The 1,105,723-nt window shown below is 32.2% G+C and overlaps 50 protein-coding genes, 3 long non-coding RNA genes and 1 other non-coding gene across 102 annotated transcripts; 31 read left to right on the top strand and 23 right to left on the bottom strand.

Moving 5' to 3' along the window:
* Positions 1-3,437: 3,437 nt before the first annotated feature.
* On the top strand, positions 3,438-31,475 carry LOC130893676 (sodium- and chloride-dependent GABA transporter 1-like). 3 transcript variants are annotated; one of them, XM_057799955.1, is made up of 11 exons: positions 3,438-3,629; positions 9,734-9,970; positions 12,946-13,203; positions 15,529-15,631; positions 17,242-17,374; positions 21,332-21,570; positions 24,871-25,087; positions 25,726-25,878; positions 28,245-28,448; positions 29,549-29,716; positions 31,221-31,475. In XM_057799955.1, exons 2-11 carry the CDS (start codon positions 9,739-9,741, stop codon positions 31,323-31,325), a joined length of 1,812 nt encoding a protein of 603 aa, XP_057655938.1. In that variant the 5' UTR covers positions 3,438-3,629; positions 9,734-9,738; the 3' UTR covers positions 31,326-31,475. The 3 variants fall into 3 exon arrangements, with proteins under 3 accessions (XP_057655938.1, XP_057655939.1, XP_057655940.1); XM_057799956.1 differs by having other exon boundaries at positions 3,447-3,624; XM_057799957.1 differs by lacking the exon at positions 3,438-3,629 and adding an exon at positions 9,344-9,544.
* On the bottom strand, positions 18,094-18,406 carry LOC130893677 (uncharacterized). Its single transcript, XR_009059236.1, has 2 exons — positions 18,354-18,406; positions 18,094-18,212 (listed from the first exon to the last, which is right to left on the bottom strand). It is a non-coding gene; the product is annotated as an uncharacterized LOC130893677 (long non-coding RNA).
* Positions 31,476-36,054: 4,579 nt separating the features above from the next.
* On the top strand, positions 36,055-39,077 carry LOC130893924 (UPF0602 protein C4orf47-like). Its single transcript, XM_057800380.1, has 3 exons — positions 36,055-36,537; positions 38,038-38,203; positions 38,550-39,077. The coding sequence occupies exons 1-3, from the start codon at positions 36,164-36,166 to the stop codon at positions 38,955-38,957; spliced, it is 948 nt and encodes a 315-aa protein (XP_057656363.1). The 5' UTR covers positions 36,055-36,163; the 3' UTR covers positions 38,958-39,077.
* Positions 39,078-41,144: 2,067 nt separating this feature from the next.
* LOC130893656 (protein slit) lies at positions 41,145-131,428 on the top strand. Of its 3 annotated transcripts, none has more exons than XM_057799920.1 (9): positions 41,145-41,352; positions 113,556-113,693; positions 117,406-117,685; positions 123,474-123,696; positions 123,862-123,998; positions 124,081-124,233; positions 124,303-124,483; positions 127,686-127,825; positions 129,824-131,428. In XM_057799920.1, the coding sequence occupies exons 2-9, from the start codon at positions 113,610-113,612 to the stop codon at positions 130,108-130,110; spliced, it is 1,485 nt and encodes a 494-aa protein (XP_057655903.1). In that variant the 5' UTR covers positions 41,145-41,352; positions 113,556-113,609; the 3' UTR covers positions 130,111-131,428. The 3 variants fall into 3 exon arrangements, with proteins under 3 accessions (XP_057655903.1, XP_057655904.1, XP_057655905.1); XM_057799921.1 differs by lacking the exon at positions 41,145-41,352 and adding an exon at positions 110,374-110,712; XM_057799922.1 differs by lacking the exon at positions 41,145-41,352 and adding an exon at positions 110,414-110,651.
* Positions 131,429-142,993: 11,565 nt separating this feature from the next.
* Positions 142,994-151,037, top strand: LOC130893646 (troponin C, isoallergen Bla g 6.0101-like). Its single transcript, XM_057799910.1, has 6 exons — positions 142,994-143,100; positions 145,025-145,058; positions 145,115-145,258; positions 146,202-146,321; positions 147,431-147,562; positions 150,891-151,037. The coding sequence occupies exons 1-6, from the start codon at positions 143,095-143,097 to the stop codon at positions 150,923-150,925; spliced, it is 471 nt and encodes a 156-aa protein (XP_057655893.1). The 5' UTR covers positions 142,994-143,094; the 3' UTR covers positions 150,926-151,037.
* A 972-nt stretch (positions 151,038-152,009) lies between these two features.
* On the top strand, positions 152,010-161,153 carry LOC130894534 (troponin C, isoallergen Bla g 6.0201-like). Its single transcript, XM_057801416.1, is given in 6 exon segments — positions 152,010-152,128; positions 155,242-155,282; positions 157,184-157,299; positions 158,091-158,244; positions 159,430-159,561; positions 161,041-161,153. Coding segments are annotated over 6 exon segments (588 nt in total). The 3' UTR covers positions 161,067-161,153.
* Positions 161,154-162,058: 905 nt separating this feature from the next.
* On the top strand, positions 162,059-170,227 carry LOC130894089 (troponin C, isoallergen Bla g 6.0101-like). The gene is made up of 6 exons (XM_057800665.1): positions 162,059-162,225; positions 162,428-162,491; positions 164,823-164,938; positions 166,105-166,258; positions 167,425-167,556; positions 170,103-170,227. Exons 1-6 carry the CDS (start codon positions 162,208-162,210, stop codon positions 170,126-170,128), a joined length of 510 nt encoding a protein of 169 aa, XP_057656648.1. The 5' UTR covers positions 162,059-162,207; the 3' UTR covers positions 170,129-170,227.
* A 7,765-nt stretch (positions 170,228-177,992) lies between these two features.
* Positions 177,993-198,353, bottom strand: LOC130893866 (uncharacterized). 2 transcript variants are annotated; one of them, XM_057800284.1, is made up of 8 exons: positions 198,165-198,353; positions 197,831-198,028; positions 194,680-194,850; positions 193,215-193,412; positions 192,822-192,992; positions 180,086-180,203; positions 178,941-179,107; positions 177,993-178,689 (listed from the first exon to the last, which is right to left on the bottom strand). In XM_057800284.1, the coding sequence occupies exons 1-8, from the start codon at positions 198,205-198,207 to the stop codon at positions 178,601-178,603; spliced, it is 1,155 nt and encodes a 384-aa protein (XP_057656267.1). In that variant the 5' UTR covers positions 198,208-198,353; the 3' UTR covers positions 177,993-178,600. The 2 variants fall into 2 exon arrangements, with proteins under 2 accessions (XP_057656267.1, XP_057656268.1); XM_057800285.1 differs by lacking the exon at positions 194,680-194,850 and having other exon boundaries at positions 198,165-198,321.
* Positions 182,994-187,660, top strand: LOC130893865 (lysophospholipid acyltransferase 6). The gene is made up of 2 exons (XM_057800283.1): positions 182,994-183,419; positions 186,351-187,660. The coding sequence occupies exons 1-2, from the start codon at positions 183,150-183,152 to the stop codon at positions 187,551-187,553; spliced, it is 1,473 nt and encodes a 490-aa protein (XP_057656266.1). The 5' UTR covers positions 182,994-183,149; the 3' UTR covers positions 187,554-187,660.
* Positions 198,354-203,156: 4,803 nt separating the features above from the next.
* Positions 203,157-204,781, top strand: LOC130893974 (uncharacterized). Its single transcript, XM_057800442.1, has 2 exons — positions 203,157-203,409; positions 204,506-204,781. Exons 1-2 carry the CDS (start codon positions 203,270-203,272, stop codon positions 204,639-204,641), a joined length of 276 nt encoding a protein of 91 aa, XP_057656425.1. The 5' UTR covers positions 203,157-203,269; the 3' UTR covers positions 204,642-204,781.
* Positions 204,782-207,271: 2,490 nt separating this feature from the next.
* Positions 207,272-257,230, bottom strand: LOC130893839 (formin-2-like). 3 transcript variants are annotated; one of them, XM_057800255.1, is made up of 11 exons: positions 257,087-257,230; positions 249,995-250,909; positions 241,351-241,521; positions 230,302-230,477; positions 229,375-230,248; positions 224,743-224,769; positions 219,913-220,295; positions 214,900-215,109; positions 212,549-212,873; positions 209,229-209,526; positions 207,272-207,508 (listed from the first exon to the last, which is right to left on the bottom strand). In XM_057800255.1, the coding sequence occupies exons 2-11, from the start codon at positions 250,686-250,688 to the stop codon at positions 207,385-207,387; spliced, it is 3,282 nt and encodes a 1,093-aa protein (XP_057656238.1). In that variant the 5' UTR covers positions 250,689-250,909; positions 257,087-257,230; the 3' UTR covers positions 207,272-207,384. The 3 variants fall into 3 exon arrangements, with proteins under 3 accessions (XP_057656238.1, XP_057656239.1, XP_057656240.1); XM_057800256.1 differs by lacking the exon at positions 224,743-224,769; XM_057800257.1 differs by lacking the exons at positions 249,995-250,909; positions 257,087-257,230 and adding an exon at positions 244,026-244,291.
* Positions 257,231-259,668: 2,438 nt separating this feature from the next.
* Positions 259,669-291,298, bottom strand: LOC130894221 (uncharacterized). The gene is made up of 4 exons (XM_057800868.1): positions 291,150-291,298; positions 285,224-285,356; positions 271,020-271,207; positions 259,669-266,224 (listed from the first exon to the last, which is right to left on the bottom strand). The coding sequence occupies exons 2-3, from the start codon at positions 285,282-285,284 to the stop codon at positions 271,062-271,064; spliced, it is 207 nt and encodes a 68-aa protein (XP_057656851.1). The 5' UTR covers positions 285,285-285,356; positions 291,150-291,298; the 3' UTR covers positions 259,669-266,224; positions 271,020-271,061.
* A 10,567-nt stretch (positions 291,299-301,865) lies between these two features.
* Positions 301,866-320,578, top strand: LOC130894156 (uncharacterized). Of its 2 annotated transcripts, none has more exons than XM_057800771.1 (3): positions 301,866-302,023; positions 308,910-309,008; positions 309,074-320,578. In XM_057800771.1, exon 3 carries the CDS (start codon positions 309,074-309,076, stop codon positions 309,833-309,835), a length of 762 nt encoding a protein of 253 aa, XP_057656754.1. In that variant the 5' UTR covers positions 301,866-302,023; positions 308,910-309,008; the 3' UTR covers positions 309,836-320,578. The 2 variants fall into 2 exon arrangements, with proteins under 2 accessions (XP_057656754.1, XP_057656753.1); XM_057800770.1 differs by having other exon boundaries at positions 308,906-309,008.
* Positions 320,579-321,866: 1,288 nt separating this feature from the next.
* Positions 321,867-349,283, bottom strand: LOC130893683 (protein winged eye). Of its 8 annotated transcripts, none has more exons than XM_057799970.1 (17): positions 348,845-349,263; positions 348,132-348,258; positions 345,422-345,577; positions 345,076-345,311; positions 344,802-345,015; positions 342,349-342,507; positions 341,931-342,044; positions 341,494-341,874; positions 341,166-341,431; positions 340,247-341,109; positions 339,980-340,196; positions 338,615-338,860; positions 330,064-330,292; positions 329,497-330,008; positions 329,260-329,439; positions 328,273-328,434; positions 321,867-328,118 (listed from the first exon to the last, which is right to left on the bottom strand). In XM_057799970.1, exons 2-17 carry the CDS (start codon positions 348,229-348,231, stop codon positions 327,894-327,896), a joined length of 4,260 nt encoding a protein of 1,419 aa, XP_057655953.1. In that variant the 5' UTR covers positions 348,232-348,258; positions 348,845-349,263; the 3' UTR covers positions 321,867-327,893. The 8 variants fall into 8 exon arrangements, with proteins under 8 accessions (XP_057655953.1, XP_057655954.1, XP_057655955.1 ...); XM_057799971.1 differs by having other exon boundaries at positions 348,869-349,252; XM_057799972.1 differs by having other exon boundaries at positions 339,980-340,187; positions 348,845-349,237.
* A 474-nt stretch (positions 349,284-349,757) lies between these two features.
* Positions 349,758-356,406, top strand: LOC130893948 (uncharacterized). The gene is made up of 4 exons (XM_057800409.1): positions 349,758-349,995; positions 350,461-350,757; positions 351,940-352,275; positions 352,778-356,406. The coding sequence occupies exons 2-4, from the start codon at positions 350,464-350,466 to the stop codon at positions 353,060-353,062; spliced, it is 915 nt and encodes a 304-aa protein (XP_057656392.1). The 5' UTR covers positions 349,758-349,995; positions 350,461-350,463; the 3' UTR covers positions 353,063-356,406.
* A 351-nt stretch (positions 356,407-356,757) lies between these two features.
* LOC130893947 (receptor-type tyrosine-protein phosphatase delta-like) lies at positions 356,758-398,600 on the bottom strand. The gene is made up of 35 exons (XM_057800408.1): positions 398,473-398,600; positions 397,886-398,031; positions 394,290-394,448; positions 392,740-393,035; positions 392,511-392,682; positions 390,583-390,761; positions 389,397-389,526; positions 388,345-388,446; positions 387,906-388,061; positions 386,761-386,892; positions 385,836-385,972; positions 383,948-384,128; positions 382,983-383,044; positions 381,817-381,997; positions 381,642-381,760; positions 379,227-379,413; positions 378,817-379,146; positions 377,532-377,767; positions 377,402-377,471; positions 374,921-375,093; positions 373,224-373,768; positions 372,683-372,732; positions 370,647-370,741; positions 370,360-370,458; positions 368,886-368,973; positions 367,343-367,419; positions 365,395-365,529; positions 364,583-364,723; positions 363,399-363,529; positions 360,859-361,238; positions 360,476-360,687; positions 359,675-359,809; positions 359,374-359,519; positions 357,547-357,682; positions 356,758-356,883 (listed from the first exon to the last, which is right to left on the bottom strand). The coding sequence occupies exons 1-35, from the start codon at positions 398,490-398,492 to the stop codon at positions 356,809-356,811; spliced, it is 5,613 nt and encodes a 1,870-aa protein (XP_057656391.1). The 5' UTR covers positions 398,493-398,600; the 3' UTR covers positions 356,758-356,808.
* Positions 398,601-399,840: 1,240 nt separating this feature from the next.
* Positions 399,841-427,063, bottom strand: LOC130894209 (uncharacterized). Of its 4 annotated transcripts, none has more exons than XR_009059304.1 (10): positions 418,740-419,006; positions 415,537-415,706; positions 413,587-413,649; positions 412,250-412,430; positions 410,463-410,607; positions 408,007-408,219; positions 406,258-406,419; positions 405,416-405,646; positions 400,700-403,022; positions 399,841-400,633 (listed from the first exon to the last, which is right to left on the bottom strand). XR_009059304.1 is itself a non-coding variant. In XM_057800851.1 (10 exons), exons 2-10 carry the CDS (start codon positions 421,822-421,824, stop codon positions 401,660-401,662), a joined length of 2,967 nt encoding a protein of 988 aa, XP_057656834.1. In that variant the 5' UTR covers positions 421,825-421,848; positions 426,661-427,063; the 3' UTR covers positions 399,841-401,659. The 4 variants fall into 4 exon arrangements, 3 of the variants coding, with proteins under 3 accessions (XP_057656834.1, XP_057656835.1, XP_057656836.1); XM_057800851.1 differs by lacking the exon at positions 418,740-419,006 and adding exons at positions 421,386-421,848; positions 426,661-427,063 and having other exon boundaries at positions 399,841-403,022; XM_057800852.1 differs by lacking the exon at positions 418,740-419,006 and adding exons at positions 421,386-421,848; positions 426,739-427,063 and having other exon boundaries at positions 399,841-403,022.
* Trnat-cgu (transfer RNA threonine (anticodon CGU)) lies at positions 423,268-423,339 on the bottom strand. Its single transcript has one exon. It is a non-coding gene; the product is annotated as a tRNA-Thr (tRNA).
* A 1,866-nt stretch (positions 427,064-428,929) lies between the features above and the next one.
* On the top strand, positions 428,930-435,837 carry LOC130894100 (cyclin-dependent kinase 4). Of its 2 annotated transcripts, XR_009059288.1 has the most exons (8): positions 428,930-429,099; positions 429,411-429,467; positions 429,522-429,742; positions 429,798-430,043; positions 430,612-430,772; positions 432,015-432,153; positions 432,234-432,794; positions 433,045-435,837. XR_009059288.1 is itself a non-coding variant. In XM_057800689.1 (7 exons), the coding sequence occupies exons 2-7, from the start codon at positions 429,416-429,418 to the stop codon at positions 432,321-432,323; spliced, it is 909 nt and encodes a 302-aa protein (XP_057656672.1). In that variant the 5' UTR covers positions 428,930-429,099; positions 429,411-429,415; the 3' UTR covers positions 432,324-435,837. The 2 variants fall into 2 exon arrangements, 1 of the variants encoding a protein (XP_057656672.1); XM_057800689.1 differs by having other exon boundaries at positions 432,234-435,837.
* Positions 435,838-437,147: 1,310 nt separating this feature from the next.
* On the bottom strand, positions 437,148-475,149 carry LOC130893688 (uncharacterized). 9 transcript variants are annotated; one of them, XM_057799987.1, is made up of 4 exons: positions 473,180-474,017; positions 452,246-452,338; positions 445,815-446,040; positions 437,148-438,398 (listed from the first exon to the last, which is right to left on the bottom strand). In XM_057799987.1, the coding sequence occupies exon 4, from the start codon at positions 438,373-438,375 to the stop codon at positions 437,428-437,430; it is 948 nt and encodes a 315-aa protein (XP_057655970.1). In that variant the 5' UTR covers positions 438,376-438,398; positions 445,815-446,040; positions 452,246-452,338; positions 473,180-474,017; the 3' UTR covers positions 437,148-437,427. The 9 variants fall into 9 exon arrangements, with proteins under 9 accessions (XP_057655970.1, XP_057655974.1, XP_057655973.1 ...); XM_057799991.1 differs by lacking the exon at positions 473,180-474,017 and adding an exon at positions 460,760-460,893; XM_057799990.1 differs by lacking the exons at positions 452,246-452,338; positions 473,180-474,017 and adding an exon at positions 475,114-475,149.
* LOC130893686 (uncharacterized) lies at positions 455,509-462,079 on the top strand. Its single transcript, XM_057799983.1, has 5 exons — positions 455,509-455,987; positions 456,950-457,170; positions 458,133-458,360; positions 459,814-460,388; positions 460,762-462,079. The coding sequence occupies exons 1-5, from the start codon at positions 455,691-455,693 to the stop codon at positions 460,992-460,994; spliced, it is 1,554 nt and encodes a 517-aa protein (XP_057655966.1). The 5' UTR covers positions 455,509-455,690; the 3' UTR covers positions 460,995-462,079.
* On the top strand, positions 464,768-475,796 carry LOC130893687 (L-threonine dehydratase catabolic TdcB). Of its 3 annotated transcripts, none has more exons than XM_057799985.1 (10): positions 464,798-464,885; positions 469,699-469,770; positions 470,451-470,573; positions 472,125-472,195; positions 472,295-472,582; positions 474,087-474,249; positions 474,343-474,498; positions 474,560-474,696; positions 475,256-475,481; positions 475,548-475,796. In XM_057799985.1, exons 2-10 carry the CDS (start codon positions 469,735-469,737, stop codon positions 475,680-475,682), a joined length of 1,335 nt encoding a protein of 444 aa, XP_057655968.1. In that variant the 5' UTR covers positions 464,798-464,885; positions 469,699-469,734; the 3' UTR covers positions 475,683-475,796. The 3 variants fall into 3 exon arrangements, with proteins under 3 accessions (XP_057655967.1, XP_057655968.1, XP_057655969.1); XM_057799986.1 differs by having other exon boundaries at positions 464,808-464,885; positions 470,451-470,568; XM_057799984.1 differs by lacking the exon at positions 469,699-469,770 and having other exon boundaries at positions 464,768-464,885.
* A 598-nt stretch (positions 475,797-476,394) lies between these two features.
* On the top strand, positions 476,395-481,970 carry LOC130893640 (protein farnesyltransferase subunit beta). The gene is made up of 9 exons (XM_057799897.1): positions 476,395-477,155; positions 477,208-477,351; positions 477,703-477,815; positions 477,874-477,999; positions 478,078-478,248; positions 478,301-478,430; positions 479,510-479,639; positions 479,765-479,973; positions 481,653-481,970. The coding sequence occupies exons 1-9, from the start codon at positions 477,069-477,071 to the stop codon at positions 481,755-481,757; spliced, it is 1,215 nt and encodes a 404-aa protein (XP_057655880.1). The 5' UTR covers positions 476,395-477,068; the 3' UTR covers positions 481,758-481,970.
* Positions 481,971-483,591: 1,621 nt separating this feature from the next.
* LOC130893825 (unc-112-related protein-like) lies at positions 483,592-525,963 on the top strand. Its single transcript, XM_057800231.1, has 9 exons — positions 483,592-483,958; positions 508,366-508,528; positions 509,608-509,944; positions 512,426-512,625; positions 514,679-514,889; positions 518,342-518,532; positions 518,595-518,832; positions 521,328-521,540; positions 521,598-525,963. The coding sequence occupies exons 1-9, from the start codon at positions 483,817-483,819 to the stop codon at positions 522,033-522,035; spliced, it is 2,133 nt and encodes a 710-aa protein (XP_057656214.1). The 5' UTR covers positions 483,592-483,816; the 3' UTR covers positions 522,036-525,963.
* A 545-nt stretch (positions 525,964-526,508) lies between these two features.
* LOC130893826 (kxDL motif-containing protein CG10681) lies at positions 526,509-528,149 on the bottom strand. The gene is made up of 2 exons (XM_057800232.1): positions 527,786-528,149; positions 526,509-526,966 (listed from the first exon to the last, which is right to left on the bottom strand). Exons 1-2 carry the CDS (start codon positions 527,929-527,931, stop codon positions 526,615-526,617), a joined length of 498 nt encoding a protein of 165 aa, XP_057656215.1. The 5' UTR covers positions 527,932-528,149; the 3' UTR covers positions 526,509-526,614.
* Positions 528,150-529,904: 1,755 nt separating this feature from the next.
* LOC130893808 (probable cytochrome P450 49a1) lies at positions 529,905-555,017 on the bottom strand. 3 transcript variants are annotated; one of them, XM_057800200.1, is made up of 11 exons: positions 554,703-555,017; positions 544,275-544,524; positions 543,576-543,822; positions 543,402-543,518; positions 538,141-538,217; positions 537,040-537,241; positions 533,514-533,682; positions 533,258-533,427; positions 530,570-530,648; positions 530,213-530,434; positions 529,905-530,155 (listed from the first exon to the last, which is right to left on the bottom strand). In XM_057800200.1, the coding sequence occupies exons 1-11, from the start codon at positions 554,703-554,705 to the stop codon at positions 530,030-530,032; spliced, it is 1,662 nt and encodes a 553-aa protein (XP_057656183.1). In that variant the 5' UTR covers positions 554,706-555,017; the 3' UTR covers positions 529,905-530,029. The 3 variants fall into 3 exon arrangements, with proteins under 3 accessions (XP_057656183.1, XP_057656184.1, XP_057656185.1); XM_057800201.1 differs by lacking the exon at positions 554,703-555,017 and adding an exon at positions 550,597-551,106; XM_057800202.1 differs by lacking the exon at positions 554,703-555,017 and adding an exon at positions 549,108-549,525.
* Positions 555,018-557,724: 2,707 nt separating this feature from the next.
* Positions 557,725-568,022, bottom strand: LOC130893809 (uncharacterized). Its single transcript, XM_057800204.1, has 9 exons — positions 567,848-568,022; positions 567,091-567,208; positions 566,072-566,191; positions 563,807-563,942; positions 561,358-561,440; positions 560,344-560,556; positions 560,089-560,260; positions 558,446-558,531; positions 557,725-557,983 (listed from the first exon to the last, which is right to left on the bottom strand). Exons 1-9 carry the CDS (start codon positions 567,932-567,934, stop codon positions 557,790-557,792), a joined length of 1,209 nt encoding a protein of 402 aa, XP_057656187.1. The 5' UTR covers positions 567,935-568,022; the 3' UTR covers positions 557,725-557,789.
* A 700-nt stretch (positions 568,023-568,722) lies between these two features.
* On the top strand, positions 568,723-572,888 carry LOC130893810 (protein CDV3 homolog). Its single transcript, XM_057800205.1, has 3 exons — positions 568,723-569,075; positions 569,499-569,893; positions 572,104-572,888. Exons 1-3 carry the CDS (start codon positions 568,902-568,904, stop codon positions 572,246-572,248), a joined length of 714 nt encoding a protein of 237 aa, XP_057656188.1. The 5' UTR covers positions 568,723-568,901; the 3' UTR covers positions 572,249-572,888.
* A 1,236-nt stretch (positions 572,889-574,124) lies between these two features.
* On the bottom strand, positions 574,125-576,475 carry LOC130894126 (putative gamma-glutamylcyclotransferase CG2811). Of its 4 annotated transcripts, none has more exons than XM_057800721.1 (3): positions 576,280-576,475; positions 575,681-575,877; positions 574,125-575,566 (listed from the first exon to the last, which is right to left on the bottom strand). In XM_057800721.1, the coding sequence occupies exons 2-3, from the start codon at positions 575,856-575,858 to the stop codon at positions 575,268-575,270; spliced, it is 477 nt and encodes a 158-aa protein (XP_057656704.1). In that variant the 5' UTR covers positions 575,859-575,877; positions 576,280-576,475; the 3' UTR covers positions 574,125-575,267. The 4 variants fall into 4 exon arrangements, with proteins under 4 accessions (XP_057656704.1, XP_057656706.1, XP_057656705.1 ...); XM_057800723.1 differs by lacking the exon at positions 576,280-576,475 and adding an exon at positions 576,118-576,275 and having other exon boundaries at positions 575,681-575,889; XM_057800722.1 differs by lacking the exon at positions 576,280-576,475 and adding an exon at positions 576,118-576,275.
* On the top strand, positions 576,019-590,372 carry LOC130894125 (LHFPL tetraspan subfamily member 2 protein). Of its 2 annotated transcripts, XM_057800719.1 has the most exons (6): positions 580,623-580,706; positions 580,764-580,827; positions 583,222-583,557; positions 587,257-587,367; positions 589,098-589,361; positions 589,425-590,372. In XM_057800719.1, exons 3-5 carry the CDS (start codon positions 583,260-583,262, stop codon positions 589,352-589,354), a joined length of 666 nt encoding a protein of 221 aa, XP_057656702.1. In that variant the 5' UTR covers positions 580,623-580,706; positions 580,764-580,827; positions 583,222-583,259; the 3' UTR covers positions 589,355-589,361; positions 589,425-590,372. The 2 variants fall into 2 exon arrangements, with proteins under 2 accessions (XP_057656703.1, XP_057656702.1); XM_057800720.1 differs by lacking the exons at positions 580,623-580,706; positions 580,764-580,827 and adding an exon at positions 576,019-576,281.
* Positions 576,706-582,296, bottom strand: LOC130894124 (leucine-rich repeat-containing protein 71-like). The gene is made up of 8 exons (XM_057800718.1): positions 582,096-582,296; positions 581,398-581,588; positions 580,947-581,128; positions 579,333-579,604; positions 578,819-578,882; positions 578,424-578,561; positions 577,289-577,497; positions 576,706-576,799 (listed from the first exon to the last, which is right to left on the bottom strand). The coding sequence occupies exons 1-8, from the start codon at positions 582,240-582,242 to the stop codon at positions 576,761-576,763; spliced, it is 1,242 nt and encodes a 413-aa protein (XP_057656701.1). The 5' UTR covers positions 582,243-582,296; the 3' UTR covers positions 576,706-576,760.
* Positions 590,373-592,069: 1,697 nt separating the features above from the next.
* LOC130894123 (methyltransferase-like 26) lies at positions 592,070-594,165 on the bottom strand. The gene is made up of 3 exons (XM_057800716.1): positions 593,938-594,165; positions 592,788-592,834; positions 592,070-592,737 (listed from the first exon to the last, which is right to left on the bottom strand). Exons 2-3 carry the CDS (start codon positions 592,832-592,834, stop codon positions 592,125-592,127), a joined length of 660 nt encoding a protein of 219 aa, XP_057656699.1. The 5' UTR covers positions 593,938-594,165; the 3' UTR covers positions 592,070-592,124.
* A 210-nt stretch (positions 594,166-594,375) lies between these two features.
* On the top strand, positions 594,376-610,946 carry LOC130894119 (VPS35 endosomal protein-sorting factor-like). Its single transcript, XM_057800713.1, has 15 exons — positions 594,376-594,641; positions 595,123-595,201; positions 595,400-595,576; positions 595,816-595,981; positions 596,037-596,367; positions 597,932-598,108; positions 598,161-598,338; positions 598,391-598,560; positions 598,618-598,900; positions 599,651-599,794; positions 600,262-600,585; positions 606,652-606,844; positions 608,395-608,682; positions 609,768-610,024; positions 610,774-610,946. Exons 1-15 carry the CDS (start codon positions 594,619-594,621, stop codon positions 610,858-610,860), a joined length of 2,877 nt encoding a protein of 958 aa, XP_057656696.1. The 5' UTR covers positions 594,376-594,618; the 3' UTR covers positions 610,861-610,946.
* Positions 602,952-604,560, bottom strand: LOC130894121 (adenosine deaminase 2-like). Its single transcript, XM_057800714.1, has one exon. The coding sequence runs from the start codon at positions 604,522-604,524 to the stop codon at positions 602,995-602,997; it is 1,530 nt and encodes a 509-aa protein (XP_057656697.1). The 5' UTR covers positions 604,525-604,560; the 3' UTR covers positions 602,952-602,994.
* On the bottom strand, positions 610,943-613,448 carry LOC130894122 (flap endonuclease 1). The gene is made up of 6 exons (XM_057800715.1): positions 613,242-613,448; positions 613,076-613,189; positions 612,623-612,990; positions 612,470-612,571; positions 611,528-611,746; positions 610,943-611,476 (listed from the first exon to the last, which is right to left on the bottom strand). Exons 1-6 carry the CDS (start codon positions 613,321-613,323, stop codon positions 611,222-611,224), a joined length of 1,140 nt encoding a protein of 379 aa, XP_057656698.1. The 5' UTR covers positions 613,324-613,448; the 3' UTR covers positions 610,943-611,221.
* A 931-nt stretch (positions 613,449-614,379) lies between these two features.
* LOC130894111 (cullin-1) lies at positions 614,380-629,692 on the top strand. 3 transcript variants are annotated; one of them, XM_057800700.1, is made up of 12 exons: positions 614,380-614,749; positions 614,858-614,985; positions 615,928-616,278; positions 616,340-616,558; positions 617,493-617,747; positions 618,823-619,116; positions 619,174-619,437; positions 620,768-620,947; positions 622,584-622,733; positions 624,498-624,616; positions 626,249-626,690; positions 629,301-629,692. In XM_057800700.1, the coding sequence occupies exons 3-12, from the start codon at positions 615,958-615,960 to the stop codon at positions 629,379-629,381; spliced, it is 2,325 nt and encodes a 774-aa protein (XP_057656683.1). In that variant the 5' UTR covers positions 614,380-614,749; positions 614,858-614,985; positions 615,928-615,957; the 3' UTR covers positions 629,382-629,692. The 3 variants fall into 3 exon arrangements, with proteins under 3 accessions (XP_057656683.1, XP_057656685.1, XP_057656684.1); XM_057800701.1 differs by having other exon boundaries at positions 614,604-614,749; positions 614,858-614,876; XM_057800702.1 differs by lacking the exon at positions 614,858-614,985 and having other exon boundaries at positions 614,570-614,749.
* Positions 629,693-632,780: 3,088 nt separating this feature from the next.
* LOC130894112 (cystathionine beta-synthase-like) lies at positions 632,781-642,401 on the top strand. Its single transcript, XM_057800703.1, has 10 exons — positions 632,781-633,106; positions 634,740-634,849; positions 635,980-636,147; positions 636,252-636,433; positions 636,489-636,575; positions 637,651-637,936; positions 639,571-639,754; positions 640,730-640,861; positions 641,359-641,543; positions 642,210-642,401. The coding sequence occupies exons 1-10, from the start codon at positions 632,964-632,966 to the stop codon at positions 642,284-642,286; spliced, it is 1,554 nt and encodes a 517-aa protein (XP_057656686.1). The 5' UTR covers positions 632,781-632,963; the 3' UTR covers positions 642,287-642,401.
* LOC130894118 (uncharacterized) lies at positions 637,430-642,413 on the bottom strand. The gene is made up of 2 exons (XR_009059292.1): positions 642,331-642,413; positions 637,430-637,768 (listed from the first exon to the last, which is right to left on the bottom strand). It is a non-coding gene; the product is annotated as an uncharacterized LOC130894118 (long non-coding RNA).
* Positions 642,414-643,498: 1,085 nt separating this feature from the next.
* On the top strand, positions 643,499-649,741 carry LOC130894117 (uncharacterized). 2 transcript variants are annotated; one of them, XR_009059290.1, is made up of 3 exons: positions 643,499-643,646; positions 647,558-647,716; positions 649,455-649,741. It is a non-coding gene; the product is annotated as an uncharacterized LOC130894117 (long non-coding RNA). The 2 variants fall into 2 exon arrangements; XR_009059291.1 differs by lacking the exon at positions 643,499-643,646 and adding an exon at positions 645,079-646,010.
* Positions 649,742-651,656: 1,915 nt separating this feature from the next.
* On the top strand, positions 651,657-654,648 carry LOC130894115 (pentatricopeptide repeat-containing protein 2, mitochondrial-like). Its single transcript, XM_057800710.1, has 7 exons — positions 651,657-651,847; positions 651,904-652,132; positions 652,191-652,293; positions 652,355-652,549; positions 652,733-652,921; positions 654,157-654,375; positions 654,431-654,648. Exons 1-7 carry the CDS (start codon positions 651,751-651,753, stop codon positions 654,596-654,598), a joined length of 1,200 nt encoding a protein of 399 aa, XP_057656693.1. The 5' UTR covers positions 651,657-651,750; the 3' UTR covers positions 654,599-654,648.
* A 1,632-nt stretch (positions 654,649-656,280) lies between these two features.
* LOC130894113 (sodium channel protein Nach-like) lies at positions 656,281-669,308 on the top strand. Of its 5 annotated transcripts, none has more exons than XM_057800704.1 (10): positions 656,281-656,436; positions 659,047-659,415; positions 659,652-659,858; positions 661,372-661,653; positions 663,786-663,900; positions 663,996-664,272; positions 664,768-664,821; positions 666,664-666,781; positions 668,661-668,770; positions 669,012-669,308. In XM_057800704.1, the coding sequence occupies exons 2-10, from the start codon at positions 659,282-659,284 to the stop codon at positions 669,227-669,229; spliced, it is 1,515 nt and encodes a 504-aa protein (XP_057656687.1). In that variant the 5' UTR covers positions 656,281-656,436; positions 659,047-659,281; the 3' UTR covers positions 669,230-669,308. The 5 variants fall into 5 exon arrangements, with proteins under 5 accessions (XP_057656687.1, XP_057656689.1, XP_057656688.1 ...); XM_057800706.1 differs by having other exon boundaries at positions 659,279-659,415; positions 669,012-669,229; XM_057800705.1 differs by having other exon boundaries at positions 656,284-656,436; positions 659,094-659,415; positions 669,012-669,229.
* A 4-nt stretch (positions 669,309-669,312) lies between these two features.
* Positions 669,313-673,766, bottom strand: LOC130894116 (uncharacterized). 2 transcript variants are annotated; one of them, XM_057800711.1, is made up of 3 exons: positions 673,478-673,766; positions 671,690-671,927; positions 669,313-670,798 (listed from the first exon to the last, which is right to left on the bottom strand). In XM_057800711.1, the coding sequence occupies exons 1-3, from the start codon at positions 673,512-673,514 to the stop codon at positions 670,642-670,644; spliced, it is 432 nt and encodes a 143-aa protein (XP_057656694.1). In that variant the 5' UTR covers positions 673,515-673,766; the 3' UTR covers positions 669,313-670,641. The 2 variants fall into 2 exon arrangements, with proteins under 2 accessions (XP_057656694.1, XP_057656695.1); XM_057800712.1 differs by having other exon boundaries at positions 671,703-671,927.
* Positions 673,767-674,081: 315 nt separating this feature from the next.
* Positions 674,082-913,231, top strand: LOC130894092 (cell adhesion molecule 4-like). 2 transcript variants are annotated; one of them, XM_057800671.1, is made up of 8 exons: positions 674,082-674,563; positions 677,864-678,021; positions 806,339-806,520; positions 829,745-829,955; positions 856,175-856,302; positions 884,523-884,691; positions 907,527-907,825; positions 910,097-913,231. In XM_057800671.1, exons 2-7 carry the CDS (start codon positions 677,961-677,963, stop codon positions 907,622-907,624), a joined length of 849 nt encoding a protein of 282 aa, XP_057656654.1. In that variant the 5' UTR covers positions 674,082-674,563; positions 677,864-677,960; the 3' UTR covers positions 907,625-907,825; positions 910,097-913,231. The 2 variants fall into 2 exon arrangements, with proteins under 2 accessions (XP_057656654.1, XP_057656653.1); XM_057800670.1 differs by having other exon boundaries at positions 674,088-674,563; positions 907,524-907,825.
* Positions 913,232-917,068: 3,837 nt separating this feature from the next.
* On the bottom strand, positions 917,069-936,311 carry LOC130894091 (uncharacterized). The gene is made up of 5 exons (XM_057800669.1): positions 936,265-936,311; positions 931,520-931,772; positions 928,856-929,109; positions 919,820-920,107; positions 917,069-917,322 (listed from the first exon to the last, which is right to left on the bottom strand). Exons 1-5 carry the CDS (start codon positions 936,301-936,303, stop codon positions 917,119-917,121), a joined length of 1,038 nt encoding a protein of 345 aa, XP_057656652.1. The 5' UTR covers positions 936,304-936,311; the 3' UTR covers positions 917,069-917,118.
* Positions 936,312-938,188: 1,877 nt separating this feature from the next.
* LOC130893914 (O-acyltransferase like protein-like) lies at positions 938,189-953,434 on the bottom strand. 2 transcript variants are annotated; one of them, XM_057800367.1, is made up of 12 exons: positions 953,257-953,434; positions 952,718-952,849; positions 951,303-951,520; positions 950,219-950,289; positions 948,375-948,550; positions 946,761-946,933; positions 944,688-944,853; positions 943,365-943,558; positions 941,138-941,285; positions 940,132-940,303; positions 939,166-939,302; positions 938,189-938,345 (listed from the first exon to the last, which is right to left on the bottom strand). In XM_057800367.1, exons 2-12 carry the CDS (start codon positions 952,841-952,843, stop codon positions 938,211-938,213), a joined length of 1,716 nt encoding a protein of 571 aa, XP_057656350.1. In that variant the 5' UTR covers positions 952,844-952,849; positions 953,257-953,434; the 3' UTR covers positions 938,189-938,210. The 2 variants fall into 2 exon arrangements, with proteins under 2 accessions (XP_057656350.1, XP_057656351.1); XM_057800368.1 differs by having other exon boundaries at positions 941,138-941,282; positions 953,257-953,428.
* A 12,595-nt stretch (positions 953,435-966,029) lies between these two features.
* On the top strand, positions 966,030-969,981 carry LOC130893791 (uncharacterized). Its single transcript, XM_057800163.1, has 2 exons — positions 966,030-966,492; positions 968,978-969,981. Exons 1-2 carry the CDS (start codon positions 966,087-966,089, stop codon positions 969,817-969,819), a joined length of 1,248 nt encoding a protein of 415 aa, XP_057656146.1. The 5' UTR covers positions 966,030-966,086; the 3' UTR covers positions 969,820-969,981.
* Positions 969,982-981,077: 11,096 nt separating this feature from the next.
* LOC130893795 (O-acyltransferase like protein-like) lies at positions 981,078-999,288 on the top strand. Of its 4 annotated transcripts, XM_057800170.1 has the most exons (13): positions 981,276-981,389; positions 984,857-984,932; positions 985,176-985,312; positions 986,227-986,441; positions 987,038-987,120; positions 988,564-988,763; positions 990,021-990,193; positions 990,929-991,097; positions 993,590-993,780; positions 995,465-995,612; positions 996,567-996,738; positions 997,728-997,870; positions 999,029-999,288. In XM_057800170.1, the coding sequence occupies exons 3-13, from the start codon at positions 985,187-985,189 to the stop codon at positions 999,167-999,169; spliced, it is 1,761 nt and encodes a 586-aa protein (XP_057656153.1). In that variant the 5' UTR covers positions 981,276-981,389; positions 984,857-984,932; positions 985,176-985,186; the 3' UTR covers positions 999,170-999,288. The 4 variants fall into 4 exon arrangements, with proteins under 4 accessions (XP_057656150.1, XP_057656152.1, XP_057656154.1 ...); XM_057800167.1 differs by lacking the exon at positions 984,857-984,932 and having other exon boundaries at positions 981,078-981,389; XM_057800169.1 differs by lacking the exons at positions 984,857-984,932; positions 999,029-999,288 and adding an exon at positions 997,937-998,380 and having other exon boundaries at positions 981,170-981,389.
* Positions 999,289-1,015,988: 16,700 nt separating this feature from the next.
* On the top strand, positions 1,015,989-1,031,581 carry LOC130894285 (neuroplastin). Its single transcript, XM_057800999.1, has 7 exons — positions 1,015,989-1,016,279; positions 1,020,309-1,020,411; positions 1,023,517-1,023,704; positions 1,024,602-1,024,706; positions 1,025,263-1,025,454; positions 1,026,467-1,026,602; positions 1,028,321-1,031,581. Exons 1-7 carry the CDS (start codon positions 1,016,216-1,016,218, stop codon positions 1,028,370-1,028,372), a joined length of 840 nt encoding a protein of 279 aa, XP_057656982.1. The 5' UTR covers positions 1,015,989-1,016,215; the 3' UTR covers positions 1,028,373-1,031,581.
* Positions 1,031,582-1,034,440: 2,859 nt separating this feature from the next.
* LOC130894137 (guanine nucleotide-binding protein subunit beta-5a) lies at positions 1,034,441-1,050,752 on the bottom strand. The gene is made up of 10 exons (XM_057800738.1): positions 1,050,743-1,050,752; positions 1,039,295-1,039,429; positions 1,039,051-1,039,187; positions 1,038,789-1,038,907; positions 1,037,816-1,037,942; positions 1,037,604-1,037,747; positions 1,036,355-1,036,495; positions 1,036,203-1,036,299; positions 1,034,724-1,034,890; positions 1,034,441-1,034,664 (listed from the first exon to the last, which is right to left on the bottom strand). The coding sequence occupies exons 2-10, from the start codon at positions 1,039,407-1,039,409 to the stop codon at positions 1,034,653-1,034,655; spliced, it is 1,059 nt and encodes a 352-aa protein (XP_057656721.1). The 5' UTR covers positions 1,039,410-1,039,429; positions 1,050,743-1,050,752; the 3' UTR covers positions 1,034,441-1,034,652.
* LOC130894136 (excitatory amino acid transporter 2) lies at positions 1,040,324-1,050,114 on the top strand. The gene is made up of 9 exons (XM_057800737.1): positions 1,040,324-1,040,646; positions 1,041,683-1,042,019; positions 1,044,269-1,044,311; positions 1,045,462-1,045,556; positions 1,045,610-1,045,959; positions 1,047,074-1,047,299; positions 1,047,886-1,048,020; positions 1,048,287-1,048,389; positions 1,050,015-1,050,114. The coding sequence occupies exons 1-9, from the start codon at positions 1,040,505-1,040,507 to the stop codon at positions 1,050,042-1,050,044; spliced, it is 1,461 nt and encodes a 486-aa protein (XP_057656720.1). The 5' UTR covers positions 1,040,324-1,040,504; the 3' UTR covers positions 1,050,045-1,050,114.
* Positions 1,050,753-1,056,268: 5,516 nt separating the features above from the next.
* Positions 1,056,269-1,060,453, top strand: LOC130893829 (low-density lipoprotein receptor-related protein-like). Its single transcript, XM_057800239.1, has 4 exons — positions 1,056,269-1,056,732; positions 1,057,663-1,057,820; positions 1,058,376-1,058,700; positions 1,060,069-1,060,453. The coding sequence occupies exons 1-4, from the start codon at positions 1,056,450-1,056,452 to the stop codon at positions 1,060,332-1,060,334; spliced, it is 1,032 nt and encodes a 343-aa protein (XP_057656222.1). The 5' UTR covers positions 1,056,269-1,056,449; the 3' UTR covers positions 1,060,335-1,060,453.
* Positions 1,060,454-1,062,264: 1,811 nt separating this feature from the next.
* LOC130893691 (codanin-1) lies at positions 1,062,265-1,074,939 on the bottom strand. The gene is made up of 11 exons (XM_057799998.1): positions 1,074,762-1,074,939; positions 1,074,620-1,074,699; positions 1,073,327-1,074,563; positions 1,071,137-1,071,407; positions 1,070,915-1,071,078; positions 1,070,358-1,070,852; positions 1,067,786-1,067,989; positions 1,066,266-1,066,658; positions 1,064,170-1,064,332; positions 1,062,769-1,063,034; positions 1,062,265-1,062,461 (listed from the first exon to the last, which is right to left on the bottom strand). The coding sequence occupies exons 1-11, from the start codon at positions 1,074,837-1,074,839 to the stop codon at positions 1,062,327-1,062,329; spliced, it is 3,486 nt and encodes a 1,161-aa protein (XP_057655981.1). The 5' UTR covers positions 1,074,840-1,074,939; the 3' UTR covers positions 1,062,265-1,062,326.
* An 8,128-nt stretch (positions 1,074,940-1,083,067) lies between these two features.
* On the top strand, positions 1,083,068-1,092,785 carry LOC130893690 (fatty acyl-CoA reductase wat-like). The gene is made up of 9 exons (XM_057799996.1): positions 1,083,068-1,083,204; positions 1,086,979-1,087,182; positions 1,087,244-1,087,492; positions 1,088,683-1,088,828; positions 1,090,140-1,090,249; positions 1,090,600-1,090,801; positions 1,091,433-1,091,672; positions 1,091,729-1,091,986; positions 1,092,484-1,092,785. The coding sequence occupies exons 2-9, from the start codon at positions 1,086,988-1,086,990 to the stop codon at positions 1,092,581-1,092,583; spliced, it is 1,500 nt and encodes a 499-aa protein (XP_057655979.1). The 5' UTR covers positions 1,083,068-1,083,204; positions 1,086,979-1,086,987; the 3' UTR covers positions 1,092,584-1,092,785.
* Positions 1,092,786-1,094,767: 1,982 nt separating this feature from the next.
* Positions 1,094,768-1,105,084, top strand: LOC130893803 (facilitated trehalose transporter Tret1-like). The gene is made up of 5 exons (XM_057800193.1): positions 1,094,768-1,094,954; positions 1,096,448-1,096,532; positions 1,097,510-1,097,645; positions 1,100,234-1,100,518; positions 1,102,500-1,105,084. Exons 1-5 carry the CDS (start codon positions 1,094,947-1,094,949, stop codon positions 1,103,411-1,103,413), a joined length of 1,428 nt encoding a protein of 475 aa, XP_057656176.1. The 5' UTR covers positions 1,094,768-1,094,946; the 3' UTR covers positions 1,103,414-1,105,084.
* Positions 1,105,085-1,105,723: the final 639 nt, after the last annotated feature.

Genomic DNA, 1,105,723 nt, shown 5'->3' with positions numbered 1-1,105,723 from the left:
ACGACTCTGACTATCTAAGGTAGTAGCGTCAAAAAATTACAGATAAAAGGCGAGGTTTGCGCTTGCTTCATGATAATGCTCCAGTCAACACTGTCTCGCTTTACAAGGCTACCCTTTTCAGTCCCAATGGGTCAAATATGTCCCAGCAGAGTGAAATTCTGAAAATAAGCCATTGTCCAACAAGGAGTTGATGGAATTGACTGACGAAATTTGAACTCCGCGAAAATTTATCGTCTACTGATAGACGGCAAAAAAAAATTACAATAGATGAATTCCAAATTAACTATAATAAAGTTGAATCAATTGGTAGTTGTAGACAACATTTTTTTTCTTCGAGATTTTATATCCCAGCCGAGCAACCTAGTACAGTTCTGGCAAATTACCTTTTGCAGCAGTTGGTATATCAATAATTAAAAAGGAAAAAACATATCAAAGTTCGTGCTCAGTTTTGTACTTGCGCAGTTTCTTGGAAGGGCACTAAACATGTCACAGTACTTTCTAATTGTTATAAAGAGAAGACAAAGATGGTAACCAAGTTGATATTCCTTGTCCCAAGATGGATGAATTTTAGATTAACCTTTTGGTCTTTACGATATGGACAGCAATACAACCATGTGGTGACAGCTGTGGTTGATACGTGGATCATTGACCTATGGAAAGGTCCGTTGTACTAAGAAGCAAAAAAAGGAACTAATACAATTTTTACGGCTTATAATGTAACACTATGCAAAATTGTTCGCGTTATTAAAATAAAAGTACCAAAGGGATGTATATGTCCAATAACTAGAGGGACAAATACATCTCGATATCCCGAAATACCCCCTATATGAAAAAACTGAATTAATTAATATATTTTCAGTTTTTTTGTCCATTCTAATAGTCTATCATGAAAAAACGTCACTTAAACCAAATTCTTAATGAAAGGAATACTGTACACGAATGCGACTTCACAGAGTTGGGTGCTCTAACCATATAGCCCCGATTTGGATCCGTCCGACTATTTTTTGTTCACAGGCGGAGTTAAACAGGCATAGAATTTTTAGTGAGACGTTTTGAAAAGTTTGTGGAAATGAGCTGAAAAAATAATAACTTAGTTATTTCAACACTCTGCTGAATCCTTTGTTATTTTTCCAATTTCCAAGACGACTGCAGTACTAATGATGAAACTTTTTTTAGAAATATGTTATCATATGTTAATATATTTGATTTTTAGTCTGTATTCAAAATTTTTTTTTATAAACAAACTTCATTTACATAAGTGTTTCAACTTGAATGATATTTCTGTTATTTTATAAGTTTATGTCAGAGTAAAATAACTTTCATAATCCTTTATAATCCTTTCTTACATGTTAAAGAAAAGGTATTTCAATATACGTATATAAAAATAGACGAATTTTACAGTGTCCTAGCGCGAAATTCTTTCTTAATAACAAAAATTACATTCGTTCAATTTTTATAAAATTGCGTCAGCCATCTACTTTTTTCCTTCCCAACTCGAGCAATTCTAAATCGAATTGTACGTTTTTAAATAGTTCCACGTTATAGTCTAGTCCAGAAGTTCAAATTAATTCGATTCCTGAATAATGTCTAGATTCTAAAGTTAAGTAGCTCATAAAAAAATGAAACATCTCTAAAAATACAGTGTTTGGGTTTGTGTAAATATCTCTACATTATCAAAAAAAGATTATTAAAAAAAAGGAGGTTCACTAAAGAAAATGTTGACTTCCTTAAATGTCCCTCCATTATTTATAATTTTAACACGTTGAGCCCCAACCAAACTTGATAAACTTTCCCCTGACCCAAAAAACTTTTTTGTGTTATTAAATTCTATAATAAAGGAAAGAATTAATTGAAATAAAAAGTTTACCGCTAAAACTTTTCCCAAGGGCCCAGAGAGTTCCTATGGACTGTATACAAAAAGCATCATGTTTTGCACTTTTCATTCGAAATAAATATTTTCATCATCTTTCTTCAAAGGTACACCATACTTGTAGTGAGGAAAAACAAAAATTTTTTTTATCCTTTGAACGATGATTTATACTTTTATGTAAGGTGCACAAAAATGTGCGATATGTTGTAAAAAATATTATATGAGATCTAGTGATTTGACACTAATGAAAAATTTTATTCGAATTATGTTGAAGAAAAGTAATTGTTTCACAATTTAAAGATTATGTAAAAAATCAAATGGATCAAGTATAGGGTAATGTTTCAAAGATTCAGGACGGTCCAACCAAATTGCAAAACCATTTGAATACGTTACTTTGAACTGTGGAGGAAATTTGAAATAATATACGTCGGACAATCCATAGGACCGCTTTGGGCTGTGGGGAAAGTTCAGTTGGGGGCCTTAGGATCAAACCCGGGCTCAACGTGTTAGTTTATAATAATAACCCTCCGCGCGTTAATGTTAGGCTGGGCGCACCTTCTCGAATGCGAGTACGTTGATTAAAAATTTTTTTCAGCTATACAAAGTAAATTGAAGAATCTAAAAAAATTATAGTATTATCTAAACATTTTAGAGAATTTTTTTATGTCAATTTTTCTACAAACTATACGATTTTTTATTAACAAAATTTTCTTCATTTTGATCGTTCTAAACTAAAAGAATGTTTAAAAAAATTTCCGTAAAATTTTTTCGTTTCCTGGAGCCTTTTCTATATAAATACGAAGCAAAATTATGTCATAGAAGTTTTAGAAAAATAGTTACTGTTTATAATAATTGTTTTAAGATAATCAAAAAACACAATACTATTGTAATTTTTTTTCTCATACTGTACTGTGAAGTCGACTTCACATCTTTGTACTTCACGTGCTCTTAAATTCTCCCAATCTCATTTAAAATAATTAGAAATAAAAAGGTAGTTTTTACTGGATGTACTTTTTTATTTTTGATAATGCTGGAAGATGCGTGGTTTTGGTTTAATACTTGTACAAAAGTTTCACTCCCTTGTATAATTCTTGCTATTTTCTTGCTCTCGACGGATTCTACTTTATTTTAATATAAAATTATAACTCTTAAGCATTCAAACTATACAATATTTTTTTAGATTTTCAAATATACAAAATTGTTTTTGACTTTTGAAGCGGTGCGGGCAAACTAGCAATGACACGCGGAGGGTTATTTTCAATATTAAATTAAAATTATAAATAATGAAGGTACAATTCCGGAAATTACAACATTTTTAATAAATTCCTTCCTCTTTAAGGATCTTTTTTTAAAAACTCGAAAATGTTTATGTTCACAAGCTATAATCGGAAAAGCAAACACTATTTTTTGAACGTTTATTATTGTTAATAACTTTTTTATAAACTCATTAATTTTTTAATCACAATGATCTAGATATAATTATCAATAAACTTATCCACACATTTTTTTATAGTATATTGACTTAATACCTTTTTGAACTTGTAGACTAGACTATAACAGAAAGGTTAATATAAGCAGTCAAGCTACAAAATGTTTTAGACGGTTTAGAAAACGGTTTTGGTTAGGTACAATTTAAATCGGAATGTGTTCAGTTTTTGTTGAAGATTGTGAACAGTTTAATAGTGTTTAAACATTTTTAAAAGGATATATATGGGCAGTTTTTTTTTTAAAAAAAGGAGAGAAATCTGTTACAAGTAAGGTATTGATAATTATCCATATTTTTATCGACTATTCTTGCTTTTAGTGCTGACTTTAGACATAAGTTGTGAACGACTTTTTACCTTCGATTTGATTATAACATATTCCCGAAAAAAATACGCAAGCACGATTCGCGTGTAATGAAAACAGTTATCTGTACATATTAAGCATCTTACTACCAAAATAATAACTTTTAAAAAGATGTGCAGGCTGGGTTCACAGTAGATCTGTTGCCGAAAAATTTTTATCTGTTACTGACTACATATGATACACTTTTTTCAAAAATGAAATAAGGTTTCTGTTAGCTGTAGTCTCTAAGTACATAAACAAAAAAAATTAAACATTGAGTTCTAAAAAACTTTGTTTCAATTATATTCTCTGATGTATAAACTTTAAATGACGTATCAGGGTCCAATAATAGTCAGACATTCTATTCACAATACAGAAAACCTGGTAGCTTTCTTTCATGACGCAAAGGTTCTGATGCAAACGTTCTTCATTACCTCACCAATTGCCGATGTAGTCCTTGAAGAACCTTGTCCTCCCGGACAACTGTCCTCCATTTTCCTCGACGTCGTACTTTTCTCTGCCAGTTTCGGACGCTTAGTTCTTTTAGGTCCTGCTCTACGTCGTCCCGGTAGTTTGATATCTGCTACCAGGCTGGGTTCTCCATAAAGGGAGTAAATCTTAGCGTTAGTACTGATGCGCCATTCTTCTTGTGTCTTTGATTGGGTCATAAATGCGCCGAATGATTTTCCTCTCTCACGACTTGAGTCTTGATTCGCTCTAGCAGTTATTGTCCAGGTTTCAGAAGCATACATGACAACTGATCTTAGTACTGTAGGGTAGATCCTCGTAGTAGGTGGGATTTCAGCATCTTCTGGGCATAGTAATACGCCTTGTTTCCAGCTTTCACTCTCTCCTGTGTCTCCAGTGCAGTCTCGTTGTTTTCAGTTATGAGAGAGTCATGATATTTAATCTATTCAAGCATGTACTTCGTTTTAGCTTCGTTCACACCGAACCCTGCTCGATTGGATTCTTCATTATATGTCCGGAAGTTCTATTTTCCTTCTGCTTAGTTGGTCAACATCGTCTTCGTAGGCCACCTTCTGTCTTAATTGGTTGAGTAGGGTTCCTTCCGACTTAGTCTGCAGGGTTCCAAATATTATTTCCAAGGCATATTGAACAGAACAGAAGAAAGATCATCGCCCTTGTTTCAGACCTCTCATCTTGCTTGGTGTTCACTACCAGTTTTATTAGCTTGTCTGGCATTCCAATACTCAGCGTCTCATAAAGGTAGTTTCGGTAAAGTCCCACCAGGGTTCGTAAGAAGGGGATGTCATGAACAATGCTGAAGGTAGAAGGATGTAAAGATGTTGGTTTTTACTCACATTAAGGCTTTCTACACACTGAGCTACTCATTTTAAACTAATTACTGACGCGATTCACTGACTAATTCAACTAGTTACTAATTAGTAGTTTCATTGAATAACATTGATAGTAAACTCAACAGGGATTAGTTAATGATTCGCGTCAGTAATTAGTTTCGAACGAGTAGCTCGTATGTAGAAGGCGTAAGAAGTTTATAAAATAAAGGTGACTTGGAATTCCCATAAGAAGGCAAATTGGAACAAAATGGAATTTTCTGGGTCATGCATCGTCAGTCGAGGGTCGAAGGATTATTGCTTTATTGAGGAAGTTGTTCGGGGAAATGGTAGAAAAATGAAAAATATCGAGAAAGAAATTTATTTGTAAATACCAGGGCAGATGGCATGGTCGCTTGAAACACAAATTGCAAAAGTAATAATTTTCCGAAATAAACATCTTTAACATTTTATTAGTTATGAATAACTAATCCAATAATTGAAGTTTCAGTTTCGTTACCATATTTTTTGTAGAAAAAATAAAAACCGTGTGGAATCCCGTTTTATTTCTGTCATTCAAGGTCTGGAACGTCGCCACTTACTCTTCTAATATATCTATTAAAAGCAGAACTAATACAATAGAGGATTTTATAAGTTTAGAAGATATATTTTTGGAAAATGTATAATATAAGAGTATAATTAAAACAAATTAAAACAGAGAAGAAACATACCTCTCGTTCTATCAAATATTTGAGATTGGCCACTTCTTGGTAATAGATGAAACTGATATGCAAAAAGAAGTAAGAAAGTAATATCGTGATTTTAACTTTGAATTCCAACAATTAAATACCTCCAATACTATTTAATCGATTTTTTCCAAGGTTTGTGTGCGGTCTTGCTTTGTCGCTTTGCAGAATTAATATATGCATTAACAATTTCAGCATTTCAAAAAGAAGAATTTCCTGTATAGTCCACCAAACACACAGTGTGGAGAAAGCCACTGCCTTTGCCATTCTATATTATCATATAGGACGGATTTTCCTTCCTAACTGATCAACCAATCAAAAAACGATTGTGTGTGGATCGGTTGACTTTATTCTTTGTGCAGACTCTGCTCTGTTTGTTTTTAAAGTATGCCGCAAATGTTTTGACTAAGGTTGATTAGGGAGTTTCTAGTTTATCTGACATGAATTTGCTTCAAAAACAGGCTCAATAATATCGTTGCCTATTGCTGTTGATTTGGAGAAATCAACAAACTTTATATTTATGTCTATTGTCATTTTGAAGGCTGTTCTTTGAAACCTGAATTTATCAATATGACCATTATGAGAAAGTTAAAATCTTTATAATATTACTCCACGAAGCAATTAAGCAGATAGATCAAAAAGGTTTGTACCCAGCTGATAATATTGCAATAATATCCAGAAAGATTGATTGAACATTCAACATTAGAAGATTGTAGGAAAATGGAAGATTTAATAATAGATGATAAAACTTTCAGAGATGCAGATAGACTCAAATATCTTGGAGAAAAAAATACAAAGTGGTAATAGAGCTTATTGTGTGAATTTGAAGCTCATGAAAAACTAAATAACACAAAGAACGAAGTTAAAAATCTACAGGAATTTAATAATGATAATAACTTGCAGTGACTGTTGGGTGGTGATACAAAAAGACCAAGAAAGAATAAGAAAATTTGTGAAAAAAATTTTATCGGAAAAATATATGGAGGAATCAGAATGGACGGAGCAGGTTGAAAAAACATTGTTGCAATAATATCTCGTATTATAAAATATGTCATATATTTTGACCATCGATTATTAACCGTAATTAAACGATCGATTCGACACAATTTATTTGCGTACAATTGACCAATCAGTGAATTATTGTTAATAACACTGCGACAAATATAAACATTTCGTGGCAATTGAATATGAATGTTTAATTCACGTTTATTAATATAATTGTTTGTTTGAAGTCTTCTAAATATTTATCAGTACTTTTGTTTATATACAACATAATTTTTTATAATAAACAAAATAGTTTTTTTGCTCATGTATGAAACTGAATTAAATGATAACAAATCCATTTGGTTTTGATGTCATAAAATTCTAAATATTTGCTTCACAGTAGAAGAGAATAAACTGACATTGTGTATAGACGTGAAGTATGACATTTAACAGCCAAGAGCAGAAGTTAGAGGTGCTGAAGGTGATAGAGAAATTGGAAATAGAGAAAGAGCTGGGAATTGATAAAATGCTCAAGGATTTGAAATTATAATTATATATTAAAATTATAATAATTTCGGTTTTATAGTAGAAAATAAAACACTCTTTTGTGTTATAGTTTTTTATATATTTTCCATTCTGGTTATGCCATGTTGCCATTTCTGGTCCGTATCAGCACAAAACTGAACCAAATGTAATTGAAGGTCATCGTCATTTGTGAAAGTTTGCATGACTTCCCAGCCAAGCTCCAATGGTTTCCCACGAGTTGCCAAATATGTGTGAGCCCTTGCATTATCATGTTGGAACTCTAAACCTTTCCGATTTGACAATTCTGATCGTTTTTCTTTGATTGCTTCATCTAGTTTCATTAATTGTTGACAGTAAACATCAGAATTGATCGTTTGGTTCCTTAGAAGCAGCTCAAATAACAAAAAACCTTTGTAATCCTACCAAACTCACAACATTAGCTTTTTTTGTTGTTTTACAGCTTTCGTGTTTTCTCCATGATCGTTTTCGAACTATGTTACTATAAAGGATCCATTTTTCAACACCAGTGATGATTCTTTTCAAGAAAAAGTCAGTTTCATTTCGTTTAGGGTGCACATCGCAAATATTGATTCTTTGTGTTAAATGAATTTCTTTCAATTCAGCCTCAGATATTTTTCAGTATTTTTCAATTGTTTTGCGATACATGTAGCCTCTCTAACAGTTATATGATGATTCTCTTCAATTGTCACTTTTGGTCATCATCAACTTCAGTAGGCCGACCATCTTTGTGGGAAAAATTTTCAGAATGGAATTTTTCATATCGATTCTGATACGTGCGCTTTGTTAAGCAATCAGCACCATAAACTTCATATACTTCTTTGTGAGCCGCAGCAGCTTTCTGACAATAAGCGGAAAATTAAGTGCTAATTAAGTGCCATCTTCTTCTTCTTAAAGTGCCATCTTCGGACCAAAGATGGCGACCATCATAACTGTTTGTATTTTACTCACAGCTGCTCTAAACAATTGGTTTGATGTGAAGTTAATCCATTCTATTTTTCCCTGCATAATCAATCTCTGGAATTCGTATCGTTGTCCCCTAATTACATGACCGAAGTACTTTAATTTGCGGGCTTTTATTCTTCATTTACGTACATGATATTCGTAGTATTCTTCTCAATATCCACATTTTAAACGCATCCAGTTTTTTAATTATTTCTTTGTTTGAAGAAGCTGCCTCAATTCCGTACAAAAGGATTGACTATATGTAACATTTCAACTTTCTCTTTTTGAATTCGTTATTCATGTTTCTACATCGAAAGTTTTTCATTAATTCATAAAATGCACTGCGAGCAATTTCAATTCTTACTTTTATCTCTTCAGTGCTGTCATTGCCAATAAATTGGAAAAGCAATTGAAATGTGCAAAATCAATAGATAGTTGAAGAAAATATCTTCCATAACTAAATGCTTCATTGTTCAATGATAGAAAAACATTTTTCCGTTCTTGAAGGCGTGAAAAAAATGAATTTTTCTTAGACGTCACGAGAAAAAGACACTATCTCCCGTTGGGAGAAAGACCTAACGTGCTTCCACGAAACAAACTAAAACAGTTGCCAAACTATTTATGATTTAGTCAAAAAACGTATCAAATGCATTTCTGGTGAAATATATTTTTTCGTCCCGCACAATAGTTGCCTTCGTTTCGTTCGGGAAATAAATTTTTTCTTCGACAAAAGATTTCTTTCTTTCTCACTAAGTGCATAGCGCACTCATAAAAAATAGAGCGAATCTTGCTTGTTTTGCGGGGTAAATTCCTATTTTTTCGTGTCATCTCCAAGGACGATCTCAAGGATCTATCGAGGTCACCAATCTTCGCAAGAAAACAAGGAAAAAGTCAATTTTTTTGACGTCCCCGAAAAGTATATGTTTCCAAAGCATCTAATTAACATTAGTCGAAAAAAAAATTTTTTTGAACATATTTCTATCAACATAAATATATATATATATATATATATATATATATATATACAGTTGAACATATGTTAACTTTAGGTCAACGCGATCATTTCTTCAGCCAATTTTAAATATAGTACCAACTAAAACAGATAAAAAGATACATTCTTTGTAGCTACAATTAGTTCCACGTGTAACCGTTCATCCAACGATTTTATTAAGCAATTTCTAATTTTAGCACTCGTGATATAATTTTTTTTCCAAATCTGGGCTTTAAAAGATAGTTGCCAATAATTAGATTCACTTCAAATTATTTTTTGTGAACTTGTATGTCCTATATTTATCTTTAGTTACAAAACTGCAAAGTACATCAGCTTTATCGTGGTATATTGATGTTTATATTAATGATAACAGTTTATATGTGAATATAATAAATCATTTACCTATAGACACGCGACAGGCTAAATCTATGACACCTAAATTGTTTTGTGGGATTATGAATAAATAAATTTCGCTTAACTTTTACAATTTCTCGAGAATTATTATCATGTCGTATTAATTGATTTTTTTCAGACACAATGTCGAATAAACTGTACATTTGGGACGAACAAATGCAAATAACCGCAGCTCCCGAAAAAAAGCCTTTTATTCGTGATGACAAACCGGATGAAATGAATACCGATCGGAATAAGACGGAAGAACGTGGCGGATGGGGGAATAAATTGGATTTTTTAATGTCTTGTATTAGTTTATCTGTAGGATTAGGGAACGTTTGGAGATTTCCGTATTTGTGTTATAAAAATGGCGGAGGTAAGTGGAGAAAATGTTTATCTATGTTGATATGCTTGATGTATCGATGAAATATCCCCTTTTCAACTCAGTTTTTCTACTCTATTGAATATGGCTCCGAAATTTCGTGTTTACCAAGAACCTGTGTTTTATGAAACAATTGTCTTTTGTCTTTGACAACTGCTTTCTTTTCAGACAAAACTATAATTCGTTTTTGTCCATTCTAGAATAAAAAACTACCATTTGATTATGAGAACTCTGTTTTATAAAAAAACTGTCATTTGTCTTTGACAACTGCTTTGCTTTCAGAAAAAACTATAATTCGTTTTTGTCCTTTTCACAATAAATAACTACTTTTTGACCATGAGAACTTTTTTGAAAAAATCGTTCGTCTATGAACCCTATATTTGTCTTTAAAAACTGTCTTTTTTGAAAACAGACTCTGTCTTTGAAAGCATTTGTCTTATGTCTCATATGTTTTGCGGAAACAAACTAAATTTTTTTCTTTGAAAGTAGTTATTTTTTAGTAAAACAAACTACATTTTGACTATGAGACTATAAACAGTCATTTGTCTTTGAAAACTGCCTTTTTCAAAAAACATAAGTATCATTCACTTCTAAAGCCGTCTTTTTTTAGAAAAACAAACTACCTTTTGTCCACGAAACCCTTTTGCTGAAAACATGTGTCAGACAGTGTAATTGTGAGTGTAATGAGTGTATAAATATCACCAACGGCTCCAGAAATTCAAGCTTAGACACGAAAACCAAACATTTGCCTTTTAAAAAATATCATTTCTCTTTGAAGACTATATTTTTCAAAAATAGACTTTCATTTTCCTTCAAAACCTTTTTGAAACACCAGATTATCATTCGTCTTTGAATGTTATCTTGGAATTACCAATAGTCCTTTGGCTTAAATATTTTGAAGTCACTCGGTAAACCGCCATGCTTGCTCGAATGTTTGAACCTAGGCCGTATGAGTGTAGGGCACTTACAGATGGCGTGGTATGCAGTTTTTTCCTCCTCCATACACCAGTGGGACCCCAGCACGTCCATGATTCCCATAGTGTGGATATAGCGTCTTATATGACCGTGTACAGTCGAATATCGCGCATATGTAGTTGAAGCATTTATTTGGTAAAAGAATCAGTAGGCCTATATAAATGTACCTTAGCTTGTCTCATGCCTTGCAAGCAGACTCTTGATTGAGAGACATTGCAATCATCACCTTCTAGCTCTTGTAGTACTTTCTTACATTCCAGCACAAGTCTAGATCACACCGTTCCAGCGATTATGGCTTATATTGCAGCTCAGCCGTCTGAGTAGATTGAGATTACGCTTCTACATACCATCACTACGAATATTTCGGCTTGCTAGACGGTAGCATGTTCCATAAGCACTTATTTTGGGGTGTTTCCAGCAGTAGACTGCCACGGCCAAGCTATTCGTCCTAAAGTCACCTAGGCGCCAATTCGGTCACTGCTCATCTAGATGATTGGACATTAATCCGCGACTTTTATTCAGATTGTTGGCTCTAATTCATTGAGAATATCTAGTATACTGTCTTCGCGAATTTAAATTGTATCATAAGGTCCAAAGGTGGAAGACTCAATAGGATTTTAAGGGCACTACTTGTTTTTATTTTAATTTAATCAATAATTGAATGAAAATAAGTACAAATCTCTTAGGATTTAATAATGGCACATGTCTTTCAAGTATTAGAATTACTTGGTAACTACTGGAAATAATTATTAATAAGTAATATTATAAAAACATCAAGTGTTACCTTAGATTGATGAAAAATTCTTTTCTCTTATTCATGATAAGTTTTCGTAAGTGTAGTTTTTTATTATTTGATTCTGGGGAATATCTAATACATCTTTTCATCCAATTTAGACTGCCATATTGGTTACTCTAACTTCACCGTCTTCATCATCAACTGTTTTCTTTGTAAGTTTGTTGACCAAAACGACTTTGATGGTGCGAATAACCGCTACTTGTACAAAAACAACTTAGTGACTTCATTGTTGGGTACCTGATGCACAAATAGTGTCCCCTTGAAAGAGACAATTTCAGACGACTTATTATTTATGATGGTGTGTTTATCTTCTTTATTTCACACTCTTCGATCACATCCAAGTGGTCCTTACACCATATTATTTCCTGCGATAAAGGACCATCATTGAAAAAGTGAATGTTTTCAATAGTTGATGGCAGTGACGCCTGCACAGATTTAAGATGTGCCCAAATTGCTCCAGCCTTGTAAGATAAGTTAATTGAGATAGTGCAGTGTGAAACTACGGAGGGTTTTAGATAAACGACAATAGTATGTAATGGAATTTGGATTCGCGAACCGCCGAAATAGAAGGATTGAATTGCTTGGTTGTATTTTTAGTTAAGGACTCTCTCAATTGTTTAAAGGCATCGTACTGATGTAATATGTTTGACTATATCATTTTCAAGTTTTGTGATGATATTTCTAGATAACATTTCATGTGTTTTTGTTTTAAATTTCATTACAAATCGTTCTTTTTTCGTTTTCTGATGGTTTCTTACTCACCCACTGTTTTATTAATGTTGTCTTTGAATGATCAAATTCTGTATAAGTTTGAGTTTTTGAGCAGCAGTTAACACATGTTTTCTGTAGACATCACTTAGAATATTGATCACAAAAAAGTAGTTACAACATATTTTGATGATTAGTAATCGTTGTAAGTATTTTTGCCTTCTTAAGAGCAGTAAGTTGAAGGTCAATGTTTTCGTGGGTCGTGCATGTCTTATGAAGAATTTTTATGCTATCAAGTAAATATCTCTTCTGTTTTTTGACTAAGTACGCTGAGTGAAGGGTTTTCTGCGTGGGATTAGACAACTACCTCAATAACAGTATAGTACACGTTCTTGGTAAAGCCTCTGACACCCTACCTCAAAGTGTATGCCAATTAATTGAAACAAAAAAATTATTTAAATGTAAATTAATGAAATATTTATTGTTTTAGGTACATTTTTGATAACTTACCACATCGCAATGATATTTTGTGGAATACCATTATTTTTTCAAGAAGTAGCCGTAGGTCAATATCTGGGATCAGGCGGGATGACTTTCGTTGGTCAACTTTGTCCCATTTTCAAAGGCGTCGGGTACGCCACAATGACCATTGTATTCTTATTGGATGTTTATTATTGTGTCATTATAGCATGGACGTTATTTTATATTTATAGTAGTTTAAGTAGTACATTACCTTGGGCTACATGTGGTGAGTAATATTTGTTACACTAAGTAGGAATAATTTCTGGAACTTGAGCTTTTGGTAACCATAGTTAGAATAAGCTACCAAAAACCAGATTTACATCCCCTTGAATATATATGCGAGTTATAATGGAGGAGATTCTGTCTAGTTTATTTCAACCTCCAAGTGCAGTTATTCCACGGAGATATAGATGTAGACGTCAGCTACTTTTTTTCGATGTCCATAATTTATTTGAAAATGCTGTTTTTATGACAAAAAACCCCGAATGCAATACAAAATGAAATGTAAACGAACAAACTCTAAGGTATTAAACATTGATTCAGTATAATCAATTTCGAAATTACGAAATATCAAAAATTATTTGTCCCAAATCTCCTGAGTCATAAAAATTGTCCTACGATTCGTTTTTAAGTAAATTATGGACGTGTGAGGCTTGTATTCGACTAACACATTAAAAAGTAGATATTGATAAAATGTCTTGCGAATTTTAAACATTTATTCCAATGATTCTACATTTTTTCCAAGTCGCATGGTAGGAAATTTGTAAAATTTCAATGTTAAAAAATAATATGAAGAAATCTCTGGAACAGAAAGGAGTACGATAGGGAACTAATTCAAGTACAATGTACTTTGAAATATATTTAGATTGAGATGTTCAAGACTGCAGAAAGTTTAAAAAAATGATAAAATTGAAACTATGATGAATCTTTTTAAGAAATAATGAAAGTCATATCAGAAAGATGCTTTGGACCAAGAGACTGGCCATACAAACAACCATGGAATTAGGAGCACTTCATAATACCTCAAACTTGGTGGTTAGACGCTTTATACCAAGAGACTGGCCATACAAACAACCATCGAATAAAGAACATTTCATAATACCTCAAACTTGGTGGTTAGACGCATTAGACTAAGAGACTGGTCATACAAACAACCATGGAATCAGGAACACTCCATAATACCTCAAACTTGATGGTTGGACGCATTAGACCAAGAGGCTGGCCATACAAACAACCATGGACTTAGGAACACTTCATAATACCTCAAACTTGGTGGTAAGACGCTTTAAAGCATGAGACTGGGCATACAAACAACCATGGAATCAGGAACAAAATACCTCAAACTTGGTGGTTTGCAATGGAATCAATAATTAGGGTAGTAGATTGTAGTTAGCAACATAATCTTGTTTTATATATAATGCTAATTATTTTGGTATACAATTATGACATATTTTTCTCCATGTTGGATATTTTTATGTTTCTCATCTCTAACATGACCTTTGAGGTGAAATATTAGCCTATAAACTAGCAGAGTGACACTTATAGAAGGAAACTAACTCTCATTGGCTGTACGAAGTACAAGCACTGTTATTTTTCAACGATTAGGATCTCTAAATGAGGCAGTCATATCAGAGTATCTGGAAACAGATATTATAATGACATAGTGACGTTGAAAGAGATAAAAGACATTACGGAGGTATCATATGTTTACACCATAATCATGTTATGGAACCAAAAAAGAGCACAGACAGTATAAAAATATTGATTATCGATTAATACCATAGATGCATTCACTTCTACGCCATGGATCTGTATTTAGGCATATTATTCATCGATTATTTTGATTTTGATAAAAAGAAACAGTTAGCAGTAACTATTACTGTATGTTTTTGAATTAGATGAATGTGCGAGAAATATTCTTTCAAAGTGTCACGATATGATAGTAAAATTCAATGAATCCGACTTCATATTGATTGATCCACTATATTTTCCAGATTTAGCTCCTAGCTATTATTATCTGATTTAGGACCTGGAAAAAATCCTCCAAGTAAAAAAAGGCACTGAATCAAGGTCTCAAAAAGAAGTCGTTTCATAAAAATGACATAGACAAGCACTTAGCTGATTCATACACAGAGTGTACCAAGTTTAAGACAAAAAACTGTATTTTGATGGATAATAAACAATATTATTGAAAAAAAATAATCGATATGCTCAAGTTCATGTTTTATCTTTCAAATAGATCACCCTTTATTTTATAGCACAAATGGTTCCGTTATTTAACATCAATTTTTTTGTTAAGTTTAAAAATTAAGTTTTGACTGTATACTTCAAATTAATTTCAAAATTTGGACTTAATGATATCTTCATATAATTTTTTAAATAAACAATTTCCTGAATGTTGTAAGATTGTTCATTATGAATTTGATTAAAAAAACTTGTATTTAGTTCACTATACCGAGGGTTTATTGATTTGTACTACATCCAAAATCATAGTACTGAAAATTATTTATTCGGAATTTGAGGATGATGATTATAAACATTTAATTTGTAGATAACTGGTGGAACACCGATAATTGTTTTGTTAGAGACAATTCGACGTTGAATACGACAAATATAACCAGGATATCTTCGTCTCCTGTGGAAGAGTTTTTCGAGTGAGATATTTTCTTTAATAATAAGTATTAATATCATATCATCGCGAGATGGTATTTTTTTAATATATATGAAAGCTTCATTTATAACTTTTTCCAATCTAAGCTCGGTGAATAGGATATATGAGATAGAAATTCAAACATTGCGACAACACTCGATGGAAACATCGTCACACGCTTCACCCATCTTGAGTACATCTTTCTCATGTCCAAATTTTTAGATAATATGCGATGTATTGCACTTTTCGAAATGCCTACTATGTCTGCTAGCTAGCGCAGTTTCAGTCTACGATCATCCAGTACCGCTTTGCGGATTTTCTATCACATTTCTGTAGTCGTCACTTCATTTGTTCGAGCACTGCGGAGATGGTCTTCGCAACTCCTACGACCTTGTTTAAACTCTGCTACCTAATATTTTACTGTTGATTACGAAGGAAAAGTTTCACCAAGAGGAGAATCTAGTTCAGCTTTTATATTGGTTGTGTTAATGCCTTGAGTTCGTGGCTTTGCTTCAAATCCAGGAGCCAAACATTTTTTTGGCAGTACGAAAACATCAATCATCTAGTTGGGCTTTTGGACCTCCCCATATCAAAAGTATTTATAACTAAATTCACCCATTCTCTGACTTTAAAGTGGACCAGACTAAACACTGTCTGGGGTCCTATATTTATCTTGTTGTTTGTTGAGGTTGGAAGCATAGTCACGTGGCTGATATAGCCAAGGCAGCTTCAAAAAAATTGGAGCTTTCTCTAAGACCAAAAAGCTATATACTCCGAACCAGCTTCTAATCCTCTACAAGGACCAGATTCGTCCATCTTTGGAAATTGTTCACTTATTATGCTCGAGTCAATACAGAAGAAAGCAGTTCGACTTATAGAGTTGACCAGGAACTTGGAGAGCTTAGAGCATGAGTAAAACTCTGTTTTATCGATACTATCATGACCATTGCTCTTCCGAACTGTCTAACATAATCCCATCTAGAACAAGAACTATTTGATAGGCGGAACGTGGCTAATGAATACCGAGAGGCTCATAACTTCAGTTTATGGATACTCATTTCTTTGGGGAAGTGGAAGTCTGTGGAATCAGCTATTAAGGTACGTCTTTCCCGAGCATTACAACCTACAGAAGTTCGAGATCAATATCCACAGGCATCTACAGATAGCAGTCACTATTTGAACTATTCGAGTGTAAAAGGGTTTACTGACATTCACTTTGAGAGTTTGCAATTTAATGATATTACTTCTAACGATAATAGCTTTCAAAACTTTCAAAATCATTAAATTTTCAAAAAATCGAGGATAGAATACCAATAAATAAATTTAAAAACTAAATTTAATCTATTTATTACTTTTATTTATTCAATTTTGTATTGTATTTTGTGAGTAAATTAAAATTTTTGTTCACCCTATATTAAGTTGATGCCACGCGTTTTTTTGGAATCACCCGTCAACAAAAAATCAGCAAATTAAAAAAAATGGGATGTTCCATTGGAGAAAAGTGTTAAGAAAATGAAAATGAGAACGTTTTATCATTTTTTTTTCTTAAAATATTTATCGGAAAATTTCTTTTATAAATTATTTTTCACATAAAATCATGAATTTTTCTTTTAGTCGTAGATTATTGAATATAACATCGGGTTTGGAGGAAATAGGGGGAATTCAATGGAATATTTTTATAGCTCTTTGTATTGGATGGATATTTGTTTATACGATTTTAAGGAAAGGATTACACCAAAGCGGAAAGGTAGATATAGACATTGAAACCCTACTTAACTTTTATTGAATACTAAATAATTTTATTATGAGGTTTTATTTGTTCACTTTGATGTTTGAAAGTTTCTATTAGAAATAAAGAAAATTGAAATAGAATTATCAGTTCACGTTAACGATTTTTTATAACAAAAAACGCGGGAGTTACAGCCAGTGGCGGCGCTATTCGTTAGCTAACGTCGACGGCCTCGCGCTTAAAGAGGTCTCGCAAAAAACATCGCCTAGTCTAGGTTTTTCTAGAGAAAAACATCGTGAAAACAAAGGTATGAAGGTCTTTAGCTTTTGAAAACCAAATCACTAGACTCTATCAACAAAACTCATTCAGTACATTCTACTAAATAATTTCAAAGAAGTATATTCAAGTGTTTATATATCAATTAGCCAGTGCACCTTCCGCTGAGAGAAGCTTCTCAAAGTTAAAATTGATTAAGACTTACTTGAGAAGCAAAATAAGCCAAGAGGGATTATCTGCATGATCCGTTCTGTCGATTGAAGCTGAAATAACAGCTAGACTTAGTTATGACATAACACTTAAAGAAATTTGTTCCTATTCCTATTTATGTAAATTATTTTTGTCATCAATTGATTTGCAAAAATCCTTCGTAATTCGGCTTATGTCATTTTACGTGTTTTGGAGGCCTCGAAATTATAAAATTATAAAAACTATCGTCTACATGAATGATACTCTTACAATAATGGGATTGTTTCATTTTAATATTCTTGATTGTAAGAAATTGAAAACACTGTTCACACTTTTTGTCGCACGTTATCATCATTCGGTTATCATCTCCAGGTCCAAAGGTAAACTAAAACTAAAGACCTTTCTTTTAATTTTACTACTTTTAATTACTGTTAGAAACATTGAGATACTAAGACGTATGATACACCCATCAAGCGATTGATGTAATTTTTGGTGTTGTATTCAATGTACAATTATAGCAAAGAATGTTTACCTGCAGGATCGGTCAATATTCTTCTTCTTCTTCGTCTTCTCTTATCGCCTGACTTATTATTTAACGTAAAGAATAATCACGTAATCGATTTTTCTCAACAGAAAATGAAATAGATGTGATTCATCATTTAAATGAATGACCGGATGCAAGAGCTTTTCTTAAAACGACTTTTTATATCTGAAAATACTGTTGTTCATAATGCCTCATGACATGAATAAGGCACGTTGATTATGTATAATTATATCTTATAAATTTGCGATGTTTCTGATGTTCCCGTATATTATCTTCCTACTGTTAATGATAGAATCATTTGTAAATTAACTATTCCAAAACTAAATTTTGACTTATTAGTTTGTTGAGGCAATAAATTCACTGTTTATAAAAGATATATTGACAGCATGTTAATTTATTTGTGTATTAGAAGACTAGCCCTGTATAAGTGGAAGTTAGCACAACTATAGAAGCGGTTTACAGAATAAACGCGAGTTTGACGCGCTCTAGACGCTCATAAATGTCAAAGATAGTTCAGATTGTTAAGAAACTGTGTTAACGCACAAAATAATCGGGCTTATACGCGCTCTTGGTCGAAGTTAACCTTTTTACGCGCTGATCGTCGCTGAACGTCAAAAACATAACCTCACTCTTCTAGTGTAGTTTGTAGTTGAATATACCTTGAAACATGACTTTTCTAAACGAGAATTTGTATGTGTTAATATAACAAACAGTCGGTACAAGAAAACTAAAATTTGACAGAATATAGGGAAATATTCTCTATGACAAAACTTGTGATTAACTTTCTGATCTAATGGGTCTCACCCACCAACGCCGTGTCAAATGACGCTTTATATACATTAATCACACATTTCATACGGTGAAGTTAGTATATAATTCATTATAAATAATTAAAACTCGTTGATAACTGTCAAAATTTCTTTATATACGTGCATTTTTGAGGTTATGTTTACTAGCGAACCAGCGTCAGTTCGCGTTCATTCTGTGCATCTCTTGACTCATTACTAGATCCATTTGTCTTCTTATACTATCAATTAACGTTGAGTAGTACAAGTGTTATGATACGGTACAGTACTGCTACTTTCAAAGTGAAACATCTAAAAAAACTAACCTCAAAACGGCTATGGTCGATTTAATATTCTCTTGGCTTCTTTTGATGCGTCGAAAATAATCAAAAAACGGTTTCAATCCTGTTATAACTCCAGAATGATTTTTTATTCTTTTTCAAGAAGAGTTGACAACAAGTTTGATTGTTTTAAAAAAATCTGAAATGAGTTTTTTCTTCAAGAATGTGTATATACTTGTTTGTACAGAAAGAATTTGTAATTTGGTATGAATTAGTAATTTTTGTTTAAAAAATACGTATTTCCAATAAAAATACGACATCCTCTTAGATTTGAACAATAACACTGGAATTTTCATGACTACTTTGATATGGTTCTAATATAAACTATAGAAATAAGTGTGAAGAATTGAGATTTGGAGATCTTGGTGGCCATTCAAATGATTTATATATATATATATATAATATATATATATATATATATATATATATATATATATATATATATATATATATATATATATATATATATATTATATATAGTTTGAAAACCAGACGTTTTCGAAAACACCTAGCGTTTCAGGCGAGTAGGACAACCGAGGCTGCGAGATGACTGTTTCTCTACTTGCCTAGTGTCCCAGGCGTTTTCGAAAACGCCTGGCTAATTCAGGAAAGTAGCCAATCGGCTCTCTCGAGTCGTTCGGTTATCCTACTCGCCTGGAGCGCCAGGTGTTTTCGAAAATGCCTGTTATACCAGCGATGCGTCGGGCGTTTTTGAAACACTGAGCGACGTGCAGAACAATTCTATTTTTACGCTTATTTTGATGATTTGGGATATTGATTTTTAATAAAAATATTGTACGAATATAATTTGATATACAAAAGCTTTTTATTATATACATACTACTCGGTGCGTACTTATCATTTTCAAATTCAAATCGTCAGAAACTACATTGATACAATACATTGAATTGTCAAATTATAATAAAAAAATGGCTGTTTCATAAATTGACACATCTAACATTTTAACCCTTTCAAAATGTGTATAATTATGTACGCAATTTTACTGTGTGAATATGCTTCCATCAAAAATACTATAACAATTGCATACGGAAAAAATATGTAAAATTTAACCTAACCTAACCTAACCTAACCTAACCTAACCTAACCTAACCTAACTTAACCTAACCTAACCTAACCTAACCTAACCTAACCTAACCTAACTTAACCTAACCTAACCTAAACTAACGTTAGAACGTCTCGCGAAGCCACGTGTGATTAGACTACGTAATACCGAGGAGCAGTTATCCTGTGTTGTTGTGTACCACAACGGAATAAGTAGAATCGGTAGATTTTAGTAAATGTAGTAAATAGATGGTTCACAAGGCACTTTAAATTGATTGAAATGACTTTTTTATATTTCAAATACGTTACATTAAAAATCAAGACATTCATCAAATAAGCGTAAAAGTTTTGCGAAAAATAGAATTGTTCTGCACATCGCAGTGTTTCAAAAACGCCCGACACATCGCTGGTATAACAGGCGTTTTCGAAAACGCCTGGCGCGCCAGGCGAGTAGGATAACCGAACGACTCGAGAGAGCCGATCGGCTACTCGCCTGAAACTCTAGGCGGTTTCGAAAACGCCTGGTTTTCAATTACGCCTACGATAATTCCAAATGAATCGAAATGCCCCTTCAATTTTTTCTTAAAAAATTCTCCATTTTTTTATAAATGAAAATATTTCTAATTATAATTATAATAAATTACTAAATATCATTATTTGGGGTGTTGGGACTTCACTGAGATGGGACTCGTATAAAATTCCCGATAAAATTATGAGCATTTTAACAACGAAGGGTACATTATTATATTTTATACCTAATCTAATAACTTACTTGTAGGTGGTGTGGTTTACGGCCTTATTTCCATACGTAATACTTCTAATTATGTTAGTTCGAGCTGTGATGTTGGAGGGAGCTAGTACTGGTTTACTTTATTACGTTACCCCTCGTTGGGAAGCTCTTCTTACTCCAGGACCGTGGATGGACGGAGCGTCACAAATTTTTTTCGCTTATAGTATTGGTTGCGGCGCATTACCAGCATTGGGATCTTATAATAAATTCCACCACAATTCTTATAAGTAAGAACATTTTTTCATAACGAATCATTATAGTCCGGTCAAAATAGACATTTTAAATAACACATATTCCCGAAAAGCCAAATATTGATATAGAGCTGGAGTTTGATATTACAAATAAAATTTTAAGAATCCCCATCGATCTTATGTGTGCTACAAAAGCTATTCGAAGTTAAATGTCAAAATTTGAGGTTTTTTCATTTTTTCCCTGAAACGGAAAATTTAAAAAATATATTTCAAATCAAAGTTGTAGATTTTGAAATTCTCTACAAAACGATTTCAAGGATTTCTTTTTAAGAGTTACCATTCCTGAGATACGGCGATTCTAAGAGTCACATAATACATGATATGCAAAAATTTCCATGTTATCTGGAAGATAGGGTACTCGGCCCGGTTTTTCACCGTGGTTTCCCCTGTAGACCTTTTCCACTAACTATCATGTCAATTTAAGGGAACAATACCCGTCAAGTTCCAGATATAACTATTGACTATTGTTTTGATTTCTTTAGATATTTCAATCAGATTAATACTCTTGAAAGTCTACTTTAACAGTCATGTTGTTTTCTTTGATTTCTTCCTCTTGCTGGATGTTCATAAATTGTTTAAATGTGTCTGAATCATTGGTCTCTTCATTGAAATCACAGGAATCTTCCTCTATTGTACTCAACTGGACATTTGAGCAAGATTAACCCTAGAACGACCAATTCTGTATGGTACACCATGATTTGTTTGCTATAAGTGTTCAAAAAAATAATTAGAGAAACCAATCGCAGAAGACGAATCATTCTCCACCTCGACAATGCTAGCTCTTACATAGCAGTTCAAACAAAAATGTTTTAGAACAGTCAAAACATCGAATTGGTGAGTCGACCACCGTACAATCCTTGTTTGACCCAATGATTCCTTCTTATTCCCGCAGATCAAAACTAAATTGCGAGGTCAACGTTTTTCTAGACTTGAAGAAGCGGTTGCTGCATTTAAATCTGATATTTTGGTTGGTATTTATTTGTCTATCTCAAAACTTTCGTCCCAAACCTCGTGTGTAACTTTTTGGTTACGTTAATCAGTTCATTGGCTATTCCACGTAGTATTCTGCATTTATTTTATTAACTATATCTAATAAGTAATTATAGTAAAAGACAATTCTGGGCGTTCAGCATCATTCCTGTTCATATGACTACTTTGACAAGCAGACTAAGCACTTTTATTCGTTTCTATGTCAAAACGCTTGCGATGTTTCCCTTCTCATATTCACCTAACAAGGAAAATAGTTTTCTTTATATGGCTATTCAACTATCTGTCAAATTCATGTAAAATATTGACATACGACGTTTTTCTGTAAAACACTCCTCGTATATCTATCTATTTCATTCAATTATGCACGTCCTTCATTCATTAAAAATAACGTGACCAGTACATTGATTTAATCCTCTTATTACGTGGATCGGCTAAAATAATGTCGGTCTAAATTAAAATTCAAAAGAATTTTCTTCATGGTACAGCGCACGCAAAAAACACGCCCTAGAACGTACATACACTGTTGATTTTGTGATAGATAACATCAGTAATTCATTTCTCTTTTTATTCAACTAAAAAACACTTTATTCTACTTATTTTTAATGATAGACATCGTATTTTAGAAAAGATATGACTACACTGGTCAGCGATGATTTTTTTGTGCTCGATATAAGATTAATTCCGTTTGGCATGTTAATTAAACAAAGAACTAATTTGAATTCGGATGTTTTTATTCGACGAATTAATTTCCTATTTAGTTTGTTATACCATAATAGTAGCGATGGAATATCTCCGTCGTTCTGTACAAGCCAATCGACCATCATTGTTATTGGGGGAAGAAAAGTCATTTGAATGATTGTGACGTTCTCAAATTACCTAATAATCTAAATTCTAATCATTAATTTCAAAAACGAAGCTCTTGATAAAATGTATTTGACTACAAAGACTGTTATCGTCTTTGTTTTTCTGTTGTTGTTTTTTCTCGATAGTTCTTCTCCATGTTTGTACAGGTCTGTTTCTATTCCTTCTGTCTGTTATATTATACTGACCACACAATTACAATGCCTGACGCGCGTTTTGAGAACTAAGTTATCATCTTCAGAGACTGAAGGTAAACTCAGGTTGTTCCACCGTATGACCAACGGCTCCAAAAATTCCGTCCATAGGTACAAGAGTCAGCTGAGAAGGTTATGATTTCAGTATTTTGAGATACGCATGAAATATTGATCATCGACTATCTCCAAAAGAAAGAGACAATCAATAGGAAATAGTACTTAGAGTTGTTGGATTATTTGAACGGAAAAATCAAGGAAAACGGCCTCATATGTCGGAGAAGAAATCACTGCATCACCAAGAAAAAGCATCTATTCAAAAGTCGATGGTAACGATGATTAAATTGAACGAATTACTTCCTCATCCACAGTATAGTCCAGTTCTGGCCCCCAGTTACTACTGGCTATTCGTTGATATCAGTGAAATACTCGCCGGTAAAAAATTCGGCTCAAATGAAGGATAAATTGCTGAAACTGAAGCTTTTTTTGAGGTATAAGACAAATTCTCCTACAAGCACGCAAGTATATGGCGCTTCCAGTATTGGTTTTGCTGTCTTTCAACATCTTTACCATCTTTTTTTGCTGTTTATTTTCAATCCAAATGGTGTTTGTTCTTTTGCACGTGATTCCTATTTTTTGTTAATAGACCTACATTATTTGAGAATTCAAGTTCTTCCACTTTCTCGAATAGGCTCCAATTGATTCCGGACCTTTTATCTTCTGTTTACCTCATTATCCAATCTACTGCAACGTTGAATTTTCTAATTTGATTTGTTTGGATGATTGTCCTTCGTGTTGTATCCTGGCTGTGCAGTTCTTATAAGAAAGTATTATTCTGATATAATTATCTGATAGGTATTTTCCACATTACTTCTTTGTTTAACGAGTCAAATGCTACTTTGAATTCAATAAAATTTAACCAGATATTTTGATTTTGTTCTTTTGTTTCTTCAAGAATTATTATCAATGACGCAAGATGGTCACTTAAAGATTTACCACTTTCGAACCCCGCTTCATTTTTTCATAGTTTGTCGTTTAGTGATTCTCTGATTCTTTTCAAAATAATTCTATGGATAAACCATGATCTTATTCACCAAGTTCGGTAACGTAAAGGGTGGTCAGTGTTCACAATTAGATAAGTTCATTATTTTAGTATTTTTCTTGTATTTTGATTATTTAATATTGTATTAAACTGGTCATAGCTATTCATTCTGATTATATTATTATGTTTTAGAGACGCTGTGATAACTTGTATAGTAAATACCATGACTTCTGTGATAGCTGGAATAGTAACTTTTTCGATTTTGGGACATCTGGCATTAGAACAAGGTACAGATGTCGGAAATGTAGTTAAAAGTGGACCAGGTCTTGTATTCATAACTTATCCACAAGTTGTTTTAAAATTACCTGGTTCTTCTTTTTGGGCAGCTACATTCTTTTTTATGTTGTTGGTAAGTACGAAGAATTCACTTTGAATATAGCTCACGATCACTGTCACTAAATCCAGCAAAATATTTGTTGATCTCACGTTTCAAACTATCTTAGAAAAGAATATCAAGGTATTTTGGGTTTGATTACGGTTCAAAGGTAGCTAAGAGACCAATATACTGGAGATGAAAGAAGCTTAAACATTTTTCACTGAACCAGAACTTGTCTTATAATAGAAAAATACGCTTATAAGAAAGAATAGCTTCCTGGGTGACTCCAAGAAGTTTAAAACATATCTCATGGATGGATCTCATATATGTTTCATCTTCTCATTGGCTTTCTCACCAGGAAGCACCTAGCAGCGAGTTCAGACTCCATGGGAAAATGGAGGGAGTTCGTATTACCTAGTTAATAAGTTAGTGCATAATTGCTTTGGATGAGGAATTTTTAACAGCGAAGATGAGAGCTTCTTGAAGCCTGCACAAATAATAGAATACATAATATGATATGAAGATTCTGGTACTAGAAGAAGAGCTACTCTGACGAGCTCTAATAAGCTCCTTAAAACTAGCACAAAGTGTGATATAATAAAGATTATGGCAGATACTGTAAATAGTCTTCAAAATAAAACCTGTTCTAAATTTCAATTACGTATTTTCAGTTGTTGGGTATTGACAGCGAGTTTTGCTTAGTGGAATCTTTCATTACCGGAATCTTGGATAATTGGTCGCAGAGTCTACGACCCCATAGACATTTATTTACTGCAGGAGTTTGTTCCATTATGTTCCTACTTGGTATACCTATGATAACACAGGTAAAACAAACAGGAATTATTTAGGTTAATTGAAATACAGTTGAGAACATATTGAAATTATATACACGAAAATATATATATCAATTTTATGTAATTGTAATTATTGTGGTGGGTATTTATGATGAAGACACTGTTTATCTTTACAACTGTACTAACCACTGACTGACGTGCGTTTCTTTTAACCAAGTTAGTCTTCAAAGATTGAAAGTCTCTGAAGACGATAACTTGATTATCGAAACTGGCGTCAGATGGTGTTGTTATGTGTGTTTGTGTAGGTTTAGTGAGTTCAGTTTTATATAATCAACCTTATAACGTCTTCTTAGCCAACAAATTGAATGAGGTAATTGTCCATCATCTTTAGAGAGTACTTAAATCTGGGTGTCATCTTATTCAAACAGATTCAGTTTGTTGAGCTTCAAGTTTTGGTTATTAATACCACAAGTCAGGACAAATTAAGAAGCCTCCAAATTTGACATACAAATTATAATTTCAAAAAGTTTTCACGAATATTATAGTTTAGGAAAGTTTGTTATTTGCTGCTTGTGGTAAATTTATTAAAAAATAAAATAGAAAACGATAAAATAAATATTGGACCTAGGACAGTATTTAGTCGAGTAATTTCCACTTTGGAATCAGAGAATTGGTAAAAACGTTTAGTTTTAAATACCTATGATATGAGGAGGGCCAAGAATTCAACTGTATGATTGATATTTTTGTATTATCAAAAAAAGTTTGATTCTTGAATTTAAAGTTAAACTACCAACTCAAATAGTACCAATTCCATCATTCACTTGAATTCCCTTTTATTTCCCATGAGCCGTAATGTTTCACTATCTATGAAGGTCTTCAAAAGGGGCTCTAAGATGACTTGTAGTACTTCCGAGGGATATGACCGTGTCGCGTTTGTTATCAAAAGACAGGTTGTCATTTGCAGCTTATCTAGGATTGTTTAACACACCATATGAAATGGATTTGTACATCACACTCATCATTTTGGGTTTCAAGTCCCATGTTCCTCCTTCTGACAGTTTTTAGAACTTGAGTATTAAAGAATGGATGAACATTATAATACTCCAATAAAGTGTGGATTCCAAATAAATTTCAGTCAATTTTTTTAAAGCAAGTTTTCAAAACTGCAATATATACCATTATATTAAGACCATTAATATATTTTGTTACGAGATGTCTTAAACCACATACAAACGTACCTATTTATGATGTAGTATATTTATAAAACGTACTTACTTTTATTTTACAACTCGAGAAATTTCATTTCATATTTATTAATAGATCTTAAAGTCTCTACTAGCTCTGCGATCGTAGCATACCATGTGCGGAATTTGGATTGACCAATTAAACCATCTAAAAGGTCAGAAATTGATCATAAGAGGTCAGTTAGTCTAATTAATTAGTCAACGCTAGAGAATTGTTTATTATTGAGAGAATTCTTTGGGACATCTTAGTAGGTCATTGTATTTAGGTTGATAAGATATATGGGTGATTCCGTTCTAACTGTGATATTCAATGTCCTGTATTGTTTTTTTGTACTAGTCATTAATTAATAATCAATTAATAAAAATTTTGTGTTAATTGAATAATTCTTAAGATATTTAAACATTATTTTTATACAATATAACTTGCCACTTAAAGAAAACTTATACTACATCACTTGAATGTCAGTACCGTATCATGTCCATTCCTAGAATTTACCGATAAATTATTAATTTTTTTTGTCGTAACAAATGATTTAAACTAATTACCTTATAAATTCTAATGTTTATGATCAAACTGAGGAAAATTGATGCACTTGTTGTTTAATATCTTAAGTTACCATGTCAGTACCGTGGATAAATGAGTCAGTACCGTGGAACTCAAAATCCGACATTTGTGTCTTGCTCGTGATACTTTGAGGTTGTAGTAAATTCCTCTTAGAGTTTTATTTTTACAGTAAAATAGATGAATAATATGCATAAAAAAGTTAGAAAAGTTAAATTTTAAAATCTTGAAATTTTGAATACAAAAAATCACAGTTAGAACGGAATCACCCATATATTGAGCATCTCTAGCTTTAGTGTGAATTTGAAATTAAAGAAAAATGTAGAAATTGGAATGAATCATGTAGGTGATATACCTCTGATTACAAACAAAAAAGTGTATTTCATACAATTTACTAGGGTATACAGTTTACATTTGAGCTTTAGATTCAACTATTTCAAATTATGAATCAAACTGAACTAAATCATGTTTTGCAGTTCAATACCATTTTTTCTATTTTTGTCAATTATCAATTTTAGTGTTTTTTACTAAATATTTTTGTCGTAATTGATTTTTGTACAGCCTCATGAGGTTTTATGAATATATTTTAGGGTGGAATGTATATTTTCCAATTAATGGATTATTATTCCGCAAGCGGCATGTCACTATTATGGGTTTGCTTTTTCCAAACCATAGCAATTTCATGGTTCTTCGGAGTTGATAGGTTAGCAGATTGTATACAAACAATGATGGGTGTAAAACCTGCGTTATTTTGGATGATTTGTTGGAAGTATATTACACCATTAGTCATGGCTGTAAGTTACATTTCTATGAAAATTTTTATCCGATTCTCAAAGTTACTAATAAAAAATTTATGAAAATATTGATTGATCATGATTATTCCATCATTATGTTAATCAACTTTGTGTGAATTTCTGGAAATGTTGGCGATATTCATACTGAATAGAAGAACCGAGAACCAGTATTCCTACTCGTCCGGTATGCCAACTAAGGCACATTTCCCCTAGTAGAGTATTCACTACAAAGTTTAGAATGCAGTGTTGCTGAAAAACACCATAGGGTGACTGCAGAGTACAGAACAATGTTGTGGAATGTCGCTACTGCTGATTTGGTGCACCGAGTTAACCAAGTAGTTCAGAACTCACTGAGATCTACGATTAGTGAACTTTCCATGGAGTTTTTCCACTTCACTTTCTTGAAATTATGACTATAGACTATAGGGGTACCAAAAATTGTGTCACTCAGAGACCACACAGTAAAAGAAATATAAGAATATATACTCCGAAAGTTTAATCGATACTTCGTACCTGTTGTTGATTTCATTGATTAAGTAACAATATTATCCAAAGAAAAACTCTGGATATGGACTAAAAGAAAAAATAGAAGACTTTTCCTGGACTTATTATAAAGCTATTTAGAGCTCTAAACAAAACTTTGTAATGAGATTTTGTTGAAACTGAATTGGAGTTGTAGAGGATCAAATAGCTGGAAGAATCTGAACTAGATCTATCAAAATGTGCTATTGAAGTTCATGGAGAATACAACCAGGCCTTGTTTCTATACATATACAACTTTCAAAGGTTGCCTGTTTCCATATGTAGGGCTTTCATTCGCCTTTATGCATTGAAACTTATTTATCTTAAATCCACAGACCAGAAAAGATACAACGGTCTGATGAAGAATTGATATCAACACCGAGGAAGAAAACTATAAGACTAAATGATTTACTAATCAATATTTATTATAAAAAAAGTAACACCATATCTATTTATATATATATATATATATATATATATATATATATATATATATATATTTTACTAAAACATGTTTTTCTGTCTATGGTCTTTTGAAAAACAAACTGTCGTTTTTCCTAGAAAAAAATTTGTTTTAGGTGATTTTTATTAGTCAATGTTTTGAATACCAAAGACTTTATTATGGTAACTACGAATATCCTTTATGGGCTGATATTATAGGGTTAGGACTAAGTTTTTCTTCGATGATGTGGATTCCAGCATATCTAATATATTATATTTCGAGTCAACCTGGCAGTATTATTCAGGTAAAGATATTCATATTTCAAGTATTAATTTAATACTAATGTAAATTTCTGGATAAATTAATGCAAACTGAAAGATAGAAAGAAAAAAAATCTGTAAAAGAGAATAAATGCCAGTGGATCGACTCTAATACCGCGTAGGAAATCCTCCAATTCTTATCACTGCATTCATGCTTCGCGGCATGCTTGAAATCAAATGTTCAACAAAAGCTTCCGGTATATTCTCCCATTTTTCAATAGCTACCTCTATGAGTTGGTTATGATTAGAAACAGGGGTACAATGACTTCGAATCCTCTTTATACAATAGTCCCATAGATTTTCAATAGGATTCATATCAGGACTGTTAGGTGGCTACTCTAATAAAGAGATATTAATACTATGTAAGTAGCCAATAACTTGTCTAGCCCCGTGGGGACCAACATTGTCCTGCAAGAATAAAAATTATATAATAATGTTGTTTAAGTTATATTGGACATTCTTAGACCTTGAGCATCGAAGCAAATTCCTACCCAAAACACTTTAGAGCCACCATAAAAAGGCACTTTAGGAGAGATATTACAGCTGGCAAACCTTTCTCTTTGCTTTAAGGCCAACTCTAGTTTCATCGGAGAACAGAACCCGTTTCCAATCAATTATGTTTCAATTCTGATCTAGTTTTGCAGAATATAATCTCTGAACTTCGTGCTCTCTGATAAGCAAAGATTTTTTGGCTGGTCTTCTGTTGCTTAACCCTGCTTTATATAAACGTCTTCAACTGTTCGAGACGATATATCGATATTTCGAACATTTTTCACCAGATTGCTGGCGAGTCTTCTATTTCTTAGAGATTGGTAGGACGAACCGGAGTGCCGCCTGTGCATTGAGAAGGAAGAAACTGCAAACCATGTCATCCGTGAGCGGTTTAAACACTTAAGCAAACTTAGTGACGTCAAAATGCTCCTGGTCGGTAATTCAATAAGAGTTTTATAAGAGATATGTGCCTAACTATCCTTGGCCGCCTACTATCCTACTATCAATTATGGACTCGTAAGGTGGAATATATCTCGTGGATATTTTTTTTTCGCTAATTGTGGATTTCTTCCTTTCGTCCTTTGTTATAGAATGATTCTAGGTAGTTTGTGGCATTTCTCTTAGCTTTTTCTTTTAAACTGTGGAATAAATAAAAAAACGAGTAGATTTTGGTATTCCACTATCCCACAACAATATTAAATCCAAATTTTTTCATGACCAAAGCGAGTTGTGGGCGAAGAATGTTTTCGTTCAAATTTTCTAAATAACTTATAGAAAACTAAAATTCTAATTCTAAAATTCGATTGTGTACTATAAATATAACTTACTCATTCTAATGTCGGCATAATCCTTTGTTATTTTTCAATTTTACCTCATTATTTGCGTGTTTAGCGACGTCAATTTTTTCATCACCATTATTTTTTTCTATTTTGATTGAATAGTTTTTTTTAACTGTGATTCATTTTCCTAAATTTTGAGTTTAATTTTTATTTTCAGAATTTCAAAAATGGTATAAAATCGACCGTGGCCCAAAGAAAAATTTCAATTTGTGATAAAAGTACTGGAGAGTTACTAGCACAAAGTTCGAGTAATGTCATATGAAAATTTTTGTCAAAAACAACGCAAACAAAACTCTGGCCCTATATTGGATTCAGAGCAATGCAGTTGTTGACTGTGTAAATGATTTTACCTAAGGGATTCCAAAGTATTATATTTTATTAAATTTTAACTAATTAAAAAGTTTATGAAATATTTTGAGGTTTTAATTCATGACACTAACAAGCGGTAGTTTCTTCGTTTGACGCCGAAGAAAATTAACTGAATGGAAGGAATAATAATACTGAGTAACAAATATAAACTGAAAAGTATGATTATTCATGAATTTGAGTTAATATGTACAAAAACTAAAAAAACGCTAAAGTAACCATAACATTGACAGAATTTTTAAGATTCCATTAACCTTTTGTTTTTATTCCATGTTTACATTACAGTAAATGGAAAAATTTCTAGATCTCTGTTACAATTTGCCTCCACTCAATTAAATAGAATTTTCCTCATCATGTGCTGCAAACAAAATTTGTGAAGAGTTTTTTTGAAAGCTTTTCAACTTATATTTGCCAGTATTCAAATGATATTTGCCATTAGTTTGAATCCACATCATCCAATAATGATTAGGTCAAGATTCTCAAATTCCATTAATCTTTTGTTTTAAATTCTAAGTTTACATTACAGCAAATGCAAAAATTTCTAAATGTCTGTTGCGATTTGCCCCCACTCGACTAAAAAAAAAAGAGAAAAATTGTAACTAGATCTTATCTCAATTTCTGGTGGATTGTTTGGTTTTTTTAAAGCTTTTCAAATGATATTTTCCAGTATATTCAAATGATATTTTTCCAATTTTACTACCATATTCATCCTATAGTAAAAATAGAGATAGAGCGTGGTATAAGAAGTTTTTTAAATGGGCCCTAGCGATAAAGAGAAAGAGAGAGCATCAGTATATCACTCCTATTTTTCTCTACTGTTTTTTTATTGGATTGAAATAACGTCAATGTTTTCATTAGTATGAATAGCAAAAGAGGAGAATAACAAGTTTTGAATTTATTGGCGAGTGGAGGTGGATAAGGAGTGGTAAACCGATGCTCTTTCTCCCTCGTTCACTAGTATTATTTCACTTATTTGCCACTCCCTATATTTTTTCTACGTGAAGCAGGCCAGCTTTGAAACCTCGATATTGTACAATGTTTTCCTAATGTGCCAATTATCAAATTTTGCATCTAAACCATTCAACATATAGATGAAATTCAACTCAAAGTTCTCTACTATTCCATTATCTCACAACAGGTTTTTAAATAAAACCCACCATTGTTATTCCGACTCAAATATGATATCATAACCTAAAATCTGGGATCCACTAGATTGAAATCTTCATCGTCAAATTCCAACCATTTTTCAATATCGGATAAAAGGATATCCGCTGCTGTCTAACCTTGTAAATCTTAATGGGTATTGAGAGATTCTCAGTGCAGTGTGTACGTGTATGAAATACAGATTTTCCTAAGAAAAAGACATGCCAAAAGCGATTTCGTTCAAATGAATAGAAATTCTTCCGAGCACACTTTTATAGTGATATGTAGAATAATAAATAACTGATCTAATTTTACGAGACGTTAAAGGCATTTAAATCTAACGAAATTATACAGCTTTTGAGGGTAGTACAGTTTAATGGAAGTAATTTAAACTGTATTTATATATAGAATAAACGTAAACAATAAGCTCATGATTTAGATAGAAGTTTAATTGATGTATCAGGAGAGGCAGAAGATTCGCTTGTTTTCTGGCACTAATTGTACATTTGTTTGCCAGAAATGTTAAAAAAAATTAGGGAAAGAAGAAGACGAATCATTTTCCACCACGAGAATGCGAGCTCTGACGCATCAATTCAAACAGAGACGTTTTTGAATAGTCAAAACATCGAGTTGATTGGTCATCCGCTGTACAGTTCTAGTTTTGGCCTCCAATGATTTTTTGTTATTCCCGAAGATTAAAAATTAATCGCGAGATCACCGTTTTTCTACACTTCATGAAGCGATTGATGTGTTCAAATCACATGTATTAAAAAACTTAAATTGCAACCTTCGTAACACGTCATGACGTATAAGACGAATTTAATTTATTTTTTTAATATCTTTAATCATAATTTTGTATTTTTCTATCACCCAAAATTAGATTTTCATAACACATTTTTAAAATAGAAATACCCGTCCAATAATAGAAAAAGTATTTATTAAGCATTAACACGTACCACTTTTCAATAGCTTAATTATCCCTGTTTGCATTACCAGGTAGGTAATTTTATAAATGAGCGGTTAATATCGGTAAATTTTATGGCCGAAACAATATCTGAACTGTATTATTGAGAATAATAAACATTAAAAATTAGTAGTCTGTTGAGTTTCATAGTAAATGGTTCATTGTTCATAGTGCAAAAAGTGATTCATCATCATCATCATCATGATTCAGCCTTATCTCGTCCATTGCTGGACATAAGCCTCCTCCAAATGCTTCCAGTTTTCTTTGCTCTGAGCGGATGCTACCCAATTTATCCGTACTCTTTTAATATCGTCAGTCCATCTCGTAGGGGGTCTTCCTGGATTTCGTCTGTCTGTTCTCGGTCTCCAATCTAGAATTCCTTTTGTCCATCGGTTATCTTGTATCCTTGCAATATGTCCTGCCCACCGCCATTTTTGTCTCAGTATTTGTTCTATAATATCTTTAACTCCAGATCGTTTGCGCAATTCTTCATTCCTTATCCCATCCGTCATAGTGATGCCGAGCATAGACCTTTCCATTTTACGCTGTGTAATTTATAATTTAAGTATTGATCTTCTAGTTAATGTTAGGGTCTCCGCGCTATAAGTCAGGACTGGGAGGACGCATTGGTTAAAGGCTTTTCTCTTAAGGCCGATTGGCACATCTCCTTTGAACACATCTTGCAATTTACCAAACGAAGCCCATCCTAGTTTCTTCGAGACAGTTCTATTGTTTGGTTATATATATAACTCTCCTCCATCTGAATATCTTAGTTGTCCACATTTAGTGGCTGGCTAGGAACTAAATTTGTCAAATTGGCAAGCAAGAAATGAGTTTCAACCGGGATCTCAAAATGTTAAGTTTATACCCCTTGTAGATCCCAAAAATGTCCTTCTACCCCCCCTTCACATTAAATTTGGATTGATGAAAAACTTTGTAAAGGCTATGGATAAAAAGGGTGATGGATTGAAGTACCTTAGAGAAAACTTTCCCCAGTTGAATGATTCCAAATTGAAAGAAGGTATTTTTATTGGACTACAAATAAGAAAATTCCTGGAAGATGATAATTTTGCAGAAAAGCTCACCAAGCAGTAGCTTAGAGCATTTGTTAGTGTAGTCAGATGACTTTTGAACAATAATATGGATCCAAACTATCATCAGTTAGTTAATAAACTTCTAGACGCCTTGGTGCTCGAATGTCATTGAAAATTCATTTTCTCCATTCCCATCTGACAGTTTTCTCCAAAAATTTGGGAGCTGTCAGTGAAGAGCTGGGTGGAAGGTTCCACCAAGATATTGGAATGGAAATTCGGTAACAAGGACGATGGGATTCGGCCATGATTTGTGATTACTGTTGGTTTTTGAAAAGAGAAAGTGCAATGCCTCATAAAAGGAAAAAGTAGAGTTAATTGATATTTAAAGTGATTTTTTTTGAAGTTTTTGTTTTTAATAGATGTGAGGCATGCTTATTAGATGTAAACTATAAATATTGTCGATATACACGATTTAAAAAACGTGAAATTATTTGTTTAATAAATATTAAACTTAAAAACTTAAAAACCTCACTTGTTACAATTATTTTTTTCATATTTTCGTATCTGTACAGGTCCATTTTATAACAATATGCTATTCATTCTTGTGTTACTACAAAAAAATGTTTTTTTGTCGACCAAATAATTATCAACGAAATCAACAATCGATAATTTCTGGTAATTCGTTGCAAATCCCTGTATAATTATTGTGGTTCCAGCGTTATTGATCCACAATGAGATTTCAAGTTATGATAAAACTTTAAATCTCGAAAGACTCGCGGAATAATATTTTCGTCTCTAGACTGTCACTTTACGAAGCTATCGTGCAAAGTTCGAAAAGTATACAACTTTTATGAAGTTTCATTTCTCTCGATCGGTATGTTTTCTTTTTATTTTTTCCCTAGTGTGATAAACGTTCAAGTTATTCTAGTAAATTAATTCGTAATTCTACTCTCATGAGGCAATTTTGAGGCATGTACAGTGGCAATTTATTGAACGAAAACAACTATCTTAAAACTGTTATTGCGGTAAAAATAATCAGTTTTTTCCTTTGCAACGTGTATTATTTTTGACTAATATTAGCACTAATCATTACTAATTAAACAGTTTTAGAGCATCTCATTTTAGACGTTAAAGCTTAAGCTTCAAAATGAAATGTAGTAGACCTTTTAAATATTATCTGTTGAAAAGTTACAGAAGTTTGAATATATGAATTTTTCAATAAAATTTTCAAATTTTAATATTTCAATATAATTTTTCTTTTTATTTGAAATCGAAAACAGTATGAAAATAAAACATATCACGATATGTCCGTGAAGTTATTATTTTGGTATTCAATTAGATATTCTTGACTCGGCTCCTTCGTCGCCTCGTCCATAAAAATCTATCTCGTACCGTACTAAATAACTTCCCGGACTAACATAAAAACTATTACAGTTTCCTACATAATATTTATGCTGCCAAATATACTTCATTTATGTCAATATGTCATTACTTTGTCGTAAAGATATTTTTTTCTAATAACAAATATTCACTATATTTCTATAACGATAATTTCAATTCGTGGATAGCAGTAAACGTTAAATTCATAGCAAAATGCCAAAACCAACAGCTCCAGACCAAGAATTGGGCGCTAAATTCGGTAGACCCGATTTAGAACGTGTTGGACTGTTTTCGGAAATGTCGTATTTGCATGGAGCCAAATATGCATGGAAAAAACCCATTTATTTAAAAGGGGCCAATATGATAGGGGAAGGTTCTAAAATTAAAGCTGGAAAAGCAGATTGCTATTTTGAGAAAGAATTCAAAAGGATATTCACAGGGGAGTCAATAAAAGGGAGAGGAAGGAAACCACCACCGATGAAATTTAAAAATATTTCAGAAAGTCCTTTCATGCCTACAGGGGAAACTAAAAAACATTCCACACCTGGAGATTATTATGGAACTTTCAATACTTTTGAACATTTCAGGTAATCAATTAACATACATAATCACACATATAACCTTCATTTTATTTAACAATTTTACATAATTTATCTATAGTAAAGCAATTGTTCAGTATGATTGTTCACACCAAATAACATCTCAAAAATTCTAAGTTAGGTTGGGTTAGGTTAGGTTAGGTTAACAAAACGGACAAATTATTCATTGGGTAACCACTAGATCATTGAACATGTAAATCTCTACTGTATTTAGTATTGGACATATCGAACGCTGTAGGACATGAGCTGGTCGAGCCATAACAGACCATGGAAATCGACAGGTTCTTGGAGATCGTCATAGAACAGAAGAAATTTATTGTTTTTGTATTCAATCTTATTGTTAAATGAAGCTCGGTGATCTAAGCTACGAAAATAAGTCAACAGCAATAAGCAAAGGGAAAAATTGCGTGCCCACGAGACTTGTTCGTATTCTACACTCAAAAATAAACAATTAGAAAATGGATAAGTATATATATATAGGGCTTAGAACCTTCAATTCACGAACATACAGGATATTTGTAACTCTCTAATCTGTTGGTTTTTATAAAATCAAAGCTACTATGGGAATATTCGTAGTCTCTGAATTTTGATGTCTATATCCAGTGACCCTTAAGATCTGGAACAAGCGTTGCAATTCTTTCGTCATTTTATTGAACTAGACGTACAAAATCCTTTCATAAAGTGAAGACGAGATAATCAGTTTTTGGTATACTGCTTGATGATTTATCACCAGAAAAACATCGGAGAAACTCCCGACTTGTCGTTTCTACGAGGAACTAAAGGAAACAGCGGGTCTACGGTACGGTACGTTTGCTATTTTTGAATCAAGAAAAGATAAGAGGCATAGTCCCCAGACAGGTAAAGTCGTTGCTACTTACCAGCCACGCTCAAACGTCAGCTTTGTTTTTATATCTTTTTGTAACCATGTAGATTTGGCTAGTCGGAATTTTTCTGTTAGTCGCAATATATCAGCTAGTTTGAATTGTATACGTCGCTTGTTATAATTTATCAATATGGTTCAGTTCTGGATGATATGGTGGGAGAAGCAGTTTTAAAATGTATAACTTCCATGTGTTTCAATTTTTTCCTATAATTTGGCTTTTACAACATGATTTTTATAAAGACTAGCATGTTTCATTAGGCATTTCTGACTAGTACCATGGAAAATTTAGAATAGTACCAGTATCTTCGGATTATTATCTGTTCTCATACGTGAAGAAATAGCTCGCTAGTTAAAGATTTTCCAACAATGAAGAGTTGATGTGTGCAGTTGATGGCTATTTTGAGGAGCTTGGCTATTATTATTATATTAATGGTATCGAACTTATTAAACATCGCTGGAGCTAAAAGGAGATTACATTGAGCAATAAATATTTATTTTTTTCCAAAATTTCTGTGTTTTATTTTTTTGGGCCCAGTACTTCTGGGACCATAGTCGTAAGGAATTTAATATGAAAAACAATTTGAAAAAATTGAACTTCTTTTTAGTCCGGTAACTAGAAAAACAGGACCGTATAAACATCAATCAAGAAATTTCGTAACAAGTCCTGGTAAAAAAGGAGGCTTCGGTTACAATAATATCTGTATTAATCCTTATCCCGCACATTCGGCAGATAAGTACGCGGCGAAACCAAAATATAAAGAATTTGGAAAGGTAAATACATTATTTTGAAATTTAAATCAATAGCAGATGAAAAAATCCATTTTGATATATTATTTTCGATAAAAATATCATTAGAAAAGCTGCTTTTCAGTTAGCAGCTCGCTAGATATGCGAGGGTTGTTCATTTAATTTTTAATTTTCAACCTCAAGATGTCAGTACTCATCAATATAACTTCTACCACTGGCCTTCTCTTCCAGGAGAGATGATCATACATAAAAAAATTCACAACACAACACGAATAATTTTGAAGTTAGGACAGAAGAAACTCATGCCCATACACTTGCTCTCGTATACTACAAACTCGTTCATGGTAGTAATAATGTTTTCTGTCCTTAGATATTAAACGGACCATTGGTTTCATCCCATTATCCATCTGCCTATTTCGATAAAAATCCTTATCCTGATCCCCCAAACATTAAACCCGGTAAAGTGTATGTCAAACCTAAAGAAAAAGCGTTTCCAGTTATACCACCTGGTAATATAATTCCTACTGGACCTGGAAAACTCCTCGGCGGTTGCAAATGCGGTGGATTCGATAAATTCCCGGAATACAAATCGAACAAATACTTCACCATTTGGGATTTGGATAAGCCTAAGAAACATGTAGGAGGTGTTTGGTTTCCTCAGCCCACTGTTCAGAAAAGTCTATACACATGTTCGGTGATTCAAGAGAATATTAGGTTTAGATTAAATGAAAGAACTTTGAAAAAATTTGCACCTTCTTATACTAAATATTTGGAATGATGTTTTTTCAATAATACGTTTGAGTTTAATTGGTTATTCTGTATAATTCACGAATATTAGATGAAATACTCTTCTTACTTGTCAATTTTTAAATTAAATATTCATCGGGTATGAATAAAATTTACCTTCAACTTATTCCTTGTGATTATAATGTGATTTACTGTAGGTCATTCCACATCAAATCGACCAATAAAAATTTATTTTTGATCATCAAGTTTTACAAGTTCCTTCTCATCGTCCTGAAATGAAGAACTGCGTACTAGGATGCGTAAAGCTTAAGGAAGGCGGATCATTTTCTGGTTATAAAAAAATTAAGCAGGAGGTGTCATGTCATATCAAGAGATAAAATAATGACGTTCAATATAAAAAGATTGAGAATTGAAGACATAGAAAGAAAGAGAGGGAAGCAAAAAATAGTTGTTGTTGATGAGGAAACAAATGAAATAAACACTGATGGAAACTATGCAAGAATGTCTACGACAGATGAAAAACATTTGACGAACAATGTAGTCCGATACCAGAGGAGCGACTCAGACCAATCAATTGAAATACTTATAGTAACAAAAGAAGTTATTATTGAGGAAGTAAACAGAGGAAAGAAGATTGCTAAAAAATAAAAAATAAAGAATAACTGCGTGAAATTGACAGGAAAAATATCAGAAGAAGAGCGATTAGCAGATGATAAGGTGGAAAGTGCTGCGAAAGCTACTAGGACTACAGAATGTGATTAACAAAGTTTTGGTCAGGATAATTGGAACATACTGGTATTAATTAATGACCCAAGAAGTCGATAAATATCAAGAATGCTTTAGGGAGGAATAAAGCAGAGTGAACCAGAATAATTGACAGCAAAATCTAGAGCTACATATATTATGAGCAAGCTTGAGATTCGATAGAGAGACTTAAGGAGTTTTAGGGGTTCCAAGAAAACAAATAAAACTGGTGAAACTAATTCTGGATAGAACTGAGATCAAAGTATTGTTGGAACGAGGGTTTTCCGAACATTTTCAAAGAAAAAGTTTGAAATTTTAGTAAATACAGACGACATTGAATATATTGGAGATGAGTTGGTAACAACTGCATGAATTGATTGGAGAACTGACCACGAAAAATATGGAAAGGGGAGCGATTAGCAGATGATAAGGTGAAAAGTGCTGCGAGAGCTACTAGGACTAGAGGATATAATTTACAAAGTTTTGGTCAGGATAGGGGTTCCAAGAAAACAAATAAAACTGGTGAAACTAATTGTGGATAGAAGTGAGATCAAAGTATAGTTGGAATGATGGTTTTTCGAACATTTTCAAAGAAAAAGTTTAAAATTTTAGTATATACAGACGATATTGTATTGCTAGCTAGACCTAGAGGTGGAAAAGAAAAAATATACATGAGACTGGTAGAGCAATCAATAACAGTTCATGATACATGGGTAAAAAAATATGTAAATGGAAGGATCAAGGGAAAAATCAATGTTTTATGGCGGAAAACGACAAATTTTATTCTGAAAAATTGATGATGGATGATGAGACAGGAAAATAAGGCTGCAAAGGATTGCAGAACAACTAAGTTCCTAAATATAATATTCAAACCGTAAAAGTGATGATTTTTTTTATTTTAGGTCTCTGTTGACTGATTTTTTATCAAAGATGACCTAAAATCAATCTAAGAAGTGAAAAGCTAAAGAAATCGAAGCGTAGATTAGGCTGACTGTACTGTATGGGTGTGAGACTTGGGTACTAATTCAGATAAGTGCCAAAAACTACTGGCAACTTGAGAATTAACAACCTTTCATTGAAAAGAAGAATGAATGCTGACCTGAAACAATTATATATTTTCCTATTAGGTTTCGTGGTGTCTTTATGTGTCTGGACGAGCTTGAACAATACAGACGTTTGTAACGGAATTATGAAACAAAGTATGGTTCGAGAGGATTTCAGATTGCTTAATACTGATCAAAAGTTCGCTAGCTGAAACTCGGGAACCCCAAAGCACTTCGATACAATAAAGTAACTTTTCCATTGAGAAGGCACTCACATTTTCGTCAAACCGCCCTCGCATAATTTATTCAAAATAATATTAAGATTAATATCTTCGACCTAGTTATTAGAATCATTTCCATTGTAATGCCGTCGTGGTCGTATCTGCATACCAATATTTTCGTTTATTCATAAAAGCTTCGCCAATGGGAAACACAAGTTAGAATTTCCAGCAGGTGCGAAAGTTGATTTTGTGGGAGCAACAGCAAATTCCAGTATTGACCGAGCAACATTTGGCTTCGACGCCGACCGGCGGCGGCGTCGGATAATGTCGGAAAGCGTCGATGCGTCCTCCAGTTGGCGTTTGCCGCGAGTGAAGGGATGTCTTTGTTTGAAAGTTCCGCACAAATCGTGGAAAATTGGTAAGTAGAAAAATATACATACTTTTCCATATTTATTCATTATTTAAAACGTGTTTTATTAATTTCATTGATATTTTTTCTGTTTAAAATTGAATATTAATACAATTATTTAATATTTCTTATAATACCATAAAATTGAAAGTTTGAGACACTAGTTTCTTTTATACAGTTAGGTTTACAAAGTGATGGGTGAATACATTTATTAATTTATTATAATTTAATCAGATAATATTGCAATATATGAATTTTTATAAAACAAATAACCGTTTTGGAAGTACCTGGTTCAATAGATTTTTTAGGAAAATGAAAAATTTTGATTTTATGAGTTAAATAGAATGAAAAATGAAATTTTACTTGTTCAATTCGTACAATAATCATTGAGTTATAACCTAATTAACAATATTTATAATAATTGTAATCTATATTTGGCAACTTTCATTTATAGACAAAAAAATTGTTGATGCTGAACTTTTTGCATAAAATTTAGGAGAATTTGGTATTTTCTTGTTTTTATAATTAAATTGGAGTTTTTTTGATCAATTGAAACAAAAATATTGGAAAATGGTATACATTCGTGTTGTTAAAAATAATCCAGTTGATTCCATTCGTAACAAATTGGAATTGAGCTTAATATAGAAGAAAATTATCAAAAAATATCGTTAACAGCAACAATAGATCAAGTTACGAAAACTAATAATAGATTCAACAAAACGTAACTTTCGTAAAAGTACAAAACTGCGAAATCCACTGATATAATATGGTACAAACATATCGAAAAGTTTGCATGAAACTAACAGGTGGCGCAAAAGTCATCACACCCTCGGAAGATAATATAATTTTTGCAAATGGCGGTATATTTCAGTTCCGCTTTTGATATTTGTTAAGTAAACAGATACAAAATAAGATTTGATTTGGTATGATTTTTAAGAAAGCAGAATATTTGATTTATTCATATATAAATTCATCGATGGTGTTAGAAGTTAACTTGAATGTAGATGTCCCGGTCGTCCGACATCAATTAGGTGAAATCTACGGCGTTTACTGGTTGTCTAGAAGCATATAAAACAATATTAAATGCTGTTATGTGTGGGCGATATTAGAAAAACTTGCAGTTGTTGCAAACAATTGGGCATTAATCGGTAGTCTTAACAAATAATTTTGGTTGGAGACTTGAAGATATTTCATTACAATGTATATCAGTTATTAGTCACGAAGTAGAGTTTTTCGACATTTTTATGAACACTGCAAGTTGAAGGCCTTCTGCTGCGTGGTTCTTGTTGACAGCGTCACAATTATATAGGGCAGATTTTACAATATCTAGAAAATAGACTAAAAGGTCATCAATATGATACAAAAATTCAAATATAAAGATTTAAAAAGTCTTGGAACGGAATTTAATACACGAAAAAGAGAATTTTTCACATTCATGAAAACAAAACTATAAATGATAAAAAATAATTCAAATGAAATTTATAGCTCTATTTTGTAAATTCTAATAAAACTACAAATAATTTGATTGATAACTGCTACATATTTGAGATATAAGGACTAAGGAAAAATTAATTTTTCTTATTAGAGTATTTTCTATTTTGATATTCATGATCTGGGTGACATATTGATTAATAGAAATGCGGAAATTTTGAGTGTTAATATTAAATATTGATAAAGATTCAAAGAAAAGTCGAAACGTCAAATTTTATCTTCCAAAAATTATTGAAAAAACTAGTTTTAAAACAGAAGAGACCTAAAATCAAGAACATTTAGATCCATTAATATAACAAAAGGTGTAAGAAATAAAAAATTGTTCTATTAATTGACTTACAGACCATTCTCAACCAATTATAAGAAATAGGGATTTTCATATATGAACACCGACATAACTTATGAGACACCCTCTGTATTTCTCAATCTTAGTGTCCATGATTTTCGTATATGTTTTCAAACCAACTGAGGATAAGCATATTGCTTTGTAGTTTCCTCGCTTCAGGTCATCATCTTTTTTTCATAGGGATATCAATTGATTTCCTTTCCGGTCAAAAAAAAATAATGGCAAATTGAAAATAAAACCCTTACTGTTTGGATAGTGTTTGATATCATTATTTATTTAGCTTTTGAACAATTCATACTTTATTTATAGAAACACTGTTTATAATTTGAGATTTAATTGATAATTATGGTTTTAAAAAACTGCCTTGATAGTCACAGTTTTTATTCGCGTATAAAAACTCATATGAATACGTGAAATTACATATTATACATACGTTACTTTAGATAATTATTATGTTATTAAGAAATGTGAAACGTCATCGTCATTTTGCTGAAATTTTTTTGCAAATTTGATTGACAAAACACTAATCGATAAGCTGAATGAACATGGAAAAAGAATCCATGTGATTGCACTCCTGAAATTGCGTGCAATATAACTCAAAAGCTCAAAACCTGCTTCCGGAAGTCATATGGAAATTTGTTGGATGGGTGTAGCACTAAAAATATCAAAAATTACAAAGAAAATGTTCTTATTGCATATTTCTCGAAAAGTTCAAGTCAATGTCGATGGAAATCATCAACGATATGTCCCCATTAAACCGGAAAAAAATTTTCTTACATCGTTCGTTGTGAGCAAAAGTTGGTGTTTGAATATTACAGAAAAATAACGTTTTTCATATTATTTTTCACTGTTTCTCAATACCTCTCTCTACTACAGACCTAGAACTTGCCCACCTCAATAAATCAGAAACTTAAGTAAGTATGACAACTTTTATAAGGTTTACGTAGATGCTTCAAAAAATCAAGATGAAACTGAAGTCGGTTTTATCTGGTTTCTCCAGAAATTTCGTGGTCTGCCTCTGCCTGTTGGCCATTGTATTATCCTTCTCACCATTTTTGTAGGTTTCATTCTCATGATGTGTCTTGCCCTATTTAGTTTTTGTCCTTCTATTTCTTCATTTTTTTTCAATCTCCCTTTTTCATCCCTAGTAATATTTGATCAGAATAGTATATTTCTCCCGTTTATCTTTAGATTTTCTTCTTCCTCTTTATTTATGACAGTTTTTATATTTTCCAAATGTCCACCTGTCGAAATCCTTGGTACTTCCTTCTTTTACATCTATCCTCTCTGCTAAACTAGAAGAACTTGAGGAATTTCAGAAAATTGGATCCAAGAATATCCTTATAATAACAGCTTTCCAATGTACATTATCAGCAATCTGCCAACAATTTTCCAATTAATATATTGCCATTCATATTCAGAAGGAGCTAATCAAAACCTTTTTTAAGAAGAAAATCCAAGAAAAATCGCAAGGAAAATCGACCCATATGAATCTTACGAAACCGTTAAAGATGATTACGACTACAAATCCAACAATATAACATGACTACCTATTAGCGGAATGTGAAACACCTCTTGACTATTTAAAATACGACAATGAACTAAAAATGAATAAATTACGACATTCAACGGGAAAGCTACTTCAAGAAGACCCAAAGAAACTTATAAATTACCTGAAAATTTAATAAAAACCATAGCATTCCGTTTAAAATTACGAAGTTGGGGTCCACATCCGGTACCGGAAGTTTCACAAAACTGAAATTATTTTAGCTGAAACGAGCATTTTGGAAAACCCATCAAATTTTTAAACACTAGTCGCAGTACGTTGTGAAGGACACTGTACGGTGGACGTTAATTTTCGTATTCAGAATATGTATCAATTTCATTTCATTTCATTCAATGGTTGGACCGCATTGTTAAAGATTTCCACACTTTCGATTTTTCCTAGAAAAATCCAAAAATACAGTTTTACTAAACTGACCGTCAACTTTTTTCAATTAACACCATTGCATATATCTACTGTATGCAATATCAAATTGTAGTTTCGATTTCTGAGCCAGCAGATCCATCGCTGCCTGTTGGATGTTGGCTTCGGCGTCGATCTCGCCTCATACATAATCAGTTTCGATTTCTTCACTATTCATCTTTGTGTTTCACTATAAACAAATTATTGAAAAAATAAACGTCGATATTATTAAAAAAATCGAATTCCGCATTTTTCAGTTGATTAATTTTAGTAAATAATAATTTAATATTGAAAATCAACGACTCCTACCTTAATCTCTTATATTTTTATAAAAAATTATGTATGATATACTTGTATAATAAATAACTATTTTAATAGTTTTGCGGCTTTCTACGGTTATAAAATATGGTCTTTAGATTAAAAAAACTATTATTCATTTTAGAATTTGGTACTTTCTGAAGTTTTCGAAATTGCTACCAATAACACTGTTATCCACTTAACAAATAGTGTTTCATTTTACTTCTCTTTTCTCTAAATGGAAGTAGAGCTGTAGAATATGTCTCTTGGGAACGTTTTCCTTTGTTAGAGCAATAAGCATTATCGATTTTTGGGGTTATTCTATTCTCTCAACTTGTATACATGTGCTCCACATTTATCTTTGATACGTCTTCATCTAAGTTTGCCCTGTCTAATCTAACGAAGTGGTTTCTGAACAACGCAATCTTTTTGTGACATAAAATTTATAAAAATATTGCTTATGATTGTGAGGATATTAATTAACTAATAGCAACGTCATATAAAAATTTTATTTTTAATATTTCTTCTTCTCAATACGTCAGTTACATAAGTCAGATTTTTTTTGAAAATCCATTGATGATTACATTGGTTAACACACCCGTTGTTTTCTTTGAATTTTTTAATGCTATTGGGACTATAAAGACAATACTGAGTGATAGCTAAGAGTTTTAATTATTGAAATAAGTAGTTTTATTGATTTCACAGGAAAATTAAGAAATATGTTTTCATAGAACACCATCAAGCGATCTTTTAGATAAGTGTGTGAGACTTGAGTCTGGCATCATATTATGTGAGTCCCACTTTCCCTCATAACTCCATTTCCTTGTTCGAATATCCTGATGAAATATTTCATTCCGTTCTTCACTAAAATCACTCAAATTTTGTGGTAATCGGTCTAAATGCGAGTACAGGAAGTGAAGTTTTATGTTCTTGCAAGTTTACCTAGGACTCTACTCACAATTAGAAAAATGAATTACAATCTTTGGATTCAACTACTGTCATTGATTTGTCAAAATTAGGATCTTTCTGACTTGAGGTAGAGATTTCATTGCAAACTTCAGCAGTAATACACCATCATATGTGAATTCACTTTCCTTGAGTCAACAATTTCGACTTCTTCAGAAAATCCCTTCCCAACAAGGTGCCCCACGACCCCCTTTTTTATTTAAAATTTTTAGAGAGAGTGCTGGGGGGGGGGGATAATATTTTCATATTGTAAATTGTCAATTTAAGAACAAAAATCGACCGCATCGGTATGAAGAGATTGATTGACATTGGATGCTTTGAATGAAATTCATTAAAATTATCACGAATATTGTATATAGTTGTTGATTGTATAAACAATATATAATCAAGTTTCGAATCGTAAATTTCAATGTTTCCAGAACAAGTTTATCCTCTTACGTTTATGCGATTCGTATCACGCTTTCAAGAAAGTTAAATTTGTAACATTGTGGGCGCCCTTGAGGGTATTTATACATTGTGTGATATTTTATTACTACGCAAGTAATTTAAAAGTAATAGTCGGCAGTGGAAATTGTTATTCTTGGAAAGTTCTATTCTGATTACTTGACGTTCAATATGTACAATAATTTCATGTTTATACTCAATTGAAGCTGATGACGTTCCTACAGAAAGCGATTCCCCTTCATGATAGTACAGTGAATGAAAATTTCAGATGGAGTATACTTTACCCTCCTTTTTAACGCCTAGTATCCTTCTAATCATCCTTTGTTAAAAGTCCACGTTTCGCCTCCGTAGCTCACCGTTGGTCTTATTATTGTTTTGTATAGATGTAGCTTTGCCTTTCTGGAGACTTTCCTCCCTCATCCTCGCTTCCAAATTTTCTTCCTCGTTACTGTCGTCTTTGATAACCACCCCAAGATATACATAACTTGGAACTTGTTCTCTGTATTAACAAACTTCTCATCGCCCTTTTCCTTTGTGGTATTGTCATCATGAACTTTGATTTATCTTCGTTGACTCGTAGATGAACTGTTTCTGCCATTTCTTTTTCCGGTGTTGAAAGGATTACTACATCGTCTGGGTATGCCAGAAGTTGCGTTCTTATTATTCTTAGTCTCCATGTTTTGTTCAAATTGACTTCACGTACTATCCATTATAATACTATATTGAACAGCGTAGTGGAAAAAGGATCTTCTTGTTTTAGTCCTGTGTTGATCTGGAAATAGTTTGATATTCTTTGATTAGCTTTCACCTTCGTTTTTGTATGTTCAAGTGTCATTTTTGTAAGGCTATTTGGAATACTAAGATCACTCATATTGCTGTACAAATGGTTTCTTTCCATAGTATCGTAGTATATGAAGATTGAGTAGATTGGCAGATCGTATTCATACCCCAGGATCTTCTAGATTGATGCATTTCATTGCATCAATGAAATTGCAGATTGCATTGATGAAACACAGTAGTTTTGGCTTGATTTCTGTGCTCAAACGTTGCAATAAGTTCATAAAATACACCCTGTTGATACTTTTTCGTTTTTGAGTGAATGAAAATTATCCAATTTAAAAAAACCGATGCCATGACGTCCCTGCAGATCGAACGGTCTTTGTCTTCTTTGGAGCCTGTTCTCCCTTTTTAGTTCATTGTTTTGATTGTTCCTTTGTTTTGGGTGTGAATTGATGAAACTACGTTACATCCATGGTTATGAAACGGGGCAAAAGTTTTTGTGAAAAATTGCCAAATCCTGAATGGAAACATCTTCAAAACGCTGTTTTAGTTCCATTGTGGGCAAATGCGGAAACCATCTTACGCACAGCTATCCTGTGTCAAAATTTTCAGTTAATATGCGATGTACTGAAATTTTTGATATGCCTAGTATGTCTGCCAGCTCGCGCACTTTCAGTCGACGATGATCCATTACCGCTTTGTGGATTTTTTTCAACATTTCTGGAGTTGTTTTACTGTTCATATCGAAGGAGCAGTCTCACCCAGATTAGAATCTAGTTCATCGCAATATTAAACAACGCGACGTCTTCAAACTTGAAACATATGCTGTATGGATAGTGTAGTTTCTAATACAGTGGTACTTTTCAAGCAACCACCGCCATCTCTAGGTCAGGCCGGGTACTTCTGGAACCATCCTCGTACGAATTGAAATTAATATTACTCATATTTACAATATTGCAGCTAAAAAATTAAAAAGAAACTCTTGTCAACTTATATACTATGTTTTTTTGTTAGAATGCATTGTTTTCCAATTATTATTGAAGAAAGACTTAAACACATGCATGTTTTGATCGAAAACTTAGCAGGCTTAATCGCGAATAGCTAAAAAAGTATTGATTTCATAAAAACTACGCATAGAACATTTTTTGCTTGAAACAGACTCATTTATTTCAGAGTTTGAGTTGCATTCTTCAGTTCTCACCCCCCGAGAATAGTTGGAATATTGGAAATTGAGATATTCACTACATCCATACCGAATTTCATGATAATCGGTGTAGATCTGCTTACTAGAACCTATTAGACACTTGACTTGTAAGATACGACGAATATCTCAGTTTTCTTGTATAGATTAGTTGAATTTACTTATCGCAAATTCTTATTGAGAAAAGCTTTATGAATACATAATAGATATTGATTAGGAAAAGATGTTGCGGTTCAAGAGGGAATGAGGTAAAAGCCATAAAATATAGTAGATAAGGAATGTTCACAAGTTTTTTTATCAAAATTCAATATATACGTCCATAAATTATGTAAGTTTCCTAAGTGGAGTTCTTACAAACTCCACTTGTGTTAACTGATGGCATAAAATCGATTTTCATTGCAAGGAAGAGTTATATTCGCTATTTATCTCAATTCTATGTTTATTTGGTGAGAAACCATTTGAATATTCACCGAACTCAGTTTATTCACGTTTGATGGATAGTTTTTACATTAACATTTAACATTTGGTAGTACTGATTATAATAAATAATGGTTTGGTTGTCCTTGATATAAGATTAAATTTTAGAATTAACCTAAGCTTCTTAGTACTTCACTAACTATCGTACTGGGTTTCACACGAGTTCAAAATGCTTGGTGCGTTTGAGTCAAAAAGTTCCATCTTCCAATCGGATCGGGAATCTGGTGATTCAGTTTAATTTATTCGTTTTTGTACGTTTCCTGAGTGTTTTATGAAAAATAAAACGAGAGAAATTGCAATAATTTCATGTATTCGAGAATTTCGTCCGTGGTCCGTGGTTATTACAATAAAAAAATCCTGGATACAATATGAACATCATAATCATAGAAAATAATAAGCATTTTCAATACACACCTAATAAGTAACACAAATGAAATCATTTCAATAAAAACTGAGAAAATAACTGAACTTTGATTTCCCATGTATCAGCTAACTTCTATGGATATTTCATCCTATAATATTATAAAATACGAAATACTTAAAAGGCCTTTTTATTTGAGACATTTCTTAATCTCCAAAAAGAGGTGGAGTGAACAAAATTTTTCATTACTAAAATCCATCTTATTTTTATACAAACAATCACCTCCCGTATATTTTTACACAAAACTGACCCACCCTTTTCATGTCGAGTTGAAAGTTTGAACAAATAGAACATTTCGTCTAAAAAAATCGTATATTTGTTATGTTCAAGTATATAAGTAAATAATATTAATATAACTAAAAGAAGGATTTCTGAAAAATGATTCACACAATAGAATTTGTAGGTATACATATATGAGATTCACCTGGTATATAAATTTTTCATTTTGGAATGAATATACAAACTCACCATGTTTATGATAATATATGATAACTTATTTGGAGCTGTTTTAAAAAATTATTTTGGTCCCCTGTATAAAAAAAAACTGAAAGTTTACTACTACGCAATAAATATAATTAAAGTATCTGTTTTTGTTTGGTTATATTCTGTATTTTCAAATTTTTTTATAACAAATCTAATTTTCAAAAAATGCAAACTTTACAATACGGAAATACCTACATTTTATAAAAATTACTTGCCTACCAGTTTTCATTGGAAGGTTGGATTTTTTTAAATGTTTAGAGAAAATCATTTGTTTTGAAACAGTTTAATTAGAGTCTGCAGAAAATTTCGTTCTGTATCAGTTTTTTTTTTCGAAACTATAACCTAACCCAACATAACCTAACAACCCAACATAACCTAACATAACCCAACATAACTCAACATAACCCAACATAACCCATCATAGATAAATATGTTGGGTTATGTTGGATTATGTTGGGTTATGTTGGGTTATATTGGGTTATGCTGGGTTATGTTTTGTTAAGTTGGGATCGAGAAATCTGTTGAATCAGTTTAATCTATTCGTTTTCGTACATTTCCAGAGTGACTAGTCGGTGGATTTATCATCTGTTAGTTCACTTGGATAATGGTCTAGAAATTCGTTATTGATTTTTTCTATTTCTTTTGTTACTTGTTAGATGCGGTTGTTTACTGTGTTCTTCTGTCTTCTGCCACGTTTATTTGTCTTTCCTTTTTCTTTAAACTTGTTCTCTGATTTCTTTGGGGTAATTTTGACCTTTTGTACCTCATGTAATTTGTTTGGTATTGTTCCATGTTGCCTGCTATGTATTTATAATTAGTTTTTCAGCTTCTTAGTCTAGTTGTTCATTAGTTCTTATTGGTACATTCAATCCAATTCTATCATTTGAATTCTTGTTTAAAACTTTCCTAGTTAGTCCCTTTATTACTTTGTTTAGATTCTCTAACTCTAATGTGAGTAATATAGATCTGAGCTTGGTCCTTCATCATCTCAATATCAACCCAGAATGTGGGTTTCCCAGTTGAATGGCATTTATAGTAGCTCTTTACCTTAAATATTAGTATTAGTTAGCCTAGAACCACAATTAATATTTTTTGCACTAAAATTTGCCCCAATAATGAATTTACCTCCAAGTGTATTAAAGAAATGGATACGGTTTTGGTTTTTTATTTTGTGTCTCTTCGTCAAGTGTTTTCCAATACATTTCAAGCATTCGAGCAACTTGGTGTCCTTGGTGGCATTTTTTCCACTGAGGTATCAATTTAGGTTTTTAAAAGCTTCTATGGTTACTTTCATACCTTATATTTCTTAGATCTTTTAGTATATCCATTACGGGGCAAGTTTGATGCAATTTTCTCACTAATACTTTAAGGAGTCTAGATTTCTTAGCTTCGAAGGAATACCATTCAAGCTCTTATCCTCCAATTCCTTTGATAGGTTTCTGGAATTATCGTCATCGCTTATATTAATTTCAGTATTACTATCTGATATCATACCATATAAGTTTTATTTGGATATCTTCTAATTTACTTCTCTGTATACGAGGAGACTGTACTTTTTTCGGGAAATTGCTTGTCTTCCTTTTTTTTAGTGTTTAGATCTCCAATCCACTAAGTTACTTTTTTACTTAATTCTTCCTCGTCTGTGAAGTATTCTGTGTCTTTTGCACTGCCTTGTTCTTCGTTTTCTGTTGATCCCGTTTCTCTATTTTGTTTTGAAGTGAATTTTCTTATTTCTCGTGTGCTCAAGCATTATACAGGGCCTGTTCATTTTGACTTTTGACTTGTTTCTTGTTAAAAAATGCTTGAATTTGTTAAGTAAGCATTAGTTCATTTGGAGTTTATGATTATTCAAACATATTCCACTCATCTATTTACTTTCTATTGTCCCTTATCATGGGACGCCATTGTGAATAACTTTCCACAATACCTGTATCCGCACTCGCACGCGGTTGGCTCGCGAAGGCCGAAGCACCTATGAAGCATGAGTGTGGATCCGATTCGTATATTCCTCGCGGCTCGTTCCCCAGAAATTGTCGGCTTTTGTTCCGCGATAAAAAGCTCGTAGGCGCGAACCGCGTGGATGCTCAGTCGCTTAGTAGCAATTGTTTCTTTAAGGTGTAACTATAAATTGCCAAAGTAGTAAAGCACCTGCTGTAGTTGTTTCCCTGTTCATAACTACTACAAATTAACTTTGATCGAGAAAATTACAAGACGTTCATACGCGTCAAGAGCTCGAACTAGACTGTGTACTCGGCGCGAACCTGCGAGTGTATACTGTTGGCAATCTTATACACGATTAGCGCCGCGCTCCACGCTGCTACTCACGCCGTGATTCGGGTGCGAGTGAGGATCGGTTATGATGTTTCATATAATTTTAATTAATTAGTTATAATTTCTTCTATTATAGCTAATTACGTTCGGAGATCGAAACATACAACCGTACTCGACAAATGTCGTAAAAAAACTGTTATACAGCGTGTTTCAAAACGATCCAACTATTCGAAGAACGAATGAGAATCAAGTCGCGAAAGAGAGGCGGCGCGGGGGTCGTTCCTTAAATTTTTAGTCGCCATCATGCCACGGGAGAGCACGTGCGTATTTTGAGAGCAATCGAGTTCGACGGTTATATCGGTAACATTATCAACTGCGGAGCATTGCGGAAGCTCCAAGCGATAAAGCAATTTTAGCTTGGATCCAGACATTCGATACTATTGAAATAGCTTTTGGCGAAATTCATCACGGACGTCCGATGACAGTGAGAACGCCTGGAAACATTCAGTCAGTAGCAGATTCTGTAAGCCGACAACTTCAAGAAGCGTGAGTCTCAGCGGGGAGTATCAAGAGCGGTAATTCACCGCATAATACAATGAAAATGATTACGTTATAAGTTTGAATTTTGTGATTGCAATGCTAGAGAGATTTAACACTTTCAACAACATGTTCTTCAGCGATGAGGCACAAATCACCAAAATTGTCGTTTTTGGAGAGAGAAGACCCTACATAAAAGCCCGTTGTATAGCTTAAAAAGCAACGCAGCCTCACTCGCACATCACTAACAACTCTTTAACTGCATTGCACGAGTTGTTCCCAAAAGGTGATTTCACGAAGCAATGATATTGAATGGCCACTTCGGAGCCCTGATTTGACCTCACTTGATTTTTTTGTGGGGTTATTTTAAAAGCGTGGTATATGAGTATAATCCACATATTTAAGAAGCAATATCTAAGAAAAGTTTAGGAGTATTCCTCGACAACTTCTTCAAAAAGTTTTTGAAAATATACTTTAACGATTTGAGGAATGCCATCAACGCGATGATGATATCTGATGATAATAAAAAGTAAAATTTTGTTTCTTATTATTTAATTCATACCAATAAATACATATAAAAATAAATATATTATATTTTTTTCCAATTAATGTATTTCGGTAGTTATGAGACACCCTGTACTATATAAATAGTCACAACTTGACATGAAATTATCAATAATACTATAAGATTTGCGCTCGATAGATTAGAAAAGGCTTGTAAATATTGAACATTTAAAAAATAGAAGTAGAGACATACCACCTGATACAATTCGGAATTCCATTAGCTTGACTTTGTGGTTCTTACTAACAGCATAAGCCTCTGAAATGTGATTTTCCGGATATTTTGTATGAAATAAAGTACACACTTCACTTCGATTTCGCATTATATCCCCACATCAAAACAATATCAAGATGGGAGGCTTGTCAAGTTGAGGATCATTTTTCAATAACCGCATAAGTAAAAGTGAAAGGGAAGGTATATATAACATTTCACCCTATACACGATATATCTTTGTATTTAAAAAAAATGTTGGGTTAAGTTGCAGTTAAGGGGTTGAAGAAGAATATTTCAATGTAAAATCAAATCACTTTTTGCAGTAATGAAGAATATTAATTTTATTATGCAACTTCTTATTAAACGTGTTTATTTACTTCTTTTATACTGTTTACTGTTTTATATTATCGTTTCCCGTGATTCCCAAAATGATCCAGGTGTCTCACCAGGGATTCTCGGAATACTCGACGGGAGTCTACGTTGAGCGTGAACAAAAACTAGAGCCAAATATTGATTATTTACTGTCAATCCGTCAAGTACATTTCTCTCATTAGAATTATAATTACATCTCCAAAAGTCGTGCGTCCCCCCTGATTATTTAATAAAAAAATATTTTTAAATTTATAAAATGTGCTCAATCTTATACTTTGGTGTCATAACAAACCAAATAACAAAATATTGAAGTGTGCAAAATTTTATTTTGTAATTTAATAAAAAAAAAAACAAATCAATAGTATAACCGCCTCTTTTGGTAATCAATTGGCCAACGTGTCTCGGCAGCAGTCATGTTCTGAAGGGTTTTCTCGATTGGATACTACTCCACCAACATAATCCCACACATGTTCAATGTGATTCAATTCTGGTGTATTTGCTGGTCAATTCATTCTATATCCCCTTCATCTAGGATGTTTTGTACCACTTCATTGCGATGTGGGCTGGCATTATCATCTTGAAAAATGAAATTTGCTCCATATCCATTACGCAAGGGCTGAACAATCGGTCTTATAATGTTTTCATTACCTGTCAACGTTCGCTCAATGACAATAAATGGTGTACGGCGACCATATGTTATATCCTTCCAAAACATCGCGGATCCTCTCTAAATGGGCCTGTCAAGACTCTTTCCCGCCGACTACTACTGTGGAAACCAAATCGGAGAAAAGAACGCCACGCCGTTGTTGTAAAACCCAATCCCTGAGCTCTTGAGCCCATTGGAGACGGGCAACTATATGTCGTCGTGAAAGTCTAGGCACTCTTAAAGGTCTTTTTGTTCTTAGATTCGATTAACGTAATCTCCTCCTGATGGAGCTTCTCGGCACTGCCCTTCGGTAAGTTATATCGTTATAAATCGATTACTTCGGATGAAATTAGCTATTTAACGGTATTCCATATCTCATGTAACTCAAAAAGGGCCACTATCCGCCACACCGAAGTCCCTCACATATTCAGACGATCAGACAAAGGGCAATGTGGTGATTAGATAAACATTCTTGATTCTTGCTCGATCAAACTCAGAAATCGTATTATTCGACACTTTTAACAAAATTTAAATGAAATCGCTGTAAAGTTGAATCTTTAAATTGAACAAAAAAAGGGTCTATACATAGGCAAACTTGAAAGTTTACACGGTCGTCAAGTCTTTTGGTGTATATTGTGTGTATATTTTTCTAAAATTACCATTGAAGAAGTTAAAATAATAATTATAAGTGTGATAATTTATATATTTGAATAAATACCTATAAAACAAGAATGGGAAGTTTTCTAAATAAAATTTGTGAGAATCGGTTCTTGTTCTGTGAGTCACTTTATATTTCAAAAAAGTACAGTTAGATGGAGTCACTTTTTCGATTGTCAAACTTTTCTTCTTTTATATCAATTCACAGCACAATCAATTAGAATTTATTGGTCTATAACTTAATACGTGTGGTTTGATAAGAGATGGCGTAACTTATATAATATTATAACATTCCCTAAATTTTTTTTTACTCAAATATGTCGAACTTTCTCCCTGAAAAAGTGTTTTTGCGGGGAGTTCTTCATTACTTTAATATGAAGAAAAATGCCGCCTAAAGTCATCGTATTTTGGTGGAAGTTTATGGTGAACATGCTCTTGCTGAGCGAACGTGCCAAAAGTGGTTTGCACGATTTAAAAGTGGTGATTTTGGCTTGGAAGACGATGAACGTCCTGGGCAGCCAAAAAAGTTTGAAGATGAAGAACTGGAAGCATTACTCGATGAAGATTGTTGCCAAAGAAGAAGAACTCGCAGAATCTTTGGGTGTCACTCAAGCAGCTATTTCAAAATGTTTAAAAGCAGCTGGATACATTCAAAAGCAAGGAAATGATTTTTCATAATGACAACGCTCGGCCCCATGTTGCTATTCCGTTTACGAACTATTTGGAAAACAGTGGATGGAAAGTTTTATCTCACCCGCCTTATAGCCCAGACCTTGCCCCTTCTGCCCCTTACCATTTCTTCCGGTCGATGCAGAACGCCCTCACTAGAAAACGGTTTACATTAGAGCAAGATATCAAAAATTGGCTTGATTCATTCTTGGCTGCCAAGCCGGCGCAGTTCTTTTGGAATGGGATCCACAAATTGCCAGAAAGATGGGAAAAGGTCATAGCTTCAGATGGGTAATACTTTGAATAATACTATTGTACATGTTTTTCCTAAATAAACGTTCAAATTTTGAAAAAAAAACCGTACGAATTAAGTTATGTCCCACATTTTAGACTTTTCATAAGGAGTAGGATTAATGGGTCAGCTGTAAGCACCATAGATCCTTTGGGTCGCAGTAAACAATTTATCTTCAGTCTCCGAAGACGATGATCATCGAAACGCGCGACAGTCAATGAATTGTGAGTGTTGGTATAGTGGTAGTGTATATAGTGTGTTCAGTTAGTATCACTTGTATAATTTTAATGTTTTAAATACTTGAGTCAATGCCTAATTTTTGAAAAGTTTGTTCTGAAACTGATGAATTCTAAAATGAAAATTAGGAAAAAATATTGCTTGAAAATTTGTTGAAATGAGTCTTTCTGAGACACGTACAAAATGACTTTATCCCTCACTTCAGTTCCTTTCTCTATATAACTAACTTAAAGTGACCCGAGACGAAACGATTGGTGATAAACAATGTAGGACATTTTATTTGATCATCTCCTCTATGCTCTTCTGCCTCTGGGGTCGCATACGATATCGATTTGGTTCAGCCTGGAAACATTTTGGAAACGTTATTTCATTGTATGTATTTTTGAGAGCGAGCGCTATCTCCCACTGTTTTATAAATTCAAACAGATTTTTTCAAATATTATTCAACAAACCAGTAAAATGATGAGACGATTAAACGATCCAGATAATTTAAAGCACAAGTAGAGCTACTGCGTTTATGTTTGAGATTTTAATTTCCGCATTCATTCTAGAACTTTTCTGTTGGCAGTACTTTCCAAAAATAGAAATATCTCACTATCAGTCACTATTTATATTAACTAAACATATTGTATCTCAGTTAATTAAAACAGTATTGTGAAAGATGGATGTTTCATTTTTTAGAGTCAATCCCTGTTTGATTAAGATTAATTTCTAGTATAGTTTTAGTTTTCAAAAATTAAGTGTTAAAATATTTGAAAAAACTTATTTTCTTTACAACAAAGTGCTTTTTTGCTTCAACTAGACATCAGTACATCAAAGAAGTCTCAAATCTCTTACCAAATCATTCAGTTCGGTTTCTGAAAATAGTTATGGCTGGTTCTGACCTGGGGTAGATGGTTCAAAATCATAATCCATATCAGAGCCTCAAGTTGAGGAGCTTTCAGTATTTTTTTTTATTATTTTGGGAGGTTTTATATCTAGGTACATCAACACTGAGAGGAGCTAATTTGATTCAATTTTGTGTGGGTACAAAATATCATTCAAAGTTTTTTCTATGTTTCTTAATATTAAGAAGACAAAACAAGCAATCATGATGATTTTGCGACTCTCTCCAGACCATTGGTGTTCAAAGGCTTCTTCTATTACCTTTACCTCAATGAATTAAGCAACATCTAGCGCTCAATCTATCTAATTTGATTTCAAAATAAACACAAGTCATATAAATTTTTCAAAAACTCTTGAATTGACCTATTTTTTCAAATGAAATGCAATATAACAAAAATTTAATGGGTTTGATTACTTTGTATTACTGGCTAGACATGTTTATATGAAATACCACGCTCAAATTAGCTTTTCACAAAAAAATTTCGTTTGACATAATATAGGCCAGGAGCTAGCGGTAAAAAACTGTAGAATTTTGTTAATCAACGTCGGTTATTATGAAAATTTGGATTAAAGCTCTACTTACGCTTTTATAAAAAATGTACCCCGAGCAGAGATGTGCTTTCCATTTTTTAAGGGGGAAAACTACCCCTTATCGTGAAAAATTAAAAAATCTTTTTTTTTTATTTTGTTTATTTTATTATGTATTTGAGTGAAATACAGTTTACATTGAATTATTCGATATTTTCAAACAAGTATTTGTTTAATCGGACTCGTGCAACCCCTCCAAAGAAATCTTTGATGTATTAAATTGGCAAAAACCTTTAAATGGCCTTCGATCTGTTTGATAATTCACAGTCATCATATTTTGTAGACAAAGTATGATTTACCTGTGAATAAGCATAAACTCAAGTATAAACTCAATGTTTATTTTCTGTTTCTATTATTATTATCACCCAGTTTTCTCCTAATCATATGTTCGATTTTCCTACTGTGAAGGTTCATGTAAATTAGTCTTGTTTCTCAAATAATGTCCCATGGAACTCAATTCATGGAAATTGGACACCAAAGGATTATGGAACAAGCCAGAAATCCAAAATATATATGAACTCAAAAAAAAGAATAATGCTAGCTTACGAAAAACTACCAGATGTCACATAATTTAGTGAGGAGTATATCAGTTGGAGGTGATAAAAAAACGACAAAAGTTCTCACTATTGAAGTGAATTTACTTGTTAAAAAGGCAAAACTTCAGAGTTAGATTGTTCTCGAATTTTTTTTTGTACTACAACAATAATGTTGAAAAGCTTAGAAAAATTGCAACCAACTCTTTAATTAGATATTATTACGATTGTCCCTATGTCAATGAATATCTAATAACGCCGCGGGATTAAGTTCCGTTGATTTTCATAAACGTAAAAGTTCTTCATTAAGACCACGCATGGTTAAAGCTGTACGGAGTAGAGACGTGGACTCTAAAGGTTAGGATATTGAATCAATTGGAGGCATTTGATATGCAGCATCATAGAAAAATGCTTCGCATTCCATAGAAAAAGCATAGTACAAACGAAAAACATCATATCTTGACCATATTTTGAGCGGTGATTGATAACGTCTATTATAGTTCGCACACAAGACCAAGATCGATAAACGCCGTGGAGTTGAAAGAAAGAAACAGTCGGGACTCAGAAATATTCGCTAAAGAGCTTTTTCGTTTGGCAGAGGACCGTATAGCTTTTGTAATGGCGATCGCCGTCAAGAAAACCCGACAAGACATACTTTATTTTCCAAAATGTAAGGCAGTGAAAATAGAGTGAAAAAAATTATTTTAGTTTTAGTTAAGTTTAACGCTCATATGGCGAGAATTTGAAAACCAAGATCAAGTCTGATAGAGGTGGTTTGCTGGTCTCTCCAAAAGAATTTTATCCGATACAATCAACCTCTTCAAATTATAATGCTAGTGGCTAAAGCTAGTTCAATAACATCTACTCCACACAAGAAAAACAAAAATAAAAGCAAAAATGAAAAACCAGAGTCGGGAAGAGCGGATAAAAAAAGGTACCAAAAGAGGTGGTTTGCTTGTCTATGCAAAAGAGGTTTATCCAATATAAACAACCTCTTCAAATTATGGTGCTAGTGGCTAAAGCTAGTTCAATAACATCTACTACACACAAGAAAAACTCGGAAGAATCAATTACAGAAAAACTAAAATAAAAGCAAAAATGAAAAACCAGAGTCGGGAAGAGCGGATAAAAAAAGGTACCAAAAGAGGTGGTTTGCTTGTCTATGCAAAAGAGGTTTATCCGATACAATCAACCTCTTCAAATTATAGTGCAAATTCTAATAAAAGGAAAGATAAAGCTAGTTTAATAACATATACTCCACACAATAAAAACTTGGAAGAATCAATTACAGAGAAACTAAAATAAAAACAAAAATGAAAAACCCAAGTCTTCGGGAACAGCGGATTAAAAAAAGATACGAAAAAGGCTGAAATAATATCAAGCAGCTCAGGTTCAGAAGATTTCGTACATTATGACGAGTCGACTGATGAAGATTATTATGGAATGAGCAATGATGCTGAATGTTTGTTTTGTCAGGGAAAATTTTCCGAAGACATGCTGCTTTGTTTTATGTGGTGCCACAAGGAATGCGGCGAGGTTGAAGGCACACCATTTGTTTGCGAGAAAGATCAAGGAAAAAAGAAGCTTCTTTCCGATTAGATTTTAGGATTGTAACTGTTTTAATCCTTTTATTTGCTACATTTAGCAGAATAATGATAATAATTTTATTTTTTTCCCTCTTCTTATTTTTATATTTTCTAGGTTTCTAATATGAGACAGGGAGACACTATCTCATAATAGGAGATCAGTTTTGATAATAACAAAAAATTACTTTATTCGTTTTTTTGCTCTAAGGAAATAATTATTATTTCTAATAAACTTGACGTTTTAAAGTAAAATATATACTCAACGTGCCTTTCTCCTAATGAGGACTAAATAAGAAAATGTTTTAGTTTTTGATATAATTCAAGATTATAATTGAATTTTCTCGTAGTCCATTATAAAGCAACAACAAAATAATTGTATTATAAACACCTTTTTATTATTGTCGAAAATTATGTAATTTAATTCATTTTGAAAAGTCAACTAATTAAAAACTGCAAATTCTACTACATTTTCCCCTAGTTCTTATGGCTTGTTCAGAATAATACAAGTGGGACTGCATCTCGTATGAAACTCTAGAGTGCTGTTAATTTCTACTAAATTTGTATAATGCTTAAACTTTCCGTACCTTCACTTTTACGAGTACATAACAACTTTTTGAAACTAATTCACTTCTAACCGAGTTCATATCAGTTTCCACAAGTCCTTTTTTTAATTATTCATACATTAGGTTTACGTCCTAATTAAATAGTAAACACCAAAAAGTTTGTACAAATTCAAGCTCAATATCCAATATTCTTTGACGTAACTTGCCTTTTTTAATCCTGGATAAGAGGACATTCGAAAAATTCAAGATGGTAAATAGTTGTGATATTTCATATCATTACGGCCATCTTTAAACTTTCGACACCATTCAGACACAACACCAACATTCATGAAGTTTTCCCGATAAACACGACTCATTCTCCGATGGGTTTCTGCAGCTTTATGGCCTTCAGCCTGTAGAAAACTTCACAATTCACACTTGGCGGGAACATAAATAATGGCGGACATGCTTACGTGGCTGTAGCACAACACTTGAATGTCAACAATGGCGGAGTGTGTAGTATGAGCGTTTTTATGTTTTTCAATTAACTAAATTTGTGTAAATAGACCAAATAAAATCTTACATAAGTAAAAATTTGATTGTAATTCAATTAAACCAAGTTTTCTTCTCAAAACGCACGTGTATGTTATGACATGTAATTACGTGCATGTTATTGTCAAATGTTATTTACAAGGAATGTTGAAAATGCGATAATTGACGTTTATAGACATGGGCGTAGAAAAAACTTTCACTGTACATTCAAAGCGTTCAGAATACAAAATTAATGAACAACATTTCGCTCATAAAACACAAAAGTTCACAAAGAAAGTTTTTTTTTCGTATTCTCTCGAGAGAAATGCAGAAACGATGTTTTTATCCTTGTAGCTTCGAGCTTGGCTTGTGTAGGTAATTTAGGAGTCATTTCAACAATTGAGGATAGCGAGTTAGGAGGACCCGTGCAGAAAATTAGGAACTTTGAAAAAAAAACTTTATTATTACCCTAGTTGAATTATTGAATAATAACGTTACGTTTTTATGAACTTCTTTATCATTGTATCATGTTTTTTCAGTCATATTTTGATCTGAATCATTTATAATAATATTAAATACTACACCTTACACATATTTATAAATTCTTAATTAGAGACAAACTAGAAGGATGCAAAGTCCAGTTGATAATCAAAATATAAGGTACATTTTTCGTGAAAATTATATACAGTTTTCATTAAAAGTAAATGTGTGGGCAGGTATTTCATAAAACTACATAGTTGGGCTTTTTATTTAAGTAAATCCCAAGATATTAGATATTACAAATTCTGGAAGAAAACCCACATGAATGTAGTAACTTGGAAATACGGTTCCAAAAAGATGGTGCTCCTGTACATTATTATTTTACAGGAAGACGTTATCCAGATGAGGATTATCCTTGTAGATGTATTGGAGAACGCGTTCGAATAGAATAGCCAGCTCGGTCACCAGACCCAACACCTTAAATTTTTTTTGTGGAGATAGTTTAAAAAGGAAACTTCACACTATAGCACCTGACAGTTTTGACGTTACAAAACATAAAATTTATTAAAAATGAAGGACAATTTCCGACAAGAGATTAATTTTGGGATCTCCTATTACCATGAAGCATTTTTTGAACAATTATTATTAGAACTTCTTAAATATTTATTGATTGAAAGCGAAACTAAAATTTGATTGTTTATTTATGTTAACCATAAAAAACCTCGTAAATCCAAATGATTGAATAGGCATTGCAAATATTTTTTGAACAAGGTTTCACTTTCTATGAGGGTTGCAAATGAAATGCGTCTCGTGGTCTAATTTTAATCCTTCTAAAAAATGTGCTACCAAATACTTATGAAAACTGATTGTACTTCCCAGGATTATCGATATCTAAATATGGAATTCTGATTAACTATTTTCTTACCTGGAGTTGAAGTAAAAGACATTTTATTAACTTATTAATCATAACAGCCCCTCTCATGTTGGGATAACTACCATGTAAGGAGATAAGTTTAGAGGAATTGGTTGAAATTTCATGACCAAAAACATAACCTAACCTAACAGGATTAAAATTCGAAGGTGTTATACTTAATGATGTGTACTTAGCCTGTAGATAATAAAATGGTCAGCCCGGAGGCAACTGGAATAGACCTTTACAGTCTGGTTGACCGCGAGTCATACATAATTCAATATAATAAAGTAAAGTTCATACAACTTATTTTCTCGTAGTGAAACTTGATCATAATTTTCTAACGTTATCAGCATTTTTCCATTTATTTAATATTTGTTAATTCATAGATACAATTAGTCTTCATTCTTCACATATTGTTGTAAATGAAGTTTTTTAAAAAAGTAAATCTTTACTTTTGAAATTTAACTCGCGTAATGCAACTAGTGTGCAGCGGTCATAAGGTCCCACGCTAAGTACCACAGCTCAGAAGAAAAGAGTGGGGAGGAGACTTTGAGGATCTCTGTATAGTCCCCTTTAATATATATAATCACTGTTATAACATTTTTCCACTCTCTATATGTTGTTTCTCAAATGCCCCTTAGTACAGTTTCCATGACTTCAATCTTAATTTCGTCTCCTCCGCTCCCTTCTACAATTTTATTAATCTGTCCAGATTCCATCACTCACATAGATTTATGAAAGTTTCTTTTTTGTTACGTAATTGTAAATCACTGTAGCATAATAGTCCGGTCAAATTAGATCAAAAAATAAAAGTGAAGCTACATAAATTCCCATCGAGCTGAAAATCAGTAAAATTGTTTAATATACAATTGAAAAAAAATTTGAATGTTCCCCATCATTTCCGTGTATAGAAAAAATGTTATTCAAGAGTTTTGACATCAAAAACAAAAATTGTAGATCATGAAATCATCTACAAAAAACGCATCAATATTTTTTTCATACGAGTCATCGTTTCTAAGATATAACGATTCGAAAAATTGTAATCGTCAAAAAATGCAACTCCAACTGAAAAAACTACTCTCTTCCTAAAACCAGAAAAAGCTCAACATCAATCGAACATTTATTTATTAAAATTGTATATTATTGTATAACATATAATAAACTAGCCGGTTAATTTCATCTGTAATTTGTTATACTTCAGCCGAAATGGAATCAATTGATTGAAATTTTTGTTTGTTATACTAACAGGAAGAGAGAGCTGATTAATTCCATTTTTTGTTTGTTATACTATAGAGAAAAAGTGAACTGATTAATTTCTGTTGTTATTTTTTAAACCGTAACAAAAAGGCGGCTGATTAAATTCACATTTTACTCTATTATTGTATAACATATAATAAACTAGCCGATTAATTTCATCTGTAATTTGTTATACTTTAGCCGAAATAGAGGCTCTAATATTGAATCACCAACAGTGGAGGATCCGTTTGATTCCAACGACGCGACAGGAAGAAGAACAATTTGAAAGTTACGACTCGGATAATTAAATTTCACAACTTTTTTTAAATTTAAATCGCTTTTATCTTTTGAATGTCCGCTAATTTCCATTATTTTGCAATAATTTCAAATTAAACATGATCGCAACAGACCCGTGGAATACTGGGGAAACTACGTTAAAAAACGCGCTAAGTACATTGCCTCATAGGTACCGTGGAAACGTGTGAATATTATGATGATTACAGTTTTTACAACTTTATGAATCATTATATCTCAGGAACGGTGACTCGTAGAAAAAAAAGTGTTGATGCGTTTGTTATAGATAATTTTATGATCCACAATTTTTGTCTGAGGTATTTTTATATAAAATTCACCGTTTCACTGAAAAACCCGAAAAACTCATTTCTTTACCTTTGACCTTGAAAAAAATTTTACTGATTTTCAGCTTGATGGGAATTTATGTAACTTCGAATGTCCAAATTGATCGGATTATAAGTTACTGAGCAAATTCTAATCAATTTATAAAAGTATAGAAAGAAATAATTCAAATATATTCTAATACGAGCTCAGTAGTGAATTCGTTTTTGATAAGATATGTTACTCGTGAAATAAGAGGTACGGAAAGTTTGCACATTATTCGAATTTAGTAGAAATTGATAGCACTCTAGAGTTTCATAGGAGATAGAGTCCCACTTGTATTGTTCTTAACAAGCCTCAAGAACCAAGGGAATTATATAAAGAGCACACAAGAAAATTTATTATTAAAGTTTTTAATGAGTCGAATTTTCGTAATAAATTAAATCAAAAAGCCTGTCGATAACTAGTAACGTGAAACGCGGTAACAATCATAGTCAAAGGACTTAGAGACGATATTTATTAGAAGGGCATTCCAAGATTCTGTCTTATAGAGTCACAATGTTTATTCTATTGATCATTTCGTTCCTTTTGTTTACCGGTGTTGCATATTCCAAGCTTTCAAAATATCCTCAAGAAAATGAATCTTTTGTATTCAATTCAGGGGTACGTGGTGGCCATGCAAATCGACCTCCCCGACCAATCCACCTATTGGGAAAAATGTTATTAAGATGATTTTTTAAGAAGTGGGGCTCCTTTTTACGCGAACCACATGTCTGCGAATATTTAGAGGAATATTATATAACATAAAGTCGATGTTAATTATTTGTTTGAATTGTAGCTTTAATATTTTCATCTGCCCATAGACGTTATGTATAGGAATAAATAAAACCGTCTCGTGTGAAATCAGCTTCATCAGTAAACATTCAAATATCCCCTGTAAATTGTGCCCACTTCGAACATTTACTATAATTCTTTTTGTTTTTATTTGATAAGTTGTAGGCTAATCAACTACATTTTTGTACATTTCAATTTTTGTTTGTTAGAGCATTGATTGGAAAATTTGATTTGTACAAGTTGTGCCTAGAAAAAATTCAGAACTTTAAAGTTCTATAACTCAAAAACGACGACTACGTTATTGGAATAACCTGTATAATATATTTTATTGGGAATCAATGAAAGCGTTATAATTTTTTCTAAAGAAAATTAAATTTTACGCACTAGTACGTGATTAAAATTACTATTAAACTCTGTATTCTGATGAAATTTTCGAAAGTGGAAAAAATACAAATACAATTCGTGTATAAAGGCTTTTTTTTCGACGAATGTGATTGCTGCATTCGACTAAAATGGGCTGATTTAGTACAAAATGTGAATTGTTAGTATTCTCAACCCGATTAGATTTTTCTTGACCCCGCATTTAATGATATTAAATCAAAAGGAAATGTCATCTTTATACAGAAGATTAATGTCCGCATTTTCGTCTCAACGGGTAACTACTTCTTTTTAATTTAATTTATTAAACTGAATCATTCCTTCTGCAACGTCGGTACATTATTTTCTTTGAAGAATTTCTCAGCACGGGATACTTAATTAAGGGTTTTTGAAAATAATTATAATGGATGGTTGAATATCACTTGTTCAAATTTAATTGAATTTCCTCGTAAATTTTGAAATATTAACAATAATTGAAATAATATCCATATTACCTCTCGAAATATTGAAATACGAGGTCTGGCTATTAAATAACGAGACTGCACGCCTAGAGGGCGCCCTAGACGGATGGGGTGAAAAATAAATAGAGCGTTGGGTATCTAGATGTCTTGTCTATGCACGTACCAAAACACGTTTCCGTCACAAATTGTCGCAATTCTTTAACTCGAGCGCGTGGTGTAAGCGCTTTAGTAGAGGCCTAGAGAGCATTGAAGATGACCAGCGCCCAGCTCGCCCTGTGACTGTTTCAACACCGGAAACAGTGACCAAAATCAACCAAATTGTGCGTGCAGATCGTCTAATGAGTATCCGAATGATTGCCGAGGCTGTAAAAGCCGATTAAGAAATGGTTAGAAACATTTTAGACGAGGAATTACAGATGACAAAAGTCTTTGCAGAAGTTGGTGCCAAAAAATCTGATTCCTGACTAAAAGCTCTTGCTTCAATAGGTCTGCTCAGATTTTCTTAAAAGGTTAGAGAGGTTAGAATAAGATCTGCTTCGAAAGGGACCCGATTTGAGTCGATGGAAGCGGTAAAGCAAAAATCAGCAGAGCTCCTAAAGGCACTCACCAAAGAAGACTTCCAACATTGCTTTGATCAATGGAAAAATGTATGGAAAGGTGTGTGGCGAGGGGATGGGAGTATATTGAAGGGAAGCATTTGAATGTAGAATAATTTTTATAATAAAGCCCTTTTTCGTAACCAGTCTCGTTATTTAGAATCCAGACCTCGTATATGTGTTTGTTTTGTTAATTGAACTACTTGAACTTACTATATATGTCATCAAAATTTGAAGGATGTCGATTTTCAACGGTTAATGTCAACATTCAATAGTCGCTTGCTGTATCTACGAAATATTTGCTGCATACCTTTATTTCTTATTTTATTTATTGCAACAACTTAAACTAATACGACACTTTGAGCTGTGCCAGAGCACTTGCTCTCACATCTGCATTTATATGTTGAAGATTTTCTTTTACAGCGTTTATAGCCTTGCCCACCGCTTCTCGAATAAGCTGCAGCTGCTTTTCTCGAAGAATTTTCTTTAAAATTAATCTTATCAAAAGTAAATTTTCTTTATAAATTATGAACTGATTACTTAACTAGAGCTGCTTGATAGTACTAGTGTCCTCTTCAATATATTTCTTTGGAATACTACTCAAATTATTTTCAGAATTATTACCAGTTCTTCGGTTTCGAAACTATTGGCGATTTCTTCTAGTTGCTCTTCAGTTTCAATATTTGCGATGTTACGTAGTATGTAGTATTTTTGATGAATTGAACAAAGGATAAACTCAGCATATTCTGTATATCCTAGTTGTTCCTTTTAACTGAGCCGTGTGCTGGACTGTGACGAGGCTTTTCATGAACTAGCTTAACATCTTTCCACATAGCACATAATCCAGGTATGACTTGATTACTAAATTTTTTCACCATTATCTGATGGCGGAATTTCTGGACCACCAAATGCTAAAAATATTGGAACAACTTGATAAGCAATCTGTTCCTTTCTTTTAGTTTCCAAAGTTTATAACAGGACAAACTTAGTTTATGTTGGTAAACCACATTCGCCATCTTTGTTTGACTGCAGATCTGACATCTTCATCTTAACTCAGAACTGATTATTGGTATCACAACAAGGTTCATTGTATTTTTTTGACACTGTTTGCAAAAATTTAAATACAACTTTACAACTACATATATTTTTGTATTTACTTTGTAATTATTTAAGTATATGCGTTCTTCCTCTGTGGCCTAGTCTGGTGTTAGTTTCTCATAGTATACAACAGAACATTTCCTCATCGGTAACATAATACTGAATGTTCACTTCTACTGGTTTCAATGGTATAATCAACTTTTCTTCAATATTAATTTTTACACAGTGTTTTTATCATTTGTAATGTATTTAGTTTTAGCAGAAACCACTTCAAAGAGTATTATTTTCTTGAGAAAACTGATTGTCGTTCACCCGCAATTAAAGCAATTAAATCTTCAAACAAAAAAATCACTGTTTACTACAGTTTCTATTCTGTATAAATAAAGGTATCGGAAAAAATCTTGATCTCAACATTAAACCTTGCATAAAACTGACAAAGTTGTCTGCCTCTAACCAAACCAAGGATTTGGCAGGAAATAGCCAATAGAGTCTTTGTCGGCTCCTGTCTTTTTAACCTCCACCAGAACATATCGACATACACCGCTGAAAGTTCAAATGAACAAGAATATATTGATCTTTAACCGACAAATATACCAATTAGCAATATACCTAAAAAAATATACAAAACGTAAGTCGTGCGTGCCGAATCACTAGCAGCAGTGTAGTTGCACTAAAATATAGTCGTTTGAGATCTGTTTATTATGCTGTCTCGAGAAAGAGTGAATTTCCAGATCTTGCCCAGGTTTGTGTACTAAAAGAAAATGCCATGAAAAAATGTGAAAGTTAGAATTTTGTTGGAATGCTGGTTTTCCTAAAGTAAGTACAATATAGGAGAGGATTGAGTTAATTGCATGCCATAAGGACATTTCAGAAGGTTACTAGGAATGTACTGAATCTGGTTTCGGTCAGCCAGGGGTCGAAGGATTACCAGCAACAGAGTAGTTGTTCCTGAAACTAAATAGACACACATAACAATCAGTTGTTTCTAAGCAGAATCCAAATCTGGCTCAATCAGCAACAGTACTAAGATCATAATGATTATAATAGACTTGATCTTTAATAGTACTCAAATTAATAATCACAATATTATGTTGAATCAAAATGTTAGTTTACAAAGAAAGGAGATGTAAAGTATAGACACCTAGTATGAAACTTGTATATCAATTCAAACTTCAACTAAAAATATAGTCAATCGCTTAATTATTCGACAATAATTACAACTTTACAGCATATAAATCCGCGCGTCATATATTTTTATTCGTTTTAGTTGTTTGATCTGAGTTGTATTATAATCCTCAAGCTCCTAATTTTCGATTGATGATAACATGAATTCAAAGTGATAAAATATAATAAAAGCGTGGAGTTAATTAACTTCCTCATTTAATTATTAAACATGTTTTAGTGCGAGTAGCTCATGATGTCTGATTTTCTCTGCGTTAAATTAACTCTCGCTATGAAACGACCGACTATTTTACAAAACCAGTTTAATTGGAGTTAATCTCCCTTTTTAAAAGAGATACCCTTTCAGGCTCCCAGCGTTCGCATAACAAGTTTATTGAATAAATTATGGATACTTGAATTGTGTGTTAGGAAAGATGGAAACGTTTCAGTTGCTGAAAAGAGAGCTTAATGGAATTTCTATTCTCGCGGGAGAAAATTTGAATGGTTCGGTGTCTTCATTTTGGTATCTTTCATATCTTTCCATCTCATAGGATTTCCTGTTGGTATGAGGAAAACCGGAGAATTTAGAGATTGGAAAAGCTGATGAATTAAGAAACTGCAGAAATTTGTAATTTCATCAACCAGTAATTTGCCGTGTAAGAATACATATAAAATCTTGTGTCGAATATTTAAGAATCTACTTTCTCATGTTTATGACACTTTTTAGACGATACTTTGATAGTTTTTTGTTTTATACAACTGCCATTGAAAGTGACACTTGACAGCAAACAGTTTTTTTCCGCAATGGGATTTCGATAAGCAATGAAATTATCAACATAGCACCAGGCTACAGTCGTACACCATGAAGAGGATCCACGAAAACAGAGGCCTCTATATTGGTTTGATTCTGGTGGTTTGAGAAATCCGGCAACGATAGCGAACATTTTCCCAAATGTAGGTACCACTAGACTGACAGAGTGCTCTTTATTCATATTTTTCACGAATAAAACGACGCGTTTTGTTTTTGTGTTTGGACATTGTATGACCAATTATTTATCAATTATTCCGATATGTTTTGCTAATAAATTACACCATTTTACACACCGAGAGGCTCCAAATCATCCTAGCGTTTCTCTAATTCCTCGATGGCATGCTTGTAGAAGGATTTGTCTTTTGCTTCAAAAGAGGCTTCAGTTTCAGTAATTGCTTTTTCGTTTGAGTTGAATTTCTTACCGTTGAGCATTTTTTTGAGATCAGCAAGTAGCCAGTAATCACTGAGGTCCATATCTGGACTATACGGCGGACGAGGAAGCAATTAGAAGTGTAATTCGTTTAATTTAAGCATCGTTGCCATCGAATTGTGAATAGATGCATTGTCTTGTCTTTAAACGATCCAAAAAACAGTTTGAGGACTTTTTTGATGTTTTTCCGGATAATCCGAATAACACTTTTGAAGCCAGTGCTGAGCTTGTATATCAAGAATCAATGATAAATTAATACACCAAATTGTTTTGAATCCATTGATTTGAAAATAACAAAAGTAGCTTCACTTAAATGTCTCTGACTTCTTTCTGACTATTTAGAATGTCATAAAATTTTACACATAGTCTTTTGAAAGCTGGTACTTCATAAACGTCGAATTAATTTGACAATTGCAGCGCCATCTGTGTATCAGTCACACAACACACGAATAAATTTCCTCTTTTCATAGAAAACTTTCAACAAAATTACTTAGTAATCCTGGTGCGACTTCCTAGATACATTTTTTCTCTCCTTAGGTCAAGACAGTAATTATTTCAACCATCTGGGTCATCAATATCGAATTTTAATTGCAGAAAATAACATTTTTGGGTATTTTTAATACTATTTACAGCGAAATTTAGTATTTCACCTCCTGACTAAGCTAGCATCACACCATAGATCAAATCGCCTCACAATCTGGGCTGAGAATACTTCTATTTTTGGTATTTCTCTTAATATCGGCAGTTTCACTTGCTTAGAAAACTTTGGATGTCTCCACCCCTTTTATTTTGCAGCAATCTTCTGCACCACGATTTAACAAGTTTTTAAACATTCCTTGGAAGTGTTTTAGCTCACAAGAAATTTGTCTTCGGGTCAACTTACCTCTCCAAGTCCATAATTCTCCACTGCACAATTTCCGTAAATTAAGTTTCACGCGGCACACAATCTGATGATTGTAAATTATCAGACAGATCAAATGCCATTTGAAACTTATGACCATTCTAAAACTATAAAAACAGATTTTGAAACATCATTGCGCAATCGATTAATTTTTTAAATTCATGAATAGTATATTTTTTCACACGACTATATTGTTTGGCTGGTACGTGAATATAAAGAGAATGCTTTTATCTTTTTCTTTTGCTGAGAGATTCACAGATTGGGTAAAGAAAAATTAGTTCAATATGAATAATTTTCTATTCCAGGCTGAAGTAAATTCACTTTTCTCAATATCTCGGATCTTTCCTTATTTATTTGAAGATTCTAAAAGGAGATAAGTTAGAATCGAGGGCGCTCCATCTGTTCTATAGATAAAATGAATATTGATTGAACTCGAAACGTATTAGATATCAAGAAAACTAACATAATCTGTTTACAAGAAGTGATAGGCAGCAGACGATAACGTATTTTCTTCTTAAAGTACGAAATTATACAGAAATAACAATATTCAGATGTATCTCATAAAATTATCTTTTGACTATCTGACTCGGCAGATTTCGCACCTAAATTTGCGTATAAAATAAACTTAAACCAGACAAAAACAATGTATGAATGAAGTTTTATTTTCTATTAATTACATATGATGTTGCTCACTCACAAAACTGAAATACTGGCTATTTATAAGGTTTCAATTTAAGGTTTTCTGATAAATCCAAGTTGATTCCAACGCCTAGCCTTGCGATTTATTTATAATTATTGCAATTGCCAGACGTACCGGAAATTGTAAACGTTTAAAATCGAATGGTAAATCCGAGGGTATACAAAGGGATGAAGACATCCTCTCCTTTTTATTTTCACTCTATGATTGTTCCCTCAATGACATGATTTATCACCTTTTTCACAGCCAGTCTTGTTTTATTGCATAGTCGAGGTTGATGTGAAGAAAAACAAATCAATTGGAATCTTTTTGGAAAATAGAAGAATACTACGGAATGTGGCTGGAAATAGTAAGGACTACAATTAATCAAACAGATGTTTATGAATCTTTTAGGTTATTTCCACTAAGAAGAGCACAAAGTTCTCGTGAAAGTATGGAGTTTAATCGATTATTACTCATAGAATTGTACGTTGTGGCGAAGTTCAGGTATCATAGGCATATTTAGGAGAAGACTAAATAATATTTAAATAAAGATATCAATCAAGATTTTCAATAAGATATTTGTTGCAATCAAAGATAACGATTTAATTTTCAATAAGAAAGATTGTCCAAGCAATTGCACCAATTGCACTATACCTGTTCTAAGAATAACAGGAAATTTATTTTGATAGAAAGATACTAAATGATAATCTGTCGATTAAGCGACTCAACCGTGAAATTTTTGACCATGATCATCTCCATTTAATAAAACATCCCCGGTCGAGAAATTCAATTTGGAATAGTAGACAGCAACCATTAGACCGGGTGATAAGGAACAACAAAATACGATATGATGATAATATTAAAACAGCGTGGAAGAGAATCCAAGGAAATATGAGCTGTTGAGGAGATTTGAACAAGAACAAACTATACAATGATTATAAGAACGAACAACACGATAAAAAAAGTGGGGATACTGGGAAGAATTCATACAACAATTGAACAACATCTTAGAAATCTTAATGGAAGAAAGACCGCTCAATGATGATAAAGAATCCAAATATATATATAACTTCCATTTCAATGGAGTTGATTTAGAGGAAACAGCTTGAGAATTAGAATGAATATCACCTGAATTGATTATTTATGACACATTTGTATGAATATAACTATTCTAATTTTTACCCAAAATTTTTTTGAAATAATTAGCACTATAGTTATAAAAAAATGATTTAAATAATAGATGCTGATGTTAAATTTAAAACCTCTTGCCAAAAGATCAATTTCTAACTTAAATCGAGTTTTCAAAAATCAATTATGACTTGGAACTTCCTAAATATCAAAAGTTAAGAGCGTGTAGGACAAAAATCTAGCTAAAAAGAAGTAGCCAGTTGATGAAAGCTATGATATCAAGCTGTAAAGGATATTAGTTTGGAGAGGTGAAGAATCCATCATCAATTTTTCTCCATGAAGAATATTTTGGCTCAAATCAGAGCATATTGACCCACGACCATTCCATTAACTCTTTTTGGTTGATGTGTAATATTTGATACCAAATAGGTCAGTGCAGGTGATAATTATTATGAGAATATCATCTTTGGAATCTAAAGGAATCCATCATTAGGTACTTTTAAACAAACACCATGGACGGATCGGGTGACCAACGACGAGGTTCTAAGACGAATGAACAGAGAACGAGAACTATTAACCATTGTAAAAAGAAGGAAAGCTTCCAACTTTGGCCACATTTAGAAATCAAAAATATGCCTTGTTACAGCTGATCATGGAAGGGAAGATAAAAGGCAGGCGCGGCCTGGGTAGAAAAAGATTTTCATGGTTGAAAAACCTTCGAGATTGGTTCCATGTACCAAATTACAATGAAGCAAGCATTGGAAGAAAAAGAAGATACAAACAACCCTTTCCATTGTATTTGAGATTTAGATGCAAGCTGGGTAGTTTATTTTTATCATTTCCTGTACTAAATCATCTGGGTAAATATGTATGTGTCAATCCAGGAGTCTTTACGAGATCTTAATGGGATTTGCTCAAGAAAATAGAATCAAAACAGCAATTGCAAAATACGGGATGAGAATACTAGGTCTCAATATTAGTTTCTGGAATTCTCATTATAATATAAGAAGTGTTTCTTTGGTGTTGATATGAAATTTTTGTTGTTAAAGGAATAGTCTAAAATTATCTAGCTGTGGCCCTTATAAAAAGTTTTCTTGGTTTTATTTCGAATGTAGAAATGTATTTGTTTCATTTAAGAACATATTAAAATTAATGTTTACGACTAATCCAGAATGATTTTCTAGGAAAAAGAACAGACACGCTAGAAACATAATATTTTATCACGGAAAATGGAAGGCCAGACATGTTACACGCACTCGCTGGTGTGGGCGTTAACCGCACTGCGCCCCTTTATGCATATACAAAGATTACATTTATTATTAACAAGGGAGTGCGAAATGTATATTGCAGTTTTGAAAAATTTCATTTTAGGAATGTATACGAGGTCTGGCTATTAAATAACAAGACTGTTTACGAAAAAGGGTTTTATTATAGAAATTAATTCTACATTCGAATCTCCCCTTCAATATACTTCCCTCCCCTCGCCACACATTTTTCCAAACGTTTTTTTCATTGATCAAAGCAGTGCACCTTTAGGAGCTCTACCGTTTTTTGCTTTACCGCTTCCATCGACTCAAATCGGGTCCCTTTCAAACCAGACCTTTTTCTAACCTTTCTAATCTTTTAAAGAAACCTGAGCAGACTTTTGTCATCTGTAATTCCTCATGTAAAATTTTCTAACCGTTTTTTATCGATGCTTACAGCCTTGGCAATCATCCGGATGCTTATTCGACGATCTGCATGCACTATTTTGTAGATTTTGGTCACTGTTTCCGGAGTTGAAACAGTCACAGGGCGACCTGAGCACTGGTCGTCTTCAGTGCTCTCTCGGTCATCAGTACAGCACTCAAAAACACGTTCACGAGATAGAGAATTGTCCCAATAGGCCTCTTGCAACAATTTATAGCACTCAGCCGTAGTTACTGCACAATTAATATTATTTTGACGGAAATGTATTATGGGAGGTCTCGATATTTAATAGCCAAACCTCGTACAACATTAAACAATGTATTGCAGTATCTCATCAACTTTTTCATACATTGTGACAGAACGCAAAAAGCGCAAAGATTTCCACTAAATAAATATGAAATCGGAGTCAAGCAAAGTGTATTAGTACAGTCTAATGAAGTTGAAAATGAGGTGTAGCCACCGAATTTATTGAAACTAAATGGATTTGCATGAAAAGTTTCGTCTTAGGCTCAATATCAAAAGTGACATAATTCCGAATAAGATGTTTGAAAAAATTAAGCTTTAATCATGTTACTAGTGAAAGAACAAATATTAAATAGTGTTTCATATTCTCGAACGTATTTTATTGTATATTTGATGTTCACAACGCCTTATGTAACCCTTAAAAACAACCCCTACTCAAAAAATTAAGACAAAAATTACTTTTTGATGATTTCAAATAATTAAATCGTGTAATTATTTAAAATAGAAGCGATTTTGGAAGTGATAGAAGAATTTTCTCTTTTCAACCCCTAAAAACTACCCTGGTATTAAGAAATATGCAAAAAATGCTTTGTAAAGGATATCTGTATATATATGATTGTTTCCAAACGCCTACGTGCATTCTTATCCTAACATTTTACTCAAAAAAAATGTTTTTAAACAATAAGTCGATGAATTTTGAAGCTATAGTATCTTTTAAAAAAGCATTTCGAAGGAAATTTTAAGAGATATGAGCTCATATTGATGAAAAATCTTTTAAATACTTTCTTTTTTAAAGGGAAAGGGTTGAGGAGCTCGAGACATGTCATTTCTACACAAGTTAGTACTGACGACAATATCTCCTTTATTTTCTATATTACAGAAATAAAAAAAGCAAATTTATTGATTGTTTTCCATAATTTTTCACGTATTTTTCATAGTTTTAGAGTTATTATTTGATTATGGCAAATTTTTTGAAAAATTAAAAATACGTTCAAAACTTCAACCGTACATTTTTCAAAAAATACGTATTCTACTACTATGGAAATAGTACCGCTTTAACTGCTCATTTTTCTCTAAAAAATATAAGTGACTAATTTATTTTTGAGACCATAACTTCTTCAATTTTGATCCAATTCACTTTTAAAAGTGCTCGTTTTAAAGATCTTTTTGAGTACTATAAAAAAATTTTATGATTATTATGCATGTAAAATTAACTTCCTTCGCGTTATTTGAAGTTGAGCCCATCGCTTCAAGTATTCTCCCCAAAATAAGTCTCCTTTCACTAATCATATATTGCTTTCTATTGGACGTAGAACATTTTATAGAAAATGATTTGCTCAATTTTTTTATAAGCTATAAATTTGTTTATCACACTTTTTTCAATAAAATGCGTATTTTTGAGTAATTACGAAAAATACTTTGAAAACGTGGCTTATTTCACTCAAAATTTCAAGTTTTCAATCGTAAATAACTGGGAAGCTCTTTTATCTTGGATGGGAAGTGATACCACATCCCCCATATAGCCCTGATCTGGCACCATCTGATTAGCATCGAATTTTACAGAATTCTTTTAATGGTCATACCTTCACAAATGACGATGTTCTTCAAATGCACCAGGTTCAGTTTTTTTGCTGATAAGGACCAGACATTTTATCAGCGCGGAATCATGAAGTTGAAAGAAAGATGGCAAAAGGTCATTGAGCAAAATGGAAAATATATAATTGATGAAAAACTATTTTTTGTTTTATTTTATACTATAAAATCTAAATTACTTTGTCGCTAACCAATAATATACATATTTTGGGATATAAATGAGAAGTTTAGGGCCATAAATTGGGTTTGTAAATCATGTGTCAAATATTTAAGACTATGAAAAACCAATAGAAATCTTGCAAATTTGGAACATAGACTATTTGGCAAGAATTGCGAAATCATCTCGAAAACGGTTATTATATTATTATAAATCGAGCTGAATGGCAATATCCAATTACTTACTACGTACATGATCCCATTTCAACCATTAGAACAAGAAATTGAAAGACGAAGCTCATCTCAAAATGATGCTGATTTTAGAGGTATATCAAGTAAGCCCTCGTTTTATTGTTTGGTAGTTTCCGTTATAAATCTTGTCTTCCTCACTTATTAGTTCTTTGATTTTTCAAGTTTGAACTTTGTTCAATGTATTTTCTAGTTTTCACCATCTATAGTTCATTCACTTTATCTCATTTTAGCTGTCTCCCTTTTGATTTTTTTCTCTTGCTTTTGATTAGATCTTTTGCTTAACTCGTGGCTAATAAATATACTTTTTATCTATTTTTTCTATCTTAACTATTTCATCTTCTCTAAACATTCAATAATATAGAAAATCTCAACTGTCTTCTAAAAATAAAATTTTGGTTACGTGATAATTATTTCAGACCTCATTATTTTCAGGTTGTTATCTAGTAAATGCAACTACAAGTATTTCTTTCTTAATCACCAAATAACGTGTAATTGCTTTTGTTAACAGTCCACAAGTTTATTCGAAAGGGAATTGGATAGCTTCGCTCCATAAATATAAAAATAAAGCTAATCACAAAATTTGTATTCTTTTTTTTATTTTAATGAATGAAAATTGAAATGTTTTTGAAATTTAATACAGAGGGTGTCTTTTAAATGATGTTGGCTTCCAATGCTCAATTAAATAATCATACAAAAAGAAAGTTTTAATATTCGAAGTATAACTCATCGTATTCTATGGTTCTAACGTTCGGCAAGCTTCTTGAGACCTTGTAGAACCATTCTTTGGGATTAGATGAAAAAAATTATGCGTTTCGAATATATTCTGTCCTTTGTTTTACCACTGATTTTCTATGTTCAGGTTTCTTGCATCAACCCAAGACATTTCGCAATGACTCAAACTGTATTACTTTAAAGAACAATTTTAGGAAAGCATGAAAGCTTCGGTAATTAGGAGATAACTACGCAGTTGCCGAGGGCGTCATAAGTGGTAAAGGTAAGGGTGGTAAAGCAAAAGGCACGCAAAGGAAGTACCATACAAAAATAATGGAGCATCCATTGTCAATACCGTCCCGAAAAAAATCCCTGGAGAAAAATTTGAGTTAGAATTTTTTGCAATGAGGCAATGAATTGTTGAAAAACTAGAAAATTAGTTTTGTATAGCTAGAGCTCCATCAAATGCCGTGGGCAATCTAGAATTATTTCCAGAGAAGATTGGAATTTGTATTATAATTAAATAAATTTCACATTTATTTTATTTCTTTATATAAATTTACCTATAGAAACTTATGAACACAGTTTTAAATTTTCTTTTTCTTTGTTTTAATTGCAAGTAATAACGCATCTAATACAAAGATTATCTTTTGGAAGGCAAGGATTTGTTTACACACTTCTAGTAAACTTTCTGCTTGAAACTTGATTAATTCATGTGGCGCTATTATTATTTTTTTCTATATCAAATTCAATCATACAGTTGTGATACATTGCTCTAACCCCATTCAAAGCTGGATTTTTGAAAGAAAAAAATTATGACAATCACTGAATCAAACAAGCTATGCGGACGAAAATATCAGAAAATGTCCATTCTGGATAAGTTTTTGAAGAAATTAATTCCTTATCGACCTGCCAGGAAGAAGAAACGAGTAGAAAGAACAGATTTGAACAAAAAGGAACTTATACTCTAGCATATGAAAAAACTGAATTTATATTTTTTCAAAATAAAACCAAACAGGAATCTGTTCTATTCTATTCGTTTTGTTCCCCAAATAAATAGAGTATAAAAAGTGTCATACAAAAGGAATCCATAAAAATTTTAATGGTAGAGAGTAATTATTCTTTGTCATTCCTCTCGTTCCCTGTAAGAATTACTACTTCAGGTCATGCAATCCTGTCAATGCGAGCCTAGAGTCTCATCCTTCATCCCGTTCTTTCTCCGAACTTTTTTTTATTGACGTTGGCATGTTACAGCCATATAGGTAGAAATTTTCATGATTTTACTATAAGTATTTTGCCATATACAGATAGTTTTAACTCGTCGTGGGACACCCTATATAGTTACAGCACATTAGTGAGTTACGACGCGCAATTCAAATTCAAAGGGCAAGAAATGATTATTTTCTTCACATAGCGTCTCTCGAAGATACCCTTTTTACATATATATACATAGGATGATCTGTATTTTCGTTTGTCTGTAATCAAATGCTTAGTTTTTCTTATTACCATATATCAAAAATTATACATAACGGATTTTGGAGGCTCAACGACGAATATACTTATTCACACTCCATACTATTTATTATAAAAACGTAATACGTCCTCAATAAACAAATAGAGAATAAGAAGTTGGTTTTAACAAGTTGAGACATGTTTGAATAGAGTCGTAGGAAGTTTCACACATGGAAACCTATCTAATTGCTTATGAGGTAACCATCTTTGACGTTTCGGCCTTTTTTCGGGATTGAAAATAAACGAAAATTTACTAAATGTTTGCTTGTATGTCAAATTATACATTAAATGTGGAAACTTTGTGTGTTACTTAAAAAACACTGAATCCGTATCTAAAAAAAAACGTAGCTTATAAATATAATATAAAGAAAAAGTATTTGACCAACTGAAATGAAATGAAATATTAAACTTCAAAGGATTCATCTGGATTTATCTGGAGGATATTCTGAATGATATCTCAGAGATTTTTTCAGGGAAATTCTATTGTGATCTGAACTTACAAATATTTTTAAAATGAATGTTTGCTGGAATATTTTTTTGCATAATAAAAACTCAAATATACTTTTTCGAATTTAAGCAAAAAATAGAAAAATGGCTTGGGCGACCACAAACGCTTTGTCACTTGGGTCTTTATCGCGTTCTTTCACTTCTGGTTACCACTGCACCATCGAACAAACCATTCTGACTTTTCCTCGTCTAGAAACATAGTCAAAACATTCTATTTTTTGTTTGTAGACTTTTCGCTTTATCTTCACCGTTCATTTATTTCAATATTTCATAGTTCACACGTTACTTATTTCTTGTCTTCAATTTCTATTAATTCTAGAGTAGTTTTGCCTTCCTCTTTCTTCATTTTTTCTTCGTTTCTGCTTCATACATCATGTCAAGTAGTATCATTATGAGTTCAATATGTTTTTTGAATTAGAATTATCTATTCCCTTCGAAAATCAGTGGTTAGCAGAAAAAAAATCACCAGAGCCCTTCGCGAAGAGATTCTAGTTGTGTGTTTGATTTAGTGTACTCTAAAATCTTTCCAGGTGGTCGAGCTAATAATGGCGAAGGATATAATGGATTGTTGATACGAACATTTGAGGTTTCGTCCAGGTTTAGTAAATTGAGAGCGGGTTCTCTTACAATAAATAAAATTCCTACATGCGTGGAAAATGTTTAATCTTAAGGCTGATTCACAACTGACATTAATTCTAGTGCTGTATCACAACGTAAAAATGTGCGTTGTGCATTAATGCTCAGTCTGTATGTCGCATTTCCAATTGATGACATCATTGTGAATACTACGGCGTGTAATTGAATATAGAATTGAGTAGGAAGTTTGTAATTCTATTGGGGTAAGTCATAATGATGAAACGGCACTTTTTTTTCAAATCCAATTCTAAACATAAAAAGAAATACAACACAGAACTAGAAAGACCAAACTTGGAAATCCCATCCAACATAAATAGTAAGTTTCCTTCACGAATTTGTTTGACGGCAATTAGTACGTCCATATATGCACAGCAAATCCTTTGACGTACGTTGAAAAACTTACAATGTCGAATAGCGCGCGTCGTGTGCGACAAAAATTTTTTACGTGAGATGTAGACCCGGCTTAACGCAATGTGAAAATTTCTTGCATCGAAACCAAAAGAATGATTTTCGTAGGTGCTCGCTTAACGTTGAAAATTGAAAACTGACATTATTTGAGGAAAATATGGTTTCGAAAATTTTCATCTAAATTACTAATTTTATCTTATTGGTTAATAAATTTTTGATTAGCTACAGAATCGATTTTGCGAGATTTATTATTCAATGAAAGCAATTCCACCAGAATTACCGCTATTATGAGGAGAAAACTCAATATTGAATTCAATTATATTGCTATGTAAAGTTGACTGGTCGTTTAGCACTTTTTATTACTTCGGAGCAATTCATCTTATCAAGTTCAGTTCTCAATCAAAATTGACGCCAATAATTTCAGAGATATAGAAAAACTCAGAAATAATTATACAGAGAGAACAAATAATATTTAATTGAATTGAACTTAAATAAATGTTACATATACACCGGTATGCTCATGCGCAGGCACGCATGATCTCTATCGCCCAATATGACGTCATTTTGGAATCAAAATGTGAAGTATAATGTATGCAGTATATCTGTTATGAAGTTTTTCATTCCATAAGTAGTATTTGATGCAAAGACACGTCTATATATGTATTATAACTCTCTATAAGTCACTCAGTATTTACTAGTGGAGATGGAACTGTTCATCACCACTTCCACCAAGTGGGAGTTTCTCCGCGCAAGGATCTTAGTGCTTGTGGAGATTCATCGGCAGCTAACTGAGGTTTATGGTGGAGAGTGTATGCCCTATAAGCACCTCCTCAAATGGTACAAGGCTTTTGCTGAGGATTGTTGGGAAGTTCATAACGAAAAGCGTAATGGAAGACCGTCGGCTTCGGATGCGATTGTTCAGTAGATCAACAGTGAGCTAAAAGATCTGATGGTTGATTTTTGAACATAATCTCATGGCACAATTGAAAGAACTTCAACAGAGGGGATTGCTCGCTGGGTCCTCGGATGCTGACTGAATGACACTAGAAGCAACACATTAACTAAGTTTCTTCAACAATGTAAGTGAGTAGGAAACAAGTAGAAGCTGCTGGATTCTATCGTTACAGGAGATGAAACGATTATAACCTCGAAACAAAACAAAAATCTCGTCTGGTTCAACGTCACCAAAGACAGTCGGCTGGAAAAGTTATAGCGACTGTGTTTTGAGATCAAAAGTTGGTTTGGTACCCCACATTGATTCCATGAAACATGAAACTTTAATGGATTGTTATATATCATCCCTTGTACAGCGAGGATTTAGTATCTAGCGATTATCATTTCTTTGGTGCAAACGCTTTAAGAGCGACGATGAAATCTTCCCACTCTGTATGATTTGTAATGATTATAATTTGTAAATTATAAAACATTTAGAAAATAAAGTTTGTTGTAAATTTTTTTTTTATTTTGTAAGAAACAATCCCTTATGATGATATAATTTATTTTCGTAAGACATTAAGATGAGTTTTAGTTATTAATTCATAGTATTTATAATTTTTCTGTTTTTGTTAGATGGCGGTAGCTAAGCCGATTGCATTAATACTTGAGTCCCTTAATTTCGATCAAACATCAGTAACATTTCGATATAAAGTGGCGGAGATTCTAATTTCTTTTTTTCAGAATTTCAAACTGTAATATTATTCTTATATCCTCAAATTGAAAGGATGTTAGTTTGTTGATGAATGATAGTGTGGTTTTTAAGCAAAAGTGTGTAAAAAAAATTCAGATCATCATGAATATCAGACAGAAGCATGATCTGTACTACAATGTATAAATTAATGACAATAAACAATGTATATATGTAAAAAGTTTCGGAAACTCACTTTTGGTACAATCGTTATCAATCTGAACCTTCTGATATTAGCAAAGGATTGATGGTATAACGTTATATTAGTTATTTCTTAATAGATTCAGATATTATCAAAAAAAAAAGGAAATTAAATACGATTCACAAGTTATTTTCTCCTAATAATGATGTTTTTGTACGTAGTCTTAACATTTGTAATAAAAAACTTCTTTCTGCTTACCTCTATCCAACGTATACATTTCCTGGGTAGAAAAGTTTTCTATTTCCTCGCCAGAGAAGAAAAGTTATTTTCCACCCTATAGAGAAAAAGAAATAGTGACATCATAGAATTATATTTACATACTAGCTTTTACTTGAGGATTCTCTCGCATTAAAGTATCAATATGTCCTGTACGTTTGGCCCTCTTTTTGAATCTTCCTGAGAAGCTGAACTTCAGCTCTCGTACCACCTCTTTGGTGGTCTGCCTACAGGTCTGCGTGTGTTCGGTCTCTGAGTTTTAGCCCATCTGTCTTCTGGCATTCTTTCTACGTGATCCCTCCAGAATCTTTTTCGTGCTCTGACTCATCTCACCACATCCTGTACGCCCAATTCTTCTCTCATGTCATCACTCCTTATTCAGTCCCTGAGGGTGACTCCCTTGATGGTTCGTAGTATTTTCATCTCTGTGTTGTTCATCTTTTTGTTGTTGTCTCGGCTCTGGTTTCTAAGGCATATGTGAGAATAGGTCTACCACACGTTTTATAGATTCTGGTTTTGCTCTGTGAACTGATCGATTTGTTTATCCACACTCCAACCGCTAACTTTTGATGCTTTCATCTTTTGTGATCGTGCCTCCTCTGTCAGGTATCTTTCACTATATATATTCACTCCCAGCTAATTGGATCTTGATATCCTGCTATCTGCATAAAACAATACCTTTAGGGAACGGTGACCCATTCTGTATCCTGCATTGACTTTGTTAACTTCCTCGATAATTTGATTCATGATGATGTTGAATAAGGTTGGGCTAAGGGCTGTCTCCCTACCGAACATCAGTATTAATTTGAACCTCTTCAGAGAGTCTTACCTTAGTTTTAATTCTTGTTCTGGTTCCGGTATAAAGTTCTTTGATGACTTGTTGGTACTTATAGTCTCCCAGGCGTATTCTATCAAATGCTTTGGTGAAGTCAACAAAACAGACAAACATGGGTTTATTGAATTCTATCGACTTCTCCACCAAATGACGAACTATGAATATTGCGTCCACTGTTGATCTATTAGACTTCAATCATTGTTGTTCTTCGGAAGTTGGTACCTTATCCCTTATTCTATTTTCCAATATCTTAGTAAAAAGTTCAAGAACCGAACGGAGAAAAGTTATATTCCTAAAATATTTTGTGTATTGGTAGGGATATACTCGATTTCCATTCATCTGGGATAGTGCCAGAGGTTATAATCTTCTGAAATAGTCGCGTTAGCTCTTTTTGTAACTCTGTTCCTTCGTACTTAATGAGTTCATTGTTCATATTATCAATGCCAGGTGTCTTCTGGTTCTTCAGTTTTTCTGTTGTTTATGATTAAAAGCAAAAGTTATAATTCATCTCATTCAACTCATCTGTAAAACTTAACAATAAAGTTTTTAAACACTGATTCACCAGAAACGTTACCATTGGAACATACGCGTGGTCTGCATTTCTGCATTATGAATTCTTCTCTACTGCACTTAGTAACAGCCGAAACGATAGTCAATTGGATTGGATATTGACGTGAACTTTGGCAATAGAGTGGAACGGTATTACATTATTCAGGATTGGAACTTCATTGCTGGAATGCTAGATGGCGTTGAGGAACCTAGATTTTGAGATATTTTATTGGTTCATATCCTATGTTATTTCTAATACCTGCAAGAATATGTGTACAAAGTTTCACGAAGACCGGTTAAGTAGTTTTCGCGTGAAAGCGTAAGAGGAGGAAAATGTCTCAACCAGATGGTTGGAAGAAATACTATCCTTGAAATTTCTAAGAACAATCTAAAATTGGGGGCAGGAGAACCTCAGAAAGCTTACTTGCAAATTTTGGAGGAGACCTCTTGCTTTGAAGCAACATGGAGGTTGGAGGTCGCTGAAGGATATTTACAGCAAATCAAAAAAATTCAAACCAAGCTTTGAGTGTTAATAAAATGAATGCTATTGCTATTAATGAATATATCATGAAAACTGCGTTGATTTCAGCCCTCATTTTCAGTGGTTTTCCAAAAACCACTACTCAAAATTGCTGTTTCAACAGTATAATTAATCACTTTACCTTCTTCATAGTTCTAGTTGTTCGATAATTTTTGTTGTTTTTAAGGTTGTAAGTTGTATTTGAAGTACAATTATTGATTTGCACAATCTGGCTTACCTCTTAAATGATAAAGGACTACATCCTCAACTTTTCCTACTACAGGCACTAGTACAAATTAAAAAAGGAACTACATGAGTTTACAAAGCGTATCGTCCTTTAGATAACAACACAGCAAAATCTCAAAAATCACATAGGGCATAAGATCTCTCTTTGCGATGGTTTTTGGTAATTATTTTTTGATTTTCCGTATTTGGGCAAGGAGATGTGTTGTTTGCTCATCAGATCTTTCCCAGGGAAAATGATTATAAGATAGTAAAGCAATTATACTCTCAATAGAATTAGTGAGCTACAAGTTTTGACATATATAAGATGGAGAGTAAAAATTTTCACATATTAAACCGATATTACTTCTTGTACACCCCCGATGAAAAAACATAAAGTAGTGATAAAGTAGACTAACGGATTTTGTGGTTTTAAGAGGGCTATAAACTTCAATCTGAGGACATTAATATGTAAAAACCGCAAATTTTCGACTTGAGCCTTGTTCCAAGCTAATGGACCATAAACAGTAATATAATAGAATATAATATGATGAAAATAAACAAGAAATGATGCGAAAAAACCAGAGGGTTGATCAATTAGCTATAACTCACAAAAAATTATGTAAAATAACTTTTTAGTCAAAAATTTGGTAATGCTAATGATAAATGAAACGTTTATTGTAAACATATAGATACAGGTATAGAAAGGAAGGTTGGTCATATAAGAACTATTACTCTCTAATAATTAACTGATAAATTCGCATTGAATAAAGTTGAAAATCTTTATCATCGATACAAGTGATGGAGTAAACACTATCGATAAACTGTTGATTTTAGAAAATATTAGTAAAAGTGTGAATTAAACAAAAAACGACTTCGGTTGGTGAATAATATAATAACGCCCCGGATCACACTAATACCTTCGCCACAGGCATACTTGCAGACTCGAAAAAATGTGTTTTTCACACAGGATAGAGAAGTTGAAGCATCGTCAAGTGTATTAAACTTAAAACATACTTCATTGGAGGTAAATCGCCACTTTCCGTTTTTCATTTGTAGCCTTATGGAACCCTCGTAGAATTTTGAGCTCTTTCTCAATTTTTAATTAAAATTTTTTGGTAACAAGAGTAGTAAAATACTTGGAGACAAGATTTTCTTCTTCATCGTTCATTTTCTGCATTATTAAAAGCTTTTCAAAAATCGAAACAAATCAGTAAATTTTTAACGCGCTATCAAAGATACATATAGCTTAGCGTTGTCTTTGTAGAACAACACATTGTTGATAAAATAGTAGAGGTGGCTAAGGGAGCTCTCAAAAAAATTCGGAACCAAAGAAAACGATAATAACATAATTGAAATACTCTGTAGTCTCCTTGTTATAACTTGATAAAAAACTCTTACCGATTCACGTTGTTTCAATATCTAGGATATACGAACGCGTTCTACGCGCTCTTCCTATAATGCCCACATTATAGACCTGCGTGATTCAACTCCAGCGTAATACTATAGATATATGTGGAGTAAATAGCTTTTCTAGTGTCTTTTCCAACTATCCAGTGCTTTAGGATCATTTCAACTGAATTACAATATAATATAATAGCTGTTATGTGATTTTGTGGAAATGTGGAAATTAGTTTTAACTGATAAATTTTGTAAATAATTATACGAATAGAGCAGAATGGGAAACGGAATATTAGCTACACTGAAAATTTACTCAAGATATTTATACCACAAACAATTGGATTTATGGTTTTAACACCAAAAATTCATTGTATTGTTTTCTACTATACAGGGTGTCCCACGACGAGTTACAACTATCTGTATATGGTAAAATACATGAATTTGCCTTATTTTTTACCTCTGAATGTATTAAAATAGAAAAAACCGGGTGTACCGTTTAAAAAAATAAAAAAATTTGATATTTACGAAGTTAAATTTTTATACACACCCTGTATAAAATGGGAAATTTTTCAACATAGATTCAAATACGTTTGACCTTGTTAAAAGCAACTAAATAGAAACCATTCTCATATCTTTAAGGGTCAACAACAGTCAAATCTTTTACAAAAAAATTAATAACTCAAAAAGTATGCATTTTTCGAAAAAAGTTTTTAGACAATAGTATACTAATATTTCACGTAGATTTCTAAAATGTATTAATATATAGGGTAATCCATTTAAAATAACACAGTTATCTGTAATCTTTGAAAATATTTTAGTTAGAAACATCGTATCCGGAAACCCAAACGTAGATAGTTTTAACTCGTCGTTGGACACCCTGTATAGTATATTTTCGGTCTCACAATAAAGACATTAACTCACAGACAGGCAATTTAGGCTTTCGAGTCTCTTTGGTCACTTGAAGCTGCTTTGACGATACTTGTTTTCTTTTTTTGGCTTTCATATATCAACGATTTTTCATCGCCCACTATTAATTTCTTGAAAAATGTCTTCATTTTTTTCATTTTCATTTTTATGTAGTAAAAAGCACCCCCTCTCATCTATACATGAACAAATTTAATGTGCCTCCAAATCAGCTCGAAAGAACTGTTGAATTTTCTCACGAGGCTGCAACAATTGGAGAATTGGAACTTTCTAGGTCATAAACCACTTGTAGACGGTAGTAATTCTCGGAAGGGACGACACGAATATCCGCCTTCGACTAAATCAACTGTCGAAAAACTTGTTTTTCTTTCACCCTTACGTGATATTTTTTCTCTTGATGATGAGTTTTATATGTTGAACGAATGACTTTAGCTCATTCTTCGTACTGATTAATGTTGAAAAAAAATGTTGAAATGAGAGAGGAAACACTTTTTTGAATTATATCTGCACTTGAAATAACTCACTGAATATTAATTTTAGGTAGGTAAGTTGTGATATCGTAGAAATAAAAAATTTTGTTGATTAAAAGTTCGTACAAAACTGCTTGAAAGAAGGAAGGAAGAAAGAAAGAAAGTGGATCAAAAACTTTTTTGTTGTAAGAAGCTATGCACATTATTGAACTAAGAATTTATATATTATACTCTTTACATTCATAAAATCTGACTTCTGATCAAACTATAATCTTTTCTAAGAAAGATTCAATACGTTTCGATTGCATTGCTGTTGGATTTTCTATATATACTGGTTCTGCTAGTGTTTTGATATGACACAAGAAGCACTTTAAATCCTAACTGGAGCTATGGTCTTATTCACTCGGTGAAGGAAATTATAAAGGTGAAACAGCAGTTGACGTCATTGTCTCTGCTAAGCACTTAGCAGCTTTACTTTGAAGAATTGATATATGCTGAAAGATCTTGCTTTGCAAGATACCACAAAACAAATAATCACACTATAAGAGAAAATTTATATTTAAAACCAATTCAAAACAGCTGGACAGATGGACAGATGGAGAGATGGACAGATGGACAGAAGGCACAAGATAGGAAAGAATGAGAACTGCTATGGAAAGAGGAGTCCAAGTAAAGGGTTAAATAAGTATATTTTCCAAATTTTTCCGTCGAAAGTGGGGAACCAGGAAGCTGCTCAACCACTTAAGGATTATATGGCTTGAACGAGCCTTATACGTGTTAGTTTCTTGATCATTCACATATTTCCGCATATACGAGGATGGTCTAGGAAGTATCTGGCCCAACAAAGTAAACAAAAAAATTTTTGGAGAAAATTATATTGATTTTTCTACGTAATCCCCTTTTGGCTCCACAAACTATACCATTTCTATAATAAGAATCGTCAAGCTCCTTAAAATAGCCATCAATTGCCGGCATCATGTCTGGAAACAGAAAATATTCCGAGGGGTCTAGATCTGGTGAATTAATTGCATGAGGTAGCAATTCAAACTTCAATTCATTAATTTGGGACATAAAACAACGCGTTATTAGCTAAATGCGGTCGTTTTTGCTTAATTTCTTCGCTCAAACTTCACAATTACTTCGCATAATACTCGCCGTTGATAGTTTTCTCTTTTTCAAGATAGTCAATGAAAATTATCCCACACATATCCCAAAAAACGTGTCAAAAGCTTTCTTGATAATTTATAATCGGTCCAATATTCAACCACAAGATATATGGAACATGGACGAAATTGGGGTAACTTCGGTGCAAAACCGGTCAAAGTTGTTGCTAGAAAAGGATTTAAGCAAGTTGGTGCCATTTACGATATCCCTGGAATCATTGCTCAGGCTTTCCCATTGGCAGTTTCACCATCCAATATTGTCACAAGGTATAAAGCCCGCGGGATTTGTCCATTTAACAGAGATATATTTCAATACCACGATTTTATACCATCATCCGTCGCTGATCATAACTTTGGGACCAATGAACCTGCTATGATCCTGCGTGTTATTGACAACCCTTCACTGGCTCAAAATGATAACCTCAATTAGTGCTCGTGCAAATACACCTGCAAAGATTGTCTGCTCACTACCAGAAGCATTATCGCAGAATCAAATTCCAATGGAACACATTCCTGGACCAAGTAGTTCTTCAAGAACATCTCTAATTATACCACCGCAAATCGTGGAAACCCTATCAAAAGCACCTCCATGTAAGATACATCGAGCAGACAAAAGAAAAGGAAAATCAGCAATTCTAACTGATACACCGGAAAAGGCTTACTTAGAAGAGACAAAGAAGGGACAAGATGCAAAGAAAAAAAAAGTATCTAAACGTGTGTTAAGTGAGAAGAAAGAAAAGAAAAAGATAACTAAAGGAAATAAAAAGAAGAAATTTGTTGACGATGAAGAAGACGAGAAAGAGTAGGAAGATTATTGCTTAGTCTGCTTGTCACCCTACTCTGCTAGCAAGTCTAGAGAAGTTTGGATCCAGTGCCAAGATTGCAAACTTTGGGCTCACGAAGCTTGCACACCTGGACTATCCAATTACATATGCCAAAATTGTGATTCTGAATACAAGATTCTATTTTCTAATTAGTTTTTATTTTTGTGAACTGCCCTCACTTTAATTATGTGACTAGTTACCCGAAATACTGTGACAACCATCCCTGACCCGGGGTTAGAAGACACACTTCTCTTCTGCACGAAAAAAAAATATATTTTCAAGTCATGTAATATAAAAATATCATGTCTAAGCAAGATAGTTGGAGAAATACATGCAAAATAAAAAAATGTGACTTTCAATCCCGGTTTCCCTTACTTATGATGCGAAAACTTCACATAATCTAATCTTAACATAGTTATCGATTAATATATACGCTTGCTTGATAACAATTAAAAAAAAGTAGCTCTAGTTGTTTAAAAAATATTAACGGTAGATTTGACACAATCACGTCAAAAGTGAACATTATCAACCAAGAAATTTGTTTGGTTTATAAATTAAAACGGAAATTTCCATTGGTCTAGTGGTTTTGATCTACATTATGAACCTGCTAACTTAAAATTAATTGAGGTCTCATTCAGCTCAGCGTTTCAAAACATTAATTATAAAATTAAATTTCATTTTGACTAGCCACAGATTTAGAATTCGTTAATTGATTCGTTTTGTAACAAATTAACGTTTTTGAGAATACTATTCGTGAATATATTTTTATTTTTAAGAATTCAGATCACGGAAACCATGCATAAAGTACTAATGTAGTATTCTGTTGATGAGAAAACATCGACAAAAAAGCTCTTTCCCTCCCATTCAAATGCATTCCGTAAATAAAGAATAAATACTCGCATGCTAGAATAATTCGCAATGTTGTTTGCAAGAACAGAAAGACAATAGGAAAAATACAAAATGAACTGGAATCCGGAAAAACAAAAAGTGGTATTAAACCAAACTCGAGCTCCTTTTGTGTATTTATTACATAAAAACACTTTCAGTTATCAAAACGATAAAGTATGAAGTTTAATTAAAAGTCTGTATGGACACGTTTCGCGAGGTTGAAAAAATGAAAACGTAAATTGGGCATTTCTCTTTATATGGTTCATAGTTTAAATACGTACAAGAAATATATCAAACCTTAAACATCATAATTTCTACTAATCGCTACTATTACTACTAATATTTCGAATTCTTTTAAATCGAAAATTTAATCTGCCGCTTCTTAAACAACTACTCTCCTGGTTATTGCCACGACGAACATTGAATTACATCTCCACTGAAGATAGTCACTAATCTGAAGTAAAGATAACACCAATTATTATTTTTACTTTTATATTGCCTTGCCAAGCAACTAACAACTCTCATTAACAAGATCGTGTCACATCACAGATAAAAAAATACAATCTCATTATAGAGGAAACAATTTGCTGGGTAGCACTTTGAAACCTACAACAAAAGTCATCACAAACAAAACAAAACAGTCTCATCAATTAACAGATGAGCAACAGGGATTTGGATCGGGAAAGTCGTGCACAGATGCAGTCTTCGTCATCAGGCAGATCACAGAAAAATCGATCTACAAAAAGCCTTCGATCGAGTACAACTAAGATATGTAGTACATCTACATCTACATCTATATACATGGACAATAAAATCCAAGCCAAAGTGATCGGAGTGCTAACGGAGCAAATAGCAGTACACAAAGGGATTCGTCAGGGAGACTCCTTAAGTCCCTTACTTTTCAATATCATTATGGACGAAATAATGAAGTTGATCTTCATTTTGACGTCTTAAAATACATATTTCTTTGGTTTTACAGATTTTAATACTTAGAAGTCAGAATTTCCGAGAACAATCTTCACAAAAAGATGTCTTAGTACAAAACACAGCACCTTCATTGTCTCCCACTTCGAAAAAATGTGGATAGAGTATTCCTCCTCTGCGGAGCAGAATCTGCACGTTCCATTATCTGCTAGATTTAGAGCCTTGAGATTTCTCTGGTTATAGGTTCTTAGAACAGTCCGTCACTGTCTTAGCCCTGTAATTGGTTTTAATCCTATCTATCCACTATTTTCCAATGCTTTTTCTATTGTTTTATAGCTGATACCACAGAAGGGTTTTTATCATATGAAGAGTTTGTCTTTCTCTGTACGGTAACTAAATTTTTGTTGCCTAGCTCGTTCAATTGGATTTTATGATATGATGATGATTTCCTGTTTGCTGGTTTGGAACTGTATGGCGTATTGAGTCCATTTAATTCATCATCTTAGTATTGAGTTGACTTTTATCTAAAAGCTAAATTTTTTGATATTACATCCTGAGGTATGTCCCAAACTTGGTGATCTGATTCTATGGAGAAGAAACACCTCTTACGGAAAACGATTCCCATGAAAAACAGGTTATATTTATTTTATTAGATTCAGGAATGTACAATAGGAGCTAACGTAACCAAAAAAGTGTCGAGACGTAGAACTCTCCTCAAATTTCTGTCATTTTTTGCACCATAGAATCATTTTTTTATTAAGGATACTATATTTTTGCTTAAATACTTGGAGTTTATTTCACCCATAGTACATAACAAAACACGACTTGATATTATTGAGTTATTTTTATAAAGTTAAAGAGAGGAAACAATTTTCTTTATAGTTTGTAATTCATGTATTCCTCAACTTGCCTCTTATATAAAATTTTAGCAATATATTGCTTATAATGATGACGAGATCTGCCATAACGCGGGATATTATCACGCACTTCTCTCCAAAGCCTTTCTATATTTTGAGAGTGTGCTGTGGTTTCTGGATCTACGAAATTATACCGGTGATTAACAAAATTATTACAGCCTCGCTAACAATCAAATATGATTGTTGTACCAGAGAGTACTCGACGCATGATGACCTCTTGAAGAATATGTGCAAATATTGATGGAACAGGCTCGATAAATCAATCTTTCGTCTCCGGATCTATCCCACCAAACACCCATGCTCCTCGAATTATCTGACCCCGATGATATTTCCGTCGACCAAGAATTGCTCCATCAATTTGGACTTTATGATTAGGCCCACCAATCGATGAGGACAATTATTTGCCCAAAAATAATGAAAATTATACTTTACTTTCAAGAAAGTAAAAAAAAAGGAAAATGAGAAGATCACAAGCAGGGGTTGCTGTTATCGAAAACTCTTCCATGATTTTTTCTTGATGAGGGGGTCGACAATAAATAAAATAAGCGATGATTCTACATACAGTTTGTATATCTATTCGAATTTGGTTAAACCAAGTGCCATTTAATGCACTTATTGTCCAATTGCACCACACTTTTTTTTTCTTCTGTTTTCTCTTAGCACTGAAATATGTATAAGTACAGTGAAACTTTTTTAAAGTTCAATCAAATATTTTATTAATTGATCACGATCATCAACAATAGCTAAAAATTCTTCTTCTTACGTTAGGACTAGGTCCTCTATTTTCGTCAAGGGTTTGCCGGGAGTAGTTGGGATGCTGAGGACCAGCTTTCATACCACCTTATAGGTGGTCGTCCAGGAGGTCGAGTTTTGTCCGGTTTCTTTTCCTTTGCAAATGGTCAAATACGAATATAAAAAAAAAAACAAATATTGATAGATTTATAACGATAGTCGTTTGTTAACAACCTAGACAACCAATTGTCTGCAAATTTTATGATATCATCTTTAGGTAACGAAGACATGCAAAGCTAAACTATGATGTATCAATTATTTTTCTTTTTCTGGAACTTCAAAGCTGAAAAACTATGTGAACGGATTATTTCCGTGCCCTACATATATACATCAAACTTTTCAGCATAATTTTCTCCATAACATACTAAAATTTTAACATTAATCCAATGGGTGTAACCTTATCTAGATCATTACCCTAATTTTTTTTATAGAAATTGATTACATCATAGTCATTATCATTAATAATATTATATGTTAGTTGCTAATCATATGAGCGAATTGTAGTTTTGAAATTCTGAAAAATCTGCAACGATGATGGGAGAAGTTCGAAAAAAATAGATAATGAATGTGTCGATCAATATGGGAAAGGTCACGAATACAAGAATTGTTTTAATTTAGGCGGAACCTATTACGTACATAACCTCTAAAAGCTTGAATCGAATTGAAACTTTGGGAAGTTCTTAACGATATTTATCTACGACCAACCTATATCTTGGAATATATAGAAGCAAATCACGTACACGTCCAATCAAAGCTAATGGATTAGAGATTAGGAGAAGTTATTTTTTTATGTAAAATTACTACAAGTGAAAAAGTGATAAAATATGATGAATCTCTAAATATAGGGTTATGATAATATACAAAATCCAGCTCAAGTTGCCCATTAACTAGTACATTATATGGATTATATACTCCCTCAACAATTCTGGGGTGTTAGGGATGTTGACCAATTCCTTCTGCAAGGTATTTTGGGGGTTGACGGTTTGTAAAATTGGATATTGGATGTATTGGGGCTGTTGGGTAATTTGGAGTTGTTGTGTGGTTTGAGTAGAAGGAATATTACTTTTTAGCATAGCACCAAGGAGGGTATAATTTGACTAGTAGGCATCGGAAGGAACCTCAACTTAAACAAACAGAATATCGCAGAAAATACAAGAAATGAAATCTGTTATTTGTAGTGAAGATTTGGCTCATATTCTCTATAAACCGAATGGTTGTTTTACATTTTCTTTCTGGCAAAACTTGACGAGAATTTTGACGCAGATTACGTTGTAATACTCTGAGTCATTGCCCTCATTTGGCATGTGTTTATTTGGAAGAGGAGGATTTGATGCTATTTCGAAAGGAAAATTTAAGTATCTTTTTTTTGAGAGTAAAAGATTTAATATCTGTGCCTTAGTCACCGTAAAATTTGTCAAACACGGCTGTGTTTGCAAGTGCTGCCTTACTGCCTTACTCACCAAAGAAAAACCGTTCCTAAATAATGAGCCTGGAACTTTGTACATGTCTCAGGATGATGAGAAAAAGTTTAGTTCAATTTAAAACTGTAGAAGTGAGATTTTGTTGCACAGAGAACGAAACCTCTATCTAAATTCGTATGTATCTTTTCAATTTATACATTTTTTACGTATTATTGACTATCATTGGATAATCTATAATATTGTACGTTGTAGGGAAGAATGAAACAAAATATCCACGACAATAATTGAAGATTCATTAATTGATACTATAGAATTCAGTTCTTCATTGATTATAAAATTTATCATGTTGATACAACTAATTGAATTATCTGTGATGTTTCGGTTATACAAGAATTAATTTCCAAAATAAAACGATGATTGCTTTTAGTGATTAATGATGTTTACTTTCATGTAATTTATTATACTAAACAACAAACATCATAGAATTTAACTAGATATGGTAGGATATTATGGTATATTCAATTTAATCAAGTAATTACTGCATAGTTTTGCTTTAATTATGAACAAATATAATTTATTTTCATTAGCAAGAAATACTAACTGAAACTAACTATACAATATGTCTAGAAACTTGATATCAAAAGTTGGAAAGTAATAATGAAAAGTTCTCAAAACATTCTGCTGAAATTTTTGTCAAAGTTTGTTCTCGATTAGAAACGATTCTTTTACCTTCCAGCTTCCATCAAAGTTCCACTAAATATCTCCTCAGATACTGATTTTAGAGAAAAATGTTTCGAGCTAAAAATTTATCTCAAAAAAAATTATTTATATTTTTCAAGTCATGCGACAGGAGTCAAACCTAACGTAGCCCAACTCAACCTAACCTCACCTAATTTAACCTTTAAGGTGGGCTACTCCTAAAGTGAATGGCCGACTTAAGCCTTCTCCCTTCTTTCTAGCCCCTTTCCCACCTGAAACTACTTCCGAATTACTTCAGATGGGGTGTATTGACTGTTTTCTACCTCCATTGATATTGATCTTCAGTTTTTTCTTCACTTTTCTGTTCCATGATAGTTTCCATCATTTTTTAGGTCTGATATTGATAGTTCGACGCCAGTTCTCTCTCTCTCTTATTTACAGTTTGTTCAGTGGAAGATTGTGTGTTATCCAATGCAATATCCAACATCTATATCCTGTGGGAAATTGGGTGCTCCCATGTTTCCTGTTTGTCCATCTTTCCATATCTGGTATTGGTTTTATTATCCATTCATTTTCTTCTTTTCCATTTGCGTTCTAGCCATATCTGTAGTTTGGTTTCTTTTCGAACGTGTTTCTTCTCTTTGTTTGTGGCAGCACTCTTTTCTTTCTTCTATTGGTGGCTGTTCAGCAATTGCTTCTTTTGGTGCGTCTTGTTTTCCTTAATTTTTCATTGCACCAATCCATACCGAGGATGCATATAGTAATATTTAGGTGGTTACTGCTGGCAGTAGTTTTCTTTTACTTGTTTGTGGCCCTCTAGTATTAAGGATCATTCTCGCCTGTACCATAGTCATTAAGCTTCTGTTCAATCCATACTCTGAGGTGATTCATCCAAACCTAACTTAATCTTGACGTAACCTAACCTAATCTAACCTAAATGTTCTTGATTTTAGGTCTCTTCTGTTTCAAAATTAGTTTTCTTTTGATAATTTTTTAAAAGAAAGATAAAAATTGACGTTTCGAGTAATTTTAAGTCTTTATCATTTTTAAAAATGAGTTATTTCGGAGATATTTGATGATATGTCTTAACTTTTAAAAGCAAAGCTCTTGGATTATCTTTCCTAATAATTGGCAAGCTTTGACGATCATTTGAACAAAAATTAAAATAATATTGGACGCCCAAAATAGTTTCATCACAAGCTTTCATGTCATACCAGTTGTTTTAACATTAAATTCATTAAAAAGATTTGAAATCGAGAAGTTCGAAATTCCCGAGGTAATCGCATAGAAGCAACGGAAAACCTGTTACAAAAATATGACCAGTTTTTGAAAAGGATGTCAGAAAATGTCGTAGAACTATCAACGAAACGAACTTAACGGTATATTTGTAAGTTTGAGAGGGTACTAACAAAACCCACACCATACATATTTGAGTGGTAATATCTTTGAAAGACTGAATTATATAATAAAAAATAAATTTCAAATCTTCTGGAGCGTCTGAACTCTTAGTAAGCGAATCTTGTGGACGTTATTAGTGAATCTTATATTTTAATGGAAATTCCTCCATCTTCGCTTCCCACCGATTTTCTTAAGGTCGATCTGGATTCTATTCGTGTTCCATATTATATTCAAATCCCCAAACAACACTGCTGATTATCCTTTTCGTCTATTAACGTAACCTATCAAAATGGAACAAGAAAGATTGTTACCTTTTTTCGTTATTTCCAAAGTTTGAATGTATATTGTAAATTATTTCATATAATACAACTCTACATGAAAAATCGTTACTAGAAAAGAAAAAATCATATGATAAAGTTTTGCATGAAAGACTCAGATGCAATTCATTATTTTAGATCTTACTCTTTGGTTTTAATTCAGTGCAGCACTAAATAAAAATCTTCGGTTCCCGCAGAGCTGAGAAGACAACAGCAAGCAGAGAGACAAGGTGTTTGGAGAGTAGTTGAAACTCATCTTCAGGCATGAGTTCGTTCAGAAAGACAATACATGCTGCAAGCAGCTAGAAGAGCGATAGAAACGCCAGAGAAATCGCAGAAGAATTCATAATGCAGAAATGCAGACCACGCGCCGTCGAAATTTCATGCGTGAGGATTTTTCGGTATTTAATGGTACTGATTTCTAATTGAATATAATAATCATCTTTTGATTGTCATTGGCTCAATGAATAAAAAATATCATTATTGCGATGCTCTCAAATGGAAAGATGAAACTGTTGAAATGTTCTAGTGGAAAGTTCACTTCCATCACTTGGTGAACCAGAAGAGCCTTTAAAAATTTAATTGTTAAGTGTTACAGATGAGTTAAAGCAATTTTCAAGTAAAATAAGAAAGTATAACTCTTGCTTCCAAATCACATCCTTTGGAGTTAATAAAGAGATAAGAATGCCCGGGTTTTCACCAACTTTTTACTGTACGAGGTCAGATATATCATGGTCTACAGAAGTCAAGTCTAAATGTTTTATCGCACGTTTTTAGACGCATATCCTGGTAGAGCAAGGTTCTGGGACTAAAATAACAAGTGGCCTCATTAAGGAATCTGCACTATTATATGTTGACGTCAATCGCAAAGACATCGATCAGAAAAAATTAGCAAACTAAGAAACGAAGTGTTTAGAAAAATATTATTTAATTTGGCCAAAGACAGAATATAAAATAATATTATATCTCATTTATTCAGCTTGTAAGGGTTTATACAACGATGTCTTCTTGCAAGCTGATAGAATGTGGAGTGCCCCAAGGCTCAGTACTAGGCCTTATTTTGTTTCCTTAGCCGCTCGCGTGTAGTACAATTTTATTTCTTAAAATAGTGTTTCGTATATCAAAAATCATCTGTGTGAGCAGGGGCGATGATGTAACAATTAGAAGGGTGAAAATGAGCCACATTTGCTTAAGGTTACATCAACGACAGCATAAATAACAAGAAAGAAAAATTGTGGGAGTAATAACTAAGACTAACTATACAATACATGGTGTTAATAATATTATATATACATGAAGTACTATTCCACGATGAAATCATATCAAAAAGACTGCTAAACACAAATTTAAAGTGGTAGTTACGATCAATGGCGTATATAAATGATTATATTGAAACTGGGTCAGTTGCCTGTAAAAACAATTACAACGAGGCTCTTTTAGGACTACTCATGTCACAATTGAATGCTCTCTATAATCTACTCCTCTTAATACAAGCCGATAATTAGAATTGCTAATATATAACGAAGCCTCTTCAATAGATGAAACCACATTTCATATCAAGCACAGAGATGAAAATCAGTAGACAATTAGAGCTATAAATCAAACAGATATTGTCTCATGTAAATGAATATTTGATAATGAAATTTCCTCGGGTATAAGATCGATTCTAATTAGCAAAATTAGTCAAACTCTAGAACATTGAGGAGTTTTAAATCTTGCAGACATACGATGATGGAAATGTATTCAATAAATTGATAATCAAATAGAGTGCAAGATATATTAGAAATATTAGAAAGTCTAAACAGGTCACAATACAAGAAATGGCAAACCTCTTAAGAAATACAAAAAAATATCCGGCGTATCCGCCAAACTTCTACATCGATTAACATAATACAACAGGACCAGCTTCACGGTCTATGGACGAACTCATAACATCACCTCTTCAGAAGGAAGTTTCTTCTGTAATTCCTGTATAGCCGGGACCGGATATTTAAATGTGCAACTGGAGTAGTCTCTGCACTTTCCGGTCTAATAACAGGGCATCGTCTTTATTAGATAATAATGATAAAGGTTGCAGCTGAAAATCAATATGTAGACACCGGTATCTTGGACGATCACTTCTATTATGTTCTCTATGACACCCCAATCCAACTGGTAACTAACTAGCTCAGTCACAGGCAGTTTCTTCACGTTGGATATTAACACTCGGATGCTTTGAAGTTCTTTCCACACACAGCGGTAGGTGGATAGTTGTTGAAATTCGTTTTTGGTTATCGAGTAGGAGATGTACCGCTAATTGTCTTTGACTCTTATTGTCGGGGATTGGAATCTGATCTCCAATCGCACAAACTGCTTTCGGAATCGGTTACCAATTCTCGAGTTTCTTGTTCCTGGTAGGGATTTTGTATACCAGTGACTAATCTCCCGGAAGAATGAACAAATCTTGTTATTGTTCTGAGCCACTACATATCTCGCTTTCCGTAAGCACCCATAAATATTTTCAAGGCATAATGATACTTGTCTTGGATATGGTTCATTATTTTTTTTAGGTCATGGCATCCATCGAACGACTCTAGACGTGGACTACATTCGGTTCTCCATTGAGGATCTTTCTTATTCGATAGATGGAATTGTTGATCCTCTTTTTGGTCAAGTATGGATTTTGGTAATCTTGGAGAAAATCCTCCTCAGGTTTTCTGTGCCTTCCCTGTCGTATTTTTTTCATTTTGTAGCTAGCAACTTGAGCAAACCAATTAGTCCATTCTCATTTTGAATTGGATCACATAATCTTCGTTGGATCTTCTCCAGGTCGACAGCCATATTCTAAGATAAAGATGTTTCACCGGTGGACTCATCGATAACATATCGATAAGACATTGCAAATACTGATCTCAATCTTCCTCGTGGCTATAAACTTTTTTGGACAGATATTTTTCAATAATTCTGCTCACTTCTCCAAAGTTTTTGTCTGATTGTGGAAGTAATGAGGCAGTCCTGGTCTTCTTCAGTCCCAGCTTGTCACAGAATTCTTGGAACACATGACTCTCGAAATTTCTTCCTTCCAGTATTCCAATTCTTTCACCAATACATCCGCGTCAGCTGTAGCCTCTTGATTCGGAAAATTCCAATCAGGTTTTTCGCAGGTGTTCCATCAGTGGACTCAAGGATAGTAGGTCGATAAGCCTTTGCCAATAGAAATAGATCTTTGGTCTTTATTTTATTTACATGATTTAACCGCTATAGAACGCGAAGCTTCAAAATAACTAACGTAAATTGCTCAAAGAAAGACGATTCTAGAAAAATCTGTTCTAGATGTGTCCAATCGACGACCAAGACACATGAATTAGATTATAACGCAAGTAAATTTGTTCGGGAGAAATAACGGATAGATGATTGTTAACGTAATTTGGCATGTGTGGGAGTGAATCAAATAATGGAATGATTTATGAATTATTGAATAGAGTCAATTGAAAATCAATCAAGTGAATGAATTCAATACATTCGTCCGTCAGATCAATATCGAACGCTTCGAAATGTTTTGTTTGTATTAGAATATTAATGACATATAGGAACCTGTAATAATTATTGAATCATTGATGTAATAACATATAATCGTTTCAAACAAAAACAGCATTGGAGTGGCTAACAATTATTTTTCACATTTTGAAAACATAACAAATAATTTAGTATTCATGGCATATTTTATTTTATTCCATTTGTACTTGTAAACATATTTCATCAAATTTAATCTGCTATTCTGGTATATAAAGGGTTATTTATTATTATCGCGTATGAAATGATATTTTTAAATAAAAATTTCATGAATATGAATGAATTCTAATCAAACACTGGATACAACAAAATAATAGTTTGGTAATAATAGGTTGGTGAACATTGCTTCCTTCTTGGTGGTTTATTTTGCTTGAAAACAAATTTATTTAGAAGAAGATTCGGGTTGTGAAATTTTTGTATAAGAAGAAGAGATATTGTCGTATCGCTTTTTAATTCTGTCGCTAGCAACTCGAAGATTTGAAGGAAAAAATTCGTGTACATAATCTTCCCCGGCTCGACAGCCAAATTCTAAGTCACAAGTCGTAAACAGGTTCTTCACAGGTGTTTCACCGGAGGATTAACAGCAGATCGATGAAACATTGCAAATACTGATCTCAATCTCTTTGGTCGGTTAGTTTTTTAGTTTTCACGAACATTTCATCTGATTGTGGATGTGATGCGGTCGTCCTGGTCTTCTTCATTCTTCACGGGAAGATCTGTAGCTTCCATTTCAAGGGATTGTCTACAACAACCCATAAGAACTTAACAGATTCAGTTACATCAACGGTGGTGTTATTAAGTACAAAAGGAAAACTTTCATTTGGGAAAAGTTGAGATATATAAGATTAGGATCGTATCATGGAGTGATTAAGTTGCTAGATATGATTATATAAAGTGCCGTGACATCAGGGCCAGAACCAGAACCAGAAGAATCAGAGAAAGTGCCTAGTACTGAGCCTTGAGGTAGTCCACATTTTATTGGCTTGCAAGGAGACATCGTTGCATCAACCCTTACAAGCTGACTTCTGTTGGTAAGGTATGACTTAAACCATTCGAGATGTGTTTTCCTGGAAACGTAGTACTGCACATACCTGCAATCGATGGTAGTAGTATTTGATAGTTTATACTTCAACAAAAATGATAGAAGTCTTTTTGACAAATTTTCCAATGATCATGGATAACGTAAGAAAGAGTGCAATTGAACGATAGCTCGATGCTTGATTTTCATCTTCTCATCTTGAGGAAAGTATAAAATTGCATTGTAATGTGGCCAGAAATCTTGTCTGATTATTGGGGATGATGGCTTAGAAGATTTCACATTGGAAGTTTGTCCTGAGAACAGCCGACATGGTGTGTTCACCTCTGTTTGGCAAAATACGGTTATCTCTATGAGACGGTGTATCATGATAAAAAATTCTCAGGAAGTAGTGAGCTCCAAAAAATGGAGTTCCATAGCGAACAATGCATACATACTTTTGTAAGTGGGGTGTAAGACGGGAAATATATCCCTACTATGTAATTGAGTACCAATATCGATGGTGGTGAATGAAATATGAAATAGATAAGTTTCAACACTTGTTAGATGGAATTGATGTCTTCCGTCAACAGCAAGATACGGAAGTATTATCGAAGGTCATTCATCTTGAATACATATGACGTTACGAAAAGTTCTAATAAGCAAACCCCAACTATTTTTCAGCTTGCAATTTTTCCTAGTGATGAAGTCACCTTTTTTTAAGACATTCTGTATTGTACAAACGAGTGAGAGAAATAATATCTTTATACATTAAAATGCTGATCCATAGTCTCTCTAAAACTGGAGAACGGCTGGACTAATTTGGTTAAATTTGGTCTTGAATTATTTGTGAAAGACCAGAGAAGGTTTAAATGGTGAATAAATATGAAAATTCTCGGAATTAAATGGAAACTACAATTTTGTTTTTCTTAATTTTTTGTCACTAATTAAATTTTTGAACGCAACCATAATATTTGACAACCAACTATACGTAAATTGATAAATCTTAAGTTTTGTCTCAAGTTAAATTTCTGAACGCAATCATAGTATTTGACATTTGACAAACAACTAATATGTCGATCCATCCTCTATGTCGATCGATACCTCATACAAAGAATGTATCCTTCTATTTTTGTGAGTGATGACTACCACTAAATGTGCAAGAAGTTTCTTTAATTTGGCGATCCTTTGTGATGAAGACATTTCAAGTTATGTGGTCTTTGTTTCATTGATCTTTTGTGATAGTGGCACTAAGTACGCGAAAGCTTTTCTCACTTTGATTAATTACAATTTACGATGCCGAGGAGAAGACTTAGGTCATCGCGGTCAATCAAATGTGCGAAGAACTACCTCAAGTGGTAACCACACTGATGACCAGAGAGAGACTTATTAAGAAAATAGTCTCAATGGACATCTCGACTGGATTCATCACACTACCCATAGATTTTTGATACATCACAGACTCAAAAGAGGAGCTTGTTCAGCGTGTTTTCCCACATATAGCGCAACAGTTCAATAACCATAATTATGTATCTTGATCCCGCTAACATCAATGATTCCAATGGATTTACCATTCCATTTTAAACGTTTACAATTTCCAGTGCGTCTGGCAATTGCGATAATTATAAATAAATCGCAAGGCCAGTCGTTGGAATCAACTTGGAGTTTACATGTCGTGTTTGCTCTTCGGAAAATCATCATCTTTGTTTATTTACGCACCACTAAACAAAACAAAAAATATAGTTTATCAGAAAACTTAAAATTGATTAAGAGACTGTATCTTAACTGTTTGTGTATGTCAATATAAAATTGAAACGTAATAAAAATTCATCCATACCGAGCATTTTCTATTTATTTTAATAAACAAATGATTCTTTTTGTTTGTTTCAAATTTATTTTATACAAAAGTTTAGATCTTTTATTTATCGATTGAGGTAATACTTTGTTAGCTAGTAATTGAAAAAAATATCGCCAAAATTATAATATAATTATATTATATTATAGGCTAATTTGCATAAATACATCAATATTTGTAAATATTAGTGTTCCTAGAAATTATCTGGATAATTAACAACGTTTCAAAACTGACGTGATTCCTTTTTTATTACTCGTCTTTTCTTTTTTTTGAGAATGTCGTGGTTGGTAATATATTCATACTACAATTTTCTCATGAAAAATTTATCGATTCTACTAAATTACGGTTTTATATACTTCGTCTAGACTATAAAACGTTGAAAAAACTCTTAACTTCAAGATAATCTTAACTGATTGAAATTATACTTTGAGTTAAACATAATGTTAACATAAATTTTTCCAAATCATCAAGGGCGAACGATTATGATCACCAAAGAATTAATAGAATTTAGTTAAAGGGTATTTGGGAATTTAGTATACCTAATGTGACGGTAGGTGCAGGATTAGTCGATGCTTATCAAAAGTCCTCTAATATTGAAAATCCAACTTAATGTTCTCTAATTGAAAGTTTATTGTGAATAAAAAACCTCTCACAACTTTTTCAGTAAGAATAAAAAAAAATTTGTATAAACTGTTTTTGTATATAAAAAAATGAAACAAAATAATAAAAGACATGAGAGCAACAATAAAACTAATAAAGCTCATGAAAATGACAGTAAAAAACACTAAAAAAAATTGAAAAGAAATTATTAGAGAGCCAAATACAGGACTAAAACAGGAAAATCTTCTATCTATTGAATGATTCAACATAATATTGGAATGGATAGTATGAACGAGACGAAGTAGCTGATGATGCAGATGATGTGGTAATTTTATCAACAAGTGCAGGGCTTTCATAAAAATGGCAGAAATAGCGAACTTATAAGTGAACGAGGAGAAATCCAAGCTCATGTAAATGACGCACTCTAAAAAAAGCATGAAAATGAGAGAAATCTAATCTAATCACGCAAAAAAATAATTGAATTCGAATAAGTCATCTATCTTGGAACACTTATCGAAGAAAATAGCGATGAGGTAGAAAACATAGAAGGTTAATTCCACGAAGCAAACGGGCAGAACAAGACGCAAAAAATAATTGAATTCAAGCAAGGTAACATCTAACTTAAAAGACTTATCAAAGACAATGGCGACGGGGAAGAAAATATAGGAGCAAAATTAACTCGAGGAAGCGAGAAGGTAATAAACAGGATACTAATCTCCAAGAACATATGGAGACTAAAGCCTTGCACGATGAACAAAGAATTATCAAAATTATAAAAATCAGAAGACTCGGATGATTGGAATGCCGGAAACATGAATGGCAAAGGAATTTACTGATATAAATCTGTTAGTATTACGAATAAAAAGAAGACTCCAAAAAGAGTTGATATACGGAGGCACAACGAGATCTAATGGATAAAAGAGTTTGTGAATGCGACATGAAATAGAAAAGAATAGAAAAAAATACTAGTTTTCCGATATTCAAATAAAAATTAATATTTATAATTAGAGATGGCTTTATTGTTTATCAAAATATTCTCCACTAAGATCAATACACTTTTATATGCGTTTTTACCAACAGTCGAAGCATCTTTTCCATCTCGATTGAGGTACCTGTGATTTGAACGAATAAACCGCTTCTTTAGATGTAAAAATACGTTAACCGCGCAATTTATTTTCAATCTGCGGGAATAAGAAGAAATCATTGGGTTTTAGACAAGGACTGTACGGCGGATGACCCATCAATTCGATGTTTTGACTGTTCAATTACGTTTTTGTTTGAACTGCTATGTAAGAACTAGCATTGTCGTGGTGGAGAACGATTCATCAACGATTGGTTTCAGATGTCGTAAATAACGTCTAATTGAATTATTTAGTACAAGGAATAAGTTTAATTTTGATTTTCAATGAAGTGGCATTAGTTTTAGTGCAATTTTTTTTAGCTTAGAAACTGTTTATAAAATTATTGATATTCCTTTGTCGTTCGGGACTTAATTCTCCATTATCATTACGCCGTTTAATCTGTCCCCGTCCTCCAGGAACTCCATACATCACATGGCGCGGGAGTCGATTAGAATGCAATTCTTTCAACGTGCAACTTGACCCTGCCACCTTAGACGCGCCCCCGGGATGAATGCCACCAAATCTGGCTCGTCCTACATCTGTTTTAACTCAGCAATCCTCAGAATCATCCTCGTACTGTTCTCGCAAACAGGGCCAAAAATCTTACGTTCCCAGCAGTTCAAAATCCGGTTACTTATTGTCTTGTGAATTGTGCGTTTTGATCTTCGTGAGACTTCTTTAAACTTGAGCGCTCTCTGGACGGTCCAGAAGCATCTGTGCTCCGCAGCAACTCTTGCATCGATATCTGTTGTCACTTCATTATCGTCAGTTATCAAGGCCACAAGATATTTGATTTGGTAGCACAGAGGGCCGTTTTCGGCTCCTTAGCCGTATCAATAAGGCCCGCGATCGCAATGTGCCACAGAAAGAAGAATCATGTTTTTTAGAGCTTTTCGACTTCATTCGATTCCTCTACGGATGTTTTAAATACTCTTTCTCTCAATTCTAAGGCGTTGTAACTAAATTAAAATTAAAATTTTGTGGGATTTCACTGTATAATTCAAGAGGAATCATTGGCATCCAAACATTTGAAAGGGACTAAATCACCGACAGTTCGGGAAATTTTTGCAAGATTTGGACGAAAAGTTTTCTGATGTTCTGAAAAGTTCGTTGGCTCAACCGAGAAGTAGCTCTAGAAAGATGTTTTGCATTAAGTGACTCTATTCAAGCTTTTATGCTAGAAAAAGGCAAACCAATTGATTATGATAATGATTGGTGGATTGATTGTGCCTTTTTGGTAGATATGAATAAACACTTGACTGATCTAAATATAAAGTTACAGGGTAAAAATCTCAAATGTATTCATATATTCAAGCCTTTGAAACAAGTTGAGGCTATGGGAAAACCAGGTAAAAAATCTAATAAAGAATAAAAAAAATTGGATGAATATTTTCAACTTTATTACGGAATTTAACTTTCATAAAATAAATGAAATGGGATTCCCAATTTTCAGCAATACATTCAATTTTGAAGCTTCACAGGCACCAGTTCTTTCGCAAATGGATTATTTATTGAGATTAACGCTCTTGCCCCACGCATTCTCTGCATGTTTGGTAGCACCTATTTATGTAAGCAGTCATAAAAATAAATAAGAACAAACATCGCACAAGACAATCAATTCGTAAAATAACTACAACGAATATGATACCTGACATCAATGAGTCAGGTATCTGGATCCTTGAGCTCAACATAATTACCTACCATTTTTTATAACTTTGATATGATTTTTAACAACCTTGTATGATTTAATGAATAGAATTTTATAATAATTCAGTTCATTTTTCTTTGATTTTCAATCTGGCCCACCGACGAATTCAAAATTTAATAAATGGCCCTCTGCAAAATTGATTTTGACACCTCTGGTCTAAATGAATGAAAGCATTTATGATTACAGTTAATCGAACTAATGAGTAAAAATATATTTCTTAAAATTCAAATAAAATGATTATCTATAAATCTTCTACTACATATAGTATTTTAGTACATTAAATTCGAAATTTTATCTTCAAATTCATAATGCTAATGAATAGAAGCTATTCTATTTGTTCAGTGGAAATATTGTTGCTTCGTATCATCAACAGAGAGATTACATTGAAGTTTTGGAAATTGAAATGCGCTTTAAAACAAGAGTTGTTTGTTGTAGAATGGAAGGTAGAAGTGAAAACGGTATGTAAACAAAACAATCGTCCTGTAGAAAGTCGATATTTTCTAAAGAAAAACAAAGAAATGATTGCTGGAACTTACGAAACTAAATGGGAAACGATAGTTTTGTTTTATTCAGGTAATGAAAAACTAAGTCTAGTTTTATATAAGTTGAGTAAATAAATGACTTGTAACCCCCAGTTAGTAATATTTGTACTTTACTGGGAAATTGAACAAACATAATTCTACTCCAAGATTAAATAAAAACAATAAGGTGTATCAGGAGTGATGTACCTGTGACATGGACATGATGTACTTTGGACATATATTCTAATAAATTGTCTGATGACACTTTTGATGCATGATATGATATGCTTCTTCATTTGAACTGAATTTCTTACCGGCGAGCAGTTTTTTGAGATTAGCGAATAGCCAGTAGTCATTGGGGGCCAGATCTTGAGTATGCGGTGGATGAGGAAGCGATTCGAAGTGTAATTCGTTTAATTTAATCTGCGTTGCCGTCGACTTTGTACTCTCTTGGTGAAACAGTGGTTTTTACTTCGACATATAAGACCGTTACTCAAGCCATAACCTATCCGGCTGACTGTTGTGCCATTGGACGTGGTTCACCGGCTGCAGTCCACTCAGATGATGATCGTTTTGATTCCGGTGTGAAGTGATGGATCCATGTTTCATCCATTATCACATATAGATGCAAAAAAGCTGATTCATTACGTGTAAAAATGCCCAAACAGTGCTCTGAATCATCAACACGTTATTTTTGATCGACTGTGAGCAAACGCGGCACCCGCTTTGAAAAAAGCTTTTTCGTGGTCAAATGTTCATGCATAATTGTAAACCCACTGCCTTCTGATATCCTTACAACCTCTGATATCTCACGCAATTTCAATTAACGATTAAATTTAATCAATTTGTGAACTTTTTTGATTTTTCTGGAGTAACCACTTCAATTGGACGACCAGAACGTTCATCATCATCGGAGTCTGTACGACCACACTTAAATTCATCAAATCAATTGCAAATGATTGTTTTCGATGAAGCATAGTCCAGATAACACTTCTGAAGCCATTTCTGAACTTGTACTGTTTAATGATAAATTAGCACACAAAATTGTTTTGAATCCATTGTTTTCAAAAGAACAGAAGTAGCTTCACTTAAATGGCTGTCACCAATCGAAAAGTCTTGAAATTTGACTCATAGTCTTTTGAAAATTGGTAGTTCATAAACGTCATATAGATTGCACAATTGCAGTGCCATCTGTGTGTCGGTCACACCATATTTTAAGTGAGATACAGGTTTCCCTAGTTCAAAAATTGACTTAAATTGGCTAAGAAAATCACTATTCCTGCTTTAATTTGATCGAGTAATATTTTATTCCAATTCACTGCAAATCTCATATTTTTTAAGCTTCATTTTGTTATAAATTCTTATTTTAATTTGATGAAAAATGACGTTATCAGATTCAATTGCTTTTTTAAGTTTAATTTAGTCAAAACTGTTCAGATAGAACAAAAATAAAATTTTGTATATTCTGGTGAAAAATCAATATATAATTATTTTGACAAGTAAACTCTTTTTTCCTTGAAGATAGGAAAGGAAAATTCAATTTACATTCGGATCCCGCTGATAAATGATTTTATCACTTTGTTCATTGATTCTGGGAACATCAATTCGATTCAGGAGCGAATCTTTTGTTACATAATATCGTATTCGTACTATCGATTTCCTTTTTCGAACACCATCAATCTTTAATGCGCCACGAAGTGCCTCGATGAAAGATTCATGACATACAAGTTTGTCTTGAGCGTAAAACTTATATCCTTGATCTGCGTCAGTCCATTTTGTACTATAAAATAAATTATAGTTTGAAAAACTAAAAAACACGCTGTTACAGAATGAAAAACTGATTCTTGGTTCTAGAATGAAATTTACACATATATACAGACTCAAATATATTGATTACAAAGCGCAAAGTTAATTTGAAAATGTTATAAATAGAGCCTCACGCTTTTATAAGTTTCTCATCAATATTTTTAGTTACAAGCCAAAAATTACTCTTCACTTTTTAGTTTTTTAAAACTTCTCACTGTTCAATTCAACTTTAGAAGCGTGTTTCTCAGTGTTTTCAAACTGCATTTTGCTCTGATTGCTCTCATCTAATGTACTTCGCTTTATCTCTTCAAATATTCTTAAAGTAGTTCTCCTTCTTATAATGAATGCTCTGTACATGGGTGTAGATCCATACACTCTGAAAGCTTGGTCAGTGCGCCTAGATTTTACCAAGCAGAATTTTTTTCAATTGAATAATGTATTCAGTTCAATCTAAAGGAACTTTCGCAATCAGATCATCTTCCTGTCCGATCCGTTATCGTCCGGTTTAAAGAGCACATAGCTCATTTGAAATATGGACTGACCGAAAAATCGAGTATTGCCGATCATGCTGCCAGTCATAAATGACATAAATATTAATAATGTATCCAATAATAAATTGTTGGATGCATTTGAAAGCATTGATATTGCTAAATGTGAGAAAAGCTTAAATATGGACAGAGAGTTAATTCCTTTCTTCCCACAGTTTGCTCTCTGGATTTAATTTTCGCGAGAGAAGGTTTATTGGTAAGAAAATTCATTATAAAACAGGTAAGTCAAGTTATTAGGTTTTAGTTTACGATCGACTCTCTGAAGACGATAATTTGGTTACCGAAACGTGCGTTAGACAGTGTAATCGTGGTGTAGTAGTGGTGTAAACAGTGTATTCAGTAAGCAGTGAGGATTTTCTTTGTAGAAAAGTCGAAGTATATAAAATTCGGTACATTTTTGAAGCAATGGAAACTTCCTTACTAAATTTTCACAATATTTTGCAACCATTCTAGTTTCCCCTGTAATTTAACTACCTCTTACTGTATTGAAAGCAAGATATAATACAATTAAGAAAATAGTTGGTACTTTTATTCTGTAATATCAGGAGGAAATAGTCAATTTGCGCTGACACCATGTTCGAATCACTTTGTCCGAACTTCAAAGCAGTGTTTATTTATATCATGTTAAATATTTATTATTAGATGTTAATTTTTGAAAACAATCCAATGAATTTTTGTATCGCTAATCTTTTCGGGTGTATATCGAACTTGTAAAATAAGTTGAAACTCGTGTTGTTTGTATATTCGATAGTGCAGTTAATTCAGTGTATATTATCAAGTATTATTGATAACAAGGTATTACATTATTAGTAAATATATATTTTCATCATAAAAGTTTGAAAATACGATTATAAATGTAAGTATTTGAATTATTATAATGATTTTTATAAAATCAATATCTCAAAAGATATTTTTCCCCATTCAGTGTCTAAATAACGTCATTTATTACTGATCATTTGCTAAAATTTGATATTTAACACCTGTTTTTTCAAAAAATATTAAACTAGAAATCGATCAATTCAAATGTGCATGTTTTTCGAGGTTTATTTGATATTATACCAGTTTAAGTAGAGCTTACTACAAATCCAAATCAGAATCTTGTTCCTTTTTCCAGTTTTCAGGATTCAAGTTATTTATAGCCTCCAAAAACAACTGATTAACATCATGTGAACATTTCAAAAAAATTATTTTCTCAACTTTCCATACCATTTCAATCTGGTTTAATTAGCAATCATATGGTGGCGTTCTAATCACTAATCTATAATTTCATCATTTTTTTTCTTTATAAAGGGAACACCAAGAATGCAGTTCATCTTACATAGAACTGGGATGGATCTTAATATTCTTTAAACGCAGTATTCATGTTACTCACCGGAACGAGTAGACAATAAACCACCTTCAACAAAAACTTTTGAACTATTCCCCTTTCCTGTTGGTGCATTTGAACCTGTCTTCGATATGTAACAGCTTCATCTTACCAGAATTAATTCATGTTTCATCTAAATAAAATATATTTCTTTGATATCTCATTTATTTTATAGTTCTTAGGTGATTGCTCTGGAATGACTTTTCAAGCGAAAGCTTATTTCTCTTAATATTTTCCATAGTATGTTTCGAGTCAGTTCGAGGTAAACCTCATAATTTTGAACACATTTACTTTCCTTCGAGTTCTCTCTTTCAAATAATTCTTAATATGAAATTCTGGTTTCTTGGAGCTTCACGTGCTGTGAAACTCTTCAAATTTCACTTCTTTTATAACTCTGTAAATCGTAAATGTCATTTTGTCATAAAAAATTTTAAATAAGAAAGGGAGTCATGTGGAACCTCATTGGAAAGGTATTTTAGTCCTCTGTCACCGAAGATCTTCATTTTATGTTTCCTACGTCACCAGGTGTTGTGCTCTGGAGTTTTTTAGTCTTCCATCGTTCGATAGAATGTGGATAAAGAATATTTCAACAGAATCCTCTAATAAACAAATTATTCATTGAGTCGACAATACAGAAGATAGATTATAACTTTCCAGGATTATATTCGCCTGTCCAGATTTCCTACTATTCTCTCTATTATCCTGTATCCTCCACTTAAATGTGGAGGAGCTCATGATGTATCTAAATTCTCTAGTTAAGCTGAAGAATTTTCAAATTTACTGAAATACTTGAAACTAATTCTTTATAATTCTCAGTTTCCTGATTTTCTAAGGAAATTTTTATGAAAACAAAAAAAGGATTTTTGAGCTAGTACTTCTAATTTACTCATTTTTCATTATTGGCAATTAAAGTTGTTTCGAACCAGACCAACGTTCCCTCACATTTCCTTTATTTATTCACTGATTTCTTCTTAAACAAATTTTCAATCGAACATATTTCCAATAATTGAAGAGTAGTACAATTTTTAATCTTACTAGAACATTGACAATATCGTCATGTCCGATGTTTTATCCTGATGGCACATTTTGAATATCAACCAAAGTACTGATGCTGTGTGAACGAGGGATGGTGAAGAGAGAGAAATTGGAGTCACACATCGGTGTATTATCAGCAGACGCTATCGTGGTGACGATGTTAAGAACTACAACATTCAAGGAATTCTACGTACCAAAAAGGCTGACCTAGACCGGACAGCGATTCAAGCAAGAGAAAATAGAAGCGAGCACGAAGTGCGTAGTCTTTCAATGCTTTTTCGTCTTTTTAAACTGTCTTATTTCTACTTTTATATCGTTCATAATCTTTGTAAATCATACACATCATACCATATACAGATGTTAATCAATCGTGAGCTTTTTGGATTCTTTTTTTCTAACAGATATTGAAAATATAACTTCACCAAACCAGATAAGTCCGGAAAGTCATGTCGCTTACTTGAATGAAATTCCAATGCAAAAATTTTTAATTTTCAATCGAATAAATAATCACCTTCTCTATCAACAATATTTTGCCTTAAACATCAATTGGTTTTTGATTGAAATCATCTAAATGTTCAGCCATCAAGAAAATGTTGTAGGTGATAGGTATCTCTACTTCAAACCAGATACTTTCCGATTGTCTACAATGAAAAATTGAATTTACTCAATGCAAATCTTTCTTGGGATATAGACACTGTCTTTTGCAGCATTTTGGATTATCATATAGGAACGTATTTTTGTCTCCAACTCTTTCTACTTTCGAGAGATATGTCAATAATGTTTTCTTCTAAATTTTTGTCATTTTTTTCTTTAATACGTGTCCATATTTATCTCATTTTGTTTTCTCCATTAGTCTTTTTATTTGTTTCATCCTAATTGTAGTCAATTTCATGTTATTATTTGTATCGTTTTTGCATTGTGGATCTTATTTTTCACTTCAATGTCCTTACCTCTTCGAACTATGGTCAACTATGGTCCTCAGCTTATTTTTCCAATCTAATGTTGATGTTCTCATATGATCGAAGGTAGGTTAGGATATTGATGAGCTTGTTTGACATAGATTCGCTCCCACTTCTGCACTCAATAAGTCATTTTCTTATATTTTTGATCTTCCTGATCAATAGGACTTTGAGAGAACTAAATTAACTTAAAAAACCTTAGAAACGCAAATGTTTTGGTCCCAACTGTTGAATCACTTGTAAAAGTAACTTCTATTATAAAGAAATTTAGGATAACTCTTACTGTGAATTCTATTTAAGTTGTGGTATTACTTTCTATTGAAGATTTAATTGTTTCAGATTACATGTGAGCCGGTGAATATGGTATAGCCGGCAAGGTGGGTCGAAGAGAGTATGGCCAGAGTGCGGATGTTCAGATGGACTTGGGTTTGGGCTTGGACTGCGTTAGCTGGACTATGCGCTCTGGCCGCAACCGAGGTAGGCAAAAAATTGAATCCGCTAACTATTATTTGTTTTATCATACGAACCTAGCTTGAAGTATTAAATGTCAAATAAGGTTTTAATATTTTTAAATTTTGGTGATGGTATTATCAGTATATTATTTTAACAATTCAGAGTTCGGGAGGTGACGTAAATTACCACCAAGCATGCGACCATTCAAAATTTCTCCCCTCGTTTTTTCTTTCACGTGTAATTTCATATTTCTCGTTAAAAAAGATTTCAGAACTTTTTGCTTAACCGGGTTTTTTCATTATTTCAATTTTCATTATTTCAATTCTACTTTTGTGGAATTTATACTCAGGAAACGTTAGTTTGGAATGGGTAGAAGAAAAAACTCTCGCGGAAAATATATTTGTTAATTTTTCGAAGTATTTGCATCACAATTGTGGCAGTGTGTTTAAAATACTACTCGACCCTCTATAAAAACACATTCATGAATTGTATCAGCTTCCAAAACATATTCGAATCAAAGTTCATTCCAATGTTGCCAGTAATTATGGAATTCTGGATGTCTTCTACACTGCTGGTCAAAAGTTTTTGCCCACTTTATAGTTTGCGTTATAAGGAACAAATAAAAAGAATAAGATCGATTTTGGTCCATTGGTTAAGTTGAAGTCGAATTTGTCCCACAACAACTCTATCTGGTGGAGGTCGGACGACGGTAAATTATTACTTTCACTACATTTTTTCATTCCAATACTTTCAAATACTCTTTACACAGCTTTAAAGAATGCTTGGGATCGTTGTCATGCTGGAAGATAATTTTTATGCCAATCAGAAGCGGGCCAGAACGAGAGAATAAGTCCACATGGTTCTAAAATTCGTGCTTCTTCTTTATTGTTCACAAACACTCTTCACTTCGAACCAAAAATATAAAACTTTGACTATCTGCTAATCAGGAGTGGGCCAGAACGTGGTACATTTAATTTTAATATTTTTTTATAGCTTTGTTTCTACGAAATATCTTCAATTTCTACCAGGCCTCTAGTCGCCCTTCTTCCAAATATCATCAAAACCATCACCAAGCCTGCACCGTGTTTTACAGTCGATAATAAGTCCACATGGTTCTAAAATTCGTCTTTCTTCTTTCTTGTGCACATACACTCAAACATAAGACATTTTTGTTCCCTCCCGCTCTTCAATTTCTATGTTTTTTAGTCCACTGCAACCTCGTAATTCTCTCAATCTCCTTTTCACTGTAGAAGGACTCAAAGACAGATCCCCAGATTCAAGGATCTGAGGTTGTGAATCGTAGATCACGTTCATTTTCAACGGTTCTGGTTTCTCAAGGTTATCTTGAACGTTTTATACCGCTGCAGCTTTTGGTGGAACGTCACAAGATGTCTTTGTCCAAAATTTATACATAACACATTATTTTTTTGGTTTTTAAGACGTTAAGACCTTGGCTTGACAATATGGGGTGGATAAAAACTTTTGCTTGTGAATCTTGAACACAAATTTCTTTTCTGAACGAACGATAAACGAAGTCAGCTTCTTTTAAATACCCTGCATATCATATGATCGAATTGATTTTACTTACATACCTTCCTTTTTAACAAAATTTTCTCAATTTCTCGTATCGTTACCATATTCTGCTTCAGTTTATTATTATTATTATTATTTTCATATTCCCAACACACCTTCCGTGTTTTCGTGTAAAAATTATTTTTATTCTTTCGCTAAGAACCATATCGTGTTTTCAAAGCTATTTTTGAGTTAAAAAATACTTCATGAATTCATTTTATATATTTTTCTCATTATGTTGAGCGTTTATATCGATCCATACATTCAAATACGTCATTAGATTCTTTGGTTCATGTTCTTTGTGTCGATTTATTTTTATCTTTATTCTAGAATCACTAATCAATAAGACAAAAACATTAGAAACTATACAAGATGTCCCGCATAACAATCGACACAGAGCAGTTGCATTAATTTCTTTGCAACCCTTCAACTTAAAAATAACAAACTTGATACACTGTATGAGATTATTAAGGGCGTCAGGTTATGGTGGATAGTAGAAGATTGAACCATTCTGATGGGTTAATTGAGGGTATAATACTCAAATTATTATAATGTATTCAATGAGTGGAGAATTCTCGTTTTTTAATGTTGTAAATGAGTTTTTTAGCTTTTGAAATAACATTATTGAGAAGAAGTTTTTGGTTATTCAACTTTTCTTTGAAAAGTTTTACGAGAAAGTAAAAAATGTTTGAATTATCTTATCCAAAGTATAAAAATAGTAACTTTTAATTGAACTGATGAAAAAATTCTGTGAAATTAGAAGGCTAACCCCTCAGAATCTTTCGATCACCTTCTAGTTAATCAATGCCCTTAATAGTCTCCTCATACAGTTTACCAATTTTGATATTTTTCAGCTAAAGGTCTCCAAAGAAATTAATTTTTTTCGTTATTTTGGGAGCTACTTTAAGGCCCTAGAACTCCTCAGTTATGCAATGGGTTCAAATACGGGACACCCTATATAAGAGGATGGTTCCAGAAGTAACTGTCCCAACAAAGAAAATACAAAAATACAATAAAAATGAACAAATTTATTTATTTCTCATTTCAGCTCCATAAACTTTTTCCGGCGATGTTCAATTAGGCCGGTACTTTTTCATAATAAGAATCATCAAGCTCCTCAAAATAGACAACTGCCGGCGTCACTTCTTCATTATTGGAAAACCTTTGACCACTAAACCATTTTTTTAAGTCTGGGAACAGAAAATAATCCGGAGGGGGGGGGATTTTCCTGAAAATGCAAAAATTGTGTATCAAGCTATTATTAAATATTTATTTTTGAAAACAATACTCTTAGGCAAACGAAAGAAGTGTTAGACACTGTGTATGGAGATTTTGTACCATCATTTGCTCATTTGCGACCGTAGAACTGTGGACAGCTGTATGCAAACGTCGCAGTAGTTTCGGTCTGATGAAGATCTTCTGATACAACCGGCGATATCAGTGAAAAAGTTCACCAAGTGGCTACTGGATAATCGTCAAATTAAGGATAGATACATAATAGACACTATTGGCATAAAATTGCAAAAAAACAACCGCATTTGAAAAAAAAATAAAGTGCTTCTTAACCAGTACAACGCGTCTCCTTACAATTTGGTAATAACCATTGCTAAGTGCTTGATTACCTATCGTTTTCACCAGATCTAGACCTCAACGATTTTTTCCGATCCCTAACATAAAAAGTATTATTTGGAACGATTGAAAAGATCAAGGAACAACTATGACACATTTGTTTTTAATACACCCTCGAATATCTAACAAAGTAAAAACGAAATTAGACAGTAACATTATCGGTACATAAAAACATTCGATTCTGGATGAAAAATCTGGTGAATGAAATAAAATCGACCATTGACTAAGAGGTTTCTGAATGCGATTTTCGTACAAGGTCGGGAGCTAACATTGTTCACATCAATTCTCCTTGTTTTGAAGTATTTGACAGTATCGTTAATTATGGCACTACATTCTGAATCTGACTAAAGCTGCACTGCATATGAAGCTTTTCAGTTGGAGTTTCAATAAGCTCCCTAATTTAATTGTAAATATTTGCAAACAGGTTCATCTGAAAGGCATAGTGAGGACAAAAACACGAAAATCATCGCTCATATTCAATGTTTTGTGTTTTAAAAATCAATTAAAAAGTACTGGAATTATTATTTTGTTACAGAGTCAACAGCAATGCCCCCCGGTAGGCGAGATAGCACCGTGTTCCTGTACGGTAAAAAAGAACGGCCTGGATATTCTCTGCGAATTCACTGATCAGCAACACGTCAACGATGCCATGGGCAAACTGAAAGGAAAGTCTCTGGTCATTTTCTATTTGAAACTGAGACATAATAACCTAAAAAAATTGACCGGTTTCATTTTCTTGGGTTTGGACATCAGGCATCTTACAATCCATAATAGTAGTTTATCTGTCGTGGAAGAAGCATCACTTAGTTCTATAGGTGAGTTTAAATTGGGATCGTGCTTGTCCACTGTCGTAGTTTCATTGGTGAACTTATTGGGATCGAAACAAAAACATTATAACATTATAAAGAATTATAACCATGAAAAAAATAATAAAATATTAATTTAAACCTGTAGTTGATATTATGCTTGATTAGAACGATGAGAAAATTATTCAAATTCAATCATTTTTATGGTGTTGTTGAAAAAACGAATAGAATTTGAACTGTTAAATCTTTATATGATAATTTATGTTAGAGCTTGAAGAGAAAGATCATGTAGTAACACCAGCAGAAAATTTGGATGTAATATTTAACACAAAACACATTAAGTCGTGTAACTAACTAAGAAAAACACTTTTTTCACCAAAAATCTATTTTATTCATCTCCTTCAAGATAGATACAATAATTCCAACTTTTCGATGTCATAATTGTAAAAGGATTTGCCTCAAAATAGTTTTCAGTTTTAGCAATTGCTTCTTCATTCGAGATGAATTTCGTACCAACGAGCATTTTTTTTGAGATCAACGAATAGCCAGTAATCACTGGGGAACATATATGGACTATAAGGTGGATGAAGAATCAATTTGAAGTGTAACAGTGAAACAGTGGTTTTTTCTTCGACATATAAGGCCGTTTTTCCTTGATTTTGCGACGACTCTATCTATTATTCGCTACTGACTTTTTCTCTCTTTTGGATGTAGTTGATGAACAATATTCCATGCGCATTCCAATAATCTGAAGCCATAACCATCCTAGATGATTGTTGTGCCTTTGGACACTTCTGAGATGGTTTACCGTCTGCAGTCCACTAAAATGATGATCGTTTTCATTCCGGCATGAAGTCATAACGTGTAAACATGACCAAACATTGCTCTGTATCATCAACTCATTGTTGTTTTTGATCAACTATGATTAAACGCGACACCCACTTCGAAAAATGCTTTCTCATAGTCAAATATTCATCCACAATTGTAAACACAATGCTTTATAATATCTCTACGACCTCAGCTACCTCACGCAATGTCAATTTACGATTTGATATAACCAATTTGTGGAGTTTTTGATGTTTTATGGAGTAACTACCTCATTTGGACGATCAGAACGTTCACTATCATCGATGTCTGTACGACCACGTTCAAAATCTGGACAGCATTTTTTGTCATCAAGAAGCAATGATAATATAAACACCCGAAATTGTTTTGAATTCACTGTTTTGAAAAGTAGCTTAACTTAAATGGCTGTCACTTTTTTCTGACTAATTTAAATGTCATGCAACTTTATACATAATCTTTTCAAAGTTGGTACTTCATAAACTTCATATAGATTTGACAATGGCAGCGTCATCTGTGTGTCAGTCACACGACTTATTGAGTAATGTTATAGTCAAGAAGTTGTGCTTACCAAGAATGTAAATATTCTATGTTGTGGTGCTAGGACAGCACTTAATATGGGTCTTTCAACAATTCAAAAATCTACTAGCAGCAAATGGTTTGCACAATGAATACTGCGAATAACTGTTAGTAATGCATATAGGTTGAAATGTCAACGTTTTGTTTTTGTGACAGATATGTTATACAGCTAAGCTGCTATGGAGTACGGAAAGAATTTAATCATTCAATTGATTTAAAGTGAGGGATTGTAAAAGTTGGTGTAGTTATTTGTCTGCAACGACCATAGCTAAGCTGTTCTCCGGATAAGGCAGAAATCTAATGTCCATTACTTATCGTAATACTCCTGTTTGGAATGCTGATTGATTCGAGGGCAACGTCAAACTTTATGATGACAATGTCAATTTTGACATATTCACATCTAAAAACTTGAGTAGCAACCCTCGTATCAGTAAATCATTTTACAGTCTTTCAACTCAACAAAAATGGTTGAAAGTAGGAATAAATTTGAAAGGAAATGTTTGTACATTTCGACATATCTATTCTTATCACGTAAATCCTCTGAAAACAAACCAGATGTGATGCGTCCTAAAGGACAGGGTGAAAACTATTTCTAGTCCGATCAGTCGTAAAAGCGTCTGCATGTGAAAATGATGTAAATCGATCGTTTCCAATGCTATTAAGGTTCTCAAATGTTCGGTTTAAGGAGTTTGCTCTATTTAAAGTGAAATGAGTATACAGGGTTTTTCAGAAGTTCATGTGTAAGAACTAAATTCTTATATTTTATGGAAATCTTTTAGCGGATGGTAAAAAATAAACATATACTTCATCCCCTATATTTTAACACGTTCTTCTTTGATAATTACTTACCTATGAAATTTTAAATGAGAAGAAGCTTTATTAATTATTGCAGTAGTACTAAAACTGAACATTTTCAAGTTAAAAACAAAACGTTGAATGTCATTTTTCATGATGTGATTTGTACTAACACATAATAAAAACTAGTGTGATTCTTTATATCTATCATAAGTTAACCATAACTTAGGCTTCGCTCTATGGTGCTTTTCTCCTCTTTTTGTACTTCCATGTATACTTGTATGTATACATGTATACTTTAGATACTCTTGAATATCATCCAGTATTTCGAATCGTTAGAAAAACGAACAAACGTTTTAAGTATTGCAGAAGAGAGAAATTTGTTTGCAACAATAGTGGGAAATAAAAATAAACTGAAAGTACATCTCAAGAGGCAAAGCAACAAAAGAAAAAGATAAGATCAAGTCTTAAAGATTTTTATTGATTGAATTCCATACTTTTGCATGAAATTTTGGTTTCTATAATATCATAAATATTGTGAAATTATTAACAACGTCAAGATGAAACTGCAGAGTCTAACGAGGTAGTTAGAAAAAACTTTTTTTAGTGCAGTCATTAAAGCGTTATTGCTCCGAATTTTTTTATTTTTTTACAGTGAACCGATTTGCATGAAACTTTTGAATTAGTCTCATCTTCCCCTTAACTTCAAAAGTAAAAATAATCTGAGCTGCGTATCCACCCTGAGGGTGGTACATTTTTTTCTCAAAATAACCTCGGATATCGATAGAAAGCCTAATTTTGAGAAAAAAATATTCTATAAAGTTTTTCATAAAACCCAATACTTTTCAAGTTATTGGCAATTGAAAATTCGGAATTTTTTCACGTTTTTCATCGGTTTTTTGCAAATATCTTCAAAAATATGCATTTCAATGAAAATTTTATGATAAAAAAATTATAGCAGGTAAACAATTGAACAAATTGGTTGTTTATAGAGAGTTATAAGTGCAATATTAAGCGAGATATTAAAGATCAAAGCCGTTTTATATTTTATCTGAAATTTAATCGATGTATGCCATCTAGTGGCGAGCAGATACATTTTACTTATTCTAAGGAAATGGGATGTTGTAGTGCTTAAAATAAGCTTTAAAATGAGCACTGTTAAAAATCTTTTGCACGTAAAATGAGTGAGCTGTAATGCAAATAAGAGGAACATCTAATGGTTTTTTTCTTTTAAATCAATGCCATTTCCACCAAAATTAAACATTAATCGTATTCCGTCCAGAATTAACTTTAATATAAAGAGTTTGATGGATTCTAGCAGTTTGACTGCTTTAGGACATGAAGAGTTAACTCAATCTATCAAAATATCCAAAGTGATAAATCAAATGTATCAAAAAATAAGAAATATCTCGCCGTACATTTGAATCATTACCTTTTAATAACAATCTCTACAAATTTTGACCCTGATGTCAAGAAACTGACGCTACAAAAACAAACTCAAGTTTCATACTATTATTGACTTTTAATTTACAACCACTTACATTTGAAATTTAACTACGAGCACATTGATAATGCATATTCTAAGAATATTACAGCAAACAGAAAGTAGGTTCAGCAGTAATCGAAAGTTTTGAATTTACTTTAAAACCAGTGATCTGAACAGATAAAAATTCTCAGTAGCATTCGTTGGATATACTAGAGTTGTACGTGCTTCGCATATATTTGAAAAATAGCTACTGTTCGTTCTTTTTCAGACAAAACATCCAGGCAATAATCAATCACCATTCCTTTCATGACCTGATTGTTTTTTCCCGGGAAAATCAATCAAGAATCCAATCGGGAAAATATTACCAAAACAAATGTATGTGCTTTTCATCGCGTCTTCCGATTGATGCAATTCCTAGCCATATACATGGATTTGCGTGTTTGATTTGAAACGTGTACGTCAAAAATATTAAAAAAAAAGAGTTGTATCACCCAAAGGAAATCGAGCGAACGGAATGACATTGAAATTCTGGATATATAACAGGATATTGAAAATTTGCGTGGTATTGAAACTCGTGAAAGGAAAATAGGTTTAAAAACAATTCATTTTTGACGAGAATTAGTTAGAAATATCATTTTTTTGCTCAACCTCCATCTTCTTTCTTGATTGTTGAGGATTGGATGACTGAACTTTTGAGTGATCGTATTGTTTCATACACTGAATATTAAATTTCTGTGAGTCAGATCGGGTGGATACGGTGGTTGGACAACTAATTCTAAGTACATTTCTTGAGCCTGTCGAAGACTTCAGTTTCACAACGCTTTCTCTAAGTAGTTCTTTTAATAGTGCTCTTGTAATTAGTTTTTAGGTTCTTTTTTTTTCATAATTGTTTTCAAGCTATCTACTACATTTTTGGTGGTAACCAAAATGATTTCTTTGTTTTCGGCTGTTCATTTTTCTTCAACAAAGTTTTTTGTGACTAGTTCTTCAGGTTCTGCAGAGTGTATCATTTTTTGTATATTACTTTTCATCCAAGCTCCTTCATCTTTATTTATTGTTGGGGAAAAATAATTTATCTTTTTAGAAGTACTACTGTTTTCCAGATCAAATATTCTGTCATCGGAGCCAGATATGATGAATGGGCAATGAATGGTTAGTGCACAACCAATTCGATAGGAAATTCTTGTTCTGGTGAAAACTTCCATAATCAACTTGATACTTTTAGAATGCTTTCTTGATCTTGGTAGTTTTTTAAATACTAAAATCGTATCTAGGTGCTTTTTTTGTTTATGTTTGTTTTTGATCTCTCTACTATATTTTTTGTGGTAACCAAACTGATTTCTTTGTCTTCGGCTGTTCATATTCCTCCAACAAAATTTTTTGTGGCTAGTTGTTCAGGTTTTTTGCATATCACTTCTCCCCCAGCCTCCTTCATCTTTCTGTATGGTTGGGGTTAGAATAATTTATCTTTTTAGAGGTACTGCTGCCTTCGAGACCAAATATTCTGTCATCGGAGCCAGATATGATGAATGGGAATGAATGGTATTTTCATCTTTGCTCATTTGTTCACCTCCAAAAAAGTTTTTTGTAGCTAGCTCGTCAAGCTCTACATATCGTTTTTGCTGAACTTTTCTCCTAAGTGGAGAATAAATATCCTTGGCGGTTGTATAGTTTCACGTAATTTTTAAAGAAGATGCTATCCGAGAATTTCCTCAGGTGAGATAAAGATCGCATGTTCTTTGTAGATATACGTAAACCTTTAGTGAACCAGGATGCTTATCTTTAAAACGCCTGAGGGGAAAAATTATATGCCAGACTAGATACTGTTTTCAAAGATCTAGAAAATTCGAACACCACGTCATTAGAGAGCATGTTCCAGTCAGTTGTTTTACAACTGTGCTTGAAGTTTTGAAAAATTTGCGTGAAGCATTTTTAGTATTGGATTTTACCGAAAATTTTGACTTCAATTAAAGACTAGAAATACTTCAGATTCCATTTGCATTCGACACCTGATTTTGATTTTAGTTCTGTCGCTACATCTCTCAATATTTTAGTCATGAAACTCATTTTTGAAAGAATTTATGTTTGTTTAAGGAAAAATGTTGACCCAATTAGACGTATCACAAAATAGTTTAACGATGGTCCCATCGGCAGCTTTCAGAAATCTCAACCAATTGCTTATTTTGAATATGAATCACAATAAAGTGACCAGTCTCCATGCTAAAGCTTTTCAAGGATTGGATACTTTGGAAATACTCACGCTTTATGAAAATAAGATAACTAACATCGACATTGACGCTTTTGTAGGACTCGAAAAGTATGTATAAATGTCATTTTGTACTAAAAAAATCATATTTAACGCATCTTTTTCTTTCTATAGATTAAAATTGATAATGTCTAAAGCTCGTTTGATGGAAGTTCAACATTATTTTTTACTAATTCGCAAAATTTTTGTATTAATTTCCTGGATACTTTGTTATAGGAAACTGAAACGACTGAATTTGGGTGGAAATGGTTTAACTTCTGTACCTCAGAAGTCCCTTGCAATTTTAGATATGCTGAAGAAGTTGGAAATGCAGGAGAATAGGATATCTGAAATAAAGGAAGGTGATTTTTATGGTAAGTACTTTTTTCAAATTCCGTATACCAAAATATTAATTTAGTCATGTTTGATTTCTATTCATCAGATACATGTTTTTAGGTCTTAAAAATTTGGATTCGTTAGGTTTGGCTCATAATAAATTACGAAAAGTTCCAGCAAAAGTATTTTCACATCTGACGATGTTGAATTCCTTGGAATTAGAGGGAAATAACATCGACACAATTGATCCAGAGGCTTTTGTAGGACTAGAAGGTAAAGGATAACTTCAAAAAAATTATTTATGAATCATGAGAAATCCTTAATCTTTCTGTTCATTGGTAGGAAATCTTCAGTATCTTCGACTAGGCGATAATAACATCCACACAATTCCAACAGATGCACTGAAAGAACTGCACCGGTTGCGTCATTTGGATTTGAGATCGAACAACATCAGTTATATAGCAGAAGATGCCTTTTCAGGATATGGAGACTCGATAACTTTTCTAAATTTGCAAAAGAACGAGTAAGTGATAATAAATTTCAATCATTCACTGTAATATGTACTGGATACTGAATTACATTGGATTTCATCACAAATCAGATTAATGAAGCAGTTCCTTCAGGACGCTCGCCCTATTTTCTTCAGACACTTTTTAACAAAGATATGATGACCTTTGTAAAGAGATAGAAGTCGCAGGGATCAAAATCTAACGAATAAGGTCGGCGGTCTATCACTAGGATGTTGTACTTGGATAAGAAACCTCTTAATGCAGACAATGCGAAATGAATCACCAGTTTTGGGCACACTTTTCGAATGTTAAAATTTTCATGTCAAATATCAGCACTCATTTTCGTGATATCCAAGAAACTAATGATATTATGACGTTTAGATGGTTTTCTATTTACTTTTTTCTGGCAAATCGTTAGTAATATCATCAGTACTTTCGAAGTCTGAATAGTAATTTCTTCTTTCAACAACATTGAATCAATTTTGTAAAGAGCGTCATTGAACATTATGTGACAATTGAGGAAGAATTGGCAATCTTGCGTAGTTTTTGATTCAAACATCAAAATGGCAATTAATTGAAATCTTGCAGCCTCCTGCAGTTGGTGCTTTGAGTTCGCTGAACTATCTAAATGTGTTCGACGGCCATTTTCAATTAGTTTTGGTAAACTTTATCTTCAATTAGGCACGTCTCATCATACCAGTACCTGGCCTGACCTAGATTTGGCGGAAGTTGCTTGAAAAATACAACTGTATCAGAAAGTACACAATCTATACAGCATATGTTTCAAGTTTGAAGACGCCACGTTTAGTGTAAACATGGGAAAAATTGGTCGACGTTATGTGATACAACAGTTTTATTTGAAAGGCATTAGCCCAATATAAAAGTTGATCAACTAGATTGTACTCTGGGTGAGACTCCTTCTTCGTTATCAATAGTAAACTATTGGATAGCAGAGTTTAAGCCAGGACTTACGACCTGCGAAGACCAGCATCGCAGGGGTCGACCAAATGAGGTGACGACTCCAGAAATATTGAAAAAAATCTATAAAGCGGTACTGGATGATCGTCGACTGAATGTGCGGGAGCTAGCAGACATAGTTGGGCATTTCAAAAAGTGCGGTACATTCCATATTAATTGAAAATTTTGACAAGAAAGAATACAAAGACCATGTCATTCATAGGCAAGGCATGGAGTCGGATTTTTTGGGTTAAGCCTGTGATAATTTTTATTGGGTTTCTATAAAAAGGAAAGATTATCAACAGCGAGAAATCAAGCAAAAACATCCGCATTTGGTTAAGAAAAAAGTGTTTTTCATCAAGACAATGCACCAGCTAATGAGTTTGAATTGTGTCGGGTATTCCTGGAACCATCCTCGTACAAAAATTCCTGTTAATGAATCTCTATGTATCTGTTTCGTATTTCGTGAATCTTTCAATTTCTGAAACTTCTGTGGGTGTTCAAAAACCACCATATATTCATGGGATTGATAAAATTATTAAGAATATTTGTTTTTCCCATTATTTGGAGCAGTGTATATCGATCAGCTGGACATATCGTCGTTAATTTTGTAGGTGAAATGAACAGTTCACGTGAGAGTGCTCGATTTAACCCAATTACAAATATACGTGTTTTCCCATTACGCTATGTTGACATATTATGTTATCAGCATATAATTGAATAAATACTCTGTATACTCAATCGTATAGTTTGACAATGAATAAACGGTATTGTAGTAATAAGTCCATCAATTTTAATTGAACAATCGTTGAAATGGTGATACTGAATACTTGTAATTTTGTAAATTATACGAGAAAATGTTGAGAATGGATGAAGTAACATAAAATTACAAGTGCGAGATCTTGCACCATCAACAATCAACTAAACTTCATTTACGCATGCTTTTGATGAAGAAATATTGCGTCTTGCATTGCATTGCACGTTGTCTTGCATCATGTTAAGCGGCCTTTATAGTATTTTATAGTAGAAAATATTTTTCGTTACGATGTTGTCGCCAATATAGGACAATCATCACAATATTGCATAAGCCGATTTAGAAGTCATCAATATCATGACGAAATAGCATATATTCTATTATAAAAATATGAAATATAATCAACTACAATGAACTGTTCATGAAACTAAATTAACTCATTCAAACTAAATTTTTTATATATAAAAGTCACTGGTTTAGTAATCAAAAACAATTCGAGATATTCAGGATAGTTTCTTTCAAAAATATTTATTTACGAGTATTATTAAATTAATAATTTACAAAAATATTTAGTAATAAGAATTAGGAATGTAGCTACCGCCGTATCAGTCGTAAAATTAGTGAAATGTTTTCATTTCAACTATTTTGGATACAACACAAGATTTGTCAAAAATTGACCAACTTTCAGTAGTTTTTCGATACATCTCGATAACAGAAAATGATGATAATGTACCTAAAGAATTAAAAATCTGTGAGTCCTTTTTGGGGTTTATAGCACTATCCGATTCCAGTGCAGAAGGACTTGAAACTCAAATTTTAAAAAGCTAACGAAGCGTTTTTTGGTGAGTTATCACGAGATGAGAGAATTTCAGACCCGGAATTATATTTCAAAGTCAATGTATTCTATTGCTGTTTGGATATATTAATTTCTTAAAGTAAACAAATTATTGAGAGCCTTTGTGGCCTGAGTAATAAGTATTACAACCGGAGAAACTCCTATGTTCTTCAAACGAAGTGATAAAAAATGCTTCCGGAAAACTGTCGGCTAAATACAGTAAAGACATCTCAGTTAATCTTTATAAGCAATTTATTATTCTGAAAACATGCTTAAAATCTGAAATTAAAAAAATTCATTTCATTAAGGAACTCATGGAATTATTGCTGTTAAAATTCAATAGCCTTTCATCAAATTTTCCAGAGATAATAACAGCATGCTTTCTATTCTTGACACTTCCAGTTACGACTGCAACAGCTGAAAGAAGTTTTTCAAAATTAAAACTGATAAAAAATCACTTCGATGGGGCAGAATTGTCACTATTGTCTATAGAGGCAAAAATGTTAGAAATATCGAAATCGTCTTCAGCTATAGAGATGATTCAATAAATCAATTTGCCGAAAAAAAGGCAAGAAAAGTGTACATTTAATTTGAATTGTTTGGCTAGCTCACTTTCTAGGAGTGAGCGATAATTTCTTTTGTAATAAAATTCGAAAATTTTCATTTTCAGTATAAGAACATTGAGTGGTATGGTTTTCGAAAATCTGAATTCTCTAGAAACACTCAATTTACAAAACAACAAACTGATGCATGTTCCTGAAGATGTAATGGATCCTGTTTTAGATACTCTCCGAGTTGTTGATATAATGGGTGAGTAAACTAATTATTAACAATAAAAACATATCTGATATCATGATTACATTATAGATTATAAATAAAATGATAGTAGTTTAACAAAAACTTTCTTTCTATGTAATTTGGAACGTAATTTTGAATATTTTGAATTAATGATTGAATGAATTCTACACATCGTTAAAATATTTTCTACCACAATTCCCTTAACTGTTATAAATGGAGAACAGAATAAAATCATTGATCCACAATTTGATCTTTCTAGTGGTAATAAGTGCCACTAAAAGATTTTGAGTGATAAAAGAGATTCGTGTGATACCAAATTTGAACGGAAGATAAATCTGGCTAATACGTTGACTGGACGATGACTCTCGTTTCGTATCTGGCCAAAATACCAAACAAAATCATGCTGGAATGTTACGTTATGGAAAAGCCATGAATTCTCTAAGTAAACGCTTTAAATATCCAAGTACTACTACGTATTCATAGTTCGAAACTTTGGAACGAGAATTGGGGGACTTTCGGTTAGTTCTTTCGATTAAGTTTCATTTTTGAGCACCACCAAAACACGAATATAAAAAATACTTACATTACTAAAGCTTGTTTAAACACTCTATTGGATGTAGATGTAGAAACAATTTATTTGAAATTTATGTTACCCAGCAACTTATTGCTTTCTAACGACACTGAAATTGGTATAATAGAAAGAGTAAGAAAGTAGCGTGACTGCTGTCTGATAAAACTGCGAAAGTAAAATAGCTTTTGTTGTTGTATAAATACAACGAGAAAAGTTTTTGAATACAGAACACCTCAAAAATTTGATCACGAACAGGATAAAGGACACTGAATATAGGAAAATCAATTGGCTCAAGTTAAGGTGGTGGTAGAAAGAAATCTCCCAAATAGAAATTAATCTTTTGAAAAGTGAAATTTCGGGGTACTGAGCATTGGACATCTCGAAAAAGACCTGTGAAAAATCTAGGCCAGGGAGAGGCGTGAAAGCTCAAACTATATTGTCTGTACAGACCAAAAAACAGATGACTTTCAAAAATAGAAAGACATGTTGTCCCTACACCCTGAAATACTCCCTATTTATCATAGATACTTCAAAAACTTGTCATAAAATCATCAAACCCAAGGCAACGAAGCAATTGAAGGAAATGACACAGATGATAAGTCCTTTTATATTAATAAACTTTTCTTTTCAACAAAGAAATGATATTTTTTCATATTTCTAATTTGATCTCGAGGAAGTAAATACTTGGAGTTGGTTCATTATATTTCTAAAATTGTTCAGAGTACATTTGATCCAAGTCCAATAGTTTGAGTTTTATGGGATTTTAACACGAAATTTATTCAATAAAACTAATGTAAATGTCAAAGCTACTCCTTGGACTTGTTAAATTTAAATAGAATATATAATTTCGAAAAATATACTCAAGATACAGTGGTTGAGATTTGGTAAAAAGAACTCTCCCAAATAGAAATCAATCTTTTGAAAAGTGAAATTTCGGGGTACTGAGCATTGGACATCTCGAAAAAGACCTGTGAAAAATCTAGGCCAGGGAGAGGCGTGAAAGCTCAAACTATATTGTCTGTACAGACCAGAAAACAGATGACTTTCAAAAATAGAAAGACATTTTGTCTCTACACCCTTAAATACTCCCTATTTATCATAGATACTTCAAAAACTTTTCATAAAATCATCAAACCCAAGGCAACGAAGCAACTGAAGGAAATGGTACCGATGATAACTCTTTTTATATTAATAAACTTTTCTTTTCAACAAAGAAATGATATTTTTTCATATTTTTAATTTGATCTCTAAGCAGACATCATTAAATACTTGGAATTGGCTCATTATATTTCTAAACTTTTGAACCAAGTTCAATAGTTTGAGTTTTATGGAATTTTAACACGAATAAAACTGATGTAAATGTCTAAGCTTTGGACTTGGTTGATTTGTATTCTAAGCTCTCTGTATCAAAATAAATAAAAATATTCGCAAATTTTCAGATAATCCGTTACTTTGCGATTGCGAGCTTCAGTGGTACAAAAATTGGTTGCGTAATCTGAAAGATAAAGACGACGATCTGATGCAGAAGAAACGAACGGTTTGTACAATGCAACACGAACACCGAGAGTACAGTCTTCAGAGTCTACCTCTGGATAAGATGAAGTGTGTTCCGAAAATATATGATTTAGGTGTAAACAGAGCTGATTACGGCACTCATTCTGTTTTATCAGTAGTCGCCATTACGGGCACCACTATATGTGTTTTAGCTAGGTATTTTCAACCGTAAATAGAATTTAGTGAGTTAGTATACAAGCTAAAGAAGATCTGTGTTAATTTGTAAACATAACATTTACGAGAAAAAAAGTGTTTTTATTATAAAATTTATAGTTACGTATAAGTTATCATATTAGGCAGCGTGTATTTTTATGAGTTAAATCACAAGCTTTTTTGCTCTAAGATCTTAAAGTGTATCACTAGTAGCTGTTTGGGATATTTTTTAAATACACCATGAATATTCATTGAGGTATCTTGTCAATTAGACGTTAAAGATTCCATCTTTATGTTTATATGAAAAATAGGTACCAATGTGATAGTTTCATGGGGTATTTCGGGGAATATATACATAGGAATTGTTCAAGAAAATGAGTCTAATACGTAGAATTATTTCATCTTTTGTATACCAAACTCATGAAAATATTTTAACTGCAGTAGTTGATTGACGTCGTTAAGAAGCATCGAGTCATGTTTCACAAATATAATCCACCCTCAATCATTACAAAAATTGATATTAGCTCAAAAGGTACAAAAACAAACATTCCTAAGACATTTTAAATAATTATTGTTAGAATAGAAATAAATAATTCCCAAATTTTGATACATATTTGAAAAGAAATAGTTTTTGAAATATGGTGATTGACTCTATTTGATTGTTATTTCCAGTACAATCAAAATTAGGCTACATTATACTAAATAATCAAGCTATTACCAATTGGAAATTTCCAAACAAATATTTGATACTGACAGCGAGAGTGATCTTTAGAAAATCACTTATTAATATATAAAAAATGAGTTAAATTATTTTTTTTATATTATTTGTAAGATCCAATGAAAAGACCACAGAAACTTATTGAAACAATGACCTTAATGATTGAGATTCACATACAAACATCGCAAATGAAGTTTATTCAATGCTATAGTACATCTTTTGACACAAAGTATGTTTCATTTTGATTTTTATTTCAGCCGATGCTTTCTCCTAGATCATTTTATGTTGTTTATACAGTACCAATAGCTATAACCAGACCGAAAGATTCACGGTGCACTTCACTAAGTAAAGGATATATCAAGCGAGATAAACCAGAAATAGATTTCAAACAATCTGGTTGACTGTAATGTTCTCTTTTGAAATGATATCTTCTTCATCTACTTGGAACAAACCCAGTTAATGGTTAACCAGGTGCTGACTCTTCATTTTCTGCTGCTGTTCTCAAAACATAAAGTATCTTCTGGTACTGTTGGTGGTTTCTCATTTTCCGTAATTATATGCTGTTTTTGATACTTACGGGATATAAACTAGGAAGGATTGACTGAAGAAAAATATTAAAGGGCCAAAGGAAGTGGAGTAGAAGAGTCAAGAATGCTGAAACTAAAGTCTAAAAGAGCTGTGGAGCTGTATTTTTCATTTGAGGTATAACAAAACTTCCTTGATATAACTGTGGTATATTCTCGAAACATGTAAGTGCTGTAGCTAAATAACTAGGATTTCTTCTACATTATGTTGTTTATACGTACAGATAACAAATTGAAAAGAATAATAAAGTTAATCAAGAGAAAAAAATCTTCCAAGAAAAGTCAAAGTAAAAGCGACCAGCAGTTCTATAGGCATCAGATATATGGACAATAACATAAAAATTTGAAAATAAACTGAAAATATGAAAAAAAAACCTCAGGAAAATATATGGGTCTGTCAAAATGACAGAAGGTATTTGAAGACGCATAAACAAAGAAAAAAGAGTTCGAATTGGCATATTCCATTGGATATAGAGGTCCTGGAGGAAGAAGGAGGAAATAGAAGGAGAGGGCACCCAAATGAGAATAGCCACAAGAATTCAAAGTCGATATAGATACACTAGGAAGGATGGACTGAAGAAAAATAATAAAAGGAAGTGGAGGAAAATAGTCAAGAATGTTGAAACTAAAGTCTAAAAGAGCTGTGGAGCTGTATTTTTCATTTGAGGTAAATCGAAACTTCCTTGAAATAACTGTGGTATATTTATGATTGGAGTAGCTGCGTTTTACATTCTCTTGCAACAATTCCTATAAATGAGAATGCAATGGTTCCTTTTCCTGTATATTTACTGAAAAATCAAAAAAAAATAGCGTATAACATTCGTAGCTTTAAGATTGTGTCTCTTGCACTAAATATACAGGAAAAACCGAGGTATTATATTATACATATCATATTAGAGAATTTATAGTAATAATAAGGGTAGAATAACATCCACCATTACTTGTTTTGTCCCTAATATCCAAAAATTATACTTTCTGTGCTATAATTTTTGGAAAATATTCACATTTCGAATTTTACCTCTCTCGATGTCTTATATCTCTAAATGTACTTGTATGTGAAATATTTTAATTTTTTTGTTGATTTATCGCGTACCAAATCGGGACAGACTGGCCTACATATCCGGTGAACGGAAAGATTGATATGTTGTAAAATATAAGGTTGAAGTTGATACGAAACGTCTATGAGACAGCAGATTTTTTTTAAAAATCACGGACGTTTCATATCTGTTAAAAATTAAGAGCTATTAGTTCGTATAATTCTTAACAACAATATGTAAAATCATGCATGCTACATTTAAAAAATAGTCAATAACTATGAGCTTGTTTTAAATAAAACATATATAAATATAATTAATTTAAGTAATATATCGTGATAAGAAGTTTCCAAGACTATTTTTGCTTCATGCAAATTTTACAATATTCGTTTCAAAACATTCCATTACTGATTTTATTATCCAGGACATTTGCATGAAGACGTTGAGAATGACATAGAATTTATACACTTTTTCAATACTTGTGAGGATACTCATTCCCCACATGATCATTCCTGTAGCATTTCTTCTCTTATCAATTCTATATCTTGTAGAAATGCTTCACACACTTTTATACGTATACCAAACATTTTGTAGGACTTGTATTATTTATAATTTATAAGATGTATTGTAGTATAATCATGTCCATGGAGTATCTAGCTACCGCAGTAAGACACATGACTAATCATAGAAACAAGAAAATGAATACAATCAGACCTTTTTAGAATACGAACTAGCTTTCAATTATTAATGAATCCTGTATCTTTGCTTTAAGAGTTTGGCTTTGGTAAGTGTGCAAACTGTTCATTAGCTATTGGTGGACTGTTTTAAAAACTATCTGCGTTTGATTAGCTTATAGTTTTGGGTGAAACCTCTTTAACTATTGAAGAGATAAATAATCTTTACGAACTGCTTCATGGTTTAGAATTATAACAGTGGATAGTCAGCTATCTTAAGCTTCGTGAAAAGTTCCTCGTGTCCCACTAATAAAAGCTAATATCCTTTTGATGGTATCGAACTAGAAACAACTGTTTATTCCAAAGTAATTTTGACTTGGTAAGATAGATACCTTACAACAACAACATTTTCTGACACTCAAGCTATTTCTTGGCATAGTTTCTGTAGAACGAGCGTATAGTATTTATAAGTTGTTCACGTAGATTTTAACAGTTTCTATCAAGTTGTTAATGTTGTTAACATATGTTTGCAGATATTTCATTAGATGCCAAAGGAATGGATTCGTTGGAAAATATCTATTTTGACTCAATAATGTCCATGGAGCATCACGCTAGCGCACTAAGATATGGAACTATCTACTATGGAATGAAAAATGAGCAGAAACTATCTTTTGCAAATGTTATATTTCTATTTAGACTGAATTTGATCGGTAGTATTTTCTGCAGTACCAGTTTAAGTACTTGGAGGTTGTTCATAACTTCTTTTATCAAGTTGTTAACATGTGCTTGCAAATGTTTCATAAGATACCAGAGGAATGGTTTCATCACAAAATATGTATTTTGATTCAATAATCTCCATGGAGCAAATGAATAGAAACGAGGTTTTACTGAGGTTAAAGTTTGACTTCAATATTCCTGGAACATAGATGTCTAACTCAACCAGTCTTTTTTTAGGCCTAAACTCTTTCTTGAAATGGCTTCGCTATCATTTTCTGCAGTATGGTAGTGCATTTTATATGGTGCATTAAGTTGATGTCTTACTGCTTTATCAAGATACTACATTTAGTTAATTTGATTTTTGGGAAACTTGTATCAACAAAGAAACCATTCCATACATGCAGTGAATGAATAATTTTTTTAAACAACTTATTATAGATAAAATAATTATTATTTCTAGTAAACTGCGTGAAAATATTCCTACTATATTCATTGAAACAATATTTTTCGAGTTATAGTTAGCATTTTTTTTACAAATGATTTTAAATCAAATTTCTTCGTTGTATAAACTTTCTATGTCATTCAAATGTAAAGTCCTTAAAAAGGATCTTAATATACAGGGTAAAGATACCTACAAATACTGTCATTCTAAGCAAGTTTCCTTTCGTTATTAATTTGTTTGGTATTGACTACGTTATTTGAATTAAAAATCCAGATGGTTACATTAGCAAGTTAATTGATCGAATTTTCTTTTGATTTGATATACCGTGGATATACCTTTTTATAATTCAAGCCCTGTATGTTGTAGCAATATAAGATTTCTTCGGAAACATGTATTATCCCATACATATCATTCGAAAGATCATCTATCTGAGATAGTAAACATATCTTTTATAAATATAAGAAATTAGAAAATAATCACAAATTTATAAATGGAGTATTTTTATGTGGCAATGTAAGGCACGCCATTTCATAGTGGCAGCAGCCAGACCATTTCGAGACATATCCGGTTCGGGCGGATGCACACTTCGCGTCACTACGATGCAATAAATGAAATATTTTTCTAAAATTTCTAGTGTCAGGTCGTTATCACGTACGGATGCGAAGTTTCTGTCCGAATCCCCCAATTTTCTATGATGTTTACCATATTCATATAAATATAATGTCAAAATGTAAGTAATCATTTATTAAATATTATGGCTGTTGTGTAGAATGTGTCATTAATTATATTTAAGAAAATCGATATATTCAATGTTTCTCATTATAATATTCTATTCATGTCTTACTTGAATAAAAAAATTACTCTGACACTCAATACATTTTTTATTCTATCCTCTAACGTAGAGCTTCTCACCTTAGGGCCCACTCCCCACAGGGGGGCAGTTTGATTTAACTGGTAACCACAGTCACAGTTTTTTTTGTGACTACTATACATTCTTTCATCGAATAGGGCACATATAAAAAAAAACTCTCTCATTATTAGGCGAAAGTATTTTAGGTCGTAGATATGGACTTCCAGACAAAAAATAGTTCAGAATTTTCTATGTAACCCCATAATAATATAGGGAATTATATCGAATGCGTGCATTGTGCGCTCGACTCACATGCGCTCGATGGTTCGAGCGCACAGATTATATAGGAGGGTGCAACGAGCGCGCGGTGGTTTGAGCGCACGAATTTTAAAAGTTAATACTTTCTCATCAATGCGATTTTTGGGGATTTTTAACTACACTGATAATTCGTAGAAACTGGAATTAAAATCAGAAATAGTAAAATAGTAAAATCGTAAACATATTATTGGTGCGCCGATATATTATACGGGTGCGGCAGCATAACTTCCTTTTTTAAAAAGTTCGCCATTTAGTCGGTAGATGTCGTAACGGAGTGCTAGTGGTCTCGTTCGAGAGGGGGGACTATAAAGTTTTGTCCCGGCACAGTTCAGTCGCCATCATGCGTTGGAACAGTGAGGAACGTGCGTTTGCCGTTGAGGTTTACTTTTCGAGCGGATGTTCTGTGATCGCAACCCAGCGCGCCTTTCGGAATCGCTTTAATTTAGCCCCCTTGGCCCCTGTCCCGGACCGGAAATCAATTGTTACGTGGGTCACTACGTTCAGACAAACTGCAAGTGTGACAAGACGAAGAACTGGAGTCCCTCGGCCCATTAGATCACCGGAGAACATTGAGTTAGTTAGAACTTCAGTGTTGCGATCACCACGGCGTTCTGCGCGCAAACATGCGTCTGCCCTTGGACTTTCCGATCGTTCTGTGAGGAGAATACTTCATGATGATCTTCATTTTCATCCATACAAGATGGCAATTGTGCAGGAACTTTCTGAACGTGACTTCAATTCTCGGAGGAACGCGTGTGAGGTTTTTCTGGAAGTCGTTCCTGAGGACGCTATTGTTTTTTTTAGTGATGAAGCCCATTTTCATTTGTGTGGATCCGTAAACAAACAAAACATGCGCTACTGGGCTGATACCAATCCTCGACAATTGCATCAACGGCCTTTGCATTCACCTAAAGTCACAGTGTGGTGTGCAATTTACTCACGTGGAATTATTGGTCCCTGGTTCTTTGAGGAAAATGAAGTCACAGTGACAGTGAATTCGCACCGGTATGTAAACATGTTACAGGAATTTTTTTTCCCACGGCTAGATGAGTTGGACTTAGGGGACACTTGGTTCCAACAAGACGGAGCAACGGCACACACTTCAAGAACATCGATGGCTGTTTTGAGGGAACACTTCCCAGAGCGCCTTATCTCAATTAGGGGCGATTTGGAGTGGCCAGCCCGCTCTCCCGATTTGACCCCTTGTGATTATTTCCTATGGGGTTTTTTGAAATCCCGTGTGTATGTGAACCGTCCAAGGACCCTACAAGATTTGAAGACGAACATCCAGGAAGAAATTGCCAACATAACGCCTGCTATGCTGGCAAGAGTCATGACAAACGCCAGAAATCGGTTTACTCAGTGTATGGAGAATGGGGGACGTCACCTAACTGATTTGATCTTCAAAACTCAGTAAAACAAAACTTTATGTATGTGCCTGTATTATAAAAAACGAATAAAAATTTTCTGATTCATACAATAAGTTTTATTAACTTTTGAAAAAAGGAAGTTATGCTGCCGCACCCTGTATTTATTAATAGTCTTGCGTCTTCGATATTGTTGATTTGTGACATTTCTTTTTAAATAGATTTCTCACAATGGAAGTGACATCAAGTTTTAAGGTGTAGATATTAGATGGACACCGTTACCGAATTGGACGTAAAACTGAAGAGTTTATTTGCTGGAGGTGTGTTCAGGAAAAAAGATTCACTGAAAACAACTGCTGCCAAATATGATGTACTACAAGCAACGCTTCATCAGTGTATTCCAGATGTAGTTGACCTAACGTAACATAGCCTAACTTTCACTTTGGCAGATCAAATTTTCTTATGCGTTCGTCGAAGGATCTTTCAGATTCGACACAGATAGTCCAGTCATTTAAGGTAGCTCACCTAGGAACTATAAAGTCGTTTAAACTTGTTCATTTGACATCCTAAGGTTCCTCTCAAAACTCACAAATAATTCGATGTGAGCAACTTTGAAAATCGGGGATCAAAAGTAAAAAAAATCGATTTTTTGCACATTTTTCGCAATTAACTCGTTTGATATGAGCTTTACGCTATTTGTATTCATCAGTAATATTGTAGAGCATTAAATTGTCTACAACTTTTCCTTTGAAAATTTTTTCATACGGTGAAACGTTTCTGAGATAGAGGGCGGAATTTTTTATGCCAATTCCGACATGTGCGCTCTTTCTTTCTCTCTTCTTTCCTTTACAGAAATAAAAAAGGAAAATCCCACAACTATCAGTATAAATAAAAATCACGCACTACTTGCTTCTAAAGTTACGTCAATATGACCAGTATCACGGGACAAACGACAAAGTACAGCACTAACATAAGTTATTCAAGAAATAAAATAACGCTCTCTACGAGTAAAAAGCGAAAGTACTTAGTTGTCAACCTTATAATTAGACGAAAAGCGTACGAAAATTAGTTATTTACTTAGAATATTTTATTTAAGATATTTTGTGAATCAAAAGAACGTACGGTTTCCAGAGAACACGTATTATTTTGTTTAAAGACGTAAAGACGACGGATCGCTTGAATCTAAGACTCAATTGTATGAATAAACCATTATTTTATCTAGTTATGTTTAAATTTCTATTATCTCAAACTTTATATCGTTGCCATTTTTGTTGTGGTAGTGTGAACTGAGTTCAGTATTATATAGATGTCCCATTGCCAGTAAAATGTGGAAAGATGCACCATCATGCTGAAAATGCATATATCGGATAATAAGGTTCGCGTTGGCGAGCAAATTCGGCAAAATATTTTGTAGGAAGACCAAATAGACTTGTCCTTTTGAAGGAACTTCAGTAAAGTGTGGACAAATCCAAACGTTAGCCAAAAACCTGGAAATCTTATTCTCGAATAGCTCTAAGCTAGTTCCAAGACGTTTACAGGCTTATGAGGGTAATCAGCTGTCTCAAACGAACGCCATATTAAATGTATCCCCATATAGACCCGAAAATGCGACAAAGTGGACCTCTAGGGCTGGTACCAGAAGGGCAGTTGCATAGCAACGAACAAGCGACATTATATGGGAAATGAGATATGATGTAGGTGAAGATAAACACCTCTAGAGTTGATAGCAAAAGGGCAGTAGCATATTGTTTTAATGCATGTCTTTGAATGTTTTTTCCGATATATATATATATATTTATTCTTGGAAAAACTTTAACAAATAAAAACTTATAGAATTTATAAAATTGCGAGTTACTATTATTTTTTAAATTAGAGTTAAAATCAATTTTACTGACTACCTTATAGGGGTGATATCTCAATTTATATTCAAACAGTTCCTCAATTTTGTCGCTTGAAATTAATAATACCCTGTGTGTTATTCAAACGTTCCCATATTTATAGACCTGAAGGGTTCAATTCATTTTCAGACCTAGTTGTCATTTTTATAAATAGATTTAGAAAATAAATGGATTATAATGCTTCGATTTGTCTTAACCACCGCTCGAGACTTGTTAACTATTTTACAGTTGGTTACAAAGCCCCAGCCACTTTGGCCTACGAGTATGAATGTTTGGATGACGGCCAGATATAGAAATCGAGTAGAAAATCCACCAGGAAATTTGATTGTGACGCAAAACTAATTACGTTTCAAAGAGTCGCTCACTTTAATGCACACAATAAGAAAAATTTACTCAGGACTGGACTCGGAAAATGATTTTCACCAAAAATTCACCTTAACTATAGCTTACAACAGCAACTTTTAGATACAAGATACATACATTATAGTACAGTTAATAAGGGGATAAAATTTGGCAATAGAATAAATCAGCATACTGTTTATCCCATCTTGCATAACATATTCATTCGAGTAAGATATTATTCAGAATAGAACAAATTGAGTCCCGAGTATCTCTAGGAAGCATATTGGAAACTCTTGTTCATCGAAAACTTGTCAACTAAAAGAAAACTGCCACCTTCGCAAACGACACAACAAAACTATCGTCAAACCAGAAATAGCAGCTGGAAATCAGCAAAATAAATCAAACAAAACAAAAGCATATCTGAAATAAGTATTGAGCTCACTGAGTCATTGGTAGAAACTATTAAAAAGCCCATTTGTACAAATTGCATACAGTTATGGGGTTCTGATTTCCAATCTAATCTAGAAATTGAACAATGGTTGCGAAATAAGGTTCTAAGAATTCGAGCTTTGCTATTTGATGTTTTTACTGTTCAAAAATGCTTTGGATTGCTCGAATTTGGATTGATGAAATTATTTATTTATTGAAAACAAGCAAGGCTTAAAATCAACAGTATTGAAAAATTTTTTCAAATAAGAGTTAGAAATGCATCAAAAATTATCTTCATCGGTAAGTGTAGTTTTTCCAATATCAATTGCCGTCAATTTTATTTGATCTACTATAGATACCTCATTTTATAAATTTATGATATCTCGTTAACTTGGTGAATATTAAATTATAAAACTTAAATAGACGAGTAAAATGTAATTGCCTGTAAGAGCGTTTGGTTTAAACAGGGTACCAGACTTGAACTGAACCCTTTTTGTACCCCATCCGTTTTTTTTTGTAAAACGAAATTTCAAAGCGAAAACCACAAAATAAAATAAATTCTTTGCAAATAAAACGAAAGACAAAAAAATATTTCAATCCCATAATATTTTTATAAATAATAATGGTAGTCAGAATCGTCTGAACTGGTTTCATCATTTCATTGAATTTCGAAGAAATTGTGTACATACGCCTTCCGACAGCTACAGCTAATAGAAATGTATTTATCTTTATTATTCTTTGTTTTCATTGGTAAATAGTGGAGATGATGAATTTTGACACACATTCATCAAGTCCACGTAGACTGACGGTTATTTTGATTTTTACTTAATTTTATACGGGGAGAATTTCTTAATTTGGTATGAGTGCCGTGCGTACTTATGATGATATTAATTGTTCCTCACATAATTGTCTTCCGCAATAAAAAACTTGTGAGTATATTACCAGTGTAGCTTAAAATTGTAATGGATCCAGAAGAATGGGGTTGGAAGCTAGTTGATATTGTAATTCAGTCTATATTCACTCCCCTTTCGCCTGCACCGGGAAAAATCATCAACACAGGTGTGTATAAATGATGAAGATAAGATTATCAACCACAACGATGTATAACTGCTACAACAACTTACATCGACTCAGGTGGATGCAGAGAAAGAAGAAAAATGTAACTATGGCAGAAGAAATTGTAAAGACAAAGAAGAGGAGACTCAATAAAACCTGATTCACCACGAAAATAGATCGAGGAGTTTGTCTAACTCATAGATGGCGTGCAAATGTGATGATTTCATGGAGACTACAGCTCCAGCTGAATTTCATATGGTCAATATAAGAGAAAAATATTTATTACTCTATTAGAGTTTGTATCCTTCACGAACAAAGAGTACCTCGATTTATTTCACTAATTTGACCAGACTGGAAGTAATAATGATAATGATTTCTTCAATTTCTCATTTCCTAGACCTTTTGATATATTAATGCATCTATATGTTCTTGATTTTAAGTCTACTTAGGGCAGATCTCTCAATATTTAAGAAATATATTAAAAGGTTATCAATACGATAAAAAAAATAAAAAACTGCGTTAACGAATCATGAAATATAAAAAAAAAACATAAATTCAATTATCGAAATTCTTGGAACGGAATCTAATACACGAAAAAGAGAATTTTTATTAATGGTTCACATTCATAAAAACAAAAATACCATAAATGATAAAAAAGACCTAAATAATTTAAGTGAAATTTATAGCTCTATTTTGTAAATTCTAATAAAACTATAAATAATTTGATTTATTACGACTGCTACATATTTTTTATACAAATTTCGAATTTTGATTTTATTCTTATTGATTTATTATTGATTAATGTAAATACAAAATACCCAAATTGTCAGTGTCAATATCATATTTTGATAAAGAAAGAAAGGAAAGTCGAAACGTCAAATGTTATCTTTCTTCAAGAAATTATAAAAAAAATTAATTTTAAAACAGAAAAAACATAAAATTAATAACATTTAGGAACATAAACATATCAAAAGGTCTAAGAAATAGAAAATTAAAGAAAGTTATTAGTTTTTATATAAAAGAAAAAGAAACTAGAAATCAATACAAAACATATTTTCAAATCATTTGGAATATTTGAATCCATTTGTTGAAGGAATAGTTAATTTTGGTATGAAGTGCGTAAAATTGGTTTTTTTTTAAATAATTTTTGAAAGATAGATCAAATTTGGCGTTTCGACTTTTCATATTTTGATAAAGACTTAAAGTAAGTCGAAACGTCAAATGTTATCTTTCTTCAAGAAATTATAAAAAAAATTAATTTTAAAACAGAAAAAACATAAAATTAATAACATTTAGGCACATAAACATATCAAAAGGTCTAAGAAATAGAAAATTAAAGAAAGTTATTAGTTTTTATATAAAAGAAAAAGAAACTAGAAATCAATACAAAACATCTTTTCAAATCATCTGGAATATTTTAACACATTTGTTGAAGGAATAGTTAATTTTGGTATTAATTGAGTAAAATTAGTTTTCTCTTAATGGGACATGAAAGTGTTAATTTTTCGTCAAGACCACAGATCGAGGCCAAAATTTTGAGTACAACTATAAATACTAAATACACTGTTCAACATCTTCCTTCATCAGTCTTATGGTTGATACTTTTATTTATCATTATTTCTTCAAGTGTAAAAATATAGTTCGAAGGTATCATTTTAATTTTAATTATTCGTAAAATTATCAATAATTGTTTGAAAATAATCAAAAAAAAACTAATTTTAGAACAGAAGTGACCTAAAATCAAGAACATTAAGATGTATTAAAATATTCTCCTTTACAAAATGGACATTTTTGGTCGAAAGTCAATGAATTGAAGGTAAAGTAGCGAATATAGAATTTTAGAGAATATTCGATAGTTTACAATAAAGTTTACAATTTAGTTACAATAAAAATATGATATAAATAATGGAAAGTGAATAATCAGGTAAGTAATTTAGTTACATTTTACAAATGATTCATCGGAAACACATTATACATAAAAAATAAATTTACTGTTTAATTTCGGTATTATCAGGTTCTGCCAGAGAATCGCGGACTGATTTGGAACTCGGAAGCTGCTCATAAAAAGACCTGTATGTCCTGGAAACTAGCCCTTGATTGAATAGTTGCAATAAATATTTTTTTTTACCTCCGATATACAAATCTGACCATCGTATGGCATAAAAGGTTCATGAATTTTTTCCATCGTTTTCGTTTTCATCGAAATCAATGTTATCAAAATTACTCTTGGCAAAAATTTTATTCAGTTTAGATTTCCGGTATTGAAACCAACCACACACAAGAATTGAAACTTTTTGGGTTTTTCTTTTTCTCAGTGGTTTCTGGAACAAATTTGTCTTCATAAGGATTAAAATTTTTTATATATAATATATTATATTACAATATTATTACCAAATTACGGCTCTGTTTTTACTACTGATTGTAATGACTGAAACATAAATGAAGTTAATTATGAAAATTATTTCGTAATATTGTTGGACCTTATTTTAATAAAACTCGATATAAAATTTTAAATTCTTAGTACTTGTACATCTCTCTCTCGAGTATATCGGAGTGTTGAAAATAACACTGAAAATGGGGGTATGTAAGATATATTTTGAATTTAAACCCTATCCCTTATATTATCTGTTTTGATATCAACACTATCGGCTGCTCGAACTATCATTCAAATTACATCGATTGGACTATGAATGATATTCAGAAATAAAATTTTCTTAATAACTAATTCATTCTTCTATTTCATTTCTTCATTTATTTCGACAGCGCCTCGCAATTTTTGGCTGGAATTTGCTTTCCTCATTAGAGTCCCACTACAGGACATACAATTATCCTGTTAGATTCATTTCTAATTAATAATTCAGATAACACGATCAAAAAAACAAAGTTTGGTAACTGGTTAGTAGGGTGCGTTTGGTAAGCCAAAAGACTTTCATTCATCTTTGGTCAATAATATTATTTTTCGTTTATTCCTCTCAATTATTGAAAAAAAAATGAACAGGATAATGATAAGTAAGTATAGTCGTCAAAATATTATTTTTAAAGTGATTATTTAAAAGCTTCTGAACATAAAATGTTAGATAATTTACTGTGTTATCAGAACCTTCATCTTTCACAATATCCTGAGCAGGTGAAAGTCCTTCTATTTAAGTTTTTACAATCGAACAATAGGTGGCGTTGATGAGTTGTGGCATAACTGTATTTGTGAACATAGACGTTTGTTATTGCGAAGCCAGTGACAATTTAGATTCGCTCTTTGCTTTCATAATATCACAAACGTCTCAATTCATAAGCAATGAAATCAATCAGGACTATGTTAGTTCACATTATCTGAAAGTTTACAAGGACTGCTGCTTATGTTTTGAGATATGGCAACACTAATGTATATTTGTCAAATCTTACATTGCCAACATAAAATTTGACATTTTTAATGGTAAACGCACTCAGAACGTCTCGTTGTACGAGCGTTATTTGAATTGTTTACAGATACTTGACACATTGGTTAAAGTTTGAATTAAATCACGACTTTAGACGTGGATTAACCCAACAGCAGTGTGCTGATCAGCTGGGTTGCGAAATTCAATAATGATCGTACTTTGTTGCTGGATGAGTTTCGTTTAAGTCGTACAAAATCGTCTTTGTGCCAAAAAACATAGATGATCTGGGTATCCTGATATTGCAAGATCTTTATGTGTCTTACCATGAGATTGAGGCATACTTGGACGTAGGTTTCACTAGCATATATTCAATATAATCAACATTTGACTGTCTTGTCGATTGGTGTAGATAAATGCTAAAAAAATTCAATCGCAGTACTTCAAAAGACGTGACAAGTGACGAATCGTCGACTTATGCATATGAACCCGAAGCTAAAAAACAATCGACTGTATGGTTTTTTCAAGACGACCCAAATCCAACAAAAGTTGTTCGCGCACGAAACACTTCGAAGATGGATGGTACACAAGCATTTGTTTGCCAAACAAATCAGGAAAACCAATTGCAGGAGACGAATCATTCTTCACCTCGACAATGCGAGCTTTAACATATCAGTTCAACCAAAAATGTTTTTGAACAACGAATTGATGGGTCATCCGCCGTACAGTCCTTGTTTAGCACTTAATTATTCCTCCTTATTCCCGCAGATTGAAAATAAATTGCTAGGTTAACGTTTTTTTTTACACCCGAAGAAGCGATTGATGCGTTAAATCACATGTTTTCGTAATGGAATACTTGCAAACGTGTATTGATCTTAATAGAGAATATTTTTATGAAGCCCTTGTATTCATGTTTCATTTTATCAAAATTTTCATTAGAACAATTGACGATATGATAAATCGACAATGATTGTGAGTTTAACAAGATTGAAGAAATAGATTTGTCAATTTCGCTGCTTCTGCACATTATCTGCTCTATTTACTTTTTCATTACTTCCTTTGCATCCTCTGCAATCCCCTTTTTAACTTTTTCCATCATCTCAAACAAAAAACTGTGATATGTTTTTTCCCAGGACGCATCTGAACTCAGCAAGGAACAAATTGCATGTAAGTACATTTGTAAAGAAAGAAACTTATTAGTTTATAATTCCTTCTTATTCCAGTACTTAAGGGTGCATTTGATACTTTTGACGTTGAAAAGAAAGGCAGCATAGGAACAGTTATGGTAGGAACGATTCTTGGTATGCTCGGTGTTCAAACCACCGAATCGACTTTGAAAGAAATCATAGACGAAGTAGACGAAGATGGTAAGACAATTTTGTATTTTTTTGATAAACTTTAAGTCCAAAGGTGAGGCTTACGCACAACTTATAATACCTAAGGTAGTGACAATGTCCATCTGATAATAATATTTTAGTATGATAGTGGAACGTCTTAAATCAATTGACCCGTTTGCGATGAAATTATGAAGGGTGGAAACGACAGGGACTGTTTCATCTTCAAAAAGTACCCTTATGTCGGTGTTGGAAATTATAAAATTTGGAAGACATTTTTCTTTTCGTGCTGGTTTCAAGAATGAATGTTTTCTCACCATATCATGTCATAATAATATTGGGACAGGTCATTTAAAATTACGTGACAAACAATAAAAACACCAAAAAATCGGTACAAATTTTGTTTTTTGCGTTTGGCGCTGAACATATGCAAAACTCGAGTTTGTTACAATGGTGCAATATTGTAGAGAATTGAAAAATCTTCAAAATAAACTTTAATTAATTGAATTTTGTTAATTTGTTGCTCAGATAATTTAATCGAAAGAGAAAATTTTTTAAATTGTTTATAATTTGTTCAATTTTAAATATAAAGGTTTCTTATTTACTGAAAAGCGAGATCTCGATGTACTTAATCAATGCTCTCCATCATCGTAATCGTCGACTAAGTTTTAGGAGATTTTTCTCCGATCCTAATTTCAAGTTATGATATGATAAATATGCCTGAAAAGTAGGCAATTACAAGGCATGTGGCATCCCATGTGATGTGAAATAAACAGACACACACCTACACTTGAGTGAGTAGGTTCAGTTAAGTATCCACTTCTGCCTTGGTTTTATTAGATCCAAGTGGTCCTTCGCTTTCTCTAAAGCTATACTCGCTGTATAGAGAGGTGTACTCTTGCACAAGGTAGTTGTGGATTTTATTGTTTAACCATATGGCTATATAATAATGCTCCATGTATATATTGATTTTTAGGATCTGGAGAATTAGAATTCGACGAATTTATCATATTGGCTTCAAGATTTATGGTCGAGGAAGATGCCGAAGCGATGCAGCAAGAACTCAAAGAAGCATTCCGTTTGTATGACAAAGAAGGTGAGATTATTGATCAAAAATGAAACGTTTAGTTGTAATAGAAACTTCCCTGAAATACCATCTACGCTAAGAAGATTTAGTAATGTCAATTCTTCTACATAGCAATCTTTGAAGTAACAAATTTCTAAGGAATAAGATTGAACGAAGTTTATTCACATCTACGTTAACAATTTACATTTGTTTATCCAAGTTGGTTGATGTTGAATAGTGAAATCAACAGGCATAATTGTTGTTGTCGGGATGATGTCCAAGCTACACATTATCGAGCAGTTTTTCATTGATTAGAATTTTATTGGTGACATTGGGTGATCTAATCGGAATTTTAAATGATCTTCTAAATTTTCGTGGAAACTAATGTTGTCTTAACAAAATACCATTCGATTTTATATATTTTTTTGTGGAGCTACTGAAAGTCAAAAGTTTATGTTTGACTATTTTCTAAAACTCTTTAAAACATTCGTCAGATAATAATAATGACCACAGAAATATTTGAAGAGACATTCGAGACTAGGCAATTTGTACCAATACCTTCTGTTGATTTCTTTGAAAAACATTCAAAATTCTTTAGAAATACTCGTTCGAAATAGGCAAAAACTGATTCTGAGTGCTATAGGAATGAAAAAAATAAGATTGAAAATACTATAAAAATTAAACCCCATCTTATCTTGAACTTGATGTGTTACGAGGGTTGTTACTTAAGTTTTGAGGTGGTCTTCCGCGATTGGTTTTACTAATTTTTCCGAAGACTTGCAAACAAATGCTGGTGTGCCATTTCGATCGGAGTGCTTCTTGTGAGATCAACCACGATCTTATTTGGAGCTAACCAACCTAACCAAGCAAATATTTTTAACAACAAAATGTTCACGGTATATTACATGACGATCTTGCTATATCAGTTTACGCACATAAGCTGATGTTGGACGACATCAGTGTTGCCATATCTCAAAATTTAAGTAGCGTATTGTATTTTTTCAGAATCTAAACATAAATCAAGATATTAGAGAATATGAATTCACTCTAATAAATACTTAATATAATTTAATGAGCGTCATTATTATAGAATCTCATAAAATCATTTCAATTTCTTTGATTCTTAGATTTACTTTTAGGTAATGGTTATATAACTACCTCAACATTAAAAGAAATACTTAAAGAGCTTGACGACAAAATTACCAATGAAGAATTAGATATGATGATCGAAGAAATTGATGCCGATGGATCTGGAACTGTGGATTTTGATGGTAAGGAAAAATTCTTATACAAGTTCCAACCACGGAATGATTCTGGATAATGAAACTAATCTATTTGTTTATCTATCTAAATGTACATATCTCTATAATATGTGGTGAAACATTTTTTGGACATCTATAGTTTTCTTAGAAATTGTTTTAAGCGAACAAGTTCAAAAGAAAGTGATTTAATTGCTTTTTGAAATATTCGCCCTTGAGGTCTATGCATATTTAAATATTGTCAAACCAATTTTGGAAACACTTATTCCACTTTGAAGTTGATATCGTGGAAACAAGGTTTTGAAAGTCTTCAACAGCTTCTTGAGGTGATAAAAGTCGCTGTCCGCGTAACTTTTTATTTAACAGTAGGGATAAAGAAGAAGTCATTAGGCGATACCTTCCTTTCTCTAGCCACCTCAATGTTATAGCAACAAGTATAGAATAGAATAGAATCATTGAGGGATTTTTCTCACGTATTAATGTTTCTTCTAGAACCATGTCTCTCAACCTGTCAAAGTTTCAGTTTCCTCTATGAAACTATACGGTTCTTTCGCCAGCCACCTCAATGAGTTTATTGTAGCAACAAATTTTGAATCATTGAAGGATTTTTCTCACCCATTAATATTTCTTTTAGAACCTTGTCTCCAAAGTTGTCAAAGTTTCAGTCTCCTATATTCAACTATACGTTTCTTTTGTCAGCCACTTCATTAAGTGTGTTGTAGCATTCCGCAACAATTTTTCGAAGGCCTCATGTGTAGGATGGCAAAATTCGTTACACGTATGCAAAATTGCTTCTTTATCAGTGGCGAAGCGCTTGCCACCGAAAAACTCTTTTAGGTAGCGAACAATAAGTTGACAGAACTCGACAGAAGTCTGAAGTATGATCAGATTATGGGTGTGAATGGAAGAATGAGATCTGGTATTGTCATGAAGCAACAAAACTCCAAGTGTCAAATCACCATGTCGCTTATTCTGTATTGCACGTCTAAGTTTAGTTAGGGTAGCGCAATAAACGGTTGTTATTTAGTCCTTTACTGTATAAACACGACTAACAAGACTCCAAAAGACACCTAAACTGTTGTAATTCCTAGGATGTATAGGATTTTTACCCCCTGAAAACCTCCTTGTTTCTCAACAGACAGTATAACGGAACCAGCGAGAGAAATATTATTTCATTGTACTTCTTGGACTTATCTTGGTCTATCTACTAGATCTTTCTGTTTTTGATTTATTATCTTTATATCTTCATATCAAAAATAGTTTTTCAGACTTGCTCGCTAGCTATTATTTTATGATAAATATTCCCTGGTAATAGTAAGCTCCCGAATTGTTGTGTGGTTGCTCTACATTCCTTTCTTCCTTTGGAATGTAAAAAAGATATGATATGCGGTATCTTCCACTTAATTTAAGACTTGTCATGTAATAGGAAGTTGAAGAACGAAAATTCGAATGAAGCACGACTCCAAAATCCATCGATAGTATAGCAAATTGAAAAATAAATTATTGAGCTTTATTCTTAGTATATAAAATTAATCGAGCGTCATTGAAAAAATATTTGAATTATTCATAATAGTGATAAAATTTTGATTAATTCTTTAAGTGTCAAGTCCCTGGCCAAATTATTAGACGAAAAATATTAAATACCGATTGATATTGTACCTTTCCATTGTTTTAAATCTATATTTGTTCTATAGAATAAATACGATCAATTAAACATAAATTGAACAGCATAAATTGAGGAGATGTGATGTTATTTTCATTAAGTTTGGGTTCTTTGTTGAGAAATGTTGTTGAGTCTAAAGTTGAAGCACGTTTGCCTGTCGCCATTTCATTTCGCTTTTTCACTGTCGCGTCAACATAGTAAAAAGTGCTTATCGCCTGCCAACTTAACTAAATTAAAAACTAAAATGAACATGGTTACCAACTTTGACACTATATAAAACAAAATAGTGTGAGGTAAGGATAGGGTCAAGGTTGGGATAGGTCGGGTCAGCTGTCAATTTGATCAATTCTCAACAAGATAATATGTTTATTAAGCTTTAAAGAAAAGTGAAAATAATGTATTTGAAAATCATTCTCTGAGCTGCGAATTTTGTAATACTGATATTGCTTCATTATTCTTTTTACGTACAGACGTTCTGCTCCCTTGCCGCCAATGACTGACCAAATAATCACTTTGGAGGAATATTCAACATTCAGGATGATAGTTTTGTTCATGATTTTATTTTGCAAAATACAGAATGTACTTTGCTTACTCAAGATGATCTGTGAAAAATAGAGAAAAAATCGTTACACAGAACTCCACACTTTTGGCCTACTTCAGGCGTTTTGCTTCCATTGGAGCTTTTAACCTGGGATTACGCCAAGCCTTCGTTCAATTATCTTCGAACAGTGCGCTCAGAAGCATCTACGTTAACATTCTGGTGTGATTTTCTCACCTTTGCAGTAACAATTCTATTTTCTAGACAAATATTCACTTGAATCACTTTTTTATGGTCGTACACTAGCTTAAGAAACCTGAGATCTTCTGTTTGTAAATGTTTTCGCGCTCACAAGGGTTTTCACATCAGCTGTTTTACTTAATGAAATATTTCCTTTCTACTGATAATAAAAATAGTCCAATTATGTCTTGGAAGACACATGCAAAATAAATTGATAACTGAGTAGTATTACCCGTCAAATGAACAATCTGAGGCCATTAAGCAACAAAAACACGTCTGTACCAGATCCCAATATAGGTTTGTACCTTTTAATAAATAAGTAATCTGTAACAAATATTTTAAATAAAAATCATAATATCATAGTTTAAATATACAATTACGGCATAAGAACTCGTAAATAACATAAAATTACTTAAAAAAATACGCGTCTCTTAATTTGGCCAAGGAATGTATGTAATTTGTAGTTTGTTGATGAATCTGATTCCATAATTATCGTATCCAATCATCTTTACACGTAAAGATTCTTGCGTTTCAGCTTTTCCACTATTTTAAGTGAAGTTTTGCTAAATTCAAAGGCTGTAATTGCTTGAACATATCTTGCAGTTTTACTTTATTATCTCTAAGTATATCCTGTCAAATAAATTTCTTCAATTTTTTATTTCTTGGTGCTTTATGATTCTAAATGTTCTGGATTTTATGCCTCTCCTGTTTTAAGATTAGTTTTTTTAATAATATTTGCAAGACAGATAAAAATTGACGTTTTTATAAAGACTAAAATAAGTCGAAACGTCAATTTTCATCTGTCTTTTGGAAATTATTAAAAAGAATAATCTTAAAATAGAAGAGACCTGAAATTCTGTCATACTTATATTTTTAATGTTTGAAAATTTTTGTTTCAGAATTCATGGAAGTTATGACTGGAGGTGATGATTGAGGAGCTTTAGAAACAAATTTACATCAAACATATATCTGAAGTATAAATTACATCTAAAATTTGATTTAATTGTTACTTGTACCCTGATGAAAATAATAAATTTTACTCTATTTACGATTTTCATTCAATCCCTGAATATTTAAAATTTGAATATCTCTTTGTACTTTGATCATACGTTCATTATTTTTTAATATACAGAGTGATTCATTAGCGTGATAAAGTTCAGTGCTTCCTTTGTCCTTTGAGATATCAATTTGAAAGTTTGAACGTTTATAGCCACATTTGGAAATGATTCAAAATCTTACAGCGTGTTTCAGAGTGATGTGCCATATCAAAGCTACATTTTTTCAAATAAAACATCCCACATTTTATTGCATATTAGGAATCGGCTTCACTTCCCCAATCCTATAATGTAAGGTTGTGATGTGTTCTAAGGGATTATAAAAATGATAGTTTTTTATCGTTCCGTTCTTTCATTTTATTTTGCAATATACACTTTTTCTTTGAATTTGCAATTCAACCTGTACGGTACTAAAAAAGCAATGATAAAATGTCAATTTTTAACAAATTAATCATAACCTCCCAATTGATTGTTTAATGATGGATTTGAACAGAAAAATCAGAATATCTCAAAATTAACAATTTTAGCTATAGAGAATATTTGATAAGAAAAGAATTTGTTGGTAGAACTTTTCAATATTCACGTAAATTACACGGTGATTCATTTTAAAAAACCAAAAAAATAATGTATTAGTATTTTGTTTCACCTTGAAACGGATTCAATGAATATCATGAAATAAATAATTTTACAGAATTTGAACTACTATTCGAATGCTTTGGCCGCAAATAATCTTATGGGAAAACTTTTCAAATACCCTATAGAACACGTCACAACTCTACATCTACAAATATAAGGTGTTTCATTTAGAAAAATCTAATGTAAAATAATTTTAAAATATGTAGGCTAATAATGGCTACAATCCTTTATATTTTCAAAATGATATCTCAAAGAACAAATGAGACACCGAACTTTATCACACTAATCAAACACACTGTATAGCAGAATCAAAATGAAGAACAAAACATGAAATTATCAACAGCTGGAATTACAAAATGCATAACGCGTAGAACTAAAAAGTATCTAGATAGAAATGAAAATAATATTAGAATTAGTTATAAATATACAAGTACGGAAAAAATACAGTATGTCCCTTATTTGCATTATAAATTCTCTGTAAATATATTTTACTTATATTTCTACTTATAGTTTGATTTTGAGTGACATTTTGGGATCTCCAGCTGTTGAATTAAAGTTTGATCATCCGCTCTTCTATACTTTTTCTTGTAAACTATTCGATGAGAAAAGGGTAGATATGATCGAATATGGAATCAGGGTCAATATTCTAGTGACAGTGAAGCCGTAGATCGCATTTACAGCGGTCGTTGACATTCACCAGCTTCTTATTAAAAGTTCACCGTTTCCAGTTTTCTTCCGGATTGGCTCTGCATTCAGTTTTCACCAGAAGGTTTCAAGTGACTCCCTATCGATAGGTTGCAAATAAAATGCTTCATTTGTGTTAGCTGTCTCTTTAAGTTCAACATAGAAACAATGAGATACATACCTGTCAAGAACTGATAGAGCCTTTCCTTTTCCTTTACGAGAGCTGCTACTCAAGTTTCGAGATATGGCAACACTGATGTGAATACGTCAAATATACCAAATCGATGACTTTAACTCCCTTTGCCTTTTGGTGATGAAGCGCCATCGCAAACCACAGTGTTTGACTGCGTTACAGAATGAATCCTCCAAAATCCCGAAAAAGTTTTTATCCAAAATGGAAGAATTGGACATGCCTGACATGTGGTTTCAACAAGACGTTGCCACATGCCTCACGGCACGCGAAACAATGGCCAAATTGAGAACCGCCTTCGGTTAACAGTTCCTCTCACGTTTGGGCTGCCTAGATCGTGTAATTTAACGCCTTTGGACTATTTCTTGTGAAGCCATGCTAAGGCTAATGTTTACATCGATAAACCTGCAACGATTGACATACTGGAAGCCAATATCGAAGCATTTATTCGTGAAATACCGGCCGATATGTTGGACTATCTATGGGCAATCTAAAGCGGAGCCGCGGTCAAAATTTGCATGAAATCATCTTCATTAAACTATATTTGTAATTATTTTCTTAATAAAATATATCTTAGAATTTACTAAAATGCTGTTTTAATACGAAAATATCTCTGACCCAAACGTCTCTTCAATACTCGCATTTTGGTTGATTTTGACCCACGACCAAAAAAGCTTGCCAACTACTGATTTAAACTAAACACAAAATACGTGAACTAGGTGGTGTGGAATTAGCCCATTCGGTCTTCAAATACTCACTTTTATATATACAGAGTGGCGATCGAAAAAAATTTCGTTTTAGAAACAAAACTTACACCCGTTTGAAGTTTGATTGTAGATTTATTCACAAATAATGAATAAAAGTGAAGAAAAGAAAGCTCGCAGATTCACTGGTTAAAATTATCATTAAAGCACGTGATAAATTAATTTTTTTTCGATTTATGTTAGGAATTAGAGCAGTTACGCTGCTGTTTCGATTAAATTTCCTCATTTGACATCCGAAATAATTCCAAAGAGAACAAAGAAGCATTGCGGGCTATTTATATTAATACGTATCTTCATCCCCTCTATCCACAGACTCTTCCTTGTTGAAATATATAATTTCCAGTGGTATAAATCGTAAATTAGTCATTCGGTTATTGAACTGAGTGTATTGAAAATGGTAAGTATATTTTTCAAATGGTATAAGTGAAAACGATGAATTCCTCAAATAAAACAGGAAGAAAAAATTCTTAAATTTATTCATGAATCGTCGACATGTTTTTATTGATTAGATTTTTTCCGATTTCTACTTTCCTTATCGTTGATTTTTTGGGTTTTGCACTCTTCCATTTAATTTTTCCCATATTAATTTGACATCTTATGAAAATTATGAAACCAACAGTGCTGTTTTCTCATATTAGCATTTTTTGTATATCTATATGTCTTTATTAATTTCTTTCTCATGTTTCTACTGTATTTTTTCGTTTTTTTTTTGCTTTTTTGTCTGCTATTGGATCCGCTACAGATGTAATGATCGTTTTTATCCCTTTTTCTTTATAAATACTTAGATATTAGATATTTCCAAACGAATTCTCAATAATCAACACAAGTACTTCGATATTCAAAGTTTTTAATAAGAAAATCGCAAGATATTTGGGTCAACACAATCTTTGAAAATGGCGCGAGTTTATTATTTATCTACCATTTTCTTTAGCAATGTAAAGAGTTTTGCTACATCTAGACCCCTAAGTTATACAATATACACCTTATATGATGTTTATACATAATTATCTAATGCATCTGTACGAAAAATATCATTTGCAAAGAAAATTTAAATCAATAAATCTATTTGCAAAACTGCGAATTAAATTAACTAACAAAATTATTGATATTTGTCGCTAGAATTGTGTGTTAAATAGTTTTTCAACTGATCAATTCTTAGTAATTTTTCAATTATACGAGGGTTGCTACTTAGGTTTTGAGATACACAAATAAAAACAATATGGCTTTATTCTATCTCAAAATTTCCTCCATTGAAATCAAAACATTTTTGCATGCGTTTTAACCAATTGTCGAAGCATTTTTTCCATTCCGATAGAGGTACCTCCAAATTATGTTATTTGAATGAATCAACCGCTTCTTTGAATGTAAAAGAACGTACATCTCACAATTTATTTTTAATCTACGGGTCTAAGAAGAAATTATTAGCTTCTAAACAAGAACAGTGGATGGACGGTGGATGATCCGTCAATTCGATGTTCAAAAACGTTTTTGTCAACCAAATCATCGATGTTTTCTGGTACAACAGCCGATTTTAGACGACCTTCACTCATCCTGTACGACCACGATTGAATTCGGAGAACCAGCGGAAGATGGTGGCTAGAGATGGTGCTTTATCACGAGTTGGTCGGCATAATATTGATTGAAACCACGTCGAAAGTCATACAAAATAATCACACGAGAAATTCATTTGCATTTTCTGACCAAGATGAATGTTTCAAGTATCTGTAAACAACTCAAATAGCATTCGTGTGACAACATGTTCTTGATATGTTTTCCATCAAAAATATCAAACTTAATTATGACAATGTCAGATTTGACATTTTGGAATATGTTAAAACTTGAGTAGCAACCCTTGTATCTACTATGGCATCAAAGAAATAATCGAATGAATATAATAATACTAACATATGATGTAATTAAGACTTTTATTTTAGGACGAGCTAGATAAAGAACAGATTTCAAGTAAGTATACATGTACGTTCAAGTTTTATCACTACAAAAAAATATTCTTTGAGAGTTCACGTGGACAATAACTTCCTTTGAATCATACTTTTCACTATGGTATGCTGGAAATTACTTCACTTTTTTCGTTCTATCGATCTATGAGTATATGTTGAACATGTCATTATCTGAGAACAAATTCATTCCATTTTGGTCCCGTTCCTCTCTGCCTCAAGTACATCGTTATTTTTGGATGCATGTCTTCTGTAGATGTCATTATTAGAATGCAGATTGACTTCAGTTTGCTTTAATTCATTCCAGCACCAGCCAGATACCATGTTCCTATCCATCTATTCTTAAGGTAATCCCATCTTAAGAAAAATTACTCCATTTTGGTCCCTTTCCTCCCGACTCCAAGTAGATCGCTATTTTTGGATGCATATCTTTTTTGGATGTCATTATCAAAATGCAGATTGACTTCAGATTGGTCTAGTTCATCCCTACACCAGCCAGATACCATGTTTGTATCCATCTATGTTTAAGGTAATGCCATCTGAAGAAAAATGACTCCCGGATCCAAGTAGATCGCCATTTTTGGATACATATCTTTTTTGTAGATGTCATTATCAAAATGCAGATTGACTTCAGTTTGGTGTAATTCTTCCCAGCACCAGCCAGATACCATTTTTGTATCCACCTATGTTATAGGTGACACCATGTGTAAACAAATCAATTTCATTTTCAACCAATTCTCGTCTGTAGGAAAAATCAACCTTAACTGTCAAAATGTGTATGCGTTGACTTAGCGCACATGTGTAAAACTGAACAGTCGTAACTTTTGTAGACATGTAAATGTCTTCTTCCATCATTTGGTGTAATGAAAAACTTTGTGAAGGCCATGAATAAAGAGGATGGAGGATTCAAATATATAAGATAAGTTTTTTCCCAGTTACATGACGCCCAGTTACAGGGAATTGGGCACAAATTAGAAAAATTTAGAGGTTGGAACTGGTTCAGAATAGTAGAAATTCCATACCAAGGGCGTATGTGATCCATCAATGATGTGTGATTACTGATTGTAATAAGAAGAAATAAAATTTGTTGCAACTAAATATATAAATATTTTTTTTTATTTTGATAGAATTTACTTTAATCCTCAGTGTTCAGTCAGTCTAGTTTAAACTTGAGTTACTACTAAACAGTTGATTTTCCTTAATGCGAATAATGTTTCTCAAGTGAAACCTTGACTTAGTATTTTTTTACCAAAAAACAAAGCTCCATCGACAGAAGAAACTTCTTTTTATCGTTTTTTTACAAACAAACAAAATGCTATCATAAACTAATGGTATGATAACTGTCCAATGTGTACCCGTGACTTTTAAATGTTGAAGTTAACTAAAAATTACAAGGATTTAAGTTAGTAGCGCCATCTATTTGTCAATCTAAGTACTTTCCAGCCCAGCTAATTATATAAGTATACTTCTTCTTCTTCTTCTTCTTCTTCTTCTTCTTCTTCTTCTCATGCCGTCCTTTGATTTAATGTTGGCGCCAACGTTTTTAACGGTGCCAGGATTTCTTCTTCCTGCCGATGCCTTTCTTTCACTCTACTCTGTCCTGCATTATGTTCTATAACAGTATATATTTGTCGTTGCGTAAGTTGTGACCCATGTAAGATGTTTTTCTTATCTTAATAATTGTCAACAGCTTTCTTTTGCGATCAATGCGTCTTAGTACTTCGTCGCTGGTGATTATATCAGTTCATGGTATCTTCAAGATGGTCTATAGAGTTTTTTGATCATTTGAACTTTCAAGGTCCAAGTTTCCATTCCGTACTGTATAGGTACAATAAGTATACTATTCAGCTTAATGTTACAGCAAGAGATTTTTTTGTCTATCAGTATAATGATAACTAATAATTTTAGTGCTAAAATCAACCTTCGATGCGTTTGACGTTGACAGAAAAGGATATATCGAAGCTGATATGATTGGGACCATAATAGAAATGTTAGGTACTGGAGTAGGTACCGAAGATATAGACGTGAGTAGACATAAATATTTGCGATATGATTAAGGGGATTCAATGACTTCTGTTCAATTATACCAATAGGTCTGTAGTTTTAATCGCCATTTTAATATTAAGTGGTTTCAGATCGTCAGATGAAAGCTGAACCACTAATATAAATAAAAGGAAAACTTATATTTCATGAATTAATTTCAAATATTTCAAAACAATGAACTCACTTGAAATATTTCAAAACTTGTTCAGTTGGAGACATTCAGTTTATGTTTCTGTGATACAAATAGTCCGTAAAGAAATAAGAATAACTCAAAATAAAACTGTCCAAGAGTTTTTTAAGATACCAACGTTTCGATCTTTTATTTGATCTTTATCAAGGTTAAAAAATATATGGTACGTTATAACTCAAACGTTGATAAAGATAACAAGTAAACAAAAATTATAAAATGAGTTGCCAACTTTATTTATCTTTCGTTTCGAGGTTATGTTTGATCTCATTTATAATTTTATGAACCAGCTCTCATGGGTAACCATCAATGTTGGGAATTGGTTTGATTTTATTATTATTAGCAGTATAGAATTCAGAGCTACTTAGACGCTGAACCCTGTGTATAAGCCCATTTATTGTCCTATTTCATGTCTCCAAGTATGGTTCGAATGAAAGAAGAATTTGTCAAAATGTTAACCATTCTATTTCTTGCACTACTATAGAGATCAGATTTTGTTTGTTAGGGAACAAATTTACAATTTACATTAATGAACTTCATCGTTGGTTTAGTCGAAATAGTTTATTACTTTGTAACGTTTTTTAGAAAATAATCGAAGAAATAGATGAAGACGGCAATGGTGAGGTGAGCTTTGAGGAATTCGCAAAGTTAGCTGCACGTTTTTTAGTTGAAGAAGATGAAGATACTGAGGCAATTCAACTGGAATTGAAAGGAGCATTTCGGCTTTATGACAGAGACGGTAAATATCAAGGATATTTCATGAAAGACATACGAAGTGTTAGTAAAAAATATTCAAAACAACGAATACAAAGAGCTTTCAACATTTTCGAAACTTTTTTCTATTTCCTTGTAAAGCTTATAGTTATAAGAGACAACTAAAAGACTGAAAACTTGTATTAGTTCAGGTATATTTATGGAAATCTGTTTATGATGATTCAATTAAGTTTTGTATCAAAAATTCCCTGATTTTTTCGAACACTGCTGGTAAACAAATGCAGGTGAACCATTCAGAATTCTCAGTTCGACGTTGTGGCTCTAATGTCCAGTTATTAAGAAAAAACAACAGGCGACCATTTGCTTCATGCGCAAACTTTTATTGGATTTGGCTCGTCTTGGAAGACCTCTACAATCGATTTTTGTTTAGTTTATAAACGTCTTTTAAACAAATTTCTTTGCACAAATCGACAGGAGTTTTCTACCGATTGTCAAATTATGCGATATCCAACGCGAACAAATCACGATCTTACAATATCAGTTTAGGCAGAGCATCGATGTTTTTTGGCACAACAGCCAATTTTGATTGACCTTAACTTAATTCATCTCATCTTCATGAGTCGAAACGCGCTGATCTGTATACCGCTGTTGGTTTAATCCACGTCGAAAGTCATAGAAAATGATTTTTTTTATTTTATCTTCTGTTCACAGATTGGGATTGATGGCACGTGTAGACTGCAGCTTTAGACCATGACATTAAGTCATTATTATTGATGTTATCTTATTCTTAGTTGCTCACAAATTTCGAGGCTAGTTAAAGAAAATACGATTCTAGCAGATGCTTGTCCTTATTATGACAAGACTGAATGAATTTTATCCAAGCACAAACGTCCATCATTTTTACCAGACTTTTTACTTTGATCAATATCATATTTTCGTGTTTTCATGACAGTTTAATCATTTTTTGTTGAGTCTACTTCATAAAATATACATTCAGAAAAAGTATTTCCAAGGTAGGATTTGAGAAAAGCTTGGAGAAGAGGTTTTATCGTAGAAACAATGGATAGAATATTAGAAAATGAAATGTGTCTATAGACTGTATTGTAGTTGATGAAAACTGGCTTTTTTCGTTGGAAACCATGTCATATGCATTGAGGATGGTATTATTAAGATAAATAATTAAGTTTAAGGTCATTCATTATTGTCACAGGTAATGGATTCATAACTATTGAGGTATTAAGAGAAATTCTACGAGAACTGGACGAGAAATTGACAGAAGATGATCTGGACAATATGATTGATGAAATAGATGCTGACGGATCTGGTACGGTCGATTGGGAAGGTAAGATTAGAAGGTGACTAGTTTAGATCAAATTGTTACTTGGCGTTTTATCGAGAATCACACATTTATCTAAAATATTTTCATGTGAAATGAAAAGAAAATAAAATATTAGTAAGGTACTTATAAGGGCGCTAGTCTCAGGTTCAAGGATGGTGAAGATATAAAACCAAAATGTCTCGCCTGGGTTCGTGTAATTATGGAACCATGAGAAAGTAGAGGGTTGCAGTTATATTGGTTTTTCCTAAAACGTGTATCAAGTATATCGTAGAGGTTTTTTTTGCTTTTTTTTTGTATTCCTAAAGCTTTTTTCTTTAAAAATCGTCTTGATTTGAGGTCAGTTTTGATATAAAGTCCAAATATTTTGATCAAAATTATCATGATTTATGCTGAAGAAACATTGTCGAAGGAAGATGACAGAATGATGCGAAGAATAGATACAAAAATGATGCTTACGATTATGGAGTCGAAAAAAGAAATACAGAAAGAAAAATAAAGAAACAAAATAAGATCTTGGGGAGATAATGTGGAATGACTATAGATAGGGAGAAATGGAGAGGGTTTATGAACAAGCCTAAGATGTAAAAAGATGGAGACTCCTTTGAAAAAGTCTACGTAAAACCACATATATGACAAAATCAAAGGTGTATAGAACAGCTCAAAATATGAAAATTGGTGGCAATTTAGCTCTACACCAAGTCGCATATCTAAGGAGTTATAGGGCCTCAAAGAAAGGGCCGAAATTTATAAAAATAATACCGGAGGACAAATTTACACATGATCTCTGTCTAGATGAAGTTCTACTGCTAATATGCCGTTTATTTTCAATATCCAACATGAGTTCTTCATCTCGCTTAGTTATTTGAACAGGACGTCGTCGATTACCACTAAAAAATGTTTTTTTCTCGAGCCCGTCTCTCAATATTGGAAAATTTTTTCCACTCATTCAAAAAATTATAACAATTAAATTATTTGAAGAAATATTTAATTAACATGTCTTTGATTATACGACTCTTCTTTGATAGAATAGAATGATAGAGTTTTGTAATGAGTTACAAAATAAAAAAAAATTAAAAACAGAATATCCATGTTATGGGAATAGATTTTTTTCAATCAACTGGCAGATGAAAAACTTTTTTGAGGATTGGTTTGATCGACTTTTACTTAATGCCGTTAACAGACTCATGTGTATCAAATTGGTATTCTAAATTATGAAAAACTACAGAAAAATATTTTTTTTTTTTAATTTCAGACCCTACTTTGAGGCCCCATAACTCCTGGGGAATGCAACTTAATATAAAAGTAAATTTCCCCCAATCGTCATATTTTGGGCTCCCTTATACGCCTTTACTCTATGTTGGTTCTTATATGGGCCACTCTGTATATATACAGGGGGGTTTTTGCAAATTGAATCTCGCCTCTAACATAGAGCAAGAGCTGCCAAAAGTACTAAGAAAGTATATATGTATTTTTTCTTTCCAGAATTCAAAGCCGTTATGATTGGTTGAAACATTGATTGATTAGCATCAAAAGCATTTACTTTTTATCTTATTTTGTAATTAATTAGAGAATGTAAAATAAAGAGCATAAAAATCTGTTTTTCACATCTATCTATTCCCTAACTTCTTGTTGGTAATGAAGCTGTCTAACGAACTATCAAATTGATTAACTTTTTAACATTTATAATCAGACAAATGATAGTTTGACAAAAGATAATGGATTTCTGCCTCTTTCCAAACGGGTGGTATGGAGCGCTGTTTGGAGTTGGTGAATTCACCAATACATACCTTGAAAGAAAACGACAATTATTCAAATTGATTAAATCCATCGAAATGGTTGAAGATTGCCCAAAATTTCGAAAGTTTAATGATAGTAAATTTAACAGAATCAATTTTCAATAATAAATTACGAGGTTTGCTCAAAAAATAAGGTTCTCGACGAGTTTTCACGATAAAAAACATTGATATTGAATAATACATGTTTGGGTAGCTTAGACTTTCCTCTATTTTCGACATATGCGCTGTTTAAATCAAAACATTTTTGCATGCGATCATCATCTTTATGCCTGAGTCGTAGAGGTCAGCCAAGTGCTTCTTTAATCCAGGAAAGAGATAATAATCACCGGGGGACAAGTCTGAACTGTGGGTAAGGTGTGAGATAATATTCCAAATTTGTGCACATTCATACATTTTCCTTACACATTTGGGAATGTATGTCTACCAGCAGAGTAGGATCTGGAAGAAGAGCAGCCAAGCTACACGCCTAACGCGCTTTTTGGGAATCTTATTTTATGAACAAACCTTGTACAATTGTGCAAATCGATATTTTCATCGATTTAGATTCAACAACTCACAAAAATATGGAAATTGAAATATTGATTGTATTAAGTCCTTTGTGTTCAATCTCGGGTGATATTTATAGACACCTGACAATATGCCTGATTGATTTACTCTCAAAAAAAAAAATCAAATCTATTTATTGTTGACATTAAACCATATGACCTTCAACTAAGGAATTGTTGGCCATTATTACTGTTTGTAAATTGCTAATTCAATTTATAACAACTGATAGTAGATAGTAATCATTTTTAAACATCGAAACTTATAAATCTAGTAGGAGTTTAGAATTATAATCCGCTAATTGTGCAAAATGGCTACTGAAAATCCAGTAAGTAGAATCAGTTAGTATGTAAACTAAATTGTTTTGAACTAAATAATTTAAAATCCAATATATCTACATAATTTTGATAATTAATTGAAATTATGTACAATTTTCTACTTTTATCATTTTCATCCAATGTTTCCACAATCCAACAAACCAAATGTGATGAAATATTGAAAATAGTATATGTACAGATTTATTTTCACAGGCCACCAATGAACTTAACTTTGAAGATTTCAAAAAACTTGATATATCTAAAGAGCAGCTGAAAAGTAAGTTATTATTCATTATATACTAGCTGTCCTTAATAGATGCCCAAAGTTTAAGTTAAACATACTTTGTCACATAAATCTAACCTTGAAAAAGTTGGTACGAATCATCTAGCTAACGCCATCTATGAGAGCCACATAAAAACAAATGCATGCTTCCAAAACATATCAATTTTCATTACAACGTTGCCAGTAGTCGACAAAATCGTAAAATCATATATAAATATATATTTTCCAACAGTCTGTATCATGAATATTGATAACGTTACAAAAATATTTTGCAGCAAACTCTAATTGTTTTTCAGTTTCTATAATTTCTAACCTGTTCTTCGGACGATATAACTTTTTTGAAACACCCGTAGTAATGAACTTTCGATTTTGCGTGAACGTAGTATTCAGGGTGAGGACATATTACAATAAGGGTCAATTTCTTTCCGATTAAATGATTATGAACTGCTGGAGTCAAGATATCAAACTTTATAACTGGACGTACTTAAATTCATCTACAATTGCTACATCAATACCATACCCTTTGTCCACCCCATCTCCATTCTTGGAAGGTTTTGAAATATTATTTGGTGTGTACACATGTACACTTCTTCAATTTGTCTTCCGCATAAGATAATTCTCCTCAAATCAATTCTACCCTCCGTACACAGAAGAAGAATATGGATCGAAAAAATGGAATAAATTTGGAGGGACCATATTATGAACTCAAAAGGAATAAGCAGATAACCAAGTTAGAGCTTAAGAAATATTAGAAAAAAGATTGCAACAAGGATATATACGAAGCAATCCAATATTTTCAAAAAATTACACAAAAGAGATATAAGAGATACTCCTCGTAGTTGTTCAGAAATGCTACTGAATAAGCATTCAATGTTTTAGTCGTTTACGAGCGGACGTTTAGGGTTTTTACCACGAAACATGGTATTATGATTCATCCCTCTATTAATACTTCAAATATAATATTCATGTTCAGTTACGAGGGTTGCTACTTAAGTTTTGACATAAAAAAAAAGTTTTCAATCGGGTATGGCTTTATTATCTTTCCAAATACTGTTGCGTGCGTTAAAACCAATTATCGAAGCATTTTTTTTTTATTCCGATTGATTTACCTTCAAAAAACGTCGACCGTATATATTTTTGATCTGTGGGAGTAAAAGGAATCATTGGGGGTCGAACAAAGACTGTACGGCAGACGACCCATCAGTTTGATGTTTTAACTGTTCAAAAACGTTTTTGTTTGAGCTGTGTGCAATGTCGTGATGGAGAATGATTCGTCATTTGCGATTTTTCGAACACTTCTGGCAAACAAATACAAGCGATTATTCGCTTCGAAGTGCTTCAAGCGTAAAAAAATTTTGGTGAATATGGCTCATCTTGAAAAACTTATACAGTCGATTGTTTGATTTCGGGTTCGTCGTCTGTCATCATCGTATAGACGTATTTTGAATCCCTTCCATTGAATTGTTTTAGCATTTCTTTGCACCAATCGGGACGAGCTTTATCATATTATGCAGTATCCAGCGCGAAAAAATCTTTTTTAGACGACGCCATCCGAAAGTTGTTCGTTATGTATTCATTTACATACGTATTGCAAAACACTTTCGGGACGCTCTGGAGTAGACAACGTTAACTTCCTTAAATGTCACTCTAGCCACTTCAGTTTTGACAGTTGACAATTTTACTTCTATGAATTTGCATAACCTTAAATTTTCTGAAATTATATGTTTTGTCTAAATTAATGAATAACAATGAATAATGATGAAAAAGAAAACATCAGCGAATACGCGCCATGCAATGCGGCCGTTCTTAATTCGTTGCCGGATAAATATCGTGCAAGATACGAAAAACAGTAGGAGCTGTTTATGAAGTGTTGTCACCAGAAAAAGGCGAAAAACCCAACGGAAAACGTAGTGCTCGATTATTTTTCAGAAAAATCTAAAACCTGGAAAAGTTCTACTTTATGGTCTACATTCTCGATGATTAAAAGTACTTTCGCAATAAAACAGGATGTTCACATCAACAAATATCAAAAACTCATCAATTTCCTGAAGAAACAAAACAAGTAGCACTTTCAGTCCTTGGCATACAAATAACTATTTTCGACCCAAATATTTATTCACTATTGAATGTATGCAAGTGGAACTAATGCCTAAGCAAGCCTCAATCTCACGGTATGTCAAATGTCAAACTTCATAATGTAAATGTCAGAGTCGACATATTCACATCAGTGTTGCCATATCTCAACTTAAGTGGCAGCCGTCGTATAAAAGATGGTGCTCGTTTTAATAATTTCGTTGTTATAGAAATCATTGTAAATATTTTCAGTGTTAAAATCAATTTTTGATTCATTCGATGTCGAGAAAAAGCAAGAAATTTCGGTTGATATGATTGGACAAATTCTGGATATGCTGGGACATAGGCAAACACCACAGGAATTAGAGGTATGTCACTATCTACCTGTCAAATGGTACGTTAAACAATTGGAGTTGATACTAATATTGGTTAAGGAATTATTTTTATCAAAAAAAAAACGGTTGAGGTAAATATTTAATTTAAAAAGTAGTAGTATGTTTGTTTAATGTAAAAATCAACTGTGCAAAACATTGCCGTAGACTACCGGTGATGTTAAATGGTCAGGACTCCCTAAAAAAGGAATCACACCAGAAAATATAGAAAAATTCCTGGAAATTGTAATGAATCATCTAAAAATTGAATTGAAGCAGATAGTGTTAATATCGTTTTACATGGACCATTTGAACAACTTCTTTTGAATTAAGTGGAAGAAAGTGAACATAGAATTGATAAAATACTGTTGTACTTTAAGCTATTTAATGTGAATAGATAAGCTTGAACAAGGAATCGCCAATACATCATGTCATGTGAATAGATTGGGTAAAAGCATGCCAAAATTACGCCCAAACTAGAACCATTCGGTGCTCTTTAAACCTTTAAGGGGTCCATTTACCGTGAGGTCTGGGGTATATGCAATATCCCCAGCGAAATGGGGGCCTTCCATCGGAAACTTCAAAGGGCAACTCTACAGGATATGTGAAAATTATACTAGATTTTTTTCACCCACAGTTACTGAAACATTCAGCTAACCTGTGGTCAAAGAAATTTTCTTAAAAATATTGATCTCGTCCATAGCAGATACTCCACAGGCTTTTCACAGCTGAGGCCACCTCTAGCTGGTTTTATTCTATGAAGAAAGTCGGGTCAACGTGAATAAACCAGCGGCGAAATGGCGATCAATAGGAAAATATCATTTTGAATAAATAATATTCCGTTCAAAGCTTTTCATTTTAAATATACATTCTTATTTTCGTGGTAATTTCGTGGCAAGGAGGAAATTGCGATAAAACGACACCATTTTTATGACAAAATTCTCTTCCATTACTACAATCTTCTTTGTATTAAGTTCCTACTTGCTTCCACACCCACTATCATCCAGATTTGGTTTCTATCGATCACTTGAATAGAACCAGAGAAATAAGATAAAATAAAAAAGTATTTTGATGCCAAAAAAAGATTTTAGTACAAATCGTATCTTGATCATATGAATTACATTTGGTTTTTCTCTATAACTAAGAAAAGTTGTATGTTTTAGGCTATCATAAAAGAAATTGATGAAGATGGAAATGGCGTCATGAATTTCGAAGAGTTTGCCAATTTATCAGCTAGATTTCTAGTTGAAGAAGAAGAAGATACGGAAGCTATTTTAAGAGAACTCAAAGACGCATTTAGACTGTACGACAAAGAAGGTATACATCTTTGAAATACATTCATAACTTAACCTATTTCTCCTTTTGCTCTTTTATGTAACCAACTGCACTGAGCAGGTTTTCTCTTATACATATAAAGATCTCCATAATAGCTGAAATGTTGTCATTCATTCTTTCAAACGCTTGGTACAGTTCAGACTTTATTACAAGCATCCAATTTCAGTTTTTACTTTTTCAGAATTTGTTTTTTCTCAAACTTATCATTTAGCCTTGCTTCACCGTTATCGTTGAATCCATCCATGTAGGCTTTATCAGTTTTTTAACACTAATAGCGTACTTGCATTTTCGGAAAAATATTAAAGTGAAATATGCAATTACAACTGAAAAAATAATATTCTAAATTCAATGAGATTCGTTAAAATTTCAAATTTTTAACTACATATGAAAACAATTCTCATTGGTTTTCAGATAAGTTGTCTGTCTAATAATCATGAGGTTATCGTTGCCTGCATCGTAGCGTGTGCTGTTATAATTCAGTTTTGATTTATTAGTTATGTATAATATAATATTTAATTCAATTTTTCTGTATATAAGAATAAAGTGAATAAACCTTTTATAAGTACTTACATTATTACATAATCACGTTAGAAATTAAAAGTATAATAAACTCAATAACTATAAAATAATGGCAACAAAAATAACCACATTTCGTAGGATTGTCAAAACGACCAACACTTTCAAACCAATTTTTGTTGTATATTTGAGTTTCTTGGCTTCATAAAAAAAACTTCATCAGGTGTTTTAGTCGTGATATTTTCACATCCTGACACAATACACGATTTATATATCATTTTTCAGATTAATTATGACGTTAAGCAATATGGCAGCCTCACTGAAATGTTTAAGCTACCTACATAATTTTTGAAATTACAAAACTTTTTTTCTATGAATATTGATCAAAAATATATATAATAAAAGTTGTATATAAACTATCCATTAAAATCGTTAAATCGTATCCGATTGTCCGATTGTCCAATTCCAAATTCCATTTTTAGTCGTAGTAATCACAAAAATTAGTTCCCTTTAGTGTAGAACATTTTATCAGGTCCTATAACTCCAGACAACTTCGTATAATATTCCAAATCCTTTATACTTTTTTCATTTTAACGTTTTCATATGATGACCACAAATTTTCATTTTTTCAGGTCTTGGTTACATTTCAGTGGATCTCCTGAAAGACATATTGAAGGAGCTTGAGCCCAATTTAACTCCTGTAGATTTAAATGAAATGATAAAAGAAATTGATACCGATAACTCTGGAACAGTAGACTGGGAAGGTAATAATCAATTTCATTCATACAATTACATTCAGTAATTATAATAATAAATGATTGGTACCCTAGGAAAATTTTTCTATGAGAAAGAATGTAGTACTAATACAAATGTTGTAGTGAAGTGCGAGCCTTTCTGAATTAAAATGTCAATAGTAAAACTATAAAAGTTGAACTTTTAGTAGAGTGAGACGTAAAAATACATCAGAGAGTCCTGTACATAACCCATCATCATCTGTACCTAGTAATCAGTAAACGAAAGAGATTTTCCGAAATTTCGCAATTATCTCAATTGAAGAAGCAATACAACCGTTACTTGAATAAAGGCTGAATTTGATAACCACTGAATTTTGACATGATCTTACCAGCACTGAAGATATCGAATATTTTGAACACCGAGTTGAAATAATACACCCATAACAATTGACGATATGGTATGATGGAAGTCTTAAGAATCTTATTGTATCACTCAAAAGTCGTGTAACCACAGATAGTGCTGCCATTGTCAAATCCATGTGACTTTCATGAAGGACCAGCTTTCAAAGGACTGTGTATGAAATTTCATGACATTTCAATTAGTCGGGAAAACGTGACAGTAAGGCTACTTTTGTTATTTTTAAAACAATTTCGTGTGTTAATTTATTATTGCCTCTTAATGAGAAAAAATACTGTACAAGCTCAGAAATGGCTTCAAAAGTGTTATCTCCATCGAAAAGAAGCATTTGTTATTGGTTTGCTGAATTTAAAAGTGGTCGTATAAACAGTAGTAATGATGGTGAAGGTTCTGGTCGTCCAATTGAGGTGGTTACTCCAGAAAATATCAAAAACTCCACAAATTGGTTATACCTAACCATAAATTGACATTGCGGGAGATAGCTAAGGTTGTGAAGATATCAGAAGACAGTGTGTTAACAATTATCTATAAAAATTTCACCATGAGAAAGCTTTTTTCAAAGTGGGTGCCGCGTTTACTCACAGTCGATCAAAAACAACAACGTGAGTTATGTGAAGAAAAATCCAGAATATTCTAAAAAGTTAAACGCATAAAGATTAAATTACGTAAGCAACTGTCAGTATTTCATTAGTATAAATATGTATAATGGATCTAGTTAATTCAATTAATCAAAAATTGTTAATTCAATCGTGAAATTATTTAGGATCATTCGCTTGTAAAATTGTCAAATTGTAAATTGTGTTTTTGTAACAATAAAGTTTCTTTAAAAAAAGATCTTCAGAATTAAAATCATTAACTGGAGCAGTCATTCGGATTCGTGCAGTTGCGAATTTTACGCATAGTGCGGTAAAAGACTCGGCAAAGTATCTTAATACAATAGTGCGGATACCTCTGTTATTTTTCATTCTTAGGCATGGAGGAGTTATGTAAAGAAAAATACAGAATATTCTAAAAAGTAAAACGCATAGATTAAATTACGTAAACAACTGTCAGCATTTTATTATAATAAATATTTATAATGGATCTAGTTCATTCGATGAATCTTGTTTATTCAATCGTGAAATTAATTAAGATCATTCGCTTGTAAAATTGTCAAATTGTATTTTTGTAACAAGTTTAAAAAAAATTTCAAAAGAAAAATATTTAGCTCGTTTTGATGATTCAGAGCAGTATTTGGATATGTTTACACGTAATAAATCACATTTTTTGGGTCGATATGTGACAACGGATGAAACATGGATCTATCACTTCACTCTGGAATTAAAACGATCATCATTTGAGTGGTTAACAGCCGGTGAACCACATCCGAAGCGTCCATAGACACAACAGTCAGCTAAGAAGGTTAGGCTTCAGTATTTTGAGATGTGCATGGAATATTGTTATTGTCTATCTCCAAAAAGGATAGACAATCAATAGCGAATACTACAATCGAATTGTTGGATCATTTGAATGCAAAGATCAAGGAAAAACGACCTCATGTGTCGAAAAAAAAACACTGTTTCACCAAGACAATACAAAGTCGATGACAACGAAGGTTAAATTAAACGAATTACACTTCGAATCGCTTCCTCATCCACCGTATAGTTCAAATCTGGTCCCCAATGACTACTGGCTATTCGCTGATCTCAAAAAAATGCTCGCCGGTAAAAAAATCAGCTCAAATTGCTGAACTGAAGCATATTTTGAGTCAAAAGAAGAACGCTTCTATAAGCACGGCATCAAGATGTTATTGAAGCGTTGGATTGATTGTATTGCTCTTGAAGGAGATTAAATTGATGGATAAAATCGATTTTTTGAGAAAAATGTCACATGATTTATTGAGTGACTACATAGCTTAATGGTTGATTTGTGATTCTAAGCAACTTTTCGTCGTATTTGCCTCATAAAAAGCACTGTAGAGAGAAACTAAACCCCTGTTAGAAATTAATCTAAATAATTAAAATTTAAATCAATCAATTTTTTCATTTTTTACAAAAATTATAAACACGGTATAAATAAGTTAATATTTAATGGTATTTGAGTGATCAATAAATAAGAAACTCACTAGTCCAATGATAAAAATTGTTATTATTAATTAATTAATTCATTTTCTTTCCAGAATTCAAAGCAATGATGATCGGTTAGCTGAAGACATCAAATTCATTTCATCATAATAATCATATAAATCACTGTGTAAGCACTTTTGTTGATAATAAATATAGTTAATTAAGTAAACAATACAAACTTTTTACATCCCTTTACCATTTAATACTCACAGGACGTTTATAAATTAATGCGACTATAATCAGGATGCGACTGTTTATATATAAAAAAATGATAAATTGAATAATGAAAATAGATTATAACAATATCAATAATATTAACAATGATCATCGCTTACTTAATCTCAAGATTTTTTTACACGTGTAAGTCGTTTGTGGAATCTATGCTACAATGCGGTATTCTCCTAAGTTTTCTCCATTCTTTTCTATCATTCATTTCCCGTCTTATACCATTCCATTCTGTTTTTCATCCTAATCATGTTTTTCATTTATTTCCTTTTGTTCGTTTATTATTGACCTTCCTTCGTAAATTCTTGTAACATTTCGAAACATCGCAGCTGCTTCTAATTTAGTATCTTTAGTTTTTGATCCAAGACTTTTCGTGGGTGTTTCTGCCTCGAAAATGAATATGCGAGTGACAAAAAATTTCCTTCAATTTCAAGAGGGTATTTATAATGCTTCCAAAGAGTCTTTATGCTGATAGTTTTCTCTTCTTTTGGATATATTTCACGTAATTTTTATGATTACTTATAATCATTGTATTCGTTTTCAACCCATTTATCTCTATGTTCATTTTCTCAAAAATTCAATTATAAATTCGTAAGCTTTCATTCATAGTTCTTCCGTCCTTATTGATTGGTACCAAATCACCTACGCTATGAGCTATTTCCGATACTCCAACTTCCATATTCCAATGTACCAATTTATGGTATGTTTCTTCTTTTTTTGCTCTTCTATATTCTCATTAAAAACCACCGAGAATAGCAGTAAGCTCATTAGACACACCTGTCTTACTTCTCGCGTTTTCTTGACTATTTTTGACATTTTTTGTCTTGCACTTTCAGCATTCTTTGTATTCTTCGATTTCGTATATCGCTGTATCGTCTACTTCTCTATTTTTTAAGATTAGGATTCTTATCTATCTCATTCAAAGACTTTTCAAAAAAAAATGAGTCTTTGTTGATTCTCTTTTTTTCAGTATTTATCTATCTATTGGTCTGAAACGATATTTACAGTTTACCAACTGTGTTGAATCCATAATTTTTGCAACAATAATCGGTATAATTGAAAATATACACGCTGAATAACGTCTTAAGTATATTCAAGCTCTTATCTACTAATTCATAAATTAATTCAAGTTGTTCATTCAACACCCTACTTCTAATCAGAACTTAACCACCGTGATTTATTAACGTATAATTCGATAACATCGGAGTGGAAACATAAATTAGTCTGCAGTCACCCATAGATATTTAATTTTTGATTCGTACCAACGATGTTTAGCATTTTAATATAGTTATAAGCATAGTTAACCACCAAATTTTGTTGAAATTTTTGTTCTTGATTAGAGAAAATAATTTCTAAAAGGTTTCTGAAAGGATTTTTAACGAAAAAGTTTCGTTTTATGGAAAACTAAAGAAGCTTTTGAAGCACATCAAACTAAAAAGTTAAAAATATGCCTCTTTTAAATAAGCTTTTGTATCGAACGCAATTAAAGTGATAGGATATACTAACAATTACTAACAAGCCTACAACAAACAAACCCACATACATGTGAAGCTAATAAAGATATATTTTCATACTTCTCTCATATAAACCATTTTTTTTTTGTTATTATGGCCTAAAATATCTAGACAGGAGATCATATTTTTTTAGAATTTTTTATAAGCAGTGTTGCTCACAATATTTGTCTTTGTCTCGTCTCGCTTTGCAGGCGTGGGTATAAACAATCAGACTATCACAAAATTTCATCTCAAATTCCGCACGAGGGTCTCGCAAAAGATTCAAAATTCGCAATTAAAAATGTCAAATTTTGATCAATTATTCCAACTATCGAAAATTTTATTGAAACATATAAAGACAAAATCCAACATAGAAAGCAATGGAAGAAGAAATCTTTCAATAAGAAATCAAAGTAGCAGGAATGTAACTAGAAGGCAGCAGGCCCTGATTACGTACAAACAAAATTCCTTAATTGCTTGATATCAAAAAAATATTCCTGTTTACGAAAATGTTCAACAGCACTTATAATTCTGGAAGAATGCCATCAGATTGGTTGAAACTCGAGTTCATCAAGCTTCCTAAGAAAACCAGACGCCAATGAATGCGAAGAAACACATCTAATCAGTCATCTTTTGAAGTTCATAAATACTTACAAACAAAAGCCCAAAAATAATACGGAAACAAAAAACAGTACATACGTTAAAAATAATGTATAGGTTAACAGCAGCAACGACAAGTTTATGAATCGGCATTAACAACGTCCAGTTTATGAATAAGTTGTAGAATTTGCTACGAACGTTAAACGGCAAACGTCACCGGTGAACGGCAATGGCAAACGGAAATTCAGTTTTATGAATCGGCCTTAACAACGTCAAGTTTATGAATAAGTTGTAGAATTTGCTACGAACGTCAAACGCGAAACGTCACCCGCGAACGGCAATAGCAAACGAAAAATCAATTTTATGAATCGGCCTTAACAACATCAAGTATATGAATAAGCTGTAGAATTTGCTACGAACGTCAAACGCGAAACAAAGATGCAATGTAAATTGCGATTGCATATTTAATAGAATATGAAAAGACATTCGAATGAAGCATGGAAAATGATGGATATCTTTAAAGCAATACGAATTAACACTATGGACCCACAAATAATTGGAAACCTCTACTGGAACCCACTCTCAAAACTCAGAACATACTGAAAAAGTGGAAATAATAAGAGGAGTCCGTCAAGGCTGCATATTTTCCATCAATCAATTTCAATTTGTACCCAGAACGTATATTTAGTGAAATCTGATGAGACAGAAAAAAATGTATACCTGTTATACAAAAACACGGAAATTTTGGAAAAAATTATATTTATTTTTTCAACGTAATCTCCTGTTTCAAGATATTCAATGAAAATTATCTCACACACATCCCACAAAACTGAGGTCATGAACTTGCCTTCAGATGGATCCGTCTTTGTCCTCTTTGGAGCCGTTTCTCCCGTTTCAGTCCATTATTTTGATGATGAACTCATGTTTCATCCATGGTTATGGAACGGTGCAAAAATTTGGCTATATTTCTGTGAAAGCACTCGATGAGAACGTCTTCAAGAAGCTGTTTTTGTTCCATTGTGAGCAAATGCTGAAGCTAAACTTGCACACAGCTTTCTCATGTCAAAATTTTTAGTTAATTTGTGATGTACCACACTTTTTGAAATGCCTACTATGTCTTCTAGCTTGCGCACTTCTACTCTAAAATCATCCAGTACCGCTTTGTGAAAACGTTAACTATTGATGGCTGCCAATCAAAAACTAAACCAAATGGCGTCTTCAAACTTGAAACATGCTGTATAGACTTTCTAATATAGTACAGTTTTTCAAGAAACTACCGCCATCTCTAGTTCAGGCCAGGTACTTTTGGGACCATCCACATATTAATAGAAATGTTATTTCATACGAGAATACTCGAGGTATAACTTCACTCCTTCTAAAAGAATACACCTATGGATTACGAATTTGAATCCTATCTCATTCAAAAATATAGAATCCGGTACTACTAGTACTAGATACTTTTTGCAGACGTCTAACATGACAACTTTCACACGTAAGGACTTTTCGGGTTAACCTGATCATGATCTGGATGTTTGGAAACTAGCCCAGATCGCGTTCATTGTTGTTCGGAAACTGATCGAGTTAATCCGGTAGTAATCATATGATTTGATTCGTTCTACCTTGATAGATCTGTAGGTAAAAGCGATCAGCTGGCGGGTTGTTTCATTTGTGTATGGTTTTTTGAACTTTGAAAATTACTTATACCCATTAAATGGCTATCTAATATTGAAATCTAAGCTGTAATCTACGAGGATGTATTGATATCTAGTTAACCTAGACCAGTTCCACGCATAAACAAAATATTGCGTTACCATAGCAACGAACAATAACTTATTAGAAGTGTCAGTGTAAAGTTTGACGTCAAAAAAGTAAACCAGAGTAACGCAATTAATTAAAAGAAAAAAGATGTCCACCGAAATTGTGAAAATCGAAAAATTGGAGTATGGAGCCATCATCAAGTACCTGTATTTAAAAGGGTCAAGAGGTAAACAGATTTACGAAGATATGCTTAATACCCTTGGTGATCAATGTCCTTCGTATGCGACCGTGAAAAATTGGACTGCAAGCTTAAAAATAGGTAAATTTTCCATTGAAGATGATGAGCTATCGGGAAGGCCAGTTTCTATGTCATTCATATGAAAGCGTTCATCATATAGTTCGCATCAATTTGGACATGAGAAAAATTGCTGCAAAATGGATCCCCAAATGTTTGAATATTGTCCAAAAGCGTTCGATCTGTGCTCGATTTGAAAATGATGTAGACTTTTTAAATCAAATTGTTACGATGGATGAGATCCAGAAACAAAGCAACAATCCAAAACCTAAGAAGTTTGGTGTCAAAAAATCTGCTGGAAAAGTTCTTGCTTCAGTTTTTTGGGATTACCATGGAGTAATCATGATTGATTTTTTGGATAAGGGTAGAACAATAACTGGAGATTACTATTCGACATTACTGAGCACTCTACGGGAAAAAATTAAAGAGAAAAGACGCGGAAGGCAAACCAAAGGTGTTTTGTTTTTGCAGGACAACGCCCCTGCATACAAATCTCATGTTGCCATGCAAAAAATTCGTGATTTAGGGTTTGAATTACTACCACTCTCATTCACCAGATTTGGCTCCGTCCGACTATCATCTCTTTCGAGATGAGGAAGTGATAAAAGCTGTGAAGGTCTGGTTTAAAGAGCAAGAAGAAACATTTTTTTTGAAAGGTCCAGAGACCAATTAGGTTTGCTGTAATAAATGTATCCAATTAAGAGGAGAATATGTTGAGTAATAAAATATTTTGACATTGAAATTTGGTTCGATAGTAGGCTAAGAATTGTTAAATATATTCTCGTGAACCTCGTTCTGGGTTAGGATCTGCAATTAGCTAATAGATGATTTACTGGAACCAGGAATATAGTTTCTGAAAAGTCACATAGTCAGTTGCAGACGGCGATACATCGACGTTCCTTTTCGAATTTCAGTCGAGCAAAAATGCTATTTTGATTGTTCTGTCATTTCGTCTCAAATGTTTCATTATATTGTAGATTCTAGCTGTACCTTCTTGGAACCTTTGCAAATTTCCGTGTATGATACAATGCGTTGTCCAAGAACATAGAATTTTTTTTTGACCAAACCCCAATAAAAGCATCCGACACAGAGCTCTCGTCGACTGTTTTCCTGTTGACATTTTTCAATAAAATTCATTTTTTATTCAAACAAACAGCAATTGAAGTATTGAAAAGTATTACCAGTAATTTTACCGCATGTTTCAAAAAAAACTCTTCTCATTAATGACTTACTATTAACATCTAAATATCGAAAACACTCAATGTTAGTTTCGGCGTGTAATCAATTTGGTTTTTGATGAAGTAACAATCAATTTGCATCCCCCATGTTAATAGAGCGAGTAAAAGGGGACATAATCAAATTTTAACGGTTATGATTACGTGACCAACGGCTACGCCCTCAAGGTATCAAAAACATCTAATTATAAAGTTATTAGAAGCTTCAACGTTTATTATGGATTATTAAGCGATTGAAGGGGTGTGATCGCAAGTAAATAATTTATTTTATTATAGGCGGGGCCGATAAGGGAGTCGTCGGCCGCGTATTGGCAGGGTACTCCAATAATATCCATATTGAGGAGGTCGTTTAAGATTTTAATTAATCACTATAAATATTTGTTTCATGGCAATAGCTACAGCTAGACTTTGATACTTTCTCAGTTATTTTGGTACTCTTATTCAAATTGAAACAAATTTTAATATTAATAACTTTTTTAAGATCCAAACACTGCACTAATACAACTATAGTAGCTCACTGACAAACCGGAATAGGCTCAAATTAGTCACTAAATGATTATACACAAAAGTATAGCGAGTTATATTTCGATATGTTTTGTAAAATTTATAAAAAACTCAAAATTACAATATTTTTACAAAGTTGAATGAACATCATCAAACGATTCGTCGTACTCGGCAAATTTTAGAGTTCTCTTATAACTGGACAGGAGCGAATTCACGGTCCGTGTCGTGGACGAGCTCGTACCAATATCTATTTCAAATTCATACCTTTTTCATTTTATTCACAAAAAAATTATATTTACAAATGATTGAAATATTTCAAAACGTTTGATAGTGTACTGATGTAACGTCAGCTATCTTTGCTAAGAAGTCGTGCTAGCTGAGTGCTATCCTCTTGTGTATAGTCATTGTGCTTGTGTCACATCTTACACAAGTGAGCTATCTTCCTTTTCTAACCTATAAATTGTCCTCTTATTTGTGATGTCATCATTTAAACCAATTTCAACTCGGGATCTTACCCTAATTGATTACGAAGGGCACATGTATTCATCTGCTGAGTAAAATCTAGATATCAAATATAAAATTATTATCCATTTTAATAGATTTCAAATTGGGAAAGCTTTCCACATTTGGATTATGTATGACACTGTAGACAGGGTGTCCCACGACGAGTTAAAACTATCTGTATATGGTAAAATACTTATAGTGAAATCATGAAAATTTATACGTTCAGGTTTTCGGATATGATCTTTTTAACTAAAATATTTTCAAAGATGACCGACTTTCGGTTCTATCGGAAATCGACTGTAACTTTGTTACTTTGAATAGAACACCCTATATATTAATACATTTTTAAAATATACGTAAAATTTTAGTACACTTTTTTGTAAGAAATTTAACTGTTGCAGACTCTTATAAATTATTTTTTTACGAGAATACCTTTAAAGATATTAAAACGGTTTCTATTCGGTTGCTTTTAGCAAAGTCAGATGTATTTGAATCTATGCTTAAAAATTTTTAATTCTATACGGGGTTTGTATAAAAAGTGTTCAAAGTTTAACTTCATAAATATCAAATTTCTTTATTTTTTTTAAAATAGAACCACCCGGTTTTTTCTATTTTAATGCATTCAGGGGTGAAAAATAAAGCAAATTCATGTACACTTTACCTATATCTTACCGTTATCCAGATATTAAATGTTTTCTGTAAACTTTTAGAGAGTCGGAAACGACTAAAAGTTGGAATAGGATTAGAAAATACAATTTGATATTCGGATAACGGTAAGGTTTAGGTATAGGAAAGTATTCATACCCCTGAATGCATTAAAATAGAAAAAACCGGGTGGTTCTATTTAAAAAAAATAAAGAAATTTGATATTTATGAAGGTAAACTTTGAACACTTTTTATACAAACCCTGTATAAAATGAAAAGTTTTTCAACATAGATTGAAGTACGTCTGACTTTGCTAACAGCAACCTAATAGAAACCATTCTCATATCCTTAAGGATATCCTCGTTAAAATAATATTTTATAGGGGTCTGCAACGGTCAAATATTTCTCAAAAAAATTAATTACTCAAAAATTATGCATGTTTCGAAAAAAGTTTTTGGACAAAAGTATACTAAAATTTTACGCAGATGTCAAAAATGTATTAATATATAGGGTGTTTTATTTGAAATAACAAAGTTACAGTGGAAAATATTTTAGAAATTTTCATGATTTTACTATACTATATTTTGCCATATACAGAAGTTTTAACTCCCCTGTATATCCTTAAAAAAGGATGATGTTTAGTTCTTCTTGGGCAACGGAATAAAATAGAAAAAAAAATTCAAATTCTTACCAATTCTTATTTATTATACAATGAGATACAAAAATAGCAATTCTATAATATATTTTTACAATTAAATGAAATTTACTAGACATTGATTACTTTTTTTAAATTACAATATTTGTTCGAAAACAATAAAAAACAGTCTTTTCTACAACTATCATATCATTTATGGATTATTAAGAGATTATTGATGAGTAATGACAGTTCTTACTCTTGTAAATTAAAAAATAGTGACTTAAAAGCCCACGTCTTTTGCTATAAATGTGCTAATCGTGTATTTTGCTGCATTAAACAGTCATCTCCACTATAGGCTTCCCATTCGATGTTAAAAAATTCTATAGTCACCATAACATCCATCTAGAAAATTATATGAAGCTGTAAGCGTTCCTAAAACGCCTGAAATTATATAGACGACAACATAAATAACAAATTAGAACAAGGAAAATACCTCCCCTGCAACTCTTAATAATTGTCATTAATTGTCATATTGATAAGAATTAATAATATATTGTATTATATTTCCTGATAGTTGTAGATAAAGTATAGTATTATTATATTCGCAAGTAATGGCTATTACTCACTCATTGAATAATGTACTATTATACGGTTTTTATAAATAAAATGGAATTAAAATCATTTTAATATGAATTAAAACCAATAAAAGTGATGAAGAATGTTTATAAGCAGTAGAAACACTCTCTGTAACAAAGAAGAAGATATTAGTAACCTTAAAATGAACATTCGAATATCGTGAAAACAAAAAGATTGTTGAATATTTTTGTATTTGATGTAATTTAATTATATTATGCGTTTGAAGGATTATCTTCCAAAAATTATTAGAAAAACTAATATTAAAACAGAAGAGACCTAAAATAGAGAACATTTAGATGCATTAGTGAATCAAAAGGTCTACGAAATAAGAAATTAAAGAAATTTATGATTTACTTTACCAATAGTGGATAAAATCCTTTTTCTTGTAACTGAATACGTAGTTTGTGGTATATTTAGTTGACAGGAAAAGTCCTTTTCTTCCTTATCAATGTAAATTGTAGATTTGGCAGTAACGTCGAATGCGTTGTTATTTGGCATGACGATCACTGTCGTATCATTCAAAAGTCTAAAAAAAACATTTTGATCTTGAAATAACAATAAATTGAATGATTTCTCAATTAATTAAATCAATACTGTCTATTTAATTAAGATGTAACTCTCCTTTCGAGTAAAAGCAAGTGACTTATTTACTAATTAATTCATTAATTTATTTCTACAAAGGATGCGAACCTCTGATCTCCGTGTTGGAAATTAAGCCCTTCGACAATTTTACCAACTACACCGTTACGGCTCGATATAAGTTTCGAGGAGATTTAGGTATATAAGCAGCGAAGCCATTATACGAGGGTAGTATCAATAAAAAGCACATCAAACTAAAAAGTTGAAAATAATTTAAAACAAAAATGGATGAAAAATACTAGTATTATTGGGAAAAAAGCGTCGGGCCTTCGATATACAAGAAATATGGTACAAAGTGCTCTTCCATGATGCGTAGACTCTTCCTGCCCTTCGCTCAAATCTCCTGAATTTTCCGGAAATATAAGTGACTATGAAGTAACCGGTTTTGTGCTTATATCGAACCCCAATTTCTTTAATTATATCAAAAAGTCTTCTACAAGTTCAATACAGTTTTCAGATTCTTTTTAACCTGAATTGAGAGAGATAGACAAACATTGTGTATATTTGAGTGGGACGAGGGAGTTTTTATATAGAGAAAGATTTGTTGGAGTTGGCCTCGATACAGGAGCTGCTTCTCTGCAGGGTTGTGATTGCGCTGTTTTGGGATAAAAAAGAAGAAAATCGACGACCAAATCTGGCTCGAAGAAGAAGAAAAGACAGCTCCTGTCTAAAAAAAACTGTTCTCACCAGGTTTATGGATATAGTTTTTTTGTTCTTTTCATTTTTTTTCTTTTAGAGTCTTTTTTGTTTAATATTTGATAGGAAGCAGGTATCGTCGGCCATTTGAAAAACCGTAGAAAATCTGCAACACCGACGATCGATGAGGTGGAAACGAAAAGATTTTTATAATTTTTTCATGACTTACCTTTCTCCCAAACGTATCGTTATATTTGGTATAGGGAAAACACCCTTCGCTATACATCTTATTTCGTAATTTCTGGATTCGATCAAAACTAATTCAAGATCAAACGAAGAAGGAGGTACTGAAAAAAGAGGTAATTTACTTAATTGATTGAGAGAAAAAGCAAAGAATACACTATATAGGGTGTTCCGGAAATAAATTCGGGGGTAAATGACGTGGGAATAATGCTGCGGCATAAAAAAAATCTTATACAATCCCTCGTTTCTAAGTAATAGGCCTTCAAAGCTGCGAAAGCAGAACTTATATGGGCGGCTCTTGCCCAATGGTTAACAATCTGCAATTTTCACAGGGACAACCTGTACAATCTAAAGATAGGAATTTGATGAAATTATTGGTTTAGGAGTTATGTAGATTTTTAGATCGTTATACATGTCAAATAAACCGTTCGTCATAAATAATTACAAAAATAGTAATTATTTATTGAAATTACTTACAGAAGATATCAAAACACAATAAAAAATTCCTTGAAAAACTTAAACAATTTAAAATTGCAAGCGACTTAATTTGTTAATGTCAATATTTTAATCAATAATTTTTACATCGTATTTAAAGTTTCAATATGGTGGAATTTATTTCAAGTGAATACGCCGACATGCATTTGATGTACGATTTGGTTCCTGGTAACTCGTCAGAAGCCAGAAAGTTGTATACTGAACGCTATCCGGGCAAAATTAAACCCTACCTTAGGTAAACAGGTTTATCTTGGTAAATTAAGTGAACTAGTCAACAACCAACTATACGAACACCAACTTGAAAGCTAAATGTATTAAATGCAGTTGATACTGATGCCACAACTAATACACGCTAAATGTCATTACAATTTAACGTATCAACAACTATTCGTAGGATTCTCCATGAGCAACTTCGTCATTACTTTCATAGCCTTGGAAGTAGAGGATTATTCAGCAAGATTAGCCAATGCTCGTTGGTTTTTAGATAAACAACGAATTGATGATACAATTGTTGGAAAATTACTTTCTACTGATGAAACTGGTTTCACATGTGATGGTTTTATCATTTTCCATAATTTACATTCATGGGCAGACGAAAATCCCCACGGTACAAAAGTGGCTAATAGAATTTCCATATAATATTCCTCTAAACATTCGCAGACACATGTGGCTCATGCACGATGCAGCCTCTTAACTAATTGATGTAAAAAAAAACATTTTTCCTTCCTAAAAAGTGGATTAGTTCATTTGCATGGCCATAACGTTCTCCCGAATTAGATACAATGGATTAATTTTTTAAAAGATATTTTAAAAGCTTGGTATATGCAACACCGGTAAACACAAATAACGAAATAATCTATAGAATAAACTTCCATTTCCATACTAAGAGGCAGAATATTGGAATGATATTTCAAGTTTAAGAAATATCCTTCAAGGACTCCGGAAGTGTGTAGAAGTTTAAGGTGCCAATTTTAATACCTCCTGAAAGTATTTCACTAACAATTTATGATAATTTTTTTCGGAATGTTTCATTCAACTATTTTTCTTGGCATATACAACGATCTACAGATCTCCCAAACCTTAAATTTTATCGAGTTAAACGAAGGGTTCATATTTGTTGAACAATCTATTGAAAAAAAATTCATTTCTGCTATCTTTAGATCATACAGGTTGTCCCTGTAAAAGTTACTGATCGTTAACCATTAGGCATAAGCCGCCCCTGGCCTAGAATTATCTATTCCATCAATAACACTACATGGACATATGTAATCATCCATTAAAAATTCATAATGTTCGGATGTATAATTTAGAAAATATAAGTTGTGATTTCGCAACTTTAAATACCTATAACTCAGAAACGAGGGATCGTAAGAGACAATTTTTTGTATGTATGTATTTTGCATCAAAGTATGAATGAAACGTTCTGATTATTATAAGATGAGCTATCCCGTACTGAGGTGAGACCCTGTACAAACTTATTTTAGAATTGAACTCAATTCAATAAAAACAATATTAATATTTTTCCATTTCAAATAATTACAGTATCTCGTAAAAATACCATCACTTGTATAAAAATAAATTCAATTTGTCCCTATAACGAATTCGGCGTTGCCTCTATGCCCTACTGCTCTTATTTCTGTTGTTATAAACAACTGTTTATTACATTCATTCATTGGTTACTCGGTCACGCGATATGTAATGTCAATGTGAGAAGAATACAGATTATTTGAAAATAGTATGCGAATTTCACCTTTAACACTCTTGTAAATATAAGCGTATTTCGAAATCAATATTTCTTGTACCAAGTTCATTCAAGTGAGACCGTCAACTTATCCGGAGGGGAGAGTTTGGATACACTTGTTCGAGCGCGGTGTTGCCGATATTATGATATTTAATTACTAACCATCTAATTATTGATGCATTGCTTGAATTCAAATTTCGCCAAATAAACATTGAATTATATCACTTCTATTCGCGGAAATATTGATCTTAATGCATAATTATCGAAAATAAATAGTATATATATACGTTTGTTTAAAATACACCAATTCATCAAATGATAAGGTTCATAAATATTTATATGGAATGTTTGCTGTATTTTTTAGATATTTATTCGTATATCAATTAAGTAAAAGTGATAGTTATTCATTTATATATTATCAAACAATTAATTTCTTCTTCCTAAAAATATTCTCATGTTTGTTCAGGTTATAAATCTTGTAATTTTATTATTAATTTTTATAAACAATTCTAAAACTAATTTTAATAGTATTGTATTTATTACAATAATTCTATAATAATTCGATTTATTAAAAATTATATTATACTGATATCCTCCACACCGCAACATACAGATAGCTTGGCAACATTGATTGCTCTCTATAAACTCGGGATAAACTAGAAAGTATAGGTAGAAACGTACTAGGTACTGTTTGGATTAGGTTAATGTACAACATACGAAAGGTGAAGTTTGTTTTGACAATTATTGTAAGACTGAAATGTCACTCCTAAAAATCAATCAAATGTGAATTGTTTAAAAGATTTATCAGTGAAAAATGAGTGCGAAACCTTCGGTGTACCAAGGAAGCCAAATATTTGCTGGTCTTACTGAATATACAGGGTTGAGAACAGATCAACTTAATTTTATTATCAGTCAATTTGGCGCTTTGATTTTGTCCACGTTATACAGAACCGCGTTACACCCTAGTAAGACAAGAACCGAAATTAGACATGTATTTGGACTGGGAGTTGGTATTATTATGGGTTATTTCTGCTTCGGATATCAAGCTATTCATTTGGCGGGTTTACCGGGAATTTGTTATATGGTATGTAATTTAATTAATTTTCATAATAAGTGAGAATCAAATTGTTTATTAAATTTTATTATTCACTAATTAAATACGATTTGTAGATATTTTTAATATTTTAAAGCGCGTTATGAAGAACGAAAACGATGTTTAACCTCAAAATTTACATTCCTTGAGAGTGACAAATTATACAGGGTTGTTTAACTAAACTTTTTTTAACAATTCAATTTCATTATACCTAAAATGTGATAAAAAAGTTGAATTGTATGGTATGGTTTTGGTTCTATGGAAAAATGAAGAAATAGGGTAAAAAATATTTTTCGATTTACATAAAAGGGGTTATAATAAAAAAATTATACATGGCGATATATGTAGTGTATTTGAATTACTAATTCATTCACCGAAATCGTTAAGATTATCAAATTAGATGTCCTTATCAAAGATTTATCGAGAATTTTTGATATGTACATAAGTTTGAGTCATGAGTTAAAATTATACATTCGTTTCCTGTCATATTTTTAATGTAACACGAAAATAAATGATTACTAACCGTGGTAGTAAATAGAATAAACATTATCGAAATTTAAGGTACCATAAAATTAGTTATGTAAAGTACTTTATCTCAATCGACCAGGTCCCTAAAACATTTATCGACAAACAAGGCTTCAATATTTTTATTTCGAAGTAAGGATGTCTTTTATTATTAACCTTTTACCGAGACAATTTTTTGAAAATTTTTATTGTGGTGTATAATGTACTCTAATTAATTAATAAGGTGCTAATTTTTTGTGAAAACTGTTATGACATGTGCCAAATTTGTCGCGTTTGTCACAGGAAACTTGTGATTTTGCCTTGCACTCGAGAAATTTACATTGTCGTGCTATTCAGGAAGATGAACTTTGTTAACGCAACGCATTTCTTGGGCTGGTATCTGGGGGATCCTCTTTTTTCTTCAAATCTAATTGCCGCAGTAGTGAACAACTTGTATATATGTTTATGTACATTTGGGATCTCGTATACACTGCGACCCAAACGATCTATCGTGTCCCCCTTTCTTGCTGGGATACTGGAGAACCCAGTGTTTACAGCTGATCAATTAATACCACTTCTTTTAAAAAATCTCGAATGTGGGATGGCTTTAATTGCCAGAGAATGCCAGAGTGAGCAACTTGGTCTGCCGCGCTTCTTAGATGTCACATGCTAGAATTTCTGCTAGATCAATTCAGCCTGTGGTAAATAGTCATTGAAATTTTTAGCTAATAATTTTCTCCTTCACAATATAGTAGGCTCCTGGTGTACTGTAGAGTACTGCCAGAGCGCACTTATCACATAATCTAACCTAACCAGGTTAGGTTAAGCGATAAGTTCTTGGAGTGAGCCTGGTGGCATTTAGCTGCACACCAGAAGTGGACCCTGGAACTCGCAGTCCCCGAGGGAAGTCATACGTGACTTGGAAAACGATAGAATCAATCGTAACGAGGCGATTTGTTTTTGGAATGAGACTGGTAACATCGGTACTCTGCAGTACACCAGATTGATCACCACGCGGCACAGTCTTTAGAACAGTCTCGCACAAGATTAAAACATTACAGCACAGTGATGGGAATTAACTTCTCCTGCAGCTCCAATTTGTGGTCGAAGAAGCACTAGACGAAATGACTCTTTATAATGTCCCCTGATAGGTTCCAATGTTTCTTGAGACGAAATTTGGTTTTAGACAGTAACATCTACTGCACGAAAAAGGCTAGAGTAGGAATATACAAACAAAAAAGGGCGAAGGATACTTGATTCTGTTATGCATATGCATACGAGTTAGTTTAGTTTTCGTATTTCTGGAATACTAAAAGGTACTAAATGAACTGGTTGGGTCTCTGGAGGTAAAGAAGGTGCCGACAATCTTGGGTTGAAGCTATTGAAATATTGTTAGGACTCTAACCCTCAGTGGGTATTCCGCAGATTTATGAACACCTTGAGCTATCAGGAAGTGAAAAGAAGAAGAATAGCTTCAGCCAATATGTGATGGCAGAAATATATTAGCTGAGCAGAAGGAAGACAAATATTATGGAACGCCCAATCAAACTGCAGTCTGTAGAATCTAGGAAGGCATGGAGCTGCAACTATCAATTTACGAAGGTTTTAATCTCGTAGAAGACTCTTCCTTCGAAGTCAAATGGATTTACCAGTCTCCATTTGACGTAATTTTTATTTGGAAGCATGTAGTAACGAAATATATGATACGAGGGGAGTTCAAAACTCACTTTTTATAGATTATTAATTTATATTACTGAAATTTGATCATTTAGAAGATGCTTTAATGAATTTGACAACAAAAACTTGTTCCCGAGATACTTTATGTATGGATTGGCATGTAGTAACGAAATATATGATACGAGGGGAGTTCAAAACTCACTTTTTATAGATTATTAATTTATATTACTGAAATTTGATCATTTAGAAGATGCTTTAATGAATTTGACAACAAAAACTTGTTCCCGAGATACTTTATGTATGGATTGGCATGTAGTAACGAAATATATGATACGAGGGGAGTTCAAAACTCACTTTTTATAGATTATTAATTTATATTACTGAAATTTGATCATTTAGAAGATGCTTTAATGAATTTGACAACAAAAACTTGTTCCCGAGATCCTTTATGTATGAATTGGCATGTAGTAACGAAATATATGATACGAGGGGTGTTCAAAACTCACTTCTTGGAGATTATGAATTGATATTAATGGAATTTGATAATTTAGAAGATGCTTTAATGAATTTGACAACAAAAACTTGTTCCCGAGATACTTTATGTATGGATTGGCATGTAGTAACGAAATATATAATACGAGGGGAGTTCTATCTATTTTTAATATCATCTCTATAGTTTTCCCATACTTTGGTTATTAAGTTTCCGGGGAGATCAACGACATTTTTTGATTTTTGTTTCAGATTATGACGACGCAAAATCCTCGTGTAATGCATGGAATGGTACTCACTGTGGCCTTAATTTACTTATCTTTCATCCATTTATATCGACAGTTATTCGATTACAGTTCAATCGGTTTGGATATAAGCGGCCCTTTGATGGTCATTACTCAAAAAGTGACCTCATTGGCGTTCAGTCTCCACGACGGACTTACTAAAAAAGAAGAGGAAATGACGCACACTCAAAAATACTACGCCGTTCACAAGACTCCGAATTTCTTGGAATATTTTAGTTATTCGTTGTTATTTCCTTCTTTGATGGCTGGACCTGTGATATTCTATAACGATTATATAGATTTCGTCGAAGGAAATAATTACGTCAAAGCACAAAGTGATACGAGAAATTCTCAAGTGATATACGAACCGAGCCCCGTTAAAGCCGTTGTAAAAAAAGTAGTGACCGCTCTATTTTGCGCTTATATTTTCGTCAAGTTCTTACCGAGATTTCCTATCGGTAGAGTCAAAGATGGAAATTTCGTAGAAAACTCAACAGTCGGTCATTTATTTTGGTACTTGACTGTCAGTTTGCTTTTAGTTCGATGTAAATATTATTTTGCGTGGACTATGGCTGATGGTATATGTAACAACAGCGGTATAGGTTTTTCCGGTTATAACGAAAACGGTGCGTCCAAATGGAATAAATACTCCAACGTGGACATCTTCCAATTCGAATTCGGTACTAGTCTCAAACAAAGCATCGAAGCTTGGAATAAAGGTACCAATATTTGGTTGAGGATGATGGTATATGAAAGAACGACGAAGTATTCTACTCTGTTAACTTATATATTGTCAGCTATTTGGCACGGATTTTATCCGGGATATTATTTGACGTTCCTTAGCGGTGCTCTTTTTACTTTTGCTTCGAGAACCGTACGACGACACGTCAGGAATTATTTCCTGGGAAATACGGAATCGAAATTATTATACGACGTCATGACGTTCGCGGTGACTCGTTTCGTCTTGGGATACATTACGTTTCCTTTCGTGATTTTGGAATTTTCGTCGTCAATTATGTTGTATAACAAAATGTATTGGTGTCTACACATCGGGGCCGTAATCGTGTATTTGTTTCTTCCAAAATTCGTGCCTAAATCTGAAATCAGAGAGCTTTCATCGAAGAGCGGGATCGCTTTGGCTTTAAAACAAGCGGGACCATATTCCAAGTAATGACTGAACGTACTTCCCAAAGAGTATATATATATATATTTTGTACGCACATTTTCTCAAATATGATACGACTGATTTTTTTTTATAAACTGGCTCTCGAGTACTGACTAATTTTTTTTATTGAATTTATCCGAATTACCAATTTCAGGTTGTTTAAATAGGTTAATATTTATTATTAAGGCGTCTACCTATGAAAATATATTAAATTGTGATGTTGTTTTTATTACAATTTGATTAAAATATATTATTGAACGTTTATTTTGTACGTGTTTTATTTTATCGCCCTGGGGATGAGGTGGAAGATCGAACATTGAAAATCTGATTTTTTAGTGCAAGAATGACAATATTACAAGGATATATCGAAAAATTCTTGCTCTGCAAACTAGACCTCCACAGCTTTTATTACCTCCTCTTTGGAAGAAAAATTACGACCTTCTAAACTTTCAGTTGAGGATAGAGATGATAGTCGGACGGAACCAAATCTGGTGAATGAAGGGGGTGTTTTAGTAATTCAAACCCTAAATCACGAATTTTTTGCACGGTAACATTAGATTTGTGTGCAGGGGCGTTGTCCTGCAAAATAAAACACCTTTTGATAGCTTTCCGCGTCTTTTCTTTTTGATTTTTTCCCGTAGAGTGGCCAGTAATGTCGAATAGTAATCTCCAGCTATTTTTCTACCCTTATCCAAAAAAATCGATAATGATTACTTCATGGCAATCCGAAAAAACTGAAGCAAGAACTTTTTCAGCAGATTTTTGAACACGAAACTTCTTAGGTCTTGGAGAACCAGAGTGTCGCCGTTCCATCGATTGTTGCTTTGTTTCTGGATCGTAGAAATGTACTCAAGTCTCATCCATAGTAACAATTCGGCTTAAGAAGTCTACATCGTTTTCAAATCGGGCACAGATCGAACGCGATCTTTCTACTCTTGCACGCTTTTAGTCAATATATTTGGGGATCCATTTTGCAGCAATTTTTCTCATGTCCAAACTGACGTGTCAGTGCTTCTGGTATTAGAAAACTTCCAGCACTGCTTCGATCTATGGAAAAAACGTATGGAAAGGTGTGTGGCGAGAGGAGGGGAGTATATTGTAGGGGAGCGTTCGAATGTAGAATTATTTTTATAACAAAACCATTTTTCGTAACCTGTCTCGTAATTTAATAGCCAGACCTCGTATATTTAGTCTTGTCTTAACTTTTTTCATAATTCTTTCTTATTATAGTTTATTCCTGCTTATCAACCTAATATAAGTTTGTTGATTGCAAAATTATAGAAAGAAAAAAAAGCCGTGAGCAGCCGAGCTCCATCACGAAAGTCGAATTTTTCGTCGAATGAAAAATTTAGCTAATACACAAACAAATCTTTCCATAAAATGAATTTCTTGGATATCAATTCTCAAATCTTATCTTTATATGGAAAATTTGCTATTCCTCAATAACTTTCCATTTCACAAGTTAACTCTCTCTCTCGAATGAAAATTCATAATTTCAATAGACCCGGTGGTCTCCAACCCTCTTGTTCAATTCCAATTGACAACAAAGAAAAAATTTTCATAACGACAAGAAATTTCGAAAATGGGAAGTAAAAAAAATCACCCTAGCAACGATCATACTCGTATTATTCATTATATAGGAGGCGGTCCAGTTTAACAATTACAACGATCAAAATGATTTCGGGCGTTTTGTGCTAGAAGAACTGAAGAAGAAAACTTTGAACTTGAGAAAGACAATTCTTCACCCCTACTTACATGCGAAGTTCGAACCCTCTAGTCAAACTTTTTCTGCCCAAAAAAATAAGAAAATATAACAAAAATGACCATAAAATGGAGAGGGGTGAAGATGGAAAGTTTCGATCTTAGATAGGAAATCATCTCGCAACTAATTGAACCTACATGTGAAATTTCATTTTTCAGTCGCTTTTCGTTTGACCTGCAGAGGTGAGCAAAGGTCAAAAACCACTTTTTTTGCACTGCGACCCCTCGAAATATTCATTTGTTTTCAACCAAACTCTAATAACATCAATCCGCCGCCAAAAAAGCCATGTATGCTAATATATATATATATATATATATATATATATATATATATATATATATATATATATATATATAACTACAGACATTCGAAAAACCATCATAATCGTGTTCAGGAGGTATCGAAACATGGGAAAAATGATGTGCCCCCCATTTTTCTACTAGTCGTGCCTACCGTAATAGTCTAATTTTTCCTTGAAAAATTCAAATAAAAATTAACAAAAACCAATTTGTGGAAAATAATTAGCTATAGTAATGACTAGCGATATTGAAGTATTTTGCTAATTTCAAGCTATTTAATAGTAGAAAATTATCTTCAAGGTTGTGAACTTCATCAACTGCTGTGACGCTATCGGAATATTGACGAATTTCTATAATTTTAATAGATGAATAACTAATGTTTCAATTAACAATCCTTTCTACAGATACTAAAAAAATTTCCACTTTTCTTACTGTTTTCACACGTTCAAAAATGACACTAGAAAATATAATCTTTTGTTAAGATATATCATTGATAAAAAACACCTAAATTCCTGAAACTTTTGAAGCTAATAAATAGACTTATACAATCACGTTTTTTAGAGTAAAAAATTGTAGTTGTAAATTTTCATATACCTTCATTTTGTTTCAAAATCCATGTTAAATTATACGGTTAACCGTTTTGGAGGTAGAGTGTGAGAATTATTAACAATAAACATTATTATACAAACTCAATCACGAATTGTTACATGTCAAATTGATAAGGGACGTTTTCAATATCGAATGAATACGATTAGCGCGCAATTCTTCATAGAACTTTGTTAATTGTCTCAAACTACACAACAATCGAAAAGAAGGAATAGTGAAATAACTTTCGTCTTCCCGCTTTTTACAAATCTTTTTTTATTGGTTCAACAGTCTACCTTTGAAGAAGGCAGTTTTGTAAGTGAATATGAGAACCATCTTGGGAAATCTGGATAACTTTTAAACGAGGTTTAGTGTTCATTCTTTTGTACTAATATTATTTTCTGTTCTTCGTTCTTCTTCTACAACTTTTCCTAACCAAGTTTCCTGGGCTCTACTTTTTGTCTGTCTGCTTCTGTCTTTTTAGGCTTTATCTTGTATCAGATTAAAAATCTATTTTATATCTTGTTGGTTCCTATATGAGCTTTCCTATGATAATTTCTTATTTTGTCTATCGTTTTATTTGCTGTTATCTTTAGTTGTTTCATTTTTGCAGCTGTGTCTTTGCATTCAACACTAATATTCAAATTCTTATACATAAAATTATCGATACTACTGGTCTGAGTTACGACGTTGACATTTCTTCTATCACCATGTCGCATGTAAGATGTGCTATTGCTTTTGACAACTGTTATGAGAAGGAACGTCTATCAAACTATTTTCCAAGATATAAAAATGTGCTCTAGGAAAAAATAAATATATAGGGGCATTTTTAATACTTTTTACTGATAATACCAGAGCAATTCCTCATTGTTTATACGTACTCATTAAAACATTTAAACTTCTGTCTAAACTTCAGCCGAATGGCTTTTGTTTAGTTTTGTTCTGATCTCACTTGAAAGCGGATTTTAGAAAAAGAAAGGAAAATTGCTAGTTGTTTCTATTGTTTTCGTAAGAAGAAACGCGCATTGAAATCTAACACCATTTGGTAATTGTGGTAATTCTCTTCCTTCGAAAGCAGAACTGGACTCAACGCATGTCAAATTTTAAAGAAACACATCCAGGTGTCTCGAAAACAGCTACCACGAAAGGATAACATGACAGAACTTCACAATTTCGTATTGACAGATCACATGTTGAAGTTTTGCGGGTCAGCTTAGACTGTAGACATTATTTAACATCGTGTGGCATGTAAATTTGGGTATGAGAAAGCTGTTGGTGCGTCGACAAGAAAGGAAACTGTGAGACCACTTCCAAGCAGGTGTTTTGTAGCCATGGTCAAAAGTGGATCTACAGCAGAGATTAAGAAATAATGGAAACAATGAACAGCACCAAGAACGTACTCTAAAGAAAAAGGATACATCGTGAAAATGATGGTCACCGCTTTCTGGGATTTACTAAGAGGCAAAACGGTTTTAGTTTGTCGGTTCTAGACCCATTTGGCAAAAAAAACGTGATATTTCTAGGGCTGGGGCCAAACTGGACTACGGAACGCTGTTTTACCCACTGCATTCTTTAGATTTAGCTCCGTGACATTTCTTTTTGCTTTCAAACTTGAAAAGTCACTCGACAGGCATAAATTTGAGTCGAAGGAAAGGTCATCACCGCCACAGAGGACTACTTCACATGTAGACCTCAAGAAAATGCATTTTGGACTGCACAAGGAACCTGCTCTAAAGAAGACGGATACATCATGAAAATGGTGATCACTGTTTTCTGGGATTCACTAAAGGGCAAAACTGTTTTGATTTGTCGGTTCCAGATCCATTTGGCGAAGAAAACCGTGATATTTCTAGGGCTGGGGCCAATCTGAGCTACGGAATGCTGTTTTACCCACTGTATTTTCTAGATTTGGCCCCGGGATATTTCATTTGTTCTCAAACTTGAAAAAGTCACTCTAGGGGTGCAAATTTGAGTCGAAGAAAATGTTATCACCGCCACGAAGGCCTACTTTACATGTAGACCTCAATAAAACGCATTTTGGACTGCACCAGGAACGTGCTCTAAAGAAGACGGATGCATCGTAAAAATAATAGTCACCGGACAGGATAGTAATACGTTCAAAAAGTATAAACAAAAATTGTTTTCTCGTAAACCTACACGAACCCGCAGGTAATTATTAATAGAAATTAAACTATAAACCTTTTATTTAATTTCTGTGGATTTTTAAGTGATTTTTCATAAAAAATCAAGTTAGATAAATTTAAATTCTGATAATAGATAGTAGTAATTAAGATGATTCATTCATTTTGATTTATCGAAATAGTTCTGGTACGTTATTTTAAAAAAGAAAATTTTCCATGGACTATCGTTTTGATAAAATATCTTGAGAGGAATTTTTTATTTAAAAAAAAACTTATGTAGAACAATGATAATAGAAACTAAGAATAAGATTATAAACAAAAAAAAATAAAGGGGAATTCAAAATTACAGATATTAGTCCACCGTGCGACGGTCATTTTTAGTTGCCCATGCGGTACTACTTCTTGAACCATCCTCGTATTCGTGGTTGTGTTAAGATTTATTTAAACTAATTTAATAACATCATAATAGAAAATAATGTATAAATACCTAAGACAATCATTTGTTTTTTCTGAGAATCTTCTGATCTCGGAGAAGATACTACACAAGTATAATTTCCTGTTAACTCCGGTGTAGGGTTCATTATCCTAAGGGCTCTGTAAAGTTGATTTGGATTAGAATTAACTGTGTGGTTTAAATCAACTCGTTTCCTCAGAATACCTGTAAGAATAGAAGAAAAAAAAACAATTTCAAAAAATTTATATTTATATAACTTCAACACAAATGTACACAGATCAGAAAGCGATCAAATCGCTTCTAGAAATTTATCTGATGAGGTTGAAATTCATGAGATTTTACAATTTGATGAACACTAGATACACCTGATTCTTCAGTTAGTTTTGAGATTCTTTTGATCCAATAGTATTGTGCGTTGAATCTTACCGATACTTATGGGTTGACGACCGACTATCCACTGGTAAACAAGTATGTTATCATTAAAGAACCATTTTACTACCAAATTCTCTTCACTGGGATCGTCTATGGTATAATCGCAATCTAATATTGTCGGGGTATTGGCAGTTACTATTTCTGGTACAATTAATTGGGTTATTTTAACAGATGAACATCCTCCTGATGATCCTGTAAACAAAATTTGTTGTTTAAACGACGTAGAACAGATACAAACATGCTGGAATACGAGGATGCTCCCAGAAGTACCTGGCCTGACCTGGAGATGATGGTAGTTGTTGGAAAATATCACTGTATCAGTACACAATCTATACAGCGTTTGTTCCAAGTTTGAACGTTGGTTAGTATTTTTTTGGCAGCCATCAATAGTGAATGTTTTCAGTGAATTTTTGCACATGGCTTGAATTGGTCATCGTTGAAAGGCCTTAGCCCAACCAATATAAAAGTTGAACCAGATTCTACTCTAGGTGGGAGTTCTCCTTTGTTATTTACAACATTGCAGTGGTCGACTAAATGAGGTGACAGCTCCAGAAATGTTGAAGAAAATCTATAAAGCGGTACTAGATGATCGTCGACTGAAAGTGCGCGAGCTAGCAGACATACTAGGCTTTGAAAAAAAGCAAAACATCACATATTAACTAAAAATTTGGACATGAGAAAGCTGTGCTGTTCTTATCTACTTTTATTACTAGACATACTCCACAAATAATCATTATTCATTTTATTTTCGAACATCTTCAGATTTATATGAGTTATTTCATGTCTGGTGTATCACAGACTCCATAAATATCTCCAAAGGAAAAATTAAGGAGGGTAAGATCAGGTGATCTAGATGGTCACTCAATGATCTACGTGCTCCAAAAAAACGGAAAACCGTTTTATCGACTGTAAGTTTGATGGTCACCGTTTACTGGGATATACAAGGTGTGATCTACATCAACTATTTGGAGAAAGATGGTTAAGTTGAATCGAGTTATTCGTCGGAAAAAATTTTATATTCCCGCTCGATAAAACAATGTCCAATATCTTCGTCCTCGCTAGCGCCAAATTGAATTTGGAACTGCTTTCATATTCTCCAGATTTAGCTACGCGATATTTTTTTGTTTTTATGGCCTATTTTAATTTCAAGATAACGGTTCAGATGGTTTGAAGTTCGCTAGATCCAGTGTATTGAAATGAAATAACACTTTTTAGAAAAAAAATCTTTTTACTTTTTTAGACTAAGTATTTACTAGACCATCCTCGTATTGGTAGTTGTTTTAGGAAGGTGGAACATTACTGGGTCAAGTATTTAGAATTAGAGAAATACTCTTTGAACAAATGTCGTTTTTTTTGTATGCTACGTACTGATTTAAACATATTCGTATCGGTATTTGATTCAAGGTTGTAAAAACTATTTAAATAACATCAAAATAAAAAGTAATGAATATTTAAATACCTAAGACAATCATTTGTTTTTTCTGGGAATCATCTGATCTGAGAGAAGATACTACACAAGTATAATTTCCTGTTAATTCCGGTGTAGGGTTCATTATCCTAAGGGCTCTGTGGAGTTGATTTGGATTGGAATTAACTGTGTAGTTTAGATCAACTCGTTTTTTCAGAACATCTATAAGAATAAAAGGAAAAAGAACAAGTGCTGTTGATAAAATAACAAAAAATTAATGAATATTTTTAATATGTAGATCGCTTTATTAAGTCTATATAAAGGGCAAAAATGGTATTTCACTCTCAAAGTATTGACAAAACTTTAGATAGTACATACGAGTAGTTTTCAACATCTTATAAACGGCCCAGGCGGTCTTATACTAAGATAAACAATCTCCTTGTAGTTATTGCAAAAAAAAAAAAATTTTGTTGAATAGTCATTGCAACTAAGAAAAAGTGTCTCATGGATTTCCAAACTTAATAACTTTGTAAATTAAATGGAAATGTTGATGAAAATGATTCTGTACAAAACGCAGGCTTGTTTGCCGATGAGCTTGAGTAAGTTTTGGACCAATCATAGGTGCTTTAAGTATCAGGTTATTTTCCTGCAGTCTTCGTCTTACTGTCCACGGACTAACTGTCACATCTCAATGAGCTGTCGTTGCATTTGTACTGCAACTAAGATTTCTTAATGCTGTTGACACACTAAAGCGGTCATCACGAGCGATTGTAAATCGCCTTCTGCTTCTTCCAGGTCGCCTATGAAAGTACCCAGTTCTCTCATAACGCTGGCACACTCTTCGAACCGCTGCGCGGGTCATATCCAACAACTGCTCGTTGACCAAGTTCATTTTCGATCGAAGCAATCACTTCGGCGGCTTTCAAACACTATTGGAGATTAAAAAAAAGGAAAATATGCAAATAATGTTAATATTTGAAAAATTTGTTATTTTTATTACCATCACCACATAAACAGGTTTCATATATAGCATATATATAAATCAAAAGTTTGCAGTGGGCCGATTCCTATGCACACAAGTTTATAAGTTAAATTTTCTTAGTACTGTACAATTTTCGTGTGAGTTAATGACAACAATCTATCTGATAAATCGGTCATTGAAAATCCTCAAATCAAAGGTAACTTGATATTACCACTTAATAAGGTAAGTGGTATAAATTGTGAACAAATAGTGTCCAATTTGTTCTTTCTTGCACGTTTATTATTGAAATACGAGTGCCTCTTTTTTCAACCTCCGATAGGCTATAAATAAAAGACAAGTTCACATAAAACAATAATTTTATAAAGAGATTGAGACATTTGTCATATTTGAGGACAAGCTTTTCAATACGCTCTTCAAATAAAGTTGAGGACAATGAATCCAAGTAGAGTACAAAACAGACATTAAAACTTCTGGATATTCCGTAGACAAACCAGTAATTATTGTGAATCTCGCTGAACCAGGTCATCTGAAACGACAAATATGCGTCCTTGGCTCGTTTCATCATGCACATCATTACAGTCATCTTTAAACTTTCGACATCGTCCCCATACACACGACTCATTCTCCGATGGATTTCTGCAGCCTTCGGCCTGTAGAAAACGAATCACACTTCGCTATTCATATTTGTCGGGAGCATTAATAATAGCGGACATGTTTACGTGGTTGTAGCACAACGCCGACTGACGTGTGTAGTGCGAGAGCTTTGCAGTGGCCTACAGCACATGCCTGCTTTCTTCTGCCCGCGTAGCGTCTGCATAGAGCGATTGGAGGTGGAAAAAAAGGCCCTCGTATAAAAACAGTTCTTGTCAGGATTAATTTGACAATGGACTCAGATAATGTTATGAGTACTAGCAGATCATTCGCCCCCAAAAAAGGACCTGCAGAGAAACGAAATTTATATAAACAAAACTCACAATATGAACCAGACATAAAGGTGAATGTTATTTTAAAAAAGTGGGGACGTTATCGAAAATAGCACTTTTATATGAAATCCACGGACACAAATTTGATTTTTTAGGATCGAATATAAAAACAGACACTGGAATAATCTTCTAACCATCGTGTAGGTCGTTCCGGAATTGTAGAAACCATCGATGATACAACAACAAAAAATATAAGTTGACTGTTCATAGTTCATAGTTTTTTTTAAATGAAACTCCAACTTCCACTGACATAAAAAACGACCAGATACATCACAACTTTCCGTTCATCACCACATAAAGAAATAGATTCTAAACCAGCCACAAATTCTTATATTTTTCATATGAATTAGATAATTCACCAGGAAATGATGAAATGGCGGAAAAAAATTAAAATTGTGCGAAAAAGAAGCATCCTTTTCTCCCTGAATAATACAATTATCGTCTATTGCGGCTCCTTCATTCTGAATGATTTTTAATTGATTTGAAACGACTTAGATCTTATCATTGTTTGAAATTTGTTTTACGAATAAATACAAAACTTTTCAAAACTTCATTTGCACCAAATTTGATAACTTTTATTCACCAAACGTAGTCACCGACTATTCATAGATTCAATTTTACAAGTTGTTGTATGTCGAAACGTCCACTGTCGGAGATTATTTTCTCTAGAAGAACGTATTTATTTTCTTTAAAACTCTTTTGAGATTTTGGTTTGGAACTTGCACATTAATTTCACCGTATCATCTACATTTCTATATAAATTTTTTCACGTAAATGATTGTAGACAATCAAATATTAATGTTTTTTCTTCGATAACTGTTAGAAGATCGATTTTTTGGCACTTACGCGGTCCTTTCAAATTTTACTCAATCACACTCAAATTCACAATAGACTGCACACTGCACCTTGTCAATTGCAACTAAACTAAATTAAACTGTTGAGAATACACAATTCAGTCCTCGTTACTAAATGAAAACACCTAAAATTGTATTTTGAATGAAATTCAAACAGAGGTTCTTGGAAATGAGAAAAAACAAAGTTTCTAACCTTCATTGGTTAATAGATTATTGAAACCAAGTTTCATGCTGGTTATAAAAGATTAATAAAAGATCAAAAACTTGTATAAGCTCAAATGCGTTTATGAAAATGTCACGAAATATTTAAATTTTTATGTAATAATATTTAAAATGAACGTGCAAAGTTCTGCATGAGATATTAGGATTTATTATTCTCTTACCGAAGCTTATGGGCCGATGACCCACTATCCACTGGTAAACAAGTATATTATCATTAAAGAACCATTTTACCACCAAGTTTTCTTCACTAGAATCATCTAGTGTATAATCGCAATCTAATACTGTCGGAGTACTGGCATTTATTACTTCTGGTATAATTAATTGATTTATTTTTACAGCAGAACAGTTTTCTGATAGTTCTGAAAGGAAAATTCATTAATCAGCCCACGTTGAAGTGGATAAACGTTTATTGACTATTAACAAATAATTATTATCCATTTTAAATGATATTTGATATGAAAACATTCATAAAATCTTCAAAATTGTATGACCTACCGAAAGTTATTAGAATTATCCAAACCAAGCTGATATAAAACATTGTTGGAAACTTTTGAAATTTTGAAATATGCGTGAAGTCGTTGAATCGTCTATTGATCACCCCGAATAACCGATAACCCCAAACACCCCAACAAGACTAAACATATCGTAAGGGTTTATCATGTACTCAATAGTCACTTAAATTGCGCAAGCTTACAATCTTTCAGAAATAATAATTAATTGATATCAATTAATAGCATAGCAATAAATACAGAATGGATAAATAAAATTAATTCCAGAAAAATTACTGAATATTCTGTACAAATCTATGTTAGTTATGAAAAAGTTATGTCCAAAACGTAGAACGTTGAATTTTAAACGTAATGTATAGTTTTTTCAGATGAGCTAGTCTTTTTTAAACTATACAGGATGTTTCAAAAAAGGTTATTCCGCCTCTAGGATAGATAGAGAACTGAAAAATATTTGAGGTTTGCTCAGTAAACAATTTTCGTAACTACTAGCAACATTCATTTAATTATTACATTCAATTAATTTGTTTTCATTCTAGATTCAAGAGGATGTAAGATCAAATGACCTAGGTGGCCGCTTAAAGTCATTTGAAATATTTTTAAGTCATTTCAGCTAAATATGCACGTGGATTTAACAAATCGTATCACTAAAACAACTTCCTCAATTCTAAATTAAGAAGTTTCCAACGTCTTATCCCATCACTTAGCAATTAATTCAGGTCTCCATGACCATGATGGAGTTTTAACCGAATTTGTATATCCTTGTAAATCCTTGAAACAACACTCAGTTGGTGAGGATTTTCTCTAAACAAAATTAGATTGAAGAGGGAGATTATTTCTTTTAAAAGTTTCTCACCCCCAACTTTGACAGCTTCTATCACAATTTGGTCTTCTCCTGCCGCTTTCTTGTTTTTCATTTCCGTTAGGGCATTTTTTGACTCTTCAATTGTTATTTCGGGTACAAGTTCTGAACCTTGGTTTACGACTTTCATTTTATTTTCTGTGATATTTAATTCTTCTCTTCTGCTCCTATATAGTTCCTTGTAGAATTCTTCTACAATTTTTACCAATTCTCTCCTATTGTTTGTTTATTTTTTGTTGTTATCCTTGAGTTTGACGATTTCCTTTTTCCCATCAGCTAGTCTCCTTCTAAGCACCTTCATACTTTTATTTTCTTCGATTACTTGTCTGGTTTTTTCTGTGTTATATTTCCTTAAATCTATTTCTTTTGAAATAGTCTTATTTAGTGTTCTTATTTCGCTTGTATCTTCCTTTTGTTGTTCTACTAGAAGTCTTCTTTGTCTAATTAGATCTTTTGTATTTTTGCTTATTTTTTCTTCTTTATCTCCATCTCTTTTACAGTATTTTTGTTGTGCTTTTAATATTGTTCCAGTGATTTCTTCATTTAATATGTTTATGTCTAGTGACTGGTTCGTGTTAATTAATTAATTAATAACTTGATACGATCTTCAAATTTGAAGTTTTTTTTTTATATACATAGAGACGATGCCCTCAATGGTCTGTACAACTGTCCACTTTGGCGAAAAACTTATCCTCCGCTTGTTTTAAATCTGTTTATAAACAGCTCGATTCTCGTATTGCTTTAACAACTTATTACTCGTGGTGCGAATCGCATCTTCGCTATAGTTTGCCTTCCTGGGAGTCTGGCACTTTGACCTCTTCGAATATATCGTCAAATTCATTTTAGAATCTGTTTGTTTGGTCCGCAAACCCCGATCTGGTAAAATTTCCATCATTTCCAATGCCAAAAAATTCCTGAGATTGACAAACGATTTTTTGCTCGAAAGACCTTATCATTTTGTCGCAGAATTTTACTTTCTTCAAACTAATTATCCAAAAACTGTCAAATAATGAGACCATAATCTCTCTATTATTTAGATCCAAAAATGTTAATTAATATTTATATATGTCCTGAATTATGATTTTTTTTATTATTATAGAAAAACCTATTGAACTAACGGATCATACAATTCTTCTGATCCACGACATTGCCCGTTCCCAGAGCGGTCGTTCAGCCCAACGACTCCTTCATCAATTTCAATTTTCGAACGCCCTCCATACGACCTACCATCAAGTGATTTTCATCTTTCCCCTGAACTTGCGCAGTGGTTTGCGAAGCGGTGCTTCCAAAAAACTTACTTCCAATCATTGACGACTATTTTTTTGAAGAGAATATTGCAAAGCTTGTTAACAGATACGAAGAATACTTTAATCGTTAAGATTATTATGTAGAAAAGTAATCTTAGGTTTGGTAATAAAATATTTTTTGTATATTCACGCATATTTTCTTCACAGACCATCGGAGGGAACATTTAAGATCTGTTAACCATATATTAATTCATACAATGTGTCCAGTTTTCATGCTCCAATGTCTTACTTAAGCGATTCCATATGTCCCTCAGATACTTGAAGTTACCTATAATTATTTATAGCTTTTGCATACAATAGAATTAGTATTTAAGAGAGCTTATACACGCATAATGTATTCTTAATAGCTCTGACATCCAACGAGAACAGTAGTTAAATTATTGACCCAATTTTATTTATTTATATTTCATGCTAATAATTTTAACAAAGTTGTTAATTAAATTATTCAACTAACGTGTAAATTTGAGTAAGTTTACGTTATAAAGGAATGAAATTGAGACACCCAATACAAATGTAGATAAATTTTCGAAAATATAAACAAAAATATATAGCGCTTAAATTTATTATCTTCATAAAACTAAATTTAGAACACTCTTTTTGAAGAAAATATTAAAAGGAACTGTTCCACATTGTGATTTTATGGGTACGTTTATTACAATGATAGTTCAATGTCATTTACAATGCCAAATTTTTTATGTATCTTTGGTCATCTGTATTAACTAAGTCACTAATATTGAAATAAACATTTGAATGTTTAGACGAAGAATTTTTTAATTGAAGAAATAAAAATTATAGTGTAATTTTGAAGTAATAACTTCTCACATTGAAGAATTGATCAAGTTGTAAAGTGTAGAGATTTTTTTGTATAAAAAGTACTTTTTGCCCCCTTTTAAATGATTTAGACAGACTAAATTTGGATTTTTAGACTGTTATTAGGCTCGCAACTGCCAAAAAGAGGTCTTGAATGAAAACAAATGTTTTCCAATGGTTGAAAAACGGATTTTTAGTGGACACTGAAACAAACTAAAACTGAAAAGATTTTTTGAACTAATATGTCATCACCAGAGAGAAACTTGATGGATTTTGAAAATTAGTGCACAACTTCCGTAAAAAATTAAACCAAAAGGGGTGGCGGAGGCATTTCTCGGTGATAACAAACTCATTTTTTTCAGTTTTTAGTAGTTTGAAAGCTGAAAATTCAATAGTAAATCAAATTATACATTCGAGGATAATTTTTTAACCCTTCAAATAAGTGTGAAGTGATCTATAAAAGATATTTTGATGTAAAGAATCATGGAAATAAATATTTTATATCGATGGGTGCTAATGTTTTAGAATCATCATAAAATTATTATAGAAAGCATCCTACACTTTTTTTACAGAAGAAATGCGTTATTACTGAGATGTAGACAACTTTATTTTTTGCATTGTGTAGAAGTGCCGAAACCTAAGAAATTTTGGGCATCAATAGGAAAAAAATTTTAGCCAGGTGAAAATTTAAGGTTTCGACGAGTTGTGGTATTTCAAATCTATGAAACTATTACTTTTTGTATAATAATACAATGAAGCTGAGCTTTTTGAATACCAGTTGTGACGTAGAACTTCTGAAACGGTCGAACATTAAATAGTGTTTCTCACACAAAGCAAAGGAAGATACTGATAGTTAACCACCATAGAAGACTTGGTGCTGGGATTAGTAGATGAGAATTCGAATAGAAGCACCAGAAAAATTGCTGGGCATACCATACGTATCATATTCAGCGGCACTTTCTGTTTTTCGAAATGTGGTCGCTTTTTTGAAATTTCTCCCTTTATTTCATAAAGCATTGTTGTTTATAGTCTTTGAACACAATCCTATGTCTGGCCCATGCAGATGCATGGACAATTCTTTAGTTAGTTTATGGCAAATGGCACCATTGGGTGAACGTTTCGATGTTATCGCTGGTTGTAGCAATTTGTAGCCACCCCGAAGGATCGTAGTCATTCATGTTGATACGACCACGTTTGAAATCATCTGTCCAGAATATTATGCCTGTGAATGATATATAGTTTCCATATCTCCTCTTCCATTTCCATAATCGTATTCTTCAGTTAGTTTATGGCAAATGCATTTTTTTATATGCTGATAGTTTTTTCCATCTTTTTAATTTCAATACGGCGGTCTTCCAGTACCATTGGGTGAACGTTTCGATGTTATCGCTGGTTGTAGAAGTTTGTAGCCACCCCGAATGATCGTCGTCAATATTAATGTTTGAATTCATCTGCTCAAAATGTTGTAAATGAAGATCCATAGCTCCTTTCATTTCCATAAGCTTATTGCCTTTCAAGAACAAATAAACGACAGCTGAATAATCAATTTTTTCCATTTTCAGAAAAATCTTCAGCAAGACTGAAAGATACAATCCAAAATGGCGGAATATAGTTCCCATTTTAATTATGCGACATCTTCAGGTTGAGGTCGGAAACAAACTATGTGATTTCTTTATCAAGTAATTGTCAATATGACAATTGACAATGACATCGAGAGCGTCAGCCCGTGCGCGAACGTAAGACTTTATAAATCGACCTTAAGAACTGTCAATATTCTTTTAATAATCCGTAGATCATGTATATATATATATATATATATATATATATATATATATATATATATATATATATATATATATGTATACAGGGTTGTATTATTAAAAATCTAAATTATGAACACATTGTATAATAGGATTTCTTAATATGAACAATAAAGAAATCAATATTTCAAAAAATGAAACTGAGTCTGATAATTCACTTTTTTATTGGTTAATATTCACTTCCAATAATTGAGACAATTCAAATACACTCTTTCAAATAATGAAAACTAATAATTTTTAGTTGTCAATATATATTTCAAAGCTTCAAAATTCTAGTGAAAAATACAATTCAATAATGAGTGAAGATAAGAAAGGAGAAAAATATGAAATGAAAACCGTTGCTCAGGATGCAAGATACCATAATTGTAATTGCACAAATTGGTGTTTGGATGCATTTGTTGATTATCACAAGTGCATCAGGCTCTTGGGGGAAGGGTAAGTCATTATTTAGGCTAAAAGTAGAAGCACAACTTAGGCCACTTGAAAAGGGAAGCTACGGAGTATAATAGTTTTGATTGCATCGGTTAGAATCAGTCTCGAAAATCTTGTTATCAGGTAACCAGAAGTGAAATTACTTACCAAATATTTTTAACGACAATCAGAAGTATTGAAATATTTCAAAACAGATAAAATGTAAATTGGAGAACGAGGAAAGAGATATGAAGGATGCTTCTAATCAAGACATAAATTACAATAACAACAAGGTAACTGAAAAAGGGCAGATACGAATTATAATAGTTTTGATCGAACCTAAATCGGTTAGAATCAGTCAAGAAAATTTTGTTATCAGGTAACCAGAAGGGAAATTACTTACCAAACGACAATGAGAAGTATGGAAATAATTCGCAACAGATAAAGTGCGTCTCCTTCTTTATTTCACCTAAAACTGTTAGAAGTTTTATACAGCCTCAATCCATTATGGATAAGCTTCCATTCGAGAAAATGTTGGATTGACTTTCTAGAGATGCAGGCCTAATTATATTATGCAGTCCAAGACATTATTCACTGGTCACTATAATCGTCAAGTATTTCGAGTAATTTGGGGATTAGAAAAACGACGGTTATTTGTTTCAGCTTGAGACCTCAACCTGTCAGCACTTATCAATATAAATTGATAAATATAGTTGCGCATGTGTTGAGACATTTGTACTAAGTTTTCAGCCATTTAGGACGCTTAGTTTCTGGTTTACAATTGTATAAGTTAGTCACCGTGTTTACTCACAATGGAACAATGAAACCTGGATCTACCACTGGTCAAAACAATGGAGTGTAAGGGGCGAACTTGCCTCAAAAAAGGGCAAAGAAAAAAGTAAAATAATAACAAGATAGTACTACGTAAAATCAAGACGGTTTAGAAACATAAACATACATAAATTTCTAAGAAATTCATAAATATTAACAGTAACCAAAATAACGAATTTATCCTAATTTACCATCACAAATTTCATATTTGCTCTAGTAGCCATTTATTTCTCCTTTTTTCCCTATTTTATGAGCATTTTTACTTAAAAATATATTTCTCTATTTCTAGGAGCGAGCGCTGCGAACAGTTTTGCAAAATTTACAAAACTGTATGTCCTAACGATTGGATAAAAAGATGGGAAGACCAAATTGAGAAAGGAACATTCCCATGCGATTTGCCGGCAAAACCAAATTGCGAAAAATAGCTAACTGATATCAACAATAACGTCAAGTCAAAGTTCTGTCTAATGATAAGGGAAAAACTGCCTGATTTGTCGTATTTGATGATATTCTGGGTTTTAATGTAATTTTATACTAATTCAATATATTATTTTCCACAGTAGAAGTTTTTTCTGACAATATGTTAGTATATTTTGCTAATCAAATGCAGTTATGACATATCCAGCGAATAGGTTGGAAGTGGTGATACAGTGATCATTCTAGAAGCTGAAAAGTTTTTCGAAACCGTTTCTGTACAGGGCTTCTCCATAACGCTATATTGAGTAGAGATCTACCAGACGGTATGACAGTTATTTGGTTCATATGTTATCATTTGAACCATCAACTGACGTTCTTGATGGATTAGGGTGCGTTGAAGATTCTGGTTTACCAGCTTCTCTCTTTGCGCTTCTTCTTCCACGCTTTTACGGCCCCCTTGAACATTTTATGTCAATAGAACACTCCTGAAGAATCATCACTCAATACAAAAAGGAAGAGAAGTCGTAGAGCGATGGATCAAGTGAATAGAGTGGTCGTGGCAATTTTGGAATCTTTCCGGAAACTGCAAACTGGGTCACAATTAAAGCTCTGGAAGATCTTTCGAAACCATTTCTGCACACGGCTTCTCCATAGCGAAATCTTCATTTGAAATCTGCCTGACGATTTAGCGGTTGTTATTTAAGTCGTCTGCTAACATTCGAACCATTAACTGACGCTCTTGGTGGATTAGGGCGCGTACACGCTGCTCGTTTGTGTCAGTGACCACCTCTATTGTCCGGTGAGATACCACCGCATCGGATCTAACCGACGTGAATTGGTCCTAAGGGTGGATGAAGAGGAAAAAGATAGCTTGATGGCATCTTCTAGATCAAAATAATCCAGAAATAAAATATACCATACAAAACAAGTTTTAAGTTAGATTTCAACACGAATCTCAACACGAATAGATACGCTGTACACCAACATCTGTGGTCGAAGAGACCTCATATTCTGACTCTAGTAGAATCAGAGGTGAACCCAACAACATCCAAGGTTCACTATCTATATCCTGGATACGACTTACCCTGGATACGACTCACACACCCGATTCAGAGATAATTATGGACTTGCCGTCTTCGTTAGGGACGGGAAGAGAATCTTGAGACTAGGGGTTTAAAACAACGACTCGAATAGCAAACAAATTCTTTTGCTTCTTATACAGACCTCTTAGTGATACCCGCTACAGGCAGTTATTCTCAAACCGATAAAATCGATTACCTGCCATCAAACCATCCAAAAGCGGATATTGTTGAAGCTGGTGACGTTCATCACGTCAGATGGTTGAATTTTTCCAACAGAACTGTCGATGATGGAAAGGAAGCTGAAGATTTTGCCAACAGTCACGGACTAGCCCAACTTTTCAATGAACCAACTAGAGTCCCTGATCGTGACTTTGTTAGCTTTTTAGACCTGTTTCTAGCAACAGACCCTGATATATACAACGTGACCGTACAAGCACCACTTAGAACATCAAATCACTAATTTCAGCAACATGCGTACTAGAAATCCAAACTCAGGATCCACCCAGATCACGTAAAGTTTAGCATTGTGGATCTGCCAAATGGAAGCATCTATAGGATTGCGTCTTTATGTTTCCTTGGAATGATGTTTGCTTCAGTTCCAATGAGCCTTCAGTGTGCACAAACGAGTTTCGGAAGTAATCTTGGCAGATATGGAAGGCTTTGCCGACAATTCACGGTTTGCTAAAAACTTCACTAGAGCAGTGTCTCACGAGAAAAGAGAAGTCGTAGAACAATAGATCCAGTGCGTAGATTGAAAGATATGTATGGATAAAGTAGGATTGCCACATCGTGTGCTAAAAGTATCGTTTATCTAGGGTTACCACTAACCCGACAGAAATTTATCCCATTACTTAATTGTTAGATCTCGAAATGTTTCGTTTTCTACAAAATTGTTTTGAAATTCTAGCTTATTCGGTGTAACTATGAATAATTTTGGTTCTCGGGAAAAATTGCACATAATATCGAAGAATTTGGAACTTTCTGCATCAAAAACTGGCTGTAGTTTTGGAAAATGAAGACAAGAAAATTTATATTTCAGTTTCTCAACTGTATTTTCAACAAATCGTCGTAAAACTTGTGGGCTTTATTGAAACATGGACTTATTTAAATCAAAAATGATTATTAGACAGAAAATACTGGTGAAAATTTTATTTTTCCAGTTTAATACTTGAAATTGTCAAAATAGATGGAAAATATTTGAAAAACATCTACGATTATGTAAAAGAACTCTATATTCAATTGTAGTTTTATAAAACGCATTTTTGTTTATAAATTCTATGAAATTTGCTTAAAAATATAATCGTTGTATCGTGAGACGCGTGTTGCTGGCCATTTTTCATGTCGTTACAAGTTTTGTGTATCCAAATTGAAAAAACTAGTTAGTACCGGCAAGTGGAACAGAAAATCGGGTATGAGCCGGAAGCTTGTATGACATGTGTGCTCAATCATACCAATACCGATCCGATCAAATCGGAGTCGATCGAAAGTGTGATCCAGCCTTATCTATAGTTTCCTGGTTGGTAGTCGTGGAGTTAATCAGTGAATAAAAAACATAATTAAAAAAATAAAATCTATTTTTCTTATATGTAAACTTCTGGAACATTGTAACAATGCATACAAGTAAAATATTCGAAATAAATAAATAAAAAAATATATAACATAAAACAAATCACGTATTGTTTTGAAGCTTTTGTTTCACTCTTTTTATCTTGGCTTTCAGTCCGTTTTCTCTCTCTTTAATTTTCCTTATTTCTGATAATCTTTCTTGTTCTTTTCTTCTTATTTCTTGAATTCTGAAACAACAATTTTTAGATTAATATTAACACGCTTTTATTTGTTTAACATAAATTTGTAACTGACTTTTCAACGGCTGCCAAGATGCAATTGTTGGTTCCAAAATTTAGAGACAAGTAGTATTGAAAAAAAGAAGAGAGTTAACTCCACTTTCCGTTCGTCAATTTAGCAATCCAGCGAATTGTCAAAATCAACCGATGTTTATTTACAAATGGCCGCCTTGGAATTCTTTTGTCGTAAGTTTCTATTTGGTTTGTGAGGTTATTTGTTGGATTTTAGACCCTATTATTTCTAGTTTTATTGCGAATAGGCTTTTTAAAGAGTTACTACTCAAATAAATGCGAAATTTCGGGAACGTGGCTTAGTTGTGCTTTTTTTTTCGACTATACTATATTGTACTTAGTGTAGGTAAACGGAAAATCAGCAAAATTCAACTGAAGCTCTTTTAATCTAATGGAAGCTTCAAGTTTTTTGTCCTTGTACTTTTCGGCTACCACCCAGACCAAAGTGGTTAAAAATGTGTAGAATGGGAAAGACAAGGAAGGCTAAGGGTAGGACCGCGTGGAAAATAAAAGTGACAAGGTAGAATAAAGAAGCAATTGAGATTGATCGACACGCAAAGAAGATTCCGAAAGACTTACACGGCTGAACACCACAAGTGGTGCACAATGCACAGCCATATAAGTTTGTGTTTTCAGTGACATTGCTTATCCTATGCCATATATACGGCCTCCCACTTGATTTCTCTAAATACGATACTTCTAGCATTCGCCACAGATGTTCTCTGATGATTTCTACCCGAGAGCTGAAAGAAGAAGGGAAATGTCCAGATTAAAGTGGATAAAATCCTCCCATTTGAAGATTTCTCCAAATTTGATACTTCTAGACTTCACCACAGATATCTTCTGATCATTTTATCCGAGAGGTGGAAGAAAAAGGGAAATATTGAGATCAAAGGGGGTAAAAGAAGTAAAGGGAGACCGGAGTAAAATGAGAAAGTTAAGACCAAGAACACGACAGCTTGCAAAATAATTGGGGACAAAGTAGGATAAATAGGTAATGGGGATTGATCCATTTCGCAAAAAGGATTCAGAAAGTTTAACGCAGCTCGACCCTACAAAGGGTGAACAACCATGGAAGATTGTTCGGTACTTTCAGACTTTAACACAGATATTTTTCAATCATTTTTATCTTGGAAGGTAGGAAAAGAAGTGGAAAACCCAGAGCCAAGTAGTCAAAAGCAGTAGGAACGGACCTATATAGAATGGGAAAGAAAAGTTCAAGGATAAGACGGCGTAGAATGTGTTACTTCTAGGCTTTACCACAGTTGCGTTTCAATCATTTTTATGCCCTCAAAAGATCGTCAAACATTTATTTAGGGAAAGTTAGGAAAATCCTCTCAAATGTGACTATAAAGTTTTAGGTTGCTTCAAATAACTTCAAAGACCAAGATCATTTAGTAACAAAGAACTATGAGTAAGCTTTTTTTATACAAGTGATACATTATTTAGTGTAGATCCTGGAAACGAAGCAAAAAGGGCCTCCCTAAGGTCCATAATAGTCCTCTGTTGATGTACCTCGGATGTACCTATACGAGTAGTTTGAGTTATGCTTAATATTCATCTGATTTAATTCTCTCAGAGTATTTCAAATTTAGAAAAATTACTTGCTAGAAACCACCCCGTATAATCTCTTCAAACTTAATTAAGTTGCACTTACTTTTCTTTTTCTAGCCTCATCAGCTCCTTCTTGAAAATATTTTTGAAATCATCACAGAAAGGCAACCACAGTTCGAAGAACAGATTAGGTGAAAACGTTTCCAAACTTCCGGTTTTCGGTTTGAATAAATAAAATTTCATAACGGCAATAAATTGCGTATGGCACTCTTCTAAATTTTCCCATTCGGCTGTCAGCTGTTTTTTAGAATAATCTAGAAATACTGTTATTTTGTCTTTGAACGGCTGGACATTTTCTGGTGTCGAAGTTTCTATTATCCTTTGAGATTTTTGCTCGCACACTGTAAAAAAAAATCGTCAAAATTATTATAAGAAGTGATTGACTTTTGGATTAATATTGTCAGCAGCTTTTCAAGTCTATTGTGATTTTTTACACCAGTAGAAATCTAATGAAATCTAATTATCTGATATAAGACAACCAATTATTACCAAACAAATCCCATGGGCAATATTATGTGATGATTTGGTTGTTAAACTGACGAAAATATCAATAGAATACTCCTGAAGAATCATCACTCAATACAAAAAGGAAGAGAAGTCGTAGAACGATGGATCAAGTGAATATAGTGGTCGTGGCAATATTTGGATCTTTCCGGAAACTGATAACTGCATCACAATGAAAACTTTGGAAGGTTGAAACGATTTAGCGGTTGTTATTCAAGTCGTCTGATAACATTCGAACCATTAATTGACATTATTGGTGGATAGGGTGCATACACGCTGCTCGTTTGTGTGAATGACCACCTCTACCAGTTTTCCTTCACGCGCTTCGTCTTCCGCGCTTTCAAGGCTTCTTTTCAACATTTCATGTCAATAGAATACTCCTGAAGAATCATCACCAAACACAAAAAGGAAGGGAAGTCGTAGAGCGATGGATCAAATGAATACATAGGTCGTGGCAATATTTTGATCTCTCCGGAAAATGATAATAATAATAGAATCGAAGATATAAAAAATTAGCGTTTACAGGAAAAAAAGCATTTATGTAATGTTAGAAAGTATCAATTAGATAGAAATCGGAAGAATTGGCATTGATTTTAAAGGATTGGGCCGTGAACATGTGCAGAAAAGATGATACAGAATTTATAGGAGCTACGGTAAAAAATATGTGGAGCCTAACAAGTTAGCTGTAATGTTATAAAGAAATAAAAGTTCTCATTGATCCATTCAAATTTTCTATAGCATTAAGCTCCGTAGAACAAACGAAAATGATAAATTTATGAAATGAAGATAGCCCTGAAGGGTTGCAAAGGAAATTCAACACATTATTTTGACGAGGTGGAAAAGCTGCTGGCTGCTTGAGTGACTTTTTTTATATGGAATCAAACAACTATGGTCCTGTAACTGATATATAACCCTGTATCCAACCCTTGTCAAGGTAGTTCGAGAATGCGTACTGAAAACTAATTTTTAATGGAAAACAATAACAGTAACGTTTGTCTTGCCAGATTTTTTAAATAATTGATGTCAAAAATTGAAATTAACAGATTATTTCTAAGAATAAATCATCACTGGAAATCCGAAAATGATCAATGGTATGATAATATACCCACTGGAAGAAATACAATTCAAAATTGCATAAAATCGTTTGCCGAAGCGATTAACTCGAATACCAACGAAAAAAAATTACTAATCATTCCAATAGATCGACCGCAGTTAGTCGATTGGCCAAAAGTGTTGTACAATTACGGGTCACCAAAATGCCACTTCAATAAAAATTAATAGTTGGTTGAAACTAATTGGAAAAAGATAAAAATGTGATATAAATAAGATAAAAAATAATTTACGGGTGGTATGAGGTCGATTAGGAGAGGGAGTGAGTTTTAAAGGGTAGAAAACGGTTTATTCCGATTAAAACTCTTCTTGTATATTGACCATCATAATCAAATTATTAACAGCATGTTTGTTGTAAGTACATCTTCAACAGTTTAGAAACTAACACATCTGTATGTTCACTTAAATTTTCTAATTGGATAGTTGCACCTTCGAATAAATTGTTTTTGATCTGTATTTTTTCTATAATTATCAAAAAATTCTCTCTCCAAATAACCTTCGAACAACTTTCTCAAACTTAAGGCTACTGATGATAACCAAAAACAACGTATTTCAAGGTCGCTTAGGAGCAACTGATTTTTTAAGTAGCATTGGACACTTTTTACATATGGAAGAAAAATATTCAACACACTGTTTACTTTACTAACACACCAATAAAATTGCCCCGTCATGTGTTTCGAGAACCAGGTTATCATCTTCAGAGACTGAAGGTGAAATAAAACTTATTAAACCTTTGTGATTTTTTTGTAACAATCTGAATGAGATCGTACAGAATCTATACGGACTTTTTTTTCGCTTTTACTCATTATACTATTACGGTTACATCTTTACATAAGTACCATACTAACGAAATAATAAACGACTTTATACAGAGCGTTATATTATAGAAAGTTTATTTCAATAGTTCGTTTTTTGTTGCAAGTTGTACATGCAAAATGTTTGAGATTCATAAAAAAATAGTTTGTTGAACTAATGTGACACAGTTTTCAGTTGAATAACACAAGTCAACAAAAAAAATATTTTTTTGCGCATGGGTTTTTAGTTAAAAAGATCGTATCCGAAAACCTAAACGTAGAAATTTTTATGTTTTCACAAGTATTTTGCCATATACAGACAGTTTTAAATCGTCGTGGGACACCCTGTATTCTACCATCTATTAGATCTCATGATAGTTAAAGCGTGCCTCACGAAACAATGAAAAGGACATGTCTTCGACAGATTTCAGACTTTCAGGTGGCTGAAACTTTGTGCGAACCTGGACAGAGAAAATCAATCAAGAGCCGTAATTCGATTGACAGTGATATTAAGGCTAAAAAGTAAGACACTGGCCAGTTTAGTCAGAAAAAAGGATTAGGTTAGGTTAGGTTAAGTGGACATGAGTCTCGCAAACCATTTTCGAGAAATAAGCTTGCTTGCTTCAAATATTTCCACACCACATTGAAAGAAAGAAATATTAGCTCGATGTGACAGATATGTCACCTATTCTCCTGTTAGTAATGAAAAAATAATATTTTTCTCCATTTTAAAAGAAAACAGAGTAAATTGAATAAATCGTGGTAATTCGATACGTAATTGGAAGTCTACAAGGTATCACAACACAAGAAAAGTCTTTTAAACATTTCATAATGTAGAAAATATAATAAATTTTGATTTTACATATTCAGAATTGATATTTAGAGCTCCTTTGACGCTTAAATGACACGTTACGCGTTTTTAATCTGTATATATATGAAATATCTTTATACTCACATTCCAGCTGCTTTTGTAATTTGCGTAAATCAGCTCTGACTTCGTCAAAATTAACCGAAGCAGCTCTTCGGATATCTCCGGGTTCAGGTACTGGTAGAGGAAGTACTGATTCAAAAGGATTCTCAATTTTTTTCATATAAACAGTTACTATATAATGTAATAAAGTTATTTTGGAATCATTAGATTTTACATCTTTTAGCTTCGACAAAATTTCCAAACCAAAACCGTCTGCTTGACCTCGTGACATATTTCCACCGTTCATATAATTTCCTAGGGTTAATATTATTGCCATTACTTCTTTTAGGTCTTGGTTGTTGATTAGAAACTGTAAATGTAAGAGATGTATCGTTGTTAAGAGAACAGTTATGATCAATAAGTTTGGGTTTGGTCTATAGTATCTACGCTATCCATGACGAACGGTTTGTTTTGCATATTTCTACAGATAAAAAGGATGTTTCATTTCCACGCCTCAATTTAAACATGTTGTAACTTGTTGAAACTAAACTCTAATTCTATGAAGAGTTCCTATAATAAATATTATGGACTAAGATAAATGTTAAATTGTTAAGACATTATTGGACACAAAAGCTCGAAGCAGCAGTAGCAGTAAGTTAAATATGTGAAATTGAAAGGAAGACATAGTTAATGAGTGATTAGCGCACTCTCTTGGACTTTCTAAAGATACTATGCATCAAAATTTGAAATCATTAGGTAACATTCATTGTCTTCTACTACTAATTAACCTAGAATCAAGCGAATTGTCCAGTAGGGGTATATGAACAGGTAATTGTCTTGCCGAAAGATGACCTTTATACTAAACGAATTGTTACTTGCAACGAAAAATGGAAAACACGGAAAAATAGATGGTTAGACTGAGGACGATTACCAGAACCCATCGCTGAAGAGGTCAATTCTATGTCTGATGAAATTATGAAGGTTTATTCAACTTCGAAATCATTCAAGATGGTCGAGCTATCAAAGCCGAGGTATATAGCGGACAGCTGATGGGAATGTATGAGGTTTTATTGGAAAAATTTTCAGATTTATTTAACCAAAATGTAGTTATCTCACAACAAGACAATGTTAAGCCAAATACTGCGAAAAATACGTGGAGGAAGATCGAAAAACGTGGTATCAAGTCAAAATACAATCTTTTATCTATTGTTACTGATAGTATAATATTATATAGTACTTAACCAGTCATTGTTTGTGTAACATCCTTGCCTATTATAGTTCTTCCAATATCAATTGCAGAATACAGTTATGCGAAGAATAATCAATAATTCATAAAAACGCACTTCTATTGGCCGAAGATGTCGGAAGGCGTATGTACACAATTTCTTCGAAATCTTTCTGCTAGATAGTCTGCGATAAGCAGTGGCGTTACTCGGTAAGATTTTTTTAATTCATAAATTTCTTTAATTAAATAGAAATATGGCGTTCGTTACACCATGGGCAAATGAAGACAATGAAATTGTACAGTGAAGTGAGCATGAGGACAGGTATTAATTTAATAATAAAGATTTAGATATACAAACACAGCCAGTTATTTTAAATATATTCGAATGTTAGAAAAAGGAAAATTTTCAGTAATCTGGTATTAACTTGAAGAAGTGGTATGGCATGGCGTGTGCCATACCCGGGACTTAATGATGATTGATTGTGTTAATAGAAACATTGAATTCAGTCAAAATTTGATATTTGCGATAATTTATATAGAAATTGTTCGGTTTTATCCAGAGAGTTGGTGTGGATCATTTACAAAACAAAAAATATGTAAAGAAAAACTGAAATCAGTTGTTAAAGCTACTCAAGATGTTGTACGTAGGAGAATTTATACTTTATTTAACTGGAAAATTATCCAGAATACAATTATACCAGTTCAGAAACATTACGTCCAATTTTTTTTAGCATGTGGTTTTAAACACAAAAAACTGATGGCGCTAACCGAATCGTCAATGATTGTGCGATGGCGACAAGATTATTTGAATCAGATAAAAGACTACCGAAGTTCTAATAGACGAATGGGGTACAAAAAGGGTCTCAGATTACGTCTGGTACCCGGTTTAAACCAAACTCCCTTACAGGCAGGTACATTTTACTCGTCTGTTACGTTTTATAATATAATATTCCGTTGTAGCCTGTTAAATATGATAAATTATATAAAATATAGAGTCTTATAATCTTGGAAATATTGATTTAACTAAATTTTAACTTGCATAGTATAGTGTTAACTTTAAAAAGTGGTATCGCATTGACGTGTGCCATACCCGGGACTTACTTAATGACTTAAAATGTTGTGTAAGTAAATGGAAATGATTCAAATATGAAAAAATTATCAATCTACTCACATCACAGGTTGTTTTGATATTGGTCAAAGTATGACTGATTGTGTTAATAGAATCATCGAATTCGATTTGGAACATAAGGCAGGATATTCGTTCGGCAAAATTTGATATTTGCGATAATTCATATAGAAATTGTTCAGGTTTATCCAGAGGAATTTTAGGCGATGACTCCAAATGTGATTTTATCATTTCGAGCTCCTCCGCATTCGCCCTCTACAAATAAAAACAAACTATGATAAAAATATTCAAAGGAAGTATTTTAATTTTAAAACCATATATTGCTCATATTAAGAGAATTATTTTATTTCTCACGGCATTTTATCGATATAAATTTCGTCGCTCTAATAATTAATTGATCGATATCCGTTTTTGTAGGCTAAGAAACACTTCAGTTGAAGTTGCAACTCAAAATACTTTGTTCCTAAATTTGTAATCATTTTCAAAACAACTTGTTGATGGTAACGGAATAGCAAAATCAACATCAGAATCAAGAAATTTGGAATGTGGATTAGATATAAAAGTAGAAAGAATCAAACTGAAAAATATGAAGGAAAACAAGGCACTTGGACCTGATGAACTACCGATAGAACTATTTAAATTGTTTGAGGAAGACCAATTCTAATTACTGGCAAATCTTTTCAATACTATTCAAATTGGTTAACATCCGTTTTCATAACAATCCCCAAGAAAACAAATGCCCGAAAATTCGTAAAATATCGGACTACATTACTAATTAATCACACGCTCAAGACTTTCTTGAAAGTTATACACAATAGAATTTATCAAAAACTGGAGGAGGGTACGAATGACACTTAATTTGGTTTTATAAGTGGACTTGGTACTCTAGATGCCCTTTTTAGTTCAAATCTATGCCTTGATGTTAACAGAGAAGTTCATACGTGCTTTATTGATTACGAGAAGGCTTTTGGTAGAGTCCGACATGAAGAATTGACACAGATACTGAAAGAAAAACAAATAAATTACAGAGACCTCAAAATAATAGTAATACCTCATCATAACCAGATAAAAAAGATGAATATAGAGGGAGACCTAACAAAAGAAATACATATAAAACGTGGGGTAAGGCAGGGTTGCATAGTTATTATCCAGGAAGCACTAGTACAAAGGAAGCGGGGATTCGAGTGAATGGAGTCCCAGTTAATAACATAAAAAACGCTGACCACACATTCTTAATAGCGGAGGACCTTCAAAGAATTACAAAAAACTTAAGAAGAGTCAGCGAGCAGTATGGGCTAAACATGAATTTAAATAAAACTGAGTAGATGCACTTTTCGAAAATGCAAGATCAGAATGCATAGTTCTTCTTCTTTTTCTTTTTTAGATCTCATGATCTGTTAGTTTTGTATCAGTTCCTGGGAGGTTGACTGCCAGCTGTTCATCCATCTCTTAGGTGATCGTCTGGGTTTTCTTTTCCCTATTGGTTTCCCTTCAAGTACGATGCGTGGCAGTCTACTCTCTTCCACTCTTCTCATGTGGGCGTACTAGTATCTATTTCTTTGTCTTCCTCCATCTTACCATGTCTTGCACATTGTTCCCAGATGTCAGTCTTCCTGATTCGATCTACTCTTGTTTTTCCCACTATAGTCCTGAGCGTTTTTATTTCGGCTACCCGAAGCATGCTTTTCGTATTGTTGGTTTCCTCTCTGGTTTCTATTCCGTATGTCATGATTGGCCTGATACAAGTCTTATAGATCCTAATCTTGCTATCCTTTCGCATGTATTCGTTCGCCCATATTATCTGCCTCAAGCGTCTCGATTTGGCAGTCGCTTCGTTGATTTGGTTTCTTAGGTCCCTCACTGGGTCGTGATAACTCGACAGGTACATGCCATGTATTTAAATTGTGAGACTTTTTCGATGATTTTGTCCTGAACTACCAACTTACATTGTACGGGCTCTTCAGCAAAGGTTTTGCTTGTCGTTTTTTCTGTGGATATGGTCATGTTCATCGCTTGGCTGATCCGGCAGAATTTGTGTAGTTGTCTCTGTAGGTCGTTCTGCGTTTCCGCGAAAATAGCTGCATATTCGACTGCTGATTCTTTTATTCTGTCCCATTCGGTGTCCCATATTTAGTGTTGATACTTATTCTATAATTCTGGCCATTATGAGATTAAACAGAAATGGGCTGAGGCTGTCGCCCTGCCTGATGCCTCCTGGTGTTGGTATCTCTTCCGTATCTCGTATTGATACGGCGGACTGCTCTTACCATGGTGTCTGGCGTTTCTTTCGATATCAGTATATTTATAATGTCGAAGAGATGGACCCTATCAAATGCCTTGGTTCGATCGACGAGGCAGACATACGCTGGTATATTAAATTCGATCAATTTTTCTTTTAGTTGTTTAATAATGAATACGGCGTTGGTCGTGGATCTGTTTCGTCTGAAACCTTGTTGTTCTTTCCTGTTCGTTATTTGTGTTTCAAGTCTTTCCTTTAAAATGCTAGTGAAGAATTTCGTGCTTTTGTTCAGCAGCGTAGTTGTCTGGGTGCGTCATCTGTCCTTTCTTAAATATAGGAATAGTTATACTTTTGTACCATTCCGTAGGTATTTCCGAGGTCTCTAAAATTTTGTTATAGAGAATTTTTAAATGTTTACCTAGCTCGGGACTGGCATATTTTAGAAGTTCGTTTGGGATGAGGTGTGCTCCGGGGGCTTTTCAGTTTTTTTTTTATTTTTACCATTACCTATTGTTGGTTCAGTGATATTTGATGATTTGTCGAGTAGTTTTGTATGCATATGGCTTCTTCGGTGTTATAAAGTTTCCTAAAGTATCTTTCCCATACGTCTTTGGTGACTCCTTTCGTTTGCACAACTTCGTTTGTTGGCTTTTTCCTTCTCTTGAGCATCTTCTACATTTTCTCCTGTGCTCCATATAGATTATGTAATCTTGTTTTATGACTTTGATTCTGGCATTCTGGCATGGTTACAAATTGGAAATAACCACATTGAAAAAGGACAGGAATACAAATATCTAGGGACTTGGATAAATTCGAAAAAAGACAGAACTGAAGAAATAGGCAGCTACTTTAAACAAAGCAATAATGGAGAAACTGGAAGCCTTTGAAACGTGGATATTGAGAAGAATACTACGAATATCATGGACAGATAGAATCGCAAATGAACAAGTAAAAGCAGGCAAATTGAAGTACTTCGGTCATGTTAATAGGGGACAACGGTACGATTCATTATGCAGGGAAAAATAGAGGAAAAAAGATAAGTATAAGACGACGAAGACACTTATGGGAGTGGTTTAACGTTTAAAGTTTGAAGCAACTGTGAATGAATTACAAAATATAAGAATAATATTCGCATTTTGACTTTCTGAGTAATTACTTAAATAATTAGATTTTTATCAAATCAAATCACAAATTAATTCCAGCAACATGTGAACTAGAAACCTAAACCACCTTGACCATATAAAGTTTGGCATTATGGATCAACCAAATGGTTTCCTTGTTATATTCTCTTGAAATGATGTTTGTTTCAATCCCAATGACCCCTCAGTGTGTGCAAACGAGATTTCGGGAGTAATCTTGGCAGGTATGGAAGCCTATATTCCTCAATCCTTCAAGTGCTTTGCAAACAAGAATTCATAGTCTGATAAAAACTTCACTAGAGCAGTCAACAACCAAAATGCTGCTTATCGCAAGAGCGTTCAAATCCTAGTGCCGAAAATTATGTTTTCTCGAAAAATACCTGCATAGATGCTTTCCTTTTAAGGATATAATGAGAGAATGAAAAACAAACTTCTGAAATGCCTGAACGGATATAGGTCTTTTTGGTCTGTAACAAAATTCCCTTATTGACTGGAGAGGATGGGTTAATCGCAGTCACTGCAAAAGAGAAGACGGACCAGTTGGATCGAAAATTTCCTTCAAATTCAACTCTTGATTCTCAACTCAACGCCGTAAAAACTACCACCCAGTCTGCCTGGAATTTGTTCATTCATAGCAGAAATAGAATGTCGACAGCTAGATGTGACAAAAGTTCTCAAAGGCTTAAAAATCAATAAAGCCACTGGTCCGGATAGAATATCGCCAATTGTATTGAGGAGCTCTCTTTCCTGCAGATTGGAAACTGGAAACTGATACAAAAAGGAAAGGAGCCGGTTCCTCACAACTACCGTCCGATTGATTAGGTCCCAACCATTACTAAGGTGCTAATGGAGAAAATCACTAACTATCAAATCTTCAGATATATTGAGTCTACTAACATCATCAGCGACCATCGATACGGCTTTCGTGAACATAGATCAACCAGAGATATAGAGAGAAATCCCGAGACAGGGTTTGGCATAACTTCTAAATAAATTAAGATCGTATGGTTTGTCGTCATCACTCAAATACTGGCTTAGTAGCTTTCTCAAAAAGCGATCCATCCAAGTCGCTATCGATAGACATATGATGTCCCCCAACGATGCATCTTGTTAACCACTCGATCTCTCTCTTGTATATCGACAAAACTGCGAACCCGATCTATATACCAATCTTGAAAACATTCTGGAGTGAGATGAAAGCATTCTGATTTAATGTTTTGCAGCAAAGACGCAGGTTGCTGTCTTTATAAAGAACGCTTGCACTGCTGCTGAGGATTTGGTCCTGTCTGAACATAAAAAATCACCTTCACCGCAAATTCGCTTGTTGAGTGTTGAGGTTGGAGGCAATATGTCCTAGCATAGTCACGTGGTCGATTTAGGTAAGGTAGCTTCTCAAAAACTTGGAAACTCTCTTCAAGACCAAGAAGCTATATATTCATTCCTCAACAAGGCCCAAACTCGTCCATCTTTGGAGTAATGCTCGCACATTTGGAGCTCGGCATCCAAGCATATTCCTTCATATTGCATTGGAGAAATGCAACTATACGGAAGCTTAATATAAATATGCAATGGCACCTCCAGATGGCAGGCACCACTCCAACTACTTTTGTGGTTGCTTTTTACATAAAAAAAAATAATTAATCCATTCAATTATAATAAAATGGAGTAAATGGATCTTACCACTTCATATATTTGCTGAAGAGCTTCTAATCCAATAATAGAAGTATCAAAATTATAAATAGCATTCTCTATTTCCTGAACATCTGCTTTAAGACTTTGTGCTAAAATTCCAACGTTCTGGGATCTCTTACTATCCAATAATTTAACTGCCGCCGCTTTAGGTTTGTTATCTTCTTTTCTAATTGTCGGTTTTTTCGTTATCACTTGTCTAGAAAATAAATCAGTGAATTCCGGAATCTCGTTTATGGGGATTTCGTTGATTTCTTTCCATAGGGCATTCGGTCGATGTTCTTGTCCATCGCATTCATCAGCTGGTGCTATAATCCTCGTCCAATATAGAGGTTTCATTGGTACTGTTGGTGTAACTGCAGGTTTCCTTAAGACTGAAAGCGAAAGATATACTTGGAGAAAACAATCATTTCTAGTTTAGGTTGCTAGCAAAAAGCTATAAAACTAATCAAGTTGTTCTACCTTTTACTTTTTAACTATAAACATTTTCTATGGATAAGTTTTTTTATCCTACAAATTTCGTTGAACCTTTTATAAAACCTTGTAAACCAAGCCAACAGGCTATACACTATTTGAAAGTACGTCTCACTATATTTAAGCCACAATTAAAAATTCAAAACGCTTATTTTCACCTTTTGGGGGTCAAGAGGGGAATCTGACTTGATTATTAAATTAGTGCAGTTGTTTGGTGCGTGTAGGATTGCGGCCTGCGTGCGTTATTGTATTGTGTGTAGTACAGGCAAATTAAGGGATTTTGAGCAAAAACTTTTGGAAATTTTGGGGCTTGACAAAACTATGAGGAATTTAAAAAAAAACTGCCGTTACAGAAAATGTATAACACAAAATTTTATACAAAAAAATATAGTAGGTATTTGATAGTAACCTTAAAATTTTTATTATAAAATAGGTTTGAACGCTCAAAAATATTTTGAATTGCGAATAACTCGAAAATTACGGGGAATTAGAACAAAGTGTTGAAACAAAAATTATACAGCACAAAATTTTCTACACATTGCTCTGTACGAATTTTTCCTAACCTCAAAATTTTCATCGTAAAATGTGTTCATATATTCAAAAACATTTTGAATTGCGGATAACTCGAAAACTATGAGGAATTCGAAAAAAACTGCCATTACAAAAAATGTAGAACCCAAAATTTTATATAAAAAAGTATTGTAGGTATTTGTTCCTAACTTTAAAATTAGCATTATAAAATAGGTTTGAACGCTCAAAAATATTTTGCATGGCGAATAACTCGAAAATTACGAGGAATTCGAACAAAGTGTTGGAACAAAAATTATAGAGCACAAAATTTTCTACACATTGCTCTGTACGAATTTTTCCTAACCTTTTCATCAAAATTTTCATCGTAAAATGTGTTCATCTAGGTACTCAAAAACATCTTGAATTGCGGATAACTCGAAAATTATGAGGACTTCGACACAAACTGGCGGGACAAAAAATTTTGAGCACAAATGTCTGTACAAAAAAGGTTCCAATTTTTCCCAACCTCAAAATTCTCATTATAAAATAGGTTTGAATGCTCAAAAATATTTTGAATCGCGAATAACTCGAAAACTACGTAGAATTAAAAAAAAGAGTCGTCCCAAAACTTTAGAGCACAAAAGGAGGAAAATTTTTTGGAATATATATATACATATATATATATATATATATATATATATATATATATATATATATATATATATATTCATGAAAATATTGAAAATATTACGAACGACGAATCTTTCGTTGGATTCACTTGTTTATATGGCGAGTGATGTAATATATTAATTGAAACTGTGGATCGAACAGATCTGATTTTGATGATACTGATTCGGATAAGTCAGAAGACAATGTAGAAATCCCAGAAATTGTTGTTAACAACGAGAAAGACATATTGAATCAGAAGACAAAAGTAAAACTCAACCTAATATCAACCGGCGTTCATTGGCAAAGACGGCACTACCATTTGGTCTAAATATAAAATTTCCGGCCGTGGAATAACACCGAAATAAAATCTCAATTTAACGAAAGAATTTGGGATTCCAGATACTCTTCTAAATATCATTGTTACATATACCAATCAACACACACAAGCGAAACAGGAGAATGATCAAAGAGAAAGAAATTCCAAAACCATGAATTTACTTGAAGTTAAAGCATGGACTCGGCTTCTGTCCTCCTTGATGAATTTTGGAACAAAAATCATAATGGTGACCTTCATATATTCTTTTTAAATACCTAACCATAGATGAAAAACCAGAACCGTTCCGTGGAAGATATGGTCTGAGGTATTTGCATTGGTGAACGCAAAGATATTTTGTACCGTTAACTTGAAGGTAGCCCGATGGCTTTTTCGAAGTGTGCAACTCACCAAAAGACGTCGTTACCAGATTTTGTGAACCAATACATAAGCAACATTACAGCTACTTGAAAACCTGTAAAAAGATTTCCTGCACAGTCTAGCATATTTGCTTTTCAACAAACTGCTACGTTAGTATCATAAATACCAAAGAAAGGCAAGTATCGGTATAAGGTATTCATTCAATTGTAGCTTATAATAAGATGGCATGGGATGTATGTGTCAAGAAATACTGAAGATTCCCCATGGGAATTTTTTATACTAGGCTCAAGTAGGTGGCGTTAACAATTTTGTTGTCGATACTTCCACGACGCTGTGCCTTTTGAGACAAAAAGGAAAAATAGACCAAGATTTCATTGTACGAACAGTCATTACATGTTTGTCGTAACTTCTATCAATGAAGACGAAAGCGAATTAAATTATGACGCAATGCTCAGTTTTGTTTACTAAAATGGTTCATTTGTAATCTTCTTTCTACTTTATATGAGTTTATTATTGATTCTTAAGCTATCTGATCCTTTTTTTATCAAAAAAGTCTCTTTTATTACGGATTCAAAGTCCTCTTGCGACCTTTCAATACCTGGAAGTAAACGCCATCTGCGAAACGTTGAAAAGGGACAGTTTATAGGCTAGTTCAACTGGATTAACCCCTCAAGTTCGGAATTGTCTAAGCGTTTCATGAAATGAAAGATTGGATTTTTGTTTCTAGGACTTAACTACTCCAGCAACTCCCTTCGCAACCTTAATTGCGTATCTAAGAAATATCAGGATCTTGGTAAGAATATTCCTCTTCTTGATGAACAGAAAATGATTGGATGATTCAGGTATGGATGAGGAAGGAACTCCATATCATATAGTTACATAATACGTCTCCTTAACAAGCCAACGCAAAAATTGCTAGATTGTAGGTCTCATACGTACTCTGGAGGTCGCAGTATTAAAACATAATCCACAGTATTTTTGATTGCTTCTCGTTCAGGTGTTGATGGGCCCCAAAACGAGCGCAGCTTTCAGATAAGCTTCATTAGATTTAGTTTAAGAAATATACACAAAAAAAGGTAGAACAACTTATTTTTTTTAATTATAAAATAAAAGATATTTGAGTGAACGATGAAAATTGTAACGAAAACGTTGGTCATAAATTAAATCATATAATTTTCTTTAATTTCTCATTTATTAGACATTTTTATATATTAATGCATATAAATGTTCTTGATTTTAGATCTTTTCTGTTTCAAAATTAGTTTTTTTAATAATTTTTGGAAGATAATTTGATGTCACGACTTTTCTTAAAGTCTTTATCAAAATATTTTGATAAAGACTTAAAGAAAAGTCGAAACGTCAGATTTTTATCTGCTTTTAAAAAATTATTAAAAAAAAACAAATTTAAAACAGAAAAGACCTGAAATCAAGAACATTTAGATGCATTATTAGTTAAAAATTTCAGTTTCAGTATGAAAGGCGACATAAAGTGATTCGTCTTAAGCTTTTTCTATATCTTTTTATATAATTTCATATTTTATCTTGTAGCAAATATTTCACAGTGACAATCCAATGACAGTAATTCCACGTGTTCGTGGGATATTTCGTCAAAAGCGTGTTTTATAAGTTCTGATCTGAGTAGATTAGTTTCAGCTTCCTTACATCATCACTGTAGATATTAATTCCATATTCGACTAGTTAGTCTTTTATGCATCATATGAATAAAAAAAATCATGAAATTGACAACATCTAGATAAGGAAAAAGTGAAAATGATTTTCAGATTTGTAGGTACACCACTAGAGAGAGAATTTTAGAAAATATGAAATTAAGAGCAAATTTTTTTATCGTTTTTGTGTTCTACGTAATTAGTGACAGGCCTAGGTGTTAAAAATGTCGTTCACCATTTTTTATACATGAAATCATAGATATTGTTACGACATGATGGTTACCCGACACGTTATTCCATATATCTCAACATATTTGAGATAAACCACAACCTGATAGGTGGATAGGACGTGGAAGCTTATTTATTTAGCCACCCAGACATCCAGACCTAACTTTTATTTGTGGGACCAAATAAAAGATCCCTTTCGCACCAATGATATCATTGAAATAAAACGACAGACAATACCAATTATTTCAGTGGCAGAAATTGAAAATTCTGTCATATCCAACGGTCAGCGACATCTATAAAAAATGATGAACGACACTTAGGATGCCACAAATTACATAGCTATTCATCTAATTTGTTGATTATTAGATTTGTTGCATGATTCATTTGATGATTGGTTCTCATGTTAATAAAATCATCTCTACCGGTACAGGTACTGTCCTGAGGAATAGTTAAATTAAATTCATGACCTACTTTCTCGTTACACTCTGTATATTTCGTAAGAAGAGTTCCATAGTTTTGTGAATGATGCCAAAAGCAAATCAAGCGGTTTAAATGAAAAATAAAAAAAATACGCCTTACCTAAGCCTATCGGAGCGGTGGGGATCTCTATTTAAACATAAAGGGGTATAGAGATGCATTCTCAGTACTACAACTTAGAAAATATAAAAAAACAACATAAATGAAATGGTGGTTATCGTCATTCTCGTAAAAATTACTTGAATGTATGATTTTCAGAAATAAAAAATAATAAAAGTACATACTACATTTACAAGATTGGAGTAAATGTGTTAGTTTGTTCTATAATTCACGATATTAAGTTCAAAATTACACCAAATGCATAAATTTCTTTGTTTCGGAGTTTCTGTGAATTCATCCCTTCATTCAGTCGCCAAGGGCTGCCAAATAAACACGGTACATCCTTTAATTGTAACGAAGAAATTCCGTAATGGATATTTCATAATAAAAACATACGAGGGTTATTAATCAAGTTTTGAAATATGAAAAGAATTATCTGAATATGTCAATTGAGACATTGGCATCACAAAGTTTGATAGTGTGAACGTACTCAGAACGATTTGTCATACGAATGCTATTTGAGTAGTTTACAGATACTTGAAACATTCATCTTGATCAAATAATAGAATTAAATCTTGAACAACATTTTCGTGCGATGATTTTCTATGACTTTCGATGTGGATTATACCAACAGCAGTATGATAAATTCAATTCGATTTTTGATGACGAAACTCTAATTGCAAGATCTTCATATGACATATCGTGAGATTAAGGCATACCTGGGCATTAGTTCCACTCGCCCACATTCAATGTTGTATGAACATTTGGCTGTCAAAAAGATTTGTTCGCATTGGATACCACAAAATTTAAATGCTCAAAGACAAACTCGTGTCGATTGATGCAAGATCGTAACAACAATCGACTGTACGGTCAAATCCAATAAAATTTGTTCGAGCACGAAGCACTCTCAGAATAGCTGGACACGTCATCGACGTTCTATTAGAACAATGTATAATGGTCAAATCTGAATGATACATCAGCATTTGTTTGCCAGAAGTGTTAAAAAGAAATCAGCGAAAGAATCGCCGAAGACGAATCATTCTCCACCACGACAATGCGAGATCTCACACATCAGTTCATACAAAAACGTTTACAGACCTTGTTTGGCACCAAATTATCTTTTCTTTTTCCCGCAAATCAAAAATGAATTTACGAGATCAACGTTTTTCTACACCTGAAGAAGCGGTTGATGCATTCAAATCACATGCTGTGGAAGTACCTCAATCGGATTGAAACAAATGTTGATAATTAGGAATATTTTCTAGCTACTTAAAGGAATTCAAAGCTAGGTGAAACGCGGACTTGGGCTGTCTGGAAATGAAATTTGGGCGATCGTTTCGTGAAAGCTAATAATTCAAAGACCTCTTCCAAAAATCTAATACCAGGAGAAGATGAGTTTCTTCAGTTTAAGAGCTAGAATTTTAGTATAAAGAAGCCTCGAAGAAATTTTGAGGCTTTTTTATAAAATTTTGAGTAATCTTGACGTACGGTAGAACCCAGGAAGCGGAACCTAGTTGAATCGATTCTATATTCAGTATTAACCAAAACCAAAGTTCGGTGAGAAGGGAAAGTCTGCTTCCAACATAAATCAATATTAGAATGATTGTTTTTTTAACAAAATTTATATTTTTTTATACATTTTGAGTGAATTATTGAACATATCCTTTGCATTTACTCCACCTGTATACTACTATATGTTAACAATTGAGTGAAAAAAAAAAGATTTTATACATCAACAACAAAATTTAATAGAAAAAATTGAACAAAATTATTACTTTTAAACATAAAAATCTCCTTAGCGAGTACAAGAAAAAACTACAAAGTTAAAAAAACGTTTAATAAAATAATTGAATTCAATTATTTCAATTAAATGTTTATTAATAATATTGTTTATTGGTCAGCACCCAAAATCAGTTTTGAACAATTCTAATAACGTGGTTAAAACCACCGTCTTTTCGAGACATAAAATCCTCTTCAAAGGACCATCTAAGTTACTGCTATATGACAAAGTACCTCAAAACGATGAGCATCAAGCAAGATACTCAATATTCAAAATGAAAAGCCTAGATGGAAATGGAAATAGAAATTAAGGACATAGAGAGTAGATGAAAATGATGCTTAGACATGAAAAAAATTTTCTCATACGACTCCTAATATCTGAGTTATAGTAACAAAATCAGAACTTATTTTTAAGTTTATTTTTATGCATCGAGTATTCAAACACTCTGTATGTTTAGCACTACGCGGACTAGATCTGTATTTCAATTCTTCGATTGTTCTTAATAGAGTCTGGACAAATCAGAATCAAATTTTAGTCGATCATGAAGGAAACAAAATTTGGTAGAAATTTTACTTTTGGTTTAGAAATTATGAGAAACTTCACAAAATAACTGACACTTATGAATGGATACGAGCCAAAATTATGGAGAGAAATGAAGCTAGAAAGCTATAACAGTTTTAAAGGATATCAATTTCACTAAATATCTTAAAACCAATTCAACTGAAAACAATTATCAAAATAGACCACTAGACCCGTGGTTGTAGTTTATTAATAGGCGTTTCATTATGACCATTAACATATAAATATATGTGAGCAAGGGCCTCCCCTATGTGAAAAAAACTAAAATCCGTGGTTATACGCCATAAGTATTATACTGATATAATAACGAAAATAAATAAAAAGGAATAGAAAACGTAGGAATATGTAGAGGAGATATAGTGTCAAATAGTTGAGAAAAGTTTTGTCACAATTACCAGAAGAAGCTGTTTCCACTTAATACAGGAATTGGCGTAAGTCCGGCAACGCTCATAAATCTGGAAATTCTATCGAAAAAAATTAAAACAAAGCATGATCGTGCTTCAGACAGTTGTGTCTGTATCCTGATAACACGTACTAGTTGAGTAGATGCGTTTTCAGAAAGAATAACTAACACAAGCAAGCTCACGCTTCAATACAAAGTTTTTTTTTACGTCCTATCTACGAATGAACGAAGACTACGAAATTGAATTTCAACAACAATTTCTCAACTCGCCCCTAACAAATCGTTCAACAGTATAGAAGACGTACCAGAAATTATTAAAAACGGGCTCTGTTGCCGATATACGTCACTAGAGTTAGTTGAGTAGCCGAACCAATCTGCAGTGCGGCGATCGTTCTTTACTGTCCGAGTCTCCTTTACGCAGGATTGACGAGTGATACTTCGAATGTAGTCAGGATAATCCGCAGTTCCAGCATTCCATTTTGTGGTCGAATGAAGCGACCTTTGATAACAATTGCATTCATTGGAACGACCAGAAACCTCATTTCTACGTTAAAGAAGAATTAAAACAGCAAGGGATGTGTGTATGGAAATCTATCTATACGGGAGGTCTCGTGGTCGGATGAAGCAACCTTTGATAATAATTGCGTTCACTGGAACGACCAGAAACATCATTTATACATTTTGAGAAGAACTAAATCAGCCTGGGATGTATGGGTGGAAAGCTATCCATACAGGAGGTCTCGTGGTCGGATGAAGCAATCTTTGATAATAATTGCGTTCGCTGGAACGACCACAAACCTCATGTCTTCATTGAAGAAGAATTAAAACAGCCTGGGGTGTGTGGGTGGGGAGATATCTAGACGGTAGGTCTCGTAGGATCTTTACTTTTCTGAGGTTCGCGTGTCGGATCAAAATTATCTGGAAATTCTCGAAGATTCACGTGGGTGAATAAACAACGATCCAACACTCGCGAACATCCGTTATTTCATGAAGGATGGAGCTTCGACGCACTGCGCGTTATGTGTACTGAAGTATTCATTTTGGAGAATGGATAAGTAGAAGATTAGTTGATTGGCCCGTACGGTCATGTGACCTGACACCTTGTGATTCCTTTCTATGGAACCTTCTCAAGGAACGCGTTTTTGCAAGAGGACCACGCACCTTTCTCGATCTCCGAACTGCAATTGATGAAAACTCAAAAACTCTTCGCGAACAGCTCGACATGCTTTGATAGATTTGCTTCTGCGTTGAAAAATGTTGCCAAAAATGCATTGATCGAAATGGGCATCAATTTGAACATTTTCAGTAAACTTTTTTAGAATTCCTTCTGTATTTTCTTCTAATAAATTCATTTGGACGCTGCATTTTTTTCTCTTAATGAAAATTGGACTTATGCCGACCTCTGAACCTATTCAATATGCCCGATTTATTCACTTATACACAGTGGACTACAGAAAAACCTCCATTCTGGTATTTTGTAGTATTCATCATACTTCAAAAATAAAGATATCATCGTGAATTCAGTTGCCGAAAAGTTTACGCTTGTAAATGATGATGTAGAATGTCAACTCCTTCTTGGTTTGCTTAATCATATTTCTTTTCAAGAAAACAGCTCATTTTCAGAACGATCCACGTACAAGATTGATAAACAAAAGCTAAGCGTGTAAAATGGATGAAATTTTAGTCAAAATCTTAAATAAATAAGTGCTGAATCGTCAGGTTCAAGTTGGAGACTTTTGAAACAAGAATGATATGTGTAGCACATCATTAGAAAAGAATCCAGATTCTTCAGGATTTTACAAATACCATGGTGAAATTGTTTATAAGTCCACTCTATATAATAAATTTTACATGAGATGAAACCAAATATTACCTGATTTTTGCGAATTCCATCCCCCTGCAGGTGGTGGAGGTAATGGGGCTGGTGTTCCAATACTCATCGGAGGAGGAGGAGGAGGAGGAGGAGCAGCTGCAGAAATTCCAGGCATAGGTGGTGGTGGTGGTGGTGGTGGCATTCCAGGAGTAGGTAGAGGAGGCGGCGGAGGAGGTCCATTCGATAATTGCATACCAGGCATAGGTGGAGGAGGAGGTACTGATGAGGTTGTATTGGGTATAGGAGGAGGAGGAGGAGGAGGAGGAGGAGGGGGTGGTACAGGTACTGTCAACTCAGTGGTAACTGGAGGAGGGAGAGGTGGAGGAGGTGGTGGTGGTGTAACGTATTTCTGAGATTGCTCAGTACTAGATACATCAGATTCATCTTTCAAATGATCAATTGATTCAGAATGGCAAGTACACGTTGCTATACTTGAGGTTTGTGTAGAAATTGAAGTTAATTTACAATCGATTTCGGTTTGTGTCGAAACATTTACGGTTGGTGGAAATTTGTCTGGATATTTTTCTTCGATACTCGGCGAATCCAATGGAGATCCGAAATCTATCACGGCATTCTTTGTTAGCGTTTGTATTTCTATCAAAGTCTTATATTTTTCGATTTCCTGCGTGAGTCGTTTTATCTCTTCCTCGAGGGATAATATTTCTACATCCCTAGCGGAATTTTTCAACTCTTGCGGAGGCCTAAGAATGTCTTCGGTAGGTGGAGAAGGGGTACTCAATTGATCGTTATCGCAAGGAGAAGCAAAAGTTTCTAGTGGCGACATAGGAGGCCACGATATCATACTAAGTCTGCCCGGAGTTTGAGGAACAGCTGCCGGTGCTTCTGTGTGCGTCCAAAAATATATACAATCAGGCTGAAACAATCGGTATGTCAGTAAATAAGAAAATTCACTAGATAGAAACCAACCTTAAAAATGTTGTACATGGGAACGTCTTTGTCTGGTAACTGTTTCAAAACTCCTGCCGCTAATAGATGCGTACAAAATTGTATCACTAATACCTTCAAATCTTGGCAGCTTATTTCTCTATTAACGTCGTTTTTTTCGTTGACTTCTGATAAGCACCAATTGACTAGCATGTGACCTGAAAAATGGAAATTATGTAATTGTTGATTATTGGTATCCCCGAGGAGTTACAGGGCCTCAAAGTTGAAACAAAAATTAATTTCTTTGCATATGGTTGATTTGAAAATACTAAATTCAATACATTCTATGAGATTATGGTAAGTTGAAGGTGATCGAACTTTTTCGAGCATCTTTTTGAGTTTTTTCAAACTTTATTCATCTTTCATTTTTAGTTCGCTTAATTATCAAAAATAAAATTTTTCTAGTTATTAGTATTGTAAATCTCAAACAATAAAATTTAAAGTGTTGAATTCTAGAGTAATTTACCAAAAAAACTTATTTTTTTCACAGCGTGAACGGAATTTGAACCCACGACCGGCGAGTCTAGATTTTGACGCCTTCGCCCTCTCAGCTAACGAACGCATTAAAATGATGGGATATACTAACAGTAACAAACAGTTACAAGCAGGAAACACGACGAAACTATGAAAATAAATTGAAAAAGGCATTGTTTGGGGTAAAATCTGGTCGAATGACATTCGCGAGTTTAATATTCCATACTCCACTATATAAACAAATCAAAAAGACCCACCTGGTAAAATAAAGGAGAAAAAAATTTAGTTGTTTCACCAGAAATTCAAATCTAAAAAAATGACTTTGGAAATGTCGAGGATTTATTACATGAGGGCTTAAATCTGAACACTCATGGCAGTTAGTAAGTAACCTCCATGAGTGGAGAATGTTTTGAGTTAACACCTCTTCCACTTTTAGATAATAAGGATTGAGTTATCTGATCTGATAGTTCACAGTATAGATTAACTTGATATGATACTCTATCTACATAAAGTTCTAGTGGTTATATACTGTTGATTGACAATGGTATCCAAACTAAGTTCTTCATCTTGTCCGCTCGTTCTCGATTTACACTTTTCTGTTTCTCTGAAACGATTAACTGCACTCGTTCTCTAAATGAGAATTTTCTAATCAATTTAAAAAAGGAAATTATAACAATTAAGATACTAAACGAACTGAACTCATAGCTAGCTCTTAACTTTTTAGTAATTCCCTGCACATTATTGGAAACATGTCTTTGTTTATTTTTTGTTTCAAAAAAATATTGAACATACGCTCGGAAGTTCAAGATTGACAGTAACAAAAAGAACTGGGTACTCAATATATTATCCAGTGAATCTTATAACAATACAATGCAACGTAGAACAAATATCGCAATCACACAAATGATGTTCAGGATAATAAGAAAAAAAGAGAATCGGAGAAGTATACGAATTTACTAGAGGAAGTACTAAAAAAAAACTCTCGAAGCCTTAATTAATTAAATCCCGGTAGAAATGTAAAATTAGATAATAGTCAGTAAAAAGATACTTCCACCACAACCTGAATACGTTAACATTTAATAATGTGAGTTGGGAAATACATTCGCACATGTGTTGAGAGTTTCTCACTGAAATTTCCACCATTTTGGTCACTTGTTTCCATTTTTAGTTTTAACTTACTCCAAAAGCATATTTCTTAGTGTTTTAAGACTGTAGTTTATTTAATTCGGCATCATCAAACTCGTGCGCACATAAATTATTGATTGAATGATTTTCCTGTGCTTTAAGAACCATCATTGAAAACCGGCCAAATTCACATGTCTTTATAATACATTAAACGACGGATTAAAGTTTTATTTGGCGTTCATCAATGAAGTGCATAACAACAAGTACGTCATATGGATATCCAAAAATTTTGTTACTTTTCTCTAATATGCACTGAAGGTAGAACTATATTTATGTTACCTAGCCCTTGTTGTCGAATTGGTAGCCGTTGAAACGTCAGTTACAATCATACAAGCATACAGGTGAAACTAATAAACATTTAGAAAAAAGTCTTATTTCTTTGTTTGCAAAGTTTTCAGGCAACCCTCGTATGTAATAAAATAGTTTATATAAAAAGAGTAATGTTTAAACACGTTATTATTTTCTTTAAATATCTCTAAGTTTTGTAAGAAGTGAAAACAGTTTTTAAATTAAACTATTCATAGTATGAAAATTTTAGCCCAACTTTTCTGGGATGCAATTTGGTATAGAGGTAAAATGTTTCCAATTGTCATATTTTGGACTTCCCTGCTCTGTTTCGGTTCTTATTAAGAAACACCCTGTATAACACTGAATTATAAGGTTTTAATACTTCTGTTGATCGTCAATTATTATTTGTTAATGTTGTAGCCAGAAAAAATGATAAAAATAATTTTTATAGTTTTTCCAATCACTTTATCTCATTATAAAGCAATAATAATTTATTATTAACATATTTTCATTCAAAAATCCCTGATGACGTTCTTCACAAATCTAAGGATTTTGATGAAAACTCTACTCCTGTTCAACACTCATATTTCAGTTTTCAGTAACAAAATTCAAACGTGGATTTAGGAAATGAATCTTCCTTGACGTATTGAATTGAGGTGTTCAAATATCTTAAAGCTCGAATAAAAATTGTGTCACTAGTTTGCGAATTCACTGATAAACAAACAAACGACGAAACGATGTTGGAATATAAAAATGTGATAAATTCAACACAACTAGAAAGATAGTCATTAATCTAGCGCAAACCATGCGTCTTTCGAAATAAATAAAATGCTGTTGAAAATGCTTGTGAATGTGATATATTAGAACCAAGCATTCGCGCGATAAAATACATTCATTTTCTAAAATACTAAGACCATTATCTACTTATTATAATAACTGTTGATTTAATTAAATTGTTCGTTTTGGTACTTTGAACTTTTAATTGAGATAATATCTAAAAACGCGCTAAATCCCTTTTATCTAATCAATTTATTTAAAGGAATTATGAATATGGTTGATTTCTATACAACGCTCGATAGGATTAACCAGTTTATTGGATAATGTCGTTAATTAATTAATTTAACCTGAATTAATTATTTAATACAGAAATATACAATATGTCACAAAAACTACGATTCATAGGATTCTCCAGGAGCAAGACTGGCCAACGCTCGTTGGTTTCTAGATAAACAACGAGTTGATGATACATTTGATGGAAAAGTATTTATTAATCATTTATATTTATGGGCAGCTGAAAATCCTCACGGAACAATTCAAACAATGAATCAACATCGATTTTTTTGATATTAACCTGAATGGTCAGAAACTGTGGATATTCGCGAAGACAAGTGGTTCATGAACGATGGAGCATCTCCCCATCTCTTAATAACATATTTCCTAATCAGTGGATTGATCGGGAGGGTCCACTTGCATGGCCATCACGTTCCCTTGAGTTAAATACAATGGATTCATTTTTTTAGGGATATCTTAAGAGATTGATTCATGCAACACCGGTAGGGAGCGAAACTATCGATAAAATAAACTTTCATTGTGAAGCTAGAAGGCAGAATCTTGGAAAGTCCTTCCAAGTTCAAAGAAATATCCTCCGTAGACTCCAGAAGTGTGTAGAAGTAGAAGTACATTTCGAAGAGTTTTTTTTTATTTACATTTGAAAAGTTGTAGGCCAACCAATTTAATTTTTCTACAATCTAGTAAGCAGTACAATGAGAAATGTTTGATTGTGTTTTAAAACCTCCCATAAGTATTTTCAATAAAAAATTACAATTTATGATCATTTTCTTCAGAATGTTTCTTTATGGCAAACGGTTTACTTGGCATGTACAACGATCTAAAAATCTACATATCTCCCAAACCATAAATTTCATTGAGTTAAACAAAGAGTATCTTTTTGTTAAAAGATCGATTAAAAAATTAGTTTCGCTGTTTTCAAATTATAAAGGTTGTCCCTGTAAAAGTCCCTGTTATCTATTAGGCATGAGCTGCCCCTGGCCTTTAGATAGTAGTATAAAATTATTTTTTCCATAGAACGAACTACATGACCATAATGTTTCAATGTATAATTTAGAGAATATACTTAAATATAAATTCTGATTTCGCAACATTAAAAGGTCCATAACTCGAACGAACGATCGTGAAAGAACAGACTCGAATACACGAATATTTTGCATCAAGTCCTGGAAATCAAGACTAAACCTTCACTTTTTGAACCGATTTTTCAATAGGATCCTTGCATACTTTCTTTTATACCTTAACCACGTTTAGTATATCGTTCTTAATCACAGACTATTTTTCAATTCTTCTTAAACGGTATATCAGTTCATAAAAAAAATGAATAAATTTAAATACCTACATGACGCGCTAAACCTCATTTGTTGTCAATTGACTGAGTGTGACGTAGAAAGTAAGTGAACAGACTTAAGTGAGGTTAGAAGTAAATACAGTTTAAACAGAGTTGTTGGGATTCTTTAAAAAAATAATCGACAGTGTTGCTAAATAGTGAATTTCTGATAAGATTTTGACGTTTTTTCAAATCATCTTTCAATTGTTTGTCCTTTATTGTGGATATATTCCAAAATCAAATCAATTCTATCTCGATTATTCTCGTAGGTTCCTCAAATATAGTCAGAAGGAACTAGAATACTCTAGAACAGCGACAACTTCGTATTCGTAGTGACGAAATGGTTTTTTAGTCCTAAATTGGGGCTTGGAGGGGAACTTTCTATCGAATGGCCTCACTGGATGAAAAACTAATCGATTCTTTCTCTATTATTCTCGTAGGCTCTTCAAATATATCAGAACAATCTAGAATAATCTAGAACATGCTACAACTTCGTATTCGTACTGATGAAATAGTTTTTTAGTCCTAAATTGGGGCTTGGAGGGGAACTTTCTATCGAATTGCCTCACTGGATGAAAGACTAATCGATTAGTAGTACTTAGGAATCTGCTTCTACTCCACGTATTTCAGCCGAAGTAAATAATTTATTATTAACAAAGAATGTAGCAACCATGAATGCATCTACCATAGGTAGATTGTCCGATCTTGCTTGGATAAATCCTATTTTGGCCATCATTTCAATCAAAATAGTCTTTGAAACCCTTACAAAAACACAAATCACACTAAACAACCAATTAACTCCACTCACAACAACAGAATGGCGTTTGAAAGGCGACGCACGGCGACCATGTTTCAATATTTACTTACTTTCTACGTCACAACCGCAGTAATCAATAGAAAAATGTTTTCTGTCGCGTGTTATTATTTTGTGATTTATAATATTTTAAGTTATAATTCAATTGAACCTTGTTGAATTGGATTATAACTAAGTTCATAAATAAGAAGTGATTTATAATTTTTAGAAATTGCTTAAAACCTAAATTACCAACCACTGCAAATATCTTACTCAAAAACTGTTTCAATAAATAATTCGCAGGAACTCTTAGAAGAATTTTTTACATGGTCCTTCGAGCCGGAGTATTCAAGAAGTCGCAATTTTGAAAACAAGATTTTATTTTACAGCCACGCGATGTCCCAAGCTCAAGTCACGCTCATTTCATTTAAAAAGGGCTACTATGCTAACAAGTACAAAAAGAGACGCGTAAAATTTGTAAAAAACGACATAATTCATTAGTCCATATCGCACATAATAACAAACGTCAAACATTACCGATTACTAGTGTCAACGTTTGCGGCAAGATTCCTTCAAACTTCTCTACCTTTTTAGGGAAAGCGCGCCGATAATGGCCGCTAAGTTTTATCGTCCACATAGTAGAACCATTCACCACGAATTTCCATTCGACTTCAAAGTTTGAAGCACAACTTCAACGCTCCTTTAAACCTCTTGGAACATTACAGGAGGAAAAAAAAGAAAAAAGTGGAAATATATTTTTAAAATATTAACTTCAATATAATTTTGGAAGTAAAGTTTTCTATTATGAAACATTTTTAACCAAAAAATGTATTTTGGTATTTCCTAAAATGAAAAAAAAAGATTTTTGATCTCCAGGTTATAAAACCAGGTATAAGTTCAAATATTGAATCAACTATACAGATTCAAAATATATTGAGTTTGTATAGAAGGTAGTTAGTTCTCTCCGATCATTAACATTGTAAGGTCATACTGCCGAAACTCTAATACCTTTGGATTCGATCAAATTTATCAAATTTTGATATATTCGTTTTATTATGTACAAAAATCTAGTATGAGTATCACATTTTGTTAAGGAATTTCAATAGACACATCTATTAAATGTATTCATAATAGAAATATATTGTTCTCGGTGCATTACGAAATTATTTCAATTTTTGAAAAATCATCCAATTCATCGAGTGATCACGTACACCACATAATTCACCATAAAACGTTATCGTTATCTCTCAAGTGTCTCAATATTATTATTATTTGGATTCGTCCAAAACAAATAAACAAATAAATTAGTGGAATATTTTAATTTTGCCATTTCACAGTCTCTTACTAATTGTGCGAAAAAACGCACTTTATTTATTTAAAATGCAACCACCACTTCTAAGTAATTAACTTAAAGATCCGCCGTTGAGTAAGGTTGAAATAATTGCTATAGTTATTAACGTACAAAGTGATTAAGTTGAAATTATTATAAAATGATTACAATGGGTTAAAAAAATAGTGAGGAGTAAATGAATACCATAGACGTTAATTGTGATAAAAACTTCATCCCAATGCTTCCCAAATCACTTTATAGATCAAAAACCCACATAAATATATGTTAGATCAAACTCGTTGCTTCCAATATCCACCCCTCTAAAGATAATGCTAGAATTTCTTGGCACCCTATCAAATCCAAAATAAATTCATCAATCTTCGATGTTTTTCATTCTTTTTTTCTTCTTCCATGTGTTCAATGACTGCTATCCTCTTATCCTTCTTTAGTGATTGCACGTTTTGATCTTCTTGTTGTGAGTGTATCTTCAACAACCATTAACCAAGACAAAATCTCACTTGACTTATTAATACTAATTGTAAATCAAGTCAAAGTTATTCCCACTCGATAACCTGCTAATCTTCTATAAATAAGCAAACTCTTTAAAATGTGATCAAACTTCTTGTTTATGAACAGCAGTTTCATCGGCATTGGATGTTCATACTTCACTTAGTCCTTCAGCCCAACTGCATATTAGGATTGGTATACAGCTCTTCGATCCTTTTAGCGAAGTAGTCCATGCATCTTCTTTCATCCCAAATTTAAGTGAATCTCCTGGGTCTTGTTGTACCAAGAGGTGTTTATTAATTACGTAAAATTGATTTTCTGCCTTGTGATTAGTATAATGAGTGTACCTAAATATCAGTCTTTGGTCCAGGTGCTTTTTTCTCTCGCTACACCCACGTTGTTTCCTGGTTTGGGTTTCCTATATATTGATACAGATTTGCCATGTTTTATAGTAGTCATAGATTCAATCCGGGTTTTCTTACATGTGAATGTCATCAATAGGTATACAGTTCGCTCCGGAACAACAGACAAAACGGGAATAAGAGTGTAACCTCTAAGTTTCAAACTCATAAGATACAAGCTGGTATGAGAATGCCAGGACAAGTTGAATGAGCTACGTAAGACCAATAAAGTTACGCCTCAATGGATTCAAAGACGAATTGGAGTGGAGGGGAATGAAATAGGATACGGAATCGTTTGACTCGTCTCTAAGGGTGGATAAATCCGTCGTAGAATAGAGAAAAGAAAGTATATGGGGTTAAGACAGTTACTTCGGGAAAGCTATAACTAAAAAAGATATACTGAATGTATCAACCTAAGTTAAAACAATCTACGAATACTAACAGGAGTCTTGTTGGTGGATTTCTTCCTCAAGAACACCCGAAGTCGTTAGGCATAGCAGAGAATGCGACGAAACATCTATTCATATTATCTCGAATTATGAGGGACTACAAAAAACTTCATAGCGTCACAACTAGGGACGTAGGAAATAGAAGATAGAGATCCTGTACTATCTGAAAGGATAGAAATATGTAGCATCCTCAGTGCAGCAACAAGACAGCACAATTATAGCTTGAACACGTACATATCATCGTCGGATGGGATTTACTGGTGGCGATATTAGTGACCCAATTTCTATATTATGATACTTCATATTTAAAATCAATCAAACGCAGTAATGGAGAAGATTGAGGGGTTCCAAATCTACTATCACAAGTTCAATTATTAAATTGAATTGGTTGAATTTGGTTCCGTAGACAACTTCGTTTGTTATAGATTATAAAATATGAGTGGAAAAATGAAAATATTCGATTTTACTCACATGTTGCTTCAATTTTATATAAACATTTGCATAATTTTGACCTTCGGTTAATCTTTTTGACGCCAAAAAGAGATTTACGTTTTTGGAAACCATTTTTATAATTTTCACATACACAATAAATGGTTAACTTCATATTACGAATGTTCCATTACTAATATGGTATCTCTTTTTGATGTTTTATATTGATTAGCAGTCATAGGATAATAATCTTCGCTTTTAGAATTCAACGTGTTAATTATAGATATGCTGATAAGATAAAAGACACTAGCTAATATGAAATACGGTATGTTGAAAAAAATCTTGAACGTGTTGTGTAGTTTACAATTTTTTTGGTCACCTAGGTATTATGATTTAGATAGACTAACTTAGTTTACCATCTTGTTCTTGCTTCTTATATAAAAAAAGTTATTTTGGATTATCTTACAAAGCACCTCGCGTTTTTTTTATATTGTAACTATTTTTATTAATCATTCGGCGCTTATTTATTTTTAATCAAAGTTATTTGGGTTAAATAAGAAGTGGATGAATTGCGTGAAGATTTTATGAATTTCTTCAATTTCATGTTTTGAACAAATTTAGTTTCCAAATGAATGCCATGATAATAATTTTTAAATTATTTGTTTTTCTGTGGATTTGTGTCATTACTAACCAACTAAAATTTTGGCAATTATTTAGTTTAGGTTGCCTACGCCCGATTTCCTTGAAATTTTAGTATGTTGTGGAGAAAATTATGCTGATTAATTTAATATAGGGCGCGGAAATTATTCCTTCACATACTTTATCGAGGTTAGGTTAGGTTAGGTTAGGTTAGGTTAGGATAGGCTAGGTTAAGATAGGTAAGGTTAGGTTAGCTTAGGCTAGGCTCATACTCAAAATATTGAGCGACTTTGGCGAGATATTCGTGATAGCATACCTCGTTATGTAAAACCTAGATCTCATTATCGTCACTATTTCTATTTAAAAGAAATTATTCATATTCAAATAGAATTGAAGTATTTATTGAAGAAATGTCACGTATCCAATAGAAATTGATGTTTATTTGTACGTGTAAATAAATGATTATTGTTAGAAATTGATTTGTGTCATTACATTAGTCGTAACTAATTATATTTAATTTTGGAGAGGATTCGGAGCGGGAGGGCGGGGTGTTAAAAGATAGTCTAAATTTTTAACAGAACAACCCCCTTCCCGCCCCTAATCCTCTCCAGCATCAAGTATTTGCAAAATATCTACTATTCAAGATAGTGTACATTTTTCAATGTTCAAACCATAAAAACTATCTAAACGAATGTTTTCTGCGCTCAACATATATACATATTCTTTTTCAGCATAAAAAAAATATATAACATACTAGAATTTCAAGGAAATCGGGCATATGCAACCTACACTGAATAAATACCAAAATTTTTTCAAATTTCATTTTTTTCCTTATGTAAGTAACAAAATATTCGGCAGTATGCAATTCAATTAGAAATATTTTATTGTGTTTTAATACCTCCTGTGAGTATTTTCAATTAATAATTACAATTTATGATGATTTTCGTCAGAATGTCTCTTTATGGCAAACGGTTTCCGTGGCATGTACATATCTACCAATCCATTAATTTTATCGAGTTAAACAAGGAGTTTTTTTTTGTTGAACAATCGATTGAAAAAAAATTCATTTCTGCTATCTTTAGATCATACAGGTTGTCTCTGTAAAAGTTAAGCTTTGGGCACGACACACCCATGGCCTTCAGATAGTAGTATGAAAAAACTTTAGTTTCACGTCGTCTGCTTACTCCCGAATTTCTTGCATGCCATCCCGGAACCACGCCATCCAGCCTCAAATGATTGAGCACCTCAAAGTTAAAACTTTTCGATGTTTCGTCGGAAGACATATCTCAAATTTTATCAATTCCAGCTCCTCAATGATTTCATATAGTTTTGAGAAGATTTCAAACCTTAAATGATTGAGCATCTTGAAGTTGAAATTTTCGATGTTTCGTCAGAAGACAATAATATTTGGAGAGGTAGAAGAAGAATCATTTCCAGTGCAGACCACTCCTTGTAACTTCCAGAGATTGATTCATGAGATGATCAGAGCACCTTAAACTACTTCCCCAATACATTTCAACAAGTAACATCTACAGCAAATTACAACTTCATTTCTTTCCTTTGAATTATATGCACACTTTCATCCCTTCGTGGCTTTACTGTTTATTTCTTAATTATATTTGTTCTAGAGGAGTTTAATATCTATATAGGAAGTCCCAGATGTTATTAGCTGAATGGCATACCAATACAAATTGATGGGCTTGAGATTAAGTTTTTTCTTTCTAATGAAAGTGACTTGGTAGGTCATCACCTCATAGTCCACTGGTAGAGTGTATATTCAAAATCCCCTTGCATTAATGACTATTGTATAGCTGAGTTCCTGACATGTGCAGATGCAACTACTCTTTTTGGGCATCCTCTATTTCTGATAGAAACGGTATCATGTCCTGTTTTCATTTCTGCTGGCTAGAATTTTTCTCTGGTATCTACAGCTCTTTTAGAAGCGTATTTTCAAAGACGCCATCCATGTTCCAAAACGTTTATTCTACATATGTCAAACGATATTTTTATATTTTTATGAAGATTAACATGTCCAATTATATAAACAGAATTCGACGATAGAAGAAATTATATCAATCTATATCAACTGAACTAAAAAACTGCCCAATTTATTTCTATCATGGTACAATGAAACTTACCTTCAAATTTTTCATATAACTGAAAATCTAGCTTTTCCGGAACAAATTTTGGCTTGGTAATTTTGGCTTCCAGATCTATCCTACTCAATGTGAAAGACGATGCTTTGTTCAATTTGACGTGGTCTTCAGATACTGGCATGTCCAAAGGAACTGAGGTATGTCTCTTATAATCTGAAATTATTAAATAATATAAATAATCCTTGTAACGTTGGTAACAAACGTTCATCAAATTCATACAATAATTTAAAATACTAGATAATTTTTTATATACAAATAAAAGTATTTTCCATGTTTTCAAATTGGTATATTTTTTTATTTTTATATTATTTGTTGTAGTCGCGCCATCCGTATCTTTCATTTGTAACATTTAATGGGAAAATTTTGGAAATGCTGCAGAATGACATTTTTAACAGAACCAGTTCAAAATGTCATTATGATGATTTGTCAAAACCACAGCATATATGGTGATACATACGACAATGCTATTGAAGTTAAATTTTATGTACAGTAGAGGGCTAAATTGGGGTTTATACGAGTGTTAAGAAGACCTATTGGAATTGGTAATTTTAGATAATAGAAAGAAAAAAACTTATGTATTGAGTATATCCACATTAAATCGCACATCGCCTGCAAACGATCATATAGCCGCTCTATGATACTTTGTTTGAAGTTCGTTGAAGGAAGCTTTATGTATGAAAAGTTTTAATATCAGCAATATAATCTAAATTATCATAAAGTACAGTAGTGTATATACAAGAGATGGCCGAAAATTTCTCGATCTGACAAAGGAACAAGACATTTTTTTCCGTAATCGTATTTAGGAGTGTCACTTTGTTTATTGGATAATCTAACAAAAATAAGCCTTTAATACTAAAAAAATTCTACGGATTCAATCCAATGTGTAGTAAGTCTTCATAATAAATCACCACAAAAGTCGTGTGACTGACACGCAGATGGAGCTGCCATTGTCAAATCCATATGACGTTTATGAAGTACCAACTTTCAAGAGACTATGAGAAAAGTGACAGCCATTTAACTAGAGTTACCTCTGTTATTTTCAAAACAATGGATTCAAAAAGGCATAGAACAAAGTCAAATGAATCGGATTTTTAAACGGGTGTAAGTCCAAGAAAGTAAACTTGAGAACTGTGGAAATCAAAATATTTCACTCAAAATATTTGTACAAAAATATCAACATGTAAAGAAATTCAATTTACAACAGGATTCAAAATTTTACACCTGTATCTAGCAGCAATTGGTCTCTCTTCTGCTTGTTCAATTAAATTATACCGGCATCGAGTTGTTACACGTTCTTTACAATTGACCTTACAATAGATCTGAAGAAATTTTGGATCTTCATTTGGCATTGGCATCAATGATCCAATTTTATTATATACCTGGCCTTGAATTTTGAATGTTGTCTCAAAATTACGACCATCAGATGACAAATCACAAACTTTGGATGCTCCAAACGACGTCATTTGGAAGCAAGAATTAAATTTTCGTGTCTTACGCAAAAATAATTTTGATTCATTTGAAATACCAGAAAGAAGCCATTCATTTTTCAAATAATCTGTCAGGAGAAACGTTACTATCGTTTTTGTTTATTGGAAATTAGCTCTCAGTACACATTCTTGAACCATCTTGGCAAGTTGTGCAATACAGGATTATATTCAATTCGATTTGTTACGTTGTTTGATTCGACACAAAAAAAGTCAGTCAAGCAAGCAGTAGCACTCCCACCTCGCCAAGCTAATTTCACTACGACTCTGTTATAGAATTTCCGTTGCAGCCCTTCAATTGATAAATTTATCATTTTCGTTATTTCTACGAAATTTAATGCTATCGAACTTATGAATGGGTGAATGATAACTTCTATTTCTTTATAACCTAACAGTTAACTTGTTAGGCTCCACATAGTTTTAACCGTAGTTTCTTTAAACTCTTTATCATCTTTTCTGTACATGTTCACAGTCTAATCCTTTAAAATAAATGTCAATTCTTTCGATTTTCATCTAATTGTTACTTTCTAACATTACATAAATGCTTTCCATACAAATTTGTTCCTGTAAACGGTATTTTTCTATAACTTTGATTCTACTATTATTATTGTTAATATTTTCGTCAGTATAACAACCAAATCAATATATTTTGAAATAATAAATATTTGAAACCACAAAATCGAAATATGTAGCAATGACAACGTTATGTTTTCAGTATAACGTTGTACTGTTTGGTTGTCTTCAATTTGATAACTCGATTGGTGTCATTGGATTCCTATTGGAGCAAAAATTTTACATTGAAACCATTCACGAGGATGCAGGTCTATCGAATGTCAAAAAAGAAATACAGAAAAACTAAAAATAGTCTAACTTTAGAAGGGATGCATCCTTCGATATTTAATCTACATGCCTTTCCTTTTTTTCAATTATAATACTTATTACTTAATATCTACCTCTCTAATATTGTTTGGGTTGTATTATAACTGGGAAGTTAATAAAAATAAAGCTAGTGAAAATTGTATCTGAACAATCGGTGTTAAATGGTTAAATTGAATAAAATGTGCTAATACAATTTTAAACATTTTGGCTTTAAGTTTAGTTGAAAACTGATTGTTTTCCCGACGACAAATGACATCACAGAGTAATCAATGTATATTGTTCTATATACTATACCTTTAAATTTCAATAAACCAAACGCTCGGTTAATAAGATTTGCCATAGTAGAATTTACAACAACGAAACTAATGTTTTGCTCATACATCACAAATACTATCACTTTCTAGCAATTACGCAAATCACCTTACACTATCCATGTTCTGGTGAAAATTCGTTGGCCTTTGCAACGAAAAAAAAATTGAAAAAAAAAATTCAATTGATGTGCTATAGCAACCGTGACGCGCGTTCGATATAACGCAATAACTATTTTTACTGCTTTAATTAACTACAGAAACCGGAATAGTAAGTAACGAATGAAACACAATACAATAATTTTAGTTAATTAACATCATAATGAATAAATTAAATACAAAATGCAGTAGGGAGAAACTTAATCAACCACGCGGAGAAAAATTTGTGACATATTGTTTGAAAATTACAATATTTTAGAAAATTTTCACTTTTATATACCTCGGAACAAATGTTTATAAATGCGTCAACCTTCTTTAAACCTATCAAAAATATAGCTTGTGAAAAAAGCCTCAAAATTCAGTTTTCTATCGTGATTAGGAACTAGAACAATCTTTCCAAGGTAGAAAGACTGGTTTGCCTTTGTGCAATCGGAGCCTTGAAAACATCCCCAACAGCTGCGTCAGAAGTGATTTTAAATCTGCTCCTCTCTACACAGTACTGGAAAACGTGGCAGAAAAAACATCACTTAGAATGTACAGAGACGGAATCATCAAAGAAAACTCGTTCTTAAATAATGACAAACTCTGGAACATGCTTCAGGACGTTGCTTCGAAGAAGTTTAGCTTTGAGAAAAACTTCACCTCAATAATAAACTGTAAAAGCAAATGGGATCAAAACACCATATAAAAAATGAACAGAAATGCCATTAAATGATATAAGGATGAATCAAAAACAGCAGATGGAACTGGAATAAGAATGTACGGGCCCAGAACCAAATACTCTTAAAGACTTGGCAGCTCACGAAGCATTTTTTAAGCAGAAACTTATGCAATTAAAAAATGTCTTCAGTTCAATCTAAAAAGGAACTTTGGAAATCAGGAAATCATCATCCTGTCCGAGCTCTAAGCTCTGATATCATAAAATCCAAACTTATTTGGGATTACCTAAAAAAATTGAACGAGCTAGGCAAGAAAAATAAAATTATCGTGCAATGGATTCCCAGACACACCAGAGGGAACGAAAATGAAATAGCTGATAAGCTCGCTAAAGCGGGGACAGTAAAGCTCTTCCCGAATCCATCGGTGGTATTAGTTACAGTGCAATGAAAAAATAAAGTAGATAGGAGCAAAACCAATTATTGGGACAATCTATAGAGGCTGATACAAGCAAAGACTCTTTTGGGAAACTATAACCAGAGTAGATCTACTGAATGTATCAACTCAAGTGAGAACAATCTACGAATACTAACAAGAGATCTATCAGAGCCTCAACAAACATCTGAAGAAGCTGAACCTAGCAGATCACGCGGCGTGAAGATTTTGTTGCACAGAGGAGGAAACTTCTATCCACATTCTCTCGAAGTGTGATACACACTAAGAGACTTTAGAGCAGTACACTTGGGTGCGTATGAAATAGAAAACGAAGATCTTTGGAAATTAATGTCATCCCACATTCTAGATTTTTTAGAAGGAGTAGGATTGATGAGCCAGATGTAAGCACTGGGTTCTCCAGTATTGCTATAAGGATAGGAGACACCATAGATCCTTTGGGTCGCAGTATATACAAGACCCCAAATCCATCCATCCATACATAATTAGTTAAAAGATAAGTAATGCGGTCTATATAGTTAATAAAGTATCTTCGCAAAAATCTTATGAACGCGTCAGTGGCAAGGTTCAAAAAGCTTTAAGCAAAGTTCCAACTTGCTGATTCGATTCAATTTATTACAGTAACGCTAAAACGACCACTGACTTCACTTTTTTTGGAAAATGTCTCCAGTTCAGCCTAGAGAAGAACTTTTGCAAACAGGAGACCATCATTCTGTCCGATAGGCACGCAGGCATTAGAGCATGTTTACGATTACTTCTCTGGGAAAGAAAATCATTAGAAGGTGGCCAACGTGTGGGAGGTCCTGCAACCGGTGGCTACTCCCTACTCTCACATTGAATTGTGGAAGAAATTGTTTTAAGTGACCAGCGCCTGAAAATTAAAGAGCACATACTGGTGTTTCTAAAACAAGTTTTCTAAGGATCCTAAATGAGCATTATGTATGAGTGCAAAGTGGGTGTTTTTAGAGTTTTGATGCGAAAAGCAAGAAAGTATATTTCTATCAATTGTAACGGTGATGAAATATGATCCGACATCCAAAAGAGATTTCATGGTGAGACATCGGAAAAGAGACTCAGTGCCAAGAAAAACAAAAAGCTCACGAAAAGTTATATCCATAATATTTTGAGACTGCGAAGGTAGCCTTTTGATTGAATTGAAGGAATCAAACACAACGCGATATGTCACTCTGACTTAGACTTAGAGGATTGATTATCGAAGGGCGGCGAAATCAACCGAGGTGCGCGGTTGATTCATAATGATGCTTCAGTTCACACTGCATTTTTTCCATCGACCACGATACACAAATGTGGTTTCACAGGAACAAAAAATTGTCGAACAGGGCCAAATCAGGGCTATATAGGTGATATGAAGCCACATTCGTATACAGTAGTCTTGGAAAGCGAGGCAGTATGGATTGTAGCATTATCACCAAGCATACCTCGGCTGATATTGCAACGATTTTTTTGATAATTTATGTCGCAACTGTCCCAGTAACTCAAGGTAATATACCAAGTTTGTGGTTGTATTTGATTCCTTCAAGTCAATCAAAAAAATACCCTCGAAGTTCCAAAATATTGTTACCATTATTTTTTGGTGTTTTTCGTGACTTTTGCTTTTTTCCTATGCCACTCCATAGAATGTCTTTTGAATGTTAAATCATAATATAAGAGACCATAGTTTCATCATCCGTCACAATCATTCTGATTATACTTTCTTGGCGACAAAGTCCTAAAAATTGCTCACAACATTCTACTCGATTCTGCCTTTGTATTAATTCCTAGCGATACAACAGAAACCAATGTTCAATTGTTTAAAATGATTTACACCATCCACCGTAAACAGCCACCATTCTGTTTTATGTTTGTATTGGTATTATTACCAATAACCTCACGAAATGGATCTTTAGACCGGCCCTGTCCAGCTACAATGGAATTTTAAAATTCGTTGAATTCGCGGGGCGCCTACATTTTGATTTTTTATAAGTCGTGGACGCGCCTTTGATAAACTTTTTATTATAGGAAGCTGTTTATTACAATATTATTTTCAAATAATTTCTAGAAAACTCGATTTCTTTCTTTTGTTTCTTTTTGTTCTAAAACTTTGTTGTGTATAAATAAGTTTATGTAGCGCAGTTTAGTTAGTGTTAAATAAATAGCCGTAGTGAAAAGAACGAATTAATTAAACTAATCGTAGAAATTGTTTAAGTGAATTTTTACGTAAATTATTATAAGTTAAGGGTGTGAATAAATTAGGAACGTAAGAGATTAATCCACCCCACGAATGGAAAGAGTGTAAATTAATACGAAAAACTTTACAGTACTAATACTTATCTAGTCAAACGCGGAATTCAATTTGAAACATTTTTCAAAACAATTTGAATGAGTGGTCGTTCGCACTACTATAATAAAATGAGTTTGGTGTAAAGCTTGTTGAGACTTTTCTCTAGGATAGCACTCTATTTACTAGGAGGCAAAGAATTACGTATATATTTATAACAAAAATGCATTACCTCTACATAATAAATGACTATAATCAGAATGAATACACTACGTTCCGAAGCATACCAAATACTGAATATTTATATTTATTGACAATATAATAAAATCAAATTATTAATGAGTAGTGTAATTGTATATTTACGCAATTTAAAGATAAATACAGATCAGTTTTCTGTTTTTTTTTCTTATCTGTGCTTCAACCTTCAAAGGATGAATTATACATAATATAAATAAAAAATTGTTTACTATATGGCATTCGATGTGACTTGATGAATTTATTTCATATTATCATGACCCACTTAATATTTTACATAGTTGTATTACAGAAAAAAATACGGTGTTCCGTTGAGATTCATAAATCCCAGATTTATACCATACATTTACATGACTAGGGTTAAAAAGTAGTGAAACATCTAGAAGTACTAACGTCACAACACAACAATCATTTTTTCATCTGCTAACAGAACCAGAAGTTAATAAAAGAAGCACAGATTTTGTTACTTAATTCACCATATGCTATTATGCGATTCATGTTCACAAAAAAATGGAGATTGGACCGATTTTGGATACTCACACCTCATCATACATTTACAAAAACGTCTTGATTCTATCCATGTGATTCGGGCACTCCTCTATGGAGTGCGATGAGGATTTTACTCTATGGACATAGTGGGATAGTCATGGTAGCGTCATTCGTTCAAAGTCATGATAAGCGTCAGTCGTTCAAAGTCATAATAAAAAAAGTTTGAGATGCCGAAGTTTTCGTATACCTAGTATTCTATGAAAGAAGAAATAAATTTGTGTAAATAACCAGCTTCAATTTCCAAACAGATAAAGGTACAATTGAACAACCTCATCTTCATGAAGAATAATTTTAATATAAAACTCAGCGGTTAAAGTAGAGCTACTAGTTTCGAATACAAATCAGAAGACAAACTGTTGCAACCAATAATCACAATGAGTTGCATGATCATTCCATATTGTTCTATTCTTCAACTTGTCCATTTTCTCTTCTCTTTTTTCGTGAAGCACCAAGAGTGCTACTAATTTCTTTGTATTTCATCAAACGAGAGATAGACAGATAATATAGAGGTTGTGGATATGGACTAAAAGATCGTGCAAGATATCAAAGTAAAATGAAGAGAGAATACAGACTCAGCAGCTACTCTGATACGGACATTTGATGAGGATGAAGCATTGATGTATCAACCGCAGAATAGAAGGAGACGATGAAGACCCTCAAGGACCTGGAGGGAAGACATAGCTATCCAGGAGAACCAGTGGACGAGATGCGGGAAAGGAAGTTGTATACTTCTCATTGAAGTTTGGCATCTAAGTGTTTAAAAAAATTCATCACCTGCTGATACAAGCATCCAGGAAAACGAGGGGATAGATAGAAAAAAACGTTTGTCTGTAAATAATTGATAATCGCAATAGACTGCACAGCAAGTTGCAACTAAATTAAATTAAACTGTTGAGAATACACAATTCAGGGCACGAGTACGATTTCCGTGCGGCCTGGATTTGATTATACCATTTTGTAAATCGACCCAAAATAAGTCGAAAATGAAGAATAAAATTTTTTTGAAATCTCGCTTCCTTTTCGAGATATCGATACTTGAAGTTGGATTGTTGTTTATTGAATTACAACATTCATATTGAATTTGAAGTGATAAAATATTCATTTGAAACGAAGTATTGAACGCCATCTGTTCAATAAAGTGAATTTTGAACTAACGTTTTATTATAACTTTCGATATATTATAAGTATCGATATCTCGAAAACGAAGCGAGATATCAAAACATTTAATTCCTCATTTTCGATTTATTTTGGCCTTATTAAGCCAAATCGGTTAAATCGCGGCGCCACGGAAATCGTACTCTCGTTACTATATGGAAAAACCTAAAATTGTATTTTAGGTGAAATTTGTCGGGATGAGATTTTTGAAAATGAAAATGAGACAAAATTTCTAGCTTTTATTGGCCAATAGATCTTAAGATACGGCTGTGTAATTTTAATTACACAAGGCTTTTGGTCTTTCCATTTTTCTGTTTTGTTTATGGTTATAAAAGAACGTAAACTTGTATTAGATCAGGTACATTCATGAAAATTTTTGGATTATTAAGTGGGTTTTATTACTCTCTCGAACATATAAATAGACGATAGGTTAATTATAAATGACTTACCATTATTTGAACGGCCGTCAGACATTTTTTTATCTACTTGTTTAACGTCATTCTGTTCATCAGTCGATCTTGATTTATTTTTCGAATTATCTTCCTTTTCCAAAGAATAATCCGCGAATCCGCTATCTTCGTGAATTTGACTGACAATTTCGACATTGTCAGATACGAAACACTCATTGAGTTCACTATCTAAACTAATTTGACTAGTCTTCGAAACACCTAATTTATTTAATTTTTTCGTTTTTTCTTCTTCATGTCTAGCCCTGTACTCGTTTAACTTGAAACTATTCAAAGTTAAATTGTGCAAAAAAGTTTCGTTCCCGTTGGATAAATCTATGTTTAATTTCGTAGGTTTATCGATAGTAACACCTACAGGCGTTTGGGGATCTGTGAAATACGATTCCGAACTAGACTGAGGTGTGGTAGATTTAATTTGATCGAAAACATCGTTAACTTTTTTGTTAGAATATGAATTTTGACCAGTGTCGTCGATTAGTCTATTATTGGCAGATTCGAGGTCGTTTATCAATATTTCTTTCTGAGGTACCGATATTATATTGTCTGGGATAGTATCTTCTTGTACTATCGAAATAAAATCATCTTCTACTTTACCTCTTTTCTTTGCTCCCAATTTCACTTTCGATTTTATTTTACCTTTCGAGGATTTTGTGTCACCAGTTTGTAAATTTCCCATTTTATTTAACAATAATTATCACTTGTAACGATACTCGTAAATAAACAACATTTCTAACATTTTTATAACACTTTCCCACAGTTTTTTGCGCTTCACAGCATTTGGATTTTGTTTAACATTTTCATCGTGACTAGAGAAACTTGATGCGGTTTTAACCTAGTTACTACGCAAGTCTGAATGGAGTAATCGATAGTTCCATCATTTCTTATATTCTTCAAGGCCTGGAAAAAGATATTTTTTCATTTTCATTGTCATTTCATTATATGTTAATCGTATAAACTCTATTAAATAATTAGTGATAAATTACAATAGAAATCATATCAAAAAAAATTAGTGTACCGAAAAAGTGTATAAATAAATAAAATATCAACAAACACTATTTTCTAAATTGAAGTTTCCTTTGACATTTTCCTTTGTCATTGTCATATTTTATTCCTATATTCAAATAAAGTCATCTATCAATCAAAATTTAGATGAATTTAACACCATATAAAAATGCAAAAGTTGATTAATTCATTTAGTTCTTTATGTAGTCCGCTAGTGTAGACTAGACTTTGAAGACTTCCGATTAATACACGAGTTTGAGCGTCTCACATGGCAAACTAGGACTAAACTACAATCATAAACATCTAATAGCTAAGTCCATGTTAAATAATAATGTTGTGAATAATGAGTATAGAGGACTCATAAATTATTAGATTAAAAATATTTTAGAAATGAAGATACAGTAAACACAATTAAAACAAAAGGAATACTAATCATACGAATACATTGAACGAATGAAAAAACGGCAGCGTACAAGGAAAATTATAGAATGGAGACCGAACAAGAAAATATTGCCTGGTAAACCAAATAATAGATGGGAAGCTCAGATTGTACAAAATACGCAAAATCTACGAGAACAATAGTCGATGTTTCAAAAACATGTGATAAGCTGTAGTAATGAAATGAGGGCTGACCACCCAGAAAAACATAGTGATAAAAGAGCTCAATCTGAGCTCAATACCAGCAGTGAGTGTGTTGGCGTTAGAAGAACTCAATCTGAGTTAACTGAGCTCAAGACCAGCAGTGAGTGTGTTAGCGTTAAAAGAGCTCAATCTAATCTAACTGAGCTCAATACCAGCATTGAGTGTGTTAGCGTTAATAAAGCTCAATCTGAACTTGCTTAGCTCAAGACCAGTAGTGAGTGGGTTAGCTTAAAAGAACTCAATCTGAGCTAATTTAGCTCAAGACCAGCAGTGAGTGTGTTAGTATCAACAGTGTTCTTGATGGTAAGCATATTATTTTTATTTTCTATTTCAAACATTTCATATTTTTGTTTCATTTTTTCATTTCCTCGGTGAAAGGTGGAAAATGGGCAGATTGAGGCCTTGGAATCAACCGAGATAAAGGGATAATTCGTTGCGTGGAGTATTCAGATTGAAACCACGGAATCGGATCACTTCTCCACTCAACGAATAACCACCCTATCCTCACCCTTCTCTTGATAATAGCTCTAAAGTGGAAGCCGAAACATCGAGAATTTTTAAAATTCCAATGCGGTTCAACCTGTAAACCTAGTTCTTTTGCTCATAATCCTATCCGTGGAAACCTTCCCAAAGGAAAAAATAACTAATTTCCTGTCTAATGCCTCGACGAATATTGAATTACATCTACTCGGAAGAACGTGACGTCAATAGACATTTTTGTCGATATTAGCATACCCAATGTCTATCAGTTGCAAGAAGGGGTTTGTAACCATTGATCAGTTTCGACGTTATCACGTCTCATCAGAGTGGTTTAACCATTGATGCCCGAACTAAAAACAACGTCAAAAAGCGTCGCTATTTTGTCCATGTAGTTAAACATTCCACAGCGAACGCTAACTGGCGCCATCCTCACTTTAGTTCGGGTTTCAAGCCCGAATGAGGGTTGTTAAACCAATCTGATAAGACGTTATAACGTCGAAACTAGTAAATGACTACAAACTCCTCCTTGCAACTGTGAGACATTAGGTCGATTGACGCCACGTTCTTCATAGGAGATGTAATTCAATATTCGTCGAGGTATTAGCCAAGAAAGTAGTTGTTTTCTCCTTTGACTGACAGCAGAATATATTTTCGAAATATTACATTTCGAAATTATTTCAGAAGCGAATAGTAGATACATTTAACACAACTCAGAGCTTATTTATATATCAAAAAGCACTTTTGCAGATAATACAATGATCATAGCAGAATGTGAACAACTGGATCGAAATATTGCTAGAAAACGGAATGAAAATGAGCAAAAAGGAAACCATAGTTATGGTAAAAGGTAAAAAAAATGTTGAAATCAAAGCTGGGATCGAACTTATAGAACAAGATAGGGACTTTCAATACCTTGTAAGAAACAAGAAAATAAAATTGAAGATAGATAAAGGGCCCATAAACATAAAACAAATCTCCGTAAAAACTATGCCAATTAAATTAGAATAGTGAAAGAGGTAACTCGAAAACAGAGATTTAGAAACCAAATAATTAGAATGGTGGTACGCCTGAAAGGGATGGACAGCAGAGTGTCAGTTAAAAAGATTTTGGAAAGTACAACAAGCTAGGAAAAATCTTGAAACACGAAAGAAGGTAATGGGTCGAAGCGAAAAGATTGGCCAAGCTAGATACGGCTGGAAATTATATATATAAGGAATTAGTTTGACAATAGAATTTACACCCCCAAACCCTAAAGTAGGTAGAAACCTTAGAGGATCTAGGAATGAAAGGTCCAACAAATATTTTTATATATATTATCCGAAAAATCGGAAACAACAGATCAAAATAAAAGATAAAATGAGCATAACAAAAAAAGTAACATGTGAAGTGACTCAAGGAACGGTCTTGGGCCCATTGTTATTCACTATTTATGAGAATATATGAATAATATATTTTTATTGGAGAAAATGAGACAATCATCAGCTTTGCTGATGATACTGTGGTGGTATAAGGACTGGTACAATTTGAAATCAAATATTAAATTGGTTGGACCATAGATTATTATCGGTAAATTAAAAAAAAAAAACAGTTCATCCATCATTCGGTAGCCTCGAGACAGCTCTTTCAAAATTTTATATAACAATATAAAATTCTTTCACAATAAGACCTTCATTTGAATATTTTTGAAATATACATTAATACGTTTACAAATGGATACTTAATATCATCATAATTCAATGATATCATTGCTTAAAATAAATATAAATTATTCAACGTTAGTCAAATGCATATTTATGGAGGTTTAATTCATTATCGCATTATTATCTAATGGAAAAATGATGTCAATACTATACTGGAGCAATAAAAGCTGATAGGAACTCAATACAAAGTTCATATCAAATGATTTTTACTATTTCTAATTTTAGATGAAAATGGATATTCACTAATAAATAATTAGAACCAAGAAGTATAAGGGAAAGAGTATGAAGAGATATAAAAGAAACATACTGAAATTGTGAAAAAGGTATACGATTTTTTAAGAAAAAAAACTTCAAAGTACTTCATCCATATTTATGATAAACTGCGAATTTTACTGAAACAAGTAGTGTCTGATCTTGATATCAAAGTAACATTTTAGTCACGAGAGTTGCTGTGTAAGTTCTAAGATATGGCAACACTGATATTAATACGTCAAATCTGACATTGACATAATGAAATTTTTGATGGTGAACGTACTTAGAACGTGTTGTCACTATTTGAGTTGTTTACAGATACTTGAAACATTTGCTTGCGATGTTTTTTTATGACTTCCGACGTATTTCGATGGTTTTCAGAATCAATCTTGCATGAGTATTAGGCTGTCAAAAATATTTGTTTCGCTTTGTATACCGCATAATTTAACAATCATTCAAAAAGAAGCTCCTGTCGACTATTGCAAAGAAGTGCTGAGATAATTCAATCACGGTGCTTCAAAAGATCGTGACAGGCGACAAATAATGGATCTATACATATGTTTTTTTTTGGAATGTCACCACCTTTTCATTTGAGCAATGTAGTACTGTCAAATCGAAATGGTATACAAGCATTTGTTTGCCATAAGTTTTTGAAAAAATCAGGAAAACCAATCGCGGAAGTTAAGACAAGCCCATTCAAGCTCTCATACATCATATCAAATAAAAACGCTTTTGAACTGTCAAATGGAGAGAATAGCAAGCTTCGTATTAAATTTTTCACTTCATTTTGATTTGTTGTTTGCTTGTAAGTGAATTTAGATATGAGTTCTGAGATAATAATCTACATTATACATAGATTTTACAGATAGATGTCCCATGTATCCAGTATCCACCCAATTAAATCCATTAAATCTTGTTTGTGATTGAGTTTGCAATCAAGTTTTTTATGAAGATTTTGAATATACAAATGTAAAATGTAAAATCACATCAATAGGTGACAATAAGGAATCCGCATTGCTCATAAATTTGAATGAAAATTGTATTTTCTAGACAGTTTTTAGCTATTTAGACCCATTTTTTCTCTTTGATATGTTGTTTGTTTGTTTTGAGTGAATCCGCAAACTGGCAGCATAATTTTCATATAAATTTTGATGTACTCAAACGCGTCAATACTTAAGTTATATGGAGTGTTTGACAACATCTTTTTTAAATTACCAGCAGACATGTCTAAACATTAATTATCATATATTATATCATATCTCACTTTATTTTATTCAGCATGATTGTTTTCTTTTAAATTGTTAAACAATTCTAGAAAAAAACACTCCTTGTTCAAATCACCAGCTAATATAATATAATCTTTTCAAAAAAGTAAATTATTACTTCTGAAATTTAACTTTCACAATATTTGAAATTTCTTTTTAATTAAGAATTTGACTATTCAAACGTGAAATGTCAAGGGTTGCTTTTTAGTACTCCGTACTTTAAGTACTTTAAGGGGGAAGACACATATTTTCCATCATAACTGTCACGGCCTTGATACCTATAATATTAAATTAAAGAAATACATACATGTTTCCCGATGAGCTTTCAACGATTGACTTAACCTAACCTAACCTAACTTAACCTAACCTAACGTAACCCAACCTAACCTCACCTAACCTAACCTAACCTAACTTAACCTAACCTAACCTAACCTAACCTAACCTAACCTAACCTAACCTAACTTAACTTAACTTAACCTAACCTAAGTTAACCTAACCTAAGTTAACCTAACCTAACTTATCCTAACCCAACCTATCCTAACCTCCCCCATCCTTAAAGTACTTTCGGAGCACTAAAAAACAAACCCCATATGCGCGAAAAAATTTTTTGAGTAAGTTTGAGGTAGAGCCCCAATTCTAAATAATTACCAATATTTAATTGGAAAATTATGATTTATACGTGGAACAGTATAACACACCTAGTACGATCCATGAGTTCTTTGCCTAATATAGAAATATTGTAAATAAAAAAAACTGTGATTATTTTTCAATATATTCTCCATAAATTTCCACACACTTTCTAAAAAGTCCAACTGAAGCTTGTATGTCACTATAAAAATATGATGCGTCTTTAGTGTAAAAATATTCGTACGCCGTCTGCTTAATTTCATCGTCACTGTTAAATATCTTACAAGATATAGTCGAACGGGGCTAGGTCTGGGGTATATGGTGGGTGTTCAATCTCTGTTATGCAATATTCATGTACAGTAGCTTTCGAAAGCGAGGCAGTATGGACTGGAGAATTGACATGAAGCAAGCGCACATCGCGGCTGATCTTGCCTCGCCTTTTTTCGATTATTTTTTGACGCAACTAATCAAATCAAGTCAATAAAAAAGATATCAGATATGGTAGCAGTCTCAAAATATTGTCGAGAGTTTTTTGGTGCTTTCCGTGAACTTTTTGGCACGGAATTTCCTCTACCATGATCTTCCATGGAATATCTCTTGTATCTCAGATCATTTCAAAAGACCATAGTGTTATAATTGATAAAATTACACTTTTTTGGTCCTCGTGGATATTCTGTTCGACGCAGTTCTCCCATGTAAGTCCTTGGAACCGTCACAGGATCTCCAGTACGTGGGTCATCTTTTAATGACTCTCATCCTCTTAGAGTTGTGCCCTTCGGACGATAGTTTTTTTGCCCTTTTAACTATTGACTTTGTTATGGAATGGTCATTTGAATACTCTGTGTAAATTATAGCTTCCATAAATTAACGTGTGTACTACGCCTCTAGATTATCTGATACCTACTGAAGGCAGCATTAGTCAACCCCAAAACATTGTTTCCTACATCAGTGAGATCATGTAAAAAAAATATGTCTAGCAGGTACTAGCTTTCACTCTATAAGTAGAATTACAAGATTGAATTAGTTTATAAGTTTCAAGAGCTTTCGAAAAGATATTGAATATTCTTAATTAACAGCTTTAAAAGAATATTGAACCAAATAATTACCTCTAAAGGATTTTTTTTCAATGTTTCCAACTTGAATCACTGTCACACAGCCACGGATAATAATAATTAAACTTGGGTGATGATCTTACAAACGAAAACACTATGTACATTGTCACTATCAATGTTTGTTCCATCACTATCAATGTTTGATATTTTTAGTTAGTGTAGTAATATGAGATATTTTTATGATGAAATTACAGTGTACCAAACAAAATCGAGAAAAAGGAAATTTGGTATCAATTTTGATATATGGGAGGAACTACGAGGGTTGTTTGAAAAGTTTTTAACTTAATAAAGAAACAAGACATGTTATTTCAATAATTATATTTATTTCTCAGCACAACGTATGTCACAAGTTACATAATTAACGGCTCTATAACTAATAATCTTGATGAATATAATTAATTGATGGGCTCATCCTCCTTATTTGGGCATAATTTTTAGCCAACATGTTTCATTATGTCTTGGAAGACGTTAATATCTGTTTGCGTATTTTTTTTAAAATTCTACGCTGTAATTTTTCCTAATTTTCTTCTTTTGGTACAAATAGTATCTTATTTTGAGGTAGCCAATGTTGAGTTGCCCTCGTATATCGTCTCCTACGTGTTGACATACCAAATCAACTAATTTAGATGATGTTCGTACTTATTGCTTTTTATCAGTATCAAAAACTTCCATATCCATCTCTTATCTTGATGTTTAAAATCTCATTATAAAAGAAGATTCGTGGTTGTGTGAAAAAGTAATTTTAGTATCTATAAATGATTAGGATGTTGCCTTAATCAGCAGATTTCAGAGGAACTTTCTAGTTAATTCCAAACAAGCTTCCAATCCATACAGTTTACCGTCAGGATTCAGACGGAGTGGTGAATTATCCAACAGAATTCTCAAGCAGTAGGTGTAATTGTATTTGATGCAACTAATTTTGACCTATCCTTACAGGATTCTAAGTCCGAATCAAACATTACATTGTCTCTAACAACTTAATAACATAATAAAGAACTACTCATCGTTCTCTATCAGTATCAAAAACTTTCAAATTATTCTACTATCCTGATGTTTACAACCTCAATATGAAAGAAGATTCATGATTGTGTGAAAGACTAATTTTAGTATCTATAAATGATTAGGATGTTGCCTTAATCAGCAGATTTCAGGGGAACTTTCTGGTTAATCCCAAACAAGCTTCCAATCCATAGAGTTTACCATCAGGATTCAGACGGAGTGGTGAATTATCCAACAGAATTCTTAAGCAAAAGGTATAATTGTATCTGATGCAGCCAATTTTGACTTACCAGAGTAATTTTAGTATCTATAAATGATTAGGATGTTGCCTTAATCAGCAGATTTCAGAGGAACTTTCTGGTTAATCCCAAACAAGCTTCCAATCCATACAGTTTACCATCAGGATTCAGACGGAGTGGTGAATTATCCAACAGAATTCTTAAGCAGAAGGTATAATTGTATCTGATGCAGCCAATTTTGACTTACCAGAGTAATTTTAGTATCTATAAATGATTAGGATGTTGCCTTAATCAGCAGATTTCAGAGGAACTTTCTGGTTAATCCCAAACAAGCTTCCAATCCATACAGTTTACCATCAGGATTCAGACGGAGTGGTGAATTATCCAACAGAATTCTTAAGCAGAAGGTATAATTGTATCTGATGCAGCCAAATTTGACTTACAGAGTAATTTTAGTATCTATAAATGACTAGATGGTTTCCTTAATCAGATAAACTTTCTGTTGAATCTCCAACAAGGTTTTATATCCATACAACTTGCAATTCTACTTGATCTTTGGCGTGTCTATCATACTACTCGTAATTTGAGTCAACGAAATCAACGAAACTTTGTAATGCTACTAAATTGAAAGTGATGTCATTAAAAAGAAGGCCGTATAATGTTAGGAAGCAGATGGGGTGAAATACTATTTATAGCACGAATTCCCATACTTTCGAATTTTCCTTTTGGATTTGAAAGACTGCAGTTTTCTGCTATTACCTAGACCGACGCTCTACAGTGTTCAAGCTGTGGGTTTCTAGAAAGTCTTCATTCATTTGTATTCACTCTGTAAATAGTGAAGTAAACAAAAAAATAGGAAATAATTTTTTTGAAGTTATTTCAAATATTGAAATTTATATTTTATATATAATTTAATAAATCTCCGAATGAGAGGTCGAGGGCATCTTGTATGGAAATCCAACAAGTATTAGTCGCTATATAATTTTATACCCTGTATATTATTTGAAATTTCATAAAAAACAGCCCAAATTATATATTTGTTACCTGATTTAATATTTTTAGACAACTTTATTTATTTTTTTTACAATTTTATAATGAATGAAATAACTTAATTCACGATTGAATCAAATAAATTCATTGAATGGTATTTCGCAACAATCCTTATTTATAATAAAATTTATGCTGAGTGAGTGTTTATTAACTAAAGTCTTGTTACTTTGTAAAATGAACATGGTCCACATTCTTCTAGATGTAGCTCGCAGTTACTTGATAGCGTCATAAAAAAAATAACAAGTCTAATTAAAAACTTCAGTGGAAGCCGAAAAAAAAACATTCAAATCAGTTCATGAACCACATAATTTATTGCAGATAAGAATAAATAACAGATTTATGTTTTGAAAATGTTTATAATAGATAATATAGGTTCGTTTTTACCGGGAACACCAACGACTTTAATCGAGGCTATCATAAATTATGTATAAAATAGGTTCACTATCTTTTATATAGGTATATATTGAAGTTTAAATTTTTTCTAATATTTAAGATTGTACAATGAATAAAAAAAATTGATGTGAAGAACTTGACAGCTCTTTAGATGAAGCATAGACGTCTAAAATATATGCTCTTATTTTTTGACGTTCCTAAATTTTCGAAACACCTCCAAAAACCGCAAAACCCGCCATTATTTCACATTTAAGTCAATCCATTTTTATAACAATTTTTTATAAACGTGTCTACAATAAAATTTCTAAATCTTAGATACTTATTAATTCATAGGCTTTAGACTTTTTAGTTTTTCTATTTTTAAGAAAGTTTGAAACATTTTGAAAGATGGCGGTAGCTACGTCTTTTGCATTAATGCTTGAGTCAACACCACTTAAGTCTCATATTTTCAAACAAACATCAGACGGTTTTTCCTTGGGGATTCCGTCTCTACACATTATAAGTGTTGTTTTATCTTATCTTTCCAGTAATAGGACATGTCTCAGGATAATCAACGAAAAAATTTAGCCTCAATTCTAATCTATATAAGTAATTGGGATCGAAGCACCATACGTGAAATAAACAGAAATACCATTGAATGGTATACAGACGGATCTAAAGCAGCAGACGACAGAGTTTGTCCAATTCAATCTATCATCGCAACCAACAGATCATCATCATGTCCGATAGTCAAATAGGCATTAGAGCATCAAGCTCCAATATCACAAAATCCGAACTCGGCAAGAATAATAAAATTACCCTACAATGGATTCCTTCATGGGACCTGAACCTTTCTGTGGTATCAGCTACAGAACAATGGAAAAAGTATTTAAAAAGGAGATAGACAGGAGCGAAACCAATTATTGGGACAGCCTACATGAGCTGGGCAGGGAAAGACTCTCTTGGGAAACTATAACCAGAGAATATCGGGGTGCTGTAGCCTCAATAGACACTAGACTAAGATAATTTGACGTGCAGAATTTGGTGCACAGAGGACGGAACTTCTCCACATTCTCTCGAAGTGTGAAACTCCAGATCACAACATTTAGGAGCGAATGAAATAGAAGACGAAGATATCTGGCAGCTACAGCAATCCAACACTCTGGATTTTCTAAAAGAAGTGGGTTTTACGGTTCGGATGTAAACACTGGGCTATTTAGTATCGCTGCAAGATCATGCTTATAATCAATAGCTTCGATTATAGTCAATGGTGATTTTAAGATAGTTTCACAATATACTAACTATTTAATACAAAACAATCCAATTGACAGTTTTTCTAATTTTCATAATCTTGGTTAAATATTGGTCCACAGATAAGGACAAATTTTAAATCTACCTACTAGGCCGTTAACTCTATTTATACAATACTATTAAAAAGTCCACTCTACCGATAATTTCCTGAAAATAACAATAAATATAATAATAACAAGCACATTAAATTTTGTTAATAGGAGCATAATAAAACATATAATAACTGGAATAGCAATGTCTGGAGGATGGAGTATGACATAAAAAATTTATATAAGGGTGTGGGAACAAGAAGTCAGTACATTTTTAGGAAGCTTACCAAGTTAAGTAGACGTTGACTTATATTATTATAATTAATTGTGTCTTGTAATTTAGCAATTGTTAAATGTCCCAAGTATAAACATTAATCTAAAAGAAAACTTTCAATGCATATCCATGAATGGATATTTGCGATAACATTTTCCATCGCTTTTCTATTTCTTGCGGTGTGTATTAAGGATTGTATATCGTGTAGTCCTGCAAACTGCCTGATGTTTCATAGCCAAGATATTTCCTTCCTTCCGATCCCCCTCTTTCCTTCAGTTTTACCTTCGGTCAGTAGGTGCAAAAATTCTTTTCAAATGAATCTCGTTGTTTGCCGTTGTGCCTCAGAATTTCAATCTAGCCGTCCAAGACACTCCAACTTGTTAATCACAGTCGTCTTCAATGTTCAGTCTTCCATGCCTTAGATAAGCACCGACCAAACGTAGCACTTCACGAACCTCAGTCGTAGGTTAAGATCAAAATCGGGATAAGTAAGTCAAATATCGAATGCCAAATAATTGCCAGTCCAGATATGAAGAAATCGTTTACGGTTAATCACTTTGTGAGAATGGGAATATCCAGACAAAATATTTACGACATCTGTCGGTTTGTTAAGACAGGTAAAGTCATTATCAGCTAGAAAAAGCTTTGGTTAAGACGGTTTACGAGAAACTGGGGAGAGGGCAGTATGCGTAAATTAGGCAGAAAATTTAAAATTGATAAAAAATATGTAAGCAACATTCTAAATATTCATAATGTAGTTCAAAAATAGAGATAGACACCTAAATATTCTGAAAAGTAAGAAATGTAACAAAAATCCAAACTTGAAGTCTCAATGACACGAGTTTACGCCCGCTAAAGGTTTGGAAATCATTATCGATAATGAATATTTATATATTTAGAAGTGTATTTCAAAAGAAAAATCACAACTCGAAAGTATTGGTGTGGTTGGCGATACTTTCTCGTGGTCGTTCTTCAGCATACATTTGTCCTTCGGAAATTCCTCTTACAATCCAAATATATGGAAAAGAGTAAGTTAGATCTAGAAATTTCGTATTTTGGCAACTGCTCATTATGCAAAGATATTCCATTTAAGTCTAAGAATATTTTTGGCAAAATTGACGAATGCCAAATTCAGTATTTCATAATTTAATCCAACATAAAATGACAAACATTAAGAAAGCGAACCAACTGGATGCTGATAGCGTGATAATCATTATTTCATAGAGTAATGTGCACATAATTGGATTAAAACAATTTTTATTTATGTTTTTATCCCCAAACCCTTAATTAAAAATTCAATCCAAGCCCCTATAATTTGAACGTAATCGATGCGGCAAAGAGCCGTTCCGTCGTGAAATAGTTTTCTATCTTTATTTAGGAACTCTCCATCTATCTTTTTAATCCCATGTATCCAAATTGTCAAGCTCAAGAATCATTGAAGCAGAGTTTATAAGAAGCTGATAATGCTGACGCCGGTCCTGGAGACAACCCAGCGTTGGCCTGGCCCCTGTTATTTGAGGATTTTCTTTCTGGTATACACACGTGTGAAGTTAAAAAATAATGATTTCGCGGCAAATTCTACTGAAAAAGAAATGTTTAAAGAGCATCTCTGCAATATTAAGATTGATATATTAGGAACAAAACCTATAACTGGAACTTGTGCCTTGTTGCTGTAACAACTAAAATTAGTAGATCCTTTTGAGTACAGGTTGGCGTTGCAGGTTACTGCTGGAAACTTTGATGAGCTATTTCCATTTATAAAGAGCTCGATTCAGCGCTAAGACACTCTGATTTATTACCAGCAGAATTGAAATTAGAAGGAACGTTAAATGTTCTCAGCAACTGGTATGAGTTATCAAAACCTGAGTAATTTTTACCGTGTCACCAAACCATCACAATTTATACTAGAAAAACAAAAACAAAAGGGTTATGTGGGCGGAGGTTACTGGCTACGGGCGCTCTATTTTCTCCAGCTTTGGCCGCCGGCACTTGTTTGGCTTAGACAAGGCAAATACTAAACCAGCGTTGGCTGCCAACCTCACTGGCCTCGTGTGAACTAAATATAAGTTATATATTTTTCAAAAAAAAATTAAAAATATACATTTTCTAGTCATTTATAGTTGTTTTCAAGTTTAATAACTACAGAGTTGCTTATTATTGTGCGCTTTTTTCACATGCAAAACTTATTTTTTCACAATCAATATTTCAAAAAAATGATTATAGCCTATACTAGCTCAAAACTCTACCAATATACCCTAAACACACATTATTCTACTTCTAAATCATTTAGGTATATTTGAGCATAATTTATAAATATATAATATAATAAACGATTTTTCAGAAATAACATTTTCGTCTGAATTTATCTTTATATTGTTTTTCTTTCCAATAATTAAACCTTGAATATTTTATGTTTAGTTTTCCCATTAAAATTTTTCTATTTATTATTTTCCTGAAAAATGTCATATACTTGACCCCTCAGAGTCAAACGGAAGCTTTATTGGCGCTTTCAAAAACGGGAGCATATTTTGAGGCATCGAGAGGTTTTGGGGTCAACTTGCAACGTGCTACCAGTCGTAATGTTGGTCGGAAGAAAAAATATCTATCATCTGATATCTTCATATTCATGAACAATGAGTGGAATATGTATATAAAGTACACCACCGATCAAAAGTTTTTGGCCATTCGTCATAATCCATTCATTAAATTTTGAGATTGTACACTTTAAGAAATTCCTCTTTTACATTTTCAAGTGAAGATCGAAACGGTGTCTTACAAACCAAAAATAATAGTATCTGTTATGTATTATAGTAAACCAAAACAATGATCAGTACGTGATAAGCACGTGCACATCCTATCATAATATACCACGGTCTATATATAATCTCAAAAAAAGTTATCAATACCCTGTATAAAACCACAAATTATTTATTAAGTGCTGAGTGCGGTCCTGTGACATGCTGGACTTTATTAACGTTTGTAACGAATATGTTTTAGTTTACTATATTTTTTAATAAACAGACTTTGGTTTATACTACACAGTTATTTATATACTTCAACTGAGGCCGAATACCACTTCCTGCGGAAGAATTCTCCAACCGAAGGGGTTAGGTTATATACTTTACTATAATACAAAAGCATATACGAGGTCTGGCTATCAAATAATGAGGTTGCGAGCCTAGAGGGCGCCTTAGTACGTACAAAACGAGTAGTGCTTTGGATATCCCCAGATATCTTGTCTATACACGTCCCAAAACACTAATATAATATTTTTTTTTCTCAGCACGCGTGACAAAAAAACAGGAGCAACGTATCAATCTCAAATTTCTCGTTGAATTGAAAAAAACTCAGATAGAGTACTATAAATTGTTGCAAGAGTCCCATGGAGACAATTCTCTAAGTCGTGCGCGTGTTTTGAGTTATGTAAGCTCTTTAGTGATGGCCGAGAGAGCACTGAAGATGACCAGCGCCCAGGTCGCCCTGTGACTGTTTCAACTCCGGAAACAGGACCAAAATCAACAAAATTGAGCGTGCAGGTCTTTGAATCAGCATCCGGATGATTGCCGTGGCTGTAAAAGCCGATAAAGAAACGGTTAGAAAAATTTTAGATGACGAATTACACATGACAAAATTCTGTGCAAAGTTGGTGCCAAAAAATCTGACTCCTGACCAAAAGCTCTTGCGTCAACGGGTCTGCTCTGATTTCCTTGAAGGTTATAAAGTTTAGAAAAAGATCTGCTTTGAAACGAACCCGATTTGAGTCGATGGAAGCGGTAAAGCAAAAAACGACAGAGCTCCTGAAGACCCTCACCAAAGAAGACTTCCAGCACTACTTCGATCAATGGAAAAAACGTATGGAAAGATGTGTGGTGAGGGGGGGGAGTATATTAAAGGGAAGTATGATTTAGACATCATTGAAACATGCCTCGTTCCGGTTAACCTCGCGATCCTTACACTAGTTTTAGAGTTGTCTCTCATAAAACTTGCTGGCTTTCGGTCAACATCGCCGCTAGGCTCGTTCCAATTGAGCTGAACTTTCTCTAAACAAATCGCTCTAGGGAGCTCTAATGTAATTCATCATGAATTCTTCTCAACAGTTTTGAGGTTTGAAGTTAAGAATACAATTTATACTATACGATTTAAAATTTTTTTTTATTCTCGCAATTTAAAATATGAGTTCGAGAAACGTGATTTAGCTACCTCAATGATATTGAACAAAATTCGAAAAGGGAAATGAATGCCATTTAGGAAAGTGTATTTAAAAATTGGAAATGGTATTGACACGTGTCTATTACTTCTAAGTGAATTAATAATCCAATTGATTCAAAATTTTAAATTTCCTAGTACTTTTTTTGTTTTTATAAATTATTGGAAATTGAAAAATGTTGTAGGTAGTTTAAACATTTCAGTAAGGCCGCCATATTGCGTGACGTCATAAAATAAATACTGAACATATGATACAAAGTATTCTTTTTAATTTAAGAAAGTGCATTTAAAAATTGGAAATGGTATAAACACATGCATATTGTTTCTAATTAAATTAATTTCGAAAGTAATCCAAATGAATAATAATTTCAAATTTTCGAGTACCTTTTTTGTTACAGTTTAATAGCAGTTACTCTATGAAAATAAATATTAATCACAGTCATTTATTCAAGAGAATTTCTACTGAAAATGAGTAAAATCATAACAAAAAATAATCTGAAGTTTATATCTTCAACGTAATTTGAAATGAAAGCTTGAGAGCTTTTGGTAATAGAACAACCAATATTTTTCAAAATACTGTTTTCGCAATTCGTCTTGATAAGAAATATTCTTCTGTAGACACTTCTGGAATGTAGGGATGTTACGTGTAGCACTAAAAAAAAAATAAGATCATTAGCAGAGACTTTGAAATGTTTGTAGTTACATAAAAAAATTCGTTATCAATGAAATATGATAATGTTTTGTGATAACATGAAAAAAATGTATATTCATAAAGTTACTATATACACCTATAGTCTATTTTTCTGTGTAAGAGAGTATCAAAATAATAAAGCATTTTCAATCCATAGACCTATCAGAGACTGAAATGTTTGTAGTTACATAAAAAAATTCGTTATCAATATTATTTATAACATATGATTTGTGATAACATGAAAAACAGTATATTCATAAAGTTACTGTCTATTTTTCTATCATCAGAATATCAAAATCCATGAGCCTATCACTTATTTTAGTAGACAGTTGAAATATTTTCTCAAGTTTTACTTCGAGTATTTTCATATAAAATAACTTTTATATAAATATAATGAATATACCAGGTGTACACTGTAATCTGTCATATACAGGGCTTTTAGCCTGTCCAAACATCTTTCTATTGTTATGTATGGTTATAAAAGACCAAAAACTTTTATTACCTCATGTAAATATATGAAAATTGAAGGAAATATTTAGATTATTATGTAATAAAATTTAAAATTTGTAACATGCCATTCCTTCAAACATTTTGAAAAACAAAAAGAAGAAAAACTTTTTCTCTAATCTTCAGGATACCATTAGCAGTTACGTGAGGCATTGGATGTGCAAAATAAAATTTAGTGAGCCAATCAATAATTACTGAAGCTGTTACCAGATTTTGATTTTGGATAAGGATCTATCAAATCCGCGAAAATCCATTGACATGGACAATTAATATCTTTATAATGACCCATAACACCAGCCTTAGGTAAATTTTGGGTTATACAAGAAGCAAAAACCGAAAATTGTGATCAGATATATGAGAAATAGTTTTAGATATGCCCAAATGGGCACGTAATTCACTGCCATGACATGATTTTAATATGTTAATTTTGTTAGGGATAGAAACAGCAATCTTCCAATTAGATAAGTTAATAGAAATTGGATTAGAAGAGAAAATATGTTTGTTCAAAATATGATTATGGGGTAAGAATCAGGATTATGTGAGACCTTTTCTTCCATAGAAGTATATCAAGCATCTGGTTTGAAAGTACTCAAGTTAATAATAGAAAGTTTGAAGAACGAACGGTATAAAGAAGAATGTGACATAAATCTCTGGTACAGGGATGTAGAGAGTTCAAGGTTCGTGTTGGTAGGATCACCTGATCACCTGAAGTAGCAAATTTTACTGGGGATGAGACGGATGGAAACGAATAACCACCCCTACCATTAAAAGCTCGAATGTGTAAAAACTAACAAGCTAAAGAAATTTAAATTTTAAAAATATCTGAATACAATAATTGCTTAGAAGTTTGTTGCACATTCAAGTGAATATAAGTTGTTTCCTCACGTGTCGTACACCATACTTTTTCTATAGATGCGTTGTTTTTATAAGTCCAAAACAAATTTGGAAAGATAAACACATTATCTGTATTTGAAATAACAGTCGAGGTCGAAGCTGAATAAACGTTCTAAGCTTACTTAAAGCATTGTTGTCTTTAGGTTGTAGTGACGAACAAGTGTCAATCATTCCTACTACATTTTATTATTTTGTTATTTATGTTCAATCCAAACTCTTGTTGACATTCAGTTGGCAGTCGGCGTTGTGCTACAGCCACGTAAACATGTCCGCCATTATTAATGCTCCCGCCAAGTGTGAATTGCGAAGTGTGATTCGTTTTCTACAGGCTGAGGATCATAGTGCTGCAAAAATCCATCAGAGAATGAATCATTTGTAGGGGGAAAACTTCATGAGCGATGATGTCGAAAGTTTAAAGATGGCCTTAATGATGAAGAACGGCCAACAACGCAAATCTGTCGTTTCAGACGACCTGATTCGACGAGAAAAAAACGGCTCTCGTATAAATTGAACTATTGGGATGTTCAGAATGGAATTTTCTCTCTTCCATTGGAGTTTATTCATTTTAAAACTAGCTCCAATGCATAACTGTAATATTTCATCCTGTTCTTTAGGCACATGTAGCTTAGAAGAAAAAAAACGAAAACATCAAGGTATTGAATGAAAAGTACAAAAAGTGTGTTAGCAGATTGTTGATTTATCAACAATTGATTTGCAACATGTCATTTGAAATTCATTTATTAGAATCAAATTTAAATGTTTTTCTCTAGAATTTGAAAGCTCTGGTTCATAAGCCCGAAGAGACATTGAGTCAGGCTATTTCACAGATGAAAAAAACGTTTTAGCGATAGCGCAGTGATGAAATATCTTAAAAAAACTGGCCAGAACTGAAAAATTAAAATTATCGATCTGAGTTTTTGGAGTTAGTCAATTGAACGAATTCACTGTCAAATTTTCTTCTCAAAATTTCTCTATACTATTTGATAGAATAATGTTTAAATCAACTTTTAGCTAAAGATTCAATTTGAAAACTTGGAAAACGAGGTTCTTCTATCTCTTAGAAATAAACAGCCACTGCTTTCCTGGGAAGCTGCTTCTACGCTTCCGTAACTTTTTTCTGGTTTGAGCAGCTCTTTGAGATTTGATCCCGTTGTGTATGGGTGCAAATAGAAATCAATGATGCTCGCCGATTTTGTCCACAGAATCCTTAATTGTAAATTCATGACAGAATTTTTCATGTTTGAAATTTGTTTTTACTATTACATGAATAACCCTGATTCATAACAAATTATATTTCAGATAGGGGAAACTCCTTTTTCCAAGAATAAATTGCTTTTCTCTGCAGGGAACACGGTCATCGTCTCAAAACAAATGGGAAAGAGAAAACTGACAAGATATATATTGCAACGTGAAGTGACTTTACACCTTTTGAAGTTCTATTAAGGGAAAGAAAAATTACTCAAAAAATGTTATGCGTCCTAAAATGAGATTTTTATTAGGAGGCGATTCAGTTTTGTTAATATTTTCAGCTGATTTACAGGTTTATGATCAGATATTTTAGAGTATGTTATATTTTGCTTATATTTTGAGTTCCTCCATAAATACAACGATATCGCCACAGAAGATCAGAATATCTCCGCCTAGGTATTGTTAGAGATTACTGTTTATATAAAGGGTGAAGAGTTTGGGACTAATAACATGGTTATTTATGTTGGTGTTTTGGTTTATGACTATTACATAGGAATATAGAAACCTCCACGGAATCCAAAACACACGCAAAGATTCCAACGATTGCGAATCACTCACTATGTCGATTGTCGATACAGATAGATCTTTGTGGCGATTCCATTTTTTTTGGGTAACTCCTTTAAATATTTATAACGTATTTCAAATCGATTACTAGACGTGTGAAGAAAAATTTTTGGTATTTACACATTTCTTAAAATAACTTGAGACCAAAAAGAGATATTGACATGCGGTTCTCCCTATCTTAATGATAGTTTAGTTTCCTTTACTTTGAAAACAACATCAAGTTTATAAAAATCGATTCAGCAGTGCGACTTAATTGAGTAAATTTTGCTATTTCAATTTCATATTTTCAAATACGTTCAAATAGTTTCCACGTGCGTTTCGTGGCCTTTTTTGTTTTTTTGTGAAAAAATACGTTACTAAGATATGGCCGACGTACGTTTTAGTTGGCCACCCAGTACTTTTTTTATTATTAAGAGAAATGAAGTTTTTGATGAAGCCTGATTCTGAATTTGGCGTGTATCATCAAAGCATGTCTCTGTTTATTAAATATTCTAAATTTTGAGACTAAAGTACGTTTAGAAGATCAAAGCTAAATCATTTCCAAGAAGGAGGTCGATATTTAAGTCGCACTCTATTTGTTTGCTTTTTTCTAGATAACTACAGAGTGAAGCTTTGAAGTTTGAAGTAATGTACAAATCTAGGGCTTTGGTTTGATTTGAGTGTATAATCACAAAAGTCTTTTCACTTACAAAGTCCAGATACGTCCACTTAATATCTGATACACATTGTTTATTAAAGGAGACGTATCTGGGTCTACCTAATGTTAAAGGATACACAGGACACTGTTTCAAACTCGTCAGCGTCTCTCCTGACTGACCCAGGATGGTAATACAACAGTGTAGTCCAAGGCTAGAAAACATTGTGGACTAAATCACTGGTATATATGTAGATATTACAGCTTCAAATGAAATTAACATTAATATTAAAAAGTTCAAGAGAATATTCGCCCATAAAATGGACTTACTTGAAATAATTCCTTCTTTAATAATGTTGTTTCTAATCTTTATAAATAATAAAACACTATCAAATTAAAATAATGAGTTAATTGTAAGTTTAAATAACGAAATGATTATTAGTTTTCACAGTAATTAATAAATTATTCTTTGAGATTTAAACAGTTACGTAAAGTTTTTACATAACTACTTTTCATAACTTATATATAGAGGTTATGATGTTTCCTTATGTCAAGTAGTGACTCAAAGTGTTACATTTGATTGCGAAATTAGATAAAAATCGTTAACAATCAGTTTCAGGGCATTGCCAATCTTCTGTCTTTTGATAAACTTCAATAATGGATATTAGTACCTTAGACTAACCAGATTAGTTATATAATGTGAAATCAAATTAAAGCAATTATTAAAAATTTGATTTTTGAGTAGATATTTCTATTTTTGATCCACTGTGCAATGGAGAATCACTAACAGAGTGGATTATCATTATTATCACCTTGGTGCAATTACCCTCAGCGTTTTTATTTTATCGCTTACCCTTTGCGACAGGAATAGATCAAAAGGATCAATTCTCGTATGATTCGATTTATTACCTTTATAGTGAAATGCTCTTGATTTTGCTGCGGTGCCACAAGTCATGCAGTTATATAATACTCCCTCCTTTCTATACACTTTTCTCTCATTATATAACAAAGTGCTATCGTTATAAGTACAGCGATCGCTATTCCCATTCCTATACTGACCCATATTATTTCTTCGTTGATCCCCTGGTACGATCGCCCTAAAAAAATTGAAAACGAATAATATTATGTTTGTGAAAATACTTTCCGTGAAGTTAAGATTGATTATGTAGCTTGTAAGAGGACCGCTTTCGTGATATTCATTGAAAACAAACATTCTAAACAAGACTAAATTATCTCGCCTTCCTGGTTAGAACCATTTAAGATCTGTTAATCATATATTTAGTTGTACAATATGGTTTTTTACAAGAGTTCTTCTTGTTTTTCAAAATTCTATATTATATTTTTCAGTTTTCCAACAAATCACTTGTAATTTTTCCATTTTTATTTTTCAAATTTCATCTCTTTTTTGGGTTTTGGATTTTTTCATGATTTTTCTTTTAGTTTATAAGGTATTTTTCAAAATTCTATATTTTATTTTCCAATTTTTCAGCAAATCATTCATAATTTTTCCAATTTTTCCATTTTTGTTTTTAAAAATTTATCTCTTTTTTGGGTTTAGTTTTTTTACGATTTTTCTTCTAGTTTCTCATGTCTTTTTGAAAATTCTATATTTTATTTGTCGATTTTCCAGAAAATCACTCATAATTATTCCAATTTTCTATCTTTGTATTCAAAGTTTTATCCCTTTTTTGAGCTTTAAGCTTTTTTTACGATTTTTCTTCTAGTTTCTCACGTCTTTTTGGATATTCTATATTTTATTTTTCAATTATCCAGCAAATCACTTATAATTATTCCAATTTTCAATTTTTGTTTTTAAAATTTTCTCTTTTTTGAGTTTAGGTTTTTTTAAGATTATTTTTCTAGTTTTTCGCGTCTTTTCCAAAATTCTATATTCTATTTTTCAATTATCTAGCAAATCACTTATAATTATTCCAATTTTCTATTCTTGTTTTTAAACTTCTATCTCTTTTTTGGGTTTTAGATTTTTTCACGATTTTTCTTCTATTTTTTCACGTCTTTTTCAAAATTCTATATTTTATTATTTAATTTTCTAGCAAATCACTTATAATTTTTCCAATTTTCTATTTTTGTTTTTTAAATTTTATCTATTTTTTAAGTTTTTCAACGATTTTTCTTTTAGTTTTTAGATTCTTTTTCAACATTCTATATTTTATTTTTCAATTTTCCAGCAAATCATTTATAATTTTTCCAATTTTCCATTTTTATTTTTCAAATTTCATCACTTTTTGGGGTTTTATGTTTTTTCACGATTTTTCTTCTAGTTTTTCGCGTCTTTTTCAGATTTCTAATTTTTTTTCCAATTTTCTATCAAATCACTCATAATTATTCCAATTTTCTAGTTCTGTTTTTAAAATTTCATCTCTTTTTTGGGTTTCAGGTTTTTTCACGATTTTACGATTTTTTTTTGGTTTTTCACGTCTTTTTGAAAATTTTACGTTCTATTTCTAAATTTTCCAGCAAATCAATTATAGTTTCTCCAATTTTCCATTTTTATTTTCAAAATTTCATCTCTTTTTTGGATTTTAGGTTTTTTTACAATTTTTCTTTCAGTTTTTTGCATCTTTTCCAAAATGCTATATTTTATTTTTCAGTTTTCCAGCAAATAACTCATAGTTTTTCCAATTTTCCATTTTTGTTTTTTTTTATTTTATCCTTTTTTGGTTTTTTTTCCTTTTAGTTTTTCATGTCTTTTTCCAATTTCTGTTTTATATTTTACTTACTCATTGTATTAGTTAAAATATATTGTAAACTAACCTTCCTCAATGTCTTAATTAAGCGGTTCCATATGTCCCTAGATACTTAATCATTTATCTTATAGGATATCTATTGTATACAATAGGATTAGTATTTAAGAGAGCATAAACACGCATAGAATGTTCTAAATAGTCTTGACATCCAACGAGAACGGTAGTTAGATTATTGAAACCATTTTATTTATTTTTATTTTATGTTAATAAATATTAATTGCATTAATTGTACACCTGCACATATGAATTCTTGCAGACAGTCTTTTTTATATATTTAAATAACAGACAGATACTTATACAAGTTTTTCCTTGTGTAAGTAACACGATGTTTGACAGTTTTCAATTCAAATAGAAATGTTTGATTGTGTTTTAATACCTCCTGTGAGTATTTCCAATTAATAATTACAATTTATGATAATTTTCTTAAGAATGTTTCTTTATGGCAAACGGTTTCCTTGGTACATACAACGATCTAACAATCTAAGTATCTCCTAAATCATTAATGTTGTAGAGTTAAGCAAAGAGTAAAAAATCGTTCGAAAAATTCATTTTTAATATATTTAGCTAGTACAGGTTGTCCACGTAATCTAATCACTCAAATACCTATTTAATTACAGTCACACTTCAGTAACTTCACATGAATTTTTTCTATCATTCAAAATGGTTTTTGACATATAACTAAAAGCCATTGTGATTACAACACCTAGTAGATAATATTTCACTTGGGTTCTTTAATATCTTCAAAAATTATTTTACGTGTAGACCATTTACAAAACACTTTAGCATCCTCCGAATAAACCACTACACTTCCTAGTTGACTGTTCCCTTGAAACCGCGTTTAATTTGTGAGTGGGAACGACCACGTCCGTTTAGTTAGAGATAGTAATCCCCCAAATTTATGCCTCATTTTCTTTCACGCTTTTACTCGTTTCGAGGCTTTTGTATTTTCTGCTTTCATGCAAAACCTCGACATAGAAAATCGTCATTCTCTTTTTTTTAGTACTTTCCACGTTAGTTTGATGTAAATATAAAACTTTTATTGTTGATTTAGAGTCGTTTCAATCATTTTTTTTAGTCATTTATTTTGTTTATAGTTCCCTTAACTGCAAATCTAAATATTCAACACTCATAAATTGTTTTGTTTTCATGTTTTGTCAGTCTTCTTTCTTCATCCTCCCTTTAGTCATTATCCCTTAAGTTTGATGTGACTTCTAACGTTTTTTGTTTGATTTAGAGGCAGTTCCACCATTTTTTCAGTTACTTATTCTGATTAAAGTTCCCTTACGGTTTAGTTTTTATTTAGAATCAGTTTATTATTTTCTTCATGTTTCAGTTATTTTTTATTAACTCCATATCTGAATCTTTAGCACTCTTAAATTGTTTCATTCCATGTTTTAATAGACAGGCACCTATAAGAGAATATTCAAAGAAAAAGAGACTCTGCAGAAAAATATAATAATAATAATTCATTATTCTTATAGAACACCCTATAGCTATAAAATTCATTCATCCGTGATAAAATTTCAACACAGAATCAACGCTAACCAAAGCCGACACCAAAAGCAGAAAATAAATCTCAATTCTCAATATTTTGAACAAATATGACGAGGACGTCATGGATCTAGGTCTATTCGGCAAAAAAACGGTCAATAGAGTTCGTTCAAGCACCTCCGCGGTCTCTAAGGTCGTTTCAGCGACTTGAAGTTGAGTCACTTCGCAGAACCGAGTGAAGTCGATTTCCCTGCGGTTTAACTAGCTTGGATCGAATATTTCGGTGACTCTCGGGGCGAAGTAAAGGAAGGCTTCGAATTTACATTTAATTTTTCTGTTCGCCTTCAATTTGTGCAAATAGTGAGTTTTAAAACATAAAGAATTGAACAAATAATCGATCTATGCTAAATTTATTCGTTTCGCTACTCACTTTCCTAAATTCCCTCTTTGCGTAGATGCACTTCTTTCAAAGGGGATTGCCTAGCAATCAAAAAAGAATATCTCAATGTGGAGAAAAAAGAACACCTCAACTAGGGGTTGGTTACCCCTGGCGAATCACACTGTTTGCGTGGGAAGAAAGCCCCTAAAGATTTTCATTTGGCTCAAGACGATGTCTCTTTCTTCTTTACTTGAAAGGTAAAAGTCCTTGAACCAGTGACAGTGAAGTTATTTAATCAATTATTTCACTAGTGATAGCAGTAACAAAAATTGTCGCAAATGGTACCACTACTGATACTGGACATGGAAATTGGTTCAAATCCCATATAATACATTATATTTCATTGATAAAAATTCGTTTCTAAGAATTTGGTGAAAAAAATTGTAATTGGCGCAGTCAATAGGATCTCGAAAGAGTTCTTCAAGAGAACAGAGAAAAAATGGTTTTTTAGTAATTATTAATTAATACATACAAAGTTTTTGTACCCATCCAGTTGTGTCACTAAATAATGACAAATAAAAGATATTTTTTCAGAACAAAAATCAACGTCTTCCAACATTTTCTCAAAATATAATGTTTGTAACTAAAAATCGGAATTAACTGCTCCTTATAGGACACTCTGTATTAATTTTACAATGGCGTTAGAAGTTTTTTCTTAAAAATTGATGTGCTTAACACCTACAGTACCAGAATTTATTACATAAGATCATTATTGATAAAAGGAAAGTGGTAGAACTAAAAATAAAAATAGATTTGTCGAATATACAATTAATCAAAGAAAACTTCTTATTCGCCATTCAAAGAACTCAGCCAGTCTGAAAAAGTTACAACATCCATCATTTAAGAAACAATGTGACCTATGACCTTATATCTGATATGAAAAACTTTTCGATTTTCAAACACTGTGAACAGCGTGACAATATAGAATTTAATTTTCTCGTTATTTTTTGTTTTGGTTTTTCTTTTTGTACAAAGCTTTGGTATTAGTTTAACGAGGAATAGAAATCGAGCAGAATATATTTACACAGAATCGGAGGTTTTCATATCATGTTGCATTCAACAAGAAAATAATTTCAGCTATTTCATGTTAAAACACAGTCAACGTGTAGCAAGAACAACGAAAATCCTGATGAGAAATATCTGGCGACAAAAATAAGAACTGAGAATGGGAACTTTTAGTTAGAATTGAGTGGCAATGAAACTATTGCTGTATTTTTAACCTTAGGGAGGTTGAAATATTGAAAAAAAATGGCCGTTTAGTTTCATCGGACACCAATAATTCATCTACAGCAATTAGAAAAAAACTCATGAAATTTTTCGATTCACTTCGCTCATTTCGCAAACAGGTAAAAACGATTAGGTAGGAAATTCCCAGTTCAGATTATAACTTCACACACTTTACGAATAGAGAGAGAAATGCTCTATTGTCAAAAAATTGTTATAATTTGTAGATAAAGCCTTGTAAAAACTAAAAACCAAACATAAAAATAGCTAAATAAAGATACAAATCTTACAAGGATTTAACGGTTTTTATCATCTAGTCTGTTATATAAATTATTTACGTTAATTTATTATTGGGAGATGGCGGATTTATAGGTTTGCCACCTGTAGGCTGTTTGTATTTTGCTGCCTCTATTGACCTCTAAAATTAGCTTAAAATTATTTGAATTACATTTGTTATCAATGAAATTTCAACTACCTAGCAACCTAACTCAACCTAACCTAACCTAACATAATTTCACGTAAATAATGGTCAAAAGATATTATTTTATGCAAGGAAAATTTCAGTCATGTACTAATTTTAAAGTAAGGTTTATATTTTCTTAAAACTATTCAAAATTTATATAATGTTGTTACGAACGCGTCCTCGCCCTTGAGCCGGTCCTCCCAAGATCTAGTGGAATTTTAAAATTCGGCTAAGACGCGCGGCGCTTTTGACAAACTTTTTATAAACCGCTATATCCGTTTGATGTTTGTTTTATAGAATTTTTCATTATTACATTGTTTCATTCGAATAATTTCTAGGGAGGTCTATTTATTCATTTGTTTTGTTTCTTTCGGGATATATATATATATATATATATATATATATATATATATATATATATATATATATATATATAAGGAGTTTCCGTATCGCAGTTTAGTTTAATTTATAATAAATAAACATAGTGAATAGACCGAAATAGAAAGTAATCGAATAATTCAAATACATTATTCATGTTGGTTAGTTAATTGTTTGTGATACGTGATTTATTATAAAATAATGTAGTGTATAGTGTTTAAATAAATTAATAATGTAAGAGACTGTTTATTTATTCACTCCACAAGTAGAAATAGTATAGATAAATAAGAAAAAATTGAAATATAAATAGAACTTACACAATAACTTCCATTTCTGTAAAAATTGCGAAACCCGACTTAAATCGTGATAAAAAACTGTGTAACACAATTTGCCCCTTCGCAAAATTCGCCGTTCTAGGCTTCAGCCTATTCAGTCTGCTGGTGAATCCACCAGTGCACTTAGGAAAATACAAAACAAGAACCAACAAAAGATTGACACCTTGGTGGACTACCCAAAATAAAAAAGACACATGGAAGACATATCTAGCAAGCAGAACAATAAAAAACTATGGAGAATACAAACAATAGAGAAAAAAATGGACTTCATCATATCTATACTACTTGTTTTGCTTTGTCTTCGTTTTTAATTAGTTGGAATTATTTGAACCCTTCCCATCTCCATGGAAAAAAAAACGTTTTTATAAGTTTTGTTAGAACCGCTTCTTCAAGTATAGAAAACGTTGACATGGCAATTTATTCTTAACTTACAGGAATAAGAAGAAATCATTGGGTGCTAAACCAGGACTGTATGGCGGATGACCCATCGATTTGACGTTTTGACTGTTGCACCGCAATCGAATTTTTTCAGCATTTCCGTACACCAATCGACACAAATTTTTTGAGCGATTACCAAATTATGCTCTATCATTTCACGCACAGCATCGATGTTGTCTGGCAGAACAAGCAAGTGCGATCACGACTGGAATCGGAAAACCAGCGAAACACTTTGTCTAGAGATGGTGATTCACCACCAAAAGTCGAAGCAAATTGATATACACACTCCTGTTGGTTTAATCTACGTTAAAAGTCATGTTCACAGATACCTAAATGTTGTAAGTAAACAACCCAAATAGAACATCCAACAGAGGACTACTGTTCAAAATAAAACAAAAATTATCCCTTTCACTTAAATCTTACCTAAGTGATAGATATATACAAGTCAAAGTCCAAACCTCCTTATCCAATTATCAACCCATAAAACCAGGCGTCACCTAATGAAGTGTCCTTGGCCCTTATCTGTACCTTAAGTATGCTGCTGATATTCCAACTGGCGACGATACTCTAACCACTACCTTCGCAGATGATACTACAATAATGTCTTCAGATACAGACCCTACAAGAGCAACAGAAAAACTACAATATCACCTACAAGAATAGTTACTTCAGTGGAGAATGAAAGTCAACACTAATAATCCACGTTCATCACAAAACGAGGTGTCTGTCCACAAGTGATCATTGACGATTCCAGTTAAAACAGAAGTCAAATACCTCGGACTACACTTGGACCAAAAATGAACTTGGAAGAAACACATACTAAAGCTGAAAATTAACAATGAAAAATAAGATACTTATGTATAAAATCATCCTAAAACCAATATGGCATAGAGCTATGGGGTTGCGTTAAACCATCGAACACCAAGGTTCTGCAAACTTTTCAATTTAGAATAATAGTTAATGCTCCATGGTTCATAAGCAACCACACATTACACACAGACCTCAGTATTCCAACCATCAATGAAGTTATTCAGACATCAGCGATAATAAACAAAAACCGCTACGAAAACCACCAAAATTCACTAATATCCAAGCTTTACTCTGATCCAATGGAACAAAGAAGATTGAAAAGACGCTGGACAGAAGACTTCATAGTGGATGGTGCCCACCTCAAGTCATTCATCAAGAAACCACTTAACCATTAATAATGTCAAGCTCTCTTATAGCAATGTCAGATTTGACATATCCATATTCAGTGGGGTCATACAAACTCCCCATTTTGTGCTTGTTTTGAACATATTTTGTCATATTTCAATAGATATGCATGCGTATATTATATCAAAATGTTTGGCACATAAATTCGTTATTCAGTCATACCACATTGTTTTAAACCACACATAAGCAGAAGAAAATTTTTCGTTTCGTTTCGATAACCAAGTTATCGTCTTCAGAGATTGAAGTTTACCTTCTGGGAGTGTTCTTATGTAATAGTTAGGAAAGTGATGACGAAATTGTATAGTTTCATTCTTTGAACTTGGAATATTCGAAATAATCTTGTATCCTCCTTGTTTCAATTCAACATTTTAAATAAAGTGAGATTATCAAAAAATTCACGTAGATCTAAACGAGGTACCTAATACCATCCTGTTCTAGAATGGCCTCATGGGATATCAAAATTCTAATGTCATTTTTCAACTGATTTTGACGGCCACTATAAATAACTACCTCTCGAATTTATCAATTTTATGAGGCTCTTCACCAAAAAGATTAATAAAATGACAATCACTTCACTAACCCACATAATCTTCCGAATAATATTTCACTGACTGGCAGCTTATACAAACTTTTATGTAGATGGAAAGACTCTGAAGAATTAACTGAAATAAGTGTTGGTAAAACGAAGTAATCAAAATTCTTTTGAGGGTTTCTATTATTCTTTACAGTTTAATTTAAATTCAAGTTGTTTGCATCGTAAACCAAACGATTAATGGCTGCGTTGGAAACCCAGACTTTTGTAATAAATTGAAGCTACAACCGTCTGAAGGACTGTGAGATAATTTATTTCTGGATTATTGTGAAAAATGGAGTTTTTTCAGAAAACTATCCATAGTCGATCTTATGTAAGAATTATCACATTATATAAAGTACTTAATAATAAGTAAATGTACAATTAGTAGACTAAGTGGACTGGAAATTCATAGGCTAGCATAGAAGGAAAATTCTTCAATAGATTTTGGATTAATTTAGTATCAAAAATTTTTAACAATTTGTAGACAAAAGCTTGTAAAAACTAAGAAATACACAAAAATAAATAAATAAATAAAGATACAAATAAAACCACAATTAATAACAAAATTGTAGATAATATGAGTATATTAGCAAGTGATTGTGCATTTTTTTGCATTGTAAAATATTGAGCCCTCAAATAATTCTGAACGTCCTAAGAATGCTACAGTTCAACGACGTCAATGATGGTGTTATTGTATAAAAAGGCTGCAATTTATTTTTATACTATAAAAGTTTGGTTTTAGAAATGTTGAGACAGAGATTAGAATCGCACCAAGATTTAAAGGTAATTGAGTCACTAGACATGGTCTAGGGAGCTCCAAGAGTAACTCGTATTGTCTGCAGAAAGACATATTTCATCACTGATGTTTAGATATGCGATGTCGTTTATAAACATAAGAAACAAAATAAGGCCTAGCTTTGAGCCTTGAGGCACTCCACAGACATCGTTGTATCAACCCTTACAAGCTGACTTCTGTTGGTAAGGTATGACTTCAACTGCAATTTGTTAATTAAAATATTATGATTAACACAATCGAAAGCCTTTGAAAAATCACAAAAAGTTGTAGTGGAGTGATGAATGCTTAGACATTATTTAGCAGTCACCTTCAAGGGTAATTATCTTCATGAAATAGCCATAAATGTAGCTGTTTCGCCACAACTTCATCCTTCAATCACTTTAAGAACAGTAAGTAAAAATCACTGTTGGTTGGTTATGGTTTCTTCGTTTTTTAAAATATTGTACCATGCCCATCCCAAAATGATGTTATTACCTTGATAGCCGACTTTTGCGACTTGTCACGCTTTGGAATCGGTTGATCACGTGCATCCATTCAGCTCAGGTGTGAAATTATAGAACCACGTTTCAGTTAATGTCTCATTCGATGCAAAATTTTGGGTTTGTTGAGATTGAACAGCTTCAAACACTACTCACAATAATTAATTCATTATTGCTTATGTAACTGCTTGATATTTAAATAATTCTATAACTGAACGACAAACGATCGAAAAAAAATACCACTAAAAACAAAATTTAAACAAAAAAACAACTATTGAGAACACAGTTCAAATAATGCTAATCAAAAGTTGTTTGCCCCCAGCGGCCATTTTGGTATCATAAACGTCAAAGTCATCGAATACTCCAAATAAATAACTTTTGTGAAATTTTGAGGTTAAGTTATCCTTAATTAACACTCAAAAATGATTCGATCGCTTCCTAATAACTATAACAGTATCAAAAAATGTATTTTTTGTTGGAGGTATCAAAAAAGAAATTAATTTTTTTTCTAAGCTTTGTTGGTAAGGATATTCTTCAGTTCTCTTTCTCTCTTCCTCCCAGTCCTCTTTCAAACATCTTCCGATGTAGTTGGTTGGTTGGTTGTAGTTCATTTTGTTACTTTTTATCTTTAATCCGTATTTTTCCTTCTTCTTCTTCTGCTATCCATTTATGGATGTTTGCGATTACTTCTAACCATTTTATCTTGTCTCTTGTGGTCTCAATTAACACTCCTAGTTATTATCTTATAAGATTTTGTGGAGCCACAACATCTTCTTTCTGGCCAAACCTTCTTCTTTTTTTCTCTGTCTTCTCTTCAATCAAGAGTTGAAGAAAATGGTGTCCCTCGCTTTGTATCACATGTCCCAGCTATGTGTCCAGTCCAGCAATTCTTGTTCCCCCTAGAATAATTTCTTCGTTGGTTTTTTTATCGTTCAAGAAATTCAAGTTCAAAATTCTTCGGTAGATACACATCTCAAATACCTCCAATCTGTTCATGGTGTTATCTTCCAGTTTCATTTTCATACGTAGCATTTTGTGAACCTCCGCTCCGTCTGAGATTGAGGTCGAAGTCAGAGTTCGTAAACACGTTTTTGATGTTCATGAATGAGCACCTCGCTTTTTATATCCTGCATTTGATCTCTACGTCTGCTGACCAATTACTAGGAGCTTTGTATTATTTTGAGATTGATTTCCATAAGCCTACTGTGTATTTCAACTACGTCCAGAAGCCTTTAGAGGTCATTCTGCTATCAGGACTGTATCCTGAAGGATGTCTTCCAAATGAAGGTTAAATAGGAGTGGAGAGAGAACGATTCCTTGTCTAGTTCTTCTAAGGATTTTCTATGCATTTGAAAGATCGTTGTCCAACTGCAACTGATTGGTTCTATTACAAGTTTTTAATTCTATATCAAGTCGCCTTAGTAGTTAAGTTGTTACACTCTGTCGAAAACTTTTTCGTAATTCATAAAATTCACGTTCTTTTTACCAACACACATTAGTCACAGTTTACTAACTTTATTGAAACGAAATTATTTTGTCCTATTTTCCAAATTCGGCAAATAATGAAATTTTCGAATCAATAGATCTTGTCGCTTTTCGTTTCACCTACAGACCGGAATTTATTTATCTTCATATTGATTTCTTATTGGAAAGTTACCGAGCACAAAGGAATACAAGTTCATCTACAGAATAAATAAAACATTAACCAGCTAAATTTGATTGAAAACAATGTCCCGATTCTGACGTAGAAGACAAGAAATATTCAAGCGTTAGCAATATGATTTTACAAATGAATAGGTAAATGGAAATGAACAATTGGGTAATTAGTCGGGATCGATAGGCGTTTGTAGAAGTTCAAAATCATTAACGCCTAGCGTTACCATTTGAGTGTGGACCCTCTAAATGTTTTCGCTGCAGTCTTATTTTATGACTTACTAACGAGATGGCGCTCGTTTTTAATTGGAAACATTTGAAAAAAAATAAAACAAAATAATAGAGACAGATTTAAATCAGAATTTTTGTTAGTTCATATAAATTCCAAGGAGCTAAATTTTGTACAACTATTAACCATTTTATTTCGAAAAAAATATGATGCTATGGAGATGATCCACCAGGTGTTACCAGTTCGTTAACATTTGGTAACGCTATGTCCTAATTTTTGCACAAAACTGTCTAAAAAAATCTCAAGAAATTGCTTACAGCGAGAATGTTGACCAGATACAAGGATGGTCCCAGAAGTACCTGGACCAACAAAGAAAACACAAAAATTTTGGAAAAAAATATATTTATTTTTCATTTATCATAATCTTTTAGCTCCATACACTATTCCTAGTGATTTCAATGATCCCCTTCTCATTGTTGGAAAATTCATGACCACCGAGTCAATTTTCTAAAGTCTAGGAACAGAAAATAATTCGAGGGAGATAAATCTAGCGAATAGGGTGCATGAGGTAGCAATTTAAACTTTGTTCTATTGATTTTGGTCATTGCAATAGGGGATGTGTGAGCTGGTGCATTGTTTTGATGAAACAACAGTTTCTTCTTTGCCAAATGTAGCCGTTTTTGCTTGATTTTCTTGCTCACCGTTAAAGGTTTTCCCTTTTTCAAGATAGTCAATGAAAATTATCGCACACGCATCCAAAAAAACCGACGCCATGACCTTGCCTGCAGAGGAAACTGTCTTTGCCTCATTTAGAATCGGTTCTCCCTTTTCAAGCCATTGTTTTGATTGTTTTTTTGTTTCGAATATGAAGTGATGAACCAACGTTTCACCTATGCTTATGAAACGGCGCAAAATTCAGCTTTATTTCTGTGGAACATTGCTAATCACTCGATGCTGCTTTTGTATGCATTGTGAGCAAAGGCGGCACCATCTTGCACAAAGCTTTCTCATGTCCAAAGTTTCAGTTAATATGCGATGCACTTTTTGATATACCTTTTATATCTACTAGCTTGCGTACTTTCAGTCGACGATTATCCAGTACCGCTTTGTGGATGTTCTTTATCATTTCTAGAGTCGTCACCTCATTTGGTCGACCATTGCGATGCTGTTCTTTGCTTACAGCTTCGTTTAAACTCTGCTACCGAATATTTTACTGTTGATAAGCCATCTTATCCAGAGTAGAATCTAGTACAGCTTCACGACTCCCTTTCTCATTTAAAATTTTCGTGGGGGTTCAAAAAAAGAAGACCTAGTGTTAATATTAAATAATTTAACTCGAATATGATTCGAAATATCTTTTACATACATTTATTTCCTTGTCGACGTAACGAATGAAATATGGATTTTCGTCTTGGTCTGAATATTTGTCGAAATTTCACTTCAAGCACATACACCCTCATTTGACATTCCGTTGGTTGTAAACATTTTCGTATTGTGAAAGCATTCTCCCGTTGCGCTATTCGAGCACAAAATTTCTCTGGAAGGCTACAGAAGTTTAGAATTTTCATTTAAAACAATTTAAAATGAACAAAAGCGACGAAAGAATCATTTTACAAGCTGTTAGGGTGAAGATTTATAATATTTTCCAAAGCAACATTTAATTTAAGTCTATTTTTTGCTATATGAAATAGAAAAAGTGAATGTCTGTTTCTATTCTAAACATAAAACAATATTCTTCAAGGAATATTCAAGTGTTTATGTTTTTGTTCAATAAAACGCGATTATTTTAGTAATAAAATATTATTTTGTGGATTTAAATAGTGGAATATCCTCAGGTTTCCTCAATTTTTCTTCGTAAAACACATAGTTTCTGCTTGATAGTTGCAATAATTGTTCTTTGCGTCCTTAACTTAATTTTAGTACTTCAGTTTTATCTCTAATAAATCTCCAAGTTGCAAACAATCTTTTCTCTTTTCGATTTTATCATTCTGTTTATTTACAATTGAAGCTTTTCACTTTATCAAAATTGTATTTTTTCGTATTTATACATTTCGTTTTTATGCTTATCATATACCGGATGTCCGATACTACTTTGTTTTCCCGCCATTTTGGTAAACATTAGTACATTAGACAGTTCATATTTTAAATAGAGACGTGGCAACGTGTTTTAAACGTTGAAACATTTTATCAAAATCAATCAACGATTACTGTGAATATAAGAAAGTTACGTGAAATTTTTGGGAGAAACAACTTGCCGCCAAGACGCACTATTTATCGTGTAGTGAATGATTTCATAGAAAACTGATGGGCCCAAGCAAGGACCACAACGTACTACAATATCGGCTGAAAACATCACTGCTTTTCAAAAATGTTTTCAAAACAATCCATCAACCTCAATTCGACGTCGTGCTCAGGAGCTTGATCTACAAAGAATAACTAATACTAGAAGCACCATCTATGTGTCAACCCACGAACGATTCAGCACACCTAATATATGCATAAACTTGTATAAAAATGTTTGTTGTAGAACAAATATTAGTATGGGAATAGTTTTATACAGTGTCAATCTATTATCCCAATCAATTTCACATATTTTTATGAATAAATAAATATTTCACTAAATATACTCACCGTTGTAATTATTGGAAACTATTCCACTTACTTTCCCTGCAACTCTACCACCTACAGGCATATTAAAAACTTCCCCTTAGTGTGATTAGATCACTTGTAAACTCCTTTATAGGGACACTTAGTGATTCTGAAACTAAATAAAACGATATCAAGCTTCCACAAAGACCATAATTTTACGAGGTACCATAAGTACGAGGGTGGTTCAAATATAAACCGGAATTTTTGAAAAAACGCGCGAAACAACAAAATTCAGTTCAGATGAGTGCAAAGATTTCTGAATTTTGAGCAGAAATTCACGCGCTGGGAAGTTTGCACTCGTGTCCTGCAACGGTATGTAAAGGAAGAAGAAAATGAATTGCAAAGAATATTCACTAATACGAGAATTGGGTTCACCACTATATTCCGGAGAGTAAAGGCGCGTGTTTGGAGTAGACTCTGTACAATGTAAGAGAAATTCAAAACTGAAGATCTGTTGCAGCTAAAGCATTCGAATAGTTTAAAAAATTCTGGATAATTGTTTATTTCTCTCGTATTCATTGATACAGGGTGAATCAAAATACATTATTTTTTTCAAAATGAATCACCCTGTATTTTTATCAAGCATTCCCTGTACCTAAAATTATTAGTTCTTGAAATGTGTTGATATTTCTTTACAAAACAATGACTTGTGATTTCGCTGTTATTTATTAGTTTCTTAGCAACTTACTGGGTATTTCTATATATATATATATATATAGAAATATTTCAAATATCGATATATAACATTGTAAAGAATATGTTTGTAATTCTTCTCTAAAGCTGCGTTTCATCTAGTCGTTCTTCACATTTCCGATATAATCTCTGCTTTAGTGATTAGTACTTTTAGTGTGTGGTCATCAAGCTGATCATCCAATATTCGTCACAGGACTTGGGGTTGGTTGATAATTTAAGCCAGTTTTTGGAATTTCCCCCGTTTTGTAGATTTTGTTGAACAATTTTGTAAGAGTCAAGTCAAGTTCCTATCGTCCAAAGCCTTCAAGCCAAGTGAGGATCCAGGGGGGTCATGGGGGTCATGACTCACCCTAAATCCTGATTAATTTAGTTTTCTGTTTCAAAGTCGATGAGGACTTTAGTTTTAAAGTAAAAATTGTCATATCTTTGGGGGATGGCTCGTTCTAATACCAATCATCCCCTTTGTCAAGACCCTGGATCCACTCTTGCTTCAAGCATTCTATTGGAATGTTGTCAGATCCGGTTGATTTTCTGGTTTTCGAGATTTTTATGGCATACTCCACTTATTTAATTATCTATTCTATAAATATTTTGGGGGTATCCCATGTAATTGTGGGGATTTTAGGGGGTTTTTATTGGGGTTATAGGAAAATAAATTTCTTAAAGTTGGGAATACTGGCTGTACGTTAGGTTAAAACCATAAACTACGATGTATATATGTATATAAGGTGAACAAATTCGAGTAAAAACACAAATTTGTTACAGTGAATGAACCATTGAAGAAGTTCAAGTAAGATTCAATCAGGTGTAAATTAATTTTAATCCTTCAAGCTTAGAAGCTTCATTATCTTTGACAGCTGAATCACTAAATGATTTATCACATTTTTGAATCGGTTAATGAAGCGGTACGTTTCAAATATACCGTGTGAGGCATTTAGACAAAAATATGTAAAATACGAGATGAATAATATGTTATAGACATTGTAAAGTTATTTTATTGTACGAGTAGAAAATTATCAGAAGGTTTGCAGCTTATTTAATACAAGAAACTATTTGTGGTTTTTGAACACATATACAAATGAACTATTCTAAATTATTTTGGAACTAATTTGAATACAAATTTAATAAATGTCAGAAGAAAATTAGATGTTTATTTAATGTCTGATAAGAAAATTTATATATTTAGTGTTATTATCAATTACCAAAGGGTTACAGGAATGGAAATGGTGGTAGATCAGGCAATGAATTCTGCAAGACAAAATCAAGAAAAGAAGTAATTTGATATTTGAAGACTGGAGAAAATTTTATCTCGATAACAAGATTTCTTGCCAAGAAAACAATAAAAAAGATGAAACTTATTTATTTGTGGGAAACATAAGATATACAATGCGGTCTATATATATGGAATAAATTCAGTTTGAGCGTTATTATATACTATGTGAAAAAAACCTCGAACAAGTCAAAAAGTTTCGTGAAACTGGACATGTGAGAAATATTAAAAAACCAGGTAGAAATGTTCAATTTACTGATGAAAAAGTACGCATAAGACAACTCGAGAACTATCCGCCTACAATGATGTAAGTAAATCATCTATTTTGAGAGTTTTTTATAAAGAAAAAAACCCTTACAAAGTTCAGTTGGTTCAGGAGTTAAATGAAGATGATTCTGATAGAAAGCTACGAATTGATGATGGACAGAACGATCGCAGCTTTGCAGTCCATAAAAAATAGTTTTTTCTGATGAAGCGACGTTTTATTTAAACGAAACGGTTAACCAGCAATTATTAGATATTAGAGCAAAGAAAATCCTTACTGGATATGCAAGGCACATACTCAATATCCTAAAAAAGTGAACGATTGGGCTGGTATCAATGAAATTATTGGCCCTTATTTTGTTGAGGGCACAGTTAATGTTGAGGTTTATCTAGACTTTTTGATTAACTTCGTATATTACAAAGCCTTTTCTTGATGTTAATCGTCCAAATGAGATATATATTTTCATTATCAACAAGACGGAGCTAGGTTTTTTCCAATAGGTGTATTGGAACGACGTGGAACAATCGAATAGCCGGCTAAATCCCCCGATTTGACTCCTCTAGATTACTACTTATGAGGTTATAGGTATATTTTGATAGACCAGAGAATATTGATAATTTGAAAGCTAGGATAACGGAAAAAATTAACAAAATAACCCCTGAAGTGATACAAAATGTAGGAGAATCACCTTGGTTATTATCAAGAAGTGAATGGTGGTCATTTTGAACATTCTTCACATATACACCGCACTGTATAAATGATAATCTTATTGAAACTAGATGTTAAATAAAAAAACTCAAGACATTTCCAGCTCGAAATTCATATGTCATGAATTAAGACACATAAAACTTATGGAGTCAACGTCTAGCAGATTTCTTAACTTGTTATAGCTGCTCTTTAAAATAGCTGGCGTTTATAGATAATCCTCAGCTTTTCGATAATGACGGGTAGATATTTCCGTATTTTCTCCACCATTCAAGTATATTCCCAGTAATGTCTGATCTAGGTACAACTTTTGAATATTTTTCAATTCCATTCTTCCAAGATTCTGACTTATCATTATTACCTTTTTTAAGTAGGTAAGTAACATCTAAATCAAACTCGTTATCTTCTTTTTCAAGACTTAGTGTTGGGCTGGTATTGGATCCTGTAGATAATTCTCGGAATTATTGTAAGTAGTTAGCTTCAAGTATTTCTTCAAACTTTTGAACTGATTCTAATTGTAAAAGCTTTTCCTACGAAGAAGAGGATAATGATTGGACTTGATGTCAAAGATCCAGAATAATAACCATATGTTATAGTTTTTTAGTATTTCATCTCTCGCAGCTTGAATGCAGTGACTTATTTGGTCATCAATAGCGTTTCTATCAACTGTATTATCTAGTTGTTGAGTCCATATTTCTTCTGTGTCTTGAACTTAGTTTATATTATGAGAACAATATTTTCCTGTCGAGTATTGAAGAGGGTGTTTGGAAGCTTCTCAGATATTAGAAAATCTATTCTTTATCTGTAAATATAGTTGAAGCATTTCTCACACTTAAGCTCCGTGTTAGCATCTCGAAAGTTGGATGACATCTTGTAGTCACATCTAGCTTTGACGTAGCCATCTTAAGTTTACGTTCTCGCAAGCACTGTTGAGTTTAAGTTGCATTAGCACTGAGTTTTTGATTTTCTTTACAAGGTATCTAATTTCAAATCTAAATTAGTATCGTTTATATCATTTTCTGATCTAATGTCATTTTCAAAATACTCCAATTCTTTTTCGATATCTCATCTGCTTTGATTTGATTCAAAAAATTTCATAAAAACCTGAGATAAAAGAGATAAAGTTTCCAATGTATCATTGTAAAGAATACCTCAAAGAGAATGTTGTCTACAGATGCACCTGTATGGCTTTCCGTAGCAGGCATGAAATCTAAAACAATTAACTGAATATTCCAGATTTTGTGACTTGTGATGCCATAGTGAAAATTTGAGGTATTGGTTGTCTGGCCGTTTATCTTTTGCGACACGAATGCTATAGAAAACACCGAAAAACCATCTTCTAGATTGAAGATTGTTATTTTTGTGTGAATGAATCTGCAAGGCGCAAAACTCGCAAAAAAGATTATATCATCATATTGAAATCATCCACTTCTTACAGCGTCTTTGGACGAAGAAAATGAAGATGTTACGGAAAACCACGTCCACATAAATCATGACTTCGTTCTTCTCAACTTATCTGAACCCCATTTAGCACTCAGTTGGATTAAAAATATTGAACCACTTAGCTAGATACATACATGTATCGAAAGCACAAGCAGAACTTCTTAGCTCGCGTCTTAAGCAATGAAATCTCTTGAAAGTGCAATATTTCAGTATTAACGGCTATTTGGTTTATTTTAATAACATCAATGCTCTATTTGAAGCTTTTGGTATTGATCACGACTCACATATATGAAAATTATTATAAAAATTACTATAAAAGCAGTACTGTTCCCATGAATCATTTAGTTTTTTTTTAAGAATCTTGAGGTTTGTACTTGAGAAGGTGAAGTATGAAAAATATTCTTTGAAGATCTGCGTAAATTTGAAAATTATTGCTATACTTTTAGGCATTCAACAAGGCTACATTGAATACTGTTATAAATACTTTTGTTTTTGGTGTCTTTGGAAAAGTCGCGATAAAGGAAAGTTTGGACACACAGGAAAAGTTTGACTTCAGAATCAGAAAATATACTCAATCCATCATTAGGTCAACAACGGATCATTATGGTTTGCATTTAGTATTAAAAATGATGAAGACCAGTATTCTGAAGGTGTCGTCTTATTTATCTATCAGAGATATTTACATTTCGGACTTGTTGATCTCGACAATTGCAAAAAACGGGCATCTCAATGAGTTTGCATCAATCTACCAATGGTTGTGTGGTGTACGTCACTTCACGTTTACTTTGTCCCTGTCCAACTAACTTCTTTCAGCTGCACGTTCATTTAACTGCCTAACAATTCATTTTTTGTTCAACTAGACTCGACTTTAACACACCTTGAATGACTTAAATTACTGCTGTCCACAAGTTGGTACAACAATAGAATGAGAAGAAACATTAAAATATGCATAAAATTAAAATTTAACATTTAAGATACTTAAACTTTTTGTGTGTGAAAAAAAGATAGAAACCCAAAAGATTAACATTTTAGGTTTTGATATTGAAATAAAGGGTGGTGCGTTATTTATGGCCACGAATTTATATTCTGCAGACTCACATTCAAATTTTTCGCCTCAATTTATTGACGTTAGTGATGGTGAACGTTTCCACCGGGATATATTAGACATGGAACAGTGTTATCAAAGAAAGTGAAACCCTGCTGTGCTAGCAGTCTATTGTTGGAAATTGAAAAGAGAACCCGAAGATCTCGATAATGAAAAAAAAATAATTCAGCTCTACACTTAAAATTGAAAAATGTATCAAACTAAATAAATTGTTAACTGAGCTGTAAGTCTCTATTTTGTTATCCACATAAATCCCTAGTTAATCAAGACATAGAATTATCACCATTGTGAAGTTTTTTTAGTGTCACCTTCAAATTAGTTTATTTCATTTCATGTGTTTGCAAAATATTTTTTTGTTGACCAGTGTATTTTTTCACATCCAAAACCTTCAAAATAATAATCCTAATTATATATTAGTTTTATTTACCTATTACTTCCTAGCACTCGTTAATATTCACTTCCTTTTTACCGTTAAGCACATCAAATTTTAATTCAGTAATCGAATTTTCCATTTTTAATTTCGAAATAAGTTACGACTTGGAATTTGTTAACTCAAAACAAGTTGTCTACTTCGGCTTGAAGTATAAAACGCACTGAATGTGCGCCATCGCTGTCAGATTCCAGAAACTGGAATCTGGATGAGCGATTCTCTCCAGGCGCCAATAGAAAGGACCTGGATGCAGGGATGTAACAACCCTCGAATAAAAGTTTCTAATTTTTATAAAAAATAATAACTTAAATAAATTTGTCTTTTAATTTATAATTATTGATAGTTATACGAGGGTTTGTAAGAATTTGACACGACTCGCAAATAAATAAACAAGCTGCTAATTCTGAATCTACTGCATGACGTTTTTTAAATAATATTGAGCTACTCAGATAAGGATACAACTAGGAAAGAGCAGAATATAACAACATGCCGTAATAACCAAGAAAAAAGGAGAAAATACATAAAAGATGTCACAGGCAAATTCTATCGTCAATTAAAGCTAAAGTATCTGTACTTTCAAAAATTATTTGATTTTCTGAGATAATAAGAAAGATATTTTTCCAATAATTATAATTAAGACCCTTCGAAGAATCATAAATTTCTTAACATGATTATAATAGAATTAATTCCAGGACATCACTTCAAAGTTTTCTAATGAATATTCCTTTAAAAAGTTATAAAAACATTTTAGAATGAAGCAGCTTTTTTTCTTCTGCTTATTTCATTAACTAATCCGTTGTGAACGTTGGTTTTTCTTATTTTGTTTACTGCGTTTCTAAACAGATTAACAGATGACTTCTACTCTAGCGTAGTTTGTGCAGCCATGAAGTCTGCATTCTTTCTGGTCCCCTTGCATTGGACAATCAACTGCAAAGAACGATATTTTTCATGTCGTATGTGGCCAAAATACTTCAGCTTCCGTATTTCTTATTGTGAAGATGACTTCCTTCTCTTTCCCTACTCTCTGCACAACTTCCATGTTGGTGATGTCCTCCAGGATATTGTCAATAGTCAATATACGAGGTATGGCCATTGAATCACGAAACTGGCACCTTTCCATACTTTTTTCCATTGAACGAAGCAGTTCTGGAAGTCTTCTTTAGTGAGGGCCTTTAGGAGCTCTGTCATTTTTTGGTTTACCGCTTCCATCGACTCAAATCAGGTCCTATTCGAAGCAGATCTTTTTCTAACCTTTCTAGCCTTTCAAGGAAATCTGAGTAGACCCGTTGACGCAAGAGCTTTTGGTCAGGAATCAGATTTTTGGCACCAGCTTCGCACAGACTTTTGTCATGTGTAATTCCTTGTGTAAAATTTTTCTAACCGTTTGTTTATCGGTGTTTACAGCCTCAGCAATCATCCGGATGCGCATTCGACGAGCAAATTAGTTGATTTTGGTCAGGACCTGGGAGCTGGTCATCTTCAGTGCTCTCTCACCATTCACTAAAGCGCTTACACCACTCAAAAACACGCGCAAGAGATAGAGGATTGTACCCACAGGATTCCTGCAACAATTTATAACACTCAGTCGGGTTTTTTTTTCAATTTAACGATAAATTTGAGATTGATACGTTGCTCGTTTCAAACCGCTACTGCACAAATACTATAATAGTGACGGAAACGTGTTTTGGGGGGTGCAGAGACAAAATATCTATATACCAAACGCGTTACTCGTTTTTTACCCCACCCGTTTAGGGCGCCCTCTAGCCAGACCTCTTATCCACATTTCGAAAGATTTCATTTTTTTATAAGTAGCCTTGTAGTAGTCTCTACACCATCAAAACAGAAAATATGTAGCACCTGACTGGTCTAATATAATAATAGTAATAGTTTAATTGTAAAGAAATATTTTGGCAATTATCTAGATTAGGTTACACCCCTCCAATTTCGTTAAAATTTTAGTATGCTATAGAGGAAATTATATTGAAAAATTTGATGTATATATGTAGGGCGCGGAAATCATCCCTTCACATAGTTTTTCAACTTTGAATTTCCAGAAAAAGAAAAATAATTTATACATCATAGTTTAGCTTCGCATCTCTAACCTAAACACTAATTTTAACTAAGAATATTGATAGAATATCAATGAATAAACAGCAATACACAAAAATTCATATAATTTTATCTTTTTCATGGTCAAACACGAATAAAAAAAACAAATATTGATAGATTTACTAACGATAGTCATATGTAAACAAACTAGACTAAATTCTCTGCAAATTTTATGATACATGATGTCATCACTAGGTAATGAAGAAATGCGAAGCTAAACTATGATGTGTAAATTATTTTTCTTTTTCTGGAACTTTAAAGTTGACAAACTATGTGAAGGAATGATTTCCGCGCCCTACATGTATACATCAAATGTTTCAGCATAATTTTCTCTATATAGTTTCTTCATGTTGTTGAACATAGTTCTAGATCTTTCTGTGTGTGTGTAAGTTTTTACCCGATCTATGTCTTGATCGTTTATCATTAGACGCCGTGGAGGATGTCGACTTTTGCTAATAATCATAAGTTCTGTTTCTGATCCTTACGTGTTCTTACAAACGCAACAGGTGGTGTTAATGATTGATGACACCGCTGTATAAGTAAATATTCACGTTTGTTATTGCGAACCCAGTGGTGAATTAAGAATTGACTAAAAGAGTTGTTGTTATTGAACATTCAAATGAAGCAAGCTCGGAAGAGCTTTTGACGCGGTAGTATCGGTAAAACACTTGCTGTTTTACCGCTCTTTTGTATTGAGTCGAGCATCCTCTGGGTACGCTTTGGTCTTAAAGTTTTTGTAAAGATGCCTCAGCTAAATCAACTACGTGACTATTGATTTGGCTTTATTTCTAGACTGTACTAAATCCTGAGCTGTAGCGCCTCCTTCCTAGTAAATGCAGCAGCCTGGGTCTGTGCTGCTATAAACTCAATCAGATTGCTTCTAGCTCACTCCAGAATGTTCTCAAGATCGGTATTGTGCCTATGGATTCGGGTGTTGGCCGAGGATGTCGAGAAGATCAGCCAAAAACGGTTTACAATCCGAGAAACATGGATACAATGCACAGCATGATTAAAGAAGAACGGTATGTGACTTACAGCTTATAGAGGCGTTTATTTGGATATCGTAGATTGCAATACACTCAATTTTGTATAAATATCTAGACTTAAGAATCTTCTAGATGGATTTAGTATAAATCGCGTCAAACAACTGATTATTTCAAGGAAAAAAACAAGGAATTAATGTTTGTTTACCGATATTCAAACAATTTATCATCTAATGAGTCTTTCCTTGTTTACCACCAAATTAAAGACGCGCGATTAGCTATTTCCATTACTCCAAGAATCTGATCAAGATTTTTTTATGTTATCAGCTTCAGAGTGGAAAAAATTGGCTTCAAAGTATTCAAAATGTCAGTATATCTTAAGGGCAAATATCTGTGTGCTTTTGATTTACTTAGATTTTTTTTATTTAGACAGCCTTCATTAACTGGCAAAAAAAATCTTGATCAGTTCAGTATAAGTAACAATCCGGAGCGCTGAATCAAAACTACGGTGAAATGTTTTCGTTAATCCTTTGTCTTGCGAACAACAGCAACATTTAAGAGTGGACAACATTAGAAGACAAACCACGAACTGGCTGATCGTCTACTGTGGTTACCAATGAAAGAATTTTTGACCAAAGATCTATGACGAAACAGACAATACTATAGAAATTCGATCTAAAGCAACCAAGACAATTCTTGAAGTTCACCAAACAATGTTCAAGATAGATTTGAACAAATTTATGATTGTAAAATTTTATACCAGACGTAGCATAACGCTTATGTAGTGTTGTTTGCGTTCTTCTGGATAAGCTATTTCCAGTAAATTACAACTGGCAATTCTAGCGTTGTAGCTGTCTAAAAGGTCAAGAATTGAGAATTCTTCATATCATTATCTTTAAAATATTAATCCAGGATAGATACATCGGCTATTACTTCATAATTTTTAAAACAAAGTATCAGATTTTACCAAGAGTCTGATATTGATTTATTTTTAATCTTTGATCAATAAATCTAACCTCAATAAAGTTATGTTCAATATTGTACGAACCGTGTAACTAACGCCCTCTATGATAAACACATAAAACATTCATGAGGATATATTAACTTCTGTAACAAATTCGTATAAAATTTTATCACATTGTTGCCAGTAGTTTCTGTTATAAACTGCTGATAAAAACTATTTTTCTCCGACTACCTTTATCTTGAATACAAAAAGCAAACCCAAGTTATTTTTCAGTTCTATCTATCTTAAAGACAAAATAACTTCTTCTTGAAGCACCCTGTACTCTACTACAACTCCCGAAGTTTGTAATTCATTACATTACTGTCCGTTGATTATTATACTATTTTCCCACAGTGAAATATCTTTCTCAACAGTCATTTTTCTGTTAAACCTACCTCGTATTTTGAAAGTTCTGCCCTGTGTTCAATTTGACAAATTTCATCGGTACAAATAGTCGCAGTGGTATTTAAGACTCATCTTCTACTACATCATAATTTAACTCGTCGCGAAATTTTGAATGTAATGTGTTTCAGCTCACTCAAGTTTTTATTCTACTACATGATGATCATCTACTTTCCCGAAAAGTTTCATTTGGAAGTTTCCCTACGAGCTCCGGAAAATTTTAAACTTTTTATCATCAAAATTAAACGCAATTAATCTAAAACTAGGGCCCACAACTTTCTACTAAGGTAATAAACCATACAGATTACCCGGAAATGAACTGGTTTAAATCCATTTTCAATCTTCAGGATGGCGCCAAGCGTCGAAAAGTTTGAAATTAGATTATTTTTTAACCGAAAGATATCTCACGAAATGTGAAAGTTTGTATGTAGTTTAATAATTAGATTTGAATTATAAAAAGTTACCAAAAAAGCTAGAAAAAGTTTTATGTTGATGTATATAACAAGTGGGCCGAAGCCGTAGACTAGCATGAAAAAAATCTTTTTCTATAGAATTCGATTTTGTTAAGCTACCTTCGAAAACTTAGGTTTCAACGGCGTAAAATTTCTGTCGAAAGGCCATTCTTTTGAGGTCTTGAAACAGAAAAAATCACTGGGAGGCAGATCTGGAATATACGGTATATAGGAGAGCAGCTCGAAGCTGAATTCATGCAATTTGATTATTGTTTCCATTTAATTTGTACCTTGATGAATCAGCAATATCCTCTTCTTCAAAAGGGGTCGTTTTTTCGCCATTTTGTCCTTAAAACGTTCCAAAATTTCACTATATAATAGTCGCTGTTTATGGTTTTCCTTTCCAGTAGACTTTTACGTCTTTCCACCGACTCTGGTGTGAAATAATAGAACCATGTTTCATCCATTGTCACAAAAATTTGAATTTATTATGATTGAACTACTCCAAACACAGCTCGGAATCCTAAATTCGTTGATGGTTTTGATCGCCTGTGAGTTTTATATCTTCAACTCGTTTCTTTGGTATCTTAAGAATCTCAATCAGCTTCACTCCATTCGCTAATCGAAATTTTATGGATTTTTTTGGTGTTTTGCCTTGTTTAAACTCAGCAAACCACGATTGTTTTTCTTGTGTCAAAATCCTAATGATGTTTATCAAGTTAAACCTTGGCTTCAACATTAATTTTTGCCAAAAAAAGGTTTATCAATACACGATATTGCTCGATACTCTATTATGGTCAGATTTTATACTTTTACTGGCACAACCCCTAAGCTCTATACTCTATATCTGTATGTATAGAAGTAGTTTGTTCTGTATGAAAAACTTCTTATGAACTTTTCAATCTAGAGTAAAATTGTATTCCCCAAGACTCTGCCCTGTTAATATGAAGATTTGAGCACTGTTTTTTTATTATTAAGATATTTTGATTTCTTTTATTCTTGAAGTTTACATGATCATAACTATTTTCGTTGACAGTAACTTAATGGTGACTTTGTGGCCACCTAACCTAACCCAAACTCGGCTCATTTAGCATTTGTTTTTATCGTAATAATACACATAAAATCGTTATTTAGTTTCTCAAATATTCAATCAAAAACCTTCCAAAAGCGCAATGGTTTTTTTAACTAAAAAAAATACAGAAATAATTTATTTTCCATCAAGCGACTGTACTTTAGTTCAACATGATACGCCATCTATTAGTCCAAGAGTTAATCGGGTCTATGGATGATTTCAATTACATATTCGCTTCTTCAGGGTCTTTTCCATCGATCAAAATAACAATATCCTCATCAAAAGTGGCAATTCTATTATATTCAAGGTTTGTTAGATCGTTGGTATAAAGTAAGTAAAGTATAGGGCCTAGTACTCCTGCCTGAGGTACTCTGCCACAATATCTATCTGATATGGTTCCAGAAGTACCTATCCTGACCTAGAGATAGCGGTAGTTGCTTAAATATACCACTGTATCTACAAAGCATATGTTTGAAGACGCCATATTGTTTAGGATTTGTTTGGCAGCCATTAATAGTGAACTTTTTGAGTGAATTTGTAAACATTGTGAAAAAATTGGTCATTGTTATGTGGCACGACTCCAGGCAAGGTAATTGCGTCGCTTTTTGGGATGAGCGTGGTATAATTTCCAACAACTATCTTGAAAAAGGAAATACTATCAACGGTGAGTATTATAAGAACTTATTGCAACGTTTAAGCAAAGATATCAAGCAAGAAACTGTTCATCAAGATAAAGCACCAGCTCAAAAATCCTCTATTGCAATGGACAAAATTGATAAATTAAAGTTTGAATTGCTACATCATGCACCCTGTTCGCCTGATTTGGCCTCCTTGGATTATTTTTTGTTCCCGAGAAATGGCTCGGTGGCGAAGATTTTCCAACAATGAAAAGGTAATTTGGAGGAGCTTGACGATTCTTATAACAAAAATAGTATCGAACTTATTGAACATCGCTGGGAAAAGTGTATGGAGCTAAAAGGAGATTACTGAGTACGAATTTCTGGAACCGTTGATAATATTCATACTGAATACACCACTAACCACGACGAGACTAAAGACTGATTACACCACCACTAAATCAACACTCACAATTACACTGTCTGATGCGCGTTTCGATAACCAAGTTATCGTCTTCAGAGATTGAAGGTGAACTGTTCACCTACAGTGTGCTCAGTATAAAAAGAGGGACCATTTTAATAAAAGATTCTAGTAATTCTTAATATTAAAGTAGTGGTAACTTACATAACTTGTAATTTATACTTTTATTCCAAACATTATCAAATATCTGGGCCACCTCTAAGAAAGTAATAGAGCACACCCTGTTTTTCTTCAAGGGCTTTTCGATTACGTATGTAACTTTCTCGAGAAGCAAATTACTGAAATTTGAGGACGTTTATTTCATCTATTATATGTTTCAGTCTTTTAAAAAGTAATTTTTTGTACAATTCCGAGAAAGCACGCTTTTCACATTTGAAACTAAATATATTTCATTTCTTCAAGTTTAATTCTACTGAAATACGATTCTTTTCCACTAAATTTGACTATTTTTCTCTCGACTACGAAAAAATATTTCACAATAAACTATAATAGTCTACAATGAAGCTTTTGCTTGTCTGACTGTAAAAAATTCTGTCAGTTTTTGCTTTCAGTTCAAATTATCCCGCGTCGTTATTATTAAAATGAATTTGGTTTCTACTAAACAACAATCGAAATATTTTATTTATCGAAAGTGAAAGCATGCAAGTATATTTAGTATGAATAAATTAACGATCGGGCCTCAATATCTTTGATACATATTCAAAGTAAAACCGTCGCGTCGTTACGTCGAAGCCTTTGGCGTCAAAATGTCCAATGCCTGTCCTACATAAAGCCATGCCAATATGGCTACAACTCAATTTAGTTAGGTATAAAAATATTTGTCTAGTGTTTTTTTGAAAAAATACTTTAATCACAATAAACGACTTTCAATTTCAACAGAAACATAACTTGACGAACAAATCAATACTTTGCAAAACGATAAAAACAAATCAAATGATCTCTAACTCTATTGCTATGAACATATATTTAGTTGAAGAGACAAATTTAAGCTTTTAATATTTGGAAGTTCTTAAATTTCACTTTCAAACTATCAAGAATTATTTATTAGATAAAGTAAAACTGTCCAAAGGGTTCGTGGAGAGTTTTGACATTAATAAATGTGAGCTACTTTCAGAAATTTAGTTGAAAGTGGTCATAAATATGGTAAAAACGAACGTGATTATTCATTAGTGATGTCTTCTTCTAATATTTAATATATTCTACTAATATCTTACACGATGGATCCTCTCATTTAACAACTGAACTTGAGTAAAATAATTGAATCAATCCTGTTCGGCAGCGCCAGAAATGTTTAACTTTTAACATTGTAACGTACCATTCGAGTTGTTACGTTTTTCTTCAAACATTTTGAATATTCCTTTGTTCACGTATCGCGGCACAGTAGTCACAGCAGTAATTTATTATCGACCTCCCACTCCATACGAGATATTCAACAAAACCTCGGAATATATTCTGAATCGTCCTCTATCTATCCACACTCAAGTCTTCAAATCAAAGCGAATTTTAGTAAATAGTTAAATTCTTCATATTCGTTGGAAAAGTTTTTAACTTTACTCGTAAAATTCCAATTATTATTAATTTTCTTTTGTTTAAAATAAAATTTTGTATAGAAGTTTCTCTCTAAATTCGTATTTTCTATTTATTTGAGGTACAGAACGAATAGAATAAAACAGATTCTTGTTTGTTTATATCAGATTCTTGTTAGTTCATTTTTAAAAAATATAAATATAAATTCAGTTTTTTCATATCTTAGAGTATAAGCTCCTCTTTATCCAAATCTACTCTACCTACTCGTTCTTCCTTCATTAATTTCCATCTTTGTGCTCTTTTGAATACGCAATTGATGCGAATTTATTATTTTGTCAATAAATTTGTTTTTTGCTGCTTTTCCACATTTTTATTTACTTTGAACGTCGTTCGTTAAAAATATGATGGCACCCAATTTAATATTATTCAATCGCCCCATCTGATTACCAGTTAGTTATATACTTTAACTAAGGCTGAATATCACTTGAGGAAGAGACTCCAACCGGTGAAGTGAAGTTATAACTTTAAAAAACACTTTATTCACAATAAATTGCTTACTTAATAAATTAATAAACACTCTACAAAACAAATCGGAATCAGCTTCTCGTATGACAGTTTTTCTCACGATTAACCAACATTTATTATAATCTACTACTGTCCTAAGTATTCCCAAAGACTCAATTAAAATATAGAGTGTTATGCGCTTTTATATTGTGGCTACTAACTGTTGAAACCGAGTTGAAACTGTCATCTCACAGAAGTTTAAAAGGCTTGGTTATAAAGTCGTTCTTCGTGACCTCCACAATCTTTTTTTATCTTTTCTTTGACTGTTTTTGAATGCATTTCTCGGTGTAGATCTTTATTGCGGGAATACTACGAGTCGTTTGCTATATTCCTTAGTATTCGATTTTGGACTCTTTGCAGGCAAGTATAATTACTTTCACTAGTACAGTCCCATATATTTCTGTATACTCAGAATAATTGGAAATTAAACCATATAAAGACACTGGAAACATTCATAGAAGACGCGATTCCGGAAGAAAAAGCTACACATTCGAGAAAGATGATCGATTCATTATTAATACATCAATGATAAATCGAGTCCTTACTGGTGTTCAAGTCCACCAAGAGCTCAGTGAAACGCGAGGAGTGGTTGTTACAATCGAGACAAGAAAGGCCAGATTTGCCAGAGAAAACGTTAATTGGACTGATCAATGATGGGGTTCCTTTCTTCTTCTCCTCTTTCTCAGGAGAAGACCTGTTTACAAAAGATCTAGAGAAATATTCGCGGAGTGTTGCATAAAAGAAAACGTGTATTAAAGTAGGTTCCTGGACATTATGGATGAACCAAAGCAGAGTTGGGTTTTATTGAAATTGGCGGTGGAGCTGGAGAATCAAAGGCGAGTGATACATTGGAGAAATTTTTGGGAATCAAGTCGTTCCTTACGCCAATTTTATCGACTAAAACTCACTGAAGGATGCGATGGAATCGAACAAGATCGAAACTTGTTATTCGATCCATGAAAAACGATTGGAAACTGTAATTGGGATCAGGGAAAGGAACATTCCAAATAAATTATTATTTCAACTAATTTCAGCTAGTATTTTCTTTAATGTTAATGTTAATTATAATCCTTTTTCATTGTATAAGATTCTTTTTTTATTTTTTTCCTCCATTTCTTTCTCAAACCAACAGCATACTTTAATTAAGTTAACTAGAATCAAATAAAAGAACTTCAACAATATATAATTACATTACGTATAGAATGATTTGAAACAAAAAAAAATGTGATAGAAAATATATAGATTTACCGTTTGGACGCATCTTCCATGCGCAAATCCCTGATGTAATTTCAAAAATCATTAACGAGAGATTTTTTTATTGGATCAAATCAATTTTACGACACTTTTATATGAATAATATCCATATATTTAAGTGGTTAGTAGACTATCTCCACGTAGTAAAGACCCTTAAGTTATAACCCAATATAGTGGTTAGACTGAAAAGGCAACACCAGGAATGATCAATACAAGATGTACCGCCCCTCAGCAAACCATATCTCCGGTAGTTGAACCGCATCTTTTGTGCCGCATACAACAAAGTCAAACTTTGAAATCGACAAAATTTTTCGTGAAAAATTAATGAATACAATCGGGGTGTTTACAAATATATTTTGACTAATTAAACAGAAAGAAAAGATTTCTTATCAGCATACTAGCAACAGGTTTGTATAATTAATATATGATCTAATTAAATATTACTGAACTTAATATTTAGTTAAAAGACTAATGAATATTAGGAAAAACAGAAATCGAAATTAAATAATAGAATTTAAGTAGTTCCTGTTAGAAAATTTGCCCTCAAACATGGTCTATGAATTTCCAAGTTTGATAGCAAACGAAAACAAATTATCAACGTAAATATATATACTGTGATTGTATAATTTTACATATAGTTTATTTGTACAGAGCTAGATCAAAAATATACACTTCCAAAAACTTAAAAAAAGTACGTACAAAATATAATATCTAGTGACAAACCGTTTGTAAGGTATTTCTCTAAAAAAACATTCTTATCTATGAAATAATTTTGGGTTTAACTAATTTGTTTATTGAACATCACTGTAAAGTGCTTTTTTAATACTTGGGTACGAGGTATACTCTTCCACCTGTCGTTGGAAAAATGGGGGTTCACTATTCCCATCGAGGGTTCCTTTGAGCGCTCCTAGAAGTCTAAAGGGGTAAATATTGACATTAAAAACGTTATCGCAGCATGTCTGTCGTTTTGATATCTTAAAATATATAATTATTTGTATGGGAAGATTCAATGGCAGAAACTTATTCCGGTTTTTACTATATTTTATATAATTTCAAAGATACTTCAATTTTATACAAATGTACACGTCTGTTATTAATATTATTTTTATTATGATATTCATATATTTACAAATGCAGACGCAAAGATCGATTAAGCTGTTAGTAAAATTATTTATCACGCATATAGCATCCAATATTGGCGACGACGAATCCAATATTGTTATCAGAGATTCTGATACTGATATACTCGTGATGATGCTTGGTAATATGCATAAATTGAGTAGAGACCTTCCTCTTTATGGAAGAAAAAACAATAGTTATCAAGAAGCTTTTGCAGCTTTTGGTGTTCATAATTTAACAGAAGATAGAATGAATGAAATTTTCAATATTACCCAGAAATTCATAGACGTAAATGATGCCAGATTTCAGCTGTTCGTTGATACATATAATGCTGCCGATATTACCGAACAATTTAGTATTAAAGTCCTCAATTTTGATGGAAGCAGTTTGCCACCGTGCAAGAACGAACTTTGGTAACAACAACAACATCTAATATTTGGAATAATGGTAATAAACGATGCCCGTCAACATTACAATCGGAAGATAATTAATCCGGTCCATTTAGTCATTCGAAGTTACATCCCATCAAGCTGAAAATCAGTAAAATTGTTTAAAATATAATTTAACATTTTTATTCAAGGTCAAAAGTGGAAAAAATGAGTTTTCCGCAATTTTCAGCATAAAAGTACTCTCAACAAAAATTGTAGATTATGAAATTATCTACAAAAAATGTATGGATACTTTTTTTCCTACGAGCTACTGCTTCTGAGATATAATGATTCAAAAAGTTGTAAAAGCTGTCGTATTTAATAATTTCACCGAAATATTTTCAGCAGTAAACTTTTCTTACAATATTGAAATGAACCGAGACTTGTTGTGAATATTTATAAGAAATTTCTGTTGACGTTGTGAAGATGTTGCTAAAATTGGACAATGCAGCTTTGATATTTCTCGTGCAATCATTATAGCCATTAAATACGACAGTAAATCTGAAACATTATAACTTTTACAACTTTTTGAATCGTTATATCTCAGAAACGGTGGCTCGTAAAAAAACGTATTGATACGTTTTATCTAAATATTTTATGAACTACAATTTTTATGATAAAACTTACCGTTTTGATGATAATCGCGAAAAACTCATTCACCTTTGACCTTGAAGAATTCTTTTTCCATACACGGAAATGATGGGGAACATTCAATTTTTTTTTCAATTGTATATTAAACAATTTTACAGATTTTCACCTTGATGGGAATTTATGTAGCTTCACTCTTATTTTTTTATCTAATTTGACCGGACTAGATGGGTCATCATCATCATGACACATATTTATTCATATGGTTTTATAAATATGAACTGCCAGCTTTTGTAGCCGATTCGACTTAATTTCCATCAGGTAAATCAATGAAACACGATAAAATATTCTGTTGGAATTATTAATAATTAAAAAGAAATTTTTTTACAGTATGTAATGAATCATTTTGCTTTTTCATGACAACGTAAAATTCATTAATTTATATTTCAATTTCGAGTTGTACGTTTTGTTAGACCAAAATACGTATCAAAATCGTTATAATTGTAAGTGAAAGAAATTTTGTTTATTTCTGCATAAACAATTATTTTAAATGAGATTCGTGAATTTTAAAATTTTGAAAAATTATTGTCTGTCATTGCCAGTGAGAATGAGAGAATAGAAATCATTAGCACGACTGGGAAAATACTGAGTGGTCTGCCTACATCTTGGAAGCTAACTTTGTGTCTGCATATGTAAATATATGAATATAATAATAATAATATTGATAACAGACATGTACATACACAAATTGGAGTAGCTATGAAATTATATAAAATATAGTAGGAACCAGAATAAGAGTCTGCTATTAAATCTTCCCATACAAATAATTATATATTTTAAGATATGAAAACGGCAGTCATACTGCGATCACGTTTTGAATGCCAATATTTATCCCTTTCCTTACCTAGATACGCTCAAAGGGCAGGTTAAACAGTATACCTGACATTAATATGAAATTTGCTACTATACTGTAAGTCTGCGGGGCACTGGCACTGTGAAATTGTTTAATCATTCATCAGATTTTTTAAAACTTATTTCGACTTCCTATGTTTTTTATTATCAACATAAATAGGGTTTTTGACGATTCTTACTAATAGGTATGACCTTCTCTTGTACTAATAACACCTCTTAAACGATTAGGCATAATTAGCATAATCAATTTAGCTATTGTTTCTGGTGGGATGTTAAGTAATGCAACAATAAGCCCTGGGATCGAGTTTGTAATAGAAATCCTAGGTCTAATTCTTCTTTTATCTCATTCTATAACTGGACTATATGCTGGCCACTCCATAACCAAAAAACTGACTTCTGCAATGTAATATTCCACGATTCTGGCTTGTCATTCGTAAAGGTACCACATTAATAGCTTCTCGATATATCTATAAGACGTTAAACCTCTTCTTCCGTTAACACGGTCGCCCTTACGAATGAACAAGGATCGGTTCTGGCTTCCATAGAAACTGCACTCCAGATTCTGATGGAACCACCTACATACATAAGCACTCCGTTCTTCAACACAGCAATCTACAAATCACTCTCCATAGAGGCATATTCTGCTATCATTTGAGAACAGAACAGATCCCCATTGTTCCAACGTCCAATTCAGATAATCCAGTGCAAAACGCAGACGTGCTTGCCGATTAGATGGAGTAAGTTGTTGGACCTTGTAAATCGCCTGTTCCAGGTCGTCTATGAAAGGATTCAGTCTCCTTATAACGCTGGAACACTCTTCGAATCGCTGCTCAAGCAATAACTTGAGCGGCTTTTTGTGGAGTAGAAGAGGATAAAATAATGCACAAAATTCGAGTATGGGTCACTTAAGAAAGAAAAATTATTACTTTTAAATTAAATGAGCAATCTATTGAACCAGAATTTTTTCTTACAAAAGTTGTTCAAACTGTATCCCGCTCACTATCTTACTTCTCAAATTTCCCCAAAGTGAAACATCAAAGGAGTAGATTCAGGTGACAAAGGTGGCTACTCCATTGATTCACTTTTTCCTTCAAACTGCTTATCGGGAAAATTTCGAAAATTAAGATCATAATGTAGGACCGACGAATCTCCTCTTGGTGAATCCTACTCAAACAATAATTTTCAGGGGTGCTGGATGCAAGGGGGGCTTCCGCAAGCGCAGTAACGACAATTGTGTCGATTTACTGCACGACTCAATCAAAACGTTGTCTCGTCTGAAAGGAACACACTATTAAGAAAATATCTCATGAAGATTCAGAAAGTCTGTCTGTATCATCTCCTATAAGTGCGTGAACAAATTAAACTTTCTATAAGTGCAGTTTCTTTTTATTTAAAAATTTTACTACAAACGACATTTTGTTTTAAGGCAACTTCTGTCTGACAGCTAAATATCTTCGTATCAATCGCTCATTCCTGGTCATCCATATTTTGCAGTATCCCTCACGTAATTTTGCAATAATTATATTTACTGTGTCTTTAGTATTTGTAGGTCTTTCAAAATGTGTTTCGTTGAATAAAGCGCATGCTTCTGCATGACTTCGAAGTCTATTGCCGTAAATTACCATCATTCTAATTTCTATCCTTTGTCTTTCGGTTGTTTTATCAAATCCATTAAAAAAATTGAGAAAAACAGATGCTCTTTCTAAGTAACTTAAAGTTTGAATTCTTCTAATTAATCAGTTTTTTTGTATAAATTCAAAATCAAGTACATTTTGCTTTTCATTAATTATCTCGGTTTTTTCACGGGACATGTTTCTGCATGTTTTTTTATAAACGAACATTACACGTTTCATTTCATAACTCTGTATAGGTGTTAATACTTCTCATATGTTTTAACTTCATATCAAACGAATTAACAAACAACGAATTAAAAATATTCTGAAATTTTTTCTAGGTTGTTTTATGTTTACTTGCTAATATAATTTTGATGTTTTTGTATTCCAAAGTACACACATCAAAGTGTATATTCACACAAAATAAAGATTTTTGGCCGTTATGGACTGAAAAGGGAGAACCGGCTCCAAAGAATGCAAAGATAAATGAAAAGCTATTAACGGCAAGTATTATATGAATCTATTCTAACATTTGAGCTAAGAAATCAAGCAAAAATAGCCCCATTTGGCCAAGAAGAAAGTGTTGTTTCATCAAGACAATCCACCATCTTGCAATTGCACCCTATTTGCCAAATCTAACCCCCTCGAACTTATTAAACATAGCTAGCTAAAAGTTTGATAGATAAACAACGATAAAAATATTTTTTCCAAATTTTTTTGTTTTCTTTGTTGGGCCAGGTACTTCTTGGATCATCCTCGTAGTTGCCGTTTGACTGTTCGCTTATCGGTTTGCCGGTGGTGACTTTCAACGTAAACGAATTTTATCTTTTCCCGTCCGGCACTTCGTAGCAACTTTCGTAGCAATAGAAAATAGCCAATCACATCCGTTTGAGTTTGTTCCAATAAAAAAAACTCTTCATTATTTTTCATAATATATATATATATATATATATATATATATATATATATATATATATATATATATATATATATATATATAAAAGACAGCAACGTTAAGTTTATGAATAGGGTGTAGAATTTGTTACGAACGTCAAACGTCACCCACGATCGGCAACGGCAAACGGAAATGCGACTATGATGAAAATTTTGAATACTATGCACAAAGAAGTTTAAGGATTATAAGATGATAAAATATTTTTTCAATATTTAAGTGAATCTAATTTTTTATTAGACTCAAATCAAGAAAATGATATGCGACTCCACTTTCGAAGAAATTGGAAATCATTTGTGAAAGTTTTTCAAACACTTAGAAAAACAAAAAGCATGAAAATCCTGAAAGGAGACCTTCTCAAGTCCTACCAAGTCATGAGGTATCAAAAGTCACTTTCCACATTAACACTACAGGAACTTCTTTAAAAGATTAAGAATTCTGATGCTTCCTTCCTTATTAATCTTTGAATCCGTTTGCCTAATTCGTAAGCACGCTTCTCCAATTTCAGAAAGGTCGTTGCACGGCTATCCACGCTGCGACTAAACTATCAGCGGTCAGAGCGACCTTGTCAAGAGTGATGCCCAATATAGGAAGACCCAAGTGGTGCGATTTCTAAGCAACCATACACACCATATCAAAAATGAAGAGGAATCTTTCAAGGCTTAATTTCCAACGTGAATAAGAGAATACAGTGCAGGTACTACCTGGCGCATATATTTATTGGACATGGGTGCGATGAATCCTTGGAATGCCCAGCTTGTATCAAAGCAGACGAAGAAACGGTGCATGTCTTTTTTGATCTGAGATATAGCGACATGAGCTGGTAGCCACGCTGGAACAAGGCATCACATCTGAGACCTTGGCCGACGCAATTTCTAGCTCTATAGACAAATGGATTGTAACGATAACCTTTTCTACAAAAGTTCTCCAGGACCTGTGAGGTAAAGAACGAAGTAAGACGTATCACAACTGACAGACAGTACCAAGCTATGTAACAAGATGCTTCTTACAATGATTTAAAGGAAAGTAGGAGGTCAAGAAGGGCCCTACTTACCCTCCAATGAGAGCAGTATCGATTGGATGATGCAGGGAATATAATGAAGAAGAAATAGCAAATTAGTTAAGGCCTGCCCCGCTAGGAGATACAAAGACATGAGTAGAGTGGACTAGACTGAACTCACAGTGCACATTTTTGCCAGCACTGGTTGGGAAAAATGTGCATTGGCTGGTAGAAGTTTCCTCATCACTTTGGGAAAAAATTAGAGGGCATCAGAGTGTTTTACATCACGTTGTGATTTAAGGTCTGCGTTAAGGTCATCTGCTCTCCCGATCACATTTAACCCAAGGTTTTCGGCTGTCTTGTTCAATTGCCATTTGACCTTTGACAGAAAATCAAGTTGTTATTGGGTTTTTATTGTATCCCCGTAGTATTCCATAATGATGAGCTGTAGAAATGAAATTAAGAGGGTTTACCAATGACGGATCATAAAAATGTGTTCCTTTATAACGAAAATCAAAGTTTTATCTCAAATCTGATAAATACTAAATTAGAGGATTATTTTTAAAAGTGAAAAATGATTGGGAGAGAAATTATCTACATCAATAAGATGAAAAAGTATCAGATACCACTCCTAATGTAATTGGAAGTTCTTTTCTACTTAAATGTGTTTGTTTCAGATAGAATTTCAAGATGTTCTCGAAATATCCCAGTTTACTTCAGATTTAATTTAGTAAACAATTCAAGTAGGTCAACGACTGAAAATCGGAGGAAAAAAATAAAGTGCGTATTAAGTTTCGGATTTTTTCATAAAACTTTAATCAAACACCTCAAAACTTTCGTTTCAGATGCACGGTTCAGCAGGTTTACATTCAGCTTTGGCAATCAAACGCCAAAGGCGACACCGTGAGCAAGCTAAAAAACGAGCTGCCGAAAGAAGATTATCTTTAAGAACCAATAGTACAGATAGTATCGAACACCCACCGCGAAGAGGAAGTTTCCATCCTCCAAATGATAATACTCTAGCTACTTCAATTGGTATGCTCCATCTTGGTGTGTGTTTTGTGGTACTGGGACTCTTTTTGATAGGATCCGGTCTACTTCCCGATGACCTATTAACTTGGAGAGGTGGCGGTTGGTGGAACGAATTAGTACTTACAGGAATATTTGTACTGGTAATAGGACTATTCTTTATTATCCTAAATAGAATCATTAGTAAGAAAGAGGAAGACGATTTAGAAAATTACGTATCGTGTCAACTCACCCGCTCCAGAAGTGGACACAGGCTTGAAAGAGACGTAGAAACCGGTTGTTTATCCACGAAGAACCATATACGACTTCTCGAAAAACAACGAGAGGATAAATTGAGAGGTTTGAACGACGTAGTTCCAACTCATAATAAAGTACCTCCGGCAGATGGAGAAATTTACCTTGAAAAAATTCTCGAAGAAGAAATTAATGATAAAGATAACGAAACTAATCGAAACTTTGATCATAAAGAAACTATGTCCACTACGACTACTGCCAGTTTAAGCCCTGGCACTCCTTCTGAAATCAGGGAATTGATTTCGAACGGTAGGCAGTATAGTTTTAATTCTAGACAGTACTAAATTGAACAAGCTGTGATTTTATTCAACTTATTGTTAATCTAGGTAATGAAAAATCTCATTTGATTGTCTATGAAAATGAGATTATTATTATTATTAAATCGACATTATTCGAGAAGAGTAGATACGCATTATAAAAATTTTATAAACAATTTTCGTACACAAGGTAAGTCACCTGTAATTTTATGTTATTTGTAACCATACAGGATGTTCTGAAAGTTTTTAAACAAAACAAACATGTTGTTTTAACATCGAACGCCTATTATATAATTTTACAAGGTGTATCCACAGAGTAAAGTCGTTTTGGTTATATAAAAAAATGTATATAGATATAAGAAAAAGATTTATTGTACAATAATCTAGAATTGTTAAACTAATTTTATACATAGCTTCTGGAATTTTGTAGGAACTTGTCGTAGCATGACAAAAGTTGTTCTTAGCTTTAATCATGTTATTTCATATCGTCTTCATCATTGAAATGTTGATAATCAAGGAAAGATTTTAGGTTTAAGAAGACATAAAAGTCACCGGGAACGTGGCTTAGGCTGTACGGAGGATGATCAGGCATTATCGTGCAGAAAATGACACCTTTTGACAGTGATTCTTATTTCTTGGTCTGTATTGCGTGGTGCAATTTCTAAATAAACATTTGCGTTGTGTTTTTGGGCTTGTGATCGGAAATTAATCAGCAAAATGCCTTTTCTAAACTTAAAAAATAATGCAGATATAAATTTCTAGGTACAATAATAACAAACTATAGCAAAGAATCGTAGAAAAAGTTTTTTAACGACTATTAGGACATCCTGTAAGGTTGAAAATAATTTATTAATGTTATCCGTACCTAGTTATTACTAGAAACCATATAAATATAGGTGATTTACCCTGTATAAATATCTAATCAACAATATTGTAATTAACATATCGAGTTTGGACCAATGAACTAGATTTACGTACTTCTTGGAATTTAAGTTAAAAGAAAATTCGTGGTTTATTGAATAATAAAAGAAAACTACATATCAGTCAATCATATGTACACATTCTCTTCACTAATTAACTTTAGCAAAAGGATGGTGTACACTACAAGTAGAATACTAGTTTACAGTATATCTGTTGCTGAAGAGATTTCAGCTGTTGCATCAACTAGGAAAAACTATCAATAAGTCCAACACCTATATTTTTAATTGTAGCCGAAGGTCTTCTACAAGCTTAATATACGAGGGTCGTTGTTTTTTTAACCTCCGATCTCTCCGTGCAGACGCTACGCGAACAGAAAAAAGCGGGCATGCGTTGTAGGCGACTGCGAAGCACTCGCACTACACACTCCGCCTTTGTTGACATTCATGCGTCAGTCGGCGTTGTGCTACAGCCACGTAAACATGTTCGCCATTATTGATGCTCTCGCCAATTGTGAATTGCGAAGTGTGATTCGTTTGCTACAGGCTGAAGACTATAGCGCTGCAGAGATCAATCGGAGAATAAGTGATGGTGTTGTGCGTGAATGGTGTTTAAAGATGGTCGTAATGATGTGCATTATGCCGCGTCATGTCGACCTGTCGTTTCAGATGATCTGGTTCAACGAGTTAACAGAATGGTTGAAAAAAAACCGCAGATTTACCATATCTGTTTTATCTACGGAATTTCCAGAAGTTTCAAGGTCTGTTTTGGCATTGGCATTGGCGGCAACTTTTTTTGAAGAAGGTATTGAAAAGCTTGTTCATAGATATGACAAATGTCTAAATCTCTTCGGTGATAATGTTTTATATGAACTTGTCTTTTATTTATAGCCTATCGGAGGTTGAAAAAAAAACGTCCCTCGTAATTTCAAGATTTTTATTTCTGAGAAAATTCTGCATCAACCTTTTAGTTTTAACGCAGTGACGGAATTTCTACATTAAATATCTATTATTATCTAATTTGGGGGCTTTAATCTTTTCTTTAGAGAGATGGGGAAATTTTTGGCTAATGCAATTCTATCTAGTGATTTAACAAACTGTTTCATGGTACCCAATATAAAACAAAACAGAGAAATAATCTGAAAATGTGGAATTGAGTGTTTGAGTGTTTTCTTGCATCATATCACAACCATGATTGAAACATGAATCTATTTTTACATAAATAACAATAAAAAAAATGGACTGAGAAGTACTAGCTCCAAAGAAGACGAAGACTGTTTCGTCAATGAACAAGATCATGATATCGTTTTTTTTTTTTTCATATAATTATCATTGAATACATTTAAAAAGAATAATATTTCGAGCTCAATAGAAATATTAGTTGGAAATTTATGATTAAATTGCTATGCTATGCTGAATTTAACCCCTTCGAATCAAAATCCGTTCCCAAACTGGTCTTTGTTGGATCGGATACTTCGGAGACAGTCTTGTCTTTTATTTACAGTTATGAAGAATTTTCTTTTCACTTGAATATATTAATCAAAAGCAAATTGTCCGAAAAACAACGTTAAAATAGTTAATCACGTAACTAGTTTTGAAAAGAACGATATTAATCCAGAAGTGTGATATTTGGCAGAGAATTTTGCAAATAACGCTCTTTTCATAACATGTTTACGTACAATATTTTATCTAATTCTGCGCTATCGTTATATTTAATAAAATCTTCAATCAATGAAAATGAAAATATTGATGTGGAAACAAATGTAGAGGGTAGTTTGATACCTAAAAAAATCAAGAAGTACATGTCCTGGCCTACTAAAAATTTTAAAAACATAAAGAACGTCATTGAAAATTTGAAAACAATAAAGGCGTCGACTTTGTGGATAACATATTCAATGAGTGCGCAAAAATTTCAATATCAAGAAGTACACAATGCATTTGACTTGGCTGAAGCAGCAAGATACCATGCAAAAGATTTTGACGAAGGAGAATGTAGAAAGATTTATAAAAGAGGCTAAAAGTATTTATATTTGTGATACGTCTTAATTTACGATATGTTCGTAATTTATTATTAAATAAATCAGCACCTTAGGTCGCAATGATAATAGGGATTGCAGGAGCCTGGAAAGCTGAATTGACGTTTCTTCGAGAAGAAGACGTATTTGATGAAGGCACCTTCTTCAAAATTATAATTCCAGAAAGCAAAACACACAATATTCGCGAATTTGTGGCCACTGCTGGCAATATTGCTGATGTCAATTTTTTTAACTTCCTCAAAAAGTATAGAAAGATTAGACCTCTTGCTGTAAAGCACGAAGGATTTTTTGTGTGATATTATAATGGAAAATGTGGCATACACATGACATTGTTTGAGATGCTACTCAGCTTCTCTCTTGGCAGACTTAGGAGCGGATATTCCGAAAATAAAGCAACAGGGAGGAGGGAAATCTAATAGTGTAGTCGAAGGCTATGCTCAGAGCTCATTAGAAAATAACAGAAAAATGTCAGAAAATATTCTGGGTCAAGCCCCTAGTATACATGTAGTTATCACAGCTTCAAATGAAATTAACATAAGACAAAAAGAGAATATTAACGCTATAAATGAACTTACTCCAAATAACTCTTAAATAATAATGTTTTCAGCGGAGAGTACAATTTTCGTGGCGCCGCGATTTAACAGCGGATTAAGTAGGCCAAAATAAATTGAAATTTTTTGATATCTCAGTTCGTTTTCGAGATATCGATACTTAAAGTTATAATCAAACGTTAGTTCAAAATTCAATTTATTGAAAAGAAGGCGTTCAATACTGCGTTTCAAATGAATATTTTATCACTTCAAATTCAATATAAATGTTGTAATTCAATAAACAAAAGATTTTTTATTCAATTTTCATATTATTTACCCTGATACACCAAAATTATATCGAAAAAAACAGATTTTTATAACAAAATGAGACATTTTTGATGACTTTTACCACTTTGTGTTGAATATAACTTAATATACGATAAATACGTGAATAATTAGATGTTTTTCATAAAGAATTGTCGGTTGTTTTTCATTATTTATAAAATAAAAAACAATATTCAATGATAGTTTGAAGATTTAATTAGTAATTTAATGTAAAAATATCCTCTTTCGATCAAAAAGTACGTTCTGAATGCTTTCAAGAGTTATTTATTTTCATTTGTTTTATAATTAAAAAGCCAGACTACTATAGTATTTCACAAAATCAACCGAATAAGAAAAATCGTTCCAAATCTACCCGCTCCGAATTTATCTGCCCGCAAAAAAAAATAGTGATAAAATAAAACTAAAATAATCCTCACGCGAAAAAAAATTTACGATTTTTGAACTTTTTACACTCAAAGTGCACCACGAAAAGGTTATGTTAGGTTAGGTTGATGTATACAAATATTAAATAAAAATAATATATTTCCAACTTCAAGTATCGATATCTCGAAAACAAAGCGAGATATGGAAAAATTTTATTCTTCATTTTCGACTTATTTTGGATCTATTTACAAAATGGCATAGCCAGGCGTCACGGAAATCGTAATCATGCCTGTTTTCAATGTTTGAAATACCATTGAAATCAAATAATGAGTTAATTGTGACTTTTTACAGTAAATAAAAAATTATTCTTTAGCAGTTTGTACATAGCTACTTTTCATAACTGTTATATGAAGGTTATGAAAAATGAAATGTCCAGAAGTGACTAAAAATGTCACATTTGATAGCGGAATTAGATAAATTTATATATATTTATATCACTAGGTCTAGTATATACTGAATCATACATAGTTAAAATGTATTGGATTCTAAATTTGCTCCTGTATCTACTCTTCTGTAATAGAAAATTATGTATAACAAAAAACACTTTTGTAAACGTAAACAGTTTTTAATTGTGATCTTTGCAATTTCCTCAAAAATTTTGAGACAAAAAGAATTAAAACAAACCAGAATTGAAACCTAGCAAAAAAATTGTTCTAAATGGGTTTCAAAATAGTGCTTTCTACAACTGAATGTCAAAAATCATACAAAAGGGACGTTTTTCTACTTATATATACACATTATGGTTACGTCCCTTATTTCTGTTGTTTTCTATATCTGAAAAAGAAATTCGTATTATGAGGGTTGTTCATAAATTTAGTCTAACGATGCTCACACTTTCTCAATCCTTCCAAATAATGGCTGCTGTCTTTCTCCTTAAAATAGATGTTTACTTACTTATCGTCTGATGAAAATATCTCCTTCGAGTGAAAATTTAAAGCTAGAAAACAGGAAATAGTCACAAGGGGGACCAGATGAAAACAATCCTTTGACTTTAGTTAGTGTATAGTTTAGTTAGTGGTGAATTTAATAACATAATAAACAGAGATCGCGTATCTCCTTGTTATCAATCTCTACATCAATCTAAAAACATTTTTTTTATCAAGAAAAGTTATTAAGAATTCTTCCAGCTTGTGACAAAACACTAACAGATTCCATAGAAATTACTTTGTGGAACTACTAGATTTGAAGCAGATGCAGCAACATGAAAAAGAAGAATTGAATGTGGTAAATAGGAATTGATATACTGGTAAACTTAAGAAGTAATGGCATCTCAGAATTAACCCAATTGCAAACGAAAGTCAAGTTTTATTACACTACAAAGAAACAAGCTTATTCGGCACTTGTAGATGTAATAGACTAAGAATTAGATAACTCACAAGGATAGGAAGTTAATTATAGAAAAGAATCGAGCGCAAATAACATTTACCTAGCGTTAAGAAAACATATCAGTAGCTAGAAATTCTTAACCAAGAAACGGCTTATTCCAACGCGTTCCAACAAAAATATGACATAGCAATTAAAGTTATATTGAAGCTGCACTATTCAATACAATATCTAGATAGGCATGAAGGCAGTTACATAAATAAACAAAACAAAAAAATTTACAGAACAAGAAACGATGTATAAAAGTATAAAAATACGATTTCTAAAGACTTAAAGGTCGATAAATTTACTTGACGTCGATCTGTATCCGAAAGATAAGTGCTATAATTATCGATATGCATAACCCACGCGCATCCTAAGGCCAGAGACAGAAAGAACAATATATGAAAAGAAAATATACAATGAAGATAAACGAGAAAAAAAAATGATAATACGAGGGCTTTTTTTCAACCTCCGATCGCACCGTGTAGACGATACCCTGTAGGCGAAGCTCTCGCACTACAAACTCCGCCATTGTTGACATACAGGCGTTAGTCGGCGTTGCGCTACAGCCTCGTAAACATGTCCACCATTATTGTTGCTTCCGCCAAGTGTGAATTGCGATGTGTGCTTCGTTTTCTACAGTCTGAAGGCCACAGTGGTGCAGAAATCTATCGGAGAATGAGGAAAACTTCATAAATGATGGGCGTGACTGGTGTCGACAGTTTAAAGATGGCCGTAATGTTCAACGAGTTGGCAGATTGATTGAAGAAAATCTCAGATTCACCATTACTGCTTTGTCTATAGAATTTCCAGAAGTTTCAAGGTCTGTTTTGTACTCTACTAGGATTGAATGCTGGCAACTTTCTTTGAAAAGGGTATTGAAAAGCTTGTTCATGACAAATGTCTCAATCTCGGTGATTATGTCGAAAAATAACCGCAAATGAATGTTTGGTATGCCTTGTCGTACAAGCTAGTAATCGTTGTAACTTTCTTTATTGAAGAATCGTTAAATTGACATACTTACTTACAAACTATCATGTGTTTGAATCCTTCAATAAAGTTGTTAAAATCACTTAACATTATGTAATAATGACCCCTATCAATGCCAGATTTTTGGTTAAGGAATGATTTTTTAATGGCTTTAATGGTAACCAAAGAAATCAAAAAAATTAAATAACGTAAAACGACATTCGCTGTCATTATTAGTGTTTATACTTGTGAAATTTAGTGGTAATTGGTGTTGAATGCTCTTAAGAAATGGAGGTGGATCGAAATTTGACATCAATTCCTACAGAGCTCGCAGAATGTCGTAATTCGGGATCACCGAAAAAGAGCAGAAGTCTGTATCAAAAAACGGATGCCAAATTTATATCTTGGTGCAATAAAATGCAATAAGAAACAAAAAAGCATTTGAAGACAGTTTTGTAATAAAATTATTGTTTTGTATGAATTTATCCTATCGGAGGTTGAAAAAAAAACGTCCCTCGTATCAAAATTGAACAACTGGACTGGGTAGACTGAGAGGACGATAAAGAGAAAGTGAGCAAACCAAATAAGAGAAGACATTGAAAAATTGAAGACGTTAGATACAAGATCAATAATAGAGGAGAATGTACCAGAAGTTAATAGTCATAAAACTTAAAAAGAAGAGGGAATAAAAGTATAAGAAGACATGCGGAGTGATTCACCGCAATAAAAGAAGGCGCGTCCCAATTTTCGTTCCAAACTGTTTCCTTTAAAAGGGATTGTATTCGCTAGAGGGGGATGTACATTTAACTAAAAACTTGAATATAAGTTAACATTGAAAATGTAAGTATGAAAGAGCTTACGAAGTGATATCTAATCTTATGTATCGATAAATGGTATGTTAAATATTATAATCATATTAATGTGGGCTTGACCAACTATTTAAACGTTTTATAAAAGTGTTAAATATATTATCTTGCGTTTAAGTTGAGTCACGTTGGGGTTTTCCCTCAAAATCAAACGGAAAGAGTTGAAAATTAATACAAACTTACATTTTCGTACTTTAAATGTTCTTACAAGAGATCATGAGTTATTCAAGGTGAAAGATATAAACCAGTTTGTTTAAAAAGCTGAGTTTAAAACTCTAACTTATAGATTGAGCTCTGACGAAGAGGAGTTCTTAACCGTACATGTATTAGCATAAAGTCTTGAATATACGTTAAATTTCCTATCAGAATTTGAAAATAACATTTAACGTGCGAAAATAATAATATACAGGGTGGCGCAACAGAACGTGTAGGCTAAAAAATAAATACATAAGGTATTGTTGAAACAAAATATTTGATGATTAGATAATTAAATGAAGTTTATTTTTTAAAAATAAAATCATCTAAATGACGGCCCTCTCGAAGACGGCACCTCTTTAAACGCGAACGCATATTTGTGAAAACTCTTGTCAATAAATCTGGGGTGATTGCTGCATGGTGGATATTTTCCTTTAGCTGACTGATTTCCCTCGGATTGTTCATGTAGACTTTATGTTTGAGGTATCCCCACAAAAAAAATCAAGTGGCGTCAAGTCAGGGCTACGTGGGAGCCAAGGAATATCACCTATTTTGGAAATTAGTCTTGCAGGAAACATCTGTCTCACTGCCGCCATAGAGTCATTTGATGTGTGACAGGTCGCTCCGTCTTGTTGGAACCAAGTTCTCGTATTCGCTATTCTTGATCTCGCAAGTTCTGGAGTCAAATATCCCTCCAACATTGCAGCATAGCGATCGGTGTTAACGTGGATGTTTCGTTCTCGTGAATCTTCAAAAAAGAAAGTGTCAATAATTCCTTTGCTTTAAAACCGTCGATCGCTTCCGAGTAGACACTGAGGATTTTTTCGTATTAGCTCCTTCACCCTATCAATATTGTCTGTGGTCCTAGACATTCTTGGACGACCTTTTGGTGGTGGTTTCAACGTGGAACCGGTCTCCTGAAAACGCTTGAACACAAAAAGTGCGACGCTTTCCGTCGAAGTGACTCATGGCTACTAAAACTCCACGAGTACAACTTTCCAACTACGCACCACTCACCGTTTACCTCGCGAATAAAGATGATGCAATATGCACGTTCTATTGCACCACCCTATACAAATATTCTTCTTATTCCGTTTCAATTTAAGAACGACTTTTCTTTAGCTTCAGTGGCTGCACTATATCGAAATAACGTAACGATATTTTCAGAAAATTTTGTTTTTCACATTTCTGTCTAATGTACTTAGATATTTTTTTTATAACATTACTAAGCTCTCTGTTGAAAGTGCTGATAATTATAGTGCTCTTATGAAGTACGGCATTTTGAGACCAAGTCTCAAATGAGCCCTTAAATAAAGGTCTGATTTGATGCCGTGGAAATCGACATATGTCGAATAAAAAGTATTTGCTAAATTCAATAAATAAGAAGATGAAGAAAGTGGGTAGGATAATCACTAAACAGGAAGGTACACTTTGCATTTTATTCAATAGTTGCCGAAAAAAAAAGTTTTTGGCTTTTCAGTAGCCAGTAAATGATATTCCTGGACTTTCAGAAGCATCTGTCCTCATATAGCCCATTTTGAAAGTATAGAACCGTTTACAAATCATTCTAAGGGCTTCAGTATAATATTTACGTAACTTGTCCTCTGTTTCCGCGTCAAAAATTGTTTTTGGCTTTTCATTAGCCAGTAAATGACACTCCTGAGCTTTCAGCAGCATCCGTGATCATATAGCCCAACTTTTCAATTGCTTCCACGTCAAAAATTGTTTTTGACTAGTTACTCTTCTTCATATAAGTACGAGCATACGATCGTTTAAAAGAAAAGGCTCTGTAAATACACGAGGAAGAACTATTCACATAAATAAAGGGAAGCTGAAACTATGAAGGAAGCAGATGATCAGTGACGTCCAGTAGGGGATTTACCAGTAGGCAGATTAGGCGGCAGATCACAAGGAGCGGCAAACTTCGTCCGGCAATTTTTCATTTCAGTTCACAAGAATGGAAATAATTCACACCGTAAAGTATTTTGAAGAAATTGCGATGGAATTAAGCGTATAAAAGATTTTGGCCGCTAATTATTGCATCAGATTTAATACCTTTTCCATTGTCTCATATTCCAGTTACCAAGAGACCCATAAAGAAATTTCTATTTCTTAGAAAATTGAGTGAGTTTTTACCATGGGCTCTAACCGAAAAGGTAGTTTCCTGGAAAATTGTTTACCAATGATTTAGAATCGGAATTAGTTCAGGAACGCGTACACTTACAAAGCTACTAACTTTCATTCAGATGAGAGAAGCTTTTCTTGTTTTATGCATAGAGTCAGAACTAATCAACAATTTTCCGTACATAACATAATTTTGATTTTTTTAAACTGTGAATCGTATGCATCAAATATACTCGTTGCGTAATGTCTTTAGAAGATTCTTTAAAGATTGGTCGCCTACAGGTCAATCTTTATCTGCCACTGGTGTTGTCAAAAATATAACCTCTTAATTATACATAGGCCTATTCAAATAGCTGTCACTTGAAAACAAATATGGCTGATAGACGACACGCACATTTTACTTCTGTTTAATCTACCCACCTCATTTGAATCGAAAAGCTGTAATGTAGAAAATTCACAGTTATATCTAATACTTAAATACAATAATCAATCCTGTCTTTGTAAAAGGAAAGATGCTTGATGAAACCTAATTTTTTTCACAGACTACTTCTGTCCGGAGTCTCAACCCTAATTGGGCAGAGTTTAATTTGATATTATCTTTTTATAAAAGAATCTATTAAGGTTTTACTAGAAAATACTCCAAAAATAAGTACAGAAAATGTTCCAGGTTACACTAAAAGAGTTAAGCACGCTGTTTGTTGTCCAGCGGCCATATTAGTGGAGTAATGCTCTGGATTGTACTATCTTTATATAATTAATCTGCTTTAAACAGGATTTTAATCCAGTGAATATCGTAAAATATTACAAGAGAGCTATATAAAAACAGTATCTATGTATTTGACACTAAATTTTACACTCTAATACGCTTTAATAATTATGAAACTTTTATATGTTCAAAGTACCTTTTTTTATCTAAATTTGAATGTTGGTAATTTTTATATTTAATATTTATATATTAATGTACCTATATGCACTTTCTATGAGAATAAAACAAATAATATGACAATGCTTTTTTCTTCAAGATAAAGTTCCTACGATTTAAAATTTCTTGTTTTCCTTGATCTTCATCTCCTTTTGTTTCCACCTTTCTTTTTGGATTCGTTTTACCCATTTATATTCTTTCATTCTATCCATATTTCCCAACCAACTCGCTTTCTGGGCTTCAATTATGTGGGTTTTTCTTGGGTGCTTATAAAATTCTCAGACACTTTTCGGTTTCTTCTTTTTCTATACACTTCAATCTTCTTCAACTCCATCGCTAATCCCTCTGAACATTTCTCTATCCCACATTTCTAGTTTATTTTGTTCCTTTTTATTCATTGTCCAGATTTGTGGTTAACTCATAGTCTTGTATCAGTATATAACTATCCTTGCTGCTTTACTACCTATTTCTTTTAATATTTCTTTGTCCTTTTCATTTGTGATAATTTCCGATTTGCTTCATTTTTTCCTTTTGTAACTATATAGTGTTATTACGTTTTCAGTATTTATTTACAATCTTTCTGTTCGGGGGGTTAATTACCAAACACTATTCCTTACGTTCTTAATTTATTTACTACACAATACACTTAACTTATAATAATTTACTTGTTAATATCACTTAAATAATTTCTGCGATTACTTTCACTAATTCGTTTTTTTCCTTATCATTTATATACCTAATTAAAATTCTACGAAGTTCTAGAACAAAAAGAAACAGAAGAAATAGATAAATAGGCTTTCCTAGAAATTATTTCAATGTAAATAAACCGCCCGCTGTAATAAAAACTTCTAAAAAGAAACATTAAAGTCGCTTACCCCATTTATAAAAAATGTGAAAGACGCCGCGCGAATTCGCCGAATTTTTAAAATTCTCTAGTAGCTGGACAGAGAAACATTTTGCGAACTTGTTCGTAACAGTATAAATTAAAATTATTGGAAAAAGTTGGAAGTTTAAGCAAAACTTTAGCAAATTCTATTCTGTGAAAAAACATTTTAGTGTATATGTATTATAGTATAATCCGATTTTTGTTGTTTGCAAAATTTCAAACTAATTCGACGTTTTTAAACGAGACGAAATATAATTCAAAGGTACAGTTACACATATAGATATATAGAACATATATACAGAATATTTTTAAGAAAATATTTTTGGGTAATTTTCCCTTCGATTTTCCACGTTTTTGTCACGAAATTACTTTTTTCGTTAATAATTCTACTCGTACATTTTTTTTAGTACTTTATCACCGTTTCCGTCTTTCAGTTTTAATTTTTGTGTTGATAATAAAACAAATTTAGCTTTTTCGTGATTTATTTATAAAGAGCAATATTTACAATATTTTAAGCGTAATAATATTTACATTGTGTTTTAATATCACTGCATAATTTTCAAGTTAGCACCATTCTACAAGAATAAACTTTTAAAAAATAAAAATTTACATGTACAAAAATAAAATAATAACGTAAATATCGGATGTCCCAACTTATAGTATATACGCTCATTCAATTAGATAATTAGATAATACTTTACATGACATTAAAGTACATAGTGACATTTTATTCGGAATGTTATAAATACGAGGCGTAATCAAAAAATACAATTAGAAAAATTGTCAAAGATACTGGAAAAAATATAAAATCTCTCAAAGTTACTTCAAATACGATTTAAAAGAAGTAAAACAGATTCCAAAGTGGAAATGAGTGAGTTATGGATGAAGAACGTTTGAGATATCTTTTGATATCCAAACCAAATTAAAATATGCGAAAATTAAATAAATATGAACGTTTAAACAAGAAAAATGAAACGATCCACACTACAAATCGCTTTTTATTCAATAGCTTTAAATCTTCCTATTTAACCACGTCCTCCTTACTCACCAGATTTACCACCATGGAACCTCTGCAATTACCAATAATAAAAATTTGACAACATAAAACAATTAACACCATTAGTGACAATGAGAACCTCAAGATGGTCCAAAAGTAAGCCATTTCGAGATGAATCTTCCAGAAATGCATTTTTTCCATGGAATAAATGCAGAAAAAACTCATTACATCCGGGAGTTAAGTGGAGCAATATTTCAGTGGAACGTTAAGCGGAGCTGTTATTTCTACCGGGCGTTAAGTGGAGCGATATTCAGTGGAACGTTAAGCGGAGCTGTTATTTCAACCAGGCGTTAAGTGGAGCGATATCTCAGTCGGACGTTAAATGGAGCAATGTTTCAGTGGAACGTTAAGTGGAACTGATATTGCAATCGGGCATTAAGTGGAACGATCATTTCTCGGGTGTTAAATGAAACAATATATCAGTGGAACGTTAAGTGGAACTGATATTACAATTGGACGGTAAGTGGAGCGATATTTCAGTGGAACGTTATGTGGAACTGATGTTTCAATTGGGGTTAAGTGGAGCGATATTTTAGTGGAAAGATCATTTCATCAGGGCATTTAGTGAAGCAATATTTTAGTGGAACGTTAAGTGGAGCTGTTATTTCAACGGGGCGTTGAGTGGAGCGATATTTCACTAGAACGTTAAGTCGAACTATTATTTCAACCAGGCGTTAAGTTGAATTGATTCATGAGCTGATCATTGAGAGTGAAAACTGTAGATAGTGAATACCAGATAATTAATTGATCTATTAATTTTTAAGAAACAGAATACCAGTGATTCAATGCCACCCAAAGCAATTTTTAATTATCTTGTCAAATGAGTGACTTATTGCCGGTATAAGATAAATTGGGACAACCTGTGTACTAAAATATAGATTCCAATTTTTGTTTGATTATAATTTTTATATAAATATATTTTATAGAATAAATATATTGTATGTATATAAGTTTAATTAAATTATTTATTATATTGATTAAAAAAAATCGATATAATAACGAGATAAACAAAATCAAACGTATAAAGATTCTGATATTCTTCAGATATATTTTATTGTAGTTTGTTATTGCCATTATCTATTACGTTCGATTCTTTTTAAGTTTTGTTTAGATTTAAATAAGTTTTTATTTTTACATTTGTACTTTTCCAAGAAATATATATTCTTATAAAATATTTGTAATAAGTACAACTACAAACAATAAGAGACCGAGAAGAAACAGTATCATTCAAACATTATTTCATTCTGAATACGCTGTTACTACACTAATACTCTTAATAGTTTGGTCCTTCGAGCCTTGCATACGTTTTTATACGGCTCGAAAGACCAGTAATTGTGTAATTGTCAGTTTTAGTGTAGTATTTGGTAGGAATACCAGCAACAAATCGAGAGTTAGTTATTGCTTTATACTCTATAAGAGTAAAGAACCATCGTTTTTATTATAGTTTGCAGATTAAGTTCCAAAATATAGGTTTCCGGAATACAAAATAGAAAGTTAATTCTGTAAAATCTGTTCATATCTTCCAACTGCAGCTTTCCATACAATTTAAATGTGTGTACAACTCACGAGACTTTCATAGGATTTTACACAGCTCGAATAGTTATAACAGATTCAGAAATTCTAATATACTGAATTCCTTTTTGTCAATGACGTATTCACTCGCTTCTGGGTAAAAAGAATACTCTATAAGAGTAATAATCCAATATTTTCTTCGATATCTGTACTTTTTCGCATTCTAATTCCAAAAAAATTGACTTTCTTATGTTCATATACGGCTCGAAGGACCAGACAGTGTAGTTTTTTGTGTAGTGATCAGTATAAATAGCACTAACAGATCCAGAAATTCTAATACATTGGAAACGCTTTTATTCCATAGTTAAATATTATTCTTTTAGAGTAAAAATCTATCATTTGCTTCCATTGTGGAAATAGTTCAATTGTCGTAGGAGTTCTATAAAAAATTCTATAAAACTCGACAAAAAAGTGAAAATTTGATTTTATAATACAATTTTTGGAGCCGTTATATTGGAAAACTATTTGAAAATTCAATATTTCCGATTTCAAGTTTTACGAAGAAAGAACTTTTCTAACAAAAGGAAAACATTTGATAACAACAGAAGAATGTGTTTAAAGAATTCAAGATAACGAAGAATGATAAAAATAATGTACAACAAATATTTTTCAAATTAAGTACTTCAAAAAAATATTTTCATAAAATATCAACCGGAAAATTCGATTGTATTCAACAATTGTACTGTGAATAAAAATTAGAATAAAACTAAACAAAACTTAATATCATGATCCACATTAAATGGGTCTCAAAAATATTTCTTCAGATAGAAGATAATCGTAAGAAAAAAAAAGATTTTCACAGACTAGAAAATCGCTCAAGATAAAAAATAAAAGCTTTCGAAAAGTTGAAAAAACTAAATAAAATACTGTAGTACTTAAGTATAAGAATAAAAATCTTTAAAAGCGTAAACATTTTATCAACTAAAACCCTATTTGCCATATTTTTTTTTTATTTCAACCAAAACTTGTAATATGTATGAGGACTCATTAAGAGTATAAAGTATTGTTCAAATCTATGCGAATTACACTGCCCCACCAAAATTCACGCATAAATTTAACTATTATTGTAGTAAAACTAAAAAGAAACAAGTTAACATTATTTTCTCCTCTGGTATCATTTCTGATTAAAATAATGGTTATATTTCGAAAAGTCATGTGAATTGTAAACAACTATCAATTACATCCCAATGAGGCTCAAATTGATTAATATCATGGTTGCTAACTGGCCATTAATGAGCACATGGTCATTGTCAAATTGACAAAAACTCGACTCATTATAATCGACCAATGGAAGTACTCCCAGTCCAAATTATCTCTTGTAGTCACAAGTCCAATTGCAGACTGTTTTATCTTTTTTTAAATATCAGATGAAATTTTAGTTTTTTCGTTTCGATCCCTATCACTATCATTTGACATATTGTTCAATTTATATAAATTAATGCTCAAAATGTTTGAAGCAACGAATTTCACCAATTTCCCAACTTGTCAGAGTGAAAGCTGTGTTGGAAAAAGCATCAGGGGATGATATCTTCACAGTGGGGTCTATGAATGTACTTACGTGCTATACCTTGTATAAATATTTATAAAAAACTATAAAAGGGCATTTTAATTGCAAATATTTCCCCCTCTGGTATGAATTAAATCTCCAATAACCAATTGTAGACATTCCCGAACTTCTTCCACTTACTTCTGTTTTTTATCTTTTCAAGGGTCAGATGAGGGCTATAGTCCTTCTTAAATCCATTCCTTCCTCTATATTTTGTCTTCTTCGAATCCCCCTAAAACGTTTCAAAATACTTCGGAAGCAGGGTATTTCAACAATTTCCCCAGTTATCGGAAAGAAAACTGTGTTGGAAAAAAGCACCAGAAGATGATAACATCATAGTGGAGTCTATGATTGTGCTTACATGCTATACCTTGTTTAAATATTTATGAAAACCATAAAAGTGTATTTTAATTGCCTTTCATATTTAGTAATTTTCCTCGATTCATTTGAAGTTTTTCCTCAAAACATTGTCAAGGAAACAAAAACCATTAGTCTACACCTGATTTCAAAAGTGGACGATGGTATCAATATTGTTCAAACGTTGAAGAAAACACCAGAAGCTGATAACATCATAGTAGAGTCTATGATTTGACGTTTGCACAACACCCTGTATCAATATTAAAAAAGGAAACAATGAAAGTCCTTATTTTAATAGCGGTTTTCTTTTTCTTCCATATTTTTAATACATCAAATTACAGATGAGGTTTTTGGTCACTTCTTCTGTTCTCAAAAAGTTTTTCCACAAAACAACGGAGACGAATTTTCTCAATTGGTCACAAACTATCAGGAAGAAGGAGGTTCAGCTTTCATTTCATTTCATTTAAATGCCTTAGTCCACAGCTGATTAAGAAACGGAAGATGGTATCAAAAAGTATCAAAATGAAAACTACAAATTCTTCTTTTTTCCTTTTTCTTTTTGGTTGTCAGATGTTGTTTTCGTTACTTATTTTTTTCACTTTCTTTGGTTATCTACTATCTTCTTCAATTTTCTTCGCAAATTTTCACACAAAAGTCCCTGTTTCAATGGCGACTTTCTTATTCTTTTGCATTTTTATACCATCAAGAGTCAAAGAGACTTTCAGTCCCTGTTGTTCTTCAAAAGTTTTTCCAAAAAACATTGGAAAATAATTTTGTGAGGTATCAAAAAGTATCAGAATGAAAACTGCAATATGGGAAGCACCGGGAGCTGATAACATCATAGTAGGGTTTATAATTTCACGTTTGCATAAAATCTTGCATCAATATTTATGTTATTCTGTAAATTCTTCTTTATCCCTATCTTTTCAGATGTCGGATGTTTGTTTTCGTTCCTTTTTGTACCCACTTCTTACACTATCTTCTTGTATTAATAAAATATTAGATAGGGACAATTCAACCATTTTTGATCTAATATTTTCTGACGATTCAATTTACGTTAATTTTAATTATAGGACATGAAACAAAAACGTTTTTTTCTTCTTCTTTGTCACCAGTTCCTTCATTTGTCCCATCCATATCTTACTTGATGTCTAATTATTCCCATTCATATAGTATGTCCGTGCCAATTGAGCTGATTCTTATATTTTTTCTATTAATGCAACTTGTTGCTCTAGAAGTCAATTTTTTTCCATTTTTATACAAGTTTTATCAAAAAATACTAATTTTTTAATTATGCAATTAAAGCCGGAAAATTTTAAAAACATTAAATAAAATTTCACTTCTTCAGTATGTGAAATTTTGCGAAAAAAATACATTTTTAAACTTGAAAGGAATCAAGAAAAAGCAGTATTTTGAGAATTTACAATTTAAAACTAAACTGTAGATTATCATGAAGGAATTGATTCGAAGAGCGGTTTAGGAAAATTTTCGACAAAAATAATAATAATTTGAAGAAATTCGAGCTTTTAATAATTTCACCTGCCTTCCGTTTTGGTTCGCATAGATTTGAAAAAGTTGTGTAAAATTCACTTTTCTATTGTATGTAATTTTTTTATGGCGTTATATAAAATATTATGTACAATAAAAATATATATAACCTCGATTCGGAAAACAACATTTCTACTTTTCCAATCAAAGTTTAAATAAAACATATCGCGCGTTGATTAATAAAGCAATTTCGCGCGGTATATTAAATATAACAAAATACTAATAATACTTTTGATCGTATACAAATCATCCGAGTTATTTAAAAGCAAAAAAACCACTCCTCGGCCTATATGCACTAGCAGACGTTGAACTCTATTTTCCAACTTAACGTTTCTTTATAAAATAATTAAAAGTAATATGACGTTCGTCGCCAGCGACATCTTGAACGTCGTTTTTAAAAATATTATCAAAAAAAATTTTATATCAATTAAGTTTTTGAAAACGGAATACCCGGTTCAATTTTCATCGAATGCGTAGTCGGATCGTAGTAACCGGCTAGATAATAGATGTCGTTATTATCGTAGATGGTAGCGTAACTTTTCGGATCGTCTCCAATACGATCCGTATATTCTTTTAAAGGTACTACTTCGCATTTGTGAGAGATTGTCTGAACGTCGTTTTCGTCTATATGTGGCGATTCGAATAGAGCTCCCTGAAAAATAAATTGAATCAGTACAAATACATCAATAATCACAATTATATTGTTTGGTTATTCGATCATTCTAAAGGTTCATACCCGGCGCAAAGGACCAGGTTTCGGTTTCCAAAAAGTTTAACCTAACTTAAAATTTGTAATGGTAACTTACTGGATACTGAAGATTTTGTGGACAACCGATGGTTTCTTCAGGGTGATAGAACCATTTAACTTTTACAATCATTGTACCGCAAAGTTCCCACATAGCTTCAATTTTACCAATATATGGTCTGTCTGGTCGACCGGTGGATAAAAATACAGCAGAATCACCAACCTTCAAATGAATAAAACATCAAATGAATTGTTATATATACGAGTTATCTGAGAAAAGTAATAAGACTAGTACAGGTTATAATTTTCAAAAATTTGATTTTTTTAACAGCCACCATGTTTTTTTTCAATGTTTTATTCAAAGGTGGTAAATTACGATACAAGCTACCTTCCTCTTTAAAAAGTTTTTCGAATTTTTTGTTTTAGATTTACCAAATTCGAGATTATCTCAGGGCAGTGGGAGGCTATCATTTTTGCGGTGTCTCAACTTAGCTTTGGCGCCCTTTATAAAATGATGTTGAGGGAAAAAAATTAGTTCGTAACATTTTATTATCAAAAAATAACAAACAAAAAGTTTTATGTGGAATTATAATAGCTTTGATAGTGGTAATAGTGATATTGGTCTGTATTAAGACTACATTTGGTGGTACATACTCACGTCGTTTATAATATGCTTCAGCTTCATTATAACTTTCTATGGTAAATGTTTTTTGTATTACCCCTGTTATAAGTCAAAACCCAGAGCGTTCTTCGGGTTGATATTTACTTTATACATTGTGGAGTAGTATAAGTTGAGTTTGGATTAATTATGCAAATCATTCTTTTTTTTGTAGTTGTAAATGTTTGGTCTCTTTAGTCTTTTGGTGGCCTACCATATTTAATATACCGTAGACTTGTCGTTTGTTAATTCTGGATAATTTTAGACTTTCTGGTTTTTGTATCTTTTGGAGATCTAGTTTGATCCCATCTGCGTCTCATTTTGCGTTTTTCACTTATTAGTTCTCTGGCGCAGTGACCAATAAATTGAAACTAAATAAATGAATCTTACCGTTATCGTTTCCTTTCCACGTCGAATCGATTTATAAAAGAATTTTCTGAATCTTCCTTTCGTCCTTTGACGTTTGTACTCTTTTCCCGCCCAACCCCATAATTGCCTTGCTGGTAAAAAGGCGCTCATTTTGCTTCTACTTTCGCAAGATTCCTGTCGATCCCTCAGTTTAGTTGCCTTCTGAAATTTATAATAATTACCATTAAATTCAATGGGACTATGTTATGAACATGTTACCTTTTTTGTAGATACATCGGAATCATTCGGAACTGGTTGCTGTTCAATATCTATAGTAATATCATCATCTTTGTAATCTTCTATATTTTCATCACATTCTTCTTCAACGATATTCGATTCTATAACATCATTTTCTAAACTGTTTACACCTACGTTTAATCGAGATTTATCATGGTGTTTTTTATGTTTCCTATGCTTCTTGTGATGTTTTCGATCCTTACATTTTTTATCGTAACATTTATGTTTCTTCCTCCTCTTCTTTTTGTCCGGTGATAAATTAGTATGCAACTTTTCTCGTTTTTTCTTTTTGAGAAGTTTCTTTTTCATGTGCTTTTCCACTATGAGCGTTTTCAATTTATCTGTAATGTCGTTATCGTCGAAAGGAATTTTCAACTCGGGTTTAGATTCGATTATAGTGTTCGTTTCTTCTTGTACACTATATTTAGATATGATATTCTTCGATACCTTCTTCTTCCTTTTAGTAAGACTGAGTAGAGGATTTAGATCATATTCTGAAACGAAATATTTAATAAATATTAAATTTTAGATAAAATATTTTTTATATACCGATCACTGGATAATCTGAAGGTAACAACCTTATATCTTTCAAATCTATTCGACCGCTGTCGCCATCATCGAATTCTACTAAGACAAATTTACCATCCAGTTCTGGATCTGGTGAGGACGGTTCGGCGATACTCCCTGGATACAAACAACGATACTGTTGGCTCCAATATGCGCACACCCTCGTTCCAACTAAAAGTTCATTAGTGTTTTGTGGCGCTACTTCCACTATCTAAAAAATATGGAAAACAAAATTTGTTAAAGTATAAAAAAATTATATCTTTGTTCCGAATGGCGCGACGATTCAAACTATCTCGAAGGTGATTTTCGTAGGTGGTAAAATAAGACTACAACCATACAATCCATGATATAGTTGTAGATACCAACAATATTAATATTGATCTTGAGCATGTGGAATGGTTGAAAATGGTACCAGTCATCTACAGGTCTCATTCCTTGGTAAGTTGTATCTCCAAAAGAATACATTTAATGATTTACAGAAGGCGGCAATCCTGAACACCTGCTGCGCAGTTAGCAAAATGTAATCATTTGTTGTTTTCTCTTGGGATAGATGAATATCGATGATATTGTTTTGAATGAGCGGTTGATGTACCACCTTGATTGAGGAAAAGCAGATTTTAGTAATAATAGAAGATAAATCTTCATTTTATTACTCATTACCTACCTTGAACCTAAACATCGGGGTACCTTAGACCCAAAAAAAGTACATGCTTGGTTATGGTATATGAAATCTTATCACTTTAAGCAAATAACATAATGTAAAGGTGAAAGAAAGGAAATAATCACTGGGATGCAAATAGCAACTTAAATTTAAATTTGAAAAAAATATCTGGGCTACGGAAAAGCGTAAAAATTGACTTTGGTGCTTCCAGAAAATCGACGCAAAAAATCGTAAATTTACTATAGTTTCTCTTAGGAAATTTACGAATTAGATACGACAGATAATTTCAAAATTAATTTAGAAAGTAGGCAATGTTAGAGATGTATCGAAGGATAAAGTTAAGACCCTTCTGACCCACTCGTATATTGTATTGGAAAATAGGAATTTCATTGTGTAATTTCCAACCAATTAACTTTCAATCTACCAGTGTAAATTCCAATAGAATATCGTGATTAGCTCCACTGGCTTCAACTCCACTTTACCAGATTTGTCATTGGTTACACTTCAGATATTGTAATTTTGAAAAATGTAAACAAAAAACGAGGAAACAAATAATGAGATGAAATTTTGGGGGTCGCTATCCTTATAATATATTTAGACATCAAGCAGCTGAAAGAGGTGGAATTATTTTTATTTCTGATAAATTTCCAAATGTTGAAAATTCTCATTTGTCTCAACCTACACCTCTCCATTCAAGTTTTAATACTGATGGATTTTAATGCTAATAAAAATACTGAGGGAGGGGTGGAAATGTAGATGAACAGTGAGTTCATTATCATTTTCTTTTAGAGTTTGAACTAGCAGATTGGAAGGAAATTGGCTGATTTTACATTGATATTTCCATGTTCCGCAAAATATTTTCAAGAATCCAGACACCATGCAAAATATATTCGGGGACAATAAAATCGACACACCCCGTAGTATACATCGAGAGGGAAAAATAATAAACTTTTAAAACTATTTATCAAAAAAAATACCTAAAGATACATAAGACGAAGTTTTACAGTGCTAATTTTTTTTTCTTATTACAATTGCTCAATTTGAAGGTAAAACAACGTTTGCTAAAAAAACTTCTCAGTAGCTTGTATAACTCTAATTGTAGCTTCCACTGACCTAATTAAAGTTTTTAAGAAACCTAGCTCAACCACTCTTCTTCAATAGCCACCTTCTGTTCCTAGGAATTTTGTAGAAGCCGACATCTGACCCCCGACTCTTTTTTTAGGTACCTCCCATAGATTTTCGATGAGATTCAAGTTAAAACTTCCTATAAACAGTCAATTCCACCTGACACAAGTAACATTAACCCTATAAACCCTATAAAACATTTATATGATATTACATGTTGTTTTGGCAACTCCTGGTTGTATAATTCCGCTTTCAGATACGAACTGAAGAACAGTTTTCACTTCTCCACGAAATAATCCCCATATCTTCTCCAAAAACCACCTAATCTACAATGTACAAATGCTTTTCCCCTTTTTCAGAATACTTTTCTTTCCGATAACATCCCATTCGAAGTGGTAATCAATTACCTCCAACCAAGATCTTCCGCAAGCTCTAAACGGATCTTTCTGGTGTACAAATGGTTTGGAGTTAGCGCAAAGAGCTGGATTGGACATCCCACCACATCACTCCGAAAAACACTCACTATTTTTAAAGCAGAGCTGCTAATAATAAACGAATGTACCCAGTAGTGTTTGGATAGAAAAAACATTTACATTCTTTCCGATAGCCATGAGGGCTTGAAGAGCCCTTGGGTTATTAAAAGCACTTTCAAGCTAGCGCGTGGATCCAAAGGATCTATTGTGTCCCCCCTTTCTTGCTGCGAGACTGGCGATACTTTTAGAAAGTTCAGAATGTTGTATGACTGTAGCTGCCACAGATCTTCGACTTTTACTTTATACGCTTCCAGATGTAGTGCTTTGGAGTGTCTCACACTTTAGCGTGATGTAAAGAATCTCTAAAAGCACTAGCTAACAGAAACAAAATAACCCTAATGTAACTACCAGATCACCAGGATAAAGTGAAAAGGTGCCATCGACTCCTTATTGTAAACCAGAGCTCTACTGTGACCTCATGAGATGTCACATCAACAACAAACTGAAAGGATCGCATGGAAACCTACTGGAGAAGCATTGCAAGTCTAAGAAAATCGGAAGTTCGAGTGGTGCCTGCCTTATGGAGATGCTTATGTTTATTAATCTTGAACTTCTGTAGGTTGTAGTGTTTTACAAAGCCTTGGTAGCTGATTCCACAGACACGCACTTGTCCAAAGAGAGGAGTTTCAATAAATTGACGTTCTGGGCGACTACACGCGAACTCGATGTTCATGTCTGCCTGTCGAGTAGGTATTGTAAATACTGGCCTGGGTGAGATTATATTGGACAGCTCCAAAGAGCATCTACCGTGGTAGTATCGTTAAAACAGTCAGGTAAATGACTTTTCTTCTATTGCTTTACACTGTACAAGTTTCTGTTCAACTCTTGATCGCCTCAGCATTGAATCGAGCATCCTTAGGTAAATGTGCGAGCAATATTTCAAAGATGGACAAATCTGGACTTTGTGGAGAGCTTTTTGGTCTTAAAGAGGACTTCGAGTTCATGTGAAGACTATGGCGGACATATTTCTTCCAACTACACACTTAACCACATCAGTTGAGTTCAAGAAGCTTCTTGATGGTGGATCTTTTGAAAAGTTCCTGTCCCATCAAATTACTCCTAAAGACGATAGATATGGCAGAGGACAACTGCAGATTCTGTAAACTGCACTCTGCGAATCTCCTGCCCAATTCAGCAAAAGGCTCAGGTACCTCTTGGTACCTTGAAAAGTAATAGCTTCCTTTGGGAAAAGTCTATGTATTTTGGAGAAAAATATAGTGAGATAAATAAAAGCACAAAGACTGAACTATAAGGCTGTGTATATAATGAGAAGAAAACTAACTGAAATTATAGAAAGAATAACGCAATGGATCCCACTGTGGCCAAGGAGAAGAGACAGGTCGAGAAAGACTTAAATAAACGAAATAGAAGAGGACATAAGAGCACTTGATATAGAGAACTGGAGGGCAAAATGTCGGAACCTAAAGGTATGGAAAATAATAACAAAAGCAGCCAAGACAAACGATAAACTATAAAAAAGAAAACAAAAATAGAAAACGAGTAGTACCTTGAAAAGTAATAGCTTCCTTTGGGAAAAGTCTATGTATTTTAGAGAAAAACCAAAACGACTTCCCAAACAATTAATCGGAAAACAGTACGAGCCTCCATTGTTCGAATGTCCAATCAACGTCAGCACAAGCGAATTCGGGTTGTCCTTAACGATACACGGGGGTTAATTTTGGACAATTAGCGTGATTATGACTATATAATCCACTTGATAAAAACCTTCCCTCATTTATAATAACAGTATCGATATTATCAGGTCACTGTTGATATTTATTGCTGATACTGAAAGTCTATTAAAGCTCCTAGTCTCGAAGAGCTCTATTGCTGAGTCATTTATATGAAAGGTGATACAAACCGCCCTGTTTCGGTGCTAAGAATGTATTGATATTATCTAGAACGGTTTATTTAGTGAAATATAGGGTATATTTATGAAACTAATAATTTTTTTTCATATATTGGGTTCCAAACTAAAACTCAAGGGGCGGGTCGATTTTTTTGTACACATGTTTGATAGTAATTAAATAAAAATAATAAATGTAGCTAGCTAACTAACTAATCAACATTGATTAATTATCTACACAGGCACAATTAATTATTGAATACCACATAGCAGGAGTTTGATTGGTTAATATGCTCACTGCTTACTACAAGTACCATCCGCAGGCAGTTCTGGAGTGCGCCAATTGTAAACCGATAGATAGGTGATGAATACGCTTGATATTAGGGTTGATTTGCAAAAATTTCGTTTTATTTCTCCTCGTACAGTCGCAATATTAATAACAAGGGAAAAATATCGAAGTACACGACACCAAACTCGGCTACGAGATTTGATAAAACAAAAGGATGAGGTGGTGGAGTCTCCCCTTCGTCACGCCAACTCCTGAAGACTCCAAGTGGACTGAGTATGGCCCTCTGGATCTGGGTCTTCATAGAGCCGGTAGAGCTCGGTGATTGTACGGCTGCGCTCTGCTCGCACACTGATCCATATATTCGGTTAAAAACCTTTCACCCCAAGTGTCCCAGGTGTACATGTCAACCGGGACGTAGAATTGTGCGATAGATCCGCTTTTTCGTTTCCCAATTCATTCGATGATTTGAATTAAAGGACAAAAATTATATTTATTTTGTATATACGAAGATGATACAGGATGTAGTTGTCTTGAGGTGACATTAGACACTTCGGTCTGTGACAATTGGAAATCTCGTGTTAAAATTTGATAAAAATTGATCGTTAGTTCAACGAATATAATGAAAGGTATGTTTTTGTATGTAGGATTCGATTTTATTATAATTAACGACCTAAAGCAACGAGGTGTAATAAAAAATTCTACAGTCCAAATGCGTGTACACGAAATTACATTTTTTCAAGTAGAATCCACTGGAACATAAAAAATTATAGCGAAATCGATAAGTAAAATTTTAATTTTGAAATATTTCTGATATAAAATTGATAATTTATTATTTTGCTAAAATTTTTAATGAGAAAACTTTAAAGTAGAAACGGTGAAGTCCTCCACCACGTGAACCAATCTACGAACATATATCATCTTCTTCTATCGATAGAAATCAAACATATCGACATGAAATCTATTTTTTAATCGATTATCAACTTTGACATTTGACAGATCCGCCTCAACGTCCTCCAACCATAGAAGAGCGCCGTCTTCCTCGAAGACGCCGATCTCCAGGAACCCCCTTTTCGTCGTCATAGTCCATGTCTCGTATCCGCCGGTCATCAAATAGCGAGAACCTTGTCTTTACAAAAAGAAATAAGAGACGCCCCGCTGCGAACTGAATCTTCTTCTCTATCGGCCTTTTTTCTAACAACATACAGCCAAGAACCGTGTTTACTTGTTATACCAGCTTGTTAGAAGAGTGTACATCTGAAGACCTGCTTCATACCCTTCAAAAATAGGTGACTACAAAGGATAACTACTATAGATTCTTTACGTCCTGACACATTCACGGGTTGCACCAGGAGAGTATGACAAACAAAGATTTTTTTTCTTCTAGAAATAAAACGTGTCCATTTAGGCATTACAATATTCAATTTTCAGAATCAGTGAATCATTTAAAAGTATAGATAAACAGCATTACATAATAGAACAAGTTATTGAATCGAATAATACTGAAAAAATAAAAAACGTAAATAGGGTATTATACATAATTCGAAATAGTCAGTATAGTAAATTGTGAGTTGTGTAAGTTTGAAAAGTTAAATTATTCTTAAATAAAGTATGTGACAATTGTGGATTCTTGATTAACCATCAACTAGTTAATTTACAGATTTGGTAAACGTCCTTGTACAGAGAGAGACCAAACAGTTGAAAAGAGACGACAACATCTATCAACAGATGCTTTAAAAGTGATTTTAACTGTTTTCAATCGATTTTGTAATCGAAGAATGTCCATAAGTGATGCTGCTTATCCGGGAAAATCATTTTTTTTGACAAATATTTCTCTCTAAAATTGTATAATTTTAATTTAGTTCAGAGGACCCTCACTCATTTTTGTTAACTACATGAATATGTGCCTACTTATATAAAATCCAAGTCATCCTGCAAAAAATCAGCTCTCCAATAATAATGGCAAATATTAATTTTGGATTTCATAACTTATTCACCCAGTATATCGATATTCAAAAAAGACAGATGGAACTGAGTTGTGAGGTTGCGCTTCCAAATCTAATTATAAATATTATTCCCAGAGATCCTAAAACTAGATGCTCTATGGTATGTATCAAATCACACCATTCACATGAATTCTGTACAAAAAGTTATCCAAGGATCATCAAGCATCTTAAAACTATAGAAACCCACCCAAATCCACTACAAGAGAAATTGTTAAGACGAATAAACGCAAAGACTCAAAAAAATTGGCAAATAAACTTAGGTGACAAATTAACCCACAAAATGTGAATAAATATTTTGATTATTAATAAAAATTTGGCTTACATCAGTCATAACGATTATTTCGAATGAATTGACCGAAATTTTGATTTGAATCGTATGAATATTGTTGTTGACGTAATGGAATACCTCCACCGTTTCTTTTACTGGATTCATTTTCTTGATTACACAACAAGAATTAGTTTATTATAAAAAAATTTTCTTGTGTGGTTGTGTAACTCAGTTAAACCTTAAAATGAACCCCAACGTTCGCCAGAATCATAATTTCATCCCCGAAGAGTATATTTTTATAATAGAGGTTTGGAAAATACGAGGGCAATTCGGAAACTTGGACGTGGAATTGGAAATACGTCTTAAATTAAATACTATGGCTAAGGAAAAATAAGTCATATAATCAAATATAATATAACAAAATTTATGCTACCACTGAAAATTCCCATAGAATTAAGCAATAAAAATGTCAGCAGCAAATATCCATCGATAATTGTGCACCATACACGATCCAAAAGGATGATGAAATGTATGGCCGTCTGTAGTGAAAGATCATCTAATCGTTTAAATCGATAAAAAAATTGGTAATTTCACAATTTCAAATTTTTAGAATACATACTGAACATTTCTTGAACAGTTCTGTATAAAGAAATAAGTTACCGAAGATTTTAAGCACTACTTCAGAATTTCTTTCCAAAATAGTGATGTAACTATTATAGCAAATGGACATAGGGAATTAATAAAGGCGATCAACAAATTAGAAGAAGAAGCAATCAATTACGGACAGAAAATGCAGAAAAAACCAAATATATGAAAATAAAGGCAAAACCAGAACAGTATCTACCTTTAACCATCCAAGAATAACTTTGGGACCAACAACCAGAGGAAGGATAAAGGAAAGGATAAAAAAATCTATCAAGCCTTTGGTAGAAACAAAAACCTATTAAAAAAACAATGTACAAATGAGACCAGTAATCACCTATGCGATGGAAACAACAGTAATCAACAAAAGGGAAGAAGAAGAAAGAAAGATAATAACTATAAAAGTTCCAAACACAGGAGGGAGAAAGGAGAGCAAAGAAAAACGAAGAAATAGAGAGAGAAAATATAGTGAGATAAATAAAAGCACAAAGACTGAACTATAAGGCTGTGTATATAATGAGAAGAAAACTAACTGAAATTATCGAAAGAATAACGCAATAGATCCCACTGTGGCCAAGGAGAAGAGACAGGTCGAGAAAGACTTAAATAAACGAAATAGAAGAGGACATAAGAGCACTTGATATAGAGAACTGGAGGGCAAAATGTCGGAACCTAAAGGTATGGAAAATAATAACAAAAGCAGCCAAGACAAACGATAAACTATAAAAAAGAAAACAAACATAGAAAACGAGTAGTAATTCATCTGAAAAAATGATTTTAAAGCGATAGCCACAATCCAAAAGATTTAAATGCCTGATGATGATGATGAATGAAAATTTACTAGCCCATATCAAAACATAGATATAATATATGACATGGGGTTGAATTGTTACCATCCTACGGGATGCTCAAAGAATATTACTTATTGAATAAACTGAAAAGAATCTTCCAGAACAAACTTTGCGATCTACTAAACTACTTTTACCGACTCGTACAAGAGAGGTTACTGTAGGAATCGCCCTCGTACTTTTAGAACTGGATTGTTCCGAGTTTTACCTCGGATGTCTATTGTACTGTATTAAAGAAAATGTTTGTTGAACTGATGAACTAACATAACCTACAAATTAAATCACACAAATTACATATTCCCGATATACAAAACTTACCGCGTCTCTCAATATTTCTTCTCGAGACATTATATGGGGTTTATTTCCCCTTTCCCCATCTAAAACAATTGAATAAACGTCCGGGGGTTCTATTGCGTTTAAATGTCCGGCATAAAATAGACCCCCCATAGCAGTTAGTACTCTTAATTTATCCACTTCTAACAAAGCGGCTGTCAAAATACATCTATTGTCGTCGATTCTTCTTCTATCCATGTCTTCACTATCACGATCGGTTATTGAAGAAGCCTGAAAAACACAATATTTTGTTCCATTATTCATTATTAACTCGTCCACGACATGGACCTACAAAAAGGGTAATGAGGAGAAGACCTCATCACGCCATAGTAGAACTTTGATATTATTAATATCCCTTAGTTACTTGAAGTTCCATTAACGTATCAAATGACTTGCTTTTATTTTATATTGATGTGACTCTAAACGACCATAAACATTTTGTATACGATAAGATTTAGTATTTAAGACAGGGTAGTACACGGATACTAGGTTCTTAATAGTTTCGACATTCGCCAAATACTCTAGTCGGATTATTGGTTAGGTGTAACTGAGTTTGAGTAATTATTCATATAATGCACCTTAATAGTTTTAAAGGCTTTTAGTTAAGTTTTATTCTTTGAATTTATGAAGACAGGATGAGTTGTCTTATTTGACGACCGTAAAATACTCCTGCTTAATTTTTTCTAAATTGCTTCTTAATAAAAAAATACTGTACAAGCTCAGCAATGGCTTCAAATTGTTTTTAGGACTCTACTCCATCGAAAAGAACCATTTGTTAATGGTAGTCGTACAAGCACCGATGATAGTGAACGTTCTGGTCATCCAATTAAGGTGGTTACTCCAATAAACATCAAAAAAGATCAGAAAAAAAGAAACCCAAAACCAAAACCGAAATACATCAAAAAGTCAATTTTTTACCTGTTTTCTAAAACAACCAATTTTTTATAAAAAGAAACCTAAAATCAAGACCGAAATAGATCAAAAAGTAATTTTTTTACCTAATTATCAATGCAACCAATTTTCTATAAAAAAAAACCTAAAATTAAGACCGAAATAGATTAAAAAGTGAATTTTTATACCTGTTTTTCAAAACAACCAATTTTCTATAAAAAGAAACCTAAAATCAAGACTGAAATAGATAAAAAAGTAAATTTTTTTACCTGATTATCAATACAACCAATTTTTTTAAAAAAAACCTAAAATTAAGACTGAAATAGATTATAAAGTGAATTTTTATACCTGTTTTTCAAAACAACTAATTTCCTATAAAAAGAAATTTGAAATGAAAACGATTCATCAATAAGAATATATATAAAGATCTAAGAAGTAAAAAGTTGAAGAAATATATACCTTATCTTCGGCATCTTCTTCTTCTTCTTCGACAGTATTGATAACAATATCTTCTTCATTTTCATCTGCTGAATCGCATTCTTCGGCAGGTTTTAATGTCGGTTCGGCTTTGAGCTTCGGTTTTATTTTGGATGTTCTCAATTCGCCCGGAGCTGAATTTCGATGTTTCGACTTTTTATATCTCACTTTGGTTCCTTCTTCTTCAAAACTACGAAACCTTCGTTCATCAAAATTTATAAACAAAAAAAAATTTAATTATTTATATACCTGGGATCAATTCCATCGTTGTAAGTCTTATTCTGTAGTCTAAATTTTTCTTTGGCTGCCAGTAGGCATCCAATAAAATTACTCTTCGGTTTCTTGGCTACAATCGTTTCAGTAGTAACTTGTTCAGTAGAAAAGGGCATTAATTTTCTAGGTCTTCCCACTTTGCGCTTTTTAGAAGACGAATGTTTCTCGGAAGAACCATCAAAGTCAGTTTGGTTTATTTGGTGTTTGAAATCCAACTTTGGAGTTTCCATTAAATCGGAAGATTTTATAAATTTTAGAAGGGGTTGATCGAAAATAGGTGACGATATCGTACTTCTATCAAAATCTACCGATTTTGATCGAAAATGTTTTTTCAGATGTTTAAATTTTTTCGTTTCCATTAAACTTGATTCATTTTCGTTATCTTGATCGTTTCTTATTAGATTCTTATCAAACAAATTTTTGACAACAAAAATATTTGTTTCTTCGGTTGTCGACGTTTGATATTTTTCACACGCACATTCCCTTTCTTCCTGATAATTTTTCAATTTCTTGTGCTTCTTTTTCTCGTGATAATGTTTGCCGCTTTTCAATTTCTTCCGTTTCGGTTCGTCGGTGGAATGTCTTTTGGATTTTCTCTTATCTTTTTTCCTTTTCTTCAAATTCTCACATTCCACTACCGGTTTTTCGTTTTCTTCCATTATCCTTTGCTCGGCTAAAGCGCATAATAAATTCAGACCGTCTAGGGGAACGGAATTTTTTGGAGGTTCTCTATCTGTTGGAATAATTTCAGTTTTTTGTAATGACGATTCAAATTGATCTATACTATTCGATAACAATTCCAAACCACTGAGCACTAACTTAGCAGGTTCTTTTGGTGACTAAAAAATAATTGATTATCAGTTAAAAGTATTGACACTTTATTTTAAAATTTTACCTCAGGTTCTACAATCACTTCTTGTAGATGTGATCCACAATCATCAACCATAGGTTTTATGGTAATATCTGGTGCTTCTGCTGGCGTTGGTGGTTTTTCTGGTACTTCGGGGGTAACTATCTCTTCTGTACATACCACAGCATCGGTCTGATTACTGGCATCTTGCACAGCAGAAACCTTAGTTTCCTTAGAATGAAACTCAGGTGGTGGTGTTAAGTATGTCACCGGAGAAGTTGCTTGAGATTTACAAATAGTTTGAGTAACAACTGGAAATAAAATTTTCCCAAACTTAATATCAAAGTACCATTTTAATTTTGAATATATATACCTGGTTCGGTCGCAGGGCTTTGTGATACTATAAAATTCGTGGGATGTTGATATATAACATGAGTGGTAATTAAAGGTGTCACGTCGGTGATGACGGTTGCCGTACTAGTTGCAGTAGAGCTTACCGGTTGCAATGTTTTAGCTTGGTCAGTTTCAATTTTAATTAATGTCGTGGTAGGTATTTTCCGTTTATTATCGGTGGTCAAAGCCACTAATCTTGTACTATGAGCTTGAGTTTGTTGGTGGAACGTTCCGGAAAAACAATGGGAAGGTGTCGATTGTACTAGCTGAAAAGACGGTGATGGAACAGGAGGTATGGATGGCAATAGCATAGGGGAATGCTGAGGATAACCAGACCAAACGACAGCTTGTTGCAAAGAATCTAAAAAAATGGAACATTAAAATTTAGTTTGATTATTAAGAGATTTAGGTACGTACCTAAACTATTGGTAGATAGAAGAAGCAATCCGCCTGTATTGGGATCCCGAACTACTTGCAAACCTACTGGGGGAACTGGTACCAATGGTTCAACAGGAACAGGAGCCACTGGAGCTGTAAAAAATTAATCAATTGATTATAATAATAAAAGAAATAGAAGGAGATGTGTCTGCATTAGTGAATTATTAGTAGTCCAAGTGTTAAGATTTTAAAATAAATGTTGTTTGTAAAAGTAATTTTGGAAGATGTCAGATTGTTGGGTGAAACTGGTCTATCTATAAGAGAGATTTCTAATTAATATTTACTTATTATACTGCAAATTCAATTGGCGTAAGAACAAGAAGACCGAGGCTATAGAGCCAAAAGCTCCAGATGTAAACTTTTATCATGATAAATGATAAAAAGAATGAAAACTCACGAGAATACTGCCAAACTGACGGTGGAATATATGAAGCAGCATCCACATGCTTCGTTTCTATTTCCGTCGTTTTATTATCTGTGCAATGTATCACCGTATTATCTGTCAGATTATTCGTCAATGTAGCCGAATTGACAGTCATAGTTGCACTAGAAGGATCTATAAAAGAAGAAAATCGTTCTAATGTAGCATATCAATCAATGGAATGCGATATAGAGAGCTTTAAATTTATTTCCTAGTTTCATTTGTATTATCAAAATAATACTCAGACTGGGCACTATTAGTCCGGGCTACTAAGGTGAAAATGAGGTATAACCTCCGATTTCCATGAACCCGCATCGATTTGCATGAAAATTAATGGAGTTGAACTTGACTTATACTTTTCTTCAAAATCTACTCTATACTGATATGTGCTTATTACTCTTAGGGGTGAAAACTACCTCTTATTGCACAAAATTAATAAAATCATAATTATGAGCATTTAATGTGTAGTAAAATACTTTTAAGGTTTAAATAAAAGTTGTTTGATGCTTTAATATAGTAAATATAATTTTTTAAGCTTGCTTGATGTATTTCATTCCTTATAAAGCACGCTGGTTAATATAAAATTGAGAAAATTTTATTTAATTACTTTGTGGTAGCTTACTTATATTAAATTAACTCATTTTGTTTGTGTTCAAATCAAATATATTGCATCTCAAATGTTCGACCCTCATAAATCATCCCTTATTTCGGAAAGAACTCGAAAAAAATATTTATAGACGTATTTATTCTTTCTGACAATTCATTTATTTCAAATTAACATCTTTTCATCTCTTTTAACTTGAATATTTTGTATTTAGAATTTTCAACACTTTTAAATCATCCTCTATTTCTAAAAAAATTGAGAAAGCTATTTACAGATGTATTTATACAATTTTTCGATTTATTTATTTCAAATTAACACCTATTTATCTGTTTTAACTTAAATATTATGTATTCATAATTTTAAACCTCTATAAATCATCCCCTATTTCGGGGGATGCCTTATTAAAAAAAATGAAAAATATATTTACAAGAGAGAGACAGAGAGAAAAAGATCTTAATAGGTTTCCAGAAAGACGTCGGCCATCTCGGGCTACAGTATTCCGGTTAAAACCCAATCTTTTAAATTGGTACTCAAAACCTTAACAACAAATTAATGGTTTACTTTGTGTGGAAGCAAAACTGCTGTAAAAAAATAGAAGAAGAGGTAGGAGATTCAAAATCAAAAGTGAAAAAAAATTTTAAGAAGCATTTAAATTGTGTAAGGTAAATATTGTTCAAGAATTGCTCCTGACAATCAATTTAAACGATTGGAATTTTCAAATTGGTTTTTAACCAAAACTAATGAAGATCGGGATTTTCCATTGGGCACTAAAATTTATATACAATTTTTGAGGGTAGCTTAACTGCCCAACGATATTACAAAATAAATGCTGGAGTTGTTGGAGGACATACCTTTGGCACAGCGACATCAGATATATTTCCAGCAAGATGGAGAGCCTGCTCATAATTCAAGGGTAGTTAGAGAATATTTAAGTGTTAGTCAGATGGCCTCGGAAGTCACCGGACATAAGTATTATAGACTTCTTTCTACGACCACACTTAAAAAATCAAATTTATGCAAATCGGCATAATAATACAGATGAACCTCGAGCCTGAACCAAAGAAGTATTCAGAAATTCACAAAGGCAACCCTTTAGGATTTTAAAGGTGAATTGAAACTGTATGTGGTTTATGTATAAGACAAAATGGACGACATTTTGAACAATTTTTTTAGATTTATATACTTTTTTTGGTTTTTCTAATTCATTTTTTAATTTGATTCTGAAAAAAAATAATGTTAAAATATACAGGATGTATCATATAAAAAATACCAAGTTTGTACCTAACCTAACCAAGTTTAAGTCTAACCTTAAAAACAGTGCTGCAAAAAAATGTTTAAATACCCCACTGACTTTTTAGTAAAAATATCTATTATAAGCAGTTTTTATTTATTTTTTTTTTCCACACACCTGAGAAATAATAACATCTCCAAAAGTGAATATTTTTGTTTCCGACTTGTATTTCAGGAACAAAATTAGTTGGAGTATTTATGTTTTTGGCTTTAAAAGTTTTACAAAAAAGTGACAAAGGGGGCAGAAATATTAAAATTGTTTTGGCCCTTGGAACATACCGAAAAAATTATTCTGGCCCAAAGGCTTCAAAGTTTGGAGACCCCTGGTTCAGATCATGAATTGTAATATTAAAGGACAGTAAATTGGTAAAAAATAATTTATAATCATTAATTTTGTGACTGATTTAAACATGTTTTTTTTTTCATAAAAACCATGTTTTGTTCCAAAATCATCCCCAAGTTAATAGTAGTATAAAAAAAATTGATAATCGAATGTAGAAGATACTCGTTTTATGCATCATATAACACAACTCACCCGCTAATCCGATTATATTATTGCCAAGTATATCGGGAGTTTGTTGTGTAGGCGACATAACCTCCAATTTAATCATAGAAGCGCTATTTGTACTTATTTCAGATATATGTCCGGTTGGTTCTTTCTTCATGTTTATTTCGTTCCATTTGAGTGTATTTGTCCTTGTACAACAGTTCAGAGGATCCATAAGTTTCGAATGATCTATAGTCGATATCTACACGAAAAATTAATTTATTTTAGACATAATACGAATATAATTTTATTGCTAGCTTACCTGACAGCTGCAGAACTGTGATTTATAGTTACAGCATTTCTCACAATGTTTTTCGTGAATCTTTTTTGGGCTCTGTTGTAGAGCAAGAGACGCGTCCACCGGTTGGAGTAAATTAGAATTGATGCCTTTAGCTAGAAGTTCGAATTGTCCAATGGGAATCGGGGAATACGGGGAACCTGGGGGTGGAGTGGGTGCACCGAATGTGTAACTTGTTGTCGAAAAAAGCGAATCTGAAACTGCATCAACATTTTTCTAAAGGTACAGGATATTACAACAATTTAAAATGTATTTGTCTCCAAAAACTACTATTCTAACAAAGATATTTGTGTGAGAAAGCCTCCCTCACCTTTGTAAGATGTTTGGAAAATATTATCGGTGGGTTGAGGATATTGTCCAGTAGCAAAACGTCCTGTTGTGCTGCTGGTACTCGAATGGGAGTACAGCGTACTACCAAAACTTGGGCCGCCAGAAAATAATGAATAAACTCCATATTTATTGAGACCTCAAAAAAAAATCATAGAAATCATCATATATTGTAATGAGATAAAACATACTAAAAAATGATGTATGTACATGGAATTAATTATAAAAATGAAGGAATCCATATCAATTTTTAAAATAACACAATCACATAACCTATAAATTAATGTTGAATCTTACATTGTCAATTTTGTAACTTTATAATTATATAAAATAAAAGAAAGTACTCTCAGTGTATTACAAAAAGCAGACATCGTATAAAAAGGTTATAAAAAAAGTGACAATCATGGAAAAAAACTATAAAAAGCGGGGAAAAAAAGATTATTGTTGGGTGGTTACCAAAGCTAAATAAGAAATTATAAATATAATATAGGTAATTGAATTCGCAGATTAAATTAAAAAATAGCTCTTAAAACGAGCAAAAACGACACTAAATCTATGCTTCATCAGTCAAAGCAACAATAAACAAGGTTAATATTGAACCAATAAGTAAACTGTGTCATGATGATCACGTGACGTTATTTGGTTTTACAGGAAATCTATAGTAGATTGTTTTATGGAGTCGTTTAGGCTTTGCAACCACTCTGCACCTATACCTCATTGTTCTGCTTCCAAAATACGTAGACTCCTCTTAAAGGCGGTTTCTTTAGTGGTTTTTTGTGTTCCACTTCCCAAAGTATTGATACTACTCCCTCAAGGTACCTGAGCTTTTTAACTAAATGGGCAGAACATTCACAAAGTAGTCTCTCTGCTGTTTCCATGACTTGCTCGCAAAAATCTGCAGTTATCGTTCTCTGGAGTATTTCTCCAGAAAGACTTCATCTGATTCTTAAGTCATTCGTTCATTTCATTATTGATGTTGCATCTTTTGAGACTACAGTAGGGATCCGTCTTAGGTATAGAGTCGTTGCCCCTCTTTTTAGCAAAGCTCTCTACTTCCTCATTGCCTGATATACCCCAGTAGTCTGGTAGCCACATTAGGAATACTTTTTGTTAGCTAGTGCTTTTAGAGTTTGTTTCCACTCCTACACTAATTTGGATGTGCACTCAATAACTTCCAGGACTTTCAAGGCTGCTTGGCTATCTGAGAGGATGTGGATTTGCTTTTTAGAGAAGTTTCTATCCAAACACTCCTTAGCACATTTGTTTATTGCTAGCAGCTCCACCTGAAAAATAGCGAGTGATGTTCCTAGAGGTATGGAAAGCTTGCATTTTGGTTCACAAATGACCAAACCAGCTCCTTGCAGTAGATTTGAACCGTCTGTGTACCAGAGAAATACATTTCGAGCTTGAGAAAGATTTTTATTGACCCATGATTGGCGATCGTTAATTACCTCTTTGAATGGGATATCTTTATCCAACATTCTATGCATTTGGTCACTGCTTTCTAGATATATCAGCATTGGAATTCTTAGGTGACCTATCAGATTTCATCAGATATCATTTAATTTTACTGCCTGGATTAGCCTGGGCGTCTTTCTTCACTATAAGGTGAAAAAGAGGCAGGTTTAGTAGTGTCTCTAAGGCTGTGGTGGGGCAGGTTGACATTGCACCTGTAATATCTAGACAGATTGAATCTTGTTCAGTTTTTTTCAGCTGTTGTTTATTCAGTTTCCAACCACCAAACAAGAGCTGCATATGAGATCAAGGGTTTGGTGACTGTTTGGTATATCCAGAATACCATCTTAGGCTTCAGTCCCCATATCTTGACAACAAGCTATATAGCAGTGGCTCTCAAAATTACTTTATCTAGGTGATTGTTCTAAGTTTAGAATGACTTGTAAATATTTTGCTTCATTGGAAAGTATTGATTTAGTTTCATTAAGGATAGGTGCGCTTATATTTGCCTTTTTCCTTGTAAATGGGAGTAGTGTGTGTAGTGAATGGGTACATTTTATGTAGCTTTATTAATACAGTGTGAGTATTAAAATCTAATCTGTAACCAAAATAACAGATATTTAACAGGAAATAAAAAGATGTTATCAAGATTATATGGACAAGACTTGATGACTCTAACCTGTAACTTATCATCTATGAAATAACCACAAAAGATAAGAAAATGTAGTTTGGAAATAACATTTTGGAATTTTCAATGTATTATCTATAAATAGTAATGGCTTTATATACTATAAAACCAATATAAATGAATATTTTAATATTACAGGGACAGTAACAGGTAAAGCTAATTATTTAAAAAAAGTAAGTACAACTTAGTTTTAAAGTTATTGAAAAGAGAAAGTGATTCATTGACAGTCTAGTTGTGTCAAAAATAAGTTTTAAGTAAAAAAAGTGGCTAATTATTTGTTATATATGGTGTAAGGTTGATAAAAGTTTTTAGATAGAAAATGAATTGTGTTGTGTTTCATATTTGAAAATTGGTTTTAATATATTAAAATTTATCTTTCTTTTAAAAACCATTAAATGGTTTTTTTACTTTCTAAACAGTGGAACCAAAAAAATATTTGAAAAGATACATCTGAAGCTTGTGCATGTCTCGTCTATGCATAATAAAATTCTTATTACGATAATTAGCACTTTAAAAAAACTATTTGAATAATACATTATAGATGACTTACCATCATTTGGAAATGTAGAAATTGTGGGAGTCTGCACGGCACTTAGTGGCCATAACCCCCTTTGATTTGGCAAACCTGTACCACTTGGACTACCCAACATTTTTAAAATGTATAGCTAATCGAACACCTATAGTGAAATATACAAAATAAAATAAGTAAAAAGTATTAGATAGGATTTTACACAAGGATACATAATTACCGAATAAAATTCGTATTTTTATAAGGTCAGTTTGTAAACAAACTACCCTGTATATTTTGACCCTTACGGAAAATTCAAAATTATGCAAAGCCATGTTACTATTTTTTTTAACATGGACAGTTTGTAATTAAGTGAAACCTGTAACGATATTCTATGCCATTTTCATAAAAAATTAATAAAAAGAAACTTATTTTCAAAAAAATTTTCCATTATTTTTTATACTCTCTAGTACAGCCCAAGCTCTAATTTTCAAAGTCTAGTTTCTTAATATTTTTTTCAAATTATTGCAAAATTATATTCCTTCAAAACCAATGTTTATAGAGTTATATGTCCAGTAAACAGTTACACTCGAATTGTTTTATTAATTTTTAATTTTTTATTATCAATATTTTAATAGACCTCCTACATTGCTTTATACAAAATATGTATTATATATTTAATATATTTAACTTTTGTTTAATTAACAAACAGAATACAGTAATATCAATATTTCAACTCTATAGCATTTACTTACATTGAGTAGGTGGTAGATACCTACTTCTGGGTTAAGTGTCTTCCAGTTCCAAATATAGAATTGGTCCATCCGGCCCTTAAACATACTAGTAATAGCATCACAATAGATTGTATGAAACACTATGAATTACACTAGTTGTAGTAAAGAATCCTTCAACTAGTTTTTAAACAAAAAAAATAACAAATAGCCACTGACGCAACACTGAGTGTTCTCCAGAGCCATTTCCACACAAATAGTTTAATGTCTTCACCATTAACGATATTTAGGAAAACCCAATGGGTTTTTGTATTTTTTTAATATAAGGACGCTCATTTTATCGTCTATATTTTTAACGAGAAAATGTCATATTGCTATTAGGTGTTTACCGACAATATATACCACCTCAGATATAAAGTTGGCAACACAACTATCTGAAAGATGACAATCGCTTTGCGATTCTGCTACAATGGATCGGATATGATGTAATAGGAAAAAATATGCTGGAGAGAGTAGTGCAAAATGACATGATTCAGTCTTGTGATATATAGTTCTGTGGTTTTTTTAACTTTTTCCTCTTTAGGCCTTTTTGTTGATAAATTGTTTTACTTCTAGGTTTCTCCTGATTGAGAATTAGTTTCTGAATAAGCTGAAGACATTGACGTTCCGAACTATTTCGGTCAAAATATGACTAGACACTGGCACCTTTTTCAAAGACTAATTTTCAATCATAAAAGACGATTTATTAACAAAAATATTTCTATGATTTATACAATACAATCAAGATCTTATAGTACCCTACCAAAATGAGAAATCAAATTAGTATTATAGATATATTATTAATAGTAAATATAAAAATTGTTATTATTGGTTGAATATAAAAAAAAATGACACCCTACAAGTAATAGTACACACTTTTATTGTCAAGTTTATTGTTAAATTTATACCACAATGTCATTGTTCTGTGCTAAATCGAAGTGTTCTATGTTTGTAAAAATATTTTAGTGACTAATAGGGTTATCCACTTCGATTGTCAAAAAACTTGAAAAAACTTGTTAAACATTTCATTACATATCACAAAAGTGAAAATTAAACACTTGAAATTATTAGTTTTACGAAGGTTTTAATTGGACTATAATCAAGCACCTGTTAAATGTTTTCAACTACAGCCTGAAGTAAGCCAGTATTTTTTTTATTATTGTAAATATCTAATTTACATCTGTTAACATTGGTTATTAAATATTTTTTTAATATAAAAGATAAAATCAACAAACAACTGTGCTTATTTGTGATTGATTAGAGCTCAATGAAAAGGATTTTAGTTATGATGAATATATGAAACAATTTTTTGTGCCATGCTTTGTATATGAATTCAGTGCATTGTCATCTAAATTTTCATTGATGAACAATTCAGTGTATAAATTTCCTATTAATATTTAACCTTCTTGAAATTAATTGGGTTGCTTTATCAACTGCTTACTTAAATATTAAGATCAACTCGCATAAAAAAAACATCTTTGACTAGTTTGTCTCTCATTAATAAATATTTTGTAAGAAACTGTTTTTGATACTACCTCATATAGTACAAAAACAAAATTGATGTATGGAATAGAATTATACCAATTAAATTTCATTTTTAGATAATGGCATCAGCATGGAAATCTCCTGAGGATTTTGAGAATGATTTATGGGCATTTTCAGAAACAAACGATGATGGTAACACTCATGATCCTCCTCCACTCACAATATTGCAATACAATGCTGAAATCGAGGCAAATAGTAATTCTAGTATATTTGATACAGATTATTCAAACGAACCTGTTATATATCTAAGCACTGGACGAGGTCGAGGAGGTATAAGTCAGATGTTTAGGCCCGGAATTACAGTTAAAAATGATGATGAAGATGAGCACACTGTACAAAAATATTTACGAAAGGTAAGTTAATGAATATACCCATATAATTGGATATAGTTGTTTCATCAAATAATTTGGAGAAAGAATTCAAAATTTTAATGTATACAAGTGGGAAGTCTTAGGTAGTGATCAAATATAATTTTCTAGTTTTTCAAATGTTTCTAATAATAAGTTTGTGTGATATAAATGTTTTACTTCCAAGGTAAAAAGTGACTTAGGGCAAGGATACTTAGTAAGAAAGTACACATAAGAAGATCTATTGTTTTTCGTCACTCACTCTCTTGAATTCCCCTCCAGTCTTTTCTTTGTGGGTAGGAAAATCTTTGAAAAGACTCATCCGGTTGCCCAAACGCCTGCCAACTAGAAACCCCCCCTTTTCTCAAAAACTATAACCCTCTTTGTAGACTTCTTCCTCATTTACTGCCAGTTCTTGTTTTCGACTTGATTTGTTGTCAGATTCTTTTCTCTATTTCTTTTGTTTTCATGATATTGTTTATCAATAATAGATTATGGACCGGTTTTGTTTGCTTTTTGTCATCAACTGGATTAGGTTTTCTTTATTTAGTGTTGTTTCTATTTTTGTTTCTGTTATTTCTGTGATTTTATTCCACTCAGTCTTTCCAATTTTTTTAGTAAATGTGGCAAAAGATCCTTGTTCTGTCAGAGCCTGATTTAAGAAATAATCCAGACTACTCTGAGGCTCCATAGAGCAATCTTCTTTTCTTTTCCTTCAGGTCTCTATTTCCTTCAAAAATGATATCTCTTAAGTCTCTCCGCTCGTTAAGTATGACTGCTTCTGTTTTTTTCTGGTGTCATCCTAAGTTTGCTCTTTATAACCCAGTCATTCATTTTTTTGAATGCTGTTAATTGGAGCTTTCTTTTTTTTCTGCTCTTACTACAAGTGAGTCCTTCAGGTTCACATTTTTTTAAGGGAAAACAGCCCAACCATAACACAAGTACTGGTGTACAAAACAAAATAATTATAGAAAACTCAAACTTGAATTTTCACAAAATGTTATCAATCAATATCTATCAATTTACTATTCTATGATTATAATAAAAAATAAACATTTTCATAACATCAACAAAAAAGTTTTAATTTGAAAAAATATGTATCAATTATGCTTCTCAGTGTAATTTCAATTATCATAAGACACTTTTTATTGAATTTGTACCTGCACTGCTAAAATTTATAATTTTTAGGTGTCTGGATTAGGATACTCGAACGAATTGATTCAGAAATCTTTCAAAAAATCCACTCCACAACCAAAAGAAGAATTCTGTGATACAGAGTGTGATAATAGTGATAATTATTCTACCTCAGATCAAACGGATAGATTAAAAATGACCACTCCATCGAAAGAATCTTTATCGAATCATGTTTCAACCAGATCAAGTCCTATTGGAGTAAATCCTGTTGAACAACCTCTTCCACTTAGTGTTATATTATGCCAAGCAAAGAAAAATATGAAAACTGATAAACAAAATACTGTAAGAAAAAAGGCTCATACTTTAAATCCTGAAGCTCCTGAATTTAAGGTTTGTAATCAATCCTCCTCACTATAAACAATTTCCTCATACCACTCAAAATATATCCAACGAATCTCTCTCTGTCTCTCTTGGTCTGACTCTCTCTGCCCCTCTTTCTCTCTCTGTTTCTCTCTTTTTTTTCTCTCTCTCTCTCTATTTGTTTACCTTTGGTCTCTTCAAGATAATAACTCTGACAGTATAATTGAGAGTGTTGGTGTAACTCTAGATATTCATATTGAACACCACATTGTAAACTAATGTTTATACTGGTCTTTCGAGCCGGATATGGAACAACAAGAAAGGCTCGAAGGACCAGACGGTGTAATTGTGAGTGTAGGTGTAGTGATAGATATTCATACTAACACTAAAACTACACTGTCTGGTCTTTTGTATCAGATATAGACTAACCACTGATAAAAGGCTCTAAGAACCAAGAAGAGTGTTGAATATTTCCAATATATACCCACCATAGATTATTTTTATGAGCATCATAACTGTTTATTTTTTTTAGGTACTAAGTTTGAATCAAAATGTACAATCGAATAGGTTACTGGATGAATCTCCACAAACTAGTGAATCAATAGAATCAGATAACTTTGAATCATATTCAAGTGGGGATGAACCATCAAGAAAAAAGAGAAATGGTATTCATTCGGGTAGAGATTTTACAAGGAATTGTAATGTTAATAGATTATTACTTAATGATATACCTTTGGAAAGGAATACTATATCTTGGAGACAAAAAGATCGAAAAACTTTTAATGTAGATTCGGTCAGCGACTTTCCGCCACTTTAAATTTATAAAAATTTTGATTCAGATGGTACGATACAGGAAAAGTAGTTTTTCAAGAGTCGATTCGTCCTAGGTAAAAATTCGTCTTTTTAGGGAAGGTTTATTAAAAGGGGAAAACTTGAGTGTATTATAAACAACAAGAATCTAAGAGCCTATCTAAGAGTCTTTATAATATGAAGAGATACAGATACAGAACTATTTGAAGAATCCTCATTTAAACTAACACCCAACCCAATTGTGTTTTCTAGGATAATTCAAAGGCAATTGACACACAAAACACTCTATCAACTATTTGAATCCACCACAAAGTGTGGAGCTCACTATAGTACTACTGTTGTATTTTTTTGTCATTTTATAGTCCTGCTTCTTGTTGTTATATTTACCTCTTCCATTCATCCCTTTCTTTTATTTCCATAATGTAGTTGACATATTGGAACATTATCTGGTGTTGATTGTTGAATCTCTTAGGAAATTTAGTTCGGTTGGGTTTCTAGTTTTACCTGAAGGTTATTTCTTGACGTTGAAAATAATTCAAAATCAAAATATTCTTCCATTTTCTCTTCTCCAAGCTAATACATTATTTTTCCCATTATTCCTCTTCTCTATTGCATAATCTCGCATGTTTCCTCTGGTATATTAGGGCCTACTTGTGGACCAGTAGATCTATGGGCAACATTCTGGAGATAACTTCTGTTGAGGTCGTTTTTGTAACCTAGAGAAGAACTTTTTACTGAATTTTGAATGTTTTAGCTTATTCTCACTCAAATCTCACTACAACTTTTCTTTTGAGTGACGGATTCATCAATATTTGAATTGGATCCTCCACAAAGTATGAAACTCATTGTAGTACTACCCACTATAACCTCCATGGTAACAAACATCTTTGTTTACCGATTTAATAGTCTCACTTGTTATATTTGCCTCCTCCACTTGTCCCTTTCTTTTATTTTCATAGGCTGGAACATTATCTAGTATTCGTTTCTTAAGATAACCTCTGTGGAAGTCATTTTGGTAACCCAAAGGAGAACTTTGTACTGGATCGACTCAAAATCTCAATTTGCTATTTTGACTTCTTTTTTTTTTCTTATTATATTTACTAAAGGGAACCAAAAATTAAAATTTGTATTGTTCATCCAAATTAATGTTCCAAAAATATCATTAGTCAATTGTGGACATCGGCTTGGATCTTTATTAATCAAAATTGACAATTGTTGACATTTGTTTTTACTACAAGACATAAAAATTTTATTTTTGGAATGATTATTTTTTTAAATTCTTATAAGGACATTTTACTTGTGAATATAATAAAAAAATATTAATTTGTTCCCCCATTGACATTATTTTTATTGGAACAAAAGTCTGTATAACCAAAAATTTTCATTCTAGTGGTAAGGAAATTCTTTAGAAATATGTTAAATTGAAGGAAATTTCCAAACAAATCATACTCCACCACTTAGATTTAACATTTAGCAAAAATATTCATTTATTTAGTGGTATGGAAATTCTTCGGAAATATGTTAAATTGAAGAAAGTTTTCCAATCATATGAAATATGTTTGTTAAAAATTTTCATAATCAGTTGCAAACATGAGCCTTTTAGTCTTGAAACCACTACTCTGAACTTAGTTACCAGTTAACTAGTTCATTGAAATTACCAGTTTACCAGATCTCTGTTCAAGCTGCTTCTTCAAGAAAAGGACGAAATTAAATTAGGAACTTGTAAACCAAGTACCATAAATTGTAGCCTTGGAAACTTCAGTCAAATTACGTATTTTATATCCATTATCATGAGCTGCTTGTATAAGAAAAGGTCGACCTAAGCCTGGACACTAATTACCATGAAAGAAACTGTAGCTTTGGAACCATGAACCATGAAACGCCATATTTTGTAGACACTATTATGAGTTGCTTCTTTAAGAGAATGTAACTGTAACCTTGGAACCACCGCTCTATACACATTTTGCAGACACTATTATGAGTTGCTCCTTAAAAAAAGGACGACGACCTCACTTTGGAACTAATCTACCAAGTTTCAGTCACCACACATAAATTGAAGCCTTGAAACCATCAGTTGAAGCACATATTTTGCAACCACTATTATGGGCTGCTTGTAAAGGAAAATGTCCACCTAAGCCTGGGCACTAATTACCATGTAGTCTTGGAACCATGAAACGCCATATTTTGCACACTATTATGAGCTACTTCTGTAGAAGAAGACCTAAACTTGGGTACATGTAAACCAAGTTACAATTACCAAACATAAATTGTAGCCTTGAAATCATCAGTCGAAGCACATATTTTTCATCCATTATTATGAACTTCTCGTAGAGGACCTAAGCTGGGCACTAGTCAACCGTGCTCCAGTCACCATGAAGGAAACTGTAGTCTTGGAACCACCTCTCCAAACGCCAAATGTTCTGGACACTATTATGAACTATTTGGAACCACCATTCTATACACTTTTTGCAGACACTATTATGAGTTGCTTCTACAAGAAAAGGACGACTAGCTTGAGAACTAGTCAACCAAGTTTCAGTTACCATGAAACAGATTGTAACCTTGGAACTAATTCTCCAAACACATGTTATAGACAATATTGTGGATTGTTTCTTCGAAGAAATGCTTGGTTACCCAAAACAAACTGTAGTCCTGGACGCCACTCTAAACTCAAGTTACCAGTTCAATTAGAACTAGCAAGATGCTTTTTCCAAAGATGGATAAATTATTTTGGGAACTAAACGAATTCCAGTCGCCAAAAACAAATACAAACTGTAACCTTGGAACCACCACTCTATACACATTTTGCAGACACTTTCGAGCCGTTTCTTCAAGAAAAGTATAACTTTACTTTGGCCATACTCAATCAAGTTTCAATCACCTTGGAACTACCTCTTCAAACACACATTTTATGGATACATTTGTGAATTACATATTCGAAGAAATGCTCAGTTACCAAAAACAAAATGTACTTTCAAAACTAAAGTTACCAGTCAACCAGTTCAATTACAACTATCAGAAGCTGCTTCCTCAAAAGATGAACTAGTGTAGTTGAATCTTAGGCAAAGAGTCTAAGCTAGAGCCTTAGTCTTTCCTCTGCACAAAGGTTTGCTTCTTGATATTGTCCCAGTAGAGACTTGTTAGTTCTCGCTTAAAGAATTCTCTTCTATTAGTCCAAATTTGTAACAAAAAAATGACCTGGTCACAATACGAACCCAAAGTTTCTCTTTCTCGAATTGATTGACAAATTAACTGATTATGAAAAGTCATTATATATATTTATGTGCAAGCTAGTTATAAGTTAATATTTATTTTTAGTAAATATTTTATTCAAATAAATTATTTCATTACCTCATTCGTATAATTTACTCTCACTATCTGTATCATCAATGGTAGAAAATGGCGAAAAAATATAAAATTAATGGGGAAAAATACTTTCCTGGCTAATACCTTTACGAATATTGAATTATATGTCCAAATATCAATCATTTTGTTGAAATCGTTATTTTTAATGGGTTAAAATTGCAAAGATGGATACATATATAATCCGTTGGCCAGTTTTGTTCATATTGGTTCTCTTCAGATTCGGAATATCAGTTACCGCTGTTATTTGGTTCGTGAGATTGTGGATTTTCTTTTTCGTTGTATTTTAATAAATTTCAACAATAAAACGGGAAGTAGGTTTATATAATCAAACAAAACTAACTTGTTAGTTTATATTTTTTCTTATAAAAATATTAGTAATCGATTAAACTAAGCAAAGTTAGAATATGATTGGAATCCAGTGATGAACGTTAGAGATGCCCTATATAAAAATTCGTATTGTTCCTGAAATTGAAAAAAAAAAATAAACAAAAATACCAAACTAATGATGTAGGTAAGTGAAATGAAGGAAGAAGAAAAATAAAATTAGAATCGAAAAGAAACGAAGCGCTATGAAGTTTTAGGAAGCAGATTAATTTTTATTTCTCGATAATTTTTGAACTTTATATACTAAAATTTCAATAACTTAATACCAGGGGTGCCTCAAAAGTTCGGCATAACATACCGTTTACTTTCTAGTCCTTTCTATACATATAATGATAGTCTAGACCTGTATCAGGCTTCGTTTATCAGATATTTCGATAAATTTATTATTTTTGTCAAATTTTAGTGTATTATCATAAAAAAATAAGAATATTTTTTGTCTTAAAATGCAGTCTAAAAATTTATTGAATGTCTTAGGTTGCTGCAGCTTAACGCCCTCGAGAAGCTGTTGAATTAGAGTGTTTGAGGCTGGTTCTTGGGTCCATGTTTTAGCAATAAATTACCCCCAAGGAAGTGAATTCGTAACTATTTTTATCGCCGAGGTAGCGTTTCCAGGCTGCTGCAGCTTAACACTGCCAAGGGGTTGTCAAGTTAGGATTCTGGAGGTGGTTTTGGAGATCCGGGACCAATGCTATCTTTTAGCAATTAATTAGGAAAAAATTATTCGAAAGAGAGCGTACGTACCTCTGATGTTATAAACTGTTTTCTACTATGGCGAATTGTTCTAACAGCTAAACAAACATCACAAGATTGTTCGAGTTTCATTTTTTCTCTTAAAAATGACATTGCGATGTAGAGTCCACAAGCCCTTGCTCCGTCACTGAAAATTTAAATATATTATTTTTTACAAAAATAATTCCTAAAATTTAAAAAAAAGTTGTGTTAAAAGTCAAATTCAGTTGATTATTTCCCATGAAAAAATTTTGTTGTAGTTGACTCATATTAATAATAATATTAGGTGACTCATGTGAGACATAAAGATTTCTAAATACATCAAATTTCAAAATATCTAAACAAATATTCGAAGAATTAAATTCTTTTTCATATTTTTTCATAAAGGAAAGCTGTCTCAGTTTCCAGAACAAAGTGGTGTATAAAAATTATATCCAGTACCATATGAAACAATTTATTTAAGTTGTTTCAAATTCATAAACCAGAATAAGACTTCAGGAAGCCGAATCAACAAGTTGGATGCGGAGCAGACCCAAAAAGAACAGGAAGATACTATTAGACAAGCTGGTTACCACCTGGATCAACAATGTAACATACCTGGAGCAAGGAATGAAATATTAAGGACTTTCCTAGTGGACAAAACTAGGAAGGCAAGAGAGTGACTGTTGGAAACGATCCAAGCTGGATATTAAGAGCTCTACATCTCCACGGCTATTCCTATCTCTATTATTATGGATGCTTTTACAGTAAAGAGATACAATACCAAGGGTCATCCTAGTTCAGTTAAACATCATCCTAAAGAAAGCAGCAACACCTAGGACTCGCCAGATCTACAGAGACCAAAAGAAAATAACAGAAATCATGGAGGAAAACTACTTCAAAAAGTCTAAATTTACAGTCAACTATAACCTTTCTTTAATTCTCATATGATTTTCAAACATATTTTATTTGGAAATATTCGAATCACTTCTCTTTGAAGACTTCAGGAAGCCGGATCAACAACGTGAAAGATCTGTATGAACGCGGAAAAGACTCACATGGCGTTCTTCAAATATAACAGTAAGATACCTAAGACAACCTGGATACCAAGGGAGAAAAAATTTATTTAAGCTGTTTCAAATTCATAAACCAGAATAAGACTTCAGGAATTCGAATCAACAACTTGGATGCGGAGCAGACCCAAAAAGAACAGGAAGATACTATGTATTAGACAAGCTGGTTACCACCTGGATCTACAATGTAACATACCAGGAGCAGGGACTTAAATACCAAGAACGTACCTTGTGGACAAGATGAGGAAGACAAGAGAGTTACTGGTAGGAAAATATCCAAGCTATTAAGAGCTCCACATCTCCACGGCGATCCCTATGTCCATTATTATGTATGCTTTTACAGTATAGAGATATACTTCAAAGGGCCATTCAAATTCTGCTTAATATTATCCTAAGGTAAGCAGTGAACACTTAGGACCTAAAAGATCTACAGAAACTAGAAGAAAATAACAAAAAGAAGTCACTAGAAGAACATTTCAAAAGCGCTAGGAACCTCAACATCCAGCTGAGGGAGGCTACGTAACGTAAATCGGCAGGATCTCCAGAAAGGACAACTTTAGCTAGTAGATACACCCTTCAACATCGTTTTTCTTTTAATCAATCCGTGAGAATTTTTAGGTTAAATAACAGAGGAAACTGACGAAGGGTGCGTAGATGTAAGAAGCTCCTCCATCGTTTTTTGTGGATCGATTTGGACTAGGTACTATTTACATTTTTGTTAAAAAGTATTTATGAATTTCTATCGTGTTATACATTTTATTATAAACCAAGGAAAGTGTCAACTTACTAGCATGTAACAATAACATTCTCGGATAATCTAGACAGTGCATCACCGGCATCCATATAAGTCAAAAACTCTTCAATACTATTCGGTAATAAATCTTGTGGCTTCCAATTATCCATAGCCAATATATTGACGATCAAACTATTTGTCTAAACAAAATTATCAAATAACAAGAAAATATGGCAACAGCGCGATCATATAAGTATTTTTTAACTTTTTAAAACTTCTATTTAATAATATTTAAAGATCTTGATATAGAATGTCCTCAATAACCTTTGTATGTACATTCCATAAAAATACTCACTGTGGATTGCGAAGCTAATATTTCCACTGTTACTATTCTATAAAAATCGAGTCTTTGAGTTTTCTTGTGTATAACCTTTATAAAATCAACAGGATCTAGTTCCTCGTCTTTTTCCGGCCAAATTTTACATACCGTCTGAAATAGATGAAACATTAAAACTTACTGCTCCAAAGTTTCCCAATGGATACAAATAATCAATAATATAGCTTTTGTACTGAACGCTACACCATCAGGTCCTTCGAGACGGATTTCAATTTACAACCTTATAGTAGTTGCTAACAGCATTAGAAACATTAAGTGGAACACAAAAAATTTTACTGTTTTCAAATGTAAAGGAAAAACAAGTTAATGAAAACTGCTCAAATTGAAGAAATCTTGTATTTAATTGCTCAACTATATCTATTTTCCAGTCCAAATTTACTTACTTTACTCTCGAGTAACTACTAATTATGTTTAAAGATCATATGTAGGGAAAATGCTCGAATGAACAAGTAATTTCAAGTATTTGAGTAGATATACCATATCTGTTCTGGAAAGGAAGTACGTCATAAGTGATGGGAGGTGTCCGCCATCTTAAATGTCGTCTATCTTATCGACATCCGTCCATCATCTTGAATTTCATATGTCACTGACGTATTATATGTTTTGTGTTCGCATGACATTAAAAATGGTGGACGGATGTGACAGACGACATACGAAATTCTAGATGGCGGGCATCTTCCACCAACGTACGTCTTTTCCAGATCATATATCTATTTAAATCGATAGATTTTATAGTTACTGCTTAGCAATTCTACTCACCTTGTCTTTTAAATTTATGGTATTAAGAGATATTATGACGGTACATGATTTTTCCCAAACCATTCTCCAGAAATCACCTATGGTATTAGGCATCGGCTGTTGAGTAGCTATAAACCTTCCCCGGTGTCTGAACCCATCAACCGAAACGGCATTTATGTACGAAGAGGTATCATCCTGGTAAGGATATCTTGTAATGTGTATACGATATTCTTCTGAAAATTCTCTCTCTTAAAGCTCATAATCGATAAAACAACTCGGCAACTATTTTTTTTTTGTGTTAAAACGATATTAATGTTGCAAACAATTCCGGTCCTAAATGCATGTGATCATTGATTCCTTTTACTGCTTTCCTTTTACTACGTTAACAATTAAAATTAACTTACCTGGTACAATATCACTGAACCTATTCTTTTCCGGATAAATCGGAGCAACTTCTTCACCTTCCAACATGGTTTCCATTGCGGAATCTTGCCATTGAGTTTCAAGTATATATTTCATTTGCGTTTTAGCACCATTATTACTTAAAGTACTTTCTATAATTGTTCGCATGTCATCGTTACAAGGTATGGCAGTACGCATACCAAAAAGGCAATCGAGAACCACCAAATGAGCCAGCTTGTATTGTTCGATGTTATCTACCAGATTCGCTCTTTGATTCCGCAGATTTTCTAAATGAGCTAAAACATCGATGGAACCTTCACCTGCGGCCATTCGTAAACAGATGTCGCTCAAAATAATTGTACCTGTTCTACCCACACCAGCACTGTAAAAATAATTTGTTTTTTGTAATTAAATTAAATGAGTCCCGATAAATTGAAGTTCTGGGAGTCTGCAGACGAACTCTGCCTGTCGAGTAGGTCTTCAACAATGCACCGGGAAATCACAGAAAACTGAGAAGGATTCAAATAAAACAGAAACTGTAGCTAGTGAAAAACCTCAGTTAATGAAAATACACTTACCTGGGATATTTCACTGACTACTTGAAAAATGACTTAAAAAAATTATGGCCCATGCCCTAAACCGAAAAGAACTAGTGAAATAAATGAAGATATCAAGGAGAAAAGACCTGTAGGTGTGGAATAGAATGATGAAGAATGGTGAAGATAAAGTTTCGGAAGCTGTAGAACGTTGTAAAACCTCAAATCAAAGACAAGAAGATTCGCAAACTCCATGGAACTTCTAATTTTGATACAATGAGGTTGAATTTAATATTTTAATGAAGTATAACGAATAAAAGCATGCACATCAAAAGTAAGAAAAAACGAAATGAAACCTACGAAGTGAAAAAGTCCTTGAATGTTTTTTGCTCAAGATTTGTCATCAACAAATATACCTTTAAGTCTATTAAGAAATATGTGTTGTGTTGGGTTCTCATCATCTTGCCTTTTAACCAGTTCATATTTTCCTGAAAGGTTTTATAAGCGTCTAAGTTTAAAGAGGCATTTCCTCATTGTCGTCCCTCTTTTATATTGCTTCCATTATTGTTCTGAGATTACCAGTTTCTATTTTCATTCAAATGTAGTTATTCATTCATCATTGGTATGAGTGTTGGGATCTTGTTGTCTTCGATTTGAGGTTTTACAACGTTCTACAGCTTCCGAAACTTGATCTTCAGCATTTTTCATCATTCTATTATACACCTACAGGTCTTTTCTCCTTGATATCTTCATTTATTTCACTAGAGCTTCTCTTAGCTCTTCGCAGCCTTCATCTCCCCTGGTTCCTATTCGCTGACTTGGTTAAGCAGTTTCATATCCGCCATTTTCTGCTTATCACAACTTAGTTTGTCCATTCTTGATATATTCCATTGTTGTAAGTTTGGTTTCCATTTTCTCTTCAGTTAATGGGTGAGCAACAATTTATTCAAGACAATTTTTAAGTTATCAGTGAAATATCCCAAGTAAGTGTCTTCCCATTACCTGAGGTTTTCGGTAGCTACAGATTTCTTTTATATCGCTTCCATATTCATCATTGGTGTGAGTGTTGGAATCAAATGGAGTTTGAGAATCTTCTTGTCTTTGATTTGAGGTTTTACAACGTTCTACAGCTTCCAAAACTTGATCTTCAGCATTGTTCATCACTCTATTCTACACCTACAGGTTTCTTTTCTTTGATATCTTCATTTATTTTTCTAGAGCTCCTCCTAGCTCTTTGCTGTCTTCATCTTCCTCTGGTTTCCATTCGATGACTTTATTATAGATTTGATTTTCATGTTGGTTGGTTTAGAGGATGGGCCACAATTTATTCAACTCATTTTTCAAGTGAAATATCCCAGGTAAGTGTCTTATTATTAGCTGAGGTTTTTCACTAGCTACACTTTCTGTTTTGTGAAATCTTCTCATTTTTCGGTGATTTCCTGGTGCATTGTTGAAGACCTACTCGACAGGTAGACGTGGTTCAAGAACACCAAGCTCGCCTGCAGACGCCTAGAACTCATCCTTTTGGTGATATGAAAGCCTGAGGAATCAACTACCAAGGCGCGAACCCAGCACTACAACCTTCAGCAGTTCAAGATCAATATCCACAAGCATCTCCACACTCTGACAACAATGCATCTAGTTGAGAACGTTTACATGACAAAGTAATAAGTTTACAGCAAAAAGTAGCACAAAGAGATACAATAAAAGAATAGAAGTGAAGATAGGATTATTGGGATAATCCAGTAGATCTGCTTCCAGTATAGACACCTCAAGCTGATGTACCAAGATTATGTTAGAAGAGGAAACACCTATCATTTACTGAATGTAAGATACTACAGGATTCGAAACAAAAAGACTGACTCAAAGCTGATGACTTTATTATACAGGGAGGATCTATTATTCTCAGAGACATTCCTTGGAAACTGAGTGAAAGAGGGATCTCACAGGTTTCAGTGAATCGACATCCTCTCAAGCTTACATGCTTAAAACTAAACAGAACTTACCTGCAGTGGATTAGTATGGGAGATTTTGTACCGTATGGTATTTTCAATATTTTCTGCAAGAAAGGTACCAAACTTTGAGAGTACAATGGTATTCCATGATCAGGCCAAGTAGTGTAGTGCAACTGAGTTATCTTCATACAAAAAAAAAATAACATGAATAATTCTACCATTGCTATGAGCAATGGAAGTAAATTGCGTCCAGATCAGCTAAGAGCACAGAGTTGATATGAAAGACATAGAGAGTGGAATTGGAATATTGGAAGATAGAGAAAGAGCATTGATTTACCTCTCTCTATCTCCCTATACTCGCTTTTAAAATAAATTCTTCTCCTTTGCCGTTTCCATCACTCGAAACTTCGAGGTTATGGAGATCCAATCAAAATTTAATAAAGGGAAATGGAGAGTGGTATACCGATGTTCTTTCTCTGTCTAACATCAGTTCAGGTCATCTCAGGTGCTCTCTATTTTCAACTACTGATTGATACCAGTTAGACTTAACACAGATTTAATTTGAAACGTGTATTTTCTAGAACAAATTTTGGTTTTAGCAAAACATGAATATTTCGTAAACGATAAAACTGAAAAAAAATTGTTTTTATATATGATCATTTTGTGTATTGTGTCTTCATTAATTCAATAAAGGAATCTACAGCTTTTTGTTCTGCATTTTCCAATTCAGGAATAATAGTTACGTACAGAGTGTGTCAAAAAATTACTAGAACAACTGATGCAGTATAAGTGAGTTCCGCGTCGTGAAAAAATTTCATAATGAGGCAGATTTTATTTATTACAACATTCAAAATTTTGTAGTAAGTTGAATTACAAAGGGCATAAAATAATAGTAAGTAGAAAATAATGAGAATAGTAAAAGTATTTAAACCGGCGTGATTGTGTGGAAATAAATTAGTGAATAGTGCATCTACAAAATAAATAAGATAATAGTGCACGTTAAGTGAAGTAAATAAATCTATGTACCATACTATTACATTACCATTACAAATCAAAATATTCTGAAAATAATACATATCAAATTTTTAACTTTTATACTGGGTGTGTAGATATTTTAATCAAATCGTTCTATTATAAAATCGTTGTTGACAGCTTGTTTATTGCATACCTTCGTTACCCTAACTTAAGGTTTGTTTGTTTCATACTCTCATCTAGATGGTTCGCAACATATTTACCTGTCTTTCTTCGCCATTATTGGAAACGGTGAATGTTCTTATGTCAAAATTGGCAAAAACAGTTGAAGATAAATAGTAGACGGTTATATCGCCGTATTTTTTATTTTCGTTAATATCGGGCCAGTACTTCTCAACTTTTTTCTAAAAATGAAAAAAATAAAGTTACCTACGAACATAACCTATACCAATGATATAGGTTATGTTCGTTTTGAAGGCTTTATGATTAATTCCCATAAACCTGCGACATAAGAAAGCTCTAAAAGAAAAAAAAGTCTAACGGGATCAAATCGTAGTCTATATCCTCAATATTTTGTCATAGAGGTCAATATTCTCGTGCAGAATGTACCGCCTTTGTATTAAAACAATTTTGGTGTCCATACTATCCTATTAAGAAGGTATATTAATACAGAACTAACAGTAATTCTGAGCTTAGATAAGGGCCAGTTTCTAACTGCTCCAGAGCACACTCAGCGACTCAAATTTGATTCTGAAACGAGCGAATCGCTTGGAACAGAACATCCATTTAAATAAATCAATTTCATAATTTCAACTTGTTGTTGAGCGCGATAATCCCCCGTGGTGTTTTAGTGAAACATAATAAATAAATGACAGCCGATTTGACAGTTGTAGCTTCAACAATATCACCACTGTCAACTGTCAAAGTTTGATAATCACTAATAGGAAACTAACTTAGTAATGTCATTGCATAAAAAAATTTCTAAATTGATTTTTATTGGCATATAATTTTATCTTATTAATTTATCTATCATTATTCGAAAATATCAATATTTAATAGAAATATGTAGTGTTACCTTTCCATTTTCATAAATATTAGCCAACATAACGATATATTTCACATTTGTCTGCCAAATCATCAACCAAAAGTCATTTAAAGTGTTCGACTTTGGTCCTTGCGTTGCTATATAGGTCTTTGGTTTCTTGTAGCCCTAAATTTACAATCAATTAGATCAAATCAGACGATTTTGTGGAAACAAATTAACAAATAATGAAATAGATGAAAATATTACGAGAGGCATATATTAAATATTCTATACAAGCACATTGCTGCTGGAGTTTTGAGATATGGCAACGCTGATGTGTATATATCAAATATTATATTATCATCACCAGGATATCTTGATATCTTCATTTATTTCTCTAGAGCCTCTTCTAGCTCTTTGCTGCCTTCATCTTCCTCGATGACTTTATTATAGGTTTGATTTCCATGTTTCCTTTTATATTGCTTCCATGTTCATCATTGGTATGAGTGTTGGGATCAAATGGAGTTTGAGAATCTTCTTGTCTTCGATTATTTGAGGTTTTACAATGTTTTACATCTTCCGACACTTGATCTTTAGCATTCTTCATCATTCTATTCTACATCTACAGGTCGTCTCTCCTTGATATCTTCATTTATTTCTCTAGAGCCTCTTCTAGCTCTTTGCTGCCTTCATCTTCCTCGAAGACTTTATTATATGTTAGGTTTCCATGTTTCACTAGAAACTATCCTTGATTTTTTCTCACGAAGACGACAAATAGATTGATAGATTTGTATGTCAACTCTGATATTATCATCACCAGGATATGATTCTATTATGTTATCTACAATATAGTTAACTTGTGAAAGGGAATCAAAGAAACCACTTGTTTTAATGGTTTTTCAAAAGGTAATAGATATTTCACATATCTGTGAAAGAGTTTGAGTTTTGGAATTCGTAATTTATAAATAGATCAATATTATGTAATACTTCTTCATAAAAGACATTACGAGGAATAGAATTTTGCAAAAAATGAAGAGAGCAATCTCAAGTTTTATAAAGGTAAGGCGCTGCTTCGATTGAATATCAATCTACTCTCAAATTTCACAAGCTTTCTCAGAGCGGAAAAGCCTGAGAACTGACAATATTATAGCGATACCAAAAGGCATTACATTTTTATTCGTGAATGTACTCAGAACGTTTGGTGTCGTTTACAAATCCTTGAAATGCATCTTGGTCAAAAAAATTGAATCAAATCGCGAACATTTTCATGCGATGATGTTCTATGGCTTTCGAGGTAGGTTAAACCAACAACAATATGCCGATCAACTCGCTTCGTCTTTTGGTGATGAAGCACCATCTCGAGCACCAGCATTTATTTGCCAGAAGTGTACGAATGAAAGGAAAACCAATCGCAGAAGTCGAATCATTACGACATTACGAGCTCTCACATAAAAATTGTAACAAAAACGTTATTGAATGATGATCATCCACCGTACAGTCCTTGTTTGGCACTCAATGATTTCTTCTTATTCCCGCAGATCAAAAATAAATTATGAGGTTGAGTTTTCTTTATACTTGATGTGTTCAAATCACATGTTTTGGAGGTAGCTCAATCGAAATGCAAAAGTTTATTGATTTTAATGGAGAATATTTTGAAAAATAATAAAGCCATATCCAATTATTAATATTTGTTTTCAAAACTTCAGTTGCAACTCGCGTTAATAGAATTAAAAAACAAAATATTATTATATCAATTTTTGTACGCCGTTGGTGTCTGCCTGATAAGCGTTTCGTTGAACAAATTATCGTCTTCAGTCTCTGAAGAGGATAACTTGGTTATCGAAACGCGCGCCAAACAGTGTAATGGTAATAATAAATTTTGGGGTAATCACCATTAAATCCAAAAGAAAATCATAAAGTTTAATGTAATAAATGTAATTTTCAATGCCAATAAATTTTGTTTCACTTTTGGAAAACCCTATATTATAATAATACTTACATCGATGTAATTTGCGTTTATATAGTCGGATTCCTCACTATTAGGTGGTCGTTTCAACTTAACACGTGTATGATCATCTGAAAATGATTATTAATAATTTATACAGGATGTAACAATCTTATAATGAAATTTGAAAGATTATTTCAATTAGAATCAAAAGATGTTAGTAACTAAAATAATAGATGTCTTTAAGGTACATATTTTGAAATTATTCTAAACTATACAGAATGTTACATGACGTATGGACATGTTTAGGTGTAAACTTACCAAAATAAATGCTTTCTTACTTATTATACGTTGAAGAAAACAGATTTTCTTAACAAAATTCGATAAAATTGTAATTATTTTCTGTTTTGTATATAGGATGAAACGAAATTGGATTTTTTGTCTTTTTTTGTCTTTGAAACGGGACAACCTGTATTTTTTTTATAACATAAATATAATCTTCGATTATGTAACTTTAATTTTTGTGAAACATTTCCTAAACCCACAATTAATAAAAACAAGATATTTATCTCATTTTACAAAAAATTATTTTGACAACTGTCAATAGAAAAAGATGGTGAGTATATACTACAACTGTCAATAGAAAAAGATGGTAAGTGTATGCTATAACTGTAATATAAAAAATTAGTACCTAAATATATGTTACATCTGTCAATAGAAAAGGATAGTACTTAAGTATATGTTACAACGGTCAATAAAAAAGGATAGTACCTAAGTATATGTTACAATTGTAAGTAGAAAAGGATGGTAAGTATGCCTTACAACTGTCAATAGAAAAGGATGGTAAGTATATGCTACAACTGTCAATAGAAAAGGATAGTATGTGCCGCAACTCTCAATAGAAAAGAATAGTAAGTAAATGATGCACTTGTCAATATAAAAAGTTAGTACTTAAGTGTACGTTACAACTGTCAATAGAAAAGGATGGTAAGTATATGTTACAACTGTCAATAGAGAAGGATAGTAAGTATGCCTTACAACTGTCAATAAAAAAGGATGGTAAGTATATGCTTCAACTGTCAATAGAAAAGGATAGTATGTGCTGCAACTCTCAATAGAAAAGAATAGTAAGTAAATGATATACTTATCAATATAAAAAGTTAGTACTTAAGTGTACGTTACAACTGTCAATAGAAAAGGATGGTAAGTATATGCTACAACTGTCACTAAAAAAGGATAGTATGTGCTGCAACTCTCAATAGAAAAGAATAGTAAGTAAATGATACACTTGTCAATATAAAAAGTTAGTACCTAAGTATACGTTACAACTGTCAATATAAAAGGATAGTACCTTAGTATATGTTACAATTGTCAATAGAAAAGGATAGTAAGTATGTCTTACAACTGTCAATAGAAAAGGATGGTAAGTATATGTTACAATTGTCAATAGAAAAGGATAGTAAGTATGCCTTACAACTGTCAATAGAAAAGGATAGGAAAATGGGTAAAATGTGATGTGTTCACTTAAGCTCACTATTAATGACGTCAGTGTAAAGATAAATTTGATGAACTGTACGTATGGAAACAATCTACTTACATGAAATTAAATTTTTGTAGCGATTTTTGTTTTTGTTTATGGGTGAAGAGCCTACTTCGTGTGGTTTGAGAAGTCCTTTAGGGAAAAGCTGAAAATAATATATCAGAATAGAAAATTTTACTAAAATGAACTTCTTTATACTATTTTCAATGCTGTGACATGAAAAAAATTTTCTCATACGAGTTATAGGCTTTTAAAGTTGCAAAATCAGCTCTCGCCCAATGTTTAACAATCCGTAACTTTTACAGGGACAACCTGTACAATCTTGATAACAATAATGAATTTTGCAATAGATTTCTTAACACAAAGGCACCCTTTGTTTAACTCGATAAAATTTATGGTTTAGAAGATAAATAGATTTTTAGATCGTTGTACATGTCAAGGAAAACGTTCGCCATAAAGAGACATTCTGAAGAAAATTATCATGAATTGTAATTATTTATTGAAAATACTCAAATATATGAATATATAATCAGATATACTGTTGAACATCGTTTTTCTTACATAAGGAAAAAATTGAAATGTATAAAAATTTAGTTTAGTTAGCCTACAACTTATCAAATAAAAACAGAGAAAGAACTATAATAAATGTTCGAAGTGGACGTCTTGTACCTCTACCCACGGAATCTACGGATGATATTTCCTTGAGCTTGGAAGAGCATTCCAAAGTTCCGCCTTATAAAGTCACAATGGAAATTTTTTTGCATGTCATCTGCTAGACACGAATTTTTTGCATCAAGTCCCGGAACACCCTGTAGAGTATCGTACATAAAATGTTAATCAAAATTGAGGCCTATTACAATAATGTAAATAAAACTTTCATGTTTCAAATTCAGTTTTAAAGTTAATTGAAAAAATAAATTTTAATTCGAAAAAATTATCAAATCAATTATTTTTTTAAAACCACACATTATTAAAATGGAATTTTTCGAGAAAATTTTAGTATAATTAGTCTTTAGGAATTATATAAATGATAGATGGTGATGTTGATAAAGTAAATTTGTTGATATAGGAACTAATAATTAGCTAAAAAATCCGCTATGGAATAAAGTCATTCATTGATTCTAACGTACAACGTGATTTAGATAAAATTATCTAAAAACTGTTATTAGGTATGGAATAATTGTAAAAAAGTAAAAGAACACAGTAATAACATATAGTGGGGACATTTAATGTATACAGTGAACTCAAAAATACTGATATAAAATTTAAACAAACACAGTAAGTTGTGTGGTAAAAATGTTCAAACGAATCACCTACCATATTTGCATTATTTATGATTGAATACGAAACCTCTGTAGCCAAATTTTCGAGGGTAAAAAAATCTAAATGATGCAGATCTGGTTAACTAAGAATCTCTAGTCCGGATCCAATTGTTTCAATCTAACAATCGTGTCAATAGTAAATTGTCAATACAAAAATTGCCTCAATTTTGGAATACCCTGCACAAATTTTATTAAAAAAAATTACTCACGTAATGTTGTCTTTCTAATTCCCCGTTTTCTATGGATTCTTTAACATAGTTTTCGAAGTCGATTATCCGAATTTTTCTAGAATGCTTCGTAGTGAGAACCTGAGAGCATACGTGGAAATTATTTTCAGAATTTTAAGTCCACAACTAGAGGGAGTAGTTGAAAATTGAAAAAGTAAATTTCTTAGAGAAATTCTGCGCGTTAGATATTGCAATTTCTGTTCCCAAATTTAAATAGAAGCATAAGATTTAATTGTATTAATAATAAATAAAATATATCGGAAACCTACCGGTAGTACATTACTAGGTTTCGGTCTCACGATATTTACTTTCTGTCTTCTCATTGACTGCTTCTGTGTAAGTGCTATTTGATCGTCTCGCTTCTCTAAAAATAAATATTTCATTTCATTCATTTCGCTAAACAGTTTTGGTAACGTACTGACATCTATGACAAGGGTTTTGAGACATATATTGCTGATAGCGAAGAGTATCCCAACACGTAGCACTGAATATTGGAACCAACTGGTATACTGTTGAATGACATATCTTCTACAGAAGACAACCCAGAAGAATCAGAAGTTTTTAGCTTGGAGAATACGCCATACGCCTCCAAGTCGACGACACAAAAACATGGTTGTTAATTTGGTATGGTATGGTCTTGTGGTGGAGTACAAAAAAGTCCTACACAAACTGGTGACGACAGCTCGATTGGGTACCAAATAACTTGGATAAAGAGGACAACGGTTCGTTCAACAAACTATAATCAGCGAACAGAGGACACAGAATCAATCCTTGGTATAGTCAAATGTATACCTCAGCCTTGAGGGACACATCTTCTACCTGTCTTACGATTCAATTGATTCACTAAAGCCTGCTAAAGTATCACTGACAACCCTCTAGTGCATAGGAGAGGAAAAAACTGCAGATTGAGTCATTGGTAAGGATTTTGGTGTGTGGTGGGATACCACGGTCTATGTACGCAACGGTTCTTGACCGTCTACCGTCTACTATACTAGTGTAAGTGCAATAATTAGATGTCACATTGATCAGCTGTCCACTAACAAGCCACCAATCAAAGGGAAAACAAAGGAGGAAGATTAAATCCTAACAGATGATCGAAGGACACATACAGGTTATTATACTGGACAATCAAACAAGGAACATGTATAAGGTTCTTAATATTGCCATCGAGACAGCTGAACACCTGCTTTGCAAAAATGCTTTTAGAAAAGGACTGCGACACTTTTACTGGTTTTAAAAGCGAAGTAATCAACGTAGCATCCAGGAAAGTGATGACGTTTATTGAAACCTTGCTGCTGGAATACTAAACAGTTTGAGGCTGCACAATAGATCTCAAATGTGATTGCAAGGTATGCATAGCTTCACCGTTCCTTCCCTAATGGTATTTTTGTAAAAGTGATAACACTGTAGCTCGTAGTTGGGCCCGTGGTAGTAGTAGCCACTCCAAGATAACTATTCAGTTTTAGCATACTTGTAACGAACGATCGCAACTATTCGACATTTCCTGGTGCTCGACAACCACTGACGTTTTTATTCCAACCCTTATTTTATTCTTAATTTACTCATACTATTCCGTTTTTTTTTTCGATAACCAAATGGGAATATAGAATAAAGACAAAGTCGTCATGAATCAATATTGTTAACACCCATACCCCATCGAGGTCGATAGAAAATTTTGAGGTGAAGTTAAGCACGATAATATCAAACAAACCTCGTTAATATAGTATCATTTAAACATTTTGTATTATAATTTGTAAGATTTTGTACGAGGATAATTTCTTTTCAAGAATAAATCTTCTAAAACAAAGAGTATGTCAGTACTATAAAAAACAATTCTAAGAATTTTAAGTGTGTCATACTACTGACAATGGAAAATGATAGTAAGTATATGCTACAACTTTCAATAGAAAAAGATAGTAGTATGTGCTACAACTGTCAATAGAAAAGGATAGTATGTGCTACAACTGTCAATAGAGAATGATAGTTAGTAGACAACTGTCGATAGAAAAGAATAGTAAGTAGTGCTGCAACTGTCATTAGAAAAGGATAATAAGTATTTGCTGTAACGGTCAATGGAAAAGGATAGTAAATATTTGCTACAACTGTCATTGGAAAGGGATAGTACTTAGATATATATTACAACTGTCAATAGAAAAGGATAGAATATAAACATTTTGTGTTGACTATGGGTGACGTCAGAGGAAAGATCAATTTGAACGACTGTATTTAGTTATACCAAAAATATAAAATAAAAATTGTTATTATTGTACTTGTAGTGAATAATGTGAGAAATTGTCTTACTTACTTTGTGGTTTACTAAGTTTCGGAAGATTAGTTTGTGGCTTTCTGAAATACCTTAAAAAAATCAAATTACAACTCAAATGTTAATAGTTTGAATTATATATATAAATATTTATATTTAGAACTTTATTTCTTATTTCTTAGACCTTTTGATATATTCATGCATCTAAATGTTTTTGATTTTATGTCTTCTGTTTCGAAATTATTTTTTTTAATTCTTGAAAAATTGAAGTTTCGACTTAACTTCAGTCTTTATCAATATATGATATTTTGATAAAGGACTGAAGTTGAATCGAAACGTCATTTTTCATAAATCTGTTTTAAAATTAGTTTTTTTTCCAATAATTCTTGAAAAAATTATAAAAATGGACGTTTCGACTTAACCTCAGTCTTTATCAAAATATTATATATTGATAAAGACTGAAGTTAAGTCGAAACGTCAATTTTTTATCAATTTTTCAAAAATTATCGAAAGAAAAATTAATTTTAAAACAGAAAAGACCTAAAATCTAGAACAATTAGAATTATTAATTATTAGAACTTACCATATTCCGAATACAATGAGAGGAACAACTAATAATAATAGTGCCCATAATTCATCGTTTCCTTTATTTATCATATCATTATTTCCTTTAAAAACCACATATTCTTGCGTGGTGGCTGATTTGGTATAGCCGTTACAAGTATTATACGAAAAAATAACAAGACTATAGTTTTTTCCCGGTTCCAATGGAGGATTTGTATAATCTCCATCACTACTGTTATTATTTCCAATAACACAATAGAAAGTACTCGTTATATTTTTTGCTTTACATCTCACGTTAGGATTTTTTGTTATATCTTCGTTTTCGTTTAGAATTTTTTCTTTATCAGTTGATAAAATTATATAAAGAAAATCGATGGTGTTGACGTCTCCATCAATTGAAATATTCACGCTTAACGTGGTGTTTGTAATATGTAACATTTTTTTAATTGAAGGGTAATTCGGTGGAGTATTGATTACAGCTTTCACATATTCACCCGGAGCGTAAATGTTGTGGGCTCTAATTTTAAAATCCAATTTTTGACAAGGTTTGAAATGTTTTTCAATCTAAAAAATAATAAATCTTACCTGGAGCAAACGTAATGGAACAAATAAATGACATAGGGCTTATTACTTACAAAAGGAAATTTTGTCAGAATCATCACTCAATAAGTCGCGTGACTAACTAAAAAAAAAACACATTTTTCTTCAAGAGCAAAATAATCATTCCAACGCTTCGCTAATTTCTCAATGGCGTGCTTGTATAAGGATTTGTCTTTTGCCTCAAAATAGACACCAATTTCAGCAATTGCTTCTTCATTTGAGCTGAATTGGTCACTGGGGGCCAGGTCTAGACTATACGGTAGATGAGGAAGCAATTCGAATTGGAATTAGTTCAATTTAACCATCGTCGCCATCGACTTGTGAATCGGTGCACTGTCTTGGTGAAACTGTTGGTTTTTCTTCGACATATAAGGCTGTTTGTCCTTTATTTTTACATTCAAACCATCCAATAACTCTATGTACTATTCGTTATTGATTGTCTCACCCTTTTGGTGATAGTCAATGGACAATAATCCATGCGCATCCCAAAATATTGAAGCCATAACCTTCCCAGCTGACTGTTTTGTCTTTGGACGTAGTTCACCGGCTGCAGGCCACTCAGATGATGATCTTTTTGATTCCGTAGTGAAGTGATGGATCCATGTTTCATCCATTGTTACATATCGACACAAAAAATCCGACTTAATAATTGTAAACACGTTCAAACACCTACTCTGAATTATCACGTTGTTGTTTTTGATCGACTATGAGTAAACGCGTAACCCATTTTGAAAAAAGCTATCTTATGGTCAAATGTTCATGCAAAATTTTAAACATACAGCCTTCTGATATCTATACGACCTCAGTTATCTCACGCAAGTTCAATTTACGATTAGATATAACCAATTTGTGGACTTTTTGATGATTGGATGACCAGAACGTTCACCATCATTGATGTCTGCACGACCACGTTTAATATCAGCAAACCAATAACAAATGATGGAGTAGAGTCCGGATAAAGTTACTACGATGATGGTCCAAGAAAAGACAGTGCAATAGGTCAAAGTGTAGAGGTAGTAAATTTATCAAGATCAACCATTGAGGTTATAAGAGTTGTTCTAATGGTGTCATGTGATACAAAGGGAGATTTGTGTCAAAATTTTTTGTAACATTTACCTTGTAAGTATATGTCAAATTGTACTTATATACTCGTTTATTCATCGGATCATAAGACGATTCTTGAATATCGAAGCTTGTCAGTCTCCCATTTGTATTGTTCGGATGGTACATCGTTAAATACAAATTATCGTCTTTCCAATAGTAAGTAATATTATAAGGAGAACTAGGTCCTAAAAATGAAGGAACACAATAGAAAAAAAGAAAATCCTCAAGCTTAACGATATTAGAACCAGACTGGGACAATATAATGATTGCTAAGTACTTTTTATATTTCGATTTACTTTCACAGGTGGCTTTGTAATTGATTCGAAGTTTGTCTACAAAATTTTCGACTCAAAAAAGAATTTTCAGTTATGTTAATTTAAGGAGGAGGCAGTACTAGATGCAAAAGAAAAAGGATGCAGTACTACACATATTATGAACAAAGAATTCAGGAAAGGACATTGGTGGAACGCAAGAGTCAAAGGAACAGTTGAGAAAAAATAAAGAAATACAAAAACAAATAACGGAAATGAAGAAAATAATGAAATGAAAAAAGATCGTGGACTGAGTTTGCCTTAGGACGAAATGCCAAGAAAGGTTAGCTCTAAGAAAACATTTTACTCAAAATCAAGCTGTAGAAGCAAATGGGATCATAACACCATACAAGACATGAATAGAAATGCCAACAAATAGTATACGGATAACTCCAATACAGTAATGGAAAAGTTGGGGGAGAAAATTGGAGAATATCTATAAGGAAATGTGAAATTCAAGGAAATTGGTTAACCCAGATGGACAAAGAAACAGAAAACATGTAAAAAAGGAAGAGATAACAGAAGCGATGAAAAATATTCAAGCAGGAAACATTGCATAGCAGTGAGGGTGCAGAAAATAGAAAATTACTTTAAGCTAGACTGCCTAAGAACTAAAATAAATGGAAGATCTAGATTAAGGTTGGTTAGGAAGGAAGGAAACACCCAAAGGAATACAAATAATTAACAGAAAACTTAAAAAAGCTTCTGATAAGATAGACATATAGAGGACCTTAAAAAGCAAAAGAGTAAATGATACATCGATAAACAATATCAACGATTACAAGTAAAACTATAAAAATAAAACACGAAATGTCAAAACTATTCAGGACAACGTGGGGAGTGTGACAGAGATGTATACTAAGCCTACTGCTTTTTCATCAGAAAAATCAGTATCATCAGTATCAGAAATGATCTATGCAGATGATTTGGTACTAATCGCAAAAGACGAAAAATAATGTTATATCACCTATAAATTAATGTTAAATCTCACATTGTCAATTTTGTAACTTAATAATTATATAATAAAGAATATCAGTATATTCCAAAAATCAGACATCGTGAAAAAGTAATTAGAAAAAGTGACAATAGTTTGGAAATGTTGGCGGAAAAAATTGTTAGAGTGAGCTACCAAAAGTAAATGAAAATTTGAAACGTAGAATTACAAAAATAGTGAGTTACTACAAGTAAATGAAAATTCGAAAGTGTGAATAGTGACCAGAAAATCAAACGGAGAGTAACAAAATACATTGAAAAGTCTAAGAACATCAACGACAATGACAAAAAATTAAATAAAATATACCTATATGGAAAAAATAGAACATATGAATAATTTCAGAAACCTAGGCTGAAAAATAATTTATGAATTAAGGATAAAATAAAGGAGAAAACAGAGAAACCAGGAAACAATATTGGAAAAATAAAAATGACCTTCCTGGCAAAAAGAGTGATACCGAAAAGATAAAAGCACAAATTATTAAAAGAGTAGTCACTTTTGAGGGCAGAAACAAAGCACAACACAAAATCAAAACATTAGGATATAGAGCATGAAGATAAGATATTTATAGAGGAATGAATATGAGGCGAAATTTTGGACAGGTCTATAAATACAGAAAAAATCTAAAATCAAAACGATATTAAAATAGAAGAAGTGCAACTAAGTTAGTTTAAATACGAGAAAAGAAGATAAATCGGTTGAAGGGAGTTTAGAAAGTAAGAACAAGAAAATGGAAAACTAAAACAAACATGGTATGATGAAGTTAAAAAGAATGAGAAAGGAATGGAATAAGACAGAAAGTAATGAATACAAAAGAATGGAGGAGTGATTCTACTCCACTTCACACACGCCTTACACTCGCAAAGGTAGTAAGGCTTAGGATTAAGTTATTAAGTACCTCGTAAAGCAATCGCTTAAATTTCCGTATGTTTGATGTATAATATCAAAAGGTTAGGAGAGTAAATTAACTTCCAAAGAAAACAAAAAAGAAACTATATTTTTTTAATATAATTTCGATATCGTTTGAAATGCGTATTGTATCAACGAAATCGATATGAAATCTTCAAAAAAATATATTGAAATTGAAAAAAAAAGCAGGGAGTATATCCTGTGGAATTGAAAGTAGAGTAAAAATATGAATATTTACTAGGTTTATTTAAATTTTTATACGGATAAATAAGTACTTACCTTCAGTTTCCATAACAAAAGAAATCCCTAGGAAATTTCCATATTCTGTACCCTTATTTTTTGCTTTTACCTATAATGAACGTAATCATGTTCAAATAATGACATTTTAAATTTTTCTAATTTATCTCACCTTCACATAATATGTGCCTCCTTTATAAAAACGATTCCAAATGGTAGCGCAATGGTATTCCTTCCATAATTCACATTGTACGGGTTCGACTGTTTCGGAGACTTCATTGTACGTAATCCAATATCCTCCCAATATACCAGTCGGTGGATAAGGTGGTTTCCATTTTATAGAAACTTTACTCTTGTAATAATGGTATTCTTTTGAATATAACATCAAATCTGATACCTGATGCGGCTCTGAAACATAATTAAAGGTTATATCTGTTATAATTTTCCAATATAGCATCGTTCCGCATCAATATACTGCTGCCAACGAGCTCTCCAATCTTCGTACATATCCAGGACTGCCTGGCTGGAATGACGTTCAGCTCCTGCATCATGGACTCTTGGAACGCCTCCACCAAGCCGTGGTACTTTCCCTTAGGCGTTAATTCTATTTTCTGGAATAGAAATAAGTCTGGGATTATCCTGGTAGATCAGTTGGTCCCTTACTCCTTTCAAAACACTCGCTGCAATAACTTCGTGTACACTGTCTTCATGGCCAAGTTTTAAGTCACGATCCCAAAACTTTGGATTTGAGATACACCCAATTTATCAGCAATTATTCTAATATTATGGCAACAGCTCACCGTAAACCTGCATAATCATGTCGTTTCCAACAAAATTAGGTCCCATATCGCTGCTCCAGTAAACGCTTCAAATTTTTTATGCTTTTTTAGAAAATTATTTGAGCGTCGCAATATATGTTGCTCAATATCTTCCTTGAAATTTATAAATATAAGATTATGGATGTTTATCACAAAATTATTTGAGTGACACCGATTTAGCCTGATCCAAAGCTAGATATAGATGATTTAGAACAAACGGTTATTGGAAATGTTAAAGCATAAAATACCTTGTGCGTTAAGGATAGACCGATTCTTATGATAAATGCACAAATTACAAGAGAAAAGCTTCTAAAGCAAACACAGACATTTCAATCAAACGTCCCAATGTTCATTACTGTTGAAAATATGAATTTGTGGATTTTTTTTCACAAAACCATTCGAGTGATACCGATTTAGCCTGATGAAAAGCTGATACATTATTCATTATATGCATATAAAATAATAATAAAAGCAAACATTTGTTTTTACATCTGTTGGAAACCTACAATAATGAAGCAAACATTTATTTGTTTTCCTCTTAAAAATTTTTTCAGTCTCGAATTTTTGAAAGTTTCGATGTAAAAAACATTAAATAACCAATAAATTTAAGTGCATATCCAAAATTGCAAAAGTACTCACTATCTGGTAAAGTCTGGAAAGTTTTGGTGTCGCGATATATCCAATAACTACCATTTGTTCTTGACACTGAAAACTTTACTGTGTAATTAGCGAAAGGGTGAAGACGTACATTCTCGTTATTCACAAATACGTAACCCTTCTCATATTTTTCAATATATTCTTGGTAAATAAAATTCAGTTCTGTACACAATAAATCAGTGCAATTGAAACCGAATTTTAAATAAACCGGTCCTGATAAATTAGAGCAGGGCAAATCATCTAAATATAATAGGGGTCCAGATTGTCCTAATTCTATTCTAGTTATGTTGATTTTTTCGACTTCTGATAAATCTATAACAAAAATATGCAATTACACAGATAATCTATTGGATAAAAAAATTCGAAATCGACGAATTTGTGATATTCCATACCTGTAGCACTCGTATTAAAGTAATCTCGATAATCATCTCCCGGCCCTGCTTTTGTGTATGCTATAATATTAATCTCAAATTGTGTATAGGCAGGCAGATTTTCTAAAATGTGATATGTTTCGAATGTAGTGACTTTTCTTGATACGGTTCTAGTTGCATTGCTTGAACATCCAAGTGATTTTATGACCTAAATTCAAAATAATATTCAAAATGAGCAATTTCATCGTTTTAATAACTATTAATAACAAAAACATTCTCTTTTAGAGCTGTTGTTACCCCTTTCTACAGCTGAAATTACTATTAAATCCATTTTTATAGGTAGAAAAGCCAGTGATAATCTATAGAAATATAAATTTCAAATCCAACCGATACAAAGGTTCCAAAGAACCAAATAAAATTAAACAGATCAGAAAAAGTGGAGAAATATTTGAATTAGTCGAAAACACAAAGTAGTTCAAATGTACCGACCATTTGGAATACATATAATTGGGTTACCATCTTAAAAAAGCTCGAATTACTGTTAAACTCATTCTCGGTGGGTACTACCCTGTAGAAAAGCCAGTGAGAAACTATAAGAATATAATTTTTAATTCCAACCGATATAAAGGTTCCAAAGAAACAAATAAAAGAATAAGAAACAAGTAAAGAATATTTAAAATACAGAAGGAAAGTGAATCATCCTATAAGAGTTGCTCTTGCCAGCATCTACAGCTCCCCATCCAGTTCAGGGGTTCTAAACCACTGCAATATCTATGATGGACTCAAGGAATAATTATTTTGCTAAGAAGAAGGGGAATAACACAGTTATCAATATGAATCTAGAAAGGGATTAAATCTATTTCGATTAGATAAACATGGTTTTTAGTTAAAGAAACATGATTTTTAGTTGAAGAAATATGGTTTTTAGTTACAGAAACATGATTTTTAGTTAGAGAAACATGGTTTTTAGTAACAGAAACATGATTTTTAGTTAAAGAAACATGGTTTTTAGTTATAGAAACATGGTTTTTGGTTACATAAACATGATTTTTAGTTAAAAAAACATGGTTTTTAGTAACAGAAACATGGTTTTTAGTTATAGAAACATGGTTTTTAGTTACAGAAACATGGTTTTTAGTTACATAAACATTGTTTTTTAATTAGAGAAACATCGTTTTTATTTAAAGAAACATGGTTTTTAGTAACAGAAACATGATTTTTAGTTAAAGAAACATGGTTTTTAGTTACAGAAACATGATTTTTAGTTAAAAAAAACATGGTTTTTGGTTGAAAAAACATGGTTTTATGTTAAAAAAAACATGGTTTTTTAATTAGAGAAACATCGTTTTTATTTAAAGAAACATTGTTTTTATTTAAAGAAACATGGTTTTTAGTTAAAGAAACATGGTTTTTAGTAACAGAAACATGATTTTTAGTTAAAGAAACATGGTTTTTAGTTACAGAAACATGATTTTTAGTTAAAGAAACATGGTTTTTAGTTACAGAAACATGATTTTTATTTAAAGAAACATGGTTTTTAGTTACAGAAACATGATTTTTAGTTACAGAAACATGGTTTTTAGTTACATGAATATTGTTTTTTAATTAGAGAAACATCGTTTTTATTTAAAGAAACATGGTTTTTAGTTAAAGAAACATGGTTTTTAGTTACAGAAACATGATTTTTAGTTGAAGAAACATGGTTTTTAGTAACAGAAACATGATTTTTAGTTGAAGAAACCTGGTTTTTAGTTAAAAAAAACATGATTTTTAGTAACAGAAACATGATTTTTAGTTACATGAACATGGTTTTTAGTTAAAAAACATGGTTTTTAGTTACATGAACATGGTTTTTAGTTACATAAACATTGTTTTTCAATTAGAGAAACATCGTTTTTATTTAAAGAAAAATGGTTTTTAGTTAAAGAAACATGGTATTTAGTTACAGAAACATGATTTTTAGTTGAAGAAACATGGTTTTTAGTTAAAAAAAAACATGGATTTTTAATTATAGAAACATCGTTTTTATTTAAAGAAACATCGTTTTTATTTAAAGAAACATGGTTTTTAGTTAAAGAAACATAGTTTTTAGTTACAGAAACATCATTTTTAGTTGAAGAAACATGGTTTTTAGATAAAAAACATGGTTTTAGGTTGAAAAACATGACTTTTGGTTGAAAAAACATGGTTTTTAGTTAAAAAACATGGTTTTTAGTTACATAAACATGGTTTTTTAATTAGAGAAACATCGTTTTTAGTCAAATAAATATGGTTTTTAGTTACAGAAACATGGTTTTTCAATTAGAGAAACATCGTTTTTAGTTAAAGAAACATCGTTTTCAGTTAAAGAAACATAGTTTTTAGTTAAAGAAACATGGTTCTCAGTTAAAGAAACATCCTTCGTATCTAAATTGGGATTTTCTTTTCTATACTCACTTTATAGGTTATGTCGTATTTTTCGATTATGCCATATTTCGGTTCGGGCTCTAGCCAAATAAGTTGAACTTCTTTCGGAGATAAGATATTGAATTGTAGATTTTGTATAGTAGTTGGTACTAAAGCATAAACATTTTATTTAATCGTTAAAATCTGATTTAGAAAAAGTACCTACCGCCTTCATCAGTTTTGAAAGAGATCGGACCGATTTGTTGGATACCATTGTATACCATAAAAAAAACATATTCGGTGAATGGTTTCAAATAGAGTATTGTAAAATTTTGAGAAAAAAAATCAAATTGTTTATACCCTATATAAAATGTGTATTTATACAGTTTACAACTAGCTCTTGTTAACTGGAACAATAAATAAACAAATATAAACAAAAACCAATGTCGGACTAGCTCAGTGGTCGCCAAATTTTTGAGTTTGTAAGCTATCTTAGTATTTATAAACCTTTTAGTGAGGCACCTAGGAATATTGGGCTAAACAAAGTACACAAAATGGATTTGAAACCATTTATTTCTAGTATTAATCGAAATTTATAGGTAACAAAAAAAAAGTTTAAATGTTCATTTCAATGAGAGGAGTGGAATTCTTATTGGCCGTCAAGTATATTCTTAAGGTTTGGAGAATATATTGTAGCCGTCATTCTTATGCAGTTGTCCAAATCTTCATCAATCAGTTTGTTTCTATATTTGTTTTTTACGAATTCCATACTTGAAAAAGATACTTCTCACAATTATGTAGAACTGAACAAAGCTTTCAATCTCAATGCAACTTGAACCACAATTGGATACTTTTCCAGTGGTAGAAATGGATTTTAGGTACGGGCCATTCTGAAAATCAACAACTTCTATTTCAACGATAGACTGATCTCCACCAAAATGTTTTACAACACAAGCTTAAAAATCTTCTGCATCGATCTCTACAAAGGAAGAGTGCCACAATCAATACGCTTTCAAAATATTGGAATCGTTGATCAACTTGTTGTTTGAAAGAATTTTCACGTATTCTTGGTTATTTTTGCGGTGTTTTTGGAGGATTTTATTTGTCGACGATCCGCTTAAAACTAAGAAAGTGCTTGAATTCTAACTTATGAAGTTATATTTTTTCCCACAGCTTCTTTGAAAACAATGTTACATCTGAAATACTTCCACCGATTTTCTTATCTTTGCCTTGAGGCTGCAAGTTTAAGCCATACAGTTCTATCAGTGAGAAAGGAAAAATCTTGTAGTCATGTGCGATCTTCCAGTTCGGTAAGATGCTCACCACGATCGACTATTTGGCGACCACTGGACTGGCTCAATTTATTATGATTTATAAAAAAAAATAACTTACACTTAACTTAACTTCCGCACTAGTATTTCGTGGTAGTATATGAATGTCGTCTTCTGTTAGGACTAAAAATTAAAAAAAAACATTCCATTATTTGATTTAAACCGTTTAGTGACATCCTCACTGACCACTCTACATCGATCTCTGAAGATGATAACTCGTAAATCGAAACACGCGTTCAACTGTATTATTCTAATGAAAATAGTTTGAGGGACTGGAAAGTAACGTTGTTTCTGCGCATGTCAATATTTAATTGTCATTTATCAGCTAATAACTTATTATAAAGATATTTTTGATGTTATTGTTACTAAATAATTGAATATTATGTGTTTTTTGCAATTTGGGGTGAAATGGCCATTTAAATACCAGGTATTGTCAAATATGGATAAAAGTGGAAGGAAATTTATGTCACAAAATCAAAGTTTTCTTAAACAACCTTGGTCCACCATCTGATTGGAAAAATAAGCAAAGCAGATGTTTAGGCCCCCTATAATCTATCCGAAGAGATCCACCATGGCTTCAACGACACCATAACGATCAATTTTTTGCTCGCTTGATCACTGGACATCACTTTCTAATCCTCCTTTCTGAATAGTGTATTCTATAACACTCAATAAGTCCTCATACAGATAACACCAGCAGTAACACATCGCTTATTTTTTTTTGTTACTACCAATCTTCCAAATAACCGTGTTAACATTTTACAACATTTAGTTCAATATGGAAGGAAATATTTGAAGTTATGTGAACATAAATCATTGATGTTGCAGAAAGATTTTATTGCCTGAATTTTGCAACACTTCAAAACTTAGGTAAATACATATTTATATCGGAGTATTCTTGATTTTTTATATTCAAGCCACTTTGTAGTTATTAGTTGTAGTAACAATCAAATATTCAAAATGAACAGTAATGGTGAAGTAGAGGTGAGGCGAAATCAATTTTTATACTGAAAATTTCAAACTTACGTTTACAAGACGTAGTAAACATTCTAAAAATTTTAAAATCATTTTTCAAGTACTTTTTGGGTTTTCTGTTTGGAAAAATTATAGTTCTAGCTAAATAATTTGTGTCAGACTTGATATCATCATCAACAATGACGGGAGTTGGTGTACCCAACTTAAATTTTCCAATTGATGTCCATATTGGCTAAAATGAAATATTTAATCCGTGAAAGTTTTATAGTAGTTTTGGCATCAATAAATTATCATTAACTACAGTATATAATGTGGATATTTACATAAAGTCTAGACTTATATAAAGTGAATTTTAAGTATGGGACGCCTAAAGTATCTAGAAAGCAAAGACTCAAGTAGATCTGAGCAAAAGAAAATTGAAGGGAATTCCTAGGAATTAACCCATTGGGAGAAACTTGCTATAAAGTCAGCAACCTCCTAAGGATCTCCAATCTTTAAAAAGACCGCAAAAAGGACGTACTACCCATAATGTAAATATAACAAGCTCTGGATTTATGAGTGAGTTTGAGTATGGAACGCCCAAAGAATTTAGGAAAAGTCTAGCGGATTTTTGAAAAAGTTAGTTTGTAATATGGCAAGTTTCACAAGCTACAGAAAAATCAAAACCTTCATCGGTAAGGAGAAGACTCTGGTAGATCTAAGCATAGAAAACTTGAAAGGATTTCCTAGGAATCAAGCCAGTGAAGAAAATTTTTACTTCTTATTTAAACATAAACAGCAACTGTAGATTTATACAAAGTGAGGATTGGATCAATCCAACATCTAAACTCAAACCTGCAATTACTCGAAGATTAAGGAGCAGCTCAAGTTGTGGGAACGGGAAAGGCTCTAAGGAGTAGAAATCTTGCTTGGTGAAGCAAAGACTCTGGTACATCTAACTAAAGGACATACGAAGAAAATTCCTACATTTTGACCCAGTAGAAGACACTAGCTGCAAAGCCAGCAGCCTCCAGAGGATCGTCAATTTTAGAGAGAGCGGCCAAGTAGACTACAAAAGGATTATCCAGGCAATCAGCTCCAACAAAACCTCACTATTCTTAGTAATAGTATATAAATTGAAAACGATAAGGCGAAGATTCTGGTAGGTCTAAGCACAGAAAATTTGAAAGGAATTCCTACTAATTAACCCAGTAGAAGAAACTTGCTACAAAGTCAACAACCTCCAGAGGATCTCCAGTCTTTAAAAAGGCGACAAAGGGCACTGAAAACGTATTTTCCCTAATGTAAACATAAACAGCAACTGTAGATTTATACAAAGTGAAGATTGGATCCATCCAACATCTAACAGTGCTCTAACCTGCAGTTAGTCGAATATTAAAGTACATCTCAAGTTGTGGGAAAGGGAAAGGCTCTAAAGAAGTAGAAATCTTGATTGGTGAAGCGAAGACTCTGGTACATCTAACCATAGGACTTACGAAGAAAATTCATACATTTTGACCCAGTAGAAGACACTAGCTGCAAAGCCAGCAGCCTCCAGAGGATCGTCAATTTTGGAGAGGCCGACCAAGTAGACTACAAAAGGATTATCCAGGCAATCAGCTCCAACAAAACCTCACTATTCTTAGTAATAGTATATAAATTGAAAGCGAGATTTCATGATGAACAAATAAATTGTATAAAATTTTTTGTGTGGATATAGTATGAAACATCTAAGTGGAATGAGTTCAGCGACTCTATTAGATAAAATAAAAGATGAAAATTGATATGTCGTAGCTCTCAAAGATAGAAAAATAAATTCTATTAGGTGTTGAGATGTAGTAGCAGTTGTTGTTAATTTTTGGTTAACTATGAAATGGAAGTATCTACAGAACCACAATATTTAACGAAATATATTTCACAAAAAGGTGACCAATAATATACAGTCGTTGAAAAAACTTACTTCAGTCTTATTTTCTGCATATTCGTAATAATAACTGTCACCTTTGCCTTCATATTGCTGATCCAATTGTACTATTATGAAACTGTTATCACCAATTGAAATCACTTCGGGTGGGTTTATAAAAAAAGGATAATCCACTAAAACATTTGTTGAACAGTTTATTTTTAGCTATTTTTGATAATAATCGAGAAAACTACGAGTAAATTATAAATGATTAATTGAAAAACAGAAACAATTTCGATGCATTTGAATATGTGACTAATTGAAGCTAAGTGCTTGGAAATAGTTTCAATTGCCCAAACTGAATAAACACAACTAGAAGTATAGGCCCTTTAAACTAATTGTCCCTTAGCACACGCTTTCTAGCGCTGCCGTTCTTCATACCAGCTCAACTGTCACCAAATTCCACTTGAAAGAGATCAAATACTTAAATGCGCCTCGTCATACAGAGCTATCTTTCCCTCCAAACCATTGATCAGCAATTTGATGCTTAAAAACTAAGCAGTCGCTCATATATAGTTGCCGATGTATCTTGATGTTCGATAGTACTTTTCGCTTGACCAGTTGCTCTTTTTCGAGTTCCACTTAAGATACACACTTATTAATATCCAATAATTAAAAGTGTCTCAACTATTCGTCTTTTGTACACGAGTTTCATCAGAAAAAAATTAAAAAATATCATCATAATTGTATGGTGACATTATTTCTTGACATTTCTTGAACGAATTCGACAAACGAGAGCTCGAATCGCGTCTAGTGCATATAAATTAGTGAATTGTGCATTAAAAAACATCAATTAGTTAAGTGTAAATAAATTAACAGAAAATAAACAGCGAGTATAAACTTATTTGACTCATAGTAACATTATTTCTGTTTTTAGATACTTGAGGGTTTTTTATTACAAAGTTTTGTGTAACTTACTCACCTATTTGACAGTTTTTTCCCATATAAGGTACTTCACATTCACCCAACAAACAAACGCCATTTTTTACATCATATTTTCCCTTACAATGACCTCTTTTGGCACAAGCGTGATCATAATATCCATCATCACAAGCTACAAATTTTGGAAAAATTCATTTTAAACCCAAAAAGCTAATAAAAGTTTGTATAGATATCTATTATGATCAAAATGTTTTTTCAGTTTCACGGCAAAACAAAAAAAACAGACTTCATACAAACGCACGCACGGCTACACTGGTTTGTCTACAGGAACGATAAAGATCGCATTCGAAAGAGTAGGCTTCATGATAAACAGCTGACTAGTTACTTAATCATCAACCGCACCTCGTTGTTAGATTATTTTAAACTAAACTTAGCCTAATAGGGTTGATAAGAACCATTAATAAAATCTAATTTATGAAAAATTGATAAATAAACATTTTTATATGATTTTTCTTAAAATATTGTTGTTGAAGTATTTGAAGTCAATAAAACATTTAAATCCTTGCTCTAGGGGACAAAAGGACTGGCAAAATGGAAGAAATCGAGAGAAAAAAAAACTGAGAACTTTACTGGAACCAAATATTGCAGGAGATGGAGAAAGGAAGTTGAAGAAAAATAAAGAAATAGAAGAACTGGAAGGAGAAAATATAATAAGTTATATAAAAACACAAAGACTAACTAGGACACATAATGGGAGGGAAGGTAGCAAAATGGATAAATACTCTTGTGGTCAAAAGACAGAGAAAGACCAAGAAATATCTGGAGAAACCAAAATGAAGAGGATGATACCAGAATTGTAGAAATTGTAGCAGACAAACGAAGCCAGGATCAACAAAAAACAGTAAAAAAAACAAGGGGAGTAATTCACCCCAAAAAAGGGGCAGAAAGCGCTAGCCATAATTCAAGATATTCAACAGCATAATGATGAATGATGATGACATCTTTGTGGAATATAAAATTACCTCGCTTTCATTTCAAGGCTACCATAAAATAGTTCGTTATATTTTTTTCGTTTATCTCGTATACTCATAACTTCAGCTTTCACGTATTCATTAACAGTAAATAATTTTAAATAAAAAAATTATTTAACAGAAATAGAAACATTTAAATCTTAAACCTACTTACGTTTATCACAACTGGTGGTTTTATATCCCGCCGAACAAAAACATTTAGTTGTGTCTTCGTATAACTGACAATACTTGAATTGACCACAATTTTCTTCTCCGAATAGGAGACATGGGATGCAATCTTTACCAAACGAATTCGATTCGCAATTAATAACTTGAAAAAAAAAACAAATTTTGACCAATATCTCCAGTTTGCAACTGACTAAATCATTCTTAAATTACTACAATTCAAAAATTTGTGAATTATACATTATATACCCAAAATTTATGAAAAAAAATATCTAGGGCAAAAAATTAGTATTTGAATATATGTTTATATCCTTTTAGCTTTTTTACAAATCAATAAGAACATTTCATTTCTTTTTTTTCTGAAAATTTCTTTAGTAATAATGAGATGACATGTTAGAGTATTTTTTTTAGAAATTATTTATACTCACTATCTGTGCTTAGTTTTTTTTTCTTATCTACTGTTATTGTGCCTGAATCCTCAATTCTTTGACAGCTAAGATTATCCGAATCACCCTGTATATACCTGTATTCTGCAACACAATTATTAAGTTTTTTCGAAACTGTGTAAATACCAGGTGAGTGGTAAATTTGAATTGAATTGACTTGACTAGATCGTCTTAGATTTTTTTATAATTTTTTAAAGATAAAAATTTGACGTTTCGATCTGTTCAGGTCTTTATCAAAATAACGTTAAATTTATTGTTGGAAAATCTCCGACTACCGAGTCATTTTTTGCAAGTCTGGGAACTGAAAGTAATCCGAGGGGACTAAATCTGGCGGATGCGGTGTATATGAATTTTAATTCGTTAATTTTGGTCCTTACAATAACGGATGTGCGAGCTGGTGCATTGTCTTGATAAAACACTTTTTTCTTAGCCGAATACGGCCGTTTCTTTACTCAAACGTTCCTTTAAGTTCACGTAATACTAGAAGATGATATTTTTTCCTTTTCAATAAAAATTATCCCACACGTATCCCACAAAACCGAGGCCATGACCTTACCTGCAGATGGAACGGTCTTTGCCTTCTTTGGAGACAATTCTCTCTTTTCAGTCCATTGTTTTGATTGTTATTTTGCTTCGGGTGCGAAGTGATGAACCCACGTTGTATCCAAGGTCATGAAAAACTAGATGGGAACATCTTCACGACGCTGTTTTTGTTCCATTGTGAGCAAACGCGGCACCCATTTTGCACACAGCTTTCTAATGTCCAAATTTTCAGTTAGTATGCGTTGTACTGCACTTTTTGGAATGCCTACTATGTCTACTAGTCAGTTGTCGATCATCCAATACTGCTCAGTGGATTTTCTTCAACATTTCTGGAGTCGTCACCTCATTTGGTCGACCACTGCGATGCGGTCTTCACAAGTCGGACTCTGCTACTCAATATTTTACCGTCGTTCACAAATTTACTATTGATGGGTGCCAAACAAATACTAAAGAACGTGGCGTCTTCAAACTTGAAACGTTTGTTAGCTTACCTGTTTCCGAACATTCCCTAACGTCATCTATAGCCCAATAATTGTTTTCGGACTGCAGTTGGGCAAAGTACATATCGTATTCATCACAGGACATATTATTTTTGAATAATTTGATTTCCTGCCATTTTCCCTGAAATCAAAATAATGATACGTTTCCAAACAATAAGTTCTATTTAAACAGAAAGCTTTCAAAATATTTAATTTTGAATGTGTTACTTATTTCATTTAGTGTCTCAATAGCTTAGGTGGAATTTTCTATGGGTACTTTATAGCCAGCCACAACGGACTCGTAGCAAATGTAGCATTTTTTATTTATTGTTGATGATTTGATGAACATCCAAATTTGACTAGAGAAGGTTGAGAGAGAGAAGGAGAGAGAGAAGTATATTTTAAGTAGGATGCGGAAATTTTCATAGCGAGGAAGGTTCATTGGATTTTATAGGAGCTGCTCCTTAGCAGACTGGAGTTGTGATTTATGTTTGTGATTGTACAACTCCAAGCCGAATGAAGAGAAAAAAACAACCAGCTTGGATTTGTGTAAGAAGGTGAAAGAGAAAAGCTTTATCCAAAAAATCGGTTTTTTTGTTTTTATTTGTTTTTATGTTTTTGGTTTTTTGTTTTTTTTGTTTTTTGTTTTTTTTTGTTTTTTGTTTTTTGTTTTTTTTTGTTTTTTGTTTTTTTTGTTTTTTGTTTTTTGTTTTTTTTTTGTTTTTTGTTTTTTTTTGTTTTTTTGTTTTTTTTTGTTTTTATGTTTTTGTTTTTATGTTTTTGTTTTTTTGTTTTTTTTGGTTTTTTTCGTTTTTTTTTTGTTTTTTAGATTTTTTGTTTTTTTGTTTCTTTGTTTTTTTTGTTTTTTTATTTTTTCATTTTTTTGTTTTTTTATTTTATTTTTTTTTAATTTTTTTGTTTTTTTATTTTTTTATTTTTTTGCTCACTCTAAAATTTTTTTTTGTTAGGAAGCGGGTAATAGAGAAGGGTGGCGCATTATTCCCTATCATCGGCCATCGACCTAACCGGTTCACCAGATAACAGAAAAACCGTAGAAAACCTGTACTACCAACGATTTACTTGATGATAAAAATAATATTCGAAAAAAAAGTCATACGCCTTGTACTGAAGAGGTGCAATAACGCCGAAATCTCTTATTTGCTATAGGGTATCGGATTTTCATATTTTAACTACTTACATTAGTACTAAATGTTTCGTTTATTTCCTCTGTACTTTGTTTCGATTTGATTCGTATCGTTAAATTTGTATTTATCGATGTTTTAATGAACATTGATACGCAAATTTTTTTATCGGTTGGTTTCAATCGAGGACCTATAAGGTCGATGCTTCTAGCACTTCTGCTTTCTAAAAAATAATCTGCAAAATAGAAATAATATATTAACATAAAGTATGTCCTCCTTTGATGATCTCAATAATTGATTTTTTCCACTAGTTTCGCAAACATCTTGACTTTATTGTATACTTTTGTAGTGCAACCCATCTTAGCTAAACGAGTATTGATAACATCTGATAGAATATATTGATTTAGATTCTCATATAATTTTCTTTGGATGATCTTCTCAATAATTTTCCTAAATCCCGCCAACTGATGGAGTATACCGATTTAGGTTCTCATATAATCTTCCTTGGATTATCTTTTCAAAATTGTTCTTCCGATCCAAACTCATTTGGTCGATTTTATCAATTTAGATCCTCATACAATCTTCTTTGGATGATCTTCTCAATAATTTTCCTAAATCTTGCTAACTGATGGAGTATATCGATTTTGGTTCTCATATAATCTTCCTTGGATTATCTTTTCAAAATTGTTCTTCCGATACAAACTCATGTGGTCGAATTTATCAATTTAGACCCTCATATAATCTTCTTTGTATGATCTTAATTTTTTATCTAAATCTAGCTAAATGATGGATTATATCGATTTAGATTCACATATAAACTTCTTTGAATCATCTTTTCAAAATCTTTCTCTCAATCTAAATCCATGTGATCGAATTTATTAATTTAGACCCTCATATAATCTTCTTTGGATGATCTTGTCAATATTTTCTCTAATTCCAAGCTCAATGATGGATTATATCGATTAAGATTCTCATATAATCTTCCTTGAATCATCTTCCCGACATTTTTCTTTCAATCCAAGCTCATGTGGTGAAATATATTAATTTAAACCCTCATATAATCTTCTTTGGATGATCACCCCAATTTTCTCTGTAAATATAAGCTCATGTGTTTAAAAATAATATAATATTGATTTATACCCTCATATGATGTTCCTTGGACGATCTTCCCAATCTTTTTCTGTAATTTCAAATTCATGTGATCCAATATATCAATTTAGTCCTTCATATAATCTTCCTTCGATAATATTCTCAATTTTTTTCTGTAAATTCAACCTCATGTCATCGAATATATTAATTTAGACCCTCATATAATCTTCCTTGTATGATCTTCTCAATATCTTTTTTAATTTAAGCTAATAGATTTAATATAATGATTTATATTTTTTCATAAACTTCCTTGGATCATCTTCTCGAATTTTTTTAACCGTAGAACAATTGGTGATTTTCATACCGAACACTGTTTGACCTACCAATACATCAATACCCACATATATACTGCCTGACTAAATAATATAATCATCTCAAGAGTCTGTACGAACTTTTTTACCATCAGACCACGAAGACGGTAAATCATAACGCGCGTCCGATTATGTAATTGTCTATCACTTACTTTTTATAAATCACGGAGTCCGTTTGAAGTTTGTTTCAAGTAAGTTTTTATTATAGCAGGAGGTTTATTTACATTGTTTCTTTTGAATAAGGTCTAGAAAGGTCTATTTATTTATTAGTTTTAATTTTTCGTTTTCTAGAAGTTTGGGAAATTTCTGTAGCGTAGTTAGTTCAGTATATAATAAATAGTCGTAGTAAACAGAACGAATTAACAGAGGAATCGAAGATTTTAAATAACTTATTTAAGTTACTAAAGTGATAGTTCTAAGTAAATCATATAAATTAGTTGAATGTAGTGTAAGGTATTTTAAGAACGTATAACGAATGAAAATCGTATAAATAAAATAAAAAGAAAAAACAATACCATACTCACAAGTGTGTATTTTCCATGATGAGTTACCATCGGAACGTATATACATTTTTTTAGGAACAAAAAATTCATAATCTATATATTTCATAATTTCTTCGTTGTTTTGGAATACTCTTAACGATTTTTCGAATTTTTGTATGACGAAATGATTCCAAGTATTCTTAAAAGGGTCTCCCTAAAAAAGACACATTCCAATGCGGACATTCACCATGTATATGGTTAAATTCCATACCAATTTCATATCACGTGCAAGCTTGCAGTTGTCTTGAGCCCATATCCCATACCTGTCAGGTATATAACCGCTATCGCATTTTCGTAAAATTGATTGGTTTCTGTCATAAGCGCCGAACTGTATCCAGTAACATTTTGAAGATGGAGGATCAGTTCCGCTTCCGTCGCATATATAAATATGCACACCTTGATCAGTATTAATTGATAAGGGAATACTCATGTTTTCCTCCAGATTGAGTACAAGATCAAAAGTATAATTCCCCTTTTTAGGATCGTACGTTTTCCATGTCTTGAATCCTGAAAAATACTTTTATCTTTTTGTGTTCGAACAGGAATAGGATAATTAACAAGTTTTATGAATTTTAGACAATTAGTCTGGAATAATAAAAAGGGTGTGGGATGAGAAAAACTTTGTACATTTTCATACAGCAATTAAAGTAGGCATTGACCGAGAATGTTATTAATTTTTCCTCGTAATTTGGCAATTGTCCCAAATATAAACATTACGTCTCTATTAGAAGTTTAGTTTCAACTATAAAAAATCAAGTAACAAGATCTGAAGAAATAGTTTATAGTTTGTAGGAATAGCCAGACAAACAATTTGCTACGTCGGCGGATAAGGTTAGTCAAGATCAGACAGAAAGCAATAGAAATGCCAAAAAAGAAAAGAGTTTTGGTTAGAGCGGCTCGTGGAGAACTTGGAGTCAGTTTGCGAAAATTGGGAAGAAAATTCGAAATCGATAAAAAATATGTGTGCAGCTTTCCAAATTATCTGAGAAGCAACAAAAAGATCAAAAGTTAGAAGACTCAGTGATAACAAGCTAACGGTTTGAAAATCATTATCGACGACGGGTGTATAGTGTATAGTGTATAGTGTATAGTGTAGAGTGTATAGCGTATAGCGTATAGCGTATAGTGTATAGTGTATAGTGTATAGTGTATATTTTATAGTGTATAGTGTATAGTGTATAGTGTATAGTGTATAGCGTATAGCGTATAGTGTATAGTGTATAGTGTATATTTTATAGTGTATAGTGTATAGTGTATAGCGTATAGCGTATAGTGTATAGTGTATAGTGTATAGTGTATAGCGTATAGCGTTTAGCGTGTTTCATAGAGTAAAGTGCAAAAAATCCCCACAACCTTAAATAAAATCAAATATGGATAAACTAAGTATAATTAATTAACCTATAAACATTTCAATAAAGTAGTGAAAGTTTAATTCTCGGTTTTGAAAGTTGATATGTTGATAAGCATGTTTTTGACACCTGCATCAACATTTTCGACACGAGCAGTTAAAAATTTGTATAACGACAAAATAAATAGTCCCTAGTTACGAATTACCCATGAGAAATTTTTTCCTTCCGCTGTTATAGAGGGCGCGCGTGTACTGCTTACAAGAAGTGATTGTTAAATGTTCGTCTCTGGTATTCGACATAGATATGGTGGAAAAACAATTTATCATTCATTTAGTTAACAACTAAATGAAAATAATAATCATACATGTTTATTTTGTTGTCTGAAATAACCAAATCATTTAACTGAACTTACTTTCCCATCTTCTATCAGTGATTATTTCGGGTTCAATAATCCTATGTGAATATTGTATATACCAATTTTCACGTTTAAACCATTCGTTATGGCATTTATTTTGGTTATCAAACATGCAGTCAAAATATTTCACACTCAGTGCTGGATATATAAGAGATTCTAAAAATTAATAGTTAAATCTAGATATAACTTAAAGATATTAAAAACTAGAATACAAATATTATTTGAGGAAACCTATTTAAATATCAAATTATAACAGCTTATTACTATTAGAATCAGTGGCGGATCTATGGGGGGGTTATAGCCCCCTCCCCTCCATTTATTTTGGATAAAACGGAATACGTCAAAAATTTATCATAACTTTTATGGAAAATTGAAATAACAACATTCAATCGATAAGCAGAAGGTTATAATGTTTGGATCTACACTATCACTTTAGTTTGCGTGTTAAACTTGTTCCACAACAACTCAACTGGGTTAAGTTCGGGTGACTGTGATGGTCAATTCATGACTTTCAATACATTCTTCTTCTTTTCAGAACATACTACGTTTTGCTTTAATATCTTTTATAGCCTTCTTCCTCCAAAATTCCTTAAATTTTTACCTCCAATCGCCCTACATCTAAATCATCCCCAAACTTTCAACGAGCCTCCGCCGTATTTTATAGTCGAGATAACATACGGATCTTACATCCGATTTTCTTTTCACCTGCGTGCAAATACTCTTCTATTAGTACCAATCATCACCATATAAAACTCCCTCACACACCTAGTACAGTGAACCAAGCAAATCACCTCGCAATAAAATTGTTTCCCAATTATCATTCTCGTTATTTGATGGGAATTATTTTATATTACTGTTGCTTTCTAGATTTTGTTTTTAAATTTTACAATCTGTGTTTAGCACTGTCAAATCTGAAATAAATGTAGATTTATATTAAAATTATTAAATACCTTTCCCCAATTGAATACCAACCCCCACAATCAATTTGATCAGTGTTTTGAATACGAAAAAAAAAGATTATAACTGAACTATCGAATTTTTTCAAAAAATTAAACATGAAATACATTGGGACATTTAACTAAATTATCTCCTCAATTTCAAGGCTCAAGCCTCTGTTCTTAGATATGCTGATGATGTCAATAATTTCTTCTACTAGCACCTTCCTGGTTTTTTTGATACGTTGGCTAGCATGAGCTTAGTACAGTGAACAAGCAAATCACCAATTTTAAAGATCCTCATAGATTAGTTTGAAATTTTGATAGAAGCTCAAAAATGATGCAAATAACAAACCTGATTTGGTGCCAATGTATGCTTCTACCCCAGGGGTGAATGCCACCCTTACTCGGGAGTGGAAATTTAAAATTTCAAAATAATACCGGGAATCGATAGAAAATTGAATTTTATGAAGAAAATATGGAATGAAGTTTTTTATTTTACTGAACATTTTGTTTGTTTTAAACTCACGTAGCTTGAAAATTAAACGAGGTATAAGCGTTTAAAGTATTGATTTCAATGCTAAGGGAGAGTCTTTTTTACCCTTTAACATTAAAATTCTCTGAAGAAAAGGGCCTAGAAGGGTTGCAACTCTCATGGTTTTGTAGTTTATAAAATTCCCTACAAAATGATGTATTCGGTCGTTTCGGTCGATTTTAATCTTGAATGGCTCTATTATCCCACTGTTTGACGTCTTAAAATAAGTCTTCTATTAGAAGTCATCAAAGGCAGATTCCTGAATTAATTGATCTGGCAATGGTGATTTTTACTTAAATTTCGAAGACTTGCGATTAATGCACAAGTTTCACCCGATAGTGTCTTGGTTTTACCCATTTCAAAGCTCACAAGTCTGAATTTGCAACAATTCGAACATAAACTTCACAGCACGTTCTTGCATCTCACAAGCTAACTGGGAATAACTTACAATCATAAACACCGAAGAAATAATTCATAGTTCAAAAATAATAAAGAAATCAATATGAAAGACAAACAAACAAAATGTTCAGTAAAATAAAAGCTAAATTTTAGTTACAAAAAAATTCTTTTGTTGATCCAATAGTTTTTTAGATATTATGAAAAAATAACGTTTTTTTTAAATATCGAAAAAAAAAATTCACATTAAACAACTTTTTTCAAAATATATGTGTTCCAAACCAATCAAACTTTTAGAACGTGTTGTTAGTGCTTAAACAAAGATAAGGTACAATTAATTTTAATTTTGCCGCACAAATTTCCCGCACCGTCAAATTTACCGAATTTTTTTTTTAAATTCGAGTTACTTAACTTATTTTCGTCATAACTCGCTCAATTTTCATGTTAGACAGTTTTATAAAAACTCATTTTAAAGGTCTTAAAAAGTACTTTAAAATGTTGGATACAATTTTTCATGAAAAATTGGTCGTTTTTTCCGTTATTTGAGCTCAAACCTCTGCATACATTTACGAAAGAAAAAATTGGCTTTCAGTGTCTCATAAGTTGCTGAATATTATTTAAAAAATTTCATTTAAACTTACTAATTTCTTTCTTTTTTTATAAGCTTAAATTTTGATAAGAATAATTTTTTCCCGAAAATGCGTAATTTTCGAGTTTTTCGTGAAAAAATGTTGAAAAACGTGTTTTTTTTTAATTTTCAATCACAAATAACTCAGAAATTATTAAGTAAAATAAAAAACTTCATTCCACATTTTCTTCATAAAATTCAATTTTCTATCGATTCCCGGTGTTATTTTGAAATTTTAACTTTCCACTCCCGAGTAAGGGTGGCATTCACCCCTGGGGTAGAAGCATACATTGGCACCAAATCAGGTTTGTTATTTGCATCATTTTTGAGCTTCTCTCAAAATTTTAAACGAATCCATGAAGGTCTTTAAAATTGGTGATTTGCTTGGTTCACTGTACTAAGCTCATGCTAGCCAACGTATCAAAAAAACAAGGAAGGTGCTAGTAGAAGAAATTATTGACATCATCAGCATATCTAAGAACAGAGGCTTGAGCCTTGAAATTGAGGAGATAATTAAGTTGAATGTCCCAATGTATTTCATGTTTAATTTTTTGAAAAAATTCGATAGTTCAGTTATAATCTTTTTTTTTGTATTCAAAACACTGATCAAATTGATTGTGGGGGTTGGTATTCAAATGAGGAAAGGTATTTGATAATTTTAATATAAATCTACATTTATTTCAGATTTGACAGTGCTAAACACAGATTGTAAAATTTAAAAACAAAATCTTGAAACCAACATTAATATAAAATAATTCCCATCAAATAACGAGAATGATAATTGAGAAAAAATTTTATTGATTGGCAATATATTGTCTTAAGTAAAACCAAAATGGCGATCTTAATATAATTTCACAACAATAATTAACAAAGAAGTGTTCTAAAACTGCTATTTTTGACCCCCGAACTCTCTATTACTTCATATCCCAAGACCCCCCTGGTTAGCCCCCTTATTACTATTCTAGATCCGCCACTGATGAGAATCGTCCATGTCACAATCAGGCGAAACGACAATTTTTTATATGTTTGTTGAAATTAATTTTCTATCAAATGTTATCTAAAAACAAAACGATTTATTAAGAAAATAATAATTTCTCACCTCGATTGATGAATTCTGTATTTTTTTCAGTAAAAACAATTGCCGAGCTTGAGTTTGTAATACAATAATTATTGGCAAGCATAAAAATTGATTTATCTTCTGATTGAACGTAATATGCCAGCCATAGTATGAAGAAAAATCTAAAACTAACGGTTCAAATTTTTATACATAGAAATAAACGTATAGGGGAGCGCGAACTTTAACGATTAGAGGTAATTTGTCTTATATAAACTTACATCCCTCGGCAGTTATATTTCTCATAGACAACAAAATGATTATCGATGACAAACAAAGGAGAAATAGTTTATTAAAATTAAACCTCACGTTAACTATATTTTAAAAAGTTAATATTCTTTTCTTCAAAATGCTAAAACTCTCGAGAAAAAATATTCGTTGGAGAATTTTTAGGTACAATAGGGAAATTTCTTATATATATAAAAAATTTGCTGCTTATAAATCGATCCGTGGAACCTATTGTCGAAATAGGCGAAAGGATAACAAAACCATACAATTTATGGGTTAAATATATCGCACAATAAATAAATTATTAAAATCACAATATTATATATATTGAAATGTTTACTTACATTTTCAGTACATTCTGCATTTTTATATAAATAATACTAAGTCAACATTTTATCAGTTTTTGTTTTCCGGGGCGAGTAAAATGCGAATCAAATATCCGGTGATGAGAGATACAATTCGAAATAACCACAAGATCACGTATTTAATATAAATAAAATATGTACTTTTTAGACGGATATCAACCAATTTAACACGATTAAATTATATCATAATCAAGATTGATTATTCAAAATATAAATATACAGGGAAAATAAAGAGTAGTTTTGCATATCTCCTTAGCTTTGCTTGGCTTTCTGTTTGCCGTTGACGTTTACCGTTATCGTTGACATTTGTCGCTGTCGTTTACCATTGTCGTTGATGTTTGCCGATGTCTTTGACATTGGTTATTGTCGTTGATGTTTGCCGATGTCTTTGACATTGGTTATTGTCGTTGACGTTTAGTGTTGTCGTTGACATTTGCCGTTACAAAACAAAAAACATTGAAATTCAAAAGACCGTCTGCCTTGGGTGACTTTTAACATAAACAAATTTCATCTTTTTCCATGTTTTGTTCATAGTAACTTCAACCAATTTTAATTAATAATTTTTTTCCTACTTTCTTAGGTAAAAATGTAAAAAAATAGATATTTACCAAAACGAGCGCCAGAGATAACTTTTTAGTTATAAATATGAACTGTTACAGTTAAATCTGTTGAAAGCAAGGTTACTAGAATAATTGAAAGTTTGTGACAATAACAAGATGCGCAGTAGACAAGCGACGTCACCGGTTCTTCACAGCTGTGAATTCGTTAGTTAGAAATATATTTGTATAACCAGATCAGCAGGAGATAACATACATCGTCATAACTCGACCATAATGTTAGTGAGCTTCTGTTTGAAATAAAAATATAAACAAAACAAAAATGTAAACATAATGACGTAGCTGGTGTTCTAGCAGCTGATCGTTTGTTTACAAAAACATGCGCATGTCACAAACCTTCTATTTTTTTAGTAGTCTTGGTTGAAAGTACTACAATTATATTTGTGCGCATGTGCATCAATATGCGGAGAGCGCAAGATCTCTTGTATGTGTGGAAGAGCTCATGCGCATGACGCGAGCCTGACAGTTCCCAGTTCTATTATACGGATGTTGCTTTTATTGTTGTTTTTTTATCACGAGTGATTTGTTTGATTAACCTCGTACCTTAACGAAAACACTGTTTTATCTTTATAATTATTTTCTTTTCAAGTGTTTATAAAGATTCCAACTCAAATCGACTAAGAATTTTGGGTGGTAATGTATGCTAATTATTTCCAGGGTGAGTTAGGATGAAAATTTCAAGTTCTCTGAGCTAATTTATGGAGGTTCTAATGTTACAATAAAACTCCTATAAACTTTCATTATTTTATTACAAAACAATCTAACAATTATTACAAAATCTAAGCTATCAACGACATACGGATAGAGCATATGCAATATCATTTCAACATTTTTATTAAATCGGTTGTTTCAGCATAATTTTTTAAAACCAAAAAGTCCAGTTGTATGATGAGTAGTTTCATCTCTATAAAAAAATTTCTTCTTAAATTTTTGTATAAAAACTGAAAAGTGCATCTTTGTTCTTTGTCGTGAGTTTTTAAACAGTTTTTCTATTTCAAACTCATGGTAAAGTACTAAAAAATGTTTTTCTTGAGTAGTTTCATCTTCATAAAGAAACCCGACGGTGTTTTCTCTTAAATTTTGTATAGAGACTGAAATGTTCATCGTTATCGACAGTTTTTCACATTTTTCACTTTTTTGAACTATTTTTTCATCTCAAATTCAAGTTACCGACGATAAAACATCCTTTACCTTAAGGAGTTTCATCTCTGTAAAGAAATCCGACAGTGTTTCCTCTTAAATATTGTATAATGCCTGAAAATTTTCTGTTTGTCATTAGTTCTTCTGATTTCCAGCTTTTTGAACTGTTTTTCCATCTCAAACTGATGGTAACGTTACTAAAACATGTTTTCCTTGTGTATTTTCATCTTCATAAATAAACTCGGCGATGTTTTCTCTTAAATTTTGTATAGAGACTGAAATGTTCATCTTTATCGTCAGTTTCTCAGATTCTCCGCTCGTTTTGATTGGTTTTGAGTTCAAGGTAACGACGCTAGGTCATCATTTTCCTTGAGTAGTTTCATCTGTAAAGAAACCCAGCGGTGTTTCTATTAAAATACGGTATTAAAGTTGAAATGTTCATTATTTACCTCACTCTTTCCAGTTTTCTGTTTTATCGAATTGTTTTTCCATCCCAAATCCATTGTAATGTTACTAGAACATCCTTGTCCTTTAGTAGTTTCATTCACATAAAGAAACTCGCCTGTGTTTCTAAATTTAATAATATTAAAGCTGAAAAATGCATTTTCATCGTTCTTTTTTAAAGTTTTCGAACTGTTTTTCCACTCCAAATCCACTTCCACTCCCTGACGAAACTCGGCGGTGTTTCCTCTCATCTTTTATATCAAAGCTAAAATGTTATTTTTAACCTCACTTTTTACAGTTTCTGCTTTTTTCAACTGTTTTTCAATCCCAAATCCATTGTAATGTCGCTAGAACATCTTTGTCCTTTAGTAGTTTAATCTCCATAAAGAAACTCAACTTTGTTTCTTTCTAAATTTGTATAGAAGCGGAAATGAGCATTTTCTCCATATTTTTTTATATTTTTCAGTGTTTTTTCATATCAAATCCATTGTAACATCATTATGAGATTATTTTACTTGTGTAGTTTCTTCTCCATAAAGAAACTTGGCGGTGTTTCCTTCTAAATTTAGTATAGAAGCGGAAATGTGCATTTTCATCGTTTTTTTTTTCAATAATTTTCACTTTTTGCAAAAGTTTTTCCATCTCAAATCGATTATAACATCACTATAACATTATTTTTTTGAATTAGTTTCATCTTCGTAAAGAAACTTAAATTTAATATAGAAACTAATATAATGAAACCAATTTTTTAACCGATTTAAATATACATCTTCACCGTTTCATTTTTATTATAAGTTTTTCCCATTCGCTTTTCCATTCGAATTCCATAATACCGACCTAATCATCGAGTTTCATCTTCGGTAGTTACATTTCTTCAAAGAAACCCGCGGTGTTCACCCCCCTCACCCCAAAAAAAAATTTCGTATCAAAACCGAAATGATTAAACCCGAATTTCTCTACCGGTTTTAATGCACATCCTCATCTTCTTTCTTTCTATTATCCGCTTTATCCGATCCGCTTTGCCATCCCGAATCCATCGTACCGTCGCTATGACATCCTTGTCCTTGAGTAGTTTCATCTTCGGTGGTAGCTTCCCCGTAAAGTAACCCCCCGGTATTTCCTCCCAAATTCTGTATCAAAGCCGATATATTCGATCCCAAATTCCTCCTCGATTGTTGATTGAGATTCAAAGTTTTCGGGGGGACGTTCTTATTTCCGGAATTATATGAAAAATTCATTTTATTTTGATTGTAGTAATTTTGATCGTACGACAATCCCGATATCGTATTCGTCAAATTACTCGTATTCTGATGGTGGTAATTTTCTTGTTCGGGGATTATTTCGTATTGGGCGTCCGGCGCTAGATAATGTTCGGGGAATCCTCGATGCTTGGGGGTTTGTTCGCACGATTTCTCTTGGAAATAACTGCAACATTCGTCCGGCGAAATCGTATCGTCGGTAGTTTCCGTTAAGGGTGTTTGAACGCTGCTACATAAACTATTTTGGGATATATCTTTAGGTAATAATTGTAGACAAGAATCGGCGTTAAATTCCATATCGTTGGTATCTGGTAAAGGAAAAGGCATCCTACTTCTAACTGACATTTGTCTATTACCCATTCTATGTGCTAAATAATCTTCGTCTTCGGTTACGGTCGAAGAAGAGATATTTTCTTGAAACGTTTGTAATAATTGATTGGTATTGACGTCTTTGGGATCGGTTTTTTGTAACGAAATCAAACGAGGTTTTTGGGCTTCCATAGCTTCGTCGTAAAGCGAGGAATCTTGACCGTCGTTTCTAACGGATATGTTACAACAACTGCTCACGTCGGCGAAATATACTTCGGATTCGCTGGGTTCAGGTTTCCGCGGACTGTTTTCTTGTTTTTGGAAAGCGGCGTTTTCCACTCCTTGTAACCTCGGTAGAAATCTACAATTAGGATTTTCGTTTGGTTTGGATTCGGACATATTGGATTCCTGATAACCGTGTTCGTTTTCCTTTGTCTCTTCTTGATTATTTTGATTGAAGACGGTTTGGACGTTGGTTCGTGTAGTTGGTTGTACGTTCGACTTCACCGAGGCCATTTCAGTTCGTTTCTTCATTTTTCTAACAGGTAATGTATGGGATATCCTGTCTATACAACTAGAAGTATCTGTACTTTCGTTATTGTCATTAACTCGATGAATTTCTGGTTCCGTTGTATTCTCGTAATTATCTTTGTTATTAAAATGCGGTCTCATACGTCGAGAGCCTCTATGCAATTGACTATTCTCGTTCATTTGGCAATGGGACTCGTGGCCGTGAGAATGATGGTGAATGTGATGATACCTGAAAGATATAAAGAAAGGACATTTAAAAAGTAGCATAACGAGATATAATAACAGAAAAAATGAGCAAAAATAACGAAAAAAAAAATATAGAAACGCCTTTAACAAACGGAAGTGAAGACCACCGAAAGAAATAGATAAACTAAATAAAGAAACTAGTGACAAAAAATGGGAAACTTGAAGGAGATGATAAGAAACGAGAGACAGTAGAAAAAATAACATCAAAATCAAAACAGATTGATTAAAGAGAAATAGAAGGAGAAAAGAAGAAGAGGGAAAATAGTGGAAGAAATTGATATAAAAGAGACCGAAGCCCTCATTCAATAGTTGGTTGTAACCATTAGAAAATGAAGAGGAACATTAAGAAAGAAATGAAAAGACTAAGTGAGGGAATTGATAGCAAAACGAGGAAAACGGCAAGACAATGGAAACGAAGAGGAATACTGATATAAATATAATTGTTGTAATAAAGAACTGTGGAAAAAAACAGAAACAAGTTTTTGAGGAAATAAGGATGGTTGCAAGAAACAGAAGATAGTGAAACAAATGATTGCGGGAGTAAGGAGCCAAAATTTTCATCCAACACTTGGTTGTAGAAAGAGGCTGGAAATACTGATAAAACAACGTAGGTAAATAGCAAAAAAGAAATGGGTACAACAAATAAAGGAACTGGTAGCAAAAAGGAAAACTCAAGGGAAATATGGGGAGAAACGGTATGAATATATAGTTAAAATGAAGACATATTAACAAAAAAACCAATGTAGACTGTAAAAGATGTGGAAAGAGGCCCATAAAAACAAATTTTTGAGGAATTGAAGATGGTGACAAAAGACAGATGACAGTAGAAGAAATAGGAAAAAAGGAACCGAAACCCTCATCCAACACATTGTTATAGGTACCATTAAAAAATGAAAAGAGAAATGGATGAACCAAGTAAAGGAACTGGTAGAAAAAAAAGGGGGAAAATTTAGAGGAAAATGAGAAGACAGTGGAAGAAGTAATATGTTAAAATAAAGACAGAACAACAAAAAACCAAAAAACGTAAAAAGACACCAATAAATACATGAATGTACTAATTCAAGAAACTGTGTATAAAAAGAACAAACAAATTTGGGCAAATTGAAGATGGTGATAAGATTCAAAAGACAGTTGAGGAAATGGATATAAAAGGGCAGAAATCCTCGTTTAACACCTGTACGAAGGATCAAGAAACGAAGGGGACACTAATAAAGAAGCGGATGTACCAAATAAAAAAAACCGTTTCCAAAAATTGAAGAAAATGACAAAATACAATAGACAGTAGAGGAAAAACTTATTGAAGATTATGGCAAGACATAGAAACGAATGGAAGATATAGTCCTACTGTGATAATGAAGATATAGAGATTAACAAAAAAAATGATGAAGACTAGAAACGCCATCAAATAATTGACAGGAAGGCCAAGAATAAAAAAGGATACACTACAAAGACTACGGATGAAATAAGGGAAAACTTTGAAGGAATTTACGAAAAAACAAAATAAAAAAAATAGACATAAGAGAGACCAGAACCCTTATACAACACTTGGTTAGAAAATGAGGCTACAAACACCATTAAAAAACGAAGAAGGACTCCATGAAACTTGGGTTCAAAAATTGTAAAGAAATCGAGCAAGACAACAAGACACATTTAAATTAAGAAGAGGAAATTGGTAACATGGTATTACAAAAGTAAAATATGAAACATTCAAATAAAGGAACCGTGAGTCAAAAGACAAAAAAAAGAATAAAAAATTGATACAACAGAGAGACTGGCACCCTCAACCAATATCTGAATGGAGAAGGACATGAAAAACCAATGGGAGCACCAAAATAAATGAATGATGCAAATAAAGGACCTGGGGATTAGAAGAGAAAAACTTTCTGGAAAGATGTCAAGAAACAAAAGACATGGGAATAAAGGGTGTGAACATACTATTAGAATAAAGACATATATTAACGAAAAAAGAAAAATTATTCATAAACAAAACGGGAATACCATCGATTAAAGAATAGACAAAATAAAGGAGCTGAGGGTGAAATAAACTTCTAGGGGAACAGAGAAAGTGGAAGAAATCTTATGGAAATCATTCAACACTTGCCTGAAGGAGGAAGAAGGAGGAAGAGGCTCGTTGGGACACCAACAAAGACAAATAAACAAATTTGGTACACTTGGTTACGAGAAGAGGCTGGAAACGAAAAGGAAACGCTAAGGGAGAAATATCAAAAGAAAAATAAAAGGGAATACAGTAGACAGTGGTGGAAATGATTATAAGGACCAAAACCTTAATCCGAGAGCTGAAAAATTGAAAAAAAAATAAAAATTTATCAACGAAAAATTTGAAAGTACAAAGCACATGTGAATATTATCACTTACCGGCTAGGTGATTGCATAGGCCTTCTAGCTGGTGAATTTGGATTTGAATATGGCGGCGGAGGACCCCATACGTACACCCCTCCAATCGGTGGTCGATTATCTAAAATACTATAAGATCCAGTGGAGCCCGTCATTTGTTCTTGTAAATTATTGTCTCCCCCTGGTCTATGACTAAAACCGTATTGACTATCGGCACTACTTACACCTTCTTGGTAAGTCATTGGACCGTCCCTGAAATACAATACTTGTTAAGTATTTATTTAAGTTACAAGAATGTCATCCGACACCAAAATATACCAAGACGATGAAATAGTCACTAAAAACAACAATTTCGAGCTTCAAATCATTATTTTGTACAATTATGTAAAAGTTACCAGCTTGAAGGGTAGTTATAGACTTTAATATGTTGAATTGATTGTTTAATATTAAAATAAACATTCTAAATTCTTCCAGACTTCAAGACTTAATACTAAAAAAACACAAATTCGCTTTAAAATAAAAATAAACAGCAGGGTAGGACTGGCTCAAATAATATAAATATTTCTAATTAATTCCATGTTAATTTGAACTGGATAAATAATTAAAAATTGAGTTGTTTCTATTAAAAACTTTTGGTTTGAGTAAAAACCGCAGAAATCCTCAAAATCTTGTTGATAAACAACAAAAAACAAAAAATCCAACTGAAAACTGACTATTAAATATAATAAAAAATTAAATTAACAACAACAGATTTCTCCTATCTCGATATTAATTTTAAAGTTTGACAACGTTGTTCAATTGTGACATATACTATCTAGTAGTTGAAAATGTTAACGAAGGAAACGGAAATGACAGATAGTTACCTTCGGGAGTTGTTTTGTGAAACATTACTCCTACTCCAAGGTAATCGTCTCCAACTCCACCCGCTTAATGGTCTGACCCTTGTATGATCGTCCGGAATATTAGTGGTACCATCTTCCGGATTAGGGGAATAAAAATTTCCGACGCGACCTGGAGTCCAAAACCTACAAGGAACATAACGATAGCACCCTGTACAATAATTTTTAAATTAAATTAAAAACAGGTTATTAGGGCATATACATTCAGTAATGGAAATTTGGAAAGTTTTATTATTTTGATTTTACTATTGAAAATCATTGACGAAATCAAGAAATACGAGGTGTGCGAGAAAAATAATCATTTACTGAAGTTTTCATTATTTAAAGATTTCAAAAACAGCTAATTTAAGGCTATGCATAGGAGAAAAAGTCAAAAACTTACAAAACCGGATGTATTAGAAGGATCAGGATCTACAAAGATCCATAGGGAAAGAATATCTTACAGATGTCGTTACTGTTCAAATATTTAAATAAAAAATACAAAAAGTTCGAGGCTACAAATAAAAAAGAGGAAGCAAAAAGATACAGGAATAGATGTACTAGAAGGATCAGGATCTTAGAAGCTCCATAGTGGCAATGAATGTTCTGCAACTGAAAAAATGCAGCCGCAGCCTTTTCCCAGTTTTGTATCAGAAGGATCAGGATTTACGAAGCTCCATAGTGAGAATGAATGTCCGATAACTAAAGAAATGCCTTTTCCAAGTTTGGTATCACAAGTTTTTTACTTAAAGGAACAGGATCTAAAAAGCTTTGCAGTGGGAATGAATAACCTACAACTGAAAAAATGCAGCTGGAGCCTTTTCCAAGTTTTTTACCAAAAGGATCAGGATCTAAGAAGCTCTTTAGTAGTAATGAATGTCCTATAACTGACAAAATGTCTTTTCCAAGCTTTGTAGCAAAAGGATCAGTATCTAAAAAGCACTGTAGTGGGAATGAATGTCCTACAACTGAAAAAATACAGCTGGAGCCTTTTCCAAGTTTTGTATCATAAATATCATGATCTAAGAAGCTCCATAATGGAAATGAATGTCTTGCAACTCACTAAATGCAGCTGCAGCCTCTCCCAAGTTTTGTATCAGAAGAGGGCAAGAACTTTAGAAGCTCCATAGTGGGAATGAATATTCTATAAATGTCGTTTCAACAACAATAAACAACAATAAAATACAAAAAGTTCATAGGTTTATATAGAAAGAGTAGACTAAAAGATACAGGAATAGATGTATTAGAAACATCAGTGTAAATAAATATCTTACTTGGAAAATGCAACAAATTTAAAGCTACCAATGGGAAAGAAGAGACAAAATCTTACCGGAACCAAAATACGTCATCCTGAATGTCTAAAAGTGGTAATGGGAAGACCGCCTTTGGTAGCAGCAGTTTTCAATTGAATATCTTTTGACTATTCTGTCGCAATCTTTTGAATAGTCTCCATAATCCAACACGAATTTTAATAAGACTCAAATCAGGATTATTGATCATTATTTCAACGATAGCTGTACACTTTTATTTCCTTGATTGTCCTATTTTGAAGTTGAAGGTATTCCTGACTTTGACTTATGATAAACAATTTTTCTCGCACACCTCGTATAGTAAGGAATTAGTCCATAGCATTATAACAATTTATCCACTCTTCAGTAATTAGAGGTAATAATTTTATTTTTAGTGTGATAATTAAATAAATTCTATAAATATAAAAGAATATAGCGAACGTACCTATCTGGATTCAAATGATTATCCCAAGGATACACATGTGGTCCTGCCGGTATGGAAGGATATCTGCATTCATCACAGCAACTGCAATAGGTAGAAGGTGGTACCGGAGGACCTCTAACAGAACTATGATTACTGGAAGGTCTCGAGTGTTGTTGATAGAACGATCTACACCGCAATTCCAATTGTTCCCAATACATTTTCTTTTTTTCGTGACTGTATATCGAAAAATAAAATCAAATAATTAATTTCACCTTCGAGCAATTGTCTTTTAGACACTAAATTATTCGCCTCACTCTCTATCTAGTTTTAATCGGGATCTATTCTCACTGATCTGTGGCGATTAATGTGTATTATTAAGGTCGGGTAAGCAAATGTATAATAGGCACATTATACAATAGTCTTGAATGAAATTGATTATTAAATATTTTTATTATGTCTATTAATTCAAATAATTATGTTTATTTATAAATAATGCATGGAAAACAGGTAAAAATAGGTATAATTTAATATTTATGCCAATTTCAATCGAGTTATTAAAATTTTTTAATGTTTATTAAATCATTATTATTAGAAAACATTTCATCATATAGGTAAAGGCCAAGTTAGAGGGGAAAAAGAAGAATAAACTTATTAGAATAGGTTATTTAAACCTCAAAAACTAATTGTATTGTAAACAAACGTTATAACTGTGCTATTTTACTTATTTTCGAAATAATTTTTGAGACATTTCAAATTTGTGAAGTTGAGATGACCTAGAAAGTGTTAGTCAAGATGATAATTCGTATTCTACAAAATCAATTCTTAGGGGAGGTACGAAGCACGAAGAATTAAATCTTTACATCGAAGCAATAACCAAAACCAAAAACTACTGTTCATAGATTACAAGCAAGCCTAGTATAAGCGTTGCCAAACGTCCCGATGTTGTCGGGACGTCCCGATTTTCAAAACAAAATTAAATGTCCCGCGTGGGACAGGCTCAGTCCCACTTTTCGGAGATAACTACAGAAGGTTAACGGATATGATTTGTTTTAGTACATGGAAAGCCGTGAGTTGCAAACAGAAGTTGTTGACGTCTTTTTGTTCTTAAATTACTGGAGTATGTGTATTAGAATCGCTTAAAGATGAATGAAACCGATAGTGATGTTTCGGATTGGTAAGAACTAAGTTGACACACTGTTCGCACTAGCACTACACCGACACTCACAATTACACTGACTGACGCGCGTTTCGACGAGACTGAAGACTGTTCACATCACCACTAGACAAACACTCACAATTGCACTGTCTGACGTGCATTTCGATAACCAAGTTATCGTCTTCAGAGACTTTTATACAAGCTTATCAAAATTTTTTCCCAAATTTCTGGATTTTTTGATATTATAGTTGAAAAAACACCTTTATAGTGAGAGTATCCGAAAAACCATGAAATATCAAATAATTTTCCTCAAAAAATATAAAAATCGTGTTAGTTTCCGCATCCAATATATAGTTTTCCGTAAAATACAATTTTCGTGAATTTTCTTCAATTTTCCGTTTTTTTTTTAATTTCTTATTTCTCACACCTGTTGATATGTTTCTAGGACGTTTTGATTTTAAGTCACTTCTGATTTAAAATTAGTTTTTTTTAAAGACATGTAATTTTTTTCGAAATTCTCGTATTTGAAATATCCTTTGTATAGAAATTTAGTAGAAATTTTTTTCATGTCAATTGAAATCTGAAATGTTGTTCTATAACTCTCCATAACTTTGTATAATCAAAAAAAAAGATGTTGCATTTTTTCTATGATAGTTACAATGTTCCTTTTCCAATTTTCTTGTATTACAACGTTGCCATTGCACAATTCTAGATACTATAAATTTATATAGTGATATTTTTCGAAAAAAAAATTATTCGAACATTCACCCTGTATATTTCTTACAAATATGAAACTGAAGGAATTTAAGATGAACAGTTACATAGATACACGTTCTCTCAATTGATTCACCTTAAAAAAAATCGATTTCTTTAATGGCTTCGGAAATATAGAATTTTTTATACAAGCTTGTCAAAATTTTTTCCCAAATTTCTGAGTTTATTGATATTATAGTTGAAAAAACACCTTTATAGTGAAAGAATCCGAAAAACCATGGAATATCAAATAATTTTCCTCAAAAAATATAAAAATCGTGTTAGTTTCCGGATAAAATGTATAGTTTTCCGTAAAATCCAATTTTCGTGAATTTTCTTCAATTTTCCGTTTTTTTTAATTTCTTATTTCTCACACCTGTTGATATATTTCTAAACATTTTGATTTTAGGTCTCTTTCCATTAAAAATTAGTTTTTTTTAAAGACAGGTAAAAATTTGACGTTTCTACCTATTTTTGAACAACTGCTATATTTTTAGAACTCCTGTTATCAAAACAAACCTCTTTTCACAGAAATGATCAAAATCTGAAACAAAATTTTTCATCTTACCTCAGTAATTGGTAGACTAGCATACAAGAAAAAATACAAATTAATATTCCAGTAACGGATAATCCGAACATGGCTCTGAGACATGCATATAGAGCTCCGTGTATAACTTCGCAGTCTGGAGTTGAATCGAAAACGTATCTCATTCCTATAATAAATTATTATTATAATAAATCATTATATTAACTATACTCGTGAGCAAAAACTTCGACTCAAGTCGCACATTCGCGATCGAAAGTCTCTCTATCTATCTATCTATATATATATATATATATATATATATATATATATATATATATATATATATATATATATATATATATATATTTCCCTCTTTCTATCTCTTTATGTATCTCTCTCTTTCTCCCTCTTTTTCTTTTTATCTCCATCTATCACCAGTTCCAATAAAAACCAACAGATTTTTTTGTTGTTTTTATGGTGTTTTTTGTTTGTTTTTACTTTTTTGTTTAACTTTGATTTTCTTCTTGTTTTTTTTGTTTTCTGATTTTTCTAGTTATTTATATATTTTTTATTCGTTTTTAATTTCTTCTGTTGAATTTTTAATAGGAAAACGAGTAATTGGTAAAGACTGTTTAGCGCACGGACCATATTTTGTGATTTTTTTGCTTTTTTATTGTATTTTTTGTTTGTTTTATTTTTTTATTTTATATTTATTTATTTTTTTTCTTGTTATTTTGTTGTTTCCTAATTTTTTTAATTGTTTTTATTTGTTTTTAATTTTTTCTTAATTATTCAATAGGAAAGGAAGTAATTGGTGATGACGGTAAACTCTAAAAACAGCAGTCAAAAAAAAATCAAAATAAAACAACTTTTTGATTTATTTTGATTTTTTTCTTGTTTTCTTTTGTTTTCTAATTTTTTTTTTAGTTGTTTTTATATTTTTTGTTTGTTTTTAATTTTTTTTGTTTATTATTCAATAGGAAAACAAGCAATTGGTAACGACGGTAAACTCTGGAAACAGCTGACTCATGTATAACGCACTAGCCATATTTTGTGTTTTTTTTGTTGTTTTTCATTATTTTTATGTGTTTTTTGTTTCTTTTTACTTTTTTTGTTTGATTTTGGTTTTTTTCTTGGTTTTTTATTGTTTTCTCACTTTTTTTAGTTGTTTTTATGTTTTATTGTTTGTTTTTGTTTGTTTTCAATTTTTTTGTTCGTTATTTAATAGGATAGCGGGTAATTTGTAACAACGGTAAACTATAAAGATAGCAGACCGACTCATGTATAACGCACTACCCATATTTTGTGATTTTTTTTATTGTTTTTATGTTGTTTGTTTTCTTTTGTATTCATTTTTTCTTGTTATTTTGTTGTTTTCTAATATTTTAAATTGTTTTTATGTTTGTTTTCAATTTTTTTGTTCATTATTTAATAGAAAAGCGAATAATTGGTAACGACGGTAAACTCTAGAAACAGCAGACTGACTCGTGTTTAGCGCACGGACCATATTTTGTGATTTCTTAATTGTTTTTTGTTTCTTCTTGTTGTTATTAAGTTGTTTTTGTATTTTTTTGTTTTTGTTGTTTTGTATTTTTTTTGTTGTTTTTCTTTATTTGTTTGCGTGAAAAGTGTGGTTATTTTGAAGCTAATGCCATTATTTTAAGATTTTACTATAAAACTACAATTTCGTGTTCGTGTTTTTTGTCAGTGACTCACGATTGCAGGGGTGTCGAATTTTTTGCTCACGAAGATAAATCAAAGCGGTTTAAAAACGGAAAACCCTACAATAACATTATTTTTAGATAAGTTATAGATAAATCCGGCCTTACCTTCATCAGTTGCTGCGTGAGCTTCTAACAAAACCGAGTAGCAGGTACAAGTTTTAGTTTTTTGGGTATAAACGCATTCTCTTAAAGTCTGTAACCGATTCATATGAATAACAGTTGTTGTTATTGTGACCAATACACAAGTTAAGGCACATACTAGACAGGAAACGCCGCAAATTTTTATCTTGAACAAAAAGAAAAATATCAAATTCGTCGTAAGTATCATTGATTGTCTAAATTGATCCAACAATCTAGAACAGCTAGAATAATTCGAAGGTTTCAATCCAAAGACTTTAGCAAATTCCACTTGGTTCATGACCTCAATTTCCCGTATGTTAGAAATGTGATTCTGAACGACAAATAGAAAAGCTGAAGGTCTAAGGAAGTTTTCGTCTTTTAGTAAAAATCTCTCGGCTTTTCACGTGACCATTCGCGCACGAAGTTTTCTACCTCCGCTTTGTTTTCGAATCGCTCTTCACCAAGTGCCGTTTCCAATGAACCAAATAAATTATATCCCCATGGCGACAAATCAGGAATATAAGGAGGTGATTCTCAATCTTTCCAAGCCGAGCTGTAAGCGATCTTGCGTTGTCTTGCAGCAATATCGCGTCGTTTTGATATCTAGGAAGGTTTCACTGTGTTTTTTAGTTTGTTGTTCACTATAATACTGCGAGTACTACACAGTTTGTTGTTCAGTGAGAAAATCAATCGCAATATCCTAAAACTCGCTTTAGTTGACGCGCCTTTCTCCACCTCCATAGACGCGCGTTTACTCTCCGGAATATAGAGATGAATTCAAGTCTTCTCTGTGGTGAATTTCGTTGCAGTCAATTTTCTCTTAATACCGCTGCAGGAAACGCGTTAAAACTCCCCGAATTTCAAAAATTTTTGCACCTCTCTGTCTAAAATTTTGAAACGCCGCGCACGTGGAAAGTTTGTCACCATTTTATACACTTGGGTCTTGGAAAGGAACTCATCCCCGAATTTCCTTGGATTTTACATTATATTTGACAATAAAACGTTGCGCAACAGACACTGGTACATCCTTTTTGCTCAGGTTATGCGGTCCAGTATTTTCTCTATGATTCCTAACAGATCAGTCTAACATTCAGTGCAGCCCCTTTTGCGAAATTAATTTTTTCGCGCGTTTATTCAAAAATCCCGGGTTATATTTGAATCACCCTCATAATTAAATCACTAGTACTTAAAGTAGATATAAGAAATGTCGTTGCCGATTAATTTTCTTTTTAATTTGTTATATTACTCAAAATCAATGAAGGTAAAAATTTTTTGTTATATGAAAAAAGATTTTGTTCGTTGAAATACGAAATGTATCTTACCAAAAAACTGTATCTGTTTTTCCTCTTCGCTAAACTCATAACACAAATTCCAGTTAGTATCAACTGAAAAACAATAAAAAACTAAATATATTTTCCGTTATTAGAAGAATTCTTCTACATTAAAAAAATAATAATCAAAGATCATTGTCTTATAAAATTGGTATTCAAACCCAAAATTGATTCCAAATATTTATTATAGAAGATTTGTTATAAAACAAAATAGTTGTGGCCATCATAAGTATGTGAATAAAACCAAAATTTTTTCCAATACATTCGCAATAAATAATTTTTTCTCGGTTTTTAGAGGGACAGAAATGAAAAATTTTACATTATATGGTACACATTCAAATAAGTTATCACTGCTTGATTTGATTAAAAACTTCCATTTTTCTACCAGAATTATACGTTTTAGGAAAGCACGGTTTTGTCTTATTTTCTTCGATTTTTGGGGGGTGCAAAATATTTAATAGTATGTTTCTGGTAGTACAAATGAAAACGTAACTAACCATTAGGATGTCCGCTATTTCCCAATATGAGTTTTGGTCTGCAAACGCAGCTCAAATTTTAGGTTATAACCTAAAAATAGAATATCAAACCCAAACCAGCCCTTAATATTCACGTTAACCTTTTTGTAGTTAATTTTTTTTTCACTGAAACAAGTATGATAAAAAATACTTAAACAGCTTTTTCTTGTAAGAAATTCAAACTCTACAAACAAGATCCGAATGCTTTTTTCGATAAAATCTACGGTTCAAAAGTTATTCAACGATAAAGTTGTAAGTTTTGTAGCTCAACGCAACCTGAGAGAACTACCTGTCATTTGAGTTTATAACCTCTCTCGATGAAATTATGTTTTAAATTTATTCGTTTTGTAAGTTAACGCCATCTACGAGCAGCGTAAGAGAACTATCTGTCATTTAAGTTTATAACCTCTCTCGATGAAATGTTTACCCAATAAACCTCCAATAAATAAATTGAATACTTCTGAGAGCTTGAAAAATGAATTGGGGGAACCAATTGAAACACTCGACTATGACAATAAACTTAGAACTAACATACAAATACTACAATTGCTATTTTATCAAACAAGGCAAGCAAAAGTGTTTTTTCCTTCTCTTTTTTGATAAAATAGCAATTGTAGTACTTGTATGTTAGTTCTAAGTTTATTGTCATAGTTGAGTGTTTCAATTGGTTCCCCCAATTGATTTCACAAGCTCACAGCTGTATTCATTTTATGTTTTGAAAAGTTTATTTGGTAAACATTTCACGGACAGAGGTTATAAATTCAAATGACAGGTAGTTCTCTCAGGTTACTCGCAGATGGCGTTAAGCTACAAAACGAATAAATTTAAAACGTAATTTCATCGAGAGAGGTTTTAAATTTAAATGACAGGTAGTTCTCTCAGGTTGCTCGCAGAGGGCGTTAGGTCACAAAACTTACAACTTTATCGTTGAATAACTTTTGAACCGTAGATTTTATCGAACAAAGCATTCGGATCGTGTTTGTAAAGCGTTGAATGTCCAACTTGAAATATTAATTGAAAAATATTTTTAATTACACTCGTTTCAGTGGAAAATCATTAACTGCAAAGAGTGCAAAAATTACATGTCATTTAAATGGAAAATGTATTATGATTTGGGCACAGGTTAATGTGAATATTAAGGTTATAACCTAAAAATTTGAGGTGCGTTTTCATACCAAAACCCAATTTGGGAAATAACGGGCAACCTACTAACCATGCGCGATTTTTCTATAAAATCAATCAGGGTATTTCCGGTCAAAAAATCTAAATTAACCTACAAAAACTGTCATTAGGAATATTTGATATATATCGATGAATCGAATCGAATCGAAAGAAAACATCGATGTTTGATGCATCGAATAACATGGATGCACATATAAAATGTAGGTGCATAGGTCTGAATAATACAATTTGTAGTATATCTTACCATAGTTGCAGGCACAAATGTTGGTACGGTTTCGAAATAGACCAAAGTCGAGGTATACGATCTAAGTAAAAAGTATACAGCCAAAAATAAAACTCCAATAAGTATGGTAACGCTTCCGCTAATGCAACAGCATATGACATATTTCCTGAGACCTCCTCCGCTATGACTCGCTAAAAATAAAGCAAAAAATAATATGTTAATAATAAAAAAGGTACCATCCAGAGATTAGGTACTCATACAAAATTATTTGTTGCAAAATTTTTGTCACTATTCGCATTGCTCAACCTCAAATTCTCCGGCAGAAAACTCTTCTACAGGAACTGGTATTGGACCTTATTAATTTAATTAAAAACAAACTTAAACTATCCCCGGTCACGATTATCCAAGTTAATATTTATTGCTAAGAACAATAAAAAAAGTTTCAGCAATAAATAAATTTATCGAAAAAAATAATAAATTCGCATTAACTGCGTATCCAAAAGATCACGACGAACAAAAGCAGTTATAAATTGAAAAAAACTCAGATTTATTTATATATTAAATATAAGACTGGTAGTTATCCATGGAAATCCGGGATTGTTGCAGCCCTCAACTGGATTCCCAATTGTTGGAGTTGAGTTTGCAAATTTACTGAAATTTACTTTGATTTAAAATGTAGATAGGTAGAGGATGATTTAGACAATAATCAGAGGTTTTATTGAATTTTTCTAATAAAGTGAGAAGTCGATAACAAATTAATTTCTTCAAAAACTCGAATGTTTGAATAAATTAATCCGAAATGATTACTGGAATATACAAAATGTTAGAATAAAAACATAACTAGCCGTATGGCTTGTTACAATCTTTTTTAAACCTACTATTTTTATTTGGTCTATCAATTTATTCCTTGGTCTTTCTTAACATTATTTATTTGAGTTTTAAGCTGCTCAATAGATCCAGGAGTTCTCTATTATACTAATTACAAGTTTTCAGACGAAAAATTCTCAAAGAGATGTAATGGGGGTGAATAATTAGGGAAATGACCCGGTTTTAGCCCATTAGACTTCTTTTCAAAATGTTATTTCAAATTTGAAGAAAATGAAAAAACTAACACTAGCTATACAACAAAATGTTGAAGGCGGAATCTTCAAAAAACTCCTAAAGTTTAAAAATATTGTTAAATAAAATATCGCACACAAACATTTTATAGAGTAAGACATTAAATGATTTTAAAATTTGAAATATGTAAAAAGAGAGGATTAAAGTGTGAAATAAATTAATATAATTGAGATGAACAATAATTTTAGACAAAAATATGCCAAACATGGTAATTTATTCCCGTTGAATGCCGGAGATCCAACATCAAGGTCGTTGGTCTATAAATATATGGAACAGTACCTGCTATTTTTTTCAAAAGACAAACCCTTAGCCATCGTGATATATTTTTACAACATGATGATTGCCTGGCCATATATGGGATTTTTTCAATCAAACCTACCCTGATAAGTAGATAGAAGTTTATTTATTTGGCCACCCAGATCTCCAGACCTAACTTAGATTTTTATTTATGATGTTAAATAGAAAATCTCGTTCACACCACCACAAGATACGATATGATTAAAAGAATACGTCAGCGATTGATTTCGTGTATAGAAAATGAAGAAAAACATTTTAAACACCTAGAGCATCACTGAATACTTAATTAATTATCCAAGTTGTTAATTGTTAGATTTGTTACATGATTTATTTAAAGATTTGTTTTCATTGTGAGTAATATTAACTTTACATTTAGATAACGCCATTTAGAGATGACAATACGATTATTTTGAGAACAGTTTAGATTACTGCAGGTAGGTCAATGTAAGAACTTTAATTTTAAATTTCCGTTTGGGTGAATCAGCTTAATAAAATCAGTAATCAGCTCGAAGAAAAATTCTAGTCACAATATCCATAATAGATTAAACAACGCCCTCTAGCATTCACGATACTAATTAAATTACTTAGAATTTATATATTTTGTATAGCTGAACAAAAGATCTTTCAAACAATGTCAAGTTTGTAAAAATCGGCTAAGTAGATCCGGAGGACAGAACGGAGGCATTTTTTTTCATAACAAAGTTCCCACTCTCCCTCACGTCTTTTTTGAAGAGATAACTAAAACCTTGTCAAATGATAAATGCGCAGAATTTACTGAAAAATTGGGAAAATGTCAAAAAAATTATTTTTAAATTTATGGGTATTTTGAAATACGCCTTTTAATGGTGTACCTAAAATTCTAAAAATAATTATCCACGTGTTTCTCAGAGTCACTTTCGTTATAATTTTTTTCCCTGAAGCTGTAATATAATTCCTTTCTGAGATATGCCAACGTTTGAAGCATTGCACGCATCGTGTAGTACCGGCTTTACCCAATTATATATTTGCACGTTTCCGAACGCCCCTGGTTGGTTCAACACCTTTTAAAAACAATTTTTGTGGGTTTTTTCTACTAATTTCTTAAACTAACTGAAGGTGTAATATGATCCGTTTCTGAGATATGACTGGCGGCCTTTCTTAGCATCAGACAAACACAAAAAGAATTGCCCAAGCAATTACCGTGAAATCGTAATCAATTTCTATCTAATGTATCTACAGAAACGACAAATTTTGATTCAAATTATCAACAAGAAACAATATGTTATAGAAAAGACTTTGGTTAAGCCGGTACTACACGATGCGCTCAACGTTTGCACCAATATTCGCCTTCCAACTTACGACTGACAATTAGAAAGAAGCCTGGATGCACTGCTGCAACAATGCGTGGCAAAAAACAGCATACAACAGATATAAATTATCTTAAAATAAACTGGATGATACTGGTAACCCTGTTTTTTGTTACAAAACACTAGCAAGAGGACCAGAAGTGTGTGTTGGTTCAAACTTCATTCGAATGTTTGACGTTGGTCAAAATACCTTCATCGAATCGAATCGGGCTTTACACAATTCTATATTTGCACGTTTGCGAACGCCCCTGGCTACTTCGACACCATTCAACAAGAATTTTGGTTGTTTTTTCTACTAATTTCTCAAACTAACTTCGACAAATATCTCATGCAGTTGATAACAGAAAATTTTTTACGAACATATGTTAATTCATCCTAGATTTTTACCGTACAACAACGTACGAGTTTTTCTAACAAGTACAAAGCTGTGATAATATTTTTGTATTCGAATAAACGTCTCACCTGTGTAAGGTAAATGAGCGTATTGATGCAAGGTAGGCGGGATGTGGTATTGTACAAATTGCATCACTGGATATCCCTGCATCTTTTAACACTTCATAAAACAACTCACAAACAATTTTTATTAGACTAAACCTAAGTTGCACTTCATTATTGTCGTTTCCATTGTTTCCACTATCAATATCATTTCTAATAACAACAAAATAAGATTTAGACATCAGCTTTTTACAGAAGCTGCAAGTCTTATATGAATTTTGATTTTGGAGGGACATCGATTACGCTGTCAGAGCCGGACTACCGAAAGAATTGAAATTTAGACTTTCCAAGCGATTTAAATTTTATTCCAGTAATTTCTTGTAGCCTCACAGGGACTTTTCATATAATTCTGATCACAATAGATCGATGGTTATAATAACTTCGTTTTTACAAAAATAAAGATCAATTTAACACGGTAAATTGCGTTTTTCTGGATAAAAAAATTGTTTTTTCATGATTTACCGGAATATAAATAAAGTTCAGTACAATAATTTATTATTTATATAAACATTCACGATTAAATGTTTACTAAACGTCACTAGCCCGTAAAAGCTATCAGTTTCCGAAGGTTACATCGAAGATAACATAAATAACAAGAATGAAACATTGTGACAGGAGACTATATTGGAAGTACAATTAATTTAATCAGCATTTTTCTACATCTAAAACAATTTGTCAAAATTGTTTTTATGGCTGTCATAATTCTCGTTATACGTATGTACTTGTTTTATAATGTGACCCATTGGGAGCTTGAAGAGTCCCACGATCAAATGCCACTATCACCAAAGACTAATCTAGACAGAGAAAAAGTTGAATCGCTGATACAACTTTTAATTTCGGTCCAAAGACTTTGTAACTCCAATTAAACGAATGTTCGATACTCAAAACAATAAAAATGAAATTAATTAGTGATCTCGCTGATATCTGTTTTCTTTTTTTCGTAAAATAAGATGTCATCAAAGTACCACAATGATGTAAGACCGTACAAGATATATTTTCACATGAAATAAGGGGCTTTAAGTACGTCAAAATGCTAAATATTTGTTGCTTAACCAATTAAAAGGGTGAGGTTAAGTGCAGTGACTTGGTCGACCGTTATATCAATCCTTAATAAATCTTCTTATCGATAAAAATGTCAAAGACTTCAAACATTCACTTGAGAATAATTAAAATTTGTTTATTTCTGTATTTTTTCGAAAAAGAGGAATTAGAAGTTATGTGTTTATTGATTAAAACAAAAAAATTATTTTTTCAAAACATATCAATATTATTCTAATTGAGCGATAGCAAATTATACCCTGCCAGATGTTCGTTGACAGAACATATTTTTTATGAATGTTACTCTATGGATCATGAATCTGTCGAAGTTTTAACAACATATATTGCTCAAAATGATTATTGTATTAATAAAAACACTGATTCACATAATCATAGTGTAATCTATGCATATCTTTTGATTTTGAAAAAACAGTTTCTATAAATATTCATTTGTAACGACAAAATCTATCAAACTTCAGTATATTTCATAACCAACCCAAACTTGAATAACTTTCATTTGGAAGGTCTCCGATTTTAAAGAAAAAACAATTGAATAGCAACCAAAATCAATAAACTTCATATTTAAGCCTTATTGTAATTTTAAATGTTTCTATTTGAACGTAATGATTTTAAAACTTTTAGAAAAATGTATTTGAATGTACATATGTGAAGAGTGGTAGAGAGTGATGAGTCTGAGGAGTCCAAGCTTGAGGTTGTTGGATCTGGGAGAAGAATTTTGTGCACACATCAAAAAAAACGGCAAAGGTTCGGTGATAATTTGGGAATGTTTTAGAGAAAAAGCGATTGGTGAAAATTGAAGGGATTTCGAAGATAGGAGGCTATCTTCGAAAGCTAAGTTTTGGCCACCGCCTCATCGCAAGAAAATTTATCTGCCAGCATGACAAAGATCCTAAACATTCCTCAAAGAGTATCTGAAAAAATTTGAAACGAAGAATGTAATAATTTGGCCTTCACAGTCACCCGATCTCAACCCGATTGAATTGAGGGATAGACCGGACAGGAAAGCTACAATGTAGCGTCTTACTTCCACTTCACACCTTTGGAATATTCTAAAAAATGAATGAAACCAAATAGACGACGATTATTTGTCGAAATTATTACAGGGAATACCAAAATTTTGCGCCTAAATAATAAAAGTTGATTGTATCGATAAATGACATGTGTGATGTAGTTTTTACCACCTAAAAAACATAACGCACACATAAACTTTTATCCACGAACTAAAAAAGCCTCTAAATTTTAGTAAAAATGATTTTAATGGGACTTATTCCGGTCCTGTCGTAGAAAGCGTTGCTATAGTTACGTTACTACGTCTTTTCTGTCTAATAGTCAATATCTCCTTCCATTTCGCTCCATGTTTGTCCCCTACCATCCCTTAACTACGCACCACCGCATAATTTAATTTACATCTCGAATTAAGAGGGTTGAATGTTATTTTTTATATTAGAATGACACCATAACAAAATTTCGAAATTTTATCATCACTTTTTTTTGGGTAAACAAAAAATATTCACAAGGAAATAAATCAGGATGTAATGAATCAAAAATACTTACATATTCTTGGTCTATACCTCGACCCGAGACTTCCATCATACCTTGGTCTGGGGGGTGGTCGTGGCGGCAGGGCGGGCGGTAATGGCGAAACTTCTATCCTATCGTCAGCGTCAGTCTTCCTCACCTGATCCGTTTGTTCGAACTCTGCGATATCTTCACAGTCTTCTTGTTTATGGCAATTACAATTACCCCCTTTCATTTTGGAGGAATGTGTTATCTTTGGTGAATGGCTATGTGCTACAGTATGGATGTGATTAGATCCATGACTATTATTTACGATTTGTTGGAGGTTCCCCGAACGTGAGTTAGTAGATGGTTCCGTTAACGGTTTTTCCGTACAGGTACACGTATGGATGTGAGTGAGAAGAACGCGGTCGCTGGTTTCGCTCGATTGGTAGTTGATTTCCCCTTTTTGGGGATCGGGAGAAGGAGTCGACATCTTTTGGTAAAGATGTCTACACAACTGGAAAAAGAAACAAGTCTGATTGATGAAGAAGTTCGTATATGTATGTCTTCTATGGTTTCAACGTTTAGCAAGCTCTTTGCTTTTAGATGCAAAAAATTGTCGCACTGCATTTACAACATCTTTGGATTCAAATTTTTCCCGCGTAAAAATTTCCCCGTGGATCTGACGGTGTAAGGACTGGACAAGCTGCTGGACTGACGATGGTTAGATCACCATCATATCATTACGAACTAAACCCGATTGAACTGGTATGGGCATAGATAAAAGGAGAAATTTCAAGAAAACATAATTCGTTTTAAGATGAATGATGTTAAGCGGTTGTTTTTGGAGGTTGTAAATAATTTGAAGACTGAAATTTGGGAAAAAACAGTTAATCATACGATTAAAGAAGAAGAGAATATGTGGAAGTTGAATAATATGAAACGATCGTGCTCCTTATTGTGAATATTGGTTATAACAATTGAATTTGGATTGGTAAGAAGTAGCTCTAATTATACTGGTGAGTTTCTTATTAAAATTATTATTTATGAGCGTAAGGCTGTATAGAAATCAAGGTTTAAACCATAATATAACCAGTATAATACAATTTTAAAAACCAATTTCCAATTAGAAGAGACCTAAAATGAAGACAATTTAACAACAGACACATACAGAAACTAAAGAAACATGTTCATTGAGAATGATGACTTTTTGGCAACCTTAGAGTGAAATACATGTTGGAACGGATATCAGTCGACAATTCTGACATGAAGATTTACAGGTCCAATAGCCAAAGGGTTATTTTCAATATGTTTGAGTGCCTAAGACGAAAAAATTGAGTTTGTACAGATTTGTCTTAAAAAAAGCTAATAGTGATCGTTTTCGAAGGTAGTATAGTTGCTCAATTATCAATTGCAGAAGAAAATTATGCGAGGAACAATCAATATTTCGATAAACATCTAACAAACCGACAGTTTTTGCTTGGCAAATTTCGTTTTCCAGAAAAAACGGGTACAAAAAGGGTTCAGTTCACGTCTGGTACCCTGTTTAAACCAAACGCCCTTACAAATAGGTACAATTTACTCGTCTATTTACGTTTTATACTTTAATATTCAGTTGTAACAGGTTAACGAGGTATATTAATGATTTTTCCAAGTAGGGCTACAATTAAGTACATCTGTTTAAATAACGGCGTTTCGAACCAGTTTTTATAATCTTCAATTGATATTGAAAGAACTATACCAACTCTGTCTGATATATTAGAGAGTTTTCTATGCAACTGAATTAAAAAAGGAGAAAAATTAAATAGAAGCAACGATTCTTGACGATATAAAATCAAAATTAACAGTTTTATTTTTGATGTAATCTAAAATTTTATATCTTTAATTTATAAGGATTTGATAAAGTATTGCTATTAATATTAATAAAAGTTAATAGTGCCTCCTGTGAGGATTGAACTCACGACCCCTGGTTTACGAGACCAGTGCTCTACCACTGAGCTAAAGAGGCAACCATCAATACTTCTTTAAAAATATTATTCACTCTACGAGGTTTAGAGCTAGTTTCAATTAATAACAAACAAATTGTAAATTTTTTCCTCGTTGATATGTGATTCGTAATTCTTATAGAAAAAAATAAATAAGGTGAAAAACAATTGAGTCCTGACACATTTTTGTGAGAAATAAATTTATGATTTTGAAAAATCTTGAGTATTTATCAAACTCCAGTTCTATTATAAGCACTAGAAAGGGATTTTTTTGTTAAAGAAAACACCTCCGCGTATTTTACACCATGGTTCGATTTCCTCGAAAAGATTTTGATAATGGTCAATTAAAAATTAACAGTTGCTTTGTGATTGGTAGATTCGCTCCACATCACTGTCTATTAAACCAACCAGTCAAATTTCTGTGGCATACAACTCGTGACGATGTTTAATCCGTTGAGATAAGAATGCGCCAACTCGGGACCGGGATATTTCAGGTAAACGAAAAGGTAGTCCGAGTACATAACACAACTTGTGACGGATTTATTAGGAGTATTACCTGAAATTTCGTACCTAATCCACCTTGTGAAGTTAGAAAATCCAAAAATTAAAATTGCGAAAAACTCTAAATTGCATCTTATCATTAAGTAGGAACTAAATAATGCACACTTGCAATAGGGCAATCCAAACCCATGACCTGGTTGTAACTAGCGCCATCTATGAGTGCCAGATATAAAAAAAAGTTCATCGGATAGATAAGCTTTCAAAACTTATTCTTATAAAATGTCATTACAACGTTGCCAGTAGTTTCGGCAAAATTGTACAAAATGTGTATAATTTTTTTCCAGTTTTTTAACTATTATAGTTAGATACCTTTTTATGAATCACTCTGTAATTACTACAATAAAATTTATCGTGTAGACGGCGTATACGATGGGTGTAAAGCGATGTTCACACGATGCTATTCATAAAAATTATATTGTAATAATGAGGGTAAGAAAAATGTATTTTCGATTTAAAAAAAAATGTCAATAGTATCCCGAAGGGGCAGTGGTTGTAAGCACAATGCAGTAAGAAAATACAAATGCTCCCTTTATTTATAGTAGAATCAAAGAAAGTTTTACCTGCTTCTGAATATTTTAGACAAAAATCTATTCAAAAAAATCTATAAACGTGAATAATAGGTTTAAATATCTTTTCAATCTATATATATGAACGCAAATAAAAGAAATTCCTGCGTGGTTAGGGAAAATAATACACTTGTCGGTGTGAATAGACAGGTAGAAGCTTTTAACTACCCCATTTTACAGGTAAAACTACCAATATCGACCGGTAAAATTGCTGATAGGGGGTGGATTCACGTTTTAAACGAACAATATGGTATAATAAATTGACGCCTATTTTTATATACGTCAAACTTGAGAACTGATGTTTTCAAATTGTTTACATCAAAAAACCTCAAGAAAGTATGTCAAAATGGCCTTAATCTGCAAGAAAAAAAATTGCAAGCCATAAATGGGGCACTGATTCTATGTGTCTAATATATATATCATAAAACCAAGAATCGACTATGGTTCCAGTGCACACTGCACTAAAATCGTTACTGGCGCACTTCCAACAACACCTATTGAAAGCCTTCACTGTCTCACTGAAGAATCAACTTAATATGAACTATGCAACATCATTTTTGTTAAATAAAAATAATCCTGTTAATCAATAACAATATGAAAGATTTCTCTTCAATTAACTAAGCTTGAATGAACACTGGAGAACTCTATGTCATATTAGAGGCACTAATCATCGCTAGAAGAAATCTATATAATAAAATAATAATATCAGACTCTATGAGCTCCATCCACACCATTCAGAAACTTCTTCTCGAACATCCCCTACATATTATCCACCAATTCAAGGTGAACGTATCGAAAGCTGGTGTTCCATTCAGAATTGAACGTTCTACGTTGCTCTAATGGAACGATGGAGACGTGTCGCGAAAAAACCGGCGACCATTTGCTTCGAGGTGCTTCGTGCGTGAACAACTCTTGTTGGATTTGGTGGGAAAACCAGCAAAAAAGGTGCATCAAGATGGTGCTTCATCACCAAAAGACGAAGCGAGTTGATCGGCACACTTTTGTTGGTTTAATCCATTCAAAATGTCAAACTTTATGATGGAAATGTCAGATACCTCAAAACTTGAATAGAAACCTTTGTATTCTAATTTTACACAAAAATTTATTTGGTGTTTGTCTTCTTTAATTTCTCATTATTTTAAAATCGTGATTTCAACTGTCATCATCTATTCTATAATCGCATTTGTCTATGATCCCATCCATCGTCTTCTGTCGGTCATGCTTTAACTATCTCATGACTTGTTTATTTATCGAGTATAGTGAACACACAGGTTCACACTATCACTATACCAACACTCTCAATTACACTGAATGACGCGCGTTTGCACAAGCAATTTATCGTCTTCAGTTTCTGAAAAGCATTCACATGTTTCCTAACCTTAAAATTTCACTTGCAGGAGAAATTTTTCAACAGCAAGTATTGAAAGAAAACTATGTTGAAAAATAAAAATGATTATCGAAAAAAAAATGATTTCTTTGCTCGGTCGGAAACTTTTTAGAAAACTTCCGTATACAGGAAAGGATAAATCATAAAGAGGTTTTATTAGAGACTCGATGCAAACCAAAATTACGAAATTAATCTCTCTCAAAGTTGAATAAATTACTTAATGGATCAGTATTCGTAGAAGAGGTTAAGTTTTTACGAAAATGGCCCATTTATAGATATAATTGTTGGTTAAATCCCAATATGAATTCATTATTATGTTGAGAAAATGGCACTACTGACATAATTGATCACATATTTGAGAAAGGCTCAAAGCCGACCCTGTTTAAGTGAAAACAACTCTGTACTATTAATATTAAATACGCTATTCACTAGTAAATGATTGTGAAAATTTTCTATATAAATTAAAAAAAAATCTTCTTAAAATTCCGTGTGTAAATGGAAGTACATTGTTTTGGTTGTTTTGGTTGTTTTGTAAGATATTTTCCACATTTTTCGATGTTTGTCCTATGTGAGAAACACGTTAATTTATTTGATTTAACATTACCCAAATGTTTATGTAATTAAGTGTTATTTAATTTTACGTTTGCAGTATTTTTATACAAGCAAAATTTTAAATTAATTTTAATATTACTTTTTTCAATATTTTATCTATCTCTTTAACGTCAGTGAAAAATGTCGAGCTGAAATAGTAAACTACGAAATTATTCTATATACATACGAACTAACAATCATTACAACCTAACCTAAGTTTAAAATTTAAAATCGAGTACCTGTTCTATGCGACCATATCGGTTACTTCCTAAAGTTAACTGAATCCACGTTTAAAAATATATCTATTAAACACTTACATTTTATAAAAACACTATAAAATCACGCATTTTAGAGTTAAAAGCACCATCAAACTGTCTATTCACTTTTGCTTGTAGTTTATTTTAAATTCAGCATGTGGTTCGCTAAAACATAACAGACTGCTGTCAAAAAATTACAAAACGTTAAATGCTTAAAATGAACCGACAGTCGACTATTGTTCTTCTTCGAGTCGAATAAAAGAACCAGAAGGTTCTTATTACGTGACAAGAACCTGATTAAAACCAGGCTATTTTCAACCGTAACAGCAGCTGTTTAAAGAAATAATTTGGCATATTACGAATACCGGTTCTGCTGCAAAATGCTAGACATACAGAGCATAAGAAAGAGACCTTGGTAAAAGAATGTTATCCCTTCCCTGTATATTGAGTTTAAGATCGGTTCTTTATACTGTAAATTCTTAGCGTTAAAAACGTCGTTGCCACATCGTCTTTGGTTATTACGAAAAACAGATTAATATATCCTAACAAACATAAATATAATTTTGAATTTAAAGTCTACAATAAATAAAAAGAAAATATTAAATGAAACAGGATGAACTAGAATGTTGTTTTCTGGATTATAATTTTGTTGTATTTATAATTATCTACTGATATATAACTATACTTCAATTATTCTTATTATTTTTCATTATTCATATCTTTTTGTTATAACCTTTAAAAATAATTAATTTGATTAGGTTTCACACTTATATGTATCTAAATACATATTTTGTTAATAAATCTGTTCATTAGATAAATGATATCGAAGAAATTTATAAATTAAACTTGGCAACATCTGCGATAAAACGGTCAGAGGCAAATGCACGATGGATGGATACTTGGGTGGGAAAATTTCAATTATTTGTCTCAAAGGCAAAGAATGCGTGCTTGTTGCATCTTCAACGTTGTTACAGGATATATGTATGGGTCATTTGGGGTAATCAATTTTAATATTTAACAAAGAATATAAAGATAAAAATTACTATTTAATATTTCGAATAAGTACAAGACTTATTATTAGTTATAGATATTTTATTATAAGCTTTTTTATACAACTAATTTGATTATTAAATAATTTGATATAAGTAAACATAATTCAATAAATAGGGCTTCTATAAAAGATTGCATAACTACAGAAAAATGACAAGTCGGAGCAAATGCTGAAAGCTATATTAATTGAATAGTTTCTCGTAAGATGGCGCAACTCATCATTTTTAAAATTTATTCGCATTTTTTTCAATATGTATTAATTAACAAAAAATATGAAATAAACCCAATAATAAAATAAGTGATTGTCAAATTCCTTCAATACTAAAAGTGTTTCTTGCTTCTTTTTTGAAAATCTAATATATATATTAACCCCTCCTTTTCACGGAGTACAACGTTTCTTGTTAGAAATTACCGAATAACCTAACCAAAATTTGATTTTGTATTTTAAGTATTTCGCCCCAAATATTGGCTATTTATGTACTTATTTTTAAATAAAGGATTCCGTTAGCATTCCAAGGGTATTGTTAGTTGCCTATGATATTACGGGTACGTTCCATTTAATAGCCGTAAAGTCGCCCACATCTGTTACCAATGAAATTTATAATTCACTAGTAGGCGTAAGGTCTATTTATAAACAAGAAGTAATGGATGAAGTGGGGAGAGCGCTGGGGAGTAGTGACGCCTATTATGGCACGCGACGAGCGAGGGCTTTATTTGAAAGGATACAATGTATGGAGGTAGAGAGAAGAAGACTCCACGGAATCGTTCGAAATATGTTAAATCGACTGTGTTCTGTGATCAAACGTCAACTATGTCTATGATTTTAACCTTTCATAGAAGAAAAATGATTGAATTCGTTTATGAAGATAGGAAAAATGAATTTGAACTGCATGAACTATTCTCTATAATTTCGTTTTAATTATAATGACAATTTTTATATACATATAAAACTGGGTGAGTGATGAATACGCCCCGTAATTCTTTGGAAAGGAACTAGACAAAGTACCTCACATTTATCACATATTGTTAAAATTGTAGAGTTCAATAAAAGTAACCAAAATAGCCTCTGTTTTGAAAATATTCGTGTCATAAAGTTACAAGGCACAGAAAACAATAGTCCTGACAGCGAACGCTCAACATGTTCCCCGTTGTGGGCGTTAAATGGAACGTACTCTATAGCCGGCTCAATTGGCTGTCAATTGTATTCTGTCAAGTATCATTTTTTGATTTTCTACAACATGTTGAACTAGTGAGAGAAGTCGTCTATTTTTATATTTATTTATATATTTATATTTATTTGAGTATCAATGTTTTTATTTCTTCACTTTAAGTTATAAAGTGTTTAAAATATAACTTTTTATTATTTTTACGGTATGTATATTTTAGAATAAGTAAATAAGATTTTATAAACATTAATTGAAATATTTAATTATGCTAGCCTTTCTCAAATATCGTGTATTTATTTTTGTATATTCTATTATATATTAAAGTACTCAGGATAGAATAGAAGAATATGAAAATATTTTATTGGACAACCCGTTGTGTATATTTTAATTTGTTCGATCTTTTGTAAGACTTTTTAATGCTTTCATTTCAAATCGGAAAACTATAAAAAATGATTGGTACTATTTTTTATCTTTACATTATATTTGAATTTTTCATGTTTTTGTGGTTTTTTATAGAGATAATGTCATTCGAAAAAAGCAATACATATGAAGCTCTTAATAGAATTGGAAGGGGTAAGTTTATTTACTGTAAACTATGTAGTGAATAAAATTATATATCAAATTTAGGAGCGTATGGAACAGTTTATAAAGCTAAAGATAGGAAAACAGGTAATGATGTAGCTTTAAAACGAGTATGTGTACCATTAACTGAAGACGGGATTCCAATGAACACATTGCGAGAAATTGCTTTACTTCGTCAACTAAATACATTCGATCATCCAAATATTGTACGTCTCTTAGATGTATGTCATGGACAACAAATGGAAAAAGAACTCATCATGTACCTAGTATGCTTTAACTTCATTATTCACCTGAATTTTTTAGTAAACCAATAAATTTCAGGTGTTTGAACATGTAGAACAAGATCTAGCTACATACATAGAGAAAAATTCAAAAGGTTTCTGCTCAATAGAAATTCGTAATCTTGCAAAAGAGATACTCCAAGGAGTCGACTTTTTACATAGTAACAGAGTCGTACACAGAGATTTGAAGCCTCAAAATTTGTTAGTAACACATGATGGTCATATCAAATTAGCAGATTTTGGATTGGCTAAAAGCTATGATTTTGAAATGCAGTTAACTTCTGTGGTAAGTTTTCTTCTTCTGTAAATGAGAATTAAAACAAACAAGGTAACGATGAGGTAGGAATGATTGAATGGAGAGAAGTAACAAAAAAGTGAAAAAGATTGAAGCCAATGGTTTATATAAACTTTACAGCTGTAAATATATATTAATGAGACTTTTGACAATGAAATTAAGTAAAAAACAAAATATTGTATCCACAGTATAGCATTTGACGAAGTTGGACATCCTAATTTGCTGCATTTATATAACTAATAATACTAGATGAGGAAAAGGTCATATCTATCTCCTTGGATGATTCCAAGGTATTAGATTACATTTTTGTGCAAAGCTGTGGTATCTAAGATTTGATGAAATATCGTGTGATTATTTTGGGTGTTATATGAAATGAAGAATGCAGAGAGTTTGTATGGATCAAATAGTATCTGGTGTACCACTGGGTTTAATAGTTGTTTCTTGTATATATTATACTTGTATATAATACTACTTTTGTTAGAATTATGCTATTTAGGCATCTTCTATTCACCAATTTCTTAAAATTATTGTTTTTTATATAAAATATGCTTCTTTTAAGGTGGTCACATTATGGTACCGAGCACCGGAGGTTCTTCTAGGTCTCACATATGCAACACCGGTTGATATTTGGTCTATTGGTTGTATAATTGTGGAATTGTATAGCCTCAAACCTCTATTTTGCGGTTGTTCCGAAGGCGATCAGCTCAGCAAAATTTTCAGGTATGCTGAGACATTTTACATATCTAAACAAAAATATTTATTTTTGTTAATTTAGAATTGACAATGAGATAAAAATCAACTGATTTCAAGAATTTCCTCGATTTTTATATCATTTTTCGTTATTATGTCAAAAACTTTGCTTTATTCCTTTTTATAACATTCTTGTTTGTTTTTCCTGTTATTTTGTCAAATGATTTTCTCAAAGAAAGTCTCTAAAAGGACAGGAAAAATCCTACCACACTTGATTCGCTTCAGTATAGAAGCAATCTAGGTACATATCAGAACCTTGAAGAAGAGCCAAATCCTTCAGATCAATCAGCATCACTTAGTTTTCACCTAAAATTATGGAAAAAGCTGTCGATAATATTTCACGTATTTTTCTGTGTCACTTTTTAATTGTTTTCAGAACTCTATTGGGTTAGTAACCAGGATTCATACTCATACAGTACAATTGGCCTGATCATTGCTCCATCTCTGTTATTTGTTATTTTCCCCTTTTGGGGGAAAATTGTTCTACTATCTTTTGCTATCCGATTTTCTAATTCTTTCACCTCATCATTCCTATCCTTAATCAGATCTCCTAGATAGTCGGAGTATTCAACTATTTCAAAATGTTTTTCCCCCTTTTCCGTCCTAAAAGGTCTTTCCTTATCTCCATTCACCCTGAGATCGAATCTTGTTGTTTCCTTTTCCAATCTATTATAGACTTTTTTCAAATTCCACATAAGGATCTGGCTAATATTCTTTCGGCAGTAAATTAAATCTTGTATTTGTATTACTTTTAATGTGAGACTCAAAAATTCATTATCCATTATCCTGACCAAAACTTTATGTATAACATCCAATAATGTAGCACTTTTTGTCACCTAAATAATACAGTGTTGTTCCAATAATCTTCTTGTCTACTTTTTCTTCTCAGCATGGAGATTCTTTAATTATTTTTCAATTGCTATATTTCATGTTTTATCTCTGTGTCTGAAGGTTCTTCTACTTCCCTTCTATCGTCCTTCTCTGCTGACTGTTATTCCGGAATTTTTTTTTTGTTATCATTCAGTTCATTATCAACTTTTCGATCTACAGAGTTGGTCTTTCTGATTTTTACCTCACCTCCTGAAGAGTTTGCTTCTATTGCTTTCAGTTTTTCCTTCATGCATTTTCTTTTTTTGGTATTCTGCTTTTGCCTGTTTTCTTGCTCGCATCGTGGGTCTGTAATGTGTTGTATAATCGAATGGGTATTTCTAGAATAATTGGTAAACCATCAGAGAAAGAATGGCCGGAAGAAAATGTGTCCATAAAATGGAATTCTTTTGACGTTATTAATACAATCACCATAGAAGAGATAATACCTAACATTTGTGAAACGGCTTGTGATTTGGTTATGGTAAGTACAATAATTATCGAATTTTTTGAAGAAAATTTCGTTTGTAATCAATTTTCTATAAAAAAGATTATTTGCTTCAGAGTATGCTTACTTTTGATCCGAAGAAAAGGGTGTCAGCACTTCAGGCATTGAATCATCCGTTTTTCACTGAAGAACCTCTGAACACGTAAATACAATGAAAATCGTTTAGGCAAAAGAATTTTATAGAAAACTGTAAGGAATCTTTGTGAAAATTTTGCTTAAACATTTTTTTTATATAGTTTGATTGCAGTTTATTTTTTTCTCCCAGGGGCCGTTCATAAAATACTTCACGCTAAAATTAGTTTTTTCTCACCCCCTCCCCCCAATATCACGCTTTCTGTGACCACCCCTATAAATATCGTCACAAAAACTAACCCCCCTCCATCTGATATTATACAAATTTTGAAAATTTAAATATTCATTTAGTTTTTATAATAAAATATGATAAATATCTTTCACAACAAATAAATAAATAATATTTTTATTAATCAGAAGTCCAAGAATTCTGTAAATGTGCCGAAATATCTATAATAGGTATTGCAGCATCTTCTTCTTCATTTATTTCAAAACTACCCTTCACTTCATCGTCATCATTCATTCTTCATCATTCTGCATTTTCCGTGCCATCTTTTTCATTAATACGCATAAATAGTTCTCGAGCTCATCGAGCTGCGATGCGAGTTGGTTGTATGCGTCGAACTACTTCATCTTTTCTTTTTCGTTTTGGATGTAAATTTTTTGAATGCTGTAGTAGAGTTTTATTAGATGTGTGATATAGACTACATTCTTTGCATGTTCTGCTTGCTAATTTATCGTAAATTGACGGACAAAACCAATCGTAAGAAATTTGTTGAAAATCTTCAGCTTCAGGCTGAAGTTTCACTGCAAGACGGGCAAATAAATTAAGATATTTACCATCTTCAGAATTCACTTGCAATACCTTTAATCCGTTTTGAGTTTGTTGTAATTTAATTGGTGGAGGCAAAAATCCGTTTGGAAGTAAACTTCTCAAACTACTTCTAGTTTGGCCACAGCAGTCTTTGTCTGAGCATTTCAAAATTTGTAATAAGTATTGTGATTCATGAACATGTTTACAGTACCAATCATTAATTAATATTTGTGCATCATCACTATCATCTTCTTTTGGTGCAATATACTCTGCATCTACATCATAACCATCAACTTTTAATGACTTCCAAACACTAGCTAAAGTTGTCCCTGCATATTCAAAGTTTTTTTTCTCAAAATCTTTATCTACAGTTTTACCGTAAGAATCTAAATGCGACCCATAATGCTCATAAGGCAAAATCAAGCCAGCAAGCTCATGACTTAATGGAGCCATTCTCCTTTTCACACGATTGTAAGCACTCCTGCCTGGTGCATTTGTAACAACAAATAAAGCATCTAAATTAAAATCACGAAAATGCTGGATAGCATGGAATATTACTTTTTCATAACGAGGATTTTCGTCAGGACCCCCATCAGCAGAAATGATCACTACAGGTTTTGGCGATCCAATGTTGTTTTAGGCCAAACTTTTAAATGACTCCAGTTCAAAAATTTGTTTGAAATCATCAGCATGTGTCTTGGCTGTCGAACTAGAATGTTTGCAACTTCGAATAGCTATAAATGTTGGTCCTGAATAAGTTACTTTTGAAGGATTTCCAAAACCATTCGGTTCAATAACAATACCCGTGTATACAGATGGTATCAATTTATATCCAGCAGCCACTACCCAGTCATGGTCTCGAAGAGAAACCTTATATTGCATATACATCAATAATGGTGCTTGTTTTGAAGCTGATGTAAGTCCGATCGGAACTCGGGCTTTATCATCCTGAGAAAAAAAATACTTCAGTAGGTCCAAGAAAAGAAGCAAGACTCTCTAAATATCTACTTGAAGCTGTGTCAATATGTTTTTTCTTCAAGTCATTTTGAGCACGAATTAATTTCACTGGAACCGTAGAGACATGTCTCTTTCCTTCACGAGAAATTGAATTTCGTGGTAAAAGTCGTAAATACGTAGCACTTCTACTCAGTTGAAAACCTAAAGTTTTTAATTGCTCGTGTGACTGATCTAAATTTTTACAGCTTCTTACTGTCTCAGTTCTACGTCTTTCAGCAGAGCTACCAAAGATGACAATTTTCATGATCGTTTGCAATAAAGCTGGTTGATCCTCTTCTAAGCTCGGCCGACCTGGATTGCTTCTTATTTTTAATTTTTCTGCTACATCCGGATGCTCAAGACAAACATCCTCAAGCTTCCTTTTTTTATTGTACGGGATTTCGATGATCTTTGTTGAGCTAATTGTTTACGCTTGAGAGATTTTTTTTTCAGTTTCTATTTTGTCTTTTAGTTTATTTATTTCTTTATCAAGTCCAGCTGTAGACAATCCAGAATCTCTTTGCAAAAGTAATGAATTTAAACTTGATTCCATAACTGAAATTTTTTTTGCTCTCATCTTGGGCGGGTGTAGCTGTTTTTGAACTGCACATTTGTTCTTGACAAGGCAAGCTATTTTCAATAGAGACTGTTTTTTGTGATGGAAGATCTTCTTTACTCGTTGACGCTTGAGGCCCATCTTTGACTGTATTTTGTGGCTAAAAAAACAAAAAATTGATTATAAATATGGATTAATAAAATTGATTCAATAAAATAGAGGCTTATACAGGCTAGTTTACACTATAAATCTACATATATAGAAATTATTCATGATAATGAAATAATATATACCGCGAATAATATTGATATAACCCCGATAACAGTAAATATATAAACTAGGTACAAAAAAAAAAGTTTTTGACTTACCTTAAGTCTTGCGAAAAACGTTAAATTTCTTGCTTTGTTTTGAATTATCTTTTGATTTAAAGATTCAATAATATTTTGAATATTCACTTCAAATTGCTTGCCATCACTTTTGTATTCTTGTTTGAGATCATTACAAATCTTGTCAACATTTTCTTGAATGATCATTGATTTTTTATCCGGATAACACTTTTTATAAGTGTTAAATAATTTTTGATAAAGTTCACCTCTTATCGATGTCATTTTTTTTCTTATCTATATATATATATATATATATATATATATATATATATATAAATATATAAATATATAAATTTTGGTGAAGTAATTCACGTGATAAAAAGTATTAAATTGAGAAATATAAAAAAAGCGTCCGAATTAGTTCACCACTATATGACGAATGAAGAAATTATATAATAATAAAACCATGAGAAACAATATTTTCATTTGTTACTACGGAAGAATCCAATTGTGACCGATCGCAATGCCGCTAGAGCCAAGTCAAAAGGCTAAACCACAGAGCCAGCGCTCATGTCGAAAAATAAACAAAAATAAATATATTAAGTTACAATTTATAGTAATAAAACTGGATATGTTTGAAAGTCGACATATTTACTATAAAATAGAAAATAAATGACTTTTTGTCATGATGAAAATTTAAAAATAAAAACAGTAAAAAAATACTTATTGAAAATATTTTAATGAACAACGAACGTCACATTGTCATACACCCCCCGTCCCCCTTGTCACACTCAGGAAGAGCCCTCCCCCCCTTAAGTGCGAATGTATTTTATAAATGGCCCCTCAGTTGTATGTGTATCATCTATTTTTTAAGTAAAAAAGAAGTATTTTTGTAATTTTTTTTATTTAAAATCCTTATCCATCATCCTAAATTCACACAATTAATTTTTAATTCCCTACAACTCTAATTAATTGACAATTCAAAAGAAGAAAGAATTTTTTTCAGTGTGGTTTTGAGTGTATTTTGTTTCAGTATAGTTTTGAGTGTTTTTTTTTCGGTATAGTTCTATAACTGCTCATATAATCAGGATTATTTTGGTCCTTTTTTATAAAGAATAAAATAATATATACAAAAAAAACTTTAATTCTATTTATTTTATCATATATACATAAACATTTATATAAAAAAATATAAATATATGGGCATCTTCATTTCGATGTTATCAACATAAAAAAAAATTATTGTCCAAAAACTTTTCAAATTTTCAAAAAAACAAATCGATACTTATTTCGAATACCTAGTATATCCAATTAAGAACTGAAATATTATAAAATGATTTTTTTTTAAATTATATTAATTCATGATTAAGGGTGGTGTGGATATCATCTATGTATGGGGTTGATTTAGTTTTTATCTGATATAAATACCTAACCAATATATATATATATATATACATATATATAAATATACAGGGTGTTTTAAGTTTACATTGGTTACAATCATTTTTTTCTGTTTTTGTTTCACAAAATCTAACAATCTAATTCAAAAAAATCTGTAAAATGATGTATAAGTAACTTAAATATATTGTAGTAAGTTCTATTAACATTTTCAACTGATTTTATTAACATTAAGACTATAAATAGAACTGTAAAATGAACAAGAGTTTTCGAAAATATTCTAAAGACATTTTGGAAAATGTATATGAAACTGCAATTTATATAGAGAGAAATGAAAATATGGAAACAATTTAGGGTTATATGGAATTATATATTGGGTGATTTATTGTTCCAATGATTGGAATATTTATTTCCTATTTATCTCTGGTTTTGTTCTTAAAAATCTAACAATTTAATTCAACAATATCAGTAGAATGGAGTATATATGTCTTATATTGATTTTGGTAAGTTCTATTAACATTTTGAACTGATTTTATTTGCATTAAGACTTAGTCACCAAATGGAACCATAAAATGAACAAGAGCTTTTGAAAATATTGTAATAAAGCAAATTTATATGTAATTGCAGTTTATATAGGGTGATTACCGAGTTCTGGAATCTATTTGGGGTTATGTAAAATTATATACATTATGATTTATGGTTTCAATTAATGCAATATGTTATTCTCTATTTTTGTTCCACAAAAACCAACAATTTTGTCTAAAAAAACTGCATTAAGATGTATTTGGATTCTAGTAAGACTTCACAATATTTTGAACTGATTTTATTAACATCAAGACTTTATTCTATCAGTAAAGCAACAAAATATTATTTGAATAATTGCGAAATGGACAATAAACAAAATTTATTGAAATTTCAGTTTATACAGATTAAAATATTACTGAAAACTATTATCTTAACCCGCAAAAAATTATATACAGGAAGATTAGTTTTTAATAAAATTTCAAAAAAACTATACAAGTTGTTTTCGAAATACTAGAGATTCGCCATAAACAACATAATTTTACTTCAAATTCTTAAAAATAATTTTATGTACACAATTTTTCACTACCAACTTCTGGCACTTCTGATAAAAATCTATCAACTCTCTGTCGATATTCTAAACTACTTTCAGCCTTCGGTAAATCTCCACTATCTTTTTTTGGTAAATATTTCGCAAGCTTCTCTCCTGAAGGAAAATGATCTAGAATATCCGAAGGAAACGTGCATTTACCGTTTCCTTTTTTCACAGTTGAAACTTCCACGTGTCTTCCTTTACTTATAATCATATCATCCGGATACGAAGACCTCATTCCGACATAAGCCACTTTAGCAGATAATATTGACCACATTAATCCAATCAAAGACAATATTATAATATTCATAGTTAAACTGAAAGTTATAGGGGAAATCGTGGCTGCTTCGTAAATGTAAGTGTCATAATTGAAATTTAAATTCAAACAAGTTAGTAAGGAAAATAGTAATCCAATTAAAGCAGTTATTGTAGAAAACGTAGAAGCTACAAAAAAGAAAGTAATATTGCTATCAATGTACCATCGTTTCCAAGCTATTGTACCAGTAATGAAACATAAAGCGAACCCTGCAGCCATTAAAAAACACCCCGAACACATCAAAGTTGGTAGGTCAACATAAGTTTGGGAATCTTGTAGAATTGTATTTGAATCCATTTTCCTATACGAATCAATTTCGTTTTTGTATGTTTTATTGGTAACGGAATCAAAATTTTCTATATCACTATTGTTCGTTGAAGAAAAGATTGAAATCTCAGTCTCGTTTTGGTTAAAAGAATTGTTCGTAGAAGATTGTACTGTTAATTTTTGTACAATCAAAACCCCCATCAATATAGAGTAAAAACATAATTGCAAAAACACCACACTAAGTCCTATCACAATCGAAGCGGAATATCTTCTTTCTGAAGGATATTGTGATTGTAGTACTCTATTAGTTTTCGTCTTGATTTTAAAAATCCTTTCCATGTTGACGATGAAACAAGAACATCCTGCAACAAATAAAAAAACTTCTAAATTAACAATCTACTGATATCGAAAACTTCCTTTTAATTTGAATAATTATTCTAACCTAGAAATGTTAGTCTATAGCCATAGATAAAAGATATACAGCATCAACTTAAGGTGCGTTCCACTTAGCATTCACGATAATGACAATCTCGACCGTTCCCCTTCCACTTAGTCCAGAGTGTTATAATCGTAAACCTAAATGGAAGCGTTTTTGCGTTGAGATAAATATTAACGAATGGCAAAACAGAAAAAATAAAACAAAAGCTTTAAAAGGTTATATTATAATTTGTAAGTCATTGAAATTTTTACTGGTGTGGTTAACTAATTAACATTTAAGTAAAATCTACGGTGATAGTAAAATATTTAGTGGTGCGTCACTAGAATGCTTAAAAAGTACTTATAATATCCCAAACCGCATCAAATAATGAGATAAATTCTCATGGTTACAATCAGCGTTGCTTAAGTTTTGAAAATGCCGCCAATTTTCTCACGCTCACTTCGACTCACCTCTTAATTAAGGGTCATCGTGAACATAATCATGACATCATGAGTGACGTTATAGTCGCTATGTGGGACGCCCAAAGGTCATCTGAGAGTTGTAACCTATATAGAAGAGTTACTTTTATTTCTAGATCAGCCCTAACTGCGATAAGTACTTTTATATATTATGGCATTCATTATTGAATACACAAATAGTACAGCGAACATCAAAATACAAATTGAACGATGTGACGTTTGGCATTTTCAAAACGCACACGTCAAAATGCTCATTGACTCACTCCATTCCGCAATAGTCGTGACGTACGTCCATTCTGCAACGTACGATTGTGCCCTTATATTTGAACGAATAACTTTTGGGAAGAATAGCCAGAAGTTATTTATTTACACAATTTATCAAAGACAATACGAAAAAATCAAAAATCACTAGAGATATATACCATCGTCAATGCAGTTAAAACTTTGTTTGGAAAGTGATCCCTGACCCGCGGCGTGTAACGTCAACACTCACATTATAAACTCTATAGTTGTGTTCGGTAGTGCTGTTCGCTGAACACAGATCGCTTGTTATCACGTGATATTGTTATTGCCGAACAGAAAACAGAAAAAAAATTAAAATAATTGAAGTCAACTGGTGAGAACAGTAACTAGTGAAGTTTGGATTCTTATGAAAGTACACACGCAGACGTTTTAAATGATTATTTGAGAGCAATGGAGAATTGATTCATACTGAAGTTGGCTATCAAATTGTGACTTAGAGAAATGTCAAATGAAACGTCAAAAGTCAAAACAGATCTAACAATCTTACATGATTAGGAGCAAAGAGATTTTACTCGAAAGTGTTCAAAAATGTATATAACCGAACGCGAACCGAGCAGTGAGATCGAACGATACCGAATAATTAGAGTCATCAGATGTACAAAAGCGAACGCAGTATTATACAAGGTCTGGCTATTAAATAACGAGACTGGTTTCGAAAAAGGGTTATATTATAAAAATTATTCTACATTCGAATGCTCCCCTTCAATATACTATATATAATGTAAGATTTTTAAATTAATGATATTCAATAGTCTACAAAAAACAGACTTTATATTCGCATTTGATTTTATGGTTTATTGTGCATTCAAACCAGCTAATTGCATATTCTATTCAGCGGTACGTCAGTAAAATAAATTTCCATATCAACTATTTCTTAAAATGATTCTATCAATTTCTTTATTAAAATAATTAAAATTTTGTTGCTTCAATTTCAATTCACAACAAAAGAATTTATACGTTTCGATCTAGAACTTTATTATACCGTTAAATGACTGTCGTTGTTTTACAATCTACGAACTGTAATTTACTTTTTTATTGTTACAACTATTAGACCGTTTCTTTTCGTTTTTTATCATTAGCAGCTTTAAAATCGAATTTCTAGAAATTTTTAAGCAAATTTGTTATTCTAACTAGTCTCTATGTACCAGGTGGCTCCCGCTCAGTAATACTAGGCCCGTTTTTATTTTCAACCTCCGATAGGCTATAAATAAAATATAAGTTCATATAAAACAATAATTTTATTATAAACTTGCGGTCAAGTTTTTCAGTACCATCTTCAAAGAAAATTGCCGCCAATGAATAGAGTACAAAACTGATCTTGAAACTTCTGGAAATTCCGTAGACAAAGCAGTAATGATGAATCAGAGGTTTTCTTTCACCATTCTGTCAACTCGTTGAACCAGGTCATCTAAAACGACAAATCTGCGTCCTTGGCCCCCTTCATCATGCACATCTTGAAACTTTCGACACCATCACTCATAAAGTTTTCCCTATACACACGATTCATTCTCCGATGGATTTCTGCAACATAATAGCCTTCAGCCTGTAAAAAACTTCGCAATTCACACTTGGCGGAAGAATCAATAAAGACGGACATGGTTACGTGGCTATAGCACAACGCCGACTGACGCCTGAATGGCGGAGTGTGTAGTGCGAGATCTTCGCAGCCGCCTTCAGCGCATGCTCACTTACTTCTGCCCGCGTAGCGTCTATACGGAGCAATCGGAGGTTGATAAAAAAAATGGCCCTCGTATATGCCTCCAAACTTTATTTTTAACCTTTAATGTTCAAAGTATACGTATACGTATTAAAAATGGGTTAATTACGAAATGATGACAAAAGTATGTTTCTAATAGTGAAGATAAACTGGTTTAATTCTATAAATTACGCAATGTCTGGTACTACTTCTCATTGGTTTCAACACGTTAGGTATTGTTCGAATGATAAAATATACTCTTATTCTTATTGTAAATTACCGTGTAATAACGATGTATTTGTTTTGAATTATGAAACTTTCTTTTCGTGTAATTCGCTTAACATTATTCATAGACGGTAAGCAATTTGTTTTGTAATGCCATAACAGTTATTCAGTTATCTGTGACTAACGTTCGAGACTTTATACATCATTATGTGAATTGTTTATTATAATTTGCGTGAATTTTTCTCGATTTTTTAAACGAATATTTACAGATCTTTGTTTTTATAAGCTTTCTGTTTAAAATAAAATAGTTGAAATGTCACTTAAATCAGCATAGCAATAAGAGCAGACATAAAAAACAATAAACAAAACATTGAGTTCTATATAAGTGCAGTATTACGAAATTTTTCGCTGGGCAAGTTTTCGAGAAAGATTAATTTTTTTGAGACACTACTTTTTCCGAATTTTCTTGGAATTATAACCTGTGAGGTCCCGTTAGGTTCTGTATAGTTATATGATGGTCTAATGTTAATTAAATCCTGCTGGAAAAAAAATTTTTTTCACAAAAAAATGACTTCTTCCAAGTTTTTCCAGCAGAAGACTATCATTAGTGAAAAATTGTAGACTTGTGCGGCCTTTTTAGGCTTTAAATAATCAAATGCTCGACTAATGCCGATTAAATGCTGCAGAATAGATGAATTTTTAGGAAATGTCACGAAAAAAATTAGTTTTTCCGAGTTTTCTCAGTAGAACACTATCGTTAGTGAAACATTGTAGACTGGTGCGGCCTTTTTAGGCTTTAAATAATCAAATGCTCGACTAATGCCGATTAAATGCTGCAGAATAAATGAATTTTTAGGAAATGTCACGAAAAAAATTAGTTTTTCCGAGTTTTCTCGGTAGAACACTATCGTTAGTGAAAAATTGTAGACTTGTGCGGCCTTTTAAGGCTTTAAATAATCAAATGCTCGACTAATGCCGATTAAATGCTGCAGAATAGATGAATTTTTAGGAAATGTCACGAAAAAAATTAGTTTTTCCGAGTTTTCTCAGAGGAACACTATCATTAGTGAAAAATTGTAACTTTTACGGCCTTTTTGGGCTTTAAATAATCAAATTCTCGACTAATGCCGATTAAATGCTGCAGAATAGATGAATTTTTAGGAAATGTCACGAAAAAAATTAGTTTTTCCGAGTTTTCTCAATAGAACACTATTATAACATAAAAATTGTAGACGTCACGATAGAAATTATTTTTTTGAATTTATTTATCAGGTGATTATTGATGCCGAGGAATTATAGACAAATGTGGCCTTGCGATCTTGAAAAATCAAAAGGTCCTATTGTGAACCTCTTTTATTCTCCGAAAACAGGAGTGAATGTCGCCAAATCCACGCAAGAATAGAAAATTGGCAACGGAGGATTTAATTATCAATTATCTATTGATTTTGCACATTTAAATTGCTTTTCCAACTTTTTTCTGAAACTCAGTTAGCAATTAATTTTCCGCTTATTGTTTTTTCCTCTAACTTTAGAGAAATATATTTAAAGGGAAAAGGATAAATGAAGATCATGTTTTTCATTTTGTTTTAATAGAAAATATACAAACAAATACAGAATTATTATTTCATTAGATTATTTGAATGATTAAATACTTGAAGAAAACAAAAAAGTGTTTAATTAAAAATAATGTTCAAACTGCAGGTAATATTCTAAGTGACACGTATCACAGCAGCAGCACATCTTTGGTATTCTTTCAAAAAAAATAATTTTGTTCCATATCTGACCAAAGTTAAGTTAAGCTCCTGTATGGTTTGCGGTCGTGAGACAATGGATTTTGTAACTGATCCCAACCACGCTCTACGGGATTCAGAGCATACGACTTGAAGAAGACTTTGTATTCTTTTCTAAACCCGCTGCGGCTCGATGTGGTCTCGTATTATCATCAATCAAAATAAAACTGTGACAGCGAAAGCTTCGAAAGATCGAGACATGCAATGAGTCATGGATATATACACTTGTGTACCCTTAACAACAATTGAGTGGATGGGTCTTTCAAAACGAGCCAAATGAAATAAAAGTTTTTCACGCACAAAGCACCTCGAGGTTTTTGAACAGTCAAAACATCGAATCGATGGATAATCCGACGTTATTTGGCGCCCAATCATTTCTTATTCAGGCAGATCAAAAATAAATTGCGAAATCAACGTTTTTTTACACCAGAAGAAGCGATTGATGCGTTCAAATCATAGGTACAACATCAAAGGAAAACATGCTTCGACAAATATTTGTCTATCTCAAAACTTAAGTAGCAACCTTCGTTTTGACCGATCTTCCCCAGATCATAATTTTACATCCTCGAAAGGGATGAATTCACTGCTCAAAAGTTGCCTGGGGATCTCAAATTCTCATTAAGGTTTCTTCTTCTCATTGATATCGATACAGAAACTGGATATAATCCAATAGCACGAGAAGATTCTTCGACGGTTAATTTTCTTCTTAGCGAGAGTATAAAGACCCAATTGTACCGTTAGATATTTCTTTTTTATGTATTCTGAACTCAGCTTAAAAAAATTAAGTAAAAAAATTCCCAAAAAGCAGCACTAAAATCAATTCACTTAAGTAATATATTTTTTTTTAAATGTCTTTATTGGAAAGAATGTTTTTTCGAATAAATTTATTGACAAAGTGACCTTGTCCTAGATATAATGAAAATATGTTAGAATATATTAAATTAAATATAAATTAACGTTACTTTTTAATATTGCAACGTGATATATATGATGGTACTAACACGTGACTGTAAAGAATTATTACATATCAAATTAACCGTTGTAGAAGTAAATTGATGATTTGAAATTGCGTTTTTTCAATATACGAGTGTTGTCCCACAAAACAATAGACGTTTTTCAAGTAAAATTCGTTGGTTGTATCTAGAATACTCGTCAATTGATGAGTAACTCTCATTAATTTAGGAAAAAAGAGTATTTTTTATAAACAAAGGACTTGGGACTCATCAATGGACGATTATTAAGTAAAATACGGTCCAGTTTTTGATTTTGGACCAAATACTCATTGATTGATGTGTGCCTTTTATTAATTTGGAAAAAATTAGGTTTTTTAAAAATAAATATTTGATTTGGGGACTGATTAATCAATCATTTTTAATTAAAATTACGTTCTGTTCTTGGCTGTATCTAGAATACTAGTCAATTGATGAGTAACTATCGTTAATTTAGAAAAAAGAGTGTTTTTGAAGAACAAAAAACTTGGAACTCATCAAAGGTCGATTTTTAAGTGAAATGAGGTTTTGTTACTGAATTTGGACTAGATACCCATTAAATAATGATTTATTTCAATGAATAATGGACTTTGAACTCATTAATCGACGATATTAATATTTTTCACACATTGAATGTGTACTCCGTATTGGCAATAATTGATGAGTATTTTGAATAAATTCGGAAATTTGGACATCTCTTAATAAAAAAGTATTTTTGACTTGGGACTCATCAATGGCAATTATTAAGTGAAATAAAATCCTGTTATTGATTTTGGACAAAATACTCATTGATTGATGAGTCCCTTTTAATAATTGGGACTGATTAAAATAAACCACTTTTAAGTGAAATTACGTTCTGTCCTTGGCTGCATGCAGAATACACGTCAATTGATGAGTAACTATCGTTAATTTAGGAAAAAAGAGTATTTTTGATTAACAAAGAACTTGGGACTCATCAATGGTCGATTTTTAAGTAAAATGAGGTTTTGTTACTGAATTTGGACTAGATACCCATCAATTATTGATGAGTATTTTATATTAATTTGGAAAAAATTAAGTTTTTTAAAAATAAATATTGGAATTGGGACTGACTAATGAATCATATTCATTTAAAATTACGTTCTATCCTTGGCTGTATACAGGATACTCATTAATTGATGAGTATTATTTATTAATTCAGGAAAAAAGAGTATTATTGATAAACAAAAAGACTTGAGGATCATCAATGGGAGATTTTCAAGTAAAATGAGGTTTTGTCATTGAATTTGGACTAGATACCCATTAATTGATGAGTATTTTATATTAATTTGAAAAAAATTAGGTTTTTTAAAAATAAATATTGGAATTGGGACTGATTAATGAACCACTTTCAATTGAAATTACGTTCTGTCCTTGGCTGCATGCAGAATACTCGTCCATTGATGAGTAACTTATTAATTTAGGAAAAAAGAGTATTTTTGATAAACAAAGAACTTGGGACTCATCAATGGACGATTTTCAAGTGAAATGAGGTTTTGTTACTGGTTTTAGGTTTTTCAAAAATAAATATTGGAATTGGGACTGATTAATGAATAATTTTCAATTAATATCACGTCATTTGATGAGTACCTTTCATTAATTTAGGAAAAGAGTATATTTGACTCATTAATTGATGATTTCTTTCATTGGCTAATGGACTTTTAACTCATTAATGGACGATATTCATATTTTTTTGTCGAATGTGTACTCCGTCTTGTAAAGTTATTAGCTCATATTTCTTACACGTGTATTTCCACTTAACATCAAACGTAATCCATAATCTTATATTTGAATTAAAAAATTCAATGTACATTCAAACTTTTATTTTAAATATTATATTATATAAATAAATAAACTTACCCAATTAACATTATTCATATGATTCAATCCATCCAAATGGACGTATTTTTTCCTTACATAATCAACAACAAAAGAAATAAACACACGAAACTACTCGTAAATCACTGAAAGCTTTTAATCTGCAACTGTCTACGTTTTACTGGTTACTGTCGTTGCATTACAATGTGGATGGTAGTCCTACCATAACAAAGCTGTTGCCGGTTTTTGCGAATAAAAATTACTGTCGCTGAAATAATGGATGAAAACATTAAAATTTAGTTATACAAACAATCGAAAATTCGAGAGTATTATCGCGTACAGTACAGTGTTTTGTCGAATAAGGCTGTTGGTACAGACTGGATTTTTATAGTATGCATGTAGTTATGGGTTAATTAATTATTATAAAATTATTATGATAAATTTATTAAAACAAAAAAATGATTTCACATCACAACTATTCTATGCAATGAAAAATAATTTCATAAAAAAGTGAAACTTTTTGTATATAGGTATACAGGGTGTCCCACGACAAGTTAAAACTATCTGTATATAGCGAAATACTTATAGTAAAATCATGAAAAATTCTACGTTTTGGTTTTCGAATACGATCTTTTTAACTAAAATGGACTGTAACTTTGTTATTTTAATTGGAACACCCTGTATATTAATACATTTTTGAAATCTGCGTAAAATTTTAGTATACTTTTGTCCTAATTTTTTTTTCGAAAAATGCATATTTTTTGAGTTATTAATTTTTTTGTAAAAAAATTGACCGTTGCAAACCTTTATAAATTATTTTTTTACGAGGATACCCTTAAAGATATGAAAATGGTTTCTATTCGGCTGTTTTTAGCATGTTTAGACGTATTTGAATCTATGTTGAAAAATTTTTTTATATCGTTTTATACAGAGTTTGTATAAAAAGTGTTTAAAATTTAATTTCATAAATATCAAATTTCTTTATTTTTTTAAATACAACCACCCGGTTTTTTCTATTTTAATGCATTCAGAGGTAAAAAATAAAGCAAATATATGTATACTTTCCTATACCTAAACCTTACCGTTATCCAGATATTAAATGTTTTCTGTAAATGTTTAGAGAGTCGGAAACGACTAAAAGATGGAATAGGATTAGAAAATACAATTTGATTTAATTTTTTTTACAGACTGGATAACGGTGAGGTTTAGGTATAGCAAAGTATACATGAGTTTGCCTTATTTTTTACCCCTGAATGCATTAAAATCGAAAAAATCGGGTGGTTCTATTTAAAAAAATAGAGAAATTTGATATTTATGAAGTTAAACTTTGAACACTTTTTATACAAACCCTGTATAGAATGAAAAATTTTTCAACATAGATTCAAATACGTCTGACATTGATAAAAACAACCGAATAGAAACCATTTTCATATCTTTAAAGGTATCCTCGTAAAAAAATAATTTATAAGGGTCTGTGACGGTCAAATTTTTTACAAAAAAATCAATAACTCAGAAAGTATGCACTTTTCGAATAAAGTTTTTAGACAAAAGTATATCCGAAAACCCAAACGTAGAAATTTCCATGATTTTACTATAAGTATTTTGCCATATACAGATAGTTTTAACTCGTCGTGGGACACCCTGTATAATTATAATTCAAACAAAAAACAATCGATATTAGTACTTCGAAGGCTGAGATTAGAGGAGAAAAACAAATTAAATTGGACCAGACAACCAAACAGGCAAAATGCAGCGTTGTCAGCTTGTATGATTCAACTTGAAGATTATAGTTGGCCACAAACTTTTTTTTTTGATATTGTATCAAATGATTTAAAGAACTTTTCTTGCTTCCTTAATGAAATTTATTATAATATATAGCATTTGTAGTTTATTTATATATTTATCCAACAGTAGATAATAGACTTTAATCTTGTTTCATCTACTATCCAGTTTGTTGAAAAGTAGATCGTGCCATCCCTTAGGAGGTCGGCCGAAGAAAAGTCTCCTTGAAGTTGATTTTCCATCCTTTACCCATTTAGGATAAAAGATGAAAGCCAGTAGATAATAGAACAATAACAATAAATAAAGCTACGCTATTGGCAACAGCGCATTGTATCAGGTATTTTCTTTCAGTTTCACACACGTGCTGTAGAGTTTCGTAAAACAGAGACCGGAATTTCTTTGTATTTAAATAAACAATGAAAAATTTACAATCGTATTGACAGAATCGAAAAATATATTAAAAGACAGCACGTTGTGGATTAAGTTCGTAGATTGATAAAAATTGTAGGAGAGTAAATGAATTTTTGCATTAATCAAACTGCAGTTTATTACAAGATTTCACTGTAATATCTTTCTACACAACTAAGTTTTTTCAAGATATCATCGTTAAGACGACATTCATTTGAACTTTTATCTATTGCTACTTAAGTTTAGAGATATGGCAACATTGATGAAAATATGTCAAAACTGACAATTCCATCGTAAAGTTTGACATTTTTAATGGTGGATGTACACAAAACGCGTAGTCATACGAGTCCTATTTGGCTCAAGCTCAAGCTCAACTCAGTGGTTTTCCGATTTCAATCGTACGTCATGAAGGTCATACGAAATCTGCTGTTGTGCCAGAAAACATCGATGCAAGATCGTCATGTGACATACTGTGAGATTGAGTCATACTAAGGCATTAATTCCACTCGCATACATTCAATATTGTATGAACATTTGACTGACAAATGTCTATGCATATAAACCCGAAATTAAGCATCAATCGACTGTATGGGTGTTTCAAAAGAAGCCAAATTTTACAAAAGTTGTTCGCGCACGGAGTACCTCAAAAAAATAGATATGTCGCCACCAATCGCAGAAGACGAATCATCCACCACGACATTACCAGTTCAGTCATACATCAGTTCAAACAAAAACGTTTTTCAACAGTCAAAACATCGAATTGAAGGGTCATCCGCCGTACAGTCCTTATTTAGCACCCAATGATTTCTTTTTATTTCAGCAGAAATTGCAGTTTCAGAATTTTTCTACTTGAAGAAACGGTTGATGCATTCAAATAACATTTTTTGGAGGTACCTCAATCGGAATGGAGCATATTAAAAAAAATCCAATGCAATCATAAATATTTGTTTTTATTTGTCTATCTCAAAACTTAAGTAGTAACCCTCGAATCTTTTAGTGACACGTGCCGCACAAGACACATCTGTCTGCTTTATCAAATAACAGCTGGAAGTGGTATCTCTCATATTTAATTTAGGATGAAACCGAATTGCAAATAAGTATTTTTGACGAGCTATGTAATTTTGAATAACCGAGAATAATTTATCAAATTTTATTTATTATATATTTATATTAGTGTTCAAATCACTTATTTATGCAAATAATATACATTGACATTTATGCTGATTTCATACTCAAGACTTAGTGCGATCTATAAGGTCTACAGAAAGGTCATAAATAAAAAATTGTTGTGTGTGATTATTTTTCAATATTCCACACACTTCGCAGAACGTCTGATTGAAGCTTCTATGCTACAGTTAAGTAATCCAAGACAATCATTTCCACAACGGCGCATCATTATCAATTACTTTATTATGAACTCTAACCTCATTAAGTTATCGTTGCTATAAATTGTTTGTGTTTAGTCTCTCTGTTAGTTTTTGTAGATTCCACTTTAACCCCATTATAGTCTTCAGTTAATTATTATTAATGTGACAATAGTGAACCATAAGTATATTTAACTAATTTTATAATTATCATTGTATAAGATAAGAACTAATATATAAATAAGTCTGTAAAACTAATACTTCATTCATTCAATTTGATATTCGTCATAAAAGTTTAACTAGTTGTAACTTTAAATTATTAAATCCTCAGTTTGCTAAATAAATTGTTTTTAAAAAGCAAGTTGGTGAATTGAGTTAAATAATTCTACTATAAAAATATAATGCATCTTTAGAGTTAAAATGTTCCTAAGCATTCTGTATAATTTCATCGTCCCTGTTAAATATTTCACTCTTTTCACGCCCCTGTTTTTTTTTCTATAAGTAGGTTATTATGTATAAGTTAATTTCAAATGTTTTTCGTAAAAAAATACCTAGAGACATTGTTAATTGACCAAAAAACTACTATTTCGTAAATGTTTTTGTTTATTCAAAAATTTACACAAAATAACGGTAAAAAATGAACATACGAGGATGGTCCAGAAGTATTTGGGCCAACAAAGAAAGCACAAAAATCAAAAACTTGTTCAATTACACTGAGTAGTAATTCTTCATCGCTGATATTTTATTTTTCATCATTATTCATTAATTTAGACAAAACTTCGGATAAAACAACTTATTTCAGAAAATTAAAAATTTAAGGTTATGCAAAATCATCGAAGTGAAACTGTCAACTGTCAACATTGAAGTGGCTAGAGTCACTTCAGAACGTTCCGAAAGTGTTTTATAGTACGGAATTGTCACTTTCACCACATGGAACACTCAAAACGCAACTTTCAGTATGTAAGTGAATACAGAACGAACAACTTTCAGATGGCGTCGTCCAAAAAAATATGAATCGTCAAGCTTCTCAAAATAGTCATTAACCTTCCGTTGGACGTATTCAATCTACGAAATGAGTAGAATATGTTTTGACCTACCAAGTTTTTGTGTTTAACAAGCCTCCAGCTATCTTCCCAACTACTTTCTAAGAGTTAGAGGCGTATCTGAATTCAAGGAATGTATCTGATTCTTAACCTGGCTGAGGTACTAACAAGTGATCGACAATCCTTGGAAAAGTTGAGAGGTTAGGACGTTTATGGATTGAAATGGTTTCAATTCGTTATTGATTATAAGAGAATCAAATATCTTGTGATATGAACTTGAGTTGATAATATTAACACCAAAAAAGCTCAAGAAAAATTGGTAACTGTCCAAGATATAGTCCAATCATTTGTAGATAACTAGATTTTCCCCATCATTGGATCTGGCAATGCAGCAATTAAAACCATATGAAGATATTTTAAATATCGCTTAGCTGTTGAATTCTCTCGAAAGAAATAAGGACCAATAGATCTTCCCCTGACGATTTCTATCCAAACATGATTTTTTTCGGGCGCTGGGTATGTTTTGGTTGAATCCAATGGGGCTTTTCCTAAATCTAGTAGCTAGGATTGTGTCGATTTAAACAAAACGTTGAGTGGTCTAAATATACAATTTCTCTCCTAAAATTTCGTGAACAAGTTGAACTTTGTGTGAGTGGTTGTTTTTTCTTTAAAAACTTTACAACAAACGACTAACTAACATTTCCCCATTTCCCTGCAATGAACAGAATTCAACTAACTTTACCAAAATCCTTATACAGAGGGGTTTGGAAAGGTAAAAAGCAAAAGGCACTTACAGATTGGTCGTCGATTCGAGCGCACTGCTCTCCTGAGCCTTTTTCGTGATTCCCTGCTCCTGTTGCCACAAGTTCGAAAGTTTATAAGTTCCTAATACGCACTTAAGGTGTAGAAACTCCAAAGTCCCGAATTTCACTTCAGGCACAATGCGGAACTGTTCACTTCCGAAACCCGTGCCTATCCTACTGAGTGCGCCAATTATATATTAAAACTATTACGAATGTCTGAAGTCTCCTGGAACGTGTATCAAAACATATTTTCAAATCAGACAACAACCTGAGACAAGCTTTGAGCCCTAAAATACAACTGCAAATTTAGCTATAACCTCTTCAGGTCCAAATCCGTTGATCCCCATCGATTCGCTAATTCTTTTCGCTGCGGCCAATCTTAAATCTCTATATTTGTAGTTTTTGCAGTTAGAATCGTCCACCAGCATACAATTCTATAAACTTAACTGTTTCACTATCTTGCAACTTCACTACTCGAATTCCTGATGGTTCAGACATCTCGAAAACTCACTAAACAATCACTCATCGTCAAAACCTGGCTAGCAACTGTCGTATTCACGCCTGAAAATCAAACACGTTTGATATGGAGCTCCTGGTGGCTATTGAGACCGTCTTCCACGAATTCGTGAGCCACATGCTCGTGCCACGTCCCGTGGGAACTGGGCTTAATAGTCAATTAAACGTGATACATTTTTAAAGAACTCATTGTGTCAAAATTGATGAGACAATTATTTTCGCTTACTATTAAATTTCATTAAACGATTTCTGAGAATATTCTTTCTATTAGAATTTTGAAAGGTGTTTATGTCGATAGGTTTCACATAAAATATTTTATCACCTTAACCTTGATTCATAAAATGTAAACAGACAATTTTTAAAATACCTTCTCCAATCTTCGAACACACGTGAATTGAAAATGTGACGATATTGCATAATTAAAAAAGACGTTGATTAGAATATATAATAATTAAATCAATAATATTATATTATACAACAAGATGGCGAAGACTATTATTTTTGAACGAACACCAAGTTAATTTATCTACTACTTGTGTTAGTTCGTGTGTACTTACATATACATAAAACGGGAGAAATTTGCAGGTTGATTGTAAAATGGTCGAGAAAGCCATAAAAGAATTTAGCTGCTGCCGCATTTTTGAACTTAGCTGTAAGAAAATAAAATAGCCATTATTGAATGTAAATACTTGATATAAATTTTTTAGATAAAAGGGTTTTCAAATAAGTTTATCATAGAGATTATTGTTCATTTCCTACTGAATTACCATTTTCATCGTCTTGATAATTATTCCGTTTTGCCACTGCTCGTGCGCAACAGTTCAACGATCGATAATAATATGCGCCGAAAACCTTTCGAGTACGTTTTAGAAACAAAGGTAAGTTCAAAAAGGCGGCAGCAGCTAAATTCTTTTATGGCTCTCTCGACCGCTCAATAGGGAGGAACTTAAACGTTCCACAAGATTTGATTGGCTTAACCTTATTGTTAATTTGCGATTAATCTACGCGTTATAAACATGTGATTGTTTGGTGATTTTTAATCGATTTTTTTCGCTTAATGCAGTGATATAACTCGCATGCGAACGTTTTGAAAGACCCTGTATAAAAACTAATAAATTTCTTCAATATCTTATTTCTTAGACCTTTTGATATATTAATGCATCTTAATGTTCTTGATTTTAGGTCTTTTCTGTTTCAAAATTAGTTTTTTTTTAAATACGAGTCGTAATTTTTAAGAGAAAGATAAAAATTGACGTTTCGACTTTTTATATTTTGATAAAGAAAAGTCGAAACGTCAAATTTTATCTATTCTTTTAACAAATTATCAACAAAAAACCAATTTTGAAACAGAAAAGACCTAAAATCAAGAAGATTTAGAAACAAAAACTAATAACTAGACCTCTATTCATATGCACACACAAGAGAATGAGTTCCTGTCTGTAATAGGTAGGGGATATAACAATAATTATTAAGCGTACTCATACCTTTAAGTAAAGAAGTTTTGGTGCGTGCTATCCAGTGGCGTACTATATAAATTAATTGACTAATATTTCGATTTTCTTGTTAAGTTTACAAAATAATAAAAATTTTTAACATTATTCAGGCACAATTACTAGAAAATATGAAATAATCCATCATCCCTATATTTTAGTACTCTATTAAATTACGTGTATTATGTATATCATGAGATGTTACAATGTTGGACTTTTGGTAAGGTTCGAAATGAATAATTCATAAACCAAATGGAATAAATTCTCCCAAAAACAATGGCGAGGTTATTGGAAACTTATAAAGGATCGATTTTTCAAAATAAAATAAGAAAATGAATACTTTGATGTAGACCAAATGGAAGAAGACGTACCACAAGGAAGCGTGCTTGGTACGTCTCTAAATTGATATACCAGACACGAACAACTCCTTCCAACAGGAGCAAATTTGAAAGAAGCTACCATAAGCTACAGAAAGGCGCCAATTTATTCAAGATAAGGTCAAAAATTGGAGAAGAGAAAACTCGATGAATAAATTTTAAAAACGGTATGGAATTTGGAAACAGAGCTAAATATCTAGGAATAAATGTAGATTCTAAGCTGAGATGGAAGGAGACAACAAAATGCAAAATATAGATGATTCTAGACGGAAAATCCCGAATATCAACTCATATACAAGAAAATTTTAAAACCCAATTTGATATACGGACTACAGTTTTCAACCAAAATCGCGGTTATTCAAAAATTAAACAAAAACTACGTCAAGCTCAACGAGGATCAAGAATTGCGATCTAATTGTAACAGGTGATCAAACTTTTCTCGCATTGTGGATTTTCCATACCATAATCGAAATGCAAATCTGTACAGGGACCTCACTCACTTAAGAAAGAAATCAAGAAATAAGTCGAAGGCACGATACACAATCAGACACGAGATTCTCCAGCTACTTGACCTTCGGATCTAGTGTAAATGCGAGTACTGATTGTATTTCTAACCGTTCCGAGCATGCGTAGTGGTTACTTTGACTCAAGCAGAAGAAATATTAATCTGCAAATATGCAAGGTTTAGGGAGAAAATGCTACGAGTGAATCAATTATTATAAAATGGAGCCAGTGAGAGGTGACCAAGTGTACGATGGAGAACGATATGGACACCTGTGTTTGGTTACTGATTAACTTATTCGTGCAATTGAAGAGAACTTTGAGCAAAATTATAAGTTTACAATTAGTACTTAAACTATGTAATTTCCGCAAATCTCAAGATCACCAATTCATGACATAAACTTTGCTCGAGTTGGGTACCCAAAATCCTTACTCAATAAAACATAAAACGCCTTTTTAACCACTACCATCTCGGATAGTCACAAAAGGTTGAAGGTTCTTACGATATACCAAAAGCTAAGCGACCATCAATGAAAGTTTAGCCTTTAGCAAATCTTGATACCTCTAAAACGCAGAAAAAGCGCCGAAAATAATTGTCAAAAGATGTTGTGTTGTAGCCTCATATTGCGAACGTGATAAAAAATCTTCTACAAAAAATTGACTGGGACGTGTTGGATCATACTCCGTACAGCAACTCGCTATCAGCGACTTTCATCTCTTCTTACTTCTAAAATGTTTCCTTGGTGGTCAAGACTTCAACGATGAAGACAAGCTGAAGGAACAAGTTACCACATGGTTTAGAAAAACATAGCGGTAACTTTCTAAGAAAAAAAGCTTGTGTTACACTATGAAAAGTGCCTACATAAAAGTCAACAATTGTAGATTTTTGTATAATAAATATCTTTTTATACATATATTTATATATAACGTTGTCGAATTGGGAATGTGGCAAAATTAAACACCAACGTGTACTAACTTTAATATATTCCGATTTTTCGAATACTTATGTATAAATAGCCTGGAAAATAATTAGTCAAGATTCGGCGGTTTTAAATTGTGTTATTTATTGTAAAACATTAAATTAATTGCCGCCTAATAGAATTTACTTGGGTTTTTAATTTTGCCACATTCTCAATATGAAAACGCTCATAATCTAGCTGAAAGATTTCGTTCCAATTAAAAAGCTCGGAAATATATTAGAGTGATTACACTTTGGTGTTTTATTTTGCCACAATCCTACTACGAAAACACACACACAATTACTGTCTGTTAGGTTTTTATCAAATGTTTTTCCTGATCGCATCCGTAAATATTTAGATTGGTTTTGATAAATTTATTTGCTTCAAAATAAAATTACTCGAAAAAATATGTTTATTATATGATAGATAAGATACGCCGCTGTAATCTACCCTAACCTCACACATGACGTCCGACATATGCAGCTGCTTGTCCCCTTTTAGTAACCGTTACGCTCTAGTGTAACCACCAGTCGCACTTTTACCTTTTCACTAATCAACGGACCTTTAAACGCCGGCGAAATAACCGTCAAAATATTTTGTTTTCAATATTATTTGTTTTTCGAAAAAAAAAGTAGGAAAATAGTTTTTAAATGTGCGTGAATTACCCGGTTGACGATGGCTACAAAACAAAATTTCTATTTAAATCCAGCGTTTTGTCAACAAAGTGAAATAGCTAATAACTATCCCCCTAGAGTGTTGAGCCCCAAAAACGTGAGACATTCCCCAGTGGGGGCGCAGTGTATTCCTCAAAATATCGATCAAGGTCCGAGAAGAAGCGACATTCAACAAATAGATGAATGTTTGGAAGAACAAGAATTTTACGAAGAAGTTTTAGTGGACGATAAAGGATTTATAACGGATAAAAAGTTTGTGGTAGTAGCGCAAAATAATGAAGGAAAAAAATATATCCAGGTAAGAATCATTTCATGAATATTTACACCACGTCGTTGTTATAATTTGTGTCAGAATTTGTTAACGAAAACTAAAAAACAAACATAAAAATAACTAAAGATAAAACTAATAAAGTCGTTGATAGAGTAAAAGGCATTTTCCAGTAAATACGCCCTCAAATTCGATTCGAATCGATTTGATTTCAATTGGCAAATGATTGTGCATGTTTTGCATTATAAAGTATTGAGCTCTGCAGTTTAGTCCGTGTAAATATCAAACAATTTTCTTTTGTAGTTTGAAGATCGCTCAAATTGTCTTAAATATGAAAATTGGGAGCTAAAAAAATATTACGTTGAACAATAAATATATTTTTGACTGAAATTTTTTGTGCTTTCTTTGTTAGGCCAGGTTCCTCTCGGACCATCCTCGTAGTACATTCAGGAATCGTTGGTATTAATAGTAGCAATTATTGTACAATTTTTATAATTGCAGAAGTTAGTCTTTTCGGTATTTCATTCTTTAAAACTAATGATGTCGAAGCAGCAGATGTTTTGATTCGTGTGAGGAGGATTAAACAATTTTTGTAATTCTTCTATTTTTTTTGTATTGGTTCTTCTATGTATCCTGCTACGTTGAAAGAACTGCATCCTCCGTGTCTTTCCAGAGCCAGAAAATTATCGCCAGTATCCACCAACACTGTTGCCAAAGAACGTCCATCTTCAGGATTTTTCAGTTTCGGATCAAAGCTAATGGTATGGCACCTACGATTTCGGTATGCAATAAATAATCCTCTGCTGGTAAAGTGTACAGGGCTCGAATATACAACCCTCATTGGTAATTGGTTGCAAAGAAATTGTGAGCCCTACTTTGAGACCCTATCACTCCCCGTGGATACAACTTTATATAGAGTTAAATTGTCCCAATTTGTCATATTTTGGGTCCCCTTAAATGCCTCTGCTGTATCACTTATGGTTTTTTGATAGGTTCCTCAAAACGACGATAGATACGGAAGCAGGTACGGTTTATCTCAAAGCGATGACAGAAAAGGAGCTCGATACGGTGTACCGACACCTACGAAACCAAAACTTGCTAGGAGTCAAAGTCAACGATATGAATATATTCAAATGCAAGAACAAAACGTTACACCAAAAAAGCAGATTCAGTATCACGAAGAATTAGAAGTTTCACCAGGTCGAGTACATAGGTAAGGAATATCTCGCTCGTCAAAATACGTAACGAGAGTGTGGATGAGTAGTAATCTTGTCGCTTCTTTTTGCCTCGATTCGTATCGAGAACCTGTAGGAGGCGCCTCGATTAGGCATAGAAACTTATGCTGTATATATTTTGTACTTTCCAATACAGTGGTATGTTTCAAGCAATTACCGCCAGCTCTAGGTCAAGTCAGGTATTCTGGAATTATTCTCGTATAATAGACATTTTCTACTTTTTGTTTTCCATCACTCTGTATGTCCACACGTTGATATTTGAAACTTCACTGCTTATTTTTCCCCACACCATAATTTTTATCTTTGTGCTTCATTTTAGCGAACAATCGTAGTTATTTCCTTCAAACATCATCCATTTTCAATATAATTTTAGCTGGATTCAGTACTTCCCCTGTTTCAATACTTCTTTTGTCGTAAAATCCTCAGATTGGTCATAGTTTATCTCTGGAAGTGACTCTAACTCCCCTTTGTTTAAAACTTTCATATATTCGATTTCTTCGGAAACTTTTTGCTTTTTGAATGTCCATAAAACCGAATATACTTTTAGATTTTTTTTTTAGTTTTTCATTCCTAAGACAGCTTTGTGCTTCCTTTAATTGGTTTTCATTAATTTTCTTCGGTGATACCTATTTCGTTTGTCAGAATGTATCTTCTATTTGTTAGACTTTTTGATACCCCATTTTCCAAAATGTTGTAATCTTTCTGATGTAATATTGTCATAATCCGCTGCTTTATCTCTTTTCAGCTTCTTTTGTTTCTATTAGTTCTTCGTTTTCATCATTTTATAGTTCTAGGTGCCATTCATCGTGGATTTCCCTTCATCTAAACTAACTAGGTTTTCTAAATATTCTCTCATCTGCTATAAAATTTCTTCATCTTCAGATAAATGCTTATAGGGTATTTTCAAAACCGTGTAAAATAAAATTTTGTGTAATTCAAGATATGCAGTTATTGAAGCTGATGAAGAAACTGAATTAACCACTAGATATGCCTTGGTTCCTGTTGATCATCTAACAAATTTAACCACAAGTCAACAACAAATTTCTACGCCAAATCGAAATAGATATGAATATATACAAGATCAAACGCTGCCCTCAATTCCTCAAAGTTCGATTAAGAGCTCTAGGTATGAATATATTCCAGCTTCTCCGCAAAAACCTCAAACTAGGTATGTATACTTTCGATAATTATTGATGTTTTCGTTTGAGGTTAATAATTATAGTTTTTATCATCAGTTGTACCATTTCTTTCAGTAGACAGTTCAATAATTTAAGAAGTTTCTATAGTGTGTTTCGACTGAGTTCAGGGTGGTTCTAATCATCTCGAACCACGGCAAGAACTTTGTGTACTGTCTTTCTTTCAAATGATTTTCTATTTGAAATTTTTGGCGCTTCGCGTGCTGTTAAAGGATGGATTATTCGGCGCTGACTCAACATTCCTTCTAAGCTCATTGCCCGTAATTCGTCCTCATCTGGTGAGGTACTGTTTTATGAACTTTAGTTGTAGAACAAAAAACTATATACAAATTGGATCCCAAAAAATCTTTGTACTCGTGCTTGTTGGGTCCACCAGATACGGAGTGACGGACGCGTTTACTGTGTTGTTGGACTCTATCGTCACAGAAGATGAAATCCGCAGAACAAAACAACAAACTCGACAATGGCGGCACTAAGGTTCAATGTCTCCAAAGAAATTCAATCAAACGCATCGTAAGGGGGTTCTCTTTACCAGCTGGAGACACAAAGAAGAAATTTGGGTGATCTGTAATACCTCATCTCTTGTATAACTGGGACTTGGCCCTTATCATCTTATCGCCAAGCTAAAAGAAGATTTAGGTCGCCAACGCTCCCGCAACAGATTAAGTGGGAGACTTTTCCGACTAAAGATGGCGCACCGTCTCCAAAATTGTGTCAAAACAAATGGAGATTATGTTAAAAAAACGACAACAGTCTCAGATTTTCAACGATGTAAAAATTAATAACAATAAACAATGTTTTCTATTTGTAAATAATATATAAACCTTACTTTGGGAACAACCCTCGTATAAGTTCAACCAATACACTACATTTAACCTTACAATCAACCGTTTTAACGAAGTGAATTTTTGATTGACAATCAACAGTTTTGACGAAGTGAATTTTTCATTGACAATCAACCGTTTTAAAGAAGTGAATTTTTGATTGACAATCAACAGTTTTAACGAAGTGAATTTTTTATTGACAATCAATCAACCCTTTTAACGAAGTAAATTTTTGATTGACAATCAACCGTTTTAACGAGGTGAATTTTTGATTGACAATCAACAGTTTTAACGAGGTGAATTTTTGATTGACAATCAACCGTTTTAACGAGGTGAATTTTTGATTGACAATCAACAGTTTTAACGAAGTGAATTTTTGATTGACAAGCAACAGTTTTAACGAAGTGAATTTTTGATTGACATTCAATCAACAGTTTTAACGAAGTGAATTTTTGATTGACAATCAACCGTTTTAACGAAGCGCATGTTTGATTGATAATCAACCGTTTCAACGAAAGGAATTTTTGATTGCTAATTATAACAAAACAACTTCTGCAATCGCATGTTGTTGTTATTTAAATTGATACTATAATATTTTCAGCAGGAATTATACGCAACAATCTCCAATGCCCAATCCAGCAGCAACCAAGAAGCTTCACGAAATCCTCTCCACTCCAAAGAAAACTAACAACGTACTGTCTCCGCAGTCCTCTAGAAAGTTGATGCCGCCGTCAATCTCACCGATAGCCAAAGATTTTCAAACTAAATCGATGCAAAAATTAAAAAAACCGCCTCCAAAAGCACAACAAAAATTAAATTACGCCATAGCAGCTAAGCAGTTAGCTTACGACAAACGACATACAGCTATAGTAGCCCCGATGTGTTCGAGTCCTATACAGAGCGTTTACAGCGAAACTACTTTCTCCAAATCGGATACTTGGTCTAATTTGAGTGTTAGAAACATTTCTGTACAAGCTACTATTACATTTTCGGCATTGTTGATGCTCCTCTGTGGTTGCGCTACGTCTGGATTGAGTTTTTATATGATCTATATCATGGATAGGAAATATTTTCTAGATTTCGGAGTTGTCGCTGGTTTTACTTGCCTAGTATTAGGTTTATTAGGGTTCAGAAGCAGGAATATGTATTGGTTACCCAACCGAAACTATATATCTGGTAAGTTGTTTTTTAACGCGCCGAAACAGTTTCTATGTTGATTAACATAAACTACAAAATGCTAGTCTTTTTTCAAAATCAACTACAGTTAATTGGTAAATTGTTAGGGTGCATTTTTTATCTTCATTCTTGATTTTTTTTACATTGTACAATTGTTTTTATTGAATCATATATTTTCATCAAAAGCGAGAAAGTAATTGAAGAAAAGTCAATATTTCCATTAAAAACGAAATTTTCGTTATAACATTCCATCTAAACAGATGAAATAACAAAATGAGTTAAATTTATTCGGTTTTATCAATATTGATATCATTTTTATTGCTTTCATTCTTGTTTGTACGAATGGACTATAATAAATTTATTTTACTTACAGGTTATATCGTTCTTAGTATCTTCAGTCTTTTAACTTGTGTAGCACTGTTAGTCCTTCTGATAAAACATCCAAAACCGGGCACACCACTTGCTGACATGACTTCTGTAGCTGTTTGTGGTTTTTCCGTTCTATCTTTGGTATTAGCCGCCATGGGAGCGGTTTCCAGTTATTGTTGTAAATATCCGCCGCCAGATAATAGAGTTCAGCATTGCGCAGAAGGATTTAGTGTTTAAAACAGATAAAATTATATGTGATAATATCAGTAAATAAAGTTTTATATTGAATTAGAATATTTTTACAACTAAAATATGAATAATTGATAAGATATTGGGGCGATAAAGATCCATCAAATTGTTCATTTTCTGTTCTGTGACGACCTGTATAAACTACATCTAACCGAATATTATATTCATATATTTTCAAGTCTCCCAATTCAGTTTAGTTGTCTTCGAGATAAATAAAATCATTTTTATAATAAGATTTGTCTTTAGCCTCAACGCAGTTTTCAATTTCGACGATAACCTCTTTATCTAATCAAAATTTCTGTCCAGCGAGCATCCTTTTTGACGTCTGAGAACAGGAAAAACTCCCTGAGGACTAGATCTGGAGTATACGGTGGATTAAGAAGCGATCCGAAGCCCAAACTATAAATTGTCCTACGTATAAAATATTTAGTAGCTTTTTCAACTGATTTCAGTTTTTCTTTACATGTCTTGTGAATGATCCACAGCAACCGTGGGTTCGTAAATTGTGTACATACGCCTTCCGACAGCTTCGGCCAATAGAAATGCGTTTATGTTAACAATTCGATGTTTTCATTGGTAAACAGTGGAGACGATGAGTCCACGTGGACTGACGGTTTGTTAGATGTTTATATGGGAAATTAGACATTATTTTTCATTTCTTAATTTGGTATGTTTCTTCACTTATACAATTGTCGAACAGAAAATGAACGCCTCATGAAATCTTCAGATTGAAGCCGAAATTTTTTCAAACAATCGTATTTTCACAAACTTCCGGTTTACACACGTATAAATGGCTGTATATGTAGACCCGGTGAACGGTAACGTGTAAACCAACCATTAATAATTATTATACAATGGAAAATTATGATTATTATTAATTATCAGAAACAAATATTTGATAAATACAATGATAAAGAGTAAATTATAGTTAACTTAAGATATTATATTTATGCTAAATTTGAAAATTGTTTATAAAATATTATTAGTTTGATACGTATATTATAAATTATTCTGTTACCAGATTGTTATTGAATTCGAATTTGATTGCGACGTAAATAAAGTTCTAAAATTTGCTTGTAATTATTTACAAAAACCTGTCAGACAGTAAAGGGCGAAGCAATTGTTTTGGGATATTTTTGCGTTGGACTTTAAATGATAATTTAAAAACCAAAAAAATTAACATATTTGCAATATTTGATGTATCGTTCGATATTAATGTACAGGGTAATTTTCCTGTATTTAAAAGGTCTCTAATAGGCAAACTAATGTGTGCATCGAGCGCATGTGAATCGTTATAATCAGTCTCCTAACCTATCATAACCTAACCTAACCTAACCTAATATAACGTAACGTAACTTAACATAACCTAACCATAATAATAATAATAATTTTTTCCATCAATTTTTATATAATATTGAACATTTGCTCATTTCGGAAACTCTTAGATGTTGCTGATGGTTTTTCGTTTTGTTTTAATGATAATAATTATTCGAAAGTTCGTATATTTGCCCATCTCTAGTCGAAAATTATTATTTTCCCAAAAATGTTTTTTAAATGGAACGAAAGTCCTTAAAAAAGAAACTTATCTTGGTACATAATATCAAATATGGCCAAAAATGATATTTTTTTTAAATAAATCTTCATCAACGAACATTTCTTGCAAAAAATAAAATTCCATGATCCACTGTCGTTCCAACATGACGTCATCGTGATTAGTGTCATATTTTAGTAGTGTAGGATCCTTCCACTCATTCTAGTTCTGTGAAAGATTAATTAAACAAGACTTAACTAGTTCTAACCTCAATATTGGACGATAGACTGAAATTGATATCTGAGAATTGCAATGTGGATTCAGTCAAGATCAAAGTACATTTGTGTCACGTCAGACCATCTTCATTGACTTTGATTACATCGACAGACGCAAAAACATCGACTCTTGAAGACCTGGAGATACCTAGAAAGCTGATAAATTCGATTCAAAAGCTCAATTCAAAATAGAACCAATATTCTTAATATATCGATACAAATATGTGCTGATGAGATCGCACTGATAGCAAAAAACTGGTACAGTTGTTCGAACGAAGAAGAGAAATCTCTAGAGGTCGGATTCATAATCAATTAAAGTAAAGCGCTTTAGCAGATAAAACTTTTAACATAGTAGACTTTGCAATACGACGGTTGCTATTTAAGTTTTGAGGTATGGCAACACTGATGTGAATATGTCAAATATGACATTTCTATTATAAAGATTGACATAGGAGTGTTATTTGATACATTCATTTGTTCGAATGGGATACATCATAATAAAAATATCGCTCAAAAAAAGCTAGTGTTAATTGGTGCAAAGAAATGCTGATAAAATTGAATCGCGGTGCTTCAAAAGATTATATAAACGTGCCAGACGACGATTCATAAAAAGAAACTCATGGAAAGCAAATAAATATATACCCTTAATTTGTAAAATGTGTTTTCGCTATCTCGGTTAGATCTTTTTTAAAGTGAGAGAAGTTCTGATTTAAGCCTTTTTTAAACCTGTCCTTGGTATTTAGCTCGTAACTTTCCTATGAAGTACAGATTTACCGTGGCGGGTTATGAGTTGACGCTACACCTTGGGTTTTTTGAGTTGTTTTTCGCGATGGTCCAACGATTAAAACTTCGTTTAAGCAAAATATGTCGAAATACATGACAAACCGATAGAAAGTCTCTACTTAGTAAAAAACTAGGAGCCTTCCATCACCTACCGAGCCCTAAGTTTGTAGTAAAATAAATTTGGATCCAGCTACAAAATATTAAAAACTCATAGGCCGGGTTTTTTTCACTCCCCACTTTACCGAATATCCAAAAATTCGGTGCCTTCACCTTCTAAACCTCCGATTCCGGGTTCATTCACTTCCTAATAAAGTCCCTACTAACTGTTATTTAGCGAATAACAAAAGTTCGGTGTCCTCACCCTCTAAACCTCAGGGGCCGGGTTTCTCCACTTCCTAATAAAGTCCCCACTAACTATTATTTACCGAATAACCAAAAATTCCGTGCCTTCACCTTCTAAACCTCCGATTCCGAGTTTCTTCACTTCCTAATAAAGTCCCCACTAACTAAAATTCGATGTCATCAAGTTGTTTGCCAAATAAGTTATTAAGAAGACACTAGTGTCAATTAAAGAGTTTAGTAGAAACTTAACCTCAAAAGTGGTTTGTTTGTTTATTATACTAATATTTGATTAGTTCATTTTTGGAAATATTTGTCATACAAATAATTAAATATTTAATATAGATGCATTTCAAGATTTAGAATATTTGTTTGATGAAATTTTTGACCGTTTTCTTTTTCCTTTCCTATCAATTATTTTCTAATATAAATTATAATTTTCAGACCAACACGTGTTTCTCCAACTCGCGACTATTTCAACATTAACCTTAACAAAACAGGTGCAAATTTAATTAAGCACAGATCGTTATCACAAACGTCAACATTATTTCTCTCTTTATTCAATATATGGACGATTGCTATATAGACATCTTTCATAGTGTTACCAACAGTAGACAATTAAAAGTTCCTACTAAAGTTATGTAGCTAATAATTATTTGGCACTTTATTAGATCGTTAAGAAACCGACCCTTAGGGGTTTAAACGTACGAAATTTCAAAAATTTCTTGTATTGTCTAGAAGTTGACAACCTTCCATTTACGTATTGCGAGCATCCTGTATAAATTATTTTATCTTTTGGTGAAGAGATAACTTTTAAGACTGCGGGTCAAGATTATATTTTAACGTTGCACTAACTAGTTTATATTGAGTCAAAGTGTACAAAACCTGCAGTAGTGGTCAGATATGGAAAATTATACCAAATCACCTGACGATTCCGACATGTCAGATATTGTAAGCTTCTTCTTTTCATTTTCTAATTTAAGTTGTGTGTCGCTTTGTACTTGACATACATTGAAAATATTTTCAGATGATAATTAGAGTTAGTAAAGCGATAATAAAATAAATAACCGCTAATTACAATGATTGTGCGTATTTTTACGAGAATTCAATGATAATTTAAGGAAAATAGAATTTAATACAATACGAAAAACACATTAAAATAATTAAAACACGCATGTACTCTACTGTTAATATAATACAGTCACTTTAGGTAGATTTAGGCAACAATTTCGGAAAATATATAAAGCTATAAAGTCGTTCAGACTTGTTCATTTGACATCCTAAAACTCCTCTCAAAAATCGGGGGTCCAAACTAAAATAAATCGATTTTTTACAAATAACTCGTTTTCTATGGGTTTTACGCTATTTATATTTATTATCGATATTGTAAAGCATTAAATTCTCTACAACTTTTGTTTAGAAAATTTTTTCGAACGATGAATCGTTTCTGAGATAGAGCGCGCGCGGTTAGAATCCCGTTTGAAATCAACTGGAGAGTCCCGATCAAAATATTCTCTTATAAAGTTTACAAATTATTGCTAAATATATACCCAACTATACAGTCGTTTAAACTTATTCATTTGACATCCTAAAACTTCTCTCAAAACTCACGTATAATTCGATGTGAAGAACTTTAAAAATCGGGGGTCCAAAGTAAAAAAAAAATCGATTTTTGCACATTTTTTACAAATAACTCGTTTTCTATGGGTTTTACGCTATTTCTATTTATTATCGATATTGTAGAGCATTAAATTCTCTACAACTTTTGTTTAGAAAATTTTTTCGTACGATGAATCGTTTCTGAGATAGAGCGCGCGCAGTTAGAATCCTGTTTGAAATCAACTGGAGAGTCCCGATCAAAATAATCTCTTATAAAGTTTACAAATTATTGCTAAATATATACCCAACTATACAGTCGTTTAAACTTATTCATTTGACATCCTAAAACTTCTCTCAAAACTCACGTATAATTCGATGTGAAGAACTTTAAAAATCGGGGGTCCAACGTAAAAAAAAATCGATTTTTGCACATTTTTTACAAATAACTCGTTTTCTATGGGTTTTACGCTATTTCTATTTATTATCGATATTGTAGAGCATTAAATTCTCTACAACTTTTGTTTAGAAAATTTTTTCGTACGATGAATCGTTTCTGAGATAGAGCGCGCGCAGTTAGAATCCTGTTTGAAATCAACTGGAGAGTCCCGATCAAAATATTCTCTTATAAAGTTTACAAATTATTGCTAAATATATACCCAACTATACAGTCGTTTAAACTTATTCATTTGACATCCTAAAACTTCTCTCAAAACTCACGTATAATTCGATGTGAAGAACTTTAAAAATCGGGGGTCCAAAGTAAAAAAAAATCGATTTTTGCACATTTTTTACAAATAACTCGTTTTCTATGGGTTTTACGCTATTTCTATTTATTATCGATATTGTAGAGCATTAAATTCTCTACAACTTTTGTTTAGAAAATTTTTTCGTACGATGAATCGTTTCTGAGATAGAGCGCGCGCAGTTAGAATCCTGTTTGAAATCAACTGGAGAGTCCCGATCAAAATAATCTCTTATAAAGTTTACAAATTATTGCTAAATATATACCCAACTATACAGTCGTTTAAACTTATTCATTTGACATCCTAAAACTTCTCTCAAAACTCACGTATAATTCGATGTGAAGAACTTTAAAAATCGGGGGTCCAACGTAAAAAAAAATCGATTTTTGCACATTTTTTACAAATAACTCGTTTTCTATGGGTTTTACGCTATTTCTATTTATTATCGATATTGTAGAGCATTAAATTCTCTACAACTTTTGTTTAGAAAATTTTTTCGTACGATGAATCGTTTCTGAGATAGAGCGCGCGCAGTTAGAATCCTGTTTGAAATCAACTGGAGAGTCCCGATCAAAATATTCTCTTATAAAGTTTACAAATTATTGCTAAATATATACCCAACTATACAGTCGTTTAAACTTATTCATTTGACATCCTAAAACTTCTCTCAAAACTCACGTATAATTCGATGTGAAGAACTTTAAAAATCGGGGGTCCAACGTAAAAAAAAATCGATTTTTGCACATTTTTTACAAATAACTTGTTTTCTATGGGTTTTACGCTATTTATATTTATTAATTCGATGGGGACTACCAGTTGATTTCAAACGGGATTCTAACCGCTCTCTATCTCAGAAACGATTTACCGTATGAAAAAATTTTCGAAACAAAAATTGTAGAAAATTTAATTTACTACAATATTGAAAATAAATACAAATAGCGTAAAACCCATTGGAAACGAGTTATTTGTAAAAAATATGGGAAAAATCGATTTTTTTACTTTTGACCCCCGATTTTTGAAGTTGCTCACATCGAGTTATATGTGAGTTTTTAGAGGATGTAAAATGAACAAGTTTAAACGACTGTATAGGTGGGTATCTCGATTTTCTTAGGTGAACTACTGACTAATAGTCGAAACTAACTAATAAAAACACTTTTTTTACCAAAAATCGATTTTATTCATCAATGTAATCTACTTCAAGAGGAATATAAATTCAATAACTTCTCGATGCCGTACTTGTAGAAGGATTTGTCCTTTGTCTCAAAATAGGCTTCGGTTTCAGCAATTGCTTCTTCATTTCAACTGAATTTCTTATCTACGAGCATTTTTCTGATATCAGCCAACAGCCAGTGGTCACTGGGGGCCAGATTTGGGCTATACGGTGAATGAGGAAGCAATTAGAGGTGTAATTCGTTCGATGTGCGGGCAAAAACTTTTGTACGAACAATTTTGAAAAAATTAGACTACCAAAAAGTCGTGATATACCCTATATTATTATAATAATCATGTTTACCAAACTTAATCTTGTATTTTTCTATTACCCCGATGATATTGAAAATAATTGTACCGATATTATAGAAATTATGATGATTTTTCAAAATTTCGACCTTCGACTTCAAAACTTTAGATAACCTTTATATTACAGAACTTATTGTCGTAAATTCAATGTTAATATTTACCACTAATTTTGTTTTGGCTATAGAATATAACAAACTTCTTCTAGAAACCCCCGTATAAAACATTCAGAATGTATGAAGTATCTTGAAGTCATAAGTCTTCTCATATAAAAAGTACGACAATTTGAAAAACAAGTTTAAATTTTTATTTTTGTGAGATTAAGTACAGTACCGAAAGAAAATTTATTTAAAACTAGTGAAGTCCGTTAAAATGATAACAAGTTTGTAAAAATCGATCAACAACTTTTTTAAATTGATTTTGTTTCCCCCTTTCCCCATTCACACAACTTTTTTACATTTTATTAATATGTAAGAATTAAAAAAAATTGCGCAAAAAATATAACATTTTATATTACGTACCAACTGACACTTAGTCCGGAACTGCAAATATTTCTTTCTAATTTGTTAACGTGCACAATTCATTTAATTGTTTGGGGCGACGCGACGCCCGTTTAGGCCCAGAAATCAGAAATACCAGGTAAGATGAATTTTAATGATTGTCCATTTCAGCCCACAATAAAAATATGATTAAAAGGACTATTTATAGGGGGCGCTCATTGTTAGATTATTTACTTCTACAGTAATATCTAAACTGTATTAAAACTGTAAAAAAAGGCTGAAAAATTGGTGAATTGGTGAGGTTAAGTGAAATCACGAGCGTATGTGGTAAAACACTTTTTTAAACAACTTTTTACTATACATGGCTTTTTTAGTTTTATATTTGTTAAAAGATAAACGTGAAAAAACAGATCGCTTGTGCCTCTCTAAGATATGTGATTTATGTGACAACTATTGTTTAGTATTGTCACGAAAAGAAGTGGTAGATTAGGTGAGATTAGGTTAAGATTAAGTTAGGTTAGGTTAAGATTAGGTTAGGTTAGGTTAGGTTAGGTTAGGTTAGGTTAGGTTAAGTTACGTATACAATTTTAATTCTTTTATTATACAATTTTTATTTCTTCATATAGTTAATTGTATAATAATTAATAACGTATATTTTCATGATCCTTGTCCGTAGATAAAACCCCTATTGGATGCCTCCGGAGCCAATGACGGGGAGAGGGAGTACAAGGTAGAGGGTGGGTTTTTAGCTGGTAGGCGTGCGGTTAGCCGACGAATCCATCAAACCTGGGACACCTTCCCAGAGATCTTTGGAAGATTTTCTCACCCACACAAAAAAAATAAAAGATTAGGTTAGGTTAGGTCATGTTAGGTTAGGTTATGTTAGGTTATATTAGGTTAGGTTAAGTAAATATAAGAAGAAGGGAATTTAAAAATTAGATTATGTGAAAATTGTATCATATTATAATTCTAATTCTAACGGTTTTTGTACATAATATTATAAATATTAATTGATTAATTAATAAATTTCTTTACGTATAGTTAGTTACTTCTTTTAGATGCATTAGATTTAAAATTATAAATGTGCAGCACCTAATTAGTCCACCGTTAAACCCTCCGGGCCCAGGTAGAAATGGGTAAATTTAAAATAGGTACATTTGGGGTTTGGGGCCGATTAGGGCTGTTTCTATGCACGACATTTGCCTCCTCGGGCCGAAATGGACAACGCCCTTCAATATATGTTAAGAATTTTTTTTCAAATCTTTAAAAACAGACGGTCAAAGTTCAATATTAGTTAAAATTGATTCTTCCATATTAATGAAACAAAAAAAAAACAAAAAAGGGTGTATAAACCATAGATAAACAATATTAAAGAGTGCTAAAATAATAATTTTATAATAATTGCAGATCAAATTTTAAAGAAGGTCTTAAAGAATAACCGTGATGCTTAGAAATTATATAACTCGTATTATGAAAGAAGTAAGTATCCATTATGTAACATAACCTCAATAAAGCTGAAAATCGTGTCTCTAGTATTTTAAAAACAACGAGCATCAATTTTTTTCGATCGGTTTTCTTATTGTTAATGTACGAGGATGATCCAAAAAGTAGCTGGCATGACCTAGAAAGGACGGTAGTTTCAAAACAGCGTAAGGAAATTTTTCTCAAATTTCATTTTCATTTTTCCGTGTTTGGCAATGTTTCACAGAAATAAATCGCCGTTTCATAATCATAGATGAAGCATGGGTCCATCAATTCACCCCCGAAACAAAAGAACAATCAAAACAATGGACTGAAAAGGGAGAACCGGCTCTAAAGAAAACAAAGACAGTCCCATTTGCACTCAAGGTCATGGCGACGGTTTTTTGTGATGCGCATGGGATAATTTTCATTGAGCTCAAGCACCCTATTCGCCAGATTTAGTTCTCTCGGATTATTTTCTGTTAGCATCGAACTTATTGAACATCGCTAGGAAAAGTGTATGGAACTAAAAAGAAATCACTATGGAAAATAAATATAATATTATAAATAGAATTAAGTGGCAATACACAGGAGCTGAGACAGGCAAAGACTCTACTGGGAAACTAAAACCAGAGAACTTATGATATTATTTACTTTTTATCATTATTTGGTAAGTTTAGAATGTTTTATTATTCCAGGAAGTGGAACCCATATTTGAAGACCCTTTGTGCAATTCGAAGCTACCAGTAAGGGTTACTTTCGAAGAAATCACCTCGGCAGCGTACAAAATTAGAAGCGGAATTGTATACACGCCATGTACGGTATGAAAAACTATCAAGGAAAATTGTTACTTTCATAATTTTTCAATTACGAACCAGACAAAAATATAGAATCATTTGTAATAGTGAAATATATATAATCAAATTAAGTATATGCTCAAATGCTTTTTTTTAATAAAATCATTTTTATAATCTCGTTCTTAGCATTTGAAATTTGTGTACAGAAACAATTTTGTAAGCTAACCTCACTTTTTAGTTACATTTGAATTCCTTCATTCACTCCTTTTTCCTAAAATTTTATTTTTTATTGGAATAATTACGTTTTAATAGCCTCGTCACGTAAGCCACGAAGGAATAGGGTTCTTGTAGTGATCGATAATTTCTATATTAAACATATTTAAAAAATTATAAATCACTTCTTATTTATGAATTTAGGTTGAATTGAATTATAACTAACAAATATTATAAATCGCAAATATAAATTGATGATAATTTGAATAATAACACGTGACAGAAAACGTTTTTAATTATTACTACGGTTGTGACGTAGAAAGTAAGTAAATACTGAAACGTAGTCGCCGCGTATCGCCTTTCAAACGCCATTTTGTTGTTGTGAGTGGAAGTAATTGGTTGTTAAGTGCGATTTTTGTTTTTGTAATGGTTTCTAATTGAAATTATGACCGAAATAGGATTTTGCTAATAATCAATTATTTACTTCGGCTGAAATACGTTGAGTAAAATCAGATACGTAAGAATTACTAATTAGATTTCCTTATAGTAACATTTTTTTGCTTGAACTTTATTAAAATGTAGTCATAAAGATGGTAGCCTTGAAGGTTATGTTTTGATTAAAGCTTTCGATGTTAAAACATTCTAGTACAATGCACCAACGATACGTCATCTTGTATTCCATAAAATTGAAAACTCACTGCCGTGCGATTGTTTTTTTAAAAAAATCTCAACAACTTCTTTCGAACTGTATTTACTTCTAACCTCACTTGAGTCTGTTCACTTACTTTCTACGTCACACTCAGTCATGTGATAACAAATGCGTTTTGGCGCGTCATTCAATATTTAAGTATATTTTCTGAATTATACATTCGAACTTTATAAATTTTAATGGATGATTACGTATGTTCATGTTTGATGGCATAAATAATTCTAACTACTATCTGAAGGCCAGGGGCGGTTCAAGCCCAATGGTTAACAATCCGTAACTTTTAAAGGGACAACCTGTACAATCTAAATATAGCAAAAATGAGAATCTTGTTAATTTTAATGTTTTTGTTTGACTATTGGCTAAAGAACGAATTACAACGTTGCCTGATCTTCAAAATAGTCTTCAATATAGCGAAATACTCAAGAGTTGGTAAAACTAATTATTTTTTCGAATTTCAAACATTATATTGTTAAAAATTTGATGTATTTATGAAAATATTTTCGAAACAACTTCATGTACCGAATAAAGGAGTTAGATTGGTAATTTCAGAAAATATAACTTTTGATTTTGCTTTTTTATGACTTCCTATCGACTTTAGATATACAATTTCATTTTTTTAATTTAATTAATAGATATTTTGATGATTTTTATAGCGCTCCCACATGTCTGGGTTAACAGAAATGGATATATTTCTGAAAAAGGATTTTTTACAACAAACTGGAAGGTGTGTTCATGAAAAACTATATTATATTATATTTTGATTTTATAGCTAGATTTCGAAACTCTCAAGTTAAGTAGTATATTAATTTTGTTTTATAATTAGTTTCAAAGAACGAGGTGCCAGATACGCCCTACTCCAATTAACCAACGAACAAAAGAGAAAAGGCGTCATCGCAGCTTCGCTGGGTAACCACGCGCAGGCTCTAAGTTACCATGGTTATCAGTTAGGAGTACCAGTGACTGTAGTAATGCCGATAACAGCTCCGATAATGAAAGTACAAAAATGCAAAGAATACAACGCTAACGTCATCATGGAAGGTAGGAACATGGCAGAAGCGAAAAGGAGAGCTATGCAATTAGCCAAAGAAACCGGATGGATATTTATTAATGGGTAAATTATCTTTTAAAAAATCAAAATATCAAAAATTCCAACAATTTAAAACAAGAAAACGTTTAACAGAGTTTTCAATATTAAAAATTTCGTATAATTCAAATTATATCACTATAAATTAAGCCCCTGTATAACTTCCAATAGTTATATATAGAGTAAACAACATATCAAATACAATTTCATTATATTGAGATACTGAATTGATTATTATTACATAGGTTGTATTTAAAAAGACGTATATTTGTTTTGATACGCAAGTATAAGCCACCCTGTAAATATAGGCATAATTTATTTTAATAGCACGTCGTTATTTACAATTTTAGTTAATAATTTCAATAATTTGACACCCTGTATATTGTCACCATAACTGAAAGCTTCCCTTAACGCCTAACCAAATTCAATTAATATATGATTTTCAAGTCTTGTTACATTTTGTCGCATTAAAAACTTCCCCTGTATGTCCTCACCATCACTATAAGTTAACCTTAATGTTTTTTTTTTTTAATATATGTAACTGAATCCAATTCATATGTGATTTTCAAGTTTTTGCACACTACAAACTTACACTGTATGTTCCAGCCGTCACTGTGAACTTACCTTAACGCTTTTTCTTATATTTGACACTTAATCCAATTGATATGTGATTTTCAGGTCTTGTCGCACTAAAAACTCATCCTGTATTCCCCGCATTTCAATATAAGCTCATCTTAATACTTTTTTAAAGGTGCCATTAATCCCGATTCATGTGTGATTTTAAGGTCTTGTCGCACTAAAAACTCCCCCTGTATGTCCCCACCGTCACTATAAGTTCATAATGGTTTTTGTTAAATATATGTTAATTAATCCACCCTGAATATCCCCGCCGTCACTGTAACGCTTTTCTATAAGCCTGTCACTAAATCCAATTGATATGCGATTATTATAGTCAATGATTTAACACTACAAAAAACCCACTGTTTCATGTATCAAAATCTTAAGCAATATTCATATCATGATAAAAAATGTTTGTTACCCTTTATTACAGACGGTATTTTCAAATGAATAAATTTACTTCTAATTTCTAATTGTTTGTTTAATTATTTTTTAACTGATTTGACTATTACTTATTCACTTAAAAATGACAGCTTGTCAGAAGAGGTCAATACGAATACGAATACAAAATTAGATTGAAACAACAAAAGTTAGTTCCAACTGTTATAACGATTGCGGCGTTGTCAAATGCTCGAATATATCAAGATAAAAAACAAAATCTTTATTTAATCCCTAATGAAAGTTTTCGTACAGATATGGTCAAGATTTGAAAAAATAATAACTGTGGATAGAGCTCATAATAAATTTTTATTAATATTGTTCAGAGATACCTCTTTTAAACACAATGACGTCATAATATCGTAAAATCCTTAAGAACGTATGTGTTTACTTAAAATTGTGTTCCTTTAAATTAGGGTATTTTCTAAATTATAAATTAAAATCAATTAAACCCTTCGTTTAATATATTTTTTAGGTACGATAATCCTCAGGCTATAGCTGGTCAAGGTACCATAGGATTGGAAATCATGGAACAAGTAGAAGATATAGACGCGGTTGTGGTACCAACAGGTGGTGGCGGGCTTTTGGCGGGAGTAGCTGTAGCAGTAAAAACTCTCAATCCCAGTATTAAAATTATTGTAAGTATTTAATTGGACAGTAATATCAGACTTCACTGTAATTTACAGTATATATTAACGTGACACACTGTATACAAAACGTTTTTAAATTAGGGTGTAGAATCGGAAAGATGCGCCAGTTACACTAAAGCGATCGAAAATTCGGAGCCCATGCATACGGATATAGAATCTACTTTGGCCGATGGACTTGCAGTACCTCAAGTCGGATACAATGCTTGGAATACTTCAAAACATTTGGTAGATAAAATGGTAAGTGATAAAAATTGTTATAAAATTAAAACTATTATTAATTTCGTCATTCTGTTGTTAGATAGTTGTAAAAGAAGAATGGATAGCGTTGTCAATATTGAGATTTGTCGAAAATGAAAAATGTGTAGTTGAAGGAGCAGGTGCTTGTGGTTTAGCGGCAATTTTAGCTGGATTTTTAAATGAATTCAAAGGAAAAAGGTATGTATTCATTTACTTTCACTACTATTAAAAATCATGAAAAAGTATTTAGTACTTTCAATAACTTTCGGCTATAAGTACAATAAATATGGCAACATCTCAAATATACAGCGATCTGTGTTTCAATTCCAAACTGTTTTTATTATTCCAAGTTAATAAGCGAATAATATTAAACTGATCTATAATCCCAAAAAATAGTGAAAACTTATTAAATAAACTTAAAAAATATTTTTGGTGATGACCGATGCAAAAAAAAATGAAATAGCAAACCGCAAACATGAACGTATCATTACGAGAAAAAAATTAAATTGTTTATATTATTAAAATGTGTTACAAAACAATTGTTAGTTTTTGTATAATAATACAAAGAATTGCAATTTTATTACATAACTAAATAAGAATTTGAAAACTACTCACCAATAACTATGTTCATATTTGTCAATAAATAAAGTTGATTAAGTTTACTACTTGTAAATCAAATTTATTAACCTCACAAAATTAATCTAACGATTTTTATTGGCGCACATTAAAAGTATGACATTACAACTACTATTTTTAGGGTTGTTTTGATCCTGAGTGGTGGAAATATTGATACAACACTGTTGGGGAGGTGCTTAGACCGAGGTTTAGCGGCAGACGGGCGATTAGTAAAATTTAAAGTGACAGTTAGCGATAGACCTGGTGGTATATCCGAATTATGCAAAATAATTTGTTCTGTAGGTGTTTCTATCAAAGATATTATTCACGAAAGGGCATGGGTCACATCAGACGTTTTTAGCGTGGAGGTAACACATTATTATTTTTAAATTTACTCTTATAATTACTCAATCTAAACTATTTTATTGTTTTAGGTAAAAGTAGTATGCGAAACTAGGGATTATACTCATACTACAGAATTACGTGATTTATTATTTTCAAAATATAAGAAAGTACAATTTGATCGGATACAGAAAACTGATTGTGTGACATCGTCGACTGAAATTTAATTCGAAGTAGATATTTTGAATAAGTTATAAACACAGGTATATATCAAATATCGAACAATATATTAATGATATTTTGTAATATTAGATTATCTTTATTAAAATATTTTCAACATATATCAGTGTTTTATCTATTTCAAGTGACCAATACATCGAAACTTTTTATTTTAATAATTATTTATTGATTAATGCAACTATGCAACTCAATTCGAGGTCGTGTCAAACAAATTGTTTCTCGTCTGAGCAGGACCGTATCAGGACCAAATAAAATGATAAATTATCAAGAAAAATCGTGGGTTCCATTTACAGAATTTATTTATTTATTTATTCGTTCGTTTGGTATCTCAATATAAACACATTGAAGTTCCAAGTGAATTTGAAGTTTTCGGTAGATGTCAAGTACTTTTTAGTATACATATAATTCAGTTTAAAGCTAAGAAATCATAAGGAGTGGGGAGTATAGAGTCTAGAAGTGATATATTTTATAAAAATTCAGATTCTCAGCAATATTTTCATAGCTCCTTTATTAATTTTCATTCGCATTAACATTCTAACTTTTCAATTAGATTTGTCTCAGTTTCCAAATTACACCTACAATTTCCAACGACTTGATTCATCATTAAATCGAGCTTGACCACTGATATGGATCGTGAAGCCGGTCCTATTCTAATATGTTATCGAAGCTTTGGCTGGTGTGCCGGATATTTCTTGGATGGCCTATTAAATCTTTGTGATTGTTTTGATAATTCAAAGGTTCCAGAAGGTGGTTTTAATATATAAAGTAAGAGTCTAGCAGCCGTAAGTCAGTGAATGTCGATTAGACGATTTTTCGCATTTCATCATGCTTAAGTAAAGTGAACATATCGGCTGGTTAAGTGTGACGTCATAAAACAAGTTGATAGTTCCAGTTTATTCTTAAATAAAGAAGTTTACATTTATTTTCCTAAGTTTTTGTTATATCTCATTTTAATAGAAAACGAATTTTATTAAAAGCGCAGTCTAGTATTACTTTGTCTATGATCTCTACTTTAAACTAGTGGCTAAACTTGGTACTACTTTAAAATATAAAAATTATATGACGTCCAGTCTAGTTTTACTATGTCTATGTTTATAATTATCTTCTTTTATAGTCTTTAATTATTTTTTTCCTTTTGATAAGGTTCCAATTATCTGTTGATATGTACTTTTTTATCTATATTTTTCACATATCAGATACTATTAAATTAGCATAGTATGTTTAAAATTCGATCTAAAATCCTATCTTGGACAAGGAAATAATCTATAATACATAAAGAAGAAGAAGTAAATAGTGTATAAATTGTTTAACTTGCGCTTTACGTCTAATTTCATATATAGAAGATCAAGTTATAAGTTAATTTATGTCAGAATATGGAGTTAAATTTGCGTCCTATATCTACAATAAGAAAACAAACGCTCAATTTTGAAAACTGCCCAACGAAAACTTCAGATGAGCAGGTAAAATCAAATGTAACCTAAAAATTTGTTTGGTTGGAATTGTGGATTTCAGATCGATGTTGAAAAATTAGTTTTACGAAAATACGAGGACTTACATACAAAATTAAAGGTTAATAAAAATTTACCCGAACTTCTTAAAGAAAAACACAGGAATTTTTTATATGATAGTATAACTTATCTTTCGTCGTCTTACGAGGTATGTATAATTTGAAACATAATTATCGATTTTTTTTTACTATTTCCTTCCAATTTCTTGTATCTTACTCTTCCCACTGTTCTCTTTCTCCACTCCCGTATCTCATTTCACCAAAAAAAAACACAGAAATGTACTTTTTGTATTTAAATTATTTTGTATAGGGGAAAGTGGGGCATTATTTTATTTAGTTATTATTTAATTTATATAATTATTTCTCAATTTATGAATACATGTAATTTTTCTACATTTAAACATACCCAAAGTGAAGTTTAAACAATTATGGGAAATTTAAACATAATGAGCATTTTCCAATTTTTATAAGTTAAACCTCTGTTCAGTGGATTCTATCAGGTTTTAGATGCTAGTAGACCGTGGTTGTGCTATTGGATTTTACATCCTTTATCTCTAATAGGAATACAATTGGATAATAGAAGAAAAAGAGCAGTTGCAAGGTTTTTAGCAAAGTATGGAAAATAATTATTTTTTATTCCAATAGAAAATTATAATTTTGTAATCTTGTAGATGTCAAAGTCCGAAAGGAGGATTCGGTGGTGGACCTGGTCAAATACCCCATTTAGCAACAACATATGCAGCAGTTAACGCGTTAGTCATTTTAGGAACTGAAGAAGCTTTAAATGTGATTGATCGGTAAGTAACTTATTTTATATTACATTAATTAATATATTTGTTACCATATTTTGTGTGTATTAATTTATTTGTTATCAGTAAAAAATTACAAGACTTTTTATGGAGTGTGAGGCAACCGGATGGATCTTTTGAAATGCACGAGAATGGAGAAATTGATATCCGTGGAGCTTATTGTGCCCTTTCAATCGCCAGTCTCACAGGTATAATGACACCAGAACTATTCAGGAATACCGCTGAATGGATAGTTAGGTAATTAAATGATAATTTTTTCTTAAAAATCCTTCTATTTCTCAATTTTCAGTTGTCAAACTTATGAAGGTGGTTTCTCTGGATGTCCCGGTATGGAAGCTCATGGAGGTTACGCATTTTGTGGATTAGCTGCATTAGTTATATTGAATAAAGGCCATTTAGTTGATGAAAAAGCTTTATTGGTAAGTCTAAAGTCTCTTAGGTTTTTAGGTTACAGAACATATTGGTTTTGATGAAGTTGTGTATATTTAAAAAGAAAAATTTGGATACAATCTGTAAGGATATGGAAATGGTATATTATGTAAAAAATGGATAAGAGAGAAAACACTGTGTTTAATGATCATTGGTATTTGGAAATGGTGCCAGAATTGAACTCAAAAAAGCAAATTTTTTATTGTTTTGAACTAAAAAAATTTTTTGTAACCAATTAAAACTAAGAAAAACTCATTTTGAGTTAAAAAAGGTCAATTTTTGATCAAATTGAAGAAAATCCTAACCTTCAATTGGAATTGACCAAGAAAGCTCAATTTTACATTAAATTAGGCCAGAAATGATAATTTTTGACTAAATTTAGTTCCAAAAAAGCAAATTTTCTACCATTTCCAATTCAAAAATGAGTTTCGTAACTAATCAGGACCCAAAAAAAACCATTTTTGACTAAATTAATGGTGAGAAAGTCCAGATCTTTTGACTAAAATAAACTTGAAAACCCATTTTTTTAACCAATTAAAATAAATGAAAGTAATTGTGACCAGATTATATCAAAAAAACGAACCGTACCAATTTGAACTACAATGAGACTATTTTTAACCAAACTAATCTAAGAAAGGTCAATTTTTTCGTGAATTAGGCCAGACAAGCTACGTTTTGACCAAACGATTTTCGAAAAAACCACTTTTTGACCAAGTTGATTGAAAATTAAAAAAGTACAAACAGTTTGATCGGTCAATTATCTCAATATTTTTGAAATATCAGGATGAAAAGATCATCGAATTACATTGACCCCAATTTTAACTTTCAGTGTGTACAGAAATGCATACCCTCTTATATTTAAACAATTTATCTCTACTTCACCCTATGAAACAAAATATAGTTATTTTTAAAATAAAAATAAACTAATAATTAATAAATAAAAACAAATGTAAAATTATTTTAGTAAATTGATAAACATTACTAGTAAACAATATTTATTAATAATTTTCCCCATTTTCCATCCGAGCCAATCCCAATTCCTCTTTTATTTGTTATACTTGTGTTCCAGAGGTGGCTGGTACAAAAACAAATGAAACTAGAAGGTGGATTTCAAGGTAGAACAAATAAATTAGTCGATGGTTGTTATTCCTTTTGGCAAGGAGGAGCTTTCCCTTTAATTTACTCTCTTCTTCACGCTGGTAATTAAACATTTTCATAATTAAATGTCCACCATATATTTATTAGTACTTTATACAGGGTATTACATATGCAAAGTAGTTCAAATGTAACTTAACTTATTTATTAACGTCTATCTATCTTATAGCTGGAAATACACCGAAGAAACACTTGTTTGATAATGGTTCTTTGCAAGAATACCTCCTTGTGTGTTGTCAGAACCCGAATGGAGGACTTTTAGATAAACCCGGAAGGAATAGGGATCTATATCATACTTGTTATACCATAAGTGGCCTTTCACTATCCCAACGTTTCGTAGATACTACCAGTATATTAGGATCCAAACATAACGAAGTGGTAAGTGTCCGAAGTGACCTCCCCAAATTAAAAAGAATTAATTTAGGTGCCGAACTCCAATGGAAAGATTCATATCTAGAAGAAAAGATACCGAATTGAGAAAAAACTGCACAAATAACATCAAAATTGTTTCGAGACAAGTAAAATGAATGTGATATAGTTGAAAATATTGATAATTGAGGATTGTATTTTTACCTTGGGAGACTTTAACGAGGTTTCAGATCCATTTTATAGCAGTGGTTGACAAAATTGTTATTATGACTGACCGTATTTTGTTTATCGGCACTTCAAACCAATAAATAGCTCGAAAAAACTATCGTTTAACCAATTGACAAATCAATGGACCAAATAGATAAAAACACCCCATTCCAAGTGGTAAAGAATGACCGCTAATCATGGGTCAATAAAAATATGAAGTGATAAAAACATTTTTTGAAACAATTAGCAACCAAAACCAAATTTTTGAGCAATTTAAAGTTGAAAACCATTTTTTTCAACAGTTAGCAATGAAAAATTTTATTTTTGGCTTAATAAAACTCTGAAAAGTCTTTTATACCAAATTCAATTTGGAGGAGAGCCAATTTTTAATCAGATTAAACTGAAGAGCCATTTTTTACCAATTAAAACTAAGAGGATACCATTTTGACCGAAATAATTCAAGAAAAGCCAATTTTTCATTAAATTGTACAAAACAAAGGAAAATTTCGACCAAATTGAAGTCAAAAAACTATTTTGTTAAGCAATTAGCAATAAGAAAGTCTATTTTTTGCTAAATTGTACTAAAAAAATTATTTTTATACCAATTGGACCTTAGAAGTGCCTTTTTAGACTATATTATCTAAGATACTTACAACTTCGGTTTAATTAGGCCATGACAAGCAAGATTGAACTCAAAAAACTACATTTTAACCAATTAGAACTAAAAAAATTCAATTTTTGACCAAATCATCCCATAAAAGATCTATATTTGAAAAAACATACCAAAAAAGCCAATTTTTGATAAAACAAAAGCTAGAACTATTTTTTAACCAATTAGAACCCAAAAAGTCATGGATATGAATTGTATATAAAATTACACTCGGGGGGCATTAACAAATTTCTGTAAAAAAACTCGAAAATCATTACCACTTACATTACAAAAAAACCTTAGCAAGTCATGTCGATCTGTCATTTTGACATCTAGAAACAACTATTCCTCCAAATTTCAACGCAACAACTCGTTAAAGTCTCCTGGGGTTTCGGTGCTTCCCTTTACAATACAAACTTTAAATTTTCAATATTATTGTCAGTTTAGTTTTCTTCTTTCCAAGGAATACAATCTTCTACGATGCAACATTAATGGTTTGATGGGATCATTGATTTAGAACCATGATCCAATGGAACGTAAGCTATTACTCATCGTTCCCTTCAATTTATTCCTAGTTCTTTTCTTTTTCCTATGAATTTTCTAACGGAATGTCCAATTCAGCTCATAATTGCGAATATTATGTTTTCATCATTTTTTTTTAATATTCTACTATGATATCATCAATATCGAACCAAATTATGATTCTCTGGTTGTTTTTTCTAAAAATATGAGATATTTACAAATATTGTATGAAAATAATCCACAAGTTATTTTAGCTTCAATTAACTCTAATTACACTATGAACATGTGTTGAAACTATTTTCCATTTTAGATGTCAACCCATCCCCTGTATAATATCAGACCCGATTTTGTTAGAAAAGCTCTGGTTTATTATAACGGTCTAGGTTTACCAACGGAAGATCAATCGGCAACCTGACACAATGTAAATTCCAGAATATTTTTAATTTTTAAATTTTTATTGAGGTTATGTTTTCAAAAATTGTTTTAGATTTTTTTAATAATAATTGGTAGGTAATAATGAAAATTTTATTATTTTATCAACAATTATGTCATTAAATAGTTACTGTTATTATATTTATTATGTTTCGGTAGTTATTTCACTATATTTTATAAAATGACTGCATGGAAATTGTTTTTTATTCATATACCTCAATCCTCAGCCTCATTCCAAATAAAAATAATAAGATAGATAAAAATAGATTGTAGCATAAAAAGTGATCGGATAAAAACAAAAACATTTTTTTAAATGATATTTCAACTGCATTAAATTTTTAAATACGGACCTGAACCGATACGAAAACGTAAATTCGTTTCTTATGAATGAAAAGCAATCAAAATAAAAAAAACAGAAATTAATCTGATAAAAAGTGATTTAAAAAAAAGGAATTTAAAAAAAATATTCAATTAATTTTTAAGTACGGATCTGAATCGTTACAAAAGGTGTAAATTCGTTTATTATAAATAAAAAGCAATCAAAACAATAAAATAGAGAAAAAATAATTTTGTTATAAAAAATGATTGAATAAAATCAAAAAATTTAAGAAAATATTCTTTTGATTTTTAAATACGGACCTGAACCGGCACGAAACGCGCAAACTCTGTGATTTATGCCACTCGCACTTGTCAATACGAAAGTGAAATATAAATAATAAATTCCCATACCTTAACTACTGTGCCCCAATCAAAAAACAAGTAAATCTAACCTCAAACTTTTCATCCATCTGTCAAATAAACTGAACCGAGTTATTTCCGTGAAAAAAAGGTTGGTATTGATTCTGTGAGTAGAGAGGTACATATCTCAATTCATCTGATTTTGATAAAATTCAATGATTTCAAATTATCTGATATTTTAGGCAATAATAACTAGAATACACAAAGGCATCAACCAAAAAAGAATTTAACCTCAATCTTTTCTCTCATCTGTCAAACAAACAGAACTGAATTATTTACACAAAATATTATAGATAGAGAGAGCGAGGTATTCTGATTGGATCGAAATGACGTCGAAGTGGTGGGAATGTCAAAAGAAGACAATAATAAGTTTTGAATTTATTGGCAAGTGGAGAGAGATACATTGTGCTAAACCGATGCTCTTTCTCTCTCGTCCAATAGTATAATTTCATTTATATGCCACTCTATCTTTAATATTTTTTCTATGGTTATTTCCGTAAAAAAAGGTTGGTACTGAATCGGTAAGTAGGGAGGTGAATTAAACCAAGGTTTTTAATGGAAAGTGGGGTCCATCTTATTTTTGGTTATAAAAAATTATTCATTCAGAAAAAATTACAAAAATCTTTACTTTTTCAAATCTTGTATAATTCGTCAAAATTGCTCAAATTATAATAATCAATAGTTTTATTTTTCAAATTGTTCATTTTTGTATGTATTTTCCGAAAAAAATTCTTCCAAAAAAAATTTTAAGTACAGTTTTCAGAAACAAATAGAAAAATTAATTGTTTTTGGATTTTTTATAGTCAAAAAAATTTTTAAATTAGACAAAATAATAAAACAGACAATATTTCGATAGAAAAATAAAACAGGCCAAAAACATTTTTTTATATAAAATTCTGATTACGAACTGCGTTTAGTATCTAAATACGGACCTGAAGCTTTACGAAATACGCAAACTTGTTTTATATGAAGTTATGAAAATAATAAAATAATAAAGAGTAATTGGATAAAAAATAAAAACATTTTCCATAAAAAATATTTTAAATACTGTATTTAATTTCTAAGTACGGACCTGAAGTGATACGAAACGCGCAAGCTCGTTATCTGAAGTATTATTCTCTCTTTTATCTCCCATTTTCATTTTCAATTTTCATTTGGCTTGTTAGTGAGCGTTTGCTCCACATTTCCAGTCTTCCAAAATTTGCGTGATGCGTGAAAAATATGTGATTTTGTGAATTCTAACCTAAAAAATAAGTACTCGTGAAAGTGAAGTGTTAATTATTAAATATATAAAAAAAACAAATATGTTTGCGAACGGACAAGTCGTAGGAGATGGCACATGGGACCTTCGAGTTTTTGTCACGGATCTTCAAACGGAAAGGTTGATTCGCGTAAAAGGAGATGTCCACATTGGCGGCGTAATGTTGAGGCTGGTCGAGGACCTAGGTTCGTAATTTACATTGTGTGTTAGTTAAAAATAACCATTACTCACAATTCTTGTTCCAAGTTATATAATAAATCTGATAAATTTGCTGATTTATATACGAAACTATATTATAAACGAATTGTTTTAAACAATCATAACCTCAAAAGGCAATGTAAATTGATCTTTGTAGGCGGGACTATTTCGACGTATTCTAATAAATATGCGAAATAAGTCATTGAGAATTTTTGACCAGGTGTTTTTTGTTTACTTACAAACTGACATATAAACAATATTTTTTTTGGAAAAAGTATTAAAAACGAATAATCATTTAAATATTTAAAATATGCAGTCAATTTTAAAACAAACACTTTTGGTTTCGAAGAATCTTTGAATGTATATTTTTCGTGGTTTTCTGTTTGATTAAATACAGTAAGATGGTTTATTTGGATATATATTTAATAACAAACGAAATTTAAATATATCCCAATATTAATAAACAAAATACTTAAAGTTCATCTACCTATGTTTTTAAAGTTTTATTTCTTCAATGCAATCCTGAATATATATTGGAATACGTGAAATTAGTTTTAATGAAGTAAAGTTGAAAAAAAAAACTAAAATTAGGAGATAATTAGATAACTTTAAATAGACCTGAAAATCATGTTAAAACACTTCAAAGTGAAATAGAAAGCAAACGAATATTAAGTGAAGCCAATTAAGGGAAATGTTAAAAAACCAGTTAGAAGAGTCACAAAGTGGCTTTTGTAATAGAAAAAGTATGTATGACTACGTATTTACATTAAGACTGGTAGCAACAACAACGAGGAGTTGAATTGGAGTGGGAAAAGATGATATACAATCGGGAGACTTTATTACAACAGGGGCGAGTAAAACGAAAAAAAAAAATAATTTATAAAAATAGTTGTTAACAAATTAAAACCCATTGTTTGACCAATTAAATGTCAATTTTTCATTGAATTGATCTAGAATAATCAGATTTTAATTAAATTGGGTAAAATTTTTCCAAATTAAACTAAGAAGAAATGTCTAAAGAAGGTATAAAACTGAGGGGAGTTCAGTGTTGATCGATAATTTACGAAAAGAACGATAAAAAAGTTAAATGGACATAAAAATAGTTGTTGACCAAATTGAACTCGGAAAACCCATTTTATGACTAATGAAAATAGAGAAAAGTTTATTTTTCAATCAAATAAATCTAGAAAAACCAAATTTTAATTAAATTGGGTTTAGAAAAGTCAAATTTTACCATATTAAACTGGAAAAATCCATTTGGTGCATAATGAAAATAGAGGAAGTTTATTTTTTTCAAACTGATCTAGAAAAACCTAATTTTAATTAAATTGGGTCAAGAAAAGCGAAATTTCACCAAATTAAACTTGGAAAATTCTATTTTATGACTAATGAAAAAAGAGGAAAGTTTACTTTTGATCAAATTGATCTAGAAAAGCCAAATTCTAATTAAATTGGGTTAAGAAAACTAAATTTTACTGAATTAAACTAAGAAGGAAACAAAAAGAAGATGGAGGACGTACTGAGTACGTTGTTAATCAAAATCATAATTCATGAAATAGAGTGAAAACCAAAGTCAAATGAAAACAAATAGGATATGAAAAAATTGTTAACCAAAATATACTTGGAAAAATCCTTTTTTGACCAATTAAAACAGTTATAAGCTTAGACCAAATTCATGTATAAAACTTAATTTTGTTATTACATTGGGAGTTGAAAATCCAAATTATACCAAATTAAACAAAAAAGAAGATTCTAAACTAGGTATAAAACGAAGGGGACTACTGAGTTCAGTGTTAATCATAATCCTGATATATACGAAAAAAACGAAAGAAGAAAGTTAAATGGAAATGAATAGGACATAGAAACAGTTGTTGACCAAATTGAACCCGGAAAACCCATTTTATGACTAATGAAAATAGAGAAAAGTTCATTTTTTAATCAAATTGATCTAGAAAAACAAACTTTCACCAAATTAAACGCGTCAGGCACCAAAAAAGCAGAAGAAACACAAAAAAAAAAACAAAAAATTCCTACATTTGAATGGAACCGTTTGTTTTTTAGGCTGAAGCTTTTTTGTCTTCTACCAATTCCAATGAATATTCATCTCTATAAAAAAATCCTCATCCCATCCAAATATACACAACGAATCTTTCTACCCACCAATAAGTTAACCTAGTTTACCTTCAGTCTCTGAAGACGATAACTTGGTTATCGAAACGCGCGTCATATTGTGTAATTGTGAGTGTTGGTGTAGTGGTAGTGTAAACAGTGAGATACACGTCCGAAAGATATGACTCCAACTCCAACAAGAGCTCAGAATAACGTGAGAAGTTGCTGGACAGTGAGAAGAAAACTCAAGGCAACTAACCTTGATCCAAAAAAACTCCCTACTGGTTCCAAATTAACCGCAACCCGTCTACGATTTGCCAGATAATCCAACTCATTATAGAGCTATTAGTAATGGCTTTGAGATGCTAAAATCAAAAAAAGGATGGAAGCTACAGATTTTTTGACGGCGAGCGTGTGACTATAATTCATTTTCTGAACTCAATTAAATGTTAAGATCTTTTGTATTTCTAATATTTTAATTAGAAACATCGATAAATGAAGTATGTTAATCGCTTTTATTTCCGATAATATATATCGCCATTAAGTACACTGATTATAACCCGTTTTTTTATTGATATACTGTTTTTAATATTTCCTGTTTATCTTTTGATAGCCAAATATTTACACAATACACTTCCATGCACACTTCAATACTCTATTTATATTTCAAATTTTGTTATTAAACTTCGCTTACCTTAAAAAGCGTATATTATACAGGGTGATTTAAAAAAGGTGATCCCTTCTCTAGGATAGATAGAAAACTGAAAAATATTTGGGGTACACCATCCGTATTCAAGGTAAAGACACATTTTTTTACGATTTTGCTTTATATACATTTATTTAATAATTATAACAAAATAAATATGAAATTAATCAGCCACGTTATCGGTTATGAAAATATTCGAATTTAATCGACAGCGACTGTTTGTACTAAAAACGTGATTATCATGGCGAGTACTAATATTTTACAGGGGCTATTCAATAATATAACCCCTAGTTACCACAAGTAGTAAAATTAAGTCCTCAATTCAAATCCAAGGAAACCATCAAGATATTAGGAAATATAGTGTGAAAGATACTGGAAGTTACATCATTTTTCGTTTGTCAGGCGTTAGATAACATACAGGGTGGTTTGATAAGAAGTTAATCGATATAGTTAGTCGTTAGTACAAACAATGTCTCGTATTAATAGACACATTATTAATTAACATGATGTGTTAATGTTCTCTCCCTATATATCACAGCAATCTGACAAATAAATTAGTTTTTATACTGTTTCGTTGTTAAGAAAACATTGGAAGAAAAAAGAATTTCGATTGTTTTAGTGGAAAACAAAGAAACCGGTGCAAAGTTAAGTAAATATTATTCTGAAAGTGCTACGTCTTGTGCGTTGAATTGCACCGGGTAGGCAACTGTCAAGAGAATCCACAATATCCAAAATATACGAAACAACGCCCTCTAGCATTCACGTTGACAATTGAATTGCTTAGAATTCATAAATTTTGTATTTATTAACAAAAGATCGTTCAAATTTATAAAAATTTTATATTTTGTTATATTTTTTGTTATAATTTTTTTGTAATATAATCCTTTTATGAGCCACCCTGTACGTGGTTATTATCAAATTTAGCTTATTTCAATAATATGGCTAAAATTAGTCACATTATGCTGATGAGACTAGACTAGACTATACATAGACATTGATTGAATGAGATAGTAGATGATTGTATGAAAAAAATCTTGCCAAGTGCCTCAATTCGTATGATAGAAAAGTAGAATTTCAATTTCCCTTGATGATGATGATCGTCGATTGAAAGTGCACAAACTTGCAGACATAGTAAGCATTTCAAAAACTGCTTATTGGACATGAGATAGCTGTGCCGCGTTTGCTCACAACGGAACAAAAACAGCGTCATGAAAATGTTTCCATCGAGTTCTTGGTTGTGTTTCACAGAGCAAGGATGAAACGTGGGTCCATCACATCGCACCCGAATCAAAAGAACAATCAAAACAATGGATTGAAAAGGGAAAAACGGCTCCAAAGAAGGCAAAGACCGTTCCATCTGCAGGCATGGAACTAAAAGTAGATTGATTTGAAAGAAAAATAAATATTTTTTTTGTGCATGATACTTTTGGGATAATCCTCGTACTTTTTTCCCAAAACTTTCCTTGCCATCTGAATATCCCTCATAGGTTATGTATCGAAAGAACCTACTACGCTGTATGATAATTAAACGATGAAATTAATAGATTTTAAATAAATATAATGATTTCAATAAAACTCAAATAATTATCGATTATATTAACATAGATATTTATAAAATATTATGTAAACACCTAGGCCGGTTCCCTGTTTAATGAATAGGCTTTTATTTATAGATTAATAAATGCAAACAAAACAATGAGTCGTTTCTAAACTATTTTTTAGCACGCGCATTTCGATTTCTATAACTATCGATATACAGATGTTTCTAAGAACAGGTGCGATTACCACCTTAATAAATTCAATTGCATAAAACTTGTACTGAACAAATACAAGTGGGACGTATTACTATTTGCATATTGCGAGGATTGCAATAAGGAGTCGTTATTTAAGAAAGAGAAAGACTGTTTATCTTTGAAGGAATAGGGATATTTGTATAGAGGATATGGAGGTTTCAGGATTAGTCCTGATATAGGTGTACGAGGAGGTACCCAAAAATAACCGGAATTATTTTTTAAATGCTATATATTTACAAATTTACAAAACAACCTTATCCCCTTCAAAATACTCTACATTACAAGTAATACATTTGTCCCAGCGGTGCTTCCACTGTTTGAAACATTATTTGAAGTCATCTTTAGAGATGGCTGCAAGCTCCTGTCTCGTTATTGTCTTGATATCTTCAATGTTTTAAAATCGCCGTCCTTTCATGCCCCTTTTCATGCGTGGGTACAAGAAAAAGTCGCACGGAGCTAGGTCAGGTGAGTAAGGTGCGTGGGGCAACGGAACCGAGTGTTGTTTTCAATTGTCTGTCGACGGTCTGTGCGCACGAGCTCTCGAATTCTTTCAACATTTTCATCAATTTGGGCAGTTGATGGACGTCCAGAGCGAGGTTTGGCATCAATCGACATGTCGCCATCTTTAAATCGAGAAAACCACTCATACACTTGAGTTTTCCACATAGTATCATCTTTGTAAGCAGTTTGCAGTATTAAAACAGTTTCAGCAGCGTTTTTATCGAGTAGAAAACAGAATTTCAGAGCGGCATGTTGTTCACTTAAATTTGCCATAATAAAAAAAACGAAAAAGCAGTGAAACAGCACTTGCAAAAACGGTCACTGAACTGGCGACGAGTTGCGCTAGGCAGAAATCAGTACTACAAAAGCTCCACCCATGGCAATGCTATTCCGGTTATTTTTGGGTTCAGCTGCTTGTTTGAGACCGTATGAAGGCTCTAATTACCGCGTCAATTTAATCCACCAGCTATTCTTCCGTGTGGAGAGGATATTTGGCTTCTGGAAAGACTTTTTTGAGTCTCGCGTTCCGAGACTTTTTCCTTTGATAGCGTTTTTCCATTAAGGAAAAGTCCTGACGAACCTTCTCGCCTTGTTTGTCATTTAACAGTACCCAAAGTTACCGGAAACAAATCGCGCTCCATATTACTAAGGCAGTTGGGTTAACAAATTATCGCAAAAAATTACGGAGAAATCAGCCGAAGTGGGCGCTTGCTTCATGATATTGCCCCAGTCCACGATTTCCAAGGCTACTGTACACGAATGGAGCCTCACGGAGATCGAACACCCACCATATAGCCCTGATTTGACCCTGGTCCGGCTAGTTTTTGTTCGCAAAGCTAAAGGCCGAATTAAGGGGTGAACGATTCATCAGCAATGATTACATAAGACTTTTTGACTAAAGAAATAAAGGAGAATATGAATTTATTCATGACCTTTCTTTCTGTGTTATCATCAATCCTTGTGCCAAATTCTGTTGTAATCATAGATGTGTCGTATCAAATTAGACAATCTGAGCTCACTAGAATCATTTAGACTATTTTCTCCACCCTCCTTATTATTGGTTCTCCAACGATACTTTGAAGGTCATTAATTTCGAATTTAACTTTGTTTTTTTAGCTGTATCTTTCAATCGCACCTCGTACTTATTGGCTGTGGTGGTTTGGTTCAGCTGCTTGGTGGAGTCCTTATAAAGGCTCTAATCACCGCGTCAACGAAATCCAGCAGCTATTCTTCGATTTCCAAGGCTACAGTACACGATTGGAGCTTCATAGAGATCAAACACCCAATATATAGCCCTGATTTGATCCTGTCCGATCGAAAATTTCACATCATTAATCGGCAATCGACAATCCGAACTGGCTAGAATCATTCCGTTTATTATTTAGTCTCAAACGATACTTTGAAGATCATTAATTTCGAATTTAACTTTGTTTTTTCGCTGTATTTTTCAATCGCACCTCGTACTTATTACATTAGAATATTGGATTAGTGGTTCGAACTAGCGATAACCGGCAATAAACATTGAAATTCTTCATACATTGTAATTATCAGCATTGAATAATCACTTGGTATAAAACTACTCAACATTAGTGTAGAGGTTGATAAGATTTGGAATGTTGGAATGAATAAATGCATCTTTAATTAATATGATCGCTTTAATGAAAAAGTCTTGCTACATAAATTTAGATTAACTACTTTGTATTCAACTCGAAACGTATCCATTAGTCTTCATTAAACTAATCAAAATGAACAATAAGTACGAGGTTTTTATAAAGAAAAGAATACGAAAATACGGGAATTGTTTTTATCATCAACCCTTGCCCCCACTAGAATTTTTTGTAACGACTTGATAAGGACCTTATCAGGTAATTGCGCTACCAGGTAATGTATAGGTCAGGATAACCTGATGATGATGTAATTCAGATCAGTAATGAGGTCTTAATCAGGTTTACATTACATGGTTCTGATGAGAATTTTCTTGAACTTATACTTAAATTCCCAAAACGAGAAAATTCAGCAGAACCCTCTGCTTTCTGGAAAATGAAAAACCCAATATTTTTATTTCAAATTTATTTTTTCTTTTTAATAAAATTGATCAATTGTTTTATATTGTTTTTTTTTGTTTTTAACTATTATTACAACTTAAATTGGAAAATTTATTTCGTTTTAATAAAGTTTGCTTTGAAGCTCATAACCTAATTATTTTTGTAAGTAAGTAAGTCGGTAATAATGAGTGAAAAATTAAAGATGATTTATTTAGGTAATATAGCTAAATACACATTAAAAATAATTGGGTTGCGTTTTCGACTTTGAAAATTAATTTCAGGATTTTCTTTACCAATGAATTTTAGAGAAACAAAAACTTGTATTTACCTATCAGCTATTACGCAAAATCAGTTAATTTACAAACAGAAAAATCAGTTAATTTACAACGTTTCTTTAATATTTTCATGAAAATATGATCGTGATTGTTTTTTTATTCCCTTTTTGTTCTTTTAGGAAAACATCGATGATTTTCTTCCGATGATTATCAACCATCGATGTTCACTAAATGAAAAAACATCGATGTTTTGTGTATTGATACCCATCCCTACTTTTACTTTTTTATTTCATGGAAAACTTGTCAAATTCACCATAAATGTGTATCGGATTGTCAACTGCTACAGCGCCAGCGTCAACTGAAGTTTCTAGCATAAACTTTGTTTTCTTAGTTTTGAAAATATTATTGATTTGTTTCATGGCCCCGTATCGTGACGACAATTCTTATATAAATCGATCTATGCTTTCATACATTGACCGACGTATTTCTTCGTGAATTGATAATCCAGTATCATGAGCTGATTCAGCCGGCATCGTTCTTTTTATCTTCCTTTTTTCTCGATGTTGATGTCCTTGTCATTGCATTTTTGGCATTGTCTACAATCGTCGTTGGTTCCGTCACTAAATACTCATTCAAGGCGTTTATTTTGGTGATTCCTGTATCCAAAGTTATGTTTGAAGACTGCGAATATTGTTGAACTAAATTTAATTCCTCCAGTATAGAAATCCAGAATTGTATATAGGTTAGAAAGGTAAAATCACAAACAGCCGGCAGAACCTGACTTGCTCCTGATCTTGTATCTAGATTTGCTTTTGTTGGATCTTGGAAACGCTCCAAACTACTTACAATTGTTTTCTTTCACAACTTTTACTCGTAATGAGCACTCCAGCGAGTATCCGATAAATTTTTTCCAGTTTTCTCTTTCATTAATTGCCATCTCTGTGTAGATGGCCGAAAGGACGAATATACTTCTTTAGAGATTTAACAACTAATATCTCAGGGTATCTAGGAGTAGTAATAGAAAACAAGGGAGTAGAAGAACACAATAATTCGGAAAAACGTGTCAAGAAAAACAAAAATAAGAATATATAAAACCCGCCGCAACATATTCATGTGACATTAAAAAAGGCAGATGAAGCCGTGTTTGAAAGATGGGAGTGGAATATACTAAGAGGATTCTACGAAGGAGTACACACAGAAGAAGGCTGGAGGAGAAGAACTAATAAAGAATTTGAGGAACTTTATGGAGAAGCTACAATAAGCTCGTTTATTAAGGAACAGAGAGTGAGATGTCGAGAGACTACATAGAGAACGGTTGCAAAAAAGACCAATAGGGAAAAAGAGAAAGGGACGACCAAGGAAGAGATGGTATGACTGAGTAATGGAAGACATAAAAATTAATAATGTTCAGAATTGGTGAGAAAAAGCTGTTATTGTCAAGAGTGACGCTTACCATCAGGCGAGAGATTTGTCGTCATCTATTCTCATAAAAAAGGCTCCTAAACTTTTTTCTTGTGTTTTTATCCAAAGAGGAAACCATACGAAGGCATAATTTTGGTTTCTTTTTATTGCGCTACCACTAGTTTATCTTACGTCCTGAGAAGGAGTAAGAGGTGATGAGACATTACAACTCATTTGAGCGCCTTCAAAAGTTCGCTTCTTGTAATCCTTTCCATTAATTTTAAAACTTCGATGGTACTAAGCACATTTTTATGAGGATGCATTGATATCTAGTTAGCCTAGACCAGTTCCATGTATCAAAAGATGTAAATTTTCCACTGAAGATGATGACCGATCGGGAAGGTCAATCCTCGAAAATATCAAATGCAGTTCATGACATGATTTTATCAGTCCGTCGAATTGGGCTGAAACGGATATCTGAAGCACTGAATATTTCATACGAACGCGTTCATCATATAATTCACGTCAATTTGGACATGAGAAAAAAATTGTTGCAAAATGGATCCCCAAATGTTTGTTGACCAAAAGCGTGTGAGGGCAGAAGCATTGCGTTCGATCTGTACTCGATTTGAAAACGATGTAGACTTCTTAAACCGAATTATTACCATGGATGAGACTTGGGTACATTTTTACGATCAATGGAGTGGCGACCCTTTGGTTCTCCAAAACCAAAGAAGTTTCGTGTCCAAAAATATACTGTAAAAGTTCTTGCTTCAGTTTTTCGGGATTGCCATGGAGTAATCATGATTGATTTTTTGGATATGGGTAGAACAATAACTGGAGATTACTGTTCGACATTACTACGGGAAAAAGTTAAAGAGAAAATACGCGGAAAACTATCCAAATTTGTTTTGTTTTTGCAGGACAACGCCCCTGTACACATATCTCATGTGGCCAAGCAAAAAATTCGTGATTTAGGATTTGAATTACTAGAACTCCCCCCTTATTCACCAGATTTGGCTCCGTCCGACTATCATCTCTTTCCTTAACTGAAAAAAAATTATAAAGTCGTAAATTTTCTTTCAACTAAGAGTTAATAAAAGCTGTGGATGTCTGGTTTACAGAGCAAGAAAAAACACTTTTTTGAAAGGTCTACAGACGTTGCAGGTTCGCTGTAATAAATTTACCCAATTAAGATGAGAATACGTTGAGGAATCAAATATTTTGACATTGAAATTTTGTGTGGTTCTATAGTAGGCTGAGAATTTTTCAATATATACTCGTAAACTTTTGTTTAGTTTTTGATCAGGGGAACGCGGAGACATTTGGGGCCCCCCCGTTAGTACGCTACTGAACTTTTGTTTCCAATATTTCATATTTATTGCGATTCATCCTATTTATTATATAAACTTACTGCGTCTGCAATAAACAATGATTAGATATTGGAAACTTGACAATATTTATGAGACACTCTCTATATTTATAAAAAAAAACGTTTGGTACCATGTTTTATAACGTATTTGTCTGGTTCTGAATAACTCCCATCACCATATATTTTTAAGGCAAACCAGATACACTTTCTTAGATAATAAGAAGATCATTTGTTTGTTGATATTAAACAACATTCATCCTTCCTCGATACGGTGTCGTAATCTCTCAAATATCCCGGAAGGTATTTTTTTTGTAAGGGGAAAGCACATATTTTATTTATTTTAAAGTTAAAAATAGATGCTCTCAGGTGAAATTCCTCGGCTTGATTATGTATATTCTATCACCCAGTTAGTTAAAAGTTCAAGGAACGTGTCGTATGGAAGATAAACGAATCACCCTGTATTAATAGTATACGAAAGTTGGTCAATATCGTTAACCTATATACAAGAATTGACGAAGCATTACATAACGTTCTAATTTATTTATATCCAGATGTCATAAAACTGTTTAACCAAGTCGAAATGATTTGCTGAAATATCATCGATCATTTTCTGATGCAAGAAATCAAATTGAACGTGTCCGGTTTTAATACCAGCGGTTCGACGACCTGGATTAGTTATAATGGTGATCTATTTATCGAACGAGCACTACCCAGAATTCAGTCACTTAACGTTATAGGTCAAGCTCGAATATGAGAAAATCTTTAAAAAATCACACTTCCGAAATATGTGTACCAAAGAATAAAAAAATAAAATTACGGGGTTCGTCTATTTGGTTACTTTCGTTTTCCAGCCTATTCTCCTATCCTACAAAGCAATCGGATTGAGGTCGGGTGATTGTGAGTGCCAAATTCCTTTTTGCACAGCTTCGAGGAATGCATCATGCTGGAAGATAGAAATTTCATGGCGTACTACATTTTTTTATAGCGTTCTTTTTTCAAATCCCTTCAATTTTTACCAAGATGTCCAGTCACCCTTCCTCCAAAACATCCCCAAATCATCATCAAGCCTCATCCGTGTTTTACAGACACAAAAACCTCAAACTTCGACTCATCCCTGCATAAAACTCTCTTCCTGCGTCCATTTTTTGTGTTCTTTAGCACACTGCAACATATTAAATTTATTTTGACTTATAAAAGAGATCACTACTACTATTCCAAAAAGACCTGATTCTCTCAATCTCCTTTTCACCTTTGAAGTCCTCTTTCTGGGGTGTTGAGTGGTCGTGGTTGGTAAGTGTCCAACGTAGCTCGTAACTTAGCAACAGGTAGCATGGAGTCTGTACAGTTGCTGCCAAGGGGTCCTTATTCGGAAGAATATTGTATTGAACAGGATTTTTTTTCATCAGTCTGGTACCTAGTCTCTGCTTTTAGCTCCTAGACTCGTCTCCACTGGTGGTAGATGGGAAATGGATTGACTTATGTGATTGCGATCCTTTCGAATACTCCACCTCTGCACTGCCTGTACTCATAGCTTACTGATACCTCCATCTTTAGCAGACTTCGTCCTCTAGAAATTGAACCACTGCTATGACTTTTTAAGATGTAGTGCAGCGGTATTTCCCGGTAACTCCTCGTAGATTTTTGGTAGGGTTCCAGAACGTCGAAGATGGTCTTTCAGGACTCTTGGAAATATCTGGCTCCTATCGGTGCTGCTAGTTGCCTGATCGCTGACTTGGTGGTAGCGCTAAAGAGGCATGATTTGATGTGTTTCCTGACATCTTTTTTGAGTGTTGGCCAGTAGGAGAACCGCTTGATAGCCCTCATAGCTTTGTCCATTCCATGGCCAAAGAATGTCTATTCAAGTTATGTGTTAAGGAATGCCAGGGACAATTATACGTGTTGTTGCCCATAGTTCAGACGGAGGAGTTCTCTGGTTTCTGTTTCAGAGCCTTTGGGGGCAATGGCTTCCAGGCCGGGGCACTTCTTGTAGGATCTGGCTACGCATACTTCTAGTACGGGGTTGGTGGGGGCTTTTTCTTCTTGAACGTCTTTGAGGAGGCTTAGGAGGGGAAGTTATCAGTGGCGTTTATTCTTATGGAGAGCCAGTACAATCTCTTCTTTGTCTTTAGCATCGGGAAGCCTGGAGAGTTGATCTGACAGCTCATTGGATTCCTCTAGAAGGAAGCAACATCAGAGTCCTGTTGTCGTTGTAAAGATCTGAGGTAGTGCTTGGCATTCAGTTATGTAATATCTTCGTTCGAAAACTTGGCGCTGGATACCAGAATATTTTTTTTATTGTAATCCCTTTAGAATAATACTGCTCCCATACCATTGGATGAGGCTTCCATCAGGAGTATCAGGTTTCGTCAACTGGAAGAGCAGGGAGACTTCTTCTTTAATGTTATCGAAAAAGATTTCTGAGGTCTTTTTGATTGATTTTTCTTAGCGAAGGTGAGATCTGAGAAAGTGGATGTTTTCCCGTTGTTGCTTCTTGGTTGTAGGTCAAGGGTAGTTTTGGATATTTAATACGCGCTTTCTTAGTCGTAGATTGGCTGCCATAAAGTAACCTAGGTGTTCTAGGTGGTCGAAAGCAAACTGGCACATTTGTCATATCTGTGGAGAAGCTTTTCAAAGAAAGTTGCCGCCCATTAACTCCATCACTCATGAAGTTTTCCACATACACACGACTCATTCTTCGATGAATTTCTGCAGCACTATAACCTTCAGCCTGTAAAAAACGAATCATACTTCGCAATGCACACTTGGCGAGAGTATCAATAATGGCGGAAATGTTTACGTGGCTGTAGCACAACGCCGACTGACGCCTGAATGTCAATAGCCAGCTAGGATATGGTTGACTAGTTTTGTAAATGTGGGAACTCGTCCGGTGTTGAGGTAGATGAAGTTTTCTACAATCGCGATAGAGTTTTGAGGTACAGAAATAGATCAAATGATGGAAATGAATATTTTCTGCACAAACGCTTACTTTAGATAATGAAAACTGCTTCGTTTTGTTCTATAAGCTAAAATAAAGGGATTACATTTTGTACTAGACATTTTTCTTCTGAATCTATCAACTTCCTATGCACGTGCCGTATTTTGAGTTTACTGAATCGACTCGTCCCGTTTATTAAATTGTCCTTGGGTCTATTTCCAGGACGGAATTTTATGTATTTGGACGCGACGCTAACACTTTTATATGACAAAAATTCAAGCGAAACTTATCAATTTTCACGGACAGAACGTTGATCATTATAAAGTTTTTTTATTATCATAATAAAAGCTACAGAATGTACATTTTATAAACAATAAACCTCGATTATCAATTAGCTTAAACTCATAAAAGAAATAGAATAAAAATACTACATGACCTAATTCGACTAACTCAATATTCATATTTATATATTCTCGTTCATTCTAATAAATGTACCTCCAAACCGAATGACCTTTAAAAAATCAGATGTCGACCTTGAAGGTTGCTCACCCTTATAGGTCCTTATAGAAAACGATGACCCTGTAAGAAGCGTGAATGACAGAATCAGCAGCTGACAACTACGTAAGTTAAAGCGAGATAAACGTATCGTACCTTAAGGCTATTATTTTATAATTTGACCGCAAATCGAATTCGTTATGTGGGATTATACAGAGGCGCTTCAAGGATGTTTTGGTAGTACTTTCACCTGTTTATTCTAACACATCGTTCAATAAGTCAAGTGACTAAGATAACACATTTTTTTGCCAATAATCGATTTTATTCATCAATTTAATCTCCTTCAAGAGCAATAGAATCATTCCAACGCTTCTCTGTTTGTCTTTTGCCTCAAAATAAGCCCAGTGCGGATCAGATCTGGACTATACGGTGGATAAGAAAGCAACTAGAAGTGTAATTCGTTCAATTTAATCATCGTTGCCATCGATTTGTGAATGGGTGCATTATTTTTGGTGAAGCAGTGATTTTTTCTTCGACATTTTTCCTTGATTTTGCATTTCCTTACTTTTGGCGATAGTCGATGAACAATATTACATGGGCATCCCAAAACACTGAAGCTATAACCTACTCAGCTGACTGTTGTGCCTTTGGACCGGCTGTAGTTCACTCAAATGATGTAATTTTACACATAATCTTTTAAAATTGATGTCATATGGATTGGACAATGGCACCGCCATCTGTGTGTCAGTCACACGACTTATTGAGTGATGTGTTGCATTGTTATGTAATTGGGATATCGCAAATCATGTAATGACGATTGGTATCTGTACAAAATATCATCATTTTGAGATGTAACTGTATTGCAAAATATTATTTTCTATAAAGTTTATAGTCTTCATAGATAACCGTCACTTTACATTTACATTAACCATATAGCCCGATTCATCTCTAATTAAACATATACTGTATAAAATTCGTCCTTATACACTTAACCTTAAATTTTGCAAATAAATCCACATGTTTCTCGGGGCTATTTTATATTTTTTTCCCTGAAGCTGTTATATAATCTGCTCCTTGCACCTTCAGATTACTATTTATTCATAACTCTGGTTTTTCGTGGGAGAAATTTTGAATCCAAAGAAGATGTTGCAAAAACAATTTTCTGCATATATGAGCTGTTGAAAGCCTATCCAGGAAATCATCTTAAAGATACCTCAGAACGCATTTTCAATTACCATCTTTGTCTTGCACGAAGATTTCTGTAGAACGCTTTTGGTATTTCCACATCAATTTTCCAAGAATTTAAATCACCAATGCTACAATAATAAGATTAACCTGGTCAAATAACCATGACTTGCACTTTACTGCATAATTTTCTACACCATATCATCATGGAATAACATCATGTAACTATCCTTGTGAGGATACATTGGAGATCCAGTGGCCAAGTGAAAGATATTCAACGGGAGTTTGTAGAGTATTTCATGACAAGAGAAACAGTACCAGTTCTAACTGGTTTACCTACTGGTACTTTACTATTTTACCAGTAGGTAGGTAGTGACTCTTAAGTTTCGATACGTCGACATCCACGATTCCTTTTTCTTCTTCAATGTCATCGCTATTACCGAATTCGCTTGCTAGTTTCGTCAGAGCATCCAGCAGAAGGTTTTTGTTCTAATATAGCCATCAGACTACATAGAAAAACGTGGTGATTTTAATTTTTTTAAAATAAACTGGCAACTTTGGTTTTTCATACAATTCACGCTCAAGAAGACAAGAAATGTGTGTAGTTGGTTTCAACTTCGTTCGAATTTTTGACGCAGTCACCAAACTCAACTCTCAATAATTTATCTCCCTAAATCCCCAATAAAAAACCCTAATTTCCCCACAATTATTATAGGTTCCCCCTATGAAATAAATAAATAACATTGAAAATTATAAAACATCATTAAACAAACAATAAATTTCAAATAATAAATAATTGTGTGACGTAATTTTTTTCTTTTTTATTTATATTTCTTTTCTATTTATAAATTTATTCAAACACTATACACTACACTAACTCATTATAATTTACTTATCACTACCACTCAATTAATTTATTTAAATTCTTCGTTTACTTTCTATTTCGGTCTGTTCACAATTTGTATATCGAAAATTATCGAAATTAGTTAACTTTTGCCCTTTTTCTCATAGTATATTATGCATAAAAAATTTTAAATTCATCGAAATGGTAACTGAAAAGAAAAGACAAAAAATGAGATATTATGGGTTCTTTTTATTTTTTTTATGTCATTAACAAGTGGTACATCCTCCGAAATAAGTTGACATCGCGGACCATGTGTTTCAGGGTTAGAATATATAACAACTTTTTTTTTAACGATTTAAAATAATACAAACACTTCTATTTTCTTATTCATTTGAAAATAATAACGCTTCAATTCATTAGTACTAGCTCGGAATGGTATTGCCCCTTAACATCTTTATAGTACGAGGTTGTATCAATAATTTTCCAGACATACAAGGTGTGGTTATTAAGTAACGAGACTAACGCTGCTTTGTTTCTGTTTTTAAATATTCGATTGTTACTCAGAGGGTTGTTTTAAAATCATTCACATCGCCAAGTTTCAACTTGTGCCACCTTCTACAAGCTCCCATAAAACTAAAAATACTTATTAAAAGTTCATTCCGCGTTCCTTGAATAATTCAGTACAACGCTCACTATAACGTGGCGTCTTCAAACTTGAAACGATGCTGTGCACTTTCTAATACATTAGAAAGTATTTATAAGCAACTAACGCCATCTCTAGGTCAGGCCAAGTACTTTTGGGACCATCCTCGTCGGAAGTAGTCATTGGTTTTTGTAAAATTATAGGGCTTTCTACAAATGAGAATAGTGACGACAGATTTTGCTTCAAACTCGGATTCTGGTACAACGGAAACATTTGTCACGGAAAGAGTGTTTTGTTGTCGAAAGACGTCATCCTCGCGCATGCTTTTACACATTCCTCGCATATAAACGTCATAAAAATGTTTTTTATTCTTCTTTTAAACTCAACCTCTACAGGCAACTATAAAAATCCTGGTAATTCCTTGTTTGTTTGTCGCAATTATTGCCAGAAATCGTTTCCGAAAGTTTCGTTTGGATATTTGAACAAAACTATAATTGTTTTATAATATTTTGTGTATATAAATGAGTTATCATTTATCTTTTATGATTTTAGAAATCAAATCTATCCATAAATTAAATAAGGATAAATACTTCTAAGTTTCTTCCCTACAAAAGAAACATTTATTAGTACTAACGTCAACGACTACGATTTTTTTTCGATTCGATTTTCTATAGTCTATTTTTATAAATGAGGGAGTAATAAAATAATAAAGCATTAGTAATCTATATGCGTATAACTTTCGAACAGTTGAAGGTAAAATCATCAATCCCCCCAATCATGCACGTTTCTGAACCAGATGGTTAGTACCAGTTGTCCCATGGAAAATAATTGCAACCCATACCCTAAAAGGAGACAGAAATTTGTATAAAAAAACCATCAAATTTGAAATAATCGCAGTGACCGCAAAAGAGAAGGTGAACTAGTTAGGTCGCAAATTGGCTTCAAGTTCAACTTTTGATTCGCAAGAAAAACTACGACCCAACCTGAGATGGTACCTCTTTGCACAGAAATAGAATTTTGACACAAAAATGTGGTAAAACTTCTCAAAGACCGATCCATCGATATCGCTGGACAGATTAGAAAGTTGCTCAGGTTCAACCCACACCAAAAGAAAAGAAAATAGACGCTCCTCAATAACTACCGATTACTTTAGGCCCAGCCATTGCCAAGGTCATGGAAAAAATCATTAAATAGCAAATTTTGAGATATCTTGAGTCTAATGACATCATCCACAACCTTCCGACCAATGTCACCAACGTATGGACTGAAGCTGTAGATAAATGTGAAAAATTCAGACCAATCGAAGGATTTTGATATGACATCCATCCAGATGGATATCGATGAACACACTTCGGAAAGGTTGGAGGTCAAAGCTGGTGTTCCTAAAGGATGCATCTTGTTATCTACTCGACAAAACTAGAAACCCGACCTATAGCTTCAATATAACCGTCAATACCAATCTTGAAAACATTCTGGAATGGGGTAGACTCAATTTGATTGAGTTTAACGCAACAAAAACCCACCACTGAAACATAATGACCATGCACAACGAACATAGTTTGTTGATTGGATTATCAAGCTGATGGATGCCGATTTTTCAATCAAAATCATCCTAAGAAACAAAGCACATGATGATCAAAATTGCTGCATATGAGGTTATAAGAACCAATATCTGATTGTCGAGACCCTTTATTAATACGAAGCGTATTATATCAAATATTTAACATCTCATTGAATTACCCTGTATATAAAATGGATTATATAAAACTAACGGTTCCAAAAAAAAGTATTTGTGAGTTTTTAATCACAATAACTTCCTACTCGTTTCCGCCTTTCTATAGACCCGATCCCATAATTACCGTTTCGTCCCCCTAGTAGAATTTATACCATGCGACATCTTCATAACCTCAAATTTATACCGAAATGTAAATAGAGAGCCCGTTGAATACGCGTTCGTTCGACGCCTACTTTGATAACTGTTCACGGATCGCGCGCCCACGGTGTTTGTTGTTAATATAGAGGTGGGCTTGGAAACAAAAAAAAATTCAAATGGTGTGAAGGTTTTCATTAAGGCGATTGTTTGGGAAAGTTACACACTATAATCACGATTATCTATACTGAATAACAAAATAAAAATATAATTTATGAAACGTGCTTGAACACACAAAATTTAGTAATGCGGCGCTAACGATTTTTATCACTGCATGACTTTATACACGTATGTCTTAACTTGAGTATAATATTCACATTATTAGTATAGTATTTATACAGGGTGCTCCGGGGCTTGATGAAAAAAAATCGTGTGACATAAAAAATGTCTCGTACGACCACTCGTTTCTGAGGTATAGGCCTTCAAAGTTACGAATTCAGAACTTATGTTTAAATATATAGGGTGGCGCAAAAATATCGCATGAATTTGAGTAGTGGGAGTGGGAGGAGCGGGAACAGGTTGTTTTGTAGGTTAGGGTGTCCAATTTTAGTTGCAATGGCGCAGTGGACAGTGTCGTATCGCGTTTTCGCTGTTAAACATTTCTTCAAATGTAATGAATGTGTTATTACTGTTCAACGGCTTTTCCGCACAGTATGCCCAATGAACAAAGTCATAAATTGGATAATATACACATTGTATTCACGAGAGACCATTTTGTATGTAATCAAATTATACTGGTTTGAACTTCAAGCGTTTTTTTAACGCCGCCGTGTATTAATTATATTTTCGAATATTTCTAATAGATGATTACGTATGTTCATGTAATTTGTTTAAAGGAATAAATAATTCTACACTACTATCTGAAGGCCAGTGGCGGACAACCTGTACAATCTAAAGATATCAAAAATGAGAATCTTGTTAATTTTAATGGTTTTGTTTGAGTTGTCGTCGGCCATCTTAGCTAAAGAACCAATTACAACGTTGCTGCTCTTCAAAATTGTCTTAATTATAGCGAAATACTCAAAGTTGGTAAAAACAATTTTTCGAATTTAAAACATTCTATTGTTAAAAATTTGATTTAATTTTTCAATCGAATTTTTAACAAAAACTAAACATGCTTTGAGTTTGAGAATTTAAGAACGATATGTTATGATTAATATTTTAGTAAAATCTACCCCCTCCCTCCCTTTTATCGATATGTTACTGATGTTTGTTTTAAAATAAGAGGCTTAAGTTGTGTTGACTTAAGCATTAATGCAATTGAAGTAGCTACCGCCATCTATCAAAAAAAATTTGAAACTTTCTTAACCGAGAGAAAAACTCACCTTTCCTAAATTATATCATATATCATAAGGGATTGTCTCTTACAAAAACAAAAATATTTTTATATCAAACTTTATTTTCTAAATGTTCAATAATTTACATTTGTTAAAGTTTGATCATTGAAAGAACTCTGCAAACTTCGAAATAAATGGTAATCAGATGGTGTTAGATCATGGCTGTATGGGGGATGTGGCATCACTTCCCAGCCAAGCTCCAATAGTTTCCCACGAGTTTCTTTCCCATTTGACCATTCTTGACGTTTTTCTTTGGTTGCTTCATCAAGTTTCATTAATTGACCCAGATCATATTGAAAAGGTTTAGCGACTGCACCCTAAAAATGAAATCCATAGGTTGGAATTTTGTAGATCGATTAGCAATCATCAACCAACTCTGCACAAGACACTATTTATTGATGATAAAGCTCAATTTATAAGAGATGGGATCTAACTTTTTCGATTAATTTGCGATTTTCTATTCGAAATTTTGGTTTCCTTGAGATCTTTACGTGCTGTTTGAAACATTTTCACATAAATGTCTATCTGTAAATTATTTAAAACAATTACAATCCTGTAATATTTATTTACACTTTTTCTATTCGAGGGGTAAATTTATAAACAACGTCTCTTACTTATTTAATTTATTTCAACACTTTACACTACATTTAACTAACTTATCACTAAAACTTAACTAATTTATTTAAATTCTTCGATTACTTTTCTATTTCGTCTGTTCACTATGACTATTTATTATAAACTAACTAAACTGCGCTAAACTAACTCTTTTATATATCCAAACGAAGTTTTTAAAAATTTTAGAAGATAAATGAGTAGACCTTCCTAGAAATTAGTTTAACCTTTTCATTGCGACGCCCTTCTATAGTCGGGCCAGAGAAACTTTTCTGGCTTTGCCCCATTTAAGTAGGTCTAGACGAATGTTCTGTGCCTGCGGACAATCCCTAAAGTCGGGCGTAAGATTTTCATCATCTGACTGCTGCAACTGATTAAAATAATCCCCTAAACGCATTCTAATGGAATTTAGAAATTATCTAAAAGTAATACTAGCAGTGAAAAGTTTGAAATAAACAATGTAAACAAATCTCCTGCTATGATAAAAATATCAAACGAATTCCGGGTATATCAAACGTGCCGCGCCTTCGCCAATTGTTAGAATTCCACTAAAACAGGACCGGCTCCATGACACAGGAAAAATAAATTATAGCTAATAGGCGATAGTAAAAACAAATCGTCCTCGTATATACAAATGGAGCTGATACTGGCTTGTTTAAAATAAATATTTCATTATATCCTCTTAATCATATTATTATATGAATTTCTCGATAATTTCGAAAAAAAAAACCAGTGAGGTTATCAGCATTGTTGGTCGGCGATGTGGTATGTATTCTTTTGTCATCGTGTATGACGCAGTAAATTTCAACCGGATATCCGATGAAATATAAATCATTTTAGGTGCTGACTATATACAATACAATGATTTTATTGAAATCGTGTGGCGCTAATAATAATGTCTACTTAGTCTAGCTGACTATTAATAGAGATTTAAAAACCATGTGATTGTTTATATTTTGAATTTAAAACAATTTTTAATACATGTTATAGTCTATTTTTAATATCTCATCACTAATCCAAAACTTGTACGGTCATTTTAAATATTATTACATAATAATCAATATTTCCTAAATTTTCTTAAATTTACTTAATCTAATACGTTTTCAGGCTTTTACGAAGGTTGCTACTTAATTTTTGAAAATAATCTGAATCTGAAAACTTGAGTAACAACCCCCGTATTGGTCTTTTATAACCATAAAATGAACAGAACAGTACAAAAAAGTTCTTAAAGGCCATAAACTCTGTGTATAAGAGATTAGAGACAAAAACTAAATTTTAATAATAAAATCGCGGAATTTTCCGAAGCTCAAGAACAATTACAGACGCCCTGCCAACATTTTAAACCAAACATGTTTGATTGGTTTAGAAAATCAAGAAAAATCGATTTTCCTTGCATTTTCCGAAGCTCAGAAACCATTACACCCTAGGAGACGTCCTACCAACATTTTGAAACAAATATGTTTGACTGGCTTAATTGGCAGCAATCAGAAAACCAAGAAAAATCGATTTTCCTTGCATTTTCCGAAGCTCAGAAACCATTACACCCTAGGAGACGTCCTACCAACATTTTGAAACAAATATGTTTGACTGGCTTAATTGGCAGCAATCAGAAAACCAAGAAAAATCGATTTTCCTTGCATTTTCCGAAGCTCAGAAACCATTACACCCTAGGAGACGTCCTACCAACATTTTGAACCAAATATGTTTGACTGGCTTAGTTGGCAGCAATCAGAAAACCAAGAAAAATCGAGTTTCCTTGCATTTTCCGAAGCTCAGAAACCATTACACCCTAGGAGACGTCCTACCAACATTTTGAAACAAATATGTTTGACTGGCTTAATTGGCAGCAATCAGAAAACCAAGAAAAATCGATTTTCCTTGCATTTTCCGAAGCTCAGAAACCATTACACCCTAGGAGACGTCCTACCAACATTTTGAACCAAATATGTTTGACTGGCTTAGTTGGAGCAATCAGTAAAACCAAGAAAAATCGATTTTCCTTGCATTTTCCGAAGCTCAGAAACCATTACACCCTAGGAGACGTCCTACCAACATTTTGAACCAAATATGTTTGACTGTCTTAATTGGCAGCAATCAGAAAACCAAGAAAAATCGATTTTCCTTGCATTTTCCGAAGCTCAGAAACCATTACACCCTAGGAGACGTCCTACCAACATTTTGAACCAAATATGTTTGACTGGCTTAGTTGGCAGCAATCAGAAAACCAAGAAAAATCGAGTTTCCTTGCATTTTCCGAAGCTCAGAAACCATTACACCCTAGGAGACGTCCTACCAACATTTTGAACCAAATATGTTTGACTGGCTTAATTGGCAGCAATCAGAAAACCAAGAAAAATCGATTTTCCTTGCATTTTCCGAAGCTCAGAAACCATTACACCCTAGAAGACGTCCTACCAACATTTTGAAACAAATATGTTTGACTGGCTTAATTGGCAGCTATCAGAAAACCAAGAAAAATCGATTTTCCTTGCATTTTCCGAAGCTCAGAAACCATTACACCCTAGAAGACGTCCTACCAACATTTTGAAACAAATATGTTTGACTGGCTTAATTGGCAGCTATCAGAAAACCAAGAAAAATCGATTTTCCTTGCATTTTCCGAAGCTCAGAAACCATTACACCCTAGGAGACGACCTACCAACATTTTGAACCAAATATGTTTGACTGGCTTAATTGGCAGCAATCAGAAAACCAAGAAAAATCGATTTTCCTTGCATTTTCCGAAGCTCAGAAACCATTACACCCTAGAAGACGTCCTACCAACATTTTGAAACAAATATGTTTGACTGGCTTAATTGGCAGCTATCAGAAAACCAAGAAAAATCGATTTTCCTTGCATTTTCCGAAGCTCAGAAACCATTACACCCTAGGAGACGACCTACCAACATTTTGAACCAAATATGTTTGACTGGCTTAATTGGCAGCAATCAGAAAACCAAGAAAAATCGATTTTCCTTGCATTTTCCGAAGCTCAGAAACCATTACTGCAACGTTTGGGAGAAGAAATTAAGCAAAAACTATTACAATTGACTAAGAAGAAAATGTTTTTTCATAAAGACAATCCACCAGCTCACACATCTTTTATTGCATGGGCCAAAATTAATGAATCAAAGTTTCAATTTCCACCTCATGCAACCTATTTATTAGATTTAGTCCCCTCAGATTATTTTTTGTTCCTAGTTAATGGCTAAGTTTGACGATTCTTATTATAAAAAGGGTATCGAACTTACTAAACATCGCTAGGAAAAGTGTATGGACCTAAAAAGATATTAAGTTGAAAAATAATTTTTTTCCCAAAATAATTGTGTTTTCTTCATTAGGACAGGTACTTCTGGGACCATCCTTCATATATAAAATAAGATGTACCTTTACATTATTTAATAGAATGTTATAGTTACAAACTTTGTCATTTATTAGCGTTGCGTTTCTAACTGTTTGTTAAACGACCCGAATTACACGTTTTTCATTAATCGTGTCTTTCAATTAACCTTATTAGTTTTTAATGGTTCAACAACCGTCTCAAAAGTTTCAAATATATTGTTGAACGTTGAGTTAAAACCGACGATGGATTTCGAATAATGAAGCTTTCTTTTTGTATAATTATTTGATAAACAAAGTTGACATTGCTAACCGATATTATTTATGGGACTATTAGTATACATTTCAAACACATTGTTTCTAATTTTTAGTTTATTTATTCGGTGTAACTCCCGTTATATCCTATCGTAAATTTCACAATCGCAGTTGGCAACAGTGCGACTTCTAAATCGAGAAAATATAAAATAAACCACGTATCCAGTTTCATACATTAATTATTCATACGTAATCCAAAAATAAATATTTACATTCGAATAATTTCACATAAGTTTGTGACTTACTACATTTGACCTTCATACGAATTCGTTAAAATTAATTAATTAATTCATCTCTTACGTAATATGTTTGTTCGCTAAATATCTTTTTGATATTTCTGTTTTTATATATTGTTGACCTTTCTTTAGACAGGGAGACATCAGATAACAGTAGTACTGCAATTCTAATTATACGAGGGTGGTTCAAATATAAACTTTGCTATAAAAAATTTTTGAACCCGATTCATACACTTGAGTTTTGGATGGGTAAAGACTTTTGACCAGTACTGTATATTCCAGAAGAAATAGAATTATATTTATCTTAGTTTTTCGTTACAGAAATATCGATGGATTGGTCAGACCATGCTTTATGGTGGCCCACTAAAAACGTATGGCTTACAAGAACTCGATCTACTCTAGACCAGTGCGGCGTTCACGCCGATGCTCTACTCCATTTTACACCAATGCACAAAATTCTGAGAGTACAGCTGCCCGACCTTAGGTAAAAACGACATTTATACGAGATATAATCAATTAGTACTAATTTAGGAAATACTTCACATATTAGTTAGGCGTTTTCGAGGTTACAAAATCCATTTATCGAGATCCCAAACGTCGGAAATTAGTATTTATCAATAATTTGTTTGGTTTAATTCAGGTTTAATCAGTAAAGCCAGCGACCTCTCTTCTATGATCTAAGCTGTCAAAGTTTCTCGTCAACTCTGGAAATTCTGCATTGAGTCTAAAATCTTCAGGGCATGCTCGGGAGATGAGCTCCAAATGTGCGAGCAATACTCGTGGCCTTATAGAGGGGTAAAAGCGCTGTTGCGGAGTGTAAAACTTTCAGTCTTAAGACGACTCCAAGTGTTTGTGAAACTGCCTTACCTAAATCGGCCACGTGACAAGGGAATTTGCGGAGATGGTGAGATATATCCAGATAGGACCAAATCCCGAGCCGCAGTGCCTGGGTATTTAAGATTGGTATTGATGGTGGTGATCTGTTTCCACCTACGGATTTGGGTGTTAGCTGAGTTTATTGGAACGGAACGACGAAGCTAGTGTGCTATAGTCGGCGAAGTTATAGGTCAGGTTTTCAGTTTAGTCGAGTAGATTTTTGATATACATTTTGTGGCCATCGATAGCGACCTGAATAGATGGGACTCCGAGAAATATGCTGAACCAATAAATACGCGATGACGACAAACTATTCGATCTTGATTTGGTTGACATGCCAAACCCTATCAAAAGCCTTCGATTCTCCATATTCCTCTATAGCTTCAGTCCATATGTAGGTGACATAGGCCGGGAGATTTTCGGTTGATTTGTGCCGCATTTATGGTCGCTGGTGATGTTAGCAGACTCAAGATTTCCTGGTTAACCCACTGTCTCCATAGTTTGAACCCCAGCAGGTTTACAATCTGCAGACAAGAAACCTCTTTTATATGATAGGGAAAAGAGATTGCTGGACTGGTTTGATTATGGGAATTTTCAATCGCAACTTTACCTTTATCCCTCACTACAGAAACCTATCCAGAAGGAGGAGAGATGTGATTGCTGCTATATTATAATTCTGAATTTCAGGTACCTCGATATGCGAGTGGATTTTTCAATAAAAACCTTTTCGGCTGTAGCTCAATTATGCAAGGACCTCGGAATCAGGCATCCTGAAGAATTGTCCCTTTCCAAACCGTTGGAATACGTTCATCTAAAATACAATTATAAAGATATGCCAAAGAAGAAATATGAAAATGGTACGACTAAAAACGGGCATTTACCAGCCGATACGAATACTTTTATAGCCAATACGAGTCCCGGTGGAAGTACGGGAAGTTTGGATAAATCTCCTTTCATGTGCGCGCCCGTTACGCCCTCTAGAGCACCAGCTAGTTCGACGCCAGTTAGCAGTCCGCAGGGAAACGTAAGTTCAAGTTATTATTTCACTTCCTTTCATTTTGTATTGAATTTATATTTATCATGTATATCACAAAAGTTATTGGTTGTCCTTACTTCACTTTAATGTAAATATGATGACCAGTTTCCATGTTTCCGTGATTTATCCTTGGTATCCACCACATAGGTGCAGTTCTGGACGCTTTCATCGATCTAGAGCGAGCATTTGACTCTACGGAATAGGTAAAACTATTTCAGACTGGATCCTTCCCCTTCATTTAGACAATGATTAGTGACAATCCACTGGATAGAGCTGGAAAGGCTCGTAGATGATGTTCAAGGTCAAATAATATGCAAGAAGCTCTTAATACATTAAGACTGTTACTTTAGCAAGAAGAGGAAATTTTCTAGTGAGATCTATTTCGTTTTTAAGCCAAAATTTTCGCTAGTGAAGGCATCCTAAACGTGAAACTCCTAAAGTTCAGCTATCACAAGGACTTGAAAGAACAGCAGCTGTACTAAAACACAGTGACCCCGAAGAAGTTCTAAAATTCGAATGTGAACCTGTTACAACTCCAGAACCAAGTTCATAGCCATCTTTTCTCAGGAGGTGACTGTCCTAAACCCAGAAGGTTGCGTTTGGTATAAATAAGGCAACCACCCTCAAATAACGAGGAATGAGATGCAAAAAGCCCCCTCAAGGAGCTGTTGGACCTTGAAGTTGATAATGGGAAAACCTTCCTCGTGCGCGTCAACGTGTTCATGAGGAGGAAGGCCTGTGCAATCGTGCCGAGAATTGAGTGATACCCGAGCTCTAATCAGGAATCGCGAACAATGTCGAAATTCCGCGGTATTAAGCAAACAGGAACCACGGAACCCACTATTCTCAAAGCATCGGTTTCCACCGATGTAGAACTTCTTACTGGGGCTTTCGACGAGTTACGGCTCAAACGCCGTAACATCAATGGTGTTGAAGTTATTGAAAGGATTCAGTGCTTAACGACCCCGGATTCTAAGGTTTCCTCGATATCCAATCCTCCTCCAACTAGGGCTTCCAACCCGGAGGTCCAGGTAAAGCCTGTTAAGAAACGTAGAACCCACGGATCTATTACCATGGAATAAGATGGCTCCAGTCGGAGGGATGATCGGATCTGTAGACGGTTGAATCGGGAGGTTTCTGGCAATGGAACCAAGCAATCGCAGTTTCTCCCTCTTCGGCTGATTAGGTACAAGCCAAAGCGCCAAATCTACTTTTCAAAAGACCTCGTTCTTTGGTACTTTAAGTGAGATACGAAGGGCCTATCAGTTCTTTCTTTTGGCCGACCAGTGGTCCACTATGGACTATGAAGATTTAAAAAGCTCTTAATCCGTATCTTCGAGGGTTAACCCCATTAAGATTCTTACGGTATTCTTTATCGAGAAGAGAAAATTGTCTATGAGAGCTCTTTCAATCTTTAAAACGGAATTAAGTTTCTCTAGTGAAATGCGACAGAAGAATGGCCGGTAAAACAAAAAACTTGAGACCACGCCCAATCTATAAATGGGGGCTATCCTAAAAGTGAAACCCCCGAATCTTTGTGCAGCGATAAAAACTGTAAACAGAAGAACTTTGGACAGCAGCGGCTACACTAAAAGACAAGAACCTCGAAGAGGTTCTAACCTTAGAGTTTGAACGTGTCCCATCTGCTACAACCTGTTAGGTGCAACTGAGGGGATGACTCTCCTAATTTCCTTAACCCATATGGACCCGTTTGTTATAAATATGGGTACAAGACATAACTGGGAACATGAACAGCTATTTGTAGTAATGGGTGGAAAACGGAGGAGACTCTAAGGCTAAGTCATATATTCACAATTTTTCAAACAGAAATATCTGCAATGTAAGCATAATTCACACCAAAAGCTCAGAAAAAAAACAAATTCGCTGCGGCAGCTGTCAAATTTTCCAGTAATCAGGAAGGTGGTGTCGCCTCTTAGGGGGTACTTAGAACTTATCGACGAAAAACTATGTCCAGCTTATAAGGGCACATAGAAATTCTGGTCTCCAGAAAATTGAAATGGTAAATGGTGGAGTCACGAAATCGATACCCGTTTCATCAAAAGTCTGATGAATCAAAGAGCCGGAAACAAATTTCTGAATGCACAGAAATCTTCTTCGGAGTACTGGAAGACAATCTCATACAACTTGAAGGAAATTTTTGAAACCGTTGGTGATATTCATACCGAACACACTAACATTACACCATCGTCTTAAGAGACTGAAGGACTGAGTTTACCTTCAGTATCCGAAGGCGATAACTTGGTTGAAACGCGCCTCAAACAGTGGAATTGACAGTGTTGGTGTAGTGGTGGTGTAAACAGTGTGTTCAGTATCAACTTAAGACGATGGACCAGGACTGACTTCTAAGTGAGTAAAGACAAGGTCAACGTTCTCGCCGGGTTTTATTCCGATTTTTTTAAACATTGACATTGATTAAACATCATCATTATTCAGTAATTAATTATTTAGGGTACGTGGAATAGGAATGGTTTCGATATGAATGGCACCTTGAACTATTCGGGACATATACCTAACAGTGCTAGTTTGGAACAACTCGACGGATCTTTCGATAACTCTTTGGCGCACAGTCCACCAACTCCTCATCCGGAGGCTAGGAAGTCTCTCGTTAGACCAAAATCACTTATAGAAAAAGCTCGAATGAATGTAGCGTAAGTTTTTTTTATTTTTTCGAAAAGATTTTTTTCTTTAATACAAATTCGTTTTTACTTAATCTCTTTCGAATGTGTCACAAATTCAAACATTATGAATAATAATTTTAACGTTATAAATGTCCTTTTACGGTAACATGTTGAATATGAAGAAAAGTTGCGGTTAATAATAAATTTCGACCTCATTTTCGACGCGCCTATTTCGCACTAAACGTGATGGAAGTTTGTCCATTTCTAAATATATACGATGCGTTCTAAAATATTCGATAACTTGACATTCACGTCGTGGCTGTCATTGAAAAATCCATTACGGACGGTATCACCGAATCAACGTCAAATTCTTATAAAAATTGTGGAAAACGACTAAGGAGACACGTGATATAATGGTGAAAGTGTACGGGACGGAAGCCGTCATCACATAATGTATTTACGACCAAATCAAATGAGCCACGATCGGGTTGACAGTCGATAAACAAAAGAGAAAGTCTACGACACAGTTAGACAAGAAATCGGCGACTGACTCTACGATCGATTGCCGAGGAATCGATTATTAGCTAGGGATACCGTTTACGTCATCGATCGCGAATCATCGTCACCGGAGATAAGACCTGGTGATATCTGATCCCTGATCTTCCCTTTAAGGATTTCTTACAAGGAAAACGTTCTAAAAAAAACACGTTTTACCGACGTTTTAGGATCAATTCGAAAAGAGAACAAGTTTATGAACGTTGTTTAGAGTTTTGGTTATAATGGTGATTCGAAGACGTATCAAGGAGGGCTACCAAGTAGAAAACCTCGTAAATATCATAGAAAAACTCGCTACGAGCAACCGACGTAATCAGTGGGAGAATGAGAGTAAAATGGAAGTGAAAGACTAGACGGAAGCCGTCGCCATTAAATATGTTTACGACTTGTACAAACATTATGGCGACGACTGAGAACGAGACACGATCAGATCGATCACAAGCAAAACAACAAAGCTAATACGAAACATGCTGTCAAGAAATCGACGACTGACTCTACGATTGATTGCCGAGGAATCGATGATTAGCTAGGGATACTGTTTGAGATCTGGTGATATCTCTTCGATCCTAATAACGTTCACCGTCTTCGCCGCAATCTAAAAAGTATCTGAAGACTTTAACATTGTCGATGTTTGTTTCTACAACGATGGAATTATCCACCAGGAACTCGTTCCTGTGGGTATTTTGGCGTGATAGCTCTTGATCATTTCCCCACATGTAAAACGTTCCAAAAGGAAAGCGTTTTGCGGACGTTTCGACCATTTTAGGATCGATTCCGAAAGAGAATCGATCCGAATAGCTTTCACCGTCAAATGTCCGAGGACTTTGGCATTGTTGATGACTTTTTCCCTACCTATGTCTGGGCTCATTCACTTGTTCGCGATAGAATACTTGATTTACCATATTTCCACGTGGAATGAACTCTTTTTGAGCAACCCACGGCGGTAAAAGAATCCGTAATCGTCTTTTTGCATTTTTGATTAGCGTTTTTTTAGTCTCGGATCATTTGGTGGCAGTCACTGTTGCCTATAGCGATTCGTTTCGGTGTCCTACGTCAATTTTTCGCGGTGTCTGGCCTCATTCAATCAAGTTCGTGATAAAATACTTGATTTACGCCCTTATGAACCACCCACGTTCGCGAAGGAAGCGGATGTTCGTCGTTTTTCAGTTTTGATTAGCGTTTTTTTAGTCTCGGATCATTTGGTGGCAGTCACTATTGAATAGGGCGTCGTAGGGGTTCATAGAATTATCACCAGTATTTTACCAAAAATTTCTGTCGTCGAAGCACTCAATTTTGAACTAAACCCGAATTTTAAACCCAAACTTGTCTCAAAACCTTGAATAGTCCGAAATTCCTTCGATAGACATTAAATTTGTCTTTACATAGAATGTACAAGCAGTTTCACTCATAAATTTTCCTTTGGTTACCAAACGGACAGAGCCGGCATGGCCCTAAATGTAAGGTTATAATTTTGAATGTTTTATTTTCCGAAATCTTCTTCTGCTATTATATCAATTGTTATTCTCAGTTGGTTGGATTCTTCGTTGTCGATCATGGAACAAGGAGTCCGCGAGCACGACACGCTTTGTTTGAGATTCAAATTCTTTTCGTTCTATGATTTGAATCCTAAATATGACGCCATCAGGATAAATCAGATTTTCGAGCAGGCGAAATGGCATTTGTTGAATGAAGAAATCGATTGTACGGAAGAAGAAATGCTTATGTTTGCCGCATTACAGGTAATAACGATCATTTTTCTTATTTTTATTCGTTTGGATTCTTTCTAAAAGTTTCTAGATACTGTTACGTGACATTCGCTGGGTAATGTAAACAAACTGCAGCGTCGGATTGGCTCAAATGCTTATCGTAATCATATATAATGAAAAGATTGGAAATTCTATTTATATTTTCTTGTGATTAGTATACATCTCAATAAATGTAATAATTATTGGTGATTTGTGTAAAAAAAAATCAAAAAAATTGTAAATGAAATAAAAATCGGGAAATAATTGTTGTTTACTTAAAAATTTGTTTTTATCAAAATATTTTCGAAATTTATATTCGATTAAATGGTCTAGATTTTCCCAATTCGTTTACCTGCTAAACATTAAAATTTATAGAAGCTTCTAGATATTATCACGTGACAGATACGCTCGGTAATGTGAATAAAAAGCAGCGCCGGACTGGCTCGGATGCTTCTTATGAAAATATGTAAAAACATCTTCAAAATTTTATTGCGGTTCGTATAGATTTCAAAAATGTGATAATTATGGTTAATTTCTATTAAAAAAACCTCAAAAAAAATATAAATCAAATAAAAATCGGAAAATAATTGTCGTCAACTTTTAAATTTGTTTTTATCAAAATAATTTCGAAATTTATATTCGATATAAATGGTCTAGATTTTCCCAATTCGTTTATCTGCTAAACATTAAAATTTATAGAAGCTTCTAGATATTATCACGTGACAGATACGCTCGGTAATGTTTATAAAAAGCAGCATCGGACTGGCTCGGATGCTTCTTATGAAAATATGTAAAAAAATCTTCAAAATTTTATTGCGGTTCGTATAGATTTCAAAAATGTGATAATTATGGTTAATTTCTATTAAAAAAATCTCAAAAAAAAATATAAATCAAAAATCGGAAAATAATTGTCGTCAACTTTTAAATTTGTTTTTATCAAAATAATTTCGAAATTTATATTCGATATAAATGGTCTAGATTTTCCCAATTCGTTTATCTGCTAAACATTAAAATTTATAGAAGCTTCTAGATATTATCACGTGACAGATACGCTCGGTAATGTTTATAAAAAGCAGCATCGGACTGGCTCGGATGCTTCTTATGAAAATATGTAAAAAAATCTTCAAAATTTTATTGCGGTTCGTATAGATTTCAAAAATGTGATAATTATGGTTAATTTCTATTAAAAAAATCTCAAAAAAAAATATAAATCAAAAATCGGAAAATAATTGTCGTCAACTTTTAAATTTGTTTTTATCAAAATAATTTCGAAATTTATATTCGATATAAATGGTCTAGATTTTCCCAATTCGTTTATCTGCTAAACATTAAAATTTATAGAAGCTTCTAGATATTATCACGTGACAGATACGCTCGGTAATGTTTATAAAAAGCAGCATCGGACTGGCTCGGATGCTTCTTATGAAAATATGTAAAAAAATCTTCAAAATTTTATTGCGGTTCGTATAGATTTCAAAAATGTGATAATTATGGTTAATTTCTATTAAAAAAATCTCAAAAAAAAATATAAATCAAAAATCGGAAAATAATTGTCGTCAACTTTTAAATTTGTTTTTATCAAAATAATTTCGAAATTTATATTCGATATAAATGGTCTAGATTTTCCCAATTCGTTTATCTGCTAAACATTAAAATTTATAGAAGCTTCTAGATATTATCACGTGACAGATACGCTCGGTAATGTTTATAAAAAGCAGCATCGGACTGGCTCGGATGCTTCTTATGAAAATATGTAAAAAAATCTTCAAAATTTTATTGCGGTTCGTATAGATTTCAAAAATGTGATAATTATGGTTAATTTCTATTAAAAAAATCTCAAAAAAAAATATAAATCAAAAATCGGAAAATAATTGTCGTCAACTTTTAAATTTGTTTTTATCAAAATAATTTCGTAATTTATATTCGATATAAATGGTCTAGATTTTCCCAATTCGTTTATCTGCTAAACATTAAAATTTATAGAAGCTTCTAGATATTATCACGTGACAGATACGCTCGGTAATGTTTATAAAAAGCAGCATCGGACTGGCTCGGATGCTTCTTATGAAAATATGTAAAAACATCTTCAAAATTTTATTGCGGTTCGTATAGATTTCAAAAATGTGATAATTATGGTTAATTTCTATTAAAAAAACCTCAAAAAAAATATAAATCAAATAAAAATCGGAAAATAATTGTCGTCAACTTTTAAATTTGTTTTTATCAAAATAATTTCGAAATTTATATTCGATATAAATGGTCTAGATTTTCCCAATTCGTTTATCTGCTAAACATTAAAATTTATAGAAGCTTCTAGATATTATCACGTGACAGATACGCTCGGTAATGTTTATAAAAAGCAGCATCGGACTGGCTCGGATGCTTCTTATGAAAATATGTAAAAAAATCTTCAAAATTTTATTGCGGTTCGTATAGATTTCAAAAATGTGATAATTATGGTTAATTTCTATTAAAAAAATCTCAAAAAAAAATATAAATCAAAAATCGGAAAATAATTGTCGTCAACTTTTAAATTTGTTTTTATCAAAATAATTTCGAAATTTATATTCGATATAAATGGTCTAGATTTTCCCAATTCGTTTATCTGCTAAACATTAAAATTTATAGAAGCTTCTAGATATTATCACGTGACAGATACGCTCGGTAATGTTTATAAAAAGCAGCATCGGACTGGCTCGGATGCTTCTTATGAAAATATGTAAAAAAATCTTCAAAATTTTATTGCGGTTCGTATAGATTTCAAAAATGTGATAATTATGGTTAATTTCTATTAAAAAAATCTCAAAAAAAAATATAAATCAAAAATCGGAAAATAATTGTCGTCAACTTTTAAATTTGTTTTTATCAAAATAATTTCGAAATTTATATTCGATATAAATGGTCTAGATTTTCCCAATTCGTTTATCTGCTAAACATTAAAATTTATAGAAGCTTCTAGATATTATCACGTGACAGATACGCTCGGTAATGTTTATAAAAAGCAGCATCGGACTGGCTCGGATGCTTCTTATGAAAATATGTAAAAAAATCTTCAAAATTTTATTGCGGTTCGTATAGATTTCAAAAATGTGATAATTATGGTTAATTTCTATTAAAAAAATCTCAAAAAAAAATATAAATCAAAAATCGGAAAATAATTGTCGTCAACTTTTAAATTTGTTTTTATCAAAATAATTTCGAAATTTATATTCGATATAAATGGTCTAGATTTTCCCAATTCGTTTATCTGCTATCACGTGAAAGATACGCTCGGTAATGTTTATAAAAAGCAGCGCCGGACTGGCTCGGATGCTTCTTATGAAAATATGTAAAAAAATCTTCAAAATTTTATTGCGGTTCGTATAGATCTTAAAAATGTGTTAATTCGTAAAAACTAACCCCAAAAAAATATTTATAAAATAAAATATTTTCAATTTCTCTCTCAGCTACAAGTGAAATTACAAGCGAACCAACCTCAACCTCATCTGGACAACGGAAGCACTCCTTCCCCCGTCGAAGATGACATAGACGCCGCTCTAAATAACCTCCAAACGACCTTAGAAGGTTCGAGTATCAGTACTTTTTCTAACGACATCACCCAAGTGCCGGAATTGAGAGACCAACTTAGATTTTTAAAGTAAATTTTGAAATAAAAAAACCAAACAACTTCGATTATTAATAAAAATTATCAATTTTCAGACCGAAACGTTTTACACTTAAAGCGTACAAAAAATATTGGTTCACATGTCGTGATCTGCACCTATACATGTACAAGAGCAGGGAAGATATGCTCAATACGCAAAATCCAGTTTTTAACGTCAATTTGAAGGGTTGCGAAGTCACCCCCGACGTTAATATAATGCAGAATAAATACGTTATCAAATTAGAAGTGCCAAGTTCAGAAGGAATGTCCGAAATGTATATAAGATGCGACGATGTAAGTAAAAATATACATTCCAAACGAATAATCTCACCCCATTTCATTTTTTTATTAATAAAAGTCCCCTATAAGGACTTTCGATGATGAATTTAAAAATTTTAACAAAACTATCACCCTGTATATCAAAAACTCAAATCAAAAAAATTTAGAAATAATCAAGTGTTTACTGTAGTTTTGCTGCAACTCATCGTATATTCAATAAATTTCTTTTTATATACAGATTGATACAATAATTATATTATCATTTACATTTAGTTATTTGGTTTTATAATTATTTATTTTCCATAAATTTGACATTTATATGGTACAAAGACATAGATACTGAAACTGGACTCTATGGAATAAATTGAAATGTAAATTTTTCACTTCTACCATAAGTTTTACGTACTGACTAAATGTCATCATTAAAGTTATGTAAAATAACATCTACTTATGTTTAAGTAAAAAAAACTTGCATCCTTTGGGTACATACTGTATGAAGAACATCATAAACCTGGCAAACTTAAGATAACGGTACACTGTATCAAAGTCAGTGTGGAGTTATAGCTTGTTTTTGATATAAGAAGCCCTATAGAAGAATATAAACTCAAACATTGATAGTAAACAAGATTATACAAAACAGAAACTTCAAGATCCATTGTGTATTTATATCAAACCTATTACAAACTTCAGTGTAAGAAAGCTAGTGAGAAGTTGAAACCGTACAATTTTTGATTCTAACTGGTATAAAAGTTCCAATAGAATTAGTTAAAAGTTTGGAATCAATTAAATAAAATTTGAATAAATGAAAAACAGAAAGTAGTTCAAATGTACCGACTATTTGACTAGATAGTAAACTCTACTTATCAGAGTTGTTCTTGCCACCATCTACAGCTCGCATTACTGCAGAACCCATTCTCAATTGGGAGCCAACCTGTAAGGAAATCGAAGTAGTTGTAATCATACAATTTTTGAATCTAATCAGTATCGAAAGTTTCCTACAAAAAAATAGAAGATCGAAAATAATTGGAGAGATACTTGAATGAATGAAAAACAGAAAGTAGTTCAAATGCACCGACCATTTTAAATACACAAAGATATTAAACTAGCCTTATTAGAATAGGTACTACCAACATCTACAGTTCACCTTTACCTCCAGAATTTTATTGAGTATTGGGAATTGCTCCAAGGAGGTTGAGTTTCTGATCCACTTAGCACTTTTTATAGTTATAATCTAATATTAGTAGAAAGACAACTAAGGAAGCTTGAACATAGAAACAGGGTTGTAACTCCAACATCTGTGATTACTTCAAGGACTTAAGATTTTCGTTTCTCCAAGATTCTTTTCAAAAGATTTTTTGGCGTTGGGTAATAATAGTGGACCAGGTGGACCAAAGCTCCTTTCTTTTTGTTGCACAATCTGTAATAATCAGTTTCTGCTGGATCTAGTGTCATTACGTGCTTCCTGAGATGAAGGGATATGTAAGGAAGTCGCAGTGGTGGTGTATCTTGTTTTTGGTAAAAGAAGTACTATCAAAGAAAATAAACTTCACCATAGCTTGATACATACTAAACAGGCACTAAAATCTCATGGTATATTGTACCTTCTTGCTTGGAATCCTACCTTCTCCTCCCGGATTCGGCTGTACATATTTCTTTTATTTTTATCCCTCGCGACCATAGCTTTCCTTTACTTTGTTTGTATCCTACACACATGGGATACCGCTGTTCTGGTCCTCACAAATTCCTGTTTGTTGACTCTTGTTTGCCTTTGAAGCATCTTCTTCCTTACCGTATTTCCTAGTATGCCACAGTTTCTTCAGCAGCTTCACAGCTCCTCTTTCATCTTCGATGCTTTCATCACTTCTGGCCTTCTCCGCTTCTAACAACCTTTGCGCACTCTCGCTAAAAGCTGCTCTAGTATCCGGGTCATTTTCTAGCTTTCGTCCATTGGACTTCTGACTTAGTGGCTCTGGTACTTCATTTGAACCACCAAGTGGTTCCTTGACCCCTCGGTAGCTTCTCAAATCTCGCATATATGACCCATGCCTATCAGAATGTCATCAATCTGGTTTCGAATGTGAATGTCTTTGTGGGGGAAGTAAGTGCTGGCAATAGTTAAGTACTTGCTGACTGCAAAGTCAATTAACCGCTTCTCGTTATCATTTAATTCTTCATGTTGGCTTTCGATCGCTATTGAAGTTTTATAAACCGGTTAACCTTTGCATTCATGCCACCCAGAATGGTTTTCACATCATGCTGGTGGGGATCTATCATAAACTTCTTCCAGTTTATCAAAGAATCCCTTCTTTGAGACTTCTTCAGTTGGAGCATGGACACATATATACTGCTTGGAAGTCTGTTTATTGTTTTTGACAATGAAACCACTTGGTTCGCTAAAGTGAAGTGGTGGTTTATTTTTCAAAATATTCTTTTTTCAACTTTAACATAATATGTGAACAGTCTCTACGATAATAATGTAATTTGGAATTTCATTGTGGTGCTTTTTATAGGAAACTCAATATGCTAGATGGATGGCATGCTGCAGATTAGCAGCAAAAGGTAGATCATTGGCAGACAGTTCGTATGAAACGGAAAAAAAGACAATTCTAGACTTCTTGCATCTACAGAAACCTTCCATACAACCCGTCATCAATCCAAACAACCTAGATTTACAATTGGAAGATTATATCGCTCCGAAATATTTAAAAAAATCAAAAGCAAAAGTAAGAAGATCATCAAATTAAATAAACAATACTAATATCGATTTTTCTTTTATTTAGTTAACTCAGAGGATACTAGAAGCTCACGCGAACGTCAAAGATCTGAGCCTGATAGACGCCAAGATGAATTACATCAAAGCCTGGCAACTTCTTCCCGACTACGGCGTCAGTCTATTCGTCGTAAAATTCATGAATTCCAAAAAAGAAGAATTATTAGGTGTCGGTTACAACCGCATAATGAAAATGGACATAAATACCGGCGATCATCAAAAAACTTGGAGATTCAATACCATGAAAGCATGGAACGTCAATTGGGAAAACAAACATATGATGGTGCAATTCGAAGAAGAAAATATCGTTTTTAGTTGTTTGTCCGCCGATTGTAAAGTCATACACGAATTTATCGGCGGTTATATTTTCTTATCGACCAGATCTAAAGATGCCAGTCAAACGCTTAACGTAGAGTTGTTCCATAAATTGACTGGTGGATGGTCCTAGATTATTTAAATCAGTGCCTTTAATGGAAATGTGTCAATTAACAATTATTTTTATCCCTTCAGTAGACCTTCTCATTGTGTAGATATATATATATATATATATATATATATATATATATATATATATATATATATATATATATATACGTCGCTCCAAAATGGCCCCGAGGATTTTTTCTTAGATCATTAGTTTCTTGTATCACCCAGTATAAATACTCAAGGCTCGAATCCAGTTGTTTGTATTGGGTAAAAATTTTATTTTCTTCGGATTAGATTTGTCGGGATCTATATTTGACAGTTCCGATGCTTTTGCTTTGTTATGCAATTTCTTCAATCATTTTTTTCGTCCGACAAGATGATGTAGAGCATTGAATGCTTCATAGAATTCTAATAAAGCAATACTCTCTGCAAATAATAGTCTTGGAAGAAAAGTGGATTTTTCCCATTTAGGAAGGACATACTTTCATACAAATCTTATTATTTTTTGGTTAAGAAGTCTTGCATCTTATTGTAATACTCTGGTTTCTATTTATTTTCATGCTATATAAGTCGCACAAGGCGTTTTTTCTCATTTAGAACATATTTGCATATAAATATTGTTTTCTTTTTTATGGTCAGGAAGTCTTGAGTTTCGATGGAATTCTCTTCCTCAAGCGTTGGCGCAAAAGATTTTTCCTAAGACTTCTCTTTCTAAGGTTCACGGTCTATTATGGTCCATGTTTCACAATAAGGTGAAGGAATATCTTAACACTGAAAACAATAGTGACCTAATTCAAAATTTAGGGAAGTTACAAACCCAAAAATTCAAACACTGACTTATTTCTACTATGCAAGGCTCCAAAACCATCACCATTTACTATCTACAATTCTTCGTCAATTAAAAAAAAATAATAATTTCACATTAAGTCACTTTCGTTCTCATCATTTCACATCTTGTATCCTTTTATTCCTTGTGATCCACTATTGTAGTTCCAAGTTGTCTAAATTCTTCAATTATCTCAAAGTTATGGTTGTCGATGGTATTATTCAGTCTCTTAGGTCCTGGTATCATTGATGATAGTCTGGTATTTAAAGCCCGATATGAATCAGTGATTTTTGGAAGGCTCAAATTACCAATTAGTTTAATTGTGTGTGGCAGTAAACGTGATTTCAAAATATTAATATATATACATATATATATATATATATATATATATATATATATATATATATATATATATATATATATATATATATATGATTAATAACAATTACATTATCTGGTCCTTCAAGCCGGGTATAACGACTTAAAGAAGGCTCCAAGGATCAGATTCTACTTCTATCAACCAACTAGTAGGATTAAAATAATTTTTTGAAAACGAGAAGGTTTGCTGTTGGTTTTTAAATTTTTTAATAATGTCTAATGCCAGAATCTAATCAACTAATATTGACTTTTGGCATTGCTTTTAATGACATTGTTTTACATTATGTCGATTTTTGTAAATAATATCGTCAGTATTTCGTTATGGGTCGAGTTAAATTCATACTATGAAGATGCACACCGTATTTTATAGGGTTTGTTACGAATTGTATATGAATAACGAAAACTTGAGGTTGAGGTAAAAAAATTGTGATGTTTAAAAAAATGTTCGATATTGGACATATTTCAAAACTGTATTCGTAAATTTTGACATCACACGGTATAATTTTTTCAAACTGAGGTGGAGTTATCTTAGTAATAATAACCTCGATCTATATTGGTCGTGATTCACCTCGAGGATCATTGTGGTACCCTTTATTTTTCACAATTTGGAAACTTAGCTAACTACTTAACTATCTTAGCTTATTTTTAAGCATTTCAAATCTAGAAACAGTTTTTTCACTTCTTCTAATTCTGCTATTTTTTTCGAAACAATCTACTGCATCTTTGATGTCATATTCCCATCAAGGCAGATGTTCGATCGTCTCTTCTTCTCCGTTACACTCTTTAAAATAATTATCCATTGTCATTCCCCATTTCTGGAGTATTGTACTATATCCAGTGATTACCCCAAATATCTTTTAGATTTAGTGTTTTGTGAATGTTATTATCTTTTTGTTTCTTGTCCAAGTCGCTCTGGATATCATGTTTATTCATATAGGTATTTTAATTTTTAGTTTCTATCACTTGCCTCAATAGCTTCTTTCAACAATTTCATTGTTAGTAATAACTGTCTTCTTTGGTAACTTTTCCTCAAGTCCTACTTTTTGCAAGCCTAGTACTTCCTTCCGCTTCATAGTGTCAAAGTGCCTAGTAAAGACTCATTTTAGTGTCACTAATCCAGGAAAATGACTCTCTACAACTACAGTTATTAATAAAACCGAAAAATTATCAATGTATGTATGCTTGATTTAGATGAATATCCACTAAGACCTGATGAATATATCGGGTCCTCTTCTCTACTCAGCTTCCAAATACTATATTTGAAACTGTAGTTCTTTGTTCCTGATTCCTGAGGTTTGATTAATTCTTTCTGTTTTATCTAGCATTTGGTAGCAGCATTAAATATATGGACGTTTCCTCTCCAGCTTACAAAATCTGGAGTATCTTTTTTTCACCAGATTGAGTTTCTGTAATGTCAAATTAGATGATAATGTCTTGTTAGAACTCTTAAATTAGGAAATCTGGTGCCCCGTTGGAAATTTCCTGATTTCATTTGGTTTAATACAGATACCTTTGCTAAACTGTCTTACCACAAAAGGTATTTCCCATCTAGGGCACCTTGTCTTACAAATCTTGTTATATGCATAATAAATCTTATACTTCACTGGAATTTTCTTGATTCCAATACTTTCAACGCCCATATATCTAGTATACTGTCCCACAACAGAAGTGGAGGTCGTCCTAGCTATCTAGGACATTTATTTATAAGAATCCTGTTGTTGTATGGTCAGTAAAACTTGTCTTCCATTGGAGTTTTCTTTATTCCATTTGTTTTAATGCTGATACTTTTGCTATACTGTCCTACGACAAGTACAAGGGTATCCTAGAGGGTATTTTCCATCTAGGGTACCTTATCTTACGAATCTAAAGGTGAGGAGATTTAAAATCACTTCTAATGCAGATGTTGGGGATGATTTCAAGGCTCCAATTGCACACGAGCAAACAAGTCTTTGTACCTTGGAGAGATTGTTCCTTCTGGTGTTCAGACTAGTTCTAGTACTCGAAACTACTGCCCTGTACATACAACCCCAATTTTTTTCTGCAATGTTGGCTGCATCTCCTTTTCGTGTTTGTTCCATAGAAGTTTACTGTCTAGTGTGAGTCCCAGATATTTCCCTTTTAATTTCCTCTCAATGGCTTGTCCTGGTAACGTTAACTAGTTAATTTGATTCTTTTTTGTGTATTTAGTTTCTTACCTTAGAAATGTCCACAGAATAAAAGAAAATGAAAATATTGTTCGTTTAAGTTTACCAGACATAATTAAAATTAATTGTTTAATTAACTATTAATCAAAATTTGAAATTCCAATTACCAATTATGCCCTATTAGGTGAAATGTCACTTATTTTCATATTAAAAAAAAAATTGATATACTGCTATTGATATTTTATGGTTTTTTAAATTTTTTTTGAAACGAACAAAGTGAAAATTTTGAAAATCACTTTTGAATTATTAAAAATTTTGTATTAAGAATTGATTATTAAAAATAGTGATGAATTTGGCACGTCCAATATAAAATTGATTTAGATTTATATTTATTATTGTAAAATAAAGTGCTTATATTTTACGCTATCGATTTGTTGCTTTTAATGTTATATATTAATGTTACTAAATATTTTAAACATTATTTTTACCACGTTTATATATTTTAACTTTACATTGAACACTATACACAGTACATAATGCCAATATTTTATATAAATTCATTTTATGTACAAACGTTATTAATAAACTATAACAATTTTTCATTTATTTATATTAATTTCTCCCATTCACACACTATTTCCCCGAAAATATCTGCGAATCCATGAAAACCCAGTAAAAATCCGGATAACTCCTTGCACTTAACTAAAGCATTTGACACTGAGTAGGCATAATGGCATTTGAGCAAGTCAGCCAAAGACCTCGACCCAGAGATGAGCGACATAACAGATGACCTTAAGGGAGACAGCAGATGACCTTTAACCAGAGATGAGCAAGACAGTAGACGACCTCGAACCAGAAGTGAGCAACACAATAGATGACCTTGACTGCTCTTTCAGAAACATCTAGTAAAATAGTTACTCAATAATAGATTGACACACCCACAATTGTTCATATTTTCTATTACATTAAAATATGACCGGCGTCGTTAGATGGCGTGTGGCTGTGTACAAGCCACAAAGTTATTTTCATTACAAAATAGTGACCTACCACATGTTTAGTGATTCTAAAAGATCTTATATATAGAGTAAAGGTGTAATACTCTCAAATGCTATTTTCCAAACACTACAATTAATAAAAATACTCTTGGTTATATCAGTTTATTATCTTCTCTCAATGTTAAAATCAACAAATAACAAAAATAATTATAAAAATAATAATAAATATAAATTTAAATGAATATTCCTATAATTAATTTATTCAGAGGCTCTTCTACTTGCATCAAATTGTGATTGTACATTCTCAGATTTAATATGTAAACTTCTTCTGTTATTGTCTAATTTTTGTTTATTTTCATGTTCGTTTTCATCTTCTTCGCATTCTTCTGCAAAACTGCTTCTTACTGCCTCTGCAAAAGCTTCTGGATATTGTGAGGAAAGTTTTGTCTTAATCACCCTAATTTTCTTAAATATGTAATCTAGATCTTTTTTAGTTTCCGAAAGAAGTTGAATATGTTTTTTAAATTCTGGTCCTACTGTTTTCAGCCTCGAAATACTCAATGCATTGCAATTTGTTAACATTTCATTAGTTTTTTCAAAACGTTGTAACCTTAAATTAAACATACAAGTAACTATTGAAATATCTTATTGGTTACTACGAAAGTACTCAAATTTTACAAATTGCAGACTTATTGTTGGGAATGATCGGTTCAGAAAAGAATTATATACAAATTTTTTTATCAATCCTGGAATACTAAATCTTTATCGGTTCGACTACCTGTGCCGAACAATTTATGGTATAACCTTTGTGGTTGAGGTTAGGAAATTCAGGCTATAGCAGTGCTTTCCCCAGCTCAGTGCCCTTTGAACCAACTAGGAGCAAGGGCCATTGAACTCCAAGGATTTTAACCAGGTAAGTCTAAATAAAACTTACATCGTCTGTTCGACGAAGCTTTAGTATTACAAGTAAAATGTGTTCGTCATTTTGAGGAACAGATTGATTTGAAACTCAGGAAGTCGCTGAACTAATCAAGGAAATTGAAATCGGAGTGAAAAAAAAACAAGATTCTGGAAAGAAGAGAAAGCGAAAGTCTCCAAGAACATCACTTGATGAAGATAAGAGATAATTTTTGTGTTCTCTAAGCCATTTTCAATTGAATTTTTTATGTAGCATTTATTTACATATTTACTTTTGTAATATTCGGCACAAAATGTGCACGTTTTTAATATCCCATCAATAAAAATGTTAAATTGATAATTATTTGTTCTTCTTGTTTCCTTTACAACTCTCTTAATTGATTTTTAGATACTGTTAGTCACAATATCGAAGGTTTAATAATAAGGTACCTAAATTGATGTTTAGTACTCCAGTGTTAATATGAGCTTAGTAAATAAAAGCTGTACAAGTAATGAACTCTCAATTACTTACATTTGTTTTTGAGCTCTAATCATAGTTTCAACATCTTGTTGATCCACTATCCCTGCAAGTCCCTGAATAAAAACTTCAGGAGCTGCATAATTTTGAAAACATTCTATACTGAAATCACTTTCTGGTGTACCTTTACTTTCATCCATTTCAAATATCAACAATACAACAAAAATTGTCAAAAATGTCAAGTGCACTAAAAACAGCTGAAGCGTTTTATGAAATTAGCCAATCATAAATTCAGTAAAGTGCCAAATTTAAAAAGATGCAGTTTAATTGAAATTATTAAATTATTTCCATTATCATTTAACTGGCAAATATTTGATTTAAAAATTTGCTCCAACTAAAATCCCTTTTTTTTACTTTATTTTCGAAATACAAATAATTTGAATTTAAGTTGGCACCCCGTAGATTGCTGATTGGTTAGATCACAGCCGGTTTCACTCAACACTATTCACATACGATCCGAATAATTGTATGAAAGTTAAATGAGTAGTATTTTTCACGTTTCTAGATTTTTGTTATTGTCTTATAACACTATTAAAACCGTTTTTAGTGAAACTAAGTTTAAAATAAACTTTCATACGTTTATTTACAAATCAGAACCGCTATATAAAAAATGCTAAGGGTAGATTACCATATATTCTATTATTATAGAGTTTTTCAGAAAGTCAAATCTGGATCAGATAAATCACCTATAAGCTGATTGCGAACCCTAATCAGAACGCGATTTTTATCAGAATATTTGAATATCGCGTTCAGTGGAAAACAATCAACCTATAAAATATAATAATAAAAAGTACAATTATACCGCTTTTAAGAATTAATTATAGATGGAGAATCAAATATAATTGAAGCAAACCATCATCTGATCACATTTACCCACTGGCATAAGGATTTTTCGGAAACTATAATCGGGTTAACCCGATCATGATCTGCCGGATCACAGTCATTGCTGTTCTGATCGAGTTAATCGGATCGTTGTCATATGTTATGATCCTTTCTACCCTGGTAGACCAGTGGGTAAATGCGATTAGCTGACGGCTTTTTTCATTTGTCTATGGTTTTTTCAACCTTAAAAGGTATTTATTCCCCCTAAATGACCGTTTACCATTAATTCTCATGAGCAACGTAATTGATATGTTATTAGGTTCGCGTTTTTTATACTTTTGGTATTTCAGGATAAAATAGCTCATTAGTTCTAAACATTCTGGGCTAGGACCCTAAATCAGCTAATAGGTGATCTACCTGAATATAATTTCCGAAAAGTCCTATACTAAGACTACTCTCGCACTACAATGACCCGATCACTTCATTCAGTTTCAGAATGCAAGTGAACATGATCTTGATTCCAAATCAGTTGGTAACAAATTTAGAATCGTTGTAATACAAAACGCTCAACTAAGGGATTTTAATTAACGAAATCGATATGACCTGCGTACGACAATTTTGAGGGTGCGCATGCAATTGTGCTGTAAACTAATTTGGAATCATATACGCGAATAAAGCAATAGTTCTCAACAGGTCTTACGGAACAAATCTGTGTTACTTAACAGGATTTTGAAGTAATACTTTCACGGTCTATCCCAAGTAATAATTTTTCGTTAAAAAAGTTTATAAGCTTAAGTATTGTTTGTCGTTCATTATTTGCAAACTACATAATTTACTTGGTTATCAATCTATTGATATTTTTAGTGGTGTGATTAGGGTTTTTTAAAATACTGTACAAATTTAGGGAAGTTCGTATTAATGTCATGTCATCAGATTGTATTTGTTTATTTGACATTATTTGGAGGTTAATTTTTAATAGAAGTGTGTTATATATATCCAAATCTTTTTTTCTACAAAAACCTACTAGGGTACTAGTTTTCATATTGTAATTACAACTCCATTCAGAGATAAAATCAAAAAATCACCTTGTGCAGTTAAAAAAAACATATATATGGAAAAGGGAAATATTACATTGATACTGGAGGGACTAATTCGTTGTTAAAAAATTTCAATATAAAAAAAATGGGATATCCGATGTTTTGTAAATAGAAGTAAGAAAGGTAATTAAAGCATCTGTTTAATTTCTAAAACATTTATTAGACATTTTTTTGATAATGAATGAAAAGTCGTGTTAAAAAAATCCTTTATTAAAATATGGAAACTACAAATACATAATGAACAAAACTTGAAAAAAAAACAGTGGCTATATAAAGTACACCGTTTATAATTAAATATAGATTATTTGAACTTTTGAAACTATAAATACGACTTAGGTTCTCTTTTCGTTAGTTTAAATCTCAGTGGTTGTTCCGGAACGTACGTTGGACTTATTCTATATGTTAAAGGTCCATAATTATATTCAACCTTGTATCTTCTGAATATCTACAAAAAAATGGGGTTGTGTCAAATACAAACTTGAATTTGTAAATATTCCCTTACTTTAGCTAAAAGAATATTTAATTCAACTTCTGCAAATCTCCGACCTAAACAAGACCTTCTTCCATACCCAAATGGGAGGGTAATGAAAGGATGTATTTTTTCTTGGTTCATGGGACAATCTGGATGACCAGATTTCAACCATCTCTCAGGGATGAATTTCTCTGGTTGCGGAATATATTCTTCTATATTACTTACAACTAGATGTGGGAATATAACGTGTGTCTATATAAAAAGAATTTATCAATAGCTTATTACAATATTTTCAATTCTTTAGAGTTATATCGAAAAAACAAATTACTAAAAGTATTAGAAAGTTTTCAAAACTTGATGATGGTGTTTATTATTATTGTAACTCACCCCTTTAGGTACTTTATATCCTGCTAATACAGTGTCTGATTGAAGACTTCTACCGTTTGCAATTATCACAGGATACATTCTGAAAATTAAAGCCATTTTATACAGTCAACTTTCAACCTTCACCACCATAGCCTTAGAGGCACTGCTAAACCTGCCTACCGTTCAACTAGTGAAAACAAAGACATTTAGCGACGCCCACAGGCTAATCCAGACAGAAAAATTATAGTTCATCTAAGAATTTTAGAGCTGGAAAGCAGTGATATAAATCAATGCATAAAGCTGGATTTGGCATTGTTGATCTATAACGCAAGCAATAAACAAATAAATATCAGGAATGTTTGGATAGAGACCTCTCTAAAAAGTACAATCACATTCTCCTAAATAGACAAGGGTCCTTGAAGGCTATTGAGTGTACTAACAAGTTATTGTGTAAGTGCAAACAAAGTAAAAGCTAACAGGATATACCAGGCAATGAAGAAGCAGTAGCCTTGCCAAAGAAAAAGGACAATAACTCCATACCTTGGACCAGAGTTTCCTGTGGTGTCTTGAGATGCCACATCAATGATAAACTGAAGAAATGGCTAAAGACTCGTATGTAATCTCATTGGAGAACCACTCAATGCCTAAGATAATTCAAAATATGACATTAAACTAGTGTTAGGTCTTCTGAGTCTCCTTAGTAGACATGGCAGAGGCTCATTTCTTCAAAAGTCTTAGGTATATCCAAGGAGTAGAACTAAGATCTTGACAAGTGGGATAGAAAAACATAAAATAGCGTCCTTTGGCAGGAGTGTACATATTTAGAAAGCAGGATAAAGGTTTGTGGAGTATTATACAAAATATCTTCCAGACACAGGTCCAGAGTGGTTTAAAAGCCAATAGAACTCCCCAATCTACTATGAAGTTGATTACATTAGTATCGAACTTGATATATAACTTTTCTCAATTTTTTATTTCTTTAACCTTTATATATGGTTTTCATGATGATTTATCTTGATTTGAGGTCTCTTTTGATATTTTGATAAAGACCGAAATGGTTGAAACGAAAAATTTCAACTTTTTTTTTTTAATATATCAAAAGAAACCTAAAATCAAGATAAATCATTATGAAAAACCAGGTATATATAGATACACTAAATTCATCTCCTTCACAATGTTATTATGAAATATAATTATTAAAAAAACTATTGTTTCATGTTTTTTTATATTTATGCACCTTTTTTATTACAAAACTACAAAGAGTTTGTGAGTATTACAAGAAAACATACCATTTTTCCAAATTTATTGCCTAAATGGTGCCCATCGTCAATAAATAATCCACGTATGGAATCATTTTCTCCAACTAAAAATAGATGTCTCGTAACGATTTTACGTAACATCTTTATGGCTATCGGACATGAAATTTCATTTGGAATGCAAATTCCAAACATTGTAAACCTCACATTAAAAAGGCACATCACAAAACGGGGTTTGCGACAAATGACAGTTGACGTTTGAATTTGGTGAGGATATAGAAACTACACCAATTTTATACATAGAGTTAATATTGAAAATAGAGAGAGCATCGGTTTATCACTTTTCATCTCTCTCTAATCGCTATTCAACACCAAAACTTGTTAATCACTTCTTTTGCCGTTTCCACATCTCGAAATTTCGACGTCAAGGACATCTAATCAAAAGAGAGATAGAGAGTGGTTTACCGACGTTCTTTCTCTCTCTATCTTCGGTTCAGGCACATTCGAACAATTTCCCATACCTCGCTCTATTAATTTATAACAAGAAAATAATGATTATAGACATAACGTATTTTCGGAAACTATGATCTGGGATCAGGAAGATCACCTATTAGGTAATCACAGATTCTATCCTGGAACAAGAATGTTCTCGAACGCGCAGTGTAGTTTCACTTTGTCTATAAATCTGTCAAAAGAAAGATCCTGTCATTTGGAGAAATGGAGAGATAGAAGGAGTACGATACAAGAAAGTAGATAAGACATCTCTTGACATTTGACAGAGATAACTATACCTTGGAACTAGAATGTTATCGAACACGCATTGCAAGAAAAGGTCCTGTCATATGGTTGTGACCCGGTTACTTCGTTTAGTTCCGAGACCAGAGTGAAAGTGATCCGGATTACTTTCCGAACATTCAGATCATGATCGCAGTTTCCGGAAAGCTCTACCAACTTTAGAAAGAAACAGCCTTTGATTTAAGACGGAACTGTCTCTATTCAACTGCGCGGTGATTGGTGAAAAGAGATGCGGAAGTAGAGAAATTGAAAGATAGAAGGAGTACGATACAAGAAAGTAGAAGGAACACCTTTTGACATTTGACAAGTACAAGAATATTATTGAACGCGCAGTCTACTTTTACTTTGTCTATGAATCTCACAAAGAAAAGATTGTCATATGGTTATGACTCGGTTACTTCGATCAGTTCCCAGACAACAGTGAAAGTGAACCGGATTACTTTCCGAACATTCGGATCATGATCGCGTTAACCATATCGCAGTTTCTGGAAACCTTTACCAACTTTAGAAACAGCCTTTGGTAGCACAAGTGTGATTATTATAAAACAAAATTTTTGCTTTTTCAATTTGAAATAAATAAAAAATGTGTTTGTATATATATACCAAGTTTGATGATTATTTTTCCATTATTTTTTTTTTTCAAAATTCGAAAGAATACCTTAAAGTTTCTTTGATACAAGCCTTCAGATAAGGCATATTCTCTTGTGCTGGAATATCCACTTTTGAATCTTCACTTGGAAGGGTATTTCGAAGTTCCTTGAATAATTTTTCTTGTTTATCAGGATTCTGCGATAGCTGGTAAATAGTCGACGCAAGAGCTATGGACGTCTATAATTAACAATAATACATCATGAGGTGATTCTGTATCTTCTCGATTGTCTTTTACGAAATTAAATTTAGGAAAAAATACGTACTGTATCGACTCCTACAAGAAAAAGATCGAGCGCCAAAACTGCCGCCAATTTTGCGTTACCCGTTTTCAGAAGAATTTGTTCCAAAATAGAAATATCTTGTTCGTCTACATTTTCGTAGGATTTATTTCTTATTTCGTCGATTGATTGCGTGATGTATTTCAAACATAACCTATAAAAAGTTGAATACAAAATTATTCACGCAAAATATTTAACAGCGTTTCTTAACCTCAAAATATATAATTATTATACAAATAACAAATATTTTAGCTTGTACAAGTTTCCAGAGACGCTATCTTCAGACCTTTATACAAAGTGTTTCAAAAAAGGCAACCCTGTCTCTGGGTTAAGAACAAAAAGCTTTATGCACGATTTTGCCAAAACTACTGACAACAATGTAATAAAATTGTTCTGGAAGCTGATTCATCCCTTGTTTTTATACTTGACTCTCATAGAGGGCGCTAGTTACACGGTTCGTACTAAGTAGTATTGAACTTTTCTAGATTTAAGTACGTTTTTCGTGTAAAAAACCATGTTCAATACTACTTGGTACGAAACGTGTGAATAGCGCCCTCTAAGAGAGTAAGAACAAACTACTCAGATCGTAATGAAGGATTTTGTGTCGACCGCACCATGTGCCTTAGCATTTTAAAATCCTTTCCAATATACCTGGTAGCACGTTGTAAATAAAACCAACATAACTACGTCCTTCTACCTTCCACATTGTTCCATGGTACTCCTTATTTACACGAACCCAGGCAAGCTATCAGCTATCGAATACCTAATTGCCCTTAAGCAAAGCTATACTGCTTCAAGAGATTAAGCACGCGCGACTTAGTTTAATTTTATGTTTTGTATTTTACAACTGAAACTAAAGGGTTTGGCAACGCTGCGCATACGAAGTTCGTTCCAATCCATCAAAAAACAGTCCTTGGTAGGTGACGATTCTGCGCAATAGAGATTACGTGTTCCAAGTTAGGAAGTTAGCGTTATACGAACGATTCTGTTTTGCGGTCCAAACGACTTAGGTGTAGTTTGAGAACCGTTTCCGGAACGGTCTTTTCGATACTTGATTGATTGCTGAAGTACTGTTACAAGAACCGTGCGAAGACGGAGATTGCGCAAAAAATATCATTTAAACGCTTCCAAGGACGGTCCAGATTAGCAGGTTGGAACAAACCTAATAATAAAATGCCCCTAGTTGACTCCATACCATAAAACCAAAAAATTACAACTGAAACAACAGGGAAATAAAAAAATAAGAAACTGTCTTAGCAACAATTGCTAAATTGGAATTTCTGGAACCGTTGTGAATATTCATACTGTAAACAGTGTTTACACCACAACTACACCAACACATACTACGAAACGCGCGTCAGTTAGTGTGATTGTGAGTGTTGGTGTAGTGGTGGTGTAAACAGTGTATTCAGTAACAATTTCTATGATTTCAGTTAAAGTGAAAAGCTTCCAAAACATTACAATGTTGCTAGTGGCTTCGGTAAAATTTTCTATCTACAGTTTTTTCTAGTTTATGCTAGAAACGGGATCAGCTTTTTTGCAACACCTCATATGTAAATCTAACCTCAAAAACAATTATCACAAAAAGAAAAATTTAATCAAAACTGAACCAATTCTGGTCGATATTTAATTTGCTTTATGCGGTAACAAAATAAACGTAACGAACTTTATGTCGATTATTTTCTCTATAAAAACGAGGTCAAGTGCAGCGGAATTATGCAATTTCCAACCAATCTAGTTTCAGTTTCCTGATTTCGTAAAGTTCATTGTCATATTTTCACTTTTCGAAATCGAAAGCTTCACCGTAACCGGGCGTCACGAAAATAAATATACGAGGTTCGGACAAAAAATATAGATGTATCTCATTTTTTTAATTTGTGGGGCCGTTGATGCGCGTTTCTATAAATAAGTTATCGTCTTCAGAGATTCAGAAATCTCACTTTACAGTGTTTGTGTTGTGGAAGGGTAAACAGTGTGTACAGTATCTCACTTTGATAACGAGGCTTGCATAAGAAATAGAAATCAGGAAAGTTGGTTTTTTAAACATTAGAAACACTAATTAGTTGAATAATTGATTGATTCACAAGCCATAATGAATATATTCGTTTTTTTAACTAATCATTAAAAAATTGGTTAGTAATTCACACTTCAAGATAATTCAACATCTGAATGATGATTGTATTCGATATATAATTGGTTATTTAAATAAAATGTTTACTTTTCATAGAAAAAAATTATAATTGATGATTATACCCTCATGATGCCGTTAACTTATTCAATTTGAGGTGAAGGTCGTCACTTCTCCTAGTTTCTTAAAATAATATAAATACGATATAACATATGTTTTACATAGTTGCCACGTTGTAATTTTTTTCCTGTTAATGTAAATTTATTTCGCTTATATTAAGTTTATTCAAAAGGAAATGGAATTTTGGATATTTTTGGTCATAAAAATTCAAAAATTTATATTTTCAATTCATTTTCTTCATTTTGTTTGTTTTTTCCTCGTATTTGAGATAAACATGGCCAAATAAGGATTTAAAAACCATAAATTTCTCGAAAACTGTACTCGGCATTATTTTTCCAAAAATGTCGAATTTTTTACGAAAACATCGTTGCCACGTTGTAATTTTTTTCCTATTCATTGTAAATTTATTTCGATTATATTGAGTTAATCAAAAGGAAGTGAAATTTTGGATATTTTTGGTCATAAAAAATCGAAAAATTCATATTTCCAATCCTATTTTTTTATTTTATTTGGTTTTTCGGGGTATTTAATATATATGACCTTATAAGGGTTCAAAAACCATAAATTTCTCCAAAACTTTTTTTTTCCAAAATTTTTTTTGGGAAAATACTTCCAAAAACGAACAATGTGAAAACAAACAATTCCATATGATAATTTAAACAATTTTTACAAATTATTCAAATATTTTTTTTCATGCGACAAAAATTTCTTTCTACTTTTTCAAAATTTTGTATAATTTCTAAAAATTGTTTTAATCATGAGATTCTATTATTTTTATATAAAATTGATCTTTCTCATATGTACTTTTTGCAAAAAATAGACATTTTTGAAAAAAAAAATTCGAAGACAAATCGGAGAATTTATGGTTTTTGGATGCTTTATTCGCCAAAAATGTGTTCAAATTTTGGTTTAAAACTTAAATGTACCACAAAAATTAACAAAATGAAAAAAAAATTGATTTTTTATGACCAAAAATAGTATGAAGCCCATTTCGAAATATTTACTAAAATGTTTTAAGGAGGTATGTATATAAATATATCCTACAGGACAGTAATTAATAATACGCAAATAAATAAAAATAAAGACAAACACCTGGTTTTAATAATAATAAATCTGACAACACCGATTCTACAAGACACCAACTTATAGAATGTAATTTGTATTGAAATAAAAGCAACAATTCAATTTCGAATATTTGAACGCAATTTTTGATTTGATAAACATTTTTTATTATTTTATAATAATTTTATAAACAGTACTTACGTTCTAAAATCTTCTAATGCCCCAATGTATTTTTTGAACGCGTTGTTTTTGTAAAATCTCCAAACCGGAAATTTCAATTCGACCTCTGCCACGTTCCAGAAAAACGTATTAATAGAGTTGATTATTTTTTGCGATTCTGAATCGTGCGGCAAGTTTGGTTCTAAACAACCCAGTCTTCTATTTAACGATACCCTAGCTACCGCTAAAAAAACGTTAATGCACAATATTTTGTCTAATATATCAATCATTATACGTAAGTCTGGCAACGCTGTCGAAAAATCTTGAAACATTTTCGAGCTTCAGACAGTTGTATCTGTGCCATGATGACACGTGCTCGTCGAGTAGATAAGTTTTTAGAATGAATAACCGATACAAGTTCACGCTTCAAAAAATTTTTTTTGTTATGTCGTATCTGTTTATTTAATTATTTTATTTATCTATGTTTACCGAATTTCAATAATAATTTCCGAACTCGCCGCTATCAAATCGTTTAACAGAGTGGAAGAAGACCAGAAATTCTTAAAAACGGGCTCTGTTGTCGACGCGTCGAGTTCTAGACGACCGTATCTGTAGCGATCGCGTTAGTTGAGGTGTTTCAATTTGACGTCCGCGTCTCCTCCAAGCATTTCACGAGGATGATTTCGTCAGAAACTATTTTTTGTAAAATTTTTAACGCAATTGCGACGATATCAAATTATTTCACAGAATAACAAAATTCATTATTAATATTAACGAAAATTTATCCTACTAAACATAAGTTCGATTTGGCAACTGTGTAGACGCCGCTCTCGTCATAAACGTTCTTGTCGCGTTGTTGCCAGATGTTTGTTACACTGGAATAGACATTTAGTAAGATTTGCTATGTAGAGAGGGTTGTTAAAAGTTTAATCAAAATTGTACTCTCCACATTTTTTTTGTTTCTCTCCTTATAAGTTGTTTTAAGACATTTTTTATAAATATGTTTATGTATAAAATAGAAAAAATTAATGAATAATATAGGTTTGAGTAAAATATTCACGAACGGAACAATTATTAATCTTTTGCATTTTTTTATAAAAATTATTATCGTAAATGTTGGAAAAAATTGAAAAAAAAACTTACATTCTAGTGCCCATTTATATATTTCGGAAAGAAAATGTTCGGGCAATTCTCTATTGGTATCCAACATATCTTCCATTCTGAAAGAAAATAAGCAATTTTTTAGTCCAATGAAATTCCTCTCGTCGCTCCACATTATCCTTAATCACCAGATTTAGCCCCATTCAACTTCTCGACGAAAACAATGAAAAAGTTTCTTCAAAATAAATGTTTTAACACTATTTTTGACGCCAAGAAGCCCACAGAGTAGTAAAAGCATTAATGGATACAACGTTGCCAAGCATCACTTTGAAAAAGTTTAATTCAAATTTTATGCTATCTTTTTATTTGGTTTTCAGTACCTCGTAAATCCAATAAAACCAGAATTTATTCATAGCATTACAAATTAATAATTAAAAAAAAATTTATCACGAATATCAAATAATATGTGAAAAATAATAAAAAGCAAAGCGGACAGCTAAAACGTTGTAATCATTTCAAGTTTCAAGAGTAGGTATTTTCACTCGCGAGTACCAGAAGAATATTGATTACTGAAAAAACATACCACCTGGCAACACCGATGGCATTATCATCACACCGATTTATCATAAAATAAAAGAAGTTCAATACAAATAAAAATTGTTCTCTGCATTAATTAATGGAAATTATTCGTACTGATTTTTTACAAAATTTAAAATATCTTTAATACAGTTATAATGTTTAAAGGTATGTTTATTTGGAATTTTCTAGTCATACGTCAGACGCCATATTGGGAAAATTTTTGATGTTTAAAATCTAGCGTCACTTCGCGATGTTGCCAGATATTCTGTATGAAAACCACGACTGTGATTGTTTTTACAATTTTGTTATAAATTTGCTTTTTTGAGTTTTTAATTAGTATGTTATTCTACATTATTTATATACATATACAATTCATATTTACACAGTAACCTTATTGTTTCAATACTTCGTTGTAGTTTATTTCATTTACAAGTCAATAACAGACTATTGCAGAATAATAATCTATATCAGTTACTGAAACAAATTACTATCTGGCAACACTGTGACGTTATAATCTCATGTTTACTTGAAATCGAATCAGACAGATTTATCACAAAAAAAGAAGTTGACAGTTGACAAATAAGAATTATTATCTTTATAAATTATTTTCTATACTGATTTATAGAAATGATTCGTTCCCTTTACAACATTCAAAATATCGTTCGTACGATTAAAATATTTATTTGGAGTCAAACGTTTTCGTACAAACGCTATACATATTAGAAAACTTTTAGAATGTATATAATAAATATTACTGCTATTCTTTAAAATTTCACTACTTAATATCGCGACGTTGCCGGATTCTTTGTAACAAAATCCTAATTGTTTATTATCTAGGAAAGATATCAACAATTTTGAGTAAAATATTATGTTTACATATTAAAAAAAAGAAAAGTATATCTAGAGCAGTTCTCCATTATTTAGAAATATAGATTCATCCTTACGTAAAACAAGTCATTGAAAATGTTTTTTGCATCCTCACATTTTTATATACGGTATCGTTATTTCTTGTTTCGAAATTTATTTTTAATATTCATTATTCTGTTGTTTACAAGTAATTTGAACTTAACCCACTCAGAAATTATACCACCACTTTATATAATAAGCAATGTACGTGAACATATAAAAGTCTTAATGTTTCATATCAAGTTACATAATGATCGTTTTAAACAGGATTGGCTTGGAAAAATCTATGATTTTGTAATAAAAGTCTCGATCAGTTTTGAAAGCACTTTCAAGGTAATTTTTTCATTTAACAATTGCATTTAAATGAATATTCGGGTAATGTTATTAGGCTTATCTAAAGTGATTTGTCCTATTAGATTTATTAAATTAATCATAGATATTATATAAAAAAATCAAATATTCAATTAACAAAGATTTGTATTACAAGAAAAATCCAAGACCTGACAACAGTGTAAATATCGTCCATATTAATGAATCTCAATATCTCGTTCAGACGCAGTGTTGCCAGTTTACACATAATTATCAGGTTTCTACATAATTTTTATCTATCGTTTTTGATAAAAAAACATTTTACAATTTTGAGAAAAAAGTTTCAACATTACTTTAAAAAAAATCTGATAGTTTTGGCAACCCTGTGGCACAATTTCATAATATGCACTTTGCGAATTATTCGAATTATTTAATGATATAATACACAAACAATAAGAAAATATTTTGAATACACGATTATTAAATTCAATATAATTTCAATATAAAAAGAATATTCGGTATAATGATATAATAAACATAAATTAAATTATATTATCGACAATCTCGATGTGATGGTTTCGAATGAAAATTAAAAGGTTCATTATTATATTTACGAATGTAGGTTACATTATATAATAATACATGTTGTAACATAACCTACATCACAGATCAAGTTATTCGCATATTTTCAATATTTACTAAAATGAAAGTAAACTTACTAGGTCGGTCGCAGTTTCCATTAATGGTAATTTCTAGTTAACAGATTGGAAATGTTTCATACAAGATGCATGTTGTTGTCTTTCAAGTTTAATTTGTTACAAAATTGTTGCGGCAATGTTTATTTATTTTACAAAAAACTAATTTATCGGTTTTTAAGTATGAAAAACATTCACGTACAGCCATCTGATATAAATACGTAGGTGATGAAATGTAAAGATTTTACTAATCACTCATAGATGGCGCGAAAGTACTAATTTATGTTGCTTTTCCAATTTTATATTTATAATTTTTAAAAATGATTACGATATTGATCTCTATTTAACCAATTATTGTGTTTTATTAATCGATAATGAATTCTAATATTTTATTAAATGTAAAATTGAAATTCTCTTACATACATTGTATCCATCAATATACACGGACGGAAGTAGCCATTTTAAATATCCAATGACTCATTTTATTTTGGTTTTTAGAGAGGACGAGTTTGTTTTTTGAAATTTTAATCAATTATACAGCCGTTTTAAATAGATTTTTTTTTGTTTTGAATTTATATAGCTGTCCATTAGGATCAATAAGAATAATGACAAGTGTTAAAATAATAGTAATTATATTACAAACAAAATAATTAATCCTATAGCTTTTACGCTATTCAAATTAAATCTTTAGGGATAACTTTACGTAGAAAAATTGTTTTTTCTTTTATTTACTTTCAATTTTGAATATATAAAATGCAAAAGAAACAATTCATATTTTGATGATTTACGAAGACATTGGCGTAACATAATAAAAATAGTAAGTGAAATGTTTTAATTTTCCTAAGGATAATTTGTGTATTGTATTGTATTGTATTTAATTTTTACAGTTCAACTCATATATATTGAAAACACAAGATTAAAGCCATCATTCAGGACAGAAATACCTATTATAACTCCTTTTTATAAATTCATGTACGAATTCGAAAAGAAATTGATGGATTTGCAATTAATGATTCTTCAAAAAGTATAAAAAATTCTAAAACGTGAAAATTATTCGGCCACAAAAAAATTCCATGGCAACTATGAAATTCTTTTATTAAAAATCATTCTTGACTTTTTTTAAACATTAGGTTTAGTTTTATTTGTAAAAATAAGCTAAGTTTATATTGTATTTTGAAAGCATCAAATTTATTATAATTAAAAACAATAAATCTTTCTGAAGTTCATTTTTATATTATTCACCTTAAAATAATTTGTATATAGCACGCCTATGATAAAGCGGAAATTGCCGTCCGCAATGTGTCCATGATGCCACATCAAAATAATAATGAAAAACAAAAACCCAACTTCCTTCCTCTTCTTTTTCTATAGTATGTCTCAACATAGATAAACATAAAACACAGAACAACTGTTTACCACACAACTGTATCCATAGTAAAGGACTATTAGTCAACCGTTATTTTGAAATATTTGCAAATTGACAATAGGTATTGCATTGGAAAGTAATAACGTTGTTTTTTATTTAAATTAATTGGATATTTAGATTAAATCTAAACAAATTACAAAAGAACGTATTTTTTAAACTCATAATAAACCGCAATATACTTCAATAAAGTCGAAAATCGCATCACATTTTATTAGGATTGTGAGGTTAGATAAAGTGCATATTATAAAACAGAAAATATTACGTGGGGCATTTAAAACAAATAATTTATAAGAGAGATGTTTGTAAATATTATAAATAATAGTAAAAAATAATGTGGCTTTGTATATTTTAATTAGTCAGCCGCCAAATAACTAAAGAAGTGGCTTTTATATATAGGGTGTTTTAAAAAAGATGAATTAATGACTGATAAATAATTGGTTAAAAATTATTGTAACGCCATTTATATGCAATATGTTTTCGAAGCTGATACATACCATGAATTTGTTTTTATATATGGCTCCCATAGAGGGCGCCAGTTATACAAAATAATATTGAACATAACTTTTATGAGGTTAGATTTATTGATCAAATTTTCATATGAACTTAAACTTTATTTAATTTTACACTAAGAAGGTACTCTTGGTAAAACTTTATACTGTATACCCCGACGCTGGTATAAATTGATGATAAAGTTTCGAAAACAATACACTGTATCAAGTTTTATCAAGAATACATTTTAAGTGTAAAATTAAATAAAGTTATGAATTATGTTTAAAAAAGAGTTAAGTTAAATACTATTCTGTATGAATCGTATAACTAGCGCCATCTATGATAGACATAAAAACAAATTCATTGGATGTATCAGCTTCCAAAACATATTCGTATTAAATTATTTTGGCAAAATCGTAAAAAATACGACGACGTTAGCTTTTATGTTACACCCGTTATATTAAATATAAGAGCAAAATATTTTCTTTTCAATTTGTTGCATAAAAAAATATTTTTAATTACAACACTCCCATGATTAATTGAACCAAAGTAAACACGAGGAAAATGCATCGCTTTGGAATTTTCGGCGCACCTCATGTCGTTAAAGTCGAAAGTCGTATCCCACAACCTTACAGATTATGAAGTTAGATGCAGAGCAAATAAATTGAGAAAGTGAATTAGTAAACGTGTATTTAAAACGAAAAATGAGGTAATTAGACTTGTTAAAGGAAAATTATAGATTAAATAAAGAACTTTTGAGTATGTAATAAAAGAAAAACTTTGATTCATGATGGCTTATGCCTAATACAAAAAAAACATAAACAGAGGAATCAATTTTTTTACGTGAATAAAATGATGCAAATTAGTATAACGTTAAATTATCTAAATTATGTAATTACCTGTTTATAAAATCTGTGGATATTACGTCGAGAGGTTCGATATATTTTTTCGCTGTAACCGGAGGCAATAAAAATTGTTGCACTTGTTTACGAAAAGCTTCCCATTTAGGCCCGTGTCTGGAATTACAACCCAATTATTTTTAAACTTTTTACATTAGTAAAATAGTCACTCACACTCCGATAACTCCTTCGTTTCCATCAAAAAAATCTTTTTGTAATTTCTGTTTATAATAATGTAATGAAGGCATCGAAGGTCTGTGTGGCATAGCTTCTTCTTTTTTAAATACGTTTTTGATCTCGTCGGCGTCAAATATAAATAGAAGATCTGGATGGCCGATTAAACCGCTTACTTTCGCTATTTTTCCGTATTGTTTGTTTAAAGACCACATAACTTTGTCTAATTCATGAATTTTATAGTGTCCTTTAAATAAAATAAAAACCACAATTTACATATATAAAATAAGTAAATCATAAAACTTGGCAACGTTGTAACGTTGTATACGAATAACAAACAATTTCTTATAGTACTGAAGGGATTAAAATGAATTATATAAACAAATTATATAACGCCTTATTTTAGAAGGAAACATGTATCATAATTGTTATTTTGCTAAGATTTTAAATAGTTTCAATGCGTTATGTTAATAAAAATTAATATGTCTATTCTTCTTCTTTTTGTACATCTTATAAAAGTTAGACTTAAATCACAAAACATTTCAAGCCACAAAAGCGGAAAACGCATACAATCAAAAGTTTGGGGACCTCTGACATTGTTAACAAACAATAATCGATAAATAATTATTCTATGAATATTATATGTTGCCAAGCTTAACTTCTAGTATTATCGGATTATTTTTCGATCATATTATTTACCTATGATTGGAGCAAACCTCCAAGAATTACCAATAAAAGGAAGCTCTCTAGGACCAGGTATTTCTTTATATTCCTTGGGTATTGTATCTTCTATTTTGTATTCATATTCGTCTTTATCTTGCACTACACCGTTTACAACTCCCAGAGTTGTTGAATACGGTCTATCTGCAGAATAATTTCGCTTACATTGAAACCCTTTCGAGATCAATCTTCTAGATATTTCTCGAGACATTGTTGTGATTTTTCTTGACTGAAATTAATTGAAACATAGCATCTATGTAATATATATTTCAACATTAAATAGGCGTCTTAATACTAATGAAACATTTCTATAAATATATATTAATATTAAAATAGCGTCATACTACAGGATTAAAGCACTGAGGCAGCGTTGACAGATTTACAAATTTTCAGTAGATCTGTTAATATTGTCTTATGAAAAACTTTTTATTTGTCAGTATATATTTAATTTTTACAAAGAATTCGGATTCGTGGTGTTCAGTTAAAGTATTAAAGCATTGATTGTAAAGTAACTATTTATGTTAGTAATTGGTTATTCGTATTCTTTTTATCAGGTTATACCGTGAAGATCGAAAGTAACGATTTTTGCATTAAAAATTAAGAAAACAAATTTTAACTCGGAAAAAACATCAAAGTTGGCATTACTGCCAAGTGCAAGACTGTACATATCGATAAATCATTTTGCTTATGTCAAAAGGAATTTAAAGGCAGTTTCATTTATTTTTGATTTCAATTGGCAACTACATAATTGTGCATTTTTTTTAATTGTAAAATATTGAGCACATAACTAATTCTGAATGTGGCGTAGGTAGGTAAAGATCGTGCTCCGATGTTCCTATGTGGATAGCCGTGCAGAATTTTTAATCTTTTAAAGAAATTCCTGCTGTGTAGTCCGAGTAAATACCTAACAGCTCTCTTTTGTAGTTTGAAGTGCAGTTGGTTAAATCTTGCATTTGGCTACCTCTCGGAAGCGGCTGGAGCAACAAAATCAACGATCAATTATCAAATTAGCAACAAAGAACGTTATTGGATATATTAGATACTTTGGGTCGCAGTGTATACTAGATCCCAAATCTATATATACAACAGGCACTGTTTATAGCGTTTGATAGTCTATGAATATTATACCATCCGTACCCCAAAACGATTTACCCGTAGCACAAAGCCCAATTGAAGTTAATAAAACCAAACTTTTTTTTCAACAGTATTTTTTGTCTCAAAAGCGATGCTTTATCAACAGACTTAATTCCTTCGTGGTTCATAGTTACATTGTGGACGGCCAAGGTGCCGTTGAGCACATAGGCCTTCAAATAGGCCCCACTTCACGTTACCAAAGTCCGATGTCCTTTGATAAGCCGATCAGGCGCTTTGGCTGGAACCTTTTGGTGTCATTAGACAAGTAGCGAGGCTTGCTCAAGTGTTTAAACCGCGCACGTGCGAGTTCGGGGGACTCACAGATGACGTGGTCTGCGGTTTGATCCTCCTCCATGCACCAACGGCACTCAGGATCCTTCTTGATTCCCGTGGTGTGGAAATAACGTCACGGATGGCAGTGTCTGATTGTTGGAGCAGTTGTTTATTGTGAGACTCATGCCAGTGGCGAGTGAGTCCGCCTTCACTCATTCAAAAACAGCGTGTCTTTTCGAGGTTAGCACTGAATGAAAATCATATTGATCTAATACTAGTAACGCCATCCATGTGTGATCCTACGAACTTTTTAGCCTTCTTAATATTAGCGATATTAACATCAACTAATACAGTTTATAACATGGATAAACAAAAATAACTCCGTGTTAATTTTAGTTAGTACAGTCAAATAATAAGTAAGATTAATCGTACGCAATAATTTGACCTTGAAAGTGAGTGCATGCGAGGTTGTTTTGGTTCGTGTTAAGTAGCCTTAGCTAACAAAATTTACGTTTATATTATCCAATGAAATATAACGTTATATCGAGTGTTCAATACCAGAAACTTTGTTATAATGTTCATTTTGATACAGTATATGTATTCACGTTCACTTCAAACTTTCCTTTTCGTTCAACTGCCCAAAAACGAAAGAGATAAATACGACCGCATAAATTAAACCGTTACACAATTTCGTTTATGATATAATTTAATTTGTACACGAGTTTTCAGCAACTTAACGAATGTTAAGCGAGAGTGAAATAAAATTCATTTTAAACTGTTCAATCTGGAGGCAAATCTGAATAGTAATAGCTTTGACCAACGATTAAACCTGTATTAGTAACACCGATAAAGAAGTAGCTGTCGAAGGAACGAACCTATCGGAAAATTTTGAATCAAAAAGAGATTTCAAGCAAAAAGACTCACTACCTTTTACTACAAATGATCCTGAGAAGTAGTGATGGATGCCATTACCTAGGGGATGATTTACAACAACAAAACACAAAAGAAGAACGAAAAAGGATCTAGAGAAAATGTTTGTACCACTTGGAAAGCAAGCAAAAGATTAAACAAAAGACCAACATGGAGATGGTAAAGGATCTGAATAGCTGCAACCTATGGAATGCGACGACAGAGCAAAACAAGGATGATAAAGTCCAGGAGTTCAAATACTTGATAGTGACTGTGACCAACGAAGGAGATGAAACCAAGGAAATCCACGAAAACTGGCGAGAGGAAATAAAACGTTGGAAGCTCTAGGAGACTTCAAGAGCCGCCGAGTTAAGCATTTACAAGACAGTTAGTCAAACAACGATTGTTGGATTTCATGAAGAAACAAGAATAAAACAAAATAAACATATGGAAGAGAAAGGTACTAAGGACGGAGAGGAACTAACGCAGAAATGGTCAAGCTGAGATTGCATATGTGGACAAAGCAAAAAGATTATTCAGCATTTGTTCTTCTCAGAATAACGCTTATAAAAACAAAACATTTTCAAGGGCTCAATAGTGTTTTTACTAAAAAAAAAATACGAAAATCATTTATTATGTGTCGTGGTTTGGTTTAAATATGACCATGTGACCACGCGGTCTCTATTAAGCAGCTGTAGAAAGGACGAAGATAATTTGGTGAAAAGATCCTTATTAAGAGAAGGAACGAAACGAAAAAAAAACGGATAGAAGCATATAGAGAAGATCTAGGAAGTAACAAATTACATATTTTTCAAAAAACATCAAATACATATGATACACAACGTTTCATAGTAATACACGAATCAACGGTGGATGTAGGGGATCCAACAACAGTGTCGTTAGTCTGTAAATGTGTACGTGTGTCTAGTAAAGACATAACCTTAAACTGATAGGACGTGGAAGTTATCATTCAGCCACCCAGATCTCCAGACCTAAGTTGCTTAGATTTTCATTTGTGAAGCCGAATAAAATATATAGTTTACACCGATAGACCTTCGACACGAGATGAGTTCATTCAAGTAATTCGACAGGCAATACGAAGTATTTCAATGGCAGATATTGAAACTACTGTTCTAGTCACTCGTCACCTACACATTTCTTAAAACAGAAAAAAGATGAAAAAAGCCGTTGAACACATAGGCCTTCACGTTACCAAAGTCCGATGTCCTTTGAGAAACCGATCAGGCGCTTTAGCTTGAACATTCTGATGTCGTTAGGCAAGTTGTGGGGTTTAAACCCGCGCAGACTCACAGATAACGTGGTCTGCAGTTTCGTCCTTTTCCATGCACCAGCGGCACTCCGGATCATCCGTGATGCCCATAAACGTCTTAGATGGCAGTGTACGGTTAGTCCCATCGCTTGTCTCATGACAGGCGTCTCCATCCATCTCTGTCGAGCCCGCCTTGCGAGAGCGCTGTTGGGGGACGTGATGACAGCGCTTTTTGGCCACACCAAGGATGGGTTCTGGGTCCCTCTGTGAAATTACTGGGTTCCTGTGGCGTTGATTGTGTAACGCGTGTCCACATTCCATTACAGTGAATACCTCGGCTTGGAAGACGGTAGCGTGTTCTCTAAGCTTCGCTTATTTTGGGGTGTCACCCGCAGAAACCTGCACCGGCCAAGCCATTCCTCCTGGAACCGTCTGTGTACCAGGTGGTTCCATTGTTCAATACAGCAGGCTTGGAGTCACCATTCCATTGCTCGCGTTCAATGATGCGTGCCTTCAAGCCCTTATTATCAACCATCGAAGGCATCATTTGGTCTCTGCCCATAGAAATGATTGGGCATCCACCTGTGGCCTGCAATCAGATTTTTGCATGGCCAATTCGTTCAGCCCGCAGTTCTTTGTGTATGTTCAACCTGTAGGCTTCGAATTGGATCACAAGGAAGGTCTATTAAGACCTCAAGAGCCCTAGTTGGGGTCGTACGCACGGATCCTGTGATGATGAGGTTTCGCTTCGCTTTCACTGTGCAGGGCCACTAAACGATGGCCTAGTATTGACGTTGATTAGTAAATTACTTAGAATTTATATATTTTGTACCTGTTGCTGAACGAAATCTCTTTAAAACAACATCAAGTTTATAAAAATCGGGTAAGCAGAACCGGACTTACAGGCATTTTTTCATAGCAAGTTTCCCACTCTCCCCAAAATCTTATTTGAGGAAATAGACTAAAAATTGTGAAACGAAAAATGCGTAAAATTTGTATTAACGGGATAAATTTCGAAAAATTTTGCTTTTAGTGGTGGACCTAACATTCTGAAAATAACTTTTCGAGTCCACTTTTATTATAATTTTTTTCCCGAAGCTGTAATATAATCCGTTCCTGATTTCTAAGTTACCCACCCGGTATATAACCAAGAAATTCGAAAATTTTTAACCTTAATCGAGCAACCTGTGATAGTTGAATCTCATTGATCAAAACCCCCGACTTACCTGCAGGTCTCTTCAGGTTCTCTTTTTGTTCGGATTCTAAACCACGGCGCTGCGCTGCTATCTAGAGATGGATGTGTATAGGGCACAGTTACATGTAAAACAGTAGGGTAGAGACGAAAATTTCGAGTTTATAACTATTATTATTTGTTCTTATTACTTATAGAAATAATAATGATCATTATTATTAGGTTTGACAATTGACAGCATCTCTTGATTACAACGCCGACCTGGCGGCCATTGAGCAAAGTAATTTAGGGTCCCACTAACTTTGTTTTCATACATGTATGTAAGACCGTCATTAAAACTATATGTAATATTTGGAATTTTAGGTTAAGATTACTAAACATATATAAATCTAATTAAATTACGTCAAAAACTATTTTTAGGTTAACAAAAACGTGTTTAACTTTTTGAATAAATGTGATATTGAATCTAACTAAAGAAATATTGTCAGTTAAAAAGAAAAAAAATGTAGAATAAGTATAAGAAATAAATAATACGCAATACTGATTATGAATAAACATAAACAGTTTATTAACAATAATTTATTTGATCTCAATTTTCTAATTAACATTACCTATGATATATTGATGTTAAGGACACATTTATTACCATGAATATGTGAAAAAATGTTGTTGTTAAGGTTATATTTATTAAGGTGTGCATACTGTGGCATATTTAAAGAAGCTGACTTCACGGAAATGGATCTATTAACATTGAAAAGGAAATTTTTATAATAACAATGAAAATAATTTATTAAAATGCTGTTTACCTTGCACTTAATATGATCGAAAAATAAATTTACTAATCAACACGCTTTTATCAGTTTCACCTGTATATTTGTAACTGATTTTTTGGTCGATTTGGCTTTACTTTACCCTACTGACTACCGAAAACGATCGAAATATCTAATTATCCTAATTAGATTCCGCAGGATTTAACATGTCTATATATTATATTAGCAACTTTCCAATTACACAATTAAAGCACCCAATCTTGCATTTACGTGCAAAATGCTTCAAACCCACGTTCCAAATTGTCGTTTTAAGATCTATGCGTCCAGTACATTGCGTGTTCCCCTTGCCAGATATTAAATAACTCATTAAGTCGTGTAACTGACTCACAGATGGCGCTGCCAGTGTCAAATCGATATGACGTTTATGAAGTATTAACTTTCATATGACTGTGTGAAATTTCATGACATTTCGATTGGTCAGAAAAAAGTGATAAAATGAAGCTACTTTTGTTATTTTCAAAACAATTTCGTGTGTGAATTTAAACGTGGTGTTAATATAGAATTAGTAATACGGTTGATATTGAGATATCTACGAACCGGGAGTGTCCCGGGAAATTCGGGACGGTTGGCACCCGTGATTATAGCCGCACGTCTATGTCTAATCTACTTATTTTTCTCTTTGAATAACCACGTCGAAAATATGAGTTACTCTAAAAAATGTGTGATAATCTAGTGAAAATAAACATTTTTTACCTAATGAAACTGTCATTCTAATCGATGGTGGTTATCCCACTAAGAAAATATGGATCAAGTCACACAATCACAACACTATTATAACATATATTCACGTATTTCACTTTTGTCAAGGCACTAATTAAAACCAACGGGTTCAAACGAACTACTGCTCGGACTTCCGTAGCGAAAATAAAAGTTATAATAAATTATTTCCACTCATTCGTCCTAGAGAGAGAAAGTTTTCAAGTCCAGTACACTAACAAAGAAGATTATGTATAATAACATTGTTGCATTTTAAAATATAACATTCTTTCGGCGCGTTTAATTGGAAACTACGAGGACTGTTCGAAGAGAAAATGCCTTTTTAAAGCAAAGGTCTACAACACGTCACGATTATTGGATTATTAATTTCCGTCATGTTTCATATGTGATACGTCAATAAATCTGACAGATAGATTAGTTTTATTATTAATACGAAGAAAACTGTTTTTATTCTATACATTGTATATAATGAAAACGGTATATTATATAATATTCAAAAACAAGAATTTGAGTGTATTTTAAACATTATTTAGATTGAAAAGTTAGTTATATTGTTAGTGTTTAGTTTCCGTCATGTTTCAAATGTCAAATGTTAAAATGTGACGTAAAAGGCTAGCTTTGAAATTTATTTGAAAAAAACTGTTCTCGTTGCGGGGTGAATTTACAAAAACAAGATTTTTGAATGTTATTTAAACTGTAATATACGTAGAAATTAAAGAAACCGAGAAAAAGTTAGTTTGCGCCATGTTTCAACTGTCAAATGTTAAAATGTGACGTAAATTTGACAGATAGAATAGTTTTGAAATTGACATGAAGAAAACTATTTTCGTTGTTGGTTGGATATGCAAAAACAAACATTTTGAGTGTTATTTGAACATTATTTACGTAGAAATTGAAGAAACCGAGGAAAGGTTGGTGATATTGTTATTATAGATATCATCGGGTAGGCCGCCATCCATACGTCACCTCCCTTTGTAACTGTCTGTTGATAACTTCCTTCACAACACAGACGTTTTAATCATCCCCTTTGATACACATAATTTAAAAACAGTGAACATGGTCTTTTAAAAATTGTTTACTAAACATTAGAAATTCAAAATAGCTGGACCCTCACGACACTTTCAACAAAAAACGACATAAAATAAAAAAGAAAATGAAACTTAAGGTTGAAGGGTCACACAATTACGTATTGATCCTTTGAGGATAGATTCTGGTAATCATAATTCGCCAGTTTTGTTAATCCAACTCTGAAGCTGATAGTTTTGAATGTTTTCAACAGCTTCTTGTTATCTACGCCTCTTTTGTTTGATAGACAGTCTTTAGGCGATAAATCGGATGCTGGCATTCATCTGAACATCGCAATAACAAACGTAAATGTTCACAAATACAGTGGTGCCACAACTAATTAACGCCATCTATTGTTCGATTATGAAAACTTCAAAGGCAATCCTCGTATATACTTGAAACTAAATTGGGAGTATTCACTTACTTCCTAATATCCTTTTGATGTCATTACTGCTTTATGCGACTAGGTCACGGCAGGTATATTTATTTCTCAATAAGAAACCTCTAAAATTCGTAATCTATCTAACCTTCCTTATATTTAATAAGTGTAATTTTCACTGAAGTGTAAATTCAGAGTGTTTTTATTTCGCAATATGTTCATAATAAGACAATTTAAACGTGTAACATGAAAAGACCAAGGCTATACTCCACTCCCATGATTTGTTCCGATTTTATTACTAAATCATTTTCAATTGATGCTATCGAAACAAATATTCACAGTATAATTTTTAATTTAATTTCAAATATATTTCTTTCATGTCTATTTACATCCATAATAAAAGAGAAGAAAACATTCAGAGCCATCTGTTATCGTCGCCGAAAAACAGCAGTGAACAACGACAGCAGTGATGCCAACTTGTTTTTTTTCCTTGAAATCTAGAAAAACCTATTTGGAAAAGTTGAAGAATAGAGAATGCATTATAAAATGGAGCAAGGGAGATTCGTTTTATACATTTTCTTTGGAACGGTTTTTTGTTCTGTATTTGATAATAATTTATATATTCTCACCTAATTTTAACAAATCTTTATAAGATTCCTTCTTTTTGTCTTTATTTATAATATCTATTAAATTAAATTAAAACAATATTAGATACCTCTGTTGAATGATTATTAATTTAGTGATATATAAACATTTAAAAACAACTTGAATTACTTCACATATTGGTTAAAAAAAAGTAAATATATTTTAAATATTTATTTCCAATGGTATCTTCAGTAGGAAAAAACTTGGCAACATAGCATAGTTTGATTTATCATTCAAGATGGCTGTATTAACCTCAACAGTATATATTCATTTTAGGGTGAATATCATAGTTATAAAGATAATTAAAAGTAATTTGTTTGAAAAAAACTTGTATTACTGATAAACAAACAAAGTTATAATAGAATTATGAGTGTAGCTAATTTAGTGGGAAAATGTGTAAAAATTATTGTACGTATTATGGGATAGAATTGTTTATTCAAGATGCGGAGAAAATGTAGATAAAGGTAACATAAATCTAGTTGATATTCATACTCTTTTCGTTGATTAAGCTCTAAAGTGTTTTTGGAAAAAAAGATAATAAAATTTAGTGGGAAAAAGGTATCTAAGTAAAATATTCATTTCCACGTGAAATTTAGAATACTCATATTAATTATTAATTATTATGGCTATAGTGTGATTTTTCAATCAAAATATAATATTAGGAACAAAAAATACCTACATATATTTTATATAAGGGATTTTGAAATTGGAAAATATTTAAGTTGTTTAACTATTTCAAAATCTTGTTTAGGGTTAATGTTTGTTAATGTTTAGTTTATACCTAACTGACTTCATGAACAAAAATAAAAGTATGCTATATTGCCAAATTTAAGTCCATTTCGGAGATGATCAGAAATATTTGAGTCGAAATTTTCTTCAAGATGTTTTTCAAAAAAGAAAAAGAGTCAAACGTGTTTTTATTGTTTAGAGGTTTATTTCAGTCATTGTCAACTGTGTTTAACTAATAATTAATAAATTAAAAATAATCATGAAACTTTCAATTTTCATGGGAAAATAGGACTTGTTGGGTTATTATTTGTCATTTTGTTTATTTTTTCGACGCATTTGAGATAACCTAACGAACATTTTTTGATAATAAAAAATCCAAAAACCATAAATTCCCCGATATGTCTGCGAAAACTGTAAAATTTATTTTTTCAATTTTATATTTTCAAATACGCCCTCTAGTGGTGGACCTAAAGTTCTGAAAAACGAATAATTCAAAATAAAACAAATTTTACAAAAGATTGAAAATATTTCAGGTTAGGCAAGGATGCCATTTTTCTTCATGCTTTATTTGCAACGTTGCCTGCATTTATTTGGTGGAGAATTTTTTTCTATTAATAAAATTTATCAATTTTATTATCGATTAATACCCAAAAAAGTGTGGAAATTTTGATTTTCAAACTTAGGTTTCATTTTTATCTCAAGTGCATAAAAATTGAACTAAAAGACAAAAATTTTAAATTTTACAAAAAATTTTGAAAACTTGTAAAAATAGTTCAAATTATGATATTCAATTATTTTTTTCTCTTAAATTGTTCGTTTTTGTATATAGTATCCGAAAAAAAAATTTTTGGATTTTCCATTAGCCATACAAATGTTTTTGGTTTTCAAACCTTCATTTTTATCTCAACTACACCAAAAAACCAATTAAATGAAAAAAATATTGAAAACATTATTTTTTTCGAATTTTTATGACAAGAAATATGATGGAATACACTTCCAAATATTCACCAATAATTGTCGAACCGACTATAACGAAATATTTCTTAATACGTTATCAACGTCAAATTAATTATTAAAAACTCTCTAGATGTAAACACATTTCCTCATCCTCAATTTCGATTTTTTATTATTCAATACATGAATTATTAAAACTTTCGAATTGAAAAAAATTTAATCACATAGGTACGTCTTACTCATAAGGACCAATATGTTTCGAATATAAATTACGATCACAAAAAATTGTATTCACTTAAAACGAACGCACCATTGTGTAGTGGTCAACTCCATAAAACGCTCACAAAAACTAATCAAAGATTATCACTAAATCATACTAATCGACCGACATGTTAACGAAAGGAATTTTATTATTTAATGCACGGTAGTGGGGTTATTTTTGCACAACATTGTTATGGGTAGGTGTAGGCTGCACAGCCGAATCGATGGCGTTTATGAAATTTCAACGTAACACACACTACTTTCAATTCGCTGCTGTTTTTTAAATTATTTACATATATTCGTGTGCCAGACAGATACAAAGCGCATGACATTTTTTTACTACGATCGAACACCTGCGTTCAACAATCGGTTTTATCTCAGTAGTTCCAAGATGATATTTTATTAAAAATGAATACATGATCCATGGTAAATATATCACATCTTGAGGTTAATATAAATAAAGTTGAATAATTACTAATAAAATTACTTACTGGTTACGCAGTAAATAGTTTAAAACTGTGATTTGATACAAGTTGGCAACACTGATTTCACTATTATAAAATTATATTTTTTTCGTGATTATAAAGAAACTTATTTACTTATATTAAGGCCCCTGCTTTGTATAAAATATTTGATATTAAAATTTCATACCTTGATAATATCTGAGACGTGGATTTCTCAAGAATTTTCGGGTAGCATCTCTTTTAGATTATGAATCGTACATGCAGTCTATAAAGTCGTTTTTATAACGAATCTGTTATTAGAAAATCAGTTTTGGCGCGTAGGGCGATATATTGACAATACAAAGCAGCGTCGGTCCGGCTTCATTTCGTTATATTTTTAAGAATAAAGTAGTTTTTGTATATTTTTTTATAAAAGTTTTCTTATTGACGATTTTTATTATAAAAAGTGACTGTGTTTTCAAAAACGTATAAGTATAAAAGTATTGTAGTTGAGAAAACAAGTAAAGTGAGGTTAGGGATTGAAGGTATGTAAATAAATTATATTTAAAGATATTATATTTTTGTAAAAAAAGTAATGTTAGAATTTTAAGTCATTAATTATCGATTTCTTGAAAAGGAGTGATGATTATTCTAAAATTGTTTTTCAAATTTTTGTAAAACAATGGAAAACTTTAAAAACACTATTCGATTCTTTTGAAATTATTAATAGTAGCCAAGGGAGTATAGAATCGTGTATAGTCGTATAAGATCGATTTGAAATTAGTTGTTTTAGAGATATTTTGATTCTTTTTCGCCAAAGTAGCATATAACTGTGTAGTTTAAGGTAAAAACGCATTAAGAAATAAACGCACATAAATCTAGAAGTGAAATATTCTAAAGATTTAAATAAATAACATTAATATGACATTTGACAGTTCCTGTTATACCAACAAAAATAGTTAATAAGTCTATTTGGACAATAGTAGATAATTTCTAGAGAATTTTTGATATCAAGACTATTTTTTAATTTATTATCGTTAAAAGTTGTTTGGAAATAACTACGTAATGTCTACAGCATGTTTATTAATTATAAAACTTCTCATTTTTGGCGGTATTTATGAAAAAAATTGTTAGATAACTGAAAATTAATTTAAATATTATTCGACCGAATTGAGGTTGCGTACTACATAATATACTAGGCCATAAATACTTTTGATGCAAATTCAATAGATATTCGTAATTTATCACTATAAACTTATCGTTCATTGTGTCTATATTAAATTTGAGAGTAATTTTATCCAAGAACTGCAGATATTAAATCGAACTTAATCTTAAATTTATTTTATTTTGTTATCTCGTCTCATATGTGTATGTTAGATTAGCTTGTTCAGGACTACACCAAATATTTTTTATGTATGTTCGTGTGTTTGTTTTTTTATACCGCGACGTTGTCATGTTGTGCAAAAAGTCTGAAATGCTCTACATTCTACGAATGTATTGAAATTTATAAATTCAAATTATATTTTTGTCTTTGTTGGTAAAGTAGAGTATTATTAATAATGATTTGATAAGACTTGTTAGTTTAATTAATGTAAATTCTCTCTAATGATCCAAGTGTAATAATTCCATTTGTGAAATGAAAAATTTCTATATTTTGCAAGAAAAATCTTTTATTAATTCAATTTACGAGTTTAACGTAATTTATTACGAAAGTTCCTTATTTTATGTGCTTTGTTCAATTTGCGAAATTCTCATTTATGAAGATTGGTATTGTATTTAATAAATACAATATACCGGATGCTCAAATATTAACATGATTCAATTGTTTTGAAATGATCTGTCATTTTTATAAATTTGGTTGTGTAATAACTTATAACTACATTGATGTCAGATTTACCTTTTGTTTGAATCTAGTGATTTTATAAATATTTTTGTAGTTTTTAAAGTACTAAATTTTTTCTATGTGAAACTACAATCAAATCAGAAAGTTTTACAACAATCAAAACAAAAAATGCCCCTATTTTCGTATCTACCTGGTTTAAAATCATAAAAACTCGTCAATTTGGCGTTTTCGAGGTTGTAGAATCCATTTATCACTTTTTCTCAAGATAAAGGCTAGTTTAGATAACATAACATAAAGTAACTCGTATCTAATCGAAACTAAGGTAAACCCAACCTTATTAAAGTCAAATTAAATCGAATCTAACCCGAAATAAATTAATCCTAATCTATTCCTTCCATAGACCTAACCTAATCGAACCTAAAGTAAACTTAATCCAAAAGAAGTTGAAGATGATAGAGATGATACCAGTTAAAAGAGATCCAGTAACGGTTACACATAGTTTATAATAAGTTGAGAGTCGTTTATTAAAATAGACTATGGACAAAAATTAACTGAAATGCACAATTGAACTCGCCATGTTTCTATTATGATATGATTTTAAGAGTACATTTAAGGTGTAAAAATGATTATTGCGTTGTAAAATTACCGATCCTGTTGCCAAATTAGTCACCTTTGTAGTTCGATGATCTCTGGGAACCGTATTTCAAACCAGTGCATTTTACAAGTATTTGATGATATCATTAGATAATGATGATATCATATGATAAAAAAATGAAAAAAAAACATTTTCGTACATTTTTTTATTGATTCAAATATTATTTATAAGAAAAAAATTGGAATTAATCGCCTTCTACTGCGTCCTGGTTGGGCATTTTAATTCTTCATTTTCATCAACTTCACAATTTGTCGATTTACACACTTGATTGCCGTCGTAATCTACACACCTACATTTCCCTCTTCTACATTGTTTTTCTGAATAATTTCCATTTTCATCGCAAGTTGCCTTTTCAAACGTCGTCATTATTAGATTAGCCCTCGCGCATTCTACAAACGACAAAACCTCTCTTACCAACAGTATATGTTAAATCAAATTCAAGTACCATAAAACTCGAGATTGCATCAACTTTATTACAAAAAATTTCGTCTCAAATAGTTTTCCAAATAATTTTGTAATAGAATTACACGTGGCAACATAGCAACATATTATTAAATTCATGTTTAGACAATTAGTTTATGGTTTATCATGTTAGATTTAACAAAAATACTAATAATATATGGATGAATCAACGTTTATTACTACTTTCGATTTTGTAATCCCCGAAAATATTATTAAGTACAGTTTATAAAAAAAGAATTCAATTCTGATATTTTCTTTTCTCGTTCCCATGAAATGAGTAAATTTGGCAACGTCATGCCACAAGTTTCACAATTTAAGACGCTTGATTCGAATAAGTTGCTGTCTGCCTCGTTTTGTATGAAGTACGGAATTAAAATATTTGTACTTACTACAATTCATACTCTCAGCTAATGTGGCATTGGCAACTTTGTCCACTGTGTACAAAATAGATCCTTCTTTATCTACACAAAATTTGCTAAAAACAAATTTAAATAACATGCAGACGTTTAAACGTAAGTAAAACTAAATAAAAAACGATCTGACAACCTCTATTTTCGTTTTGATATATATCGTTACACTTCATAAATACCATTTGTACCAACTTCTGAATATTCTCCCTAAATTTTATAAATTATTTTAGAAGACAATCATTTTTTTGTGCTATTATTCAATATTATAAATATTTTAATTTGTTTCGTTATATTAAAACTAATAAATACTTGTTGAATTTTATTTTAGAATTAGTGGGTTTTATAATGCTGGTGGAAAAGTTTTTAAACAGTTGGCGACAGTGATAAATTCCGGTTGTGGTCGAGTGCTGGAGGGGATTCTACCGGGACCAGTGTTGTCAGATTTAAATCATTATAAAGGATACTAAATTACAATGAAAATTATTAGCGGAATTTGAACGATTTTGTGGCAAAATTGTATATTTATAATAAATTTTAATAATTTAACCGACTTTTTTTAAATTAAGATTCATAAAATTATTATTTTATTAGTTTTCCCAAAGGCAAAAAGCAAAATATGATTCACTAATATAAATCTTTTGTTAATTTTGTTTACATATGTATTCGAAATTTTTGTTTATATTAAATATAATTTTTCCATTGTGTCGTCCACCTCTCACTGTTTTGAATGATATAAAGGACTGTTGTTATTCAGGAAATTCGATAAAAAAATCTGGCAACACTGATGGATGCAACTCTGATTCATGTTTTATAGACAGAATTTCGTCATTATTTTTTTTAATTTTCACTTCTTAGACATTTTTATGGATTTGGTGATGATTTTAGATCTCTTTTGATAAAAAATCAATTTGAAATACCAGATAAAAATCGTTATAAATTGTATTTTTTTTATAACATCGCACTTCCTCTTACGATTGTTAGTGGAAACAAAAGATTGTCGTTAAAAAAGTTTCTCTTCTACAGAATATTTGTTTCAAAATTATGTGATTTTTTAAAACTCTTTAGTGTAAAAGTTTTTAAACAGTTGCGACAGTGATAAATACATATCGTGTTCAATTCCTATTGTTAGCATTTTAGTAAATTCTACCAAAACCAGTGTTGCCGAATTAGAATTATTTTCATTGATATGAGCGATTTTGAATAGAATTTTTTTATTAGGGAAGGTTTTTATTGGAACTTGAAGAATTTTGTAGTGGTGAATTTGTTATATATTTTACTAGTTTAACTAGCTGCCTAAAATATAATACGGAAGTCAATTTTTGCTACAATGAATCATTTGTTAGTACAGTTTACATGTTTATTAGAAAAATTTGTTTATATAATAATTTTTTACATTAAATATCTTCTTTTGTTGACCACATTACAAGTTTGATGGATTTGGAGTATATTTTTTATTCAGTTTGTTTAAAAAATCTGGCAACCTTGGATAAGACAATTGTGAATCATATTTTATACATAGTTATATCATTGTTATATATACATCCCCTCACAATTATCAGTGTAAACTAAATATTATTATAAATAATAGAGTATCTTTTGAAGAATGTTATAATTGAACTTACTGTGTAGAATTTTCTTGTACCGCTTTATAAGTACCGTCTAAATCACAAGATGGATATTGGTATCCTAAAATCGCACGGTATCCTTTTTCTTTATAAGACTCATATTCCTTTGCTACTTTTAAATAAATTTCCGTACATGCTGGATACACAATACCAGGTTCATCTTTTTTATCTACAACCGGAAACTCATTCAAAAACTCTGGTCATTTATTAGAGGTGGATATATAAAATTTATAACCTCAAAATAAATCTTACAGCATTCTAATGTGTCTTTAGAAACTTCGGTTATATTTACTGATTTTTCGGCGGGATATGTTGGGGCGCCATCGTACGAGTCGACGCAAAAACATTTATCGTCGATACATTGAACAGTTTCGTAACTTCCATCGGCTGCGCATCTAAAATATTCCCCAGGACCTAATTGTTTACCCATTATAACTGTCGCTTCGTAATGTTCTAATGAGCATTCTAAAATTACAATGTCGAATTATCATTTAAATATTTTTTTTGGTGTTTTTTGAACAATTAAAAAAAATGTTATATAATAGAGGAAGCGAGGTTGCCAGGTATTGTTCTATTTTAATAAGTTGTTATTCGTGACGTTTGGAAATATTAAAGACGCACGGTATGAACATAGTGAAATAATTAAGATTTTTTCATCGTCTGGTACCAACTCTATAGATATATAGAAAAATAACAAAACTATCAGTCGCGCCATCTTCATTTTCAACTGCAAACCTTAAACGTCACGTGTTGCAGGAAACTGTAAAAAAAATATTTATATCGTTTATTAAAAATTTGGAGGACTTCTAGAAATTATGGGTAATTTGAAATAGGTATTTGTTCGAAATTTTTAGAAGGAAAAAAAACAGTTTATATTCAGGAGAACCGATACAGGGTGTCCCAGGGTTAATGAGGAATAAGCCAAACTAAAGTGATACAGGCCTTAGTTTCCTAATTATTGGCTCTAAAAGTTTGAATTTTAAATTAGTTTTTCATTTTTTATTCCCGAACTGTTCATAAAATTATCAGTATTGTTTATTTTGGTGTGGTGAACAAATTAACAAAATTGCCTTGAAGCAACGGTTATTGATCCAAAATTTTTGGAAGGATGACACCCTGTATGATATCGAGAATGACTTTCTCAAAGTTTGATCTAACGCCTACTCTTGTTGGAATATGATAAACTGAGCATTTTACGTATACGAGGTTTTCCCAGCTGCTCCGAGACACCCTGTATACTTTTAGAACAATTCCAATATCACTTACTACAAAATAATTGTGTTTCAGGCTTCGATGTATAATCTATTTCCCCAAAAATTCTACTTCCAGTAGAATTCACACAATAACACCTAAAATAAACGTAATAAATTATCAAAACTACCAGAAAATGCAAAAAAAAATTAATAAAACTATGGTTTTCAATTGACACGTGTGATTTACAACCCCTATTTCCGTCTTCTCAGTTGTTTTTTTTTCATCATATCCACTCCTGGATTCACCAATTAATATGGGAAACTTTCCACAGTATATATATTGGGTATAAAACCCAATATATATACTTTTCAAAAAGACCCAAACCCAAAAGGACAAAAATTCCTAAATTACTTGGACAAAACGAAGAGGTCATCTCTGCACTCCATTCCAACCAAGTCTATATGAGAATAGTCCCATAAATACCTGGCCTGAACTAGAGATGGCGGTAGTTGATTAAAATATACCATTGTAGTTATCTATATTTCAAGTTTGAAGACGCCATGTTTGTTTAATATTTGTTTCGCAGCCATCAATAGTGAACGTTTTCAGTGAATTTGTAAACTTGGAAAAAATTGGTCCATCACACCCAAAACAAAAGACCAGTCACAACAATGAGCTGAATCCGGCTCCAAAGAAGACAAAGACCGTTCCATCTGCACTCAAGGTCATGGCGAGAATTATGAGAACTTATTGCAACGTTTGAGTAAAGAAATAAAGCAAAAAAGGCCGCATTTCGCTAAGAAGAAAGTGTTGTTTCATCAAGACATTGCACCAGCTCATAAATTAGTTATGGCTAAAATTAATGTTATCACTACATCCTGCATTCCTCGTACATGAGTTTTTCATTCATCTTGATGAAACTCTTCAACCAATTACTAAGCAATCCTAATCGTAACACAAAAATTCTCTCTTCTACATTAATCCACTCAAACATGTCACCAATAATCGTCTTCCCTCATCAATTAGTTCTTTCACAATATCTAGTTTATATTTGAAGGTAACTTTATGGAAAAATCAAAGGTGGTTCCAAATAATCCCCTTTCCTTCTTGTCAACGTTAACATTTTCAAGAAACGTTTCGAAAATACAACTTCCCCATCCGAAAAAGCTGTTGGTTGCGATATGTTTATGAAACTGTCATCATACGATAAAAAAACTTTTTCCACGCGGTTTCTCCCACTCCATTTATCGAAAACCCATTCACACCAATGCCCAATCCCATAACTATCCAATAAACTTTCATGTTGCTGAATTGAGGCGATCGTTTTGCAATAATTATTGAAGACGGTAATAATAAATTCAGAACTCCATTAATTCAGATAATCTATTGAAAATATTCTATCCTATCAAAGATGTGACAGACAGTCAAACTAATCGAAACATATTCTCCAGTTTTTGGTGTTTGAGATAAAACAGAATTCACAGCTCCTGTCAGTCCTCAAGCACCGCATTTGATTGATCAATTGGAGCTTAACGATCTCTTTAGAGATTTGTATAAAGAAAATGCTGGATTGAAACAGTGGAATCTGTTGAAGACAGAAGCTGAATATTGTGGAATATAATGAGCAATTCGGCCTTTATATGAATACATCCAAGACCAAACTATTGGTATTCTCAAAAATAGAAAGAAACGCTAACCTAAGATTCCATGGAGAAATTAGTGAACAAGTGCCATCTCCAAGATACCTGGGCACGCTCGTCAACCAGCAACGCTACCCAAAACTCGAAATCAGATCAAGAATTGAACAAACGCGAAAAACTCTGAACAACATGAGGACGTTACTGGCAAATCGCAACCTCAGCTTGGAACTCGTTGGAAATGCGTTCGAAATGTACGCCTACAGGCGAATGCTAACATAGAGATCCTACAGCAAATGGGTAAACATAATCACGATAATCAAGGAGAGGATAATAGAAGGGAAGATCGAAAGAAAACGGTTGGACGACAAAATCCATGGCTGAAAGACTTGAAAGATGGCTCGGACAAACGTCTATAGAAATTTTCAGAGCTGCGGTTTCTCGTACGACAATAGCCATTTGGATCGCCAACCTTCGTAAGGAAACGGCGTCGTAAGAAGAAGAAATTACGAGCATGGAGAGCTGTGGATGCTCTAGACGTCGTATTACACTCCCCTTTCCACCTTATTTTAACACACTCCCTCAATTTTGCCGTTATCGCAATCTGCGGTTCGACGTGGCGATAAGAATACTACGATGTAGCCCGTAAACGTTGCTTCTGTTCCAGATTCTTTATAGAGCATCTACTGACAGCGATTTTAATCAAAATATATGCAACCACTGTTGGTCTTTAATTAGAAGTTTTCGAATTTAGGAGGCACGTGAAACGATTTTTCAAAATAATAAAAATTCTCACAAAAATATGAATTATGAATCATTTAATCTTATCTGCGAGGAAAAATTAATAATTTTTTTGTTGCCTAGCGTAATTAAAAAAAACTTACGTTTGTCCTGGAATGCAATTATAAGTGGCAAACTCTCCTTCACTGTCGCATTCTTGTCTAACTTCCATTGTACCTAAAGTGCCGTTCGCTTTTTTGTTATCGAAGTCATCTTGACGTTGAGTACAAGTAGTAATCACTGAAACAAGTGACGGATTCGAAACAGTTTTATTAAAATTATTTATTGTGGGCAACCAAAAATGGCCGTCCGCCATATCATATGATATTACAGTTTCAAGGAAAAAAAGTTATTTCCACTAGAGGGCGTATTTGGAAATATTGTAAGGTTTTTCTTATTTCCCAATTGATTTAAACTACTCCACCTACTCATTTTATTTGAACACATACACAAGGATCAACTAAAGCTTCGATTATGCTGCCCAAATTAAAAATTACCAATAAACCAACACTGGAATGCTACTTGTAGTTCATGCAAAAAATCAACAGTAAATTTAAATTGATAATTCGACAACTTTTAACTTCTTGGTTGAGTTATTTAATTTTGTGAGGTTATCAGCACAGAATACGTTAAGTATTTTTTGTTTAAAACATCATTGTTCTATGGTTATGGAAAAATTCGTGTCAGCAATGTCCTTTAGACGATGGCATACTGATAGATCAGTGTCAGCAGCTTTCCACATTTGTTTGACAAAAAGGACCCATACAGGTTTACCAACATCCTCAATTTACGGCATAAACCATAAAATTACCACCAAGAAAGTTAAGTTCAAATTTATGCTATTTACACAATCAATTATTCACTATTTCACTAATTTATTCAAAGAAATTTGTAGATTTCTAGAAAATAAATAAAAATACCTTCCTAGAAACTCTCCTCTGTTTATAATAAAAAAAACATATCAAAGACGTTGCTATGATAAAAATTTGTGTTAAAACAAATATCAAACAAACCGGCGTTTTCGCCAAATTTTAGACTTCCATTATAGCCGAACAGGACCGGCTTCGCGGTCCATATTGTGGACGAGTTTATAACTATATAAAATTAAATAAGCAATTAAAAAAAATTATCCAATTAAGTATGTTATTTTGAAAAATTCTAATCGTTTTTACTACTTTCATGGATGAATATTAAAAAAAAATTGGTTCCACTCTAGTTTCAAAAAAGACCCTGTATTTTGACTATCAATTTTTAGAGAAGAAAAAGGTTACTGATTAAACAAAAATTTCTTTTTCATAACTAGTAAACATTTTTATATAATTAAGTCAAATGTACGGATTGTTTTTTAGAATAATATTTACAATTTACTTAGCAAAAAAAATATGTCATTAACAGTTTTTTGTGTACCTATTGTAAATGAAAGTAGAAATGATGGTACAAGTACACAATGGATTTAGTAAAAATATAAATAACATCAATAGAGAGTTTTAATTTTCAATTATCACTTTCTACAGATAAGACATCGACTTCGTAATATTTCCTCAGTAAATCGTGTGACTGACACACAGATGGCGCTGCCGTTGTCGAATCCATATGACGTTTATGAAGTACTAAGTTTCAAAAGACTATGTGTCAAATTTCATGACATTCCGAGTAGTCAGAAAAAAGTGACAGCCATTTAAGTGAAGCTACTTTTGTTATTTTCAAAACAATTTTTTGTGTTAATTTTTCATTACTTCTTGATGAAAAAGATACTGTCTAAACTCAGCAATGGCTTCAAAAGTGTTATCCGGACTCTGCTCCATCGAAAAGAACCATTTGTTAATGATTTGCTGAATTTAAACATGGTCGTACACACATCGATGATGGTGAACGTTCCGGTCATCCAATTGATAAGGTTCCTCCAGAAAACAACAAAAAAGTCCACAAATTGGTTATATCTAATTTTAAATTGATTATTCATCCACCGTATGGTCCAGATCTAGCCCGTGGTGACTACGGGCTATTCGCTGATCTCAAAAAATGCCTACTAGTAAGAAATTCGGTTCAAATAAAGAAGCAATTGCTGGAAAAGCATATTTTGAAGAAAAAGACAAATCCTTCTACAAGCACAGCATTGAGAAGTTATTTTATGGTTTCAACTCAGCGTTCACCCGTTGGTAAAACTTGGGTTTAGATGAAAAAAATTATCGCACATCATTTTCAACATCCAAGATGTCATGAATTCCGTAACTTATTAACAATGATATCAATAGAGTGATAAATTATTATTAAGGTTCATTGCACTACACCAAAGTGCTATGTCAAAAACAAACTAACCTAAAAAATTAGAGTAAGATTTGCAAAAAAAAGTATTTTGAAAAACTTACTTCTTTGACAAGTTCCGTCAGTACTTTCGGGATTTGATGGTGTACAAGCTAAACCAGGACCACAAATTGTTGTTGGACTACCAGTAGATACATCGCCAATAGAACAATCTTCACCTTCCCCTACATAAAAAATAATTTTTCAAAACAATTAGAATCAATCGAGAGAGCCAATACAGAGGGAAGAGCTTCGCAATTCGAGGTTATGTTTTTTACATCACCTTGATTATTTACAGCTACTTTGAAGCCTTTGGCATTATGGTTTTTCCCTATTTAGATAGTCAATGATGATTATTATACCATGAGCATCCCATAATACTGATAACATAACCTTTACAGTCGACTTTGCGTCTTTCTGGATTCAGTCATTATCATCACCTACAGTTCACTCGGATGACTGTGGATTGGAAAATTGACAATTGTCAAAAAAACGTCACCCACTTTGAACAAAGCTTTGGCACAACGAAATAATCATTCACGATATCTTTAGAGTCTCAGCTATCTCAATCAGCCTTTTTTGGAGCATCCACTGCGTGCATCGTCTTCGGTGCTCATTTAAACCAAACCGTTGATTTTCCTGCAGCAAAGTCTGAATAATGATTATCTTGACTTCAATTTTAGTATTAGAGATTTCCAATAGGTGGTGGTAGGTAGCTTCCCAACAGTTGTTCCCATGCACTAAACCTCGACAGTACTGCTTCGACAGCATGAATTAACAACCGGTACTGACTTAACAACAAGCTTTATGAATATCTTTTCTTTCTCTATTGCTTTTCCTCTTCTTTGTCCAAAATTATTCCTTTGGCAATCAGATATTTTTACTAAAACGAAGATATGACCTCTTAAAGTCAAAACATAACCTGAAAGGTGGATATGATTGCCTCGTTAACATTCTGTCTGAGGCAATACATTGATGCCTCGCTGCCTCAATATTCTTCAGCAGAAAGGCATACGTTAAATGCCTCGCCATGTTCAATGTGATAATTGGTGCCAAAAAAACATTTTAAAATATAACTACTTACATAAATTTTCTAAACAATAGGGGCAGCAATTGCATTCGGAAGGTTGTAGCAGAAACTGTCCATTGTGAGTAGAATTTTGGATTTTACATCTTTCTGGTAGTTCGGGACAAGTTACTCCCTAAAAATATTAGAAGATCCAATGTATGTCTCAATTTTTCTAAACGCAAGCCGCACGTTGCTCGACACAATTCATTTTGATACTTGTAAAGGTCTATCCAGTGAACAACTAAGAACGACCATCGGTTATATTTTAAAAACGGATTAAATTACAGCTTAAGGAAAAATAATTATGAAAAAGTGACTCCGATAAACACGCGGGAACTATTTTTGATATTTTAGGTCCATGACTAGAGGGCGTATTTGAAAATTTAGAAGCAAAATTTGTTAAAATGACGGGCCGTTCTTAGTGACCCACCCGGTATAATGAATTAGTGGTTTCTGGAGTTTTTGTTGGCTATACAAGTGTTGAAATTTTGGTTTTAAAACACATATTTATACCGAAAAATAAACAAAATGAAGAAAAAATGAAAATTTTAATTTTTTATGACCAAACATAGTATGCATCTCACTTCCAATTTTTTTTAAGAGGTTATGTATCTAAATATGTCCTTTATTCAGTACAGTAATAATATTTTATCCACCTGGTATATAACACTGTGATAATTTATAAACGCACTCGTATATCTCTCTATTGATATCCAAGCATAAGATTTTCCGAAAAAATAATAATTTAATATTTTAAAAATGGAAATATCACCTTACAAAAATCACTGGTACACAAAACGCTGTCTTCTGTTGCTAGAGTAGCACCAAAAATACCAAAAAAAATTATTATTCGAAACATATTTCAGTTGAAAAAGCGTTACAATTGATAATTCAACGCAGATAAAATTATATATCCATTTCAAAATTTACTTATCTTGAGAAATAATGAGATAAATTTTTGATATACTTCCTTCATTCATCACTTTATCATTTTTTAATCTCAAATTACAATTTAAAAAATCGTATTTCCCAATGAAGCTGTAGAAATCATTTCCAAGAAAGATATTGACGGAAAAAATACGAAATACATAGATTATTATCGATGTAATTCGTAATTTATATCAAAAACTCAAATTATTATTTAATCCCGAAAATAAGTTAAAATTATTATTACGGTACTGTAATTGCAATTAGATGAGAAAAAGCAGTATTGCTAACCATGCTATTGATAACTTAGAGAACTCCAAAAGCTCTATATGAAATAGAAAAATAAGCTACTAATGTCAAATTTTGGTGGTTTCTTTAGTTTAATGTACAAACATGGTGATGTCGCTAGAATCTACAAAAAAGTTAGAGATTATTATGGAAAAATATCTATCATCAAAATTATTATTAGTCACTAGGCAATACTATATAAACCCTTATCTCGTATTTACTATTTTGTCATTCAAATAAACAGGGTTTTCTTATTTTAATTACGGTATGTATTAATGGTTGTCTATATTATGTCGACCCCTTGGAATTTATTTTATAAAATTTTAAACTGTATAGTATTATGAGTTACAATCTGTAGATTTCAATTATCAATAAAATTAGTTATGATGATAATGATATTATTATCAAAACATACTTTTATAATTTGTATTTCACTACCTAAGTAACGGAACAAGAAATCTTCTACATTGACGTACAAGTGACGTTTATGATTGACGTTAGTGTTTGATATTTCCTTTTGGTCCGGTTCTGCATGTCTAAGGTGCGAATTTAGTCATTCAATTGCCAAAATTTTCCATCATTATCTTCTAAATCACCCGTTTGGTACAACAATGGCAGACTTGGACGATTTCTTTGCCAAAAAAGATCGCAAGAAGTCGAAAGCTACAAAGAAATACGCCACAGCAGAAGAAGTTGCCAAGAAATTAGAAGACAGTGCAAAAAAGACTGAGAAATTAAAGAAAGAACGTGTTAACGAAGAAGAAGATACTATAGTAACCGAACAGGTAAGTCAGAGTACGGTATTTATGTGATTATAGTTATATATAGACTCGTAAATATTGAGAATTGATCTGCCATATTGAACTTTTTTTAAAGTATTGAATCCGCCACATGTGTTGTTATAATGCTCTCGATACCGATATTGTGCATTATATATACCGATAAAATATATTTAGAAAAGTAACACGTTAAGTTCAAGGTACATTTTAGCTTCTAAGTGATTTAAATTATGCTAGAAACTCATTTTAAAATAAAACAGTGTTAACAGTTCATTTTATACCATTAGGATTAGTATATGATGTCTTGTTTAAATTTCTCACATTGTATTATTAAATAGATACAATCATTATAAAGGATTGTTTATGATTGTTACCATTATGGATTAAGAGCAAATTGTAATTGCTTAATGAAATATAAATCTTTTTAAGGATCAAGACGAATGGAAAGAATTCGAGGAAGAAAAGAAGGATTATACTGGTTTGAAGATAGGCAATTTAACCATCGGTCAGAATGTAGAAAGCAGTAATACAGGTGCTAAGGAAATCTCTGAACAACAACCAGAAGATGAACCTGGACAAGAAACAGAAAAAAAATCTGGACCATGGAAACGTATTGATGTAACAGAAGTAGAAGTAGAAAAAGTTGAAGTAAAAACTGATCCAATACTTCCTAATGTATCGAAGACTGGTGCATATATACCTCCAAGTATGAGAGGTAGTGGGGGACAAACCCATGTTCAACCTACGAGACTCAATAGATCAAAAGCGGCCCCGGATATTCACAATGAAGAATTCTTCCCATCTCTTTCCGGTGATCATAAAAAGTAAGTTTTTTCTTCAATAAGAAACAACTGTATTTTGAAAATTGTTTGGAAATAATGAAAATTGTGGTAATTGTTGTAATTTATTCACATTAATTCACATATTTTTTTTTTGTCTTCATCTGTCTTTTCAAAGAAAACTTTCAACTTCTTCTTGATGGTGTCAATTGGTTCTCAGTGTTACAGTGGTTCTTTGAGTCTGATAAGATTCAACAACCTATGAAAAGCTCAAAGAATCAGATAGTATCATTGTGAGTGTTAGTAAATAATTTTATATGGAAAATAAGTTGACGATAACAAGAAAGAACATTGAGCAACATACATTGGATGATGATTTGTAACCTTCGACAACATAGAAGAACTGGAAGCAGAAAGCCGTGAATCATGAGGCAATAGATTCAGATGGATGCTGTTCATGCTCCCCAAAGAAGGGGAGTAACCTAAGGGAGAGTTATTAAAATATGCTGTTATATTATCTGATGTTTTTGGGGTTGTTAAAGTACTACGTAAAGCAATTTTTAAAGATTTTTCAATGCACTTTTCGAGTGAGAATACATTTAATCACTTGCAAGCTACAAAACATCGTAGTTGTCAATATTCCTTTCCCTCCAGATCTTAGCAAGTGTCTTCCCAATGAGCTGAAAATTGTGTTTTTCCAAATCAACATTTATTGTCGAGATGGGAACCAAATGTTCATGCAACAGAATGACATCTGACAGTCATTTACTGAGGGGGGCAATGCTCAGTATAGGATCATTAGTCGCTATGAACAGGGCATCAAGGTTGTATTTTTTTAAATGTCGATTGGCAAAGTTCTGGCTTCGCTTCACGGTGTTCGTTTCTGGCACCAATAAAAGTGTTTCGAAATCATAAGCATGGGTGTTTACTGTGGAAGATATATTCTGAAATAATAATTTCCTATTTAAAATTAGGCAACATTGCACGAATGTATCCCAGACAGAGATACAACCTCTTGTGTGAATTATCTCACCACTCCGAATGGGAACCATTAGGAACTGTTAATCATATAGTTAAGTGATACAAAGTGTCCCTTATTTTACCTTCCATCAACGTATCAAATTACTTTTATTTTATATTGTGTACAATAGAATTTTTTATTTTTTTTTAATTCCATCAGGTTTTTCTATTTGTATATCCTGTAGGAAAAGCTTGTCCCTAAATAGACAACCAAAAACCTAGATATATAGACCCTAACTTTTAATTAACTTAGATAGTGTATAAGCATGTGTTGTTTTGAATTAAAAAAAAATTCCAAAAGACATTGTTAATTAAGATAACTATTCGAAAAATGGATTTTGAAACACCCTGTATATAAAAATGGAACAATTTATTGGTTCACTCAACTTCTAGAAACCAAAAAAATCAAATATAATCAATTATTCTAAATCTAATTTTATATTACACTGAAAAAAGTGATTTGTAAAAAATATGGGTAAAAGATATTGGAATTAATTTTTTTGGTGTAATTTGTGGTTAAACATGTTGAAATGGGGTTAAAACAGATCCACCTCTTTTTCCATGTTTTTTTTTTCTAAATTACACAAAAATACAGTAAAATATCCTGAGACTGACACTTTGAATTAAATTAACTGTCCAAAAGTGGATTTTGAAACACACCATACATAAAAAAGAATCAATTTATTGATTTATTCAACTTCTGAGAGCCAAAAAATGTTTTAAAAGTAATTATTCAAAATCCAACTCTATATTACTCTGAGAAAAGTGGTTAAAAGAGATCCACATCTTTTTTAATGGTATTTTTCTAAATTACACATTGAAAAATATAGTAAAAGATCCCAGGAACATTTCGAATTGAATTAACTGTTGGAAAAGTCGATTTTGAAACATCCTGTACATAAAAATGAATCAATTTATGGGTTCATTCAACTTCTGAAGACCAAAATAATGGTTTGAACATAATCAAATATTCAAAATCTAATTCTATAATACACTGAAAAAAGTGATTTGTAAAAAAAATGTGTAAAAGACACATTAGAGTTTATCCTTATGGTATAGTTTGTGATTAAACATGGTGAAAAACGCTAAATCCAACTCCCAAATGTACAAGTCTTTCTACTCCGCTGAATTGGTTCAGATTAGTTTATTCTAGAGTGTGTGTATTTATATGAGAATCAACTAGTTTGTTCTGAAATCGGTTTTGGACGGTAAAATATATAGTATTGTTTTTCTAGGAACCGTAACGAGGGATCTTTTGAAGTGGTGCAGTCCAGTAGGTCGACATCGCACAGACAAGTCGAACAATCCAAAATGAACTCTACTCAGGGCCCCAAGCTGAGCCTGGGCAACCGTTACAATACCTTGAGTAACGATAGCTAGTGATTTTAAAATTTCATAGAGACCAAATGTGTACTGTGTCGAGAGAGGTGACCAGCAAACGATAAAAAAAAATAATAATAAATAAAAAATTGTGTCCGTTCATTTTAATTAGGAGACTTTATATTTTCTCTTTTTATGTAAAGATGTTTTGTCGATGATGATTGCGGGTCGTATCCTCGAAAAGGACACTTTAATGCTCATTAATGATTGTATTTTGGAATTTATAGATGGTATAGTTACAATTTTCCTGATCTTTTTTCAGATTTTTTCCAAAAAAAGGTGTACTTTTTTGGTTATCCGATATTGAATTTTTTTCCATAAAATCTCGGGTGATTTTCAGTGTAGGCATCTCGGTAACGAAATGACGCGCTTTCAACATTAACAGTCCATACAAATCCATATTTTATTTTTTTTTAATAAATTTTTCCCTCAAATATTTGTATATAGATATTTGTAACTATGTTGTCGAAAATCAGATATTTTTTTTGTTTCTTCGGTGATACCTTTTCTACATATCTCCAAGAAATGTGGATATATTTTTATTATATTACGAGGTGAAAAAGTCTCCTCTTTTCTGGTATTTCATTTTCTTTTTGTTTTTTTTTAATATTTATACAATTAATAAAATTCTTATCCTTAATTGATGTATATCTTTTTTATTTCCATCCTGTATAAATAAATTATGTACTAAAAAGGTTTGTTCAATATTTTTCCTTGAGTTCAAATATGTATTTGAGAAATTTAACGTTAATACAGAACTATCCCTTTGTTTATGGCATTTTTCCAAATTACATTAAGAAAAATGTAGTATAAGAACCCAATGGCACATTGAATTGAAATAATTGTTTCCGAAAAACCCTGTATATGGATATGGAACAATTTATTGGTTCGCTCAACTTCTAGAGACCAAAAAAATGTTTTACATATAATAAAATACTCAAAATCTAACTCTATATTACACTGAGAAACATTTTTTAAAAATGTCTGAAAGGATTCATTTCTTTTGGTATAGTTTATGATTAAACATACTAAAATATGGTCAAAACAAATCCACTTCTTTTTTCATGCTATTTTTCTAAATTACCCGTAGAAAAATATAGTAAAAGATCCCAAGAACATTTCGAATTAAATTACCTGTTGAAAAAGTGGATTTTGAAACACCCTGTACATTAAAATGAATCAATTTATGGGTTCATTCAACTTCTGAAGACCAAAATATGTGTAAAAGAGATATTAACGTTCATTCCTCATGGTATAGTTTGTGATTAAACATGGTGAAATATGGTTAAAAGAGATCCACATCTTTTTCCATAGTATTGTTTTGAATTACACAAAAAATACAGTAGAAGATCCCAAGAACATTTGAATTGAATTCACCATTCAAAAAGAGGATTTTGAAACACCCTGTACATGAAAACGAATCAATTTATTGATTTACTCAGCTTATGAGGGCCAAAAAATGTTTTAAAAATAATAAATTATTCGAAATCAAACTCTATATTACACCGAGAAAAGTGATTTCTAAAAAAATTTATAAAAAATTAAAATTCATTCCTCATGGTATAGTTTGTAATGAAACATGGTGAAATGAAATTAAAACAGACCCACCTCTCTTTTCATTGAGCAGTTTTACACTTCGAAAATGTCATTTAATTTACACCGAGAAAAGTGATTTATAAGGAACATGATGATATCCATGTAAAAGGTATGACATGAAATGGAATAAAAAAAAATTCGAAATTCATGCAGAACCATCTTTTTTATCATTTATTTTTACGTCCTACACATAGAAAAATGCCGAAATTGAACACAAGGACATTTTCAATTAAATTTTCTGATAGAAAGTGTAGATGGGAATTGAAAACAAATCAAGATATAAAAATACAACAATTTATTGAACTACTTAACACTTTAAATATCAAAATTTTTCACATATTTACTATATATATTCAACGCACAAAATCTCCCAAATTTCTAACCTCAAAATGTGTTCAAATCTTCAAGTGTAGATTCCTCGCTAAAAAAAACATTAAAATTTTATGAATATCTACATAATAAATCATATGAAAATTTCCTGATTGATATGAATGTTTACAAATTAAAGAAAACTATATCAATTTTATCTAATTTCACCTTAATACTGAAAAAATAGTAAATATGACAATTTTGACATTCGTAGTGACATTTAGATTTACTCAAAGATATTTTAATACACAAAGTGAGAAATCATTACTCGTATACGTAAATTACATTCTAAACGTTGGTAGCTATGTGACATCGCCTTCAGCGTTGTCAAATTTATAATATTCCAAACCACGTAATTTGTTGAATTGGACGTAATCATAGACAGTTTACAATATCATTTTATATCAATAAATGAACAAAAAACTGGATTATGACAACCAGCCTGTCATGTTTCGTAAGCTTAGTTTTTTATGCATCAAAGTAAAAATGTTTGTATATAAAAAAATATAAATGAATGTTGTGATTCAATTACTTCTTCTTCTTAGTGGTGATGGGCTCAATCTTTAGATTATCCACCCAGGCTAAGTTAAGGTCCCTGCAATTTGATTTAACTGTCCAGAGTTGCGAATATTATCGCGTCTGACTCATATTTATCGCTCCTTCCAGCCATCTGTTAAATTTCATTACTTTTTCTTGATACGTTTAAATATTACATATTTCCTTATTCTTCTCACGAGCTAACTATTAAATAAATTTTTGGAATTTTACTATCGATACAATTACTTAAAGAAATTATTTTCTTCTTTCACGGTTGCCTTTAAAGTATGGTCAGGGTCGTATTAGCCCACATTGACTATACAAATACATAAATTAAAATAATATGAATATACTTGTTACAAAAATATTTTAATTATTAAAAATCATACAATTAAAAAAAATGAAAATGGCTTTAATCCTGGCAAAAGAATTGAAACATTACATGGTGGTAAGATATATGTTGAAATCTTTTTAGAAATTGAAAGTAAACAGCATATAATTATAATTTTCGTCAAAATTAATTTTGAAATATTTGTTTATAGTCCAAATATTTATTTCTTAAGTACCTTTCAACATATTTTTTCCCATGAGAACCCGAATTACTGTACGTTTCGTAACAAGTTTCGTTCAATAAATGTGGCTGAAAATTCACAATAACATAAATCCACACGTTTTCGATAAACTGTTCGGAGTTAAACAGTTCCACGTTAAATTTTTCTCGTACATAAAAATTAGGATGATCTTCCAAAATATCCAGATCTGATAACACTTTAGAATCCACCTCGTATAACTCACCCAATACATTATAACCATTTCCTGAAATTGTTAAAAAACTCATATATATGCTTTTTTATATTATTCCTACAACATTGGAGTAATTAAGTCATATAATATTCTGTTACTTTCATCTAATAATTATAAAATACTGACCTGGACTTTTTAATATGAAAGGTATGTTGTACTCGGTAGCAATAATCAAAGGAAGCTTTTCGACTGTTTTCGCTTCACCAATAAATTTATAATATCCTTCAGTATTTTTAGAAAACCACGAATGATTTGGTTCATTGCGTTTTAATGTTCCGTATACAAAAACTCTATGCAGTTCCATTCTATTATATATTTAACAACTGGAATATACACTAATAATTATTTAAATAATAGCACGTGTTGGTTATAAAAGATTTTAAATCCGATCCTGTTTCTTGATACCCCCTCTATCGAAATGAAGATAGGTACATGTCTACTTTTTTAATTATTAAAATATTTATTGATGAAATGAGCAATATACAGATATGTAGGAATAAATATTCATTTAAAATTTTGATCTATGAGAAAATGTGTTGATTTAAAAATATAATTCGATTTACCAATTATATAAAATTACCACGGCTGACTTCATGTTATTGGATATCAACGCAATGGCCATCAGCTGATAGATGTCAAGGGGTGTGGTTGTGAATAAAAGAATTATGTTTTTAGTTTGTCTATTAATATACTTAGTGTTGAGAATTCATTAAAAAATTACTTACAGGTAAGCTCCTATAGGATCAAATTTTTAATTATACATTCAAGTTTACAAGAGGTTAGACACTATCTATTCAATTTACATAAAAAGATGTTTATTAATATTTATCAATTACATTTATCAAATATGAATTATATAAACTAAATGGATGATTAATAACTGTTTAATTAAGTTGAACGAGTTATTCTTTCATAAAATTTTCTAAACTATCTTCCGGTTGCTTGTAAATAAATTCTTCTGTTCCGAAATGCGAATTGCTTACGAGGGTTAACGATAATGTATATAAAATATTTTTTTATTCAATATACTTAGTCATATCATATTAAATCTTTTGATAGATTAGTTTTTAATCCCGTTCTATCTAAATGAAATATAAATTATTTGAAATCCAAATTGTTCAAACATAGTTTTATAGAAATAAAAAACTGATTAGAATTCGAAATATATATTTTATTTAAAAAATTAAATTGACACGTAACATAAAGTTAAAATGTTGTAGATTGAATTCTTTGTTCTTGATAATCCTAAAATAATATTTCTGTTATCAAAAAGTTCAATAAAAATTTTTTTTCATCATATTCAGTTAGTTATCAAAACTTAGTTTAAACTAGGTTTCCCAGTCATTCTAGAATAAAAGGAAACCAGATAGGTCAATATATTTGACAAAAAAGCCTGTTACTTATCCGGAATCATCCCATAATAACAGAAATGTACCTGCAAGAAATAGTAACAGGAAAAAGAAGAATACTAATGATAGTTTATCCAGGATTAAATTATAAAGAAAACCTTCTAATTGCTTAGTTGATTGCATTAAGACCAGCTGAAACTGACGAACGTAAATTCTGTAAAAAAGGAGAAGAAACTGTCTAATATAAGAAACTATTCACAGGGTGCATTTTCATGCCAAATTAACATAGAAACTTAAAACGATGAGATCGTAACAACTTCTTGAATGGAAAATGTTAATTTTGATTCTAGTTATTTTTTTCAATAAAATTATACTAAAAGTTTACCGTAAGTGAAGTGGTGGTGCTTATGGACGAATTGCTGAATTTTTTTTCTAATGTTAATTGAATTTGATACAAATCTTCTATGGTCAAAGGATTTCCCGCCAGAGATATTTTAGTTATTGCTAAAGTATCAGGGTTATTAGTATACTGTAATTTTTGGTAATCTAGCATGTCTAAGAAATATGGAACCGCATCTTTCTTGATTTTATTATCTAGTCAAAATAGAAAATATTATTGAACCTATTGATTAGGTTAGGTTAGGTTAGGTTAGATTGATTGAACTACAAAGAAAATTCGAATTTTTAGAACAATTAAACGGTAAAAAACAAATTGGGGCCTAATTCCTTTTTTAAACACAGCCATTGGAAATGAAAATCTTGAACTTTTTCTAAATTTCGATTCAAAATTCTTTTTTTTAGCAAATATTTCAATATTTATAAGCTTCCGAACAGAAAATTCCATTTGAGATTGTCATCGTAGCAGCAGTGTTGCCAGAATTAAAGGATTGCTCCTAATATAAAGAATTTTTACTAAAATTGTTACTAGTGTCCATTTTGTGGTTCTCGTGAATATTTTTCACGGGTTTTCAGGGTACAGGAAACGCAGCGTACGATTTGGCAACATTTAGTACCTGAATACTCCGAACAGTGTTTCTAGAATTAAAAATTTAAAAATTATTATGAAGAATTTTGAAGTAAAATTTCCTTTATTGAAATACTGGAGATTTTTATCGAAGGATTTCGACGAAAACTTCTTTTTCTTGGAAATATTCCAATAATTAATTATAACAAAAATTTTCATCAACGAAATGCCCTTTAGGAAAATATCTTAACAGAAAATTTAATTCGGGATTTCCATCTTAGCAATAAATCTGGCAACACTTTGATATTCCATTGTTACTGTTAGAAGTTTTGGTGAGAACATTCATATTGTAACAAAACTTTTTATTTACGAAAATTTTCGTAAATTTTGATATTTTTTTATAAAATAACATGAGAAAATTCTTTAGAATAGTTCAAGAGCATTGAACCCATTCGATAACTGCGTAATTATATAGGAAAAGGCCGAATTACACAGAAAAGAATAATAACCTAACCTCCATCACCCACACAAACTATTATTACTAAATAGATATTACATGATAGATTTATCTGCGAGAGAACATTATTTCCACTGCAAAACCATCTCCCGTTTTCCTCGACGCTATCTTGCAAGGCTGGATGATAAGGTAATTCAATTGTTGCCTCAGGTATAATAATGGATTGTCTCTCTGAAACTAAATCCAGCCATTAAATTAAACATTCAAGGTTAAAACTGTTTATAACGATATCACTTTCGCAAACAAAAATCACAGCATCCACCTCCAAACATCGGTTTTCCAATGATTTTCTACCGATAAATAAAACCGGCAACGAGGCAATAACCCCAACCAAGGAAGAATATTTGGTGGGGGAAATCGTTGTTGTGATTACTCCGAGAACTACGAATGATTTCACCAACATGTTGCCAACTATTCAACCTCGAAAAACTTACTTCTACTTCTGTTCCTTATCGATCTAGATTTTTTTCCTTCTTTATGTCTATACATCGAATCCATCTGAAAATGATAAATTGATATGACGTACAACACACATTAACGTATAGTGTTTATACATTGTTGTCAGATCTTTTGTTTTTTTCTAGAAGTATAATAAACTACGTTCGTGAGCAAAAAAATCGATTCGAGTCGCACGCTTGCGGTCAAAAGTCTCTGTAGCTTATTTTCCTGATTTTAGCATATCATAAATGGATAGGATGTAAATCCGGACTACGCGCTGGCTAATACTAGCGTACGGTGGGTTGAGGTTAATTTGGGACCAGTAGCTGCCTTTTTGGCTCAAGGTTAGCTGCCTTAACTCTTCTTCTGACTATTCTCGCGTTTCTTGTTTAACTGAACACCAGAGAGGACCCCATTTCCCATTTTTGCAGGTGACTTGCGATGGCAGGGATATCGTCTAAGTAGATTTTTTTGCCCACGAGTGTGTAATAAATTCCAAATCATATTTACTATTTTTCTTTGATAATCGAATCTGATTTTTCTTCTTTCGATAATTTCATCTTCATCGATTTCAAACTTTTGTAAAGCTTTCAGTATTGGTCCAACACCAGTACTGGTTATTTTATTATCTGCTAAATTAACTGAAAGTAATTTTCTGTTTATCCTCAATAGTTTCCCAACATAAAAGGCGCCTTCATCGTACAAATCGTTACTTGCCAAATTTAAATGGAGTAATGGATTTTCGTGGGGGGTACATAATTCCTGGTATATATATTTCATTCCTAAAAGTAAAATAATCAATGCTCCCTCGTATATTGAACATTTTTCTATGTTTGAATAACAATTTTACATGGCGAATCGTATATTATAGCAGTGTTGCCAGACTTGATTGACTATCTGAATACAAATTAATGACACGTTTGAAAAAAAATTGATTTGTAGAATTATCGAAATATTTACTATTTTCCCTTAAAATCCTTCGAATTTGGATAAAAATTTTTTCAATACCTAAAAAATTCTTGAAATTAATGATAAATCTGCAATTCTGGCAACATTGCTCGTATAACATCCACTCCTCCAAGTACCAAGTGTTGCCAGATTGAACGCTAAGTTGATAATATGTTAATTATGATTTGGGACATATAATGCACGTGTGACCACCACCTATCACGTGTGAAATCATATTTGAGAGGTCGGGGAATGAATAAACAAACAAACCGTTCTTCGTTGGGGTGTGGCTATATTATGTCATCTCTAATCAACAGCATTTCGAATACATAATTAATTTTTGAGTACTGGCAACACTGCTCGTACTGAAAGCGCATCACCAAATATCAATTTCTATGTTTTGCCACATCGAACACTACGTTCTCTCTTGTCGACTTATCTATCAAAAGATTTCGAAATTATTAGTCACCTTATCAAGAAATGTTGTTCGTATGCTAAAAGTAATTCAGTATTTTGTTGCGGTATATTAAATTTACTAAACAAAATCATTGATATGCTTCAATTTTGGCAACACTGTACTATTTTTCATTCATTTATATGTCGCCATGATTTCAGGCTAAATTATATCTTTGAGGATTTTGTAGAAATATTTTGTGATAAATTAAGGCTTTTGTTATTAAAAAAATAGTTTTAAAAAGTTGTCTAACAAACCAAAATTAAGTTTTTTGATGATTGGGCGTATTGAATAACCGCCATTATTTGTATAAGGTCACAGTCAAACGAACGGTTCGAGGTATCGCGCATATACGCTTACGTCACTGATTCATTTCTAGAAGCACGTCTTGGTATTCGTATCGTATTAGTTTGAGTCATAGAACAGTTTTGGTTGATTGATAAATTATTCTGTGGTAATAGACTCCTCATACCGAGGCAACGGTCGGAAAAAATTGTTTATTTATGTTCTTCGTGCTTATAAAATTAATCTATTTTTAGTGGTTATCCAATTTAAACATCAAAAAACGAGAGTTGCGTGTGGTAATATACTTATTCATACAGGGTAAGTCATAAATATTGTTAGAAATATGTGGTGGTGTGTAAAAGATACAGGGTTTGTAAGTAAGGATGGCGTATGAATCATTTACGTACCTATTCTTGTATAAAATAATTGTAGCCTACCTTCAGCGTTTATATTACAATATTTAAACGAGACACAAATAATTTCTCTCTGTAACAATAAATGATAATTTTGTTCTGGAATTGGATTCCCGTTAACACTAATTTCTTTTACGGACTTAATTTGATACAAAAATTCGGCCAACTCTTCTATATGTCTAGCTGTTAATTGACAAAACTCAAATCTACAAAAATGATTCTAATTGAACTAATCGAACAATAATTGACTAGATTGTAAGATTCCCCTTCAAAATCAATTTTCACGCCAAAGCCAACACTGTAAATCATATTTCAGTCATCATATTCACTCGACCTAGTCCCCTGTCAATTTCTAATGTTCCAAAAACTAAAAATATTGTTTAAACCATATTTCAGTCATCATATTCACCCGACTTAGTCCCCCGTCACTTCGTAATGTTCCACCATGTATAATATAAATAATAAATGTATGTACTTGATAACTGTGAGTAAAGGATACGCATCCAAGCTGTCTCTTAGGGCCGATATCAAATTAACTTCAAGAGTATCATGTTTGAAAATTATTTTTTCTAATGTTTCATCGACTGGAGTTTCTTTGCGCATTGTCTTGAACGCGAAATAAATGCGTGCCTCGTTCGTCATTCGACCACTTTTAGATGCTGTCGTCTGAAAATAAATAATCGTCAACAATATGCGCGCTATCGTCGAAACGAAGCATTAGAATTTTTCCCGGCAATCCCGTCACCTTTCAAACGAGTTGCACATTACCCTAATTGAATCATTCGTTTCTGAAGATGATAACTTGGTTATCGAAACGCGTGTCAGACAGTGTAATTGTGAGTGTTGGTGGAGTGGTAGTGTTGTATGAATATCACCAACGGTAACTGTTGTACAGGGTTGCCAGAGTCAATAGATTTCCTTAAATATGAACAAATTTTATTCCTAAGTATATATAAATTAATGTCTCGTTTGCAAATTGGCCATTCCTGGATACTGTAGTTTGAAAATAAACAGCTGTTTTGGTAAACTCCACGAGGTTTATTCCATAATTTTTGTTATAAAAAGTAGTGATACTTTTTAAATAAAAAAAAAAAAATATTTTGGATGGCAACTATAAGTGATTAAATACATTTTCTATTCGAAATTTATCAAAAATTTCTAATACATACATACCGCAGCCGCCGAATATATACAACCTATGGGTTGTTTTCGAAATGAGTACCATTCACTACTTTTAGATAATTTTTTAAAAATATTGTTAACAGGTGAAACGGCGTCTGTATATAAGCTTTTTCCTGATTTTATTTTAGTGGCTGCCATATTTAATTCGCAAAAGAAATTGTGACAGTTTCTAATGAATTATGTCAATATTTCACTTTCGAAACATCTGTTGATTAGAATTCAAATTAGCGTGTGATTTGGCAACATTCAGTACTTGGAGTAGGGAGAGGTGATGTGATACGACTTCAATATGAGCAGTGTTGCCAGAATTGGATAATTACCCTTAATATAAAGGAGTTTCCAAGAAAAATTTTTATTGTTGAAAAATTGTATTCCAGCAAGTAATTCAATAATTATTTTTTATTTTTATCAAAATTAATTAATAGGTTGCCATAATGAAATCCGAAAAGCTTTTTAGTAAACAGATAATAACAATTGACAGGAATAGCAACCGAAATAGGCAACGAGGCGTTTGAAACGGAATGTGATGTTACTCCTTCAAAACGTGTTGCCAGAATTGATTAATTTCCTTTATTATTAAAGATTTTGAAGTGAAAATTTCATAACTGGATGATTGAAGGTTTTTCTCCGAATTAGGATTTCGAGATTGATACTGTCAATGTAACGTTTAAAATGGCAACATTGAGGTCTTGAGAGAAGGATGATATGTGATTCAGTGCAGTGTTCCCAGAATGAAAGGATTACTTCCAATATGAAGAATTTTTTGACGTACTGATAGTTTCTATTCGAATTCCAAGTACTTTGATTTGTATATTTAGCAAATATTTTGACATTTGACTAACAAAATTAATTAATTGCACAAAACAATATACGAAACGCCATTTTTACCACGATTACTTAGTTTTGTTTTCATATATATCTGCTTTTTTGAGGTAGGTCGTCAAAAAGTCTGGCAACACTGTTTTGTAAGAACTTGAGGTGTAGTTCGATTTGATGCGCGTCTATAGTACAGGTTATAGTACAGTGAAATATCTTTTATTTTATTGTTAATTACTAATAACTTTCGTTCTAGATTAATAATAGACTCTTATTTTGATTAAAAAAATATTTGTTTCAGATGGATTTTAAAAATTAGATTATTGATGTAATCCCGCCATGTTATACGTAATAGTAACGGCCCGTAGTCTATTATGGGTACTTACTAGTCTTTTTTCTACGCTCCTAATGCTCAGTGCCTTTCTAAGCCCTTCATGGCTTCTATCGGCACCCGAAACTGTTTATTTTGGTAACGAAACTGTCACTTATAGACCGAGCGTAGGTGTTTATGCTAAATGTAGTAAACCCATCGGATTTGAGCATCCCGTGTGTACACTTTTAGCACTTAGAGGATTAGCTACAGAATCTTTTATATACCCCACACCATGGAAAGCCGCTACGGTATTTCTAGCGTTAGGTAAGTAGCTGATTTATATATTCGCAGCCCAGCTATACACGTAGGAACTTTGCTAAGTCTATTCAAATTATTTGTATCACGTTTGCGATTGATGTCAGAAAGGGAAACATAAAAAAATGACTATTTGCAGTACTTTGATTTTGCTGTGGTAAACACTGACGAAGTACCTATATTGTTTTGTACAAATAAACGTCCTGTATAAATAGTAACTCAGAATAAACCGTTTATTTCTAAATAAATTGTGTGTGTACCACACATACATGTATATCGAAATAAATTAAAAAAAAAATTGGAAACGTTGCTTTGACATTATTTTATACAGGAATAATTGCTAGACCGGACTAAATTAAAATTGTGAACCATCTATGGTTGCTATGGAAACGGTTGTTTCAGCGAACAGTGTTGCCAAATCGATGTTTTACGATTCTAAAAAATAATTTTTTGAGTTACAGTAATCAGAGATTTGATATTAACAGTAATTTTATTATTTTTTATATATTTGAAAAATATATTACAAAAAGCTGGTACTTTAGGCATTTCACATACTAATATTTATTTTTTTTCTATATGAAACTTTTTGTAAAGTTCAACGAACTCAATGACATCAGACTACTGATTTTGGTAACATTTAAAATACATTTTGGATTAGTATAATAGTCCAGGCTAATCCATTAATTTTTTTTTTTTTGTAAAATGTGAAACGTAACACACTTTAACAGCTGGAGATAGTTTAGGGGGTGTTAATACAAAAAAAATGCGTGAGCATCGTAGGGAGAGGGTGAAAAGAGATGGTTTACGAGAAAAAAGCGAAAAACCATTTTTCACGAAATTATTTAAATTTGATCAAAAGTAGTTATATTCATGTGTTACATAACCGCACTTTTTCTGAAGGGTAGTTTTAAGGGGCTGAAAAAAATGCCCTTCAAGCTTATTATTGTCATCTAATTGAAAAACGTCATTTAGAAAAGTTGTAGATTATAAAAATCTTCAATTTTTATACTCGTTTCTGAACCTAATTTCAAAAATTTTTAAAAAAATTTGAAAAACCATTTTACTGTTGTAAATAATAGGAAAATATTTAACTTTTATAGAGGTCTTTTTTAACATAACCTCAAAATTTTCGAGAAAAATTCGAAAAACCATTTTCCTGTTTTTCATTTCTCATTTTAGCAGACATTATTTGAATTTGATCAAACTTAGTAAAAGTATAAACAGATTTTTTTTAAGGGTAGTTTTATGGGGGCGAAAAAAATGCGATTTTAGGTTGATTTTGACCTCTAATCGAAAAACGTCAAATAGAAAAGTTGTAAATTATAAGAAAATATTTAACTTTTACAGAGGTCGTTTTTAACATAACCTTAAAATTTTCGAGAAAAATTCTAAAAACCATATTTTTTTATTTTGAAATTAGAGCAAACGTGTGGAAATACAGTTATGTGATCACAATTTTTTTCATGTATTAAAAATGTGAAATGCAGAAAAAGTCAAAAAATGAATTTTTCAGCATTAAATAGCTATACTTCCATATTTTCCCTGATTAGGATCATAATAAAACACGTTAATTTAGCGCTTTCGATTTCTTAGAATCCATTTATCGAGTTTCCAGATGTAGTACTTCCGGTTTTACCAATAATTGAATATTGAACTTTTTTTCATCTGGATTTATAAATTTAATTTTGGAGTGACTATTTTTAGAAGATGAGGGATTGGTTGAAAGGGGAAGATACGCACCTTCTCAGATTACGTAGTTTACTTTTCTCATTCATCTAGTGTAATTATTGGCAAAACCGGAATCACTCATTTCCGACATCCTATGACGTCGATAAATGGATCAGGCGATATCGAAAACGCTATATTAGCTTCAAAAATACGCGAAAAAGTGTATTTTGAAATTTAATTCAGTGATAAATAATTCTGCTCCATTAAAAATAATCCGAATCAGATTCATTTTCGTGAACTTGAACTATCTATATCACCCTCCATCTCACGTAAAGTTTTTATTCGTTTTGTTTGTTAAAATTGAATTTTTTTCATTTTAAAACCTAATTTGCCTGGACTATAAACAATTCAACCGTATAAAAACTGTTTAATGATTCATGTAATACGAATTATATTTGCATTACATGAAACTGTTTCCGGTAAAGCAAAGTGATATCTTGTCTAAGGGATACTATAAAATCGTGTTCGGTTTCTATGATTATTATATACCGGATGTCACGTCTAACCATTATAGACAACTGATATTTCATTGTTGAAGTAATTGATAATGCCCACTAGATTTAATACTTCCCTTTATTAGTTGATTTTAACATTTTTTTGTATACGGGTTGTCCTTGAATAAGAGACGATGCAGTAAGGGAAAAATTGATTATTGAATAAATACACGCGTCACCGAAAACGGGCCACCCCAAAAATTTGCGAAATTATCCAAATTTTTACATGTAGTTTATTTTTGTTGTTACAATTAGAAAGTAAGTAAAAATTCGAGAATTTATAAATTGATTAAGCAACAACACTTTCAGTTGATACTACAATAATTGAACAAAGCACACCCAAAAAGTGACGGGTTTTATTTTTCAAAAATGCGTATGGCCACCTCGATACTTAATGTTTGCTTGATCAAAAATTTGTCTATTCCTCAATCAGGACCAATCGGAGCTCTTCACGTGTTGATCGAGCAGGTATACGACGTCTTACACGTCTTTTGAGCTGGTCCCAAATATACTCAAAAGAAATACCTGTCCAAAATATTATTGAGCCATCCCTATACACAACCCGGGCAGCTCTTCTCTACACCACACAGAGACAGATGCTCTAAGCTGTTTAAGTTGTTTTTGGTCAACTCTGGATCGCCTATTAGTTGAATTGCTTTATTTGTATTGAGTCGGTCATTCCCGGGGTACATTTGGGAGCTGAGCTTCAAATTTGATAGCTATACTCAAAATCTGGACCTTGTAGAGGATTAGAAGCTGATGCAGAGTATGAAGCTTGTAGTCTTAAAGACGACTCGAAGTTTTTGTGAAGCTGTATTAGCTAAATCGGTCACGTGACTATGACATGTCATATTTCATCCAACCTCAACTTCCAACGAGCGAAACGGTGACATTTTATGTCCGGATAGGATCAAATCCTGAGCTACAGTACCAGTTTTCTTTGTAAAAAAATAAGCATGAGTCTTTGCTGCATTAACATCAATCAGATTGCTTCTACCTCATTCCAGAATTGGATTTGTGGTCGAATCGATCGACCTCAAATATTCCTGAGGCGATTTGGATGGATCGGTGCTCGAGAAAGCCAGTCCATAAGTAATTATGACAACCCGTATAGCCAGTGCGATTGCTCTGAATTCCTCATATTAGATCTCGGTTTACGAAAGCTGTTTTGATGATGCTGGCACTCAAATTTTACTGGTTAACGACTTTCTCCATGAATTTAGCACGTAAATAAATAATTTTTTAAGTAGTTTAAGTTTCAAAATGAATTTTATAACACAAAAACAAATAAATCAATAAAGAAAGCCTTAACTGTTCATAATTTCACAATGTAGCGTTTTAACGGGAAGTTTAAACCAAAAAAATTGAAACCTTGATATCAAATATGATAATAAGAATGTCTAATTGAAGGTTTTTTTATATATAATTTGAACCGCTTTTTCAAAATTTGTCAAAAGCTCTGTTAGATCATAAAATTACATTTCAGGCTTATCAATTATGTCTCTTACTGTATGTACTGGTCTACTGAGTTGCTGTTTTCAAAGTATATTCAAGAAAAGTATATTCAACGTATCTGGAGCGGCACAAGCAATTGCAGGTATATTTATGAGGTTATTTGAAGACGCGTTTTTTTAGTTTTCCGTACTCAATTTTAAATAGTTAAAACCTTCAAAATTTCGTACATAAACTTCAGAAAATTACACGGATAAGCGTTTGCTCTAAATTTTTTTTCACTAAATCGTCAATTTTGATAATTGCGTTTCTCATTGATGCAATCTAGCCCAGTTACCAACTTTTCCATTACTCAAAATCACATGTTTATCACAAATAAAACTGATCACCTCAAAATTTCCATTAAGACGCATGGATTCGCGTGAAATTTTGGAATTAAGTTCTATTTACCTTTCACTTCAAAATATACCCTATGCCAATATGTCCAAATTATTGTAAGGGGTGCAAACTACCCCTTATTGTGAAAATTCGATAAAATGAAAGTTGAAGCATTTAGAAAACTGAAAAAACATTTGTAGGATTAAATTACAGATCGCATGATGTTTTTGGGATACTGTTTATGTGTTTTGAACCTTAATCAATGTATTTCAACCCTTAAAAACTAAACCAGTCTCATGATAAAGTTAAAAAAACATTGTAGGACTTTATGTTACTTAATTTATATTGAAAGTTTTTTTTTTGATTGTATACAACTCAAATGTTTCTCTATAACAAATTTTTCACCCTTAACAATCATCCCTTGTTGGAAAAAAGTTGAAAAAAAAACATTTATGATCATATTTATCGAATCAAAAATTTTACTTATGTTGAATTGATATTTTATGCAGCGCAGTTAATTCTGAAGTTAAGAAAAAATTTAAAAAAAACAAAACTTTTTGATTTCTAGCAGTTTTGACGTATCTTTCATACCTTTTAAGTTATTTTTAATGAAAGACAATTATTTTTTAAATTAAAAATCGTTTTCTCTATAGAAACCATAATTTTTTTAGAATTGAGCTCTCCAAATCATTAAAAATTTTGGATATTATTATTTTTATTCAATTAAAGTGGGTAGAAATGACGTTTTTTCCATGAAATGTAGGGATTTTATCTTATTTTCGTCATAACTCACTTATTTAAAATATTACAAAGTCGTATAAAGTCTCGTTCGAATGGTTTTTTGCAGTTTTTTAAAAAAGATTCAATACATTTTTTTCGTAAAACTGACCGTTTTCCACTTATTCAATTTTTCAAAATCTTCGGTTCACTAAATAAATTCCACCTTTAATAAATCATAAGTCGGTTTGTAGTAAGTCTATAAAAAAAAATCATTCTTTTTTTTTTAGCTACATTCAACCTCCTTACAGTTTTTTCGATAAAACCTGAAATTTTTTAAGTTATTTTTGAAAAATAAATTAGAAATATCCTATTTTCGTAAAAAAATTTCAATCACGAATAAGTCAAAAACTATTGATTTTTCAAAAAAACTCCGTAGAATAATATGTGCTTAGAATGTTTTTTTTTTCTATCGATTTCAATGGTTAGTTGCAAAAAAATAATTACCACTTCTTAGTTGGGGTGGTATTCACCCCTAGAGTTAAAACGCATAGGGTAGACATTGCTTTTTAAGGTATTTACTGTTAGAATTTCGTGCATATTGGTGGAAATCTGAGATAAAAACCGTTGTTGACTGGACTAAAATAGATCATTCATAATTTCCAATTTATTTCATCGTGGTATTACCTTGTACAAATTAATATTGAAAAAACAGATCACGTGATGTTGATTAGTAGTAGGTTATAAAACCAAAATTGCAACAAATAAATTTTCTTCTAGGAATTTGTTATATAATTGGAGTTATGTTACACCCTATGGCTTGGGGTAGCGAAAGAGTACAAAAACTTTGCGGTAGAGAAACATCCGCATTTTATCCCGATAAATGCAGTATAGGAATAGGACTTTGGTTAGCTATAATAGCGACAGTACTAACTTTCGTTTGTTCGTGTTTATCTCTACCAGCTGAAAAATCTACCAGCAGTGATAAAGTCCAAGATAAAATTTACGAAGGGCAGACTTTGATATGTTTGACATAAATATAAAGTAAGTTATTCGATTTGCCAAATATTCATTTTCTCCTTTATCGCAAAAAATTCGAATTTATAGGAACCAAATGTTGCCGAATACGAACCTGCACCAGAAGAAATTATTTTGAATACTCTATCATTAGATAAAAATATATCGAAACTTTATTTTTTTTTCTTCACGTTGAATGAAAACTAAAAGTTACTGAATACGAATCTGTTCTAAAAGAAATTATTTCTAATAATTTTCTCATTTATTATTTTATTTGTTTTTTTTTTCTATATTTAATACGTTTAATGAGAACCAAATGTTGCCGAATACGGAACTGCACCAGAAGAAATTATTTTGAATACTCTATCATTATATAAAAATATATCGAAAGTTTATTTTTTGTTTCGTCACGTTGAATGAAAACCGAAAGTTACTGAATACGGATCTGTTGTAAAAGAAATTATTTCTAATAATTTTCTCATTTATTATTTTATTTGTTTTTTTTTCTGTTTAATACGTTTAATAAGAACCAAATGTTGTTGACTACGGACCTGTACCAGTTGAAATTATTTCGAATACTGATCTATTAGAAGAAATGATTTTTTATATTTTATTTTCTGCTGAAAGGTGAGAAATGAGTGCCTTTATAGTAAACATATCTTGAAAATTGTCAACTTATTACACCACAAATGTTCAATATTTCATTTTCATTAATTTAATGAATTTACGAGATTTTTTTATTTATATTATTTCGGCAATACACAGTTACCGAGACGATTCAAGTACGAGACAATCATTGAATCGACATTAAAGTATCAAGTTTACAAACTACGTCAGAACTACTAGATTTATGGTGTGAAACGTGCGCAGAGTACACCATAGAGAAATGATTGGTGTACAGAATTGTTAGGCGCTACTACTATGGTGTAGCTTCCTTCGATTCAAACCACAGACCTAATAACAGTGTGTTATTCGAACACACAAGCGTCTAAATGTCATATCCCACCAATCAAAAATACGTCCAATTATTACTAAAAAGTCAATCTTGATTCAATCATCAAAACTTTTTGATCGTAAACGCCATATTGAATCACATGGTTTGGATAAATTTTATACAGAGTACGTGTATTTGGAGTAAAAATGAATATTTCGTGATCAATAATATCGATTATATTTCGATATATCGATTTTTTTCTGCCAAAACGAGAGAACGTACTCTCGCTCTCGTGTAGTCTCGGTTTATTTCGGTAAGTGTGTACTGCCGACATAATTTCCCATGAATGTGATATTTTATTAATTTTCATAAATTATAGGAAACTTCTTTAAATAATTTTTTTTTACTACTTTTTATATAAACCAAATATTTGATATGTACTTATATTATTCTCAAAATGGAAAAAAGGCTTTAAATATATATTATTATAGCTTTTCTACATTTATCGTATCTTAAAAATTTATACACGTTCGTTTTAATATAAAAAATGTGGTTATACTCACACTTAGTTGTTTTATTTCAGTACCTAAATCTATTTTCATAACAGAACTATGTTCCCACATCTTAAACGTTCAGAAAAAAAAAACAATTTGTGCTAAATTTGATAATTACGTTATCTGGCAACGCCACCACTAACATTCGTGGTAACATAATCATGTTGCCACGTTTTGATTAGACTCTTAAATGTGTATCAAAAATATTTGTTGAAATCTATGTCATCCGACAACATAGTTGCTGAGGCTCGGTGTAAAAAATCCATGTTGTCACGTCTTGATATTATACTAAAATCTGATTATGATTACATCTGGCAACATCACCGCTAGAGAACAATGTACCAAAACGACGTTGCCACGTCTTGTTAAGAGTCTTGAATCTTCATAAAAAAATGTTTGTTGATATTTAATTATTGGCGTGAAGATTGACGTACCAAAACGACATTGCTATATGTTTTTAGTCTTAAAATATTTGTGTTATCTGGCAACACCGCCTCTAAAGTTCGTCGAAACAAAACCATGTTGCCACGTCTTAATGTTTATACTAAAAGTGGCAACATCACAGCTAAAGCTCGGTGTTATAAAACCATGTTGTCACGTCTTGTTTCGTTTTAAATGTTTGTCAAAAAATCTTTGTTGGAATCTAATGTAAGAACTATATAATCTGGCAACACTGCCGCTAAAGCTCGGCATAAACAACAATGTTGCCACGTGTTAAATGTTTGTGCTAAAATCTGATAATTATTACATATGACAACAACACTACCAAAGATCAGCGAAACGAAACCATGTTGCCGTATCTTGTTCAAATATTCATAAAAAAAATATGTCTTATCTAGTTACCCTGCTATTAAAGTTAGTCGAAACGAAACCATGTCGCCACATCTCGTTTAGAGTCTTAAATGCACAATAAAAATATTTATGTTAAGAAATCTGATAATTATGTCATCTGACAACACCGCCACTAAAGCTCGTCGAAACTAAACCATGTTGCCACGTCTTGTTTAAATGTTCAATAAAAAAATTTCATATTAAAATCTGATAATTATGTCATCTGGCAACACCACCGCTAAAGGTCGATGTACGAAAACGACGTTGCCACGTCTTAAATATTCATAAAAAAGGAGTCGAGGGAAGAAGGGAGATCAAAGAAGGAGGAATGTATAGAAGGGGCGAAGATGAGAAAAGTTGCTATAGAAAAATGGGAAGAAGAGCCAATTTGAGGAATATAAAGAAAAAACCGAATACATGAGCCGAAGATAATACTTTATTCTATTTACATATTAAATTTAATACATAAAATTATTTAAACTTTTGCCATATTAAACATTTATTATTAGCCGGCATGTCGAATATCTCGTTAAGCTTAATACCGTATGGTTCTGAAATTTTAATCAAATCCTGTATATCCCTTACACCGCAATTAGGGTCTCTCTGTCTTATACTTTTATCAAAATCTCTATTTGATTGTGGTTCTAGAACCCCGTTGTTAGCGTAAGCGCCATACGTAAAAAGCAACCCTCCTGGTTTAAGTACCGCACTGACATTTTTGAAAAGTCCTATCGAACAAGAAAACGGCGTCACGTGAATCATGTTCACGTTAAGAGCGTAATCGAAATCGTTGGACACATTCCATTTTGTCCAATCGTCGACAACGTTGATTAAAAGCGGATGTTTCACATTTTTCGTTGGAGTATCTGCAGCGTAAGCTCGAATACTATCCAAAAGCGATGGTTCGTTTTCTGTCGGTTGGAAAGTTAGTTTGGGAAAATGGGGGGCGAAATGTGCCGCATGTTGACCAGTTCCCGAAGATATTTCCAGAAGTTTTCCTTCTTTATCTTTATCGATAAACTTCTGGAGTACTTCTAAAATGGGACCTTTGTTTCTATCTGCTGACGGAAAGTTTATTTTCTGGCTAAAAAAATTTATTTTCAGAAGGAATTATTGCAAAATATATTAAATTACCTCATTTTTACTAGAGCTTCTGGAGCGTATTGTTTCATAAAGTTCATCTGAAAGAAGAAAATACTTTTGAGTTTGTAAATTTCTTCATCAACTTCCTCCACCCTCAAAAGCCCATTCAATCGATGTGTCGAGGCAGCTTATGCTGCTTGGGGGGCTTTTCTTTGTTTCAAGGGAGAACTTGTTCATATAGTCAACTAATACTTCAACCTTTGATGCAAGGAATGATCTTCTATCATCTTCAGACCCTATCAAATAGCTTCTGCTTCTTCTTCTAAGTCTGGTTTGACCACCAAAGAACTCTTCTCTAGATCAGAAAAATAACCCCATCGGGGGCCTGTTTCGCGCATACAGACTTCAAATTATGGGCAGTACACATAAGCATTCCAAAGGGATCACCTTGAGTGGTACCTTCTTGACTTAAGATTTGTGCAGATGCTTAGGATAGCTAATTGCATTGAATGCATAGCATAGCATTGTGGGCGGCCAAGGGGAAGTTGAGCACATAGACCTGTCGTGCCCGGCATAGCCCTTCATTTTATCCCTGCTGATAGTTTATCTACCCAACAGGCGTGTTTCGTTATATCCAGGATTTGCTTGAACCTAGATTTTATCAGTCAAAAATTCCTTATACAAGGGTGAGTGTGAATGAATTTCAAAAATTTAATTGGATATAATTTATATTTGAAGTACATATGTACTTTGAAAGCTTTCTTAACAAATCTCATAGTCTCAAAAAAATTAGTTTCGGGACACTTTTCAGTTGAAAAATAGTTAATATGTAGTAACATTAGTTTATATGTTTTTGTTCCGTTGCTTAAAAGTCGAAATTATTGCACTTTTTGAGAAATTGACAATACCTCTATTTTTTACATAAATAGTCGACATAAGTAGTAAACACTGTCAATTTCGTTGGTTAATTTGATTCAAAATAAGGCCTAGTTTCAATACCAAAATAGTGATGTACATCTAATTGAAATAAGATTATGAACTTTTACAACATCGTCATAAATGACAATTAAAAACTTAATTAAAAACTTTGAAATCTATTAAATTTTTTTTATTAATTTGGTAGTTCGATATTTAATTACAGATGAGTATTATAACGATATATCATTTATTACTTTAAAACATAAAATTTGTAATTAATTACCTTAAAATATCTCCACGAAATCAGTATTTCCTCGGTAATATTTATTTGAAAAGTTCATGTATAGTTTAAAAGTACATATTTGTAGATAAAAACTTAATCAAATAATAGTTATTTAAAATTTAAAATACAATGAAAAATGAATTAACCAAGACATATTTTAGTTTTGTTCGCGGACTGATTCCGATCGCATGCGTTCGCTGATCACGTCGATTCCGTTCGCGATAAGTCAACATCCTGAATGGGCTCGTAATCGAACAAGCGTTTTACAGGAATTTTAAATTGATTTAATTGATCCACGAAAAAATGTACTTATAACAAGACTGAAAGTTCAATTTGGCATCAAATGACTTTGCTCGCGGATCTGTTCAATTTAGCTCAGTTTTAAATTTTTATTAACAGTTCAGAACATGTAGTTCAATGGTACATACTGGAAACCACTCTTGTTGCTCACCATAAACATACGTCAAGAGATTTTGATAATTAATAACAATCATCTGATTACAAATTTTAAAGATATAGGTTAGATTAGATAGTTGTTTATATAAATTCGTTCATAAATATGTGTGTAATTGTGAATAATAATATAGTGATTTACCTCTGATATGTTTAATTCTATTTTCTGAATACAAATAATTTGAATACTATAACTTTCGATCGTTGCCGAGAGCTAACCAAATAATAATGACTGAAAACATCGTTGAATGGTATGTATTTCTTAGCTTTTCGTAAACTGTAGATTATATAGAGTTTTATCAACGATGTATTTTGCTTTCTATTAAAATTTTAAACAGACTCGGTCTATAACCGCCTTTTAGTGTCATTGCCTTGATCTGGTATGTTAATGTTTTTATAGTTGAATTTTTACGCTTTGTTGGATTTATACACCTTTATTTAGTTGTATAATAGTTTTTACGTTTTTAATAATTATTATGTAACAGTTATAAGTTAACCAATACACAATTAACCAAACTTGAATACCAACAAATTATTTTTTTTGGATTTGGGATCATTTAAAGTTGAAAACAATAAAATTTCAGTTGATTAAATTTACTTTTTCTAGGGTGAATATAATCGTATTATATGCATATTATCTGTTTATTTTATCTAGTTTAAAATTTAGATGGATTTAACATTATAATAGTTTCCGAAAAATTTATTGACAACAAAAGTGATTTAAATTTTTAGGAAAACATCAATACCCTGCCATAACATTGCGATTAGGTCACCCCTTATTCCAGTTAATGAACATCCATTGAAATCTATAGTAAGTGTTGATTCTATTAACAGTAATGGAGGTCTGTCAAGTTAGCGTGCCAACTTATGAAAAAATAAATTCTGACAAGCTCAAAAACAGGCGTTTTTTGCAGAGAAACTCCCAGAATTTGCCGTTATTATTTTTTGAAAAAAGGCTGGTTGGTTCGCTAACAGACCTCAGTAATGGTGTTAAATATGATTTTTTAAGGTTACAGAAAGATTAGCTAGAAGAATTTTAGTACCAATATCTGGAAATGATGGAACTCCATTTAGTAATAACCCTATATCCCTATTGGAACCTTTGACCTTAGCACTGAAACAACTTGATCCTTTGTCCGAATTTGCTCTCCAAGAAATGGATCCTTTATCAAAAATGGTTGCAGAGGTTAGTAGAAATAAAAATTTTATTAAATTGACGGAGTGTGGACGAGGATTACAATATTTTGAAGCTAAGATGGCAATTCTAGATTTGTTCAAAAGTGTTTTATTATCTGGATGGCTCTTATATCTAATTTTGGTAAAATATCCTTATCTTTGCATGGAAATACACTTTTCAGGCTAATTATGAACTTTCGTTCGTTTTGGTAAAATATCCTTATCTTTGCATGGAAATTCACTTTTCAGGCTAATTATGAACTTTCGTTACCAAAAAACAAAAGCAAAGACTCTGAAAATAATTTGTTCCATCAAATAGAACCCTGGCATTCGAGGAGAACTTTTATATTGAATAAATACACAACTTCGGAGAAATTATCCATAATTACCAGTTTTTTGTCCGAAGGGGACAAAGGTACAAGCATAACCACGCGAATTATAAGATAAAAATTGATTTAATGTATTTTCAGTAACAGTTAAAGCTCAAAGTACAGTCGTCGATAAAGTTCAGTATAGATTGAAACAATTGGACTCATTCGAAGAAGGGTCACAACAAAAACTGGATCTTTCTCAAGCAGAGTATATTTCAAAAATAGATCAGCTGAACAAAGAATTGGTGATGGCTTGGAATACTGAACAGAGAGTTAAAGCTCTCAAAATAGCGATTCAGTGCGCGAAATTACTGGGAGATACGGAAGTTCTGCATTTTTATCCCAGTAAATTTGTTCTTATCACAGATATCTTGGATACGTTTGGGAAACTCGTTTTTGACAGGTTAAGAACGAAATCTACTTATGTTAAGTGAGTACTTTTGTTTTATTTATTAAATTCCTGTAGTTTGCTCCGAGATTTTTCTTCCAGGTAGCATTTTGGATATGTTGAATGATCATTTTAGACCTTCTATTTTTAATTGTTTTCATCCATTTGTTCAAATTAATCTTTTATTTCTCAATATTTAGCATTTCAATATCAAATACATTTAAGTTGATGAAATTTATGTATATTTCTCAGTGTAAATTAATGGGGACTATTCTTGTGATATGTTGTGTTAATTTTCCATAATTTTGTGCAAAACGAAAATTTCTGATGAATCGTCATTTATCAGTTCCCATATATTTTGCTTAATCTTCATATTTCTTTTATTCTTAAGTATCTTCCTGGTATTAAAATAATTATAGAAAAATTAATAATAACTTTTCTCAGTGTACAAATGTAGGAACCGGACAAGTATGAATAGTTTTTTATTATACCCATCACTATTTTTTCCTACTTTAATTAATCACCTGATTTCTTCCATTTTTAAATGGCTTCTTTTCGGTATTGTCAAAAATATGAAATAAAAATGTTTTTTCAGTGTAAATATGTAGACAATGGATTCAATTCGAATTGTCAATTGATTTATTAGTTACCACTTTCTTCCATTTTAGTTCATCTTAGTTTTTCATCTGTTTTAAGTGGTTTTCAATCGGTATTGTCAAAATTATGAGAGAAAACTTAATAATAATCAGTTTTTCAGTGTAAATATTTAGGCAATTGATTCAATTTGGTTTTCAAATAATTTTTCATTCACCAGTTTCTTCCATTTTGGTTAATTTTAGTTTTTCTTCTGTTATAAGTAGCTTTCAATAATTATTATCAAAATTATGACAGAAAAATGAATAATAATCAGTTTTTTCAGTGTATATATGTAGGTAATTGACTCAATTTGGATTTTTAGTCGATTTTACATTCACTAGTTTCTTCCATTTTGGTTAATCTTAATTTTTCTTCTGTTTTAAGTGATTTTCAATTGGTATTGTCAAAATTATGACATAATAATGATTGTAATCAGTTTTCTCAGTGTAAATATATAGGAAATTGACTAAATTTGTAAGAGATATACATAAATATGATACACGGTCACAAAATAATTTTTATATAAATAGGGTATCTACTAATTTCAGCCAGAATAGCTTATTTTACAAAGGTTTAAAGCAATACAATAAACTGCCTGAAAGCGTCAGGCATTCGGGTAGTTTGTCGCAGTTCAAGAATTTGTGCAAAACATTTATAAGAGAGAATATTGTTATATAAGTGGTAGCTATTTATCTGGAAGTACTGTATTTGATTTATTTATCTTCTTTCTGTGTGAATATGGAATTTTGTATATGTATATGTTCTAGCCAAGTGCTATTAATAAAGATTATTATTATTATTATTAATTCAAAAATTTATGTCGATTTACCATTTTCGAGTTTATTCTATTCATTTAACCCCTAAATTACTTCCATTTTTATGTATCCACCACTCAATATTATAGAAATTAAACTAAATAATCAAATATATAAATGTTAAGTACAATTTATAATATTAACTTTCATTGTAGGCCTGGTTCTATTACTCCCACATCTCTACCGGACGATTTTACACCAGATATGGTTCCCGATACCGCCAAAGAAACCTGCCTCAATTGGTTTTACAAAATTGCCTCGATAAGGGAACTAGTCCCAAGGTTATATATCGAAATAGCACTGCTGAACTCCTACCGTTTCATATCCACCCAGTAAGTACTTCCCTTCGACATAAAATCGTATCAACCCCCTCAATTATTTCAGCGAATGTGCCGAAAGTCTCAACAGAATGACCAACATGATAAACGGAATAGGTAACCCCCTAGTGGCGGTTTACGTTAGATGTTACCTGTGTAAAGTTGGTATAACGATTTCCAACGAAAAATCCGATTTCGGTTTCTTATTGGGAAACTTCACTGGATTTCTAGATACCTATCAACATGTACGTTCCCATAGATGTTCGTTTAAAGATCAATTTTCACCGTACCCTTTAGCTTTTCAGCCGCAGCGTCAAAAGGGAATTAGATAAACAGAACATGCCAATTTCCAGTTACATGACTTTATACACCCCAGCTTTGGATTTTATATTGGAAACAATTAATTGCGTTGTAAACGAAACTTACTTACCTAACTTACTAGCCGTATGCAGAAAACAAAAAAACAGGTGAATCGGTAATGATTAACCCCGATCTGACCCCGTATTAATTTATTATATTTTCAGTTCTCTTATTTTGAATACGATTATGTCGGGGTTTAAACCGGTTTACGTATCGGAAAGAACTTTGGAATTTTTGGGGATAATAAATGAATGTTCAGATGGTGGTGTACCCCTGTATATATTATTGAGAACGTTGGGATTGTGCGTTACGATTTCTCCTCCTCCGATCGAACAGAGGAAGGATATTTTGAATATTGTTTGGGGGTATATCGGTTCGTTTACCGAACCGAATGAGTATGTAGCTTGCGTGGAGGCCTGGGTACCGTTTGTCGTACAATGTTTTACGGTAAGTATTTTTTTTTAGTGTAATGTTGGTTGAATGAGGATTTTTGAGGTTGTGTTTCGATTTTTTTTTACTGTGTTTTATTTTCATTCTTTTTAATTTGTTTTATTTTTATTGTTTTCTCTTTTTTATTTGCATTATTTTCTCTTTGTTATTTTGATTCTTTTTTCATTTCCATTCTTATCTTTTTGTTTATTTTGATTTTTGTTTTTCTTTAGTTTGATTCTTTTCACTTTGTTTATTTTGATCATTTTTTTTTATTTGCATTCTTTCTCTTTATTTCAATTCTTTTTCTCTTTTCATTTTGATTCTTTTCTCTTTTTTCATTTGCATTCTTTTCTTTTTATTTATTTTGATTGCAGTTTTTCTTTATTTTGATTTTTTTCACTTTGTTATTTTGATTCTCTGTTTGTTTATTTCGATTATTTTTTTTGCTTATTTCGATTCTTTCCTTATTGTTTATTTCGCTTCTTTAAATTTTTTTCTTTCTTAATTTTGATTTTTTTCTTCATTTATTTTGATTTGCTTCTCTAAAAAAAATCCGGCAACACTGAGGATTATGATGTTACGAGATTAATAATCAGCTGTTGAATTTTTTCGAAAATAATTTCAAACATTTCTCAAAAATAAAACAAATCAATGAAAAGACAGTATTTTTTTTGTATAAAAACACCATTTTTGATAAAAATAACCCAAAATTACAATTATGTCTCTTAAATTAGTGTCTTAATATATTTTTCGTTGGTATTTCAGAGTAGAGAATTGAATTACGTATTGGGAGACATAATTGAACATTTAACACCGAACAGAAATTTCGAAAAACACTATAACGAATTGAAAATTATTATATCGAAAATTGTGGCCCAATTTCAAGACTTTGAAATGCTACTCATAATGGTGAGTACACATTATATCGAAATTTATGGTTTTAACAAAATAATTTTTAATATTTTTGACCATTTTCTTCAATATTATCTACAAAATATTTAAACTATATTTAAATTTCTTATTTTTTAGACCTTTTGATATATATAATGCTTCTAAATGTTCTAGATTTTAAATCCCTTATTTCGACTTTTTTTAGTCTTTAAAAATATATTTATATGAATTCGAAACGTTAAATTTTTATTTATATTTCGAAAATTATTAAAAAAAACTATATTTAAATCAAAATAGACCTAAAAAGAAGATTTAGAAAGTATATTTAATATTCAACGTAACTTTTTTAATTTTCTCGTTGTATAAACTATTTTTTAAGTTTGGCAACGTTGTTAAGATGTGTTTATATTAAAATGATTTAGGTTAGGTTGCAAGACGTGCATTATTTTCACGTATAAAATGTATCAAAATCCCGCTTATTGTAGGATAATTTTTTACCGATAGTCGATCTTTTTCAAGAAGAATGTGTTAGAGTGGAAGTATGTAAAAATATTTTAACCACATGTAACGGTCAATACAAAACCAACGATCCAGTGATAACGAACGCTCTGATGTTTTTGTGCGGTATTCTACACGATTCGGTCAACGCCCTTACACCCGAAGACGAGTATAAACAAATAGGGGAAATTGTTTGTAACATTTTGAGAAAAGTTAATTACGGAAGGGACTTTGAAAAACAATTGAATTTTTTCGTCGAAGCGAGAGCGGCGTTTTCCAATATCGATACAATTTTGGTCGAACTCGTACAGGTGAGTTTTTTTTTCACCCCCCAAATAACTGACCGTATTTCGAACTTACAACTTGTGGAATTTGTTTTAACCTTTTTTTGAAAATTTTTTATTGCTGTCTCAGTATTTAATGATTGGCTTAAAAATATTATTGTTCATTAATTTTGACATTTGATTATTGGAGAATGGAATGTATTTCACTATTTTTTAATATGCTATTAAATTATATCTCTAAAGCAGTGTTCTCAACTTTAAAAGATTTATCTTCCTAAAACCACAATACAAAAACCACTAAAAATTTTATTAAGTTTTGTTTGTTTAAGTAAATACCATTAAAAATAACGAAATATCATCAAATAAATAATAAATATCAAACAATCAATAAATAATTCGATTCAGCGACGATTTTATTTAATTTCTTTATTTTTAAATTATCAAAAACTTGGGGTAACAAATTATTTTCTTTGGATTCTGATTTTTTAAAATTGATTCTTTTCTCTTTTTAATTTGCATTCCTTTCTCTTTGCTTATTTTGGTTTTTGTCTTTGTTTATTTTAATTCTTTTCTCTTTTTTATTTCATACTTTTTTCTCTCTTTAGTTTGATTCATTTTCTTTGTTTATTTTGATTCTTTTCACTTTGTTTATTTTGAATAATTCTCTTCGTTTATTTTGATTCTTTCACTTTGTTTATTTTAAATCATTTTCATTTGCATTTCTTTCTTTTTGTTTATTTGAATTTTTGTCTTTCTTTATTTCGATTCTTATTTCTTTACTTATTTCATTCTTTTTTCTTCGTTTATTTCATTCTTTTTTCTTTCTTTATTTTGATTCACTCTCTTCGTTTATCTTCTTTTCTCTTTTTTATTTGCATTCTGTTCGGTTTGTTTATTTTGTTTCTTTTTATTTTGATTTGTTTCTATCTTTATTTTGTTATTTGCTTTTTATATTTTGTAAATCGATTCTGATATATGTAACTTTTAAATTTATATAAAAAATATTTTGAATATTTTGAATGAATCGATGCAATTTAATTATGGTTTTGACGATTTACAGTATAATTAGAATCATTAGAAGATTTTGAGTCTGCTATTATATGTATTTTTTTAACACATGTTATATTATGTGTTGTGAAAATTAGTTAATTTTAAATTTTAGGGAGGTTAGCACGTGAAAATAATTAATTAAATCGTTTATCTCTTACCTTTTATTGAGTCGATTCTTCATCACTTTTTTTCTTTGTGTTGTGCTTTTATCAAGTTTTTGTTTTTGATTAATTACAAAATAAATATGTTCAAGTAAATACCATAAAAAATAATGAAATATCATTAAACAAATAATAAATTTCAAACAATCAATAAATAATTTAAATAGGCGACGTCATTTTTTTTAATTTCTTTAATTTTAAATTATCGAAAACTTTGGGTAACAAATTATTTTCTTCAAATTCTGATTTTATAAAATTGTACATATTGACCCATTACTCCCAAAAACAATCCATCCCACATTTTCCCCTCTGAATTTGGGGGAAAACTCTGCGTAATAGAACCCACGTTGCCACGTCCTGTTTATAATCTTATATGTTGAGGAAATGAATTATCGAAACGAATTATTTTCTTCGGATTCTGATTTTATAAAATTGTACATATTGAAATTAAATAATTTCGATATTTTTGCTATTGGTTGAAATATTGTACATGATCCATCATTCTGAGGATCGTATTTCGTAACATTTTTATCGATATACTACTAAAAACACACATAAAAACATCCCATCTCACTTTTATACCCCCGAATTTGAGGAAAAACTCGAAAATTGGGAATCCAACGCTGAAACTCGGCTTAACAGAACCCACGTTGCCACGTCCCGTTTAGTATCTTATATGTTGAGGAAAATATTAGTAATTACAGTGTTTTGAACAAATCCACACACAATAACTTAAGACTGCGGTCACAACTTACTGGAAAGTATCTCCAAAATTTTGTGTGTTTAAGTAAATACCATTAAAAATAACGAAATTACAAATAAATAATAATAAATATCAAACAATTAATAAATAATTCGATTCAGCGACGATTTTATTTAATTTCTTTATTTTTAAATTATCAAAAACTTCGGGTAACAAATTAACTGGAAAGTATCTTCAAAATTTTTTGAAAAAACATTTAGATACCTTTCTCCAAACTTATTTCTATACATTGTATCGAAATTTTTAATCAGTTCCACGTTATTGACGAAATACAAATTTTTAGAGTTTTTCCGGTGGTTTTCCCCATTTTCCAAGCACAGAACAATTTTTTTCTTAAAGTACGCGTGTGCCAAAAATTATTAGTAAATTTCCAATAAAATTTTCGTTACAGCGCCCGGATTATAAATATACACAGCAAATTGACATTAACCATTTAATTGTAATATTTTACGTACATGAAATTTATTTATGGTGTAAAATTATATAATCAATAAATTCCTGCCAACTTTTCTCCCATATCCGAACAGCAACTTCCTTTTCTTCATCTTCCATGGCGCTGTACAAAATAGAATTTAAAGCGAACTGCTTCAATACTCGTATCCCATCGTTTTCGGAAGTCATCGCCATAAACGCGACGTACCAATCGTAACTCAAACCTATGGTTTCCCATGCCGAAGGGTCGTCGTTACATATTACCACGGGAAACCCTTCCGCCATCAAACCGATCATCGGATGATTCCTGGGATCCGATATCAACATCAAAACTTGATTAGAAATCGGACACAATTCCACGCAAATGTTTTTATCTTTAGCCAACCGCGTCACTACAGGATGTTTGTTCAAACCGAAACCGTGACCGATTCGGGAACTGTTCAAAAGTACAGCGTCGATTATATTTAGATCGGTATGCCCGAACCAGTTAGTTTCTCCGGCGTGAAAATAAAACTTCAAATTTTCGCTGTATTTCGATAAAAGTTGATGGATTTCAAATAGACAGTGACCTTCCTCTTCTCGACCTATCAAATCGAAACCGGCCACGAAATTCGGAAACAATTTTTTCAATTCCGTAAGTTCGTCGAGTTGTAATGTCAAATTTTCGATCGTCAGACCTCGATAAACCGAATGTATATACCGAACTCCCACGAAATCGGGAAAATTTTTTTTAAACCTTTCCACTGTGTTTATGAAAATTTTCATAAATTCCTTACTGTTGTAAATTTTACCATTCAATTCGTATAAAGGCATGAAAGTACCTCGTAATTCCGTGTAGATGACGTTATCTGAATAAAGTTCATTTAGAAGTTGATAAATGAATAGTTCGAAAACAGGTTTATAACATACCATGTCGTATTGCGTGCTAAAAATTTTTTTAAATTTCGCCCATACCGAATCCGCCGTTGGATACTCTTTGTACGGATTTTCCACATCTAATATCAATTGCTTCCGTAACCAATCGTCGAAATTAGAATTTTCTTTCCTATAATCTTCCAGTTTTTTCCAATTGCAAGTCGTATCATTTGTAGCGTCTTCGAAAAAACGTAATTTAAAAACACCGTTCAAATCGCATCCATAAATATTTTTTCTGTGTGTAATATTGTTGATAATAAAATCTGCCGATACTCCGGATAGATAATGAGTATGCAACGAACCGCCTTTCGGTATTTTTTTTATTATGTTAAACATTTCGGATCGTTCTATTTTATTTTTTGCTTTAAAAAAATGTTGGGAAGCCAAAAAAGTCGATTCGTTATCGTAACCTTCGTTTAACTCGGTTTTTTTCACTTTTAAAATGATCTCGTTCGCTTTCATTTCGTTGTCTGTTAGAATTAAATCGTTTCCTATGAATTTCATTCTTTCTTCTTGTAAAATTTTATTTCTTTCTTCGGTATAATTGTAACTTTCACTCGACATCGTATACGATACAGTTAATTGTACGAATATCACGATTATACTGCCGATTCTAAATACTGGCACGGGTATATCGACAATCATTTTTCTTGTCTGGGATTCCCCGGATTATTCCGAGGGCGAACTAATCGTCGTGTTTATATATTCTCTGTCAGTGGCACAGGACCGGCGTAGCGGTAAACGGTTCAAATAAAAATATAATTCGTTTTACGGATAGATTACAAATATTTATATAATTATCGTAAAGAACCGGTAGTGACGTTAAAATAATTATTTTTATTATATTATAAGCCGATAAATATTTGTTGATATATGGGAAATGACGTATTCGTTACGAAAATAATATTTTCATGATATTATATGTCAACATTATACTTTCTTCGATCTGCATAATTGAAAGTCTGGCAACGTCGATCAAATATGAATTTAAATTTAAACAGTATACTTAACTTTCACATTAATACGTCATTAATGACGTTTTAGTTTTATACATCAACATATACACATTTCTATAATTTTTTCAAAGTTTGGCAACGTTGATTAAACGCGATCGAATTTGAGCTTTGTGATGTATAGTTGGAATTTATTCCTAATTTTTTTGAAGTCTGGCAACATCGATCAAATATGACTTCATACTCGTTCCATGATGTAGTTATTTACATTTGACGTTGACATTTTATTAAATACGATTTTTATGTGGAAATTTAAAAAAGTACTAGTAATTTTGATATTAATACGTCATTAATGACGTTTTAGTTCTCAAACAGATAATTTTTGGATATTAAATATCAAAGTACATCAATTTCCAAAATTTTCCTATTTTTTTCACAATCTGTCAACGTTTTTTAAACGTGACATTATGTTCGTATCAATATGTCAAATTATTTACATTTGACGTAGACAGTTTAATTCAAATTCAATTTTTTTAAGACTTTTATGAAGTACTAATAATTTTGACATTAATACGTCATCCATAACGTGTTAGTTTCCGATCAAATATTCCTAAATCTTCATAATTAATTTCACAATCTGGCAACGTTGTCTAAGCATGACCTTATATTCGTGCTATGATGTGAAATTATTTATATACGATTTTGACAGTTCGATTCGAATTCGATTGTTTCGTATTCAAACGAATATCTTCTTGAAACTGAAAAACATACAATAAATTTTTCAAAATCTGGCAACAGTATACAGGGAACTTATACTCATGCAATTCCTTATTATATATACTTATATTTTTGGTTTAATGTATAAGGTTTAGTTGTTTAATGCATCTTCGTGTCTGGTCTAGGCTATTTTTTTCATGTTATTTATTAAATATAAACAAACATCCTTTCCACAATCTCCATAATGATATCAAACCTTTATAAAACAACCTGACTATATTATTGCGCATGCCAGAGTAATGTGAGAAATATAAAGTGCACTCTAAGCAAATCCCCAGGCTCGTTTATGACGCTGTGGTGTATATTTTATAGTGAGGTTTCATGAACGCTGTTTTTGTACAATTTTTACACTCGTGGCGTAATTATGTGAACGCAATTCCAGTACATTTGACGTTGACAGTTTGTTATAAATACGAAATTTTAAGTTTAGATATAATTGAGAAAGTCAGTCCCTGTTAATTTATTAACGTTAATATTTTTTCATTAAACAATTTACTGACGAAAATGATAAACCATCCAATAAATTAATTAATATTTACCAAAAGATATAGTAAAATGAAGTATGTATTTAATTAATCTCGAAAAAGATAATTCTGTTATTGAAAATATATTGCCTTTGTTTTAATCAATGAGTCAGCAAAGAATAGTTAATTCAATAAGAATTAAATATTGGAAAACACGATTTTTTAAATGAACCTTAAATTTTTAAGAAATCACTTTTGATAAATTCACATATATTTCAGTTCCTCAAAGCAACAACGCGTTATCACGTGATCAGTTGTTGAAAATTTGACAGTTTCGTGATCGAGGGAAATATAGAATCGATTTATCATTGAATTTGAATCTTACATTTTTATTATGTTTTTGCTTGTTTATTTAATTTTAATTTAACAAATAATTATAATAAGTAAAAACCCTGAACAAATTCGTTATTAAGCTCGATATCGATTTTGAATTATTTCTTGTATGAATGTTCGAGTTGAATGAATAAAATTTACTGGTATTAAACGAAAAGAAAATGAATTTTATTTAATCATTTCAGCAAGTCAATACGCTGTCTGTTAATACCAGACAGATAGTGAAAGGAATGCACACTAGAAAAACTGGTGATTTTGTAAGAGCCTGCGCCGCTTATTGTTTCATAACAATTCCATCGATATTATCGACAAAAGTTAGGTTAGAATTGTATTTAGTTTCGGCACAGGTTGCTATATTCAATCAATGTTTAGGACAAGGTAAAGTAACTAATTTATTATAAAATATAAACAATTTATTTCTATTATTCGATGATAAAATTCTTATTTTGCATAAATTTAAGTTTTTCTCCGAACCTTAACATAATGACTCATTATGTTTCGTGAAAGCTATTGGTTACATTTCGTCAAACAATGTACGACGTGTAATTAAAAATATTTTAAATTATTTCATTAAAAACATTTTTCTTTTGGAGTTATAGTAGAATTTCAATAGTATTTGATATAGGGTGAATCATTTGAAAATATTTGTATTAAATTCGACAAATATGAGCAGAAATTTTACAAATTTCTTTAAAAAAATCAAGGTTAACGTAGATACTGGCTCTCGTATAGTTTTATTTATACAGGGCGTTCAACAAATTCTTCGATAATAAGTTACGGCTGTATATTTGTATAAAACAAAGTGTTTGTATTCAAATTTTTATATTGTCTTAAAAATTAGGTGGAATATGACCTATGACATGGATTATATTGGCTATAGAACCGTTCAAATTGAACACACTATATATACTAACACTCACAATTACACTGTCCGAAGCGCGTTTCGATACCCAAGTCTCTGAAGACGATAACTTGATTATTGAAACGAATGGAAGACAGTGTAATTGTGAGTGTTGTGTTATCAGTAAATAGTGTGTTCATCTGCCATTAAAAGAGATCATGAATTGATACCTTCGAAAATTCGACAAATTCGTTCCAGAAATGGGTCTCACTGATTTAGATGTTAACTAGATCAGGTTTCGAACTACACTAGCGAACACACGTCGTTGTCTATGATCGTTTATCTACAGTGGATGTTCCATGAATGTAGACCATTGGTTCCCAAACTTTTCTGCGTCATAGACAACTTACAACATTTTGCTGAATCCGGTGGACCCCCTACAGCTACATTACTACCAATTACCAATTGATAGTAATCTATTTATGGAAACTTGAGTTGTGGATGAGTTTCAACGACGAATTAACCGTTTTCGAAAATAAAATGTTGAAATTGATTGCTTGATAGGCAACGGCAAGTCTCGACGCGTTGTATATTGATAGCCTACATTTTAGTTCCTCACTATCCAAACCAAATAAATTATCATGGACCCCCCCCTTACGATTGTGGACCCCCATTTTTTGTCACGCTCAACGTAGACTTGGAGATTCACGGGTGTCAAGTCAAGTCAAAGTCACGATGAAAAAATCGCCATATTTTGGTCTAGGAAAGGTCGAGTTCATCTATCTCGTATTATACTGCACGTTCTCACTGATAGTGATGATTTTGTTTGCAAATTTAGCGTATCAGTAAGACGATTATAGCGACTACAAAATGGACCACTCTCGCGGAACCTTTCCAAAACACAACATCCATTTTGATAAAACAATTTTACCTTATACACGTGTTGTTGAACGTCCACGGTGATTCATCAAAACGTAGTGAATAAAAGACAGCCGATTTGACAGTTGGAACTTCAAAACATGGTTGCCGTCAACTGTTCCCATACATTTTCGTATTGTGGAAATTCATATTTGAATGTCTGTTTTAGCTGACGCGTGTTTAAAGGCTGCGTTGTCAATAATACCCGACTTGGAAGACTCCTCTTCGAAACCGGAATCGTTTATTGTAGCTTATATAAAAAAATTTTTATCGGTTCTACTCGTAGTACCGGATAACCCCGATAGAGGAGTGTTAGGTTTAACGAGATCGTTATTAAATGTGATAAGACAATTAGATTGGGATAAACAAGCGTGCAATTTGGGTTTATTGTATATCAACGTTTTAGACCTCTTATCGGTATTCGCTCAAGAAGAATATCCATACCACGCCGATAAGGGTTAGTACCATCATTTTTTGTAAATCATTTCGATTTTAATTATGGAACACGTTAGTTTAGCGTTTTCGATGTCGTCGAATCCATTTATCAAGGTTCCAGATGTAGTACTTCCGGTTTTACCAATATTCGGATTGTGCGACTTCCAGTTCGGTTTTTTGAAAACTGGATTTAGAAACAGAACGAAACGTTGTATATTGGGGGACATAATTTTAGAAGAGGGGAAAGAAAAAGGTCATAAATAATTTTTGATCACATTTTTTTTTATTCAACTTGTGTTTGTATTCAAAATCAGAACTGTCTTTAGGTTAGGTTTATTTTATCGATTAAATTTAGATCGATTAGTTTCAGGTCTACTTTAACATAGGTTAGGTTAGATTTCCTTCAGCTTTGATTAGGTTAAGTTTAGGTTAGATTTACTTTAGCCTCAATTGGGTTGGGTTTACTTTAGCCTAGGTTAGATTTACTTTAGCTTCGATTAAGTTAAGTTTAGTTCACCTAAGCTTCGATTAGGTTGAGTTTACTCAGCTTCGATTAGTTTATTTCTACTTTAACTTAAGTTAAATTAGATTTACTTTAGCTTCGAGAAGGTAAGGTTTAGTTTACTTTAGCTTAGAATATGTTGAGTTTACTTAGCTTCGATTAAGTAAGGTTTACTTTAGACTGTTTGATTTACTTTAGCTTTGATTAGGTTAAGTTTACTTCACTTTAGCTTCGATTAGATTAGGTTTACTTTAGCCTACTGTAGATTTACTTTAACTTCGATTAGGTTATGTTTGCTTCAGCTCCAATTAGGTTAGGTTTATTTTATCCTTGATTAGGTTGGGGTTGATTAGATTAAATTTATACTAGATTAGGTTAGTTTTACTCCAGCTTTTGGGGAAAATATATTTTTCTATGAAGTGCGATATGTTTCTATTATCAAGTATGAACTATTCCATAGATCCCGTTAAAAAAGTCAATCCAATTGTGGGTAAAACCGAAAATACTAATTTCCAATATCTTAGCTTTCGATAAATGGATTCTGTGACTTGGAAAACGCCAAATTAGCGTGTTTTTATACGGATATATTTTCTAATTTATTTCAGTTGAATCTAACGATGCTCTCTACGGATCCGATCTCAAATTTATAAACGAAATTAACAATATGTGTTCGATTATTGTGAGGGAAATATTGAATCTATTGAAAGATCTGGGTAATTGTAGGAAACAAGTTCAGATCGCTATCGAATTGTTCGTTCGAATTGCCATAAGAAGTGATCTCGATATTAAGCAAACGAACACGTTAGCTTTGAACTTGTGGCAACTATGTTCAAGAAGCGGTTACACTGATAGTGAATATATGGTAAGTTGAAGTCGAAATAATCATTTTTTTTCAATTTTTAATAATATATATATATATATATATATATATATATATATATATATATATATATATATATATATATATATATATATATATATATATATATATATATATATATATATATATATATATATATATATGTATATATATGACAGGAACGGACTTTTATCTGTATGATTGCTATATTTACGAATTTTTCAATATTTTTGCATTATTCCATGATAAAATATTCGACTTTTAATCAAAAGTAGAGTTAATTATCTTATAGAAAACAATATAAAAATATAATTTGATATAATCTCACTCAAAGTATAACTTTTGGATAGTTTAGTGCTTATCTCGATATTGAAAAGTTTCCGGAAGGTTTTTCAATATCGCGAATGGTGTTAAATCGAATTTAGTTTAATATATTTGGGAATTGTCGGAAGTTGTAGAGGTCGAAAGTGTTAAGTCGTACTTATTTCAGCATATTTGGAAACAGCCAAAAGTTGTAGAGGTCAAAAGTGTTGAATCGCACTTATTTTAACAGATTTGGGAAGAGTTTAAAGTTGTAGAAGTCAAAAGTGTTAAATCGTACTTATTTCAGCACATTTGGGAACAGCTGAATATCTATACCATGTCACTCGATAATTTTTCTTTATGATATAAATAAAAGACAGGATTGGATTTATATTGATTAACTCGTATTTTAAAATAGATTTTGTATAATTGTATTTACCTGTTTACAGGTTAAAACAAAAGAATACTTGAAGAGAAGAAGTGAAATTACGAATAATAGACAACTACATCTTTTAGTTGATAAATTGGTCACTTGAAGATTATTTTTTTTATATGTATCAAAAAATCAATTAATCGAAAGTCTTTTATCCTTTTGTAAAAAAAAATAAATCATATAAATAATTTTTTCCAGTGTATTTACTTATTTGTATTATTTCAAATTTACAAAAAAATAATAAATAAAACATTATTCAATAGGATAAATCAAGTAAATAAAGAAACACTTGCAGTTATATTAATCTTGATAACAATTTTGAAAAAATAAAATTTTTATTTAAAAAAAATTAATTAGGATAATGAAAATAGTTTTTTATAAATGTAAAAAATGTTCAATACCAAATAAAAAACTAATATAACGAGCAAATTATACAAAAACTCACTTATATAACATATCTAAATTTATTTTCCTCTGCCTCTTCCTTTTCCCGTACCAGCTTTACCTCTTTTATTTGGTGTATTTTTCTTATCTTCAACTTTCCTCTTCGCCGGTGTGGTGGAAAGGACAGTAAAGAACCCGTCCAATCTCGATTGCGTCGAATTCCCTCTGGCTTTCATTAATTTTTTACACCCGTTTCTCACCCTATCTTCGCTGAAATTCTTATCGCCGCAAAGGAATTTTATTAGTTTTTCTTCGTTCGGTTCACTCCATTTCAACTAAAAATTAATAATTATACAATAAAAATTGATGTGTTAAGTTTTATTTACCTCGGTTTCTGGTACTTCAGATACTTCGGGGTTCCTAAATAAATCTCTGGCACCTTCGTAATTCCAGTTTTCTGGTACAACATATTTTTCCTTGTCGATGTTTTTTATAATATTTTCGATGCTTTTGTGCTTTTGAATCAATTCAATCGCTCTCTTCGGTCCTATACCTCTGATACTATCCGTGTAATCACAACCCAATAATATACACAAGTCGATGAACTGAAAGAAAAACTTGTTCTATAAACTACAACTCCATTTTCATTTTGTATAGAAAAATTATTTTTCTGGCAACATTGAGAAACAGTATAGTTTCAACTAACAATGAAGAAGTGTAAAAATTAATATTTGGGCTAAAATGAACAGTTTTCAGTACAAAATCGATTTGTATGTGAAGTAAAGTACTCCAAGTACTATTAAACCAAAAAAGATTATAGGCAATCAACTACTAACACTATTCACATCTTATGTTGAACATTTGCTTTGCAATTGTTCTTCTTGGATCACTAAAGAACGGTACTGTTAATAATTGGGCTAAAACAAAAAGGTTTCAGTACAAAAGTACTATGAAACCTACAAGGATTGTGGACCTATCAACTGCTAAAAATGTTTAGCTTCCTGTGTTTATTTTGTTTGTTATTCTTCAGGAAAGTAGATGGGAAGTTTACAAACATTTAAGGATGATATTGTTACAAGCATTTGAGGATAGTGTGATAATGACCAATTGGGCTGAAATAAATAGTTTTCAGTACTAAAAACAACATAAAATATAGAGTCCAGATTCTACAAGTACTATGATACCAACAAGGATTAAAGACAGTAAATTAGGAGGAAAAGCAGGAGAAATGAGTGTAAAGATGATAGAGGAAGTAGATAAACATTGAAACAATATGAAATAAAAAAAACACACAGTACATAGTAAAATAAAATGAAATTTTCACTAACTTCTTCTTGCTTCAACTGCAAGCCTTCTAAAACCTTATCCAAATGAATTTCTTGTATTGGCATTTTCCTTGCTTCACTAAAAGTCAAGTGCCTCAATAAAACCTACAAAAGACTCTATAAATTGAAAAAGTGTGGAGTTATTTGAGTTATTACCTTTGAACCAAAAGTCAATGCATCCATATCTTCCGTAGCAGTGGCGTACACAAGACCAGCTTTAACCATTGCAGCGCATTGAGCCTCGGCTTCGCAAGGAGCATCTATGTAAGGTACTCCCATAATTTTTAAAAGTTCTTTAACTTCTACAGCGTGTTGTTTGGTAACTTTTACTAACCTTCTATTGAATTTATCAACGTCGGCAGCATCACCAGTTTCCGTAGCCTTATCGAGAGCTTTTTGAGCTTCAACTCTCTTCTCTTGTCTTTTACTGAGTTCTCCGGATTTCATCTCTGGAGGTTTCCCATCGAACACGTACACCGGCTTTAAACCGTTTTCGATTAAGCGTATAGTTCGATGAAATGTACCTAAAACATCATGTTCGCTTCAATTTATTGAATTTTTGTTGATAATTTACTTATTAAATTATAAAATGCGTATAAAGGTAATTACCTAAAAGATGTGATGTTGTTTCTCCGTCGGACGATGTTAATTGAGCCCCTTCTGCTCGGACTGCAATTAGAAATTGGTATAGACACATAGAAGCATCTATTGCTACTTTCCTTCCTGAAAAATAATTATTATCTACACATTTCCTTTTTGGTTTTAATATAATTACCAAAATATGTTTTGAGTTCATTTTCTTTTAACGCTTGAGGAGCTACATCAGCTAACAATTTGGTTAAATTTAAAATTCCCATTGCTTATTTTTAATATTACAATTAACATCAAGCAAAAATATTCATTAAAAACCTACAACAAATAATTCCCGCCTAAATGTCATACTTATCAAAGCTTGACTTGTGAACTTCAACTTAGGTTATCTATGGTTCAAACAGCTTTTTGATCCTGAAACAGTCTCACTAGAAAATCATAGAAAAAATATTGAAGATAGAGTGGTATTCAAATCAAATTGTACTATTGAACGAGAGAGAAAGAGCATCGATTTACCACTCTCTTTAGTTATTCCTACCTTGAAACATCTCGATCTAATTGGACTAAAGAGAAATGGAGAGTAGTAAACTGATGTTTTTTTTCAGTCAGTCATTCGTACTGGTGGCGTGGCGTGTTTGCTTATAAAACTATCTAATATTGATGAGTAGTTAGAGTCAGTCAATGGAGAAAATTTATCCATGCTCCTGAAATCTCATCGAAATTAAATCGAGGAGGAATCGCATTTTCGAAATTTTCGTTCGCGATTAGCTCAGTTCTGATTTTTCAGTGTTAGTTCTATGCTCGTGGGTAGCATAGATACTGGTAATTATTAGTGGGTCAATTTAAAATCGATAGCAGCCAATTTACGATGTGATTGGTGAATACGGAACTGTTACTAAGAATTCAGAACAATGCGACCTGTGAACGATAATTTGGAAAGTGCGCAAGCGAATTTTCCTTAAACTGATTTGGTGTAAGGGTCGCGAACAAAGCTATCAGTTACGCTCGTAGTAAATCAAAATTCATTATTGGTTTGTAATCAAGAATGTAGAGATTTTAAATTGGTTACCAATTTATTCAAAATCAATTCTAAACTGATCCGCGAAGAAAGCTCATGGTCAAACATGCGTATTACAGAAATTGGTTATGCACTGGTTTATAATCGATTCTAATTAAAACCTGAGAAAAAGTCATAAATTTCTCTAGTTAGTGTATGGAGCATAGAGAACTTTTTCACACGAGGAATCAAAGTCGATGATAAAATGATTAATCACATCAAATGAACGCTCCCCTTCTGAATATCTTCACCATAGATACACTACATATTGATTTTGAACTATGATATTCACAATCAGACTATATCGAAGGTAGCTTTTTATATGTTTTTTTTAAGTGAATAAATTGTTAATCAATATATTATTATATATAGTGTGAAGAAATATTTTGGGATAAAAATAATAGCTTTTGCGGTATTTCCGCAATCGAATGTTTTATTGAACTAATTAATTCGATGACAGTAATGACAGATGACTAGCTGTCAGTTGTATGTCATTTTTGGTGATTGTAAAATTGTACAATTAAAGAAAAATCATAAAATTCATAGAATCTTATATTTTTTGTAAATTTATAGTTCTTCGTTATATTCCACAGTTGTAGATACTAATGAAATTTTTGTTATGTTATAATTAGATGGTAAGTGTAAAATAGCAATTATTCTCATTATTACAAACAAAAGATGAAAGACATTTGAAAATATTATCAATTTCGAACCTTATATGTATTTGTTATTGGTTTTTTCAGGGAGACTGGATTATTTGAGGCATGTAAAATATATTATTTTTATTCTAACGTTCGATCATCATCCAGTTATAGTTTTTTTTGTGGTTATGCACGTCGCGTTATTTATTTAAGGGCTTAAAGTTACGTATGTAAGTAATTTTAATGATTATTCTATAAGTATGCCTATCTTTTAAACAAAATAATTTATTTATACACACATAAAATTGTTTACTGAACGATGAAAATTGGTATTTATAAATTTGAAAGTACATTATATTTACATATATATATATATATATATATATATATATATATATATATATATATATATATATATATATATATTGTAAGACAAAGGCAATGTTTTTATCAACATTTTTGTATAAGTAAAAACATTGATATTATGAATCAAATGAAATAATAGCTGATTCATGATACACATATTTTTATTATTAAAAATAACAATATTATCAAAATTATTGTTAGCAATCTTCTTTATCGGGTTTGGGAAGTTTTGCAATGTTTTTCTTGTTCTACTAAATTTTAAAGTGTAAAATCGTCTACATTTATTGATGTTCTTTTAATTTTGTAAATTTTTTTCCTAAAATCAAAATGATGACATTTTCCTGATTCATATACTAATTTTTATCATTTGATTCAGCTCATGTTCTGTCTCTACTTACTAGAAACATTTTCTAGTGGTTATTTGAGATATGCTGATTTCAAAGTAAATTACAACCTTATTGACTTCACTTTTGCTTGTTTTTGCACTTCTCTTTCCATTACGGTTGTTTCTAGACAACCCAATTGTTATTAATTACAGTTCAAGCAGTAAGAGCAATAGAAAAAAAATTTAGGCAAAATTTGATTTGTTTTTTGCATCTATCTTTCATTTAATAGGTCTGTAGTTTTGGTATGTTGCTTTAAGCCCTTTCAGAGTTTATTGTATAAACACTTTTGTTGAAAAACTCATTTATGGTACATTTTAAACAGCATATTTGCATTTTTCATGATGAAACATCTATTTACTTTTATGTACCATAATATGAATCAATGTACTTGATCCCCAGTCTTTTTGTGTTTGTCCACAGTGTGACGCTATAACATCCAATACTAAGGAAATGTCTAGTAAGAGCTCCCTAAGTAGCAATACGTCTGTTTTAAAACAGTTCGACCTCGATCAGATATGGGGCGATTTGCACGCCGGTATTCAACAAGTATACAACAGAGAAACGATGCATAAATCACGCTACATACAATTATATACTCACGTTTATAATTATTGCACATCAGTACATCATCCAAATAATGGAAGGTCTTCTGCGAGTTCTGCTATGAAAGGTAAAAAGCACCAAGTCGGGGGAGGTGCCCAGTTAGTTGGATTGGAACTCTACAAGAGACTAAGAGAATTTCTTAGGAATTACCTCGTATCGTTACTAAGTGTAAGATTATTTTTTTTTGTCTAAACTGTTATTTTTTTTTATATAAAAAGTTGTTTTTCAGGATGGATTGCATCGAATGGACGAAGACGTTCTTAAATTTTATACTAATCAATGGGAGGATTATCAGTTTTGTAGTAAAGTACTTGACGGAGTTTGTGCATATCTCAATAGACATTGGGTGAAAAGGGAATGTGAAGAGGGTAGAAAGGGCATTTATGAAATATATCAATTGGCTCTTGTTACTTGGAGAGATCACCTATTTAAACAATTAAACAAAGCGGTAAATTACTTTGGAATCTTTTATACTGAAAAATTATTTTTTGTCTTAAAAATTTTTATTAATCCCATTATTTTATTTATTTATATGTTCTATGGTGAATTTTTTGTTGAATAATCGAGTGGAATAATGTTTTTTTGTAATATATGAGGTGCGTGAGAAAAGTTTTGAAAATTTATACTCTTCATAGTAGTCCTTTTGAGCAGATAAACATTAGTAAGTGGTAATTCCCACTTGGTATCAGCACAGGTATGGCTTTCAACATAGTAAGTCATGGTCTCTGAATAATATCCTCGGATGGTGAGAGAGAGATTAGCTAGAAAAATTTTTTGGTAGATAAGGGAAATTTGCTATAAGAGGAAGGTTTGTTGGAGTTGGCCCTGATATAGTAGCTGCTCCTCTGCAGGGCTGGGGTTGTGTGGGGCGAGAAAAGAAGAGTCCAGTGCAATAATGATTTTTTGTAATAAATGAGGTGTGCGAGAAAAGTTTGAGCTCTCATCCTCTTCAAAGTAGTTGTGAATATTTTATATCAAAAATGTGATTTGAATATTTTGTTCAATTTGCTTTTTGTTTATTTTATAATGTTTAAGCTTGAAAACACTGTTTTCTTTTAAAGTTTAAGTCAAATAATGTTTTTTTGTAGTATATGAGGTGTCTGAGAAAAGTAATGAGCTTTTATTCTCATCAAAGAGGTTCTTTTTCGGCAGTTACACACTAATAGGTGGTGGTTCTCACTTCTTGGTATCAGCTCAGATATAGCTTTCAACACAGTATGTCATGGTGACTGAATAACATCCTAAGATCGTGAAAAAACAAGTGTTTAAGATAGACTAGTAGATACAACATTATCAGATCGCTTGCATTGTTCCTAATCTCTTTAATTTTCTCAAAAACTTCATATTTTGCCTTCTAATAAACAATATATTCCATTTTTTAGGTGACTAATGCGGTTTTGAAGTTAATTGAAAAAGAAAGAAACGGAGAAACCATTAATACACGTTTAGTTTCTGGTGTTATAAATTGTTATGTAGAATTAGGTCTTAATGAAGAAGAACCTGGTGCGAAGGGGCCTAATTTGAGTGTGTATACTGATAGTTTTCAGAACGTATTTTTGGAGGATACTGAAAGGTTTTATACTAGGGAAAGTACGTCGTTTTTATCTGAAAATCCAGTTACAGAATACATGAAAAGGGTGAGTTATTTTTTTTAGAATAATAACAAATATATCATTAAAAAAATAATAATATTATTAAACGTACAATGAATAAGGGTTTTATCAATATGTTGTTTATTTTAAATCAATTATTAATATAAATAATATTATTATATAATATTATTTATATTATAATAATATAATATATAATAATATATTATTATATAAATAATAATATTTGTGATTTTATTAATAACATTTCGCTTTGAATTTCCTATCAAAATTACCTGTTCGTTTTTTATAATTTTGACGATTCCCTGATAATATTTAAATAATTGAATACATATCTTTTTAAATATTACAATTTCCATACTCTTTTGCCCATTATCAAAAAATTATACATAAATACTCATTGATATTTCATGTTTTCTGGTTTTAATCTAACATAACCTCTTTTTTTAGATTTTCACTACTAAATCTGGCAATATATTTTTTTTTTGACACAATAGAATGTTTTACATCCTAACCTAACCTCATTACAACATAACTTTATAAATCCTCAATCTTTACACCATTTTTAAAGTGTGGCAACGTCGTCCAAACTTAACATAATTTTTCAGACGTCTTGCATCCTTGCCACATTGTATTTTTTATCAGTAGTTGCCATAAAAATGTAGTATGACTTTACTTTGGATATATTTATTTGAATTAATAGGAATTGAACTAGAAGTTACAACATAACCTCATTATTTTATATATCCTCAATCTTTACATGATTTGGTAACGTTTTCCAAGGTTAACATGATCTAAAAATTATACATTGAAAAAATAAGGGTTAGCGACAAATTAATTTCAGTTTTGTATTATGAAATCATAAAATTTCTGATCCTTATCAGCAAAAAACTGAACCAGCTGCGATTGAAGGTCATCGTGAACGTTTATGAAAGTTTGATCATTGAAAGAATTCTGTAAACTTCGAAATAAATGGTAATCAGTTGGTGCTAGATAAGGACTGTATGGGGGATGTGGCATCACTTCCCAGCCAATAATATCCCACGAGTTATCTGTATGGATTTTTAGTTATTTATTTTTGATGTTTGTTCCCGTTCCGCAGGCGGAACAAAGACTTTTAGAAGAACAAAAGCGGGTGCAAGTTTATCTTCACGAAGCAACTAGTCTTCGGTTAGCCGAAACCTGCGAACGAGTCCTCATTCAAAAACATCTCGAGCTTTTCCATTCGGAATTTCAACAACTTTTAGACGACGACAAAGACGCCGATCTTGGTAGAATGTACAATTTGGTAGCTAGAATTCCGAACGGTTTGGGCGAACTGAAGACTCTATTAGAACAACACATAGCAGCGCAAGGTTTGGCCGCGATAGAACGATGTGGAGATAGCGCGGTAAATGTAAGACTCGAACCCGTTATTTTCTTCCATGTAATTAATTTTCTATAAACATTTCAGGATCCAAAAGTTTACGTAAACACGATATTAGAAGTGCACAAAAAGTACAACGCCCTAGTTTTAGTTGCGTTTAGTAATGACAGCGGGTTCGTAGCGGCCCTAGATAAAGCTTGCGGTAGATTTATAAACGCTAACGCTGTGACAAAGCAAGCGAATTCGAGCAGCAGGTCACCCGAATTGCTCGCCAAGTACTGTGATCTTTTGTTAAAAAAATCTAATAAAAATGCCGAAGAGGCCGAACTCGAAGATACTTTAAATCAAGTGGTGTGTATCGTAATTTATTTGTACTGTTTCGTACGTTATTAATTTATTTAAACACTATACACTTAACTAATTTATAAGTATTCACTTACCACTATCACTTAACTTATTTATTTTAATTCTTCGATCACTTTGCTGATTCGTTCTGTTCACTACCACTATTTATAACTGAGCTAAATGAACTTACTTATACATCTCATAAGAAATAAGGAAGAAAAAAAGACAAATAGACCTTTCTAGAAATTATTTGTAAAAAACAATGTAAATAAACGACTTGCTATGAAAACTGATCATAAAATGACCCATTAAGAACACCTCTTTGGAATTTGAGCTCCATATTTCAATTATTCCAACCACAGTGTTTTTTTAAATTAGCATATGTTTTGCATTAATAATCGAATAACTTTGAAACCCTGTATATCCAATACCGTGACCGTAATTGACGTCCCAATTTTCTTGATCATAAAATGATCCCTTAAGAACACCTCTTTGGAATTTGAACTCAATATTTCAATTATTTCAGTGATTTTTTAAACGATCATATGTCCTTTTATATTTATACAACTTTGAAACCACGTATATCCAATACCGTGACCCTAATTCATGTCCTGGTTTTTTTAGTCATAAAATGATCCCTTAAGAAAACCTTTTTGAAATTTAAGCTCAATATTTCAATTATTCCAACCCCAGTCATTTTTTAAACAAGTGGCTAGTTTATCTTGCTCTCCTTTATTTATTTTTTATGTTTACACATTCAACTTATTTATTTTTATTCACAATATGTGGTATCACTTTTTTATTTTCAGTTATCTCAAAGTCGAAACGTTTCTGGAAAGCTTCTTTCAAAATCGCTTCCATCTGCTCAGTGTAATCAGAAATGGTACCAAAATATTTTTTTAAATATGTTTCTTAGTTCCGGGAAGAGAAAAGTACTAAATCTAGTAAATAAGATGGTCAGATAACTCGTAAATCAAAAGTGATTTATGGTCAACATGTTGTCATAATGAAGAAGAAAGTCATTTGTAGACCTTTTTCTTTGCTTACCATTTTACAAACATTCTGTAACCTTCTTGTAAAATTTGATTACATTTGTTCATTTTTAAACATCAAATTGGTTACAATCAAAGAAAACAATGACCATGACTTTGATCGATGATTTTTATAGGTTTTCCATAAAAAAATTTCAACTTATGTTTCAGGACCGTAACAGTAGCCTTAATTTTCATTTCGAAACAATTTCGTTTCATTTTGATACAAAAATCGAAATTCAAGGCTCACGTCAAACATTCACATTATTTTATATCACACCTCTTATATTTTTTTTGTTTTATAGATGGTAGTTTTCAAATACATAGAAGATAAAGACGTTTTTCAAAAATTCTATAGCAAAATGTTGGCGAAACGGTTAGTGCAACATATGTCGGCTAGTGATGATGCCGAAGCTTCGATGATCTCAAAACTAAAGCAGGCCTGTGGGTTTGAGTACACATCGAAACTTCAAAGAATGTTCCAGGTAATAATTTTTCGATTGTATATACACGCACACTTAAAACTCTTGGATTCCCCCTCGTATATACATATATCAGCCATTTTTTTAATAAAAATAAATACTGCGGAATTGACATTTTTTTTAAGGTTAAACACAGATCCTGAAGTTGGTTTCGAGGAATCTCAGAGTCCATATGAAAAAAAATGCTGAAAGTAATAAAAATAAGCTCCTAACTACTTTTTCTGTTAAAAAATGTCACATTTCAGTAAAAAAGGCAAAAGGACCTTTATAGAGATTGATACAGTAGCTAAATCAAATCGATTTATGACCTTCCGATTGACTGGAGGACTTAGTATTTGGTTAGTTGGTAGGAAAATGTGCGTTCCACCTCAGGATAAGCAAGAATAGGTTTATTGAGCAATGACTACTGAGTAAAAATTTTGAGGGAGCCAATATTGTCTCTAAAATTCAATAACCACCATAATGTTTCCCTTTTTGAAGCTATGAGAACACCATACAGGCTGATCATCTTCAAGGAACTGCAGGCTGGACTAACTGGCCATGCAAAAAAAAATATGGAAACTGTTGAATGTCCAATCATTTTGAAGGGCAGTGTCTAAATGGCGCCTACGACCATACAACCCCTAACGACCAAAATGGTGTGCTCTAGACTTGTATTGGAGTGCAAGGAAGTCCTACAAGAACTGATGGGTGATGACTGGAAGATTCAGCAAAGGTAACAGACTAATTCGACAGATTGGGCAATCAGCAACGGAAGAGGAAGAAACTGCGGATCATGTCATCTGTGAATGTTCAGCACTAACATGGGGCGGTTCAAACAATTGAGCAAGCATCTTAGCTTCAAACTGAAGTGCCTGATCCGGTAATATCAAGTGGGGCACAACGGACCTATGTTAATAGGATTGTAGATTGTCCGAGGAGTATTTTTGGTTTTACAGTTACTCTGCATCTATACCTAGATTTTCACTGAGATTATTGTTAAAAGGAAGATAATAAGAAAGCGGTCATTTGAACTACTTTTGGATCTCATTACAGAAATAGGAATTGGCAAAAATATAAAGAAGCATTATGTAAGTTGATGAGAAATAATTTAAACAGGCTGCATTTCGGGTCTTTTTTCATAAACACTTATTTCGGAAATGATCATTTGAGCTACTATTTTTGAGTGAATGCCTACTGTGGTTATTGTTATAACGAAGATAATAAGAAAGTAGTCATTTGAACTACTTTGGAAGATGAAAGATTAATAAGAAAATGGGCATTTGAACTACTTTACAAGATTTAAGACTAACAAAAATTGTGTGATGAAACTTACTGAACACGTGACTAGAGCAGTTTTTTGATAAAACATTCCACCAACTAATACCCGGAAGTTTGTGAATGAAACTGTAGACGGATATGGAGAAACATCCCTCAATAACATGATTAAAGGGATGGATAGAAGAGTTGTTGCTTTAACTATATATACAGAGAGGGAAGCATTCATTATTGATTCAACTCTGATTTGATTTTTTTTTTTTCGTTAGAATTCAATTCAAAATTTTTTCATGTTTTGTTACTTTAAATATAATAAGGGATGCCATATAACGAAAAGTAACAACTAACAATGTTATTAATTATTTTCTTCCATTTCCATTAGGATATTGGAGTCTCGAAAGATTTAAATGAACAATTTAGAAATCACTTAGTTAAATCAAACGAATCATTAGGAATAGATTTTACTATTCAAGTATTATCGTCGGGGTCTTGGCCTTTTCAGCAATCTTTTACTTTTGGATTGCCTACAGAGGTGAGTAAATTTTAATTCTGTCATTATTATTAATATACAGGGTGTTTCCGCAGTAATCTGAAAGTTGAATTGTTAATAATTGTCGTTAATCGATTGGATTAGAATTGCATTAAAAATACTGATGTGGCTTGATCTTCTTAACTCGGTATGGTCGAGGAGTTGGATGGCCTCGACATTGTCATAATGATGGAGTCTTACGTCTTGGTTCTTAGTTGGTTGATGCATCCCCATAAGTCCATACAGGCTTGCAAAGAAGAAACTTATTGCGTTGAGACAGAATAAAGTTTCTATCAATTAGCCACATTTTTCTATTAGTGCATTTCTTTAACATGCACTTTCCATTGCACAGTGAAGAGAAGAAATAGAGTGCAACAAGAGGAAAAAGCTACACAAATTTTGTAATCATTGCTTTGGTCAGAAAAAACTGAAAAAAAAACACAAAAATGACAAAGTGGAGTCCTTTGTAATGTACAGATGCAAATGCTGGCAGTTGACGGATAGACAGAAGAAAACTGTGGAAATGGGTTATTTGGGAAGATTGTGCAGGGTATCCAGAACAAAATGAAGATATACGACGAAGAAAAGGTCGAATAAAGACTAAACAACTGATCTGGTACGAACATGTGATGAGGAGAAATAGGAGACTTTCAAGGAGGGAAGGAACTGAACAGACCATGAAAGACAGAACTAACCGGGAAAACCAGTGGATGGGAGCGGAAAATGAAACTGTTTACTTTCCATTGAAGTTTGACATCTAAGGTGATGCAAGCATGAGCTCGGTTTCATAGTTTGCAGAATACGTTTTTGTTTGGTAATTTTCTAGTAGGTCCCTTTGAAATTTCAATAGATTTCTTAGTTTTAACGAAAAAAATTATGGGGAATAAAAAAATTGTTTTTATGGCTTTGAATAATCTTTTAAATACACACTCATTAATGTATGATTATTTCTTTTTTTCAAGTAATCGAATGTAAAGTTTTCTTAAGTTTTTTTCTTAATGTATACAAAAAATTAAAAAATTAGGAAAAAATACCTTGAAAATTGACCTTCTCTCACATATGTTTTTATCAAGTTATTAACAAAGTAATATATACAAAAATATTCTCAAAATAAATTATCAAGTGTATAAAGTAATAATTTATAATTTTAAAAATCAAAATTAGCACCATTCATAAAAATATTCTGTTAACATTTGATGTTTTTTTTAAATTCATTTTTTCCTGTATGTTAACAAAAAAAATAGAATTTCTTTTAATTCTTTGATTTTATACAAAGAAGTGCGTTTATGACAACAATTAAAGTCATAAAATCTTCTAGTAAGATATTTTTAATAATTTCTCATAAAAACAAAGATTCTAAAATTGAAATCTGGTGATTTGTCGATTTTCTACAGCCAAAAAAGCGAGGGTGAGTTTGAAATTCTTTAACAGTTGGTGATTTAAACAATTCATGGTGTAATAGTAGCGTAAACAATTTGTTTTTCTAGCTTCACTTCACTCACATTGAAATTTGTTTATTTAAAACAATTAACGCCCTGTAACTCAATAACAAGATTTATTATCTTATTATATAGAATCTTAAATAGGAAAATCTCCACATCAATTTTTCAGATCGCTTTGAAAATACCTTGTATATTGTTGTATGGATATAATAGAATCCAAACAAAGCAAATATATCAAGAATTGAGGTAAAACAATCATTTCAAAATGTAGTACCTCATTATTTAATTACTAAAATAATATTAATTGGTTGTAATGATATTTTAGCTGGAGAGAAGCGTCCATAGGTTTACAAATTTTTATTCGGGTCAGCATTCGGGGAGAAAATTGAATTGGTTGTATAATATGTCGAAAGGTGAATTAAATACGAACTGTTTTAAAAATAGGTGAGTAATAATCCTACATTTCGGTTTATACATTTATGTGAAAAACTGTTGGGAATCGAAACATAAAGTTGCGCTCACCAAATGTGGTCTTCTATAAAGTGATGAGGTATTTTCAAAAAATAAAACCTCTTTAACGTATTTTAGGAATGCTTATGAATTTTTTGTATTGTAGGTATAAAAAGTGAACCTAGTAGCACTTAAACTTGAAAATTTATTAAATGGAATTTAGAAAAAAACATAAAGTTATTATTTGTAAACGAAAAGTCTTCTTCAACCTTTTTGTAGGAATAGGAATTTCTTGTGATTTGTTAATAATTTTAGGTGCCGAAAGCAGGAATAGTGATACCTAAATTTAAAACTCATAAATTGCACTAAAATAGTCTTCAAAAATTGTCGTTGATAAACAACAAGTCTTTTTTATCTATTTTGTAGAACAGGTGATGAATTTCTAATGATTTTTCAATTTTAGGTCCTAACAGTAGTCCGAAACCTGAAAAATTAATAAATTGTACTTAAAAAGGCATTTGACACACAAAATGTCATTTTAAACATTAACTTCATTAATTTTAGATTCAACAGTAGTTCAAAATCTGAAAAATTATTAAATTGCACTAAATAAGGCATTTGATGAACAAAAAGTTATTTTCAACCATTAACCTCATCAATTTTAGGTCACAACCGTAGTTCAGTTGACACCTAAACTTGAAAAATTATTTAATTGTACCTAAAAAGGTATTAAAAGTTGTCTTTAGTCTTTGGCAAACAGAAGGTCCTCTTTAACCATTTTATAGGGCTTTGATCACTTTCTTATGTTCAATCAATCAATTTTGGTACGAAAAGTAACCTTAGAAATAAAACTTAGAAAACTTGAAAACTTCTCAAATTGATTCTAAAAACTTCTCCAAAGTTATCATTGACAAAAAGCAAGTCCTATTTGACGTAGTAGGACTGTTGACAAATTTCTTTTGATTTTTTTCACAACTTTAGGTATCAAAAGTGGAAAAAATGTTACCAAAACATGAAAGAGCTTTAAAATTTTTCGTTGACAAACAGCAAGTCCTATTAACTATCTTGTGGTACTGTTGATTAATTTCTAGCACTTTGTCTTCAATATTAGGTGCTAAAAATAGATCTAATCATTAATTTAAACATAGTAATGTCTTAAAAGACCTCGTTGACAAGTCCTCTAACTATTTTGTAGAATTGTTAATCTTACCATGGATCTTTCTACAATTCATCTTATAAAAGTGGACAAAACATCTATTTTTTTTGTTGCCTTGAGGTAGAGGGAACCTTATGCCTTCCTCACAGCGGCTATGCAATGCTGCCAGTTCGTGTGGGACTTTCACCTCACTAAACCACCCTCCTCTTCATGCTCAAAGGGAGAGATTTACGCCGGAAGGACATCAAAATGTCATATCATTACGCACCTCCCACTTTCCATTATCCTCATCTCTATTTAATCATATGCTTCTCTATCCTTCTTTTCTTTTCTATTCATAACTACTGCCATGAATTTCGTTATCGTTTTCTAGATATCCACCTGAAAATTGCTCAAGACACTATGTTTAAAACAAAGAAACATGTTTTTTATTTGTTATAATTTTTTTAATTGTCGGTTCAATTTTCCAGGTATACTCTGCAAGCCAGCACTTTTCAAATGGCCGTATTATTACAATTTAACGTAGCAGATTCATGGACAATATCTCAGCTCGAGGAAAACACGCAAATCAAAAACGACTTCCTTGTACAAGTTATACAAATATTACTTAAGGCCAAGTTACTCAATTGCGACGACGACGAGAACGAACTCACTCTAAATTCAACCGTTTCTCTAAATCTAGGATTTAAAAATAAAAAACTCCGCGTCAATATCAACATACCGATGAAGACGGAATTGAAATTAGAACAAGAAACAACTCACAAACATATTGAGGAAGATAGAAAATTATTAATACAAGCCGCTATAGTTCGAATAATGAAAATGAGAAAAGTTTTGAAACACCAACAACTCGTCGCAGAAGTCTTAAATCAACTTTCTTCTAGGTTCAAACCGAGGGTTCATATTATTAAGGTATATATATATATATATATATATAGTACTAACGGTTAAAGTATTGCTTCTTTTACAATTGAAAATGTCCTCCATAAGTCTTCCTATCGTTCTGTTGGTCTAAGTCTTAGTTTTCATCAGTTTTTTATACTCCATTATTGATTTTTTCAATGTTTACAACATGAATCTAGCCCAATAGTCATCTGGTTATCCCTAGGGGTGCAATACACCACAGGAGTCATCCGAACTACTGGTATGTAATCCGTAACACTATTGGATTGAACAAAAATTCCATTACTACTTCTCTTCGTTTAATACTATCAACTATACAGACTACTTATGGTAAGCTCATTCCAGGAAACCCTCTAAACACGTCCCGCAGAGCCTGTATTAAGAATCAATAAATTTTAAGTTGAACATCTTCGAACGGTGATGTTATTATTGAAAAAAATGTTTATTACCATCACTCCGCACCTCTAAGGAGCCGAATGAGGCTCATTTTTACGGTATTAATCCAAGGGATGGTTGGTACCTGAACCCTAATCAGGTGTCGCGAACAATTCCAAGGGACCAAGACAAATCCTCCTCTTCCTCCCGAGAGGTCTAAGCAAACAGGAATCACGAAACCTACTACCCCCAAAGCATCGGTTTCTATCGATGTCGAAACTCTGACAGATACTTTTGACCAAGTATCGGCTCAAACGCCGGAACATCAGTGATACGAGGAAAAAGAAGCCTGCTTCGATCTCTCAACTCTCCTCCACTCAGGGCTGCCGATCAGGACGGTCCTGTTTTTAATAGGATAATTTATCCAGAAGAGAAACCACCACAAATATATTTGTTGTGCTTATTTTGACCAAACTCTGCATTAAAAATAACCAAATTGGCACTGTCTTGAATTGTAAACATTACCATCATTCCGTCCCCTTTTAATGAGTCGTTAGAATTTGACATTGGGGGATTAATCCGAGGCGGAAGCATTCGAGTCGAGGTACTTGAGCCCTAATCAAGTATCGCAAACAATGCCTGCTGGAAATCTGGCGAAATTCAAAGGGCCTTACAAGAGCCGGGACCATTACAGATCCTCCTCTTCTCCCCGAGGGGTCTTAGCAAACAGGAATCATGAAACCCCACGATAAGGGGGCTGCCGACTAAATAGGTTCAATTAACGTCCATAGAATATATGCAGCTGACTGTGAATGAAGCGAGACGACTGAATACCGGCGTCTTCAGCTGCTGCACTTCATTGACGCAATGACTGAGGCCATTATACAACGTCCATTCGCTACCATAGTTTCTCTATTTTAAGCTGGATAGTACAAGCGCCTGATCGGCTTTTCAAAAGACATAGGCCTTGGTAATTTTATGTGGGGCATTATCATTATGGTTAATAGTCATAGACCGCCGATTATTCTAAAATGAACTATGAATTCTCACTTTCTGGTCTTTCGAGCTAGATATGAGCCAGTTACTTATGGAAAATTCAAAGGACCTGACAGGTATTGATGTTGAAATAACCCAATCAGTTTAGAAAGGTGAAAGGAAGACTAAGGCTGCCGAGACGGCTCAGGGCTTACCGGCGTCGGATAAGGTTTCCTCGCCTCCCACCCTCTTGCACCAAAGATTTACAACCCAAAACCCGATGCGGGCTTCGCGGAAAAAGCTGAGGCACTAACTCACAGCAGTGTTTCCCTCTTCAGCTGGTTATGAATCATATCCTAATTCAAGCCAAAACGGCTTCTCTAAAGACATTTGGTAATTTTATGTAGGGCACTATTAGAAGGTTTATATGCTTAATACTCCCTATTCTACTATGAACTGGTCTTTTGAGCCTGATTTATGGGAAATTCAAAGAACCTGACGGCGAATATTGATGTTGAAAGACTTAAAGAGTGCGTTCAATATAAATATCCGAAACTTGAAGACTTATTAATTAAGACATTAATATAGAAGCGTCTCCAGGTAGAACTTTTTCTTTGGTAGTAGGTCTCATGGTATATATCTTCGAAGAGAACCGGCGTTGGATTTGTTGTTTAATTGAATAGTTATGTACCAGTAGTTCAAATATCTCTTGTAATATACGCATGTTTATCTAGGAAGAATAATATCTGGCTCCAAATCAACACTCACAATTATTCTATTTGACGGACGTTTCGATAACCAAACGATATTCTTCAGAGATCTTATAGAAACTCTACTCGAAAACTTACGATTTAATGAACTTGACAATATATTTTCTGATTGATCTGTAAATCTTTCTTTAATTTAATTTTGGGTTTATTATCAAATTCCAAAGGTTTGACTACACAAAATTTATTATCTATTACAAATTTGACTACACTTCCACTACAAGCACAGTTTCAGGATTGCAGTAACGTTTGAATCAAAGTCTGGTGTACTCAGCTCTATTTCATGAAGAGAAAGAGTGGAAGTGGAGTGTACTCACCGTAAACAGGTTACATAGGGTTGTTCGGTTGATTATGTTATTACTATTTTTCCTGTAATTTGCCCTTTTCCCATAAAAGTATGCGGTTATCGAAGTGTGACAGATTGGTTTTGGAAAAACGTCAAATTAAACAGTAAAAAGAAATGTTAACATATCTCTATTAAATGATTTTTCTTTTGTTTCAGAAATGTATAGACATTCTAATTGAAAAAGAGTATTTGGAAAGGACCGATGGACAAAAAGATACCTACAGCTATCTGGCATGATTCAAAAATAGTGTGGAATGATAAAATAATTTATTTTTTCTTTGTATTTTTTTTGCCTAATTGAAACAAAGTTGTGACTGTGGAAACTGTGGCGTGTATAATAATTACTGTAAATATCTAGGATTTTAATTTGAATCTTTAAAAAAAAATGGAAACCCGCTAAATTAAACAGTTATATTGTCATGTTTTCATAACGATTCTTATTGTTATTTCTCTTGTTCGTGATATTTTTTTTAGAAGAAACGAAACACGCGTTCACCTGCGGAACAGTTGATTACTTTCAAAAATAAAAATGTATAATATTTACATAAGGGTTTTTCTTGCAATATACTCCATGAGGCTTAATTCCAGTTGAATAACTTGAATTTGATAGCTCTTAAAAAACTTATTGGGGAAAATCTAGAATTTTCGAAGGATCTAAGGGAAGATTAATCTTTTGATCTTCAATCCATCAACATTAAAATTATAATAAGGTCAATCCCATCCCAAAGCTAAGAAAATACAAGGCAGGAAAAGGTTGTTGCTTCAAAATATTACCCTTAAAGAAAAAAATTGATTCCGTTAGATCTGGGGTTGAAATCACCAAAGATTCCTAAAATTCCCATTTCGTTGTAACCATAAACCTAATGGATACTGAAAACATAGTAAATCTGTCAAATCTGGGATTGAAGTCATAAAATATACCATAAATTCCAATTTAGTTGTGACCCAAAAAGATGGTGAACAGCCAAAACATTATGAATCTGTCAATCTGGAATTGAGGTCACTAAAGATTCCACAAATTCCAATTTTGTTGTGTCCAAAAAAACGCGGACAGTATCTGTCAAATCTGGGGTTGAAGTCATAAATTATACCACAAACTCCAATTTAGTTGTGACCCAATAAGATGGTGAACAGCGAAAACATTATGAATCTGTCAATCTGGAGTTCTACAGTGAAGGACCATTTGCAGAAGACATTGTTATCCTTGCAACAATACAAAAACCTGTAAGACATCTAAGGTTGTTTACAAGACAACTACGGAAGTGGAAGGTGGACACTGACTAAATATAATCAGGACAGAAGTAGAAGGTCCAAGTACTAGATCATCAGAAGATTATATGTAGAAACCTATGAAGTAAACTGACGTGTCCAAAAAGACAGATAATGTTATCTTTGAATATCTTATGAAAATGTGACAGAACTTCATATAGTAAACTGAGCCAATAAAAAACTCCCAAAGTTAAAGATCTATAAGACAACTACGGAAGTAAAAGATAGACCCTGACTGAATATAATCAGAACAAAAGCAGAAGGTCCAAGTACATACCCGAAAAGACAGTTAATGTTTTCCTTTAAGACCCTATAAAATTATGCAAGAACTTCATCATAAAGCCAACTGAAAAGTAAATATATGGCTAATAATCAAAACGGTATTGTCTCACAAGCGTTGTGATAACTAAGTTTCATCTTCAGATACTAAAGCGTAAGTCTAGGAATAATGAGCAAAGAATTGAGGGAGGACAAACCTGGGGACTTCCCCCTCCGGATGCGCTCCCTTCCACTCCTCTATTCCCCCAACTCATCGCTCAGGAGTTTTTTCAAATAAGTAAGTTTCTCTGGCGCACCCTGTGAATTTTGACCAAATTCTGCATTAAAAATGACCAAATTGGCATTGTTTGCAAATATTTATTGGTAATTTTACGTTCGTTAAAATAGTAAGTTACTTCTCAGTATTTCTAAAGTACCAATAAACTCACACACATACACAAGTTATGAATTTCCAATTTTTATTTCATAAGCAAAATAAATTATCCAAAAATCAATGATATTTTCAGAAGTGAATGCAAAAAATTTTAATAAATCTGTTTTAAATAGTCATTTGATAATTACTTATTTAACGCGAAATTAGAGCTCACAATATATTTTCAAAAATAAAGTTTGCAAATAAAAATAATTTGAAAAATTAAATTCTTGTATATTAAAAAAATAAAGACCTAATTTATTATTGTTTTTATTCAGTAGCCATCTTGTAAAACGTTTTTAATTTTTTTCGAAGATATGGGAAAATTGCTAGATATTTAAATGACTTTCATTATAAAACATGATATTTATTCAAAAAACTTCACCCAACAAACAAAAAATTACCGCTATAATTATCGAAAACGCACAATAAACATATAACCTTCATAACTAAATCAGTAACAGACTACCAATATAAAATAATCAACTTTCATGTCATTTTTGCCAACTCGATTTGATCCGTGAAAATAAAAAAGAAGAATATGCTTGACTATTATATAGGCAATACACAATACTACTGCGTATGATGTTAAAATGTACTCGTTTTTGAAAGAAATCATTGAAATTAAAAGCTTTATTTGCGTATATATGGATAATTTCTGTTAGAAATATCGTTTAATAAAATTTAAAAATCCGATTTCTTAATTTAAAGCTTTATTATTAACATTCAAATTATAATAAAACTAAGAATCAAATTTTAGGTTAAGTGTTAATTCTGATATTGAAAACAGGTTCAGTTACCCAAAATAAATTAAAAATATTACTATTTTCATCAATCAAGTATCAATGTTGCAAGATCTATTGATAATAACATTTGTGTCAGAATTTATTAGTTTTTGTGTTCATAGCTTTTCATAAGTCATTTAATCAAAAAATAAAATTAAAGCGTCAAACTAAAATTTTCTGCTTATTTCCTTTTTAACGTAACCAAAATAAGCAGCGTAGCAACGATGTTTATATGCTATAATATATCTACAAACTTATTAAAAAGCCGTTAAATCATTTTGTGACGTCCAATTTGCAGTTACAATCAATTTTCAATTGTTCATCGCTAATTTGATATACAATATTATATTGAGAATTTCCCATTTTGGATACCGGTTTTATGACTTACTTTTTGTTTGGTCGCTGTTGAAAAGTTTGTTTTTATGTTATATTTTGCCGATTACTACTTACTTAGATGTTTTTACTTTATAATATTTTCTTAGGTTAAGTTGGATTTTTAGTTACTTTATACATACTGTCAGTCATATGAAATAATTGATAAAATTAGATAGGTTTATAAAAAACTGTAAGGGTCAATAATATTAATGTAAATAAAAATTTAAATGTATGATTGCTTTTTATTTCCATATTACCAACTTTAATGTCTGTAAAATAATCTTTTGATAAATTATTTACTCGTAAACAATTTTCAATTGAGTTATTGGAAATATAATTTAATTTTATAGAAATAGTTTTATCGTATCTAAATTTGGATACGACGCCACTGATATAATCTATTCTGCGACAGCCATTTTGGATAACCATTCCCATTAACTGTTCTTGATGTAAGAATTCTTCATCACTACTTTGTTTTCCAAGATTTAATCTTAACAATGTCAATATTTACAATTGATTAGTGGAGGGGACAATCTGTACTTAAATTTATCAATTTTACTATGTAGATGACCAGAGCGGCGGTATAATCGGTGACGTGTTGTTCAAATGAAATCGTATCAATTTGTTATCGAATTTAAAAATTTATATTAACTGATACGGTGTACTATAAAATTGTTTTTTATAATTTCTTCAACAAATATGAGTTACGTTTCGAAAGAACAAGACTACGTTTTCCAATCACCATTACATGTAAATAGTTGCATGCCCGATAGAGCATTTAAATGTCCTTGGACGAAAGATATTCAAAAAACAGAGAGGTCACCTCATAGCAAATGGAACTGGTAAGTAATTTTTCAAATGCTTGTTTTGATTGCTAATATTTTGTTGAGTTAAGAAAATTGCTGATTCATTTAGGATGAAAGATAAACCAAATTCTACACAAATTAATATGATATCTTAATGATATATGATATCTTAATTTACACATTATTTTTTATTCACTTCATTCCTAACATTATTTATTGACGGAAAAACTTCCATATTCCTAAATTAATTATCACAAATATCCTTATATGAGGAGTGTCTGAAAAGCTTCTAACCTCAAATTGAAAATATCAATTATCAATACAAATTGGGACATATATTATACAAAAAATTCATCAAATGATACTAGACAACTGTCTGATTGAAACTAGAGAATTAGAAGATGCTATCGGCATATCTAAAGGAAACTATGTAAAAAATGCTTTTTTTTCTTTTTCAATTCGATAAATATTCAGATAACCCTCGTAGGTACATTTCATAGACAAATAATAATAGTTACAAGTCTTTAACAGGAACATAGAGACATATGAAAACTGTATTGCGTAATATAAATACGAGGGTTGTCCATAAAATAAAAATTCCCAAGCAGATGTACACATTAGGAACGCTGTTAGGTTACTTTCTATTCGACGAAGAGCTGAAAGAAAAGGAAAGTCTAAGCTTTCCAAACATGTATTATTCAATGCTGACAAGTATGTTTTCCATGGTGAAAATTCGTTGGGAACTTTATTTTATATTATTGCAAATAGTGGTGAAGTCATAAATCCTACGCCATATTGTAGGTACTGGTAAGAAAAATACGGAGACCATAGATAATTATTAATTCGTATCATAATATGTAATTAAAAAAACTAATACGGGTACATACGAGAAAATCGATTGTTTACCCCACAACCGCCATTTGGACGTAGATTACTTAGATTACCCAAGTTTATTAAAGTCGGTTATGTAAAACCCGATTTTAGGGCCTTTCTCATACTAAATTACTCACTCTCCCCCATTCTATATTTGAATAAAGAGACTGTAACATTAAATCCCAATTTTTATTAATACAGTACAACATCGTAAATCCGGAATCGCTGGGAAGTAATTGGTTCCGGATTTTAGATTTTTCCGTATTTTTGATCATACGAACATTTGAATGCGTTTATGGTGGCGTCATCTATCGCACTAACGAGAAATCATATCGCAATGCATAATAATGTGAACAAAGGGAGAGGTATACATAAAATATAATAAAATCGCATTTATTACTGCACAAAAACATATTTATAAAATAATAATAATAAAAAGATCAAATACTTTATAAACAGCAGTTGAAATAAAAATTAGAAAAAATATATGGTTTCGCCATCTAGTGTCAAATACAGAAGCTAAAAATTACGATGCGAACATAGTATCTTTCATACAATAAATTTGAAGTCTCCTTGTAATATAATTTTGTGTTACTTCATTTTTTATTTCAATTGTTGAGTTATGTTTTTATTTCTATATTTTTTTTTGTAAAGTTCCAAAAATAAAGTACATTTTAACAATTTCGAGAATCTTACATCTAAACATAACCTCAAATTTATATTCAGTATATATCGTGAGTTAAACGATAAAAATTATTGTAATTGTTTAAAACCAAATTTTTATATGAAATTTTAGGAAGCCCAACACATCAAACGTGTTTCCTGATGTCTTGGCAGCTACAGGAAACACACCGATGATAAAATTAAATAAAATACCTAAGACTGAAAATGTGGAATGTGAAATTTGTAAGTGAATTTTTTAAACAAAAAAATTTTTCACATGGTTCGATACTGAAGATCTAACAAACTATAAAAGTATTTTATCTGTTTTTTTGTTAATTAATACTCCGAGACTTCAAAGTAATGATTTAGATTTAAAACTATAATCTAGTACATTTTTAAAAATATATTACGTGTAATATAATTTTTGATAATAAAAAAATAGTTTATCTAATATGAATTTGAATTATTTAAATTAAAATTGACTGAATCGAATAAAATGTTAGGTTATGATAATGAATTCAGATTAAACGTTGCAAAAACAAACGGAAAAATAAAAATAGTTGTATTTTTAAGACGTACAAGTTAATTTTTTTGAAAAAAATTTTTCACATGGTTCGATACTGAAGATCTAACAAACTATAAAAGTATTTTATCTGTTTTTTTGTTAATTAATACTCCGAGACTTCAAAGTAATGATTTAGATTTAAAACTATAATCTAGTACATTTTTAAAAATATATTACGTGTAATATAATTTTTGATAATAAAAAAATAGTTTATCTAATATGAATTTGAATTATTTAAATTAAAATTGACTGAATCGAATAAAATGTTAGGTTATGATAATGAATTCAGATTAAACGTTGCAAAAACAAACGGAAAAATAAAAATAGTTGTATTTTTAAGACGTACAAGTTAATTTTTTTGAAAATATAGAATTTTTAATAAAAAAATTGTCGTAACTTTAGTTTTTTTTTTATAAAAAATGTATGTCAAGTTAACTTACCAACTGTGAAACCTTCAAGAACAGGTGATTTTCAACTGCCATGATTTCCTATAAAGCTGATACAACAACGAACCGTAAAATGGTCATTTTTTGTTTCCATATTTTAAATATATATCATAATAAACCCTTTCACTTGCTATAAATTAATATAGTGAGCAAATACTACTAAGTATACTTTGTTTACACATTCTTCTTTTTTTGTGAATAATTCGATCAAGTTCAACTAACCACTAAATTTCGATGTCCCATTTATAGTAGACTAATTTCTTACACTGCTGTCAAATTTTCAAGTCCATAGATAAATATTTTTTATTGATTGATGATTCTGTACAAGATTGAATAAATATTTATTACTCGTTACATTTTAGATGGTAAATGTGAATTTTTAAATCCAGTTGGTTCAGTAAAAGATCGCATGGTTATTAGATGCATCGAAGATGCAGAACGAAGCGGTTTGTTGAAACCTGGTGCAACTATAATTGAAGCCTCCTCTGGCAACACTGGCATATCTGTAGCATGGGCAGCGTCCGTCAAAGGTACTACTATATAATCATGAAATATTCACACATAAGTTTTAGTAATATTTCAGTGGCGTACTGGCCTTATTTGTCATTTAATATATAGAAAACTTATTTTTAAGGGTACAAGTGTATTATAGTATTGATAGATAAAATTTCTATCGAAAAAGAAAATTTAATAAAAGCATTCGGTGGGAAAGTACTAAGAGTTTCGGCGTCGAAGGATCCTACTTGCGAAGAAGGATTATTTGGTACAGTCCATAGACTGTACAAAACAATACCTAATTCGATAGTTTTCGATCAGGTAAAGATTCGTATATGATAATGAAGTGATTATTCTTGGTATTAAATGTTTGTAGTTTAGCAATCCATCCAATCCCATCTCGCACTACGATACAACAGCCGAGGAAATTTTTCACCAATGTGGCGGACAGGTGGATATGATAGTAAGTGAATTTTCTGCAAATTGAATTATTAGAATTCTTTTAATCAGAACGATATGAAGTGGTGCAACTAGATATTTATAAAAATGATTAGTTATTTATTTTGTAACTGACGATAATGACGCAGCTAAAATGGCATTTTGTTTCTATACTCAATTAATTTTAATAATGATGGAATTTTTGGTATTATCTATCTAACTTTCAAATTCAAATAAAAACATTAAAAATCTCAGAAGTAGAAATTTTAGTTTAAACCTTTATTTTTAAGAAAATCCTTCAATTCCGGCAACACTGCAAGACATTCGTTTCAGATCAGCTGTCTACCAGCGTTACCATATGAAATTTAGGAATTCTGTAGATTCCCGTTGGAACATCCGCGAAACGATTATTTCGGCTAGTATAACCGTTTGAATATTGCATTTTATCAAAATTAAATGTACCTCTCAAAACACTCAGTGATCATGCAGCTTGTAATTCCATAGGTTTACATTAAAATTCGTAGGATTGGCAACATTACGTTTCCCTCTTCGACTCACGATAGGTTGTCACAGATCCGGCACGGTCGGTCCAATGCAATATTTCTAGATAAATTGATAAATAATTTCAAATGATAATTTGTTGTGATCATACTGTACTATATAAATGTTGAGTTTGTTCAACAACTGTTGAACAATTTGTTATAATGCGACATATTTCACTTCTAACGCCTCAATGAATGTTTAATTAAAAAACACACATAGAAGTGACAATTTGCTATAAAATACATTGGGTGAATATGTTTCGACATATTTACTTCATCCGACGTGAAGTACAACAGAGAACATTCTCAAATCACTACATTATTAAAAATAAAACACTTTTATTCCAGTTAAAGATAATATTTAATCACCTATTTCCATAATTTCATATCGAAATTAATTATTTCATATTCACTTACGTCTAGGTAACAATTTTATACTGAAGTACGTCGCTGGTTGAATAGAATCATTAGTTGGCCTTGAATTTTCCCTCTGCGCTTTGATGATGCGCAGTGTTAAAAACAGTGTAGTAGACAAACATTTACAAATGTTTACTTTAGGTTATGGGAACTGGTACCGGAGGTACGCTTACGGGTATTAGCAGAAAATTTAGAGAAATTTCTCCTAATACACTAATAATAGGAGCAGATCCCTATGGATCAAAGTTTGCTCAACCATCTGAAATTAACGAAACGGATGTAAAATTTATCGAAATAGAAGGAATAGGATTTGAAATGATCGCAACGGTATGTGACAGAAGTCAAGTAGATAAATGGTATAAATTGTACGATAAGGATTCACTTAATATGTCTAGAAGGATGATTAGGGAAGAAGGACTATTAGTCGGTAAGATTTTTTTATAATACACTACAATACTTGAAATTGTACATTGCATTATTGATATAATAAACTAAAACGCTAAAAACTATTGTATGTATATAAAAGTATTGTCCTTCCCCCTAAGCAATTAATGTTTAGGTAATTATTTTTTTAATATAATATAAATTTCTACGCCTATGAACTGATATAATCCGTCATGTGCGCTGCTAAGAGACGCCATATTAGTGGGGACGTCACTTCTCAATTTTTAAACTTCTGTTTTCGAACAAACAAATTTCATTTCGAAATAGATTTAAATCAACTCAAAATCGATATTTTGAGATTTAAACTTTAAATGCTTTCGATTTATCAACTGTATATAGAATAATTTTGGAACCCAGACACAGATCTACAGTAACTATCATCACGAACGATAAACCGATGTTGCCAAATTTAATTCAAAGATGATACGAAATAAATATTTGAGACAATTTTTTGGTAATATCAATTTTTATGATTATAAAAAAACTCAAATGTTTTTCATATCTTTCCAAAAAAAAAACAAAAATATGCATTATATTGGTTCATTTACAATTCCAAGAAGAAATTTTAATTCCGTATGATCTCGATCGCCTTCTACTAACATTTTAAAAACATTCGCATTTGTTATGAAGAGATTAAGGAAACTTGTGGCGCGTCTGTACCAAGTTATAGTACAGTAAATTTGTGATTCATTTTTATTATATATTTAATTTTTTTTTCTTGATCAAACATATTGATTTAGGGCTTCTTCTAATTGAAAATTAGTTTAAAACAAAAAAATATTAACGTTTCGACCTATCTAAATCTTGAGAGTAGTCAATGTCAAGTCATAATTTGATAAAGACCGAAATAGGTCGAATCGTCAATATTTTTACTTATATCCAAAACTAATTTTCAACCAGAGAAGACCAAAAATTAAGATAACTGATTAGAGAAAAACATAAAAAGTAAAAAAAAAACTGGTAATAAGTTATTTCGTGAAGTTTCAATAATTTGTTGAAGAGATTGCAGATTTTATGTACAAGTTAAATAACTTAATTGAATAAAATCGCTGGTTTCCACATTTTTTTTTAAATTTTGACTTGCTGAATACTCATTTAAGCTCCTAAAAGTATATACATATTTGAAAAATAGAGTATCAATCTTAAAAGGATGTAAACTATGACTAGACCATTCAACGAGTTTCAATTGAGCCGATGTTTTCGATTTTTACAATAGTTTTGTGCGTCATGCAAATATAAAAGTTATAGAAAAAATTTTTTTCATATATAAACTTTATACACGTAGATTCTTATCCAAACTATCCAAGAAGTTACCAGCACATTGTTCTCATTAAAATATAATTAATGAGTATGAAATTTGGGACTATTTAGTGTAATAAAGTTAATTGAACAAGCAGCTTCCATTTTTTTAAACTGCCATAGCCTCAAAGTGTTATACTAATGAATGTGATATCTGATTGGTTTTTTAGTTAATAATAGCTTGTTTGTCACACTTTTTTCAATATGTATATAATTTTTTGAGGCATTAAATTTCTGAGAAGAGCTTCAATAATAATCCTCGTATAGATTCTTAATCTTTTGATTGATGTGGATTTGACTATTGTTAATATTTATTAGGAACAAGCAGTGGCGTGATAATGGCGGGGGCTTTAAAAGCCATCAAAGATTTTAAATTGGGAAAGGGAAAAAAAGTTGTAGTTCTTTTACCGGATGGCACTAGAAATTACCTAACCAAATTCGTTAGAGAACAATGGATGGAACAAAGAGGCTTCATACCTTGTATAAATACCAATAATCACTGGTAAATGAATATGTTTAATCATAAATTTCTCATTTATGTTACTGATTATTTGATTAGTAAAAGTTTCTTCTTCTCTTTTATATTTCACATATAACCTATAAATATGTAAATAGTATGTTGGAACCATAGATATAGTAATTCTGGATTGCTAATAACACATTTTTGTGCCAGAAATCGAGTTTATTCATCAATGTTACCTTCTTCAAGAGCTATACAATAATTCCAACGCTTATTTAACTTCTCGATGCCGTGCTTGTAGAAGGATTTGTCTTTTAACTCGAAATAGGCTTCAGTTTCGGCAATTTCTACTTCATTTGAGTTGGATTCCTTACCGGCGAGTATTTTTTAAGATCAGTAGTCACTGGGGGGCAGGTCTGGATTATACGGTGGATGATGAAGCAATTCGAAGTGTAATTCGTTCAATTTAACCATCGTTGCCATCGACTTGTGAATCGGTGCATTGTCTTGGTGTTTATTCGACATATGGGGCCGTTTTTCCTTGATTTTTGCATTCAAACGATCCAATAACTCTATGTAGTAATCGTTATTGATTCTCCCTTTTGGAGATAGTCGATGTACAATATTCCATCTGCATCCCAAAATACTGAAGCCATAATAACCTTACCAGCTGACTCTTGTGCCTTTGGACGTGGTTCACCAGTGGACTTTTTTTTATATTTTCTGGAGTAACCACATCAATTGGACGACCAGAACGTTCACCATCATTGGTGTCTGTACGACCACGTATAAATTCAACAAACCAATAATAAATGGTTGTTTTCGATGGAGCAGAGTCCGGATAACACTTTTGGAGCCATTGCTGAGCTTGTACAGTATTTTTTCACCAAGAAATTGAAATGAACACTTGAAACTTGGAACTCGAATTCCATTGCCAGCGCAGTCTAGTATCACTTTGTCTATGGTTGCAACACAACAAATGCTTCCAATTTTTGAATTTACAAATTGCATCCTTAGGTGGTGGGATTTAAATGCTACCGAAATAAAAACAAAGCCTTTAAAAAATGTTTCGGTAACTACATCGTTGGAAGATGTTTTGGTTGTTATGAACGAACTAAACGTGGACTATTTACCCGTTGAGGAGGATGGGTAAGTACTAAATCCTGTTGAAATTAATTTATTTATCTTTGGTATACTGGTAAATGATCTACTTATCGACCAATTTCTCTTTTTTTCGATCTTTTGTTTGCAGTCCGCTTCATAATTTCCAATGCGTGTTCTGCGTTGTTCGTGGCTTGTCCACAAGAAAGACTTTTCTCTGTTTGAACAGGTAGGAGCGAAAGTAATGGTGTCCATACAGGTAATAGTTTACCTCTCCGTGACTTCTCTCTATTCAACCTTTGATGTATGGTAAGAGGCGTGCAGTCCATCTACCTCATTGATACGTCTCATATCTACCATTGGTCCATTGTCATTAATCATTCTTCCTTCGCAACTCCGATTTTTTCGATAATTCCGTTTATCTTTTCCTTGTTGAGTATTCTCTATTCTCTCTATTTTTTATACTTTCCTACGTTCGCGTGCTAGCAGGACTACTGGATAGTAATGCTGGTTGTCTATTGGTGGTTTATATAAAAGTTTTTTAGGATTCTTGCTGGCATAGTGAGCAGAAAAAATATTACAAATGAATTAATATCTTGTAATACACCGAAAGAAGAAGTTAAACAAACCATCGAACGGATGTACTCAAAGTTACCCAAAGATAGTAATGTTGGTCTAGTATCGAGAGTTCTGGAAGCAGAAAATTACGTGGTACTTCTAGAGTCTCAAGGTAATTTTGAGAAGCATTTTTGTTTATTAGTTTTAGAATTAACACTGATTTTTGTGTAAAAACTATTGGAAATTCGTTTGGAATGGGTCAGTTATTAGTTGTTGACTGTTTTATATATTAGAATCTACTGAAAGCGAAAAGAATATTGCTTAAGCTCATTTTAAGTTAAAAATCGATCTCTACCTAATTAGCCTTCTTAAATAACTGGCTAGTGATAAATTTAAAGGGAATGTAGTAAGTAACCCATTCTTGGTGTAGTCAAAAGAAGGAAAGGAAAGGAGAATTTGTTAAGGTCTCTACTCTTATTGGAACTTCGCCCTTGGATTAAACCCTTAAAAATAAGTCATGGGCTTTGTAGTCCCACTCGAGGGGGGACGGATATTGGGCTCCCTAACCAACGTTAAGGTGTCGAGGTTCAAAAACTCTAACAATAAAGTTTAGTTTAGAAAACAAAAATTACTAAAAAACCGACTTAAAAATATCTGTAAACACGGTAAAACAGAAGGGATAACAAAGTAATGGAAAACGAATTAAAACTTGAGTGAATAATACAATTGGAACACTATGTAAAGTCAAAAACATAACATCGCCAAAAAAATTTTTTTTTCTGTATGTTTAGAGTCACTTGTGAAAGTTTTTTATTTGTTAAATGAATCTTTGTTTCAGATGGCATCGATAAAGCATTAAAAATCATAACATCAGACGATGTTCTAAGTTTTATACAGAGCAAGAATGAAAAATAGGATTATAAAAGATTTAAATATATATTAATTATTACAGTTCTTACGATGTTATTATTTCTCCTAAAATTTATTTCACTTCATTACTAAAATCACAATATAACTTCAAGAAACAAAACTGCTGTATGTCAAATGTCATTTTCCTTGTCAATCGATTCCGAATCAATCGGTAATCGATTAAACATCGTTCTAATTAATTTAAATATATTTACTGCTCGAACTGATTCGTAATTAACGAGATCGATGTGATCCGCGAACACGGAGCTGTTAAAAGCATTTCATAGTGCATCTGCGATCAGTTCCAAAATAATTCGAACAATGTTTAAGACCAAGGTTGATAGAAAATAGGTTGACCGATAACGCGGAAGCCGTTACGTCACCATCCGAAAAATAAACAGTGTTTACATTTGATTTGATAATAACGGAAGTTAAGTCGAAACGTCGAATTCTTAGACTGCGCGGGAATTTCATTATTAGCGTTGGCATTATGGCTTACAAGGGAGAGCAACACTCGTTTTGCGTGCCGTGCGCGCGTATTTCGAGAACAATCCATTAGTTTTTCGAGTTCGACGGTTGTATCGATTACGCAATATTGCAATATTAATCTAAGCAATGCAACAATTTTAGCTTGGATCCAGATATTCAATACTACTGGACCTCAAAGCAGTACACTTTGGAGCGAATGAAATAGAAGACGAAGATCTTTAGCAAATAAAGTCATACCACATTCTATGCTTTTGGGACGAGGTCTTTGCCAACTAAGCGTTTTCTTATTGGGAATGTGGCAATGAAACTCCAAAGTAGACTAACTTTAATATATTTTCCGAGCTTTCGAATATTTATGTGTTTATCGTGTGGGAAATAATTAATTAAGATTTGCGGCGGTTTTTAATTTTGTTATTTCTTGTAATTCAAATTTATGTGTTTCAAAATTCAGTTTTCAAAATGAGATTGAATTGAATATTGTTTTGGCAAACAATACGTTTGTTGGACAATATCTTTTTTCATAACTAGTTACGTAAAAGTATATTAAGATACTATTTGAAAAATAAAATTTTGTTTCTAATACTTATATTGAATTAGTTTTATTATTTCAGAGAACATGTTTTCAGTTCATAGTTGTGAATTATTGGTTATCAAGTAATACAACGTATTCATTAAATAGATTACTACTTACAGTCGATAAAAATCCTTGATTTTCAAGTTATTGTAGCCAGATATTTATAAAGGAATTAATAAGTGGGGATGTTAAAAAAATGCATAATGATGTCTCACTTAAATGCTTCCATGATTTTATTTCGCTTTCAGATTGAAAAATATCGTAATCCAAGCATTACGTTGTTGTTTAGATCAAAAAAAAAATGTAAGTAATTGAGAATTTTGTATTAAAATGTGCGATAAAATCTATTTATATTTTTATCAATTTGTTTTTACATAGTTATGAAAAAAATCTGCAATAAGTTGAATTTTTAGCGAATTTTTCTTTACTTTTATTATTCCCAAATATCCCCATCATAATTACACAAATTCTTTCGAAAATAATTTCAAAGTTTCTCAACGTTGTTTTAATACCATATATGTTGCCGGTCAAACCCAGGACAAACTAGCTCCGTCTAGACCAAACTAGTTGATCCTAATATAAATACGCATGCCCTAGAAAAAAACTAGTACGACCTAGTCTAAGCCAATTTAGCAGAATTTTCTTCTTTTTCATTATGGATGAACCTACGTTAAGTCAACGAACAGATCAAAAACATTGGAGGGAAAAGATTTTGATAGAAATTTTACAAGATGAAAGTAAAAAGTCTTCTCATTATAAAATGTTATCATTGAGGTTAGGTTACGTTAGGTTAGGCAATGTATTATCAATTTTCCGAAGGTCTTAACGAAAAATCATTATTGTTTGTGATAAAAATGATTATTTTCCAATTATAGGCGTATTTTATTAAGTTTATCTATTCATTTTGACTTACTTTATATATTATTTATAAATTATTCCAGAAAATAATTTCGAAAATGTTTTCTGTTTTTCTTCAAAGTAGATAACAAACAACTACTTTTCTGGCTAATACCTCGACGAATATTAAGTTACCTCTCATCTGAAGACCTTTTTGTCGATATTAACATCCCCAATGGCTCACAGCTGCAAGGAGGGGTTTGTAACCACTGACTAGTTTCGACGTTATTACGTCTCATCAGAGTGGTTTAACAATCCTAGTTCGGGCTTTAGACCCGAATTGAAAACAACGTCTAAGAGCGTCGCAATTTGGTTCATATAGAAACCTGGGAAATGCTTAATATATGAACCAAATAGCGACGCTTTTGATGTTGTCTTCAGTTCGTGTCTCAAGCCCGCACGAGGGTTGTTAGAACACTCTAATGAAACGTAATAACGTCGAAACTAGTCAGTGGTTACAAAACCCTCTTTGCAACTGGTAATGTTAATATCGACAAAAAGGTCGATGGACATCACGCTCTTCAGAGGAGATGTAATTCAAAGAAAGTAGTTGTTTTCTCCTTTGAAGAACGGTAAAATATATTTCCGAATTATTAAATTATATATTTATATTATTATATAGCTAGATTAAGAGCATTTTCGTATTGGGATGTGGCAAAATTAAACACCAAAGTGTACTTACTCTAATATATTCCGAGCTTCCGCATACTTTTGTATTCATCATCTGTTAAATAATCAGTTAAGATTCGGCGGTTTTAAATTGTGTAGTTTCTTATAAAAACATAAAATTCATGGATTTCAAAATTCAATTTTCAAATTAATTCTATCAAGCGCCAATCTTAATTAATTATTTCCCAGATGATGAATACATAAGGATTCGAAAGCTCGTAATATATTAAAGTGAGTACACTTTGGTGTTTAATTTTACCACACATAAAATCATGGCCACTTTTTCATAAAATTAACAAACCTTTTTGTCGATAACAACATCCCCAATGGCTCGCAGCTGTAAGGAGGGGGTTGTAACCACTGACTAGTTTCGACGTTATTACGTCTAATTAGAGTGGTTTAACAATCCTAGTTCGAGCTTGAGATCTGAATTGAAAACTTTAAGAGCGTCGCAATTTGGTTCATGTAGTTAAAAATTACGCATTTTTTGTATTTTACTGATTTTTATTGTTTTTTTTCTTTCATTTTGGTGGTATGATAGCTTATTTATTCATTTCCGGCAAAAACAAACTTTTATGGATGAATTGAGATTATGTTAAGATTATATTCGACTAATTTGTAGGTGTTCATCATTATTTCGATGTAATTTAGTTTCTTTTTGTGTTTATACTGTAAATATTTAGATTAATTGAAGTGGGGCGTTAATTTTGTCCAGGAGTTTGACTACAATGTTGCCATACATTTTGCTATAAATTTTATTACTTGATTCCGGATGTTTAACGGCTAGAAGTTGAAGTACGTAAACAATAAGTGAAAAAGGAGGGTGATAGAGGAAAACTGGAGAGAACAAACGATTTTTATTATAATCGAAACCGAGTATTGTAGCAAATATACAAACATAATTTGCTTAAAGTATATTTCCAGTACATTAGGAAATTTTTAACCTTAACGACTTCTTATCGTCGTACTAATTAGTCGTTGAAGCATAAATTAAATGACAGGCACGTTTGCAACATTAAGTAAATAATATTATCAATTTTTTAACGTCGGTCAACAAATTCTTGCGTTAATTTCTGTGTATAATCTAATTAAAAACAAAATGTAAGTTTTTGACCTTTAAAATAATCCATATTCAATGTTTCGTTTGTAAAACTGAATTTATCTATTTCCAAACAACTCAGAAATCGGAATGAATTTGGCAATATAGCAGTATATAAAAGAAAACTATAATCTCTGTCTCGAAATTCAATTAAATCATAAAAATATATGTTCCTATCCTTTTTTACTATTTAAATTATAAAGAAAATTTAACCTCAAAGTTTATAGGAACATCCATCTTTACTTTAAAAATGTGGTTACGAAACTTTAAACGTTAATATAGGGCGTTAAGGTTAAATTAAGCTTGTTTTGAACGAGGGATTTAAATAACGTCAAAGTGCCACGTCCAGTATTTGTTAACCTCAAGTATGACAGTTAATTTATAGGTTATAATATCGATAAAAGTCAGAAACACGAGAAAGTAAGAATGAGATGTTTGTATTGCTGCAAAGATAATTTTAATGTGTTAACTCCTTTAACCTCAACCAATGTACTAATTAGATTCAAAATATGCAGTCATTATGAATACCAGAAGAATAATCAGAATCTAAAAACGCTTCCGGGACACAAAAATAATCAGGATTTTTGTTCCAAATATAACCGACACCCTGTTTACGACTTCAATAAATCCAGGACATGTCATTTGACGTCACGATCAATGAGACGTTTATTAAATTTGAACTTCGCTCGTTTATTTTGAACTTTTTAAATCATTTTATACAATTAAGAACAAAACTCCAAAATACAAATGAACATTTGTAACTATATTCAGTTCAATTGAAATTCAAAATAATAATAAGCGGCCAAATTCGTTCCAGTCCTTCAGCTTCTAGCGACATAAAAAAGTACTATTAACATTTTTATTAATGTAACCTGAATTTGGATGTAGAAGTTATAGGGTATCTCTTATGAAGGAAATGTTGAAATGTTCCAGATATAGACGATAAATAATTGCTCAAAACCCTTCCAGAATTGGTACGGGTTTGAATGTAGAAATTTTAGATGAATTGCAGAGTTGAAAAATTCAATATCATAGTTTATTATTTCAAATTTCAACAGCTTGCTTTGTACCAAAGTGTGAAAAGTTGTTCAAAGCGTGATTAATATTTAGCACTTCCCTCAAAATTTATCCTAATGCTAATATACATCCTTTTTTCTAGCCTCCAGGTGTATAAGCTTCTTTTATACTCCATACTTCTCGTTATAGTGAACTTTCCTACAGGGATACGTCAGGCAATGTTTACTATATTATAAAACTTTGAAAACGCATCCTTCAAAGTCTAGAATAATTGAAAAATATAACTTATACTTGATTTCTCCAAAAGATTAATCATTTTATACTTTCTAAAATACTAAAAACACAAAATCGAATGGTATGTTTCTATTTGATTACGAACCTCATGATAATAACGTTTATCTATGGCTTTACTTGCGCACACGCAATGCCATTGATACGATTACGATTTTCTGTGAGGCTTTTTTATTCAACTGAATTACATATTTTTGAAAGTATACATTTCGACTTTCCAACTATAAACTTTGTATTGCAGAGTAAAAAAATGCATCTATGGTTCCACCTATTAACTTTTTCCCATCACTTTTTCGTATTATTATATTGCCATGAGAATATGGACACTAAGGATGTAAAAGATAGAGAAGTTTTAATTATGTTGAAATATCGTTTTTTTTATTTTACAAGTTGGAACTTTGTAAGTAGGAATGAATAATGATGGTGTTGGTTATACATGGTACTGGTTTTACATTTCATCTATTTATCCGTGGAACAATTATTTGTCGAAAAATTTTCATGTTGTAACAGCAAACTCGGAAAATTAACAACATACCATAACTTAACCAAAATACGTCAATCTAATTATATTCTGGCTCGAACGAATTCAAAATAAAAATAATTATATCAATTATACTTTTTTATTAATATAATTATACTCATTATTGCTTTAAAATGCATTTTTACGTAATTATATTAATAAACAAAACAATTTAGTCAAATTATATGTGGACCGTACTAAGATTAGCTGTCTGTAAAAACGTCTGTCATAATTAATAAAGACAACAAAATTTTTACTCAAAAACTTATTAAATAGACCAATTTTTAATATTTTGGTACTCGAAATTGTCGTAATATTGAAAGCTTGATAGTCATTTCAATGTATTCTAAAAGTCGGCTAATGCTTTATGTAAAACTGACCTTATCAAAAAAATTCAATGTCACAGTTAGTTTTTACCTTCATTTAAATAGTAGACACCCAATTAGTAATTAGTATATAGATTATAATAAGTGTTTTTTTTTGGTTTCGCTTATTAACCTAACTATATTCTAAAAGAATTGTATTAATTATTTAGATTTTTATACTCACTCTTCTTTTTATACGCTTCATTGAATTATCTTCTTCGGAAATATAATTACACTATGTTCTATCACTCAATTTTTATTACACATAATTTTTATTTTTGCACAGATTTTCCACCGTTTTCACGAATCTTTAGCATTATTGTGAAGGTATTTTCGCGGGCTTCTTGTCATTTAGAGTGTATATATGGTTGCATAATAGTTTATTCAGAGAAAGTAACTAAAGAATGAGGCAGAAAAACAAATTAATACACATGTAAAAATATAGGCAATTATCTTTATTATTGAATATTTAAAATTTTATCCAAATTATTTATTTCTGTTTGGCTTTATGAAATAATGTAATTATACGATTATAATCAAAACATTTGATGTATATTTGGTTGCATAGAAGAGCATCATTTATCAATTAGGACTTTTCGGAAACTACAACCCGGGTTAAAGTAGATCACGTATCTGATGATTGCGGATCTTGACCATAGAGAAAATATTAAAGATAGCGAGAGTGGCATATAAGTGAAAGGATCATAATATATTACTACGACCCGATCAATTTCCGAATAACGATGACCGCTATTAGGGTTAGTTTCCGGGTTAACCCAATCATTGTTTCCGAAAAGTTTTATTATAGAATCAGATAGAAAAGTAGTTTAATGCAATTAAAAAGAAATGGAATTATTTTCACGAATACAACCAAAACATTTGATGTATATTTGGTTGCATATAAGAGCACCATTTATCAATAGAAAGTCATTAGCACTTTTCGGAAACTACAACCTGGATTAAGGTAGATCACTTATCAGATGATTGCGGATCTTGACCATAGAGAAAGTAATGAAGATAAGAGGGAGGCATATAAGGGAAAGGGGAAAAATATCATAACATATGACCTGGTTATCTCGATCAGTTTCCGAAACACAATGACCGTGATTAGGGTTAGTTTCCTATTATTTAGATCATGATTGGGTTAACCCGATTATAGTTTTCGAAAAGTCTTATTGTAGAATGAGAGGGGAAAAATTTAATACGATTTAAAAGAGGGTGAAATTATTTTCATCGGTAGTTTTTTGTTTCAGTTTATTCAAATTGTTTATTTCGGTTTAGCTATATGGTATGATGTCTTACTACGATTACAATCAAAACAGAAACAACTAGCAACAATATTAAAATGGAAAAGTTATTTATACACGAGTATCATTTTTCCGTCGGGATTTTTTGTTCCTGGAATGTTTTGGGGGTTGTATAATATTGAAAAGGAGTATGTATATCCGAAAAGTTGCGAACTATATTTTCCCACGTGGCTAAATCACTCTTTACACACTGTTACTTGCTTGGTTGTTTTTATAGAATCCTTCGTCGTAGACCATCCCCAACAAAATCTGCTATCGGCTATCAAAGGATATAGTGCCCTATTTTTTCTGTATCATATTTGGTAAATATTTAAATAAAATTATTTCAGAAGATCAAAATTTCTTGTTTTTACCTCATTAGATGACGTAAATTATGTCGTAGAACCGTTAAAATTTGATATTTTTTTTAGGTATGTTGCATCTCGGTTTTTTCTTGGAACTTGGTTGTATCCTGTTTTCAATCTTATGACGGGAATTCAAGTATTTTTTTTTATAATTTTTTATTATTTATGGAATATTTGTTTAGTTGTCTTAGGTATTGAAATCGAAAAAATTAAACATAATAACATTCAGAAGAAACAAAAAATGTTATAATAAATAAAAATATTTTTTTATCAGTGTATTATTTAGATATAAAATGCTACCAACCCATTTAATATTCAAATTTAATAGCATCTGTATTTATCTATGGGTTCAGAAATAGCGCAATTTAACGTCAAACTGAGCTAGAAAATGGCCGCCGTGGGGCAAATAAATGTTTTTGACGTTAAGCTTCTGTGTGGTTTATCAAGTTAGGTATTGGATTCTAGAACTTTTCATTCCCAGTTTTATTGCAAAATGGCTTCTTGAAGAGTTGCTACTTAAAGAGCCGCATTTCCTCCTGAAAACGTCGCATAGTTGTTTTTTCTTCGACTACGCAGTATTGTGCTTAATGTAGATAAGTGGTAAATATAGTCTGAAAAAAAGTATTTTGGAAACCGATGGAAAATGAGCAGGATTATGACTTAAGTTCCTTCAATCTAAGTTTGTTCTTATACCTTTCATTTGCCGCTGAATTATCACTTTAGAACCTTAAAAAGGACTCAAAGACTAAAACACTGCAAAAATATTGATTTTCTGCTTATTAATTTTATTGAAACAGATCTAAAAAGTATATATAAAGTTTCATCAACATCATAAAAAAAATATAATACATAACAAACAAACTACAGGAGAAAATAAAAAAAAAACTAACACGGGTACATACAAGAAAGTCGATTGTTTACCTTACGGCTGTCATTTGGTCGTAGATCAGCTGTTTTCTTAGATTACCTAATTGTGTATTGAGTAATCTAACGAATTGTTGAAATCAGCTGATGCCCATGTCGTCGTGGGGTAAACAAATGCTTTTGTCACAAGTTTTTGTGGTTTGTGAATTTATTTGATCGATTTTAGACCTTATCATTTCCATTTTTAACGCAAAATTGCTTCTTAAAGAGCTGCTACGAAAAGAAGTACGAAATTTTCTTCCGGAAAGTGGCTTTGATAGTTTTTTTCCCTAGACAGTATTGTGCTCAGTGTAATCAAGCGATATATATATATATATATATATATATATATATATATATATATATATATATATATATATATATATATATATATCTGAAATTGGTTAACTTACTGGCAGACTAATTAAAAAAAAAATTGAAAAAATAATCGGTTCCAGCGGTATTAGTTTCACTGAAATATATGCAAAATGTATCTATGGAGCCCTTTAAACACTATGAAATAATAAAACAATATAAAACAACTCTCATGACTGGTTAAACCAAGAAAAGCTAACATAATTACATACGAGAAAATCAATGCTTAACACACGGCGCCATTTTGACGTATATCAGCAGTTTTCTTAGATTGCCTAATGGGATCAATGAAAAAGAAGAGAAAATAGTGGAATAATGTAATTAATTATAATAAGCACATCAGCCAGATAATGAAAACTATTTAAATACTATCACTATTTCTACATTGTTTTTATTGAATCAATAAAGTTTTTCTTAGATAATAGTGTGTTTATTTCGAATATTTCTATTTGATTGTATAAAATTATAAAACAATTTTTTGTATCGGGTAAAATATATGCGATGATATTTAAATAAAAGAAGAAGTATACTAAACTTGTCAAGTTAAGCACGAGTTGAGGTTAGAACAAGGTTTTAAACAGCAAGGATATAAAAAAATTGAATTATATTAATAAAGTGAAATGTTGACTGGAAAAATAATTAGTGCAGTTTCAAAAAGTGCATTTTTTAAGACTCCTGTTGTAAATAACTATTTACGAATAGCATTTAATATAGAAAGTAAGTAAAACTTATGTAACCTAAAAACGAATTATAAATCATTATTCCTGGTGTAGATGTGAGACACATTTATTCAAAAACTACATTAGGAATAGACACGTTCCTACAACAATGTGAAATTACTCGAAAACAAATGGAAAACGTAGGCGATAAATTTAAACAAAAAATGTCCGAAATCGACGTAAAAGAAGGTAAACAAATGGTATTTACCGAAGATCTAAAAAACATGATACACCTCACGAGCGACGAGAAAGATCTTGAACTAGTGATACGAATGATTAAAAAGTTAGTCGGGCTATAATTATAATAATAAAAAATGAAAAATAAAATACATTTATTGCAGGTTTAACAAACAAAATAAGGAATTACGTTTTGGAAGCTTTATTTTCGGTCCTGTTGTAATGCGTCTCTTCCATCATCAAAATAAACCTGATTTAGCTCTGGAAGTAAGTAATGAAAAACGTAAATATTGGGATTGTAAAATGTGATTTACTTTATGTATTTCAGTGCTTCAAATCAGATGAACTTTCAGGATTTTTTGATCAAATGATAACCTACCAAATTCTGTTGGATCTGTTATTCGAAAACAAACAATATCAACAATTATTAGATTGCGTAGAATTTATAAAAGAAAAACAATTAGAAGGTATGAGGTATCCAAGAAATGTTGTGGTTTTAGCTCTTGCGGCATGTTATAAGATGGTGAGTACTTTAATAACAAATTTATATTAATTTCTCGTTATATTGAATGTTTTTATCAAAATTTTTGACTGTTTTCTTATCAGGGTTTGGTAATTTTATCATTTGATGGTATTTTCGTTTTTTGGCTGTGGGAAATTGAAAAATCGGAAAAATACATAGTGAAACTTTGGTGTAACTTTTCAGAATTCAAAGGAAAGTTTAGATTATGCGTTAAAACTTTGGCAAGAGTTGAAAGATGTTGGTCATTTTCCGATGCGAAGGGCAACGACATTTTGTGCAGCGCTTGCTTATAATCAAGGAAATCCTGGTATTGCCTTGGAGATTCTCACTAGCGCCAAAAATCAAAATTATACAACTGTCAGGAATTTGAAGGTAAATAATGAACAAGCAAAAACTATTTTTTACCAATTGTACTGAAATGAATCATTTTTTAACCAAATTGAACCTGGAAAAAATTTTTTTTAACCCAATTAAACTTAGAGAAGACATTTTTCAACTAAATTAAATTACGATTTTTCAGTTTTGTTCTAGTTAAATTCATAGTAGCTTTATTCAATTTTTAATTAAATTAAATTCTTGATTAAATTGAACCCAAAAATGCAGTTTTTGACCAAGTCAAATCCAAAATATGAATTTATGACCAAATTGAGATGATTAAGGTTGATTTTTGATTGAATCATAAAAGCTATTTTTTTGTTGAAATTCAGTTGACATAAACCATTTTCATCCCAATTAAACTCAAAGTAAGTTTTTGACAATATTAAACTTATTTAGGTCAATTTCTGACGAAATTTTATTGGAAAAACGTTATTTTAAATCAAATTAACTTGGAAAGTATCATTTTCCATCCAATAAATGCAGAAAAATAATTTTTTGATGAAATTGAACTTTGCAAGATATAATTTTGCCAAAGCAAACTCAGTAAGCTATTTTTTGGTCAAATTTACTCATAGAGGACATTTTGACCTAATTCAACTTGAAAAGTAGCTTTTTGATCGAATTTATCTGAGAGATTTATTTTCGAATAAATTACACTCGAAAACGTCACTTTTTTTGATTAAATTGAACACGGAAGAGTGTATTTTGGAACTAACTTTTTGGCAAATTGTACTTTAATGAACAAATTTTCACCAAATTGCACTTGTATAAATTTTTTTGACCAAATTCAACTATTAAAGGCCACATTTTGACTAAATTAAACTCAAAAGGCCACATTTTGGTTACTTATTTCAGCAAAGCCACTTTTTGACTAAATTAGTCCTTAAAACATTATTTTCGATGAAATTGAACAAGGAAAAGCATATTTTCCATCTAAATGTGGTTTGGTTTTTGGTCAAACCTAACCTAACCTGACCAAATTAAATCCAAAAATTGAATTGAATCTAGACAATCATTTTTAATAAAATTAAACTTTATCCTCCATAAAATTTTTCCTTAAAAGGTAACATTGAGTTTCCAAAAGACTTTTTTACATTCTGTTTAACTACCACTCACAATTAATTGGTCCTTCGAGCCGGATACGATCCAAGCAATCTATAGAAGGCTCAGAGGACGAAAAATTAGGACTCTTTCAAAAATTCAAGTTTAATTTTTTTTTAATTTTAAAGGCTGCTTGCTTAGCCGCAGTTGGTAGAGTTGAAAATGCGATTTCGTTAATGAAATCTATTCTCAGCGACGACACTCCGGGTAATCACAAGCACACTTTCAACAGAGACGTTTTGGACAAAATAAAAGAAGCCGTCGCCGGTCTCGAGAATCCAGAACTCTCTTTAGAGTTCAATAGAATCGAACAGCTTCTTATGAAACAAGGTCACATTTCTGATATGGTAAGACGAATTCGAAAAGCAAGTGTTGTTGTGTTATTTTCGTTTTTTTATTTAGGGTATCGACGTGCAATTATGTGCTGAAATACAACCCCCTGCTATGATTACGGAAAAGAGACAAAATAAATTCCAACCGAGGTTCAGAAAAACTGATTATAAGCAAAGGAGCTTTACTCAGAAGAAATATCCATATCAACAACGTCCCGGTTTGGATGAATTAGTGTGAATTATATTTCGTTCGTTGTAATTTTTTAAAAAATTATATAGTAAAAATATTTTTTTCTTTTATTTGATTACCTTGAAAAAAATGCGGTTTTACAGTGGATTATAATGTTATTAAATTGTCGTTTGCAGTTGAATGTCGTTGAATGGATTTGGTTATACTCCATTAAATTATAGGTTAGTCTGACGTCATAAATAATATAATAAAATGAAGATTCAGATTACTATCTCATAAACGTCTGATTTTTTTTTTGAAGAGTTGGTTTTAGCATACAATTGAATGTTTTATGGTTAAAAAATGTTTAATTCCATTTGGGGGCGTGAAAAATAAAAAAATACTAGCCTAAAAATTACTTTTTTTGGAAATATTTAAAAAATATGAAAAGATATGAAAAAATGTTTCAAATAAAAGTTGTAGGGATTACAATTCTCCATAAAATAGATTTTAAACACTTTTGACGTGTTTGCAATAGAAACCGAGATATTTGCAATTAAGTGTTGACGAATTGAATTAGGAAGCTAACTGGTGGTGAAAAATCAAACTAATAATGACTTAAAATAGTCGAAGAGTGCTCTTAGTGTCAACAATAACGTTTATACAACAAATTTTTGATAAATAAACTAAACATTAAAATGGAAGTAGAAATATTGACGCAAAAAATAAAAAAAAAATTAAAGAAAAATTTTTTTATTATCATTTGAATATCTTGGAATAAATTACAAGATTTACAGTGGATTTGAATGTTAAAATGTGTATTAAACCGTCATTTGCAATGAAATAACAATCAGTGGGATTTGATTATACTCCATTAAATTGTAGGTTACTCTGACGTCATAACTAGGATAATAAAATGAAGATTCGGATTATTATCTCACAAAAGCCTGAATTCTCGAAATATGAGTTGGTTCTAGCATATAATTGAATGATTTATGTTTAATTTCATTTGGGGGTGTGAAAAATAGGAATAAACTACCCTAAAACCGAGATATTTGCATGAGGCAAAAGACCACCAAACAAACAGAAATAACCCCAATAACACGCTCCAACGTCATACGTCAAAAGCACGTGACAAACACAAATGGACGTGATTGGGATTTTTCTATGCATTTCAATGTTTTTGTAACGGCAAGCAAGCGTCAATGACAACGGCAAACGTCAAAGATAACGGCAAACGTCAACGACAAACGACAACGGCACGGGGAATTCCAGAGGTCCGGCGATTACATAAACCGCGATTAAAAAGATTGTACGAGTAGTCCAATATAATGCGGTCCATTTATATCAATTCGAATCGTACACGTGGTTAAGTTAGGCTAGGAAACATTTTTTTTCATCTCCTTTTCTTGCGAAACACCAAAATCCTGCTAGGAGTATCTGGTAAAAATTTGAAGCTCCCGTTTTCGGAACTCCAGCTGTAATTATTTCGGTTTTCCGAACGCTTATACGTACAGATCCGGCTCTATATATTTTCATTATAACTTCTCTTTTTTTTTCAAAATTTCATAAACACACATTGTATATACAATGAATTTAATTGAAAAAAAATTGTATTTTTTCATTCATATCGACTTTTTTTATCTATTAACGTTTCCGGTAAAGTATGAAAACAAAAAAAGCGTCAGAATGAATATTAATTAAAGTGAATTATTAATGAGAAATTTCCTGTCGTGTGTGTGTGTTTTTTTAATAGCAATTCAACAATGATAGTTAACTGTCAACAATCTATTAGATTCCATTTGAATCTAAACATTAAATAAAATAATTTTAAACGCTACTAGCAAAAGGGTTGATATTCTCGAAATGCTAATTACAAAGAGGTGTTCAACACATATTATTATGAAGTGAGTACTTTTTAAATTATTTTTCAAATACAAATTGATTTTTGTAATAGACAGGAATACAAAATATATGGTTCAAGGTTCGAGAATACCTTTGCTAAGGCCATGACGAAAGTCGCTAACCTGCAAATTTTGCTAACATTATCAGCGACCATGAATAAAGCTTTTGTAAACACTGATCATAGAGGAATCAAGAGCAATCGCACTTGACATATCGAAGGATTTTGACAGGGTTTGGCTTGCTAACCTTCTAAATAAATTAAGATCGTACGGTTTGTCGTTCAAATCAACCGCCCCAACAAACTCGTTTTTGATTGAATTTAATACAGTTCAGAATTTGGTCTTGACTGGACACCATAACCTCAAATTCACTAACTAGGTGTTGAGGTGGGAAGCATTACGTCTTGGCATGGTCATGTGGCCGTTTTAAACAAGGTAGCTTCGTAAAAACTTGTAACTCACTTTAAGACTAAGACTTCTTTCTTTGGAGAGGTTCAAGCCTGTGACAAGACACGTCTTTTTCGAGTACTACAACCTACAGATGTTCGAGATTAATATCCACATGCACCTTCTTGTATTTGCTAGATGACTGACCATAGAAAACTAAAAAAATTCTCGAGTAGGCTATTTCCATGGAAAAAATGGAGTTGTTCTTCTCGCTAACATTTTTTCCTAATCCAAGTCGGTTTGCAATAACGTGAAAATTAAAAAAACTTGTGAATAGACTGATTAAAAATTCAAAAACCATTCAGGGGGTAGTTTACCCAAAGAGAATGACTAAAATAACATATACACGGCAGTCAACTTATTAAAATATTGGAATTGACTTTTGGGTGTATGAAAATACTATTTTGCGATTAAATAATATGGAAGCATCTCTTTTTTATACAGGGGGGCGTATTTAAACCGAAGATGAATGTATAATGTAGGATGTACATGTCAGTTGACGTGTTAAAATGTTGGATTCGATTTCTGTGGCTGTGAACCTCGGTGATTGTTGTGACTTCTCGATTTATTGAACTCTAATTATTTAGAAACGTATAAATTAGAAAATTTTGTACTAATCGATTGGCATTATCTTATTTACAATATGAGATGTCGTATTGTACTCGACTGGTGCGTTTAAAATAATTTTTGATGCATATGGCAGTCGACGTGTTAAACATATCGGGTTTTGGTTTCATTTGCAAGATTCGTAAGGAAAATTTGAAGCTTATCGTCTTTTTAAAACAATCCCAATCTATGAAGGTTATAAAATATTTAATTGTGATTTGTTGTATAGATTTGATCCGGAAATTAACATAATTTTTCGATTTTTCGAAAAAAATACATAATATTCCATGTTTTTCGAATATTTTTACTATACAGGTGTATTTTTAATAATTTTGTACAAAAATCCTGATATTTGGGAAAAATTTGACACACTTGTATAAATAATTTTACATTTTCGAAGCCATTTAAGATATCGATTTCTTTTTTATATGGATTTATTGGGAAAACGTATGTCTAATTGACTGTTTATATTGGATTCTTTAATTCGTTTTCCATTTTGCGTTTTCACTAGTTTTCTTATTTTTTTCATAATTTTTTCAAAAATTTCCTTATCTTTTCAGAAATTTCTCGAATCTTCACATTTTCCAAATTTTCATAATTATATTCTTTCTTGTAATTTTTTTTTAATTTACCATATTTTTTATTATTTCTTTTACTTTTATTTTCCAATTTTTCAATTAATTCTCGATATTGGATTTTTTTTACAAACACTAGTATTGTCGAGTTTTTTCCAATCTTATTTCCCTATTTTTCTAATTTTCCTTATATTCCAAATTTCCTTCAGATATTTTCAAATTTATGTCAAACTCTCAGATATTTTCGTTATTTATTCGAATTTTTCTAAATATTATCGTCAAAATAAGATAAAAATAACGTTCTTTAATTAAGAAAAAAAATTAAAATTCCATTACTTTTGGTAAACCCTATATTTCAATAAAAAAATATTCATCAAATCATTCATTATCAAATATACTACGTCACTAGAGCCTAACTATCAATTTTAAACGATAAACCAAACGAATTTTTCAAAATCGATTAACTACATGCAATGTTGCCAAGTTTAAATATATTTCCAAGTTTACCAGAGTATATTTTTTTGAAAAAAAGTGGAAATTGTTTCAGATTTCTGTAGAAAGGATTTTTAAATCAGTTTACTACAATTATAATTACACAGTTTGACAAACGTCTCGTTAACCAAACTAACATCTTCAAAGATCGAAGGCGATCTAAAGAACTTCGATCTTTGAAGACGAGATCTTGGCTTAGAGGGTGAAGATTTTAAAATTAATTAATTTTTTGTCGAGTCCTTTTAAAACTTTTTATCAATCATGTAGTCGATTTATATTGTATGTATAGAATAAAAAAATTTACTGAAATCTGTTCTGATCACTTTTTATCCTTGGGTAAATTGCTTTTGAAACATTTTTAGTATTTACCGGGTCAAAGAATGTAAATGATCCAAAATTTTTATGAAAACTTGATATCGCTCCGAGGTTTATTTTTACTTTCCATTTCGGTATTTAGGAGGGCCTGATTGATGTGCCTTCACGTTTTTCGTAGGCGTGTAATTTAGAATTTTTACAAATCCAACTTTACTAATTGTGTAGATGAAATTACCGCCAAGAAGCTCCCAACGATTCATCTGTTTTTAATGATGGAATATTTAAGAACAAAAATAATTACCTCGTATTATTAGTTTAGGCATACGATTGTAAATCTTTTCAATTGTCCTACAAAAGAAAATAGTGAAGTTTTGTAGCAATTCGATTACAAATTTTTGAAACTGATACAGAAAATGAAGCTGAAAACGAAACCGTCGAGGAAACATAAAAGTTTCTTTTCAGTAATGAGTGAAACTTTTGAAGATTTTGTTGAGAATACAAGTATACATGGTTTTAAGTATATTAGAAAAGTTGGGGCAACAGAGAAGTGAGTATAGTTTTTCTATAAGACTCTAGACTAACAAATGATCTGGATTGTTTATAAAATCCTAATATTTTCGAGAAAATCTAATGTTTTTATGAATCGATATCATAGACGATTAATTTCTATTTTAGTTTATTAAATTTAATTGACGAAGCGATCATTCATAACTAGTTTATACTAAATTACTTGTTTTAGTGGTCATTTTATGTTTGACTGATGTTAAAACTTTAATTTTCCAGAATATTTTGGACGATAGTTTTGATCAGCGGGTTGTTTAGTGCAATATACATGACTTTTCTTTTCTGGGAACGTTATATAACGAATCCTACGAGAACTACTATTAAAACTATGTATGCTCCAACTACTACTATTCAATTTCCAGCAGTGACTATTTGTAATGTTAATGGAATACTGAAAGACAAATTGAATATTTTCTTGGAAAGTTTGTACGTATTGTCAAATTTAAATTGAAAGTACATAGCTTAATAATCGATAAGTTTTATAAATTATCTAAAAACCATGTCTTTGTGGTTTCCTCATTCTGTCTCTTCATTTTTTCCTATTTTTTGCCTTATTTTGCCAATATATCACCCGCAGTATTCTTAAATTTCTTATAAACTCCTTGTATTCGTTGCAGGAAACGTAGCGTGTGCTGTTATAATACATTTTTCATTTATATGAAACTAGGACACTAGAAATTTTTTGAAAATTATTAATCTTATGACACTTCTTGATATGAAATAATGTCAAAAAGTAAAATATTCAATTGAAAATCGCAAAAATTTCAAATTTTCAACTATATACGAGAACGATACTCATTAGTTTTCAGTTGTGACGTCATAGATTTAATCAAAACATTCAGCAATTGACTAGACCAAGATCACGAAGTTATCGTTGCAAGCAACGTAGCGTGTGCTGTTATAATACAGTTTTTATTTATGAGACAGTAGGACACTGCTTTCTAAGTTTCCTGTTCATTTTTTCACACTGCAACTCAATCGGGTTAAGGTCGGATGAGTAAATCATCACTTTCTTCCTTTCCAATTCTCTCAAATACTTTTATCACTAGGTCTACTCTATTGGACAGTTTTGAGCAATATTGAGTAGAAAAGTGTATGATACGGGTTGGAGAGCTGCTTCGACGTAGATTTGTTCGAATGATACGCGAAATTGTATTTTTACGAGTATTTTTTAAAAATTATTTATTTTATAACACTTCTTGATATGAAATAATGTCAAAAAGTGGATTATTTAACTGAAAATCGCAATTGTTCAGACCAGGATCACGAGGTTATCGTTGCAGATAACGTAGCGTGTGCTGTTATAATACAGTTTTTATTTATAAGTTACGTAGAAATAAAATATTTTTCTATATTTGAGTATGAAGTGAATAAACCTTTTATAGATTAAGTTCTTGCTTTATTACATAATCACGTTAAAAATTGAAAGAATAATCAAATGAATTATAAAATATTGATATACGCTGAATTTTAATCTTACTTACATTAAAATGATCCTTGTCAACAATAATAATTACTCACAGGATTGTCAAAATGACCATCACTTTCCAACCATTTTTGTTGTAGAATAATCGAATTTCTAGGCATCATAAACAAACTTTATCAGGTGTTTTACTTGTGGTATTTTCACATACTGGCACAAAATACAATTTATATATCTTTTTTCAGATTAATCAAAGTTTAATAATAAAAAATAACTGTCGTATTTACTTTGTATCATATGATCAATGTTTATTTTATACCTATGACGTCACGCAATATGGCGGCCTTACTAAAATGTTTAAACTACCTACAAAATTTTTGGATTTTCGAATTAAGGAATTAAATTGCACTACAATTTTTTATCCAAAAATTTTTATTACATACATTCAATGTTATGAATCATTAAATAAATGAATAAATTTCATTATTTTGTCTATATTTACTGTAAATTTTTCAGAAATATCGACGAACCTGATTTACCTGTAATCCGTGACTCTTTCAAACAATTATTAAGTTTTACTGATCCCTCAGCTGTCGATTATAATAAAACTCAAATTGACATTCTTCAAAACGTGTTAGACACCCACCATTACAACGTGGAATACGTTATGCAAAAACTAACACAAAATTGTTCGGAAATGTTGAAATTTTGTTCTTGGAACGGCAAACAATTCGACTGTCCTGATTTATTCCAAGAAAGCTTAGCCGTGAATGGTTTCTGTTGCTCTTTCAATTACATGTAAGTTTACTTCATGGAAATTATTATTTTCCAACATGTTTTTTTATATAGGGAAATAAAACGTCGCTTCATCAATAAAATTATTTATTTGTACAATGTTTTCCTTCGACTGATCCATCTAAACGAAACGCTTGATGGTTAAAAATGTGGAAGGTTAATCTATGTGTGCTTGTCTATCCATCTTAGTAGAAACTGTCTTCTCATCATTGGGGTAGCTACACCAAGAATGGGCTGTGGGTTTTTGCTGAGACCAGTCTGCAGCAGTTTCGATTACATTTCAAAACAACCTCTACTTGAATTCCGGGATCTTGTTTTCCGAGTGAGAAAAATCTGCTTACTTTTTCGTAGCTATCAACTTAAGTAATCTATGTAGCGCACTCTCTTGGTTCATTAGCACAACTAATACGTTTATAGACGTTAAGACCCCCCAGAGGTTATGGCGTCTAGCCATTCACAGAATAACATTTTCATAATATGGTGGATGCCCACGAACAACAACTCGTTAACCTCATTTTTGCACGTGTTAAGTTGTACTTGTTCTCGATGGGTGTGCATAAGTATTAAGTGTCAAATCTTGGTCAAGCAACCAAAATTTATTGATGTAGTTCTGTGAATCACCCATCAACTTGTCAAGCTGTCAATAAAATATCAGTCCTTCTAGTAGTACAATCGACAGGTAAACGTGAACATTTGCTGTTATGCAGTATGAGGGACACCATCTTGTTAATCTTTCATAAATAACATTTGTTGTTAACTAAATAGCAATAAAAATAATGGGTATACTTTCTAGTATTTTCCATAAATTGATTTCAAAAATTACTCGTAATTACCCATCAATTATTATCTGAATTCTTCGTTCCAATAAAGATAATTTATCTTTCAAATGATCGTTCTCCAAAAATATCATGATCACAGATATATGTATATACACATAAAAAAACCATAGAATTAATAACCTCCAAAAAGTCAATCAATAAGATTGATGATAAAAGAAGAAGTAAACTAGATATAGGTCACGTTTAAACAACGTTGCCAGTCTTTAAAAAAGTTTGGAAATTAAAGAAAATATATAAAAATTGTCGAATGTCAAATGGCGATAGTGGGTTCAATTGGATTGGACATTCGGATTGCTGAATGACGTATAATTAAGTCAAACGTCGTTTTCGTACAATTATGCTTCTAAAGCGACAAGAAATTGGCTGATCTATACTTCAAGCACGCATTACGAGCCTTAGAATCAGACGAACAACGAATATCAAAGCTGGAAAATCTTCAAGCTGAGATCTGTTCATCTGAACAACGAGATTTGAGGTTAGAAACTGATACGTACTACTCAGGCACCGCTAGATCAAGACGAACACTGATTTATCACATCCCACCACCCAAAGCACTATCAACGTTGCTGTTATGTGTTGGACCACGAATCAACGTCCTTATCTGGTATTTCTGCCGAGAAAAAAAGATATAAAAAAGGCGTACTATATGTTTATTTTGTATTTTTTCGAAATTTAATAAAAAAACTGTCGTTTATCACATATTTTTTGTTTCATTTCTAAAGCCTCATTCTCCCCATAACTAAAAACGAAAGGATGCCTCATATTTAACAAACTTTCGACGGTAAATTTTTGAAACATTTCAATAAAGTTGCTTTGCTTATAACCGACAAAAGCAGAAAGGAAACTGTTGTTTCTATGAACGTTTAGTACAACTAATGAGCCCAGAGATGGCGCAGGAACAAGAGCTTGAATTGGCTGACTGAAGGAGGTGGCTGGACTCGAAGTGTGCGGAAGATTTGATGGGTTTCAACAAAAATAATAATTTGTCTAGGCTCGCGCATTTTAAAACTTTCCTAGAGGAATAGAGTGAAGTCTAAAAGCTCTAAAAACTTAATTCTTTTTTCTATGCCACATTGCGATCGCGAGCCGTATTGATTATGGCCCGTGGGCCGGATGCGAACCGCAGGTCGTATCTTTAACATAATTGGTGTCCTTGATGGATCAGTGTTAGAGTTGTTTTCTATTCTCTATCAGTAATTCATGCCTCAAAACTGAAATATCAGTTACTTTAGCCTTTAATTCGATGAAGATCTTCACCAAATAACAGTCTCAAGATTTGTTTTGAATTTATTTTAGGCCTAATTCTGAGTTATATACATTATACAATGGTATGAATACTGGAATTTTAGCAATATTGAATACAACACCCTATTCTGAACAGTATTCTTCATTCAATTTCCAGGGATTCAAGGTAATTCTGAAGAATTTCCAAAGACGATGTCATTGAGTAAAACCAATCTGTTGTTAATTTATCATCGGCTGTATAATATTTTATTTGATTTTTAGGTTTTTATTCACGATCCAATGGAATATCCAGTACTGCAATCAATTACAAGAATGGTGACAGCTGGAACAGTTACTTATCTTCAAATATATGCCTCGAAGATGACTTCCAGTGAAGCGGTAGCTGCTTTACCCTTTACTGAAAGAAACTGTGCGATTCCAGAAGAGAGATTATTGAAAAATTTTCCAACGTATACATCTTCTAATTGTTTAGCCGAATGTGAAGCATCTTACTATTTCAGAAAGTGTAATTGCGTACCATATTATTTCAATTTCATAGGTTAGTATACCTGATTAACGACAACGAGAAACGCAATTGTCTCCTCCCATAAAAAAGCTTTCCGCAGTTCAACAGGTTTCTCCATAATTATATTTCGAAAATATAAATTCAGATTTTATTGTGTGTTAAAACATAAGCTCCTTTTTGTACAGATGTGCTCTACCTACTCATTCTGTTCCCTAAAAAAATAGAAAATACAAATTTTCCCAAATGAATAATTAAGGAAGAAAAATTGAAATTTTGTGAGTAGTGAATGAAAAAAAAGTTGAAAAGGTATTAGAAAAACTTATCAACCAATATAAGAAATCGGGTCACTATAAATCTAGTTTGATTTTAACCTTAATTACGAGTTGTGAAATGTAGATAGAGGACGTTTTAGAACCGACTCAGAGATTTCATTGAATTTTTTGAATGGATTCATGCTTAATTTTTTCATTCCAATTCATTTTTGAGTTGATCAATAAATATTATGAATAATTTATGTTATGTTCATAGGACCAGCTCAATGTAGCGTATCACAGATTGACTGTATATTGGAGGTTCGTAAAGGTAAGACAGTTTTTACGAAGATGGTTCCAGAAGTACCTGGACCGAACTAGAGATGGCAGTAGTTGCTTAAAAAAACCACTGTATTGGAAAGTACACAATCCATACAGTGTATGCTTCAAGTTTGAAGACGCCATGTTCTTTGGCAGCCATCTTAAGTGAACATTTTCAGTAAAAATGTGAATATGGAAAAAATTGGTCATACCTTAGCCCAACCAATACAAAAGCTGGACTAGATTGAACTTATTGACATTACGATGAAAAAAAGTGTATGGAACTAAAAGGAAAAGAAATATGATTTTCCCCAAAATTTTCGTGTTTTCTTTGTTGGGCCAGATACTTCTGGGACTATTCTCGTATTTATGGAACGAAAAAATGTTCTTCTTTTCATATTGGCGTTGTATACTTCTTATATTTATGTCTCTAATTTTTTTGTAACAGGCAGATTAAGTAACGAGATTAACGCTGCTATAACTAAAATACGCATGCGCCAAAAGTTAGTGACTGTCAGTTGATTTAGCCCAAAGCCTACTCTTTAGATTGCGATGTCTACCGTGTCTATAGACAAATCAGTATAGCCGTTGTCTTTGTTTTTATAGCAGCTGTTTTTTTGTTTTGCCGTGAAAATGATTGACATAAAAAATAAAGCCTGTTTTGAAATTTCTTATGCAACTTCTACTGAAATTTATTGAAATAAGTGTTTTACATTGAATGTTTGTCAAGTACACGTATTTTGGAGTGGTTTAAATGTTTTCAAGATGACCGAGAAGATGTTGAAGGTGATTCACGTTCGGATCAAAAATAAATAAAAATATCAAAAGAGTGGAGACTAAGAAAACATTGTAAATGACAAATCATATAATTTGATGGAAACGTTAAATTTTTATATGCTATTATAAACTAAAAAAGAAACCTAAAATCAAGAAAAATCATTACGAAAAACGTATAAACAGGTCTAAGAAGTGAAAAGTTGTAAAAAATGAATGATCAGTTATAACCAGTCTAGTTAATTAATAGTCAAACCTCGTATAAACACTTCGGCTGATCCATTTCTGTGGAAAGTGAACTAATAGGCGAGTACAAGTGAAGCCTGTAGTGCGGTAGGGTATCAGCGCCTCCTTTTTTCGAAGACAGACTAACAAAATCATCTCCATTCAATGCTTTTTTTTTCAGTAATATCGTTACTTATTGTTTTGCTATCTAATTTTTTTTCTGTACAAATTACATTAAGTTCATTGTAGACTTTTAAATATGAGAAATTCTGTCAGGATATGTATCATTGAACGAATCGGCGGCTTTTTCGAACTATCTCTTTGTATCTCAAAAACCAACAATCATCAATAAAGTAATTTTTTCACGTCCAATTCGTTCTGATACGTTTAATGATGTATTCATTTCAAAATTGTTGTAAAATCATAATTAAAACAAACTGAAATTTCAAGTATCATTCGTTTGTGAGTTTTTACAACGACGAATTGAAAATAAATGCGATTTGACACAAATCTCGAAATGGATAAACATTTTTCGGCTCAAGATATTAATATTTGTACAATAATTGGACACCCACTAAACCTGATAGCTAGGAATTTAGCATTGATATCTACTTAAAAAAATGCTTTCCCAATGACGTCATACCTAAAAACATTTCACATTCACATTTCGAATCTGCATATTTCGATAAACGAAAAACTGAAGTTTCATCAACTTGAAACTCTAAAAATAGCTCTTACTGGGCAATGACGCCCGTGGAAATAATTAGTACAAAATGCACCATAATTTTTATAAGAAACTTTTTATTGGCATTGGCATTGCAAGCTATATAAAGTTGTATAAACTTATTTTCAGCTGGCTTGGACTCTTCTGAAATTTGCGACTGTCCTATACAATGCGAAGACGATTTCTACGGTGTATTTTCGACACAAACCAAATTTGAATTCAATCAAATTTATGACATGCAGGCGTAGTATGATTTTTTATAATTCTTTCGACTTAGAAATTAAATTAACTATGTTTAAAATATGTAGTTAAAAACGACAAAATCTGAAGTTGATGTCAAATCATAAAAAAAGTTTTGTTGTATAATCTGGATTTTATTTTGATGTTTACAAACATTGAGGGCAACAACTCTTTTGGAACGAAGTATATTTTCAAAATTTGGGGAGTATATTGTATGATACCATTATTAAATAGTTCAACGGCCACTTTCTCTACAAAAAAAGTGCTTTAAAATCTTGGAATCGTTTATTACATGGTTGATTCAAGTCTTCTTGGTTTTTGCTGAGGTTCTGGACGTCTGCTGGCACATAAACCACGCCTGCTTGTCGAGTATGTCCTGTAAATAGTGCTCTAGGTGACGGCGGTGTTTTTTTTATATTCTAAGCTATCCACAAGTTTCTGATCAACTCTGGATCACGTATAAGTCGAACTGCTTTTCTTCTGTATTGAGTCGAGGGTATACTTGAGAGCCGATCTCTAAATGTGAGAGCAATAGACGAATTTTTACCTTAAAAAGAACTAGAAACTATTGCTTCAGCGAATTTGTGGTTATGATGACATTTTATGTCCAGATAGGACCAAATCATGAGCCGCAGTACCAGCTTTCTTTGTAAAAATATCAGCATGAGTCTTTGCTGCATTAATCTCAATCTGATCACTCCAGAATTGAGTTTGTAATCGAATCGATCGATGATGTGAAAGAGAAAGAGAGTAGGCGACAAGATGCATCTCTGGGGGATACCAATACTTCGATAATATCCCCATCTTTGTCTGGAAATCACAAGTTCTGTGTGAGATTTTCGAATTTAATAAGATGCTCAATCTTTTAATCAACGAATTTTATCAATGCAATTCAGAGTTGCCAACCCGATTGTAGCCTAAAATGCTTTTTATACCAGATCTTCTTGATGAAGTCGCACTTGAATTCTCATTCTAGAGCTGCTGGTCTCTATTTTCAGAGGACTCTGGAGTTTTGGATTCCTCCAATTCTCTCTAAGAAGAGATCTCCAACTTTCATTCTAGAGCTACTGCACTTTATTGGCGATGATATTTCAGAGGGCTCTGGACTTTTGGATTCCTAGGATGCTTTTTATACCAGAAAAACTCGATAAAGATGCTTTGAATTCTCATTTTAAAGCTACTGGCCTCTATTGGTGATATTTCAGAGGACTCTGGAGTATAGGATTCCTATATTTCTCTCGATGAAGACGATCTCCAACTTTCATTCTAGAGATGCTGGCCTCTATTGGTGATGATATTTCAGAGCGCTGTGGAATTTTGGATTCCTACAATTTTCTTTATGAAGACGATCTTCAACTTTCTTTCTAGAGATGCTGGCCTCTATTGGTGATGATATTTCAGAGCGCTGTGGAATTTTGGATTCCTACAATTTTCTTTACGAAGACGATCTTCAACTTTTACTCTAGAGCTACTGACTTTTGGATTCCTAGAATGCTTTTTATACCAGAAAAACTCGATAAAGACGCTTCGAATTCTTATTCTAGAGCTGCTGGCCTCTATTGGTGATGATATTTCAGAGGGCTCTGGAGTTTTGAATTCCTACAATTCTTTCGATGAAGACGATCTTGAACTTATTCTAGAGCATCTGTATCTTATTGGCTCTGGTGTATTGGGTTACTATAATCATCTTTATACTAGAAATTCTCAATGAAGAAGCTTTCTAATTCCTACTAGAGCTGTTGGCCTTCTAAATGTTTAAGTTCGTGGAATAGATTTTCTTTAGAAATATATGCAATTATTTAATTTATTTGTTGTAGAAAAATAGAAGAAATATTGTAAGATTTATTGGCTTTTCGTTACGTTATGGAAATTTTTCAATTTTGTAGCTCAAATGTGGATATAAATCATGATACGATATTGCTGAATGCTTTTTTCATCGAACAAACACAAACTGTGTACTTAAGAGACACAATATTCTCTACAATTTACTTGTTATGTAAGTTTTTATTCATATATAATATAATAATAATATGTCAGTCAATAAACAATTAATAGTCATTTATCTTATAAACTTAAGATGTCTCCTACATATTTTTTACCAAACACTAACAATTTTATAGAAAAAAAACTTTTCGTTAGAAATAAATTCAAGAATATTATGTTTTAAAGGAGTTTGGCGAAATTCATTGCGGCATGGTTCGTGTATTAGAGTCTACTTTTTAAATTTTATATTTCAGCTTCTTTCGGCGGAGTTTACAGTCTGTTTCTTGGATGCAGTTTAATAACAGTGATAGAAGTGATTTATTACGCAACAGCGAGGTTGTTCATTAACTTAAAAAGATTCGAAAGAGCATCAGAAGAGACCGCTAGACGAAAAACGCACATCGCTACACTTCAATTTCCCAAATTGGATAAATCTACGACTATGGATTTCACTTGCACTTATGTACCCTAGATGTAATTTATTATTTTCAATGATATATTTCAGTTAATAGCATTTGAAGTCACGATGCAATAAACATTTAATAAAATAACATATGAGTAGTGAAATATATTTATTTTTAAATCACCTTATTTTTATCGGCATAAAAAACCACATTTGAAATATACAGTGTGAAGATGCATTCTTAAGCTATAAGAGTTTTGAGTACTAGGTAACGAAACATATAATTTGAGCGTTTGAGCGAAATAAGTCGCAGTTTTTATATCGATTCTTAACTGACAATCAAATTAGTAGATTGCAAAGGGCTAAAAAGGTTTTGAAAAAGACAAAGACGGTTTCATCAGCTAGAAAAGTGATGGTGATCGATTAGGAACAATAATAAGATTAAGTACATCAACAAGGTGAAAAAATAAAAGGAAAGTAGAATGATCATCGAAAAAAAAACGATCCAATTTGATATCCAAAGCATATTTTCACACTAGAAGAAGAAATAATGTGATTCATAGTTTTAAAATGATTATGTGAAAAAGATTCAGATTTAAGTATCTTCAAAACATGTGATTTCAATGCTTCAATTGCTTCTTCAGGTGTAGAAAAACGTTAAACGAATAAGAACAAAAAGAAATCATTGGGTGCCAAACAAGGACTGTATGGTGGATGACTCATCAATTCGATGTTTTGATGTTCAAAAACGTTTTCGTTTGAACTGATGTATCAGAGATCGCATTGTCGTGGTGGAGAATGATTCCTCAAAGATCCATACAATCGATTGTTGTTTTTGTTTATATACGTAGAATCATGATTCGTCGCCTTTCATAATGTCATCGACGTTTTTTTTTAATCACTGCGGTTGAATTTTCTCAGCGTTTCCATCCACCGATCAATACGAGCTTTGAGGGATTGTCAAATTAAGCGACATCCCACTCGAACAAATCCAATCATCATCGATGTTGTTGGTTCAATCCAAGCGAATCATTGCACGAGAAATTCCTTTTTTTGACCAAAATTAATGTTTCTAGTAGATATTTCAAATAACTGCACTCGTATGACAACACGTTTTGAGAACGTTCATAATTAAAAATGTCAAACTTTATGTTGGTAATGTCAGATTTGACATATGACTGTTGACATGTCTCAAAACTTAAGTAGCAGCCATTATTTCAATCCTAATTGCTTGATTCGTAGTTATTTCGATTCAGTTTTTTCACTTCAAGTCCTTCTCCAGAACTTGAGCTTCCAAGCTCGAGTCACCGCTATACATAATTGAATAATATAGAATTAATAATGATTTATATTGTTTATTGATAAATATTTTATGAAAATTGTATTGATAAAATCTGTAGTGGGGTAACCATGACGTTCTTCAAATGATTTTCAAATATGGATCTCGCAATTAGTATCTAGGTATAAACAAATATATTTACTTAACATTTTTTTATAATTCTGTTATGATTTTTTGCATCGAATTCGCAGCAATCCGCCATTTCGGGGTAATCACATACCCCTAATATTCTATTAAATAATAATGGCGGAGGACAACTCTTTTCAACGCAACGATTTCCGTCACATAAATCGAATTTTCTGAAACAAAAATTTCATTATTACGAAAACAGAACATTGTAGATATTCGAAACAAGGTCATAGTAAATTATTTGATATATAAAACCGCAACAGGATTAAATAACTATGGAGAAAATAGAGTAAAAACAGAAGAGGTAATGATCAGTGATTTTTTTAGAGATATAGGATTTGATTTTGAAAAAAAACCTCAAAAAATTTGAAGAAATTGATGAAATCTTCATTGGAATCGATAGAACGAATAGTATAATTTAATGTTTGAAGATGATTTCATGCAAATGTCGGCCGCATATCGGCCGATACTTCACGAATAAATGCTTCAATATTGTCTTCTAGTGCGCCAATCGTTCCTGGTTTATACCTGTAGAAATTAGCTTTAATATGTCCCCACAAGAAATAGTGCACATGATCTAGGTTACCAAATGACGGGTCCCAAACTGATCACTGAGGGCGGCTCTCAATTTTATAATAAAAAAAATTGTAGCAGATAAAAAACTGAACAAATCGGTTTTTCATGAAATATTAAGCGGGATATTGAAGATCAAAGCTGTTTTTCAGTAATTCAAATAAGAGGAACATCTAATGGTCATATATATTTCCTTTCAGTTATTCCCCCGATGATAGTTCCCCTACTTATTATCTTCCAAAGTTACACACTAAAAGAAATATGGAAACTGTTTCAAAGTGGTCTGAAGATTGCGTTTCTTTCCACTTGATGTTTTGATTGTCACGTTATCCTTCGTGGTAGCCTTGGCTCATCAAAAATTGACATAGGACAACGTTGAAGCCCGTCAACTAATTTTTGATTTTGTAAACAAGAATCCTCGAGTTATAGGGTGGAGAATTCATCTATTGCTTGTAGAACATTGTTATAGCCTTAGAATTTTTGCTCACCTGCAATCATTACCTGGATATACTCTAGAAGATACGTCAGGTTCGCTCGAAAATACGATAAAGTCACAAGTTAAGGTTTCTTTATTCAAAAAGGTATCATCTGGACATGATATAACGATTTCTTCGCCATTTGGAAGGTCTTTAACCAGTTTATTATGGATCAATTTAGCTTTAGGAAAAACTGGGGTTACGTCTTTGGATATTGTGTAAGTATTAGATCCCGTTATCAATGAAATTGCTGTAACATAACAAAAAAATATTAAATAAGAAAGGTGGAAAGGAAAAAAGATCTATTTTTAACATTGTATAGATATATGATACTGAAAATTGGAGTGAAATAAATCAAAAGACGGGGTGGTTACTAAAACAAGTAATATGGTGGATTTCGTTAACCTAAAAATGCACAAATCTACTTTTTATGATTGTAAAATCACTCAATAAATCGTGTAATTGACTTATAGATGTCGCTACCCTTGTTATTATCAAAACAATGGATCCAAAACGATTTTGTGTATTAATTTATCAATGCTTCTTGAAAAAAAATACTGTACAAACTCAGCAATGGCTTCAAAAGTGTATCCGGAACCATTTGTTAATGGCGATGGCCTGTACGATGATGGTGAATATTCTGGTCGTCCAATTGAGGTGGTTACTACAGAAAACATCCAAAAAGTTCACAAATTGGTTATTTCTTACAGTAAATTGAAATTGCGTGAGGTGCTGATACCTTGAAGACATCAGAAGGCAGTATGTTTATAATTATGTCAATAATAATGTGTTGATGATTCAGAGCAGTGTTTGGCTAGGTTTACACGTAATAAATCAGATTTTTTGTGACAATATATGACATGTGGATCCGTCACTTCACTTTGGAATCAAAACGATCATCATCTGAAGGGACTACAGTCGGAGAACCACGTCTAAAGGTACAACAGTTACCTGAGAAGTTTATGTCTTCAGTATTATGGAATGTGCATGGATATTGTTCATCGGCTATCTCTATAGAGTTGTTGGATCTTTTGAATGCAAAAATTAAGAAAAATCGACCTTATATGTCGAGGAAAAGCCCACTGTTTTACCAAGGCAACTCACTGAATCACAAATCGATGGCAACGATGTTTAAATTGAACTAATTGCTTCATCATCTACCGTATAGTCCAGATCTGGCTCTCAGTGACTACTGATCTCAATAAAATAAACACCGGTAAGAAATTCAGCTCGATTGAAGAAGCAATTGTCGAAGCTGAAGCCTATTTGAAAGTAAAAGAAAAATCTTTTTACAAATACGACATCGAGAAGTTATAGAAGCTTTGGAATGATTGGATTGCTCATGGAGGAGATTACATTGATGAATAAAAACGATTTTTGTCATAGTGTTTTTCTTAGTTACACGACTTATTGAGTGTGTTTCACTCACGTTGGGTACCCATCATTCTTAACGACAACAGATGGAAAATATACTGCAATTTTTGACATATTACAATGAAAACAGTAATTTTTTCTTCCTCGGATAGTAGCGGGGTGTTCAACTAACGACATCTGAGCAATTAAACGTCAATTTTGCTTAAACAAATCTTGAAAAAGCGCTAAACAAAATCAACTTCTTATACTGAAAATTTTTTCTCGCCGGTTTGACGATGATAAACAACTGAAAGAACTTTTCTATTATTAAAAAGTAGTTTGTACGATGATTGTAACATATATGAAATGATTTCTATTTATTTCTTTATAGTGATAATTAGATTGATTTTAATAATTTTCTAATACGTATTAAATTAAGAAACTAACCTAAAAATAAGCACAAGATAAACTTAATTGTATACATTATACACTGTACTAACAGTATATGAAAATACCTAGATTATCAATTCTCTTATCTAATTAAAGATAACAACTGATTGTGGAGAATCTATATGATTTTACAGTTAAAACATAAATAGATCATATTTTGTAAATACTTATTCAGTATTTATTCTAATATGAATAGAAGTTGTTGTGAATACCATTGTAATGAATTTCGACCCATTCTAAATGTATTCACCCACAAAACTATATTCACTTTGAAGAAATATGTCCACTTTCATTTTTCCGAGAAACGTTTTTATTTATAAGTAACTAATAAATAAAAACTATATTATAACAGCACACACTACGTTGCCGACAACGATAACCTCGTGAACATCAAGTAGATAAGTGCTAAATGTGCTTATGTAGTTAAATAATTTTCAATTAAATATTTGGATATTATTATTTTCACTTTTAATTGAATATTTCACTTTCTAACATTATTTTATATAAAGAACTCGAAATTTTGTGCCTTATTTTGAAATCCTCATGGATGCAGCCTGATATAGAAGCCCCTATACGCATATAAACGATGCAAAGTATCTATAACTTTTATTCTTCATTTTCGCTTTATTTTGGTTTGTTTATAAAGAGAAAATTGCGTGAGAATACTGAAATTTTTATCTTGTTCCAAACTCAGCGAGACACTGTTTTCGATAAGAAAAAAACCAAAACGAGAACTCGAATCGGAAACCAGTTAAAAGCTATTTTTAAACGAAACTATCAAATTAAAAAACGATTAATTTTACCGACGCAGTGAAGAAATTTTGGGCCTTTTTTCTCGAAGTCAAAAAAATGCTACAAAACGGGAAAGAAAGTGCGCAAGTCTGTATGAAAATCGGCGCAAAACGGCGCTCCCGGATTCAGTTTCCAATTGCTCTTCGACGCCGTTTACGTATTCGAATTATAGGCTTTTCAATTTTCGAGCTCGCGGTTCATTTACGTGACGTGTAGTGGTAGAAAATTTTTGTGGGTGGCTTTTATGGGATTATTATATAGTGTGTATTCGTTTAACCGGAAAATTTTTAAGTAAGTTTCATATAACTGTCATAAACATGAAATGATTAGTAACAGTTAAAATATATTACCTGTATACGTGGGTTATTCGGAAATTAGACGATTTAATATCTATAACTGTCATAAAAATGACATTCTTAATGACTGTTAAAAGATATTACCTGTATACGGGTGTTGTTCGGAAATTTGACTATTTCATATTTATAACTGTCATAAAATGACATTCTTAATGACAGTTGAAAGATATTACCTGTATACGTGGATTGTTCGAATGTTTTCCGGTTTAATATCCATAACTGTTATAAAAATGACATTCTTAATGACAGTTGAAAGATATTACCTGTACACGTGGATTGTTCGAATATTTTCCGATTTAATATCTATAACTGTCATGAAAATGACATTCTTAATGACAGTTGAAAGATGTTACCTGTATACGTGTATTGTTCGGATATTTTCCTACTTAATATCCATAACTGTTAAAAAAATGACATTCTTAATGACAGTTGAAAGATATTACCTGTACACGTGGATTGTTCGAATATTTTCCGATTTAATATCTATAACTGTCATGAAAATGACATTCTTAATGACAGTTGAAAGATGTTACCTGTATACGTGTATTGTTCGGATATTTTCCTACTTAATATCCATAACTGTTAAAAAAATGACATTCTTAATGACAGTTGAAAGATATTACCTGTATACGTGGATTGTTGGAAAGTTTCTGATTTAATAAAGAAAAGAAATATGTTTTTTTCGTTTACATTTTCTTTCTTTTTTTTTACATTGACGTATGCTATAAAGCCTTAGTTTGATGAAATATATGTCTTCCAAGAAATGAAACTTTGAGGTTAGGAAACAGGGTTTTCCCAAAAAAAAGACAGACAAGAACTAATAACACCCCTAATCCACAAATTCCCCCGTTGTGGAAATGATGATGGAAGAATATCGAAACATTAGTACCAAGAATTTGACAAATGTCATAAATCACTTTAAAAAATTGAAATCCAGTTGAAAATAAATTCATAGAATGTGATGCTAGTAATTTTGACTATTGTTTCACATATGAAAAGCTTGGTGAGTAAAAATTTTTTAATTTTCCAGGAAGTTTCCATAGCTACGGTCTTAACAAGTTAATTCTCAGTATGATTTTACTGTTAATAAATATGCACCGTATTGTAGCAAACAGAAACAAAGAACAAAAAACAAATTTGTATTTAGTTTTACTGAAATTATCTTCGCTTGTACAATTTTACGTTTGTAAGGTTTTACAAATTGAGAAGAACTGGAATTATTGGAACCGCATTTATCATCTTCAGACACTGAAGGTAAACTCGATCTCTGAAGACGAAACATCAGACTGTGTAATTGTGAGTGTTAGTGGGATGTTAGTGTAGTGTTAGTGTAAATAGTGTACTTAGTATCAAAGTGAGAACATTTTCGCTATTTTTATAACAAGTGAAGAAAGTTGGAACATTCTATAAACAGGGTTTCGAAGACAAACATGCTGTCTGTAATTTACAGAAAATTTCCAACACCTACGATTTGTCTATGTCTTGTTTTTTCTGTGGTAATTTCAAAATAGTTATTTGCTTATAAGTCATGATCATCAATCATTACTCAAACAAATTTTCCAAACATAACTCGAGTCTTTAATGTTTATCAAATTACCATTATTGGAGCTTTTGCTGTATCCATTTCAATTTAATACAAATAATGTATTTCAGTCAAGTTTTTATGATAACAATGAGTCGTAAGCTCGATCAATGAGGTTAATTTTATATTGAAATAGATACGTACCAGGTTATTACGTAATTATTATACAAATTTATCATAGATTGTATTCTTCTAAGGACTAATCAAGTTAATCCTAGATTCGACAGTTTAATTTGATAACTTACAAACATTTTTTCAATTATAATTAAAACATGTATACATACCAGTCAAAAGTTTTTGCTTGGATCGATGAGTCAAGGATCCAGTTCAATGAATCTTACAGTGGAAGGAAGAAAACTTCTTTTAAGACGTCAAAATAAAATCAAAAGGTTGCAGTTAACTAAAGAACTGAAGAGTGGAAAAGAATGTTATGAGGTCAGAGGTTGAGGTTTTTGGGTCTAATCTGTAGTCTGTAAAACACGGAGGAGGTTGGGTGATAGTTTGGAGAGGTTTTGGAAGAAGAGCGACTGCAAACCTGGTGAAAATCTTGAAGAATGTTATCAAAAATATTGGAGGAAAATGTAGTACGTTCTGGACATCGCTGATTGGTAGAAAGTCTTCCTTCCAGCAAGAAAATGATCCCAAGAGTTCCTGGAAAAGTATTAGAGAGAATTTACTGAAAATAATGATTAGACCCAACCCCAAAAGTATTGAATTGTTGAACAAATAGGACAAGGAAGGCAGGAGGCAGATGAATTCCCAAGAGATGATGATCATGAAATGAAGCTCAAACCCAAAGGAAAGGTATGTGAAAGCTCTATTGAAATTGAGTACACGGGATCTCAATATTCTGAGCAGTATTTGCAGTTATTAGACGAAACATAATTTTATTATTTGTGGTCGAGTGAACTACACGCGATAAACCAAATCCAAAGCGTGGAAAGATGTAAAAGACGTCTAGATATGATTCGGAATGAGTATTTTGGGATGCGCTTGGTATAATTATTCATTTTGTATCTTGAAAAAAGAAGAACCAGAAGCAATGAACATAACCTAGTGTTAATAGAGCATTTTAAAGACGGAAACGGCTCTAGTTGAATTTGTCTCTTCAAGATAATGAAAAATTGCGTAAAAAAGGGTTTGAATTGTTTTCCTATCCACCGTATTATCAAAATCTAGCCTACAGTGACTTTTTCTTGTTTTCAGGATATTAGAAATTGAGTTTAGAAGTTTGGGAAATTTTAATATTGATAGTTATACGGTAGAGATTGTTTTTAACGAGATTTTGAAAATTGCAATTTTCATTTATTAAATAATTTTGAGTATCGTCCAATTCACCACCGGAAACTGATATTATGTACAGGTATAATCAAGGTTGGAAATTTGAGAATTTGGGTAAGAGGTTTCATATAATTTGGGGTATATTGTGATTCCAGTCACACGTTATGTCGAAGGGAGACAAATACCCCAATAATAACCATTTATTTTCAACCTTTGACAAAACTTAATTAATTAAATGAACGTTGGTGGTTGCGGAAGGGTTGTTTGTTTGAATATTACGAAATTACATATTTGGATTTGATAGCTTTGAAATAACGGTCGTCAATTTTAATATAATTATGATTAAAATTAGTATAAAATTTTCTGTTTCAGATCCATTCTGTTTTTTCGCAATGGACTATATTGGATTCGGTTTAAAAAGTGATATGAACTATATAATAGTGGAAAAGTGAAAAAAAAACACGAGGAAATGATTCCGTTTGACGGGATTTTCACTAAAGTTACCCTTATTTGCTTGTTTGCATCCACAGGTAAGTCAAAATAATCAACTAGATCTATACCATATTTTACAACGTTTAGAACTGAAAAAAAGTCAGATTTTGTAAAAAATACTTCAAAAACTTAAAAAGTAGCCTTGATAAAATGTATTTTGGAAAAAAAATTGGTTATTGATTAGCGGAAAGTATTTGGGTCTAAATAGGAAAATATTTTTTTTTCAAATTTGAGAAAAAAATGATATTATTGAACGAAAGTTTATTAAATCACTACAAAAACAATTTCTTAGAGTCTTTCAGGTTTACCACTAGAGTGGGTATTTAAAAATATACAATTTAAAAAGTAAATTCTACCAATTACGTGGCACTTTATATTAAATAATTCAGGACTACTAAATCAGAAAATTCCTTCCTCCAAATTACATCTCCATTATCAAATTCTACCTTGTAGATCGGTATTTTAATATTAATTACCAAAATAAATATTCAACCATTCCTGTAATCAATGCAGGTATTCCCCAAGGTAGTGTTTTGAGTCCACTATTATATCTTTTATGTACAGTCGATTTACCACATCATCACGAAAAAACTGTCTTTCCTTTACAATAAACGAAGTCAAAAATCTTGGAACTCATTTGGGTTAACATACCCTTTTCCAAAATATCACCCTTAAAAAGTGGTGACTAAAATTTAAATTTTTCTTTTAAATTTCAATGAAAATAGAAACTTGAAATTTTGTAATTTTCGTACACAAAGCACTGTGCACGAAAACCCCATAAGCACAAGTCACAAGCATTTAAATCTGGAGATGAAGGGAGTCAATGCTGGGGTTTTCCTCGACCAGTAACGAAGTGAAAGATTGGTCAGTGGATCACTGATAGATTGATTGGTTGTTACTAGATTTCTCCCTGGAATTGCCGCTTGCACGCAATGGCAATGACACCAAACCGATGATGTTGCAAGGGCAAGATCTTGCACTAAACATTCAGCTCAGAATTTCATCTACGCATGCTTTTTATCAAGATATATTGCACGGTTTTATCAAGATATATTGCATGGAATTATTAAGATATATTGCACGGTTTTATCAAGATATATTGCACGATTTTATCAAGATATATTGCAGATATATATCACGGTTTTATCAATATTTTATCAATATATATTGCACAGTATTATCAAGGTATATTGCAGATATATATCACGGTTTTATTAAGATATTTTGCATGGATTTATCAAGATATATTGCACGGTTTTATCAAAATATATTGCACGATTCTATCAAGATATATTGCAGATATATATCACGGTTTTATCAAGATATATTGCACGGTTTTAACAAAATATATTGCACGGTTTTATCAAAATATATTGCACGGTTTTATCATTGCATTGGATGGTGTATTGCATTATGTCAAGCGGCGTTAAGGGTATATCTCTTAAAAGGGTGAGTTGAGGAAATTCTGTTATAGGAAAGACCCATCTCAATAACACTCTGTATATATTTTAAACGTGATAGTAGTATGCAAATATTCTTAAATAATTGATTGTTGTGACCAGTCTTTTCCGATTTGATTTTTTTCGGTATTCAATAGATATGGTTGAGTAGATTTTTGGAAATACGTAATAATATAGTATTTGGAATTTCCCTAAAACGCCTGGTATTTGAATATACTTTCAAAATTTAATCCCATAGAAAATAATAAGGTCGTAAGTAGGTTGACGGCGGAAGAGGCTTGAGAAACATCCATCACAAATTCGGTCTAGCACCGTACCGAATCCACCTGAGCCGTTCAGCTCAAGATTCCACAGAAATTGAAGGGAAGCGTAGTTATTGTGGTCACGTAAAATGAAGGGAGGGACATTTCCCACGGGGGATTATGTATAGGGACGGATCTTTCCCGTAGCTTCCTTCAAATATAGATAACCGAAGTTCATATAAAAATACAGTCGTACCAATTAGTTTGCTGTCATTTAATCAACAATTTGATGTAACAGTTTGTTATATAGATTGCTAAGAGTTCGATAGATCGTTATAATTATTTAAGATAAAGTAGTGAAGAATTTCTTAACCTTCTAATTTACGCAGAAATAATTTTAATAAACTGGTAGTTGAAATCTATATTGCTAGATACGTTTCCACGAATTCTTGAGTAGTAATAAATAGTAAGCGTTTGTTACTAGCTCAAATTACTACAACGACAGTTCCAATTATCCTGTATCTTTGAAACAAGTCTACCAAAAAATCAGTACATGAGGCCTATTAAAACAGAACTTGTCACATCTATTAAGGAAAATTTTGTACAAGCTAAAAACTTTTATGATGTTTTTATTTTTCTTCTTCTCATTTTTTCTTTCGTATTTACTATCTATTTACCCATTTCGTCTATATTTTCTTGTTCTGCTAGTATCATCATTTGATTTATTGTCTGTTGTCTTTGTTTATATCTGATATTTGTTCGTTGCATTTTTATCTTGGTCTTTCTCTTCTCCTTCGTCTTATAGCTCTTGCTTTCCATATTTTGTTAATTTATCTTGTTTCATCCTTGGCAAATATCCAATATGTTGGTAATCCTGCTTCTAAGTTACCTGTTTTTACTGTTTTGTGCTCAAAAGTTGTGACTTATTCTTCTTTTGCTGTCAGTGTGACTTTTATCATTTTTATTTTTTTATTATAATTATTTTGGATCTTTCATTTGCATTTTTTCTTGGATCAAAATTTTAGTTAGTGCTTCCATCTTTCTGTGATGTTCTGCTGTGATTACGATGTCCATTGAGGTATCCTATGTTTGTTTGTCGTTGTAGTGTTACATTTTTTGGTTAGGTTAGGTTAAGTTAGGTTAGGTTAGGTTAGTTTACATTAGATTAGATTAAGTTATGTTATGTCAGGTTATGTTTGCTAAGGTTAGGTTAGGCTAGATTAGGTTATGTTAGGTTAGGTTAGGTAAGGTTAGGTTTTTTGGTATTCCATTCATTATATATGAATAATAGTGGGATTAAACACTTTGTTTGTTTAGATCTACCTCACGCTGTTTCTTTGGATTCAATCGAATGCTGTACTTAGGTCTATGAACGTTAAGTGAAGTGTCTCTCCTTTTTCTTAGCATTTATGTTGATCTTACTTAATCCTTATTATGAGACGTGATGTTAAGTTTCTTTTTTTATCGAGTCTCTCTTCCAAAATTCTTTCTATTTCATTTTGTCTTATGTTCGTGGTTCTCTCCTAGAGTCCATTGCTTTGTTGATTTCACTCTTCAAAATCTTCTTTTTTTCGCTTTTATTGTTTTAGCTTCTTATAATTCTTTTTTATCGCTTCCTAGACATTTTGCATTTTATATTGGTCTAAATGCTTTGTTTTTGATGGGTTAAAATCAAGTTTTGTTCTCAATTTTCCTGAGGAATATTATTTCCATAGTTTGTGTCTCTTTCCTGTGTCTTTTATTCATTTCCCATGCTTCGAAATCGTATGTTAGTATGGATATACGAGGATGATACCAGAAATAACAGTATCGAAATATTGCTCTTGATGGAAACAACTTCACGGCGCTGTTTTTGTTCTAGTACCGCTTTTTGTTGTTTATACAACATTTCTAGAGTTGTTACTTCATTTGGACCAATTTTTAAGCAGCTACCGCCATCTCTACTCAGGCCAGGTACTTCTAGAACCATACTCGTAACTACTTTTGTATATTTCCTCATAAATTTCATTCTTTCATAGAAAATATGTTTTTCTCGCACTGAATAGTTTTCCCGCGTTTCCTGTTTTAGCTTTGTCTAGTTTATCATTTAACTGAGATATTTGGAGATTTCCATTTGTCTATTTGTTATTTTGATGTCATGTATCTTTGTTTATGTGCTTAAGATCGTCGTATTTGTTTTGTTGTAGCTCCACTATATTTTCTGATTGTTTGGTTGTATAATTCCAAATTTTGGATTCGTTTTTTTCGTTTTCTGCAAATAAGACCATCAATGTCTTTATTAGATCGAATTTCCTTCGCTATTTTTTATTCGATCAACTTTCCAATGAATTATTTTCATGGATTATTGAAAAATGAATCAAATGATTGATAAAAAAAGATCCGGTTAATACAGTCCATTTAATTCAATAATATCGAATCATTCAAAAGAAAATTTCTGTTGAAACATGAATTTTTACAGTATATTAGTTTCTAAGCCGATTTTTCGATTTTTCTTTGAAACGTTTCCAATAAATCTCTCATCTTCTTTTATCCATATTTCGATGGAAAACCATCTGACATAATCTATATAACAGTAGAAAATATTCAATTGATAAATTATATTAATCTTAGAATTTTGTATAACTTTCATTTATTGTAATCGCAATTTATTTAAGGTATACTTTCATCTATATAACAAGGGAAGAGTGACTTTTGACTTTTGACATTTGACACGAATTAGCGTCTTTAGAAACTAAATTTATAACACGGGCCAATACTAAATTAAAGCATAAAATTTAAGTGCTTTAGTTTACTAGTTTCGAAATAATCAACTTTCAAAATACAAAAAAATCGCTGGAGGCCAGATCTGGTAAACCAAACTCATTTTGCTTAAGCCATGTAATAAGCAAATGTGATTTCTAAATAGAACCGACCGATAAAACTTTCTTTTTCAAGATTCAAGATTTATTATATTCATCAAGATTTATGCTACACGATCTTAATGGGGACCCACATTCTTTCAAATGACAGTTGCCTTCTTTCTCCTCGAAATAACCTCAAAGTATCTCTTGAAAGTAAAATTTCAAGGTAAGGAAATATCGAAAAGTCGCCGGTGGTTAGATCTGGTAAATAGGCTGAGTGCACACATAGTCCCCATCATTTTTTCGGTCAATAAATCTCTTTCTACTCTCGAATTACCAAATTTCTGTCTTATATTAATGCGAAGAATAATGAATTTAGCTACTTAAACTCAAGGTTTATTGTATTCATCAAGATTTATGGTGCACGATCTTAATGGGAACTTTTGGTGAAACTGTTTCGTAACAGTTTCGCCTTTGCAGTACACCATTTTGACTATTTTTTCGTTTCAGGAGTGTAGTAGTGAATCCAGGTTACATCTACAGTTATTATTCGATGCGAAAAATCCAACTTATTTTTCTTAAACCATGTAACCTAACCGACTGATAAAACTTTCTACTTTGGGATTACCAAATTTCAGTCTTATGTCAATACGAAGAATCATAAATTTAGCTATTCAAACTCAAGGTTTAGTGTATTCATTAAGATTTACGGTACACGATCTAAATGGGGACCCACATCATAGATGATTGATTATTAAATAAAATAGATAAAGTTAGAAATTTCAGGACTTTGGGAAATAAATTTAGGAAATTCGAATTGAATATTTCACCTTGTATAATTTTTTTTAGTTATGTGTTTTGATAATCACTTATTGCATTTGAAATAAAATATTATACGAGGTGAAATATCCAATAGAAATTCTTCAATTGATTTCTCCAAATCCTGTCCTGAAATTTATTTCACTTTAGCTAGTATCAGTCGTATGGTTTTAAAAAATCAGAAGGGCTGTATAAACTCTATGCTAATTAATGATTAATACCACTAATCACTCAGTAAATTGGTAAAGAAATAGTGTTTTCAATAGTCATATGATATAATCACTGAGGGGCTCTACTTATATAAAGTTCTCCATGATTCACCCTGTATATCTTATTAATTTCACTTTGAGGCGAATTTCTCGTGGATGAAACCGAATACAATTTGGGATATTCGCACAAATCCTCCATCAAAAGTTTTTTTTTTATGAACTATTCCAGACATCTCTGGTCTGAATTAAATTTAGTCATTAAATTGGAAATTAACATAAATAGAAGTTGAGAGCGTGTGATACAAAACAAACACGTGGTCTAGTATTAGTTAAGTGTGTAGAATCGTAGAGTTTGACTAACGACAGCAGTTAATTGCTTTTAGCGACTGTTAAATACTTGTTAACATCGGGCGTGAAAATTCGCGTTGCACGACGTCTACTGATGACATAAATTCATTGGTACAATGTTATATTACACCATGAGGTTAATATTATTGATTCAATCTTCAAAATTGGTCGTTAGCTACAGTTAGTATTAACCATATCTGATTCTGTCAAATAACAAAAAGTAATATTTGTGCAGGGTGTTCCAGGAAAAGTTAAGTTAAGTTAATCGATCGGAAACATTTTTTTACATTTCAATTTTTTTCTTATGTGAGTGAAATTTTGATCTATGGTATACTTTCCGATTTAAAAAGCAAGACATTGTTGGTAATATACAATTTTTGTCCTCATTTATTGGACTCAACACCTTTATAGAAATACATGCAGTGATGTTTGGATATAATTGGTAATATTTAATTATGAAAACTTATAAAACGTTCTGAAATTCTTCAATTTAGTGCTCTCAATTATTTACGAACAACCAAGCAATAATCTTAATTTGCAGAAAACGTCCAAAAATAAAAATTATTATTATAACGCTGTCTATGTAGGACAAACATCTCAGTATTTGGAAAATAGACTAAAAGGTCATCAATACGATCAAAAAATGAAACTGCATCAACAAACCATGGAATATCAAAAAAAAAACATACATTCAATTACAAAATTCTTGATACGGAATAAAATACACGGGAAAATAGATTTTTAGAAAATGTTTACATATACAGGACCGAAAATCAATAAATAACAAAAAAAATCTAATAAATTTAATTGAAATTCCTATTTTATTATTTAATCGATGACTACTATATATTTTTGAGGGGTAAAAATTAAGGAAAAATTACTTTTTCTTGTTAAAACAGATTTCTATTTTGATTTTATTTTGTTATTCATGATTTAGATGATCTTTTGATCAATATAAGTACGCAAATTTTCAGTGTCAATATAATAATTTGATAGACTAAAAGAAGTCGAAACGTCAAATTTTTACCTTTCATTTTGAACCAATTTTCATAGAAAAGAGATCTAAAATGAGAAAATTGTACTAATAGATTTATGCCTCAGACGATTTACGAACATTCTAACAAACCGTCAGACCACGTGGACTCATCATTTCCACTGTTTACCAATGAAATCATCGAATCGTAAGCATAAATGCATTGGATAACACGTCATTCCACAGTTCAATTGGAAATGTTTGATCGTGTTTTAATACCTCCTATGAGTACTTTTAATGAATAATTACAATTTATGATAATTTTCTTCAGAATGTCTCTTTATGACGAACGTTTCCCTTGGCAAGTACGACGATCTAAATATCTACATATCTTTAAAACCATAAATTTTATCGAGTTCAAAGAAGAGTTTACTTTTGTTGAAAAACTTATTTTTGCTATCTTTAGATTGAACAAGTTGTCCATATAAAAGTAACGGACTGTTAACCATTGAGCATTAGCGAATTTTTTGCATCAAGACTCGCATTTTTGAAATAAATTATATCTGACCACTCTGTATGATAACAATTGACATAAACGCTGCGTAATTAATTTTAAAACGTTCTCAATGTTTAACTTGATATCTTAACACATAGAGTGAGTGAGGGTCTAAGCACCCTTAGATAAGGTTAACGTTCTTGTTGTCAACTAAGGGACTCCTCGTAAGCCTTTTAACAACTACAGTCGACCAATTTAATATTCCGATGTTTCATTAGCGCTGGTACATTTCACACAGATACGGATTTCGTGGTAACAATCTGGTAATTTATTTGAAACAGTAAACGACATAAAAAGGGAAGCAAAAACGAGGGTTGTATATCTATAAGAGACCAATCTGATGAAACGTTTGAAGACTATCAGAGGAAAACTCGTCTTAGCCTCATTTTACTACAATGGAGCTAGATATTGAACTTCGCATCACTCGGTAAACTTGAGAAGTAAAAAAATAGTCTTATCCAATCGAAGATAAAATTTAAGGTTTTTCTCATTGAGATTCATGGTACACGATCTTAATGGGGACCCATATTCTTCCAAATAACAGTTACCTTCTTTCTTCTCAAAATAACTAGCAGGAAATACCAAAAAGTCGCTGGTGGTTAGATCTGGTAAATACGGTGAGTTCTCACACAGTCGCCATCACTTTTTCGGTCAATAAAATCCCTTTCTACTCTAGAATTACCAAATTTCTGTCATATTAATACGAAGAATCATAAATTTAACTACTTATCTTAATGGGGACCCACATTCTTTCAAATGACAGTTGTCTTCTTTCTCCTCAAAATAACCTCAAAGTATCTCTTGAAAGTAAAACTTCAAGTTAGGAAATACCAAAAAGTCGCTGGTGGTTAGATCTGGTAAATACGGTGAGTTCTCACGCCATAACTTTTTCGGTTAATTACCAAACTTCTGTTTTATATTAATGCGAAGAGTCATAATTTTAGCTACTTAAACTCAAAGTATATTGTATTCATCAATATTTATGGTACACGATCTTAATGGGGACCCTCATCATAGATGATTGATTATAAACAAAGTAGAAATACTAAGAAAATACGTAGCTTCGTATTATATCTTGTATTATCAATTATAACATTGAAATGGTATATATGGCAACGCTGAGTAGATTTAATCGTTTCTATAAACATATTACGGTCGAAGAAAAAAATTTTCTTATGTACATATCAATATTTCATAATAATATGTCAGAAATTTTGACAAATATCCTTTTTCCATTCAGGAAACTTGCCTGGTCATTTTCTTGTAAATGTGAAGTTGGCAGATAAATAAATGGATACGCTAACACAGCAAAAGGAAAAGGGTCACGATGTTTAATGTAAGACCGTTACTGATAAATTAGGTTTGCAGTGGCCATCGTTTACGTGGCTGGAACATAAATACCACGTTGCCAGTTATAATATCATAAGATCATATACAATAATCGATTTCACTTGTCACTACAAGTTTTCCGTCTCTTATACCGAAGTCGGCATAATAATTTATAAAAAGAAATTACAAAAGGGATACCAAAAAGGGTTACTGTAAGTGTTCAAATTGATGCCCATCTTCATCAATGCATTCTAAATGGAAGCTGTCTGTGAAGAGTATAAATTTATTCTTCAATTGCAGTTCAGAGGTCTGATGCGTGCAACAACTCGGTCCTTCAGAAGGCGCTATAGAAAAAAATCACATGGTGTAAAGTCACATGATCGTGTGGGCCACTCAATGAATCCTCCATTCTCCAGAAAAAAGTACGGAGGACATGGATACCTGTCCACACGCACAGCCCAAGCAGGTTAAATTCCTCTTTAATGAAGACTTGAGGATTTTAATCGTTCCAGTATAAGCAGATATCCTGACTGTATCCGAGGTACCACCCGTAATATTCGTTCAGAACGCGGCTCGTCTACAACAGAGCCCATTTTAAAGAATTCATGGTACGTCCTCCACGCTGTTGAACGATGTGGTAAAGGCGAGTTCAGAATTTGTTGTTGAAATTCGTTAAACATAGATGAAGATTTGAACTCAACAAATCCTTGTCTATTTAAGATTATACATATAGCTGTATCGTTTTTTTTTTTCATTAACCATAAATTTTCTGGGTTCCAAGGTGTAGTGTGTAATCTATTGTGAATTTTAGTGTGGTTATGAACAATTTGGAAAGAAATTTGAGTACCGAATAATCGGTCTTTTAACAGTTACTGATAAAACATTCGAAGGAACTTCTAACAGTAGACAAAGTTTTGCATTAGTTTTTATTACTGTTAAGTAATGAACCCGAGGACTACGAATGCTTTATTATTTTGATACTCTATCGTTCCTAAAATCAGATAATACTGATGTGGTAAGAAACGATTTAGTCTTTTAATTATTTAAGATTAAAAAACAGATAAATTGAGCATTTGGCTTACATGTCAATATTCTTACTAATTTTATTAGAGAGAGCCTCTTCTTCTTATTACATAATGAAAAACCTTGCACCAAACACCATCAATTGAAAATTCCTGCAGTGAAATATTTTGTAACCTAACCTAACCATCAATCGACAATTACTGCCGAGAAAAAATTGTTTTTAGGAAAAAAATTTCTAACGAAAAATGAAGTTGATAAAAAAGTTATACACAATTTTGAAGTAAACTCAATCTTTTGGTTGTTATGACTGGATATATTTCGGCAGTACTCAAATTGACCAACCAAACATAACTTAATCTTCACGAACGAAATGGTCGATTGGATTACTACCGAGATGTTTTGGGTCACAACAACCAAAAAACTAGATTCATGTCTATATATTAATATAAATTTGCGCACAAACCACATCGACAGCTGAAAAAACATCAAAAAAAGTTTATTCTGTCACTTTTGTGGGTTTTCAATGGTATTATGTTTTTTGAGTTTGCTTCCAAGGAACCAAATGATCAATTCTGCTGTTTACTGTTAATAATTACTGAAACTGGATAGGGTAGAATTGTCAAATCGGAAAGGTATGATAATGCAAGACCTCACACATCTTTGGCAACTCGTGGGAAACTATTGGAGCTTGGCTGGGAAGTGATGCCACATCCTCTATACAGCCCTGATCTGGCACCATTTATTTCGAAGTTTGCAGAATTCTTTGAATGATCAAACTTTCATAAATGACAATGACCTTCAATCGCACCCTTAACTGATAAGGATCAGAAATTTTATGAGCGCGGAGTCATGAAGCTGAAAAAAAGATGGCAAAAGTTTATTGAGCAAAATAGAGAATATATAATTGATGAAAAACTTTTATTTGTTAAAAAAAATGTTTTACTTCATATTACGAAATTACTGAATAATAATATTTAGGATGAAGGATAAATAATAATAAATAATTCTTGTATTGTAGAGACTATGACTATGAACTAATATAAACTATCAAGAGTAAACTCATCTAATTGATATTCTGTAATAAAGGAATTCACAATTTATTTTAAGCCGTCATTCGCCACGTCAAGAAACTTATGTAATTTAATCTTTAGATGGTTAAACCAAGTTTTGAAACCCCAATTCTCTTCAGTAATATATTAAAAAAGTTCAGATAGTACGGAATCTCCACGTTGAATTTAATAATTGTGAGTTTTATCCACCATAAGCTCGTATCCATTTTCTTAAATTCAAAGTCAGAATAAAGCTCCATTCGTCATATATGGAGCGATTTTAAAAATGTTTGTTTTATGTTAAAAGCAAAAACAAGAAGGTGGAATATTCCAAAAAATTTACATTTTACAGCAATCTCTACCACGGTGCCGGTCTGCTTTTGTTAGATTATCGAACAAGAAAATAGAATTTCCTCAGCGAATACCGAAAAGTTGTTGATTCGTCTCCCTGTGGATTACATTTTGGAAACCACGTGGCGCCGCCGGAAAATTGGATTTGGACGCACTAAGAGCTCCAAAGTATACACCCAAATGTATCAAATTTGCTCAAAATCAAAGGAATACTTCTACATATCTTGATATACAATGTATTACAAAAAGTTTTCATACCAAATGAATGATGAAACATGTCGATCTTTACGGAACAATATGCGATGCAATGCAGTGATTAATCAGTGTTATAAAAGTTAAGTGCCTCATTTATCCTTTGAGATATCAATTCCAAAATTTGAGAGAATGAACGATCGAAAACGATTAAAAACTTTTGTGACAGAAGAAAATGAAATTGAAGTATAAAAAGTATTTCCAGCGAACAAGAACGGTGGGCAAGAAATCATTGACAAAAAACAAAATAAAATAGTTTTGTTTCAAACTTTTAAATTTCACTAATAGATTGCGCTAGAAAAAACAGAGAAGGTTCACAATTTCATCAAAAGATGTCGATACTAACGTCAAAGCAACTCGATTTGAATTTTTACTTACTATAGTATTTATAAATTGAATTAATTATGATTTCATGTAGGGTGAGTGATGAAGTTCAGTACCTTCGAGATATTAATTTGAAAAATTTAAGAGTTATCGCTATCATTATTTAATTGTTCACAATTTCATTCAACCTCATTTATATTTGTTCAATTTTAGAAGCAGAAAATAATCCGTGGGTGTTAAATGTAGTTGACGGGGTGCAATTCAAACTTTAAATCATTAATTTGTGATGTGTGAGCTGGTGCATTGTCTGGATGAAACAACACTTTCTTCCTAACCAAATGTTGCTTTTTTCGCTTGATTTCTTCACTCAAACGTTGCAAAATGTTCGCACAATACTCGTCTTTGATAGTTTTTCCTTTTCCAAAATAGTCAATGAAAATTATCCCTCGCGCATACCAAAAAACCGACGCCATGACCTTTGAACGATCTTTGCCTTCTTTAAAGCCGGTTCTCCGTTTTCAATCCATTGTTCTGATTGATCTTTTCATTCGGATGTAAAATGATGGATCCACGTTTTATCCATGATCATGAAAAACTTTGCCAAACACACGATTGAAACATCTTCTTTGTATCATTGTCAGCAAACCCATTTTACGTTTTTTCATGTCCAAATTTTCAGTTAATATGTGATGTGCCGCACTTTTTGGTATGCCTACTTTATCTGCTAGCTCACTCACTTTCGGCCCACGATCATCCAGTGGATTTTCTTCAACATTTTTGGAATCGTCACCTCATTTGGTCTTACGACCTCGTTTAAATTCTACTACCCAATATTTTACTGTTGATAACAAAGAAGTAGTCTCACCCAAAGTAGAATCCAGTTCAGCTTTTATAGTGGTTGGGCTAATGCCTTTCAAAATAAAAGTATTAAATCACATAATGACCAATTTTTTCCATGTTCACAAATTTCACAAAAAAAGTTCACTATAAATGGCTGCCAAACAAATACTAAACAACGTGACATCTCGTACAGGGTGATTCATTTGAGAAAAAACAACGAGAATATAATGTACTAGTATTTCGAATCACCCTGTATCAGATTCAATTATTATCAGTGAAATTAATAATTTTCCAGAATTATCACTTCTATTTGACTGATTTGATAACTATAGATCTTCATTCATGAATTTCTCTTAAATTATACAGGGTGTTGAACTTGTAACGATTTTGATGGAAAATTCGTTATAACTTTTTGAGATAATTCGTATAGTACATCATAGCCCCAAAATGCAATGAAATATAGGGTTTTATATTGAAAAAAAATGTAACTTCGATATGGCACAGAATTCTGGGAAGCACCGTAAGATTGTAAATAATTTTAAGAATATAAAAACTAATGATGCCTCTAATCCCTCAAATTTTGAAATTGATATCTCAAAAGAGGCACTGAACTTTATTACACTAATCAATCACCATATATATAGCTTGCAAAGCTTTACAGATTTTTGTTAGGGGATGGATCAATCTCAAATGTCTTCTATCCACTTTCCTCTATCATTATCAATATTTTTCGCCTTTCACATTTGTCTTATCTTCTTCATTTATTTTCCTATTAAATGCTCATATTATTTAGTTTTTCCATCTCAATCTCGTCATTTTCATCTTACATCTAGTTGATCCATTTCCATATTTTCCTAATTCTTTTTTTCCTGCTTTGAGCAGATATTTTTTTATTTTTCTACCGCTTTTAGATTTTCTTCGTGTTGATTTATAGATCTCCATGTTGTTTTTCTTTATTATTGTTTGACAATAGTCAAGTTTTTCAGAATACTGCTCACACTTTTTAGTCTACTAAAAGTAGTGCACAATTTGATTGTTTGTAGCTGAGTGTCCTGCATCGAATCTGTTCTTGAAAATATTTGTATTTGCAGCAGTCACTGTCTCATCCTCTAATGCATTCCACATATATACTATACGATTTGTCAAAAAGTTCTTCTGGGGCAGCTTGCAGTTTTTTTCCTTAGATAATTTTCTTGAATGTCCTCTTAACTGCTGATTTGTATTCACATGGAAAATGTAAGAATTTTATTGGTTTCTATTAAGTCTCCTCTAAAGCGACTCCTCTGAGAGTGGATAAGGCAAATATTTTTTAGCAGTCTCTCATCGGAAGAGGAGGTATTTTAGTAACCTTCAACTGAACTCGTCCTTATTGCTCAATATCCTTCACAAAATATGGATTCCATACGCAAATTCAAGCTTTGGTCTTATATAAGTTTTGTAAAGAAGTCTTTATCTCAACTGAGTGTTCCTTAGAAGCTTTTTGTAGCATATAAATGAATGAATTGGCTTTCTTAACTATTTGGTTAATATGTACATCCAATTTCAGGTTTTCGGTCACTATACCTCCAAAAATCACATTGCTGATTAACTGTAATAATCTCCACACCATTTAGTGTATAAGCTCTTCTAAGATTGCTTGAATAAATGTGTAGGACACTACATTTTGTTTCATTGAGGTTCATTTTTCAGGTGTTTGTCCATTCTTCTACTGTTGCAAGCCGCTCAGAAGTATTCTTGGCAAAAATCTTTGTATTATCAGCAAGGAATGATATATTTGTTTTAATGTCCACAGCAAGATCACTTATGTAGATTACAAAGAGAAAGGGATCAAGAATAGACCCTTGAGGTACTCCACTAAGAGCCTCGTGCTTCATTGACAAAGTACCATTCGATTTAACTTGGAACTGCCTAAGCTGGAGGAAGGATGAAATTAGTGCCGAAAGATTCCCTCTTATCCCAAGATGCTCTAGTTTGTGTAATAATAATCTATTAGGGACTTTGTCGATTGTATTTGCATTATCATAAGCAGTCGTCCACTGGTCTAGACATGTCAGAAGATTGGTTGTTGTGGAACGACCAGGTATGAACCCATGCTGTTGGTTCCTTTGCTATTATCTTCTCCATAACTTTACACTGATGACAAGTCTAACTAATCAGTCTATAGTTTGACACTAGATCTTCATTTTATTTCTTGAATATAGTTGCCTGGCGCCACATAGCAGGAATTCTCCCAGTTTCCATACACTCCTTGAAAATTTCTCTCAGAGTCGATGTTATCGACTTTACACAGCGTTTTAAAAATATTGTGGGAATTTGGTCTGGGTCTGGGTTGGAATAGTTTTTCCAGTTGTCAATGGCTTCCTCTACTTTTGCATCGGTGAAATTTATGGTAATAATGCTGACGTTAACGAATGGGTTCTATCAAGGAAGAAATAATGGACTGAGCGCATAAGTTGAATGGACAACAATAGACTGGTCAAAATAGCGCGCGATAAATCCGAAGGAGTACCGGCCGACCCAGAAAAAGGTGGAGCGACAACCTTGAAGCAGGATAGAAGGCAAGGATGTCGAAGATAAAACAGGCAACTACGCCTAATACACGGAAGAAGAAGCAGAATGCTGGGAATTACTCGTGTGTTGTCATGCAAACTAGGTAATGTATTAAGATTTGTGTTCTTAGTTAATATCTGCTCAAATCGGTCTGCAAATGCTTCAGCTACTTGTTCACAATCGCAATATTTGTTCCTCATATTTTTTTTGTTTCCATTTAGCCAGTATAAAATGACTTCAAAAATTTATGTTTCCCTAATATATCAGCAAGCATTCCATCAGTTTTTCGATTGCCACTTCGAACCGAAGATGATGAAACCTTCCCTAATATATTTTTTGAAACTTTGGGATTTTATATTGCTCACAAACTTTTTCGTTTCGTGGGAGCCAACATCAAAATGCTTTCAGTTCGGGGAAATAATTTGGGCTCGTTAAAATTTTGATAACAACACTTGAAACTTGGAACGTTAAAGGGTTCGAATATAGAATATAAAGGGAGTATTAATAACTTTAATTAATAATAATTTCAAATATTGATTATAATTGACGTTACGGGACATTTCTATTATATTTTCCACCCCATTATTATCACTTGAATAAACAATAATTAGAACTTTCGGTTGGGGTATGAAAACAGTGTGAAATAAATTGTATCGTGCTTCAGTTAGTGAAAGGTAAAACTAATTGCTCTCTCATTGAAAGTTTTGTAACTATAATGGCCAGCTCTATTCGAAATTATAGCTTCTGTTCGTGATTAGATCCAAATAGAAACCTTCTCATACAATTGCACTTAATCTATATTGAATTCTATCTGCTAAATTGTGAAAAAAAAAATTAATTCAATATTGAATCGGACGTGGATAACCTCATTTCTATAAAAATCTATGGAATATACAGTTAAATCTACATAAAACCAATACAAAGTTAACATTAACACGCAAAAACTGATTATAGTGCAATCGAAATATCTGATTATATTCGCTAAATTATTTTCACGTCATCTACTCAATCCTGAATTTTTGCATCCGTGTATATTAACTTATAGTTACTATTGAAGTTGTTTTGTTGCTAATTTATTATTTACAAAAACCGATTGACACACATTGAAAATCAACAATTCAACTTATTTTTTATCTATTACCTTAGTCAGTTATCCATTAATGTCAAACTCTTCTTCTTTATTTACAAATCTCACCACAACTATATTGAATATTGAAATTATAATAATTCATGTTTTATCTATTTAGAAATATTACAATTTCTAGTAGTTTGGTTATCAAAGATTTGTCAATTGTTATTTAACTATATACACAACCATCTAATCTATATTCTGGTAAGCCGAAGGCAAAACATAGAAGCTCCATTTTGTTATCCAAACATCTCATGAATACAAATGGAGACGGACTTAGTTTACCGAAAAAAAGCTTCGTAAATTAATTAAAGTTGTGTGTGGAAAGAAAAAAAAGTTTATATTTTAGCATATCATATTAATATTTCATTTATAGTACATTTCATTAGATTGAATATACTATAATCTGAGAACACTAGAAAAAAAATTATTGAAAAACGGAGGCGGCTCGTCAATTAGTGTACATACAACTTATCATCACTGAATATATGGAAACTTGGTAATTAGCTAGTGATCCCTGATTTTCTTGGAACTACAGAGTGTTATTCCATACCACAAAGCGTTTCTGCTTGAGGTTATTTATTTGTACAAATATGATCTCAGAAAATTGAGTCAAAAGTTTTTGTTTGTAGCACAAATTATGTTTACTTGATCTGTAATATGATTTTACACCTTACACATTGAAGAAATATAGAAATTCATGTAATCAAGGATGAAAATTATGATATAAGGTTATACGAGGGCTGCTCCTTGAGTTTATGATTATAAATGGGTTTATTGTTTAATGGGTTTATTGATTTAAACAAATATTGATAATCATTCAGAATTGAACGTTCGATGTTGCTCTAATAGAACAATGGCGAAATGTAAAGTTATTCCAAACAACAGACGACCATTTGCTTGTTGGATTTGGCTCATTTCTAATTCATACAGTCGATTGTTCTTCAGTTTGGGGTTCATATACATAGATCCATGATTCTTCGCCTATCACGATCTCATAAAGCATCGCTATTGAATTTTTTCGACATTTCTTCGCACCAATTGAAACTACCGATTATCAAACTAAACTATCAATTGCCAATAAATCTTCTTAACAGTTGAATGGTCAGGCAATATTGAATGTATACGATTGTAGCCAATTCCCAACTATGTCTCAATCTCACGGTATGACACACGACGGTATTTCGATTTCGAGTTTACCGCAACGATGTTCTTTGGCACAACAGCCGATTTCTGACGATCATCAATATATAAGAACTGTTTTTATGAAAATTTGATAAGGTTTGGTCATCCAGGCAAAGCTTAAGCTGAACTAATCAAATCAGTGAAGCCAGTTCAAAGATCTCGTTTGTGCAGGTTCGCGGTAAACCATTTTTCAAATAATGCAGCATCCAGTCTCTCTTGGTCACCATATTTTGATCTTTATCTTGTTTCTCAACGTAACGTGTCACTCCTGTGTGTCTTGATTATGATCATATATTTTTCTTTGAAGGTTACTAGAAATGGTTCTGTTCAAATGCTGACCAAGTTAAATCATTTCAGCGGTCTGGTTTTCTTTGCCTTATTGTATATTGTGACCCATTTATGCATCCAATCAACTATATTTATGTTCGAGTCACGATAGGTCTAGTCAATATTTTGTTGACTAGTCTTTAAACAGTCATCATCAGTGCACAATTTAATCTGAATCATGTCTAATGGTTGATACATAATAGGCCAGGTTTCTAGTCAACTCGGGATCGCCTACAAGTCGAACTGCTCTCTTCCGTATTGAGTCGAGCATCTTCAAAATATGCCTGGGAGCCGAGTTCCAAATGTGCGAGTAGTATTCTAAAGGTGTACGAATCTTGTAGAAGATTAGAAGCTGTTGTGGAGTATAAAGCTTATGGTTTTAAAGAGAGCCTTTCTAAGGTGTATCCATCGATAAAAATCTGGATGGATCGGTCTTTAAGAAAGCATCATGGCACGAAAACACCAGGATTCACACAAAAAGTTGTAGATGGAATAAAACCAATTCAACGAGTCGTGAATAGATTCATATTGGGAGTAGTGACAGAACTTCGTAAAAGAACAAAATTTAAGGATGCAAGCAAATGAATATATGAAGGACTATTTGAAAAGGATATCTTCCAATTGTCCAACAGTGGATGAAACAAGCTGCTAAATGATAATGATGATGATTCTAGTTTTGGAAAAATGGATTCATTGAAAAGTAAAGATTCTGTTTTAGTTTCTGTAAACTGCCCAGAGTTTCTAACTGTAAGCTTTCTATACGTGAGGAAATTGGTGAATGGATCAGGTAAACTAAAATTGGATAACTTGGTGAGAAGAATGCCATGAACTAAGCGGTCCAAAAATCTGTCTACTCTATAACAAACGACTAAGAAGACATCAGAAATGTCTACTGATCGTCGACAAGCAAAACACAGATATGATTGAGCGAGTACAAAACATGTTAGCAAGAGATCAAGAGAATCCACAGTTGATGACGGATGAATGGACATTAGCAAGGATCTGTTCGCACCATAGATCTCGTGCAAGAGAAGGAAATAATACCGATGCAAACAGATGCAAGCCGCTAGAGATCTCATTACCATGTGTGATCAGAATCAGTTCTGTGAGACTTGGTGCTATCAACTCGATCCAAGAAGCGTTAACTGTCAAAAATAATCGCTGGAAAAGTCAAAATCATCACATCACAAACAACCATCAGAAGTTTTTTTTCCTGGAAGACAATCCATGTAAATTTGATAGATCAGCAGGACTGGTTAGTTGGTGCTGCTGCATGATAACTCACGTCTGCTATTTCTTGAATCAACTTGCTCTAGATCATCTCCTTTAGTCTGATATTTGTGGAGTTCTTTCTGGTTATAGGATCATGAAAGGAGCATGATTTGAGGCGATTAGACGTTGTTCAACAGAGTCATTGCCTCAAATCTCTTACAATATAATCTAACTCATCGTGGAAAAACCGTTTTAGCTCATTTGATATACCCAGCAATATTCTGTGATAGGCAAAGTCTTGTTCGAAGGATTCGGATATATTTTTAGGTACTGAAGAGTCAAGTGAGGGCTACTAGTATTTAGCTTGATTAGCAACAGACAAAGAGTTGTATTTTTTCACGGAATCACATACACGTCTAGAAACGTTGCTACGACGCTAAATTACTTCACTTGTGATCGCAAAATCAGCCTTGTATTTAAGATAATGTGTCAAATTGTGTTTACTAAATAATTTTAAGTGTAAAGTTCAATTTCTGTTTCAACATTATTATTATCAAATTATTCCGAATTCTCGTATAAAGATTGCACAATCTGTCAAGATCGATTTAGTGGATGATTGGCACAAGCTGACATTTCGTGTCGATACTGCAATATCGTCAATATAATTTCAGGAAAAATAAATATCATAAGATGAAAAACGTACCGAGAATTATAATTTTCGGTTTACATTCGGTTTACATTATTTTTATGTTATGGAATAAATACAATTAATATCACAAACGAACTAATTGGTATTCATTATATTATTTATATCTTTTTATTTGCCATTGTCGTATCATTATTTATTTCAATTATTTCTCTGTTTAATTCTATTCCCTTTTTTTTTACTTCACATTCATTATTATTTAATGTTGACTCATTTAATCTTGTATATTGTAATTCTACGTTTAATTTCACTATATCAAATAAGTCCATTTTTAATTTTAGTTGAAATAGTTCTCAATTTAGGGTTTTTGGGTTTGAAGTTGCCATTTTTTCAGAATCTGCATTTTCTTTTAAGTTTAAATTACAAAACGTATTCAATAAATTTGTTTGATAAGGAGATATATAAAAGGATCAAAAATAAGGAGACTTGACACTTACAGCTATCTGAAGTACTGTTCCTAGTTGAAACGTAGATTTAGTGCTTCTGTACTGAAGTACGTAGTCTATACGTGAAAAATCGCGACCGCATTTATCCTACTAACTGCGCCAATTATAATTTTCGTTTTACGAAAATTATTTTTAAAAATTTTATTAACACAAAAATTACAATTACTTTTATGTTATGGAATGAATACAATTAATATTACAAGTAAACTAACAATATTCATTACAAAGTTGTTTACAATAATCTTATTTCATAGTAAAATAAACGCTGATAAATGTTTATGGAATATAATCCTATTTCGCTTTATTTTTAAGAGTGTTCTAGAATGTAACTTCACTGAGAGAGCATTTTTCGCAAAAAAAAATTATTATAAAACTGAATATCTAGTGATTCATTGATGAAATATTCACAGCAGCTGTGTTCAAGGTGCGAAAAAACAATGAGCCGTATTTAAAAATGGATAAAAATGTCTAGACGATATGTATTAAAGACCAAAGCAGTAGATTTGGCACAAATGGAAGTTGTAATGTTATAATCTTTTTCGTGAACTTTATCTTACTACTAGTAGGACTTTAAAAAGTAGCAGAGAAAAGTTAATAACAACCTTTTCCATGAAAAATGATTGAATAGCCTAGTTTATCTTTTCTACCATATATTTTTAGCCTTGATAAAGATCAAATAAAAAATCGAAACGTTGCCATTGTAAAAAACTCTTGATCTGTTTTATTTGAGTCCACAGTCTTTAGAATAGATTTATTGTGAACCACACTACGGTAATTGGAGAAAAATATATTTCCTTTGGTTTCGATTTGCTACAACATTCACCTCAGGTCGTTTAAAAACGAATTGCTCCATGTATTGGTTTCAAAACCGCCAAGAAAGACTCCTTATTGATCATTCGACCCTCTGAAAGAAATTTATGGTGAAATACACCATGGTAATTGAAGAAAAACGACACTTCAATTTTCTACTGATTTCGACATGGTTTTTTCGGTCCCGGATCATTTTTGGAGTTCTATATGCTATATTATTGAACCGTTTCGACGTAGTATTCACGAATCCACGTCTTGTCATCAATAATGATGTGTAATGATGATGTAGGGTCTTTAGTTATGTTTCTCTAGTATCTCTACTCGACAGATCTTATGCTACGAGTCTTTAATACTTTAATAATTTCAAGTACCTTTTCTAAAAATTTTTTTGCATTAGAGTAAACTTCTTGAAACACCACCAAAATTCCAACATATATTGAATAAGGATTAGTTGTTAACTATCTTTGTTTCCTAGTCGTATGTATTAAATTATGAAATTTATAATCTAAACAAGCATATAAATCGAATTGTGCGACTGTGTCCAATTTCTATAATTCTCAAACAAATTTTTCGTTTTTTGTTATGAACACAGTTCAGTCCATTACCTGAAATCTATTATTCATGACATTCAAACCTCTCTCGGTTTCCCGTCGGTATTTACTATTCCCTACATCGACTTCTTAACCATCTGCTCCCTAAATTCGAATGAAACTAACTTTTAAGTGGAATCATTAAATAATACATAGTTTGTGAATGGTGGTTAGCGGCTGTAATAGCGCCAATGAACAAGGAAGTAGCTAGAAATTGGATAAAAGGGAATGCTAAATCGTTTGTCATTAAACAGTTGTCATTTGTCATTATTTATTTGACATTTTTCATAAAAACATATCATTAATCAGTTGTCAATAAGTAGATTTAATTTTTTGTCATATGTCATTAATATTAGTTATCATTTGTCAACTGTCAGTTCAATTAACATACGCATGGTGTATTTAGTCCTGTGGATACATAGTGGAAAATGGAGTTTATTGTATTTAGTTCAAAATTGAATATTTTTTCAAATGTTTGTCAACAATAGTTGTATATTCGGGATTCTTGGGGTATTGTACAAAAACTCCTGTATTACATTTTTGAAAGAATCTCACGCTTCGTTTTCAATATATATATATATATATATATATATATATATATATATATATACGAGGCATATTTTTTAAATAAGTACCGTTTTGCGATTCCGCCGCCGCAACCATAAGGTCGGCGTTCCGCACATGCTCGCTGGTTACCTATATCTCTTATCTACGCACTGGCGCCATTACAGTTTGATTCTTCTTTGTGTACGTTGTTTACTGAGTGTTTAAGATGCCTCCGACAATCGTGAGTCCCGCCGATTGTGAAGTACGGGCTGTTATACGATTTCTTAGTGCTAAAGGCGTAAAACCGATCGATATTCATCGTGAGATCTGTGAAGAAGAAGAAACAATAATCCATGGAATGGCGACATTCATCATCACCCAAAAAAGTGAAGCTTAAGCAAACAATTTCTGCCCGGAAAATCATGTGTACAGTTTTTTGGGATAGAAAAGGAGTATTGCTAGTGGAGTTTCGGCATCGTAATGAGACAATCAATGTAGCGTCTTATTATGAGACATTAAACAATCTGCGTCGTGCAATCCAGAACAAAAGACGTGGCAAGTTGAGTAATGGTATCGTTTTGCTGCATGACAATGATAATACGATAATACGTTGCTTTTTGAAAGTATTGAACTCAAAAAATATTTGGCTAAATTAGTGGTGGAAGAAATATTCAGGATCATCCACAACGGAGCCTGAATCATTTACATTTTTCTTGAATTGGGGCAAAATAACTTCTCTAAAATTGGTTAAAACTGAAACCATCATTTGTAGCTTTTCGTGAGAAATAGCTGCAGATTTTGTAAAGATTCCATATTTCTAGAGTTACAAGAAAGCCTCGATATTAAGAACCTTTGAATGTTATAATTACACCAAACACATTTAAATTCTAGTCTGAATATATTGTGCAAACGATTCATTTAAATGTAATCCTCAGGTGAGTGAGTATTCGTCTCATCAAGAAACATCCATTTAGAATTTTGATATTTACAAGAAATTTATTACGTTTAATCAAGTTCCGTCTGATGTCCTCAGATTTGTTCGAGGGTTCATTTTAGGTCCAACGATTTACTAAGTTTGAATCCCAAGGAAATGGATTACACGTCGTTCAAAGATCGTTAGCTTTGATCTACTGCTTTGTTTGTTATATGATATAATAATTATTCTACAAACATTATATAATGAATCAACTTGTTCGATTTCGAATTGTTTCTGAACGTTGGTCACGCTTTAGGACAATCCTAGAATGAACATCGTTTATTAAAAACACTCGTGGAATAGAAGTCGATTCATAAAATTGACGTTTTCCGTTGCCAGAGACAAAATTAAGGACATTGAAATGCATAGTTGCCGTTTGACATCGGCGTTTGCCATTGGTGACTTGTCAATACCTTTACTTTTCAGCCAATCACATCCGTCTGCGTTTATCACGTGATTTTCACGTATAACGTTAGAGCGTTGGATTTTCGACTTCTGTTCATTGGTCTCACTTCGAACCTTTTTCTTTTTAAGTTTTGTTACTGCCCTAATGATCCAGATAAAGAAACTCTTAGTTTTTTCCATAATATCGTATATAAATATCAACAAATCACAAAAAAACCTCGAAAGCAAAAAGCAAAACGCACGTTAAAAATTTTTAGGTTAGATAACTGATATAACGAGAAAACAACTGTCAATTCAGGCTCTGGTTACTCCAGTGCAAATGTTTCTGTTCTGAGCATATCTTCAAATTCTTGGCTTTCGATATTGAAAATTTTTTGGCCCCTCTTTTTTATTGTAGAGAGAATCTTATAGTCTTCTGCGCCTGTTATTGTAAAACCCTTTTTGAGTTTCGAGTCCCATGTTCCTCAGATCATTTTACAGCAATTGTATAAAGCAATTCGTACCCTATGGCGTACTACTTGTTGGTTTTGTTTCCAGGTCAATTACTGATCAGAAGTCATGACCAGAAGTCGATTCATGAAATTCTGTTATATCAGTGTTTAAATTTAGGATAAAGTCAATGATCAGACAATGAATAGCACGTGAATATCCCGGGCGAAACGTAATTTCACGTATTTTTTTGAGTGTTTGAATGTTTAATTCCAATTACCTCTACTTATTATAAGTTGTAATATTTGGTTGAGAAATTTAATTTCCAACTTTGTTTTATTAAAACTAATTATAGCTTTGTTTCTAAAACAATTACACAAATAGAGGAATTTAATTTGCCGTTAAACCAGGGTGTATAGTTAATTGAACAACCTAAGGCAACTTTTCGAAATATCACAAGCAAATCCGGGGAATAATTTTCCAAATATTTCAGAATGTGTTTGAAAACATTGTGGATTCCAATTTCTTAGTCAAATAGCTGATATTTTAGAAGGAGAATTCACTGAATCCATCAACGCAACGCCCATATTACATTAGTTGATGTCTAAAAAAGTTTTTTCGTTCATAAATTTCTATATTAAGACAGAAGACAAACTTTTTTTGCATATTTCCAACATTTTTGTGCATATTATGATTAAAAGATTTATACGCATATTTTGGGTTTGCCATATTGCATAATTCGGTAAACCCAAGGTCCTCGATCAATATCAATTCTGTAGCAATTCGAAATGTCCTTTCTGACCGTGAGTGATATGAATGATGAATGCTAAAGCTACACTTATACGTGACGGTTTGAAATAATTTATCACATTCTCTGACAAATAATACAACCTAAAGGTATTTTTTGATAGCATATTCATAATTTGGAAAAAATATATAAAATATTAGTTTATACAGAGAGTGTCTCATAAACAACGTCTCTGATTGTATGAAAAAGAAATTTATTAGTTGTATCAATAATCGATCATTTTCAAGTTTTAATATTTTTAATATTTCACTGCTCAACAAAACTTATTCCAAATTTTGAATGTACCATGTGTCATTAAAAAATATGTACAATAACAATGATTTTCGTGGATGTTTGGCTTCTGATATGTCGTTTCTAAGTCTCCAAAAGTAATCTGCTTGCTTTCCTGGACTTTTTCCTTTGATAGCACTTTTCTCTTAAGGAAATGTCTTGATGAAATGTTTTGCCAGGTGATTTGTAGTACTCGAAGCTCTCAATCGCTCACTTGATATAATGTTCATTGAATAGATTTTTTGTTCTTCTAGAAAGTTCTTCAGGTGACTTCTGAGCCAAATAGGTGACTCTTGAAAAGATTCTATAAACTTTCTTCTTATTTTTACTGTCCCTTGATTACTTGGAACGGGAATTATTAGAGGACGATTCACGTGCGAGAGGTCCTGTAAGAAACTGCGACCGGGATACAACAACAAAAGAAATTGCAGTACAGACTACCAAATAAGTTTTAAAAAAATCTCAATAGGACTGGTAAAGCTTCTTGTTGAGGCTTCACAGGCTCAGTACTAATATTTTAGCTCTGGAGACAATGGTCCAGTCCATACTAGTTGTCTTTCCAAGGCTACTCTCAACTCTGTGGCTTCACAGGTTCAGTACTAATATTTTGGCTCTATAGACAATGGTCCAGTCCATACTAGTTGTCTTTCCAAGGCTACTGTCAATTCTGTGGCTTCAGAGGTTCAGTACTAATATTTTGGCTCTAGAAATGCATCGAAGCTTTAGTCAGTTCTGAAAAGTGTGTGAAAATACAAGGTTTTTCTTCATTAATGACCTTTCTTTTGATGTTATGATAAGAATTAATCGCTAGTGATTTGACGATAAATATCAGTATCAATCTATTATGTGAAAAGATAGTTAAATGCATTGTAGCAATTTAGAACAATACGATAAATGGAATTCATTACCGCGAAGTTATTTTGGTCAATTCGATAGTTACATTAGATAATTTCTTGCTCAAGTTAAACTGTTTAAATTACCTTTCGAGACAACGGATTCTGAAGGAATCGAATTAATTCCACATGAAATATTACTTCTAAGTTAAACAGTAAATTTGAACTTTGACACTTTAGTTTCAGATTGCTCCGAAACAGTTTTGTTTCGGAAAACGTTAAACAAACAGAAAGATTTTATGTTTCATTATATTCTAGATATTGTTGTATACGAAATGGGTCATCGTTTATGACCTCATATTTAACGTGACCTCGCGACGGTTTCTTGAATAAGATACTATAAAGCTCATGATCCAAGTTTATATTGAAATCAATTAAAAATATATATATAATAAACATGATAAGAAAATATTTATAAATTTCAATGTTTTATTTCTTAGACCTTTTGATATGTTTATCTTTTTGAATCGTCTTGATTTTCGATCTCTTTTGATGAAAATTTTGACATTTCGACGTTTTCTATTTTCAAAAATATAAAAAAACTAATTTTAAATCAAAAAAGACCTTAAATTAAGAAAATTTAGTAACATAAATCCGAGATATATACAGGCCCTTTAAACCCATAGCATGGTATTAATTTTCCCCCAATTTTATAAATTTTTTATCTTCGAACTCCTTTCTCCATTAGATCTTCTACGTGCCTCCGCACACCATAATTTTGTGTCTTCTGAGAGAGCCTCAGAAAACTTTATGAATGAAAATTATGAACAGAAAATGAAAATTGCATTTATACAAGTTAACAATGCATCGAATGGTTAATAATAACTACTCGGGGGGTTTTCAAGGTCGCCGAATACGAATATCGTGACGACTATGACCTGCCTGCGTTTTTATAAACTTTTCAAATTTGGCGCTTTCAATAGAGTTGGCAGAATTGATGAAATATTCTATAGAATACCAACGCAAGGAATCTGCGATCTTGAAAATCCCCATAACGAATTCCCACGAGGCAACCGGTCACCCTGGGCACCAAATAACCTCGTAGAACTCTATTGTCATGATATTTGTGTTTGCAACGTCGAAAGTCCTCGAGTAATAAAATATTTCCTACAATATTTTTAAAATTATAAATTTCAGTGCGATAGAAGAGGTTAAGTTCAAAGAAGACCTGAAGAAAGATTCACGATGCTCTTCGGAGGAGATTCCTGGAGGGAAATTCAATAAAAACAAAAACTGAAAAATAGAAAAACATTTTTGACATCGAGTCAATCTCTACTTCATCCTAATGCAGAACAATGCCTGTCCACATATGGCAGTATTTACAAGATGTCGAGATTGCCGCTATGGATTGACCAGCACGTAGCCCAGACTTAGATCCTATCGAGTTTATATAACAGCTTAAGAGAAAAGTTTGGAGTGGAGATGCTGTATTAGCTCCAAAACAGCGTTAACTGAAGAATGGGATTAAAGCTGGGACCTAAATTTTTTACTGTTAATCATTTTTCATTATTCAAGATTTCTTTTCGTTTGATATTTTGTTTTCGCCAAAAAAATTATTCAATAACGACATAGATCACTCATTATATCGATAAGACTAATTGAGAAATCAGTAAAAAAGTATGGAAGCTACGGATTTTTTTTGTAAACTGGCGATTTTCTACGAGTTCTGAAAATTTCGTAAAAACAAAGTTTAGTGTGAATGTAGCAACTTTTAAAAGGAAGTTTATGCAAATAACTAATTGCGAATCTCGACGATACTACCAGCGATATCGTTTAAAAACTTGAGGGTTTAACTTTGTCTATGTAAATTAGAATATTATCACTCTATTCCGTTGAATGTTTGAAGGTGTACGGCATTTTGAAAGATAAATGAGATAGTTGTGATGACGGAAATTCAGTGCCTAGCTGTTTCAGATTTGTTTAGGATGTGATTAATGAAATATGAAGGTAATGAAGCTTATATTTGAACATAGTTATGAAATATAAACTGTCTATTATAACTTCACTTGAAACCGAATGAAATATAATGGAAAAATGGAAATATTATAAGGTCAAAAAAGGAGAAGAGATGTGGAGAGAATAGTATACAATACTAGTAGATTGTAGAAGAAGAGAAGCAACTGGAATATCTACAATTAGAAAACGATAAAAACGAGCATCTCATACAAACAGAGAAAGTTATATGAACAATATAGAAGCTAAAAAGAGGTAGAGCTACAATTTAACGTCATAGATGTTATAAAATTTGAGATTAAGAGGTCTACAATAGTTATTCCTATGTTAAGAACTGAAAGTACTACTTTGTAGAGAGACGAGCAAAGCGAGCGAAGCGAGCCGAGCAACGGACGAGTCCAACAAAGTGGTATTTCAACCGCGGCGCGGCGTACACAACATTTTTTAGTCGACAAAACTTTTTCAATTACACTGAGGAAAGAAAATAAATAATAGAGAATTATAAACATCAGGTGGCGAGTAACTCTTCATTGCTGATGTTTTCTTTTTCATCATCATTCAATGCTATTCATTAATTTAGACAAAACTTCGGATAAAACGAATAATTTCAAAAAATTAAAAATTTAAGGTTATGCAAAGTCATTTGAAGTATTTAAGGCACAATTAAACAAATTTCGTTTCCGAAATTATGTAATTGCACAACTGACAAGATTACAATCACATTGTCAAATCTCAATTTTTTCTAGACTACTCTAACCTAACAACATTCCTGAACGACAGTTAAAATTATTAATACATTGAAAGCATGCGCCACCTATCGCCCAATAACACAACTACAAACGTAAGATCACAAGTAAACTGTAAAATATAACTAAAGGTGTGCTTACATGAAATGTGTTAAGGTAAATGCACACTATATATTTAACAAAATCATCGAAATTAAACTGTCAACTGTCAACATTGAAGTGGCTACTCCAGAGCGTCCCGAAAGTGTTTTGCAGTACGGAACTGTCACTTTCACTACATGGAACACTCAAAACGAAACTTTCGGTATGTAAATGAATACAGAACGAACAACTTTCAGATGGCGTCGTCTAAAAATGAATATGGATGTCAAATGGATATGTTTTTGAAAATGAAGACTGAAATTATGAGGTGCAATGTTGCTACAATATTAATAATTTTATCATCCAATAGATCCCAAAAAAGGAAGTATCTTAATAATATTTGAAAGTAAATAGTCTAGCAGCGTTTCTTGTAACTTCCAAAACTTTTTCATGTTATAAGTTTGTGGAAATACTTCGTCTGTCTTTAAAAATAATTTACTCGGTTGATGGTTCCATAATATTATGAGTTATTAAACTATTAAATTTATATTTAAAACAAAATACAGTTGAACCTCTCTGATCCCGTACTGTGGTAGTCCGGCAATCCAATAATCCGGCGCTCTCGGACAGCCATGCTACGATACACGACATACGAAAAAATAGGTTAGGTTAGGTCTGGTTCCTCCAAGACCGGAACAGGCATACACAAGTTCTCAAAGAAAAGGCCAGATTATTCTACGGTAAAATATTGTGGAAAGATGATTTTCAAACCAGTGAAGGATATTTTGGAAAAATTCCCAAAGCGTTTTGGAATTCGTCTGCTAAGTATGACGGGCGAAAAACTCTCTTGTGATGCCGCAGCGGTCAACCCATATAAAGATAAGTTTATGAAGATCGTCAAAGAACTAGGCCTAACTCCTGACCATATCTATAATTCAGATAAGAGCGATTTATTTTGGTTGCTTTTGCCTAAAAAAACATTTGTTTATCGTGTTGAAACAAATTCTTTGGGCCGAAACTGGCGAAAGACAGAATAACGTTTATGCCATGTTCGAATACAAGTGACGCACATAAATTGAATCTACTGGTGATTGGAAAGGCAAAAAAACCCACGCCATTAAAAAATGTTGCTCTACCTGTTGATTATAACAACCAAAGTTATGGAATATTCGTGCCAACAGTAAAAAAATTTCTTAAGAAAATGAAATTGCCACAGAAGGCCCTGCTTATTTTGGATAGCTGCCCTGGTCACCCAGAAGAATTCGAGTTGAAATGTTCGGGCATATAAGTGTTGTTCTTGCCCCCTAAAGTAACTCTTCTTTCACAACCAATAAATTAGCATATCATCCAAGCAGTACAAATGCAATACAAAAAGCTTTGCTGTACAAAGTTTTGTCAAAGGAAGATAGTGCTCTGAATTCATTAAAAAAAACGAACTTGAAAGTTGTGGTTTTTTCACTTGCGAACGTTTGGGAAAATCTACCCGAAAAAGTCCTTGTTTGTTTATAGAGCAACTTATGGCCGGATATGACACTCTTACAGCAATAAAAAAAGGAAATGTAGAAAAAAAATGATGCTCAAGATGTAGAAGAGGAAGTTTCTCTTGCTACTAAAGAACCTGAGAAAAATGTTAATGGTGAACTGATAGAGCTAAGAACAACGATCGCCTAAAAATTTGTTGATGAAAGCGAAAGTTGAAATTCAGATGATGTGGGTATCCGGCGAGGAACAAAAAAACGGTCAGTTTATGACAGACAGCGAAATAATCAAAGATGTGTTGAAAAGTTAGCCATGATGCTGCAATGGATGCCTTTGCTACTTCCATAGAGTGGGCAGAAGAGAACGATGATTCCGCTAATGATATTCTTGTTTTAAGAGGCTTCAAGAGAATGTATTAAAAGTGTCCTTTCAACCCAAGAAGGAGGAGAAAATTGACAATTTCCTTACTCCACTAGAATAGTTCAATATAACAGAATTTTTAGAACGTTATTTTTAAAAAGAGACAATTAAACTCTCTCTGCCTGTAATATTTACTTTTCACTTAAAATTTAAAAATAAAACTCAACTTCTTTTGTACTTTTTGTGTATTTGTACCATCATTTCCCAGTTTCACTTCGGCGTTTTCACTCATCCGGTAGAACCGTATCTGATATCTGCCGGATTAACGAGAGTCTACTGTAAAACAAAATTCAGAACGAATTTCAATTTTTTGTATCAACGATAAACGACGTATTTTGGGGTGACGAGATTTCTACATGCGGAGATTTCCATCCTATTAGCTTGTTACCAGTATTTTCATAAATCCTCGAATGAGCAGTCACACCCAGATGAACTCTTCTTTACATGAAAATAATCTTCTTCCCGAGAAGGAGTCATATCCGTCTCCTTGGATTACTCCAATGCATTCGATGTATTCGATCATGATTTTCTTTTTGCAAAGCTGAAATATCTGAGGTTTGACGAAATATCTTTGGGAGAGTTCAACTGAGGTTGGCAAAATAATATCTGGTGTGCCGGAGGGTTTAATAATCGACCTACTTCCAATAAAACGCTGATGACACTCAGGTCCTACAATACTTTGATCCTGCAGATCCAGATACAGTAACTGAAAACCTGAATAGAGATTTGTTAACGTTGTTGAATATTCTACTGAGCATGATGAAGATGATTGCAAGTAACACTGAAGTTTTGCTGTTTGGTTGTCAGAGACTTAATTGAAGTTGTACAGTGAGACATTGCTAATAAAACAAATTGCTAAGAACTTATGATTAATTCTAGATGTGGACTGGAGGTTTGAAGATCATTTAGAGATAATTTTGCATGCTTGGCATTGAAAATTCTTGCTGTAAAAATCGAGTGTAGTTCCCAAAGGATGAATACCTCGATTCTACTTGAATTTTTTTCAGAATTCAAGTAGGATTCTTACAGACAAAGTTTCATCTGCCCTTCAACCTCCTCTGAAGTTATTTGACTGAATATATACGAAAAAATCTTTTTAGGAAAAAAGTTTCTAACGAAAAATGAAGCTCATAAAAAAGCTCTACACATTTTTGAAGTAAACTTATTGTTTTGGTTGTTATGACTCGATTTATTTAGGCAGGAGTCAAATTGATCAACCAAATATAACCTAACTTAATCTTTACTAACGAAATGGTTGATTCGAATCCTACCTAGATGTTTTGGCTCACAAGATTCAAAAAACTAGATTTACGTAAAATATTTATAGGATAATCTTTTTTGTAATAATATTTGTGAGCTTTTTTTGATATTTTTGAATCTGAACAGACTCGTTGACGGAAGAGTTTTTGGTCAGGAGTCAGATTTTTTGGTACCATCTTCGCACATACTTCATTCAACGATCTCTGCACGCACAATTTGGTTGATTTTGATCATTGTTTCCGGAGTTGGAACAGTCCCAGGGCGACCTGGTCGCTGGTGATCTTCAGTGCTTTCTCGGCCATAACTAAAGCGCGTACAACATTCAAAAACACGCGCGTGATAAAGAATTGTCCCCATAGGCCTCTTACAACAAGGTATCTAGATACCCAACGCACTGCTCGTTTAGAGCGCCCTCTAGACGCGCTGTCGTGTTATTTAATAACCAGACCTCGCATCTAGTGAAAAACTTTTTCCGTAAATTTGGTATAAAATCGAGTAAAAATATCAGTATGATAAATAATATAGATTACATCTTTGAAATCCTGATAGGAAAGTCAATTTATAGCGAAAGCCCCGGTATATTTCTCTGATTAAATGCCGAAAACCACAATAAAATAAACAAGAACCCTTCTTCCGGAGGGGTTTATGAACAGTTACCACTTAGATAAAGTTGAAGCATCGCTTTCCACAACGAAATTGTGGTCACGTACTTTTTGTATGGTCTAACGCGAAAAACTTTTATTACTTCAAACTTTGTTCAACCAGTTTTAATTAGTTCAATAATTGTTTGAAATATGACTATAGACACTTTATGTACAAACATGTGCGTAACAATAATGTTTAAAGTAAAAGGCTGAAATGTTTGTTGCTTATGGTTGCCAGAAACATTTATATACTTATTCATATTATTATAATTTGGGTGTATATTGAACTATCATTCATCTTCTTTGAAAATCAAAAATTTATTCAACGTATTCGGCTACTAGAACCACTAGCTGAGTGATTGAGTTTTATTGCTCATTGGTGTCACAAAGTCTTGAAATTTAAGGTGGTAGCAGCTAAAAATTAGTTTGTATCGTTGTAGAAACTTCCTGCAGTATGCATTCAAATAATATAAGTACAGTTATAGAAGAAATATTTAGTTTTTTAATACCTTCATAGTTTTTGTTTCCAACTATGTGTAATATGTTTTTCCTACTCATCATTATCGTTGTGTTGTATTGACCACCAAGAAAATAAGAGACGAAAGTGGTTAGGAACCAGGTCCGGGCTATAGGGACGAAGATCAAGCACGCGCCGGCCTAATTCCTGTAGAAGAGGTCTGAACTAGTTTATCAGTAACCAAAGACGGGCGTCCACATCGTCCTTCATAATCCACTTGTTTGTTTCATTGATTTCCAGAACGCCTTTGATAAAGTCCAACACGATAAACTTATGGAGAATATACGATCTATCACAATTAAACTGCAGTAGTGCGTGTAGTGCGTGTTGAGGAATTGAGATCAAAGAAGATTCTCAAATCTTATTAGAGAGAATCGACTGAGGATGGTTCAAATGATCAAAAAACTTCAAATGTGGCTCTGTAGTAGCATCCTAAAGATACCCTATACTGTCAGAATCACCATCGACTAAGTACTAAGACGCATTGGACGCAAAAGTAAGCTGTTGACAATTATTTAACAGACAACTAAACCTCCACGTGAAAATAGGATCCATGGAATGATATGTGTGGTCAGTACTGCTGGAAGCTTTGACCTTGAAGGCTCAAATAATAAAAAAACTTGAGATGTAGCTCTATGCAAGCATCCTGAAGATACCCTGGACTGACAGAATCACCAACGACAAAGTACCAAGACGCATTGGTTGCAAAAGTAAGCTGTTGACAATTATTAAGATAAGAAAAACATTTTACAAATACAGGAGACGGTATGAGAGGAAAAAGAAGAAGATTGAGTTCAATTCCACTACGAAAACGTTCATTATGTAAACGGCAAAGATTTTGTTTCGATTTATATATGTTTGGAAAGGTTTCCGCGATCGGGATTATGAACTAGATTCACGGCTTGAAACGCGTTGGAATTTTGAATATTCTCGACGTTTCGAATCCCACTTTGAAACCATTATCAATAGAGACGAAATTTTATATATATACTGACATTACCAGATGATAAATTACGTCGAGACAAATTTTTTTCTTCTTATTTCTTAAATTATAGTTCTATCGACTATTTCTTCTTAATTATCTTTCTTCATCTTGTTTCTAGAATGTGACTCCTGCTCTTTCGTGGTGGATTTCTACTCTTTATATGGTAAACAAGATGAGGTCGTGGACCGCACTTCATACGTTTCTAAAATAAAGTATTAGAGTTATAAGCAATGCTAAACAGGTTTAATTTCCTGGATTTTTTTTTGTGTGTAGACAATTCGTCAAATACATTCCCAAGGGTTTTCCTAAATCTATTCAGCACTCAAAGTAACAACACAATCACTGTTCTTTTTCTTTGAGTTCACCGTCGTCGGAAGACAATTGAGTTTCATTTTTATTAAAGAAACAATAATAACTTTCCTTTGCGTCTATTCCTAAGACAAATAAAACTGAATTATGTTTTCTGCCTACTGCGAGGAAATGAAATAAAGAAGGATGAGATGAAAAGTAGCCGTGGAAGGATGAATTTTAGGTTATAACTGTGGATCCTACTATGCTCATAATTGTTTCAATATAAAGAAGCATCTGGATTTGACGATAAGAATGAGAGGTTCATATTTCGTGTACTGGATGTATGGAACAAAAATTTTTTAATAATTCTACTTTCATATATACAAATTTTCATAAATGTACTAACGCTAGTACAAGTTTTCCAATTTTTATTAGTTTTTTTATAACATTAAGCTGTATAGAACAAGAGAAAAAGGTTTGGACAGGCCAAAAACCCTGTATATTGAAGCATAGCATCTATTTGCTAAGGGAACGTTCATTTGCTGATCCAAGTAGTTTTCAGATAAGAAAATTATTTGATTTGGCACGCAAAAGCCAATTATTTTCCAAAAAAAGTCCTGAATAAAATACAGGCTACTTTTGTATACTAACGAAATGCATGTTATTCATTTATAGTAAAATCTTTTCTTCTCTAAATTCTCGATGGCGTACTTGTAGAAGGATTTGTCTTTTGTCTACAAAAAAAGTTCATTATCAGTAATTACTTCTTCATTTAAGCAAAATTTCTAGCCAGCGAGAATTTTTTTGAGATCAGTAGTCACTTGGGGCCAGATCTGAACTATACGATGGATGAGGAAGTAATTCGAAGTGTAATTGAATCAATTTAACCATGGATACTATCGACTGATGAATCGGTGCATTGTATTGGTAAAACAATGTTTTTCTCTTCGACATATGAGATCGTTTTTCTATGATTTTTGCACAAAAACAATCCAAAAACTCTATGGAGATAGTCGATAAAGAATATTCCATGCGCATCCCAAAATATAGCTATAACCTTCCCAGCTGACCATTGAGACGCTTTAGACGTGATTCACCGGCTGCAGTCCACCCAGATGATGATCTTTTTGATTCATAGTAAAGTGATGGATCTATGTTTCATCCATTGTCACATATCGACGCAAAAATCTTTCAACCTACTTTTGATTGTAGAGGTCTTCAAAGTCAAATTCCTACAATCATCTATAAGAACTGCTATCTTTGTAAGTCATAAATCACGTTAATTGATTAATACAATACGTTTATCTTTAGACGTTCAAGGCCGCACTGAACGTTACGTATCGTCAAAGATCTTCGTATATACTACGTTGAGGTATTTTCAATTTTCATTTGAAAAATATGTCTGGGTGTGAAAAATATCAATCACAGCACGTTCTTCAGTCTCATAGGACTAACTGGGACTAAGCAACAATCATAAACACTGAAGAAATAAGTATGAATAAATTATGACCATTCACTTCTTGACGATGACCGATTCTAGAATTCTCCTACAACATTTTGTATGATCTCAGGGATTATTTTATTAATTTCTTCAGTTATCCTAACTTTTAACTCAACAAATAAATCTTGTTTGGTCTATACTTCAAAGTATAAAAAGTAATCAAGAGGAATAAATTCGGGGATATAGCCGGTCATTCGATCGTTCCAATATAACTATTGAGAAAAACCTAATTTCTAGATGTACGTGCAAAATGCGGTGGAACTTCGTCTTGTTGATAGATCTATCTCATTTGGATGATTAACATCAAAAAAAATCTTTGTAATGTAGGCACTAAAAAGTTGATCAATGAACCTCAATAAACTAAGAGCCAATTATTTCATTGTTAATGATACCAGTATGAAATTTCACCTTTCTAGGATATTGAGTTTAAGCTTCACGCTTCACTGACGATTTTCTTCGCTCCAATATGCCCATCATCAACTCAGTCTTCTATCAGGATCATCTTCATTTAACTCCTGAACCAACTGAACTTTGTAAGGGTGTTTTTTTGTGCAAAACTCTGAAAATAGATTATTTAGATATCAGTAATTTAATATTTTTAAAATGCACAATTTCACGAAAATTTTTTTGAATTTTGCCTACTGTAGATTGCGAAACGTGTTGATCAGGATATTTATTATTAAAAATTTTATAAACCCCTTTTTCAGTTCTTGTTTTATTACTACAAACAATCATAATTAAAATGTCTATTGCACTGACATCTTTTGGTAAACTTCAAATACTTAAATGACAGCAGTCTACTAGATTCATATCGATTGTTTATTTGGCTTTTTGACTAATATTTCTTTCCAGTTATTATTGAACCAAATTTGTTGAACAGATGATTAAAATCGATTTCTATTACAAGGATATTTTATATTGTCAATGTCGCTATAGAAATTAAATATAAAACACTCGAGAAAATTCAAGATATAAACGTAGTCTCTACTAAAACTGACTGACTTTTATTAAATTGTCTGAGTCTGAAATATAGAAGCGATATTTTCGACAACAAACTTCTAGGCTGCTTATATTTTACTTTGAAATATCGTTCTACATTAGCTATTAAATTTGTTCTAGCGTGAAAGTTTTTGCATCAGTCAAATTTTAATACAACCGCCATTCAACTTTATTCAGTTAATATTAAATAAAGAAGGTATTCGTTTTTTTCTTTTTCTACAAAAAATCCTCCACTCCACTTCAATCTATCATCAGTTATTCATAATAAAACTATTATACATATCATTTTATTTACACAAAAATGTTTTTTTAATGAAAATGTTATAACCCATCTCGTCTATTAGTTTCCGTCCACCCTGAATACAAATACGTTGATATTGCATAATATAACGAATCCTTGTTTGAAGTTAGGCTATAGAGCTTTGATTTCCTCACAAAAATATCTTTAGAATTCCTCTGAATACGAGGGTGGTTCAAATATAAATCGTAATTTTTGAATTAACGCGCGAAAAAGTTAGTGTTGTAGAATTGGCTTCACTGGATGTTGAAATGGTCTATTACCAAACGTAAAAGGACCATGAGTTAGAAGGATGTACCAATATCTATTGCGAAACGTATCATTATACGTTTTTTTTTTTATTGAAAACACGTTGGGACCTGCCAATAGATCAAAACGTCGGGATACTCCAATCCTTAATGCGATATTGCTGCAAGACATTTCCAGACTGCATACAGCTCAGCTTACGACGTGAACGTTATGGTTGGGAAATACTGGAACACCCACATTATAGTCCTGATTTGTCGCCATGCGATTATTATATATTTTTTATCCTGCAACGTCTCCTTAATCTACTTAGCTTACTTTTTGGTGATAAGGAGATTCATTATGATGAAAACGGCACATTTTATCTTTAATTCTAATCCAGCCATTAGATAGTATTAAAAATACAAAAACGAAGTACAGCACAGAACAATAAAGACCAAATTTGGAAATATCAACCGACACAAATAGTAAATTTTCTACGTATACATAACTATGTGTCGCAAATCCCTTGAAGTTCTTTGAAAAACCAAAAACTGCTGGATAGCGTGCTTTCATGCTTTAGAGATCATCATGGCAATCCTCATTCTCTCAGCAGTAAAGTTTTATTGAACCAGGTTCTAAGGTTCTTAAGCTAGGATGTTAGTCTTCTACCTAGACCTCTTTGCCCAAATGTCTTTGCAAGATGGCTTGGAGTATTGAATGATTTGCAGAGGATCTTGAATATTCCTCTAAGAAGCTACTATTCGAATGCTTATAATTTTTTCCTCATATATTTGTTCCAAGTCCAGCACTTAACTCGATAAAATAGAACAGCAAGAATGTAGCATATCAGCATTCTTATTTTTATTCCAAGAGAGAAGTTATGACTATAGCAGAAGGTACATATCCAGAGATGGTCGGATCTTGCCCATTTTTCCAATCCTCATTGACATTTTCTATTGGAACTTGATATAGAATCATAATTTTTGTTTTTCAAACTTTCATGTTCAGTTCATATGCTAGCTGTGACGGGTTGATGTTGTTTAGCTTTATGTCTAATATGAGGCTTCTCTGAATATCCCCTATGAGTACAGATTGAGGTTGAGTGAAGATGATACGCAGCATTGACAGACTCCTTTCTTTGTGTTCACTTTTGTTCGATTTTTAGGATGGCGGATTGGTTCCAGTAGAGGTTTCTAATTATTCTCAGGTTCTTAATGTTCCTTCTAAGTATATCCATTATTTTTCATGCTTCATTTGATCGAATTTACGCCTCTGCATCTTAGTATCACGATCTATATTGGAAACAATGCTTTCCTAGTACCAAAAGCATTAAAAAATTAGTTAAGGATATTGGTTCCCACATAATTTGTGAATTCTTTTGGAAAGAAAGCTTTGAAAGAATGACTTATGAGGTTTTATCAGTATTTCTCGATGCTTGGTTTCTCCAAAAGTACCATCAACTCGAATTTCAACCATTTTGATGGTATTTGTCCACAATCATCTACGTTGTCAGGATTCTCGTTTTGTTATCAAGAAAATCGCTTGTACGGTATCAGAACTTGCTAACCTCCCATTTTTTAGTTGCAGTACTGCTACTTGGACATATTGATGTATTATCCAGGCAAAAATAACTTTCCGTTGCAAATTCCTTCAGCTAGTATATGACAAATACGTTCTATTGATATGCCAATGGCCTCATTAATTAATCTCTCCTAGCCTCACCTAACTTAATTTTAATTCGATAGTTGTACTACTTTTTCCATGAGGTTTTATGATGTGCAGTCTTAATTTTATTCGTAAGTTATATGTATCAGACGTTTTCGCTGGTATTAAATTAATAAATTATTTCAAAACTCTTTCGTTCTATTTTTTCGAATTCTCAAAGTGGAGTAATAAATATGTCTGACGACTCACCGCTACATAAATTCGCCGCCTCTCTTCCTTAATTTTTTCCTCGTACAAAAACCAAAATTAAGAAAGTTGTGGTATACTATTAACTCTATTTCGTATGATTTATATCCAACGACGACGATGGAGTCTTGTAGTGAGGATATAAGACACAAAGCAACTGGGAGAGACCTTCTTTGCTCTCTGTAAACGACATAAATCTCGAAAATTTTCCACGAAGTAGTAAACAATCTTGTAAGATAGAAAATTGCAATTTTAAATTGATAATGAAAGTACCTTTCACATCTATAAATTTATTTAATAGTATTTTCGTTTTCTTTCTATGAACTGAAATTTTAATAAAGGAAATCAGAAAATCCTAAATTTACAGGACGTTTCAGAAGAAAAATTCCTACATCGAAATTCAAACATGTCTTTAGTCTCTAACGAGGGAGTTTTGGTGGTCTGTGGAAGAGTTTGCTCACGAGTTCCCCCCGTGACTATAAGGGCAAAATTCGGAATTGAAAGTGATCTTTTTTTTTGAATTGGCTCAATGTCTTCCTGAAACTTGATGAAAATTCGTGGTATGAGCTGAGTTTTTATGCAGTATCTTTTTGTCATAAAAGTCTTCTTTAGTGATGAGCTCTGCCGTTTTTTGCTTTACCGCTTCCATCGACTCATATTCAAAGCAGATTTCATTTTCGGAAATAAGAAAAAAATCGCACGGTACCAGATCCGGTGAGTACGGCGGGTGTTCTTCACAGATAGTGCTTTAAGGACAGGTGCGTTGTCCTGGTGCAAAATCGGGTCGTTTTTTATGAAACTTGTTCTCGCAGTGTTACAAAAACTGACAAATAGTAAATCTGAATGACAGTTTGATCCTCTGGAACCCATCAGTCATCACGATACCGTTAATGTCGAAAAAAACGATTGACATTGTCTTGAATTTTGATTTGCTCTATCGGCCATCACTAAAGCGATTACACCACTCAAAAACACGCGCACGAGATAGAGAATTGTCCCCATAGACCTTTGGCAACAGTTTATAGTAGTCAGTCGGAGTTTTCTTCAAAGAAATGAGAAAATTTTCTCCCGGAATACCCTGTATATCTGCGTTTTCCACCTTCGCTTCTATTCTTATTTTTTGGTAATAACTTTTAGTCAATTCAGCTTCATCTGGTGTATAAACCATTTTCTATAACGATTTGTCAGTCAGTCAGTCCGTGTTGCCATTTTTCAAAGCTCAAGTATTGATGATTTTTTGTTATCTAATATAAACTGTGAGCTATTAGATTCTGTTTCTAATTCTCCCTTTTTTGGATTGAATTAAGTTTTTACGGCTCCCAAATAATCTCTAAAAATATGAGAGAATCATCAATTAATTTTTTCGTTTTTCACAAACATTTCAGTTGGCAAAAACCCATGGAATCGTGTTGAGCTTCAGTAATAAAAAAAATACAATTACTACTTAATTTCCCAGGGGTTTAATGAGAGGAATTAGCTGTGAATGCATGAAAAAAATTTGAAATTTATATCCTTTGGGGATGGTTTTTATACTTACTAAACCTATTAAATGAGTTTTTGTTTTAATTTGACATAATACAATCTTAATCTATTTTGGTTTTATGAATCTGTTGCGAAACAAAATTAACATAAATAATAGATTTCATCCAGATACAAAAATTTACAAATATAAAAATTAAGAAAAAGAGGATTTGAGATATGGCAACACTGATGTGAATATGTCAAAACTGACATTGAAATCTTGAAGTTTGACATTTGTAATGGTGAACGTAGTCAGAACGTTATTGACAGATACTTGAAATATTTAATCGTTTAATTAAAGTTCCTCCAACATCGTTTGTTGTACTAGGAAACATTGAAGCCGTGAGGGCAAAAAGTGATGGATTTATGCACTGGAACACAACAATCGACTGTATAAATCATCCACATCCATCAAGAGTTGTTAAAGCATGAAGCACGATCTTTCTATCAGAATTTTTTGGCAGAACCATCAAGAAGAGCGTTTTATGGTGATTAAAACTTTGAAGAAATTGCGATGTAGTGATTAGATGCTATTGTTTTTACTGTTTTCAAATCACAGATGGTTAAAATGTGATATATTTCGAGCAAACTTCGTTATTTATTTAGCTTTGAGTTTTTTCAATTCCGATGCTGTATATACTCGCAAACGAGAAGATCCAGCAGTTGCAATTTCATTAATTTTTAATAAATTTATGTTTATTGATTGATGCAGTTAGCGGTTTTGGAAAAATGGTTCGGTGGTCAGAGATTTTCCAAAAATGAAAAGAAGGAGCTCCACAAAAAATGAAAAATTACGTTTTGGAGATTTTTCCATCAGATATGAGTAACGTTCTGGTCGTGCTACTGAAGTCGATGATGACCAAATCAAAGTCATAATTGAAGAGGATCGTCATATAACTGTTCGAGAGTTTACGAAAACGCTACATGTATTGCACACGACAATTGATTAGAATATTTTGCGCTAGTTAAGAAGCTTGATATTTTGATACCTCACGAATTGAAAGAAATTCATCCAAAGAATCAATATTTGAAACCGAAAAGAATCATCACTGGTGATGAAAAATGGGTACTGTGCAGTAACAAAGTTTGAAAGCAAACCAGCATAAACCATATAGAAAGCTGGAAAATAATAAAGAAAGCTCAAGCTGTCAGTTTGGTGAGATTACAAAGAGGTTGTGTTTTTTGAGCTGCTTCCAAGGAACCAAACAATCACTTCTGATGTTTAATGTCAAAAATTGATGAAACTGCATGAAGCAATTAAAGAAAAACGACTAGAGTTGTCACATCTTTGGTATCTCGGGGAAAACTATTGGAGTTTGGCTAGGAAGCTGCAGAATGCTTTGAATGATCAAATTTTTATGAATGACGATGAATGACGTTCAGTTTTTTGCTGTTACGGGCCAGAAATATTGTGAGCGCGGAATCATGAAGCTGAAAGAAAGATGGCAAATGATCATTGAGCAAATTATTGATCTTTGTTGAAAAAATGTGTTTTACTTTATATTACAAAACGGAAATTACTTCGCCGCCATGTGTATCTTGGATACAAAAACAAAATTAACTAAAACAAGTAAGTTTTGTTAAGTGGAGCGTTATTATAATTTTAGCTTCGCAGAGAAAACACCTTAAACAAGATTAGTGAAAGGCAGTGGCAGTCCGGATAATCCTGTTAATAATATGAAAGCTTCTTACTTAACCTTTTAGCTTTTAATGTCCTTTATCAGCGCCGTCCTAAGCCCAATAAGTAATTACATCCATTGAAATAATCTAAGCTAGAATGTAAATTGAGTTTATAGATTATCATAACATAATTATCTTGTTGAGTTAATTCATCCTGAGTGGTTGTGATTTTTTAAATAATCTTCGTACTCCTCCGAACGTTTTTCTTATAGATGTATGTTATTCTGATAGTATACTAGGTGTTTGTAACAGTTTCATTTAGAATATTTGATGTCATAATTCATTCAACCTCTTTGTAAATGTTCCCTCTGTATCCATTTTTCGAAAATTTCATTAAATAAGCTTTATCGTGACGTATAGTATAAATACATATCAAGATTTGTCTAAATTAAAAGAAAGAAACCACACGATTGTTGTTAAATAGGTATTTTTCTATATTAATAGTGTTTTGGATCAATTTGAGAAACTTCTTGAGGAAATTTTCGTAGCTCAAGACATGGAAATCTATTTCTATGTAAAATTTAAGACACTTTTCATGAAGAATACATTTCTAGATTCCCTAAACATTTCCATTAGTTTATCGATCGGAATAATCAAATACAATCACCTCCATTATCAATTTATTATTTTATAAGATTCGTAGAAATGTTTTGGTGGAATATTCACGAAATATCTACAAACACAAAATGGTCGAACTTTCTAGAATATTTTGTTTATACAATACATTAGAAAAGTTATACACAGACTACAATAAAACATCTATTCAACATTTTTTTGGATTTATTATATCTTGTGATGATTTTTAATAATTTTCGACGTATATGGAACCAACAGTTTTGACTTTGGTGATGAAGCACCTCCTCGGGCCACCGTCTTTAGCTGGTTTTGCAAATCAATCGTGGTCGCAATTTTCTACAGGATGAATTTCTTTTAGTCACACACAAAATCAAAAACATTTGGCTGTAAAAAAGATTTGTTCTCGTATAATTAGACAATCTCTCAAAAACTAACTTTATTCGCCAAATTAGAGACCATAGATTATTTTTTTATTAAGATATATAAATATACGTTGTAGAAAACATAAGTTAATACCGATATACAAAATATTGACTGTAGTGAATCGCATTCAAGTACACCCTATTCAATTAAGACGTTATGAGATGTGTATCTCAAAGATAACTACAGCAATATCAAGACAAGTATTTGAAAAGGGTCAGTAGTTAACTAAGTACAACTAAATACACAATAGTGATTTGATAGAAATGAGGGTCTCCCTTGGGAACTTCAACCTCGTCTGTTTTATGTTTTATCAAGTACAGTTGTGGACATAATCAGAAACTATTCGACACAATCCATGATTGGTTGAAATTATGATAGAAAGATCTTAGTAATCATTATATTTATTATAGTGTAACAAACTAAAATTAAAATTAGTCAGCTACAACCATGGAATAATTGGAGACCATACATTAATGAGAATCAAGTGCGTAAGGGACACTTTGAATCGCTTAGCTATGAGGTTGATTCTCATTGGGCACGAAAATTTTTGGGTGAAATGTTATTAGTTTTTGTCTGTCTTTTCAGTTTGAACTATTATAATTCGATTGTATATAAAATACAGTACGTAGTAAGGAGGCTAGCTCAAAACACTGTAATTATTTCGTCTACTGTATTATGACAATTATTTTTGTTTCTAAAGCCACTATGAATTGCTTCTTAGTATAATTGTATTCGAAGTATAAATCTTAACCAAGTAGAATATTTAGTTGGAATTTTACGAATTTGTCTTGGATTATATATAGTGCTGGTACCAGGGCTCCTTCAATATTCTTGTCCAGGCTTTACGAACAGTGTCGTGGTTGTTAAACCATGTTTCATCCAAGAAAAAGTTTGTCTTCACCACGATAATCCCCAAGTTTTCTTATATAATCGTTTCTTCACTTTATCAAACGATTCCTTCCAATTATTGTTTGCTTTTTGTTTACTTTTTTAAATTGAAAACCATGTTTTTCTTACAAAAATCTTTCCAGTATTCGTACGAACATTCCTAAAGGAAATGTTTCCTTTTAAGTTGATTCAAAGTACCTTAAAGATTTGGCGTCATGTTTTGATACGAACTTACTGTAGATTGTTCAGGAATTGGAGTTTGATTTCTGAAAAATGTCCTCAACCGTTATTGGCCTCATCGTCACACCTTGCTTTATCATTTCTTGTGGACTACAAATTCGGTTAAATCCAAATCACTTTTTCATCTGTTAATAGATGTCGCCGTTTCTTTTCAATTATTTGGACTCTCTTTGTGCTAGGATCTGCAAATCGATTTGTTGATAGTTAGTAACTTCTATAATTTTTTATTTTGTATAATACCCTTCCCACGTTCTATATTTTCGATTTAGTAACCGTTTTTATTTGGAAATTACAGGGGATTAAGTTTTGAAATGTTGTTGTTCATCTATACTTTTAAATGATTCGCTGATTGTGAAAATTAAGTATTATGATGCGAATTTGGACAAGTTTTTTACTATTCGATTTACAGGCTCTCATATTTTTTCGATTTAATGCTTGGTAAAAGTAAAAAGAAACCTGAAATTATAATTTTTCATTTGTATTTGTGCTTTCTGTATATTTTTGAAACAAAAAGGGAATATGAACATCTCTTTATTATAGGAGCTCTAGCTTCAATAATTTTGGATAAAGTCTTGAATTTATCTTAAAACTTCAGTTCTTTATAATATTTTTATAGACAAAATCCGAATGTTCATATAAAATTTTCGAGATTATCAAAATAATTAGTATTATTATTTATTATTTTCAGTCTTGTGTAATATTCAGATAATGTAAATTTATTTGAAACTAACACCCAAGCTCTAGATATTCACGATCTGACCTATTTATAGAGGACAACAAAATAGTAGTTAATTGGGTTGTGTTGGAATGAAAACTAAATTCTCTCTCTTCAAGCGTTTAGTGTCAAACAAGCTTTGAAAACGACCCATTAGGAACAAAGAGTTCAGAAGTGGATGAATATAATTTCGAAACTTAATTTTCTGGATAAAAAAAGAAATTGTTAAAAAAACTTCATTCTTGTTGAGGTAATAATGAATTCTGGATATTTTCATTCAAAATTTTCTAACAATAAACAAGGAATTCAAAGCATGATTTTAACGTGGATACAAAACGATTTGGCTGAAGTAATATAAAGAAAAACTATATAATAACTCAATAATAAGAATTCACACTCAAACATTGGAAAAGTAGAAGAGACAATTATAATTAACGAAGAAGATATAATGGAAAAGTGATAACAATCTTTCACGGATTCTGTAGCTTAAACTTTCCTTCCTTAGTCATAGAAGTCTGCAACTGCACTGATAATATAGTTAAAAACCTCTTCTTTTAGTACTTTTGGTTCTAAAATGCGTCCCCCCTGAAACTTTTTTTGATTCAGGGAAGATATGTTAACCCCTGAGGGCCGCTTCCACACGTCAGAACTAACCTTGCACCTCATCAATATGTTGTGAATGAAAGATCATCTCACTGAGATCTGAATTATTCCATTTCCAAGCATCACTTCATTAATATCTTCGTTCTAAAACTATTGCCAACTAGAACGTTGTTCGTATTGGATATCTGTACCCTCCATATTTGGTTTATATGATTTGCGCAATAAAACACGTTTATTCAAACACCTCACACAGTTGGGAGTGGATGTTCATCGGAGAAACGTTTTTGGTACATAAAAAGGAAATCATAGAGCGCAATTCGCAATTGAATGGAAACTTCATCTTCAACGGCTACCAAGATTGGAATGAACGTTGAAGATAGTTCGCTGGTGGCAGAAACTGGAAGAAAGAAGACTAAGCTACACGCCATTTTATGAACAATAGATTACATAATACCAATTTTTCGTGGTGAAACACTTATTGCTGATTCAATTGAGACTACTAGTTGTATGAACGTTCTCGAAACTTTCGGTACACCTACCAAGTTCTAAAGTCTAAAGACAATGAGGTTCTTAGACGCTTAAATCTTTCTTTCTATCTGCAGGGATGTTCTCGAAATTTCTTAACTGATTAGATTATAAGGCAATCAAGGGTAAATAATAGGGTGTTTTAGGAAGAACCTCCCTTTAAAAATAATTAACTGTATCCAAGGTTGAACAGTGCATTGTCATATTGCAGAATAACTAAATCCAATGATTAGGATCAGCTCCAATAGAGTGTACAAGTCTAAGCATTGAAAAATTTTACGTATTTTTTACCGAACAACAGAAGCGCCTATTTGTGATTGGAACGCGGCTACTTTACTCAAAATGGTGCAGACGTGCTAGAAGATCTTGTGGTAACAATACACCGATGGAGATGATAATAGAAGAAGATGAATCAGCTAGAAAAGCATTCAATAGCAATCAAAGGAAGAAAGTGGTGTTTGGGTGAAAAGTTTCTGATCTTTCAGAATGTATAATTGGTCGAAATTTTATATATGGGGTGCTAAGATCGAGGGGATTTTCCATAGGAGTTCACATGTCTACATAAGACAATGGAAAAGTAGTCTCTTTTGTAAATTGTTATTGATGATAAGTTTTTACGAAAGTAGTAGTAGTTATAAAAATTATTTTAAAACCTCTCGTTATATAAATTTAGGAAATATTATTCCGCTGATGTTTGATGACGAATAATCGATATATCAGCCCGAAAAGTTTGTAATTTATGTGAGGTAGTTTGGGTTGAACCGCCATTGGCTATTTATCCCAATTCAAAATTACAACGTTTAACCGATGTTCTGAATAGATTGTAATCTAATATAATACACCGTATATTATATTGTTAACGTATCATTGGCATGGTAAATTTATTGCTATTTGAGTTGTTAATTGAATTAATTATTGATATATACATTTACACAAGTTTGAGGTAACTTGAGCTAAAGCCGAGGGCACACGATCCGATCGAACGCTATGTTATGATTATCCGCATCTATAAAAATAATGAATAGAATACGCTGAAGATAAATATCGGATTTAAAATCATGAAAAAAGCTTGATATTTTCTCAAAAAAGCATTACTTTTCGTGAAAAAACAAATTTAAGTCGATGTTGGAATAATACAAAAGATATTTAGGTATACGAAACGAAGTTATTTACTACTAACTAAAATTTAATCGTTATCAAAACAACTGACTTTATTTGTATCAATTTTAGATAACCAATATTTTTTTTTTCAAATATCTCTCTAATTTTATTGTTAAGCAAACTGCCAATTTGTCCTGGAGCAGCATTATTGTTTTCAAAATCCTCTATTGAAGCAACCGAATCAATTGAAGGTACTTGTACCCATAACCTCAAAATTCAACGAGCGATTATTCGACTTACGTCAATTATATCGTTGTCTCTTTTCACGATTCCTATTGTCAAATCAATCAAAGGTACTTGTAGCTTTTCCAATGACATAATTGTTTTACTAATTCATTTTAAGTTGATTTTGATAGAAACTTAATTATTTTGATGTATAAATCAAATCAGAACTTCTGTCAACTCTAGAGAAACTAACAAATTTTACAAAATACACATAACCTCAAAATGCGGTAACCTCAAAATTCAACGATCGGTTATTCGAGTTACGTCAAATATATCGTTGCCTCTTTTCACGATTCCTACTGTCAAATCAATCAATTCAATCGAAGATAGTTGTTGCATTTCCAATGATATAATTGTTTTACTAATTCATTTTAAGTTGATTTTGATAGAAATTTAATTATTTTGATGTATGAATCAAATCAGAACTTCTGTCAGCTCTAGAGAAACTTATAAATTGCACAAAATTCACATAACCTCAAAATGCAGTAACCTCAAAATTCAACGATCCGTTATTCGAGTTACGTGAATTATATCGTTGTTTCTTTCTTCTTTTAACGAATGCTTGTTGTGAGAAATGAAGATTCTATAGATCCAATCTTGTTTTTGACTGATAATATTTGCCAAATTTGCTTTACTGAAGAGAAAAATAGGTTTTTCGAATATTCCCAAAAACCCTCTTTATCAAAAATGCATTTAGTATTGCACAAAGCAGGGAGTAGGAAAAATATTTATTTTTCAGAAAAAATATAATTGGGGTTGGACTCATACTTGAACCCATCTCGTTATCTGTTAATTTTTTTTGATTTTGTAAGTTCAGAATACTGATAGTTTCAATTTCAATTTTTCAAAACTAATTTGGAAAAAGTAATTTAACCGTGTATGTAGAAAATTGAGGTTATAATAAATCTTATCAGAATCATTTTTCCACGTATCTATTGACATAATTTATTATCATCTGACTTTTGCATTGTTGAACTGAGACTGAGAAGATTCATCATAGAAAGTGACGTCGACGATATTGGAAAAGTAGAAACAACAACCAGCCATCAACAACTGCCATTCTATCACTTTGCTTAGTTTTATTGGGTTTTCGGAAGAAAAGAGAAAGAACAGCGAATAGGAAGCAGTAAACAATATCTTACATTTATCATGAAAGGAAATGTATCTGCTAAGTCATTGCTTTTATTAAGGTCAACCCAACATTCCAGATGTTTCCCGATCCGCCCGTCTTCTCTGTGGATTCGGTATCATATATATATATTATTTCGAGGACTATTATTTCACGTCAGTAGAAGTATTTGTCTTTTTTGCCTCTTCGTGTTTTGAATAATATTTTCCAAAGTTCCTTATGGCCCTATAATTTTTAAAAGGGATTTATTTTGCTGTCAGTTGTGTCAAAATCGCATCTGGATTTTTATTATTTTATAGTACAGGATCTTAATGCTCTATTATGCATTATCTTTTCTCTTTAACTTATACAGGGTGTCCCACGACGAGTTAAAACTATCTATATAGGGTGAAATATTTATAGTAAAATCATGAAAATTTCTACGTTTGTTTTGTTATTTTGAATGTATATCAATACATATTTGAAATCTATGTAAAATTCCAACATACTTTTGTTTGAAAACTTTTTTCAAAAAATGCCTACTTTTTCGTTATTAATTTTTTTTGTTAAAAATTTGACCGTTGCAGACAAAATCAAATCAAATTTTATTAAATAATTCTATTTAAACTTTTAGTCCTTTCCGAGATATTTTAGGCTTCAAATTATTATTGAATTTTTTAACAAGTTTTAATTTTTTATGTATACTTTTAGTAGGCTTTATAATAAATGACATTTATTCCACTGTCATTAGTCAATTTTTGATACTTTCGAAAATCGTTAAATTGCCTTTTTTTTATCCCTGAATGCATTAGAATTGGAAAAAATCAGGTAGTTCTATTAAAAAAAATAAAGACATTTGATATTTATGAAGTTATACTTTGAACATTTTTTATACACACCCGGTATAAAATGGAAAATTTCTTACTATAGATTCAATTACATCTGATTTTGTTTAAAACAACCGAACAGAAACAATTTCCATATTTTCAAGGGTATCCTCGTAAAAAAATAATTTATAAGGATCTGCAACGATCAAATTTTTCACAAAAAAAAGTTTTTGGACAAAAGTATACCAAAACTTTACGTATTTATGTATTTATGTATTAATTAATTAATACAGGGTACTATATTCAAAATACGGTCGATTTAAAAATATTTTAGTTAAAAAGATCGTATCCGAAAACCCAAACGTAGAAATTTTCATGATTTTACTATAAGTCTTGCCATATACAGATAGTTTTAACTCGTCGTGGGACACCCTGTATAGAGTATAGGAAGTAACAGATAAAGAACGGATTTACACATCTAAATATGCAATAAAAATGTTTGATATCTAAGATGTGGGGGAGAGTGGGAATCTTGTTATGAAATAAGCATGTTTGCCCGGTTCTGCTTAACTAAATTATAAAATTGATGTTTGGAAAACCAAAACGGGACCAAAAAGGAAAAAAAACAATCTTTGAAATTTACCATCATATTATAAAATATACAGAATATTCGATCTAAGTGAGGAATTGACCAAAGTCGAATTATCCCTCGGTATTTCGCAGTAAAATCTAATCGTTCACATTTATCGGTCGTCCAGAACGCGGCGCGTCGACAACAGAGCCCCCTTTTAAAGAATTCTGGTACGTCTTCCACACTATTGAACGTTTTGATAACGGTGAGTTCGAAAATTGTTTCGTAATCCGAGTTCGTACGCAGATACGACGTAATAAAAAAAAGTGCAGTGATTTCAATGAATGCTCAACTAAATTAACAAGTCCACTATGAAAACTTTACTCTATCGTATAAAAGAGGGCGTTTTTTGAACTATAATTTATTTTTCATTTACTGTTACATCGCAGTTTAGGACTGCTTGCTTACGTAGTGTTAAGGATATTTGAATCCTACCAAATCAAATCGGGATAATCAGAGATATTTCGATCAGTTTATTGAATTATAATCAGTTTTTGAAACGTGTTTGAAGCTTGAATAATATCTCATTGCTGAAAGTAGGGCGTAATATAGACTAAAAAGTCATTGAAAAGCATATGGGTGAAACTAAAAAAAAATCATCATTCAAAATAAGAAAGAAAAAAAACTGTGCCATGCCCTGAATCTAATGAAAAATAATATCGGCGTCTATCTCTTCCTAAAGTGCTTTTTGCGTTACTGGGAGTCCAGAGATAAAGAGATAAAAACCGTAATGGCTTTTGTGTTTCCACATTGTTATAAACCCTTCTAAATAAACTGAAGTTGGCCTGATTGTGTTTATATTTGATAATACTCATATAGGGAGAGTTAACTGTATTTATAAAAACTCAGTAACATTTTTCATTATTTCGTCTTATAGAACATAAATTACGATTATCATGAAGACTAATTCTCAACTATAAAGGATGTCCTTGAGCTACTAAGCGCGTCATTTTTTGTATCATTATTTAATAAAGAGATTTCAAATATTGAAGATTGGATTTATACATAAATTACTTCAAACGAAACATCCTGTATGTTATATAAACTGTCTTTCACATGCTTAATTCATTAGCAATGGAAACTATAATAAATAATTTATGACTATTTATAATTTATTTAAATTTATCGACTACGATTCTGAATTATAAACTGACTGTCGCTGCTAAACAAGCACTAATTTATACAAGAAAGGAATTTCTAGAATTCTAGAAAATAAACCAACAAAGAAATAACTAAAAAGGCCTTTCAAGAAATTGATTCTAGAAATAATAAAAACAAAACGACGCTGTATATTTAAAAAAATGTAGAAAAGTAATATCATAAGATTTTAGAGAACCGTCGTAGTCGTCAAATTTTGGATTCTTTCATCATAACCGAGCAGGACTGGCTTCACGATTCATGTCGTAGCATTTATTTTTTTATTGACATGCTATGATAAAAAATAATGTATGTAGTACAAGCTTGTACAAGCTTTTCAACATTTTCAAAGTTTCAAGTTTTAAATTATTGTTTTTGAAACAGTACAATCTTAAAATATACGGAAATAGTTATATATTCAACAAGTGAGTAAAGTAATAGTTTTTTTTACGAATAATGAAAAAAGTTAGTTTACTCACGAGTTTCATACAAAGATATTTCCACTTCCGTAGACTTGAAAAAATTCGACGTAACTTCATTTTGTTATAGTAATATTGAAAGTACAACTGTGTGCATTATTAAATTGATCGACTTTGTTTCTCACATTTCTTAAAAACGTTTTGTTGTGGATCTAATTATAGTCTTTTTTCTTAAATTCACGTTTTTCTTCATTAGTTTTTTAGTATTTCATTTATTTTTCCATCGAACTTATCAATTATTTCACCATTAAATCAGAATTTACTTGTACGTATTGTACTGAAACATCAAATGACCACGCTTTTGTTCAAAGTCTATTGATTTCTCTTGAAATTATACCGAGCAAAAGTTGCCAAATGCTGTATGCGGTTGCATTGTCGACCCCGCATTTGTTAATCAAATTTGGAATCATCTTTTCCCTCTGCATCTCGATCAAGTTCCCAAAAGAAAAGCCTATTTTGAAGTAAGAGTCATTATAAATTTAGATGCAGCTAAATATGACGTTTTTTTGTGGGAGTGTGGCAAATCAAACACTCGAGTACACTATTTTTAATATGTTGTAACAAAACACTCGGCTTGTTACGTTTTGTAGTACAGTAGTCACTTTATTTATTCGATTATTAAAGTTTTTGAAGAAATTAATTTGTTATTGACCTCCCACTTCATTCGAGAAATTCAATAAAACCTCGGAATGTATTCTAAATCGTCCTCCACCTATTTACACTATAAATCAAAGTAAATTAATCAAATAAATCAGTAAATTTGTAGGGATTTTATTATTTATATTCGCTGGTAAGTTTTCTTTACTTTTTTTATTGTGCTTACAAAAATTCTAGTGTCTTTCATGGATTTCCTTTTGTTTTAAGCAAATATCGTATGATAGTTTTCATATGAATTCGTATTTTCTATTTATTTAGGGAACAGAGCGATTGAATAAAACAGATTCCTGTTTGGTTACATTTTAAACAATATAGATTCAGTTTTTTCATATTTTAGAGTATAAGCTCCTTTTTATCCAAATCTGCTCTTTCTACTCGTTTCTTCTCCGTTTCATTTTTCTCCGCATTTTTACAGCTGCCAGGTTATAAATTCCAAACACGAAGGATTCAACTATCAGACCGCAAATTCAAATCATTCCAGCAATTGGGAATCCCGTTGAGGGCTGCAGCAATTTCGAATTTCCAAATCATTAATATATACAAATCTGAATTAGCAATAAATATTAATTTGGATAATCGCGTCCGGGGATAGTTTAAGATTGTCTAATTTTTATTAATTATAAAGTTGTTTCTAGCTTTTTTTATCTTGCTTATTAATTTTTAACGTCGTTCGTTGAAAAACTGGTGGCGTCCAATTCAATATTAATTGTTCACCCCTAAGTACCATATACTTTAACTGAGGCCGGATACCACTTCTTGAGGAAGAGTCTCCTACCGAAGAAATTGAGGTTATACTTTATAAATATAACCTGTATATACTAAATTCAGTTTTAACTATATCTCTATAAAAAAAAATCGTGATAACTATCAAAATACTCCTATTAAAATCTGTTTTGATGTAGATAAAACGCAAACATTTCCATGTAAATTATTAGTGACGCCATTTCATGTTATCCCATTACAAAAAACATTCATGTAGATGATATTTAGACGGAATAGTGTATTCATGAATATGTAACTGAAATATAAAAGCGGTAAATAATTACAATTTAATGCTATTATACATGCTGCTGGGAAATATTTTTTTGTATTTTCGCCTTTCTTTTACTATGAATAATTTATTTCTTTCGAACATGGAATCCTGAACGTAAAATTTGTTACCTGTTGTATAATTTTCACTGCGGTATTTCCAAAATTATTATCATAAGGAAAATAACGAATCGATAATCGAGAAGGTTTCCTTACGATTATTATGAAATTGATAATAAAAATCAGTCCAAGCCAAATTCGACTCAAACCGTTCTTAAATTATCACAGAAGGAAATTACAAAAGAAGAAACGAGTAGAAAGAACAGATTTGAATAAAAAGGAGATTATACTCTAATATAGAAAAAACTGAATATATATTTTTTAAAATATAACCAAACAGGAATCTGTTCTATTTTAATCGTTCTGTTCGCCAAATAAATGAAAAATACGAGTTTATATGAAAACTATTATACAAAATTTGCTTAAAGCAAAAGGAAATCCATGAAAATAACCAGAATTTTTGTGAGCACAATAAAAAAAGCAAAGAAAAACTTACCAGCGAATATAAATAATAAAATCCCTACAAATTTACTAAAATTTACTTTGATTTAAAGTGTGGATAGGTAGAGGACGATTTAGATTACATTCCGAGGTTTCATTGAATTTCTCAAATTAATTGGAAAGTCGATAGCGAATCAATTTCGTCGAAAACCCTAATGTTAGAATTAATAAATAAGAAGTGACTACTGTGAAGAAAGGAATATTCAGAATGTTTGAATAAAATTGGCATGCTACAGAAGAGCGGGAAAACCCTCCTCTCGGTTTTGGTTGATTCCTCGTGGAAACATTCTTTTAATTTCTCTTCTGTTATATCGTACCATCGGACAAATAGATTATGTTTGATTCAAACCACGACCAATTCCAAGTCTTCCTCAACCTCTTTTACAACCAACCAAAACTCCAAGTCTTTCTAAAGTCCTTCGTGTACGCTTTTAAGAGTAAATGCACATACCAAGTTTTAATAATTGTTCATAAATCGCTATGATCAATATTTACTTGGTTTTAGATTTTATATTAAATTAGTTAGATCGGTAAGGAATGATGCAACTCTTCTTTACTTATATTTTTTCCTGCATCTTTGTGTTTTGAAAAATTTCGTTCCAATGTTTTTATCTGATTTAAAGGCTTCGAAAAATGACCGATTAGACATCAACAATAGTTAGACATCATATTTGGTAGCGTTTTTCCATGACGCGCGAGTTGTGATGCCCACGCTCATATCTCCTAAATAGTAGAATGTATTGATTATTGATAAAAAGCTGATATTAACTTAGATGAACCAACGCGAGGACAAGGATGTTAGATAATTAAAAACAGAGGCTCAACTGAGCCGGGCACATAATGAGAAGAAAACCAATTGAAATGATCAAAAGAATAGCGCATTGGATCGCATTGTGGCCAAGGAGAAGAGGCAGGTCGAGAAAAACTTGGAGAAACGAAATAGAGGAGGACATTAGAGCACTCAATATAGAAAACTGGAGAGAAAAATGCCGGAACCGAAAATAATGGAAAATAATAACAAAAGCAACCAAAACAAACGATAAACTAGAAAGAAAACAAAAATAGAAAACGATGAGTGATCCACCTCAAAAAAAAGTTTAAAGCGCCAAAATCTATAGCCATAATCCACATGGGATTGAAAGGCTTGATGATGATGCTGATGATGATGATGATGACATTGCACCACAAATATTTTAACTGTAGTAGAATGAAGGTCATAAAAAGCTAATATCAACTTAGTTGAACCGACGCGAGGACAAGGATGTTAGATATTAAAAAACAGAGGCTCAACTGGGCCGGGCACATAATGAGAAGAAAACCAATTGAAATGATCAAAAGAATAACGCAATAAAATACCATTATTGGTAAAGGAGAAAGAGCAGGCCGTGAAAAACTTGAGGAAACGAAATAGAGGAGCACGTGATATAGAGAACAGGGTGCAAAATGTCGGAACCGAAAAGAATGGAAAATAATCACAAAAGCAACCAAAAAAAAAAACGGTAAACTATAAAGAAAATAAAAATAGAAAACGAAGAGTGATCCACCTCAAAAAAAAAGGATTTGTAGCGCCAAAAGCGATAGCCCCAATGCACATGGGATTGAAACTCTTGATGATGATGATGATGATGATATTGCACCTCAAATATTTTAACTGTAGTAGAATAAAGGTCATAAAAATATTAACTAATATTAACTTAGTTGAACCAACGCGAGGACAAGGTTGTTAGATATAAAAATAACGTTGGTTATATTGTTAAACATTCAAAAGTTTACTGTTAGATAATCGTAAACAGAGATCTAAAATCAATTAGTCGCGAAAGTTTAATATTGTGAACTATAAGCTAGCACATATTAACAATATGAGATTCTATAGATTGTTTCTCAATCTCAAAGTTACGTCGACTTTTTACGATTTGAACGCCCATTCTAGCTATTATGTTGTATGTAATTTCAAATACCTTGTACTCACCTGTCGTTTATTAAAAAAGTTTTATTATAAACTATGTTTATAACCGTTGTTAACAACACAAACGGTTCGGTATAAATGTCGATGTTCTAAACTTGAAGGGATTATAAAACTTCATGAGATGTGAAAGGAGCGTGGAAATCGTTTAATTTTCAAGAAAGTCCCTACTCTCCTTTGTGTTATCCTATTCTAGGTCACAAACGTGCTTTGTTTAGATGACTCGGAAATTTAAATGGATCACATGATTTGTATTTAGGCGGAATTTAGTATACGACTCATTTCTATTACAAAATGTCGACGGAAAACTGTCATTTATTATTCTAAAGGAATAATATTATGCTTCATTTAACTAAAATTTCTATTTGAATCACAAAATGAATGGTAGTTGCTACTGAGAAACGTACAATATTTGCGAAATATGGGGTCATACCAAGTGAAAGTTTACCTAATCCTCCTATACTTTAAAATTCATCGGATGTTTGATGTAACTGAGTTCATCGGTATTAAACAAATCAAGATGAAAATGCACATTCAAGCGCCATAAAAGGTCTACGAGGTAGCTGGTGACCATAAATGCGAACATTTACACTGTCTACTAGAGTCCCGAGGAAAGTCCTTAAGAAATTGTTGAAAAAATATGAGAATAATACCTTAATTTTCGGAAAGCTTATGAGATATGAGCAAAGAGTAAGGAAAGTGAATGCATTAGAACTTACGCGTCATGGAAGACGAAAAATACCTGATGATAGCTTAAGAAAACCTATCCCATTAAGCAAAATCTACTCAAGGATGCTAAGCAAGACATTCCACCATCCTCAGTCATTCAAACAGGTTTTTATCACGGTTTTGCGCGTACCTCCCTTTTCCATTCAAATTTTGTGGATAATTTCGTGAAGGGTCAGCTAATTCACCCTTGTCATTGCAGTCGTTCAGTCCCTGTCTAGGATGAAATCTTTCTAATCTTCTTCAGCAGGAAAAGCTCTAATCCAAGTGGTTTTTCGTTTTCTCTATGGCTGCTCCCGTTCTTATTTTGTTTTTTGGCATCTTTCACATTTAGAAAAAATAAATAAATCTCGTGTTTTTCCTGAAAAAAATCAGTACTTCCATATTTTCACTACCTGATGATAGCTTGAGAAAGCCTTTATCATTAAACAAAATCTGCTCGTGGATGCTTAGCAGAATATTCCGGGTAGGATATTACACAATATTACACAATCCTCAGTCATTCCAACGGGTCTTCATCATAGTTCACGTCACGGTGTCGCGCGTAGCCTCCTTCTCCTTTCTAATTCTTTGGGTAATTCCGTGAAAGGTCAACTAATTCACCCTTGTCATCACAGTCCCTGTTTCGGACGAGATCTTTCTAATCTTCTTTGGCAAGAAAAGCTCTAGTTCGAGTGGCTTTTCGCCTTTTCTATGGCTGCCCCGACCTCTTTTTGTTCATAACCTTGTTTGTCCAATGCGTTCTTCATCGATTTCTTCTGTTGAGTAGACTGTAGAAGATGACTTCGATTTTATAACTGTTTATCTCTATCTTTCATGTTTTGAAACATTCGTCGATCTCGTTTACTGAGTTTTGGAGTCTTATTGTGATGTTTGTCTATTGCATTGTCCAGCTCCATAGAGGCTTTGTCCGTTTTGTTCAAATATTTTACAGCACAGCTGCTTATCTCTTACGTCCGATATTTCGTTTGACACCCAGAAGTTTCATTAGAGGTGAATCCTGCTTCTTTCATCTTAAAATACCATCCCTCGAGCTACTCCAGATCAAAGACTTTGATTATGTAGAAAAAAAAAACACTTCCTTGGATGCTTCCTGATCGAAGCTTTAAGCTGTGTACTTGTGTTTACTCCTTTAGCAAAATTTTTCTCTCGGTAATGTATTAAAAACTTTTATTGGTTCGTTCGTCCACTAGGACAACCCAAGGATACATATAAAATAAAATAAGTAAGTAAATGTTCATGTTATAATCCTTTTTTTCGGTTTTGATTCCAAGTAAATATTTCATCTTTTCAAGTATAAAGAAATGGCTGAGCCAGAAGAGGTTTTGTTCAACCACATTTTGAAGACGTGGAAATTTTATTTTTTAGAAGATTTAGTACACAAAAACTATAAAATATACGAACGTTTTATCAAAATTGTTATAGTAATTTATCGTTTCAAACTATGTCCTTACTCCTTCAGACGTCCTTACTCCGTAGACGACTTGAAACTATTAAATTTGTACCTAAGTGAAATTTAATTACAACAAAGTTACACACAACATGAAGGCTTTGTAGCATTGTACTGGGAACTTGAAGTATTTCTGCCTCAAAGGAATTGTTGACAAGATAATTTAAAGTTGCTATATTGGTATTACTACATTGATATTCTCAATATCTAAAGATATATCAATTATATAATTGTTTTTTAATTGAATATACTATACCAATTACTAGTTAGCGAATACAGAACTTATAACATACCGTTAGTAAAAGTAAATATGTCAAAAATAGTTCAATATGTGATTTAATAAAACTGTACGAGATGAAACCACTTATTTTGAGGTTAAACATCTGCATATGTGTACACAAAAATGTTATAGACTTCTCGTAGTTGCAAAAACAAGCTCTTTCATCCGTTTTTAGAACTAGAAGTTTAGCACTCTCGAATCTGGTTACCTAGTTGATCAAGAAAGTTCAATGTCCCATCTCTGTACAATACAATGAACATCAATCGTGCTGAAATACCATGGATATACGAATTGGGTGTGTATTGAAGGAAAATTTAGATAACTTTAATCATGGTTCAATCATCTGACCATATAAGATACCACACTATATATTTGGTAGTCATGAATCTTGATAGTGATCCACTTTGATCCAGTTTGAATTATTCTGTGAATAACATTGACATCCGTCAGAAAATACAGATAGATATTGCTTTGATACTTAGATAAGCTGAAACTTTTGTTGTTTGTTTTTCTTTGCTACGTCTACTATTAGAATGAAAATGAAATTTTCACATACATACACTCTATCTAGGGTAATCTTTTAGACCAGCTTACCACTTCTGGTGTCTTCATCAAATAGATAAGATGAATTCAATAGTTCAAGATTCTTCGGAGCTGTATGAAGTTGTTTTGTACCAGTATATACAGACGCTTCTGCATCGCGGAGTCACGACTGGGCAGTAATCATGATGACCACTGGTCGGCAGCTCGATTGAACCGATCAGCGACCCTTCAAAATCTGAGAGGAGACTCGTTGTGTATATTTGGGTGGAATAAGGAAGTTTTTAAGGAAGTTAAGAGAGGAAGGTTAATTGGAGATGGTCCTGATATAGGAGCTGCTCCTCTGCAGGGCCGAAAAAAGAAAAAAAAAAACGGACGACCAAAAATGGTTCGATTAAGAAGAAAAGAAAACCCAAGCCTTAAAAATAAACGGTTCCTTCCAGGTTTATGGATATATTTTTATGGAAGTTTTTGTTGCATTATTCCCTATCATCGGCCATAGGATTCACCAGGTTAAAGGAAAACTGTAAAAAATTTATAATTTGAATACATCGTGCAATACATATTGCTTTTCAAAAGTCTACTTAATCTTTTGAAAGGTGATACTTAGATAACTGAAATTTGGACCTCGAAAGTTAACTCTCCACTAGAAGGAACAGAAGACATTAGTGATGTCACCAGTTAACTGAAATCAATATTAAATGGGACCTCACACCAAGGGACACCTTGTTTGAAAGGTATTCAGAATACCTATTTGGATTTATGATGTTTTTGATAGTTCTAAGACCAAGTATCATCATTGAAAAGAAAAGAGAGGGGGTTTTTCAGAAACTTTTGAAGCTGGTATCATGAACTGATGATTCAATGACAATTTTTTTGTTAATTTACTCCAATGTTGGTGATTTTTTTTACTTGAAAGATTAGAATCCCAGCATGAAGCATTAAGCATCAGACCAAGATGGCCCAACAGTTTTTTAGACGAGTCGAAAAGCACCAATTCCCAAAGTTGTTTATAACAATTTGTGATGGAATTATAATATGCGAATATTTGAAGTTTGAATTTGTATGATGGTTGTTGAAACTGTCCAAAAATTACAAAATATACCGCTTGCAGACACGGTTTCAGCTTCTTAGTTTGGGGTTTACGAATTTGAAGAAGGGGAACAGAAGAAAAAAGTTAAACTGTGATCAGAAGTTACTATAGACTACTACTTAGTTATATTTCTTTAATTTCGGATCTTTCAGCAAACTCTACCTAAGTTTTCCTCAAATTTCCATGAAATTAATGCCATTTTGGGGGTGTCATGACTCAAACATGTATTTTTTCTGTCAACGGGAAAATGAAGGTCTTGGTACTTTGCAATGGAGTATAACTTTATGTAATTCGCGCGTTTTCACCCGAAAATTTCCAATTAAAAATTTGTATAAATCGTTTCTTATATAGAATTTCCCATTATTTCACTTGACATGATTATTTTCTAGAAAAAACTACCCCTCTATTCATAAAAATTGTATTAGATTTCATCCCAATGCGGCCAATCTTCAGGATAGATCTTTTCGCATTCAGAATAATCAAAAGTATGTCGAATTTCAGTTTTATTTCTTGTAGTGTCACGGAAAAACCGAAACCTGGACTATTAATCTTGTTCTAAGAAACCTTAATAAGTAAATTTTATATATAATAATGTTGATAATCATAAGGGAATTGAAAATATAATAAAAATTGTTTGTTGGCATCTTAAATTTAACGTCAAAAATTTTAATAACTTAAGGTACCCAACATTTGAAAAACGAATCGTTTTAATCGCACTGGTGGAGTAAAATTTGAAAAAATCACGCATTAAAAACGGCCTTAACTGAAAAAAAAATGGTCGATTCCTAATAAATAAGTATAAAGAATGCCAAGAAATAACTGAAGTTTTCTCAAACAAAAAATTAGATGAGAAATTCTAAGAATATACCATTCGATTGAATCCAGTTTCAATGGATATCCATACAAGTGACAACACCCTTGCCAGAGGAATGAAATAATGATACGAAAAAGCTGTCTGCATATCAATGAGAATGCATCAACGGAAAATAATACTCACATGTAAGAGTTCCTTTGACGCTTATTTATAACGAATGTCGTAAGAAAAATAACTTCCAATATGTCTTCTAATGAAACGTCAGCTTAGTTCCGTTTATCGCGGATGCGAATATATAAAGGATGTCTTATAAATAACGTCGACTCCTTATGTTAAAAATGTGTATTATGATTCACGTTTATTTATTATTACAAATCCGCCATTTCAGATTTAACAAGGTTCCTTTTAGCATGCTGTTCTTGTAAACGTCCCCGAGGACATCGTTTGGAAACGAAACTGAAAAAACCTCAGCTTAGCACTCGACTGTTTATTTCAAAACTTCACTACGAAGCGTCGTTTACATCGTAGAAGGCATTTTCCAGCGAATATACTCATAAACTTAATAGATTCAATTTCAATTGGCAAATGATTGTGCATTTTTTCGCATTCCACAGTATTGAGCACTTACTGCTTAAGGTTTGACTTAAATCATGACTAAAGCCCTGAAGCCGTAGTACTGCAATTTGTTGATTGAAATATTATGATTAACACGATCAAAAGCCTTTGGAAAATAACAAAAAGTTGTGGCAGTGGAGTGGTAGTAAACATTATTTAGGAGGCAAAAAATCTAACCACAAGAAATTACAGACTTTTCGTTAGGACCATAAGTGTTTTCAGGTAATCATAGTATTTATCAAATTTATAACCTTCATCAGCTATTGAAACTTTTTTGTATTTTATTATATATTTCTTTGTAGTGACGTCTGAATATTATTATCAATATTATAATAATTATTATTACTATTATTGAGCTTATTTCACATAGAACGTTATACATAAAATCCGTGGTTATAAAAATATTTATTAAAGCAATTTATATAAAAGTATGAACCCATAAAGGTTTATAGTATGATTCCTCGTTATATTATATTTTGAATATTACTTGTATATTTTGATTTGATTATCAATAACCGTATTAAGGTCGTCTCGTTTTCATATTTATGCGTTGGTTTAGCAATTCATTTTATGAAACCTAAATTTTATTATCAATTTCTGCAAATTGGGGAAATTGTGATACAAATTTGTCGTTATTTTTATAAAGGGCCATTTCCACGAGTTCCCTTCGAGTTTATTAACCAAATTTCACTTCTATTTCATCAGACACTTATATCTGTGACATAATGTTTCCAGAAAACCAAGTTCAAACTCTAAGAAACAGTTTTTTACGTCATATCTGTGTACGAACGTGAATTACGAAACTATATTTACGAAATCAACAATCTCCGAACTCGCCGCTACCAAATCGTTCAACAGTACCAGAAATTCTTAAAAACGGGCTCTGTTGTCGACGCACCTCGTTCTCTACGATGTCCGCATCTTCTCCACGTACTTAACGAGGATGATTTCGATCGTAGATAGGAAATTTGCGAGTAGTACCTCGGATGCTGCCAGGATGATCTCCAGCATTTCATTTTGTGGTCGGATGAAGCAATCTTCAAGCTGAAAGGGTCATCGGCATTACTGAATCGACCAGAATCCTCACGTATTGCCATTTATTTGTATGTGACTTTGTACTTTCTTAAAAAATCATACGAGGAGGAATCTGCAGCCTCGCTCAGGTTCAATAGATAAAAAAATGTTTTGCATCTTTCTTCTCCAATTATTTCTCGAATCGCCGCTACCAAATCGTTCAAAATTGTAAAAGAAGTATCAGAAATTCTTAAAAACGGGCTCTGTTGTCGACGCGCAGTATTTTAGACGAATGTCATTACAATAACTAAGTTACTAACTACAAGTTATACCTCGTTTGGTTCGGAAAGACTGATCCCTTTTGTAGATTGGGTCCTAACCGACTTTTCTTGGTTTATTTGAAAACACCAAGCTAAAGTATTCTTCTATAGACCTCTAAACTCTTATTTTCAACCGGTTACTGCTGTTGGATGAAGACGGTAGAAACTGTGTAGATTTTCTAATAACATTGCCCTTTGCTAGTTTTAAATTGGACACAATGGGTTTATCATGCTGTAACTGTTCATAAATATGATCTATATAGATAGAAATTATGCCTTTTCGCATTTTTTGTCATTTGGAGTTGTCGAAAAAATTTTAATTAAAAAATATGGTTCTATATTGGTTTTATCCTTTTCCAAAATACTAAATATAATTTGTTTTTGTGTACGTCCTCTCCCATTTATTTCCATTATCTACAGTCAAAATTGGAAAGCTATCTCTCCTTATTGCGTTAAGTATGTGGCGAGCACGTTTTGTGCATCCCTCTTGTCGCATTTACAAATACATATAACCCAATAGTCTCCGATATATTTGGTAGCACGTTTTAGGAAAAACCTATTACACTGTTTCATTTCTATTTAGTACGAACCCAAGCGAGATATTTTCAAATCAAGAATTGGACGAATTAATCGTTGAACGCATTTCGAACGAGACCCAAGTCACTAAGTCGCTACGCTGCTTGTAGAGATTAGGCACACGCGGCGTAGTAACATCACACACATGAACTTTAAACTGTTAATTGAACTTTGATTCTCCATCCTCGACGTTAAGACTCGCCATAATTGTAATTCAGTTAATTCAGATAGTAGTTAATGTGTTTTTGTGTGATTTTTCACACAACGTCGCTCGTGGAATCGTTATGTAATGGTACATATCATGAGAGGTTATGTAAGGTAAATTTAATGGCAAGTCGGAATGCAAAGCATCTACAGCTAACTAGAGAGGTTATTAAGACCGAAAAAACCAACAATAAATGAAGGAATTGTTGAATGTCTCGATGTCTTGATACCATGGGATAAATGTTACCTTCTGCACGAATTCACATTCTCTAATAGTGTCTAACAATAAAATTGATATGTATGAATTTTGTTTATGGAGAAAAGCGGACACACACCCGGGACGCTATAATCCGAGAAGATCTGCTGATTGTATCGAACTAAAAGAATGTCGGGCACTGTCTCCTCAATGAATATCTGAAGATGCTAGACTTTAGTAATAAATTCAGCGTGCGCATTCTGTTGTGCACAAAACCACAGACCTCTATACATATTCTATAGAAATTAAGGCACCACGGAATTTTAAGCTCGATTTATTATACATCCTGAACATTGAGCATCCCCAGTACCACAAAATAGATCTTCTGGTAGTGTCCAAGACACCTTAATCATAATAAACATACGTATTATGTGAATTGTGATGAACGTATTTTAATCTATAGGGAACGGGGACAATTTAGGGCTGCTATAATTGCTTTTGGTGGAGATTTTATTAAAGTTTAGGAGATAATCTGTTTTAATGACCGCACATGGTATCAATAAATATACGCTTGGACACATATGCAATGACAGAATGGACTCACTCACTTGGTAACCATACATGGACTGTTTGGAACATGTTTGTATTGAAAATTTCATCAATTCTTCGATACATAGTGTGCTAAATAGATTAAGAGCCTCTTTTAATTATTAATTCCATATTAGATCTTCGAATAACATTTTTGATATACTGTGATTCTCGTTATTTTGTAAAATTTTCAAAAAATACTTATATACGTAATTTTCTCTTATTTATATGCGCAAAATACAGAAATTGCGATTTGGATGTCTTGAAAATCACTAACCAAATTACCAAGGAAAAAGGGAATAAAGAACAGACAACATTCAAATATACTTGAAGGGAAAATATAAACCGGCAATTAGAAGTTAAGCTTGTAATTAAAAAAATAAATTCTCTCGATAAAACTCACTCCAGAAAATTTGTTCCAACAAACAAAGTCTGATTCCCAACATTGTATTTAACATTCCAGAAATACAGAAAATAAAGAATTTTCACATTAAATTGAATCAATCTTAAAACTTATTGAAGAAAATCAAATACCATCTCCATAGATAAATTTCCTGCAGCAAATAATAATTCATGAATCATTGTCAGCTTCTCTAATAACTGTAACAACAAGCGAAATCTAGATGATATTCTATCAACATAATTTTTCGACGATATGAATATAATATGTCGCTTAATGACAGTCATCCGCACGCCAGATTTTACTAAGAGGACTGAAGGAATACTGACTGAATCACTATTATTAACAGGGTGTACAGTACAGCAGATTTTTTATAGTTTGAAATAGTCTTCTACATTAGCAACCATCTGGTTGCAAAGAAATCTCTTATATGATTAGAACTCTTAATTTTATCTTCATCAAAAATAATATTCTTTGTTGTACTAGTCTCTAGATCTTCTCGATAATAGATTTTTAATAATTCTTGCAATTTCAACGAGAATTTATTCCTATATGAGTCAAAGAACGTGAAGGAGATCTTTTTTTTGGTTTTAATCATAACATGAGTTTTCATATTTTGATTACTGACAGTTTTTTTTATTTAAATTGAATCTACTCACGAGTTCTTTTGATTCGAAATGTCGTTTCCTTCAGTTAGTTTCCTCAAGTTGTAGATCTTTTCTTCTTGGCTTCATCTCTAGCCGAATGCATAGGATGCGGTAGGATGGTAAAACAAAACCAAATGATGCTACTGTAGCTTGTCGAACTCGATCGGCGCTAGTGACGTAAGCAAGCGATTAACGCATCGCAAAAAAATAAGAGCTAAAAAAACTATTCTTCTGTCAAAACTTTTATATCGGCGCTGTTATGAGTGCTAGAGTACGTTAAACTACAAAATTTATGTAATGACCTAATCTTTTGAAAATTTTAACCCCTTTTAACGATACCCCTGCACGAATCTTCATTATTATACAAAAAAACTCACACTATATATTGAATGTGGTTCTCAAACATAACAATTGGATTCAAAGGGAGTTCGATGTGCGAAGATATCGTTTGCAATGCAGTTTCCGACAATGTTTGTGACATAATTTCACGTTTTCGATCCTCATTCTATTCGGATTCGTGAACCCTTGTCTGCATACTAAACGAACATCTAAATGGATTGTTCGACGTCGCAAAATGAAACAACGATTCCTAAAATTGAAATCCCGGTGTCAGAAACATGCATTAATGATCTGCGATCATTCGATCAGGAACATTGTTACAAATAGAACCGCAGTTTCGTGCAAGGTACAAATGAAGTTACGTTAACTCGCTTGGCAAGGACATAAATAGCCTCACTACTATATGGAATATTCATTAATTCCTTTATTTATATGAATCAAATCGATTTTATCTATTCCGATGTCAGTTGCAGTGAAAATTAATGAAAACAATGTTCATGCATACGAAAATACATTTGTTGTTGTAGTAATAAGGAAATAGATCGATCAAATCATGATTATGTTTATTGAGAATGAGTTTTTTAACATTTCTACCTCAATGTATCTTATTCAAATTATGAATAGTAATTTACGAAGATTGTCTGATAAGATTCCAACTCATCACTCAAGAAAACGTTTGAATGACACACAGGTAGCGCTGTCATTGTCAAATTCATATCACGCTTATGAAGTACCAACTTTCAGATAACTATGTGTGAAATTTCGTGTCAGTTCGATTTGTCAAAAAAAAGTGAAAGCCATTTAAGTCATACTGTACAATTCCAGCAATGGCTTTAAAAGTGTTATTTAAATTCTGCTCCATCGAAAATAAACATTTTTTATTATAGTAATATGGGAATAGATCCATCAAATCATGATTATTTTGATTGAGAATGAGTTTTTTAACATTTCTACCTCAAAGTATTTTATTCAAACTATGAATATTAGTTTACGAAGATTGTCTGATAAGATTCCAGCTCATTACTTAATGAATCGTTTGAATGACACATAGATGGCGCTATCATTGTCGAATTCATATGACGCCAACTTTCAGATAGCTATGTGTCAAATTTCGTGACAGTTCGATGTGTCTGAAAAAAGTGACAGCCATTTAAGTGAAGCTACTTCTGTTATTTTCAAAACATTTCATGTATTGATTTATCATTGCTTTTTGATAAGAAAAAATACTGTACAAGCTCAACAATGCCTTCAAAAGTGTTATTTAAATTCTGCTCCATCGAAAACGAACATTTGTTGATGGTTTCTTCTGAATATAAACGTGATCATACAGACACTGATGATGGTAAAAATTCTGATCTTTCAGTTTACTCCAGAAAACATCAAAACAGTCCAAAAATTGGTTATATCTAATCTTAAATTGAGATTGTGTGAGATAGCTGAGACCGTACAGATATCAAAAAGGTGTATCTTTATAATTATGCATGAATATTTAACCATGTGAAAACTTTTTTCAAAGTGAAAACCACTGTTTCACCAAGACAATTCACCTATTTACAAGTCGATAGAAACCATGGTTGAATTGAATGAACTACATTTCGAATTGCTTCCCTATCCACCGTATACTCCAGATCTGGTTCTCAGTGACTACTGATCTTAAAAAAATGCTCGTTGGTAAGAAATTCAGCTCAAATGAAGAAGCAATTGTTACAACTGAAGCTTATTTAGAAGCAAAAGACAAATTCTTCTAGAAGTACGGCATCGAGAAATTAGATCTTGATATCTGAAAGTCAAATCAACCCTTCAGGCAATCTTTAACGTTATTGAGGACATAGTTGAGCGTCTTGATGAGGTAAGACATACCTATAGCTATTATATGTGACCTAACTAACGCCTTTGACTGCTTAGACTCAAACATTTTTTTGCTTAAGATGGAACATTATGAATTCCAAGATATATCTGAAGCAGCAAGAATTTTATTTAGAAAATCAACAGCAGTGCTTAAACTATAATAGCTGTGAATCTAGTATGGTATTGATGAGAAATGGAGCTCCTCAGGGTTCAGTGTTAGGACCACTATTGTTTCTGCTTTATATAAAACGATTCATCGGCGTCTTTCGAGTGAGTATGAAAAAAATAGCATCGAGAATCTAAATTTTGGTTTAATTCAAACAATTTTAAATTGAACGAAGCAAAAATTGAAAAAAGTAGCATTGAGCTTTTCAAAGGGAATCTTTGAAATTGTTGGGAACCAGTTTAAATCGCGGTATTAATTGGGAAGATCATGCAGCTCAAAAATTTCATCACAGCTTCTTGCAATGCACCATTTAATTTGATCCACAGTCTTCTGGATCATGGTATGTCTCTATGACAACTCATTCTGATTTACCATAAGACTCTTCCCTAATCGTTAAAAACAAACTCCACGACAATTATCAATGGATAATCATGAATTAACCTCTTCTTCTAAATAAGAGTAACATACAAAGAATTTACTTAATGTCTTGGGAAACACAAAATTCCCGGGAGTGTGGCAGTTTTGTAGTGGCAAAAAAAGGGACTCAGATATAGCAATCGCCTTCGGTTCTTTTACTTTGTTACGACCCCGTTGCGGTTTTTGATAAAACTTGTTGTCGTTGAAAAGTCCGTAATATATATGGTTAGAAACGATGTTAGTATTTGACCAGTAGCCGAAACAAATCGAATAACTTTGCTGCTACGGTGAGGGAGATTGGTTTTATATCACCCGAAGGAAATTATTCGAGATAATACGGAAATACGCGAAATATATACACAGATTATCATTTCATTATTATTGATATTGGAATGAAACTAATCCTAGAAGAATTCTGATAAAAACATCTTTAAAATTAATGCTCCAATCTTGAAGTACAAGATGATAAAGTAGGCCTATCAAACTCTGATGATAAACATGCATATACAAGATTGTATTCAGATTGCTTAAAGCGCGCATTGCTCTGTTTTGTTTGACAGGTGACAGAGAAAAAATCTCTGAAAATAAAATATCAATCACTAGATGGCAACAGTGATGATAAATGTCAGGCCAGGAGTACCAACTTTCAACCTTGGAATTCACTTGAGTTGGAAATGGTAACAGAACTGGTCTCGTATTGCTTGGGCATCATTTCTACAATTTAACATCTCCCAGATCTACTACTACAGTTCATAATGGTTTTATGGATCAAAAATAACATAATTTAAACAATTTGTGAGATGGTACTAAGATAAATGTTGTTGGTTGATTTGTACTAACCTAACTAATCGTTTCCCAGAAAAAATGCGAACCAGGAACTGCTTTATGGTGGGCACCGAATGAAATAGCCGGATGTCAAGCATTCGGATCGATACAACAACATTTATCTACACTATTTATCTGCTTCGACATTGAGCACATAAAACTAGTAGCTAATGATTCAATCTTGTTGATTCTCGATGGCCAAATATTCACTTACTCGTAATTAGCGCCCTCTAAGAAAGTCAGACAACAAGTTCTTTAGATGTGACGCTGTAATAATTTTTTACAATAATCCAGTCTTCTTTCAATTGATAGTGTTAAAAAATGATACTAGAGGTGTCTCTGTAGACCCAATAGTTTTCGAGATTGAGCCTTCCAAAGTTTACCCCATTTTCTCTTTAACTTAAAGTCGCCACCTAGCGACAACCCCCCACATTTAATTCATGGAAGGTAATTTATGAAATTATCAGAATTGATTTCAGTTGCTTTGAAACACATGGTTTTTTTTTGGAATTCCAAAGTTAATTTTTTTGTTACAAAGGTAAGAAAATTAACAGGTTTTACTTATTTAATTTGTGGCTGGTTTGTTAACATATACAAGAGAATCTTGGAAGAATCTATAACAGATAAACTCAAAAAAATGAAAATGAAGATGAAAAGTTCAAGATTAAAAGTACCAAAAAGGCTGAAATAACACCAAGCGGCTCAGATTCAGAAAATTTCGCACATTCGAAAATTCACCGAGGTTTTGCTTCTTTTTTGTGGTGCCATGAGGAATGCGGCGGGGTTGAAGTCACACAATTTGTTTGCAAGAAAAATTAAGAAAAAAGAAGCTTCGATTAGATCAATTCAAGATGGTGCAAATTCTAATAAAAGCGAAGCTAGTTTGATAACATCTACTTTATACAAAAAAAACTTGGAAGAATCTATCACCCAGAAACTAGAAACAACAAAAATAGAGATGAAAAATTCAAGATTAAGAGTACCAAAAGAGTTGAAATAATATCAAGCAACTCATATTTAGAAGATTTCGTACATTATGACGACTCGACTGATGAAGATAATGATGAAAAGAATAATGATACTGAAAGATTGTTTTTTCAGAGAAAATTTACCGAAGTTTTACTTGTTGTATGTATCTGGTGCCACGAGGAATGCGGCGGGGTTGAAGTTTTAATTCTTATATTTTTCACTTTTAGCAGAATGATAATTTTATAAAGTTACTTTCTTAGTTTTTATTGTTTAAAAAAATATTTATATAATACTTCAAATAAACTTAACGTTTTAAAATAAAATATATACACAAAGTTCTATAAAAATATTTGAAAAAATTGAATTATCACCACTTTCTTAAACAAAAAAAGATGTCTCATATTACGTACTTTTTTGACCATTTTTGGACTTTTCAAAGCGGTTTTTTTGAGTATTTTATACGTATATTCAATTATATTTCGAAAGAACAAATACCTAACGTGTTTATTCGTGGAAATTATTTCTTTTCGGGAAGAAAGGGCACTCGATCAAAAGCAAACACTAAGTGGACGATCGTTAGAACGAACCCTAAAGTTTGTGTTGCTAAAGGCCAATCTAATTTACTTTGAAGTAGGAATTTAAAGCCTAAAATATCCTACGTTAACGAAAACAAATTTTGTGAATAAAAGTTAATCCGTTAATGGCAGAAGCACTAAATAATAAAATTGAAATTGCTTCTATGAATATATAATTCAATTTCGTCGGTACAAAGAAAATGATGAAATTATGAAAAGTGTTCGGTATTATTTTGTTTCTCCAAACCAAAAATAAGTTAAGCAATGACGCACGTTCCGGTTTTAATCAGATTATCTGCAATAATAGTCCAGTAAAAGAAAGTTTATTCCTTCGTTTTCTGTATTCGTTGATATAGTTAAACTCCAGATTGTATCTATATGAAGAAGGGAAAAAATTAAACAAAATTCAAATCTTTCATAAAAAAGTATTATTTATGATACCTTTCTTGGTAATTTTTTTCGAAAAATAGTGATAAAATACATACAACAGCGAAGCAAATGAGAAAAAGACTTTGGCTAAAACTGAGTAACATAGACATTCATAAAGTCACTAGATCAGATGGAATACAACCAATCTTATCAAAGAAATACGCAGTTAGGAAGATATCTCTCCCCCGTAGATTAGAAACTCGGTTCACCGCTTACCAAAAAAAGGAAAAAAAACGGTTCTCAACAACTACGGTCCAATTGCTTTAGTTCCAATCTTTACCAAGATGGTGAAGAACATCATCAGAAAGCCTATGTCACCAACGTAGCAATCACATTGGAAATATTGACGGCTTTTGACAGAGTTTGGCATGTCAACTATCTAAATAGATTGGTATCGTACGATTTGTTATTCTTACTCATTAAGTGGCTTGGTAGCTTTCTCAAAGACCGATCCATCCAGGTCGCTTTAGATGGACAGATTGATACACCTTAGAGAGGTTTGAGGTCGACGCTGGTATTCGCTAGGGATGCATCTTGTCACCAACTCTCTTTTTCTAGAAACACTTTGAGACCAAAAACTATATACCCCGCAACCGTTCTCTGCAAGGCTCAGATTCGTCCATATTTGGAGTTTACTTGCACATTTGGAGCTTGGTGGTTTCCAAGCGTTCTCTGAAGATACTCGACACGATACAGACGGCGACCCAAAGTCTGCCAGAAACTTAGAGTATGGGATAAAAGTCGCTGACCGATACTACCACGGCAGATTTCTCCTGAGCTGTCCAACATAAACTCATCTAGAATTGTATTTACCAGACATATTTGACAAGTAGACACGGCTCATAAACACCGAATTCGTCTACAGGTGCCAAAAAATGAGCTACCAAGGAAAATCTTTTTCGAAAACTGCAACCACACACACAGACACCATACAAACTACTCAAGTTTAATAAGATTTACAATGTAGTGCTTGTTTTTTACTTACAAAAAACAAGTAGTGGTATAATTCCAGAGCATTAATTAATATTTTAGACTTATGGGAACACCAGTACCTTCTATCTCGATGCTTGCCGCGTTTAATCCTCCTCCTCACAGCATCTGTAGTTTGCTACGCAAGTTTAATGAGTGGTACAATTCCAGAGCATTCATTAATATTGGAGACTTCTGGGAACACCTGGATCTTCTGTCTCAATGCTTGCAGCGTTTATCCTCTTCCCCACAGAATCTGTAGTTTCCAGTGACTTGATGTATATTACTCCTGGTTAACCGGTAGCTTGTTTGATATTTTGTTATAAATAGTTTCCGTCGAGTGTCTAAGACCGCTTAGAGACAAGATAAATGTTTGATTGCTTGATTTCAGTTTTATTTTCTTTCCAATTCCACTTTTGAATGGTTTCCTTTGAGAACGTTTCTAGTTCCACCAGATTATTTGCATCTGCGTTTGAATATATACCTGGTGGCAATTAGTTCAGGGGAACATTGTTTTATTCGACTGCTTCATCTAAATATTTGATAATCGATTTAGACTTGATTAATTGTTTTCCATACTTGATTTTCGGTAGTTCTTATGCAAATTGAATTATAAATATCTTTCAATGACTAGGAATTTAGCCTAGAAGGTGCTAAGATATTGATTCTTAGTTTTGGTTTGTTATGAATTTCACCTGAATCTTTTAAATCATTTATTTGGAGTTTAAGAAGGTGTATTTTTGCTATTGGATCCTTTCATTATCCTTTTTCTGTGCTAGCCTTTTAACATTCTGATCATGAACGATAAATCTGTCCACAAAAGTGTCCAGTGGTTTTTAGTTTATTAGTTTTTAGTTTAGATTTTATTTTATTGCTTCTCGTAGACAAATCTTCATATACATACCAGTCTATGTACCTTGCTGAGGTGTCACCCATTCGGCTGTTGAGTTATCCATAATATCACGAGATGGGTTAACAAACGCACTCGAAACATCCACAAGACGCAGATGGTTATTTCCTTGAGCTGTAGGTTTGCATGTAGTGATTCGATCAAGAGATTTGTATGCTGACAAGGAGCTAACCTCAAAATGCTTTTTTCTTAAATGATTATACACACATTGTTTTTATAGCAAACAATGGGAGAATTAATTATTTGGGGTTGAATTACTTCGGGTCACATTTACTTGTGATTTTCTCCAGATAATTAGTATGAACTAAATTTGTTTTTGCTTCCATAGAACAAGAGGGGGACAGTGAGAAAGTTCCTTCATATCTTCTTTTTTATAGCTTGTTAATTTGATATGAACTGGCCTAGTCTACGCCCGTATTAGCGCAAGAATAAGAATTTTCTTCGCGTTAGCATTCTCTTGACCTGGAGATTTTGGATTCGAAATCAGCTGCACTATCCACAAATAAATTGTACGTCAGGATGTAGGTACGAGATATTCGCCGCGAATTCATAATTGGTTCCTAAACTTGGTTTACGAAGTACGTGCCTAGATTACGTACAGGGTGATAAGAATTAAATTTCTAGGTGATGTATGAGGCATACTGAGTAATTATAAAACATAATATCTATTTACACCTATTATTTCGAATTTCAATATTCGAAATGTTAGTTTGCCATTCTTCAAAGGAGCAAACAACTACTTTCCTGGCTAATTTCATGAAGAATATTTAATTACATCTTCTCCGAAGAACGTGATATCAATCAACTAAATAGCTCGTAGTCGCAAGGTGGGGTTTGTAACCACTAACTAGTTTTGACGTTATTATGTCTCATCAAGGTGTAATAACCCTCGTTCGATCTTAAGACCCATAAGACAACGTTAAAGAGCGTCGCTATTTGGTTAAACACTACATGAATTAAGTAGCAGCGCCGGCTGGTTGTTTCTTCAGTTCGGATTAGAGATTTCGTCGTTACGCCATTCTGAAGAGACGCAATAACGTCGAAACTAGTCAGTGATTATGACTCTCTCTTTCTAATTGCAAGCAAAAATCTAAATATTTCAGAAGATGTTGAAGATATTGGATGTTTGATATACCACGAAGAAGAAATCGATAAACCTATTGCTGAACAGGAAGCACATCACGCGAACCAGTCATAAAACACTTTTAGAAAACCAACAAAGTATGTAGTGTATACAATATACTTTGTTACAGTTTACATCTAAATAAATGTAATACCTACGAGGATGGTTCCAGAAGTATCTGGCATGACTTAGAGATGGCGGTAGTTGATGTATTGTAGACAATCTATACAGCGTATGTTTCAAGTTTGAAAAGGTTGTTTAGTAATTGTTTTGCAGCCATTAATAGTGAACGTTTTGAACGAATAATTGGTCATCGGTATATGTTACTATCAATTTTTTACCAGCAGTTGAATAATTGATTTGTTCAAAATACCGGCCTAATTTGTTAGTTTCGCGGAGGTGTAGATACAAATTACCCACGTCTCCTTTACAGATAGTTTAATTACTGTTAATTCAACTCTAGTTTACCTCAAGACGTATGAACGATTTAACATAGTCAAATTGAACCCCTATACGATCGTGATTGATGGTTTCTTGTTACTTTGAATTTATTGTAGAAACCTGACCGGAAGTTTAATCACCAAACTAAATGTTACGTGCAGAAAAAACATTGAGTGATTCCGTTGATATATAATATCCTTCCTATGCACATCCAAGTCTCGTTTATGTGGAAAGAAGCTAATTTTGAGCGGACAGCTTCCAGTAACTTTACAAAGTGAAAAGGATGCTTTATACTGAAAATTTATCTCGGTTGCGAGTTTCAGATTGCAGTGGAATTTTTTGTTCTTTCAATCTACTAGATGCAGTTAAGTTGGAAGGCATAACTAAGTTTTAAAAGTAGGCGGAGTCGACAGACGTTTTACTGTGTGATATTTCAATCGATTAGGATATTAAACAAACTGGAAGACGAAAAATATAATAATTTCGTTATTTTTTATTTTAAAATAACATCAATTTTTCCTCATAACAATTCTTTCTAATCAATGATGTTGATTTAATTTTATCTAAATGCTAGTTGATGAACAATATTTTTTTTTGATTCCTGAGGAGTACAAATGAATAAACTTGATGGATTTCCAGTGCAAGAACGTCTATAGTTTTTCCAATATCCATTGCAGATTATAAAAACTTGTATAGAAACCTTTGCTGACAATTTTGTTTGATCTACCATTGACGTATATACCTCATTTTGTAAATTTATTATTTTTATGAATACTTTTAAAAATATGTCTAATTATTATAAATTGGATCGTTATTTAGACAGACGTATTTGATTGTAGTCCTACTTGGAGCTTGCCACAAATGAATATCAAATTATAAAACGTCAATCTTTTTCTTTTCAATGTTTTTTTCTATTTTGCGCATGAATTATATTCGAAGCTTCCGGTATTTGGAACCATTCGCTTAGGTTTTTCAGTCAGGATTTTTTCATTCTACCTGCTATCTTGCCTTCCACGATAAGCTGTAGCAAACCGTATGGCCTTGGTAGGAAATTTCTTAATACTTATAAGCAATTCTGAATCCATAGCAATTCTTCAATCAGTACAAGGTATACTTAAAATACGTCTGTAGAGCCGTATTTCAAAAGCTTCTAATTTTTGCAGTGTCCACCGGCTGCTCAAGAGCTTTCTCATTTTTATGAATGTAGATCTTGCCATTTGAATTCTAACCTTAATCTCTAAATCAGTATTCCTTTCATCTTTTATTGTGTATCCCAAGTATTTGAAGCGGTGTATTCTCTCAATGGGATCCGTTTCTATATACGGATCTACATTTTGTATTTTTCTCTTACTAACCACCATAAACTTGATTTTCTTTCTGTTGATCTTAAGACCATCTGTAAATCTTCGAGGTTATCTGCCAATAAAGCGGAGATTGTTGATTGGTACACCGTTCATTTTGATGCCCTTCCAGTGCCTATATAAATATTTGCTCGGAGTACAAGTTGCACAGCAACGGCGATAGAATTCAACCCCTTACAATGCGTATATCCTGACTCGCGTTTGCTGTTTGATTTCAATATAGACTTTTTCATAATCTGAATATCCTTGGCGTCTGGTCCTGAACGATATAATAGTTCTAAAAGTTTGTCGTGGTTGATAGTGTCAAATTCTTCGTCGTAATCTATAAAGCAAACATAAACATCTTTCTTTGGATATAGGCATTTTTGGACCAAGACCTGGATTCGAAAGACTCCCGAGTCCCATAGCCGCATCTAAATCCAAACTGTGTATGATTTATAAGATCTTCTAATTTTGTTCTTATTCTGGAATGAATAATTCTTGAGAATACCTTTAGAGTTTGCCAGTCGGATGGAATTTGACAGGTTCTCATCGATATCTTTCAAAAATTCAAACGGTATTTAATCCATCCAGTCGTTTTTCCTTTCATTACCTCATTTTTCATTATCTCGGGTCCATCCAGATCAAGAGTGTTCATTGCATGACGATCATCAGTAAACAAATTTTTGATGTAGGTTTCCCATATCTCCAATTGATTTTACTTGTCTTTAATGAGCTTGTTGTTTTTATCTACCAACTTTCCAACTTGTCTTCCAGTTCCAGTTCTAACATTTTTCTCTTAGCCATTTCTCTTTAGCATCTTTCTGTTGGCAGTTCTATCTATCTCGTAGTAAATGGCGTTTGGTTTAAACAGGGTACAAGATGTGAACTGAATCCTTTTTGTAATCCACTCGTTTTATTTTATGGAAAACGAAATTTCAAAGCAAAAACTATAAATTATTTGAAAATAAAACGAAAAGAAAATAAAAACATTTCAATTCCAAAGTAACTAGAGTCATCATTTGATTGAATTATAAAGGGTTGTAAAGAGTGTGAAACCACATAATCATCTTCTTTTATAATATGTTCTGCACAGTGAGGGAATAGTATGGAAAAAATATGACCCTTTTCTTTGCACACCTTGTCAATATAATAAATTTTCTCTAACTTTATAACGTCAATAACAGTAATAACAATTCTTTGTTTGTTGGGCTGAATATTTTTTTCAGACATAAAATATATTTAAAATAACTTGCCGTGTTTGTATACAGGGTGGTCCAACAAAAAGTTTGCTCCTAGCTTTTCTCTTTTTTTGTAATTAAATTCAAAAATGCTCGGACACGTCGATTTTGCTTTTGAGCGGGACACATTTGAAACATATTATTCGATTTGCGGCTTTAACCCCCTAGTAGGGGTGAGTAACAACCCTAAAATTTTAAATGGAAAGAGGGGTCGACTGATCTATTATTTGAAAGGGCAAAATCGACGTGTCTAAGCATTTTTGAATTTAATTACAAAAAAAGGAGAAAAACTAGAAGTAAACTTTTCGTTGGACCACCCTGTATATAAATTCTTATTGTTAAATTTATACCTGTATTTTTTCTCAATACACTGTGCAAGTCCATTGCCTTCATTCGCACGTGAACTTAAGAACGCCATGTTTCTATTTACTCAAAGAAATTTATAAATGAAATGAATCTCACCTAGCGACGCCATTGCTTATCGCAGACTGTATGGCAGGAATATTTGTGAGAAATTGTGTACATACGCCTTCCGATAGCTTCGGCCAATAGAAATGCATTTATGTTTACGATTCAATATTTTCATTGGTAAACAGTGATGAGTCCATGTGGACTGACGGTTTGTTTGATGTTTACCGAATTTCACACGGAGAGTAAACTTTATTTTTCATTCTTTAATTTAGTATGATTGATCCTCGAACAACCTTTCGTAACTTTAAATGCCTATAATTTAGAAACTTTTTTTTGTCACAACATTATTTCACGTCTTTCCCCGATCACCTTGTATAATTAACCATGTGTAAAAATCGTACAAAAAAATGTGAATGTGAATAATAATGAAACAAATTCAATTAAATTTCTTTAATTTCTTATTTGATGATGATTTAAAGAAAAGTCGAAACGTCAAATTTTATCTTTCTACCAAAAAATTATTAAAAAAATTAATTTTAAAACAGAAGAGACCTAAAATCAAGAACATTTAGATGAATTAACAAATTTAATATGATTAAATATGAATGTAAAAGAATACATTCAATATACACAAATCTTTGAATAGTAAAAAATTATCAATCTGTTGTGTCATCCCATGTGGCGGCCTGTTTTTTAGGGATTTCTAGGATTTTTTTTATGACCAGTAAATAGATAGAGCTTTAAGTTTATTATCATTTATTAACATATATTTCGACATTATAAATGTACATTTTAAGCTAAAAATATTGTATAGAACTTGAATTACAGCGTTCTGAACACCCCCTCCTCGAAAAAATGAGCTCGCACTTCCTCCACGATTCCGGCTTATCTGAAATAAAAAAAAACAAACAGCGTTCTAATCTGTAAGCCTAAATGCACGGAATGGACTATTATCAAATGAATATACAAAAAATTGGACTTTTGGTAGACATTTGAAATAAAAGTTGCGAGTTTTGCGTTTTGTTTTCGGTCAAGCCGTTTTTGAGATACGATGGAGGAAAGTTTGAAAAACACAGTTTTGAGAAAAACGCTTATAAAGTTTCAAGTCCATTTAAAACTATGAAAATCTCAACTTGCTCTCAATCGACGATACTTGGTCCATAGAGTATTCCTTCCTCTTCCTCTTGAAACTCTTTTAAAACAGATTGTAGAAACTTGTATAAATGTATATATGTATAAAAGGGGGACAAGGTATAAAGTCGACGGTACACAATTGGCCCGGACCCCAATTGCCAACTCAGCGCTTCGGACAGCTCTTTATTCTACCTGCTGTATCTTTAAAACGACTTCGAATTTTTAAAAATTATTTTACTACCGTATTCTAGACATCTTAAGAAAGCAATTTCTGAAAAAAAATCGATTTTTTGAGCCTATCACATGGGATGACAGTAGGATAAATTAATTATACAAAAACCGATCCACTCATATTCACACGAAAATGCTACGCCACCTATCATGCTGATTTGGGAACGTTGATTTTCCATGCCCTCACTTGAACCAAATACCAACTGCAGCGCCATCTGCCAGGCTAATTTGTGACATACACACGTACAGTAGAATTGTTCAACGAGGATGGTCATAGAAGTAACTGGTCCTAAAAAGAAAACATTATTTTTCATTTTATTTCATTAAGAACCGACGCTACATCTTAGACTGTAGTTGGGATGGTCTTTGCCTTCTTTGGAGCCGATTCACACTTTTCAGTTTATTGTTTTGATTATTCTTTTCTTTCATGTGTGAAGTGGTGGAACCAGGTTTCATCCGTGCCAAAATTTTCATTATTTCTGTGAAACATTATCAAACACTTGATAGAAATATCTTCACGATGCTGTTTTTGTTCCATTGTAAACAAACGCGGCACCTATCTTGCACACAGCTTTCTCATGTCCAAATTTTAAGTTAATATTCGATGTATAGCACTTTTTGAAATGCCTTCGATGTCTGTTAGTTCATGCACTTCCAGTCGACGATCATCCAGTGGATTTCCATCAACATTCCTGGAGTCTTCACTTCATTTGTTCGACCACTGCGATGCTGGTCTTCGCATATCGTACAGCCCGTTGTTGTTGTTTACTATTGATAATGAAGAAAAACTTTCACTATGGATGGCGGCCAAATATATATTAAACAACGTGGAGTCTTCAAACTTGAGGCATTCGTTGTAGAGATTGTGTATTTTCTAATACATTGCTCAATAAAGTCGTCGAACTGACTCTGTTTGTCCGATACCTCTAGAGCAAATGCTTTTCCGAGCTGTCTAGAATAATCCCTCTTAGTTTTTCCAAGACCTACTCGATACAACCAGAGGTTTACTTTATCGGCATGTTTTTCTTTGTGTTTGCTTTTTACATAAAAAAATTCAGCAATATAAGACGAGGAAGATCAATATCTAACCAAACAGACTGTTCAAAGTGTCCAATGGTTGGTCTAATCAAATTTAATTAGTAGAGAGCTTTGTTTATAACTACTTATAATGGAAGATGAATTAATTCATTACTTTGGGACCGCACTGTATGTTTTGTTTCCATTTACCTACGTACACGAATTTAATAGAGGATTGTTTTGTTTTCCTCGTGAATTGATATGTTTTCAAACTTCTGAAATAATAAATTTTTGTTTGTTTAGGAAGCTGTAAACTATTCGTGTTGATTCTCATTCAAAATTATATACCGATTGGTTATTTATGAATCCAAAGCGATTCATTTGTGGAATTATACGTCGTAGAGACTTGCAACATAATCCGGTAGTTACAAAATTGATTTTTTTTACCGGAATCTATCTTGTAAATCTGCAAATATTGACGTCCGATGGAATAAACTGTCTCCCAGTAAACATTTTTCCTTCAGTTTTAATTTTTTTAACAATCAGTCTTACAAAAACAAAAGAGGGTCTTGTGGACAGTATATACGAAAATTCCAGCATTAAATTTTGAGCTAAGCTTACAAAAAGAGTTAGTAAATTTGAGTATTTGCTTACTGAAGACATCACACAGCTGTTCCGACTCTCACCTGAAGCTACGGATGAAATTTATCAAATACTACGTGTGGAGTTAATTAATTAGAGGTTTACGACATGTTTTTGTATTGTAGAATCTTTGAAGTACCCTGTATAATTAGACTTACAAACGAGATGCTAACAAACAACAAGAACGAAATTATTAGAAATTTGAAAGCGGTATACTTAGGGTGAGATCGAAGACCTGGGAGGGATCGGAAGAAGGAAAATGTCTTGGTTGCGAAATATCAGACAATGGACAGTCCCACACGATATACAGCTGTAAATTCACATCGCGAGGAATTAAAAAAGAATGGGAAATGTTATGGCAAACAATCCATTATTGGTTTGCATTAAAATAAGGAGAATTTGCTGTAGGATTTAAGTTAAACTATGATTCTGGATCAGATATAATATCACCTATCAGCTGTTGCATACCATTAACCGACATTGAAAAATTTCACGATTAGGCTTTTGTTGGAAATTCAAAATTTAAAACTCATATTACACTGAGGTTGATATAAATATTGAGTTCAAATTTGGAAGTGTTTTTGAAGGATCTTTCTATGAAGTCAAAAATCGAGAGGATTTGGGTCAAGGTTCTGGAAAAACAAGGTTTCAAATTAATGTATTAAAATTTCAATCAAAAACGTTTGCCCATCAAAAAAGTCACTCAGACAGAAATTATCAAAATATTGTGCCTAAATTTCATGGAGGTGTCCTCAAAGGGTGTGTGTGATGATAAAACAAAATAAAACATTGATTGGGGTCACAATATTCAGAATAAGTGGCTCAAAATTTGTTGAAATATCGATGAAAAACGTTTGCCCTCCCAAAAAATCAATAAGGCAGGAATTATCAAAATATTGTGCCTAAATTTCATGGAGGTGTCCTCAAAGGGTGTGTGTGATGATAAAAGAAAATAAAACATTGATTGGGGTCACAATATTCAGAATAAGTGGCTCAAAATTTGTTGAAATATCGATGAAAAACGTTTGCCCTCCCAAAAAATCAATCAGGCAGGAATTATCAAAATATTGTGCCTAAATTTCATGGAGGTGTCCTCAAAGGGTGTGTGTGATGATAAAAGAAAATAAAACATTGATTGGGGTCACAATATTCAGAATAAGTGGCTCAAAATTTGTTGAAATATCGATGAAAAACGTTTGCCCTCCCAAAAAATCAATCAGGCAGGAATTATCAAAATATTGTGCCTAAATTTCATGGAGGTGTCCTCAAAGGGTGTGTGTGATGATAAAACAAAATAAAACATTGATTGGGGTCACAATATTCAGAATAAGTGGCTCAAAATTTGTTGAAATATCGATGAAAAACGTTTGCCCTCCCAGAAAATCACTCAGGCAGGAAATATCAAAATATTGTGCCTAAATTTCATGGAGGTGTCCTCAAAGGGTGTGTGTGATGATAAAACAAAATAAAACGTTGATTGGGGTCACAATATTCAAAATAAGAGGTTCAGAATTTGTTCAAATATCAATGGAAAACATTTGCCCTCCCAAAAAATCAATCAGGCAGGAATTATCAAAATATTGTGCCTAAATTTCATGGAGGTGTCCTCAAAGGGTGTGTGTGATGATAAAAGAAAATAAAACATTGATTGGGGTCACAATATTCAGAATAAGTGGCTCAAAATTTGTTGAAATATCGATGAAAAACGTTTGCCCTCCCAAAAAATCAATCAGGCAGGAATTATCAAAATATTGTGCCTAAATTTCATGGAGGTGTCCTCAAAGGGTGTGTGTGATGATAAAACAAAATAAAACATTGATTGGGGTCACAATATTCAGAATAAGTGGCTCAAAATTTGTTGAAATATCGATGAAAAACGTTTGCCCTCCCAGAAAATCACTCAGGCAGGAAATATCAAAATATTGTGCCTAAATTTCATGGAGGTGTCCTCAAAGGGTGTGTGTGATGATAAAACAAAATAAAACGTTGATTGGGGTCACAATATTCAAAATAAGAGGTTCAGAATTTGTTCAAATATCAATGAAAAACGTTTGCCCTCCCAAAAAATCAATCAGGCAGGAATTATCAAAATATTGTGCCTAAATTTCATGGAGGTGTCCTCAAAGGGTGTGTGTGATGATAAAACAAAATAAAACATTGATTGGGGTCACAATATTCAGAATAAGTGGCTCAAAATTTGTTGAAATATCGATGAAAAACGTTTGCCCTCCCAAAAAATCAATCAGGCAGGAATTATCAAAATATTGTGCCTAAATTTCATGGAGGTGTCCTCAAAGGGTGTGTGTGATGATAAAACAAAATAAAACATTGATTGGGGTCACAATATTCAGAATAAGTGGCTCAAAATTTGTTGAAATATCGATGAAAAACGTTTGCCCTCCCAGAAAATCACTCAGGCAGGAAATATCAAAATATTGTGCCTAAATTTCATGGAGGTGTCCTCAAAGGGTGTGTGTGATGATAAAACAAAATAAAACGTTGATTGGGGTCACAATATTCAAAATAAGAGGTTCAGAATTTGTTCAAATATCAATGAAAAACGTTTGCCCTCCCAAAAAATCAATCAGGCAGGAATTATCAAAATATTGTGCCTAAATTTCATGGAGGTGTCCTCAAAGGGTGTGTGTGATGATAAAACAAAATAAAACATTGATTGGGGTCACAATATTCAGAATAAGTGGCTCAAAATTTGTTGAAATATCGATGAAAAACGTTTGCCCTCCCAAAAAATCAATCAGGCAGGAATTATCAAAATATTGTACCTAAATTTCATGGAGGTGTCCTCAAAGGGTGTGTGTAATAAAAAAACGTTGATTAAGGTCAGAATATTGGTAATAAGAAGCTCAAAATTTGTTCAAATATCAATGAAAGCCATATGCTAGTTAAGCTTATTTAGGATATTGGATTCAAATTTCGAGGTATTCAACTAAAGGAATGTTTGTTCGATGGATAAAATCAGGACTATACTTAGGATCATAATTGTGAAAATACAAAACTTCAATTTAGTTCAAATTGTACTAAGAAACATAGGCTTCTGCAAAAATTAGATAGCTTAGAGCATTGAAGAAAGACTGATGACTTGACTCATTCATTTTCCAAGAGAATATAAATCTTAAGAAATTCAAGATCGATATTCGCAGGCATCTCCACACTGCTAACACCACTCGAATTACTCAATTGCAGTTGCTGTTACATCATTCTCCAGATTGAAACAAAAACAATGTTTTTTCCATAGAAAGCTCTGTATAATCCACAACTTGATTTTCAACTAGCATTGCCGAATAATACACACTTTCCAAAATATTGGTTTCCAAGAAATAGCAGATAATGTTTATCAACTCAATAGCAATAGCAATATATCTTCCCTATTTATCTCCAAACAATGTTACAGCCCAAAATTTTATCACTCATCATGTTTGGGTTTGTACCATTAGTGAGACTTTAAATAATATCTGGTAAAAGATGTCGAGAACTAATTTTGTTTTTCTAAAATTGCTTTATAAATAATTTTCGATACACATGGTATGTTCATATAGATTATCATTTTAATTGTATGATTGTTTGAACGTTTCACGAAATTTTCAACTAGTTATTCGTAAATTTGGACTGAATATTACCAGCTTTGTTTGCTCTGTTTATTAATTTAGCATATTTTGAAACTGAATTTCGAATATTCACATTCATATGTGATGTTTTCATAGTAGATTCATATGTACATGTGTTAATAGTTTATATTTTTTGCTTTCATCGAAATCTCGATTGTAATCTTTGATTATTTGATTATAACATGATTATCCAACACTGATATTAATACTACGAGGGTTGCTATTTAAGTTAATAGTTAATAATAGGTAATACTGATGTGAATGTGTTAAATCTAAAATTGCGTTTACAAAGTTTGACATTTTTAATGGCGAACGTACTCAGAACGTGTTGTTTACCGATCTCGAGCTATAGTTTTTCACTGGTTTTCGTGGTAGCACTGAATTTCGTGAAGGTCGTCCAAAATTGATCAGAAAACATCGATGCTGTGCGTAAATTGATATTGCAAGTTCGTCATTTGACATATCATTAGATTGAGGTATGCTGGGCAATAATTCCACTCGCATCCATTTCGTTGAATACCACTCGAATTGACAATCACTCGCAATAAGCTCGAGTCGATTGGTGCAAAAAAAATGGAAAAAATCTATGCACGAAACTTAAAAGACTTAAGATTGTAAGATCATGAGAGGCGATGACAATAATTGTATGGGTGTTTCGAGCCAAATCCAACAAAAACACTCAATTTTTGATAGTTCACCAGCATTTGTTTGAGAAAATCAGGGAAACCAATCGCAGATGAAAAATTATCCTCCGTCAAGACAATGAGAGCCCTTATACATTAGTTCATCGATCAGATCATCCAGGGTACAGTCCGTATTTCTTTTCTTGATTTCTTTTATTTCCCTTAGATCAAAAATAAATTGCATGGTCAACGTTTTTTTACACCTGAGGAATCGATTACATGTTTTGGAGGTACCTCAATCAAAATGGAAAAAAATTCTTCTATTATTGGTTAAAAGGCATGCAAAATTATATTGATCTCAATGGAGAATATTTTGATCAACATAGAGCCATATCAAATTATAAATATTTATTTTTCATTTGTATATTTTAACTTGAGTAGCAGATTTGTTACCTAATATCAAAATTAATAAAGAAACTGATACTAAACTGATAAACCTAGTCCACAGAAAAATATAAGAGATTTAATATAAAAGGAAACTTTCTTGGAGAAAAAATTGTGCAGTGAACAATATTTCTCGATATAACATAAGCTTGTGACACGGTATAACATGAAATATTATATTTGAGAAATATTTCAAAATAGAAAAAAGAAGCATACGCAGGAATGGAACCAATTGATGATTATGATGACTCTAGCTCAGACGATTCTAGCTACCATGATTATTTATAAAGATACTTTGGAATTGAAATGTTTTTTTTTGTCATATTTGCAAAGAATTTAGTTTCCTTTATGGTTTTTGCTTTGAAATTTAGTTTTCTAGAAAAAAAAAGAGTGGAATACAAAGGATTCAGTTCACGTCTGGTATCTTGTTTAAACCAAACGCCTTTACAAGCAGGTACATTTGACTCGTCTGTTTACATTTTATGATTTAATATTCAGTTGTAGGCCAAGTAGGACTACAATTAAGTGCATCTGTCTAAATAACGGTCCAATTTATTATGATTTAATATACAGGGTCCTTCACGACGAGCGGAATCGATATGTATATGGAAAAGTACTGCGATTTGTGTTTTGAAAATTTGCTTGTATGGGTTTTCCGAAACGCTCTCGTTTCAGCTAAAATAATTTAGGTTTTCTGAAACTTCCGGTTATACCGGAAGTGGACCCAAACTTCGTTATTTCAAACGGAATGCTATGGATTTTATCAAATTATTGGAATTACACGCAAAATTTCAATATAACTTCATATGAGACATAGTATGTCTCAAGTCCACCATTTTTTAATTATTTCATATTTTCGAAATTTTTGGACACATGCACTAAAAAATATATATATTTCTAAGTTTAAATGAATCAGGTCTAATATTTTTGAGATTTGGACAAATAACAATTACAGCTTTCAAAATCTGTGAAAACATTGCCAAAAATTTATATAGGGTGTTAAGAAAATGGTGCCGAATTTCGCTATCTAAAAATTTCGAAAACTTGATTGAAGATAACCCTCATTTTTCTTTTTACCATTCGATTCTACGCTTCAAATTAAAAGTACTTTGTTAGTAAATTCATATATCTCAAATTAAAGGTTTTTGTAGAAGCTTGAAAAAACTGAAATTTTCATGGTTATACATATTTTTAAAAGTATTATTTTAAAAATAATAAATTTACAAAATGAGGTATCTACGTCTATGGTAGATCAAACAAAATTACCGACAAGGGTTTTTGTAATCTGCATTTCATATTGAAAGAACTATATTTTGATCAGCCAGTGCCGAAGGAATACTGTTGATTATCTCTTAGATTGAGAGTTGAATCGTATTGGTTTAGGTTAGAATAAAATTATTCATCGGTCTATTTTGACTAGATTATGCTGTTATATCACTTAAAAAATGACGAATCATAAAAATTTGAGATTCATATATTTATTTAACACAAACTTTGATAAGAAATTCTTGTTTCAATACCTTCTCCAAATGTTCTGTTTTTCTTATTAAGTCGATTTCCCTTATAACATAGAAGTATTTTAAAGAAAATTTATGTTTATTGACTAGAGCGAAAATATATACTTTTCCTGTTTACTGCATTTTCCCCCTTGCGCATTCTCGGTTCTTATAAATCTTCAGTTAATTTGGAAAACACGATTTAGTGAACAAAAAGCAAAAAGCGAAGATGCTATTTTACAAAATAATCTCTGCATTCATCTATTATGCAGTATTAATTGCGAAAAAAAACAAAATACAAAAAAATATACCAAAAACTTTTGTTTAGAAAATACCATCATCATACTATTTATAACTTAAAGGTAGTTTAGAACCAGGAAAAGAAAAAGACATGGAATAAGTTTTAAACACACATAAAAAAAACCGAAAATTAATCATTTAAAACATGAACTCAGTTGTTAAATTGTTAAAAATAGTATAACTAACAGCTAAACGTAATTTTCTCTATGATTAACTATGATACGATCAAAAGTTGATTGCAAATGGGATTCTAACCGCGCCTTCTCTCTCAGAAACGATTCACCGTATAAAAAATTTTTTCAAACAAAAGTTGTAGAAAATTTATTGCTCTACAATATTGGTAATGAGTAGATATAGCTTAAAACCTATAGGAAACGAGTTATTTGCAAAAAATGTAGAAAAAATCGACTTTTAGCCCCCTATTTTTAAAGTTGCTCACATCGAATTATATGTGAGTTTTGAAAAAAACAATTTTAAACGATTGATTTTCCCAGGTAAATTACCTTAAATGACTGGACTATGACGCGACGATACTCAAAGGTAAATTTCGAAAATTCAATTTCTGATTTCTCTTGCATTCGCCATGACCATTAACAAACCAAAAGGTTAATAAATTTTTCTCACAACTACGAAACTAAATAGATAAAAGTAATAAGAAAATAATAATGATGGGAAATCTTAACGGGAAATTAGAGAACAGACATAAAGAAATGAAAGGAATAGAAAGGAAATAAGAAGCGTCCATTTTTCAACTGACGATGATAGCTTTAGATCTACAATATCTTATGACTGATTATTCCAATCGATTATAATTTTCTAGTCTATTATTTGGGGTCTTATTTCAGAAATTACATTCCTAGGAAATCCTTCTTAGGCTGGACTAAGTGAGACAGGAAAGATTATTTTTCATCAAAGTTTCTAATGCAAATTTTCTCACAAAGAAAACCCCTCGGCTTCATCTGTTATTGTGACTAAATGCAAATTAAAAGGAATAATTTTGAACGTTCGGTGGAAAGTTGTTGGTATCTCTACATGTATAAGAACTAAATTTGGTTTTTAAATCCTACATTAAGAAGTTAGTTAAAATCAACTAGAGCTTCATGAGCTTCGCCGTAATTGACTTATGAATTATTAATATCGTTGCGTGGAAAGTTTTACATTTCAATTATTCCATTTATTGGCATGAAACTTATCTAATATTCATATAAAGTCACCACGGATTCGATTATGAACACAAGTAAACATTTAACAATGAGATTTTGGATTTGTGAAAGAATTGAATGTAGAACATGATGCGTCCGACATTTGCCCAACATTCGCTCTCCAGGTGAGACTGAACATTGGAAAGAAGGCTGCAACTAAACGTTTGAGCCAACATTTACTTTTCAACGTTGATTGGACGTTGGACAAAAAGGCTGGAACCTTACCTAAAGTTACCTAGAAGTGTGTGTAGAACTGCATTCCAAATTTCTTCGGAAAAAAAAGATCTAATCCGAGTGGTTCTTCACCTTCTTCACAGCTTATAACTTGCTTATGAAGTGTCGGGGGTGTCCTCTTGTCTCGGGCTCCTAGGATCTTCCCTTTTTGTTTTTTTATGTTTTATTAGAGTGTGTTTTCCTCCACGTAACTTTACTGGTTGAGCAATGAGAATTTCTATGAGTATCTACATATTCTGCAGTACTCAATAGCTCAGTTGTTCTTTGTCCTGCTGGAGCTGGCGTTTTCTCAAAAGCTAGTGCGTAGCTACCTCCTGGTTGTGTTGTTATCGTTGCTGGTTTATTTGTTCCTGTCTACCTCGAGCAACCCCTGTATTTCGCTGGGCACTTTCCTACTCGCAGTCCTTACATTGTGGCTGTGGGTGCAGTCCGCACAGAGCTGTGTCCTACCACGCATCTGTTGTTGTAGCGGTCTCACAGCTGAAAAGGGCTCTGCTTGCAAAAATAAAACAACTGGAGTTCAATTTGAAAAGATTCTGCCTGCGGATCGACACATCTCACGCAGCGCATGTCCATGTTGCAGGTGCTTTATCCGTCGTATGAGGAATTGTAAAAGTCCGCAGTGCTTTTCTTTTTCTGTTCAACAACAATTATCTTTGTGTGGAATAGTTATCTCAATTTTTTGTTGGACTGCTTCTTTCACTACCGTGATTACTGTTGGTAATTTCCGGCTGTTGTTAGCAGTTTTCTTGCCTCCACGCTTACTTCAACGATTGGGTTCTATTAAGAAAGAAATAATGGACTGAGCACATAAATCGTATAGATAACAACAGACTGGTCAAGATAGCGCGCTATAAATCCCCATTGGAGTACTGGCCGAACCAGAGAAATGTGAAGCAACAACTTTGAAGCAGGATAGGAGGCAAGGATGTCGAAGATAAAACAGGTGACTACGCTTAATACATGGAAGAAGAAGAAAAAGGGCTTACAGTTTACAGTCAGTCCTTTAACAACTAGATTCCTTGCTCAATCTCTTTATACTCGCCAATTTTGCACTAGCTGCTTCCTTATCGCTATCCACGTTAGGGACTTTAATATTACTGGAGGTTGCTTTCTCTTCTGTTTTGTCTGCTTCTTCTTTTCCTCTCTCCTTATTTGTTCCAGTTCTTCTTGTATTTGTTTGCCGCCGCGTTATTTCCTTCTTGAGTGGTTTCTCTCAGCTTTTTTCTTGTTGTTCACTTCGGTTTATTCTCCTTCCATGGGGCAGTCATCTATTTGCCTCTCTTCGGATTCTCTGGATTCTATTGCTTGATTTTCTCGCGTCTATTCTACTCTCTTTTATGATGTTAGAACGAGCGGCCTCCTCTTTTTTATTTTGCAAAGCTTCAAATTTTTTCATAATTTTCGATATTTTCGTATCCATCCATTGAACAGTTTCTGTAAGACACCCTATTCTCTCATTTAGTGTTTCACATTCTTCTTTTTGTCTTCTAATCTCTTCCTAATGAATTGTGTTATCTTCTTCTTGTTTCAAAATTATTTTCTATTTCTTTCGGTTAACGTGCCTTTATCATAAAGTTTTTTTTAACTCCTGTACATTTTGGTTGTTCTATATTTATCTGTGGTTAACTGGTGGTTGGATACTGCTTTAACGCGGTTAAAAATAACCAAATTTCCATGGTCCACGCTCTGATGCAAACATTGGAAGCAAAACATTCTTCGAATGAGTCCAATCTCACCAGCATCCAACGTTGGAAACATTGGATGCATCGTGTGGTACCGGCTTAAGAAAAAGTGGACGCCCTTGTTCACATATGACTTGTTTTTGTCAACATTTCGTTAATTTTGGTTATAACTGACATATCTGCAATCAAAATTTCCACATTCATGTTTTATGTCCGCAATAAATTGGTGCGTATAGTCACCCAAAGAGAAACATTTTTCATATAAATACACTTATGGAAAATCGTTTCCATGATTCAACTCAATCATTAATTTTCTTAGTGAATAAACGTTTTTTCAGTTTTTATACTTTTGTAGCTAAAACTCACAAACTAGAGCTGATGAAAGTTTTCTAATATCATATCGTATGTAGTCAGTAATAACTAAAAATTTTTCTACACTAATTAAAGCTTAACTAGGACAGCATCTGTGTATCACAATTAGTTTCTTAGTTGTATTCAATGACTTTCATATGTTTTCAAAGAATCTGGGCTTATAATTATGTGGTTTTCGTCGGAGAGAATTTTCCGTATTCAAAATGAAAATCACTTTTCTCAACAAAAGCTCATCCGTTTTCCATTGGACCGTAATTTTATAGGAATATAGTTTTTTTTTACTAAAAAGAATTCTTGAGAATCTTTTGTAGTAGAAAGGGGCTGGTTTTCTACAATGGAGATGCTTATTTGTACTTTTGGTATTTGGACGTATTCAAATGACCTCACGTTTCTAGACCCTCAACTTTTACTGAGTATTTATCAATAGGTGAGTTGAGCATAATCAAAAATAAAAAAATGGCATAAACAATGAGAAAAACATCTAATTCTTTGCGTTATTTAATATAAAATTATTTGTAGATGCTTTGTCTACTAAGTTTCATATCTCACAAGAGATTTCACTGAAATTTCAGATATTTTTGACGTTAATTTCTGTCTGAAGATCGTTGTACACATTTTTCTGGAAATGTGAAAAACTATACACAATTCATACTACCACTAGACCAATATGCTCAACTACAATATAGGGATAACATCTTACTAAATTATTTTAGGGCAAATTCACATATTATTTTTAAATGGCAAGTTGTTGTAGCGATGTCGAAGACGAAAATTTTAATTTTGACTCAGCAAGGGAGAGTGTTCAGAATCCGAAGAAAAATCGACAAGAGAATCAAGAAAAGAACAAAAGAAAATTATTAGTTTAGAAGGGAGAGTATCCAAGTAAATGCAGCTGAAAAAAATGAAATCGAAGCAAAAATAATTAAAATTGTTGTTGTTATCATTATAAGTGTCAACAATCTTTTACAAAAGAACAGCGAGAAGATATTTTGTCAAATTTTCTCAAGTTGAAGAGAAAAAAAATGACAATTCAACATCGTAACAAGTTCTTGATCAAGTTTCTCAAAAACTGTTTCTCTTCACTCCTAATATCTCTAGTAGGACAGTTAGTACAGCGATCTGTAAGCTTTCTAATACTGGCACGATTCATTCAGACAGGAACAGACCTCAAAATGTGAATGTGAATAATTTTTATTGCAGTTCCCTGGTAGAACTCACTTCAAGTTCTAGATGATGAAGATACTATTTGACTCCGCTAATTTTGCAATTAATTTAATTTAATGAGTCAGTAAGTTTAAGGGTAAGTACTGGATGGAAAATCCCAAACCACATTTTTGATAGAATACTTTTCAATAAATTTAAGATTGTTGTAAAAATCTTCATGGGTCCATTAGGCTAAAACCTCTAAGACGACGAAATATGCAGATAGAAAACCAAAAATTTGCGAATCATTTTATTGAAATATTGATGACTTGCCTTAAAATTAGTTTTAGGAAAGTTGCAAGTGAAATAACATATTTATGGCATTATTTCTATCTTGAAACGACTGCCAAAGCTTTACATCTACCAAATTATGCAAAATATGCTTTTCATTTCCAATTAAAATGGATCTCTTTTTTTAACAAAATTTCCTTAGCCATTTCCGAGTACGGTTTGTCATACACATTCAAAAATTTGAGTTCTATTTCTCATAATGTTACATTCTTTTGGATACGTTTTTTCAAATCATTGATATTGATTTGAGGTAACCCCATAAGGATTTAAATGTGGAGATCGAGGTTGGGACCTTCCTCCACTAATCCATCGATTGGGATATTTGCATCTGAATGTCGCCTAGCAGCTCGACTAAAGTTCACCCACCGGTGCCTCATCGTGCATGAACCACATGTTGTGTCTGATACCGAACGCGATGTCTTCAGGATCTTTTTCAAGAAAACTGTTGTAGGATATACCTTTTGACAGCTGAAGTTTTACAATACTAATCCATGGAAAAACATTTTGAAGATGGATCGGTACTTACAGCTGATTCGTTAACCCCACTTCTTTCAAAAAATCTAGAATGTGGACTGATTGTAATTGCCGTAGATCTTCATTTCAATAGCTCTCAGGTGTAGTGCTCTGGAGCTTCTTAATGTTTCACACCACGAGAGAATATGGACAGAGGTTTCATCTTCTGTGCAGCAAAATCTGCGCGCAGCATTATATCTGCGTCTTTAGGTGTTTATTGAGGCGATAAGACCCCTGCTAGTATTTGTAGATTATTTCTACTCAGATTATAGTTTCTTTGCCTGTTTTAGCCCTTGTAGGTTGCCCTAATAATTGATTTTATTCATATCTACCTTCTTTTCAATTGCTCTGTAGCTGATACCACAAAAGAAATCGATTTTATTGCATTTCGTGTATTTAGATCGTTGAGGAAAATCTCTAGGAAAAATAGCAAAAAGAGCAACCCGTTGGATGTGGTAAGGATATAACTGCTGGGATTCTTGCCACATATATGAATAGTTGATATTTAGGGTGTTTCTAGTACTTCTATTTCATACATAATTGCTTGTTTTTGATTTCTAGCTATCCAGAAACGATCAGTGCTGGTTAAACTTATTTTAAACAATCCAGTTTCGGATAAGGCGTCATTCATTCATTGAGGATATTTTTCAACACAAAGATGTCTAGTTTATCGATGATTACCATTCGTCATACCATAGCAAAAATGCATGCAGATATCACAAAAATAAAATTCTACAAACTACAATTCAAGATAAAATATTTCTAAGTAGAACAAAGATTTTAAGTTATAATTTTATTCTACCCCGTATAATGTAACCCGTAGTTAGTCCTTTACGAGAATAACAGAATTTTAGAAAAAACAATTAAAACTCAAATCTAGTCACCACCTTTTAAGAGAGATATATCAGGGGTGGGCTGGGGAAATTAGTTTATAGGAAAGACTCTTAATTTCACACGAGGAATCACCTTCTGGATTTTTATCTGGATACAGATAAAAAATGTTTTTTAGAGATGTTATCGGAACGTTTCGATGTCAAAATACGTTGATTTCATCCATATTAATAACAACTTCAACATACTATTTGGAACATAATGAAAATTCAACTGAATTCTAGGTTTTTTTTGACGATTCAAGCTTAAAACAAAGAATTACAGAAGTTTATAGAAATTTCAGAGTTTATCTGATTTTCATTCTCCCAAAATGAACAACTTTCCAGTTCTGTTTCATAAAATGAGATGTACGTAGTTTTTGGACGTTGAAATAACACACAGAAGTTGATTCATTATTCTACGTGGATAATTTTTGTATATAATACTAACAATACCAGAATAAATATGTTTTTTTGCCATTTAATTTCTTTATGAAGAATAAAAATTACCAATTATAATACTATTATTTCCATCCGTATTGAGTTGCTTTATAATTTCTTCTACTTTCGATTTTCTTAAGATTCAATCTTCTTCAGTCTACTATTAAACTTGCTTTCTCTTGTAAGACCTACCGTAAAATCATTTAGCTTATTTAGCCCATTAGTCAGATTAAAAACCTTTCATCTATGCTTTAAGTTATCCAAGTTTCTGGTCAACTTTGGATCGGCCAAAAGTCGAATTTCCTTCTTTTGTATTAATTCGAGAGTCCCCAGGATACGCTTCGAAGAGCTCGAAATGTGCAAGCAATATTCCAAAGGTGGACAACAGGATTGAAGCTGTTTTATTATTTAATTTTTAGTCTTAAAGAAGACAAGTTTTTGTGAAGGACATCTTCAAATTCCAGTAAATAAAAAATGATTTCATATAGATATGGTATCCCGTATTCAGGATTTCTCGTAAATATATACAGTAACTTATTCTATTTGGTTTTCACACACTATATATTCAAAACAACACTTGATAGGATTAAATTTCTAAAACAAATTCAATTTTTATCAATTTTCTCAACTTTCGTGTATAACTTTAATAAATAATGAATCAAAACTTCGTCCGTTCGATCCAATCGAGGTCCTGATTCCACAACAGAATTTCCAGTGATACTTTCAATGATTCATTGGTAAATAGTCGAAATTAATTTGCATAAATCGCAACTTTCCATTTGAGATCACTCAAAAGTTTTATTTGCTCGTTTTAAGTAAATAGTTTCATGCTGAATGGGAAATCGAATGAGATTATACTACACTGCGAAAACTGATTCAAATTCTACTACACTATTTATTAACCTTGGTCTTACGATAAGTTAAAACTATTTGTATATGGCAAAATACTTATGGTGAAATCATGAAAATTTTACGATTGGGTTTTCGGATATGATCTTTTTAACTAAAATATTTTCAAAGATATATTGTAATTTGTTATTTTAAATAGAACACCCTGTATATTGATACATATTTGAAATCTACGTAAAATTTTAGTCTACTTTTGTTGGAAAACTTTTTTGAAAAAATGCATACTTTTTGAGTTATTAATTTTTTTTTTGTAAAAAATTTGATCTTTGCAGACCATTATAAATTATTTTTTTACGAGGATATCCTTGAAGATATGAAAATGGTTTCTACTCAGTTGCTTTTAGCAAGGTCAGACGTATTCAAATCTATATTAAAAATTTTTTCATCATATACAGGGTATGTATAAAAAGTGCTCAAAGTTCAACTCCATAAATATCAAATTTCTTTATTTTTTTAAATAGAACCCACCCGGTTTTTTTATGCAGGTTTAGGGAAATGTATAACAAGGTTTCTTTCTGCAATCCTACCACAACGTTTTGGGTCTTTGATGGACCAAATATATGGTCTTTATCATTTTCGTTTGTATCGTCTCTGATATCTTCATTCCTTTCGATTCATCATCAAATTGCTTTAGTATAGAACCTATTTAGCTCGTAGCGACTTTTTCATGACTTGAAGAAGACGCTCGATGGACGTTAATTTTGGATCGATGAAGAGGTTATCATCGAAAATAAAATCAAAGAAGTGAAAATAAATTCGTAAGAAGCTTTTCTCTTTTTCTGTTATTGGAAGAAATATTTATTGGATAATATCGTCAACAAAATCACGTGTCAGGAAACATTTCAATTTGAGGTTAAGTTTTCTAGGTCTCTGATATTATATAAATAAATGAACAGTGTACCCTTTCTCTGTTACGTCTACTTGAGGTCAACAAACTAATTATTTTCGGAAGTGTGTCAAAACAAAATCGTGTCAGTCACATATTGCGCCCTTTAAGCTCCAATTTATAAACTGTTTCCCAGAATTTTTCATGGAAACTTCTAATTAGGTCTTGTAATGAAATATCAAGAACATTGGTGTCTCTCGAGTAATAGATTGCTCTTTCCGAGCTCGTTGGACATTCTAGACAGGCAACTAAAAGTTGTTAGGAAGCTATGTTTTTATCATTTCATTTTTTTTAATTACTTTCCTTTCAGTAGCGCCGATATTAGTTAAAGGAGTCAGAAAAAAAGAAATTGAGAAACAAACTAAAAGATGATACGAATAGAATAAAATGTTAATGTTTTCTAAGGATAATTCTTCACCTAAGCTCCAGTCAAGTGTCTTGGAGATAGGATTAGGTTCAATTCAATTGAATCGGACAGTCCACTAATAATTTCCAAAACTAGTTGGATCCAATCAAGACCACATTTTTGGTCATGGAAAATTGTTCATCAGCCAAATTTATATTGGACGAGAGGTCGATCCAAGATCCAAGGTGTTTAAATTTGTTACAACTAAGCAAAATTTGTGAAACGACATTCAATAGTTATGTTAACCTCGGAAACTTCACTTTCTGTTAGATCAACACCAATAATTGTACGATTGATTTTGATCCCTTTTAAGCTTAGGTTTCCACAAAATTCGGTTGTTATGATGCTTATTTTTGAATAATACATAACATGTGCAGCAGTGCATGAAGTTTACTGCTTTTGAGTTGATAGGAAGTTTCATTTGGAACTTGGTGGACTTCTAATTTTTCCCCAATGCTAGTGACTCTAATATTTGATAACGTTTTCCTTAAATAATTGAAGGAATTTAGTGAAGGTAAATCCTTTTGTAGCCTAGTCGATTTCTTGAGGTATTGATAATGCATCCCATGAATCTATTGGTGGCTTTAACATAGTTAGTGCTGGTTTGAGGAGTTACTCTAGGTTTGAATATTCAAAATGTTTAACACGTGCTGGTGCACTATCAGCCGTTTATTCTTGAAACGTTTGATAAACAAACAAACAAACGTTTTCGTAATTATAAGAAATGGAAAATCATTCAATGACGCGTATTATCGTGTACTAAGAATCATGAAAAAAGAACCAATCGCTATAATTACCAAAGAAGATTGGTAGAGGTAGAATTTTTGAGAATGTTTTTGATTGGAGGAATTTTTCACCAGATTTTCATCCTGTTTTCTTACCTTCTAAAGCAACGATTTCATCTTGTTGTTGGGAGTAAACATTAAACTTTCAATATCACTTTAGTATTACTTATGGGATCTCAGGGAGATTTTGGGAGTCTGACACTGTTCTGTACGCGATGGCTGTGAATTGGACATAATCGAAGATACTACTGAGCAAATAATTCATGAACGGCTCGATAACAGCAAAATTTCAGTCTGTTGGTTGCCAAGATTTTTAAATTCCGAGTAGAAATTTACACGCTGGGAAGTTTGTACGATTCTTCTTCAACAGTTCAAAGAGGAAGGAAAAAAATTTTTATACACCAAAAACAATTGCGACTATGGATTGGAGGAAAAACTACAAATGGTTGCTAGATAAAGCGTAGTTCATACTATTAGCGAAGAAGGTGTTTTTGCCGTGTTTTGGGACATGGGAGAAGCGATTGCAACTTGTCTAGAGATCAAAACGAAGCGATATACTAATCATTGGTGCGATCTAGAGTGAAATGAAACAAACAATTAACTCAAAATCGTTTTAAGCATATAATAGCAAAACAAAACAAAAAAGTAACTGAAACAAAACAACAAATTAACTTGAATGTGTTTTAAGCATGTAATAGTGAAACAAAACAAAAATGCAGCTGAATTGAACCAAAAAATTAACGTAAAATCGTTTCAAGCATGTAATAGCGGAACAAAACAAAAAAAGCAAATGAAATAAAACAAAAAATTAACCTAAAATGGTTTTAAGTATGTAGTAGCAAAATAAAACAAAAAAGCAATTGAAATAAAACAAAAAATTAACTTTAAATTGTTTTAAATATGTAGTAGCAAAAAATCGAAAACAAAAAAACTACTGGAACTGAAGAAGTATCTAATAGCAGAAAAAACAAAAAAGCTACTGAAAAAAAACAAAAAATCAGCTTGTAAAATTGTTTTAGGAATGTAATAACACAAAAAACAGAAAAAAAAACATGAAAAGCCAAGAAAAACAACTGCAATTAAAACAAAAAATCGCTTAATTGTTCTAAGTTTCTAAACAATAAAAAAAAACAAAAAATCGGCTTGAAATTGTTTTAACCTCACCTAACCTCCTAGTAGCACGAGACATCTCAATCAACTCATAAACCAGAACTGGACAAGAAAAGGATCGAAAATTATCAACATTTATAGAGAAATTCATTTATTTACTATAACTAATTCTATTCAGGCTCATTAGATGAGAAATAAAATTTTAGACTGGTTGAATATGATTAGTTTTTGAAAACGATGTAGAGCTTTTGTGCCTAGATTCAGTTCAATAATATCTTCAACCTATGGTTGTTTAACTACAAAATTTACCAAGTATACAAGTGTAATAGCAGTTACTAGCTCCATCTCTACACAAATAAGCAATTTCTCTTTATAATTGGAAGGTTTTTTGTCGCTATTATGAGAATTCAGCCAAACATTAAGTGAAAGTGAATTACAAATATTTACCATAAATTTGATGAAAGCATTTATTTGTATAAAAGCGACATCTATTTTCGCCTGGAAATTAAGAGACGTTATCGGACGAATCGCTTCGTGAAAATGTCCTATCGGGAAAATTGGGTTATTGAAATTAGATTGGTCTTTTTGTCTTGAAAGTAATTTTCGAAGGAAACGACGCAAGAAGCGAAATGAAGAAGCTTTATGAGAGAAGTAATTTGAATCTAACTAGAATATTTTTCAAAACAGAACATTTGTTTGTTTCATAGTATAATTAATTTTGTCAGAATCCAGACTCTGTTCATAAAATACGTGAAGTAATAAAAAAAAAACGAATTTAGAACCAGTATATTGTATTTTTATATATTTAAAGGCAGGAAACACAGCATTTTAGTTTAAAAAGGAATGATATAGTCCGGGGAAGTTATGATATAGTTAAGTAATCCAAAACAACCCTCTTCACAGCGACACATCATCATCAATTACTTATTTATTATTATGAACTCTAATTTCATTAAGTTATCGTTGCTATAAATTTGTCTATATTTAGTCTGCCTGTCAGTTTTATAAATTTCATTCCATCCCCTTTAAAGTATCGTCTTCAATTATTTATTATTAATGTGACTATAATGAACCATAAATATATTTATCTAATTTTATAATCATTTGAATTTCTTTCATGGTGTTGCGAGACATGTTTTTTGTTGACCAGTGCTCTTACGAGGATTCCTACTCCAGTTTTGAGGCAGACAAATGAAAAAAAAAAACATTTATGATTGGATACGATGGATAAGAAAACAATGAGAACCAAATCTACGGCGGATTATCCATTAATTCGATGTTTTGATGTTCAAAAACGTTTTTGTTTGAACTGATGTGTGAGAGCCCGCATTGTCGTGAGAGAGAATGATTCGTCTTCTGCGATTGGTTTCCCTGATTTTTCCGCACCCATATGTTTATGTTCAAAGATATCTCAATCTAATGATATGTCTCATGACGATCTTGCAGTATCAGTTCACGCCCAGCATCGATGTTTTCCGGTACAACCACCGATTTTGAACGACTTCCACGAAATTAGGAAATTTAAAAAACTCGGTACCTCGAGATAGTGCTTCTTGGCCAAAAGTTATGATATGACACTTATTTCTTTGACTTTTACCTAAAAACTTACTAGATTTTACTAGCTCTATCATCTTTTCCATGTCTTATTACACTGGTGGACACTATCCATGTCACACGAACAAACCATTATCAAAAAATGTAAATTATATGCCAAGTAAAACATTCAGATCTTGTAGAGCCGTCTCAAGTTCTGCTTTTACCATTGCATCCCAGATTATGCCTAATTAAACTTTTGTTAGAGCGATGGATAGCAATGGCCGCGAATTTTTGTAAATAAAAGAAAAAATCAGTTGGAAGTTTGTTAGCGGGTTGATTATCAAGTGATAAATTGCAATTTATCACTAAAGATTCATTTCTTAGACCCACATCTAGATGATAAACACATGAAGAGGTTCCATCAGGCTCTTTCACAAATAAAAAGTTCTGTCAGGTCAAATAAAACCTACGAATATTTATCGATTATTTTGGACGTTATTTTAGTAAAAAACAATCATAGATCGAAGTAAAGTTCGAATTTTGTTTTCCATTTCACAACAATATTTTAGTTATTCGTACAAGCATCGACTTGACTGCATATAAACGAAGATTGTTTGTTTTTCGAAGAACAAAAACACTTATAGAAATTGATTGTTTTATATACCAAAATGATTCAAATCTAGTTTTGTTCAAAAGTGTAAATAATAATCAAAGAACTAATAGAAAATTGCTACCAGTACAAGATCTGCTTCTCAAGCTTTAGATCAAATCAAGCTACTAAAACGTCCTCTAGTGTCTCTGGTTTAATAAGCTCTGGTTCAACAGTTAAATCTCGAACCAAAACCACACCAAACCAAAAAGTATATTCGCATTTTCTGATTTAGAGTATAAGATATTTTGGACTAATTGGATAGAGGATATTCACTGCTTTTTCAACACTTCTTTTGCTTTCTTTAACTTCAGGTAGGAAAATATTATTGCTGCTTGGATCCGATTAGATCACAAAAAAGATGATCAAGTTATGCAGCCTTTCAAATATCTTTTTTGACATCCGACATACACATCAAGATCTCGTTATGGATAGAGGGGCGGAGACCAGGCAAAGGACAAGAAATTAGAATGTGAAAGAACATGGGAAAGGAAAAAAATTAAAGAAAGGACAATGGAGTGTCAGGTAGAAGGGGAACTAAAGAATCTGGTAGACAAGATAAAAAAATATCAAATTGATAGTATGGAAGAGCCAAATACAAAACTAAAAAATACGGAGGAGATATCGATAAACGCTGAAATAATGTAGCAAAAAAAAAACAGGCAAAAGCAAAATACATGAAGGAGAAATTTGAAGCAACAGAAGAAAAGTATTTGAACAAGGAAATAAGAAGTCTTCACCAGAAATTGAGCTAGAAATAGAGAACGAGAACTACATAGAAAAATATGCTGATTGATAAGAAAAATTTGGGAAAACTAGCTGTTACCCTATGATTGGTACAATGCTGTATTATTTCTTTCTATTAGAAAGGTGTCAAGACCTACTGCCAGAACTACAGAGCCATAGCACCTACAAAGCTTTGGTCAGGATAAACCAAGAAGTCGGTGAATATCAAGATGGTTTTAGGAAGCGCGAAGCACGACTGACCAAATTTTTACTTTAAAAGCTATTCAAAGCAATAACCAAGACCAGAGCTTTAGAAGCTTTAGGTTTCGCAATGGAGCTTCTTTTGGATAGAACTAAGATAAAAATGAGTCAATTAGAAAGTTTTGAAGATAAATAGGTCTAAAACAGAGAAACCTCTTATCCTTTTGAGTTCTTAACCTCAAATTAGAGGTAATCATAGGGAAAGCGCAAATACAAACACAAGGATTGATCTATCACCTAAAGCATCAGACAAATTCCGTTGGATAAAGAATATAGTAGTCTAGAAACAAGAAGCTAAAGGATTTGGTCGTGGATTGAATGACGAAAAAACTAACTACATTAAAAAAACAGATCTTTCAAGACGGAAAACGAGGAATACCATTTCGATAAAGATCGACTATGTGTGCAGGTGTGCTGATTACGAATATGAATTATGAGACAAGGAGCTAGAGAATTGTATAGCAAATAGTAGTTGGATAATGGGGTCCTTGAAGCAAAAGCACGAAAATTAGATTGTACTAAGCAATGATCAGACCGACTGTACTGTATGGACGAGAGTCCTGGATGGTAACCAATAAGATTGCAGAACAAATAGAGGTGTGGGAGAGAAAAGTATTCCAAAAAATACTGGGAGGGTATAAAAGCAAACAATTAGTCAAGAAGAACAAATGTAGAGCTGAAAGAAATATATAACCACCCTAATAATCGAGTGGTTGGGGTGGTATAATGAATGCAAACAAAATTACTAAGATAGCACGAATGAAGGAAAAGGAAATTAGAAGAAGAAGCAGGCCGAAAAAGGAAATGATAGAAGAGATAAAATCAGATTTGAGAAGAGTGGGACAGAGGACAGACGATAGAAACGGATGGAGGATTATAGTAAACAGAATAGAGAAATAACAACAAAAGTTTAGAGATTTTGAAAAATATATTTCGTAATTTTTTTTTCATAAAGGCTTAGGTTGAATTGTTGATTATAAGAACTGTACAAATTCCGTTATACAATCAAGATATTTATCGAGTTAATTTCAAATTAAATGGAATTTGAAGTATACAAGAAGAATTTTGTGCTAGATATAAATATTTAAAGTCTTTTAAAAAGCCCTAGAGTACTTTTCAACCGAACATTTCAAATAATAAATACGTTATATTACTGGTATAAATAAGTCAGTTGTCTCGGGAGTGAATTGGGGATCTTATTAACGTTTTCCACTCGACGGAGATTTTCCAATCCGGAAAACTATGTAAGACATTCCGCGGAGAATATCTAACGTAAATCGCTCTTGTCGTCAAAGTAATTTTCGAAATAAATGATGTAACCAATAAAAGAAAAAAGTTGTCTATGGATTCGATTCACTATTCGTTAAGCGCTCATTAACATTTTATATTGCGATTGAGAACCGTGTTATCATTAAGATACATTAATTTACGTTTTTTAATTAAATTACGGTTTTTGTTGAAAGCGAACTCAATGAGTTATGCTTTCTATAATCAATTTTACAGATACAGTTCGTGAATTATTGATGATTTGCTTTGAAATAATGAACATTGATTTTTATCCCGGTACACAGAAATAAAAACGGTTTCTTTCAATTATTTGAACTCCACTCTAAAAAAATAATGTTCAATACACTATGTATAATTAGTGGCTTGCTTGGTGCAGTTGCCACATCTCACCAAAACGCCAAATTTCCTTCAGAATGTTTTTTCTCTATGAACTGCATTGATCTAGATCTAGCACACCCTTTTTATTATATTTTGGTGGTTATAGAAGGGATTTCGCCAACAATACCAATATTTTTAGTCTTTTGAAAACGATTTCTGAATTCAAAGTCATAAATAACATATAACTCGTCGTCGATAATTTCCAAACCTACAGCGGGCGCTGAGACTTCTAAATTTTGATTTTTGTTCTATTTGTTGTTTTTCAGAATATTTGGTTGACGATTTTCTCGATTTTTGAAGTACATATTTCTTATCGATTTTGAATTCTCTTCCCAATTGTCGCAAGCTGACACCCAGTTTTCCGTGAGTGACTCCAACAAAAACTCCTTTTTTATCCATATTTGTTTGATTTTCTGTCTATTTATGATTTTCTTTCAAACTAAATACCTATTTCAACACGTCGACAGATGTCATCAGCTGTTTGTCTGGCTATTCCAATTATTGCAAAATGAAAAATCAGATCTTGATTTTCATAAAACTAAGAAATTATTTGAACTCATTTTTCTCTTAGATTTTCCATACTTGAAACTAACTGAGACATTTGACAACTGACAAATTACATTTTCAGTGAACGTCTACTTTACTTGCTAAGCTGTCACACACAACCTTGTGTAGAAGCGTCTTATAAATAATGTCGGCTTAAATTATTCACTTTGTATATTAAATAATCAAAAAAAAAAAAAAATAATTTCAATATTTGGAGTAAAGCCCAACGTTCAGAAAACTTCAGACTGAATTTCTAAATCACCTTTGGATTCACGTTTTCACACGCAGGAATTTCCCCTTAGATCATATTAATTAATAATCTGACAGTGCGAGATCCGGACTAAATGTTGGATGTGATAACAAATTTCTTCGAACTTGAAAGAATCCTCACTGGAAGAAAATAGAACTGAAGCAATATTCTGAGAAAGGTAATGTTTGATCAGGAATAGCTGGAAATCATATCGTAAGTTCCTTTTCCATTGCTGGAAACTCGAATGGAGATAAATATTTAGAATTGCTCCAAAGTAATGTCGTGCAAACTTTGAGAAACTTCTTCAAACCCAATGGTATCAACCAGATGTAGCACTGCCTCATTACCAAATCAATTTTTCCAAATTGTTGGATAGGGAGACGCGGATCGATCTGACGCTATCAGACTTTTCTTTATCTTTCGATTATATACAAAATTAGACTCATAACCAGTTCTACTTGTAGAGGAAACATTTGCAATAAACGAAATTGTTATTCCATACGTAATTAGGAATTAGGAATTAGATATGATATGAAAATCATCACTCAAAAAGTCGTGCAAGAAATTAAGAGAAATAAGCTTTAGTTTTAGCAATGCGTTTTCATTCGAGCTAATTTTTTCCCACCGAGCATTTCTTCAGATAAGAAAATAGCTAGCAGTCACTGGGGGTCACATCTGAACTATACGGTGGATAAGAAAGCAATTCGAAGTGTAATTCGTTCAATTTAACTATCGACTTGTGAATCGGTGCATTATCTTGGTGAAACAGTTGTTTTTTCTACGACTTATGAGGCCGTTTATTCTTAATTTTTGCTTTCAAATGATAGCCATAACCTTCGGACATGGTTTACCGACTGCAGTTTACTCAGATTATGATCATTTTTATTCCGGAGCAAAGTGATGGATCAATGTTTTCTGACTAACGCAGCGCCTTCTGTGTGTCAGTCAAGTGACTTATTGAGTGATGTTTCAATATGCTTGGATTTTATAGTCCTCTCTGTATCTTTCTCCAAAGGTAACTATTTATATACAGAGCTGTGAACATTGATATACCATATATAAGGCTATTCATGAGTCTGACAAGCTTTTTTTTATAAAAATCTGGTTATTAACTTTAGTCTAATCAAAAAGTTTTCGTTTATAATGATTCCCATAACTAAGATAAATTATATTACCGAATCTCTAAAAATTCCTGAAATTTAATTAATTAGTTACGGACTAAGTAACTCATCTAACTTTCAGGTTTTCCATCCTAATTGCAATAATTTTATTCGTCGTGCAAAACCCGAAAAAATTCAAACTTTACTTCAATTTCAGCAAGTTCAAGAACTGAACTTTTTCAACGGAAAGTTCTCAATTATTCTAGTTAGTCTGAACTAAAATCAGGAAATAAATGATACTTCAAATTCAATAAATTCAATTATCGTTCACCATATTTTTCTTTAAAACAAATATTGATTCAGAAGGTTGAGTTTATATGCGCCTGTCTTGTGATCAATGATCGCAAAGATGTAGCACAATCAACAAAGTTCTAACTTACTATATATACACAAAATTATATACAAAACGAAAAACTAAACAAAGTCACGCGTACCGAATCTCTAGAAGCTGCGTAACTCCACTTTGATCTAATCACTTTACTGTCCCGAGACGGAATAAATTTCGTGTAAGTATAAAAAAATGAGAAGGTACGGGTATGTAGATATAGTGGTTATTCCTGAAACGTGTGCAAGGTTTATCGGAAAGAATGCGATTTGGAAATCCCGGGGTTGAAAGATTATTGTTTTATTGAGAAAGTTGTTACGAGAAATGTGTCCAAAAGACTTAGCAGCTGTCTCAAGTCGTGGACATATCTTTTAGACCATTATATATTCGTAATAATTAATGGAAGGATCCGTCCTGTTCAACTGGTCGTAAATTTCTGCAAACAGTTCTCTCAGTAGGTCTTGGACGACTTGAACATCTACAGCTTTCTGACTTACCGTCCCACATTAGTTCTGAATGATCCTCTTACCAAAATCGGGATAAATTTGAGGTCACTTTTTGATCAGTTTGACGCTAAGCACTTTTCACCAGTCTTTTTGCTATTTCTTGGATAAACATTCTTGGTTCATCACTTTTTGGTTGGGCTTCACATTCTGATTTAGCACTGTAAATGATTTTGTTTGAAATATTTTGGTTTCGAAAAATGAGAGCTTCATCTGACTTTGAGATTTGTCACGAATCAAAATTCTGAACGCAACCATAATATTTGACATTTAACAACCAAATGATATGTCGATGAATCCTCTATGTCAATCGATCCCTCAGACAAGTACATCTTTGTGATCCTTTGTGATAGTGACATTTCAAGTTATGTGCCCTTTTTATAATTGATCTTTTGTGATAGTGACTCTTACTTTGATTATTTACAATTTTCGATGCCGAAGAGACGAAGACCTGACTTAGGTCGTTCCAGTCAATCAAATGTAAGAAGAGCTACCTCAAGTGCTAACCGCAGTGATGACCAGATAGAGACTTATCAAGAAAATAGTCTCAGTGGACAACTCGACCAGATTCATGAAATTACCTATAGATTTCTGTCACACAACAAACTAAAAAGAGGAGCTTCATCAGCGTGTTCTCCCAGATATAACACGGCAGTTTGATAATCCTATTGGCTGGGTAAACGAGCAGAATTGGAGGCGAAAATAAAGATGTTGAAGATCTCAATGCGACCAATCAGAATTTTTTTCCGGGACAGTTGCTTCTCTTCAAATCATTAGACATCGTTATGATTAAAATCTCACAATTTGCAGTTGAAATTGAGATCAGTTGTAATCATGCTGTGTATCATTAATCAACCTCGACTAGTTGGGAAAAAGCCGATTATAAGCATTTACAATCTCCGGGACGTCTGGCCATTGCGATAACTATAAATAAATCGCAAGGCCAGTCGTTGTGTGTTTGCGAAATCAACTTGGAGTTTTCCTGTGCATGGAGAATTATAAATCGCGTGTTCGTACAGTCATTTTAATATTGTATTATTAAGCGTTATTAATTTTGTATCAAAACAATTTTGACATACGTTATATTCTATTCACATTGCGACAAAAAAAATTTAATGAATAATTCAGTCAACTAGTACGTTGAACGTTTTAATGGAACCAAATCCTGAGATTATGGAAATTTCATTCGAGCTGGAATGTTACCATTATTTCATTATCATTGTATTTTTCAGCTACATAAAGTTGCGATTGTTCAGCAAGAATAATTTTAGCAAATCTAAGCGTGATTTGAAAAGTAGAAATATAAATCAAATAGAGCTTGTACGTGACGGATTTACCTAGAAAATTCGAGGTATAAAACGCGAAAAACAAAAAGCTTTTTAATTTGAAATCACGTACATTCATTAATAAACGATATTAATATAATAATTTAATAAATTCGTACCGTTATCTTTACCAGCACAGCATTTAACGGAAATGATGTTTCTTAAGCAACTTTAAATGATCAAATAGGTTAAAAATTTCGCACAATTATTAAAAATAATGAATTTTCGCTATGTATTTGTAAATATGTATCAGATATTAATCTTTGAAGTATACCGAGGCATAATGAAAAGTGTCAAATTTCTTAGGAAGTGAATGTTTTTGAAAACATTGCAGAAAATCTAAAATTTTCTACCACAAAGCACCACAACATTCAATTAGTATCGCTTAAATTCATATTTCAATTTATTTTACATTCCTCGATAGAAGACACTGCATTTCGAGAATTTTTTCGCAGAATATTTTCGGTTTTTTTGCATATATTGAGTTGTATTGAATTATAATACTCTTGTGGAAAAAAAGAGAATATAAAATATGAAAAGGAAACATCCTCCAAACCAAAGGCACGCGTCGTGCGCATGCGCAAAAATATACTTTCTATTGTATAAGGAACAAATCTAATAAGACTATTTATTTGATTGTTTTACTTCGCTTGTATTAGCAGAAGCTGTCCCATATCTCAAATAGTAGTTCACTAGCATATTTGGGCTCCATTTTCCATTATAGCGCTTTTCCATCTGAACAATTTCTGATGAAATCTCGTGTGAAACAGATCGCAATCGAAAGCCTTAAAAAGCTCTTCAACCAGGTGTTCGACGCTGACCGAATTTTTGTTATCTAGGAAGTTTCTACATGCAATTTTGAAAGCAACCTCATTCTCTATTCTTGAATGTGGTTATAAATGGGAAGTTGCCTAAATATATGCATCTCTAATATAAAGAGCAGTTCGTGTACTTTGAAATAAAGAGCCTTACGAACTAAAAAAAAGTGTATTAAATCGAGTAGAGGTAAAAGCTATGGAAATAACTCTTAAAAGGTAAAAACAGAAAAATTCATATTCGACTTTATGTTATGGAATGGCCTCCGTATTCACTGGACTTAAACCCGTGTGATTGCTCCTTTAAAGGGTTTTCTGAGAGACTACTATCGTGCGGAAAAACCCAAGACCAAAATTTATTTGAAGCGAAATATTAGAAAAGGAATTTCTAATATTTTTTCATTTACAATTGAACATATTGTTAATTGTTTTCAAAAACGACTTCTTTATTGTGATTATGGGGATTACTTCGAGAATATTTAGTCATTCCCTAGCTAAGATTTGTCGTTTTTTAACTTAATTGTGTTTGTTGATAATATTCAATTAAATTAAAAACTATTCCAATATAAAAATTACTACTTCAGTGACTCAATGAATGTATTTATAATTTTTTTCTTTGTACCCATCTCAAAATTATTTCTTAGGCCTTTTGATATATTAATACATCTAAATGTTCTTGATTTAAGGTCTCTTCTGTTATGAAATTAGTTTTTTTTATTCTGTTTCGTGCAAAGTAGATGAATAAAATTATGGCCAATCTTTAACTACGTTGTTTTCTAGCTCCTCCATTTGTTGGACTCCTGTTAACAGTGCAACAACTTTGAGGCCGGTACGATTGGCTCCGCATTCCCAGCGGAATTTCAATTGACCAATTATAGATCAGAAATTGGTCGTAAAACGTTAGTTAGTCTTATTAATTGGTCAGCAGATTCACTGTCTTGATACAATGAACCGGCTCAAAGCATGCGCGTTAACAAAAATTATCCAATTTTTGTTAATAATTAATTGGACTGATCAAATATTTATATAAGCTAACCAATTATCAGCGAATGCTTCTAGATCTGTGCACAGGAAAAGCGACCTGGAAAAGCTTTAACTGTTAATAAAACATTTTCCAACGCTGCACAATTATTATGACTAAATGACCTTCGATGACCATTTTCTGACCTTTCGGATACCTAGTATAATTGGTCAATTGAACATCCCACACATGAGGTGCTAAGATCGTGGATATTCGAGTTCAAATAGTTTTTATCATTATTTTGGAAAGATATGAATCACAAATTTGATCATTTCTGAAAAATTAGATATGGCTGTTTGATACTAATACCTACGAAAACCATTTCTCTTCAAAATTTGAGTCAGGCTCTATTTCCTATATCATCATTTCTTGTTCAATATGAGGTAGTCCCAAAATAACAATCATCAGCATGATTATTGAACTACCGCCCGATTAATTGACACAAATTTTGAAATATAATTCTTAGGCTTTTCGCACAAGAAGGCTGGATTCTCAGTGCCATCGCTTCGGATGGTTTATACGGCATCGCATCGCACATAGATACACTGCTGGGTATTACAGAGCGAAAGGTTCGATGGGCATCTTGTGATTGAGATGGGGACATTATTTAGATATGATGTGGATATAAGAAAAATCGTCTGCAGGGCTGTAGCTGTGGTAAATTTAAGAGCAAAAAGAAACAGAGGAAAAGAGATATTTATATGTTACTGATTGTCGTGGACCATTTGACCTGGTTTAACAAGTTACAGACAGTTACAAAACCTGCTGCACTGTATTCTTCGACAAGCAGCTGATTGCTTATAAACCTGATTCGATTATCTGGTATCTTCTAAAAACATCCGAGACACATAAGGTTGGGATCCGATATTTGAGTCCCTAGGGGTATTAGACTCCATAGACATCCCCAGATGCTCCATTTAGCGGTATTGACAGATTGTGCGAAATTTCCGTAGACTAAAATGAATATTGTACAAACTACATTCTTACACCTACCTAAAGCATGTTGCTGGTGGTCCGTTACGTGAAACAACGATTTGAAAATCACTGTGAAGTTTGAATGAGTTCAACAGAGATAGTTTTCAACAGTGAAACTAGAGAATAAACAGAATTGAAAGAACAAAATATATTTGATAGTAGTCACAAAATTGTATTTAGTAGTTTTTAATAACCCCCGATATAATTTTTATAATTTCCTCCACTCTCAAAATCCTCTTGATTGATTTTGTTCCATATTAAATTAAATCACGTCCAATTATAAAGGAAAAAACTCAAGAGCTTCGGTATCGATTTTTCATTTAGTAAGGTCCAGTTTCCATTAGATTTTAGGGACTTTGAATCATTCATCAGACACTTGTCCGCTCCACTTAATAGTGGGCCATTATCTGAAACTAATTTAGTATAAACTAGGTGGCGATATGGGGGTACATTGATTCTACCACTAATTGCACTCCTGCTATCTTGGGTAGGCATCTATCAGATTGATAATGATACCTCAATCCTAACTTACATATACAATTAAAGATCAAAAACTTTCGGTTTAAAATATTTAGATCAATCAAGGATTAGAAAACTCATGTTGTAATCAAGAATTCTATATACAGGGTATCTAGATGTAGACCAGACGGAGCTAAAATAACAAAAACTAAAGATAAAGTTTGGAAATATTCAAATGTAATGATAGAAACGAAAAAAAAACTGTAATTGTTGCAGGGGTCTTCAATAGAACACTTTCATGAGAGCAAAATGCAAATTGGTGATCATGGTGAAACAATGGGTATGAAAGGGTCCATAAGTTAACCTAAGAAATGCTCAGCAGGAACGAACGATCAATTATAGACTATATACTAGTAGAAATAGACAAAAAACACGTCTCAGTCGAGCTTGGTACGAAATATCTAATGACCAATACATACTTGTAGCAGAAGAGATAACGCAAACTGCCAAAGACAAAATAAAACTAAATAGTCAAGCAATAGCAAGAAAGTATAAAAAAATGGTGGATAATTAATTAGAAAATAAGGAAGAGACCTTCAGGTAACAGCCTAGAAGCGTGGCAGCTCTACCGAACTACCATCATAGATTCTACAAGATATTTCTGTAAGATAATTAGACAGAACAATAACAAGAAATAAATCGCATGACGGAAAAGTCACGAAAAGTAAAAATAACAAAGTACATACATACAAATGTGATAAACTTGATAATGCGCTGAAAATAGAAAAAGAGCAAACTAAAAATTCTTTTATAGAGTATTTAAAGGTCTTAAAAGAAACAAAAGGTGATATGAAAATTGAGAACCAGGCAAGGGAAGTACTAGTAAATGAAGTAGATAGTGGATGGTTCCAGAAGTACCTGGTATGACCTAGAGATAGTGGTAGTTGCTTAGAAACATCACTGTAATGGAAAGAACACAATATATACAGGATGTTTCAAGTTTGAAGAAGCTATTGCTGGATCAGTTAATCCTGCGACCATCTCCGTTTAATGGAGCGCTGGAAAATTATGAAGAGATGCTTAGCACAGGAAATGAAAGACATGAAAAATAGGAATACCAAAGAAAGGGAGAAGATCAAAAAGCTCAAGAAGAAGAAAAAAATAACTTATAACTAAATAGGAATTGGTCGCTGCAATTGAACAGTTAGAGAATGCTTGAGAAAGTATCGATAGGAGATAAGAACATAACTAAATTTATACATAGAAGAATCATTACTACTAGAAATTTAAAAAAAACTGTAGATAGTAGGGAATAGAATAGGTTAGATACTACCAGAGCATGAAATAGGACTTTAGTGAAGAAGCAATTTTCTAATATATTTGCTATTGATTATAAAAAAACTAGTTGAACAACGGTTTTGCTAGAAGTTTTGTAATGAATCACGGCCAAGGGATTATTGAAAATGTATCTACTTCATCACAAATACCTGTAGTTGAGGGTATTAAATAGAAAACAGTCACGAAGGAGATGTTTCACAATTTATATTAATACTGTTGACTGGAATCATGAATATGACGTTGAAACTGAAAAAGTTTTGTCCAAAAAATGAGCAGAAACCGAGAAAAGAAACAAAAAAACTGAAACATCATCGTTTTTCTTAATTATTTTGTTGATTTGTAGCATGATTACGTTCCAGAGCGTTAAACTATCAATAAAAGATACAACTTAATCGTTTTAATGCCTTTACGTGAAACATTTCTTATAAACAATTGGATTTATGAGCAGAGATCCACTATGATAATGCATCATCACTTTTCAACCATATTTGGTTCCTTGTGACTTTTTTTCTTTTCCTTCTTTCGAAACTAAAAATCCGCTTCGATGATTGCGTAATGAGCTCATAAAATCCATAGCATTTAATTCGGTTTCGGTATCAAAATAAAAAAAATTTTATTAAGGTGCACAAAAAGTATATAGAAAATTGGATTAAGTGTGCGATTTGTCGATAGGAACCTAATTTGGAGGCTGTGATTTGTAATAAAATGTGTGTTTATCAATTCAGTTCACATGTATAAGAAAAAAAATCACGTAAACAATAAGATTATTAATTGTTTCCACGTAATTTTCTCGTTACAGAATTATTGCAATAACAACTATGGATAATCATACGTGCTCATATCATAATTACCATTTAAATTGATCAAACACACATACAACATTAACAAAATAAGCATAAACTCTCTGTTATCACACACACATATACTGTATATACTCTCATATAATGTCAAATTATTTGAAGTGAATCATGTACAACTAGACTATCTATATAACTCAGTAGAGTTACTTTGATATGGAATTTGAAATGGTCAAAATACTCTTACATTGAAAAAAAATAAGAAAAGAAAAAAAAATTCTTCACCTTAACTACTGCAGCATGACTTTTATTGTCTAAATTTTCTTCTTAAGATACAAATCCTTGAGAAGTTGTAGACTCAGTGTCTGAGTTATATTGAAACCAGCGGCATCACCGAATACATCGAATCTAGTCGACATTTTTCGCGGTAATCTCATTAATCTTTAACGCAGTCATTGCAGCGTGAGTTTCTTCCTCTAACTGACTCTCCTTCTTCTTTTTTTTTAACAATAATTTTTCAAAAATGCCAGATTCAGTGTTTGAGTTATATTGAAACCAGCGGCATCACCGAATACATCGAATCTAGTCGACATTTTTCGCAGTAATCTTATTAATCTTCAACGCAGTCATTGCAGCGTGAGTTTCTTCCTCCAACTGACTCTTCTTCTTTTTTTTGGACACTAATTTGTCAAAAATGCCAGATTCAGTGTCTCTGTTACACTCGGCAGCCAATAGAGGGAAAGGAGCTCTTCAAGGAACCTGAACCCTTCTATGGTATCAGCTGAAGAAAATAGAAGATGAAGATATCTCTGGCAGCTACAGCTGTCCCACATTCTCAACTTTCTAACGAGTTGGATTAACAGATCATCTGTAAACACTGGATTGCACAGTATTTTCGAAAGAAAGGGGGACACCAGAGATCATTTGGGTCTCAGTATATATGATACTTCAATCCATATATCTTCTTTGTCTCGTTCCAGTATCATATTTAAAAATGATGTTATTGAGCAGATTAACCATATTGTTACAGATTTGTTTGTGAGACTACTCTTAAAAAAGTGGAGGACAAGCAATTTCCCCGTTTCAATCTTTTGTTTGTTCACACACATCTGGAGATTGAATATACGATTCTAGTTTTATATGGGTGTACTTATAAATTCCCTCCATGATCTTAACACTGTTTATTGTTTCCAGATCTTTCAAGTCGACTAATATTAGGTCATTCGTTTTTCCAGAATTTGTGTAAGGCAATGTGTTATCTTCCTGACCTAAATATAGTTCCTCAATAAATGTTTTATTCTTTGAGTACCGTGCCGAATGATCTATGTGATATCTCCAAAAGTTACCTAATCCTCCCTTCTACTTTTTTTTATTATTTGCGGTAAGATACGGCTCTTTATATCTCTTGGATATTTCCCCAATAAAAGTGCATGTTTGAAATAACGTTCTTAAAATCATTGCTTGCATGGATGAGGCTGAAGCAACTACATTATTCATATTTTCGAGTTCTAGATTTTTCTTCGCCTTCTTGCAATTTTTCTTCAAGTTTTCACATAGAATAAGAGACATTTAATCTTTGTATCTTAACGTGACCTTAGCGAATCCCAAATTTTTCTATATAGAAGATACGATTGGATTTCTATGAACTTGATCTGCTTTAAATGAAGTTTTATCTATCTATCTCTCTGAAAGGAATTCCAGTGAGTGAAAAGACAAATCGAAAAATAGGAGGAAGAGAATAAAGCATAACTTGCTTTCAAACACGCCACTACAAGTGATGTATTCGAATTACCAAAATTGATATAATGAGCCGAGTTCTGCTTTCTGTAATATCATCATGAGCTGTGTACATAAGTGTTGAGGTTATAGATATAGCTACAACATTATTGACGCGTCTGTATCAATTGATATATTGTGTGGTTTCAGAAGTGGAAATTGGTTACTAGTCCGGGCGCTGGCAGGGGTTCCTGGGGGCTACTTTATGGGTCGCGACGAAAAAATGATTGATATCTATGTTTTTTGTTTAAACGGCCATCATTTATTATCTACAATAGTTACGAGGTTTCTAATTAAACAGTCCAGTTCTAACGAATAACGAATATTGGAGAAATATTTATTAGAACCAAAGTTATAGGCAAAGTAGTATAAAAAAAAATGCAAAAATGCGCTGGTTTATTTTTTAATTGGTCGTATTTTGGTCTGGGCAAATTCAATTTAGACTTTTGAGGATCCATTTTATAAAAAATACTTTTTCCTTAAAAACGAGCTTTCATACGTAAATTCTCGTGCATTTGGAACAGTTTTATAGCACTTGGTGGACAAAAATTTAATAGGGAAATGACACTTTGGAGGGAAAAGTATTTTCTTTGAAATGGATCCACAAAAATATCAATTGAATTTGCCCAGGCCGAAATACGACTGATCTTCTAACGAATATTTTCGTTTTTGAATTTTGAAAAAATATTTATTAGAACCAAAGTTATAGGCGAAGAAGTTCAAAAAAGATATGTAAAAATGCGCTGTTTCTCTTTAGATCGGTCGTATTTCGGCCTGGGCAAATTCAATTAACATTTTTGAGGATCCATTTCAAAGAAAATACTTTTTCCTTTAAAACAAACCCTCGTACGTACATTTTCAAACATTTGGAACAGTTTTATACCACTTCGAAAACAAAATTTTGACAGGAAAATGACGCTTTGAAAGAATTTTCTTTGAAATGGATCCTCAAAAGTATCAATTGACTTTACCCAGGCTAAAATACGACCGATTGAAAGAGAAATCAGTGTAATTTTTGCATTTTTACATTACTTTGTCTATAACTTCTAGTTCTTCTGGTTCTAATAAATATTTTTGCAAAATTCAAAAAGTGAAATATTCGTTAGAAGATTTGCAACCGATATAGAAATGATAAATTATGCTGTTTGAATAATTAAATTGTTAACAACAAAAAACTGACCAGAGTTTTGGTCTCGCAATTCTAAAAAATCGATTCTCCGGGCTAAAAAAACAGACATCAATAATTTTTTTGTGGCCCTCTATAAAGGGCTACGGAAACCCTTGCAAGTTCCCGGACTATATGGCTTTGTTTGTTTGATTTAGTGAATATTTTGAAACTGATATTTGGCACGCACGTATAAAAACTCTTGATAATTTGAAAAGTATTTACTTGAAACGTATCTAATTTTAATTCATCCGACAATTCAGAAATTAAATCTTCTAATTGACAAACATTTTTGCAATAAAAAATAACCCATCTTGATAAGTTCTGTAATTTTTTTTATATCTGAAATTACCATTTTTACAAAAGAAAAAGCTAAAACACCCTGTACAATCGTCTGTATAAGATAGATGTGAACCAGAAGCTAGTTGAATATGTATTCATTTTAAACTAGGAGCTATCTCAAACAGAAGATTATCCTGTCAGAGCACTAAGCTCCGTTATCATTAAATCCAAAACACCTATGGGATTGCCTAGAAAATTGAACAAGTTGACAAGAAAAATGAAATTACTCTATAATGGATTCCGGAGCACATAGCTGATAAGATTGCTGAAGCGGGGGACGCCTTTAATGGGACTCAAATCCTTCTGTGGTATCAGCTACAAAACAATGGAAAAAGCACTGGAAAAGAAGTTAGATATGAGCAAAACCAATTATTGGAGTAACCTACTGGGATTGAGACAGGGAAAGACTTTTTTAAGAAACTATCATCAGAGTAGATCTGATGAACGTATTAACCTAAGTCAGAACAATCTACGGAGGGACTGTCGTCTCAGCAAACACCTGAAGATGCTAGACCTAGCAGATAATACAGCATGCAGATTTTATGACACGAAACCACATTCTCTCGAGGTGTGAAAGATTAAAAAAGTTCAGAGCACTACATCTGGGTGTATATGAAATAGAAGACGAAGACCTCTGGCTATTAAATCCCACATTCTAGACTTCTTAAGAGGAGTGAGATTGATAGATCAGCTGCGAAGGCTTCTCCAGTATCGCTTCTTTGGAGGTAAGGATATTAAGAATTTCAATGAGCAAATGAGCGACTCTGATTATTCTATCTTCAGTTCAGAATATCAGCGTCACTTAGTTTTCGAAGGTAAAAGAAAAATAAAGGAATTAGCCGGCCTCCTGATTCAAAATCATCGAGATATAAGTTAGAAACCAATATTAGAAAAGAAGACAAAAGTTTGATCAGTCAAATTTTGGAAATACCAGAAGAACCATAAACTAAGAGGTACTCCTCGAGACACGAAAACACTCATATATATACAGAGTGTTTCTAAATTGTTACGACAAAATTCGGTAGGTGATTGCTCGTCAGAAATTGAGATGGGTCTTTTCTACTGTATGTAGCTGAGGAGTTCTATATACTTCTGAATTACATAGTGCAGTTTCATGTTGTATTATGAATATTTTCCAAAACTTGGAACATTATTTCAAAAATTGGAGCTGATTTATTAGAATTTTGTGATACTTGGCTAATTTTGAGAATATGTCAGCAAGTTCTCGAAAATTTGGATTCTTAAGAAATTTTGATTGTTTGTGGAAAATTCCTTGAAAATTCGGTCTAAATTTGAATCCCTATGGAAAATTTTAGTTATATCCTAGAAACTGGTTGAATTACAACTATTTTTTTATTACTTGGTATTACTTTAAAAGATACAAATCATTTTTCGACAAATTCAGTATTTTTTTCTGAATTTTTCTAAGTAATTCAGATGATTTCTTAAAAGTTAAATATTCTTCTAGATTTTCAGAGTTTGATCCTTCTAGAAAGATTCCAAAAATTAATTAATTTTTAACAATTTCTGAACGATTTTAATAAACATACATAGATTATTTTGAAATACTGAATTATTGATACAGAATTTTTCAAAATTGTATTGATGACATTTTTATCTGTTTCTTAATAACTGAGAAGTTTGTCCTACGTAAACAGCGTAACAATCACAGTACTTGATATGAAATATTATTTGTTTTGGGGTGTTTACGATTTTTATTTAGTAAAATATTTGGTTAATTTATTATACAGGTGCTGTAAAAGTCCTTATATATAAGGTAAAGAAAAACGTTTTATGTTTTGATGTTTGTTTTGTTCTTTAAATGATTGTAGTATCTGTTTATCCTTTTTTAAATATATCATTCATTATATTATCATCCAAACTCATAATCTAGAAAATTAAGTCCATTCAGATATTACGTAGTGTATAATCAAAAAAATTGATTTTATTACTATGATTGATTGTTAATCCAAGTTTTTTAAGATAATAAATCATGTTTTCGATTCAATTTTTTGGTATAGCAATAATTTAGCAACAGATCAATAATTTATCTCAATTTTTGATAATAAGCTACTGAGTTTGATATTATTATATCCCTTATAGTATAAATAACTATTAATAATCATGGAATTAATTAATTCAAGAGCTGATTATATTATTGAACATATTAAATGCATTAACTCATAATTAAATATATAATAGGTCACAAGCGACTAGCTAACTCATGAATTAATCTCTAATTTCCCCAATGGCAAGATTAGAGTATAAAAATAAAAAAAAATGAATATATAGTGTATTTTGATAAAGATTGAAATAGGCCAAGACAATTCATCAAATGATGCTTTTAGGGAAAACGGAAAATTTTTATAGACCCATAATTAGGATCACTGACTACCACTGGTATATTTAAATCCTTTATGGTATTACTGGTAAACCATAACAGCTCTTATTAGCTAGAGTACAAGTTGTAGCTCTCCTGAACTTCTAATTTTATTTGTTTTCTATTTCTAATTCTGGGAATTCATTTTTCCTTGGAAAAGGATGCTACCTTTTCTTGGGAGTGAGCAATAAGCGATGAATTAACTAATTTTTTAACAAGTTTCCCAATTAAATGGTTTCTTTTTTCATATCACTGCCAAAATTGAACAACTCAACAAGATGCGAGAACCACAGATTAATTAGCTTGATAAGTCATTTTCTGAAAATTACTATTACAGAATTTCCAAAAAATGAGAAAGCTACGATCAAAGGAAATATGTAGTTATCTGTTTCATAGATTACAAAAAAGGTTCTGACAGAGTGCATTACCATAAACTTATTCAAATACATAGACCAGAAAGATATGCGCTGTGTTGAAAACTTGTTTTAGAACCAATCAGTTAGAGTTGATAACGAATTTCTAAAGGTCCAAGAAGTCCTCAAAGCTGTTAAGCAGGGATACGTCTCCTCCCCACTCCTGTATAACCTTTATTAAGAAAAAATCTTTTAAAAAACCCTCGAGGGTTAAAAATTAGGCACATGGATCAACGATATATGATATGCCGATAACACAGTCTTGATAGCAGACATCCAAAGTCTCCTGGACGTACTTAAAGTACACAGTCGGCTTATGGGAATCAATATCAACATTAAAAAGGTTGAAAAAATTTAACAATCTAGGAATTTGGTCATATGAAGAAAGTGTTAACATCAATCTCGGGCTAAGATTCAAAATTCTACTGGACACTGAAAGTTAACACCATAGACAGATTTAAGATGTTCAGATCTGTTCAGAGATCTTCATCTTCTATTTCAAACGCTAGTGCTCTGGAGCTCTGTATGCTCCACACTTTGAGAAAATTTGGATAAAACTTTCGTCCTCTATGCAGTTGCTTGCAGAAAGTTGATTGGTATTTTCAAAAGCCAGAATGAAAAGTTTTTACGTACAATAACCAAAAAATAATGTATTTTCAGTAAAAAACTGAATTTATTTTCTGAAAATTGTTAAATTAAAAATTAAGTAAAATTTAGACGGTTAACATTTGCATGCGCTCACGATAAGTAACATTTTTGAGCCTTTTTTCTCAAAGAATTTTCTTTCTTTTCTCTGCAAACCCATTTTCCATTCAACATAAAAATAACCCAAAGTTAAATGGAAAAAGAAAGAATTCTTCCATTGTTAAATAACCAAATGATTTGTTGCGGAAGAGACATTAGTTTTGTTTGTGGTTCTGATTCCGAATCAGTTTAAAAACCGATTACATGCGCACTTCCATAATTGTCGAACGATTATTTTGAAAATGCGCATGCGATCGGTTCATAAACTGATTCGGAATCCGTCCCGCGAACTGATCTATCAGAGTATGGTGAACAATGTTAACTAAAATTCAAGAATCATTGATAAGATTGCAAAATATTATTTGGATAAAGTCAAATTTCTAACTTTCTTTATCTTAAATCAATATTCAAGGCCTTATTATACAAAATAAACAAACGCTTCCCGATTATAAAGAAGTTACTATATAAATAACCATGAAATTAGGTGAAACTACCTCAGATTACACCGGAAGATATCGTAACTGTAATTTAGCGTGCTTTGGAAGGGTGTTAAATTTTTATTTAGAACTCGTTTCATCCCTTTACCGATAAGAGTTTATTTACGTTAACCAAGTCGTGCTCGAAGGTACACGATTATCTGCAATTAGATCGTCTAACAGATAATTTGTATCTACAAGGTGATTTTCTAAATTTGTTCATCAAATAAACAGAAGCGTATGTTAAACTCTTCAGTGAAGCACCTTGGCAAAGGCGATATTTTTTGATTTATGGTTTCCTACCCATCAATATGCCACATAGAATTGACCATGGGAGAAACATGTTAATTGAGGTCAATCAAGCTCAAACGGCAAATCAGTTGTGGTTATAGGAATTAACGGAACTTTCCTTCAAGTAACGTCACGTAAATCATATTGTTTATCTGTTTACTTACCACCAAACGCGTTCCGTAGCGTTTCAAATAAACCTGACACATCCAACTGAATAAATACCTTAAATGTTAGGTTAAACCCTTCTTGAATAATGTCTGCATCAATTCAGGTCTTTAAGAAAGAATCATTGCGTTTTTTGAGGGTAGGCTAAAGGATTTTTTTATTCGGATAATTGTTCAAAAAGCAAAGAAAGTCATGACGTTTCTCTGGCCAAAATAAAACGCACTAATACTTCATAAAGATTTTCTTATGCGTCTAGAATTATCTAGTTGTTGGTATCTGAGGTTTGCTTGACGATTTCGTATCCTAGATGACTGCGGATATAACTTTAGACTAATATTGCATTCTAGAATCTGTACACTTTGATGAAATCTGTATCGTCCATCAATTGTCATCCTCAATCATCGACTGGATTTCTAGATTACTCAATTACCGATTACTCCAAGTCGCTATCGATGTACACACCTCAGAAAGGTTCCAGGTATGAATCTATGGATTCGCCAACTATATCACCGATCTTAAGAACAGCAAAGACGCAGACTTCTATTTACAAAGAAGACAGACACTTCGGATCAGGTTTTGGATCTGTATAGACATAAAATATAACTATCGCTACAAATTCGTGTTAAGTTTGGAAGCGATATGTCCTGGCCAAGTCACGTGGTCGATTTAGTCAAGACAGTTCCATAAAAACTAGGAGCTTTCTTCAAGAACATAAAGTTTTATATTCAGCAACTGCTTCTAGTTTACCACAAGGCCTAGAGTCGTCCATCTTTGGAATATCGCTCGCAAATTCGGAGCTCGACTCCCAAGCATACCTTGAAGATGCTAGACTCAATACAGAAGAGACCAGTTAGACTTAGAGGCGATCCAGAGTTGACCATAAACTTGTACTTGCTTTTGACATAAAAAAATGCAATTGAAACAATAACTTGGACGTTTTGTAGATTGTGTTCTAATCTAAAAAACTCATAGTTTATCTAGTATTTGAAACCGAAATATTCAGCATAAATCTAGTTCACGATTACATTGTCTGAAGCGCGTTTCGATAACCAAGTTATCGTCTTCAGAGGTAGTCTCAGATTAGAATGAACTTTCATTAAATAAAAATGTGTTAATTGTAAAACTTCGAATGTTAGTTCACCTGATTGAATATGCTGAAGAATTTTATCATACATATATAAAAAATTGATTTTATTGTTTATATGACTTCGACAGAATTATTTCTCGAAGAATCTTAGGTATACAGATGTTATTTAGAGTGAGCGGGAATATTAGAATGTCGAGAAATATCAGAAATACCAATAGAGCAATAGACGGAAACCATTATTAAATATTTAGAATCGTTTATCTACAAAATACTTCTCTATAGAACTGGAGCAAATTTGAGAAATTTCGAATAATTAAAAAAGAATTCAAATGGAACTTTCAACGAAAATTATATAGTTGAAATTAATTATAGAAGCCTATTGTATACTACACGTTATAAAATGATTATTAACAAAAATAAAACTTATAAATAAATTAAAGAAAATACCCAGACCCAGAAGTAACTGAACTTATCTAGAGATGAAGGTAGTTGCTTGTATTAGAAAGTACACAATTTATACAGCATATATTCCAAGTCTGGAGACGCCATGTTGTTTAATATTTTTTTGACAGCCATTAACATTAAACGTTTTCAGTGAATACGTAAACCATATTATGTAATACTTAGAACATTGAAAGTTTCTATAAGTGGAAGGTGTTCTGACTAAGTAAAACAAATAATGTATCGTTCTCTCTCTCCACCGACTGCTTCGGTTAGTTCTGAGCATCTTTTGTGCGTATGAGGCATGCGCAGTATAGATAAAGTGTCCCGAAGGAGAGAGAGAATTGGGCTAATACCATGATGTAGTCCGAAGACCAATTTACGACCTCTACTGCGCAGTTCCACTTTCCGCCATATTGGCTGTCATTAGCTGACTGATCTATATTTATTTACATTGAGTAGTTATTGACATTAAAATGCCTTCATGCACAAATAACAATAAGAATTGTAGAGGTTAAGATATTAGTATTCATAGATTTCCTACAAAAGATATTACTACTAAGATATTATTATTTAAGGAATGGAAAAAAGTTTGTGAAGAAAGACAACTTAACCTCCAACACGGTAAGTTAATACGTGCAAAAGCCCAAGCACTTGACTGTTTGTGGTGATACAAAAATTTTATTCGTAGTTTGACTTGCTGCTTATTATGTGTTGTTGTTGTTGTTTTTATTGAAATAACTTTCAACCAAGCCCAATTTATCAAATGCTCAATTAATTTTTCATCAAATTCGCTGCTCAACGTTTTGTGCATAACAATTTTAAAACGATAAGATTCAAATTCCCGCGTTGAATTGATTGGCCAGAAGAACAATATGGCCGATAGTGGGAAAGGTCTCTCATTGGCTGTGGCTATCCGGCTGCGCAAGAACACATCTAGTATTTACATCATGGCTGACACCGTTCCATTTGCAGGAAAGGTCATGGCGTCGGTTTTCTGAGATGCGCGTGGAATAATTTTCATTAAATATCTTGAAAATGAATAAAAAATATCAACGGCGAGTATTATGCGAGCTTATTGCATCATTAGAGAGGGAAAATAAAATAAAAGGCTAAGAAGAGAGTGTTGTTTCATCAAGACAATAATAAACCAGCTCATACATCCGTTGTTGCAATGACCAAAAAAATGTCTCGGTGGTCAAACAATGAAATGATGTCAGCAGTTGTCTTTTTTGAGGAGCTTGACGATTCTTATTATATAAAGGGTGTCGAACTTCGCTGGGAAAAGTCTATGGAGCTGAAAGGAGTTTACGTCGAACAATAAATATATTTTTTCTAAAATTTTTGTGTTTTATTTGTTGGGCCAGATAATTGTGGGATCGTCCTCGTATAGTTCAGTAAATGGGAGTTCCCAGCTAACAATCATTTGAATCTGAAAATTATACAGAAAGTAGTAAGTAGGTCAAGAAATATTGTGGCGTGATTGTTTCCGTTCAGGGCTCGAAACTACTCTTTATAGGGCGTAAGAAAAATCATGAAAATTACTGTATCTATAGAGGAAAAACGTTGAGACGTATAAGAATTTTTTTTTGAAAATATTATATCCAAATTGAAAATGCTGTTTCTAAATTAAACTTTTTGTTGAGGAAATATTTTTGGATACAAATGAACATTATGAGATTTTAATAACTCACTTAGGTATCATAGGGGTTACGATAGGGGGGGTTGAAGATAAAGTTTCTTCCTCTGGTAGTGGCATTCAACATATTTTACGTTAATTTATGATCAATCAAAATTTGAATTTACAAATTATTCGAGGACAGAATATACTGTATAAAGTTTTGAATACGTGATTGATAAAACTATCTCAGGCAAAAATATTATGAACTTTTAAACAAAATATTGTTTTAAGAGGATTAGCTATGATTTTGAAGCTGTTTAAAAGAAAAATCTTCTGAATTTTATGTGTAAACTCAAATTTGCGGCAATTTTAGTGGTTTTTTGTATCTACTACTACTTTTTTGGGAAATATTCCATCCATAGGGGTAATTTGTTGAAAACGAAACATCTTGAAAATGAAATTTTTTTCACTTTTATGATCTTTGATGTAAAATAATATTCATTTCATACTTTGGACATAACCAATTAATAAATATTTTTTATTGTAAAAATTGAAATATTATGCTGTACCTATTTGTAAAAAAATTACAAGTTGCTTATAAAAATATTCTTTTGAAAATGAATTCTTATTTGCAAATGAAAAAATTACAAATGTTTAGATTAGAAATTCAAGCTCTTTGTAGTACCATAATGAAGTTACATACAATTCATCAGTACCAGATCCAGAAAGCATAGATTTTTTCACGCTTGAAAGTTGTTCGTGAAATATTAATTTTTTCTTCTTCTTCTTCAGATCTTCTTCAGTGATGTTCGAGCGAGACACTTTCAATAAATCCGTTATTTTTTTGATCGCATTCATTCTCTCGTTTTTATCCATATAGTCTTTTGATTTTATTCTCCACAGCATCGGCATGTCGCGATACACGGAGATAAATTCCAAAAGAAATTCTTTTTCAGAGATGTTGCCGTTATTGTGGTCTTTCGTCGCAGTTGTGTTCTCCATGGTTTCAAGGCGATAACTGAGATCTTATTTGACAAACACCGTTGCACACTATCAAACGGGTTTGTAAACACACCGTCAATCAAAATTTCCATCAAACAGGTCAAACATTTACATTGTTTGACAAACACGTCAAACAAACTCGCACACTTTTAAAAAAATTTGACAAACTCGTTTGTCATACTAATATTTGACAAATAATTTGACCGCCCTTTAACAGTAAAAGTTTTTCATCACTCATCCTGTATATTAGTTACGTAACTGCTTATTAACAATTAATGATATTTATAAATAAATATTATTTATAACAACAATCTATGGTAAATTAGAAAACATTCTTCACGAACCGAATAATAAAGTCGCTTCCTATTTCTATTTAAACCGAAATGGAATGTTCCATTATTGTTAATGAGGGGAGTAATGGCACTTGAATAATGTTGACAATTAATTTAGAATCTGAAGATGATTTACCATAAACAACTTCAGAAATAAGACAAGTAACTAATTTAATTATATTACTAATAAAATATTAATTATCTCTAGAGGAAAAAAATGCCAAAACCAGTTGTACTATTCAATTTTTTTAACATAGAACGTGATCTTTTAAATGTTGTTTTTAATCAAATTTGCAGATAATCCTTTTGAGGTTATAAATAGTGAAGACTGTTGGATGGATGGAGAGTTTTATACAAAAGATTTTGATTTATTTAAAAATCCCATAAAACGTGTACAAAAGATTGAGTATGAGCACGCTAATGCTTTCACATTAAGAAAAATTTATGTTTTTCGGGAGCAAAAGTACAATTAATGTTGACTACGCCCAACATAAGCCAAATAGAACCTGAAATATAGCTCGTTAATTTTGTTCAAAGAGAGTTATTCGAGAAAAAGATAAACGCGTCCTTGAGAGAAATGTTACTTTTAATTCTATAGTCAATAAAAAATTTACGTAATTTAAGTAAGGGTGCAGTTATGGGAAATATTTTTTATTTACTGGTTTTTATCTTGTAACAAAATAACTGTTAACTCTTATACATAGGCCAGCAGTCAGCGGTAAAAAACGTTGTGGAATTTTGTTAAAGCATATATTTGAGTAGAATACGGTTTAAATTGATTATTGGTAGATCTGTTGATAGTTTCGAATAAATTCATGATCGATCAGATTCATGCTATCTCTCCAAATCATCCTCTAATCATATGAAGAATCTCAACGATCCTTTTTTTATTAAAAATTATTCAAAACTATATTTATAATGAATTGAGAACATTTCGTCCTTAAATGACCGAAAATTTCAAATATTTTTTACAGAAATTTTCGTATTTCTATTTAATATCTTGAAGTTGCTTCTTTTATTTAGTTTTTAAAACAATTTCATCATAGATACACTTTTATTTATATTTTATATGAACTTTACAGAAATATATCACTCGAAATATAACCATTTCAGTTAATACGGAACTGTAATTAACCCAAGCGCCTTTAGGTCGTTTATCACGATAATGTCAACTGACTCTGTGACGGATAGTGTATACCTATTGCATTTCCAGACCGCAACCACTCTCCTGATCTCACTTCCTAGTGAAATCTTGGAAGAAAACGATTGTTCCTGTTAATAAGATCTTGATATGTTTTATAAAAGAGGTTTTGTTCAAGATACCCTCGTCGTTATCTGGAATTTGAACATTTAAAAGCAATTGTGAACAAAAATAACTTGAATATAACTAATAGTTATATTCAATAAACACAACTTTCATTCATTCAAATTATTTAGAAAAATAAACTACACTGGATTTTAGACTGGTGTGCTACGAAACGCAAAAAACAACCTGACCACAGATCAACCACATCTTTAGATAGCCAACTCGAGTTCCCGTTTAAACGCCATCTCTTGGTTCATTGGTAGTACACGGAAACAAGTTTTCTTCTCGCTTTTGGCGGCAAATTTCAAATTCAAACCAGTCATTTTTCGAAGCAATTCAATGGAGTTTTATCAACCAAAATGACGCGATATTCCCATCCGTAGTGCGATATTTCTGCAAGATAACAACACACCACATACAGTTGTATCTATAATGGAAACGTTAAACGAATTTGGTTGAGAAATATTGTATTGTCACGATTTTTCGCTATTTGATCCATTGAAAGAGGAACTCATATAATGTATCACTGGAGTCATACAACACCATCTGAACTAAAGATCAGTTGCCAACGCAATGACGAGACTCAATATTGATTCCCGTGATAAAACCATCAACAGATCTCAACTCATGTCGTCTCACCTCTTTAACATGTACTAATGGAAAAAATTATTAAAAAAAATACCTCGGCCTTTAGTAGAACATAAAATGATTGATCCAGCTCAGTCGGGATTCAGACCACATCTGCGATGTGCTATAGATGATCTCGCCCATCTACAGACATTCATTACAGACCAAAATCAACAATACTCAACAAAATGAGAAAGTACAACTATCAAGTCAACATTTTTGCTTTGATACAACATATCCTAACGATAGATCACTTAAGGTGTGTATTAACAGCCAAACTTTCTCGAAATTTCAACCTAAGGATCAGTTTTGAAACCAACGCTCTTCATAATAGCCATAAATGACACGAGAAGCTCTTCAAGTAACCCTCCAATTCAAATCTCTGCATACGCAGATGATCTAATAATCTTTTGCACCGGTAAAATTAACCAATATCTTTAGGTGTGTAGCCCAAGAAAAAATTTGGTTCTCATGGTTGATAGGTTAACCTGGAACGACAAACATTTTGAAAACTTTGGTTCACCTTCAATGAGGAGCTAATGAAAAAACCCTGTTACAGGTGTACAAATCTTTAGTTCGTTCGAAATTAGATTATGGATGCTTTATATACATGTCAGCAACCAAAACTGATTCAAAAACTATAAATTTTGTTCATAATGAAGCATAATAAAGAATTTGCCTTGAAGCTTTCACAATCAATACAACCTATCTAATCCTGTCCTTGTTAGAAAAAGTAACAACTAAGATTTAAAAGATCTGTAAACATATTCCCTAAGCATGAAACACAAAGCGATATAATGGAACAACGATGACTAACTATTATCAAAGGATCAAACGACATCATCTAGCATCTTTCCAATACTCCAATCTGGATACTTTGGAATGCACTTACAGATCAAGCTGCAAAAGAAGCTTCGGCTGCTAACCTCCACAGAAACTTGATACAAACATAATTCTATCAACCATTATGGAAGCTCTGGTGTTACCAATACTTCATTTTGGAATGCATTTGCAGATTGAGCTGCAAAAGAAGCTTCGGCTGCTAACCTCCACAGTAACAACTCGGTACAAATTTATAATGACCACATAACTAACATAAAATCCAAACAATGGAGAGGTAGTGGAAAACGTTTTGAGCTATGACCTATAGTTGCCGAAAACAAAACGGCAACATGCACAGAATTATTATAGAGGTTGTAGGATCTTAAAACGTAAAATTTTGGTCTGCGTAAGTATAACTGAAGTTGAAGAAAAATCTTTGGTAAATATAAAAGTTGAACCAAAAAGTGAATTAATTTTCTACTGCTTGTCTTGTCACCTCAATATCTAACTTAGGTGGACGACCTGAATGAACGAGATCACTGAGCAAGTTGCAACACTAATCCATATGAAATTCAATCGTCCATCGATCTCCCATGAGTTGTAGAGACTCAGTTGAACGCAAACTCTACTGACTCACCTACTAACAAGTTGTTCACAATGCTCCAATAAACGTCTTAGCCATCAGCTAATAAATTCGCACCTAGACTCCTAAAATATCATTTGAAATACATTAATCTATATAATGAAAGATAAATTCCCAATGTATTTGATCCAAACAGTTTGTTAATGTTGAGGTGTCGTAGTTGAAGCTAATAGCTGTATCATAACTGTACGATGTATCAAAAACAATGGATATACAAAAACAATTTGACACCTCAAAAGATATCAGTGATAATTAATTTGACTGATAGAGAGCTATCCATTAGATCGAATGTTTATTTCTTGTGGTTATCTGTCTTTTTTGTTCTAGGTTGGAGCAGAATGAAAAGACATTACAACGGATATACTGTTTCTGACAGTGATAGTGAACTGGAGCCGTTGATCATTAACCGCGGTCCCTATTTCGATACAAGTGTTTCGAAAAATGTGACGGCATTAGTGGGAAAAACAACTTATCTCAGTTGCAGGGTTCGTAATTTAGGAAATCGAACGGTGAGTAGACTTCTTACCCTAACGAAAATGATCAATAATTGAATTAGTGAAAATAAATAAACTGGTTTTGTTTTTTCAACACAGAAGAAGTTGCTTATAGGCAACAGACCTCCGCAAAGGGCGTCGGTATGTTTCCAGACAGATGCTTTAGAAATCTGTTATAAAATTTTCTATTATCAACTTCCTCGGATTATTTCTAGTGAAAACTGACTTTTCGATGGAACATTCACTTTTTTGTGGTGTCCACGTTTCATTTAAAATGACGTATCTATTTTATCAGTTCAAAAATGTGTTCAAAACAATCCATCAACCTTAATTCGACGCCGTGCTCAGGAGCTTTGTCTTCAAAGAACATCTTTGACCACAAGGATTTGCATTTATTTCCATTAAAGATTCAAATGACACAAGAGCTTCTTCCAGAAGACCTTATGCCAATAGGATATTACAGATCGTTCATTACAACCCCGATTTTCATGAAAAAATTATAATGAGTAACGAGGCACGTTTTCATTTGAATGGATATGTATGGATGTCAATGGAGAACTCTCAAATTATTCATCAGTTACCTCTACATCCATTAAATGTGACAGTTTGGTGTGCAATTTGGTCAGGAGGAATCATTGGACCTTACTTCTTTGAAACTAAAAATGTCAACTATATATAATATAATATTCTGCACTGCATTTTCAACATCTCCTTTGGATCACGTCAAATCTGAATAAATAGTTATCTAAATCTTGTGGAGTCCAATACCACCAAGGTCTTCGATCTAATTTCGCGTAACTTTTGTAGTATGTGGTTTGGTACTACTGTTTTGTTGTGGAAGAGCCCGCTTTTGTTTGTATAAACCCTGGATATTTATCCGATAGAACCTCATATATTCGCATAGTTTCCAGGTACCCAGTAGAGGCTTAATTTAGCATCAAGAGTCCAGGAGAGGTAATTACCACTTTTGTTTTTGATGCCTAGATATCAGTCTGCTTCTCGTTGAATCCCCATAACAGTTTGACAGCCCCTTTAGTCGCGTATTTTGCACTTGAAGATTTCAGCTTCTACGACTTTTAAATGTTAAGTTTATGTGAAAACAAAACGATACCTATTTCATCTATTGTCACCGAGCCACCCCTAGAGATTAATATTTCTTTTTTATGACCAATTCTATATACTACAAGCTTTTTTATAGATTCCCACCACTTTATTTGAATATAGATTATGACAGGCCTCATGATTGCTAAATATTATTACCTATGCTTTTAATACTTTTTTTTCCAAACTTGTCTACAGATGTGGAGAGATTTCCCTTTGAATTTTTTCCCCAGATTTATTTTCCATTGAATTTTCCAGTCCAATATGATTCCTGGAAGTTTTGATAGGCTAACTTCTTATCCATTTGATTTATTTGACGTCTTATTTCAGTCCAGTTTTCTAAAATCTTTTTCGTCATTGATTATTGTATGAGTAATTTCAATTTATGATATTTTTTTTCAGAATGTCTCTTTATAGCGAACGGTTTTCATGGCATGTACAACTATCTAAAACTTTACATATCTCCTAAATAATAAATTTGATCGAAGCATATCTTTTCGTTAAAAAAATGATTTTTGCTGTCTTTAGATTGTACAAGTTGTCCCTGTAAAAGTTACGGATCGACAATCTTTTTATTACACGTCATCTATTCACTTCACACTCTGAATTTATTTGTTACATTTGACGCCGAACTATTCTCGTATTATTAGAGCAAAAACGTAAAAATTGTTTTCTATATAAAAGTGAGGTTAATAAAAAAGATAAAAGTCACTCTTGAGGCAACTCGACACCATTGTGCTAAACGGAATGCGATGGAAATCACCCGATTAAGTTCAATTTATCTATCGTCGAGAGAATTGGCAACCGAGCAAAAATTTTAATGGGACCGCCATATTTTATGCAGCTATTAGGCCATTAAACTTTCACCGTAATGGCCGTCGTCAGGTTGAGGAGGTAGTGAGGTTTTTTTAAGTTATCTCTCATTCTGCAGGTGTGTGTTACGAGTTTTTAACTTAATTTTAAAAACATGATATAATACGACAAAAAATTTCAAATAAAACATAATATCGTACGGATACATAGCAAGTAAAGTTTATTCAAGAGCTTCAATACTTAGCAGTTGTCCAGGATGTTGTGTGAATAAAAAGGAAACAGAGAACCGTGAATCAAAATGATAATGAATAAAATTTTAACAAGTTTCTGGAAATTTGAAATAAAGAAGTTGGTGGAAGCGACAGTTGGTACTAAATAAGAAGCTTCAAGCTAAATTACTGATACTTACGAAACCAAGTCATACTGCAAGGCAAAATATTTGGAAAAAAGTCCATGAAGAAGACATCCTGGTATAAAAACTTTAGAACCTGTTAAAATGAAATTTCCCCACAACTCTCTCGCATTGCACCTGACAAAAAGAAAATTGTTATGATGATTGCTAACATTCGTCACAGATAGACACCAAAAGAAGAAGAAAAAACGTACAAATAAAGAAATTTATACAAATTGTATAATAAACAAAAATTAATAGACGTGATTTTGTCCAAATGGCTACAATAATAAATAAATCTGGATCGAAAAGTATATATAAGACACATAAAGGAGATTGGTTCTTAGAAACTACACGTAGATAGAAAGAAAGTCTGTTGAATCCTGAGGTGGTATAAATCATTATCCTCAAGTATGGCTTCATGAATCTGAATTTTTCCTATAGCAGCAGTCTAATGGTTTCTGTTTCTTCTAAAAGTTTCTTCAATACAATCTTCTTGCTCGTAACGGAGATGAATGGACTAGAGTTCTCCAGATCTCCAGATCCTTGTTGTTTGTCCTCGACATGATCGTCTCCATGTCTTCGCTCCCAGTTCAGGTTGTCTATTGAATCCTGAGGTGGCATGATTCATTATCCTCAAATTATGGCTTCATGAATCCGATTTGCTCTTTCAGCAAGAACCTGATGGCTTCTGTTCCTTCTAGGAGTTCCTTCATGGTGATTCTCTTCGTTATCTTACTCGTAAAGGAGATTGATAGTCTTTGTATACATGTCATCAAATGATTCGATTCAATTTCCAGCTTTTAATTGTATTGGTTCTCATGCGGAACACCCTCTATATCTCAGTGTGAGATAATGAAACAGAAGTACAAACGAAAATATATTACTATCCTTTTCAATCTTTCTCGATTTCTGTTTCGGTCTATTGTTATTTACGTTGCTCTGAAGAATTTTTAGTTATAATAATGATCTGATCTTTGTTCTCGCCCATTTCAGTTTGTGATTATGTTTCTACCTCAACCTATCTGAACGAACACCGATAAAATCGATACGCCAAAACATTTCTCTTTGAAATAATCAACATAACTGCCCGCAGGAATTGATCTGGTCTGATATTCAACGAGAAATTTTAAAGTTTTGATGCTAAAATATCAGATTTGCAAAAGAAAGGGTGACTAGACAGGGTAGTGCAGAGAAGAAGACTCGAAAAAAGACACCTTAGAAATAAGTGAATGTTATCAGTGTGGAAAACAAGTCCACTGGGCTGAATATTGTAGAAAACCATAATGATTTAGCACCCCTAAAGGAGTAGCGACGTGAATCAGTGTCCATACTTCATATCTACACCTTCGTTATTTCAAGCCCCATATTTCTATTTTCCGTCTTTGCCTGCGAGTTCATAACTCTTACTTTTCCTAGGTCATCTTCCACCTGTCTTTTCCTGCGAGTATCTAATGTCTAATTTTCTTAGGTCATCTTCCACCTGACTTTTTCTGCGAGAATCTAACGTCTAATTTTCTTAGGTCATCTTCCACCTGTCTTTTCCTGCGAGTTTATAACTCCTACATTTCTTAGGTTATCTACCACCTGTCTTTTCCTGCGAGTTTATAACTTCTAATTTTCTTAGGTAATTTACCACCTATCTTTTCCTGTGAGTATCTAACGTCTAATTTTTTCAGGTCATCTTCCACCTGTATTTTCCTGCGAGTTAATTACTCCTACATTTATTAGGTTATCTACCACCTGTCTTTTCCTGCGAGTTTATAACTCCTACTTTTCTTAGGTAATCTTCCACCTGTCTTTTCCTGCGAGTTTATAACTTCTACATTTCTTAGGTAATCTTCCACCTGTCTTTTCCTGCGAGTTTATAACTTCTAATTTTCTTAGGTAATCTACCACCTATCTTTTCCTGCGAGTATCTAACGTCTAATTTTCTTAGGTCATCTTCCACCTGTCTTTTCCTGCCAGTTTATAACTTCTAATTTTCTTAGGTAATCTACCACCTATCTTTTCCTGCGAGTATCTAACGTCTAATTTTCTTAGGTCATCTTCCACCTGTCTTTTCCTGCCAGTTTATAACTCCTACATTTCTTAGATTATCTACAACCTCTCTGTTCCTGCGAGTTTATAACTCCTACTTTTCTTAGGTCATCTATTTTGTACTAGGCCTTCCACGATTTTCACCAGAAAACAATTGATTATTAGAAAAAACAAGCAAATAATTACTGGAAAGTATTATAAACATCATAGCAAGCAGACAAAATATATTTGAAAAGTATCAAGACGAATCAACGAAGAAATGACAGCGAATGTAATAGACTATGTAAATAATAGGAATACAGAAGAACCAAGGAGGTATCATAGTGAAAATGGAAGAAAGCACCGTAGAGGCAGACGGGAACTAAATTACTCAAATAAATTAATTGTATAACATGATGTTATTCAATTCAAAGGAATGTATTGAATTGTTGATCAATACTAGCGCAGTGTTCAATCAACTGAATACAGTCCGCAATTGAGTACATTACACAATTAATATACAATAACATATTCACATACGTCTGGCAATTATATTTTATTTTGTATGATTCACATCACATATATTAGTAATTTTCCAATCGCTTTGTTTCGTTTATTTCTATTTTATTATATTAATCATTGTCATTTGGAGACAATGTATTGTAGAATTCATCCCTAGCCTCAAAACTGCAAGATTTTTATCTAGTTTTAAAAAAAATTGAGTGTATCGGTTGATCAACAATATAAAGTACTTTTTCTATTACTATGAGTTAAGTACGTACTTTAGACACACTTTCGAGTGAATCAAACTTTTTTTTAATACACTAGTGAGTGAAGAAAGCATTATTTAAGTCTTCGTAGTGTAGAGGCTCACATACGAAAAGTCCCAGGTTCAAGTCGCTATCATTCTATTCCAAAACCGACTGTAGTCGTTTCTTATAAATAAAGTTGTTGCGATATTTAATTCAATATCTCTCACTCGCTCCACCCCTGTCACAGAATGCATAAGAGTTTGGTAATACAAGGTGTTGAAATAAAAGATGTTTTATTAGGTTATGTAGAACTAACTCCAACCAAACAGCTGTATAAGGAAATGGGAACATAGATGGAAAATATTGAAGAAGGAACGAGTAGGTAGAACAGATGTGGATAAAAAGGAGCTGCTGCTTCAACGTATACAACATGTATTAAATAAAACCATACAGAAATCTGTTGAATTCTATTCGTTCTATTCCTTAAAATAAATATGAATTCATACGAAAATAAGAAAATAAAAAAAAATTTTCTCATACGACACTTCTTTCCTAAGTTATAGTTGTGAAAAGGTATATTTAATTATATTTTCTAATTTAAACATTTAAGTAGTATGAATTTTTGATGGATGATGATGATTTACTTCCTGTAAGTATTTTCAATTCAATTCACTTCACGTAAAATGTAGATAGAGGACGTTTTAGATTCGACATGTGGATTTTATTGAATTTTTAGAAAATAGTAGTAACAAATCAACTTTTTATGAAACGAATGTTATAATCAGCTACTGGGCCATAATAAGTGGACAGAGAAATATTTAAAATATTTCAATGACATGTTACAACTTTTATACGACAAAGTCCCTCAAGATGATCAATATCTGAGACGCAAAGATGAAGAGGAACCACAACACAACAATTTGTTCGAGAAGGTATCTTGAGTATCTTCAGATAGAAAGTGATGCGGCTACAACTAGACGACACACGCTAGTCAAAAAGGCTGAAGGTGAATGCAAAAGATGTTTAGTGTGAATTTAAATACGAACAAGTTAGTGTTTGAGAGTAATCGTTTTCGTGAACGATGTTTAAATGAATAAAAATAACTTTGAACAACCGAAGCTTTCACAAAACTTCTGTGTTTTGGTAGTTCAAGCCATTTCCAAAAAATGTAAAGTAGATAGAAAATAAATGTGATAGCAGATTACATCCAACTGCGCAAAACTTGAGGAAAATCTGGATAAAATCTATGAAATTGAACGTACAGATCTTGAGGGAGAATTAAATTTGAGATTCAACACCGTGTATCAGATTTTAAGTAATTAATTTGGAAAGTAAGCTCTATTCCATATAAATTTTTTTCAAAGCAATGGTATAAACTGATCGGAACTAAAAATATTCTTGAAATAAAATGACTCTACTTCAAGCTGAAAATAAATAACTAAACCATTCCCAAATCGTCCTAGAATAATTTTCGAATCAGTTGTAACACAAAATTTACACATGTAAATTACAACACAAATTAGTACCTAGTCGGAAGCTTCGTTTCATCTAATTGTATCTTTTCTGTGTGCGTTTCCTGGATAATCTTTTGATCTGTTATATTGTCCACTGGAGCTGAATTTAAACAAACATTTATTTACAAAGGTACAAATCCCGAATCCCTGCAATTCATAAAGATAAAGAATGTGCTTCATGTTATAAAAAACGAACTTGTTCTAAATTATAATTCTAAATCTATTATTAACTATCTGACACGAATTTTCTGTCTTAACCATGAATATTGAATTGAAATCGGTATAATCAATAAGAAAAATACATCCACTTCTATTGATGTAGTCACCAAAGGAGTCAGCTATATTTGAAAGGGGAAAATCAATCACAGTTACATTATCGACAATATAAATAACAAAATAGTACAAGGACGAAGAAAACATTTTGAGTTTATTACAAGTTTAAGTGGGTTGAAAATATCGTAGGCCGACATATAGATGACGTTACTAGTATAATCTTCAATTAGCTATAACCTTTAAAAGAGACGTACATAAATTTAACAACTGTCATACTATTAGTTTGTGAGATAAAGTATTTTGTACGAAGTAGCTTTTATTAGTTTAAGAAAATGAAACTTTTATGTTTCTAAATCGACTTGATTTTGGGTCTCTTCTGATATAAAATTAGTTTTTTTTTTATAATTTATGAAAGACACTTTCGACTACTTACAGTTATATTTTTATAGAGACTGGAAGTAGTCAAAACGTCAAATTTTTATCTCTCTTTTGAAAATTATGAAGAAAACTAATTTTATAACAGAAGATGCCTAAAATCAAGACGATTTAGAAACACAAACGTATATAAAAGGTCTAAGAAATGAGAATATTGTTCAAACGTTTAAAAGAGACGAAATGGATACGGAGGACTAGGCACGAAAAGGATTCTACAAAGAAGCTGTCACCCACGAAAACAACGAGAAAAGGGTGAAAATTATTAATGATAGCAGTGAAGTGAAGATGATTGAGAAAACATAAACACATATAATAGATCTAAGACATTGAAAAAAAAATGAAGTTTTGTTAATTTAGCATACTTTTTAACAAAAAAACCATTGAGAATCCTGGCTTGATAAACATTATTCAGACGTTTAAACGAGACGAAATGGATACGGAGGACTAGGCATATAGTGGACTCTCCAAAGATGATGTCATCGACGAAAACATCGAAAATTATTTCTGATAATGGTATAATGAAGCTGATTGAGAAATATATCAAAGGAGCATGTTATGAATGTTGTTACCAAATATTTGGATATAAAAAAGGTGTATTTAAAGTGAATACCGAACAAGTTCGCAATCGATCAAAAACAACAAGAAATTGAAGATTCCAAGTAGTGTTTGGAACGGCTCAATCGCATTAAACCCGATTTTTTGCATCGATATATAAAAATAGATCAATTCAGTCAGCCTAGTGGAGAGAACGACTCTAAAAAATGTAAATATCGGGTGACAAGGCTATATTTTTGAATATAATGTAATATTCAACAATTATATAAAAATATTTCTCATTAGAGCACTTAAGGGAAATTCTTTTCCATCTCTGGGATACATCAAATTGTTTTTAAGATCCGAATCCACGGTTGAAACGTCAAATACCTGTCAAATAGTCCTATTTTATACATGAAAAACATTCTTTTTCACGAATTCATAAGACGAATTGAGCTCAAAGTCTGCAAGTTCTAAATTTCTCACTCATTTCTAAATTTTTTTTTAATCCAAAACGTTTCGATTAATGTCGAGAAAACGTATTTTATATTTCCCCAAAATCTTGTTTCGTCAAAAAAATGTGTCCAACTGCAAGCAATTACGTTCAATTAGATCCATAAATTTCTCCACTTGTTTAATTATACTGTTCATTAAGCAAACGTGCCCTAAGGTCGTAAGTTTCATCAATAAGGTCTCTTTGATGTACTGGCGAGCTTGGCTTTGATGTCGGTATCTACTTCTAAATAAGGGCTAACAGTTGATTTCGTATGAATTCCATTCAAGTATAAACCGATACGTTTCGATAGTAATTCAGTTCAATAGAATCAGTCGAAGATTGTAATCGAGCGTGATATTTTCTTGAATATACAATTTCAGTTATTAGTACAGATTTCCTAAAAGTCCCCGGACGAAACCGCGAGATATGAACGATTGAAATGATAAATGAGGTTGGGATTTACAAGGATGGTCTTACCCCAATAAAGAAAACACAAAAAAAATATTTATTCTTCAGTGTAACTTCCTTTTAACTCCATACACTTTTCCCAGCGATGTTCAATAAGTTCGATACTCTTTTTGTAAATTTGTTGTAATTGTTAGAAAATTTTCAATCAACAAGCGCTATTTTTTCAAGTCTTGGAACAAAAAATATTCAGAGAGGGCTAAATCTGGCGAATAGTTAGCATGAGTTAGCAATTCAAGTTTCGATTCATTAATTTTTTCCATTGCAATAACGGATGCATTGTCTTGATGAAACAACACTTTGTTTTTAGCCGTTTTGCTAAATTTCTTCGCTCAAACGTTGCAATAAGATATTACTCTTATGCCTGCATACCTTATTTGAAGCTGGTTCTCCGTTTTCAGTCGATTGTTTCGATTTTTCAGCAGCTCATTTACGATTGAGTCCGAATTTTTCTTCATCGTAAACCGTACAACCCTCAGCAAAATCCTTGCACAATTTTCGGACGTGCAGTCAGTTGTCGATAAATCTTGACAGACATAACCTCATTACTTCAATCTCTGACAGCTATCAAGCGAGTACTGAATGACGTAGTAAGAGCGGGCTCGAGAGTGGGGGAACCACTGTGCACAGAACTCTTGTCTTAGTGTAAGTAATAATAAGCAGATGGTAAAATGAAGAAATATATTGTTAATTAGTATATTAAAAAAAATTTTTTAGAACATACCGAAATATTTCGTTGAATAGCTTAATAAATATTTAAAGCCAGCGATAAAAGTAAAGTCGATGAGATATACTCCGAAATTAAACTTTAATGCAACCATTTCAACCACAGATATAAGTTTGGAAGTTCCATAATAGCCAAAGTAATTTACTCGGAATGAATTTCGGTGTATGAATAGCAGGAATTTTTCATTTAGTGAGCAACGGCAGGTTTACAAAACCGTTTGTTTTTTTTTGCTTGGGATTCCGAGGTTTGGATCATTATGGAACATGTAATAAAACGAAGTTGATTTTGATTGAAAGTATTGTAAAGATGGGAAGCAATCAAACGAGTACAATGAAATTTTGTGATAACCGAAGATACTTAAAGATCTACAGGACTAATTCATTTATCGTGGAGCTCCACCTGCGTGTTCGTTAGCAGTCTCCTGATTCATCCTCCACATCAAATTTAAAGGGAGTCATACTGTATTATAAAGGTGATAATTTGGATGAAATTTTTGAAAAAACTACAGTAGCACGTTGCTCACAAGACATACAGAGCATATAGGAAGTTATAAGCGTGTTTTTTCTGTCCAAACAGGCTAGTGACCTGTCTGGTCTTGGGTGATTACCATTAGAAAAACATGTGGTTTACCTTTATATAGTTTTCGATGGGTCGACGACTCTTCATTGAGAATTTTTTTAATTAATATGGACTATGAAAGAGCTGGTAAACAGAAATTTAAATATAACAAGGTAGCGAATGCTTCTATTGGAAATCAATCATTGAACTGTGTTCTTGGTGGTTGCGAGGTAATGAAAAACGAAAAGATATGAAGTAGCTATATCTGCAAACAACTAATTTTCGAGATTACAAGCTTCACGAAGAAGTGCTTTAACGAAAAGACAGCTTCAATAAACTAACTTTACAAACCATACTAAATATTATTGAATTGAATATTCAATATTGGAGCGATGTACTTTTCACGAGACTGCTTCTTCGTTATCAACAGTATTGTGTAGTAGAATTTAAACGAGGTCTTAAGACCTGCAAGTACCATCATCGCAGTGGTCGACCAAATGAGGTGACGATTCCAGAAATGTTGAAGAAAATCCACTGTATGATCATGGGCTGGAAGAGCGCGAGCTAGTAGATACAATAGGTGTTTCAAAACGTGCAGTATATCGTATATTAACTGGAAATTTGCTTCGTTTCCTTACAATAGAACAAAAACAGAGTCTTGAAGATGTTTGCATCGAGTGTTTCACAGGAATTTTTGCGTCGTGTCATGACCATGAATGAAACACGAGTCCATCACTTCACACACTTCAAGAAGAACAATCAAAAGAAAATACTGAAAAGGGAGAACCATCTGTAGACATGGTCATGGCGTCGGTTGAAAAAGAAAAAATATCAACGGCGAGTTTTATGCGAACTTATTGCAACGTTTGAGCGGAAAAATCAAGCAAAAACGGTTAAGAAAAAACTGTTGTTTCATCAAGACAATGCGCCAGATCACACATTTAATGGATTGAAGTTTGAATTGCTACATCATGTACTCTATTCGGCAGATTCAACCCCCTCGGTTTATTTTATGTTCCTAGACTTGAAATGAAGGCTTGGCTAATATGAAAATTATCCAGTATAAGTTGAGGTACTTTTCGTAAATCCAAATCAGAGTAGAAATGAAGATATGAACTATTGCAATCAATATTTATAATATTATAATATAAGTGACTCGATATTCATCAGTAATATAACATTTCCTTTTTTTCTTTATTTCTTTAACTCATTGTCTTTTCCCAAAATTAAGATTTTTAGCTTGAACCTTTTTACTAAATGGAAAAAACACACACACCCACATTTGTTAGATGTTTGACCCATCATGGGATTGTCTTTATATCTAAAAAGTTACAACGATAATAAATTACAAAGCAAGCGTAATGGAGTGATTTTACATCAGATCAACGAATCTTCTAACACTTGAGTGACCAAAATAGCTATTATGGCACTTCAAATTGTGTGATCACTCACCGTAATAACCATATCCAAGCTCTAGCGACATTTTCCTGTTTCCTAACCTAAAGGTTCCACTTCCAGAGAGAATGATGATGGTGAAAATTGTCATATGTAGTAGATAACTTTTCAAACAACCCTATAATCATATAACCACATTAACTCAAACAGTGATCAACTACATGCACAGAAATACCAATTTAGAAACAAATCGTGCGACAATACACACCATCATCACTATTTCCAAGTAGAGTGACATTTTCCTGTTTCCTAACCTCAAAACTTTCACTCCCAGGTAGAATAATCAGGGTAAAAATTGTCATGTTTCGTAGATAACTTTTCTGACAACCCTACAATTATATAACCTCATTAATTCCTAAATAATCAACTGCATGCGTAGAAATTCCGATTTACAAACAAATTTTTTCATGACAGACTTTTTTCTTTAGATGACATAACAGCGTTCGTCGATGCCAGACCCATTTACACAACGTCAAACCCTTATCAGAATGTAATAAAGATTCCCCGTAGTCGGTGATGCTCCTAGAAATCGAATTATGTTTCTTGAGAATGTACCAAAGGGTTAAAATAATCTGATTTAACGGAATGTGTTTTGCCAAGAACTTCGACCGCAAAATTCATCGAATGAACAACGTTACGTTGAAATGGTTTCGAAGATCTCAACTTTCCGAGGCAGTTACTTACGAATCAGGGAATTACGTTAGGGGTTTTCTAATTCAAGAATTTATGTGACGATTCAAGTTGTTCATGTTCGATTTTTTGGAGAGTTTAGAAGCAAATTAATTCGTTATTGACAAGAACATCACATTATCCAAAGATTTCTGTCACATAACAGACTTTAAAGAGGAGCTTCATCAGCGTGGTTTCCCAGATATAACGCGGCAGTTCAATAACCATAATTGGCTGTCGTCGTCAATTAACCAACGTAGTCAATTCACTGAAATTGCCTGAATTATCACCTCACAATTTGCAGTTAAAAATCAGTTTTCATCATCACGAAAAACGACATTAACAATCATAAAAAAATGTAAGGGAGAGAATGTCTTGATCTCGCGTTTACCATTCGATTTTAAACGTTTACAATTTCCGGTACGTTCGGCCGTTACAATAACCATAAATAAATCGCAAGGCCAATCGTTGGAAGTTTGCGGAATCAACTTTTGTCTCGTCGGAAGTGATGAAAATAAATTTCCATTATGCAACAAGACTAATTTGAAGTTAGTTTGGGATGAATCAATGATTAATCGCAATTATGATTAATCATGTTCTATTTGAAATCATTTCGTGAGCCAACGAACATCCTGACAATTGATCAAGTTGTCTCCTTCAGTCAAATAGTAAATTCTCTCTCTCAATGTATGTACCAAGAAAATAAGTTACCATATGATAAAACGTTTTGAAACAACCAAGTCTCTGATTAATCATTGAGTTGAATTTGAGAAAAAAGTTGATGCTCCTCGTCAACTGGAAAATCTGAGCTAGATTCGTTCTGGGGAGTCCTTTGTAACACTTAGGAGATGGATAAATAGCTGAATTAAAGTTGGGATAAGAAATTTTTTAACGTCTAGTGAACAGAAATAGCAGTCAGTTGTGTAATTTTTCTGTTCACCCCATATCGTAGGAATACCAAAACGAAATGTAGGATTCTTACCATCAAACAGATCTAACTCAGATCTTCTACAAACTTAATAAGGAGCCCATGCTTTGTCTTGATCACCAAATATTGATTTAACTGTATATTCATCACCTCTATGATCAATTAGACATGCACTAACTAACTAAAATAGATAATACAACTATAGATTACGAATTTTATTACTCTTTCACACATAAAAATAGACTATAGTGAGGTTAGTCTCCTCGAAACATTATTTATATTTTTCTCAATCAATTTTATAAATGATTCCTAAATTTTAAATTGAAAAAGTTTCTGAATATTATTGAGTTTTATTCATAGTGACCCGTCTCATCAATTACAGTCAGTGACTTAGAATAAATTTTTTCTGGCGGCAAAAAAGATCATTTCGAGCTCGTTAGGCAGAGAAATCGATAAAAAGAATATCGAGTAGATCTGCAGAGGTTTAATACTAATGCGGAGTACACCGTGAAGAATGTAAAAAGAATTTTTTAAAATAATTTCATTTAAAAGCAAGTTGATTTAATGATAAAAAACAATTTAATAAACTGCGTTTATTTAGAAGTACGTTGAGTCATAAATCATAATGTTCCAAAAACTTTGTATCTGCCTAAAATTTATTGAAACTTATATTCATAATTTAGTAGATCTACTGCTGGATACAATCATCTCTCAACTTAAACCATTTTGCTCGATGCTGTGTATCTTGGATCCTTTTTAAATCATTCGTTCAACGCTTCATCCACTGTATCTGCCCGATTTATACCTTGGACTTAATTCCAGTATTCTCTTCGACCACCTAAATCTTATGACATCGCTAGTTTAACTCCATTTTGTTTGTGAAACTCTTTCAAACGTAACATCTCCCTGACCTCTCCATGACTAATTCATAAGCCAAAGCTAATACCAAGTGGACACCTTTCATTTGAGGTATCTCGGTTTATCTGACTTGAATACATGTCTAACTTCACCAAACCCAACAGACATAAACAATGATTCAGTTGTTATATTTAGTGAATCAGTCAAAAAATTACCACTCAAGAATCTTCCTCCTTTTTTTGGAGATGCAATAATTCAACAAATCGTTGGTGAAGAATGAACGTCTAATTTGATCTATCAATCTATCAATGAAAAGATTCGACTGTAGTAAACAACAAAACCTGTCTGTGTTGAGACTGTCCTAGTGGTGGTGGGTGTAATCCCCATGTACATCCTGGATTCACAAAAACAGCTCAATTATAAGACGACCATCGAACGCATTAGAGCAACACAGACTTGGTAACAACGGTGGGTAGAAGAAAGATGAGGTGAATGTACGCGAAGACTTATAGAAGACTTTAGAGTGTGAACTAGAAGGAATTTTGGACGGGACTCCGCTATTTCCGTCGGAATCTCCACGGAATGAAGAAACTACAAACATCTGAGTGTACGTATTGAGAAAACGACTCAAATGATGGCGATCACTCGTTTGTGTTTGAGGCAGGCAGTGAAGAAGTTTGTTCACAACCTAAGCCAAGATAATATCTTCTGCTGATGAAGATTGAATGGTCGCTACTTTCACAGAAAAAATTCTTATGCAAAATAATGTAGATGGTTACCTGTTATGATGATATCATAGAAAACAATCTAATAAAACAAGGAAGCTCCACATATCCATCAGCTCTTCTGGTTAAATCCGTTGATTTGATTTCGAATCTTAAGAATGGTGGTAACTGGTTCATAGGATATCATAGGAAAAGGAATTAACGGAACTATTAACGCAGACGTATCCTCCGATCAGAAGTAGGAGATGACAGAAGATGGAGGTTAAGGGGTAGGCTATGGGAGTCCCACGTATTCATCAGTTCTCCTGGTTGAATCCGTAAAATCTAGACAAATTTATGGAAATTAATTTCAATTACAATAATTTTAACTGTATCTGTCACTACTATTTCATTTATAACATTATAGGATGGATTATTAATTGATTTACCATCTATGAAGTCCTCCATTTATAAAGTCAAAGTTTTATGAAAAATAATTATAAGTTTTGAAGGTTTTATTTACTCTTTTATATCGTCCTAAACGACTTGGATGTGATCTAGAACTCAATGAGAGGCCTTCTCATAAAGACAATATTACTTGTCTCTCTTGAAACATATTTATTTTCCCAACAAAAATAATTTAACTCTAAGAAACGAACAAACGAATTGGATATTTCTTTCGTAAAACCAATTTCGGATGTTATCTTTTCTTTAGGCACATGTTGGTAATTGCTTGAACTTAATAACGAGAATTTCGGAAGAAAATACGATAAAGCCAACAAATAATTGTAACGTGGCCCATTTTCTTGCATGGAAGAGTATTAAAATAATAGAGCATTCGTAATCAATAGGCTTCTTTTAGCAGATAGTTGAAATATTCCAATCAAATTTAACTTATTCCAAATCTTATATTCTTGTTTATATATAATCTGAATCTCGGACGATTTTCATGAAATTTAGGGGTCTAAGGGGGCAAAAAATCGATGCAACTAGGATTCAATTCTTAAAAACTTCGTTTCATTAGGGTTATTGTCAATCAAACTGAGTTATTATATATTTCTATCAAGCAATACTCATCATGGTCCTAGCCCTTAATTTGGCAACGATCTAATTCAGTGATTATAAGAAATTTTTTTTGTTAAAATTGTTCTTTAAGGTCGAATCAAGCTAAAAAGTCTTTCTATTAAATTAAAACTGATAATTAAAAATATATTGTTAAAAATACTGAAGCGTTATATAGAAAATAATCTTGGTTTTCTGGTTAGGGCTTGACGTCTCCAAGAGTGAGAATCTTCAGGTGGTTATTATCACTGAGTGACACTAGCTCGTTCTGCTGCTAACACAGATCCATCATTGTCTCATCTTTTGATACTTCTGGAGCTTGTGATGCATCCTCTGCATCAAAAAGTTCTTTAACGTATACATCTAAGAATTTGCTAGCTGCCTACAAGATACAGTTTGAATTGATCCAGTTTCTGTTCAAAATAGATGTTAACATGTCAATATAGGTGAATCATAATTTTAAAAAGATAAATTCAGATCATCAATAATAGTAAATTGACTGAAAACTTACCCAGCTGGAGGTCGTCGCGATTTCTTTGGATGAGTTTGATTCTACTGTTCTAATTTGCAAAATAAACAAACTAATGCATAAAAAGACGATGCGGTTAATGATGGAACTAAAATAGAGGCGCTAAGTTTGAAAAAAAAAATCAGGGAAAGTCGTGTATGTCGCAAGATACACGGCCAAATTAAGGGATAGGAATGTGCACGTTGACGACGATTTGCTGATTATTTACTGAAATTAGGCAAAGTCGAATTGACTCTAAATACTATGGAAGAAATTGAATAATCGGAGAATATTATTTAGAGCAATAAACTTATTGATGATGTATGTGGTAACTGCTTAGTGAATGGAAATTATGAGAGGATGAAAGACAGAGCAATTTTACAAAATTTAGCTAAAGAAGCTATTGAATTTAGAAGAAGAAGAAGAAGAATTTTTCATTAGTTTTGAACAAATTAAAATTAAGCAAAAACTCTTTGGTAATGTTGTAAGGAGTGGAAACTTGAACCTTGAAAGCTCAAATGATCAAAAAACTTGCGGCGTTTGAGATGTGGCTCTATAGATGCATCCTGAAGATACCCTGGACTGACAGAATCACCAACGACGAAGTACTAAGACGCATTAGTCGCAAAAGAAAACTGAAATGCACCATTAATTTCCTCTTAGATCTGCATTTGTCATGACTGTCTATAAATCTCAGGAGCACAATTTCGAATCTGTTGTGGTTGAATCAAAATCAGGTTTGATTTTCATGAATGACGTGCTATATATGGAATTTTCTAGATTTCAGCGATCATCTACGTTAAAACTTGATTTTTTAAATGAAAATCCTCGATATACTATTAAAAGAAGTTAGATTGAAAATTAATTTCAAAATTAAAACTGTTTTACCATAATTTGTCAAAGTAGGAATATTTAGTGAAGTGAAAACCATTTCCTACTATGTGTTGATTGCTTAGTCTATCCAATTATGTTTGAAATTTATCGATGCCATGTTATAGGAAGACATGCCGGGTATAATGAAGACACACCAATCGCTTTTCTCAATTAAGCAAATGTGTATCCCTGAAATCATAGTCAATATCGAAGTATTAGTTTCCTATTTACATTCACAATAAGTTATTGCTAATCCATTATCTAAAATTCTATCCACAAACTAACAGGACGTCGTTAATAACAATGAAATAATTGCTATACGAGTTGTAGTCAAATTGAACAAGTGTTCAAACAACAGACAGATAAGAAATTCTACAATAAAACTAATACTATGAATCAACATTTTTATACATATTTCGTATGGATATACCAAGTGAGGTAAAGATTTTTACCAGCCATCACATAAAAAAGAACCTTCTTCAAGACTTTTTTGTAACTAATAGAAATAACAGAAGGTGTTACTAGTTTTGAACGTAACTAACTAGATACTGACGGTACTAACTAGTAGCACCATCTATAATGTTGAATAACATGAGTTGTGGAGATCGACCCGTATCGTTGTAGTTAGTGAGGTTATGTAAAACATCGCATCGCGTTTATTTACAAAAATTCGAAACTATGGACATGATAGATTTATTCTGAATGCTTATCTAACCTCGAAATCTTCAGAAACCCTCAATTTTCTCCAAGATAAACATCTAAACTTCATTGTGATAACCAACAACTCGATAAGTAATGTTTGTTTGATACTTAATTACTTACTTCCCCTTGTCTGGATTTTGATACGAAGTTATAAAATTGATTCACAACTCAAAGATGAAACAAAGATATTGTTGAACTTTGGGAAGTTGTATTTAAATGAAGTTCTCTTTATATTTATGACGAAATAATCCAGTAGAATGGAATTAAACTAACGAGAAATGGCATGCAATTTTTATAGAAATGGGAACAAGAAATAAGGGTAATTTTTCACTGGATACATATCTGGAGTTACATATAATGATGATGTAATTAGTAGGAATATTTTTGATGTGATTTCATCGAGCTGTCATTCTAATTGCTTCGGGCAAACCTCTTATGTTGTTGCTATGAAAAAATCCATCTTCTTCTGTAAGGAACGTAGACAACTGTCTGTTATTTTAACATCAATAAGTAAATTCAATGGCTTTACACGAGCAGTAAAAAGCTCTGTCTTACTCTTGAACAAATTGAAACTGTTATTGAGCAATTAGCAGGTTTACTGAGAGAAGAAAATGGGGTTTTGGTGGTTTTGCGGCAGTGCAAATTTTATTTCGAGATGAGCTTGATTGAGACGACTTTGTATGAGATTCAGATATTGAAAGTTGGAGATTGGAGCCGAGGTCGAAGCAAGATCAGGAAATTCGATGAGTTTCGCATTTTTGTCTTCAAAAAATGAATTTTAAGATGAAGACTATTTTTTTATAAAACACTAAACGACTCAATTGCTCAATTACATAACTCTAATAAAATTAATTTCCATGTTGGACAGTTTTTCTAAATTTTGACTAGCAAAACTTGAAGAGAATGAAAGATTATTGAAAAAATAATAAAGAATTTTCTTAAAAACAAACATTGGATTATTCCACTAAGAAGTTGAAAGAAATACCATGAAAATAATGAAATGAATTCGAGTTCTCACATAGAATTACTATAGTTGAAATAAAACAAGTTGATTCTAGAGAAACGAGAGCAAAGATTTGGTGTTGAATACAAAACAGAACGTGACCTAAACTCAACTGAAGTATTATATATGTGAGCACGTAGGCAAACTACACCCAGAAAAGCCTTATATCAAACAAATCATCGATACTTAGCATAAAAAAGCATTATATATTGGGTATGAAGTATTGGATTATTTCGCTACCACTAAACCCAGTTGTTTTTTAACACTTCTAAAGTTGATTTGAGGATTCAATTTGGTCAAAATATATTCCATTAATAAGTCAGCTTTTTAATATATCGAGGAAAAAAATGCAAAATATCCATAAAGACTTTTTAACGATGTTTATTTATTCTTCGCGCTTTTCGAAATAACGTCATCAAAACCGAAGTCGAAATGTCAATTTCAAATGGAGAAGCAACTGCTGAAAACAAAGCGAAGGCTTGTTGATTACGAAAAATTGTTTAAATTTGATTGTAGACTACAATTGATTTGAAAGAAATGTTTCTATCAATATAATATATGATCAAGAAGAATCGTGGTTGTATTTTGAGAAAAAATGGAGTGGCGCAGTTACTAGGATTGATAAACACGATTCTGAATGAAATACAAAGATAACATTGGAGAAACATATAAATTTTGAGTTATAATGAAAGAATACGAGATTGGTGTGATATCACTATATTTTTAAATACCTACTAAAATTCCCAAGTAGAGGGCTTGGTGAACAGACAGTTGAATTGTTATGTTAAAAAAGAGTAACATTGAAGTTTTGTATTTAAAATTATATATAACGACTCCCATTTTATAGAAACTAAATCGAATTTAAATTCAGTCTCTTCGAATCCGGATTATTTTAATTGCATGCAGAGCAAGTCAAGTTTTATCAGAAATTCATTTTAGTGCATTTTCGATTCGTAGTTAAACTTATAGTTTTGTACTAAAATTTCAATCTCGTAGACTACGAATGTTCTGGATAGAATCAAAATTCCCAGAAACTACTTTGGGTGGAATAAATTATTAGCAATTCATGAGAAAAATAAGTGAAGAGGAAAAGATACTTGGAAATGTCAATTTTTTCGATGTAGAAAAATATTGGAGGGATGTGTGAATTGGAAAAAGTTAGTTGATGTTCTATTGTTTTATGATAAACACAGTTAACTAAAGTTTTATTTTTAGAAAATTCTTTCTCTTCAATAGTCCAGTCGATTTAGATGTTTTTTCAATAAAACCTCTCATTATTCCGAATTTAGTCTAAATTAAGTGTTTTCATGTATTGTGAGATGCTTTTTCTATTGAAATGAAAATCAAAGACAAAACTTTTTGATAAATTGCCTAAATTAGGGAAAAATGGTCGTTTTTTTTTGGAAAATATGCTTTGGTGAAAAAATTGAGAACTTAACGTTGAGGATTTCACCTTCTTAAACTTATCACACGTAAATAAAATTTTAAGGGGATGTTAACAATATAATTAATTCATACGAGGTGAATTTTCACACTAAAATATTGAAAATTGTACTTGTTAGACTAGTTTTCTAAAAAAAAAGTGTTTTTGTTAATTAATATTTACAATTACCAAAGAATGTGTGGAAAATACTATTTTCAAATCTAAAATCATGAATAACTTCCTTTGTATAAGCTGAATTATGTTATAATTTGGTGATTCCCAACGTGTGGCCCACGCCTCACAGCCGCAAGGGTGCAATTTGATTTTTAAAGATGGAAATTAGAAAATTGAGTTTAAACCTTTCGCTTATTTAATAGCAATGCTAGATTTCGGTACCAAATTCGATTGTTAGATATAATCTGGTTTGAGGAAACCAAAAGATAAGCAGGGTTTTTCGCGATGTGAAGTAAATTTTCCTACAAGGATACCTCGGACTACTGTTAATTTGAAATTACAACACATATTGTTGAATCTCCATCATTCATTTATATCTTCATATTCAATTGAATGTGCATTTAGGGCTGTAAATGATTTACTGATAGAAATAATACAATGTGAAGATTTGAGACTGAAGCTGACCAAAATGGAACTTACTGTAAAATCTGTTTGCAGCAAGCATTAAGCAATAGGATCTCAATTAATAAAAAAGATCAGATGTATCCAACTATCAGATCCTGAATTTAGATCCTTAGCTATCCATAAAGCAAAAACTTCATTGAAAGAAAAATGGAAAAATGATAAACAACGTATTCAAGAAAAGGATAAACAGATACTATAATCATTTAAGGATGAAAACAAGCATCAAAACATAAAACGTTTTTCTTTATCATATGTACAAGGACTTTTACAACAATTATTGAATTATTTCAATAAATATAATATCAGTTCAAGTCATAAAGGACATAATACATTATCTAAATATTTCACTAAATTAAAATTTGAATCATCAAGAAACATGTGTACATAGGGCAGACATTTCAGTATTTATAAAATAGACTAAGAGGTCACCAATACGATTAAAAAAATAGAAGTGCATTAACAAACTATGAAATATCAAAAAAATATAAATTCAATTATAAAGATTCAAAAATTCTTGAAACGGAATCTAATACACGAAAAACAGAATTTTTGGAAATAGTTCACAGACCTAAATAATATAAGTAAAATTTATATTTCTATTTTGTAAATTCTAATGAAACTATAAATAATTTCATCAAGGAAAAATTAATTTTTCTAATTATAACAAAATTCTAGTTTATTCTTATTCTTATTTTGATATTCATGATGAAGGTGATCTATTGATCAACATAAATACTCAAATTGTCAGTGTTAATATTAAATTTTGATAAATAAAGTCGAGACGTCAATTTTTAAATTATCAAAAAAATTTTGAAATACTCAAAATCAAGTAGATTCAGAAACATAAACATATCAAAAGGTCTATGAAATAAAAGAAATTCAGAATAATAACTTGATATAAAGAAATTACAATCAAAATTATTTGGAATTTTGATTTCAGTTTAGGATTACATGCTTTGAAAATTTTTCTCGCTATGACCTATTTTGATTTGTCTTATCAATAAAATTTTGCGCAAAAAGTGTTAAAAATTGAATTTTTCTCAAGTCCATTAATCGATGCTGCAATACATCTTCTCGAAAGAGTATTTTTGATTTTTTAATAGTTCTTTTCGCCTAGTTAAAGCTGAAGAATTCAAATTTCTAAAATTTTTGTGTATATGTGCCAAATATTTCTGATGAAAATAAATGGTAATTATCTAGATTAAGTTATATCCCTCCGATTTCAGTATGTTATAAAGAAAATAACGCTGTACAAGAATAAGTATATATAGGGCGCGGAAATCATCCCTTCAGGTACTTTTTTCCGTTTAAGGAATCAAATAATTGTAATGATTTTACGGTGATTGTGATATTTAAATTAGTCGCTGAAACCTAACCTACATACTTCTCTACAAAATGGAAGCCATTCACAATCAGGGGTTGCTGTTATCGAAAACTCTTCCATGGTTTTATCTTGATGAGGTTGTCGACAATATATAAAATAAGCGATGATTCTACATACAGTTTATATATATATTTGGCAGAGTTTTCGATAACAGCAACCCCTGCTTTTGATTGGATTCCATTTTGTAGAGAAGTATGTAGGTTAGGTTAGGTTAGGTTTCAACAATTAATTTAAATATCACAATCACCGTAAAATCATTACAATTATTTGATTGGCCAATTACGAGAAAATTCCTTATTTAGACCAAAAAAAAACAATATCGAAGCAATACAAAACTTCGTTTGAGGTCGATAAAAAACCCAAAAGCCTAAATTAACTGGACTATAAACAGAAATTGAAGTTAGGTGCAAGCTTCTCACATTATTGAATGTGTACACAAACATTCCGAGGACACTCTAGTGCTCTTAGTAGTTGAAATTGCTCTAGCGCATTTTTAGTAAGAGTCTTGGAAAACTAATTTTCCCAATTTAAAATTGCACTTGAATACATATGAACTTTTGTTTATAAAAACTCAACTTTCTCAAACCTTTAAATAATTGTTACCTTAAAATAGATTAACCATCAATCAATAATTTAAAACAATAATTAAATTAGGTATATAGCTAGGATAGATGAAGATAGATAGATTAAAAGAATTAAGAGAAGAAGGAACTATAAGAAAAAGAAGAAGATTCACAAAACAATAGATAAAAACATATAGAGACCATCTAGGAAGAATAGGAATGGAGAATTAGCGTGAAGCAGCCATTAGCAGCAATAAATAGAGCAAAGCAGTTGAGCGACTCCAAGCCTTTCACCTGTAAAGCTATTTCATATACATATTTATAATATACAAAGTTGATGTAATTTCAAAATTTATGGAATCATTAGTTTCTTGATTTATTTTGTTGCAGGTATCCTGGATCAGACACAGAGATCTGCATTTATTAACAGTGGGTAGATTCACGTATACGTCGGATCAACGTTTCGTCAGTATTCACAATCCCATGACGGAAGATTGGACATTACAAGTTCGATATCCGCAACGGCGAGACGGGGGAGTGTACGAGTGTCAAGTTGGTACTACGCCCCCTATAGGACACACCATGGTGCTTTCTGTTATAGGTGAGTACTGCCATGTGATGGAGTAGACATTCTTAATTAGATTACTCCAAAATACAAGGATATCAAATTATCATTCCAGCTGTTTGAGAAAGCTTGAACTATCATGGAAAATCATACGCGATCAAATTTTGCTTTACAGCTTGGTAAAATAGACATTTAGTCTAATGACATGATTAAGGACGCCTACGGTGATGTTGTCATGGTGTTTTTCAGCGGCACAAGCTGATTCGAGAACGTGGTGAAAGTGTGGAAGGCAACGATTGCTCTGGAAGTCTTTCGACAAGCAAGATGAACGAGAATTTATCGCGTATGGAGCATTTTTTGAAAAATCATAGAAGAATAAGTATCACAAGGATTGCTGATTTGAATTGGGCATTTTTCACACCTAATTTTTCGGAATTGACAGAAAACTTGATGAAAGTGAGTGCGAAAACGATTTGTCTAAAACAAAACTACGATTTATCAACAAGGAAGTTTAGTTATATTCTACGAGGTCTTGCTATTGAATAACGAGACTGATTACGAAGAAGGGGTCTATTATGAAAATTATTCAGCATTCGAATGGTTCTCTTTAATATACTCTCCTCCCCCCACTACACATCTGAGCAGATCCGTTGACGCAAGAGCTTTTGGTAAGGATTCAGATTTTTTGGCACCAACTTCGCACAGACTTTAGGAGCTCTGCCGTTTTTTTTTCGGCATTTTTTCTTTCTTCGACTCAAACCAGGTCCCGTCCAAAACAAACCGTTTTCTAACCTTTCAAGGAAATCTAAGCAGACCCGTTGACGTAAGAGCTTTTGGTCAAAAGTCAGATTTTTTGGCACCAGCTCGGCACAGACTTTAGGAGCGCTGCCGTTTTTTTCGATTTTCTTCCTTTGTTCGACTCAAACCATGTCTGCTCTGAAACAAATCTTTTTCTAACCTTTCAAGGAAATCTAAGCAGACCCGTTGACGCAAGAGCTTTTGGTAAAAAGTCAGATTTTCTAGCACCAACTCGGCACAGACTTTAGGAGCTCTGCCGTTTTTTTTTCGACATTTTTTCTTTCTTCGACTCAAACCGGGTCCCTTTCAAAGCGAATCTTTTTCTAGCCTTTCAAGGAAATCTGAGCAGATCTGTTGACGTAAGAGCTTTTGGTCAGGAGTCAGATTTTTTGACATCTACTTCGCACAGACTTTTGTCACAAGTAAATTATTTCTAACCGTTTCTTAATCGGCTTTTACTGCCTTGGAAATCATCCGGATGCTCATTTGACAATCTGCACGCAAAATTTGGTTGATTTTGGTCACTGTTTCCGGAGTTGAACAGTCACAGGTCGATTTGGGAGCTGGTCATCTTCGGCACGAGTAAAAACTATTTACATGCGGTTTTGGTATCAGCTTCTAATTTTTTTTATGTCTTGGAAATATCCCTAATTTTGCGATTTTAAGTTCAAGCTTCTACTTCTTTTTGTATTTCTTTTTACTAGTCTTCTTTTCTACTCTAATTTTTCATCTTCTGGCAAAATTTCATAGTCTCTCTTTGTAAATTTCCAAATTATTTTCGTTATCATTGTTTTTAGCTGAAATTCACATATTCTCACATTTTGTTTTATTCAATTTGTTGCTCCTACGAGAAATCACATTGATGCGATTGTTAGTAATTGAACCAAAATATTCCAAAGAAGTTCGATTCTAAAACAACTTTGTATTAAAATAAAAGTTGATATAAGTCTAAATTATCGTTTTACCATGACAAACAGAGTGTATTCATCGAATTTTGTCATATTAAAGTTTCCAGTAATTTCCTGGAGATAACTGAAAGAACTGAACATTCGACGTAAAATGAATGTAAATTCCACATGAGTTTCAATGTACATAAAACTCCCCGAATCTCGAAAAATCCATTATCGGTAATGACTGCACCATCAATAAAAAGAAAAAGTCACTCAGTATTGTATGTGGAAAAATAAAGGAAAAGCTTACAGAAAAAAAACTGTAAAATCTTTCCACTATTTTCGTTACGTCGATGCAAACTTATTTTATTCCTCATTCTAGATATTTCACCAACTGGTCATCATTCAACGAACTTTCTTATATACGAGGGTTGCTACTTAAGTTATGAGATATGGCTTTATTGTTTCCCATAATATTGAACCAATTTTCCATTTTAATTGAGGTACCTCGAAACTTATTTCTCATCTGTGGAAATAAGAAGAAATCGTTGGTTTCAAAACAAGTGAATGACCCATCAATTAGTTTACATTTTAGCTGGTGTACCAAATCTGTATTATGTATTAATGTAATATCCCATTTAGGACTATACGATGGGCCCAGTATAGGCCCAGACTTGGGTCAAGTATATACAATTCTGGCACTAGCTTGGAAGCCATTATTGGCTCAAACTTGGTGGGACTCTTGGATGATAACTGGGATGTCCCTCGCTTGGTTTGCATCCTGGACAAGACCTTGTTGCCTAGATAAACCCAAGACTAGTCTGCAACCGTAGGACAGCCTGGTTGCTTGAAAAAATCGATTTTTAATTAATTAATTAATGAAATTATAGTTTTATGACAAATTTCTATTGATGTACTCTACTTATTAATGTACATAAAAATATTAGTTAAATAATTAGACATATAAAAAAAAGATTTCTTATTTTTCTATTTTTAATTATCCTCAATTCATGAAAAAGTATTACTTTTAATGTTGAAATATCAATTATGGATTATATATTAGTCATTTATAGTTCTGCCAAGCCTGACTGACTATAGGATGGCCGAGGACGCGTTATCCAGAGTTCAACCAGGCTTGGGTAGAGATGGGATGTCCGAGGTAGGGTAAAAGAGAAAAACACCTCAACAATTGGTCCAAACCCATGCAAAAGTGATTTGTTATTATCACAATCAAATATTTGTTTCTATTTGTGTTAAAATTTCAGAAGCAACCCTTTTAATAATACTTTAGCACTGTAAATCGAGAAGTAGACTGATTTTCAACTAGTTGAAGACATTGAGTTTTTCATCAATGTATTACGAAGCGACTGAGCACTATAAGAAATTTTTTTATGACTCTATAAGTTTTATTAATTCCAAATTTCGATTACGTTCAGAAGATACAGTATACATATAAATAACTCACCTTGTAAATATAATATCAACGTCACATAACTCATTTCAGTGATTTCATTTAATACAGTAAGTGAATGAAACGTGAACACAGTTTCTGAAAAGAAAATCTCTTCGGAAAAGTATTAAAACTCACACACAGCTTGCAGAAACCCCAAATTCACCTCTTTTACTTAATACCGTATCACCTCAGATTTCTTGTTCCCATTCCTTGGGTCTTAAAGTTTAATTCCCGATCCCAGTTCACTGTGGGGAATCAATTTAATCTCCCGCATTATACTAACGAGATCGACATAATATCTCTTTGAAATATCTTCATTTCAATTTTGTTTGTGTTCTAAAAATCACATAAATTAGAGGTAAGAACTTAATTCCGTGTATCTTTGGTACAGTTGAAGCGAAATTGAGAGTTTACTCCTCAGGAGTATTGGTTTTCATTCCAAGTTTGATTGTTCGTTGAGGAATTTATCTTGATACTTTCTGGGTTTCTCATAAACTTCGAGATCGTTCAGGGTGTCATCGAAAAATTACAATCGCTGAATTTAATTGATCAGTAAACATGATCGACAAGCAGATCTGTCTTTTTCAAAGGTCAAAATGAGGTTATAGTAGGCTGAAGAACATCAAAGCTTGAGAAAAATGTGTACAGGTCAAATAAAGAAACGATATTAGATCTATTAGGGGATGTTTTTGAAGGAAGACGACTGAATTCCTGAAAGATTTTGAATAAGGAAGATTCAGGAAAATATACTATGATCTGATCTGCGCTCAATTGGCGGAAAATTGATTTTGCAGCATACCAACAATCCAAAAGATACCTCGAAGCTATATAGAGACTATTTAAAAGAATTGGAAAGGAAGAATGTACTGGAAGTAATGACCTCGAGCCGATGGAGTTGTTGTGAGAAAAATTGAACATGAAAGACATGAAGCATTGTCTCACTTCCACTTCACATCTTTGGATTATCCTGAAACACGAATGGAACCAAATAGATGTTTGGACATAAGACAGAATCCTTCAGGTTTGGTGACTGAAATACTACAGGTCTTATTACTGGTCCTAATACCCAGTTCCTCAAACTACAGAAGGACGTTAAGTTACTTATCTTTTGCATATTAGGAGGCTTCAGCTTTCACTGAAAAGTTCAAATCCAAAAATACCGGATAAATATTATTAGTCAAAAGTTTTTGCCAACTCTACAGCTTACGTGATACATAACAAAGTAAAACAATACGATCCAACTCTTTCAGATACTTTTTGTACAGTTTCGAGGAATACTTGGGATAGTATTCATGCTAGAAGACTCAATATGTTTTGGGTTTAATAGACTCTAAATATTGGCAAAAAATAATGTATCTGAGGACCTTACGTACATCAAAAACTAGAACCAAAAAGCCAAGTAGAAAGTCTTTACAATTGCTTCGATGTTAAGATATTTTGATTTGATTCATATCTCTCTGCTTGTTTCATGGACTCTAGTCAATGAAACTTGAAGTTGTTGGTCTGTGACTTGTTTAATTTGTTCAAACCTTCTCATAGGCGATCGACACATTCTCCATGTAGAACAGGGCAGAATAAAAGGACCTGGAATCGAAGGAATTGAAAAGACTATGAGAGATAGAGCTATCCAGGAAAATGAGTGGATTCTCCATGCAAAATGATGATAGTCTGGTGGTTTTTACTTAACTTTTTACCATCTAGGTGTTAGTTCTTTTCGCAGTATAGGATATTCTTCTAGTACCCGTTTCTTTCTAATGTTTTTGTTTATGTATGAGCATCGTACTCTCCGCCAAGGACCTGCTTTCCCACTACGTCTACTATCATCAGTTTCGTTTCGGTTTCAAAGCAAACTTTCCATTAACCAGCTCTATTCTGTTTATTTTCTCCTCTGTTGGAGAAAATCAACATCATAGCGGGAGTTGAGGATTCGATCTTCATCAACCAGAATCTAACCCTCCCATTCGTTTAGAGAGTTTGATTCATAATGATTGATGATGATTCTACGTTGTTTTCTATTTTCGTGCATTTTTGTGAGACTTTCATCTCACTAATCCAGCCTCCTCGTAGCTTTAGGGAGAGTTGTAATGAAGTTGCTTTGGTACCTCGACCACCTCAGGCTGTTTTCCGTCTCTTTCTGCTTCGTAGCTGCCGATATGAGTTCATAAATCGTTTTCCAAAATTTTGGATATAATTGCTGTGCTGGTGGTAGCTTCTTAAGAATATTAATCGTCTTTTTCCTCTGCTTTTCCCATCTGGAACACTTATAGATTACATGTTCCAAATTATCAATTTCTTACAGACCTCACGCAAGTTTACATCGTAAATATTCCAGGGGATCCACGACCTTTTAAAAACTAGATGGTTAACGTTTCAATCTATTCAGTTTTTTGGTCATTTAGCTTTTTTGGTATCTTATTATTAAGTCTCGTGTTATTTATCAGAAAAATATGGCTAGGCAAAGACCCTAGTCAAAATTTTCTTTCCTTCCGTACCGCTACGAATTTTATAGAGAGTGGGTGGAAACCCAGAATTTGTTTGTATGACTTCTACTGACCGCAGCAGTCCCTTTCTTCAGCCCGCAATCATTTTTTTCCCATAATTCTCTATTTTGAGAGTTTCCCTTCATATAGAATTATGTTGTGATAACTCAACTCAGTAATTTACGTTTGCAGTTGAACTGCAGGTTTTTATGTATCTGTATAAACTGCAGAATGATTAGTAGAGCTCGCATTTACATATTTACATATGAAGTGGATTCGTGATTGGAAAACCACCTTCAAAATTCAATGATACACATGATTTGTTTACTATTTTCATTAATTTTATAATTTCCTTCATTCAAAATAAAATGTTGATTATTTTTTTATTTATTATCGTCAATAGGTCCCGGAGTTTAATGTAAATTCATTCTTTTTTTTCTATTAGCTAAAACAACCCTCAAATAGCTAGGAGGGTTAAGTAATACATTCTCAAGATGCTCTAATTGTCTATTTTTAGATTTTTGAAACTCTCAATCCTTTCCACCCGATTTATTTTTGCCATGCAGATAGCACCATATTCAAATCATTTCTTTGAACAGATTACTTTAGAACTAATATTCACGCAATTTTCCTTGGTTTTTTCAATTATTTATGCACGTAAAAATGTTTACGTGACTTTAGAAATTCTTATTTTAAACAAAATCAAAGCTTTCTACAAATGAGTATGTCAGATTATTATTTTAAACTGGGCTTGTTTAAATGACTAGTAAAATGCGTTTTTTTTTAAGTTAAGAAAAAACCTCGACATTCAATTTTATTAAAATATATTTCACCCTGAAACTAATACCTTTTGACATTTTAATTTACATTCAAATGCTGAGCGAGCAGTAGAAATGCGAAAAAAAAAGAATTTAATTATTCGTAAAGTGCCTTGTCGAATCTGAGAGAATTTATATAAGTAAATTTAATTAGATCTTTCAAAGAGTATTAGTCAGCGATTGCCCCAAGATTTGAACTAATGGACGAAGATATCAAATTGTTTTTTCTTCAATTGTTATATAGTCTAACAAAACATTATAATGAATTATGTCCAATATGCATCGCGGTCTATTCAATTTCAAATAATTTGAAAACGGTTTATTTTTTAGAAAAAATTTGTCGATTTTTTTTAAAGAACTTAAAAAATATTCAAACTGAGTTGAAATGAGAATTTTCCGCATGGAATTTGACTAGTATTATCTTTATTTCTCAAAAGAAAAATCCAAACTCGAATTTTCTTCATTAAGACAATTGAGCGCCATCTATTGATAAATGAGTATGAATCTCTCTTAAACTTTACTCCAACAATGATCAATGCAGTTCCTTGAGCTACTTTAAAAACATTTCAAGCTTGCGAAAGGTTCTCATTGACCCACGATTGATTACCAATTCAGATTGGATATCTGTGTCCTTCAAACTAAACTATTTTCTCCATTGGTTTGTTACTGTTTTGTAGTTTTATCTATTCCAGAAGCTTTATTAGCTAAATTATTGCGCGAGGTTAGCCTTTGGACGTCGCTAAATGCCTCTCTCTTCAGATATATACATATAAGATAAAGGAGTAGCTTTCGCAGCGGCTTTAGAGCTGTAGAGGATTCTATTGATATAAAATGAGTTGTCACAATGGATAGTTTATTTCAAAAAGAACGAATTAATATTTTAATGGGATATAATTAAATAATTTATATCCTAAGCGAAATCCTTTAAAAAATTGTACTGTCAGTGAATTAGTAAAAGGCTGATTCAGTGGTAGATTTATCCAAATCAGGGCGCAGAAAAACTGCATTAACTGAAAACAAATCTGTTTTTATTAAATATTCAGGGAATTTGATATTTCGCAAACATCCGTCATGAAAACGTTGACGGTTTTGATAGACATGAATATTTTGCAGAACTAATGATGGAAAAACGATCAAAATTTTTCAAGTAATGTTATGTTTTGCGATTTCGTTTTAATGAAAACGTGAATCGGCATAATTGTAGATACTATTCACGTAACAATCCTCGTTGAATGCTTGAATCCCATACCCAATATACCGAAAAACTCTATATATATCGGCTGGAATAATAGGTGACAAAATAATTGATCCTTTTTTCATTAAATATTCAAATTAAATGAGTTTATTCAATCGTAGACATCAAAATAAACAATATTAATTGTAACTTTGATGGACATACTGTAAATGTAGTTATAACTCCGAAATTATGGCATTTAGGTATAGAGATATTCAGTATTTCTTTCTAGGAATAAGTTCATTATTTTTGCGAAAAACGGAAAGATTTGACAACAATACTCTTAAGTCTCTTTTCATTGCTTCAGTTTTGTCCCTTTATTTGATTATGTTTTTAAAAATAGTTTATCGTATTTTTTCGTATATCAACCCCTTTTTAGTTACACCACTGTGAATTATTAAACAATGTTCTCAGTTAATGGACCCTGGAATCCAAATGAAGCAAAATGTGTCATTTCGCGGCCCTGTCGTAGCCGTATACCTATTCGGATGTTGGCAGGCTTCGCTGACCAAATCTATTAAAGGGTCCTTTGTGATTCCGTTGGGGTTTTTGTTGAATTAGGTTAGCAATTTCGTAGTATTTAAACAAAAGCCACAGAAGGATTTTAATTAATGAAAATTTCACTTGGAGATTTGCTGACAATAACACACTTCGTGGGAATCGGCGTTTTGTGTGATTCGGGCTAAGGTAAAAAGTATTCATGAAAGTTTCTGGTGAAAAAAAAAATGTCACCAAAGTTAGAAAAGCAATATATGTCAAGTTTGAAATCAGCAATCAGTCAAAAATCCAAATAAACAATTAGTGATGCGAATGTAGTAGGCTGCTGTCATTTAGGTATTTAAAGTTACTAAATAGTCCAGTGAATACAGCTCAATTAGAGCCAAAACCCACGAAAATTAGTTATGTTGCCGATATTTTGGATTTAGGTAGTTATAGGGGGTGCTCTATCGATACAGTAAAAATCAACATCAAAATTTTGACCGCTAAGCAATATATTTTTGTTTAAATTTTAAAAATTTTTTAGTTCTGCGAATAGCTCGAAATCTATGCCGAATTTCGAAAAAAGTGAGAGAATAAAAAATGTTGATCAAAAAATTTCCTACAAAAAAGGTTTATCGTCATTTTTTCCCAATTTCAAAATTACTCTTGCAAAAAGCGAATTTCGTGTTACTGGATTTTTTCAACAGTGCATTTTTTGCTCAAAAAAGAATTTTGAGGTAAATTTCTGGAAGAGAGAATGCCAAGCAGGAAGTTACCTTCGAAGAAGCTCAAATATGATTTTTCCCAAACTACAAAAAACTCAAAAATACCAGAAATTTTCATTTAAAATCTTGATTGTTGTAAGTACTCTAAACTTAAGTGTGGGACAGGTATAATCCTTAAAACCGCTATTCTTGTGAGAGCTTTATTCAAACATTTATAGAAAAAAGAGAAAATATTAAAAATCGGATATAAGAAATCAATTGCAATCTAGTCAATTTCATCATCATCACTTCCTCCAAGAGGAATTCCGTGCTCGTCAGGGTGTCTTCTACTGCAGGACTGGTCAACAGGAATGAGATTGTGTATGAATTTTGTAAATGCGACCCACACAGGCTTCTTGCAACTTCACAACTTACTACAACCTTTTCGGCAGATACAAGAAATAATTTTTAAGATCTCTGAGAGAACTGGTGTTTGTTTCATTGCTTTCGGTGACAAAATGTCTGGAAACTCCCATCCCTACTTTACTGGATCTAAGCTGGTATTGGAGAGACAATCTTGAATCTGGAAATACACTATTAAGCAATGTAATTTGGCTACAGCTGAGGTTAAAGGAAGAGACCCTAGATTGACAACTTTTTTCTTAACAACAGCCTTTAAAAAACACTTGTATCTATACAAATTGAGGTCAGAGACATTACGAGACGCATTATATAAAGAATTTACTACATTTTCAGCTATACACTTTTCTGTACTGTCAAACAATCATTAATTTATAAGTATATAGCAGCTTTTTGTTCTCCAGCATGCCTGTCCACAATATTTACATCAGACTCGTCAAGAAATTCTTCTTAATTCTCATATTCATCGAAGAAAATCGCTATCAAAACAATAAAAACAATTCAACATTTCACTAATCAAAGAGTATTTTGATGCTGACATTTACGACACTTTACGTATTAAAAAAGAAACACAATTAATTTTGTACCTTGAAGCACTCCAATTAGTTTCCTTTTCTGTTATTTTCACTATTTATTTTCACAATTTTCATTCAACAATTAACGTTAAAAAGTGCACTAATAAGAATCTTTTGCCGTCTGTCTGTTTTGCGGCGCCCTCTACACTCATAGAATCTTCGGCTGATGTATTGAAGAAACTCTTCCAGTAGGAAAAAGTTTCTTTTTTGAAATGGATATCTATGTAGAGGGTGATGCGTTACAACCAAACCCTCGAAAATCGCAAAAAGATTTAAGAAAAAAATGTCGTTTTGAAGCTCTTAGCGAGTTTTCAAATTTTTGATGAGAAACAGAAGGTTTTACGAACTTATTTGGGGAGGAGTTTTCTCATTATTTTGCGAAAATGGCTGATATTCAACAACTTTCAACCAAACTTGTCAACTATGAAAAAACATAACATTAGAAGTGGTTTTTTTCCTATCACAGAGTGAGTTCAAAGATATAATTGGTCTCATTTCAAAGTTAATCGTCTAATTGACGACCTCAAGCAAGGTTTCGCTGCTGGGTGTAGCAGAGTCACAGACACATGTGTTTTAAGTTCACCCAGGCAACCAGCAAAAAACAATCTCGTTCGTGTTGTTTTCCAAAGAAATTTCACAAGTTTAAATTTTTTTGTGGTAGCACTTGAATAGTAGAGACTCTAACGAGTAGAATGCACTTTCTTTCCTCCCAAAATGTTGAGTTTTCGAGGAGATACAGCAGTTTCTTCTTCAGCCGGGGACGTAATTTCCCTCAGACTCTACGCGGCGCGAAAAATTTTTAGTAAGATACGGCCCCGAAGTTTGAGCGCATTTTATAAAGAAATGATAACTCTTAGGGAAAAATTACATAGAACCTTTTTTGTAGAAAATTTCTTAAACTATATTTTTGATCCCTTCACTTTTTCCAAAATTTGGCATAGATTTCGAGTTATTTACAAAATTCGAAAAATCAGTCCGAGACTGAAAGAATAGACATTTTAATTATAATTTGTTGTGGTAATAAACCAAGAACTCAAAGGTTTGAGAAATTTAAAATAATAAATATCCTAGCCAACAGATTTCGCAGTCTACAGTTAGCAAAACTGAAAATACGTTCCGTGAAACTGGACATGTAAAAAATATTGAAAAACCAGGTAAAAACTTTCAATTAACTGATGAAAAAAAGTTAGATATTGAGGAAAATCCGTTAAGACAACTCGAGAACTTGCCACCAACAATTATGTTCAGTTAGTTCAGAAGTTAAATGAAGAAGATCCCGATAGAAGACTGTGAATTGATTATAGACAGAATGAACACAGATTTGCAGTTGATAAACAAAAAAGGTTTTTTCTGATAAAGCGACGTTTCATTTAAACGGAACGGGTAACAAACAGAACTGTAGATATTGGAGCAGAGAAAATCCTAACGGAACGTGTGAGGCTCACGCTCAATAGCATGAACGTTTGGGCTGGTATAATAAATGTTTTTCCAAAAGTTTCATTTAAACACAGAAGTAGTATCAGCTCTTAGAAAGTTTGATAAAACAGATTAATTGATAGATGTTTTAATAATGTAAAAGACGAATTCAAAAGTTCTTCATTTCTTTAATATGAATAAAAATGCTACCGACAGTCATCGTATTATGGTGGAAGTTTATGGTGAACATACTCTGGCTGAGCAAACGTGCCAAAAGTGGTTTGCACGATTTAAAAGTGGTGATTTTGGCTTGGAAGACGATGAACGTCCTGGTTAGCCAAAAAAGTTTGAAGATGAAGAACTGGAAACATTACTCGATGAAGATTGTTGCCAAACACAAGAAGAGCTCGCAAAATCTTTGGGTGTCACTTAAGCAGCTATTCCAAAACGTTTAAAAGCAGCTGCATATATTCAAAAGTAAGGAAATTGGATACCACATAAACTCGACATCGAAAGGCGGTTTTGCATGTCCGAAATTCTGCTGGAACGCCACAGAAGGGAGTCATTTAGCATCGGATTGTTACTGGTGATGAAAAATGGATCCATTACGACAACTCCAAGCGCAAAAGCCATATGTGAAATCCGGACAACCAGCCAATTAAACGGCAAAGCCGAATATCCATGGCCTCTATTTTGAGGGACTAGAAGGGTGTGTTGTATTATAAGCTGCTAAATTCGTGTGAAACCATCAATAGATAACGCTACCGAACACAATTAATCCGTTTGAAGAGAGCAGTAGCCGGAATATGCGACCAGACACAAGATAATAATTTTCCGTCATGCTATTGCGGTTAAGAACTATTTGGAAAACAGTGTGAAGTTTCACCTTACCCGCCTTATAGCCCAGACCTTGTCCCGTCTGACTACCATTTGTTCCGGTCGATCCAGAACGCCCCCACTAGAAAACGGTTTACATTAGAGCAAGATATCAAAAATTGGCTTCATTAATTCTTGGCTGCTAAGCAGGCGCAGTTCTTTTGAGATGGGATTCACAAATTGCCAGAAAGATGGGAAAATGTCATAGCTTCAGATGGACAATACTATTGTATATGTTTTTCTTATATAAACGTTCAAATTTTGAAAAAAACCGCACGAAAAGTCAACGTTTGTATTGGTATCATTAATTATTATAAATAATCGGGATGTTTTTTCAAAATTTTCATTTAAACACAAAACTAGTGCCAGCGGAATTTGCTTTTACAAATTTTGATAAAGCAGATCGCTCAATTGATAGAAATTTCAACAACGTAAAAGACGGATTCAATTTATTCAACTGACTTATTGAAAAAGAAGATTGCAAGTTCATTTTTACATGGTTAATATTTCTAATAAAAACATAATAAAGTTCGTCGAATCTACTTCTAACTTGTGTTGACAATAAATCACAAGAATAAGACGCTTGACGTAATTTATGATTCCTCCGTTATCTTACTTAACTAACCTCTGTGCAAAGTTAGTAGTGGAAAATATGTCCGTGGTATTTTCCAAGGTATAGGACATGCTGTCTTGACGAAATTGTTTGTGTAGTCAACGGTTATGAATTATGACACTTTCCGTCTTCGCCGGAGCACTGATATACTGTGCGGAAAATTAACTTATGAGTAGTTTCAACTTTCCGCAGTCATCTTATAACTGTTGATATCGCAAATCAAAACGTGAAATTGTTTATTTAAATCGTATTTGACTCATCAGCGCATAAACGTTGTTCAAAGCTAGTGAAAAGAAGCGTCAAATACAGATATTTCTTAATTCTAATAATATAATTAACAGGCACAACATTTTGATATTTTCCTAAATATTAAGGTATTAAATCAATCCATGTTTAATTTTTTTATTGTCATATCATTATAAACACGATTATAGATGTCTACACATAAATAGATGCTTCTCCATTTTGTTTTTTTAATAATTATACGTAAATAGAGCCTCTACATCGTTTTTAACAAGTTTTAGTCCAATTTTCAGCAAGCACTAGGTACTAAAATTTGTCGCACCACATTTTCAATATATACTTTGGATCAAATTTTTTTTCCACACAAGTATTGCACCATTAATTTGAATAAATCAGACGATATAAGATCTTTAATATAAACTGGATGTAGTAGGATACCTCCAAATTATTCTATAGAACTTTCGTCACTTAACATTGTCTTGTTCAAAAATAATCCTTATCAAAAATAATCAGCAAAATTATTAACATTGTCATCCTGTACGGTACATCCGGTACCAGAATTAGTCCGAAGATCCCGACGAATAACCTCTCGAAGGTATTGCAATCGAAGTAATTCTGAATGTCCCACCTTTCCGCATACTACCAGAAAGCGTTGCAAAAAAAAACATCACCAAGAATGTTAAGAGTCGGAATCGTCAATGAAAAAACATCCCTAAATAATGAACAAACCTAGGACACGCCAAGGATGATTCAATGAAAAAGTTTAGTGTGTAGACCTCAATAGTAAACTGTAGAATAGGAATGCCTAGACTCACATGGGAAACACATCAAACATTTTTAAGGGCAGGAATTCATGCAATTGAAAAATGTGTCCAGTTCAATCTAGAATCATCCTGGACGATACCCGAACAACCATTAGAGCTTCAAGCTCCAAAATCATAAAATCCAAACTCATATGGAATACTGGGACATGCTAAAGCAGAGGTAAACAAGCCTTTCATGGGACCTGAACCCTTTTGTAGTATCAGCTATAGAACAATAGAAAAAGCATTATAAAAGGAGGAAGATAGGAGGAAAATCAATAATTGGGACAACCTACAAGAGCTGAGACAGGCAAAGACTCTGATGGAAAATTGAGAACAGAGAAGATCTGCCGAATGTATCATAAGTGAAAAAACAATGTATTAATACTAACAGGAGTCCTATCGCTCTTCTGATATTTGTTTATTCAGTTGTACTTTCTCTTCTACTTTTCTATATACGCTTCTTATAATAGTTATACATTTTTGGCATTTCTAATTCATTTAATATCTTCAACACGTTGTTTCTTTAGATTGAGTCGAATGCTGCTCTCATATCTATGAATTATAGGTCTTTATACGTCTTTATTACGTCTTTCTATTATAGTTTTTCATATGAAAATATTATCTAATATGTTTTTTTTATATCTGAAATCAGCTTTTATGAAGTTATATTTCGGATTTATTGATGATGGAATACCCTCATTTGCATTTTGCTATAATAAGGGAGGAACAAAATCCATTCTCATGAGTTATCGCATCAACATCCTTTGGAGTTGATTCCAAAAACCAAAAAGAGTATGATTGTCTGTAGCATAAGAAATTTGTTTGATGAAATCATAAGCCTTTCATCATTGGTTGAGCTAAAATGAATTTAATAGTATTAGGGAATCCTGGGAGAGTAAAAAATAGAGAGGTATGGCTGCAATCTTTATATTTGAGAAAAAATCTCAGATTATGAGACAGAAAAAAGGCGTGAGATGAAAAAACACTGGTGAGCTTAATCACAAGGTTCGTAGAAGTCGGATAACACAAAAATACAGTACAGTACAAAGTACAGAGATCGATGATTCGTAGATTGGAGTGAATATTTCAATTTTCTGGTAGGGCATATTGAGATTCGTTCCTTATTTCTTATTTCAATTTGACAGGCTACTGGTTTATAAGCAATATACCGACGAAATTTACTTCGTCCTCTCGAGCTTTCAAGACTTTCGTCCCTTGTAAAATATCCATTAACTTGATAATTATCCTTCAGCTCTTTGAACATTTGAGGAATTGAACCAAGTTTGTGTTTCTACGCTTTTGTGCTCATCAACGACAGATTCTAACCTTGCTAACTACAAGGCTACGGCTCATTTTTTTTACTCACCAAAAAACAGAAGTTGACCAACTTTGAAATATAATCTACTCATACCAATAGTTTCCAAAATTGAAAGCCCTCCAATTAACCTTTGAATTTCCTCATTCGCAGTAACAAAAGCGTAAATTATTAGCTCAGCAAATATTGAGGGATTGATACTTTATCCACGATCTATGATGGAGACTTTATGTTAATGGATTAATCTTAAGTTAATGGAACGCACTACATATTCATTAATCTTTTTTTGGTTTGAATTGATCCAATAAAATCATATTAGAAATTGATAATACCGATATTAACAGTCGAGTCATTTATTTTCAGGCAAATAGGGAAAGTTTTCCACTACGTTTCCTCATTTCTGTCCCAAAAAAAAATAACTTGTTTTCCACATAAGGAAAGTTCTCCAACTTCCTACAGCCGAAGATTACTGACTTGAAGTTGGCGATATTCGAGAAAGTTTAAATGTATATGCACAGCTTTTCAGTATTCTAACAGAACTAGTTTTCCAAGTGACTACTGACAGAATATGTAATGGCGTCTGTTATATTTCGGAACTTACCTCTTAGTGCTATTTATTATGTTAGAGATGGCGTGGAAACAAGTAGTGAAGTTAAAACTTCCATGAAGTAGTATTAAATCGTTGACACAGTTATTATATTCAACTACATCCTCAAATCAAAATTATCCTTATTAATATTATTCATATTCTTCAAGTTTTGCTCAATTTCCAATATAATTATATCAAAAAATTCGTAGACTGACACATAGACCTATTCAAAACTGTATAACGTATTACATCACGCAATAAGTCGTATTATTGACAGACATATGGCGTTGCCATTGTCAAATCCATATGACGTTTATGAAGTAATAAGTTTCAAAAGACTATGTGTCAAATTTCATGACATTCCGATTTGTCAGAAAAAAGTGACAGCCATTTAAATGAAGCTACTTCTGTTATTTTCAAAACAATTTTTTCTTGATGAAAAAAATATGTACAAACTCAGCAATGGTTCCAAAAATGTTATCCCAACTCTGTTCTATCGAAAATAACGAATTGTGATTGGTTTGCTGAATCTGAACTTGGTCGTACAGACACCGATGATGGTGAACGTCTAATTGAGATGGTTATTCCAGAAAATATGAAGAAAATCAACAAATTGGTCATACCTTATCGTAAATTGGAATTGCGTGAGGTAGCTGATACCTTAAAGAAATCAGAAGGCAGTATGTTCATAACTATAGTGAAAATTTTACCATGATAAAGCTATTTTCAAAGTGGGTGCCCCGTTTACTCACAGTCGATCAAAAACAACAACTTGTTGATGATTCAGTGTTTGGTCATGCTTAGACGGAATAAATCAGATTCTTCGCGTCGATATGGATAAAGCATGGATCCATAACTTCACTCCGGATTCGAAACGATCATAATCTGAGGGGACTGCAACCGGTGAACCACGTCCGAAGCGTCCAAAAGCACAATAGTCAGCTGGGAAGATTATAGCTTCAGTATTTTGAGATAACATGAAATATTGTTCATCGACTATCTCCAAAAGTTGTTGGATCGTTGCCAAAGTCAAGGAAAAAAGACCCTCATATGTCTGTTTCACAAAAACAACACACCGACTCACAAGTCGATAGCAGCGATGGTTAAATTGCTTTCTCATCTACCAAACGACCAGTCCTCTTTTCTCCTTCCTTAGATCCATTGCAGATTCTTGGAAGTCTCATCTTTTTATTAAAACTAGCTTGTTGGTTATACACTTGACCTGGGCGTCCTTATGTGTGTGTGGGTTTTCACTGGTAAATCCTTTACAACTTTCTTCGGAAAAAAAATATAATCCGAGGTCCTTCGCCTTCTCCACAGATATCCTTTTGTTGATTGACTCGGAAAACCTAGGATCTTTGTATTTTTTGTGTTTTTTTTTACTTAACCTACTTAACCTCTCCATCCAGTTGTCTTCTGGGTCTCCCATGTTTTCTGTAATCCTCTTTGGTTCCTCATTTGGATGCGTTGCTAACTTCACGAATAATCTTTCTGCCTTCTCGTCCATGGTGTCCAATAACTTTTTGCGGACCTGTTTCTCCGTATAATTCTCCGCTTCTTGTTGTGCAGAGGACATTAAGTACTTGTCTCAGCGCCTTCTTCGATTTCTCGTTTTTGCAGTCTTCACCTGAAACTTACTGTCTTTCAGGTACGTGCTCAGAAGTTTTATGAGTATCTTCATCTTGTAAAGCAAGTCCTCGTGCCAAACTCGATTGAAATCTTTGCTTACGTTCATGAAGATTACCCCTATGGATTCTTTCTGGTTAAAACCTCCAGTTGTAAATTCTACTAATCTCAAGATTAGCTATTCGGTGCTGTGATTTTTTCTTAAGCCGTACTACCCCTCTGGTATTGTTGCATCACAGTGATTGACATTCCTGCGTAGTTTATTGATCCACTGGGTGTTCACAGAGTGAAAACCACCATTTAGAGTTGATGAAAAGGTTATTGCCAAGTTTAAGAATAATGACAAATCTAAGTATAAAAATTGGTTTAAAAAATTCTTTCTCTGTTATTAAGTTTTCTACCTACTTTTTTACAAATTTTGTTGTAAATACTGATAGAAAAACAGCTAAATTTTCTATTCACTTCTATATATCAAATTAATTATTATTTGTATTTCTAAAAACATAATGGATCTGCAGACATCATGATTTTTCCACACTCATGTGACTAACAAAGACAGTTGATCTCTAATTCAACATCTGTTGACATCTTATCGACTGAACATGTAACCGTGGATAAATTTCCAAAGAAAACGATGGGATCTCATTCAATTTTCGTTATATGAACTTTACATTTTCGGAAAATTCGTTTCTGTCTAAATTTGATTACCAATCAAAGACACAGATTGTGTTGACATTTCGTCGAGTGTTTATATATCGTAGAAGAGGATAACTGAATTTTATTGATGCAGGTCGGAGTGAAAATTTTAGAGTAAATATCTCATCGAGAGAAAAATAAGATGAAAATATCGAGTTATTTGTCACCTTCGTAGATTAAATTATTTTCATATACATTGAAAGATCCGAAATAATCAAGTGAAATCATCGTGTTGAGGTATATATTAACAATATTTATAGTGATTTCAAACGACAATACCTTGATACAGAAATACACAGTCAAATAATTCACATTTCTTCAAATCATATTATCCAAATGCAGAAAACAATCCGTTTTAGCGTGTGGTTGCTGACGAGTCAGTCCATTTTGTAATCTAAGAGAAAGTAAATTGAAGAATACAAGACAAATCAGATAACAGATATGAAATCAAAGAAGAAAGCATAATCTAAGATAATAGCAAAGCCAGAAACTGATCCAAGAAGTGAATGGTACCAAATAGTGAAGCCATGCATACGTCTCCAGAAGATAAGATGTTGGATAAGAGGCGGTATTACTTTTTCCACGCTCGACGTGACTTCGTGGAAACTCGTTGGAACTAGTAGTGAAGGTGAAAGAACAGAAAATATACTCCTACAGATCTTTCTGTTTGTTACAGTGCTTAGTGCTTGTAGAGAATCATATAGATTAATGTCTAGATTTGATTGATCAATATCTAGTGAAGATTAGAAGTCAACATGCATATTCCTGAAGACTCTTCTGTTTGTTAGAGTGCTTGAACAGGATATTGGAACCTCTGCAAAGTGACTGTCGTTCAGAATCATCCAGATTAATGTCTACATGCGATGGATCTTTATCTCGTGAAGATTAGAAGTCACATGCATATTTCTGCAGACGCTTATGTTTGTTAGAGTGCTTAAGCAAGATTTTGGAACACCTACAAATTGAAGCTTGTAGATAATCATCCAGATTAATGTCTACATGCTATGGATCAATATCTAGTAAAGATTAGAAGTCACATGCATATATCTGAAGACGCTTATGTTTATTAGAGTGCTTAAGCAAGATTTTCGAACACCTACAAATTGAAGCTTGTAGAGAATCATATTGATTAATGTCTAGATGCGATGGATCAATATCTAGTGAAGATTAAAAGTTACATGCATGTTCCTGAAGACGTTTCTGTTTGTTAGAGTGCTTAAGCAATATATTGGAACAACTACAAATTGAAGCTTGAACTGAATCATCCTAGATCTGATTGATGGATATAAATGGTAAGGTATTCAACACTCAATTCGATTGTGAACGCGATTTGATGGAAAACAGTATCAACTGAACATAAACTAATTATAAACGATGTTGAAACTGCTTCAAATTCTGCATCATGTGGAAATGTTTTATGGTACTTATAAAGTGAAAATATCTCCCCATACCTGGTACGCATGCTTACTGGCTATTTTAGGAATCTGAATGAAGGAAATGAGCGACACATACAAATAACGATCGGTGTCTGTCACAAGGTTTTGTTCTTCTGGTTTGGAATGTACAATGTTTTGAAACTGGAATGAATTGATATGTGGACGTCCTTTTCTTGTCCAGTACGCCGATATTGTTAATATTCCAATACGAAACTGAACAACAATCGACTGAATGGGTCTTTCAAGACGAGCCAAATCAACCAAAAGTTGTTCGCGCACGAAGAGTTCTATTAGAGCAACGTGGAATGGAACTTGCGTATTGAAATATCTGAATTGTAATATATTTGTGTCATATAAAAAAATAATTAACGTTATATCCAATTTATTTATCGCTTCGATCTGATCACGAATTCCAGTTTGAATTCATTGGCTTTTTAATTTTGTAAATAAGTGAACAACGAACCAACTGAATTTGAATGAGATTTTTGCCATCGAACAATGAATAATTCAATCGAGTTGGAAATTAAAAATTAGGTCAGAATATGAATTTGTGTAGTTGGAATTGTTTCTAGTGCCCTGTTAGCATAACTATTGTAAATTGTATTGATTATAAATAACAGGGGAAAAATCGGACACTCCATATTTTTTTTATTAGAAGCAAATTTTTGTAGGTATTCTAATCGTTTGAACTGATCCCTTCAGGATTAGTAAACAATTAGATGAAACTAAAAATTTTGATTTATTTGTCTTGAAATTGATTTACCTGTATTTAAATATCTTTGATTTATTAACCAAACCTTTTCTGTGATTGATAGACATGTTTTATTTGTTATTTATGTCTGCGGAGACTCAGGGAGCGTAAAATCGTATTAAGGCGACCCCTGACTGGGCCCCAACTCTTGGAAAGGCATCGAATAGGAAGACGATTATTTGTTGATCAGTATTCTCATTGGACTCTGGTGCAATGGGGGATAAGGAACTGTTTTATTCGCGGATAAGTCAGTGTACCATTCGTGAATCATGTCCTTTTGAAAGGAGATCAGTTATGCTTTGGGGCTCTGAATGCTCGGAAGTTCATCGTGCTCCTAAAGACTGTGATCCCATTTGAGTAATTCATTTTAATGCAGGATAATGCTCCCCCACATACCGCCAGAATTGTGCAAGTATGAATTACAGTTCTGTACTGGCCTGCACAATCTCCCGATATGGATCCCATAGACCATTTGTGGGTTAATTTAGGGACTGCTAGACGTCGTCATCTTCTTCTTAGTGACCTAAATCAGCTTCAAATTGCTCTTCGAGAAGAACGGGATGCTATGCTGGTGGAGTACGTTCAGAATTAAATTTCTTCGATGCCTGGTAGAGTTAGAGCCCTTCGCCGTTGCAGATGGAGTAATACCCGCCATTTAAATTAAATTAATTGTTAGTAAACCTCATTAAAATGAAGAATAACGTTTTTTTCAAGATGTGTAAACATAAATTAAGAAGATTATTATATTTAACAAAATTATAAGACCAAATCTAAGTATCCGTTTTTTTTGTTAATTTTATTTCAGGACTTTTGTGAAATTACAATAATTTGTTTCAATTTTCGTGATTAGACAAATTGTAATTCAAAATAAGCACACTTTATCTAAATCAAGCTGAAAAATTTTCTTTGAATTTTAAGATTCAATATCTAAAATCTTCCATGCATCACAAACATCGTATTTTTCGTATTTTTGAGAAAAATAAAAAGAACAAGCGCATTGCCTTTTCCAGTGAAGGCCAAATCAAATCTATTGAAAACATCTTTAATATTAATAAAGTCACTATAAGATGTAGCTAATTATACAATAAAATACTAAGAAGGATCCTTACGTAATCCTAATTTAGTTAAAAGGATCTCATAAAGTTTATCTATACAAGAATTGACTTCCAAACACACGCCATTTTGTACAGAGCGGCGTGGTTGTCATTTTGTCACTGTTTTAAGTTTTGAAATGGCTATAGAGCGGCGCTGCTATCTAAATTCATTATAAAGTACTCTTTCATACAGGATGTTTCCAAATTCAGTTACCTGTAACAAAATTTTCTCATCCCACCCCTTTTCTAGATATCACTCTAATTTTTGGAAACTGTAACATCGAGTATTTTTTTCAATACTCCTGTTACATCATACGGGGGTGGAACGGGCAATTTCTATTTTATTTTATATCAAAATTATGAAATATAATTACATCTTAAGATCTTATTTCATACGATCAATCACCTCCTGAACTTTGTCAATGAATTTATAAACAGACTTTATTATTTTACATATAATAATAATGATAATGATGATGATGATGATGATGAAGTTCCACTCATTTGCTTCTAAAGAGAACCCACTCGGTACAGATCTATCACGTGTTTATCCATTTTATAAAAGATACTTACAGCTTGTATCACCAACAGAATTCATAGGCACGTCGAGGAAAATAACATGTTAGGAAGATGGAAGCTACAGAAGAGATCACCAAAGGTGCAAAAGACAACTTATCGTGGACTCTGTAATACTTCGACAAGCACAGAAAGATTTCAAATTATCAAATATTCGAATAAGTAGATTTTGAAACACTTGAGGCAATCCACAAAGACATGCAACAATTGGACGACTATCTAAGAGATGGATGGACAGCTGGCGGTCCACCTCCCAGAAACTGATATAGAGAAACCTGCAAGCTGTTCTGCTATCCAGAAATTTGTCTAATCTCTTTTTTATCAATATTTCGTAGTATTTTCCCAGACAGTCTAACAAACATACCTATAAGAGGCCGGCGAATCGGGGGGTTTCCTGGGCTTTAATATTAGATTTGCTGTTTTCAGCTCCCTACACTCTTGCCTACACAGTAGTTCGTTAAAGACGGATTTTTCCAGGTCCCGTTTCGTGGTAATCAGGGTTTTGATTGCCTCAGGTGGCAGGCCATCAGGGCCGGGAGCTTTACCCTGTTTGATTTCTTCTCCAGCGGCTAGGATTTCCTCTAAAGTAAATAACGGTATATCCGCGTCGCTATTTTTAAGAAAATTTTCCTCTCTTATTGCGGGGAAGGGTAGCGACGCGGCCTCTAGCCGCTGCTCCTCGTTCAAGTTATATGGGGCGATTACTTTCAGCTTTTTCATTCTTATTTTGTATGCATCGCCCCATATGTCGTTTTTCGCATATGGCCCGCCACTTTTCTTTTTTCGTTTTTAATCAACTTACCCAGGACTTTTTTCTTTTTTCTTTTTTTTTTCTTCGCCCCCGCTTCTTGTGTATGTTCTCCGGGCAAGGAGGCAATCCTCTCGTAGTTTCTCTATGTCATCGTTCCACCAATATGGCAATTGCCTGTAATTATTTTTTTTATTATTGTTTTTGTTATCTTTTATTATTTTTTCTTTTATATCTTTTAATGCTAACTGAAGAGTTTCATAGTTCATCACCTTTCCTGCTTCTAATTTTTTAATTGGTTCTGTGATTTTGTTTTTTATTTGTATATTATTTCTATTCTGATTATTGTGTGGTATTTTTGTTTTTTATTTAAATTTAATTTAACCTAACCTAACCTAACCTAAACTAAACCGAAGGATCATATTGAAACCTAATAGTTATGAATTCTTCTCGCCTGCGATTGCTCTGGAGTTTCTATCGCTCTTCTAGCTGCCTGTAGAGAAGTTTGTCTTTCTGAACAAACTCACTCGTACCTGAAGAGGAGTTTCAACTACTCTCAAAACATTTTTTTGCTCTGGTTGCTGTTGTCTTCTCAACTCTGCGTGAACCGTAGGCATTTTTAAATAAGATCAATAAGAATTGAAACCAAAGAGTGAGATTTAAAATAATGGATGGCATGTAACCACAGAAACGAGACCATACCTTAAAACTTCAAACAGCTAAAACTATAAGGAATTGGATATTGATGTGTCCGTTGGTAATTTAGTACATTACTGTAGTACTAGATGGTGTTGAGGGAGCTAGATTTTGAGATTTTTGACAGAAAATTGTTAAATATCTCGTAAAAAATATATTTTTTTACATAAAAAGTATCCTAGGTTATTTCTAATACCTCCAAGAGTATGTGTACAAAGATTTTGGCTAATTCGAAAATTTGAAGAAATATTTTTGAGAGAATATGAAATTGAAGATATAAAGAAAGAAAATAAGCCAAGGAACAGGATTTGAAAAAAAATTTGGAGGATGGAGAAGTTACATATAGAAAAATCTTGATTTTATTTCGTAAACAATCGTTATTTTCATATAAAAAGAATTGTTGTGAATGAATTTCACTTAATTCATATATTGAAATTGATTGAGTCCATTCAGTATTTATAAAATTAAAATTCATATTCTTGTTGTTGATAAAATTTTATAAAAAAACTTTTGCGTGTAAAAAAAAACTTTTCCGTGTAAAAAACACTAAACTCGAAAACAATTATGTTAAACTACGTTTTCGATCGTATAATTTTTTTTATAAATCGTCTTCATAACCTCATTGTTTGTTTGTTAATACGTAATTACATCATAATTTTTAGTTTTGCTTACAATTTAATGTTTCGTACTAATTTACAATCAATTTTATTGAATATTCAACTAAATTGGATACGAACCGTAAAAATTAGTTTTTAAAACAGATCAATCCTTAATGGAATCGCCTTTCGCTCATTTTTAGTCCTATAAATCAAATTCTATCTAAAATTGCTCTTCCGGAAACAACGGTAGGACGTTTTTAAGATTAATGCTTCCCACTTCTGCTGTTCTTCTTCTGAAAATTGATGAAACCTTCAATGAATACAAATTATTCGAACTGAGGATATTTTTCATTAAATTTTGTGGTTCACGTGTAAATTTGAAGCTTTATAATTATCTAGAGACCAATTTTCGAACGAGATGTTGTCCTAAATTAATCGTCACAGGAACATAGCTGTTGTTTATTTTAGAATAAACATTTTTCTTTTCATAATTAATGGAAATATGAACTGAAAACAAAACTAAATATCTACAATAGCCAATTTTGAAAGAAAAATAGTCAAATAAGGTGAGAAAAATCGGAAAAAGTCCACACCAAACCAGCTTCGTTTCGCGAGCAACGCAAAGTCGAGAAAGTGCCCAAATAATCAATAAACAAGTTAATTTTCTTCTTATTTTTAATATATACAATATATTACTTAAATGTTAAGCCTCGGACTGCCTCTACTTTCACATAACGTAACCTAACCTAACTTAACCTAACCTAACTTAACCTAATCCAACTTAACCTAACCCAACTTAACCTAACCTAACTTAACCTAACCCAACTTAACCTAACCTAACTTTTTTTTTGCCCCCAAGGTAGGGTGGAAGCTAATGCCGTCCTCACAGCGGGCAGGTGCAATGCTGTGAGTTTGTGTGGGACTCTCACCCACTAAGCCACCCTCCTTGTTTACGCATCCCTGGGGATTTGCGTGCGCCGGGAGGACAACAAGTTGTCATTACATCGGCGAACCTAACCTAACTTAACTTAACCTAACCTAAATTAACCTAACCTAATCTGCTTAATTATCGATTTTAATTTTAGTGATACTTGATTTTTAGATTAGTTATCTCATGGAAATCAACTAGCAATTAACTAACAATTATTGACTCTTCAGCACCTAATAAGCACTTTATTTTATTACTTTAACAATCAATGTGATATAATTAGTTTTAAAGTTGCTAGCACCGCAACTTTTAGTATTGCGTTGCTGTGGAAACTTCGGAGCACCGAATTTTTAAACTTGGCACCTAATTAGCGCCTAATTTTGGTATTTTTTAAATGCAATTTCCTGAATTTGCGTTGCTGGTGAGACGGAGTTCAACAAACCGCCTTCATATATTTGTAAGGAAGTTCATTTATATAGTTTCATTGAGAATATGACTGAATTGTGAAAAATATACCAAGAAAAAGTTAAACACACATTAAAGAATTAATTTGATGTTTATTAAGAAACAGTTATAAGTCGAAAAAACCATTTTCTTTTATTATTGTTGAAGATTATAATAGAATTAATACTTCTCGGCACAAACTTGATTTTGTTTAAAAAAAAAACAATTTTTTATTCAAATAATGTTATAAAATGACTAAAAAAATCGAAAAAAGAATAGTGGCTGTTTACATTGCCTCGTGTCCATCATTTTTATCAATAAAAAACTGGTTTCAGTTAGTTAGAAGATCACCCACTTGTGAAAGGTCATGTGGCTATTCCATAAAACATCAAATTAGTAGGAGAAATTGTTTTAAATAATCGTCGCCTGAAACACAGAGTAGGTGATCGGAAAAACATAACGTTTAAGGGCAGTTTACCTGCGTACCAAAAGTATTATATGACTTTAAAATAAGGTCCAAAAATTCAAGAAAAATATGTTTTTCGAAATATTTAACATAAAACTACTTTTAATACATTGTATGAGACTATTGAGGAGGTAGAAAGCGATCGAAATGATCGACATAACCTTAAAATTTCACAGAAGTTTACTTATGCGGGAACCCCCGTATATTAAAGTCTGTTTCCCATGCAAGATGAATACTGAGGATAGCAGGAGTGCTTTCGAAGTTATCTTATTACTGAATTAATTATTATAAACATGAATATTCAAATTTAATCATACTGGAACCTAGTTACAAAAGTTTTTTTTTGGTAAAAAAATGAAGATCGAGAGAAATTTTATTGTCTCGAAAGTCGATTCACCTTCCAATTATCTCTGATGAATTTTCCCTTTTATAGTCACTTTGTCGATATATCCTGTGACCTAACCAGATGAAATACCTTGTTTCAGAGCCGATAACGACCCTTCTCGGCGGGCCGGAAATGTATATCAACAAGGGTAGCACTATGAACCTGACTTGTATTGTGAAACACAGTCCTGAACCACCACCCACCATCTATTGGGCACATAACTCACAGGTAAGAGGAATTTATCTTGAATGTACGGGAGAATATCGAAAGAATCTCATCAGCAAATTTTGGGGATTTTTTCTATATTCATAATTTGAGTATGATAACATTTATATTCTGGTTAAATTAGACTGAAAAGTGGGTGTCAATTGGTAATAAATCTTATAGAGATGAAATAAATTTGGTGCAGAGATTTTCCAGGAACTTTTTCGAGAATTTGGAATCGCGATATTTCAGATTCCGAGCGGAAATAGTTATAGAAAGTTTTGATATCTACAATTTCCGTCTCAAATTTTATTTTTATCAACGAAACATTCGTTTTTAAAAAATATATTTAACAAAGCAATTAGAAGTTTAATGTTAGAGATCTAAACAGAGAATTAATTATATAAAATGAATTTACAAGAAAGTAAGATTTATCTACATTTGTTGCTAAGTAAGAATTTCTGAGAATGTATAATCTTACTGACTGCGCCAATTTTATTTTTCTTCAAACTTAATAATCAATACTATCTCTCAGAAATCCAGAGAAAGGTAGGAAAGGCAAGAAGAGGAGAAAAAGGCACTTACGTTACTGAAGAACAGGCTTTTAAAATCTCCCTCAGTTGATTCCCTGTTGTCTCCAGTGTTCACCACTAAAGGGCCATTGTATGATACGAGTAATTACTAGTCTAATACTGTTCGTTGAATTCGCACTTAAAACTTTGAAACGTTAAAGTCGTGAAGTCGCTAAACTATTTCACACGAACCGAAATTTTGTTAGGTTAGGTTAGGCTAGGTTATGTTAGGTTAGGTTATGCCCGTAAACGTTTTAGTAATTTTTAATTTCCACGACTTGCGCGATCCTACTGACTGCGCCAATTTTATTTTTCTTAACGAAAAATTTCGTTTTCAAAAAATATATTTATTAAAGCAATTACAAGTTTATTGCTAGAGATCTGAACAGAGAATGAATTATATGAAATGAATTTACAAGAAAGTAAGATTAATCTACATATGTTGCTAAGTAAGAATTTCTGATAATGTATAATGTTTCTGCTGCGCTTTTAAGTTTTCTTGATAAGCTGCGTATGTAACTCTCATCTATTTTTTTGAAAAAACTTATTATTTAGAAGAAAAAACTAAAAACAACAAAATTTTCACCTCTGACTAACTTTTTTTGATAATTATCTAGATTAGGTTACACCTTTCCGATTCCGTTAACATTTTAGTATGTTATAGAGAATTATTCTGAAAAATTTTATTTCGGAAATATATTTCCAATGATAAATCAAAGTTTTGGCCAAAATCCAGTTCAATCAACAATTTTGCTAAACTTCTCTCTTTAGGATTCATTTGAAGGATTTCATAATTTGATGAAGAATAGAGAGGGTAGTAGAGCCAATAGAGCAAGGTGAATAATCCTACTACTAGTCTGGATGAATAATTTGTCAAGGTCAACGACTAGTCTGGGTAAATGACTTTTCAAGGTCAACGACTAGTCTGGATAAATGACTTGTCAAGGTCAACGACTAGTCTGGGTAAATGACTTTTCAAGGTCAACGACTAGTCTGGATAAATGACTTGTCAAGGTCAACGACTTGTTTGGGAAAATGGCTTGTCAAGGTCAACAACTAGTTTGGGAAAATGGCTCAAGGTCATGGATGATGGGTCATGGGTCATGGGTCAAGGTCAACGACCAGTCAAGATTAAGGTCAACTTAATCGTAGGATAATCTACATATACGCAACCTATTATACAGGGTGTATCAAGAAAATATCGATGTCATAGTGTTATGGTTGATTGTAGAATTTGATTAGGATAATCGAAAAATACTCAACATATTACACAGAGTGCATAAAAAAATATCGCCTTCTAAAATTATATCAAGACACTTTTTTATGACATTTTGTGTAATATGTTGAGTATTTTTCGATTATCCTAATCGAGAAGTGGGTAAAGGGAGTCAAGGTCAAAGTTCATTGGCCGCTCGATGTCATAAGTCAAATTGAGATTGTAATTTTATCTATTAATAACCGGTTCCTCCACCGGAGCATCCTGGTACCCTCCCCATGAAGGGTGGTTAATTATAGATTGTCCTTAAAGTTGACATTTAGAGTTTGACCTGCAGATACTCTAAAATAATGTATATATGATCAGTTTTTCGAATTTTATTTGAAAAAACAAAAATATTTTTACGTATTTTGATTAAAATTATTATTATCGCCTCCAAAATAGATATATTTGGGAACAATACGAGCACACCAACGCTCAACTCAATTTTCCATACACTTGTTGTAAGCTTTGGCTTCCATTAAGTTAATCGAATTTTTTTTATGTCTCCAAGTGATTCAATGCACGTTTACCAAAGAGGATTTTGAAGTTTCGGGAAAGGAAAAATCACAGGTAGCCAAATATGGCGCGTACTATTCTCATTTCGTATGTGGTGAAAATATCAATCATATCATCAAACAATCCTGTAGTTTACAACGCTTGCTTCATGTAAATGCCTCAAAACGACCAAGTTGACCCTCCGGAATGGATTCATGGTGAGTTACATCTAGGTAATGTAATGGAATAAAGCGCTGAGAATATTCTCGAATTTTGTCCAACTTCGAGATGGTTTTTTGTTTAACTTATTCGACTGTAAAGTGGCAGTGGAAATATATGAAGAAAAAGTTCACTTTTGATGAAAGCCAAATAAATAGTAAACAACGTCTTCAAACTTGAAATATATGCTGTAAAGATTGTGCACTTACTAGCAACTACCGCCATCTCTAGATTAAACCAGGTACTTCTGGATTGTACTTGTTGATTATTTTCCTTCTATTTCGTTATCTAATCGAATTCACGATGCTTTTTGAAGTTATAATTTTTTTAATATCGATTCTTCAATATAAACCTCCTCATATCTATATATATTTATATTATTTTTTTGCTGTGGTCCCACGGAAATATATATGAGAAACGAGGACTAACACACGAAATTTCTTAACAATATCTCCGACATTTATGGAAAGAAATAGAATATGATATAGTACAAGCCGAAAGATATACGTCCCGACACGTAAGCCGCCATCTCATATTGTTAAGGGAGGCTATCCATATTTATGATTAATGCTTTACTTCACTCGAGGGTTTCACTGGAACGTTGACACAAAATGTGCCGTAAAACTGAAAGATTTTCGATGACGCTCTCAAGGATCGTCTTCGTCCTTTCAATGTTCACTCGTCGTCAAATAAAAAAAGTTTAATGGAGTATACGCAGCTGTATATTTGTACAAAGAGTTGTTGACAAAACGGTTTCTTATCTATTTCGGACGTTCCAAATTGAGTAGTGAGAATTCCATTTATCAACTAGTTTATTTGGACAAGATTTTATTCGGTAGTTTATCAATTATTCATGCTAGCACTTACTGTCGATTTGTACTTTTCACTTTCTATACAATCTGTCGATTTTTTTTGGAATTGAAGACTCTGTTAACCAAATTGAGAATACTAACGTTTCGGTTGACAAAATTAATCTACAATCTACAAAAAAAGAACGTTCATTGGCTATTTCTTAGGAACGGATTGTATTACAGTGAAATTATGATAAAAATACTTTTAAATTATTTTTAGAATCTAAGTTTCACCACTAGAAAGCATATTTGGAAATATAAAATAAATTTTTGAAAATTTATTAAATCAAGTGGCAATTTACGAGGTCTGGTTATTAAATAATGAGACTGCGCGCCTAGAGGGCGTTTTTTTCACAGGACTAACGTATCAATCTCAAATTTCTCGTTAAATTGGAAAAAACTCCGATTGAGTGCTATAAATTGTTGCAAGAGGTCTATGGGGACAATTCTCTGTCTAATGCACGTGTTTTTGAGTTTTGTAAGCGCTTTAGTGATGGCCGAGAAAGCGTCCAGGTCGCCCGCAACTCCGGAAACAGTAACCAAAATCAACCAAATTGTGCATGCAGTTCGTCGAATGAGTATCCGGATTACTGTCGAAACTGTCAACGTCGATAAAGAAACGGTTAGAAAAAATTTACAATAAGAATACACCTGACAAAAGTTACAAAGCTGGTGCCAAAAAATTTGACTCCTGATCAAAAGCTATTGCGTCAACGGATCTGCTCAGATTTTCTTTGAAAGGGACCCGATTTGAATCGATGAAAACGGTAAAGCCTAAAACGACAGAGCGTATGGAAATGTGTGTGTTTCGGGGGGTGTATATTGATATAATAAAACCCTTTTTCGTAACCCGTCTCGTTATTCAATAGCCAGACCTCGAATATACAATAATTCATTCTACTCGTTGTAGTCTATACCTGTAAATAATTCTTAGGGGGAAGTGAGAACCTTGTTATGAAAAAATACCTGTAAGTCCGGTTCTGCTCAAACGATTTTTATAAACTTGATATTTTTTGGAACCAGTTTTGTCCAGTTAATCAATTCAATTAGTAACGTGACTAGTAGAGGGCGTTGTGTTACAGATATTCTCTTGATTAATTTGAATAAAAGCATGAAAGTTTAACTCTTTTAAGATTATATTAAATTAGTTTCTCCTTCTTAGTTTCGAGATATCTTAAAAAATGTTAAAAAACCATTATTTCAATAAACGATGTGACAAATCTAGCAATTAGCGACTTAGATAACTAGATAAGTAATTAGTGGCGCTCTAAGTAGTCGAGCAATTTTTTTACTTGAAATCAGTCGCTGACATAACCTAACATATATGAAACGATGTGCTGGTCAACCTTAATGTTGTAAAAACATGTCACGACGAATGGCTATGGGAACGTCTTCTAAAAACACTGACAATTTGTTCCTTAAGACGTCTAAATATCTTTCACCATCAACTTTTTCATTAAAATAAAATGATCCAATAATTCATCGAACAACGACCTTGATGTTGGTTCTCCTGTATTCTCTACCATTACTATGAAACGTTGTCTCATTTGTCCACAGAATTAGTGGTATTACAGGATTATTTGTTGCCACTTTTGATAGCTAGCTGCAATAATCAAACCTGGTATTAAAATCTCGAACATTCAGACTCAGAAGTGGGGCCATATGATTTGGGTGCAATCCAAAACAATGGAAGCAAATCTCATAGAAGTCCTTCGTACTAGCCTAGATGTTTGATGAGAAGTTCTCGCCGTCTACACGGATACGGATACGGATATAATATTTTGGATCAATACTTCTTATTTTCCAGGTCGTATATGATTTGATTTCTTATCCTTTACACTTTTTCTGATGTTATATTTTCCCCCCGAAATCCGAATTGATGCTTTGGAATGATAACTTTTTGACATAAATTAAGAAAATCTCGAAATTGCTTAAGATATCATATTACTTTGAAGTCTTTCACTGTCAAATTTCATGATATGATATTAATTACTAGCTCAAAACTCTCGGCGACTTGACTAAATATAAAAAAATCGAGATTCGAAATAGTTATTTTCCTAACAAGTGCGGAAAGTGATACTTTCCCGCACGCGACTGCAGTTGTCCCGAACGACGCGGAGCGGAGTTCGGGCAAGCGGTCAAGTGCGGGAAAGACACTTTACGCATGAGTTAGGAACATAATTTTTTCTACGACCGTATATACATAAAAGTATACCAACCCATTTTTCAAAAATTATTTTATTCCAACAAACATAATAATATACAAAATTTTAACTAAAAACTACTAATTATTATAAATATTAATATTTAAAACACAATTTGTTGTATTCTGTAGACTAGTAAGAGTTGCCGGTCCCAGTGGAGTTATTTGGTTTCAACTGGAAGGTAGATGACGTCGGTGAGGATGGCATCGGTTGCAGGTCGCATAAAGATGACGATGACGGTGACGGCAACGGTTTTAAGTCATTTGTAGTACAGAGAAACTTTTTACCATCGAATAGCGGGACCATAATGTATTAGATTTCAAAACCTTACTTAGGTCTGAAAAATACGCCAGAAATACCTCTTCCTTATAAGTTTTGGCCCCTTTCTCCTTACACCATGTAACAAAATGGTCGTATTGCTTCTCATACTTTAGTCTGGATTTGGCAGGTAACAGCTCGGAATCAGCTTCATTTGCAGCCTTCAAAACGGCTTCGGGAAGTTATTCGTCGGATGAATCCATTAATATTATTGTATCGGATTCGGTTTAATGTGGTTTAATTTAAAAGAAGATTGTTCTTATTCGGTCACTTCCAAGACGTTTTGAACAACTTTGACGTTTTAGTAACAATTACACGCTTGGGTTGTCATAGCAACTGATATCAAACCAGTTTTGATATTTGTTTCTCCTTTGAAGAATGTCACTTTCCCGCACTAGTGCGGGAAAGTGACACTTTCAAAACTAAAATGCGTGCGGGAAAGTGGGTTAAAACGCACGGTCGTAGAAAAATATATTTTCAAAGAGTTGCTTTACAAAGTGATCAATTTCGAATCAACAAATCCCATTCGAAATTGTGTCAACGTAACCGAAAATAAAGGAAGCGACGCGGTTGAATTTCAATCTATTTGTGGCAGTTGGGCTTTCCAGAGAATTTATTGACTCGTCTCGTGGTGTTGATGAGCGTGAAAACGATACAAATGTTTAACCGACTTCGAACCTGTTTGATAAATTTGTATAAATCGCAATCTATCTAAAGTTCATTGATATAACTACATTTTAAGCCATATTATAATATTAATTATTTATACCTGTTTAAATTCACTTGATTTTTGTTGATATGTTCACCGATATTAAGTTATTAGTTACGTAATTACTATTAAACACCCACCATATAGCCCTGATCTACCTCGTCTGACTATATAACGTTCGTGAAGATAAAACTCGAATTAAGAGCAATGACGTTGAAATGCTCCACGATTTTCAAGATGCATCATATTCTTCTAGTGTTTTAGAAGCTTCAGTCAGTATTTTTTTTTATATGATTTCTCTTTCTATGGTAGGCAAAGATCCCATGGACTACACTGCATTTATGCATTTGGTCCTGTGAAATTCAGGTTCAGAAATGGTCATATTCTATTGGTGAGGATTTCCTCTAAACATAACTTCACCAGAATTCACTATTCATGTTTAACAAACGATTGGGTTAGGTTAGTTCAGTTCAGGTTAGGTTCGGTTAACAGGGTGATCTCCACTTTTCAGCCAAGATCCACTCGGAGGCCTTATGCCTATTGTGACACCCTTGCTGACTTTTCAGTCAGCACCATTTCACTCCCCTTCCCTATTTCTTCCGTTGCCAGGTCCTTGCCCCCTTCCTAAGCCTTTTCAGTTTGCAATGAAGTGATTCAGGTCCTTAACACCCAGCTCCGCTGCTTCTTCCAGACATTCCAATGTTTCCCTTCCCATGCATTATAGTCGTTTCGACGCCAATGCTGTGCGATGACGATTGGGTTAATCTTCCTCAAGATATTGATTCTAAATTTCAGGAATCTTCCACAAATCGTGGAAGACGAATTCTTGTACAAGGCTGGCAAAAAAATAACACTTGAAATAGTTATAAGTGTTATTATTAACAATCTGTTGCCGTTGCTTTCCTATCTAATAGATTTGACACAGCATCGGTTTTTTATGATTTCTTTAAGGCCTTCGATTGTGTTGAGCTTCCTAAAATCGTTTGTGTCTCAATTTGAATAACAAAAAACAACTGGTACGAGTTAATAATTAAAGTTTCGTGTTATTTACCAGTTTGTACAACTACCTCAGAGATCAGTTTTAAGTCTTTTTTTGGTATTAATTGAAGATCAAAGAATGGGGTATGAACAAAAACCATGTGTACAGCTTTATAAATGATCTGTGGCTCAAAAAGTCTTACGAAAATGACACTTGAACATACAAAAACGGAGGTGAAGGCAAATCAAAGGATATAAAAATGTTGTCAGATCAACCAAGGACTAAAATATGGAGATCTTTTAGCCACTTCGATGTTCAATATGGTGTTAGAAAGGGTAGTACGTGAAAATAAGAACAACGCAATTACTGACATACGCAGACGAAGAATTAATCCTTTCAACATCGGAAAAAAAGCTTAAGAAGATCTGCAGAACCTTCATAGAAATGGTACCACGAAAGACAAGAGCAATGAGAAGTTTGTTATTACAACTGAACGAAGAAAAGACAATGAGCTTAAAACAAGTTCAAAGTTATGTATTTTTAGGGTGGTTATCAAGGACGACGTTCACGAGGGAGAAAAGAAAAGGGAATGACTTCCATGCAATGGTTCCAGAAGGCCTGCATTGAGCACTTATAAATATTCATTAACGATATCATACACTTACAAATTAAAGCTTAATAAGATTTATCTGTAGTCGAAACTAGTGTCATCTTTGTTATTATATTTTAAAAAATATAAAACGTCAATCCTTCCTGCTCTTTACATTTTAAAATCCGGGTGGTTGATTAAACAAAAAAAAAACAAAGACACCCATTCAAAATTACTAGAATAAAAAATGTGATATAGATTCTATTTAAATTGTGCATTCAAGTGATTGTGAATTTTTTTGCATCGTAAAATATTGAGCTTTCAACTGAACGTGTAGGGACGATAAGAAACAAGTCCTCAATCGATTCAACGACGTTAATGGTGGTATTTTTGATAAAAAATAAAACAATGTATTTTAATATGATAAAACTTTAGTTTTAGAAATCTCGTATCACATAATTCAAGTAGACCGTTTTATTTTTCGTGAAAGAGTTCTTGGAAAATGACTACTGTTATTGTTAGTCAACAATGTATCTTTAAATAATCGTAAGTGATTAAAATTCAACTCTATGTGAAGATAAAACCAATGGCGTGAAAACGAAAATTGCAGTTTTCGAATCATACATACAAACAATAAACTGCAAACACCGGCATCTGACTAAATTCGAACCGTCACAGACAGGCGGACATTAACAACGAACAAACAGCTCATGATGATTTTCCCATATTCATTCAAAACAATCGGTGACAATAGTTTGATTTATTATCTGTCATCGGTAACTCTGGTCGAATAAATGAAATATACTTTTACTTTTAAATTATGGACAATGATGAATCATACAATTCTTTATAGTGACAAAGATTTATTAATTGATTTTAAAAACAATTAATGCCCTAGTTTCGTAACATTGACGCAGTGATTAGTTAATTTCCGGCATATTTCTTATATTACGAGGATTGCTAATCAAGTTTTGAGATATGGCAACACTGATGTGAATATGTCAAATCTGTCATTGTCATCATAATGACAGTTCTAGGGATGAATGTACTCTGAATGTGTTGTCTTACGAGTAATGTTGAGTTGTTTACAGATACTTGAAGCATTCGTATGGATAAAAAATTGAAATAAGTAATTTTCGATGACTTTCGAGGTGGATTAAACCAATAGCAGTTTGACTATCAACTCGAATTTTGGTAAATTCGTAAATAAGTCGCCCAAAAATGGATGGTGTGACGGATAACCCTCGTATCTATTGAAATCTGACAGATTTGTCTTGTTTTGACAGTCATATAAAGAAAACTGATTTCGTCATTGAGTAATTAACTTGTTTGTAGTATCAAATAAACATTATGGTACTAATAATGTGATTAAAAGTGAAATATTGAGATGAGAAAACGGATGTCCACTAGAGGGTGTAGCATCCTTACCGGTAGTAGAAGAACAATCAAAAGGACTAACTAAATTTGGAATACTTTATCAAGAGGAAGTTTTTAGTATTCTGTTCGTGACATACTTAAAAAAATATGGTCTTGATCGATCTAAACAAAACCTATCTTATCATTTTTAATAAAAAGAAAAAACTCAATATCAAACCCATCATTTTGTGGTTGCAATTAATCGAGTAGAAGACAGCGGGGACTCACTCTAACTAGTGAGTCAAGGAAGTCTTCGCTATTCACCAAATGATCCTGCTTTCGATGTAAATTATTACCTCTCAATATATCATTGGAAATCGTGTTCAGTAAAAGAGTCACCAGGATGAAATACCAAATTTTGAGGACCAAAATGAATGAATAGGATCAATACACCATATTTTAGATGGATAGAAACCAGAACCAAATACTTTGGGAGTAACAAGCATCAACTTAAAAAATAATGATCGTAAACACAAGATTATGATCTTATCCAATAGTCAGTTTCATAAGATCTAAGATGATTTGAGTATGCTTGAATAAATTGAAGTAGAGTTTCTCCTATGGGTTCAGGAACACATTAGAACAAAGAAAACTGAAATTGTGGACAGATGTGCTAGAGTTGGAGCGGATAAACTCTTCGAAAGACTTTGTGAAATCGGCTGCAAGACAAAAAGGAAAGGAATAAAAACTATTTTTGAAAAAATCTTTGAGGGTGGAGATATACAACACACACTCATGGCCAAAGCACATATAACCCAAAAAGACATCCTGAATGTACTTAAAAACAATTTTGAAATATGATTAAGAGTCCAGTAGGGTATTACCGCTTCAATGAATACCTTGGAGGTTAGATTTAACATAGATAGCAACGTGCGGATTTTGTTATGTTTTAAGATGAAACTTCTATCTATCTTTTAAAGGGTATAAAACTCGAGAGAATCACACCTGGGTCATACGATAAAAGATTTCAGTAGCTAGAAACATTCATATCTTGAACTTTCTGAAAGGATTCAATTTCTTCTTATAGTAACCTTTCTACACCTATATAAGTTAGTAGTTCGTCGTTCTAATCGAATTAGTATATTTATGGTACTCATATTGTCAAATTTGATTTTGACGCTCAAACACTCATTAAATACCTGTCGCTATTGCTATTGTTTCTTGAGAGCAGTGCAGCACTTTATTTGTCAATGGTGTCGAAAGATGGACAAACATAGTGAAGGGAATCAAAGACACAAGTTTGTCGTTTCAGACGACATTGTAAAACTAATGTGGAGCACAAAGAAACTCACTATAGTCATTGGCGGCTGCATATCATGAAGAAATGCAATTCTTGTTTCCAGATACGATAAATGCCTTAATCCTTCAGGTGATTAAGGAGAGATTCATATTAAATCCTAACAAGATGTTAAGTTGAATCCATTTCAAATAATTATGCTTTAAACAAAAAATAGGAGAATAAGGGACACTTTATTTAGATTATCTCTTGATTTTATACCTTACTTTTGAAGACGACCTTCCAATAAATGAATTTATTAGATCTTCCATGCTTGATGAATAGATATCATCGCTTCAATAACACAAACAAACCTATTCAACATTTATTTCTAATTTGTTGATCAAATTGCTTTAAAAAAATTTTTGAGATTATCTTATCACTTTATTTGTATTTAATGAGCAAGAAATAATCTGATGAAGTTAAATCCTGTAACTACGGATGCCATTCCACTGTTTCTTTTTCTCCGATCCATCTATCGTGGGTTCTTTTGATCTACCTCTTTCGAAAGGGAAAAAATGTGTGTAAAAATCTACTTTTATTTATGTAGTGATGTTGTGTCAGCTCTATTTTATTATAATAACAAAACAAATAAGTACTAGAGCCAGATGATGACAATTTATATTTGTTTTGACACACATAAAAAATAGATTCAATAGACACCAAATGATTTATTTATAGTATTTAGAAAACGAAGATATCTGGGACTCCCTCGAGAGATTTATCCCTTCTAAAACAAACATAATATAAGGTGAGCTGTATCCCAAAGATCCTGCTATAAATGTACCCGGTGAAGGTGGTACAAATCAACCAATATTTGAAGCCCTAGAATTGGTGTAAACACCATGAGAATTAATCTTCCGAAAATACAAGACTGATCTGTAAATGTTGGTCCTTAGGCCGGCCAAAATGAAATTTTAAGATTCTGTCAATTCGCGCGGAGCTTTTTATCTGCTTTTTATAAATACGGACGAGCTTTTTATGTTCTATTATTAACAATCTGTTGCCGTTGGTTTCCTATCTAATAGATTTGACACAGCATCGGTTTTTTATGATTTCTTTAAGGCCTTCGATTGTGTTGAGCTTCCTAAAATCTTTTTAGAACTTTTCACTATAGCAGACTGTTTATTCACAGTAGTTCTTTCAAATAATTTATATTTATTCTTTTTGTTCTAGAACTTTGTTGAATTTCATCTAAGTATATAAATTATTTGTGTTAACGCAGTTAGTTTTAAATAAATAATCGTAGTGACAAGGATTAGTGAAAGTAACTGCAGAAATTATTTGAATGATATTTATAAGTAAATTATTATGAGTTAAGTGCATAGTATAGTGTGTAAATAAATTAAGAACGTATATTTACCAGTATTTTCTTTAGGGCCTATCAAAGTTTAAAAGAAACAACCTTCGTACAAATATAATTCTCTTATATAGATTTTGAATGGTTACTCTATAATTTTATATTAATTTAGAGGTTTCTATGAAGTGTCCTTGGTACTTAATTAAATATTTATTACGCTTTCGCCAATCAACTTTCCATCTTCTGCCTGTTCATAGCAGAAGTATAAAAAATTGTAGTATGAAAACGAACGGTCTCATAAATTGAGTGGAGTCATATTTTATTCATAAAATTTTTCTCTGGTGAATAGATCTCATTACGAATAGATCTAATGAAATGTCTAGACTGGTTCTAGAAGCCGATTGCTTATTATATAATACAAGGTATGGAATTAAATAACGAATTATTTTCCAGTGAAAATATACTGGAATACTATTAATTTTTCTATAACAGTCTTGATTTCAAGTCTCTTCTAATTTAAAATTATAATTTGATAGAGATTGGAAGTAATCAAATCATTAAATGTCTTAGAAAAAACTAATTTTGAATCAAAAAAGACCTAAAATCAAGACGATTTAGAAATAGAAATATGTCGATAGGTTTAAGAAATGGGAAAATGAAAAATTCATACTAATTTTTCAACTGCTCTTCAACAATTAATAGTATCTATCATTTGTTGGCGACAAAGTATTTTAAAAAATAATAGTTTTCAATCAATTATATATTTTCCATTTTACTCAATGACCTTTTAGCTTCATGATTCCGCGCTCATAAAATTTCTAGTCTTTATCAGCAAAAAACTAAACCAGGTGCAATTGAAGGTCATCGTCATTTGTGAAAGTTTGAAAGAATTCTGCAAACTTCAAAATAAATGGTAATCAGATGGTGCCAGATCGGGGCTGTATGAGAGATGTGACATCACTTCCTAGCCAAGCTCCAATAGTTTCCTACAAGTTGCCAAAGATGACAATTCTGACCGCTTTTTTTTATTTCTTCATCCAGTTTCATTGATTGTTGACAGGAAATATAAGAATTCATCATTTGATTACTTGGAAGTACCTCAAAAAACACAACATCTTTATAACTTCACGAAACTGACAGCATGAGTTTTTTTTGTTGTTTGTTTTTCAGCTTTCGATGTGGTTTGTGCTGGTTTACTCCATGATGTTATGATTCTGTGATTTTTTTCAAGAAGAAGTCAGCTTCATTTCGTTTTTTTGTCGATATTAAATCAATTAGAATTTCCCATTTCGTTTTCAGTAATTCGTTATCCTGACCAGTCTATTATCTTCGAATGGTTTATTGGCTCTAATAATCGCAAATTTTCTGATTTCCCACTTTTTTTAAACAATTTTAGTTAATATTGGTTTGATTATAACCGTAATTTGAGTATGAGGAACCCTATCCAAACTTTCCTAGCAGATAATCATCGATATACATCATCCTGAAAACATCAATCTTTGGTTTATTGTTGGGATATACTCATAATATATTACGGGTTAACCTGTCATAGCTGAAGTATGAGCCTTCAGATTTACATAATAATAGAACAGGGAGAGAAAACATTCTGTTTCATCAGATTTTATTCGAATAATAAATTGATTGATTGAATGTCATTTCAAAGAAACATGACACCGAAAAGAATAAGACGCCAATTACAACGAGGAAATTTGATTAGGTAAGTCAAATAAAGGAATAAAATATAAATACTACAACAAAAAATCTTGTCTTGAATTTGATCATTCCAATGTAGTTGAGAAGGCGTTCGAAATTGAAGTTGGAGGAAGTTTTTATTCAACCAGATTCTCAAACCAAAATATTCGTTTTATTATTATCATTACTTTCTATTCTTTCATCTAATTACTTCTTCATTTGTTACCATTGCGGTACAAGGGATTTTGGGTGCTTCTAATACTTTTTTGGTCCACCACTCTACTACGAAACTCCATAAAATAGGACAGAAAAAACGTAATATCTTAACATTTTTATTTTTATTTCAAAAGACAAATCGTGACTCTTTAAGAAGGCGTTGCAACTGTTGAAGGTGGATCTTGCCTTTTCGATGCATACCCAAATTTCTAGTTGATGATCCAATCCTCATTCGTGATATTTACATTGTTTTTTCTCTAGTTGATTCATTCCTTATCCATAGTAGTACCAAGGAATTCATATAATTTGACTCTAGTTGATTCAATTCTTGTCCATTGTAGTACCAAGGCATTTACATTGTTTTTTTTTCTAGTTGATTCCTTCCTTATCCATAGTAGTACCAAGGCATTTACATAGTTTGACTCTAGTTCATTCAATCCTTGTCCATTGTAGTACCAAGGCATTTACATTGTTTTTCCTCTAGTTGATTCATTCCTTATCCATAGTAGTACCAAGACATTTACTTAGTTTGACTCTAGTTCATTCAATTCTTGTCCATTGTAGTACCAAGGCATTTACATTGTTTTTTTTTCTAGTTGATTCATTCCTTATCCATAGTAGTATCAAGGCATTTACATAGTTTGACTCTAGTTCATTCAATCCTTGTTCATTGTAGTACCAAGTCATTTACATTGTTTTTTCTCTTGTTGATCCATTCTTGACCATTTAGTCTATCTGTCTCATAGAGGGTTTCTCTCAATCTCCGCTCTAAGTGCAAGTTAAAGATGCGTGGAGATATTATATAGCCTTGATGGTAACCTCTTATTTTTTTCACTTCTTCTGTGTGTTTTTCTTCAATTCTAAGATTTCCGGATTGGTTCTAGTAGAGGTTTCCAATTATTCTCAAGTCTTCAATGCTAATTCCTTTTCTTCAATCACCTCCCGTCATCTTCCGAATGGAAGCCATACACATCGCAATTCACGTCTTTTCATCTTTTCTATCAGAATCTGCAATGTTAAAAATGTTTTTCCAGTACCAACAGTATTCATAAACGTGAATTTGGCTTTCACGTAATTTATAAATTCTATTGAGGGTTTCTTGTCTGTCGGTTTCTAAAGAAATGCAACGAACTCGGATTTTAACCATTCGAATGCTTGAACTTCTGGTTGTGGGACTTCTGATCCGTTCTTTACTTTCTCTATCTCAAAGTTCTTTCTTCTGTCTTTGAATAGTTTTTCAAGGTTTACTTTCCAGTGATTGATTGTTTCTTTAATATCTGGAAACTTACAACCGATATATTTAGAAATCTGTGTTGAGTTCATCTGAATATATCCCATCTTCAAGGCAATCCGAACATGATCCTTGTTTTCAAGTAGGATCAAGCAAGACCAGAATCTCGTGTCATATCATTATTTTCAGTCGGAGTTGAAAACAAAAAATTAAACGATGAATTTAAAGTTCTATTTACACATGTCTACATCAAGGACATTTAAGATCTCTACAGATATTTAAAGGAATCTGTAAGGATCCGTTTTAAGCACTTTTTTGCCCATTAAAAACATATATATGCTTCCTTTACAATAAATTGATGTCTTAATGGAATCGTCTTTATTTTATTATATTATATCAAAAATTTTGATTATAGGAGTACCTTTGAAGTTAAAGTCTCAATATTATTGAATTTTCTTCTACTACGCTTCTACTACGATTAGAGTCTAAAGTATTCGATTCAAACGAGACTTTGAAAGCTTCATATATATGTCTGCGAATTAAATCCTTTCGAAAGCTCTCAACTCGCTTCACGATATTACCATTCGCTTAAATGCAGTTTGGTCAAGCTTTATCACTTGAGGTTAATGACCTTCCACTTTAACTTAGACGATAATATGAATCTCTTCCCTTTGCAGCCGTAATTTCATCAAATCCATTGTATCCTTCTATATAGATTATATTAGAATCGTTGAGAGAAAATTATTAACATGTCTATTTTAAACTTTCAATCTAAAAAGACGTTTGAGTTCATAGTACAAGTGCTTCAACGTTTTTTGACAATAGTAAAATCACGACTGACTTCATGCAGTTAAAACATCTGGGAAGAGGCTGTAATTATTATGGTAGCAAAGCCTCTAAATGAGGCTAATTTCTCTACTAATCATTTCAAAATTAAAAAACATCGTGCTAATAAAAGCTGGAAACTTTTTGACCTCAAGAATGTCTTCCTGACATATTCCAACGGTTTTGGATTTTTCCACACAGTTAGGAGTTTCCAGTTGAGTCTAATTAGATCGAGTGAACGTCGAAAATCTTTTAGAAACGAAAATTTATGGTAGTAGTACGTTTGGTGAAAAGAAAATCTACGATTTATAGATTTACTAGAATATTCGGCTGTTAAAACGATTTGTGAATCGCTCAAACGAAGCTCGTGTCTTTTGGTGCAAAGAGATCCTGGAAAAATTCAATACCAATGATTCAAAAGACGTTTTCAAGATCGTGACAGGCAACGATCCAAAAATTGAACAATCGGCAAGAAATAATGAGGGAAACCAATCGCATTAGACTAATCACTCTTCACCACGACAAAGCGAGCTCCCGTACATTGTTTTTGAATAGTCAAAACATCGAATTGTTGGGTAATCCGCTGTTTGACACCAAATGATTCCTGCAGATCACAAATAAACTGCGAGGTTAACACCTGAAGAAGCGGTTGATGCGTTCAAATCGCACGTTTTGGAGGTACCTCAATCGGAATTGAACAAATGCTTCGACGATTGGCACAAAAGTTTGTTCTAAAAACTTTTTAAATGGTTTGTTTATAGATAACATCAATCGCTTAGAATCGGATATATAATATATAATTTGAAACGACTACATAAAAATATTAACCTGTCGATTATAAAATTTATTTTCACGATTATGTAACAGCGTAAAAGATTATCGTTATTTTCTTCCATATCCTCCGTCCGAATCGTTTCTAGAATGTTCTTTCATGCCAATACGGCGCTCTTATGAACATCATATCTTGTGAGTTACGGGAACCACGGGACCGTTCAGGTTTCAAACCCGGAAGTAATTTGGAGTTTAGTAGAGATTCGTAAACGTCTCCGACAAGAATGATAACTTGAGGATGTCACTGCCTAATATGGGAAGCAACTATCTATTGATATGATGAATGTTTAATGAGCTGGACGTTGTCATTTCAATGTTAAGCGATTATCAGTTAATAAGAAGACAAACTATTTTAATTTAATTGTATATTTTATAAATTTCTTCAATTTCTCACTTCTTATCCCTTTTATATATGTTTATGTTTCTAAATCATCTTGGTTTTAGATCTCTTTTGTTATAAGATTAGTTTTTTCTAATAATTTCTCCTTTTTCAACATTTATAGTTGTTTCGTTCTTACGAACCATTTCTTAAAATTCTTTTTTTCGTGTATTAGATTCCGTTCCTAGAATTTTTGGATTTTTTGTTTTTTTTTCATATTTCATAGTTCGTTAATGCAGCTTTATTCTTTTTATCGTATTGATGACCTTTTAATCTACTTTCTGAATACTGAGATGTTTGTCCCATGTAGATATTATGTATTATGTATAATACCATATGTCTATGTAGTGTCTTTGATAGAATAAATAAATTCTACACTATCTGAAGGCCAGGAACGACTCATTCTCGAAGATTAATAATCCACACCTTTTACAGGAACCACCTGTACAATGTAAATAAGGAAAAAATAGATTTTTCCATCGATTTCTTAACAAAAGAATACTATTTGCTTAACTCGAGTCTTATTGCCAATAAAGAACCCTTTCAAACTCAAAACGCAACCGTGAGACAATCTATATAAATCTCAAATAACTATTTTTTAACAAAAATCCGTCCCTTTTAGAAATCTTAACAAACAATTTTGAACTGGCATATCTATTTAGTTATCCTTATCGATAAACACCTTCAAACCATATAAACCTAAAGCAAATCGGCGAGACAATCTATATAAATCTCAAATAACTATTTTATAGGCATTTTTTAATACGAATCCGTCCCTTTTAGGAATATTAACAATCAATTTTTGAACTGGCATAACTATTTAGTTATCCTTATTGTGATAAAGACCTTCAAACCCTATAAACCCAAAGAAAAACGGTGAGACAATCTATATAAATTCTAATTAACTATTTAATAAGTATTTTTCAATAAGAATTAATCCTTTTTTAGAAATATTAACAATCAATTTTTGAACTGGCATATATATTTAGCGATCCTTATTGATGAAGACCTTCAAATCCTATAAACCCAGAACAAAACGGTGCGACAACCTTTATAACATGCGAATAACCATTTTATGATCAATTTAAATGAATCTTTATCATTTTAAGGCATATTAGCAAAAAATTTTGAGCTGGCATATCTATTTAGTTATCCTTATTGATAAAGACCTTCAACGCCAAATAACCCAGAGCAAAACGGTGGGACAACCTTTATAAAATTCAAATAACTATTTCATACGTATTGTTAATGAAATTTTTTCGATTTCAGAAATATCAACAGAGTATTATCGGTCTATTTAAGTCTCTTTACTAATAAAGATCTTTCAACCTCATATACCAAGAACAAAACGATTAGACATCCTTTATATAATTGAAATAATCAATTCGAAAGTATTTTTGACGGTATTCGGTCTATTATAAAAATATTACCATATAATTATTGAGTCTAATTGTAATGAAGTTTGTTCTTTTCTAAATATAGATAATTAGTATTTTTTTGTTGACTTATCGTATTTTTAGTAAAATTTATCAACCACTGTCATATTTTAGCAACTGATGTGATCAATCAATAAGCCAAAATTCCAAAAGTACTGCGATTACTGTTGTAATTATTTCGCGGTCCACTGGATATTTCTCATTAATTTACATAGACAAATGAAAACAATAATCCCAGCGTACAAACCAATCGAACATATTTGGTATGTATTTCGACCACTCTATATGCGGTTTCTACATGTGACGTCCAAACTCATCTTAAATTCGCTTCGATTTGGAATACGTGCCTAAACTAACCTCAATTTTTCACATACAGTATGGTTCATATTTATTTTCTAGTTTTCTGAAACCGCGCTTCAACTTGGAGGAATTATCAATGATTTGTTCATAGCGAAAACTACTAAAATAATTGAAATGATTAAGTCTTGGGAAAAATTGAGAACGAATATATAATTTTATAATAATAATAATAATTTTTCTTCTTCATCTTCCAATTTTGTCTTTTGTCACGTTTACATTTCTATAACTCAATTTTTTTACTTTTTTGTGTGTTTAATATGTCTCATGTTTATTTACATACTTTTTCCTTTATTTCTTACTCTTCTTATTTTCCTTCTGATTCTATCATCGCTATTCGCTTGGCTTTTTCCAGATTTGTTCTTTTTTTCTCTCTGACTTTGTTTCTTATTATTTCGTATGCTTCTTTATTTGCTTCGCTTTTATTTTTGTTGTAAACCATCCTGCTTTTTGCTACTCCATTACACTCCTTATTTTTTTATATTCATTATCTGGTTTTGTACTTTTTATCATCATTTCTTCTAAAGCTCACCCATATGTTACTCCATCGAATGACTTAAACGCCTCTACTAGCGTCCTTTTCGATATTTTTTTCCATATGTGTGGTATATAAGAGAGCTGTGGATACCAGGAACACTGTTAGTTGGTATTTGGCAAGAAAGCGTTTGACTTGGTTCCGTTTCTTTTAGTAATCGCTCTTGGAAACTATCTACAACGTTCATTCTTGTTTTGGTAGACGGGAACGATGGAACTTCCATTCAATTCTCATGCTAAGTGAGAATTGCGTTCTCCGATTCGTTTTTTTGTGTACAAAAAATGTTCCTCCGGTGGATATTCAAAGATGGATCTGCAGACATCCATGACAAACAACGTTATGGAAAGCCATGGTTTCCTAACGAAGTTATTGCGAAAATAGAAGACGAAATACTGAAAGATCAGAGGGTGACATTTTGAGAGACCGCTCTGGGTCTGTCAAGGTTTGTACAAGGTGAGTAACGAAAATTTTGGGAAATAACAACAAATGGCAACGTGCGGATTTGGCCCTCAATTGAAGAAATTTTTAGGAGGGATACACAATCGACGAAGAGCTAAAAGAAGAGGTTATAAACTATCTTAGTGAGAATACGGCAAACTACTCATCCTGTAGCTTATTTTTTCAATAAGAGTTTCCTTTTATCCATAATTTTTTGAATAGTATGTAGAAAATGTGTTCTTTTGATATCCTGATAGCCTCTTTCATTTCTTTACCGTCGTCTAATGCCATTTTGGGTGTTGACAGTTCTTGGAATTCCTCGTTTGTTAATCTGTTACGGCCACGTTTGGATTCAGTTGCTCAAAAATTGAACGGTCGTGAATCATGAGGAGGAATCTCCATACATTCCACAGCCCTTCATTAACAAATATTCGAGTCTCAATGTTCTCCATTTATACGATTATCAAGAATAAATTGATCGTCCAAAATGACATTTTGGTAGCGCATTCCCAAATATATTCCTCAACTTTATTGATAGATGCTGACATCTTCAGATTGAGATCAGAAGCCAGAGATATTTTGATTTGAAGTGCCTTTTACTTAACGAAGATTGATTTTCAACAAATTCCAAAAAAGAATAATGATTTTATAAATAACTGGTCGAGTGTACATACAATTTGAATGAACCAATTTGTACGTGAAAATATGGAAATATGGATAAAGTCATTCACGGAACATTGAGAATTTTATTATACGTAAAACAAGCGATTCTCCATGTACTTCTTGTTCTATAAAGTCCGAGGATATTATAAATACTGAATTTAAACCATTTTATTAGACAGGATATATAAATGGTGGTTCAAAATGCCATTAGAAACGATATTTCTTCACGAAATATCTGGAAAAGATCTTCTTAGTTATACACTTCGGAGGATTTGAAACATTTATACAAGTCGGCAGACAATTCTTTTAAGTTTGGCATGTTCGTGCTTCAGACAGTTGTGTCTGGTGCTCGTCAAGTAGACGCGTTTTCAGGATTCACATTTCAAGAAAGAGTTTTTTTGGTTAAGACGTATCTCAACGGTTTGGAAGACGTACCAGGAATTCTTAAAAACAGGCTCTGTTGTCGACGCGCCGCATTTTGAACGAATGGACGAGGATGATTTCGATCGCAGATTAGAAGCTTGCGAGTGATACCATGGATGCAGTACCAGAATCCAATTTTGTGGTCGAATGAAGCAGCCTTCAGGTTGAACCGTACGGCTATCAGCATTAGTGCGTGTACTGGAACGACCAGAGTCCTCACGTCATCAATAAAGAATAATTAAACCTTCCTGGGGTGTGTGTGTGTGTGTATGTTCAAACAAGTATCATGGGTCCGTCATTCCATGCAGGATGCGGGATGTACCTTGATTTTGTAAAATGGATAGACAGACGAAGATTTCTTAAGTGGTCCGCACGATCATGTGACCTGATACAATGTAATGTTTTCCTGTGAGACCTTCTTGATGACAGCGTTTTTCTGTTTCATATGACTAAACAATGAAGCTGTTATCTTCTTTTGCCTTCAAATAAGACAACTAACGAGAGATATTCAAAGATCTACTACATTTGGAAAATATGATGCGTATGATTCAAGCATTACCATGATTTCTGGCATACGAATACGATGCCTGACTACGAATACCTACGAATATGATGCCTGGCTAGTTTTCGTATCTGATATGTCATTTTTTATATCTACATATCAGAAAATAGCATTGAAATGAAGTTTTCTGGTACTTAATGATTGGAAACAGTGACCGAAATCAACAAAATTGTGCATGCAGATCGTCGAATGAGCATACGGATAACTATCGAAGTTCTAAACAACAATAAAGACACGAGACACGAGACAAATTTCCGTGCGAAGTTAGTGCTAAAAAATCCGACTCCTGACCAAAAGCTCTTGCGTCAACCGGTCTATTCACATTTCCTTGGAAGGCTAGAAAGGTAAGAAAAAGATCTGCTTTGAAAGGAACTGATTTGCGTCGATGGAAGCGATAAAGCAAAAACGGCAGAACTCCTGAAGACCATCACCAAAGAAGACTTCCAGCACTGCTTCGATCAATGGAAAAAAGGTATGGAAAGGTGTGTGGCAAGGGGAGGATAGTATATTGAAGGGGAGCATTCGAATGAAGAATAATTTTTATCATAAAACTCTTTTTCGTAAATTTTATGTCTACATAGCCGAAATTGAGAAACTGGAGTTTATAAAAAATCTTCTGATTAAAAACAATGTAAACAACAAACTAAGAAAATGTTTTATATGAAAATAACTGAAACTGAAACACATCCCACTCAAAGGTGAATATGAATATAGATGTAATTCTATTATGTATTTATGTTATCGTCGAAATAACAGCTGTTGATAAAACAACGTCACACTCAAGTGTAATTCGTGACAAAAACCCGAATTGATTTACATGAAATCACTAAAAGATTTAACTGACATCAATTTGAGTTTAATAGTACAAAAAACAATGATATATATAATTAGGGGTTGAAATAAGGTTAATAAATCCCCATTCTTGCAAAATGAAAGTGTTTCTGAGTTACAAGCATTTAAAGTTACGAAATCAGAACATATATTCAAGTATATATTCTAAATTATACATTCTAACATTATGAATTTTTAATGGATGTCCACGTTGGGTATTTGACGGAATAAATAATTCTAAACTACTATATAAAGTCCAGAGATGTACAAAGGTTGAACTCTATGAAATTTATGGTTTAGGAGATATGTAGATGTTTAGATCGTTGTACATGCCAAGGAAACCGTTTGCTATAAAGAAACATTCTAAAAAAAATTATCATAAATCGTAATTATTTATTTGAAAATATTTACAGGAGCATTATTTTCACGGAACACCCTGTATATTCAACATGATCTCAATATAGCACTATTCACTTGCAATTTTACATTGCAAATCGTTATTTATTGTCTTATTGACCTGATTTGGTTTCTTTCGATTTCTCTATGTTCCCAAATTTGAGTTTTGACAATTGAAGACATGATGGTAAAAAAAATGCAAATTTCAAGTGGAAATTCTACTGAAAAAATATTCTTCTTGATAGTCAAATGCAGTTAATATAACTTTAAGGAGTGGAATGAAGAAATTATTACTGAACAGGGAAATTATATAATTAAATGAGATACAGAGGGTTTTAAAAACAAAAAAACCAGTGACTCTGTTCTGTTAAATTGCTCTAGTATATCATTCTTCAAAACCAGTAAAAAAAGGTTTTTAATCTAATTGAAGCTTTGGTATAGTGTGGATTATTGTTTTGAGTATAAAACTGAGTAAACATTGTTTATTTGCGGCTCATGTTGAAGTTGTTTCTGTTTAAATTATTCTTTTATTCGTATACCAGCAAATAGGAAAAAAGCGAACGGTTTTATTAGCTAATCCATAAATCCTACCAAGCCTTTTTGCTCTGTTATTGGCACAGGTGAGTAGAGCTTTTAAAAACAAACGAAACTAGAATTGCGATGGGAATTTTTAATTATTATTCGCTACAGAACAATATAATAGATGATATAATGAATATAACTTGTAAATCAGGATATACGGGGTGTCTCATGATGAGTTAAAACTGTATATCTGTATATTGTAAAATATTTATAGTGAAATCATGAAAATTTCTACGTTTGGGTTTTCGGATACGATTTTTTTAACTGAAATATTTTCAAAATGTCTGCTTCTACCGGAAGTCGACTGTAATTTTGTTATTCTAAATGGAACACCCTGTATATGAATACATTTTTGAAATCTACATAAAATTTTAGTATACTTTTGTCTAAAAGCTTTATTCGAAAAATGCATACTGTTTGATTTATTAATTTTTTTTGTGCAAACCCTTATAAATTATTTTTTCTCGAGGATACCCTCAAAGATATGAAAATGATTTCTGCTCGGTTGATTTCAGTAGGGCTGGACGTATTTGAATCTATGTTGAGAAATTTTTTATACCATGGTTTATACCATTTCGGTGGAAAATGATTTTGATTATACACTTTCGAATGAAGAAAATCACTTCTATTATTGTCGGAATAGAAATGAGTCAATAGGGAGATGAAAGGGGGGGAAATTTGATTTTTTATGTGACATTGTGATTTATAGCGAAATTAGACCTCCCATGAAAAAATACGCTTGATAAAAGTTGTAGAGAAGTGGAAAATCTACAACTAATATCAATTATTTTCTTCACTCAACCTCAAAATTTCCAAAAAAAAATTCAAAAAACTATTCTTAGAGTTTTTAATTTTTTTCGTACAAAAAGGTTCAGATTCTCATCAAATCTAGTAAGAATGTTGTTTTTTTGGATCTAAATGATATTTTATTCTATATTTTGAGAAAAACATTTCGTTTTTATAATAATGGAATTTTTCTAAAAAAATTTTTTCGGAAATAGTCACCCTATCATAGAAAAAATTGTATATTTCGGTGGAAAAGATTTTGACTACTCACTTTCAAATGAGGAAAATCATTTCTATTATTGTCGGAATAGAAATGGGTCAATAGGGAGATGAAAGGGGTGGAAATTTGATTTTTAATGTGAAATTTTGATTTATAGCGAAATTAGACCTCCCATGAAAAAACACGCTTGATAAAAGTTCTAGAGAAGTGAGAAATCTACAATTAATATTAATTATTTTTTTCAGTTAACCTCAAATTTTCAGATACAATTTCAAAAAACTGTTTTTGGGTATTTAATTTTTTTCTCGTACAGATGGGATGAAAAACTCGATTTTCAATATAAAATCATGACTTTTGACGAAATAAGACTTCCCATGGGAAAATACGCCCTATAAAAAATGTAGAAAAGTGAAAAATCTACAATTTATGTTGTTTTGAAGTCGATGAACACGAATATGATGACAAGAAAGGTTTATGAGTTACCTGCTACCCAGGATGGACAACATCCACATCGTCTACTGAAATCCTGTGGAAATTCGTTACGAAATTGGCCAAATATAAACATCCTGCGGGCTTTAGAGATCGCTAACCACGGATGTAATGACAGAAAGAGTGTATAAGTTTCTTACTATTATTAATCGCAGCTACATTAACTTCGTTTTCATATTTTATTATAAAAATCCATTCATTTCTCACAAAAAATAGTAAAAAAATGATTTAACGTTAATTTTTTTACTGCATCTCAATTCTGTTCCTTCATTTCTATCGCCTCCAACTTCATAGTTTCGTCTGCAAATTATTTGAGAAAATATTTTTGGAGCTCACTACTAGTCAATGCAATTTTTATGGAGACTAAATGCTGCTCTTTCCACAGGACTTTGATAGACGACGTAGATATTGGCGACGTTGAACACCAGGTACCTCGTAGGCCTTTTTTGTCATGATATTCTTGTTTAACGACCTCGAAAACCAGTAATATTTCCCGAGTTATGAACTTTCAAAATGCATTTTTCCATTGTACAAATGCAATTTCCTTTTCTTATTAATAATTTTTGTTCGCCAAGCTTCTCGAGGCTCTGCCGAATCGGGTAGGTACGTGTTAATGGTTGCATTTCGAATTAGTGAGTCTGGAAATGCATGCTTACGTAGTTCATCCCCTAGCTTCATCTTTTTTACTTATACATACATAGGATACAAAAAGAAATCTATGAATCCTGACTGATGTAATCAAATATTAAACAGCGGTGGTGGTATTTTTTAAGCAACTACCGCCACCTCTATGTCAGACCAAGTACTTCTCGCACAAAGTTGGTAAAATGGAGACTAAAAAGTCGGTTACAAACATACAAATTATTCAAAAGTGATCTCAAAGCATTCAAATAACCACACTGTTGCCAAATTACCCAAGATTACACCAAATTTTTATTTGATTTAGTTTGAGAGGACTACAAATTTGATTGGTGTTCTGTATCGAGATGTTGAGAAGTACAGTTTAGTGCATAGGTAATCAGAAATGTTGTCAAGGTCACAAATCTGAATTAGCATATCTCCTATTTATCATATGTCTTCTTTACTATCGATTTTTACTTCAAACCACGCTTGCAATCGAGGTCGTAATAGTTTTTTGAACTATATCATTTCTCAGATCTCATTTTTCACATCATCGATCATCAAAAATATTCGGGGTCCAACATATTCTATTAACAACAAACAAACTTGATGGTTCTAATCTTAAAATCATTCATGAAATATTAGATTGTGCTTATTCTGATTAAAACTCGACATAACCTCATTTTTCGACCTAACAATATTTTTCAATCACGTCCCGATACTCTATTCTTCCTGTAATAGCTCAATAAGACATGACAGGCTCGCAAATCACTTAATCAAACTAATTTATGGAAGGAGGCGTGCCTGCTAAACCAGTAGATCTCAATTCAAAACCCTTCTGTCCGAATTGAAATTGCCAAGTCAACTGATCCTTAACCTTCGCACGGGAAACGTTGGGTTTCGGTATCTCCAAAAGACATGGTTGTCTAACACGGACTGAAATATTAGTTTTGTTGATAACAGGAAAAAATAAAGGGTCGAGGGAGAATTTCTTTGTTGTTCTTCTTTTAACTCAATCATATTACTTTTAAAAAATTTATTTTTCCACCAAGTAGTATACGTCAAATTGTTTTTTCAGTGGTTTTCAGCGTGTCTTGAGCATTTACATCAATAGGTACATGCTAAGAAAAACTTTGGACTCAAAGTTTTCTCGAATTTCGATGTTGGAGTTGGACGTTGTGCCTCATAACTGCAAATTGATTTTAAAAACTTTTTGTAGACCTGCAAGTAATTGACAACTGTGATCAGCGCTATATCATCCAATATAGTTCATTGTGACACAATCTTAATTGTGATTATTTGAGTTCTTTAGCTAAGTCTACGATCCAGATGTATTCGAGTTGGACATGAGCCCTTTATCTTCATTCAATTTAATGCGCCATCGTTTGAGTCTGATACAGATGACATTGAGGTTGATTTGCAGTGCCCGAAGTGCAGCAGATAGGTCTCGGTAAAATCAAAGAGCTGCAGTCTCATGTGCATACAAGATGTTGCATCTAGTAACAAAACTAGCGATTTTACAGAAAAAATACGCATGCGCTAAAAGTTAGCTACTGTCAACTGTTTAGCCTAGAGTCTACTCTTAAGAACGCGATGTGTACCGACTCTGTAAACAAAGCAGTATAGCCGTTGCCTTTGTTTGTATAGGGACCGCTTATTTTGGTATTACCATAAAAATGATCACCGGATTGTTATGAAATTTCACGTGAAACTTGGAAAAACTACAAATGAAAGTATCGAAATGAATTTTTGTCGCGTTCACTTGTTTTTTAGTAGTTTAAGCGTTTCTAAGATCCTGGAGATGATTCGCTTTCGGGTCGTATTTCCACGTCAAAAACTGCTGTAAATATGGAGTCTCATCTACATAAGAAACGTGGTTATCTCTTAACGAGACTAGATTTTATGCCTAAGTCTACGATCAACATGTATTTGGGTTGGAAATAAGCCTTTGTTGATGTTGATGAACTTTCTTTCTGGCGCTTCTACAAAAAAAGTACGCATGCACCAAAAGCTAGTCACTGTGAACTCTTTAGCTTAAAGTCTACTGTTAAGAACGCGATGTGTACCGTATCTGTAAACAAAGCAGTGTAGCCGTCGCCTTCGTTTGTATAGGAGCTGCTTCTTTTTGTTTCTTGATGTATTGCTGACTCTATATGAATTGACCAATTGGAAAGGACAGGATTTCTGTTTGTTGAAGCTATGAAAAGAAGCGTGCGTGCTGGAGGAATTGACAGAAAAAGACTGTTTCAAACAATGGAATATGCGCTGTAAGGATACAAATAGTCGAGATATTAAATTCAATACTGGAACTCTTGAAACAATTACGAATTGAAAGACCTTCTTCCATGCAATATTGTCAAATTGTGCTATATTTCTGAAAACCTGCAACAAAACGAATGTTAGATTTTGGATTGATTCAAATCGAAAACACTCTGGGGGTTGATGTTGATGAGATGGTTTCATTGAAAATTACGTCAAACAATTCAGTAGTGATTCAGTGATTTGTGTCAATTCTTTTTATACTAACTTTATTTTTTGTTTACAGGAAATCAACTACGATTCCCCGAGAGGTGGAGTGAATGTCATCACCGAAAAGGGTGACAACACAGTCAGCTATTTGTTAATACAAAAGGCCCGGGACTCAGATTCGGGAAAATATACTTGTAATCCTTCTAACGCGAATCCCAAGACACTTACAGTACATGTTCTGAATGGTAAGTGACGTTTTAGGTGATGGAAGGTGGTTTTTGGCAGATAGAGCAGATACTTGAATATAATAGAAATACTTTGAGGGTTTGTTTATCCTTTTCAAGAGCCAATTGATGGAAAAAATATGATAGAAAGAATAATCAGTGTATACACTGAGATAAAAGGATAATGAAATATAGTCCAGTCAAATTCATATTATGTTTTTTGTTAGGGTGAAAGCTACTTCTTTATTAGTTGAAAAAATCTCCTATATTAGCATTATTTCGTCATAATTGGATTATAATCAATTATTTGTTAATATCTTGACACCCTAGATTGAGTTTATTATTAATTGGATAGATAAAACCCCTTTGAATCATCCCTTAAAAGCAGGTAATTTTAAAATATGCTTGAAAAATTGTAATTAAGTTTTGAAATGATTAAAATTGCGTCGCAATAAATTTATATTCTTGATATCAATTTCAGCTCCCTAATTTCTCTATTCTTCGGAATCTACCGGGTGGCTTTTATTTCCTAGAGGTGAAACAACTTTTTTATTACAAAAAAAACTGAAAAATCTCATATTTTAAAATTATTTGCTCAGAATAAAGCTGAAGTGAATGGAGTTTATGTATATCTTGACACCATAGAACGAGGTTTTGATATATTTGATGGATAAAACCCCTTGGAAGCTTCTACTTTAAAAATAAGTTCCGAAAAATCGTTATTATATTATAAAACGATAAAAAATTGCGTCTTTTTGAATTCAAATTCTTTATTCAAATTCTTATTCCCTATTTTTCCTTTTATTTGGAAACTACCGTATGCTTTTCATTCCCTAGGGGTAAAACTATCCCTCCATTACAAAAAAAAATGAAAAACCTCAAATTCTAAAATAAATTGATCGGTGTAAAGTTGATGTGAGTTATTTATAAATATCTTGACACACTAAAACGAGCCAAGAACCATTGGATGGATGAAACCCCTTTGAACCATCCCTTGGAAGTGTCTAATTTCAAAATAAGCTTCGAAAAATCCTTATTATATCGTAAAATTATTAAAACTGCGTTACATTGAATTCAAATTTTTTATACAAATTCCAATCCCCAATTTTTCCTTTTATTTGGAAACTACCGTATGCTTTTCATTCTTTAGAGGTAAAACTATCCCTCCATTACAAAAAAAAATGAAAAACCTCAAATTCTAAAATAAATTGATCGGTATAAAGTTGATGTGAGTTATTTATAAATATTTTGACACCCTAAAACGAGGTTTTGATACATTTGATGGATGAAACCCCTTTAAATCATCCCTTGAAAGCATCTAATTCACAAATAAGCTTCGAAAAATCGTTAGCATATCATAAAACGATTAAAATTGCTTCATATTGAATTAAAATTATTCATTTCAATACCAATCCCTTATTTTTCCTTTTCTTTGGAAGCTACCATTCCTTGAGGGTGAAAACTGCCCTAGCATCATTTGGTCAGAATAAAGTTGAAGTGAATTATTTGAAATTGCGTTGTATGAAATCTAAATTGATTGACTGAAAATATTGCTGGCTACGACGCCCCAGCCCTTATGAAAAAGTTTTTTCGTATTTAATTAAAAACAATTCATCGGTTATATAAAATTTGTTGTTTTTTAGACAATTCAACCCCTACTAAAATCACCTCTCATGATCAAATATATGAAAACTGCGTTCATTTATTTTTCTAATTAAATCCTTCAATAACTTATTGATTTTTTAACATACAAACTTGAAAAAAAAAATTCGAGGGTTTCAATGCCATAACATCCGAAAGAGTTGATACCGAATGACTTGAAGAAGCAACAATTATTCTAAAATCTTCCACTTTGACGAAGTGTAAATAAATAAAAAGTTATGTTTTCATATATTTATCTATTTAATCGGAATCTGATAGGAGTTTATATAATATAATTAATAAAAGTTGTTGTTGCTAACACTATTTGGACTAATTAAAAACATCTTCCGGGAGTATCTGCATTTATTAATATGTTTGCTGAGGTATATTAACCATCCACATACGCGCCTCGATTTATTTTCAAACAAATTCAGATTGTTCGGGAAAGTTCTCGAATTTCAAAATGGCCGCTCGCGGCGTAGATTTAATTACTTATGTTATCCGCTTATATTTTCCACCTTAATTTCGACAACGTCTATTCAAGAAATTTTATCTCGAAATTTGCAAACTACGAATTTCTCAGCGGTTTAACAAAATTTCATGTTTAGAGAACATAAGGACACACTGAATGCTATTAACCTTACTTAGTTCAGGTTTTCCATATTTGCATAAGCTCTAGGTGTTTATTCACTTTTTCTATAGCAGTATCTTAGAAACTTATTCGCCCATAGAGTGCCAGTGATAGATGATATTCTTTCAGAAATCTTCAAACTGAAAACTGGGACTTCCCCAAAAAGATGTTAAAGGCAGAAAATAGTTCTTATATCCAAATACTACATCAGTAAATCGCGCTCTGTGTATACTAGACACTGTAGGAAAGATAAACCAAGGCTTCAAACGGCAGTGAAAGCTTGTGGTAATCTATCAAATTTGGTTTTAGAACGGGCATATCTCCATAGAAAGGAAATCCAAGATCTCTAGTTATCCAGTACCATGAGGATTCTGAGAAGGAAAATACCGATTTGATCTTCTTGACCAAGAAGTAGAAGGCAACATCCGACAATATTCAAGCGATGAAAGTCGAAGAGTTCTTCATCCAGACGAAAAAAATCATGGAATATTAAGGATTTGGACTAGACACGGCAATGAATTTACATAATCGACTAATGAGGAATATCGGAGATCCGACCGTCACCAAAAGAAGATTGTTGATGACAGTCACAAACTCAACAAACGACGCAGATAGAGATCCATCGCAAAAACCTACCTAGTGGCCAATTCAGAGCAGCTCTTAGATTATGCAGTGCATATCGCTTTGGGTTAGAATCATCAGTACTACCAATTGCGGGAACCATCCCAGGGGACTAGCTACCGAAAGAATATACAAAAGAGTACGCAACGAGGAAAAGGCCAATGGAATTTTCAACAAAGATGGATTGCGCGCCTTTTAGCATATATCAAGGTTTGGATAGAGAGGACTCACGAAGAGGTTAGCTATTACCTCACCCAATCATTGTTTGTTCAAATCAAATTTTTCTTATGGAATTGAGAAACATTCCAACAGGACAAGACATAGTTAGATTTAACCAATCCTTGAGTTTGAAACGGTATGGTCTGCAAGCGGAAAAAGGTGGTCCAATGAAATGTACACCAACTACACGACCAAGAATGAGATGAGTAGTATGGATAGGAGGAGGAAAGAAGAATTGAATATACAAAGAGTTAAAAAGAAGATAAAAAATGTTTAAAAAGATAATAAATATGAAGAAGTCATTCGGGGTGTGATTGAGAACAATAGAGGAATTTAAAAGTTCTAAAGAATGATCTAATTCTATCGGGAATGTTTTGTATTTACTCTTGAATTCGTAGGTTGATATACAGAGTGTCCCGCTTACATTGAACAGAGATGTATAAAGGAGTCCTAGATATGACAATTATGCTTAATTCTCTTAGATATTAAGTCCTCCACGAGGAATTATAGGGTCTATAAGTAGGATCCTGAATTTTGGAAAAAATTACTATCTTAATGAGGGTATCAAGTTTTTTATCTGTTAGTTCATTTGGAAAAGAGTACATAGCACTGTGTATAAATTTTATTTTAGGTTCAAAAAATTACTCAAAGGATACATTTCAATAAGAACAATTTTCTTAGTTTCCACGGAATATTGCATTCCATTCTGGTGCCTAGCTAATGATAATTTTTCAAAATTGCATTTGATGTAATGCGATTCAACAATTTTTCCCATGAATCAGCTGGGATGAAGAATGAACGTCCCCCAAACAAAGTTCAGGTCAATTTTGAGAAAAATAATTATTTCCTAGTGTGATACACTCATTTGGATATTGAGTCACCCCTAATGAGCCCTCAAGAGCTAAAGAGAAATTAGTTTTTGTTCCAATAAGTACACCTCTGCTTTTTATTGGTTTTTAATTTTCAATTCAATTTAATTTCATTTTCGTAAATGAAATTAAAAAAGTAAAACTGTCATGTCGTCGAGTCGGATGGAGAGGCTGTCTTGGTTTATTCCTAGAGATGTACATAATTTGGTAGCTTCAACATTTTCCATCTGACATTAATCTGCTAGGAAACTTTTTATAACATACATACATATAATCCGGTCAATTTAGACATTCGACGTTACATAAATTCCCTTCAAGCTAAAAATTAGTGAAATTGTTTAAAATACAATTAAACATAGAATTTAAATGTTTACCGTGTATGGAAAAAATTTTATTCAAGGTCAAAGGTGATAAACATGAGTTTTTCGCAATTTTCAACAAAACGGTGAGTTTTATCATGAAAATACCTTAGATAAAAATTGTGGACCATGAAATTATCTACCAAAAATGTGTCAATACTTTTTTTCCTACGATCAACCGTTTCTGAGATAGAATGATTAAAATAATCGTATTTAATGGTTTTACCATTTTCAGTAGTAAACTTTTCTTATAACATTGAAATGAACCGAGATTTGTTGTGAGTATTTATAAGTAAATATCAATTGATGAAGGTGTTGCTTAAGTTCGACGCTGTTGGTCTGCAGCTTTGATATTTCTCTTGCAATCATTATAGTCATTAAATACGACAGTAAATCTGAAACCTAACTTTTACCAATTTTTGAATCGTTATATCTCAGAAACGGTGGCTCGTAGGAGAAAAACTATTGATACATTTTTTGTAGACAATTTTATGATCTACAATTTTTTCCCGAAATATTTCCATGATTAAACTTACCGTTTTGCTGATAATCGCGAAAAACTAATGTTTTTTAACTTTGACCCTAAATAAAGTTTTTTCCATACACAGAAATGATACGGAACATTCAAACTTTATTTTCAATTGTATTATAAAAATTTTTAATGATTTTCAGCTTGATGGGAATTTATGTAGTTTCACTCTTATTTTCTGGTCTAATTTGACCGGACTAATATTCATTCGATCCTATACTTTATTCATCTTCATCCAAAATTCGCGATCTATAATTTTTCGCATTTCAACTACTAAAATTTCCAATATATCGCCTTTCTCAACGGAGAACTACCTCAAAGTATTTACATTCGTTAAGCTAGATTTACATTCAAGCGAACATCATTATCCATCAGGATCGATCTCGCCTTAACGCCCATTAAACGCGGAATGGAACGTCTGCGGTAATTTAGTTCTTGGTTTCGCTGATATCCAGGCGTAAGTTCACGCTCAAAGTGACTGAAGTTGGATATAAGTCATCAGGAAGCATTCTTCACACCGTGTCGTAGCGAATGTGTTCTTGTTCGTTCACTGCATTTAAAAGGATTACCGAACTTGTTATTAGAGTAATTTAGAGAAGAATATAACGTGAAGGAACTAAATTATCTTTTGTTTTCTAAAAATATAGTTTTTATTATCAATTTCAATAAAAAAATCATGAAGTTAAAGTTCAACTATCATTGTTTTTAATTGTATACAGTCCGTCAGCTATTTGTTATTAATTCACCCTATAACAATCTTGAAAACGTGGTTTAAATAATTTGGAAAAATCCAATTCATAATTTCTGTGAGAGAAATCCTGTATAGAATCGGAATCGTGGCAACTATGCAACACCTGTTAAAATCTGGCTTCCATCTTTTCCTGTATATTATTATTCCACTGTGATTTAACCGTGTTTTTTTCACTGTATGTCTATCATTTGTGACAGTATGACATAATAAATATTCATTTTGGTAATTCCCGCATTCGTCTCCAAATTTTTAATCCGATTGAATATTAGTCCGGTCAAATTAGTCCAAAAAATAAAAGTGCAGCTACATAAATTACGATCAAGCTGAAAATCGGTAAAATTGTTCAGAATATATTAAAAAATGAAATTTGAATGCTCCACATCATTTCCTTAAATGGAAAAATTTCTATTCAAGCTCAAAGGTCAAAAAAACGGTGAGTTCAATCATAAAAGTACTTCTGACAAAAATTATAGACCATAAAATTATCTACAGAAAATGTATTGATACTTTTTTCTTACGAGGTACCGTTTCTGAGATATAACGATTCAAAATTTGTAAAAGTTGGTGAAAGTTAGGTTTCAGATTTACCGAATGGCTATTTAATGGTTATAATGATTGCACGAGAAATACCAAAGCTGCAGAAAATCATCGTCGAACTTTTGCAACATCTTCGTCAATTGATAATTTTTTATAAATACTAACAACAAGTCTCGATTCATTTCAATGTTGTAAGAAAAGTTTACTGCTGAAAATGTTGAAACCATTAAATACGACAACTTTTACAACTTTTTGAATCATTATATCTCAGAAACAGTCAATCGTAGGAAAAAAAGTATTGATACGTTTTTTGTAGATAATTTTATGATCTACAATTTTTGTCTGAGATATTTTTCTAATAAAGCTCATCATTTTGCTTAAAATTGCGACAAATTGCGAAAAACTCATTTTTATCACCTTTGACCTTGAATAAAATTTTTTCTATTCTTGGAAATGACGGGTAACACCCAAATTCCATATTAAATTGTATTTTAAACAATTTCACTGATTTTCAGCTTGATGTGAAACTATGTAACTTCGAATGTATAAATTAACCGGACTATATAACATTTTTCTGACACGTTATTCGTTCGCGTGTCATGTTTATGAGAATTTTTTCGGTATAAATCATTTTTTAAACATAGTATTAACATTAAAGTTGACGAATATGAAACACATCCACCGAAAATCGTTTGTACAAATTCAAGAAATGTTTTTAAAGAAAATGGATATCAGTTAACCGATTAATTCCCAAAAGTTTTTGTTTAAAAAAGATATTTCATCGATTGCTCTTAAATAACTAAATAATCATCAAATCTTCTACTTATCATTTAAGTAGTAACTTCTACCAAGCAATTAGGATTATAACAAAGTTTTTTCATCGATATTCCATCAAACGACAACACATTCACTTTGAAATTGCAAAAAGTCTATGCTAGAACCTAATCTATACAATAAATAGACCATACAAGCAATTATGGTCCAGAAAAAAATGAGGCTACTCGTTATTTTGAACTTTATTCGAATCCTATATGAATTAAAGTCATTTGAATCGATATTCGTGGATTTGGGGCCCTGAAAACAAAATACTTTTGATTAATATCGTATGATTCAAAACGTTGTCATGGGATTCATTACCACAATTTTTTGGTTTGCTTTTAGTATCCGGTTTTTTTTCTTAAAATCTTGTAATAATAAGAACATGCTGAAGTAAACTTATCCTTAATACTTTCCAGTGTTTATTTGGGAAGAAATCACGCTCTTTGAACTTCAATCCCTAATTTAACAAAAATTATACGTACTTGCGAATTAGTCGTAGCATATCATGTCTTGTCGTAGATCTATTAGTATAAATGAAACCTTCTATTTAGCCCTATATAAAGATAAGTTTAGAGATCTGGCTGGCTACATAAAAAAGCTTCCACATCCTATTTACCATCAGCACAACCATCTTGTTGTAAGAACATAACACAACGAATGGATAAAGTTATAACTTTTAAAAAAATTGTCAATTCGTTTGTGAAAAAGTCTAAATATCTTTTTTCATTCACTATCTTATTCAAAAAACAATTATTAGGGGTGTAAATCACATGTAATTACGTGGAGTCGGACAGGGTGAAGGACTATCATCAACTCTTTTTGGTACATTACTAGACTGCAAGCTGACAGGTAAAATTATTACTAAAGACGTCCAAATATTGGAATACGATGATGATCTAGCGATAATAACGAGAATTGGGAAAAGCATAAGGAAAATTCTTGAAGATCGAGCAGGAAACTAGTGACTGGAAGACATCTAATTTGCCTAAGCCATTCTTGAGACTCTCCAATATCAATTTTCCAATATTCCTCTATGAATTGCCGATATCAATCTTTATGCAACCTCCAATCGTAATATATGAAGAACGGATTCAAATGAGAAAAATTTTTACTAAATATCTTCAAAATCAGCAGAAAATTTTAAAAAAATGCACGTTTTTTATATTTTTTATTAGAAAGAATTCTAAACATTTGATCTGATAATATATTTGCATGCTTAAAAGAGCTAATTTTATATAGAAAGTAATAAATCAAATTAATATAAACAAATAGATTCAGATTCGTTTTAAAAGTGTTACCATTATTTGTGATGAAATACTTTTCCTCTTTTTCAACGTAGGTGTGTTGAAAGCTCTAGATGACTAATTAAAAACCCGTGGCGTGCTCTTTTCTTTTAAGGTAATGAATAACCACCCAGGCCCGGTTTCCTTATTTCAGTTTCTATTCATTAACGTGGTTTTCTAACACATTTCTCTAGATACAAAATATTTGTTGATGGTAAAATCTTCATACACCCGCGAGATATGGAAAAAGTCGATCAAATTTCATGAAACTCACATATAAATCTGTGAAAATGGTAGAATTTCCATTTCATTTGGTAAACAAACGTATAGAATAGGAATATCCATGTAAATTTTCTTCAACTTTATCTCTTTGGCAAATTTAAAAAGGACTGAATACTTCACGTGTAGCTCAACCATTAGATTTTTGTATGAGTTTGTTAGTTTGACATTATCAGAGTTTTATTTGGCTTCTCTAGTAGAAGATATCTTTTTCAAATATGTGGAATTGAACACTTTTATTTACAATTTCAATCCAGAACTCAAATTTCAAGTCCTCGTTGCTGATTCTTTTCTTACTTGTAGATTTGAATAGAATTGGTTAATTTATAAGTCATCTGCACATAATATCTCAAAAATGTGTGTAATTAAAAAAATGTGATGTACGTAGTACGTTCTACAATTTCTGAACCTCTTATGGTAGTTTGAGTGCGTTTGCAAATCTCAACAAGCTCTACACAAAGTTTAAACTTGCTGCTTTGAACTCTAACCACCATACAGTCATGTTGTGAAGACCGTGTCGTGAAGTTTGCTGCAGACGAGAATCACTAAACGATGACGAGTGGTAAATACTTGGAGTTAAATTGAAATGAAAAGCCTGTAACGAAAAAAGGTTACAAAAAACAACAAAAATATGATGGTTACAATATTTTACACATGTAAGGGTATTGATTGTGTTAAAGGGTGAAAGATTTAACACTGACAATGAAATTAAACAGGTGGTGTACAAACATTTTAACTCTAAAGATGCATCATTTCGATATACTGGCATAAAAGTTTCAATCTGAAAATGTGTAGTAAAAAAAGGATAATCAATTTTTTTTCTATTTGTGACTAGATTAATAACTCATGGACTGCACTAGACATGTACAATTCGCTCAACTACTTTTGGGATATTTCATATTTTTCTTATTAAAAGCTAATTTTCAACTATTTGTTTATTTTTTGGGTATTTTGGTTATTACAGTAAATGTCCATTGAACTAATACCTTCAGTATTAGTAAATAATTACATAAAACCCAGATTTGATTCATTAACCACCTTTTCTCTTATTAATAGACATGTTTTTTTTATTTTTGTCCACATTAATGGTTTTTTCAAATGTTAACATAGCCCGAGCTGATACCTTGGCCAAAAAAGGCCGGAGCTTATGGTATTAACAGACTGATATTCAATGGCTCCTGAGGTTGGGAAAAAGCTTGAAAAGGTTCAAAATACACGTTTATGTGCGGCGAAAACTCAGGGAGCATGGCGATCCACGTCAGGACCCCAACACTTGGAAAGGCATCGAAGAGAAAAGTTAATTATTTACCGATCGAGACGAGAGTATCGATTTGTTCAATGTACTATTAGCTAATCACCTCTTTTTGAGGAGATTAGTTATGGTTTTAGGTGGAATCAATTTACACGCCCGAAATGAATTGATTTTAATAAATAATAGGTTTCAAATTGCTCAGAGGTACATCGAGGAAGTCCTTCTAGAGGCTGTGATCCCATTTACTCAATTTATTGGTGACCAATTCATTTTAATGTTCGTCCATATACCGCCAGAGTTTTTATTGAATATTTGGAGCGATTGGGAATCACAGTTCTGGACTGGCGGCCTGCATAATCTTCCGATATGGATCTAATACAGCACATCCTCTTCCTGGTGTCTCAAATTAGCTCCAAATCGCTCTTCGAGAAGATTGAGATGCCATGTTGGTGGAGTACGTTCAGAATGTAATTTCTTCGATGCCTACGGGGCTAGAGCTCTTCGCCGTAGATATTTGAATTACATAAATCGTTCATTTTTAGCGGATTTTGTTTGAATAGCCTATAATTTAACCAATTCTTACCATAAATAATTGTAGAGATCAATATATTTAACAATATTATCAAATCAATTCAATATTTCTACAACGTTGTTTTTGTTAAGTCGACAACAAAACAGTTTACCCCAATAATAACAAATGAGCCGGTCAACCCTTTGATCCGTTTTCCACGTAACATACAGTTTATAATAAAAAGAGTGAAAAGCTGATTCTAATGCAGTCGGAATGAACCTGATGCTTGGAGACCGGCCAGAATGTCGAAAACGATTATAGTGCCGCGTTGCGGATTTGATAGATTCGGCAGGAGGTTTTATTTTTTGTTTTTCATGATGTTCTACTCACAGAATCGGCATTAGTTTTTTCACAAATAAATTCATCACCTCACATAGTAGTAGCTTTCAATATAATCGTGTGGTAGGTGAAAATTTAAAGCGAAACGATTCTGGATACTTGGATGAGTTTTTTTTGATAATTACATACGAAACCGTCAGTCAACAGATAAAAAATTCCGGGCGTAGTCTCAAATTAGTGTCTAACTCCCATTGGACATGAAGCTCGACTGACGTTTCATCTTCCGTCTACCGCATGATTGACGTTTGTTTTTTGTTTTTAACTGACTAACTGTTGGTTTCATCATTTGGAACGTGACTACAACATACAGTATCAAACCCAATTGGAATGTATTTCTTTAAAATAAAAAAAGCCGTTATTTCCTGGACTATAACATTAGAATACAAGTCGTTTATATAGTAGATATAACTATAGTATAGTAGATAGTAAATATAACTACAAATTTTTTCAAAATACAGGAAAATTGATTTGATTTCTAAGTGATCTATCTAATACACGAGAAGCGTGCTTAAGGATTAGGCAAAATTCAAATACGAGTATCAATAACGAAAGAAGAGTCTTCTAAAGATGTCCTGGTGGTGAATCTCACTGTTTAGGTTAAGTAAATATCTCACGAGTCTGTTTTGTAGTTTGAATATTCGCTCAAATTGAGTCACCCATACGTACACCAAAAGGGAAGGGTGTATTGGACATAAAGGGCATAATAAACTGTTATGGAAGTTGATAAGTTTGGTTCTTGGAAACTGATCTTAGTGCAGATTCAACGACGTCAATTGTGTTGTGATTTAGTACAAAAGACTGCAACGTATTTTTATATGAAAAAAGTTTGGTTGGGATACAAAATATTAGAATCCCACCATGATTTAAGGGTGATTTGGTTACTAAATATGGTCCTATGAAAGGATGTAACATCAGGGTTGCTCCAAGAAAAACTACGATGGCCTGTAGGCGACTGCGAAGCTCTCGCACTACACACTCCGCCATTGTTGATATTCAGGCGTCAGTCGGCGTTGTGCTACAGCCACATGATGAAATAATGATGAAAGGAGCCAAGGATGCAAATCTGTCGTTTCAGATGATTTCATATGAACTTTAAATTTATAGTCTATAGGGTGTTGCAAAAAACGGCCCTCGTAGTATCTATCACATTTTACATTCTATTGGTTTGCAAAAAAACATCGTTGTATCAATCCTCACTAACTTCTGTTGGTAAAGTATGAGAAAGTTATTTCGTTGTAACCTTAAAATTGAAATTAGCTTATAGAACAAATAGAAATTCAGCTCAAAATAAAATGCGATATAAAAATAAAAGTATATTGTTATAATTATGTGATATCCGAATGATAAAAGTCCAAAAATATTATCAACTGAAAAAATGTCTTCGATAAGTTGAGGATAACAAGCTTTAAGAGATTAAGTCGAGTCACATTGGACGTAATGACATATATAATCAAAAAAGTAAAAACAAGAGAACTTTCCATGTTATTTCTACCAAAAAAAGTGATTTCCCGATAAACTTTTCTTTCTGAACGTATAAAATGTAATTGCTGAAGATCTCTACAGATTCCCTAACATTTTATATCACATCTTTCTTTTTTTTTCTTTCTGCTACATTTATTCGCCGAGATATAAATTCCAGAATTTACTTTTTCTCTTTTCAAACACAATGAAAAAAACTCAGGTAAAGTTGACAGAAAAATATTTATATTTGTAATACTAAGATCAAGAATTGGCTATTGTAGTTTACGGTTTGAACAAAAATCTTATATAATACATTCTGTGATGGTTTTTCCAAACTTTTCCTAGATATTAATATATATTCGTAGCTACTAAGGCGGTAAGGTACAAAAATTTTCTCTTCCTGAAGCTTTTTGATGCCGGTATTGACAAAACTCCTTAAGAAACTCGTTGTCAGTATTATAGAATAGCGCTGCTGAAATGAATTCCTCCATTTCAAGTGATAAACGAGTTTCACGCATGTTTTAGCATCTTCCTCTACATAGTTCAAACATATTGAAGGTGTTCGTGGATGATAGACGACGAAATCTATGCAAGCCGCGTTTGTCTACATCTTTTTTAAAGCACCCTCGTATAAAGCGTCGTATCCCGTTTCCAAAAACTGAGGAAACAACAACACTACGATATACGAAAAGCATATTAAATGGGTTGTTTGTTTAATTCTGAGGTTAATACTAGAGAAGAAGCCCAAAGAAAATTCTAAATCTAATTCACTTACTCCAATACCAAAATTTTTGTTGAAAGATATGGTAAATTCGTGCTTAATTTATTTTTTGACACCTTGCTTACAAGCTGATTTTGAGGATGGGTTAGATTATGAAAATACTTTGCGTACTACAACAGAAATTATTATGACATGTCATATGAATCGCTAGTTCAGATCTATGGATGACAGTCTTCTTCATGGTAGAAGGACCTAGAGCAGGAACAACTGAAGTTATACTAGAAGTTAAAGGTAGTGTTTCAGCTGATGTTGCAGACAGAGAAATGTTTTTCTAGCAGCTAGCATGTCTTCAACCCTAGCCATCCGTTACCGTTGCTGATTTCAAACCCACATGTTGTTTTAGTTAAAAGATATTTCCATCATCTACAGCTGAAAGAGTAGCTTAAGTAAGATGTGGGATTTACCGGTTCGGATACAAAAAAGCGAAAGTTAAGTCATATTTTATCTAATTGCTGCATATATTTCAATTTTTTGTATCCATAGCTAGATGATTGTATTAGAAATGTGATATTTTCTTGTGAGAAAACAGATTTTTAGACTTATAATTGGCATTTTTCCTCTAAAATAACCCACTAACTTGACAAATTTGGATATATCAATGTTCTGTCTAAGCAAAAGCTTGGGAATCAAATCGAATGAAGAGACTTCCAGACTGGAATCTAGAAGCCCAATATGAGTTCTAAGGTACAAACCTTTTGATTTTTTAGTCAACAGTTCTTTAGTAGCTTGTACTTCCAATTTTTTCGTTCCAAGTCAAGTAAAAATCGTCTTTAAATCGCAATGAAAATACGAAGCAACGAATTTTCTTGATTTCTAACCTTCTATAAGAAGTAGATAAACTGTATGTGGGTTTTTTTGTTTGTAACTCTCCTTTGTGAGTTATTACTGTTAGTATATCATAGCACCTTCATTGAGGACACCTTAACCGAGCGGGCTAACACGTCAACCTCGGAATTCCCCGGTCGTGGGTTCGAATCCTTGGAGCGTTTTGTTCCATATTTCCATTCATTATTGTTTTAATCTAATTTTCAAAATTTTTTGTTTAATGTGATTTGAAGACGATGAAGGCATTTTATTTGGTTTCTTAAAATGTATTCGTTGATTTTTGCCTTAAGTTTGGAAAGTATGGAAAGAGGAGGCTACGTAATCACTCAATTCACCTGAAAAGTTTAAAAAAAAAGTCTAGAACTTCTTAATCCTTCAATTGCGATAGGCAGCTTATTGCAAGCGAATTCAGTCTCTGTTGTTTGTTTGTAACTCTCCTTTGTGACTTATCACTATTAGTATATCATAGCACTTTAATTGCGGATACTTTAGCCGAGCGGGCTAAGACTTCAACCTCGGGATTCCCCGATCGTGGGTTCGAATCCTGTTTACGCTGAAAAAATAATTGGGGCGTTTTGTTCCATATTTTTTTGAACTATATTCATTTTTCACTTTTCAGTTTTATATGCCACAAAGGCGTTTTTTTTTTGTTTCTAAAACGTATCTATTGATTTTTACCTTAAACATGATTAGAAGTGGAGAAAACAGTATATATATACCATTATGGTGTAGACTTTCATAGGCATCCGCTCAGGGCAAAGCTAGAGAAACCCAAAAACTATATCAAGAAGTCCTACATAACCTCAATTCATAATAATTCTAGAAGGATTTGTCTTTTGTCTCAGAATAGGCTTCAGTTTCAGCAATTGCTTCTTCATAAACACTGAATTTCCTACTGGCAAACGTTTTTTTGATATCATAGATTAGTCAATAGTTACTACGGGCCAGATCTGGATTATACTGTGGATGAGGAAGCCATTCGAATATTTAATTCATTAGCAGCGCCATCTTGAGTCATTTATACGATTTATTGAATTATATGGTTGAACTATTGAAGGAAATGGAAACAACGAAATGGATATGTTTGTTTTGTTTGGTGGAATGAGCGAAATGAAAAATGATCATTTGAATTTACCTCGTAGTTTCAAAATATGGCAAAAGTGGAAATTCCCTCGGAAATTTCTATGAAACTGTTTATATTCAGTGTGTATCAGAGTTAGTCAAGAATGTCTCTAGGCGTAACCCTTTTCAACCGGAAATAGAAACTCTCGAAAGTTAAACGAAGGGCCTACGGCGTAACACTATGTCACTTCTTTATTATGAGCAAAAAGATGGGACAATGTTGTCCGATGTTTTTTGCTATGTATCGTAAAATTGAATGTTTGATATCAAATCAAAAACGTTACAAACAAACAAGTCCCCAAAAAAAAAATGGAAAACGTATTCATGACAGCATACAAAACATTCAAATTGTTTTAGAATAGTGTTTTCCAAAGACAAATCCCAAAAATTAGTCACCACTTGAAGGTTTTACTACTTTAACTAATCTCTCTAAGGTATTGAATGGAGAATTTAGAGCAGAAATAAATATTGAATCTATTTTTATATACATGATGGTAGAAGATAATTTTTTAAAGACAATATTTGAAAAAAACCAGTGTTGAGGTCAAACATCACCTTAAGACGATGGACATACCAGAAGACGTCAACTGCAAATTCCACAAGCAAGCCATAGAGACATAGAGACGTTTACCTATGACTCGACCTTACTGTTCATTGAGCAAAATGATCAAATCTTCGAAAAACATTAAAATAACCAAAGGAGCTCTACAAAGAGATACCCTGAGATCCTCTTCATCTCCTTATCACAATCTCAAATAGAGAGACAAAGCAGGCTCAAGATTTGAGAATACCACTGTGAAATATTCTCAATATTTGGTCGTTAAGATATTTTGAACAAACAGAAAAACATAGAAGAAGACAGAGAAATATACCTACGTTTCATAGATCTTGAAAAAGCATTCAACAGAGTCAATAACTTATGAGAGATCCTAGAAAACGAAGGTTTGGAAGAAAACCTAATAAACGCAGTAAAGGGTTTATATAAACCGACGAAAAATTATGTCAGAGTGAGGCAAAAGGTATCATGTATATCATAGTGTTAGATGAAGAAATTTAAAGAACAAAAACAGAAATTAAACAGTATAAAGTAGTATATTGGAAAATGGAAGACATTAGAATATTGAAGATACGCAGAAGACATGGTATTGATGGCAGAAGATGAGAAAACCTTGAACTCAAATTAAAAAATATCTACAGTCTACAGGCACTAACACAAGATGAAAGATTTGAACGAGACATAAACGAGATAAGTCGATTAGCTGGACGATTATTCAATGCAATCAAGACACAGTTTATTACCAGAAAGAAAATCCCAACACATTTGGATCTGAGACATGGACACTCACAGATTTCTGGAATAACATTCGAATTCAAAACCGAATCAAAACATAAAAGAAGAAGAACCATTGAGATGGTTTTGGTCATGTTATGAGAAGATATATGAAGCAGGAGCGTAAGTAAACACAGAAAGGAAGACCGAGGAGGAGTTGTAGAGAAGAAATTAAGAAAATCCAGGATTAAGATAGAAGGCATTTGAACAAAAGTCACAGGATAGGAGAGAATGGAAACTGCTGTGGAAAGTACATTGCACTGCATACCTAATATATTGAATAAACCCTTTTTTGAAGTGTGTAAATTGAGAAAATTAATCAATAGACGAATAATTATCAACAATATATTTATATGCAGTAATTTGCGATAAAAACAACTTATAACTACAAATGATTGAAAAAAATTGTTAAATGGAAATTGAAACATCAAATGAATACTTTTTCTCAGTCTATATGTTACTGAAACTATTCTCGATAGAAAAATTGTTCAATAAATGCAATTTTTGTACACCTAACCTTGCTAGGAAAACATTTATGACAAATATTGGAAAAATTAGCATTTTCAATACTTAATATATTGAATAAACCCTTTTTTTTTGAGAAAAATTATCAATAGACGAATAATTATCAACAATAATAAGTTTATATACATTAGTTTGCTAAAATAAAACTTTTAATCATAAATAATTGGAAAAATTGCTAAATAAAAAATTAATACATTAAATTGATACTTTTTCTCAGTGTAGATGTTCCTGGAACTGTATTAAACAGAAAAATTGTTCAATTAAAGCAATTTTTGTACACTGAACTTTTTAAAAAAATTTTTTAGCTGCAATTACAAAAAAAATTGAGCATTTCGATCAACATATTCAAAGAATCCTTTTTCTCAGTGTATAAACCGCCGAAATTTATTTTCCAATAGAATTTAATAATTTATGAAATTTTAAATTTTCTATTTTCATTACTACCCAAAATACTACGACAATTTTACCAATTCTACAAAATTAACCTCAAAATACCATTAGACTCAGATATCATCATCAATATTCCAGTAACGCCATCTATATATCAAACAAAAGTAATTTTGCCCAATGGTGTCCACGTAATCACTCAACTCACAACTGAAAAGGTACCAAAAAGTTCTAGAAGAGCTTCTTAATCCTTCAAATGCAGCTTATTGCAAGCAAATTCGGTCTCTGTAGCTACCTCATAATTATGCAGGTCTTAGAGATAATGATGAACTTAAAGATTCAAAACCCCAAAAGGTACACTCAGAGTTCTTTCTTCTTCTGATTTAGCTGGAGGATCCTTTTCTCGACAAATTTCAACTAAAATTGGATTCTAGATTTTTTCATTTAGTGATTTGTATTCTTGCAGTGTATCTCGTTTATAACTATGAACTCTAACCTCATCAATTTTTTTCATCCTAAATGGATTGCTTATATTTCGTATTTAGTCAGTTTTTTATATCGTCAATTTCCTCTGACTGTGTGTAAACGACCTTAAGTATAATTATCCACTGGTTTCATAATTGTTTATGGTTGTTATTGTATACGATACGATTTAGTATTTGAGGCAGTTTGTACACCTTATACTGAGTTCTTGATAGTTTGATATTCGTCTTTATTTATTTTCTATTTCTAATGAATTGTTTTTTTTTTAAAGTTATTCAACTTAACCTCAAAATTCACTAGACATTTCAATTACTTCTGTCTTTTTCCTAGGTATATTTTTTTTATATCTCCTTATAATAAAAATATTTGGAAATGTTGAAACAATATCAAATTAAGAAATTTGTATCTCAACGTGAAACAACGAATCCAAAATAGAAGTTGATAATTTCGTATCTCGAAATAACGTCGAAATTCTCGGTCGCCATCTCGATTCGAGTCACGTTTTTTGTAAGCATGGTGATAAAGCTCGCAACTCGCAACCTCATTCTAAACAAACCTTTTTTTATGGGTCTAAAGACAAATATGGGACTAGAGAAAAAACAAGAATTCATTTTAATAACTGCAAAGATTGCGGATAGCAACTTTTATGAAGAAGATAAGCGTAGTGAAAGTACGCATTGATTTTTTTTTCTAGTTGAAATGAAAAGGGATTGAATTTTTTATCACAACGTAAACCGTCTAAGCGACAAAAGAAAATTTCACATCAAATTATACGTAAATTTCGGGATTTGATTGGATATTTAAAATTATACGATATGAAAATAATTTTAAATACATTGACTGTTCAATTAATTTATTGATTAATCAATTCACGTTGATTCTTTTTGTGAAAAGTTGATTGATTCCTTTCTTGAATCGTTGATTTCTTCCCTTATTCACTGATTGATACGTTGATTTGATTATTGTTAAATTGAGTATTTCGTTTATTAATTAAATCATTTGTTGATTGAACTTTCAACTCGTTAACTTTTTGATTGATTAATTGCATTTTTGATTCATTCGCTCATGAATACTTTGGTTGTCCCATTCACTAATTCGTATAATGATTCGTTAATTAATCCTTGTTTATTCGTTCATTGACTTGCTCATTCATTGATTGATACGTTCATTAATTGACTAATTCGTCCATTCATTGATTTATTTGCTCAGTATAAAATTGATTCATTGATTGAATTTTTATTTAAAACGTTGTTCATGTGATTGATTCGTTTACTGATGCTTCCACTTAGTCGTCAATTAATTCGTAAACGATTCGTTGATTGATCCTTTCACTGAGTCGTTAATTGATTCTTTGATTAATTAGTTGTTGATTCGTTCATTGAATCGTTCATTCATTGATTAATTCGCTCATTATTGAATTGATTCATTGATTGAATTTTTATTTAATACGTTATTTTTGTGATTAATTCGTTTATTGATTCGTTCATTTATTCATTCAATGATTGATTAAACGTTCATTCATTGATTAAATCGTTCATTCATGAATTGTTACGTTCATTCATTGATTAATTCGTTCATTATTGAATTAATTCGTTGACTAAATTCTTGTTTGATACATTGTTTTTGTAATTCATTGATACAATGAGTCGTTAATTGATTGTTTGAATAATTCTTAGTTGATTCATAGATTGATACGTTCATTAATTGACTAATTCGTTCATTCATTGATTAATTCGTTCATTATTAAATTGATCCGTTGATCAAATTTTTGTTTGATACGTTGGTTCTATGATTAATTCGTTGAATAATCCATTGATTGATCCTTTCACTGATTCTTCGAATACTTCGTTTCTGATTCGTTCATTGATTCACCCATTAATTGATTCATACGTTCATTCATTGATTGATTCATTCATTATCAAATTAATTCGTTGATTAAATTTTTGATTGATGTGTTGTCTTTACGACTGATTCGTGAATTGATCCGTTGATTTCTCTGTTCACTGACTCGTTGATTGATTCAATAACTGATTCGTTTATTGATTCGATGATACTTTGATTGGTTCATTGCTTTTGATTATTTCTTTCTATTATTGATGTGTTGATTTTCTCTAATAGATTCGTTTCATGATTCACTGATCAATTAGTTGAATCTTTGACTTATTCTCTCAATATTTAATGGATCCTTTGATTGACTCCATCACTGATTCTCTTATTTATTCGCCAATGATTGATAGATTGTTTCGTTGGGTTTGTAATATATTCATTAATGGATCTGTTGATTAGTTCGTTAACTAATTATCCAAATGATTCGTTAGACGATTCAATAATTCATTCGTTGATTCCTTGAAAATTACGTCAATTCGTTGATCGTTTCGCTCATCAATTTATTGATTCCTTCAAATGTTCAGCTTATCAGTTCGTTACCTATATATCTAACTGATTCGCTCATTTATCGATTGATTCGTCGATTGATAAGTTGAATAGTTGATTTATTGGTTGACTGAATCGTCAATTCATTGATGTTTTTGTTGATTTGCTGATTGATTCATTGACTGATCCTTTGTCGATTCGTTCAATGATTCGCTGATTAATTCGTTGAATTTTCAATTTATCCGTTCAATCATTGATTGATTCGTTTCTTAGATTAGGTTAGGTTAGGTTAGGTAAGATTAGGTTAGGTTAGATTAGGTGAGGTTAGGTTAGGTTGATTCGTTGAATAATTTGTTGGTTGTTTATTGGATTCTTTGATTGATTAGTTGCATGATTTTTTTATTGTTTAATTGAATAATTCGTTGATAGGTTAATTGATTCATGCGCTATTTGAAAATACATGGTTTAGAAAGTATAAGGAAGGAAATTTGACCAATGACAAAAATATGTGTACTAAAATATGATGAAATCATTCATACCAACCATTAAAAAATAAAATAACCAGCAATCAGACAATTTTTCGCGTTAAAAACACTTTTTAATGTCACTGTTGAGATTTAGTCACAACTTAAATTCAATTAAGCAAAAGCTTCATTAATTTATCACTTATTGAACATTGTTTTCAAAGTTTTCATCTTTTTTACATTGTTTATACCTTTATGGAAAGATTAGAAGTATATTCTACTGGAAAATGTGAATAGTAGAGTTTTTGTCAAAGAAAATCATTCGTAGAAAGTAACTTATAAAACAAAAGGTAAAAACATTCGTAAACGCTCGACCTTTCTTTTTCTTTAGTAAAATCCGTTCATTAGTAAAAACATCCCCGTAAGAACATAAATTTATATCATTATGTCTATATACCAAAACGAAAAATTGCTGATTCGTATTCTTTTGTCCCATATCGTTAAGTTTCTACCGTTTCATTAAACAACTGTGAGCTAATTTGATTTCAGCATTAGATATAACTCGTTCGAACATGACAGTCTATTAAGATCCTCAATCTATTATGAGGCGGATCTGTTACTAGAAGATATATTTTGAAACCTTCCGCGTTGACATTTCATTTATATCTGCGTTCTTTCTATCCATCACTGTTTTCCAAGAACGTGCTAGAAAGTGATAACACTTTTGTTTGTAAGATTTCTATCTCTATCTCGAAACGTTTTATTCATAAATGGCAACGCTGTTAATACTTGAGTACATTCACAGCATCGTCTAATGAAATTTCATACACAAATATTAAAGTATTATAAAAACCAACTGCGTCGTCAATAAATAAAGAAAACGAATAATAGTCCAATTCATTGAAATCACAAATTCGACTCCAACGACCTAGTCAACTCTTGGAGAAGGTTTTGTATCTGGTACTTACCACAATAAAAAATTAACAGTTATGGCTTTAAGACCCTCATTCACCTTTTCTACAGCCCAGATCTTGTTTTTATCTATTTAGAATGCTTAAGGAAGCTTTCGGAAAATATCGACTTTCCTTAGACGGACAGATGTGTTGAAATCTCTAAAATAATGATGAAGCCATCAATTAAGTGATAAATCACTAGAAGAAATTACAATTGATACTGCTTGGTCATAAAATATCATCATAATCAATCATTTGCTTTTGGTATAGTCTCGTGACCGAATCAGCTCCACAAAAACTTGGAGACCAAAAAGTCTACAACATCTTCTAATCCTCTACGATATTTGCTGGGAAATTTGAAGGTCGACTCCCAAGCATACTCTGAAGATGCTTGACTCAATATAGAAGAGAGCAATTCGACCCAGAGTTGACTAGAAACCTGGGCAGGTTAGAACATAAAAGAAAGGTCGCCGATGAGACTCTGTTCTAATGATATAACCACTTCAGATGCTCTTTCGAGCTATCCAACTTAACCTTTCTCTAGAACAGTATCTGCAAGCCCTATTCGACCGATAGACGTGGGTCATGGACACCGAGAACATCTGCAGACGCCTAGATTTTCAATTTAATGGAGCTCCAAGTGCAAGCTACTAAGGCACGTCTTTCCCGAACACTAAAGAACTTCCTAAACCGCAGAAATTCAAAATGAAAATCCACAGGCATTCTCACTGGAACTATTTGACTTTCATGGGGTTTATCCTCTTGTGCTTGTGAGTATGAGCGAGAAGTTCAATGAATAGGAGCTTGTGCAGCTCTACCAATCCATCAAAAAGGTTATTCAGCCTTCTATCAAACTGATAGATCTAATAAGTGATTGTTCAATAATCCAGGTGCAGTAAAGAGAAAACAATTCAAAAAATGTTGATTTGACGTTGTCCTTTTTTATAATGTTTTACTCTTGGACTTGTCTCTTAATGATAAAGATGTAGCTGCTGCTCATTTTTCATATTCCTAATAATAGAAGAAGGTTTATTTGTTTTACCATATTACCTACGTTAACTTCTTCTTTTCGGTGAAAGAGGAAAGTCATTTCCTAGTAAATCCTCGAAAATAATTTGTATTTGGACGAGAGGACTGCGGTTTTGGAAGACTGTCGCTTGCAGGATATAATCATCTTCTTAATATCCTTGATATAAATTAGCATTAGAACTGATTCAGAATAAATGAAACTCTATGAAGAGATGCATCCTTAATGAGTTATAGGGTCTCAAAATTGTACCAAAATGATGAAAATCAATCATTTCTTCGTAACAGCGTCCATTTTGTTGACAGTCTACTACTACCGTAGCTGATTTTTTCGAAAAACCATTGCCATAACATCTCGATTATTTGGTATATATATTTATCAATTTGAATATTACAGTAACTGTTAGTAATTATTTGTTTCAGGAGAACATCCTGCAGCAATGCAACACGGAGGACAATTAAGACTCGAATATCCATTTTCGGCCGTTCTACTCAGCATCCTTGTGGCTGTTGTGGGACCATAAAAAATCTCGTTATAAACTCATGAAGGTGAAATGAACACCGTGAAAACAGAGTGTACATTGATTTAAAAGACATATTGTTGTCGTGCGAGTTTAAATAATTTGTACATAAAGATACTAGTAGTGATTTTAGAATTGAAATTTCAAAGTGTAGGACACTTAACACAACGACGACGATGACTGGATTCTTTTTTAAACAATCAGGTGAGTATGATTATGAGTATCCCACTCCTTCATCTCTTATGAGAGTGCTCAGATCAATAATAGCTGTGTTTAAGATTATGATTAGTCTTTAACTGGCGCAGTCTTTGGGATTACCCTTATTAAGGATTCTTTCTCCTCCATTCTTTATTGTAGAGTCCTGTTCCGAGGAAGAGTGACTTCAACTTCAACTATCAACGCTGTACTGACAAGCGCGACTCGCTGAGAACAACGCAACGCGAAGATATTCATCCTATAAAATAGCAGAGCACCCCTGCAAGCACTTGAATCGAATCTTTAAATTCAATGAGAGCAAACAAACAAATAAGCCTGGCCACACTGAAATATCAATCATATAGCGCGATAATTCCTTTCATAGGACCACAACGTTTCATAAAAAACCATCCAGTCATGGTTATAAAGAAGTAGGAAAACGAAAAGAAATCAGAAATATGGAATAAGACCCAGGTTTGAAAGAATAGAGAAGATTTCTTTCCTATTCCACCAACTGGTTTGAAAAGGCACTTTAATTCAACAAAAACGATTTAAAGAGAGTTACTGAACACTGTCTGGTGTACTTTGATTTGAAGAGCATTGGAGAAACTTCCTATAGCTCTTATCGTTTCTGTGAAAAAGCAAATGAAAGCCCCAAACTTCTCCATTCAAGCTTTTTGAAGAAATAAGCCTCATAGCACCATGACAAATAGCTCAATTTGCAAAATTGTTGCTGCCCGACCGATAAACAATCCGGGGTACATAATATATCAATAGATCAAAGTGTTGCGAAGTAATTTCACATACCAACTCACCTAATCTAATCTAACTTCAACTTTAACCAAAAACGTCTAGTCTGAATTCGTAAGAAATTGGAAGTCATGAACAATGTGGAAGGTAGAGAGATGTAGGTTTGTTTGTTATTCCTAAAACGTGTTACCAGGTATATCGGAGAAGATTACAGGCTGTAAGGACGTTGAGAAGATTATAAAAGACAACTGGGGATTGTCTGGGTTAAGCAGTTTCTCTTCGTTTGTTAAAAACATTTTGTTGACTATATTTTATTTACGGCTTTATATAGAAGTCAGTCTAGGTGAGGCAACAAATTTGAATTAAGAGAAGACCCCACAGGAACAAATCACTGGGTGTTGGATCCTATGAGCGTGCGGGCCACAAAACGAATCCTCGTTTGTCTTTTCATTCTTTAAAATGAACGTTAAGGTACTCCAGGTGGTTCCAGTACATGTAGTTATCCCTTTAGCTTAAGAGCTGCTTCATTTGACCATAAAATAAAATGCTGAATCATCTTGCAATCCTGCAATCGAAATCATCGGTAAACTCGATAGTGCATACTACGCAGCGCGTCGGCAACCGAGCCCGTTTTTAAGAATTCCTGGTAAGTCTCCCACACGATTGAACGATTTGGTAGCGGCGAGTTTTTGTTGTTGTTATTCGATTTGACCGGCTTATAAGCATCCCTGATGTTTTGAGAGCTTTGCGCGACTTTATTTGTATGATTTTTGTTAATAAAGTGAATGAATAAACCTGGCGCCGGTTCTGTTCTCTATAGTGTGAAGAGACGTTGAAATCTGCATAATGAATTGCAGCACTTTCAACAAAAAGTTTATCTTTTTATACTTTTTTCCTCAGTCTTGACGCTTCAAAATGGATTACGTTGTGTAACTTTTTCATAATCCGACATATTCTAGTTGATTTTCCACATTTAAATAAATTTTCTCTTCATTCTATTGCCGGAGCATTTGTGAACAAGAGTAATTTTGTAAATTGGTACTAACGTCGACAAATTTATGAAATACGTATTTCTCGAATTATGAAAATGATCGTGTTGGATAAAATGAAATTGCGAAGTACGTTTTGATTAATCAATAATTCATCAATAATGAATTCCTCTCCTCAACTTACATCTTGAAACAACACTGTTGCCAAACGTTTATAACTAAAATTAAACTTCAGTGACGAATTCGAATGTTTTATTTCACCCCGTGCGTGTTTTGCCACCCAACTACCCTATTAATAACAATTTATACAGGAAGAGTCAACTATATTTATATGATGTTCATAATTTATAGCTACTACCTCAAACATTTCTAATTTAGACATATAGAATGTTCCAGAATAAATGAAACAAACCAAACACGTAGTTTTTTTTTCTTTTTTTAATAAAACGCATTAAATTTGTACACAATTTCGATTAAAAACAAAGCAAATCAACCTTTTCTGATTATAATACTGATATTACTATCTCAATTTTCTTTTCAGGTTTTGGGCAAAGATAAAATCTCATCCAAGTTATTGATGGAAATTTCTTCTACTACCACTAATTAATTGTTGTTTCTACTAAGGCCCTACGTGTAAATAATACTCTAGGTTAATAAATTTTAGGATCAGTACCAATTAATTTTCTTAATCAAAATATTTACAACTCCCAGTTACGTAAATCCATATAATTCAGTACATAAACCGTAGATATCGATTTGTACAATTCAATTCATTACTTTTTAGTACACGCAATATGTTTGTAAACATTGTTTTCTTCCTGGTGGATGATTTTCTTTGATAAGAGAACAGAATTGATGTAGTCGTTGCGGAAAGTCGTTTTTCCTGCATATCCTGTTTTCTCACTCCCGCATTGATCAAAATCACCGTTAACTTTATTTTATTGTTAAAAAATAACTACTCACAAGAAATAGCAAAACTCGCTGATAAGACAATCGATTAAAGGAAGAAGCTGCAGATTCTGGAAGTTATAGAAAGTCAAAATTGGATACATCGTTGTACAAAAACCAAAATAACCTCTCCGCTGCAACTCGGACCCACGCAATTAAATATTTTGAGCATTTTCATCCTATAAAGTATATAATGGAAAATGGCAAGCAAGCAAAACCCAATGAGAGATGTTCGCATAGTTTAGGGCCCCTCTATTTAGGTTAAAGTTACTAAATTATGTCAAATAAGACAAGTTTCATTTAAGATACTTATTATTAAAACATATTTCGCGTCAAAAGTATCGGTACATAAGTTCGAAGTAACAAAATTCATTCATGCTTCATAGATTTGGAAAAAGCGTTTGATCAAATGATGAGAGACGATTAAAACCGTTATATATACATTTGAAGACAATAAATAATAATAAAAATGTGATTCAGCAAACAACGAAGATTCAATAAAAGTTAGCATCAAGATATGAGTTAAACAAAGATATATACTGATCGAACTGATCAGTACTAGATTATCAAACAGCTCTAGAATCGATTTTAAGCTCGCGCGGCATTCACTATGAGCAGTTTATTTGATATCTGTAGAGTCTCAATTATTTATGAGGGTTGCTACTTAAGTTTTGACATATGGCAACGTTGATGTGATTATGTCAAATCTGTCATTGTTATCATAAGTTTGACGTTTCCAATGTTGAACGTACTCGAAATTTGTTGTCGTATTTGAGGGCTATTCGAGATGTTTACATATACTTGAAACATTCATCTTGGTCGAAAAGTAAGATGATTTCCGATGAATTTCGAGGTGGATTAACCAACAACAGTTTGCCGATTAACTCACTTCGACTTTTGGAAATGGTAAACGGCTGTTGTGTTAGAAAACATGGAGACGAACCAAATCCTAGAAACTCGAATCCTTTTAAAGTAAATGATCGACTTTTTTTCGTAATAACAGGACATTTTACCAACACTCCATTCCACAATGGATTTGAAAAGATATTTGAAAGGAAAACGTAATAATTCGTATTATAATTTTTTTTATTCTTAAAAGAACCGCTTTTCCAATATGAAGACATTTTGTTTATATAACAACCCCTACATAAAAACTTTCTTTATATTATTTCTCGGTATTCTTTATTAAATTTATTTATTCGACCTAATCCTTTCTATATCAAAATTTCTTATATTTGCTTTCACCTCTTCTATTCTTTTCTTCTTTGGTCTTTTTTGTCTTTCCCCCTTTTTCTTCACTTAATATCTTTTCCAGTATTTCTTGAATAAGAACCAACACATGTGACGATTGGGGATAGTTTACCTCTATACCAAACTGCATACCTGAGGAATTATAAGGTTTCAAAGTGGAGCCCAAAATTGCGAAAAAAGTTACTTAAAGATACCAAATTTGACATACTGTAGGAGACTAATCAGGGCATCAAGTAACAGTAAATAGAAGACGATCCTAGCCTTAAAATTTCAGTTTTTTATCTGTCAGTTTATTCAGATCTCTTCATTTTCAAACTATAGTGGTAACTTCAATGTTGAAGATTTTACTAACAGCCACAGACTGACACAACCTTTAATCAACCAACCAGAGTCCCCGATCAAAATGGTGACTTTGCCAGCCTCTTAGACCTGTTTCTAACATTAGACCCTGAACTATACAATGTGACTTTGGAGGAATACAAGCCTGCGGAATCAACTACTAGCACTACAATCTACAGAAGATTAATATCCACAGGCATCTCCACCCGGCAGGCACCACATCCATTCTATATCAAAATTTCTTATATTTGATTTCACCTCTTCTATTCTTTTCGTCTTTGGTATACTAGTACAAACAAAAACGTTTTTGAACAGTCAAAATATCGAATCGATAGGTCATCCGTCCTTGTTTAACACCCAATTCTATCTTCTTATTTCCACAGATCAGAAATAAATTGAGAGATAAACATAAACGTCTAAAGAAGCGGTTGATGCAATCAAATCAGATGCTTTGGAGGTACCTCAATCAGAATGGACAATTGATTCAATTGCACCGAAAAGTGTATTGATCTCAAACTCTTTGGGACCTCTACTGTGTGGGACCTAGCCTAGCAAACCATTTCTCTATGGTTGCTTTCCACTGAGTCAAAGTATGAGTGATGTATAATAAGCCAAAATTTGGTTTCTATAGTTACAAAAAGCAATGGTTTATTAACATTTTTTTTTTAGAACAAAAATTAATTTCAGTCACAAACTAATAATTTGAAGTACTTAATACACCGTTTACATTTCCACTACACTAACACTGAACATTAAAAATTACATTGTCTGACACGCGTTTCGATAACCAAGTTTACGTCTTCAGAGTCTTTTTGGGTGACTTTCAAGTAGAAAATGTATTTTACCAAACTTTCGGCTATTTTGAACACTTACTTTTTGTTTTACAATCGTATAAGCGGGTCTTTGAGACGATTTTTTTCGAACTGGGAGAATAGTTTTGGATAAATTTATTCTTTCATTTAAATTTGTGGAAATTTTATATGGATTTACTAACTAATTATTATGTTTGTTAATATTTATTATATGGAAATGTTAAATTCTTCACACAAGTTATTAAATTTTGTTATTACAAATTTACTTTTGTGATATTATTGTTAAAAGTGTTAAACAATCATGAATAAACGTTAAGGTCATACAATCTGCGTTTTTTTTTCAACTACCAATATAAAATCCATTCAAAACTAATATGAGTCTGTACTCAATCTTTGAACTGAGGTGGTCGTGGTCATAGGTCAAAATAAAGAGAAGCTCCAGGTCTGAAACACCCAATGAGATTTCTATCTTATTCCACGAACCAGTCTCAAATGGTTATTTACTCAAGCTAAAATGCGCTAAAGACAGTTACTTTTATGCTGACTGGACACTACGTGGGGAGCTACTCTCTAAAGAACATCAGTTTTTGGAAGGATCCAAAGCAAGCGTCCTCTGTGAGTGCCATGTTATCAATAAGTGAAGGCTATATTACGTTTAATCAAGCTTTTTAAAGCCAGAAGATGTATGCCACGGATCCCTCAGACAGGTACGTCACTATCTAAATGGTAAACTGTCCAGAGTATACAATAGAAAAATAAGTTGAATTGTTAGCTTGGAAAATTCACTGCCTTTACGTTCTAACCACCAACATAGCCATAAAATGATGTGAAAACAGTTCACCATTGAAAATTATAACATATTTTCGTATCAAAATCAAAATATTTAATCTTGATACTTGATACTTCATGAGCAAAGAAAAATTCAAATGAAGAAGCAGTTAATGAATTCTGGCCATAACATCTCCATAGTTTTAACTTTTTTCTTTACTGAAAACACTTTTTAAATGACTAGATTTTTTTAACAAAGAAGAATTTGCAAATATCAACTATTTTCATTTAGCGTTTTCACAAATTGGATATGGAATATCTTTCGAATGGAAAATAGATTTGGAAACATCGGCGAGACAGAAATTATATTGTACTAAACTTATAGCTATTTTGAACACTTACTTTTTGTTTTACAAGCGGGTCTGTATGACGATGTTTTTGGAAGTGGTAGAAAAGTTTTGGACCTTTTTCCAGACGACCAAAGTCTTCGACTATCAGAGATACAAACATTAAATGGTAGTGGACTACAGTCGAATTAGACTATTCCTAGATTAATTACTTTCTCCACAGCTACGAGCTTCCCACCTTTACATGGATCCTAAAAGCTCAGGTTGTGATTTCTACCAGATTCACCTCATTGAAGACCTTTCTATCCACCTTCACCACTGTTATTGTATTCATGGAGGATACAAAAGGAAATTTGATAAATTCGGTTTAGGGCAATACGGAAAATTCTTGGAAGATAAATCAAAACTGGGTATATGGGTATGGGCTGTCAATTATCGATATCATAATTAAGTATCAACCCGCTATCCATCTCTCATCAATGGGTATTCCAGATCTACATGGAGCAGGTACTCTTGGTTTGAAAAAGGAATTGCAGTTGACAATCTTTGTATGAAATTTGCTATGTATCACAATGAATTTCCAATGGGGGGTTGCTACTCTATGTCACCTCCATAAATTGAATGTTGAACACTTTTTAGAAAGTTTTTATTTCCGTTACTTGATCACTTATTGTTTGAATTTGTTCTTCCCTCTTATTTGGTTTCCAAAAATTTCTTCATGCATTATTCAGTCCTTCAAAAAGCTTGAATTTTGGAATTGGTGATCATGAAATTACAAAACTGTAGTCCTGCGTTGAGATCACCAACAGCTGTATCAGTAAGTACTTTATATGCTGTTAATTGTATTAATTCCGCTTCGAATAAAGTTACGCGAAACACGATTGAGAACTTTTTCAAGAAAGTTGGATTTTTTACAGCTAGAACATCAATCCAAAAAGAACAGATTTCTTCTCTTACCAGTTTTCGAAATATTATGTTACTGTGGACGATGAGTTTATAGCATGTATTGCTTCACGCCCAGTGGTAATCCCTAATGAGATAATCTCTGCAAATAAGTACAACGAAGATTCTAGAATACAAAAGAAACAAGTACCAGAACGAAAACGATGTAAAGCACATGGTGGAACATGATTATATTACAGCAAAAAATTGTCTAAGCATGCTAAATGGACTGTTTTTTGTAGTTTTCTGAATAAAAAGAGTAATCAAATGCAAATTGATTCATTCTTGAAAAAATATTCTATACTATGAGTAAAATTAATAGTTATTTGTATGACAAGGACTGAAAGTGCTACTTTTTTGGACGAGTCCAAAAATTGCGAGACGAGCAAAAGACGAGTCCAACAAAGTAGTATTTCAGTCGAGGCATACACAACATTTTTAGACGACGCATAAGATCCAAAACTTTTTCAATTACAATGAAGTTGAAGTTTTTGATTTTTTTTCAGTGTACACTTGTTTTGTTTCTTTAGGAAATTGATGAGTTTTAGATATTTGTTGATGTGAACATCTTGTTTTATTACGAGAGTACTTTTTTTCTGAAAAATAAACGAACGCTACGTTTTCCCTTGGGTTTTTCGCCTTTTTCTAGTGACACCACTTCATAAAGAGCTCGTATTGTTTTTCGTACCTTGCACGAGATTTATCCGGCAACGAATTAAGAACGGCCGCATTGCATGGCGTGGACTCGAGTAACTCTTCATCGCTGTTAATTCATTTTATTTATTTTTTCATCATCATTCATTGTTATCCATTAATTCAGACAAAACTTCGGATAAAACAAATAATTTCGGAATATTAAAAATTTAAGGTTATGCAAAATCATCGAATTGAAACTGTCAACTGTCAACATTGAAGTGGCTAGAGTCACTCCAGAGTCACACCAGAACGTTCCGAAAGTGTTTTGCAGTACGGAACTGTCACCTTCACTATATGGATCACTCAAAACCCAACTTTCGGTATGTAAATGAATACAGAACGAAATGGCGTCGTCTAAAGAATTTTGTGTATGCTGATCACTCAGTGACAATTAATTAAGTAACCATTGACAATTTACTATGATATTCAATTGTCCTCACATTTTCTAGTAAAGACCCGTAGGTGTAAAAATCGAACTAAAACATGAAACAATTTTTAGTTCTAGATTTCACCTTTTCCTTCAATTTCTAACGTCCAAACGTCAAAAATAGCGAAAATGTCGTCACCATCTCACGACCGGACTAATTGCAGCTTCAAAACTATTTGAATGAGACTTGCATATATGTAATACTCCTATATGGACAGTTGGTATGGACAAAAAGTGATAAGTGACGAAACCAACAATATTTATTTTCTCTCTCGTTCAAGATACTTTATCTATACTGCGCATGCTTGAGAATGCGCAGAACCGAGCGGAATCTCGGAGGATAGAGAGAGAGTTATCATTCTGTCATTCTATGACTGATCAAATCATTTACATTCAATAAAGCATGAAAATTTAGCTATCAAAAAGATTTGTTCGCTTAAAACAAGCTGGTGTCGATTGGTGCAAGAAACTCTGAAAAAATTCGGAAAGACATTCTTGGAATTGAAATATCCAGGACTTTTGACCAATCCAAATCTTTCTCTATTGTTCTATACAAGGATATATTGAAAAATTCTTAACCTACTATAGAACCAAACAAAATTTCAATCTCCAGTTATTGTTATACCCTTATCTAAAAAATCAATCGTGATTACTTTATGGTAATCCCAAAAATTGAAGCAAGAACTTTTCCAGCAGATTTTTGGACCCAAAGTTCTTAAGTCTTGGAGAACCAGAGTGTCGCCATTCCATCGATTGTTGCTTTGTTTCTGGATTGTAGAAATGTACCCAAGTCACATCCATTCTAACAATTCGGTTTAATAAATCTACATCGTTTTCAAATCAATGACAGATCGTTCTACCCTTGTACGCTTTTGGTCAACATTCAAACATTTGGGGATCCATTTTGCAGCAATTATTCTCACGTCCAAATTGACGTGAACTATATGATGAACGCTTTCGTATATCAATGAAAAAACTAAACATTTTATTGGAAAAAAATTTTATTGGAAAAAGAACTTATTAAAAATACAAATTAATCTATTTCAACTTCATGAACTTCGCCGTAGACATCAGCCACGAGCGGGTCTGTTAAAACAGATCGATATTGACCGTCATACGAAACTGATCCCACTCTAAACATGTATTGAGGCTCGTCTCCTTTGTAAATTAAAACTGGCCTTGTCACGTAATACTTTTCAAATACATCCGAAGTATTCAAGCTTTTGTAAATGTATACCTATAGAAGAAAACATCGCTCAAAGAGTTTACTGTATGAATGTAGGTAATATGAAATTATAATATTAGTAATTCATATTAATCCTAAGCAAATTCTATTTTTGGATACTACAAAATATTTGACGCAGATCTTTGTATTCTGACTAATGTAATGCTTGAAGAAGCGATAAATACAGTTAGCGAAGAAAATAACAAAAGATTCTTTGATAATGTTTATGTCAAAAATTTCAACTGACTTTCACAGCTGCTGGCAACTGCTCCAAGTAGGGAAGGGCAAGGTCAAGAGCAGCTGCTGCCTCATTGTGCGAGACGTACCTCCCTCCCTCTGCTCACCTTGATTCATCGCTCACCCCTCCTCCTCGTCGCACTAAACCTGTTCATGAGTCACGTCTGCGATGATGTCATCATCTGTTAAAACTTCATCCATTCATTAGCGTCTGTTTCGACAGCATCCTCACCACCTGGAATGTTCTGTAACATAAGAATCAGGCTAACGATGTCATTTTTTATTCTTCAAATTCCAAAGATATCCTTAGTTTATTCAGCTGCCCATAGTTTATTCTCTAACCTTTTGTACCAAAGTGATGTCTTCAATTGAAGGTTTCAAAAACCGTTTTCGATACTTCAATTTCAGCGCCTGCAAAACTCCCTGGTTCATTGCCTTTATCTTAACGCAAATAAGTTCTTGAATGTCTCGGTGAGACGGTGCATTGTGGATCAAAAGGATAGCACATGGGAATAGATCATTTTCATTACTAAACTGACCGCCCGCTCAAGTCAAAAAACTATAAGTTATAAACAGTGACCTAGTTTGATGTCTCGTTTCCACGCTTGGTACAGTAAATGATATATTAAAACTTTTTTTTTGTATTATTTGTTCATATATTAACACTACGGACACGTTAAATTGCATTATTTTCGATTATTTTAGTTATTTCATCTAAATCGAACAATTAGCTGATCCGAACACTGTTTGATTCCAATTAATTCGGATTAGACGGACTCAACTGTAAATAATTGTAGACTGATTTTTTCACATCTTGCCAAAATATTGAAGTCGCTATTTTTTATAACCTCGGAATTAGACGAAATATTTCATTCAGAATTCTGTAACTAAGCTAGAGCTAAAGGCTTGGACAACTTTCATCCCTGTAATGCAGGAAACTCAACAATTTGAAAATTATATTGAACTTGCAAGGACTGTGGGGTGAAATATGAGCTTTAAACTACACTTCCTGCGTAGTCACTTGGTCACGTTTCCAGATAATTTAGAAGACATGAACGAATGTCTGTATCAGGATTTGAGTGTCTTGGAAGATTAGTATCAAGCTTCTTGAGGTACGAGAATGTTTGTCTATGGTTAGTCTCTGATATGTTATTACTTTCAATATTATCACACCAATGATTATTTTTGGATTTCCAGTGACGATTTAGTCTTCGGTAAATCTTACAAGAGCTCCAATTGTTCCGTGCAGACGCTACGAGAGTAGAAGAAAACAAGCATGCGCTGTTTACGTCTGCGAAACTCTCGCACTACACACTCCGCCATTATTGATATTCAGACGTCAGTCGGCGTTGTGCTATAGCCAATTGAACATAACCGCCTTTATTGGTGTTCCCGCTGAGTGTGATTTGCGAAGTGTGATGATGTGCATGATGAAAGGAACCAAGGATACAAATCTGTTATTTCAATTGACCTGGTTCAACGAGTTGATAGAATGGCTGAAGAAAATCACAGATTCACCATTATACTACTTAATCTATGGAATTTCCAGAAGTTTTAAGGTTTGTTTTGGCATTGGGGGCAACTTTCTTTGAAGAGGTTATTGAAAAGCTTATCCACATATATGACAAATGTCTCAATCTCTTCGGGAATTATGTCCAAAAGTACCAAACCATGTTGGTAGAAAGCGATGCTGATGTTTTCATTCGAAAAGACACGGAAGATGTCGTTCTTCCAACGTAGCAGAAGGATACATAAAAGAACCAATCCAAAGCTTACATCCAGTGATGTAACTGGTCAACTTTTTTTCAGTCCTTTCGCGTTTCTTGGCGTTAACAACTCCTCTTGTAGAGGATTTGGTTGGGTTTCTATAGTTTCGTGGTGTCCTCTCTTGAATGACTTCTTGTACAGGTCCACATGAATGGTTTGTTTTGATACATACCATAGAGCATCTATGGGGATCTCCGAATAATATTTCTATTAGATTTGGAAACGCAGCTTTATTGTTTTGTTTTCAAGTGAGACTTTAGATTTTCTCCCTATCAATCAATTTAGTCCTCTTGCTTTTATATCAAGTTGGTTTCTTTTTTTTGTGATGTGACGTTTCCAGTTAAGTTTTTCGTCTAGGTTCAGTTGGTTAATTAAGATTTCAGAAGTAGTAGTTTGGGGGATGATTTCTTTCAATTTCGTATAGCAGCTATTGATACCACACTAAGTCAAAAGCTTGTCCGATATCAAGTAAAACAAAAACAAAAATAATAATAAATCTACATACCTCATAATATAGTCTGTCAATAAAAGAAGGTACGTAAGGCTCTTTCCAATATAGCATGAAAGCACCTGCTTCTAGATTTGTTGATATTTTCACTTTATATGGTTCCAAAAAATTCGGAACTTTGTATGTGACAATTTTTGTGGCTTCTGAACCAGGAAAGTTGGTAGATACTTTTATATCAAACTTCGCTCCGTAATAAGTTTGAAAGGGATGACTAAAATCTACTCGGTTGCTAGGGGGCAATGTTATGATTGTATAATGAGTTGTCTCATGATCAAATAGAGAAATCTGGAATGTAAAAAGAACAATTACTGTTGCTTTCAAGTCATAACGGCAATAAAAAATGGAAATACAACTAGCTTCACATGAAGCCTTAAGAAATCTTAACTGAATCCTGAACCATGTATTTTCACGACCTCCATTTCCTCATTGGGAATCACCCACCCGGATCTTTTTTATCTGGCTATAGTCTACCGCATTTTCCTGAATCTATTCCTTTAATTTCTAGAGAATATTTTCCGGGTTATTCTGATTTATCTTCTTATCCATGGTATTACCCACAGATTCAATTAAATATATAACGTGGGCATTAAGCAAGAAACCCAACATACGAGGAATACTAGACAGAGTACTAAAAGGATGATATGAGAGCTGGAGCTGGGCGACTTAAGAAAAACTGAAAATTTGGAATTTAACAAGACTGGGATTGAGATGAGAAAAAGAAGTTTTGTGAACGGATTGTATAATGGTACAAGCGTCTGGTTTAAATGAAGTTTAGGTGAATGGTTAATGAAAATCAATGTACCAAACAAGCTCGCAAAGGTTTATTAGCCAGCTCAATGGAACATCTGTTAGAGATTTTATCGTGGAAGAAATTTGTCATTGTTATTTGGAATATTGTGAGTATTATGCGAAGTTATTGCAACGTTTGAGCGAAGAAATCAAGTATTTGGAGGACTCAGAAGCAATGATAGTACCAACAACTAAGCCGTTTAACCACTGGTAGGAATCGAACCTGTAGTAGAAATTCCTCTTTCAGAAATCGAGAAAAACAAAAAGATATGCTTCCAATCTCATGGCTGCAGAAAGGAAGAAACCTTCATAGGTAATAGGAAGACTTTGATTGGCACACGAAATCAATCTATATAAAGAAATTGTATTACTTTGTTTTGGCAATGAGATTCAGAAAAATAAAACGAAGACCGCGCTATAAGATACTAGATCTTCCTAGGGGGAGGGTTGCAAAGGGATCAGGTCATTCAAGACCAACATAACCTCTTCTTAGTATTGACTGGAAATGTATGTGATGGCCGACATGATCATAAACATCACAAAACAGATGGAGGGAACGACAGATTGACAGACGACAGTTGGCAGATGATATCCAAGATGAAGTACATCCAATTCCTTATGATGTCAATCTAAAATTATTTCACGCTCAAATGCCACCATCCCTACTTGCAGTTTTCGATAATTTGAAGTTCCGAATGTTCAATTGAGTGTGATTTTGTCTTTACGACCTTAACACGCAGCTTTATTTCATATTAACAACGAATTTTGGGAAAAGATGAACGATTTTCATTAATTGAACTAATAATCGTCAAAATCCACGCAATTTATTCAAATATTTCTAATTTTATATCTTTTATTATTTTATTTCATTTGTATTAGGAGATTATATGAATGAGGGCTTTGGTACGATAATAGACAACAAGGCACACAGATGACAGACATGATCATAAACATTGAAGAACAGACGACAGTTGACAGATGACATTCAAGATGGTGGACACCCAATTCCTCAAGCTGTCCATCCCTACTTGCAGTTTTCGATAATTTGAAGTTCCGAATGTTTAATTGAGTGTGATTTTGTCTTTACGACCTCAAGACGCAGCTTAATTTCATATTTAGAATGAAATATTTGGAAAAAGATTAATGATTTTCATCAAATGAACTACTATATCGGCGAAATCCACGCAACTTATTCAAATATTCCTAATTTTATATCTTTTATTAACTTATTTCATTTGTTTTAGGAGATTATATGAATCAGTTGATATCAAAAGCACCTTGTTCAAACGAACGTGATACAGAACAAGGGTTTATTCGCTGCAAAATTCTCCTACAGTTTATTTTATTCTCATTAAATTATTTACTTTAGAACTTAGAACTTTAGTCGTTAACGTACTGGAAATTGCATTGGAATCTAAAATATACCACATAATCATTGCAACATCTGTGAGACCTTATTCGACTAATAAACTAGGACTATTATATAAAAGTATTACCTTGGAGTACAGTTAATATACAATAATATACAAGGGTTGAGGTGAAAGCTAGGAAATTAGTTTTTCTCTTGAATTTACTAGTCCTATTGGCAAATGTTCTAGGAGGTTTACTACTTCACTTCTGAGATATGGTAACGTACTCAGAACGTGCTATTCTTCTCTGTGAAAAAATGGAATGGAATTCGTGACAAAACACCATCTAAAGCTACCATATTTCTAAGATGTTCAAAGAAGTAGAACTACACGCTTCAAACGATGTAGAAAGGTCTGGCACTAAAGCAAAAGCTTGAACTATGTTTAAAAGGCTATAAGGATTATTTATTTACAATTTGAACAGTAGAATACTGCATTCAGAAGTGGTAATACAGGTCTTGGAGACAGTCAACGAAAAAGATGTTAAGAAATGCGTTAACGCTTGAAACAAAACAGGATTTGTTCATGGAAGATAGTCGATTAACTAAGATGGAGTTAATAAAAGCCTAGAAATATGTTAAAAGTGGATTAGGATGTATTAAGGATGTGGTATTAATTTACAGAAACATCTGTGTTAAATTGGAATGAAAAATATTTTCATCTGCAGCTTTCTCAATAATATTTTAGACGTTTTAGAGGAGATTGAAAATTTGCATCATTTTGGGGTCTTCCTCTACTTATTTACACTTGATTTTGATGATTTTATTTCGCTGATCTATAGCTACCAAGTAGGAATCTTCAAATCCAGGATCCTACTCCAAAAATTGGGAATCAAGTTGAGGGCTGCAACCATCTCGGATTTCTGGTAAGTGTGTTCAGTATTGTTGTGATTTTTCAGATTACCTAGATGTAGAAATGAGTGAGAAAGATATGGTTAATATGGAAAACGATCATTTTTCATTGGAAAAACAAAACTTCCAATGCATCATCGAAAATTGTCACGTAAATGTTGTAGCATCTGCTTCATTGGTCAGAATTGACTTCTGACTGTTTTCGGTTCTAAAAAATGCTAACTAGATCGAATGTGTTTAAATCTATGGAGGGAATAGAATATTTTTCAAACTCAAAAATTGTTTTTTCCTTATCGAACTAATTAAAAATTCAGTTACGAGTAACGAGTTTTTCCCATAATTTGTGACACCCGGTAGAACGAAATCAACTTTCGAAGCAGGATATATAAACATAGTAATCTAGAAAATTTTCATTATAATGTTCAAATTGGAATCTTGTTAACTATTTGTGGAAATTTTACTAGTGAATTTTCCAGGGAAATATTTTGAAGCTACAATTTGTTTTTCAATCAATAACTAATATTTCGTCGTGCTATTTCAACAGACATAGAGAAAATATGAAAATAATCGAAACGAACGATTTTACAGAAACATTTTCGATTATAATCCATTCATTTATCATGTGAGTTTACCTTCAGTATCTGAAGACGATAACTTGGTTATCGAAACGTGCCTCAGACAGTGTAATTATGGATAAGAAAGAAAAAACTTTCGTGCAAATGATAGATCCACGCTTATTCTGAGTAATGAGGTATACAAGGTGTCCCTGGTTAGGTTAAACGGCTCTTGTAAGAACTAGAGGAATCTCAATTCAAATTTTTACTTCTTGAGGTATAACCCTGCTGGACTAAAGCCTCATATCAAGTTTTTGAAAATCAATTATACCTCGGAAATCCTTCCAATATCTCGATTCTACTACATGTTTTTTTCTCTTCAGCTGCGAACGTGTTTGTCGAAATTCCTGATGAAGCAGGGGATGTGAAGAATATATGTTCGTTGACTTTTGCGGAGGTTGAGCACTCCAGGGAATCTTCATGTTTTCATTTTTAAGGGTTTTCCCTAAAGGATTCAAATCCGAAGATCATTTGGGCCAGATAATAATCAACCTCTCCATGAGGGTGGTTAAGCCAGATATCTAACCACGGGATAAGTTGATGAATCAATCTTCTATTGGTTGAGGCGTCCCATAAAATTTTTCACCTACCAATGCTATTTCCCATATTTTCGTTAGAAAATTCTAGACATAATCCATGTTTATATACCTTCGAAAATATTGAATGTTTTCATATTTAATACATAAATTAACATTAATCATTGTATTTTACAAATTCGCTGCGAACATACAAAAAAACATTGATGGATCTAAGGATATGTTCAAAGTGCTCGCCGCGAACAAGCTAATCAAATATGTATAAATGTATAAACTCAACATCTCAGGCGTGACTGATCTAATCACAAAAATAATTCGTCTGTTTAAATCATCTCATGGTGATGAGGCGTTGCTCCATCTTGCTGATCTTGTGGGCTTCCGATCAGAAGTTTATCAAAGCTGAAACAACATTATTTTGGAAAAGCTGTAAAGATTTGTCTCCATTCAAGTTGTCACCAAAGAAAAAGGCACCTACGATATAAATTCCAGTATCTTCTTCACAAAAATTGACTTATTCGGGATATTATGAATATATTATCTTTAACAGGAGTCGTTTCACCTGTCCAGGTGCACAAGATGTCGATTATGAAGATGAGTCAAATTGTACAAATAAATATCGATGAAAAAATAAAGGTTATACTACACATAGCAAGCATAAAGAAGATTCAACTTCAGAATAGGATTGAATTCAATGATCTAACGCTTTTTATTACTACAAATGAAGTCAAATAAGAAAATAGTTACTATAAAACATTTCTCTACGCTCTTTTGGAAATCATGACGACAAAGGTTTGCAGATACATAACATAGATAAACAACAGTGGACAGGGGATTCTGAGGACGCAATATAAAATGATAAAAAGAGGTGATACACATATGATTCCAAGATAACTGGCTTGATTAGAGCAGACTTTGCGGAAGACACTTAAGAAGAAGACTTTTTTCTCGCTTGGAGAACATACTACATTCTTCTAATCCGCTGGTGGAATGTGAATAAAAGTCGTAACTCCTGAAACGGTTCCTCCAGGCTTATCCTGGAGTGCAAAAAAGTTGTACAAGAGCTGGTTATCGATATTGAGTCCAGTTTGATGCCTGATTATTCAGGCAATAACAACAGCGATGATGCCGATTTGCTTGTCAGATTGGGATCAGTAAAAGCACCAAGGGAAACCTATTTTTAGTACATCTAGAAAAATAAATTCTACGAAGATGGTTGTACGCATCTGACACGAGATGGAGCTTCTGCTATTTTCTCCAAATCAAGTGCCAATTTCTACTGGTTGTTTGGCTTCTAACTGGATACGATCTTCATGTTAAAAACATTACGCACAATCTCCAATGTTGTGCATGTTGTACGAACCTTTTAGTTTACCTAGTAAAGTTCAAATCAAGGTTCCTACGGTCTGTTTCTTGGTAAATACTTTGATTGTTCTGAAAGTTTTTCCTCTTCTTCATTTCTGTTTATGTTTCAATCAATTTTATTATTGGTTCGCATTGCCGCACTCACGTTTGATAATAAAAATAATCAAAAACTATTTTTGAAGCTGTAATCACTATAAACATATATTTGGGGTTGGGGTTAGTTATCTTGGATAAGCGCTATTATCGCTGGCTGGTATTAGTGCAGGTAAAATAGGATTAAGCCCGAAATTAAATTGGGCGCTTTTCATTTTCTACATTCTCAGAGGTTTTTGGTTACTGAATAAGACTAGGAATTCTTAACAAAATTTCGAAAACTTGTACGTTAAGAAAATTTAGTGATGCGAATAACTCAAAAAATGTAGAGCACAAAATTTTCTATAAAAAAGTTTTCTGATTATTTTTTCGTTGGAGCGACGCTGAGAGCACGAACATGCGCTCGCGAATTCCCGCCAGTGTGAATTCAAGCTAAATTACGTACATGGAAACTGTTTTTGCGGTTTGTTTCTAATTTCTCATAATTTTCAGGTTATTCGCGTTTCAAAATGTTTTCGAGGGTTCCAAGATTTCGAAATTTTGTTAAGAGTTGCTGGGCTTATTCAGTATCCCAAAACCTTCCAGAATCTAAAAAATTAAAACCGCCCAATTTAATTTAAGGATTTAGCTCAAAATAGCTCAATTTTTCTGTACTATATGTGAACTGTTTTTCTCAGAATCATAAATGTTTGAATGCTTTTACCGACATAAACGTTGGAACTGCATTACATAATTCATTTTAACGATCTCTCTAGTGAAATGGATGCTGCGAAAGGATTAGACTCAAAAATATTTACCTACAGCAAATAAAATAGGTCTCGTGTGAGGTTACTTCATTCTATATTATGAATAAATATAATAAATGTGAAATTCAATTGAATTCATTTGGTTTCGACTGCATAGGGTATACGCAGCTCATACTGAATATTGTCCAAAGATGATATTGAATCAGAAGAACAGAACTCATTTATTTCATTAATTACCTGTCATATGTCAAAATATTATGGTACAGGCAAAAAGTTGCTGCTTATTCAATACTAAATCCGTATCCTCGATTTTTGCAATTTCTCATTTTTCTTAGTGTAGAATCACAACAATTTTCTATTGTTTTCCGAGTATATTTCTGTGATGATCCTCTATGCGTCACGATACTTCAATTTATACAGCTAACAGTCTGTCATTTGTCAAACAACCTTTTCTTTATAGAACTGTCAATACAGCCTGTCATTTGTCATATATTTATTCAAATAAAACTGTGGAACTATCGTTTCTCAAAAAATTCTCATCCGTAACTTTTACAAACATTGCACAATGATATTTCTTTTTTGCAAAATTATTAATAGTTAGACTTTTTATTGACTGGCTGTCTTTTCTCAAACATCATTTTTTGTATATAACTTTTATAAGGATTCATATTTCTTAGTGTAGTTTTTTTGTGGGTAAAAAATGTGAATTGCTTGTGAATGAGAAAAATTCGACTAGTGTATGGGATCCAAAAACTGATTTTTTTATTACAGGAAAAAATTGAAAAATAAAATGCTTAGAATTATTTTTTTCGAATTCGCTAACAACCTATACGCTAATGTGAAAGATATCTGATTTTTTTATTCCAAAAATATGTAAATTATTCCGATTTTACCCTTTTTTGAGAGGTCTTGGTGAAACCAGAGCACCGCACTTGGGAGGTGAAACTTCTTTATCTTACCAATAGCGAAAGAACGGAAAATTTGGGGGTATTCATGTGAAAAAGTTTCGAACCTATTGTTTGACAGACGAATCATTTTCCATTTCGACAATTCGAGCTCTCACACGTCAGCTCAAACTGAAACGTTTTCGAACAGTCTAAACAGCGAATTGATGGATCCGCCGTACAGTTTTGGTCTTTCCAAACCTTCACGAAAACTTGTAGTAGCTCAGGTACATCTATGAAAATTTAAAAAAAAATTTATGTCTAAACGCACCTTAATACACAGGGCTTTTGACCTTTCCAAACCTTTACAACCTATTTAAATTATTTTGTAATAATATATATAATGACAGTACTAAGTTTTGTATCAGAAATTACTTATATTTCTATACATTCCCTAATTAGTAATCTTTTTTATTTTCTTTGATTTGTAAACTTGTAAATACTACTGATGAATCGGTAGAAAATCCAAAACTGCTGTATAATTCAAGTCCAAACTAGTTTCACTAGCTTGTAACGAAAAACCATTGAAGGAATACTTCAAAATCAATTGAAAATTCTATTAGAAGTAACTCACGACTGAGTTTCTATTTGATTTGAGTTTAAATTTAAAAGTTGGTAGATGGTGATATTGATGATAGTTGTTAAAGTTTTTTGAAATTAGTACGATTTAGATATACAAGAAAATTGCATAGCCAGTGAGCTAAATATTAACCAATAAATATATATAGTTCAGAGAAGTTAGGTAAAAATTGTTAAATATTACGAATTACGAATCTTTTTTTTTTCGATTCCAGTGGACAATATCTCGAAATTTATGAAAATCATCGAATGAATAGATATTGAATCATATATATATATATATATATATATAGAAGTGCGTTTGAAATATAATCGATTCGAAAGCTGTTAATCTCGCGTTTGTCTGTTTCGAAGGTTGCAGCCTAATTATTTGTTAGCTTCGTCATTACTAACACATTTGACATATGAACTTCGTTTTTAGTAGCTGCTCTAGCAGAACTAGTTCAAAAAGTGTACACCAAAGCGTTCTTTGTACCAGAACCATCGCTAGTGACGCTGTTCTTAGTAGCAGTGCAAGAGAACTAGTTCCCCAGTTTATTGCACTACTTGATCTAGAGATAGTTCAGCCAGTGCAGTGCAAGACAGTGCAATAAGTGTAAACCGGATGTAAAATATTAAAAAGTACTTAATCGTTTTACATTATTCTTGATACTACAAGGTCTGAATCACATCAAATAACTTCAAATACAACAATTAACAAATTGCATTTCTATATTACATCGTTCTTTGTATCCGATCGATCTAATTCTATACACTCATGAACTTGCCTGCACTGATCCAGTTCAGTACAGTTCCAGTGCAGCTACCAAGAACAAACAAGACGGCAATATTAATTTATCTTGACAATTGACATTGACAGTAATGACATATCTTTATTACACTAACGCCACGATTGGTAAGTCGCAGAACTAAATTTGTGTTGCCGAAATTTACATGCAAGTTGATATTCTTATTTGGTATATTTTGTGGTAAAAACTGTTATTACTTATTGATAGATTATTATCTATAAAGGTGTTTACGAATTGTTTTCATCCTGAACAAATGAACTATAATAATATAATGTTTGAAAACAACAATTTAAAAATCGGTTTTATTCTAAATCGCACTTACAACGTATCCAATCGTTTGTCCAATATTTGCACACGAAGCCGACCACTTAATAAATAAACATGGTGGATTTTGAGGTTCGAATTCGACCTGCAAATTTTGCGGCGGGGCTTTACGATCTAAATAGGTGACGACGCTTCGAATGTTGTTTAAATTAATTTTATATTCGTCACCGACGCTCACAGCAAAACTGTATTGGGTACAAAAATCCAAGTTTTCAATTAGGACGCTTTCGTTTGTTGTCAAAAGTTTTGGTACTGAAAAAAAAACAAATAATACAGAGCTTGATAAAATTATTTTGATTTGAATTACGATGACGTTCAGAGGTACATTTATTATATTATCAGAACCATATACATAATGTCATCTATCAAAAATCTTCGACATATAAATTCAGTTGATTGTATATCAAAAAAATTCTAGAATGTATTGTTTACTTGGAAACAAAATTAAAGAAACCAAGGAAAAGTTACGTGATTAGTAGGTATACTAAAAATTCTTTGTCCAATAGATTGATTTATGAATGATGATTTGCTTTTTAAAATGATTACATTAATGTACGAGAATGGTTCCAGAAGTAACTGGCTTGACCTAGAGATGGCGGTAGTTGCTTGAAAATCGTTTCAAGTTTGAAGACGCCACGTTGTTTAGTATTTGCTTGGTAATAGTATACGTTTTTAGTGAATTGGTCATCAACAATGAAGAGGTGATGTCTTTTTGACGAGGGTTGCTTTTGAAGTGTTTAGAATTGACCAATAGCTAGCGTTGTGGACGTGACATGACTGTATTTGTGAAAATTGACGTTTGTTAACGCGAAATCAGTGGCAATTTGGAAATTGACTCAGTTATTGGTAGTGAACGTTTAAAAGAAGAAGGTTTGTATCAAAATGCAAATCACCTGTGGAGGCTAATGTTGGATGATTTTTAATGATATAAAAGTCAATAAAAATTCATGAAATCGCTTCTTGCAACTTCAGGTAATTATGCATCATCAGAGAAAACTCCCTTACAATTGGTTTTCGTTCATCAACGATGAATGTCGAAAAGTTCAGCCAAAATCGATTGTTATATTGCAATAAAATAGATTTTGTATGAACATTTAGATATAAAAATATGGATTCCACATAAACCACATAACAAAACTGAATATCTGAAGAAGATAAATTTCGTTTTTTCACCCGATTTATGACCAAGTAACTTTTTCTTGTTTCCAATTTTCGAGAAAAAGATGCGTGTATACCTTAAAAAGCTATCGAAGACTCAAAATAATGTTTCTAAGATAATAATCTGAATTTAGTATTATCTCGATCGTCTTGTTGCGAGCATCAATTCTTCTGAATAGACAAAATCTGGTTAAATCTGGTGATACGTCTGGCCAAAACACTTTCATGTCCTATCCACGGATCCGCGAACATTTACGAATTGATATTCCAAGAAAAATAGTGTCAAAGTTATTTCCAGTTTGGGTTAACCAATTTTTTGAAGCAATATTGTATAGAGTCTTCAAAGTTCGGTGATACTAAATGGTATTTTATTTCAAAGGGGTCTAGCTTTGTCCGAAGGTTATAGCGATTCAAATAAGGCTCATCAAGTAGATGAAATAATCATTGAACACCGTGAGATCAATATTAAAACTCATGAAGATTCTGCAAATGAGGACGATGGAGATATGTTTCATTATTTAAAAGGTAGACAGCTACAGGGACTTGTGCAAATCAAACTGTCAAATTCGGCGACTACTGACAAAAAATTCACCCCTGAGGTTATTTATGAGAAATCTCTTAGTCATACAGGGCAGTACGAAAAAACTACATCTGGATAAATGATCATACCGAAATCAAAGGTTATTCAGAACACATTTTTCCTGGTGCAAATTATTTCCAATACAATAACTCGTGATATGCAAGAGAGACTCAAAAATATGGAATTTTTTCAAGCCAACCAGATCTAAAAATTACGCAAACCGAAATTGGACATGCTAATGAATATTCTTTGATCAGGATTTAGAGGATGATGCACAAAATATAATGTTCAGTATGTAGCGAAATCGTTTTCGCGAATCCAAAGGTACTTAACACAGTGTTTACATCACCACTACACTAACACACACAATTACACAGTCCGACGAGCGTTTCGACGAGACTGAAGACTGAAGTGCGTTTCGATAACCAACTTATCGTCTTCAGAGAATGAAGGTAATTTCATTGCAAATTGTGAGAGAAGCTTCAATAGGGACAAAGGGCCAATTCCTCACAACCCACTATATAGTTTATCAATGGGAAAATTCACTATAAGATTGGTGAGTCAAGTTATTAGGTCTTTGTTTGCCTTCAGGTGGTGAGAACGTGTTTTCGTTGGTTTTCTTAATTCAATCGTGATAACACTTCGTTAGGGGATGAATTACCTGTTGTGCCAAGAAACATCGATGATGGGCGTAAACCGATCACCGTGAAACAAAGTGTGAGATTGAGGCATACTTTGGTATTGGTTCTATTTGCATTTATTCACTATCGGGTGTTTCAAAACGAGCAAAATCCAAGAAGAGTTGTCCTGGATGTACTTTGTACAAAATAAAAGGAATTAATAGGAATTAATATGAAATTTTTGGCTTGGATTGTGTGTAAATGAGTAAAATGTCATCTTATTCTGTATAAAATAATGTATCACCTTTCAATTCGTCATCATTTTTTCCATAATGAACCCCGTAAGTGACGTTTAAATTTAAATCATACAATTTCCTTCCCCATATCAGCTTGACGGCGTTACCGATCCCAGGTGGCAAAACGACGCGAAGTATTTCGACGCTAATTATTGGTATGCTGGAAGTTAAGTTGAACGCGGATGTTTCTGTAGAAGACGACAGCTGTGACGATGACATCGTGTTAATATCCGGATCTTCGTCAAGTGTAACATGCTGAATCTGAAAATTCCTCATTATTTGAATGAAATAATAAAATAAAATTTATTCAATCGATATTATCAGTTATAATATTACGAAAAGAACCGATTATTTAAGATTTCACGAGGAATATAATCTAGAATTTTCTATATTAAGTTGATGAAACACGTAGTAGCTTACGAGGATGGTTCCAGAGGTACCTGGTCTAAGAAACAAAACTTTTGAAAAAAAACTTCTTTAAGCTCCAACAACACTTTCTTCTTAGCCAAATGCGGTCGTTTTTGGTTGATTTCTTCGCTTAAACGTTGCAATAAGTTTGCATAAAACTCGTCGTCGAAAGTTTTTCCTTTCTGAAGGTAATTAATGTGAATTATCCCATAAAACCTACACCATAACCTTACCAGCAAATGGAAGGGTCTTTGTCTTCTTTGGAGCTCATTTTCCCTTTTCAGTTCATTGTTTTGATTGTTATTTTGTTTCTGATGTGAAGTTATGGACCCATTTTTCATCCATAGTTATGAAACGGCTCAAAAATTCGGCTCTAATATAATGATATTTTTAAAGCAACTACTACCAGTAGGTCAGGCCTGGACCATTCTCTTACCAACTGAACTATTAGATAAACACGATTTTCAAAACTGATGTTAGTATTCATTTTTCTAATCCCGAAAATCTGTTTGTCATAATTTTTAATACCTTAATGTGAATAGAATACTGCCCTTTACTTTGAAATCCGTTAGAATTATTTGCAGTTCTACAGCCTGTGTTTTGTAGTCTTGTGGTATCCTAAGAATACTATGAATCTCTTATTTTTCAGGCATCTAATTGTCGAAAAATTTCCCTGGACTCTCCCTCAATACCTCCCTGACCTCACACAGTAACATCCAGAGGACCCCAAATAGCCCCAGTCTAGACTTTTGTATAGTTTTTCCAATATCAATTGCAAAAGAGAGTTATGCGAGGAAAAATCAATGTTTCATAAATACGTACGATACTCTGACCAAATTAAGAAAGCGTCAGTCCACGTGGACTCATCATCTCAACTGTTTACCAATGGAAACATTGAATCGTAAACATGCATTTCTATTAACCGAAGCTGTCGGAAAACGTATGTACACAATTTCTTCGAAATATTCCTGCGATTAGCAGTGGCGACGCTTGGTGAGATTTATTTAATTCATACATTTCTTCCAGTTTCAAGTAGGACTATAGTTAAGTGCATTTGTCGAAATAGCTATGATAATTTAAGATAATTAGATTGCCTTTTAACGAATTTTCAACGAAACTGGATGAAAAGTCACTAAGCATAATGAAAGTCGCCATTTGCCCTTATGTGACGAAAATGATGATTAATTTCATCTTTTCTTTGTTATACTATAATTTGTTTTATTTTGATAGAGTTCTCGTCTAACTTTTAACATTATTTTGGAGATATAACAACTTTTTTCATTATTTTTAATAACTTTTTTTTTATCTAATTTACTAGAATAATTTATGTATAAAACCATCCCACTAATTTATTGTCGTATACCTGTGTTGCATGTCATTCTGGTAATTTTTATTTCCTTTTATCGCGTGTTTCTGACAAATTGTTGGTTGGACTTTAATTAGTTTGATGCTTTCGGAATTAGTTACGAGATTCATTCCAAAAAAAAAAAATTAATGAAGGCTGAGCTAACGCAAACTTTAGATTTTGTTTTATGTTACTTGCTTGCCTTAAGCGAGTTCCTCGTATTTTTCGGTCTTCTTATATTTTCGAGAGAGGATTGTAAAAGGGGAGCATTAAATTGTAAGTTTCAAAATATATGTGACATTCTTTTTGATAAGTCGAGCGGATACGAACCAAAGAACTTTACCGAAAGATTGAATTCAAAAATATATGTATGCGCATATATTTATACAGAATGTATGGCTTTTTAAAAAAAAACGGAGAAACAGAATATTATAGTTGGTTAAATATGTTTGAAATTGAACTACCAAATTATTTATTACATTGTTCCCCATTCTCATATACGGGGTCTTTCAAAACGTTCGCATGCGAGTTATATCACATAGATTAATCGCAAATTGAAAATAAGGTTTATCCAATCAAAGCTTGTGAAAAGTTCCTCCCTATCGAGCGGTCGAGAGAGCCATAAAAGTATTTAGCTGCTGCAGCATTTTTGAACTTTGCATTATAGACATGTGATTGTTTGGTAATTTTTAATCGATTTTTTTCGCTTAATGCAGTGATATAACTCGCATGTGAACGTTTTGAAAGACCCCGTATATTCACATCGTGATGTTCTTTTTATTTACATCAAAAATTTTCAACCAGAAAATAATAGATTGAAGTTATACACACATGTTTATATACTATAATAACTTTTCAGAATCAACGATTTCCAGGAAATCTCTAATTCGCCTTGAACAAACAAAAATGTCTTTATGAAAACAATAACAATAAAAATGTTGTGAACAGACGTTTTAAGAAATAAAAAATTTACCAAAGACTTCCGCCAAACTCTAGATTCAATTAATATATTAGAACAGGACCGGCTTGACGGTCTATATAACTGATTTAGTCACAATATACGTATAAGAAACTTTTGATTTTTCCTATTTAATAAAGTGATCAAAACCTCAATTATAGATATCTTAATCTTTGTTGTAAGTCTTCTATGGTTCTTTCTAAATCGCCGGACGGATGTTAGCCGTGTTTATTGGTGTGGTTGATTTGAACGATTGTGTTATCGTCGGCGATATTTACAGTTTCGTCGATTAGATCGTTGATATACAGAAGGTGAAGACCGGCGTTGACTTCAAACCTTTCCGAAGTGTGTCCATCGATAGCGAACTGGATGGTTCAGTCTTTAACAAAGCAACTAAGCTAGTCGATGAGTGAGTACGAGTCTTCGATTTGTCCAGTGCGATTCTTCATATTTCAGCCCAAACGTTGATGATATAGACCAGGAGGTTCCCGGTTGATCCAAGTTAACAAAAAACCGTATTGGTATGGACCTTGATGAAGTTAGCAGACTCAAGATATCTCAAGATTTTCTGGTTAACTATTTTCTCCATGATGGCAATGGCTAGGACTAAAACAATCGGACAATAGTTATTGGGAATCGTCTTCTTTCGTAAAGGTTAAACATGACCAATTTTCCAATCTACAGTAAACTTCTTTTATATGATGGAGAAAAGAGTTTGCATAAGATTGATGATATTCCATCTACACTACTCGCTTTATTGTTGTTCAAATTTTTGAGAAATGTTTCCACACTCCGGTTTCATAGAAGTACCAATTCCAGAGTGGTAGTTTTCACCATAAAGAATTGAACTTGGAGCAAACAAGGGATCCAACAAATCCGCTTTAATTTCTATCACCTCCCTACTTTGTTTTTTATGTCAATCTTCTTTGGATTGTGTTATTTTCTTCTTTATTACTTCCTGTACTTCTTTTATTCTAAAACTAATTCTCTTTTGTTGTTTCGTACTATCCTTGTTCTGCTATTTCATACAACATATCGCCGCATTTTCATTCATCTGTTTCCTAAATTCCAGTTTCTAGTTTTTATATCTAAATCTCTGGATTTTGTATTTTTTACTCTCTGATATTATCTCCCCTTCTTTCATTTTATGTATTGGTATTTTCTTGTACTGTATTTCTTTTATTTCATCCACTATTTCTAGATCAATCTTTGCCGATACTCTATCCAGTATATTTTTCCTCTTTCGTATATTCTTGGACGTATTTTTTCCGTATGAACAATGTACTCTATTATATTTCTACCCTCGTATCTTCAGCTACAAATGTGTATCTTTCGTCTAATGGTTCCGATCAGTAATTCGTTTGTTTGACAAAACTCCAGTAATCTTCATCCATTTATATTTGTTGATCTCCCGCTTTATTTTCCTACACTTTCCATACCTCTTTCCACGTTTTTCTCCATTTGGGCATCTCAATATCTCATGATAATTATTTTCTGTTATTTCTTTTTCCTCTATGCCTTCCACCATGAAATATACTGTACCTTGTCAGGACCCATTACCTCCCTCCTTATTATTTTGATATTGCGTTTCTCCATTTCCATTCGTACTTCTTCCTTCCTAATTAGCGTTGTTATGTTCCATGTTGTATTAATTCCTTTCTGTTTTTCTTCTCCTCCATTTTCATTTGTACCTCTTTCTTCCTAATTATTGAGGTTATGTTTCATGTTGTACTATTGTTTTTCTTATTTCCGTTGTTTTCATTCTTGATCATTTTTTTCTTTTCTCATGTTTTAGCTATTGTTTGAGTTAATATTATCGTCTCCTCTATTTTTATATTCTCCGTTTGTTATTGTACTGTATTAGAATTATTTACATTATTTCGATTAGTTTCACATCTACTTTTATGTTTATTATGCCTAAATCTAATAACAATATATCAATAAATTTAAGGTTGATCAACATTTGGAATAAACTTGATTGTCTGTCAAAAAATTGTTTATTTTTTTTGTACTATTAGTGAAAATAGTAAATAAAAACTTACTAGTAAAAAAATATGAAAACAACAACACATCAACAACATTCCTACTAAATGTTACCTTCGCATTATATGGTAAATGAAAAAAAAAATGATCAAAACGGAAGTGCAACTATTCCAATGTCAAATTCAAATAATAATCCGACAAAAACATTTTATAATTAGTTGTAACTGCCGTGAAAATTTCATTAACGCTTCTATTTACAGTTTACCTACAAATAGTACAAGAAAACAAGTCCTCAAATGAGTTCCTGAGCTTTGAAGTATCCCAAATTGATTACTTCGATAATTCGAACCTCTGTATAATTCAAAGTTATCACTAATCTTAATATTTCGAATTAAATAAATAGATTTTAGTGCAAGCAAAAAACCGACGCGTTAATTTTTAAATTATCGGCATCAAACACTCGACAATTCGTGAAGAATAAGTCGCTTTCCTTATAAATATATCCATTACTCAATAACTCGTGTGACTGCCAGCTAGATCTGGACTATACGGTGGATGAGGAAACAATTTCACTGGAGTGTAATTCGTTCAATTTAACCATCGTTGCCATCGACTTTGTCTTTATAAAACAGTGGTTTTTTCTTCGAAAAATGAGGTCGTTTTTCCTTGATTTCTGCATTCAAATGATCCAACAACTCTATGTGTAGATATTCGATGAAAAATATTTCATCCACATCCAGAATACTGCAGCACTAGCCTTCTCAGCTGACTGTTATGTCCATGGACGCTTCGGACATGGTTCCCCAACTGCAGTCCATTCAGATGATGATCTTTTGGATTCCGGAGCGGTGTTATGGATCCATATTTCATCCAATGTCACAACAGTATTCCGAATCATCAACACGTTGTTGTCTGTGAGTAAACGCCGCACCCATTTTGAAAAAAAGCTTCCTCATGCCTTCTGATATCATTATGGCCTCAGCTATCTCACGCAATGTCAATTGACGAATATATATAATAAATTTTTAAACTTTTTTGATGCTTCCTGGAGTAACCACCTCAATTTGACGACTAGTCCACCATCATCGGTGTCTGTACGCCCACGATCTTGTACAGTATTTTTGTTTGTCAATGTCATATAGATTTGACATTGTTAGCGCCATCTGTAAGTCACACGACTTATTAAGTGAGGTTATATGTGTACCCGCTGCTGAGACATCTAAATACATAATTCAAAGTAACAGAACGAGTTAAATCTTGGATAATCGTACACGACTCTTCATTTTTCTAATTATTAATTTGATACAAACTTCCACACGAATTAGTTTCTTTTTAGTTGAATATCAGTTATCATTTCTCTTAAGTTCGTTGAATACAATTTAAATAAAAGTTTATATTAGTTATGAGTCCTAAAAAACAAATAAATGCTTGACGATTGTTAAAAAAAAGGAATTAACCAACGTTTTCAGAGACGATTTACCTTCAGTCTCTGAAGATGATAACTTGGTTATTGAAACGCGCACCAAACAATCTAATTGTGAGTGTTGGTGTAAACACTGTAAACAGTGTGAATATAACCAACGGTTCCAGAAATTACAACTTCTATTAAAGGAAAAAATTTACTCGGAGTAAAATCCAAACAACATATTAGAGCTACCAGGATACGCCTGTGCTGATTTGTTAACAGTAAAATTCATGGTGAGGTGTGAACACGAATATCAACGTTTTATATAAAGACCAGATCTCAAAAAACTTTCATATTGTATGTGATAATATTCGAAAAAAAAAACAATATAAAATCTTCCATGTTAAGTCGATTTTCAATGCATAGAGTTGTTTAGATGGAAAATTCTCTAGTAGATCAAATTGGTAGCTGATGGCAACTTCCTTTTGGAATTTGAGAATGTTTTTCGTTATTTTAACGGTTGCAAAAGGCACATTGACTACATTATGAAAGGGGTTATATATTTAAAAAAAACATGATTAAAAAGTTATAATTTTATTTCTATTTAACTTTATAAGATTTTCCAAGTTGTGGTAAAACAGATGTTTGTAATGATCCGAATGGTTCTTCTACTATCAGACCGAATATGATTCCCACAATAATAGAAATCGCAAGAGTTTTGAAATAATCCATTACCTGAAAAATTTCGTATCATAATATGAATTTTTTTCTTTCTCTTAATTGGTTTGGAAAACATTTAATGTTAGACGTGTAATTATAATAACTATGACTTCAAAACGAAATATGAAAGTAATTTTTAAATTTCCCAAATTAATATACACATAGGAGGACGGTTCCAGAAGTACCTGATCCAACAAACAAACACGAAAATTTTGGAAAAATGTATTTAGCAATGTTTGATAAATTCGATACACTTTTTTTAATAAGACATCGACATCACCTCTTCATTATTGGAAAGTAATTGACTAGCGACCCATTTTTTCAAACTTGGGAACAAAAAATTATCCAAGACGGTTTAATCTGGTAATTATGTGTTGGAAACAACACGCGTTCTTCTTAGCCAAATGTGGACGTTTTTGTTTGATTTCATCCCTCAAACGTTGCAATAAGTTCGAATAATACTCACCGTTGATAGTTTTTTCTTTTCCAAAATAATCAATGGGAATTATCCCACGCAAATCCCAAATAGCCGACGCCATGACCTTACCTCCAGATAGAACAGTTTTTACCTTTTTTGGAGTCGGTTCTTCCTTTTCAGTCCATTGTTTTGATCGTTCTTATGATGATTATGAAAAATTTGACTTTTTTTCTGTGAAACGTTGCAAAAACTCGATATAAACAACTGCACGACGCTGTGTTTGTTCCATTGTGAGCAAACGCGGCATCCATCTTGCGCACAGCTTCCTTATGTCTAAATTTTTAACTACCGCCATCTCTAGGTCAAGTCAGGTACTTCTGGGTACGTATTTTTACAGTCATATCATCACATACTTACTATTATTACATTAGAAATTCTTGGAGGTACAGAAGTATAAGCGAAACGGCAAATAATAAAATGAGTAACATATATTGGAAAACAGAAGTTACCCAAAATAACAAGGTATCTAATACGCATCATTCTCTTCAATATACCTAAAAAATCAAACAATCATTACAAAAGTAAAACAAATAATCAATCAGCGACTTTCCACTGTTTCCTAACCTCAAATTTGCACTTGCAGGAGAGAGATAAATGAATTTATTGATTGGAAAAATGGTAATTATTGAGAGTTAATGATAGCCATTGGGCTCAGAAGCTTCCATTCAAAATCAAAATCAAAGCTAGCTCTGATCTTTAAATTCAATAGAAGCAAAAAAATTCAAATTACTCATGTATGTACCTGGCAACACCGGAGTACACGGGAATGAACAATGCAAGATAATTATTTTCATAAGACCACAAAATCGTAAATTTTCCAAAAAGCCATACAATCATGGTCATAAAGAAGTAGGAAAACAAGAAGGAATCAGAAACATGGAATAAGACACCAGATCTGAAAGAATGGAAAATATTTTTTTCCTATTCCACCAACTGGTCTGATACGGCTCTTTTATTCAATAGGCTACTGTCCATTGAACTTTGGAACTCCGGAGAAACTCCTCCGGACAGGTAGCTCACTTTGCAAAGTCGTTGCTGCCTGATCCTCACTAATAAACAGTAGATTAATAGGTCATAGTGTTAGAGAGATAAATTCACTACCTTACATCCTAGCCCATCTAATCTAATCTAAGTGTTAATGAAGTTAAAGCACGCTAAAAAAAAGGATGGGACTATTTGAGCAAACGATTATGGAAAGAAAAGGTCTTGTTACTTTTTTTGGAAGGCCTGGTACTAACAGGAATTGATTGGGTTGAATGAATAGTATAAAATATTTTAATGAATGAATAAAATTATTATTGAGAGTGGTTTTTCATACTATACCTCCTAAATTGAAAGAGATGCCCAATAAAAACAATCCGGCACCTAAAGTGATCATAGGCCGACATATTGACCCCAAAACGGCTTCGATCCATCCTCTACCTTCTGCAATACTCAATTGTAGAGCTAAAATGGGCAGTACAATCACCGAAGTTTTCCATAATAATATTAGTCGCTGCAAAATAATACCAGTGAGTTTATGAGTGAATTTTCATATTAAGTTTCAGCCAGTATTAAAAGATTTATTTAATGGATGGTGTTGATGAGTGATATATCAAGAATGTAAGTGAGTGAAGGAGCATTTAGGTTAGAGGCAACGAGGATGGTCTTAGAAGTACCTGGACTGACCTAGAGATGGCGGTAATTGATTGAAAAATACCGCACAGTCTATACAAGGTTTCACAACCATGGATGAAACGTGGGTCCAGCACTTTACATCCAAAGCAAAAGAACAATCAAAACAATAGACTGAAAAGGGACAACCAGCTCCAAAAAAGGTAAAAACTGTTCTATCTGTAGATAAGGTCATGACGTCGTTTTTTTTGTGGGGGGGGGGATAATTTTTATTGACTGTCCTGAAAAAGGAAAAACTATCAACTGCAAGTATTATTTGAATTCATCGCAACGTTTAAGCGAAGTAATCAAGTAAAAACGGCTGAATCTGGCTAAAAAGTGAGTGTTGGTTCATCAAGACAATGAACCAGCTCCCACATCCATTATTGCAATGGCCATGCTGTTACCTCATGCACCCTATTCACCAGATTTAGCACGGTGGGCACAGGTTTTCAAACAATAAAGAGTTGGTGTCGGCAGTTAATGGCAAGGAGCTGGACGATTTTTTTTGTTTTATTTGTTGTGCCAGGTAATTCTGGAACCATTCCCGTATGAGGAAAAAAGGAAAATACGGACGAAATACGAAAAGAACTTGTGATAGATTAGATTTCAACTTGTTTTACTTGAGATAAGAGTAAAATTTTGGTTCGTTATAGATAAAAAAAAACATACTTACACGAGATGGCGAAAATTTTACATCACCATATATGAAACGAACACTCCCTAGAATGACTCCAATGAAACTACTAGAAACGTTCGCAAAAGTGGATATATAGCCTATAGAAAACGACAGCGACTTATTTAAATTATACGAGAACATACTTCTGCAAACAAAAATTTCAATTAAATAAAATCTCTATCATCCTAACTAGGGTGATACATGAAGGCTATCGTTTAGCCCCATATCTATAAATAATAAAAAAATTTGGTCTTATAGCGTTTCATTTTCTGATTATAGTTGTGTGAACAACTAAGAACAGCCATCAGAGGATTATATTACATCTTCAGTTTTAATGAGACATTTAATGGAGAAAGATATTTAGATTTGGAAAAAATGATCTGTCACTTCTTTTGGAACATTCTAAAAAGTAAAACGCATCAAATCACGTAAACAACTATCGGCATTTTATTAGTATAAATATGAATAATGAATCTAATTCATTCAATGGTATATTACTTCATAAATGTTCGCAATTTTTTAGATCAAACATTCCCCGATAGGTGGATAGAAGTTTATTTATAAAATCACCAAGATATCCATACCTAACTTGCTTAGATTTTTATTTGCAGGACCTGTATAAATTTTATTTACTGTATATTAAGTATTTATCAGCAAATACTTGTAAAAATTAAAATTGTGACAACGTCACTTATAATGGTGAGACGTTGGAAGAGGAGAGTTCGACTTGGTACTTAGAACGAGAAACAAGTCTAGAAATACAGTCCGCTAAACCTATTTCAAAATATCAGTCAGCAATACAAACATAAATCTTGGTCTTTCGAGCCGGAGTTTTTGTCGGGGTCTTTTTTTTATTAATTTTTGCGTCAGATCTTTTCTTTTTTCCGGAAAAATAAAATTGAGTTTATTGAAAGTCTAATATCTTTAATAATTTATATCCTAACCGAAATCCCATAAAAAAATCTATTATCAATGAATTAGTAAAAAAGTTGAACGAAACTGATTCAGTAGAAGATTTAAACAAATCATCAACTGAAAACAAGAATTGTCAGATGAAGATTTTGATAAACATGAAGAATTTTCAGACCTTTGTATCTTTTTGATTGCAACACTTTTCCATTATTTGGTATGCAAATTATTCATGTCCATCAAAATCATCATCTCTTGAACCAACGTTACTTTGTATGTATGGAATTTATTATCACCTAAATTTTTTGTCTCGGATGTTTGCGAAATATCAAATTCTTTGTACGAGGAAGTACCCAAAAGTATCCGGAATAGCATTACCATGGTTGGAGCTTTTGTAGTACTGATTTCTGCCTTTAGAGCCTGTCTAGTGCAACTCGTCGCCAATTCACTGCCACGCGGGCCGTTGACCTACCGCGTTCTGTTCGTTACTAGTGACCGTTTTTCGTTTTAGTGCTGTTTCACTGCTGCTTTGTTTTTTTATGATGGCAAATTTAAGTGAACAACGTGACGTTGTGAAATTTTGTTTTCTCCTCGGTAAAAACGGTTCTGAAACTTTTTTAATACTGCAAACTGCTTACAAAGATAATGCTATGAGTGGTTTTCTAGATTTAAAAAGGCGAAAATGTCGATTGATGACAAACCTCGCTCTGGACGTCCATCAACTGCCCGAATCGATAAAAATGTTGAAAGAATTCGAGAACTTGTGCGCACAGACAATTGAACAACTGTCTGAAATCAGTGGAATATCCTGGAGCTCGGTTCAGCAAACAGATGACTGGTTCTTCCACCATGACAACACACCTGCACACTCAGTCATCACTGTTAGACAGTTTTTGGTTAAAAATAACATGGTTCCTCTGCCCCACGCACCTTACTCGCCTGACCTAACTCCGTGCGACTTTTTCTTGTTTTTACGCATAAAAAGGAGCGTGAAAGGACGGCGATTTTAAAACATTGATGACCTAACCTAACCTATTACTCAAGTGTGGAGCGACTTCTAACATATAAAAATTTGGATAAATCTTTTACTGAAGCAGTTTCGTTAAACTTTTGTCACTAATTTACTGACAGTAGATCTTGTTATGGGGTTTCGGTTAGGATATAAATTATTAAAAATTCATAAAAATCGTACAACCGGGTCCGAGATAATTGACGCGTACCATACATAAAACTCACTCTGTATACTTCGTTCCTGAGGTATGGCCGACAGTTGCTCACCCTGTAATTTAAAAAGGATTAATACTAAGTAAGTTACCTCATTGTTGGAGTGAATCCTGTTCCAACATTATATGTGTATAATAAACATCCGTGTAAACAACAGAAGACAACGAGAATTATACAGTGTGTCCTAATTATGTTCAATTTTTTTCTAAAAATGACGTAGTGCGTCAATGCAATTATCACGTATATTTGGAAATCTGCTGAAATGAACCACGTGTGCATGTTACACTGAAAAACACATATTTTCTAACGTTAATTTCTATATTTACACTAAGAAAAATTATTTTTTTATCAACAAACAGGGGTTATGTTTAAATTTGATCATCTCTGAAATATTTTACGATAAATTATAATAGGAAGATGAAGAGTGATTTATCAGACGTCGATTTTCAGCATGTTTCCACATAATATTAGTTAAAACAGCTACATAAATGTAAATTGAATTATTATGTTGAAAATTAATTGAAAAAACTAAAAAAAATTTGAGTAAATAGTATCCTGAAAATGCTACGTCTTCTGAACTGGAAAAGAATTTCGAAGGCTCAGCTAGTTTAAAGCTAAATTTAGAAAAATAAGTGTATTTCATCAGTAGATAACTCGACTTGAAAATTCAAGAAAATTATCGACAGTATCTATCTTACTAATCTTCAGCTTTGTCGCTCAACCAGAATTTCCCACGCCTCCTTAGCTGGCAGCCTACCTACTATTAGCTAGTGAAGATCGTCGCTAACGCACTGAAAAATTATTATTTCATCTTGAGCTTGAACTTGTTGTGATCTTCAAGTTCTGTCTTTTCAGCCTCACTTGGCTTTTTTGATGAAAACTGAAGTTTCTTCCTGGTAGTTTCAATGATTCCGACCGCACCATACAACTCCACATCGGCCAATCTTCTGCACCTTTCATACAACTTAGCGTTTGAAACAATCACAAAACACAGAAGAACGGCACTTCTAGAATCACGTCTAGTTTGCTAAGATCTCGGGATACAACACAACGAACCGAAACGAATGTGTCAGGTAGCTTACTGAAAACAATTTCATTTTCGCACCAAGCGTATTTGCGTATCATTGCGTATCATTCGAGATCAAATCAAAAGAGGAATGGTAGCTGTGGTGCACATTGGGATCAAGTACCAAATTGCAGACGTTCGTTCTGAGTGTTTGGCGTGGAGTGTTTGTGATATCAAGTGCTGTCAACGCGAGTAATTTGAGAGGTGCCTACCATGTTGCGTTCAGGAATTCAATTTGTAACAAAGCATCAAGGAAAAACATATTATAGGTTTATCTGTATATTCTAAACTCGAGGAGCTAGAAATGGCAATCTTGCATACCAATGTACAACTTATGAACGTACTTACCAACTGTTCTATTGAGAAGAAATTACTGAGGCACAACACACTACTCCACCAATATTTTCTACAGACTTCGTCACTCTGAAGTAAGAAATCGAAATTAACTGGGCCACTTAATAAGTATTTCCAGTTAGAAATTGTGAGAATTACGAATATCGGAGCTGCTGTATATCTGCAAATTGATATTAATCAGATGAGGATGCGGGGATAGAAAATCGGTGCATTTTTATACAGCTGAGCAAGTGAATTAGGTGGTGACTGACTTTGTCGAATGGATAATCTAAAAGAAAACGAACGACATGAAATAATTGCCAAGGTTTATGAATAAAATCAAGATCTGAAGAAATCGTTTACAGTTAATCACTTTGTTAGAATAGGAATAGCCAGACAAGAACAAGAACAGGAACAAAAAAGTACTAAAAAAGAAGTTAGAAGCATTGGTTGAAGATGCTCACGTAAACGGCTTACGAAAATTGGAATGAAAATTAAAATTTGGTAAGATATGAACGATATTCTAGAGAAACAGGACGGAGTTGAAAAATTTAGAAAATTGGAACTAAATATTCTGGAAAGCAATAAATGCAACAAATATCAAAACGTTCTTCAGCATACATTTGTCCTTCTGGAAATTCTGTAGCCGCCAAAATATAAGAAAAAGACTAGATCTAGATTAATCCAGTTCATAAAGAGAAAGCATCCTAAAGGAAATTTTGTATTTTGTTTTAGATATAGAAACTGCTCATTATACAAAGGACGTTGTGGAAAATTTGTAAAATTGAATATTTTATTTATTGAAAAGTAGGAATTTCTATTTTTGATATTAATGAGCAACTACAATTGAAGAATTTTGAACAAACGAAAAATTAGGAAAGTGAGTGCTGATTCAGTTTTTTAGATACTTCATTTTCGTCAAATGTTAGTGAAACATGACATTTGACATTGACATTTCTTTTCAAATTAATCAAACGCAGATATAAAGAAAAAGTTTTGACAAAAGTACTATCAATCTTCTTCTGAAGCGAAGCTGATTCTTCAACATGAATCGGTTGAAAAATATTGAGCAATTTAAACCCTAAATAATGAGTTTTTAAATTTTGTACATAATTGGGTTTTATGTTCGTCAAATCTTCACCCTCGTCACAAGGGTTTGTCACTTAAGTTTTGAGAGAAACAAGTAAAAAGAAATAATCATAATCAAAATATTCTCTATTAAAATCAACACACTTTCACGTGCCTTTGAATCAATTTTATTAAAACATGTTTTCCATTCCGACCGAGGTACTTCCAAAACATGTAGAAATCAATTGGATGTTTCGACTGATTTTTTCGAAAACTTCTAGCAAACAAACAGTGGTCTACCATTAAAAATTGACCTTCTATGTTGCTCGAGTAGAACCGTAGTTACATGTTCAGGTTGTTTGAAAGAACAGTCAAACATTTGCTTCGAAATGTGCGAACAGCTTTTGTTAGATTTGACTCGTCTTGAAAGAATCATGTTGTTGAGTTTCAAGTTCATGATTCGTCGCCTGTCACAATCTAATAGATGTCTTTTAGAGCACCGCTATTGAATTCTTCCAGAATTTCTTTGCACCAATAGCCACGAGCTTTTGATGAGCCATTGTCAAATTACGCGGTATCGAACGCGAATAAACCTTTTTGGACAGTAAAATTTTTATACAATATTCAATGTATGCGAGTAGAAGTCATCTGCTATTACAGCTTGCGCACAGCTTTAATGTTTTCTGGCTTTTGAATGACCTTTATGAAACAAGTGATTTATTCGGATGAGATGGTGCTTCATCACCAAAAGCTGAAGCGATTGAATCGGCATATTGCTGTTGGTTTAATCAACGTTATTGGTTATAGAAATTCATCGAAATTTTTAACCATATTCAAAATTTTAAAATCAATGATGGCAATGTAAATGAAAAACCTAAAATAAGCAAATGACTAAGTCAAAATATGCACAAAAATATCGAAAATTCGATGAAGCTCTTACTTATTTGTCACATAATTTTCTCCGAGCTAAAGGAATGAACTGTTCTTTGAAAAAAATGGAAAATCAACTGATTCACGTACCTAAAATATCTGTTGATTAAAATAATACCGATGTGCTTTACAGAAAATTCTCCGTGGTCCCTGAAAATCCTGTGTATGCGTTCTGTTGCTAACCAAGAGGAAATCAAAAAGAAACTCAGAACTACAACGCTGAAAAATTTTCTAAAATGCACCAAATAAGGCGGAGTCATATACTGCAACGAAAAATATTTTTTTAAAAAAAGTCTCAGTAAATTGTTTGTTTTTAAGTCAATAACGTCATATTAGTAATATTTCATCAAGTTGAGTGGTCAAATCTTAACAAATTTTATCAATTTAATGAACAGAACGATTTATTTTTTGTTTAAGTATGTCATTTGATACTACATACACTATTTATGATACCACTGCATCAACATTAACAATTACACTGTCTGACGCGCGTTTCGATAACTAATTTGTCGTCTTCAGAGACTGAAGGTAAACAGTTTTCCTAACTTAGTGAACAGTATATTCAATATGAATATCGCCAACGATTCCAAATATTTCAACTTAGTTACGTCATTTGATTTAAAATATTGTTTATTTATGAAAATATAATTAATAATTTTTGTTTGTTTTTATTTTAACAATAATATTTTGTAGTAGTAATACTTCAAAATATATCCTTAAGAGGTTAGATTATTCTTTCTTTCATAAATTGAACTTTGTCTATATATTTACACAGTTAGGTTATGAATTATCAGCCTTATATAGAAACAAAAGTCATAAATAAAAAAAATGTCATTATTCTTTTATATATTTTCCTTTTGTCTCCACACACTTTTTAGAAAGTCAGTCAAAATCTAATATACGAGGACAAAATCTCGTGGATATTGGTACGTCGAATGATATTGAAGAGCTCGTAGGCGCATACATAGATGGCGTTATTAGTATTAAATCCATATGGGTTTCATTGTTTCCTAATCTCAAAAATCACAGCTATCGTACTATTTGTACGTGAGATTTTTTGTCTTAATTTAAAACCTCAATGTACTATAATTTAAATCATTGCATCCTTTAATTATCTGATACACGTTTAATTATATAACCTCAAAAATTCGTATGTCAAATAGTGTTTTTAGGCGACACCTAAACGACGAATAGTGTTCCATGTAGTGAAAGTGACAGTTTCGTACTGCAAAACACTTGCGGGACACTCTGGAGTAGACAACTTCCTTAAATGTCACTCTAGCCACTTCAATAATGACAGTTGACAGTTTCATTTCGATGATTTTGCATAACTTTCTTTCACCACAAATACGAATTAATCAACAAATTGTATCGAAATCACAAACATATCTACAGAGATTCCATCAACATCTAGTAGATATATACATATTCTATCTGCATGAAATCCAATAAATATTAATAATTGTCATGGAGGTACAATCAACATTACTACAAATAATTAATAAATTAATATTGACATCGCAAATATCATTAAGTACATAATATAATTCAATAAATAAAATGTTTATAATTCTCTATTATTTTTTTTCTTTGCTCAGTGTAATTGAAAAAGTTTTGGATCTTATGGGTTGTCTAAAAAATGTTGTGTACGCCGCGGCTGAAAAATACAGTCCTTGGCATGCAAATAACTATTAATGTACTTACAGTTTCGGCAAGAAATTCTGGATTTTCAACGTATATACCAAGCCATTGCAAAGTCATATGTATAAAAATAACAATAAGCAACGATATAAACCGAAAGCTATTCAAATGTGGCAGTTTTATCTTAGAAATGTCCATTTTCTTTGCAAAACTGTTATACAAGGAAAAATGTTTCAGACCTAAAACATATACAACACCGGTTATTAAAAGTGTAAAATACACTTTAACAAATTTCTCTTTTATATTGTCAAGAGAAGTTTGAAACGGCTGATTTGTTTATAGTTTTTTAAATCTTAATTTTTTCTCTTTATAGTCCCAGTTATCCATGTGATTTACACTTTTTGAACCAATACATCTTTTTGTAAAATTTGCATACGAATTTTTTTTTTTCGTTTACACAGACTTGTAAGTTCTAGAATGAGGAAAACCAAGAAACTATCGATTGAAACACGCGTATTAATCACAAAAAGAAACTGGTCTTTTCGTAAGGGTAGTACCGGATCATGCACCGTACGACTTGTACCTCTTTCCTAGATTTAAATCTGCATTACAAGGTAAAGGATTTGAGTCTGTAAAAGAAAAATCCTGATAGACTAAGAGCCAGTGCCTGCCAGACATACGTTAAAGTATAAAAGCTGAAAATTTTTTAGCGTATTCTCACTGGTGTCTCGAACAAGGTTTGGGGGCTACAAACTTTGCGTAACGGTGCCTTCGGTAGGTATAAGGTAATCAAGGTACGCAGTACCTGAGCTCTTTCACGTTAAATTATAAAAGCTGAAATTCACACAGAGTGTTCAAATGTCAAAATTTATATGAATATTACTGAAAAATTATCATACAATAGTTTTTAAATGACCAGACATATTCAAAGGGTTAAACAGCCCCTTGGACTGGATAAAGCCTACCTTGAACTATACATGAGAGATCATCAAAAAACTGTTAAGTTAAGTGAGTTTAATACGGAAAAAATTATTTATTCTTTACATAGAAATCAAATTTAGATCTTTTATTTATTAATATAAGTAAATAAATTTGATTTAGCTTAATATTAATTAATTAAATATTATCTTATATATTTTTCTTGAGATTTATTTTGTAAGAATATTCTAACGCTTAGGTCTATTTGTATTGTATGATAATATTCACATAAATTTTTTGTTAATTATAAAATTTAAACTGCAGAAATACTCTCTTAAATGCATTCATGTTGGAGCAGTGTTCTCTCAATGCATTTGACCTTCTATCGCGTCTGGCGGAGAATTTAGACCCTTCGGATAGGTCTGGCCTTTTGAATAATGACTTGGAATTGTCCTTTGAACACTCTGTGTAAATTTCAGCTTTTATACTTTCACGTATGTCTGGCAGGCACTGGCTCTCACTCTATGAAGGAACTGTCAAAAAAGACGACTTGTACTGTTTCGAACAATGGAAGATGTAAGGATAAGGGAGAGATATACTTTGAAGGTGATAATAAATTGATATATAAATCACCAGTCTTGTTATTTAATAGTCATACTTCGCATGTTCAAGGCTTGATAGGTGGAGGCTGTGATATGAAGGAAAGTATGCATTTAGTGAATTTGGGAATAGTTTCCCTCTTTTAATGTTAATTTGTTTCAAATTTGAAAACTCCACGTTGTTAGTATTTGTTTGGCAGCAATCAATAGACGATTCTTATTATAAAAATTGTATCGAACTTATTGAACATCGGTGGGAAAAGTGTATGGGGCTAAAAGGAGATTTACGTTTGGAAAATAAATATACTCTTTCTCAAAACTTTTGTATTTTCTTTGTTGGGTACCTCTGAGACCATCCACGTAAAAGTATAAGTATTAATAGATACGTACCACTAGTACTGGTTTTGTCAGTAAAACAAGTTGCATATAAGACCATCAAAATATACAATATTGTTCCAATACTATAACAAAAAAAATTATAATAATGAATTCATAATTGTTTAAGGCTTATTTTGAAAATTAGTTAAAGCTTTTCAGTTTGATGTGCCTCAGAAGCGTGTTCTTCAGCCGTATTGGTGTAGTTAATGAAGTTGTCGAAATGCTTAACTTTCAAAAGTTAACTTTAAAAGACATACAATACGAGTTGTAGCTATTAAATTATGTGACTTATGATAAAAAGCAATTTATTTTGATTTTATGTATATTTATTCATTATCAGCTACAATAAATATCCCTCCTCTCTCTCTGTAGTGCTCCATGCGAAACTTTTATTGTTTCAAATAGTGCAGGAAGTATTTTCTTATCAGTTCCCTAAGGACGCGCTTCGCTTTTTCTTACACAGCTTCAGCTTCTCGACTCAACTTATTGCAGCATCCTAACATTCATTTTCTCGACTCACCCTGTATGAGATTCTATTTTTGTCCTTTTCTATCATTAACAAACCTCATCTTTAAACCACCAATAACTTTTTGACCCGTTCTCGTATAAATTCCAACTTTGTTTGTCAAGTTTTGTTAGTAACTGACCTTAAGTGTCCTTAATGAATAATTTTGAACTTAGTTTTCTGGCCTTATTCAACTTCTAGCATCCAGTCTCCCCTTGGTTGTTGCCTTATAAAAATAACCTCATTTCCTCAAACACCATATTATTTTGAAAATGTGACAACGTTACTTAAATGTAACTATAAGAACTGTACATCTTGTTATTTTTTAACTTCTTATGATTCTATTGACTCCATTTTGTATAAAATACCAACTATTACGATTGGAAACATAACCTAAATTAATTTCAAAACCAGGAAATGCCGTTTTAGGGTGAATCAATTTTTGAATGCCTTTTTTCAAAAAGAACATTAAACCAAAGCCTTGAAAGTCATGCTAAATCTAAACTAATCTAAAATGCAGACTGGGTCCTTTTGCAATTTAAAAATGATAAAAAACATTCTATCAAAAACCAATTAACGAAGTATACTTACAGAATAATTATGTCATAATCATTTACATGTGCCTTTCCATCAGTGCAGTAATAACTTTCAATTTCTGAAGAAACATGATACATTTCTAATTTTTTGTTAATTTCATTATATAAATATTGAATTTTTGATATGTTTCGTTCATCAACTTCTTGCTTATCTACACATATTGCGCGATAAACTAAACTTGGATCCAGAAAGTTCTCATTATTTTTCCTTTCCTAAAATCATAAATAATCTTTTTCCACTTGAATTACTCAAACTCGAACTTTTTTCGAGTCTGGGAACAGATAATGATCGAAAGGGGTTAAACCTGGTGAATAGGGTGCATGTTATAACAATTCAAGCTTTAATTTATTAATTTCGATCATGGAAATAACGGATATGTGACCTGGTGTATTTTCTTCAGGAAACAACACTTTCTTCTTAGCCAAATATGGCCGTTTTTGCTAGATTTCTTCGCTCAAACGTTGCAATAACTTAGCATAATACTCGCAGTTTATAGTTATTCTTTTTTCAAAATAATCAATAGAAATTATTCTACGCACATCCCAAAAAACCGACGCCATGACCTTATCTACAGATAGAACAGTTTTTAACTTCTTTGGAGCTGTTTTTTCTTTTTCAGTCTATCGTTTAGATTGTTCTTTTACTTTTGATGTGAAGTGATGGATCCACGTTTCATCCATGGGTAGAAAACAGAGCAAACATTCATCGATGAAAACATCTTCGCGGCATCCATTTTGTACACAGTTTCTCATGTCCAAATATTCAGTTAATACTATATTGGAGGTACCACGTCGACATAATAATGGAAGATTGATGGACCAAATGGGCGAAAGATTAAAAATCAACTTCGACGAGAGCTCACGGCCCACTTTCCCAAAGGATGGTACGAAAACTGGACCCCTACGTCTGAAGAGGTTAAATAGAAGAAGAAACAAGGCTCCTTCTTATCATTTTAAAACATTTTCTATCCACCTGCGTAAAACCAATTCAGATTCAAGCTGAGCGAAAACTTCTTGCATCTAATCCAGAAGAATGGTCTTATCAAGGATTTTGAAAGCTTGAAAGTTGGGTTGAAACTATAAAATACGATGAGCTATACTTCAAATATTGAGGCTTTCTTTCCGTATGATTATTTGATAACATTTTCTATGAGACAACCTTTATAGTATTCAAACTTTTTAAAGTGGATACTGTAATTTATAAATAGTAACATCATGAAAGTTATTTGTTTCCATAATACGTTTCGGAAAGGGATTTTTGATATGGAAAAATTGATTTCTGTCCAAATTGGAGATGGAAGACAGTTTTTTTCAAAATAAAGACAGAAATGTTGTTAATGTCAAAATTATATTTTAAAAAATCAGTTTTGGAAGAATAAGGAAAAATTATTTGTATTCTCAACAACTTACCTCAAACAAATTGTGAAGAGATGTATTGGAAACTGGAATTTTCAATATTCCTTGCACTTTACAGTATTCGTTACCATTTTGGATACATTCTGTATAATTGTCCCATTCAAATAGTGACGGTAACATTTTTTTCTTAAAAAATCGTGATTTTGAACAATATTATCTTCATAGTTTCACAAAAAAATAATCAAAATATGATATATAATAGTATTTGCAAAACACATAAAATCCCACACCAAAAAATACGCCAAAAAAATAGAGATAACCTAACCCACAAAGAATGTTTGCAACGAGCGCATCTTTGCAGGTTCAAAGACGTATCTTCAATCCCTGTTCCTGATGGTTTTTCGTTTTGTTTTAATGAAAATAATCATTCAAAAAGTAAATAATATACAGTGGGTTGCATTTAAAATGAAAAAATTAGTCACATCACATACTTTTTATAATTTTTTTTAAACTAGAATTTGGAAATGCAAATTTGGCAGTGCCACACTGTATATTCAAAAGTTACCATGTAAAATAAAATAAAACGTACTTACTTATAACTTATTATTGTACACTGATCGAATTGATACTGATCAAGTTTTTGTTTCTAAAAATACACTACGTGAAACTTGTGACCTTACTTCACATCACACGAAAAAATTATCAAAGATTTGATTAAATATAACATGAATTTTGAACCTTTCGATGTTGGTTTGTGTATATAAATTTTTATTTTCAATAGGGATGTTGTATTATAAACAATGAATCTACAATAGTAACTGAATTATCAAAATTTATGTTTCTTATTCCAATATCCTAAAGATTTGTTTCCAGGAACAATCGTTCTGATTTAATAATGGTAAATGAACTTGGAAAGGATATTTGAAACGCTGACATGAATATGATTGTGGAAAATCTTTTTCAAAAAATATAACAAATCCCGATACAAACATGGATAAATAGGAATAATTTTCGAAAATTTGCGTTAGAATATCTAGTGTCGATGATATAACATCAATTAGTTGCTGTGACTGACATACAGATGGAGCTGCCACTAACAAATCCATATGACGTTTACGAAGTACCAGCTTTCAGATAACTATGTGTCAAATTTCAAGATGTTTCGATTTGTCAGAGAAAAGTGAGATCCATTTGAGTGAAGCTACTTTTGTTATTGCCGAAACAATTTTTTGTGTTAATTTATCATTGCTTCTTGATAAAAAATATTGTGCAAGCTCAACAATGACTTCAAAAGTGTTATCCGGACTCTGTTCCATCGAAAAGAACCATTTGTTAAAGATTTGCTGAATTTAAACGTGGTCATACAGACACTGATGATGGTGAACGTTCTGGTCCTCCAATTGATGTGATTACTCCATAAAACTCCATAAAACATCAAAAAAGGATATCAGAAGCCACCTTCGAAGCGTCCAAAGGCACAACAAACATTTTGGAAAATTATGTCTTCAGAATTTTAAGATGCGCAAGGAATATTGTTCATCGACTATCTTCATAAGGAAGAGATAATCGATAACAAATTCTCGGGACGTGGAAGTGACGGGAAGTCATACAAACACGGAAAAATCCATGTCTGGACGTGTAATGAACGGTACTTCTTATTATACTTATCTGAAAACAGCACAAAAAAGGATAAGAATTAAATTTTATTTTCAGTCAAGTTTTACCATTACCAATGAGGGATATACATTCCATTTACTGTAAATATGCAGATATACGGCTTAAAAGTATGATCAGCAGAAGATTATTTGTTGCATACCGAAATCGTAGATGTTAATCAGAAAATCTCTGAAACTGAAAAATCCCGAAGAATATACCAGACATGGGTCTAGGGCGTTCTTCAGCTGGTGGAGAGCGGCGAGGATTTGCTAACTCTGAGAAGACTCGGAGGATGACCAGTAGTTTCATGACCAAAGTATATTCTGAAAAGGCTTTTGTTACTAAGGTTTGGAATCCCTCCAAATCGATTTTGTGAAAGCCATTTTGGAACCAAAACAGTTTGGAAGAGACATATGTTCTCCAAACTATAGCAGGATCAGTAGTTTTTTGTCCAAAACAAATTTTGAAAAGTCATTTCTTATCAAAATAAAACTTGGAAAAGCCATTTCCAGCCGAATGATATTGAAAGAAGCCCTTTTTTGAACCAATTAAGTTTTGAAATACATATATGTTTAACAAATTATATGAGGATCAGTATTTTTGTCCAAAACAAATTTTGAAAAGTCATTTCTTATCAAAATAAAACTTGGAAAAGCCATTTCCAGCCGAATGATATTGAAAGAAGCCCTTTTTTGAACCAATTAAGTTTTGAAATACATATATGTTTAACAAATTATATGAGGATCAGTATTTTTGTCCAAAACAAATTTTGAAAAGTCATTTCTTATCAAAATAAAACTTGGAAAAGCCATTTCCAGCCGAATGATATTGAAAGAAGCCCTTTTTTGAACCAATTAAATTTTGAAATACATATATGTTTAACAAATTATATGAGGATCAGTATTTTTGTCCAAAGCAAATTTTGAAAATACATTTTTCATCAAAATAAGAGTTTGGAAAAGCCATCTCCTAAAAAAATCACTTTTCTATCAAGTGAGATATAGAATAGCCAGAGAGTTTTGAATATACTGACTATTTATTAAATTCTCCTCAAGACCTAACGTTACTCTTCTCACTTGCAAAGCACAAGCTCTGCGACATTCCATCAGGAAAATAAAAGCATCCGCTAACCGTCTGCTTCAACATCTTCAGTTTTAAAGAATAAAATACCGATGGGACTCATCTGCAATAATAAAAATTGTTCAATACATGTTTCTATTGATACCAACGATTCCTAGTTGTTGTTTCCATAAATAAATAGATGCTTCTTCTCATAATTAATTTCTATTTTGCGTACTGAAAAAGAAATGAAAAAGTTTCCGTGTGCTGTTCTAAAAAAACGCCACCTTTAGATGAAAATAGGGTGTTTTCAGATAAATATAATGAAAAACTTATTTTTGAACGAGTTCATTAAATCTTCTAGCTACGTATTCAATTTCAAGATAACGGGATACCATTGAAGGACAATAATTCAAATTTTCATTTGTTTTCCATAATATTTCCTTATCACACCTCGTATATTCAATTTATTTAACCACGTTTTCGGGAAATAAACTCAGAAAAATCGACTTTTATAGATGGTAGTTTCACATAAAACCAAAAAGGGATACAAAGAATAATAAATAGACCAAAAGATCCTCACTGAAATGTAGTATATATATATTTTCCAGTTTCCTCGCCAATTTCACCAATATACGAATGATTTGAAGTGATGACGCGAGAGATCAAGTGGTATTTCATTCATATTTATTGGAAATCGTGCATTACCGCGATAAAAGAATTTTCCCGAAGAAATATTCCAGTCTCATTGTAGTCTATAATCATTGTTAAACATCGTTAAAAACTTTCTAACACTTATTTAGCAATTAAATGTACAATTTTTGATTGTAAATAAAAACCTAACCTAACTTCTCCCTAACCTAACCTTATTTATATAATGTATTCCAATTTTGGTGTGTTTACGTATTCAATTTCGAAATTTAGATGGATATAAATAATTCTTGACTTTCTCGTTTCATTTTACTTTCTAAGTCAAAGTTTATATCTGGTTTTTTTGCACTTAATTAAGATATATTTCAGTCCTTGGTACGCTTCCAAAGTTAAGTATAAAACCTATAATCGGTAGTTGTATCATTTTTATTGATTCGTAATATTCGGTTCTTAATCTAAACTAATTTCCAGCTACTCCAAGTTCAGAATTAGTTGAGGGCTCAATAAGTTACAATGCAAAAAAATGCACAACCATTTGCCAATTGAAATCAAATCAATCCCATCGTTTCCCGCAATAATTTGAGGGCATGTTACTGGAAAATTCCTTCTATTCTGTAAAAGAATAATATTCAATTCCAGACATGGTACATACTAGTTAAATTTTATTTATTACCTATAATTTTGTTAGTTATTGTGGTTTTCTCCTGTTTATTGAAATTTGATTGTGTTTTGTATCTTTATTTAGTTATTTTTTTGTTGCTTTTTTAGTTTTCACAAGCTTTCATCTACAAATTTTAACAGTTTTTTGTTTTCATTCAGACATTTTTAGAAATTTTTCTCCAACACAAATATTCTTGGTACAAAATATGCTCAGAAATCTAGATCATTGTGATCATTTGAACGTTGATATGTCTATCTAGGTCTTTGATAATCTTCATTGCTGCTGTTGGAATGTCTTCCTGATTCAATGATTTCTTTTTTTGACAAAAATGAATTGAAAGGGTTGTTTTTTTTTTCAAATTAATCTCAGAAAACCCTTATATGTCCATAATAAATTTGTATATATAATAATTTTCGAAACTAATGTTTGTAAGAGGAATTTCGTGTGTGAAGAGACATATTGGTCCAAATAGAATTTGGAAAACATATTTTAGTTTAAATTCGATTTGGAAAAGTCATTTTCGAAAATGGACTTTTTGAACAGCCATTTCTGTTCAAATTAAATTGAAAAAACTTATTTTTCGACCAAATCAGATTTGGCAAGGTCATTTTAGAATTAAATGAGGTTTTAATGTTTGGAAAGCCATATGTTGTTTAAATTATACTGAAAACGCAGTTTTATCTCCAATCCTTTCGGCAACCCAAAAACATGAGATTTGGACAAGTCATTTTAAAACCAAATAATGTTTGGGAGAGTTTTTTTTGTCCAAATTGAAATTAAAACAGCAGTCTTTTGTCCAAAACAAATTCTTAACTGCCATTTTAAACCCAACTAAAGGTTGTGAAAGCTATTTTGGTCCAAATTAAATTGGAAAAACTAATTTTTCGATCAAAAGACATTTAAGAAAGGTATTTGATAACAAAGTAAGGTTTGGAGAAGACATTTTTAGGCGAAATGCAGTTTCTGTCCAAATTCAACTTGGAAAACTCTCATTATAAACCAGATGAGGTATGGAAAACGTATTTTAAAACTAAATAAGGTTTTTTGGAGTTATTTTTAAACCAAATAATGTTTGGGAGAGTCTTTTTTGTCCAAATTAAACTTGAAGCAGCAGTCTTTTGTCCTAAAACAAATCCTAAACTGTCATTTTGAACCCAACTAAAAGTTGTGGAAGCTATTTCGGTCCAAATTAAGCTGTAAAAAATCATTTTTCAACCAAAAGACATTTGGGAAAGGTATTTAATAACCGAGTAGGGTTTAAAGGAGACATTTTCAGGCGAAATACAGTTTCTGTCCGAATTCAACTTGGAAAATTCTCATTTTAAACTAGGTGAGGTATAGAAAACGCATTTTGGAACCAAATCAGGTTTGTAAAAGTCTAAATTAAGTTTGGAACAGTCCTCTTCAACCAGTTCAACCAGATGAGGTTTGGACAAGAAATTTTAAAACCAAATAATGTTTGAGAGAGATTAAAATTTTTTGATATAATAACCAACACCTAGATACTTCATGTTGGACCAATTACTTAAAGTTTAAAAAGATTTATTTTCCATTTGTCACGTTTTTCGCTTTGTAGATAATACTAGCACATAGAAAGAGCTCCCCTTTACCAAAATACTCTTTGATTCACTCCTTATTTTCCCTAAACAAAAACAAAATCAGCCATGTTATAAGAATAAAGGATAGATTGGAAAGGAGGAATATTTTTTATTCTTTATATAGACAATATGAAAATGTTTGACATAAAATCTTTCACAAATACCAATCAAAGTGTGACGCGATTGTCTTTGATAAATATTTCAACTCAATTTTCTTGTGTATTATAAAAAAAACGTTTCAATATTGAAAAAAAAGCACGAACAAAGATCTTTTTGAAATAAAGTTCGATTCCGTCTTAAATCAGTGATTATTTTAAACTTCGATTCGATTTCACTACAAAATAATTCATTATTCACCCCTCTGAAGAGAATTTTTTCCATAATTACATTGAAAGATAAGACTATGTCCAGAGGTTGCATTTTCTATGACTTTCAATGAAAACTTTGTATTCAAGTTGAATATAATGCGATTAAATAAAATTGTGAAAATTGCCTCGGCGGTAAACGTGCCCGAAAGTATCGGATTGAGGATTCCTGAAGTTATTCACCCCAAATCCTCGATGATTCCTTCCTTAGCGAGGAAACGAATTGATTTTTTTTGTTAAATTTTGACGGTGTAGTTTGTAGTTCACTGGAATTCCACAAGTGCTTTTATTTTCTCACGAAATTTAATAACATTTGGAAAAGAGAAAAAAAAACGAAACTGTTGAACAATTTATCAACGTGACAAGTTGGGAGAATCGGAAAATGCTGAAAATGTAATAATACGATTGTCACCGATGAATAGACGATGGAAAAGTGGATAGAAAACTCTTGTGAGTGAGAAAATGACCAGGCTTCACAAAGTATTCACAAAAGATACGAGGCCGTTGAAGATTTATGAAGAACAATAAAAAATGACGCGTTCTAAATGATAAATTGTATTGTTGAAACATATTCGTTAACAAATACGCTTTGTTGTTTAATATGCTGCACGAAAATACTCCCCCACTCTTTCAAACTATAAAAAAAGGTCAAATAATATCAGTGTCTTGATCAAACACAGTCAGAAGGAATTAAAAACATTATAGAAGAAAAAGAAGAGAACAAAATGTTAATTATCGAGTAAAATACAGTATAGTAGTAAGCTGTGGATTATTTATACAGCATAGTTTTTCATTAGCTTGTTTTTTTGCTGTTATATCTTTATTAATAATCCACGTCCGAAACTTCCAAAGGCATAATAGTCAGCTGGGAAGGTTATCTTCAGTATTTTGCGATTCGCATGAAATATTATTCATCGACTACATCCTAAAGTGAGAAACAATCAATAGCGAACACCACAAAGAGTTTTTGGACCGTTTAAATACAAAAATCAAGAAAAAATGGCCTCATGTCACCAAGACAACGCATCAATTCACAAGTCGATGGCAAAGTTGATTAAATTGAATAAATTACATTTCGAATTACTTCATTATCCACCGTATAGTCAAGATCTGGCCCTCAACGACTACTGGCTATTTACGGAACTCAAAAAATGCTCACTGGTATTTAAAACTAAACTCAAAGAAGAAGAAGCAATTGCTGAAACTGAAGCCTGAAGACAAATAATAACACAATTTGGGTAACGCCTAAAAATACAGTCATCCATATATCAGTAAAGTTGGAATCGACATCAATTTTTCTCGTATCTGTCAAAAAAATATCCAAAATTGTTCTGGGTTTTAAGAAAATTTGACTCTCGATAAAGACAATTAATCTTGAAGCTTGAAACCACTGAAAAAGAATTTCTTCTAAATCTTTTTCGTTTTTGTAACGTTTTTGCCTTGGATTTCCGCTGGAGAAGACGTTTGTTTACTTAAATTATCTCCTTAACGAGCCTCACGACAGCTTCTCTTTTTTTCTGAGTTTTTCCTAACTCATTTAAAATATCTATTTTCTTTTATAGATTTGAGTAAAAACAGGAAAATTTATGGGTTATGATCAATTTCTGAATCTCTATCCACTTGTTTTCAAGGTCTTCAAGGTAGGAAGATATAGATAAATGTCTCGATGTACATTATTTAATTTCTATCGTGCTGAGTCTTCTGATCTATGTCTTCTCTCCAGTTTCTTTCTTCTTAGTCATCCTCTTCTTCTATTTTCTTCTGGTGCTTAGATATTCTGTGATCTGACATAGTTTTGATGTCATCCTAACCTAACCTTACCTATCCTAACCTAACCTAACCCAACCTATATCTTATTACATCCCTTCTTATTTTGTCCATACTGGATACCTCCTTTTCGGTTGTCCTTAGTATTCTTTCCGTAAATTATTAGATAATTTTAACATTTTTTTCCAAATATTTACATATTTCTTTAGTAAACAGCATATTGTTCATAATTGAACAAATTTAGAAAGATGTAGAGCTTTGGAAAGCGCGTCAAGACACAAAATGCCCTATTTCCAGCTTCTTCGTGGTTATCCTCTTCTTCTTTTTCCTTCTAGTGTTCTGTGCTCATGTATTCTATGATCTAACATACTTTATACTCAATCATACCAACTTAGTTGTCTAATGTCATCAATTACTTATCCCATTTTATCTAGTCCATACTGGAAGCCTTCATAAATCCTTTTCGGTTGTCCTTAGTATTATTTCCGTAAATCATTGAAATTTTTTCTAAATATTTACATATATCTTAAGTAAACAGCATATTTTGCATAATTGTAATTTAGAAACATGTAGAGCTTTGGCAATCGTTTCATAATAATAATAATAATTTCATAAATCTGCTATTCTGAAGCAATTGCCGTTCTTAAAAAACTAATCTTGAAGCAGGTAGTCAAACGATTCCAAGACAATTTATCTATATATCCAGTCTGGAATTCAAAACCCTCATCCCTTAGATCTGTTGGGCGGTCTTAATAGGGTGTAGTTCATTATCTATATAAAAACAAATGTCTGTTTATTTTGAAATTTATGAATAAATTGATGTATGGGAATTTTTTTATACTCTCAACAATTCCGTACATATTTTGACTAGATGATTCGCATATTTATACGCATATTTTATAAGTTCACTTTGCATATTTGGGTTAGCAATAGCAATAAAATAATTTTTGAAATTTGTTTTTTTTTTATAGCTTCTACCGTATTAGTTTATGAATGCCTTTTTAGCACCATAATTTTTTTTAAGCTTAATGGAGATGAATTGTTAGCAAAATGAGGCACTCTAATAGCACTCTTTCTCGTTCCCAACACTCCTTTATTTTAATTAAACGCTTTGGAGAAAATATTGCCACCATATTTAAATGTGTATCTTCGTTGAGATTTCATTGCATGAACTCGCGGAAAAAACGCTTTTTATTTTGTAAAATCCAAACAATCCTTGTGTAAAATATAATATAATTTCAATAAATCCCAAAATGATAGTTGTAATGATTTATTTTCCAATTTTTTTGTTACAAAAATCTGAATTTTATTAGTTATAAAGTGATCACCAATTTTCCAAGGCTTTGTTGAATTTGTATATAAATATTATTTTATGAATTAACGAATTCTGAGGTGTTTTTTTATTGTAATTTTTGAAAACCACGAAATCAAAACGGGATGGAAATGAATAACATAGAATACAGTAAATATTCTTTGTTTAAATTTAAATAAACCGCGAAAATCGATTAGTTCTCTCACGTACCACCGAGAGCACTGGCATCGAAAATCCGCCATGTTGTTTCCACTAAGTTTGCATTTATTCTTAGAGTATGTTCTGTGGTCCTCATGGATGTGCATGGAAATAGTACAGGCAAATTAGGCGATTTGAATTCAAGGTATTTGTTGTTAACCTCAAAATATACACCTTAAAATGGTTTTTTACACTCGAAAATATTTTGAATCGCGATTAACTTGAAAACTACGTAGAATTAGAAAAAAATAATTGAACAAAAAATGTACAGAAAAGAATTTTCTACATATTGGTTTCTTCACCTCAAAATTTTCAACTTAAAAAGGGGTCATGTGCTCGAAAAAATTTTTATTTGCATATAATTCGAAAAATATGATTTTGAGACAAACTGCCGGGATAAAAAATGTGGAGCACAACATTCTGTACAAAAAACAAGTTTTAATTTTTTCCTAACCTCAAAATTTTCATTATAAAATTGGTTTGAACGATGAAAAACATTTTGTATTGCATATAATTCGAAAACTATGAAGATTTTGACACAAACTGCCAGGAAAAAAATGTAGAGCACAACATTCAGTAGATAAAGCAAATTTTAATTTTTTCCTAACCTCAAATAATTCACCGTAAAATGAGTTCATGTACTCAAAAACATTTTGAATTGCGTATAATTGGAAAACTATGAAGATTTCGACACAAACTAACGGGATAAAAAATGTGAAGCAAAACATTTTGTACAAAAAAAAGTTTCAATTTTTTCCTAACCTCAAAATTTCCTTCATAAAATGAGTTTGAACGCTGAAATAAATTTTGAATTGTGGATAACTGGAAAACTACGTAGAATTCGAAGTTCGTGAATATTGAAATAATAATCAACAGAGAACCAAGATTGTGTTAATGATCGTGTTTTTTAAAAATTAGTTAATTTGAAACCAAAAAGTAGTTCTAGTGTATTATATACATAACACGAACGACAAATTTCTCATGGGATTTGCTTGTTTATATGGCGAGTGATGAGTGCTTAAGGGGCTAATAAATCTCTTCATCTCGCAAAATTTTCGAAAATTTCAAATTCAAAAATTATCTTAGCTCACCCGAATAGACAAGAGATATCGTAACCATCATGATACATTTTAATTTTTTGAAAAATAATTAGTTTTCCAAGAATTAGAGCAGTTTCCTCTGCGAATCTAGGAAATCAGAAACGTCCAATTCAATTTCTGGTTTAAGCCTATTTCACCTGTACTAAAATTTTACCTATGAATTTATGATTTTAGTTCATTATTTCGACTGTTGAATTAGTTTGATTTCTGAAAGTTTTAATACGTTTCAAGTACTTCAACTGCAGGATTCACATCTGGTCAAGCTTATTTGGCACTTTCGTTCCAAATACTGACAGTTAATGTTTTTGGAAGTATTGAAGCGCTGGAATCATCAATTTGTGAATACGAAAAACTAAGAAGCATCTACCTCCAAGAAAAACCTATAGAGACAGGTAATGGGTTTTGATAAAAACTGTAGCTAAAGCTCAAGAAGACTACGCACAATTATAAGATAAACTCTTAAGACAGAGAGTGGACTTTAAGGATATTTAAGAAGTAGATGATACTGGAAAGGTGAAAAATGAGGTCTATCTACGAAAAGAAATAAGATGCCATCAAAAACAAAAGTTGTGATATCCAAGTAGTATCAAGGCGTTTGATTCATTCAGTCCCTACTTAAAAGAGTTGCGAGACAAGTTTTGTTTTTGATGACATGTATATTATATACAAACACAATCAATTAATTTATTTATTTTACGTTCATTTATATGAATTGTAAATTTGAGGAAGTGGTTTATGTTTAGTAAATGATTAAATTCATAATAATCTGGCCTTGATTTGAGAAATATCAAACAACTGTGTTAATGATTCGATATAATGTTATGTTAATCTAGAATGTTAATACATATGTTTTTTGTGGCTTTATCATTATTCAAATAAAGGTTGTTGCATATAATTTCCTTTATTTTGAAATCTTACCATTTTCTAACATCCACATAAAGATAAAGATAAAGAACAAATAAAAAGTAATGAAAAAAATGTATTTTCTAGGTACTGTTTCGTCGAATATAACTTTTTTTTAAGTCAGTTAGATGAAAGTTTTGTATTCTTGGAAAAAATTTTTCAACTTTCACTCGTCGATAAGTCTAATAAGCTTTTCCAGGTCCAGCTTAAGCAAAAATTTATTTTTCAAATCACCTTAGCCAAAACATTGAATTTTTCAAGAAACTGGGCATTTTGAGGTCAACTTGATCAGAAATTTTCCCTTCTAAGTAGGCGAATTATAGCATTATACTTTTTCCATTAGAGTTTAATCGAAAATTTGCTCTCCCAACTCTAATTTGATCATAAACCAACTTCTCCATCATTTACTTATTTTCATTACCTACTATAGGCAAAAATAGGCTTTTCAAAGGTCAGTTGATTGAAAGTTTTCTCTTTTAGAGTTTAATTTATTCAAGAATTGATTATCTCAAGAACTGACTTCCAGTTTCAATTTGAACAAAAAAATTATTATTTTTCAAATTACCTTCGCTCAAACATCAGCTTTTGTAATTAACTTTGGCCAAAAATTGTTTATTTATTTCATATCAGTCTACCTTATCCATTTAAATGGAAATTTTGAAAATATGGGGCATTTCGATCTTAGTTTTGGTCTAATTAGACTTTATCAATCAAAGTTTAGTCAAAAATTTGCTTTGCCAATTCTAATTTCATCAAAAACCAACTTCTCTATTATTCATTTATTCTCAATGTCTACTATAGGCAAAAATAGGCTTTTAAAAATCAGTTGGTGGAAAGTTGGCGTGTTTCGACTTTAATTTGATCAAGAATTGATTTTCTCAAGAACTGGCTTTTCCAGCTTCAAATTGAACAAAAAAATTATTATTTCTGAAATTACCTTCGCTCAAACATCAGCTTTTGTAATTAACTTTGGCCAAAAATTGTTTATTCATCTCATATCAGTCTACCTTATCCATTTAAATGGAAATTTTGAAAATAAGGGGCATTTCGATCTTAGTTTTGGTCTAATTAGACTTTATCAATCAAAGTTTAGTCAAAAATTTGCTCTGCCAATTCTAATTTCATCAAAAACCAACTTCTCTATTATTCATTTATTCTCAATGTCTACTATAGGCAAAAATAGGCTTTTAAAAATCAGTTGGTGAAAAGTTGGCGTGTTTCGACTTTAATTTGATCAAGAATTGATTTTCTCAAGAACTGGCTTTTCCAGCTTCAAATTGAACAAAAAAATTATTATTTCTGAAATTACCTTCGCTCAAACATCAGCTTTTGTAATTAACTTTGGCCAAAAATTGTTTATTCATCTCATATCAGTCTACCTTATCCATTTAAATGGAAATTTTGAAAATAAGGGGCATTTCGATCTTAGTTTTGGTCTAATTAGACTTTATCAATCAAAGTTTAGTCAAAAATTTGATCTGCCAATTCTAATTTCATCAAAAACCAACTTCTCCATTATTCATTTATTTTCATTGTCTACTATAGATAAAAATAGGCTTTTCAAAGGTCAGTTGGTGAAAAGTTGGCGCGTTTCGAGTTTAATTTGATCAAGAATAGATTTTCTCCTTTTCCTTGAACAAAAAAATTATTATTTTTCAAATTACCTTCGCTCAAACATTGGATTTTTGTTATTAATATTGGCCAAAAATTGTTTATCTATCTCATATCATTCTTCCTGATCCATTTAAATAGAAATTTTGAAAAAATTTCGAAGGTTATTTGGTAATCTTTCTTTCTTTGGTACGATGATTACTCATCCAACGTACAGGCATCATTTGGCACCCAATGATATTTTGAAAAACAAAAAAGTCATATATAAATATAATTATTTATTTTTATTCGTGTATCTCAAGCTTAAGTAGCAACCCTCTTATATGTTTTGCTCTTAAAAACAATTCGTTAAATAATTGTTTTGTACCCTCCACATGGACCAAATGGTAGTTTTCGAGGAAGAGAGTACTAAATACGGTCCTGACAGTGACGTCTTTGTTCTCGGAATGATGTAATTGCATAAAACCAAACAAACAACGAGGTTAATAGTATGATATATCAATTATTTCGCGTCAGTTTGTTTCCAAGTACATTTAAACAAAATGAGAAACATAAAATTCTTCGAAGATCTCATCAAAAGTTATATAAGTACCAATAAAACTATAGTGAATAAAAAAATTTCCAATTTTTTACCACCAGGTGAAAATTACATGAGTGATATTTTAAAAATCGACGTTACTTTGAAAAATAACGAGAATGGAAACGAAGAAGAAATACATATCATAGCTAAACTAGCAGCCACCAACGAGTTCGTGGGATCCACTTCATATATGACCAAAAGCGAGCTACTTTTCTATCAAGAAATCATTCCTGCTATAGAGAATTTCAGTGAAAGACACGGTTTACCTAAGCCGAGTTTTTTTCCTAAATTTATGGGTGGTAGATTGAATTTGACAGGTGGTACAACAGCTGACGATAATGCAGTTATATTAATCGAAAATTTACTCGGTAAGTTTTTTAAAGTGAAACAAATACAATCGAAATTTGGTTCGCTTACAAATAACCCTTAAAAAACGGTACACTATAGAACTAATGAACACGTTATGAGCAAGAAACTCTTTTCCAAAGTAAAATCATACCTCAAACACTATCCTTTAAAAATCAGTAGACTCATAACAATACTCACTTTACAAAAAGTTTGGTGTCTTCGTCAATTTATCAAAACGCGTCCTTAAACGGGATATTTCAACTACAGACGAATCCTGAAGATGACTGGTGTTGACCAAAGTTTTGTGGAAACTTTCCAAGAAGCATTTAGCACAGATATCAATAACTGGAAGATACAATTGAAAAAATAGTGAGTCTGAAGAGTCCCATCCACGTTGGAATACTAAGAAGTTCAATTGGGAGTATTTTGAACCTATTTTAACCCTGCAGGTGTCATAGCAAAAGGCGGGAGATCCTGTAGCCAGGCTGATATACCAACTAGTGGAATATGTAAATTACCAAACTCCATAAAGTTACTTCTAAATGAGAAGACTCATTCAAAGGACTTCTAGATGATTCAATGACTTCAAACCTAAAACAAAACAATGTAAAACTCTAAAGACAGCTCATAGTAACGCAATCTTGAAGATTAAGGTAAAGAAGTGGAAGGAGCTCAGCGTTAGTAGATAGTAGATGCACTGTTTCCTTTACAAAAGATGAATGAACGACAGATAATTGATGTCACATTGAAGTAGGTGTCACTACTCACAGTAGACGTGAAAATATGACGAGGGCACCTGGCAACTACCGAATATCATCCGAGACATCCAGAAATACTGTTAAAGATATTCTATGTTTGTTGAACTGAGGAAATTTTCCCAGAACAGTAAATCAGAGGAGGAAACGACGACTCGAGCATCGCATCAGAACACAGCCTATTATAAATGCTGAGTACTTCTTGGAAGCTCTTTGAAAATATGCTGCCATTCTGTAGGTAGAGGACTATCCCAAAAGCAGTTCCACCCCTAGGAAATTAACCATATATGCAGAAAATGAAGTAGTAATCGGTGCAAAAGTAATGCGGCACAAATCTGACTCCTATTCCTGACTTTCCATAGCCTAATAACTAATATACGATACCCAAAACAGAACAAGGAAGAAAAACATCTGGAGTAGCACAGATCTGACTCCTAGATCTGACTTTCCATAGCCTAAGAACTAATATACGATAACCAAAACAGGACAGGGAAGAAAAGCATCGGAAGCAGCACAGATCTGACTTCTATTTCTGACTTTCCATAGCCTAATAACTAATATACGATACCCAAAACAGGACAAAGAAGAAAAGCATCGGGAGCGGCACAAATCTGACTCCTAGGCCTGACTTGTGTGAAGAAATGCCCACAGAGGGATTGCAGACGATTTAGTGGTCGTCTTTACTCCAAGCACAATGAAGGAACTACTAATTCATATAATTTCCTCATCTTATCTCTGGAAAAGATTTAGTGAACAAACCTAGTAAATGTTGAAGGTCAAATCAACTTGACAGTACCTGCAGTAAGATATTTACAAGTGTCGTTGTATGTCAAGCTAAATATTTAAGAACCCATTAGGAAGACGTCGGATAAGATTGAAGCTGGGAGGCTCGAGTTAAATCTGGAGCCAATCAACGCGATTTTACAAGTATAGACAGAAAGTAGATTCTCAGCACCGTATTGGATCCAGCCGTTCAGAAATCACCAAGATTCGATAGATTTTCTGGTGAAGGAGAAAACGAGAATTTATCGCCTTTGAAGGAACAGGAAACTAAAAGTACAACAAAGAATAAGGAGATACCAGAGAAAGATGGACCCTCAAGCTGATAAGGAGCGTGGAGTGAAGTAATGGGCAGAAAGGAAACATGGTTATGTAAATTATCAGCTGGTGGGATAAGGGAGGTTTTTGAAGAGAGGATCTGTTACTTTCAGATTTGAATTTTTAATTCAACTAAATTATCGAGACGTTTACTTGTACTGAGCACTAGCTGATGGCTCATTGCTTGCGGGGAAGTTTTCCCTGAAAAACAGCAGGAAAACAGGGATTCAGAAATCGATCGGGGTCGTAGTTTTGGAGAAGACAACATGACTGAAGTTGATTATAATTAGTATTTGTTTGTAAGAGTTTAAATTTACGATGATTGTGGAATTGACAACCAAACTATGTGATTAGCTAAAAAGTCTAAACCACTGTCGTCACGAAGATCTTTTCGCAGACAATAATTGTTCAGATTTTTGTTAAGAAGTATTTGACAGTGGGTTTATTGGCTATATCATTTAACCACGAGGTTCTTGGAAGTTTTTTATAGCATGAACGTTTAATAGTCATACAAAGGCAGTTGGTTTGTACCACCTGCAGGTAGTTCGATTTGTTTTTGTCCTGGAAGTCTTCTCTGATAATATTAAAGACTCTTTAGAGATTGCATGAGTAGCTGGATCCGTATGAATTGAACTATTATTTTTTGTTTCAGGTTTTGAAAACGTGGACCGTCATGTTGGGTTCGATCTGGTTACAACCAAATACATATTAAAAGATCTGGCAACATTCCACGCAATACCGATAGCGATGAAACTATTAGAACCAGAATTATTTGAGACGAAACTTAAAGCGAATTGCTACGGGCTGATTTTACCTAAAAGAATCGAATACGAGGAAAACGGCGGTGAAATTGAGGCTGTAGGTTTTCCAGAAAACACTCTCGAAGGACACATATTTTTAATCAAACTTTTACAGCAGGACGAAAGATATATAGAGGCGTCGAAAAAATACGAGAAGTTTTATAATCGTATAAAAAATATTATTTCGAGGGAAGCCAAAAAACTTTTCCATTCGGAACCGGTAGATCCATACGCTACGTTAGTTCACCAAGATATGTGGATTAACAATATCATGCTGGTCTTCCAAGATGGTCGTCCTATTGAAAACAAATTCATAGATTTCCAAATATGCAGAATTACTTCACCAATCACTGATCTACTCTTTTTCCTTTTCACTAGCGTACAAACTTCTTGTTTGAAAAGTCATTTGGACGCATTGATCACGCATTATCACGATCATTTCGTTGAGATTTTGAAAACCAGCGGCTGCTACAACTCCCAGTTTTCGTATGAAAATTTTTTAAAAGAAATGCGTGCTAGTTCCACCCAAGCTATAATACAAACAGTTTTTATGCTACCCAACGTTGTTTGGCAAAAAAAAGGCGAAATGTATGAATCCGCCAAAAAAGAATCACTCTTCCAAGATCATTCGCCAAAGCTAGCTGAACGGTTCACCGTACTTGGTGTTGAAGCAGCCAAAAGAGGTTGGATATAAACCAAAACATTCCTGTCGAGATCTCCCTGCAGACTGGTGATTTAGTTTATACCCAAATAGTCGGTGACAGTGAAAGCTGTTAAGGAATAGGATCCTATATATAAATGAAATAATATTTATTGTGTTTTAAGTTTATATTTAATTAAAAAATGTGTAGCTCTATTAACTTTATTTGAATCATGTCCACTTCTATTAGAAAGCTCAAAATATGAGATGGTTTTAGCTGCCAGAGATCTTCATTTTCTATTTTATACGCTTCCAGGTGTGGTGCTCTAGAGCTCCGTAGTGTCTATCACACAGAAATACAGATAGAAGTTTCTTCCCTTGAGCAACATAAACATTCTGTGGTTACCAAGGTAGCCACCAGTTTAGGAATGGAAACTAAAAACGAAGGCAAACCAGGACCTTGATCACTCGAACACTATGAACATAATCAGAAAGTTGAGCACCTGGTGGACAATGCACAGAAGATACCTTCACCTCTTCTTCAGCGAGTTTTTAGAGAAGATCATACACAATGTTTGAATAACAGTACTATCTTGGATCTAAGATCTAAGATACAATCCACAATACAATCAGTACATAAGATCTTTCATCGAAATCGTTTGATACTTTCATGTGCTTTATGCCTTTTTGGAATCGATAATTTCTTTTCTTTCTCAATAGTACTGTGATGTAATCTTGAACCTCATCGGAAGAATTACTTGGAAAAAGGTTAAGAATCAGTACAATTGTCAGGAGCTGGCTTGTTTCACAAAAGTATCCAAAGCAGTGAACATTTGAACTAGTATCATTCTAATGGTTGATTCAATATTACGTAATTGTATAAGTCCAGTAGAATACTGCCTTTCGTTGGATGCTTTTATGGGTTTTATGCTTTCTTAAAAAAGATTAATCTTTTCTAAGCTCTTAGCTGTACTAAAATGTAAGTCAATAACATCATAAATTAACTCAAGCCATGGATTTACAATCAAGTTGAACCTCATCAGAATAGAGCAGCTTGGAGTGTAACCAAGAATCAATACAACTCTCAGATGCATGGATTTACAATTAAGTTGATCCTCATCAGAACAGACCAACTTTATACTGTACTCGTAAATCAATTTGCAATTCTCATTGGAATCTCATATTAAAGCATATTTTTCAAATTATACATTTGAACATTACGAGTTTTTGATGGATTAAGATTTTACAAAAAAGTACTCTTGGCTTAACTCGATAAAGTTTATGGTTTGATTGTTGTATAGACCAAGAAAACCATTCGATATAAAGAGACATAAATCGTAATTATTTATTGAAAATACTTACAGAAAGTATAAAATCACAATCAAAAATTCAAATGCAGGACGTAAGAAAAAATTTGAAATGTAGAAGGATATTTCTTTGAACATTGAAAAGCATTCCAAGATTATGCCTTAAAGCTTCACAATGGTGTTTTTTCTATCGATCATTTCGTTTCTGGTGTCTACTGGTGCATATAATAAGCTTATACCCCAAAAAAAATTAATCTATTGTATTTAGTACAGGGGAACGTGGTGGCCATTCAAATGGACCTCCTCGACTAATTTATCTATTAGTGAAAACGTTATCAAGATAATTCCATTAATCGATGTTCATTCTCCATTTGATTTGTTCCGGGAGGATTTTCAGCTGCCCATAAATGTAAATAATTGATAAATCAATAAAATCGTGTAGTGTGAAACTACACGATTACCAACTTTGGAAATTTTGAATGATTAATCATTATCTTATTTTCAATAAGATAATTTTTGTTATCCTGAAAAAATTTGATTTTATTATTTAGTGACTTTCACCAACAAACAGACGATTTATTCTAATTTTCTTTCACTACAGAATAGTCTAACATTTCCTACGACACATCTTGCAAACCGGAATGTAAAAATTATTCTTTTTATTCAAACAAGATGTCGCATCTGACAACGTTTACAAAGAGCGACATCTGTATTTCTTTAAATATACTCTACCTCAGCAGAATTTTCACATCAAAAAGTCAAATTTTTGTATAGTTTTAGCATATTCAGGGTTTAGTTCTCGGCGCATTCCTTTGTTTCTAATATTGGGATTATAGTACAGTCAAAATTGTAATTTTTTAATTTTTCCCCACATCAAACAGTTATTATATCAAAGTTATATTCACAAATATACACTACTGGACAAAAATTTTCACCCATCTCATAATCGAATTGCGAAATGGTAATAAATAATAATAATAAATATACCAAGTGATTTGTTCATTATTATTAAACTATTAATTAATTCTTCGGTGTTTATAATTGTAGTTTAGTCCCAATTAGCCCTTTTGATACGCAAAAACGTGTTATGATTCATCTTTTTGTAAAGTTCGTATGCGAATTGTTTTCGTTCTCGCAAATTCAGACTTGTAAGCTATGAAATGGGTAAAACCAAATAATTATCGTATATCAATCGCAAGTCTCCATATTCTAGGCAAAAGTATTCATGCTATTGCCGCCAAATTAAAAAAAAACATGGACGTACCGTGGAAAAAATACGCATCCATCAAGAGCTTTTGCGATGGTAAACGTTCAGAGCGACCACAACCAATCACTAAACATGATTGATGACTTACTGATATAGCAGCTCTAATTTGAGTATTCGCCCAGCGCATGTCAATGAAAGGACGAATGTTTAGATCCATGTGTAATTCTGACTGTACTTGGAAATCTGCTAGGAATGGAAGAGATTTTTTGGAAAGATAAAGCTATATAAAAATTTATCTTCCAGCCTGATAACGATTCTAAGTATCCTTTAAATAGTATTTTAAATAATTAGAATGAAAGAATGTACTGAAAGTGAATATTTGGCATTCAAAATGGCCAGATTTCAATCCAATTGATTTGGATATAGTTGTTGTGGGACATATTGCACTAGAAAGTCCTACGTCCACTTCATATCTTTGAAATATCCTGTCCGCTGTCAAATGTCACACTTGACATTAGAAACGTCATATTATAAAAGAAACGGTTATTTGAAGTCCCTTTTCTGGGTGAATATGCTTCTTGTCTAATTCTTCTTGTCTTCTGTTCTTCTGTCTTGTCTAACGGATTTCCAGCCTCCGCGTTGCTTTATTTCCATAATTTCCGTTCCTGAGTCTACCAGTAGAGACGCTAACAAGCGTCCTGTGTTTTCTTTAACCTTAGGTAGACCCAAGTACTGAGAAATCTTTGCTGGTTATTTTTCAATGGTATTTATGCCCACGGGCGGGCCACATTTTCCGTTAAAATGTTCAGCCTTCCCGCAGGCTCCTGCCATCCCTATTATCATTGCAACATAAGGAAGAGATTTATTTAATAATAAATCATAAATTCGGGTATTAAATAACCCACTGTAGTATTTACAGACTTTCTTACTTCAAATGGAATGTCTGATTCGTTATCTGAGAACATTTCAATTAATTACTTCAAAACCTTTCATAGTAATAATACTTTTAACACCTTTTGATTACATTTCATTATTTTCCTTGTAATTGAAGATTCTATTGAATATTATAAAAGTGCCTAATAAGATAAAACGTTGTATATAAACACGTTATGAAAATAACTATTAAATCTTACTATATATTGACGTCAGTGCACTGCCTTATTGGTAATTAGTAATTCAACAAGAGCTTTAAACCAAAAATTAATGTTTGATATAGAAAAATGAAAAGAATTAGATCTCTAATCAAAAATCATGAAACCTTTTTATATAAAATGATCACCTGAATAAATCACTTAAATCCCGAAACGATGCGTCAAAGCCAAAACTCGTATGTTTGCCAAAACAGTTTTTTGGGATTGGAGGAGCGTCTTCCCCGTAAATTTCACTTTCGATTTATATTTTTTGACAAGAACTTTATACCAAAAAAGAATGTTGGATATAGAAAAATGAAAAGTGTTAGATATATGATCAAAAATCGTGAAACCTTTTTGCATAAAATGATCACCTGAATAAATCACTTCAATCCCGAATCAAAGCATGAAAACCAAAACTCGATCTAAGTTTTTTGGGATTGGTTGAACGTCTGGCTTGTAGATTTCACTTCTTTAGAAGATCAAAAATTCTAAATCTTCCATCCTTATACATCTTTGAATCTGTTTAACTAATTAATAAACACGCTTCTTCAATTTCAGGAAGATCGTTAACCTTCACTTACCTACTCCACGTTCAGAATTAGTTAAAGGCTCAATATTATACAATGCAAAAAAATGCACAATCATTTGTCAATTGAAATCAAATCGATATCATGTTTTCTCGCGTTTTGGAATAATTTGAGGGCATATTTACTGGAAAGTGTCTCTGTAAAAGACTTGCATACTGGTCTAATTTTGCTATGGACTTATATACTAATTATTACCTATTGCTATTGACTATAATATTGTTATTCATTGTGATTTTCCTCTGTATATTGAAATTTTATTTTATTTGTTCCATTTTTATTTTTTTTTTAGTTTTTACAAGCTTTTATCTACAAATTGTTACAATAAAGAATTTCTCTCTATACAATTACTTGTCAAGCTTCTACGCGTTTGGCAAGATTGAAACGAAACATTAAAACCAGACAGTAAAGAGAAAAAAAACGATTGTAATAAAATAAGAAACTACCTGTAGCTCAACTCTTATTACCCATGACGAACTTTCTAGAGCTTTCCGACAATAATTACATAAACAAATCTTTTATTTTTCCATGAATTACATCTTATACAACAAAAAATTTATACCGTATTCTGATTTTTAACTAAAAAAAAATTATAGAAAACTTAGCGACAATTTTTCGAAATCTATTTTCGAAGTTTTTTGTTGTCATTGATTTCCAAACCCATTTCTTGTTCATCCAATCAAAAGAAAGTGTGCGTTGGATACAGAAACCTGCAAATAGTGTAAATATTTGAAGGAGCATATGCTGATGATACAGTACTTGTTGTAGAAAAACTTTGACATTTAGAAGAAGCATACCAAAAAGCATTTTAGTATGAGGATAAATATAGAAATGAAAGCAGTGAGGGCACTCAAACAATGAGCATAGAAAACAAGATTAAAATGTTGAGCACATTTAAATTCCATGGAACTGATATGAAGACGCAGAAATTGTCAAGAGAATTAATGAAACTAATGGACGTGGACTGTCTTTCTAGTAGATATAAAAGAGCATTACAGGCAGTGAAGATAATGTATAGATCAACGATTAACCAAATACGACAAGATCTGGAAACTATGTCTCTGATGGAATTCATTGAGCAAAGGCAGTTGAGTTGGTAAGGTCATTAACACAGAATGGAAGATTATAGACTACTAAAGAGCAAAAAAAAGAAGACCTCAAATAACATAGTACAAAGTAAAAGTTTTTTCTTCTATTAATTATATTTTATACTGGAAAAAACTACGTTAAATAAAAAATTTCGTATTATACGTTTTCGTGAATATTTCTTGAGATTATTTAACCAAAATTAATGAGAAACTGTGAGCTGGATCAAGAACAATTCAATAATAGAAAATCCATGGAAAAAATACTAAAATTCATACAGTATACTGATTTTTCATTTGAAAAAAATTATCACCAAAACTTTGCAACAATGTTTTCAAAATTCTTCACGAATTATCTTTCGTGTTTTTTATTAGCTTAAGCCATTGTGGTGTTCTGGGTACCTCAAAAAGCTATTACATTTCCTCACAAACACTTTTCCCAACGAGGTTCAGAAGTTCGATATTTTTTTTATAATAAGAGTCAAACTTTTCAAAATAGCCAAAATCGCTGAAAAACCTTTGACCACTGAGCCATTTTTTAAGGAAACAAAAAATATTCCTAGGGGGCTAAATCTAGCAAATAACACTTTCTTCTTAAGCAAATGCTTCATTTTTTCGCTCAATAACTTCTCATAATACTTGCCATTGATAGTTTTTCTTTTTTCCAGATAGTTAATGAAAATTATCCCACGCCTATCCCACGCCATGACCTTGGAACGGTCTTTGCCTTCTTTAGAGCCGGGTTTTATTCCATTCTGATCAAAAGGGGCAGCCATATTGAACATAGCTTTCTCAAGTCCAAATTTTCAGTTAATAATCGATGTACCGTATTTTTTGGAACGCCTATTACATCTGCTAGCTCGCGTATTTTCAGTCGACGATCATCCAGTACTGAAAATTGAGTACACGACAAAGAATTAATGAAGAAGACTTAATTTTGAATTTATGAAAAGCATTACTTAATTAAAAATTACAAAACCTGAAATTACCTAGTAAGAACACTGTTTTCATCACAATTTCAATTGTCTTAGTAAATTAAAAGTTTCTCAGTGTAAGTCTTACAATTAACATGAAACCAAAAATAATAGTTTCCGCTATTTCTTTATTTTATACAAGCGCGTGTTTATATTTAGTCGATAAGTGCTACAAGTTAAAACGTGCAAGTACCTGCTGATTTATTTATTATTCTTTAACTGTGAATTACTAAGATTCAATTCCGATTTCGAAAAGTCGGAACTTCCGTTAAATATTAACTCTCCGATATTTTTAAATAGAAAATTAGAATCAGAAGGTGAATTAGCGTAGTGAAACGCCGATAGTTTTGTTTTGATTTCTTTTTAACCTTGAGTTGAATTTCTGATGCGTATAGTGTGTTTTTATTTAACGTGTGACATTTATTAGACTTCTAATAACGAAACCAAAAACAAAACTTCATTCAAAGTGTGTACATCCTTATGAATACAAAGAATTTAATAAACTAGAAACTGAAAAGAAAACTGCAGTACAGCCTTCGGTTTAAAGGCATTTCCAACAATAAATTAATCCAAAAATGGTGAAGTTCTAATCCTAAATCGATAAAAATTGATAAATTGATTTCTGAAATGGTTTATTTGCAACTTCCCTTCAATTTAATAAATCGGCATTGGATTTAAACCTTCTTAATGCCTAAGTATCTGTTAAAGGAAAGGCAGTTCCTTACAGAATATATCTGTGGAAAGTTGTAAGTAAAATTAACACAAAAAAAGGATTTTCTGAAACAATATGACGAAATTTCATTCACAACAGACATTTGGAGTGAACTAACGTCAAAAGTATCGATATTAGGTTTGTTCCAACATGGTAGTTTAGACCGTTCTTGGAAACGTCTAACGATATTTTCTGCGCAATCACGGTTCTGGTAATAGTACTTGCTTTCAACCATATATCTTAAAGATCGATTCACAAACAATATCTAAGTCGGTTGGAATATAAATAAGAATCGTTGGTGCACGTTATCTTTATTGCGCAGAATCGTCACCGTACCAAGGACTGAAACGAACTTAGTAAGCTCAACAGCGCACAAGAGAAATGAAGCATTACAGAGCTAACATTTTGAAATGTCACCCATTTAACTGAAGTGCAGAAAAATTTAATGAAGTGTTAACGGGAAATGGAAAATCACAAATACAAAATCAAAAATTCATTGTTTTGTTTATTAAATATAACTTCTGCTTCTTCTGGAATCACTTCATGATAACACATACAACTTTGTCCATTTATCCATTCCCTTTTTGCTAGGTTGGAAACAAAAATTAATTAACGAAATAGATAAAGTACAGAACGTTTTGTATCAATCAGTAAACATCCCCAGAGATCAATGAATCTAGAAGATCTTCCTACTGCTATAAACTACAAGCTGGTTTTTTTGAAACGTGTGGTGGTGTTCGAAGATGTCGAAATAAAATTAAAAGGTTAACAGTGGGTTAAGAAAACATAAAAATTGGATGCTGTGAAAAGAGCATTAGATACGAGAGGACTAGATTGGACAACCTCCAGATGGTTGACACATCTACTATCTAGAACAGCAGAAACTAAACTTGAATTTGAATCACTTTAAACAGGGGAGTCGCGTCTCCAATTATGTGGAGCTTAGTTGTAGACGAACTCTTATGCAGGTTGATTGAACTCTACATACCCTGTCAAGGAATTTTTTTTATTTCTCAGACCTTTCGATACGTTTGTGTTTCTAAATCTTCTTGATTTTAGGTCTCTTCTGTTTTAGAATTATTTTTTTTAAGGTAGCTGATTGAATAATTTTTTGGCGCTGAAGGTGATGGAATTTTGCACCAGATCAGAATTGGTTATAGCCAATTAAACGTTGAAATTCTTTCTTCTAGTAGGGTAACTATGAACAAGTCTCTCAGTTGAGTGTTTGCGAAGAGACCCCTAGAAATGTAAATCATACCGAAGCTACGATTCGAACAACGAGTAGTCAGTTCTTGAATCAGTACTAAAATTGAGCTGTTTATACACAGATTTAATCGCAAAACAACCAGTGGGTAATTTCTACATGTACAGACCATTGAGGGGCTGAAACCGTTTGCGTCAGACCAAGACTTAATAGTTATGGGATCGTTAATCATGGTCGAATTTAGAGCCCAACCCATCGTTGCCGCAGGAAGTTTGTTGTGAATATTGAGTATGGTTTCCTCTAGCTCAATGGAGTGGAGATCAATAGTTTTTGATGAGCGCATTTCGTTTCTTAAATCATTGATAACAGACCAAGTTTCTTTCGAGGAATTTTTTAGCTTTCGAGATGCGATTGTTGTAATAATTTAAGAATGGAGATGTTGTATAGGTTTTGTTTTAACCATTACAACTTTTTTCGGTCCAGTAGACACTCCAAAATAATAATGTCAACTATTTTAGTTTATATTTTTATTCTTTAGTTATTCACTTACAAATTTATTTAGCACGATATCAAATTATCCTTATTAAACGTGATTACAAGGTCAACAAATATCAACAAAACAATTTTAATATTCATGTTAAAAATTAGATTTAACAGTATTATGAAATAAACTAATACTATAGTTAATGATGGGTGAAATATTTGATGAAACTGAAAATTTTGTTTGTTTGATCGCGCTAATTTCAGGAACTACTGGTTCGAATTGAAAAATTCTTTTTGTGTTTGATAGTCCATTTATTGAGGAAGGCTTTAGGCAATATAACATCACGCTGCGACCAATAGGAGCGAAGTATTAATCAAAAATGCTGCAAAAACGGTGAAAATCTTATACATAAAATTTTCGTGTCAGTTAGCATGTTAGTTACCATAATCCCCCAAAACGATTTGACCTATTTGAATTAAATTCAAAATGCATATTCAGTAGGTCTGAGATTCGGTCAACATCTATTTTTCATGCCCCCAAATGTTAAGGGTGATCCAGGGTTCAAAGGTGAAATTTTTCGATTTCATTTTTTCATACTAACTAAATTTTTACCCTTCTAATTTATGTATTTTTTTCTCAATTTAATATGATCAATTACCAATCCATCAGTTATCACCGCTAGGTGTCTGTCTTTGTCACCTCTCATCCTAAACATCACGGAATAGGAATGAAAACGAAGCAGCAGATGTCCTGTCTTACTACACATTTTTCGGCCATTTTTGTTCATTTTATTTGTGCATAGATTCCAGTAGTGATTTCGTTAACCAAGTTATCGTCTTCAGAGACTGAAGGTAAACTCTCTGAAGACGATAATTTGGTTATCGAAACGCGCTTCAGTTTTCAAATAATGCTCCCGATTAAGCTTATTTAATGGTCAAGGTTGTTGTTGTATTTGAGATTGCAGGAGCTTGTAAAAGTTGTGAAATCAACCAGGTAACGTTAGATAATATTGAAGATTCGGGAAATGAAACAAAGAATAAAAACAAAATATTTATAAATATTGAAAAATATATCAAATGTAAATATAGTGCAGGCATTCAAGCTGAAAATGGTGTCAAACCTCCATATCAAGATCTACATGATCGCGAGGTTTTTGAAGGTTGAAAACCACCCATTATCGAAAAATACCAATATTATAGTTTTTCCTACTTTTTCTCAATTCAAATGTTTTTCGTTTATACAGCAAATATCTTAACATATTGTATAATAGAAAATTCATATATTTTGAAGTATCAACCCTTAAAAATCTTTAAAAACTACCCTTCTGATGAAAATAATATAGGAAAAAATCTTTTAACGATTTAAAACATTGCAATTTCATTTTTACTGTGAAAAATTCATAGCATTTTCATAAAATTCAATTAGTTATTAGTTTTTATTATTCAACCCTTAAAAACTACCCCTTTGCAGGGCTTGAAATCTTATTAATTAATTTTATTAATAAAAGGTTAGCAATCATCACACTATAGTGACAGATTAATTTGGTTATAACTCCGTTAATTTTTATGCTAAAAAAAATTAACCTTCATAAAAAATGCTTCAATTTGATTGTTCATTTGTTTTTGAATCTATTATAGTTATGGAGAAAAAATAAGCAAAAAAAATTTTTTAAAAATAATAAAAAGGATTATTTAATGCTCATTTTTTTCAAAATTATGCATTTCTAATCAGTCAAACTTTCAGATATCGTGAATAACATCCAAATAAAGTATTTCTTACAAGGAATGAGTTTAATTTTGATTTTCAATGAAATGGCGTTGGTTTTAGTGCAATTTTCTTAGCTTTAACTATTTTACATCATATCTCACTGAAATTTCAGTCAAAATGACTTTTATCAATGGTAATTTGAAAGGTCTTTTTAAGCCTTTAAAAAGTATTGTATCACTTTTTGTTGAAAAATGTACCCTTTTCCCGTTATTTATAGTTAAATGCTCAATTACGTAAAACAAAAGCTATTCAAATATCTATAAATTGCTTTAGGTAGAACATTAAGATCTTAAAATAAACCTTAATTTCTTTGTTTTTTATAAGCTTCATTTTTGTTCATCACACTTTTTTCGATAAAATATATAATTACAGAGTTATACCTAAAAAACTATTCAAAAATGCGGTTTTTTTTTACCAAAAATCGTACTTTTCCATTGCGAACAACTCAAAAACTATTGATTTGGCGCAAATACTTTATGAGACATTTTTTACTTTAAATTTGCTGATATTTCGTTATTTTGGATGTGCAACCCGGAAGGATTGCACACTTTCCCTTTTTGGATACACACATATCATCTGTCAAAATTTCAAATACATCGCTGCTGCATTAAAGAATTCGAAAGAGAAATGCTTGAATACCTGGCCTAATAGCCTATCGTCCAGCAGCGAAGTCTGTTTTGTACATATCACAATAGAAAATGTATCCAATCAGATTGTGGGTTGAAAACTCCCGAAAAAGCGGGTAATTTTCACTTAGAAATGCTAACCAATATACAGTTCGATCATTTCGAAGATGGTCTGGTACACTTTTAGTTGAATCAGGGGATAGACTTGACGTTGATGCTTTAAAGTGACGTTTTATTACCTGTCAACAAAGAAAGAATGTAAAACTTTTCTCCCGTCACAGAAAAAAATAATTTTTACTGTATCCGCCTATGGTTCTCAAAAACTATTACCATATACACTCGTGTCTGTCTTTGAATGACAATAGCAATTTCAAATCGTATAATTTGGCGTTTGATGCGAGGTCGGCAAAAATAGTGATAGTTATGTTTATAGTTTAGTAAACAATTAAAGTAAAATAAAAAGAAACAATGTATAAAGTAAAAAATGTTGTGTTTTGTGTTACATTGAATTTTCTATTTTTCATCAGCAGCGTAATTTCAAGTAAGTATTTTTGCTCATCGAAGGCACCCTAAAAAATCTATTGAAAACTTGAAGATCAAAAATTTTTGCCCACTTCATAATACAAAAAAATACGATCGATTTCGATATTTATATTTGACAGAACTTTACACAAAATTCAAATTTTTTGACAAACCTCGTATACCGCTTCAAAAAATTAATATCTAATGGTTGCATTCCAGCTTTTTTTTATGAAACCACCAATAAAAAAGTTTTCCATATGGAAAACTTTTGTATTTCTCTTTAATCATTTCCAAAGATGTAAAGTGGAAATAGGATTCTAGCTTCTTTGTTTAATTTGTCTCCCAACAACTTTCAGTACATTCAACCTCTCTAATGCTTTTAAATAATCATTACACAACATCTAGAGATGCTTGGGATCTTTGTGATGCCAGTACTGGCCAGAACATACGATATTTTCTTTTAATAGTTTTTATAGCCTTTTTTCTTCAAAATCCCTCTAATTTTCATCAGATATCTAGTCATCCTTTCTGCAAAACACCTCCAAACGAACACCGAGCCTCCGTCGAGCTCTAAAGTCAAGATTACACGTGGTTTTTTCCTTGACATGCGCACATACATAAAACACTAACAAGAAATGGACAAAACAAAACATCAGACATGAAACATATTAGCATAAGGCGACTGAATAAGACAACAAAATCGAGAGCTGGTAGAGAAAATGGGAAGTTAACAATACAGCAGGAAAACATGCAAATTTATAAAGGTCTTGAAGGGGATACCATTTGACCTAAATTGAGATACAGACATATACAAACGTTTCAATTTGAGATACAACAGTCAAGTACGACAACACACCCGAAGATTAATACCACATCATAAACGAATGCACCATAGAACAAAAACAACAGGTATGAAAAACATTGACAAACACACTAAAATCCATTGACAGGACATACCCACCAACAGACAAAGATGCGCAGGACGAAAAATTGATATAATGGATGAATGAATGTTGGTGGATCCATGTTATTTCACGGTACTTCTTGGTCCAAAAAGTAAAAATGACAGGGCTAACTACACCGAAAACATGATTAACAGTTTAACAAAAGCGAACAAATTAGAAGGTTTCGATAATAACTTTAGCGAAAGTGAATAATCTGTAAAACTTGACAATAAAGTTTTTAAAAACTCTTTTGGTTCACCATTGGAACAGCACATTCCAATAGTTTCATCCTTTTCATTCATTGAACCAATAACAATCGAAGGATGATTAAATTGATCATGCATGAAATGTCGACGACGTTTCTAGCCTGAAAATGAGTTTGAGCTAATCTCAAAATACTTTGTCCTTCTGCTTGATGTTGTCTTCTCGTCTCTGCATGATCCTTTTGCTTCCGAGGCATTTTTAAAGAAGATGACAATAAGTATTAGAGCCAAAGAGTAAAATCTACAATAATGGATAGCATGTTACCGAAGAAACGATACCTAACCTCAAACATTCGATGTACAACGGTATTGCAGTATTCAGAGTTGGGGCTTCTTCACTGGAATGCTAGGAAAAAATTATTAAGGATTTTCCATTATTGCTAGAGGAAAATTTACGTTTTCTGTGGCCCCTCGGTTTGTCCCTTCCCGGGGGTTATGGGTAAAATACTTTTAAAACATTTCCATAACAACTAGAAAAGATATCGAATTTCAAATCTATAATGTTTTTCCTCTTATAATTATTATAATGGATACGGTAGCAATAATTGTCAGGTTTTATAATTCTCATTTATTAAGATATGAAAGATCGGAAAATCAAAGTTCAATGATTTTTAACTATTTTGAAAATGTGGATTGTGGACTGCCTTCATTTTGATATGTTGAAGTCTATAGTCGATTTTTATTAATGAGAGAAATATAAAATGAGTAATCCATGAGCGTATTACTTCTTTCGTTTTTTTTTTAAATATTTTCCTATTAAATAATATTTGTATGAATAGAGGGTGTTTCAAAAAAAGCAATCCACTCTATAAGATATATAGAAATATGTAAAATATTTGGGGTTTGGTCAGTATTCAAGATAAAAGACTTTGAAGAAAAAAATTTTATGGAAATGATTGTTTATATTTCAGACTACTTTTTAAATTAGAATTTAATTACAGCAGATGTTCAAAAAGGTCCGTATCTTTTTTCTAAAGATTCCATTAACTTTCTAAACGCTTGGGAGTCAGCTACGAGGTCACCACGTTGAATTTTGTCTTATAACTGTTGAGGTGAATTTAATTCTATAGCATAAACTTTTTCTTTAAGATACGATGAAATCGCATGACCGAGAAGGCTAATGAATCGGGGTTTTTGCACCTCTGCCAATCCATCGATTTGTAAAATGGTTACTCAACCTTCTATCAAAATGTGCTAAAGCTCCATCGGGCATAAAATAAAGAGATCTTCGCTGGTACATTATTGCTTAAAAAATCCAGTTATTTGCATTTGCATTAAATTTGCAGTTGCTGCTTAAACATTAACTTTAACATGTGAATCCTCAGATAGTCTGCCAAGAGCTCTTGGACTTGTCTGTAACCTCCAAGTACTTGAAGAAAACGTATTTGCTTTTCTTGCCATATTCCTCACACTAACTGTTCAACCAAATTTAAAATCATATTTCCTTTATTAATGTTTGAATTCCAGAATCTCAATACAACATTAAATTGTTGTTTGTTTCATACTAAGGCCTCCAACAGCTCAGTAACTTTGGAAAACTAAATCATTTAGTGATCAGATTGGATTTTCGAGAAAAGTTACAAGAAACGAAAACTCTCACTCCCAATTTTTTAAATGTATCCGTTTCATCGATGGGGTCTCATTTGAACGACAAAACATTTTCAATTCTTCATAATTTTCAAATCAAAATATTCCGAAAACTGTACACATTATCGAGTTTTATTAAGAGTACTTTTTGTTGTAAAATTAAATGATATTGAAATAAATTTAATATTGAACCAGTTATGTTCAATACTACTTAGTAATAACCGTGTAACTAGCGCCCTCTATGAGAATCAGACATAAAAACAATTTCGTAGGATGTATCAGATTCCATAGCATATTCGTATAAAATTTCAATACAATGATTCTAGTAAATGGGACAAAATCGTCAAAAATGTGGCAAGAACTACTTTCTGATGTAGCAAATTCTTTTCCAAAAACAACGATTTTCTATTTAGAAATATTGGCTTTCTTGCAGCCTTACGTGCTGTTTGAAACTCGCCAAATTATCCAACACCAATTAAGTCCACTATTTCATCAATAATTTAACATAAACTTTTATCTGTAGATGTTTTGGAACGATTATATGCCATCAAAAACAACTCGCAATTCTATTCATCTACGTAAAAAGTTGTTAGATCCATGTAATACCAAATGGATTGATTCATTCAGTTTAAAAGTTTTTTTTTTCATAGCATCTCATTTTTTTGTAGATAGACCTCTTTTTTCTTTTCCAGTCCCCTCTACTTCTTAAACAACTAACAACGAATTTTCTCAAAACCCATTACCTGACTCTATAGGTTTTTCTTGGAGGTAAGTGCTTCTTAGTTTATTGTATTTACAAATTGATGATTCGAGTGCTTAAATATTTCCAAAGTCAACATTAATTAGATGTAAACTGCCTGGATTTGTAGCTCCTTATTTTAAATTATCTAAACAACGTTTAGATTCTATAATAATATTAAAAATGACTAATTTTCAGATTAGAAATTGTTTATAAACATCTATAACTATAAAAGTTAAAATTTTTAAACTATTGATATTTTTTCGTTTCAGATACGGACGTTATGCCGCCTTTGTTCGATATGGATGATTATTCATCTTGTAATAAAAATGAAACTAATTTTTTTTGCAACGTTCAAGCAAAATTAATTGTACCCCATGCAAACCAGAATATTATCAATTTAATTCGGGTGAGTTCCGATGCCTACATACACTAAAAATGAATAATTTAACACTATGTCTATAGGTTTTCAATTTTACATCAAATATGACAGAAAATCCATACCATATCAAAGCTGAAAGCGATGTGATTTGATAATGTAATAATATGAAGCATTGCATAATGTCTATTTACATTTATGTGTTATTACAACCACTCTATTAGCCAGATTTATTACCCTTCCATCAAAGTGTACTAACTCGAATATATTTTCGAGCTTTCGAATACTTATCGGTTTCAACTTGATGCTTCGGTCCATTTGATTATAATAGAGGTCAAACCAAACGACCAATCAATTAAATTGAGTTTCGCACTGTTTTTTGACTAAAAAAAAACATTAAATTATTGAAAGAAATAACAAAATAACTGTTCTAGTTACATAAACATCTAAATATGATCAAAAATAAGTGAAAGGTGGATGTCTCGAATTCTCGGCATCGAGTAGAATGTTATGAGCAGTCTTTGAATTTTGTTGCTGGTACCAAGGAAGTGTAAGATCAGTAAAAACATCTCCACTCAAATAAGAGTGCCGTTGATGCATAGAGGAGAAAGAAACTTCAAACCACCTCATCTATGAGTGACGAAAACTCACAAGTACTTGATTCAAACACTTGGACAAGCTTCATAGTTTGACTAGTGGTGTCAAAAGGTTCTAGCTTCTCAAAAGACATCGGCTTTTGATAATTTCATTCAAATCTTCCTACTATAAATTATGAACCGAATGGCTCCAATATATTTTTTTACTTCATTCCAAGCTATCTTCATAACTTCACTTTCTATCGAAGTTTGGCTTCAATTCTATTAATTTCAACTTTCCATACATTCATTCAGTCGTACTCCTACATTGTGATAATTTCAAGCTATTTAACGACAAAATATTTGCAGAAATTTAGCGACGACCCGATGACATACGATAGAAGCATAGTACATCGAGCATTATGTGTACCACAAGATAAAATTCGAACGGATTCAACGTTGTATGCTTATTCTAATAATTTGGTAAATAGAAACCTTCAAAAATATAATTTGACAGCGGAAGTTGATGATTCTATTTGTGTTGAAATGAAAACTAGTTATAACATTTACGATTATCTAGTTGCGTGAGTAATTCCATATAAATCTAAAACGATATTTTCAACACGTAGAGTTGTCCATAAAATAAGGTTCCCAAGGAGTTGCGGAATGAGGTTTTTAGCGCCACAGAGCTCATTATTGTCTTGGTAACCGTTAAGGATTGAGCTTCCATTCGATTAGCGCGCCAGGTGCGAATTAACGCTCTGTGATTCGTTTTTTGTGTGCAAAAACGTTCTCCATTGATTTCCAACTGTGTATGAATGTGTAGAGGATCGTACAGATCTGGATCTGGAACATCCTTACACGACATACTTGGCCCCCAGTGATTACCATCTCTTCCCATGGAGAAACGCATTTCACAACCGATGAAGAGCTGAAAGAAGAGGTTTGAAGCTATCGTGGCAGATATCTACGACTCAGGCATGAAAAGACATTAATCTAAACAGCGATTATATCAGAAAATAGAGAGAATTCTGAACTATCCAAACATGTATTATCCAAAGCTAATACATATGTTTCCATTGTGAAAATTCCTTAGGATACTTATTTGATGGACAAGCCTAGTGCAATGAATTCTTGAAGATCTAAAAATAGGTTTGGTAGGTTTATATTCTGTTTGCAGAATCATCGGCATTGTTTACTTATTACTGGTACTTTTTGCAACGTATTACGAAAAGAAACAAAATGTGAAAGGGTTAGAGCGTGGTAAGTTTTGACATAGTTGCATTTGCATATTAAACAAATTTGGTCTCCATCTTGCACTTGAAAATTATATGTTTATGAGTGAGGCAAGGTTAGTATTAATTTCATTAACTTGGAAATACAAGATGTCTCCAGTGACAGCCATTTAAGTGGAACTACTTCTGTTATTTTCAAAACAATTCCATGTCTTGAATTATCATTGTTTCTTGATGAGAAAAAATAATGTACAAGCTCAGCAATAGCTTCAAAAGTGTTTGCTGATCGAAAAGAATCATGCGATAGGTTTTGGGTACGGAATTCAATAGCAGTCGATCAAAAACAACAACGAGTTGATGATTCCGAGCAGTTTTTGACTACGTGTAAACATACGTAATAAATCAGATTTTTTGTGGCAATTGATATTTACTCCGAAATCAAAACAATCATCATTTGGGTGGACTGCAGCCGGTGAACCAGGTCCAAATTGGTCTTGAGGAAATGGAAAGCATTTTTTCAACTAACAAATTTTGTCACTAGTAAATTGTGTAAACCATTTTTTTTAAATTAAATTAAGTGAGAACAGTGTGTCTAGACTGGTTTTCATGTTGAAATACAAAACACAAATCCTTACCTACGCAGATGATGTGGTACTTACGAGTAAATAATTAAAGGATCTAAAAGAATCTAGAAAATCTCTATGAAAAGAAAGCAAAAGAACACGGACTGCGCTTGAATGAATAAAAGACCAAATATATGGAGAGGTAAGGGATCTGAATAGCTGCAACCAAGGAACAGAGCAAATCAAAGATGATAAAATCCAGGAGTTCAAACACCTGGGAGTTACAGTGACAACCGTTGAAACTACAAAAGAAATCGACAAAAGACTGACGAGTGGAAACAAAACGTTTGGAGCCCTATCAGGACTATTAAGATCAAAAGATATTCCAATAATCACCAAGTTAAGCAATTACAATTTACAATTATACAACCAATGGTGCTGTATGGTAGTGAATGTTGGATCATGAACAAGAAAGAAGAAAAAAATATAAATAAATGGGAGGGAAAGGTACTAAGGAGGATTTTAGGAGTACGAGTGGAGATGAAGAATGAACGCAGAGATCAAAATATGAGATATGGCCAGAGTAAAAAGACTCTGTTGGATGGAGCATATAACCAGAATGAACGAAGATAATTGGGTGAGAAGATTCTTGCTAAAGGAAGAAGAAACGAAAAGAATAAGAAGGCTTCCATGGAAAAAATGGATAGAGACCTGTGGAGAAGATTTAGGAAGAATAGAAATAGAGAACTGACGAGCAGCCGTGGACAAAAATAGATGGAAGAAAGATCAGTGGAACCTTGAGTCTATAAGGCCTTTGGAGCTGTATTAACGAATTTGAAGCCACATATAATTTTAATCGTTAACTAACACTATTGTGAAAAAACTAAAAAAGTTTCATGTCTTTTTAGATCGAAGAAACAATTTTCTGTCAAATTTGTCTCTTTATCATACATGGAGGAAAAGGACGACAGCTCCTACGAATATTGATTATAAAAAATTATCAAACTTACAAGGCATCCGTTTTTTTTCGATGATAATCCTGATTTTAATACACGTGAATTTATTATATCTCTTTTTTTATATATCAAACCCAGTTGAAGTGGAACGAGTAAGTATATCAGGATATATAAGCGTTTTATTATTGGGAACGTGGCAATAAAACACCAAACTTTTGAATACTCATGTATTCATCGTCTGGGAAATAATTAATTGGGCTTTGAAAATGTATAATCTAAATAAAGGATTTCTATTATTCACCTATGATATAATTTGAAATTTAATATTTCGAAAATGTATTCCGACATTCTGCAAAGAAGAAAACAAATACTTTCCTGGCTAATACCTTGACGAATATTGAATTAATTACATCTCCTATGAAGAGATGACACGTGATGTCAATCGTGATTTTTGTTAATATGAATAACCCCAATGACTCGCGATTGTGAGGATAAGTTGTTGTTTCGACGTTATCACGTCTCATCAGAGCAGTCAACTCGCTATTTGGTAGATGTAGTTAAACATAGTCGACGATAATATAGATTCTGATGGTAAATGAACTGTGTAAAATCAGATAAGGGTTGTTATAATGCTCTGATGAGACGTAATAACGTCGAAACAAGTCAATAGTTACAACATCTCCTTGCAATTGCAATCCCATTGGGGATGTTAATAGGATAAAAAGGTCGATTGACATTAATCAATTAAAATAAAATATTATAGGCCTAAATTAAAAGAAAAAAAAAATTGACTCTCGACTTATATGAATGCAACATGTAGCACATTCGTTCGAAGAATCTACTATTTGTGCGGAAAAACGGATTCCCTATGTGATCGTCGGAGCAACTCTACTGGAAGTCGATGAACGAGCCCCCGGTCGCGGTACTGATTTTTAGAAGTCGTATAGAAGATCCCCTAGCTGACTACACTCCACGTGCAAAACGATCATCATCTAAGTGGACTGCAGCGGGTGAACTACGTCCAAAGACACTGACTCAGCTGAGAAGGTTATGTCTTCAGTATTTTGGAATGCGCATAATTACATAGAGTTGTTGAATCGTTTGATTGCAAACATCAAGGGAAAAGGGCCTCATAAGTCGAAGAAGAAACTAAGACAATGCACCGATTCACAAGTCGATGGTAACGATGGTTAAATTGAACGAATCGCTTTCTCATCTACCGTATAGTCCAAATCTGGTTCCAAGTTATCGCTGATCCTAAAAAAACGCTCGCCGGAGCTCTTGACCTGACGTTCTTTCGAAATAGTGTTTTTAGCACACAAGGAAATTTGCATATTAGTAGGAAGTTTTTTTTTGGCTTTTGATCTTTGATAACCTTAATTTCAATAAAACATTTTTTTGTTTTTCAGATAAATGCCTCAAAATTTATCACGCCATTTAGATGTGTTGGTGCATTCGCCGTTCTACCTTTTTTTTTATTTTCCTCTTGGTTATTGACTGTACAAGTTCATAATATAATCGAAAAATATGGTGAATTATCTCTTAAAAATGTTGGAATATTAATTATCAATCGATATGCCAGGTATTATTACTTTATTATTGAAGCTCGTACAACAAAACTGTCATGCTTCTGGATCGTTCTTGAAGCATACAAAATTAACATTTGAATAGCGAAAACCACATATCGATATCTTTGTTTTGATGTCGAGATATCTTAAATTATGTTAAGTACGAGGATGGTTCCTACAAAGAGTGCTATATCTGGTGATTGGGGTAGCAATTCAAACTTTAATTCATCATTCAAGCTAATGCATAGTGTTGATGAAAATTATCCAAAAACCGACGGCTGCAGATGGAATGGTCTTTGCCTTCCTTGGAGCCTGTTCTTCATCATCTTCACAATGCTGTTTGGTTCTAATATGAGCAAACGCAGCACTTATCTTTCGCACAGCTCTCTCATCTCAATATGTCACCTCATTTGGTGTTCGTAGGTCGTACGGCCTTGTTTAAACTCTTAGGAGTGTCTCACCCAGAGTAGAATCTAATTCAGGTTCTATATTGGTTGGACTAGCGCCTTTTCACATAATGATGATCAATTCATTGAAAATATTCACTATAGATAACTGCCAAACAGATACTAAACACGTGGCGTCTTCAAACTTCAAACATGCTGTAATTTTTCAAGCAATTACCGCCATCTCTGTGTCAAGCCAGGTACTTCTGGAACCATCCTAGTAAAAACAAATTACGTTGTACGTAAACACCAGCTTCTACTTTTTTTATAACGATCTGTATCTACACGATGTAATGTTTTCAGATTGATGTTCACTTTTGTGGTATTACTAGCATTTATTCAACCATCTTGGTTTATGAATATTTCTGGACCATGTAGCTTCTCACTGTTAGTATTGAATCGAAATTCTTGTAGAAGAAATTGGCTCAAATCGATACTATTGATCAGTAATTATGACTACATTTTTGATATTGTGAGTGTCATTTTTTATTATTCAATCATACTTGAAAATAATTTTATTTCACGAATTTTCATATTTTTTTAAACGTACAAAGTCTAGCGATGTATTTTCAATTCTTTAATCTTTCTCCTCAAAATAGGCGTTTACGAAGACGATAACTTTTTTGGTCAAATTTAAAATCTCTTCTCTTTAAGTGAAAATCGCTGAGGGCCTTAATCTGGTGAACACCAAGTTGGTAAACGCAAAAATAGAAGACAATGCTAGATTTCCAATGATATCTAAATCAATTACCTGTTGCCTGCCGTTTTATTTATGTTATCAAAATCCCGATTAAAAAGTTTATAAAGGTATATAATTTCAACGTGTTTATATCTTCACTCCTGTGATTCATAAATGCTGATGGCAAACGATAATTAAAAGGTAAACCATTGGCCGGCGAGGTTTGACCAGCTGCTGGACCAGTCCAAACTATTTTCAGCGATCCTGTTATTGCGAAGAAATTTTCCTTTTATATGCAAAAAGTTTTATGGATCAAATCAAATTCGGTTTTTGCTTCGATTGGAATCCAAGAACCTCCTCCAAAAGTAGATGAGCTGCAGTTAATTTGGAGCCAGTAATTGAACTTTTTAGCTCAAGTTTAACTGACTTGAGTCGTTTTCTAACTGTCCAATTACCTACATCCACTGTAAGCTTTTTGAAAGCCAGTGAGAGCACGATTATCAAAAATTAAGAGAAATTGATTTGACCAAAACCTACCCAAAAATTACATTCGTCACCAAAAAAAGTCGTACGCCTCGAGATTTCTTAATTAAAACATTGGGGCACCTATTTTTAACTTGAAGAATTAAGAAACTCCTGCTGGTAATGAACCGCATTATCCAATATACTATTTATATCTAGATGCGTTTCTTGCTGCCCAATATTGCCTTTTGACACATCCATTGATATAATCAATCTTTATTTTCTAATTCGATGATATCAGGATGAACTACTACTAATCACAATTTCATTTTCAAAATGAGGACCTGTTAAAAGTAACTTTGAAGGTAAACCTGTACAACCTCCCTTATCTGCTTTGACCCAGGGTGAATTGTCTTATTATCAGAAGATCTAATGGCATCCTCGAGGTTAAGACGTGAGCAACTGTAGAGATGACACGATTCGGGATAAACTGTTTCAGGCGGCGTCTTTGGACGTCCGCGGTTCCAAAGATCGCCAGACTGAACTTGGCTACTTCCACTTCAGGAAGTATACACATCTGGTACGGGTATCAGTTGGATCTTCTTTCGAAGGCGCATTCTTGGTGGCAGTAGCTTTATTCGGGGAGTTATCAGGCACTGTTTTTGTCATAGACATCTTCTCTGGTCTTCAAATTGACACGTCCTACTTGCTGGACGAGCAGAAACTTTTCTGTATGACTAAAGATCGTATCTCAAGACTGGCGCTTCCAATTACTGAACCGATGGTGGAAATCGAGTGTACGCACTTGATAACCTAGAAAATATTGTCACAAGGAAGAGCGGTCCCTCTTCTTGGCCAATGATCTGTCAAAATTACAGGTGGGCGGATTTTGATGGTCTCCTGAAGCATGTGCGATGGTTTTCAATTCTATCGAACAACGGAATCGATTTCAACGACTCAATGAAGAGAAACAAAATGTGAATTGCATATTTATTACCTGATATTTTAGTTTGTAGAGGAAATTTATTCATTGAATATCATTTTTGTTTGTACTATATTAATCCGGTCAATTTAGACATTCGATGTTACATAAATTCCTATCGAGCGGAAAATCAGTAAAATTGTTTAAAATACAATTGGAAATAAAATTTGAATGTTTCCCATCATTTTCGTGTAAGGAAAAAATTTTATTCAAGGTCAAAGTTCAAAAAAATGAGTTTTTCGTGATTATCGGCAAAACGATTAGTTTTATCATAAAAATACTCTAGACAAAAATTGTAGATCATAAAACTATCTACAAAAAACGTACGAATACTTTTTTGATACGATCCACCGTTTTTGAGATATAACGAATCAAAAAGTTGTAAAAGTTTTCGTATTTAATGGTTTCACCATTTTCAGCAATAAACTTTTTTACAACATTGAAATGAACCGAGATTTGTTTGAGTATTTATAAGAAATTATCAATTGATGAAGATGTTGCTGAAGTTCGACGATGTTGTTCTGCAGCTTTGATATTTCTCGTGCAATCATAGCCATTAAATACGACAGTAAATCTGAAACAAACTTTTACAAATTTTGACTCGTTATATCTCAGAAACGGTAGCTCGTAGGAGAAAAACTATTGATACGTTTTTTGTAGACAATTTTATGATCTACAATTTTTGCTAGGAGTATTTTCATGATAAAACTTAGCGGTTTGCTGAAAATGGTGAAAAACTTATTTTTTAAACCTTTGACCTTGAATAAAATTTTTTGGTCTAATTTTACCGGACTATATAACAGATGAGTGAAATTTATTCAATTTATTTGACGTATTTTAGTGTTATCCTGTTTCCTGGTACATATCGGTAGATTTTCAACTTTATATCCTTAATCTCGTTATACTCTACATCAAGTTAAAATTCAAGTTAAAAGATATAAAATTATACTTTACTTTATTATGTGCCTCATGTATAATACACGGTGTCAGAGTATACGCTCATTCTGATGTTATATTCAAACCATCAATCAGGTATGATTAACACTTTATCAATATTTTGGTACTTGGGGGTGATGTCGAAAAAAAAATACGTGAAATACCTCCTTAAAACGTAAAATACGAAAAGTAGTGAGAAGTAAAACTTCATTTTACGCACTAGTGCTTTAAAAAATTATTAATAAGCTCTTCGTAGCTTAGTGAGTAGAGTTCAAGGCACGCAAACGGGAGGTCTCAGGTTCAAATCGTACTCAATAAATTTTTTTACTTATGTAGTAATAAGTATTATTAGATTGCAATTCATTATATGCAAGTCGTCTGTTATTTTGTCAACTTAGTCTAATCTTGAAAAAAAATAGTCCGGTCAATATAGATATTTAAATTTTAACAATTCCCATCGATTCTATGCATGCTACAAAAGTTATTCGGGGTTGAAGTTCAAAATTTTTTTGAAAGGTTCTTGAAAACGGTAGATATTATCAAAAAAAACCTAAAAGTAAAGTTGTAGATCTTAAAATTTTCTACAGAAAGGGTTTCTATAATTTTTTTTTATAATCCCCATTTCTGAGATATCGCGATTCTAAGAGTCACATTTTTGTTTTGATTTATTTTTGATACTTTAATCAGATTCATACACTTGCAAGTCTACTTTAACAGTAATTTCTTCCTCTTTCTCTTGCTGGATGTTCATAAATTGTTCAAATGTATTTGAATCACTGATTTCTTCATTAAAATCACAGGAATCTTCATCTATTGTACTTAAATGGACATTTGAGCACTATCACCTTTTTTGTGTTGAGTTTTCATCGGTTCCAAATTATTATTTATCAATTTCCAACCACAGTCTTCTGGATTCAGTTGATTGCTTTGAAGGAAGATATGATAGTTGAACTTGTTTTTTTTTGTTTACCTTGTTTTTTACGAAAGTTAAGTATCGATATTCACCAAAACAAGTACTTTGTTTGGAGGTCCGTAAACCTCAAAAAGAAAGTAAATTCCTTCCGTAATTATTGTTTGAGGTGTGGAATCAAGGACGTTTTGCCCCTTCTGTACATTGCAAACGAACTGAGACATTTTTTTTGAGTTATATAATAAGACAAAAAATAACCGAATAGTTGAATCGTATATTCACTTGAACTGAACCTTTAACACTAAAAGAACGATGCCTATGGACAATATAAGAGCCAGATGGTTTTCAAGACCAAGAAAAGAGGATTCAGTTAGGGACTGACTATATTTTGAATAATGTAAAAGAATCAAATAGGTATTTATATTTGTCTTAAGTGCCTAATTTGCATATCATGTTTAATTTGACTCTTAAAATCACGATGTCTCAGAAATGGCAACTTTTAGAAAAAAAATTATAGAAATAATTTCTGAAGAGAATTTTAAGATCTACAACTTTGATGACAGGTTGTTTTTAATAAAATTCACCGTTTTTGAGAAAAATCTAAAAAACATTGTAATGGTAAACCCCAGTTCTCCACGAATATGTTTTTCCGGGAATTTCTATTATTTGAACACTATTTTTATGTCTAATTTGACCGAACTATAAACACATGGAGAAACACAATATACGCACTAGCACGTGAAGAAAATCAACATCAAACTTGTAGAAAGAATATTGTATGGAATTCGTGTGTAAAGGCCTTTTTTCGACTAATTTGATTCGTCGAAAAAAGACTATTTTACACGCTTGTTATATAAATAACAATTTTAGAGCAATGGAAGAAAGATATTTGAGATATTCTTCGTTATATATGGTGCAGTACATGTCAACTTTATCTATATGGTCGTCAAGTGTCATTGGTGTAATTTTGGGTGATATTTACAATAAAACAAAGAACATTACTATAAAGAACACATGGGTAATTATCCACTCATTGTCTATATATCTATTGTCGTATCATATACACTGTGACCCAAATGATCTTTTGTGTCCCTTTTTCTGCTGCTATACTGGTTAATCCAGTGTTTACAGCTGATCTCTCAATCCGATTCCTTCAAGAAAGTCCAGAATATGGGGTATCTGCTGCTGCCAAAGATCTTGGTCTTCAATGTCTAGGTTGCTCCAGGCGGAGCAACCTAGAGAATGTGGATAGTTGGTCCGTCCTCTGTACAATAGTTTCTACATTATCTGCTAAATCTACCGTCTTTACATGTCTATTGAAACAACAGTGCCCCAATAGTATTCGTAGATTGATACATTCATTACTTTTCCTCCACTCTGGTGTGTCCCAGAATCCATTGTACGAAACGAGTTTGGATTTTATAATCTTGGAGCATTAAGCTCTAATTTTTGCTTGAAAAATGCTCCGTGTGTTGCCCAGGCTTCAATAGTATTTGGTTCTGGAACCGTACATTCTTCAGTTGTGTACCATATAATGGTATTTCTTCTATTATGATCCCAGTTACTCAACTCAAGCTCAACTTTTTCGATGCATCATCCTAAGACATGTCCCAGGTTTGGTCATTATCTAGGGACGGTTTTCCTTTGGTGGTTCTGTTACTGAACATGTTTTATCTATCACACTTTTCAGTAACATTTGGAGAAATGCAAGCCAGGTCTTCGTACCTTCAAGAGATTGCTCCTCGTGGTATTCAGACTAGTTGTAGTACTCCCTGTGAAGTTTCTGCACACCATCAGTGCTTTTGTGGCTATGATGATCATCTCCTTTTCTTTATTCCAGAGAAGTTTAATATCTAGGATGAGTTATAGATATTTTTCTCTGTCTTCCGTTCAATAAATTGCTCGTCTTGCTTGATGAGCTTGAAAAAAACTTGTAATCATTTTTGATCATCTTTTTTGCTTAAATTTTTAGCCGTTAACTTTATTATGGGCATCCATTTTCTTATTCCTACCTCTACTAACGATGTACATCCATTATGTGAATATGCGAGGCTTAAAAGCTGTCATTTTGACATGTCTAAGTAAACCACTATATAATTTGGGAATTGGTGTTGGAATTTACGGAATGTCACACAATATAGGGGGTGAGTAAAATTATTATTTTCTCTGTACTACAATCCACTCTATCGTAGTTGTAGATCTTTTAACGAAACTTATTATTTCCATATTTCCTAAACCAAATCTAGAACCTAGAGATAGAAATTGTTAAACATCCAAAAGTCTCAATATTTTTAATCGAATCTTTCTCGGAATATTTTGTTGATAAGTTCATCAAGTTTATTTTCAATTGCTTGAATTTCATTCATATGTTTAACAGCAACATATTTAGCAAAACACCTAGTATATATATGAAAATATGAATATACAGGGTGAATAAATTACTGATGAATTGATGAACTGATAGGCTATAAGTCGCAGTTAGATGTCTGAACAGTTTGAAAATCGACGTTTCGGTAAATATATTACCATAATCAAGGCAACGAACGAATAAAAATTTTCATCGTAGATGTCAGGAATAAAATAGAAAAACCAACACAAACGAACTTTTGAAAAGTTCTACCTAGAACTCTAATACCTTTATATCTAAGCAATTAATAGAAAATATTTTAGTTTTTAAAGCTATTTCTATTCAATTTTGGTGATATTCAAGGCCGCTTGACGTGATGCAAAACAACGGGCAATGCAATGCAAGACGCAATATTTCTTGACCAACAGCATTTGCAGATGGAGCTCAGCTGGGCAAAAACTTGCATTGGCAGTTTTATTGAGTTGAATGAGTTTCTAATCTGCTAATATTACGTCTCTTGTCAAGGATTTGCAGTTATCTTTTTTTCTTGGTAAATTTTCAAATGTTTTTTCCAAATGGGCAGAAAAGGGCGATGGAATTAGTTGAGAATGGATGTCGAGAACATTTGAAAAACAACAAAAAAAATAAAAAACCAAAAACTTGGTGATTTGAATTTTTTACATAAATTTTAAGGTTATGTTATGCAATATTCTGATCTTACACATTGTTTTGCATTATGTCAAGTTATGACAGTTTTTCGAAAAGTTAACGATGAGAACTTTTTAGGAATAGTCAAGAATTTATTGGAATCTAAATACGTAGTTATCTTAAGTAATTTCACCTACTGCGTGTATTTGGTTCAAATCGGCATTATTGTTGCAATCAATAAGCATATTTCATCAAATATGGAAGTATCAATAGGAAAATTGGTAAGCAATTATATTTTTCTTTTTGTTCAATATTCTCAAATCTACATCTGTTCCCATGTTCGACAGGAAGCTCAAGATTTTTTTTTAATTTCAACCTATATAGTTTCTGTAAAACTTAACCTAACCTCAAATATTTTCAAACTCTGAAGAATTCAAAATGGAGGATAATTCTAGATAAATTTCGGAGTAATGTCGTTTGTCAACAAGAATAACGTATCAATCTCAACTTACTTATAAAACTTAGTGCTATAAATTTTTGAGCAGTGTAAGCGCTTTAGTAATGACCAAATGATTAAAATTAAAATTCAAGAGACAATGTTGAACGTTTTTTTCAACATAAACAGTATCGGGAAGACTGAATGGGTTCCTGAGGATGAGACTGTCAACTATTTGTCAGTTTTGGCAACACTGCGAGAACTAGTTCATAAAAAACGGCATGATTTGGCACCAAGACAACGCACTTGCCCAAAACGCGCGATCTGTGAAGAACATCCGCCGTAATCACCAGATTTGGCACCGTGCATTGTTTTTGTTACCAAAGATGAAATCTGTTTTGAAAGGGACCCAATTTGAGTCGATGAAAGCGGTAAAAGAAAAAACGGCAGAGCTCTTGAAGACCTTCAGCAAAGAAGACTGCACTGCTTCGATCAATGGAAAAAACTTATGGAGAGGTCTACGGCGAGAGGAGAGGAGTATATTGAAGGGGAGCATTCGAATGTGGAATAATTTTTTAATAAAACCCTTTTTCGTAATCAGTCTCGTTATTTACTAGCCAGACCTCGTACTTTTAAGTTGACGCGTTCTGTTTTTTTCTTTATCTTCTATTAAATATTTGTATTTTCACTATTTTTTATGTTTCATCTTCTAAATCAAATGTCAAATTGGGTTCTTCTATTTTCGCCATTCCATTTAGTCATTTACACTATTGGTCAAATTTCCTTCAGTTATTCCTCGTTTCAGCAAAACGATTTGAGTCTCCAACTCTGAAAATCTGTCATCTCTCGATGGTGGAGCTGATCTTGTGCCATCGACATCAAACTTTTCATCTTAATTAGCTAATCCATATGTTAAAGCACCCATTTTATCTTCAATAATTCCATCTGTACCTTTCATTTCAATGTTTTCGATGACTATTACAACTGTAATTGAAATTTTCAGATTTGGGATTGCATTATCAGCATTTCATTGAGTTTTATATGTGGTATTTTTATCACGCTTATAATAGAAGAACCTGGTGAAGCAATACGGAAAAAATATTTACCACAAATCAGTAAATGGAAAAAGAAGTCAAACAATTGAAATTTCCACCCTGTAAAACATAATTTATCCAATATTTCTGATTATAAACTGATGTTTAAGAATATAACTTTTTTTGTAGAATTGGTGTTAAAGGTATTAAATGTCATTTTGAAAATAAACCAGCTATTTCATATTTCAACCTCAAATTACGAGCATCGTCCTATAAGTATCTAGCCTGACCTAGATATGGCGGTGTAGTTTCTTAAAACAATACCAGTCTAAATTCTAGTCTGGGCGAGACTGCTCCTTCGTTATTATCAGTAAAATATTGGGAAACAGATTCTAAATGAATACCTGTGAAGACCAGCATCGTTATGGTCTACCAAATGAGATTACAACTTAAGAAATGTTGTAGAAAATCCAATGGATGATCGTCGACTGAAAATGCACGAGCTAGCAGATATAGTAGTGTGCATATTAACTGAAAATTTGAACCTGCAAGATGGGTGCTACGAAAATAATCAAAATAAACCTTGTTCTATCAAATTTAACCAGATATCTCCATTTTGTTCTTTTGTTTGCTCAAGTAATTGACACAATATGGTCAATACAAGGATTACCACCTCGAAATCCATTTTGATTTTGTCGTAATTTATCATTTAGTAGATCTCTGATACTTTTCAGAATAACTCCATGATGATGATGATGATCTCACTCGCCGCTATAGTGATTGGTCAGGATTTCTCTTCGTCTCAAGGCTCATTTGACATATCTTCAAAATTAGCATGATTTCATGATAAGCTTGATTCTCCGATGTCTTGTTTTAAGGCACTCAATTGAACGAGGCTTCCAACCAATCGACAATCTGGCTATCGAGCAGAACAACCAGAAGAGCAATCAAAAACCACCAACTTTAAAAGAAGATACAGTGTACTATCTTACTCCCTGAGTTATGATCTGTATCAACGTACGATTAGCAGCCCAGTGTTTGCTACACATGATGATAACCAGATTGAGCAGCCAGTGGTTGTCGGACTGATCAACAAGTCCCCAGCCAAAACGTGGCTGTGTTTGTTTGTTTCAATCTTTCGAAATGAGTCTCTCTGATCTAGATAAACGTAAGCTCCCGTCTTTTATATTTGATTTCAACCAAGAAAGACTCTATAAGATAGCAGACAGCTTCGCAGTATCTTATTCATAAAGATTTCTTGGTATTCTGAATGTATACTGCACATCCAACTATGGATTTCAACAATATCCGGTGATGGGGTAATCGACTGGTTGCACAGCTTAGTTGCCTCATCAAATACAAGTCTAAGGTTGCAAAACAACTTTTTAGAAACTGAAGACTTCTTGGTGCAGTTGAACACAGCTGTTTCTCACAAAATATTCGATATTTCTTTTATCACTTTTCCATAATCTAAAAACTCCACACATGATTTACCAATATAATTTTGAGACTTTATCAATAACGATTTTCTAAGCTACTGACTTAAATATTATCTCTTTCTCTGTCTTGGAAATTCCACAACGTTTACAGTAGTGATACATCCTGTTGTTAAGAAGCCATTTCATTAAAAAGTTTTCCCAAATCGGAACGAAATGTTATTTTATTCGCGCAAATGAAAACTTGCATACTATATGCGAAGACGTATTTCTGTTGGTATAATAACCCTCAAGAGAAATATTCTTGTACGATCGCTTACGAGGTATTCAATTGGGAGACGTATGAAGCCAGAAAATGAATATTTTTAAGAAAAGGTACTTGTAGTGATGAAAATATATGTGGTTAAAACATGATATTTTATGATAAATGTCGAAACAGCTACAAGTTATAAAAATTATACTAAAAAAGATCTAAAAAGAAGGTTACGCTTCAAAATATAAGATATATGATAATTGATCACTGATTTTGAATACAGGGGAGAAAAATTATTAAAACAATACAATAAAATGTCCGCTCAATTCGAAATGAATTAAACATCAATCCTCTAAACAATTAGTATTCAAAAAGTTGAATTGAGAAGTTAAAAATGATCCAGAACTATGATCCAGCTGTAAGTAATAACCTAACCTAATCCTCATGTTCATCATGCTGAATACACTACCAAGAGCAGTGGGAATGAGGTTAAACCCAAGCAAAACATCATCATCAACAAATTACAGCTGTACTAAGATTTAGATCGAAAGAAGATACAATAAATTATGGCGAACATCACCAGGTGACGATTTGAGGAGCTGTTCACATACTTCAACACCCAGAGAAATTAGACCAGAAGAAGATACAAGAAATTATGGACTACATCACCAGCACAAGATTAGAGCTACTGAAGACATACTTCAGCTAACGAACTGTGAAATCTGAAAGAGGAGAAGATACAAGATATCATGGACGACATCACCAGGAGAAGATTTGAGTAGCTAAGCACATACTTCAACACCCAGCTAACGGACTGCGCTAGGCTACCATCAACAGTGTAAACATCTAAAAGAGGAAAGATCAACTAATAACGATCTGGTTATGGATAAATATTATCAGGATTTGGAATAGGAAGAAAACAGGACTTGATTGCATTGTATAATCCCGGAGAACCTCATTGAGTTTAGACCAGAAGAAGATACAAGAAATTTTGGACTACATCACCAGGAGAAGATTTGAGAAGCTGAAGACATACTACAGCTGACGAACTGTGAGATCTGGAAGAGGAAGATTTGAGAAGCTGAACACATACTTCAACGTCCAGTTGATAGATTACGATCAACCAAAAAGAAATAAATCACCTTCTAAATAGAATACGTTTTCCTATACTCCGAATACTTTTTGTAAAGTGTTTCGATACAAAAAGTGAACATTATTCATAAAACTCCCTGAATAAAAAAAAGAACAATAGAGAAACTGATAGCCATATATTATTGAGAGGTAATAGGAAGCTCTCCCTCAAATATATAGTTCTTTACGTGAACATTTCCAGAAGGAGCAGACTTTTGGTAATTTATATGAAATTAGGACTATTGAAGCTGCACTGACAGAAGGAATCATTATGAACGTATGAAGAAAAGGTTACATTCCTTTTGGATAGTGACATCATAAAATGGATTCGAAGAAATCTACTAAAAAATTATGTAAATCAATTTGATGATCATATTTATATCTTCCCAGCTTGCTGCACGAGTTTATAATCACATTTTGGACTACCACAAAGCAAATTTCTTCTTCATACTTCATACAAATTGAAACTTACCGTTAAAGTTGCTGATAATTTCTTTCTGCCTCTAAATGTGATTACCTGAGTTATTTCTTTTGATATTTGTTATTATTTTCAGCAGAAATATCGAAATTATTACATTCGCAATTTCAAATTCATTACTTTATATTCCAAAAAAGCTCCCTATGAATTCCGGAGCTCTCCAACTTATTTATGACTTCGACGGCAATAACCCAAACGCATTGCCTACCATATTTCTGTCGGCGCGTTGCCACAGCGAGCGGTCTTGCCAAGATCCCTATTTTCACATCGTAAATTTCAGATTTCCACGCTAAAAGATACATACACTTACACTCTAGAGACTCGGGATACTTAAGAGACGCTATAATATTTTCGAGAGTATAGTGACCCCTTAGCAAATGGATATTCGACATCGGAATTTAATATTGATTAAATCCATTAAGAAATAAAAGAAAAAAACACTAATTTCGAAAGGACGCGACTTTAAGCAGGTTTAAGATTAAATTGATTACTTATAACATCACTCCCTTAGTCCCGTGACTGACACACAGATGGCGCTGACATTTTGTCAAATCTATATGACGTTTATGAAGTACCAACTGTCAAAAAACTCCATCGAAAAGAACCATTTTGTAATGGTTTGCTGAATTTAAACGTGGTCGTACAGATATTGATGATGGTGAACGTTATATTCGACCAATTGATGTGTTTACTCCAGAAAACATCAAAAAAGTCTAAAAATTGGTAATATCTAATCGGAAGTTCAAATAGCGTGAAATAACTGAGGCCAAAAAGATATCAGAAGGTAAATTAGATGCCGATTTTTTGCTACTATATGTGACAATAGACTCAACAAGAATCCATCACCTCACTTCGGAATTAAAACGATCATAATCTGAGTGGACTGCTGCGGGTGAACCACGTTCGAAGTGTCCAAAGGCACAACAGTCATCTGGGAAGTTTATGTCCTCAGAATATTTGGATACGCATGTTAATCTCCAAAAGGAAGAGACAATTAATGGCTTCCTCATCCTTGGTATAGTCCAGATCTGGTCACCAGTAACTACTGGCTATTCGCTGATCTTAATAAAATGCTCGCTGGTAAGAAATTCAGCTCAAATGAAGAAGCAATTGCTTAAATTGAAGCTTATTTTGAAGCAAAAGAAAAATGCTTCTACTAGTACGTCATCGTGAAGTTAGAGAAGCTTTGGAATGATTGTATTGCTTTTGAGGGAGATTGCAAATAAATGTTTTTCTTAGTCACACGACTTATTAAGTGATTTTATATGTTTCTGAAGATAATAACTCACTAATGGAAATGCAAAAAATGGTTTAGAAGAATGTTTAAAACAAGCAGAAAGTCATCCCAAGCATTATTACCAATAATGATAGTTGGTTATTTCAGTACGACCCAAAACCAAAAGCCACAATCAATACTAAATGATCTAAATCCTTCTTGATCCACCTTGACAAACCGTGAATCAAGTTTGGTATCGTGAAAAACTTGCAAAAAAAGCGGAAATTTCATCCTCTTGTTCCATCTGAGATATTGCGGCATTCTGAACGTCTGCCCCTAATTATGTATGGAGAATTCTCCACAAACACCTAAATTCTCGTCATAACTGATGAAGCTCATTTTTTTGCGCACATTCAAAATCATATTATCGTGTACAATTTCCTTAATTAGAATATTGGTTGCTAGTTGTTTGAGGAAAATGAAGTCGCACAAATTAACATTCAAATTAAGCTTTTGTACGGATTATCAGTAACAGAGGAATCAATAGTTATTACAATTGACTAATTTTCGTATCGCATCAATTACAATATTACCTTTGCAAAATGTAATTAACAGTAATCTGCTTGCCTGAAATTGAAGGAACCCATTCAGAAGGAGTCGTTTCTAAATGAAGAACATTTCATTAATATACAGGTTGTTTCAAGAAAGGTGATCCCGTCTCTAAGATAGATGGAAAAATATTTGGGGTCAGTAAAAAATTTTCGTAACGCCATATTTAAGATGAAAGGCACTGAAGAAGAAGAAATTGAAAACATTTTTTATATGAATTCACATGTCAAAAGGGTACCACACTCATTTGAGGTTAATGTTCGGGTAGCAACTTTAGGTTATCACATTCTACCTGGAAATTTAAATGGTGATGAATACCTGGATTTTTTGAGCAATCACAAACGAGCGAAGGTCTCTAGGAAGCTCCACCGCACTTTGAAGATGTCGTAATTTAGTAAACATTTTTCGGATCGATGGATTGGTAGAGGTGCAGAATCTCCGATTCATTGGCCACCTCGGTCATACGATTTTAATCCTTTCGATTTCACAGTTTGTTCTTAAAGAAAACGTTCATGCTACAGAGGTGAATTCACCTCAAGAATTGAAAGACAGAATTCAACGTCAATTAAATAGCTACCGAACCATTATGAAAGATAACCTAACCTCTAAATTCCACAGAACACTTTTTAGTTGTCGGTTGATTTAAAAAATATATATAGAGGAGATTTATTTGAGAAGTTTCAGTAGTAAACCAGAAGATTTCTTATCAATATAAGTCATATTTGAGCATAATTTAAAATAAATTTGCACTAAAAGTACAGTAATTTTGATTGTTTGCATTTTGTTTAACAATATGAGTAAGATAACCTAAAAAATTCATCATTATATCAGCTAGAAGTCTTAAGACTTCTCATGATAACTAGAAGCAACATTAAACTAGACTTCTGGTAGATTACTGCTTTGTCAAACATCATCTTAAGACGATAAGTGTGAAAAAAGAACGATGCTAATGTAAAGAGTGCTAATGTAAAAACCCCCAAGCAAACTATTTTCTAGTTTTTTACGTATCCTAGAGTACCTTTTTTAAAAACCTCTTTAATCGTGTTTTAGGCCAGGGCACTTACGAAAAAGAAAAGAAAAGCAATTTTTTTTAGCCTGGAAGCTACACCCACTTTAAGTCAGATAGAACGAGAAGTTTCATTTATTTTTCTTTTGGTATATACAAAGTTCAAAAAAAACAAACCTTTACGAAATATTAACAACCGAGATAGTTTGTAAAGGAAAAGAAAAAGCTGGAGCGTTGAAAACTACCATGGAAATTGAGTTTTACCAATAATTAGTAAAAAAAGTAACATTGGGAAACTAAGTTATGGAATAAACTATGAAAAAAAGGTGTAAACATGATTCTGGAAGAGCATTTGGATGAAGCATATTCTTAACTAAAGGTTTCAATGAATAAGAATCTTCAGAAAATATTTTTTTCAGTGTGAGCAAAGGATACACGGAATATTTTATAAAACTCTTGATTACCTATTTTAATTGGAGAGAATTTCAATTAAAGAACGACTAAAAACATCTTTGTATCTCATTTTGTCTAACACTATGGATTTATCGAGAATGTAGAATACCAGACTGTACCACCCTGTAATAATCAAGCTTTCAACGTACAATTTTTTAAAATAAGTAATTTTTGTTAGCCTGGAAGCTATTTGCAGTGGTCTTCCTTTTCCTGTGTAATCATAAATCTTAAGACAAGCATTAGAATCAGGAACGCATTTAATTTCCTGTTTGTTCATAACAAGGAAACATTTGAATGTAACTTGCATCGTTTCCTTCCTCAATGTAAAGTGTAAACTACACCCACTTAAGGTCAGATAGAACGAGAAGTTTTATTTATTTCTCTTTTGGTATATACAAAGTTCAAATAGCGAAATTTCTATTGATTTTATGTCGAAGGCAGAAACAGTTCAAATATTTGTTTCTTGTATCTATTAAATGTTTAAAAAGTATTTATAAACTCAAAATTATACATATTGAAAACATTGTTAATATTCCCTTTATTTAAAACATTTTTTTAAATGCAATATATCGTCCAAAGTGTTCGTAGATATGTACAGATCTTCCAATATCAATTGCAGAAGAGAGTTAGCGAGGTACAATCAATATTACATAAAAACGCACGGTACTTATACCAAATTAACATCTAACAAACCGTCAGTCCACGTGGACTCATCATCTCCACTGTATATCAATTAAAACATCGAATTGTGAACATAAATGCATTTCTATTGGTCGAAGCTATCGGAAGGCGTATCTACACAGTTTCTTCGAAATACTCCTGCCAAATATCGATAAGCAGTGGCGTCGCTTGATGAGATTAATTTAATTTATAAATTTCTTTGAATAGATATAAATGAAAAATAATTTATAACGAATCGTTTGCCTTTTGAATTTATAAAAATAATTATTTTATAAAATGAGGTATCTACGCCTATAGTAGATCAGATAAAATTGTCGGCAAGGGTTTCAATAATCTGCAATTGATATTGGAAGAACTATAACTAAATTTACTTATAACAAAGCTTGTTGAACTACAAATAGACCAGTGCATTTACGAAATTACGTGACAAAATTGATAGCAGCTATCGTTTTCTAGGAGTTAAATACAAGTTCAAGATTTTTTGTCTATGCGTAATTCTTTAAAGCAATAAAAACACCAAAAAATCGGTATCAATTTTGTTTTTTGCGTTTTGCGCTGAACCTATATTGTAAAGAATTGAAAAATCTTCAAAATAAGCTTTTATAAATTAAATTTCGATCATTTGTTGCTTAGATAATTTAACCGAAAAGAGAAAATTTTCTATTTTTTAAATTGTTTATAATTTGTTTTATTTTAAATGTAAAGGTTTCTTATTCACTGAAAACTGAGATCTCGATGTACTCAATCAATGCTCTAAAGATGGGCCTTGCGGCCCCAATAGTTTTTGCAAAATGGCAATTCGAGTAAAGCAGAAAATACGAAATATTTCCCCATAAAATTAAGTATTTTCAACTAGAATGCATAGTAGTTTATGCCAGTATGAATAATATAATTGCTTATGTGGTAAATAAATAAGTCTTACAAAAAATTGCAAAATTCATAGAGGGGAAAATTCTGGAAAAGTTATTAATTTTAGCAAAAAACTAATGTGACAGCTAATTTTTTTCTTGCTTCTTTTCGTTATCCACACACCTCCGATGTCACGACTTCACGGAGCAGCATAGAGAAACAGTGTCACTTATACTCCTACCAAATACACATTTTCAATAATAGTTTATTGATACTTTTATTGATAAAAATTTCAAGCTTCCCCTACAAAAAGACGCAAAAAAAATTCCTTAATACTGGAAAACAAAGCCGCAATGAATTTAAAAAAAAATGTCTAGCTTCGCCCCAAAATTAAACTGCCAGCTTTCCGAATATAACATTAGTATTACGATACTTTTATAAAATGTTTAAAAAACAATAAATTGTTTATAAATTCTTTTTACCCCCTTTTTTAACACTTTTTTGAGGTCCAAAAAAATTTAAAAAACTGAGATATGGGATATTTAATTCAACTCTTCTTCCTTCCAACGCGACTTTCCAAATGATGATAGGACCATCCGGTGACCAAGAATGGCCCCTTGAAAAAAAGGGCCTCCTATGGTTTAATTACTATTTTGTAAAAACTATTGGGGCCATAGGGCTCATCTTTAGAGCATTGATTAAGTACATCGTAATCTCGGTTTTCAGTTAATAAGAAACCTTAATATTCAAAATTAAACAAATTATAAAAAATTAAAAATTTTCTCCTTTCGGTTAAATTATCTTAGCAACAAATTCTCAAACTTTAATTTATAAAAGGTTGTTTTGAAGATTTTTTAATTTTCTACAATATTTCCCAGAGTAACAAAGACGAGTCTTGCATAAATTCAGCCGAAAACGCAAAAAACAAAATTTGTATCGATTTTTTGGTGTTTTTATTGTTAAAAAAAGTAACGCATAGACAAAAAATGTTGAATTTTATGCACATAACTTTTATTTAACCTCTAGAACACGATGGCGTTGTTTTTTTTCTACTATTAATTTTGTCACGTAATTTCGTATTTGGCCTATTTGTAGTTTAACAAACTTTGTTATAAGTAAATTTGGTTGTAGTTCTTCCAATATCAATTGCAGATTATTAAAACCCTTACCGACAATTTTATCTGATCTTCCATACTCGTAGATACCTCAATTATGAATTAATAATTTTTATAAATTTAGAAGGCAAACGGATCATTATAAATTATTATTCATTTAGTATACAGATGTAGTCCTACTTGGACTGATGATCTAAAGAACGCCATATTTATATTTATTCAAAAAAATTTATAAATTAAATTAATCTCATCAAGCGACGCCACTGCTTATCGATATCTGGCAGGAGTATTTCGAAGAAACTGTGTAGATACGCCTTCCGACAGCTTCGGCCAATAGAAATGCATTTTAGTTTAAAATTCAATGTTTTAATTGATATACAGTGGAGATGATGAACCCACGTGGACCGACAGTTTGTTAAATGTTGATTTGGTATAAGTACCGTTCGTTTTTATGAAATATTGATTGTACCTCGCTAACTCTCTTCTGCAATTGATATTGGAAGATCTGTACATATCTACGAACACTTTGGACGATATATTGCATTTGAAAAAATGTTTTAAATAAAGGGAATATTAACAATGTTTTCAATATGTATAATTTTGAGTTTATAAATACTTTTTAAACATTTAATAGATACAAGAAACAAATATTTGAACTGTTTCTGCCTTCGACATAAAATCAATAGAAATTTCGCTATTTGAACTTTGTATATACCAAAAGAGAAATAAATGAAACTTCTCGTTCTATCTGACCTTAAGTGGGTGTAGTTTACACTTTACATTGAGGAAGGAAACGATGCAAGTTACATTCAAATGTTTCCTTGTTATGAACAAACAGGAAATTAAATGCGTTCCTGATTCTAATGCTTGTCTTAAGATTTATGATTACACAGGAAAAGGAAGACCACTGCAAATAGCTTCCAGGCTAACAAAAATTACTTATTTTAAAAAATTGTACGTTGAAAGCTTGATTATTACAGGGTGGTACAGTCTGGTATTCTACATTCTCGATAAATCCATAGTGTTAGACAAAATGAGATACAAAGATGTTTTTAGTCGTTCTTTAATTGAAATTCTCTCCAATTAAAATAGGTAATCAAGAGTTTTATAAAATATTCCGTGTATCCTTTGCTCACACTGAAAAAAATATTTTCTGAAGATTCTTATTCATTGAAACCTTTAGTTAAGAATATGCTTCATCCAAATGCTCTTCCAGAATCATGTTTACACCTTTTTTTCATAGTTTATTCCATAACTTAGTTTCCCAATGTTACTTTTTTTACTAATTATTGGTAAAACTCAATTTCCATGGTAGTTTTCAACGCTCCAGCTTTTTCTTTTCCTTTACAAACTATCTCGGTTGTTAATATTTCGTAAAGGTTTGTTTTTTTTAGTTTCCACATATCTACATCATTAATTTTCTTAAGCTTGTAATGTTTCTTATCTTTCCTTCTTAATTTCGTTATATATCATTTATTATTCTGTTTGCTTTTCCTAATTTTAGCTTATGTTTTCGATTTCGCTTTTGTCCTTTTACTTCAAAACGTTTGTTGAGATAATTCAGGTAGATCCTTATTTTATAAATCAACTTCAAATGTTACAGTCTTAAATATTTAACGTATTAAACGTTACGACGAAAATAAAAATATTTTCCTGGGATAACGAACTCGGAAAATCGGGATAACAGGTAACCGTCAGTCAACAATGACGGTTTTTCCTCAAATTGATAACACAAATTAATGCGATTATATTAAAAAGGACATCTGAATTTGCGTAGGACGATGAACAACTTTTTCGAAGTAAATATAATAATTAACGTCAATCAAATACATTGAATCACATTGTAAATATAAAAATCAATTTAAGGCGACTAAGTACGTAATATCACCAAAAAATTTATTGAGAGTAAATATATTTCCCTATCTCCCCCACGTACTATCATTTAAAATTTAACTGTTCCTGTTTAATTACTTTAAACAGTCTGAAAAAGTGTGTGGAAAGTAAACACTCGATAGAATACGATTCTATAAAATAGAATGTTATAATAACTCAATTCAGTTAAATTAAGATAATAAATAAATTTATAACCTTACTACGGGATCTGTAAAACAATAAATATCCTCAATATTCATGAAGATAATTAAAGTTCTAATTTTATTGGTGAATATTTAATCAGTGACGTAGAAAGAAGTGTAACTGAAATTATTACTAGTGAATTGAGGAAAGTTAAAAGTATTTAAAGTTGGTAACCATGTGTGACATTATTCTTCGGTGTTATCGTATTTATTATGAGAATTTCTTCACAAGGGCGGCGTGGAAAAGTTATTTACGTTTATAATTATTCATTATACAAGTCTTTTGAGACATTATTCAGTCGTACGCGTTTTTTAGAGCACAACAAGAGTAGTGATTGCGACAAAATTGTCTTATAAAATAAGTAGTTCACAAAATTCTGCTATTTTGCTCTGTTTTTCCAATTTAAATTAAAAGGTTATTTGAACATTATATTAGGAAAATTGTTGAACTATAATTGGGTGGTAACACTGATAAACAATTGAAAGTTTTAAATTTTTCTTGGTTGACATGTCAAATATTAAATACACATTCCCAGAATTACGTAAAGTGGCAGGAGAGACCATAAATAATTTGTTTCCAAAAAAGTTGTACAGAAAAATACACAATCACAATTGAAATTTTGATATTATGTTCAAAGCTTTCTACTTTAATAGTAGGGTTAATAGAAATGATAAGAATATATTGAAATATTTTAAATAATCGTTTTAAGCAGGGGCGTAGTGATACGGGGTTAATAAAAATGATAATAATATCAAAAACATTTTCTAGTTCTAACCAGTGGTGTGGTACTAAAGGGATAATGATAAAAATCGATTTAAATATTTTAAATGATCGTTGAAACCAGAGGCGTGGTAATAGGGGGCTCATAAAAATTATAGTAATATTAAAAATATTTTTCAGTTCTAGACAGTGGTGTGATACTAAAGGAATAATGATAAAAATCAATTCAAATATTTTAAATGATTGTTTTAACCAGTGACGTAGTAATAGGAGGTTCATCAAAAGGATCGTAATATAAAAACATTTTCTAGTTCTAGTCAGTGGTGTGGTACTAAGGGGATAATGATAAAAATCGATCTAAATATTTTAAATGATAGTTTTAAACAGGGGCGTAGTAATAAAGGGTTAAATAAAATGACAGTAATATTGAAAACGTGGTCTAGTCTAGCCAGTGCTGTGGTACGAGAGAGATAGTAGAAATGATAAAAATCGATTTTGATATTTTAAATGATTGTTTTAACCAGGGGCGTAGTGAAAGGGGGTTAAATAAAATGATAATAATATTAAGCTATGTCAAACGTTTGCTTAAATCAGTGACGTACAAATAAGGGGAAACTAAAAATGATATAGTATTATTGAAACCACGTTAAATGTCAATTTTAACAATTCACTTAACAAGATAGGGTCGGTAAAAATGAAAAAAATGCATAATACATGAAATTTTAGCACTATTAATTCAATATAACACTTAAATAATTTTGTTTCTCATTGTAGTATTACGAAAACAATATGAGTTATAATTTGTTTGGTCAATCTACCGCTAGATAGATAGAGAGATAGAGAACTTAGAACAAGATTATTGGGACCGGATACATAACTTATCTAATCGTCTCTAATCCAGTAGATAACAAGATATATTCGATTCAATAGTGCACAATTTCAACATGGAACATTAATACCCGAGTATTTCCAGTTGAATTGACATACATGTTACTTTAGTCCAGTGAATTATTAATCTGAGCTAAAAGATAGTTATGTCCCACCCTGTATAAACAAAATTATGAATCAATAGCCCTTGAATATATTTATGTAGGATGAGATGTTTCCTGCATTATCACATTTTATATTAATACTATGAAATAGCGTTACAGTCAAATATGATATACAATAAAAAAGTTCAATGTTTTTTATATAATTCTACAGGTTAGTATTGGATTTTATCATTGTAGAAAAATTTAGATGAAAAACTGAGTATACACAAATTAATGGCATACTTGGCAACGTCAAATCACTATTGTGGATAATATATTGTTAGAAAATACTTGAGATTCAAATGAACTTTTTTCAATTTATATGAAAGCTCATAATGAAACAAAATCTTTCTACTGTCTAATCATAGAAGAACAAAAACTTATTTTAGATGGTACATATAACAAAAACAGAGTTCTGTTGAAGACAAGCAAAATTAAAAAGTCGTACAATGCCCGAAAATGATTCAACAAGAAAAAGATAATAGCAAGGTTGAATGGAGGTCAAAATTTTATGATAGTTTCCAAAATGAATAGTTTTCATAAAACCTTTATACATGATTTATAATAAAATTGTGAAAATTAAATAAATTGATACTCAAAAAGTTTATTAGTAATTTTAATCTTAATACATTCTTTGTCACGATTCTGCTTCAACTCACTTTCTCACAAAAAGATATATCCTATTCTCATAAAATGTTACGTACTACCGTCTTCCAATAAATGGAATTCGATATAAACTTTCTCATAAAAAAGATTTCAATTCCAATAACAGTAAAAATTAAAAAGTTTAGTATCGCCATATCTAGTCTATAACAGGCGAGTGAATTCCATTACCAATAGAGTAGGCATGCCTACAAGTGAGAGCGTCTTGCGAATGAAAAGAGAAAGAGAGTCTTTTGTTGCGTACTGCGCATGCGTGTCTATGATTCAACGGGCAACGGTAAAGTGCGTACGTATTCTAAAGTCATTCAGCGTGATGGGTCGAAGACTGTATTAAAATAATCTTCGCCGTATCGTTTCATAAAATTTAAAGATTAGATATTTGTTATGGATTTGTTATGGGTTATGTTGTTTGTTATTTATTGCTGACAAATATTTTATGAAGGAACTTACAGTTTTAAGTAAACAGAAACTTTTTGAAAACTTGAATATATTAAATTTTATTGAGTAGCAAAAAATAGCTAATGTGCATGACTTACGATTTGAAATATAATATAATCGAATGTATCATACGCAATCAAAGAGATTTTATTGGAAAGCCGGAAGTAATATTAGTATACGAACTGGTTTTTTACGTAGTTGTACTAATTTATTAATAAAGAATTGTTAAATAAAGTGCTTTATTTAATTCTAATTGAGTTTTGGTCCTTCAGAGTATTCCATTTTGTACTGATAAACTGAATTTATTCTTCAAATTACGTGCACAACTGATAAATAATGTTGACTCAATGGAATGCAATAAAAAATTTTGATTGATACAATTGGACTAAATTTTCAGTTACAATGATAATTAATGAGCATTGCAAAATTAATTGCACAAATAAAATATAGAAGAATACCAAAACATTCTCTCAAAACAATATTCCCATAAATATATTAGCATAAAAAAATTTTTAAACCTATTTTTAGTGAATATTACTTAGGAAATATACTTTCATACTTTCATTGCACTAGATTTCGTTTATCAACAGTATTGCAGGAAAGATCTTATTCTGTTTCAATTCATGTTCTGACACGAAATCTAATCAACACGCATGCGCCATTAGACAGAGACAACAATACCTAAATTATCTCTCTCTCTCTTTCTATCTGCCAGACGTCCCACTTGTATGGGCGCCTGTAACAAGCCTACTGTATCTGTAATATCTCTATGGTGAATTCATACTACCAGTGACATCTATTACGTAAACGATAAAACAAAGTACTTAATGAACAAAAATACAAAAATTGTAATTTAAAATTGTTGAATTTCATAATAAAACTGTTAATTTTTTTTATAATTGAGCGATTATAGAAACTGCATTTCATTATTTTGTTTTTCAAAAGAAAAGAACCATTATTTTAATTCAATTTTTATACTACTAGCGACGTCTATTAAACAACTGTGCAACTTATTGTAACTAACAAATCAAGGTTAGTATATTATTAATTATCCAATACGAATATTAAATCAAAAAACCATATTTTCACACATTTATGAATCTTTAGAATATTTATTACATAAAGTAATTATTTTAATTATAAATTTAGACTATAAGTGACATCTACTAAGCAATAGCTGCACTTTTTTAGTCACAAAGGTAAAAATGCTGCCTATTATTAGCGACCGGTAATTTGAGATTGACAAATGTTCGAAATAGATGTCGACACTCTGCTACACAAAAATCTATGCTTTGTTTTTTCTTGTAGATAGAGCTGAATGTTGTCTACGTGTTTTTAATATTTTGCTGTTTCTTTTTCAATTTATTCATTAGTTAAAAAATCATATAGTTTCAGATAGTTAATTACATTTGATTAAATGTTTAACTTTATTTGCTGTTTTAATAACTAAACATTCCAAAATATCACCATCATATCAAATATTTTTTTCTATTTTCTCTTTACTTAAATTTTATAGTCACCTTCATCTAATATCGATATTGATATAATTAGAGTCCTTCTATACGTAATTTAATGTGTATATTTTTCCGCTTTTCTCAATTTTCCTACATCATTTGATTGATATTCTCTGGAAGAATCTAAATCGATTTTCAAAGGCGTCGTAACGTTAGGCGCCTCTCCGAACCCAACAAAGTCACAAGCGTATGTAGAAAAGTTTATACAGAAATCAAAATTTTGATTTTTTTAGTACAAAAGAATTATTAATTTGTAAAAAATTTACAACATATCAGCTAAAAGACACTATCTGACTATTGAATTATACAAATTTATCTATCTCGGAAATCTTTAATGGACCATATTGTATATTATGACGTTATTAAAAAGAACTTCAACCTATTTTAAGCCCGTTAAACACTTCATATACTTTAATCGAAAAGATATTTAAGTATTTACTTTTTAATTCGTGTATTAAATACCATTAGTTAAGTTTTTGATTATTATCTTGCAGTAAGTATCAAAATTCATTTGATACAAGCAATTTCTTATCAATTTACGCAATTTTCTAACTTATCTTCAACGTAGATGCCAGATTTAATAATAAAACTTATATTAATTTATTAGCATCTACGTAAATATCAGAAAGGCGCCAATAAGATAAAAATAATACGAAGATTTAAATCAATACAATAAAAATAAAATTAATCTTATTATCTAAAATCAAGGTTGAAAAATAATTCTTTTTCGTGGTACACTGTAATTGTTTTATTGGAAAGATTTAACCACTTTTGTATATTTTAATAGAGTAGCGCATACTCGTGATGTATTACGTTTTTATTTCAACGTTGCCACTATAATCAAACATTCTTTGAAATAGATTATTTAATAATTAAACAGGATTTTTCGGAAAGTATGATCGGGTCATAGTAATATTGTAGGATTTACTAAATTTCTGGAAATAGTTCCAAAACTCAATGTGAAATTTGTAATAAATTTGAGTGAAAATTTATTCTAATTACGTCAAATAAGTTTAGAAAACAGTGGTGCCAACTAGAATTTTGAAATAGTAAATCACTATATATATTCTGGTCGTTGTTTGGTCAATAGTCAACCACCTTTATAGTCGATGGTTATCAACTACTTATTGTTCAAAAACAACAATATTCATGATACTTTTTAATAATATTTATTATGAATTTAATAGATGAATAATTTTTGTAATCTCCGCCTATGGTTCTTAAAATTAGAATTTCTGTCAAAAATGAAAAATAGAAAACGGCGTCGTGGAGTTTCGGCAACGCTGTAATCGACTGTCGGAGATTACGTAAACTAGCACCAGCCCGTGACTGTCTTTGGAGGAAGATCGCCATTTTATATTGAACTATTTGAGAGAATTAATGCGAGGTCGACGAAGATAGTGTGAGTGTTGTGTGTTGGGTGTAGTACGTACGTGTTGTTAATGGTGTAGTAAACAATTGGATTAGAATAAAAAACAATTTATAAAATGAAAAATTTTGTGTTGTGTGTTACCTTGAATTTTCTATTTTTTATCAGCAGCGTAATTTCAAGTAAGTATTTTTGCACATTGGAGGTGCGTAAAAATATCTATTAGAAACTTAATTTATATCGTAAACTGTCATATAACCTCGTCAAGAAGTAATACTAAGAAAATATTGTCTAAATCGATAGTTATAATATTGAATATAATTTTTATACAATATTTAACATGATTCAAAACAACTAGGTTTAAAATGTTTTCCAATATGTAGATTGGTTTGAGGTTATCTACAATACTTTATAAGGTAATATGAGGTTGTGCCCAACCCTTTTAAGGCCTTTTTTATTCCCAATTTCACATTATTGCTTGGAAATAGAGGTCATTATCTGCAGATGTTCCCAATTTCTTTTTTTATAATAATTTGAATTGGGTATGTCTTTGTGTAATTAGTAGATTTATTTTCCTGTTGCCAACAATGAGTTTCTAAAAATATCTTTATTCGTAATGAGTCATCTTTCACCATGAAAATAATTAGTGATGCATTTATAAAATTAGTCTTTTATTAACAATTTGTTAAGCTTATTTGTTTTACATACAAATTCTGGGTATATTCAAACACTGATATTTAATTTTAGCTAAATTTCTTTATATTTCATTTTGATAGACATTTACTTCAAATGATTGTTCAGTTTACAATAGATAATTCTTAGATAGGACTATATCAACAAAAATTTAATTTTTATACAATTATATCTTAATTGATACTACTATACACGTCATTATTTTATGTTATATAGAATGTCCTGTAGGTGAATATAGTAATTTAGTTAAATAAAAAAGGATTTTATGTATATGAGCCTTCTTGTAAGTTGAGTTTAGTATACATTATAATTAATTGATATGAGCTATTAAATTAATATCCATAAATTTAATATATCAATTCAAAGATGAAGTAGATTTTTATATACGTATTGATCAATGTTTTTATGAAAGGAAAAATCAAATTATTAGAGTGGCGCCAGAAAAATATTATTTTTGCTGTTAATGGTAATTTCGTCACTTAATTTTACTATCGGTCTATTCATAATATATATACTGTGTGTCCCAAATACGACTCATATTATGTGAGAAATCGAGAAATGATTAAATTGTGCTTTATTTGTAAACGCCCTATTTGGTAAAATAAACCATCATAATTTACTAAAACGACATTTGGAAACAAAAAAACAAAAATTAGGGAAAACTAATGAATATATAGAGTTTTGGCATTAATATGGGACTAAAACATGGAGTTTTGTTATCCACTATGCTTTTTAACATTGTATTAGAATGGATAATGTACAGGATTAGTTTGAACAGAAGAGAGGCACTAAAAACTGGGGCAAATTAATTTTAACTTTGGAAAATGTTGGAAAAACATTCAAATTTAAAGAAAAAACATCAGGTACATGTTGTATTCTGGATAATTGGCATTTTTGAGGCTATACTCAACATTTAGACACAAAAAAATGTAGATTAAGATAAACAAAAGAATTTAAGAAAGTTTTGGTACCAATACGGGACTAAGACATGAAGATTTAATATCCGCTATGCCTTTTAACATTGTATTAGAAAGGATATTGAGCAGAATTAGTTTGAACAGAAGGGGGTACTAAAAACTGGGACAAGCGAACAATAAGGGGTGATTAACGATTCAAACTCCATGAAACGACCTTTAAACTTAAAAAAATATAAGGGTAGAACAAAGAATATAAGAAATCTTTGACACACAGGACTTTGATATGGAAATTAATTATTCACTATGCTATTTAACATTGTGTCAGGATGGATGTTGCACAGAATCCGTATCAACAGTAATAAAAACCGGGGAAAATTCAGTATTAAAATCTTTTTTACTGATTGATGAATTTTTATCCTTAATATACATATTTGATATTTGACTTCCACATGCTTCCCGAAGGAAATTCCTAACATCATGAGGAAGATACCGAATCAAGAGTCTGGGAAGGAAGGTTTTCAACAATGTTGATAGACTTCAAAGGAATTGTCGTGGACCCAAGTTCATTTTCTTCAATTTCTTATTTAAATTTTGACTCTGAACATGTTTCTTTGAAACTCACATCACTTTTCATATTCTGAATTGGTTAATTTATGTGTTTGTTAGAACATTTGACACATGTTGTTTTCACAATAAAATGGACATCTCCTTTCGATTTTTTTCCACTATTTAGCTACTTTCCAGTAGTAGGAGTTATATCTAGTTCAATCATTTTTGGCCAAATTAGGTGAATATCTTTGAAAATCGAATTATCTGCATCTTAAGGCTTGGAGCTGAGTCTAGCAGCCACAGAAACTAGTCAACCAAGGAAAATATAGAGATGAAATGGTAGGTGGACCCGTGGTCAAAAATTATTCACTAAAAAATCCATAAAGACGTGTTCACAACATATTGATCTTTTTCCTGTATCATCCTCAGAAATTTATTTATCTAAAAACAATCTGTACAGAAGATGCCTTTTATATTTTTATTGAATAAGTGTTTCCGAAACAACTCCTGCACTTTTCTGATTTCTGTGGCTGCTAATTCATATTTCATATTTTTAGAAACTGAATAATTGTCTAGAATTTGGAACTGACCATTGTACATTTTTCTGAAGTCACTGCTGCCAGATGTTATGTGATATCAAAGAAATCATTTGCTTTTTCTGTAAACAACAATTTGGGTCGTCCTGAAAGACCCGCAAAGTGGATTATTTTTCAGTTTTAAGGTCATAAATGTAGATCCTTGAATCTTCTTTGTTCTACGCAGTGAACATGAACTTTTAGCTCATTATTTCAACGTTTAACTGTCTTATTTTGAGCATTGATCGGATTGTGTAGTATATTTTACACGATATCAATGTTTTCACTCACAATGCAATGTTGCCTAGTTAGTCATTGTACTTAATTGATGTTTTCTTAGTCTTAGTCTGACGTTTTAGAGTTTCTTAAAGTTTGTAACCACAAAAATCGATACTGTGTTGTAGTTGTTACCTTTGGATGGCCTTGAGAATGCCTATGTGTCTCTAAATCGTTATTGAGCAACCTTTACAATGTGCACACTTCAGATTTGAATGTATCCCTAAACAGACAGAATAACAGCCTTTACTTAGTGGTCAAAAACTTGTTAAATGTCAAATTATATACCTGTATGAGATCTTGAAAATAACTGTTAACGGAAATGCTAGTCCGATTATTATTAGATCTTCATCATATATTTACTAATTTTAACCAATTGTATCTCACGTCAAAAGCAAAAATGACCTAAATGCTAAAATATTTAAGTAGAAAAAAACTTAAGAGTTGAAGTAATATAATAAGTAAATGAAAGAGGCAAGATCCAGATCGTTATAGAGATCGATCACTAAAAGGCGGAGTTATTCGCCAGACTGAGAACCGCGAACACACCGATGGGCCCAGAACTCATCCTTGGTGTAGCTAAAAGAGTTGCTATATCGTCTCTCAACGATCTACTTACAAAGCGGGTCGACATAGATCGATAGAGACACCCGGCATGAGACAAACTAAGACACGCTTAGATGTACCTTCTGCGTCTCACACCAAACAACTGCCCAAACTAAATAGACGCGAGGTCTGACCTGACGCTTAACTGAACGCGGTCATCTAAAACGTTGTATCCACACTATGAGCATCATGAACGATCCGGAGTGCAGCGTCATATGTGAGTGCCCTGCACTTGCTGGCCTAACGACCTCAATGGGTTCAAGCCAAAGCGCCTGATCGGCTACTCGAAAGAACATCGGCATCACGGACGATCCGGAGTGCCGTTGAGACCTAGAGGAGGACAAAACTGTAAACCACGTTATCTGTGAGTGCCCTGCACTTTGGCAAGCCTAATGGACCTATGTGCTCAACGGCCTTTTGGTCGTCCACAATGCTACTATGAACTAAAAAATGAAAGAGACATATTATAATAGATTTATATCAATTTTGTATTCGTTAATTTTAGATCTCAACGTGTAATATGTATATACAGGGTCTCCTAATACACAGTACTTCTTTATGAATATTAGAAATTTGGTTATAATTTTTTTTTCAGTTGAAATAACGGCAGTAGAACAAACCGTTGTATTTACACCGAAAACATCGTTTTCGATACAGTGTAATGTATCGGACACTACAGGAAATCCTCAAATCATTTGGTAAGTTCTTGTTTTTTTTTATTTATATTATTAAAGCAACAAATCATTTTTTTTTGTAAATATGATAAAAAGTAAAATTAGGATCAACCTGTAATTGTTAGTTTTATTTATTTTATATGTCGCCATTATAATTTTTTTCTACGGCACATATTAGCGCAAAACCAATTTTCAAAAAGTGATAGTAAAAACTTGAATTTGATTATTTTCTTTTTTAACCGGCGTTACGGTCCTTTGAGAACCACGACCTTCTCAACAATCGACTGCCAATCCTTTTCGTCCTGAGCATAGTGCCACGAACGTAAAACCTCTTCCAGTGAATTCAGATCATTATGTGTAGATGTTAGATGATTTATTCGTGCCTGAACTACAAAACTTTAATGTTTATAACCAAAAGGTTCCAACAAAAGCCACAACTTCAAACACGTTCGATATATGTCCTTAAAATAACGTGGAATATGATTGATATCGTTGCGTATTTCAATGTGGATGCCACACACTAACGGACGACCGACCTTAAACGTTTCTATTAATAATACTTTTAAAAATAACCGTTAATGCAAATATAGAGCAAACCGTCATTTAGAGCCAAGAAGTGTTTCCTATAAAATTCAATTCACGATCTTTCGTACAGTATTGGTAATATACACAGTGTGTATTAACCAAATGAAATTTGGTTGAATATTTATCAAATAAAGAGAATTTATTTACGAGATTATATGTACATTGTCTTCTTTCTTTCACAATAGGTCTATCGGTTATTCTTTCTTCGATATATACAATTTCATTATTATAAGAAACGAAATTAGTTAAAAAAATATTTGATTTAAAATGTGAACGAACACAAATTAAAGGTTTGATTCACGCTCGAGCCCAAAAGAACACAAATATAAGGTTTTATTAACACTTTGACCTTGTGAAACACAAATAAGAGATTCGATTGTTGCTCTGACATTGAAGAGCACAAATAAAAAGTTTGATCGACGCACTGACCTTAAGAAGCACAATTAAAAGGTTTGGGTGACGCTCAGACCTGAATAACAAACGAGAGATTTGATTGAACTTAAAGAATACAAGGTTTTATTGACATTCTGAACTTGTCAAAAACAAATGAGAGATGTTATTGACGCTCTGACCTCAAAGAGCACATTTAAGGTTTGATTTACGCTCTAACATTGAGGGCCATAAATATAAGGTTTTATTGACGCCTCGACTTTGAGAAACACAAATAAGAGATTGGATTGACCTTTAACAACACAAATACAAGGTTTTATTGACACTCAGACCTTGCGAAACAAAAATCAATATCCCTGAGGGCATTAACAGGATTCTTTAAATTCTACGGCTGGGTAAACATTGAGATAGTTGTACTAAGACCTCTGGTCATCACTTTTAGATGAAGGCTTCAATAATACCTACAGCGTTGTTTTGTATTTTTTCATTTGGATAGTCCTAGTATATTAAAGACTATATGGAATGAGAAATTTTCGTTTTTTTTTTCATCGAACTCTCCGTATAATGAAAAAAGTTTACCTAACATTCCAGCAACTCTATTTTTTGCTCTAATTAATTACAAATGTCGACCTTAAATTGATTGATTGCTCTTGGAAACGATGGAAAATCCAAAAATAGTCTTTTTAATTAACGCCAGGATCTTTTTTCTATCTAGTCTGTCACCAGTTACTGTAAATACCAATTTTTCATTGGAAATTGATCAAATGGATTTTCCCTTTGAGACGATCACTACGTCAACTCTAGCTACAATTGAGCATGCGTATTGTTGTAATGGAAATTTTCACTTGGGATACGTTCAATATAATCAGAAACAAAACGTGAACACCGTCGTGAAGCTCCTCGCTAACGAGTCGTCACCGAAGTATTGGAGGAAAATCTAAGTTCGCATTTCCCTCATTAATCACCTGAAGTTAAGCAACTTCTTTGACACTTCCACTATGACTTTCCTTCTAGGTTTCACTAGGTGTAGGGAAATAACAAAAATCATCGGAGGCAATATCGGGAGTATAGGGTGGGTGAAGTATTATTATTATATTATGCAAACTTATTGTAACGTTTGAGTGAAGAAATCAAGCAAAAACAGCTAAGAAGAAAGCCTTCAATGCACCAGCTCAGATATCCGTTATTTCAATGACCAAAATTAAGGAATTAAGTTTGAATTGCTACCTCATGCACTCTATTCGCCATATTTAGTCCCATCGGTTTATTTTCTATTCCCAGATTTTTCTAACAATCAATAGGTGATATCGGCTGTTAATGGTTATTTTGAGGAACTTGACGAAGTCCCAACAACCTTTACACAATTTGTTTTTTCGATCCATTTCATAATAGTAGAACTCGAACGATCATTCAGTCGACAAGATGTTTTGAAAAATGTTTTACTCTCTGTTAGAAAAGTTTTAGCTGAAGAAGAATTAACACCAACTCAATGGAGGCTATTTACGGTCACTATTGTCCATCATTAACAACAATTGAAAATTAGTAAATTTGTTTCGTTGACGACGAGATTCATTAGAAATCTGAGCAGACCCGTTGACGCAAGAGCTTTTGGCCAGGAGTCAGATTTTTTGGCATCAACTTCGCACAGACTTTTGTCTCGCGTAAAATGTTTCCAATCGTTTCTTTACCGGCGTTTCCAGCCTCTGCAATCATCAGGATGCTCATTCGACGATCTGCGCGCACAATTTGGTTGATTTTGGTCACTGTTGAAACAGTCACCGGGCGACCTGGGCGCTGGTCATCTTCAGGGGTCTCTCGGCCCTCACTAAAGCGTTCAGTTCAAATTGTTACTGCACGAATATAATAATTGTAACGGAAACGTGTTTTTGTACTTGCATAGACAACATATCAAGATACCACCCGTCTAGGGCGCCCTCTAGGCGCGCAGTCTCGTTGTTTAATAGCCAGAGCTCGTATAGATCATGCATGAGAGTATTTTCGTTAATCAGATGTGGTAACGCAGTGTTGCCGGTTATAACTAAATTCCTACACGATTTATTGGTATTATTTCAGTAAAACGTTCGGTATAACGTCAACGAAGAACACGTACGTCATCGGATCGGGTTGTAAATGTTTCTATTTATTTTGTTATAGGAAAAAAGATCAAAATGAGGTAACGAATATAGAAAGCCTTAAAAATAAAATAGAAACTACTTATAATGCTACGAAAGGCCTGGCGACGTTGAAAATAAATAATCCAAAAGAAGATGCCGGCGGTAATTACAGTTGTGTCGCTAATCCGAAAACGGCCGAAGAAACATCCGCCTTAATTCACGTAGCAAGTAAGTGACAAATTTCGATATTTAAAAAGAAAACTGGATTACAACTTAAAGAAAATGTTAATTTTTTTTCACTTTCTTTCAGTAGAATATTGTAATTAAACCAATTTCAATTCAATTTATGTGTTTGATGAAATTTTGAGGTTACTTTTTATGTAAGTTAAATGATTTAATTCATTATTGATTCCGAATCATTTCTCGGAATTCTATTTTATATAATTACTTCATATTTTGTGATTAATTATTCGTCAAAAAGTTCCTCATTAAGTTTATATCACAATAAATTGTTTGTATTTCTTATTTATGTCAGAAACAAAAACAGTCGTCAATTTCATGCAAAAATAGCAATATTTTTGAAAAAACTATATTTGAGCAATGGAGCATTTTATTATGTGAGAATTGAATAACTCAATTCAAAACTTTAAAGTTACTTTTGTTATCAATAATCTCGATGAATATCAAACTATTAAGAACCCATTATCAGTATACAAACTGCCTTAAATACTAAATCTTATATTGTGCAATAATAAATATAAATAAATAAAATCAATATTTAAATATATTTATGGTTGATTATGGTCACGTTAATATAAAATAAATAATAAATAATTGAGGATGATATTTTAATGGGGTTAAAGTCGACAATCCATAAATCTGATATAAATATGAAATACAAACAATTTATTGTGATGATAAACTTGATGAAGTAAAAATCTGACGCGTTTTAAGACAATCGAAGAACTCCGACCATAATCGGTCCGGAGACGCAACATCGCGAAAAATATAATAAATTTGAATTTATTGGATGAAATGATTTTAACAGTTGTAGTAGTTAAAAGTATCATATGAGATAAGTGTCAAATATCCAGATTAAATTGAAGAAATTCATATTTTCTACAGGATCAGTTCTTGTGAAAGTCCAAGCTAATATAAACGTGGTAGAAGAAGAAAAATTAAGGGTGCAATGTAAAGTTTTGGGTAATCCCGAAATCACATGGATTTTTCGTAAGTTTTTACAATTGTATCGAATATTTTTGATTTTTTATTGGAGTAAAAATTTACAAAAACAGCTGTTTAAATTCAATGTGGCCGTTAGAGGACAAACCGAGCGATAAAAAGATTTATTAATATTTTTGGGATAGTTGTTACCCTCCGTTAATTAAGCATTTTAGGGGTTAAAACATTAATTTTTTTACATAATATTTTGATCGGAAAGACTCTTACAAAAAAGTGACAGATTTTATAGAAAAAATCGCTGAAAAATACTATTAAATAATTTGCCCCCCTTCCTCCCTACAAAAAACGAAGAAAATCGGAAAAAATACTGCTAGCACGGTTTTTTTCTTATTTTCTTCGTTTTTTGGAGGGGGACAAATTATTTAATAGTATTTTTCAACAGTTTCTTCTATAAAATCTGTCAATATTCTGCTAGAATCTTCCTGTTGATATTTTTTTGTTTGTTCTTTGGGCGCCATTGAACAGCTGATCGTAATTTTTATTGTGGAGTACCTTAAATAGGTTTTCGTGTTATTTTTTTTTTCATATATATAAATATATATAGAAAATGAAACTTACAATGAAACAAAGGGCCGTGTCCACGTAGAAGATTATACGGAAGATGGAAAAACCGTTAAAAACGGAATGCTTATCGTCGATGGAATTACCCAAGCAGAACGAGGTTTTGTTACTTGTATAGGAGAAGATCTATTTACAAATACTTCTTCCAGTTCGCAGTGTATGGTTAGAGTTAAAGGTTAGTTTTATTCATTTTTGTAATTTTTTTCTATTTTGTTTGTTTTTTTTTTGAATTATTCAATTTGATAGGGCATGTTTCGTAATTTTTATAATATATTGTTTTTTTACAAATTATTATATTTATAATTTATATTCCATAGTTTTTGATTATTTTGTCCGATTATTTTGAAATTATCTAATTTAAAGTTATATTACGTAATTTTTTTATTTTATGCAATTTATTTTGAATTATTTAATTTAATATGTAATATTTTTTGTGTTCTATTCGATTTTCTTAAATATCAAATTTAATATGTTATATTTCGTAATTTTCATAATTTTTTTCATTTTATTCGATTTTTTACAAATTATTGAATTTATGTCAAATTTCGTAATTTCGTAATTATTTTCGATATTTCAATCCATTTTCCTCAAATTATTCAATTTAATATGTAATATTTCGTATTTCTCATGATTTTTTTATTGTATTCATTCGTGATTTTCTTCATTTTAATAGATTTTCTTAAACAAAATATATCAAAATTATGGTTTAATATAAAAATTGAAAATTATAGTGAACATTTAAAAAAATAACGGATAAAAAAATAATTTTTCATGATAAAAAGTCCCCTCGTTACAGAAATTAAAATAACACAAAATTTTGGGTTACTTCGATTTTTTTACAAATTTTTTTTAAAATTGTTATTTTAAGAAAAAAATGCATATAAATGATTTTTTTCTTAGCTTGTGCAAAAAAGATTTGTTGGTGTTATTGTTGAAAATGGAGGATTGCTTATGAATAGTAACAAAAAATTGAAATATTCACAAAAATGCAAGCCAAAATGAGCTTCATCAAAATATTGTACGTTTTCAAAAATTACCCAAAAAAATTTGGTTGTTGATATTATTTTTGAAAATAAATGAAAATTCATGACAAAAATAAAAAAAATAATCGAAAAATGAAAATAATTCAAATATAATTTATAAAAATGTTACAGATTTTTTTAATTTAAAAGTTTATGTAATTACAGATAAATATGCCGCCCTTTGGCCTTTCCTAGGTATATGTGCTGAAGTTATCGTTTTATGCGCCATTATTATAATATATGAAAAGAAACGTAATAAGACAGAACTTGAAGAAAGTGATACAGACCAAAGTCCAGACCAGTAAGTCTATTTTTATTTCCAGAAATTTTTTCAACTTTATTTTTTTTTCATTAAATTTTAATATTTTATAAATGAATTTGTCTCAAAATATTTATTTTAATAATATAATTTTCCCGCTGCTTTTCCTTGGACGTGAATTTTTTATTGTACTACAAAAATCTCGTTTTTTCACTAGTATCAATAATACGAGGGTTGTCCAACAAATCTTTGAATCGTATATCTTAATACAACACGGTTTGTTTCGAAAGGCTTTTCTCTTTATATTTTCCCCAAAACTAAGTCGCGCGTGCCTAATCTCAATGAGCAACGTAGCTCACCTAAGATCTGATTGCTTCGCTGTCTTGAGAAAAAATAAATTTCACGATTCAAAACGTCTCATCTGAGTTCGTATAAGTGTGTTGGTTTTTCCTAAAACGTGCTACCAGATATATCGGAGAGAGATTATTAATAATTTTTTCCACTGTACAGAGACAAATATTTCGAAAGGTTTTCCGCTCGGTTGTTTTTCCGCCATTTCATCTCGAAATTAGTTAAAAATTTTGTTTGATATATGAAATAGTTGGATAAAGGCCAATGTCGAGCGATTATAATATAGTGTGTAAACCGAACTATTTTTAGTTTATTATTTTTTGTTCTCCATTTAATTCACTACTTTTCAAATATTTATATTTCAAATTATCTACTGTTTATTGCTTTTGCTCGTTATCTGACATTAGATCCGGAATATTACAATCAAAAGTCGAATTATTATGAAACATACAGGGTGGTCCATGTTCGTAAAACGATCAAAAGTAATAAGTCCTTTGGAAGGGAAAAGTTTAGGTCAAAGGATCAGAATTCATTGGAATTTTTTCGCAAATGGAAAACTTTTCTGATTGAAAATGTTTTTGAGATACTAAAATAAAGAAACCAATAAAATAATTAGAAAATTTGACGTAAATTTGCCAAAGAGCGGGTACTTATAACGGGTACACAGCCGTACGGGGTAGTTATTTGTATATGTCGAATCCCGAGCAATCGTACCGGATGTATCTAAGGCTTTTAACAGAGTTAGGCATGTCAATCTTGAGTCTGCTGGCATCTTCAGCGTCTATCAATACGGATTCTGTTAACATAAATCAAGCGAGGACCTCCTGGTCATATCGAAGCATTTTGACATGACAATATTCTTAATAAATTAAGATCGTATGGTTTGTCGTCATCACATATTGACTCGGTTAGTACCTTTCTCAAACGCTGATCCATCCAGGTCGTTATCGATAGACACACCATAGAAAGATTTGAGGTTAACGCTGGTGTTCCCCGGGGATGTATCTTGTCGCCTATTCTCGTTCTTGAGTATATCAACGATTTACTCGACTAAACTGCGTGATACCAAGAAGCGTCATTCCCGAGCACTAAAACCTACATAAATTCAAGATAAATATCCACAAATACCACTTGAACTACTAAAATGTGATATTGTTTATCCTCTTGTGCTTGATTTTATGAGAAAAAAAGCATCAATCCTCGTATGTAGTGCCAATTAGTAAACGTGATATTTCGATCGATATATATAAAAAATGCATCGTATGTATTAATATTTATTAAATGTGAAATTTCGATCGACGATTCGATGGGTGTGATAGGATCTTTATAGCATTTTATTCATTCATAGCGTTAAATTTGTATATTATTCGTGTTTTTTAAAATGGCGTATATTTTTTTGTTTTTTGTAGAAAGAACACCCCTGACCACGGGAAAGACGCCAATTTGAGACACAGACAGTGAAAATTTAACAAATAAACAAAAAAACCGCCGTTCAGATTAATAAATTATTATATAAGAACTATCTAGAAGTTATAAACAGTTATATTGTACAAATGTTTAGTCGGGCCTAAACGACTCGACGACATTTCTCGTTCGAAGATGTTTTTGGAGTACTGTACACCAAAAAAAAAAACAAAACAATTTTTAGGTTATTAGATTTAAATTGTTATAAAAGCCTTCCCAATACGTTTGCCTTAGATAGCAGCCTTTTTATTGTAGGTTTAAAAAACGCGTATCGATCATTTCTTTTTTTTTATTCATGAATGTTTTTTTTATTTTTCGGTACTCAAATATGTAGATATTGTAAAATCATTGTTATGCAACTAAATCGGCTGATATTTAATGTAAACTAAAAATAATACGTCGTACCGTTGTATATATTTATATAACATATAAGAATATTGAAAAAAAAAAAACAAAAAAAAAATGTACACTCCTGTTAAATAATTATGTTTTTTTTGTGGAATGTTTTTTTTTATTTTTCGTTTTGTCCCAGGCTGTTACCAAACTCGCGATTTATCTTTCCAACAACTACAAATCAAATTAAATTAATTATTAATAATTATAGATTAAAAAAAACTTTCTAGAGTCCCCCTGAAGTTGCTAATTTTTTTTTCAAAAATGATATTCCAAAGAAATTCATTCATAAACAGATATACTTATTTGGTTTTTTAATAAATTACTTGTTGGATAGACCCGATGACTTTATATAAGATTCTGCGGGTCGTGAACCTTTTAGATCGCTGGGAAACAGCAAAAACCTACAACATCGACGAATGATGAAGTTCTAAGAGAAACGTTAAAAGAAGATGAAAAAATTGATAATTGGAACGATTCTTCTTGGTTTTTTAGAAAAAAGATTTTTAGAAATTTACTCGCTGTTTTTTTCCAAATTAGATCGTGATTTTTCTGTTGAAGGATTAACATCGCTTTAGATAGCCCCGATATAGGATTTTTCCACCTGCATGTCCCGAATTGAAATATTTTCTACTCGCGCGGGTCACGAACCATTTAGGTCACATAGAAATAGTAATAAAACATGCAACATCAACGAATGATGAAATCATAGAAGAATTATTCAAAAAAGAATAAGATAGTAGTAGGAACGTTTCTTCTTCGTTTTTGAGAAAATAGATTGTCACAAAGTTTTTTTTTCTGATTAGTTTGGAATGTTCTTAATATAGTTTTGAATGGCCCTGATATAGGATTGTTATCCTCCGCATGGTTCAAATTACGATTATTTTGGATAGCCCTGATGTAAGATTATTTTCCTCTGCAAGGCTCGAATTGAATTTTCTTACGTCCTACAGCTTTTGGACGATTTGGTCCACCGGGTTACAGATAAACAGCAGAAAACCTGCAACACCTTCGAGGGAAGTAGGGATAGGAGAATCATTCCAAAGGGACAAGGTAATTCGTTTCTTGGGTTTGAAGCAAAGAAGTTCTCTGGTAAATCAATATGTGTGGTAACGGTGATCCCAGACATGATTGTTTGAATCACATGGATTTTGGAGATAGTTTAGAAGACTCTAAATGGAAATAACCTTGATGAGTCATCCTCAGATCTCGTGGTGCTTTCCTCCAAACATCTGGAAAAAATTTTGTAGTAGAAGTCTGGGAATTGGGACGCTTTTGAATATCAAGTTCCTTTTCCGATACCTAATCGAGAATTTTTGGAACCAGATAAAAAAATTTCTTCTTTGAAGCATATTTATATAAATGGAAACGATTTAACTTGATCAAAATTGCCAAAGAATAATTTTGACGATATGCGATGATGCCAGGTTGATATTTGTTTCATAGGAACCACAAAAAAATTTTAAAATCGATATTTGGCGCAAATTTGGAGGCAATTCGTTTTTTGTTTGTTTTTTTCAATTCGTACAAATTTTTTTAACTATAAGTAAGGTTAGAAATATTGCACTTCTGTATCTTCTAGTGATGCTTGTGTGTAACTGCTCAGCGCTTTTTTTCTATCGTTCTTATGTATCCTGGTTACAACCACCTTTGATTAAAATAGGGGGTAAACAATATAAAAAATATAACCTCTAATACAACTTTGTGTTACGTCATTTTATATATAATATTTTTTTTCCGGAAATTCTTTGTCCTCAATTTTTTTAACGGTAATTTCCTCATAATTATTTTCTTGTTGCTTCTATAGTATTTTTTTATTATTTTTTGTTTCTCAACATATTTTCTCCTCAAATCCTGAATTTACAAAAATGCGGAAAACATAACCTCAAACACTCATTATTCTATAACCCTCGTAATTTTGAATTTCCGCTTTTTATTTTCTGGAATATTTCATGGAGTTTTCTTTTTTGTTTAAATTTTTGTTTTTTAAGTTGGAATATTAAAATTGTTTTCCTTTCAAATCTAAACTAGTTAATGAAAATTTAAAAGTTTTTGTTTCTTCTGGACCTCTGCTATTTTTATTTTAAAAAAAAATTTTACGATAATAGTTTTCCATTAAAAAATTGAAAATATTTCTTTCCCTATTGAAACGGTGTGTTTATTTTTTTTATTTAGTTGAAATATATATTGTCAATATAACAGGAGCTAGTATAGAAAAGAAAATTTGATATAAAATTTGGTTATGAGTGGAAAATTGTTAAAAATAACGAAAAAATAACCGGAAGTGTGAAAACTGGCCAAAATTGAGAAAGTGGATAAAATTGGGTAAAAAATTTATGAAAATAGTAAAAAATGGACAAAGATTGTTAAAAACACGGAAAAATGTGACTAAAATTGGACAAAAATGGCTGAAATTGAAGAATATATTGGAAAGTAATTGAAAATTTGAGGTGGATGAAATTGGGGGAAATACACTAAAATTCATAAATTCGTTTAAAATATGGAAAGTGACTTATATTTGAAAAATTGATTGGTAATGTGTAAAAAATTGGGAAAATCCTTAAAAATATTGGAAAATGGCCAAATCAATAATCGAGTGTCCATTTGGTAGGAAACATCCTTTTAAACAACTTACGTATTCTGTCACAGACAGAAGTGGATAAAAGCAATGAAATACTATTTACAATAAATTAACAGTGAAAATTGTTAACAAGATGGCTGAAAATGTCAAAAAACAATTAAAAACTCGTTAAACGTGAAAATATGACCAGAAGAAAAGGAAAAGTATTTGAAAATTGGGTTAAAAGTGAAAATATGGCTAAAAGAAAAGAAAACGTGCTTAAAAATTGAGGAAAGATTGTTAAAAACATGAAAAAATTGTTAAAAACGTTGAAAAGTGATTGAATTTAAAAAAAAATTAGAAAAACTGGTTATAAGTGGAAACGTGCCAAAAAATTGGAAAAGTAACTGCAAATTTGGTTAAAAGTGAAAAGGTTGCTAAAACTATGAAAAATTGGACAGAAATTGTTCAAAATATGGAAAAGTAACTGAAATCTTGATAGAAATGGCTAAAAAAAATTTAAAAAACGTCTAAAAACTTATAGGTGAAAACGTGGCGAAACAGTGGAAACTTGTAGAAAATATCACTAAAAACGTGAAAAAAGTGGTTAAAATTGGGATAAGAGTGGATGAAAGCATTAAAAAACTACCTATAATAATTTAATACTAAAAAGTGTCACGAAAATGACTTGAAAAATTGTGAAAATTGCTAAAAACTGCTTTAAAATGAAATCGATACAAAAAAAATGGAAATATAAAAAAAGTGAAGAGATGGCTGAAAATAAGTTCTATTAAACGTGAAAAAGTCGCTAAAACTGTGCAAAAAATTGGCTAAAATGTGGAAAAGATGGTTGAAATATGGAAACTGTGATCAAAATATCAGAAAAACATCCGAAATATGAAAAAGAAGAAAAGAAATACTAACCTAACCTAAAAATTCTAATAATTGTTTAATTATAACAACCAATTGATTTTTTTCCAAATTTTTTGTTATATGTACTTTTTGAGATAAAAAATACGCTATTAGAAAAAAATTTCAAATACAGTTTTTTCAGAAACGTTGCAGGAATTGATGGTTTTTAGATTGTTTATTGATTAAATAAGAATTGAATCTCTAGTTTCTAAACTTAGAACTCATTCCTCAAATACAGCGAAAAAATAAAAAAAAACTTTGAATATATTAATTTTTCAATTATATATAATAAAAAAAATTGTAGGCTGTATTTCCAAATAAAAACCAAATTTTTTGTTCTGGGAAGGATCATCGTTTCGATAAACAGAAATTGCTGATTTCAATTTTTTTCATAAAATTCTATTCTGCATTTCCCCAGTATTATTGTCATTATTTTTAATTAATATTTTTTGTATCAAATAAATGAATTAAACCCCCAAAAATTTTCAACCATAAAGAAGCTTTCTTGATCCGATCACTGATTTATAAACCATAACAAAGCTTTTGACAAACTATTATTGCTTCATATTCAATTGGCTAGTAGAATATTAACAAAAATGAGTCTAAAAAGGAGTTAATCGAATTCTTTAATGATTAATTATAAAAATAAAAATCCATTTGTCTTTTCGAGATAGGAATAGTAAGATAACTGAAAGTTTGAAATCTAATAACTTTCCATTTAAAAAAAAAATGTCTTCTACTTGCAAATTCAATAGATTTAAATAAAAAATATGGTGCTTGCACGCAAATATTGTTGAAAAAATTTTGAAAATACGTTAATTTTGCTTAAATATTCAATAGAGTAAATATAAGTCAAAACGAGATATGGCTTAAAGATAATATATTTAACATTAAATTTATTGAATATTTTGCAAAATTGTTATAGTTTTGGTGTACCCTGTATAAAAATGATCTTTTTTTAGAAGGGATTTACGTGACATAGTTGTGTGTTACAAGGTTTCGTTTAAATTTACTACCATTGTTTTCAATAAACCTTCAACAAGTTTGTAGAGTTTTTTTTTCATTTCCCATCACATACCATAACACCATCAAAATAATCCTGATGTATATATTTGCACCGTAAGGTTAAAACCGTTTAAATTTTAACACATAGTCACTTGCACCAGTGAACTTTTTTTTCCTGGAGTAATCACATCACTACCCTAGCTTATAATAAATCACTTATCACTTGACTAATTTATTTAAATTATTCCATTACTTTGCTAATTTGTTCTGTTCACTTCGACTATTTATTGTAAACTGAACTAAACTGCGCTACACAGACTCATATATCCCCAAAGAAATTTTCAAAAGTTGTAGAAAATAAAAAAAAATAAATGGGTGGAACTACCTAAAAACAAAGATCAAACGAATTTCGGGTATTTCATCAAAGGCGGCGCCTTCGCCGAGTCACACAAAGCAATAAAATCTACATTATATATTTCTATGGTTTATGCAACCACATATACAATTTGTAATGATAGTTACATATATCTGTTTCTCATAAAACAAAATTGCGATATCGCAGGGTTACCAATGTTTAGAATGTAATTTCTCCTAATTTGTTGGTAAAAATTTCTTTCAAACTAGGGATTTAATATGAGAGAAAAAGAAGAATGAATAACATAATAAAAATCTTCATATATTTCTGTGACTTATGCAACCACATATGCAGTTTGTAATGATAGTTGCATATATCTGCTTCTCATTAAACAATTAGTCTACGTTTATTTCGAGAAAAAAGAAGATTGAATATCATGATCACAATATTTCTTATAAATTTCTGTGGTTTATGCAACCATGGATACAGTTTGTAACGATAGTTACATATATCTGTTTCTTATAAAACAATTAGTCTTCGTTAAATACAAGACAAAGAAAAGAATGAATAACGTGATTAAAATCTTTCTCATATATTTCTGTGGTTTATGCAACCACAAATACAATTTGTAATGATAGTTGCATATATCAGTTTCTCATAAAACAAAATTGCGATTTCGCAGGGTTACCAATGTTTAGAATGTAATTTCTCCTAATTTGTTGGTAAAAATTTCTTTCAAACTAGGGATATTTTGAATTTGTTACTGCATAAATATCAAAATTTCTTCTTGTTAATACTTTCTTATAATATCATGAAAAAGGATTGGGAAAATGAAACAAATTTTAAAACTAATAAATAATTTATTGAATTAGTTATACAGGGAAATAGAAAAAAGTATCTGAAACCATATTACCAGGTTTAATCACAGAATTAACGCGGAAAATGAGAATATGTTTATATGAACCAAATTTCGAAAAATGTTGCCAAGCTTTGAAAGAGATTTGTTAACGTTTCAATTGATTTTTGTATCGAACAACACAAGATGCTTCAGTTTAAGCCCATACCTATAATAAACGAAATATTTTTACGAAAAATTCCACTTTAAGCGTAAAATAACACTCACCCTTAGAGTATAATCCCAGGAACCGGTTGAAAGGGCTGTACCGTCAGGAGAAACTTGCAAACATGAGACCCTATTTTCGTGACCGTAAAGTAAACATACTCTGGCACATTTTAAAGTATCCCAAACGTTTACTGTATAATCGTTGTATCCAGCGAATAATAATCGACCTAAAACACAAAAATTTTATTTTTCCTATTCGATGAAAACAAAAAAAGTTTTGTTCAAATATTTCCAATGATTACACAAATACGAGTTAGTTGTGGCAACAATGCATAAATATAATTTTGATCGTGATCATGAGATGGTAGAAGACGCTACGGCGATGCTAAGTTTTATTATTGAATAAAATAGGTATTTAGTCTCAGGGAAATTGAATATACAAAAAATGTGATGACAAAATACTTTAGATCGAGAATAACAAGAAATTGCTACACTGCGAAAAATATTGGAGAACAAATATTTTACGAAACATTTTGAGTTTTTTTTAACGTTTTGGTTTAAAAATAGAACAAAAACAGAAATAAACAAAAATGTGAGGAGAACAATACTTTAGATCGGGTACAACAGAAAATTGCCACACTGAAAAAAATTTCCAAGAATAGAAATTGTTTGTAACATTTTGAGATTTTTTACAATTTTTTGGTCCAAAAATATCACAAACAAAAACATAGAAATAATGAAAATGTGAGGAAAACAATACTTTAGATCGGATACAATAGGACATTGCTACAATGAAAATATTTTGAAGAAAAGAAACTTTTCCAAACATTTTGAAGTTATTTTTATTTTTCACTTCAAAAATACCACAAACAAAAACATAGACATAATGAAAAATATGGGGAAACACATAGTTTAAATCGGATATAACAAAAAATTGCTACACTGAAAAAATATAAGAAAAATTTCCATGATATTTTGATTATTTTTCATTTTTTTGCCTCAAAATTATGCAATGGTAATCAAAAAGAATGGTGAGGACAACCAACAATATAAGGGAAAAAAACTTGAGATGAAATACTATGGGAAATTATTACACTGCAAAAAATATTGGAGAATGAAAATTTTCGAAATATTTCAAAAATTTTCTGACTTTTTGTCTCAAAATGATCCTTATTGAGTTACCAAATCAAAAGGTGAAATTAATGATAAAAGTGAGAAGAAACGTGAATTTATATCAAATACTATAGAAAATGATTTACACTAAAAAAAATGTCGAAGAAAATTTTACTAATATTTCAAAGGTTTTTGATTTTTTTACTTCACCAAAGTAAATCCCAAGCCAGGTAAACGTGAAAACAAAAAAAATGAAATGCGATAAAACATCTACAGGTATCATCAGAAACCAATAAAAGAAAAAAAAACATAAGAACCAGACAGAAAACGATGCAAAAAAATACTACAGTCCAATTAATCATTCAATTAATAAAATACATTGAAAAAATCATCTTAGAAATATTTTTTTTTTCAAATAATACAGACCTGATACAGAAAAATCGACTGAATTCGCCCCAAAAATTATACTCTCCTTGCTATAAACGGCGATTTCTTTGTCGGCTCTTAGATCAAAAAGACGACACTAAAATTGAATAATTAACGAAAAACATCAACCAAAAGGTCATATTTAATCATACAGTCGCGTCGTCACTACCGGTTCCCACCGCGTCACCGCTCGGATGAAATTTAACGCTGTTGACGTCAGATTCATGCCCTTCGAACGATTGGACACATTGTCCGGTTCGCATATCCCAAATCAGAACCATTTTATCGCAACTCTAACAACAACAAAAAATTCCATCTCATTTCAAACACGTATAAAAAATTTCGTTTCAGCCAGTCCGGACCTGTAGTATGTTCAGTTCATAAGTATTGGAACGTTTTCCTCCGAAAAAAATTTCCAGCAGAAACATTTAGAAATTTTTAGGAAATAATGGTTTGGAAATTCGTTCGGAGTTGTAAACAAACAACAGGTTCGGTGTGGCTGGATTATGGATAAAAATTTTTGTAAAATAATAAAAATTGAGGGTAAAGTTGAAATAATTTACATAAAAAAGTTACTTTGACACTTTGTTGTATAAAAAATCAAATATAATTGAATAAAAGCTAAATTCAAATATATTTTATAAAATCTTTGAGCACTTTCCTTTGAAAAAATTCTAGTAGAAACATCTAGAAAATGTCGATTTGAAAATTTGTTCGAAAGTGTAAACAGGACCGGAGTGGCTGGATTAAATACCGATTTAAAAATGTCAATTTCACAATTAATTTTTATATAAATATGAATTTCAATTAAAAAGCGGGTATTGAACACATGATACAATATATTAAAAAAATTGCTTTCGTATTTTGATTCATCCAATATTAGGTGTAAAACTACATCAACAGGCTTTAAGATACTCCAGCGGGATTAAGATGCATCAGCGGGCGTTAAGATACCTCGGCGGGCGTATACGCCTGTTATTAGGGCCGATCGGTAAATTTTTTTGTAAATAATAATGTTAAAGAGTGATTTTTGAATAGAATATTACTATTCTGGATCATACTTTTCATTTTATTATCATGATAAAAATTAAAGTAATTCAAAATTGTATTATGTATTTCTAATGTAAAATGTTTTTAACAAAGTATTACAAATTTTGGAAAAGAAAAAAATTCCACTCAAATGGCTTGGTGCTTGGTCGTTAAAGTGTTAATATTAACAAAATTCTACATTAAAGTGAAGAAAGTCATAAATTTGGGATGATATATAGGGTGTTCTATTTAAAAATACAATATTAAAAGTTAATATAATTTGTGGTAAGTTGTAAAGGACTTCGAAATAAAATTGAATCACCCTGTAAACGTAATAATAGATAGAAAATGATATTTTCCTTCATAACTCACCCCCGATACAAAAGTATTTCCGGTTTCGGAGGGAGCTAAATCGATAGCCATAACATCGGATGAATGACCATGGAAACTTTGGAGCAACTGCCCAGATTCTACATCCCATAGAGCGCAAGTTGAATCACCGCTACCCGTCAGAATCTATGTCGTTTCAAAAAAATCAATAAATGTGAAAATTCCTACTGTAAATACTGATGAAAAAAAAATACCTGTTGATCAGAATTTGGGAAAATACAACAGCTCATGTAGCTGGTGTGCGTACCGACAGTCTTCTTCTTTAACGACACGTCTTCTTCAAGACTCAACGGATATACAGTCACCTTATTATCTAAACCACTGTAAATATTGATACAACTATAGATATATGAGTATACAGGGTGTAAATGAAACATATACCACCCCTAATAATTGAATTGATACAAAAAATTAATATGGTAAGATAGAAGTTTCAAAAGAGAAGAAACTATCGTATACTATTATGGTGCTCTTGTAAGAAATCAACCTTCGATCAAATAATATAAGAAACAACTACACCAAGAACAAATGTTAAAAATGGGAAAATTTCGGAATTTATTTGATTTTTTGCCTAAAAATGATCCTCGCTCAGTGAACAAAAACAAATAGATATAAAAATAGCTACACTAAAAAAAATTATAAAAACAAATTTTTTTTGAAATAATTTGAAGGTTTTTTGATTTCTTTTTAACTCAAAATAATCTTCACTTGTCCTCCAAATTTAGAAATTAATAAAACTAAACTAGGCATCGTTTAAAAGCAACTTTTGGACCTATTTATTATACAGAACGATACATATATAAACCTAATCAAAAATCCTGGAATTTCATTGAAAAACAAAATTTTTACAATAATAAAATGATGTTTAAAAGTTGTAATTCAAGTATTTGAGGCCACAAAATACGAATCTTTAATAATGTACATGGTGAATTAAATTTTCTTATTACTTCTAACGTTAACCAACCATATTGATTCCTTATGTCAATTGTATAGTCCGTACATTATAAAAATTGATGCGCATCATAATGATCACAACATTGTCAGATGTTAAAAATTGTAAGAAGATTCTGTTAAAAAAATAAACAAAATAAACCATGATATTGGTTGCATCAATTTATATCATTTTTTTTTCAAATAACTAATCTAAAAAGAAATATAAACTTGTACCCGCAAGCCACCAAATTCCCTGAAGGTGCATAAGCGCATGCCATTACCCATGTCGTCGGCATTGTAACGGCATGCTCTTTGTTAGTTGTAAAAGCATCCCAGATGATCATTTTCCCATCCTATCGAAAATTTTCTAATTACTCGATCGATACAAAATATCTGCCTAACAATTTTCATTAAAATATCTAAACAAAACAAAATAACCTAATTCAAAGTGAATAGAACAGATAAAAAGTAGCGATAAATGTTTTAATTAAATTACCTGTGAAGAGGAAACAATATGCCTTTTGTCGGGTGACCAATCCGAGCACAAAACTTTCGCTTGATGCCCTTTTAAAGTTCGTCTCGGTTTTATGTTCATGTAGTTTATAATATCCAGTCGTTCTGCAATTTGAGCTACTGAAATTCAAATATAAAGTCGTATAAATAAATTTCAAATTATTAATCGTATTTATTTATTTACAATAGTATTCATTGAAATACTAAATTAAGATATCGATACTTACGTGTAACGTCATTCAATTTTTGTCTTTCGTCTTCCAATTTCTTTTTAAGAATTTCAGCTTCTTTAGTTAACGATTCTATAGAATCTACTGTTATTTCTTTATTTTCTATTTCCATTTTTATTATTGTTTTAATACCTCAAACAAAATCAATAACAGAAATGACAATTGACTTTTGACGTATAAGCAATTTTTCGCGTCGATACGATTTGCACCGGTTGAGCTCAATTGAAATATTTGCAAACATGTTCTTCAATTACTGGGCCATTGAACACATATCTCAAAATATTTGTTAAAAATAAGGTTGGATTGAACAAATGATATTTTGTAGAAATAATATACCATATAAAGATAACATGTAGTAATATATTGATAAGATTAATCTTTACAACATGATGCTTCATTAAACAATAATTTTGTAAATGCGGTTTTTAGATTACTCGTAAAAGCTACAAAAAAGAAATTATTATTTATACTCTTTACGACTTCAATCTTTCATTTGATCACCGTATAAAAGTACTTATATGCATGAAATATGTAAACTTGATTGTACACTTTGGGTAATTAGTTTTAAAATTTAAATTCAATCAAAACAAAAAGTGATACATAGTGGTATTAAAAAATATAGATCGGCTTGAATAAATAAAAGTTCTGAAGAATTATTAATATACTAAAGTCAATTATATGCTAGGCTATTTCAATACAACTAAAACATATTCTACCTCGTCATCTTTCTATAATCTTTTCACAAGACGAGGTTTTCGATATTAGGTAGTATAGAACTAAAAAGCTATCGATACGCCATCTTCATTTCTTATAGCGAACTCAGTGGATTAAACTTTCTATAGGAAACTGTATAAATGTTATTTATTTAAAAATGGGGATATATACGAATAGAGATGGCGATTTCTACTTCTGATAATTTATAAATACTATTTATTTGGTGAGTTTAAAATTAATCAACACTTAATAGTTAATTAACAAAAAAATATAAACTGGGTGATTTTGTAACAAGTATTTTTTTTATTCCAGTTAATTTACAAACTCGACGTATCAAGCACGCTATATAGAAAATTTTTCGACTACACCTTATATATTTTTAATTGGTCGGTTTAAACAAAACAAATATCTCTATTATTATCCATTTAAAATTTGTTAGTGTAAATATATAGTTTTTTTAGAATTTCACTGTAATTGTACTTAACTTTGAAATATGACGAAGGAAAATGAACGATCGCAAATATTGGTTGGAAATGAAATAAGAAATAATAAAAAAATGAGTATAGCGATAATGTTAAAGAAAAATATTATATTAATTATAACTTTAATTGGAGTATCAGCTGGAATTATCATGGGTAAGGAAAAAATATTTAAAACTATATTATAATAATAATGAATATACTCGATCGGTAATAATAATTAATTTACTCGATCGGTAAAATAGTTAAATATTAAATGTTACAGTTTATTCATTGGTAACGAACTTGCCGTGTTGCCTCATCGCTGGAATAGTCGAAAATATTATGAAAACATTAGTTTTTGTTAACGTATGTCCCAATAGATTTTACACAAAATATTCAACCATATTTCGCGTACTTTTCTAAGAATTCTATGACGTAATTGTTTCTTATTTTCGACTTGACACACTCCATCGTATATTTTTCGAGATGCTCTATCGGTCAAAAGTTTTTGTCCACTCTATAGTTTGAGTTTTTTGTTTATTATTTCAGTGCACAATTTTGCTATTTTTTGTGACAATTTCGGAAAATAATTGTCGTCTGTTTGGTTCCATTTGAATTCCAACAATGTGAAATGGAAGTCGGATACTGCTTTCTAATTTCCCTGTCCAGTTTGTCCCACAACTCAATCGGGTTGAGATCGGGATCATTATAATTTCTTATAGCCTCCATTCTTTAAAAATCCTTCAATTTTTACAGTTTCTTCGTTCGCCCTTCCTCCAAAACATCCCCAAATCATCACCGAGCTTCAGCCGTCTTCCACAATCGGGATATCTAGATCTGATATTCTGAGATCCCTAGATCTCTATTCATCTAGACTTGCGACTTGAGTTCCTTGATTTTACTCATTCTAAAACTTTCAAGTCTGAATTTGCGAGAACGAAAACAATTCGTATACGAACTTCACAATAAGATGTATTGGTTTAAAACGTATAAATCACAGCTGGGACTAAACTACAATCATAAGCACCGAAGAAATAATTCACAATTGAAGAATAATAAACAAAAAAGTCTATTATTTTGAAAATAATTGAATGGATTATGGGGTAGGCAAAAACTTTTGACCGGTAGCTGAAAAGCCAAAACGATTCGCCAAATAATCAAAAATCCACTAAATTATGACGTCATACATATCAACCTTATCTTTTTATAGGTTATTCTCTTCGTCATTCGAAATTATCAGAAACTACAGTATTGTTAATTTCGTATCCTGGTGAATTATACATGCGATTGTTGAAATTATTGATTTTGCCATTAATAATTTCGAGTTTAATCACGGGCACGTCTAGTGTTAATGCTAGACTTAACGGAAAAATCGCCATGAGAACTTTCATATATTTTTTTCTCACATCGGCATTCAACGCTTCGTTAGGTGTGATACTGGCTATTCTAATACACCCTGGAGATCCTGGATTGAAAATTACGTTAAATAAAGTTGTCGATAACAAAAATGGTAATTCAGTACTTGATAGTTTGCTGGATTTAGGCAGGTAATAGTTTTTATTTGTTACACAACGAAATTTTAACAAAATATTCGATTTTAAAAATTTTATTTTTTCATAACAATTTTAATCCATCTAAATCACGTAAATCTATATGGCGTTTAAATGAGGACCGTTTCTTTTTTCAACCTCCCATCGCTCCGCGCAGAGGCTGTGAAGCACTACACATTCCGCCATCGTTGACATCCAAGCGTCAGTCGGCGTTGTGCTACAACTACGTAAACATGTCAGCCATTATTGATGCTCCCGCCAAGTGTGAATTACGAAATGCGTTTCTTTTTGTACAGGCTGCAGAAATCCATCGGAGAATGAGTCGTGTATACGAGGAAAACTTCATGAGTGATGGTGTCGAGAGCTTAAAGATGGCCGTATTGATGTGCATGATTAAGGACACCGAGGACGCAAATCTGTCGTTTCAGATCATCTGGATCAACGAGTTGACAGAATGGTTAAAGATAACCGCATATTTACCATTACTGCTACGGAATTTCTAGAAGTTTCAAAGTCTGTTGTTGTCTCTTCGGAGGTTGGAAAAAAAACGGCCCCGTATGTTTATTTGAAGTATTTAGGACCGATTTTATAACCTAAGATAAAACTGGAGATAAACTAGAAAGCAGCTCTCCACATTTTGATCTTAAACTTGTACTGGTGAAGGGGATGGAGAGACCACGTGAACAGAAAGTCAGATGACCGGTTGGTCAAGATTGCAAAGGAAGAAAAACCGAATAGATTCCGATCACCAGGGTGACCACCTACAAGATGGTATGGAAATTGATCTTCATCATCTCAGCTAGGCTTTGTATCGTTGATACAAACACAGGACTAAATCCTAACATACGATGAAGAAGAAGAGTATCGTGGGAATTACCGGCAACATCGCAAGTGATTAGTGGAACTGCAGAGTTGTGTATCACAGTATCGTTTTTGTTTCTCAAAAAATTGATTCATATTTACATTGTGAATACAAATTTGGAAAAAAAATCGATTTTTTAGACTTCGATTTTTTCATGAATCGATTCATCAGGCTGCTATTCGAATCGATTTCTAGAAAGAATCGCGATCCATAGTACAGGGTATTTAGATTTCGGTATTTAATATGATCACCAATAAAATTGGACTTCGGCTATATGGTATGTTGAATACCTTTTATTTAGTAAGTAAATTATTCAAAGAAAAAGATATTAAGAAGTCTTAGTATTATATGCATAAGAGGTAGAGTATATTTTACATTTTTATCTATCTTATTTGCTTTAAAATAATTGTATGGCGGCGTTGAGTGTATGCATATATTTAGTTATATCGCTATTTACCTAAAAATTAATTTAGTTACATAGTTATATTTATTTTAAGAGTTAGAAGTCAAATTTATCACATAGTTAAAGCAAACGAAGACAATATTTAAGAAATTCGATTGATTCACTGGAATCGACAGCTGCGTTTATTTTGCGCTGTCTTCCCATTAATTTTCACGTTGATTGACGAACGTTTTTGAAATTCCTCAGTACAATATAGTGGAAATTTTGTATAATTATTCCAATATCAATTGCAGAAGACAGTTATGCGAAAAAAAACAATCAATATTTCATATAAAATGAAATGGAAAACAAACCGTCAGTCCACGTGGACTGATAATAAAAAGATCGAATCGTAAATATAAATGCATTTTTATTACCCGAAGCTGTCGGAAAGCGTATTTACACAATTTCCTCGAACTATTTCTGCCAGACAGCCTGCGATAAGCAGTGGCGTGGCTTAGTGAGATTTGTGAATTATGTGAAAAGTGGTTTAATGAACAGCTTTTACCCAAAATTCTATTTTTCTTTATGGTTTTTGCTGTGAAATTTCGTTTTCCAGAAAAAAAAACGAATGGAGTACGAAAAGGGCTCAGTTCATGTCTGGTACCCTGTTAAAACCATACGCCCTTACAGGCAGGTACATGTTACTCGTCTGTTTACATTTTATGATTTAATATTTAGTTGTAGTAAGTTAATGAAGTATAATAATTATTTTTTTCTATGTAGGAATAAAATTACGGCGTTTTGAACCAGTTTTTAACTCTGCAATTGATATTGGAGAACTATACTATGAATGAATCTTTATAGCTGTTAACTTTGAATAAATTTATTTAAAAAATTTAATATTTTCTCAACAAGTTTTAAATTGTTTCGTTGAAGATAAAAGCGGCGGTTTCAGTGCTCTAAATTCTCAAATTTTTTTGTCGTTATGGTTTTTTTTAGGAATCTCATAGCAGAAAATATTTTTCAAGCCACGTTCCAACAGGTTAGTATCCTAATTGTCGTGTTAATTACATTGTTTATAAAACTTGAGAGATGAAAAAAATAAGTCTACCACTAATTAGTATCATTTTAAGTACACCTGAATGTATAGCGTCACTGAAAACTTGATTTCTCACTGGACAGAGTCACATTCAGGATAATGTCAATTGAAATGACAAAATAAAAACGAAAAAACACAAACCAGGACGTCTACTGTATATTTAAACAGTTTTTGTAGTGCTTGATTTATATAATATTGTTGAGCTCGATAATAAAGCATTCAGAACATTCTACATAAATGAAATTTCAAAATAGAATTATGAAATTTATTACCCAATTGAGTATGGGAACCAATATATGACAGACAAACAGACAAAAAAGAGAAGAAGAGTTCTGGAAACAGAACCTACAGTTTCCTTAGATAGTGGAACCAGTCAGCTGGATACCGTCGCCTAGACAGGGAGTTGGCTGACACCGGACGACCAGAACGTTCACCATCATCGGTAAACGTTTAAATTCAGTAAAACAAATTGTTCTTTTTAATGGAGATAACACTTTTGAAGCCATTGATGAGCTTGTACAGTATTTTTTTTCATCAAGAAGCAATGATTAAATAACACATGTTTTGAAAATAACAACAGTAGCTTCACTTAAACGCCTGTCACTAATCGAAATGTCATGTGGATTTGACAATGGCAGCGCCATCTGTGTGTCAGTGACACGACTTATTGAGGGATCTAATATATGATCCAACTGGTGCTAAAAAGCTACGAGACTATCAATTATTTTTATTTTCTTGAGAAGAATAAATTCCGTAACCTTAATTTAAAAATACTCAGACACCGATCCAGAAACCACAAAAAATACTTCTTAGAGTTAAGCAGAAGTAAGACAATGAGGAATGTATCAAGTTATTATTAAACTTAATTTCATTTTCTACCATTTTCACACTATAAAAAAGTTATTTAAATATTTTTTGTTATCTCTTAATGCATTATATCACAGTTTCACCTTTAAACATTTTTTAATCAAAATTTTTTCCTGAAACGGCCCTGTCTTCTAACATATCGTACAATTAAACGACGTTGCCGGATTTTGAAATTATTATGTGAACCAAGGATTTATAGTGAAAAAAACATTTTCTCCATTTTTAGGCTCATACCGATTACGTGAATTCTACAACTGTAATATCAGTATCTAATAAAACTATATTAACTAAAAATAAAATGGAAAAAATTCTTAATTACAGGTAAATCTCACTGGTTTCTTATAAATTCGCAGCTCAATAACTTTGTTTTGTAGACTAGGAACCAATAACATCGGCCTTGTTTTTTTTTGTATCATTTTCGGTTCGATTCTCGGCGCAATCGGTCCGAAAGGAAAAGTGGTCAAAGATTTATTTTTAGCGGTATTTGAAATTACCATGAGAATGGTAAAATCGGTTATATGGTTAACACCAATCGGAGTATGCAGTATCATAACCGCCAAAATAATATTAGTTGATGATATATATTTAGTTATATCACAATTGGGATGGTTCATACTAACAATTCTGATCGGGATCTTGCTTTATCAACTCGTAATTATGCAGTTAATATACTTTTTAATCGTTAGAAAGAATCCCTTTAAATATTATTGCGCTCTCGTACAAGGTAAGTTTTTTTATTGTATTCGTTGATATGCTAAACAATTTTTTCTTTCAACTTTCGCTTCACCTTGTATAATATGACTGAATTTCTATGGGGTTTTATCGATTAGATGTAGTTATATCAATATAAATCGATTTATTAACAGTAGAAACTAATAGCGCGTAGATATCGATGAGTTTCAATAGAAATCGATAGTGATATCGATTATATATAATTATAAAACTAGAGATTTCAATATAAATCGATAGTTATCGATGTATATTAGTTAGTAATCGATAGTTTTCAATTAATATGATCAGAAATCGATTAGTTTCAATAGAAATCGGTTGTTGTCGGAAAATACTGATAGTTATCGATTCTTATGAACGACAAATATCGATAGATTTTGATAGATATCGATAGTAATCAATGTACATTAGTTAGAAATCGATAGTTATTAATTAATATGATCAGAAATCGATGAGTTTCAGTAGAAATCGATTGTAATAGAGAGATACTGAGAGTTATCAATTCATATGGACAAATATCGATAGATATCGATATAAATCGATAGTTATCGATGCATATCAGTTAGAAATAGATAGTTATCGATGTATTTTAGTTAGAAAGATCGTATTTAATTAATATGATCAGAAATCGATTAGTTTCAGTAGAAATCGATTCTTATAGAAAGATACTGATAGTTATCAATTTATATGGGCAAATATCGATAGATTTTGATAGATATCGATATAAATCGATAGTTATCGATGTACATTAGTTACAAATCGATAATTTTCAATTAATATGATCAGAAATTGATGAATTTCAGTAGAAATCGATTGTTATAGAAAGATACTGATAGTTATCAATTTATATGGGCAAATATCGATAGATTTTGATAGATTTCGATAAAAATCATATTCAAATGAATATGATCAGAAATCGATTAGTTTCAATAGAAATTGGTTGTAATTGGAGAATACTGATAGTTACCGATTCATGTGGACAAATGCCTATAGATTTTAATAGATATCGATATAAATCGATAGTTATCTAGGTAGAATAGTTATAAATCGGTAGTTTTAAATTTAATATGATCAGAAATCGATTAGTTTAACTAAATACATTGTTTTAGGTACTTTAACTGCTTTCGCCACAGCTTCTGCGGCGGCTGCTTTACCTATAAATTTCGAGGTTATGGATAATGTGCTGAAAATTCATTCATCTATTACTAGATTCGTGATGCCGATAGGGACTAATATTAATATGAATGGTACTGCGTTATTTTTAGCTGTTGCCACGATATTCATGGCTCAAATGAACAGTTTTTATTTGGGAGCTGGTACCTTGGTCACAATATGGTATAGTTTTTATTCTAATTATTATATTTGGCTCTAAAAGAGGTTAGATTAGGTTCTATATTGATAGTACGGACCTGCTTACATCATTTGAATTCAAAATTCGACGTCCATTTCATTATAATTACACATTTTAATATTATAGACAGTGTTGCCAGATTTTCTTGACGAAATTTAGACAAAAAATCTTCAAAACTGCAGCGGGTGTTTAGGTGGATGACGTCGTAGAAATTTTACAAAAAAACTTTAAATTACGAATGGATTTTTTAAATAACAAAATAGCTTTGCGATTACGACGTTTCGTATTCCTTTTCACGCACCTTATTAATTGATTTCGTTAATATAATTACTAGAATTTATGATAAATAAACAATTTTGTATCAAAATGCTTTTAATTCCAATAGAAAAAATATAATTTCCGTAGTAATAATTCTAGTTGAAATTTCTTTATATAAATTGATTTTTTTTGCAAATCTGGCAACAATGGATTGGGTGGTTCTAAAACTGCGCAGTTTATGTTATAACGCTTGCGTAATAGTGACATGGACGAAAGTAGTTATATTAATAGGAAGAAGAATTTTTTGTTTAGGGTCACCTCAACAATTTTGTCTTTCTCATCAGCCAGTGTCCCAAGTGCGGCTATAGTGCTGCTGTTGATGATTATATCTTCGATTGGTATACCAGCTGATGATCTGCCTCTATTATTTGCTATTGACTGGCTCGTGTAAGTTTAGTGTTAAATATTACACGTTATATTACAGCAAACGATTGACGACAGTTGGCAACAGCGCAATGTTTATATGAAATTATCTGTTCCGTGACTTCCGCTATTGCGAACCGTCAATTTCAATAGATCATTTATATAACTTGAATTCTTGGATAATAAAATTTTTACATTACAGCGCGATGTTGCCGCTTTTTTTTTTCATAATTAACCAAAACGAGTTCAAATATAAAACAATTAACTGGAATATTTATGTTTGTCCGTAGAGATAGGATTCGAACGACAAATAATATGTTGGGTGATTGTTATACAGCCGCCATTGTCGAAAAATTATCAAAAAAAGAACTTTTAGACATCACTAACAATCAAGTAAGTGTCATACAATAAACTTCGTGAAGAAAATTTATTTATACTTTCAAATACATCGATATATATCGATTGGTATCTGTAGTTTACGAGATATTTTGACACATATCGATTAATACATCTTTCGATTTAATAGAAATCGATAATTATCAATTCATATGAATAAATATTAAATAGAGATCGATAGTTTTTGTTAACTGTTGTAAAAAATAGTTTGATATTCGATGGGTATTCATAGTTTTTGTGTATGATTAGAAATCGTAAAATATAGGAAATATTGATAGTCATATCAATAAATGTTTAAACAATTCTTAAATATCAATAAAACTCCATAGGTATGGATAAATTTATGTCAAAATCCGTAATTTACTATAAATATGTTGAAATTAAGATAGTTTTGAAGAGATATCAATATAAATCGATAGTTTTTAATTAATATGATTAGATCTAGATATAAATAGATTATCATCGATATATACTGATAACACTTAAGGTCAGATATTGATAGATATCGATACCATTCAATAAATAAATATTTGATAATATATTAGACAGAAATGGATAATTTTCAATTAACCTGATTCGAAATCGATTGTTATCTATAGATACTGATAGTTATCGATTCATATGGACAATTGTCGATAGATTTTGATAGATATCGATATAAATTCATAGTAATCAATGTAAATTAGACAAAAACTTATAGTTTTCTAAAAAATATAATCAGAAATCGATGAGTTTCAATAGAAATCTATTGTTTTCAGAAAATACTGATAATTATCGATTCATATGAGTAAATGTCGATAGATTTTGATATATACCGATATAAATCGATAGTCATCGATGTATATTAGATAGAAACTTAGTTTTCTAATAATATAATTAGAAATCGATGAGTTTCAATAGAAATCGATTGTTTTCAGAAAATACTGATAGTTATCGATTTGTATGGACAAATACCGATAGATTTTGATAGAAATTGATAGTCATCGATTTACATTAGCTAAAAATCGATAGTTTTCTAAAAATATAATCAAAAGCCGATGAATACCGATAAATTTCGATATAAACCGATAGTCATCGATGAACATTAGCTAGAAATCCATAGTTTCCAATTAATATGATCAGAAATCGATGAGTTTCGATAAAAATCGAGTGTTATCGGCAAATATCGATAGATTTTGATACATATCGATATAAATCGATAGTTATCGATATATTTCAATAAAAATCGATCATCTCATCGATTAGATATAGTTATAAATATCTAGATATCGAAATAAATCGGGTTTTTTCATCAGAAATGGACGTAGAATTCGGTGAATATCGATAGCTATCGATGAAAATCGGCATATTTCAATACAAATCGATAATATCCAATAAATATTATTATAAATCGATGCTAATCGATGAATATGTATAGAAATTAGATATAAATCGATAGTTTTTATCGAATGTGGTTATAAATCGTTAAATCTGAAAAAAACTGACATTTATATCGATAAATGTTGTAGTAAATCCTTAGATATCAATATGAATCGAAATATCGATAAGTATGATTAGAAATCGATAAATAGTGATTTTATTACAACTATTCATACAATTACAGCGAAATTTTCGTATTCTAGACTCCAGAAGAAGTACTAACTCTATTGTGAGAAAAAAATTATAAAAGAAGACTTTAGTAAGAAAATAAATATTTTTAGTAGAAATAAATGTTTAAAAATGTTTCAGTTTTGCTCTTTTCTACCTTATTTTCTCCACTAAATTCCCTTTTCCACCTTTCCAGCTATTTTCGATATTTCCAGAAGTACAAAAATATAATATGGTGGATAGTAAGTCCGCCCCTGTATCAAGACATGAAAATTGAAGAATTTTTAATCACAAACAGCAAAAACACACATAAAGTTGATTTTTTTATGCATTTTCCATTAAATTTGTAATTTGGACACAACAAAATCTAATTATTCAAATTGTAAGTGAAATCAAGACTCGTATAACAGGAGAAATAACATTCTAAGCGTTGGCAGCCGTGTGATTTCGATCTTCGGTGTTGTGAGATTTACTTTCTATGAAATTTTCTCAGTTTTGTATCGATCGATTCTCATTTGATTACATAATTATTTCATTATTATTTTTTTTTCTTTTGTTAATAATATTCAAAATTGAATTACATGTACACATAGTAAATCAACAATATCATGGTATGTTTTTAACTGGACACAACTTGACAACAATGTAAAAAATCTATCGTGTCTTTATGAAATTATCGTAAAATTATAATTTTATCAAAAATACGAATCTTCTTAAAGTCCCGGTATTATATTTAGTTTATTATCAAGAAATTTTAACATACCTGAATGACATGCTCGATATAACAGGAAACATATGGTGTTTGATCAATTTTTCCCCATGTTGCGTGTCATTTCCGGTAGTTGTGTCATAGTTTGTATTGACCACTAACAACTATCTATCTATCACTAATCACGTGATATTTATTCGATACTGGGTTTTGATTTTTAGTCAGTACATTAAAACAAAACGTTTTAGAATAATCAATTATTATAAATGAAATAATAAAATATACACTGCGAGCAAAAACTTGAAGTAACCTTAAAATTTTCATGTTCTTTGAAATTTTACATTTTCAGATAGTATTCGTAAGCTGTACATCATTGCATGTGCTTTTGTAAGCTGCATGTGATACTCTATACTAAATAAAAATGCATTTTTTTTTCTTGGATTTAATGATTTATTCTAAAAAAGCAACGAATTAACTTTTCGGGCAGAATTCAACATTTTGTTGTTAGGGAGATAATAAACACTAATAACGTTTATTCTCTCCTCTTGCCTTGATGACTGCTTGAAGTCGGTGAGGCATACTTTGAATTAACACCACATTCTGGTTGATATTATCCCATTCCTGCAACAGCAATCTTCTCAGCTTCTTGGCAGTTCTTGATACTGGTATGTGTCTGCGGATCAGTCGTCCCAACTCGTCCCAGACATGTTCTATGGGATTCATGTCTGGTCTGCGGACTGGCCAGTCAAACTGCCTAATTTCCACCTCATCCAGATACTCCCTGACAATTCCGGTTGTATGTGGTCTCGCATTATCTTGCATAAAAATGCCTCGTTCTCCCATAATTAGAGGTTATGGAGCTATTTTCTATGAAGACCAACTCTGTTCGAGCTTGTGCAGTAATTCCCGCCCAAACCATAACTGATCCACCGCCAAATGGAAGACACCCGCCAATGCAAACTTCAGCATATGTTTCCCCAGGTCTTCTCCACACTCGTCGACGTTCATCGACGTTCCAACGAACGTGATCTCTGGCAAATGTCAATCTTACGGTCCGATGCTGGCGTTACAACGGGGGACCTGTAGCCATTCTTCTGCATGACAGTCCAGCAGCATGAAGTCTTCTTCTAACGTTCCATTCACTAACGTTGACATTTCTCACTTCTTCCAACTGATTTCGCTGTCCTATTCTGCAAACTTGTGGACACCATAAAACGGACATCTCGTTGAGTGATAACTCTTTTTCACCCAGACCCTGGTCTTCTAGTGATCAGGTCAGTCTCCAGAAAGCGCTGCACACTAGCATCAACAATTCTTGAAATTTCACGTTGCCCCCTACCATCTTGTAAGAGCGCAACAATTGTTGCCACAACAATCGGATCTAAAGGCATTATGGGCCTGTTAAATCACAACACTTTGGAATCGTTAGGTTTTACACAAAGAATCAACAGTAAACTGAACAACAGGCAAGGAAAATGTGAATGTTCATGCGCAAAGGCACATTTTTCATCAAAGTCGTACTGCAATACATCGAATGACAGCTAATGACAGCGGATCGAATTCTCCCTCTGCCTCACGGCCAGTCTACAAGGATAGTCCAAGAAGTACCTGGCATGACCTCGAGATTACGGTAGTTGCTTCAGATAAATGTTAGGTAGCAGTAGTCGACCAAATGAAGTGATGACTCCAGAAATATCGAAACAAATCCACAAAGCGGAACTAGATGATCGTGAATGGAACAAAAACGTAGAAGATGTTTCCATCGATGAATGTTTGCGCCCATTCATAACAATGGCTGATATGGGGGTCCATCACTTCACACCAGAAACAAAAGAACAATCGAAACAATGGACTGAAAAAGGAGAAACGGGTCCCAAGAAGGTTCCATCTGCAGGCAAGGTGATAATGTCTGTTTTTTCGAGTGCGAGTGGGTTAATTTTCATTGACTATCTTGAAAAAGGGAAAACTATCAACGGCGATTATTATGCCAGCTTATTGCAACGTTATTCACCAGATTTAGCCCCCTCGGATGATTTTTTTGCTCCGACGTAGAAGATTTTCCATCAATGAGGAGGAGATGTAGAAGTTGATAATTATTTTGAGAATCTTGACGATTGTCATCATAAAAATGTTAATGAACTTATTGAACATCGCCTAGAAAAGTGTATGGAGCTAAAAGGAAATTACTTTGGAAAATGGATATATTTTTTTCCAAAATTTTTGTGTTTTTTTGTTGTGTCAGGTATTTCTGGCACGATCCTCGTATAATTGTTTTTCGTTACAGTGAGATATAATTAATTAATTTCTTTTTTGCCGATAACACATATTAGGAAACGTACCATTGGATTCGTTATACTCTACACCGGGGGCAACAGGCGGCCCGCGGGCCGGGCGCGGCCCTTCTTCTTACTTTATCCGGCCCACTGAGGTTTTTTTTGTAAATCTCTAATGTTTATTTATTGCAATTATGATAATACATTGAAAAAGTAGATTTTATGTAAATATTATGTCCAATCTGTAGCATTGGATGTGGTCAACGCCTCGTTTAAAGGCTCTTCCTTTTAATTAATTAAAGACTAGTCTGAAAATCCGGAAAAGTGGCTAACGAAATTATAAAGGAAGCTGCTGTAGTTGCAAAGTCGGACTGGAGGACATCAATGCCGCGTATTACGGAGAAACAACGTCATAAAAGCAATCATCCAACAGAAAGAACTTCAGGATACTAGAAGAGGTCTTTAGTAGTACCATACATAGAGTCAATTATCATCTCCCTTGAAGTACGTTTTGCTGAAGAACACACGCCATCGTCGCATTATCTAAGATATACCCGGCGCAGACAATTTATTATTATTACTATTATTATCTATTATTAATTGTCAAATTTTTTCATCATGATGTTTTCAAATGACGCTTCTTCTTTGCGCTTAGAATTATTTGCTCTCTTTTGGCGCTACTCTATCAAAAACTATATTTTTGCTCACCTAGTAGCTGTTTTTATCAAATAATTCCAATATCTATAGATACCGTGAGTAGTAGAAAAGTTATTTGAAAATTAAGATCGACTTAAACAATTTTTTTAATTTTTCGTAAACGGCGATTCATATCGCAAAAAATATTGAAATAAAAGTTGTAAATCATAAAATTTTCTACAATTCTAAAAAAACAAAGTTTTATTCTACATTTCCATTTCATAATTTTTCTCAATAACATCTTCATTTTCTTTATTTGTTATAATGATTTTTACACCGAGTTTAATTCATTTCCAGATACTTTCAATGATAAAAAATTAGTATCAATATAATTTTAAATGAATTTAACTCATAATTTAAGGATCTTAATTTGTATTGACATTTCTCGGTACGCCGCATTAGATTTTTGTTGTATATTCATGTGAAGAAAAGAATTGAACTTTTAGTTAACCTTTCAAATTAGAAACGACAAAACGAAGGTAAGGTAAAAAATTACTACGACAAGTACCGACTGATTTTTTTATTTCTCTTCAACTGTAAATTATTTCTTAGGTGTTTGTGATTGTAGTTTAGTCCCAGCTAGCCCTGTGAAACGTAAGAACGTGCTGTCATTTATAACTTTATGACCAAGACATCTTTTTTTAAATTCATTTACGGTTTGTGAAAAATATGAATCTACCATGAACATTGTCGTTAAAATACGTTCAGAGCAGCATCGACAAAACCGCAACCGCTGGAGAAAAACGTATTGTATCGATCAGTAAACGAACGTTTACTGATCTGTGAATTCTAGCTAAAATAACGATATTGGGGACTTCGGAAATGAATCATATATGGACACAAAATATAAGTAACCAAATGACGAAAAGTGTACTATTCACTGTGCATTTTGAACATTTGGTTCATTAGTGTTATAGTGCAACAACTTTCAATTTGTTTTAATAACAGTCATTAAAGACAGTAAGGACCAAAAAAGTTTCAATAATTAAATAAAAGTCGAAATATTTATAAAAAAAATAGGAATTATAGCTAAAATAACGATATTGGGGACTTGGGAAGTGAATCATTTATGCACATAGAATGTATAGATATCTGTAAGTAACCAAATGACGAAAAGTGTACAATGAACTGTGCATTTTGAACATTTGGTTCATTAGTGTTATAGTGCAACAACTTTCAATTTGTTTTAATAACAGTCATTAAAGACAGTAAGGGCCAAAAAGGTTTCAATAACTAAATAGAAGTCGAAATATATATAAAAATGTGTGAATTCTAGCTAAAATAACGATATTGGGACTTGGGAAGTGAATCATTTATGCACATAGAATGTATAGATATTTGTAAAAAACCAAATGACGAAAAGTGTACAATTAACTGTGCATTTTGAACATTTGGTTCATTAGTGTTATAGTGCAACAACTTTCAATTTGTTTTAATAACAGTCATTAAAGACAGTAAGGGCCAAAAAGGTTTCAATAACTAAATAGAAGTCGAAATATATATAAAAATGTGTGAATTCTAGCTAAAATAACGATATTGGGACTTGGGAAGTGAATCATTTATGCACATAGAATGTATAGATATTTGTAAAAAACCAAATGACGAAAAGTGTACAATTAACTGTGCATTTTGAACATTTGGTTCATTAGTGTTATAGTGCAACAACTTTCAATTTGTTTTAATAACAGTCATTAAAGACAGTAAGGGCCAAAAAGGTTTCAATAACTAAATAGAAGTCGAAATATATATAAAAATGTGTGAATTCTAGCTAAAATAACGATATTGGGACTTGGGAAGTGAATCATTTATGCACATAGAATGTATAGATATCTGTACGAAACCAAATGACGAAAAGTGTACAATGAACTGTGCATTTTGAACATTTGGTTCATTAGTGTTATAGTGCAACAACTTTCAATTTGTTTTAATAACAGTCATTAAAGACAGTAAGGGCCAAAAAGGTTTCAATAACTAAATAGAAGTCGAAATATATATAAAAATGTGTGAATTCTAGCTAAAATAACGATATTGGGACTTGGGAAGTGAATCATTTATGCACATAGAATGTATAGATATCTGTAAGAAACCAAATGACGAAAAGTGTACAATTAACTGTGCATTTTGAACATTTGGTTCATTAGTGTTATAGTGCAACAACTTTCAATTTGTTTTAATAACAGTCATTAAAGACAGTAAGGGCCAAAAAGGTTTCAATAACTAAATAGAAGTCGAAATATATATAAAAATGTGTGAATTCTAGCTAAAATAACGATATTGGGACTTGGGAAGTGAATCATTTATGCACATAGAATGTATAGATATCTGTAAGAAACCAAATGACGAAAAGTCTACTATACGTTGTGAATTTGGAACATTTGGTTCATTAGTGTTATAGTGCGAGAAATTTCAAGTTGTCTTAACTGTCATTAAAGACAGTAAGGGCCAAAAAAATTTGCAGTACAATAAGGAACTTTGGCAAAAAGAATCTACCGAGAAAAATTCTCATCACATACAACACATAAAGTTAAATAATTACATTTGTTTTTTTATTTTTATTTCGGAGTGGATGAATCGCTCTTGATCCCTCCTCTGGCTACGGCGTTAAGTCTACCAGTATGTTTTTACCTTTCCTCACTTTCGGACGTTACCTTTATTTCGAGTTAATTGAAACCGGCGGCTATTAGTGGTTCGAGGCACATGGCAAATGGCACATGTTAGAAATCGTCTCATTTTTCAAAACAAATTAACAATGTTTGTATCGTAAATTCATCATTTACATCGACGTAATCAAAATGATATTGCAACCGAGTAACGTGGAATTAACTAAAATACATTACTACGAAAAAAACAATCAAAATATATCTTCATACACGATCAGTAAAAAAGTAGATGATAGAAATTTTGGTAATAAAAAAGTTATCATTAAAAAGAATGTTTTCGGACATAGATGGGTGTTGCAAATAAATGATGATGACGTTAGAATCAAACGAAATTCCAAAGTGAAAGTTTTAGTATATATGTTAGTGTTTTTATCTATATTGTTAGTAGTCGGGTTTGGAATTTTTTTAACATTAGGTAAGTATCGTTGATTTTTTCTATTTTACGATCATTTTATTAGGTTTTTTATAACCTTTTAGTTGGACCGTTTTCGGAACGGTTATTAGGAGCGTTTATATAATATATATAATAAATTGTAATCTCTATTGCGCAGAATCGTCACCGTACCAAGACGGTTTTTTGATGGGCTGGATCGAACCTATTATATTTAACTTGCATGTGACAACTTGTAGGAAAAAAATACATTATTATATGTATTTATTGATATAAATTAAAAGGCAATAAACAAAATTTTACTTTTTAAACACGACGTTGTTCAAATGACGGCCATCGCGTTGACATTTTCAAAAACTTCTTGAAGAAGTGATCGAGGAATACACCTGATCTTCTCTTTAATATTATTTCTTAAATCTGTCAAATTTCGTGTATCATTCTCGCTCTCAAGATAACCCCACGCAAGAAAAAAATCAGGTGGGGTCAAGTCAGTGGCTACTCGATGTCACCTCTTCGCGAAATCACCTTTTCTGGGAACAACTCGTGCAATGCAGCTAAAGAGTTGTTAGTAATGTTGTTGAAATTGTTAAATCTGGCTAACATTGTATTTTCTTGAAAATCCCAGTTGAGACTCACGCTTTTAGGCGCTGAGTCGTGGCTGTCGGCTCGCAGAATCTGCTACTGACTGAGTGTTCTTGCTGTCCGTGATGAATTTCGACCCTTTACAAGGGTCGGTTATTTTTAAATTAACACTGTTGTAAACAAGCTTAAAAAAGTGGTTACCGATCATAAAAAAATGTTGGACTATGAAAACAAAAAACAACAATATTTTAAATATAATTTGAAGCTTTAAGATTTCAATAGAAAAAATAGAATTCTGTGTGCAGTTTTTTTACTAGTGACTTGCGATTGTAGAAATGTTGCTTGAGTGTATAATACCATATTAATTTACAGATAATACGGTTTTTAAGAAAAAAGAAAAAATGGTAAAACATTATGTTTATCCTAAAGATGTGAATTTTCGCAATAGACCAAAACCAATGTCAATAAATGATACAATTAACGAAGAATTAGTCACTGATGTCAATAACGACGTTTTTACTAAAGAAACTGTAAGTTTTATTTAATTATTTCAATTTACTAGATTCAAATACATCTAAATGTATAATTACGTTAAATTTACCAATGTTAACTTAAAAACGAGAAATCTGACAATGCTGTAAATCTATTCATTATTTCATTCAATTTTTACTACATGTGTAATATTCTATAACGTACGTTGCAAGATTAGAAAAAACATACGCCATACAAACTAATTATATGTAATTATCAATTTAGAATATACGAGTATATACATAACCTATTGTTTATTATTACTTTCAATTTTAACCATGAATAATTATTTCAAATAATATATCTTTCTATAAATCATGTTAATAACTAATAGATCTTTTGTATTTCGTGGAAAGTAATCGAAGATCGATGGTTAGTGTACAATCTTTAAACGTAACAGACAGGGTCGGCTTTCAGACTCAAATAAACAAATTATTTATTAAAACATATTTTAGTATTGGATTCATTCATTTGTATCCATTTTGGGAATTATATATCTTTTTAGTATAAATATGATGTACTGAAATTAATAACTTCTATTAATATATTTTTAGACGATGGTTTTTGAAAAGAAACCTTATTGTACAAACTGTACGTTAGAAAAAGAAATTTGTTTGAAACTCAATGGTACGTCTAAACCTGAATGCGTCCAAACCATAGATGAATACGACCCTACAGGTTGTGGGGGATTATGCCAAATCAACATTGAATTTTGTCAAATTTTGAGTAGAAAGTATCAGGTATATCAATGTTCGCCAAGAAAAACTACTCTCAATTGCGCACAGGATCAATTTAATTGTGGAAATATGTGTATAAATGCGGAAAAACGATGTAATGGTTTCATAGACTGTTCAGATAAATCTGATGAACAAAATTGCGGTAAGTATTCATAGTAATGAATTTAAATTAGCGGTTATCAACCTTTCAATATTCTATGTTCCAATTTCAATAATAATATTCAATTATATGATATACATATATTGTACTTTGACCCTAATTCCTCTAATGCAGCGTTACTACTTTAAACCCTACAGTCTTTATCTCTAATATGAAATTTAATTATCACAAATCTTCTATATTACTGTGAATTGAAATCTGTCATGTGTCATTTATCACATCAATCCTGTACGTCAAGAGTTTTACGATCTATGATCTCAAGTGAGAACTGTTACGTGTATATTCCATGTTGTATGGTACGTATGTATTCTATGATCGCATCTGTCATGAATCATGTGTGTCAATTTTCTATGATCCGGTGGAAATTATATTATTATTATATTAAACAGGGTCGTATATTCATTATACAACATCGTGTGTTTATAATGCAGGGTGATATATTCATTATACAGGATGGTGTGGTTATTATATAAGGTAATGTGTTTATAATACAGGGTTGTGAGTTTATAATACAGGGTCATATGTTTATGATACAGGGTCGTGTGTTTATAATACAAGGTGGTAGGTTCATTATACAGGGTCGTATGTTTTTCAGACAGGTTCGTATGTTTATGATACAGGGTCGTGGATTTCTTATACAGGGTCGTGTGTTTATTATATATGGTAGTGAGTTTATTATATATGGTAGTGTGTTTATAATACAGGGTTGTGAGTTTATAATACAGGGTCGTATGTTTATGATACAGGGTCATGGATTTGTTATACAGGGTCGTGTATTTATAATACAAGGTGGTTGGTTCATTATACAGGGTCGTGTGTTTATAAGGTGGTGGGTTCAATATAAAGGGTCGTGTGTTTATATTAGAGGGTTGTGTGTTTATGTTACAGGGTCGTGGATTTGTTATACAGGGTCTTGTGTTTATAATACAAGGTGGTGGGCTCATTATACAGGGTCGTGTGTTTAGATGGTGGTGGGATATAGAGACGTGTGTATGTGTGTGTTATACAGGGTCGTCTGTTCATATTACAGGATCGTGTATTTATTATATATATAATCATTATATAGGGTCGTGTGTTTATAATACAGGGACGTGTGTTTATACTACAGGGTTGTGGGTTTATTATACAGGGTCGTGTGTTTATGATACAGGGGCGTATTTATATAATTATATAGGGTAGAGTTTGATGATTATTCAGGGCAGTGTTTGTTCTTCATCCAGCGTCGTTTGCTCATTATACACGGTCATATATACTGAGTTGACTGAGTATAATACAATGTATTCTCACACAACTTCAACGCATTTTGGATTCTAATGAAATTTGTTTTTCCAGTGAAATTTTTTGTTTCAGATTGTGATTATTCGACTCATTTCCATTGCGGTAACGAAACGTCTTGTGTATCCAAAACGCACATTTGCGATAAAAGAATCGATTGTTGGGATGGTAGCGATGAAAAAAATTGTAACTACGAACGAGCTTGTAAAGCCGGAGAGCATCCTTGCGATAATAATGCTTGTATTAAGATAGAACAACTTTGCAATGGTGTTATGGACTGCATCGACGGATCAGATGAACCGGAAGGATGTTCCACACAAAATGTAACAGAAAAACTGTAATTTCCATGAAGATTCTTCCGAAAAGCAATGGAATTTGTGGCAAAAACATTTTTATTATATTTGATTGACAAATATAATTCATTTTTTTATTAAAAATCAATAAATCTCTCTTAATCTCATATTGTGTATTATTTTTTTATAAATTCTTCACCGACGCGATACGATACGTTTCTTGCTCCTATACTTAGCGTGGAATTTAACACTCTTAACGATTTAACGTTTACAGGACTTTAGCAGAAAAGTGGGGGTAATTCAAATATTTTCACTTTTTACAATTCTGAAATGTTCTAATACAGTCAGGTGGGTCAAAAATGCTTCCGGTAATCCGATAGGATCAAATATCCTACCATTCCATGCGAAATAGTTATTTCTGTTTTCACGTTTCGACTCAACCGTTATTTTGTAACGCTCAACATATGCGTTCCACCTCTAATTTTCGTCTACACAATCACAGACATTGAGTGGATTGTAACACAAAGTGTAGAGTTTTTTTAGACAATTTATCGCCAAGTAAATAATATTTTTATCGAAAATGCGATTTTTTTGGTTTCTAGGGTGGTTTTTGATTTTTTTATAACAGAAGTTGGTAGTTGCGTTCGTCTAGTCACTCGAAAAGTGCAGGGTGTAGAATTTTAGTTGCTTTAGGTTTCAATTCCCTTTTCTCTTTTCATAATCGATTTTACATCGAATTATGCGTTAAACGATTTATTTTTGTAACTGATACGATCATTTTCCATGATTTTTTTTTCGTGACAATGGTATCCAGTATCAGATTTAGCTCGATGTGCCAAACCAAAATTTTTTAATATTTTTGGCTAGGTGCTGTCAAAATATCGTTTTTATCTCTTTTTGAGGTTATGTGAAGGAAATAACGATTTTTTTGTTTTTCTTTATTTATTTACTGTTTGTTTCAATAATCGCAGATTTCATTTTCTATTTTTCTTCTTTCTGCTAACTCATAATTCATCTATCAATTTTCAGAGCTTGTTTTTTTACGTAAAATTGACATCCAGTATCAGATTTGACGCAAAACATTAAAATTTTGAGATATTTGAGGTTAGGTGCTGTCAAAATATTGTTTTCAACTCCTTTGAGGTTTTGTCATGAAAGTACATTTTCTGTTTTTTCACCGCCGATTCGACTAATCGCAAATTTCATTTCATATGTCTTATTTTTTCACACATTTCGATATAAATCTCAGATATCGTTTCACTTTCTTGTATTTATAATCGATTCTACATCGAGTTATACGTTAATCGATTCATTTTTGTATCTAATATGAAACGAACATTTTCAATAATTTTTCTACGTAAAATTGACATCGAGGATCGGATTTGACGCAAAACGTTAAAATTCTGAGATATTTGAGGTTAAGTGCTGACAAAATATTGTTTTCAACTCCTTTGAGGTTATGCGAAGAAAGTACATTTTCTGTTTTTTCACCGACAATTTGAATAATCGCAAATTCCATTCATACGACTTATTTTTTTATATAGTTGGAAGCAAATCCCAGAAATCGTGTCACTTTTTTGTTTTTATAATCGATTATATTTCGTTCTTTAATCGATTTGTGCGAACTATTTTTGTATATCATAAAACAATTTTTTGGTCAATTAATGTCATTTCCAAAGATTTTTTGACTTAAATTTCAATTTCCATCCGCGTCAAAATTTTAAAATATTTTAGGTTATATACTGTAAAATATGGGTTATAACTGCTTTTGAGGTTATGTGATACAAAAACGAGATTTTTCCGGGTTTTCCTTTCGCCGTCCATTGAATAATCGCTGAATCTACTTTTTATAATCGATTATATTTCGAATAGTTCAATAATCGATTTATTCAAATTTTTTTGTTTATAATTTTTTGAGCTTTAGACGGTCATTTTGAAAGATTTCGATGTGAAAAAAAAAGAAAATAAAACCTTCTGCATGTTTTGATAAAATATAATTAATTATGATATATACAGTCAAGTTAAAAAAAATATATGAAATCACTTATTTTCCGTATCCAAGCAAAAATCAGCCAAAAATTCGAGCAACATTGTAAACTGATTACAATTACTCCTGTTTTCGTTAAATATTTTCACAAATTCTCGCATAAAATAACAAACATTATTAACAACAGCCTAAAACAAAACACACTCGACTAAACTAAACGAAAAATAATCAAAATTGATATCAAAAATGCTTTATCACGAAAAATTCGTCTCAAATATTCACTTTCAATAATTGATGAAATAGAAATTAACTTGGCAACATGATGTAGCTCGAATTTATAACCTAACATTGGCTGTCACATGCACTCAAAAAAAGCCACACAATTAATTACATCGTTGCCAAGTTTTACTTTCCAATTAATGGATTTTTTTAATTTCTATAGAAAAATGTATATTTAAAAAAAGATGAGACATAGATAAATCATCAGTTTATTACCTGTTCCCAATCTTTCCTAAAGAAAGCGATGCATTGGCTTTCGAAATTATCACAGCGAACGACGTTTTCGATTATAAGAAGAGCTACTAACTCGGCAAAAGCCTTCCAAGATGGCCGTTGATTTTTACTATCATTCATCAAAGTTATATTCCTTGGCGATAAAAGATCGTTAAATAAATTGTCTCTAGTTTTTGAATACCAAATCCAAATTTTTATTAACAATTTCCATAGATCGTTTTGGGGCATTAAATCCAATCGTCGAGCAACTAAAAGCATATTACACAGCGTTGCCAGAATTGAAAGATTTTCTCCGATCTGTAGGAACTTGATATAAAATTAAATAAATCGTACAGTAACTCGAAAATTGTCACATACTGTTACCAAAATTAGAAGATTTCCTTCGGTACGAATAAAAAATATCATCCAATGTTGCCAGAATTGGAAGATTTTCTTTAATACGAAGGAGCTCGATATAAAACTGAATAAGTCGTTCAGAAACCAGAAAGTTATCACACAGTGTTACCAGAATTGAAAGATGTCCTTCGATACGGATAAATATATCATCCAATGTTGGCAGAATTGAAAAATTTCTGTCGATATGAATTTAATATAAAATTAAATCAAATCGTCGAGCAGCTTCGAAAAAATCACACAGTAATGCGAAAATTGGAAGATTTCTTTCGATATATAGAAAACATCACACAGTGTTGCCAGAATTGAAAGATTTCTTTTGATATGGATAAAATTATTACAGAGTGTTGCCGGAATTGAAACTTTCACTTCGATATGCAGGAATTTTAATATGAAATTTAATCAAATCGTCGAGCAGCTTCAAAAAAATCACACAGTGCTGACAGAATTGGAAGATTTCCTTTGATATGGAGAAAAATATATTACAGTGTTGTCAGAATTGAAAGATTTCTTCCGATATGGAGTTTGATATAAAATTAAATCAAAATATTCAAACAACTGGAAAAATTTCCCTTTTAATGTGATACCTATCTTAAAAATCGCTACAGCGTTGCCAGAATTGAAGGAACTCCTTCTATATGGCGTGAAGTTGCTACAGGTTTGCCGGAATTTAAGGATTTAAATCTATATGAAGTGGAATTGAATCAAAACGTGAAGCAACCGAGAAAATGTTATACCTGAGAAGATACCCCTCTAAAAATCACTACAGCGTTGTCAAAATTGAAAGATTTCTAATTTACTATTTTTTTACTAAAATTTCATTTCACAAAATCGATCAAATAAAAATTTTACTATATGTAATGGAAAATATGGCAACACCGCGACGTTACTACTATTCAACAAGCTAGAAGTCATTTAAAGCAACTAAGTAAAAATTAAAAAAATATAAACAAATTACTTAAATCGGGTAAAAAAAATAGTCGTACTCACTTAGCAACAACGAAAAATCTAATAGACAGTTACAAATATTTGAGGTTATGATGTCGTTGACGTCACATCTGGCGGTTAAAGTCGTATAAGCTTTCGCGACAATGTCAAGGACTGTTTTTTTATCGACGTTATCAGTACCATCTAAAATATCTACAGATGTAGTCTGAAAATTTAAATAACTTCAAATACCCCCGGAGAAAACAGAGATCAGTTTATTTTTCCAATAACATTATAAATAAACTTAAAATTTTTTCGAGTATAGTGAAAATCGGAAGTTAATACGTCAAGGTTTCAGAATGTTTGAAATTTGAGGTTATGTAGAGAAAGGATCGGATGTTGAGCAAAAAAGGTCATTTAAAAAAGTAATGACCGAAGTGGCCAATGTTGAAAATTATTATTTTTGAGTGTATTCGTAGTAATATCATAACTTTCATATTGAATTGAAAATCACCACATCAATATTTTGACATATTATAGTAATAAAATGGAAAAATGTCGTTTCCGACTACTTTTAAGGTTATGTAAAGAAAGTATGGTTTGCTAAAAAAGAACATTCGGAGTTGACTGGGAATGTCAATATTTTGACAACTTTGACATAATATGATGTAAAAATAGCATTTCCATTTAATTTTGTAGAGAAAGTATGTGTACTAAAGGAAAAGAAAACTTGGCCTTGTCTAAAACTGTCAATGTTATGACAACTTTAACATAATATGATGTGAAAATAGGATTTACAAATAATTTTGAGATTATGTAAATAAAGTATTATGTGCTAGAAACGAAGAACACTCGGCGTTGTGTAAAACCGTCAATATTTAGACAAATTTGAGATCATATTGTGTGAAAACACCATTTCCAACTAATTTTGAGGTTATGTAGGGAAAGTATATGTGCTAAAGGAAAAGAAAACTCGGCGTTGTCTAAAACCGTCAATATTTCGACAATTTTGACATAATTTGATGTGAAAATAGCATTTCTAACTAATGTTAAGGTTATGTAGAGAAAGTATTATGTGCTAAAAAAGAAGAACATATTTGACGTTTAAAAAAAATAATTTCAAATCAGAACAGACATAAATTTAAGACGATTTAGAAACATACCGTCAAAATTCTGATATATTTGAAATAATTGACGCCTACTTTTAATGTTAGGTAAACAAACTTCCGGAAAATGAGTATAACTGTTTATTACAATAGAAAACTAAAATAAAACAGTTTTGGAAATAAATTCGAGTAATTTTCTCTAAATGTCCACCTTTTCTATTTTTTTCCAGCGAAAGTAGTAGGGGGTGACCGGAAATGAATGTTGATACCTTCAAAATGGCTGAAGGAATTTTGTTAAACTCGTAGTCGTTTTCTTAAGTTATTAGCACAGAAAGAGATTTATTTAGATTGTATATCCGTTAGAGGGCGTTTTCCCATTACAGGGGGTTGAATATTTTTTATAATTCTTTAGCATTTAGCATTACATCCTCGAAAGTCAGTTTAGAAATATTCCTTTTCAAACATACCAAATTTGACAAAATCCTTTCAACCATTTTGAAATTATCGACTTTCGGCCATTTTAGAAAACTTTTCGTCAATTAATTATCGATATAGGAATTGTTAAACTGAACACCCGGTATAAAAATTACAAAAAACAAGTTTTCTCGATTAAAATGACAAAAAATTTCGAAAAAAACGTAGAATCTCAAAATTAAAAATGATATTACGCCCCCTATCGGCCATTTTAGAAATTCCATAATAATTTTGGACATCTCCAAAAAACGTTGAATCTCAAAATTAAAAATGATATTACGCCCCCTTTCGGCCATTTTATCTTTATATTTCATCTTTGGGTCAACTAATTTTTGACATAGGACCCTGTATAAAAAATTGCAAAACCAAGTTTTTTCGATTAGAATGACAAAAAATTTCAAAAAATTGAGGTTAGAATACGTAAAATTTTTGTGCTTTAAAATTTTTATTTATTCAAACACCCCATATATTCGAGCAATTTTTTAAATAATGAAAAATTTGTAGAAATTCCTATCAAAAATAATTTTTTTTATAAAAAAACCGAAATGTAAAACAATATTATCAAAATTAAGAACTTACCTTAATTTTTTCCAACAAATGAAAAGCGCTCAAAGAATCCTCATCGTGACTTTCCCTTCTACCAATCGAAGGTAAAGAAAAAACAATTTTATCATCCCCATTTTTCTTATTGCCGTTGATAAAAATTTTATTCAACTCCTTTTCGAAATCTTTCGTAAATATACTAATAGTCACGTGACAATTCATCCACTGTGTCAATCTTTCTTTACACATTCTAGAAGCTATCGAAACGCACGTCAACTTCGTTTGAGAAAGGGTATCGATAGCTAGAAGATTTTCTATACTGATCGGTAACCTCACACGAAGAATGCTAGACACTTCTGCCGAACATTTTTCGTTTAAAAAAATAAGATTTTCTTGAGCTAACTGCGAAATTTTCATCCTAAGAATCATCTAGAAAAACGAATAACTTGCGACAAATTGATAACAGTGACAACAACGTCAAGAGAATCGTAGCTAACCCGCCATTATCGTATTACCGACAGTTCCCGATCGACTTGACGACAGATAAACGCGGGAACGAACACTACAACTTCTGAAACAGTGTTGCCGCGTCGTAAAAATATTTGTTTATAGACATCGATTATTATTTAGCTAAACTACGATTCACGAAATAAATAATAAATATACTCAAACATATTTATACAAGGTGGCAACGCTGCTTCTAGTATATAAAATGTTGTATTAGTTGGAATTATTAATAATTCGAGGTTAAACACGTTTATTACTGCCGGCATTAAAATCAGACCATTTCTACATTTATGATATAAGTGTACGAGGGTGGTTCAATAATAAAAAATTTTTTTATTTAGTTACAGAACTGAAATTTTTTACAGTTTTTCTACGTGACATACTTTTACCACATCTTCTAAACGTTTCGGATGTTTTTTTCGTAATAATCGCTCGGCTAGTCATCCAGATATATAATAATCGCGTGGTGATGAATCGGGACTATAAGAAGGGCGTTCCAATGTTTTCTAACCCAGCTGTAAGCGGTCCGCCGTTGTCTTGCAGCAATACGGATTGGAACACGGCGTTATTTTGATCTGAAGACATATTTCACCGTGTTTTTCGCAGGTTACTACAATGCGCAGTCACAGTTCGTTGTTCGGTAAGAAAGTCAACATCAACACCTTCCCCTTTGATAGTATAACCTCCGCTTTAACTGGGGAGCCTTCTTCTTTCTTCCTCATCTCCATATCGTCTCCCAAAATGAGTTTTTTGTACTACGGTGACGCTCTCGTGGGTAACACTTGCTCTAGGGCAAGTTTACCATCACTTTTCGACCTTTCCGGAAAGCGGAACACCTTTAATATAATTGAGTCCTGGAGAAGCACGAATTTTCGCGAATTTTACATTATTTATCACCAAAAAACGAAAAATGAAGCGTTGCGCAACGGACACTTATACATCCTCAACTAAGAAGTGAGGTTATATGATTCCGACTAAATTTTTTCGCGCGTTTATTCACAAATTCCGATATATACTTGAATCACCCTCGTATATTCAGCATTACTTACCCGGTGATTATTTTCTTGGATCGTAGATGTTGTTTGTGATTGTAAAAATGTTTTTATTGTTTTCAATGCTTCTTTTCTAAAAGTTGGTACTATTGTATTACAAATATGTTTTACGCAAGTGGAAGCTAAACGTTCACTCACGAATTCGATTGTTTTTTTAACGGAATCCGGTTGACCGTTGAAAAATGTTTCTTCTAATTGTTGCTAAAATCGAATATTCGAAAATGCACACGAATTTAACCTCAAAATGGGAAACTTTTAACATAAATATAGATATTTTCGGTTAGGTCTGATCCGTAGACCATACAATTGCTTGGATTGCTATTTTGGTCTAAAAAATGGCAAATGAGAGCATGTATTTGAATCGTTTTTTGAAAAATTTAATCCTTTCTTTTATGAAAATGAATCGAAAATCTTCACTAGTTGAGGTTGATCCCAATGGATGTATTGAGACTTTTGCAAAGTTAGACATGTTGTCATTGTGTAGGTAACAAAGACGAAACAAAAGATATACAATGAACCATATAAGTGAAAAGGGGATGCATGATCATAGAGGATAGAAGTAGAAAAAAGAGATAGCAGTAAAGAAGATCGATCCCCACCGAATTGTATTAGGTTGGAAGGTAGTTCTTCCCAAAATCCATCGTCCTGGAAGGTCTCTTTAAGTTTTTGTGGGTAAAAAACCATGAACAGAGAAGATAGAAGTTGAAAAGGAGACAGCAGTAAAGGAGATCGATCCCCATCGGATTGGATTATGTTAGAAGGTAGTTCTTTCCAAAATCCATCGTCCTGGAAGGTCTCTTTAAGTTTTTGTGGGTAAAAAACCATGAACAGAGAAGATAGAAGTTGAAAGGGAGACAGCAGTAAAGGAGATCGATCCCCACCGAATTGTATTAGGTTGGAAGGTAGTTCTTCCCAAAATCCATCGTCCTGGAAGGTCTCTTTAAGTTTTTGTGGGTAAAAAACCATGAACAGAGAAGATAGAAGTTGAAAAGGAGACAGCAGTAAAGGAGATCGATCCCCATCGGATTGGATTATGTTAGAAGGTAGTTCTTTCCAAAATCCATCGTCCTGGAAGGTCTCTTTAAGTTTTTGTGGGTAAAAAACCATGAACAGAGAAGATAGAAGTTGAAAGGGAGACAGCAGTAAAGGAGATCGATCCCCACCGAATTGTATTAGGTTGGAAGGTAGTTCTTCCCAAAATCCATCGTCCTGGAAGGTCTCTTTAAGTTTTTGTGGGTAAAAAACCATGAACAGAGAAGATAGAAGTTGAAAGGGAGACAGCAGTAAAGGAGATCGATCCCCATCGGATTGGATTATGTTAGAAGGTAGTTCTTTCCAAAATCCATCGTCCTGGAAGGTCTCTTTAAGTTTTTGTGGGTAAAAAACCATGAACAGAGAAGATAGAAGTTGAAAGGGAGACAGCAGTAAAGGAGATCGATCCCCATCGGATTGGATTATGTTAGAAGGTAGTTCTTTCCAAAATCCATCGTCCTGGAAGGTCTCTTTAAGTTTTTGTGGGTAAAAAACCATGAACAGAGAAGATAGAAGTTGAAAAGGAGACAGCAGTAAAGGAGATCGATCCCCATCGGATTGGATTATGTTAGAAGGTAGTTCTTTCCAAAATCCATCGTCCTGGAAGGTCTCTTTAAGTTTTTGTGGGTAAAAAACCATGAACAGAGAAGATAGAAGTTGAAAGGGAGACAGCAGTAAAGGAGATCGATCCCCACCGAATTGTATTAGGTTGGAAGGTAGTTCTTCCCAAAATCCATCGTCCTGGAAGGTCTCTTTAAGTTTTTGTGGGTAAAAAACCATGAACAGAGAAGATAGAAGTTGAAAAGGAGACAGCAGTAAAGGAGATCGATCCCCACCGAATTGTATTAGGTTGGAAGGTAGTTCTTTCCAAAATCCATCGTCCTGGAAGGTCTCTTTAAGTTTTTGTGGGTAAAAAACCATGAACAGAGAAGATAGAAGTTGAAAAGGAGACAGCAGTAAAGGAGATCGATCCCCATCGGATTGGATTATGTTAGAAGGTAGTTCTTTCCAAAATCCATCGTCCTGGAAGGTCTCTTTAAGTTTTTGTGGGTAAAAAACCATGACCAGAGAAGATAGAAGTTGAAAGGGAGACAGCAGTAAAGGAGATCGATTCCCATCGAATTGGATTAGGTTGGAAGGTAGTTCTTCCCAAAATCCATCGTCCTGGAAGGTCTCTTCAAGTTTTTGTGGGTAAAAAACCATGACCAGAAAATATAGAAGTAGAAAAGGAGATAGCAGTAACAAATATCGACTCCATGGGGTGAGATTTAGGTTAGAAGGTAGTTCTTCCCAAAATCCATCGTCCTGGAAGGTCTCTTTAAGTTTTTGTGTGTATAAGACCATGATCAGCTGGATAAAAGTAAAAAGAAGGGTAACTGTAAAGAATATCGAGTACTTCGGGCGGGATTTATGGTGGTAGATAGTTTTTTTCTAAAAGTTCTCATCCTGGAAAGGTTTCTTTAAGTTTTTGCATTTAATTACCCCAAAATCACAAGTTTTAAACAAATTTTGTCACAATTTAAGATTTATAACTCACCTCCAAACGTTTTTTCGATATTTGTTCCGAAGATTCCACCGCAGATACTGGAGTAATGTGTTTGACAGTCACCGTACAATTCCCTATACTGTTGGTCAATATTTTTTTAATTTCTTCCAAATATGGACAACAGAAATATAAAATATTTTGATCCACTATAGAAATATCGTCCAATGTATTACATTTTCTTATAAAATGTACGTTTTTACTTTTCCGAAACGTCGTATAATCGGCATCGGGAAATTTGGGTAAATCGAATAACCAACCCAAAGAAAATTGTATTAAAGCGTTGTTGTAATCGATTTTTTTCGAAGTTTTTTCGTAAGAATGATAAATTTGATAAAGCAGTTCGTATAAAGACAAATAATAAGGGAGCCTCAACGTGACATAATCCAACATCGAAAGATACTTCACTAACCAAGGTATTAGTAGTACCACCCTGTTGTTTTTTATAGACGACAACAATAATTTTTTTACGTCGAAACAAGGCGTTTTCTAAAAATACGAAAATTTCAATCGAAATGTTCAAAAAAAAAGAAAGAAAAATTATACACAACCTTATCTCTTATTTTGAAATGACTTTCGAGCGTATTTTCGGGATAATTATTAACTTCTGACTTATACGGTATACTCTCAACGAATCCTAAAAACTTTGCGAGCATTCGTAAATTTTTTATATTTATAAAAAAAGATTGTCTGATATTAGAATCGACTTCGATATCTAGAAAAAACATATACGACGATGCAAATTGAAATTTTTTTTTTTTTGGAAATATTACCTGATTCTTCCAAGCCCGCTAAATCGAACGTTGCCGCATTTAATTCGATTATTTCAGCTATGAAAGCATCTCGTAAATGTACGTTGAAATTGTGATTTGCTGATATTAAAATGAATTCTTTATAAAATTCTTGATAACCGAAAAAATGCGGTAAAGAATTTAAACCGTTTGAAGATTGTTTGGTTACCAGACGATTTTTTAATCTGCTCAATTTCCCTGGATCGATATTTGGAAAATTACTAAGTAATTGATCTTCATCTAACCCTTCTTCCTACGAATTCAGCAAACATACTTTTATCCACCAAAAAAAAGGCAACGTCGCTTTGATTTACACGAGAACTGGTTAACGAATTTCTGTTATTTACATAATCAATTTTTTTATAAGGAATCTTTACAAATAAAACCGGCAAAAACGCAACCTGGTTTATCGAAAGTTTTTTTTTTCAAAAGTTAATTTTCAAAATATTTCAAAAAGTTTTTGTAAAAAAAAATACCGGAAATAGTTACGTATCTGCCCGATTTGAAATCATAATAAAAACGCGTTATTATAGCGTTTTCGTGGTCGTAAAATCCATTTACAATTCAATCGAAATCTTGAATCATTTTCCATATTAAATTAATAATAATAATAATTAATATTAAATATTTGTTAAAATTGTGGAAATGTGTTTAAATATGGCAACGATTGAAATTTACCGTTAGTACTTATGCTAAATAATGAAACGTAATTCTAGCAGCGTTGCCACGTGTTTACTATTTTAGTGGGATATACGTACAATTAATATATTATTGTATAATTGTAAATTAATTTCGATATCGTTGAATGATGATTTTATTTTAAAATTTGATTTGTTTACATTTTTTCACGCTTAATTGGAGCGTTTGCCGGTTTTATCAGTCTTTAACGACAATTCAATCAAAATCTTAATCATTTTCCATACTTCATATTAAATATTTATTAAAATTGTCGAAATGTGAACAAATATGGCAACGTTTGAAATTTACACTAAATAATGAAACGTAATTATCGCAGCGTTGCCAAGTGTTTACCATTTTAGTGGGATATACGTACAATTAATATATTTTATTGTATAATTATCCATAGGCGTACGTAAATTGATTTCGATATGGTTGAATGATTTTATTTTAAAATTTGATTTGTTTACATTTTATCTCGTTTATTTCGCGCGTTTGCCGGTTTGATCAGTCTTTAACGACAAATCAATCGAAATATTTAATCACTTTCCATAGTTCGTATTAAATATTTATTAAAATTGTGCAAATGTGTTGAAATATGGCAACGTTTGAAATTTATCTTTACTATTTTCGTGAGATAAAAGTATAATTCGATATCATTGAATGATTTTATTCTAAAATTCAAAAGTTACTGTTGTAAAACAAATTGTAATTTAACATATTTACATATTTACATTGATTCAATAGAAAAATCAAAATATTTTGGGAATATTTCAACATCGGTCCTGGTTACGATTATAATTACACACATTAGTGAAGCGTTTTCTATGTCGTAAAATCCATTTATCGATATTTCGTACGTTGGAAATTGATACTTTTAGTTATTCCAACAATTATGTCTAATTTTTTATTTCTGGGATGTCGATAAATGGATTTTATGACATCGAAAACGCTAAGGTGTTCAATTATAATCGTAACCAGGTCCGATGTTGAAATATTCCCAAAATGTTTTGATTTTTCTATGGGATCAATGTAAATATGTTAAATTACATTTTGTTTTTAAAGAGTAACTTTCAAATTGTTAGAATAAACTCATCATTCGATGATATCGAATTATACTTTTATCTCACGAAAATAGTAAACACGTGATTAAAGTGATTAAATATTTCGATTGATTTGTCGTTAAAGACTGATAAAACCGGCAAACGCGCGAAATAAACGAGATAAAATGTAAACAAATCAAATTTTAAAATAAAATCATTCAACCATATCGAAATTAATTTACGTACGCCTATGGATAATTATACAATAAAATATATTAATTGTACGTATATCCCACTAAAATGGTAAACACTTGGCAACGCTGCGATAATTACGTTTCATTATTTAGCGTAAATACTAATGGTAAATTTCAAATGTTGCCATATTTATACACATTTCCACAATTTTCACGATTTTTTTTGTGAAACAAGTAAATAAAAAAATATAACTCACCGTTTCGGCCATTCCGCAAGATGCGATCAATTGCGCCTTAAACAACTTCGCCAAATGCATAAAATTAGTAGGATCGTTATGTAAACACATCAACGATCTAATTTTCCCCCCCAAACCGACCTGAAAACTCCACCCGCCCAAAAGACGATTTTTTTCCCAAATTCTCAATATCTCATAAAATAGATCCCTCTGTTTCCTGAACGCCAGAAAACTCATTTCGTTGGGAAAATTACTTTTCGTATCGGTATCCAAATTATAACACACATTGCACCCCCTTCGAACAGTCTCAAACCTCCTTTCTGGCTTCGTCTCCGAGAGTTTCGCGAGTTTCTCGGAAAACGTCGGGGAAAATTCTTTTAATTTTCCATTTAAAGAAAGTAGTTTCAAAGTTGATTTATCATAGTATTTCAACACATCGAACATTGTTTCCAAACATCTTACAGTAAAATAAATTATATTATGTACATTGTTGAAATATTCTAAGATATTTATTGTGTAAACGTCGTCTTTTAAAAAATCGATTCCTACGTCACTGTATTCGTTTTTACATTGAGAAACGGGCTTTTTAACAACTAACAACGAAATTAAAAAATACATTTCTGCTGTGACGTTTAGTACTAATTTATTCCTTAATAAAAATATGTAAATATCGGAAAATATATTTAATTGTTTTTTATATGAGACGAAATTTAATTGCGGTTCTATTTGATCGCTAATCGACGTATCTGATTGGTTATTATCGAGTTTATTTTCCAGTGAAGAATCGGATCGAAATAAACGGTTCGATTTCGTGTTTTTACCACTAATTTCTTTGGTTTCGTTGAAATTATTAAAACTATTCGATGAAACGAAAGATTCTTTTGTAATATTAACCAAACTCGTCGGTGTGATTCTTCTATTAGACCCGTCACAAATATTTTTACAAACACTCTTCTTTTTAGTCGATTTTATTAAAAAATCACCTAAACAAACACTGTTTTTATACTTAGGAGTCGTGAAATTACGTTCCTTATATAAAGGAGAAATAGGGCTACAATATCCCGAGGATAATTCGGAATTAGACGAACTTTTCGGGGTACTTAAATCAAATGATTTTTCTAATGATTTACGAGACGATGATGGAAACGTTGATGATTTATCTGATAAACTACTTTTACTACTAGATTCTTGTACTTCTATTGTCGGTTTTAATTTCGTCGGGGTATTTTTAACGCTATCACTACCGAATTTCTTTTCACTAAAAATGGTATTTTAAAACTAATTTATATAAATAAAAAAGCATCTAATACATACATATTAATTTCCTCGTGGATGAAATTGAGGAAATAAGTTAAAAAATCACTTTGAGAACATTTAAAATTCGTTCCATTATCCTGAAAAGAATAAAAGTGAGGTTAACTCATATGAATATTTATTTATTTGATAACGTTCTTACTTGCGATAAAATCCAATTTTTGAAACAATCGAAACTGATTTCGTTATTTATTAATTGTTGTATTAAAATATCAGACATGGTCGTTTAAGTGTAAAGTAAATATTAAAAGAAATATTTAAAACTACGTATACACACATAATTACAACAAATGCCGCTAAAAATTGACAATTGTATATATGTCAAAAAGTGTAGGCAACACTTTAAGCAGTTATGTATAGACGTTATCTAATTAGAAGTATTAATCTTTTATATTCTATAACAAATCTTTTTAGCCTAGGGGCAATCGGCACATTAGTACAGAAAACTATTCGACCTCAATTTTTTCATGCGATCCTCTTCAAATGATGATATAAATACATATTGCCATGGGGCAACCCCGTGCCGTGTTGTTTAAACCGAAATTTGTTAAATAATTGGAGGGAATTATTATTTTTCAACTAAATAATTTTATTTATGTTCATCCTATACGACACTGGGGATTAAAAAAAGTTTTAATTATTATGACGTTGAAGTACTTGAAATCCTCTACAAAATGCTTTTTTAAAAAAGTTTCTAGGTTGAAAATTGATCGAGTTATTGTCGAAAAACCAAAATTTCGGAGCAAGAATTTTAGAGCATTGGATGATGATATTAATGATGATGAAATATAATTATTGAAAATTGTTTTTTATATCATTCTCTAAATAAAAAATTGTATTGATTTAAAAAAATATTTTCATTTTTGTATTATTTCTGTAAAAAAAATTTATTTTTGGTCATTGAAGGTGGGTTTTCATAAGGGTTTAAAAATTTAGAAAACAACACTTCCTAAAAATACTGACGAAATAATCTTAATTCCTTATAAATACACTTAAATAATTTTTAATTATAAAAGAATCGTTGAGATTATTTTTTTATTTTTCATATAAATAGGGAATGATTTGGAGGGGTTGCATGGAATTCTTTAATCATAAACGTGTTCGAGAATGTTAATAGATTTAGGAATCGTACATTTGATCTTCATTTTACCCAATAAATGCATAAAATCTGAGATTTTTCATTCTTTTACAATAAGGGGTAGTTTACACCCCGCAAAATATAAAAAGCCCGGTTCGGCACAGGGAAGATTTCGCAGAAGAGCTTAAATCAAAATTTCAATGAAATTATAATGGAAAAAGTCAGTTTTATAAATTTTTTATAATAAGGGGTAGTTTTCACCCGTAAAAAATAAAAAGTACACTTCAACACAAGATAGATTTCTAATAAGGTAGAGCTTAAATCCAAATTTTCATAAAAATCGACGTTATTATCAAAATTCCACAGTTTTAACGTTTTTACTTTTGGATCCTGGACTATTACTTGAGTTTTCGTCATTTTTAGACCGATTATTAAACACGACTTTATGATCTAACTACACAAAGACGTTTAGGAAATAACAGAAATTGAAAAAATAAAGAAAATCCCACCGAAATCACTATAACCACATAAAAAAAACTAAGTAGCATCAAACACCTTTACAGATTGTAATACTATAGAAGCCAAATTCAGCGCCATCTAGTGACACGTGATTTTCGCTATTGAAAGGACTATGTCAATAGAGAAAACGATCACTTATGAAACATAACCTTAAAAAGAATAAGATATTTCTGTCATAGTTTTGTTTTGTTTTTACCTCGGATATTAACTGTGATTTAATATGGATAACATCGTTTAAAACGCGTGTCATATATTAATTAAAAAACAAACTTTGAATAAACGTAATGAATATGAAAGAAAAAGTCTAAACATGGATAAAGGTCACTTATCAACGTGTCTATGTGTGTATTTCACAGACAGTTTTTGCATACAGATATTTGTTTTTATTAAAATAATACGTAATGGATCATTTTAATTTATATACTGGGATAATCATATTCACAGTGACAACTATATTTATATTTCTAGACTTTTCTAGTTATTTTCTATTCTAATATATAATTTATTATATTATCTTATATTATATATTATACAAATTATAACTTGAAAGATGTTAGCAGAATAAATTAATACTAAAGAAATTTTTATTCCTATGTCCTATTTTTGATCAATAAAATCTCGTTTGAACATACAGGGTCAGTAAACACTGTCTCAAATGAGTTTGTAATATACAGGGTCGTTCATATTATAGATGCAACGAAATTTCAATGTTTTCAGTTTTTTTTTGTTATTTCCTATTCTAATATAAGAATTTTCAGTATTATACGGGGTTATACGGTAGCAATGAACGTCAATTGACATGAATTGAGAAAAATAGACGCGAAGTGACCCCAAATGACTTAAGACGTGATTCGACATGAATCGACGTCAATAGACACAAACAACATCAATGGGCATCAAAACACACGAATTGATTGAAACAGACGCCGATTGACTTCAAATGACTTGAATTGAAACGAGAATTTTTATATTAAAGGGTTAAAAAGACTCCCTTACCATTGAAATCAATATTTTAAACGCTTATATTTCGTTTAATTTTCAAGCTACGTGAGTTAAAAAAAAGCAAAATGTTCAGTAAAATAAAAGCTAAATTTTAGTTACAAAAAAATTTTTTCGTTGATCCAATACTTTTGAAGGTAATTTGAAAAAATAACTTTTTTTAAATCGAAAAAAAATTACATTAAACAACTTTTTTCAAAATATACGTGTTCCAAACCATTTAAACTTTTGGAACGTGTTGTTAGGGCACAAACAAAGATAATTTCACATGGGCTACGCTTAATTTTAATTTTGCCGCACATAGTGTCAAATTTAGACATTTTTTTTTTAAATTAGAGTTACTCAACTTATTTTCGTCATAACTCGCTTAATTTTCATGCTAGACGGTTTAATAAAAGCTCGTTTTAAAGGTCTGAAAAAGTACTTTATAAATGTTTATTAGAATTTTTTATGAAAAATTGATCGTTTTTCCGTTATTTCAGCTCAAACCTCTGCATAAACTTAACGAAAAAGAAAAAAATAGTTGCTGAATATTATTTAAAAAATTCAATTTAAACTGACTAATTTCTTTGTTTTTTATGAGCTTCAATTTTTATGAGAATAATTTTTTCCATAAAATGCATAATTTTCGAGTTTTTCATCAAAAACTGTCGAAAAACTTGTTTTTTTTTTTATTTTCGTCATAACTGGCTTAATTTTCATGCTAGACGGTTTAATAAAAGCTCGTTTTAAAGGTCTGAAAAAGTACTTTAAAAATGTTGATCACAATTTTTTATGAAAAATTGATCGTTTTTCCGTTATTTCAGCTCAAACCTTTGCATAAACTTAACGAAAAAGAAAAAAATTAGCTTTCAGTGACTCATAAGTTGCTGAATATTATTTAAAAAATTCAATTTAAACTGACTAATTTCTTTGTTTTTTTATGAGCTTCAATTTTGATGAGAATAATTTTTTCCATAAAATGCATAATTTTCGAGTTTTTCATGAAAAACTGTTGAAAAACGTGTTTTTTTTATTTTCAATCGCGAATAACTCAGAAATTACTGAGTTAAATAAAAAACTTCATTCCACATTTTATTCATAAAATTCAATTCTCTATCGATTACCGGTATTATTTTGGAATTTTAAATTTCAACCCTTAAGTAAGGGTGGCATTCACCCCTGAGGTAGAAGCATACATTGGCATTGGTGATTTGCTTGGTTCACTGTACTAATACGCAGCGCGTAAATCCTCGGTCTTGTCCTGTGGATGCTTCCTAAACAACAGTTCTCAAATTTGTATTCTTCACCAAAAAATTTTTCGACTTTAACTAATTAGAATTTGTCCGTATTTCGTTTCTATCTTGTGAAAATCCCGATCATCCTCCGGCCATATCACGTGACTTCTTCGTTTTTTCAAGTTTTGGTTACATATTTTGCTACAATTGGCGATTCTCCGTTTTTTTGGACGAATTTTCTAAGAATGTTGAAATGCTGTCCCCTGCAATTAGCTACAGAATTGTAGAAACTTCTTAGATAAAGACAAAGGGCCAATTCCTTATAGGTACATGGTACATTTGGTACTTGATCTTGTGAAATTTCCATTCCTTTTTAGTAGAGTTATTAAATTCTTCTTTTTCATCCAAACTTCATGATTTAATATTTAATAATAATGATCGCTGTTTACATCTGATTCTGATAATAAGAAAATAGTTTTACTTCGGTTTTTAAATACTAGGTTACATAAATTTTCTTGAATTGAAGACAAATCCACTGGAAACGGCCCGAGCAGTTCCTTCAGTGATGTTTGGTTGGGGAGTTTCAACTTAACTTCGTTCCTTTCAATGACGCTGATGTCTTCATTTTAAGGAAACTAAAATTTCCATAAAATATGTTTTTCTCCGTCCAAGTCCCATTTTCTTTTTCAATTTATTATATTTGGATCAACCACGCAGCAAGACTAGCAAATGCCAAATGTCCTGCGAATCTCCGAGTACCAATTCATGTTTCTGTCAGACAGTTAAAAAAATTGTATAAATTGCATGCCCCATAAAACCTTAATAAGGGAAAGGCCCTTTATGAATCATTATTAAGCTACGTCCAAGCAATGCTATCCACATTTTGAGATATTGAGGCTAAAGCTAAAGAAGTTTTGAAGTTTGGATGTTTATTGTCATTATTTCTAACGAACTGTTTGCTTTAACTGAAAGTATGAAAACATATAATAAAATTATTAGAGATTTCGGAATATTTCGAAATCTAAAATCCCTCACATCAAGTGCACAGTGTTTACACATATATAAGATTATTAAAGATCACACGAGACGGTAAACCAGAGACACGACGACCTTAAGGAAGACCTCCAAAAAGATGGATGAATTCATGGACATCAACATCTCAAGGATGACCTAAGGCCTACAATACGTTGAAAAAGAAGAAGAAATTTACACGATTTGGAGAACAGCAATTATTGCATTACGTGGAGCTGCTGGATCTTCTTTGTTTTCCTTTCTTTCCAATATTTCTAAAGCTTCCTCTGGTTTTACTTTTTCTATTCTTAACAGAATACCTTAAGGTATAGATCTGCAGGAGCTAGGCTTCCCGTAGTTTTACTCCTTTTTATAATGTATGAGGTTTTTGGTGTCAAGACTGCTGCAATAGAGGAAATTTCTGGAACCATTGGTGATATTGAAAGGCGTATATAAAATTAACGATTTAAAGTTTGAATTGCTATCTCATACATCCTATTCACCAGATACAGCCCCCTCGGATTATTATTTGGCTAGTTGGTCAAAGATTTTCCAATAATGAAGAGGTGATTTCGTCGGTTAATAGGTATTTTGAGAGGTTTTGTTATTAACGAACTTATTGAACATGGATGGAGCTAAATGGAAATTACGTTGAAAAATGAATATTTTTTTTCCAAAATTTCAATTGTAGGATCAAAAACTTTTGTAACCATACATGTAGTACAATAAAAAGTTATGAAATGACATGGATTCAAATTTCGTGTTTTTTTTTGTATAATTATTTATTATTACATCTTGTATATATATCAAAAATACATCATAATTTAATTATCGATCGCGAATTGGATCAATTATAGTTATAACGTTAATTTTTATACGTTAATATTTTTTTTAAAAAAATTATTCTAAAATTATTAACCTTCAAATTAAAATTCGTCGACGACCTTAAATTTAACACGTTTATAAATGTCGTCAAATGGACCAACGGACACTGTTGCACGTACAAATATTGTATCTAATTTATTTGCAATATTATTATTTACTAAATATTAAACAATTACTCATAATCGAAGTTATACGTCTTTGAAAATATAGTACCCAGTACCGGACTAAGATAATCAACAATTTTATAAAAGAAAAGCGAAGTTTTTTTGATGCCTCTATTATCATCAAGCGACCACCATATTTTCATCCCTTATAGAATAAGAGAACTCACCGATGGACCCCAAAGGGCTCACCGGATACTTCCATCTAAGACGCCATCTCCACACCATGGACATTACGGACGATACGGAGAGCCTCTGGTGTATGAAGAAGGACGAAACTGCAGACCATGTTATCTGTGAGTGTCCTGCACTTAATCGAACGCGATTTAAACACCCCACAACCTGTCTAACGACATCAAACGGGTCTATCTGAAAACCCCTTGGTTTCTTTTTACCAGGATCGTCGTTTTGGTCTTCATAAACCTTGTTTACGATAATTTTCTCTATACGACGATCCTATATGTTTGGTGGTGTTTCTATGAGCTGTTTCCCATGTCTTGAGCTGGTTCTTATTCCTCAACCGTCTTAGGTCTCTATACCATTTCAGTTTTTGGGGTTTTAATATCTCCTAGTACCAATTTAGCCTCTTCCTTATATATATTTTCGTTATTTTCAAGATAATTCATCTTCTCTGCTTCTATTTTCATTTGAAACATCTTTGTTAGTATCCTGAGCCCTATGAAGAACGATTCGTGTGTGGATATTGAGCTTCTTGCGTGATACGCGTCTTTAATGATTAGCGTGATGTCATGATCAACTTTAAATGATTTCTTTCAAGCTAGATGAGTCTCTTGGTACCTTGAAAGACTCTAGGAGGAGTGTTTTGGTCTTTGTTTGCTGGTGGTTTCTAGCCAGTTCTTTGGTCTATTAAAATTTTGATGAAATCATCGAGTTATTTCCACGGACACATGTTTAGGACTCAATATAAACTGGATGTGATTATTCCTAGAGTCCTTCTGATTGCATCCATTTTCTGGATAATAATACCCAAGTGCCTCAAGCTCAAGATATCCACCATTATTTGTTTGGGGTGGTTCTAATTCCCCAACACGCTATTTTTTTGCTTCTTTAAGACAAATATGTGAATTGAGGGGTTTTAAATTCCACGATTTACTATCCAATCTTCTTTGATTAATTTCTTATGGTTTGCTCATTTACATTTTATGATATATTGTAATAGAGGTCTTACTGGGTAGTCGTATTAATATCTAGTGAAAATTTAAACAAAAAATTTTCATAAAAATCAATATTCGTAATTAGTGTCAGCCTCTGTATCATGACGTAAATTTGTTTTGACGTCAATGTAATTCACTTTTCGCAATTTGAATGCGTATTGTATATATACGATCTATTCAATATTCGAAATCAATATCAAATTTGTCATTAAGATGAGAAGAACTATCACTAAGCAAATCTTCATGATTATTCAATTCGGAAACTGCTCAGAATACGTAAAATCTTGAGGTCGGTCGAAAGAACGTTTGTAGGTTGTGCAAATTTACGAATCTACTTTACCGACTGAAAAAGGGCGCGGTCTAATGATTCGAAACACAACTAAACTTGTATTAGTACCGGAAGTGAAGTAATCTATTTTCCAAACTAAACTTAACAACGAAAATCACTTAAAAATGATCATTATTTAAGTTAGGGAAGTCAAAAAATGCATTTAATATGCATAATAAACTTTCTTTTACATGGATTTCAATAAGTATCGGCAGTTAAATAAATTTCTCGTTTTTTTATCAAAAATGGCGGCGTGTATATTGTCAGTAATCAGAAAATTGAATTTAATGAATGAATAACAGCATTATTACGTTATACAGGGGTAGTGCGAAGAGATTCAATTAAATTCTTTCGATCCAATTATTTCATAAAGATAAAAATCAAAATAAACATGAAAGTATATTTTATAAATAGAGTGTTACTTCTTATACCCCCACCCAATTATAAAGAGTGTCCCGAAATTGATACAAAATTTGAATTAAACAGAAAAAATCACATCAATATCCTGCTCAAAATTTTAAATCTTGTTAATTTTACAACACCCTTTACATAATTTGCAACATTGCAATGTTATACAGGGTAATTCGAAAGATATAAGCAGTTTTTTATAAATAACTCAGTAAACTTAACAAACTGTAGTATAGTAGACATTTTAATTTGAAGAAATTCTAATATGGCTTATTGCTGTCTAAAATTGCTTCGTTTATATATATATAGGGTTTTTAAATTAAAAAGAAATTGTAGTTTAAGCAGTGTGTTCAATATGAAACCCACCAACGCTTCCAAAAATTCCAAAAAGTTGGGAACTTTTCAAAGATCCCTCTTCTTCTTAATAATATTTTAATTACTTCAAAGTAATTGAATAATTAATTTATTAATTAATAAAAGTAGATAAACTGAATAAATATTAAAAATTAATTTTCTCCTTTTGTCTACAGGGTATTTCCATAATTACATTACGTAATTAAATATATATTAATATAAATATTATTATAATTAAAAAATTATTAAAACCGATAAGCTAAGCCCCACCAAAGATTGAAAGAAAGAAATATATATTGAATTTAAGATTCGTAATTGTACAGCAGACAACGTTCAGTTCTTTAGTGGAAGTGGTACTCGCTTTTAGTACTTCGATTGTTAATTTAAGTTCTCACTTCGATTTTTTTTTGGTTTTGTCGTTAAGTGAAAAGATCTTACAGGGTTTTTGATGTAAGTTTTATAATCGATTTTTATAAATAAACTAACTAAACATGAGGGTGTTTCGAAAAAAGTTAACCCCGTTTCTAGGATCGTTACGAGATTAATAAATAATTGTTTTCTTATTTTTTACGTTTAATAAATTTATTATTTCATAATTTTTAAATCAAAATTTTCCGAAAAGTAAAACACTGTATGAAACTCGATCTTTTTGGTGTTTTAGGTCAATTTTCCAAAACGTATTTGTGTGAAATTTCAATTCAATGTTGCCAGTAGTTTCGGCAAAATCGTAAAAATGAAGAAAATTATTATTGTTTTTAAACTCCCTTTATCATAAATACGATAATTTTGTGCCAAGCAAACCAAAATTAGTATTTACTTTTCTATCTATCCTAGTGACGAAGAAACTTTTTTAAAACACTCTATATATTAAACAAATAAATTACTAGTATATCATAAGATATTAGAATGAACGAGATTTTCGAAAATCTTGAATTATTGAATATTGAAAATATCCTACTGATCTGTTAATGATAATGGTGCGAATTTATGAAATTATTGCATTTTCATTTGCCTTTAATATATATACAAAATTTTTTATAAATCTGATGTTTCAAAATGGGAAGAAAACGAGATCGACAATTCCGTAACGTATATAAACTAAAATTTGAGAAATAAATGATTTACAAAAAAAAACCTAACTGAAAGCAATAAAAATCGTTAAAAATAAAACTAAACATGATTATACAGGATGATTGATTAGTGTGATGAAAGTTAGACCTGAGATACCAAAATGAAAATTTGAGGGATTATACCTATCGTAAATCTCCACATTTTGAAATTATTTACAATTTTACTTTATCATACTAATCAATCACCCTGTATAATTTTATAGTATCTTAACAACCTTGTATCTAATTTCGGATTTGACGTGATTTTTATGTTATTCTCGAATGAGAATACTGTTTATTTTCCAACCTAGTCTCCATTAAAGAAGGCACTGAATTTTATCATACTAATCAATCACCCTGTATAGTTTTATGGTACTTTAACCACCTTGTATTTAATATCGGATTTGACGTGATTTTTATGTTATTATCGAATAAGAATACTGTTTATTTTCCAACTTAGTCTCCATTAAAAAAGTCACTGAATTTTATCACACTAATCAATCACCCTGTATAGATTTATGGTATCTTGACCACCTTGTATTCAATTTAGGATTTGACGAGATTTTTATACAGAATACTGTTTATTTTCCAACCTAGTCTCTATTAAATCAAACACTGAATTTTATCATACTAATAAATCACCCTGTATACTCTCATGGTATCTTAACCATCTTGTATTTAATTTCGAATTAAAGGTTACTTATCATATCTGTCGATGTTTTGGGTTTTTATAAAGCAAAATTTGCAAACTATTGTTTTACCTCTAATTTAGAGAAAATAATTTAGTATGCAAGTGTTTTTGAATTTCGGAAACAGCAAGTAATGGCTGGAGACCGTGAAACAATTTTCCATGCTCAGTTTAGCTGTTAGTTTGTTTCTTAAATATTGTAATTATTTATTACAAGAACATCATAACTGATTTGGGCTATATATTGTACAAAGTTTTGGTCTCGACGTTATATCCATAATATTTATTCATATCGTTTTGTAAAATTATCAAAATAATTCTTGATAAAGCCTACTCGAACTCCTTTAAGATATAATTACTTTTATATTTATTTCTATTGACATAAATATATGTTGAATTATACTAGATATTATTCTGATGCAATAGATATCAATATAAACAATACGTGACGATTTTTTAATTATTTACTGACCTTGACGTCTCATGGTCAGATACCCTTAAGTAAAAGGATATCAAATAGAAAAAAAATAATCTTACAGGAAACTGAAGTTTGAATTTTACCTTTCGTAATTCAAACAGAACATAAAAAAACTGTTCACTTAGTTAATATAATATTTGTTTTTCCACATCGTTAATGAACTGTTATTATACACAATTATAACCCGGCAAAATGAATTCATTTTCTAATAATATTAAAATTCCAGACCATCTGATTTTTTTCCCGCGACAACTGATTAATTCCCTCTTTTTGTAACGCGCCATCACCAACATATGATAATAGCGGCATTGCCGCTATTTCATCTATTTAGTTAATTTATCTAATCGTAAATAACTTTTATGTATATCGAATGTCGTATTTTCCAAATGGTTCAAGTAAAAAGATTGACTTTTATTAGAAAAATATACTTTATTTGATGAAAATGAAGGAAAACAAAAATAGTATTTAGAATCACCCTATTGCACATTGTCAATATCTGTCATCGCATCCGTAATACTATGTTCTCTGTGTTGGGTATGAGAAATCATACTCCAGCCAACCGGGTAGGCAACAAGTAATGCTGCCACGAATTACATCAGAATATGTTTCACGAAATTTTATAAAAAGCAAATTTTCTACTGTCATGAACTAATAAAACTCATATATTTGTATAAATAATTGTCGTTTCCGTAGATATCACTCAATCCCATTCAAATGTGTTATAAGGGAAGCAAGCTTTTTAATTTAAATTATTGGATTTACTTCTTAAATTTCATTGAAGCGGCTTTATAGTACAGACATTCATGTGAAACTAGCTTATATGCAGACACGAATCTATAACGATTACTAAATTTATTAAATCTTGCTTATTACACTTTCCATCGTATGGATAAAAATCTTTTATCAATTTGATCCACATCTAACAAAGTAGGTGCAAAAATAAATTATATAAAGAGATTCATAGATGTGAAGGGAACGTATTCCATTTATTACTAGTCTAAGTGAAAGTATAGGGTAACGTATATTCCAGAAACAGAATAGTATTTCAATTAAGCCTGGCAACGCTGTACGGAGAGATAACAATATTGCGGCTTGTCGTGAACAGCAAATTTTTTATTGCAAATACAGAAATGGTCAAAAGTAATTAATAAATTTATTTTTTATTATTTGTTGTGAATGGGTAATCTAATATAGAATTATTATATAAATTTAATTGTTCGTTATTAATTTTAAGGTAAAGAATACGAAATATAACTTAGATTTTTTTATCAATATTTAATTTTATATACTTATGTATATGAGTAATAATGTATACAGGGTGCTCTAAGTTAAAAATATGTTTTCATTGTCGTTTTTGTTAATTAAATAGTAAATTTTCTATAATGAATTTGTGAAAATGGAAAAAACTGATCATATGTATATTTAAATAACAGAGTTTAAGAAAATTTCACGAAAAAATTTATATTAGTTTTAGCTTTAAATATTCATCTAAAATCATTAATTCGCGTATAATTGTTAATAATTTTAAGCTTTTATATTTTTTACTAAACCATAATGGAAGGTTGCAAAATTGAAAATATTTAAAATTGACATATTGACAAACAAGAACCAATTCTAATTATGACAAAGACTTTTTCATTTGAATGTAAAAACATGACGTCTTGAAAGAGTCAAAATTATCAAAGAAAAGAAAGCTTTGTAACATTCGACGAATGAAATTAAGGAGAAACCACCCCACTGGACAAAAAATTGTGAATTTCGCTTTTTCTAGAATATTTTTGTTTAGTTTACTGCATTATTATAATTATTGCATGAACAGAAACATTAAAAAGTGTCCAGTTGTCTTATACCCTATGAATTTCTTGTGAATCTAGTGGGTAGTACTTCTAATTAATCATAAACTGTAATTATAAAATACTTGATAGTGATAATTTTTTCTTTTAACCCAGAACTCAAAAATGGACCAACCAACGCCTATACAAAAATTATTTAGAAACGCGAATGTTTTCATCACAGGTGGTACTGGTTTCATGGGGAAAATTCTCATAGAAAAATTACTCAGATCAACGGAAGTGAATACCATTTATCTACTTGTCAGAGAGAAAAAGGGAAAAAGTATACACACGAGAATTGACGAGCTTTTCGAGGATGTAGTAAGTAGAAACTAATAGAAAAACTTATGTATCCTCAACTATATAATTATATTTCTATTAGATATTCGATGAGGTTAAGAAGAAGTGTCCGAAATTTAAGCACAAAATTGAGGCGATTTCCGGGGAATGTCAACTATCTGGTTTAGGTTTAAATATCATAGACATGCAAACTTTAATATCGAAAGTTAATATAATCTTCCATGTTGCTGCTACAGTGAGATTTGACGAAAATATCAAAATAGCATACGATATTAATGTTAACGGAATCAAATACGTCATTGATTTAGCCAGAAAAATGACAAACTTAAAGGTAAGTTTCAATATATATATACTATACTTTTTCGTCTATAATCAACATAAATTTTGAATATTCAACTTACTATACAAATATTATCTATTGTTTATACCTGTATATTGAATTTTTTGAATGCTTACCTGGTTATTAAAAATTTAATCATATTCCTAACTTTTGGTGGAATTAACAACTGCACAATATATAATCACAAACACAGAACCCGAATTATTTAATTTATTTATGTTGTAAAGTATATTAAGCACGTAGTAATGAATTTTTTAGACGTCTGTTGAGTAAGATTCACAACATAATAAAAATATTCACTGCAAAAAATCCCTCAGTTTCGTCTTCTACGAAATTATAAATTCAGTTCACGGTTAACAGCTATATACTATTAAACACCTATATAAAAGTGAAAAATATGTATTATTAATCCGAAATAATTGATACAATAAAATAATTTTAAGCGGGAATCAAATTTTGTATCACTATTTATTTTCAAGGTTAGACATATATATTCCCTCGCTCGATTTTTTATCTCTCTCTGATCTATAGGGTAGTAAACGATAGAGATTAATTGAGAAAGTTGTTGCCAAATGTACGTTTTTCATGTGATTTAAGTCATTTTGTATACCTACGAACCCCAGTTTAAATATTTTCTTTATATTTATACAAATTTGTTAAATATCACTTATCGTGGTAAAAAGTATATTTTTAGTTACGTTACTTGAAAACAGTGGCAAAATTTTTACTAATTTTATTGAGATTGCTAACCGGGATGATGTCACAACTAGCCGCCATTTTATCTTGTTAATTATATCGAAATTATTATTAGTTATGGTGTTTTATTTCAATTTTTATGACCAAAAATATTAATTTTATTGAAAAAAACGCTCGAAAAATAAATTCTATATATACAAATGAAATTAAGTCTTTCTGTATCCACCATGACAATATGGCCGACGTCACAATAAGTCACCTATTGTCAGATAGTAAATGGATGGCGTAGCCTATGAATACTGCCGTTATAACTCTTTCCTAATTAAAAAGTATATAATAAAATTTTCGTTTCACCCTACTGTTGGCAACACTGTTGGATACCGAAAATAAGTTTTCATGAAAATAGATGTGAATGTTATTCGATTAGGTTGAGGTTCTATGCGATTAAAATTTTAGTATAAAAACGTGTTTTTTTACTGTTTCAGTCAATCGTTCACGTTTCGACGGCTTATTCGAATTGTACGCGATCAGTGATCGAAGAGAAAATTTATGATTGCCCATTATCTTACGAAGACGTTGGGCGTATTTTGGAAAAAATATCTCACGAAGAAGCAGACGCATTAACACCAAGGTATATATAATTTTATTAAACTCGTCGATATGATATTTTTATTTCTTTTTAATTTCTAATAATTATTTTTTTTTATTCAAAATAATAACATCCACATTTCTTATTATAACATCGTGTCATTTGATTCAAGTGATAATGATCTATCACATATATCCGTGACACTAAGTAAATGACAAACATGTGACCTTGAGACAGCTTCATACTTTCTATTTATATACCTCTAATAAAGTTTTACAATTCATTACATGTCCAATTTTTTTCCTTTTGTGTGATAAGTTTGTCAACATTGTCGATAGTAGACGAGGCTATCTGAACTTTGTTGTCTCGATGGGAAGAAACTAACCGTCCATTCCAGTGTTGTCATGTTTGTTCGATCATAAACAAAGTTCTGATATTCTTTAAAGTAGTATCGGTATAACAAAATATTTTATAATGATAAAATTGGAAACAAAACAAATATTTTTGTGACATTTTGTTATATTAACATCAAAATTGTTGGTAAAATAAATTAATTATATACTAAATATACAATTTTTAAGCTTTCAATGCCCCATTAGTGAAATTTTAGTGCGAAACACCGTTAATAGAAATATATTGATTTTGTTTTCTTCGTGAAACAACTCTTATTACTTTCTCTTCGTAAATGTTCCCTTCTCGTATTTATTCGGAAATGAAACGACTCGAATGAACTCATATTTTCATAGGCATTTTAAAATTCAGTAATGAATAGTGTTGTTGAATATTTAATGTGAGAAAATTAAAATTTGTTTTCAATTTCATTAGAATATTTGCTTAATATACAATTTTGTCTATGAATTTTCCAAATTTTTATAAAATCGTTCATATTGAAGCTCTGGCAACACTGGTTTCTTCACGGATCACGTTTAATTATCAACGGCCCACTTCGTATTTGTTCGCGTGTGTTCGGCAACGAAATGATTCGAAACTTTTATATGACATACATTAAGTTTTCCTTTAAAATTGATCAATGAATAGTGTTTTGTTGAATATTTTATATAATAAAAATTGAATTTGTTCACAATTTTAATAGAATAATATAATATACAATTTTATGTATGAATTCTCTAAATTCGGATAAAATAGTTCATATTAAAGGAAATATTTCAACGGCACACTAATTACATGAACTTGACCCATTCCATATTTGTTCGGATTTATTTGTAAACGAAACGTATCGAAGATAATATGGTAGACGTGAATAATTTTGAAAAGTTGTGTAGTACAAAAAAATAAAAAGTTAATAGTGTTTCATTGATTATTTTTGTGTTTGTGTAAAATTTATATTCACAGACTTCTCGGAGAATGGCCGAACACGTATACATACACGAAAGCATTGGCTGAAAATTTGGTGAATGATATAGGAAAAGGATTACCTCTAGCTATATTTAGACCTTCAATAAGTAAGTCTATTTCATAAACATTTTTTGTATAATATATCAAAGTGATTAGCCTTTTATTTGTTGTTTGAAAGTCGAAGAACTGTTCTAAAATAACTTTGAAATTGAAGCTTATATATTTGAGGTTATGTTATTGTTTCTAGCTTCTTTTTATTATATTTGCTAAAGGAATTGAAGTTTCTTCGCGTGTTTTCTCTAATTTTCCATCAAATTCAATATATTTCTAAACCATTTGACTCTACTTGGATTAATTTAGCATATTTTATTACAATATAGATATTTAGATTTCCGAATTATTTAAAAACTTTTGTGATTTTGGATGACGTTTATCTTGTATTGAAAAATTTTTTTAGTTGTATCTACCTACAAAGAGCCTATCCCAGGATGGATAGATAATTTGTATGGTCCAACGGGATGTTGCGCCGGGGTGGTTACTGGGGTATTAAGAGTATTATATTGTGATCCCAATCTCGTCGCCGATATCGTTCCCATAGATACGTGTGTATCTGCTCTTATTTCCATAGCTTGGGATCTAACAACTAAGAAATCAGATACGTAAGTGTAATTGTACATTTTTTCAGTGTGGATTTAATACTCCAGTTAAATTCAATCTGGTAACAACGCGACTAACAAATAATGTTCTTATAACTTAACGGGAATTAAGTCATTGTCACAGAAGTAGTAGTAGGCGCTGGGCTTCATGTACGCCATTTTTGTTTAAACAAAATCATATTAATTTCAATATTTTTAGTGAATTTTCATTAATACATGATAAATAATAGGTGAATAGAAACGAAATAAAATCACTTTTACTGCAATATTATTTATTTTTAATAACAAACAATTTTTTGAATAAGTTATGTTTCACATATTAGAGATGGAAGCACCAGTTATTGAGTAACCTTTAAGGAGAATTTCGAGATTTATTAATTGATTTGATTTGGTAACGAAATTTGTAGAAGGTTACTTGATATTTTTGAAATGATAAAAAATACCGTGATTTAATAGTTTTCAAAATACTGATAAATTTTCAATAAATACTGAGAAATATATTTATGTCTACAATTTTTGATGAAAGAGAGGTAGCAAAAAGTAGCAACCCATCTCTAAGGTACATTAAAAACATTATTCATTTCTCGTGAACAATTCAAAAAAACGGAAGAAAACCTGAATGGTTACATTTTAGAAAATCGGAAATAACTGTATATAATTACGTATCCGAAGTGGAAAATCCAGTAAAATGGCAAGAATTTATACAACTAAACATCCTTCAAAAATATGATTATCCAGTAACGAACGCCCTCTGGACCGCTTTTGTCGTATTAACCCACAACAAATATATTTTTTGGTTATTAACATTATGTTTACATATGATCCCCGGTATAATATTGGACGCTTTCGCAGTTTTAACCAGACACAAACCAAAGTGAGTTAAGTCAACTCATTTTAATACTTCGAAACTTCAATCTCCATTTTTTCCAGAATGATTGAAGTCTATAAAAAAGTACACAAATTCACAACGAGTATTTCATACTTTTCGACACGCAGTTGGAAATTTTCCAATAAAAATACGACCGACTTGTGGGAAAAACTCGACGATAGAGATAAGAAATTATTTCTGTTTAGCTTAACCCTTGTAAATTGGCTCCAGTTTTTCAGATTTTACATTAGGGGCATCAGAAGATATCTGCTCAACGAATCTGATAATACGTTAAAAGAAGCCAAACAAAAACAAAAATGGTTAGTAACATATACATATCATATTTCCTCAATTTTCATAGTAATAGTAAAAGTACGGCAACGCTGTTCGATTTTCATTTCATATAACCGTTTTTATAGTGTATGTTCTGTCATTGTGTTTTTTATTTGATGTAGGCAATTAACAGTACAATGCGCGCTATAATGGTTGCCTACATTTGTTATTAATTAAAAATCAGTTCATTGTATCATTGTATAAAAAAACATAAGAAAATAACAAAAAATATGCGCCGTACATAATGATTGCCTGCATTAGTATATTTGTATTTCATAGAACTATACGTAACGAAATGTCAATAATTATATCACTCGAAATAGACTTCTTAGAATGACGTTTTGATTTGTGATTGACAGTTTCCGGTATAAACAACTTAAATTATAATTTTTTTTTATAATCGACAGTAATAATTGAGTGAATAATAAAAATATAAAAAAAAGCAATGAATTTTTTGAATGTTTTATACTAATTTCGTTTTCAGGTTGGGCTTTTTTCACACCACAGTAAAATATTCGATCATATTTTTAATTTATAGCGCCATTTCAAAACTGTTCTCGACTGGACTTTCTTTAATGTTTTGATTGTAAATTTTCCATTGAGTTTTTAACTTTTAAAGGAAAATGTTAAAGACAGTGATATTCGATTTTCATTTTTTCGTAACAATTTTCATGTTGTGAATGTAATATCATGAATTTTAGCCATTTTTTGCAAATATCAATGACAATGACAAAAATGGTGACCGATTAATCGAAATATTTTTAATTTAATAAATTATAAATAGAACCTCATCGTATTATTTTTTCCTTATCCAATTAAAATTTAGACAGAAAGAATAAATTGAGAACGTAGAATAAAACGAAGTAGGGGAGAGAGAAATCGACGGTTGAAACGGTTAAAAATGGAAATAAGGGTAAAGGAAGTGATAATAAGCTCAGAAAAGAAGAAGAGAAGATAATAATGGAAGAAACAAAGAAGGAAGGAAGGAATGAAATTGAAAAAATTGTTGATATGAGGAGTAAAAGTGAGAAATAGAAAAGAGGGGAACAGAAAAAACGGAAATTGTATATAATAGAGAAAAAAAAAAGAAAAAGGAATAAATGGAGAAGAAAGGAATAAAGAATAAGAAGATAAATTAAGAAGACTAAAGAAGATAAAGAAAAGAAGAAGAAATAACAAAATAAGAGTTGAAAGAGAAGAGAATAATGGAAGAAACAAAAAAGGAAGAAAAGAATGAAATAGAGGAAATTATTGATAACAGAAAAGAAGTGGAATAGAAAACGGACAAATGAAGAAAGAACAGAAAGGAATAGAAACGAACAAAGAATATGAAAATGAATAAAGAAGAAGATTAAAGGAGATAAAGAAAAGAAGAAGAAATCATAAAATAAGAATTGAAAGAGAAAAAAGAGAAGACAATAATGGAAGAAAAGAATAAAATTGAAAAAATTATTGATAACAGAAAATAAAATGATAAGAGGAAGACATCGAAAAAGATGAACAGAAGAAACGGAAATTGGAAACAATAAAGAAAAAGGAACAAATGAAGAGAAGTAGAGAGGAGTAGAAATGAACAATAATAAACAATAAGAAAATATATAAAGAATAAGACTAAAGGAGATACAGAAAAGAAAAAGAAAAAAGGCGATAAGGAGAAATACATAAAAAAGGAGAATAAATCAAGAAATAAACGAAGAAAATGGAATTGGAGATAGGAAAGAATTATAAGAATAAGAGAATATCATGAGGAAAAAGGTAAACAGTGAGGAAATTAGGGGAAAACAGAGCAAAGAAAATGAAATAAGAAGACAAATCAAAAGAAAATGAAAAAATAGAATAGAAAAAAGTTTTGAAATATGGAAGAACAAAAATATTAAAGAAAAGAAAACGAAAACGAAAAAAAGGGAAAAAATAAAAATATATGAGGGCAAATGAATTAGAACTAGATAAACGTAAAATAGAAAGGAAAAGATTGGAAATAAACAATAAAATAGGAAAACCTAAAGAAATAAGAAAAGTTTAAAAGAAAATAAAATAAAACAAGAAAATGAACAAGGAAAAAATTTATGAGAAAAAATAAAATATAAGTGAAAGGTATATAAGTAAAATTAGATATCGATAAAATAACAAAGGAAATAGACAAAAAAGAAAATAGAAAGAAAGTAAGAGCTAAAAAAATGAAATTGAAAATAGAAATTAAGAAATTGATACGAAATAAAGAAAGAAATGAAAAAATTATGAAAACAAAACGAAATCAAAGAAACAGATTGAAATAAAACATTTAAAACTAGGAAAAAAATAAGTAAAAAAATATAAGTCACTTTCCAAGTACACCCGATCGGGCACATCGGTGCGCAATACTTCACTCCACGTTCCAGATTTTCGTTTTTAAGATTTGCATTATTATTTAATGAAAAAGACTATAAAAGGGCTTGGGAAGGTGTATATATAGTTTCAAACTATTCGTATTTTATATTAAATTAAGTATCTTGTATTTTGGATCACGGCAACAAATACATAATTAATTAGTGACATGTTTTCAAATTTGACACAACGTACCGAAGTTTGTTCCAATTGATTCTTGTGTGCCAAACTCGTGAACGTCGAGCCCACGGATTTCGTACACTTTATAAATTCGAAAGCAACTATAAATATCGCGCCAACTGACCCGTAATGTTCGAGAAAATTAAATATTTCGATATCACATCGTATATTATGAAAATACGGTTTGTGGTGAAAAATCTTGAATATGCGACGGTTGATTTAATTGAATTTCCCGCAAAAATCGAACTTGTATGATCAAATATATGCAAAAACAAAAAACCTTGATCTTCAAAGCCATCTTATAACTATAGTAGGGGGAGCGGTATGTGGTTCGCGAAGAAAGTGTTTATATCCACTCGTGTGTCGACTAACATCTTTTCATTTCCATCTTCAATGTAACATAATGAAAATGTAAGTACAAATATAATTTGAATTATTTTCCTTTAATTCCATTTATTAAAATCACGTAAATAGTTTGATTCAAATAATTAAATCTGTAATACTTTCTCTCATATATCATCAGATTGAAGTTATACGCATTTAAAATACGTTAATTCACTAAGTTCCAATTGTCATTATAAATGTTATTATAATGCAGGATGTCACACTTCAAAGTAATTTTATTATATTGAAATCAAATTTAGAAACGTCTGATACAAAGATATTAACTTAAGAATGTAACAAAACTAGAAGATATTTAATAAAAATTATATATGTATTTATCTTAGTAACAAGGTTTAAAAACTAGTTTTTGAATATTTTAATAGAAAACTAGTTTTTGTTTATTTTAAATACAGGGTGTTTGATGCAAACTGAATATACTAATAATTTCGATTAATGTTTAGTATACGTTCAAAACGATGTTATTATACGTCATATAATAATGAATTTATCACTTGATACTGTCAAATGTCAAACATGACAATTAAACTCATAGGAACTAAATTCAAAATATTTCCAATAATTATTGTTAATGGTTTTCGAAATTGCAGTAACCAATCAGATTTAAAATGATTAAACGAGATTATTAATCATATATCAGAAAATATTGAGTTGGTAGCCCTGTGACATTAATCTACGGTGTTGTCAGATTTATTGCGAGAATTTCATGTTTTCCATTTGCATTCTACGAGGACGGTTCGATTTTTTTTTTGATAAATTTTGATAATCAAATTTCTTAATGTTTTTTCTATTACATTTACTTTTAGTTACATTTATTTCTAGATGTTTCCATTAAAATCGATTTAACTAGTATTAATATAAGTCATAACACATGCAGATGAAGTTTTCAGTTTGCATCAAGTTGTACACTATAATTAATCTACGACTTAAGGCTGCTACTTCAGTTTTGAGGAAAATAAAAACAAATATTTGTAATTGGATATGGCTTTATTGTTTTTTAAAATATTCTCCATTAAGATCAATACATTTTTCCATTTACAACATATAATCTGAACAGATCAACCGCTTCTTCAGGAGTAGAACAACGTTGATGTCGCAATTTATTTTTGATCTTCGGGAATAAGAAGCATCCTGTTGCCAAAAAAGGACTGTACGCCGAATGACCCATCAATTTGATGTTTTGGAAAATGGTTCGTCTTCTGCGATTGGTTTCCTTAATTTTTTTCGATCGACACTAGATTATTTTGAGCGATTGTTAAATTATGCGGCATCCAGTGCTAACAAATATTTTTGGTTGAATTTACGTCGTAAGTCCTAGAAAACCATCGCATGGAGTTTCAAGTATCTGTAAACACGTTCTGAATACGTTCACCATTAATGTCAAAATTAATGACGTCAGATTTGACATATTTACATCAATGTTGCCATATGTCAAATCTTAAGTAGCAACCCTCTAATATCAACTTATCATTTATTTAAAGAAATCGTTTATTCACTTCTAGCTCACTGCCTATATGTTTCCAATATTTCGTTGACAAAAGCGATAATGAAGAAGTGGAAAATAGATGGCGCTTATTACTAAAACAGGTAAACGTGTAATAGAATAAGTTTTGTCGTTTTATGGTAAATCGCGCTAGTAAATTCGTGTGGATGTACAAAGACCTCTAGTTTCCAAAAAAAAAAATCATTTCACCCCGATCTACAATACAGGTGCGCTTCTTGTTTTAAGAAGTTGTAGAACTACGATTCTCAATACTTTGAGATTTGTTTTTTTCCTTGGCTGTACGATTCATTTCCTTTTGTATGATTCCATGACTAACTTCCTTGGAACACTTCTCAATCGAACGCGTTTTGCAGTGGCTGGTCCAATTTCTCGATTTGTTCCCTTGTGATTGTTTTCTATGGGGGTTCTTTGATACCCCCAATGTTTCATTCAATCATTCACTATCTGTACAGCATACTCTGGGTGAGAATAATTCTTCGTTATCAACAGTATAATATTGGGTACGTAAGTTTAGACGAGACCGAAGTCCAAAGTAGTAGTCGACCAAATGAGGTGACGACTCAAGAAATGTTGAAGAAAATCCACAATTCGTCGACTGAAAGTCTTCTAACTACTCAGATCTTCCTGATTGTATATTCCAAATCATGTTAGAGTATACGAGGTGTAAAATAAAGTAGTGAGAAGAGAACCAGAACAGTATGGAACACGATAAACACAGATAGACGTGTTAACACGCAATATTTCTTTTTATAATTTTCAAATTGCTATCACTCACAATCTAATTAGAGCTGTCAAATTTATACACATGTCTTATGAAGGTTAGATCCAACTGACGTCATCTATATGTCAACCTTCGAGCTTTTCAGCGCTTCTACAACTTATCTCGATTTCGTTCACAATCCGAGCGCATTTATCGTTTGAATTATACATTTTTCTGCTAAAATTCTACGATTTTATGGAAGTAGTTTTGGCTCTTGAGTAGTTTATTAGTAAAAAAAAATTAAATATCAAGTTTAAGAAGTCTTTTATGTGACTTGTTGTACGTTAATCTGAATTTTAGACTTTGGTCGCTTTGGGCCCTTTACTATTAACAACTTCTGCCGGAATGACGTTTGGTTACTCGGCTATTTTACTACCTCAATTGGAGTCAAACAATTCTACCATCGTTGTCAGCAAAGTCGAAATGTCTTGGATAGGTAAGAGAATATATATTTGAGGACTGCTTTATGTACAGTCTTTAGTATTATATATTATAAGAGATTATCCAAATAGTTAAAAACTACACATTATTGATGTTTTCTGCTGTACCATAGCCCCATCTTGCCATATTAGCACTGATTCTTTCTTCTCCCTGTTTAAGTCCTCCTCCCGAGCTCTTCTCGCGACACGAGCGACAGATTCCATATTTGATCTAGTGGAAAATCCTTGTTTCAAAGCCAGGGACTCCTGTAGGATTCTTCATATCTGGACAGCCTCACCTGATGGTACAAATACAACGAGACTCTCCTAAGTTGTGCTATATTCCAGTGAATCGTTTCTGGACTTCAATTTATTGATTCAACACATGGAACAAGTTTTTATCTTGTTGTATTAGTACAGAGGATTTGGCCTAGTGGAAGAGCTCAAAGTCAGCGACTCCTGGAGGATTCGTCAGATCTGGAAAGCCTCACGTTATGATACACGTCTTTTTGTGTTTGTTTTCTAGTTTTTTATCCATTTTCTCTATCTGTTTTCTAGCATAATTCTTGAATTCTGATTTCCTGCCTTCTAATTCTAATATCTGTGCTCGATCCTAAATTCCTAGCTCCTCTCAATTCTATATCGGAAGATCACTTCTTGATTTCGCTTTTCCCCATTCTATAAGTGTCCTATAAGTATTTAACTTGAATTCATAGCTCTTTTCTATCCTATATGGGAAGTTTAAACATGAATTCCCAACTCTTCTTCATCTTCTATTCGAGGCTATATTTCGAATTCTCCAGCTCTTCCTTTTTCTGCATCTTCTTCATTCTATATCAGACAGATTCTGAATTTCTACGTCTTCTTCATCTTATATTTGAGGCTCTATCCTGAATTCTCCAGCTCTTCTCTCTATATCTTCTATATTCTATGTCTGAGATTTAATCCTGGATTTATATACGTCATTTCCATTCTACTTTTGAGGCTCAATCTTGGATTCTCTAGCTCTTCTCCTTTCTATGACTTCTCTATTCTATGTCTGATGCTTACTCCTGAATTTCTACGTCTTCTTCATCCTATGTTTGAGGCTCTATCCTGAATTATCTAGCTCTTCCCTATAGATCGTCTTTATTCTATATTTGAGGCTCAATCTTGGAATCCTAGTTTTTCTCCAATATCCTGCCTTGTCAATCTATCTCAGAGACTCATTTCCTCAACTCCTTTTAAGTTTTTTATGTCAGAGTTTAACAAAACATGTGATCACGAGGTTGTTGAACTCCATCATCGATCTAAGCTGTCTGAAGCCTTATTGTATCCCAATGCTACCAAGGCAAGACTTACATATCATCATTTCCTTATCATATCCTGGTGGTGGATTAGCAGAACTTTAAAAAGTAGCCAAGATTTGAACCTGATAGTTTCCTCGGTCCCTTGTAACATAAATGTTTCCTAATATAGTTCAAATTATCGCTTTTTTTTAAAAAAATTGATCTTAGTACAAATTTAGAAGATTTCATGTTTAAAATTGTTCAATTTCATTTAGGTGGGTTAAAACTGGTTTAAATATATTCCAAAAATCACTTTTTTGGAATTATCTCGAAAATTTAAGAAGATATGAGGAAAATTTTCGAGTAAAAATTTGGAAATTGATATCTTGTTTCAAATAACTTTAGGCGTATTTGCAAAAAAAAACAAAATATTTGAAATAAATTGTGAAAATTTAAAACTCGGCTTTTAGGTTTATAAAAAACTAAAAATATTTTTTTTATCACCACGCCATAATGTCAAGGATGATATATTATTTAAACGTTCATTTTTTTACAAAAATTTATTAAAAAATTTCCCAAATCAACGTTTTCCTTTCCATTTCTATTTATTTCGAATTTCAAAACTTGTTATACGACTTAAATTCAGAGAAACCCTCGTATAACAATTATTAATTTTTATAAATTATTCTTACATTTTTCGTAATATACAATAAGAAATTAAAGTGTTATGGTATTAAAGGAAATCAATACTCATATTTTTTGTTTAAGATTTTTTACATACTTTTCAAAATATATGAAAAAAAAATAGATGTTTGAATACTTTTCAATTATTTGCTACCCTTGCGAAAAAATTATGAATAATTATTATGGAAATCAAATTATATTTTAAAAAAAGCGAACTTACCTCTTCGATAGTAATTTAAATCCAAATTTTACTGGACTATAAGCCGGTAGATTTAGTGGGAATATAACTGTCATTCACCTTACACATACAATGTTGCCAGTATAAATATTTCATAAAATAACTCAATACAAGGGATGTAGGCAACTAATATTACGCGTACGTATATTCAACGTGTATGTATAGTTGTCTGTAATTCACTTAATAATATTTGTTGAATAAATTAGCGCCACCTAGTAATGTTTTAATCAATTTAAATATTAATATCTGTAAATATAAACAAAATGAAGGTTATAAATTAAATAATTGTAATATATTTTTGATTTGTTTGTAATAATTCTCAACTTTCATATATATTTAATTCGAAATATCAACTACTTTAACCAACTTCATATCAGTGTCTATCTGGTTTTTTTTCGCAAAATTTGTTTTTCAGCTTCGTTGGCTGCTCTCCCGATGGCACTAGGCTGCGTTATAGGTGGAATCCTTTTAAACAAACTCGGAAGAAAAGTTACCCACTCGGTTTCTTGCATACCGATATTCTTAGGTTGGTTTTTCATATACATGGCAAACCATGTGACGATTATATTTTTGGGAAGATTCGTAACCGGTTTGTTTAATGGTATACTGGCTACTGCTACCGGGGTTTACATAGGAGAAACCTCTGATCCCAAATACAGGGGGTTTTTATTAGCCGGTATATCGTTCTCTGTTGCATTTGGTACGTACATATATCGAATTATGTGAATAATTAATTGTTATATTTGACATATTTGAAAATTTCATTTTTTTTATTATTTTTTTGTGAAACCAGTTTTATGTTGTGAGAAATTTGTGGACTCGATAGTTCCACGTGGTAAGGTCACTAGATTTGTTCGGTACAGCGTCGTCTGGATACAGGTGGTTTGTAGGGGCGATAGGGGGATATTTAAAACGAATTTTGATTGAAATGAATCGTTAGATTATGCGTAATCGTTGTTTTTTGTGGAAATTATTTGATTTATATTTTTTTTCTACGAAATAATTTCTATATGAATTTTTGGTAAAAATTGGAAAAAAAATAAATTCATTGGTTATAGTTTTTGAAACAAAATTTCCTTTGGTATGAAAATTTGGAAAAAAACTTTTGCTTAAGTAGGTCAGTTTTTTGAAAAAAAAATATTGATGAAAAATTGAGCGAAATTCATGAAACTCTGATTTCCAGGAAAATTTTAAGTTTGATTTGAAAATTGAGGTGATTTTTGAAATTTTTTGAAAAAAATTCATATCACTTAATTTTCCACGTATTTTCAGTATAAAATCATATTTACTACTTTTTTCAAAAACCGGGAAATTTTTGAAAAATTTTCATCATACTCGTATAAAAAATGAAATATTTCTGTGACAATACGAGATATCGATTATATTTGGGCATTAATTGATAAAAGAAGTGTGCCTCTAAGTAAATTTTCAAATTTTATTCTGACAGTGTCGTATTTGTGAAAATTATACAGGGTGAAAGTTAAAGTAAAAATGATTTTGAAAAGTAGAATTTTGGAAATTGATAGTATCTAAAGTTGTGGAATGGCAACGTTGTAATATGAAAAAATTCAAAGAGGAACGTTGATACTATCACAGAAAAAATACGGAATGTTTTTCGATATTATACAAAGCGAATTATGAAACATCAAAGTTGAAGTTTGGAAATGAAATTTCCGATATCAAGGGTCGTTTTGGTATGAAAATTAAAACAAAACTAGTATCTTTGATTTTTATGGAATTTCGCAAAATTTCGTATTTTCATAAGAATAGTTCAAAAGTTTCTCGAAAAAAAATGGTTGTAGGTGAAGAAAATTCATTTAAATTGGATTTTACTGGAAAACAAAGCGTTAATTTAAAAAATTGTGGCGATTTCCGGAATTTCTGGAAGAAAATACATAATATCACATAGTTTTCCACATACTTTAGTAAAATTTTTGCCAAAAACCGCGAAATTTTTGAAAAATTTTCGTCATACTTGTATAAAAAATGAAATATTTCTGTGACTATACGAGATATCGATTATTTTTTGACATCAATCGTTGAAAAAAATGTGTCTCTAACTAATTTTTTCATATATTATTCTCCCAGTATTGTATTTGTGGAAATTATACAGGGTGAAAGTTGAAGTGAGAATGTTTTTGACAACTAATATTAATTCATGATATCTACAATTGTGGAATGGCAACGTTGTAATATGGAAAAATCCAAAGAAAACATTAATATTACCATAGAAAAAATACACCAACGTTTTCGAGATTATACAAAGCGAGTTATAAAAAATAAAATCTGAGGTTTCGAAACTAAATATCCAATTTCAAAGGGTCCCTTTGGTATAAAACTTTTTGCATAAAGTCGTTTTTTGATACGAGAGTTTTCGAAATAAAATCAGTTTCTCGAAAAAAAAAATTATAGGGGAAAAATTACTTCTGGGTATCCATCGATAAAAAAATATGTCCCTAAATAAATATCCACATTTGATTCTGTTAGTTTTATATTTATAGAAATTACACAGGAGAATATTTTGATCATACCCTGTATGTAAAAAATCTAATATTCACAATTTTCCGTTAGAAAATTTCCTCAAATATAATCAATGTTAATTTTCCCCTTTTATTTTCCCCTCAAAATATTTATTTAACGATACGAAATATACAGGGTACTAATTAAATTTTAATATTTAGGTTTGTTCATGGTCCATTTAATAGGAACGTTCCTAACGTGGAAGAATACGGCCCTGATATGTTCCATACTCCCATTGATCAGTCAAATAATCATTCATTTCGTACCAGAATCACCTATATGGTTAGCAAACGAAGGAAGAATCGCAGAAGCCAAAACGTCATTCTTTTGGTGTCGAGGACGTTCAGAAGAATCTAATAAAGAATTAGATTCGATACTACAACGTCGTAACCAATCCCCGAAAGATAAAAATCGAAATTACAAGGAAAAATTCAACGAAATTTTCGTACCGGAATTTTTAAAACCATTAATAATACTGACAGTTTACGTGACGACTAAACAATGGTGTGGAATAAACGCCATAGCTTTTTATTCGGTCGCCATAATGAAGGATACAGTGGGAAACGTCGATGAGTATCTGGCAACGTTGTTAGTCGATTTGATCCGTGTCGTGATGGCGACTGCGGCATGTTTTCTCATAAAAAATTTCAAACGACGACATTTGGCGTTAATAAGCGGTATAGGTACTTTTGTATCTTTATTTTTTTTAAGCGGGGTGACGTTTTTCGTGAAAATATATCCCTCGAATCAAATTGGTTACTTCACTATGTTGTTTTTGATATCTTATATCGTGTTTGTTAGTATAGGGTTGGTGCCGTTACCTAGTTCTATGAACGGGGAATTGTTTCCGGTTAAATTGAAAGGACTCGGTTGTGGGGTTTCGTCTTTCGTGGCTTTTTCGATGTTTTATTCAGTAGTACAAACTACCCCTATTATATTTGGAAATTACGGACCGAGCGGTGGTTTTCTTATTTTCGGTTTGGTCGCGTTCGTTAGTACGATTTTCGTTTATCTATTTTTACCGGAAACTAAGGGAAAACCCCTACACGAAATCGAGGATGCTTTCAAAAGTTGAGGCCAAAAAAAATATTTTTTAGTGGAAGTTTTACAGAAAAAAAATCTTTTTTTTTATTTTCCGAGGTAAACAAAATATCCGAATACTTTTTGTTTAATTTTGTGGGGTTAAGAAAGCGCGGGAAATATTTTATCGTATACGAGGGGTGGTGGATGAGTAATTGTTTAATTCCATCGCGTTTAAAGAGGCGGAATTTGATTTTTTATATTATTGAAATGTACAGGGTTGAAAGGAATTTTTATCGACGTAACGAAATTAATTTTGAAAATTTCTATATACGAGGTAAATCCAAAATTATTCAATTATTTACATAAATTTTACTAAATATATTCTGAAATATCGATTTTTTTGTAAAAAATGTTTAGAACTAATTTTTTTTCAATTTTCCGAGGTAAGGAAAGCGGAGGAAATATTTTATCGTATACGAGGGGTGGTGGATGAGTAATTGTTTAATTTCACCGCGAATAAAGAGGAGAAATTTGATTTTTTATATTAACGAAATGTACAGGGTTGGAAGGAATTTTTATCGATATAACGAAATTTATTCAGAAAATTTTTCATATACGAGGAGAATTTAAAATTATGTATAGGTCCGTTAGTAGAAAAGTGACATAAGTCAAAATTAGTGAATGATCAGAATTTTTAAACTGCTGTATTGAACATGTACTAATTTTGACTTGTGTTACTTTTCTACCAACGGAAGGATACATAATTTTAAATTCACCTCGTATATAAAAATTTTATAAATTAATTTCGTTATATCGATAAAAATTCCTTTCCGCACTGTACATTTTTTTCATAATAAATCAAATTGCGATTTTTTCGGAATACGATAAAATATTTCCTCCCTTTTTTAATATTACCTCGTAATATTAAAAAAAAATTCTCTTAGAAACTTCTTTCCTATAAAATCGATATTTTTGACGATATTCAGTAAATTTTTTATAACTTTATATCGCTCCGTTGCGTTGGTAGAAAAGTGACACAAGTCAAAATTATCATATATAAATTGAAACCGACATTAATAAGTTGAGTAAAGATTAGTTTTATGAAAAAGTGTCACAACTCTAATAACGGCTAGAATTCTCCTTTTATTGACTTGTGTCACTTTTCTACCAACGAAACGGAGCGGTATAAAGTTTTAAAATTTTACTGAATACCGTCAAAAATATGGATTTTAGAGTAAAAGGTTTTTTTGAAATTTATTTTGAAAATTTTTACTAAAAAATATTGTTACAAAAATTGTGTACGCCAGTGTATATTTCCGAGCTCATTTACGTGCGTCTATTAAATATCGTGTAGTCAATTGCCTTGATCGCGGATCCGATTCCGAATCGGTTCAGGAACTAATCGCATGCGCACTTTCAAAAATGTTATTCGCGGTTTGATCAGTTCTGACTGTTTATTTGTTTGTATAAATAAATTTTAGTCTTTTATGGGTACAAATATATACGGGGGTTAGTAGTAATTACACTTTAATTCTATTTTCGATTTTTCGAAATTTTTCGAGGGACTGAAGCCGGTGGAAGAAAAACTTACAACTTAGAATTTAAATTTTTCCGAGAGAATTGGATGGAAATTTAATTTTCTCTATATCAAAATCGACGAAATTCGAATTCAATTTGAATGTAGAATTTTTTTTAACAATTAATAAACGATTATTTGATGATATGTATTTCGTTTTATTTATAACCCGATATACCAATTCGAAGTTCCTTCTTATCCCCGCAATTCATTTGAATGAATCGACTATAAATTCTAATATAAAATTGAAGCAGAATTTTTTTGAAATAATTTTTTTGTTTTAATTCAATTAGACACCAAAACCATAAAAATACGAACAGAAATAATTTTTTGTGACTCCATTTTTGTAAAAATTCTTTTTTTTCCGGTTATAACAGTATTTTATTCATATTAGGACATCCGGTATATTCTCGGGTAACTAATTTCTCGAGAACTGTTATTTGTAAAGATGTTACGAGAAACTCCCATCTCTATTACACTTTATTTTCACACGTTGTTCGTGGATGTCTGTATGAGATTTCGATTCGTAATAATAAAATGAAAATAACGCCATCTAACCATCGAAATACTAACGAAAACAATTTTTTTCTATTCCAATTTTTGTAATTTATTTCTGATCATATTATATAATATTCAGTCATCCATATTGAGACATTAAGAATTTGTTTTGAAGAACTGTTATTTCTAACGATGCTACGAGAGACTCCCATCTCTAGTAAACTTTCTTTATTTTTATACATAGCTCGTGGATGTCTGTATGGGATTTTGGTTCGTATCTAATAATAA

Source organism: Diorhabda carinulata, chromosome 5 (genome assembly GCF_026250575.1).
Source record: "Diorhabda carinulata isolate Delta chromosome 5, icDioCari1.1, whole genome shotgun sequence".
Taxonomy (NCBI): Eukaryota; Metazoa; Arthropoda; class Insecta; order Coleoptera; family Chrysomelidae; genus Diorhabda; species Diorhabda carinulata.
This window is presented reverse-complemented; position numbering and strand designations above follow the sequence as displayed.

Coding starts and splice junctions, on each gene's coding strand:
- LOC130893948 (XM_057800409.1), top strand. CDS start 350,464: ATGGCATCAGCATGGAAATCTCCTGAGGATTTTGAGAATGATTTATGG. Junction 350,758..351,939: donor TACAAAAATATTTACGAAAG/GTAAGTTAATGA, acceptor TATAATTTTTAG/GTGTCTGGATTAGGATACTC. Junction 352,276..352,777: donor CTGAAGCTCCTGAATTTAAG/GTTTGTAATCAA, acceptor TATTTTTTTTAG/GTACTAAGTTTGAATCAAAA.
- LOC130893829 (XM_057800239.1), top strand. CDS start 1,056,450: ATGATATTGCAACCGAGTAACGTGGAATTAACTAAAATACATTACTAC. Junction 1,057,821..1,058,375: donor ACGTTTTTACTAAAGAAACT/GTAAGTTTTATT, acceptor ATATATTTTTAG/ACGATGGTTTTTGAAAAGAA. Junction 1,058,701..1,060,068: donor ATCTGATGAACAAAATTGCG/GTAAGTATTCAT, acceptor TTTTTGTTTCAG/ATTGTGATTATTCGACTCAT.
- LOC130893866 (XM_057800284.1), bottom strand. CDS start 198,207: ATGTTTTATATCAGCTTGGTTTGGATAATTCTAATAACTTTCG. Junction 192,993..193,214: donor TCGTCAACCCATAAGTATCG/GTAAGATTCAAC, acceptor CTATTCTTACAG/GTATTCTGAGGAAACGAGTT. Junction 179,108..180,085: donor ACGATACGTTTGGGAGAAAG/GTAAGTCATGAA, acceptor TGTTTTTTTTAG/ACTTTTGAATGATACGACAG.
- LOC130893803 (XM_057800193.1), top strand. Junction 1,096,533..1,097,509: donor GGCGCTTATTACTAAAACAG/GTAAACGTGTAA, acceptor TCTGAATTTTAG/ACTTTGGTCGCTTTGGGCCC. Junction 1,097,646..1,100,233: donor AGTCGAAATGTCTTGGATAG/GTAAGAGAATAT, acceptor TTTGTTTTTCAG/CTTCGTTGGCTGCTCTCCCG.
- LOC130893686 (XM_057799983.1), top strand. CDS start 455,691: ATGGCTACAAAACAAAATTTCTATTTAAATCCAGCGTTTTGTCAACAA. Junction 457,171..458,132: donor TCACCAGGTCGAGTACATAG/GTAAGGAATATC, acceptor GTGTAATTCAAG/ATATGCAGTTATTGAAGCTG. Junction 460,389..460,761: donor CAACCGAAACTATATATCTG/GTAAGTTGTTTT, acceptor TTTTACTTACAG/GTTATATCGTTCTTAGTATC.
- LOC130893865 (XM_057800283.1), top strand. CDS start 183,150: ATGAGTGCGAAACCTTCGGTGTACCAAGGAAGCCAAATATTTGCTGGT. Junction 183,420..186,350: donor TACCGGGAATTTGTTATATG/GTATGTAATTTA, acceptor TTTTTGTTTCAG/ATTATGACGACGCAAAATCC.
- LOC130894121 (XM_057800714.1), bottom strand. CDS start 604,524: ATGATTGTCGATATACCCGTGCCAGTATTTAGAATCGGCAGTATAATC.
- LOC130893825 (XM_057800231.1), top strand. CDS start 483,817: ATGTTTGCGAACGGACAAGTCGTAGGAGATGGCACATGGGACCTTCGA. Junction 509,945..512,425: donor TTAGCAGTCCGCAGGGAAAC/GTAAGTTCAAGT, acceptor TTAATTATTTAG/GGTACGTGGAATAGGAATGG. Junction 518,833..521,327: donor TGTATATAAGATGCGACGAT/GTAAGTAAAAAT, acceptor TGCTTTTTATAG/GAAACTCAATATGCTAGATG.
- LOC130893810 (XM_057800205.1), top strand. CDS start 568,902: ATGGCAGACTTGGACGATTTCTTTGCCAAAAAAGATCGCAAGAAGTCG. Junction 569,076..569,498: donor ATACTATAGTAACCGAACAG/GTAAGTCAGAGT, acceptor AATCTTTTTAAG/GATCAAGACGAATGGAAAGA. Junction 569,894..572,103: donor CTTTCCGGTGATCATAAAAA/GTAAGTTTTTTC, acceptor TTGTTTTTCTAG/GAACCGTAACGAGGGATCTT.
- LOC130894156 (XM_057800771.1), top strand. CDS start 309,074: ATGCACGGTTCAGCAGGTTTACATTCAGCTTTGGCAATCAAACGCCAA.
- LOC130893826 (XM_057800232.1), bottom strand. CDS start 527,931: ATGGATGAAAGTAAAGGTACACCAGAAAGTGATTTCAGTATAGAATGT. Junction 526,967..527,785: donor ATTAGAGCTCAAAAACAAAT/GTAAGTAATTGA, acceptor GTTTAATTTAAG/GTTACAACGTTTTGAAAAAA.
- LOC130893688 (XM_057799990.1), bottom strand. CDS start 438,375: ATGGAAAGGATTTTTAAAATCAAGACGAAAACTAATAGAGTACTACAA.
- LOC130893676 (XM_057799955.1), top strand. CDS start 9,739: ATGTCGAATAAACTGTACATTTGGGACGAACAAATGCAAATAACCGCA. Junction 21,571..24,870: donor TTCCACCACAATTCTTATAA/GTAAGAACATTT, acceptor ATTATGTTTTAG/AGACGCTGTGATAACTTGTA. Junction 28,449..29,548: donor TTACACCATTAGTCATGGCT/GTAAGTTACATT, acceptor AATTTGTTTTAG/GTGATTTTTATTAGTCAATG.
- LOC130894221 (XM_057800868.1), bottom strand. CDS start 285,284: ATGCCTGTAGGTGGTAGAGTTGCAGGGAAAGTAAGTGGAATAGTTTCC. Junction 271,208..285,223: donor AGTTTCCAATAATTACAACG/GTGAGTATATTT, acceptor CAATTTTTTTAG/GGCGATCGTACCAGGGGATC.
- LOC130894116 (XM_057800711.1), bottom strand. CDS start 673,514: ATGTATACAATTAAGTTTATCTTGTGCTTATTTTTAG. Junction 671,928..673,477: donor TATCTTGTGCTTATTTTTAG/GTTAGTTTCTTA, acceptor GTTATGTTACAG/CAATTTCATTGATAACGGGA. Junction 670,799..671,689: donor TATCCAGGTAATGATTGCAG/GTGAGCAAAAAT, acceptor TTTTTGTTTCAG/AAAATTCGATTTATGTGACG.
- LOC130894111 (XM_057800702.1), top strand. Junction 616,559..617,492: donor TTAAACAATTAAACAAAGCG/GTAAATTACTTT, acceptor TCCATTTTTTAG/GTGACTAATGCGGTTTTGAA. Junction 622,734..624,497: donor CTTTTGGATTGCCTACAGAG/GTGAGTAAATTT, acceptor ATGATATTTTAG/CTGGAGAGAAGCGTCCATAG.
- LOC130894285 (XM_057800999.1), top strand. CDS start 1,016,216: ATGAAAAATTTTGTGTTGTGTGTTACCTTGAATTTTCTATTTTTTATC. Junction 1,020,412..1,023,516: donor GGAAATCCTCAAATCATTTG/GTAAGTTCTTGT, acceptor ATTTTGTTATAG/GAAAAAAGATCAAAATGAGG. Junction 1,023,705..1,024,601: donor CGCCTTAATTCACGTAGCAA/GTAAGTGACAAA, acceptor TATTTTCTACAG/GATCAGTTCTTGTGAAAGTC.
- LOC130894113 (XM_057800704.1), top strand. CDS start 659,282: ATGAAGCTGAAAACGAAACCGTCGAGGAAACATAAAAGTTTCTTTTCA. Junction 659,416..659,651: donor AAAGTTGGGGCAACAGAGAA/GTGAGTATAGTT, acceptor TTAATTTTCCAG/AATATTTTGGACGATAGTTT. Junction 661,654..663,785: donor TGTTGCTCTTTCAATTACAT/GTAAGTTTACTT, acceptor AATTTATTTTAG/GCCTAATTCTGAGTTATATA.
- LOC130893839 (XM_057800255.1), bottom strand. CDS start 250,688: ATGGGAAATTTACAAACTGGTGACACAAAATCCTCGAAAGGTAAAATA. Junction 241,522..249,994: donor TGACGGCCGTTCAAATAATG/GTAAGTCATTTA, acceptor TAATAATTTCAG/ATTATAAGAGACATACCTCA. Junction 230,478..241,350: donor GTTATATGAAAAATTTGAAG/GTAAGTTTCATT, acceptor TCCATTTTTCAG/GTCACATGCTAGTCAATTGG.
- LOC130894125 (XM_057800720.1), top strand. CDS start 583,260: ATGTTATACGTAATAGTAACGGCCCGTAGTCTATTATGGGTACTTACT. Junction 583,558..587,256: donor TACGGTATTTCTAGCGTTAG/GTAAGTAGCTGA, acceptor ATTACATTTCAG/GCTTATCAATTATGTCTCTT. Junction 587,368..589,097: donor AGCGGCACAAGCAATTGCAG/GTATATTTATGA, acceptor ATTTTCTTCTAG/GAATTTGTTATATAATTGGA.
- LOC130893791 (XM_057800163.1), top strand. CDS start 966,087: ATGAGAAACATAAAATTCTTCGAAGATCTCATCAAAAGTTATATAAGT. Junction 966,493..968,977: donor ATTAATCGAAAATTTACTCG/GTAAGTTTTTTA, acceptor TTTTTGTTTCAG/GTTTTGAAAACGTGGACCGT.
- LOC130894112 (XM_057800703.1), top strand. CDS start 632,964: ATGAGTTACGTTTCGAAAGAACAAGACTACGTTTTCCAATCACCATTA. Junction 634,850..635,979: donor AAATGTGGAATGTGAAATTT/GTAAGTGAATTT, acceptor GTTACATTTTAG/ATGGTAAATGTGAATTTTTA. Junction 639,755..640,729: donor ATAAATACCAATAATCACTG/GTAAATGAATAT, acceptor TTGCATCCTTAG/GTGGTGGGATTTAAATGCTA.
- LOC130893690 (XM_057799996.1), top strand. CDS start 1,086,988: ATGGACCAACCAACGCCTATACAAAAATTATTTAGAAACGCGAATGTT. Junction 1,087,493..1,088,682: donor GAAAAATGACAAACTTAAAG/GTAAGTTTCAAT, acceptor TTACTGTTTCAG/TCAATCGTTCACGTTTCGAC. Junction 1,091,673..1,091,728: donor TTAACCAGACACAAACCAAA/GTGAGTTAAGTC, acceptor CATTTTTTCCAG/AATGATTGAAGTCTATAAAA.
- LOC130893687 (XM_057799984.1), top strand. CDS start 464,838: ATGGAAAATTATACCAAATCACCTGACGATTCCGACATGTCAGATATT. Junction 470,574..472,124: donor TTGTATACACGCCATGTACG/GTATGAAAAACT, acceptor TGATTTTTATAG/CGCTCCCACATGTCTGGGTT. Junction 474,499..474,559: donor AACATTTGGTAGATAAAATG/GTAAGTGATAAA, acceptor TTCTGTTGTTAG/ATAGTTGTAAAAGAAGAATG.
- LOC130893795 (XM_057800167.1), top strand. CDS start 981,317: ATGTATAAAGTAAAAAATGTTGTGTTTTGTGTTACATTGAATTTTCTA. Junction 981,390..985,175: donor CATCAGCAGCGTAATTTCAA/GTAAGTATTTTT, acceptor TTTTCGTTTCAG/ATACGGACGTTATGCCGCCT. Junction 986,442..987,037: donor ATTTACGATTATCTAGTTGC/GTGAGTAATTCC, acceptor TTCTGTTTGCAG/AATCATCGGCATTGTTTACT.
- LOC130893691 (XM_057799998.1), bottom strand. CDS start 1,074,839: ATGTCTGATATTTTAATACAACAATTAATAAATAACGAAATCAGTTTC. Junction 1,071,408..1,073,326: donor CTTGCGGAATGGCCGAAACG/GTGAGTTATATT, acceptor CTGAATTCGTAG/GAAGAAGGGTTAGATGAAGA. Junction 1,071,079..1,071,136: donor AGCGGGCTTGGAAGAATCAG/GTAATATTTCCA, acceptor TGTTTTTTCTAG/ATATCGAAGTCGATTCTAAT.
- LOC130893656 (XM_057799920.1), top strand. CDS start 113,610: ATGGCCAGAGTGCGGATGTTCAGATGGACTTGGGTTTGGGCTTGGACT. Junction 117,686..123,473: donor AGCATCACTTAGTTCTATAG/GTGAGTTTAAAT, acceptor TGTTTGTTTAAG/GAAAAATGTTGACCCAATTA. Junction 124,234..124,302: donor GGCTTTTGTAGGACTAGAAG/GTAAAGGATAAC, acceptor GTTCATTGGTAG/GAAATCTTCAGTATCTTCGA.
- LOC130893914 (XM_057800367.1), bottom strand. CDS start 952,843: ATGTTACCGTCACTATTTGAATGGGACAATTATACAGAATGTATCCAA. Junction 948,551..950,218: donor TGACAAAACCAGTACTAGTG/GTACGTATCTAT, acceptor TATATGTTTTAG/GTCTGAAACATTTTTCCTTG. Junction 943,559..944,687: donor TCTTCTCAATAGAACAGTTG/GTAAGTACGTTC, acceptor TGTGTTTTTCAG/TGTAACATGCACACGTGGTT.
- LOC130893640 (XM_057799897.1), top strand. CDS start 477,069: ATGGAGTTAAATTTGCGTCCTATATCTACAATAAGAAAACAAACGCTC. Junction 477,156..477,207: donor CGAAAACTTCAGATGAGCAG/GTAAAATCAAAT, acceptor TGTGGATTTCAG/ATCGATGTTGAAAAATTAGT. Junction 477,352..477,702: donor ATCTTTCGTCGTCTTACGAG/GTATGTATAATT, acceptor GGATTCTATCAG/GTTTTAGATGCTAGTAGACC.
- LOC130894115 (XM_057800710.1), top strand. CDS start 651,751: ATGTTGACTGGAAAAATAATTAGTGCAGTTTCAAAAAGTGCATTTTTT. Junction 652,550..652,732: donor TTGCGGCATGTTATAAGATG/GTGAGTACTTTA, acceptor GTAACTTTTCAG/AATTCAAAGGAAAGTTTAGA. Junction 652,922..654,156: donor CAACTGTCAGGAATTTGAAG/GTAAATAATGAA, acceptor TTAATTTTAAAG/GCTGCTTGCTTAGCCGCAGT.
- LOC130894126 (XM_057800721.1), bottom strand. CDS start 575,858: ATGGAACTGCATAGAGTTTTTGTATACGGAACATTAAAACGCAATGAA. Junction 575,567..575,680: donor TTTCATATTAAAAAGTCCAG/GTCAGTATTTTA, acceptor TAACAATTTCAG/GAAATGGTTATAATGTATTG.
- LOC130894137 (XM_057800738.1), bottom strand. CDS start 1,039,409: ATGGAAATAGAAAATAAAGAAATAACAGTAGATTCTATAGAATCGTTA. Junction 1,039,188..1,039,294: donor AAAATTGAATGACGTTACAC/GTAAGTATCGAT, acceptor TTTGAATTTCAG/TAGCTCAAATTGCAGAACGA. Junction 1,037,943..1,038,788: donor GGGAATTTGGTGGCTTGCGG/GTACAAGTTTAT, acceptor CAATATTTACAG/TGGTTTAGATAATAAGGTGA.
- LOC130894122 (XM_057800715.1), bottom strand. CDS start 613,323: ATGGGAATTTTAAATTTAACCAAATTGTTAGCTGATGTAGCTCCTCAA. Junction 611,747..612,469: donor TGCAGTTGAAGCAAGAAGAA/GTTAGTGAAAAT, acceptor TTTTTCTTTCAG/TTCATCGACTTGTGTATATT. Junction 611,477..611,527: donor CTGAAGTACCAGAAACCGAG/GTAAATAAAACT, acceptor ATTAATTTTTAG/TTGAAATGGAGTGAACCGAA.
- LOC130894209 (XM_057800851.1), bottom strand. CDS start 421,824: ATGTCGACTCCTTCTCCCGATCCCCAAAAAGGGGAAATCAACTACCAA. Junction 415,707..421,385: donor GAGGTATAGACCAAGAATAT/GTAAGTATTTTT, acceptor CTTTATTTTTAG/CGAGTCATAGCGGAGGAGGT. Junction 412,431..413,586: donor AAAACAGATACAGTTTTTTG/GTAAGATACATT, acceptor TTTTTGTTCAAG/ATAAAAATTTGCGGCGTTTC.
- LOC130894119 (XM_057800713.1), top strand. CDS start 594,619: ATGACTGAAAACATCGTTGAATG. Junction 599,795..600,261: donor TTGAAATGCTACTCATAATG/GTGAGTACACAT, acceptor CGCTTATTGTAG/GATAATTTTTTACCGATAGT. Junction 610,025..610,773: donor ACACTGATAGTGAATATATG/GTAAGTTGAAGT, acceptor ACCTGTTTACAG/GTTAAAACAAAAGAATACTT.
- LOC130894089 (XM_057800665.1), top strand. Junction 162,492..164,822: donor ATCTAAAGAGCAGCTGAAAA/GTAAGTTATTAT, acceptor AAATATTTTCAG/TGTTAAAATCAATTTTTGAT. Junction 166,259..167,424: donor TAGACTGTACGACAAAGAAG/GTATACATCTTT, acceptor TCATTTTTTCAG/GTCTTGGTTACATTTCAGTG.
- LOC130893947 (XM_057800408.1), bottom strand. CDS start 398,492: ATGCAGAATGTACTGAAAAT. Junction 390,762..392,510: donor ATCATGGAAAATACACACTT/GTGAGTATGGTA, acceptor TCTATTTTGCAG/ATTATTTTTTAGAAAGCAGA. Junction 377,472..377,531: donor GAGGCACATATTATGTGAAG/GTGAGATAAATT, acceptor CGTTCATTATAG/GTAAAAGCAAAAAATAAGGG.
- LOC130894091 (XM_057800669.1), bottom strand. CDS start 936,303: ATGTTGTTGATGTGTTGTTGTTTTCATATTTTTTTACTA. Junction 931,773..936,264: donor GTTTTCATATTTTTTTACTA/GTAAGTTTTTAT, acceptor AGGAATTTTCAG/ATTCAGCATGTTACACTTGA. Junction 929,110..931,519: donor AAATGATGACGAATTGAAAG/GTGATACATTAT, acceptor TTTTTTTTTCAG/TACCAAAACTTTTGACAACA.
- LOC130894124 (XM_057800718.1), bottom strand. CDS start 582,242: ATGGCAGCCACTAAAATAAAATCAGGAAAAAGCTTATATACAGACGCC. Junction 581,129..581,397: donor CCTTTACTCACAGTTATCAA/GTACATACATTT, acceptor TCATTTTTGTAG/ATTTGAGTTTTGTCAATTAA. Junction 576,800..577,288: donor GCACCACCACTTCACTTACG/GTAAACTTTTAG, acceptor ATATTATTTTAG/GATTATCAAGAACAAAGAAT.
- LOC130893809 (XM_057800204.1), bottom strand. CDS start 567,934: ATGTTTCGAATAATAATTTTTTTTGGTATTTTTGGTGCTACTCTAGCA. Junction 563,943..566,071: donor TGACGGAACTTGTCAAAGAA/GTAAGTTTTTCA, acceptor CACTTGTTTCAG/TGATTACTACTTGTACTCAA. Junction 560,557..561,357: donor TGAAACACAATTATTTTGTA/GTAAGTGATATT, acceptor TTGTAATTTTAG/AATGCTCATTAGAACATTAC.
- LOC130893646 (XM_057799910.1), top strand. Junction 145,059..145,114: donor CAGCAAGGAACAAATTGCAT/GTAAGTACATTT, acceptor TTCTTATTCCAG/TACTTAAGGGTGCATTTGAT. Junction 146,322..147,430: donor CCGTTTGTATGACAAAGAAG/GTGAGATTATTG, acceptor ATTTACTTTTAG/GTAATGGTTATATAACTACC.
- LOC130894136 (XM_057800737.1), top strand. CDS start 1,040,505: ATGACGAAGGAAAATGAACGATCGCAAATATTGGTTGGAAATGAAATA. Junction 1,048,021..1,048,286: donor TTTGCTATTGACTGGCTCGT/GTAAGTTTAGTG, acceptor GTTTGTCCGTAG/AGATAGGATTCGAACGACAA. Junction 1,048,390..1,050,014: donor TAGACATCACTAACAATCAA/GTAAGTGTCATA, acceptor TTCGTATTCTAG/ACTCCAGAAGAAGTACTAAC.
- LOC130893974 (XM_057800442.1), top strand. CDS start 203,270: ATGAGTGAAGATAAGAAAGGAGAAAAATATGAAATGAAAACCGTTGCT. Junction 203,410..204,505: donor ATCAGGCTCTTGGGGGAAGG/GTAAGTCATTAT, acceptor CTCTATTTCTAG/GAGCGAGCGCTGCGAACAGT.
- LOC130894100 (XM_057800689.1), top strand. CDS start 429,416: ATGTCATTCGAAAAAAGCAATACATATGAAGCTCTTAATAGAATTGGA. Junction 429,743..429,797: donor AAGAACTCATCATGTACCTA/GTATGCTTTAAC, acceptor AATAAATTTCAG/GTGTTTGAACATGTAGAACA. Junction 430,773..432,014: donor CAGCTCAGCAAAATTTTCAG/GTATGCTGAGAC, acceptor GGGTATTTCTAG/AATAATTGGTAAACCATCAG.
- LOC130893808 (XM_057800200.1), bottom strand. Junction 543,823..544,274: donor GAGGTTTGCTCCAATCATAG/GTAAATAATATG, acceptor TTTTATTTAAAG/GACACTATAAAATTCATGAA. Junction 530,435..530,569: donor GATATAAAGTACCTAAAGGG/GTGAGTTACAAT, acceptor CTTTTTATATAG/ACACACGTTATATTCCCACA.
- LOC130893683 (XM_057799970.1), bottom strand. CDS start 348,231: ATGTTGGGTAGTCCAAGTGGTACAGGTTTGCCAAATCAAAGGGGGTTA. Junction 345,578..348,131: donor TTCTACATTTCCAAATGATG/GTAAGTCATCTA, acceptor TTTTTTTTTGAG/GTCTCAATAAATATGGAGTT. Junction 342,045..342,348: donor GTCAGTTTGGCAGTATTCTC/GTGAGTTTTCAT, acceptor AATTTTTTACAG/CTCCAGTGGCTCCTGTTCCT.
- LOC130893924 (XM_057800380.1), top strand. CDS start 36,164: ATGCCAAAACCAACAGCTCCAGACCAAGAATTGGGCGCTAAATTCGGT. Junction 36,538..38,037: donor AATACTTTTGAACATTTCAG/GTAATCAATTAA, acceptor ACTTCTTTTTAG/TCCGGTAACTAGAAAAACAG. Junction 38,204..38,549: donor AATATAAAGAATTTGGAAAG/GTAAATACATTA, acceptor TTCTGTCCTTAG/ATATTAAACGGACCATTGGT.
- LOC130894123 (XM_057800716.1), bottom strand. CDS start 592,834: ATGAACTTTATGAAACAATACGCTCCAGAAGCTCTAGTAAAAATGAG. Junction 592,738..592,787: donor GAAGCTCTAGTAAAAATGAG/GTAATTTAATAT, acceptor AAATTTTTTTAG/CCAGAAAATAAACTTTCCGT.
- LOC130894092 (XM_057800670.1), top strand. CDS start 677,961: ATGATTCCGTTTGACGGGATTTTCACTAAAGTTACCCTTATTTGCTTG. Junction 806,521..829,744: donor GTAATTTAGGAAATCGAACG/GTGAGTAGACTT, acceptor ATTTTGTTGCAG/GTATCCTGGATCAGACACAG. Junction 829,956..856,174: donor CATGGTGCTTTCTGTTATAG/GTGAGTACTGCC, acceptor ACCTTGTTTCAG/AGCCGATAACGACCCTTCTC.